Here is a 1,143,345-nt window from a genome sequence, read left to right on the forward strand (position 1 = left end):
TTCACCTTACAGTGGCTCAGCGAGGCCAAGAGCCTGCCTGAGGCCAGTGCTGTCAGCAGTGGGGTCAGCAGTGGCGCCGTGCAGATTTGAGTCTCGTGTGCCCAATGCCTGAGCCCGTCCTCCACCATTGCCTCTTTCCTCTGCCCTCCCGGGGTGGGGGTGGGGTTGCTCATCCTGGCGCAGAAGTGACCCTTTCGAGGTGAAGGTGGAGGCTTTTTTGTTTTGTGTAAACTTTTTTTTTATCACAGGCACATGTTACTTTTGTACTTAAGGGGAAAACATTTTTTTAAAATCTGTATTTCTGAAATGATCAGCAAATATCTTAGCTTAAGTGCCTTACATGTGGGGCTCAATAAAGACCCACTGAGTCTGGATACCACAGGCCTCCTGCCCGTGGGCACCCTTCCCGGGCACCCTTCCCAGGCACCACCGTCCTCAGACCCAGCCTAGACCCTCTCTAGAACTACTGGTTCTCTAGAAAAGGAGACTGAAGCTTGGGGAGGTTGAGAACCTTGGCCAACGTCCTACAGCCACTAAGTTGTGGCCAGGAGAGCCAGGACCCAAATCCAGGGTCCCACTTCCATTGAGTGCCCCTGAGTCCCCGAAATCCAAAGGCCAAACATCTTGCATGGCTGTGCTTTCCTTCATCAACACTCATGAGCCCCAGCTGCTCTGCCAGGCACTGGGGAGGCAGCAGGAGGGACACAGGCAGCAGCCCCTGCACTTCCAAGGGGCTACCCTAACTCTGTGTGCAAAGGAGCTTCAGCAGCAGCCACGTGGTGGGGACCCAGGAAACCAGGGCTACCGCCAGCCCCACCCCTTGACGGCATCCACCAGACGCTACTGCTGAGGGACCCGACACAGCCACCAGCAACGTCCTCTTTAAGAACAGTGTCTGCTCGGTACCTAGGCAGGTAAGCCAAGTTGGGGCAGGGGGGTCAGCCAGTTTGGGGGTCACTGGGTGAGGAATCAGGTAGGAGCCAAGGCTGGGGGGATACCAAAGCGATACCTTCCAAAGGGCAGCCCGTGAGAGGTTGTGAGGGGTTCCATTATTTGTAGGTTTGGGAAACAAGACACTGAGGCTCTGGCAGGCAAGTGCCTCCTCACCTTAGACACCCAACAAAGCAGGGGTGCCATGGGTACTTCCAACCCTGGCCTGAATTCAGGTCACTCTGCCACCCCAGCAAGGCTTGGGAGATGCTCTCCTGTCTTGCTCTCCAGGCCTCTGGAGCATCTGCCGCATGTCCCCAGTGCTGTGGCCCCAAGTGCAGTCCCCCCCATCTGTCCAGAGTATGGCCAGCAAAACCAGTGTCTGCCTGTGGGCAGAGAGCAGCCCTGTGGGCTGAAATTGGGCAGTGGAAGGAGCAGGTGAGCATCTGGGGGGACAGGCTTGAGAACTGGGCCAGCAGCGTGGCCAGGAGCCGACTTTTCCCCTCAGCGTTCACAGCTGTGACCACAGCTGTTTTCAGTGGAGGTATCTATGCATTACTTGGCAGTTTCACTCTGGGTTTCTGTCCACATCGTCTCATAAAGCAGGTGGGAGGGCGCTGTTTTTATCCCTATTGAGCAAATGGGGAAAGAGAGACTCAGAGAAGGCAAGTGACTTGCCCCAAATCACACAGCCAGGCCCAGTCATCTGGCTTCTGACATCCTGCTGTACAGTGAGTGGCCCAAGAAAGTGTGCTCTTTCTGGCCTTCACGCTGTGGCTTGGCAGGAGCTGTCACCCTGGCGCTCACCACCACCACAGCGGCCACGTCCACCACTGGGGACCTGCCGCAGGTGAGGCCCCGTGCTGAGCGCCCCACATTCGTTACAAGGTAAATCCTCTCAGTGACTTCCAAAGGGAAATGTTTTTGTCCCCACTTTATAGGGGATGGAAAGGAGGCCCCAGAAAGGGAAGAAACTCACCTGAGGCCACACGGCTAGAGCCAGCACTGCAGCCCGAGTCCTCTTTCTCTTTTTTAAAAATTGAGATACAGTTCATATACCATAGCATTTACCATTTTTTTAAGTATGAAAGAAGCAATTTTATTCAATGAACTCATTTATTGGGCATGTTAAATTAGGCAAGGGAAAATATATGCACTGCATAAGAAGAATCACATTCTCATACTGTGTGAACACCCAGCTGTGGTCAAAAGCAGTGAACGTGGAGTGGATCCCAGGACTGAGTACAAAAGACACCCTGAGCGGAAAAACTTCAGGTTTCTAACTTCGCTGAATCCAATACTAAACGTGCCTCCTTTTATTCCTCAGCTTCTACCAAGTCTTTTTCATTCTCTAAGAACCACAGAAGATTGGTATATGTACCTCCCAACCTGTGCTGGCAATCTGGGGTCAGCAGCTCTGAGGATGGAGTAACTGTTGGGGGTCTGGTCATAGGGCTTCCCAGGACCTGGCAGAGACAGGATGTGAGCTGGGCCTTGCAGAGGGGGCTGAGAGTCTGGTGGGTTCCTGGGGGCAGAGGCTGGCTATGAGCCTGCCAGTATAGGATGCCTCTGCAGCCCCAGGGGCAGCCCCACTTGGCTGGGGAGCTGGGCAGGCAGCTTTCTGAGTGCCTGGCTGGCCTGATGTGCAGCTGTGGTGACCTGACTTCCCTAGGGGATGACCTGAACCTGTCATAAAATCAGAGTCCTCCACCTAAGCCAGGCGGCATCTCACATCCAGCTTCTGCAGGGGTTTACCCAGAGGGTGGAGGGCCAGGGCTGTAGGATCAAATGAACTGTGGTTCAACCCCAACCACAGATAATGATGCATTTAGTCTGGAACAATGATTGATGTCCACAGTGTCCCCCCAGATGCTCACCTGCTCCTTCCACTGCCCAGGTATTGGGCATTACCTCCTTTGGTCCTCGCGGCAGCCCTGTGGAGTGGACCTCAGAGGAGACAGAGGCACAGAGAGGGCTGTGACTTGCTCAGGGTCACACAGATAGAAACGGCAGAACCTGGGTCCAAGCCCAGGGCCATGCAATTCTGGGCCAGGCTCTTCCTGGCCGTGCTGTCTCCCAGCTCTGCTCCTTTCCAGCTGTGTGAGACTCTATGTCCTCACCTAGGAAATAAGGATTGTTGTGCAGATTAAGGGACACAGTTCAATTAAATGATTTTTTTTAATTTGGGGAGGTAATTAGGTTTATTTACTTATTTATTTTTTAATGGCGGTACTGGGGATTGAACCCAGGACCTCATGCATGCTAAGCATGTGCTCTACCAGAGCTGTGCCCTCCTCCAGTTAACCGATCTTTGTGTAGAGTCTGGCACTTGATGAATTCTTGGCCAATGGTGCCGCCGTCATCATTGCCACCACTGTCACTATCATCACTGGTAAGCTGGAAGCCACCTGAATGGTCATCCAGTCCACCCCCTTATTGTACAGATGTGGAAACCGAAGACTGACCAGGGGGTTGGTGGGTCACATGATTAGTAAGCAGCGAAGGAATAACAGAAATCCTCACACCACCCCCAGCCTGCCCCCCTGCATAATGAGCCTCCGGCCTTCCCAGCAAGAACACGCTGGGATTCACAAGCACAAGCCCCAGCAGACAGACTGAAACCCAGGTCAGTTCTGACTGCTGCCCACCCTGATAGTGGGTGTGGGGGTTTTGGAGAAGCCACGGGTCTTCCTCATAGACCTGAACATACACACTCAGGAGCTGGAAGTCGAAGCCGAAAGCCCAGCTCTAGGGAAGGTGGGCAGTAGCAGGCCTGCGCCTGCCTCTCACAGACAAAGCGAGCCAGCTAATCTGCCTCTAAGGGTGTGAGCTACAAAAAGTACTATTGAGTGCTTCTACCCTCCAAATCTTGTGCGAGAACCTCTCCAGTGGCCCGCCCAGGGCAGGGAACTCTGGGACATGCTGTCCAGCCTAGCCAGACTGCCACATCACAGATCCATCGTGGCCTCCAAGGCATCCATCACAATCCTTCTAGATCCTTCTAGACGTTGATATGTATTTGTTGGATCTCTCATGTCCTCTCTAACTCCCAGTCTCTACCAGGAAAAAGAGCCTGGACTTTGGAGGCCCACAGACCTGGGCTCAAACTCTCAACCCGCCATGTACCAAATAAGCCCAAGCCTCAGTCTCTCCATCTGTGACACAGGAATAATGATGGTACACAGCCTGCAGAGGTCATAACACACACAGGATGCTGGGTTCAGGTAACCTAGTTAATATTAACCTGAAGGAAGCACAATGAACACATTTAACCTGTGGTTAATAAAATGGTGATCCCAGGGTAATTTGGAGAAACCATTGATTCCAGTGCTGGGGCAGAGAAAATACAAGATGGGCCTGGAAACTGCTTTTTTTTTTTTTAACAGAAGAAATGTTTAACCTTACCAAAATGAATAACATTACATTTAGAACAGTTTTTCTTTCAAATGGTGGCTAGGTACCTGAAGGGTTTGCCAGGGAAAGGTGGTAACTCTAATCTCAAAGCTCAGTTTGTGGCCAATGGGGACGAGACACCATTTCAGATCTTTTAATCCATTGAATTAATTGTATTTCACTTTATTGGAGCACTGCATCGTCCATGAACAAGGACTCCTTTTATAACCCTATTTTTAAAAATTGAAATGTAGTTGATGTACAGTTTTATATGTTATAGGTGTACAATATAGTGATTCACAATTTTTAAGTTATACTCCATTTATAATTATTATAAAATATTGGCTATATTCCTTGTGTTATACAATATATTCTTGTAGCTTATTTTATACATAATTGTACCTCTTAATCTCCTACCCTTATCTTGCCCATGTCCCCATGGGTAACCACTAGTTTGTCCTCTATATCTGTGGGTCTGCTTCTTTTTTGTTATATTTAGTAGTTTGCTGTATTTTTTAGATTCTACATATAAGTGATATTATACAGTATTTGTCTTTCTTCTGTCTGACTTATTTCACTAAGCATAATTCTCTCCAGGTCCATCTATGTTGTTACAGTGGGCAAAATTTCATTCTTTTTTATGGCTGAGTAGTATTTCATTGTGTGTATATGTATATATACACACACACACATACCACATCTTTATCCATTCATCTGTTGAAGAAGAGCCTGGAAATTTCTTGAGGTACCAGAAAGTAAGGAAGTGCTGGGGAGAAAATATGATCAGGGCTGTTAACAGGAGCCAACCTGAAGGAATTCCCAAGGGCCAAAGCTGGAATAAAATGATCCACAAAATAAATAACGAGAGAACTGGATTATAACTCAGAATGAAATGTTCATGAGTTCCTAGGGAAAATAGGTAATTGAGTTTAATCAAATAAGTAATTGAATATAGATAGAAATAAATGATTGAATAAATAAATTAATGGTGAAGCAAGGGCAGCTCTCCCTACCACAACATTCCAATTAATAAATGTAGAAATGGGGAGTTGGGGGTGGGGATAGCTCGGTGGTAGAGCATGTGCTTAGCATGCATGAGATCCTGGGTTCAATCCCTAGTACCTCCATTAACAAACAAAGAAAGATTAAAAAATAAATTTAAAAAAATGTAGAAGACAGGAGGGAAATATAAAATCCTTAGGCAAACACCATAGTAATAATTGTTGCATGCAGGAACCACTGAGGGATGCTAGCTGGTGGACAAAAGTGTGATACGAAATAGGATTTTGCATAGTCTCACAGTATTTCCCCACAAGGTATTTATTAATTACAAAGAGAAAATAGTAACTTTACAGTGGAGAAACATGACAGACAGAACCTCAACCAGGTGACCCAGGTGGCCATCACCAGTAATAAGACATATGGAAATCACGTACCGTATAGCTCTGACAGAACGTACCAAGAAGCGCACATCACTTCTGTGGTTATTGCCAAACGTACATAACGCTTACTGTTGATAAATCAAGGGAAAGACTGAGAAACTGTCACAGATCAGAGGAGTAGAACACAGAAAAGACATTAGTGGGGAAACTGGTGAGATTTGAACCAAGTCTATAGTTTCATTATAGCATCACGTGAACAGTTTTGATTTCTGGTTTTGCTCCTGGTACTCCAGTTAGGTGAAATGTTAACATGAGAGGAAGCCAGGTGAAGGATAAGTGGGAACTCTCTCATTTTTGTAACTTCTGTGTAAGTCCAGAAGCACTTCAAAATGAAAAGTTTAAAATAACCTTACAGGTTCAAAAGGCAGTTAAGGAAGTTCCGTGGAAAAATCTCCTTCCCTCCCGTGTCCCTCAGCTACTCAGGTCCCTTCCCCACAGGAATCATTGTTACCAGTTTCTTAATGTTTCTTTCCAGAATAATCTACGTGTCCGCAGCACCTAAACTAGGTTGTATCTGTGTTGTTTTATTTGTTTGTCTTCTTGGCTTCTGACACCCACATTCTTCAAGTGCCTGGTGAACCTTGGCTGCTTCCTCAGTCTTAAGTGAGGCACTGAGCACGGGGTTACAGCTCTGTCCTGAGCGGGCTTGTCCACTGTGGTCGCCACTGTCTGCGATCCTGTTTCCGTGCTGGTTTTGCTGTAATACCTCCATTCCACTAGGGGGCGCTCTGTGGTCCAGGACGCTCTGTTTTACTCTTCTGAGAGTAAATCTCAGTCTTCTGCTGGGTGAGGGGCACGTAAGTCTGACAGAGTTGGAGGAAAATCTAGGGGTGTCTAACGATTCTGTGGACTTTGGGTCAATCCTCCAAATTTTAGTTCATTCTTCATTCCCACTTCCAGAAGTTTCTGGTGCCACCAGTTCCTGAATCTTCAGGGTTCTGTTGTATAAGCTGGATTGCTTCTTGGCTTCCCTCCTTGTGGCTTAGGATTCAGCTAAGTCAGTAACCTTTTAGCCACTTGCTTCCTGCTTCTAGTGTAGTCAGCATTGTCTCCTCTCTTATTCTCATGGTTCCTGTAGATTTACACTTTTGGAGAAAAAAAAATCCCCTTAACCACAATGAGATACCCATTAGGATGGCTATTATTTTAAAAAGTAAAACAAAACAAAACAAAACAGAAAACAAGTGTTGGTAAGGATGTGGAGAAATTAGAACCCTTGTATGTTGCTGGTGGAAATGGAAAATGGTGCAGCTGCTGTGGAAAACAGGACAGTGGTTCCTCAAAAACTTAAACATAGAATTACCATAGCATTTAGCAGTTCCACATCTAGGTGTATACCCTAAAGGATTGAAAGCAGGGACTTGAGCACATATTTGTACACCAAGATATTTCTACAGCATTATCACAATAGCCAAAAAGTGGACACAACCCAAATGTCCATCAATGGATGCCTGGATAAATAAAATATGGTCTCTCCATATAATGGAATGTTATTCAATTTCATTCCTAAAAAGGGATGAAATTCAGAGACATGCCACAACATGGATGAACCTTGAGGACGTGACGCTAAGTGAATGAAGCCAGACACAAAGGACAAATACTGTATGATTCCACCTATATGAGGTACCTTGAATAGTCAAGTCCATAGAGACAGAGATAGAATCATGGTTGTGAGGGCTTGAGGGAAGGGTAAGTGGGGAGCTTAGCACTAAATGGATTTAGAGTGTCAGTTTGGGAAGATGAAAAAGTTCTGGAGATGGATGGTGGTAATGGTGTTATGGAAACGACAGGCCAGCCAAGAAACAAGCACCACTTGGAGGGTTGGAGTACTCAGATTTATTATGCCGGCGGACTCAGAGGGGCTTCTGCTCTGAAGCTCTGAGCACCTCCATATTGTGTGCATGAGGTTTTTATAGGGTTAATTACAAGCTTGGGGTATACGGGCAATAGGCATGGAACAGCTTTAGCAGCATCATTACCACAAAAGCAGAGGCAGGGAGGCAGCAAACTGACATCCCAAGGCCAGATTCGTCTCTCTGAAAATCCAGCTGGCTAGCAAAAAAAAAAACAACAAAAAACAAAAACGCAGGGAATCAGCAAACCAACACTTATTAACTTAGATTTACGAGTTAGCCTGGCAGAACTCAGATCAGTAATCCGACACTTGTTAAACTTAGATTTACAAGTTAGGCCCAGCCCGGCTTTTCCTTCACAATGGTTGCACAAAAATGTGAGTATACTTAATCCCACTGAAATGTATACTTAAAATCGTTTAAATGACAAATTTTATATTATATATATTTTATCTAAATTTTAAAATTCCCTTGCTTTCGTTTTGGTGGGATTTCAGAAGGAAGCAGAGTTACAGGCCCGTGTTAAACCCACTACCTGACCCCGAAGTCTCAGAAGTTAATTAAAAGAGAGGGTTTTACCTTATGCTGTACACCAGAAATTGACACATTGTAACTGATTTTACTTCAATTAAAATAATTTTTTTAAAGAAAGGGTTTTATTTGCCAGGTGTAGGAGTGGTTCTCTGGTTTTATTATTAATTTTGAGTTTTGTAGATTGTGATCAAAACATGATGTATGAACTCCAGTTCTGTATTGGAGTTTATATTTTCTCTGTGCCCTAATCTATGGCCTTTCATAATCATAATCTCTATGCTTGCTTAGTGCCTATTAGGTGTTGCTCTCAGAACATTACCTACAAGATTACTGTAATTTTCTTGACATCTGTATAAAGTAGGGTATTAGTCCCATTTTCCAGATGGGGAAGCTGAGGCTCAGAGAAGCTAAGTTATGTGCTTACTGGCATAGCCAAGAAGTGGCTGAACTGAACTAATATTAATGCCAATAACAGCTACCGTTGAAGGAGGGTTTATAGGTTGCCAGGCACCAGATGCAAGTCCTACAATTTAATCTCTGAAACAACTTTGCATGGAGGCCCAATCAGCCCCATTTCCAAATTGGAAAGTGAGGTCCACCTGGGGATTTGAACCCAGGTGTGGCTCAGAGCCTGGGCCTTTTGGGTGGCACCAGCGGAGGGTGGTTCAGCCCTCCCAGAAGCAGGAGGGCAGGGCCCTTCGAGAAGCAGCCTGGGGAAGCGGTGGATCAGGGAGGGGTGAGCAGAATTTTGCTTCTGGAAGCCCAGGGATGGTGTCATGAGAATATTTGCAGTAGGGAGAGGGTTGAGGAGGGGTCCCAGGCCCCTCTTCCCTGGGGGCTGTGGGAGTCCCGGCCCAGGCGGGAAGGGTACCAAGCAGCCCACTCTCAGCAGGGCAGGCACTGGCTCATCAGTGTGGCTGTGGACAGTCACCTCCCGCTTCCTTCCAGACAGGATCTGTTGTAACTTATAGAAACGTGTATGATAAAAACAACAAAAGCAGCAAGCACACAGAAATTGAAGTAGAGGAATAGTAATCACATAGGAAGAAGAATCTAGAAAGAAGATCAGGACCTAGAAAGGCGCGATGTGGGGCGGCCTGTACAGTGACATTGGAAGGGAAGGGTGGCTGTTAATGGCACCGGTGCGCCCTCTTGTGGGCATGGATGGAAAGACTATTTAAATTTGTTCAATTGGTGTATTTTTATTCTGCGGCAGCGTGGAGGGAGGGTGGGTAGGGCTCCGAGAGTCAGTGTGTCAGAGGAAGGGACTTGCTGAGGATTACACAGCACCAGCAGCAGGTCCTGATGATTTCTTGACACCTCAAAAACTTCCAACTATCCTCTGACTGGATGAAACCTCATAGGTAGATTAAGGGTTGGGGCGAGGGGTGGGGGCCCAGGGGTGCTCAGCCCTGGCCTGGAGTCTTGTGAAGCTGGGAAAGTTCCTCAGCCTCTCAGGGCCTCAGTGTGCACATCTGTAAAGTGGAGGTTATCGAAGCACCCACCTCTTGAGAATGGCAAGGGTTAAATAAAGTGATGAAGGTCAAGCATATTGAAAGGTACTTAGCCCATGATGGGTTCAGAGGGAGGAGAAATTGAGGCCCAAAAAGGCGGACAGTCCTGTCCATCATCAGCCAGCTCAGTAGGGCAGGGTAGAAAATGAATGTCAAGGTGGGGTAGGTATAAGATAGTTCAGTGGTACTGTGCCTGCCAAGCATGTGCAAGGTCCTGGGTTCAATCCCCAGTACCTCCACTAATTACCTCCACAAAAATAAAATTTCAAAAAATAATAAAAACTTCAAAAAATGTTTGATTAAAAAACAGAATAAAAGGAAATGAATAGGGCTTGGAGAAGTGTTTAAAAGCTTCCTCCTCCAAGCAGGAGGGGATATTATTGATAGTAACAGCATATTTGTTGGGAGAAGTTGGTTCTCTCCAGGTTGCCTTGGCCATCACTGGCTCTGCTCCACCCATCCTAGAGCAAGGACCAGGGTGGGCCACGTGTTCTAGCCACAGCTGTCAGCGTTTACTGGTGATTGCAGCCAGTTCTCTTTGGTGCTGGGGTGGAGAGGGAAGCCCCTAAGAGGCCCCTTTTCCCTACTTCTGTCTCCCCCCTCTGCAAGCTGGGCCTCCTCTTATTAGCCAGGCTGAGCTGTGGCAGAGAAGGCCCAGGCCCACAGGGAAGTCGGGGAGAAATCGGCTCCGCCCCCTGGCCTAAGTTTTCTCATCTTTACTTGGGAACAGTCATAGAATCGAGTGGCTGGGAGAATTTAGTGGGTGAATACGTGAAAGAGCCTCACAAAGGGACTGGTTCACGGTAACTATTCGTAGCAGGAACATCATCCTTCACAGCTCAGGCTGTCACCCCTTCCAGGAAGCCAACCCTGAGTGGTGTTTGTCTCTCTCCCACATTCAACAGTAGCCCAAGGAGGGGTTAGGCCACCTTTCGCTCACTATTGTATCCCCGATACACCTGGCTTAGTGACAAATATATTTTAGGTGAACAAGTGGGGCTTATGAGAGCATGGATCCTGGGACTCTGGGACCAATTTCTCAGCTCTGCCACTAACACGCTGTGTGGCTTAAGCTCTTGGAGTTGCAACAATCCCCCTCCCCGAAAAAGTGGGGCTGATGTGGGAATGAAGTGAGACCCTCTGCACACCGCCTGGCCCACCACAGGTGCTCCGTAAACATTACTTGTCTTACTCTGGACTCCCATAGCCCCCATCACAGCACCAATCCACCAATCACACGGATGTCTGCCCCTCTGTCACCCTCCCCAGACAAACTGTAGGGCCAGCAAGAGCAGGGCCTTTGCCTCAGCCATGTGACTGTCCAACACCCAGCCCAGGAAATGTTCAGAGCAAGGGCTTGGGAAGCGCTTTCTGAAGGACCCAGATGCCTGGCTCCCTTGCCTTCCTGCCTCTGTACTATTGTCCCTGGATCACCTTTTCCTTCTGTCTCAGCCTATGCAACTGTGTTCTTATTGGACAAAGCCTGGCACAATTGTCACCTTCCCCCAGATGTCCTTCGTGAGCAAACTGACGCTGTGACTGTGTCTCCTTGGAAATCTTCAAGCCCCGACTGCTTCTGCCAATAATTTGTCACTTTGACGTAAGCTGTCCAGCTTGCTTGGTTTGTTTTGTTGGACAGTTCTTCTCTTTCCATGTCATATTCCTGATGGAATTTTGTTTTCCAATGAGGCTGATGGCATTTGCCAACATTTATCATTAGCGAAAGGTGTTTCCTCCAGGCAGCTGTGCATAGCACGTGGAACATGGCACATCCATATAAAATTCTACTTGTTTCCTGTCTACTTCGGAAAAGGATTTAAAAATGGAATAAGGTCTGTAAATTTAGTTAATGGTATTGTACCAATGCCAGTGTCCTGTTTTTTTTTTAATGGAAGTGGTGTTGATTTACAATTTTGTGTTAGTTTCAGTTGTACAACAAAGTGATTCAGTTATATATATTCTTTTTCAGATTCCTTTCCCTTATAAGTTATTACAAGATATTGAATATAGTTCCCTGTGCTATACAGTAGGTACTGTAGGTCCTTGTTGTTTATCTATTTTATCTGTAGTAGTGTGTATCTGTTAATCCCAAACTCCTAATTTATCCCTCCCTCCTCTCAATTTCTTGGTATATATATAATATATATATATTAATATATATATATATATAATATATATATAAGATTAACCAGGGAGTCAAGAGACCTGGCTCTTTTTTTGTATTTACTTTTTTTTTTTTTTTTTTTGCTTATTTACAAAGCAGACTCAGACATAGAAAACAAACTTATGGTTACCAAAGGGGAAGGGGGAGGGATAAATTAGGAGTTTGGGATTAGTAGATACAAATTACTATATATAAAATAGATAAACAACAAGATCCTGCTGTATAGCACAGGGAACTATATTCAAGGTCTTGTAATAAACTAATGGAAAAGAATACGAAAAAGAAAAATAAAAAATAATACTAAAAGATTGGTGACAACCTAAGTGTACAACTGTAGGGGGTTGTTTAGAGAACAGTGATGCCATCCATACAGTAGAATTCTGTGCAGTTATTGGCAAGCACCAAATAGAAATGTATTTATTGTTTCGGAAAAGTTTTTACCAATATCTTGGTGAGTTAAAAATATCGAATGATATGTCGCGTCTGTAAGGATAAAAACCAAAATGTTAAAAATGATTATCTCAGGGCGGTGGGATTGCAGATGATCTTTAATCTTCTTTGCTTACTAGTATATTTCCATTTTTCTACAATGCAAATATTATTTGCCCCATAAACATTTTTAAAGAGTGCGATAAATTATTATTTTAAAGAGGATGTTTAGAAATTATCTCAAAGGAGGAGAAAGTTAATAGTACCAGAGTTGGGAGTAAGAGGGCTAGAGCCGCTGAGGTCCTGGCCGACCCAGTGAAAAGGGAAATGGACATTATGAAGTTCTCCTGGAGGGTCTGAGGTTTTCCCCTACAACGCGGAATTCCCCAAAGGGCTGCACTGAAGGGCAGTAACAGCTAGACTAGACTTAAAGCTCTAGTTTAACTCTTCCATTCATAAGGTAACAACTGCCCCTCTCAGAGCCTCAGTTTTCCCGTCTGTAACACAGAAGGGAGATGGACCTCAAAGCCTCTACGACCTTTTCCATCTCCATTACGTTAATGACTTAACAGCCGGCTAGTTTTCCCAAGCCTTGTACGGGAGGCGGTGGCGGAGCAGCGCCGCGTCGGGGGAGGGGTTAATTCCGACTGACCCCGCCCCTCCTGGCCCCGCCCCGCGGGCCCCACCCCCCGCCCTGGTGGCACCCTTGACCCCGCCCCCAGGCCGTGCGTCCACCGGAAGTGCCCGCGCGCGGGCAGCTCACTTCCGCCCGGCAGGTGACAGCCGCGGGGCTCCGAGCGGCCAGCGGCACGGACGCACCGGGAGAGCAGTAGGACAAGGCCGCGGACATTTTTACTGCCGAGCCGAGCCACGCCGTGGCGCCGGGAGCCGTTCAGACCTGCGGGTGAGGAAGTGGGGAGCCTGGCGAGGCTGGAAAAGAAGTGGGGCTGGGGGTCGAGGGTCTGAGGTGAGCGGTTTCTAGGGTCAGAGGTCACGGAGAGGACGGGGCGCTAGAGCGGCTAGAGTGGCTTCCCAGGCCCGGGCGAGGCAGAAGGGCTGTGGGTTCATTCATTCGCGCCCCCTTGGCCGCCGGCCTGCACCCTAGGCGTCCCAGGTCCTCAGCCCCTCCCTGGACGCCCTCCAGGAGAGACTCCTGGACTTAGGCCCCGGGGAGCCTACTCCTGGCCAGACAGGAAACTTCTCTTCGGGTCTTGGTTCCCCCTGCACACTCACCCCCATGACCATCCTCATCGTTGAGGGCCTTATCTCTTTGCCAAGGTTCGAAAAGGGAAAAAAAGAAAAATTAAGAAACAACCCGGTGCCGCCTACTCTGGGGTAGGATTGGGCTTGGTCTGTCCGTTGGCGCCTCACGAATAAGTTAACCGAGGACACCTGTAATCATGCCAAAAATACTGATAAAAATGTTAGCTACTGGTTATTGAGCTACTGCTGTCTTCCAGGCACTGTGCTAAGCACTTATAATGCCGATTTTTAAACTTCCCAGTAACCCTTGTAAGATACCTGCTGTTGTCACCCCCACTTTATGCATGAGGAAACCGAGGCACAGAGAGGTTAAATCACACCTGTAAGGTCAATAAGGTAGTTTTGGCAAGCGCCAGGGGTTCCTACCCAGTCTCTCAGGGACCTGTAAAGTGCAGAGACAAAAGAGACTGGAGTAAAGATGTAGCCTTATTGCTTCTCGTCTCATCCTCATAAGAAGTATTTGACTCACTTTCTTTAGGGATGAAACAGTCCTGCAGGCTGTTGCTCTGAGTGATTACCTCCCAGGGCAAGTCAGGAAGTTTTCCTGATTGTTGGGAACTGTGAGACATAAAACAGGCTATCCACAAAGCTAATGTAAGAATATCAAGAACCTCTCTTGAGAGTGGTTGAACTGCATTCTTTTTGGAGTAAAGAGAGGAACCACATGACTCCTACGGGATCTTTTGGCTCTAGGTTCTTAAAGAACATTCTCAGGGGAAGGGTCTGTGTCTCTCTGAGAAAAGTGTGGGTCCTATTGCATCTAGGCTGGGGAGCACACATCTTGCCTAGGAAATGGTGCAGTAGATTGATGGCCGGAGGTTTAGGCTCTGTGAGTCTGAACCTTATTTCTTTGCAGACATTGACTTGCTCCAGTTCTGCCTCAGTTTCCCGGAGAGCAGCACAGACCTGCTGACTTCTGCCCACTCCTGGGTGTTAATGAAGACTTAATGAGCCTGTAAGATTTTCCATGTGCTTCTGAAGAAAGCTGTGATATAAATATTACTGTAGTACCCGTTTTTAATCTCTATGATCTGTTCTCCTAGTTGCACTGAATTCATGGAAACTTAATATTGTCACCTTATCCCCATCCTTCCATGGGAGGATTTAAGATGAGGTGACTTGTCACAGATGGTGGGAACATGAGCAGAGCTCAGAGCAGCTGGCTCCCTGTCCCACGTTGAGCCCACTGGGCTCCTTCGACCTCTTAGAGCAGCTTCACTAGTTTTCACAGAATCAGATCCCTCCGAGGTTGTCTAGAGAGTATCTGTTGAATGTGGTTTGAGAAGAGGCTTCACCTGAGTGGCTTGAAGAGCTCAGCGGGTGTTAAAAAAAAGCACTGCTTGGCTCCCTGTCAGTCAGCCCTGGGTTCCAGTCCCAGCTCAGCAGCTTTGTGTGGTGTGACCTGGATGATGTGCTTAGGCTGAGCCTTCTCTACCTCAGCTCTAAAATGGTACTGACCACCACTTTCCCCTCCCCCTGCCGAGCGCTGCTGCATTCGGGGATTGGACAGGGACATTTGTGCAGAGCCCACTACTGTGGTGATGGGTGCCTTGACCCCAGGCAGTTGATGCCCACTGGGGGCCTGTGTCTGAGGAAGGCTGTTAGGAAGGCTTTTACCCCCTGGTTTTGGGGGTGTTACTTTCATGTGCAAACAGAGACCTTTATGTACACAGAACTTCTCCCATCCTTGTTTCACTTCCTAAAAGCGTTTCAGAACAAGTTCAGTCCATTGGTCCTGCAGGCTTGGGGCTTGAACTTTCATGTTTTTCTTGTCATCCTCTGAAACTGCATTCTTGACTGCTGACTTCCCGAAAACCCTCATGTCTGGCACCAAAGCTGATGTGCTGACAGTGAGCCAACCTGGCTTGGGTGTGAGTTCTGCTCTTTGGTGTATTTCCAGAAGCTGAAGGGCCCTCTGTTTCTTGTAGGTATTTCTTTTTCTGAACAGGTCTTTTTGCCTAAGATAGGTCACTGACAAATTGTCACAGGCCAGAAAGGGTTTTTGTGTTCTTTTTCTCTTCACACAGAGAGGAACAAATAAGCCCAGAGAGAAAATACTGTTGAGCAGGAGGGGCATCCTTTACAGCAATTCTGCTTGACTATCCATCAGCAGATCCTCATTGCTTTCAGGCTAAAACTCACATTGCTTATCATGGCCTTCAAGGCCTTTCGAGCTCCGACCCCTGCCACGTTCTCCTGCCTCATCTTTCCCACTCTCTTCCAAGCTCTGGGTGAACTCACCTGCTTTGTCACTTCTGCAAGCCCCAACTGTTTACCTCTGTGTAAACGCCACTGAACACATTTCCTGTCACACCCCCTTCTTTGCTAGGCCGCTACTTGGTGCTTCCTATCTGACCATCTCCCGCACCTTGCTGGCCTGAACTGGAAGTCCTGGGGCATTGATCACAGCAGGTTGTCATTGACTGTTTACTTGGCTGTCTTATAAGTAAACAGCTCTTAATCCTTGGAGAGGACTTAAATGTCTGTGTCTCCAGCACCTAGTGAAATATCTGGCACATAGTAGGTGCTCAGTAAATGTTCAGTGAATAAGTGAATGAATATCGCATTGAATTGTTAGGATTCCTTGACTCCTGAGGAATTCGAAGCACTTTCCAGATGATCTGTCCATCCTCATGTCACCCAAGAGGGGTAGGGAGAAATCTGACCGATGGTGGGATTAACTACTCTCCAACTACTCATGCTCCCAGCCAGCCAGCCGCCAGAGAGCTTCTGGCCTCCAGAGACCTGGGGGTTGGGGAGCACCAGGGAGGTGCCGATGCTAACAGCTCTCCCTGTGTAGTAGTGACAGTGGCTAACTTGGTGGGCTGGGCGCTGCAGAAGGCTTTGTATGTATTCACTTCTTTTAGCCTCACAAACCCCTCAGGTATGTGATGCTGTAATTCTCATTTTACAGTTGTGGTATGGTTGTGCCGGTTCGGTTGTGTAGACCCCTTGAGAGCCCAGGCACATCCCTGCCGTGGCCACCTTTCCTTTCCCAAGCCCTTGTTTTTGAATTCTCTCCTGTTATTTAATGGAGCTGAGGAGGAGTTTGGCCATGGTTCTAGACCCCCAAGCCTCATGCTTTTGGGATCTTTAGCCTTGGGCTTGACCTCTGACTTCCATTAAGAGGATCTCCCTGAAGTTGGGCGGCCCCTTCTAGTTAAGGTTACAGTGTGGCTGGCTGACTGCAGAATGCCCAGAGTTCATCCTCAGCGAGAGTGCCTTAGTCACTGATGCACTCTCTCCTCTGTGGGCTTGAGCCGCAGGATGGTAGGTTTGGAAGTCATGTCTCAAAAACTTTAAAACCAACCCTTCAGTGTTGATTTTCAGTGTTCATTACAGCTGGACTCTGTAGAGGACTAGACTTGGTTGGCACATAATTCTTATCACTCTCTAATTGCTTTTAGGATCCTGAGCATACTGACAGTGGAATGACAAAATTTTGTTTTAGCTGGCTGTTGAGTCTGTTTCTGTGGTCTTCGTTCTCTGATCTCTAAGGGCTGGGTGGCTGGATGTTGAGATGCTGAGGACAGAGCCTTCATATGTCCAGCCTTGGTTCATTCATTCAGTATTTACTGAGCCCTGCTGTGTGCCTGGCACTGGGCTAAATGTGATGACAGGTAAACAAGCCTGACAGTTTCTGCCTTTGGGTCTCTTACCACATTCTAGCAGGGGAGAGAGACAAAGAAGAAATAGAAAACAAATGTAATAATTAGAAAACCAGATAAATTATGAGGGAAATGGAGCATAGCAGCTAGCACCTGTTAAAATGTAAGCCAGATCTCAGGACTCTTGCTTTGAAATGCTCCAGTGCTCCCAGCTCATTCAGAGTAAAAGCCAGAGTCCTTACCTTGACCTGTAAGGCCCCCCTTCATTCTCCTCTGACCATTCAACCCACAGCCCCCCCTCATAGCTCACTTTGTTCAAGCCGCATCGCCTCCCTGCTGTTCCTCAGACAGGCCAGGTACACTCCCACCTTTGCACTATTTTTTACGCCTGGAAGGCTCTTCTCCAGGCAGTGTCACCTGCCACCTTCTCAAGGAGGCCTTTTGTGGTTAAATTTCAACTTCCCACCCGCCTTCCCCCATGCTCCCTATCCTCCTTTCCTGCTTTTTTTTCTCCATAGCTGTTATCACTATCTGAGACACTATATATTTAATTTACTTATCTTGCCTATAGTCCCCTTCTGCCATTAGGACGTAAGCTCTAAGAAGGGAAGGGTTTTTATCTGTTTCATTCAGTGCTGCATCTCCAGCATGTAGACCTGTTTATGGCTGAGTGTAAGTGTATGAACAGGAATACTGGGCTGTGAGGACAGAAAAATACCTACCTAGTGTGTGCAGGGATGATGTCTTTGCAGTGATGCCATCTAAGCTGAGATATAAAGGATAAGTTGGAGCAGCCACTCTAGAAGCCGGAGAGGTAATCCAGGCAGAAGGATCAGCAAGTGTGAAGGTAGTGGAGGGCTTGGCAGTTAGAGGAACACAGAAGGCCTGTGGGCCTGGAGGCTTATAGGTGGAGGGGGTGCCTAGCTGAGCTCAGATAGTAGCGTGTGTCAGAGGCCCCCCTCCGCACGCCTTCCCCAGCATTGTACCCGCCACCTCCTGCAGCTCTGGTCACTCTGAGCTGATGCCCAGAGTAGGGGATGGTGATCTGGCCTCAGTGAGGGAAGCGCCTGAACATTTCTTCCATCGGAGATGGTGCCACCTGATCTTCTACCCTTTGCCCTTTCTTCTCTCTCTTATCATTTATTTACTTACCTTCTATTTATTGGCTGTGAAATGGGCTAGGGTGTTCGGCATTCTCAATTTCAGTTTTGTCAAAATAGCTTGACAGCCAGAACAGATGCAGCTCTGACCCTGGCAAACCCTTGAAATGAACATTGGGAAGCTGTTCTCTAGCTGAGGTTGGTTTACAAAACATGAAATTTCCCTTTGAGGAGAGTTGAGCACTAGTCCTGCAAGTATTTTTTGAGCAGGTCCTACTTGCCTGGCTTACATTTTAACAGGTGGTAGCTGCTATACTCCATTTCCCTCACGATGTTTCTGGTTTTCTAATTATTACATTTGTTTTCTATGTCTTCCTTGTCTGTCTCCCCTCCTAGAATGGGAGAGGATGGTGGCCTGGGGCTAAGTGGTTGTGATGGAGCTGGTGGGAAGCACCTTCATGGATTCAAAGTTAATTGTGAAGGTAGACCCAACAGGAGTTGCTGATGGATTAGATATGGGAGGTGAGAGAAAGTGTGCTGTCAGGAGTAACTGAGGTTTTGGAGGCCTGAGAACCTGTTAAAGATGGTAATGGCAGTAACTAAGGTCATGAAGGCTGAAGAATGAGCCAGTTGGGGGCTAGGAGGAAGCAGGTGGTAGTTTTTTTATCATGTTAAGTTTGAGCTGCCATATAGATGTTCAAGTGGAGATGTCAGGCAGTTTAAATATATGAGCTGGGAGTTCAGGGGAGAGGTTGGGCCTGGGGATATAAAGTTGTGAGTTGTAACACATGGATGGTGCTTAAAGCCATGACACTGGAGGAGGCAAGATAACACAGCTGGAGAAGGGAAGAGGGTCTCTGGAAAGGGGCAGAGAAACCAGGCCTGAGCCCTGGGGCACTCTAAGTGTTGGAGGAGTGGAGGGGGAACAGAGGAACTAGACAAGGGGGTAGGAGGGAAAGCAGAGAGCATGGCATCCTGGAATCCAAGGGAGAGAGTGTTTCAAGGAGAAGGAAGTGATCAGTAGTGTCAGATGCTTGTCGGCATGAGACTTGTCATTTGATACGATCGCTGCATCTTCTGCCGGCAGGGTCCGACTCACCCTGGCATCCAGCACTGACTTTGAATCTCATCCTTCCCTGCCTAACCTCCCCGGCTCCTTTCCCTGCCAGGATCTTGTCTTCAGCCAGGCAGGGGTCTATCAGACTCCTAAACATGTGTTGTGAGCTTGTTTTGGCCTTGGATACGTCACTCCTCTCAGCATCTCTAACTCCTCATTTTTAAATAGGTTTCTCGAGAATTAAATGATACAGGGGCTATAAATTACTTAGCACAGAGCCTCTGCCCCAGTGAGTGTTTGTGCTGCTTTAGTTATTCTCATTCGCTCCCTGTTTTGCAGGCATCTTGGGGGTCTTCTCCATGTTACCCTCACCCCTCCCTTTTCAACTCTGACACATCTTTTCATGTCCAGACAAGCCCCTTTTAATCCAGGAAGGCTTCCTTTGATGCCCCACCCATCTAAACCCTCCTCCTCTGAGCTTTGGGGCAGATATCTGGAGGGCGTGATTACTCTGCTGTTCACCTGAAGTCCTTCACCTGGCCTCAGGATCTGTGAAAGCCAGCAGGCACTGACTGTTCTTTGTCTACGCTGTGTGTGCTCCTGTGTGGGGCACAGTCCCATGCTTGGGGCTGACAGTGCTCCACACTGTTACCCATGCTATATATACAAGTGACTCTAAAACTGGACAGATTTTCAGAGTGTTCCCACTGTGTAGGCCGGAAAACCGAGGTCTCGAGGAGCCTCGTTCTGTAGTCTTGGGCGTCTTTCTCATCTTCATTAATTTAAGGATTGTTCAGAAGAAGGCCCTATTATTGTTTTCTTTTTTTAAGGAACTTTTTCTTTTTCTTGGCAGCAGATCTTTCCACGCATTACTGCTCATAGATTAGTTGAGAACTGGCACTTGATGCTAGAATTCAGTCCTGGAGACTCGATGCTGATAGAGGAACATTTGCACGTGCCATTTGCCTGCCTTTAGTTCCTTTTCATTTTGAGACTTTAATTGCTAGTGGGTCTCAGAAGACTGACTTCGACTAATCAGTTTTTACTCACATCCCAGGAGGCCCGTACCTCGGTGAGCTCATCCAGACAGGCTTTCACTAGGCCCATTACCAAACTTGACATTCCTGCTGTCCAGACTGGCTCTAAAATAACCTGTAATTCAGCCTTCGAGGGACTCGGCAGGGATGTGTGGCAACATACTTCGCATACTGTTTAGCCTGGAGTGTGTGCTTCTGCCAGGGCTTCACCAGAAAGGAGCTGCCTTGCCGGACACAGTGGGACGTGTGTGACCTCATTACGGGGCAAGGGTAGAGAGTGTCAGCACTCCCATTTTCTAGCTGTGTGACTCCAGACAAATGGCTTGACCTCTCTGGGCTTCAATTTGCTCATTTGTAAACATGATATTATCATTACCTTCTTCACAGATTACTGTGAGGGTTAATTTTAAAACTCTTTTTGTAATTTCTGGCCCATAATGCACATCCATTTGTCGTTAACCACAGCCACTGCCACTTCTGTTTCAAATATTGTGCCAAACCCAAATAAGAACGCAGCTTATTTTCTCATAGTAATTGAACTAACTTGAAGGAGCCTGTCTGAGTTTGGTGACCACATTGTCTCAGAGAGGAAGTCTGAAATCTGGTTTCTCTACTACTGACTCACCTTGTAATCTTCGAGGTGGCCTTACCTGTTTCCCTGTCTGTACGTGAACTTTATTACTTACGTGTGAGGAACTTTTCCCTTTTAAAAGGAGACTGTCAGGTCAGGAGCAGTGAGTAAAATTACTAGGTGGTGAATAAAATCATCGTTTCTATTAAACATTGTCCATATTAAATGGGGTCAGGGATGCAGTCCAGAGCATGGCAAAGAGTAGGGGGATATTTATGAAATGAATCAACCTTGGCCCTTGAGACAGAACTGAAGACAGAAAAACACGTGAGCTGGTTACAGTTTGGCTTTTGTGTTCCAAGTGAAGAAGAAACCATGCCACTACCCTTCCCCTTTTATTCACTCTTCCTAGCTTAGTCCTTACTGTCCTTTGGCTAACCCTTGCCTTGGAGGTTTCTAAAATCTATTCATCAGGCAAGGGTTTAACAGTGACAATTTCAGCACTGAAGTTGGAAGACTTTTAAAGATCAGTTTTCCCCGCCCAGATATCCTTGAATTCAGAGATGTCTTGGCAACTGAATCAGACCTTGTCAAATGTTTCTTTCCCCCTTTCCTTTCCTAAGCTTCTCCTCTGGCTGGTCTCACTGCACCAGGGACTGTCTCCCTGCTTGATTCACTGGGTGCCGACGGTGTGCAGGGCGCTGTGCTAGGGGTGCCCACTCCACGGTCTTGTCCGATTGCACAGAATGGGCTGCTCTGCATGAATCACTGCCCTGAGACTAGGAGAGCCCTCCCCCTGGCCATTGGCTGGCCATTTGGGGAATTGCTTGGCTTGTTACTGTTTTCCCTCCTACGGAAGACCTAATAAGGTTTACTGGCTCTGGCTGCATTCTGAATTTGTTTTCCTTTTTGTCCCCTTGGAAACGTCTTCTGTTCTGCTCTGTGAATGATCATGCTCCATTTCCTCTTGTTTGATACCCAGGTGGAACACTCATTGGCGAGGAGGTGGTTTCTCATCTAGCAGGGAATCATAGATGCTGAGATGTGGGAGGGATGTTGTCATTTGATAGACTGGTTTTCAAACTTTGTTCCATGGAACTATGGGTTGTCTGAAGGGCCCTTGGTGAGGAGGGGAGAACTGGGCATAGGGGAATGAGTCAGGGTCTGCGTCCCAATCTGTACTTCAACCAGAGCAGTTCCACTTATATTTTAAACTAAAAGTGGGGAGGGTGGTGGCTTGAAAAGCCATTGAATTCTCTTGTTTGACAATTGGAGAAAATACGGCCCAGAGATGGGGGGGATTTTCCCAGGGTCACACAGCTGTTGGTAGCAAAGCCGGATTTCCTGGCAGCCATCTTGGCATTAGATTGGCCTTGCCATGTTTGTTGAAAGTTAACCGGAGAGCCTTATGTTCTCAGTTTGCCCAGTCGTTGCTGTCTGGCAGTCATCAAGGAGTCCTATTGTTTTGATCTGTTACGGGCCCTTGGTTTTCTAGCTTCTCTGGGAACCTGTCTTTTCATTTGGCCAGTGGACATTTGGTGAACTCTTAGAATGCGCCAGGCATTGTGCCAGTCACTGGGTTGACAGCGTTAAACAGGACAGATCCGTCACCCTTGGAATTATTTTGTGCCCCCTTAAGTCAGTCCTTCCCACCTAGGAGCATCCACTGATCTGACTTCTGCCACCATTGGTTAATTTTGCCTCTTCTTATTCTGGAATTTCGTATTTACCATGTTGATGTTTACATTTCTTAGTGTCTTTTCATTCTCATGTTGTCCCCTGTCAGTGGTGAATTCCCCATTTCTTAAAGAGAAAGTTGAATTGTAGAGATGAAGTAAACTAATCTTAGCTCAGTACTTTTTAATTATTATTAGCAATCTTGAGACCTTAGAGAAAAGTTAACATATATTCAATATTTTCTTATTTCTTATAGATTTAAATTCATCTTTTAAGCTTAAAACATGAAAGGGTATTTTAAATCTCCTGTTCATAAAATTACATTTAGATTTGTGAGGATTGAAAATTTTGAAGTGTAGAGAACTGTGTTTTTCTTAAACCTAACTCTAACTCCAGTGGCTTAAATCCAAAGTCTTTAGCTGGGAAATTTTTTATGGGTTTTTTCCCTTTCTTTTTTTTTCCTAGGACCTCATTTTTCCACTCTTAAATTAAATTACAGCTTTGTCCCTGGCCAGTATATTAGCAATTCTCACCAAAGACTTCTTTTTAATTCTAGAAAACATAAGTGAAAACTACTCTGTTTCAGGTTTTATTACTCAGTTCCTTTTCTTTAAGTCTAGCGGCAGGGGAAACAGCCTTGTCAATAGGATTTAAAACCAAAAAAAAGTGAGATTAATAGGAACTGGCCCTGGGATTGTGGCATCAAAGCCATCTTCCGAGGATGGGTGTGGGGAGGGGGAGCTTGAGGTGGGGACAGTAGTAGTGGCTCCTCAAAGACAAACCGGTCCTTCCAGTTGTGGCCCTCCTTGAGTTTGGGCTGTGCCATCCCCTGGAGGCATTCCTTGGCCTGTAAATGCTGAAATTGAGGAATATCCCAGCCCAGGATGCCGTCTCCTTAGCAAAAGTGACTCATCACACTTAGCAGAGCAGCTTCTGAAACAAAAATTCCCTCCAATTATTGCTTTTTTAAATGCGCCCCGCCACTTCCAAAGATGGAATCCAAACCCTAAGCTTTTTCTTTCCTAAATTGGCTGCTTGCTTTCAGTTGTGGCTCATGTACATGATCAGGGTCTTGGCCCCTGTGGCCTCCATTAGCGGGGTTGCAATGCATGGTGACAGCTGAGGTGGGCCAGGGAAATCACCAGTCTTTCCTGTGTCATCTACAAGTCTGAGCTCAAAGTCTGCCTGAACCGTAGGGTTTTTTCCATTCCTGCAGAGAGAACGAAAAATCTCTTGTGCGCTGACATCCAAGAGGCAGCTGCGGTGTCAGGACACAAGGAGCTAGCCCCCTCAGTAGGTCCGCGGGCGCAGGTGATCTCTCACGGGGAGGTGAGGTTTTTTTAATTGGTGCTCTGGGGTGGCTTTGCAAAGCGTTTTCACTTCTCCCCATGTCCCCTTCCTCCTCTACTTTAATTTCCTGTGTATGAAACAGCTTCAGAGGGAAACAATTTCTGCATCACCAGTCCCATTGGGCCCTCTGCAGAGGGATATGCGAAATAGATACTGCGGAGGAAAGAGGCCGCCAGCCTCAGCCGGCACACAGGGTGGCAGTTTAAGTTTGTGAGTAGTTCTTAGCACCTGTGTAAGGAAGAGTGTCATCAAAAGCTTCGGCTGTAGGGACATCAGCCTCTGTGGTGGCTTCACTAGCTGACTCTGCAGCTCTGTTGCTTTTTTTAATTCTTCAAAGAGAAGCTTTCCCACCTTTTCCTCTACCTGGGTGGTTGCATCCAACACAGACCTGTCAGGTTGTGTCCTGGAAATTCAGGGCCCTGGGATGGGGTGGTGTGCCTGCGGATAAGGAGAAAGCACATGTCAGCGTCCTCTTCCAGAGAAGGAAGAATTTCTGGGCTGCACCGAAGTTAGACATCTAAGGTAGTTTTGCTTTGTTCATTTTGATTTCCTTGTAGATTTAACAGTGAAGGGGTTTGTACATTACTTTCTGTGATTCTTTTGACCTGTGATTTTTAGCTCCTCTTGCCTTCATTGATCCCTCTTCTTTGACTGAACTTAACCTTGGGAAGCAGGGTACTCTACTATGGGTACCTCTGCGATTATGCTCTCAGGACTGACTTCTGAAGCCATACCGCCCTTTGTTGTGTGACATGCCATTATCTTCTTTACCTGCTCATTCTCACAGCTCCAGAAAGAACTTCTAAGTTGGTGAGGTTTCTCTGAGAAAATTGCTTTCTGTGTGCTCAAAAGGAAATTTAAAAAAAAAGTTTGATGGGGGAGGTAATTAGGTTTATTTATTATTATTGTTGTTGTTGCTGCTGCTGTTGTTGTTATGATTATTATTATTATTAATGGAGGCATTGGGGAAAGAACCCAGGACCTCATGCATCCACTCTACCACTGAGCTATACCCTACCCCCTACAAAAGGAAATTATTTTTAATGTACGTAAACTCCTATAGGAAACAAATGCTTAAATTGTTACCTAACAAAGCTGTCAGAGAGCAGGCTGAAGCTCCCTGGGATTTTCAGCGGCTACATTTTATTTCTTTCAACAAATACTGACTGGACACTGGCCATGTGCGGAGGACGGATGCAGCCGTGGACCAGGCCGACGTGGGTCCTCCATTTGTGGATCGGTCTACAGCCCTGACTCCTGCTGCCGGGACCGGCAGTTGGAGCCCCTGCTGCAGCACTGGCTTCTTCGGACGCAGCAGTCCCTTCTGTTCGTCCCTGCAGCTCCCTTAGAAAAGCGCTGTCATCCTTTTTCAACCTGGCAAAGCAAAAGGAATGTGGAATTGTGTCTTCTTCTTTATACTTTTGTCAGCGAAGCCTTTATTCCTTTATCCTAAGAGGATCCACAAAGGCTTTAAGGCAGCCCTGAGACAGTATGCATTGGTCTCCCGCTGATGACTGGCAACAAAATCTATGGGCGTGTCCGTTGGGGAACAGCCCTAATGCCATCCTGTCTTAAATACAAGCTTAACCGGAAAAATACAGTTGGGCTGGAGGGGAGCTATGTTGGCTTTGTTTCCAGAGACATTTGAAATGATCCTCGACTCCTCACATCTGTCCTACCAGTAACCTTTGTCTCACCCCCATGTAGTGATGAATTGAAAGAAGATGTTAATAGTTTACATGCTTGAGTCTCTTCCATAGAGGCAACAGAGGGACAAAGTGAGTTTTCTCCATTCAAATGTTTGTAGTGTGGGTTGTGTGGTTTTCTGGACCAATTGAAACCTCAGGTAGGACTGGAAGGTTGCACTTGAGAGTCTCATGGGTTTTTGGACTGAGTCCTTAGTCCACTTGTCAGGGTTCTGTCCTTCCTCTCAGATGGGGGAAGCAGAATTCCCTCATCAGTAAAGCACAGGTGCTGAGCTCAGATGGACCTGAAATGGTCTCTCAGTCCAGCCACTTACAGGCTATGTGACCTTGGGCAAGTTACCTAACATCTCTGGACCTCGGTTTCCTTATCTATAAAATTGGTAAGATTAAATGAGATAATGTGTAAAGCCCCTGGCTTTACTAGGGGTTCAGTACATTGTAGCTTCTTAATCCATGTTAGAACAGCTCCAGAAGCCTCTGCCAGGCACCCAGCGTACTTGGCTCCTGTGTAGTAGCTTTTTATCTCTCATCTGTTGGCTAGGAACTATTGAGATTACACGGTAAATGGTCAGCAAATTGTTGAATGAATGAGGGGGCCTTCGTACCTTCTTTGCCCTGTTGCCTTAGACAAGCAGTTTACACTGTGAGTTTTACACTAGAAGTCCTGAAAGGTACTTTGAGAAAACTGGCCAGTTAGATTTGGGGAGTGCTGCAGGGTCTGCAGTGTGCAGATTCTAGCCCTCTCTAGAGATGAGTGATGCCTGTCACTGCTAGAGAAGCTTAGAAAAGTTGGGGAGAGAAGAAATCTCCCTAGCTTTTTAAACTCAGCGTTTTCCAAGCTCCTTTGACTGTGTAGGCAATGATAGTACCTCTGTTATCTCCGTGAGGCTGTGATGAGGCTTTAATGAGTTAACGTGTGCAAAGCACTTAGTGCTGGGCAGAGTGAGCACCACAAAGGGGCTGCTGTAACCATGGTTGAGTGCTTCTTTTTTTGTTTTTCTTTTGCCATCATTTTGTAGTAACTTTATTTATTTATGGTTTGTTTGTTTGTTTGTTTGTTTATTTAAATTGAAGTATAGTTAGCTACAACGTGTCAATTTCTGGTGTACAGCATAATGGCTCAGTGCTTTTTAATCTGTGGACTCTCCCAAAGTATTGAGCCATTCCCTTATTGATGGGCATTTAAGTTATTTCCAGTGGTGCATTGTTGTGGACAGTACTGTAGATATAAAACCCTTATATCCTGTGCAGGTATTTCTGTGGGAGAGATTCCTAGAAATAAAATTGCTGGATCAGAGAATATGTACATTCAAAAATTTAAAAGATCCTTTGGAATTACCCTCCAAAATCCCATCAGCCATTAAATTGTAGTTCATTTCTCCAGTAAAGAGAAGAGAAGCTGTCTCCGCTCACCAGGTGTGCGCTGGAGCCCTCTCTCCTCTACTGAAGTGAAGAGGAACGGAACGCAAGGGCGAGTCACCGTCTCTTTTGTCTTGCAGAGTCTGGCCACAGATAAGGGACCAAGATGACGGACTCAAAATATTTCACCACGACCAAGAAAGGTACTGTTTGTTTCATTGTGGGGTCTTATCCTCCTCTTTCCCTGCTGGCCCTTCTGCTTGCTCCCTGATGGAGTGGGGAGTTGAGGGGTGGGTGGAGCCTGGAAGCCAGTGATAGGAATCACCCAGAGCATTTTTAACCTTGTGGATGCAGAAAATTGAACTGCTGATGGAGTAAGAAATTGACCACTTCTTCTAGAACTTCAGAAGGGAGGAATGTTAGTTCAAGTATAGAAAAAAAGCTCTCTTTTGTTCTCCATGGCTTTAAATTGTTAAAAATGATGGTCTCCCCTCGCCAGGAAAGAAAGTACACATTCTGTCAGCAGTCCCACAATGGTATCTGTGTGTGTCCAGTCCTTGTCCTTGGGCACATGTTTTACTTAGTTGAAGTCAGAGTGTATATCCTGTTTTTCATTTGACATTATCTTTAATGTTTCCCCCCAGTTCTGAAGACTCAATCTGTTGAGTTGCACTATTGAAATTTGCTAAGCTAGTCATGTATTGTTGGGTATTGTGATTTTTTCCTGCTTTTCGGAAATGGTGTTATAGAGGCTGACAAGTGTGGAAGCATCTTTCTGACTGGCCCTTCCTTCCTCCCTGTCTTCCTTCCTCCCTCCTTCCCTCCAAGTGAGATTGACACACGCCTACTGACCAGATGAGGAGAGTGTGTTACTGAATCAGCTGAACCAGAACCTGCAGTCCCCTCATCAGGCATTTCATTTATCAGTCCAGCCAGTTTTTCAGAGTATCCTCCATGTGCAGTAGAGGAGACAAACGGAGTCTCTGAGCTGGCTTTGCTTGCTGTTGAGCAGAGAAGACAGTTTATTAAGTAGTAATCACTCTAACGGGCAGTGGGTGCTATGATAAGGGAGGGGTCCATGGGAGGCCTGGGTGGAGCTGGCCTGATAAAGATGGGGAGGGGAGGGGAGGGAAAGGGAGGGGACCGCGTCCTCGGCCCCTGGTCCTCCAGACGAAAGCCGTTGGGCACAAATTACTAAAGAATGTGATCGAAGGAAGGTTGGAGAGAGGTGAATTTAGCACTGAGTGTATTTGGGTGTCAGTAGTGGGGGTTTTGTGCGTTTTCTGAGGAAGATGTCTAGAGAAATGTCTGGGACCAAATCTGACATCAGTGGTTTTAGGCAAGGAAAAGTCAGGCAGATTTTAATCAAGGGTCGAAATGGGTGAGGCTGGGGGCAGGCAGGGAGGCCAGAACCACAGCTCACATGAGAGATGATGGTACCTGAGCTAGGGAGGAAGGTGGGGGGTGTTGGGGATAGAATTGGATGCTTCATATGTGACTGAGGAGATAGGCTTGGTGACTGATTCTATTTGGGGCCCATTACAGGAATGATATTTCAGAATCAGGTTCACCCCAGCCTTCTTGGGGCCAAGGTGACTCAGGCTTAGATCCATCAGTTGACTGCCAGTTGTCCTGAATCTGGCTAAAGACCTCAAGCAAGGCAGGGGCAGCCTGGCAACAGGGCCCAGGGTCAGTCATGTGGTCTATTGGATCCCATAGCAGGGACACAAGCCCCCTCAATCTCTTGGAAGAGAAGGACATGTGTTCCTTCAGCTCTGCAGAGCCATAGATTTGAACTGCAAGGTCTGCAGATTCCTCCTGGCTCTGTTGAGCAATATCCTCAGTGTGGCCGGGCTGTGCTGCCATGATTGTTCTTAATTAACCTGTTTACTGTCTCTCATCTTAAGTTCTTTGCTGAACATCATGTTGTTCAGTCAAAAAACAATAAAAACAAAAAACGACCTGTTTTCTTTTTCTCACTGCAAATCCATCTAGAACTTCGTCTAGCACTGCCCCCACATGGTAGTTACTGTTTCACCCTCACCCCAGCTAACTTGAGGGGAAAGCCTGGGTCTTTCCTACAAAAGAAGAATCCAAGCCAGAGGGTCATGTGGCAAATTAATAATAATAGCAGCCACCTCTAACACAGGCCACTGAGCACCAGGCACCGTGCTGAGCATTTTGCGTTTGTTACATGAGAAAATTCAGTGCCCCAGCCAAGGTAGCATCCAGATGAGGAAATAGGTTCAGAGAAGCAGAGTGAATGTCAGTCAGATCAGCCAGAGCACGTGGGCTTTGGAGCTCGTGGACCTGGTGTTGAATCTTGGCTTACCTGCTTGGAGCTGTGTCCCTAGACAAGTTCCCAAACCTTGTAGCCTCCATTTGCTCATCTGCAAAATGGGCGGAAGTGTAGAGTTGTTGTGAGGATGAAATAAGAAAAGGCGTGGGAAGAAGTCAGTGAGGCACTGGCTTAGAGAAAGGCTCAGGAAAGGCTAGCTGTGGCTGTTTTGAAGGTGGGAGGCCTGTCTGACTCCAGTCTGCCCTCTTTGCCTGTTATTGGGCTTATCAGGGTTCTGACTACCTCTCCCTGGCTGGGCCCTGAACAGCTCCACTTCCTCATTTACTTTTTCCAGATCATCAAGTTCTTAAGAACAGTTCAGTAAGTGCTAGAGCCCTCATGACACAGCTGAATTCCCATTTTCAGAGCTGAGCAACCACTTGTAGCTCAGGAAGTGAAACCCTGAGTGAGCTCTTTTAACTGGAGGGTCTAGGAAAACAGGAAGAGCCTATGTATGGGAATTGAGCAAATCCTGCCCTTTCCCCTCAAACCTTAAGTCCCCAGGTTCCATCCCATGCTGCCTTGAGGGCCTTGGGTGAGGGTGGCCAAGGAGAACTTTGCTTCCCTCTGTATGTTTTAGCCGTCCTGCTGAGCAGGAACTGTCTGCATGTTTTTTGTTTCCCTCAGAACCTTGTAGCTTCCACGGTTCCTCTCCCCTCAATCCAGAGTGACCTCCAAGCTTCCATCCTGATAATTCCTCCCCTAACAGTTGTTCCCCTCTGCTGCCTGTCCCCCCAAGGCGAGGGCCCTAAAGATGCCCTCAGCAGGCAGCACGGAATGTCTTCCCTGCCTCCCTCCCATTCTTTTGAAAGTTAGGGACTGAGACTCGCCCCCTGGCAGGGCAGAGGTGCATCACTCATGCTGCCTCCCTTTTTAGGGGAGATCTTCGAGCTGAAGGCAGAGCTGAACAGTGACAAGAAGGAGAAGAAGAAGGAGGCGGTGAAGAAAGTGATCGCATCAATGACCGTGGGCAAGGACGTCAGGTGTGCAGGAGGCTGGGTGGCAGCTGGAAGCGGCTTTATAGCTTGGGTCCAGGTCAGATCTCTCCTTTAAGGTATCCCTAGGGACCCATGTCTCCCCTCGTACGGCTCCCTTCACAAACCTGCCTTCTAAACGGAAGGTTTTGTTTGCAGAATAGTCACGCGCTCAGATGCTGAAGGGGTCAGGCAGTAATGGAGCAAGTGAAGTGGACTGGGTCAAAAAGGCAACAGGCAGTGAAGGAGATGCAGCATGAATGGATTAGAAACTGCGGAGGGTGCTGCCCACAGGGGAGAATGACCCAGTGGTGCCAGGCCTTTTGGTTTTTAAAAAGAACAGGGAATCTGGATTTTTTTCATTTTAATCCTCCCTGTTTTAGATTGTCAGATGATACTAAACAAACACTGTGCAGGTAAAACACACCTCCAGGCTGGGCATGTTGAATTTGTCATCAAATTCAATGCAGCCTCTGGTTTGCATCTGTTGCAGAGCGGATCACGTGCTGAATTGTGGCCACTGGTTTTTGCTCATGCATCTCCCCAGCCTGGAATATCCCTTCCCCTTTTCCACGTGCCCGGTTGCCTCCCTCATCACTCCAGCCCACTGCCCTGAACACGCAGCATTTACACTTATTCTAAATGGTCCTCTTATGTGTACTTACACTCACCTGCCCACCACACTGTCAAGTCCCCAAGGGCAGGGCTGGATTTTGTAACAACTTAACACTCGCGCAGTGTTTGAGAGTTGGCAGAACGCTTTTAGCTATGTTTTCCTGGCAGTTCCTTATCATTCCCATACTGTACGTAAGGATGTTTTTCCTGCCAAAGAAACCAGAAATGAAGACTGCCCAGTGGTCACATGATTCTTGGCAGAACCCGGACTCTACTCAGCCCTTCTGAAACCCAGACCCAGGGTGCTTCTTCACGTGCCCTCTCGTCTGTGCCCAGTCATGTGCCTTGTAGGCCTGGGTGCTGATGTGGGGCCGCTCCCCTTCCGGGTCCCTTGGCAGGACTCCACCGCTCCAGACCTCTCCATGGACTGCCATAACCCATTGTCATGCTCAGCAAGGGACATTCTGACAGCACCACAGGAGAAACAGTTCTGCAGAGAAACGTGCTGAGAACAGAGCGGCAATTGAGAGGGAAGGTGATAATTCCAGAGACGGAAATTTGATCACTAACCATATATCACATCTCGAGGGGCCTGTGACTCTGGGACTGTGGGGTACCATGTTGGTTCTACCCAGGATAACAGCTGTCCTGAGCACAGGCTTTGGACTCAGACGTGGCACTTAGGCAGGTTATTTGATGTTTGTGATCCTCAGCATTGTCTTCTGTGAATGGAGGATAATCCCCTGGCTTTTCAGGGCTGTTAAATGAGAACAAGTATGTAAAGCTCTTAGCGCCAAGCCTTGCGTATAGCAGGTGCTCTGTACATGCTGGGCTGCTTCTCAGCGGACACCTTGTACTGAAAGCAGCACAGCCCCTCCCTGCTTCCCGACAACCCTCTGGAACCAGCACCCCAATATAAGTGGCCAGGTCAAGTATCAGAGAAGGAAAAACAATCGTTTTCATTTATGTAGCACCTCCTAGACGTCAAGGGCTGGATGCCTGAAGTATGTTGTCTCTTTTAATTGCCACAGGGCCCTGTGAGATGGGGCTTTGTTACGTCTTCCCTGCAAATGAGGAAACTGGAACTCTAGGGATAAAGGAGTTTTCCCAATTTCATACAGCCCGCAGGAGGCAGAGCTGGCTTTGAGCCAGCTCTGATGGGCTCTAGAGCTCATGTTTGAACCCTGTGAAAAAAACAGAGGACTCTTCTGGCTGTTACAATCACCCTTTGGAATTCCATTTCTACCAGTAGATGTTCATGGTCACAGAGCTGTCGCCCTGCCTTTTACTAGGAGGTCCTGTAACCTTTCTCCTTCCCTCTTGCCCTCTCCCCACCTCCTAGTCCTCCTCTTTTCTTTGGCCTTCCCCACACTGACGCACTTTGACCTTCCAGTGCCCTCTTTCCTGACGTGGTGAACTGTATGCAGACAGACAACCTGGAGCTGAAGAAACTGGTGTACCTGTACCTGATGAACTACGCCAAGAGTCAACCTGACATGGCCATCATGGCCGTCAACACCTTTGTGAAGGTGAGTAGGACCTTGGTGGGAGGAGGGGTGTGGGTGCCCACTGCTCCATCTCCCCTTGGTCCCCCGGGGTGGGGCACTGCGGCCCTGAGTAGAAACACAGAGGCTCCTTTCCAGGTCCTCTGACTCCCAGCTTGGGGGCCTCTTCCTCCAGCAGAGGGCTCCCACTCTTTCCAGAAAATCAGATGCTATAGACTCTGCTAACTCATTCCATGTGAGGTCGCCCCAGGCCTGTTGATCCCCTGTGCCCTGGGGTGAGCCATTGCTCTGCGTCCTTGGCCAGTGCAGGATGCAGCTGGCGTCTGAGAGCTTCTGCGTTTCCCTTCTAGACTAAGCTCCTTTTTGCATTTTCTTTCCTCCAGATTGAGGAGAGGCAGGGACTTGCATTGACAGCTCTGTGCACCTTTAGAACCTTAGCTCCCCAAGCCCCATTAATGCTCAGACATGAGGGTTCTATGGTCCAGTGGAGAGACTGAGGAGTGTGGTGCTGGGTGGAGTGGCTTGAATCGTGGCTCTGCTGTGACTAGGTGAGCTCCTGACCTTCCTGAGAGCCTCAGCTCCCTCACCTGTAAATGGGAATGGTGCTGTGTGTCTACTGTGAGGATCAGAGGGAACAGGGCAAAGCCCCAGCGCAGTGTCTGGCATATGTGGCACTTAGTTGTGGTGCTGTTGGCCATTGTTGGTGGGAGATCCCACAGCGGCTGTCTGATGTTGCTCAGCCCGCCCCCGCCCTGGCCAATGGCTGGTTCCCCTCAGGACTGCGAGGACCCCAACCCCCTGATCCGGGCCCTGGCTGTGCGGACCATGGGCTGCATCCGCGTTGACAAGATCACGGAGTACCTGTGCGAGCCACTCCGGAAGTGCCTGAAGGACGAGGACCCATATGTGCGCAAGACGGCGGCCGTGTGCGTGGCCAAGCTCCATGACATCAACGCCCAGCTGGTGGAGGACCAGGGCTTCCTAGACACCCTTAAAGACCTCATCTCTGACTCTAACCCCATGGTAAGCCGCTGCCACCCACCATGCCACCTCCACCACCTCCAGGGTTGCTTGGGAAGACCTTGGCTTGACCCTCACCAGGCAGCCCGAGTTCCTGGAAGTCAGAGCCCTGCTGGGCAGCTAACTGTTCTTGTGGGTGCAGTGGTTTGACGCCATCTTTGGTGTGAGTTGGACCTGGATTCCCTCCTCTGCGTAGCCCTCTCTAATGGGCTTTGTGACCCTGGGCAAGGTGCCTAGCCTTCCAGAGCCTTCTTTTCTTCATCAGTAAAATGGAACTAATTCTACACGGCTGCCAGGAATGCTGTGAGGTTTAAGTGGTGAAGATAATGTGCCTGGCACAGTCCGTGTGCACCCAAGACTAGTGCCCTCCTTCCCCTTCCTGTCACTGTCGTTGTCACCATCCTCTCCTCGAGACCATCAGTGAGTTCTGAATGTGAAGTGCTTCACCCTTCCCCCACTTCTTTGCAGGTTGTGGAGGGTCATGCCTGAAGTAGTGTAGCCTGGAGGACAGCACCAGGATGCGCTGGGAGGGGAACTGGTCTCCTCAGGGCTGTTGATGGCAGCAGTTTGGAGGGCAGTTCAGTAGGGCCGTGCTTAAAATGAAGTGTTCAACCACCCAGCCATCCCTTTCTGTGTCCTGCTGAAACACTGATCACATGGGGCTGCCAAGTGACCGGTATAGGGATGGCCATTGGTGCACTGCTTGGTTAGGGGAAGGTTGAAAACCATGCAGAACACATATAAATACAGCTTCTCTGGTGGAAGTGGGTTGCAGGCCCAGTTTCACCTGGCTATCCCTGTGTGCTCCAGCCCCTGTCTGTCCCCAGCAGCCCCAAGGGGCTCTGCAGAAATCTTCTAGCTCTGAGAAGCACAGCTGTCAACCCCCAAAGTGAGCTGCTGTAGCAGGTGGAGCAGGACTGTGTGTTAGGTAGCAGGGAGTGCTTTCTGTTGCCAGGAACTCGGAGCTAGATCTTTCTGGTTTTGTGTTTTTCTTTAATGGTGGGTGCACTTTAGTTTCAGCTTATACAGGAGTCAGTAGAGTGAGTGCTGGAGTGGGTCTCTGCTCCAGACGCTGCCCATCTGGTCACATTCCTGTCAGGATATTTGAGCTCAGGCTGGCCAGCATCATTAGCCCCACTGCCACCCTGGCCTGTGAGCAGTGCCCCAGCCTCTGCCCTCTCAACCAGGTGGTGGCAAATGCAGTGGCTGCCCTCTCAGAGATCGCTGAGTCTCACCCCAGCAGCAACCTGCTCGACCTGAACCCACAGTCCATTAACAAGCTGCTGACAGCCCTGAACGAGTGCACTGAGTGGGGCCAGATCTTCATCCTGGACTGCCTGGCCAACTACACGCCCAAGGATGACCGCGAGGCCCAGAGGTGAGAGGCTGCCTCTGGCTTGGCCCTTGGGGTTGAGGGGGAAGGCAGGGAGCTGGGCCCTAGGCCCCTAGTGGGCTGCTTTCCAGGGCCTTGCCTCACAGGCCATCCTCAGACAGAGCCAGGCTGACAGTGGTGTTCCTTTGGGCAGTCAGCTCCCTGCTTGCCGAGGGCACAGAACAGAAGCCAGGGCCTGACCTGGGAGCTGACAGAGACCTCGGTCACCTCGGGCTGAGTAAGGAGGCGGACAGCGTCAGAGCCACCATTGGCTGAATTCTCATTGGGTCCCTGGGGCTCTGTTGGGTGCTTCCTATGCATCAGATAATCTTTAAAGCAACTCTGTGAAGGCAGCCCCATCATCCCCACTTTACAGATAAGGAAACTCAGGGAGGTGGAGGAAATCACATAGGCTACCCAGCTGGGTCTCTTCTGACTCTTGATCCTAACCAACATGCTATCCTGCCCCTTTTGAATGCCCTTGCAGCAGGAGAAGGAGGGAGTTGGCGTTTATCCAGTATTTACTGATGGCCAGGCACCTTGCTCAGTACGGTACTTGTGTTGTCTCATTTAAGCCCCCAGCAACCCTGTAAAGTTGGCTTAATCATCTCCATTTTTTAGATGAGGAAACTGAGGCCCAGAGTGGTTTTTAACCTGTTTGGGGTCAGTTAGCAGGAAACAGAACCAGGATCCAGATCTTCCTCCTGCAGAAGACATGCTATCTTCATAACTAAAAACAGTGTTTCCCCTTGTCTGTCTCTCCTATTTGCCCCCCTTGGAATGGACCACAGCATCTGTGAGCGGGTCACCCCCAGGCTCTCCCACGCCAACTCTGCTGTGGTGCTGTCCGCTGTGAAGGTGCTGATGAAGTTCATGGAGATGTTGTCCAAGGACCTGGACTACTATGGCACGCTACTAAAGAAGCTTGCCCCACCCCTGGTCACGCTGCTGTCGGCTGAGCCTGAGCTGCAGTACGTGGCCCTGCGAAACATCAACCTCATCGTGCAGAAAAGGTACGGGGACTGCCACATACGGGCGGTGTGCACCCGGGGGGGTCTCCTGCCAGGAACAGGGGCTCTGAAGGGAAGCCAGCCTGTCACCATGCAGGACATCTCCACAGTTTAACCCACGGTTTGTTCGCCATGGGCATCTTCGTCCTGCAGGGGACATTTGGCAATATCTAGAGACATTTTTGGTTGTCACTGTGGGGGATGCTACTGGCATCTAGTGAGTGAAAGGCAGGGATGCTGCTCAGCGTCCTACAAAGCACAGGACAGTTCTGCCCCCACAGAACCATCCATCCCCAAATGTCAGTAGTGCTGAGGCTGAGAAACCTTGACTTAGCCTTACCAGGTAGCAGGCTGGGTAAAGGCTAGCATGGTGCTTCTTAACCACAGACAGTGGGTGGCTCCACAGTCCACAGAGCCCTCCTGAAATGGGCTATAAGACTCTGTGTGTTTTTCCTGGGAAAAGAGTTTGTAGCTCAAGTCAAATTCCCTGAGGCTGGAGGACTCCAAGGTGAGGCCCAATGGACTTTACATCAGCCTTGGGGCCATTCAGAATGCTGTGCAGCCTGTTTCTGTCCACCTGTAGGGAATGACCCCAGCAGAACCCCACTGCTCCTAAGGGAAGGGCCTAATACCCAGCATGGATGGGGCTAAAAAGTAAGGGTGCAGAGCAGAAGAGATTCTCAGGAACGATCCCGTGAGGGGCCCGGCAGCTCCCTGGAGTGGGGCCAGCCTCCAGCCTCTTTGGTCAGATGGCTCACTCAGTGACTGACTCACCAGCTGACCCAGGGCCCCTCACAGACGTTCTCTCTTGGAAGATGGCGCCTGCTCCCTGTCCCTGTAACATCAGCCTGGTTCTTGGCACACGCGTCAGGGCCCAGAAACATCAGTGGAATTGGGACATTTGTGAAGGTTCGGGTGTACATTTGGAAAAGCTTTCCGAGTGCCTAGGCGAAGGGATGAGACCAGGGATCCCAGCTGCAGCGTGGGGTTAGTAAGGTGCAGTGGCCTGTGGGTCTGCCCAGCAGGAAGGGCTCCCTGTGCCGTATTCAGCATGGCAAACCTCCTGAGACGTTGTGCGTGTTGCTGAGGCGCCACCAGGCCCAGGCCCAACATGTGCTTGGGCAGCTGTGATGAGTCCTGATTGCAGAAACCACGTCCTCCTGCTTCCCCGCTCAGGATCCTGCTCCGCACCGGGCACAACAGAGGCTCCTGGCTGGGCCGGGACCTCCCAGCAGCTTGCTCAGCAGCGCTGGGTACCACCCTGGGCGGAGTCCCTCCTTTCTCTCTGCAGCATCTTCTCCCCTTCGCCATCTGTCCTCATTCTTCTTGTTCCTCCTTTCTGTCCTGGAATGGGCATGGGAGTAGGAGTCAGGTGGGGACAGTAACTCTCATCTTGCTTCCGCCCACCCTCGTTAGCAGTAGATGTGTGACCGAGCGCCAGCCCCTCCCCGCTCAGGTTCCTCAGCTATGGAAAATGAGGTGGGTAGTGCCTGGAGCAGCAGTGGCGCTGAGACAGCTCCTGCCTGGCAAGTGCCTTCTCTGAGGTAGGCATGGATGGTGCTAGATGCCTCCTGTCCACCTCTCACAGCGGCCCTGTTGTGTAGGTGTCTGTTGGGGTTCCCAGGACCCCCACGTTCAAAGATTCACTGGAAGGACTCACGGGAGTCGGCACATCATTCTCACAGCCGTGATTTATTGACCTAGTGGGGTTGCCTAGCTGGGTCATGAGGGAGACAGATAGGTGGAGTCTGGAGGAATCCTCGTGTGGGCTTCCTTGTGTTCCCTCCCTCCCCTGGTGGGGCACACAGAGCACACCCCTCCCCAGCAACAAAATGCAGCAACATGTGCATAGTGTTTCTGCCCAGAGATGCCTGTTCGAGATTTAGCACCCTGGGTTTTTACTGGGGGCAAGTCATATAAGCACCCTCTGCCTGGCACCCACCAAAATCCCAGGCTCCTGGAAGGAAAGAGGTGTGCAGCATAAATCATGTTGTGTATACAAATGGTCAAGGCATGGATAACCACCTTTGTCATTTAGGGAATGGTGAGAGAGCTCCTGGAAGCTGAATGTCCAGACACCAGGCCTTTCTAAGACCAGAGATCCCAGGCCTGCAGTGGTTATGCTTCCGAAACAGAACACTTCCCATTTCGCGAGTGAGGAACAGGCCTGGGGTCACAAGCTAGGACTGAAACTGAGACCTGATCCCCAAGCCCGTCACCTGGTGCCTGCAGCCTCTTGAACATGAACTGTCTGTTGCTCATGTTTCCTCTTCCCTTCCTGGGATGTGGTTGGACACGCAGGGGCCAGTCAGAACCTTGGTCAGCAGGTCCTCTGCCCAGGAGCGTGTGGCCGTAGGGGTGCCCACCTTCACAGGTGTCAGGCTCCACGTCAGACCGCAGAAATGTGCCAGCGGACATGGAAGGGGTTTTCTCACAGGGTTTATGACTTGCTCTTTGCTCTTCGGGCACTCGTGCCCCACTACCAGGCCTGAGATCCTGAAGCACGAGATGAAGGTGTTCTTTGTGAAGTACAACGACCCCATCTATGTGAAGCTGGAGAAGCTGGACATCATGATCCGCCTGGCCTCCCAGGCCAACATCGCCCAGGTCGGCAGGGGGTGGTGGCCAGGGGCCCAGCACTTAGCAAACAATAACTGATGTTTCTGTGATTAAGGAGTTTGTTCTCTGTTGTTACTGTCATCCACCCATCGAAAAGTGGTGGTGAGGTGGATGTGTTAGCTAGATCAGCCGAAAACAAGGGCTGTCTAGCCTGGCCAACTAGTCCTTCCTGCTTTCTTCTGGGGCCACCTGTCAGCTGTCTCCCTCCCTTAGGACGTCCACCTCGAACAAGAGGCAAAACCCCATCCTTCTAGGAGTCTGTGCATACCCACAGCCCAGGGGTGTTCAGGAGGTTGCCCAGCGAGATCCTCCTAGCTCCATCTTCTTTGGGCTACAGGTGCTGGCGGAGCTGAAAGAGTACGCAACAGAGGTGGATGTGGACTTTGTACGGAAAGCTGTGCGAGCCATTGGCCGTTGCGCCATCAAGGTGGAGGTGAGGCTCTGTTCTTGGCCTGGGGGGAGAAAGAAGGGAAAGGAAGCTGAAACTTGGAAACCAGTCTGATTCAAGCAGAATCTGCCAGCTGCTTGTGGTCCAGGAAGGCCTGAGGATCACCACTGGAGCCCCTAAGACACCCACGGTGCAGATTTGGTTGGGCGCCTTCTCATCTGTAATCTCCCTTAGGCCTTTGAGTTGCTGCAGATGATGGGTTCTCCTGCAGCATTAGCTACAGCAGTGGGGCAGCTTCAAGCTGGCGGTGGCCCTGGTAGACTTAGCTTTCACTTCTTGGAGCTTTGGGGCAGGGGCTTTGCGTTTTGGCAAATATGATTCAGCTGTCCAGATGCCCTTGTCTCCAAATTTCTGGGGGTCATTCAGACCCCTGTGTCCTGACATTTCAGCCCTCCCATCCTCTGCCTGTGGAGATGTTCCTTGACCACTGATCTGACGTTCCTTAAATGGGTCCACGGCAGGGTAGGGGATCTGGGATGGCTGGTCACTTCAGCCCAGCCCCTGAGATGTCTTCCCGTGATGGCAGTCTGAGAAATCTCTCCCACAGAGCATTAGTGCAGCATGTTGGAGTGACGGGGTATGGGGAGGGCTAGTCAAGCAGAGACTTCCTAAGTGTTTTTGTCACAGGAGCCCATTTTGTGGAGCGAGTAGCTGTGAGGTGGGGCAGGCTGGAGCATTGTCCCACTGCCCTCAGGTCTTGGCCTGAAAGAGCTCCAAAGATGCTCCTGCTCTCAGAAGCTCTGCTGGCCTTCTGCTCAGTCTAATTCTATCTCCCTGTGCTCCTGCCATCCCAAGACCATCATTTTATACTCATTCTCCCACCTGTTAGTGTTCCCCTGTTTTCCTGCTATTGAAAAGGCAGGTGGACAAGGTGTGACTGAGCCCATGTTGGGCAGAGATTCTGTTAGAAATGGGTGCAAGGCTCTGCCCACATGCTCCTCTTCCCACACAGCAATCTGCCGAGCGCTGCGTGAGCACACTGCTCGATCTCATCCAGACCAAGGTCAACTATGTGGTCCAGGAAGCCATCGTGGTCATCAAGGACATCTTCCGCAAGTACCCCAACAAGTACGTGGCCGCCCTGCCCGTCAGGGTGATGTGGCTACTGGGGATGGGGATGGCAGACGGGAAAGCAAGGAGCCTCTCCCCTGTTTCTTACTGCTCCGCCCCAAATAGTATTCTCAACGGAAACCCTTTGGTTTTTCTTACTTCTCCTGAGTTGCCACTGCTCTGCTCCCAGAGCCAAATAAGTACTAAAATGTAACAGGTAGAACTCAGATCCTCTCGAGGTCTTGTGGGGCAGCGCCTGTCTGTCCCAGCCCCTCCTGGACCTCCCTGGTTGCCTAGGCTCCCTCAGTGCTCACACGCCAGCTGTGCCCGGTCTCCAGGTACGAGAGCGTGATCGCCACACTGTGTGAGAACCTGGACTCCCTGGACGAGCCCGAGGCCCGGGCTGCCATGATCTGGATTGTGGGCGAGTACGCCGAGAGGATAGATAATGCGGACGAGCTGCTGGAGAGCTTCCTCGAGGGCTTCCATGACGAGAGCACCCAGGTGAGCTGTCGAGCAGGCCGGCTCGGGGTCGTGACCGGCAGCTCGGGCTCGCTGCTGTCCATCCTGCCCTGAAACCCTCCCCTCAGCCAGCCGACCTTAGGGCCCTGCCCTCCTGAGACTGCACTGACAGTGTGGACAGACAGGTAAGTGATGTACAGGTGACAGGTGTAGCCCCCTTTCCTCCCACGCTACAGGACCTAAGGGAACACGTGAGGACAGTCTGTGATGGTGTACACTGAAGGCAGGCAAGTCTTTGGTTCGTTTTAATTTTGTGTTTACCTTTGGATGGGTAATACATTGAATTGGCTCAAAATTGAAAAGATACAAAAGGACATGTCGAAAATTCGAAAATTTTGTTTTCCTACCACTTTCCTGGTTATGAGTTCTCCCGCCAGAGAACACCAGTGTTATTTACTGGTTTCTAGGGGATACCTGCAGAGATAGTTTAGCAACGCACCAGCCTGGTCCTCCACATAGACATAAATGGTCAGTTTTCATCATTTATGGTACTTACGTTCTATGAAGTCACCACAAATGCTGACTTGGTAAGTACTAAACCAGCGCTCTCAGCAGAAATAGAGTTGGGTTCCTACAAGCCCCTGGTCACAGCATTTTTGTTAGCTGGTCAATATATAACCTTGTTTTGTGTGTGTCTCTGTTCAGGGACATTGTGTTCGATATATACCATTGAGTCACTAGCATTGAACTCACGGCCACAGCACTGTAACTCATGCCCGAACATAACTTATCTAATGTGTGTTTTCTCCAAAAGGCACATCACAGCCTTCTCACGCTTAGGAACACTAGCCAGCTCTTCGGCACTACACTCCCAGTGGGTAGTTAGGTGCCCAGCCCTCCTACGCTTTTAAGCGGCACTGCTGTGAATAACGTGCATGAAGCACACCCGCAGGTTCAGCTGGAGGGCAGTCTAAGGAGGAGGAGCAGCAGGAGAGGGCCTGCACGCTGGAGGTCGGGTGGCTGCAAGCAGATTTCAGGGATTACTCTAGTTTACACTCCTTTCTCAGAGGTGGGATAGCGCTCTCCTCACCTCCTTCCCAGCCAAGTGCATCCTCAAACTTTATTTTTGCCAATCAGATCAATAGCAGGCGGGACCTCAGGATAGTTTTGTTTACATTTTTGTTTCAAGTGGGGTTGAGCATCTTTTCATTTGCATCCCTCTTCCCGTGAACTGTCTGCTTGTGCATGGGGGCCTTTAAAATGTCTGTGAGCACAGACTTCTTAGCTGCCCAGCTGGAGCAGTGGAACCCAGGGGATCAGAGCCTGGACTCTGAATCAGGGACCTTAGAGTCCAGACCCTGCTTCTGCCCCTTGGCTCGGTGACTCTATGCTAACCCTTTGCCTCTCTGAGCCTTGGATTCCTCATTTACAAAATGAGGATCATAAGACTTTCCCTCATCTTGTGCTCTGAAAGTTAAGTGGGATGCTTTGTGTAATGTCCCCAGCACATGCACAGCCCATAATAAGCACTCATTAATGGTGGTGTTGGTCAGAATTGGTTTAAAAGCATACTTGCCCAGGCAGAAAAGGGGACTGACACGTTACTGTAGCTAAGTCCAAGGAGTGCACTCTCTCCTGCACCCCTGGGTGAAAGGTGCTTGGATGGTGGCAGCCTCCCTTGGGTGGCATCTCCCTTGGTCAGGCTCCAACCAGTGGGGCCTATGAAGGGTCATTGTTGCAGGCTGTGTTCTTACCGCTTAGTGGGCCCTGTAACTGCTTTCGCCTCCGAAGTTCCAGCAGCAGTCCAGGCCTGTTCGCATTACCCTGAGCCAGTCACTGTGACTTTGGGATGGCCAGGTCTGTCAGATGCATATCCGGTCTCCGTGGATTGAGGGGCATAGAGAGGGATGAAGGAAAGCCAGCATTTTTGTTACCAGAAGATTCACTGGATGCTGGGTGGGCAAAAACAACAGGTGTCCATCACAAAATAGGAGTAGTAATTCCCACCGATTCCCACTGCCACCTGCCAAGTCCAGCTGCCAGGCTCCCCCAGGGCCGCCTCCACTTCCACCCACCAGCCTCCCTCCCTTGTCTCTGAGAAGCAAAGCCCCACCTGGGCTGGTTTTGCTCCTGCAATCAAGTCCTGTCGGGTTGGCTGCAGAGGATGCCCTCTGGGGGCATTTCTAGCCGTGGCTCCTCCCCTGCTCTGGGTCCTGGAGCGTTAAACCCACTAGGCCCATTTCCTTGTTTCTCACACAGGGTTCTAGCAAAGCTTATTGGATGATGTATGTAAACTGCCCGCTCCAGTGCTTAGCAGTTGGGTGGTGATGTTTTAATTAGGTGGCCTGCTTCCTTTGCCTCTTGGGTTCACAGCAGAGTTCAGAGCTTTTGTAAGATAATAAATTGGAGAACTTATTTTAGGTTGTCTGTTTGAGCCCGGTCGTCCTCTCCAGCCATGGGGCAGGGAGCACTGTCTGGCCTGTCTGGAGGGCAGGGGCGGCGGCATCTTTGCAGGGGGGTGCCCTGAACTGGCTCTGGGGTGAGAGAGCCGGGGAGGGAGCTGAGCGCGGCCTGTTCCCAGGCAGCACAGTGGCTTCCTGGGGTTGGGGAAAACCTGGTAGAGAGTCCCCGAGTGGTGGTTGTGGTGACATTGATGATGACAGCTGCTGTGCCCTGGGCAGGGGACATGATAGGTTCTTCACTGACTTCTCCCGTCAACGTGTGAGGTGCTACACCCATTTTATAGATGAGGAAACAGACTCAGGAGTTATATAACATGTCCGGAGTCACCAGCGGGGAAGCGGTAGATCAGAGTTCAGATGCGGCGTGAGCTAACTCTGGCTCCAAGTAAGGTGCCATGAGTTGCCATCTTCTCAGCTCACAAGAACCCCCCAAGGTAGGCCCTGCAGCTCCCTCACTGACTGTGGGTAAATGGCTTTTCCTCGGCCACCCTGTCAGGTCTGGAAGCCAGTCCCTGAGCCACCTCCTGCCTTGGAAACAGCCAGCCTGCTCCTCTGCCATTGGCCTGGGTGTCACCAATCGCAGGGACTCTGGATGCTCAGTCCCCTCAGTCCTGCCTCCCTCTGTCGGCCCACCCCATGTTATCAGGGCAGTTAAGCCATTTGTTTTGTAAGTGCCCTCCTGCTGGACAGGCCCAGGAGTTGCCATCAGCCCCATTTCCACCCTGCCCAGGCCTGTCCCTGGCACAGTCCAGGCTCAGGAGCCTCAGGCTGTCCTCCTGTCCCAGGGCTGACAAAAATGAGACGAGGCTAAGGAAGGGCTATGTACAGAGAATTGTTCTTTCAGAGGAATTTTCCCAGTCAGCAAGTTTTTCTCAAGTGCCTGTTCTGCACAAGGCACTGGAATGAACAGTAACCAGGGATGCAGCAGTGACAGGCACAGTCCCTGTCTCTCCATGGGACAGTCCAGTGGCTGGAAAGCATTTCCAGTACCGTGGGGTGGCGCCAATGAGGGGGTGCAGCAGGCTGCAGAAGTGGGGCGGGGGGCAACAGGAGGGACATACAGGTGACAGCACAGTTCCTCAGTCACCAGCTGGTGGGCGGGCCCTGCTGACCCGTCCACTGGGCTCCCTGGCACTCTCTCCACTTGCTGACCAAGGGTCTTTTATAAGTGTATCAGGCACACCACACTTGTTGCCTTTGTAAGCTGTGAGCTCCTGAAGGCACTATGGGTCCCAGAGCTGTGGCAGATTCTTGGGACCCTGGGGCTGGGCAGCAGCCCCCAGCCTGCCTAGGGTTGCCAGATAGTACCAAGGCCAGCTTCCTGAGTGGTGACGCCAAGGTCCAGGCTACTCAACACAACCAACACCCCTGCTGGCCTTGGCCTGTTTGCCTGGCCAACCCCAAGCCCAGAAAAGTAATTTTCTGCCCTTGAACACCCTTTTCCCTTTTTGAGGTCCTCATTTGGTTTCCTACTGACCCCACGGGAAACTCACACTCCTTCTTCCCCATCTCCTCTCTGTCTTCCCGCAGGTCCAGCTGCAGCTGCTAACAGCCATTGTGAAACTATTTCTGAAGAAACCAACAGAGACCCAGGAGCTGGTGCAGCAGGTCCTCAGCTTGGCCACTCAGGTGGGTGCACAGCCTCCCCCCTGTGCCCAGCGCAGCCCCTGCTCCACGGAGGCAGCTTTGGTCCAAGGAGCCAGACCTGGCTGATCCTGCCCCTAAAACTGGCACCACTGGGGTTTGTCCCCAGAGCAACCCCAGATCCCTGCTCAGGAAGCTCAGTCACAAACAAATCAAGGCGGAGCAGGGGCAGGTGGTGACACTGAGCCAGACCATAAACGAGGGAGGAGAGAGAAGTGGGTGAGAAGCAGGGAAGGCAGACAGTGGAGAGGGTAGGACATGGAGACAGGTGGGCTGGCCTGCTCGCAGCCGGGCTGGAGTGGAAACTGGCTGGGCTGTGTCTGTTCAAGCAGCTTAGGGACAGGCTCCCAGGAGTGCTCAGGTTGCTGTCATCAGAGGCCCTGTGATCCTGCCAGTGTCATGGGACTACAGGAAGGGCGCTCCGCTTCCTTTCACCCGCTTGTCCTGAGTTTCATGGTCTTCTCGTCACCTCCCAGGACTCAGATAACCCGGACCTGCGGGACCGCGGCTACATCTACTGGCGCCTGCTCTCCACGGACCCTGTGGCTGCCAAGGAGGTGGTGCTGGCCGAGAAGCCACTCATCTCTGAGGAGACGGACCTCATCGAGCCCACGCTGCTGGACGAGCTCATCTGCTACATCGGCACGCTGGCCTCTGTCTACCACAAGCCGCCCAGCGCCTTCGTGGAGGGAGGCCGGGGCGTTGTGCACAAGAGCCTGCCACCCCGCACCGCCTCGTGAGTGCAGCGGGCTGGGCGCTGGACAGAGCCTCCCCTGTGCCTCCGTTCAAGAGCATGGGCACTCAGGCCTCACGTGATGTCCCTGTGAGGCCCAACTCTGAGAAACGTTACAATTCTAGCGACCTTTCAGTGACTGCTTACTACACACCAGATGTTGACTAGGGGACAGCAGCTCTGAGAGATGTCCCCACTTAACAGACGGGGACAACAGGCATGGAGAGCACCGGTGTCCGGTGCAGCAGAGCTGGGCTCAGGCCCCATTCTGTCTGATTCTAGAGCCCTGTTCTTCACGTCTTCCTCCTGCCACTCTGGGGGTCATTGGCCTGGTTGTCCAGGCCTCCAGGGACCAGCATCTAGCCTTCTCTTTAGAGTGGGCTGAGTGCTGGGAATACAGACGGCTCTCCCTTCACTCAGCCCTTGAAGCTGGCTCTCGGAGAGCCGAAAAGATGAATCAGGCGGGGAAGTAGGGAGGAAGGGGGACACAGACTTCTGGGACAGTGAGGAGACCAGGTGCCTGTCCTGGGGGTGGATCCTGGAGACTGGGAACTCTGGCCTCCCTGGGACAGCATGACCCCCTACCCTGCTGAACCTCTCCCCCGTGTCCTGGCAGGAGTGAGAGCACAGAGAGCCCTGAGACGGCCCCTGCTGGAGCGCCCCCTGGTGAGCAGCTGGATGTCATCCCCACCCAGGGTGACCTGCTGGGCGACCTCCTCAACCTAGACCTCGGCCCGCCAGTGAGTGGCCCACCCCTGGCCACCTCCTCGGTCCAGATGGGAGCTGTGGACCTTCTTGGCGGTGGCCTAGACAGCCTGGTACGTCCCGGGGCCCCCTCTGGGTGAGGTTGATAATGGTCTTCAGAGGAGCAAGTGATCATTGAACACCCTCTCTGCCAGACGCCAACCATGGGTTTCAGGTACATTTGCCTTCGATGTGGTCATTAGCTCTCTACACATAGGTGAGACGCTGCAGCTTATAGGGGTCATGTCCTTCCCTTTAAGAGCACACAGCTGCTAAATGGCAGACACAGGATTTAGCCCCTTGCCTGGCTGCTGAAGTGCAAGAGACCTGGGACAGGGTAGGGCCTGTCCTACCCTCTTCCCCCAAGTCCAGCCCCACAGGCACCTTGGCCCTGTAAGGCTGGAAGAGCCATACCTGTGTCCACTCGCCCCGCACCCTGCAGTGGTGGGAGGCAGCAGCCCAGCAGGTCTGAGGGGCTCATGAGAGATCAGAGCCAGTCTCTCCTCCCCTGTGAAGAGGGTGGTAAGACTGGCCTGGGTGTTGCCCTGGGACTTCTTCGGGCAGCCAGTAGAGCCAGGTGGAGGGGGCAGCAGGTCCCTTGTCACTTGGCCATGCCTGGCTCAGGTCCCCAAGGCTGCAGCACAGAAAAGGGTAGGAAGGGCTTTGACACAGGACAGAGATGGTTGAGTGAGGCCCGGGGGTAGAGTCCTACACAGAGACAGACGGTCTGGGCCCCCCTGGCCCCGCACAGCCTTGCTCCAGGCCCCTTTTGGGTGGAGCAGCAGTGACTAATCTTTTCCCTCTTTCCCTCTCTTATCTCTCTGTGTCTTCTTTCTTGACTTTTCTCTCTGCATGTGGCTGCCTGTTCTCTTCACCCTGCCTGCTTCTGCTTGGAGATGGGGGATGAGCCTGAAGGGGTACGGTTCAACCCTTGTGTCACCAAGCCTTCGGCCCTGCTCCTAATCCCCCACCCAGCATCCCAAGGGTCGGGTTATGTCAACGCAGTCCCTCCCTGCTAGCCCTGGCCTCTGTCCAGTGTCCTGGAAGCCTCTGCTTTGACTGCCTGGCGTCCAGCTGCCACCGGGCCCCCATATCCATTAATTCCTCACCCTGTCCTCACTACCCTATGACAAAGTTGCCTTGTCATCCTGAGGCTTGCCGGCCCTCTCAGTCCCCATACCCCGTCTCTGACATCCTGGAGGGCATGCTCCAGTCTGCTGAGCACAACCCCTCCAAGCAGTGTCTCAGGTACCCCTTTTATCTGTGGGCTGAATGTTAGTTTGTGGGTGTCGCCAGCCCTTTCCCAGAGGTCACCCCAAAGGCTCGAGGCCTGCAGGGCACAGGAGGGCTCAGTCTCTCCTCTCCACCCACCCCACTCTGTCTTGTTTCTGCGACTTAGAGTTGATATGAATGCAGCCCTGTGGTACCCCCTTCTGCCCTACCCATTTTCTAGAGGGCCAGGTGGCCATACTCATCCCAGGCCCCTAATGTCCCTGCCTTTGCTGTCTGCCTCTGATGCTTTCCCCTTCCTTTCCAGATCGGGGCCCCCAACTTCGTGGCACCCCCAGCAGCAACAGTACCAGCCAACTTAGGAGCACCCATGGGCAGTGGCCTGAGTGACCTCTTTGACTTGACCAGTGGTGTGGGCACCTTGTCAGGATCGTATGTGGCTCCCAAAGCAGTAAGTACTATGCTCCTCTCGTGGCAGGAGCAGAGAGAAGTTAGAGGCTGACATGTGGGCTCCTTAAGTGGCCCACCCTGGGGAATCGGCTCAGGCCGGCGGGGACGGGCTCCTGGAGCAGCTGTTGGCCAGTGCGATGCCGAGGGCGGCACAGGCTGTGGGAGCCCAGGGAAGGAGTGCTGAGTCAGGAGTGGCGGCCTGAGGAAGGCTTCCCAGAGGGGCTGTCACTGAAGCTCAGGCCTGCTGATGAAGTCAAAATTAGTGAGGCAGAAATGGGGAGAGGGCTCCAGGCCTGGGTTGAGAGACAGCCTGCACCTTCCAGAAAACTGGTGGAAGTCTCAGCTAGTTGGGTCAGTGGTTCTCGGTGCTGTCTGACCCAATGCCCCTTATTGATAATAAGCATTTTATAACACCCTCTCCTTTCCTATTAAATAAGATGTGTGGACTATGTATCCTACCTACACATAGAATTTCAAAAATGATAAGATGCTGTCACTGTGTAAAGGAGACATAAAAGAAAGAGACTAGAATTACGTATTTCAGTGCTGTGAAGGCTTGGGCCCGCCCACCCCAGAAGACCTGATGACGTTGTCGGGTGTGGGCAGAAGTGCAGAGTCACTTTGATGCCACAGCTACAGGGAGCGTTTGTGGCTCGGGTGTCAGGAGTGGTGTGGCCAGAGGTGCCATTAGTTTCTGAAATGGTGACTGACTCCCAGTAAAGTTCCAAACAAAACAAAGAACAGGCTTTGCTTGATTTTCACTATCTTTAGTTTCCTGGAAATTTCAGGGCATGTTGAAACCATGCAGAAAATACTCAAGGGCTACAGGACAGTGGCTCATTGTGAAGACTGTTGTCCCCAAGACAGCATGTCCAGCATCCCTGACCCTGGCTGGCTAAATGCAGTGCCTTCCCCACACTGGGCTGCGTGAAGATGCCCCGCATTGCCCATTGGGCCACCCAGGGCAGCACCCCTTCTCCCCTAACGAGGGCTGATGGCAGCCCGGAGAAGGAAGGAAGGAAGGAAGGAAGGGACTTTTAGGGATGGAGATAAGAGGCTGGACTGGAGGTAGGAAGGGCAGGATGTAGGGCTGGTGGGGAGGGGCGTCTGGTTTGAGCAGTGGGCAAGGGGAGTGCTGTTCGCTGGGTGGGGCGTGGCAAAGGAAGGGAGGCTAAGTCCAGGGTGTGAGAGCACGCAGGCCTGGCACAAAAGATAGCACAGCGTAGGCTGTGTCCTCAGCATCGAGCAAGCTGCGTGATCCCCTCGCAAACCCTCAGGTCAGACCCCACATCTGCCGCTTCGTTCCCGACCAGAGTGAGCCTCTCTCTCTTCTGTGGTCCCCTCCCCAGAGCAGGACACAGCAGGGCTTCAGGAGCACAGTGACATCTCCCTCATGACTAGGGAGCTGTGAGCCAGCACCTGCCCTGGCCTAGCCTCCCCGGGTGTGCCTGCTACCCCTGCAGTGGTGGTAGCCCAAGCCCCCAGGCAGGCCTCCTGGCAGGATCTGGGCCTGAGGAGCACCCAGCAGATGGCGAGTCTAGTGCTTGCAGCCACACACTTCTGTGCCGGGGACTGCAAGGGCCAGGCACAGCCACCTTCCCACCAAGTTCTCCCAGCAGCTTATGGTGCTGTTGCAGTTAAGAAAACTGAGTGCTTTTGCCTAAGGTCACGTGGCTGGTAAGTGACAGAGTCTGGAACTGAATGTAGGACTGTGGCACCAAAGCCTCTGCCCCTGACCCTTACGTGATCACCTCTCAAAGTGTTTGAGAACCTCCATGAGCCTGCCTTAATGTCGTGGGTTGTCAGAATCAGCTGGCCCTCTGCTTGTGTGTTCATTTTAACAGGTATATCCCTGCTTTGTCTTAGTGGAGGGCCAGATGAGTGTACTGACTGGAAGAGGTGAGGGGATCGCCAGGTTAGGAGTAATCAGGGCAGGCTGCCTGGAGGAGGAGTCCTTACAACATGGACAGGACTGTCTCCCGCTACTGTAGTTACAGGAGGGTTCTGGGATGTGGGTGTGTCCAGAAGCAGTAGTTATGTGGGCCACATTTTCCTCATGGTGCAGTGACTACCTCTAATCATTTGTTGCAAGTGTATTCCCCACCCACCTGTCATTCTCCATCCCCCTGGTGGAGGTTGGATGAGGCTCTCTGTATAAGAACTTGGAGTTCCTCAAGCATCTGGGCCAGCGGGTGCTGACAGTTCTAGACTCCATAAACCTACAATGACTGAGAGAGTCAAGGTCCCGACCTTCAGCAGTCATGATGGTCACAGTGCCAGAAAGAGCCAGTTCTGCAAGAACCTGGGAAAGGAAGCCTGGTGGAGGGGCAGGAAGCAGGGACGTCACCATGGGAGCCTGAGTGCTGTCTGTGTGCCAAGTCACAGCTCAGAACTAAGGCCATGAGATTCTGCCCTCACAGATTTGTCTGGGGGAAGCCAAGGATGATCAGGGTTACCAAGTGTGATGGGGCGAGGGTGGGGAAGTCCTTTCCCAGCAGAGGGAACAGTGTATGAGAGGGGGCCAGAGGAGCTGGTTCACACTGAGCCTGGGGAGGGCAGGGCACCAGGCCAGGAGGCCATGGGCAGTGGAAGCCTTGCAGGATTGGGGGTGGGCGAGTTAAAGGCACCATGATCAGATTTGCGTTTTAAAAGATGGCTTTCACTACTGTGGAAATTTGGGGCAGAAGAATTGGGCAGCTGCATGGGTAGCTGCCTTCTCACCTGGAGAACTCTGATGGTGGCGCCTGTGGAGAGGGGAGAGCGGAGGATTTGGTGGCAGATGGGAGGAGGTGGCGTTGACAGGACCAGGGCTATGTGATTGTGGTGTGGGGGTCCAGGTGGGCTGAGGACTGGTGCCCAGATGCTCTGGTTCCTGACGTGGGCAACTTGAGAGACAGTGGCACATTCACCGACAGGGGGCACCCTGGTGAAGCCGTTGGGGGCCTGAGCATTTTGACCAGAGAGGGCCTGCAAACCGTCCAGGTGAGAATGACAGCCTGAGAGGCATTTCGCATCCACAGGATGATGCCCCGTGGGTGTCTCTCATGGGCAGGGCTCTAACACATGCTGTTCGCTCAGCAAACATTCCTGAATACCAGCCCCTGAATACCAGTCCCACACCAAGCTCCGAGCAGGGATCCAAGGACAGAAAAGCAGAGCCCTTCCCTCAAAGAGCTGTCTGGGCACAGAGGAGACCGTGTATCTGCCAAAACGTCATTGAGGTGGGAGCCCAGGGAAGGAGCCTGGGGACGGGCTTCCCAGAGGAGGTGGCTCTTGAGCTGAGACTCAAATGACAAGGGCAGCAAAGCACACAGCAGAAGGCCTGCCAGGTGAGGGGTCCCCTTAGGTACTGTCCTCGGCCAGACCAGTTTGTGCAGTTAAAAGGCCAGCCCTGCCTTCTGCGAGGAAGGACAGGCTGTGGCAGCCAGGGAGGCCTCAGGCTCTGGCTGAGGCCCAGGGTGCCGTTGGGCTCTCGACTCTCCTTGGCTCGTCAGGAGGCTGGCAGGGGCCCGCTTGTCTCATCGCCTCCCTCCGCCCTACTTCTGAGTGTTCCTTTTTTGACCTCCGGAGACTCAGGTCAGCCCTCGGGCATGCCAAGCGCCTCCCTACCCAGCGCTGCTCCAGCCACACGGGGGTGGGGGCCCTGGGCGGGCCATGCAGAGTCCTCCCTCCCATCCCAGGAGTCACACAGTCATTCCCTAATGGTAAAGGCAGATGTGGTCGACCTGAGAGGCCCTTTTAGGTGGAAGAAGGGGGCAGGGGAGGGACTCTCAGATGGGCTGTCGAGTTTTGGGACATGGTGAACACCACCCCTTCCCCATTGTCTTCTCTGCAGGTCTGGCTCCCGGCTATGAAGGCCAAAGGGTTGGAGATCTCGGGCACCTTCACTCGCCAGGTGGGCTCCATCTCCATGGACCTACAGCTGACCAACAAAGCCTTGCAGGTCATGACCGACTTCGCCATCCAGTTCAACCGCAATAGGTGAGCTCCCCGAGGCTGCCTGTCTGGAGCCCATGCCGGTGAGAGCAGGCAGGGGCTGAGGGCTGCCGGGGCCCAGTGCCTCTTTTCTCATGAAGAAGAATGTTCCTCACAACCACATCTCAGGTCAAAATTCTCTAAAGCAGTGATACCCTCCACACCCCTATGACCTCTTTATGTGGACAACAGAGTACCTTTATTTTTGCCTTCCCCCAGTGCCCAGAGGGGTATTTTACTGACAAAATCCCCAGCTCCAGCTTAGGAATCTACCTTTTGTAAGCACCCCACATACCAGGAGCTCAGAGCCTCCTCTGAAGGCCTGAGTGGCTTGCATCAGCTCCGAGAAGGCTGATGTGGAGCAGGCCTGCCTGCCAGCCTCCCCTACATGACAGGATTAAACCGTCAGGCAGGGCCCCTGGGAGTGGTGGCTGCTCCAGGCTCCCAGTGTCGTGGGGAAGGTCTCCTGCTTGGCACCCAGGGTCTTCGTGGACCAGGCCAGCTAGGTCAGGGCTCTGGGGAACCCAAGCAGCCTCTCCTGATGATCCTTCTTCCTGAGCGGCTCTAGTGATGAGCAAACTGAGCCTCTAAGAAGTTGACTGAAGGGGCTGCTTCCTCAGGGAGAGCCTGTGGGCTAGTGGTTCCCGACCCTCTGTCAGACCGAGGAGGGTGGTGGCAGCTCTGCTACTTACCCTCAGGTGACCCTAGAGGCCACAAAACACTCCAGGCTCCAAGGGGTGGTCCTGATTATCGCTCATAACAAACTTACTGTGTGTTGAAAACTGTCTGGGTACCAGGCCCTGTGCTGAGACCTTGACAACCCAGTGAGGTCGATGCCATTACCTCCATTTTAGTAGGTGATGACACCTGGGCTCAGAGAGGGCAAATGCCTTGCCCAAGGTCACACAGTGGGCAGTGGTAGAGCTCCCAGGAAAGCCTGGGGCACTGGGCCACCATGATGGCCTGGGGTTCCCCCACCCCCACAGCAGGTCATCTCCTGCTGTGTCCCAGGCAGGCCTGATCGCTGTCATGGGCATAGCACAGGCTGGGATCAGGCAGCTCAAGTGCTGAATCTCAGCGGTGCCACTTACCCTGTAGGGTCTGGGCATAGGCCTGCCCCTCCCTGAGTCTCCGTGTCCTGGATGGTGGGAGATTGTATACCTCCTGCTGTTTTTATGATGACAGGAACTATTCTAATATCAAATGCCCAGCCTGGGCCCAGTGAACACTCAGTTCATGGTCTCAGTCAATACTATGGAGACTTAACCTTCCCAGAGCCTGTGGCTGGGGTGTTTCTCACCCACACCCTCTTGGGCAGTTTCCTGATGTGTCCACCTGCTGCTTTACCGAGAAGTAGGGCTTCCTGAATCTCTCTGTGGTCATCTTATGATCTGCTCTGGCCTAGTCAGTAAAACCAGCATCTCGCTTGGGACAGGTCGGATCCCTCCTGGGAGGTGGGGGTTTGCTCCCGAGTCTTGAGTGGTCACAGAGCTTTCAAGTTAGAAGAAGCTTATAGGCCCCTGGTATTACGTGGAGCTCCTTGAGGGCAGGTCAGGGCTGGGCCGCACTTACCTGAGCCACCCAGAGGACACAGAGGAGCAGAGATGGGCTTTAGGCCTGCAGCCAGCCCAGGGCTGACTTTCTGTCCATGTGGCCGCTGAGGGTGGAGGGAGGGTTAGGAGCTTGTCCTCCTGGCCTGGGTCAAGGCCTAGGATGAGGCCAGCTTACTGGAGAGGCTTGCTGCCAGCTGCTGCCCAGGCTCCAGAGCCCACCTGTCCTGTGTCAGCATCTGCTCCCCCACCGTCCCCACGGGGGCTTCTCTCTCCCCAGCTTTGGCCTGGCCCCCGCCGCCCCCCTCCAGGTCCATGCACCGCTCAGCCCCAACCAGACTGTGGAGATCTCCCTGCCTCTCAACACGGTGGGCTCGGTCATGAAGATGGAGCCTCTGAACAACCTGCAGGTGTGTTCCGGGCAAGACCAAGCACCACAGTCCTTAACTGGTCTGCCCTGAGGAGGAGCCTCAGGGAGCAGTCTGGGGCCTGGCTGGGCTGGGCTGGGCTGGGCTGTGGAGTCGCACTCTTGGACACAGACCTGGCAGGGGAGGCCAGGTTACGGGGTGGAGGGTCGTGGCTACCAGGGAAGCTGCGTGAGGGAACTGGCTCCCGTGGGCTCACAGGGGACAGGTGCTTCCTGGGGCCTCACACATGGTGCTGAGCATCAGGGGCTAACTGGGGACCCCCTTATTCCTAGGTGGCCGTAAAGAACAACATTGACGTCTTCTACTTCAGCACCTTGTACCCGCTGCACATCCTCTTTGTGGAGGACGGGAAGATGGGTGAGTCATGAGGGCGCCCTTGGGGTCTGTAGAATGGATGGATTGGCTTTGCCCCATGATGGAGTCCATAATCACTGGCTCCCCTGCAGAGCCTGGAGTGAGGGTCATACCCTCACCGGGGCCCCCGGGGTCTTGTCTGGCCAGCTCTGCCCACCGGTGACCATGCCATGTGGGAGCTATCTCATCCTGGGTTCTGCTCTGCCCCTCAGCCTTGCCTGCAGCCTCTAGACAGTCATCTCACAGGCCCCTCCGAGGCAGGGAACCCAGGCCATGCCTCACACCTGATGCCCATCCTCTATGCCCCGGCTGGAACCCTTGAGAAGACACCCAACGCCCAGAGGGCTCACTCCTGCCCACATCATCTCTGTCCCCACAGAAGCCCTGTAAAGCAGACTGACTCATGAGCAGGCTGCCTGGGGCCAGAGCAGGAGGAGGGTGGATGTGGGTCGTGGTGGGGAGAGATCTAAGGCCCAGAGGTGGGAAGCTGGGGTCTTTTGGGAACAGCACTGCTGGCCACCCTCCCAGGGCTCAGGCTTTGCTCAGGGAAGCGGGAGGGACCATGGCAGAGCTAGTTCTGTCCTCAGCTGCAAGGTGACACCGCCCCCGACCCACTTCTGCTGAGGGTTACCGAGCCGGGCCACAGGTTTATCGCGGTCACACCTTTACCCCCTCCAGACCGGCAGATGTTCCTGGCCACGTGGAAGGACATTCCCAACGAGAATGAAGCCCAGTTCCAGATCAGAGACTGCCCCTTGAATGCCGGTAGGGCTCCCGAGCCTGCCCCTAGTCCACTCTGCCCCTCACCTGTACCCCAGGCCTCTCTCATCACTGACTGGGGGGCCTTCTGACCCTCAGAGGCTGTGAGCAGCAGGCTGCAGAGCAGCAACATCTTCACAGTTGCCAAGAGGAACGTGGAGGGCCAGGACATGCTCTACCAGTCCCTCAAGCTGACTAACGGCATCTGGGTGCTGGCAGAGCTGCGCGTCCAGCCCGGCAACCCCAGCTTCACGGTGAGGCCCCCACTCCTGCCTGCCCACCCTGGGGCCTCTGCCTTCCTGTCCTGGGCAGCCTCTCCTGCCCCCTCCTTCCCAGGCCAGGGGTCAGCTCTGAGGGGAACACTCTAGCCCAGTTGGACTGGGGTCCTTTTGAGCCTAGTATGAATGCACACCAGAAATCTGATCTTAGAAAGCTTCCAGCACAATCCCATGAAGTTACCCAGATAAGATACCAAATTGGATCTCAGAACAGTGAGTTGGACTAGAAGATTATGTAAAATTGGGCTCTGTGGGGTGGCACAGTCGACCAGAGGCCTGCCTGACTGGGAAGTGGCCCTGCTGGGCCCCCGCGCCTGCCACTCCTCCCTGCCTGAGAGCCCTCCCCGGAGGACGTGGGTTCTGAGCAGCTTGTCTGACCCTGGTCAGGACATGGATTCTGCAGAGCATGAGCTTGTCCCTAAGGCCGTGCTGCTCTCCCAGGCCCAGAGAGCCCAGGCTTTGCTTCAGCCTGCACCCGAGCCAAGTCTTGGGCAGGCATGAGCCTCCGGACGCTGCTCCCCGGCCACGCTGGCGGCCAGGGTGCATGGGCCCCACGGTTGGGTGGGGCTGTGGCAGAGGCTCCAGTGGTGGTAATTTCCGTCTCCCTGTGTTTGGTCGCTGCATGTCCACCTTCCCTGCTGGTGCCCATGGTGCAGGACTTGGAGGTTAGCGGACTGCTTTTCTCTTCCTCTTCCCCTCCACCCTCCCTGGCCACACCTCGCACACCTGTCTCCTGGCCTGGCTCTCCTGGCCTCACCTCCCCCTGCTGCTCCCCAGAGTTGGGCAGACACGCACGCAGGCTGCAGGCCAGAGGACAGGCTGCCCCTGCCGACCCCCTTGGTGGCCCCAGTTGAGGTAGCTGGTGCCCGACTTCCCACACACAGTGCACAGAGGCCTCCAGAGACCAAGGGCCCTGGCTTCCGGAGTGCCACGTGCCCTTCCCCCTTCTTGATCGCATCCCTTCTGCCAAAATTGCAGTGATTTTGGCGCTTGTCTCTCCTGCCTGTGCTCTCTGGGCTCTTACTGCAGTTAGAGATGAGCCAAGTCTGATGTGCCTGCTTCCAGTGCAGGAAATCAGAAAGAACCCCTGGCGCCCACACTGTCCCACCCCCAGGCCCCCGTACCTCCTCAGGGACCTCGCCCTCCCTGGGCCGTGGGGGCCCAGCAGCCTACAGGGTGGGGCTGGCACTGCCTGCAGCCTCCACTTGTGATTCACGCTGCCCGCTGGGTGCCGTGACGGCTGGCGGGACAGCGGGTGTGTGGGCTGCGGGTATTTTTGGTCGGCGCCGGGCTGGCTGAGATGGCCGCCCCCTCTCCTTTACCGCACATCTGCCCTAGCCCCGCGTGGCTGCCACCAGGCCACATGTGCGCACCACACTCTCCCATCTGGTTTCCGCCTTGTCTTCCCTCCCCCAGTGTTCAGCCCCGGGGAGGAGCCCCGGGAATGAGCGCTCCCTGTCCCCCCACCCACTCTCCCTGCAGCTGTCTCTGAAGTGTCGAGCACCAGAGGTGTCACAGCACGTGTACCAGGCCTACGAGACCATCCTCAAGAACTGAGGTCCCGTCCAGCATCCGCCCCCGCCTTCTGCCAGCCTTGTCCGGGAGCCCCCTGGGAGGTGGCAGCACCTCCTTCTCCCAAGAGGGGCGGGGCAAGGCCCCTGGTCCTGACTTCAGGGCCCACCTGGGTCCTCGGGGTGGGGCAGCAGCCCTCCTAGAGTGAAACCTCAGTGTCCTCCTGTGCTCGGGACTCTCCTCTTTCCATTGCTGCTGACGTTGGGGGTCAGGTGAGGAGGGGACCAAAGTAGCCAGAGCCAGAGCTGCAGCAGGAGCTGGACGGGGAGACCCAGGTTCTTCTCTTGCTTTTGCCAGTGCCTGAGGATGAGCGTGCAGCCTGGGAATGCCCCCCACAGCCTCTGTTGGGTTGGTGTTGTAGGCCCCCCCCACCCCTCTTGTGGGATGGGCCCTGGCAGGCTGTTGTGGTGTGCATGGAGGGTCCCCTTGGTCCTGGGAGAGCTGCTCTGACAGGTCTGGGGCTCCCGGGGCCTGCACCCCCACCCTCCCGAGCGCCTGACCTGCACGAGGAAGACCAGGCAGAAGCTCCCAGGGCTCTGCGCGGGCTCCGGCTCCCCTGGCAGTTTCGCGCACACCCGCTCCCCATCTCGCCTGTGAGGACGGTCACTGCCTTGGATACATTCCTCCGTGTCCCCTGGGTTCCCAGAGCAGAGACAGGCCTGAGGGAGGAGCACGTGGGCAAGGGGCTGCTTCCTGTCTGGGGTTTCTCCTTAGCGTCTGCTACCCACCTCTGGGCCTCCCAAGTTGCAGTTGTGTCTGACGGAGCATTAGGTTTTCCTGTTATTGCTGTTTAATAATAAAGAAAGATTCTGCTTTTGGCAATCACGGACACTTTTTTCCCCCTCCACCAAATGTCAGGATTAAAAACTGCCTCCAAGTGGTTGAGGATGGTTTTCTTGAGCCCTGCAGGAATGATGTCTGATATATATAAATAGAGCTATATATTGTATGTTTACTCTTATTTTCAAAAAGAGAAAGTGAATAAAATGATGACATCAAGCGTGTCCCTGGCCAGTGTGTCAGGTCCTGAGGCTCTTCTGGGCAGGATCCCAGGTCCCCTGGGGTCCAGGGTCAAGGACTTGAACTGTGTCAGCCCCGCCCCGAGCACTGTTGACTTTCTGTCTCCTATCCTTGGAAAACTGACTGCCTAGGCCTGCTGGTCTCCCAACGCCTCTCCCACCCTTGGCCTTAGCTCCACCCGAGCCGATACCTTGCCTTTCTGATGTTGGGAGGGCAGATTTGGAGAACTCTGGGAGCAGCGGGGAGGGGCTCCGCTGGGGCAGCTGTGGGACGGGGAGTAGCAGGCAGGCCCAGCACCAGGCTCGTCTGGGTGGGCTGTGCCCCAACCTGCGTCTGTGGCTGCCAAGTGCGGGGACTAAGCTGGCGCCCACCCCCAGCCACCACCGAGGATACCTCATGTGGCCACTGGCCTGGTTCCCTGGGGAGCAGGCAGACCTTGGGCATGGCTCCGTTGGCAGAGCTGCCCACGAGTTCTCAGTGCCTCGTGGTTGGTGGGCCCTCAACCCTTACCCCATCGCTGCCGCACCAGACATACTGCCGCCTTCCCAGCTGCCAGGGCTGGAAGACAGGCATCAGCAGGGACACCTGGCCCTCCTGTCACCTCTGGTGTATCACCATACTGCCCCGAACCCCAGAGTCTAGAACCAACCAAGGCCCTTGACTGCACAACCCCTGAAAGTCCCCGGCTCAGAAGGCCCCATACACAGCTGGAGTGTCTCCAGCTGTGGATTCACCCTGGCCTGCCCTGTCGCCTGCCACCCCTGGCCTGCTGGGGCCCAGCTCCCACCCAACCTTGTGAACACACCACCAGAGCCACCCCGCTGCATGTCAGTTCAGCCCTCCAGGAATCTCACGGAACTTGCTATCCCTACTCTGCCACTGCCGAGGGCCAGAGTTGAAGAGTAGGACAGCTGTCCCAGGGGCGTGATGACAGTGACCTGAGGCCCAGGACCAAATCCCCAGGATGACAAAGAGGTGCTGATGAGAAAGGCTGGCCTAGTCGGACAGAGGCCCTTGGTCTATCATGGGACACCCTAGGTTCGTTGTCCTTGGGCCTCAGGTAGTTGTGGAAGGGACCCTATCATGATTCCGCCCCCCCACACACACACACACACAGCGCCCACACGAGGAGACCCAGCAGCGCCTTCACGCACTGAGGGAGCAGCTGAGGGCAAGTGCCGTCTCACTCCCAAGAACCCCAGCCTGGGCCTGACCTTGTCACTGCGTCAGGAAAACAAGCCCCAGGCGCTGCCCCTGGGGCCCCAGCCTTTAGGATAAGTGCCCCAGGGGACATCCAGTCTGTGCCCTTCAGCTTCCCTGTTCCTCCCTCCCCCTAGTTACCCTCCTCATGTGCCTGCCCTGTCTCACGTGCCCTCCCTGGTCCTCACAGTGCTCAGGCCTCCCAGTCTCAGCGCCCAATGCCTCTCTGGGCCTTGGCATCTTGCAGAAGATCCTCCAGGGTCCTGAGTCTTCCCAGCCAGTTGGGGAGTTCAACAACAGCAACCAGTTCCTGGGGGGGATCCCCCAAACACGGGCCTGTCAGGTTCCCTGTGTGCCCAACACGTGCCAAGGCCTGTGGTGTGACCTCACTGTACGTTTTTTTATCTTCAAGTAGTGGTTTGCTTTGTTTGGGGGTTTTGTGGGTTTTGGGGGGGGTTGACAGGGGATGGAGGTAATTAGGTTTATTTATTTTTAGAAGAGGTACTGGGGATTGAACCCAGGACCTTGTGCGTGCTAAACATGCGCTCTACCACTTGAACTACACCATCCCCCTCCTTGTTTGTTTTTTTTTTTAAATGGAGAGAGTGATTCTGGACCATGGTAAGATCAGTCACACAAAGGTTAAAAGCTCCCCCTTCCACACTTCCCCAGTTCTTAGCTTTCCTCCCTAGAGGCAAAGTTCTCTGCTACATTTTGGCTTTCTTCCAAAAATAATTCTGTGTACGTCTAGAGCAAATCCAGGGAGGTATTTACTAAATAAATAGCAGCACACCCTAGATGTTACCAGCACTTTGCTTTCCCTATCAGTAGAGTAGACCCACCTCGGGATCTCTTGTGCAGAAGGGCAGGTGTCTGCAGGTGGACTTTCCAGCCGTTTCCATCTTCTGTGAGTCCAAGCAAAGGTGCAGTGAATACCTTCCTACAGACATCCTTGCTCGTAGACACACATGAAACTGTAGGATTTAGCCCTGGAATTGCTGGACCAGAGGGTAGAAGCATTTTACATTTCAAAATTTTGTTCTTGTATTGAAAAGGTAATGCATTCACATGGTTCAAAATCCAAAAGGCAAAAAGAGATAGAAGTGAAATAATCCTATCTCTCATTCCTCTCCCTAAAGGAACCAGTGTTACCTTCCAAAGAAACTCAACAATGTCTAATATGATCTTTTCCCTTTTTATATACAAAGGGTGGCATGGACCACACCCCGATTGGCACTGTACTTATATCTTGGAGACTCTTCCATGATTAATCCATTATCAAGAGCGTCCTCGTGCCTTTTTGTAACAGCTGTATGGTTTTCCGTCAAGTGGAGGCACCATTATGAACGCGTCCTTGCCGTGATGTCCAGAGTTGTGTCGGTGGTGGTGTTAGTACAAGTGATACTGCGGAGAACGTTCATTTTCATATGTCGATAAATTTCTCAGATGGAAATGGCTGGGTCGAAGGTAGGTGTGTTCCTCACTTGATAGCTACTGCTAAAAATTCTCTAGTTTACACCCCCAGCGGCCAGGAATGAAACGCCTGCTCCCCCGCACCCTCACACACTCAGCATGTTGATACGTGTTTAAGTGACAGGCAAAAAACAGTATCTGACTGTGTTTTAAACACACCTCCGTTCGCATGTTACCGAGCCATTTGTCTGTCCTCTGGGAGCTGTCTCCATGGTTTCTGCCATCTTGCGACATGGCTGTTGGTCCTTGGCTTTCTGGTTGGTCATTATTTCTCCCGTTTTGTTACTGTTTTCACTTTTCCATGCTGAAACTGTGTTGTATAATTCTTTTTTCTCTTCTTTTCATCTCTTCTTTCTTTCCAGTACTTGGCTCGTCTTAGCTGTTGCATTTGGAGCCTGTTCCACGTGGGCTTTATGTTAGGGATGAGGTAGGGATCCAACTTCCTCTCTTCCCAGATGGTTGGTTACCTCGTTGTCTCCAGACCATTTACTGAATAATTTATCTTTTCCCTACAGATCTGAAGTGTCATTGGTATCATATACTCAGTTTCCATACACAAATGAGTGCTTTTCTGGACTCTGTTCTGAACCAGAGAATTTGTGTATTCATTGGCCCCTGTGTTTTTTTTAAAGCATTGTACCTTTGTATTTTCTTAATTTATAGTGCCCTCTTTCACCCTTTGTGTCCCATTTGAACTTTAGAACTAAATTTTTAAGTGATGGTGTTATTTTTATTTGGATCAAATCAAATGTTTATATTAACTGACAGAGAATTGACATCCTCATGGGGATGTCAGTGATAATATTAATCTTTATACCCGAATATAGGAGTATATGTCTTTCCATTGCTTTCTTTTTACATCTATATATTTTAAATTTTCTTCATTTACAAGTGCTTGCATGAACATTTATTCTTACATAGATTTTTGAGTATTTTCTATTTCTTGGTTCCTTTTATAAGTGGGATCTTTTCCATTCTCTTCTATATATATGTTTATGTAAATATATATTTGCCAATATATAACACACAAGTATAGGAATAACATATATTTACAATACAAAATAAATAACGTAAATTATATAACATATAACTTGTAAACTAAACGCCAGACTTTATGCAGATTTGACTCGTTTTCCCACTCATGTCCTCGTTCTGTTCCCAGATCCCACGTTCCATGTGCTCGTCATATCTCTTGAGTCCCCTCGGGTCTGTGACAGTTTCTCAGCTTTTCTTTATCCTTAACAATTCTGAGGAGGGCTGGTCAGGTATTCTGTGGACTGTCCCTCAGTTTGGGTTTGTCTGATGTTTCTTATGGTGAGACTGGGGTTACAGTGTTTTAGGAAGGAGACCACAAAGGTGTCGGGGGACACGCTATCAACATGACTTATCACAGTCACATTAGCCTGGATCACTCGGCCAAGGTCCTGTTTCCAGCTTCCTCTGCCGTGAAGGGACTTCCTCCCTTTCCTCTACTCCATTTTTTGGAAGCAAGTCACCAAGTGCAGCCGACATCCATGGAAGAGTATGGAGGCAGGGAGCGGCTACATAAAATATTGGGAATTCTTCTGCAAGGAAAATTTGTTTCTTCTGCATTTATTTATTAATTCAATCATTTGTATCAGCTTGGACTCATGGATATTTATTTTATAATTTGGGTTTTGGGGGAGGGTCATAGCTCAGTGGTACAGTGCATGTTTAGCATGCACAAGGGCCTAGGTTCAATGCCAGTACCTCCACTAAAAAAAAAAAAGACAATATAATTTGGGTTTAATCCAAAAGTGCATTAATTATTTTGTTGCTTAAATTGCTCAAGCTGTGGTGATTGGGACCTCTTTCAAGTTGGCTGTGTCCCTTTGACGTGGTTTCATCCTTTGGTTTCTTTTGAGATTTCCTTACTTTCCAATATCATGAGCTGCTGCAGGCTGACCTGTGTCTGTCCTGCTCCAGGCCTCACATCAGCCATTTCTCCAGGGAGCCTGGTTGCTTTTTCAGTATCAGAAACCAAGATCTGGGTGCCAGGCATGCTAGTTGCTCGTGAGGTGACACTTCCAGTCCCCCTCAGTAAACAGAACCAGGAAATGGCTACATCCTGTGTGTGCATGTACACCTCCCTGATATTTTGTAAACTAGCGGCTATTTGCATATAAAATGAAATTATTTTATGTGTGTAAATTTAGTCCCCAGCCTTACTGAATTGTCTCGTTTTCCCCTTTGTATCATCTCATGTCATCCTGCAACTGTGAAGTCAAGACCATTATTACTCTGTTTAGAGAAGGAAACAGGTTCAGAGAGTTTAAGTAACTTGTACAGATGACACACCTCTGGGGAGGAGGTTTCAAACGCAAGAGGTCTCACTCCCCAGGCCTGGAAGCTCCGCCCTGCACTGCCTCCTTGTGTCCCAATGGCTGGAAGATCCCGCCGCCTTCAGGGGGCGGACTGGCTACAATCAATGGGCGGCATTCCTATGGCCACCAAGGACCCACCGTGCGTGAGACATCTGAGTGGTAAGGGTTTTCCCCATTCAGGGCTCAGGGGGTGAGTTAAGCTGGGACAAGGGGTTAACAGGCAGGACAGACCACGATGAATGGTCGATGGACTGACCCAAATAACTGGGTCTGAGGAGTCCAGAGCAAGTACCCCTGGGAGCTGGACACAGTCCGCAGTGCTCAACCCCGGGGAAGGGCTGGAATCAGGCAGGATGGGGAGGAGTTGTGGGGACAAAGGTCAGGTGGCAGGTGGACACCAAGCTGGCGTCGGGAGACTGTGGGCAATGAACCGGGGGACACAGTTCCCCTCCCAGCCCTGTCCCTGCCCAGGCCCTCAGAGCTGCCTCCCAGCCACCCACTGTCTGTGGTGCAGTCCTCCAGGGCTCAGCACTTCAGGGCTCAGCTGAAGCGTGTCATCAGGCCCTTCCCAATCACCGCCTCAGCCAGGCTGTGCCTCCCCTGGGTCCCCTCAGCGCCCCAGGCCTGAACCAGCCCTGTGCTACCGTTTCCATCTGTCTGCACCTGGCTGAATGTCTGTCTCCCTCACAAGACATGGAGGGCAGACCATATGCCAAGGGCCAGGTCCCATGTGCTGAAGAAGCAGATGCCTGGATGCCTGGTGGGTGCTCCCTGGAGCACTGGATGGGAGGGGCATGGGAGCAGTGGTGGCACAGATGGCAGCCCACTGCCTCTCGTTGGGGAAGAGGGTGGGGGCCGATAAGAGAAACTTCCAAATTCACATCCCAGGCTGACAGGCAGCCCAAATTCCCTGGTTTGCTAGTCTTCGGGAAGCCTGGCACCAGACTGCCCACTCCTGTCACAGCTCAGCTCAGCCCAGCCCCCACGTAACTGGGGCTTCCTCAAAGTCCCTCCACACAGGACCTCCTCCTGAAGCTCTTTGGGCTCCTGGGCCCTGATGAAGTTGGGCTTCTCACAAAGTCAAGCTCAGTGGCCTAAGGTCCTGGGCTCTGGTCCCCATGCTGCCATTTTCCTGCTGGATCATTTTGGGCAAATCATTGTGTCTGTCTGAGCCTCACTGAGCATGCAGCCATGATCAGGGCTTGGCATGTCACGGGTCCTTGATAAACTGGAATGACCTCTGGTGCCGCTGATGGGAGAGCTTCCTCAGGAATGTGTCACCCCTGTGGAGTCTGCTTTGTGGCAGCGTTCGGACATACCCTGTCCAGAGTGTCCTCCATCATCCCAAGTCCACGCACTGGGGCCTGGAGGTGCCTCACACACAGCCCTGTTTGTGGTTCCCAAGGAAGCCCTGCCCAAGAAAGAGGGTGCTCTGTCTGAAAGTGAAATGAGGAAGGTTTCCAGAGAAAGGACCAGGGGATGCCCAGAGTTGGCTCCCACGTGTGACAGGGGCAAGAAGAGAGGGTGCTCCAGGCAGGGGTGGGCCCCACCTACAGCCCTAAGGAAGACCATCCTGATGTCAGCCCCACACCCTGCTCAGTGCCAACAGGGAAGGGGGGACCTAGTTTATTTACTCCCTGACTTATTCCTCAAAGAAATTGAGGCAGCTCACAAAACCAAGAAGCCTGAAAAGTTAAAAAGTCAGAGGGGAAACTGGGTGAAGGGAAAAATCACAGCAGGAAAGGAAGATAAAGCCAAGGGTCCCCACTCCCTGGGCCTGAAGACCTGGAACATCTGCCAGATGTAGCCACAACTCTTGACTCTGAACTCCCTGGTGGTTGAGGAGAAGAGTGAAAACAGACCGAGGTCCCTGATCCAGTGTGCTCTGGGGAAATGCACTCTGGTTGCCATCACCTGCTCCCTGGAGGATGCGCCCCCTTCCCTACTTCAGAATTTTGCTCCTTCTCCCTCCTCCACTTACCCCAGCCTGGGGTGGGCATGTTGTCTGTGCTCATAAAATTCCAGGATCCCATGTATTCTAAAACATTCTCTATTAAGGCAGGGATTTTTTCTTTCTTTTTAAAATCCATCTCAGCATACTGGCAAGCAGTAAGATTGGGGATGTTTGTTGAAGAGACAGAGAAGTGAAATCCTTGGTCAGCGCAGAAACAGATGTCTGTGCATTTCGTCCAGTACCTGGGCATCTGGTGAGAGATGTGGGCACACCCCACAGTGGGTAGGCAAGCAGAGGCAGAGGATGAGGCTGGTAAAGCCAGACTTCCTAAGCCCCGATGGGGAAGGAGCTTCCCTCCAGCTCCAGGGAACAGGGATCTGGGCTCCGGCAATCTAGCGTGCAGGCTGCAGGGTTTGAGGGAAGCTACAGGTGGACCCTCAGGCAGAAAACTTGGCCTTAGCAGTGCTGAAGGTGGTGTTGACCAATTTCTGATCTTTCAGCCTTGTTGGGGCAGGGATTTGGGGCTGAGCTGCTGTGACAGGGTACATCTTGGGTTCAGCAGTCTATCACAGCCCCCCTCCATGACGCCATTTGACACATTACTTAGTGCTGGCCATTTACCCCTGTGGGCAGGACGGAGGTGGAAGAACTCCTCAGAGGAGACCACAAGGCTGCGTGTCAGGGGCCACCTGCTGCCCCTCAACCTTGCAGAGTCCCCTGTCCCGCCTCAGTTTTCTCCTGCCTCAGAGACACCAGGTTGAAGCTGTCGATGTAAGGATCATGTAGGTAATAACTTAGTAAAGGGCCTGGCACGTAGTAGGGTCTCAAGAAACGGTGTCTGCCTTTGATGGATGCGGAGTGGAGTCAGTGCAGTGCGGGCAACTCGCCCAAGGTCACACAGCTGGGCTGAATCCGACCGGCGCGGGCTGACTCCAGCGGACCGGGTTTGTGAGGAGCCAGCTTGCGGGAGCGGTTTTGGAGGAGCGGACGGGGGCGTGGGTGGGAAGGGACTTCTATTTTGGAGCGGGTGACAGGAGCACAGAATGTGAAGGGGGCTGGGTCCCTTCCTGGGATCCCTACACCCCAGTCACCTTCCCGCGACCCTTCCCGGGAGGGGCGTCCCGGCCGGGTAGCGGGGAGGTGGGAGGGGCGGGCGGGCAGGCGGTTACCTCATCGCCGCCTCCAGGACTCTCCGCTCGCTCCTCGCTCGCTCTCGCGGCCGACTGGGGCGGCGACTCCGGGCGCCGGAGAGAGAGAAGGACGGAGGGACGGAGACGCCGAGAGGCAGCGTCGGCCCCCGCGCCCCGCTCTGCCGCCGGACCCGCGCTGCGAGGAGGTCCGACCTCGGTGCCCGGCGCTGCCGGCGGCGCCTCCAGTCGCGGCGTTACGGGGCGGAGGCCGTGTTTGAACGCAGCGCGCTGGGTTTGCTCTCTCCCGAGCTTGGCACCCGCCGGAGCTGCTCGTGCGTCTGCCGTCGGCCTGCTCGGCTGTCTGTCTGCCCGCCCACCGCCAGATCGGTCCTCCGTCCTGGCCTCTCGGGGCCCCAGGTGCTGCGAGGGGCGATGAAGAGCGCGGCGGGGCCGTGGAGCACGGGGCAGGGCGCGCGGGGCGCGCGGAGCGCGCGGGGCGGCGCCGGCCCATGAGGCTTCCCAGCACGGGGCGCAGCAGCGCGCGCGGGCCATGGGGGGCAGCCTGCGGGTGGCCGTGCTGGGCGCCCCCGGCGTGGGCAAGACAGCCATCATCCGCCAGTTCCTTTTCGGTGACTACCCCGAGCGCCACCGTCCCACGGACGGGCCGCGCCTCTACCGGCCCGCGGTGCTGCTCGACGGCGCTGTCTACGACCTGAGTATCCGCGACGGCGATGGTGCTGGCCCCGGTCAGAGCCCCGGGGGTCTAGAGGTAGCAGCTCGAGGGGCGGGCAGGGGCGTGTGACAGCATTTGGGTGCGGATGCTCGGCACACACGTGCGTGTCCGTGTGGACGGTCCCAGGGTGCCCGACTGTGCTCATGGATTGAAGGATGAATGTCTGTCCTGGTATTTGTATGTCTCACCCCTTCTGCCCGCCTGAAGTTGCCTTAAACCAGGCCCAAGACCCGGCGATTTTGCAAGTGGCTTTTTTTTTTCTTCTTCTTAAATGCCTCTCTATTTGCCTGCCTCCGCTGGTGGGTGAGGATGAGTGCCTGGGGGAGCATGGCCTTGCCTCCCTGAGCAGTAGTGGGAGAGGTTGAAGCCAGGCACAGGAGTGTACTTTCTAGGCAGGGGGTCATTCTCTGCTCTTTCATTCCTGTGACCTGCGGCAAAGGCTCGTCTAGTAATTTGTGCAAAGTCCAGGACAGACTTTGAATACTTGGAGCCAATGTCTTTGAGAAGTGAAGAGGAAAGAGCAGGCAGGATTAAGAAGGGCTTCCTAGAGGGGGTGGTATTTGGGATAAACCTGGAAGGATGATTGAAGTTTTGATTAAGCAGCACAAACATTCCAGGTAGGAAGGCCTAACCATGTACAGCTGCCGCCAGTCAGTGGTCTCTGTGGGCTCGGGGAACACGGGCTCAAGGCTTTGTAATTAGGCTTAGAGGCAGTAGTTACCAGTGAAGGCTTCTGGGAAGGGGTGGGGCCTGACCCGAGTTGAGCTGTGGGAAACTGAAGGAGAAGGAAGATGCTAGGGGTGAGGGGAGAGGAGACTCAGAGTGAAGGAGGGCTGGTGGCTGACCTGCTTCAGGCACGGTTTGGAAATTTATACCCCGGCGGCCATGAGGATAGTAGGGCCCAGAGAACTTGGGGGAGAGGAGGCACAGACAAGGATGAGGACAGCCAAGGCCTGAGCATGAACTGTGGATTTAGCGTCAAAGGCCCTGCAGAAGGTCTGGGTGTCGGATAGTGGGAAGGGGGCTTAGGGAAACTCCCGCCTTCCGCCCCCAGGAGTGGCCAGACCCTAAGGATTGGAACTTGCAGGACACGGACGCCTTTGTGCTAGTCTATGACATCTGCAGCCCGGACAGCTTTGACTACGTGAAGACGCTGCGGCAGCGCATCGCGGAGACCAGGTGCGGGGCGGTCGGAGCTGCGTATGGGGAGGGGAGCAGTGTTTGCTGGTCTGGTTGGGCCTTTGCCGGAGGCGAGTGGGTGGGTTCTTCCGCCATCCTGGGCCTGGTGTCAGGCCCTCCGAGCCAGACTTCTGTCCGTGGGAGGTCTCCAGTCTCGTGCGGTCTTTGGGCCAAGCGGGTATAGTGTTTACTGGGGGTCTCTGGCCGCGGGAGGGGATGCTCCTGAGTGTATATACCCACGGACAGAGGTCTGCTCCGGCCATGGCACAGCGACCCTGATTTCCATCTGGCTCGCAGGCCGGCAGGCGCACCCGAGGCGCCCATCCTTGTGGTGGGCAACAAGCGGGATCGGCAGCGGCTGCGCTTCGGCCCTCGGCGCACACTGGCCGCCCTGGTGCGCAGGGGCTGGCGCTGCGGCTACCTCGAGTGCTCCGCCAAGTACAATTGGCACGTGCTGCGTCTCTTCCGCGAGCTGCTGCGCTGCGCTCTGGTGCGCGCACGCCCTGCGCACCCGGCTCTGCGCCTGCAGGGGGCGCTGCATCCGGCGCGCTGCAGCCTCATGTGACCGAATTGGACGCTGCCGCCAATTGCGGGGGGGCCTCCATTTGACTGGAACAACCGGGGACCCGGATTGGATGAGATTGCCCAACTTCTGTCGGGATTGGACAGGACAGACTCTCCTCCCTGATTGGCTGAGGAACGCTCCCACCCAGTCACCTGGGCGACAGACCTCTTTCTGAATTTCATTGGACACAGCCAGGCCCCAAGCCCCATTGGACAAGATTAGTCCTTCCTGGGGTTTCATTGGGTCATGATCCGATTGGATGGAGGGGCTTGGCTATGAACGTGATTGGAAAGTCGCAGACTGCTCTTGGAGTTTCACTGGACGAACTGTTAAGTCACACCTCTCAGGAGGTAATAAAAGGGTAAACAATTCAAGTGCACCGGGCATTTCTGGGGTGGGCAGGATAATCTTAAGCTTAGAGGTCAGAGCTGCTAGACACTGGCCCCTGACAGTTAACTCCAGAATCCCAACATGTAATCAGGGTCCCCAAATGGGTGTGATGGCCTAATGGCTGAGTCCCCAAGAAGCAGACACAAGTAGCTGGAACAAAACTTTACTGTCAGTCTCTGCAGGGCCACAGGACCTCAGGAGAGGTCCTCATTGGGCTGGCCCAGCCTCTTCTAAGGCAGTCAATAATATTAGTAATTAAATAGCAATGCTCATCCCCCAACCGGAATGTACAACAGGTCCCATTGTGCCATGTGGTCCCAAGGGGTCTGGTCCCATGAGGTCTGGTCCCCAAGAGGCAGGGGAGGGGGCTCCCTGATGCAGAGGGGTTAAGGCCACAAAGGAAAAGGAGAAGGAATGGAGGACTGGGGTCAGCTGGGCTGGTACATCACATCCAGGAATCTGGCTCCACCCTTGGGTTGACTGAGTGCAGGGCATGCCAGGACCCAGGCTCCGTGGGTCCAGATGGGCGGCGGGGGCCCCTGGGTGTGGGGATGCGTGAGGGTTTTCTGTCAGGCTGTGTGTCCATCCGGCCTCGTGCCCAGGTCCTTGGGGCCTCTGGGCCGGCCAGGGGGCCCCCAGGTGCATCTGGTGGGCCCCCTGCACCAGGGCAGGGGCTGCCTTCATCGGAGGAACTGGACAGGGCTGGGCCTCGGGGCCCGGGCAGCCCGTTGGCCATCCTGCCAGAGTCCCCAGGTTGGCCACACTTGCTACCCAGGACGCTGAGGGATGAAGAGGAGGAGCTGGAGGAACAGTAGGCTGAGTCAGGAGCTTGAGGGTCTGGGGCCCGAACCGGGTCAGCGGCTGGTCCAGAGGGGGTCCCGCCAGCAGCAGCCTCAAGGGCTCGGGCATTGGCCAGGAACTCCTCTTCCAGGCGCCGGAAGAGTTGCTGCTCCTGCTTTGGGTCAAGCTGCAAGGGGGTGCGGAAGACACTGGCCGGGGTGGTGCTCAACTCTGGACTGGGGCTGAGGGCCCGGGGAGGCCTGAGTGCTGCAGGGCTGTGGGCACGGGGAGTCTGGGGGCTGCTCCGGCCCGAGCCCCCACTGCCCCTGCCCCGTGGCACCCACGAGTGCTGCCCATCTCGGTCCCGACGCACCAGCAGCACAGCCTGCTCCTCGCGGCTCTGGCTCCGGGCCCGCCGGGCAGGGTTGGAGGCCAACAGCTGGCCTCCCCTGCCTCCTGGGGCCCCACGCGGCCGCCCCCGATCCAGCCGGTCTCGGGATTGGCTGCGTGGGGCAGGGGGCCGTCTCATCGAGGCCGGGGTGCCTGTGGTCACCCGCCGGCTGGGCCGCTCCCGCCGGGGGCCAGTGCCTGAGTCTTCACTGCGGGGGCCGAGGTGGCCACCACTCTGGGCTGATGAGGCAGAGGAATCGCTGTCCCCGGAGTAGCGGCGGGAGCGGGGATTGGGGGGCAGCTGGTCCCGGGTCCTGGGCAGGGGAACAAGAGAGAGATGGAGAAATGCAGAGGCAACTGGCGCGCAGAAAGGGCAGGGAAAGGGACGAGCCTCCGAGTGTTTGGGGGGCAGGGGAGACACCTGCGGTGCTGGTGGTGTATGTGAGTGCCGGAGCCAAGGGCTTCCGTCCGTCCTGGGGACTTCCAGGGAGAAGTGAGAGACTCTGCCACAGCTTCCGGCAGCCAGGACCACCCACCACCCCGAGCAGCGGAAGAAGCAAGGCCCTAAGCTTCTTCTCCCCAGGCCTCTGGTTTCCTGGGCAGGCCAGAGGGAAGCAGGGTTGGACTGGCCGCCACCCAGCCCCCAGGGCCCGCCCAGCTGTGTTGTTCGTTTGGTTGCGTTGCCCTGGAGACGGGAAGCCAGGCCCACCCCCACCCACGGGAACTTTTCCCAGGGTGTGAGTCATTGGAGCCCAGTCATCCTGGCCCTGGTGGGCAACCCCCGGTCCCCTCACCCCCGAGTCCTTCTGCCTCTTACCTGAGTGGGGTCTCGAGCCCCTCCTTTGAGCTGCGTAAGCTAATAGGTGTCACCTCGGGGCGGGAGCCCCGGCGCTCAGCCCCTGGGGCTGGGCTACCAGCTCGGGGACTGGGGGTAGGTGACACCCGCTGCGGGGAGAAGGTGCCAGCCCTCAGCTGGGGCGGGCGGTGGACTGCAGGGACAGAGGACAGGCAACGTGTGAGGGCTGGAGCCACAGAGGTGCCCGCCCTCCCACCTGCCCCCACAGTGGGCACTGACCGGTGGAGGAGCAGCGGCAGGGGTCATGCTTGTCCAGGTAGTGCTCCAGGGTGTCCCAGCCACCGCCCACGCGAACCATCACATGGCTCCTAAGCACCTGTGGGAGCCCAGCGTGGGCAGGTCACGGCCTGACCCCCACCTCCCGGGCTGCCACCTGTTCAGGTAGCCCCTCACTCACCCGCACAAAGATGAGCAGGCTGGAATCTCCCACACGGTACTTCCCCTCTGAGACTTTGATCATGGGAAACTGGTCTGGGCAGGTGCAGCAGCCCAAGATCTCCCTCACCTGAGGCCAGAGAGGAGAGGCTGGTGGTCAGGGGTCAAGTCCATCCTGGGGCCTGATGTCAGCAACTCCAGGGACAGGAGGAGGTTAAGTCCTTCTGGGAAACGGGGGCATGGACTGTGTTGCCCCAGACTTGAGTGCAGCCTCTGCACTTGGCCTTTCACCAGCTCTCCTTCCCCATTGGCTACCAGGGGTCAGAGAGCTAGCCAGGATAAGACAGAGGGGCTGTGGTCAGGCCAGGGACCCCAACAAGGCACATCCTTGAAGTCCCTGAGCCCATCCTCACTCCCCCTTCACCCACTTCAGAGACATGAATGTTGAGGCCCACAAGAAGGCCAGGTTCAGGGAGGAGGCAGGTGACAGGCCACGAACGCAGGGAACCCCCACCACAAGACGGGAGTGCCATAGACTCATGGGGCACACGTACACACCGACATGCATACCAGGCCCCTCACCCGGCAAGCACACGTCTGCCCACATGCTCCCCACCCCGGGAGCTGCCAGGAAGGCTATGTGGGCGGCCCTGCCCGCCTCCTCGCCCACAGCGGAGCCGCCTGAGAAAATGAGCAGGTGGAGCCTCGGATGACCCTGGCCCAGGATGAGGTGGGGTGGCAGCCTCTACCCACAGCCATCCGGCTACCCACCTCCAGGACATACACAGCGTGTCCTAACCTCCTGATAAGAAGGAAACTCTTGGCCCAGCTGTGGGGGTGTCAGGGACACCCAGGTCCCAGGAAGAGGAGGAGGGAGCTGAAGGCATGGTCTGGCACCTCCTATGCTCAGAGTAGAACTAATCCTGCAGCTCCTAATAGGACTTCCACTCCCAGTAGCAGAAGCCAGGCTGGGCTTGGCTTCCCAGATAAGTGATGTGCAGCAGGGCCATGGGGAGTGGGAGCCCCTGGGAGCCTCCCTCAGCACTCAATCAGTGCCTACTGTGTGCCAGGTGCCTTACCCAGGACCAAACCACATGGGCACCCATTCAACCTCAAGCTCAGTGATGTAGATGCAACTGTCTAGCAGCTGAGTGCAGGGAGGGCATACAGGAGGGGCTCAAATCATGCAGCCCCCTGGATGAAGGTGCACCCAGCACTTATCTGGTGCATAGTTAGCACATGAAGGAAGCAGGAGATCATGCAGTGGAGCTGAGTTTTCTACCAGGCAGGGCCTCACCCAGCATCTCTCCCTCTCTGGGCCTGCTCATCTCCTTGGGGCCAGGTATATACACTTGGTGCTTAACACATGCACCCTTCCCATGGGGCAAGCTGTCCTGCAGATGCGCGGGTGGGCCCTGGGAGGTTGTGGGCACCAGCTCTGTGGTTTGGCCCCAAGCACACAATGCTGGGTACTCAAGCCTAAGCGGGGCCGCTGGGCACCTGCCCTGAATCCGGGGACTCACCAACTCGTCGAGGTTGCGCAGGTCGCTGGGTGTCATGCGGGGCCCCCGTGCAGGAGCCCCAGGGGTGGCAGAGGTCTCGGCGGTGTCCTCCCCAGCAGTGGGGGTGTTAGGGACCGGGGGTGCGGCGCGGAGCTCCTGCTCAATCTCCTGTTCGAACTGCACGAGCCGAGGGGCCAGCAGGCCGAGGCGGGCTCCACGCCGCGCCACCTCCAGCAGACACAGCACCACGCTTTTCTCATTCTTTCGTAGCACTAGGTCCTCAGTCTCAAACATGAGCACTTCGGGCACACCCAGCTCTGCTCGGCACCAGCCGATGAAGGTGGCCACGTTGTCTCGGGCCATGAAGGAGCCAGGCACCACACTGTGTGCCTGGAAGGCCACCCCGCGGGCCGGGCGGGCAGCGGCCATTGTGCGGGCGGCCTCGGTGACAGCGTTGGCATGCTGGCACAGGGTGGTGCCTGTGGCCAGCCCCGTCAGGAAGCCATCGCCACCATTGGGCAGACCCAGGCCGTACAAGGCGTTGAGCCACTCGGCCAGGTCCTCCTTCATGGCCTCCACGTAGGCCTCACTCGAGCGGAATGGCCGCACACTCTTGGCCGCCGAGCCCGCAATGCCCACCACTGGGTCCGCCATGCCCGGGCCAGCCGAGTCACTGTGGGCAGGGATACTGGTCAGGATTGTTGTGATGACCGAGCAAGCGCTCAGTACAGACTAAGCCGCAGAACACCCCAACCCATCAGTCATTTCAGACCAAATGCCTGGGTTTGAGCCCTGGCTATGATACACTTCTCGCCTCAGTTTTCCTGTCTGTGAAGTGGGTACAACAACATTACGTTTCTCATAGGAACTAATGGATAATTTTTATAAATGATTTAGTGTCCTCAAGTGTTTGCTGTTTGGTTCTTCTGTGTGGGGCGGGGGTGTGGGGGCGGACTGGGGGACTTGGCTGAGTCCTCCGGCCAGGGCAGAGAGGCACCCATCCTTACTGCCGTGAGTGACAGATGAAGAGCTGAGCCCTAGACAGATGAAGCCCACAGCCCTGGACTCACAGTAGGAACCCTGGTTGCGACCTAAGAGGGATTAGTTCCACTGCTCAGGGCTAGTGGATCCCACTTCCTCCGGAAAGAGCCTAGGTCCACCCTCAGCCCCCTTTCTCTAAGGACTGTGTCATTATAACAACGACATAACGGCAGCAATAGTAAAGTAATCACAATGACTATAGTCAGCGTTGAGTGCGCAGTGATATTATTGCCGTTTCACAGATGAGGAAACTGAGGCGCAGAGCTTGCTCAAGGTCGCAGAGGAGTGGGTAGCGGAGCCCAGGCGGGCCGGCACCTCATTGCTGATCCGGAGCGTTATTTGGCGGCCGGTTTCGCCCGGGCCAGGCCCCGCCTCCTCCGAGGAGCCTCCCTGGCGCCCCAGGCTGGTGAGTGTGGGCCGGAACTCAGAACAGCCTTTGCCAGCCTTGTGCCCTCTGGGCTTCAGCCCAGAGAGGGTGCGGGGCTGCCCAAGGTCACACAGCCCTGGGAACAGAGGCCGTGGCTGCCGCCACCAGGTCCCCATGAGTGTGCGGTGGGTAGGGGGTGTTGGGGGTCCCCGCGCTCACCTGGCTCATCCCGCGGCCTCGGGGAGCATCGCCCCGGCCGGGCCGGAGCCAGGCCGGGCTGCCTCAGGGAGGCGCCTTCCGAGTCACAGCCGATCCGGTCCCACCACCGCGTCCTCCGCGCCCGCCGTCTCCGCCCCGCCTCCCTGGAATTCGGATCCGGCCCGGAGGGGTAGGCGGGGCTGAGCGCTCTTAAAGGGGCCACGCTGTTCCCGGGCTGGCCGGGCGGGTTGGGGAGGGACTGGAGTCTCCTGATTAGGGGCGGGACTGACTCAGCCCAGCCCTGGGCGGAGGCGGGACCAGAGTCCCCAGGCGACCCTACCGGCCCAGACATCCCATCTCCACCCAGGCTAGTTCCCTGGGTCCCTTCCACCGTCCTTGGTCTCCTGGGAAGCAGTTTGGGTGTTTTTAGTTATACCCCTTCCCCAGATAATGGACTCCCTGGGTGAGCCCTGCGGCCTGTTTCCAAGACAACTCAGGAAGCGATAGGGGCAGGGGCTGCAAAGTCACCTCCGGTGGAGTAGACCTCCTTAGGTCAGATAAATGAGGCGGGCTTCCTACCCCCAGGGCTGCCCTTGGGAGGGGAAGATGGCTCTGTTACCCCCACTCAGCGACTGGCTCCTCATCGAATGCGCTTTGTTAACCCTGACCTTAGGGGAACCTGTTTCTTAGATGAGGACACTGAGGCTCAGAAGGGTAGGTGGGTAGCTAAGGCCCATGAGTCTGTCACAGCCCCAGCTGTGGCAGGGAAGGGCCAGTCCTGGACCACCTCTGGCTGTCCAGGTTGGGCACAGAATAAAGGCAGAGGAGGATGGGCGGCAGCCTGGCTCTGGAGGGTTAAGAAGAGCTTGTTTCTTTTTAAACCGCAGAGGAGGGATCTGGCCCTGGCTGGGACCAGCAGGGAAATCCTGCCCCCAGCTGAGGCTGGGCGGGGACGCCAGGCCTGGCTGGGTAGCGGCCTTGCTGGCCAGGCGGGCAGGGCTGCTTGAGGGGAAGCACCACCACCAAAGGTCAATGCTAAGAACTTTAATAAAGCCCCTACTGTGTGTCAGCCCTGCTATGCGCCCTTGACCTGAAGAAACCAATGGGTCACCTCTATGAGGGACACTTCTTATGCCCAAACTTGGGCTCAGTCAGGAGAGTAGCTGGTGGAGCCGAGATTTAAACAATTACCCTCATTCGAGGATCAGGGGCATTTGTTGAGGACCTACTGTGTGCCTGACCTCCTGGTGCCAGGCTGTTTATGTACATTGTCTGGACTAAGTCCTCATGACCTTTCAAAAGATGGGCTCTCTCTCTGATACCCAGCTGGTGCAGATCCCACTCTACCTTTCCTCCAGCCCCTCCCCCCGTGCAGAGCGAGGAAGGCCAGCAACTAAAAGTAGTAATAGTTGCGGAATAGTAAGAAACTTAATTCTCAAAATAATCCTATGAGATAGGATTTTTTTGTGTGTTCTTTTACAATTTAGGGAAACTGAGGCCCAGAGAGGGCAAGGGATGTGCGTGGTTAGCAGCTGTGTGGAAATCTCTTACTCATGTCTACCTAGACACAGGAGAGGTCAGGCTGAACCTAAGCCCCGCTGTTGGTCATTGGTTGAGACAGTTAAGCTCTCTAAGCCTCAGCTGGACCATCTGCAAAATGGGACAACAGTGGTAGTTTCATTATAGAATTGTGAAAATGTTACTACTTAGCCCAGTGCAGCTGGGGCTGTGTCCACTACTCCTCTGAGGAGGGGGTGATGGGGTGTGTGTGTGTGTGGGGGGGGGATACTTTTTCCTCTCCACCTCCATCACAGAGGCCCACTGCACACCAGATATGTCAACATTCTGATTCTAGGACATGTGGCAGGTGTGGTGCCCACCAGTGTGGCCAGACCCACAGCCCAGGCCATGGAGGGCCTTGGTTTCAACCCCCTCTGTCGTATGGGGACCTCTCCTCTTCCTTGCAGGACCAAGGGCAGCACAGACACTACTAGAGGGATGAGAGTTTTGGGCTATGGTTGTCCTGAGCCCAGACCCCAGAGGGCCACCTCTGAGTCCAGAAGGCTGTGGCTCCTCCGCAGGCTTGGGCTGGCCCTTGGACAGTGAGTGCATGGTTGGGTTTTGGGCCCCTGCTGCTGGGTGCTGGGGAGCAGCAGCCTACTGGCCTTGGTTGCAGCCGGAGCTTGGATGATTCAAGCAAAGCTCTCACTGGCAGGCCCGAGCCCTGGCACCAGGCAGCTCAGTCCTGGCTGGGTCCACCTGATGCTCTCCAGGCTAGACTGACCTGTGAGCACAGCCCAGGATGAGTGAGTCACCCGCAGGGGACTTCAGGCTGCTCCATCCAGATGTGTGTCCAACCATGGCGACTGCTTCTGCCCTGGCTGTGGGATGAGTGACCCCAAGCTTCCCTGAGCTGTCTCCTGTGTCCTCCATGAGGGAGAAGCAAGACCAGAAAGCCCAGGAAGGCCTGCTTTCCAACCAGCCATCACTCTTTGTCTCCCTGCTTGCCCTGCACCTGGCAACTCTGTCAGGAGGGGGCAGGATGGGGAAGCTTTAGTCAGTGGTTGGCCCCTGGTGGGCCTGGTGTCTGGCCTTGTCATTGCACTGTCCTTGGGCCACAATCCTTTCTGTGGAGCAGGTGAGCCAGTCCCTGCGGGCCTTTGTCCGCACGTGGGGCAGAGATCAGTCTCCCACTGACCACTTGACCTTTGCCTGGGCCTGCGGGGTGTGGCCCTGGGGGACCATGAGTGTGAATGACCAGGAACACTTGAGGGGTTGGAGCGCAGTGTGGAACCGGATTCCCAGCACTCCCACCCCTCCCTGGGCTTCTTTGAGACAGGGCTTGGAACCCGTGCTACCTGGGGGCATCTGAGGTGAGTCCAGACATTTTTTGGCTGAGGAACTGGTCTGCCTGATATCAACACCTCCACCCTAGGCCCGGGCACCTGGGACCTAAACCCTTCTCTAGGCAGGGACGCGAGGCCGCTCTTGGGCGGCCTCAAGCTCCAGGCAGATGGGCAGTGCCTGTCGCACGTGGTGGTTGTCCCTGCAGCAGGTCCAGTGAGGGCTGCTTGTAGTTCCCTTGCAGTGGCTGCAGGCTGGGGAGGTAGCTGATCGGTACCCAATGCTGCTAGGTCCCCCAGCCCTTAGGCAACAAGATACTCTTGTGGAGGGGCAAGTAGGGGAGCGTCTCGTCTCAGGGGGCTGCCTTCAGCTCTCGCCCTGTCCTCCCACGATGGCAAGACCTGCCTTCTCACCTGAGCAACAGGGGCATATGCTCCACCTACAGGGGTGGTTAGGAATTGGATGTGTTGAGGCAGTGCTTGGCTAGACACAGGGGCCCAGGGATGTTTTGGTTATTGACGTTTTTGGTTATGTTTAGGCCTCAGGGCTGTGAACTCTGGCTCTGACGCCTGCCAAGGCTTGAGGTGGGGGCGTCCTTGGCCCCATGGCAGGACTGCAGGGAGGAGAGCAGAGCAGGGCAGCTCAGGTCACAGGGGCCTGAGGGAGGCCTGCTCTCATGGGGACTCATGGGTCTTGGTCAGTGTGGTGGAAGCCCCTGGAGGGTGTCAAGAATGGCAGGGACTTAAGGTGTCAAAAATTCAGTCTCTGGGGTGGAAGGGCTAGAGGGGCCTAGGGAACCAGGAAGCCCAGCCAGTGTGGAGGTGGGTGGCGTGGTGTCTCTTAGGCTGTGCTGTATTTTGTAGTGCATGATGGTTTAGGTTGGGGTCTGAGAGAACAGGAGTCAAGGACTCCAAGGTTCTGGACAAGGGGACAAGCACTTCATTTGCTGAGATGGGGTGGAGGAAGGGGTAGGGCAGGATCCAGCCCAGCTTTAGGCCCATTGGACCCCCAGGAGGAGCTGGCACCTGGGAGGAGGGTGTGATGTCAGCAGCATGATTGGCGGGAGGTCAGCCAGGCAGTGAGGGGGTCAGAGGAGCCCCAACACCAGCCTGGGGCCCCCCTTCATTTAGAGGTCAGGAAGAGGAGGGCAGCAGAGGCCAGAGAGCTGAGAAGGAACCACCACTGATGTGGTACGCGGAGGTCGTTACTGTTGCAGTAGAGGCAAAAGCCTGATTAGAAACGGGCTCTAGAAAGGGAGAGGAGGTGGACACAGAGGAACCTCTTTAAAGTTTCAAAATTCAGTGAACAGCCTAACTCCATAACATCAAGGAAGCACCAATAACCTGAGTAGGAAGAAAATTGTAAAAACAGCCCCCTGTCTTTAGCTGTCAGTCACTGAGGCAGGCCTGCCTTGTTCTGCAGTGTGTCGGGAAGGGCACTCACAGAGGGCCTTCGGAGGGCTCCCAACCCGAGACCCCAGCACAGCGCTCCCAACGGCGGATCACAGAGGCCTGGGCTACAACGTCCCCATGTTCTGAGACACGGCTAGGGGCGAACCCCCTTTCCGTGCCGGCGGCAGCACCACGTCTAGCACTGCGCTGTCAGGTCCTGACGGCCCCGATTCCCCGCACACTCCCCACCACAGCGCCTGAGCCAGCAGCAACCTGGGTGGAGGGGGAGGCTCCGAGGAGACGAGCAGCGGCTGCGGAACAGAGGCTGAGAAGGATGACTGTTTATAAACATTCGGAATTTTATTTAAAAAAAAAAAAAAATCACAACCATGAACATTGTTACAGTTAGAGGCCCTCTTGGTTCTCCACAATGATACTGAGCATGCTCACAAGGGGTTCCCATTGTTTAGTCTTAAACAACCATCTTTAAAAGAAGGAAAAAAAAAACTCAGCACACTACCATTTAACTTGTTTTAATATTTCTTCACAAATGGTGAAAAATACTAAAGTACAGACAAGGAATAATCATAATGTTGTGGCCAACATTATAAATATGGAATTATAAATTTAAAACATTTCTGGTTTAAAAAATAAATCTGGTATCAATGCAGCTCTGTGGGGTCTGCGTCTAGTAGGGCCGGTCTCTGCGCTCCTGGCGGTGCTCGCCTCTGCAGGGCAGAAAGGAGAAGGGGTAAGGCGTTAACCTGGGGAGAGGGAAGGAAGCCCTCTGGCAGCCCCGAGCCCAGCCTCCTGCCTCCTCTTCCCAGAGCTGGTCAGACCCGCTCACAGATAGGAAGGGGCCACATCCCACCTCCACAGCTGGTTTTCACCACCACGTACTTATCCATTTTTCCAGGTCCTCCACGCCCGCCTCTTCTTCCTCCCATTTGTTCCATCAAAGGTCCAGGGGGTCCCCCAGGGCCACCTCGTCTTCCTCCACCGAAGCCACCGCGGTCCATGCCCCGGCCACCACGGAAGCCACCTCTGTCTCCACCACGGCCACCTCTGAACATTCCACCAGGACCACCACGGTCCATGAGGCCACCTCTTCCTCCCCGCATGCCACCAGGCCCACCTCTGCCACGGTCACCACCTAAGGTAAGGGGAAGAACAGGAGAGGACAATCAGCGCCAATATAAAATGGGTGATGCAGAGGCCCCCCCAGGATCTGTGTCTTCTCTCAGAGCAGAAACAGGTCCCTGGCTCACCCCAGCACCTGGGTCACAATTTAGAACTGATGATGGAACTACAGTTGGCTCTCAAACAACACAGGTTTGAATGCGAGTCCACTTAAACTTTGATATTTTCTCACTAAATAGGAACTACAGCACTACACAATTGGCGGATACAGAGGGGAGGGCTGACTATTCTGACTGCACAGAGAGAGTCAGCACCCCAACCCCCATGTCAAACAGTGTGACTTAAAAAGACCGAGTCAGGGGTGCCCTTGCTAAAACTACCAACCTGGTTCTTGGCCACGGGCACCTGCAGTTCACTTACTAAGCCCACCAAGTTAACGGAAGAGGCTTAATACCAAGAAGAGAAGGGTACCTACCCGGAGGTGGGAAAGGTGGTGGAAGGAAGCCTTCAGGCTTTGGGGCCTTACACTGGTTGCACTCTGTTCTCCAGGCGAAGTTCTGGTTTCCACACCCCCTGCAGAGTTACATCACAACAAAAATCACTTACTGAACTAAGAAAGTTGAATAAGCACAAGCACCACCTGAGCAGACAGCCTGCACACCACCACCAGCACCACCACCACCACCACCAGCGGCACCTGGGTCAAACACCACTAAGGGGCTCTGTCCACAGAAGGTGGCTTCCAAGCCACAGCCTCTGGCAGCAACACACCACAGGACCAGCATTCATTCTAGTAAAATGTCTGGACCACCATGTACGTGTGGACCTGTGACCTCCTGAAGGCTCTGAAGCAGCTGGGGAAGGTCTGATTAGGCCACCTGCTCCGCAACAGAGCAATCATTATGCTCCTCCAGACAAAAAGAATCCAGCAGGCCTCTCCAGGGAGGGAACGGGCTGAGACGCAGGCGCCTTCACTAGTAGGCTATCGATCTGCCAGAAGTACATACGGATTGGGGCACTGCCAGTCTCCAGCTCGGTGCTGGACGTTTCCTCCTCCAGATGGGTTCCCTCGAGAACCACGGGGCCCTCTTGGTGGGAAGCCTCCTCTGTCTCCTCCACGGCCTCCCATGCGACCCATGGGTCCCCCAGGACCTCCTGGGCCCCCTGGACCTGAAATAAGAGGACAAATCACCTCTTTACAGCACCAGATGTGCTACAAGATATATGAATCAAAGGGACTCAGAAGAGATCACAGCCGTTGCTGCCCCATCACTGGGCCCGTTACTCCCCCAGGCCCAAGGGCTCTGTCCTTAACTGCAGTCAGCTCCACGACTTTATCATATAGACCGAGTGATCAAAGCAGAATGAATAAACAGCAGGCCCTGGGCTGACCCCCAGGCAGCATGGTTCCCGCCTCCCTGACCCCTCCTCTTGTTCTCTTCCTTTCACTCCCAACTTTGTCGTCAGCACTGATAGTCTACTACTGACTCTACACACCTTTTCAGTATTTCTAACAGGTTTGCCTTCACTAGAAACAGAAATCGACTTTCTCAAAGGTAAGTGTACTAAAAGACCTCTTAAAGCAACAGAGCAGCCCAGAGAAAGTGTCCGGTTATTACCTCCCCGGAGCGGCGGTGGCGGCATCCCTCTGCCCTCGCGGGGTGGCATTCCACCTCGCATGCTGTTCATTGGAGGCTTCTTACGAGCAAGAGAAACTTTAAGTTTGCTCCCTTGAAAATCTTTCCCTGGAACAAGGTAACAGAACATTAATTACTCTCGACCTCCAATTCCTAGCCCCCTTGAGGGATCAGGCAGTAGACAATTCCTTTTTCACCAAGCCCGCCCAGTTATCAGGCCCAATCGTTCCCACTGCATCAGTGTGCTCGCCCATGATCTTCCCTTGGATTCTTACTGGCAAGGCCAGGAAAGCCTTTCATTAAAAGAAACAAACAAAAACAAAAACAACAACAACAAAAAAACAAACCAGGGTGAGAAGCAGGGACAGCAGAGCACAAGGTGGCCAACAGGGGAGGGAGAGCCAGAACCCGACAGTTTCAAGTTGGTTTTGTGTGAAGTGAAATTCCAAGATCAATGTCAATATAAATGCATATAAATTGCACTTACATGCACGTAGATACGTGTAAATGTATATGGCTCAGATAGCTGTGGGGTTTTTGCACTTTCTGGTATCGTTGCTTAGGAAAGCACTAACAACTTTAGCAAGGTGGATCTGAACAACCATGACTGAAAATAAGGGATCTCTTAATCTAGGGTTAGCAAAGAGGTCCTAATATGGCTGAGGGGAGCCAGGTGAGCAGCTTCCCAACAGGCATCCAGAGCAGACACAGGGTCTCCTTGCTCCTACGACTCGTTCCTCCTCCCTGCCATGCCCTATGGCCACACGGGGAGAACTATCTGTCCCTGGTCCCTAGAACCACTTCAGAGGACGACATTCTAAAAGCCAAAATTAATACATTAGAGCAAGATCCTTTCTTTACTTACAAGTTGTCACATGCAACACTTGCCACCAGACCCGCCCCCCCGTGTGCCCCAGGGGAGGCAGAGTTGAGAAGGCCAGGAGTGCGCCCTTGTCGACCCAGCGTCCCTACCATCAAACCACTCCACGGCAGCCTTGGCGGTGGGAGGGTCTTCATAGGACACCGTAGCATCACCTTTGGGCTTTCCTGTTTCCTTGTCCAAGTAGATGTGGATCATGGGTTGTCCGGTCCTCTTGTTCATCTAGGCGTAAAATAACGGAGTTAAGCTGTGACCAGAATATACTAGTTTTCAGGAAAAAATCCAAGTGGAATTCAGCGAAGTCCTTGATACTGTCAAAAGCAGCAATTTTCCAGACACACAGAAGAATGTTAATTTATCTGAGTAGTGGAATTATGGGTGACTTATTTCCTAAACTGCTACGACAAATACGCACTTAGATGACTTTTTCCTCTTAAGATGTGTTTTATCATAAAGACCCAAACAGGCCCAAAGTCCCCAACTGTTGTGAACAGTACAGGTCCCATTCCTTCCCCAGCTATCTTTTCCTGTCCTTACACCTGTCCCAACACCCCGTGTGACACACTAACAGGCACCCAGTGAGCAGCCACCTCTCAGGACGCAGACAGGCTTTGATGTCATCACATTAGACATGTCTCACATAAAGTAAAAACTACCCTTAAACCATTAAGTACAACATACAGAATGTAGTGTGCTAGAAGGATTCTCGATTATCTCAAGTTCAGTACAGCCAGTATTTCCTCCAGAGATAGAACGGATGACTAGTTTTTCAGCTCAACACCAGATACAAGTGCCTTGAATTCAGTAGCCACACTGCACAAGAATATGACTTCATGCGTTTTTTTGCATTAAATGTGCATATGATCAAAGTCTAATCTATACACATGTTTATATATCTAGTGATACTTAACAGTATCTATTCATAGGGCTAAAAAAAGGTAACAGTTATTTATATACACAGGCCCATGCTAACACCTTGTTTTCATAAAGGATACATAAACTGAAAGGAAATGTGGCAAAACAGTGATGTGGATGATAGGATGTGTATTTTTTAATCTTTCATTTTACCAAATTTTGATAGTAAACATTACTTTAACTAGGAAAAAATCCCACATACTGAATAAATAACATAATATAAATCACAAGTAGAGAGAAAAATGTCCTTATATGATTTAAGATTTACCAAAATCAACTATTTCTATATACTGGATCAGAAAATGCTATTCAAAACAGACCACTAACTGAAAAATAAATCTAAAAATAAAACTAATAAAGATCTGCAGAACTTTTAAGGAGATGGTCTTTACCAAAGATCTAATAAATGGAGAAATATGATGTTAATGGTGGGGGAGGGAAGACTACTCAGTATTATACAGATGTCAATTTCTTATAGATTCAGTAAACATCCATTTGGGTTTTTTTTTTTTAAGGAACTTCATAAACTGGTTCTAAAACATATATATAGAAGAGCAAGGAGTAAACAGTAAAACATTCCTGAATAAAAAGAATAAAACAGAAGATTCTGCCTTACTAGGTATCACGATTTAGCATAGACTAATTGGCAGTGCTATTAGCACAGGATCACACAAATAAACAAAGGTATACCAGACAGCCAAGAAATAGATCCAGGTATGGGTAGCACTTTCTATGTGATAGCATCACATACCACTGGAGAAAAGGTGGATCTTTTAAAAGATGTTGCCAGACTAAAATGGTCTCGCAAATAGATAAAAATAAAGAAAATAAAGACACAAACTAGTAAAGAAATGACTGATGAGTTCAACTACATTAAAATTAAGAACTCCTATTATTCAAAAGAAAATGAATAAAAAAGCCTCAAACTGGGAGACTTGCATTTGCAACAACAAGGATCAGCATTCAGACAGTACAGAGAATTACAGCTTAAATCAACAAATGACAAACCTCCCAACGAAAAGTGAGTACAAGACACAAACAGGCATTTCAAAGACAGCATGCCATTAGACTATCATTATTAACAAGCAGGGAAAAGCAAATTAAAACACACTTCCACATTCTTCTACCAGACTTGTGAAAGTTTAAAAAAAAAAAAAATCAGGGGATGCCCAGTAGGGTGAGGCTGTGGTGGAAGTACTGTCCGAGTGCTGGCAGGACCAGCTGTTCTGCAAGGATAAAAGCGTACACACCTTAAGAATGAGCAGTTCTACACCTGGGTACAATCAGGTCTCATTATTCATGGATTCAGTCATCTGCAAATTTGCCTAATGGTCAAAATTTACTTCTAACTCCAAAATTCAGCACTTGTGGCACTTTTGGTGGTTATCTGCGGACATGCACAGAGCATGAAAAACTGAAATTGCCTGACGCACATGTTCCCAGCTGAGGAGGAACAAGGTGATGCTCTCCCCTTTCATTCTAGCTCTCTCCAGAAATGACCAGAGGATGAGAGTGGGGGGACGGGGCAGTGTTCTTGACAGGTCCTGGCTCTGGGACTAGTTGGATGAATCTGAATACCAACTTAGGCAAGTCACACTTCTGACCCTTATGTTGTCTTTGTAAGATAAAGTGAACAGGATCTGTCAGGATGAGCTGTTTCTACAGTTGATGATTATGGTCTACGTGAGACGTATGTCTGTGCACATACTTCCCCTAGGAGCAGTGGTTCAGCAGTCACTAATTCAGTGTTTGCAGTGACTTTACAGAACTTAACTGCCAAGACAAACAAGAATCAACCGTACACACACTAGAGAAGCTAGTGCACCAGGGACATGTACAAGAATGTTCACTAGAGCGTGGCTTCTATATTTAAAAGCTAGAAACAGTCCAACTGTCTACTGAGAAAATGTATGAGTAACTTGTGATATACTTCTAAATGAAACACAGGATGCCCAAACTTCTTCCTCCTTAATAGTTAACTATCACTGAACACACACAACAATATTCCTTTTTACTGTATGCTCCCCACTATACATAAACTCCAAGGATCTGTTTGTTCCCAGTGTAATTCCAGAATAGTGTTGCCTTACAGTATTTAATAAATGTTCTCCAAAATTATGTAAAACAAAGTATTACTGAGGGTACAGCTATAAAGTGAAGAAAGGGAATGATAAAATTCAAGATGGGAGTGGGGAGAAAGGATAAAACTAGGAAGGGGAGAAATATACCACATACTTCAAAGGTACTCATCAAGTTGTACCTCCTATGCTGGGATACAGATACACAAGTGTTCATTATTTTAAAAACTATGTTATGTTCTACATTTCACAAAAAAGTAGTATTCATGTAAGTGTTCTTACAAATTAACTGATAATTATAAAAATGACCCCGAGTTATCAAGTATGCTTAAACCATATCTAGCATTTCTTTTCCTATTAAAAAATGGCTTTTGGGGGGGCATGTATTTTAATAAGCAAACCATATATGGACAGTCTAGGAGGAAAAGTCAAGCAACTTCAGAAACTCTCAAGTCTCTTTAAAATGCTCTGTGGCTGGAAGATCTGCCAGATGACATAGTTATGCTTTTACTTACCTTCACAACTCCACACTGCTTAAAGAAGTCTGCCAAGTCATCTAGAGTTACATTGTCATTTAATCCTTGCACATAAATTGCACTGTTGTCACAGTCTTCATCTGGATCTACAGGTGGGCCTTTCAGAGAAGAGTACACAGAAGGAGTTACTGCCATGTACCTATGGGGGCTTATTAACCAACTGGTCACTGCTGCCCACTGGTATTCACCACAAAGCTAAGAGAACTACCAACCACACTAAAAACAATGCCATGGAACTTTTGGTTTACTTTGTTTTTGTTTAAGATTATTATGAGTAGTCACTCATGATAAAGCAAGCCCCAGACTGCCCTTGACAGCAAAAATATCACATCAATCTACCACGCTGCTGAACTCCAATATGCACTTACTTCTGTGCTATTTGTTTATAAAGCACAATATAAAATTCAGGAATTCAAAATTACCTAAATCAAGATCTGGTCCTTCGTCCATGGGTCCTGCCAACCAGGAAAAGATCATATAAAATATTATTAGTGCACGTCTTGCAAGCTACAAACCTTACAAACACACATAACTATCTACTACACCACCATTTGATGGGGCTTCTTAAATTCAAAATGACTCGCACTGCTAAAATGGAGCAGTGCCCCTTTAACATTTGTGAAAGATTTGCTAGGGTTTGCTTTTTCTTTGCTGGTTTGCTTTTAAACCATTAACCAAATAAACACTCTCAATGCTTATGTGCCAAATTAGTGTTAAATTTAAGTCAACTTTTTTCCTCCAAATAAACCAAATTTAAAAACGTATTCTCCCCCATATTACAAAAGCAGTTGCTCAATACTTCAAGTTACCCTTTGTTTTGTAACCATAGGTTAACCTTATTACCCCTAAGACAATGCCGGCAGTACCCATTAGTCTCTTTTGTATAGATCATTTTTAAACCGCTTATGAAACTAATAAAAAATCATAGTTTTCTAAAAACTGACTGTATTTTTTTTTAAACACTATCCATGGTAATACTCAAAAACTTACCACCAGGCTTATTGAAGCCACCTCGCTCTCCAGCGCTGCTGGGGGGATAAACGAAGAAATGAAGGCCTTTCCCTTTAAAAGCCAGTACCGCTCTGAGCCTTGGGGGGGCTCGTGGGGAAGAAGGGCACTGGCTAAACACATCTCCAAACAATGCATCTCTCTCATCTTGTCACTATGCCTTTCTTCAGGGCAGCTTGCTCAAATTTCCTTTATATACAACCTTTCTTGTCTGATTGTACACACCAGTGTGGTTGTTTCCTTTCATTTCAGGGGCTGGTATTAATAGTGCAATACTTGGCAAACTGGGGAAAAAATACATCCTAAACACCCGCCCCATCAGCTAAAACACAGGGAGAGTTGGTATGGAGGAACAGCAAGCTGGGGCAACTGCTGTGATGAACCTTTCATGTTCATAAAGGTGCACCCTCAACCTCTCCCATGGGAGAGCTAAGTGAGGCCCTGGGCTTCCTAACAAGTAACAGTATAATAAAGGAGACACCACAGTAAAGGCCTACAGCACACACCAGAGGACGCATCCAGCCGATCTTCAGCATAAAGCCATACATTTCAGGGCACTAATGAGTTTAACAATCGCTGTGAAAGGAGAATTTACAACAAATACCAAGGCTCCACGGACTGGGGGTGCAACTTTATAGACGTTATAAGTTGAGAACAATGAGGTGGCAGTATAAAATCACTGTCTTACGTATTTTAATGGGGGGAGAAATAGCAATTGGGACTTTTTGGGTTTTTTCCTTTAAAATCAAGTAAAGGCAGCTCCTCAGTGGGAGGCCTTGAGCTTTTTCTAACCAGTATTGCACCTTTAATACCTGAATATACAATTTCAAGCTGTTGCATGCAGCTTTGTTTCCTTTTTAAAAGTACACACCATAAAATGTTCTCTCTCTTTAAACACAAAAGTTTACACTTTAATGTTACACAATTCTAGAGTATTATTATACCTCCTCTGGTTCATTACCAAACAACAAGTATGCAGTTACCAAAGTTACAGAAGGATTCCATTTATACAATGAATACATTTTGTTAAAAATATTCTATGTATATTTTTCCTCTCCATATGGACACCGTGTCTAGTCCCACTTTTCATTATGCTGCCGGCTGAGTACTGAGTACGGGTACTTTTTAAGTATTGAAGTGTATACAAGGCTCTCACTTTGTAACCTGTAGCATATAAATGCGACAAAGCATGTTAAAAAGTTTCCACGTTTAACAGCCAATGAAAATATCAAAATACTGAGGCAATGAAAAAGGGCATGTTAACAACATTGAGTGCCTTACCTGCAGAAGACACTGAAAACCATCACCACACCACAATAAAAAAGAGGGGAGAGGGGAAGGCCCTTGTCCTGTCCCCAAAGGATCCAACCGACTGCTTCACAGTCTGTTGAAAAACCTATGGGGAAAGCCATGATTTTTTCCTATGGCTTCAGGAGAAACTTCTCATCCAGAAAGAGGGTACCCCTCTGCTAGCAAAGACTAGCAAAATTAGTAGAATTATTATTTCTGGAGAATTAAAATAAATAAACTTGAAATTGGTTTTGCAATAGAAAAATACTAAGAATTCTAGGTGATTGGAGACGTGATGATAGTAATTTCAAGTGTCTACATCTATTTAAAACACCCACAAAGTGAAACCTTTATAATGGAATGACATTCTCCAAATCAGAAGATTAATTTTACTTTATACCAAATTATTCATAAATTTTTACATATTGTAAAATAACTTTCTTCCAATAAAGATTTCACCGAAGACTTTTTAAGTTATGCAGAATATGAAAAATAGTACTTTAAACCAGTATTCAATAGTAAACAGATTTGCTAATATAAAAATTAAAGATCAACTTTTTAATTTAATTTTGAAGTACATTTCTAAAAAAAAAGAAATTCTATTCAGTTTTCCCTTGAACCAACAGTGGCACCAAGTCCAATTTATATTTGTATTAACATTCTGCATAACTTTACTAGATTATACAGGGACAGAACACACACAGAACTGAGCCTCCTGGATTATGTTAACCAATATTATACCTCACCTTCATCAAAGTATAGCCACTGGGGAGGGAAGAGGGTGGGAGAAGGGAGGGGAAGGGCAGGCACAGGTAGCAGGGTTTTGTTACTGATCTAAACACAGTTTTCTAAACCAGATTGTGCCATTAATCAAAATGGTCAAACCGATTTAGACTTCTCAAAATCTCCAATGGGGAGAGGGATCCTATAATTATATACATAACTGTGTAAAAAGCTATTGGATTTTTCTGTGTACCAGGTGCACTCAGGTCATAGTTAAAGGGTTATGGGACCAAGATCTTCATCATTATGTTCAACAGTTTCAAGTACAAACAGAAGTTGGGGACAAACATTGTGGAAAACAGCTGCATTCCTTTTCTGCAGTATATATACCAGGTATTTCAAGACAACCATTCAGAGGCAATTAGTTAAAAACCTAGGTTGTTAGAAGGGTTGTGTGTGTTCCATCCCAACTCTATTACCCACAGAGGCTTCTGACCTCTGGAAACCATGAAGGGAACTGAAAGCTCTAGTTTCAAAACCATTCTTTGTTCTCCCCAACCCAACCAAGTAGATTGGCAGGGAAAAAACCAAACTGCCACTACATATATATATATATATATATATGCCACCCAGATGACATTTCCATGTTTTGGAAGATGGCTTGGGCTCATCAGATTATCCATGGAAATGCAGAAATAAATTTCTTATATCTTTCAGTCCCTTCTTTCCATTGAAAATCCTATGGATGAAACAAAATTAGATAAAAGGAGAAAAGGTTTGCTCTTACCCCATTCCACCGCGTCCTCCTCCCCGCCCACCTCTGCTCATGCCTCCACGATCAAATCCCCCTCTTCCCCTGCCCCGGTTATCAGGGCCACTCATGCTCCGGTTCTCTCCTGGTCCGGAAAATCCTCCAGACTCCTGCCCATAAACACCCATGCTACTGGGGTGGTCCTGTCGGAATGAACCTGAGGAAAGAGTCACATCTGTAAGCCATGGATCAGCATTTACACCACTGCCTGTTGTACTTCCTCCTGGAATCACAGAACTCTCAACTGCAAGGCACTAATCAAGGCACCATCTTCTTTACACCTGATTAAGCACCCCTAATCAGTAGGCTGTTTAAAGTTCAACAAGAAGCTGTTGGTTCATCAAGGCCGAAGTAACCTCATATAGTTAGAATAAACCACTCCCAAACAAAAAAAGGGACTCTGGCCAACAATTTACAGGGTTCTGTATCCTAAGATGTCTCCAAAAGCTGCTTCTTTAAACCACACTCAAGAAATAAAAAGAGCTGAGGTTTCTTGGGTGTTGCTAAGAGGTGGTCTCCATCAAGTAGCACTATTCGTCTCACTGTCGTAACGAGACATACCAATGGTTGGAATTTAATTAAAAGACAACAACAATTGAGGGAGGGATTATATTGTGAAGTCAGCTTTGAGTTTTTGGTTACTTCTCCACGTAAGTAAAACTAAATATTCTGTGAGGTTTTCTTTTTGGTTTTTTTTGGCTTTATGAATGTAAACAAAAACCAAAAAAAAAAACCCAACCAAAAAAAAAGAAAACCCCCAAAACCCACAGCATTTACATGACTATCAAAATTGCAGTATTCTTCAGTAACTACTTGCTCTCTCTCTCTGACTTGGGGTGGGCAGGCCGCAAGGAATGCTGGCTTCACCTACTGCACGTGACCTCCCCAAAGAGAGCAGGGCTGGCACTCTAAAACATTTCTCTGGTTAGTTACAAACTCTTTTCTTGTAAGGCATACTAATAACTAAGTTGGAGAAAAGCCAGGATATTATACCCTCAGATGCATCCTGGACTTCAAAAGTATACAACGGTAAAGAGCATTTCCCCATTTCAAAAACTCCAAACATCATCATTCTTATTTAGTTTTCTCTCTTAGCAACTCACTCTGCTGCCCGTAGCTGCTGCTCTGTTGGCTATATTGACTTGGTGCCTGGCTGTAGGATCCAGTCTGGGGGGGGTAACTAGTGGGCGGCTGCTGCCCATAGCTGCTTTGTTGACCATAGCTACTCTGCTGTCCATAGCTGCTCGGCTGCCCATAGGTGTTCTGCTGGGAGTAACTGCTCTGATCATAACTAGTCGGCTGTGTAGAGGAATAGCTGAAAGAAAAAAAAAAGAGCTCATTAGGAAGGAGTGGCTTACTTCTTCAAGTCCTCTAATATGAGACGTTCATAGTATGTGACATAGAAACCCTTCAAAATGTAATTACTTTCTACCTATCAACGTATCATTGAATGTAAAATTAAGCAAATATCTTTGTTTTGAGAATAAAGCTCTGAATGAGAGGGAAGGGATATTTTAAGGTTGCCTTCAATAATTCCCTTGAGTGATGACCATTTTTCTGGAAATACAAGGCCACTCAGCATGTGTCTGTGTGATCATTTGCCTCTTAAGGATAAAAGTCTAGGTTTCAAATTTCTTTGGTATACACATAGTTTCAAACTTTCAGACATGGCTCATCAGCCATTAAATCTGAGCATTAATAGAGAAAAGACAGACAAGGAAAGTCAGAATCAAGGTACTGTATGAAAGATTTGTATTAGATTGATACTCATCTTTACATGTCATCTACACAGCAGGGAAACTAACCAAAGGTACATTCTTATACAGATATAAAGCTTCAAAGAACTGGTACTAAACTCTGGATAAACCATGATAATGAAAAACAAAAAGACAACACAGTTTACAATTTTAAGTACAATTAAACTAAGCCTCTATCACTACCTCCTTCACCAGAGCTGTAAGGATCCAAAAGCCTCTCTCCATACCAAGGGTACCTATTCAACTCGCCAGGTTAGTGCTCTCAGCGTAGCAGTGTGGGCGGGCCCAGTGGGAGGGCTGTTCAAGCCCTGCCGCTGCTGCTCCAAGGTGAAGAGACACTTACCCAGCCAGATGGATTTGCTCCTAAACCTGCTCATGTCTGCTGCACTTTAATGTATAAACCAATGAAATGAGTACAAAAGGGAACTGCTAATTCTACCAAAACTAAGCAAACACTTTAGGACACAATTCAGAAAATTCATTTGAAAACTTGCATCAAATTAAATGTGATACAACTTGCAGTCCTTCTTCTACTTACTGGACAGCTGCTGGTGTGGTTAACAGAAGACAAAACGCAGAACAAGGAAACACTTAGTCAAAAGGACAGAAAGGCCTGAGCCTAACCATTAAGAGACTGGTGCATGAATGGACCTCTAAATTAAGCTGAATATAAAGTGATTAAGGTGAAGTTTCTTTCTTTCTCTTTTTAAACAATACCCTGCACTTTACCATCTCAACTGCATTGAAGGAGGTGGCTTCTATGGTTCTGTTTACCTGCTTTCATGCACTTCTGTTTCTCACATGAATAAACTGAAAGAACAAAGTTAAAAGAAAGAACCTAGAGTGGTAAAAATGTTTTTGTATTTAGAGAGAAGAGTTTCTGGCTGTCAGGCAATGCTACTGGAACCTAGGACTGAGGTTTTAATGTACAGTATGTGGTCAGACTTATCACTGGAAGAGTCAGATAACATTATCTCACCTGAGGAAGCAGAAGCAAGCTGGTCAACAGCCTGAAAAAAAAATCTGTTTTGTTATTCTATTAGCTCACTGGAGGCCCTGAGCAGGAGAGTGAGGAGACTGACCTGGTAGGAGGATAGGATGGCGGTGCACTGACTGGCTGCATGGGGTAGCTCCCAGGCACCTGGGGGTAGCTGTAGTTACTCTGTCCATATCCCAGGCTGGGCTGGTTGTAACCCCCTGTGCTAGATTGAGGTTGATTAGTCTCAGCGGGTTTGTTACCATCCTGCGGTCTAAAAGGAGAAATAAAAAAGTGAGACTTCTTTCTTCTCAACCACAAAACTCTTGGGTAAGAACTCTACAATCTAAGAGCAATAGGCAATGTTAGGATTGAGTTTGGACAGAAATGCAATTGTAAAGTGAACTACATCAAACCAAGTGTTGGTCTGTCTGCTGGAAGAGAACACTAAAGACAGGGGAGAATCAATCACATTCACAGAAGAGACTGACACGTTCCATTCATTCCATATCAACAGCTATAAAAGGCAGTTACAGTATTTTGTGCTGCCAATTTAAGAGACCTGAGAGGAGAGGTGGTTTGTGTGGGAAGAAAATGCTTTTTCTCAAAAAAGACTTAAAGACAAATAAGAAACTTTAATAATGCAAATTTTAGATTAGAGTAACATTTACAAAAGTCCATGGCATTTTTAAGTTTGGACAAGCTGTGGGTTTACGTTTGTCATCTATTAAGAACAGACCTGAAAAAAATTTCCTAGCACAAACTGCCACAAATTAATCATGTCCCGAAGTCTCCATATGGAAACACCAGAGTAGGGCAGGGGCACACATGGGGACGGGGAGACAAACACACATGAACTGGGAAATATACTTGCTAAGTGACAAAAACCAATCTTAATCCCAAGGGAAAAAAACAAAGAGTTTTCTACTACCCCTCAGCCCTAACAGTTTATAACAGCGTTGTAAAAAGTGAGCTTGAGCTATTTCAAGCCAAGCCCAAGAATCAGCAGGCAGACCAGAGAGGAAGTGGAAGTACTGGTTTCTCTGAGAGCTGAAATGGGTCACAAGCCCCCTCTTTCCAGTGGAAAACGGAGTAGCTGTCACTGATCACGAGATAAACTGCTGTTATAAAGTGTTAAGAATTGAAAAATTAAGAAAAAGAACCAAAAAGGATGATTTATTCAATTCAAAGACAAGTAAATACATAACCCCCACCCCTGTGGCTTGGATATACTGTTGCAATAGGACTTCAAACATTTGAGAACACTCTAGGTCAACTGAAATGGGGCCCTACAGGAATCAGTTTAACACTAACCACTGCACAGGCTGTCTAGAAGATGTAAACTATCAAGTAGCTCTGATTACTCACTGTGCATTTTAGAAGTAATCTCAGTGTTTGCCAGAGCTAATTTCTTACCTCTACAGCAGACAAAAAGTCTAGGTTACAAGTTGATCTCTTGTTTAGTCCCTAAAAAGTCTTCTTTCAAACAGATTTCAATGTTCCTTCAAGACTGTATGCAGAAGCCACCTAAGTGCATTGCCTAAAGCAAAGACCTGAAATCTTCTGTTAAGTAGTAATTAATACTGTTTACCTGCTAATCAGTCATGGAGCATGAACTTAGTTTGCCCAAATATTCACCCCATAGCAGGGCCCCCAGTTAAGAATTTATACTTGCCTGTGGTATCAGATTACCAAGCCAATACATAATACAGAGATAATCATGTCAACTCCTTAAGCTGAGACACCAATGTTTGACTTCCGGATATGGATATATCCCTTCCTGACAACTGGATCGTGCAACTATTTCTTGAAAACACGTGATGCTATGCACCCCCCACCCCCAACTGTGAACTACAGTGCTCTTCCCAGAGAAAGCTATTACCCATTTACAGGGTCAATAAAACCAAGGGAAAAGCATCACAGTACAATTATAACAGTTGTGAGGAAACCACTCAATTTTCTTCCAGCTTTAGCAAAGTAAATACAATAGCCTCCTCTTACCGAAGAAAAGGCCACTCTTCTGAAACAAGACAACCCGCTCAGTGACATTCCTCATTTTGGCCCCTGGATGGCACCATTTCTCTACTAAATGAAGAAGGATGTGTGGTGTGACTGTTAAGGACGGAAGAACAGTTGAGACCTAAGTATGTGAGTAAGCATTAAAAAAGAACCAAGTCACGAGTTCTCTAAGTGTACAGGGTTGCTCTCTTTCCTGAAAGCCTGACGCTGCTGCACCTCAGCGTGAGGAGCAAGTGACGGGGGCCTTACCTTGCAGGCGCGGTGGCTGCTGGCTGCTGCCCATAGGCTGGGTAAGCAGGCTGAGTGCCATACGCAGACTGAGCTGCATAGGAGGCCTGGGTGGTAGTGACCGTAGCAGTGGTGGTATCATAAGCACCAGTGCCGTACCCCTGGACAGGCTGACTGTACGCCTGCGGGGCAGTTGGAGTAGAATAACCTAGAACAAAGGAGAGCTACGTCAGATTTCTGGCTCCTCAGAGATCTGCCTACACGCTCATTGGCAGAACAATTTGTAAACCATGTACTTTCAACCATCATGATACTTTACCCCTTTAAATATCTCCCCTTCAGTAAAAGTAGCAACAAACCAATATTTAAAAGCCTAAATTCTCTGAAAATACTTAGTTGTCAGCAAAGCACTGTCTTTCTCTCTCTTTTTAATTGAAGTACAGTCAGTTACAATACGTTAATTTCTGGTGTACAGCATGTTTCAGTCATACATATACACACATATATAGACTTTCATATTCTTTTTCATTACAGGTTACTATAAGATACTGAATATAGTTCCCTATAAAGCACTGTCTCTTTTGCTCTAAACCACACCTAACAGGAGGAAAGAGAGTAGGCCACAGAAAAGTGCTGGTATAGAAAAAAGGGCTCCCTTTGCTTCCCTTGAAAGCATTCAATAGGAGACAAGTCTGCTTCTGCTAATTCTATATTGGTTTTGCTAACAGGCCTTCTTAAGTTTTTCAACTAAGTACTTAAGTACCCCAAAACTTCCCCAGCAGGAATCAAATGTCCCAGAATGGGAGATAAAAGGCAGATGACACAGCATCTTAAAATAGCTATAAAATAAAGATCCAGCTACCAGTTTTAGCATTAAAACCTATCATATGGAATTACTTGCTTTCAGCCCCAAGCACCATGGGCAGTTTATGTTTAAGGAAACTGGAACTTGAAGAAAATATGTATTTAATTTTCAGTTAGAGGTATTAACTGATTAAACACTCTAAGAACTGCTAATTTAGTTTCGGGTAACAAACAACTAAGAAAATGCTTCTTACCAGCACTAAGATTTGAAATGGCACAAAAAGATATTATATATACAAATTATATCTGCTTATGTATACATGACCAAGGTTATCCTATTTAACTTTTTTGATAAATAATATTTTAAGTTAAACTTAACACTCCCAAAATAAACCTTGAAAAGTTAAATGTTTTTCACATAATAAAACAATCTGAGATTCTGGGCTAGTCATCAAATTACCCACCCCCATTTCTCTTATTTACCTACCACAAGCTAATGGGTCTTTTCCCTGCTCAACAATAAAGGTGAATCCTGTAGTCCCCTTGCTATTTCTCTAACCAAGTGTTATAGATCTGCCCTCACAGTGTGCAGAAACCAAGCTAGGTTTCCTCTCTAGTTCCTGCCTCTGCCAAATCAGATGAAGTTCCCTTTCATCCGGAACTTGGGCTTGGAGTCCCAACTCCCTCAAACCTGCAGCTCCTAACTTGAGTCCCTTTGCTGTAAGAGGTGTTACAATCTTTCCTGATGTTTGGCTTTCCTCCCTCCTAGGCAATGAGCACAAGTAAGCCATGCAATAAAAAATTATGTCTAGTTGTCAGCATTTATGTCCATCAAAGGAAAATCCAAATCATACTGAAGTAAAAAACTTTCAGTACTTAAAATATTTATCTTGAATGACGATTGCTTATTTTAGTTAAGATTTAGGGTCTTAGTCTTAAACTTCAGTTAGAATAATGTGTCTTTACTGTACACATGTTACTAACCAAAAACAAGTATCAACTTCCCTGTGTACAATCTTTAAGTGTCACCTTTTGTAGCAGAGTATAATACTTTCTTCTCCATCCCAAATATTGTAGGGAGATTCTGAAATTAATTATATACAAAGACAGTAATCTCTTTCTCAAATCTGCTGGGTTGAAATGTATGTGAAAGCGTATTTCACAAAATGGGGAGCCAAAACAAGGGAAATTTCTTGAGCTGGCATGCTGTTCATGTGAACTGTAAATTTAATTTAAAAGTTTGCAGAATCCTAATGTCAACCATATAAAGCACACATTTATTTAAATTTAACTGGAATCTATTTCCACCTACCCTTTTACTCCTACACAGATTTTTCCCCCTACGTGACAGGCCATCTATAAGATTTACAACAATTAAAAACCAACAAGAAACTGGTAAGGGCAATAATGCATGTCATAAAACTATCCAGTAACAGATCCTTATAATGCTAAAGATTACACTAACAGACACTAGGTTAATCAATAATCTTTTAATTAATCTGTAGTACCCGCACAAACAGCCAAGCAAAATGATTTAACAACAGTAAAAGAGACCAAAAGCAGAAATATAACACATCTATTATGCGTTGACTACTTTAAGGAAAAATGAGTAAGAAATATCACACCAACCAAAATTTTTGTTCAACTTGAACAGTAAAAACTAAAGTTTATGATTCGTATTTCAACTAATGAGTTGAGATTTCTATAGCCCCCTTCTCATGATCCTTAATTTAAAAACATTCTAGAAAAGAGTCTTTTTCATATATTTCTTCTAATAATTACCCAATGACTTTTATGTATCAATGCAATGTGAGGTAAGGAAAAAAGTACTAAGTGTACTTGAACCTACTTACTACTGTTAGGGTCCTGAACTTGGTTTGGTTCAGCCTTAGTTAGCTCACCAGGTTTAATTTTAGTTCCTAGACTCCAAAAGTATATGGGAGAATTAGGGGAGGTATAAAAGGTCTTCCATAACTATAAAGTCTACACTAACATTCCTTATGAAGTGCAATCGCTTGTTCATCAGGGGTACTGGTTTCTGTACTAGAATGTCCTACACTTTTCATGCCCAGTCATGATGGGACTTTTTCAGCCGATGACAATGTGAACACACAGCTCTATAGAACCTAGGAGTGTTTCCGATAAATGACTTTATCATGTTCCCATAAAATGACCCAAAGACTCCAAAGGCTAGATCAAAGCGGTATTATTTTCAGACTCTGTTTTTAAAATGGGTTAAGGTGGTCAAAAAGATTCAAAACTTCCCGTTATGAATCAGTCATGGGGACGTAACATGCAGTATGGTGACTATAGTTAACAATACTGTACTGTGTATCTGAAAATTGCAGAGAGTAGCTCTTAAAAGTTTTCATCAAAAGGATGTGTGGTGATTCATGTTAACTAGACTTATTGTGGTGATCATTTCACAATATACACAAATACTGAATCATTACGTTATACACCTGAAACTAATGTTACATGTCAATTATATCTCATTAAAAATGCAATAGCTTAAATATGTAAAGTTCATCTCACAATTTCAAAACTCTGCACTAAAAATATAAACTGCATTCAGTTCCAGCTTTTCCTATAGTTGCCAACTAACATCCACAGAAAGTGTAAACATTTTGCATCCTATTTAACAATATGCATTAACTAGATTAGGAAGTACCTCCCATCAAATCCAAGACATTGTCATGCAGTGAGACAAACTACAGAAGGATTTCTCCCTACTAATGACTCTGATAAGACTATATATAACTTGGGGACTGAAGGTAGTTTGAAAAATAAGTTTTTACATTTTTAAGATTTTTGTATTAAATATTCTTATAATAATGATAGGAATGGGTGGTGGGGAGAATGTAGGGATCCTGAAATGTTACACAGCACTACACATAAAAAAGTTATTGTAAAATTTTCACACTCCACTCTCAACCCCAGTATTAGGATATAATTTATTCCAATTCTTAGAATTTTTTTTTTAGCTCCCTGGAATGGTGTTATATATATTTAAGACACATTATGGATTAAAATAATTAACACTTACACAGAAAATAAAATGTGTCTGGACTGGAAACCAACCAACAGACAAACATAATACATGCAGGGTGGAAATCTGTTCCTCTAAGTAAATCTAATCATGCAATCTACCCCTTAGGGAGTAGAAGGAAATCAGCTGGGGAGTAGTCATCTGAAATACCTTTGGGAAGGTGAACAGCTATTATTAAGGCTTGACACAAAATAATGTAAAATAAAACAAAGTAAAACCTTTCCCAAAATCACATAAAGAAAAAGGACATGGATCTGCAAATGGCACCTGAAGCAGCTTTCCATTAGCGCCTTGTGTGTGATGTTAGAAAGTCTGAGGGTTAAACAAATGGAAACACCTAAGGGTTAACATTACAGGGTTAGACAAGATGGAAAGCATTTCCCATGCAAGAATGAGCAGGATAGTCAAACCTGTACTGGTCCCTTCTACTGTGGAAAGCACAAAACAAAAAGTAGAGGGCACACTATCAGATGAAGCAAACAGATGTGAAAATCAGTTTGATTTTTAAGCAGCTCAGTTTAAGAAGGCTCATTCTTACCCAGTATTAGCATTAGTACAATCTTTTACATATTCTCCACTTTGTCCTGAGATTATTCAATACACTGTATAAAACAATTAAAAGGAAAAGTTCTTTTTCCCCTTGGAGTTTTTATCCCACCCACATTCTATTAAAAGATCCTTCAAGGAGACTATAAGGAAAAGGAAAAAAGCAAAACAAAAAAATCAAGCTCCTCCTAAGAACAAAGGATTCCCAGATGCCAAGGTACTGACCAGAATAAATACGCAAGAGCACAGTAACAAGCTTCTTAGCAAACATCCCAGGTAATGTGACCCAATAGTCTCTCCAGTCTTACCAGTAGGAGGCTGTCCATAAGAAGTTGCATAGGCGGACTGCCCATAGGTCGCAGTGGTCTGAGCCTGGGTATAGCTAACATCAGTGGGCTGTCCATAGGTTCCATAACTTTGCTGCCCATATGCCTGCTCAAAAAAAAAAGGATTCAAGAACTTCACATATGAACCATGTATTTTAGCAATAAAATGGACTGACTTACTTCTAAGTTCCTAAATTGGAAAACCGAAGTCAAAAATATGTTTTCTAACAAAAAGATTAAAAAACCCCAGGTGATTACAGTATCATGAATGCTTGTTTCCCCTTAACTAATCCACTCATTTTCAAAAACTACAAAAAAGTTCCTGAAATAACTAGGCAAATCTCAGTTTAATGATACAGGAGATAGAAGATGCCCTCAGATGATAAGCAATGACAGGTGTATAATTGCCAGCACTTAAAGTGTAGCACAGTTTTAGCAAATGGGAACAAATGCTAGGAAGATTAAATGAACAAAGAGAAAGAAAATGAAAACAGGGCTAAAATCTGTCAGACAATTCCGAAAGCTGGACTTTCAGATAAGACTAGGATTTAAAAACTATCACACCACTTCAAAGAAAATGAACAAGAACAGCGCATGTCTCCTTAAGGTTAGCACATCAAAAATACTATCTTCTGAATGTGGACATCAGTAATATGTCAAATTGGCAAGGAATAAGCTGTTCTTCCAGATGTTAGCAAGATTAGATTCTAGATCTGAATGACCAATTATGTAAGATCCGCCAGGTATCACATTCTGCCTGGCCCAGAATGTTTCCATGGCAGAGCTATCAGTCTCCATTTTATGCCATAAGTCATTTCAGAATTTGAGGTGATCCTGAGAACACTAGGTGGCTAATTTCTAGTATCTGTTGGCCTAGGCTTTAAAACACAGACTCATGTACTAGAAAGAGCTCAGAAGCCCTCTAGTCAGGCAGCCGTAAGAGGTGACCTATCACTTACTGTGCAACCACTGGCAAATGTAGTATCCATATACTGCAATTTTTTCACCTGCAAAATGTCACAGTATCACCTTCCTCTGCAGAACTGCTGTATGATTAAGTTAAATAAATTTAAACATAATAAAATAGGTAGAAGGAACAAGCATGGAGCAAGGCACCTAACTCGAGAAACAATACTAGAAAGGAGAGCTAGTAACTCCCAGTTTGAGGACAGTTTCATTTACAATGACATCCCCTTTCAAAGTTTAAATGCCTGTGCATTTTATGATTACAAGCACATTATACTTTCTTATTACATAGTTTTTGAAAAAGATTTGTGCTAGCTACTGTTTTAATGGCTGACAAAAATATTTTACTTGGGGATGCAGCCACATGTAATTGTCCTAAAGATTACCTGGGTGGTCTGTGCATATCCTTGAGTGGGCTGGGCGGTGTAAGCACTGTAGCTGTAAGAGAAATTAAATGCAGAAACTGAATAGAGAACATCCAGATTCCATTACTAAATCCTCTACAACTAGACAAAACTCTGTACTCTAAAAAAACAACCAATCATATCCAAAGTACTGTTGTAAAAGTCTGACTTACCCCTGCTGGGCTGCAGCCTGGCTGTAGGTACTATAATCTAGAGAAAACAAGGAGAGAAGAAAATAGGGTGAAGCCAGCATTTACAAGGAAAAAGGAAAAAGGAGGGGAGGAATTCAGGTGGCAGGAAGATGAATATTTTTAACCTGTATTGAGAGGATCTACAGGACAACACAGGTCCAACCAACTGAGTACCTCTTATCTCTCAACACCAAACCAAAAAATAAGTCTAGGCTAGTTAACCTCAGAAAATTTGAATATACTGCCAGCTAATGATGTCAAGGTCAGCTGATTTGGCAAAGATACTTTGCATGTTCCCATAACCACAAACCCCCCTTAACCACAGGCTGTCACTTCAAATACATGATCAACATCCTAAGACTAACATAACAAGGTAAACCCAAGAAGATCTGAAGTTTTATCTTCACATAAAAAGAAGGCATGTAGGTGGGGAGGGTATAGCTCAAGTGGTAGAGTGCATGCTTAGCATGCACCAGGTCCTAGGTTCAATCCCCAACACCTCTTATAAAAATAAATAAATAAACCTAATTACCTCCCCCTGCACCCCCCTCCAAAAGGGCATGTAACAATATTACAATGTTGAACATGAGAATGGTTACATTAGTAGCTACATCTCCTCAAAAACTTTTTTTTTTAAATCACTCCCTCACTTGAACAAGTTAGACCAACCATAACTTCCTCAGGACTGTGAAATACATGGCAGAAAATAAGAGGGCAGTCATCTCAATCCAGTGCCCCAGAGGGTTTGCTGACTGTATCAGGGCTACATGTGTAGAATAACTAAAAAAACTAAACGCATTATGAGTCCCAGCAAAGAAGAGTTCAGGCAGAATCATGCTAACTGGCAGAGGTGAAAGCATTTAATCTTTTGGGGAATAATCTGGTTTTAGATAGCATCTTTTAAAAACTCAAGTGACTCCAACTAAAAAATAACCCCCCCACAATTTTTCTTCCCCATCTCCCCTCTTTCTGAATAAACCATTCTAAAATTTTCCTTTTCGTATGACATTTACATGCACAGAAAGGGACTTAAAACCCCCCTCTAGTCTACGGAGGTGTCTACAAGAAGTGGAACTACTAATTAACATATATATATTTTAAAGAAGTCAAAGTAATTATTTTTTAAAAACCCTGCCTAATTCTTTGCTCTCCACAAGAATTACACATATTATTCTATGTTAGAAGACAATACTGCCATTAAGGCCGACCAGGTCTTTCCAATCACAAAGCAGTCTCTCATCTGCAAGAACATCTGACAGCTCTTCACGGAGGGGTTTCAATCCCTACTCTATCCAAAGTCTGCCTCACAGGTCACCTGGCCTAGCCGGAGGGCATTTTGCTGAACCCATCACTTTAAGTTGGCTTTCACCTCTCCACACTTCACTAGACCACTTTCCTTCCTCTGTATACCCTTAACTCAGAACCCTGAATCACCAATATTATCAAATCAACTGCCAAAGGTTATCCATAATGAACAAATTGATTTGTTCAACATAATCTTAGCCCTCTATGTGACACATAAAAAGTAAATGCAAATCACTTCTTCTCTGTGGTAGTCACAAAATAAACACACCAGTGAAGTATCAAAAATCAAGTATTTCAACCTACATTCTGCTGAGGTCTCTGTGAGAAATGATTCCAAATCGCTGACATGTTAAGTTCAATGTTTGCAAGAGGATGTTGCTTTTTCACACAAGTGCAGTTATGTAAAATGTAAAATTGGCAAAGATGATACGGAACAATGATCTCAGATCAGTGGGAAACCAGCTGATTTAGCCCCACACTGGTGGGCTAAAGGAGGTAGCAAAAGAGTTTCATGAGAACTTATACTATCTATCTACAGCATACAAATATTACATGGCTTCAAAAATCTACAGCTATACATTGGTCAGATTACTTAGTAGTTACGCTGTTCTTTAATTTCTAAACGTGCAGCTGAAGACTACCCTAAAAAAACAGGTCAGGTTGAGGAGAGAGGGGGCTGTGATCTAGGGGGGCCTCCAGAGTGTTCACAATGTTCTATTTCTTGGTCTGACCAGTGGTTACTTGGGAGTCTATTGTAATTTTTTGTTCAAGTGGCCAGAAACTTTAAGTACTTTTCTACATATGCTATACATGAGGAAGAAAGACATCTAGCATTACCCAAGGTGGTGGCTTTTTAAAAGATACTTTAGGGCAGTCACAGTCCCAACTGTAGAGATTTAGAGCTCCAGACTACATCATGAGTTACAGTCACTATGGGACAACTTTGTGGGAGCCAAAATGCTTTCCTGTAAGGTCAGAATCTAAGGGCTCAAAAAGCTCTTAAAAGGTCTAGCCTAACTCCTTCATTCTGAATGAAAGGAAACCAAAGTCCAGGTAAGTTACATGACTCCCCAAAGGTCCCCTAGCCAGGGCTAACTACTGTGTGCCTGCATAAACCACAACTGTAATTCTAATATAGTATGTAGGTGGTTACCAGTGAACAGTCTGAGCAAAACAGATTAAAAAATTGGACTGTCCAGCCATACACAAATATGAACACGTATTTACTCCCCAAACTTTAACAGGGAAGGGAGAAAAGCACTCCCGCCTTACAGAATTCAAACATGGCAGGGAAGAGGAAGGTGGAAAAGGAAGGTGGAAAGAGCTCTAAGGAAACCACTTCCCACCAAGACACAGTCTTGGATCGTGGTACTCTTCTAGGGGAACCCTTTCCCTAGCACTAATAGCCAGTATCTACCTGCCTGCTTACTGACCACACAGTTGGGGAGAGTTCTTAAACTGTCCTTCTGCTGGATTCTGGACCCGTTTCAAATGAAAACTCTGAAGGACCCAGAGCTTTCCCCGTCTTCCCTCTGGTCTTCTCCAACTGCCTCTAATGCCTGTAGTCCGGCTGCCTAAGAATACCCCCAGAAGCAAAAATGCCCCACCCTACCAATAACCGCAGGTTAGTGCAGGAACAGGCTGCAAACCGCAGGTCGTGTTTAGGCTACACTCTTAAAACACTCCGAGCAGCAAGGACCACCCCACACATCATATTCGAGCTCCCACACCCGGCTTTCTTTCAAAGTCCAGGACGCGGCTCCTTCCCCTCTCTTCTACCAGTCCACGAAATAAACAAGCCTCTCGGCTTAACCTAGGCGAATGAATAAACGTGCGAGACGATTACTTAAGCAAATTCATACGCCGACTGGGGCCTTTTGTTTCTCCTAAGTCAAAGAGGCCAAACATTTCTTTCGGTGGGGATTTCTGGCCTCACAATGCGGGATGGCCTTATTATACAACAGATCTCCCTCGGCGTTTACTGAAAAATGGCCCTGGGAAGCCACTTAATTGCTTTTTGGGTAAGGAAGGACAATTAATAATGGTAAAAATGAAGCCAGAAGAGTCAGCCGATTGGGTGGCTGTAAATGGGATGAGGGGGGCACTCCGTCGAAAGCCCAATCGGGCAGAAGTTCGGCTTGGAGCTGGAACCCGCCGAGGGGGTAACTCGGCGACCGGTCGCCCCAACCGACCCGGCATTAAGGATGACAGGGCTCCCGCTCATAGGTCGGCGCCCCTCGGCTCACAAATCCGAAAAGCCTTTTTTGTTTATTTGCTTTTACCCCCAGGCTTGGGCTGCCTCCTTAGAAATGGGAGTTTAGGTGGGGAGAGTCACAGGGGCACTGGGCCTGCGGTTTTTAGAGCCGCCGCCGGCACCCCCTGCGCCGGTTTCGGGGTGCGGGGCTCGAGGCCTGGCCGAGCCCTCCCCCCACCCCCACGCGAGGCCCCTGAGGCCGCAGGCCCCGCCCACGTGGCGGGCGGCCCAGAGAGCTCGGGGCCGGACGGCCAACACACAATGGAGGCCAAGGCAGACCCCGCGCGCCCCTGCCGCCTCGAGCCCCCCGCGCGCTGGGGGCGCCGGAAGGTTCCAGAACCGGCCTGCCCGGTGGGGGGAGGGGAGTGGAAGGGAACGCCGGCCGTCGAGCTCCTCGGGCCGCGGCGGGTACCTCACACCTTTCTCGGCAAGTCCACTCAGCCGTCCCAGCCACCCACAAAGACGAGCAGCCCCCGACTTGGGAGTCTTGGCCGTCGCCGGCGCGACCGCAGTTCCACCACACTCACCCGTGGACGCCATTTTCTCTCCTTCCTTCTCGTTCTCTCAACGTCCGTCTCCCTCTCGCTTTCCCTCTAGGCGCCGCACTGCGCAGGCGCGAAATCCGCAACCTCGGGCGCTACCATCGGGCCAGGCTACAGGGGTGGGAGAAGGAGGGATGAATCACAGGTTTCTCGTCCTTCCCGCCCTCAAGTCTAGTCCTAGTCCTCTCTAAAGAGCACCGGATGTGACGCGGAGCCAAAGTAGCACCGCAGGGGCGGGAGCGGCCGGTGAGCGGATCTCGGTATCAAGTCGGCGTGATTCTCCAGTCGACGCTAGGTTTTTCGGAATGGTTACGCCCGCTAGCTGTAGGGACCGTCTCTGAAGAGTCTGCCTCGGAGGGAAACGGAGGCCGGCGGGAGGGCTGGGGGAAGGGACCCGGGCCTAGAACAACTGCTGACTAATCGGCGGGCGGCGAAGGAGGGGGTGGCGCGCCGACCAGTTGGCCGGGGTCACGCGCCCGAGTGCGAGCAGAATGGGCTCGGGGTGCTCGGGCCCCGGCGGGAAGCTAGAGTAGCGACTCCCAGCCGGGGCCCCCACCCGGCCTTCTAGGGGCTGAGGGCGCGCTCCGCAGTGAGTACCCCAGACACGTGGCCCGGGCCGGCAGGGGAGGGGGCCGAGGCCGGTGGGCTGGATGGGAGGCCCCGAACGTAGCGCCCGGTCCGAGAGTCCCGCAGTAACGGTCGAGGTTGAGAAGGCCCTTTAATCACCCCTCAATGCAACATCCTTATTTTTACAGATGGGGAAACTAAGGCCCAAGGAATTTGGGTACTTTTCCTAAAGTCACAAAGCTGAGTCCCACCCACACGCTGGCATCCCCACTGTCTCCATCACCCAGAAGAATCTTTCCCGGCCTTGTTTTTCCATTCTGTCCTCCCTGCTTCCTGATGAGGTAGGCAAAGCCTGATAGTGCACAGTCCCATTTTATAGATGAAGAAACTGAGGCCTGGAGCATTCAAATTCCGGTTCTGTTTGTCCATGGGCATGTCCTTCACTCTTGCTAAAGTACACAGGGGGGATAGTTGTGAGGATGCAGGAGGCGGCTTGCAGTTGGTGCCTTGGCTCCCTGGAGGGCTGGCACCTGCCTGACTTCTTGGACTCAACCAAGTCTCCCTAGGCAGATGCCCAGAACCAGCGAAGGGCAAGGCTCACCCAGATCCTTCAGCGGGACCTGAAACCAAGCTAGTGTCTTTCAGTGAACACATATAAAGCACTAGCTATGTGCTAGGAGCGCTCTGGGGAACTTGGCCATGAGTAAGAGGAGAACCTCTCCTCCCGCCAGTTGAGACCATATGCCTAGAGAAAAGCAGGCCAAGCGGTGCTCATTAGATAAAGTAAGATCCATGATGCGGGCGGCCAGAGGAGGGGAAGGGGACATTTGAGCTGAGCTTCAAAGGGTGAATAGGAGTTTGTTATTAAAGAGAAGAAGGGAAGGATATTGCAGGCAGGAGTTTTCTATATTTTTCCTGCAGGAAACTGGCGGTTGGGTTTTCATACCAAGGCTGCCCTTGATAAGGGAGCAGATGAGGCAGACTTCTTGTCTCTGGGATTTTGCTTCCTGCTCTATGAAATCAGTTCAGTGGGAGTCCTGAGACAGGGTGGAGTACAGGAGGGAGGGGATTCCAGCAGGGCCTGGAGGACAGGTTGAATGTGAGGAGAACAGAGGAAAGAAAGCCTTTCCTTATGGGCAAGGAATTGGCACGTTTGAGAGCCAGAGCTTGAACCAGCTAGGCTGGAGCGGCTCCTTCCCTGTTGAGGCCTCCCCTTGTTTGGGACAGCTGGGACAGCTGCATTTTATCCAGCAGGAGCTGTGGGCTGGCCTGAGTCCATTCCTTTTTCTTATCCTATGAAGAATGGATTTTCTTAATCCCTAGTTTACAGATGAGGAACAAGAGGCTCCAAACTTGCCCGGGTATACCTGGCAGGAGGAAGCAGATACTAGAACCTTTCTGTGAGAAGGTGGGCCAGAGGGGCTGTGTTCAGGGCTCCAAGTCTCAGTCCAGTGTCACTGTGTGCGCTGAGGGCGTGGACTCCTGCTGCCCCTCCTCCAGCCCTTCTGCTCCACCCCCTCCCTAATCTGCCTGCCCTTTGGCTGGCCTCACCCCCTCGGTCAAGGGCAGCTGAGGCCGCCTGGAGCTCCAAGTCTGGGCTCAGTGGAGTGGAGGACAGAAGGTGGCTGGTCTGCAGCTGGAGGTAAGAGGGAGGCATAGGAAACCTGGAGATGGCCCTAAATTTGCCCTGGTGGGCTGCACCCCTCTTTTTGGGACTCCAGGGCCCTAGTTCAGCTTTCTATTCCCGGTGCTTCCCACTCCAGGCTCTTTTTCAGGGACCCTCAGGGCTCAGGGACTTTTGGCCTGGCCCCTTCCCATCCTCACACATAGGCAGTGGATAGTAAGATGGCTAAGCCCATGGTTAGGCTCTGAGCTCCTCTATGGCCAAATTGCTGGACCAGCCTCTCCAGCCTCCGTTTCTACTTCTGTAAAATGGCACTGTTGGGTAGCTGAAAGGAAGTCTGATAAAAGCTGCAATAATAACTTTTGTTACTGTTTTCCTTTACCCCTAGCACACAGCCCCAAGACCACTTTTGACCACCTTCAGCCAAGCTATGCATGCCAGAGGCCCCCCTGGCCTGCTGTTCCCTGTGCTGCCTCTTGCTTCCTCCGTCCTGATGCTGCTAATGAGCAGCCTGTGGCTGCTGGGGGCTGGCCCCAGCCTTGTCCTGGCCCCAGATCTGCTGCTGGACCCTTGGCAGGGTGAGGGCCGGCTACATGGGCCTTGGAGGAGGCAGGAGACTTGGCTCCTGGGGTGGGGAGGCTGGCTGAGTGGGGGGCCCTGGCAGACGGTGATTACCCACCTGGCACACCTGAGACAGCCTTGGGGGTTAGGGCCACCAACCTGGCACATAAGCCCCTTCCTTCTCTCCCCCAGTGCACCGGCTGCTGACACACGTGCTGGGCCACACGGCCTTACCTGGCCTGCTCCTGAGCCTGCTGCTCCTGCCCACACTGGGCTGGCGGCAAGAGTGCCACCTGGGCACACTGAGATTCCTGCACGCCTCCACCCTTCTTGCCGTGGCCTCTGGTTTGATGGCTGTGCTGCTGGCAGGCCTCGGGGTGTCCAGTGCAGCCGGTGGCTGCGGATACATGCCTGTCCACCTGGCTATGCTGGCAGGGCAGGGTTACCACCCTAGACAGCCCCGGAGGGCACTGCCACCTTGGCTTCTGCCATGGCTGCTGCTCGCCCTGACACCACTGCTCAGCCCTGAGCCACCCTTCCTGCAGCTCTTCTGTGGCCTCCTTGCTGGCCTGGCCTGTATCCTTTGCCTGGGCCCAGGGCTTGTGTGGACGCGTGGTTCTGTGGCTGGGCCCTTAGGGCACCTGGGAAGGAGTTGGCACGAGGCGGGTCAGGCCCCACGTGCAGGAAACTCACACACTCGTTCCAGGAGCACCTCCCAGTCCTCCTCTGGCCTGGCTCTGGGCTGGGAAGTGGGGGCTGTGGCCACGTAGAGGTGCCAATTACAATTTAAAAGGGAGCCTAGAAGCTGAGGGGCCCAAGGAGGCACCTCATCTGGATGTCCCTAGTGGAGGTGGCATCTATACCAAGACTGTGCAAGATGAGAGGTTCAGGTGAAGAGAAGTGGGAGATGAGCATTGGGGCTCTGCAGACTGTGCAGAGGGTGGGAAGGCCCAGCTGACCACGAGCCTGGGGCTCTCTGGGCACCAAAGGTGGGGGACGACCTGTGGCTGGTGGTGCAGGTGTGTTAAACACAGGCTTTTGCTCCAAAGGTGCTTAATGCCTGTCGGGGGAGACAGTGCAGTTGGAGGGAATGGTGGGCACAGGCTGACCCCCGCTCCTTGTTAAGTGCTAGGGACACCTGGCTGAATCCTGGAGGGGGCATGTTGCCCTGCCTGAGGGCAGTTGGGGTGTGTCACTGGGCCCAAGGGTGGGCCTGGAGCCGCAGACCTGAGCGGGCACCCAGGGCTCAGGGGACAGCAGGCAGGGGGATGGCTGAATTGGGATGAAACAGGTTTTGGGGTGAGGCCCATCAGGCTCTACCTCCTGCTGGCTGGGGAGCAAGTCCCTTTTCCTCTTTGAGCCTCCACTGCTGACAAGGGTGATGACACTTCCTGGCAGGGCCATGGTGAGGAGACGCATGGGGATGCCTGTCACACACTTGGCACAGGGCCTGGCACGCAGTGTGGGCTCACTCCTGGCTGGATGTGGTTTTCCTTGACCGGCCGCCCTGCCCTGGGCAGACAGATGCAGCCGGGGCCTTCTGGTGGCTGGAGCTCTCCGAGCGGCGGCTGCGGGCGCTGCAGGAGGGTGTCCTGTGCAGGGCCCTGGCAAGGTGCTGGCCACTCCAGCTCCTTCCCACCCCAGGCGGCCTGGGTGAGCTGCCTGTCACCCATCCTGCCGGAGTAAGGTGAGGGTGATGCTGAGGACACTGGCCCTGGTGGTAGAAGCCATGCTGGTGGCTGGCAGTCAGGCCTTCTCCTTCTGCCTCTCCAGGCTTCCCACCTCTGGACCTCCTTGCATGGCCTCCCCTAGCCTCTGGTCCCGCCGTGAAGGCTCAGCCCTGGTCCTACCAGGCCTGGGGCCTGTGCAGCCACTCTGGGAGGGCTCCTCAGAGGTGGGACTGGCCCGATCTGGGCCCAGCTTCCCCGCAGGGACCCCGCTGTGGGCAGCCCTGGACGAGCATATGCTGCAGGAGGGGATCCAGGCCTCGCTCCTCGAGGGGCCAGCCCAGGGTCCTGAGAGCCCGCTCTGGCTGCCCAAGTCCTCCGTCTCCTCTCTGCGGTAAGGCGGGGTGAGTAGGGGTGGGGTCCCCTGGTGTGGAGGCTAGGGGCAGCCCTGACACTCCCCCGCCCCTCCATTCCCCAGGCTGCAGCAGCTGGAGCGCATGGGCTTCCCCACGGAGCAGGCAGTGGTGGCACTGGCAGCCACAGGCCGTGTGGAGGGTGCTGTGTCACTGCTGGTCAGCGGGGAGGTGGGCACTGAGGCACTGGTGACTCAGGGGAGGGGTGGGCCGGCTCACCCTGAGGGCCCTGGGCCCCCCTAGCACAGGCAGGCCCTCAGGTGAGAAGAGGCCTGGCCTGTGGGCGGGAAGTCTGTTGAGAGTCACAGTGAGATTCAGGAGCGGCCCCTCTGCACCCTACCCTGGTCCTGTTTGGAATAAAAACCAGTTCACCTTTCAACCTGGACCTCCTTGGGCGCAGCAGTTGTGTCTGAGTCTTCTGTGTTGGCATCGGGGGATGAATGGGTGAGTGAATGAGCAGTGAAAGAGCAGTTGATTGCGGAGAGCAGCTCCCTGATGTCCAGAGATGCAGTGTTACTTACTGTGCAGCCTCCTCTTCTGGGAAGCTACGTCCTCCATCTCAGGGCCTTGTTGGGCTGGACCCTTGGCCAAAGAGCATTCTTCATTGCTGTGTCCCAGCTAATCTTGACCCATCCCCAGGTCTTGGCTTACACAGAGACCTTCCTCCAGGAAGCCTTCCCTGATTCTCCAGGAATAGCATCTCTTCACTGCCCACAGCCCCTGGTGCCAGTTCAGTTGGTCTCCTCAGGCCTGGCCCAGGGCTGGCTCTGAGGCTCGAGGCGGCGCACTGCTGGGCCCCTTGGGCAGGAAGCAATGTAGGGGAAAGGATTCCTCAGCTTTTAAGAAGTAGCCTCTCTCTCATGGCCCTTCTCAGTCCTTGTCCCCTCCTAGGGAGGGGAGGTGCAGCAGAGCCCAGAGGACAGAGGGTGGGGCCTGGGTGTGAGGTGCTGATGGGCTTGGGGGAGGGGGAGGGCAGAGGGCTGGACTTTGAGGAGTGGTGCAGGGAGCTGCAGGTCCTGGAACAGACTCATTTCACAGGTGAGGAAACAGGCTTGGGGGTGGCGGCGGTGGGAGGGTGGCACCCCAGGGTCTGGTAGCTCCTTGCTCTCCTGGCCTCTCTGACACTGTAGCCATGACTGGACCCCTGGGGGCTGCTCACCGACCCTCACTCCCCAGCTGGCCCATAGGAGTACCGGCCTCAAAGCCCTGTTCTGCAGGTGGGTAGCGAAGGCCACTGAGAAGAGGGGAGAGGCTCCTGGCCCTGCCTGGCTGCCCCTGTCTAAGCACACAGAGACCAGGCTGGGGGTGGGGAATCGGGCTGGGGGCCTTTATTGGCTGATATACATCTACCTCCTGGTGTCTGTCACAAGCATTTGTGGGAGCAGGTGGCCCTCCCCTTTCCATGCACCCACTACCCGGCCATGGGAGGGACTGAGGGTTCAGGGGTCAAAACTGAGACTAGGAGGTCTCAGTCAGATCAGGTAGCTTGACCTCAGAGAAAACAGCACCGGAAAACAAAGGGAGGAGAGGTACAGGCTCGCCCCCAGGCCTGGCTGGGGAGGAGGGGTGGCGACACTGCGCCCCATCACCCCTGCCTGTGCCTGAGGGAGTTCCGACTCCCTCAGCTGCTTGGGGCCTGGAAGGCGGGGCAGTAGATGAGACAGGAGCTGCCGACTGCCACGCCCTCCCCGCAGGCCGGCCCCGCCCCTTCACAGAGGGAAATGGGCCCAGGGCCCTGAGCCTTGCCTCCCTCTCAGGCCCCAGTCCCTGCTCAGCCCCATGGGAGGCAGATGTGCACGGGGTGCCAGAACCAAGACCTGCCTACCCCAAAGGCCTAGGTGGCAGAAGGGACCCTGAGGATATTAATAAATATGGACGTACGGACCCTGGAGGCAGCTGGCCACATCCAGGCTGGGCAGGGAAGCCTGGTCCGGCCATACCGGAGGGGCCGCCACCACCCTCAGTCTCTCTCATTTCGGCTCCTGGGGGCCACGATCCGGTAGTTGGCTGCGTATCCTCCCCTCTTGCCCCGCAGGAGGCTGGGGGTGCCTGTGCCGGCAGGGCCTGCCCCTGACCCCTCTGGTTCTGCCGGAGGGAAGGAGAGAGGCCGGGTTAGTGAGATTTGTGTGCAGGGCCCGCCTCCCCTTGGCTCACGGTGGGTGGAGGGTGGGCTCTCTGCCCTGGCTTCTGGGAGGCAGAGCTGTGGGAAAGACGGGGGTCTTCACAGCTGGTTTGTGCCCCTCCTCCCAGGAGTTATTAGCCCTTAACCCAGCTAGCACACTCAGGGCCTCTGATTTTCTCTGTCAAGTGGGGATGAGCAAATCCACCATATTTCTGAAATGCTGAGTACATGTGAACGTTCCATGAAAAGTATGGCTCTTTTTCTCGTTAACACATTTTGTGGTGGACATGTGCCCTGAATCATCCTCATTTCACAGCTGGGTAAACTAAGGTCAGGCATCAGACCCTTCCTCTCTCCTCGGGTTAGGCTGCCTGTAGTGGGGAAGGGTTTAGGAAGGTCAGGCTCTACCACTGACCTGTGTGGCTTTGGACCTCTGTCAGGGCCTCAGGTTCTCATCTCTAAAACCAGGGGGATGATTCCAAATACACTGAGGCCCTGGCCAGCTCCAATAATTACTGAAGTCAATTCCAACTTGGCTATGGTGAGATATGACCTAACCTGCAAATAAGCTGGCCTCCAAGAGTGAAACTGAATAATTGGCATTCTTCCCATCTAGAAAACTACTCAGCCTTCAAAACCCAGAGCAGGGCCTACCTTCTCCAGGAAGCCTTCTGTGACTTTTACCTCAGTCTCTCAAAGTTATATGAGGTGTTAGGTCAGGAGGATGGACTTTTTCCAAGGGAGAGGCCCAGGATGGAAGACTTGGCTGAGCCTCCAAAACCCTGTTCACAGGAAGGACACTTGGACTCTGGGAGCACCAGCTTCCCACTGAAGGCACTGCCAGGGCAGGGAGCTATACCCTTGTAACCTGTCTTGTGCCCTGACCCTGTGCACTGTAGCTTCCCATGTACTTCTGGGCTGAGATTTGAGGCCCCTGGGGCAGACAGGTATCTGCGGTCACAGTCAAGGAACATATCATGCCCTAAACCAGGGAGCACAGGAGGAGGGCAGCACAGAGCTCAGGTTCCACATCATCCAGGGCCAAGTCCTGGCCCCACCATGTCCCACTTAAGTGGCCTTGGGCAAATCCCAGAATCCTTGGGCCTCACTTGCAACATGGGGATGACACTCCTGTTGTCACACCCTCACAAAGTGTTTAAAATGACCAGGAGTGGAGAGTGGTTTCCACAGTAAATCCTGGATCACTACGGTCACTTGATTGGTGTGCTTTCAACCCGGTCTACTGCAGGTCTGGTCACTGTGAGTGGGTCATGAGATGGTGTTCTGACAGGATCAGATATAGGCCCTTGGTCTCCCCTGCCTGGGCCCCACTCAGTGCTGAGCAGAGCAGAGGGGTCAGTGAACCCTTGCTGATGGAGCCCAAAGAGCCAGCACTTTAGAGGACAGACCTAGGGCAGACCCCCGACCTCACCATCACTATCCCTGTGTCCCTGGGGGAGTCACACTAGCCCTCCGAACCTGTTTCTTCATCTGTGAAGTGCACATGGTATCACCCACCTAGAAAGCTTGTTGCAATGACTGGAGACAGTTGATGTAAATCCCCCAGCCCACGTGGGCTGGGTGTATGACAGCTGATAACTATTATCATTATTGACTAGAATCTAAACATGAGCCCCATCTGGGTCTTCCCTTAGCACCTGTTGTGTATGATGGGCCAATGAGGGAGGTCCCACCACCTCTGCTCCTCTCCTCCCACACAGCCCCTTCTAGGCCCACAACCCATACTGGCTCGCGGGGCCGCTCTTTCAGGCTCATGGCCACACTGAGCCTGAGCCTTCCCAGGAGCCTGGTACTTCCTCCCCAGGCTGCCGGAGACAGAGCTGGCTGAAGGCGGGTGGGATACAGATCCAAGGCCACATCCTCCTGAGAAGGGAGGTGGGGGACACCTGAAAAGGAGCTGAGAGCCTGGGATTTGGTCCCTGGTCCCTCTTCTGTGAGAGGGAAGGAGGTATGGGAGATGGTGACACTTTCAGAAGTTAGGGAAGCCACGTGGCCTGGGGAGAGGAGTTTTGGAAGCAAGACCCCACACACCTTCCAGCCTCCAGGCCTTTGCCCACATGGGGCTCTAAGGGCTGCCTTTCCCACCTCCTCCTGGCACACTCGTAGGGATCATTCATAACTTAACACGGGCTCCATCTTCCAGGAAGGCTTCTCTGCTCACACACCCTTTGGCGCTCCTGTACCCCATGGCCCTCATCTCTAGAGGTGTTGGGGATCCCCCACTCAATGGGCAGCTCCCCCAGGCAGGGACTCTGAGATCTGCCTCAGCACCTGCCCAGACCTGGCATGCTGTAGGTACACCCTACAGTTCTGCTGAATGAATGAGGCTTGGCTCTAACCTTGGTTCTCCTTCCTGCTTAGGGCCTCAGTTTCCCCATCTATAAAACAGACGCGAGGTTGGGCATGATGTCTGAAGCCAATGTGCACTGATGTGCTAGGACTGGGCTGTGAGATGGGGCAGCTGGAAGTGGGAGAAGGGCAGCTGTTGGGGTCTCTTCGTGGGTAGCTGAGGAATGGGGCTCAGCCCCGAGGGCCGCCAATCCCTGGTTCTCTCCAGGGCCAGCCACAGGCTCCAGTTTAATGCAGAGACCTCCTGAGCCCCACTGTGACAGCCAGGTAGTGTCTAACCTTCTGTGCGTCCCCAACCTACCTTTGAAGACCTCAAACAGGGCCCTGCCAGATCTTCTAGCCTGTTCTCACCCCTCGGCAACCTCACGGAACAATCCCTCTAGGTTCTCTCTGGCCTCTTGGCTTTTGTCCATGCTGTTCCTCTGCCTGTTCACTGTCCCTGGTCCTTGCATTTCAGGTCTCCTCTTAGACACTTCCCCCTCCAGGAAGCCCTCCCTAGATGCCCTCTGCCATCTCCCCATCTATGTTAGGAGCACTTCTGTGCTTTCGTGGCTGCCTGTGATATTCCTCACCATAGGTTTAACAGCCAGTTCCAGGGCTCCCTTGCCAGCACCCTAAGCTCCACGAGACCAGGACTGTTATCTGTTGGAGCCTGTGCTCATTCACTCAAGAACTAGTTACTGGAGCCTTCTCTGTTGCCAGGCACTGTCTGCAGGCTGGATGGAAGGGCTAAGAGCAAGGGTCTGCTAGCATGGGTCCAGCATTGGAAGGTGCCTTCTGTGTCCCCCAGGCCCTTCCTGGAAGGGGCTGCCCCTGCCTGCCCGCCCTGCCGTTACCTGGCCAGATGATGGCTTCCAGCAGGGTGACCCGTCTGGCCAGGAGCTCCAGCTGAGCCTGCTGCTGCAGGAAGCTCTGTAAGCTAGGAGCCTGATGGGAGATCGAGAAGAGCAGACGGTGCGAGTCCGGCCTCCGGGGTCTGGGCCGGGGAGCCAAGGGCGGGGGCAGGGCTCCTAGGCAGGAGCCTGGGCAAATCTCTGTTGAGACCCTGGTCTCTCCTTCTAAGTGGGGATGGGACTGGCCTGGCTCCTCAAGTGACCAGATGGGTGATGAACTGGTAGGTGAATGCCTGGGGAAGGGTCTCAGCCCACTAAAGGGGAACACTGGGGCCAGGAGAGCCTGCTCAGTGAGAGCCTCTGGGGTCGGAACTGATGGGTGGTACATTCCCCAGAGTCTCCTGGGGCCCGAGCCTGGCTCTGTCACCCACAGCCCCCTGCACTTCTGGAGTCTAGCCCCATGTCCTGTTGTCCTGTGGATGTGCACACTGGCTCTGTTCCCCATGATTTCTCTACAGCCAAAGCCTCACTGGAGTCTTGGGTCCATTACCCATAATTCTCCGCTGGGCCTGGGCTCTGACTTTATTACCCACAATCCCCTGCACTGCTGCAGTCTGGCTGTTACCCATAGTCCCCTGCTGCTCTAGAGTTTGGCTCCATTGCCCATAATTCCTTTCAGACTCAGAATCTGTCACCACTGGTTCCGCTGCAGGCCTGGAAACCACATTACGCACAATGCCCAGAGGCCCGGGTCTGACCGTAGGGGTAGGGGCCCGGGTTGCTAGGGCCTCCGTTCACCTGTGGACGAGGGACCAGTCAGTCATTGAGGGAGGGGTGGTCTTGGCCTCTCAGGCCCCCACCTGCCTGGGGCAGGTCCATTCTCCAGCCTCTTGACTGGGGAAGGCTGGCAGGCGGGGGCTGGGCTGTCTGTCCGTCTGTCTGTCTCTACTCACCGTAGAGCCCAATCATTGTTTCCAAGATTAAAACCCTTTCAGCTAAAATCTTCAAAGCCTCGCGTAGTTGGTGCAACCCCTCCCCCTGTGGAGGAAAGAGACAGATGCAGCCGTGAAGGGGGCAGGGGAGGGGCCCTGCAAAGCTTCTTGGTGGCCCATGCCCCGCCCTGGACATGCACCTGCAGCCCCGCACCAACTGCCGCAGCCCAGGGCCCACGGACAGCAGGGACAAGGCCAGGGGAGGATGGGAGGGGGATAAGGCAGGCGGAAGCAGCCCCCGGTAAGATCCCACCCAGCTGGCTGCTCTCTCCCCATAACTCTGCAAATCCTGCTGCACTGGGGGCAAAGGAGGCCAGTCTGCAGGGCAGCGCCGCCTTCCCCTGCCCCAGAACCTGCCCTGACCCCTCCCCCAGCTCTGTTGCCTGAAACCAGTTGTTCTCACATCATCTGCATGATCCTTGCCACATCCCTGGGCCACTTATACTTTTGTTTACCTAATATTCTTTAAATTGACCCAATTTTGCCTTATATATACGTTTGTCTCATCCTAATTAATTCCATCAATGGGATCAGGCTATTTACCAACATCCTTCCCATTCACTTCAAAACGAACATACGAGTAAAATTACAAAATGTTTGAGGGCTTCTCTGTTGGGAAGCTATGCTTTAAATGCTGGCAAAGCTGAAGTTCAGGCCCAGGTGCCCCCTCCACAGCCTCTGGGCTCACACCTCCCTGAGCTGTGACTACTCCAGGTCCCTACACTGCTCCTCCTTGTGCCCTGGCCTCAGCCCCGCCCTCTCTTCTCAGCTGAGTCTCCAGCATCCACACCCAGCAATGCGGCAGTAGCCCACAGGCCACCACCCCCTGGCCTCCCTGCTCTGGGAGTCTCCTTTCTCAAGTGGTGCCAGCTGCTGCCTAGGGCTCTGGCCAGGGACCACAGCTGGCCCTCACCTTCACTCCCTCCCAATCTGTCCTTTCCTTCCCCAGCACCCAGTCCATGGTCTTGCCAAAACTCCACAGCCCCTCACTCCTTCCTCTTCCCTAGTCCAGACTGAAGCTATTCCAGAGCGTAGAGCTCTTAATTCCGACAGAGCACCAGGGTGGCAAGTAAACTATTCCAGCCCTGACAGATCTGGGCGTCTCTCTCACAGTCCTTTACTTAGTACAGGTTAAATGAAGGGATGCTGTATAATATACATCTTGGTACAATCACTACCTTCAAGGTTGCTGTTCCCACAAAAACATCAAACAACCCAGTGTGTTCTAAGTGAGCCCACTGAGGCCATGCTGGGACTGTCCGTTATGATCCAGGTGTTCTGTCCACGTCACGTGGATGGGGCTACCCTCAGGCCACCAACTGGCCATCGAGCCTGGGGGGTCACAGGGTCACCAAGGGCTGCACCCTAAAGTAATCTCTCTTTAAGCATTACCTCCATCTAAAAATGGATGGGCTCCACAAATTACATTAAGCCACTGCTGGCATGGACAGTGGGACAAGCTGACATCACGAGCCTCCTGAGCAGATGCAGTCAGAGGGCACCACATCTCCCACCAGTGCGCTGGCCAAGGGTATTGAACCTGCATCTCATCACCAGGGAACAATCAGACAAATCTAGACAGTGGGATAGTCACAAAAAGACAAAGACAAGAAAAAGAAGAAAAAGGCAGGGGGCCTGTTCTAGATTGAAAGAGACTAGACAGAAATTTGTGGCAACCAAAGGCAATACATGAATCTTGATTTTTTTTTGAAAACCAGCTACAAAACACATTTTGGGGACAACTGGTAAAATGGATACATAAGCTGTATATTAAGAGGCGTCACTTCAATGAATTAATGTCAGCTTGCTGAGGTTGTGACAGTGGTATTGTGGTTCTTTGGGAGAAGGCCCATATTCTTTCAAGACACACTGACGTGTTATTGGAGATGTGGATGAGGTTTGCAAATTACTTTCAAGTGGATTAGAAAAAGGGCTGTAAATATATACAGTTAGAGCAAATGTGGCAAAGTACTAATAATTGATCAGTCTAGAAGAAGGGGACAGCTTTTCTGCTTGAAATTTTTTAAAATAAAAATCTAGGGGAAAAATTTTAAAAAATTCTGGTGAGTGGCCTGCTGTTTGCACTGGTGACACCCCAGTCCCCTCCCAGCATGGCCTGAGTGTCCAGGGCCTGCTGGACACCCCACTTGGCTGTCACACAGACGTTTCCCATTTTCCATGGACAAAACTCAGCAGGCTGCATCTCCTGGCTCTTTTACTATGGTAAACATCTCCCTTAACTTCTCGCTCCCCCTCACAGCCAGGCTAGCACCCAAGTGTTTCTTAGCTTCACTGACATCTGTCCATCCTCACTGTCCCCCCTCCCGGTTCCAGCCCCCAGAGTCTCTTGCAGGATGACCGTGACAGCCTCCAGCCTAGTCTCTCTTTCGGCTACCACATTGCTCCCTTCTCCCATCCGTTCTCCACACGGCAATCAGAGGGATCTTTTGCAAACAAAAATGTGATCACTTCATTCCTCTACTTATAAATATTTCAATGACTCCCCACTGTCCATAAAACAAAGTTCAAATTCCTCAATATGGCCTCTTATGTGCTAAAAGCCCCTTTGACCTCTGTATCACCCCTTGCCTGACACACTCTGCCACGGCAAGTATTTGCAGCTCTTCAATCACAACCAGGCTCACTCGTGCCCCAGGACCCTTGCATGTGATGTTCCCACTCCTCTGCCTGCATACCCTTTGTCTGGTTAGTGCACCTTTCAGGCTTTAGCCTGGGTCTCCTCATCCAGGAAGATGCTAAATCCTCCCACATCACAGCTGAGCTCCCCCTGTCCTGTCACTGCTGGTACTGGTCTGTTTTCCCCCCACCCCACTGTGACCATCCTGAGAGTGGGGACTATGTCCAAAATACATCTATGTCCACAGTGCCTAGCCTGGGGCCTGGCACCTATCAAGGAGGTGCTTGGGGAAAGTTAGCTGGCTCCTCCAGTCCTGGGACCTGCAAAGCCTGGGCTTCAGCTCCAGTTCTGCAATAAGTCGCTTTACGGAGTTGGGCCTCAGTTTTTCCTAAGTAAGGGGTAGAAGCTTTGGTGTAGATGGGCCAGCTCAGCCCTGTCACTCCGAGGCAGTGCCTGCAGTGCATCCTCATAACCACTGGGTGTCACTGCTGAGTCACAGCCAGATCAATAGCTCCAAAAGCTTCACTTAGTGGGGGTTGGTAGGTGGATTTGTGTATAGGAGCCGTCAGGGCCCTTACCCACATGAACCTCATCCCCACCTGCCCCCAACAGAGCTGGTCCCCCAGCCCCCAAAGCCTCATGCAGCCCCCAGGCCAGCGGGTCCCATCCCAGGCGGGCAGCAAGCAGGGGCAGGAGAATGGGTGAGGGGGAGGCAGGTGGATGCGCAGGGGCCCTGCTACCTCTTGGGGGGCCCCCTCCCACAGGTGGTCCTGAGTTTGAGGCCTGTTCTGGGAGAGTTCAGGCATCTGTTCTGCATGGGGTCCCAGATGGAGCTGCTCAGCCTAATTCAGCCTTCATCTCACCTCTCCCACCTCCCCTGGGCTGGGTGAAAAATGTTTCCAAACCAAGGGTCTCTGGCAGAGGCCAGTGAAGGGGCCTGGGGGAGGCAGAGGGCTGGCTGACCCCCACTCCTGTTCATGCCCGCCCGTGCTGGCAGGATGCTTAAGAGGCTCTGGAGCGCGTAGTGGGTGGAGGGGGGTGAGGGAGCGGGGTGGCTGCGAGGGGCTGGAAGAGGCTTGCCAGAGAGGTAGCAGGGCCCCAGAAGTCATGGAGAGACATGGGGGAGGGCTCATGCAGGGTGGGGGGCTCCCACGGCTGAATCCGTCACTGACCCCACAGTCAGGAGCAGAGAGGGAGGGCAGGGCAGGCGCTGGGTGCTTCCCATGTCTTCATTAACTAGTGCCTGCCAGGAAGCAGGGCAGCCCAGCCAGACTGCACCGGGGAGAGGGGTGGGGGGACGGGGAGGCACAAACCAGCCTCCAAAAGAACGTCCCAGTTGTCTCTCCCGTCTGCCACCATCCCAGCCATTTTCCAGATGTCTCCTGTGTCAGCAGTGGTTTCCAGGTCCCTGCCTTGTGGGGCTTTTGGTCCTCCCCCATGTGTCTCCTGGATGGGGAGATTTCTAGGCCCTGAAATTCATTCAGTACAACTCTCTCATGATTGTGAAGGTTTCTAGGTTCCCTTTCCCACTTACTCCATTGTATGTGAGTTTCTAGGCCTCCCTTCCCATTCTTCCTGGGCTGCTTTTGTGTACAGTGGTTTCTAGATCCCCTCGTCTTCATTTTCCATGGTTCTGCCATGCGTACGACAGCTTCTAGGCCGATCCTCCCACTTCTAATGTCTTTCCTATGCGTGTGATGGTGTCTAGGACCTCATGTTAATTGTAGGTCCTCTGAGTATAGTGCATCCAGGTCTTCTGACCCCATGTACCACATACAATGTGTACATGGTGGTTTCTAGGCCTCCCTTCCTATGATTCATGGGTTTCCTATGTGTCTGGTGGTGTCTAGTTCCCCTGTCCCTTTTACCAAAGAGCTCCTGTGTACCTCAGCATTTCTGCCCCTCCCTTCCTGTGCTCCACGGCTTTCCTAAGGCCTCCTGTCCCATCCTTCTCTGTGGATATTGTTTTCATGTTTCCCCTTCTTCTGCAGACAGGGGAGCAGCAGCCAAAGCCCTCGCTGGGAGGGGGCTCTGGAGGCAGGGGATGCAGTCTGGACTGGGTCAGCCCGAACTGCCCAGGAGGAACAGGCAGGGTCACCCTGGCCCGGAAAGGCCACAGAGGGAAGGCAGAGGCAGGGATAAAGACAGAGACAGAGTGGAGCGTCTGCTGATAAAGGCGGCGCTGCCCACTGGGGACAGACGGACGGATGGGACAGGGGAAGGGGGCTGGGGCTGAGACCTGTCAAGGCTCCTCCCTGGGAGACCAGGTGGCAAAGGGGATTTGGATGGGGTGCCCCCACCCCAAAATAATCTCCTGAGTGCCCAGGGCAGGATGAGGTAGCGGGAGGTCAGTGCTGGGCGAGAGCTTACCCAGTGGCTCTTGTCACCAGGGTCTCCTTTGGGGCCAGGTTCCCCCTGCAGGAGGGAGAGAGAGGACGCAAAGTGAGAGACTGGGGGGTGGGCGGGGACATGGCGGGGGTGGGGTGGGAGGGACAGAGGCCGGGGAGGGAGGCTTAATGAGGCTGAGACAGAGAAGAGAGTGGCTGTTTGGACTAACATGAGATAAAAGCGCAAAAAACAACTGCCAGATGGCAATGGAAAGTGATAAAGAGCAGCCAGAAACGGAAGAATACCTGACCTTTGAAAGAAGGGAACCGCACTGGGTAACGTCCATGTATTTACGGCTCTTCCTCTAGGGGCTCACCCCAGCCCCCTCCGCCTGGCACACAGCTCAAGTGGAAAGCTTTAGTCTCATTGGCCCGAGGAGTCAGAGGTTGGGGTTGATACGGCCAGAGGAGGAGGAAACTGAGAGGAAATACTGGCAAGCAGGGAGCCACCGTAGGGGAGCAAACTCTATAAATACTCTTCTCTAATCCTTGGCTGGTCGGTGAAAAGTCACAAAGTGAGTCTGAGCAACACCCTAAAGCAAAAATCAACACTTTCCAGAGGAAGATTTCCCCCTACTAAGTCATCTAAAATTGTCCAGTATGCAACACAAAATTATTAGACACGTGAAGAAGCAGAAAAACGTGACCTATACTCAAGAGGAAAACCAGTCAGTAGAAACAGATCCATAGCCAACCCAGATGCTGGAATTAGCAGACACAGAGCTTAAAGTATCAATGATGAATGTTAAATTTTATGTTAAAGAATCTAGTGGAATTGATATAATGTGTGATGAGATGGGGAATTTCAGGAGGGATGTAAACATGGTAAAAAACAAACAAAAAAAGAACCAAATAGAAATCCTGGAAATGAAAATGATAACACTTGAAATAAAAAATTCATGGGGAGGGTAGAGCGCCTACTTAGCATTCAGGAGGTCCTGGGTTCAATCCCCAGCACCTCCGTTAGGGAAAAAAAAGGAAAAGAAAAAATTCATCAGTTGGGATTAACTGAAGATGGGCCATTAACAGAAGAAAGAATCAAGTAACTTGATGACAGGTGAATGCAATAATTCTAACTGAAGCACAGAGAGAAGATTTTTGGGGGGATGGGCAGGTAATTAGGTTTATTTATTTACTTATTTTAATGGAGGTACTGGGGATTGAAGCCGGGACCTCCTCGTGCATGCTAAGCACACACTCTACCACAGAGCTATACCCTCCCCCCAAAAAAGATTTTTTGAAAAAAAAACAATACAGCCTCAATGACTCACGGGAACCTCAATTAAGTGTAACTGGAGTCCCAGAAGGAGAGAAGAGAGCACAAGGAACAGAAAAAAAAAACACTTGAAGATATATCAACCAGCTTTCTTCCAAATGTGATTGAAAAATAAAGCAAAACAGATTTCTGGTTTGGCGTATAAAGAGCTCAGAAGTCGCCATTCTGTCCTAACAAGTAAGAAGCCAAACAAACTGAAAAATCAACAACTCTTCTTTGAGGAACCAAAGCCGTGAGGTCACAGAGCAAACCACTGCCCCCAAAACTGTAGAGACAGACAGGCGGGTCACAACCGACTGGACCGGAAACCTCCCTGGGACCCACTGCCCGACAGTGAAACCTAAATGTAATGACGAAATGCTGGAGGCTCAGTGTGCACCACACTGAGAGTTAAAACCTCCAGGGGGACCCAGTCTTTGCAGGGGACTCACACTTTTGTGAGTTTTACCTCCAGGGGCTCGATCTGGTCCCACTACGAACGTTGGAGAAAAGTCCCCAACTGCTTTGGTCAGAGGGAGAGGGGAGAGGAGAGAAGGAAGATGGGAGAGGGGAGAGGACCCACCCTGAAGTACCCCAGAGCATTCTGTTCTTCCTAACAAGGCCGGCCCGCAGGAGAAACTATTTCACCAGAGCCTAACCTGCTGGCGTCTTATTGGTGCCTAATTGAGGTGGGGGTAGGGACACACCCAACTTTAGCCAATTTTAGCCTTTGAGGGGAGGGAACTATCCCAACTCCAGCCCCCTCTGGCCACCTTGTCCCACTTAAGGGATAAAAACCAAAACAAAACTGGGAAGCACTGGGGGAGTTCACAGTCCAGGGGCACAGGCCCACCGGAGCCCTGAGACCTAATCATACGACAATACATCACTGCCTCCCCCACCCCAACCCCTCACCACTATGTCACTAAAGGCCTGCTTGACTGCAGTTTCCTTCACTCAGTACATCATGGCTACCTTTCAGCAAAAAATTACAAGGCATATTACAAGGAAAAAACACAGTTATAAGAGGCCGAATATCAGAACCAGAGTCAGATAGGCCACAAATGTTGGAATTCTCAGACCAAGAATTTAAAATAAAAAACAACCACAATTAATATGCTAAGGACTTTCACGGAGAAAACAGACAACATTTAAGAGCAGATGGCTCATATAAGCAGAGAGATGGAAATCCTAAGTATCAAAGAGAAATGCTGGGATTCAGTTGAAGGTCCTCTTCACAAGGTCAGTTAACTCAGGGCAATTAGATTCTTCCCAGGCCTCTTAAGAAATTCTCTAACCCAGAGGGTGAGTACAGCTCAGTGGTACGCTGCATGCCTAGCATGCACGGGGTCCTGGGTTCGATCCCCAGTGCCTCCATTAAGAGAGAAAGAAATACTCTAACCCTAGCAAAGGCCCTTCTTGCTGGTATCAGAGGTGTGGTCTGTAAACACAAATCCAGCAGAATTTCAGCCATTTATCTCCCAGATCACCCCCTCCCTGAAGTTCAACCTAGAACAGGAAAAAATCATGAAAACTCTACCTAAGGTCACAAATTCTTCAGTTTCCTGGCCAAGATTTCATGTTCCCTCTAAGGTACATTTCAAGGGGTAAGAGACAGGGGAGGAGCACCTGGGGGCTTCAAAGGTACTAATAAGGTTCTATTTCTTGGGGGGTAGGTGGGTGTAGCTCAAGTGGTAGAGCACATGCCTAGCATGCACAAAGCCCTGGGTTCAATCCCCAACATCGTCTCTAAAAGTAAATAAATAAACCCAATTCCCCATCCCCCAAAAAGAGCAAAAAAAAAAAAAAAAAGATTCTATTTCTATTTCTTAGCTTGTTTACTGGACACATGGGTGTAAGATTTAATATTATTAGAGTTTTCACTTTAAAATATTTTGCATATATATTTAAAAGGAAAAGAAATACAAGAGATAAAAAGTGTGTTAACAGAATGAAGAATGCCTTTGAAGGACTTATTAGGAGACCAGACATGGCTGAGGAAAGAATCTCTGAGCTTGAGAATATGATGATAGAAACTTCTAGAACTGAAAAGCAAAGTGAAAAAAAGACTGAAAAAAGCAGAACAGACACATTAGGTACAAGGGAAGAACAATAAGTATGACAGCCAGTCTCTCATGAGAAACTGTAACTGTCTACGTGAGCCAGAGACCCCGGAACAACATCTTGAAAGTAACAAAGAAGGAGAAAACTGCCAACCTATCATTTTATATCCAGTGAAAACATCTTCCAAAGATGAAGGTTAAACCCAGCTTTAGATAAACAAAAGCAGTGAGGATCTGTTGCCAGCAGACTCGTGCTACAAGAAAGGCTAAAGGATGTTCTTTAGGCTGAAGAGGGATGATACTATATGGAAATCTGGACCTAAGGAAGGTATAGAGTATCAGAAATGATAACTGCATCATTCGAGGTAAAAGACTATTTTTCTTTGTTGTTTTTTTAAAATACTTCTTTAAAAGTCACCTGGCTGTTTAAAGCAATAACAAGGTGCTGAGGGTTTATAACAAATGCAGAAGTAAAATATAAGACAGCAGTAGCACAAGGACAGAAGGGGATGAACTACAGAGTTGTGACAATCTTACTTATACAATAATAATAATTCAAGCAAATAATAATTCAAGTAAATGATGCTAAGCCAAGGATGTGTGTTGTTACCCTTAGAGCAACCATGGAAAAACTAACAGAAAGAGGTGTAGCTAAAAGGTCGTTGTGGAGAGAACACAGAATTGTCAACAATTCTCAATCCAAAAGAAGGCAGGAAAAGAAGAAGAAAAAAAGAAATAGAGGAGAGATTGGGGTAAATAGAACAGAAATAGCAAGATGGCTGACTTACAGGGAACCATATCAGTAACGATACATACCATTAAATGTAAATGAACTCAACTGTTGTTTTTTTTTTAAGTAAGATTCAAGCATGTGTCTTTTTTTTTTTTTTTTTTTTGACAAGAGGCACTTTAAATGGAAAGACTTGTGGGGGAGGGTATAGCTCAGTGGCAGAGCGCATGCTTAGCACACACAAGGTCCTGGGTTCAATCCCCAGTACCACCTCTAAAAATAAATAATAAACCTAATTACCTCCCCCACCCCAGAAAAAGGAAAAACCGACGACTCAAAAGCAAAAGGACTGAAAAAGATACGCCATGCAAAACAAAGTGTAAGAAAGCTGGTGTGGCTATTTATTTATTTATTTATTTATTTTAATGGAGGTACCGAGGATTGAACCCAGGACCTCATGCATTCTAAGCATGTGCTCTACCACTGAGCTATAACCCTCCCCACAGCCACAGGTGTGGCTGTTTTAATATTAAACAAAGTAGAATTCAAGACAAAAATTATTTTCAGAGGGAAAGCTATCCACCTCACAAAGATAAAAGGACCAAGAAGACATTACAATCTTGAATATGTATGCACCTAATAACAGAGTTTGAAAGTACATGAAGCAAAAACTGACCAAACTAAAGGGAGAAATAGCCAATCTACAATCTTAGCTGGAGCGATGGAGAGGGAAATAAGAGTCAGAGAGATGCAGACAGAGGTAATGACAGAGAAAGAGAAACAGGTACAGAGACACAGAGTAGGAGTGAAGGAGACGGAGAGGCCTGATTCTAAGAGGCTGATGGGACCCTGAGACAGGGGGCAAGAAAGGAGATGGGCCAGATAGGACCTGGACCAGGACAGGGAAGGTCAGGGGCTCTGGCCACAGGGGATGGAGCCAGAGCAGGGGTCTGGGCCTGTGGGATCCAGGCTGGGCAACATCACTTACCCGCTGCCCCATGGAGCCTTGAGGGCCGGGCTCCCCACGCAGTCCCTGTACAGGAGAGGAGAGGAATGGAGTCAGCTGTCAGAGGGTCTGACCCAGGGCCCCCAGGAGCCCCCAGAATCCCCCACCCAGAGCCACCTCAATACTCACTCTCTCGCCCTTCTCTCCTGGGTGGCCAGAGATTCCTTTGGGTCCAGAGGGGCCTGGAGGTCCCTGAGCAACAAGACAGGACCTCAGCCTTGCGCTGGGGCCAGGTAGAGTGGGCAGGGACTCAGGGGACAGGGAGGTATGGGAGGGAGCCCCAGCTTGGCTTGGACCCCTGGGTCCTTCACCACACACCCAATGCCCAGCACACAGTGGGGAAGCTGCCACGTGCTGGCCCCAGCACAACAGCAAGAATCTCCACCTTTCTTGGCCTTAGGTGATAACAATACTTGCTTCTTGTTACATGGATTGAATAAGAAGATTTATGAAAAGTAGTCTGTATATTAAGTGCTCCATAAATGCTTGAATGAATGAATGAAAGGATGGATGAATGGATGATGGATAGATGGGTGGGTGGGTAACCATGTGAATAGATTGGTGGGTTGGGTGGGTGGGTAGATGGATGGACAGATGGATGGAGTACTTGGAGACATACTCACCATGTGTCCAGGACTCCCAGGGATGCCCATGGGACCAGGAGGTCCAGGAGGACCTGGAATAAGACAGGATGTCCTCAGGATCAAAACAGTACAATGCCAGAAAGTCCACCACCAGCTCCCTCCTGCCGGCCAGCCCCGGTCTCTCTGCCATCCCTCAGCCCTGCCCCGCACCCTAGACCTGGACTCAACTTACCCATGGGCCCTGGGGGGCCAGCCGGTCCCTGGGGCCAGTGGCTGCTGGTCTCAGTGAAGGTGTTGGACAGGAATGGTTCCCCTGGGGGAGGAAAGGTGATGGCTGAGCAGGGCTGGGCTGGCCAGGAGGAGGGGGCAGTCAGTTTTAACCTGCCACTCCTGCCCTGTGGGACAGCCTGCAGCGTGGCTGGGGCCACCAGACACCTGCTCCAAGGTGGATGGAAGGGGAGTGGGGGGACTGTCGGCCATGCTGGACCAGGAGGCAGGGAGGCCTGGGTTCTAACTCTGCCAGAATCTAGCTGGTGACATTGAGCAGAACTCTCCCTTGCTGAGCCTGTCACATGTCTAAATGGGGACAATAATTAAAGCTACCATTTTATGGCACCTACTTTGTGCCAAGCTGCTGTGCATGGTGTCACAGAGCCCTGGGAGGCCAGCACGGTCGCTGTCCCCATCGTACAGATGGGGAAGCTGAGGCTCCGAGTGGGAGGATGAATGGGAGGATGAATGAATGGTGCCCTGGCCATGCACCAAAGATGTGTTGCAGATGCGGTTGAACCTGGCACTCAAAGCCCTGACCCCTGGCAGCAGGCATGTAGGTCAGGCTTCGGAGAAGGTGAAGGATGCCCTCAGGGCCCAGCTGGGTGAAGGGGCTGGGCCTCTCTAAGCACAAGGACAAGGCTGTGGCCTTCGGCATTCAGGGCTCCCGTCCCGTGGCCAGGCCTAGAGCTTCCTGGTGCTCTGAGGGCTGCACCCTGGACAGCTCCAAGGCTTGGTGGGAGGGCTGGATGCTGGTGGTTCCCAGCACAAGCTCTTGAGGCGGCATGGATTTGAAGCCGGCCCCCCCCCCCCCCCCCGTGTCCTGACTGTGTGACGTCCCCTCTCTGGGCCTTGGTTTTCCTCATCAGGGAGCGCCCATCAGAGGATTAGATGACATGCAGCCCAAGGGCAAGCCTGGTATACAGGAGGTGTCTGGTAGACAGTCATGCCAGCCCCACTCCACCACCACCTCAACCTGCTGTGACCCCGAGGGACTCACCATGCTGGGAGATCCGGGCATAGGGTGGTCCAACAGGGGCTGGGGGGCCAGGAGGCCCTGGAGGCCCCGGGGGGCCTGGAGGTCCCCTCTCTCCAGGGGCGCCCACAGCTCCAGCCTGGCCAGGGCTCCCTGGGGGGCCCTGCAGACCTGCAATGAAACCAGGGGGTCTGGTGGGTGTGCAGAAGGCACAGTGGCCCAGGGAGGCTGCAAGGAGAGGGGGACCAGGTGGCCTAGGGCAGCAGGCACATGAGGGCTCCAGAGGCCACAGGCCAGGGCAGGTCCTGGCTCTGACTTCCTGGCCATCTATGCGGGGGATGAACACAGCCCTCTCCTGGGGCTCCAGGACAGTGGACATTTGGTATACGGTAAGTGCTTAGCAGATGTTGATTTCCAGAATATTCTCCTCTCTCCCTTCCAGGCTTTTGCATGAGTTGCGTCCTCTATCAGCCCTCCCTTTGCGCTGCCTGGCGTGTGCCTGAGGCCTCATCTAAGATGTCACTCCCCCTGGAAGCCCCCCCACCCCCCCAGGGAGGCTGGGTCTGGGCTTCCTTCCCTGGGACTCCCATACTGGCAACACCCCCATAAGAACCCTGGTCACATGGGGTGGACGCTGTTTCTCCTCTGCCTAGGCCCAGCCTCCCTAGCCTCCCCAGTCTGTGAGCCGCAGGAGGTCAGGGTCTGGTCTGACCCAGCCCCTGGGGATAGGTGCCCAGGGAGGACAGGCCGGGGGATGCAAAAGAGAGTCTGGGGAGCCCAGGCAGGAGAGGGGGCCCTTGGAGGGCTGGTAAGCTGAGAGACAAGGGAGCAGAAGGGGCCCAGGCTACGGCTGACTGTGGCAGGGTCGGGGAAGGAAGGCCCCAGTCTGGGTCACCTGTGGGGGCGGCCAGGGGAGCTGGAGGGGGCAGGGCTTTGGGCACTCACCTGGTGGGCCTCTCATACCCATCGGGCCCCGGCTGCCAGGGTCTCCCTTCGGGCCAGTGGGCCCAGGAAGCCCCCGGGCACCAGCTCGATCTGGGGGAGAAGGTTCATCAGGTCCGCAGCCCCGGCCTTGCTCCTGCCCACCCCGGGCCCGCCCTCAGCCAGCACCTACCATCTCCAGGGAGCAGCGGGGCCCTCGCGTTTTCTCTGGCTCCCGGGAGCCCTGGGGTGGGGAAGGCAGTGTCACCAGCGTTCCTGCCCCCAGTTCCACCAGGACTCCAGTGCTCAGGAGACAACCCCTTAGGCCCACAAGGGGTCAAGCTGGGAGTCAGCAGCAGGGAGGGGGCTGGAACCTCACTCCCCGAACTCATTCCCCTGTGGGACTGTGTTCCACACTGGCCCACTCACCTCGGAAGCCTCCATCCCCAGGGCTGCCCTGGGCAGCTGGGGAGCCCCAGAGCGGGGCGGGGTCCTCGGGGGCAGCTGGGGTTGGGGGCACTGCCCGCTCGGTGGCAGTCAGCACCGCCACCTGTGGAGGAAGAGGACGATAGGGATGGGGTGGGTACCAGGGTCTCACCAGGGACAGGCCAGGGGAGGGGCCCCCACTTGAGGGGCAGGAGGCCCACGTAGCCAGCAGAACCCAGCCTGGAGTGGAGACCCAGGCTCACAGGGGCCCAGAACTTCCTCCGAAGTGACTGTGGTTTTCAAACTGCACAATTCATCACATTCGTTGTAGGAAAGTCATCACCACCATCATGGCCACCCACGTTGAGTTCTGTGACTGTCCTCATGTTTGCTGGGCCATGTGGTTTTTTCCTATGCTTACCTGGCATGTGAACAAGTATATTTATATGCATTTATATGCATAAGTAATATGAAACTTCTCTTGATCTGTTAAAGCACCACAGGCTGGAAGAATTTTTTACATTTGAAGGGAAATTTGAGAGGGTCTGACATGAAACAGAGGCCCCGAGGTGTGGATAAAACCACTTTGGACCCAGTGTGGGGGAGAGGAGGGTGGTGGCCCCTGAGCAGCTGACTGAGGATTATGAATGCCCGCTGACCGGGGTGGGGAACCGTGGGGGTCCAGGGAGAAGTTGAAACTCTCGGGAAGACCCAGAACTGAGAACCACCCCCTAGATCTGAGACTGAGTTGCCCCTCATGCCAACTGCCCCTGGGAGGGAGCTTGGGGAGTGGGGTGGGGTGTTCCCGGGGTGCTCATACCTTATAATGGGGCTTCTAGCACATGTTGCTTACAAGTTTGGTTCTTCCAACTAATAGATACCTCAGGGACATCTTTTCACGTTAGAAAACGGAGGTGTTGCTAATAGCTGTCTAGTATTCCAGGGTGCCACACTCCCTCATTATGCAAACACCCCTTCCGTTGTTTGGTTTTCAAATTTCCCTCTTAATAGTTAACACTTTAGTAAACACCTTCACATCTAATCTCCTTAAGATAAATTCCCAGAGGAGGGAATGATAGAGAAATGGATCTGCAGACGAAGTATAAATGCCTCTATGTGTTTAGAAAATCTGGAAGAAAAGATGCTTAAATGTTGATAATCGCTCTCTCTCAGGGCACAGGTGATTGACTGCTGTCAGTGATTTTCTGGCAGGTTTTTCATGGTTCTGAGTTTTTCGTGTTTCTAAACATAGAATGTCTTGCATTTGAATTGTTAAGAACTTTTCATCTGGAAATAATTTGAGAAGTACAATAGATGACAGGGAAGATGGCATTTTGGGGAGGACAGGGCACGGAGGGGACCCAGCCATGCGTCTCTGGTTGGGATGGGGATGGGGCGCCTGGAGGAAGAGCAGGCCAGGCTGTCTGGCTGTGAGCAGGCTTCCCTGGAGGGGAGGCTGAAAAAGCGAGATAGGAACCAACGGGAGGGAGGTGCCTCCTGGCAGGAACGCCGCTCACCCACCTTGGCCTCCAGCACCTTTAGCCGCTCCGTCAGCTCCGACACTTTGCTGCAGTTGAGACAACCTATGGGGAGGGAGGAGGCTGGGCCGGGGCTCCTGGGTTCCGCTTGGAGCCCCTCAGCCCCTGGGCGCAGGATGGAGGGAGAGGACAGATACCTGATGACCCAACCCATAAGACAGCCCATCGCAGGGAAGAGGCTACAGAGCCACAGCCTGTCTAGGGTGGGCCATGTCCTGCAGGGGTCTTTGGCTATGGTGCGCAGAGAGGACTGTTTCTCCCAGACCAGGACCAGGGATGGGATCAACTCCTGGCAGCCTCCTCATCCCAGGGACCCCTTTTCCAGAAGCCAGGGTGGGAAAGCCTGTTGCTTCCCACCTGGGCAGGGCTGGCCTCGGCTTGCTGGCTTTGGGGACCGCACATCACAGTCCAGACTGGGGTGGCCTAGGTGCCACCCTCTGACCCTCCTCCAGAACCACCATCCAGCTCTCCTGGCCTCCTCAGCGATACCCCTAAGTTATTTGTAAGAATGCCAGGCACCAGCCAGGCCCTCCACAAGCTCATCTCTCTGGTTCCTACCACGACCCTGCATGTTAGGATCAGTGTCACCCCCATTCACACCTGGGGATGCTGAGCTCACAGCGAGGGTGGAATGATAGGCACAAAGCCAGGGGTCAAGTCCCAGCACTGCCCCTTCCTGGATGTGGGGCCTTGGGAAGGGCACGTCCCCTCTCAGACCCTCAGCTTCCCCCTCTTTAAAGTGGGGACAATGATGCCTTCCTGGGGTGGGGGTACGCTGTGAGGTTTAGACACATTGACAATAGAAAGCTCCATCAGTGTCTGAAAGATTCTGGGGGTCCTGTGTCTCGGGGTGCCTGGGCCCAGGTCGGACTCCCCTTGAGGGCCCTTCCTCTTCCTCCCCCTCAAAGTTTTCTTTCCAGCCTGGTGTGGACCAGGGCAGGGTGCTGTCCCTGACCCTCCACTGCTGGGCCCAGATGGCTTTTAGGACGGTCACCACCAGCCCTTCCAGGTCTCCCCTAGTCCAGAGGGACCCCAATCAGCTGCGCCAGGACCCACCTGAGAAGGCTGTGGGCCGAAGTGCCATCCGCCGCATGGCACTGCCCGGCCACCCGGGCTCCACGAAGCCAGAGGAGCCTGAAACTGAGGGACAGTGAGGATAAGCACCCTGCTGGCTGTGACGCTTCATTTTGTCCACCCCCACTCTCCCACCGGCCACTGTAGCTGCAGCAGGGATCCCTATTCCCCTTAGTGCAGAGGGAGACAGAGGCCCAGAGAGGTGGGGCAGTTTACCTGGGTCACACAGCATGAGCTGGGCTGAGCTGGAACATGGCTGTCAACCTGATGGGCCTGGGAGAGGGGCTGGCAGTGGGTGGGGGCTTCCCAAGCAACCCTAGCCAGCTGCGTGGGTTAAGAGCTTAGAGAGAGGAGATGCAAGGTTGGGACCCCACCCCGCCACTTGCTGACCCATGTGACTTGCCTTCTCTGAACATCTCTACAAGGGGTCAGAAGGCCTCTATGCCTCCATTTGGCATGACGCCTAAGGACGGCGATATGTGCAAAGGGCCCACTGTGCACACGCAGGGCCTGACACGCAGTAGGCACTCAGTACCGCAGCCACGTCCACCCTCTCTCTGGTCCACTTGGGTAAGAAGACACCGAAGTGGATCCAGCCCTGGTTTTAAATGAAAACCAGAGGGAGGCTGGCTGCCTGGGAGGGCACGGGGGTGGGGGGCCATTCCCAGAGCCCACCCCTGCCACCACCCCTGTGAGGAGAAGGCCGCCCTGGCTGGTCAGGCTTTGGAAGCCTGGCTTTCTCCACAGCTGGAGGCTTGGGCTAGCCAAGCCAGGGGTGGGGGGCGCAGCTGGAGAGGCTCTGAAGCCAGCAGTGACAATTGCCCCCCCTCTGCACCCCCCCCAGGCCTGCCTTTTAAGGCCACGAAGTGTCGCCTGGGGGGAGACAAGGCCCAAATAAGGCATGGGCCTGGCAGCTCAGAGCCAGCCTGTGGCTTAGTGCAGGGAGAGAGAGGCGCCGGGAACTCAAACCAGACGGGTCCCTCTGGCCAGCCCCCAGAGGGGAGGCTGCCAGGCCCTCTCGGGGTCCCACCACGGGTCCTTCGTTCAGGCTGGGCCCGCAGCCCCAGCACCCCCTCCCTAGGGGCCTGCGACCTGCCCCCTCGCAGGGAGTAAATCTCAGCTGGGACGGAGGCAGTGGGTTGGCAGCCCAGGACAGGGGGGGGGGACGGTGTGTGTTGGGAGTGCTATGCCACCGGGAGCCATGCCTGGTGCCAGTGCTCCTCGGGGCCCAGCCCGATCCCACAAGGTGGATAATAATAATAGTAGCAGCCAATGCTTGTTTAGCGCTTGCTCTGGGCCCAGTCCATCCTGAGCACGTCTCATACACAGCCTTAACTCACAAAGCTCCATGAGTGAGTGCTAGTGTCACCTCCGCTTTACAGATCAGGAAACTGAGGCACTGACCAGTTCGGTATCACCACTCCTGTGTCCCTCATGATCAAGTAAGTGGATGAGTGAATATAAATATTTCCCTTCAGGGAAACAAGGCAGTGAAGTGACTAGGAGCCCAGGTGATGAAGGCTGGAGCCTGGATTGGAACCCAGGAGTTCCGGCCCAGCCTCCTTTCTCCTGGGCCGCCTGGCACCCGGAGTCAGTCCCTAAGTCCCACTGGGCAGGGACAGGGTGGCCCGGCGCCCGTCAGGAATGCTGGCTCCTGAGAAGCCCGGCCCCATCCTCTCTGCTCCCAAGTGAAGATGTAAAAGGCCATTTGGTGGCTCTTTTCAGGAAGCTGACCAAACGAAGCAAGCGGCTGTCCCTCCAGCCCCGTGGAAGTTGGGGTTTTCTCTGAGATGAAGTTTGGCGGAGCATCCGCCCTGCCCGCCCCGCTGTCCTTTTTCCACGGCACTCTGCACCCCCGACATGCATGTGCTGTGCCAGCTCCCCAGTCTGGTCTTCCGCCCCCCTGGCTGGAACAGGAGCCCCACCAGGCAGGGACCTCGGCCATATTTCCCTCGACTGGGAAAAGTGCCCGGCGCGCAGTAGGGCCTCAGAGGCCTCAATAAACCTTTTGTTGATGAATGCATGAATCATTGGCAGAAAATGAATTTAAAACAAGCAAACAAAATTAAAGGCAAAATAATGTGGACAGCAGACACAACGGTTGAAAATGAGTATAAGTGTTCTAACGTCACAATGGGGTGTCCCTGAGTTATTAATTTGTGAACTTGTGGTTGGAAATTCTTTTTCAACCCATTTGCTTTGGGACATTTCGCTGGGAACCAGAGAGAACTAGAAAAACTAATGAAAACATGGCCTGACCAGCAGTGCAAAGAAATTGCGAGTTCAAATTTTATAAACAAGAAAAAAAAGTTTAAAGAAATAACAAAAACTGTCAAAAAGACCACAGAAAAGCTGAATCCTGGATTCAGGATTCACAAAAATCCCCAAACTCCCCCAAATTCTGATAAACAGATAGAAATACTTTAGGGGCTGAACCTAAATGGTCCAATACCGCACAAAATTCCAGTAGGGGAAAAGCCTAGGGCTGGGGGAGGTCTCCTAAGGGACAAAAATGTCACAGCCCTCCCAGCGGTGTTGAGTCGGGGCCCCTGGAGCAGGACCCAGTGGCTGAGAGCCCCCTTCACCCTGGCCTGGTAGTCCTCCCTCTAGGGTCCCTCCCCACCCTCAACCTTGCCCTCCAAGGAGCTCCCAGTTAGTCCTAGGACCACAAACCCCGGCTCCATTCTGGGACCCTGTGGGCCACTTCCCACCACCTGGGAAGTCCTGGCCATCCCCTCCCACACACACACACGCTGCCCCCCACTCCCAACCCCACAGTTGCTGCTCCCATGTCACCTCCTCCAGGAAGCCTTCCCAGACAGACCAGGGAACCCGCCAAAGACCACCCCCCACCAAAGCTCTCATCACTCCAACTTGACCTCCACAAAGCCATCTGCAGTCTCTAGCCCTGTGCCCCTATAAGCATCCGTCCTTCCCTCTGCCCAGTGTCTCATGCCCCTTCTCAAAGGATCCTCATGAGAACACTGAGGCCCAGAGATGAGAGGCTGGTGGTCCACACAGCAGGAGCAGGGTGGGGGATGGGAGGGCAGGGCACGGGATTCAAATCTCATCCTCAGCTGGGAACGGGGTGTGAGAAGTTGGGGGGTTTCCCCGGGCTCCATTTCTGACTTCCTCTCCAAGGGGCTTGCTCCTTCATGACCCTTGCCCGAGGTCTGCTGGATCCACTGACCACAGGCCACATGGGCACAGCCTCCCCTGACCCAGCCTAGCTCCCTTCCTGGGAATTTACTTTGCAAATGTAAATATTTGCTGCTGTTGGCCTGAGCCAGGGGTCAGGGCTGGGGCTGGGGCTGGGGCTGGGCTGGGCTGGGAGCTCCACAAACCCTCCAGCAGCCCTCTGGGAAGCCCCAGGCTGTGTCTGTCCTGGTCCTCCTTGGGGTAAAATGAAGTTCCCACTCGTTTCCCGTGCACCCACCTAACGCCAGACCCGTGCCAGGAATCAGAGAGATGGAAGTAGTGAGGGAAGGGTGGGGGCCCCTGGAGCCACGCGGGAGCTCAGGAAGGTCGCAGGCAGAGAGGACAGCCACTGCCCAGGCTGAGGGCTGGAAGAGAAGGACAGTGTGACCAGGGCTAAAATGGAATGAGGGCAGGGCTGGGGCACATAGCTGGGGAGCGGGGAGGGTGGAGAGGGGAGCCCCCCTGGCTGGGGGTGGAGGATGCACTGGCAGGGGTTGGAGGTGGGGGCCACCGAGCCTTCCAGCAGGGTGGCAGATATGGCAGATTTGTGCAGTGTTAAACCTGTGGGATTCTGAATCTGTACAGGAAGGCACCGCACCTGGCATCTGGTTAGAGCACCAAAGATGCTGCAGGAAGGGCCAGCCCTGGACAGCGGAGAGGCAGAGGCAAGGACAAATCACGTGCCCAGCATGGAGGAGGCGGCTGCTCTCCTCCCTCTCATCATTATGACCGCAGAAGGGTCTGAGGGAGGGGTATGCTGCAGACCTCGGGTCCAAGCACTTGAGAGAATCCTGCCCACAATGCTTACTTGCTGTGTGACCTTGTGTGAGACCCATACCCTCTCTGAGCCTCACTTTCATTATCTGGACAATGGGGCTAATGGGTGAGAGATCAGTCTGCAGGGAGCTCCCAAAACAGGGTGACATGGTGGCCACTACAGTCCTGCCCTTAGAAGAGCCCAACAGCCCAGGCCACTGAGTGGGTCAGGACAGCCCACATGACGCATTTTGGCCTTGGCCTTTCCTCGCCTGTTGTTTCTGGTAGGAGTGGACAGCCAGGTGACAGCCTCAGCCAGTCACCCTCTCTGCCATCCAGCCCCACGTCCCAAGGCCTGGAGGCACTGACAGATGGACTCAGGCTGGTCCCAGTCCTAGCTCTCACGTGCTGAGTCGCCCCAGGCCAGCCCCCTCGCCTCTCTGAGCCTCGTTTCTCCACCTGTAAAAAGAGGCCCATTCTAGCCCCTTCCTCATGGTTGTCATGAACATCAGAGCCCATCCTCACTCATCATCGCAGAATCAACATTCCCATTATGCAGATGGAAAACTGGCCTCATGAACATCAAATCTAGAGACTAGAGGCCTGTTTGCTGAGCAGCTGACTGAGAAGTGGGGTCTCAGAGTTGGGAAGCAGGGCAGAATACCCAGCACAGGGGGCTGAAGGGGAGAGGAAGACATTTATTAAGTAGCAACGGTGGAGGTGAGTCTCTGGTCCAGATAGAGACGGGGTTCAGAGTGGTGAAGGGCTTGCCCCAGGTCACACAGCAGAGCACAGCTGATCCAAGGCTGGACTGTGGAATGACGGACGTTCCCTTTCCCTCTTTGGCTCACTTGGGGCCCTGTTGCCCCTGGTGACGCAGCTCTTTGGCCCCAGGTCATGTCACAGCACTGGACAGACCAAGAGGGCAGTCACCAGCAAGGGAAACAGTTGGGGAAGCCAAGCCTGGAGCTGGCTGTTGTAGGAAGGGCAAGGCCAGGCGTGGGTCAGCAGTGTCCTCATGCTTCCCTGCCTGCCCATTCCTAGGGGATGGGTTTTCTAGAGTGGTTTTCCAGAATATCCAGGCCTGGGCATCCCTTTACTCAACTCCGACCTGCAGCTGGGGAAGAGGCCCTTCTCGTCCCACTGGGTATCATGTGCTGTCCACCTTGGCTGCCACGCCACCTGCAGGGTCTTTTCTGCTTCATTTCATTCCTGCAATGTCCCTGGGAGGGAGATGATATGATCCTGCCCATTTCACAGTGCAGGAGAGCCCCAGGCTGTTGCAAGAGCACAAGGTTGCATGGTGACCCTTAGAGAACTCGCCCCTCCCTCCGAGTGGGCACGAGACTGGCGCCGCCTGAACTGCAGCCTCCCCAGCCCCCAGCCCCCAGCCCAATGCCCTTGCACGACTTGCACATGGCACGGGGAGAGTCCCCCGCCCAAGGCCACACAGCTGGTGTGCAGCACAGCTGGCCTGGCCCACAAAGCCCTCAAGACCCTGCAGAGGGAGACGTCGGGGCTGGCCTGTCCCCAGTCCTCGTCTTGCACCCTCACCTCACCATCAGCAGAGCCCTGGCCTTTAGCTTGGCTCCTGGACAAACGGCCTCCAGCTGCTGGACTCAAGGGCACCTGCGCTGCCCCCACCTGTCCTCTCACCGCACCTGCACTGATGGCCCCACCGGCGAAGGTCTGCCCTTGGGAGGGGAGCCAGGGGCAGAGTGGCCTATGTCTAGGCAGGCCCTGCTCTGTACCAGGGGGGTGAAGACCCGCCCCCTCCTCACCACCAGCCCCTCCTGGCTGGCTCCCCTCCTGCCCCAAGGGCCCTCTGCCTTCCCCTCTGTTTCCCAGCCTCCCATACCCACCTTGGTGGCTGCCTCTCTGTATGGGACCCCCGCTGGGCATCAGACAGCTCTCCTCTGTCTCTAGTCCCTCACAACATGGAAACTGCTAGGCCCCCACCCCGCCCCACTCTGTAGGTCTGTCTGCCCCCTACCCCATCTGACTCTGGGCATGCGACTTCACCTCTCTGGGCCTCTGCCACCCCATCTGTGAACTGGGGCTGTAGTAGGGTCCTGGGGGGTGAAGCATGTAATCTCTCAAGAAGCGCCCATGAATGGTTCTGGCAGCACCTGCTGTCTCAATTTGTAAGCCGTTTTACCCGTTCATGTTCCTGGAATCAGAATGTACCTTTCAACCAACGTTCACATTCACGTGCTGCCTGGGGACCTGAATGCCTCTTTCCATTGAGGGGCCCACAGGCCTGGTTCTCAGGCTGGCTGTGGCCAGTCCATCCTCTTTATGGCCATTCTTGGGAGCACAGTCCTTGTTGCCCCAAATCTTCCGCTCACGGGGTTCAGCCCGACAATGAGGGTGGATGCAGCCTGGACTGCTCAGCAGAGGCAGCTGCCCAGGAGCCAATGGGAGGAGACGGCTCTCTGGGTAACTGTGTGGCCAGGCTCCGGGAGGTGCCGGCTGCCTCCTCTGTGCCCCTGCTGGGTGCTCGGCCCCAGAGCATCCGAGCTGCACACAGAAACTCTGCCTGGGACACACTCCACACACAGGGCGCCCAGCAGAGTCCTCCCATCCCTGAGGGCCTGGGGGAAGCCAGGCAGACCTGGGATCTAATCCTGCCACTTATCCCAAGCCTCAGTTTCTCACCTGCAGGATGGGCGTAACCCTCCCCTTGCTGACCTACTGCCCCGACAAGTGGTGCTTTGCTTCCCTGCACTGTTACCACCTCCCATGGAAACGTCCACATCGGCTTTCCTCAAATTTGGAGGAAAGGCTTGGGATGTGCGACTTAAGATGTAAACGACACAACATGTACAGAACCTCCTCCAGGGGTTCTGACAATCTCCCACAAGGCAGGCGGTCGACACCCGTGGGACAGCAGACACCCATGGAGGCCGGGCTGCATCTCGCTGGTAGCTCTGTGCAGTTGGCCTGGCACGCGTGGCACTGTGTCCCACAGCACTGATTGGCTGTGAAGAGGCACCTGGCTCGCACCACAGGGCAATCCTACCTTCCTCGCAGCTTGCCCCCGAGTACCCGGGGCAGCACCTCCACTCGCGAGCCGTCACCGTCTTGTACATCACCTTGTATGTGGGTCTCACCACGGTCCTGTAGCTGAAAGAGTGCCCAGGCGGCCTGGCTCGGACAGGGCCTTCCACCATCTCTCCCACTGTCCATGAGGACAAGCCCAGAGCCTTCAGGGTCCTCTGCCACCTCTAGCCCCCTTTGGAGCCTCTTTCCACCTGCATTCTGGGGTTCAGCCCTCCCATCCTCTCCCCAGTCCTCAGCCGAGGGGATCTAGAGACCAAATGGACAGGAAGCCCTTATGAGCTGTCCCCAGCAGGTAAATGCTCACTAAGTAAAGGCGTGTGGGTGAATGGTGGAATCTCTCCTCCAGGAAGCCCTCCAGGGTGGCCCAAGCGCACAAGGGGAGGTGCTGAGAATGGCCAATGGGCAATGGTTCCTCTGTCTACCCATTCTTGGGGTCTCAGGCTTCTCCTGCACTCCCAATGCCACCCCAGCACCAACCCTGGGACTAGGCTGTGCCCCCACCAGGAACGCCAGCAGCTCCTTCTCCACATTGTCTCACTTACCTGTTCCCAGGGCAGCTCATAGGCCAGGGACAATTCTGCAGCACTCGCTGAAGGTAGGTGCCATTCTGCACATGGCAGGAGACGGTGCGGGTCACCACGTATGAGCACCAGTTCCTGAAACAGACCCACAGAGAAGACGCTCAGGTGCCACACACAGCCCCGTGTTCTCTTCAGGAGCCCCACATCTCCAGGCAGAGACTGCTGAGCTCTCAGAGTCCCCTGGGCCCTCATGGGAGTCCCTGTGCTGCCATGGCTGAGCAGTGATTTCAGTGGGGGCGGCTGTGCTGGGGGGTCTTGGGGAATGAGCGGCAGAGGCAGATGGAAGCACAGCATATTCACTGGGGCTCTTCCTCTGCAACATCTCTCCAGCCCTCACCTGCCCAGGCCACCACTGCCCCGGCCTCCCACCTAGACAATGGTAGTGGCCCCTCCACCTTGCCCCTCAGTCTCCCCCAGATGGAGGGTCAGAACAATGGAAACCTGGCCGTGTCCCTTGCCTATCCCCACCCTCAGCCCTCCATGTCTCCTGTGCCCACACCTGTCAGGGATCCCTCACCTCCAGGTCTTCGCTCGTGCAGGGCCTGCTGACTGAGGCACCCTTCCCCCACCTCCCCAGGTGGCACCTCCTCCCTTCAAAGTCCTGCTGTGCTGTCACCTCTCCCTCTGTCCTCTCCCACTTCCACCCCCATCTGAGCAGAACTGATGGTTCCCTGCCCCCGGATCCGCAGTGCTCTGTATACCTGACATGCTGAATTGAGCTGGTGATTCACATCTACCCCCTCCCTCCCCATGGCATGTAAGAGAGACGCCCTGTCTCACTTATCTTCAGGTCCCTCTGTGTGACAGGATGCACAATCAACATTCCAAGTGTGGAGGACTGACTTCTCCAAATGCCAACTAATAATCATTGTGCACTGCACATATTGAGCACCTACTGCATGCCAAAAGTATTTACATCACCTTCCCACATTAGTGAGCCAGGAAAGCACACCCTACCCCATCCCCATTTAACAGAGGGGTAAACTGAGGCTCAGGGAGGGAAGACAACTTTTCATGTCACAGAGCTGGTGCATGGTGGACTGGATTTTAACCCAGGAATGTAGGGGCTCAGCCCAGCCCCCGACTCCATGCCAGAGGCCTCAGCTCCTGTCTCCTCCCCACCTCCTGAGCCACGGTCTGTGGCTCTGTGAAGGCCCCAGCCTGGGAACCTGCTGACCCCAGGCTCCAGGCCACAAAGGAAAGTCTGGTGGGGTGGGGGCTCAAGCTGAGAAGGGTCACCTGAAACGGCCTCTCCTTTCCCAGCCCTGGCAAAACACGCAGGCCCGTGACCCCGTGCAGGGCTGAGGGCCGGTGAGCACCTGGAATGTCCCAGCCATCATGGGGGTGCCCGCCACCACCTAAACCCAGCTCCCCAGCTGCTGCTCCGCCCCCACCCTGGCCCACCTGAAGGAGAGTCCTTGGAGGGGACCAGTCGACACACTCGCTATGCGGCTCTGGGGAAGTCCCTGTACTATTCTGTGTCATACTGTGCCTGCTTGGGAGACATGGAGCTAGGGGCTGGCTAGCAGACTTTCTTTTTTTTCTGGCTAGCAGACATTTTAGACACTCAGGCCAGGTGGGGTTCAAGGTCAGCCCCTCATGCCCTCCACGTGGGGGGTAGGGCACCAATAACTATGCCCCTCCCTCACTGGCCTTGAAGATGCAGCCCCGCTATCCCCAGGATACGTCCATACGTATCCTGGCCTGGCCCCACCGCCCTCCCCACTGTCCGTCCACTTTCCAGGGGCTCTGCTGGCCTGGAGTCCACAGCCCATCGCCCTGTAAGTGCTGATGCTCTGTCTGCACACTTGTGTGGCTGCTTTTCCACCCTCCTGCCCTCCCTCCTGTGTGCGTGTTTTCCCATCTCAGATCTTCGCATTCGAGATTTCTTCTGCCTGGAAAGCCCTCCCCCTGCCCAGCGAACTCCTATTCATCCCTTGGGTCTCAGTCCTGAGGTCCCGGGCACAGTTGGGCAACTGCAGGGGCCCTCCTCAGCCACTCACAGCAGCCCTGAGCTTTTTCCTCTCCAGAAGGTGCTGGGAGAGGGCACTGGCAGGGACTAAGCCAGTACGGGGCTCAGCCTGAGGGCACGAGGTTTGCTGAGTGACTGAATGACTGACAACAAACAGTGGCCCTGGGCAGAGGAGCCAGGACCCAGGTTCCCAGAGATGGGCGCAGTCCTTCCTGCTGCCCTTGGGAGCTTCTTTTCGGGGGTGTGGTTGGTGATAAGCCGCCAGAGAATCCTGGTGAGGCTGGGTTAGCTCCCGTGGGATGGGGCAATGGCAAGGGCTGGGAGGAGGAGGCAGGTCTCTGCTGGGCCTGCCACTTCTGCCCACTCAGCACCTCCTGGGCCCCCAGAGGCAGCCCACTGGGAGGAGAGAGAACAGGCCAGACCAGCTCGGCCTGGCATCGGCCACCCTCACTAGGGCCCCCCACCTGCCCTCCACCCCCTGCCACGAGGGGCCCAGGGGACTTTGTCTCCACGAGGCTCAGGGCTGTGATCCGGAACAGTGATAGGGGCTAATTGCAGGAGGCAGCCAAGCGGGCTGGGGTCCAAGGGCCGTTATGAAAAGCAGAGGAAAGAAAGAAGACATACAGGATGGGGGCGGCTGAACAGAGCCAGAACCTCACACCTGGAGGTGAAGCTCCAGTCCTGGTCTGCTGCTTCGTAACTTGGTGACCTTCGACACGGCCCTGACCCTCTCTGGGCCTCACTTTGTCCATCTGCAAATGGGAACAAGAGAACCCTTGCCAGCAGGGGAGGTTTCACTCAAAGCCCGGAGCACAGCGCTGATGGCTATTGGTAATTCTTGTTCCTGGACCGTGAACGGGCCCTACACCAAGCAGCTGTGGTCCAGGTGCTTCCCTGAGGGGCACCAGCACCGCACCTTCCGCACAAGGCCCTCCCCTTGACTTCGGGATAGGAACTGTCAGGCTCTGCATTTTACAGAGGAGAAAACTGAGGCTCTGAGAGAAGTCACCTGCCCAGGTCACCCCCATGGGTTTAGTGTTGGTTTTTGAGCTCCCAGGAGAGGAACTGCTGTGGAAGAAAATTCTCCACTCTCCTTGAATCTTGGATTTGCCTGAAGGAAGCCAGGACTGCAGGGGGAAAAGGCCTGGGCCAGGACACCAGGGGATGGCTTCAAATCTAGAGCCACAGCACTGAGATGCTGAGTTGGGTCATTAAAGGAACCGGGCCTGATTCAGGCTTGAAGGGACCTCAGAGGGGCAGGAAGCAGCCCCACCAGGGACCAGGGGGCAGATGGGGCAGAGACAAGCCAAGGCAGCTCTGCACAGCTCCCGGGCACCCTGGTTCCGGGGGTCTAAAAGTCTTACCACATTCTTGGGCCTGGGGGCGGCCCTTTGGATGCCTTCCTGGGCCTCCCCCTCCCCAGGCACAAAGCCTCTTTTCTGCCTCTGGTCCCTCGGCTGCCAAGGGGCGCCTGGGGCGCCGGGCTGGGGGTGGAGGGAGGGCTGACGGGGCGCGACATCCCCATGCTGTCTACAGTGATGCTGGGATGGGGCCACAAGGGGAGTTCCTGGCAGCCAAGAACCACAGATTCCTCTGGCTAGGGGTCCCTTCCCCCACCGAATGTTAGTGATAGCAGGAACCACTGTCCTTCACATGGGGGGCTGTCCTCAGAGCAGACCCATAAGCAAGGGATGAGGGGGAGGAAAGAGGGGCACAGTGAGGAAACTGGGAGGGGAACTGAGACCCAGGGCAGTGAAGTGACCGGCCAGGCTCACACACTGCGTGGGTGACAGAGTCAGGAATAAAACCCTGCTCTAACTGAGGCCACAGCCGCCTAATCCCTAACCATGACCTGCAAACCTTTCCCAGCACCCTAAGCTGACCACTGCTCTCCCTCCTCCAGGAGAGCCACTGGGGTGACAAGAACACTGTCTCTGGAAACTGCCTGCTTTGGATTGAGGTACCACCTCTCCTCTCTGGGCCTCAGTCTTATCTGTAAAATAGGAGCAACAGCATTGCCTACAGGGCTTTCATGATGCTCAGGCCACTGTGAGCCTTGTATGAATAGATGGGGTGACAGTCACCATCCTGCTCCCACACCGGAAGCCCTAGGGGGCAAGGAAGCCAGGCTGGGAGGCCCTGCTGTGAACTGGCTGAAGGGTAGCCCAGGCCTTAAGCCCTCTCAACCATCCTGAGTTTGACACTGGGAATTCTGAGTTCAGAGTCTTGGTCATTACAGCATCTAGGACCCTGGGAGTTCACAAACATGCCCTGGGCAGGTCACATGCCCTCTCTAAGCCTCAGCTTCCTCCTCTCTGAAATGAGGACCATAAAAATGTGTGCCTCCCATGGCAGTCGGGAAAACCCCAGAAGTGATGGATACAGGTAAAATGTCAGCCCAGGTCAGGTATGGTCGGCCCGCATGGTGGTGGCTGTGACATCTGCCATCAGTCAGTCCCTGTCTCAGGCAACTGCTCCTCTGGCCTCTGACGCCTTGGCCACCTCTGCCCTCCAGCCTTGCCCATGTCACCTGCTCTTGCAAGCCCAGCAGGGGCATGCTGGCCCCTGACCACTGGGAAAGGGGAATTTCTGAAAGGAATTAAAGAATTGAAGCCGTAGGGGGTGGGGGCCGGGCAGGCCTTTGAATGGGATGAAAAGGCCTGGAGAGGCCTGGCTACTCTGTATTGTCTGCTTTAGACAACAGCGGCTGGCCTTTGAGAGGGGACCCCAGCAGGGGCAGGGGCAGGGGCTACATCCAGGACCGGGCAGGTTCAAATCGTGTCATCAAGGCCAGAAAGATACAGATTCGAATCCCAGCTCTATGGCCAATGAGCCTAGAAGAGTATGTTAATTCTCTAGGGCCTCAATTTGCTCATCTGGTAAATGGGGACAATGACACTACCTGTTACTTCAGGGTAAAAATTACCTTGAAGGATTAATGATGACATTGCATGTAAAGGGCCCCCCTCACTAGTACTGGAGGACACCCCAGAAGCACCAGGAGAATGTTCCCTGCTCCTGGAAGAGTGGCAGGAAGACAGAGCACTTCCTCCCATCTCAGTCCAAAATGCCAGGTCCCTGGGGGCCCACACTGACCCCGGGTCTGTGAAACTCCACCCCAGTCTTTCTCCTTCAAGGGAAATAAATTGCCAGGGTACTAAAAAAAGCCAGGAGCAGCGTAAAGTGGGGAGGGTCCCCAAAGTGTCAGTTAGAGGGGGTCCTGGGCTTGTCCTATGTGCAGGGAGGGAGCTCTTGGGCGAGGGCCGGGGAAGTTCTGGAGGTATCCTGCCTCGTGCCCCTTCCCCCTGCCCCGGGGCTCCAGAGTTAAAGTGCTGGTGGGTGGAGAAGGCTGTCTCCCGATATGCTAAGTAGGGACCCCGGGGACCCCCACCCCGTGCACTACATTGCCGGGAGCTTCTGCCAGACACCGGGGAGGCCCGGGGTCCCTGCCCCCACCCGGGCTGGCAGTGACGTGGGGAAGCGGGTCCCTTTCCCAATCTCGGGGTTGCACGGAGGTTGCGGGGGAGGGTGCCTGGAGTCCCGATCCCCAACCCCGGGTTGGTAGGGGACAGAGGTGGTGTGGGGGGCAGCCCTTACCTGCGTGCAGAGAACGGGGCTCCCCCGACGCTCCACGCGGCGCTGCCTCCGGGGAGCAGGAGCCCGAAGCAGAGCAGCGCCCAGGCCCGCGGGCCGCCCATGCTGCGCCCGGCGCCCTCCGCTCGCGGCCCCTCGCCGTCGCCCCCAGCCTGGCGTGCCCGCCCGCCGGCCCTCGCCGCCCGCCGGCCCTCGCCGCCCCGGACGCGCGGATCCCGGTTCCCAGCGAAGCGGCGGGAGGGCGGGCGGGAGGCGGGCGCGGGGCGGGGGCGTGCGTTCCCGGCCTCGCCCGGCCCCTCCGCGCGGCCCCCCGCCCCCTGCGCCACCGCTGCCAACCCGGAAGGAGCCCCGGGGGGGCGAGCAGGCGCCCCCTCCAGGAAGCCCGCCAGGTGCCCACCTGCGCCTGGAGCCGTGCGTCGCGTGGCCCTTTTCGGGGCGGGGTGCCAGTTCTGAGGTGACTTCCCACGTGTTGCAAACTAGGGAATGGAGGCCGGGCCACGGTCTCAGATGCAGCCGGAACCCAAACCTGCCAATCCTGGGCTAATGATGCGGGGCCCTCATCTCCTCCAGACATGTTTGAGGGATCCTGTTCCCGAGGCAAGAAGGCTTCGTCCATCTGTGCAACAAAGGCTTCCTGAGCAGTGAGCGCCACTGGGTGCAGGGCACCCCACCTCCGCTTCACGTCCTCTCTGGAGTTAATCTTCAAACCACCCTGGGTGAGGTGGGCGCAATCATCCTTATTTTACAGAGAAGAAAACTGAGGCCCCGGTCCCTCTGGAAGAAGACCTGGGCTGACCCCATAAAGTCAGTGTCCACTCTTACCACCATTTTACAGATAGAGAAACTGAGGCAGAAAGGAGCCGTCATCTGCCTAAAGCATTCCATCAGTGGTGGAAGAGCTAGGATTTGAGTCCAGATCTCCTGACTTTAGGGGTGGAGAGTGTGTGTCAGCTCTTAGGCACAATTAGGGAAGAGAGCAGACAACAGTTGGTCTGGGCCTGGGGTTCCCTGTCTCCGACAAGGAAAGGATTGGCTTAGAATGCAGTTACTGTATCTGGGGTGCATGAATGAGTTTCTGGGGAGAGGGCTGTGAATCCCTCTGGTGTTTGTGTGTGTGATGCATGTGTGTGCATGTGTGTGACGTATGTGTCTGTGATAGGAGTGTGTGCCTATGGGGAGGGACCACAGCCCTCATCAGAGGGGACTCAGAACCTTCCAAAACTCCAGGAGTCTCTGACCCAACTTCTGCTGGGACTGATGTGCAGCAGGCGGTCCTGGGCTGGTGAAGCTATGACCAGTTTTGTGGTGCACCAGGGGCCTGTTGCATGGGATCCTGCCATGGCTTGTCCGATCCAGGACCTCTGCTAGAAACACTCGAGCAAGAAGAGCAAGCTGGCCCCTACCCCTGATTCCTGGGACTGCCTCTCCTAAATTCACCAGGGCTGGGCAGCGCCAGGCCCTGGGCTGGGTCAGATGGGGGAGGGTGTGCCGGTGGAGAGAGCTGACCTCTGTCCCCTGAGGGGGAAGGCAGTGAGAGCTGGGTTCAAACCCTGCCTCTGCCCCCTCTGCCGGCGTGAGCTTGGGCAGTTTCTGAGCCTCAGTTTCTATTTGTAAGGAGGATAGTTACACGTTCATTACGGGGTGTGGGCAGGAGTCAGATATCATAGCAACACCCTGGCACCCACTGTCCCCTGCTTCACGTGGCTCCCCAAGGGCTCCCCACATTCTCCAATGACAACATCATGGTGCCAACTTTGCCCCCTTGGGGAGCTGCCTCCCTCTCTTCCATTGTGATTTTTGGGCACCTACAATGTGTCATCTGTCCGACCCCCCCAAAAAAAAATACAGCTTTGTGCCTCTCTGATTAGCTCTCGTTCTTGACACACCTAGATCAGTGACTTATTCTCCTAGATGACTTGTCACTCTCACGGGGCCTGGTCAGGCGGCCTGGATCAAAACCCAACACCCCAAAGGGCACTTTGAAGGGCACACAGCTCTTTAGGAAGGGGACGTTCTAGGCAGTTCCTTCTGTCTTGGGGGGTGCCTGGGAAGGCTGTCGATGTGTCTGAGATCCCCAAAAGCTGTCACAGAACGAAGAAGCACCGCCAGGTCTGCTTGCAACGTGTCCGAACTGCACCTGCGTACAGCTTCCTTTATCACCAAACATGTGAGAGCTCTGGCTACTGGGGAATTTCTCCAGCAATGGACTGTTCCAGGAAAAGCTGTTATCAACATTTTGACCTTGAAGGGGGTCCTGTCCTTGCTGAGGCTGGGATCCTGGTGGTTACCACGCAGGCGCGGCGCCCCATTAGCCTAGGTGTCAATTCCAGGGCAACCACTAAGCGCTGTGTGGTCTGGGAGACTCTCTGAGTCTCATTTCCTTGCCTGAAAAAGCAAGGCAGTTTTAAGACATGGAAGCAACCTAAGTGTCCATTCACAAATGACTGGATAAAGAAGATGTGCTATATATATACAATAGGATACTACTCAGCCAAAAAAAAGAGTGAAATAATGCCATTTGCAGCAACATGGATGGGCCTAGAGATTATCATACTAAGTGAAGTAAATCAGACAGAGAAAGACAAATATTGTATCACTTACATGGGGAATCTAAAAGAATGATACAAATGAACTTATTTACAAAACAGAAACAGACTCAAAGACATAGAAAACAAACTTGGTTACCAAAGGGGAAGGTGGGGAGGGATAAATTAGGAGTTTGGGTTTAACAGATACACTACTTCATATAAAATAGATAAACAATAGGGACCTACTATATAACACAGGGAACTATATTCTATCTTGTAACAACCTATAATAGAAAAGAATCTGAAACTGTATATGTATAACTGAATCAGTCTGCTGTATACCAGAAACTACACAACATTGTAAATCAACTATACTTCAATTAAGAGAACAAAACAAAAAACAACCAAGCAAAAAACCCCAGGCAGTTTTGAAGCTTTGGGTCTCTGTGTGGTGGTCCAGGGGCACGGTGTGAAGCCCCCTTTCAAGGGCACGCTTTCCTGGTGGATGTCAGCCTGTTTTCTGGTCCTCTTTCCTCCCGGAGCAGGAAGGGCAGGAAACGCCGTGGGGACCTGGGTTTGGTCATTTGAGGTTTCAGTGTTTGCTGAGATGGGGAGGAGAGAGGCCTCCTGGCTCGAGGTCCCTGTGGGAGGGGCCTCCTCCCTGGGGGCCGATCTTCCCCGCTGCCAAAACCAGACCACAACCGCCAGTAAGGACAGCCGCTTCCGGTCAGAGTGCTGACCGTGTGCCAGGCACTGTGCTAAGCATTTGGCTTGCATTGTCGCCTGCCCTCTTCTCCCTGACTCCAGGGGTGGCTCCGCATTAACCTCAGGTGCGGCCCGCCCAGGCCCACAGCTGGTGAGTGATGGGTCCTGGCCCTCACGCTCCCCACCAGGCCACACTGCCACCGTCTCGTCCAGCCCTGCAGGGGGGCTTCTTTGGACAAAAGGAGAACTTGGCTCAGATTTAGACTCCCTCTGGGAGCTGATGAGGTGAGAGAGAACACATGTACACACACACACGTGTGGGCCACACAGGGACACGGACTCAGACACAGATACACCTCCTGCCCAGAAGCAGGCCGTGGGGTCCGGGAAATACAGCCATTCTGGTGTGGATTCACTGACATGTCCAGCCGGCCTAGTCCAAACAGGAAATGCTATTATCATAGCAAACAAACCTGGGTTGTAGCCTCCCTTCCCAGTGAACTCCCGCAGGGGCCTGTTCCAAGGGCCTCTTTCGGTCCCCTGTGTCCCACACCCCTGGGCTGGGGGTGCCATAATACCAGCCCTGTTCACACACCAGCTCGTGGGACCCCAAGCACCCCACCTGATCTGCACCCACATTGTGCCCATTCTGTGGGTGAGGGAGCAGCCCTAGAGGGCTGGGGTACCAGAGCCCGTGGCGGCAGCCCCCAGGGGCCCAGGCAGCGCCCACGGCCTTCGAAGCCTCTGCCCAAAGGGCAGGGCCAGAGAGGAGAGCCGGTGACCCGCGCTTCCAGGTTAGGGAACAATGCCCGCTTTCAGTGCCTTTGATCTGGAGGCCTGGCCCTACAGCCCCTCTGCCCCAGAGCAGGGGGCACCCTGCTGGGCCGGGCGGGGTGCTGGGGGACCCGGAGAGCCTGCAGCTGCCCTGCTAAGTTATTTATGCTCCATGGAGCTGCCCTTCTCACCCAGCCCATTCCTTCCTCGTGGAGCTCGGATGGGGCTGGAAGGGAGGGATAGGAGGAAGGAAGTTGTCAGAAAATCATAAATTCAGGCTCCGAAAGGGCCTTCCTGCCCTTCTCAGGAATCCTCAGGGGAGAGGCGGGCACCTTTGGGGTTGGGGGGGGGGACGTCGGAGTGGCAGGGCGGGCACAGGCAAGCTCGGCAGGACAGGGAGTGTTTGGAGTTAGGAGACCTGCATGTCTGCGTGATCTAGAGCAAGCCCCTTCTCTCCCAGCCTCAGGGCCCCCATGTGGAAACCAGGCAGTGGGCTAGGGTGGGGATACAGACCTGGGGACTCTCCTGTGACTGTGCCTTGTTGACTGTGAAGAAATGGGCGAATGAGAGGGCTGCTCCTTAGCGACATTTGTCCCACTTCCTTTCCTCCAGTTCCTTCCCTGGCAAACCCCCTCCTTTCTGCTCCCCACCTCTGCCCCACTTCACTTCTTGCTCTGCTACTCTTTGTATATCTCTCCTCTGGCAAAGATGAATTAATGAGCTCTCCTTAGGCAGCATCCACCTAGCTGAGGGGATAGAGGGAGGAGCTGTTGAGTCATTCATACTAGAGGATTAATGACTGATATGTTTAATGTTAAATGTTTGGGGGGCAGTTCATAGGGTTTCTTCCTCATTTAAATCCTAAATCACTAGTAGTGGAACTTCTAGGCTGGTAAGGGGGATGCTTGATGACCAAGGAAGGGTCTAGGAGTGTGGTCTGCCAAGTGAGAGGACCTGTGTGGGAAGGTGTCCATCTCCTGGCCACAGTGAGGTGACATCCACCCCTCTGCTGGACGGATCTGGAGTGGTGACCAACAGTCCATGCAGGCTAGATGGATCTGGCAGGCAACAGGAGCCACTCAGAGCTGCCCACCTGCCCTTCCAGTCCCAGGTGTCAGCTGGACCCGGAGCACGCAGGCCCATCCCTCCTGACACTCCCAGGATGGATGGTTTCCACCCCAGAGGAAGTGATTCTGAGGAGGAAGAGGAGAACGGGAGATGGAGAGAGAGACAGAGAGGTAGAAAGAAATACTCCGAAAGAGAGCCAGCAAGCCAGAGATGGAAGGGGACAAGTGAGCTGGGCAGATGTAGAGAGAGGCAGATGGAAAGACAGAGAGACAGGACAAGACATAGACAGACAGACAGACAGATACAGAGAGAAGAGCACTTGGGGAAGAGGACTCCGGGTTGCTGGTCTCAGCTCCTGCGGGAACTGGGCAGAGGGGGCAGGACCAGGGTGTCAGCCCGACACCACCCCCAGGACCCGTCCAGCCTCTGCACCCACAGGCTCTGCCTCCCTCAGACTTGCACCCCTACACCCCAAGGGTGGGGAGAAGGTCCTTCCTCCATCTGCTGCCCATGCCTGGCACTGGCTGACCAGTGGGCACTGGGCTGCCTGCCGCTGGTATAAATCATGTGTGGGCAGACCCATTAGGCAGATGGAGCTTCTGGGGCCCAGAACAACTGGATTTTTAGCCCATGACTTGGCCCAGGGAGTCCTAAGTGAATGGACAGCATACGGGGGATTTGGACTTCAGGCTCTCCATTCCCCAGGCTCCTGTCCAGCCCTGGATCTTCTCCATCTGCTCTGTCCCTTCCAGCCCCCTCATCCACCACGGGATGTGGCCTTGGTCCTCGGTGCCCTCTTACCTCCTCTCTGACCCTTCCATCCTTCAGGATCTTCCCAGAGGCAAAGGGAAGCATTTCCCTGTGAGGGAAACCTTCAGCCCCACTACTGCCCTCGGGCTGAGAACTGAATGTGGCCCAGCCCGCTCTTCCTCCCTCTGCCCCAGACCCTGAGCCACCAAGCGAGTCTGCATTCTCCCAGCCAACCCTGTGCTCCCCAGCTGGCCGCAGGGCTTTCCCATCCCGTCCCGTCTGCCCACCAACCCCCACTCCCCTTCTGTCTCAGCTCAGACATCACCCCTTCCAAGACCGGGTCCCGTGTGCACTGGGCTTCCCCGTTCACAGCCTTCTATGCGGGAGCCATCTATTGACTGACTCTGCTGGCCCAGGGAACAGGTTCTTTTTAGAACCTGTGCTGATTTTAGTTGTACTCTGCCTGCAATTAGGAAGCTCCGCCACTAGGTGGCGTCTTTTGCTTGCACCTACACAGAAATGAGGTGGGGTTTTTTGTTTGGTTTGGTGTTTTTTGTTTTTTGTTTTTTTGGACCTCTCTGATCCTCTCCTAGAAGTTACATTTTGAAAAGACAGGGATACAAGAGACAGTCTTTAGATTGGTGAAAGAGTGCTGTGATCAAGTAGTAATATCTGCCTGGGTGAAGGAGTGGACAGTAGCAGGCGCTGTACCAGGCGTCCAGCCACCTCTAGCCTGTGCTTCTGAGAAGACAGGTATATGTTTCCACTTAATGATACTTTTTTGAATAAGTAGGACTCTTTAAGACACTTGAGCATAAATATTAGAATTACTAAGCACTGTTTAAGAAGGGATCCTTATAAGAATTATTCTTGTAATAAAGAACATATTTACAGCAACATGGATGGACCTGGAGATTGTCATTCTAAGTGAAGCCAGAAAGAAAGACACAAATGAACTTATTTACAAAACAGAAACAGACTCACAGACACAGAAAACTAGAAGACAAATTTATGGTTACCAGGGGGGAAAAGGGGTGAGAAGGGTTAGATTGGGAGTCCAAGGTTTACTGATACGAACTACTATATATAAAATAGATAAACAACAAGTTTCTTCTGTGCAGCACAGGGAACTATACTCAATATCTTGTAGTAACCTATAATGAAAAAGGATATGAAAACGAGTATATGTATGTGTCTGTATGACTGAAACATTACGCTGTCCACCAGAAATTGACACAACGTTGTAAACTGACTATACTTCAAAAAAAAAACATATAATTTGAGAATGGATTTGCAGCAAGATATTTAAGAAAGCAAACATGAAGCTTCAGCCTTTCTTACTGGTCATGAGTGGTCAAGAATTTCCATTCCCCGTCCCCCAATCGTTTTGAAGAGAGAAACCGCTAGTGCTTTTTCTTACCTGCTTTTTCCTGTGTGCTCACAGGCCACTCTCGTTCTTGGACTTGAGATGTCCAGAGCTTCCCTTAGGTCTGCGGCTGTCTGCTCGCTCAGCCTCTGTCTCAGTGAGCCCGTTCTTGGAAGAAACTCTAAAGGAACAAGAAAGGCCTTCTTGGCTGCACTCTTCTTAAGAATTGCTGGGTTTTATAAAATCATTCTTCTTCATCACTAATCCCTCAAAACCTTCTTAGAATCTTTTTAGTGGTAAAACATTATAATAATATAATGTCATTACTTTTTTTAAAAGAAGAAAAGAAATCACTTGTAATCCATCCACCTTGATACAGTGATTCCCCAGGTTTTTGTTTGGGGTTTGGAGCTCTCTTCTTTTTAGTGCTTTTATTTTTTTCTTTTTTGCCAAAGAAAGAGAAGTCCCAGCCCCCTTGAAAATCTTTCCCCCACCTCCAGATAGCCGAAAATCCTTCTTTCTTAGCTGTTAGCTGTTTGTCCTTTGAAGTTAAAGCTGGTTTCATTTCTAATCTGAGCTGAGTGGTTTTCTATTGACAGTCACACGAGGGGTCAAGAGGAAGCTGGACACAGGCTGTCTTCCGCAAGGGTCAGGCGTTGTCACAGGTTCCACGTACACGGCCACCCGTTCCCCATCATGTAAATAAGTAAGAGCTAAGGGATGTTTGCAGGGCTGGACACCAGATATCTTTGTTTATGGGGACTGTGGGTGCGTCTGTATATTCTTGCTTCTAATCTGTCACTCTTTGGTGATCTCTAAATGTTTCATGTTTGTAATTTAAAATATAAATTATTTTAAATTAAAAAAAAAACCACATTCACCACTCCTAGGTATTGACCCAAGAAAGATGAAAATGTATATCCACACAAAAACTTGCACACAAATGTTCACAGCATCACTATTCATAACAGCCAAAAAGTTGAAACAACCCAAATGTCCATCAGCTGATAGTTGGATAAACAGTGGTCTAGGCACATCATGGAATATATTCAGGCAATAAAAAAGGAAGGCAGTACTGACCCAGGCTACAATGTGGATGAATCTCAAAGACATTACACTAAGTGAAAGGAGTCTGACACAAAAGGCCACATATTGTATTAGTCCATTGATATGAAGTGTTCAGAACAGGGGAATCTATAGAGACAGAGAGCAGATTAGTGGTTGCCTTAGGCTGGGGAAGGGGTGCAGTTGGAGGGAAATGGGCTATGCCTGCCAATACACATAGGAATTCTTATTGGGACAATAAAAATGTTTTAAAGTTGACTGTTGTGGTGGTTACACAACTCTGAATATACTAAAAACTATTGACTTATGCAGGTGAATTGTACAGTAGGTAAATCATATGTCAATAAAGCTGTTATATACAAAAGGTACACATACATTCACACAGAACTTACGGTTTTAAAGGTGAGGAAAAAAGTGTTTCCCTAGACTCTGAGGAAGGAAGATGGGCAGGCGTGGGAGGAAGGGTCCAGCCACGTCTGACCTCCATGTCCTCCCAGACACACTGTGGGACACCAGCTGTGCCCTCAGTGGCTGGGGGCTGTTCCGCTGCGAGCAGGATGGATGTGTGATGTGGGCCCTGCTCTGGCCCAGCTCTCAGCCCAGAGAGCAAAGACAGGTGAACCACATTATAACTTCCTGGGATAAAACATGACAGTGACAGGCTGTGGGAACTTGGGCCCCTGACTCAGCTGTCAAGGGAGGTGGAGGGGCACCTAAACTGAGAAGAGGCAGGTGAGAAAAAGTCATCCAGGTGAAGCCCAGGGAAGTGTCCCGGGGAGAGGGAGCAGCGGTAACAGCCTGGGGGAGGCCCGAAGGCAACAGTGCGCTCGGACCCTGCAGGAACCAAGGGCAGGTCGGTGTGGTGGGAACACGGTCGACGAGGAGGCAGGAGACCCCACGCCTAAGAAAGCAGCTGGGCAAGGGAGCCTGTGAGACCTTAAGCCTGGCCTCTTGCTTTCGAAAGATCCCTCTGGCTGCAGGCGCTGGAGGAGCTTGGATGATGGTGGCTGGGAGTATGAGGAGGGGCTGAATGGTGGCCCCTAAACATCTGTCCATGTCCTGGAGCCTGTGACTCCGTCCTCATCTGGAGAAAGTCTTTGTGGATGTAATTAAGGATCTTGAGATGAGATTATCCTAGATTACTGGGGGCCGGTGGGTGGAGGCAGATCCGATGACAAACATCCCTGTAAAGGTTACCCTGAGGGAAGACAGAGCAGAGATCGGAGAGGGACGCAGCCACAGGGCAAGGAATACCCAGAGCCACCAGAGGCTGCAAGATGCAAGGAAGAATCCCCTTCTAGAGCCTTCACAGAGAGCCCTGCTGACATGCTGACTTCGGACTTCCAGCCTCCAGAGGTACGAGAGAATAAACTTCTGTCGTTTTAAGCCACCGAGTTTGTGGTGGTTTGTTAGGGCAGCCCTGGGACTGTAATACAGGAGGTCATGCGGGGATGGAGAGAAGTCACCGGATTCTGGAGACTTTTAGGAGGTAGAAGGAACCTCCCACACACACCTCCTCCCCTGCCTGAATCCCCAGCCACTGCCTTTTCCTCCAGCTGCAAAGATCTGAGCCTCATCCCTTCCACTGAGAGCATGTCACCCACCTGTAAAATGGGATGGTAACAGCTGCCCGACCGCTAAGGAGCAGGGAACGTGTCTGCCTGGTGCCTGGAACACAGCGAGCATTCAGTACCTGCGACGATGGTTACAAATCCACAAAACTTTAGGGAGTATGTGAAATACCATTTCACTTGGCAAACGTCCCCGCCCCTCAGAACCTTCCCCACTGGCCTCCAGGGAGGCTGGGAGGAGTAAGAGCATCGTGGAACAGAGATGCGGATTGAAGAGCATCCCCTGAAAAGATGCTGAAGTCCTAACCCCTTGGAATGTGATGTTACTTAGAAACAGGCTTTGCAGATGATCAAGTGAGGGTGAGGCCATTCGGGTGGGCCCTAACGCAACATGACTGTGCCTTATAAAAGGGAAGCTCGGACACAGAGACAGACAGAGGGAAGATGACTGGAAGACACAGGGACGCTATCTACAAGCCAAGGGGCACCTAGACCACCAGGAGGCCGGAGAGAGCAATGGAACAGATTCTCCCTCCCAGCCCCCGAAGGCACCTGCTGTCACCTCAGCTTCAGACTCCAGGCCTCCTGCGTGCTGAGGCAGTAAATATCTATTGTTTAAGTGACAAGTTTGCGGTATTTTGTTACTGCAGCCCCAGGGCACTGATACACATGGGAATAAGATGTGTCTCAGTGTCTGGGGAAACTGGGCACCCCAGGGCTCACGGGGATCCCTGGGGCTGGTGCCAACAACTCCCCCAGTCACTGCCCAGGCCTGTGGCCAGGCTCTGTCCCCCACCGCCCCAGCAGGAGGGCACCAGGCGCTTCCAGGGCAGGATTCTGGGATGCATTTGGAAACCCTGGCAGAAGGGTTTCAAATTTGGCCCCATCCTGGTCAGCGGGGGACCTACCATCTGGATCCTGTTTGCTGTCCCCTGGCGGGGGAATCTGAGCAGGGTTGTGGGAAGTGGTCAGGGAGGGGGTGGCTCCCTCTGTGGCTGGGGCCCTGGGTCAGACCCTGGGCCTGCACTTACTTGCAGGGAGACCTTGAGCTGCTCACGTCACCTCCCTCATCCTAATTTTCTTACCTATTAAATGAGGACAGCAGCACAAGTTACCTCTGAATGTTGCTGCCAGGATTCAGTGGGAGAATGGGAACAGCAGGATGCCTGGTGAAGGAAATTTTTAAATATTTTTTTACTTAAAAAAAAAAACCTGTGATAAAATATACATACTATAAATCTACCATTTTAACCATTTTTAAGTGTCCAGTTCAGTGGCATTAAGTGCATTCACATTGCTGTGCAACCAGCACCACCACCCATCTTCAGAATCCTTTTCATCTTGCAAAACTGAAACCCTGTCCCTGTTAAACACTGACTCCCCATTCCTCCTCCCCTCCAGCCCTTGGCAACCACCATGCTGCTTTCCAGCTCTGTGAATTTGGCTACTCTAGGAGCCGGTATAAATGAAATCATATAGTGTTTGTCTTTTGTGACTGGCTAAGTGCACTCAGCATAATGTCCTCAAGACTCATCCACGGTGCAGCCTGTGTCAGAATTTCCTTTAAGTTTTGTTTTTCACAAGAAGAGTATTGTCAGCAGCTTCGCACTGGGGAGAGCGCCCAGCCACTTGGGGGGAGGCGCTGAGCAGCCCCCTGCTTCCGTGGCAAAGGTACAGGTGGCCACCGGGGGCCTGGAGGAAGGAAGCCCTGGGACTGTGTCTGCTCTTGGGGCCACCTGCCTCCGACTTCTCTTTTGGGGAGCTCAAAGGGGGCATTTTCTTAGGTGGGGCTGGAGCTCCTGACTCCTTCCATTTTGAGTTTCTAAAGTTTCTAGAAGGAGACCCCAGGGTTCCAAAGACCTGCACTGGCCTGGGGAAGGCTGGTTCCAGGCCTGCCCGGGCCTAGGGTGGGGTGAGGAAATGGCTATGTGCAGACATGCTGTGTATATGAACCCGTGTGAATGAAAAAGACGTGGCTAAAATGCTGGGGGACCCCAGGCTAATTCATGGTGGCTCAGCTAGCATCAGATCCTAGAAATCTCCCCTCAAGGGCTGCATCTGAGTTCAGTTCCCACCGTTAAGTGAAGCCAGGCTGGACTCTGCCTGAGAGAACCCCGAGGTTCCCAGACGCAGGATAGAGCCCCCGGCTTCTGGGTCGCTCTCAGCCTCACACATGGCTGGGTTTCCATGGCTCTGGCCTCCCGGCTCCCCAGGGCCTAGGGGAGCCTTGCTCCCAGCACATAAGTGGCCCTGGGCACCACTCCGAGACGGAATGGTTCTTGGGAGGATGGTGGACTCAGAAGGCCTTGGGGTCATCCTTCTGCACAGTGATCTTCACCATCCAGGGAGAAGGGAGTCCAGTGAAAGGTGGGACCAAGCATAGGCCCTGGAGGTCAGACAGACGTGGGCCACCCAGGGACCTGAGCGGGGCACCTCCCCTCCCGTCTGCAGCCACAGTCTCCTCACCTGTAAACTGGAGATAACAACTGTGACCAGGCAGGGCGGGCGAGGATTCGGTGGGCGATGTACGGCATCCAGCCTGTGTCTGGGGCGTTAGGAGAAACCTGCTGGCTACCGCCAGGGTGGGGAGGGCGGCTGCCTGGGCTGAGCGTGTATCAGGACGCCCCCTGGGATGCTTTTCTTGAGATGTGTCAGCTCACTTTCTAGCCACTGGCCTCTTCTAGAAGTTGCACACGGATAAAAGGTCCTAGTTAATGAGGATTCTAGTTAAAGTTTTAAAATTCACAGCAAGCCCACTCCGCATAATAATGTATTAGAAACACAACAATCCTTTAATCTAGAAGGAATTAATTGCTGGGCCCAGAAATTCAGGGCACGCTGACAGAGTCCTTAATTTCTTGAGCTGATGGTTTCAAAAAGCGGCTGATTTTAGACTGGCTTCTCTCTACGCGTCAGTAAGACTCCCACAGCTCTGACAAAGGGCGAGATTGTCTTGATGTCTTACTCAGTAAGAATCATGCATGTGGGGTCTGAATTAATGTCAGCTCTGAATTTTTCCTGCTAGGTGGAACGTGGTGGACTTAAACCCCCAGGAGGCTCAATGCCAGCTCTGTGGCCCAAGCATACCCAGCCCTGCACAGGGAATGGCCTCACTCATCCCCCACACGTTTGCTGGGTGCCCGCTGGGAGCCTAAGCTCAGGTTGGGTGCTGGATACACAGGAGCAGACACCACCAGCCTCGGGGACAGATCTTAGATAAGCCCACAGTCAGACCATCGTAATTGCACATCCTGATAAGGAAACAAGGTGGAGGGTATATGAAAAGGAACAGCAGGGACAAAATTTCATGGCAGGGCTGGGAGGCGGGGTGACTGCAGGTCACAGAAACTATGTAAGCTGAAAGCGGGAGGATGAGGGCAGTTAACTGGTGAAGAGTGCAGACTGGTGTCACTGGGCCAGGAAACACCCTGTGCAAAGGCCCTGAGGTAGGAATGTACAGTCATCAGGAGTCAGGAGCCATTCTCCAGGAGACTCCAGTGATGGAGGCACACGGGGCAAGAGAAGAAAAACCATCATCGTCATAAGAGTCAGACAGAGCAGAAGCATCATAAATGCTTCGTCCAGGCTCAGGAGCTTGGGTGCTGTGCTATGTGCCAGGCGAACCTGAGCTCCATGTAGGCCCCCACAAGAACCATCGTGGGTGCAAATTGGGAGGCAGGAGACAGTTAAGGGCACAGACGCTGGGTCAGATATCCTGGATTTGCCTCTTGACTCCCCTCTTAAGACAGAAGAGAAAGCCTCCAACCCTCAGCACACCAACCGCTTTCTTTGAAAATTTGTATTATATTATGCCATACAGCAGATGACATTAGTTATTTTAAATCGTTTTAATGCAGTGTAATTGACTACAACAAACTGTACACACTTAGAGTGTGCAATTTGGTCAGATTTGACACCTGGAAAACCATCTCCGCAATCAAGACAATGAGCCTGTCCACCCCTGCCCCCAAGAGTTACCCTGTGCCCTTCATAATCCCATATTTTCTTTCAATCTGTGACTTGTCTTTGTAGTCTCTTAACATTGTCTTTCAGATGTTCTTAATTTTGGTGAAGTTCAGCTTATTGATATTTGATTTGGATTGTGATTTGTATCATGTCTGAAAAGGTCTTTGCCTAACCCAAAGTTGCAAAGATTTTCTTTCCCTATGTTTTTTTCTAGAAGTTTTATAGTTTTAGGCTTTACATCTAGGTTTATGATCTATTTTTGGAAACATTTTTTGTTGTTGTTAATGGTTTGTGATCTATTTTTTGAGCTAATTTTTGTACATAGTACAAGGCGTGGATGAAGATTCTTTTCTTTTTTTTCTTTAAATTGCACATGGAAAAAGCTGGCCAGCCACCAGGACTCCACTGCTGGAGTGGCCCTCAGATTTGTGCAAAGTGAGCCACGGAAGGCGGACCAGGTCCCCCGACAAGGAGGACATCCAGCCATTGTACTCCGCTTCCTGGGATGGGCTCTGGGAAAGGGGCGTGTCCTTGGACAAGCTCTGGGCAGCTGTGGGATGGGTGCCTTGGACCTGAAGCGGGATCAGGGCAGTCCCCCTCAGAGCATCCGCCACAAGGTTCAAGTTTGTGGACAAGTATGCTACCTCTTAGACCTGTTTCCCTCCTCCTCCTCCTGGCTTTCAGATCCCATCCTTCTGGAAGCAGCCACAGCGGCTCTGGCTCTGCAGGAAGAGGAAATGGAGATATTGCTTGTGTTTGAGACATTTCCTTATAAGCCTCTGATAAAAGAAATTCTCACATGCTGAGGTATGGGGAAGTCATTCTGAGTTATACATGAATTAACTTGAGTTTTACGCTAACTACAACAGCCCTTTTGTGGCCTCTTAAGCATACATTGTACATCTGCTTTAATATTAAAGAAAAGGGCACATGGACCAGAAGTAAAGATAGGCTGTGTTAAAAATAAAGATTAAATGCCTCCCTTCCCGGGACGCCAATGCTGGTCCTCCTTCGATGGTAAGACTCCCTCTGCCAGTGCCAAGGTCATACTGACTCACGGGTACGTGCTGATCTGTTTTGTTTTTTTTTTTTGAAACCTTGAAGGAATGTATCCCTGACTTGTTTGATGTTCTTTGTTTTGACAAGATATCAGACTGCGCTGAAAACCGTGTTTCTCTGGAAGCAGTTCCTCAGAGTCATCTGAGGCTGTCTTCCTGGCTATCATCCCCATTTTGGCTAAAACTCTTTTCTATTCCTACCACAGATTGTTTATTGGTTATTTTCATCAACACAGCCATCTCCAGCCCCGAGGCTTCCAGGGAAACCCCGAGTCATGGGGCTGCGGAGAGAGGGGGCAGTTCAGCCGACCTCTCCAAGCCCGGAGCACTGGCTGCAGGAGCCAGCTGGAGGCGCACCTCGAAGGCCATTTGTCCTCCTACAACAGTGACAGCAAACTGGAGCTTGCATACGCCAGGCACTGGCTAATGCGCCTCAGAAGCCTCAGCCTGGGATCCTCACAACCCAGACGGATAGGTGTTAAGATGCCTGCCGTACGGAGGGGGACGCTGACTGCCACGGGTCTGGTGCTTGGCAGGACCTGCCTTCATAGTTGGTTTGTTTTTAACTCCCAGCAGCTCCCAGGACCAGCGAGATGAACAGAGATGGGCTTTGACAATCTTTGCCAGCATCTGGCTAGAAGATAGAAGAACTAGAAGGAAGCTATTTTAATTCCAACAGGCACGAAGGTTTGGGTCTAATGGTTAATTTTGTTTGTTCGTGTTGTGATTGGCTATGAGGAGGGGAGGGGGCAGTGCCACCTTGTCATCGGCAGCCTCTGCAGGTCTCAGCTGGCTGTGTCCAACACCACTGTCCTGAACTTCTCTGCAACCCCCACCCCATTGTCACCTTGGTTCTCTCCCTGGCCCAGCTCCCACAAGGGCCCAGTTACCCTCAGCAACTTCCAGGGCCCCCAGCAAGGGGACAACCAGCTTCTCTGAGTGGCCTCTGTCAGCAGTACCCCACACCCTGGATGCAAGGTCATCACGCAGATACCTCTGGACATAGGGCTGACTACATAATCTGTGGGGCCCAATGCAAGATGAAAACATGGGGTTCTATCTTTGAAAATTACTAAGAATTTCAAGATCATGACAGCAGAGCCAAGCATGGGACCCTTCTGAACGTGGGGCCCTGTGTCACTACAGAGGTAGCCCCCATATGAAGTGGGACCTGCTGGCTGCCACGAGTCCCTGCTGCTGAGAACTCCCCAGTACCCCGTGTTTGCTTTTCCCTTCTGTTCTTTATTTTCATTCTGTCTCCCCCCTTTGCATCCTCTTTTCTGGAGAGCCAGCCAGGACTCTTGGCTGGTGTGGCCTCCTCTTGACATCTTCAGGGCTATTGGGTTTCCCTTAACATTCATGTGGAAGATTCTGCCTCTTGCTCTGGCACCATCTTGTCCCTCTCCTGCTGAGGCTGGACTGATGTCAGGGACTTGAGCCACATGGGGTTTGGTTGCAAATCTGTGCCCTCTCTCCCTCCGACTTTTTCACTGGTGTTTCTCACACTGGGCCAGCCCTTTTCTCCAGCATCACTCTCTGTTGCTTCTCCGATGTGCTGAATGACACCCACACTGGACTTCCCTCAGATCTTCGAGGCATTTCAGGCCCTGAAGACTATGAGACTATGAGATTTTGAATAGCTGTGGCAGAACCAATGCTGTGGATTCACGGATTTCTTTTCCCACACTTTCTCACCCACAAAAGGACTACATTTCCCAGAGGCCCTTGCATCCAGCTAAGCCCACGTGACCTGTTACAGCCAATGGGATGTGGGAGAAAGGGAAGTGCAGGGGAGGAGTACACTCCTGGGTCCTGCCCCTAAAATCTCCTGGGGACCCTCTGCTCACACTCACTCCCCACTCTGCCTATTTATGACACTAAGGGTGCCTTGAATCCACAAGATGCTGGAGCTAAAGATGGAAGCACTGCACGGCTGACTGCAGAAAGGAAGAAACACCCTTAGAAACTGCCCACCCTGACTGAGGGCCAGGGAACATGCCAAAAGATCTGCTTTCTTCCCATTTTTCCAGTCCAGTGCTTGCCACCAGCTTCAATTTTTTTCAGGAAGTTCCATGCAGCCATGGCAACGGCACTGATGGTGGAGGCAAAGTCATAGCTGTGACTTGGGTATGAATTCTGCCTTCTGGGCCTCAGTTTCCCCATTGGAAAGAGGGAGGAGGCAGATCCTCTGATAACCACCAGCCTCTCATAATGGGCTTCTAGACCTGGGGGATGACAGCTGCCCCTCTCACTTCCTCTGGATACCCCCAAGGGGCAAACTGACCTGCGCACTCAGCTCCCCTGGGTAGCTCCTGTGACTTCGGCATTGCTTCTGGAAGTCTGAAGGGTGTAAACTGTCATTTGTATGAGTGAACACTGACAGACAGGGATGGCCGGGTGTGACTTTGAAGTTGCAAAGCCCTGGGTTTCAGTCCCAGCTCTGCCACCACTCGCCAGCTCGATGACCTCGAGCAAGGGCTGTGTTCTGTCTGAAGAAGAGAATCTACCCAGCCAGGATTAAATGAGACTTTAAAAGAAAAAAGCAGACTTTATTTCTCTGAGACTCAATTTCCGCATCTGTGAAGTGTGACTATAACCTACCCTACAGGGTGGTTGGAGGGATTAAATGAAATCATATGCAGAGTGTCGAGTTTAGCAGGGAGCCTGGTCCTTGGGCATTTAATAAATGTCCACCACTGATGTGACTAAGTACCTGCGCTTCAGCAAATAGCCCTGTGGTGGGTGTGCCTTGCTCCTCCTGGCTCCGTGTACATACCCATCCCTGGAGTCTCGCGCCGAGTGGCCTGAATGCTGGAGCTGCTCACAACCCTTCACCTGGAGTGGGGGCTGCGGTGTCGGGGGCTTTCTCGGGGTGAGCCCCTGGTGCCTAATTCAGAGTTTTAAAGATGTAACCGGTGTGCTTTACAGAGAGCAGTCCAAGGCCTCAAAAACCCATCGAAAGCATAGTCACAGCAGAAGCCCACATCAGCCACCCCCCTCAACCTGCTGCAGACTCGCTGGCCGAAGATCAGACACCCTGATTGCTAAGGGTTAATTACAAACTTGGCGCCCATCTGCTTGGGAGAACTTGCAAAAGTCTTTCTTTTTTCTCTTTCCAAAGGCATAAACATTTGTACTGCAACTAGCCCGGGGGGGCCTGGAGATGTTTATTTTGTAGTTAACAAAGAGAAGGACCTTTTGGCTTGTGGGCCCAGTGTTCTGCTGGCCCCAGGGAGAAGCCTTTGAGAGGCCCTCCTGCACCAGCAGGTGCCTCTTGGGGTGGCTCAGGGTAGGGTAGGGCAGGCCAGCAGCTTGGACTGGGCCCTGGGGCCCCAGGTGACTTCTGCCAGCAGGGGAAGTGCTGCTTCTCAGGGCTTAGTCTGTCCTGGAAACACATCCTCCAGCATTTGGACTCTTTAACAGAAGAAAGAAGTGCTTTCTTCTGAGTGGTGGGCCAGCGAGAGACAAATGTTGCTCTTTGTTTTTTACACTTTCCAATTTTTTATGATAATCTAATGAGCTTTTTTCCCCCTGCAACATTGCACATTTAATTTAAGAATATAAAAGATTTGTGGGGGAGGGTATAGCTCAAGTGGTAGAGCACATGCTTAGCATACACCAGGTCCTAGGTTCAATCCCCAGTGCCTCCTAGGAAAGTAAATAAATAAATAGACGTAATTACCTCCCCATCCCCCTGCCAAAAAAAAAAAAAAAGAATATAAAACATTCAAGTTACATGTAAGTACATCAAATAAAATATGTTGAATGGTGACGTAAAATTTCATAGCATACAGGTAGGATAATTTATCTGCTCACTCCTCTGCTGATGGAATTCCTTTTATAAGCAGAAAAAAATGATGCTCTTAAATAAAGATCTTCCCGTTGTTGGGTCCCATGGACGCGGAGCACGTGCCTTCTGTACAGTTTGAGAGCTTCTAGGTGTCACGGTGTGAGTGCAAGTCCTTGGTTAGCGACCAGGTTCAGGGCCCGGAGCTTTGCTGGAGACGGCGCTCGGGGCCGACGTTCTGCCGCAGCTCTCAGATCTTACCACTGGGCGGCGCTGGTGAGCAAGGCTGAGCTGGGGCAGTTCCGACAGGGACAGCGAGGGCGCAGGAGGCAGGTCCCGCTGAGCTGAGGGCAAGCTGGGCCTGGGGGCTTAGCCTGCCTGTTTGCCCACTTGGGGCCAGGAGGGAAACAGAAGGACATCGAAATTCTATATTTATTCCTGACCTGATGCAACAGTTAAAGAAATCCACTGCAAGCAGGAGGCAAGCAGAGAAGGGTATTTCCATTCAATAGATAATGTCTTTGAGAAGGTAACGGTCAGCAGGTATTTTTATAAAACAGGGCCACGTATGGAATGTACTGGGGAAATTAGCTACTTAAAGGAACCGAGTCAGTAATTATTTTCTGAGAGAACTGACCTTACTTCATGTATTGTGTGCTTAGAGTTTGATAAACAGGGTTTCAATCCCAGAAGCAGGGCACATCTGAGGTCCCTGTGCTCTTGGTGGTCCCATGAGGTCTGGGTGCAGGACCATGTGACTTGACTTCCATTTGCAGAGTCGGGACTAGGGCCCAGGCCTTTGACATGTAGACCCCCTCTGGACCGCTGTGGCTAGAGTGTCACTGCCCTTTGTTTACTGATGAAAACAATTAAAATGCCAGGGACAGAGCTAAACACTTTACCATTATTATATTATTTAATCTTCACAATAACCCTTCGAGAAGCTACTGTTACACCTATCTTACAGATGAGTAAACGGAGGTTAGGAAGGTAAAGCAACTTGCCTGAGGTCTATGAACTCGTGATGGCTGAGCCCACGATGAACCCGGTCCCCACAAGTCCAGAGCTCATAGTCCTAATGCTCCTTTGATGAGGAATCAGGCTTCCTCTGTGAAGCCGGGTCGCCTGGCCAAGGTTATGTACGCAGGTGTGACAGCGAGCCCGCCTCCTCCTCCCACCCCTCGCGCTGCTGCCTGCCTCAGCCCCAGCTTCCAGCCCCTGCCGCCCCAAACGAGACACAGGTGCCACCTGGGCGTCAGCGGGGGAGGCGTGGAGTCGGAGACAGTTGAACAGATTCTTTGCTAAGACCCTTTGCTAAGAGATATGATGGTAAATCTCACCCAAGCAAGGCTGCATGTGAAGGGGCCACCCTGCCCGCCTCACCGAACTGAGAAGGCCAGTTTCTAGGAGACTGGGGCTCCCTGCATGGGAAAGGGAAGTGGTTTCAGCTGAACATTTGGCTGGGAGCCTGGCTCGTGGTTCCAACTCATGGGTATTAGCAGAGGAGAACGAGGCATTGCTGAGGGTGGCAAATTGGTTATAATGAAGAGAACCTGGGAGACGCGAAACAATGTGAGGGCCACCAGCTGGCCTGGATCTGGGGCCTCTGTCTCTGGAGGACGGGCTCAGGAAAGCAGCCGCCCTCCCCTGCAGTGCAGCCATTCAAGCTAAGAGCCTCTCACCCATCTGCCCTCCCTCCCGCTCCCAGGGGCAGAGAGCTGCCATGTGCTCTGGGACCCCTTTTCTGCCCACCAGCACCTTTTCCTTCCTTTTCTCCACCATTTAAACTCACCGGGCTTGTCTCTTAGGTGAGCAAACAGGCTTGGAGGTGGGTTCATGTCCCAGTTCCTGTGCTATGCTTCTTGAAGGAGTTATTTAACCTCTCTGAGCCTCGGTGTCCTCATCTGACAAATGGGGATAATAACCAGGCCTAATCCATCCAGCTGTTGTGAGCATTAAGTAGGATACAGGAAGAGTGGTTGACAAGGTGCAGGGGTTGGCCTGGGGGCTTGCCACCTGTTTCTGTACAGCCTGTGAGATAAGAATGGTTTTTGCATTGTTTTAATTATTAGGGGAAAAATCAAAAGGATATTGAGTGACATGTGAAAGTTATATAAAATCCACATTCCAGTGTCCACCAATTAATTTTTTTATTGGAACACAACCTGCCATTTGTTTATATATTGTCTGTGGCTGTTTATGTGCGGGCCTCTGTGCCCACGTCCTGCTGCCCATCCCCATGCTTCAGAGTCACGGCACAGATAGAGGACTTGCAGTGGTGGGGTCCCTGGAGGCCCCTGTGGCTGTGCCCCCAACCAGTGCAGGCAGAGTTGAGAGGTTGTGACAGATCAGAGACTGTATGGCCCACAAAGGGGCCCCTACTATTTAGTCCTTTGCAGGAAAAGTTTGCTAACTCTTGGCATAAGTAGCTGACACTGGATCAGTGATCAGTAAAATGCATCCATGGTTATTATTATTATTACTCTTTGGTCTAGTTTTAACTTCCAGGTACCATTGCTTAATGGAGAGATTCTGAACCTGAAGTCCATGGAAGGGTTTCAGGGTGTGGGAGGGGGTCTGAATCTCCAGAATTTCCATCTAGTTTTTTGTAGGCGAGGCCTTTTGGGGAAGAGCTTGATAACATTCATCTGATTCTCAAAGGGGTCTGTGTTCTCAAATAGGTAAAGGAATGTAGGTTTGATCCCTTCTTCGCCCCAAGCAAATTGATCTGTACTCTCCCTGGGCTGTCTGGAGGCAACATCGATGATATTTGGGGGCCTTGGGGCCTCCCTCAGAGCCCACCCCCTGCCAGGTGGGAGGGGCCTGCAGAGCAACAGGAACCAGGACCCCTGGCTTTGGAGCCAGCAGACGCGGGCTGAAGCCTGGCCTTGCCCTCCACTGGCTGGGCTGCCTCTCTGGGCCTCCGGCCCCGGCCGGGTTATCCCGCGGGTGTCTGGAGGGCTGAGCAGGGTCCGGGACACACGGGAACTGCAGGAATGGTAGCTGCTAGTATTCTCATCATCATCTTGCACATTCAAAAGCTCTTTGCGCTTATCACCTGGGGCCCATAAAAAGCTGCCCCGTATTTGGCTAAGAATGAAGTTTGAGTTCCCATCGGTTGTTCTTGATCCGATTTTATCTTTGGTACGAGCAACCAAGGCGAGTTCATCAGACATCTTCTCATGATCGATATGCAAACAGTAGGCCCACAATTAAGTTTTTAGAAGTTCAGTGGCTTCATTTGAACAGAGACAATGGTACACGTTCCTGAGAGCGAAATAAGTGAGATCTGAAGCCTCTCTGTCGCAAGAGCCTTGGCTGTTTCGAGTCTTTCCGTTTTTACACTCAAGCAGTTACTCTGGACCTCGAGCTTGGATCTACCTTCCCTCTAAATGCTTCTCCATGGAGCCCAGTTTCCCAGCCCAGTCATCCACAGCTGGCAGGTTCATTCCAGAGCCCAGTGACCACCACCGAGAGGGCCGAGGGTGTCCCTGCCACCGGGCTGTCCTGGAGACAGGCCTCCCGGACACTGGCTGGTTCACAGCCAGCACAGCCGGGTGCTGCCGCCTCCAGTTGCTGGGCGTGGCCCCATTCAACAGGGGCCTGGTGGCTCCAGACAACAGCTGGAGACCAGAAAGGAAGACTTCCAGCTACAAGCAAATGTTGCTGCTTCTTGAAGTTGAAATATTCTATCCCCAAAGTGTCCCTTTCAGCCAAGCAAAAACAAGCCCCCATGGGGACCCGACCCCACCACAGAGGAACAAAAGCTTCCCAGTTCTCTGAGTCCCAGAGACTGTCTGCCGTTTCAAGCACGCACAGCCCAGTGGGGAGAGGCGATGACCACGTGACTTCCAAGCTTGGAGACAAGGTCACCCTTGTCTAGCCCTTGTCTCGGCAGGAGGAAGAGCCCTGATTCCCTGACAGGGTGAGGGCGGTGCTGCCCTGCTGCTGGCTCCCAGGGGGCGGGTCCCGCAGGCTCCCCATCTCTCAGGATCGGGAAAACAAGGAGGGGAGGTCAACGTTAGCGGTCCCCAAAGTCCACTCACATGGATTTGGGAGGCTCTTCCCAGCCCTGCTCTAGGAAGCACAGTTGCTCATTCTGGCTGTATTTATTTTTCTGTTGCAGGCGGATCTGTGTCTAAGAAGTTCCCCAGCGAGGCTGCCCCATTTGTTTTCCGCCAGCCATTAAAAATATTTTCCTTCAGGGAAGGGAAGAGCTTCTGGGAAAGAGAGAAGGCAAGCTCAGAGAAGATAAACACCCATGTGAAGCTGGCCTTTAAGGTGCCACTATATTGCAAAGGATTCAGCAGGTTAGGGCTGGCCGCCCGGACGAAGGCCAAGGTCAGGAAGGGCGAGGGCAGCAGGAGACGGAGGCGCACAACTCTACGTAAGCAGTGTGCCTTCCGGAGAGGCATCTGGAATGACTGCTCTGCCACACAGCTTCTTCCCCGCCCCTCTCCGACCTTCAGAGTTTAGTAACAAATGCACTGTGGACAGTGAAGGGAGCAGCCACCGGAGCCTTAGTTTCAGAAGCGAAGGTAACCACCAACCAGACTTCTCAGACAAGTTACAAGGGTTGTCACACTTCAGTGAGCGTCAGCATCTCTCAGAAGCTTCGCTGGGATTCCGGCAGGTCTGGGGTGGGGCCCAGGAACCCGCATGCAGAAAGAGCACACCAGGGATTCCGAGGCAAGTGGCCCAGGCACCTCTCTGAGAGACACGTCTGTGTCTAAGGCGGAGGTCATGTGTCCCCTTTTCTTCCCGCCCGGACCAGGCAGGTTAGAAGCTTGCCTTCTGGGGCTGCCCCCTCTCCTGCCCAGGGTCCCCCTCATCTGCCTGTGTCCTGAGACAGTATCCTCAGCTGCCTCCTGGATGGCCCCACACACACCCTGGGATGTCATCCGTGCCTGTTTCCATGGGCCGTGGTCCCCAGGCCTGACCCCGGGGCTCAGGCTGCCTGTCCTGGGCCCACTGGCAGCGCTGCCTCAATTCCTGCCGGGACCTCCCTGGATGCTCCAGCCCAAACAGAACTTAGCACGTTTCCTCTCACACCCGGCACCCGTTACGTCCTTTATGGCAAGAATGGCCCCTCTCTCCCCAGCACCAGGTCAGAACACTTGGCATCACCCTAGACACTTGTTCTTAACCCCCCAGCGCTACTGCAGAATAACAAGGAGCACCTTCCAGCTACTGAAGACATACCACAGCTAATGACTCAGCACGACTCCATGAGGGAAGTATGGTATTGTCCCCCCCCTGACAGATGAGAACAGGCACACGGGGTAGGGGGACTACTTGCCTAAGGTCATGTGGCATGTGGTAGGGGTGGGGTGTGAGCACGGCCCCGGCCTGAGGAAGTGGCCAGCTGTCTCTCTCTCAGTCCCTTCCCTCCCTCCGCAGCACTGATCTGGGGGCTGGGCAGGCCCTCAGCATCTCCCTCTGCCCCGCAGGTCGACGAGCCTCCTGAATGGCCTCCTCGCCCTCGGTCTTACCGGACTCTGATCTGTTTTCCTGAATGCAAGTGGGAAATCGTTCTACACTGGGAATCTGACTCTGCTCCCCACCGGAACCCTTCAAAGGCTCCCCATTTCACACCCCCGGCCTCACAGGGCGTGAACAGTGGGAGCTGAATCCCGCAGGCTGAATGGGGGCCAGGCTCTCAGTTACTGCCCCTCGCTCCTGTCTGAGCCTCAGCTTCCTCATCCGAAAACAGGGACGAGAGCCCAGCTGGAGGGGCTGCTGGGGCGCACAGCACCGCAGGGGAGAGGGCCGGGCGCAGGGTGGGCTGCTACCTGTATATCATATATCGTTAAAAAGGAAGAGGTGGGGAGGGAAAGGGAAAGGAGGAGCTGGCTGCTCTGCGAGGCAGGGGGGCCACACGGGGCAATAATTACACAGCACTTAAGCCTTCACGACCTGCTGAGCCAAAGGGACCGCTGCATTTTACAGGAGGGGAGGCCGGACTGACCGACTGACTCGCGGTCACTTCAGACCTCAGCTTTCTGAGCTCAAAGCCCCGTGTCCTTCCCACAGCCTGCCCTGTCTCCGCCGAGTGTCGTGTTGGTTGGGAATCCAAGTCTTCAGATCTTATCGGCCGGAGAGCAGCTGTGGGTCGGAGGTGTGCGGAGCTGAGGGATCTGGAGACCCTGCCAGGAAGGACTGAGCGGGCGTTTGCACAGAGATAGGAGGAGCATGTGGTCTCCAGCCTGAGACACCTTCCTGGGCCCGGAGCTCCGGGAGCCTCCCATAAACACGACAACCCAGGGCCCAGCGCTGTTTCTACAACAATGAGAATATTTATTTTCTCCAGGCAGTAAAAATAACATTTTTCTCTCTTTTGTAAAAGTTAAGTACCATTACATTCCATTTTCTTAAATAACAAAATCCTAAAAATATATATTAAATTGTATACAGTGCATCACACTTCATCTTATATTTTAAAATACATGATGTTTCTATTTTATTCTCAAAGTTGCATATTAAGAGCATATTTACAGATAAAGCCTTGTCATCCAAAGTCAGGATCCCTGCGGGAAGGGGAGCCTGGATGTGGGCAGGTCTTGAGGCTGGGTGGACCCCACGGGGCGGCCCCCGACCCCTCACCCCATTGTGTGCTCCTGAAGACACGTCCTTTCTGAAGCAGTGATTTACCTCGGACTTTCTCCCACATCCCCCTGCTGCCTCATTGTGACAAGACAGGAACCTGTGAGGTGGGCCCCCCTGGGGTCCCTGTGGGCAGAGAGTGAGGCCCCGTCTCCCCCAAGCCACCAGCCTGAGGGGAGGCAGCTGCGGCTGGAAGGTCTGAAAAACACCCCACGCCAGGCAGCTAAGCTGAGAGGCCTGGCCAGGAGGTAGAACAGTGCGGAAGGTAAACAAAGACACGGAGGAGACAATCAGAGGGGCAGACATTCCCAAGGGGATAGCAGAGCAGACGTCAAACAACAAGGAGGAGACGGGAACCCAAGAGGGTCGCAGTTGACTGGGCTTCGGAGTGGGAGCTGGTCCGGCCCTGCAGACGAGGGGACCGGGTCTCGGAGGCCGATCGCCTTTAAGTGCTCTGGAAGATTAAGCGCCCAGGGCGCACGGGGCTTGGTGACGGGCTGTGTGCCCCGCTGGTGTCAGGATGACCTGGCCGGACACTGAGCAGGTCAGGCCGACTCCCGCCTTGGGCTGACAATGGGACGTGCAGGCGGGGCCGTGCCCAGGCACGCCCCACGGGTTTGGCCTAAGGGCCAGGGCAGCTGTGCTTGCTAGTGGTTTGATCTTTGCGGGTTTCCAAACAATTGGAAGCTTGAGCCAGAACCCACACTTCAGAAGTTACAGCAACCTGGTTGCCGCGCTCACACCCAGAGAGGGACCTCGACCCTGTTCTGACATGGGGGGCTGGGGGTGGGGTGCTGGGGGTTCATTCCTCCTCCTTCTCAGGGAAGAACACGGGCACCATGTGCCTCACAGAGAGGCCAGGAGACCCAGGTCCCGGCTGGCGGGGGCGGCAGCACACACAAGGATGAGGAGGGCACACAGCCTCCTCCATGCTCTGTCACCTCAGGGCTGGGGCTCTGGGCAGGATGCTTTCAGAGCCCCATCCATTATGGTCCCCGAAGCCCCTACCCTCCTTCTTTCCTAAGCTTCTGTGTGATCTGTAACATGCTTTTCTCAGGGTCACCCTTTCCAGTCACCTCCAGCCCCCACTTCATCTCCTCCTTCGAAGCTTCAGTGAACACCTCCCCTCTTCTGGGACAATTTACATCTCTGTGTTTACTTAGCCACAGGGGGCCTGGGGGAGGCGGCTGACAGGTTCCAGCCAAGGCCACAGCTGGATTGTGTTTGTGGAGGTCAACCTGGGACAATTTATGGCGTCTCCCCAACGCTGTCCTGAGGCCGGTGTAGGTGTCCCGGGGCTGTTCCCGGGACAGTAAGTGGATCCAGGGGCACTGGGCTGTGCCAGGGCTGGCAGGAAGGAGCGCCCTGGGGTCACAGCACTTCCGGGACCTCCAAAAAAGGGCTGCTCCAGCTGCTCAGACGGCACACAGTGACCCTTCACTGTGACCCAAGTGTGAGGAGGGCAGGGTGGGCAGGTGAGCCGAGGGGACGCACCAGAGGCCAGTGGTCAGAGTAAGCCCAACTGCCTCTCGGTCAGGCGAGCCCCTCCCGGGTGGAATCCCACATTCCCTTTGTGCTGCACAAGGACCTATTCCCAGCACGGGGCCCTTTGTGACCACACGCACCTGACACTTGTGTTTGAGAGGAGATTCCATACAGGCCGGGAATAACTTAGAGGGGAGACGGCACATGGCAGTATATTCCAGGGGTCCCTGGATGCAGCAGGCCTGTCTCCAGACCTGAGGCCAGTGGACAGCTGCCCCAGGGTAACGCCCTCTCCAGATCAAAGCATGAGGACAGCCTTGCAGCTCGGTGCCCGTGGCCTCAGCCGGTGCTGGGGCAGCGCCCCCGCCCTCCTGTGGACACACTGCGTTTCCCCCCGAATGCCCCCTGCCTGCCAGCTCCCAGCATCTCTCCTGGTTGGCCCTGTCTTTCTGGGGGCCAGGCGCAGACGGGTTGCTGGCGGAACCCTAGGGAAGGCCGCATTTGGAAACTCGGGGAGGCAGGCAGGCAGGCAAAGTGCCCCAAAGAGGGAATCGGGGAGGCAGGAGGCCAAGCAAGTCCCAAGGCCCAGTGCCTGTGGGAGAGCCACGCTCCAGCAGAGCCCAGGCCTGGCCTTCGGAGGCACAGGTGCTGTTCCCAGCTGCTGTAGACAAAGCTGGCTTTTGACGGCGGGCCATCTAAACAGGAGGTGGCACCGACTCACATAGCCCACGGCCGCCACAGCTGCAGCTCTCAATCTTAGGAGGCCTTTCCTCAGAGGGTCTCCAGTTCCCAAACCCACCCTCCCCCTTGCACGCCACTCTGTGGGTTCCCCTCCCCATCTGGGGGGCAGGGTGGTGTGGGACCAGGAACAAGAGCCCTCTCCTTCCTGGCCGAGCCATTCCAAACCCTGTCCCCATAGGAAGGGGCACAGAGGCCCCAGAGACCACAAGCTGGGGAGTATCTTTCATCCTTTTTAAAAATGAGGGACACTAAGGGAGGGACTGCTGGCACCCGCCTCACATGATGCTGCCTGGATGCTAAACCACAATGTTTATACTCCCTGTTCTGAACCGAGAGTCACCTTAGAGCCATGGGGACAGGGCCTGGCTCAGGCTCTGCAGGACCACGAGATGCTCAGGGGAAAGGCCAGGCAAACCCATTCCCATGGGGAGTTAGGCAGCACCCAGAACGCTTTCAGCAGAGTCTGCTGTGTGAACAAGTGAATGAGTGTTCTCTATGACCACTCCTCAAACTTGCTTTGCTGGTCAACAAGCTGTGGGAAGAAGCTACAGAAAGAAGCCTGTGTGGAAAGTGTCAGGTTCGATGTGAGTGGGGGTTGTCAGATCCACTTTCCAGGCCCCCTAAGGTTGCAGGAGGCCCATCCTCGCCCAGAGCCCAGAGAGCAAACCTGAGTCAGCACAGAGCATGGGCCTCCATCATGCTTTGGGGTTCTAACGCCCAGAAGTACAGGACCAAGCCAACCCTCGGGAGAGCCTCAGACATCTCTCCACCTGGCCCTATTCCAAACAATAAAGATCAGGAGAAAGTGATCTGTGTGTGGACAAAACAGAGAAGAAGCATCACCTACCCACTCCCTGACAGTCAGCTGGAACGTACCTGAGCCCAAAGCTGGACACGCCACCTCTGTCATCCCAGCCCCACTATCCCAACACCCCCACCCAGTCCCAGATCAGAGAGAGAGGCAGGAGGGGGGGACCACGGGGCCTTGAGTCTCTCCTAAGTGCAGCTGATGAAGCAGGATGAAGCCAGGCTACGCCTGCCTGGCCACAGGGAGCTCCTGCCTGGTCCATAGACGCTGCCCCTGAAGAAGCTGCGGGAGAGTCGATCAGCGGAAACCACGGGACAGGTGGTCTCCAGGGGCCTCGGACTCAGAGGGGTCTGGTGTCCTGGGCACGGAGTGGGGATCTTCTAGTCACTCACAAGAGGATTACGGTCATCTTGTTGACTCTGACCCTTAAGCTTCTTCTTAAAGATGGAGATTGACGTAGAAGGCTTATAAAAAATGCTCCAGATCTCCCCCGATGCTCCCGGTTGAGGACAATCCCGAAGGCCCCCTGTGGCAGGAACGCGATGGGACCTATCAAACAAAAGCAACTGACTTTTTCAAGCAGAAGAGAACAAAGCGTCCAACACCTCCTACCATCTCACAAGATACCTCCACCTGTAAAATGGGACACTTGGTGAGGCGAGGCCTCAGGAAACCCAACAGCTGCCTTTAGAGACCCGAAGGGCCGCCGTGTGGACAACACATGTCCTGGGGGATGGCAGCATGGTGGGGCAGAACTGGGCTGGCAGGATCATTTAGACCTGGAAAGGGCTGGCTGTGAGATTGTGAGTTTTCAAAATTCTTCTTTCTTTTTAAGTAGAAGAATTCTTTTCAAATGACACCGACCTGGAAGCCCACCTAGCTAAACAGGGTAAAAGTAAAACTGCTCTGCATGAAGCGGGTCCTGCCTTTCCACCAACACCCGCCTTGCCCCCGAGCCAGCCTCTGGGAGCTTGCAGAGGAGCTCGGTGTGGGTGTTGGATGGAGTCAGACAAGCGGTCTGGAGCCTCAGCATGAGGTGAGCTGTGGGGCCCTACAGCGAGCATCCTGCTCTCCCTGCCGTGGGGGACATGCAGACAGGACCGCGCCCAAGAGGCTTCCCCAGAATGCGTGCACTGCGACTCAAAAAAAAAAAAAAAAAAAAAGCAGCTCAGTAAACAGTAATGACGTTCTTTCCATGAAAACTGTAAAGTGCAGTGTGGAGAGGCCTATGGGTGGTGCCCAAGTGGCCAAGGGCAGCCTTCGGAGGGCAACGGAGGAGCCGGCATTCAATGTACAAAAAAAGCCTGCAGCCAAGAGCCAGGGAGAAGGTCAGGGAACAGGCAGCTTTTATGGGACACTGGTGCTCAGGAAGGCCGTAGAATGGGGAGAGCCTGTGTGTCAATTCTATCTCAATAAAACTAGGGGAGAACAGGAGACAGCCCGGGCTGGGAACCTGCTCTGGAAAGACAGAGCAGGGGCCTAGGGAAAGTGAGAACTCCCCTCTGTAAGTACACAAACGTGTGCAGCATGAGCAATCACCCGTTTCCTGGAAGGCAGAGCTGTTAACCTGAACAGTGGCAGTAAGGGAGGTAAATGTTTTTTTTCCAAATTGGTCAAAATCGAAGGATGAAGCTTTTATAAGCTTCTTAAACAATTGTTTTAAAATAATTTATAAGCAATAGTTAATGTTAGAATTCTCTCCCTGACTGTCTCAGTTTCTAGAAGGCATCAGGGAAAACATGCCTGGTGTTGTCTGAGAAATCTTTGTTCTTGTGTTTGTTCTTGTGTTCTTTAAGGGGCCAGCACAAGCCAAAAAAATGGAAATTGTTCCTTTTTTATGCCCAGACTGTTTCAATCCTCCTTGAAATCGTATCCTTTGGACACAGGAACAAACACAATCCCTCAAACCTTAGTGAGATTTGTTCAGTTGTACATTTCACTCTGCAGAGAGCAAGGAATGTCTCCTGCCTTCTGTCGCCCAGGACCGAGGGCTCTGGAATCATGCGCTGACATTACAGTTGTGCTCAGACAAATGAAGCGTAGGGGGAGAGGAGCTCCGAGCCGTCCCTCCTGGAGGCGGGCGGCTCTCGTACTCACTTGAACGTGATGTGCAGAAGTATCTTTGCTATAATGGCTGTGACCGTGAGGACGAGGAGTGTTGCCAGGCCATACACCGTCCATCCTGCAGGTGCAAAAGAGGGGGCTGATCAGACTCCGTGAGCTCACTTTCCAGAAGGAGGTGTGTGTGAACCCCGAGTGAACCCTGGCAGCACAGAGGCAGGCCTGGCTGAGGAGCTCCCTGCAGGTGGCGACAGCCACGGAACGCAGCTGCGAGCCGGGCTGGCGCGGGGCCCCAGGCCTTCTGAGCACCTCGCCTTGCTCTAGAGCTTCTCTTGGAGGGAGGCAGGCAGTGTGGCCCAAAGCGCACGTGACTTGGAGTTGAAAGGGGATGGTGTACACTCTGCCTCTACCCCTGGAACCACTGTGCAGCCATGGATGAGTTACATGAACTCTTCCAGTCTCAGTTTCCTCATCTGAGGAACGGGCGGTGTGACCTGTGAAATCCTACCAGATACATAAACCACAGGGTACACAGGGAGGGGCTCTCCTCCCTGACCTTCTACTGGGAGTCCTGCAGGGGAAAGCCGCTAGTCTGGGTAACACTAACACTCTGCAGCTCTACCAGCTCACAAAGACTCCAAATTTCTTGGCAGAAAAGAGAGAGTGAAAGTTCATACCCCACCAAGTCAGCCAGCTCGAATGGCCAGACCACCACCCACTCTGCCCCTCCTGCAGGACCTTCCCTCACGGCGCCTGTCGCGCTCTGACTTTTTATTTTGCTGCTTGTCTTCCTCCTCCCACTTGTAAGCCATAGGAGGGCAGGGATCTTGTTTGGTTCACTGGGTAGTCCAGTGCCTACAACAGAGCCCGGCACCATTAAAGCACTTACATGTCTTCCGAGTGACTGAGTCAACAGAGCTGTGGCGACTGCCAACGCATTTAGGGAGCTACAGCTCGGGGCTGCAGAAAACCCTGCATTAGCTGTCAATCACCGTGTACTAAAGGCACCCGCGCTGGATCTTGGAGGTGAGCGCTTTTCCCTAAGGACTAAGGAATCAGCTGAAGAGAAAATGTCTCTCTGAGGCCAGAACAAACAATCTCAGAGCCAGGACCCCTAACCTGCCTCAGAAAGAGAAACACCCAAGAGCACTCTGTTTCTGTCACTGCCAAGGGCACCGCCTCCAAGCACTGTGGCTTCCCCCCTTTGATGGTGTCTGGGATCTGCTACCTGGGACGGTCTGGGGGGGGTGGCTGGGGCTGGTGGTGATGACGTAGAGGACTTTGGAGGACCGGGCAGCACTGACACTGAGGTTGGCCTGCTCCGTGATCACCTCGGCCAGCGTCTCGTTGGCAGGGGGCCTCTCCTCTGGCAGTTCTTCCTTGACGGCTGGAAGGTCAAAAGGAATTAACTGGGGGAGAGCCACGGAGACGACAGAGAGGAGGAGGCACTGGGCGTGAGGAGGAGGCAGTTTTCTCTGATTCAATTTTGGGCTCAGTTCCCTCCAGTGGCTCCGCTGCCCCAAAGCAGAACCTGCCAGGCTCTGGCTCTGAAGGAGCCACTTGACTGGTCTCTACAGGGACACCCGAACACACTTCACGGTTTTCCTTCCCTCGTGCCTGGGCAGCCACGGTCCCTCTGCCTGGAGGGCCCTCTTTCTTCCCATCTACCCACCCCAATCCTGCCTAGTCCTCAAGCCTCTCCCACCTGCGGGGAGGCCGCCTCCCTCTGGCTTCCTGTAGCTACACACTGACTGAGCTCTTCTCGAGGCCCCCGACACCCAGGACAAGACCAGGTCTTGGATGCCTGCTGTGTTCTCATGTGCTGGTAAAGAGGTGTGCCCAGCACTCATGTGTTCACGTTAGAGGGACAGGGGAAGCTCCACCTTAGGAGGGTCTGAGGAAAGATGGAAAACCAGTCTTTCAGGACTGGCTGGGACGTTCAGAGGCAGGAGGATGGACCAACAATGACTTCTTTGGAGACTTCTGATTCTACCAATCTCAGCTCTTTCTTTTCATTATTCTTTTAACCCTCATGTGAAAACTGTCATGAGAACTACGAAAGTAGTAAAATTGACAGGTTTCACCTCTTTTCTGTATTATGAAATGTACACAAGTTATAAAACGGGAGTTGAGAAGATCTGCAAATCTGGTCTGAGGCTCCTGACTCACACAGTCGTCCTGGCAAGAACCAGCCCAGATCTGCAGGTCACAATGGGGTATGCGGGGAGCCCTGGGAGGCCAGAAGCCTTACCTTGGTATAAGACAGCGAATCCCTGGGCCTGATTGATGCGATCAGAGAAGAAATACAAGATGACAAAATCCAGAGAGACGTTAAAGGACAGGGGTGGGCGGTTCCTTCCGCTGAAACGGACCAGGACGTTGTGGGTGTAGCCGTCCAGCAGCTCCACCATGTCTGCGGAATCCCTGATGTCAAATAAGGTGAAGTTGAAGTGGATGTGGGAGGCTCCCGGGACCCGGATGGTCCAGTAGCAGACCCTCCCTGTGGCGTAGGTGTCGGGAAAGTCAGGGGAGTAGACCACGGAAGTCATGGCCGAGTAATTCCCACCACAGGCGCCGACCAGAGCTGCAGGAGACAAAAGGACACCAGCCCTCAGCCTGGGGCCCGGCCACAGGGCTCACTTTTCAGCCTGTCACAAACAAAACTTCCTAACTGATGTGATTCAGTTTGGGATATTGTTTTTTGTCCGTAAAACCAGACTGTCTTATGTTTCAGGATCGAATCACAGAATGAATCACTGAAACCCTGAACAAATGACTGGAGGCTTCTTTTTTTTTTTTTTTTTTCACCCAGGAGACCTTCAAGTCAGGGCACAGCACAGCAGTGCAGCCCAGGTTGGGGCTGGGCTGGAGTCAGAGAGTCTGGGCTCGGGACCCGCTGGGCCACGTGATCCCAGGGGCCACACCTCACATCAGGCCTCTCGCTTCTTTTGGTTTTGAGGGCGGAGAGACCACCACCTGCTCCCGTGTCACGAGTGTGTGAGGACAGATGAGATAAAGCACCTGAAAACAGGGGGCCTCTCTGCAGCAGGGCACTCCAGGAAGTAAGGTGGTTAAAAGCCAAGGGTGTCTCCCTGGTACCTTGGAGGTGTCAGTCTCACACAAGGGGCCACACTTGGTTTTCAGGTGGGAAACTGTGGCACAAGGACTGACTTCCTGCACAGGGGAGACGCATGAGATCTTGCTGGCTCTGCGCCCCCACACTGGAGGTCTCTGGTCCCCAGTTTCTGCTGGCAGGTTCTGGGAAGGGGATACTACCACTGCACTGCATCTTATGTGCTCACATGTAAACAAGATCTTGGAAATCAAAGTCCCTGGGAGGGAGCGTAGGGCTAGGATTTGAAAAATAGACTCGGGGGGAGTTCCACCTCCCTTTAGGATATAGAAGCTGCTTCCACCCCAACAATGACAGAAGTCTCAGAACTTTGCTTCAACCCATCAGAAACCTGAGCTCTCCCGACAAGCAAGGGAATTTAATTCTAGAAAGTAAGAAGCCCCTCGGAGGAGAGTCAGGCCACACAGTGTTTCATCTTTGACGGAGCAAAGGAGGAAGAGGCGGCCACCATGAAATCAAGTAAGAAGAAAGCAGCTAAAATTTTAGCAAATTTCTAAAGGCTGAATGTGGGCTAGCTTCTCAGTCTAGGTTAGCCTGGGGCCCAGACACAAGGGGAGTCTGCACTCACTTGCGGGCCATTCTGTGCAGGCCTCCACCCAGTGCCCATAAGGAGGAATGGGGGTGAGCGGGAGACCCAGGGGCCCCCACTGGGGGAACCAGTGAGCAAGTGGTGATGAGTAGGAGTAAAGTAGAAGAAATAACCGAGGAGATAATGGCCAAGAAAACTCCGAAGTTGATGAGAGGTAACTGAAGAAACTCAGCAATCTCTAAGCAAATAAATTAAAAAACAAAAATAAAAAAGCAAACAAAAAATACACCTAGACACATCATAATCAAATCCTGAAAACCAAAACCAGAGAAAGTCCTGAAAGGAGGCAGAAGGAGGGAAAAGGCTACAAGCAAATATAGAGCAGGCATCTCCAGAAACCATGAAAGCCACAAGACAAAGGAGCAACGTTTTTGAAGTACTGAAAGGAAAAAAAACCTGTCAGCATAGAATTCAATATCTAGCAAAATTATTCTTCAAAAATGAAGGTGAAATATGGCTTTCTCAAACCAAAGCTGAGAGAAGCCATTAACAGCAGACCTGCATTAGAGAAAATGCTAAAGGAACTTCTTTAGGCCAAAAGAATATGATACAGATCGCAAGTAAGAACATGAAAAGGCGTTCAACATCCTTAGAAATTACGGAAATGCAAATTAAAACCATGAGTTACCACTACACACCTGACAGAATGGCTAACATTAAAAAACAGACAATACTAAAATTCAGGTGACGATGCGGTGCAACTCAAAGTCTCACGTATTGTCAGTCAGAATGCAAAACGTGACGGCCACGTCGGAAACCAGCTGGCAGGGTCTCATAAATGCCAAGTACGCACCTAGAAATGCTGGAACCCCCAAGTGCTTACCCAGGAGAAATGAAAACACACATTCACTCACACAAACACCTGCTCGTGCGTGTCTCTAGCAGCCGCACTGCATCTTCGTCATGGACAGTCTGACGTCTATCGGTTGGTAAATGATGAACGAGTTGTGATGCAGCCGTACAAAGGCGTGCTTCTTAGCAACAAAAAGAAACTACTGAGGGGGGAAGGTATAGCTCAAGTGGTAGAGTGCATGCCTAGCACACGTAAGGTCCTGGGGATAGAACCCAGGACCTCCTCTAAAAATAAATAAATAAACCTAATTACCTTCCCCTCTTAAAAAAAAAAAAAGGAACTACTGAAACAACTGAAGTGAATCTCAAAAGCATTATTTTAAGTGCGAGAAGCCAAGACGCAAATTTTTAAGTATTGTATGATTCCATTTATGTGACATTGTTCAGAAGGCAAAACTATACAGATAGAATCCGGGACCAGTGGTTGCTGAGGGCTGGGGGGTGTTGACACAAAAGGGCACAAAAGAATTTTTTGAGGTGATGAAAATATCCTATATCTTGACTGTGTATATATTTGCCAAATCTTATTGACCTGTGTAACTAAAAGGGTGACTTTTACTGTATGTAAATTATACCTCAATGAACATAAATTAAAAAAAAAAAAGATTTCCAGGTTCTAACCCTGACTTTACCACATACTATGAATTTGAGCAAGATACTTAACTTCTATATACTTCAGTTTCCTCATCTATAAAATGAAATTAAGAATGGTTTCTCACTTATGGGGTAATAAGAATTAAAATGATTTGATATTTGTAAAGTGTCTAGTATAAGATCTGGCACACAGTACAACCTCAATTAAGTTTTAGCTACTATAATTATTTGAAAACAATAAAGTATGCAGGTTAAACTGATACTTTGTTCTTTTTGTTTTTAATTTTTTTAATTGAAGTATAGTTGATTTACACTGTTGTATAATTTCTGGTGTACTGCAAAGGGATTCAGTTATACATATATGTTGTTTTTCATATTCTTTTCCATTATAGTTTATTACAAGACATTGACTATAGTTTCCTGTGCTCTACAGTAGGACTTTGTTGTTTATCTTTTTTATATATAGTAGTTTGTATCTGCTAATCCCAAACTCCTCATTTATCCCTCACCCACCACTGCCTTTCCCCTTTGGTAACCGTAAGTTCGTTTTCTGTCTATGAGTCTTAAACCGATATTTCAGCAGCAAAGGCAGACCTTAAACTGAGAACTTTCGACTCCCGGATGTGCGCTGCCATGCTGGCAGCACATCCAAGTCAGCAATTTTGAGAAGAAACACATGACATCTATGACAGGTTATTAAAGTTCAGAGATAATTCAGGAAATAAACTTATAATTAAGATCATAAGGGAATCTGAAATTTAGAAACAGGTTCAAGATCTTATTTTTTCAAGGGGACATTGGCCTGACACACACAAGCTACGCCTTTCAGCCAATGTATGCCGTTAAAGTATAACTGGAAGCATTGTTTTCCCTCAGTGGTATGTGAAATAAAGTTGTCATCACGCCCAAAAGAAAACCTGTGTCTGTCGAGCAGTTGCTTCTCATTCTTGCCCTCCCCTTCGCAACCATTAATCCGTTTTCTGTCTGTATGGATTTGCCTATTCTGGACATTCCTTACAAATGGAATCATGAACTACATGGCCCAGTGTGTCTGGTTTCTTTCGCTGAGCATAATGTTTTCAAGGTTCCCCATGTTGTGGCAGGTGTCAGTACTTCATTCTCATGGGGGCTAAACAATACTCCCTTGTGTGGACGTACCACGTTCTGTTTATTCATCAGCTGATGGACATTTGTGTTGTTGCCACTTCTGGGCTATTATGAATAATGCTCCTACGAACACTCGTGTACAGGTTTTTGTGGAAACATGTTTTCAACTCTCTCGGACATACACCTAGGAGGGGAATTGCTGGGCCATAAGGTAATTTTGTTTCACATCTGACGAACTGCCAGACTGTTCCAAAGGAGCTGCACCAGTTAACGCTTACACCAGCAATGTGTGAGGGTTCTAATTTCTCCGTAGTCTCACCAACACTTATTTCCCATTAAAAAAAAAAATTAACACCATATTCTGTTTAAAGTCGAACAATGGAGGTGAACCCACACACACTGCTTTTGTTTATTTGCCAACTATTCTCCTTTAAACATCAACTAAGGTTCAGACTTTAACAGAGGTGCTAAAACTGAGCATAACAGGAATGCATAGGAAGCCACTGGTCCTATATGGTCTCCAACAGTCACACAACTAAAAAGACCAACAGGGGTTCTGCTTGCCAGTCCTTCCCTGTCCTCCCCACAAACACACACGCTGTAGACAGCGTCTAAGCTACAACCTGCAAAAGCATGTTATAAACTCGGGTTGGGTTTCACAGTTGCCGATCGTTGTGGCTGAACTGTGTCCTCCGAGGTCTATTCCAGTTTGGATGCCTGCTCTCTCTGACTCTGACCTTCCTGGAAACAGGGTCTTTACAGCCGTTATCAAGTTAAATAGACTGGGGTAGGTCTAATCCAATGACTAGTGTCCTTATAAGGAGATACAGAGTGATGCAGAGGCCCAGACACAGAGGCAAGCCAGCCCCATGAAGGAGGCAGCGATTGGAGTCAAGGAGTGCCAAGGACGGCCAGGAATGACCAGAAAGTAGGAAGAGGCAAAGGAAGATTCTTCCCTGGAGCCTTCGGAGGGAGCATGGCCCTGATGACATCGTGACTTTTGGACTTCTGGCCTCTCAAAGCAGGAGGGAATAAATTTTGGCTGTTTATTAAGCCACCCAGTTGGTGATAATTTGTTATGGCAGCCCCAGGACACCACATGACAGTTTTGCCTAAAACTGAGCCACTCTGCCTGGTGGCAATGTTAAGAAAAGACCCACGCAAGCCTAGTGACCAACAAAGATGCTGTAAACTCTATTGCAAACTGCAGTCATCTCAAGCCTTTCCTTTTGTCTGCTTCATTTGTGACTGTCCTTTCTACCACCTTAAAATCTGGCGTTTCACCAGCACTACAACTCTCACAAAGGCTCACTACCACTGAGTAGATTGGGTAGATTATGAGGGACTGGGTGGCCCAGCGGCCAGAGAGGTCAAGGCCCCAGACCATACCCTGCTCAGACTCTCTGCCCCTAGCCACTGGCTCACCAGGGTGGTGAGTCAGGGAGGAGGTGGGGCAGGGCGCACTCAGTACCAGGACTGGAAAGACAGCTCAAAGCTTAGGCTCGCTTCTCCGCTGTATCACAGTGACATAAATCTCAAATGCCTAAGAAAACACTAAAAGGGTTGGTAAGTTACACTGAAACGAGAGGATCTTAGAGCTCACGCTGAGCAATTACATCAGCGTCCCCATTACGCTGGAAGGGCTGCCTTTTCTAGGTGGTCTAAGCACCTCACAATAGGCCACGTCTCTGCAAAGCACATGGCGCGCCGTCATTAATGACTTGTTAAAGGTCTGTCCTCCCTTCTAGAGTCTTCTTGTTCAGTGCTGTATCCCCAGGGTTGGGTCAGTCAGCAGGTGCTTACTAAGTACTACCAAGTGACCAGAAGGGAGGGAGGTGGGCGGGCTTGTCCCTCGGCCCACGGACCCCTGTGCCTGGGACAGTGCCGGGCACACGGCACACTCACTGTCAAAGAGGATGATCCTGCCGTCGCCGCCACAGGGCTGGGTGTGGTCCCCGAAGCAGACGCTGTTGCACTCCGTACTGGCCGCCTCACCGTACTTCCAGTAATCTGGATTGTTTCCACAGAAGCAGGCGTAGCCCGACTCCATCCCGGCAAACTGCCATAACAGAGAAGCGGCGCTAGGTGAGCGGCGGTCAGGGGTGTCGTGGGGCCTGAAGGAACCTGGCAGGGTCGGGCCCCCAGCAAGCAACCAGCTGGTCTTCCCAGCCCATGGTCCCCAGGACCTCTGCCTCGTCCCACCCACTCACCATGCTGCATCACAGGCTGACCAGTAACTCCGCTCCGCCACGGTGCTCCCTCTTCAGTGAGCACCCCTTATTAATGTTCCCATTTCTACCACATTTAAGTAAGTGGTGGTGGGGAATCCATTAACTTGAAACACTGATAACAACAACATTGTATTGAATGTTTACTACATGCCAAGTGGTAAGTGCTTCATAGTCAGTCCTCAGAGCAAACTTATTGAAGCCCCCATTTAAAATTCTTATATTGCCGGACAGTAAAACTATTTATATGGTGTTCAGTCTTGTGAATGCTAACCCACGTATAGAGTTGAACCACCACCACTACAGTCAGGATACCGAACAGGCGCGCCCCCCCAGCAACCTTTCTTGTGCTATTGCTGTAAACCTCCCCCTCCTAGAGCCCCTGGCAACCACTAATTAATAGTTTTATGTCAGGAGTGTCATATGCTATAGACTGCATGTCTGTGCCATCCCCTCTAATTCATATGTTGAAAGCTAATTCTCAATGTGATGGTACTTGGAGGTGGGACCTTTGGGAAGTGGCTGGGTCATGAGGGCAAGCCCTCATGAACACGATTAGTGCCTTTATAAAAGAGACCCCAAACCTCCCCGGTCCCTTCGGCCACGAGGACACAGCAAGGAGACGGCCGTGTAGGAGCTAGGAGTCGAGCCACCACCAGACACCAAATCTGCCAATGCCTTAACCTTGGGCTTCTCGGCCTCCAGAACAATGAGAGATGATGAACTTTCACCCACTGCGGCGAAAACTTCTATTCCCCATCTGTGAGGATGTGGAGTATTTTCATTCCTTGATATCTGTTCTCTGCATCAGTTATTACTATGATGGTTGCCAAATGCTGAACTTTCTAATTCCATCATTTCTTCTACATTTATTAGTTGGTTTTCTCCTGTAAGGAAATGCTTTTCTTCTCCTCATTTATTTATTCACTAATTTATTTATATCAGCATGGATTTAAGGACTCTTATTTTATTCAGTGGAGTACAATTATTACTATTACTATTTGTTTTGAAGCTCAAATGTTAGATTTGGCCAGCGGGCGCCCCTTCAAGCTGGTTCCTGTGCCTTTTTGACGAGCCCCTCGCATTGCTGACTTTCCTGTACAAGATGTTTCGGGGTCATGTGCTTTCTCAAAATTCAGCAATTTTCTCCAAGGAGCCCTAGTTCTTTTTAATGGAGAACAGTATTTAGAAGCCAAGATACGAGTGCTAAGTGTGCCTTTTACTGTGTCACTGTTCCAGGCCCTCTCAGTGGACAGAGCTAAGAAATACATAAGTATAAATACACAAACACACACACACGCTTTCATACTTACAATTTTTTCTAGATCTATCTCTCTATATAGTGAAAATCATGCATTAGACTAATAACTTCAATCCCTGTCCCACACTACAGGATCCATCCGTCTTCCTGGCCCCCTCCTCCTACAGTGAGAAACCCGGCTCCCATTAGCCTCAATATGTTTACTTACATACTCAGTCTTTTGTGAGCAACCAGCCACCTGATCACGTTGGGCCAACTGCCTTGCTCAGCCACCTGCCTCACACAGGCCCTGAACCCCACGGGCTTTTCTCCCTGCTGGGGCCTGATTAATGGCCTTTTGACTGAATTATTAAAGAAGGAAGGAAGGGACTTTTCTTTTCTTTCTTTCTTTTTTTTGATATGACAAACAATAGCATTATATTGTGGCCAACACATGAGTTTCAGATAGAAGAATGGAAAGGAAGGAAAGAAAATGTTTTGGACTGGTGTCCAGACTGGGGCCCCTTCGTGTATCACAGAAGGGATCACTACTTTGGCTTATTCCCAGGTCCCCTCTGGGGCCAGAGATGTCTCTGCTCATAACATACAGGGGTTTAAGGAAACATCGGACTCTGTTGGAGGCCAAAATGGGATGCAGATATTAGGGGCTTTCCTCCCCTTTTCTCTCAGTCTTTGGACAAGAGTGCTGCCTCACCCCCTGAATTCCCCTGTTCCTCTAACGTCTCCTTGGCAGAAAAGCAGAGTCACATGGCCTCACAGGGTTTTGTTTTTTGTTTTTTGTTTTTTTAATTTATACATTTTTAAGAGGCATCTCAGCAGAAAGCATTTACACCTTTATCCTTTCCCGTAAACATGTGGCCACAGAACCGTCACCTTGAACTTCTGACTCCGACAAAAGCTGATGCAGGTTTGTATAGTAAGTTTGTTAGACGTTTTACTGGCGCCAGTTAGAGGAGGTGGGTTGCCATGATCCTTGTAGCAGCCGAGGTTTCCAGGCACTGGAGAAATAAAGAAAAAGAAAAGAGTTTTACAACATCTGGCTGTGAAACACCAAGGAGACGCGTGTTGTGCCAGGTACTCTCATCTCAGCCAATATTTCCACTCCTAAGGTGTAAATCACTAACAAGCCAGAAGCTTTAAAAATGGAAGCCTCAGTGTCCTCTGCGAACTGCTACGTTTCTGCTTTATGTTGACGAGTATGTGAGGCCCATATAACTAACCCTAAGAAATTTTTTACCTGTTCAATACTGATAGGATTTAATATTGAAGAGAACTAGGAGTAACTTCCTAAAAAGAGAGAGGCTACAATATGTAAATTATGTTCCAGAGTCCCTGGAGGGCACAAAAAGCCCTTGGAAGCTTTTTGCCTTATGCTTCCCCTTGTCCCTTAAAAAGCCCCACAAGTTGGCTTCTTTGGGTCCTTTGGTGAATATATTAGCTTCCTATTGCTGCTGGAATAAATTACCACAAATCTAGCGGCTTAAAATAGCGTAAATTTATTGCCTTATAGGTCAGGAGTTCAGAAGTACTACATGGGTGATATGGGGCTAAAATCAAGGTGTCAGCAGAACTGTGTTCCCTCTGCAGGCTCAGAGGGACAGTCAATCCCTCGCCTTTTCATCTCCTCACAGCCGTCCCTGTTCCTTGGCTGGTGGCTGCCCCATTCCAGCCTCAGCTTCCATCACCATGTTGCCTTCTCTGACTCTGCTGCACCTGCTTCCCCGTGTGATTGCACTAGCCCACCTGAGTAACTCAGGATAATCTCCCCATCTCAAAATTCTCAAAATTCTTAACTTAATCACATAGGCCATGTAAAGTAACATATTTTAAGATTCCGGGGATTACAACATAGATATTTTAGGGAAGGGGGATTATTCAGTTTACCACAGTGACAACATCAGAGTTTCACAACCACACAATCAGATGGTCTGGTCTAGTAGAGAAAGCTGTCACTGAGAATAAATGTACCAACTGTGGTAGAGAGCTTTCAAAGCCAGCGCTCAGTGACCCCCACCCCCTAGTGTCCATGCCCTTGTGTGATCCCCTCTGCTTGAGTGTGGGTTGGACTAGTGACTTGCTTTTGTCCAACAGAATGTGGCAAAGTTGACGGGATGTCACTTTTGTGATTAGGTTACAAGAGACTGACGTCTGTCTTGTTAGTAGACTCTATTGCCTTCTCGGCTTATATACTTTGATGAAGTAAGGTATCATGTCAGAGAGGTCATGTGGCAAGGAACTGAGAATGGCCTTCAGCCAACAGCCAGCAAGAAGCCAAGACTTTCAGTGTCTGCAAGAACTGAATCTCATCACCAGCCACGTACGCCTGAAGTAGCTCCTTCCCCAGAGGAACGTTCAGATGAGACCCCGGCCCTGGCAGGCACCCTGACTGCAGCCTCGTGAGAGACCTTGAAGTAGAGGACCCAGTTAAACCATGTCCAGATTTCCAGACACTAAGTTCTAGGGTAATCTGTCACACAGCAATAGAAAATTAACACACCTTAAATAATATATATGAAATACATACTTACTGAATGAATGAATAAATGAATGAATGAATGTATTGTAGGCCGTGGACAAATCAACCTCTCTGCCCCTTAGTTTTCCATCTGTGTTATTAATTTATGAATCACTCCACCGTCAGATGAAATCCTTTCCCTACATTCTGTTTGGTTTCTCACAGTGGATATAACTGAAGGTATAATAAGACACGAATGAGGCCTGGTCCTCGCACTTCTAGGTCAGTCAAGAGTTACACATTATCCAGCTTCAAAGTGAGACATACAGACTCTTAGAAAGCACTTTTCCTTTATGTTTCAGACTGGAAAACAGCATGGTCCAGTTTAGCAAGCTTCATATCCGTATTAGTTTATTTGGTATATAAAAATTATGCATGTGTATGTATATATGTATACACACACACACACAAATTTTTAAATTTCTTCCATCATCTACATCTAACCAGCTCATTTTAAATTGGCAGGAAGCTAACCCGAAACCACCCTTCCCCCTCTAAGCCAAGTGGTCACCCTTCTCCCTTGCGTCACACATGGTTCAAATACAACAAATGTGGCTCACCACACAAATGTTAAAATGCATCTTTCGGAAACAAACCAAATCTCTATAGTAGCAAATGTAAACAGAAAAGCTCTAGGCAGTAGGAGCTCAGTGTTCAGCGGGGGCCTGGCTTGGGAATGGCTGGGTTTTAGAGTTTAAACAAATGCAGCGAGTTAAAGCATCTCCCGTCGGGGGCATACCATATAAGCTGAGTTGTTAAAGGGGCCTTATGTATGGAGCCATGTGTTTAATGGTTTTTAATAAGAGCTACTTGATCATGATCACCTTGGTCATTTACATTGATTTCTATCCCATTTATTCCATTATGCTCACAAGTAAGCATGTTATTATGTATTCGTTTATAGACAGCCCAAGGCACATAATCATAAATGTTAAGATTAGACACAAACAAGGCCGTGGTTTGCACTGATGCAGCTGGAACCTATAAGCTTTATTCACAACAATTCGGTGAGCAAATCCAGGCAGCTCATGTTCCACTGGGGCAGTGAGGTCCCAAAACACACCAGGAGGTAGATCACTGGCAATCAGACCACACTGTGTTGCTGCTCCATCCACCTGAACGTCAGTGGCCTTAGGTATTATCCTTGCCACCCAAGTTAACCACCTACCAGACACTCAATTTTACCTCCTAAAATACTGCAGACACCTGTCCACGTCTTTCTACCCACGTTGCCATCTCCCCGGTCTAGGCCACGGCCCCCAACCCCCTGGACCAGTCCTATTCCATCATCCTGTTTCTAGGGTCACCCTACTCTAACCCCAGTCAGTACACTGCAACCAGAATAATCTTTATGGTGCATTCCAGGCAGAAGGAAGGCCAAGGGCAAAGGCCTAAGGCAAGAATGACCTTGGCCTTTGCAGGAACACAAAGAAGTGAGTATAACTAGTGACAGAGAGAGGGAAACACGGCAGGAGCTGGAGAGCTATGTGGCAGCCCTGCCTAAAACCCTCAAAGCTCCCGGGTGCCCTTTGGGATGAAGTCCAAACTCTCTCCCATGGTACACAAGGCCCCGCCTGATCAGTGCTGCTACCCTCCCCTCTCCGTCAGCATGAGCCTTCTCTCTGTCCCTCAGCCCACATTCTATATGAAAGTGAAAATAAATCATAGCGTATTTGCAGGTTTCCCACCTGCACATTGCTCTCTGGCCTCTGGACTTTTGTGCAAGCTATTCCTTCTGCTTAGAATACTCTTCCTGCTTAAGACTGCAGCCTGAGCATCATTGCCCTTGGGAAGCCCCATGGGCTTCCATCATCCTCCCATTCCACAGAAAAGAGGACATGCCCCTGCTGTGCAGCCCTACAGCAGTCTACACTAAGCTCGATTCCAAACCCCTGTTTATGTGTCTCTCCCCAATTCACCATGAACAACTTAAGGGGAGGACTGTATCTTCTGCACACTGTTGTATTCCCAGGGTCTGGCATGGTCCTAGCAGGTGCTCTAAAACTGTGTGCTGAGTGAACAAAGATGGCCCATGTAGCCCGCTGCAACTGTGGAGTGAGCGGTCCAGGTACCTCTTAGGCAGCAGTGAATGAAGAGAGCAGAGCAGAAGCGAAAGGCAGAGCTGATCGGCATCATGACGTCCACTCAGAGCCAGTAACCACTGGTCCTGACTCCTCACTGCCCTCTTTGGCTACCTAGAAACACCATTCCAGATAACCAAGTTCTCCATAAAGGTTAACTTTAAAACTGAAAATTTTATCTTCATCATTTTGGATGAAACTTTTCTAAAATGCAATAGCTACTCAAAAAAATATTGGTTTCACCTATGTACTTTGTTTTTCTTGGTGGTTTGAGGTCCTCAAATGCACGTCACAGAATGGCCCCAGCCTGGGTGTGCTCCTCTGTGTCCTTGTGTCTGACTTTAATAATCTGTCTCTTCGGTTACTTACTGCTGGGGCGGCTGAACACTCAGAACATTAGAACTGGAAGCATCTACTTCTTGCTACTCTCAGTGCCTGTGGTCAGTGCTTAACCTCTTCTTAATTTGCTGCTTCTTAGGCTTAGAACAAAATCGCTGAACTCTGGCCCCTCCACCACGGCCTTTCTAAGCTCAGCTTCATCCACAGCGGAATGAGGAACAATAAGAGCCTCAAAGGGTTCTTGTGAGAAATAAAACTAGACAATGTAAATAAAGTAAACACCGCAAGGCCTGGCAATATCTTGTGCTGAGTAAACAGTGCTTATTCTCATTATATATAATAAGGCTTTCATCATGTACCATGCAAGCAAGAATAACCTGCTTGGTTAACAGAAAAGTAAAACAGCACTGAGTGAAAAGACAAAAATCAAAGGCAGCCACCTTGGAAAACCGGGCTCGATTCCAGATATTAAAATACGAATCTCTTACATCTGGCTAGACACAGTGCCCTTCCAGGCGAGCATCTCACAGGAACCTCACAGCCCTTTCAGGAAGGCGGGCAGGTGATGTTCTTCTGAGACGACAGAGAAGAAACCACAGTTCAGCACAGTTAAGGTCCTTGAGCAGGAGAGAACACGAGGTGGAAGTGGAGAGCAGAGGTAAGCTCTAGTGTTGCAGAACCTCACTCCACGGTTTTTTTTCTTAGTGTCCCTGGCCCCCCCTTTCCTTATAGGGCCAGTCTGGGAGCTAAATGAAAATGACTTCCTGAGATTAAAGACTGAATTTGCAAACGCGTTAGTCCCTCAGTGCTCTGTGCACCACAAGGCCGATCTCTGAGGGCTGTCACTGCCCTCTGACTTGCACTGGAAAGTGTGGCTCGAAGTCTCGCCGAAGAAGACACGTCATTGTAGTCTTCAAAAGCATTACTGGTCAACTGAGTGGATTTCCAGACTGTGTCCCACCCCCAGCTCTTCCCAGAAGCAGGGAGGAAAAGTCAACTTGAAAAGGGATATTTGTTCTCAAATTCCTTTTTACTTTCAAGACCACTTTAAAGTCCTGTGGCTTGGTCATGCATTTTTCCGCTTACCAAAGAGGCTTCATCACTTTCAATTTTTAAAAAATCATCTTAAAATACAAGTGGACCCCTTGTTTATCACAGTAGATGCTGTAACACTCATGACAGTTAGTTACCAACATTCTCTTCAGATGTTCAGAGTCCCTAACAGAGATAAAAGTTTCAGAGGAGGCTGAGGGAAGATGATTCTTCACTAGGATTAATCCGGGAACTACTGTTCTTTTACCACCACGAGGAACTGTTGGGAAGCAACCTGGAAGGCTTCCTAAACAACCATTAAGTTTGGGTATAACCGTGGCCTCACTGTGAAGGTGCTACACATCCCGCCATGGGGGCCTCTACAGCCAACAGCCCTTTTCTCAGAACCACCTTCTCCCATGGCACCTTCTCAGAGGATCTGCTCCCACAACTGCTGCTGGTGGGGAACAGGCCAAAGAACCCCACCCTCTGGTCTCCCACTGGGGCCACCAGGATCTCTCTCCTAGGATTCCAGTTAGTGAATTGCAGACATTGGATTTGTAGGGTTCTCTCAAATAGGGATTAAGGCAACCTGCCATGTTCGGGCCACATGAGTTGATGAATGAGTTGCTTCTGCTGGTCCAGCAAGAGGAAGAAGACTGGACGCCATGCCGAGAGAAGGGCAGAGATGGGAGACCATGTGGCTCCAGAGAAAGATGGCAAGAGTGGGTACTTTTTTGTCCCAGGTTCTTGGGACATAGGGATTGGGTTCTATGATATACTCCCAATGTCCTTCCAACAAATCTCTTTTGCTCAGGTTAGTTTGAGTGAGTTCTACTCCTGGCAATCAAACAATTCCTGACAAAGACAGAAAGCATGCCCATTACGGTAAAAGCTCCATTTGAATATAAATCTTCAGATGGTAATTTGCATAAGAAGTCCTGACTGGTTAGTGTGTTTTCTATTCCAGTGCTCTGACCAAATCTGAGATATCTGTTTAGGAAAACAGAAGCAAAGCTCTTGTCTTGTGTTTTAGAAAACTCTTCTCCGGCTCTGCAGAACTCCTTTTACTTTTTCTTGTAAATAAAATCTGATTCTGCAGATATGATACAGCGACTCTACTTATTTTAAATGTCATCTAACCTTGTGTGGCACAGACCATCTTCTGCCTTAGGGGCTCCACACTGGTGCCTGAATCCTCCCTTCCACGGGAACAAGGACTAAGCACACATGAGATGATACTGCTGGTGTCCTGTTGGAGGACCAGTCATTTCAAATACTCCCTTCAGAGCATCAATGGCTTAAGTGTGGATTGTCCCACACTCTCAGCCGATGGCCCTGAGCACACTGTACCTGGGCCTGTCCACCTACAACTTCCGTTCCAAATCTGAGAGCTGCCATCTTAGTCCAAGTCCTTTCATAACATGGCCCCACCCAACCGCTATAACTGTATTTCTAAACATCAACTCTCATTTTCAGTCACTCTGATTCTCGTGCCTCTGACTCACATATCGACTCACCCAAATAAATACGCATAGCCTTTTCTTTCCCTAAGAAATTTTAGGGGAAGGTAATAAGAGTTCCTGGGGATCCTGACCTCTGTGTGGCCTTGATGTGTCACAGAGGTAGTCTTCTTCCTGTGGGAGTTCCTTCCCTGAAACTTAATTTCCGGCGATATGATGTGGTAGAGACAGTCTCCAAAAGAGGCTCTAGCCATTTCTCTCCTCCTCATACGTGAGTGACTCCCCATTTTAAAACTTGGAATCAATTTCCTCTCCTCTTGAATCTGGGCAACCTTGTGACTCGCTTTTACCAGTAATAGAAAGTGGTGGACGTCCGCGTTTACTCCTTAAGAGGACTGGCAGCTTCTGCCTCCTCTCTCCTGGAACCCAGCCACCACACCAGCGGTCTAAACATGTGCTGGAGAGACAGGTCGCCCAGGTAGAGGTCTGAGGCCGTCTTGGACGTCCTCGCCCCAGCAGAGCCCCCATGTGGATGCAGCCACCTGACTGAGCCCCAACAAGAGGAGGAGGAGCCCCGACAAGAGGAGGAGGAGCACTGCCGAGCTGAAACTCAGCCAACCCACAGAATCAGGAGAAATTACAAGCTGTTGTTTTAAGCCACCAGGGTTTTGGGTGGCTTGTTATGCACTATCAGACAACTGAAACACCTTACTCCACAACGGGTCAGTCTGAGTTCGAGAGGAATGATGCAGCTGTGCCTCTGGGAAGAAGAACTCAGTTTGTTGACTTGAACTTTTTTTTCAGGGACACCACAAATATCCCAGGCAAAGAACCACAGAGTCATCCTTCACTCTTCCTGCTGTTTCACCCCTTACATATTCCACTTGTCATCAACTTCTGCCTTCCCCCTACGTGCATCTTGGATTTAACCCTTCCTGCATCATCCCACTGCTGCCGCCACCACCTTATCCCCTGCACTTAGAAATCGACACCCGTCCTCTCCTCCCCAAATTTCCTTCCTCCCCACCATCCTGTAAGTGGACACTGAGCTCATTTTCCTAAATGAGGGCTTCCAGCGTGTCAGTCCTCATCTCAGCACTGGCTTTCAAGGTTCTAAACTGGCTCCCCTCCGTCCACGCCTCTCCTCGGGTGGCATGGTTTCCACTGCGATGCACAGCAACCCCGAGTCCTCCTTCCAAGTCTCCGTCAGGCTGTTCCCTGACCTGCTGTGCCCTGTCCAGCCCCATTGGCCTTTCTCTATGAGGCCTCCAACTTCCCAAGCCTCACTGAGCCCTCTCATCTTCAAAAACTCACAGCATTCTACCTCATAATTCAACTTGATTTATATAACTGGTGGGCTGGTCTCCAATTTTCTCCTGTGTTTACAGCAAGTACAGATTTTCAGTAAAATCATCCTTATTGATCTGAACGATTTTCCCTTTTTAAGTTACTGGTGTGCTTTAGAACATTTTGGAATTGCAGTATACATAGCTGTCACTGAGGAAAATGTCCACATGGTTCAGAAAGTCTATTTTTTAAATGAAAAATTAAATAATATCCACTGCCAAAAACAAAGAGTAATTGAGTATACTCCAGATTTGGAACCATAAATCTGTACTGTCAGAACAAATGCAGGGCCTCCTGTGTTCCCTGAGTGCAAGTGCCACATCGGAGCCCAGGGGGACAGCTTCCCAGCAGCTGAGGCACGCTCCGGAGCCCCTGGAGGCAATCAGATAGAGAAGGAATGGACAGAAATAAAATGCAGGTTTAGGAATTAGCTGACAGGAACATGCCAGTGGTGATCTATTCCTTGGGGAAAGCACAGGCCCCCACAATCCCTGCCAGTCCTTTCATGCCTACAACTTGCTAGGTCCTGGACTTAGAGTCATGCATATTTTACTCATTTAATCTTCAAAATAACCCTGGAAGGCACAGATGAGGAAACCAAGGCTCAAGGGAGAGTCATTTTGCCATGAGCTATAAAGTGAGTAACGATTCCAGCCTAAGCCGGTGTGACTCTGGAGTCTACATTCTTTCCACTAAATTGTGTTGTCTCTCTTGTTGGAAGAGCTATGACAATCGCATCAGCAGGAATATTTGGTGAGCACCTGTCACGGCCTCCGCCGTGTTAAATGTTGTGGAAGGGTGTTAAAATATACGGCTGGAGTCGGGGAAGCACCCATAAATTCCATCAGCACCCTTCCGTAAATAAACGCACATACAGTCCAAGTAAAATGAGGGTGCCTGCGAAGCAAACACAGCTTTCAGAGAAATCCTGGAGCTCCCTTCTACCCAAAGTCTCCCCGTCACAGAGATTCCACAGCTACCCCTGCACGCTATCTGAACAGCTTAGTCCAGCTGGGAAAACAAAACTGCTCACATAACCCAAGAATAAACAATAAAAACAAGATTCTGACTGTGCTAATTTGGGCAGTCTGAAAGAGTTCAATTAGACAAAAATGTTAAGTAATTACAGTGGAAAGAGAGAAAAGGTAAAAAAAAAAGTCTGTATAATTTATATTTTTAACGTTCACTTCAATATTGCTTTGGCTATCAGCTAAAGTCTGAGGTTTCATTTCGGCTGTAAAGTATTAATGACGTGCAGAGATGTGTCTTTTTCAAGGTGAAGTTCAGCCCAGGCAATGGAAACGTGGTGCTGGGAGAGAGCTTGGGGCCTGGACAAGGTCGCTGATGCAGGGCTTCACGCAAAGGGTCCAACTCTGGGGACCCCCTTCCCAGCTGAGAACAGCTGGGCCGGGAACACCCGCGGAGACAGGCCCAGCATTCTGCACAGCGGCTCTGCCTCTGCCTCTGCCGTGCAACAGACGCTTCCTGGATGCCATCACAGCCTGCTTACTCCGGGGACTTGGGAGTTCCCAAACTCAAAGAGGGAGAGAAAATGACCTAGAGCCAACAGCTTGAACTGCAGACCCTCTGTCGCCACTGAGTTAATCCTTTGGTTTCCACAATGTGAAAAAGGCAATCCCAATAATTCAGCATACTATCAGAATTTCAGACTCTAATTCCCAAACAACCCACAAAGAAAAATTCTCAAGAATGACCTCAACAGTAGCCTGGATCCATCCCAAGGCCCCCCGTTTTTAAGGAAATAAAGGGAATGAGGCTGTTCTCAAGTACTGGACGGAAAGGGCTCTGGTCTTGCCATTAGGAGTCCTAGATTCAAATCCTAACGGCTCAGAGGCTCAGAAGGTAATCCTCATCAAACCCTTAACTACTCCAGCTTCACTTTCCCATCAGCCCCAGGTGGGCAGGAGGGAGGGCACGTACCACCTGTTTCACAGGCCTGTTAGAAGGTTAAACAAAAAAAAAAGGAAATATAAGTGCTTTCTACATGCTAAGTACTCAGTAATAACTGAAATAAAAGCTAAAACATAAAAAAAAAATCAGGGTTGACATTAAAGTGCAGAAAGTGCTGACAGGAATAAAACATTTTCTGTAACTGAGAGACTGCCGTGACCACCCCCTGACAAAGTGCCCTTGGCTTTTTACTCAAACTCTGAACTTAGCTTTAAAAATTCTTATCAGGGATCACAACTGGAAGCTTTCAAATCCTGTTTTTTGGGGGTTGCATTTCTGTAAGGAACAACAAATCTGTTTTTAACAAAGTCAGGGTGTCATTCAATTAAAAGGAACCTGAGCCAGGGAGGTCACTGGCTGGAGGTCCCGTAGGGCAGGGTTGCCAGAGCTGGTTCCTCTTAGGGCTAGTCTGCGAGGATGATACAGTCGCTGGAGACCATCTCACGGATTAGGAGGAAGAAACCTCATTCCATTCTGTAACACAGGGAGAGGCTTAAGACATGGTGGAGAAATGCTTCTTTCAGACACCCCACACCCACCTCAGCCTCATCACCAGCTCCCAGGCCAAGTTCTGTACCCCAAACACAAGACTGCCATTATCTGGCCCCATCTGATTCTTCTTGGACCTCACCTCCTGCCCTTCCTTCTTAAATCTGATGTCTCAGCAACACTGAATTTGCTTGGGAATTTGTGTGTGTGTGTGTGTGTGTGTGTGCGTGAGCGCATGCGCGTGCACACGTGCAAACTCTCCCCTCTGCCCCCAGTGTCCTCCCTACTCTGCCCCAACCCTGACCTCTAGAACCTGGCTATATAAAGTGTGGTCCTGAAGCTCTAGCATCCCAGGGGCCTGTTGGAAATGCAGTCTCAGGTCTGTCCCAGAACTACTGAATCAAAACATGCATTTTATTTATTTATTTACAATTTTTTAAAAATTTTTATTTATTTTAACTGGGGGGTGGGGTTAGGTTTACTTATTTATTTATTTTTAGAGGCGATACTGGGGACTGAACCAAGACCTCGTGTACGCTAAGCATGGGCTCTACCACTAGAGCTATACCCTCCCCCTCAAAATCTGCATTTTAATAAGATCCCTGGTGATGGTATGCACCTTAAACTTGGAGAAGACCCACACTAAGGCCCTACTTCTTCCAGAAGCTCTCTGACAAAACAGCAGCCCTGCCTCCCACCATGCCCAGGCAGACACCCCTCTTCAGGGCTCCCAACCCCTGCTCATCTCACTTACTGCAGAGCATCTTGCATAAGCTTATCTGTTCACGTGTCTGTCTTCAGTCCTACCCTCGGGGCGCGCCCTTCCCACAGGCTGCAGACGGCACCACCCTTGTATCCCCCACTTGGTACAAGGTCTGGCATGTGGTTAGAGCTTAAATAATGTCATGTGTTGCAGCTAATAACTTCTAAAGTCCCTGTGATTTTAAATGTTAATAACTAATTTTAAATAACTGACTTTAACTTTAATAACTAATAGTTTTAATGACTTTAAATAACCATAGTTTTAATAAGTTTAACAACTAACGTTAATAACTAACTCAAATACCTGCGAGCTATGTTTAAAGGTACTGCAATTTAGGTTAGTCATGTTACACACTTGAATCTAGACACTTTGAATGTTGTACTTATGCCTTCACTTCTTAATTTTTAAAAACTTATAACTTTTTAAAAATATTATGAAAATTATTTTTTATAATTGAAGCTTTCAAACATACACAAAAGTAGGAGAGAATAGGAGCCCCTCACCTGTTATCAACAAATATTCCCTTTTTTTAAACCATTCTCACTCCATTTATTTCCCTCACCCCCCACCCACTCACTCTTTGGAAAGCTAGATCATTTTAAAACAAATCCCAAAGATGGTATAATTTCCACCACAAATACTTCAATATGTATCTAATTTAAAAGGACTTTATATATATGTAAAACTACCATGCCATTACTGCACCTAATAAAGTTAACAGTGATTCCTTAACATAATCGAATGCTCAGTCTGCATTCAAATTTCCCTATTTCAAAGGTGAATTTTTATAGTCAGGTTTGTAGAAATCAGGTGAATGTTTATTAGCAAGCCAAAAATAGCTCTCAGAGCTGAGAAGATAAGTTTCTCATGCATGTAGCCTCAGGCCCGAATCAGCTAGCTATGTGAAGAAAATTAAATTTGCCTTTAAATGCCATTTGCAGGTTCTGCTCCCCGCCCTCAAATAGATAATTTACTTTCAAAAACTGTACAAAACTTTATAAAGAACCTATACGTAAAAGAGAGAAAAGCAAAAGCCATGCTGAGGTCCACAAGAAAGCCATGAAGGAAACAGGAATTGCAGGGTGAGGATGACTATTTAACAAGAGACAGATGTGCAAAGCGCGGACATTAGGCAGAATGACCTCCCCCTCAGCAGCCAGACCAGCAGGACTTAGAGATTTAGAAGGTGGGATATAGAGAGATGGTACACTCGATGATGTTGAAATTTCCTTTTAAAACTGCATTTCTTCCGTCTGCAGTAACAATGGATTTTCTGAGAAACACGGGCAGAAGCAGTTTGAAGAGCAAATCCAATTACCTCGGAGCTGTTCTCCTTTTAACAGTAAGTTCTGATCCATGCTCCACAGGTCAAGAGCACAGTCAGATTCCTCTTTGCCCCCTTTTGGGCCAGACTTCGCCTCTGCCTCCTGCTCATTTTAGCTGTCGATGTCACGCACCGAGGGGCAGGGCTTCCGGCCTCCACACAATGGCCCCCCATTCAGCCACCCTCTGCTCCGTCCCTGAACACTCATCGCCCCGGGCTCCTGCTGGGTTTGTTATATTCAGATATGAACTTTCCAGGAATCTGATCGTGTCACAGGCCTTTTCCTGTATGACAAGTTCAATGCTAATCATGAATAGCGGGCTTCACACAGAGAGATAGTATTATTCATGAAAATTATGTCTCCACATCCAGAAATAGGGCAAAACTGCCTAAAATAGGCAGGCCTACATCTCTGTTGAGTCAACCAGGCAATCACTAAGGCCTCTTGCTGCAAACAGCACACACAGGAGGTTTTCTCAACGATGTTAATCAGACACGTTAGAAGTGTGATATTCTTCCAGACTCAAGGTCTCAGGCCTGGCTTGGTGGGCAGCCCTGGTGCCCACGGGGTGAACAGAACCAAAGCCAGACACTGCCCCCACCGCCCACATCCCCAAACCAGGGACTCCCCAGTTCTCAGCCCCAACTTCTGCCTGTCTCCCCACCTGACTGACTTCAAGGCTGGCTTTAGAAGATTTGAGAGGGTCACCAAAGCACCTTAAGAAAAAGAAATGTATTTAACCTTTCTTTTTTGAAATAGTGAGGAACATCTGACAAATATCACAAATTAGAGGAGAACTAGATGGTTGATACTGTTTTGCTATAATCCTCTTCTGGAACACAGCCTCAGTGACCACATGAGTCTGCTCCTGTTGGCCCAAATTATATTTTATAAATGCAAGTTGAGGATTATCTTTCCAAACAGAATAGCCCAGATTGAAACGCCCTCTTCGCCATTCCTGAGAGAATGACAGGCTGGTGCTAAAAGACTATCTTTGTGTAGAACAAATGGACCGAGGAAAATCTGCTTTCCTCTCCCCCTGCCCCTTTCCTCTTTACATAACTGGAGCCAAATGAGATGTTTTTCATTTTAAAACTTCTGATTAAGCAGACTGGGCAAATGCTCACGCTTCTGGTCTTTACTGTTTTCTCAGTTTGGGGGCTGAATCAAGGCACGCTGGGTTGGAAGGACAGGGAAGCGAGGGCCTGACTGCCAGGCAGTGGTGACGTGTGGAAGTTTGGTTCAGGGAAGACGAGCACTGGTTCAGGGGGTGGCCTGTCCCTTTGAGGCATCAGAACTGAGACCACTGTCGTGGGCATGAGTGAGAGGGTCCCAGGTCCCACGTGAACCCCTGTACCCTCTTTGTACGCAGCCTCCTGACCTGAGGAGTGAGAGAGCTAGCCAGGTTTAAATAAAGAAAAAAAAAAAAAAACAGGTGGAATTGTTATGAACAAGCTGTCCTTTTCTTCAGCTTTGGAAACCGAGAAACCTTGTTCCTTTGGCATATTTAACAGGATATTTTAAACATCATGTTAGTGAACTCCTTCCAGTATCTCGTTTGGTTTTGGTTTCTTTGCTTTAAATCTTCCCCCAGTATTTTCCACCTGTTTGGAAGTATCTTCTTAAGATTCCCTGCCACATCACATATTCCCTGAGGGTCGGGGTATCTTTCTGCCTTTGCAGCTTGCATATGAGAAACAATTAATACAGAAATGAATGAATGAACCAGTTAGAAAACAAGTCTTGAGCTAAAAGGCTGGAGAAACTGGGTTTTCTGGTAGTAGAGAGTGACAAGTTTTGTGAGTTATCATAAAACAACAATAGAACATCTTTATGCCAACGTGAGGAGAGGGATTATCACATTGGCTTTGGAGGGGACCTAATTAGACATTTACTGAATGCCATTTTTCGGGGGACACAGCACGTCAAATCTGAACAATAAGCAGTGTCATAACTTAGTTTTACTGTCTATAAAGGGCTCTTCATTCATTCTAAAAAGTTAATTCTCAGAAGTGCAAGGTCCTTTTTTTTTTTTTTCTGGACTGCTCCTGGGCTGTTGTCATCTCTAGCCCTGAAAGAATCAGCATGAGGAAATTAAGTAGCAGCAGAAAATCTGGTTGGGTTTATCCATCAAGGGACTGGGGTCCTCTGGGAACCAAGCAGTTTCTGAAAAGCCTCAACAAGAGAAATGAAAAGCCTCAGCCCAGGTGGCTTCTCCTTCCATCTGCTCCAGGAAATCCACCTGCCTGAACTACCTGCCCTCTGGCGACCGCCTTCCACTCCGCACTCTTAGCGCCCAGGGTGCTGAAACCTCCGGACGGTGCGTCAGAGGCTTACTCTGGCAAGCGGGAATCTCACAGTATTTCCAGTAGACACCGTCCTCGTGCTCCGCCACGTAGCACCAGGGGCTCACATCTCCGTCTGGGTTTCTGTGGAGGGAAAAGGACACACCCCATAACATTCCCATTGTTTTAAGTCACTGCTTTTCTGCTTTAACAAAAAAAGGAAAACAAAAACCACTTCAGCTTCTGTGTTATTTCTAATAATTCGTAGGTATCTCAATGCCACCTCTTACGAAGAAGAAAACAATGGCGATACCACGAGAGCAAAGTGTCTGACAGACACTTCAGAGGTGGGGGGCAGGGAGTGAGCAAAGGTGAGGGATGTTTACACAAACTCACAAGAGTGTAACCAGGACAACTGAGCACTGAACTCATGGTGCCAAACAGCACCGGCACCCGTGACTCCACGGCTGGGGGAGAGCAGGCGCTCTGGCGACTGCGGATAAAGATGTGAACGGAGCAGGAGCAAATGGTCATGAGGGTCAAAGACCCTGAAAATACACAAACTCCCTTTCCTCAGCAATTTCTCCTTCAGCACTATATTCCAAGGAAATCTTTACATACGAAGAGGTTCACCACAGCATCTTTATAGTGTGAAAAAGTTAGAAATAACAATTAAGGATTGGTTAAATAAACACGTTATGTCCATATAAGGATATGCTCGGCAGCTAGTAAAAATGTGATGTGGAGACACGTTTATTAATATGGAGAGATAGTCACGATGTCTTGTTAGGTTTTTTTTTAAAGGCAGCCCCAAAACATGACGGATGACACAATCTCATTTCTGAAAAGGTGTATTTAGGGAAGGATACACACTAAACCCTTTAAAGTATTTATTGCTGGATGATGGGGCTATTGGTAATTTTAATTTTTTTTCTTTTCTTTTCTGATTCTCTTTATTTTTTTATTTCATCTACAAATGAACACTGATTGTGTAGTTTTGAAACCATAAAATAAAATTTACATCATCTAGACTCCGCTGACATGCTTTCACCAGGATCAGGCTGGTCAACCCACGCTGGATAGAAATGGGTCCTATTCTTACCTCAAAATGCTAACTTCTCAGAGAATTCGGAAGAAAACAATGCCAATGAGTTTCCGCCAGAACATACAGTCTTGTAAATCCTGGTACCAGCCTCTGACATGGCAATAATAATTGTAAAAGGCTCATTTCACATTTCTAAATGAGTGGCTTGGAATAAATGCCTTTAAGGTCTTTTCAACTCAGAGACGCCATGACAAAAATGGGCAGAGCTGCTGAAACAGACCAAAAAACGGCAGGGGTTACAGGACACACAGGAAAGCCTCGCCTCTCGTCACTGCTTCCCGAGCTCCCTTTATTTTGAGTCAGGACACTGGAAACCTGACACTCCGGTTAGGCCGGAAATGGGCATAAAGACCCTACAGCGGAGCTTGGGAGCAACCCCTATCAGGCCTGGGAGGGAGCAGCCTATTGTGTAGCTCAGAAGATAAGCTACCGTGAAGCACAAAGGGTCCTTTTATTTTTTGTACCCAAAGGCAGGTGCCAGCGCCAACTCTGCTCGTCCCAGTCTCTCTGTCTCCCCGGCCTCAAGCCCAGGGAAGTGCGTTCCCATCACTCGCTGTCTCGCAGACATCTAGACTGGGACGGGCCTGGAAACATCGCACAAGACAAACATGGTGTCGGATGTCAGCTGAGAAATCAAAGTAGGAGAACTTGTACAAAGCCCTTCTTTAAACAGTATTTCACTGTCATTTTCCCTGCTCTATTCAGTGTTTGGCTTTGATGTAGTATTTGGTAAAGGCCTTAGAAAACAACTGTTTATTATCAATGTCAAAACCATTTGGAAAAAGCATCGGAATAGCTTATAAAGAACAAGCGAATTCACTTTTGACTCTGCTGCAGTGCTAAGACAAAAGGCCCAGACTCTCTGATGTGGTAATGATCGACGATTTCAGTATCCCTTTTTTTGAAGGATAAACTGGTAGTTCAGGTCTGGTACATTCCATCAAATCAAAGGAGAGGGCTGCAGCCGGCCAAGGCTCAGGAGGAAGGCAGTCCTCCCTGGCTCTCAAAGTTTTCTTAATGGATATTTACTGCTGCATTTCTGGGGGCCTTAAGGGTAAAAGTGAGTGCTACTCTACAAGGGAAGATTTTTTCTTCATATAAATTAAACATCATTGGAAATTTAAAATTTACTTCAAAGTCAGACTTAAAAACAGAAGCACTGCTGAAAATACTTGCTTGATAGAAGGCGACAGAATAACAGAATAAACCAACAGCCTAATACCAAGAAACACTTTAGAACAAGAAGTAACTATGTAAAAACAAAAAACAAGCGCTGGTTACTCTTCCTAAATACTCTTCTTACCCCAACTCAACTATTCCTATGAATAGGAAAACTAGGGGAAGGAAATAGACCAGAAGTGGAGTGGGGTTAATTTTTTCAACTATGCAAGAAAAAAATTAACAAACATTGGGGGGAGGGTATAGCTCAAGTGGTAGAGCACATGCTTAGCATGCACGAGGTCCTGGGTTCAATCCCCAGGACCTCTAAAATCCTCTAAAAATAAATAAATGAATAAACCTAATTACCAACCCCCTTAAAAAAAAAAAGAAAAAAAAAACAATAATAATTAACAAACATGTGTAACGTTGAAAATAAAATGTAAAAGAATTATTTAACAAGCACGTGTAATTTTAACAATAAAATACAAAAGACAGCAAAATGTGAAGTGGCATGTATACAAATGGCTACCTCTGGGAAGTGGGGCTTGTTGGAGAGGATTTAGGAGGAAAGAGTAAACTGGGGACTTTATTTGAACAATTTACATGTCCACAGTGTTTTAGAATTTTGGGGAGAAAATTTTCCAATACTTTTATAACAAACAAATAATAAAAGGTAACACATAAAACATAACAATCAAATAACAAACTGAAAAACAACACAATAGCAACTATGGGGGAATGGCCAGCTGGTACGAATCAGAACCAAGGGGAATAAAAGAGCGGAGGGCACAGGGATAAAGACAACATGGACTGCAGGCCTCCAGACTTCAAGATAACCACAAGGGTCCTGGAGTGTTAGCCAAGGCACGGAGGGAGGGCAATATGTATACACTGAGGCCCATGCCATGCAGGTATAAATGTGTTGGCTCAGCTGGGTCAACAGTGCCATGGTTGAGATTCCGACACTCTGGTAGAAGTGTAACTCAAAGAGCAGCTCAGCCATTGTGTCCCCCGTTCCAGTGGCTCCAGAGGCTGCCTCCACACCTGTCCTAATAATAATTAAATCCAACACATTGCTGAACCATGAGTCACATTACCAGGATCCTGGCTGTAAACAGCCAAAACGCAGCTATAATCAAGGTGCTCTGGTCCCTAACGACCAGCGATGATTAACTCGTTCTGGATCACTGACAACTTTGAGAATCTGATCAAAGCCATGAATCATCTCCCCAGAAAATCACAAGCACACACTGGAAGCCTCAGGGATCGCAGCCCCTGCGAGAGTCAGACAGGAGGTGAAAGTGCAGAGAAACACCTTAGTCGCTGAAAGGAAGGGAACAGCACAAGTCTAATGGCTACGATCGCTCCCAGAGCAAGATGATCCCAGGCTGGCAGGACAGAAGCAGAGGAAGGCTTGGGCCCCAGGTGGTGATCTGCTTGTCCACGACATTCATAGCAGCTTAAGAGGCTCTGCTGTCTGGCCAACTAAGAAAAAGTCTCCCAAAGAGACACGTAAGTGACCAGACAGAAAAGCAGAGCTCTGAAAACCAGTATCAAAGTGACCCAAGTTGAAAAGAGTGGTACTGTGTGTGTGTGTGTGTGTGTGTGTGTGTGTGTGTGTGTACAGTTTTGGGAGAAAGACGTTTAAAATAGTAACAAGAAAGGCCTTCTGGGTTGGGCAAAAGAAGACAAAGCTTCCCCTAGTTGTGAGCAAGGCTGGAAGAAGTTGGAAGAGGGAACCAGAGATCTGTTGTTTTTTTAAGTTCCGTGGAGCCCCATCTTACCTGCAGTAGTTATGCTCGCCCAGGCCCCCCTCCCCGTTGGGGTATTTCAGAGTGTTGTATGGGTGCTGGAAAGTCTCGTTCCAGAACAGACATGGCTTTCCGCCTTGCAGTGCCGTCCAGTTCTGCGTTCCCCTGTAATCCGCACCATTGGCTGTGAAACACTCTAGGAGAAAGAAAGACAGAGCAAACTAATTTTCTGGCAACGTCTACAGCCTCCTCCCTCTCTGCTTCATGTTTTATTTGTTTTGCTTGGACCAAGCTAGAAATGGATAGTGTCCTGCTAGACCCTGGACACAGTGAATTTAATATCACTAGGGCTGAGTGAACCAGAAACGAGGTACCCTCCGAATGCTAGGCTCATCCTGGCACTTGCTTGCCTGCAAACACTAGAACAGTTTCGCCTCAAGTATACAGATCCCAGCTAAGATATAAACAGGGAGCTGAAATGTACTGAAGCCCATGAAGTGAACCAGGAAAACCCCAAATCTGGGAACAGTTGGTAACAGCCATCCATGAGGAACTCTGGGTGCTCGGAGGGGGTCACTGCTCTTGCCAGCATCTCTGTGCGGTAACTAGAACCAGGGCACGGGCTGTAACCGAGCTCTCCCCTACAGTCTGAAAGGCTACACAGACACTTGGATTTAATAAGACCATCGGATACAGCAATGCTTTGGAATCCCAATCACACAAGTCTGGGAATGACTCACATTCCCTGGTAATGAAGAACAGTCCTCCCCAAGCTGTTTGAGATAGAGGTGCCACAAAGCAGTCAACAGGAGGGAGCAGGGGCTGAGCTGGCATCTTCTCTTGCTTCTTTTTTGAAATTCCTTCCCACAGGGCACATTCAACGTGGTCTCGGGTCCATTTCATAAAATGACAAAATCCTTGCAGGTGCAACAATGTGTGTCTAGAATCTGCCTCTCGGACTTTCGGGGGATGGGAACTGAGGCTGCCAGGACTTCCCCACACATATTGCACGCATTAAATTCACAGAGGTTCATGAGAAAGGCACGGTACAAAAAGCAATTTTTAAAAATTAGCTTAGTTGGAACTGACAGATAGAAGCACTTCAAACACTTCTTTAAGATGTATCACTAGGAACCTGACAATCTGGGGGAGTTACACTGACATTCTCAGCTTTGTTTCTTTCCTTCCCCTGGCATGTGCTGACCTATAACTTCCAGTGTGAAGGACTCTCAGTGCTGTCTCTTGCTGCAGTCCGTGTGCCTCCCCCATCCTAAGCATGTGCACAACACAGCACATTTATATTCTGGAAGATACTTCTTTCAATATTTAAAATTTGTCCACAGACCATCTCTCTTCCTGCACCCCGTTTCTCCCACTCTCTAGGCCCTGTGTTTTGTCTAGAATAGCATGGTTTTAGGGGCAGCCCCAGTAACCTGGAATCCCCGGCTGCACAGGACACCCCGGTAATTTATTGTGTTTGGTGTGACATTCATTGTTATGTTACGATCAGTACAACTCATCATGTCCCAAGTCGACCAAGCCCTCCACCAAGAGTCTGCACAAATAAAAAAGCTCAAACGTAATTAAAGGAGGCAACTCAGTATAGCATAAAATACACTGAACTAGGAGGCTAAACCCCAGCTTCTCGTCTTGGACCTGCTGCTGACCAGCTATGTGACCCTGGACGAATCACCACCATCTGCATCACCACTAATGCTTCCATAGTGCATTAGTGTTGAGCTCTGTTCTAAGTGCTTTACAAATATCAACTCACCGCCAACCCAGTGTGGAGGTCCCTTAATACTCCCCATTTTACTGATGAGATGACTGGGGCACTCAATCACACCCTATACTGCCTCCGACAGAACCCCCTTGGCATCATCCTTGCTTTCCCACACTCTTCCTCACCCCCTTGCTGCTTATCAGGAAGTCCAGTTGACTTTCTTAAGATATGTTCCCTGAAAGCGCCCTCTGCTCTCCACCTTGGGTGCCGCCATGGTAGTCCCATTCACCATCGGAGGACAATACAGTCTTGTTCAGGTCTCATAGCTTCCACTTTTGTGCTCCTGCAACCCACCCTGCACATCGGGCTCCAAGTTCCCAGGAAAACGTGAGCACTGGCGAGAAAACCCAGAGCCTTCATCCTTGTCTGCAAAGCCCCCATGATGTGGCCAAGGCCCTCCCTCCACCGCACCTGAGCTCTTCCCCTAGTCACTTGCTGTGCTCCAGCCACACTGTTCTGCTTTTAATTCTGTAAACACACCATGCTATTTCCTGCCTGAGCTCTTCCCCTAATACCTCCCATCACAGACTCAACAGTACCTCCTCCAAAAACCCTTCCCCACCACCCATCTCCACTCCTCTTTTTATGCCCTTCATTTGTTTGCTTCATAGCACTTATTACCATTAGGAATACATACAATCTGCTAGAGAGAGAGAGAAAAAGGAGGACGGACCGTGCGTGAGTGTGTATGCGCGCGCACGCACGTGTGTGCCACACCAGAGCCCCACCCAACCCCAGGGTTAGCCTGGGACCTGGCAACCTCTATTTCTAAGTAAGTTGCCCAGGTGATGATTCTGGGAACATCAAGTCAGTCTTTGCCAATTGCTCGAATTTTCATTGCTATGTGTTAATACATCCTTTTCTCCAATCAAAAGTGGTTGAAGAGTGGCTTGGGGGTGAGAAGTGCAGGCCAACCAATGGAAAGCCTTAGCTACAGACAGGAACCTGCAGGGCGGTGTGGTCAATGTTCCCAGAGGCTCAGATGACTTGGTTTGTAACACGACATAATGTGGCAGCCATCCTCGCAAGTGCCAGTCCTCATGAATGGGATGAGGTGGCATCTGAGAGAGGGAATGTTCTGGAAAGAGCAGGCTTGTTTGTTTTAGTCTGTTTCTCCCAGACCCAGTCTTGTTCTCAGCTAGACTAGGGAAACTGAGTCAGTGCACCAGATTTTACAACTTTTTTTTTTTAAATAGACTTGCCCATGTCAATTGAGGGGAAAAGCAAGAAAAACAAACCTGAGAGTTCTGGATTGAAGTCACATGTGCATCTTGATTTCATCAGAATATGGGGGTGTATACTAGGTAATGAGGACCCCTGCCTCCCCTGTTTCCCACTGCTATGAAACTGATATACGCTCTGGCTAAGTAAGGAGGGGCTTAGACCAATAAAAAAATAAACTATTACACAGCTGGCTGCATATGTATATATTCAGTGAAAGAGAATGAGCAAAGGTGACAGACCGAATGTCTAGGATATTATTAATTAATTCATTCAACAAATATTTATTCAATCCTTACTATGTGTCCAGCACTGTCCACAGCACTGGGACTGCAGCGGTGAACACTCTGCATTCACAGAGCTCACATGCTAACAGGGGATTCACGCTTATAATAAACCAATCAAAATTAACATTAGACAGCGAGAAGTGCTACCAGGGAAAACGGCGTAAGGGGAAGGAGATCGAATGGCGGGGGTCCTCTTGTGAGGAGGTGGGGCAGGAAAGGCCCGGAGGGGAGGAGACATCTGCGCAGAGATGTGGAGGAAGGGAGACACAAACGTAAATGACATGGGAAGAGAGCTGGGGCAGAGGGCACTGCTGACGCACACCCTGCCAGCAGCGCTGTGCTGGGGGGCTTGGGGAACTGGCAACTCCTCTGATGTGACTGGAGTGGGGTGAGTACGCAGGGCCGGGGTGGGTGGTGGGTAGGAAATGAAGAGGAGGTGGAGGTAGGCCTGCCCAGGTTGTGTAAGGTCCTGAGGGTCTTGTACACTAGATTGTGGCTTTTCTTCTAAGTGTGAGAAGAAGCCATTGGAGGTCTTTGAGCAGCGAGAGGACGTGATCTGACTTATATTTTGGTAGAACTGTAGCTGCTGGATGGAGGAGAGCTGTAGAGAGACAGCCAAGAATTCAGCAGGGAGACCAGATAGGTGACCACTGCAGAAGGATGAGCTAGAAAGGAGGACGGCCTGGGCCAGGCTGGTAGCTGAAGGGTAGGGAGAAGCAGCAGGATTCTGGATACATTTTGAAGGTAGAATCAAAAGCATTTGCTGGGGGTCTGAATCCAGGGTCCGAGAGAAAGAGAGTCAGTATGACACCGAGGAGGTGGGCCTGAGCAGCTGGGTGAGCAGTGATGCCATTTACTACCATGCGGAGGACCCGAGGGGGACAGAGTGTCTTGGGATGGAATGAAGGGTTTGGTTTGGGACAGGAAAATTGGGTGGAGATACAGAGTAAGCAGATGGCTACGTGAGCCTGGAGTTGAGGAAAGCAGCCAAAGCGAGATGGAGAAGTGTGGGGGCAACGGCACTTGTGTGCAGAGAGAACAGGGTTACTGCGCGTGGAGAGAGACGACATCCGGGGCTCAGCCCTGGGGCCCTGCCACATTTCAGGCTTGGGAAGACGAGGGCCCAGCGGTGATGACTGGGAAAGTGCGGCCTGGGAGGTGGCAGAAGAATTAAGAAAGTGTGTGGGTCTCGGAAGTAAAGGGAGAAGGTGTTTGGAGAAGGAAGGAATGATGAATTGTGAGAAGTGCTGCTTTATCTCCTCCCTGTCTCCTCTAGCTGGAACCCATGCCATTCATCTGTTGGACCCTACCTCGCCATCAGAAAATTCCAAATCTTTCGTCTTGGAAATTGAATAAAAACAGCCCTTAAGGTAAGACACAAGCCTGACAAAAATTCAGCAAATACAGCAGAAAAATTCCTTAATAAAAATTTCCAAGGCTGGCATCAAAGCACTCAGGATTAATTCTAGCTTTCTAAGCTAGAGAGTCCTTATCTTTTTCTCCATCACCAAAATCCTCCCAAGTATGGTGTATGGTATGTATTGTTAAAAGTTGGAGATGCTAATTTCTTTGAAATTCTCTTGAGATAAGTGGAATCACATTAGGGTATACAAATCCTCAGGTGAGACTCTTTTAGCAAATGGTTTTGTGCAGACCAGCCGTTTTCTGTAGGACCTGCTATTGCATGAAGGCCTGGAGGTCATCCCTGTGCTAGTAAGATCTGAGGGCAAAGACTGGCTGGGTTAAAGCTCACTACCCGCCGTCGCTAAGAACAGCAAGCTGGAGTTTTCGCTCTACACCTATTATTGTTCATTATGCTTGGAATTTAAGACAGGTTGGTATAAAGAAAAGACTGACTTGATGGCACATATATCCTAAACTTTGATATGTACCCCTCAAATCCCATAGGCTCTTGCATATTCACATGCTGTATGTAAAATTGTTTACATTTCAATTAATTTAAAGGCATGACCTATAGAGCTGGAAACATTCCCAGTTACACTTTCCACGTAATTGCCAATGTCAGTCTACCTAGTGATTTAATGGGCAAAAGTTTAGCAGTTTATGAATTGCACCCACTGGTATGGAGCGGTGCAGCCTGGACCTCGTAAAGGGACGGTGGTTATAGAGCAGTGAAAGAGGCATGGACCTGCACTGACGTGGCTGCCTGACAGCAGCAGGTAGCATGACCTCTGCGTCGGGGCGGGAGGAGCACTCCCCGCCCTGCTCTGGCTCTGACTTGGCCACTCTGTGCTGCCTTTGTGCACATAACATCCTTTTCACAACTCAAGTTTCTTTATCTCTGACATGAGGGGGGTTGGCTAGATCAGGAGTCCTAATCATTTAGATATACACAGATTCTCTTGGAGAATCAGTTGAAAGATAGGGACCCCAGTCAACACACACATACACCCACAAACACACAGAGAAATTTATAGCACTGAGGTCTAAGGGTTATAAAATAGTTTAAATCAAATACTTTTCTCAGTACTGTTTAGCAGGGAAAAAATCTAGCAACAGTGCGGTACAGCATGTGTGGTGCACATGTTAGGGGCTGGAGTCAGACCACAGCTTTGGGGCTTACAGGCCATAGGCACTCAGTAAACCTCTCTGAGCCTCAGTTTCTTCACTGGTAAAATGAGGGATTTGATCATCAACACTCAGGGCAAGTGGAAGAATTGGAGGATCTGCAAGTAAAATGCCTAGCACCCAGAAGGCACCCAATAAATTATTATGTAACTGTAAAGTCTGAAAAATAATCAAACTTTACTATAAATTTGGAAGTATTATAACTATCAAGATCCTGTAGTCTATTCTGGTCCATAACAGCACTTAGCTATAAAAGGCAATAGAACATGAGCAGATGGGCACATGATCCTACCACAACTCTGCTGTCAGTTATCAAGCTGCCATCAGGATAGGAAAAAATATATATAGTTTGAACCCTATGTTGAATCCCAGCATTCAGTGAATAACAGGTAAGGAAAAAAAGGTATAATGGAGCAAATATATTTTTCTTAATCAAAATTTCAACTGTGAAGGTGATGAAACACATCTTTGTTTATAGATGATACTGAAATCACATATTCAATATTTGTACTTATTATAAGTGAGAAAAATGCTAAGAGTCCCAGGCAATTTAACTCTGACAGGTTACACATGCACTGCATTTTTAAAGTTCATGCTTAAAACTGTAACCAGGTATTCTTTTAAAATAATTAAAACTTGACATATATGAGATATGTCTTTTAGATCTTCCTTTCCATTCATGGAAACAGTATCCTTAAAAACAGCAACAGAAGAAAAAGCCAGACCTCTCAAAGTTATTGTAACCAAAGAATTCATACTTTTGGAAGGGGACCTGAGGTCTCCTATTTGAATCTCCAGTTTTTTCATCTTATTAACAGATAAAATAATTAATTAAAAGACTAGTCCAAGAAAAACTGAACCTATAGTAAGCAATGGACTAGAGGTTTAAATTCAGAAGACCCATGAAAACACTTCAGAGAGGGGTTCTTGTTATTCATTATATAAAACTTTGAGAAGGCAGAGCTGATCCAGAGTGCAGTGCAGCTTGGGTACCACTCTTACCATCTGGCTCTCACCTTGAATATGCTCCCCCTCTGCCCAGGCCGGACCCTTGGGAAAGCATGCTGGGGCTATCCCTGTGAAGCACATGTGTTTTTTTTGCCAGGAAGAGTCACTATGAACATATATGCAGTGGTGCTTGAGGAATTTATGTTTATCATCTAGGGTATTATAAACAATAATAATCATCGAATTGAAGTCCAAGAGATAGTTTTTAAGAAAAAATAATGACCATTAGCCTGTCAACATCCAGCTCTACAACAAACACAGAGAGATTAGGCCAAGCCTCAGCTGCAGCGTGGACTCACTCGCTCGGAAGTCACCAGCTCAGCAGAACTCTAAGGAAAGTGCTTCATTAATCGACCATGCACTTTGCTGCCAGTCCTGACAGAACACGTCCTGTCACAGTGTGGTGATGGTACTTGTCTCAGCACAACATTTGAATATGAATGGATGTACTTTAGATATTTATTTATAAGCATCCTCTTCAATCTTGAAATAAGATTTCACACTAGAAGGAATTTTCACATAAGGAAATGGGAAGCATGAGAGGTTTTGAAGCTCAAAGTCCAGGGCTCTGATGGATAGTAACGCAGTGCATTGTAAGTCAGCTCTGAAGCAAAACACAAAACAAAAGATGGAGAACTATTTGAAGGCTCAGGGTCTAGAAGAGATAGCACTATACTCCTGTGGAAACCAGGGGCTCTAAAACAGGTCCCACGGTGAGTGCCTGCTGCCACCGCTCCTGTGAGACCTGACGGCCTTGAACTGTAAATGTTCAAGAAGCACTTGGCCCTGCTTCCACTAGCCCATGAGTTTCCTGAGTGTCTCACTTGTCTTTGTATTCTCAGCCACTACAGACCACACAGAACGTGCCTGGCAAATGTTTGTCGAATGAGGGAAACAGGTGTGTGGGGAGCTAAGGGCGGAAAATACCCATGACAGACCTAATCAGAGCGCCCTGGTTTCCTCACCAACTTGTGCCTCTAGGCTAGCAATCATGCCCTACCTAGCAATGACCTAAGACAAGTTCCAGAAAAGTTTATGTAAGTCAAGTATTTGAAAATCAAATACTTGCTATATAAACCAGAGGAACACTATTTAAAGGAAATTGATGGTAAAGCTATTTGTAATAGGGAATAAGCAACCCCCTTTGTAATGAATACACGTGTTTATAGCCTGAGTTGGCGTTCAGCAGGCAACCCCTGGCTCAGTCTACCCTTGTCTCACCATCACTTGAGCAACACTATTTCACCCTGTCTGAAGCTCTCGATCAGACTAAAAGGAGATAAAATAAACTGAAATAATCCAGCTTCTGGACAAGTTTCACCAATATTGCCTATGCTCTATTTTTAATTTCAGATGGCAAGAAAGTTCCCCAATAATGGAGTTCTGGAGGGCAGCCAACACTTCATGGAAGCCAGGCTCTGGGCTCTTCAGCTTCCCTTGGCCAACATGGAATGGGCAAATAACACAACAGTTCTTGAGTGGGGAGCTGACTGCCAGGTAGACAGCACATCTCCAGGGCACATCTTTAAAGCAAAACTTGAGGCAACCAAGTTGTAGTCTTCTATGAATTGGCACAGGGACGAGTCCTAGTCGGAGATGCTGGGCATACAGTAAGCATTTGATAAGTGTTTGTTAGTTGCTCCAAGATAAAAATATGACTCAAGGGACAAGTTTCAGAAGTTCTGGCCACAGGGACAGTTTGAGGCAGAAGGCAAGACTCAGTGTAGCGCTAACTTCTAAACAAGAACACACACTGCTGTCATCTCTGGTCACCCAGAACAGTAAGGGCAGATGGTGGCCAACAGATTGATTTGTTATTCAAAGGTTTAAAGTTTCATAGATCCAGAGTCTGATTGCCAAATGAAAGTACAAGATGCCCAGTTAAATCTGAAATTTAGACAAGCAACAAATGATTTTTTAAAGATAAATATTGCATGAGACTAATATGAAAAAAATTATTGTTTATCTGAAATTCAAATGTAATTGAATGTCCTGAATTTAATCTAGCAATCTTACTTTAGAGGGAGCAGAAACATACTGTGACCCACAGATCTCCTTACTCAGTTTGATTTCTGAAACACTATTCACAGAAACGCTAAAGGAGTTTAGATGTGGATAATGAAGATTCCACTTTCCTAAGTGTGAAAAAAAGGTGTCGATCAGAGCTGCGTACTCCTAGGCCACAGTGAAGGGCAGGACATGAGAACAATATAATCAGGACAGGGTTTCTCAATCTCAGCAGTACTGACGATTTGGGTTGGATAGTTCTGTGAAGGGCTGTCCTGTGCATTCCAGGATGTTTAGCAGCAACCCCGGCCCCTACCTGCTAGATGCCGGTAGCACACCCCTCCCCACCCTAAGCAGTGACAAGCAAAAATGTATCTAGATATTGCCAAATGTCCCCCAGGGGCAAAAAATCTCCTCCAGTTGAAACCACTGAATTAGAAGGAATGGTCAAATAAACAGAAACTGTCATATCCATTAACCAGTGGTCACATAACAAAAGATTCTTCTCAAGGGAGAAATTTGCAGCTCGCCCAGGCCATCAAGCCCACAACAAGGATGAGAGGACTGGTCATTTCAGCTAAGACAATCAGAAACCTTTTGTCTGCCAGAAGCACCGGAGAAGAATCTTTGGTGAGCCACGCCAGCGAAGCTCTGCATGGCACTGCACACATCACAGCAAGCAGGGCGTCGCACCCGGCCTTTGAAGACGTTCCTTTTAAGTGAACCTCCCTTCCAACTAAACTTTTTCCAAATCTCTTCCTGCCATTTGGAAGTTGAGTGATTCTCAGCTGAAAAAGCCTGTATATACGAGGTGCAGATGGCAGCAGTTACGGCCCTCACCAGATGCTGCAGTCTCTAATTTGATTGAAAGGATATAATTAGACAACAGAAACACTTTAATGAAAGAGCAAAACATGGAGGGAGGGAAGGATTGAAGGCCCTTAACTGATGCCAAAACACCCACCAGTAATAGAGGCTTTGAGTCTGGGGAAAAGGAAGGGGAAAGCCCCTTAAAAGGACAGTCCCCATCCTGTTTATTCCCCCATAGACGTAGAAATAGGGATTTTATTATTGTAGATTTCCACTGTATTTTATGTGGGAACAATCTGATTAAAACCAGAAGAAGTCTTCGGAAGAACATCAAAGAAAAACAAATATGGCTTCTGTGGTCATTATTAAAAATATTTTTTACCAGTCCAATAATTTTCTTTGAAGATGAATTTTTATAGATTGAACAGCAGCAAGTAATTTACATACTGGGAGGACAAACCCTACTGTTCTAGAAGAGAACTACTTGGCTGCCATGTTTTCCTCCGACTTCAGGACACCAAGGAACATGGAAACCCATCTAACATATCTGTTTGGAAGACATAAAGAAACCATGCATAGTTAGTCCTATGTGCCAATGCTGCAACCGTTCTGAATCATCTTTAAAAGATGCCGTCTTTATTATTTCCTAGCATTTAAACTTTGAGTGTCAGTATACTGCTCTGGTTCTAACCAAGAACCTAACTAAGCTGAAAGAAATCCAGCCCTCAAAGTCTGAAGTTGCTAATGTGGTGTGACACTGGGGTTTGGAAGCCTCCTCAGCCCACTAGAAGCAGGGCCTCGCCCTCGTGGTAAACTGAACAATAAAAGTTTAATGCTTTGGCTACTTGCCAGGGATTAAACCAGTGGCAAGAGAAACTAGAAGCCGGGCCCAGCAGAGGAGCAGCCCCTAGAGGGTACTATTGTAACTGGGAGGGAGAGAGGAAACCTTGTGTGTGCAATGAACTAAAATCTTTTTTCTGTAGAGTACTTCCTAGCCCCCAACTATGTTCCTCTTCAAACTGGTGCAAGTCCAGGCTAGGGAGGTGTTTACCTAGAAAGAGGATTAAAAGGCGGGTGGGGGAAGATTTCCCTAGACGGGGAGAAGACAAGTTTCTGAACAGTGGCTGTTTTTGAGGAGTATGGCCACCCTGTGACATTTTTACAACAGCCTCTTTCCTTTCCCTGTTCCATTCGAATCCAGGATAATGTCTCAGAGGTGAGGTCTGGGGAAGAAGCACTGCCACCTTGAGAGGAAGACAATGAAGACAACAGAGAGAGGGCAAAAAACAGGGTGACCTCGGGCTCCTCTCCTAGACTGAGACTTCCAGGTTCCAGCTGGATTCTCAAGGTCAAACTGAGTATGGAAGGATCTCAGTCGCCCTTCTCAACCTTTCAGGGGCTGCGCCGCCAGCCAGCCAGAAACTAACCTGCCAGGTGACATTAGGGGCTTGAGGAGACCTCACCTCAAAACCTGCACAGGTAGTTCTCTGAGGGACACACTCACTTCCTCCTCCGTTGTCTTTATTCAGGAGGCGGAAATTCAGGCACAAGCTGCAGACCCAAACTTCCGGCCTCTCTCAAGTGTTTTGCATTAACTGTTCCACAGCACAAACACAATCCACTTGGTATGTTTGAATGTTTCATTTGTTTTTCCAAAAATGCTTTAATTAAAACAAAATAATCACCCATGCTAAGCATATTGTTGTTTTTTAAAGGCCATTTTAAAAATGACAACAGAACCATGGAAATAAAATTCAACTGTTTAGGGAAGATAGAAATTTGTTTTCTTCTCCCAGCCTGCTGTGGGGGTTTTCTTTTGTGTGTGTGTGTGTGTGTGTGTGTTTTTAACGTCTCAGGGCTGGTGCCACCTGCTGCCTGGGCTTTCCTCTGAGAAACAAATCTCTCAACAGTTTGATCCAAGCAACATCTGCATAGCTGAAAAAACCACGGACTGGTTCTGAGGCAGGCACTACTTTCCTTATGTAGTGCACACTGAACTGTACTGAATTTCTTTTTAAAGTGTTTTTTCAAGTCTTATTAAAGATCCAATTTTATGTGCATGAACTGCCCCCCATATGTATCTTTTTAAAAATTTGTGGTAAAATACACATAACATTTACCATTTTACCATTTCTCCCATATGTCTCTTAAAGTTAGTTAATAGTAAAAGGTAAAAGGTTCATTCATTCACCAAAATCAAGCCTCCCTGTCACCCTTCCAGACCAGTGAAGAAATCAATACATATGGACTTAGAGCAGGACTTGGGCAAGCCCAGCCTGTGGGCCGACTCTGGCCCACTGCCCGTTTTGTACGGCCCATGAGCTAAAAATGTTTTTTAAACTGTTAAATGACTAAAGATAACTAAAAGAACAATATTTTGTGACACATTAAAAATTACAGGAAATTCAAATATCAGTCAGTGTCCATGTAAGTTTTATTGGAAACCAGCCACACCCTTTCATTTACATTTTGTCTAGGGCTGTTTCTGCCTTAGAAAGTCAGAGTTGAGTAATTGCAACATACAGTACATGGCCCACAAGGCCCAAATTTATTGTCTAGCCCTTTACAAAAAATGTTTGTTAACACCTGACCTACAGCCTCAGATGGCATTACAGACTCAAAAATTCTAAACTAAAGATGGTATAGTGCCCATCACCAAAACCCCCTAATCTGTATATGGTGAAGCCTTTTAAAGCAAAATATTTTACCTTCATTATTTATCCCTGTTGGCCAAATATGCTAACTCATAAGTGAGTGTATCAATAATATCTATATTCAGTGCACCAACTTGCTGTTTAATAGCTTTGAGATTTAAATGTCTCTTTGCCGTATCTCGAACACTTAAATAGCTTTGTCTAGTGGCTAAAACAAATTTTCACAAAAAAAGATCAGAGTTCTTTGATACCAGGTCAGTTTTGACCATTTTGTTTTTCGTAAAAGTCTCAAAGCACAAAAGCAACCGGTATGCACTTTGGTTGCCTCCACTCCTCTCAGCCCTTGTGCTGTACACAGGGAACTCTGTTAACATTAAGGAAGCCCCAGAGAGGGACAGGGCTCTGTACAATATGAAGCTTTCACTGTTAACTGAACTCACTGGTTTTATGACAAGATAAACCGGCCAGTAGGACAAATTCTAGATAAGAAGTCGGAGAATAAGCAACAACTACAAAAGGCCGTTCACAGCGAACATAACCCGAGTTGAAAAGCTCTGTTAATGCACATCTGATAGCCGCTAAAAGCAGTGAAACACCCAAGCAGGTATTTGCCTTAGGCGGAAAACTCGGAGCTGAAGTCCACCCAGCCTTCTCTGCTCTTCCTACCTCTCGGCTGTCCCCTGCAGGTCAGTAAATTCCAGACGGGAATCCGCTTCGGAAAGCCCATTAGCCCCCGTGGCCCTGGCTGCCCTCGTTCTTGAAAAGGGAGTCTAAATTCCACCACTAACCTCCACCTACCTTCTTATCAGTTATGAAGGAAGGGAGAGAATCTCAAAGAATGAAGAGAAGGGAGATCATCTGGGGTTGGCTACACACTGTAATTAGAAGTAGCATTGATGGGGAATGAGCTAACTGTTTTTATAAAGCCAGCATTCAAAAAATGCAAACCACCAGTAATTTAAATATTACAAAATTGTGCAGAATATAAGTATTGAAATAATTTTTTCCATCCACAAAATTTTAGAGAAAATTACAGTATCAAAAAATATGAAATGGCAAGTTTGGCATCTCCTCAGAGGAAAACGTGTTTTTTATTGGAAAGGATTTTTAAAAACTAGTGGGCAGGCTCTAGACAGGATATGATCCTGAAGACCATGTGGCATCTCCTTAAAACTGCTTCTGGAACTAAATAGGAAAAAAATCACAAAGGCAGTGATGTACCAGGATGGTAGGGAAAAAAGCTGGTGAGGCTCATTGAATTGGGAACTTGGGCCACTTACCATAAATCATTTCACAATGGTTATTTATTTGTCTCTACCCCCGGACTCCCGAATAAAAGCACACCAAGGTTTGCAGTTCAACCTACTTAAGAACTGACCCTTCCTAGCAAAGCAAAGGTGTCTGAGGAGGGGACACCACCTTCTAACAAGCATAAGCACAGAGCTGGCCCACTTCACACTTTTCAGAGCTATTACTCTGCCCTTTCCAGGAGAGGAACCAGTTTATTTCCACCCATACCTCTCTCTCGCTGTAGAGGACATTAAATCCTGACCACACAGATGGCAAAGTGGAGCTAAGGGGTTACTAGGTTACAGTTATGTTGACATATCCTGGCTCTAAGAAAGTTCCTCCTTCATTCCTCACATACGGGAAACATTAGAAGTGATCAAACTTTTGCAGAAGTTTCTGCAGAAGTCCCACAGAAGGCTGCTGATCACTCAAAAACCACTTCTTGACCGTAAGGTTTACAACACCTGGAGACACCCCTTCTGCTGATCTAAAGCCAAGCTTTGCCTTTAATAAAAATTAATCAGAATGGAAGCTCACAGCATTCCCAGGGCAAATGAGGTGTCCAGCACTTGGTAAACTGTGAAGCTCTATAAAAAGTATTATTAAAATGTTTAGTGACTGTCTTCCCTGTGTAGGTGTGTTACCTGCAGTATATCACTTAACTGTCATAACACCCTGCTAGGTCACTATCATCATCCCTCCTTTACAGATGAGGAAACTGAGGCTCAGAGCTGAAGGCACAGCCCAAAGTCACACAGTAAGTCCCAACACTAAATCCTATCTTTATCACTAATCCAAACTGGTAAGTAAACAAAACAACTCTTGAGATTTCTTTCTACAGCAAAATCCTGTCTTTCCAACGTCACAGTTTACGACTTTGGGTTAGGAACCCAGAGGCCAGTTTCCTTACTAGGGCAAACCTGTAACGCACTCTTCCCGTCCCTTCCACTAATGCCCAATTCTGAACACCTGTGGGACCTGCAGAGAAATGTAACTGGGCCAGACAATGCCCTCTTCCTTGCTTTTCAACTTAGGGAGTTTCGCTGCAAGGAAGGGTGTGCGGGGAAGCTAAGCAAAACCCCAGCTTCCATTCCAGTCTAGGGCCCCACCTCGGGAAGACCTGGCCTTGACCTCGGCCTAGGGGGCGGGTGACCCTGCTCAAAGTGTGTAGCTACCCGGGAAACCGGGCTCTGCACTGCACTCTCAGGATAAGCACCCCAAGCTCTGTAGGGGAGAAGTCTCCCATCACCCTGTCTTTCTTCCTCTCTCCACGCTGGACCGGCACCCGAGTCATGGGGAAGTTCAAAGCGGCCCTGGGCGGAGGGAGGGGACTTTCGGGCTGGGAAGAGCGGGTCGTCTCGGGACCCGGACCTGCCTCTTGCAGGGCAGGCAGGTCAACCTGACTACTCACGAGGCAGAAATTACAGTGTGAGGCGAGCGGGTGCAGCCGGGACCCCAGCAGACGGGCGCCAGCTCTCGTCGCCTCCGCACCCGCTCCAGAGCCTCTGGCGCGGGGGTCCACGGGCGCGGGTGGGAGAGGGCACTGGGGGCGCGGGGGCGTCCTTGTGGGGCTTGCGGGGGGGCCGGGCCCAGAGTGTCGCTGAGGGGTTTGGGGAGGGGGTAGCGTCTAGGGCCGAGGTGGGGGGCGACCCAGCCCGAGGTGCGTCGCTGGGAGACTTAGGGACGAAGTCTCAGGAGGTGCTTGGGCAGAGCGGGCGTCCCCGCCCGAGGGCGTCGCTGAGGGACTCGAGCTGGGGGTGCCGGGTCCTGAGACAAGAGGAGACGTCCCCGCCCCAGGGCGTCACTGAGAAGCCGGGCGAAAGGGTCTCTGAGGTACGGAGGCAGAGAGGGCGCCGGCCTGGGGGCGTCGCCGAGGGGCCTGCGGGAGTCCCGGGCCCTGAGGTGGGGACCGCCCCCGCCCGAGGGGCGTCGCTGCGGGGCTGGAGAAGAAGTCCCAGAAAGTAGAGGCGAGGGGGTTGGGCGCCCCGCGCGGGCTCCGCGCACCGCGGGCGCTGGGGGTCCCTCACTCACCGGGTCCGGGGCCGAGGCCGGGGCTGGGCGCGGGCCGGGCCGCCAGCGTGAGCGCGGCGGCGGAGAGCAGAGCGAGGCGGGCGGCGGGCGGCGCCATGGGCGGTCAGTGCGGGGCCCCGGGGCGCGGCCCGGGGGAGAGGGGGCAGCGCAGGGAGCTGGGGGCGGCCATGGGAGCGGGACGCTGGGCTCGAGCGTGGCCCCGCCCCGGCTGCCCGGCCGCCCCGCCCCGGCCCGCCTTCCCCAGCGCCGCCACCGCCCCGGCCGCCTGGGGCCCGCCCGGCTCCGCCGTGAGGCCCGAGGGGAGGAGCCGACTGCGCTCGCCCGCTCCGCCCACGCCTGCCACTCACGCGCCAGTCCCCGCCCACACCCCTTCACCTGGGCCCGCCCACCCACGGAGGGCATCCCGGGTACGTTCAAGGGGCGGGACCAGCAGGTGAGGGGTGGGGTCTAGAGCCCCGCCTCCGAGTCCAAGAGTAGGTTTGGCCCGGTTGGACCGGGCCGGGCGCCCAGTGACCCCTGCTCCACCCTCACTCGGGTCGTGACCCACACCGCGGGCTCATCCGCAACCGTAATAATCATAACAGCAGTTTGCAAACCGCTTTTCGCAGCTTGGCTCATCGTCGTGATTTATGTAAGGGTGCTCTGCAGTCAGCCTATCCGGGTTCATATCCTCCTTGATCACCTGCAAGATTTTAGGCAGATTTAAAGGAAAAAGTAGCTCTCTTCAATTTCCCTGTCTGTTTAATGCGGGCGTTGATAGCAATTACTCCCAAAGCAGTTGTACTAAACGAGACAGTGTGTAAACTTACGCACACACAGATTGGGATATGTTAAGTTCCTTTCACCACCCCAGTTCTTGCAGCCACGAGGGAGGCAGCATACTGAGGCCTGGTTCCGAATCCTACCGCACATTCTTTGTCAACTGGGGCATGTTTTCTGCTTTGTCAGAGCCTGTCATCTGCAAAATAAGAATAATAAAAGGCCTTCACAAGATTAGATAAGATGGAAGCGAGTAAAGCGCCCGACACTGAGAAATTCCAGAAGTGGATGGTCAATGATGCTTTCTTAGAGACTGCGATCCCTGGGCTGGCAGTGCGCGTGCCTCGCTTAAACCCTCGGCCCCCGCTTGGCCGGGGCTTTGCCCATCACTCACCCACAAGGTCTTCCCCGCCCACCCTCGGGGTCTGCCGTGGGCCTCTCTCCTCCCCCGCATTCCTCCAGGCAGAGACTATCCTTCGGCTCCCGCCTAAAGCGCTGCGGTGACGCCCCGCTGGGCATGTCCGGGCGGCTCGGCCGGCGCTTTTAAGTCCCTGGTCCCAGACGTGCAAGTGCGGGCCTGCGCCCGGCGCGGCGGCAACAGCTTCTGCCCTCCTATGCCGACTCGCCGCGCCCTGAACGGGGCTGGGCTGTCCCCGCCCCACGGGCTCCCAGGCCCGCCTTAGGTCCACCAGTCCCTGCGCCCCCTAGCCACCCAGGAGCCGTCCCCTCGCCCAATCTCAAGTCCCCCCACCCCATGCCCCCGCATCCCCCCACCCCAGCTGCTCCCGGAGATGGGCCCCAAAGGCGCAGCTACCTCCCACGAGGCTTCCCAGCGCAGTCCCTCTCCACCCACACGACCCAGCACCGCGGCAAGAATAATCTTGTTCAGTCATTGTTTTCACTGTGTCATTCTCGAACTCAAGAATCCTCTGGGCTCCTTATTGAAGCAGGGGGACACCCCCCCACACTAGGTCCCCGGGGACACACCCTCCACATCCCACCTGGTGTCTTGCTTACCCTCTCTCTTCAGCACCATTTTGGGCCCTTCCCCACTTCCAAAAGCACCTCCTCCAACAGAACCTGGGAATTCTTTACCTCTTAACTTGCACCCTCATGGGCAGGGGCACCTTGAAGAAGAATCAGATGTGAAGATGCAAGTAAAACCATCAGCACAAAGCAAGCGCTCAGTTAAGATTCCTCCATTTAACAAATATTCAGTGAGGAGCCTGCCAAGAGCACCAGCAGAAGAACTCCCACTCTAACGGAGGGGAGAGTCCAGTCAACCAACCTCAAAGTCATGTGAATTTCAGAGAGCAAAAAGTACTACAAAGACAAGGAAATGATGTTGACAGAGAACTGGACTGTTTCAGATAGCACTCTGGGGAGAGGTTTTAGCAAAGCAGGACACAGCTCTCTACAGTTTGCAAAGGCTCTTTCACATCTCATCCTCATTTCAGAGGAGGGACTAAGAAGGGGCAGATAGGGGTTTGACATCAGGTTTATTTGGCCAAATCTGGTGACTTATGCCTAATGGTAGTAGCTTCCACCTGCCTTAATGCCCAGCTGGGTGGGTACGAGCCCCCTTTATTCTGCTCTCTTGGCCTCTGTAACCCGAATGGGTTACAGTGAGAAATGAAAATGTGGGGTCCCTTGTTCAAAATTATTAATAATTTCAAGATGATGACAACAGGGCATTAAACCAAGTCGGGGGCCCTTCTAAGCTTGGGGGCCTAAGTCTCTAACTACACAGGATGCACACCCTTGAAAGCTGGTGTGTACAATAGAACTCAGAACTAGTGTGCAAGCCCCTGCTCCTGCTGGCTGTCCCCAGGCCTCCCTCCTCTTTTCCAGCGCAAAGCCCAGCACAGGTGATGGAAACAGCACACAGAGGCTAAAAATACAGCCGAGCAGGTCTAGGTCAGGGCATGTAGTGGCTCAAGGTCTTTGCTCAGTTATGTGGCCCTGGGCCCTGGCAAGGAGCAGCCTGGGCTATTCATTTCAGTGCTTCACATGCCCCTGTCATTGAGCAGCTTTATTTCATGGAAAGAGTGAGGGCATTGACTATAGCCCCTGAGGCCTCCAGGAAGATGTTGGTGTCTGTCTGTCTGCCTGCTCTCGCTCTGCAGTCAGGTCCTTAAGGGCAGCAGGATGTGCCAAGCAGCTGGGAGATCTCAGCTGGTGGAGTCTGGGTGATTCTGGTATCTTTGACCATTGCCTTTTTTTTAAATGGAGCTACTGGGGATTAAACCCAGGACCTCGTGTATGCTATGCATGCATTCTACCACTGAGCTATACCCTTCCCCTGATCCTGGTGTCTTTGAAACTCCAGTTGGGATGAATTCTGCTCAAAGGGCAGTTGTGTTGTGGAGAGAGCCCTGGATGAGGAGTCTGCAACCTTTTATTGAGGATTTTACTAAACTCTGAGCAGGGTGCAGTGTTTGCCATCACATCTCATGTCTGATGGTAGCCCTCGGAGGGAGGCACCGTTACCACCCACCTCATCCAGAGAGGTTAAACGGCTGGCCCAAGGTGGCGGAGCTGGGTTGGAATCCAGTCAGTGGGACTCCAGGACTCTACTCCTAATTACTGTGGTGAATCGCCTTCTGGGGTTCTAGCAACAAGCGCTTACTGACTGGTCCAAGGCGAGGCAAGAGAGGCATTTGCCTCAGGCACAAGACTCAAGGGGGCCACCCAAATTCAGAAATCAAGAGAAATATATATTTAATCCATTTTAAAATATATTATATTTAATGGAGAGTGTTTTAATGCAATATCTTTTGAAAATCTAAATTCATGATGAACAGAATATCGAAGTTTTAAAAAAAAAGATCTAGATGCTTGGTTTTCCTTTAGCCTCGGGCTTGACTCGGCACAGTTCTGCTACTGCTCCTGTCTCCCAGGTTTCTGGGTCAGGCAACTGGTGATGGAAGAATCAAGGGGAGTAGCGCTTTGCCTGTTCTGAGAGGGGTTGGTGGGGGACACAACAGGCTAGAGGTGTCTGTGTGCATCCAGGTGGCCATGTCAGAGACCGCAGAGCCAGGTGGACCAGGGCAGCAGGAGGGGCAAGGCACTGTTATTTCACATACTTGGCCCAGATAGGTGTGTATCCGGCACATGTGGTCTAAATCACTGGTCCTCTAACTTTGCATCATGGTTCAGGAATCTTTTCAAATTTTCTCATCCAAAGTTTTTCTCTTCTTTCTGAAAACTTCTACATCATGAACCTCAGATATGTTCCCATATGGGTGTGGAAGTTTACTCGCTTGGGTGTGAAAATAAAAACATCTTCTTAGGAAATTAAAAACAATTAAATTCCACTAGAATTTGGGGGTGGGGCATGAAGGAGGAAGGGGAGGATTCATTAGAATTGGCTCAATTTCCTCTTTATTAACTGAGCATCCAGAAAGAGAATAGGAGCTCAGGGAAATTAAAGAGAAGAAAGGTGGTAGTAAAGGAAAAGGAGAAAGAAGAAAGATTACAAGGGCTAAGAATACAGTGAGGAGAGCCTGGATCAGTATTAGAGAAGGGCCGATGTGTTTCCAAATAGAAGCAGTGGTTTAGATACGTCAGGGAGAACGGCTACAAACGATGGGTGGGAAATAAAGGTTATTTAGACAGATCTCAGCAAAATAAAAAAGGTTCATTGAAGAATCAAACTGAGGAACAGGCTTTTCTGCAACACAGAAGCCCTACGGCCTCAACCCTAAGTTCTCCAAATCAAGTGTTGGCACCAACAATGGAAATTCCTGCCATGGCTTCAGGACCCTGGACCAGATAGAGTCTTTCCATCCTGACTTTATAATTCTCAGCAACCTTCAATGGAACAACCTCTGTTAAAGACTAGTTACTTTCCTTAGTGTGTCCTCAGGTACCTACTTCCGCTTCCATCTAACAAAGCATGGGATATTCGGGACAACTGCTGCAACCAGGAGGAAATGTAGGTTCTGCAGATACATCATGTCCTCAAGGTGGACGAATCTGATAAATGTTTAGCGAAAATGGAACATGGGAAGAGAAATGTCAGATATCCAAGTCAGGTCAGAATCGTTCCCAGATTCAAGAGGCTCATTGCTTTCAACAAGGATTGACTGTATAGCACAGGGAACTATATTCAATATCTTGTAAGGTCCTATCATGGAAAAGAATCTGAAAAGTTATGTATGTATAACTGACTCACTTTGCTGCACACCTGAAGTTAACACAGTATTGTAAATCAACTATACTTCAATTAAAAAAAAAAAAAAGACTCTCATTGCTTGACCAGATGGACACATATGAAGGACCTGGGATGAAGTTCATATCAAAGGTTGGGTTATGTCACTCACATGAACAACAGGAATTCCAGAAAGGGTCAGGTGAACAAATGGGCCACAATATTAATAGCAGTAATAAGAAGTTTGTTTCTTGAGCACTAACTCTGTGCCAGGAGCCACACCAAATGCTTCCCATGCATTGTCCCATTTCCTCCTCACAGTGATTCTTGGGTAGGGACTACTATTATCCCCATTTCACAGATGAGGAAAGTAATGTCCAGAGATGTGAATTCACTTGCTCATTGAGAGATGGATCTGGGATGTCAGCTCGGGCAGACCAACTCCTGAGTCCAGAGAAAGTCTCATGACAAGGACAGGACTAGTTGTGGTCTGTGTCCACATGTGGTATGTGGCTGGGGCAACTAGACGTGAGGCAAGGCGCCACAATGAGGGCTCTGAGTGGATGAGGGCAGGGTGGTACAGACCATGGTTGGGTTGAGTCCAGCCTTTGGCAGGTTCCTAGCTTTGGGACCTGGGGCCACAGTCCTGAAGTGCCTCAGTTTCTTTGTCTTTAAAGCAGGGATGGCAACAGTCCCAAACTCATAAGACTGTTGGTGGCATTTCACGTGATGGTGTTTGTAAAGTGTCTAGAACCATGTTTGGATTTCAGTAAGCATTCAATAAATACGGATTTTACTGGAAAAGGAGAAATAGCACAGGCCAAATTACCCTGAGTTAGTTTTAAGGGATGTGAGGGTTACCTACTGGGCCACCGTCAATTGGAGGGAGTGATGTGGAAGGGAGAGAAGGTGGAATTTGATGGAATTGGAAGACTGTGCATCAGCTGCCATCATGAGAACAGCTCTGTGCTAGAAGGAGGGTCTGAGAGCTCCTCAGAGCCTGAGCAGTGCCACTTGGTCATTGAGTAGAAGGCCTGGAAAGCAAATCCATTTGAGTGTCTGGAAAAAGGTGGTGCAGGAAAGCCAACCTCAAGATGCGGAAGGATAGAAGGGAAACAGACGAGCAGCTCCTAGCCCACCTTTCTTGCCCAAAATCTCCCTTCTGTCTCTGTAGCCCAAGAGCCTGGTGGTACTTCTTTGGGATTCACCAGTTTGGGAAGGATGCTTGGCTGCCCAGTCTCCAGACACTTGCAAACCCTTCCCAAAGACAAACCCTTTCCAGCACCCTGCTGTAAAACTGACCCACCTCTTGGGAGGTGAGGCCAGGCCTTGCTGCTGAATGGGTCCCATTGTCCTCCCAAGCGTCTGTGGGTCCAGATGCCGTGGGCCTGGAGGTGGTTCCACCACAGCCTGCGGTGCGGTCTGCTTGCAGACTTTGATTCAGTCCAGGGACCAAAAAAAATCAAACAGGCAACACATGTGATTCCAGGAACTCCTGCCAGACTCCTACTCTGTTTTTCCATCATTTCGCTCCCCGCCCCCTGGGGAAGGAGCCTCCTTTGGCATCCTACACATGAAAAATCAAAACCACCAACAGGACAAGCACCTGATAAGGAGCTAGGCATTGCCCAAGTGTTCCCAGGAAGAGGCGTCTTTGTTCTGGTTTCAAGCCCTTGACACCGCTAACAGCTCTAATTACTGCATTTGCCATGGGATGTAAAATAAAACCGCATTCCAGAAACCATGTAGTCTCTCGGGGAGAGACACTGCAGGAACGTGTTCTTTCATTTCTGGTCCCTAACTTTGGCAGCTATTCTGAGAACTTAACAGTACCTTCTTTATGTTCACGGAGAAGGGCGCTTTCGCACATGTAAGGGTGCATCTCGCTACCTGTATCCACAAATCTGGTCTGCATATTTGACTCTGCTGCGTGCAAAGCATGCTTCTTAAGAATGTCAGGACCTTCAAAATTCACCCAAGCCATTTTGGAGGAAATGAGGACTTTAGAATTTCCTGAGGCTGGAAGCACAAGAAAATAGAATTTCTTCCAACATAATTTAACTATAAAAATCTGATGATGTAACACCTACCCACACCCACATCACAAACCAAAGTGACATCACAAATACTAGAGATAATGGTTCAAAACTGCCTGCATGTGAGCCAAAGTCTAAACAAACAGCAATTTGCCCATACATGACTGAGGCAGAAAAAGACAGGTGATAGAAATACTAAAACAAAACAAAATTTAAAAAGACAATAAACAAAAGAGAAAAAAAGGGAAAAGAAAATACATATTTCTTCCCCCTACTAAGCTAGCTAAAATAAAATTTAAGGCAACTGAAATATGGTAAGGTGATTTCATTTTTTTATAGATGACATTTCTTAGAAAGCTAGGTCTCTTTTAAGTGTGTGATTCTGATCTAGCCAAATTATTCTCTTGTTCTTGGCTGGTCATGGGAAATGGAGACCAGCAACATTTACATTGTGTTTTTGCCTTTAGAGACCCTAGAGTGTATTTCCTTGCTTAGCAGCTTTTCTTGGCTCATGGCAGTCTGGTGAGAAAGTGATCTGGGGGCTTGGCAGGATTTTTACCTTTTGTCATTCCTGGGTTGAGGAATTGCAACAGAGACGAGGAGGGGCTACAGCTCCTATAGGAATCTTGACTGAGCCTGTCTCCCATTCCTTTTCTTAGCTTTCCAGGAGAAAGAAATTGTCTTTAATTCCTTATATATGCTCCCTGACCCTCCCTCTGCTTCCAGCCCGAGCAAGCTATGTTCTTTGAGAGCCTGAATACCACTGTGACCTTGTGAAGTTACCACTGCTTCTTTCTTCCTTGGTACAAAAGGCCTTGATGAACAAGATGTGTAGGAAGATTTCTAAGAGCTGGGTGGAAGGAATGACCTATAAAAAGATGTTAATACTTTTCCTCCAATGTAGACCTTCTAGTCTCTGCTTGAGAATTGGTCTTTTTAAATTCCTTTTTGTTCCCATATAATTCTAGCATCCAATCCATGTGAGACGAGATCCCAGCATCCCCACCTATGGACTCCGGCCGTCTATCTTGCTGAACACGAGGCTTCAGGACTGCTATGTGGACTCGCCAGCCCTCACCAACATCTGGACAACTAGAACATCTGCAAAGCAGAACACTGCTGCCCCTGCACTGGGTACCACCTCTTCTTGGGAAGTTGTAAAGAATCCATTAGTTGCCAGCTCATTCTCCCTGGTTAAACTGGTGCTCAGGCGACAACTGAAGGAGGAATGCTGCCCAATACCACGCAAGTTTGGAGACGCAAAACCCTCGAAGAGATTAAAGCCCAAGGATAGTTCAGTAATGAAAGCCGCCCAGCGGGGCAGGATAATAGAGTCCATCAGTTCCAAGAGCAAGCGGACAATGGGGCAGGGGATGGGCTCACCGAGGTGCAGGAGGCCTGCAGGAGGCGTTAACAAGGTAAGATGATGGCTGGTGGTGGAGAAAATGTGATGGGGTGGGGAGAGGGACAGGCAAGCTAGAGACACTTAATGCTTACGAGATTCAGAAGAGAAGGACGTCCTAAAGGGTGAGGATGGGGGTGGGCGGCTAGAGCGGAGACAGTTCCTGTTTATACTCTGCCTAGTTTGGAAAGGAGGCAAGTGGCTTTCATAAGCAGAGACAAAAGGAACTCAACGTGAAGGGAAAGTAAGAATGGGAGAGGTTCCGGCAGACACGCTTGAACCCCAGATCTGGCTACAGACTTCCACGTGGAGAACTTGGCATCCAAAGGCCTGATCTGAGTCTACTCCATCACTCCATGGGGCCAGCAGAGCTCAGAGTGCACCCTGGAGCTAGGCGGTCAGGGTTCAGATCCCAACTCTGACTGTAATTGGGGACAACCGTGGACTTAGTCTCTTTCTACCTTGCTGTCTGTTTATAAAATGGGGAGTAGCCCTTCCCTCCTCGGGTTTCCCCGAGGATGAAATGAGTGTATACACACAAAGGGCTTTAGAACAGAGCCTGGCACAGAGTAAATGCTTTGAGTCCTGCATGGCCCTCTGTGGGTGACAGCTGTGGTTCACCTTCTAGCTACGTGGCCTTGGGCAAACCCACTCCAATTCCCTTGCCTTTAAAGTTGTCTCCTGCTGACCTTACTGGGTTCCGGAGAAAGGCTCTCAGCAGTATCTACCCCTGGAGGAATTCAGTAAACTAGAACACGCTACGCAAATGTTGGTTGTGGCTGTAACCAAGACTCTGGGACACAAATCCCAGATAATTATTCTGAGCTCCCTTCTCAAGTTTTAGCTTTGACTTCTCTGCTTTCTTCCTGGCTAGAGTAAAGAAAGTTCAAAGGAGAAAAAAGGAACCGTCTGCCAAGATCTTGAGAGCAGATATGCTGAACATGTGGCTGCCACCCAGGCGCTACCCCGGGACATTGGGACTGTGTCCTGGAAGGGCCGAGCCTTGCTTCCTGAAACCAGGAAGAGACAGCAGCTGTCGGAGGACATGTTAACCATCCATGGCCTCCCCACAGAGGGTTACCGGGCTCTGTATCACGCGGTGGTGGAGCCGATGCTGTGGAACCCCTCCGGGACCCCCAAGAGGTACAGCCTGGAGCTGGGCAAGGCCATCAAACAAAAGCTCTGGGAGGCTCTGTGCAGCCAGGCTGCCACCCCCGAAGGGGTTCAGAAGGACTCGCTGCTGGGCAGGAAGCAGCTGGTCCACGAGGAACCAGTGCCCAAGAAATGGCCCAAGTTAAAGAGCTAGAAATAGGGACAGGAGCTCATGGGATTAGGCTGTTCCCTGCTAGATGTCTGAGAAATAAATACCGCTTTGCACATTCCACATAATCTCAGAGTGCTTTACAAATTAGTGACTACCCTCCCCAGGAAAACAAGACAAATGGGTTCAAGATTCATTTCAGACTGAGGGCCCCTCCCCACTTTCATGGTTAGGTCGTTTCCAGGGCTGGATGCTTAAGCTTTTTCCCTACAAACCCCTCTTCCTAAAGAGGGGCTCGAGGGCCTCAGTCTTCCAGATGAAGTCGATGGTTTATATCCAGCCTTTGGTCCCTATTTTTAAAAAGCAGACTGCTGGGCTCGACTACCATTTCCTTTATAGGGCTGAGCAGAGAAACCACCACCACCACAGGGACATCATCTCAAACGCGCTCTCAGATGCCAGCCCGTGACACCACCTGAATCCCTGGTAACCTGAACTCTGCATTAACGAGAGGAAATCACACACACGCTCCCATGAGCAAGACCCTCTCCTTCGTAGACCTTTACCAGATAGAGCGATGACAACATGTAACACGTACTTGATAGAATTGTATTTTTTTTACAGTCATTTGTACAATTTGTTACAAAACCATAGAAGACTACAACTTGTTTTAAATCATTTTTGGTCGGCAAATATGTAAAATCTGTGTGCAATTATCATGTATTTACAGGGCCTCATGTTAGTCATTTTCAATGATTATTCCAACAATGTCACACTCTCAACATAAGACATGGCTTAAGATAAATATATTAGTAAATAAATATTCTGAGAACATATTTCCATAAATGAAATGTGCTGCTATACATATACAGAATATACATAAGTTGTTTTCTAGCCTTTAAAACATTTTTTAAATGGTAATGTTGGAGAAGGAGCCCTTAGACCATTTTATTACAAAATCTTTACAGCAAAGTTTTTACAAAATATCTTTTAAGTGCTATGGGAGAAACTTTAAAAAAACATTTAAAAATAGTGCCTTATTAGAGACCCACACAATAGAGTTTATATAAAGAATAGAAAAGGCAGTTCTGTTTAAAAGATAATACTCTTGATTAGTAATTATTTTTTAGACCTCATTTTAAAAGCATTAGTCCTGCAGGAACTTGGTGTATGAACTAGCAGCACATCAGGGAGGTGTGAGCAGTGGGACAGCAGATGGAGCTTTCTAAAATGGCGGGGTTCAGAGGAGAGGTCGAAAGACAGAGAGTTAAGGCCAGCAGACTGGGGCTGTGTCTACTACAAAGAACTCCCAAACCCCCACTGTTAACAGGTTCTGGCACTCTGCAATTTACCTGGCTGTCCTACACGCAAGGCGGGGCCACAGGACCACGCCCAACAGTCACATTCCGGTGAGAGGTGGGGTGTCGGGATGGGGGGGTGGCTCTCAATGGCAAATGTGATGTTCCCACTTCCTACGCAGCTGAGAGGCCACTGATAAAAGGTACTTGTCATCACGATTGGAATCTTAAGACTTCAAAGAAGACATTTCTTTTGACTTGAATGGTGAGGCAATAAATAATGTACTTGGTTGCCCAATTCTGGTGACCTCCCTGTCTGGTGAGCCAACACACATTTCAGACAATGGCTGAGATTTACAGTTTAAAAATGTCATTTTTCTGTTTCTACCACCCTGTAAACTATAAAAATTAAGTGTGTTTCTTTTGCCGTCTCTAGTTATTGCTCTTTCAGATGAAAATGGGATACGTTTATTTGAATAAGCCTTGTTGAAGCCACATTCTCTCCTCACCTATTTCTTGCTTAAGGCTGTCGAGGAGTGGTTTTCCAGCCAGGGCTAAAGAAAGCCACTTTGGGGGTATGGTTTCAGACAAGGAAGATACTATGCCCTTAAAGGCATTCAAAACAAGAACGAAAACAAAACCCACAAACAAACAAACAAAATCTCAATAACGAGAACTGCTTTTGCTGGACATGTTAGACGCCATACCCAAACCCTTCCCTAAAACCATCACATGCAAGCTGTTGTCCTTGGCAGCTGCGCCTCCTGGCCCCAGAAATCAAGGCGGCCCAGATCACATGTCACGGGTTCAGGCGCTTCTCACACCCTCGTCAACAGGTGTGCTGGGCATAGGCGGGGAGGGAGGAAGTGGGTATCCCCCAAGGGACCGCACCTCGGAGGCTGAAGGACAAATCTCACCATGGTGAGCTCCTAAACAGCAAATAGCTCATTTGACGCTGTAATTTCTTCCCCTGTCAAATCCTGGCTGGAAGTAAGTGAATTTCCTCAACACAGGCTGAGGTTTTTAAGGGGAAAAAAAGGGATTCTGATAAAGTAAGATTCTCATTCAAAACGTTCTGGTGTGAAACCTGGGCTGACCTCCCCTGAGCCTTACTGGAGAGGTGCCATCACAGTCACCCGGCCACCCTGGTATGGCCTCCACTTCCCCACCCACAGGGGGCCAGGTCTCAAGGGCGCTAGTCAGCAAATGAGCATTTCCGATGACAACCAATACCTGCTGAATACATGAATAAACACAAGTGACCAGAAGAGTTAGCAAACACAAGGGCTAACATGATTAGTTTCTTTTGAAAAAAACTTTAAGAACAAGAAATACATTGGACATAAAGAATGACAATCCCTGATCTGAAATAGATTCTCCCTTTTAAAATGGAAACATCTTTTAAAAAATGGTTTGGGTTTTTAAACTCTCCCTCCCTCTTAAAAAAACAACAAAAACAACAAAAGTCTGGAACATACAAAAACCTACCCTTTGGGTCTAAACTGATAGTCTCTTTCTCTCTGTCTCATGGAGAATCGATACATAATAGTGCATTAGGTAGAAAGGCTAGTAGACTTCTGCATGCGAGATGAGCAACTTCAGCCATGAGGCAGAGGGCTAAACAACCCTGAAGCGGTGCTTCTGTAGGGAAATGTGAAGGGATAGATCGGAGCTCAGACCCGGTAGGGTCCTGGCCACGTGCTCCCAGGAAAGCAGCCGGAGCAGCGGAGGGGTGTGGCTGCGGACAGAGATGCATGCGCACAGGCCCGCTCCAGGGCAACCGCACCCCGGGGCGCCCCCCTCCCCCACGCATCGTTCCCCGAGCTCCCACGACCCCAAGGCGGCAAAACTACATACATTCCTCCCGGGTGTTTGTCCCCACACACCCCGTGGAACCATCTCTGCAGCCAGTGGCAGGAAGCCCAAGATAGGACTGTGAACTCCGTCCTTTTACTTAGATGAGGACCTGAGGGGACACACCGAGAACACTGGGCAGAATCGTCTCTGTCACCCCGGGGGCTTACGTAGCAATGGCTTGTCCCAGCTCCCCAGTGCTGCAGACCTATTCCTGGATATTTCCATCAGCTGCCTAGAGGTTTGGGCTGGAGAGGCATGGCTTCTGAGAAGACCTGAAATTTCGTACGGTGGGATTTGCCATGAGAAAGAAAGAGGCAGCATTGCATTGTTCCTCAGAGTTTGTACCCATATCAACTAGCTTTACTTCAAGTTTCTGGTTCATTTTCTAAGGCAGGTGTAGCCCTGAGCTTTTCAAAGGCCTGAGCTCCCTCCAGGGAGACAACAGTATCTACACATGATGTGGTTCAATTAATGCAGCAGTGATTTTTTTTTTCAGCAAAAGTTGGCGGTTAGGGTTCTTTAAAATATATATTTAAATAACTTTGTACATTTACATATAATATCTTAAAAAACAAAGCAGAGAACTCAATCCCACACACCTTGGAACCCCAAGCACACACACTTTACAAAACAGAAGAATAACATGTTATCGAGGGTCCTAGTTATCAAAAGAGGCAGAAGACTCAGAGAATTTTGTCTGTTGGTTTGTTAATGGGTGGGGCTGCCACAGGTGGCTCACATTTTGGGTTGAGAAGGAGGGCTCTTTTTATTACCACTTTTGTGTTTGTCAAAGCTAAAAAAATCTTTTTCTTTTTTTTTTTTTCTGTAGGAAGTCAGAGTTTGGAGTCTCCGTACAGTTCCCATTTCCACATAAGAGTTCCTTCCTTGCTCAGGCTCCAGGGCCGCCACTGTCTGCTGGGCGAGAGCTCTGTCCTAGGAAAGAGAGCACAACCGTCAGGGCGGGGCTGGTGGGCGCCGCCTGCAGGGACCAGGCAGGGGACTTGGGGGCCCATCCCACCTGTGGCAGGCTCTCAGGAAGGGACAGCTCACAATACTGGACAAACCATGTAGATGGGAAGGGCTGAAGCAGCCCCCTTTCTGAGGGCCGGCCTTAACAGGCCCAGCGGAGCCTTCCGGAAGCCCTTAGGCAGCGTGGAAACACAATGTACAAAAGATGTGTGTGGGGGCTGCTGCAGGCACTGGGAAGAGCAGGGAGCAGGCCCCCATCACCGTGCTCTCCGACCTCAGAACAGAGAGGCCTGGAGGCTGGGATGAGCCTGGCACTGGAGGCACAGGCAGCTGAGGTAGTGAACGAGGATGCGAGGGAAGCAGGAGGTGGTCGAGGGGTCGGCAGGACCTGGTTAGAGGGAACTGGGTGAGGGGTCTATGTTTCTACAATTCCAAATGTGATGGCAAGTCAGTGAAGGGTTTTCTTGTGTAAAGACCTAGACTTGTATTTTAAAACAGACGACCCTGGCACCCATGTGGAACAGAAGGCAACAGGAGACCAGTCAGGCTACTGCCTTCACTGCGGACTGCAGGTGGGGAGGCGGGGTAGACCGACGTGGGGCACACTTTGTCAGGGGAACTTGTCCCAGTGCCACTTAAAGGTGCTGGGCTGCACACTATTACTGAGACAAAATGTTTAGAAATTTCATAGCAATTTGATGATGTCTGCTGAATCTAATAACAAAAAACTTGGACTTGGATTTTGCATATCTTTTGCTAAGTTTCATTTTTCTGGGGATTCAGTTTTCTGGATGAGGGGAAAACCAGCACATGTGGTTCTCAAAGACAGGTTGGGAAGCCTGGGACCCTGGAGCACGAGGAGCAGGGCAGGGTTGGGGCTGGTGCCTGGGTTTTAGGCCTGAGCATCTGGGTGGGGAGCCCTGGAGGAGACGGTGCAGAGGGAGGACTTCAAGACACGGCTGTGGCAGGATCAGTGGGATGCTTCTGTCGCATGTGGGGGACAGATCATGGAAGCAGAGGCCCAGCAGAAGGGCTGGGTTGGGGAAGAACACTTGGAAACCATCAGATACAGATGGCGTTTAAAGCCAAGGACACAAAGAAAGTCACTTAGAAAGTGAAGTAAAGAGAAGACCCAGACTCTGGCCTACTGTCACCTCCCGCTCTCACCTGTAGCCTCAGTGGCTGTGGCGTTGGACTCCTGAGTGTCCTGGGAGGCCCTGGGGGGGCTGGCCCTGGAGGGCCCCACCTCCTCCGGAGGGCAGCCAGGGGGCAGTGGTGCCCTGGCCGGGCAGCACAGAACCTGCTCTTCTTCCTGGGCTGCTCCCAGGCCCCTGCGGGGCCATGGGGCATCGGGGCCTGGCAGCATCCCACCCCAGGGGCCGAGGCCACGAGTCCCTTGGCGGTTGGAGAGCAAGCCCAAGTCGTAGTCCACATCCTCTGGAATGATGGGGATGCGCTGGCTCAGGTCCCGGGCCCCAGGGTGGCAGCTGGGCGGGGGCTCCTGGGTGAGCATGTACTGCACGCGCACTGAGCAGTCCTCCGGGTAGCAGCCGCCGCCCCCGCCGCCGTGGGCCACCTGCTTCTCTTCATAGAAGCAGCAGGGCAGCCCCTCGTATTTCACCCCATCTGTCCTGGGCAAATGGTCTGGGTGAAGGCCGTACGGACCCTGGGAGCTCCCCGGCTGTGGCTCCCCACCCGGGGGGCCCAGGAACAAGGTGCTGCCCCCCACCGCTCCCACGCTGGGCTCCAGGGCAGAGGGCTGGGGCTCACAGCAGTAGGCACATGATGGCCCCTCCCGGGTCCCCTTCCAGGTCCTCCTGAGGTCTGGGGCGGCCCCAGGGGAGGCCTCGAGCCCCACTTCTGAGGTAGAGCCATTGGGCCCGCGGTGCTCCAGGGAGGAGCTGCTGCTGCAGTTCATCTCCAGGCTGCAGGTGGACAGCTGGTCCCCTGACGGAGAGGCAGGGCCGGGCCAGGGCTCTCCGTGCGCCGCACCCTGACTGTGGGCTGCCGGGAGCTCCTCGGGGGGCGGGGAGCCCTCCAGGCGCAGGACCGGCCCCCGACCTGAGCCCCCCACATCGCTGGTGCGACAGGGGCTCCGGCTGCGGTAGATGAAGGGGTCGTAGTCGCTGCTGAGGGAGCTGCGGAAGGTGGAGCAGCTCCCGTACACGCCCTGGTTGCTGACCTCTGTGCAGTCCACCACCGAGTCGCTGGATGAGCAGTGGCACTGGCCAGAGCTGCTGCTGCTGCTGCTGCTGTCACTGCCTGGGCAGTCGGCCAGGTAGCCGCTGCACACCGAGCGATGGCCGTGGTAGCAGCTGAAGCTGGACGCGCTGCCGCTCTCCAGGTGGGCAGGCGGCGCCACGTGGACCACGGTGGGGAAGAGCAGGCCGCCGCCGCCAGCGCTCGGGGGAAAGGCCCGGGCCGGGCCCCTGGGAGCCAGGCCGGCTGGGGCCTGGCCCTCCTGCTCGGGGTAGCTGAGGCCCTGGAAGTAGTAGTGCTGGTACATGGTCTCATACTGGGAGAAGCAAGCTGCCTTGGAGAAGCTGCGGCCGCTGAACTTGGGCCGGCGGAAGGGATGGGCGGGGGAGTAGGGTCGGTGCTCCAGGCCGCAGCGGTGCGGGGCCAGCGCGGGGTCCAGGTGGAGGGGCGGGTAGCCGCGGATGTAGGCGGGGGTCTGGGGCGAATAGAGGCTCTGCTCCCCGTGCCGGTCCACGGTCAGCAGTGTGACGGGGTTCCCGTGGGAGTCCATGCTCGTCCTGGTGGGGTAGGCCGGGATGGCGCTGGTCCTGTGCACGCGGCCGGGGTAGTGCACCGGCAAGATGACCCTCTGCTGCCGGCTGCGTGCCAGGTTGCTCGTCTCCACGCACACGGCGCTCGGGTTTCCCTTTTGCTCTGGGGAGAGGCAAGCGGGGGGAGACAAGAGTCAGCCGGTGGAGCACACTGGGGCCAAGGGCACAGCCTGAGGCAACAGATGGCGAGGTGCCCAGTCTCACGGCCCTGGCCCATTCTAAGCCGTCAACAAGCCCGGCCACGCCGGCAGAGGCTGACCTGCTTCTCCACTTGAAGGGGGGAGTCACTCCTGTAAGGGTCCATCTCCCACCCCTCAGCTGCTCTGCACAACAAAGGCATGAGAGAGCAACAGGGAGACCGAGAGGAAAGAGGCGTTCCCTCCTGGCCAAACAGCCACCCGGAGAGCACCCTGCATCCTGGCCTCTCATTCACCACCCCAGGTACTGGGCACAGCCAGCACCATCACTGTCATTCCCGCTGAACAGACTGCAGGCCCAAGGCCTGGAGAGGCCGAGTGCCTTGCCCAAGGTCGGGAGGCCAGCTCGTGTCAAAGTCAAAGTGAACTTGGGGTGCTTGCCCATGCCAGAGTCTCCGAAGGGTTTGGAGCCTGTACATCTCCAAGCCTAGGCGGCAATGCTGCAGTGTTTGGCCCACTCACCACCCGCAGCACAGGCCAGGCTCTTGCTCAGTACTCGGTAAAGACAGTGGCTCTCCAGCAACAACCAAGGCTGGCAGGAATTACCTATGATGTTGTGTCGGCAGTGGGGGCAGGTGTGGTGCTGCAGTAGCCAGGGGTCCACGCACTTCCTGTGAAAGCGGTGAGCACAGGGGATGACCCGCAGCTCCTGGGAAGGGAGAGAGGGCACACGGCTTGAGGAATGGCACAGGCGGAGGGCGGTTCTGCCTTCAGCTCCGCATGTGTTTCTTCCTGCGCAGCCCGACTGGGACCAGGGAGCGCAGCCCGACTGGGACCAGGGAGCCCAGCCCGCCGTGGCACTGCTCAGGGGGTCCCCCTCCCGCCTCCCATCTCTAGCTACAAGTGGCTCGGCACCCTTGAGTCAGGGCCCAGCACAGGTTCTAGGGAGAAAGAAATGGCCCACCAGCCAGCTCCAGCCATGGTGCTGGGTGCTGAGGGAGGAAGCAGTCCCCTCTCTGCCGCTGGAGGAGGGCATGCATGGGACCAGAGCCATGTGCTGGTCCAGACAGTCAGCCTGGAGGCGTGGAGAGACGGCTAGGTACCCCCCAGACCTGCTGCATCTCTGGGACGGTGAGCACCTCTGGATATCCAAAACGGCATGGGTACAAAGGAAGAAGCCTGGGCCCCATGATTGACAGGTGGGGCAGCAAAGGGGCCAAGTTCTCCTGTCCTCTCCTTCACTGGACCCTCGACACTTACCTGGGGACAGACGGTTTATAACAAGGCACCACACATGGAGAGGAGGGATGGGGTTCTGAGGCAGAACCACCTCTAAAGTTCCAGAGCATCCTCCAAACTTGCTAATTTTACTTTGTTTTTCCAGTCTCTGACCAGCTCAGCAGAGTAATATTTAAACTAATCCCTAAGGCTATGCCTGACCGTGGTAAGAGTTCTAGCCGGGTTTTCTCATGTAACCTTTACGGTCACCTGGCTGCAGGTCAGTCTTGGGCCCATGTCGCAAGCATAGGCATGGAGAGCAGAGTCACTTGCCCAAGATCACAAAGCTAGAACCCTGCTGGGCCAAGAGGAGAACTCAGGCGGTGTGCAGAGAGAGACCGTGAGAGACTATTACGCTGAAGGTGTCTGCAGAATCTCTTTTTTCATCTAACAGTCTACACAGCGGTGGGACACTTTCATCAAAAGGACATCAAATGCCTGCAACTAATTCTGCAGCGGTTTGCTCCCCACTCCTTAAAATGTGTGCACGTGCAGCCTCCATCCATCCAGAAAGAGATGAAGTCAACGTGGCAAAATGTTAACAATGGTGATTCGAGGTGAGGCATGCTGCTTCACTGCGTGATTCTTGCAACTTTTCTGAAAGTTTGGAATTTTCAGAAAAAAGCTAGAAGGAAAAAGGGGACATCACATCCCTTGTCTCTCTGTAAGTAAAAATGTAAACGTTCCACACAGCTTTGGAGGAGAGGTCTATATCGAGTCAAGTCCCAGAGATTTCAGAAGAGCAGTTCTAAAATTAAGCCAACACATGTGAATGTTCTTAAAACCAGACGTTTTCTGGCCCATGACATATTTCTGATCAATTTCCAAAATCACCAACATTCAGCTGGGTCCTCTGGAGAGAGTGTCCATGTGTGGGGCCACCCCTTCCAGGGGAAACAGCAGTTAGAAGGTCTCTGGACACCCCCTTGAGACCGAGGCATCTCAGCCCTTCTCCCGCAAAGCTGTGGGAAAAGAGCCCTGCCCTTCCAGGTCCTGTGCGCCTCTGCCGGCCTGTCCACCTGGTCCCCACCAGGCGGGGGGCTGCCTCTGCCATTACCTCTCCATCGATGTACTTCTCCAGGCAGATGGCGCAGTCGGATGTGGAGCTGCTGCTGAGCGTATCCAGGGCCCCGCAGCTCCCCTCCCGGCGCCCCTTGCTCTTGGAGTTGAACTTCCTGGTTTCCATCTTCTCCAGGGCCTGTACAGCCAGTCTGTTCATGGAATTCTGTGTGGCAGAATGTCGTCCAAGTTAGGGTCTGGGACGTACTAACAGTGGTGGTCACCCCTAGGGTCGCGGTACTGATGTATCGGGACAGGCAAATGCTAGTCTCTATCAGGCCAAGACAGGTTTCTGAGGAATCACTAAAAATTCAGACCACCACAGCACAAGGTCACAGGTTTTCTAGACTCATGAGTGTCCGCGACATCCATCCGGGCCTTTTCCCAAGCAGCAGCACCAGCAGAGGTCTATTTGCATTGTTTGGCCAACTCTGCTCTGTGCTAAGAGTTCCTCTGTTCACTGAGGGATGTTCCAAGGGCAAATGAGGCAGTGCTCAGGGGTGCTCAACACCTGGCACATTGCCATGTGCTTGACAAGCACCAGCTGCTGCTCTGCCAGGGATGGCCACCCAGCCCTCAAGACCCCGCGCCAAGGCCCGCCGCCTCTCATCAGGACCTCACCCTGCTATACGTCTGAGAGTCTAGATCCCTGCTTATGTCCCCCAGCTGCCCTCAGCCCCCAGTCCTTCCTTCCCACCAGCACCCCACATGCTGCCTGGGGCACTGGAGCTGCCACTCTGTTTACTGAGCATCTCCTGGAGAGACTGGGAGCTGTGAGTTCGATTTGGATGCAGCAGGTCTAGGGCAGGGCCTGGGATTCTGTGTTTCTACCGAGCTCCTAGGTGATGTGGATGCTCCTGGTCCCCAGACCCTATTTGAGGAGTAAGGGATTAGGGCTCCTCGTTAACATTCCACCATTTCCTTGGAAAAATCCCGGGCTGGAAACAGCCCCAGTGCTCAGCCTTTGCAGGACTGGCCCTTTTGGGACAGAGACGACATGGTGCTATAAGCTTTACACTGGGTTTTCTCTATCTTTGTTGCTTCCAGGCCACTGGGAACGGGCTGCAGGGCTCTGGACCCCACCCTGGTTTGCACCCGAGGCGGGGCAGGTGGGAGTGCCGTTCACCGGCTGCTCTGAGCCTTTACCTGACTGCGTCGCTGTTTCAGCTTGATTTTGACGAGGAGGATGAGGCAGACCAAGGAGACCACGACGAAGAAAGCCAGGAAGATCCCCATGTCAAAGTACTCAGTGGGTTGCTGGAACAGAGCACAGACAGAGTGAATCACAGCTCTTCAGCCTGGCGATCGGCACAGGGCTGGGATAAGGATGAGGCCCCCGGGCTGCACCCTCTTCAGTTGCAGGAAACCCCTGGGGCCCTGTTAACATGTGCACAATGTGCCATGTAGGCCCAGGGAGAACCCGCAGTGTGGCCCGGGGAGGCCTGCAGTGGTCTTAGGCAGGCCTCCTAAAAGCCGGGAGAGCTCTGTTCACAGAGCCGAGCTCCCCATGGAAGAGTGCAAAGCTTGCTGTCACCAGTAGGAGAGGCCCTTCCAAATGAACTACAAATATCACATTTATGGGACAAAGGAGTGAGTGTCATGTTTTGAGGGAACAGTGATTACTGACCATATAATTAATGGTTTACAACAGCTCAGAACATTGCATGCTGCTTCCACTACAATGAGTCACGTTGACCAAAGTGCTCTTTTTTCCTTTAAAAAGCAGCCAGCAAGTCAGCTCTTCTGGAAACTCCCTGAAGTTTTAGTTCTTACCTTTTCCTCACGGCGCACTGCCCTCCTAAAACCTCAAGGTCACCTCATCTAAGACATGCGTTTAGCCAACAGGAGTGGAGTTTTGCTAACTGAATGCTGTGGGTATCCGGGTATTTTGTGTGTGCAGAATCATCTTATCTGTGAATATTCCAATATTTGTGAGGAGGAAATGAACCACAGATGGGGCTCTGTCCCAGGTTCCCAGAATCTTCGGCCTGAGTTTGGGCAGAAGATGCCAGCAGGGTCGCCTTAACACACTTAAGAGAAGCCGGAAAAATAAGGCTATTCATTAACCACCTGGAAATCGTGGACTACAAGCCCAGTTGGAAGCTTACTTTTCCAGAATCAGATATAAGTTGGGGGGTGTCGATACCACAATGGCCCTACAGGGGGAAGGAAGGGCAGGCCTTTTTCTCTAGTCCAGGTTGGATGGAAGGAGGGAGACATAGCAAGCTGGGTCTTCCTTCCCTGCAACCCTCCTCACTTAGCCTTTCGGAGGACAGAAGAGAAAAAAGGATGAGAGGTCACCACCAAGAAGGAACGCCTGGCAGAAGAGACATCTGGTCACAAATCATCGTCCTCTGCAAGGACTTTTCAAGTCTCCTCTAAAGGAAGCGGGTGAAATTTTTCCCTGGCCCCCAGCCTGATCTCCCCCTGCAGGGCTGTGGGGCGTGCCGGCACTTCATACAAAAAGGAGGCACGAGCAAAAGGCCAAACGCCGGTAGGGACAGAGGCCCGGGCGGCCAGGCGGAGGCTCACTCGAGGAGGGCGGTGCTGGATCCTCGCTCGGGCCACCTTCTGCTTGTTGACGATGTTCATCAGCTTGACGGCGTCTGCACCCTTCACGTACACCACCGGCCTCTTGAGTGGGTCCTCCGAGCCCTGGTTCAGCTAAGGAAGACGAGAAGGCCTGATGAGAAGAAGTGATTACTTTACAGGGCAGGAGAGGGTGAGAAAGGGTGAGAAAGGCTGGCAAAGAGGAATAGTAAAGACCCTTTGGAAAACCCTCAGACTCTTCCAGCATCACAGCCTCAGACCTCCTGGAAGGACGAGGCTGAGGAGGATGCTTGTTTGAGGATGGGCTGGGACCCCACAAGGGGCTCTGACAATGCTTCCCAATCCCCAACTTCCTGGCTCTGAACTCTTGCCTTGGAGCATGACGTGCAAACACGATAACTAACGAGGGCAGGCAAGTGCAAAGGCCCCGAGGTGGGGTGACGTGACAGTGAGACGCCAAGCTAAGAAAAGGAAGTGCTTCTCTCGGGGACAATGTGGCGCCGGCCCAGCCCGAGGCATTTACCTGGTCTATAGCTTCTGGGTTTTCAGATACGTCGAAAATGACAGCAGTAGCTCCGCGCTGCACTGCTCGCTTGGCCTGGCAGGGTGAAAGAGAGCAGGTTGGCACTCTGGTTCTCTTACCTTTCTGAAGGTGGCCTTGGGAATTGGACCTGTATTCGAATGCAGAATCTGACAGTCACCAACTTAGGTGACTGGGCAAGTGATGGACTTTCTGAACCTCAATTTGCCCATCTGTTAAAAAGGGTGGGGGTGGGGGAAGGGAGCAATAGCACCTCCCTTGTACAGCTATCCTGAGAGGCAGATGAATTAGAAATGCTGAAAATAACCAAATTACCTCCCCCACAAAAAAGCAAAAACAAACAAACAAACAAACAAAAAGTAAGTGGTGACAAATAAATAACTAGGTAATCAACTAACTGTTGTCACTATCCACCCTAAACATGAAAAACAAACTACAAATCAACCACCTGTCCCAGTCAGTATGAAGGTGTTGGTTTCAGTGTTTCCTTCTATTGAAGGTGGGGCCAATGGCAACAAAAGCAAACGCCTTTGGTCCTTCTCTCGTGGTCCTGCTTATTCCCGCACCATCCAGTACCCCAGCAGGAAAAGCACACTGTATATTTCCCAAGGGGTCTCAAAGCGGTCAGTTTTAATAACCAACATAAGCTGGGGACCTTTGGAGATGCTGTCGAAGGGAAAAGCTACGAGAAATAATTGTAAATGAGGATTTAGAGCAGTTGGCTGCCAAACCTGGCTGCACATCAAAAACCACTTGGGAAGTTTGTAAAGCAGATTTCCTGGCTCAAACCACAGAGACTGATTCAACAGGGCTGGAGGAAGGCCCAGGAAACTGAGTTCTGAACATTTTCTGAGGGATTCTGATGACTTGACCCCTTGGGGAACTACTGATCAGAGATGAGGTTAGAATGTTTTAGGAACAAATGAGAAGTGGAGGGATTCTTTTCTGGAGGCAAGGCTTCCTCTCCACTCCAGTGAACCTTCAAATTTCATGTCTGGCTAAGTGGACAACAGGGGAGAAGCTGCGGACGGACAGACATAAGACACAGTCCTTGCTTTTAGGAACCTGAATCTTGTCAGGGAATCAAGACACCTTGAACGTGGGGGGAAAACCAAAACCAAAAACAAACCTCCTATAAGATGGGCAAATGATGGCTAGTACTTAGAGGTCAAGAAAGTCTCTGTGGGCCAGAGTGCTTGAGAATCAAATTTGAATTCCTTCCATAGGAAGGAATCACTTTACAGGGACGCAACAAAGGAAAGCAGCCCTGAGCTTTAGACCAGAAATCAATGGCGGCATCAGCCCACCAGAGGGCAGTCTCATCCCACAGCTTTTCCAAGACAACTCCCTGTCCCTTGTACTAGACAAAATACGCAGGACAATGAATCCCTAGGGATACAGCAAATCCCTCTGCAACTTAACAAGCTCAGGCACCCTGAGTGCTGTGCTGCAGAAGCTGTCCTTGTCCTGCTGGGGGCTCTTTTCTCGTCGGACTGAGATTCAAGGTAGTACATCCCCTCTGCTGCTCGACCACTCCACCCCATTTTGTCACCAGCACACTGCGTCGGAGGAACTCCTGGGAGCTATTCCTGGTTGACAAGCTGCCTATGGTGGGCAAGTCATGGAGTCTCTTTCAACCCTAGCCTCATTTTCTCTGCATGGGTCATGATGGCTGGGGTCCCTTCTAGTTCCCAGTCTCGGCCACTCAAGGAAGCAAGGGACTGTCCAGAGTGGTGCGGAAAGAGCTACAGTGACTGTCACCTGCCTCCAACCAGAGAGGACATGATGGCACAGTGAGAAAGTCTGAGGCCAGGGGGTGTCATTTTTCACCATAAAGCTCTTTAGAGGCATAGACTCCTCTGCCCGAGGCCAACACCTCGCGGGCCCCGGAGTTAACAGTGAGTGGATGCTATGTCTTCTGCTCAGGTGACAAATCTCAGCCTTCTTCACAAAGTCAGGGACGTGGAAGGGCCCTGAAGAACAGCATCAACAACGAGGTAACAAACAGGACCTCTCATTCCTTTATTTGGCTTTCATCCCACACTCAGCACCTCAAACAGCACCTGAGGGGAACGTGCCTTCAGCTCCAACTCCATCGGGAGGGCCCAGCTCCTCCTGCTTTGATGTCGGCGCACCTGCAGAGTCTGCCCACCTGGGGCAGCTCATGCAGTCAGGCCCCCTGCTCCACAAGGACGTGGGAGGCTCAGGGACTTGGAGCTGAGACACGACCCATGTGGGACAGGCACGTTTTAAAAGACATTTTAAACAAAATCTAGGATGGCTGACCAGTTTCCTGGTTTCTACAGTGAAAGGAACAGGTCAAGAATAAGGTGCTTACATCCTATTTAGAGTTCGACTTTAGACACCACCAGGTTAAGGCGCGGGACCCAAAGTACCAATATTTTGTTTGAGAAAATGATCATTCTCACAGCTGACTTACCTTAAAAATCACGTTTAATGTAATGAGCTGCTATTACAGTCAGGCTATGATTCCTGCATATCAGGAATGGACGGGAGGAGAGTCCACCCAGGATCACAGTGGGAACTTGCCTGTCAGGAGCAGGCTCGGGATTTAAAACGGGCCATGAATAATCCATGTTTAGAAAGGGACACGCTGATTACATTATTTCCAGAAAAAACCCAGATGACTACCTGGTCACACGTTCCCCCCTTGCCCCACATTTTCAGTTTAAAATCTGATGAGGCATACTCCTTGAATGAGTCTTCACCTCATCCAGCCTGGGCCAGAGCATTATTTCAAAACCCTGTCTTTAGAAAGCCACACACCTAATGTCCAAAATTCTCAAAATAAGGCTGTTTCCAAGAAGGGCAGGAGAGGTGTGGCCTGGTGGCTGTGGCTAGATGAAGGTCATGGCCAGAGGGGCAGTTACCCTCGAACTGCACACAGACTGGGGTGGGAAGGAGGGAAGAAGACAGGGGTGTCTGGGCAAGGCCCCAGAAGCCGCCAAAGGCCTAGCCTCGCTGACCTTGCAGGCCTTCCTGTCGCCGCACCTCACACAGGTATTTCCCATCCTTCTGTCAGGCCAGGGCGGGTCGGCACGAGCCCGCAGGTTGACCACAGCCCCACAGCAGAATGTGGACTAAAAGGCTGTCATGGTCCTTTATTTACCTCTCTGGGGCTGCAGGACCCGAGGCTAGACACGTCCACAGCCACTGGCACAAGAACAAAGGCATGAACACCTGCACACTTACGCTGTGCAAAGCACAACGTTCTAAGCCCTAGGAGACAGGGTCGTCTGTGGTTGGCACTTACTGCGATGCAAGACTCCTATGGTTTATTTTATATGAAAGCGAGCCTGCCTGGGACTGTACTGCTGGGTTACTGCTCTCTGAACGTGGACGTGGTTGTTGTTCCCCAAGGAAGTGCTTCTCCCAGTGTGTTTGAGTCTCGAATTTCCAGATGCGGGGGGGGGGACATTCTGATGAGAATAGTCCCATTACCACCTTGTGGGTGAGAGAACTTAAAGCCTAGAGTCTGCTTGGGTTTTAATTAAATTCAGGAATTCCAACCAGTAATGGAGTGACACTCTCCCCAGTGTGTGCAGCAATGCTGAGGGTCCCGCCTGGAACCTCCTCTCCAGAGCCCCTGAGAACAGGCTCCACACCACCCTCCACGTTGTTTATCTGTTTCTTTGTCAAGCACTCGATGTGGTGTCCCCAGTGCCTAATCTTTACTGTAGCAAAAGCTTGAATGGAATACACCCTTAATCAGAAATAACCCAAAAGATGACCAAAAAATCTCCTTTGTCCCAAACGCCCGACCAGAGGAAAACCAAGGAAGCTGGACTGTTAGCGCTGATGTGAAGGCTTGTGTCTTCAACCTCTTACAGGAAGTTCTGACATATGGGGACTTCAAGCAGACTTTTTTTTTTTCTTTGTGCCTCTATTGAATGTAATTTCGCATTCCGTTTTTTGGACTTATCATAAGCTTTCAACACGTTGTTTAAAATTTTTTGTTAATGTGTTTAAGGCTACAGTCTATCCCTTCATATACTCTACTCACTCATATCTTTTTGATATTTGGGTTATTCCAGTCTTTTTATTCTTATAATTAATGCCACGTTGAATGAATCTTGGCTTACGTGTCCCATTTTTTTTTTTAGCATGGAGGCCCAGGGCCAAAGAACATGAAGATTATTAAGAACCTTAATACAATCCACATAGGATTTTAATGCTCCCCATTACAAACCCACTCAACTCTTAATTTATCTGCAGTAATGGTAAGGCAGGATGACACAGACAATAAAAGAAAAAACTGTCAACAGATTTAACTTCTGGATAAAGTGGCCCGTTGGTAAGCCAGCTGGGAGGAGGCTGGCGGTCTGAGCGTAACCCTCTGTGTGGTACTGCGCCTGCGTGAAGATCTCCAGTGTGAACCACAGTGAGTCGATCATACCTAGCATACTGATTCTTTGAGGTCAAGTTCATGTGCAAAGCCTCCTATAAGACTGGTAAGTGCTTCTCTTTAGCCAAAAGCAGCTCTTATATCTGTAAAGATTTCTCCTCTGCTGCTTAACACTTTCTATGATGCATTTCCCCCTCAAGTGTGACCACCTTTAGTGGTTTTTGCTATTAATAAAAGTAATATGTGCTTGATGTGAAAATTCTAAAATAATTCAGAAATTGAAAGCAAAAAATAACCTATTACTTCTCTCTAGCCCAGCTTTATAACACAATAGTGTGGTTTATATCCTTCCATTTTTTAACGCATATATTAGCAGGAGTAAAATGCACATGTATATATACACTCACATATCAAAATATACTTAAAAATGAATTGGATGTATACATTGTTCTCTGCTGCTTCCCCTCTTAACCCAACAATATTATATGCAGTGATGCAGAAAAATATTCAATCTTCTTATCAGCAACATACATTCTTCCACTGTATGGCTGTTTAAGAGCTGAAGATGGTTCCTCTGACAGGCATTTAGAGGGTTTCTTCATTTTCCCTATTATAAACAGTGCCGTATTTATATTCCTGTATTCATGTTCTGGCGGCATCTATCCTTAAAATGAATCACTACAAGTGGTCCTGCTGAGTCAAACTGACATCTTACATGTAAATGCCTTGCCTGGGTGCTCGGCTAACCTGGCCCGGGGTCTAAGGGGGCCAGGAGGTACGTCCTACTGACCGGCCCCTTTGCCCCATAGAGCTTAATAGAGCAGACTGCCCCAGGCACAGCCCACACTCAACAAATTAACATAGCAGGTGGCAACAGAGTTTAAGTCTATTTGTAGCGCCATTTATTACTTTATTTGTTCCGCCATTTATTACTTTATTTGTTCAACAGCAGTAATTAGCCAGTTACTGCGTGTGCTAGGCCTGGAGATGCACGCGGTGAGCAGAGCGACGGGTCAGGGTGCTGGCCCTCTGCGCAGCTGAAAGGAAATCTGTGTGTGACTTACAGTCGGCCCTCTGTATACTCGGTCTCCAAGGTGCCTCCGAATCCACAGATTCAACCAACTGAGAAGTGTAGTACTACAGTATTAACCATTGAAAAAAATCTGCATGTAAGTGGGCCCTCACAGCCCAAACCTGTGTTGTTCAAAGGTCAACTGTATACAGTTCAATCTGACAACTACTTTAGAGGTCCAGCTGTGTGCCAGGCACCCCAAGAAAGACACAAGGCAGAGCCTTCCCGAAGTATCTGTCTCCACACACTTGCTGCTGTCCTGGCAAGAGCTCTGGCTTATTAGCAAGGATCAGGGTGAGGGTGCAGAGGTCGCCTTCTTTCTTTCCCGAGAGTGTTCCCTTGCAGCAGTATGACCCAAGGTGGCAGAAACCGTGATTCTGGAGAATCCGAAAGCCAGATAGTTTCCAGAGTTGGCATCAGCATTCTGCTTCAGCTTGGGTCCCCAAGCTCCTCCCTGGGGCGTGGAGCTCCCGGTCCTCGACACCTGTAGGTCATTTCTTGCTCAGGCTGACAGAGAGGTACATGGGCCTACCCCCATCCAATCCTCACCTTCCTACGACCTGGGCTCCCTCCTGAGGGAGGTGCCCCACCAGCATCCTCCAGGGGCCAAGTTAAACCACAACCTTTTGCCCTCATCCCTACACTCAACTGCTTACCAAGTTTTGCCAATTCCACCTTCCAAATTCATCCACTGTTTTTCTATCCCCACTGCCGCCACCCTGCACAGGACACCGGACTTCCCATGTGAGTCACAACAACACTCTCCCTTGAGGGTTCCCCAGTCCATCTCACCTGCCCCTCTCCCTCCACATCGTGTGTCTCCGCGCAGCATAAGAGGAAGTTTTCTAAATCACAGACCGGACCTGGCCCACTCTCCCCCAGCGACTCTGTGTTGCTCTTAGGATAAGATGTGACCTCCCGGCTGCTTATCACACACTCAGCACTCCAACCTCAGAGCCCCACCAGGCTGAGCCTCTGATCAGTTCCGGGAGCCCCTCCGGAGGATACACGCTCCCTCCCGCACACAGCTGGCCTTCACCTCCTCTAACTCTCATGGGCTTAGGTGTTATTCCCTCATCGAGGACACTGCCTGTGGCCTGACTCTGTGTTCTGTTGCAGCTCTCGTGACATCACACTGTAATTGTTTACTTCAAGTGCCTCCCTCACTAGAGGGCAGCCGAGGCCTCAGACTTCTTTCCTGCTGAATTCCCAGAATCCAGCAAAGAGCCTGGCGCAGGGTAAATGGCCAAGAAATGTTTGATTAACCAAAAAAAAGGATCAGCTTTTGCCCTCAGGGTTAGCATCAAACACCCTGGGCCCAGCTACTCCAAGCATGGGCTGTAGCTCACTCCAGGCCACCTGATAGCCTGTTTCCCCTGACTCTTGAACTGAGGAAGGTCCATTTCCTATCAGATCTTCTTGGTACTCAAGATTCTCTGCATTACAGACATTTTCGGGATTTGGTTTCTTATTAACCGCATACACGTCTTCTGCTGCAGTGCCTGCTGGTGGGCCTTTTATTGCTGGTTGGTTCTAGTGCAAGAATTACTCCCTCTGGGCAACCTCAGCCCCAGACACTGACAGTGGCCCTGCCTTGCTGTGGATCTTTCTCGGGCCCCAGGCCTCTTGTGGGGACACCTCTGATGTCAAAGTGCTCAGAAAACCAGCCAGTGCACTCGCAGAGTTTGTCCCTCCTACTCTCAGGAGGAATGCAAGTCTCTCTGAGAACTCTCAGCAAAGGGAAGCTGACCGAATGACCGCCTCTGGGCACATCCACAGGGACAGACGGCAGATGAGGCTTTTTACAGTTTCCTCCTGTTATCATTTAGGGGAACTTGGCTTTTCTTCAGCTTACAAGACTGATGGGAAAAGACGGCCTGCCCTCCCCACCTGGGGTGAGGATTCCAAACTCAATGGAGGCCTCAGGTGGAGCAACTGGAGACCAAAAGCACAGGCTTAGAGGTCTCCCCCTAAGGCCTGAACTCCAGCAACCTCACTGCCTGGAATGCGGGCACCTGCAACAGCCCTGCTTAAGCGGCCACGGCTGCGGGGTCTGCTACTGTTGGGGAGGGGCAAGGGCCCATTACCGCGATGGAGACCAACCAGCCAGACCCAGGGGCACCAGCCTCATGCCCACCAGTCTCTCGGTGGTTCTACTCCAGTGCAAACAGTCAGAGCTCACTGGCTCCATTCATGCCCCTCCCTCTGGAGGCCAATAAGTGAATCTCAAGTCCCCCCTCCTCACTTTTTCCTCCCCCCAACCCGCCGTGTTCTTCACTTAGCAGTGACCACCCAGGCACCGGCTCTCGAGCACTCAGCTGCTGTTCCTTGAAGCATGAGTCACTGCGCAACAGGGGTGACTCTTGCCAGGCAAGGGGGCTTACAAGGCCCATCTCACCAAGCGCCCTGTTTTCCTACAGAAACCTTTCATTCCATAGGAAATGAGGTCACACAGCAGAGCACATGGGTAACCGGTGAGAAAATCCTGGTGCCAAGAAGGGGGCAGGCGTCAGAAGAAGTGGCCAGGGCAAGGACCCTAACTTGCACAAACCACCAGGGCTGTCACCTGTGCTCTGGGGGAATTTGTAGGGGAGGGGGAGGAAGTAAGGGGGGCATGTGGCTTAAAAAGCAGCCTGGTTTCTTTCACAGTATATACAACAAATAGGATTTTAACGAACCAAGCCAAACTTGTAGGGCATTTGGCTACTTTACTGTCACGCCTTGGGGCCCCTAATCCTCTGCCTATGAAGATCGCCACACAAAACGCAGTGCGGGAGGGGAAGGGGGTGCGGGCGGGCTCACTTTCCGGGGGCGGGAGGAGGCGGTGGGCGGCGAGGGTGGGTGGCGCCGCCCTGCCCGCTCCGCCCGGCTCCCCGCTCCGGGGCTTGCCTGCAGCCCGGCCTGACCTTCCAGGTTTCCCTGGCGGGAGATCAAAGCGCCGAAGCCACAAACACCGCTCAGAGCTCCGAGGCCCCGCGGCCTCCCCCCGGGTCCCTCCCTCTCGGCTTCCCCACCCCCCCCCGTCCCCCCCCTCACCCGGTGGGGCCGGCCTTTGGGGGCGGGTTCCCATCCGGCCTCCTCTGACCCTCTGCCGGCCCGCCGCGCCCCTCCCCACCGGGAGAAGGTATTTCTCGCCATAATTAAAGTCATTAAGCCTCCAAAGGCTCCTGTCGGCTGCTGGTTCTGAGCTCCGGAACGAAGATGATGCATTTTAAGTCCTGGTTAAGATTATGCTGATCTATTTGGGAGACATGTAGCAGCGAGAATCCAGCGGTTAAGTTAGTGGTTAAGGCTGCCTAAGTTTAAATAGTGTTATTTATTCTCAAAATATGTAGCAGCCCCACTTAATTTCTCCTAATTAAAGGAACCGGCAGAAGAGGCTGGAGGCCGGGCCGTGTCGCGGCGCCATTGCTCAGGCTGGTGCCCTTCACAATCAGAAAATACTGGGTCTCAAACGGAAATGCGTTTCCCTAGATCTTAATCTTAAACACAGACATTTAGGCCAGTTCCAAGAAACACAATGATCCTCTTTGTTTTCACACCTGACAAGGAGCACCCAAACCCAGGAAGCTGTCCACACCCTCAGCTCCATTGCCACTGCTGGGCGAAGGAGCGTTATGGGAAAACGTCTGCAGTTGCCTTGTTTCGTGAGATGTCTCTGCCTGCAAGAGAAATTTCTGGAAGAACTCGTTAGCTGCTATCTCGGGTTGAATTTCCAGAAGTCCCACTTCAGGCCAAATCTTATAAAGTCAGTGGCTAGAAACTTCAAAAGGGACCACCCCCTTCTCTCCATAGGGCAGCTGACACTTGTTTAATATAAACAAGTGTTAATTAGGTGGCGGAATCAGGCTTCACAAGGAACAACAGTGCCTGCAAAGTCTGAAGACCCTACAGCCTCCTTTCCACCAGGAGAGGTGAGGACAGGTCCCGGGCTGAGGGCTGAGCTCCCCACTGCTGCAGCCAGCAAGCTAGGTGGATCTGGCTCTCAGTCTGGGCCCACTGAGGAGGCAACTGGGGAGATTTTTAAAATATGTATGCCTGGGCCCTGTCCGTAGAGATGCCTGTTTCCTCCATGTGAATTGGAGCCCTGACAGCCATATTTTTCTCAAAGTTTCCCAGTTAGTTTTAAAATTCAGCAGGGCTGAGAACCACTAAGCCACTCGAAGCCTCTGGGAGGCCTGTCGAATGCACATTCCGGGGCCTCTCTCAGTTCAGCTGGATTCGTGCAGGCCCAGAAACTACCTAACCAGCACCCCAGGCAGAACTTCTGATGAGGCAAAGGAACATGTTAGAGAATTCTTGAATCAGGTGGTAAACTGATTGGAAAAAAACCCCCAAAATAGGATTATCTGATTATATGATTTTCTTATTTTTAATTAAGGGGAAGGGAATCTGGATGAAAGACTTTTTGCAGGCCCGAAGCAGACTTGCTCCTAACATTTGTGGGGCTTGGGACAAGAGCTAACAAAGCATTAAATAAAATACATATCATCCTCTATCTTGATATGAATACCTTCATAAAGACCTGAAAGGTCAGGTTCCAAATGAGATTTCTCTAACTCCTTGGAGGTCCTTGTCAGAATGTGTCAGTGTGGAGAAAGCTGACCCCTGGCCTATCCTGCATTTCGAGGAGCACTTGTACACATGTGAGTGGACACTTCAGCATTGAGGCCAAGGTTTGTCTACCCTCCTTGGGAAAAGGGGGTGTGCCACCAGGGCAGTCTGCCCCCAGGAGGAGGGTTCTGGAAGAAAGGTCTGCAAGGTCCTGGAAGCCAGCACGGCGTCATCTTGGGGGAATCTGGGGATCCCAGAAATGATTTAGAATGGGGCTTCCTCTTGGACTCCTCACTGGATGGCCAGAAGATTTAGAAGCAGAGCCTTAAAGCAGGGCCTCCCTTGCCTGGTCTTGGGATATTACTACCCCAAAGCATCAGACTCCAAGAGGGAGAAGTCAGGAAGTACCTGTTACGTACTGGGCAAGGCAGTGAGTGCTGTCAGACAGCCCTGAATCTGCACAGCAAGTCTGCAGGCCAGGCAGTGCTGGTTTGCAGCATACAGCGGGAAGCACAGAGGTGACAGCACACAGCCACGAAGTGGTCGCGAGCTGACATCAGCCTCTCTCCATAATCCCAGGCTACAGAAATACGCATGTTATCCTACGGGTTTCCAAAAATCAAGAACGATGGTGTGTGCACATGCAGAAACATGAATGCTGAAACTCAAGTAGTCCATTAATAGCTTATGTAAGTATTGTGTTTCCCAATCCCACAAGGAAATTCCAGATACCTCTTATCCTAACCCATTTGGCCTCCCTCCATCTTTAAAACTCCCTTTACAAATGTCATGCAGCTCATACAGTCAACATAAGGAGGGGTGGCAGGGTGGAAAGTTCTACTTTTGTACAAGATTAGCTGCTTTGAAAGCTCATGTCTGTTCCGTCAGAGGCTGTTCCATTCAGGGGGGTTACATCCGTTGGTATTTAGCCAATGCAAGTTCATAAACAGTGCCACTTTCAACCCGTATACTTCTTAAGGATCTACCTAGGTTGTTTCAGAGTGGCCTATTATATTGATTCCTGTATCTGCGGCTTGTTTTAGTAGAACTGAGTAATAATAGTTTCCTTATCTCTTAACTTCACACCCAAATCATCAGCAACAGAACCAAATCTCTCCTCTCCCTTCCCCGCCCACCTCCTCAGAGTAGAGATGCCAGGTCCCCCTCAGCCCTGCTGTTCTTATCCAGGTGCAGCTGGATGACACCCCCAACCATTGTGGCCTCAAGGGAGAACACGGCCTGAAGGTGACCTGTGAATGGGTGGGACCACCCAGGTTCTTTTTAGCAGCGCCACAGGGGAAGGGCAGGGGGAGGAGTCGTCACCTCACTCTGCTTGGGCAGAAATCCGGGCTCACCTTACCAGCTCTGACTGTGGCAGACATGACGACCTTTCCCTGCTGCTGTTTGTCCACCTGTACAGTGGGGATAGCACTAATAGGACACGTTCTCCATCAGTTGTCGGGAGGCGGGACGAGAAGATGCCTGGCACACAGATGCACTCAGACAGCATCTCCATCCCGACACAGCACGCGAACTATGCGTGTCTCCTCAGGGCACCTGGCCCTTCCCGTGACTGTCTGCGCAGCAGTCCTCTCCTCTCTCTAGGAAAGGGAGCTGAGGCACCCTGTCGGGACCCTCCTGCCTGTCCAGTTTCCACACAGAGCAGCAGGTGCTCAGCACTCATGGTGACTCGACCTTTGGAAGGGGTCTGGAAATTGACATGACTGTGCTGCACACCACATACACATAGGAACCTCACAGTTTAGGGCAAGGAGTGACACCGTGGCACAGAACTGGCAGAAGGTGGCCAGTGCCTGTCAGCCCAGTTGCCCATCGGAATGTCCTGGGAGCTTTTTAAACATACAGGGGCAGACCCCTCCCCGGAGACGAAGGGGCACTAGGCTGGAGGTGGACCTGACCTCTGTAGGTGTGAAAGCTCCCTGGGTTGATTCTCGGGCAGAGCCAAGATAGGGAACCCCAAGACCAAGACTCCAAGGAGGTCAAAGGAGAGAGGGTGGTTGGAGTGTGCTTCTGAACCCCAACTCACCCATCCCTTGTTCCTCCCCTCCCAGAGTTGCCAGATTCCTTTCTCAGTTATAATATTTGGTTTCTAGAAACCCACATAGGCTATTCTAACTCAGACTTAAGGAAAGCTCTCAGAAAAATGCGCTTCAAGGCAGTAAACAATTGAGCTTCTTATGATGTCTGGCTGTGGGAATGATACCCTCCAGAGAAGCCTGGGGCCCTCACCATCAAAGGTCTGGGTGTAGGGGGCAGCGACTATCCCAGGCATCCACCAGCCCCTAGCAGGCAGGGTACCTGGAATCTAGCAGGAGCAAACGCTGAGGGGCACAAATGCTAGGGGAGGGGCCGTGGGCACAAAAGCAACTCTCCATCCCATACAGAGCAAGCTTTCAGGGTTCATGGCAGAGGGCCTTCTGGCTCCCTGGGTCCAGGGGCCTCTACCCATTGGCAGGACAGAGCAACAGAATGCAAGTTCCAGAAGCGTCTTCTGCGATAAAAGGATGATAAAAATTCAGAAAGATGAGAATCTCAGGTAAGCCATTTTCAAATTTAAGTCCCATTTTTCTTCACAAAACACATGTTTTCTTGAATGAAGCCTTCAAATACACTCTGAGCTGAGGTAACCAAGTCACAGAGCTTGGAGGCCAACTGTCCAATAATACTCACTTCTCTGCAGTAAGTCATGACAGCTTTTGCCACTAGGAGCAATTCTAGGGATGGGGGCTATGGGTGCGGAGAGGGGAGACTGGCTGCAGCGGCTGAGATCATGGGTTAGGCTATAAAACATAATATGAGTTCAACCCAGAAAGGCCATATTTTAGTGTCTAATTCAAAGAACAAGCCTTATAATCCCATTTCTAGAGGCCAACAAGCTGAAGGCCATGTTGAAAGTACACTCTTGTTTTTCCCAAATGTGTTCCAGTCCTGGCGCTCAATAAATAGTCATCACAGCGGTGGTGATGATGGAAGGGGAAGGAGAAATGCTGAACAGGCACCAAGCTGGCCTTCCTTAGGCCGAGAACAGACTCGAGCTGGAGGAAAAGGATGCTCTTGGGCATCCCTGCCTGGCGCCGGGATTGCAGCAATGGTGCCTCCTACTCCTGGGTTCACAGTCCCATCGCACCCCACTGCTGGACTGTAGAGCCTGCCATCTCCTGACTTAGAGAAATGGAGCTGGACCCACAATGGAAACAGACGGGTCAAGAGCCCAAGTGTGTGGGACCACCCCAAGGGATGATCCAAACAGGTCTGGAACAGATGAGCTTGGATGGGGGTGACGTGTGCTCCAGGCTGGTGTGGTCACAAAGGTCTTCATGGAGTCCAAGCTGCCCTGAATGCATAGGAAGGGAAGGCTAGCTGGGAGCTGGACAATGGCTGAGACCGCAGACCCTGCAAATGCATCAAGTCCCACAAGGGGAGAGGCGATGCTGGGTGGCCTGGGAATTATGCGTTACAGTCCGCTCCCAAGGCCATCAGATAAACACTGACTACTGCTGACTGACTCTCCTCTCTCTTGGTAGCAGCCAGCATGCCCACAGGTTAGTTTCTGGAACATAGCTTCCAGGCAGCCCCTATGGTTTACTGGCATTTTTGGACCACTAACTGAAACTTTATTTTCTCTGGAAGGGATTCCCTGACCCCTACACAAGTGCTTCCAGGCAAATGTGTAATCATAAGTGACTATTTTCCCCAGCAGTTATTAACGTAACACTTCTTTCTTGAACACCTACCATGAAGGTACAATCATACGCTGAACAGACCCAGTCCTAAAAGATTTAGTGCCTCTTAGTTTGGAGCTCCAGGAGTCATATCAGGCACCCTGCATGCACAGCAAAAAATACTCCTGGAATGAAGGAAAAGAGCGGGGGGCGGGGGGTGGGTTGGCCATGTACAGAGTCCATGTGTCTCCACTTTCACCAGCCCTCAGCCCATCATCCCTGCATGGCACACCTCCACGGCGTGGGCTACCGCCTTGGAACCCTCGCTCAGCAAATATTAAAACACCTCTTCAGTATGAACACTTATACCCAAAAACAAATACATGGGCAATTATTGCTTCAAGAGGGCAGATTAATGTTAAAGCACAGCTTGATGGCCTGTAACAGTGCCGAAAATTGACAAAGCCCGTTAATGACTTTGAAAGTCAGTCTAATGAAAGAGAATGTGAACCACAGAAAAGTGGAGCTGGGCTGGATCACTTCCTTTGGTCAATAATAGGTCGATGACTGTGTCATTAAGAAAAGGACTTCATGCAAAGGAACAGCTTAATCCCAGGAAAAGGAAAGAGTAAAAAGGTTACATTAAGGGAATCAGGGATAATCTCTATCAATTACCCGGAGCCTTTCCTGTTGGGGAAGTCTCAAAAGAAGAACAGGAAAAGAGCTGGGTCATGATCCAGGTGCTTACGCTTTGTTTTATGATCCCGGTGTCTGGCAGTCGGGTTTGTGGGTAAGTGGAGAGAGCTGGAGCTACAAATGCAATGGAACCCCCCTAACAAGCAGAAAATTGGAGAATGTGCCAATGTGGGTTCAAGAGGTACCCAACTCTCAGGCCGGCACGGGGGACTGGCTGGCATCATTTTGATGCTAAACAAGTCAAACTGTGTACCCTCCAGGTGGCTGGACATTTGGAAGGACTAGTGAGCCAAATCCAGAAGAGAGACGGCGCCTGCTCCCCCTGGTCCCGGGAGCCAACGTGGCCCAGCTGAAGAGTCACTGGAGGGACAAAGGGGGCCTCTTAGGCAACAGCGACCTCGACTATGGTCCATCTGGATTGATTAAGTGCCTCTCAGTCCTGGAATGGGATTAAAGAGCACCTAGTCCCACGTCCTAGATTTGCAAAGGATGCAGTGACTTCCCGAGGTCAGAGCACGCTGGCAGCCAGGGAGGGCGTTCAACTCAGAGCCGACTGCATCCTGTCAGCCCTGCCCCCACTTCTCGATAGTCCATTACGTTTTGTCATGTCCAAATTTTTCTTTCTGGAGAAAATCAAAACTTAGGGGACTACAATGTTAGTTTTCCAAAAATAACTGAAAGATATATTTAACCAGCACCTATTAGTAAGAACATAAGTATTTTGTGTATTATTTTAAGCAATTGTTTACTAGAACATTCCTATACCAAGAGATCTGAAATCCAGTATTTGAGGAAAGTGTTTTTTAAACACTGATTTGTGAAAAGAAGGTTGACCATAATGACTGTGCCAGCAGACAGGTGTATGTTAGCCTTAGAAAGGAGAAGAGGGTTGAAAAGAAGTTTGAATTAAAATAAGTTCAAATGTATCAATTGAGTCCACTATAAAAAAAATCCTAAAGTGAGTACTTCTGAAATAATACACAAGCCCCCCAGTTCCCTTCCCGCCATATATTGAGTTTGCTTCTACCGGGATTAAGGTATTTGCATAACTCAAACTTACAGAGAGCTGACTGAAAAGCCAGAGCTTTTCAGAGCACCCAGTCCCTGATAGTCTGCTGGTCACACCATCACAGACAGAGCTCCGATCTCACAGCCGCATGAAGACATGCTACAGATACTGTGACGGCCAGGGACCAACCAAGACTGAGAAGGACTGGGTTCCCCAAGCCCCACAGCCCTGCTTCAGGTTTAGCCCCGAGAGAAAGTGCGCCCAGGATCAGGGTCTGACAGTCGAGAGGAGGTGAGGTTGGGGGGTCATGTTAACAGCTAACAGATGAAGTTACAGATTAACTCGTCACTGGCATTAGTTGGTTAATGTACAATTTTGTAGGTAATTTCAATAGTCTTGGGCCAAGTTCAGAGTGAAAAAAGCAGTGTTCCCTTTTCTCATATAAAACTTAAAAAGGAAGAAAAAGGAAAAGTTGGTGATATAATCAACATGGATGAATCTCAAAGTAATTATGCTGAGTGAAAGAAGCCAGATTAAAGAGTACCTATTGTATGATTTCATTCATATAAAATTCTATAAAATAAACTAACCTCTAGAGGAGAAAGCAGATAACAGTTGTCTGGGGACTGGCAAGGGACAGAGAGAGAAGGGGGAGAGAAGGGCTTCAAAAGGGTACGAGGGAGCTTTCTGGAGTGATGTGTTTGTGTTTGTGTGTGTGTGTGTGTAGGTCAAAACTTATCAAACTACTCTCCAAACATGTGCTGTTTATTATATGTCTATTATACTTCAATAAAAAACTAAAAAATTAGGGGTGGGGGGGAGAATCCACAAATATTTTTCTCCCATTCTTGCTCTGATTGCTTAAAAGCAAAATTTGTATGACAGAAATAACTTTTATCATGTGAATGCTGTTAAGTTTAGTTAATATAGGAAAAATCTAAAGCTGGTTTAAAAAATTATCCAGACTGTGCAAGATAATACCTCCTTCTGGTATCTAAAACTCTCAGTATTCTAAAACAGATCCACTCTCCATGCACCTGGATGAGTGGGAAAGCCAGGCCAGCAGTATGGAGCCTGTGGGAAGCAGGCGGATTCCTGGGTCAGTGCGCACGAGAGAATGTGACATCAGCAAAAGGGTGATCAGGACCAAAACAGAGCGGGGGTGGGATGTGTGCGTGTCTCTGTGCACTTGCTCCTCTGCCCACAGTCCAGGAGTCCAGTGGCCTGAGGGAGTTTTAAAAGTTCCTGCTTCTATTACTTACTAAATAGATGCCTGAGGGCACGTCACTTCCCTCTGATCCTCAGGTTGTTCATCTGTAGAAGTGGCCCAGTGAGAGGACTCTGTAAGGTTTTTCAGGGGACCGAACAGTTCATAGGTGGAAAGTGCTTGGTGTAGATTGGCCACACTGACAGCACCAATTAATGATAGCTATGATGTAGTCTTAAAGGAGTCATGGCATTAAGAGGGGTTGACTGCTGCAAATCAGCCAATGATGCTTTGAGACAAGGAACTCAGGTTCGAGTTTTGAACTGGGCATATCACTGTCTTTAGCAATGGCTTTCGTTTGCTGTCATGAATACAAATAGCCTTGCTTCTCCCTGCACCACCTTTAGCTTTCATGTGGAGCAGAAATGAAACAATATCCTCCACAGTTAGATAAGTCTTTGAAATTACAATTGCTCCACTGTGATTGTCAATCCTTCCTGGCTCAATTGAAAGTTACACGGCTGACCCAGAGAATGAGATTGCTCCTCTTGCCAGGTGTTACAAGAAATTCACACCTGTCACGGTAGATGGATGAAAAATGGCCACGATACATCTGGCTCCTCCCATCAACAGGCAGATTTTATTTCTATGGCCCTCAGACTTGAGCTTGGTCTTGTTACTTGCTTCAGTCAATGGTTTATTAGCAAATATGATGCATGCAGAAGCTTGATAGGTGCCTGTGCATTGGGCCTGCCCTCTTTGCCGCTGGGAACCTGAGACTATCATGTGAAGAAGCCGGGGCTAGCCTCCTGGAGGATGTCAAGAGGGTAACACTGTTCTAAGTGAGGCCCCAAAGAACCACCAGCAGACCACAGGGATCAGCCAAGCTGGTGCAGACCAAAACTACTCAGCTGACCCACAGAATCATGAACAAGTGAAAACAACTGCTGTTTCAGGATCATTTGTTACACAGCAAAAACTAATGGATACACCTGTGTGAACTGACTGCACGACAAGGTGGTGCTACCTCCCCTGCGTTGTCCTCTGCGCTGGTCCACAACCCTGTCAACGCTGCTTTGTGCTCATGAGCCTGTCTCTCTTCTCTCTCATACGTTCAAGTTCCCTTTGATGACTCTTATGTGGTCCCATTCATTGCTTGCCTGCCTCTGGAAATTTCCAGCACCAATCTCCTGTTTACATACCTCTCTTGTCAACTACCCCCCAATCTCTTTTACTGGCTTTCCCCTTTCCTCATCCCTTATTCCAAGTTTTCCTTAAAATTCTGTGCTGGCCCCTCTCCTCTTCCTGGTCTCTAATTTCTTCCCAGACAAGCTCGTTCAGACTCTTGGTTTGAATACACACTCCCACCTAATGACTTCCCAACCTGCAGCCCCCACCCCTTTCTTGACTTCCAGGGCTCCTATTCAACACAGCCAAAATCAGCCACCAGGTTTCTCTCAAACCCACGTTACTTGACTCAGATTCATGGAACCACTGTTGTGTAAATCCAGAAACTCTCTCCCACTGTCTGCCCCCAAGGACTGTGTGCTCCTCCATATCGTCACCCCAATGCTGAAAAAATTAAGACACACAAACACCTTTTTGCTTAGGCTATTCCTTTTACTTTAATGGCTCTCCTGGAACCTTCTCTTACCTCTCAAAGCCCTTCTTGTGTTCAAGGACCCACTTAAAAGCCTTTTTTCTCTGTAAAGCCTTGACCAGTATTTCCAGAACCATCTCTTTACCACTTAGCCTCCACATGAGCCCCTCTTATGAACCATCAATTACACCCACCCTGACTGATGGAATGCAAGCCTCCTGTTTTCATGTCACACGGGCCCAGTGTGGTCATATGTCCTGTCCCCAGCATGCCCAAGACAGCCCTAATTTCCCCCGTCTTCCCTCCATAATGAATCATGGCAGCATCCCTTTCTGTTCTCAAAAGGGTCCTGGCTTGGATGACAGATGATACAGTCACCCTGCCCTGGTCTTACAGTGCCTGACACAAGTCAGAGGCATAAAAGAAGTCGGCGATTCCAACCCATTTGGGATCCCTCTTCATACTTATTGTTTGACTGCCAGAAAATGTTGGTCTGTGTTCACTAAACCTTCCACAGACAACCTTGATGATATTTCCCCAGCAACTTAAAATCACACAAGAAGAGGGATCACAAACTCAACAGCCCACGGGGTCAGGTGTAAGGCTGACGGCAGTGGATGTGCTGCTGTGGTGAGGAAAGCCACCAAGTAGGAGGGGATCATGGCTGACTGGAGGGTGCACGTTTGTCTTGGGGGGGGAAGCAGCTTCCACACTGCATGGGCTACATTGATTAGTAGGAATGGGCCACCAGCACTGTCAGACCTTGTAATTTTTCAAGAGAAGGTAGAAATGTGGATTTTTACATTAAAATCTTCCCATTGAAGTGCTGACACCTAATTTATATTTGTGCGGGCACACTCTGAGTGGCCATCTTTGGCCTTCAGCAAACCCACAGATTTCTCCCTGGAAAACATCCCACTTTAGGAATGGAAATAAGCAAGTAGGCTCCAGAGCCAGGTTGAGCCTGTCCCTGCCACTCACCAGCTCTGCCCCAAAGACCATCTGTGGGGCAAAGCATGCTGTCTCCATTTACCTAGAATGTAGGGACCAGACCACTTTGCTTTCTAGCCAAGTGTGACGTTTCTTTCCCATTTCCAGTCTCTCAAATGAGAGCGTGTTGCACAGGTGGCCCTGGTGCACCCCGGGGCACACTCCTGAGGATGCTGTGTGGAGCCTCACGTGGGAGGGCAGTCCCTCCAGCTGTCACCCTGCTCTGAGACACAACGGCTGCCCCCTCTGCTCACAGCTCACCCCAGCATGAGCCAGCTCTCCCTCAGCCGGGCAAGTTCTTTGAATCAGAATATGAAAAGTCTTATTTGAAACCCCTTGGTTAATCAGTAATCACCCTTAAATACGAAGAGGTCACTAACATATTGAGGAACAAATGCACTTCTGTTTCCATTGCCTCTAACAGGTAATTTGCAAAAATCCCTAAATTCAGGCTCTATCTCAAGTCTCATTAAATTAACCCTTGAATTTAAGTCCCTTAAACTAACCTCCACTGAAAAGTGGAAGGTCGGCCTCACTCAGGCTTTTCCTTACTATAATCATTCAGTGTTAGCAACACTTTACTGAGTAGAACAAACAAAGGAAGTGGGTTCTAGTACATCCTTTCATTTGCTAGAGCTCCCACCCCTTGCCCTGGCAAAGCCTTGTTTTCCCATTCACTTTTCTCTAAAGAGAAAGTTCTCAAACTCATTACAACCTGTCTCCACACTTTCATCTTCCTTAGGTGGTCAGACACCACGTCACCCTCCCGAATGCACCCATCCTGGGCTGAGAGGACGCTCACTTGGTTTGGATTTTCATGTGCACACGAGGTCAATGCACTGGATAGCTTTGGGTGAACTGTGACCACGACCTTGCTGGGACTGGGGACATCATCTAGTGATGAGCAGCTGACCTCTTGCAACATCATTTAATTCAGAGAAGATTCAACCCTCATCTGCCAAGTCAGTTTTCATTTTATTCAGTTCGGGGTTGTGTTTCCCACCACCCCCTCCTTTCCTTTCTTCCCTCCTTAAAGCCACTGGGAGAGGGAAAGAAGTCTGGAAGGAAGGACATTAACCCAAAGCAATACAACAAAACCCCATTTTGATTAAACTTTGGATTTCTTAGGCCACAGCTAAGCATAAAAAAAAAAAAGACCCACAGGGTAAGTTTTAGGCAATTACTAGAATAAAAATTCTGTGGATAGCACATCCTTTTACATCACACAGATTATATAACTTTTAGAGGGTTTAAAGGCAGTTGTCACAAAATAGTCAAGTAGATAATATTTAACAAGACATCTAAAATAAGCTGTTAACTTTCTGCAAGGCCTGAGAGTTTTATGACTTGGCAGAGAGGACTTATATGGTAACCAAGTGCATATGATGGTTAGAAAATGACAAATGACAAGAATCACAGGGATCAAGAGCACACAGCTCACGCGGCAGGGGTGCTGAAGAGCAAGTGATGGAGTGGGGAGGGGAGCAGAGGTAGGTGAGCTGGGATGTGCCGACGGCTGTGGGACCTTGACTCTGAGCTCTCAGCTCAGGGCAGTGGATGCGGAGAGACACCCCCACACCTTCCCATTCCTGTTTACTGGTCTCATGATGCACATCACTCAGCCTGGGGTGTGTGTGTGTTGCTGATCACCTCTGCACCCCTTCTACTGCCTGTGAGCCCCATGTGGGCAGGGGACTTGTCTATCTGGGTCACCACTGTGCCAGCAGTGTTTAGCAGAAGACCTGGGATGCAGGAGCTACTGAATGAACATCTGGGTGAAATCCAAAGATGCAGCTGGTTCTTCTACATGGAACTACAAGAGGGAGCCTTGTAGAGTCAAGCTCATTGCATCCTTTCTCCACAGCTGGGAACCTGGGGCATCTTTGCTTCTGGTCAGATGAGGGGGTTGCAGCAGAACGATCTGCAAGCCCTTGCCCCCACCCTGGCTTCTGTGCAGCACCACTGCTGAACTGCCCTTGGCTTAGTGATCTCACAGGCATGAGAAATCACATCACCCAAGCCTGCCTGACAGCTACCAGGGGAACCTGCTGAGGGCATGTGGGGCATTAACAAGTGACTTCAGATGACTGAGTGACATCAAAGATGCCACTACTATTAACTGCCTTTTTTTTTTAAATAAAAAAGGCAATTAAAAAAGGAGGGGGGATGGAAAGCAAGAAAAACAACAGTGGTAATTAGAGTGACATTTCTCAGCTCTTCCTGGGAGCAAGATTTTGGCTGGGATCCTCAGTGCTGTCTCAGACTCGGACATCTGTACGGCAATGCGGAAATAACCGGGTCAAGAGGAAAAATACAGCGGACAGATACTTAGGGAACAATATTAAGACTCTTGAGAATTTTGCAGTTTTTCCCCCCTCCCTCAGCATGGAGATATTTTCACATTATTAACAATGCTGGGCTGTTCTGGGAAAGACCACCACCGACAGACTGTGCTGCCTGTGGCAGCTCGTGTTAGCGGACGGTGCCCACTCCCCAGAGGCCCACCCCCCAGAGGCCCACCCCGCCAGCTCCTGACGTCATGGAGCATCGTTGCTGTAAATCTGGCGCTGGTCGACTCTCCCTGTCATCATGCTTAGTGCCTTTATGAATCTGTGATAGAAGTCAGTTCTTGACATCCGAGTCCCTTTCCAAGCCCACTGTCATTGCAAGTTTAGCAGGCAGTGATTTAAGCTGTTCGTTAGGTACAAGCTGACATGCAAACGATCACATCCCCCGCCTTCCAGTCTGACGCAGCTTTGGATGAGCTGTGAGTGTGTAACTTGGCAAAGATGTCCTGTAACAACATGGGGAAAGGTGCTACCACATTCTGTCATTCACATCCCCACGAGGGACAGAAGAGATTGTGGGCAGGATGGTTAAGGTTTTATTGGTCTTATCTTTTTAAAAGGATCAATGTGGCATCTGAAAACTTAGTGGTCTTTTTCTTTCTGGATCTGCTTGTTTCCCAGTGACTTGAAGCAGTTTCTAGCAGCCCCACTGAAAGTTAAACCTGGCATGAGGAGTTGGAGCGGGGACAGTTGCTAGCACTGGAGGGACACTCCTCATCGTCATCATTTTGCCAGGCGGCGAACAGCAAGTCGCAGCAGCCCAACCACAAGCACAGAGCTGAAAGCGAAACATCCTGGGATTCCCTGAAAGCTAACTTTAGCCAGTCTGAGCAAGCGAAGGACTTCTGGGAAATACATGCAGCGGACACATCCGTCTGGCACGTGGCGACCAGGAACGGCTGGCAGCGCGGGGCGCCTCCCTGCAGGGGTGTGGACCGTGGGTCAGGAATCTGTCGGTCTGTCCCATGACACATGCAGAAGTGGAAAGAACTGCCATCTGTAGGTCCAGCTTCTAATTCAAAGGACAGAACCAATGTGAAAAGCGGAGCTGAGGGGGCCTAGAGAGAGCATGTCCGGCGTTAACCTGGGGCCTGGACAGAGCCACATGCGGCCCAGAGACTCGGTGTACTCATCTTAAAGCAGGGTATCAACCAGCTCACAGAGCTTTGAACATGAGACTCTATCCGGACAGAGCCCAGCCCAGGGCCCAGCATGGAACAGCAGTTCAGGAGAAGCATCTTTCCTGTACTGGACTCTAAAGTGTGTAATTTCCCCTTACAGACTTTTTAAGTCATTCAGACCCAAGCATCCTGTACTAGGCAGTGAACTTAAAGACAAAATAAGTTACCAGCCCTCGAAAGTGTATCAAATACTCAGGCACACAAAGCTCTCCCGCGCCCTACCCACCATCTACTGACGTGAAGGATGACGGACGCCTCGAAGAACAACTGGGAAAAGGCACGTGGCTCGTGATCATTCAATTGTCCAGAATTGTCTAAAATGGGTTCTCTACTTTACCAACAGCTTGAGCCCAGAGAACACTGATCGTTTGCCTTTCTAGGACCAAAGAGACAGAAAAATGAGTGATATTCTGTCATTGACCCCGAGGGTACCTGGGTGAGTCAACGAGGTACCCATGGCCAAACAAAACTGGTGTGTATGGGTTCTCTATGTGTGTGATACTGCTGGATGTTTGTGAACTGAGAGGTGGTCAGTTTGAAAAGGAGCACGGCCCCTCTGCTTCACTGCTGAGATCAAACAGCAAAGACTCATATGGAAGGCTGAAGGCATGAGGGTCCCGCCACCGGTTTCCAATTTGACCTTGGTCTTGGCGCCTCAGAGCTGCAGTCCTCCCTTACTGCTTTGCATTTTGTTCACGCTCTGTTCTCCTTTGGGACTTAAGAAACTTCACTTGCAGTCTAAGCATGGATTTGAGCTGCTCATGGGGCGGAGGTGGGAAGCCTGAGATCCAACTTGGCCAACAACTCCAAACGACTGGCCGATCCAGGTGACCCAGCTCCCGGCCCAGACTGAGCTCTTTGTTTTGGGTTAGGCTAGTGGCAGGGTCCCCCGGCTGTGGTGGGCCCACATTGTCAGCTTGTTGCTTCTTTCCCAAAAGAGGATCTTGTTACAAAGAGGAGCTGGAAATTTCTTTGCACACAAGCAGAGACATGGCGGCCCTGCAAAGGCCCCAGGGTAAGGATTAAAGAAAAACAAAATAGAAACCCTTCCATCTCTAATTAGGGTCTTCATTTGCCAAAGTGCCATTCCCCAGCAGGAGAATTTACATTCAGGCCGTTGCTTGGAGTTACTTGGAAAACGTCTCGCAGCAGGTTGGTTCCTCGGTTCAGGCTCCTTTGAGCCAACAGTTTCTGGTTACTTGGAGGAGAGCTGCCTGCATATTGTTTTAACTGGCCTGGCTTCTGCAGCCAGCTTAGCTGTGGGAACAATCTCTCATTCAGAATCCAAAGATAAAAGCACAGTTTGGTTGAAAAATCTCTCTCTCTCTTTTTTTAAACTTGGGAATTATAGGTTTGGAACTAGCATTATTTCTCTCATGCACAAGAGTGTTTTTCCCCCTCTGCCTTGGTTCTCTGCCAGCAAAGGCTGCATCCTGGAGTCTGGCCAGCCGCCGGCCCCCACTTCCTCGCCATTCACACCATGGGGCTGGTGGCAGCTGGCCATGGAGGCGGACAGGAGGTCCCCATTTGCAAGAGGTTGACCACAGAATAGTGTAGCCAGCTTGCTGGACCCCTGCGGCCAGCCTAGGAACAGCCCAGGAATCCTTCTGTGCAGTTCCTTATCAATCTTCGTATCCACAACAGCACATCTTCCAACAAATCAAGTTCCCAAGAGCGTGGCCTGGGAGGAAAAAATTCTCTTCCTTTCTGGAATTCTCAGAATAATGGTAAATTCTCAACCAAGACTGAATAGTAAGATATGCTGTATAACTTTCTATTTGTAAATGTTAGCTGAAGATAAATGAAGGAGCAGGTGCAAAAAAGGGAGAAGAGACACCAAAAGTATGGGTCATGAGAGAAAAAAAATAGGGAATCTGGATTTCAACTCAATTAAATAATGGGCAAAGGCCCTGAATAGTCCTTCTCCAAAGCAGATACACAATTAGTCAATAAGCACGTGAAACGATGCTCAACATCACTATTCATTAGGAAAATGCAAATCAAAATCACAGCGAAAAACCACCCCAAATTCCTTAAGATGCCTATTATATAAAACAAAATAGAAAGAAAGAAGTGTTGATAGGATTCCCACTGCTGGTGGGAATCCAAAATGGCGCAACTGTTGTAGAAAATGGTATGGTGAGTCCTCAAGGAATTAAGCGTAGAATTACCATATGATCCAGCAACTCCATATCTGGGTAGATACGCAAAAGAAATGAAAGTAGGGTCTTGAAGAGACATCTGTGTATCTGTGTTCATAGTAACATTATTCACAAAAGCCAAAAGATGGAAACAACCCAAATGTCCACCGAGGACATTTGCCTGGCATGACAAACATGGTGTATGAACAATGAGATATTATTCAACCATAAAAAGGAAGGAGATTCTGACACACACTACAACACAGATGAACCCTGAAGACATTATGCTAAGTAAAGAGCATATAAAAGGACAAATGTTATATGATTCCACTTACATGAGGTACCTGCAGTAGTCAGATTCACAGACACAAAAGTAGAATGGTGGCTGCAAGGGGCTGGAGAGAGGGATGAACAGGGAGTTAGTGTCTGATGGGTGTGGTTTCAGCTGGAGAAAATGAAAAAGTTCTGAAGATGGATAGTGGTGATGGTTGCACAAAATGTGAATACACTTAACGCCACAGAACCGTACACTTGAAAATGCTTAAAATGTTAACTCTATGTTATACACATACATATATAGAACCATAATTTAGAGAGAGAGGGGGAGAGAGAGGATTGAGGGTAAAAAGAATTAGCGCCACGGGCAAGAGAAATTAGAGCCCTGTTTGTGTTTTATGTTGGCTGGGCAGTTGTACCAAGCACCACTTCAGTTCAGTCATGTAAAAATTCTCTCGGATTTTGCATTTTAGGGCCTCTGATACATTAAGTTTTTTTCTCTGTCTTCTACTTAAATTGCCAGAGAACAGCAATTTATAGAAATATCACCGAAATGTCCAAAGTGGGGATCTATTTCTAGGCCTGAGCACATCTTGGTTCCCTCTGCTGGGAACGCACTCCCCGCCCCTCCACCACATGCTCCTCTTTTGCACACCACTTGGAACACTCCCTGGAAAGGCCTTCCCTACCAAGGAGATCTTCTGTCTACAAAACCATGAGGCCCAGTCAAGTTGCTTTTCCTGACCCTGCCCCGGGACACACCATGGGTTATTTCTACTCCTGCTGACCCCACTTCTGGAATTTCCTCCTGCCTCCCTTTCTTACCCCAAACCCACACATTCTTGAAAGTTCAGTTTCATCTATTCTGTGAAGCCTTCCCTTGCTAACACACTACTGGTCCAGAGAGACTCTCAGGAAAAAGCGACGTAAAAGCAAAGACCTGAAGGAGTCCATCCTGATTCTCTCCCCACGATGGCCTCGCAGTGCCTAGAAGGCTGCTGGAGCACTGTGGACACCCCAAAGCTGCCTGCTGAACAGCGAGGGACCAGGGCAACTGGGGCAAAGAACAGCTATAGTTCTGAGACATCAGGTAGATTTAACACCCTGGACACATCCACACTTGAAATGACAAACCCTCACCCAATAACTGAATAAACCTTGGTAACAAGGAAGATCAATTGGCCCCCTAGATTATCATAGACACAGAACTTGGACAAACAACAGAACTGAACTGGAGAATCAACTTTGTGTGGTGGGAGACATCCAACTCTCCTAATCCTTCTGTTAATGCTGCCGACTAGGATAGTTGTTGGCGTAACTGATGAAAAACCAGTAACTTTTTTCTGGAGAACCACTAAATGCAAGTCAAGAGCCATCACCAATGCACCCTCCACCTGCCATCCCACTCCCGTCCCATTCAGTTCTGTCTGGAGAACACGCAGAAGGAGAACGGTGCTCATTCGTTCAGCCTTGAAGAGCTCCATCCATGTTAGAGTGGGGAGAAAGGAAAGCCATAAACCCCAAAAGGTTCAAGTGAATCAAGAACTCTAACCTCTCTTTCCTAGTTTCTTCAAGACATGTGCCTAACATCTTAAAAAGCCACAGTAAATCAATCAAACCACCATTAATTCCTGCATGCGAGGTAGACAAAGAATCTTGAGAAGGTTGGCTTGGCCCCTGGAATAAAGGAAGGTGTCACCTCCAGGAGAGCACATGCAGGTGATTGGCAATCCCCGGACGCAGGGCCACGGGCTGGCGCTCTGAAACGTGGCCGTGGTGCCCCGGCCAGACTCTGAATAGTTCAAGGTCTCCAGCTCTTACTAGTAAGAACACAACTTGGAGCACGTACTCTGCCTACCAAACAGAACACGGTGACGATGACATTTCTGAACACAGAGAACTTGTGCCACCCTCCCCTGCCCGTCCTCATCATCTGAGCATACGCACGAGAGCGGTCCAATTTCAGACAGTGTTGTAAAAAGGAAGGAAATAGAGTTTTTATAGAAGGGGCACACGAGCAAAAGCCAAAGGGGAGGTATGATCAAAATATTACAGATGGTAAAGACTGGTAGCAAACTAACAGCTGGAGAAACATCCAATTTCTCACAGATGCTCTGGTTCAGTAAATCCATGGCAGAAAGTAACATCTTGGGCTCCAGGCCAAGGGGTGCAGGCTTGACATCTGAAAGGTGAGCTCTCAGAGGACATTCATCTTTTAATTCTGGCATCGCCATGCAGCGGCCCTCCCAGGTCATTAACCACTGAGTTGGCCTCTCCAGTCAATGCGAGAGGCCTCACTCCTCTGTACTACTCAACAGGCAAGCAGAGACAAACCTGGGGGTGGAGGGGTGGGGGACTGCTCAGGCATCCGTGGTCCTGGAGGAGTGAGCAGGTACCACCTGCACCAACCTGCCTCTGGGGACAGGAAGCCAGTGCCACCTGCCTTGATTTCATTCACTGTTGACCCCAAAGACATGGGTCTAGCTGAGAAGGTCCCACACGCCCTCCCAGTCCCATGACCTTTCTCAGTCCAAGTCCTTTCTTCCTTCCCTCTCCTACCCTAAAGGAGGCCGCCTCTCTTCCTATTTTAAGGGGCTTAGGCTTTGTTCTTTTCTTCTGTTTCTGAAAGGATCCCTAACTCTCACCAACCTACGATCTCTACATCCATCCAAATCCACCAGGGCACATGGGATGGGTGTGCCCACATGCTGGCCTGCCCGGGGCACATCCATGCACTCTGCTGGGGGTGCTTCTGTGAGGTGGCACAGCCTCATTCGACAGACACAAGGTTTGCCTCCTGGCAAACGAGGGTCAGAGGCCTGGCTCAGAGGAGCCACGCATTGTGTGGCCGCCTGGGGCAGGCAGGCAGTGCGAGCGCTGGGAGGGGAAAGGTTCCCTTTGAAGCACATGGCGCTGAGAGCTTCCCAGTGACCATGGAAACAGGCGCAGTGGGTTCCCAGCCTGAGAACCAGGGAGAGCAGCCGTGATTCACACACAAAACACACACACGGGGTCTGAAAAGCAGAAGCGGGAGGGGCCAGGCGAGGGGCCGGCAGCCGGGGCTGACAGGAACTGAGCGGCTCCCCCGGTAGGAAAATCCGGCCAATGAAGCCCAGCAGGTTCACGGGGCTTCCTTTTCATTCCCGAGGCTTTCTTCTCGCTCCCAGCACTGCCCCTCGGGTCCTATTCAGCACCTCATCAGATCAGTAGAGCCGGGCCTTTGGCTGGCCTGCGGGCGGCAGGGCCTGGAACCAGGAGGGAGGTGATCAAAGGAGCCGCGGGTGCGGCCGCCACCCGCCCGCCCGCCCTCCCTCCGTGGATGAGGCCCTGCCAAGGTGATCCAGTGGGAGTCATTGAGGGAGGGCAAGGAAGAGAGGCAGCTTTTATGTCTGCCGTTCTGTTAGAAGAGACACAAAGCACAGCTCGAACAGAGGAGACAGGCCACTAGCAGGTCACAGTGACCTCCTGGGAATGTCTCTGCTCTCAAATCAGGCGACGCAGAGGCCACCTGGACTGGCATGCTTGGGGTACACCTGGATGCCTGGATCCTAGCCCTCCTGAGACATGCTGTTTCCAGGTCCTCCTTCACAGCTGTCCGCCTTCCGAGATAGATGGAGTTACACTGAAAAAGTTATCTGAGATGCCGTGCCCGGTCTCTTCAGGGTACCAATTTAAAGGAAAAAAAGTTATCTGGGATCTTTTCAGCAAGGAAGAGGAAGTGATGTGGTTAGAATCTGTTAAGGAGGAAAGCTCTCGCCCTACTGATAAGTATCTTTCCTCTCCAGTCAGACTGAATCAAAGTCCATCAGTGCCCTACCGGGCACAGGGCCAGGGCCAGGGCCAGGGCCAGTGAGAGGAGCGAGCCCACCTCTCAGCCCGGCCTCCCTGCCACCACCAAGCGGGGCAGGCTCTAGCCCTGACCAGCATCTCCTGAGGAAGGCGGTGTTTGGACAGGCCTGTAACTGGAGAAGCCCATTAGGTGCGCTCTCCCTTTCTTACCTTTGTTGGGCTGCCAAAATATTTACCTGACTTCTTAACTCTAAATCTCTGAAACACACCTGCATTGCCTAAAACAGGCAATTTTCTTATTTTCTCTCATTCATAGAAGAGAGCCAACCTAAGCAAAGATGACAATAGCACAGAGGGATCGAGAGGGCGGGGGTCTGGTAAGAGATGAGCTTTATATAACACAGTCTTCTTACCATGACACAGTACTTAAGAGATGGGTGTACACTGCGCTTTCCTGCTTTTGGGGGAGCGGGGGTCAGTCTGAAGGGCAGTGTGGACAGTTGAAAGCAATTACACAGGTAATCCTTTTGCAAAACAAACTGATTCTATTTTGACCTTAAGGGATGAGTTCATTTCCATGTCAAGCGAACATTCTGTGTGGTAGCCAACTATCCATCCATCCAGCCATCTACCTACCTACCCACCCATCTACCTCCCTACCTGCCTACCTACCCACCTACCTACCTATCTGCCTACCTACCCACCTATCTACCTGCCTACCAACCTACCTACCTACAAACCTACCTATGGATCAATCTAAACACAATCATGATACAGAAGCCAACTGCACTGTAATATCAGCAGAGGGACTGAAGACTACTGAACAGGAAAAATGGGGTGCTTAAACAACACACAGTATTTGTAGGCTGTTAGATTAATTTCAGATGCTATAAGTGATCTAGAAATAACTGCAAACTTTTTTTTTTCCTTTTCTCAGTGCTTCTGGCGTCATGAAAAGGAACTTGGGAGAAGAGTCTCAGTCCAGCAAGCGTGAAGCCACTGCACCACTGTCTCCTCCTGCCACGTGCGCCTGTCTGCTGGGCTCCTGTTTCTGCCAGGAGCTTTCTAAAGCACACACTTGCCAAGGCCGAGTGGCCTGAAGTCAGGCCTTCCAGACGGGCTGTGGTTTCTGGCTAGAACTCAACGGAAGGTCCCTGCACTGCCTGTTGGTGCTGTTCTTAGGAGCACAGCATCCTCAGCCTCGCAGACACCCACACCCCCTTCCGAGAACAAGGGCATGGCCATCAGTTAGGGGAATGATTTTCGGTCTGGAGCTCATCGGCAAACCTGTGAGAGAAAAATGATTTCGGAAACATTTCAAGATCTTGAATATTCTAAAATGGGGTCTTTGAGCTATTATCTTTACAAAGGCACTAAAAGCAGAGCGGAGGTGGGAGCCTCGCTGACAGCTGTCACTCGCCTACGTCCTTTCTGCAGTGTTTCAAAATCGGCACCTTTATTTTGATAGACTGTCTTGTCTTCCCTACTGAGGCCTGACAGACTACAAACTTAAGCCCAAAAGAAATCGGGTATCTGAGGCTGGTCAGTAGGGGCATCCGCAATCATGGGCATTTGCTGGGATTCTAGGAAGTGGCAGGCCAATCTCTTCTAGAACCGTCATTAGCTAAAAAAAGGAGAAGGCTGGGCAGTAGCTCTGCTGTCTTTCTGTATTTTTAACCCAGCTGTTCAGCTACTGAGCTGGAACTGAAGGCGTCCTGACACGGGCACGCCTCGCCTCTGCCTTCCTTCTGCCACAGGACGGTGGACACTGCTGTGGCTCAGTCGTGCCAGGTGAAACCGGGGGATCTGGAAGGCAGCTGAAGACAAAGACTAGCGATGAAGAGAGACCAGTGCTCCCTGGGCCGCTGGTAGCTTTACGCTTCTGGAGGGAAAAGAGAATAAATTCTTTATTACAAATCCCACGAGGACTTTAAACATGTGACTGTGTAAAGTACCACGGCAAGGACTTCCAGTGGGCCTCAAGTGAGAGGATGAGCTTTCCAGTGGTTTCTTAGATGTGACACCAAGACACAAAAGATCAATTGGACTTTGCCAAAATTTAAAACTTTCGTGCTGCAAAGGACACCATCAAGGAAAGTGAAAGAGAGTTACTCATTCTGAGCACTCCAATGTGTATGCATGTTGCACTTGTAAAAAAACTTTTTTTTCTCTAAAAAAAGAGGGAAAGACAAACCCACAGACTAGGAGAAAACATTCACAAATCATATAACTGATAAGGGACATGCATCGAGAATATATGAAGAACTCTTATAATTAAATAATAAAAAGATTAATTACCAATTTAAAAATAGGCAAAGGATCTGAATAGATATTTCTCCGAAGAAGATATACAAGCTTTCAATAAGTACATGAAAAGATGCTCAACATCATTAGCCACCAGGGAAATGCAAATCAAAACCACAATGAGGTACCACTTCATATCCACCAGGTCAGCTGCAACCAAAAAGACAGAGAGTAGCAAGTGTTGGCTGGGATGTGGAGAAAGCAAACACCACTGGCGGTGATGGAGAATGTGTGGCCACGATGGAAAACAGGCTGGTAGTTCTTCAACAGGTTAAACAGAGAGTTGCCGTATGACCCAGCAATTCCACTCTTGGTTATTTACCCAAGAGAAGTGAAAACCTATACCTACACAGACTCTTGTACACCAATGTTCACAGTAGCATTATTCTTAGTAACCAAAGAGTGGAAACAATCTAAACACCCACCAACGAATAGATAAACAAGCAATGAACAGACAATGAAATATTATTTGGCAATAAAAAGAAATGATGCACTGATGCTTGCTGCAACATGGATGGACCCTGAAAACATCATGCTAAGCAAGGAGAAACAGATACAAAGGACCACGCACTGTGTGATTCCACTGATGTGGGATGTCCAGAAAGGAAGGGCGATGGCAGCTCAATGGCAAACGGTTTCGTTTTGGGTTAATGAAAATGTTCAGACATCTGATAAGGGACTGTTATCCATAACATATAAAGAATGTGAAAATACTAACATGGATCGTGGGTGATGGTTGCACAATTCTATGAATGTACTAAAATCCACTGTACACTTAAAACAAAAAAAGCATCTTCATGTGGGAACAAACTGATCTGTCACTTCTGTTCTATTTCTATGTCGAGTCCAATCATCTGGAAACATATTTCCATCACAGAACTGGGTAGAAAAGTTCTGGAGGTAAAACCATCTTGGGGCACCTGAAGTTGAAATAGGCTGGAGAGTTGGTTTTAACCAAAGTATACATTTCCTAATAAAAACTATGTGTGCATGCTGGAATGTAGGGAGACATGAATGTAGCAATTAGGACAATGAACACAGGTTCTGAAAAGTGACTCCCTGTGCTGACGGAGCTGGGGCAGGGCTCTGCCATTCCTACTGAGCGGGAGCGGAGGAGGATTAAGAGGATTCCCTGCTTTGTTGATTTTGACGAATTAATTCTTTTAAATGTGTTCACAAGCACATTTCACTTAACTCTGGAAATATGTTTTAAAACCACAGAAATTAAAACAGTGTGGCACTGCCCTCCAAAGGGCTATAGAATTTGGCAGTAGGTAACACAGGATATGATCCTACTATAGAAGTCAGTAGAACAGAATATATTATTTTTTTTAAAGGAGGAAGGTACAAACCATGAAGGAAATGACAACTCTGGAAAGACTCTACTTAGCCACTCCCTGATATGACACATCAAACTAAATTTTGAGTGATTTAAAGATGTAATAAGTGAAAAGAAAACCAGCGATTACAGAAAAAGCAGAACAGGCAAAAATGATCCCAAGCTTGCAAGAGAGGGAAGAAAATAAGTTTAAAGGCAACAGAAGAAATCAGGAAGAAGTGATGACTGTGTAAAAACTGTAAACTTCTGCATGCCAAGAAAGCTTAAAAAAAAGTAAATAAAAAGGCCAGTTTAAAAATATTCCACATGACAAGGAATTAATACACTGCTATAAAAACTCTACATTAAGATCCATCCATAAACGAGCAAGGGATTAGAATAGACAATTCACAAGAGAGGAAATTTAATTAGTAGCTGGAAAAATGCTTGGTGCTTAATACTTGCTCATAAAGAAATGCCAACGAAAACAATGAAGTACTATTTTTACCTTTCAAATTAGTAAAGAAACATAGTAATGGCAGTAGTCAATGTCAGCATTGTTTTTGTGAAAAATGGTTCATTCTTACTTCACTAGTGGCAAGGAAAACTGAGGGAACTTTCCTGAAAAGCAATTTGTAACTGTTCACATCAAGTCATTAAAAAATGTTCATATCCTTTGATCTATAACCTCCTCCTGGAATATTACGTTAAAGGAATAATTCAAAGAGAAAAAAAAAAGGTCAAAAGCCCATCCCACATAAAGAAAAGTTTCAGTTTGGTTTCTGTAAGGATTAAAAATAAAATAGAAGTAATCTAATTATTGAACCCTGGGGGAAAGGTCAACTAAATCATGGGATGTTCTACTCTCATGTTATGCAGCCAATAAAATGATTGGTTATAAAAATAACAGCAAACTGGTAAAATGACTAGCATATGTTATGAAGTTTGAAAAGGCAGGACAGATGTTTATATCTTCATAATAATTACATTAAAAAATCAGACTCAGGTTCCCTGAAAGACTGGAAGGGAATAAACCAAAATAGACAGGACTTAGGTTAAAGGAGTAAAATTAAACTTTTTTCTATTGTATCTTCAAATTCTTCATAATTAATTGTTTCATATAACAAATACTTAACGAATGTGCACTATATGCACTAGGCACTGTTCTTGACACAGAGAATATGAGAATGGTATAAAATTATTATATTGCTTAGACACTTAAAAAAAAAAAAGAGGCAAGGGGACCCAAGAATTTGTTAGTAACAAAAATAGTAAAATAAGTTAATGCTATAAATTTGGAGTATACTTTTAAAATTAGGAGTTATAAAAAATGTTAAGATTCTACCAATTGAAACTCTAAAAAAGAAAAAACACTAAGAAAATAACTCATTTTAAAAAACAATCTATTACGTTTACAAACAGATGAAAAAGCAAGCTTTCGAAGCTAAACGCTTTAAAATTTGATTTCTAGAAATTGAGCCAAGATAACAAACGTTCTTTGCATTTTCCACATTCTTTTCTCTGAGGTTTGTTTAAGAGGTGATGCATTTGCGAAAATCTACCAGCAATAGGCTAATGTGTGAGAGTGAAGCCCCAGTGCCTTGATATAGCCCAAGAAATAGCCCAAGTCCTTCAGGCTGACTAGAATTTCATTTTATCCAGCAGCGCTTAGAACCACTGGAACGTGTTGATACTCATTATTTTCATAACTTGCAAAAAATGATGCAGAATTTAAAGTATTTCAGTATCCCAAAGGAATTGTTCAGACTGCCTCAAACTGAAAACAACACAAAAAGCATTAGTCAGAACACAGCCCGATGTCTGATTTGAAAAATAAGATCACCAAAGCAGAATGCTACCTTTTATGAAAGGAAATACGGTGCTTTCTGGAGGGGGAACAAACACAAAAGACAAAACGACAAAAAGAAATTGCTTTTGTCTGCAGCCTGAGAGGGTCTTGTGACCAAGGTTAGCAGACAAGATCTGGCCCACGTCCCCCATTCCTCCTGCTGTGCGCCCAGGGGGGACTCTCCACCCAGGCCCTGCCCACCCTCTGCCAGGTGCCGTGCAGGAGCTCCAGAATGTGGTACTCAAACCCTGTGCGCAGGTTCTCTGGGTGGATCATAAACCAGTCACGTGCAGTCACTCTCAAGACAGCCCACAAATCTGAAATGCCCCTGGACATGGCTAGAAGCGCACTTGAGTGACAACCCACTGCTCTTATTTGGGGTAAGTCAAGTACACGGCCGGGGGTGTGCAAGGCCCCCTCTCTGAGAACAGAGAGCGGATGGCGACTTTGGGGCTTATCTCCAGGTCTGACAGATTCGGGTCACCTGACTTGGGACTGGCACTATACATGTTATCATGACTTAATCTGTGGGGTTCTAACCTCGTTTGTAGTTCGAAATGGCCTCTCACAAGCAGATAAGGTCATTAGCTATTTCTGATGGGCTTTTCTGCTGGCCCGTCACACCATCCCTAGTTTCCTAGGACAGCCTCATTTGTGGCCCCTGTTCTACTGAGAACCTGGTTCAGTCGGAGGGGACAATGGTCAGAAGGAGTTTTGCAAGCCAGGCTTCCCCCAGCCTGGGGAGGTGGCCGGCAGCCTGTGCTCCTTGGGTGGGCAGAAACATTATTTGTTCTTTTCACTCACTCTATCTTCAAAACTCCCTTAAGCCTTTCAGAGGAGTTCAAATAATGGTTTCAGTTAGCCTTTTATAGCTGAAAATGTCTGGGATCTAGTTAAAAAAAAAAAAAAAGAAAGTCTTGTGCTTAATATAGCCTTTTAACCAAGAGGTTCCTGGAAGATTTAGGCGTAGAAGAAAAGCATCAAATTAAAAGTTTGTGACTTTCAAATCAGGCACATGACCTTAGAAGAAAAGTGGTATTCCCTGAGCTTTTCCTTTTTCCATTCATATCATGCCAATCTTTTCCTCCTGATCTGATTTCTTTTACTAAGTTCCTTTCTTGCTTTCCTTTTTAACCAAATATGGGAGGTATTTACCCAAGTGCTCCTTAAAATAAACCTGAAGAGCCTTCCAAACTTCCTCTCCAAGAAACCCACCTCACCTTAGAAAAAGGGCTTCCATTCGTCTGGTAGGAGTGTGTTTAGAGAGGGGAGGAAATTGTTATTTGTTGAGTATTCACACATTCCAAGAACTTGACACATTTTTTTTTAATCTTCACAACGCTCTTTACAGAGGGGGACACAGAGAAATGAAGAAAAAAGAGGTTAACTGGCCCCAAGTGAGGAGTGCAGAGAGAGTGGGGGCCCAGACCCTGAGGCCGCACGGTACAGGCTCAGAGGATCACTGTCCTCCCCGCACCCTCACAGGGAAACACGAACGTGCGCCAACACCCATCCCACAATTGAATAGAATGTACCACGTGCCACGAGGCACCATGAACCTGCCTTTATATGGGGCCCAGCAGGGCAGAGAAGTGGATGAAGAAGGAAGAAGTGGAATTTAAGGTCTTAGGGAGAGCAAATGTGTCACAAGAAGACAAGGCTTCCCAATGGCGACACTCTGGACTTTTGGGGCCAGATCTTTCTGTGTTGTAGGGGGGCCTGGATGGTGAACAGCATCCCTGGCCCCCACCCACTTGATGCCAGAAGCAGCCCCATCCCACTCTCCCCTGGATATTTCTGTCTGAAAACCAAAATGTCTCCAGATATTGCCCCATGTCCCCTGGGGCAGTGTGCACACTCATGCACAAACATAACACCGCCAGTGGAGAACCACTGCGGTGGGAGGCCTCAGTAACCTGCCCGGGCAAGGTGTGACCCGAGTAGATGTCCAGGCACAGGGCGCTCCCAGAGACACCACGGCAGGGAGCTGTGCACAGTCACAGTGCCCCGTGCTCAGGTATGTGGCAAATATCACACTCACTTCCCTGTTTGGAAGAGGCCACTGCCCGTGACGACCCTGCCCCAGTCGGTGCCTCCTCCCCTTGCAAGTCAGACCCCAAGACGCCAGTCCCACCATCGCTCTGAAGACGGGGCGCCAGGCTGGCTCGGCCTAAGGACCTGGGCGCCCAGGGACTGTGACCAGACCCCAAGTGAGAAGGACACGCTTCTGCCCCTCCACCCTGCCGCTTGTGACAACTCTGCAGCTTCCCAGCTTCCCACAACTTCTGGCCTCAACTCAATGCCCGTCCAGTTAGGCCCTGCTCTAGAAGATCAAGGCTGAGCATTATACCCCAAAGCAAGCCTCAAAGATATTAAGATCTTTTTCACCTAAGTTCTCCAAATTCATTATCTGGCTATTTGTTATTAAATGTGGAAAACAGCCACCCACTGGTTTCATGCAAATTATGGACACTTCAGAACCAGCCCTCTTTTGGCTCTACTGATGTGGGAAAGGATCATTTCACACCACCTCCTCCTGCATTTTCTATGTTGTTCCTTATTTCAGCTCATCTCTACCTTTCTAACAACTGGGGTCTCCCTTAGCCAAGCTCTGTGAGATGCTCTCATGGGGGGGACGCAAGGCCAGGTCAGTGCACTCAGATTTCAGGCCCCCTTTTATGTTCTCAAAAATTAAGAATCCCAAGGGCCCCCTGTTTCTATGGGTTATATCCATTGATGTTACCGTATTAGGAATAAAAACGGAGAAATCTTTAAAATACAGAATACACAAGCACCTTGTTCCATTAGCTGTCAGAGCAATGAAGTTGCTGCATAAAATGAGGCCCCTGGAAAACCCCACCGTACACTCATGAGAGAAAGAGAGCAGTGATTTCAGTGTTATCATAGAAACAGCTCGGATCTCATGGGTCACCCTGGGAAGGATGGTGACGACCCCTAAGGGTCCCCCGACAGACCACATTTTAAGAACCGCTGTGTTAGGATTAACATTTGCACCATGATTTGGTAGCTCTGACTTTTAACGGAGATGATGCCCAGAAGAGAAAACCCCAGTTCAAAGAGATTTGGCCAAAAGCAGTTCATCATCATGGGGTGATGGTCCTGTCTGGATTATTCCCAGGTCTTTTTTTTTCTTTTAAGCTCGAACTCTTGCCTTCTCACTATCATGTATCAGGTTCTGGTTAATATTTGGTGAAGAAATTCAAGTGTCTTTGGATTACAATGTGTCATTTTTCTGTTTTCCACTATGTCACGAAAGAGGATACAAATAAAAGTCTGTTCCTCCTTTACCCAAATTCTCCACTTTTGGAGTTGTTCTTTGACAGACGAGTAAGCCATTTTCTGGGTGGCCTGATGTGTGAAAGAGGACGCAGCCTCTGTCCTCACTGCTCCTGGACCGTCTGCAGCATGTCTTCTGGGTCGAAGGATTCGCTTCCACCAGGACTCAGAGGAGGCAGGCTTCATTCACGAAGGGACGACAGGCCATCACTTCAGTAACAAACTGCTTACTTTGAAAAATACCTACTGCCATCAAACTTCACATATTGTGAAATGGCTTGAGGAATGCCATTTTTTTTCTTTACTGTGGTAAAATATATGCAACATAAAATTTACCATTTTAGTCATTTTCAAGTCTATGGCTCGGTGGCATTAAGTACATTCACACTATTGTACAAGCATCTCCACCGCCTGCTTCCAGAACTTTTCCACCTCCTGACTCTCTGTCCCCATTAAACACGAAGTCCTCACTGTCTCCTCCCTGCAGCCCTGGCAACCACCGCTCTACTTTCTGTCTCTAAGGATTTGACTACTTAAGTAACAGCACTCTGAGTGCTGAAAGAAACTGAAGAATACCACGGGAGGGAGGGAAAGAGGAATAGAGGGTGGACACCACAAGGGCTGCTTCATTGTTTCCAGCTGCGCGTGAACGACACTGACACACACTAGCTCCTTGAGGTGCTGTTCCCACCCACGGAGGTGGAAATGGGCAGAGAGGTTAAAAGATTGGAATTGGGATTTAAATTCAGTTTAGTGTGATGACTACACCCAAGTCTTAACCATCACATGCTCCTTCTCCTCCCAACCATCCTGAAAAAGGATGAAATTCCCCTGATTCTGTTTTTCGCCTTGCAGTCACTTTGATAACTAAGGTCTTTATTTGTTCTCTTCCAAGAAGTCACCAAGAAACTGAGAGGGCTGGACGTGGGTCTGCGGAGTGAACGCAAGTGTTTAATTCTCCACCGACCCCCATCCCTGGTTTCCTGCTGCACATCAAAAGAGCTGCGATGACAGACCAGCTCTCCTGCCTCACAGCAGAGCACTTTCCACCTGCCATGCTCGTGTCCACGCTGCTGCCAAGACACGTGAAGACAGAAGACGGCAGATGCAGAGCCTGGGGAAATCTGAGGGCACACACGAGGTGTCCTCAGCAGTGTCACTGGTTCTAGCCTCACCAAAGTGTTTAAAAGCCTTGATGTCAGGGCCCTTCAGTTCTCGGAAACACCCACCAGCCAGGACTCACCTGGTCCTCCCCTCTCCGCCAGTCCAGATCCCAACGCCAATGGCCACCTCCCGTGGTACTTGTCTCTCCGTCAGAAACCCCTAGGGGCTCCCAGACCGCACAGGGGTGAAAATGAAACTCCCTCATCTGAAAGCCTCTTCCATCCCCAGCAACTTCCAATGCTCCCCGAAGAACTTGCTCCCTCTCTTTCTGTTCTGTTCCTGGAGTCACCCCAGACTCACCCTGTCCCACAGCCTCTCTCTGTAAAACCCGCCTGACCCCTCAGCCTTGTGGACTTGCTCCTCCTCACCGTCTGTGCCAGGGGCTGGTCCTCAGGTCAGGGCAAGAGGAACTGACTCTCCCTTGTATGATGAGACCAGAAGTCCGCCCAACTGGCTCCTCCCTGCGTGGCTCAGGATAAACTGCGGACATCACCCAGCAGCTTGTGGTCACACAGGTGAGTTGGTGACTGAGGGGGCTGCCTAGGGATGGTGGCTCGGCACTGCCCTCCAGCAGCTTCCTTCTGGAAAGCACATCTTCTACCCACTCCCCCGACAAGGCTGGGCTGGGAGCTCAGCCCCAGATCACAGCTGACCTGACTTAAGGTCCTGATCCAAGCCAGGCCAATAAATCCCTTTTCTGGAATCATTTCAACTTGAAACCAGGAGTATCAGGCCAAAGGATATTGGGGTGCTGTCTCCCACCGAGGTGAAGATGGGGGGATAAAGCAGATGCACAGAAGACTGGGGGGGTCAGCTGTTCCTGAGGAGCACAGCACCCCCACCACGGGCCACCTGACATCAGAGCAGATCCCCTTTCAGCTCAATGCGGCTCATGCTGGGTTTCCAAGTGGCACCAACAGTCCTAACCTAGCCAGTGACTGCGGACAAGTATCTGATTTTTATCAGAGAAACTGGCAAAGACAAAGGGAGGCAGGAGGAAGAAACCAGCACCGCTGAGGCAGCAGAACAGCCCTGGTCTCGGATCTCTGCTCGGCTACCTGGGAGCCGTCTGGTCTCAGGTGACCAGAGAACAGCTCTGGGACTCAAGTTCCTTGTCGCAAAGTGGGAACCTGGCCCCGATCTCAGAGCGCGCCTGACCACGAAAGGAGACGCTGCACAGAAAGCTCTCGGCGCCGGGAGAGCACCCACCATGTGAGGGTGGCTTCTATACCCTGGTCCTGTGTCCACAGCCAGGCTCTGCGCCGAGTGTACCCACAGGACGCCCGCAGCGACGACAGAGGGAAACAGGCCCCAGGGACCCAAGTGACCCTCCGAGGTCCTCAGCCGAAGCTGAGTCTCTTTGACCTAAATCCCCCGCCTTTCCTGTCTTTTTATTAATTAACTGCCTCATGTCATCCCCCTAAGGACTGGCAAGAGCCAAGCTCATGCCTGTTGACTGCCCTGTCCTTCCAGACCCTCCCTCGGGCTCCGCTCCAGTGTCGGGGGTTTATTCTGCCTTCATGTTTGGAATCTGGGCTGCATGGGCTCTGTTAGCAGCTCCAGCACATTTGTGTGTTCCTCTATGAGTCGGGAGGGTTGCAGCAACCAAAGCTATCAAAGTCGACCTTCAAAATTCTTAACAATTACATAATACACTTAAATAATAAACACGGTTTGAACTGAAGGGTTAAAATGCCTGGGGCATAAACACAGACTCCTGCACTCCGGGGCTGGTTTGAGACCCTTACTTTTAATAGTAAGCTGCTAGAAGTGTTGATTTTATTCTATCTTAATTTCCTAGGATGTAAACTAGCACAGATAACACAGTCTGTCTTTCAAGGTTGCAACTAGAAATCTCTGAAAACTATAATACCTGGGGAAGATTTTTTGAGTTTTGCTTTTTTTTTTTCTTTTTTAAATGGAGGCACTGGGGATTGAACCCAAGACCTTGTGCATGCTAAGCATATGCTGTACCACTGAGCTGTACCCTCCCCGACCCCGATTTTCAATATGATACAGAAGTTCAAAATCTTCTTTTGAAAAATCAAGTATCATTTGATAGAACAAGGAGCCCAGAACAGCTTCTTCACATGAAATGACAAAGAAAAGCCCAGAAAGCTGAAGAGACCAGGCGCCCTGGCCTGCTGCGTGCCCGAGGGGCGCTCACCCCACCCAACTCTGCCTCCCCAGCTGATGCTACGGTCTGCCCTGCCTCCTATAGAATCAAAAGGATTATTCGGAGGGGACCATAAATCATTTTTCTCTCATGAGTTTATAGTGTTCCTTTTTGAGGAGTTCAAAAGCACTCAGTAATAAACCAAGGTGATGAGTTTATGTCTTTGCTTTTACAATGAAACTTTATTTGAACTCCTAGAGAGGTATTTACATTTTTTTTTTTTAATTTAGGACATTCCTCTGCTATTTCAATGTTTCGCCTGGTGGCATTTTCTATGGGTGGGTGGGTGATGAGGGAATGTTAAGAGGGAGGGGAGGTGGGTTCTGTGTCTGGTCCCCCCACCCCACCCCCGTGCTCTCCCAAACTCCTGACAATGCCCTCCCTTCTATGGTTTCGACAAGCCTCAACATCTCTGCGGAGGAGGAGTCCCTGCCCGGCCCCCACGTGAACTTGGCTGTAGTTTCTTCCTTTCGTGCCCCTCTCCACTGCCCACCTCCTTCCTGCCCTCGCCACTAGGAGCAAAGAAATGCTAGAAAACCACGCTGTCTGTCTGCAGGAGGGCGGGCCACCCACCACCGTCACTTGGCTTTTCTTAACCTAGCCTCTTGCCATGCACTTGGGGCTCAGGAAAGAAGAAAACACAGTTAGCAAAGTCAATAAAATTGAAGCTAGAAACAACCACACTTAAAGAGATGAGCGAGCAGAAGAGAGAGGGAGGGAGAAAGAGAAAGGAAGGAAAGAGAGAGGCCTGACTCCCGGCACCTCCTGTACCAACCCAGGTTTCCAGCAAATGCAAAAAACTGTCTTGCTCTGTCTGGTCTGAGCTTTTTTGCTAATGATTTTATTCAAGTGTGAAGCCAAATTTCAGTAACTAACCATGTGTAAACACTGTCTGGCCACCACACAGCCTCTCCAAACAGAAATATGGAGGAGGGGGCGGTTGCCTCAAGCAGGTAGAACCACACGCTTAGCCTCTGAGCCCTGCATTCAATAAATATTTGGTGAATGAACAAACCCATGAAGTCCTTAATGATTCAATATATGTCCAGGGTTGTTACTCCCCCTGGCTTCACGGGCCAGCAGGCCAAACCATACAAAACTCTTCAAGTCAAACCACAGCAGGTTGTCCCAGATGGAGGAGGAACAACGGGGTTCTCTGAGTGACTTCAACACCGCTCAGCCACGAGAGGACAACGGGGTGTCCCTGGTGGCCCTGCTCCAACCCATTTACAGACGTGACAGATGCACAGGTGGAGACCCACTGGATTGGGACAAAGCAAATTAAGCCAAGCTGCTGAGCTCTACATAAGAGCAGCTTAAGCAGGGGAGAAGCTTTCCTATTAGGAGCACACCGCCTACAAGGAAAGCACTGTTCCTCGCCTTTGGATGTGGCTGGCCTCTCTCCTAGGAAAACACTAAAATGTTCTCAAGGGGGTTGCTGCTCTCCTAGCATCATTAAACAGCTCCGGCCAACTATTTAAACAAGGAAGTATGGGGCCTGGGCCGCCTAAGACACGTTGATTCGACATTGTGAACAGTACACCAAACAGGTAATAGTTCCTGTGGGGTTTTTTCCCCCTTCTTCTATAAAGGGCAGGAAAACTTGACAGGTACTGAGAAGCTACTCAGAAGATGAGAGGGATGTGAACATCACAGCTTAGATCCACGATGGTCTCCTGGGTCAAAAGTCTGTCCGCAGACACCAGCTGGGACATCTTCAAGTGTGGGAAAGGCCCCCTCTCAAGTACCTTGCATCAGAACCACCTCTTCTCTGGCCTGAATCTCCTCTAGAGGTCAAAGCTCTGACTGGTTTCCCCCGAGCTGTCGCCCCAGGATACCTGGAACAGCACCTTCTCAGAATATAAGAAATATCTAAGCAGTAACACCGCCCTTAGGATATACCAGCTTTCCTCCAACCAAAGTTGTAATAGCTTTTGCCAAACCTTTCCCTTTAACAAAATGATCCAGTTCAAAACACATGGTTTACCTGTCATATTTTAAGATCATTGACAGATGGTTTTCTGAAATAAATGTATTTCTATCTTTTATCTTACTCTGCAGTCAGAGATAATGCTGACCCTCTTGGCTAAAAAAGTTTTTTTAGTACTTCTGAATGAATAACAACAGCCAATGGGGGCAAACATTTCTGGAGCGCTTTCTCTGTTAGACATTTGTATCTCATCTCACCTCCTAACCACCCTATGAGGTAAGTTCTAATACAGGACCATAATTGCTATCTGCCATTCTGAAACCAAAAAAGCTCCACAACCCCAAAGGTTTTCCATAACTTACTTGGCAGCAAAGCATAATGGGCCTGAAGTCAACTGGAGGCACAGCTGCCCTGAACTAACGCAGGGCTATCTGGGTGTTAGTTGTCCCACTTAGTGTGAACATCCACTTAGTTTGCTATAGAGACATGAGTGTGTTTGGTTACTGAGCATGACCCCGTATCTCCAGGGGGTTCCTTAGCACAAAATATGTGCATCATAGTATCTTTCTAAACCCTCCAAATCTCAGCATTCTGGAATATCTGGCCCCGAGGGTATCACACAAGGTACTGTGAATCTCTGTTATCTGCCCAGTTCACAGATAAGAAGCTGACACTCCTTGAGGGGAGGTGACTTGCCCAAGGCCACACAGTGGACAAGAGCCCAGTCTGAAGTTGGCAGAGTCCGAGCTTCTGGACATCATGGTTGGCTGCTACGAGATCTGTCTCCATCCTTAACCCACTCGGCTTCAGCTGGGAAAGAGTGCTGTGCCAGCAGGGCCCTTCTCCACAAGCAGCCACATGAGGAATCAGGAGATGAAGGAGGGCGTGTTGAACACCAATCAGAAGGGGAGCCGCGTGGGGGCCGTGCTTACCTTGCCCAGGACAGTGAGGCATGGTTTCGGGTCCAGTTCTGGCTGTTCCAGCTTCACCACACCCACCCAGCCGTATTCGTACAAGTCCTCTTCGTCATTGTTGTTACACAGGCCCAGCGGGTGCATCTAGGAAATGAACGGGAGAAGCCTTCAGTGCACAGACTGCAGCTCTGCCTGCCCCCCACTGTGCATATCGTGTCTGCCTCCACAGTCCAAAGTAACCCCAAGACTTACAATCCTGTGGGGGGGCTGTGCTTTTCAACCCAGGGGGAGTCCTATTTCAGCACAGTGAGCTGAGGACTGGGGAGAACACAACAGAGCTTTAACAGACAGACCTCACTACTCTGTGAGCAGTGGTCACCCAAGGTGGCTGCCCGATTGGATGTAGGGAAAGAGAAACAGCCTGACTCCCACGTAAACGCCAACCTGAACGGCCCTGAAACCGCCTAACATTCAGTAGCAATTACAGATGAGCCGAGTTACATTAGCATCTAGGACTCTTTGGCTCCCAGACCTTAACAACACATCCACCTCAGCTTCTGCAAGAGGAGCTGGAAACATACGCAGGGATTTATGGAGAGGCCACTAGAAATACAGCAGAATCACCAGGGTAAGTAGCAGGCTGTTTAAAGGCTACCCTGGTTCCTGGGAAACATGAGATGCTTTGAGGTTTCTTTCAAAATCTGCAAAGCACAGAATCCAAGATGGGAAGAGGAACACCATCACATTCTGACAGTGAAAGTGCAGTCAGCAGAAGCCTGAACACAAAACAACACTCAGTCAGTTCTGAGTCGTATCAGGCCCTGGAATCCCTAAAAACAATCTGAGAAGAAGTCCTCGTGGATAAATATAACTTACCGAGACGTTAAGGAGTCTAGCCCAGTAATCTCTTTAAATAATTGGGAGAACTATGTCTTTCGGGATACAAGAGACTTAAGAAGCCACTGTGTTAGTCAGAACAATGGCCCGTAAGACTTCTATGTCCTAATCCCCAGAACCTGTGCACACGTTGCCTTACAAGGCACAAGAGACTGCAGATGTGATTAAGCTCAAGGTGGGGAGGTGATCCTGGGCTACCTGGGTGAGCTCAGTGTAATCACAAGGGTCCTTATAAGGAAAAAGGGAATCATGGAAACAGAGGAGATGTGACCAGGGAAGCAGTCTTGGAGTGATGTGCTTTGGAGATGGAGGTGGGAGCCACGAGCCAAGGAATGCAGGCAGCTGGCCTCCAGAAGCTGGAACAGACAAGGAAAAGGATTCTCTCTAGAGCCTCCACGGAGAAAGTAGCCCTGCTGACCCATTTTTGACTTCTGACTCCTAGAACAATAAGAGAGTAAGTTTGTGTCGCTTTAAACAACTAAATTTGTAGTAACTTGTTATAGCAGCAAACAGGAAACTAATACACCCTCCTTATCCCCCACCCATTTTGCAGATGAGAACACAAGTGCAAGATAAACAGCTTTTCCTCTTGGAAAACACAACACAACCAGCAAGCAGCTGCACCCAGAGGTGGCCTGGCCCTTGAATTCACAGTCCAGTACCCTCCAACCCCACTTCCTTAACTTTATTATCCTTCCTCTGAGAGCAGGTCATCTGACTGGGGAGAAAAGACCGAGTGATAAAAATCTTTGTTAAAAAAAGGTTGCTTGCCAGCTCTGAACTGTGTGGTGCTGGAGTGTAACAGGAGTTTGGTGCAGGCAGTAAGAGCTGCAGGAACGTCTGGGGAGCCTGTGCAACTGCTGAGCCGTGAGCTAAGCTTTGAAGGAAGAGTTCCACTGGTCAGGAGCACGGAGGGAGGAAGGGCCAAGGGCTGGATGGGGGAGAGACCAGCCCAATCAGAACGGATCAGCCCACACCAAGAAGGAAAGAGATGGGCTTGAAAACCAGAGAGGTGTGTGGACCCCAAGACAACACCACTGGGCCTGCAGAAGAGCGGCACACAGAAAACTGCTATTTGAGGCTGATGGGTTACACCTTGTGGCAGTGGTGTGCCTGGACTGGAGAGGAGGGCTGCTTGGAGGAGGGAAGGGTACAGCCCAGAGAGGAGAAAGTCTCGGCGATTCCACGGACAACGAGGAAAGGGGCTGTGCAGGCCGGAGCTCAAGGGGCGGCTGGCAGCTGTCTTTGCAGCTGGTGAGGAATAACCCACCCCCGGCTTCCAGGCCAGGAGATAGAACCCTGGCTGATTTGAGTTTTGAGTCCTCAGCTTTGCCCAGAGGACCTGGGAGGTTCTGTGGGGCTGCGGACAGTACAGCCTTCCCTCCAGCTGCCCCTGAAGAACTAACTGAGCTCATTCTAGGGTGTTCGATGGTTGTTCAAAGATGAGCAGCTTGAATGCAGACCTCCAACTGGATGGAGGATGGGCAAGGGTGACAAACCAACTGTGCCAACAGCCAGTCGCTTCTGACCCTCCAGGAAACGGCTCCCTACTGGGCTCAAGTCAGCTTCCTGAAATCCCAGGGTCAAGTCCTGTTAATGCAACCCCACTAATGACCCTTTTCTATGTATTCCACAGTATTCCGAACCTGGCCACGTTGACTCAGAGGTTGCCAGAGGGAAAGGTGCTTTGTGTTACTCACACATGCGTGGGGTTTGGCCAGTGATGAGGAACTGTGTTCAGGGAAACAGAGGTGGCATGCAAGTCGAGGACTCTGTACCTGTATTAAAACTCTACTGAAGAAAGAAGCCAGACATAAAGGCCATGTACTGTGTAATTCCAATGATATGAAATATCCAGAACATGCAAATCCATAGACACAGAAAGCAGCAGATTAGTGGCTGCTGGGCTGGGGAGGGGGGCGGGGGAATGACCACCTAATGGGTACAGCATTTCCTTTTGGGGTGATGAAAGTGTCCTGGCATCAAACGATAGGAATGGACGCATATAACTCTGTGTAGGTACTAAATGCCTCTGAACTGCACACTTTAAAATGCCTTAAATGGTCAATTCTTATCAGTTTTACCACAATATAAGTTTTTTTTTTTTTTAAGTCCCAAGAGTTTGCTCAGAAATGAGTGTTCTCAGCGAACGTGGGGATCCCCAGAGTAGGATGACATGGTTCCCACCCTTCCATAGCCTATAAGCCCTTCAAGATTGTGTCCTGCAGAATACCAGCCCTGCAAGGTAGAAACCACGTTGCGGTACCAGCAAGTAATGCTGAGAAACAGTGCGTAGTTAGTCAGAGTCTACGTTTGGAAACTGAAGCTCTGCAGGGGCTTAAGGGTTAAAAAACTTAAAAGCATTTTAACCTTTGCTAAAATCAGCATTTCCTTCCCTTTGATGATAAGCCCAACTGTGTTTAACATGATCACGCTGTTTCACGGGACACCCTGAGAACTCAGATGGTAGGGAGGACGCCCAGCCACGCAGGAGAGGAGAAACGAATCCAAAGTAGACCTGGGCCGGGTCTCCCTCCGCCCTCTTCCAAGACGTCCCTCTCAGATCAGCCACTCTCAATGGGGTGAGTGCTGGCAGCTCAAAGTGTCAGCCCTGTCAAGGGTGTTGACTTCTGAACAGGGATCAAAGACTTAAAAAACCTAAAGGAATTTTTTCCAAAGCCCCGGCGGGTGTAATCAGTTGTCAGGGGTGGTTTATTTTCCCTCAGAGGGTGAAGGGGCCACCAAAATCACACCTCAGAGGATCGAAAACCAGCCTCATGATCCCAGCCATCTTCTTCCTCCTCTTCCAAGTTCCTTATTATAATTTAGATCCCCAGAGGCCCCAACTACTGGGCCTGTGAATTCAATCTCAGCTACGTCTCAGGTACAACTGGACTCTCTGACCCATCTGCCAGACGTTGTATGACTCAGGTCTCTTTCAGTTAGGCCCTGATGACAGTATCAGCTTCCGGAAATGCATGCCACCCTAGGCCTCCAAACTTTTACACCTCAGGGTTCTCTTTTCCCAAGGGCTCCAAGCTATGAGCTCAGCAGAAGATTTTATAGGGAAGCACAAATAGCTGTCTAACATGAAATTATTCACTCATGAACTGACTTGTGTCAAAGGATGGAATATTCTAGGCAAAGGCATAAAACGCAAACGAATGTGCCAAGTCTGGAGAGAGTGAAGGAGAGGGCTTTCTCATTAACCGAGCATCATCTATACTACCAAGTCTATATAGTTTATCTTGTATAATGCTTATAGCAACCTCTTGCTAACTGTGGGAACATCAGATAATGCAGTGACTAGACCATGTAAATAACCTGCAAACTAGAGCCGCAGATCAGCAAATGATGCAGGACATAACAGAGTCGGTGAAAGTCGTGTTAGCCAACAACAGGATGTCACTCGGGAGCCACTGGCAAGCAATCGAGTGAAGGATTAGGGAAGAAGAAATCCACGTGGGAGCTGCCGGACAGAACGGTCAAAGGATTAGGACAGAATTTGGGAAAACAGAGGGTTCTCTAATATTTTTGGAAAAATGACTTGGCGACCTCGCCATTGAAGTCACGTCCATACTCTCTCATCCAGTTTTGCCGAAAACATCCCAATACTGCCCACGTGGGATTCACTCTTTGTTTTCAGACTAGTACAAAGCTGCAATTATAATTCAACTTGTTAAATTCAAATACAAACTTGTTTTCAGTTTCATTTTTTAAGATAAAGCCCCAATCAAATCTTTCTACTATTTACTCAGAAATAGCAGCCCCTAACTTAAAAAGACCCCAAGGTGTTTTTGTGGGTCACAATCATCTATGGAGAATGAGGACCTCCAACAGATGAAATGCATATACTCTGAAGGTTCAGCGAGACAGTGCTTCCACACTACTGCTCCAGACAGCTGTCACATAAAAACCAGGCTCGTCCATTCGTACATGTGGACACCAGCCAGTGACATACAGGCAGTGATTACACATAAGACCTGTGTGTGCACAATTATCCTTAGAAGACTTCAAAGAATGAAGTTGAAGAATGTTAACACTGAATTTAATGTGGCACATAAGCATATAAAAATTATAGGCATTTCTGAGTTTACTTTCTTAAAATGTTTGGGTGTGTGGGATTTGCCTGATCAGATGCTTGAAATTTAAAAAGTTTTTGCCTTTTTATTTTTAACAATGGTAAAAATGGCTGAATTGGGGGTAGGGGGAGGAAGAATTGGATGAAGGTGGTCAAAAGGTGCAAACTTCCAGATATAAGATAAATAAGTACTAGAGATGTAACTGACAACATGATAAATATAATGAACTCTGTTGTATATCATATCTGAAAGTCATTAAGAGAGTAAATCCTATGAGTTCTCATCACAAGGAAAAAATTTGTTTCTCTCCTTAGTGTTGTATTTGTATGAGGTGATGGATGTTCAGTAAAGTTACATGGTAATCGTTTCATGATGCATGTAAGTCAGACCATGACGCTCCACTCTTCAAACTTGTATAGTGCTGTACGTCCAGCCAAACTGAAAAGTGGGGGGAAAAAGGCTAAATTGTGTGTAGTAATTCAGAGTTGTTGGAAAGAACTGCGAATGAAAACATAAGAAAAAATCAAATAGACTCAGAAGCCTAGAAGGAAACTTGACAAAAACTCACTGCACAGAGACCACTGAAGCAGGGGAAGGACACCCTGAAATGAGAACAAAAGCCAAAGTTCTGGGGCAGATCCACAGAAGAGCAGCATCAACAGTGAACAAGCTACGAGTGAAGTGGGAGGTTATAGCAGAAAACATGCCCTGTGTTATAACTTTGGTCTCACACTCTCAGAAGAACTCTGGGACCTCAACATCCTTGCTTAAGTCAATTGAGGGCACATTTCCAGTGAGTCTTCTATCCAGAGGTCTGACATTAAGGGGCTGCACCCCTTGCTCTCCTGATTTTGTTCCAAGGGGTGTTTTGGGGATGGGAAGAATGAGAGCTTTGGAATCATGTAAACTTGTGTTGAAACCTGCCTCTTATGAGGCACATCTCCTCAGGCACAGGACTTGATTTCTATAAACCTCTATGTTCTCATCTGTCGAATGGGAATGACAGCACCTGCTTCAACAGGGTGCTGTCATGATTAAATGAGATAAAATATATAATCATAGCAGCACAGGAGATGCTCAAGCAGTGGGAAAGCCCTTTCCTTCTTCACGTTCCCAAGTCACCAAGCATGTCCCAGGACTTTACCAGCAATCTCACCATTTACTGGCAGAGGCACAGGAGCAAAGGCTGTTCCTTCCCAGTTGCTGCAGCTGGGCTCGCGGGGCAGCTAGGACTCTCCACATGCAGAGAACGCAACGCCCTTCACTCAGGCAGGCCTGGGACAGTGCTTTACAAGGTGGTGGAGGTGGAAGAGGCATAGAGGACCCCTCCTCCCCAAAAGCCTCCAGTTTTCCTGCCCCTGTCTGACCTCAGAAGCTGCTGTCAGCTCCAGCAAAACAGGAATAACCAAAGAAGAGGCAGGCATGGGATCCAGGGCCCAGGGATCCCAATGGAGAAGAAAAGTCAAGGGAAATGCCGGGATGACAGCTATGTGACCAACCTGCTGGGACCAGCCCAGCTGGGACCAGAAGGACAAAGGTGGCAGGGGAGCCTCAAATAAGCAAACAAACAAAAACCTGAGTCATCCTCCGGTGGGTCTGACAGACCTGAGAAGGATGTTATAGTTCTGAACAGGAGAATGACATGCGATAATCACAGAGTAAACTAAAGTGATGGGGCAGGGGGACAATGATCAACTCCAGAAAAAAAAGCAAAACGTCACACCAGAACTGTAAACCAGAATCAGGGTACAGCGCGCACAGCCTGGCTGGGAGCAGCAACAGTCACAATAATGTAAATCCTGATCTCAACAATAACTGTGATGTAACTGTACTGGGAAAATGCAGAGATGGGAAATGTGTGGTGGGGGGGAGGGGAGGGGAGGCGGAGCAGAGGAAGAGATGGGGAGGGTAAGAGAACAACCTCTCCATCTTCCAGAGCAGGAAGTCAAAAATTGTTTAAATGGACTAAAAATATGAAGCTGTATAGACATGTCATTGAGACGTTATTGACAGAAATTTAGAAATATTTCCAGAGGTGATCAGTTAAAGAAACCGTTAAATAACTGAAAATAGGTGCATCTGAGAACAGCAATCAGGGATAGCAAAGGGTGCAGCAGACACATGCTCTTTTTATTAAAAGCTATGAAGGACTCTTTGCCTTTTATAAACATATATATGCTTCTTTTTTTTTTTTCCATTTTTAAAACTGAAGTATAGTCAGTTCACAATGTGTCAATTTCTGGGGTTCAGTATAATGTTTCAGTCAGACATAGGCATGCATATATTTCTTTTCATATTCTTTTTCATTATAGGTTTTTCTTCCTTTTTTTTCTGTATACTTTATTTTGATGAAAAACTTTGTAGGCACTGCTAGACAGAAGTCCCTACCTTCAGATGTTCCAGCAGATTCTATGGGCCCTGCAGGGAAGGATTCCATCAAGCCAAAGAGAGACCCCACAGGCAACTTGCACAGGACCAAGGACACCTGGGGGGAAGACTGTCTGGGAGCCACCCAGGACTTGAGGTAGGGATGGCTGGGACACGGCACAGGGATGACTCAGGGAAACATGGTGCAGAAAGAACCAGCAGCCTTCACCACCCCTACAACCCAAAATAACTTCCAGGTGGCACTGGAGTGGGATGTGGATCTGGGTGCTCAGAGATGGCAGACACAACCACCAGGGTAGTTGTTCTAAGAAGCCCCAATTTTCTCCCAGACACAGGCGGATCCTAGAAGCTCCAGAAGGAGCACTGAACGTCTTACTTGTATTTCTGACTGAGGAGCTGCTAGGGCAACATGGCCAACAACAAGCAATGCAGATTCCTGACCATCATCCATGCCATGTAGCCAACATCTGGTTTTATGCTGAAATATGAAGATGGACCTTCTTCAGATTTCCCAGAGCCCGATGAGATTGGCTATCATGGTTTCCCTGTTGTTCCTGGACAAAGACTCTACAGGAACTTCAAAGCCAAAAGACTATGTCAGACAAGGTTAAATATCTGGAGAAACAGAACTATGCTCCCTTGAGTACAAGGGACATCAGCCAAGCTTTGAAACCAAGACCAGCTCTTTAAGAAGCTTTCAGTACAAAATCCTTGAGATATATCGGTGCGCTTTCCACATGTCTGAAAGGGCAAAACTGAAACCCGGGCTGGTGGTGCTCTTATCCAAGGTTACAATATCTCTACACTCTGCTGAAAGTTTAAAATAACTTCAAAAGGGCCGCCGGCTTCTAAGTGGGTTACTGTTACACAGGAGCCAAACACTGTACTAATAAGAGGAGAGACATTTCAGTCTGTAATATTATCTCATCAAAAAAATCCTGGGGATTTAAAAGGGAAACTTCCTTCCTTTTGTCCTTTTGCCGCTATCGACTGGGGTAGGGTGTCAATGCCGTACAGAGTTTCACGTGAAACAACAGTCCTGGACCTTTTCTTAAAAGGTGTGGTGGCCAGAATCAAGACTCATAATTTATGTGAAAGAATGGAAAAGGCCAACTTCACCCATTTTTCTCTTGAATCATAAGGATTATTTTTCCCTTCTATGTACAAAGAAACAGACAATTCCTCTGCTCTTTGAATAGACAGCCTGAACCTTTTTCTGGATCTAGAATCCAGAGGTACCTGAATACAGCATCCCCCCCACTGCTGTCATAGCAATGGGGGCAGAAAGTACCCCAGACACAGAAAAGGAGCTGGCTGTTGCTGCCGTTTGCTGGAAACTTCCAAATGGGAACTGCGTGTGGATTAAACCGGCATTTCTCTGCTGAGGGCTCTGGTGTTTTGAACAATAAGCTCAAGCCTTCTGCAGTAGGTGCCCCCTTTTTAAAGAAAATCCAAGAATGGCCTCTCTCCTATTTGGCTCCTCTGAACCGAAAAGAACAACTGAGAAGCTGCCTGTCAGAACCTGGGTAAAGCAGCAAGGACTTCAAATCCACCTTCTCACTGGAGCATCTCCCACGCCCTGGAACTTCATTTTGTCAGATAATTATGCTGAAACTTAGATACGGCCCTGAGTATATCTCATGTCCGACTTCACAAACCTCCACTTAGAACTTCCATTTCCAACTTCAAGTAGGTAAGGAGATGTTTCATAAGTTAAATCTTGTATATAAAAAAGTATCCAATAGCCTATAGAAAACCATTTGAACATGTAAGCCAAATTTAATTCCACATCTATTCTTAAAGTGACTCAAAGTGACAAAGAGCTACCAGATGACAAGATTGATCTCTACATAGAAATTCGCTGGCATGGCTTTAGTTCAAATTACAAGGCAACACAATAAAGGACATTTGACTGTTCTCACCGTAAAAAGGTAAGGATTACGTGCTTACACAAAGAGGTATTAGATCGAGAAGTTTGTTGCAGGGGAAAAGGTAAAGTGGGATTCTCCTTCTTCCAGATTTAAAAAGAACACTGCAAAACAGCAAAATCAACAAAACTACACGATGCCAGTCTGAAACTAGAAAAATAAAACAAGTGGAAAGGAAATTCCAAAAGTACATTTAGATTTTTATAAGATCTCAATATGATGCAAACCAGGGCAACGTAAGGACGTAGAAAGGGCTCATTTAATAAATTCTGTTGGGACAGGAGGACAGCAATGCAGAGACAAGCTCAGCCTGGCCATCTGTGTGTAACTCTGAGAACTGACGAGGCGACACGAGTTAAGGGCAATCAACAAGCTAGACCTCGACAGAGGAGGCAGAACGGACCATGTGTTTGTAAAACTTCTCCATGTCATCAGTAACAGAGAGGGATGAAATGACAGAGTTATGAAATATACATAGTTTATTGCAAGAAAACAGGAAAACCATCAGCCTTGTTGATGGGTTACTGCATAGCAGAATCACCAAAGTAAATCAATGCTACGCCCCAAGAGGGAGGCCTGCTGGGTGCACGTGAACCCACCTGGCTGGCTGCGCTGCAAACTGGCTCAGTTTACGGGGAACTGGGCTAGCAAATGCAACAGACTCCAGACCCTATGACCTTCTTTCCCTCATAATTCCATTTTTAGAACAGATCCTGAGGAAGTAATCTAAAACAGAGAAGTAACTTCACATGATAAAATCTTCAAGCAGTCCTCCTCCAAACAATGAAAACGTAGAAAGAAAGTCTCCCCCAAAGACTATGTAATCAAACAAAACAATGTGCAGCATTTACAGATTATGTAATCGTAAGAAGATACCAATGAAGATAACAAGGTATAAAAAATACTGCATATGAAATTTTAAGAAAACTATATGTACAAAACAATACCTATTTTAAAACACCATCTGCAGATGGGCGAAAACTGAAAGCAAACGAAGAATTTCTTAAGGTGATGGGTTAGAGAAAGAGGAGGGCTGGAGACTTCTCCTTTGGATTCCAGTATTCATTCAAACCAGCATTCGCTAAGCACTGACCCTGTGCTGGAACACTGGGCAAGAAAAGGTAATTAAGACCTACTGTTGTTTGATCAGCAATTTGAAGGAAAAAATCTAAACACAGGCACATTGGCTGACACAACAGGTGATGGAAATGTGAAGTTCACCAGGGCTATTCCCTATAGATCAGCTCTGTGTACCACACAGGTTAAAAGTAACAAGTGTCAGGATGAGGTGGTAACATGCGTCCTCAAACAGATGTGCTCCTTCCCCACAGCTACACGCCACCAACGGGCTGGTCCAGGCAAGGCACTGTGCGCACGCACCGGCCGCCCGCAAGGGCTCCGCGAGGAAGATACAAGAGGAATCTATGGTAAACACTCTTCTCACCGAGGATGATGGCAGTTTAGCTCCAGTCATCCTAACATGTCGAGCTTGCTCCAGAGGACTACCTGACTACAGAGATACTTTATGAAGTTACAACACAGTTTTGTTTGCTTCCTTTGACACATTCAAAACAGATGGACGAAAACACTCAAAACAAAATAATAAAGCTAAAAATCCTTTCACCATTTACTGGAAGATACACCCCACCCCCCTGCCCGCACCCAGCAGCAGTACAATAAAGGGCAAGGCAGGGCTCTTTATAAAATAAAGACAATGACTCCTGAGATCTGAGGACTTTCTCACAAGGAACCTAGGGAATGCAATAAGCCCAGTTTGCTGTCATCTTGAGTAGTATTCTGGATGCAAAGGCAGGCCTTTGCGGGGCAGGTTCATTACCTCCCCATCAGGATTCCAAATTCATTTTTACTCAGAACATCTCCGTAATTGGAAACACGTAGAAAGGAAAATGAGAGGAATAATTCAACGTTTGCCAAGCAGCCAACCTGAGCAGGGGATTCTCAGCACGGCGTCGAGAGCATGCACTTTAGTGTTCTGCCAGCAGGCAGAGCCTGTCCTTCCACACTGACACTGCCGTGGAAATGGGCTGGGGCCTCGCTCTGTGGGACATGGGCTTTGAGGCACTGGCCAGGGTGGATCTTACCTCCTGTGCGGCCCTGGAAGGGCCACACCACCTCAGACCTGAAGGGCAGTGCTGACACTGCCCACTGGGCATGCCTTCCTGAGGACGAGATATGGGGTCAGCCCATTTGCCTGGCAAGTGGAAAGTGGGGCAACAGACATGACACCAAAATAGAAGGAAAAACAGATCATCTGAACTTCCAACAAAATGTAAAACTTGTGTGCTGCAAAGGACACCACCAAGAACATAAAAAGACAAACCATGGAATGGAAGAAAATATGTGTGAATCATGTATTTGATAAAGGACTACAGAAAAACCCTTACAACTCAATAATAAGACTAATTATCCAATTTAAAAATGGGCAGGGGATCTAAATAGGTATTTCTTCAAAAAAGATATGCAAATGCAAGTAAGCACATGAGAGCTGCTCAACATCACAGGAAATGCAAATCAAAACCACAATGAGATACCACTTCACACCCTCCAGGATGGCTGTAATCGGAAAGAGAAAATAACAAGTGTTGCCTGTGATGTGGAAAAATGAGAACCTTCATACACTGCTGTGGGAACATAGAATGGGGCAGCTGCCTTTGAAATTAGTAAGGTAGTTTTGCAAACAATGAAACATAGTTACCATCTGACTCAGTAATTCCACTCTGAGCTATATACCAGAGAGATAAGAAAACATACCTCCACACAAAAAACATGTACCTGAACGTTTAAAGTAACATTATTCATAACAGCCAAAAAGGTGGAAATAACCCAAATGTCCACCAACGGGTATGAATGGGTAAACAAAGTGCGGTATACTCATACAGTGGAATATTATTTGGTCACGAAAAAGGAACAATGTACACACTACAATATGGATGAACACTGAAAATATTAACCTGAGTGAAAGAAGCCAGCCACAAAAGCCTACATCTTATATTTCTCTATTCACATGCCAAGTCCAGGACAGGGAACTCTATGAGACAGGTGCATAAGGTTAGAGGGCATAAGCAATGAGAAAGGACAGAGAGGTAGAAGCTAAAAGGTACAAGATTCCCTTTTTGATAGGATTTGAATGTTCTAAAATTGATTGTAGTGATGGTGTACAACTCTGTGAACACACTAAAAACCACTGAAACATTCACTTTACATAGGTGAATTGTACAATACGTGAATTGTATCTCAACAAAGCTGTTATCGAAGAGTTATGTAAATAAAGGGCAAGTTAAAAAAGAAAAAAAAAATAGCAGGGCAAGACTATCATCAGTGGTGTGGCGTGGTGAAAAGAATGCAGCCTGAGGTTCAGTTTCCTGGGGCATAAAACAGGGATGGCACAAGCCAGTGCACTTAATGAATTAGGATTCCATGGCTGGGGTGCGGAGGGTATATTACGGTGCGGTGCCTAAGAGGGAGAGGGCAAGGGCTCCAGCAGGGCGGGACCCTCATTAAGAAACAGGAGGAGCAGTGAGAGCCAAGAGGGCGGAAACAGAACTACCCCTGTTCACATGTTCCCAAGCAATCAAGCAAGAAACCCATCATGAGGATGCATGAAAGCAGGATGCCAGTGATAAATCCAGGGTGGGAGCAAGACCCCCGAGGGGAAGACAGCCCCCCACCCACAACCCGTTCCTCGAGGACTCACTAGCTCCACCCACAAGCCACAGGTTCACCCCCATCCCACCCCTGCTTCTCTGTAATTGCCCTGGTGAGTTTCCAAACCAGAGCGCTTCAGGAAGGGACACCTGATGAAAAGCTCCTGATTAAACTAGTCCCGTGTAGTCTGTTAATGGCAGGGGCGGGGGGGACAGGGAGGAGAGGAAACCACAGCGTTAAAAGCAATAAAGTATATGCTGGGCTTTGCCACCCTGGACGACCTCGGGCAAGTCGCGCATAGGGGCCCCCTTCTCTCTGATCCTGGGAGCAAGGGGAATGCCTGCCACCTGCCTACCCCCTGGGGGTTGGGGGAGGATTAATGAGATGATGTCTGAGCTGTGCTTCGGGCTCCCTGGAGACAGTCGCTACATATCAGGCATTATTAGCACAAGCTGGGACAGTTTCTTGCCCATTCCTCACCTCATTACACCACTGATGCTTTATTATCTGCTATAAAAGTTCTTGCTCAAAGAGTGGGCCAGGGAGGTCATAACCCAGGCTGCGTCTGCCTGGCCAATGCTGTGAAAGCCACTCCCTAAACCCACGCTCGGCAGCCACAGGACACCTTGAAAGTTCAGCACAGTGCCTAGTATTTGATACCGGAGATGGATGATTAAAAAGGCCCTTTGGTTTTTAACGGAGACCCTTCGCTTTTGTGTTACCACCCCCACATCCCACCATTCTAGGGCCCTAGAGGAGTGACAGCCAGGCTGGGGAGGGGAACGTGGGACAGCTCCTGGAGTCTCCAACTACTCTGTTCCTAGGTGTCAGATTGATGGACTGGTTTTTGCAGTGTTTAATTTCACGGCTACCAACCAGGTAGACTCTTAGTTTACATACAAGAACCCATATTTATGGTGTTTCTAAGTGAGGTCTAGGACTGTTGTGTGAGTGCATAAAAGACACAAACACTATACGCAGTGTGGGTCTGTCTTCAAAGGTCTTTATCCAGTTTGATGAACCTGACATTTATTTCTAGAAAGCTCACTAGCCTTGGTCTGTAGCAGGAGAGAAGTCAGAAAAGGCGACCCAGGTGCTTCAGTTCAAAGAATGAGAGACGGTGGGCCTGTGGGCCACAGCAGAGAGGGAATGGCTTGTACACGCCACCCCTGCACGCTCCCACAGGGCCACGCAGGAAAGGCGTGACCACCTGTGGTCCTCCACGAACAGGGGAGGACTTGCGGGGGGACCATGAGGTGCGCTCAAGGCCATCTCCCACGTACACGCCAACTCCCATGGGAGGCAGTCCTGAGCCAGCTCCTCATCACCGCCCCTTGGAAGAGGTGCAGCCGGTGAAAGCGTGTAGCCGACTGCATGGAGGTTTCCCACAACCCACACTGCGGGCATCCAGCCCGCCTGTTTCGGTGTCATACTTTCCTGGTTTGTGGGACAAAGACCGCGGGAAGCTGGCAACTTTGTCTACTCTTCCTTTTGCTGTCTGTGTCAGTGATAAATTGTCTGAATCTAAAAGTGACTCCTTTACTAGCTAAGTCAGTCAAGCCTTGGCCTCGGCCTTACCTTGTCCTGTGTGCTTAGCAAGAGGGTGCACCCAACTCTCACTTTTACTGCACCTCTGAGGTCAAGAGGACGAGGCTGCTTCCCAGGGCCTGCAGGTGGGATCTGGGGCAACGAGCAGAGAATCGATGGCTCCTGGGTCGGCTTCCGAGCACAGACGGAATTCCTTCCATCTCACCGTCTTAACTTTGTCACCCACACTGAGGGAGACTGATACTGACATGACAAGGTTGTTGTGAAGACTGGCGCTCGTGTACATTAAACTTCCAGAGCACTGGTGACAGTAACAGCCGCTAACACTTACTGTGTGCTTGCTGTGTTGTGGGCACTGGTTTTCTAGTTTTATAGGTGTTAACTCATTTGATACCAACAACCTTAAGGTAGGCATTCTTAGTATTCTCATTTTATAGAAGAGGTACCCAAAACAGAGAGGTTCAGCGATTTGCTCAAGGTCACACCACAGTAAGTGGCAGAGCTGGGATTTAAACCCAGGCAGCCGTTATCACCCTGCCACAGCAGACATCAAATACATTCCCCTTACTTTCTTGTTGCTGAAAAGAAAGTAACATGTTTTGTCCAATCCAGGTGCTAAGAACTGTTCTTGTCCTGCTGTCTTCTTAGTTATTTGATTGACCCTGAGTTTAAACAAATAAACCATGAGAAAAAGAGAAGGGTTGGCAGGGATGCAGATTACAAGGGATTCTAGGAATCATGAGTATTCATTCTGGGGGGGCAGGGGTCGGGGGGCACTGGGCACCAGAGCAGGACCCCTAAGCCCAGAACAGGTCTTGTGACGACAGATCGGCTCCCCGAGCACACAGTGACACTGGTAAATTTCAGCCGTGCACCTCCAGGTGACGGTGGCCAGTGAGTGGGCTGCCAGCTGTGTCTGTCTCTTCCCGCCGCCCTAGACTTCACCCTGAGCAGTAATTGTCTTGGGTGTTTTTAGCCTCCTTCCATAGCTGGAGCAGCCCAGCCCAGAGCCTGGTTTTAAGCAGTGAATCTGGCTCTAGTCCCCTCCCCACATGGGCTACTTTTAGTTCCCGCTGCCCCACTGCCTACTTCCAGACTCACAGCATAGCAGGACTATGGCTTCAGCATCAATCTTTGCTTTGTATTTGTTTGTTTTTCATAGATATGTTTGTCTTGTTTTTGAGCATAAGCACATCTTTAATTTTCTTTTTATATTTGGTGTTTGGAACTAGGGGGTAAAAGGAAGTGATCCAAAATTAAACTATACAATGAGCAGAAGGTGATATTTTAAAAGAGACTTAAAGGAGGTAAGGGAGAGAGTCATGCCTGGAGGACAAAAATTCTCCCAGAGGGCACAACAGCAAGTGCAAAAACCTCGAGGCAGGTCTGGAATGTGTGAAGAACAGCATGGAAGCGAGTGTGGCTGGAACGGAGTGAGCTGGGGGTGGGGGGCAGGAGGCAGGAGAGAAGGTGACAGCAGGCCAAACCATGAAGGACTTTATAAGCCCTCATAAGTCAGGGGGAAATTCTGAGCAGAGTAGCAACAGGGTCAGACTTCAGTGTTAACAGGATTGCCCTGGCTGCTCCATTTGAGACAGACAGGCTGGGGGACAGAGGCAGGAAGTGGGAGGGAAGATGAAGGGAGTCCTGGTTAGGAGGCTCCTGCAAGAAACCAGAGGATAAACGAGGATGGGGTAGGACAGGGAGGTGGTGGAAAGTGTTTGGACTCTGAATATAATTTGAAGGTAGAGTCACCAGAAATTGCTGACGGATTGGCTGTGTGTGGGGCAGAAAGACAGGGGTTAAGAATGACTCCAAGGATAGAGGTGCTATTACCTGAGATGAGGAAGAATGACGGAATAGGTTTGTTTTGGAAGGAGTTCAGTTTTAAACACGAAAATGAAAACTGGGCCTTGTCTTACTACAAAGATGCAAAAATTACTGTAAGACTCAAAAGAAGACTGAAGACTATTATCCAGAATATATAAAGAATTCTTTAAACACAATTGTAGAAACACAAACAACCCAAATAAAAATGGGTAAAGGATTTGAATCAAGACTTCACAAAGAAGAGACAGGGGTGGCAAATGAACGCACGGACGGATGCTCAGCATCGTCATCAGAGAAACGCAGAATAAGCCCAACAAGATACTGCTACCCGCCCACAGGAGCGGTTGAAATTAAAAGACTGATAGTATGAAGGGCTGGGGAGGATGTGGAGCAACGGGAATGCTCAGCGCTTCTGGGAATCCCCAAGTAGCACGGTCAACTTGGGCAAAAGCAAGACACACACCTACCAGGCGACCCAGCCATTCTACACAAGAGAAATGCAAACATTTGTCCACACGAATCTTGTGCTCAAATATTCACAGCAGCTTTGTTTATGACAGCCAAACAGTGGAAACAACCCAATGTCCATCAACAAGTAAATGAATTTTAAACAATGGAATACTACCCAGCCATAAAAAACAACACAACACTGACGCATGCTACAACATGGATGAACCTCAGAATCAGCACGCTGAGTCCATTAATCCATGCTTCCTCCCCTCCTCCAAAAAAGGGTATATAATGCATGTTTCCGTTGATATGGAATTCTAGAAAATGGAAGCTTATCTCTAGTGACAGAAAGCAGACCAGTGATTGTCTGGGGCTGGGGCAGAGGAAGGGATGGACTGCCTTGGGACAAGAAACCTTCAGGGGTGATGAAAATGTTCCCAATCTTGGTTGTGGTGTTGGTTTCACAGATGGATACATCTATCAAAACTCCTGACACTGTATCTCTAAATGGGTAGTTTACTGAATGTAGATACTTCAATTAAATTTTTTAAAAGGAAATTGCTGAATTCAGGGCAAAAACAAAGACAACATTCTAAAAAAGAGAGTCAACCACTCTATCATGGAGCTTGCCAACCCAACCAAAAGTCACAAACATCCCAGTGCTAACACTCAGTTATATAAATGGGTTTTCATCATAAATGCACGATGACCTGGGGGAGAAAAAAAGAGGACTTTCCTGATTCAGGTCTAGCTCAGAACTGGGCCATGAAAACTACTACGAGACAATGTCTTTTCTGAACAGCTGATATGGATTTGGTTCTTCTCCATGTTTTGTGAAGCCTACTTTTGGTAAAATAAAGACTAAAACCTAGAGCAGAGCCCTTGGGATGTCTTACCACTGAGGCAGAGGCAGTGTGGGTGCTGAGGTGCACAAGCGCCTTCTTCCCCTCGCTCCTCCAAAAGGATGCTCGTGGCATAAGCCACTGTGCATAAGCCTTGATGCACCTGAACTAAGAGTGGTCCCTTACCTGGAACTCTGCCTTCTGCTTTTCTTGCAAACCCAAAGAATGTACAAACCAAATCCCAGCCAGAGACCAGCAGCCACAACAAAGGACATTCTTAAGGGTGGAGGCAGTGACAGGGCAGCTTGCTCCTTTGTGCAGGAGCTTTTCTGGCTGCAGCTGTTCCTGCCCACCACGCCCCCCACCCCCCAACACAGGCACGCATCTTCACACTTACGCACTGATCCATCCACACACAACCGTGTAAATATGCCCCACCAAAGGCACACGTAGCATGCCACGTACAAATATGGAACAAATGAGAATACAGTTGTCCCTTGGTATCCCCGGGTTCAGGGACCCCCGTGGATACCCAAATCAGAAGGCGCTCAAGTCCCTTTTATGAAATGATGCAGTGTTTGTGTATAACCTACACATATCCTCCTGTATACTTTAAATCACCTCTAGATTACTTATAGATACTCAACACAATGTAAACAGTTGCAAATACAGTGTCAATGCTATGCAAAGAGTTGCCCACATGAGACAGATTCAAGTTTTGCTTTTGGGAACATTCTGGAATTTTTTTTCCCAACCAAATAATTTTCAAGTCTGTGGTTGCTTGAATCCTTGGATGTGGATCTTGTGGTTACACAGAGCCGACTGACGCTGGTTCTAGATTCCATCATGGCGTGCTGCCCAACCATAGAAGCACTTGTTAGAGAGTCAGTACAACAAAGTCAAGAGGTCGTCCCTCTCTGTAAAAAACAAGTGACTGCTTGTGTCTCTCAGGGAGCTGAACCAGAGACTGTCAGAGCATGGCCTGAGATGGGTCTGTATCACAGACAACTTCACCACTCCCCTCAGTACTCCAAGCCTTCCCTGGAAGGTCAGAGGTTATGGAAGTCACTCAGCTGAGACTGCAGCTTCAGACCCATCTGCGTAACTGATGGTGATAGTCCGTTTCCGCACAGACGATGCAGGAGCCATGAGCCACATGTGGCTATTGAAACTGGGGAACTGGATTTTGAGTTTCACTTAACTTCAATTAATTCAAATTTAAGGAGCCACATCTGGCTAGTAGTGACTGCTATGTTAACTTTAGACTCTAAAATCTAAAAGTTCCCTACAATCTTAAGAAAGAAAGAAAAAAAAAAGGAACAAACATATTCTTACCCTGTCCTCAAGTTATCTTAAAAGTATCAAATTAAAGTCAGGACTGGCTCAAATCTATAAGATAAACGTGTTTGATGTGACAGGTTACAAGGGAAATATTGTTTTAAAAAGATTTTGTTTTGGAAGCACCATGCAGTGCAGAACAAAACAAAACACCAAAGGAGACCAGCAGTGAAGGTGTCCTGGGGTCAAGACCAGTGAGCAGGCAGGTGACACAGGGAATTCGAGATCTCAAGGGACAGAAACTCAGGTTGCCCGTGACCTCACTGTGAAATCTTGGGCAAATGACTTCCCCTCTAGATCTCAATTTCTCAACAGTACCTAGGATTTCACCACCTGCCGCATTTAACTCAGAGTTGTTAGATGCCGTCATAAATTCACCAAAGTCACTTGAAGGTCCTTATGCCCCACTCTGTGGCTCTGCCCATTCTTCACGGTCCAGCCCCAGCCCCACTGCCTCTGAGCCATCTTTCTAGACCCCTTCTGCTCAGTATTACTGTTCCCACCTCTGAACGCCTACCCTCTTTTGATGTTTCTATGCATGTGTATTCTCTCCCTGTGGAGAGGGGAGTGGTTGTCAATTACTGGCTCTGGATCAAATGGCAAACTCTGATGTTATAGAAAAATAAACAGCAACACCATAAGGTGAAGGGAGTCAATGGGCTAGAGTGAGTGACAGGGAAAAAGCCAAGGATGGCGTCAGTCTTCTACACTTAGGATGACTGGCAACAGCTGCAGAAGAGCCAGTAGCTGGGATGCCCTAACCATGGAATTGCAGGGACCCTCCAAGAGGGGGCTGGGGGCGCAGGGGCCTGGCAGGCAATGGGCTCTGCTATGGCCTGGACGCTTGTGTCCCCGCAGAATTCCTGTGTTGAAATCCTAACCCCCAAAGGTGACGGTATTAGTAGGTGGGATCCTGGGAGGGGCATAAGTCATGAGAGGGGACCCCTCCCCACGTAGGGGATGAGTGCTCCCTAGCTTCCTCTGCCACATGAAGTCTTCAAGACGGAAGAGGGCCCTCACCCCACCACGCTGGCACCCTGATCTCAGATCTTCAGCCTCCAGAACTGTGAGAGAGAGAATTTCTGTGGTTTATAAGCCACCCAGTCTGTGGTATTTTGTTAAAACAGCCCAAAGACCTTAAACTCTGAACAACAATGTCAGCTCCACGCCCACAACTCAGAACACCCTGATTTCTGAAGGGAGCAGCGAGGTGGGCGCCCAGAGGCTGCTGCAACTCCTGACAAAGTTACCAAAATATGTCTTTTTAAAATATAGTCCCTAGCCATAGGGTCCAAAATCCACAGAACTCAAGGGCCCTGAATTCAGATGGCAACGCCAACCCCAACCCTTCCACTAGATCAAACTCCCAAATCTGTGCCCGAGCTCCTTAGTTAACAGTGGCTCCCGGGCCTCAGGCACTATGAACTAGGAGCCCCAGGGCACCGTTAGAAAGGCACAGTCCAGCGGGACGGTGGCACAGTGAACAGTGACCAGGCACAGGAGAACCTTCTGGGCTGACGGTCATGTTGTTCTTCATCTTGACAGAAAAGGTAAAGGCTGAGCCACATAAGGGGCCGCATTTGTCAAAACCCACAGGACGGGATACTTAAGATCTGTACATTTCATTCCAGGTAAATTTCAAACTCAAAGAAAAAAAATGAACCAACAAAAAAATGCCCAGTCCAGCCACACACACAACTCCAATCAGAATCTCTGGAGCTAGGACACAGACTGAGGGATTTTAACATGATTCTGATGAAGGGGAACCTCTGAGAACACTCTGAAAATTACCTGCCTTGGCCAAAGAAAACAGGTCAAGTGCAGACACGGAAGATAACTCGAATTAGGCTTCCCACTTTCTATCTGAAACTGACTACATGACAGAAATCATAACTCAATGCTCCCAAGGAGTGGTGGGAAGATCCATATGAGATGGCCACGATTTGCCATTTTTTAATTTACAAAAATGGCACTTGCCAATGGTTCTACTATTATTATGGTAATAAGATTCTATTACTTCTAGATATGAGCATGCACCTTGATGAATGGACATCTTCTTATCCACAGAAGAGCATAACATTATTTACAAGAGGTCCACTCAGGCCAGAGGATTATCTCCACCTCTGAAGGCACTGCTCTCCTAGGAGAGGGAGGGGCAGCAGCAGGGGTGCAGAGTCAGAGGAGAAAGCGCTCCTCAGCTAAGGGGTCATTTCCCACATGGGAGCTGCTGGGCCAGAGGCTCGCGTAAGCTGAGCCTCCGCTCCCTCCAAAAAGACCAGCGTGTATTTTCTTGTTTCTGAGGTCTAGTTTTTCAACAGAACTGGAATTCTCACCATTGTGGTTGTAAGACAAACCTGAGAAGCAACTCAGCTTCCCCTGGGAAGGATGGAAGGTTGAGTACAGAAAGGTAGCTTTCATGAGCACTTGTGGCGGGCGAGAAATTCCGGACCAGAAAGGGCACCCTCCAGGGCTTCGCCTTCCCACGAGACTGCGTTCCTCTCCGGTGAGGAAGCTGGTACTCACTTTGCCAAGCTCCCAGGGTACCATTTAGTTCTTGCTATAAGATGAGAGGACAAAATGTACCAGATGCAAGTCATTCCATTTTGAACACAGTAACTTGTTTACCTCGAGCTAAGAGAGAAGCCAAACTGGGAAACAGGCCAAATGAAGGAAACTGGATGAGTCGGTACCCAAGGAGGGCAGGAGAACCAAACGCGGCCGCAGGCTCCTGGAGTCCTCTGGGTCCCCAAGGGCCACTCTTACATCCTCGCCTCCTGTGAGCAGCACCCACTCCAGGGTACACAGTCTTTACAACTCTTAATGCAGGTCCTACCTGCTTCTTCGCTGTAAGAGTTGCAGGACAGAGATCACTGCTCCATGTGAAGAGGAGCCTGGGCTCAGGAGGTTGCACATCCAGAGAAACCTGGAGTCAGCTGGACCCACGTTCAAACCAGCCCCTCTAACCCCCTCCCCCGACTAGACCCCTGAGTCACTGGTCATACACCTTTCCCAGGAAAGGAAAAATAAATGACTTTTTAATTATTCTCTGGATTTAAGGGAGACAGAAGTAAAATTAACTTTTATCCGTCTCCAAATCTATCCATTGCTGATTTCTTGCCTGCCTAGTGGGCACGCAAATAGCTGTGACAGATCAACTGGTTACTACGTTTCAGCAAAGACAAAACTTATTCCAATGACTTATAACCTCAGCTCTTGTTAATCGGACAGAAGAGTCATTTGCTTCTCAAAGCATTCTTCCTCCCACCCACAAAGTTCTCCACACTCCCCCAACTGAGCACAACAAACATTTGTTCTCACCTCTAAACATGGTACAAACTCAGGGGAGGCAGTCTTGCTAGATGCACTGCAGTGGACAAGGTCGCAGAAAGAGTGAGAATTACGAGCCAATCAGAAAGCAATCTGTAAGTTTATAAGCTCCTTCAATAAATTTACTGAGCACCCTCTGGGAGTCATGCACCGTAAAGGTGCTGTGAGTGACACAGTGAAATCGGACCGAGGATCCCTCCTGGCATGGCTGCGGACGATAACCCTCAGCTCGGGATTCTGTGACTGTGAGTATCATCTTGTAGCCACGCCACCAAAGCAGAACCTCAGAACTGCAAAGCCCCTCGACAAAGATGGAATTGGAAAGCACTGTCCTGCTCCAAACCATAAAGCTGTAAAAACCAAACACTGTCATAAACTAAAGACACTCCACATTAATCTACACTACCATTCTCTTCCAAATACAGCCTCGAACAAAAAGCCCTGAATTCTGCACAATGTGCATATTACCCCTAATTCAAATCTTAACAGTCACGATGTGCTGGGAGGGGACGTGCCAGTTGGGACTCCTGGTGCCCCTTGACCCAACTTGGCTGCTAAGACCCTTAGTGCTAAAAATATTTTGGGGTGAAAAGCAGTCATGGCTGTTAGGCCCTATTTTCCCTCCAGAACTGACCCAACTTGATTCCAAAGCCCTCTAGGACCATTAATCCCCCAGACCCGAAGTGATGGAGACCCCCCTCTACAGGACGCCTGCAATGCCTGGAGGTCTAAGAAGCATGAACACCTCGCTCAGTTCTCAGCTCTGTCACAGGTGAGTTAAAGCAGGAATGCGTAAAGCCCTCCACACGCATCTCACGTACCGCTCTGGGCAATTAAGTAATTTTTTGCTCAGCTCAAGGTTCAATGAGCTAGCAGGGAAACTCTCTGTCAGAGCAGGTGACTTCAAAGGACTGAAAGATACCCTTGCTTTACAGATACACCTCTCTTCCTGGAGGAGAAAAGGCAAAACTAGCTTACCCAAATTCTCCAATGCTACACTCTTGGTCACACAGAAAACACCAGCCCCAGAAAAGGGAAGGAAAGAAAGTCAGGAGGTCCCTTTGTCTCTAGGATACATGAGATTTTATCCAATGTAAGAAGCTGCTGCTAAAAAAAAAAAAAAAAAAAAAAAAAAATTAAGAAAACAGAAATCAAAGGCTGCTCAGAAAATCTAACTATGTCATCAGACACTTTCATCTAACAGGAAAGATTTACAGGTGTTAGCGGGAACTATCCATCACCTTATCTGTACTACATACTTGTCCAGTCCCTTCTACTTCAGGGCAGGCCTCACACATCACTTTACAAGCCCACTTCCGTTCCAGAAAGCAGCCTGCAAAGAACACACTCCCTACTTGAAGGCATAACTTGCCAAGCCAGACGTCGCTGTCGCTAACCATTGCTGTGGTACTTGATCTGCTCTAACAATGGACAGGGCCACCTCCCACCAGCCAGGTGGGCCGACCAGCTCCTCCGTCCCAGGGGCACAGTGAACCCTTTCTCCCCCATCCTGCCCAGCCTATGGGACCTCTGAGGGCCGTCAGTGTGGCAAGTGGAAGGATGGCTTATTGTATGGTTTCTAAGCCATGTTTGGTACTGGAAGTCCTTTCTGTCAACCAACCCTTGAGGAAATCCACAGAGGATTCTAGGTAGCACATAGGTGGACTTTTTAAAAACAATATACGTATATTTATTTACCATGAATTAGAAAAGATAACTAGCATAAATTCTTGGTAAAATTTCCTTTAAAGAATACTATATTTCAACAAAGTTGAGACACCATCAACCAAACACCTTTGAATAGCAAAGAAAAAATTAAGCTAGGACATGCCACCGATTTTAAGACATTCCAATGTCAGAGATGATAAGCTACCAAAAAAGCAAAGCATCTAAGAATCAACAAAATAAGTTATTTCAGCTTTTGGAATTACAGTCACTTTAAAGAAAAAATATTAAATAAATGGCTGAACAAGAGGCACACAGGCATGGCAGGAACTGTGCAGGTGTTACAAGAATGACTGAATTACACAGCAGCACGCAGAGCGAGCTGTGTGCCAGGCCCTTTCCTCGGTGCTTTATGTAACTGAGCATGTTTCATCTTTAAATGACCCATCGACATGGGACCACGTCGTGCCCATTTTCAGAGAAGGAAAGTACAGTGCGACAGGGGTGGATGCCCTGCCCAATGTCACACACGTCACACACACGGATGCCCAGGTGAGGAGCCCAGCCCCCTGCTCCTCTTAGGCTTCCCCAGAGAGCTCCAGGAGGGACCATGCGGAATCACCAACATTCAACTGTTTCTGACTTACAGAATTGGCAAGTTCAAAGGATTCCACCCAATAGATGCACGAGCCATTTGTTAAACGTCTGATTAACCACTGACACATGACTGACTGGAGTGAATTCCTTTCAAGACACAGTGGAACCTCGGTCATAGGTGGCACGTCCCTAACCTCAATCCAAAACCCTGAAATTCTGAAATATTCTAGACTGTTTACCTACAGCCCCCTTTATCTTCCTCACTCAGATTCCAGTCTCCAGAATCAGTCAAAGGAGAGAAAGAAATACTTGTAGGAGAAAGGTATGAAAAGGAGAAATATAACTATTTTCTCTTCCTAAACTTCAGGGCTGGCCCCCAGGCAATTTCAAAGCAACCTTAAAAGACAACTAATAATTCTCCAGGTTGATCTTTCACAGGCTATGGCCTCGCCCCTGTCAAGCTGTGGCTAAAGCTAGTGGCTGGAGGGCAAAAGCCCTAACCTAGAGTTAGCCAAATACTTCTTGAGATGAATGATTCAGTCTAAGGACACAGAATATCAGGGGTTATGCCTCAGGATCTGTTTCTAAAAATAATCAGGTAATAAATGAGGCAAAAAGTAGGGGCCTCCAGCCACCATGCCTTTCCCGCCAGCACCTGCATGCAGGGCTGCACGTGGTCCAGCTCCAGCCAGCACCCTTCACGCCCCAGCCTCACCTACTCTGAGATGAATGGGGCCCCTGGAGTTGTGCAACACGGGGGCCCTTCCTGCACGTATGGAGAGAAGGAGCTCAGGTTTCTAATAACTCTGGGCAAATGCCCAGAGAAGATCTGAAGTAAAGCAGAAACCTGATACACAAAACTGTGATCATCACGGAGGAAGGCAAGGAAAAACCTGGATCTTATTTTAGGAAAATACTTTATTCTGACATTTAAATCAAAATAACTAAGAGTCAAGGACTTCAAGCGGGTCAGTACTCCTCTGGTTCTAAGAGCGGCAGCCCCTGACATGGGAACCTCTTTCTATTTCTTTGTAACTTGCAGAGCTCATTTTCATTACTAATATACCTCCATTAACTCCTAATTCCAAAGAAGTTTTAAATACACACATTCTCAAACACGTTCTTTTTTTTTTAATCGTCAAAGCTCAGCACCAGAAAAAATTAACTCAAGCCAGAGAAGATTATCTTCACAAACATTATGTTCTTAATAGAAGTAGACTGCTCTTTCCCCCTTAAGCAAAATAGAACATTATGCAGTGTCTTTTGTACTCAGCTTTCAAAATGTGAATGGGAACACTTTTCCAAAGTCACGAATATACAAAAGGACCAAACAAAATTGCAAAAAAACATGGAAATGAAAAACTTCTCTCTGCTGAAAGGAACTGTTCTTTGTTGATAAAGGGAGGTTCAAACATATTTTAAATATTTTTAAACAAAGGCCTAGCTGATGTCCCTTAATCCATCCATCCAGCTCAGCTTTCTGCGCGGGCAGCTGCCGCAGCGGAGGGCCCATCCAGAAGGGAGGGCCAGAGGCATTTCCTCAGCGTCCCACATTCCTGGGGGACACGGGACTTAGCGAAGTTAACAGCAATTTTCAGCCTCCAATGCAAGCACAACAACATCTTCATAAAAGTTTTACAAGGACATCCTGGCAAGAACTGAACAACCACGAACAGCAGTGTTTCGGGGCCCCAAGCTTTCCAGCAGCTCGCTTTTCTTGGCCACCTCTCCTCGCTGTGTGGTGCAAACGGGCGGTCAGCGGGGAACCCGCAGGAGGGTCCCATGGAAAAAGCACTTGGGGAAAATAAAGCCAAATAATACCCATCCTGGCTCAACACGCCTTGCTCCACAGGACCTGGGAGCAAGCGGAGGCCAGTGAGATGTCAACATCTCATCAACACAGGGGACAGCATGGAAGCAGACGCACGGAGCTGCCTGCCACCAGGTCCAGTGCCATCTCTCTCCATCCCTCTAGAAGACGCCACCCTCAGCCTTGTTCTCCTCAGTAGTGAGGACACTAAGGGAGCGCTGCTGAGCAGGACCCTCACACAGGGGCAGCATGGGCCACTCTGGGAGACCATCCATGGTGCTACCTGTGGAACAAAAGTCCAAGGTGAATAACAGAACCATGGGCCCGAGAGAGAGTGGTCAGCCTTGAAGTCAGTATTGGCGTCTCACAGTCCAGGAGGTGAGAAGTCAGAGGTCAGGGTGTCCGACGGAGAGTCTGTCCCAGGCCTCCCTTAGCTGCTGGGGGGCGGCTGGCCGTCTCTGGCGTTCCTTGGTTTGTAGAATCATCACCCCATCGCTGCTGGGTTTGTAGAATCATCATCCCATCTTCATGTGTCTGGGTCCCAACTTTCCCGTCCTATAAGGACACCAGTCATATTTGATCAGGACCCACTGTAATGAGCTCACCTTAACTTTTAAGCAGTCTGTGAAGACTCCATCTCCAAATAAGGTCACATTCAGAGGGACTAGGGGTTAAAACTTCAACATAGGAATGGAGGGTGGGGTGGGGAAGGATGTTATTCAATTCCCCAGAAGAAGGCCCTTGGAGACCCACTGGTCGCTGAGAAAGAAAGGGCTCTGTAAGAAATTAGCATTTCCATGCTTTAGCATCTCTTTCACAATAAGTAACTACAGAAGCCAAAAGTCTGTATCACAATGTAGGAATAAGTTAAATGAATAATTTTTTTAAGTGGGTGGAAAGATGTGGGAGGGAAACACAGGCAAGGTGCCATCACAGGGGGAAACAGGAAAAATGAGATGTAAAATGATACATTCATAGACTGTTCTGGCAGAGGCCTGCTGCCAGTAGCTATACGGTAGATTCTCAGGGTTTGGCAAGATATAAAAGAGGACAGGACCCAAAACACATTAATGGCCTAGCTATGGCTTCAGATTGAGTCATAATTGGCTGGGAAATGGGGCTCACCTTACAATTCCGTGAACTGCTAAGTTTGAGTCCCATGCCATTCAGTGAGGATTTACATGGCGGGATGGGGACACTGCCAGCCAGTGGCCTGGTCTTGAGCTAGAGACCTATCTAGGGTTTTCAGAGTAAGGAGTTGTCCTGAGACACACACACATAAAGGAAGGCCCAAAGGGCCATAGCCTTCTCAAACTCAAAACACGAAATATGGAAACATCACATTTGGCAAAGGTGGGTGATGACTAGGGTCCTTTTCTTGGATGAAAAAAAAATAGGAAAGCATTTTATTTTCAAAGAAGCCTCAGTGATGATGGCTCTGTGATTCTGAATGCTGAAGACTGGGAAGAATGAACCAACTACAAGATGCAGACTACACACACACACAAACACACACACACACACACATAGTCACTATCACCCTGCAAGTGTGTGCCAACATTCTCAGATACCAGAGGGGCAAGTTACTTCAAAACAATTTCATCCCAATTTCCATTAAATGCCATCTAGCCCATTGGTTCTCAAAGTCCAGTCTGCAAGTTCCTGGCCAGGGGAAGGGGTGGGGAGTAGGGAGTTGAGGGGTGGGTAAGGGTCCTTAAACCTTTTCAGAGAATCTGTAAGGGCAAAACTATTTTTGTAATAATACTAAGACAACAACTGCCTTCTACATTGTGTTGACATTTGCGCTGATGGTGCAAATGCAACAGTGGGGAAAATATGCTGTGTGAATCAAGGCCGTGGCACCAGACTGCACCCTGATTACTGTGTACTCACAATGAGAAAAGGAGTTTCCTTGAGAATGTTGATGAAGCAATACTGATGAAGAACATCGATGAAGTAATAACAACTATTTTTATTTTATGATTTTTTATTTTATTAGCTCTTGACGTCTGAGTACATGCTTTTTAATATTCTGGGTGACAAAGTGGGAAGTACACACAGTGGACTTCTGCTGCACACCAATGCGCCTTGGGTTTCAGCACTCGTGGGATTCGGAGTTGCAAGCTGAACTAGCCACTTTTTTATGGGACACCATTTCTGCTTAAAAGAACAACTTACAAAGTCTGGCGGCACAGATGACTGCAAGGCAGACCTTTTCTCACAAACGGATTAAGTGAGCTTGCCACCTCAAGGAAAACACCTGACAACATGTGTTGCCAATGATAAAATTTGAGCTTCCAAGCAAAATTAGGACTTTGCAGACTTTGTATCTACCACCATGAGCTTGACAGAATCGCAACACTACTTAAAGACTTTGCTATTGGGAAGGATGAGAATATTAGCAAACCTGATTTTTAATACTGTAAAATGAAACGTGTCAGCATCTGAAAGAGATGCACGACTCAGTATTTTCTAAATGTCCAACGCGTGGTAACACAAAACCAGTCATTCCTAACAGACCCGTTCCACAAGCGAGCAAGACCAACGGATTTCAACGTGGAAGAGTATGAGGAGTTCATCAATATGGTTTCAAAGGTTCCACGTTACAATGAACCTTCAGGAAGCCACCTCTTGCTGAGTTTTGATGCAGTATCAAAGAACATCCACAATTATCTTAAGAAGCTAATAAAATGCTCCTCCCTTTTTCAACTATGTTATCTGTGTAAGGCCAGATTTTCTTCCTATACTTCACTCAAAGCACACTGAAACAGACTGGGTGCAGAAGTACAAGTGAGAATCCAACTATCTTCTATTAAACCAGACATTATAGAGATTTACAGAAATACTAGAGCAAGACCACTCTTTTCACTATATTTTCCAAAATATAATACTATTTCATAAAAAATGTTAGTTCTGTTAACAGGAATTAACTTTGCTATTATTTTAAAATGTATTTTTAAATTAAGTATTTTTAAAGTTTCTGTTTTAATTTCTCATCTGGTAAATATTGGTAGATACAACCTACATTAAAAAAAAAACTCTTTATGTAGTCCTTAATACTTTTTGAGCATTAAGGACTCTAACAATAGTAAAAAGAATTACTCAATTTAAGTGGGCAAAGGATCTGAGTAGCCATTTTTCCAAAGATATACTAATGACCAATAAGAACTGGAAAGATACTTAATATCATCAGCCTCAGGGAAATGGAATCAGAACACGAAGTATTACTTCACACGTACTAGGATGACTATAATCAAAAAGACAGAAATCAAGAGTGTTGATGAGGACACTGAGAAATTGGAACCCATACACTGCTGGTAAGAATGTGAAATGGTGCAACCACTTTGGAAAACAGGGTGGCAGTCCCTCAGAACATGAACCATATAGTTACCACATGACCTAGCAATTCCACTCATAGGTTTACACTCAAGGGAAACGAAAACATGTCCACACAAAGACTCGTATGTGAATGTTCGCAGCAGCATTGTTTATAGTAACCAAAGAGCGGAAACAACCCAAATAATCATCAACTGATGAATGGATAAATAAAATGTGGTGTCCATACAATGTAACGTTACAGTAATAGATGGTTAATAACAGGATGCCAGCTAAAAGAAAATTCCATCTAGACACCTGTGGATTCCCACATGTGCCTATTTAAAGGAGTCAAAATAGAATAGAGTGTTAAAAAACTAAACCCTCTAGAGAGCCAACTCTAACTTCACTAGTCCCTCCCACAAGATGAGCCCAGTAGAAGCTAATTTGACCCTTATTCCAGCAATCTAGACTTGACTCTCAGTGCCTTCCCAAAAAATGACTGCTGTATTTATCTTCCCCCGAGTTTCCTGAGTAACTGGTGACAGTGAGGGATGAAGGAACATAAGGCTTGCCAGCCCATAATTTCATAGCTACTCATCCCTCTAACTCAACCAACCTCACAGTCAAGTTCACCTGAATGGAGAGCACAGAACTTCTGACCTTCAGCAGCCATCATCTGCTACTGCCAAACACAAATGAAACCCACCCTCCAGTCCCCCAAACCCTCTTCCACCACTCGGATGGCCCTAGATAACCTGCTCATAGAACCATCACCTGCTAACACTTGCCATTCTTCCCAATTCAGACACATTTCCAAATAAAGGCTGGGTCCATAACCCAAGGCTGGGTGGGTGATTTCAACCACCAACAAACAGAAGGGCTCCCAAAGCTCACTGCCATTCATCTGCCTTTAGCAAGCAGACAGTCCACCTGGACTCTGCCAGAAAGAACAAATCCAAACACCAATGCCCATAAACTAGTAAGTCACTTTGAAGTCTGGCATCATTGTGTGATTACAAAAGATGATATATTATTTTACTGAATTCCTGCTAAGGGATAGAACTTCCTTGTGGATAAAACCACAACTTCTTAAAGCCACAGAGCTATTTCTCGCACACAAAGAATGGTGGCATTAATTAAAAAAACAAACAAACAAACCCACCAGCACATACTAATGACAAAAAAGCAAAGAACAGATGCATTATCTTGGTTCACCTGTTTAAAAAATACTTGGCTTTAAATGAAAATATTCTCAATGTACTTTTGGGGGGGGGACAGGGAATCAATTCTTAAAATGTCTCAGCTTATAAAAGTAATATCTGATTACTGAAAAATGTGGAATATGAAGAAAATTAACATACCCCCAAATCTCATTATCAGAGAAAAAAGCCGGAAGGAAGAATTTCATTACAGTCTTTTTTCTATGCATGCCACGCAACTTTTCTCATTTTTTAACTAAACAATATTAGGATCATACGATATATTGTATTCTATTCTGCTTTCTTTCACTTATAAGCATTTTCCCTTGACATTAAATACTCTCAAACAATTTCGATGTCTGCATAGAACTCTACCGTATGAACAAAGGTGCTGTCACTTAGCCAGCCCTTGACTGTTAGATATTCTCATTGTTGGTAACTTTTATCATAAATAATGTATTAGAGGACATCCTCACAAAATGTATCTGATTTTTTTTTTGGATTAAATTCCTAGAAGAAAAACTGTTGAGTCAAGGAGTATGAATTTTTTTAAGGCTCTTGATACATATGTACTGCTACAAAAAACGCTCCTAGCAGCAGTGCATAAAAATGTCCATTTTCTTGTACATTTTTATTAAAATGGGTGCTAATACTATTTTAGCCTTTGCCACTTGGATTAAAAAAAAAAGGTTACTTTTTGTTTTAATCCAGGATTCCTTTGGAACCCCTGCTGCTCCACAGTGTTCCCATTCTGTCCTTGTCCCCACCTCATCCCAGGCAAGTCCCCTGAACAGAAATCCATGCACATCAGGGGCTATCCAAGTGAGACAGGGGACACAGATCAGGGGATTCTGCTGCTTTAATGAAAGAGAAAACTTGATGCTTTGGGGGAAAACAGGGGTGTTTAAATGTGTGAAGATTTAGGTAATTTGGCAATTCCCAGAGCTCAGATTACATCAGGAAGCAAATTTAGTGCCAACACACAAACACTTGGTATGTAGGGGGGCTGGGTGGAGGAGAGGGGGCCAAATGGTGCCCTCCTGCTCCTGTGAGTGCTGATCACATTTAAAAAAAAAAAAAGTAAATCAAATAGCTTCAATAAGGAAATCACTGCAGCATCTATTTCCAACTTATCTCACAACCAGGGCAATCCTACACACTTAAAACTGTGTTGGAGTCAGCACAAATATCCCTTCCACACTCCACTGCCCCCCACCCCAAACTTATATTCTGGAGAGAAAGCACAGGCCGAAGGGACGCTGAGAACCCTAAAAGAAATGTGCTAACAGCAGGCCCCTACCCCCAGCCTGGTAAATCTCTCATCTATAATCCAACACAAGAGACAACAGGCAAACAGCAAGAGGTCATCTTCAAAGGGCCGGTTGCCACGGGAAGCAAGTGTAGAGGCAGCAAGCATGTCCCCATCAAAGTCCGGCAGCTGCAGAAGAGCCACAAAGGTACAGCTCCCTCACAGCCAGCACAAGGGGGGGAGGGGGCACAGGAGGAGGAGATGGAGGAGGATGGGGAGAGAAAAACATCAGACCGGCAGCAGCTGCCCAGTGGAACATAAAACCTGGCAGTTTTGTGTTGTTCAGCAAGGGGGAAAGTAGGAGAAGAAATACAGAAAACAGCCTTTCCTGAACTTGCCTTTTTAAGCCCCAGTCAAAGCTTTCAGTGTTCCTGCACGTCAGCCAGGTAAAACCATGGCCATTAGTGACAAAATGGCAAGCACCGGTTGTAAGCACCATCTCAGGACAAACGTGATTATCTCCCGGTAGGAAAATCTCTAAATCCTTGGTCCAAAATGCCCCCTTCCCAACCAGCCACAAAGAAGAGTGGACCTACCACTTGTCCACAGAATCTACACAGGGGAGTCTGAGGGCAGGAGCTGCCCTCCCCCTTCCAGGTAAAAGGCACACAAGTCAACAGGCTTCACAGCCCCTAAGTAAACCCCTCAAACAGCCCCTTCACATCTGAGCTCTCCGACCCCACGTGTAGCGCTGGCACCCAGCAATCACACGGGACTGGGGAAGAGACAGCTAGAGAATCGAGTCCCTCACTCTGAACGAAGAGAGACCCTGGGATACCACCCCCCCAACTCATGTAGAAGCCACGTCTCCCAACTCCCGGGAGATGGGCAGCAGACAACCAGAAAGGTCTAGGGACAAGGAGAGGGGCTAAAAGCCGGGTCTTTGTTCCTCACTTCATTTCCAATTGCCACTCAATGGCTTGATGTGTTGTAGGAAAGTTCTGAAAGAAAGTGCTTCCAACAACAGTCTGTCTGTTGGGTTTAGCGGGTTTTCACGAAGTCAGGCAGGTGCCAGGCAGGTGGACACATCTGTACGTCCTTGCCCCGCTCTCCGCATCTGGACTACATGGCTCTGCTGAGAAAGTGCTCAGACCCTCAAAGAAGGTATCAAAATGATTTCCTGAAACAGGTGACAGGTTTGCGGGGCTAGAAGTACACACACCAAGGGTGCAGGACTGAGACTGCATCACAGAACCACATCCCACATGAGAGGGCAAAGCTGAAACAGCATGGGTGATTACTTCCAGGGAAAACACTCAGAAGTCAGAGACTTACGTTATCTGCTGTTATCAACAACTCTGTCTTCACCACATTCTGCAGATATAAAATATGCTGTGTTATAAACAAAAATCAAACAGATTTTAAGTGGCTCTTTCAATGGGCCAAGACTTTAATCTGTATTTGTCCTCGGCCAAGTGGAAAAGAGTAAACACGAAATTTAAAAAAATAAAAAAATTTTTTAAAACTCTGAATTCAGATCCACTCCAAACACCTTTTACTACCACCCAGCTAGTAACAAGAGAGGACTCCTAACCGGCAGGCGAGGGCCTCGGAACTTTCCCCCTTGGCCGCCAGCGCTGCCACCTCAAGCTCATCCCTTCGACAGTGGTAGGATTTCTAAGAACCCTACTTCTCCTCTAGGCTTTTTTTTTTTTTTTTTTTTTTTTTAGCATAAGGAAAAGAGAGAAGTGTGAGGAGAGATGTAGGCACTTATTTACATGAAGAAAGACTTCCTGAGACCCTTCTACTCTGTGACTAAACATGTTAGAGAACTGAAGACAGAAAAAGAAGAGAAAGAAAAAGGGAATTCATGAGGGTGATTCAAGTGCCTGAAAAGGAACAATTGGCCATAAAATGAACAACCTCAGTTAAAGACATCTCTGTAATGCTGGGTCATTTTCATAAATTTTTTTGGCTGAAACCATTTGAAGCTTCTGGCTGCAATGGAAAATTATAAAGGAGAGTAAATCCCTGATGGCTGGTCTCCCTGACGATTCACAACGGGAAATTAAGTTTAAGAGACCCAACCCAACCCAACCCCCTACTCAAAGAATCAGGCTTGCTCCTGCCCTCTCAGCCTTCCCAAGGCCCAGAGGAAGACCTCCATGGCCCCCGGTCAGGCACCCACAGCCTCTGAAGGGGAGGCCTAGAGCCTCTGAAAGGCCAGATTAACTCTGAATGGGAGAAGAACCTGTGATTAAGTTTTCTGAATAGTTGGCTCTCTTAGGGGAGCAAACTCCAAAAAAAATGCAGAAACCTTGTGTGGCTCAGTTACTACCCATCAGAATGGGAACCCTGCCCTCTGAACCCAGGAGGATGGATTTTCACACACGCAGGTCAAGCCCACTTTCCAACCAATGTGTGGGAGCTCAGCTGATTTTCCAGGGAAAGGAGGAAAAAATAACACTGCCTTAATTCTTCTCAAGATTACTATTTAGACAGTTCAGGTTGACATGGAATATGTTTTAACCACCAGTCCCCCAGGACAAACTTAGAAACTTCTCCAAGCCATTACACAGCAAAGAAGCTAGTCTTTCCTTCAACTGACTTAGTCTCACCTTCAACCAAAACTTCTTTACAATATTATTCCAGCTTTACTGGTCCAGAATTTTTGCCAGAAGATTCTCTACCCTGAGCATAAGCAGGAAAGGAAAAGGGCAAATGGCATTTTATCTAACCTGTGGCAGCCTGGTCAGAGTTGTCCTGGCTACTCAAGACACGGGCCTGCTGAGGTTTTGTTCTGCTTTTCTAAGGGGGTGGTGGGAATATCAACATAAATCTTTCGTCCCAGTGAAAGAGGATTAAGTTAATTCATAACACAGACTACTCATATATCAAGATAGAATTCATTAAAATTCTTCTTGAACAAAATGTTCAGTGACCCTTCCATGTTAAAGACTCAAGTTTGGGTGTAAAAGGCTACCGTCAGAAAAACCCAGGGGGTTAGGATGGTGGGAGAGATGAAAAAACTCTTCCAAGACCACCACGTCTCAGCTTGACCTGCCTTGGCATGTAGAGTGGGCACCCTTGTATAGCACCTGGTCCTACGACTGATACTCAGGGTTTCCACTACACTGCAGGGGATGTAAGAATGAAAGGCATGGATTCTGTCCTTAAAGAGACTGCAGTTACACAGAGGAGAGAAGGCAGGAACAGGAGAAAACGCACATGAGAGTGAGGGGTAGGTGCCAAGATGGAGACCCGCTAAGAGAACGCAAAAATGGGGGCACAAGAGGTCCTGGGGGGGTGCTTCAGAATTTGATTTTGAGAGAGAAAAGACTGTGCGATTTGGTTCCTTCCGTATTTCTGTCTGGAACTTTCTGAGGGTTTTTAAATGCATGTTTCCACTAAGCAACTGATACAGCAGAGATTATACATGTATACTTATTAAGCCCAATGAATATATAAAATGATATATTTATGTATTTATTAAGCATAGCAACAGCTAGCTCTTAATATGTATTTGTTTAATCTTACAACCCCCATAAGAAGTATTTTTTTAAGATACCCATAACAAAAACTCAGAGAGGTTAAGCACCTTACCTAGGGTCACTCAGCTAAAACATAAGACTCACGATTTGAACTCAGGTCTGATTGCTAAGTCTGATGCTATACTTCCCCCTGCAGTGCAACAGTTCCAGGCACACATCCCCTCCTCCAGGGGATTTTTTTAAGGCATCAAAACCCCACCAGTAACTTAAAACCTCTGGTGCAATACTTCTCATATAACTGTTTGTTTGTATGCATGTCTTCCCAACTAGACTGAGTTCCTTAAGGACATCCTTCACCTTCATGTTCCACCACTGGGTGTGGCCCACAGGAAAGCTGAACAAGCCATGTTCACACTAAGCTGAGTGGCTCACAGCACCCCAAACACCAGAGAGCCTGCTTCAGCCAGAAAGCTGTCAAAGGGTTTCGCTCGCTTAACCTCCCTGACCCTCGGTTTCCTCATCTGTTAATAAGGATAATCATGATACCTGTTTCATAAGGTTGTTTTGATAACCGTGTTAGATAATGTATGCTAAATGCTTGGCAGTGCCCGGAACATGCTAAGTACTCCACAGGGGCAGGCAAATAATGTCTAACCTCCAATGCAAGATAAGAGGGAGGTGTGCCAGACCTCACCTTTCATCTACCAGATTTAAAATCTGGAAACTGATAAGATATTATTAAATTTTAAAAGGGTACCAAACAATGTGTGCTATCCATCAAAACACAATGGGACATACCTAGATATTTTGATGTAGAAAAACTTTCAAGACATATTTAAACCAAAAAAGCATGTCCCAAAATAAAGAGTATGTGTGTGATTATGTGGGTATACAAGTGCATAGAAAAACGATCTGAATTGCATAGGTAATGGAATGGGAGGAGTAAAGAGGTCTTTTACTTCTGTTACTATGCAGTTCTGATATATGAGTCTTACTATGAAAAAACATTAAAAGTAGTATTTTCATTAAAAGCAAAAATAGTGTGGAGTTTAGTTAACAGTAATGCACCAGTGTTGTCTCCTTAGCTGTGACAAATGTACCACAATAGTGTAAGACAGTAGCAAACAGTGGTTCAGTGTGGTATGACTGAAGATGGTGCTCATTTCCTGGTACCTTCTAGAAGGTCACTGGTTCTCAAGGGGGGGCTGCCAGATCAGCAGCAGAATCCAGAAACTTGTTAGAAATGCAAACTCTTGGGCGCGACCTCAGAACGACTGCACGGGGTGCTCTAGAGGTGGGGCCAGAGGACACTGATGCCCACAGAAGGCTGAGGACACTGTTCCAGATCATGGAAACTGGTTTTGTAACAAGTGTCACTTTTGCAGTCAAAACAATAGAACAATGAAACTTGAAAAGGGGGTCAGTGTGTTGACAGATGAATAGCATTTTAAGGCCAGACACACGCCCTAACACAGCACGTGCACCAGGAGGCAAGCACAGGCCAGTCTGCACTCAAACTGCCCCGCTCGGTCCCATCCCTGTCTCCCTGCCACCCCAAGCCAGCTTCCGTGGGAGCTTCTGGGGTCCCTATGGAGACAAATCTCCAACAGGTCTGGCACAGGTGTGGGGGTTCTTTTTCTGAAAAAAATGTTTATTGTAAGAGAGAAGTTTGTTGGCAACAGCTCATCATCTTCAAATTTATAGCCTCCAGTCTCAACTGTATATTAATAGCACCAGCCAGTGCATGGCAACTAACAGTTTGAGAGAAAGAGACTCCTCTTCATGACTTAAAAATAAAAAAATCCTAAACCAGTATGTAAGTATGCAGTAGCAGCTCAGAGGAACAAGGTGCTAGAGCAGAAGCCCTGCTTTTGGAGCGGCCCCTCCCATCCTCCTTCGAGCCTGCTCTACGTTGCAGGAGTGTTTATAATCCCCAGCTGCTCCCCCACTCCAGGGACATCCGTAGACTCCCTGGAAAGTGCATGACTTCCACCTTGTGCAGGAGGCCTTGAAGTTCATATTTAAGCTCCACTTTCAGAGGCACTCAAGGGGCTGCTTTTGTCTGCTGGCTAAGCTCAATGAAAGCCATGGTCAAGGAAAGCACAGAAACCCAACCTTTAAAAGTTACTTAAAAAATTACAACCTCTAGGGCCAAGGGAAGGGGGAGGGGGAGGAGGGCAAGACTAAGCCCCTTGGAAGTGAGCCACACTGGACCAAGCAGCCACTCAGGGTCCTTCACATGTGCCTGGGCGCTGAGCCGGCTAGCACTCCCAGGGCCCTGGGAACCCAAGAGAGATGCTGAGGCACTGGGACCTGCTGCTGATGGGCTCCTGGGCCCAAAGACAGCAGGTCACCAAGGTGGGAGCCTGCACAGGTGTGGCTGAGGGCAGGCATGACAGCCACAAAACCCAGGCTGCACAGGTGGAGACGGGAGATCGACCAAGCTAGAGAGACCACTGGGACCCACGTCTGCATCGTGGCCGAGTCAGGTCGGGACTTTCAGCCCGAGGGTAAGGAAAAAGAAACCCAAGTGCAGACAGGAGACTGTTCACCGCGATCAGGGACCTGTGGCTGAAAGACCGTCACGTGAGTCTAGGGGCAGCAGAGCAGCACATGAGCAGAGACCAGCAATACAGGAGCCAGTGCCTAGGAGAGGCTGGCTCGGTGCAGAAGAGACCTATGCTGAAGAACCGAGGGTCCAGTGTCCTAAATCACCTCTACTGTGCCATCTGTCTGCACCCCTCACGCCCCCACACAAGCAGAGCCCCGGAAACTTGGGGCTAAGTGCACGGTGGTGAGGGCAAAAGTATAAGCAGTTAAAACAAAAAGATCATCTCCCCCCCACACCAATCCCCCTGTCCTGAGGCCCCCTGGGTTCATGAGAGGGTTAGAAACTGAGGCGGGGGCCTCTGTGGAGACCCTAAAGAAAACCTTTGCTGCCAGTGGAAGGGACCCTATATCCAATTTAGGAAAATGGACTCCCTCATAAACCACAGTGATGGAATTGCAGAAAACCATTGTCTGCAGCCACCAGAGGCTGGAATCCAACAAATCTTGGAATCGGGAGGAGGTGGCGGGCTGACCTGGGGCAGCCGGCCACCTGTGTGACAGAGATGTCGCATGGGCACCTTACCCACACCAAGGCTCCACAGTGGACAGGCCACCCTCCGAGGTACAAAGACGCAGCCCTGCCTGTGCTCAAGGAGTGGGGCCTGACAAGTGCACTTCAAGTGAAGAATCCAGAATGAAGACCGATGAACTGAGGGCAGCCAAAACCCAAGCCATGGACGAGCAACGCCAAGGTCAGGGCAGAGAGACTGGAAGCCTGAAAACAACGGGGCTTCGTCACCTGCAGCACCAGGTGGGCTGCCTCTGCAGGGCTGGCACAGGGACAGGGACTGTGTGCTCATATCTGAGGTTGAAGGAACTGAGATATTCAGAAATTCCATTCTAGAAGAAACCTATTAGAACACCACCAGAAGAATCTAGAATCCTGACAGCCATTTCCAGGAAGAGGGGCAATGCCTGAGGCAGACAAAAGTGAAATGAAAGCCAGGGGCTTAAGATAAGGTCCCCGCCCCCACAAATGCATAGGTGTGTGGCCTGTTTCCCCTCAACCTGACTTGCAGGCCTCAGGGAGGCCTGGTTAGGTGCCTGATTCCATGCACTGTCCAGAGAAGCTACATGCAGAGAAGCCCAGGGTCAGCAAGTCTGGGAGCAGGGGGTGCAGATAAATGCAGAAAAGGAAAGCCAGGCCCCCAGCTGGTGACAGTCATATCTACAGGAGGAAGAGCATGGTGGGTTTCTCCTTTTTCAATCTAAACATTTTTTCACTGATTTGACTTTAATGTGTATGTCTTCTTGAACTGCAGGAGTTATGCCTTAAAACAATTTTTTAAAACAAAATTTAAGGCCAAAAATACAGGAGCACCCAGCAATGGCGATCAATGAATGGGCCTTTGATGCCGAGTCTCAATGCACCTCATCAGCTCTTTTTCCAGAGGGTATTTGAGAGTAAATAAGAGGCAGAGAGAAATGGCCACTCCAAAGCACTCTATATAGAAACAGGCTAAAATTTTATGGGGCCCTCTCGGCTGAGAAGCTATTAGACGCCACAGCTCCAAAGCAGCGAGGTGGCAAAGAAAGCACTCCAGAGGAGCTATTCAGGGGCCTCCAAGACCTTCCCATTTGTAAGTCTGAAAGTACTTTTGTTCTTCTTCGGGTTTAAGTTTCTGGGTCACCCAGCCTTTTGTTAATAAGCAAATGAACACATCTGCAGTAGAGCAGTACCCCCTTCACAGGTTCCCCCCAAATATGAGTGGCCTCAGAGCACGAATACCACAGCAGGGCCCTCACCACCACTCTGCCTCCACGAAGCAGTTTCCATAAGTATCCCTAATAGGAAAAGGAGGTACCACTCATCTTTATACAATAAAACAATTACTACAGGCCTCTCCCCCGATTCAGGTAACTCTGTGTGTGTGTGTGTGTGTGTGTGTGTGTGTGTGTGTGTTAGAGGGGGCAGGGGTGTTGACAGGAGGTTACAAAATGGCTTAAGAAGGCAAACTCTATGTACCCACAAAGCCAGCGTTTCTCTAGACATAATCAAGAATCTCCCTTTGTTGAGGCCTAATGTCTATTCTCATCCTGTTCTAGCATCTCCTTGGAGGAAAAACAAAGCTCGACTGCCAGAGAATGTTCTGAGTAATTGTTGATAACAGACAACAGCAGAGGAAGCCCTCTGGTTAATGTTTAAACATGGCAGGGGTAACATTAACTCCTTAATGATTCTGATGCCCACCACAAGACTTGAACGTGTGCTTGACAGACCCATGGCTCATCAGGAACACTGACTGCTTCATTCAAGTTCAGGAATGTTCTTTAAAAAAAAAAAAACAACACTTACAACTCCTTTTAATTACCGTACTGCTCAGACACAAACCGATTCATTTTTGAACAACTATCATGTACAGTCCCCCAGGAGATTCCAATAATTTCTAGAGACATTAAGGAGAAGAAAGGGAAGATCATGGTAGAATCAGGGTATAATTGAGAAGAATGCATTTGTTTGTGAGTTTAGATGATATTTTAAAAACCACAAGCTATTAAAATACAGCTTTGCCCCGAGAAGAAAGTCTATATTCTAAAATGTCCGATAACGTACTTTGGAAGAGTTAGCCATTATTACAGGTGGAACACACATACCCACAACACTTCATTCTAATAAATCTTGGCGAACTTTGTTTCCATATAATTAGGAGCTTTGCTTTCTTTCTCTAAGGCAGAGGGAGGGAGAGGAAGGGGGCACACGACGAGGGGAGAGAGGGAAGAGTCTACCGGAGAGAGGACGCATCCTGAAGCCGCACTGCTGGTAAAGAGAAGGCAGCAGAGCCCGAGGAGCGGGCAGATGACGGGCAACATTCCCCCAGGAGGGCTCAAAGGGAGCCAATCTCAGCCAGTGACACCCAAAACAAGGACTAAAGCAAAGATGGATCAGCCCTGCCCAGGCTTCAGGGTTCTAGCTGCAAAAGCCACATATCTGCTCAGTCTTGCCTCTGCTGGGCAGAGCAGCCTGGTGACAGATCACGGGGACAACTGAACAGTGACTCCACGCTGCTGTGTGGCTGCTCCGCTCTCACTGCCTGAGACCCTGCACATGCCAGGAGGGGCGGGCCATCTACCAAACAGACATTCTGCACTCACTCCAAAGGTAGCGGGAACCAGGAAAAGCCAGGGCTCCTCCACTCATGCGGATCACTGACCAAAGATCAAAGAGGCAAGCCGTTACATTCTTACCCAACAAGGTTAAGTTGCTTTTTTTTTTTAATTCGAATCTTAAAGGAGAGACTTTTGAGATGCAGGCCTTATTTTAACAGGGGAGGAAACCAAGCCCGGGAGAGGGTCAGGCCTCTCCCAGCTAAGATAAGCATCAGCTCTTCCACCTCCCACTGCCCCAGGCAGACCTGCCCAGTCCTAGGCTCTCCTCCTGCATTTCAAATAGGCTGTTAGTGATGGTCCTCTCCATTCTGAGCAGGGTAGGTCATCACCTGAGGCTCAGCTCCAGGTCCCACACACCACAGCTGTTCCCTTCCTCATTTCCAAGTTGGCCCCATGTTTGGCCAATGACCTGCATTTGTCCCCGAGTTTGGTTCTCCCAAGATCTCCACAGTGATGTGTCCCCATCACGCCTTCTCTGACCATGGGAACCTCACCTGTATTTTGCCATTTGACCAAAGCTTAGCTGTTTCTCAGTCACACATTCTCTACGTGTCCAACCCCGAGGAACTGGACAGGAAGGGTCCCTCTGATTCCAGAATGACTATAGTGGGATGCAGGTTCCCCAGTACAATGTTAGATCTGTGTCTTCTCCACTGCAGTATTCCTAGTGCCTAACACAGTGCCCGACCTGGGCGGATGGGGTCCCTAACCAAACAGCAGCCTTGGTGACTGTTTCGCCTTTTGTCAATTCCCACGTCAAAAGACTAACGTCAGCTTAAGGGTAGAATCTGTGCTGTACTAACAGCAATTTGCATTCATAATTCCAGGGTTTCCCTATGCTAACTGCTACACAATTTCAGTCTTCAAGCTACAAACATACTCACTGGGCAGAGTCTAGCTTCCCTTGGTGGGAGGAGGAGGAAGGTTACAAAGAGCAACCTGACAGGCTCAGTTTCTCTAATTCAGGATCCTCAGCAGCCAGAGTTCCTTCAAGGTCTGACCCTGAGGGCGGGATTTATCTAACCATTCAATAGCACAAGACTGCCTGACAGCTCCCATGTTGGTCAACCAGATGAGGAAAGAGTGAAAGTGGTACCCTGGCAAAAATAGAAGTCCTTACTGTCCAGGAGACCCTAAAATGTGGCACAGAAACAATGACTTCTTTTCCTCCAGGTGGTGCAGTCTTCACAAGTCACTCCGCTTTGCCTACATGTCAAAGCGTGGGTGACGAGGACCCCTGGCCACCTCCTACACTCCAGCCGAGCCCCGTCCTCCCACCGCCTGCCCCCTCACCTCTGCTTGCGCTCTGGGCTTATCACTGAGGAGCCAGTAATCTCCCTTCAAGCAAGAACTACAACAAAGCCCCAGCCATACCACGGAGATCTTCCATCACCATGGTAGGAGCCCAGAGATACATCCTCAGGAATGGGTATAAGAATGCACTGAGCCTGGCCCAAAGTGCTCAGTGTGAGGGTTCAAGTGCTCTGTGGTCAAAGAGCAAGAAACAGCCAACACATCCTCAGAAGAGCAAATCCATTCCTAGCTTAGCAAGAGCTGACTCACTAAGAACATAACAGGGGCCTGGAGCACGTTTACAAAGGCATGTCCTGTGTGTCCGTTAGGTGACCTGCATGGAATCTGCAGGATGACCTGCTTGGCAATTAAGACAAGCACTACCAACACTCTGTCTTGACAGATGAGCAACCAGAAGCTTGGGGCCTCTAAGGCAGATCTTGCCCCCAGATCTTCCAACTCCAAAGGAGGCGCACACTTAGAAAAGGCACCACCTTCCTCTGGAGCCTCTCCACATACTTCAGAATAGAGTAGGGGCTATTAACAGACCTGCCCAATAAACCACCAGCGTTCCTGCTCCCACTGCAGATGTCCAGCCAGGAAACCACCTACAGGACCACCGCACACTGCTGCTCCCCTCAGCAAAGCTATACGTATTTGTAAATCTGTTTATGCTAACTCTATGTAAGTTTATAACTAAATTAAATCTCATATGATGCAAAAAAACTGAGTTTTATCCTAGGAAGACTAAGTCAAATAATTTGGAAAGAAAGACTAAATGAAGGCAAATAACTTTCAAAATGGCTGAGAACTGAGTGCAACTTTTGAAGACTAGACAAAAAAGGAGCAAATTTCTAGAAGGCTCCTCATAGGTTTGCAAGTATTTGTTGTAAGTTTTCTCTTCACTTAGAAAAAAGACCCCAAGACTGTGAATTCTAAGTGCTAGATCAAGAGTAAGGCTAAAATAAGACTCTAAGGAGTACAAATCAGTGGTTCCCCTGACATAAGCAGGGTCCTGAATGTCTGCTCACAGGCTTTAATTAATATATAATTTTAAATGCTTTAAATCATTCCCTGCTTCAACTGAACTGACATTTTTCAATCAGCCAACCATCCACAGGTCCCAACAGTGTCAGATAACAAGGTCCCCGAGAAAGTGTGAAAATCGCAAAAGTGTGAAAATCACACACTCCATTATCATCTGCCAACTAATTTCACTCCCTTGGCCAGTGAGTGACATCTAGAAATATCTGGGCTCTCAGATGGGGATACAGCTTAAAATAATTTAATGCTCACTGTAACAGGAAATGTCCTTCCACAGAAAGTCATCAGTGGCTTAATCAACCTTAACTCAATGATTAACCGTAAAGAGTTTCTAGAACAGTGGTTCTTAACTCAGGGCAGTTTTGTCCCCCCACATATCTGAAGACATTTCTAGATGTTGTAACTGAGAGGGAAGCTTATTTCTGGCATGTAGTGGGGGGCAGCGGCCTGGGATGCTGCCCCACATCCCCTGATGCACAGGACAGCTGCCCCCCCCCACAAAGCCACCCAGTCCCAAAGGCCAGTAGTGCCAAGGTGGAGGAGCCACCTTGGAAAAAGGGGTCCCAAGACCTACAGATGCTGTTACATCATTTAAAAAAAAAAAAAAAAAAAAAAAAAGCCAGCTCTGATCAAGCCAAAGGAAGAGCTGATTTCTTCTTTCTTTATTCAAACATTACTCAAAGGCCATCGGTTTCCTGGTATTCTTAATAAAACTCCCAACCTTTCAACAAGATTTTTCAAAGATCACAATTTTTGGTTATGTGATAAAACAGCACAAGAGTTTTGGTCAGTTTTCCTTTTTTTTCTTTTACATTCCATGATACCTCCAATTATCTTACAGATGGCTATAAAAATGAACTGGAAATTTTGTCCAGAGCTTCATTTTTAAAGAATTTAAGAAGATGGAAAAGTGAAATTGGTTTGATTTATTGTGACAGGGGGACTGTGGGAGAAGCTTTTCCTTTTATGGTGCTTTCCCATTAGCATTATAATTACAGTATCTGTACAATATAATCACTTAAAGGTTGAATAGATACTGGATTTTTATAAAGCCAGCTATTTTAGACATTTCTGAGATAACTGAGATAAATTTAAATATATCAAGTTCATAGGTTTGATGATGGATAATACAGTGGTTAGGAGCATGTCCTTAATCTCAGCAGACACATGTTGGCGTATTGAAGGATAGAGTGTCATGGTCCTAGTGACTTTTAGCCAAAACAAAACAAAACAAAAATACACACACACACGGAATATGTGTTAAAGCACAAACTGAGCAGTTGTTAACATTTTGCCACACTCTGAACCACTTTTTCAAGTCTTCTATGTGCTTAAAAACTTCAAAATAAAAGAGTTGGGCAAAAATTAAACACAGACCAAGACAGGGGGTTAGGGAGACACCTATCAACTCACAAGTGTTGCTGGTCATGGATCAAGACCAAACCAGAAAAGGTCTCCAAACAGAATCAAACCAGTGATGGTGGTCTTAGCTTCGTTATTAAAAGGCTGTATAGCTGCCTTCTACCATTACAGGAGGAAGAAAAAAAAGTACAACACTGGAGTAAAAGGCATCCCCAGCAGATTCACTACACAACCCACGTCATGGACCTCTTGGCACTCTGGAGGCCACGGAGACCACCGCAAAGTCAAGTTATTCTTCTGAACACACACAAACACACACACACACAAGCTCCTAAAACTAAAACCTCCCTGAGCCCAACCCTTAAGCAAGGAAGCGACAGGCTGGAACCAAAATATGCCGGCCATGTGCAAAAGGAAGCGCTTACCCACTCTGTGCAGAGAAAGAATCCGCTAAGCTTGTAGGCCCGGTCCATTTCCTGCTCACAACAATGAAAGAAAGTGCTTCTCCTCCAGAGGACTACACATCCCCATATGCACATCAGGTTGTTCTGGAGGAGACACAAAGCAGAGCAAAGCAAAGAAAAAGGAGAGGCCGTGGGAAGTCAGTTTAGATGCAACAAAGTTGTGGTTCATCTACACTGTGCAAAAACTTTTACATATACGTTTTTACATATAAGTCAAAATGTTTTAGGCTTCCAGCATCCTTTGAGCTGATTTACAAGTGAGAACTAAAGCCCTTCTATTGAAAGGGTCACACAATAAGCTGACTTGGCCATTTCCAATGAGAGTTCCCTCCAAAGCATGTGTTCATACTGACATTCCAAGAAATACAACTTGTTTTTACTTATGTTAAAAAAAAAATACAACACTGTTCAAACTAGAAATCTTTTTTTTGAGTAAAGGTCGATTTATTTAGAGAGATACATACTGTATGGAGTGTAGGCTGTTTCAAAAGGCAAGAGAAAGGCCATGAGGTGTGGGGGCTGGGTGCTCAGTTTAAAGTAAAAGTAGGTACACACTCCACAGACAGAGTGTGGGCCATCTCCAAAGAGGAGGGAGTGAGAGAGGCCCCAACTAGAGATCTTTAAAACCAGTTTGTTTAAAATCTGACAGAAGTTTCCCCCAGCTGGCTAACTGTACACTCTACAGTAGCCCCCTTGTACAAAATGTACAGTCTCTGATCCCTCCAGCCACCAGGCCAGAGCACCAGAAGGCAAAGGGAGGGGCAAGACCGAGGAAGAATACTGGGCTCCCCTCTGGGATACTTGAGGGGCCAAGTCATTCAAACACAACAGGCCTCCAAAGCAGACTCCGTGTCCCAGCTGGTCCTCTAGCAACTGCAACCTTCTGGGTTCTCCCTTGAGTTGTCTGAATAAAGAAGCAAGATCCCTAGTGCTGATCCAACTTAAGAGAGAGACAGATATCTGGATCTAAAAGTGATAAAAACAGAATAAAAAGGGAACCTCAAAAAAATCTGTCACAACGATTAAAACATCTGAACACCTACCAGATATAAGGATGTGGTTTCAAATATTAAAGACACATCACATGAACAGATGGACAGATATGTGATACACCAAGTACAGTAAAATGTTAATGGGAGAATATCGATGGTGGGTATATGGGTATTCACTATAAAATTCTTTTACTTTTCCTTTATGTCTGAAAATTTTCATGATAAAATATTAAGGGGGTGCACTTTTGAAGAAGGTGGGGAAAATCTGATTTGTAGTTAAGAGAAGAATAAAATCTCCCAGTTTTCCCCTCAAGGAGCTTACAAACAATTTGATACGCATGGACAAAAGCATCTCTGGGGCCAGAAGAGAAAAGATAGTCCAGAAAGACAGCAGGATTTTAGCTTGAGTTACAAGCAAGAACCCAAGAGAAATCAATTTGGAGAGAGAAGAGAAATCTGGTCTTACATAGGCTGGTTTGGTTGGGATGCCTGTAAGATGCCGAGGTGGATGGTAGCCACCATGACAGACTGGCAAATGCCTCAGACCCCACTGATCCCAACCTCTGATGTGGGAAAGATCTTGGGAAGGAGCTCAACACCCAGCAAGCTGGCTCAGTTTGGAGGACAGCTTTATCTGTGCAGCTATTTGTCTGGAGGTTTACTAAGCAAGACACTGGAGTATAGCTATGATTTTACTCGTGGAGGTGTGTACGGCACAAGGTTTCACCAACATATGCACTGAACAAACTGCCAAAGGCAGAGACACCATCTTAAGCTGCAAACATCCAGATCTGCCACCTGTCTGTCATTTTTATAAAAACCTGAAGAATATTCAGACTAGGAGTGGTGGAGACCCTGGCATTTCTCCATATTGTTGGGGACTGCCCCTCCCCACCACAAAACCCTGCTCACCAGCCTCTGCCCACTGCGGAAGGGACAAATGAGCAGGAATGACCAGAGGAAGCCCACAGACCCCGTGCCTACTTCTGGTCTGTCTCCCACCTGGCTCACCAGGTGGTTCCTAAAGTCGGACTCATTCGCCAGAGGACGCTGCTTTCAAGACCTCAGGAGCTTCGTCACTTGGGAACAAACCCGACCACCCTAAGGGATAAAACTCAGCTGCTCTTAGCAGAAACAGTTTGTCTTTTACGGAAAAAATCTGCAAGTCCATCTAAGAAAAGTCCTGCCACTCGTGGCATCCTTGCCCCAGCGCGGACCGCCAGCCCGGAGCGGAACCCTCCAGATGCCGCGTGCCCTCCGCGACACACGCTTCACCTCTCTAAACAAACAAGGGGCGTATTTGTTTAAATTTTAAAAAAAGAAAGAAAGAAAAAGAACCTGTCTCACTGGCTACGATTACATCAGCAGAGCGCTCTCATTCTTTGCATCAATCCGGCTGCTCCGGCCGCTTTGAAGCGCCGAGCGCGCGGCACCCTTTGATCTCGCGGTTCCAGCCCCGGGCGAAGCCGAGCCGACACCAGCGCGGCGCCCACGCGGGGATCCACCGTCCACCACCCGGCAGCCCAGCCAGCGCCTACTCGGTCCCCATGGCTCTCCCGCCCAATCCGGACCCAACCCCCGGACTAGGCTGCCAACGCCGACCCCCAAGTGCACCGTCGATGGCTTTCGGAGGGGGGGGGGCTGGCCCTTGGGGGGGACACCTTTAACTTAGCGTTAGCCTCTTGCAGAAATAGCACTGGGATTATGGGTTTTTTTAAAAAACTATCTTTTATAGGTATTTACAGAGTAAAAAATATTTACAGATTAAAAAATGATATGGCTAGTTTTGCTTCAAAAGACCATGAGGGGTGGGGGGGGGGGTACAGATGAAGCAAGAGGGGAAAGAAGTTGACAAATTTTAAAGCAGGTGAGGGTGACTGGTGGTGGAAGGACACTGTGTATAAGACACCTACGTCTCCCTGTGAATACATGTAACATTTTTATAAGAACTTGAAAAAGAAACTAACCTTAACTCTTTGCTATTTTTAAAAGTTATTCCTCAGACTTAATTTAGGAAAGAAAAAAACAGTTTGACACTGGATGGGGTGAGGATGGATCACATCAGACTTTCTGACTGTGCCCCGGGGGCAGTTGCTGGAGACCACAGGGCCTGTTTCCCCAGGGGATCCCTACAGGGAAAGGGGCGTCAAGTGTCACCCACAATGGGCTCTGCACTGGGTGAAGGATCTCAGGCCTCGTTAACAGAAAGATGACTATTACAGAATCCATCCCTCCCGAAAAACACCCATAAACACAGCAGAACCAGGAGGAAATACCAAACCCACCCTCAAATCCATTACTTACAGAAATCAGATTAGAAATGGCCCTTGGAGTAAGCACTCAGGTTGCTTCATTTGGATGACTCTGTCCCTCAAAGGCCTACAGGTGCCTGCCCAGTCACAGGCCTCCTGACGCCACCGTGTGGGGCCACCATCAGGCATGGCATGTCTCTGGGCTGCCTCACAAGGCAATTTTGCTCCCTGCTGGCCTTGTGGCCTTAGGTAAGTCGCCTAACCTCTCCCAGCCTGTCTGCACATTTTGTAAAAGGAGAGCTATTAATGATGACCCTGTGGTGTCACCACCTCTCTGCTACATACTTAACTGTGGAGTAAGAAATGGGGAAAAATGCCAAGAAGGAAAAGGTATATGGAGATGCAAATGTGATTCTACCCACAGCTGCAGCTGAACAAGCCACACACAGATCGGGCACAAAAGAGTTAACTCGGAAACAGACATGGCCCAGTACTGTTAGGTGTGTTCAAGGCCAGAATTTCATACACACTGGCCAAAAGGCAGAGGAAAGGACTGGCAGCTGGCAGAGGAGGGAAAATAAATCCCTCCCGTACAGGTGGATCCACCTTTGGGAGGTCAAACCACAAATTCCAGGGAAGACCACCAACCTCTCTGAGTCGAGAGCACAGCCACAAACACAAACTCTGGTGGGTCATGGAAATAAAATACAGTATCATAATAGCTAAAAAGATTCAGGGTACTTTTAAAAAAAGAACACAACTGTAACAGTGTGAGAAGAGAGCCGAGAAATGAGTTCCGGGGAGAAGTTATAAGAACACCGAAATAAAAGCCTAAAAATAAAAGGGCAGCTATCTGAGGAGCAAAATATCAAGAACAGATTAAAATAAGATGTATTTGTTAGCTTTCATCTTGAGGGGTCCAGGTCCAAAATCCCTACTGTGACTGATTCCCAGTAAAATCACACTTTAAAAAAAAATGTACACAACCCCCTGATTCATGCAAGAACGCCTGATTTAAAAGCACATTGATTCTGGCACAGCAAGATCTCAGGATCTCTCTGGCATAAAAATCTCTGTTAATCATTTTATTTTATTTTGGAAACTCATTTATCAAGTCTTTCGTTCCCATTAACAGTAAAATCAGATTACAGTCCCAGATCCACACAGCATCCAACCTAGGCCTGATGGAGTGCTGGTGTGGTACAAGGCAGTTCAGAAGGCCTGCCTCTGACCTCAGTAGGCTCACAGTCCAGTGAAGAGACAGACACACCCACAAGCCAAACAACAAAAAATAACATATTATGAAGTGTCAAATGAGTGGTCAGATCAGCTTGTTTCAAGTTCAGAGGCAGCAGAGATGACTGGGTGCTACAATGATCCAGGAGAGCTTCCTGGAGGTGGCAGCCTTCAAAGATGGGCAGAATGTGAGCAAAGACGTAAATAAAAGCCAAAGCCTGTATGGAGGAGCCAAGTGGTTCTAGAGTAGGGTAGCACATTGCAAAGACAGATAGGGACCAAAATGCCAAGGGCTTTAGAATATTAGTGTAAGACAGAGTTTAGACTCCATCCTATAAAGTAAAAAAGGCAGGTGACATCTGGCAGCCAAGTAGCAGAACTGAAGAGTGGATGTGGCGCCCTAACTGAAACAGACCACTGCAAAGTGGGGGGCTTCCTACTGCAAGAGAAATGACTATCCCTCAATGAACCAGAGCAAACCATGTGCTCAGGCTACCAGTGTGGGTTTTTTTGGGTGTGTGGGTGTGTGTGTCCATGTGTTTTAAACAAAGGGGTGAAGATCAAAAGAAACTGTTTGCAAATGAGCGCCCTCCTACTCCTCTGACTTGTCACTTCCATTCCTTTCATCCAGCCTCCTGTTTGAAAGCCAGGTGAAAAAGAAAAGCATGTGGCCAGTGGACTGCTGGCCTGGCCCTGGGTCTGGCCCCAAGTGTGATTGGTGGCAAATCACTGGAGATTTCCCAGCTCCCCTCCCTCCCCGCCTCCCCTTAACCGAGGAAGGTCAAGGATGGGATCCCAAGTTCCTTGAAGTAAGTGCCAAGTCTGGATCTAGACTGGGGAAAGACCAAAAGCCCATAGCTGTGACTCCCAGAGATACAGACCACCCATCCATCCCCAACACCAGGAACTTCTACTGCAGGAAAGTCACGATTACAGAGCCCTGCAACCACCTTCCCTCCTTTCCAGTGAGAGAGAAAACAGCATTTATGTGACAGAGACGAAATAGAGAATTAGAAATTAGAAAAGCTCCTTTTCAGAAACCACAAAGGAAAAAAGCATTTGTGTTTATTCAACTATAACTGATCAACAAGAATCAACAGATGAACATAATGGTCAGAAGGAACAGAATTCAATGTTCTGCTTCTTTCCCTGAAAACAGTTTCTGACCAGGTTGGGGGCACTGAATTAAATTTCATCCTTCAGCACTTACTGTAACTTAGAGCTATGGACAGTAGAGGGTCTAAAATCAGCTTGACTGGGTCTGTATTTCCACTGTGCTTTCAGTAGGTAGTAAAACCTTGGGTTAAGTCATTCACCTCTTTAGGCCTCAGTTGCCTCATCTATAAAATGGGGACAAGAGCACTCACTAGCACAGGGCAGTTATGAAGAATAAATGAGATCATTCATGTCGGGCGCTTAACGTAATGCCTGGCACAAGTCAGCAATAAATGTTAGCCTTGTGACTGTTTAAATCTGTGACCCTCACTCTGTGTCTGAGAGGTAGAAAGTAGTGTAATAAGAAGTAAGAAATCCATGTGATAAGGGCATCTCCCAGGGAAGAAAGGATTGCAAACCCCAGTTCAGAAAGAACTTGTGTGGCCCCATCTGTGGGGAGAAACAGGTTGGCATTCTTCTCGAGAATATAACAGCTGCCTCTCCTCCCATCTCGCCCCAACCCCTCCTCGGCTGCAAATACTCAAGGATTAAGAAGACATTCAAGCTTTGTTCCATCTCATTTCTGCTCTGGCATTCTTCTCTTTGGCCCCTTTTCCCTGACTGCCATTTCTGCTCAACAGCAGGCCCAGCACCCGAGAAGTATCTTGCACTTTCTCAAGGTGCCCCCAAACCCTTGATTTCTCCTGATTTTTACAACATCCCAGCGGCAGGAGCTGCCAGCCTCACTTTACCGACAGGGAAGCCAAGGCTCAGAGGAGTCAGAGCATCGTGCTGGGTCTCACCAAGTCAGTCCCAAGTGTCAAAACCCAGAACTGCCGACTCTGTACCACCCCCCAACCCCTGAGGTGGGGTCAGTGGCAGCCTTCCTACCCCAGCAGGGGGCCAGAAGCAGGGCTCCCACTTTAGGACCAAGTGGAAACACTCCGACTTCTTCCCACCAACCCCAGGACACCACCCCAGCTGGAGCAGCCCCAGGGAGCTGTGTGGTCAAAGGGACTCCTGCCCACGCCAGGAGCTGCATTCTAACCATCTCTCTTGTGGAGAAATACTCTTTTCGCAGAGACTTAAAACACAAACACACAGAGACACACAGAAAGCCAGCTGCGACCTGGCTGCAAGCTGTGAAATATGTGAGGAGACCCAACCAGCCGGGTGGGTGACAAGGCTGGGGGCTCAGTCGCTCTGCTAACCCCCTGGAAGAGAAGTGCTTTCGAGCCCCACTCCAGGCTTTATTCTCCACCAGGTTTTACCCTTCACCGCTTCTCCCAACACTTCAAAGGAAGTATTTTTGTACAGCCCAGGGAGGAGTGTAAACTGGCCAGCTGCTTCCAAAGCAGAGCTGTTAACCCTGAGAGGGCCGCAGCCTCCCGGCTCGTGGGGAGTGCAGCCCAGGGCCCCGCACTCCCCCAGGCCTGCCCTCTCGGCCCACACAAGGGCAGGCTCTCCAACCACCACAGAAAGGCAGGGCCTCAGTTCCTCTGAGCACGCAAACAGCTAGTTATAAATACCCTCCCGGCTGGAGGTTCAAAGGCTCCAGCAGTTAGCACTTCAGTGGAAACTCCAGCTAACAGAACAGGCCTCTTTCTCTCGCAGTCCCTCCCTGAGCCACGCAAGGAGCTGAAGGGCTCGAAAGCCAGCACAACAAAACCTGCCCCCCGAAGTCCAACTCCTTCAGGCACGGAGGCCGGGGAGAGCTCACCCTCAGCAGCATTCTAGCAACCGAGCTCTTTTGGAACATTCTGGATAGTACTCTGAGGGGAGGCGGGGAGGCCCGTTCCCCTGTACTTTGAAGGACAAGCCAGGAACTCCTTCCAAAGGGGCAGGTGAGGGAAGATTAGAACCCGAGACCCTATCAGGGCTTCTTGAGAGCTTTTACATTCTCTTCAAATTCCTCACCCTCCAGAGGGTGTACATACTGCACCCAGACTTCGAGTCAGAGTCTTCAGTTCCCTTGTTGAAACTGGAGTGATCCTTCCAGGTGAGATCAAATGGGCAGTGCACTCTTCTGTTCACCAGTGATTTAACTTGACAAACTCCTGCACAGCCCACCGAAAACACAGCCACCTGGGGCGGGAAGTTAGATCAGCATGGCCTTCTCTCAGGAGTCCACGTACCTTGGCATCTTTTTTTTTTTTTTTTCAATCCCCAACCACACTATCTCAAAAGACAGGGGCTCTACTAGAAACCCTGCAGCATCCCGTCAGGTCTTCACCCAGTGAGACCCTGGAAGCACTCAGGTGGGGCTCAGCTCCTGCCACCTGGCTGCGAAATTGTGGGCAATCGTGGAGTGGCAGGCAGGTGGGTGTTTGCCCTGTCCCACTGGCAAGAGCATCCTATAATTTACTGACACTGAAAAGTATGCTATAAATAGTTGGTGTTTTTTAATGTTGTCGAGCCTCCAGAATAGAGGGGGCCTAGCAGCTGTGTGGGGCCAGAGCTCTGGGCCTCTCAGTGCTACAATTTGGAAATCCTGGGTGGTGTAGTCAAAGCATCTTCAAAGAAAGGAACTCCAAGAGTGTCACACTCCATCTGAAGAGACTACAGTGGAAGGAGGAAGTCTGCCAGAACTACCAATTGGGATTTACAAACCACAATTTAGCAGAAGTCAATGGCGTTCAGGGTCTCTTTGTGGAAAGATCCGCAATTCAACAGCAAAAGCGGGAACGGCCAGAATAACCCCAAACCCCTCGCTGCCATTTCTGCCACCTTTGGACCTCTGAGATACAACAGGCCATTCCTGATTAAATAAGCACAAGATGATTCAGAGGACTCATTTAGTCATTCAACAAACTTTTTTGAAAAACTCCACTCTGCTAAGTGCTGAAAATACAAAGAAAAAAACAGATAAGCCTTCAACAATTTCTGGTGGAAGAGATGTGGGTAACAAGAAGTAAAACAACGTCCAAAAGTGAAGAGGATACCTTATAATTTTAAATCTAATTACACTAGAACTTGGCATAAGAGTATGTACCTAAAAGGAGTTATAGTCAAGTAACTGAGTTACTTCTAGGCTCCCCAGACAGCAATTATACTTCAAAAGAATAAACACATCTCCACATTTATTTGTTCTTTTGAAATAACTATCCCCACTGACTTTCCCAAAACTGAAGTATGAAGAGGGACAAGAGTGGTGAATAAACTCAGTCAGCACTGCTCTCATGAGGGGGTGTGTGTGTGTGTGAAAGGTTAGACCTACTCAGGCTAAATTAAAGATGAATATATTAAAGATGCTACTGAAACTTAGGTTTATTTTTAGTCTTTAAAATTTTTCAAAACATTTGCTGGAGCAGATACTATAATGAAATCAATTGAGAACACAGCAAACAGTCCAGGGCACTTGACTTGGTCTCTCTTTAACTGAAGCAAGTGGAGAAGACTCCAAGATGGTCAAGGACCTCAAAACCATCTCACATGAAGAATAATGAAGAAACCGGGATGCTCAGTAAGGAGAAAAAAACTACTGGTTTTCTAGGCAGTGGTGGGTTGGGGTGGCAGGGTAACCGCCTTCAAAGATCTGAATGGACATCAAGTCTTAGTGACTCTGTTATGGGTTGAACCGTGTCTCCCAAAAACCTCTATATTGAAGTCCAACCCCAGGACCTCAGAGTGTGACCATCTGGAGATAGCATCTTTAAGAAGTGATTAAATTAAAGATGAGCTCCAATCCAATATGCCTGCTCTCATTGTAAGAAGAGGAAGTCTGGACACAGACAGCCACAGAGGGGAGACCAAGTGAAGACACATGAAGAAGACAGATGGTCATCTACAAGCCAGAGAGGCCTCGGAAGACATCAACTCTGCTGTCACCTTGATCTTGGACTTGCAGCCTCCAGAACTGCGAGAAAATTAACTTCTGCTGCTTTAGCCACCTGGTCTGTGGTACTTTGCTCTAGCAGCCCTAGGACACATTCTAGAAGGCAGAACCAGAACCAAGGCACAGAAGTCTGGTTTAGTGTAAGAAAGAACTTTCTGATAACCAGCACCCTGCAAAATAAGGATGCTTCCTTAAGGGGGGGGGGGTGTTGGTGGGGGGAGGGGGAGGAGAGGCTGAGCCCCACCCTCAGTGCAACAGCAGAGCCTGGGGCCTCATCAAAAGCTACTGAGGCAAAGGGCTGGATGCCCCAGGCTAGGGAGAGCTTAGCCACTGACAATATCCATCAGGTAGGTCAGCCCCAATTTAAAAAAAAAAAAAGCCCTAAGTCAATACTCTATGAAATGTGACACATAGTTGGAGAATTTAAACTCCTCATCTGGAGTCTCCTCTCAGCATCAGCCCTGCACATGTCACATTCTTCCTACAGACAACTAGAGCCAGAGAGCATATTTAATCTTTGTGTGCGTGAACCTAGGGTGGACAAACCTGAAAAATGCACGTCCATTCATCTCAGCCCAGTGCCTCGGCGGTGGGCCCCTCAAACCAGGCAGCCCAAGTCACAGCCTAAATATCAGAGTTGGGGAGGGCGCCATCCCCAAACCCAGGATCTTAACCCAGCAGATCAGCCAGAGAGAGCTCTCCTTCCAGAGGCTTAACACGCACTGCATCCAACTCTAACACACCAACCCTGGGGGAGTCTAGGAGATAGTTACACATGAGCACATGTTAAATGCTGGGCCAAGTCTAACAAGAAGTCACCTAGGACTTCCCTGCTCTGTTGCATCTTCCCACAGCTCTCTGAATTGCCATTCCTTCCCACCCCGACAAAGGCCCACAGGACAGGCTGTTTGGAGCTGGTGCTGGCTCACTTTCTTACCGTTTCATACCCGCTTGGAAGGTATTTGTTTAACGATTTCATGAATCTTCCCATCCTAGTCGAAATTAAATTCTTCAAAGAGAGGCACTGCTTCTTGGTTCTTTTATACTCTGACCCCTACTCCATTACCCAAGTACAGAGAAGACCACAAACTCGCTAAGCTGAAATGGGAGAAATGGTTCCCTCACAGCTGAAAGGCATTTGGACCGCTCTCAGATGACTATATCCCAGGGCCCTGTGGGAAGTTGTAAATCATCGCAGTCTTGGCCTTCCATGCTCACAATCCAACGGGGCACCAACTGGACCAGAGCAGCCCCTAAACCAACCTAACGCCAGCTAGCTGGAGTGGAATTTCCCCAGCACCTTGGGGCCTTTGAGAAAAAGGAGTTCTGGGATCAAGTACATTTGTGAGATGCCAGCTGAAATAGAGTTCATTTAAATTCCTTTTCAGCAAGATTTCTCAGAGCCAGTAATCACTACTGTACAGTCTCAATCTCCAAGAGGATGATGATAAGCAGCATTCTCAAAGTTAGTTCACCACTGAACCCTTTCCAGAGCATTCTGTAGAACTGGTATTCTTCAGAATATGCCTGGAGAAAAGCTCATTTTAAGGCATAATCCAGAGAAATCTGCACTTGGCTTTAGAAAATGTACCTCTGTTTCAACATAGGTGTGACTGAGGCCCTAAAAATTCACAACATTCCCAAACCAAAATAAATTAAGCCAGCTGGTAAAGACCCAAATGAACAAGAGCTGGGAAACTGTCCCTGAGCCTGGATGGTCTTTGTCCACAACAGCACATCTTCCTGGGGCAATGACAAAGGCAAGGCAGCTTCAGTCTCCTCCCCTGGAGTGTTTGCTCTGCACCTGACATCTTTCCTAAGAACACAGAAGCCACAAATGAGTGCTTTGGTTGGGAAGAGGGTTCCTTGATCCCTAGATGTAATCCAGCATAGCTAAGAGACAAGGATCAATCTTAAAAAAAAAAGTTACTTAAGAAGAAAGGAATAAAGGTCACAAAAAGCTGAAACTATGAGAAGCAGGGGAAGATGAAAACAGAAAATTAAACATTCTAGAGAAAATTCTGCCTGGATGGCCCACTTCATTCTGCACCTCTTGCCCTAAATTACGAAACTGACACATGCTTTGGTCCTGGCTAGAGCAAGCAACGTTTCTGGAACAACTTCACCTTGGTTACATATTTTTACTTTAAACATTCCAAAGTTGCTAAAGGCCTCCCAGGAGCATCTGCTCCTGTTTCTCAGGAGGGAGTTAGTTCCTGTGGAAAGTGTTTGTTTAGTTTGATTACAACTTTGAAGAAGGGTAGGAATTCTGGCCCAGAAGAATTTAATGGCCAGGCCCTTCTCTTACATAATTTGTAAACAAACAGAGTTTATCCTAGTGTGGCTCATTTGGCTCAGTGGCTGGATTTAGAAAAATATATTCCCCATTCATTTGGGAGAAACCACAGTAAGGCCTGTCAATAACCAGAAAAATGTCCAAGCCAGCCGGTCGCTCTATTGCCTAATCCGAACAGACCTCAAGAACTTCCCTTCTGAAACCCAGGCCTGTCAACAGATGAAGCCCCAGCTGAAGCGTTATGGACAGAACTTGAAAGGCAGCTGATGACTTGGTCCCCAGAAGTTTCTATGCCCTCATGGTATATTTAAAAACCCTCCAATAAAAAGGCCACAACAGCAAATTTCCCTAACGTGTCAGGAATAGTTGAGAGTACGGGTGGAGAGCAATTTGTTACTAATAACAGTTAAAGGCCAAAGTTGGCATGTACTTTATTTATCTTTAATAAAGCAAATTCAAGGTTTTCACTCGAACGTCACTTACTCCCTTACTCCCTTACATTCCAGGCTGAAGTCGGGAGAGCACAGCCCCCAAGCCTCCAGGCTAGTGTGATTCCAAACTGTGCTGCTGGGGAACATGGGCCGGGGAGGTCGTGTTATCAACAATCAGCCATGCACGTGGACCTCACCTACTGCGTGGGGCTGTGGGACCCACTAGTCTCCACAAAAAAACTCAAACACCTTCCCTGGGACTCAAAGTCCATCCTGCCTATCCTCTCTGAAGTTCATTTCCCTCCCTGGTTCTCCAGGTGATCATCTTTCTGTTCCTGCCCCACCCCCAGGCACACAGATCTAACCCCCCAGGAATCTCACCCACCCCCCTCACCCAGTCTACAGATGTGGGGGCTGAGGCTCAGGGAGGCTGGCTCCCCTAAGGTCTCACTTAAGTGACAGACTAGGGCGCAGACCCGGCATCCTGTCTCCTCGCCATGCCTCATTCTGCCATAAGCACAGCCTCTTGGTCTCCTCGTTACCTCCACAAGCTAGGAAAAGCCCCACTGGATGCCAGCCCAGCCTGGGTCTCAGCAAAGAATGTCTCCCACCCACCCAAGGGCCAGCCCTCTCTAAGAACCCAGCTGGAGGCTGGCCCCCGGGAGCTTCCCAGCAATTCTAGGCACTCTCCCTCAGCCCTAGGCATGTGGTACTCAACCCAGCTGTGTCACCATCTAAGGGACACAATGTCTTTCTCAATGGCCCATAAGCACCCCACCCCCACCCCCAGAGACACTCAGAAAGAGGCCAGCAGTGATTCTGTGAACACTATCCAGAAAGTGTCAAGTCCACATTCATCAAATTGCTCCAGGAAAGAGAGCACTAAGCATGGCCAGACACATCTTTAAACGTTCAAGGCCTGCTGCAAGACCTCATCACAGAACAAAGTGGTCCACGATGAAGAGATGGGGACTGCTCAGATCCACAGAGAAGACAGCACCAAGTTACTTCACCTTTTTCCTTACTAACCTTTGAGATCCAGAATCTGAGTAGCTGAGGCTCCCAGGCACACACCAGATTTCCCCCACTTCATTGCGTAAATGAGGAAAGCACATGGGCCAGAAGAAGGCCCTTTCTTCTTTTCACTGAACTACATTTCCAGGAGCATAAGCATACAGGCCTGATTTGCATAATCATCCTATACTAGCTAGAGCAAATTTTGGTTTATTTCCTGAGAAAATCAGTATGGTGAAAACCCTCCTGGTCTAGAGGTAGAACCCATAGCAGGGCAGGGAACAAGCCCAGCAGGAAGCCCCGGGGCCCATCTACGACATCCGCTCCTAACTGCTGCACATTCCCAAAGGGCATGCTTTCACAAAGACTCAAGACCAGGAAGGGCTTCCGAGATTTGGAAAGTGGTTTAAAATCAAAACGTCTGTTCTGCAGACAACTGTGCCTAAAAAGCCCAACATTCAGCCTGGCCTGGGAGCGCGCGGTCTCTCCTGCACACACGACCTTCATCTTTGCTCCCCACCCGGACAGCTCTCATCACCAATTAAAAAAACCCACACTGCAAGCACAGGTCCTATCACTGTATCATCAATGCAGGCTTTCCCTTCCTTAAGCAAAAATAAACTGTGTCCGACTGACCTTGCAATCAGTAATCTGGCTAAGCCGGTGGGGGCGGGGGGGGGGGGCAGACACATCCTGTATGACATGGGGCAAGTCAGTGGTCCATAAGCACAGTTAGAAAATGCAAACATTGCCACATTCAGGCCCCCAGAGGTACTAATTCAACCCTCTGGGACTTCTTTCTGTCCAAATTTTGCTAGTGACACCCACTTCCCCCCTCCGAAACAGTCTTGCACACTGCCCAGCACTACTTCAAGATATGCTCCCAGATGCTACTGCCTTCTCATCCACAGCATGGCTGGAGAGCACCGGGGACCAAGGGCAGACGGATGTCACCAAGATGCCCACATTGAGGGTTGTTGGGGGTTCTCTGGAAAGAAATCAGGGCTTCCCTCAATTCTCACTGACTTTATGGAGCTGACCTGCAGCAAAGTGCATGCTGCCTTTTCTCTCTCATTCACCTTTCCTCCAAAGCCTCCTTCCTCCTTTCTATCAGTTGTTGATTCAGCTGAATATAAGCTACTTTAACTTGAAGTTAAGCATGGGTACCAATGCTCAATAAAATGACCCACCTTGGTGGTATCTTCAGAGTCAAATAAAAAAATTAACATTATTTCAAAAACTGGCCCAAAAGTAGTTAGAGGATCACCTTAGCTTCTAACCAACAGCGTATTTCGAAAATACCCACCTGTCTCTGAAAGCTGGCTACCTCAGAAAGAAAGGGACAGAAATGACCTTAAATCTATTTTAGAGAAAGGCTTATTTCAGTTCTTAAAGAATACAGAAGAAAATAGAAACCGCCTTTCACCTGTATCTTTTGTTCAACTGTATTTTTTAATATGTTATCAATCAATTCAACAAGTGACAGTTATGGAGCACGCACACTGGGGGTAGTTAAAAAGTTCTACTGCACAACTGCTTGCAGACTATTGCTTGCAAAGGAGTAGGGACGTGACCTGCTTCCAGACAGCCAACGACAGAGACGGTGAAACTCAGCAGAGAAAAAAGCTATGGTGCTGGTAACCAAAGCTGAATATGGCGCTGGGCTGGAAACCAAATCAAAGCAAAATCTTATCAACAAATCCCCACGGAACCAGACCATGAGCAAGACACGGACACCATCTGGGCACTGGGGGGAACAAACGCATCACCACCTGCTCCCTCAGCGAGTTGCCTGCACATTCTCAAGGACAGTACAGTTCTCGTGTCCCAGAAAATTAGGGGAAAATTAGATAAGGTTAAAATAATAGTTGAAGGATAACATGAAGCCACATGAGATAAACTGTCAAATGCCCGGTTGGCACCTTGGGGATTTCATGCAAAAATGACTTCAGGAAATCCTTCTCCAGGTGGCAATTAACATTTTAACTCAAATTCCCCCAAGGGAATGGGAAATTTCAGGAGGGGGAGGGGAGTAACCGGCATGACTCAAAGGCTCTGCAGAGCATAGGGCAGGCACCTGATACACATCTGCTGAGTGAAAGAATATGGAAACTCAAGCCAGGGGCTCTGTCTTGGGCCCCTGCTAAGCATGAGCACATCTCTCTGCTGTAGCTACCAAGTTTACCTGGATTACCCGACTAATATCTGTCTTTCCTGTAGGACCGTGAACTCCTTGAGAGTGATGACTCTACAGCAGCAACAGCCACCAGGGGTGACATGTACTAAGCACTTGCTGTACACATTACATGTATTATCTCATTCAGTCCTCACGATCCTTTGGAGGTACAAGCTATATTGTCCCATGTTAGAGATGAGGAAAAAGAGGTTCAGGGAGGTGGGGTGACCTGGCCAAGGTGACAGAGCTGGCAGTAGCAGAGCTGGGATGCAAACACTGAGCCGTCTGACCCCAGGGCCGTGCTCTTCACCACTGTGCCCCTCACATGGCAAGAGCCTGGTCAGCTCTGGACTCTCAGAATGCAACTCTCAGAATACAGTAGATGTCAGCTGTAAAAGGGTTTTAGCTGTAAGAGGTTAGTGGACCTCCATCGTGTTTACCTGCCTCAAACTGCCTTATGGTGAGGCTGTAAACACAGTCCTGTGCTCCAGTCTCTGCACCTTGGTGTCCTCATCTAAAAACACAGGAACGGAACCTCTTATGGCTCAGAATCGTCCTGAGGATCTAGTGGGACCAACAGGGTAAAGCCCCAAGGATAGTGTCCAACACGGTATTCATTCATTCAAATATTTTACCAACTATCTATGTGAACTTCAGCCCCAAAAGCCTTCCCTGTGGTAGGAGGCAGAGCCAACAATGACGGAGGCAGCCATGAATGGTTCCTGGTCCAGGTAAGTGACAGCAGCTGAGGGTTAATAACTTGGATTGTTTCACAAGCAGAATGTTTGCCCAGAGTCCAGGCTGGAGAAACCACTGCCCTGTGTTCTGCCATTTGATTTGATTGGTACAAAGTTTCCTTTTCCTTTTCCTTAATGGTTTAACAAATCTACATCACAGCTGTTTTTCCCATTCCCGAGACTGAAGTCTATGATTCTCTCTTACTTGAGGCCAGGAAATCCAGCAAAGCCAAATGGAGCAGGCCTGCAAAGATCAGGACAGAGTTCTGTCCATCTGTATTTCCTGCCCCAACTACGACAGCATCTGCCAAGTTACCTCATAAATCATAACTCGCTGAAGCCAGTCAAGATACTCAGGCAGAGCAGGACAGTGCAGCCTGGTCACTCATAAGGAGACACCTCCACACACATTGCCCAGGTCTCCACGCTGATCTGAAAGCTTTCAGGTTAGCCAGAGAGCAGATTCCTGAGCCAAATTGGAAAAAAAAAAAAAAAAAAAAAAAAAAAAAACCCTCAGCCTCTAGAAAGTCAAGGGACCAAGAGAAGTGCCTTAAGCCATCGGAGGCAGGCAGGATGATGCAGAGAGGTGGTCTTTACCAAAAAAGCAAAAAGGAAGGGTCAATCTTGTGTGTGTGAATGCAGCCAAAGAGCCTTCACCAAAGCTGCAAAGGAAACAAAAATAAACTAACAGGATAAAAGGAAGGCGGTTGCATGAGGAAGAACTTTTGCTCCAGTTAAAAAAGAGAGAGAGAGAGAGAAGAAAAGAAAAGAAAAAGAAAGCACACACTGAAATGATCTAAAGCTGCCTATAAATATTTGGGAACATCAAAGGCGGTCCTGTTAAATTAAAAATGCTGTCACACAGATAGGAACTAGCCTCTAGCACTGCCAGCTTCAACATGTGAGCCTGTGATCTGAGGAGTGAGGGCTCAGCTCCTCGAGAAATCTGATTCACTGAAGAAAAAAGTGAACAAGCAGTTGAGTTTTAATAAGGGCATTAAATACCTTAGGAATGAGCTAATTAGAGTTTAACTCTTTCAAGATTGTCCGAGCTCTTAAGAATGCTGTAAAGTGAGCTCCCTCCAGAATCTAGTTAAATCGGTCTCGAAACCTGCAGTGTAAAAGAAAAGTATTAAAATAGCACCTTAGGACTTCAAAGTGGGTAAATCCCACCAGGTCCCCTCAGAGGCCGAGCGGAGAGAAGGGAGGAGGCGAGCCCAGAATCGTTTTCCGAGGTAAGGTTAGGCTGCCTGCTTATTTAGAAGCACTTTTTTCCCTAGTTTGGACTGGATAAGAACAAGATCACTTCCTGACACCAGATCCGTTCCCCCACCCTGTGAGTGGGCCCTTTACCTAAGACACCAGGTGGGAAGCCCTTCATCTCCTGATCTGGCTCGTTCACTCTCGGGCCTCGGGGGAAATGATGGCTGAGCCTCCCCAGACACACTGGAGGTCACCCCAGTTTTCCTACACACATTCTCCATCAGAATCTTAAGGAATCCAGGAAGAGCCCCTAGTTAGGGAAGTTCTATCAGGATGGCAGCTCCTCTCTCAGGAGCAGGATTTTTTTGGCCTTGAAGCAGAAAGAGGCGGTTCCCTCTTGGTGGGGAGAAAGCACACCTGCAGAGAACGAGAAGGGGCATCTTCCCATCACCCCATCCCAGGAACGTGCAAGAAGGGGTAGACTGAGACGGAAACTACCTTCTCCATTCAAGGAGAGGAATGCACTGCCCGGTCTTGGCAGAGGGGTTGGGGGGAGTTATCAAAAAAAAAAAAAAAAATCCCACAATGCACTCCTACCATTCCCATTTTTAGAAAAAGTCAACGTGTCTAACTTGGGGGTTTAAGATTAATAAAGTATTTGCTTTGGCACCATCACACACTGGATCAAATCGAGTGCAGAAGTCACTTGTGCTTGCCATGGGTCCCACATAATGAGGCCCCCCGAGTACAGCCTGAGCATATCACCACATTCCACGTGCCGAGGCCGGATCCTGAGAAGCCATCCGGCGCCCGCTTCCCTTCAAAGCATTGTTGACGGCCCCGATGCCGGCCCAGTGGCATTGGGAACAACAGGCAGACTGGCCAAGGATCCCAGGATCCCAGGTTCCCAGGCTCCCGGGCTCCCGGGCTCCCGTACGCTGTATGTACAGTTCACACGCGCGTCTTTGTGTGTGTTCACGGTCCCAAGCGACGGAGCTGGAGGCATGGACAGGGACCCAGCTGTGGAGGGTAGGGGTGAGACAATGAACTGCAGCAAAGCACCCCTCCCAGGACACAGAGGTGAGACAAGTGGGGTCCGTAAGGGGCGGACACCTGAGCCTCTCGCAAGGGCACACAAGGGCCCTCCTAGGAGCCCCACCCACCCTCACTCCCACCCCTGGGGAGAAAGGACACAGGTGCCAGTGGTCAGGCACTGAGCGTGGAGACAGTGATCCCTACAATAAGACCTCTTCTCTTCCCGATGAGCCGCACTTTGAACGCTCTCACTTTGATAAACTACTCCTTTAGAATAACAATGTTCAACCATTTGAGAACTACAACAGAAACGTTAATGTATATGAGGAACATTATGAAACTATGCACATTATTTTCTTCATCAACATCCTTATCAACACGAAACACAAAGTGCCTGTTGTCAGTAACTCATCTCCATTTTACAGATGAAGAAACTGAGACCCAGAGAGGCAAAGTCACCTTTCCACAGCAGGTAACTGGCAGAGTCGGAGTCCAGACTTGGCACTCAGTTGCCTCTCCCATCAGCAAAAGAAATCCAGAATCACTCTGTTCTGTAAAACTTCCAACATGCTTTCAAGAACCTAACGAATCTTGGGTGTCTGCACAGCAAAGGTGAAGACTACTGCTTGTAATAGCCATGTCAATGTTCACATGTTAACACAGAAGTGTCCTCCCAACTCCTCTCAAATACAAGTGGCTCTAAGGTGTAACACAGAATTAAAGAGAATTTATACTCAAATCAGGTTATAGTCTGAAAGTTAATTTGTAAGTTGCTCATCAGGTAGACACCTGTATCTTCTCCCATGAAATGGTGGTGCCATTTCTGCTCCACAAAAGGCCTGTCCATTTCATTATAATGTACCCAAGGCCAGAGGGCCCCACTCCGGTCAGCAAAGCAAAAAAACAGACAAAGCAGATGTCCAGAATCCACCATACTAAACTCCTTACTCGCCTTGGTATCTTGTTTCTTGACTTTACACTCAATTCTGGCAAACATTGTTCCCTGTTTTCCAGGACTGAACTACAGAAGTCAGAAGCAGTAAATCAGAATTGCTGAGAGAGAAGCACTAGAGAGGCGGTAACAGCTTTGAGACAGGTGCCACACCAGCAAAGGAAGACGGCCCCGTGCACGCACAACTCCAGGAGGCGCCGCTCACTTCTGGAGTCATCCTAGATCCACAGTATGGCCCATATGTGGCAAAGAGAAGTCAGGTGTTTTGAGGAAGGGACATCTTTCCCTAATTCACAAAGGGATCCTTTGTGTTGGAGTGGCAAAATGTCAAAAGATAAAGACATCAGCCCTGCCCTGGAGACAGAGCCAATCTACTGGAGAGTCACAGAGGGATCGCCAAGTCAGCAAGCAATGATAAAACTTGTGGTCAGCATCCCCTTCTGAAATACTAAGTTTCCATTCAAAAGGGTGGAAGGTTTGCTTCTTTGCGTGATGAGCCTGAGGGCAGGCCCTCCCCTACACAGGAAAGCTCCAGCTGCACAAGCCCTGCTTCCAGCGGCTCAGGGCTCTGCTTGTGAAGGGGTGCTGGACAGAGGATGCTGCCCAAGCGCCCCATCCCACTCGGCCATTCAGGACTCCTATCTACTCGGCCTGATTAATTCCCTTCTGGACATTTCACTGCACAACACCAAGCACCACAGAATTTATTACGTGGACACCACTTGCAAAGGGGCAAACAGCATGCCAGTGTTGGACACAACACTCCTCTTCCTGTCCCAGCTCTGAATGCCAAACCTTGAGAGTTGCTTGGCATCCTAAGAGCCCACTTACGGGTGGTAGCACCTGTGACCACGGTCTTTGATGAACATAAAAGACTAGGGAGAGGAGAGGACAGGCCTTGAGATGGGGAGCAGAAAGGAATGAACATAAGGAGCAGGGGAGGGGGAGCCCCCATCCAATCTGCCTCTGGTCCTTTTCCCTCCCCTCCCCGAGTCAGCCATCACTAGATCACAGAGTTACTAGAGGGCAAGGGATGTGGACGGGAGGTGAGAGGGAGGGGGTCTGTAAATATTAAGAGACAGAAGATTCCCTATTTAACCTGCAGCAAGGAGGGAAGACACTCATATATGAACTTCGACAGGTTTGCAAGAGGACAATTAAAACAGCCTTGCATAAGCAAATTAAGAAAATTAATTATTAAGAAAATTAATTAATCTTATCTGAGCATGTGGTCAGTTTTCTACATCTTCCCTGTAGGGGCACATATGGGGAATAATTTCAAACTTAGAATATTCAAAACTACTCTACCCCCATCCCACTGCTGTTTTAGGCCTCCCCCTTCCAAAAACAAGGTTGGCATGGCAACCAGAGGACCAGTCACCGTGGTCCCTAACCACATCCGCCAGGGCTTGGCATGCTGAGACGTGTGCCAGCTCTGTTGTCTGTAGGGCACTCCTGGCCACAGCACACAGCAAGCTATAATCAAGTCAGAAACCACCGCATTCGTATAGAACTCGGCTCAACATAAATATTCATTAAATGTGAAAACCTATGGTGATGCAATGTTGAGACTGCAAATTTAAACACAAGAGTCAGGAAATGCAAAAATTACCACTGCCACTGGACCCTGAATCACCCGTACGGCACATTTAATGCCACAAGCAAGTTTATATGTGTCAAAGAGATTTAAACCTAGTAACACCAAAATTTCAAAACTACACATTAGCTGTTCATTTAATTCCCTGGGTGAGGGTGACATTTAATGACGGGCACCAGAACATTTCTGGAGTGGACCTGCCATGAAAAGGCATGACAACCCCGTAGGACAAGTGAAATATAACACATCATGGATAGATTCTGGAGTATTTCTGAAGGTCCCAGTACCCACATAATAGCCACCATTCCACAAAAACAGCAACAATAACCCCCCAAAATACCAACATGCCAACCTGTGTGTAATGAAGCAATAATGTAATCATTTCCCAATACTTATGGTAGGCCCCTTAAAAAGTAGAAAATCGCATGTTTATTAAATTGAAATCTAAATATCTTCCACACGTAGTCTGCTGGACTCTTTAGAATACTATTGTAATCCTTCAGAACTGCTTCCCACACCTCAAGGCCCCACCAGAACTTCCAAGGCAGGAGGGAGGGGGATTGAGTAAACAATATGGTACAAAGGTAGGTCAGGATGAGTCACTCTGGAGTTACATATAACTTTTACTATTCCCTAAAATACCGGTTTTCTATGTGACAAAATATTGTTCATATTTAAATAAAACATACTCCCTAAAAGTCTACAGTCAGGCCGAGATGTTCCCTTCTCCAGCATGCTTTGAACAACACACCCAGACAGCCACACTCCAGTCTGGGAGGACTTAGATCGTGCTACCTCCTTGCCCCACATCCTTTTTCCAGACTTGGAGAACAGAGGCAAGGTGAAATTATTTTGAGATGCTGGTCCATCCCAACTATTTGGAATCACCCTAGGACACACCCATGTCTTGTGAATTGTTTCTACAATCACAGAAAGCTCTCCCTCAAAAAGCCAAGTCTCTTTCTGGCCGCACTAACATCCCCATCACTACTATCCTATCCCAAAGTATCATGACCTAGGAGAAGAATTTCAATTCAGTACATATTTAAGTGTTTTATTGCAAGGCACCTGGGGGATGAGTTAAGACACCAGCCCTCTCTGCTGGGAGCTGTGATCTTGTGGGGGAAAGAAAACATAAATAAAAGAATGCCTACAATCAGGTACTGGAGACCAGCAGAGAAGTGAAAAATGGAGTGCTTTGGTGGAAGGGAACGGTAGATGGCAGAACTGGAACATGCATGATGGGAAGGACAGGAAGTGTGACGGCAGGTGTGGTTCCTAGGAGAGAGGAAAGGAAGAGGACGGGGCAAAGATGGCGGGCGGGAACGCCGAGGTATAGAAATGTATCCCCGCAGAAGGGCAGTCGGGAATGAAGGGCACAGAGCGGGGAAAGCCCGGGACCCAGCCAGGAAATAAGGGCAGGAACCCAGGCCCCAGGCCTGCGTCCCAGGTCGCCTCTATACTCAGCTCACGAGTAAGCCAGGGGATGGCAAGGAAAGATTCTGATCAAGGGAAATTAAAGATCAGAGGTTACTTTAGAAAGATGAATCTGGTGGCGGGGGGGACGACTGATGGGAGGAAAGACCGTGAGGCAGGGAGATGCTTGGGCAGCGTCGTCGGGCGTGAAGAGGTAAGGTCAGCCAGGAAAGAGCAAGTCCATCATTTCCTCTGACTTGGCCACAAGCTACTTTGATTTAAATTTTGAAAGGACTCTGCAAGTCACGCTTGCAACATTCTTTACATGCCATTAGCCGCCTGCTTACCACCTACTCCAAGACGGAGGCACTTTCTGAAAAGATGCCAAGTCTCCGGGTACCCAGTGATGGTTCCAAAACTCGCACAAAGGTGCTGAATGCACAATGTCAAATGCATTTAAGTAAAAGTGTACAATTAGATACAGAGGAAAGCACTCTACGTCGAGTGTGGGACAAGCCTTGGCACCCAGGGCACCCTGAAGAGCAGGCGGCCTTCTGGGCAGAATCAGGGAAGGCGCTCCTAGCTGGGAGGGGGAAACACGGTAGCACAGGTGAAAGTGCACAGGGTCCCTAAAGCACAGGCACGTGGAACATGCGCTGGACCTCAACCACCAAAGTGGGATGCCATTCCAGAAAAACCAGTACCTGGGCACCCCAAGACCCGAGCTCTACGCCAGCTCCTCTCGGGGACCAAAGGCCCAAGCACCTGGCCCACAGCGCCCTCACTGGAAGAGGGGAGCACCCTCCAAGTGCAACAGGGACTTTCCAGTCAAAAGAAACCAGGGAGCAAAAAGAGAGAAGGGACAAAGACCTGAATGAAGGCACAGGCCAAACGGCTGTGGGACTTCAGCCTTCAGGAAGTCCAAGAGAAAACAGAAACACCTACATCAACGTGAAAAAAGCATTCTGGTCAGGCCAGGGCAGGGTGACCTTCCCCAGTGGCAGACCTTGAGGCTCACGGGGTCCAGTGAAGTGTCATAAAGCCACCAGGGCCATCTGACACACAGACAGCTGAGAAGGGAGAGAATGGAGACTCACCAAGCACAACTTAAAAGCTTTCGGCTCCAGAACTTCCAGCAATAGACAGGACGGCACGTGCCAGTGCCCACAGTCACCACACAGGTAACCGCAGGACTGTCACCGCAAGCACGAAGCAGCCATCAGGCAGAAGAAACTTGTAAACTGGGGCCTGGGTCCCAGCTCAAGAGGGCAGCTGCTGTCCCACGGTGGGGCAGACAGGCTGTTGCCACCTGGGAATGTGGACCCAGCGTTGTCAGACCTTCTCATTTTTTAAGAAGAGCCAAAGCTCCAGATTTTTATGTAAAATTTCTAGATTTTTAACAGGGATCAAACAGAACAGCAGGCAGCTGTTTTCAGCCCGTGGGCCTGACTGTTTAGATGCACCCTGGTAGTCTGGTGCTTGGCAGTAATGCCTCTCTGCCAACCACACTGGATGAGAGGACGGACTCGTTCAGCCTTCGGCACGTGGCCTGCTCATGAGCAGAGGGGCTGCTCCATGGGAAAGAGACAGGGCAGAAAACACGGACCGCAGCAGCACCCTCCTGGGCCACAATCTGCTGCCACGGCTGTGCCCACAGCACAGTGGTCCCTCCTGGATGGGCTCTTCCAGGCCTCCAGGCACGGCTATGTGCCTGGACAGCCACTGCGTCCCCACCCAGAACACAAGGGCGGCCTGCTGCTCCTGAACTGGGCGCGGGTACACCTAGAGGGAGGTGCCCGCTACCAGGCCCGGCTCCTTCCCTTCAATGCAGACGTTAGTCATAACCCGGATCCTCATGGCAGAGGAAAAGAGCCAGGATTTTACCATTTACTAAACCATAGGAATAGGTAGCCTTTCACTGTTATGAAGTTGTTTTTTGCTTTGTTTTGTTTTTTTAAAGAAACAGATACCACCCATTGTGAGCAGGGGTGTGTGGAAACACACATGCCAACCTGGTGGGGGAGTCCGCGGAGCAAACTCACACTACGCATCAAGAGTGTATACACCTCTTGACCCCATGGTCCCAATTCTAGAACTCGATTCCGTGAAAATAATCAAGAGATAGAGACAAGATATTCCTCACAGTGTCACTTATAATAATGAAAAACAAGACATTAAAAATCTCACAGAGTATTTATTAGGAACAGGAAAATACTCAAGGTGCATGAAGGATTATAAACACTAGGTAATGTTTTTTCCAATTTTCTTAAAAATCCCTCTAAGCTCATAGGAAAAACGAAAGGAAAACTGTACCAAAACACAAAAGGTTAACAGAGGTTTTGCATAGGCAGCAGGATTGATTTTCTTTTTCACCCTTTTCTGTATTTTCCAAGTATTCTACAATAAACATGTATTATTTTTATAATTAAAAAATAAGTTACAGATGATTTTTTTTAAAGGAAGACTTTGGCCCTGACAAGAGGAATGTAAAATGAATCTATTCTAACATTTTTGCCCATATGCTACCAAAATACACCCAGGTCCTCAAGCAAGTGGGTCAGTGAGCTTTTCTCCAAATGACCCAAGTTCAATCCCAGCTCTGTGGCCTTGAGACGCTTACTTACACTCTCAGCCTCAGTTTACTACGTACAGCTAGTTCAACTGCCCAAATTCATATGGGAGAAATCACAGAAATGACATCCACAAATCAGAGACTGTACTGTGGGCGCATAAAAAATACGTTTCCTGTCTAGAGTGTCTCCATGGTAGGAACTCAATAAATGTCTGATATAAGTTAGTGCACTCAGTGCAAGTAGAAAATCAAGTTTTAATTAAATTCTTACAGCACTGAATGGTTCCCTGTATACACACCTAAATCAAGCACCACTCCCACTCTCTTATTTTAAAAAAATGCAGTAAGTTCTGCACCAGGAGACCAGAAGTCCCCCATTCCAACATCCATTTCCCCATGAAACTTCTAGATTCATCAAAGTTTGTTTTCAACAAATCAACTCTACACCTTGAGTTTAAACATCCATATCACACTGGCTGCTGGGGAGAGAAGGGGGTTAATATCAAGTCTTACAACACATCTCAAGGGTAATAAAAATAAAACGCTCTCCCTTGAACCACAATAGGCCAGCTGACCTCATTCTCTTCACACTACCATGAGTCAACAGAGCCGCTAAAAGTCAGATTTTAAAACATCTCATTCAAGCTGCAAATGGAACAAAGAACCTCTACTCTTTACTCCCTCCCCATCCTGTTTGACAGGTATAAAGGCACGTCTCTACAAAGGGGTTATCAGCTTTAACTTCAAAGGTAAGTAAAAAATGAGTCGGAAAAGACCAGAAGGTGCAAATCCACATACTGTGTCATTATATACATGTTTCTTCAGAACAAGTTGCCCAGGTCTAAACGTAGCACCTGGGCCAGGTGTTCCCTCAGTGCCCCACAGATGTGTCCCCCAACAGTTTGGCACGCTGTCTGCCCCCTGCACTCAGCTGCCTGTGGGCAGGGCCAGCATCTCACTGGCCCCTGCTCCTGCTGCCTTGCTTCACGCAGGGTCTGGGGGACAGAATGCATGCCTGTCAGCTGTACGATGCAGACCCATGGGTAGGTTTAACAGCCAGGAGGATGAAATGAGCAGTGGGAACCCACAGCTTTAGGTTTTCACCGTCTTATAAATCAAGTAGGGGACATGCAGACTGTGTAAAGTGAGAAAGGTGAGAAACAGGGGACAAGACCTTTTTGGAGAAAGCCATGCAGGCTCTGAAATGGCCCTAAAAAGTCGGCCACAGGAAGGACGTGTGTCTTGCACCAGAAATCCCTTTAAATGCCAGAGCACCGTGGCCATTCCAATTTTCCCAACAGCCAGGAAAACAACGGAAGTGCCATCAAGCAACAGTTGTGTACTTCACGTCACTGGTCCCTCTTCCCAGCCTTGGCAGGTTGGCTCTTCATGGAAAAAACAAGGTAGAATGAGACTCTGTGATTGAAAAAAGAAGAAAGAGAGGAAAAGAGAAGGAAGGAAAGAAGGAAACAAACCTCTAAGGGTAGCGGGTTTTCTCAGCTGAAATTATAGACTCATTTCTTGGTCCATCAGTCTGGGTTTATACCCGACTCTAAATTCCACCATTAGTTCCCATAATCTCATCCCAAGCAGCAGAAAGTGCCAAGTAAAGCAGCCTTGTAAAAACAGAAATGCCTTAGAATCACACAGACCTGGGTTTGAATCTGAGCCCTGCTATCGACCTCTCAGTGACTTCGACAAGTGACTTTACCTCTGCGAGCTTAGCTTCCTCATCTGAAAACCTGGGGCATCCTATCTGCTTCGCCCGTTAAATGTAAGCACAGCATTGTGCCCAGGGCCTGGCACACAAGAAGCTTGTGATCATTACCACCTATTTTTAAAAGCTCTGACAGAGGAAGAAGGAGCAACTTAAAATCTAAATTAAAGGAGAAAAGCAACCACTTAAACCCAGTGTACAATTTAAGGAGGCCTGGCTTTCCTCAATTGTACACCTGATCATAAGGCATGCTTCTGCACTGACTCTCCCTGCTATACTTGGTGGGGACATAAAGGCACAAGCCTGGGGGTCAGAAGACCCAAAAAGTCTTCCAGGGTCATCGCTACCTTGCCATATGGCCATAGGCAAGGTGCTTCACTTCTCTGGACCTCAGTCTCCTTATCTAACACATTAGAGGGCTGGATCTGGTTCTTTGAATTATCAAGATGGACGGAAATGTCATTTTTGTCTTGAACTGCAAACCCACATTCTCCAGACTTGGGAAACAGCAGCAAGAAGCAGAGTTTTCACATGACATATATGCAGGTTAATGATAAGGCTGAATACCAAACCTTTATTGTTTTCCCCAGGGACACTAGGGCTTAGCCGTGAACTATTCTTCCTGTGACTGTCCATCCACAACAGCTGTCCACATTAGGGCTTTCTCAATATTCAGTGGTTTATCATGAAAAGAATGTCTTTAGATCTCTGTAATGCCAGGGAGCCTACCCCGGAACACGCACACACATAGGTCACTTTCATACAACCTGGTATTTTAATACCAGTGGGTCTACCGGAACCAGAGAGAGGCCTATTCTTTCCATCTAATCAAGCAAGCTTCTGGAAATAACCAAAAAGAAAAGCTAATCTCAGAATGTATCAGCCAAGCCAAATGAAGTTGTTCTCATCAATTAATCCAAGCCTATTAAGACCCACAGCCTGCCTGGTGTCCACTGTAAATCCATCATTCATTCACTAAATAGCCAGTGTCTGATAAGGAACAGGCACTGGGGACCCAGGGGCGGATCCAGAGATGAACAAAAACAAACAGCCCTGTGCCCAGGTCCGCAAGGGAAGATGTGAGGAGTTGCTTTTAAGGCATTTCAACATCAACAGACACTCTGCCTCATTTTCCAGTGGATACTGAAAAGGTCCACGCCCACACTCCACTCCACACCCTGCATTCAGAGCATCACCATCTAAACGCAGAAAATTCTTTTTTTTTTAATTGAAGTATAACTGACCTACAACATTGTTAGTCCCAGGTGCATGACATAGTGAATTGATATTAAATGCAGAAAGTTCTTGGAGTGACTAGTTTCTCACTGCTCCCAAGGATGAGGCACGTAACTAATACCAGACAGACACACAAGACAGAAGTTACTTCATTACAGACAGTGGATGCCTTTAGGATCAAGGGCTCAGATCTGTGGGGAAACCCAGTTGGGAAAGATTATCATTTATCCATGGACCCATGTCAGTCTCTGTAAGGGGCTGTGAACTCCAGAAGGCTAGAGCAATACAGTATCCGGGACAGAACAAGGCTTTGGTTAAAAAAAAAAAAATTCTATCAATGAGCATGCTTAGTGGAGACACACAAACCTGGAGACTTCTCTACAATTCTTGCCAGCCTGAGCCCCACATCACTCCACTTGAATTGTTAGTAATGGACTATCTGATGACAGGTGCTAGACTAGTGCTTCTCTTTTTCCTCTTGGGGAAGAAGGGCATCGCAGAACCCACCAAGAGGCAAAACTACGTTATCTTCTCAAGAAAATAACAGTGTGCATACACAAGGTTGTGTGTACAATTTCAAGTGTCCACAGACTGTCTCTGAAAGTCTGTGACCCTCAGGTTAAGAATCTCTAGGCTAGACTGTTAAAAATTAGACTTGAATTGTTATCAAGACCCAACTAGCCAAGTTCGATTGATTAGGCAATAACAGGAACAAAGGGGCCAGACAGACCTGGCTTTCAACCCAGGTTTGATCATTTGCTAGCTGTGTGAGGTTGGAGAGGTCAAAAACGCCTTTTTTCCGCCTCAGTTTCCTCATCTGTAAAATGGGTGGCAACAGTTGTTGATTCCATGTTAAAGACTGGATAAGCAAACACATGGTATGCTTGGCACAGTGCCCCATACAAAATAAATGCTCCTAAGTGGAAACCATCACCAGCCTGTTTCTGGTCTCCACATTCACCTCCCACGACCATCTAATCTCCATTCAGAACTGTATTAGTAACACCCATGGGATCTCAGGGAACAAGAGAGAAAGTAAGAACCCCCGAGAATTCATGCGGACACAAAACACAGCCCTAATGTTTTTCACCAAATCAAATGCTTGGTTTTAACCCACGGAGGCCCTTCTGACAAGACAGTCAGCAATCTCTTTCTGGGTAAATCCAGGTCAGCTGTCAGCGCACAATTGTTCTATTAGGCCAAGTCAATTTTTAGAGGCAGGCCTGTTAAGTTAACTTAAAATGGAGATGAAAAGAAAGTGTTTGATCAAATGTTGAACTGCAGAAACACACTGACAGGGAAACAAGGCGGAGGAATTAGTTTCCTAAAATTATTCTCTGTGATACCCTTAGTTAACACTGGCTATTTAAGGACCTCACTCAGCCTTTCTAAACCACCACCCAGCTCTCTTCCCATCCCTCACTGCTAATGGCACTGGCTCAGTTTCTGAATATTCTCTACAAGCTCTGCCTTCAAGACCATTCAACACTTAACCCAGGGTCCAGAAAGGCCAATTTTAAAGTTACACAAAACCTAACATTCAGATTCCTTCTACAAATGAATTTCTCAAGCGTTTCTAAATATTTGACTTCAAGAGAAAAAAAAGGCATTTCTACTTTAAAACAATCTTTCACCTCTAGCTATGCAAATTTTCTTTGTTTGCTTAAACAGTCCATACCACTAGCCAGTGTTTAATTGGCCCTTTATTTAACATCACTAACCATGTGAGTTGAACAGCCAAGTCTGAAAGCTTCAGATAAAGATCTCATTAATAGCAACAAATTGGTTCAAAGATGAAATATATATCAATATGTCTAAGAACTCTTTAAAGTTCCACATTTCAGAACTACAGAAGAGTAATTCCTCCAGCATTCACACTGTGTGCCTGACACAAGCAAATGGGCTCTAATGCTGCATGAATAAATAAGATAACAAAAGTAATTAATAGCATTTCATATTCATACATTGTTTCCACAACTTTCACAGATGAAGATTTAAAAAAGAAAAACACCTCTTTTCTTTTAGTGCACACTGGTGACCTTGGGAAAGTTATTTAAGCCTAAAATGCACATAGAATCAAGACTCCTGGTGACTAACCTCAGGTTTGAACTACTATCTCTCTCCCTCTCTCTCTCTCTCTCTCTCACACACACACACACACACACACATACACACACTCACACACACTCTCTCTCCCTCTCTCTCTCTCCTTAATCAGGCCTTTCCTTACCCTAACCCATGCAGATGAATGAACAGGTATTCTCATTAGAAGTATCTGAGCAAACCAGACAATGATAAGGTATCCATTGTATAAACGTATACATACACACACTTTCACTGCATACAGTAGGGAGAGAAGAAAAAAAATCAGTAATACAAACCAATTTCCTATCTTAGAATTCTTAATGGAGAGAGTCTCCCAAACAGGTTCTTTTCTCCCCTAAAGCATGAACAACAGTGCTACGGAATCCTACGGGAAATAACAAAAGCAATGCTACCATGCTACTATTTCAGTTTAGATAAAGGAAAATGAACTCTGCTATGAAGACATAAAATATTAAATAGCAAGCTATGCAGAGTTTTTTTTCAAGATAGTAAATAAAAGGAGGCTGAAAAGTTCAACAAGGGCACTAAGAAAACACGATTAATCTGAAACTGAACACCACTTTGTTTCTTCTACATTCTCATTTCTCACGCAAAATGTTACATTCCCTCGCAGCGATCCTAAAACACCAGCTTTCCTTACAAAAAGCTCTCTGGGGCTGACAGGGGCCACACCAGTTCCTTCACTCAGGCAGCATTAGAAGAACTAATCAAAGCATGCCAGCCTCTGTCCACACACAGCCCTTAAAGCCACGCTGAGCTCCACCTATGCACACAGAGAGGTTCAGCAAGTAGGCCCCACAATAAAGTTATTAAAGATATAGAGTGAGAACCTCAAGAAATGACTATTCAGACAGCTCAGATAAACTCAACAGCATTACTGCAGTTATAAGGGAATTAAGGACACCTATTAGTGATTGCTTAACAGGTAAACTTATTAAATACCATTTAAGTCATTTTTTTCTTTACTTAGTAATTGTTGACTTTGCGGGGGGGTTAGGCTAATGGACTACAAAGGAGTTAGATAAGCACTTCAAAAAGTTTCAAAAGAGAATAGATTCATTCTGCCAAATTCACACATTATCTCTCCACTCACAAGGATAAAATAGTTACAAATGGTGTGTTTAAACTGCTAATTTTGTATTAAATGGCGAACCCAAGATTATCTCCAAAGCATAGCACTACTTATAATGGATAGCTCACCAGACAAACTACCAGGGAGAAAGAGCACAAGTTAAAACACTGCAGATAAAAATCGCAAACTTCAAAAGTCTCCTTCAGAAAGTGAAGTGCCACATTAAAACATCTTTTCTCTTAGAAGGCTGTAAATCAAACATTTTCTAAAGGCATCAGGGCACAGTGAAAGCCTCAAAGAGGAAGAAGGAGTCACAAGGAGTAAGCTTTAAGATTCAAACTATGCTTAAAGGTTGCAACTGAAATGTGTAGTAATCTTCAGCAGACCATGGTCTCTAAAGCTTGTAAAGACCATAATTATAACAGCAGCAAAGAAAAAAGTCCAAAAGCCTTTAACCTATGTGAACTCAAATAAGAAGTGTTTTCCCTTCTATTTATCCTGCAGAAGTTTAAGACGAGGATGTAAGGACACACCTCTAAGGACCATAGGGTCCCTGTCCTATGCAGGGCTTCGAGCCTGCACCAAGGGAAGTGAAAGGAGAGGCCGCTTGCAGTTATTCCATTCTGTCTCCTTCTCTTCATTCATAACTCATCCAAGAATAAAGCGCGTAAGTCCCAAAGCGTACAGCCCTGCAGCCATCTCTTCACTCCCAGAAGGTTCAAAGACAAGCCAACCGTTTCAAATTGTCCCCATCCCAGGCGTGCATATTAACCGCAGTTAAGTGTGCTGGCTGTCTACTAACAAGTTGATAAAATCACCGCCAAGGAAACAGGAAGGCATCTACTCAGTTCACCATCTACAGAATACAGAGGCTTGGGCTCAGAGTCCCTCCTCCAAAGAGTGGGGACAGCTTAAATCTCTCCCTAACTAACTTCCTTAAGAACGCACACCTCTTTCATTTGGAGCAAGGTGGAGGCTCTGTCAACGAGCGACCCTGTCTCCCAATTTCCAGGCCCTCTGCAGAAGTCCTTGGCTGAGGAGCGGGCAGGCAGCCTCCCTCCCACCCTCTGTAATCTGAGGCACGCAGCGAGGGCTGCCTGCTTCGGCGACTCCAGGGCACCCGCGATCCCCACTCCTCGGCCAGCTCCCGCTGCTCTCCTGCCTGATGCTACTTGTCCAGAGCCCTGCAGGAGTGTCAGCGCTCAGGTGAGGCTGGCGGCAGGTTCCACCGGAGAAGCTGATGCTGTGCAGCCCCTCACACAAGCTTGGCTACTCCCAAAAGGAACATGCATGGGTGGGAAGTACAGCCTACAACCTGAAACATGCCGCCCCATCCTTCATCACATATCTTTCCAAAGTTGGCAATCAACAGGTAGTTCCCGGGACTCCCACCTGAGGCAAACCGAATGCCCAAAAGGCCCAAGGGGGCCGCCCCAACGTGGGTGCCCGGACCCGGGGTCCTTTCCCATTCCCCGGACTCACAGGAGGCCGAGCCCCCACGTGCGCTCGCCCCCCACTGCAGCGCCCCGGAGGCCACGTCCCGCCCGCCCGCCCGCCAGCCAGGGAGGGATGCCGCCGGCCTCCTCGCCGCGCCTCCCGCCCCCACGCCCGCCCGCCAGCCCGCGGCGGGGTCGGCGGGCGCAGCCCCCGGAGCCATCTTGTGGCGGCGGCGGCACGGGGCCCGGGCGGCGGGCAGCTACCTGCACAATCTCGCCCTCCGCGCTGAGCGTGGCCCCGGCCCGCGAGAAGCGGCCCGTGAGGCCGGTGGTGTAGGTGGTGTAGTCGCCGCTCGGGCTCGATTCGAACAGCACCACCTCCACGAACGCCGTCTCCTTGGCCCGCGCAGCGCCGGGCCCCGCGGCCGCCAGCAACAGCCCGAGCAGCAGCGGCAGCGGCGGCGGCGGCGGCAGACGGCGGCCGCGGGGGCCTTGGGGGCGGCGGCGGAGGCGGCGGCGGCCCGGGGCCCCTGGGCGCCCGCCCGAGCGCGGCCTCATGGTCCTGCGGCGGGAGGGCGCGGAGGGCGGGCGCGGCCGGGCATAGTCGCGGGCCGGCTGAGGACCGAGCGCGGGCGGACGCCTCACAGCCCCATCGCGACGGCGGCGGCGGCGGCTGCTTTGTGGGTCGCAGGCTCGGCTCGGCTCCCCCGGCCGTCGCGCCGCGGCCCTTTCATCTGCTCCACGTGAGGGGTTATCCCCGCCCCGGCAACGTCGTGACCCGCTCTCCCCTCCCTCCCCACGCTCGACCGCCGCGGCCGCCGGGGGGAGCGGGTAGGCGGGACGGGCGCGCCTGCGGCGGGGGCGGGGCCAGGGCCGGCTGGCAGGACACGCCCCCGTGTTCGCTCCGCCCCTCGCCGGCCGCCTGCGCCCCACCCCCTTGATGTCGCCCCGCCCACCTCCTGCTGTCTTGCTCCGCCCCCTCATCCTCGCTCCGCCCCCGCGCTGTAGCTCCACCCCTTCGGCCGCGCTCCGCCTTCGGCGGCAGACATTTCTCCTGGCGGTTGCTGGAGTTCGGCGCGAAAGGAGACCACATCCTACACCAGGGTGATGTGCGTCCCCTCTGGAGGCCCCACTCCTCGTGGTCCCGTGCAGGAGTTAGATTCTTGTCCTTCCCGGCTACCCCGGCCCAATGCCACAGTTCCCTGGAGCGGAGCCACCGCAACTGGCCTTCCACTCCCACCCCCACCTTCAGGATCAAACGGGAAGGGCTCCGGCGGTCTGGGGCGGTTTGCAGCTCGGCCATGCCGGGGCGTGTCCGGTTCTTGCACTGGTGTCGCTTAGACAGTTACTCTCGACTGTGTGTAAGGGGTGGGTGGGGCGCGGCGGGTGAAAAGCCATTAAGCCATTTGGACTTTGATGGAGATAATCTTTCCGCAGCCCCAGAGGCTGTAACTGAAACACCCCCCTCGAGAGAAGTTGTGAAACTTTGATTCTCGCCGTGTGCAGAAGTCCTGAGGATTCCAACACCATCACCCTTTAGGCGCAGAGGATAGCTGCCAAATTAACGTACCTAAGATACGTGCTCCAGGACCCAAGGGTTCCCAGTCACCCGGAAGATAAAACTTTGAATTCCCTGCTACTCTTTGGAACATGCCCTTTCCTTATCTATTCCTCTCAGAATCGAACCTTCAAAATCCAGATTCAATTCACACTTCCTTCGTGGAGTCTTCCTTCTTTGACCAGAACAGCTTTGTTCAGATACTGGCAAATATTTGGTTAGGAAGATCTGCTTCTACTTGCTACCCCACCCACAACATTTAAAAAAAAAGAAAAGAAAAGAAAAGAAAACTCATTGAGAATTGTCTTGGGTAAACAACTTACCAAGGTTATATTTTAAAGTATAATAAATATTTTCCAAATATGGAATAGAAAATACAATTGAAAGAAAAACCCCACAGGTCTGTGTTGCTGCATTTGGACCACCCAGAGCTTCTGCTCGGAAGGAAGACACCTGGAAAAGCAGGGCTTGGAGTATGGCAGCTTCGTAGTTTCTCCAGAACCAAGCCTAACCAGTACTGACTGGACTGAGCAACAGCAGTCCTGACAGTGTTCTCCCATTGTCAGTCTCCTATGGCACAGTCCAGTCCTTAAGGGGAAGGTCATCACTGTAGTCCATGCATGACACTCTGCAATATTTAAAACTCAAGGTCACCATCAACTGATGAATGGATAAACAAATGTGGTGTATCCATACAATGGCACATTATTCTTCAACGAATGCAGTACTGATGCTTGCTACAACAGGGATGAACCTTGAACACATGCAACGTGAAAGAAGCTGGCTGCAAAGGACCACATTGAACATGATTCCATTTATATGAAATGTCCAGAACAGGCCAATCGACAGAGACAGAAAGTAGGTTAGTGGTTGCCAGGCACTAGGGGGATGCAGGAATGGGTAGTGACTACTAAAGGGTTTCTTTGGCGGGTGATGAACATGTTCTGGAATTAGATAATGGTGATGGTCGCACAGCTCTGTAAATACACTAAAAATTACTAAATGGTACACTTTAAAAGGGTGAGTTTAATGGTGTATGCATTATAGCTCAATATAGTTGTTAAGCAAATGCAAAGCCATCAGTGATTTTTTTATGCACACACACACATAACACACAGGATACTGGGGTGAGGATATGCTGTGTTCTTTGAAGTCTTAGTTCAAATCTCGCACCCTCAACAAGGTCTAGCCAGGCTACTGTATTTAAAATAGCAGTGTGCCCCCGTCCCCCACTCCCAACCTCCTTTGGCCTGCCCACCCCCCTCCCCACCATTCTGTAGCGTTCATCACCTTCTAACATACTAGATGATTTGCTTATTCACTCTCCTCCACACCCCATAAACACACATGCCAGAGAACAAACTCTGTAATGGCAAGGATCTTGTCTTATTCAGTGGCTTAGGCTGAGGCTGCCTGGTATTGCCTCAATAAATATTTGTTGCATGAATTAATGACTAAATGAATGAGTGATAAGCTCACTGTTGTGTATCCCTCTCATTTTGCAGACATTTGGGGCAGCTTGTTAACAGCTGTTTAGGAGTACTGGGCTTCGTGGGAACAAAATAACTTCTGAACGTGGAGAAGAGTAGTAGTCCTTCCCTCAGGGACTGTGGTGAAAAAAAGAAACCAGTTTAGATTTTTTTAAAAATCTGCTTCAAGAAAGGTATGGATAGTAAGACACAGGCCAGCAACACAAAGGTAACATGATTCATCTCTTAGCAGTATAAAGCTCTTTAGAATTGGAGGTACTTTCTGAGTAATGAAATTTCACCAAAATCTGATGGGCAGTAAGGCAAGATAGAAAGTAACTTCAAATAAGATGTAAGGCATGTTGGCCAGGAGCAAGGGCTAAATCAGGGAGCGGGATCAAGTGATAGGAGGGAAGCGAAGTAAGGCACTTTCACAATCCTTCAAGGCACATCCCTAATAGATCATCCTGAGTGTAACTGATCTTGTTTTTTTTCTACTTACCAGAGAGAACTCAGATGAAAATAATGGCGAACAAGTGCGTCAGCATCAGTTAAACCCGCCAGACCTAGAGCAAATCTCACTGACTTAGGCCAGAAGCCACACCAATCTTCGGGAAATTTTCTGCCATCAAAGTTCTATTTATATGACCACATAGTGAACTTCGGGGATTTCAGATCCATAAAACATATGCTTAGGTACCTAAAGAGACCGTCTCTCTGGTAAATAAAAACAGACATGGATATTCACTGCAGTATTGTTTTTAATAATAAAAACAAACCTAAATGCCTATCAATAGGGGATTAGTTAAATACATTATTTTATGATACACCTATTTACTGTATAATGGAACACATATTAAATAGTCATTAAAAAGAATGAAGAAGCACTCTATGAACTTATATAAAACGATCTCCAATGTATACTGCTAAGTGGAAAAGATGTGCATATAATTTTCTACAATGGAGGGGGGACGGTGAGGAGGCAACAGAATGTGAAGGCTTGCAAACATTAACTATGTGTGGAAGGAGATATAAGAAATGAATAAATAGTTGCCTCCAGAGTGGCATCTGGGTGACTGGGAGGTGGGAAAAGGAGGGAGACGTACTCTTCCCTGTATACACTTTGTACATGTTGAATTTGTTCCATGCACGTATATTACCTATTCAAAGTTAATAAAATAAAGCGACCAACCGGCTAAATCAACAGATGATGACATTTATTTTCTACATGCAAACATATGCATTCAATAAACTTTATTGAACACCTACCACATGCCACTGGAATATGAAAAGGGATTGGCCTGCAGGCATGGAAGATGTTAGCACTGGGGGAATCTATGAAATGGGGAATCTATGAAATGGGGACAGGGGACCTCTCTGTACTATTCTTGCAACTTCCAGTTATTTACAAATTAAATTTTTAAAAAATGGATTAGCCAGTCCCCATGTGCAAGCAGTTTCCTTCCTTTTCCTTCTTTCCTTTCTTCTCTCCTTCCATCCTTCTGCAAACATTTATTACTACATGGAACAGTTAGCAAAGTCATAAAAGATTATAATAAAGTCCACTTTACTTTACAGTCATTTTTTAAGAGTTTGAATCTCAAATTGTGTCTTTAAAGTGATTCAAATTTAAAACATGGTATCATTCTTCCACAGTATTTATATCTATTTCTGGAAACTTTAATTTATTGTATTTAAAGATCATACAATTCTCTTGAAAGGTACAATAGATGTTACACAGACAAGTAGCGGCAGTTCTTAAAAACTCTTAGAAGTGTGTCTTCTGCCTTTGAAGTATACCATCAATCTATGTCTACTTTGAGCCTTGAGGCGGAAGGCCAATCTGGGCCCGATTCATCAGTGGTTTAAACCCTGCTTCAACCTGTCCCTGATTTGCAGTGGCCACCCAACCAGGAGTCACAAACTCAAACAGTGCTCCAGGGGCCAGGCAGGGAATGTGAGTGAGGTGGGCCAGGTGTAAGCAAAAACAACCAGCAAGTGAGAGGGTAAGTGGTGGAGGGGCCTCGGGCGGGAACACCCTTGGGAGTGGTGGCCTGGGAACATGTGGCCAGTCCAGAGGGCCACTCCCAAGCACCACTGCTCTGGGGAATGTGGGCCCAGGGTGCACAGATCTTCTGAGTTGTTCAAAAGAAGCAAAAATCCAAATATATTTGTGGTGTCTCCTAGTTTTAAAATGTTTGCAATAGATTTATATTTATATTGCTGTATGGGGCCAAATAAATACACAGACAGGTCCAAAAATAAATATGTTTTTGGCCTAAAAGCCACAGAAGAGAAGGCTGACAAAGTAGAATCTGATTGGACCAGGTCATTAAATGTCACATCTAGGCTGTCAAGGCAGAGGAAGAAGAAGAGATTCCAACATCTGAGAAGTATAAATGCTGCACTATATAAAAGAGATAGTTGTATGTGTGGGCTGAACCTTTGCCCACAAGAGGAAGCTATCCTCAGGATGCAATATCTGCTTGAGGTGGAAATGTAATCACATGTGTACTTGACCACAAAAGGCTGATAGTAGATGAGGAGGTCTTTAGTGCTTTGAAAGACAGACAAGTCAGGTTGCTTTTACAGTGATTACACCTCTGTTTGAAGATAAAAGAGGAGTGAGTGAAAACACTAGAAGAAAATAAAGGCCAATTACTTGCTTTTGTCCAACTGCATAAGACAAGGTGGCTTAGCACAGAGGTGAGCTAATAGGAGAGAAGAGAGGGTTTAGGTGAAAATGTGGAAATGCACACTCCATTCACATGGGATGGAAAGCCCCATGAGCTTGCAGGGAGGTGATAATGAACAGGAATTGTTTACTCAGCATCCCTTCCTGTGGGTAACAACCCCTTCCTGGCCCATGCCATCTCTCTGGGGCTGTCAATCATCAGGGCTTGGCTCCCCAACTTAGGTGGGCATGTGACCTACAATGGCCAATCAGAGTACTCTACTCCTCTAGCTACAGTGATTGGTTCAGAGGTAAGCATGTGACCAAACAGGGCCAATTAGAGTCTTTCCTGAAATTTGATCTTTTGGAAACTGAGGGAGAGAAGGTCTGCCTTCTCCTGTGGGATCTCAACCCTAAGGATTATGTAAATTTAAGGTATTTGTGGCTCTTTTCCCCAACCACATAGAAAAGGTTGCTACTGTAGGAGAAGAAAGAGAAGCAGATACAAGCTGAGATGAGACAGCCCAGAAGAGGAAAGGTACTGGCTGCATCCTTTGAGCAACTGGTACCACCCCTATGATAAAAGACTCAAGCAAATACAACAGGAAAAAAGAAGCTGACTAGTTCAATAACAGCTGCAGCAGCAGTAGGAAGTAAACACACCCACATCCCTCACCCCCTCCTACAAAACTAAAGAAACTCTGAGACTTGAGGTAGATCAAGAAACCCAAATTTTGCTAAAAGCAATGGAGTCAAACATAGTTTTGTCTTGAGATTGCTAGTATCTATCACCCCCCCCCCAAATTTTTGCAAATCAAGAAAAATGAAAAAGAATTCCAAAGCAAAAGATCTAAAGTAAAGGAATATTCAGTATATTAATCGAGTGGATGAATGAATGAACAAGTGAGGACATACTCAGACAAGAGTTCCTTATCATTTCAATTTGAGAACACTTAGAGGAAATAACTCACCATATAGAAAACAACAAAATTGCAGTCTCCAAAATGTGACATGGAAGTCAGAGAGGCCTCCCATTTTACTGTTGAAAGACACCTTAGAGATCATATAATTGTTGTTTGTTTGACAGATGAGAAAACCAAGACCTAGAACCCACAACAAGCTAATAGATGAATACAAGTTGTACAGTATAGCTTTCCCCAGCCTCCTACATCTTCTCATATATACAAGTGCTGTCTGGCAACAATTGAACACAGGGCACAGATGTGATGTGGAGGAGAGCTATCCCACACGTTTGCTTTATTTGTTAGTGTGTCTAGGGTACTGGCAGCAGCAGCACCTTCTCCCACCCTGCTCACCTGGAGCCTTGAGGCTGTTGGAAGCCACAGCTCTCAGATCCCAAGGAGCTGACAGTCCCTTCCCAAGAACTGCTATGCAAGTGACCTTACTTTTTACCTCTCATATTTTTTTTCTAGCTCTGGGCATCTTCCCTGTTTTCATCTAAGATAGAAGGAAGAAGAGACAAATCAAGAAACAGGAATCTGAAATGAAACAATAATGAGAAAGAGGTTTAAAAGATGCCCAAGAATTGTCGATGCAGAGTGGGAACTGGGGCAACCCCTTTGAGAGACAATCTAGCAAAATCTATCAGAATTTAAAACTTACTTGCCCTTTGGCTCAAACAAGCCCACTGGTGTAAACTTATTCTACAGGTTCTCTTAGACTTGCCTGTAAAGATTTATTTACAGGGATATTCATTGTAGCCAAAGAGTAGAAATCACCTGTACTCATCAATAGAGGATGAGTTACAGACAAATGATAGGACAGCCAAGACTTGCTTCAGAATAATGCATAGCAGGAGGGAGTGGTGATGGGGGTAGAGATGAAACAAGATTGGCCAGATGGTGATAATTATTGACGCAGAGTGTTGGATACATGGAACTCCATTTTGTCGTTCTCTCTTTTGTATAAGTTTGAAGTTTTCCCTGATAACATTTTTGAACATTTAAATTATGACATGCCCTGTTAATAGAATATTCTGTAACACTTGAAAATGATATAAGATGTGCTATATGTGCTGATACAGCAAAAATTCCAAGACACAGTGTTACATACAAAACACAGATTATATTACAGCTTTTATACTATTTTCACAATTTATTTTTCTCTTTGGACCTCAGGAATATAGAATTAGATTAGCCTTGGCACACACATTACTGGCCCAAATATGGCCTGCCTTTATGGACGTTAACTAGTTTTAATAACATACTACCACCCATAATCCACTGGATTTCATTTTGGATGAAATGAAAAGTAGGACCTTGAAAATAACCTATAGGCTATTGTATAATGTGACATGAAATATGTTAAGCGAAGCACCATTCACAGGAGCAAAAACGTGGAACTAGCCCAAATGTCCATCAACGTAAGAATGAAATGAATAAACTTTGATATATCCATGCAACGAAATATTACACCAGTCAAATCAAGTAAATTAAATGACTTACAACAATATGGATGAACACTAGCAATATAATATTAAGTGAAAAAAAAAAGATCCCCAAAGATTATATTCAATGTTATATTATTTTATAAAGTTAAAAGCAACTAATACAAAAAAATAGCATTATATGTAGACATAAAGTATATAAAAAGAAAGCAAGGGATTCAAGATGAATAACTCAAGTGGGGGAAGGCAGGGTACGAGATGGAGGAATCTTGTGGTTAGATATCCATTTTTTTGTAAAACAAACATATTTATACTTCTTGGAATGTACAGAAGAAACTGTTACTCGGAATTGTTCGAATAAAGGGAAAAAATTGTAAGTCTGGGATGGGAGAGAGACTAAACGTATTGAATTCCTTCTCTTATGATAACAGAAATCCAACTCAAACTGCCTTAAGAAAAAAAAAAAGGAATTTAATGATTTGCATAACCGCGATGTCCAGATGTAATTTGGTTTCAGACACAGCTGGGTCCAGGGGCTCAAAGGATATTATCAGGCACCTTCTCTCTCCAGCTCTCAGCTTCTCTTTCCTCTACGACGTCATTTTTCTCGGTTTCCACACTGTGGCCCCTCTCTTCCAGGCTCACATCATCCACATTGCCAACACTCCCAGGGAAGGCAGGGCTTCTTTATTCTCTCCTCCATTCCAGGACACAGGTTGACTCTCATTGGCCAGAGCTGGTTTATGTAAATTTCACTAAACCAATCACAATGGCCAGGGGGATGGACTATGCTAATTGACTAGGCTTGGTTCAGGGTGCTCTTCTCTGGAGCTGGAGACCACGTGGACTATTTGGCTGATGCCTGGAGTGGGAATGGATTCTGGGCAGGCATAATCCACAAAAGCGAAAATAGGTGCCATACTCACCTCCTCCTTCCCTTGCTCCCTACGCCTGTGTGGACAGGTGTTCCTCCCCCTGTACTCTTGGCACCTTAAGTGGATCCCTTTTAAAGTTTCCATCATGTTTCACAAGGTCCGTCCATTTGTGTCTGTTTCCTTCTACTAGACCATTTAATTCCTTGAGGACAATGACTACGCTTTTCACGTAGATAGTAATCCCTGCCATAATGCTTTACGTGCAGATGGCACATGATAAATATTTGCTTGAATGAATGGCTCTTCAGTCTATACCAAATAAAGTCCTGACATTCAAACTATCTTTTCCTGCCTCTTCTGCACCTTCCACAGCCTATAGGTCAGCAACCACCTCTAAGCCTTCATCCTGCTATTCCCTTGGCCTGATTGCCCTCCCTCCACACAAAAGGATTCACAATGAAGGCATCTGGAAAGGTTGGCCAAGCAGTTTTCTCATCAGAAGAGCTTGTAGTTGACATTTCTGTAATAGAAACCTTTTGACTAGTCTGCTCCACTTCTCATCTCCACTTTTCTTAAAACTAATACATACTCACTTGAGACTGTATTTGAACAAAAGGACCCTTCCTTGCAATAGTTGGTTCCCTGGCTGAAGAAGTTAGGTCCAGGCAGTAGTGAGTTGATGGGTAGTGCTGGAGCCGGGAGGGTGAGGGAGGCTGCTTGCCACCAGGTAAGATGATAACAGCAACTCCTGTTTGCTAAGCATTTATTGTGCGCCAAGCTTTGTGCCGAGGTCTTTGCACGTGTTATCGCCTTTGATAACATCCATAGGGACCATAACATCCGTGTTTTATCGGTGGGGAAGTAGCTTGCCTGAGGTCACAGAGGTAGTAAATGGTGAGGACAGGACTAGACCCAGTTCTGATGCCATCACCCTTGTTCTTAACCCCATATTAAAGAGAAGAATAATATTAATGTTCAGTTAGAAGTAGAGTTGAGAGACTGTGTAATCCCAGAAAAAGAGAAAGACAGGGACGGTGGCTGCCTGGCTTTCTGATGGCTTTGCTGGTCCTGGCCCCTATCTTAAGTGGCCCAACTATGATTACTGTCCTTAGGATTCTAAACACACCATGAACCTTAATTCATTCCTCTTTTTGCTAAAGCCAGTTGCATTTGTTTTCCCCACCACTGACAAGCTGTGTAGCCAGGCCGGCCAAGTTCTCTCCCTCTCTGTGCTTGGGTTTCCTGGTCTGTGAAATGTGGGCAATCCTCACCCAACCTCAGAGGGTCGGCGTGAGGATTAGATGAGATCATGGACGGGTAGCGGGGGGAAGGTGACTGGCATGTGTACGCCCATGATGGCTGTGAGCTCTGGTTCTCCCAGCTCTGAGCTGAGGGCAGGTTCTGACCATTTTCATGCATCTGTCCACACAGCACCTGCACCTTAACTCACTTGTAAAGAAGTTGCTTGCACCCCGCTGTGGGAACCTTGTGTGACAGTCTCTCCTGATAAGCAGGACTTCTCAACGTCCCTGCAGCTCTCATGTCCTCCTACTGGAGACAGGCTGACACTCTTGTTTGTTTCTTCATTGAGTTAATGATTCACCTCCAGTGTTTAATTTTGTTGAAACAGACATGACCCTGTTGGTGCCCAAGGCTCTGTCTCCACCAAAGTGGCCCAGGGATCAAAGAAGCTCAAAGACACAGGGAGCCTCCCACTGCCCCGTCCTGGAGTTGTCCTTTAGCCTGCTGGCATCAACCTCTGCACCGCTGCCCCTTGATCTTACCTGTCCTGCTTTAAGCCACACTCTGGTTAGCCCTTAGCCTCTCTCTGAGATTCGTCTGCCTCTCTCTTGTCTACTGCAGCAGCTGAATGTCCACTCCCTCACCACCCGGTGCTGCTGGCCTCCGTGGTACCTCTCGTGCCTCTCTCCTCTGTGGATGAGGTTTCTCAGGGTGTCTGGAGTAGATTCATTCACTTCTTTGGGGACACTGGGAGCCAAGGGTCCTTCCATGGTGGCCCTGCCGCTTACGCCCTCCCTATGGTGGCTGTCCCCTTTCCTAGATGTGGGGCATTGGACGTGCCTCCTGGCTGGGTGTTTGGACTGGCTGCATCTAGCCTTCCAGTCTGGGCTCCCTGTCCATCAGCTTCTCTGGCTCCCCACTCCAGCCCCTAACCTGTATGAGTCTTCTGGGGCCACCAGAACAAATTCCCAAAACTTAGGGACATACAACAACAGAAATACAGTCTCTCAGAGTTCTGGAGGCCAAAAGTCTGGAAATCAAGGTATCAACAGGACCCTGCTCCCTCCAAAGACTCTAGGGAAGGCGTCTTCCTTGACTCCCCCAGCTCCCATTGGCTGCCAGAGTTTCTTGGCTTGTGGCTGCTTCACTCCAACTCTGCCTTCATCTTCACATAGCCTTCTGCTTTCTGTGTGTCTTTTCATCTTCTGTCTCTTATGAAGACACTTGCCATTGGATTTGGAGACCACCAGTTAATCCAGGATGATCTTATCTTGAGGTCTTTAACTTAGTTACATTTGCAAAGACCCTTTTTCCAAATAAGATCATGGTCACAGATTCTGGGTGGATATATCTTTTTTTGTGTGTGTGGTGGTGGAGGCACCATTCAACCCACTATAACTACTATTAACTGAGACCAGAAGAATATGGATGTGCCAGGTAGTAAGAATAAAACCAGTGAAACCCCAAGGTAATACAGAGCCTGGTGCATGTGGCTGGAGCACAGAATGTGAGAGGTGAGAGGGGAACTTTGGGGGGAGTTCGTGCAAGACCTAGCAGACTGAAGCAAGGAAACTGGGGCCTCTCCTCATGGCAGGGAGAGCCACGGAAGGGTTTTAAGTAGGGGAATAACATTAGCTAATTGTCATTGATTATTGAACATCTGGTAAACAGACAACTGGTTATCCAAATAGGAAAAAGAGAGGAGGGGATCCCTGCATCACAACATATGCAAAAATCAACTCCAAGAAGATTAAACTGCTCGACTTGAAAAGCGAAACTTCAAAAGGTGAATATTCTTTTGACTTTGGAGTAGGAAAAGAAATCTTAAACAAGTCACTACCATAAGGGAAAAGAGAGACAAATGAAATGTTAGTTAAATCTTCTGTTCAACAAAAGACACCATTGAAAAGGGAAAACATGAACCACAGATGGGAAAATTTTTGCAACATGTAATCAACAAAAGATCAGTATCAGTAAGACATGAAGAGCACCTATGAACAAATAGGATAAAGATAAGCATCCAATAGAAAAGTGGGCACAACATAACCAGGCAAGCCACAGAACAGTTAATGTGAACAGCCAATAAATATGTGAAGAAACTCACCAGTAAACAAAGGGCACATTAAAACCACAAGATCCATTTCATGGCCATCAGATTGGCAAAAGTTAAAAAGCCTGACAATACTAAGTGTTGGTAAGGATATGGAACCATAGGAACTCACACTGCTGGGAGTGTGTATGTTGGCACAGTAAGTCTGGAGAGTAAGTTCACAGTATCCGGTAAAGCTAAAGATGTGTATCCTCAACTACCTCTCTATCACATTCCTACACGCATATGTCTGCAAAAAATCTTGCTCATGCACACAGGGAGGTGGGTCAGAATGTTCAGAGAACATTGTTTGTAGTAGCAAAAAATTGAAGAAAATGACCACTAACAGGAGAATGGACAGATGTGGTTCATTCACCATGAAATAGCACATAGCAGGGGACGTGAGTGAACTAAGCTACATGCATCAACTTGGTTGATTCATAAATGCTAAATAAGCAGGTGAAGACACACTGCAGCATTTCATTTACATAAGTTGTACAAACATGCAAAACAACACTACTATTTTGTAGGGCATCCATATTGATGTCATAAAGTTATAAAGAGATATATGGAAATAACAGACATCAGGCTTAAGATAGGGTTCACGTCGGGGAGAAGTGAATGGGAAGGGTGCAGAGGGGATCCTGCAGTTTGGGGGATGTTTTATTTCCTAAGCCACACGGTAGAAACATGGGTGTTTACTGTATCATCCTTTATAGATTTTGGTGTGACAAATATTACATACTTTAAAAAGAGATGATACCAAAGAAGATAGATAAATGGCCAAAAAGTATATAAAATAATTCTCAATTTCATTAGTCATCAGGCTGAATGCAAATCAAACCACACTTAGATACCACTTCACAGCCACTAGGATGGCCATGATTAAAGAAACAAAACCAAAACCAGAAAATAACAAGTGTTGACAAGGATACAGAGAAACTGAAACACTCTGCATTGCTGGTGGGAATATACAATGGTGCAGCTGCTGTGGAAGACAGTTTGGCAGCTCCTCAAATAGTTAAACATACAATCACTATGTAATCCAGCAATGCCACTTCTAGGTGTATACTCAAAAGAATTGAAAGCAGGGATTTGAATACCAACATTCATAGCAGCATTATTTACCATAACCAAAAGGTGGAAACTAACTAAATATGTTCAATAGATGAATGGCTAAACAAAATGTGGTGAATACATACAATGGAATATTATTCAGCCTTAAAAAGGAATGCAACTCTGATACATGCTACAACGTGGATGAACTTGAAAACATCATGCTAAGTGAAATAAGCCAGACACAAAAGGACAAATATTAGGTTATTCCACTTGGATAAAGTATCTAGAACAGGCAAATTCACAAAGACAGAAAGTAGAATACTGGTTACCAGGGAGTGGAGGAATTATTGTTTAATGGGAACAGAGTTTTTGTTTGGAATGGTGAGAAATATCTGGAAATGGATAGTGATAATAGTTGTACAACACTGTGAATATACATAATGCCACTGAATTGAACCCTTGAAAATGGTTAAGATGGTAAATTTTATATTATATATGTTTTATCACAATAAAAATTCACCAATAAAAGGTAAAAGGATGGAAAAATATATACCAAATAAATTCTGATAAAAAGAAAACTATAGTGACTATTTTTTAAAAAAAATACACTATAGCAAAGTGACACATGGTTGAATCTAAGCTAGTTATCACCAATGCTTGCTTAATAAATATTTTATTTTTAAAAATTAACTCTTTAAAGTTTCTGGGTTGGGGCATGCACATTATTTAGTGAACTTTTTATCAAACGTTAACCCACTTGCAGAGAAGTGCAAAACTCTTAAGTGTGCACCTTGAAGAATTTTTACAAAATTATCACATCTATGTAACCAGCTACTAGATAAAGAAACAGAACATCATCCTGCCCCACCCGGAAGCCCTCTCAATACTTGCTTTCCCCCAAGAGCGACCAGTATCCTGACTTTAATCATCACAAATGAGTTTTGCCTGTTTTTGAACTTAACATAAATGGAAATTTATGGCGTATAGTCTTTTGAGTTGGCACTTTTAATTCAACATGACATTTATGAGATTCCTCCTATTGCAGTAAGTACTTCTAGGTCCTTCATTCTCACTGCTGAATAGAATCCCATAGTGCAAATACACCCCAGTTTATTTACCCATTCTATTGTTGATGGGGCTTTGGGGTAGTTTTCAGTGTTTGCTGCTGTGACAAAGAATTCTGCTGTGAACATTCCAGTCCATGCCTTTGGTGCACATATGTACACATTTCTGTTGAGTGAACACACAGGAGTGGAACTACTGGGTCACAAAATGTGTGTATATTGCTAGGGGGAGGGTGTAGCTCAGTGGCAGAGTGCATGGTTGGCATGCACGAGGTCCTGGGTTCCATCCCCAGCACCTCCATTAAAAAATAAATAAATAACATAAATAAACCTAATTACCTCCCCCAACCAACCAACCAACAAACAAAAACTTAGATCTACAGTCATCAAGTCAGTGTGATACTGTTGAAAGAATAGACAAATTGATCAATGAACACTATTGAGAGCCCAGAAGTAGACTCACACAAAAATAGTCAACTGGTCTTCGACAGATGAGCAAAGGCAATACAATAGAGAAAAAAAGGGCAAGATTCGCGGGCCATCCAGCCCCGTTCCCTTTGATGGAAGTCTGAGTCTCCAGCCAGCCCGGTAGAAGGCTTGGGTTTGTGGGCTTAAGGTTTCAGAAGCGGTAGGGTAACCAAAGCAGAAAGCTATCATCTTTCTGCATCAACCCCTACAGCTAACAGCAAAAACTGTAATCGCAGAACGCCTTCCAATGTTCTGATTGCCCCCTAGTGCTAAAAACAAGAACAGCACACTGCGGGAGGTGTAACACTTTCCAGCTGCAAAGAATTGACCTTAGAGATCTTAATTCAATCAAAACCCTTCATTTCTAGTTCTAATAAGGACACTAATCCTATCAGATTAGAGAGGAAGTTGAAGAAGGCAAGGTCCACAGTGGGAAAGGGAATCATCAGGACCTACAGCAACTTAATGGTGAAGCCCAGACTAGAACCAAGTCCCTAACTTGGACTCCTGTATTCAGGACACTTAGCACAGAGTGCTAATCTAAGAAATCTTAAAAGAAGTAATGACCCAATATAGTATATGCTATAAGACACAGAAAAATTCATGTAAACAATTTTCTTCTTTTAGAATGCAAATTATTTGAAGGCAGAAACGTTGGGTGATGTACCCTGAGGATTGAGAAAGGGTAATGACAATGATAATGGTCTTGCTATCTATCGAGCTATGTGTCAGACACTGAAATTAGCAGCACTAGGCTGTTGTGACCACTATCCCATCTTCCTTCTTTCATTCATTCAACAAACACTCATGCCTGTACCAGGCATGGTTACTGGTTCTGGCTATACCAAAGTGACACAAATGGAGTCCTTACCCTCAGGGAGACTAGCTTCTAATTGGGAAAGATGGGTAGTAAACAGATCAATAACTAAACACATGGTATGCTAGTGTTAAGGACTGAATGTTTGTGTCCCACACCCAACCCACCCTCAACCCACCCCCAAATCCATACATTGAAGTCCTGAGCCCCAATGTGACTTTCTTTGGAGAGAGGGCCTATAAGGAAGTAATTAAGATTAAATGAGGGCATAAGGATGGGGCCCTGAAACAACAGGATTAGTGTCCTTTTAAGACAAGACCCCAGAGAGCATACACAAAGGGGTCATGTGCGCACACAGTGGGGAGGCAGCCACATGCAAGCCAAGAAGAGGGATCTCTCCAGAAACCCTTGATCTTGAACTTCTCCAGAACCATGAAAAATAAATACCTGTTTTGGCCACCCAGTCTATGGTATTGTGTTATGGCAGCCCAAGCTGACTAAGACAGTTAAGTAGTCATAATTACTCTGAAGAAAGATAAGGCAGGGCCAGGGTATCAGGACAGTGGGAGGTAATACACTACTTCCACTGAAGTGGTGAGAAGTCTTTCCGATAAGCTGCCAATGTACGTTGATCACACTCATGGAACATCCACCCAGATAAAGGCATGAAACATTTCTGATATACTCCCTCGTGGCCCCCACAAGTCAGTACCCACCTAAGGGTAACCATTATTCTGATTCCTATCAGCATGGATTAATTTTGTCTGTTTCTAAACTTCATAATAGTAGAATCTTATGTTGATGGACATGTGGGTTGTTTCCAGTTTGAGGCCATTATGAATAAAGCTGCAGAGAACATTCTTGAACACATTCTTTGGTAGATATATCATTCACTTCCGTTGGGTATGTGCCCAGGAGTGGAACTGCCGGGTCATGGAGTATACACAGGTTTAGGTTTAGTAACTATCGGCAAATATTTTTTCAAAGTGGTATCAACATATGTTCCCACCAACAGAATGAGAAGATTCCAATTGTTGCTCACCAACACTTGGTATGTTGGGCTTTTTCATTTTAGCCATTCTGATGAGTATAATGTGCCATCTCTGTATGGTTGTAATTTATATTTCTCTCATGAAAATGTTGAGCAACTTGGTCATTTTGATATTCTTTTCTGTGAAATATTTGTGCAAGTCTTTTGCCCAGTTTAAAAATTGGGTTGTTTACCAATTTTGGGGGGGGGAATGTGCAAATCATATATAAAAGTTTAGTATCCGGAAGATATAAAGAACTCCGACAACTCAACAACAAAAAGACAAAAACCCCATTTAAAAGTGGGCAAAGGAATTGAATAGACATTTCTTCAAAGGAGAAATCCAAACGGCCAACAAGCAAGTGAAAAGATGTTTAACACCATTAGTCAACAGGGAAATGCGAATCAAAACCACAATGAGGTATCATTTCACACCCAATAGGATAGCCATTAAAACAACAAAAAAAGAAAGTAATAAATATTGGCAAGAGGGCAGAGAATTTGGAACCCTCACACATTGCTGGTGGGGATGTATCATGGCGTAGCTCCTGGGAAAACAGGTTGGCAGTTCCTCAATAAGTTGTATGACCCAGCAATTCAACTCTTAGCTATAGCCCCAAGGAACTGAAAACATATGTCCACAGTTGTACAAAAACGTGTACGCAAATGTTTATAGCAACTCTATTCAATAGTCAGAATGTGGAAACAACCCAAATGTCCATCAACTGATGAAGGATAAACAAAATGTAGTGTAACCATACAATGGAATATTATTCAGCCAAAAAAGGAATAAAGCACAACATGAATGAGCCTTGAAAAAATTATGCCAAGTAAAAGCCAGACCCCAAAGGGCACATATTACACAATTCCACTTATACACAGTAGCCAGAAAAGGCAAATCCATAGAGACAGAAAGATTAGTGGTTACCAGAGGATGAGAGGGATGGATTGGGGGTGACTGTTTAGTGGGTACAGAGTTTCTGTTTGGGGTGATGAAAAAGTTCTGGAATTAGAATTGCACAACTTTGTGGATATAGTTAATGACACTGAACTGCACACTTTAAAATTTACAATGGCAAATTTTATGGTATGTGTATTTTACCCCACACACAAAAAAGTGGATTGACTGTCATTTCTTACTCATTTGTAAGAGTTCTTTATATATTATGGATATGAATCTTCTGCAATATACATTTATGATAAATATCTTCCTCCTCTCTGTGTCTTACCTTTTCATTCTCTTAGTGTTGTCTTTTGATGAATGGAAGTTCTTAATTTTGACGAAATCCAGTTCATCATTCTTTTATAGTTAGTGTTTTTGTGTTTTGTTTAAGAAACCTTTGCCTATCCCAAGATCATGAAATATTCGTCTATATTTTTTCTAGTTGCTTGATTTGTTTCAAGTTGAAATTTATGATCTGTCATTAATTAACTGTGGTACATGGAAGGAAGTATAAGTTAAGGTTCATTTTCTTTCATACAGAAATTAAATTCATCCAGATCATTTATTGAAAAGACCATCCTTTCCCCACTGCACTGCAGTGTCACCGTCGTTCTAAATCTGGTGACCATTTATGTGAGGGTTTGTTTCTGGACCTCATGTTCCATCTGTTGGTCTGGACACCCACCTGGCACCAGTATCACATTGTCTAACTGGTTGTAGCTTTTCAGAAAGTCTCAATATCAGGTAGTGTAGGTCTGCTAGCTTTGTTCTCCTTCAATATTATCTTGGTTATTCTAGGTCTTTTGCATTTTCATATAAATTTTAGAATCAATTTACCAATCTACACACACACACACACACACACACAAACACACAACACACAAACACACACACACCTGCTGGGATTTTCACTGGGATTGTATTGAAGCTATAGATCAATTTGGGGGGAACTGACAGTGTCAAGAGGCCATCCCCAATCTTTCTTTCCCAGAAGCAGAAGGTCCTTCTCCATCAGGCTCCGATGCCTCCTCTCAGTCCCCTCACTTTCCTATCATCTGTAAGGCTCCACTAATGCTACTTTCTCCTAGAAGTATTTGTTTTCTCCTCTGAACTCTCACATTTTTCTACTGTACCTCAACATAGTTCTGCTGTTGTATAAAGTCCTTTGGTTACCTGGTTATCTGTGAGCTTCTAGAGAACAGGGAACAGTGTCTGATTCGTTTGAGAGTGGGTGGGGAAAGCAGTATCATGGAGTGGGAAAGACTGGCACATTCTAAGAGAACTTCTGTGATGACAGAAATGGACTGTCTCTGCCCCGTCCAATCCTATACCAGTAGCCACGTGTGGCTGGTGGCCACTGTATTGGACAGCTTGGAAATAGACTGAGGAGAAGGCAGTTGGCCCCCAGCTCTACTACCCAATAATATGTCACCCAGCCTTGTCCTCTCTACTCCCTGCAGGTGTTCCAAATCCACAGTCTCCTCCCCACCCCACTGCCAATCCTGCCTGCATCACAGCCAAAATCTTCCCCAGATCGTTCTCCTCCTGAGGCCAAACTGATTTTTTGGACTAAAAATCTGATCCTGTCCCTTCTTTACTGAGAATACTTCAGCGCCAACCCCCTACTAGTAAGAGCTGCTCCTTAAACCAAGAACTAGTAATGTGTTCTTGGGGCTCCTTGAGTTGTCTATGATAATTTCTTTTAAAATCTCAAATCCACAGAAAGGTGGAAAGGACAGTCTATCTTGCTTTCATTTAGAATTTGCAAGTTATTAACCCTCTGCCCTATCTTTCTGTTTCGCTTCTGCTGAACTATTTGAAAGTAAGCTGCAGATGTGAGAACAGTTTACTGCTGAACACTTCAAAATCCATCTCCTAAGAATAAGTATATTTTCTTACATAACCACAATATCATTAAATTTATGATCATTTTAGTGTTCTGTCTTAATACTAAAAATAACATGAATGTATTCTGGAACATCCAGATGACCTCTATATATACAGTATTGCCACTCAAATTCAGTGCCTGTGTTAGACTGGATAGGCTAGATTATGCTGCAGTAACAGACAGCCCCCAAACCTTGTTGTCCTGTAGCAAAGTTTATTATTATCTTATGCTACATCTCCATTGCATGTTGGCTGGTATTTTGCTCCACACTATCTTCCTCCAAATGCCAGCATAATACCAACATAGCCCCATTCTGAATATTGCTGGCTGTCATGACACAGGGGAACAGAGCTCTGAAAGGTCTCACACCAGCGATGAAGTGTTCTGATCCGGTTCACCACTCACTGGCCGATAGGTGGCCAGAAGCAAGAGAAGCAGAAATTTAGTAAACAGAGTTCACGAGCGCTGCCACACCCAAGTTTTTGTGTTTGATCATCGTGGAGATGAGACAGCACTGCTTAAATTGTCATGGGCTAATAAGAAAAGGACAGAGTTGGACTCAATGCTTAAAACTTATGTTTGCATTGGTGGGGAGGGGGAGGGTATAGCTCAGTGGTAGAGCATGGGCTTAGCACGCATGAGGTCCTGGGTTCAATCCCCAGTACCTCCATTAAAAATAAATCAAAAAATTTTAAATTTATGTTTGCATCAAGTGAAGGCTAGTGATGTCCACAGCAGGGTGTACAATGGAAGATTTCAGAGACCCCTGCACTTCCTTCCTCTCATCCTCCTAGCACTCCTGCTATCACTAATACAAGCTCTGTTCTAAGCATCTTACACAAATTATTTCATTTCATCCTCCCTAGGAGCTAGGTGTCATCACCACACCATTTCACTCCTGAGAAAATGATGGCTCAGAGAAGTGAAGTCATTTGTTCAAGACACATAGCTAGTAAGTGGTAGAACCCAGGGTCGGCCTCAGGCAGTCTGACTCCAGAGCTCACACGACAAAGACCAGGTGATGCAGAAACTCGTAGGAGAGAGAAGTCGTAGGAAAACAGCATTAGCCTGACCTGCTGTCGTATAAGCAGGTCACACTCGGCGGACCAGGCCATTGCAGTCAGCATCATCTCCCTGTTTTGAGTGGTCATATAGATTCAGCAAAACAGCATCATCTGTCACATTAAATTGTTGACAACTGTAATGTTTACTTGCGAATTTGGTTTTATAGTTCTGTAAGGAGTTTATACTTAGTGTTACATTTCTACATTATAATAAAAGCACTTTCAGTGAATACTATGGCCGGGAGAGGGTCAGGAAGAAGTTTTTTCCTTTAAAAACAAAAAGTCCATTTATACATTATCCAGGTTTAAGGAGCAAAAGCCTCTGGGGTAAAGCCCAAATTCCTAAGCAAGACTTCAAAGGCCCTTTGTGATCTGGTCCCTGCACACATCTCCAGCCTCACCACCCACAGCCCCTTTTCTCCAGTCCTCTGAACTACCTGTAGCTTCCCAGCTTAACATATCTTGCTCTCTTAGGCCTAGTATAAACTAGGAATTGGTTTGGCTCCATATAATAGAAAGCCCAGCTCATAGTGGCTTAACCAAATAGAAGCCTTAGTCTCATGTAACAAGAAGTCCAGCTGTAACTGGACAGCTCAGTTCTCGTATTGTGGCTCCTCAATCCCAGCAGAGACCCCTACTCCATCCATCATTCTTCACTCTCAGAGTGTGGCTGTCAGCCTCGGGCTCATACCCTCATGGTCACAAGATAGCTGCTCTATCTCTAACATCTTCTCTGCATTCCAGTTTTTGGCTACCAGGTAGAATGATGGCTTCAGAGAAGAATCAAGTTCAGTTGTAGGAAAATGAGAAAAGTTCTTTTTTTCTTAACCCACCTAGATCTGTGGCTTGTGAAAACTGTACCCACACATGGCTATAAATGCAAAGAAGACTGGGGAGGAGGCTGCGGGTGTGACAGAGTGGATTTTCACCTTCCCATTTTTAGTTCTCAAATAGTTTATAATCAAAATAAATGTGTGTATTTCTTGGGTGCTGAAAAATTATTTAGAAACAGGAAAGCCACCAAGTATCCACTGATGGATGAATGAATAAACAACATGTGGTATAGCCACACAGTGGAACATTACTTGGCCTTAAAAAAGAAGGAAATTCTGTCATATGCTACAATGTGGATGAAACTTGAGGACACTATGCTAAGTGAAATTAGCCAGTCACAAAAAACAAATACGCTATGACTCCACTTACATGAACCACATCCTGGACAATGCCTGTTTCTACTGCAAAAAGTCTCCAAAATACAGATGTGTCAGTTACATTTTCCAAGAAGCAGATGGCAAGATGGGATTAGACGTGCAAGAGATTTATGGGAGAAACATCTGTGGGCAATAAAGGGGAAAGGACCAGAGAAGGGAAGGAAAGCCTTTAGATCCTGCTGCTGGTCTCACACCTGGGAAAGGGAAGGAGTGGACAGAAGGTTGGGTGCGAGTCTCAGATGGCCGTGCAGTTCTAGTAAAGTTTCAGCCAGGCCAACGGGGAGTCCTTGAACCAAAATTGCCTGTTTTCGGTGTCCCGTGTCTCCTAGGAATGAGCCTGCACCAGTCGCCCCTCTTGCTCTGTCATTGGCTGGGAGCGTGAACGCAGGCTGGACCCAGAGGGCAGTGCGTAGGCTCCCAATTAATGATGCTTCCCTGCAGCAGAGGAGCTGAGCGGGGCATCCTCGTGATGGCCATACGATATACTAGATTTTTGGATAAAAGGACGTCTCAAAACCCTCCCCTCTATGATATCCACAGAACCAAGCCTGAAGTTCCAACTCGTGTCCTGAAAGTCCTGCATGCCTCTCCCCTCCACACATCGCCCCATGTGGAGGAGGGAGTAACAATTACTGAGGGTCACGTATGCGCTGGGGCTGTTTTGTTTTTACCCCATTTAGTCGTCAAAGCAACTCTGAGAAGTATTATTGCCTCACTTGCAGTAGAGTGGCCGAGTCTAGCTGCTTAGGGGTGAGGGGCAAGCTGGCACCTGGGGTTTGGGGCTTCTGGGGTGGGAGAGGGTTCTTCCAAGACTTACAGAGCAGGGAGGGAACTCCATAAACACAGAAGTGGGTTCCATATGCTGGGCAGGAGAAAAAGGAAAGAAAGAGAAATGCCCCCTCTACCAACCCTGATCTGGACCCTCGCCCAGGCAGTGCTGCAGCTCTCTCCTTGGTGCCCCCAGTAGACCCCGTCCGGCCCCTTCTGGTAGTGCTGATCATATCCATGGCAATTGCTTAGATTACCTTCCCTTGTTTTAACTCTTCAGTTACATCCACAGGTTTCTTGTCATCTTTCTTTCTTGTGGGCACTGGGGATTCAGTGTTGAAGGAGATGGGCACCCATCTCCTGGGGTCCAAGGCTCTCTGTACCAATGCTCTGGTTGGCCAATCAGAACACCCATCCCCAAGTCCATTGGTTTAGCATGGCTTATGCGAGCCCAGCAGGGCTATTCAAAGTCTTCCCTGAACTTCCATATAAGGAAATTGGGAAACAGAAGCTCTAAGATCATAAGCTGTCAGGACAATGTAAACTGGAGCTGTTTGCTGTTTTCCCAGACCATGTGCAAAAAGCTATATGAATAGGCAAGAATGAGGTTGACACACAAAGGGAAGTAAATAAAGATGGAGTGAGGGGAGATCGTGAGGTCTTGGATCTATCCATCCTTTGAGGCCCTGGATCCAACTGTGCCTGAAGTCCATTTCTAGACTTTTTAGTTAATATGAATCTAACTTTTTTAAAGCTAGTTTATGTAGGGTTCTGTCACTTGTTAACAAAATCACTGTGACAGATGCAATGAGCCTTTCATCTTGAGTTTTATTTAGCCCAGAGTAAGGGATTGATGAATATTTGTTAGGTGAATAGAGGATGTGGGTGGATGTGGAGTCGAGCCAATTTTCTTCTTCCATCTTACTTTTCAACTTTTGAAATCTAGCAATTGAAATTCTCTGTGAGTAATTCCTAAATTCACTTCCTTTTTTTTTTTTTCACATTTTAATTTTATTTTTCTAGTGATGGGAATGGCAATTTACCTCCAGAGTCTTGCTCCTAAAAATCCATAAGTCTGGTCTAATCATCAGAAAAGTAACCCTGCCCAAGACTCCTCAGAACTGTCAAAGTCATCAAAAACAATGAAAATCTGAGAAACTGTCACAGCCAAGAAGAGCCTATGGAGACAAGATCACTGAAGGTAATGTGGTGTCCCAGATGGAATCCTGGAGCAGATGGACAACAGGTAAAAACTAAGGAAATCTGAAATAAGCAGGGACTTTGGTTAACAATAATGTATTGCTGTTGGTTCAGTCATTGTAACAAACACTCCACATTGACAGAAGACAGTAATAAGGGAGAAAACGGGGTGTGGGGTGTGTGGGAACCCTCTGTACTACTTTATGCAATTTTTCTTGGTATATCTAAAAGTGTTTTAAAACATTAAGCTTATTTTAAAAATACATATATCATGATGAGAGCTAGCAACAAACGTACATACAGTGCTGTGAACTTGTCACTGTAGTCACTGGCCTTAAGACCTTGTCTTCTTTTCTTGAAGGCCAGGACATTTAGAAAGGGCATCTAGGAGAGCAGAGAGCTGGGGCTGACTGCTCAGGTGCTCCAAGAGCAGTTCAAAGGCACAGAACCACCCCAGAGAAATGCAGGCTAAAGAGAACTTGACCACTTCCTTTTACTGTAACTGAGAATTTCAGTTCAGTTTTTAAACATCTACACTCTGCGGCAGCACAGGTCCGCCCTGCTGCATCGAAATCTCCAGTAGGTTTGGTTGGGCAGCGAGAAAGAAAATGCAGAGGTGATCAGGGACTGGGGCATTTTGAACCGTGTAAGGAATTTTGAACGTACAGACATTAGGCTCACATCACAGTGGCTTAAAGGAGGTCCCTGTCCCGGAATGAAAAGGGACAAACAATCCCCCTAGGGCCCTAGACCCCTCCGATGGTGAACATTCTTCCTCCCACTAGAAAACCTGAGCCCACTGGATTTCGGATGCATCTCTGAGGACTAAGGACCCACATCCAGGGCTGGGGGTACCTTCGTCTCTCCTTCACCCAGCTCTTTGGCAGCTGCTCCAGGTCATCTGCCTCTCCAGTCCTTGAACCTGGCCCAAGCTCTGGGGCTCTGGCCAAACTCATAGTCTCCCCAGTTATAGGAGGTCACAGACTATAGATGAGGAAATGGTTTGAAGGGTGAGACACCTCTCCAGGCAGAAGCCCTGTGAGCATGAGGCACATAGTAAGTCAGAACCATGGCACGTTTCCCTTTACCAGGCGATTTGTCACCCAGATGCTTCTAATTTGGATACAGTCAAATTTAACAATCTTTTCCTTAATAGTTTGCACTTTTCGCATCTTTTTAAAGAGCTCCTTCTCCACTCTGATGTTCTGAATATATTTAAGTTTTCTTCTAAAATTGTAAGGTTTCATGTTTCACATTTAGAGCTTTGATGCATCTGAAATTCATTTATGGTCTGGTGGGACATAGGGAGCCAATTCTGGGTTTTTTTCCACCCAAAAAATCTGTCAGCCCGACACCATCCCTTTCCCGCCGACCTGCTGGTCTGGTGTCTGGGCTGAGTCAAAGTGGGCCAGTTTGGAGACTCAGGGAGGCCTGTCAGAGCCGCCACCCTCCTGAGCACTGAACTTGCAGCCAGCACTTTAGAAGCTGCCTTGATGAGGGAAGATGCCTTTTATGGTTTTTAGAAAAGTTGCAATTTAAAACTGTAGAAACTAGCAGCAGAGAGTGAAGAGGAGTACAAGATCATAGTTACAAATTCAGGCTTTAGCGTCAGAAAGACTGAGCATCAGACCCTGCTTCCCCTCTCAGACATGTTTCCTCCCTTCCCGGGGACCCCCTGCTCCAACCCCAACATCACCCCAGCTCTTCCCTGGCTGTCTAACCCCATGCCCCCTCCCCAGTCACAGATGGCTCAGGTGGGCCCTGGACAAAGGGAGCCCATCTTAGAGGCTCAGGTTGGGTGTCCTAGAAGCAGAGACTGGGGCAGGCAGGGATTCTGGTGCAAGTGACTGACTGAGGGATGACCCTGGGGAGGAAGCTGTAAGGGAGCAAGGGAAGCAGAACAGAGCTGGGGAGGAAGCCAAGCAAGTGCGTGCTTTCAGGAGAGGTCTAACCGCAGCCTGAGCCCACAGGGAGCTCGTGGATATTTATTACACTGCAGACTTTGTCCCGCCTTGAGGCCAGGGAGCTGGGCTTTATACTCCACCCTGTTAGTCAGTCATTGGCCACAGGCCACCCCGGCTGTGTGTGTAACCTCCCAGGCATCTCCTGGCAGGGCAGCTCCCATTAGCTAAGAGAATCCTTCAGAGAAGGATGGAGCCTTTCACCAGCCAACACCCAGAGCAGCTGGGAAGGGGCGCACCAGCCTATAAAGAGGACGTGGGCAGGGCACCCACAGCATCCACCCCGGAGACAAGCTCTCCCTACGCGCTGCCATTCAGTGTGAATTGGGAAGAATAGTCTGAACAGAGAGTGAGGACGTAATGATGAGAAAGGATTTGTCAAAAATATGTACTTGGATAGATCTTCACAAAGCTCATCTGAGAATGAGCTGTTTTACTATTTGATACTTGTTATGTTACGCTGGTTTAATTAAATTGTCCTTTGGCTTCTATTTTTTTCTGATGACACAATAAATCTAGGTTCATGGTAAATTATTAAGATGTTAAAGTAATTCACATCTTAGCAAGTAATGTCATACAACCTCTCCCCACAACCTCATCTGCTAGAATCACAGCTAAGATTTGAAAGTATATTATCTCAGCTATTACCCATAGGAATCCTCATTTTAAAAGGTTTAGAAAGCAGAGATCTCATTCTATCTGACCCACTGAAAATCTTTAGCAAATACTTAATGGTAATGTTGAAAGCTCTCTGTGAGATGAAGAACGAGACCAAGATACCCACTCTCATCATAAATATTTACTGTGGTCCTACAGACCCTGGGCCATTCGAGAAGCAGTAATTAAGGCATACGGTATAAATAGAAAAAAGTAAAACTGCCATTATTCAACAGTCATATGACTGTGCATATAGAAAGCCCAAGTGAATCTAATCATAAACTGTAAGAATAAAGGAGTTAGCAAGTTTGCTACAGAGTTGACATGAAAGATACACTTCTACACACAAGCAACAGTTATAAAATGAAATATAAAAAAGCACCACATATAATGGCATCAAAAATTAAGATATCTAGAAATCAATATTAAAAAGTTGTGCATTATCTATCTCTTTACCCAAAACAAAAACAACAAACAGAACAATCAACAACTATAAAACATTATTAAGAAGTGAAGGATTTCTGAGACAATGCTCAGGCTTCCCATAGTAAGCCTTTTATTTGAGCTCATTTGGGTCTGTCCCCTCCCTGAACTATGCTGTCTTGCTACAAGCACTGAACAAACCCATGGGAAAAGTTTACTTGTCAGCAACAGCGGCAAATACACGACATGCACACTTTCCTTTGTCTTCAGAACAATCCTGTCCACGGTTATCTCCATAGTGCAAGAGGAAACGAAGGGTCAGAGAGTTCAGGAAACTTGCCCAAAGTCACCCAGACAGCAGACTCTCACCCAGGCCTGCCTGACTCAGGAGATAGTGCTCAGAATCACCATTTGATGGCTGGAAACCCACTCAATCTTCAGATTTATACTGAGGCCACAACTTTAAGTCCAAGGTTGTAGGAACACTTATAAAATGAATTTCAAAAATTCCACCAAATGACCCAGGTTGATTCTCATGCCAGAAACCCCGGGTGGGAATTCATCAGAGCTGTGAACTGTGGAATAAAAGTTGTCACCCGTGCCTGCAGTGAGGACAAATGGCCACTAGATGGCCGTGCAGCCCTTTGCGGTGTCCCCGCCCTCTACCTTGGCTTTTTTCTTCTGGTGGCCAAATCCCAGAAGAGCAGAGAAATGAGAAAAATAAGCACAATGTGGGCATTTTCAAAAAGTTTCATGTACTAAATTTAAAAGACCGTCCTATATTCTGAGATCATGTCCTTCTTACTTTGGGGGATGGTTATAGATGGTTGTTCCTTGTCAAATATTCTTCGTTGGCGAAACTGACTTATCACAGGATACCCTTTTTAAAGAAAATCTTACTGAACTGTGAATTCTGCATCTGGGATCGGTAAAGTATTAGCTTCCCCCGAAAAACGAATCCAAGTCAAAAATCTTAATGTGGTTTAAAGATTCCCAGCCCTCCAAGCAGCTTGAAATAAACAAACTACAGTAACTGAGAGAGTTAAATATAGTCATGAACACCAGTATTTAGAAACTTTTTTTTTCTTGATAGTGAAATGAAAAGATGTTGATAAAAGAATCAGAAAGTCAAGTTCAGAGTCAGCAGGAATTTCCCAAGGGAGATACTGACTTCAATTGTTAAAAGATGGGGAAGCTGGTTCTAGAGAAAGTAAAGCAAGAAGGATTTTAGGGCATTGGAGGTCAAGGCGCGATTGAGAGGTTGAGGAGAAAGCTCAGACCTGCCCAGGACTGGGGATGCTCTGAAACGGAAGGGAAGGGACTGGGGAAGAGGAATCTTAGATAAGCACGGTCTTTTGTTTTGCCCTTAAAGATGGTGTGTGGCCAAAAGGCATCCGAGCCCCAGGGATGGCTAGAAGACCATCCAGCTATGGACACAGCCATTGTTTTGCTTGTTTTGTTTTTTTTCTTAAGAGCTGTTAAAATCTGGGACCCTCACTTAGCGTGGCCCTGCTTCCAGACGTCTTTATTGTCTTCTGCTGCCCACGCAGTCAGCACACCAGCTGTCTGCTGCTCTTTCTTGGTGTGGCTTGAAATTCTCCTTCCATGTTTCTCTGGCTAATAATTTCCTTAGGCCCATTCTGTGCCAGTCACGGTTCTAATTGCTGTACACTGAATCTTCACAATGTGAATAATCTCCCCCAGGTTACCAGTGGGGAGTCTGAGACTCCAGAAGAGATGTGGTGATTCTCTCAAGGTGACTCTGCCTCTTGATCATGCAGGTGGAGCCTGGATTCTTCCAGGCCAGGCCTTCAGGAGCTGGGCTGGGCGTGGTTGGTCTGCGGCTATGCACTGTACTGAGGAATTGGCGTCTGAGCCCTGGGTGGGGAGAACCAGGGAAAGTCCCAAAGTGTCAAGTTTAGGAGAGCAGGTGTTGAGCAAGAGTCAGACAGGAAGCCAAGATGGACATCTGAGAGCAAGCCAGCTGGGCCAGCGAGTCTGGGAAGCAGGGCTGAGAAGATTCCCACAGGCCCAGGGATGGAAGGGTGAGAGCATTCTGGGGGGCACCACTGCACGGTACCTGGAATCCACAACCTCAAGTGGCGAAGGGCAGCAAGAGAAGAATCCAGTCCCAGGAGTAAGACGCAGTTGGGAAGGTGGAGGAGAATGTCCCAGCTTGGGACAATTCACCTCCAATTCTCCCATTTCTCCCCTTCCTTCTCCGTCTAGGTGCTCCAAGCTGTAAAATTAACCCGTTTTCCTGAATAGGAAATAGGCATGCAAAAGGGTTCAATAGGCATGCAGTTGGGTCATTCTGATTCTAGGTGTCTCTTTTTTAACTATATTTTATTTTAAGCAACATGTACCTATCTCTTGTTTTCATTTCTCTTGGGTATATATACACCTAGGAGTGGAATTGCTGGGTCATAAGGTAATTCTGTTTCACATTTTGAGGAACTGGCAGATTTTCCAAAGCAGCTGCAAAGTTTTACATTCCTATCAGCAGGGTATGAGAACTGATTCCAATTTCCCCACATTCTCATCAACACTTGTTATTTTAGCCACCCTCACTGGTGTGAAGTGATATCTCATTGTGCTTTTGATTTGCCTTTCCTTAAATGACTAGTGATATTGAGCATCTTTTCACATGCTTTTTGGCCATTTGTATATCTTCTTTGGAGAAATGTCTAGTCAGATCCTTTATCCATTTTTAATTGGGTTATTTGTCCTTTTAAGATTGAATGGTAATATTTTATAGATTCCAAATACAAGACCCTTAGCAGATACAGGATTGGCAAAAATTTTCTCCCATTCTATAGGATGGCAAGATGTATATATATATTTTTCGAGTCCTTGAATGTTTGAAGAAATTCTTTATTCCATCCTGACACTTGATTAGTGGGTTTGACTGGGTTGAGAAATCAAAGTTGAAAATAATTTTTCCTCAAAACTTGAAGACATTGCCCATGACTTCAAGACTGGAATGTTGCTGTGGAGAAATGCTCTCCATTATGATTTCCCATCTACTGTACATGATTGTTCTTCTTTCTAGAAATGTAGTGTTCTCTCTTATCCATGGTGTCCCAAATGTAAGAATGCCTTCACCGGGCTCTTTTCAGTCTCTGTGCTGGGTAGTCAGAAAACCCTTTTTGAGATAGAGATTCATGGCCTCTACTTTGGGGAACTTGTTTTGTATTATTTCTTCAGTTATTTCCTCACTTCCATTTTCTCAGTTCTTTCTTCCTGGAACTTCTGGGAGTTGGATATTGGACCTCCTGGATTGAGCCTCCAATTTCCCTACATTTTTCCTCTCCTATTGTCCAACTCTCTGTCTTTTGGTTCCACTTCCTGGCCCATTTCTTTGTTTCTATCTTCCAAACTTCCTGGGGTTTTTTTGTTTGTTTGTTTGTTTGTTTGTTTGTTTTTTTAGCTATCATACTTCTTCATACAAGAGCTCTTTTTAAAATTGTGTTCCTCTTTAAAATTCAAGTATAGTTGATTTAAAATGTTGTGTTAGTTTCAAGTGTACAGTAAATTGATTCAGTTGTACATATGTACATATATATGTGTGTGTGTATATATATATATATATATACACACATATATCTATTCTTTTTCAGATCCTTTATCATTATAGGTTATCACAAGATACTGAATATATTTCCCTGTGCTACAGAGTTGGACTTTGTTGTTTATCTATTTTCTATATAGTAGTGTGAAAATTTTGTCCCCTTTTCATAGCATCCTGTTCTGGTGTTATGGATGCAATATTTTCTCTACATCAACTCTGGGTTTGGGGATGTTTTTTATTGTTATTGTTGCCTTGTTTTCTTGTATCCCCTGCACTTCTTCTGTTTTCTCGGGTCCCTTTTTTGTTGCTGTTGTGTTTTACTCTCAGTCTTTGATACTGAAGAATTTCTTCAGATGTCTAGGGATACTTGGCCATCCTTTGATTTGAGTTTGAAGTTGAGAATGGGGGAACCAGAAACCTGATTCGCTGTTCTGGATTTGTGGGAGGGGCTTGTTAACCATTTTTTTTTTCCTGATAACATGATCAAGGGAAAACCCGTCTTTTTCATTTGATGGCTCCCAAAATGACAGGGCATGTGGGTCATTTATCTGGGACAATTCATTGTTTCTGGAGAAGACCCTCTGAGCTCCTGTTTTGGGATAAACTGGGAGGAAGAGAGAGAAAGAGACCTGGAGGTCTAACCATTTCTTAGGCAGACTTTCAATTAATCCTTTTGTTCTTAGTTTTCCATCTTATCTCCACCCCCTGCCATGTTGGGGCTCCCTAAATCTAAGGTCTCTGTAGCTCAATTTTTCCAGACTCTAAATTTAGCTCCACAGGTAAGGTTTTCAGGGAATGAATCTGTTTACTTTCACCAGATGCATCATTTCATTTTATCCCTTAATAATGACAAGCCTTTCTATAATGCCTCAAACATAGGGTTGCCAGATTTAGCAAATAAACATACAGGATAACCAGTGAAGTTTGAATTTCAGATTAAAAGTACAATGTTTGGGACAAGCTTTGTACTAGTCAGCTTGGGCTGCCATAAGAAAATACCATAGATGGGGTGGTTTAAACAACAAAAATTACTTTCTTATAGTTCTGGAAGCTAGGAGTCCAAGATCAAGATTCTGGCTAATTTGGTTTCTAGTGAGAGTTCTCCTCCTGGCTTGCAGACAGTAGCCATCTCACTGTGTCTTTATAGGATGGGGAGAGAAAAGGAGGGAGCTTTCAGTTTTGTTTTGTTTTGGTTTTAGTTTAAATTTTGTTGGTGGGGAGGTAATTAGGTTTATTTATTTAATTTATTTTTTTAATGGAGGTACTGGGAATTGAACCCTGGACCAATGAGCTATACACTCCCCAAGGGGGAGCTTTCTGGTGTCTCTTCTTATAAGGACACTAATCCTATTGGATCAGGGCCCCACCCATTTGACCTAATTTAACCTTCATTATTTCTTCCAAATACAAGTTAGGACTTCAACATGGGAATTTGGGGGATGAGAAGTGAACACAAATATTTGGTGCATAACAATCATATACTAAAAATTATTTGTTGTTGATTTGAAATTCAAATGTCACTAGATGTCCTACATTTTACCTGACCTGTTCACCCAACCATGCTTTCTGATGCTCTTCCCGGTGCTGGGCTCTGGACTCATTTGGCTCGGTCCTCACAAGAGCACTGACAGAAAGGGCCGTTATCATTCCTGCTTTTACCCCAGGAGGAAGTCATGCCTCGAGAGGTTAAGCAACTCACCCAAAGTCACACAACGACCAAGTGGCTGAGGCAGATAGATGAGGCAAGAGTCAAACTGCTGAGGCAGAAGCAAACCCAGAGTATCTGACTGCAAAGCAAGGCTGGTGATGGCTTTATCAAAGCCCCTCTCCAGAGAGAGTTAAACCCAGGCTTGGGACTGGGCTCTGTTAGCTCAAAGTGCATGAAGTTCTCGGAAATGAAACTATGTGGGTACAAAAGCCACATGCCCACAGCTAGCAATAATGCAACCTCCTGCTCGCCAAAAACTGTATTCAAACAAACGAACAGTGAAGTACCGGAAACAGTTCATCAGGGCAACACCTTTAAACATGGATGAATTAAATAAATAAGCAACAAGTTCCTACCATGACACAGGGATCTACATTCAATATCTTGTAATAGCCTATAATGAAAAAGAATATGAGACGGAATATATATACGTACAACTAAATCACTATGCTCTATGCCAGAAAATAACACAACATTGTAAACCGACTACACTTCAGTTAAAAAAAAAAAAGGATGAATTGACTCCAGGGAAACATGTCAAATCAAATATTGCTGTGGCCTTGGCCTTGGCCTTTTTTCTAGGATAGTCACCTTTCCTTTTTTTTTTTAATTTTTGAAAATTTTTAATTTTGAAAATGAGGTGTAATTATCATCAATACAATGTACAGATCTTAATGTACAATTTGATATTTTTGGACAGTTGTATATGCTCTGTTAACAATTGCCCCAAACAAGATGCAGACAATTTCCATCACCCCAGAACGTTCCCTTGTGCCTCTTCCAGTCATGCCCTCCCACTGCCCCCACCCCAGCACTGTCACCCCGGTTCTGATGTCTATCATCACAGGTGAGCCTGTTCCCAAACTTCAGATAAATTGATTCATACAGATTATACTCTTTTGTATCTGGCTTCTTAACATTTTGTTTTCTTTCTGATTGAGGTCAAATTCACATAAAACTAATCATTTTAAAGTGTGCGATTCAGTGGCATTTAGGACATTCACAATAGTGTGAAAACACCACCTCTGTCTAGTTCTAAAACACTTTCTTAACCATCCCCCCAAAAAAGAGACCCTGTCCCCAATCAGCGCTCACTCTCAGTTCTTTCCCGCCCCAGCACCTGGCAACCACTAATTTGTTCTCTGTCTCACCTTTCCTTTTTATGATTCATTAATCTTCAACTGTCTAGTACAATCCCACAAGTAGAGAGGGATTATTAAAAAGGGCTCCAAGGAAGGGCAGGCAGAAGGACAGAAGTAACACAAGGTAAAGTAAGATTCAGCCAAATGATCAAGCCAGGAAAAAAAAGGACAGCCTTCCAAGCCACACCAAGAGCAGAAGGCTCCCACTTTAACCAGTCTTGAAGGCTGCTCTGGTGCTATCTGGGTGAGTGGTGTTTATTTTCTTATCAACAAAGCACAATTCAGTGGCAAAGTTGAAAGAGAAAAAGCCCCACAGCTGGCTCTCGGTACAAAAGGCATTGACATAAAGACCAAAGTAAATGTTAGCATCCTGGAAACAGCAGCAGGTGTTGTAAATATAAGAATAACAGCCGGTGGGGAGAACTGTGACCACCTGCTGTAATGTCTACTCAGATTCGATCTGAAATGGCCAACATCGTGACGATTCCTGAATTCTAGGTGCGTCCTATCATTGGTGGTAAAAGTGGAATTAGAAAATCACCACATTTGAGATTTGGAAGAGAACTAGAGAGAAGGGAAACAAAATACATGACCTCCCATGGGACTGCACAAGGTGGTTTCTATACATTATCCCATTTCATCCTTACAATTACCTTAAAAGATATCATGATGCTAACTTCACAGATGAGGAAACTGACGGTCACAGAGGCACCCTACTGTCTTCCAGAACACCGAGTTCAAGCCCCCACCGTGCGAGGTAGTTGGCGAGCACGACATAGCAGCTATCTTTGCTCCTTAGGGGAGAAAGAGGCCATTTATAGGGGGAACGGACACCAGGTTGACTCCTCAGTCACTAATGAAGCCCTGTGATGAAGAGGACTGGGTTCACATAAGTGAAGCAGGGACTGGTCGAGAAGAGGATCTACAGAGAGCCAGAGAACTGCAGTCTGGAGTGGCCTGACCATACACCAGCTCTGTTAGCTGAAGGCACAACGTACTGATCCTAGAAGCAAAAGGACCATTGTGTCTAGGGATAGAAAATTTCCAAAGCTAGTGTTAAAAAAAAAAAAAGAAAGTTAAAAGGAAAAACAGCCTCCTGGGCAGGTTGTAGGCAAATAAGCCTTTATGGGTTACACTAGGTCAACCCATGTCTCAGGAATCTCAGGGGACGGTCATGAAGCAGCAGTGGGAGGCAGGCGGGCCTGGCACTGGAGCACCACGGATTAGCCAGTGGGTCCCAGCCAAGTCGTCTTTTCCTTTCTGTGCCTCAGATAAGCAACTGATTAGGGATGGGCTGAGTGCCCGCCAAGCGCTCTGCCAAAAAGGACAAATTCAGTCAATAATAATTAAGTGGCTCAGGGGTACACAGGTGCACAAGATCTGGCCCCTGCTTCTTTCTCTGATAGGGTGACCAACCATCCTGGTTTGCTGGGACTCTTCTGATCGAAGCCCTGAAAGTCCTGCATCCCGGGAAATGCCTCCATCCCTTAGCCACCCATGTGCGGTCTTGATGGCCAGAGGAAACCACCACATGCATGGTAATGACAGCACTATGGGGACCATGTGATGCCGTGTAGAATACAGAGACCCTGGCAGACACAGACAGCGACGTGGTGCCAACCTCACCAGAGCCTGCAGTACAGGAGAAACCAACGACACTGATCTTTCCTTATCTAAACACGGGATACTCTGTTCATCATGGATTTTTTTTTTTGCAGTAATTTATATTTTTTAAAAAAATATTGCATCAAAATATTATTTGATTCCTGAACTTGGGGGCACTGTCTTGAATTTTGCACCAAGGCAAGTGCCCCTTTTGCTTCAACCGAGTCCTAATCTCACAGGGCTAGTCACGATGCCTCCAGTATAGCCTTTGAGACCTGGGACAAACCATGTGTTTTCTCCGTCTGAACAGCTTCATCCCCAGGTAGAGGAGGGTGGACTACACAGGCCCTCCAGGTCCAAGATCTGTGGTTTCATGACTAGATGTGGGGAAACTGAGGTGAATGAGCCTTGGGGCAGTCGGGAAAAGAAAGAGAAGTTGCATATGTGCTTGCCCACTCCCAGAGAAGCAGAGCCAGTAGGTGGTAGGAGTTACATGCATGTAAATATATTGGCTTATAAAACTGTGGGGCTGGCAAGTTTGAAGTTTGCAGGGCAGACTGGCACGCGGGAAACTCTGGGCAGGAGCTAATTCTGCCCAAGGAGGAGTTTCTTCTTCAGAGAAACTTCAGTTTTGCTCTTTAAGGCCTGTCCCTGATTGGCTGAGGCCCACTCAGAGGACCTCCTTCACTTAGAGTTACCTGATTGCAGATGTTAACCACGTCTACAAAATACCTTCACAGCAACACCTAATTGGAGTTTAATAGACTAACAGGGTGTTCTGGCTTAGCCAAGTTGACTTATAAAACTAACCATCCTAAGAGGAGAAAATTGTTCAGAGAAGTTATGTACATTGTCCAAGATTATCTAGCTGACCAGTGTCAAAGTCGGGACTGAAAATGTGCTATACGTGACCACAAAGTCCACTTTCTCCTGGGGTCTTGCTGTGTCTGGCCTCCGGAGAAGTTTTTGAAGCAGCAGAGCAGATTCCTTATCTTCTCTGTGACGCAGTTAGTTCTGCATCGTGGCTGTTTGTGTGCGTCCCTCCCGGACTGTGGGTTCTTTGAGAAAAGGTCAGTGTGTAAATATCTTTGTATCATCCACAGAATTAGTAAAGAGCCCTGCATGTGCCAAGCATTGAGTGTTATCTGCAGAATTAGGGGATCACTCATAATTCCCAGCATGTGTTTCCTAGGTACCAGCAGGGAACTAAGCTTTAGTTCTAGGAGCTTAACTCTAACTTTTTTTTTAAAGTTTGCTAGCTTTTGCTTGAATTGAATCTCAACTTCACCACCACCACCAACAAAAAGCCAAAAGAAAGGGGCTCTTGTGGCCATGATGAAATATTCTAAAATTCTATGGTGCGTTCTGACTGATTTCTTGATAACCCTGTGAGATGGGTCCTACTATTATTCTTGGATGAATGATAGGAAAACAGGCTCTGAAAAGTTAAGGACTTGTCTAGGGTCGCAGAGCTTGTAAGTGGTGAAGCTCACACCTGAACCCAGACAGCTGGTTTCTACCCTCTGCAGGCCTACCTACTGCCACACAGCCTGAGGTAAACTAATCCCAGCCAGATTCATACATCATCAAGCTGATTTCCTCTGCTTCCAGACAGGAACAGAGAAGTATAGTGTTAGTAATGGCGGCACCAGGACCAGCGCTCAGGGCTCCCGGCTCCCAGCCCACAGGCAGCTTCTCCTGTTTGTCTCTCCAAGTGAGGCCTCGCCAGCCAGGACCTTGTATGCCCTACCGGGACCTCCAGGTGCTGTTTACTCAGTGAGGTGTGGGCTCTGCCTCGCTCCCAGTCTGCTGTTTGCACAGTGAACTGACCCAGTCTATACCTCCAACCCAGGAAAGAAACAGAGACTGAAAGGAACATTCTTGTGCTGGTTTCAGACAACTTGACTTTTCAGTTTCTAGCTAAAGAAATGCAAATCACAGAAGGCGGGGGTTGTCTCTGAAGCATCTTGTCCTGAAAGCAGGGTCCTTTCCATGCTATGCAACCTCCAGGAAACCGGACAACTTCTGAGGTCATGGGGATCTAGGTTGGAATCCCAACTCCATCACTGAGTAGTTACATGACCTCAGGTTTAACCTCTCAGAGCTTCTTCTTCCTCCTCTGAGAAATGGAGCCACTTCCTACTCTGCAGAAATCAGAGGGAGTGGAGGCAGGTGCCTTCCACAGAGCCTGGCTCACATCATGTACTCATCAGCCAATGTCCCTAATGATGACTTACTTCACACATCCTCATGCCGGTTCCTTTGAAAATAAAAAGAGCTTTAAGAGACAGGAGGACACAAACAAGGCTTACTGTTCTTTGTTACTCTGATTTTCTATTACCTGGCTTCTTCCTGGAAAGGGGTTCTAAGAACTTTTAGAACTAGCAAGTAAAAAAACCAGGGAGATTTTAATCAGTAAAACAGCTGGGCAGATTCCGTCCTTCTTACGAAGGCCGCTGCCTGCAGCTCGAAGCAAATCCACTCCATCAGTAACTTTACCTACCTGATCGATTTCCAACAAGCGGTTCCTGTTTTTGAACCAGGATATGCAAACAAGAGCACTTACTGGAAGGGAGGTTTCGTCAGCTGCCCACTCTCCCAGGAGAGCAGGTGGGACCAGTCAAGCCAGTGGCCAAGGCCAGAAGGCAAGCTGAACATTTCAGGGTCTACAGGGCCTCTTCCTTTTGAGTTTTTAATTTCAGCAGGATACACAAAAGAAATGCCAAGGAGGAAGCAGGTTGATTTATGGTTGCCGTGCCAAGTAGGTTGCAGAGAAAAAACAAGATGAAATGGAAAAGGTCAGCTGTGTCATTGTGCAAAGTGAGGAGGCGGGAGAGCTGCAGGGAGGGCCACGGCCTAAGACCTCGGAACCCCAGGTTCCCATCCCGGTTCCGGTTCCTGACCCCAAGAGATAACCTCTCCCTGGGGCTCCAAGGACAACACCGCCTGAGCCCAGACACCCAGAAATTCCTTCCAGCTCCTTTAGGGAGAGAGTAAGAAATGGCGGAGGGAGTGACTGTGCAGAATTTAAAGCCAAACAAGGAAAGGGTGGGGAGGACAGGAGGGAAATTCTCTGTCTCTCTCAAGCACTCTTGCCTCCATTTTTAAAGAAAAGTTGTTGTAGAAAGGAAGGAAGGAAGAAAGAAAGAAAGACAACATTGTAAAATGACTGTAACTCAATAAAAAATGTTTAAAAAAGAAAGAAAGAAAGAAAAGTTGTTGGTTAAAACAACAATAGCAAAGAAGTCTTGAGGGGGGCTAAGAATGAGGTAGGAAGGGGACAAGGGATGTCCCGGAAGAGTTGAAATAAGCATACAGAGATCCAGAAGGATCCTCTTATCCACTTAGTCTCAGGAATAGCAGCAGGTGTTAAAGGCTGAATATATATGTTGTGTTAGTTTCAGGTCTTTTCTTAGCAACCAGATGAACTATTACTGCTTTCTTGAGATTCTAGCTCAGGGGCCAGGTGGCATCTAGTTCTCTAGCAGGGAGAAGGGGCAGGGGACAAAGTAAAGCTAAATCGTAATTTATCCCTCCTCTTTAAAATCAACTATACTTCAATTTAAAAAAAACTATAAAGCTAAATCCTGTGCAAACTCCTATGCATCCTTCAAGGCCCTCACAAACATTGCCTCCTTTATGAAGCCTGCTTTCTTGAGATTCTAGCTCAGGGATGCTCCTGTCCCTGGACAGGTTGGGGTCTGTGTCTGGGTCAGTGGGCACTCTGGTCACCTGCTCCGAGGAGGCCATTTGTGGGCGGAGGGGGGAGGGCTCACACAGGGAGCTGTCTCTACTGCAGTCATCCTCCTTCAGGTACCAAGGCAAAGCCTCTCAAGTGAAGTGAAGAGGCTCATGCCCAGATGGACTGCCTTTGCTCTGGGATCTGGAATTAAAGGCAACAAGCTCCTTGCTGTGTTCCAGGCGCTTGCTCTGTGAGGTTGCTTTCATGCACATTCCTACCTTTTCTAGTAAAAACAAATGACAACAAAGAAAAAGAAAGCTCCTGAAAGAGGTTCATGGTTTATTCCAGCTCACCCAGCAGAGCCAAGCACTAAGCCCTATGGTCCTGCTCAAGTTCAGGGGTCGGTCCTCCACCTCTCAGCTCCCCACAAGGCTGTGGATCAGGCAGGCACGGACCATGACAAGAGCTTTTGGAAACACATTGTGGATCCCAAGGACTGTAATCAACTATAATTCTGGAGCTCTCAGTTGGAAAATACAACCCATTTTCAAATGGAAAATGATTGTGTTTAGTATGAAACAACAGGGTCCCTTTATGAAAGTGGAGAACCCAACCTCTTCTTTCCCAGATCCTGCAGCCTTGCTCACCTGCTCTGTGCAGTGCAGCTCCCACAAGCCACCCACCCCCAGGTATGGCGGAATCCAAGCCCTGCCCCCAAATCTCACCGTAGGTCACGGGTCTGTAAATGTTTGCAGCCCTCTGCTGGGAATGTTGTCTTAGGTCACACTGACAGAGTCGGTCATTGGCAGCTGGTGGCCAGGAATGGCCCACCCAGGGGTCAAGTGGGCATTTTGTTCTCTGGCTGGGAGAGGGAGCAACTGGGGAAAACTCACCTAGTGTGCATCACTACGACATACCTGCTGCTTCACAGACCCCATCCCTGCTTGTGACCAGTGATCAGATTTTATACTTGGACATATTTTAAAGACTTGGACCCTCCATTGTTCTGCTTAGCATTCTGGGACCCGTCGAACTTCTTAGCTACCAAATATCAGAAGATGGAAGAAAGAGTGAGATGAATGGGAAACCAGGAGGCACGTGGGAATGGCACTTGGTGTTGAGGATCGACTGTCCTCGGTAACAATGTACATCACATGCCTTGTGTGCTTTCTCTGTGTCACAAATGGTGTTTAACACATTATCTTGTTCAACCCTGATTCTCATTTTACTGACAGGGAAATTGAGGGTCAGAGAGGGTAAGTAACCTGTCCAAGGTAACCTAACTAGTGTGTTGGAGCTGAAAACCAGCCTGAAGTCCATCCATCTATGTCACAAGCCCAGGCCCCTCGTCCCCCGGTTGTGAGGACCATTCTTACAGGGTCTGGAAATGGAAGATAGATGGTCTCTGTTCCAATCTTCTCGGAAGCAATCCTAATTCTATTCCCTCTTCACTCTCAAAGCTTTTCTCTTCTCATATCTCCTTTATCCACCAAACCAGAGTTTGGTCTTTATTTTATCTAGCTGGCTCATGGAACCACATAAATCCTGGCTGTTTTCATGGAAAAAAAAAAAAAAGATTGTGAGAGAAGAGAATAGAAAATGTTCAGCTTGCTGTCTTTCCCCATGGGAATATCAGATGCACAAAGTCAGCTATAAATAGATTTTCTTTTTTTTAATGTTGCGAGTCCCTGGGCCATTCTGTGGAAATCCAGTCTTTTACGAGTCAGGTCTTGAAAAAAACTCACAGCATCACCCAAAGGCAAGGGCCACCTCACCAAAGGGAGAGGGATCCAGTTGCTGTTATTTTGGAGTCAGCGCCTCGGGTGTGTATGTGTCTGGGAAGGTTGAACTTGAGTAAATCCAGTTCTTCAAGTAAGTATCATTTACTGAACTTAGTCATGAAACACTCTGCAAAAACAGATGTACCAAACGGAAGCTAAGTCATCAAAACCAAGGCAAGATCCTGGAACAGAAAACAGACATTAAGGGGGAAACTGTTGAAATCCAAATAAAGTCTAGAGTCTAGTTAACAGCACTGTGTCAGTGTTGGTTTCTGAGTTTCGACAAATGTACTAATGGCAGTGTCAGAGGATGACATTGGGGGAAACTGGAACCAGGATGTGGGGTGCCGGCATATGGAATTCTCTTTACCAGCTTTGCAACTTTTCTGTCAATGTAAAATTAAGCCCCCCAAAATGTTTATTAAACATTTTCAAAACCAGTGAATTGATATTTATTCTCCTAGGACTAATGAAGGGGGCCTGCAGGGCTGAAACTTGTTTCAAGTAAGATAAAACTTGCTTTTGTAGCTGCCTTTGAACCTTGGTGTCAGTCAAGTTCTCGATAATGGAGAGTTTGTGCTTTCTTTAAAGAGACAAAACCAAATGTTGAGCCATTTACTGCTCTGGGTCAATGCCATGTGAAAAAGAAAGTCATGCAATATCCTTTCACTTTTCAAACGAACCTTCTCCTTTTGTTGCTGTGCGCTTTTAAGCTCTGTTTAATTTACTGAGCACAGAGCTGCAGCATTTTGCAGAAGTCAACGGAGTACTGAATTTCTTAGAACCCTAACACACACAAAGGAGCTTCAGGGAGTGTTGCAACTCTTCTCCAGGAAGGGTTGGGCAGCCGCAGGACTGAAGGAGACATCCGCCAATGCAACCAGGAGGGTTTCCTGCCCATACCTTTGGCGTCTAAACATTACTCAAACAGTTCACAGACGTCCGCCTCTAAACACATGGTCATGAAATTAAAAGCACTGGAATCACTCGTCCTAGCAAACCAAAGAACTTCATCCATTTCTTGGGGTGGGTAATGAATCTCTGTGCATCCAGTGGGTTTCTTAGTTGTGACAAATGTACCATGATTGTGTAAGAGGACAACATTAGGGGAAACTGGAACTGGGAGACGGGTGTACATAGCACCTTCTGCAAGATTAAGGTGCAACTTTGTGTCCATAAAGGAAGCGAAAATATTATATACAGACCTTTGTTCTTCACTCATATCATTTAGGAGTTTTTCACTTCTCCTTGTGAGAATGTAAAAAGTTGTCTTAAATTTTTGCTTTCCTTTTCCATTTTAACTGGTGTTTGGGGAGCTCCATGTGCTCAGGAGCCCCCCCCCCCCTTTTTTTTAATACAGTGAAAATTTTTATATTTAGAATTAGCCAGCTAGATTCAGTTTAGATGATCCCAATTTTGTTGGCAACATCCAAAGCACCACAGCCAGGAGCCAGCCATATATGCCTTCTCCTCTCCATCAGGCCTGATCGGGGTGTTGAGCTGAGCCAGAACAATGAGCAACGTGGAGCTTTCTTGATAGAATCTGTCCCTTGACTATAGCATGGGAGCCTATAAAATATGACACCGAGCAAAGGCCTTAAACAGTGAGTCTTTAACAGTGAGGGTCAGAATTGTGGCACCACAGAGCCAGGACTCCTGAATTCTACTCCCATCCATTCTTCTCCTGGACCTTTTTCCTTTTCTTTTCCTCTCTCTTTCTCTCTCTCTCTTTCTCTCTTCTTCCTTTCTTTCTCTCTCTGAGCTTTTCCTTCCCCTGCCTTCAAGGAGCTTCCAGTCTAATACAGAGCTCCAGGCAGATGAACTTGTACTGCCAAGGGTCACAGGTATTTTGCTGGAAGACTGTGCAGGTGCACAGGAGGGGGATATTTGACAAGAATTTAGAGCAATGGTTCTCAGCTGGGGGAGATCTTGGCTCCCAGGGGACATTTGGCAATTTTGGTTGTCATAGCTGGGGGGGGGGGGTGCTACTGGCAACCAATAGTAGAGACCTGGGATGCTATCAAAATCCTACAATGCACAAGACAGCCCCCCACAACAAAGAACAGTCCAGCCCCAAATGTCAATAATGCTGAGGTTGAGAAACTATGGTTTAAACAGAGAGATGAGCAGGGGTTTGCCGGGCAAACTCAGGGGAAAAGGACATTCCAAGAAAATGATAAGACTCGTGTATGGGACAGACAGATAAGCTGGAAAAGTAACCTGTAGCCTTAAACTGATTATTTTGGTCCTGTGAATCTCAATTTTTCCGGCCACAAAATAGAGATGCTATAAGGCTAAATGACTCATCTCTTTTCCTGGTATCAGAAGAAAGTCCCACTGATAAAAATTATGTCCCTGGGACCCACTTATTTCCAGTTGCCATACTTAAGCACACTTGATCCTTAGCAGTGCTAGTAGCCTATTCATGAGAAAACCAGTAACAGTATTTGGAAAATCTAACTTAGAGCAGTGTGGTAGGAAAGTGCCTGTAAAAGTGAGGATTGTGTTGTATGCATGTGTGTTATAAAAACCCAGTCACTATGATATTCCTATTTCTCATGTAATGTGGGACCTGGAAGTGGGCAGTCCAGAGCTAGGTCAGGGCTAGATGGCCACTCCAGGATGCCACCAGTAACCCAGACTCCTTCTCTCTTTCCCCTCTGACATCCTTAGCATGCAGCTTCCTTCCTCATACTTGCAAAATGGCTGCTGAACCTTCTCAATATTTCAAACTTTCATCAGCAATCCAGGCAAGAAGGAGCATTGCCTGGGAGAAAGGGGCAACAGGCAAAAGGTGAAAGGTATCCCAGAGGAGTCTTCATTTAACAAACTTCCCTGGAATCCTCTCTGCCTAGAACTTCCACTCATACAGCTGAACTTCATTCCACAGCTGTTCATAGCTTTGAGGGAGTCTGGAAGCTGAGTGTTTTCAGCTAGGTACCCTGAACAAAAAAAAAAACCTTTTTTTAATAAGGAAGAAAAGTAGAATAGATGCTGTGCGGGTAACTAGAAATACTGGCTTAGTGTCTTAAAACGAGCACATTCCAGGCTTTAGTAATGAGTCCAAGATAAACCAAACTTATGTTGAATTCCACTTTCAAGAAAATGGTATTATGCAGCAATCTTTCAGAGTAATTTAAAAGATGTTCTGTCTGTTAAAGCATATTGCAGAGAAACAGTTTAATAATCATTAAAAAAATATGGATTGCATGTCTGATAGGTACTCAGCACTATACTAAACACAAAGAAGTACAACACATATTTTTATTTCTAATGAGCTTGTTGAAATCTGGTCAGAAAAACATGTAACAAAGTAAACAAGTGAGAAGTTGAGTAACAATGAAAGAGTTAAATAACAATCAGCAACAGCAGTATAAGAAAGCCACGTGCTGCTGGTGGGAATGTCAAACAATAAAGCCACTTTGGAAAACGGTTTCTAAAAATGTTAAACATACACTGACCTCGTGATCCTGTAGTTTCGCTACTAGGTATTTACCCAAGAGAAGTGAAAATATAAACATTTCTTGCACACAAAGATATGTACACAAATGCTCGCAGCAGCTTTATTCACAAAAGTCAAAACTTGGAAACAATTCTGTTTCCAAACCCTAAAACACAATGGTCGATCTTACCCTGCAAGAGTCAAATAGAATCAAGTGTTGTGGCTGTTTCTCTTTTGCAAAAAGCACATGTTCTTGGTGGAGAGGAGAGTTCTTTATAAGCTCAGGCTTGTGAACTGTGCTAGTCACATCTTTGTTGTCTGCTCCGTCGGAGGATTCTAAGAGGTATATTCTCCCATTTTGATTGTGCATCTGTCATTTTCACTGTTTATTTCAGTTTTGGTTTTATACATTTCAAAATTATGCTACTGTGTTTATAAAATGTCTGACTCATAACTTGTGCCTTTAATCAACAGGAGAGGCACTTCTTTGTGCTTTTTTAATGCTTTTGAATTAAATTCTACTTTGTCTGAATTCACATGCTTGCTTTCTGTAAACATTTGCCTGGGAAGCCATTTTCCATTCTATGCTGTTTTGGTTTATGTGTATCTCCGATAAACAGCATATAGCTGGAGTTTGGATTTTTCACTTAAACCAGAGCCTCCTTTTATGAAGGGAATATAATCCATTCATATTTATTTTTGATTATATATTTGGACTTATTCCTACCATGTTATTTCATGTTTTCTATTTACCTTGTTTCTCCTTTAATATTTTTTGAATTTTGTTATTTTTACTTTCCATATTTCTTGTGTTGTCCTCTTTTCTTATATTTTTTGGAACAATTATTGCTCTTTCTCCCTCTCACTGGATTACCCTCACTCTTGTCTTCTCTGTCTCTCTCCTAATGGTTCAGTTCTATTCTTCTGCTACAGTGGTCTCAAAACTTTTTTTGTTCTTATGGTCCCTAAATAACTTAGTAAAACTAGATACTGCCACATATTTTAAATTTGACATCTAAAAGTTCTCATGATAAGCTTAAATAGTTGTAAAGGATGTCATTTCGAATGCAACTGGGAGTATTGACATTTTAAATGAAAACTTTTATATCACTTTTTTATCTGTCATCAATGGAATTGAAATATCCCAGTTATCTGCTGTCCATCAGCACACATTTTAAAATATGAGTCAAGGATTTGACCAAGAATAGCTGGCTGGGGTTGGGGGTTGACACATTCTAAGGCCAACGATTCAACCAGCCATTGTTAATAGATTAATTACATACATTTGTACACATGAGAATTTTAATGGGCACCTGTCTTCTTATTGTCAGAGAATAGAGTTAAAATCATGAGAAGAGGGAAGGCTAGAATAAACTCTTTGGTGTTGAACTGGAATTGGAGTTATTGGTGTATACTCATGAGTTTTTAATATATATAGGTAGATTGATATAAAAATAGTTGTAAACATACAAACATCTATTTCTGTTTCTTTCTATATATGTGGGTATATATACACATATACATAAATATATTTCCCAGTTCTATCCACTGAGACAACCTAAAAGCAATGATACCCCAGTAGCTATGAGCACACCCAGATATTTGTCACTATCATCCTCTATGAAAAAGAGCCAGAGCTTCTTGGAGAAATGGTCCATTCGAGGCCTGGACTTGGGAAAGAATAGATGAGTCTGGAATATCTTGTTATACCAGAAAATTAAGTGGTCAAAGAATGGTTGTGACATGGCAGAAAGGACACATGTGAGGAAGAGGCTCTCATACATGCTACAACACGGAAAACCTGAAAGACATTATATTAAGTAAAATAAATCAGGTGCAGAGGGACAAGTGCTGCATGATTCCGCTTACATGAGGTAACTAGAATAGGTAAATTCACAGAGACAGAAAGTGGAACAGAGGTACTAGAGGCTGGGAAGATGCGGGAAGGGAGAATTATTGTTTAATGGGTACAGAGTTTCTGTTTGGGATGATTAAAAAGTTCTGGAGATGGATGGTGGTGATGGTTGTACAACAATGTGACAATACACAATGCCACTGAATTGTATGCCTAAAAATGATTAGTGGTAAATTTTATGTTATGTACATGTTATCACAATTTTCAAAGGAGGGGACTCCCATTGGTCAAGTCTGAGACAGTTTGTGAGAATCAAAATAAATAATGTATTAATAGATTTTTTTTAACCTACTCAGTAAAACAGGACTCTGTGAGTTGATACTGATATGAAAAAATAAATTTAAAAAAGGAAAAGTTCTACCTCACAGGAGAATTCCAAGGAATAAATGGAGAAGGAATGATAGAATTAGGAAATCACTATGGTAATAATTAAGGGAAGAATCATCAATGGATCCTGGGTATACAGCAAAGTGACTCAGTTTATAGTTTGCAACTCTTTTCCATTATAGGTTATTACAATATATGGAATATAGTTCCCTGTGCTATACAGTAAATCCTTTTTGTCTATTTTAATTATTATATTGGGGGGGAGGTAATTTATTTTATATATTTATTTTTGAACCCAGGACCTCATACATGCTAAGCATGCACTCTACCACTTGAGCTACACCCTCCTTCTTTGTCTATTTATTTTATATACAGATATACTATCTGTTAACAGATACTATCTGTTAATCCTATACTCCTAATTTATCACTCCCCCGCTTTCCCTTTTGGTAACTGTAAGTTTTTTTTGTCTGTGAGTCTATTTCTATTTTGTAAATAAATTCATTTGTATTATTTTTTAGATTCCACATATAAGTGACAGCATGTAATATTTGTCTTTCTCTTTCTGACTTTCTTCACTTAGTATGATAATCTCTAGGTCCATCCATGTTGCTGCAAATAACATTATTCCATACTTTTTTATGGCTGAGTAGTATCCCATTGTGTATATATACCCCATCTTCTTTATCCATTCATATGTTGATGGACAGTTAGGTTGCTTCAATGTCTTGGCTATTTTAAATAGTGCTGCTATGAACACTGGGGTGCATGTATCTTTTCAAATTAGACTTTTCACCTTTTCCAGATATATGTCCAGGAGGGGGATTGCTGGATCATACGGTAACTCTATTTTTAGTTTTTTAAGGAACCTTTGTACTGTTTTCCATAGTGGCTGCACCAATTTACATTCCCACCAACAGTGTAAGAGGGTTCCCTTAACGGACATTATTGGAAGAATCAAGAGAAATCTGAATGGAGTTTGGCGATTAGTGATACTGGATCAATACAAATGATAATTTCCTGATTTTGATGGTTCCATTATGAGGAGACTATGCCTTGGTTTTAGGAAATACAGGAAGTATTTAGGAGTAATGAGGCATCATATCTGCAACTTCCTCATAAATTGTTCAGAAAAAATTATGAATATATATATATAAGATACACATACATAGAGAGAGACTGACAAGGCAAACCCAGTAAAAAGTTAATTGGGGAGTCTGAGTAAAAAGTCTGAGTGAAGAGTATGTTGGAACTTTTTGTACTATTCTTGCATCTCTTCTGAAATTTGAAATTATATCAAAATCAAAAGTTAAAAAAAATTAACAATCTCTTTATTAAGTACCAGAAAACTCGGATGTGAGGGCAGTCTGGCTGCGACATCTGTCACCCCATTGATCACCAGGGTTGATTTGGCTGATCTGGCTGGCTAGGCGGGTGTCCCCTTCCTCCCTCACCGCTCCATGTGCGTTCCTCCTGAAGCTGGGCGCTCGGTGGAAGAGGACGACCAACCCCGAAAAAGGAGGACCGTTCTGCTCAGTCAAAGGTATATGACTAGCTGCGCTCCCCTGCTAGAACCTCCAAACAAGCTCTCAAGAACCAGAAAACTTACCTAATTTTTCTTTCTCTTTTAAGTTATATTTCTATTCTACTTTCCTCACAGACTTTTATCTCAATGTACTATAGTTGTATGCTTAAAACTAATAGTCTATGTTGCATAAAAAAATATATTTTAGTATTTAAAAACTTTCTTCAAACCATAAAAAATCATTCTACATGGAGCTATCATAGCAGTTAAAATCAGTTCAAATTTTATAAAGCTTATCAAAACAATATATATATTCCAAATTTTGATAATTACTGAACAGAGACAGTAAAATATTGGAAATGTATCACTGCATCATGTATCAGTGGATTAATAGCACTTATTGCTAGAGCAAGCATTAATTCCCCCAAACATTGTTCATATAACTAGATAACTAAATGGATGGAGAAGGAAGGCATTTTGTTACAATGATGTCTTTCAACTCTTTGAACATCTTTCGAGTTAGAAGCCAAGTCACACTGTGATCTATCATTAACAATTATTGTACTGAAATCCCAGCTGACAGCTCAATTTTGCCTTCCATCAATTTTATTGAAAACAAAGAATTAGAACCAATGCAGTCAGAAGGGGGAGGGTTTAGCTCGAGTGTCAGAGTGCATGCTTAGCATTCACAAGGTCATCCTGGGTTCAATCCCCAGTATCTCCTCTAAAAATAAACAAGTAAACCTAATTACCTCCACCCAAAACAAAACACGAGCAGAAAAGAACCAATGGAGTTGGAAAGGGATTTGATACTCAATGACAAAGGTTATTCCCTTTTTTAGCCTCATCACCAGAAGTTAGACTGGTTCATTTGTTCAGAACCCCAGAGGTTCTTTTTCTACCTCAGGAGAGTGCACCTTGGGAAATGAGTGACAAGCTCTAGAATGACTGTGAATAAGAGAAAAGGTGGCTTCTCCCTCCCGCCCCCGCCTTTTTCAATTGGAGGTACTGGGAATTGAACCAAGTACCTCACGCAAGCTCGGCATGCTCTCTACCAACCGAGCTTACCCCCACCTAAGAGAGGTGGGATAAAGAATCCGTAGGTACCTGTGGTCAGTGGCTACCATATTAAGAGCAGTTCTTGAATTTCACACTTAGTTCAGATTGCTACTGGGTTTGGTGTAGTTTTTTTACACTGACATTTATTTAGACTTAATGTTCAACTTTTTCTCATCACTTTTCTTTGCAATTCACAAAGACTGAGAGCTTTGTGTTTTACATATTTTATAGCTCTTATCACAAGTGCCTAGGAACTGTTTTAAAATATTAATGGCATCTGAAGCAAGAATTATCAGAGAAATCATGCAGAGAGGATATAAAACTGTTCAAAGGTTTGGACTTGCATGTTCAAGACTACATGGACAGCAAGCTGCATTGGGTCAAATTACTGTTTTTTATGATTTTTAACATGTTTATGGAAAAAATAAAAGCCTCAAAAACAAAGCTGGGGGAGTCCATTTCAACATTCCACTTCTACAGCATTAACCAAGACTAAAATGCAATCCACTGGCCTTTTCTCTTCAAGTCCAGCCTCTTATGCCTTCTCCATATGGTTACTCATTCACACTGTGCTGGACTAATATAGAGACCTCGTGCATTTTCTTTTTACATCTGAATGATTAAAATTTCTTTTAGTTTCACTGAGATTTCTTACACAGTGTCAGGCATCCTTTTGGCATTCGCAAATATTAACTCAATAAATAAAATTACTTGACTCTTTTCAGAACCTCTTACAGCTTTCCAAGGTCCTTTAATGTAAATGTGTAAATCTCAACCAGAAGGCATTCGAAAGATTTTTCCAGAAAGGTCCCAGGGCCAGGACTGAGTCTCCTGCCCCTGCAGGCACCTTAGGATCCAGCTAGCTCAAGGCTGAGGGTTTAAAATGAGGCAGTCTTCTTTGTCCTGGAGTCTCTGGTCAGCCCTCACCTCTTTTCCAGTCCACAGAAGGAAGCAGCCTGGGCCAGCTCAGTTTAAATAAACAGTCACTGATTCCACTCTGCCAATTTGGAGGAAGAAGACTAGGAGACTCAGAGCCCAGCCCAGGGAATGACAGAAACTGTGCCCCTACAAAGGGCCTGTGTATCAGGAGACCGAATTAACTTCTTTCCTTCTTCCCCCACCAAAATATAATTGAAGCACTGACCTGACTTCATAACACCAAAGAATTGCCTGGAACCCGTCTATCTTTACACTTCTTGCGTATCTTCCAATCACCAGCTACGAGACTTACTGACCATTGCAGACCCAGAACCTAGAACAGTGGAAGGAGTAACTACATGTTAAAGAAAGTATTGCTTTGTAATTCTACGGAACTCAACAGTTTGTAATTTGCTTCAAAAAAGTGAAAAACGCCTGGGTAGGGTGTTTTCTCGGGTTTCTCAATTTTAATATTCCAGTGTCTAAACTGTTCCCGAGCTACTGTTCAGGGGCCCCTCTTTCACAACCATTCGCCGCAACAGGTGGGCAGAAGCCCTGAATCTACTCCCGTGAAATTTTCTTTTCTTCTCATTAAAAATAAAAAAGTAAAAATAAAGTACACTCAGAGCAGAAAGCTTAGAAATGCAAAGAAAAATAAAATTACATGTATCTCTGCCACTCGGGGAGAACACCTATGATTTATTAAGTCTTCACTAGGAGTTAAACCTAGTTTTAAATGCGCGATCTCATTCCCTACAGACTTCTGTCCCGGAATGTCTTTGCAGGCTTTTTTCTAACCTAAGGCCGCAGTCTCCAGTTCCTGCTCTGCTCTGGGCCTGTCCGGCGGAGGTAAAACTCCGTCAGTCTCAGTAAAAATTCCTCAGACAGGACCTCTCTCAGTCTGGAATTAAACTCTTGTCATTCCAGGTGAAAATGCGTCAGGCTTGAGGGGGGAAATCCATTTACTGAGGAAACTCCGTCTGACTCTGCCTCCAACGAGCCCATGACTCCGGCCCCCTCAGCAGCCCAGAGACCGGAGACGTCTGCCCGTCGCCCGCGCGAAAAATGCCCAGACGCCCCCTGCCTGGGCGGGCGACCGCCACGCTGGACGCCTTGGCCCCGCCCCCTGGGTCCTCCGAGCCAATGGGCGCCGTGATGGGCTTGCGTCACTCGGCGCTGGCCAATCGCGGAGGGCCACGATCGTAGAAAGGCTGGGCGCGGCGGGGCTGGCCAGCTGGGCGGCGGCGGCGCGTACTCGCGTAGACACGGTCTGGTCATGGTGGTGGTGGCAGCCGCTCAGAGCCCGGCCGCCGGGGCCCCCAAAGTACTGCTTCTGTCCGGCAAGCCTGCCGCCGCCGCCGGAGCCCCGGCCGGCCGGGCTCTGCCAATCATGGTCCCGGGCCAGCGAGGGGCCAGCCCGGAGGCGGCGAGCGGGGGGCCGCCCCAGACGCGTAAGCGACAGCGCCTCACGCACCTGAGCCCCGAGGAGAAGGCGCTGCGGAGGTGGGCGAGGGTCGGGGGCCTGGGACCAGATCCGAAGGCGGGACAGGGGCCTGGGGCCGGGTGCTGACCGCCCGCAACGTCGGGCGCCCCTGGCCTGGCTGGTCTGGTGCCATCGTGGCGCGGGGCGGGGCGGAGCAGGAAGTCTGGACTGACCGATCCACCGCGCTGGGTGGAGTCCAGGGCTGCTCAGGCCTTTTAAAAATGTCCTTCTTTTCTGTTTCATTAAGAGATGACCAAAGCTGGTTATGCAGGCACCTGGGTTCCAGGTTCCTCCAGCTCTGTGACCACAAACCCGTGGTTCAGCTTCTCTGAACTTGGGCTGTAATATGGAGTCGATTGGTTTACCTACTTTTTTTGGTGGCGCACGGAGCAGAAATGACAGCTGTCGAAGGGGCTGTGAGCACTGTAAGGCTTACTAGTTAATAGTCTGAGTCCTTAAAATATCTACTTCAAGAGGTCGTTGGGGAGATTGAGAAATGCCTAGTACTTAGTCCTCTGTAAATATTAGTTCTTTAATGATGAATGTGCTTTTTGTGATTTTTAAGTGCCTCCTCCAGCAGACACGGGCCTAGGCTCTCAGCACCAGGGCGAAAGTCCCATCAGCCTCTCCCTCATTTAAATTGGGTTTGGGGAGGGAGGGTTCATATCATAGCGCGATTACAGCCTTCACTAGATTTAGTTAGTCCAGGTTGGCTCCTGTTCAAGGAAATTGAATTCAGGAAACAACGGGGGAGTAGAAAGGCGGAAAGGAAATACCTAATGATGCAAGATGACTAATATTTGTGTCCAGCCTCCGTGCTGTGGCCCGAATGAGACTGAGGTGGATGACGCAATAGGGAGAGAATAAAGGAGGTCTTCAAGCTGGATCCACAGAAGGCTGATTTTGTTTTGTTTCGTTTTATCGGGAGGAGGAGCCTAAAGTGTATTTTACCATGTCTACCTTATACTGTAAACTAAAATGAAAGCACCATCTGGCCAAGTTTTCAAATAAGGATATATAAATAAGGCTTGAGATGACTCAGTGTGAGATGTCTCTTTCTGTTCTCAGGAAACTGAAAAATAGAGTGGCAGCTCAGACTGCTAGAGACCGAAAGAAAGCTCGAATGAGTGAACTGGAACAGCAAGTGGTCGATTTGGAAGAAGAGGTAAAGATACTTGAGGCCGAAGTCTTATCTTTCATCCATTGTATGTCTTTCCTTGGTGAATGGCCTTTTGTTTGCTGCCCATCCCCAGTTTGATCCCCTTTAGAATACAGTTGGACATATACTTAAAAGTTTAACTAAGGGAGAGGGTATAGCTCAGTGGTGGAGTTCCTGCCTAGCATATATAAGGTCCTAGGTTCAATCCCCTGTACCTCAGTATTTATTTAAATCCCCAGTATTTATTTAAATAAATAGGTAAATAGATAAATAATTAAACCTAATTCCCCCCACCACCACCAAAATATAAATTAAAAAAAAAGTTAAACGAAGTTAGGATAGATAAGTAATTGGTTAAGTGGTAAAGCTGGATGAGAGCAGAAGTGATTGACCAACCCTCTGGCGTTTGATGCTAGATCTGTCTCAGAGCTGATGAGTTACAATAATACAACAGTGTTTTATCAGTTAGTACTAAGAAATTAGTAAAAGCAGATAGGAAATTATTGCTTAAACTTGAGACCTTTCCTGGCTTGGCCAGAAGTCCACTAATGGTTCCCTTCCCCTTCTAGAACCTAAACTTAAATTGTTGCCAGTTAACACATCTTGAATACATAAGGATTATTTGTATTGGTTTTTGGGTTTTTTAACATATTGATTGTATAGTCCACCACTACCACTTTTATTATTACCTGCCAGTTCAAGATAGGGTTTTTTTAGACATATCTAAATTAAAATCACAAGCCACTCTTTGCTGAGGGCTGTATTAGTAGTTGCGGGCATTGTGTTATATGTGACCCCATGAGATGGCACTTCTTAAATAGCTTATTTTTCATAATTAAGATCTTGCTTTCTAATACCTACTGTGAACAACTGCATAAGCATAGTTTCCCAAAAGATCCAGGAGAAGGAAGGGAAATCTATTGTAGTGAAACTTTGTCAGGTGGATTAAGTGAAAGAATTAGAAGCTTTAATAGCCTTTTCTGAATTTTCTCCCAGAACCAAAAACTTTTGCTAGAAAATCAGCTTTTACGAGAGAAAACTCATGGCCTCGTAGTTGAGAACCAGGAGTTAAGACAGCGCTTGGGGATGGATGCCCTAGTGACTGAAGAGGAGGCAGAAACCAAGGTAAGTCATGTCCTTTATTTGTTGCCTTATGTGAGAAGTGGTTTTAAGTGACATGACATGACCTCTTTCTTTAATGATACTCATTTTTCAAGAGTATAGTGAATAGTACTAAGTCCTAATAATTAAGTTTCACGACTCTCTCAGGGCAAGTACTAATAAGTGCTAGTAGCCAACAAGATTTATCTACCATGCCAGCATTAAGGAGAGCCAGAACAAGAGAGCCAGTCAGATCTGACTTTGAATGCTACTAAAATTATAGTAGTTCTTTGATGAATGAATAGAGAAAGGATTTGTTGTGATAATGACACCTTTCTGATAGAAGGGTTTTAATCTATGAATCATGGCAAATTCAGTGATAACACTTAAGTGGTCTGAGATTGACAGTAGGACAGTTCTAACTGTGAAGGTGATGTTCAGAACAAACTTTTAAAAAATCACTATCTAAAAAGATTCTGGGCTTAAGTTTACTATAGAATTTTATTACTAGGAACATTATTTTTATCAAGAATATGATTAAGGTATTATTTATTAGTCATGCCTGAATCTTTGGGGAAGAAAAATGTTTTGTTGTACAGAAAATTGCAATGAAAAATTAGTCTTACCTCCCTTTTCTCATCTGTTCTTGAGGAGGGCTCAAGAAGATGGAAAGAACAAAGGTAAGGGAAAGATTTCAGCTCTAAAGAATAGTTTTCTATGTTTCTTAAAAGTTGAGAATCAGCTGCCTGGCAAGCATTTCCTCAGGGACTCTAGGCTTGTTTGAGCTGTCTATTCACGCTGGTCTTTCCTCCCAGGGGAATGGAGCGGGGCCGGTGGCCGGGTCTGCTGAGTCCGCAGCACTCAGACTACGTGCACCTCTGCAGCAGGTGCAGGCCCAGTTGTCACCCCTCCAGAACATCTCCCCATGGATTCTGACGGTGTTGACTCTTCAGACTCTGAGGTAGGGCTTATTCAGATTTACTAAAGAGCTGTATAACTACTTAATTCCATCTGTTTGATGCCTCACATCCCTAAGCAGACAGATGAGGGTAGCAAAGCTAGTTTTGGTTGAATTAAAGGTGAACATTGATTACCTTCCTATTTCCAGGTGGCTTAGGACATAAAGTATAGATAAATGGGCCTGGTGAGTCCTGGAGGTTATGTAGCATAATGATTAATTTACATCATGGAACTTATTACCAAGTTAGATTCTCAGGTGCATTGTAATAGTTGAATTCCATTTAATTTTGTCTTTTTCAGTCTGATATCCTGTTGGGCATTCTGTTCAACTTGGACCCAGTCATGTTCTTCAGATGTCCTTCCCCAGAGTCTGCCAGCCTGGAGCAGCTCCCAGAAGTCTACCCAGAAGAACCCAGTTCCTTACCAGCCTCCCCTCATCCATCACTGGGGACGTCATCAGCCAAGCTGGAAGCCATTAATGAACTGATACGTTTTGACCACGTATATACAAAGCCTCAAGTCTTAGAGATACCCTCTGAGGCAGAGAGCCAAGCTAATGTGGTAGTGAAAATTGAGGAAGCACCTTTCAGCCCCTCAGAGAAAGATCACCCTGAATTCACTGTCTCAGTGAAGGAAGAACTTGTAGAAGATGACTTCATTCCAGAGCTGGGTATCTCAGATCTGCTTTCAACCAGCCACTGCCTGAAGCCATCTTCCTGCCTACTGGATGCTTATAGTGACTGTAGCTATGAGGGCTCCCCTTCTCCCTTAAGTGACATGTCCTCTCTGCTTGGTGTAGACCATTCTTGGGAGGACACTTTCGCCAGTGAACTCTTTCCCCAGCTGATTAGTGTCTAAGGAATGATCCAATACTGTTGCCCTTTTCCTTGACTATTACACTGCCTGGAGGATAGCAGAGAAGCCTGTGCCTCATTCAAAAAGCCAAAGTAGAGGGTGTACAGTCCTAGAGAATTCCTCTGAAATGTTTGTTCAAACCTCATAGGTCACCCCAATGTCTTTTGACATTCAGTGGTTCAGGGTACGTAGATATTTTACTGTAATCCAGAATTACAGCTTCTTAGGTTGTACCTTTGTCTTAAGGGCAGTGGTTTGCCCTAAAATACTTACATAAGAGTCACTGGACAAGTGTCTAAGATGTGGAATTAATGAACATTTCTTTAACATTCAATATATCTCTTCCCCCTTCTTGGTTTCCCAGGCTTGCCTCCAATTTTAGGTCCTTTAGTTTGCTTCTGCAAGCAAAGAAAACACCTACCTGTGGGGGCTCCTTTTCCCTCATGTACAGTTCAAGTAAAGATCAAGAATCTTTTGTAGAATTACGGAAATTTACTATGTAAATGCTTGTTGGAATCTTCCCCTGCTAGTGTAACTTTTGGAAGGTGCTTTCTCCATTTATTTAAAACTACCTGTGCAATTAAAAAGTACAATGCAATGTCTTTGTTCTTTGATTCCCTCTTGAACTTTAAGTCTTAATGTGTTCTCGCTAGGTGTATTACTGTTTGCCATGGTAGTGAGCATGCCACTTTTTAAAGTGACTGAAAGCTTCCATCCCACCCGCCACCCCCCTTAATTACTGCCTGCTTGAAGTCCTGGCTGTTGTAAATAATACACCCTGAGCAGTACTATATTCCTGAGAGTTTTCTTCAGCCAAACTGATCAATATTACAGCTAGTAAATGGCAGAGCTGTATCTTATGTTATAGGACATGCCATTAAGTATCAATATTCTCTTACTGTTACTACAGAAATTAAGAACATTTTCTAAACTCAGAACTCCCTGGGTTCAACTCTGCTACCAGTTAGCTGGGTAACCATTGACATAATATCACATTTCTTCATCTGTAAAGGGGCATAATAGGCTCTCCAAAGGTTGCTAGAGGATTCAAAGAGATGATGCATTATAAGCACTTAGCATATGAAAGTTTTTGAATGCATCACCCCAAGCACTCAAAAGGCAACCAGTTACCTCCTAATCCACTTTGGGTTTTAATTTTTCACAGAATTATTTTTTAAAATTGATGCATAGTTGATTTACACTGTTGTGTTAGCTTCTGGTGTATAGCAAAGTGATTCACAGGTGTATATATACACATTTTTTCCTATCCTTTTCCATTATGGTTTATTATAGGATACTGAATATAGTTCCCTGTGCTATACAATAGGACCTAATTTACTTCATATGTAGTATAAATATGTATATTTGTATCTGCTAATCCCAAACTCCTAATTTATCCCTCCCTCACCACCCCCTTTTCACTTTGGTAACCGTGTTGTTTGTTTTTCTATGAGTGTTTCTCATACAGAATTATATACACTCTAGAACGTGTTTCACAAAATAATGAACCTGTAAGAAAACATCCTAGAGACAATACTACCCCCAAACTACAGACTTGGTAACCTCATCATCCATGGTGCATCTTTTCCTTGGGAATCCACTTACAAGCTAATAAAGGAATTCTCTAATTTATAGAAATTATTTTACCCATGCCAGCATTCTATGCCAGGAGGTCAGAGTGAATGAGAAGAAGACCAAAATGAGATGGAATTCAAAGAATCCCCAGTGGCAAGGCAAAGCAGGCTGTGGTTTCGGCCAAGTACAAGGTAATGCCTTTGGTGTGATTGGTGTTGTCTCCACAGGTACACTTGTAAGGCAAGACAGGCTAAGGTCCCTGGTGGCTGAAGCCAGAGTCCAGTGTAGTGCTTGGCAATGCAAACTCACTTAAGCCGAGTTTCATTTACGTAAGGACAACCACACAGATTTAAGGACAGCCTCCAGTTGTTCCCATGATTAAAAACGTGATCCCTGATTATCTAGAACTGAAAACCTGTGTAGTTTACTAGTTTTCATTTCCTGCACAGATGGGTGAAAATTACTAAGTACTGTGCTCAGATTTTAGAAAACACCTGATGTTCAAGGATATCTTCATATTGAAACACTAAATTAAATGGTTAAAAATAAAAATCAAGATCTTTCCCTGCAAAACCAAAGCAAGATTTCAATTAAGTGCAGAGGGTTGTCCATAACTGAGCTTAAAAGAAATCAGGTGACAGACACCTGCACACCATTTCCCTCGACCTTGTAACGCCAGTGTGTGCTTCCCTGTGTTTCTACTAGGAATGCAAGTGCAGCCAAGTAGGGACAGACTGTAGGCAGGAGGTAATACTGCCTACCCCAGAACATTTTATGGCATTATTTAAATTCTAATCCAAGATTTAAATCTTTACCCTATGAGTTCTAAAATTTATAAAGGGACAGGAAGACTGGTTTGTTTACTTGCTAACCAGTTGCTAAAACACAACATCCTCATCCAGCTGGAGCTACAGTCTAACATTGTATTCTAACTGCATGCAACTCATCTCTAAGATGCCACTGGTAGAGTATTTGGGCCAGCTGATACATACAAATCTACATTCCCTCAAGGAGTTTACAATTACATTGCCTGAACCATATTTTATTGTAATTATTTCAATAAAATTAAACATTTTAGGTATTGCTGTAAAAAGCCCATAAAACCACTGGTCAAGTAGGAAGAACACTGGACTTGATGAATTGGATTAGTATACTAAACTGTCACTACCTATTCAGACTTAGTTTCAAAATCTGTAAAAATAAATCAGGTAACATTTAGCCATCATTTCCAAATTTTGGTGAAAAACAAAATATTCTGAGTTTTCTGTAACTGCAACTCAAACTGCTTGCCCACAAATCAGGGATCCACATTTATCAAATAATTGTTGTAAATATGCAGGCAATACTGCCACCCAGTGACCTGTCAATTACTAAGAAAGGAATGACCATGTATGTAATTGAACAGCAAGGGTTTTCCTACTCTAATATTTAAAGATCCTAAATCTGTAAAAACAACAGAACTGCGAACTCTGTATACCATTTCCAACTCCTTTTCTGAACATTTTTGAAGACTCAGTCACCAATGCCACCCCCGAACATTTTTGAAGACTCAGTCACCAATGCCACCCCCTCTAAATGCTAGTAATCAATCAACACTGCCAATCAATGTTGCTGACTGCTAACAGCAGTCAGTTGCTAAGTAGCATAGAAAGCATTCTATAGGTTTTAAAATGGCCAAAACATGGTCTGCCTATTTTGGAAATAGCTAATTCACTTATAACCTTTAACCCAACATAATCATCTCTTCAGAACAAATTTAAGTCCCTCAATGATAATAAGTGCTGCTTCTGTACGACTTAGAAAAAAAAAACAAAAAGAAAAAAAATACGATTTAGAAGCAAAGTGACAGCTGATTTCATTTACTGAAGTGCAGGAATACAATTATCTCAAAAAGTCCAAAACACTTAAGAAGTTTTATTGAAAACAATAAAATACAGAGACACCAGATTCTCATTTTAAAGTAAAACTGACAGCATCTTCCAAACTTTCCTAGTACTGCACCATTCTTATTACTACTAAAAAACAAAAAAACTAAGTTCCAGATCCAAAATAATTAAAAGGTTCAACCTGTTGGTAAACATTCTTTTCATGGTTCTAGCTTCCACCCTTTTTTTAAAATTTTAATTTGCACCTTTTCAAGAATGAGTAGCAATTTTTACTTAATATTTTTGAGAGCTGAACTTTTTTCAAATTAAAAAAACAAACAAACAAAAAAAAACACCACCACACACCCTACTCAAACTCAGAGAAAATATACATTTGTTCATTAAAGCTCACCTGCTTTAGGTAATTTTTTCTCTTCACACATTAGCATAGTAAGCCAATGTTTGATCCATGCTGCAAAAGCTATACAAAATGAAAAGACCTGTTAATTCCCTAGGAAAACCTTAAGGCAAAAGCAAAAGCCTTACACTGCAAAAGAAAAACAAAGCATGGGGACTGTGGAGATGGCTCAGATGAACAAGCACCACAAGGATGAAGAAGACAATTTCTATACAAAAGTAAGCAAGATAAAGTTTAAAAAGGAGCACTGAACACTCATTTTTCCTGCAGAAATAATGATCACATCAGATAGTATGACTCCTGAAACAAGTTGTTTGGATTTTCACTAACGGAATCTTAGCTCTCACCTCTATCTACCAGTGGTAGCAGAGCCTCATTTCCAAGCTCTTCTTTCCTCCTGTTCACTCTGCAGACCTTGATCCGAGGCCTGCCCAACAATCCCCACAGAAGACAGTGTGTTTGGGTACTTCTTTTGAAAGCTGTCACTTCCCCTTAACCTGAACACTGGGACTAACTCCAAATTATTCACTTCATGTTTTCGAGTTGTACCAGAACAAACTTTTTAGCATGGAGATTTCTTTAAGGCTACAAACTTTTCAAGTTGGTCCCATTAAACAATGACCTAAAGGCAGGAGTTTTTTGAATGGCATGAATCAAACACTTGCACATTTCAACAGAATACAGTTTACATTCATCTCTAAATCTGAGATTAAGAAAACTATTAGCTGGTTTCCAACTGGTTTCAATACTGGTTTGAAGTTTGAATAATTTTACTGTGTAGACATTAAATATTGTTTAAATATTAAACATTAAATCTTTTCCTGACTATCCAGACAGAAATAGAGAAAATAGAAACAACAGACAGGAGAAGAAACAGTCCAATTAATAGACTTGTGACTTCTATGCCATCTGTAACAAGGCGAGGGATCTCGGCATGGGTTTCAAAATTGCCTGGGAGCTGCCTCCTAAAAAGTCACCTCTAATTGGCATAAACCATTTTCTCTACACAAGATATCTTATTCTACAAAGACAAAAGAAACCCAGAAAACAAAACAAGAACTGGGGTGGTCTCCTGTTGTGTGATGAAAAGGGCCAGTATTATACTCATTTAATAAGTTATAGTGGATATTCTGCGGCACTAAAGGAACTGTCATTTTACTTTGTACTACTGGGTCCTTGCCACGCAGAAGAGCTCTTCCTGAGAAATAAAAAACTTCACTCCTGGTTACCCCCAGAGGACACCCTGAGCCTGGGTTAAGGTCCTCAAGATGAAGATTTCCTGTCAGCAGGAAGCTGTTCTCTACTAACTTTTAGGTTTACTACACAACAGTTGAAGCACCAGGCAAAATGGCCGTTTCAATTAATCTCAATGTCACTTCCCCATATGTTCTCAGTTAATTATTCACTGTTTTCTAAATCAACATTAAAAAACTCAATGTGCTTATATAGGCACAACCTTTTTTAACTACAGAAGTTACATGCTGGGCTTAATTGATACAGCCACTTCCTCAGAACTACCTAAGAAATGCTTCTCCCAGAGCCAATTTGCACATAGTTACCTCACAATCTTTTAAACTGTATCATTCAGTCAATTAAGCTGTAAACATTGCTGAATAGCTGGGCTCATCCATTATGCAAGGGAACCACAGTGCAACAGTAGCACTAGGCAAAAAAGCCTCAAAGGAAAAATCTTTTCTTTGTATTTTCACTGCATTTTCAGAGGCAGAGGTGAGCCACAATGCTACTGGCTATTCAATCAATACAACTACACTGAATTGGCAACAAACACACAAGTTTCAGAGCCTCTGTCAAATTTCCTAGCAATAGGCTTAAGCTACTGCCGTCTACCTCCTTCCCCCTAGTCATACAGTCACCGCTGTAAACAGAGCTCACATCTACAGATGAAGCCGTGATTCAACTGTCAGGGCACACTTGTAGTAGAAGCATCCTTCTGTCCTCATGCATCTTTTTCAACTCAAGTGTCTGAATATTCTCCAAGTGTATGAATGGCTTAGATGTGACAGATGATTAAGTCACGCTTACACACACAGCTTCTACACCTGACTTTGCAGGATGTAATCTCACATTCCTTTACGAAACTCCCTAGCAAACTGCTTTTCCCTTGAGACAAGTTTCCTTAGAAAAAATTTGAATTCAAAAAATGGCTACCCAAAATGAGAGTCCCACCCCAAATCACAGGTGGAGATATTACACCCGTTTCAAAACTTTCAAGTCCCTAAACTATACAAGCAGGCTCATGACTGGACACATGAGCCTTCTAAAATTTGACAACTTTAGTGTAGAAACTGGTTTCTAGAGTTCCATCTCTTCTTCTGTGCAAGTAGCTGTCTCCAAACTATTGTAAACAGGCAACCCTGTTTGCCGAGGTTCCAAGAACAGTTCAGTTCTTTGAGGGAAGGCAGTGCCAGCAGCTGCATGCTTAGTTTGGCTCTCTCCTGTGTAGTTCTTAGCATTAGATGACGGCTTTGGCTTATCAGAAAGGAGTTCAGGGAGAGGTTTCCAGAGCACAAGCTCCATGGAAGGACGGCTCCTAAGATGTAAAATACAGATTTTTGTCAATAATTTTATAACATGAAAATAAAAGATATACATTGAAAAACTGCTACCTAATAAAGAATTGATGGCATCAAAATAGGAGATTAATCCAAAATGATCTTTAGAAAGGCTACTCAATACATAAAACTTTATAGAGTTCTGCATTTTTTTTTTAAATTTTGGGGAGAGGTAATTGGGTTTATTTTTTCTATTTAATGGAGGTACCAGAGATTGAACCCTGGACCTTGTGCATGCTAATAAGCACCTACCACTGAGCTATACCCTCCCACTCTGCATGCATTTTTAACCAAATCAACTGGTTATACTGATGCTGTGATTAGAATATAAACATTCCACATGAAAAACAAAGGCCTTTGATTTAACTTATTATAATTTTTTCTTAAATTGTGGTTAATATTAGCAGATGTGGACTACTATCCTGTACTAAACTATTATAAATGACAATGAAACACTGACCAAACACACTAAAAATATCTCAGTATGCCTTTTGCTTAGTATAGCTATAGTTATAGAGCTTCTTGAGTTAAGCCACTGTTTGTACCTAACCCCTCAGCCCTCCTTATCTAGTGATGGTTTTATTTTGCTTTACTTGCCCTAGGACCCAAGGGCAAGTAAAGCAAAATAAAATTCAAACAATGAAGAACACCCTTCAAAGGCTAGCTTCTGGAAAACTACCAAGAGCAGAAAGTGCTACGTTTTAGGCTGGAGGGCAATGTGACCTGCTTACTCTTGGCTAAACTATTTACCCACCCTCAGGGCTGGGTAGTTAATTATAAGCTCAAGCTAGGAGACTAATGCAAAACCCTTGTGAGCTCACATCCAGCAGCAGCTGAACCCATTGTGTCTAAATGCAATAATACCTCATCTACCTGGCACCAGTGGGACTGGAATCCTAAGAGAATTTTTCAGGTATCTGACACTTACCCTCACTGAGTACCAAGTCTACCTGAAGTCTTTTCCGGGCAACACCTAAATGGCACTTTATAACTTGCCTACTACAGCTGACTCTCCATCTATGCGGGTTCTGATCTGGACCATTTTATAAAAGGGACTTGAATATTGGTGGATTTTAGTATCTATAGGACGTCCTGGAACCAATCAACCATGGATACTGACAACTGTATTTTTACAGAGCAGGTAATGACCACTTGAGATTACCTAAACTCAAGGACTACTGAGAATTACATGGCTCTCATTAGTTCTTATGTTAATGGGCCCAAGGCTGCTTTGCTTTTTAGGTTCTTATGTTTGCTTTCCAGTTTCCTCTCTTGTCCTCACACTGTACTGTCACTATTATGAGTTTGTTCTGCTCTCACTTGTGTCTCTGTGTTTCTACTTTGATGACTGAGGAAATGAGATAACAGATGAGCTCATCTAACTGGGTCTAAAGGGCAAAATGGCTCTTAGAGCTAAAGGGCTGAGGGGCTACCCACTGAGACAAGAATACGAGCTTTGGATTGGGACCTTTGTGATAACACTTCTGACTGCTGGGAGACTTCGTTTGTTTCCTAGGTCTCAATGGTGGTCCCAGATAACCAGAGAGCCAGGTAAACAGGAAGTCTTGAAATGTGGTTCCTACATCCTACCACAGGAATCTAAGAGAATGGGTTCTCTTGTCAATCCTCCCATTCCCAAATAAGACTATTAGTGCATTTCAGGAACTCAAAACAACCCAGTGGTAAGTAGGCAAGGCAGCCACTCCTGCATATTCCCAACTCCTTGCACAGCATTTTGCTCAAAGGCAATCACCTAAGGAAAGGTCTGTTTCCAACCTGGGCTAAAAACACAACCTGCTGTGCTTACACCTGGAGGATGGTGAGAACAGGATGGGCAGTGCCTAGAGACACTGGGTTTTCCCTCCAACATCCTAACTGAATAGAAACCAGAAGGCAAAACTTACATGGACTCAATCATTTTCTTTGTAAAGACTTCATCAAATTCCCTCTTCAAACCTGTTTTCATGGTATCAGAAAGGACAAGGCTGGGGAGATGGTTAACATTTCTGTCAGCTTCAACTTCTTCATCTTCGTCAATTATTCTAAATACAGGCAGAAGCAGAGAAAGAAAAATTAGTTAGGCTATTATGTATTCTATTAATTGCACAAAATTAAAAAAAAAGAGCAACAGGTGCTACAGCAAAAGATCAAGTAAAATATGAGACTATACTTGAGTGAAAGTAGATACAAAAGAGCTGTTCAACATCGCACTTAAAGTTTTACATTAGATGCAATCAAATTTGAAGAATGTGTCCCCGAAAACTCTTATAAACCAAAAATTAGTATTCAGAGACAGTAAGTGAAAATATTTAGCCCAGTTTTATGAGAAGAGCGCTTTTAACATTTAAGGTATATACTTTGAGCTTCTTGATTTTTATAGTCTGATAGACTGAGAATCAAGGACTCACCAAATGATGAATCAGACTAAATTTAGAAGAGTAGAGCTACACACACACACGTGCTATATATATGTATGTGCTGTCCATTTACCTGTCCTCAATTTCCTGAAGCCTCCTTCGGGCAACTTCACACTGTGGTTCTCCTGTTGTCTGATCCATCTCTTCACAAATAACATCTAACATGCCAGGTGCAGAAAGGCCACTAGTGCATGGATTTACTCCATGACCCTCTATATCCTGATGTGCACAAAGAATCCAGTCATTAGGACCAGCACAGAGCCCTGCTTCAGTTAGCCTTTTCTTTCTTACTGGACAACTGAAAAAAAAAAAAAAAAATCAATGAAAATCCTGACTAATATAAATGAAATGTGTATCACCTCTCTCTCTAATCAAATTCTTCTATGAAAAAACTCTGACTTTTGACAGTGTGTGATTACAAGATGGAAAATCACACGCTTTCTTTTCTGTCATTCTCAGAGCCTCCCTGAGATGTTTCCCTTGCTGTATTTGTCAAATTAGGTTGCACTTACAAGATTTTGTCTTTTTCTGATTAGAAGTGTTCAGTGTGGGAACTTAATGCCATTCCCACCTATCTGGCTCTGGAGAGGTCAAATGGGAAGTAAAGAAACCAAAAATTACAAAGCAGCAATTCAGTGCCAGCCATATTTTTCAGATTGCTGTTGCTCCACCACACTAGTCATACAGGTAACCTATATCCCCTTAGGGGAAAAATATACATATGCCTCATGGGGGGGGGGTGTAGCATGTACTACAGGTGTAGATGATATTGCTAATTTCTTGATTCTCTCAAAAATGTCATTTGCTCCGAGTCCCTGACTAAAAATGGGGCACACTTTTCTCCCACATTGCAACATAAAGTATTTTCACTTCCTAGAAACGGTTGTATTTCATTGAGTTCATCAAATCCAATTTATTTGTTTTGCAGATGTGGAAACTAGGACCTAGAAAACTAAAATGTCCCCTCCAGAGTGTAATGTAAGGTGAGCTGTATTCTGGGCACCAGACTCCAGAGGTAGATCCTGAATCCTACATCTCTATGCCTTTTTCACTAAAACTGCCTGACTTGCTATGGAAGTTCAACTGTTCAAGCTCTTACCATGAACTAGTATTTGCACTACATGCCCAGTGTTTAGCTGAAAGCTGTCCTTAAGCAAGTTAAACAAATAACCTGATGGAGCAGCCCTGTTTCATTTAAGCATTTAGACCAAAAGTACTTTATTGCCTGAGCATCAGCAAGTGCAATCTCAAGACCAGAACACAAACTGCACCAAAAAATTCACTGATGGCTACCACAGCTTCTGATTCAAAAGAAGAGTCAAAGGAAGCAGAATGTATTTTACAAGGAGAAATTTCAATTTCATGTTAAGACTATGAAAAGCAACATTAAAGTCTCTGGCAATATAAAATCTGACAAGTAATGATACTGTCTTGAACCTAAAGTTTTTACTAGAATCAACTGTTAAATAGTATGTCTAGTTTATAATTAATTTCAATTCATAAGAAAGTATTAAAAACGTCTATCCATACATCAAATATTTCTGTAGTATTTGGCTAGTTTTAAAGTATGTTATGTTTTGGAAAGCAGAAGAAAAAGTTATACACATAAGAGATCTAAGAAAAAGCAGAGTAAATCTAGAAGGAACAGGTAATTTCCCAGCACATCTAACAACTCAACTGAGTATCAGAGCTGGGTTCTGATCTCTGACATTCAACATAATTTGAGCTAAATTATTTCATGCCTCTAGGTTGTATGCAAATAATTAGAGATTAATGATGATTAAGTCCCAAAGAAAATGTAATATAAAGGACTTTAAAGTTCTGATAAGAGCTATGAAAGTGGCAGATGGGCAGCACACTTCTGGGCATTCAGCATCCAACTGCCCAGTCCCTTATCATCCCTGGGCCTTAATCTCCCCATCTATAAATTAAAGGCAGTTAACTTTTAAAGCCAATTGTTTTTACACGCCAAACTTTTTATTTATGACATTGGAATCCTTTATTCAATAATCTCTTATAGGGGACCCCAAAAGATAAAAGTATCCACAGCAATCCCAAGGCAATAAAGAACTGGTCCAGTGGTTTTTTTATACTAAGGCAACTTTCAAACCTACTGTCTCATTAGTCTATATATCTGCCAGGTGAGAAAATTCAAAGCTTCTGCTGACAAAACAAAACATACATAAAGTTGAAAGACAAACAACAAATTTGAGGAAAACACAATCCATATAATAAACTGATTTAATAAAATTCCTCATAGATTAACAAGAAAAAGACCAAGCCAATAAAAAATTTGCAGAAACATGGATGATTCACAGAAAATGAAACACAAATGGCTTAAAAGATTTTCAACATTGCCTACAATTTACAAAATACAAATTAAAACAGTGATCTAAATTCTTTAATTATAAAATCCCTACACTCATTAACATACAAACTTATACTTCAATGAATTACAAAACAAAAATCCATGAAAATAATATTCAAGATATAGACTGCTGGCAGGATCCCAGAATGGTACTCTCATCTCCTCTTCCCTATAGGTAAAGTCTTTTAAGGTAACCACTCCATTAAAAAAAAAATTATCACATGTAGACATGCAACCTTAAACGGTTTTTAGTTTTGCCTGGTTTTGAATCTTTTATTTGGGGCATTATACTATATACATACACATTCTTGTGATGTATCTTTTGCTCACACTATGCTTATGACACATCTATGTTGATAGGTGTGGTTCTTTTTTTTTTTTTTTTTCTTTTTCTCCCTTAACACAGCTCAGCAAAGTTTATCCATTTTACTGTTGAGGGACATTCCAGTTTTGAACTGTAACGAAACAAGGATGCTATGAACTTTCTTGTACCTGTCTTCTGATGAGCGCAGGTACATACACAAGAGAACTGTTGGGCAAATGGGTATGTGTGCCTTCAACTCATGATTTAATGCAAAACTGTTTCCTAAAATACTGCAGCAATTTACATTCTCATTCATAATGTTTGACCCCCGTGCTACACAACTGCTCCAATAGCTGGTGGTAGAGTAGTATGTCACTGTGCCTTTAATACATGCACCTTTCTTTAAAGATTGAAGCGGTTAAACATCTTTACACTTGGTTGGTCATTTGGATATCCTCTTTGGGGAAGTCTTTTACTCATTTTTTAACTAGACTGTCTGTCTATGAGATCCAATTTTTTATCTCAGTTAAGTGCTGCTCAAAAAGTTTGAAAATACAGTTCTAGTGAGAAGATGGAGAAACAGGCATTCCCACCACTAAAAGGAGATAAATTGGCAACAACTCTTGTTCAAAATTCAAAATGCACACACTTTAAGATCCAGCAGTTCCCCATCCAGGAATCCATTTACCTACTTGCAAATAAATTCAAGGAACTTAAGAGTAACATGAAAAGATCGATATGTTGCAGTGTGAACAGTACCTTACAAATGTAGTATATATAATTTGTATATACAATTATATACAGTTGTATATACAATTATATACAGATGTATATACAATTATAAACTTGTAAATTTTCACATTATCTTCTTTAGGGGAAACAGGAAACAGTTAACAAAGGTAACCTCTGCGGAGAACTGGGAGCAAGGAGTGTTAAGACTTGTTCAACAGACTTCTGTGAATTCTTTTACTTTGTGCATGTAATAATATTCACATGGCTCAAAATTCAAACATTACAATCCATTTTGAGTAAAACTTTTCTCTCTGACCTGCCCAGCTCCCTTCTCTAAAAGGCAACCCATGTTATCAGTTCCTTGGGCCTCCTTTCAGAGACACCTAACGTTTCACCTTTTCACTTAAAACAAGTAATTACGGATATAAAATAGATTAAATAAGTGACTATTAAGCGAATAAATGAAACCTGAAACTTACTCATCATCCTCCTCCTCTCGCTTGTGTTTCTTTCTACAGTGAACTGAAACACTGTTGAAACAAATTAAAAAGTCAGTCAGTTGAGAAATTGAGTTTGTGCGTTCAGTATCTACTTTCTCTGGCTCTGATAATCTTGCGCACCCCACCCCTACCAGCTGCCCTCTTCCTTGCCGAGTGGGATGGATACACGGTTCCTAGGGTCAGTCAGGTAAATGCTGGATGACTCAACTAGAGGTTGAAATCTAAACTCATTTGGTCAAGACCGTAGACGATAAATTTGGGGGGGACCAGAGCAGGGAAAACGCATTCGGGGCGGGCACCGTGCTAAGCACTTAGTATTATGATCTCACTAGGAGCACCCATTTCTGTCTCAAGTTGCGGACGAGGAAACTCGGTGTCGAAAGGCGCTAAAAGTTACCAGCGGCAGCGGTCGCGCCGCGGTGTGGAGGGGAGCGAAGCGGCCCCGCGCCGAGAGCAGATCTAGACTTCGGTCGGCCAGGGTTCCCATCCCCGCGCGACCTGGGTGAGCTCCGGGCGGTTTCCTCCCTTGCCGGGCGCAGGCGGGCCGAGGTCTGAACCGGACTCCCGCGCGGTGCGACCTCGGGCGACTGAGGTAACCGCCTGTGGGGCTCAGTCTCCTCATCTGCAGCCTGGGGCTGAGAAGCCCCCGCAGAGGGTCACGGGGAGAGTTAACGAGCCCGCGCCCACCCACCCACCCGCCCGGCCGGCCGGCCGGCCGGCCAGCCAGCCGCCGGGCTCCTCACCGTCCGCGCGCCGCGCTCCCGCCGGGGCTGCTCGGGGCGGCGCGGGGTCCCGACCGCGGGGCCAGCTCGGCGCCGTCCGCCCCCGGCGGGAAGGCCCGGCCGGGGAAGGCCGCCGGCGGCTGCAGGAAGTCCGAGCCGCCGCTCAGGGGAAGACCGCTGAAGGGCCGGCCGAGCGCCGCCATGGCCGGAGAGACGAGGAGGCTGCGCCCGCGTCCCCGGCCGCCCGCTTCGCCAGGCCCGGCAGCTGCAGCCACAGCGACTGCCGAGAGGCGCCCGCCTCTGAGCCCGCTTCCGACCCCACGTCACGCCTTCTAGAACCCTCCACCCCGGGCCGCCCCAGGGCACGCCGGGATTTGTTGTGTGTGGAGGCCTGCTGCCGCGAGGGATGCCGGGAGTTGCAGTTTTTGCAGACTAAGTAAGATGGCCGCTTCAGCGTCGTCTCCAGATCTCGAGGCTGGCCCTGGCCGACTTAAATTTAGGCGTCGGTTCGAATCCTCACTCTGCAAGTTATGTAACTTCTGTACCTCAGTTTTCTCAGGAGTAAAACCCGAAAATAGTAGTACCTGTGTTCATAAGGTTGATGGGAGAAGTAAATGAATGAAAATATCCAGAGCCCTTAGAACACTGCTTGGCACCTAGTACACATTAAAAATCGGCCGCTTATTCCTCCTATGTTTGAACCTAAATGAAGTTGGTGATGCCTTAGAGGGGACAGCGTGGAGGATCAGGGCAAACCTCTTGTGAGAAACACTGGCAAGCCTTCCAGCCTCTGGGGCATCCACAGGCAAAGGCTGGCCAGAGGGGCTAGCACAGTTGGTCATTCCAACCACCGATCATGTCCACCCATCTCAGGAAAGGGCACCATCACCTAGTATGAATGGCTAATGCCAAAATCAATGCCCTTCAGCCAATGACCGTCAGGAACGCACTTACGATAGAACAAAGATGGGTTTATCAGCTTACTGCAGTGAGGGAGTGTCTCAGTGAGAGGGTGTTAGAAAAGGTTTCCTACAGGATTTGGGTGTATCCATAGGCGATTTGGGGTAAGGTTCAATAAAGCAGGGCTTTGCTCTGGAGTTAATGCCGTCAGGAAGCAGGGATAATTCTGTGGGTATCTTAGTCAATCTCTTCTAGAAGGTGGATGGAAGGAAGGAAGGAGGGAGGGGAGGCTAAGCCTGTAATTGGAAGAGCCGGGATGGGAGATGTTTGGTCATTTTTAAGGCTTGGACAATGTTTACATTTTTTTTTCTTTTATGTGTTTGTCTAGTTGTTCCAGCACCACTTAATAAAAAGACTGTCCTTTCTCCACTGCATTGCCTTCCTAACATTTTACAAAACAGTTGTCCAAATATGTGTAGTTCTATTTTTGGACTCTATTCTGTTCTCTGATCTATATGTCTATTTATGCTAATATCACACTGTTCTGATTATTGTAGCTTCATAATAATTCTTGAAATCAGATAGTGTTAGCCTGTTCACTTTATTATTTTTCAAATCTTTTTTGATAATTTTGGGTCCTTTATATTTCCATATGAATTTTTGTTCTTATTTATTTATTAATTTATTTATGAGGGTAGGTAATTAGGTTTATTTACTTATTTATTTTAGTGGAAGTACTGGGAATTGAACCCGGGACCTCCTGCGTGCTAGGCATGCTCTCTGCCACTGAGCTCTACCCTCCTTCCACAATGTTTACATTTTTGTCTGTGTTCAGACATGATTACAAAGTGGCCTTGTTTTTATCTTGATCCATCAAGGTCACACCTCAGTCCTTGTTTAATGTTGATATTATGTGAAATTGTTTAATAGGAAACGACAGGGTCCACCTAATAATACCAGGTCAGTTTCAGCTGTCAGAAGATGCTTTTCTCTTTCTGACCAAAAACCTAAGCATCATTTTTTTGTGGGTTTTTTAAACTGAAGTATAGCTGATTTATAATGTGTTAATTTCTGGTGTACAGTATAGTGATTTATTTATATATATTCCTTTTTATGTATGTATATATATATATATATACATATATATATGTATATATATATATATATTCCTTTTCATATTCTTTTTCATTATAGGCCATTACAGAGTATTGAATATAGTTCCTTGTGCTATTGTTTATCTATTTTATACATAGTAGTTAGTATCTACAAATTCTGAACTCTCAATTTACCCCTTCCCACCCCGAGACACTGAATCTACTGGTGCCTTGATCTCAGATTTCCCAGCATCCACAACTGTGAGCATAACTTTCTGTTGTTTATACACCACCCAGTCTATGATATTTGTTATACCAGCCGAATAGACTAAGACATGAGGTTAAAAACAAGAGGCCAAAAGAAGCAGACAAGACCAGGAGCAAGCATTTATTGAGCACTTACTATGTACTAGGCATGGTTCTGAGTTGCACCACTTCGTGTCAGCTCCACCTCAGCTCTGTACAACAGTGTTAATATTACCACTTTGCAGAATAAGAAGCTAAGATTCAGAGAGGTGAAGGACCAAGCTCAAGGTCTCACAGTTAGTAATGATGGTTCTGGAAAGATTTGACTGATTTCAAAGACAGGAATATCATCACTGCTTTCCACAAGCAAATAGAAACTTTTTTTCCTGCTGAGTACCCCCAAAATACATTTTCAAGGAAAGATCCCAGTATTAGTCAGGATTCTCCAGAGAAACAGAATGAACAGGATACACAGAGAAATATATAAAAGGAGATGGGAATCACTTGCTTATGGAAGCCTGGAAGTCCCACAATCTGCTGTCTGCAGCTAAAGAACCAGAAAGCCAATGATGTAATTCAGCCAGAATCTGAAGACCTGTGAGTCAGGTGGTCTGATGGTGTAAGTCCTGAGTCAGAAAGCTTGAGAACTAGGAGCACTGATGTCCAAGGGCAGAAGGTAGATGTCTCAGCTCCAGCAGAAAAAAAAAAAAAGCCAATCTGCCCTTCCTTCTTTTCATTCTATTAGAGCCCTCAGTGGATTGGGTGATGCCCGTTCACATCGGAGAGCCATCTGCATTACTCAGTTCCCCAGTTCAAATTCTAATCTCTTCCAGAAACGTCTTCAGAGGCACACCAAGAAATAATGTTTTACCAGCTATCCGGGTATCCCTTAGCCTAGTCAAGCTGCCACATAAAATTAAACATCACAGTCCCTAAGGAATTAATGCTCCTGCTTTAAAAGGGACAACCACCATGCTTGTCAAGGTTGGAAAGAAAGCTATACCTTCAGGTGTTGCCAATGACATTGCAAATAAGTGAGCCCCTTCTCAAAAGTAGCATTTGTTCTCAGATCATCAAAGTTTTGGTGTATTATGGCTACAGCTATGGAAAAAAACACGTGTGCATATGATGATAAAAAGGGACGTAATAGGTAAATAGGAAATACTGAGGGTTAGGGTTAGGAAAAAAAAACCAAAACCTACAACTGATAGCACACTAAATTGTGGAAAGCTGAATGTTTGCCCTGAAGATTGAAAATAAGACAAAGATGTCTAGTCTCACCATTTCTATTCAACATTGTACTGGAGGGTCTAGCCAGAGCAATTAGACATCCAGATTGAAAAGGAAGAAGTAAAATCAGATAGCATGATTTTAACTATAGGAAGGTTCAAGAAGTCTACTATAAAACTATTGGAACTAATACTGTGTTCAGCAAGGTTGTAGTTTACAGCTTAATATTTTAAAAATAGTAAAATATTTAAATTAAAAAATTAAAAAACCAATTGTCTTTCTATACACTAGCAATAAATAATCTGAAAATGACATTAAGAAAGTAATTCCGTTTACAATAGCATCAGAAAGAATAAAATACTTAGGAATAACTCTAATAAAACAAGCACATGACTTATACTGAAATTACAAAACACAGGTGAAAGAAATGAATGATGATGTAAATAAATGAAAAGATTGCCCATTCTCATGAAGCAGAAGACTTAATATTGTTGTTTTAATATTGAATACTCCCCACATTGAACCAAAGATTCAATGCAATCATTACGAAAATTCTGACTTTTTGGGGGGCAGATATTGACAAACTGATTATAAAGTTCATACAGAAATGCAAGTGTTGTATAGTAGAGAATTTGACTGGCCTTTGTCTAAATCCTTGGAATTTCTGGAGTAATAGATGTGTCTTTGTTGTTCTTGATCTCCTTGGATCACTCCTGAGTTTATGCTAATGAATGAGGTGACACCAGGTGAGGGCATTTATTGAGTTCTGTGAATCATTCTAGTGAATTTTTGAGAAGGGTGATAGGACCTGCCTGGATTTGTAGCTAATCTGTTATACTTATAGATGGCCTGGGGACCCCACTTGAGGCTGTCATCTAAAATTAGGGCAACCTTGTTGGACCTAATCCTGTGTCCTTAAACTTGTGGAATCTGATCCTAACTATCAGTGGTTAGTGTCAGAATTATACTGCAGTATTACATTGACATCAGAATAGCAAGGGACCCAGAAAGCCAAACAATCTTAAAAAAGAAGAATCATGTTTGTGAACTCAGCCTCTTTCCTGTGATGAGGAAGACACACAGAGTTCCTAATTGCTGTCCCTGCTCACACCCAAAGTCTGAACATTTAGATAAGGACTTGAGTTTAGGATGTCCACTGTTCAGTTCCCACTTTGCTTTTCACCTTTTAAAGTGACCACTTAAGAGTTAAGCCTATAAATATGTTAGTGACCTCTGCCCCAGTTACCTTCTAAGTAATAGATGCCTGCTACCCTACTTTCTATCTCCTGCTCACCCCTGACCTGGGACAGAGGACTGCCCCTCCCCTAGTTCGTTGTAAACCACAACCCCTTTCTGGGATCTATAAGTAAAAAAATTCTTGTGACTTTACTTCCTTTGTGTGGGTATACTGAAACTGTGTCTTCAATCAAATTGACCCTGTGGGTTTCATTTCCCCAAAGTGGGAGCTCAGATGCTGAGGGAACTAAACAGGGACCCTTGCGGATGGCTTGTGCCCTCTTATTCAGCAGGTCATAATCTGCATATTCTTGATTCAATACACTGGCTCTGGCTTCTCAACACACTTTCCAACTTCAAAACAGTATAGTAATGACATAAGGTTAGACATATAGATCTGAGACAGGAGGGAAGGGGGCAGGGCACAGCCATTCAAGGAAGGAAAGCAATTGACACCAAAATGGTGGAAGATTCAACTCCCAGTTGGCCTTGAGGATTAAGATGGCGGGAGGTTTGACTTAAAGTAGACCTTGAGCTTTATTATATGCTCATTGTAACATATTAGTGTGATAAATAACATGCCCACAGGCGCCATGACAGTCCCAAGGCTAAGGGCAAAAGGCCAAAGAGTGGGCAGTGGCCCAATTCCTGGGAATCCCAGCCCCTTCCCCAGGGTAGTTGGAATGGTTCCACCTGTAGGCATGTGAAGCTACTGAGCCCATAAAAACTGGCAACACCACACCTGGCTGCCCTTTTTTGCTCCCTCCTCTTCGGAGATTGCTTGCACTCTGTCTATGGAGTGTGTACCTACTTTTACTTTAACCTGAGCACCCAAATCCCACACCTCTTTCCTTGCCTTTCCCTTGCCTTTTGAAACAGCCTACACTCTATGCAGTATGTATCTCTCTAAAGAAATCTACCTTTATTCAACTGTGGCTTGCTCTTGAATTCTTTCCTGTGTGAAGCCAAGGGCCCACAAGTTGGCAGGGCTTGTTCCAGAAGCTCAACCGAGACCTGGGACATGGGCCTCCTCATGCCCTACATCTGTTTTTCCTGCATCAGATCTATAGAACAGAATTCAGGATTCAAAAATAATATATCCTCACATTTATGATCAATTGATTTTCAACAAAGGTGCCAAGACAATTCAATGAGGGGGAAATAGACTTTTCTTTTCTTTTTTTAATTGAAGTACAGTCAGTTACAAAGTGTCAGTTTCTGGTGTACAATGCAATGTCCCAGTCATGCATATACATACATATATAGGCTTTTCAACTAATGATATTGGGACAATTGGCTAGCCACTTGCAAAAGAATGAGGTTGGACCTCTTCTTTACACCATATACAAAAATTAACTCAAAATGGATTATTTACCTAAATGTAGGAGCTAAAAATATAAAACTTGTAGATGAAAACATTTAGAAGTAAATATTTGTGACCTTGGGTTAGGTAATGGTTTCTTAGACATGACACCAAAAGGATAAGTAATAAACAGAAGACTGATAAGTTGGGCTTCATCAGAATTAAATAATTATGTGGTTCAAAGGATATCATCCATAAAGTGAAAAGACAACTCATAAAACAGGAGAAAATATTTGCAAATCACATGTCCATTAAAGGACTTGTATCCAGAATATGCAAAAAAAAATTCTTACAACTCAACAATAAAAAGACAACCCAGTTTTTAAATGGGCAAAGGTGGGGTGGGGTGTATAGCTCAGTGCTAGAGTGCCTGCTTAGCACGCCTAAGGTCCTGGGTTCAATCCCCAGTACCTCCATTAAAAAATAAATAAACCTAATTACCTCCTCCCAGATAGAAAAAAAAAAAAGAATATAAATGGGCAAAGGGTGTGAAAAGACACTTCTTCCAAAAAGACTTACAAATGCCTAGAAAGTACATGAAAATATGTTCAACATCAATAGTCAGAAATGCAAATCAAAATGACAATGAGATGCCACTTTATACCTATTAGGATGGATAAAATTTAAAAGACAATGAGAAGTTTTTGTAAGAGTGTGGGGAAATTAGACTCTTCATACTCTGCTGGTAAGATGTAAGTGTTACATCCACTTTGGGAAACAGTTTGGCAGTTCCTCAACAGATTAAGCATAGAGTTACCGTATGACCCAGAAGTTCCATTCCTAGGCATATACTCAAGAAAAATGAAAATATATGTCCACACGAAAATGTGTACATTTATCCTAAGTGAAAGAAGCTAGTCACTAAATGGCAAGGTCCTACTGTACAGCAATGGGAACTATACTCAGTATTTTGTAATACCCTGTAATGGAAAAGAATATATATATATATATATACACGTAACTGAATCACTTTGCTGTACACCAGAAACTAACACAACATTGTAAATCAACTATACTTCAATTGAAAATATATATATATATATACATGTGTGTGTGTGTGTGTGTATATATATATATATAAAATTTGTAATGTAACTTCTTCTCCCTTCCTTAGTCCACTGGGTAAACTCTGATTTTTTACCTTTGCTGTCCTCACATCAGCTCCTCCGCAAAGTCTATCCTGCCTCTCCCCTTTCCTCAACAGATCAGGGCTTCACCTTTACAACCTCATTTATCCTTAATTACTTCCCTAGAGGTACCGCCTCCAAATACAGCCACACCGGGGGTTAGGGCTTCAGTATAAGACTTTTGGGGGGGGGCACATTCAGTCCATAACCTCAGGCCTGTCTGACAGCAGAGCAGACAGTCATAAATTAGTCAACACCACTGGTTTGTTCTGATACCATATTAGGAGCGATGTGGGGTTGGGAGGTGGGTGCTTAATTTCCTTTACTTGGTCAGAAACTAATCCAAATAGGGCTGGGAACCTTTCAGAGGTCTAGAAGCCTCCCTCCCATAGGGCTTTGTCAAGGAACACTTGAAAGTGTTCCTGGATTTAGAAGTCCAGCTAAACTTGGAGTTTATACTAAAGGGGAAAGAATTTGGAAGAAAAGGGGAAAAAAAGAAGTAATCCCACTGACTCGGATGCCATGTCTCAGAAACAAAGTCTTTATAAATTTATTCCCCAAATCAGACATGCTTGGCTGTGGTCTTTCCAGGTGATGGTAACAGGTAAAGGAAAGTTTCTTTGAAGTTCCTTCAAAGACATTGAACCAAATTCATCTATTTGATTTCTTTTTGTGGTCCGATTGTTTTGGTGTTGATCATTGTTCTGAAGGACAGAAGATTGTCTTACAGGAGTATTTCAAACACTCCTTTCATTTCCTCTGCCTTTGCAGAAGCACCCAATCTAATCAGGACATTCGCTTGCTTTGTAATTATTTAAAGGATTCCCTGTGTGTGTTCAGACAAATAACTCATTTTCCTTGTAAATGGTGAGGGGGTTGGAGATTGTACTGATATTCCCAAGGACTATGGAGCCCGACAGCTGCCGCGGAGTATTTGCCTTCAGAAGATCCATTAATCCTAAAATGTTAACTAACCGAGTATAACTGGATCAGGATTCACAAGATATAAATTCTCAGGCAATGATGGGGGAAGATGCAAAGGAGCTGCAGTTTGAAGCCCTAGGAGTAGTATTTAAACCTTGGTTCAGAACCCTGAATTTTTTAAATTATAAACAAGAAATTCTCTCCAAGAGTTTGAATGTTGTTTCTCGGAATGTTTTAATCAGAATGTTCTATTTTAATCTTCCTTGATCCGGAGACTTAAAAAAAATTTTTTTTCTTCTGGAAATGAATCAAGAACTTAAACTGAGTTTCTAAAGATCCAAAAGCGGAAGGGAAACTGCTTCGGGTGACCGACCGGAGAGCATCAAATGTCCAGGAAGAAATGAAAAGTGCTCCACTCCACCAAGATGGAGCTGAAAATATGATTAAGGTTTAATACCAGACTAATTCTTGATAATATTATCTATATTTTATGTAGATAAAATGTATTTATTTTATGTATTTAAGTGTAGGCCAAAGAGACCCTTAGGCAGCTTTGCATGGTTCCCAAAGAGAATGCCCTGAAGGTCACACCAAAAAGGGGACTGACGGTCATGCCACCAGAAGGAAGATGTGGTTCTAGAGCAGAGGGTGGCAAACCCATGTCAAATCCAGCCCACCACCTGTTTAGTAAACAACGCGCTGAATGGCAGAGTTGTGCAGCTGCAACAGAGGCCATACAAGCCTGCAGAGTCTGAAATATTTACTGTCTGGCCCTTTGCAGAAAAAGTTTGCCAACGCCCTCCCCTCCAGGGCCTCAAGTTGGCCTCATTCCCACCTCCTTATCCATGGGCCTAGATGGGGCACAGGGTGTATCAAATATCCCATGGAGAACTGACCACTCAAACTCTGGCTGGGCTGTGCTTCCACTGACATGACAGGCTTTGCTGTCACTAATGCTTGAGCTGCAGGTTTAATCAAGATGATAAAAGCGGTTGAAGCCCATTTAGTTTCAATGAGCAGAGGCTGGAAAAGAAATATATAAGAACTTTATTTTTGTTTGACTGAAACATTATGCTGTACACCAGGAACTGATGTGACACTGTAGACTGACCACATGTCAACAAAAAACAGAATGAAAAGAGAAAAAAAAAACTTTATTTTTAAAACTTTGAGATTAGCAACCATTAGAGGGGAATCTTCTTTAACTTAATCTTTTCTTCAACGTTTGAAAAGTATCTCATCTTTGTTAAAAGTTCCTTGGCTTTTTCAAAATCATCTGAAATAAAGAAAGACATTAATGTGAGGCTTTGTTTCCAGCAAGAATAAAGTCACTCTATTAACCTAGGCAGCTGGTTCAAAGCTGAGACCTGGGCTCTGGAGGGCTGACCAATTACGCAGTAAATCTGAGAGAGAGGGAAAGAGAGAGAGAGAGAGAGAGAACACGTGGATTGTTCATGGGACAAAGGAATTAACCAAAAGGTAGCAAAAGCATGCCTGTTCACGGGATTCAGACTTTAAATGAGAAGCTGGTTCTCTTCAGGACAGTCCCCAATAAATGGGCTGTGTTTTAAGAGTTTTCCTCTATCATATGTGGTGGTCTAGCCCTGATGAGGCGGAAGCACTGGGCGCTTCCTCTGTGGCAGGTACTGAGGTACAGAGCTGCTCTCCGGAGGCTCATGGTTTCTGGGAAAGATGCCCTTAGACCACCGGTTCTTGACGGGATGATTTTTTTGCCTACAGGGATGTTTGGCAATGTCTGGGGACATTTTGGGTTGTCACACTGGGGAGGTGGCAATGACATCTAGTGGGCAGAGGCCAGAGGTGCTGCTAAACAGCCCCCCATGACAAAGAACTATCCGGCTCAAAATGTTGGTAGTGCCAAGGTTGAGGAACCCTGACTTGGAGCTATGCAAAATGAAATAATAAACCACCACATTTATATATGGTTGAAACTACAAGAAAGGTAAGAGAATGATTAACAAAAAATTCAATTGCAAAGGGCCTACCAGGGGCTTGGAAGGCAGTTGTCATGTTCTATTTCTTTATTTTAATTGATTGATTTTTTTTTGTATTTAAAAATTTTCTTTTAATTATGATAAAACACTTGACATGAAATTTACCATTGTAACCAGTTTTAAGTGTAGAGCTCAGTGGCACTAAGTGCATTCACAAAACTGAATCTCTACCTATGAAACAGTAACTTACTATTTCCACCTCTGTTCAGTCCCTGACAACCACCATTCAACTTTCTATCTCTAAGAGTTTGGCTGCTCTAGGGACCTCATGTGAGTGGAATCATACAGTATTTATTTCTTTGTGACTTATTTATTTCACTTAGCATAATATCTTCAAGGTTCATGCATGTTGTAGCAGGCATCAGAAGTTCCTTCCTTTTTAAAGGCTGAATAATATTCCACTATATGTATGTACCACATCTTGTTTATCCATTCATCGGCTGATAGACAGGTTGCTTCCATCTGTTTGCTATTATGAAAAATTCTGTGGATATTGGTGGTGACAAAAATTTTCTCCTTGCCCAAACTCTAGCCAGGCTCCTCTGAGCCGCCTTCTTGACTAGCCCTCAACTTTTGGCCTAGAAAGACCTGAACAGACACTAACATAGTTTCTTACAGCTCAAAGGCCGCATCCCTCCGATGACCCCAGCCTCACTTTAAAATGCCTGCCTGAGAAAACAGGGCTGCCAGAAGAATTTATCATTCATTACAACTCACACCTGAATGTGGGGTCCCTGTCTCCCACAGTCTGCGGGAGGGGAGGAACCTAACCCCGAGAAGTGACAGTTAGCAAACCCAGATGGTTTCACAGGCCCAACTCCTGCTTCCTGCTTTTTTGTAATTTCTCATGTCCTTGACTCTGCTGAGCCCATGTGTCCCCCTCCTTACTCCCTCATTCTCCCTTTAAAATGGCAGTTTGCACATCGAAGCTGAGTTCAGTTCATGCTGGGCTATTTCCCTATTGCAATAGTTATTGCTGATTTGAACCTGTCCTTAGCACTTTGAATGATGTCTGGCTTTGCTTATCTTGGATAGTTACCCGGTGCTGTGACTGCGATTGGAAACACCATTAGAGACGTGAGGATTGGACCTTTTGGTGTGCAGAGACTTTGGCCTCTTCTCCAGTCGACCTGCTTGTTTGGGTATCTAGGGTGAGTGAGTCTGACTCCGGATCCAGTTCTCCAGACACAACTCCGCTGAAGCACAGTGAAGACAGATTTGGATTCTTACGATTTTGAGCATCTTCTCTGAAGGGTAAGGTCCCAGGCTTCTTTTGAAAGGAAGAAACTCCGTGGGCTGGGATTCTTCCTGGCTCCCAAGCTGGACATTTTCTTTTTCCTGGATCCTCGTGAGGCCTCTTTGTTCTATCCGACCCTGGTCTTCCCATGGGAACTTGTTGGTCCACTGAAACTCCCTGCTTTTGTTTTTTGTTTATTTTTATTTTTTATTGAAGTATAGTTGATTTACAATGTGTTAATTTCTGGTGTACAGCAAAGTCATTCAGTTATACATACATATATGTGTGTATATATATATATATCCTTTTTCATATTCTTTTCCATTACAAGTTATTACAAGATACTGAATATAGTGGTATTGAATACAGTTCCCTGTGCTATACAGTAGGACCTTGCTGTTTATCTATTTTATAATATAATTGTTAGTACCTGCTGATCCCAAACTCCTAATTTATCCCTCTCCTCTACTTTCCCTTTGGTAACCATAAGTTTGTGAAACCCCCCTTTTTGAACTCCTGCTGACTGCGTATCACTATGGTGCTCTGTCAGCTTCTTTTCTTGGTCCTGTGATTTTATGGGCAGACCTTGTTTCATTGTGCTTCACAGATACTGCGTGTGTTACAAATGCAAGGTCTGTGGCAACCCTGTGTCGAGCTGGTCTATCTGTGACATTTTTCTGATAGCATTTGCTAACTTCATGTCTTTGTGTCACATTTTGGTAATTCTTCCAATATTTCAAACCTTTTCATTATCATTGTGCTTGTGAAGGTGATCTGTGATCAGTCATTTTTGATGTTGCTATTGCAAAAGGATTACAACTCCCTGAAGGCTCGGATGATGGTTAGCATTTTTCAGCAATAAAGTATTTTTTAATTAATTGGTTTTATTAGATATAACGCTATTGTACACTTAACAGACTACAGTAAAATGTAAACATAACTGTGCATGAAAACCAAAAAATTTGTGTGACTTGCTTTACTGCAGTATCCACTTTATTGTGGTGGTCTGGAATCAAACTTGTAACATCTCCAAGATCATCCTGTACTTAGGAAAATTTGGAACTTCTCTGGCTTCTTCAGGTAACTTAAGATTCCCCACACTGGGTCATGTAAGATCCCTCCACTCCTCCTTCTTTCTCTTCCCACCTTCCATCTTCCCTTCAGTTCCTTTGCATACTATGCCAGGCCCCACTTCAAGCCCCTACCTCCTCAGCCCCTCTGTCTGCCCTACCAGGCCTTTCCCTTCCCACTCCTGCCCCTCAGCTCCCTACAGGCACTGGAACTTTGGGCCCCCTGTCCCCACCAGGAGCTCGCAAGGGACTCAGATACCTCCAAAAGCAACTATCTGAAGCTGAAAAGGAAAAAAAGAAAAGCCAATTGGAAAGACATTTAGTCCACAGTCTCCATTCGATTAATATATCAGGGCAAAAAAACAAAATAAAACCCAAACTTCCCAAAATCCCTAAGTGTCTTCTGCACAACTAGTGGTAGAATGCTTTAGTCCTCACATTGAGGAAACAACCTTTAAAACTTGCTCCATCTGTCAGAAACACAACTTGGATAAATATATGATATACAGCAAAAATGTGAACTCTCATTTAGAGAATTGAATATCCTTTTATTTTTTAAAAACTTTTTTTTCTCTTTTTTTGGGGGGGTAATTAAGTTCATTTATTTATTTATTTTAATGGGGGTACTGGGGATTGAACCCAGGACCTCATGCATGCCCTGAGCTATACCCTCCCCCTTAAATTTCCTTTTAAATTTCCCAATTTTATTGAGACATAATTGATATAACATTGTTAGTTTTAGTTGTATAACATGATGGTTTGATATATGGACTTATTGCAAAATGATTACTACAATAAGTTTAATTAACATCCATCACCTCATATGAAGTGAGTTTTACATTATTATATTTATGCCTGACTTATGGTTAAAATTTTTAAATGAAAACTGCAAGATCTCTATTTGCATCTATTTATAATACATACATAAACTTATATTTCCCTACCTTTGGATGGTATTACCAAATTAATTTATAAAATCCCTTAAAGGAGTTGTATCCTAATTTGCTTAGAGAAAAATAAATGCTTTTATTAAATTAAATCTTCCTAAAACTTCCAGAAATATTGGAACCAACTCAAATGTTTTTCTACTTCAATCTGGGTAAATCTTTGGTAAATAAGACTAGTTCGATGTTCTTGGTTTAATAAGATGGGTATGTCTTCAGAGTTGTTAACTTTAAATACAATGCAAGCATATCGTTTTATTCTACTTGCGCTTACTAGTCAAATAAGCTAATATTTACTAGATGTTTAAGATAGTAAAAAGAATACATTTGATATTACTCAGATTAAGTCATTCTGATGAACTTTATTTCAACAATAATTGTGTCTTATATATTGTTTAAAAATCATTTCCAAGATCTTTTTTGGCTAATCCTAAATTAAGTAATAGTCATTAAATATCTAAATTCTAAATAAGATAAAACATTCAGTATTAAGCATAAATTTATATACTTTTGGCTTCTTATTTTTATATGGTACAGAGAGGCCAAAGATATTTGGGTCTCTTGCTGAACACGTTTGTCTTGCCATGTAAAAATACTGTATTATAAAAGGCATATGCCTCTAGAGATTATGAAGTGGTATATTCATAAAATGTGTTCATCTGCTACAGAATACTGGTATCTGATAGACAGCTCACAATTTCTACTTCCTAGTTTTTGCTGTAAAATAAAGGTTATTAATGGTTATAATTTATAATTGATACATGAAAATAAAACTACCAGAAACAGTAACAGTGAAGAAAAACAACATTGTACACAAACTATGGGAGAAAAGTAGGATTTTTTTTTTGGATAAAAAGTACGTAAGGAATGTAAATGTGTTTTTGTTAAGATTAAGAAGGAGAGTAATTTTGTCCTGAAGGAGAATGTGAAAGAGGGAAAGAATAAGACAAAACCTGAATGGATGCAGAATGCTGTAGAGGGTTTGTGGAAAAAGAATTTTATGTTGTGAGGTCAAGGCTGGCTAAGATTAAGAGGATTTATATATAAGGTGCTTTTTTATTTTTTAAATGAACTTTAATATCAATAGTGTACTGATACAAAACCAGAGTTTGGTTCTCTCTCTGTTAAAATGACAGTTTCTTGGATTATTGGTCTGCTGTTAATAAAAAGTTGTAAAAGGTTTTTCTTTACCTTTTGCCTAGGAAACTCATATTCTGTGTCTTATCAAAATAATTTCCTGTGCTTCTTGTTGTCTTTATCATGTCCTCAATTATGGAAGAGAACCGAGTCTTCTCACTGTTAAAAGAGCTAAGGTTTTTGGGTTTTTTTCCATGTTACCTCATATTTGCCTTTGAAATCTTTTATTATCACTTTGGTTATACAGATAACTAATTATTGTTCCACAGTGACCTATGATCCTATTTAATTAAATATTCAAACCTTTTAACATTTTTGACAACTTCCTCAGATCACATTCTAAATAAGGTCTTCTTGACCTTGAACTGACTTTGAAGTTTCTGAGAGGGCCCCTGGAAAACCTCAAAGGATCTGTTCTCTTGCCTTGTAAAAAGAGATCTTAAACTAAGTGGGTTTTTGTGATGTAGTAAATTACAATGGAAGCACTGTCAAAGAAAAGATAGTTAACTTTCCCTAGCTTATTTTTACATGGGTAAAATGTTATTATTTCAGAAATTGTATAAAGTTCTTAAAATTTGTTAATGCCTTCACTATCCATGATACATTGTGGTAAGATGTTATCAGCCCAGTTATTATTTTTGAATGTTATATGTCACAGAAACAACCAGATTTCCTTTTCAATTGTGCTATTTTTATAATGACATCTCATCAGATCTTTAACTATGGCCATTTTAAGTTTTTTGCTATCCACAGATGGTTGCCATCTTATTCTGGTGCTTTCCTAAAAGCCCTTGCAACCAGCTGTAGGCCACAGTATGTGTGTTCAACAAAATGGTACCATGCCAGTTGCTCTGGGGAACAGGCTTCTGATGGCATTGGTTAAATAACCGAGATCAGGCCAGTGGACCAAGTGAGGATTTCTGAGACACTAATACAAAAGCCCATGGGTTTATAAAACTGTTAACCCAAGATCAAGCAGAACAAAACTAATTACATAGGATTGAGTAAACTGACAAAGGTTGATGGTAACTTTTTACAAATATTTTTTGTTCGAAATATTTCTGGCTCTTAAATGTTCTATTTTCCGGATGTAAGGAAACCCCCTTCTCTTTTCCCTCAAGCTATCTATGACTCATTAACAATCTAAAAGTGACATACTTTTGTAAACAAGATTAAAACATTTATGTTTTTCTCCCTGCCTGATCCCTCAAAAAATTGAAAACTATTATTGAGTATTCTTATTTTCAGGGCAATATAGTCATTTGTGTAGGTTCAGTAAGAACCTGTCCACTTTGTAATAGGACATACTTAAAAATAAGGCTTTGACGGGAATGTCGTATTTGAAAATGATGTAGAAAGTCATCAATTTTAAGGATTTAAGGTTGTGTTGACAGACAATGCTTTCAAAGCCCTGTTGCAAAAATTGGTCTGTTCTCTGATTTACAAGGTTCCCAGCTTTACAGGTGAGTAAGGTCACTTCCTGGCAGGCCCAGGAATCTTACGATATTTTGGGGACTTGGAGAGGAATTCACCTGAATCTATGGGTACTGTAGGTGAAGAAGTCTGATGGAGAATTCTTGGCTTGACTTTCCAGCACTGAAAGGCTTTTAAGGTCTGATCTGAGATTACTTATACAGGCATACTCAGAGATATTGTGGGTTGGGTTCCAGACCACTGCAGTAAAGCGAATATTGAAATAAAGAGAGTCTCATGAATTTTTTGGTTTCCCAGTGCATATAAAAGAGATGTTAACACTATACTGTAGTCTATTAAGTGCACAATAGCATTACGTCTAAAAAAACAATGTACATGCCTTAATTTAAAAATATTTTATTGCAAAAAAAATGCTAACCATCAGCTGACAACACAGGATTGCCACAAAACTTCAACGTGTAAAACAACGCAGTATTTGCAAAGTGCAATCGAACTAGTGATGCCTGTAAAAAGTTCCATTAAGAAAGCTTAAAAAGGCCTTTATGGTTGATCACCATTCTTGCTACACTTAAGTAAATAATCAGGCCAAATTTAATGAAACTAAAATTATTTTGGAAACAGGAACAATCTTACTTTATCTTTGGTTGAAAGGGGGTGGTGTTGACTATGGAGAGAAATTTTATGTTCCAGTGGAAAAGTATAACACAGCCTTGTGGATTATCAGAGTCCACTTCTCTTCACTGTCTTTGTGGTTTTATTATCTACCTGTAAACTGAACTGGATCCCGCCAATCTTACACATTTTGTCAGTTCTTGCCGAATCCTCAGTTCTAGTTTCCTTCAATATCATGCTAGTTTTCCAAACTGATGTTTCCAATTTCCCTCCCTCCTGACCTGGTGTCGCCAAGACTAGAACCTGGCTGCCCAGATGCTTGCTGGGACTCAGGCTGTCTCATAGCTCCTTTCCTCCAGGATCTGGAAAAGGCCTGCAGGCGGAAGCTGGATAACTTGATAGAAACTTCAGAGAACTCGTCACCACAACAAATCACAGGTGGGTAACCTTTGTGCTTGGAGTTGCTGGCACAAAGGGCGCTCAGAAAGCCCACTACAACACCCTCTTCTGTGCTGTGCTCTGGGAGAAATAACCATGACTGCGATGCTGATGTCTCTGCCATCGCCACATTCGGACTGCCACCCAGGAAGTGCATCAGACTGCCCCTGCTCTCCTCATGCCACCACTTAAAGATGCTTAAGAGTCCAGTGTCTTCTCCAGTGGTTGCCCTCTAGACTCGGAGACTGGGCTTATAGTCTGTTTCAACCATTAATCCTTGGTTTTCTTTTTGTTTCCATAGAGATGCTACTCATTAAATGTGTGACTGCTCACGTCATCCAGCAAATATCCTCTACTACCAGGTCTCAACGGCTGGCTCAGCTAGTCCTTCATAAACAAAAGACAATAGAGTGAGAAACGGGCTTCTGTTGTTCTGTCTCTTTCTGGCTGTTTGTTCCAGTCGACACCTGAAGATAGGGCCCCTGTCTCCTAGGCTCTGTGGGAGGGTGGGGGCCTAACTTCCATAAGTGCCAATTAGCAAACACAGATGAATTTCACAGGACCAACTCTGCTTCTGGCTTTTAAAAAAATTTTCACTTCCTTGACTGTACTGAGCCCCCACGTGCCTCCATCCCTACTCCCTCTTTCTCTGTTTAAAATGCCCAGTTACTTCTGTACAAATTGAAACCGAGTTCAGTTCACGCTGGACTCTTCTCCCTACTGCAATAGTTATTACTGATTCAAATCTGTCCTTACCAATGCTGACTAGTATCTGGCTTTGTTTATCTTTGACAGTGCATCTCTCTGAGCTCCTGCTATCAGTTCTTCAGGGGTACACCCAGAAGTGGAATTGCTGGATTGTACAGTAGTTCTATTTATAATTTTTTGAGGAAATGCCATACTGTTTTCCATAGTGGGTGCTCTGTTTTACATTCCCACCCATAGTGCACAAGGCTTCCAACTTCTCCACATCCATGCCAACATTTCTTATTTTCTGTTTTTGTTTTTTTTTAAATTCTTATAGCACCCATCTTAATAGGCGTGAGGTCGTATTTCACTGTGGTTTTGATTTTCATTTCCCTAATGATTAGTGATGTTGAGCATCTTTTTTCTCTTTCTTTAAGATGGGTGGGAGGGATATGGATATTTGTTCTGCTATTATTCCTTTTTTTTTAACCACTTTGATCAGAACTTTATTCAAACTTAGCTGTCTAAATGTTATTATTCTTTCAGTCATATATGTGTATTATTTGTTAAGAAATTAATATTTTGTAATTAAAAAATAAAAGTCTACAAAGATCTAACAGGAACTGGGGGTGGTCTCCGGTGGAACACAATCTGACCATCTTAGACAGTAGATTGGGGACATGGATTTCAGGCGGATTGTTGGGCTAGGTTCCTGTCTTTCCTGCTAGATTTATATTCCTTCTCATCTTTTTAGGGACCACCTCCCCACCCCCACCTTCTACCTGCTTCTCAGAATAGACTCCCATAGTCCCTGCAAAGTAGGCAGCACGCTTTGTAAGCGCATCTCCTCAGCCCTCACTGATAGGGCTGGAGTGGACATCTGACTCAAGCTGGGGCAATCAAATTCCCTATTCAAGGGATCTAGATTGGGTCTAGGAGACTCCGGACAGCTGGTAAAAGGTCTTGTTCTTATAAAGCAGTAGACCAAGAAGGACTAAGGAGTCAGCTAGGGGTGGGGCCATTTTGGAGCACTGTACACTAACAAGGAAGTAGCTGGAACCGGTGTACAGAGGGGAGAGAAGTATGGAGGGAACTGCCAGGGGCACTAAGTATTTAACCACAGTTTCAGTTCCAGACTGCTATCTGGTTCCCAGGTCCTGTTCTAGAAAAGCTCTTATCACACTATACCGTACTCAGCTTAGGGACTTTGCTCTTGGAGTTTCCTTATAATAACCTCTTTTATCTGGGCTAATATGAGTTGCTCTCTCCTCCCTGCAATCAAAGGATCCCTAAGTTAAGAGCTTTTATTCTCTTATTTAAGGGGTGGCACAAGTCAGGGATGGAGAAAAGGCTGTTCTTGCTTAAAAATAGCTAGAAACAGATCTAGCCTCTTGAATCTGAGAGCCAGGAGCAGTGGAGACAAGGATGCACACCCCATATTTGCAGTTTGGGCACAGTTCGGTCATGGGCTTCTCCTCCTGGGTTTTACAGAAGAGTGCTGACTGCATAGTCTTGCCTGTGTTGGCTTCAGCCTATATCCCTCACCTTATCTTCCCCTACTTGGCAAAGGGGGATGGGAGCACTCTCTCTTATATAATTCTCAATGGGCATATCTCTGGTTTTGGCAGACAGCTTGTTTCTTTAGCAAGACTATGAATCCTTAAAGGCAGAAATGTTGACTCCTCTCTGTTTTACAGCTCACCATGTACCTGCCATTGGATGAGTGTATAATAGCTACTTATTGAATGGATGGCTCTACTTCAGTGCTTACAATTTCTTTCCATATTTAAGAAAGTCAAGAAATGAAGAAAATACCTCCTTCAAAAGCTCTGCTCACACTGTCAGTCAATTCTTTCTGTTTAGCTGAAAAAGAAAACCATTATCTTAATTTTCCTATTTAAATAGACTTCTACTATGAAGACAACCCTCTGTCATCTTGCTGTGAACACAATGCAACAGGGAGCCTGGATTCAAGGGAAGGCTTCTTACCCTGTCTCTACACGTTCCATGATGGCAGCTCCTGATAAGTGCAGCTCAGGCTGACCTTGGTTACACTGTTTTTCTACCCAAGAAAGGGTATCACTAAAAAATCATTTAAAAAAAAAGAAAGAAAGAAAGAAAGAAAAGGACAAGGAAATGCTTTGTTTTTTCTTTCTTTCTTTTTTTTTTTGTTTTTGTTTTTTTGGGGATGGGGGAGGTAATTAGGTTTACTTATTCACTTATTTTTTTAATGGAGGTATTGGGGATTGAACTCAGGACCTTGTACATGCTAAGCACACACTCTATCACTGAGCTATACCCTCCCCACCCCAGAAATGCTTTGATTATCTCCACCAAGCAGTCCGAGTCTTCCAGATTTCAGCCTAACAAGCTGGGCTTGCCTATCAGCAGGGCACTATAGCATTTCAGGCAACCACTGGTGAATTACATAGCCTCTCAGGAAACTGAAATATTTAGATCACATTGTACCTTAAGAGAGAAGGTGCCAGATGAAGTAAAGGGGCAGCCAACTCATATTTTTATTGTTTCCTCATTAGGAAATGAGAAATTTTATGGTAAGTGTATTTTCCAGATGTAAACAGTATCAATCATTTATACGGTACCCACTTTCAATGCACTTTCAGATACATTACATCCGCACAGTCGGCACTGACAGGTATTGGGAGAATGTTACCATGGTCACATGGTTGGTGAGTGCAGGGACTAGGAACAGGCCCCAAGTCACCTGACTCCTAGTCTAGTACTTCTCAGGTAGCAATGTGGTGTCAACAAAAGCACACTGGACTAGGGGTCTGGTCTCTGCCAATCTGCCCCACATTTTGGACTTGCTAGCTCCCACAATCACATGATCCATTCCTTAAAATAAATCCACCCGCACACACATGGTATTGATTCTGTTTCTCTGGGAAACTCTGATACACTATGGAATAAAGTAGAAAGTAAAGCAATATGAAATCATAAGACCAGGGTTTTAATGTTTGCTCTGCTGTATCTGTTGTGTGACCTTGGGCACTTCCATGAACTTCTGAGGCCAATTTTTCTTGTCAAAGATAATAATATTACCCAAATGATGTCATGGGTGGGAAGGAACACTGCAGTCTGCAAAATACTATCACATTCTTGGTTTAAGTCGGCCTTCCTGAGAGGGATTTTGCAAGTCTAACCTCTAGACAAAACTGGTTTCAGTTTAATCAGAAAAAACGAACAAACAAACAAAAACCTTCCCTGAATCATTATGAAGGCCAATATGTACACTTTCTATTCATTTTTCACTTAACCTGTACTCGTACTCAAAATAGCAATAAAATGCATTTGGTGGTGTTTTATCTTTTACCTCTGACAATAGATTCAATCTCTTTCATGGCAGTTTCACTTTGAGCTTCTGCAAGTTTTTCATTGATTTCCATTATTTCCATGAGAAATTGACTGTCCATTTCATAATCTGTCCCTTCGGGAATCTCTACTCCACGGAGCTTTAGCTATTGGAGCATGAACAGGGAAAATAAGTTTAATTCAAGAAACTATGGCCGGAGTCATAAATCCTACTCACTGTAAATCCCCACTCACTCTTCAGAAAAGAATACTACTCATAGGGAAAGCCTGAACTGTCCCAGTAATGAAAGTGTGAGGGTAGGGTGCTGGAAAGTTGGACTGAGACAGGAGTAATGGGATGGGATTACTCTCTGCTACCTGGAACTAGGTATCCCCAGGGGAGTCATTCTTCCACTTGAGAGGTTGAACTAGATATCTGAAAAGATTCTATTAAATTCTAAGGTGCTCACTTCACCCCCAGTGAAAAGCAAAACATAACAAAAATTACTCTTCCCTAAAAGTCAGCACCATCCAATCCTTGAAATTTATAGAAAATGGAAAAAAAAAAAGCAATTGGACAAGTAAGATTTATAGAGACACCCAGAGAAAATTATACTCATATAGTATCTTTGAGGTTAATTATCGTTGGGTCCCCAGACTGGCTAAGGTCTCAAGCACTCTTCTGTTGAATATAGGGGAGCAGATGTCTCACTGAGCAATGGTACCATACAGTCATGCATAGAAGGGTAGGAAAATCACCTTACAAGGTATAGTCCCCTGCTCAGGGGGGCCAGAAGGGTCTTATAGGCATCATTCACCAGGGTTGAATGCTTCTCTGAGAAGTCCTTTTCAGTCTGTTAGTGGAGATGAAGATAGTCATATTACCATCCAAATCAGCCACCTTACTGTCTCACAAACTGTTTCATGAAATATTGATGGGCAGGCACCTAAGGAAGTGGTCAAAGTAGAACTGGTATGGGATAAACTGTTTTCATTTTCTGATGACGGGTTCTAATTCTGCTGGGAAGTCAAGTAAAAGCTCTGAGTGCAGGACAGATCCAGGACAGGCTGGCTGGGGACTGATGGCCCAAGGGTGAAGCTGGTGGTCAGCTCTGTCACATGACCACAAGGCCACCGCCACCCACCCAATGTGCACAAGTGTTTGGGTATGATTAGGGGTGGCCAATAGGTTACCTGAGACTTCTGGCTGAAGAAATCTGGGTGGACAAGACGCTGCAGTTGCTGGTACCTATGCTGGAGCTTCGCAGTGTCAACTCTGAACGAGCGGTTGCTGGAAAGAAATTGGGAAATGAAATTCATGCATCAGTGGAGTTTTCATGAGGGATGACACAATAAACATGTAGACAGAGCTATTTCAAAAAGTAGTAGGCACTGCAAGGGAAAACCGAATAGGATCAGAGAGTGGTAGATGTGGTGGACAGAGATGACCTCTGAGCTGAGACCTGCATGATGATAAGGAGTAACTGAAGATCAGATCAAAGAGTCATTCAGGCACAAGGAACATGTAAAGGCCCTGAAGTGGGAACAAGATTGACATGCTTCAATAACTTAAAGGGTAGTGTTACCACAGTTCATCCTAAGTGCTCAGTGACTGGTGGGGCATGATCCCAGACTCAAGGGGAAGGGGCATTCTAGAATCCCACCCTATTTTTCTAAGGCCCAGATTCCTTCATCTCTGTCTCCCATTTTACTTTAATCCAATCCCTTTCGCTTTCTATTCCCAGAGCCTGCCTTGTTTCATTAGTTCCACCTAAACTTCACCACCTCCCCAAGCTCTTCAACTTCGGAGGTAAACAGGAAAAACTCTGATTTCTCAGACTTTCTCCTTCCATTCTCACCTTTCCCTTAGACTCTGCCCACAGTGTTGAGATTTTTCCGTGCTTTTATTCCCTTAGTTTGGATAACACCTCAGTACTACTTTCTTAAAAGTCTCAACCCAACTTTAAACATTCTGACTCTTTCCTCAAGTCTCCGTCCTCCAATGCCGGGCAAGTACCGTTCCCTGAGACCCCATCCCTCAACTTCGCCTTCTCTCAGGTCTCAAGTCTCCCTCCATTGTAGCCTCCAAACCTCAGTTTCCCCTAAGTACACTCTCCGTCCCTCCAGTACTCTCTAGGGTAATCCCGGCTCCCTCGGCTCCCAGGCCAGTCAGCAGCAATAGTCTGGTCGGCTACTCTCTCTCTCTGCCCTACAGGTGACCAAAGGGAGGCAGGCCCTACTCCAGTCTCTGTCCCTCAAGGCGTCGTCATCGCTCAGGCCCGCCCCTCAGGGTCCTTTCTCTCTGGACACATCCCACCCACCATTCTCCCAGGCCCTGTTCTCTAGGGCTCCGCCCACCTAAAGTAACTGGTCCCGCCTTCTCCTCAAGCCGGACAGGCCCTCCCTTCTCGCACGCCCAGGCGCGTTTCCGAAACCGCCTCCCGTACCAGTCCATGAGGCTGAAGTAGTCTTGAGTGGGGTCAGGTGGTTGCAGCGCGCGGCACTGAGGGCAGAAGAACCGGTCCCCCCGCAAGGGGCCCTCTAGGCCGCCGCAGTTCCAGCACCGGAGGGAGTTGCTTCCTGCCAGCGAGGCAGCATTGCAGTTTAGCGGTCTCCTCCGGAGGACCCCTGTGGGCCACAACCCCGACACCCTCAGCAAGGTCCCGGTCCTTCGGCCCCACATCTGGCCGGCGGCCTGCCTCCCCGTGGCCACCTCAGAAAGTGGCCGACTAGCCTAGTGCTGCTGATTGGCCGGAAAGCCGAGGGGGCGGGATTACCCAGGGGAAACCTGGATCCTGAGTTCCGCTTTACATTTTAAACTACAACTCCCGGAAAGCATTGAGGCCATGTGGAGGGCCACATCCGCTGTTTCTCATTGGTCCTATGGAGGCAGAGGGGTGTTGTGATTGGCTGAGGGTGGAGTTTGTATCTGCGCGTTTAGCGCCACTCCGCTGGCTGCGGCTGCTTTGGGTGTGCGGTTCTAGGTGGGCTCACGCGGTGAGTCATAGTGGGGAACTTCTCGTGGGCGTTTGGGGGTTCGAACCCTGCCCTCAGGGTCTTATTGCGAGCTGAATTTCCTGAGCTTCCGCTTTGTCCTGTGTTTGAGCTTGGGAAGGGGGGAGAGGAATGTGTGGGCGACTCTTCCTTTTTAGATAGACTTCGAGGTGAAGTTCACTTCCCTTGTTACTTACAAGCTGAAACTGGCCCAGCCGTATGGGATGAGAGATAACAAAGTTGTGCTCTTGAAAATCAGAGCGAAGTTGCTTTGTAAAGAGTTTTATAAGTGTTAGTAATTATTTCCACACTTAGGTTCAATCTGGAAAATACCTATTGGGAACCCATTCTTAGCCTCTAGGCGCTGCAGGAACTGGAAACACAGACTAGTGTAGGAGGATGCCTGTGAGTGACCGTAAGGAAGTGTGGGGATAGGGTGGCGAGAAGAGGGTGGGAGGACACCATTCTTCCTTGGGACTCAGTTTCTCTGAAAAAAAAATGTGTTGCGGTTGTGAAAGCCTTTTCCGGCTTTCAGATACTTTGGGCCTGGAACTCCCAATTATCAAGCATTACTGGGGTGTGGAGAGTAGCGTTGATGCCTCATGTAATTCTCAGATCTTTCTCCTTTTTGGGGGGTTTAGGGAGGTTGTGATCTACCTAAAGATCGTGCAAAGAGTTGACTTATATATCTTTTTTTAAAAAATTCATTTTTCATTTTTTGTTGTTCTTTGTTTTGGGGGAGGTAATTAGGTATATTTACTTATTTTGATGGAGGTAATGGGGATTGAACTCAGACCTCGTGCATGCTAGGTACAACTCTACCACTCAGCTCTACCCTCCCCCTCGACTAAAACATCTGACTCAACTTCAGACCTGTTTACTTCTAACCTGTCCAATATACTTTTTCCTCGTGGCGGAGGCCAACGGGGTCCTGGCCTGGTGGACCCTTATTTATCATGAACCATGATGGCGGCTGTCTCTTGATGCACTGTCTTTTGCCAGTTTTCAGGGCAGAGAAGTCTTGCTCCAAAAGCTGCAGGAGGACACAGCGTGGCTGAGGTGGTAGAGCAGCAGGTCCTGCTCTGGCAGCACCTCCCTGGTGTGCTTTAAGGAAAACGCATCAGGACCTTTACATCTGGAAAGCTGTGTAAATGCAATAATCAGTGTAAGTCGTGTTTACTGTATTCTCCTTGAAGGATAGCCTGAGTGGGAATCTGAGGAGAATGCACCTTTATTTATTTATTTTTTAAAACTCAGATTAAGGATTTAAAGTTAGGGATTGAAAATTTGACTTTACTGTAGGTTCTGTTGTCAGAGTTGAACTGTCCATCAAATTCTAAAGCAAGGGTGAGAACCTCTGTTATGGTCTTCTGTGTCTTTAAGAATTGTTTCTTCAGGCTTCTGTTGGGCTGGGAGGCCTTTTAGGATGCTGAAAAGACCAACCCCATTGTTAATTAGCATCACAAAGCGCTAGGTGGAGTGGTTTAGAGCAGGTTTTGTGTTTTGCCTTATTAAGTGGCCTGGCTCTTAGTTTTGGAGTCAAGGAATCTAGAATGAACCACAGGACTTGGCTCCTCCAGGAGCTTGCTAGAGGGAGAAGGGGCATCAGTGACATTTTATGTAAGTAACCACCCTGGGGTGGTGCAGCGAATTTCTGTAGAGCTTTGCCCATTGTCTACCCCAAGCCACCTGACCCTTCCCCTTCTTTCCTTTCCAAAAATATATATGAAGTTTAGTAAATATAGTGTTGATTGTATTAATGAATACATTACTAATTTAAAACTTTCCATTTTTCATTTAAAACATTAGATGAATGTAAGCTGTTATGAGTCTCTCCTCCTCCTCAATTCAGTTTCATTGCTTTTTACTTATTTACAGTCTTCAAATAAATTTTTTTGTTTCTTTCCACTGTGGTTTGTGGCTGTCAGGCAGAAAACTTCGGGTGAAAATTATCTGATGAAAAGCTCAGTCCAGCAGAATTATAGTTAGTATGTCTAGACTTAGAGTTTTAATTTTTGCAGAGCATGATTGCCCTGGATGGATATATACATATATATATATTTTGGCTAAGGTAATATGTCCATCCTTCATTCTTGACCTTTAGTCTTGTTCCTTGAAACTCACCTTATTGTTGGACACTTATCTTTGAGGTCGTGATGTCTCGGGAGACAGATGTGGAGTGTCAGCAGTCCCATGGCAGTGCCTCCCCGCAGTCCCATGCCAGCGGTACCTGCTCTCAGTCCCAAGGCAGCTTCTCGCAGTCCCATGGTCCCTCCTCACAGACACACGGCTCCTCTTCACAGTCTCAGGGCATGTCCAGCTCCTCCACCAGCACAGTGCCCACGTCCAGCCAGTCTTCTCACTCCAGCTCGGGCACGCTCAGCTCCTTAGACACAGTGTCCACTCAGGAACTGTGTTCTATTCCCGAGGACCAAGAACCTGAGGAGCCTGTCCCTGCTCCCTGGGCTCGATTATGGGCCCTTCAGGATGGATTCTCTAATCTTGGTAAGACCCTTTGTTACACTGTAATATTTTGTTTAGAAAAACACTTATAGAAAGTTGTTGCAACAGGTAGCTCAAGACAATCCTGAAATGATCCTGGAGTTTGAAAGTGATGAAAGATGAAACCAAGGAAGCAGTAGTGCTTTGGGTAGTGCTCTGGCTCTTCCTTGCTGTGGATCCTTTTCTTTTTTTCTAATTGAAGTATAGTTAGTTTACAATGTTATGTCAATTTCTGGTGTCAGCGTAATAGTTCAGTCATACATATGCATACATATATTCATTTTCATGTTCTTTTTCATTATAGGTTACTATAAGATATTGAATATAGTTTCCTGTGCTGTACACATTTATTCTTTCAACAGATACTAACTGAGCATTTGCAGTGTGTTGTCCATATGAAGAGAGTTGTGGACCTGTTCCCTAGAAAAATGCTAATTCATGCAATCATGCAATCTTGAAAACATCTGTCATCTATTCACAGAAACTTCACCACTTAACCTCTGCTGTGCTGCAGCAGCTTCGGAACATCAGTGTTTCAGTGTCAGAATGGAGAAGGCTATTTGTTGACTCCCTGTTACTTGTTTTTATCTCAAAATAGCCAACCTCGCAGTTTAAATATATCCATTCCCTCTGACACCTGGTTGCAACAGTAAGGCTTTCGCTATCTGTGTGTTTTAAGTAGCATTTTCCCTCCCTGTCAGATTAAAATGACCTCTCCATTTAAAAGAAAAATTGAACTTGACGTTAAAGTATAGAAAATAATAATATAAAGAAATGAATGACTAATGTGCCATTTTGTGCCTTGTCACTCACCCTTCCCTTTTATGTCATGTCCAACTTTGATGACTTGAAAAAATAGTAAAAACTGGAGGAAAAATGTAGCAACATCCATATGTACAACTTTAAATCTAGAAGTAAACATTTGAAGCTATTTCTTACTCATTTAAGCCATATTTTAAAGATAGGCTTAGGGTTTATGTATGGGGAGTGGGACACAAATGGTGAGTTAGGGTGAAGTGGATGTATCACCTTTAAAAGTAAAATTACATGTATAAGGAGCTTGATAGGGTGACCAGCATAAAGTAGTTGCTCAACAAAAAGGAGCTATTTTATTGTTATTATGTGTCATGATTCACAACAAGTTTTCTTCTAATTATTTTACAGTTTTAGTTCTTATACTGACCCATTTTAAGTTGATTTTTGCATGTGGTATGAAATTTTGTCCAAATTCATCCTTTGGTGTGTGAATGTCCAGTTGTCCAACCACTATTTCTTGAGGAAACTATTCTTACTCCCTTGAATGGTCTTAGCACCCTTGTAAAAGATTATTTGACCATAAATGTGAGGGTTTAATTCTGGACTTTCAATTCAATTCTATTGATCTATGTGTTTATCCTTGGTCCAGTACCATAAAATCTCGATTACTGTAGCTTTGTAGTAAGTTTTGAAATCCAGAGAATGAGTCTTGATTTGTTCTTCTTTTTCAAGATTGTTCTGACTATTATGTTTCTTTAGATTTCCATATGTATTTTAGGATAAGTTTGTCACTTCCTTGGATTTTGATAGAAATTACACATTAAATCTATAGATCAATTTGGGTAACATTGCTATCTTAACTATGTTAAGTCTTTGACTCTGTGAACATGGGATATCTTTCATATTTAGATCTTTAATTTCTTTCAATGATGTTTTGTAGTTTTCAGTGTACAACTCTTACACTTTAAAAAATTCATTCCTAAGTATTTTTTAAATGTTTACTTTTCATTGTGGTAGAAAACATATATATATAACAAAATTTTGTCATTTTAGCCATTAAGTGTACAGTTCAGGGCATTAAGTACATTCACAATGTTGTGCAACCATCACCGTTATCTATTTCCAAAATGTTTTCCTCTGGTAAATTTTTTTTCCCCACCTCAGCTTTATTGAGATATAACTGACATATATAATATTGTGTAAATTTAAGGTATACAATATGTTGATTTGATACACTTACATGTTGCAGAATGATTACTAATATAGCCTTAGATCACATCACATAATTACCATTTCCTTTCCGGAAATTTATGCTCTTAGCAAAGATTATTTGACCATAAATGTGAGGGTTTAATTCTGGACTTTCATTTCTGTTCCATTGATCTGTGTGTCTGTCTCTATGCCAGTACCACAAAATCTTGCTTACTGTAGCTTTGTAGTAAGTTTTGAAATCTTGAGTATATAATACAGTGTTATTAGCTATAATCACCAGACCTCCAGAACTTACTCATCTTGTAGCTGGAACTTTGTACCCTTGGACTGACCTCTCCCCTTTCCCCTGCTTCCCAGCCCCTGGCAACAACCACTTTACTCCGTTTCTATGAGTTCTGCTTTTTCAGATTCCACATACAAGTGAGATCACACATGATTTGCCCTTTTTCTGTCTGGCTTATTCACTTAGCATAATTCCCTCAAGGTTCATCTGTGTTGTTGCAAATGGCAGGATTTCCTTTTTCTCATGGCTGAATAATACTCCATTGTATATATACTAATCTTGCTTGACTTACGATGGAGTTGCATTCCAATAAGCCCATGGTAAGTTGAAAAAGCACTTAATACACTTAATACAGCATAGCTTATAAGCCTTACTACCTTAAATATGCTCAGAACACTTAACGTTAGCCTACAGTTTGGCAAAATCATCTAATACAAAGCCTAGTTTATAATAAAGTGTTGAATGTTTCATGTAATTTATTGAATACCACACAGAGAGTGCAACACAGAATGTTTGTATGGGTTCGGAATGGTTGTTAGTGTTCTGGTTGTTCACCCTTGTGATTGCGTGGCTGGCTGGGAGCTGTGTCTTGCTGCCACAGCCCAGCATCATGAGAGAGTACTGGACTGCATCTCACTTGCCCGGGAGAAGATAAAAATTCAAAATTTGCAGTATGGTTTCTACTGAATAAATACAGGTTTTGTGCCACCTTAAAATCGGAAAATTATAGGTGGAATCACTGCGTCTTTATGCCACATCTTCTTTATCCATTCATCCATTGATGGACACTTGGGTTGTTTCCACATCTTAGCTATTGTGCCTTAATGAACATGGGAGTGCAGATACCTCTTTGAGGTCCTGTTTTCATTTCCCTTGGACATATACTCAGAGGTGGGATTGCTGGATCACATGGCAGTTCTATTTTTAACTTCCTGAGGAGCCTCCATGCTGTCTTCCATAGTGGCTGCAACAAACATTCTCACAAACAGTGCACAAAGGTGGTTCCCTTTTCTCTACATCCTTCCCAACATTTATAATCCCTTGTCTTTTTGATGATAACCATTATAACAGGTGTGAGGTGATGTCTTACGGTGGTTTTGATTTGCATTTCCCTGATAATTAGTGATGTTGAACACCTTTTCAAGTAGCTGTTGGCTGTTTGTACATCTTGGAAAAATGTCTCTTCAGTTCCTCTGACCATTATAATTGGATTGTTTGTTTTTCTGCTACTGAATTGTATGGGTTCTCTGCATATTTTGGATATCAATCACTTACCAGATATATGATTTGCAAATATTTTCTCCCAATCTGTAGATTGTCTTTTCATTTTGTTTGCTGTTTCTTTTGCTGTGCAGAAGCTTTTTAGTTTGATTTGGTCCTTATTATGAATTTTTGCTTTTGTTGCTTGTACTTTTGGTGTCATATCCAAAAAATTGTTACCAAGACCAATGTCAAAAAACTTTTTCCTTGTTTTCTTTTAGTTTTTTGGTTTCACTTCTGTTTAAGTCTTTAATCTATTTCATGTTAATTTTTGTGAGTGATATAAAATAGGGGTCCAGTTTCATTCTTCTGCATGTGGTTATTCAGTTTTACTAACACTATTAAAGAGATTTACCCTTTACCCATTGAGTTCTTCTGGTAATTTCTAACCAGACACCAATTTCTCTGTGTCTTTGAGTTTACTTGTTTTAGATATTTCATGTAAATGGAATCATAATATATGTCCTTTTGTGTCTGGCTTCTTTCCCTTAGCATATTTTCAAAGTTCATTCATGTTGTGTTATGTATCAGAACTTTATTTTTTTAATGACTGAATAATATTCCGTTGTATATATATACCACATTTTGTTTATCTATTCTTCTGTTGATGGACATTTTGCTATTTCTACCTTTTGGCTATTTTGATTAATGCTGTGATGAATATTTGTGATAAGCATCTATTTGGGTCCCTGTTTTCAATTTTTTTTTGGTTATTTACCTAGGAGTGCAATTGCTGGATAATATGTTTAACTTTTTAAGGAGCCACCAAATTTTTTCACAGCAGCTGCACTATTCTATATTCCCACTAGCAGTGTACGGAGGTTCTAATTTCTCTGCATTTCACCACCACTTATTATCTGTCTTTTAATTTTAGTCCTCATAGTAGATGTGAAGTGGTTTCTGCATTGTGGGTTTTTTTTTCTTCTGTAAGAGAAAACCAGGAGGTTTTCATTGTGGTTTTGGTTCACATTTCCCTGATGGCTAGTGATGTTAAACATCCTTTCATGTGCTTATTGGCCATTTTTATATCTTTGAAGAAATGTCTATTCAGATCCTTTGCACGCTTTTAAATTGGATTGTTTGTCTTGTTGAGTTGTAAGGGTTCTTTATATATGGTGGATATAAATCCCTTATTAGATACATGTTTTACAAATAGTTTCTCTTATTCTTTGAGGCTATTTTTTTTTCACTTTCTTGGCAGTGTTCTTTGATGCACACAAATTTTTAATTTGATTATACTATATTTTTCTTTCATTTCTTGTGCTTTGGTTTCATATCTAAAAAGCATTGCTTAACTCAAGGTTACAAATCTTTATCACTACTTTTTCTTCTTAAAGTCTTATAGTTTTAGTTCCTACAATTAGTCTTTGATTCTGTTTTAGTTGCTTTTTGTATATGGTGTGAAGTAAACTTCAGCTAGATTATTTTACACGTAGATATCCACTTGTCCTAGCACCATTTGTTGGAAAGATTATTTTTTCCCCAATGAATTGTGTTGGCACCTTGTTGAAAATCAGTTGACTGTAAATGTGATTTATTTATGGTTTCTTAATTCTTCTCCATTGATCTGTATGTCTAACCTTTCGCTAGTACCACACTGTCTTGATTATGGTAGCTTTGTAGTACATTTGGAAATTGCATAATGTTAAGTAAGCCCTCTAACTTTGTACTTCATTTTGAAGAATGCTTTTTTGCTATTTTTTTTTTCCTTTCTATTCTGGGTCCTTGGCTTTCCATAGGAATTTTAATTTGAACTTGTTAATTTCTGCAAAGAAGGCAGGTGGGATTTTGATACAAACTGTATATAGTTTGGGAGTTTTGTCATCTTAACAACATTAATCAATGAACATTTACATAGGCCTTTTAAATTTTTTTCAGCAATGTTTTGTAGTTTCTAGAGTATAAGATTTGTACATCTGTTAAACTTATTATCAAGTATGTTATTCTTTTTATGCTATTGTAAATTGAATTATTTTCTTAATTTCATTTTAGGTTTGTCTATTGTTTATATATAGAAATATAAGTGGTTTTTGAATATTGATCTTGTATCCTGTAATGTTGCTGAACTTGTTTATTAGGTCTAATCATTTTTAGTGGATTCCATAGGATTTTCTACATACAAGATTGTGTCACCTGTGAATAGAATTAGGTAGATTTGCTTCTTCCTTTCCGATATGATGCCTTTCCCTTTCCCTCCCGCCCTCCCTTCCTTTAATTGCCCTGACTTGAACCTCTGCTACAATGAGTAGAAGTGATAAGAGCAGACATCCTTGTCTTATGTGATGTTCCTCTCCCCTACCCCACTGACACCATCTCACCTGTGTCCATTCTTCATTACTAGGAGGAGGGGCCCATCCTTCCTGGGGTTCATACCCCAGTTGCCGCACTGAGAGCTTTTGGTCCCCTTCCCTCCTGCCTTGCGTTCCCTGCCCTCCTCCACACGTCTTCCTGAAGAGGGCTCTTCTAATGAGCCAGGGTCAGAGCAGGCCCTTCCACCCTTCCGTGGGCAGCCTCCTCTTCTACTTTCTGTCTATCATCCCTGGGCTGTTGGTGTCCTGATGAACTCTCCATGCCTTTCCTGGGGCAAGTGCCCCAGAAGCTCCAGGTTTCTAGTAGAAATACCATGGTTCATTTATTCCTCCCCCTGTTAATACATGCTTAGGTTGTTTCCAGTTTTCACTCCGGCAAGCAAAAGCTGTGGTGAATGTCCTTTTTGCCTCCTTGGTCAGTTGAGCAAATGTCTCTCTAAGGTAGACATTGCTGGGCCATAGAGTTGGCATGGCTTTATCTTGTAATGGATACTGCTATATTGCCTTCCAAAAGGGCTGTTCAGTCTATTCTTCCTGTCTTGCCTCCTCCATGAAGCCCCCTTGATAGCCCCAGGCAGAGTTGCCAAGGCTTTTAATCAGTGCTTCCCCTCCTGAGAGCCTGCCTACCTGCTGTATTGTTGTTGCTTCCATGTTCATTTCCCCACCAGACTGCAAACTCTAAGTGATTCACTTAAGTTTTTGAAGAAGTTATATTTGCATTAGGTGCAAAATTCAAAGGAGGTGCAAAGCCTTCATCCAATTTCTGTCCTTCCCCCAAATACTTCCTGGTATTGCTGATTTCTCATGTAGCTTTCCGAAAGTATAGAAGCAACTAAATATCTGTATGTCCTTTTTTTCTCTTTAATGTTTATACTAATCGTAATTCACAACACACTGGTTGTAACTTGTTTTTTATACTTAACAATGTATCTTAGATATCCTATCAGAATATAAAAATCCTCATTCCTTTTTATAGATATATAAATTTATTGAACTTGCCCCTTACTAATGGACATTAAAGTTGTTGACAGTCTTTTGCTTTGTGAATAACCTTGGACACATGTTCTTATGTCCTTCCAGAATGCATATGATTATACCGTAGGATAAATTCCTAGAAGTGGTGTGTGCTTACGTAATTTAAAGAAATTGTGAAATTCTGATAGTTGACACATGGAATCTTAATGTATTTATGGATTCTAAAATTTCTTGTATTGAGGTAGCTTGGCCATTTTCATATGTTTGAGCTGTTTGTATTTCTGTCTCTTATAAATTGTCTCTTTTTATCCTTTACCCATTTTCTACTGGATTATTTGTCTTTTCCTTATTGCTTTGTAGGAACTTTACAGATGCTAGGGAAATTAGTCCTTTGTGGTGTGAGTTGCTGATGTTTGCCCTGGTCTGTCCTTCCATGAACATTTTGCTTGTCTACCACATGCATTGTCCTAGGTGCTGGAACTGGTCTCTTAAAGGAGAGACTCAAGGCTGCCCTCCTGGAGTTTGTTCTAACGGGAATGCCAGGTGGCAATATACAGATAATAAAGATAATTTTCAGTTATGGTCCATACAAAGGCCATGGTGATTATAGTGAGCGGGTGGTGAATTGGGAGTCTGCTTTATATAGAAAGTGGAAGATGCTAATTTGCAGACACAAAAGGCAAGATGGCCATTCAAATAGTTGGGAATGAAGAGTTCTAAGGCCACAGGGGAGGTTGAGCCCTGCACATTTGGGGCAGTGAAAGGAGGTCGGTGGAACTGGGTGTGATGATCAAGGGAAGGGGAACAAGGTGAATCTGGGAGGGAAGCAGGGGCTGGATCCTGAGCATCTAGCCTGCTATGTGGAGTGTAGATTTTATACTAAGTGTGATGCAAAGCCTCAGGAGAGTAATAAGTAGGAAGTTATTATTATACCGTAAGTATTTTTTTCCAAATCGTTAAAAATCGTTTGAGAACTTTAACAACTGCTTATCATTTCATAGCTTTGTCTAAACCATAATTTATTTAGCTCTTTGGCATAATTTTTTTTCTCTACTCCCAGTTTTAATCTTATAAAATTGTGATAGACACATCTATAATCTTGATTGCCTTCTTAAGCCACTTTCCTACAAGTAGATTTTATGAGCAATTTTTAAGGGTGTTTGATTCAATGTCCCTCCGGTGTGTGCTTTTGTGTTACAGAGTGTGTTAATGACAACTACTGGTTTGGGAGGGATAGAAACTGTGAATACTGCTTTGATGAGCCCCTGCTGAAAAGAACCGATAAATACCGGACTTACAGCAAGAAACACTTTCGGATCTTCAGAGTAGGTGACAACTGGCTGTACGTTTGGGAAATCTGGTAATCTGGATATCACTCTTAGATCCGCACTAAAATGTCCCACTGTTAAAACTTTGAAATAAAATGTTCTCTATTTTAGGAAATGGGTCCTAAAAATTCTTTCATCGCATACATAGAAGATCACAGTGGAAATGGAACCTTTGTAAATAGAGAGCTTGTAGGGAAAGGAAGACGCCTTCCTCTGAGTAACAATTCTGAAATTGCACTTTCAGTGTGGAGTAATAAAGGTAATATTATTGTCTTCTGGTTACTGGATTTTTTCTCCCCTCCCGTATAAAAGGAAAAATGATGTTGTGTCCATTGCAGAATATGGTTTAAGTAAATAAAGTAAGTCGCTTAGCATTCAGGATTCATCTCAGTCCTAGTTGCATTTTTAAATTATGAAAAGTTCTATTAAGACAGATTTTCTAAGGTTGAATGGATTTATTTAGTTTTATTTAAAGCCATAGGCTGTCAATTGAATTATTGTCTGAGTTATTTATACTGTTTTACCCCATCAGTCTTAGATATCTGTGAGTTATCATTTTAGGCCATTAGTTCATTTGCCTCCCCTCTTCTTCCCTCCCTTCCTCATTCTTCCCTTTCTTCAATCCTTTTTTTTTTTTTTTTTTTTAAGGGTTTTTTTTTGGCAGGGGGAAGGGGAGGTAAAGGTAATTCGGTTATTTATTTATTTTGATGGAGGTACTGGGGATAGACCCCATGACCTTGTGCATGCTAAGCACGTGCTCTACCACTGAGCTATACCCTCCCCTCTTTGTTCCTTTCAGTCATTAATTTCTGCATATATTTATTGAGCTATTACATATAGCCCAGCATTAGGCTGTGGATTTTTCTGTAATTTCAGTTTAGACTTTCACCTTTTTAAATAAGACATAATGATCCCCTGCAAGTGGAGATGTTTATCATCATCATCAGATAGTGTTTTATAAGCATCCATTCCTAAAACGTTGTGAATGTCACACCTAAAAGGAACAATTGTCTTTCAGTGTGAATACAAACAAACAAACAAACTACAGAGTTCAACAAAGCTCTTGGTGATTTTCAAACCTTGGGCAAGAGAAATACTCTTGTTTCTTTAATTAAAAAACAAAATAAAACAAAACCCACAGAACTTCCCAAAACTATCTCAGAGTTGATTGACTCGGAATGGTACGTATTTGTGTGGGTAACATCTTAAAACTATAGATCCTCATAGACACTGTCCCACAGATCCTGATCCAGTAGTTCCAGGGATTTAAAAAATCCTGCTCAGGTGATGCTCATGTAGCCTGTCCCTGGCATCTCGGAAGTGCGACTATTCTGGGCATCCTGAAGTGCATTTTATGATTGACTTAGTTTTCCCTGTTTTCTGACTATTTTATTTCCTGTCTGATAATTATAGTCAGGGCAGCTGCATAGGCTTTTACTGTTTGAGAGCACCTGGCCAGCACCTGGGTACTGAAATTTGGCCTGTCCTCTACCTGACAAGCAGTGTGCCATCTTTTTCTAACTGGTCTATCCAAGTGGCACCTTTTCTAATTTGAGCCAAAGTGTTATGTGGATTGGATTGAATCTGGCCATGATTGAAGCAGGTCCAGCTGGTACTCTGCAGACTGCATTCAGCCTATGACATTTTATTAGGCCTTTGCCGATGTTTGTGCTTTAACGTGAAAACCCAGATTTCTTTGAAAAGTTGGAATATCTGGCCACACTGAGCCTATAACCTCGTAAGTCGAGGATTTGCAGGTGCTGAGTATAGGCTGCCTTCTTAAGATGGGCGATGTGTTTCTCGTTCGAGTCCCTACTGTTTAACGTCTTCCTCTCCCCCCAGCCTTACCTGTGTGTGTGTGACCTTCCTGGCTTGTGGAGGTACCTGAGTTGGCAGACCGTGAAGTAGACATTGGCATTTGGGAAAGTACATCTCCATAGCCCCTCAAATTCTCAGATTCTCGGGTGCCACTGGAACATCCAGGTTCATAAATATCCACAAGGAAAGAGGAATGGTTGTATCCTAGGTGGCCAGCAGGTCTCATTTAGACCATTGTCTGCCTCACGTGGACCAGCCTGGATTGAAGCGTGCTGAGGTGGTAAAGATTTGTGCCAGAGACTGGATCTCTATCTAGGTTACTTCAGGGAGGTCAAGACCCGTCACCTGAACTCTGAGAAACTCAAGGGTCTTAACAGATTTTACTCTTTCAAGAATATTATAGGCAGTTGCAAATTTACCACTGATGACTTTGTAAAATTGGAATGTTTGATAACTGATTGGCCCAATGGGTAGTTATATTATGAAATGAGTAGGTTTTTTGTTTTTGTTTTTTTTTTTTGGTTTTCTTCTGAGATACAGGCTGACCAGTGAAGAAATAAAGTGCTTTTTTTGGGGAAAAGATTATTTATTTAATTTTACAAGTAAGTTCAAGATGGTCTGCACTATAAAACACCAGATATGTAAAGGTAGAAATGGCTGAGAGAAGATAATACTGGTATGGTGACCTGTGGCCTGATTTTTATTAGGATATATACTTGCCTAGAACGTATTTTCTAGATTCTAACTAATTGCATTTTGTTTCTGGATCTGTGCTAATCTTCATGGATATTTTATATTAGTGCGATTGGTCACTATTCTGAGGCCAAGCAATAAGAATAGCAGTGATGTATGAGGTTCCTGCATTATGGGGAGAACAATGCTGCTCTCACTCTCATTCCTTTTATTTTATTTTATTTATTTTTTATTAACGTATAGTCAGTTTACAATGTCGTGATCATTCATTTCAGAATGATACCTATCTACCATCATTTTCCAAGGGTTTCACAATATGGGTTAGCCTAGTTAAGTGATTTCTTTAGGGTGAGTTGTTAAATGGAATTAAAAACAATTGTCTTGTATTTTATATGCTTACTAATTTTTGGCACCATTTATCTTCTCTTTATCAGATGAATTAATGAGACCTATTTCTGCCATTTTTCCCCCCTAGTTTTTGTATTTTTTGATCTGACTGTAGATGATCAGTCAGTTTACCCTAAGGAATTAAGAGATGAATACATCATGTCAAAAACTCTTGGAAGGTAATTCTTTTTTTCTTATGGAAATTGCACTTAATTTCTTTCTAAACATTTGTCATTGATTAGTTTTTTGTTCTGGTTTTGTAGCATTCATTATGTTTTCATAGCATTTATAGGGTACCTATTTGTGATCGGTATATTACTGATTTATTTGAAAATGATCAATTGATACGAATAGTTTTTCCTTGTAAATTTTATCAGTGACAACTTTTTAAAAGCAGTTTTATTAAGATATAATTTAAGTACCACACATTCACCCCTTTGAAAGTGTAGTTTAGGGGTTTTTAATATATTCACAGAGCTGTGAAACCTTTACCACAATCAATTTTAGAGTATTTTCATTACCTTCCATAAAGAAACATTTATTCCATTTCTGCCCTTTTCAGAATTGTGACATCTTGGGAAGTGAGATGAAGCTGACTGTTGAATAGGGCAAAGTTCTCAAAAATTTTTGGTCTCAGGCCATCTTACACTCTTAAAAATTACTGAAGACCCCAAAGAGCTTTTGTTTATGTGATTTAAGTCTACTGATATTTACTGTACTAGAAATTAAAATGGAGACGTGATAATAATATTTATTAATTCATTAAAAGGTAAAGTCACTTATGCTAAGATGAGTAACATTTTTTAATGAAAAATAATTAGTTTACAAAAGATTGGTGAGAAGAGAGGGATTATTTCACATTTTTGCAAATGTCTTTGATACCTGGCTTGCTAGAAGAAGACCTGAGCCTGATACTTGCTTTTTCATTTGGTCTTTTGTGATACCACATGTCATGGGAAGACTCTGAAACCTCATGAGAGAAGGAGAAAGAAAAGAGCAGATAAAGGGAGTGTGTAGCTCAGTGGTAGAGCACGTGCTTAGCATGCATGAGATCCTGAGTTCAGTCCCCAGTACCTCCCCTGAATAAATAAATAAGGCTAATTACCCCCTAAAATAAATAAAATTGTTAAAAAAAGAAGAAGAAGAAGAAGAAAAGGACAAATAATGTCTTAGTATTATTTGCAAACTAGTATTGACTTTGTGAACACCTTGAAAGTCTTGGGATCCTTCAGGGGTTGCCTGATCATACTTTGAGAACCACTTCCTTTGGGAAGGTATTCAGGTTACCTTTACCCTGGTACACAGTGTCCTTCAGCCTCCCATCCCTCCCCCACCCCCAACAGCCCTTCTATTTATTGATATTTTTGGAAACACGGAAGTAGAAAATAAGAGAAGGTAATAATCACCCATATTCCTGCCATATAGAATCAGGCGCAGTATATGCTTGTGCCCACCTGTGGGAGATATTTTAGTTTACGGACATTAAATTCAGTCACTCGTGTTTCCATATCTACATTGGCTGCTTGGAAGCTCATAGCCAAATTTGTGCCCACCCTTAAGAAATGTATGGGACTCTTTTTTTTTTTAAGGGAGGATTCAATACAAATCCTTTACTTATAGCAAGGATCAGAAACGTACTTGAATGAGCCAGGTAACAAAAGACATTTACTGGCTCTTGTAACTGGGAAACACAGGGGTACAGCTGACTTCTGGCATGGCTGGACCAGGAGGCTGTTAGGGCTTTATTTCACTCTCTGAATTCTGATTATCTATTTGGCTTTATCTGCAGCTGGATCTAAGGGCTCCCACAGTGTTGGCAGGGCTTTTGCTCCATCCCTTAATTCAGCTACTCTTTGCTGCCCTCCCATAGGATTGCTTTTTTTGTGTGGCAGGAAAAATGGCTTCCAGGAGCCCCGTCTTCTCATTTTCTTTTTTCTAGAAACCACAGCATAGAGAACCATTTCACTCCCAACATCAGCATTTAATTTCGAAGACAACCCTGATTGGCTCAATCTTGTTTACATGTCCATGCCATGGTCCTAGGAATGGATGTTTACTATTCAGATACTCCGCCAGACTCAGGGAAGATTTCTGAGGTGACTAATTAGCAGAGGAGGAACTGGAAAAGTGTTTTGAGCAGTTTTTAAAAAATTATAGTTACATGAAATTTTATCTAATACCGTATACAAAAATTTAACTTAAGATTAAACAAAAAAACCCCCTAAATGTAAGAGGTAAAACAATGCAACTGTAAGAAGAAAACATAGACAACCCTTCATGATCTTGGAGTTGGCAATAGTTTCTTAAATATGTCACCAAAAGCATAAGCAACAACAACAACAACAAAAAAAAAAAAAAGGAAAAGAAAAATTAGACTTCATCAAATTTAAAAACTTTTGTACATTAAAAGACTATCTAAAAAAAGCATGTTTAATTAGAAAGTCAAGCTAATCATATGCAGATGGAGGTAAAATTGTGGAAAAAAATTTTTTTAAATTAAACTTATATACAATGTGCTTTTAATAACTTAATTTTAGGTAATGAATTAAATGCAATTAAAATACCCCATACAGTAGTAATACTAATGGGATAGCTTAAAAAAATAAAATGAATGTATCTCTTAAAAAAAAAAGGCTCTCTGAAAAACAAAACAAAACAAAACAAAAACGACTATCTAGAGAGTGAAACAAAACCCATAAAATATTTGCAAATGATAAAATCTGGTAAGGGAGTAGTATCTAAAATAGATAAAGAACTCTTAAAACTCAATAACAAAAAGATAACCCAATTTAAAAATGGGCAAAGGATTTAAACAGACATTTCTCCAAAGAAGATAAATGACCAACAACCACAGGAGAAGATGCTCACCATCTTAGTCATTAGGAAAGCACATATCAAAGCACAATGAGATACCACTTCACACTGACAAGGAGGGCCGTAATAAAGAAACAGAAAATGACAAGTGATTGTGAGGATGCAGAGAAAATGGACCTCTTATACACTGCTGATGGGAATGTAAAATGGTGCAGCCACTGTGGGAAATAGTTTGACGTTTTCTGAAAAAGTTAAACAGAGAATTACCGTATGACCCAGCAATTCCCCTTGTAGGTGTATACCCTCCAAATTGAAAACAGATGTTCAGCAAAAACTTGTGCATGAACGTTCATTGCAGCTCTATTCACTAGTAGTGCAAAAGTGGAAACATCCTGTGTCCATCAACAAATGAATGGATAGACAAAATGTGATATATCCATAAAATAGGCTGTTTAGCTATAAAAAGGAATGAAATACTGATACATGCTACAACATGGATGAACCTTCAAAATGTGCTAAGTGAAAGACGTCAAGACACAAAAGGCTACATATTGTATGATTCCACTAATGGGAGATATTCAGAACAGGCCAGTCTCCAGAGACAGTAAGCACATTAGAGGTTTCCCAGGGCTGGGGGCACGATAAAATGGAGAGTGAATACTTAATGGCTATGGGGTTTCCATTTAGGCTGATGGAAAACTGGAACTTGATAGAGGTGATGATTGCACAATATTGTGGATGTCCTCAATGCCACTGAATTGTACACTTTATTTTATTTTTGGGGGGGAAATAATTAGGTTTATTTATTTTTTAGAGGAGGTACTGGGGATTGAATCCAGGACCTCGTGCATGCTAAGCATGTGCTCTACCACTTTGAGCTATACCCTCCCCCGTGAATTGTACACTTTAAAATGACTACAATGGCAAATTTTAAGTTACGTGTATACATAGTATATAATAAACAAAGATATCTTGGCAACTGCCTCGCTTCACCCCAAAATCCATAATGGTTATAAAAGTCTGTTTCAGGCAGGTAATGAGTGATTGATGTTCATATAGCCTTACCTTAAGCTGACCCTAGCTTTGGAGAGTGGAGTACGTAGGATTAACTTTAACTATGTGCTGGGTAGCATTCTGGGTAGCAATCCTCCGTTAGAGCATCCAAATTAATTGCAAATCTTCAAGAACTTGCTGCAAACAGGTTGATGGTGCACTTTCGGTTTTTTTAGGTACTGTGCTTTTTATTTACGGTGTAATTCATGGCATCAATTGCTTAGGTACTTCCACTGAAGATAGAGAATAAGAAAGGAAGAGAAATGTATCCATGAAAGTAACTCATTTGCAGACGCTGTTTACTGTTACTTGTTTCAGGCACTCATTTTTTAAAACTAGGGCTTGGTTGTGCTTGATGTTTCTCTGACCTCTCGGATAAGTCATTTCTCTCTTATTTGTTCTTAGTGTCTCTCTGAGAATCTCAGTCTGGAGTGACAGTAAGACTTAACTCTATCACTCAGTTCAAATTAAGTCTGTATCACTCAGCTCGAAGAGGGGAATTTAGAGCTGACTCAGCTTATGCCCTTGATGTTTTACCCTGGTGAGGTTTCTGAAAACAGTGGAAGGATGGAATATTGGACTGTCTTTAACTTGTAATAGTTGAGGCGTAGTGGGTCTCAGGATTAAAAAACATTCTAACAGCCAGTCCCTTTCTGTGTTTTTCCCTGTAGTGGTGCCTGTGGTGAGGTGAAGCTAGCTTTCGAGAGGAAGACATGTAAGAAAGTAGCCATAAAGATCATCAGCAAAAGGAAATTTGCTATCAGCTCTGAGAGAGAGGCTGTAAGTAACTGTGTTTGTGGCTGCTTGGCTGTTCTTCACACGTTTTAAAAAAAATTTAAAAATGTATTAATTTTGGGGTTTTTTTAGTGGGGGGCAGAGGTAATTAGGTTTTTAATTTATATTTTTAAATGGAGGTACTGGAGATTGAACCCAGGACCTTGTGCCTGCTAAGCATACACTCTACCACTGAGCTATACCCTCCCCCAACTTCACACTTCTTAACTTCCCCAGGTAATTTTAGAGTGGTGATTTTCAATGTCAGAAATTTATATTGAAGAACATTGAAAATTTCTAAGTATATACAGCTCTTATCACTTACAGATAATTTGGTTCCCAGAATATTTGGTTGTGTGTAATAACACACATAGCAAGAACTTTTTTTTTTTTCCCCTTCCAAGTTGTTACAAGAGTATTTTTACAATAAGTGAAAGGAAATTAGGGGGGGAAAAATCCAGCCATATCCCTGCCACTGTAACCCCACAGCTGTTTTCAGTTTTCCCTTTCCTTCTAGTCTTTGTTCATATGAATTCATGTTTCTAGATGGTTGAGATCGTATTGTGTATGCAGTTTTGCATTCTGCTTTTCCACGTAAGCATTAATGCATAAAGTTTTCCCTAATAGATCCTTCTTGATGATTGAGTCTCTGTTTCACCAACTTGATCATAATTTTTTTAGCCATTGTTTGATCATTTAGATAATTTAGGTCATTTAGAAAATGTCTGATTCTTTGCTCTTCCTGTTAATGTGGCAATGCATACTTTAGTGTTTATAGATATTTAAAAAATCTTAATTAAATTATTTTAACAGTCCCTTTATATAGTAGCCATTCATTTTATTACATTTTCTGTGGTATACACTTACTGCATTGGTGAAATGGCCAAATGTATTGGTCTTTCAACACATGAATGAACAAAGTAATGTAAAATGTGGCCTGTAATCATGTTTTCCTCTGTGGCCAGCTGTTTCTGGCTATTATACTTTAACATTCTTTAAAGATCAATTTTTTTTTTTCTCCCTAGACAATGCCATTCTCACGTAGCAAGAGGAATTTCCTTTCTGTGTTCACTTTGTTATAGATCTTTCCCCTGTGATTCTGGGTTTGTTTCCCATTTTAGGGGGAAGAAAATAACCTACCAGATTCTTAATGACTTGGAGCACACTTCTCCTTCTTAATTTCATCTTTCAAATCCTGTTGGAGTCTTTAGACTTCTCTGTTGTCAGAGCACACCCTGACTTGGTAATGAGTTTAACGGCTTACAGGAAGAGGCAGGCTTTTAAAATTAAACATCTGGGTTTCTTAGCCGAAGTCCATTTTACATAAATATGTAATTCTATATCCTCTTTGCTTGTGGAGGGTGTAGCCCATGAGGTTGAGTAACTCGAGTCATCCTTCTGGAATTGGAATGGAGAGCAACTTCACTGCCCTGAAGCTTCCTCTCGTTAGAGTCTCAGTAAATATTTCAGCTTGCACTTGAAATTGGAACCCATGTCTGCTCTATTATTAGAAATCTGACTTGACACTTACTTTAAACACTTTAATTGAATATCTTTTTGTCATGGTTTTTGTTTGTTGTATCATTTTTATGAATGCAAACAATTCCATAGCTGATGAGACAAGTAGAGCTTACCAGGTAAGTGTGAGAACAGTGGAAACATGCTTGTTTCTGGCTGTGGGAACTGAAACAAATGGCTTCTGCTCTCTGAGCCTCAGCTGCTCCACCTGTAAAATGGGAACAATTATAGAACCCAGTTCATCTGGGGATTATGAGGCTTACATGAGGTGACCCTTTTAAATAAAGAGCTTGGCAGAGAGCCTGGTCACTTATGGAATGCTTACTCTTTGCCAAGCATGTTGTGATTTTAAGTGATTTATGGAATTCTTCCACCTCTACGCCTTGATTTCGCTGTATGAATAGTGCTGATTTTGGAACTCGGGCAGCCTTTACTCAACTAAGTTGAACTGTAACTATTTTCTAAATATTGGCTATTATTATTATTAATAAACTAATGTTATTTATTAAAGGATCCAGCACTCAATGTTGAAACAGAAATAGAAATTTTGAAGAAACTAAATCATGTAAGTATTGCTGTAAAAAATGACTTATACTTAAATTTACTTATCTCAAAATATGGGAGCAATGCAAAGCACTTTGATGTAATAAATCTCGTATTAATCTGGGTTCCCTAATTGTATGTGTGTATGTGTGTGTGTACCTGTGTGTATGTGTGTGTATGCACGAATGCATGTGTTTAGCTGTCATTTAGCTGGGAAGAGCTTTACCCTGAAATTTTGAGAGGATAATACTGTATAAAATTTTCTGATTAAATAATTATGTGGTATTTCCACTGAATTAGTTCTGGACCAAAAGACATAGTAAATCTAAATATTATATCTTATAGGGACCTGATCAATTGATTATGTTTGGGGAGGTAGTGCTAATTTGGTAAATTTGATTTAATTATGCCTGATTTTTTAACACCTCTAAATACCTCTTGCTGATGCTAATTTCCAGTCATTTCAATTCGAGTATATCAAATAAATACATGGGTATCCAAGAAGTATGACAGCATCCAGGTAGATTAAGTGGTGTCTGTGGCCTCACTGAGTATAAATAGTTCCTGTCTTTTTGGTGCAGTGATGACCTTGTCTCAGTTGAAAGTCTCTAAAGATGTGAGAAGAGAAAGAGTAGTGGGACTGGTCTCATCTTCCTTTTTATTGTTCTTTCTGTTTCTCTGTTAATTCATGGGTCACCATGAAGTCATGAGCTACGTAGGACTGGAGTTCAACTTAAAATAAGACCTCTGGTCTGCTCTGCCAAGGATGATCTGCTTTGGTTCTTAACTTCCAAATGACAAAAGGTTTCTTCTCCCTTCTCCCACCTGCCGAGGTCCCCCTAAGAACAAAATCACATGGACGCAATAATTCAGTAGTCTCCTTTAGCTTTCCAGGTGGCTCTGAAAACCCACAAGAATCCCAGAGATCGACCTTCCTGCTTTGTTTTCTTCTAATTCCCTTGCAACTTCTCTCTCTTCCCTGAATGTGCCTCCTTTCCCCAACAGATATGGAATCTCTTGTTAAAGATAGGGGCCCTCTTATTTCCTGAGGTGGGGTTACTTCTTACACCCCCGCCTAAGATAAACACTAAGAATCCTCAGAGGATTTTCTCTGATGTCAGAAGATCCCCAAACATAACATGTATACAAATCGAATATGAAAGGAATTTTAAAAAGATCCTTGGAAGTATTTGTTGGCAATTTACAAGGGGACTTGGAAGGCCTTGGGAATTCCATATGAGCTCGTGAGTGCATTTTGATATTTGGGGACAATGAATAGCACCTAGTAAAGTCAGTTAGACCTCGGCCTTTGGAATCGGGCATTGGTTCAGTCAAGTGGGGGATATTCATTGTGCCAGCCTGTTTCCTAGGCCTGGGACAGGGAGCACAAATGGACGTGGCCATCCTTCCTCCTGTGTGACTTTAGTGACAGACAAACCTGGGTTCCCATCCCACTCTATCACCCCTTGGCTCTGAGCAGGTCATTTCACTTTTCAGAGCCTCTGTTCCCTCATCTGTATGATGGAGACAATAGGATACTTACCAGAGGTCCGTGGGAGCTTTGGAAGAGATGTGCTCCGAAAGCTCTCAGCACAGGGAACACACTCGGAATGGCGGTGATCGGTAATTCCCTCCCCTTTTCCCTGTAGATCTGAAGTGGAGGTTTCTGGTTTGGTGACGTCTTATTTCTGGGAGACACTTTCAGCTGTGACAGCTCCAGCCTATATGGCCTTGGAGATAGTGGGGACTGGAGACAGATGTGTTGGCTCCAACTAGTGGATCCTCTTTGTGCTGTCAGCTCCCAGCCCTACCCGTTTTTGGACGGGCACTGGCACTGCCTGATGAAACCAAGTGGACCAAGCAGTTTCCATTTCTTCTTCTAATCTCCTGTTCCTATTCCATGTATCTGTCTTTTCTTCTTCTCCTTTTTTTTTTTTTTAAATTTTTTTAAAATTGAAGTACAGTTACAGTGTGTCAATTTCTGGTGTACAGCACAATGTCCCAGTCATGCATATACATACATATATATTCGTTTTCATATTCTTTTCCTTTTATTTTGTCAAGATATCGCATGTATACATCCAGAGTTGGAGAGTGCTAAATGGTTTTTAAATAGCAGCTCTACCTCCTTCCTTCCTAATCTCTCTCTTTGCAAACATTTAAAAACTCTTTTAGCTTTCTTTAAAAGAATTTACCTCCATATTTCTACATAATATACATAAACTGCAGTCTCTTGGTTTATTCATAATATCTTGCTGCCTTCCTGTGATATTATATGAGAATTTTAGCTCTTCTTTCTTTCCCATTCCTCTTAATATAATACTGCAATTCATACTCAGTGTTTTCATTATTGTGAAATGAAAATGGTTATGCAGAGCCAAGTATAGTATGATCATAGGTAAGGAGAGGTGGAAATGGTTTGCCCTTAGTCTGACCCCCTTGGCTGTATATACTATGACCAAAATGCGGCTGGTGCAGAGCCTACCCTCAGTGGGTGGTGTGTGTGTTATTGATGTTGATGGTATGAATCTGGGCAGCATACGAGTGTCTCCTGTGTGCCAGCTACTATGCTGAGTGTTGGTCCTAGAAAGATAAGTAAGACTTGACTCAGCCCATGCAGTACCTGGTGAAAGGAGATCATGGTGGGTGTCAGTTTCCTTTCTCTACCCGACCTGGGTTGTGGGGCAGCACAGATTAGAACCGCTGCAGGAAGTGTGGACCTAAATTCCAAGGGGGACATTTGAGCTGAGGCTTGATATCTGAGGCCAAGTATGCCCAGAAGACTGGATCACCAGGCCTGGGGTGGGTAGTGTGAGCAAAGATGTGACACTGGGAGAGTCTGGGGCAGGCGAGGAGTTTTGCAGTCTGGAGAGGAAGATGTATGGGACCAGCAGCAGGAGATGAGGCTGGGTTGGTGGGTTGGGGCAGGAAGAGTCTAGGTCTCGAAGGGCTTGCTAATCCTTCCTGAGAAGTTGGGTTTTAGTCTCTAGGCAGCAAGGAGCTAAAGGATTTCTTTGTTCTTGCCGTCCTTCTTTCCCTCCTCAATTGCTCTCCTCCCTTCCTTCCTTTAAATAACTTACAATTATATAAATTTGACACATGTAAAGTAATACATGTAGATTACAAGGCACACCAATACAATTAACACCTTTGAATTTGCCATCATTTTAAGAATGAAAACTTGATCGTACAATTGAATCTGCTTCATATTCTTTGAAGTCTTTTAAGCCTTGCCTTTTCCACTGGGCATTATGTTTCTGAGATCCGCTGTGCTGGGGGATACAGTGGGGCATTCATTCACTGTTGTCTAATAGCTCATCAGGGGAAGGTACCATGTGGAGGATTTTAATCAGGATGATGAAAATTGATGAAATCTGCTTTGTAGGAAGATCACTCTGGCAAGTTTTGCTATTCTTTTTCATCTGAAATCTAAAAATTTTGTATCTCTCTTCCCTTTAATTCTGACATAACCATATCCTTTTCTCTTCTGGGTGGGTATAGTCCCACCACATCTCACCACATCTTTTGTGTACCCAGACCACTAGCTTTACTGCCTGTTGTTGGTACTATAAAAACAACAGGTGTGTTTTCCAAGTATAAAATCATACTATTAAATATGTTTGGAACTGTACAATGCTGTTCTCCCTTTCTTCAGCAAATGCACCCAGCATTGATCACACACTACCAGCCACAGGTGTGTGTGTCTGCCACAGATGGGCTTATGAAACTGGAATTTCCCTCTTCCCTGGAAAAATGGAGGCTCTTTTTTCAAAATCATGGGGTCCCCATTCCTCTGTGGTGCCAGTTGCCTGGAGCTGAATAGCCCTGCTGTCTGGCAGCATCGCTGGGCTCCCCACCTGGCCCACTTCCTTTCCTCCTGCCACTTGTCAGGCTCCCCAGGTTCCTTAGGTAACCTTGAGTACCTGTGCCCTGGGGCAGCAAGGAGGAAGGCTGGGAAGAGACTGGCCTTCCTTCCTTGGTGCCAGCCTTGTATGCAAAACATAAACCGCTCCCTTGCCAGCCTGGTGGGGTGGAGAGTTTCTTGTATGTTCTCATTAAGGAACCAGCTGAGTTGTGTTCTGTCTCCTCCCCTGCATGAACTTCAGGGTGTCCTGAGACAGGGGTCGAAATGCTTGGTCCTGGCTGCCCTGACCCTCTGGGTAGTTGTCCCGAGTTCTGCTTTTGTGGTTTTCCTCTTGGGGAGCGTCTCACTACTTTTCCTCTTTTTTCCCCCTTTTCAGCCTTGTATCATCAAGATTAAAGACTTTTTTGATGCTGAAGATTATTACATTGTTTTGGAATTGTAAGTAGTAAACGGTTTGTTGATGTGTTCCCATTTAAATGCTTATAAGCCACCAAAGAATCTCGTGCTGGCTTGCGTTTCTCATCCTGGGGACCCTCAACTCATGTATGTGGTGGGGGCCCACAAAGTGTGTGTGGAGGGTTCATATCAATTCTAAAATCCCCCAGCGTTTCCAAAGGCAGGTGATTCAGAGGTTCCAGGTCCTGGATCTGAGGCCTTGGGTTTGACTCCTACTCTGCTGGTGACTGACTGCCCATGGATTAGTTCAGTTCACCTCTCTGAGCCTCATATTTCTAGTATTAAATAGGGGAGATAATAATACCCCCATGCACAGAGTGATAAGGATTTTATGCTGTGAGGGGTGTAAAGCCCCCAGCAAAGCTCCTGGCAAACTAGGTGCTCAACCCCAGGTGCCTCTCATTACTCTGAAATAATCGGTCTGGGTAACCCTTGCTGCTCAGAATCACAGTACACATGCATGGTGACACCGGAGTATCTTTCGGGTGCTGGTTTACTTGCGGGTTTATTGGGTGTGTTTAAAAGAATTTCCTGTCTCATCCCTGAAAGAGGCCTGTCTTCTTGTCTGTTCCTGCATAAAGATGCAGTGTTTCTGGGAATGGCTGTCATGGAAGAGAGGCAAGGCTTTGGTCCTGAGGGGCAAACAGTAGGTATACTGGTGGACCATTAAGATTGTAAACAGCAGCCCCAGTCGTAGCACTAGGGGAGCCTCAACGATCCTTGTAGTGCTTAACAGAATATCTGTTGCTATTAAATAGGAGATTTGGATCTAGTTAAAACAGTTATCTGATTGGATCTAGTTAAAACAGTTAAATAATAGTAGGAATAATAATAATACTACAATATTATTATATCTGATTGGATCTAGTTAAAAGTTTAATAATAATACAATAACAGTAACTGATACCAATTAAGCACTTAATATGAGCCAAGTACTATTCAAAGTGCTTTACATGGATTGACTCATTTAACGTTCATAACAGTCATCCTGGGTACTTGCAAGTTACTGGTGAGTTACTGTTTTTAGCTCCACTTGACAGAAATGGGAACTGAATTGCAGAGGGATTGAATAATCTTGCCAAGCCCCTCCGCTGTGCCAGGTACTTTACCTACATCAATTATATCTTAAGTTTTACAACAGACATCAAGGTAGGTGGGATTTTATCCCCATTTTTTTGAAGAAGTAGAAACAAGCTCAGGGAGGTTGCATAGCTTGTCCAAAGTCCCACAGCTGGGAGCTGGTGGAGCTGGGGTTTAGACCCTGGTTATTGGAGTGTAGACTTCTGCTTTCTCCTCTCCATCAGTCTCAGAACCAGTGGGGTGCACAATAAAAATGCAGACTCCTGGGCCCAGCCTCCGATCTACTGAGTCAGATATTTAAAAGCTCCTGAAGTGTCTCCAGTGCCCACCCCACTCTCCCTCCCTGGTTACTGGCAGGGATGTCTTATTGTGGACAGGCTTATTACCTCATTGCCTTTACAAATGAGAGTCAAGAGTGAATAAACACTTTGCTTGTCTTAATGAGTTTGTTTTGTTTGTGTTACTATCTTCCATCCAAGTGAGTTTCCCTCCAGGAATGAACCCCCTGCTTTGGCTTTGTGTTTCAGGATGGAAGGAGGAGAGCTGTTTGACAGGGTGGTGGGAAATAAACGCCTGAAAGAAGCTACGTGCAAACTCTATTTTTACCAGATGCTCCTGGCTGTCCAGGTAAGAGATGCCCTCGGTTCTTTGGACAACCTACTTTCTTTCAGGTGAATTATTCTCCCAAGTCAAACAGAAAACCAGGGACCAGGGATAAAAACCCCAGAGAGCAGAGTCTGTGTATGGGTTGTTCTGTTTTTGGCAAAAACATCCCACCTCTTTGACTCAGATGAGAAAGCTCTTGCTGTGAAACTTAGGAGAGTTAAAAAAAAAAATTGGAAGTTAAAGAAATAAACACACATGGTCCACATGGCCTCTCTTTAGCTTGGAGGTATTTCTGGAGGGGCATTGATTTCTACTTCTACCTGATCCTTGCAGAAATCCACCTTATCTCTCAGGGCGGGAGCGGGGCAGGTATGAGGGTAAGATTGGCAGGTTCCCCGGGGCCCAGTGTTTAGTGTTTCCTTCACCTGCACCATCCTGTTAATTGCATGTGTGCTGCCTTCTCTTCAATATTTGGGGTAAGTGTCATCTGCTTAGGAGAACATCACCCTTTCTCAACCCATCTTTGGCTGTGGTGATTCCCTGCCCAGGTTTCTTCCCTTGAAAACCTACTCTGTGCAAGAAATGCAGTGATTGGGAACAGCTCTTGCAGGGAGTGAGGATTGAGGAAGATTTTCCTGGGGCTGTTCTACTGGTGCCCACCCTGGGGGCTTCACCAGGTTCCTTTCCTAGAGGAAGTGTTTTGGAGGGTTTTTGCTTTAGGCCAGAGGGACATCCAGGGAAAGCTGAAGCCCATAAACACCTAAAGAGGACTTTACTCTCTTAATGGTTTATTCCTGCTTGTATTACACCAAGAATATTAACATGAGTTGAGTGCAGATCAGTGGAGTGGCAAATTTTTTTTCCTAGAGAAATATGACTTACTATACAGAAATGAACACATAAACATCAATGTTCTATTTTAGCTGTTGAGTTTTCAAAGACTAATCTGTGCATCAAGGATTATGTTAACTCCAGGTGTTCAAATAGATAAGTTACATATATGTACTTTACGGAGTCCTTTTAAAAAGTATTCTCAGGATTAAATAACCAAATATACTACTTTGGTGGAAGTTTTATAGGTTGCTTTAATATGGTCTCAAAATATTTTACATCTGCCACTTACATTTTTTGTTATTAAAATTTATACCTTTTATTTCTGTGAATGTAAAGGGATATTTATTATCTTGAAGAGTGACATTAATTGTCATAAATTGCTTTTTTCACTTTTCTACTTTTCAAAGATTTTCTTGAAAACAAATTTATAAATACTAATCCATTTACCCAGTAGTTTCCTCTGATTTGGGAAATAGGGTTGTGAGTCATACGGCTGATACTTTCATCTGGCTGTGAGATGTGTGTATGTCTCCACTCACATACCTACTCCATAAATCTAAGGGCCGCGCCTCCATTTCTATGTAGTACCTTCACGAAAATGGCATTATTCATCGGGACCTAAAGCCAGAGAATGTTCTACTCTCGTCTCAGAAAGAGGACTGTCTTATAAAGGTAAGAAATATACATTCTGTATCTGGCCACTCTAGTAGATTTCTGTTCAGAAACTTTTAAAATTCACCAGGTAAAAAGTGAGAGCATAGAAAGGTAGAGAATTTGACCTTTCCACTCTTACCAGTTCTTTAACAATCTGGTGGTATTGCTCCAAACCAGATACTAATGAGCATTTATTGAGCTCCACTGAGTACAATCCACTTTGCTCTTCAGAAGCAGGAAGGAGAGGTCTACATGGGAGAAACTTCTCAGTCTTCCTCTAAGACAGTACTTTCCAAGCCTGGTTTCATTTTAGGATCCACTGTTGATTTTAAAAAAGCAAAAACAAAACCAAATGACACCAAGGCTACACCTCAGAGTCTCTGAAGGTGGCACCCAGGTGTGAGTGTTTTTTCAGGTATTCCAGTGTGACTCAAAGAAATTGGGATCTAAGAAGAACCAGGAATAACTAATTGGAATTCTAAAGTGTCTGATAAGGGTTATAAGCCTTTTGTAAGGTTACAGAGAACACATGTAAGTTGGGAGAAAACCTGGACCTTGAAGTTCCTTGGCTCAGGAATTTTCATTTAAAAATTAAATAACTTGCAGAGTTTAGAATTTCTTTACAAAAACATGAATTTGTAGATTCCAGATTGACAGGAGCTTGTGAACCATAGGTTAGGAACTGTTTCAACCTGCATGTCTTTTGGGACTGGTACACTATGTTACTCTTTATGACATCATTAAAAATGATTTCCTTTTGTTCTTAATTTTAGATTACTGATTTTGGGCAGTCTAAGATTTTGGGGGAGACCTCTCTCATGAGAACCTTATGTGGTACCCCCACCTACCTGGCCCCTGAGGTTCTTAATTCCTTTGGGACTGCTGGATATAACCGTGCTGTGGACTGCTGGAGTTTAGGAGTTATTCTTTTCATTTGGTAAGAAAAAGTTTTCATTGTTTCAGATTCTGGTTGCAAGTAATTAGGTGAAATCAGAAACATGTCCAGGTGGAGAGTTTGTGTTTAATTTAGGTCACTTTTTTGACCATTGATTTAAAGCAACAGCTAATTTTTCATTATGCTGAAAAATAAATCTGTATATCCGAACATCACTGAGAATTCCACTTAATTTCTTTTCCTTTCTTTGTCTACCAACATTAAGCCTTAGTGGGTATCCACCTTTCTCTGAACATAAGACTCAAGTGTCACTGAAGGATCAGATCACCAGTGGAAAATACAACTTCATTCCTGAAGTCTGGGCGGAGGTTTCAGAGAAGGGTATGGATACAAAAGGGTTAAGAATTTGTGGTTTGCTAAACTGTGTGTGTGCCATGGTGGGAGTTTCTTTTCAAATCTCTGATATTTTCTCCTGCCAATTCTGTTCTTATTTTCTGTTGTTAGTTTGCACCATTTGAGAGGCAAAGGAAGTTATTAGGAATGTGGGCTGATGGGCTGATGTACGTAGGCTTTTGTCCTGGGTCTCCTCCTTATAGTTCTGTGGCTTTAGGCAAGTTACTTAACCTCTCTGGGTCTCCATTTCCTTTATTTGTAAAAGAGGGTACAATAAACCCCTACCTTGAGGGCTTTTTGTGAGGGTTAAGTGTAACATACTCCTTGTATCTATATAAGTGTGCAAATAAGGACACCTTTTTAGTTACAAGGTCTCCTTGGGATAAATAAGCATCATCAGAGCTAAATGTAGTTACTTTGTGTTTTAGAATTAAAGAGGGTACCTTTGTAATCCTGAAAAGAAAAAGTAGAAAACTGAAACTAAATGTCAAACAGTGTAACATAGGTGATTGTGTTAAGTGTCAGAGTGTCTAAGAAATAATATTGTTGCAATATACAAGCCAGCCTCCACTTGTTGCTTTGTTTTTGCCAAGCCTGCAATTCCAAGGAGCCTCTCCCTGGCTGAGGAACTCTCACTATCACTCCGCAGGGCTGGGAGAGAGTTGGCCGAACATCCTGAGTGTTTTAGAACTAGGGGGAAGTTCAACTTTAATTAGTTTGAACTGTAGTCCAGCAACAAGAGCAGGAACAGAGAGCTAAGAGATTGTGATGCCCGAGCAAGGAGTGATGGGGAGCCTGGCGGCCACTCCTGGTGTTCTAGAGCACTTGGACAAATGAAGAGAGTGGTAGGGGGTGGGATTGGGGGGCCCTGCCTGTTGTGCCTGCTGCTTCACAATGACCTCAGCCTCTCCTCTTTCTGGATGTTGGCTTGTGGTTCTGGCACACTTTAATTTCGTTGATTTTAATGTCTTCATCCTTCTCACGGTGATTTGCCAAATTATCTCACTGCTTTAGCTCTAGACCTCGTCAAGAAGTTGTTGGTTGTGGATCCGAAGGTGCGTTTCACGACAGAAGAAGCTTTAAGACACCCGTGGCTTCAGGTGTGTGTGGGGCAGTGCCTGCCAGCCTAAGGTACCTCGGCGGCCCTGAGCTGTGCCTGAGAGATGGGGAAGAGGATGGAAACATAACATTTGCTTTGTAGGGTCTGTTTAATTAAATTAAAGATTGAGCTTTGGGTGTGTGTGTGTGGGTGTGAGTGTGGGTGTGTGTTTGTGTGCAACCTTTACAACCTGACTTAACATTCTTGGATGGACAAGCTCATTTTATGGCCTGTCTTGGTTCCACTTGGCTTTCTTGAGTCTGCAGTTCAGCCGTGTTCCTTTGAGACCTTGTTCTACCTCCAGACGTCCACCACCAGCTGTGTCCTTCTTGTCCCTCAAACTCCTACCCCAGACAGGCAGGATGGGCTGTGTTCCAGATATCTTCAACCTCAGATCAGGGAAGTGGGGGTAGAGGAGGAGAGCACCCCAAGTGATGGGGCATAAGGAGTCCTAATTCTTGTTCACTGTGAGTAACCTGCGCCTTTCAAGTCTGCATTGCTTCTGTGTCTCTGCTGGGGGCTGTGGCTGCCATTAGATTATGCGCTGACCTCATTCAAGCTGCCAGAGTTGGAAGTCCTTTGTGGCTTTGCTGGGCTAGTCTTCGGTTTTAGATTCACTGCAGCCTTGGGCAGGTTTTCTGATGGATGCCAGGTCTTCTATTAAGTGAGGTTCCTTTCAGCACAACATAATTCCCCTTTCCATTAACTTTGATTTTGTCTCTGTTTCCTGTGGGGATGGTGGACTTAACCAGGTATCTTGAGTTGGAGGCCCAAATGCTCTGGGAATTTCTAGTCCAGGAACAACTTGGGCCATCCAGTCTCAGCACTGTGCTTCTGGGACTCTGGGAAGACTGTCATTCTTTCTCTGTTCCAACCCTCCACACCTCACAGTTCTGCTCAGGTCAGCTCAGGTTGAGAACAATAAATCCTTAAAAGAAAAAAAAAAGGGTAGATATATGTGTTTGGGATGTTGCCCTGGAAACAGCAATCTCCCCAGAAAAGATCTGTCAGGTGATTTAGCACTTAATAGACCACACAGATTTGAAACTGCAGGACCCCGGAGAAAAGGAATTTGGAAACAAAGGGTGCCTTTGCATGTGGGGACTTAATTTTGATGAAAAAGAAAAACATGCCTCTTGGCTCTTTTCATGAGCCTTAATAGGCAAACTCTTGGGGGCCAGATATGGAGGTAGAGGAGCTGTGTTAGTCTTGAGAAAAACAGAGCTTGCTAGTTAGGGCCTGGGAATGGGATTTACATCTGCCCGAAATGTACAAACAAGCATAGCCTATTTTTCTTGTACTTTTTGTCTCAAAACTATTGTTAACAACCAAGGAAAAGGTGACTTTTAACCCTGCCATGGGGTCTCACCTGAGTACTCCTCTGCCCACATCTTATTTTTGCAGCAAAAGGTAGAGTGAACATTCAGTGAGGACAGGGATGCAGATGCCCACAGAAGTCATTGGCTAGTGGTAGTTTACATTTTATTTTGGGAAAATTCAGTGCTTTTGAAGAGACCAAATGGTTTTGTGAGCCTAGCACTGGACTGAGTATTTGGAATGTGAGTTCTGATCTCTGTTTTGTCACTGACAGCATCCGATCTGGGGAGCAAACTTTATATCCATCTTTGGCCTCTTGTTCATTTCCTGAAATAGAGGATTCCTTCTGGCTTAACTTGGAGGTATATTACAGCGTAATACTTTTTAATAGATTGTAGACATCTCCAAGGAAGAGTATTTACAGATACACATTCTACCTGTGGTATGTAATGAGCTCTTTTTTTCATATTATTGCTTATTGATGACTTTAAAAAATCATTATTATTATTTTTTAATGGAGGTACTGGCGATTGAACCCAGGACCTCTTGCATGCTAAGCATGCACTCTACCCCTGCGCCACCCCCGCCACCCTACTGATGACTTGTGGTCATGACTGTTTGGCTGCATGGTTTCCTTTCTTCATGAGTTCATTCATTCTTTCAGAGGACAGTGAAGGAGCTCATGTGTCAAGCACTGTTAGGCACTGTGGATACATAGTCGGGGTGGAGGGGCCAACCCTGACAACAGAGCAGTGGGATACCTGAAGTAATAGGGGCAGGTGCAGAGTATGGGGGATCCCCGGGATGAGATGGAGCCACTTCCTTGGGGGGGGGGGTGCCCAAAGGTTCACATGGTGTGAAGAGCATCCAAAGGCTGAGTGGCTTGGGGCCGACATGGCTGTATCACTTTGCTAAGGCTGCTATAACAGTTTATCACAGACTGGGTGGCTCAAACAACAGAAATTTATTTTCTCGCAGTTCTAGGGGCTGGAAGTCCAGTTTCAAGGTGCAGGCATGTTTGGTTTCCCCAGAGGTCTCTTTCCTTGCGTTGCTGGTGGCTGCCTTCTTTCTGGGTCCTCACTTGGTTTTTTCTCTGTATGCTCACATCCCTGGTGTCTTTTTCTCTTTTTATGAGGACACTGGCCATAATGGATTAGGCCCTATCCTAACAACCTCATTTTAACTTAATTACCTCTTTAAAAAGGCCCTGTCTCCAAATACTGGGGTTTGGGCTGCAACATACAAATGCGGGCGGGGGGAGGTCCACAATTCAGACATAACTCACGCAGTTCAGTCATAACAACCCCAATTCAGTTGCCATAACAACGGGGATAGCATTTTCAACATTGATGGAGACCCTTTGGTATGGAGGCCCCTGTTCTTATTACAATGCCTGGCATCTAAGGGTCTTCACGAAATATTTGATCACTAAATGAATGACGAAGGTGGGTGAGGTGGTTGGGCAGGAAGGCCTGGAGGGCATTCCTTGGGGAGGCTGTGAGCCAGTGGCATTGCCTGAGGAGTGAGATCCGAGGGGAGAAAGTGGAGTGGAATCCAGATGAACTTGGCGCTTCCATAATGAGTAGTGGGGAGCAACACTGAGTGATGCAGTAAATGGAATGAGGGAAGCAGGTGTTTCTAGCTACTAGATCTAGAACAGGTGAATTAATCCTTGAGCACTGTAATTTTTCTACATCTATGAAATTGCTGAATGTTGAAGGCCTTCACTCCTATGTCCTTTCACCCCATCCTCCGTGGGGTACTTGGCATAACTGGAGGAGTGGAGTGGGGGTTGGGTGGGAAAGTGCAAGGGGATTTGCTCTGGGTCTGTATTCTGCACATGCTACTTGGGAGTGGGTGTGCTGGCCGCAAAGCCCACAACTCTCATCATGGATGTTTCACCTTAATGAAGGTGGGAGAGGTTCACCAGATCACCTCTCGAGGCTCCCAGATGCAGAACTTTGAGCCCAGCAGAAGTGAACAGCCATGGAGGTGGGAGTTATCCTCATACACATCTGGACAGGAATTCTCTGTGTATCCTTCTCCCAACCCCCATTACCACCTCCCGCCCAAGAATCACCTGTAATGCTATGGCCTGTTCACTTGTCTTTTTTTTTTTTTTTTTTTTCCCCTTAATGGAGGCACTGGGGATTGAACCTAGGACCTCATGCATGCTGAGCATGCACTCTACCACTGAGCTATAACCCTACCCCTACCCCCCTTTTCTTACCTTTCTCATTAGCTCTGAGATATTGTGGTCCTTCTGGCAACTTGCACAGTGCTTGCTGGGTGAAATTTCCTAGGGTGCAGGGTTGCTTTGTTAGAGTGGCCCTAGTAGCTGGCCTCACTGTTGGCAGGGGAAGGGGAGACACCTGGAAAGGTCTGGGGGGCAGCATGGAGTCAGCCCCAGCCTCTGGCCCCCCTGATTGCCATCTCTTAGGATCTGGGTGGGATGCTGGTTCTGAAAGTCTTTGACTGCTAAGGTCTGTGGTTCTGTCTAACCCACTGAGAGCTGTTAGGCATATGGGTTTGGTTCAGCCATTGGTGACTGAGCGCGGACTGCTGATTAGACTGTTCTGGAAAGGTGGAGATTGGAAACACGTGGTCTTCGCCCTTCTGGAGCTTCAGTGAGGGCAGCTTATGTGTGGACAGACTGGACGTTTTAGCCCACTTCCCTGTTTCTGGGGGCATCCTGTCCCTGCTTTTCAGGAGCTTTCTTTCCCTCAGACACAGCCTACTTACATTTTTCATTTCTTCACAGGATGAGGACATGAAGAGAAAATTTAAGAATTTGCTTTTTGAAGAAGATAAGTCAACAGCTCTGCCCCAGGTCCCAGCCCAGGTATCCTGCATGATGGTCATTAACCGTAGGCTAAGTTTAAAGAGCCAATGAGTGGAGGATGAGTTTGAATAATCTCTTTAGCAGCAATTGCTTAACAATTTTTGTAAGAAATAACCTAATAGATACTTTGTTTCACCTTGATCTGCTCCAGTACCTTTAGAAGATTCACTAATGAAAGAGCACAGCTAGGGTTTGTCATTCAAGAAGTCTCCTGCAAGGCAAAGATTAGAAGACTGAATTAGGGGCACAGATTTAAATTTGTTGAAAAATTTTACATTTGGGGGAGTGGTAGCTAATTTATTGCTTATAAATTTATCCCTCTAAAGTTCTTTGTGTCAGTTAATATCTGTTCATTCCTATCCTGCCTTCTTTTAGTAACACGCCTCTTCCTACTGCTCCCTTGAAATTTTATAAGTGGGAAAACAAAGACATGAAAAAGATTGTCTTCCCACAAAAGAGCAAGACTTGAGTGAAAGGTATTGTGGTCCCTTTAAATTTCATAATTTAGGAGAAGACAACCAAGAGAAAGCTGGTTATGCTGCTGGCTTTCAGTATACATCACTGAGTGGTCGGAAGCCACAACGGAGAGAAATGTCAGTTCAATCAGTGTGTCTGAGTCTGGAGGGGTGAGGTAGTGATTCAGATTCAATGAGGACAACCAGTAGTTTTCAGTCCTCGAAGTTTCCCATGAAATGCTTCAAATTTCCTGGAAGCACATTGGGAAACTTTGACCATTGGAAAGAAGCCAAAGGTTTTCTTTGAACACTTCTCCCTTTTCTTTTACTTCTAGTCATCCACAAGTCGAAAGCGGCTCCACGAAGGGGAAGCAGGAGACGCCGACACCACAAAGCGCCTGGCTGTGTGTGCGGCTGTCTCGTGAACACCGGTTGGCCACGAAAGAAATGTGCCTTCTTGAACCGTGCTGTCATTTTGTTTAAATCTGTTGTATATATTTTGTATTTTCATGATGGGAACAATTGCTTTTCCACAATCATTGATACAGAATTCAAAACCTAATGGAACCTGGGCTTCGTGCTTCTGCCTGTAGGTCAGCCCTTACATACCTTCAGTGTGTATGTCTTTGAAGTTGTTATATGCCTTTTGTCTGGTGCTCCACCTTGGCTGTAACCAGGCAGCTTGGTGAGCTGTGTACAGATTCTAAAGGCCACTCAGAAAGTTGCAGGGAAAAGGGCACAGTGAGTCGCAGTGGGGTTTGTAGAGACTGGCTGCCTCCCTCCTCACTAGATGGTAGGTACCTTGGTGCATATACCACGGGCCAGCTTTAGAGTCACATTCTCACCCTCATAGTCCCTGAAACCAAAGGGCCAGATGAGGTGCAAAATTTTAAAACTTCTTGATTTTAGCAAGAGGACCAGGCACATTGACTATGTTATACATAATACCCACTTGAGCCAAACGCTTCAATATTTCTGCAACAAATATCCACAGGAAGAGGACAAGGAAAACTGTAAGTAACCTCTTGTCCCCTCAGGTCAGTCTTTTCTGTCACATGAGTCATAGAGGACTCTACAGTTTCAGAGCTGTTCAGATTTTGGAAATGCAGATAAGGCATGTGAACATGTCATGTTGACCCAATGATGACTGAAGAGGCCCTGTGTAAAGCCCTTTCCTAGGTTGGTCTTGTCTAGTCCTCAGTGATTCTACATGCAAGGTCCTCTGATCACCCTCAGGTTATAGGTGAGGAGCCCAGGCTGAAGGAGTAAAATGACTTATCCACTGTCACCCAGCTAAGAAGTGGCAGAGCTGGGACCCAAACCAGGGCTTTCTGACTCAAATTCATGTTCCTTATCTCCTTAGTCCCATATTCAGTCAGACTCATGGATGTTGACTCACATTGACAAAATTCACGTGAGACTGATGTCTAAATCTTGAGTGCCAGTTTGTTCAATCAGGGTAAGTGGGTACAACCCCATGTGGAAGTTGGGAATAAAGGAACAAAGGCACATTCAAATTACTTCATGGAAAAGGGGATTTGTTTCAACATTACAGATGGCTGAGGATGGGAGCCATCAGGAGTCTAGGCAGATCCAATAGCTGTCTCGTCTTTTTCTGACCCACTGATTTTGCTTCTCTTGTAACTTTGGCTGGTTGATGTGAAGCCACATTGTAGCTTGCTGACCATGCCATGAGTTGAGTGCTTTGGTTCAGATGCCACTAGTGAGCAGCCAGGGTAGGGTGGGGGCACATAGCTGATGCCCCAGGCACTGAGGGTGGTGGTTGGCAATTTCCATTAGAAGGGTGTGCAAGCGAGCATTCTGAGGCTTGGCTGGTCTGCTGAGGGCTAGATGGGGAGTTAGGTGGTTTGCATACTTAAAGGAATGAGGCTGAGATTGCCAAGTTAAATGGGTTTTAGCTCATTTGAATATTTAATGTGAAGGCTGTGGTTTCTTAGGGCATTTTTCCCTCTTGGGGCAGAGTCAGCCAGCCCTTCTCTGTTTCCCAAGTACTTCGTATCAGCTCCCTCTGATTATACCTACTGTGGTAGGGTGAATAATGGTCTCCAAACATGTTCCCAGCTTTATTCCCAGAATTTATGAATATGTTCCTTTACATGGCAAAAGGGACTTTGCAGGTGTAATTAAGTGAAGAATCATGAGATAGGAAGATTATCCCATTTTATCTAGGTGGCCCAATGTCATCACAGTGTTTCTTTTAAGAGGCACAGGAAGAGTCAGAGTCAGAAGAGATGGAGTGGTTTTCTTTGAAAACAGTGGAAGGGGCCACAAGCCAAGGAATACAGGCAGCCACTGGAAGCTGACAAAAAGCAAGGCCCCTCAGAGCCTTCTACAGGAACCAGTCCTTTACGTTACACCTTGACTTTAGCCAAATGAAACTAATCTGACTTCTGACCTGCAGAACTGTAAGAGAATAAATATGTGATGTTTTAAGCCACCCAATTTGTGGTAATTTGTTTCAGCAGCCATAGGAAACCAATATACTCACCAATGGTAGGTGGTCATCAGCTGCCGATTTAGGGCCACCCAGCATCCCTTCCTCTTCCTAATCTCACAGTCCAATTTCCTTTTGGGGGAATTCTTTCCCTATCACATGAAGTCATAGGGGGAGGGGGAGATGATAAATCTCAGTGTCTGCCTGCCCCCCACTATAGAAGCTGGAGGGGTTCCCTAGTCTCCTTCCTTGGTAGAGCTCTTTCCCCTGACTACCCAGCTGCAGTTGGGCAGAGGACTTTTATTAAACATGAGCAAATGATGCTAGGATGGCAGTGTTAGTGGTAGACACAATATTGTGCTAATCTGGGCTCTCTGTACTTCCTGACTTTGGCTTTGGACAAATTACTTCAAATTGCTAAGCTTTTATTTCCTTATCTGTTAAATGGGCACAATAAGAGTACTGAATTAATATGGTGTTTATAAGAATTCAAGAGTGGAAATTTCATTTAAAGTGCCTGGTAAGGAAGGGATCCATCAATGTTGGCTTCCATCATTAAAGGTGGGAGGGTCACATAAGTATCCAGAGGGAGCCATAGAAAGTTCTTTAGCAGGGAAGTAACATCATCTGTTCAGCTTTTTGGGGGCATATAAGATGGGTGGTTAATTGAGATGCCTTTGATAAAACAGATTTGGGGGATGCCAGGCCTGGGTGGGTGGTGGGAGCAGAGGCAGAGGGGCATTACACAGTGACTGAATTAATTGCCATTCCCTTTGGAAGAATGGATGTGTTGCTCTATAGTGGACCTGCTGTGCCTAGATGTTGGTGTAGTGGACAGCTCTTATCTGTATCAATCCTGAACCTGATGCCTCTTGTGGTAATTATAGCCCTATTTTTCTGGGAGAGGCATCCCTTCTTTCACTTGCCCTTACCCCACATCCTTCTGGTGGGGGCTGACCCTGTTCTCTTACTAGAAGGACTCCTTATAGCCAGATCTGGCCAATCTTGTAATTGGCTCAGGCAGATGAATGTGACCCAAATGGGTGCAATGAAAGTCAACTTGAGATTGGCTGGAATTACTGGGATTCAGCTCCTGCTTTTCTAGTCAGATATGACCTAGGAGATGCCCAAGACACTTTGTGGAGAGAAATGCATGAATGAAGGCATCACAGAGGGAAGCAGAGCTGAGAGACTGTATAAAGACTGAGGTTATTTGGAGCACTTGGATCCTGCTATGCCTGAAGTGAGATACTGCCCCTGGACTTTATTCCCTTTATTGTTTTACTCCAGGTGTTTCCCGCCTTCTCCCCTTCTCCAATCACTTGTTTCTGGAAAAGGCCAGACTAATAAATTCAAACATTTACAAACTCCGAGAGACTCTTGCACACTTTTTTTTTTAAGCAGGGAAAACATTCTCTACTGTTGTTTTTGTGCCAAGTTTTGGGTTTTTAGAGAGGTTTGGGGCAGAGAATGGAAAGCAAAGATGTGGGAAGTAACAATCCCTCCAGCCCCAAGGTTGAGTGAACCCCCTCCCAGCTAATTATGCCACAGGATTTGGGAGCAGAGCCCCCGTCATTAAACTTTTTAAGAGTCTTGGAAGGATAGGGCTGGAATTATACCAGTGAAGCTTGGAGAGCTTGGTGTGTACTAGGCATTGTGCTCAGAGACATGTGCCTCATCTCCTGAAAGCTCACCTCAACCCTGTGAGGTATTACTGCCAATCCCCCCATGTAGATTTAGAAATCAAGGCTGGCTCTGTCCTGTTAAAGGTTTCCCAGTGTCCAAGAGGTGGAGGGAGACTTGAACCGAAATGTACCTTTTCAAGAGCCCTTGGTTTTTAACGATAAAACAAAATTACCTAAGAGGTCTTATCACCTGATTACCACTTTGTAAGTACAAGGAGCAGGAGTTGACACTTCATCTGGATTATTTCGCGTCTTCCCAACATGGCTTGTTGGTCGAACCTTCCTAAGAAGGAACAGGCTCCTGGAGACCTGACATTAATCAGGCAAATGTTGGCGGACGTGTGGGACTCGAACTCAGTTTCCCCACTGAGTCTGGCTTTCCCAGGGACGTGTACATTCACCGTGCCACTTAGGCTCGTGCACGTGCTTGCACACCTCCGCGACTAGGATCTCATCCCCTCAGAGGCGTCTTTCCCCCCGCACTTCTTAGGGGTAACTCCGTCCTGGCCCAGACTATCGCCCCAAGCCCAAGTAGGTAAAGCAAGAAAGGCAGCGCCGGGTACGGGCCGCGGGGCCTGGTCGGGCGTCGTCCGTAGTGCGGCAGGAGGCAGCGACCAGCCCAGAACGGCGAGCGCTCGAGCCGGGCCGGACGGGTGCGGAGGGGGTGGGCGCGACGCTGGGAACAGCGGCGGGCTCTGGAGGGCGCGAGGCGGGGCGCGCGGGGAGGGGTCGGCGCGTGCGCGCTTGCGCGGTCGGAGGGACCCGCGGAGGCGCGCAGGGAGCGTGCGCGGCGCGTGCGCGGCGGGGGGGTGGTGTGGGTTGCCGCGGCGGCGCGCAGCACGGCGGGAACATGGCGCGCGGGGCCGGCGCGCGCGCCTAGCTGGCGGGACCGTTAGCTCGAGGCAGACGCAGCCCGGGCCCCGCGGGGATGGAGCAGTCACCGCCGCCGGCGCCCGAGCCCACCCCAGGGCCGACCCCGTCACGGAGCCGCAGGCGGCGTGAGTCTGAGTCGCCGCCGGCGCCGGCGCCGGTGAGTGCGTGAGGGGCGCGGGCCGGGAGACTTTCTTTGTGAAACTCCGTCGGTGCGAGCCGGGCCGGGCCGGGCCTCGGCGTCTGACGAGCACCCTGAGGCGAACCCGTCCCGCTGTCCGCGTTCGAGCCGTGCCTCGCGCCGCTCGGCGGCGGGACCCAGTCTGCCGCCTGCCCTCCTCAGTTTCCGCGGGAGTGTGTGCGCGCGTGACTGGGGCGTGGGGGGGTATACAGTCGGCGCCTAATGTGCGCGGTGCCTCCTCTTCGCCTCAGCCCACGGGAGAGGTAGACGGCTGCCACTGGGCGACAGGTGTCGGCCCAGCCCCCGGAGGCTCAGGTGCAGACAGCCCCAGGTAGAAAGAATCTGAGGAGTGAGCTGTCCGTCCTCGGAAGGAAGCAAATCTGTGGATGTCTCAGCACAGTGATTCTGGAATGCTTTACACCCACCTCAAATTCGTGGTGTGTTAGGGGTGTCTGTCAGTCAGGGTGAAGGATGCTGAGCGAACTGGACTTTGGAGGTGTGGCTCCCGCTGGATGAAATGGGTTGTTCCTGAGCACTGGACTCCCCCAAACAGCCAGGGTGTAGAAATAATCTGGAGCGCTTGGGGAAAATACAGGCGTCACAACTCACCCTGGGCCCACGGACTCGGACTCTCCGAGGTAGAGGAGCAGATTTTGACTTTTTAACAAGCTCATCATTTGTTATGATCAGGCCAATTTGACAAACACTGTTTTAGCATAAGCTTCCTGCGAGCAGGAACCTGGTCTGCTTGTAGCTCACCGTGGCATCTTGGTACCAGGTGCAGTGCTTGGCACGTGGTAGATGGTCAGTAAATATTTATAGGAAGGCCAAATAACCTAGGGAGTTTCCAAAATAGGAGTTCTGCAGGTATTTTCAGGAGCTTTTTGATATTAATATCTGTCAGATTTACTGTACAGTGTGATTTTTCTCAGGTCCCAACTTAATTGTTGTGACTTTATAAATGCCATGTTTTCAGTATGTTGTAGGCAAAAGCAGGCTATACATAGATTAGTATAAACCATCAACTATGTATATCCTGGCTAGGTTAAAATTAATTCTAAAACAAAATTCTGAATTTAAAAAAATGCATGTTTCTTTCTCTTCGTCATTTGGGAACACAAGGTTTATAGAATTTTATTCCTTTGAGGCAGGTAAATATTTACATTTTCATCAAAGCAAATCTGAATTACTGTTTACTCAGAAAAGTTGGCAATTTGCTTAAACCTCTGAGTATTTGTAATCTTTATGTGATATTTTGAAACTGAAATTTATGTTTAGTTCAGAGTCGGTGCTAATGTAGAATTGTTTGAAAGTTATTTATTTCAGGGACACTTTTTTTCATGTTTTAAAAATTTCAATAGTTGAATTAGTTTCAGTAGTTTTTGTTGTTCATGGACAAAATATGAATGTATAAGGAGATAAGATTTTGGAAGTTGAGATTGCATCTAAAGAAAAATGGAAAAATTAGATGCTCTTTTTTCTTTTGTTCCTTCTTGTTTTATTCTTGTAGTTTATAGGATGCCTTTTAAAAAATTCCTTCTTTCAGTTGAGCTTCAATTGACAGATAATGTATTAGTTTCAGGTGTGCAACATAATGATTTGATATATTGCAAAACAATCATAGAGTAAGTCTAGTTAACATCCATCTCCATACGTAGTTACAATTTTTTTTAAAGATCTCTAGCAACTGTCAAATACACAATGCAGTTTTATTAACTATAGTCACCATGACTTTTTCTACTACATATCTTTGGGAAAAAAACAGCTTTGTTGAGATATAATTGATCTTACAAAATATAGCCTTTGTCACTGGCTTCTTTGACTTAACACAGTGTTTTTTAGGTTCATCCATGTTGTACATGTTATCAGTGCTTTATTCCTTTTTATGGCCAAGTAATATTTAATTGAACAGATATACCACATTTTATCTTTTAATGCATTGATAGTTATGGATTTCCCCCCACCCCCCAACTTTTTGGTTATAATGAACAGTCCTACTATGAACATTTGTGTACAAGTTTTAGTGTGGACATTATGTTTTTATTTCTCCTAGGCATATCCCAATTTCTGGGTTATATGGTAACTCTATTTTATCCTTTTGAGGAGTTGAAAAAACTGTTTCCTAAAGCACCACATTATTCTGCATTCCCACCAGCAGTTTATGAGAGTTTTACAATCATGCCAGTACTTGTCTGTCTTTTTAACTTTAGCCATCTAAGTAGGTGTTAAATGGTATCTTATTGCAATTTTGTTTTACATTTCCTTCTTGACTAATGAAACTGGGCATTTTTTTTTTTTTGTCCCTGTTGACCATTTCTGTATCTTTGGAGAAATATCTATTTAAAGGCTTTGTCCATTTTGGGGGTCCAAGTTTTAATTGGTTATTTGTCTTACTGAATTGTAGGAGTTCTTTAAATATTCTGGATACTAAGTCAGATATATGATTTGCAAATATTTTCTCCCATTCTGTAGACTGTCTTTTCACTTTTTTGATAGTGTCCTTTGTTGCAAAAAAAGTTTTAATTGTGATGAAGTCCAATTATCTATTTTTCTTTTGCTCATGCTCTTGGTGTCATATCTCAGAATCCATCGCCAAATCCAAGGTTGTAAAGGTTTACCCCTATGTTTTCTTCTGAGAGTTCTATGTTTTTAATCTTTATATTTAGGTTGTTAATCCATTTTGAGGTAATTTTTGTGTATTGTGTAAGGCAGTGGTCCAAATTTATTCTTTTGCATATGGTGATCCAGTTGTCCCAGCACTATATATTGAAAAGACTGTTCTTATCCCATAGAATGTTCTTTGCACCCTTATTGAAAATCAACTGACTATATGTTAGTTTTAATTTCTGGACTCTCAGTTTTATTCTACTGTCTATCCTTATGCCAGTACTATACTATTTGGTTACAGTAGCTTTGTAATAGATTTTGAAATTAAGTGTAAGTCCTATAACTTTATTCTTCTTTTTCAAGACTGTTTTGACTTTTCTGGGTCCCTTACATATGGATTTTAGGATCAGTTTATTAATTTCTGCCAAGGAGTAGCTGGAATTTTTATAAGGATTGTGTTTAATATGTCCTTTCAGTGATGTTTTGTAGTTTCCAGGTTCAAGTCTTACCTTTCTTCCAAAAATTTATTCCTGAGTATTCATTTATTTGATTTGGTGCTATTGTACATGAAACTGTTTTTAATGTTTTGTTTTACATCGTTGTTGTTCATCACTAGTTCATTCTAGTGCATAGGAGAAATACAGTTGAGTTTTGGATATATCTTTTAATCACTATTTAGTGGTAGTCTGTTCAGTTTTCAATTTCAAATCTTTCCCTGCAAATAGTGAGGAAGAATGGTCTTTGAAAGCTCAAGTGTGGATGCAGATCTAGATTCATATCTCTAAGTTTTTGTTCTGCTACTTACTAATTGTATGAGTTTTTGCCAACTTTTAACTGCTATACATCTCCGTATTCTCAAAAGTATAATGGGGTAGCAGTATCTTTCTCAAAGTATTGTTAAATAAACCAGAATGTGGAGGAGGGGGAGGGTTTAGCTCAGGGGTAGAGTGTGTGCTTAGCATGCGTGAGGTACTGGGTTCAATCCCCAGGACCTCCATCAAAATAAAGAAATAATTAAATAAACTTAATCACTCCACCCCCCAAAAAAGAGAATTTAGGTAGGTGTTCAGAACAATGCCTTGGTAGGGATTTGCTACTTGTTGTTTATCTTCTTTTCAATAATTAATTCTATGTAAAAGCATGCCAAAAAGCAAACAAAACTACTAAACCAGAAAACCAAAACAAAATTAAAAACCCTTTCCCCCAAAACCCCAACCCTTCCCAAATAAATAAACGTAAAATGACAGGGAAAAAGCAAACAAACAAGCACAAAAACCCACAAAGGGAAAACCGCAAACAAAACCCTCAAACCTCTTCCTGTCCTCATCACTTTTCTGTGACCCAGAAAATCCCTGTGAGTGCTTGAGGAACAGTGAAAGGCAAAAGTTTCTCACATCACACAGTTGTATTATAAAAGCCTGCTAAATCTAGGCTGCTGTAGATGATATTTGACAATGTATTTGTAAGTATTACTAAAAATAATAAAAGTGTAACTGAAAGCTGTTTGCTTTTACCCCATAGTTTTTATTAATGTGCTATTATTTTAGTACTTATTTCTCCTAAAAGCAGAAGCAACATTTTTTCATTAAATTTGATGGTTACAGTTATCACTTCTTTTGATTGATTGCTATTTTTAAAAAAAACTCTTAGAGACGAAGTGTGATGTTTGAACTGAAATTTAATAGTACTTTTATTTTGATGTCTCTTCAGTTGCTGGAATATATTGTTATTTTGTCCGGGAAGAAACCAGAGACAATATAAACCAAATATGACGCTTGGAACATATGTTCATTGAATGTTACTCTGAATCAAAGAAAATAATTATTTACACTGTAAATATTATTTTAACAATAAAAACTTACCTTCAAAAATCACAGTTATAATTAAATTTATAATCCACAAGTCCAGATTGATAGCTCATAGACATTTCTATGAGAATATTTTAAATCAAAGTTGGTGTTTGTTTTTTTAAAATGCTTTTATTATTACAAAAGCTGCATGTGTCCATTGTACAAAATTATAATATACAAGATAAGCAAAAATACCCCCATAGCATTACAAATACAGTGATTACTACTATTAATATCTTAATATATATCTTCTTGGAACTTTTTCTGTGCATCTTTCTGTATTATAGTATTTGCACACATACACACAAGTGTTTGTAGGTGTTTTAACTAAAATAAGAGAACACTGCACAAAATGTCTTTAATTTTTATTATATTTTATTATATTTAAAATCAGCTTTATTTAGGTATAATTCATGTAAAATAAAATTTATCAACTTTAAATGTATAGCTTTGAGTTCTGACAAATATATATAGTTATATAATCACCATCACAGTAAAAGTAATAGAAGACTGACTGTTCCTTTTTATTACTGAGTACTACTCCAATGTATGTGTCCTACAACTTGCTAACCATTCACCAGTTGATGAACATTTGGGTTGTTTCCAGTTTTTAGTGATTGTGAATAGAGTGGCTATGAACATTCACATCTAAGTCTTTGTGTTTTCATAATACAGACATCCATACACATATGTATGTGTGTGTGTATACATATGTGTTTTTTCTTTTCTGGTAAATATTTATGAGTGGGGTTGCTGGAATGTATGGTGAACATATATACGTTGTGAAGCTTTTTTCAGTCAGTGATTTCCATCCCCCCGCCTTTTCATTTAAGTAAATTTTCCTCTTATTAAATTCTCAGACAGTATCTAGTATTATTCTTACATATTCCAAATGTTCTTTAAAGCTGTTATGTCAAAGTCAGTATCTAATCCAGGACCAGGACTTAATTAATATTCTTATGTCTCTTAATCTAGCATGACCCCTTTTTTCATGACACAGAATCATTGAAGAAACCTAACCAGTTGTTCTGCAGTTGTCCTCTGGATTTGTCTGGTGGTTTCCATGTGGTGTCATTTATCTTGTTCCTTTATTTCCTGTAAACTACAGGCTGTACAGAAAGATTTGATGGATCCAAGTTAAATATTTTTGGCTAGAATTACATAATCGGTAATGTCTACTTAATGTTGCAATATAAGGCTCATTTTATCATTAGTATTTTCTTGCTGTTGAGAAATGGAAAACAGTGATAATATCCTTCTATTCTTTAACTAGAGGTTAGCGACTAGTCCCTCTTACTAGAGATCAAAAGTAGTGTTGGGAGATTGAAAAGGCAGTAACTGTAACTAGAGAGTAGAACAGAGAAAGGGGGGAAGCAGATGTCATAGTATGGCTCTAATTACTCTCACAGTGACCACTACCAAAAACCCCTTTTCATCTCATGGCTACATTACCTCTAGGAGAGGAAATTTCAGTCTGAAGAACATGCATTATTTAATAATTAATAGTGCAAAGTTAACTTGAAGCAATCTGAAATGTGAATGGTTGAGATTCTAGCTGACAAATGATGATTTATAATGAGGATGTAGTACTATTTTGTGGATAAAGAACAGGATTGCTAACAAATAGCTGGTGGTCTAAGTAACACAGCTAACCTGACTCTGTGTTGTGGTTTTGCAAGATTTAAAAAAGTTTAGCTGGAACTGTTAAATATGGAAAGTTATTGTATGTGATTTCCCTTTTCATGATTACATATTTGGTATTTCCATGCTATCACTGGCTAAGCTTGCCATAGTGGACTTTCAGAAATTTCCATACTAGTGTTTCAAATTACTGTGGACTTAGTTCAGAAAATAATAGGTAAGGTTTTTTTTTTTTTTTAATTACTATTCTTTGCACTTGCAGAATTGCATTAAGAATATCACTTTGATGAAGATGAAACTTACTAAGATTATTATTTTCTTCTGTCAGTCATCATAAAAGGAAAATCAAATTAACCTTAATATTTAGCTTTTGCCAAAAAATGCATATAGAAATACATTGGTGCTCATTTTTAGATTATAGACACAAGAAAAAATAGTTTTTGAAGGTGAGGAGGAGAAAGTCATGATAGAATAGGTTAAAAGACAAAGACATACTGGGAAAGAATCAATCAAATAAATAGAAAGTAGAAGCAAGTGGAGATGGGAGAAGGAAAGAGGGTAATTATTAGATATAAAAAACAAACATTCTAGAAATTATTATTGGGATCTCTGTGTGACTATTCTTTTGTGATTGAATTCTGCAGCATCAAGTAAAGCTGAAATGGATTCAGTTCTTTGGGGCTGAAGGTATTTTTCTTGGTTGTTTTATTTTAGCAGTTGGACTGGCCAGTTTAAGGAATGTAGTTTTAAAATAAAAATAAGTCTAATCTTGATATCCTATGTTCATGGTCCAAAAGACTTAACAGTGTTAATATGACAGTACTCCCCCAAATGATGTGCAGGTTAAGCACAGTTCCTATCAAAATCCCATCTGCCTTTTTTTTTGCAGAAATCGACAAGAATTTCCATATGGAAATGCAGAGTACCCAGAATAGCTAAGGCAATCTTGAAAAAGAACAAACTTAGAGGACTCAGAATTCCCAATTTCAAAATCTACTGTAAAGTGACAGTAATCAAGACAGTGAGGTACTAGCATAATAATAATAAAGTAGACCAGTGGAATTGAGAATCCAGAAATAAACCCTCACACTTATTGTCATTTGATTCTCAACAATGATGTGAAGACCATTCAATGGGGGAAAGAATAGTCTTTTCAATGAATGTTGCTGGACAATGGACAACTGGATACCAACGTGCAAAAGGATGAATTTCGACCCTTACCTCATACTATAAACAGGAATCAACTCAAAGTGAATTGAAAAACTTAAATGTAAGAGCAAAAACAGTAAAACTCTTATCAAAAAGCACAGGCCCAAACTTTGTAACCTTGGGTTAAGCAATGATTTCTTAAATATAATACCAAAAACACAGGTAAGAAAGGAAAAAGTAGATAAACTGGACTTTATAAAAATGAAAAATGTTTATGTGTTAAAAGACAGCTGCCAGAAAGTGAAAAGAAATCTCACATAATGGAAGAAAATATTTGCAAATCATATATCTGATAAGGGACTTGTGTTGGTAATATATAAAGAACTCTTATAACTTAATGATAAAAAGACAAAATGTAATTAAGAAATGGACAAAGTATTTGAACAGAAATTTCTCAAGAATGCATACAAATGGCTAACAAGCATATGAAAAAATATGCAAAATCATTAGTCATCAGGGAAATGCAAATCAAACCACAATGAAATACCACTTCATGCCTAGTAGGATGGCTAAAGTGAAAAAGACAATAACAAGCATTGACAAGGATATCAAGAAACTGGAGCTCTTGTATACTGCTAGGAAGAATGTAAAGTGGTGCAACCATTTTTTTATTGAGTTATAGTCATTTTACAATGTTGTGTCAAATTCCAGTGTAGAGCACAATTTTTCAGTTATACATGGGTGCAACCATTTTTGAAGACTATTTGGTGACTCTTCAGAATGCTAAACATAGAGCTGCCATGTGGCATAGTGATTCTACTCCTAGGCATATACCCGAGAGAAATAAAAGTATTTGTCCACACAAAAACTTGTACATGAATGTTCATAGCAGCATTATTCATAATAGGAAAAAAGTGGAAACAATCCATAAGTGCATCAACTAAGTGTTAAGTGGATAAACAAAGTGGTATATTCATACAAAGGAATATTATTCAGCCATAAAAAGAACTAATATATGATACAATATAAATGAACCTTGAAACCATTGTTCTGATTAAAAGAAACTACTCATGAAAGATCACATATTGTATGATTCCATTTATGTGAAGTATTCAGCATAGGCAAATCCATGGAGACAAAAAATGGATTATTTGCTAGGTACTTGGGGTAGGAGTGGGAAGGTGCTCCTAATTGGTATGGAGTTTCTTTTTGGGGTGATGGGAATATTAAAATTGTGGTAATGGCTTTCAAACTGAATAAATCAAAAACTGTGGAACTGTATCCTTTAAATGGATGAATTATATGGTATGTGAAATATATCTCATTGGAGGTGTTAAAAAAAAAGGTTAACTAGGAAAAAAAAAAAGAATGTACAATCTTTTAAAACGCCATTAAAGATACTCTCTTTAAACCTTCATTTGCCCTACTCCCATTTTTGTTTTCACTAGTACATGTTAAAGTGAGCAGGCTTATACTGGTCGTCAAAGGTGGTCCTGTCATCTGAGGCTGTCCTGCCGAATGACAAGCTAAATCCAGAGGTTAAAATAGTTAAAATAGAGTATATATATAAAAATAATTTTGAGTATATGGAGAAGTATAGATTGAATCCAAATAAACCCATATATTCTCTCATTACTTTGATTTCATAATCATCAACATTTTCCCAATAATTGCATTTTGAGAAATAGTTAAGACTTGTAGTATCTGTCTTTACATTTTCTAACATTAAGAAAATATTCACTAAGCATTTATATAGAGAACACCTGAAATTAAGATGAATGAGAAAGTCTCTGTGAATTAAAAAAGTTATGTAAACATGTTAAAATGTCTGAACTTTCTTTGAAATAATCAGGTGTTTTAAGTGACAACATTTTTAGTGCAGGCATGTTAACCTTCATGTGCTTGTGAGATTATTGTGCCAAATTGTGGAGCAGAGGAAACTGTCAACTCCATAAGACTTACCCTGTGACCTTCCTCTACTAAGAGCTTGGTTTCCTGAAACTTTGTTTGTACAATTTGATATTGAAGTGTATATATTTAATAAGGTCAAGCACTTCGGTTGGGATAGGACCTTTTATTTTGGAATTAACTGGTCATTCTCATTCCGCTCTCAAGAATCTGCCTGCTACTAATAAGATTTTGGAATTCGGGCATCTTTATTGGACATTTGTCCTGTGTATACTTTCTTGTCCTTGGGAAAAGTATTTTGCAGCAGATTGCACAATTTCCTGAGAGGATACAAAAACACTGCCACAGTTGCTTTTGCTCTATACATAATATTTTTGTGTAGAGTGCTGTCTTGGATCCTTATGGTTTTAGCTTATGTAGAAAGAGGATTTTTGAAAGTTGCTCCACTGTCAGATAATGCTCTTGTTAAGTTAATTGATTCCTACTCTCCACAAAGATTTATGAAAACCATTTATAAAAATTGTTCACAAATTGGCAATACATTCCAAGTATATTTCATAAATTAAATTTTCATTTGGTATATTTAGAAGAATCATGTAAATTATAGAGTCCTTGTGTGTAGGTAGTGTTCCTTTCATAAGTATAGAATCTGTTGGTTTCAGATTATTACCACTAACATATTGTGCTTACTATGTGTTAGGCACTATTCTATGTCCTTTAAATAAATTAACTCATTTAATCCTCACAACTACCTTATGAGGTAGTTACTGTTGTTATCCCTGTTTTACACATGAGAAAACTTAGGTACAGAGGAGTTATTAAGTAGTAACTTGTTGAAGATCCACAGCTAGGAAGCTGAGTTGCTCTAGATTCTAATTTAGTAGCCTGTCTCTGGTGTCTCCGTTCTTAACCATTATGCTTAGACTATCTTTGATTTGAATGATCATTAAGCAAATAGTGATCAGTTATAACTATCTTCTGCTACTCAATGTTAGAATTATTGCAGAACAGCAATATAGGATTTCCCTTAGATATTTTGTTAAAACCTAGTTTTTATTGTGGGTTATGTTGGCACAGTATTCCAGAATTTGAATCTCTATGATGAAGATAGAGCAAAGGAATGAGTACTTGATACTAAGTTTATTCTTGCATTTTATTATCTAGTAACTTTTTTGTTGGTCAAAAGGTAAAATTAGCTATAATGTAAGCAGTTTATTTTCTTAAGTATTTAAATTTATAAAACTGTTACTAGACTAATACTTATGCAGTACCTGACATAAATATTTCTTAAATGAATGATGGGAATTAAGCCATAGAATGAAGAAAACTTAAGCAGAATGAGTCTATATGAAAATGATAGTTTTTAAGATAGTAAAGGAATGATTCTAATTTCATATGCATCTCTGAAATAAAGGGAATTATAAAATATTTGTTAACTGGAAACAAAGTGTAATTAGTACTGTAAGTTGTTTGTTGATTCAGAATTTTAGTCCAAGGCCAGGTTTGTGAAATAAATGTACAATTATAGTTTTCAGAAAGAAATTTTGTTGTTAAAAAATGGATTTCAGAAATTTATTCATTTGTGTGTTTCTCATTTGAATTTCCTGTGGGGCTAAAATGTAGGTATTTACTTAATAAATATTAATTTTTGAACTTACTCCTTATTCTTGAAGGAAAGAATTGAAATAGTTGAATGGAGATATTTTTACACTGCTATGTTTTAAGATACGTCTTTTTGTGAACTCAAGTATTTAGAGAAGGAAAGATTTAAAATTTATATCCTTTGTGAGATGGGTTGTAAACAATTTAGCAGGTATAGAGAAATATGATTATTCTACTTTAGAGTACATATTCTAGTTGAAGTTGGAAGAATTAAAATTAATTCATGTATTTACTAGTTAAAAAAAAATTTCAAATGTGGTTGGTTTCCCACCATTGTCATGTCATTTGATTGATTTTACAGAGGGAGTTGTGAAAGTGAATTTGTATCAATTTAGCTGAAATATTTAAAACTTTTTGTTTCTCCTTGTGTATTTCATCACTTTTTGTGCATAATGACTTTAGATGCAGCAGTATTTTAACATTGGCTTTTGAAAATCTTGAATCCTTAATCGTGACACTAAAATCACATATCATTATGTTTAACAATACCACAGAAAGTAAAAAATACATTTATTAAATTTCCACTTACACAAAGTTTATATGTAAGACTTTTATTATTTACTATTAAAGATCATAAACTCTTTTAAAACCTATATTCTCAGCCCAAGATATTTTTAAGCTTCAGTAAATAGAAACAATGATTTATAAAATAAATTGGTGTATCTACCAGAATTACCTTACTTCCAGTTTCTGAATGGGACAGTAGTGAAGGTAGTAGTTTCATTTTGCAGTGTGGAAGATTATTTCATTGCCTTATTTTCTACTTATTTTATCCTGTGTGTGTTGTCAGGTCGGATGTTATCAACAGAGTCTTGAAAAATTACTCCATGTGTGAGGAAATTATTTCCCGTTTGGCTGAAAATTCAGATATGAACTTTAAAAAGTATGTAAGCAAGTTGTGTTTAAGTGTTGCCCTTCAAAGGCTGCCTTAAATTTTAAGAGTCATGTCTCATGGCATTGTAGCATATGTAATGGTCAAAAGCATGAGATCTGCACCTTATTGTCCCATCTATAAAGTGAGAATACTACCATTGTCTGCTTCACAGGGTTGTTGTCAGGATTAAATGAATTAATACATATGTACTATTTAAAACAGTTCTGAGCTTGTAGTGAGTGCTAAATAAATGCTAGATGTGGTTTTTATTGTTATTATTTGCTACTTTTGACTTAAATTGACTGCCAAATATTTTTCCAGCAAGGATGGGTTTATTTGGGATCAGCAGAGAGTTGCAGTTTGGGGTCTGCAACCATGGTGAGCATGCATGGAAAGGGAAGGAGAACAGTTTTAAAGAGAGGAAAAGGAAATTGGGAGGGCCGTAGTAAATGAAGAGTCCATGGCTTTTCATTGGCTGAGTCCTTGCCAGGAAAGAAGAGGAGTCTTTCTTCTTCCTGTTGGGCTCTGCTGTCGTTGCAGGGCATGGGAGCTATCCTTTCTTTCTTGTCTCCCAACTGTATTTAACTGAGGTTTCTGTTTATCTATTTGTTTTTTTACATTTCTCCTTTTTGATCAAGATCTTTCTCTGAAAGCATCACTTATCATGAGTCAGGTTTTCTAATTTGAGTGGATTTTGTCCTTTAGTGCCAGGAAGGACATTTCCTGGGTGTAGTAGCTCATGTTGGAGGGAAAGTGCACAGATTGGAAACTTAATGAGGTCATATTTGAGTAACAAGGAGGGTGGGAGGGAGAACTCTCAGGCACTTTTTATCTAAAGTCCATGTGTTATTAGGATCATAGACACTGGAGATCATCTGAAGCACTATGTCATCATCAGCAGTTTGGCGACAAACTTCCAATGGTCCTGGTCCAGGTATTCTTGGGAAAGCTGTCTCATCAGATGTTCTCTGCTTCAATTTCAGGAAATCTTTACTGTCAGGTCATCAGAGGATGTGTAGGTCCAGTCAAGGTTTGGTGCTGTCTTTAGATGTGTCATGTGAATCCAGGAGTCTGTTCCTTGGAGTTTAGTTGTAAAAGGGTTGGTTAGCAGTACCTGATAAGGGCCTTTCCATGAGGTTGGAGAGTGCTCTTCTGGAGGTGTCTTTTCCAGTAAGCAAAATCTCCAGATTTCAAGATGTGATGCATAGGTTTTCGTCTCCTCAGAGTGCACTATGAAAAGATTGCTCTATCAAAGCATGGTTATTTTTAACAGAAACAATTAAACTTTTGCAGTATTGGAGTATCTCTCTTTTTATCAGTTGTGGGTCAAAAGAAGCAGTAGCCAAGTGCATTAGGCAACCTGTGACTATCTCAAAAGCTGAGCATTTATGAATTCCAAAAGGGGTGGATTTAAGATTTAGAAGGACCAATGGCAATGCTTTTGGCAAGGTATTTGGAAAGCCTCTACAAATTTTTCCAGTTGAGTCTTTTTTTCCCCCTAAGGACACAAGAAATTTTGTTTATTTATTACGAGGAGGATTGTTATATCATTTTTTAATTGAAGTATAGCTGATTTACACTATTGTGTTAGTTTCAGGTGTACAGCAAAGTGATTCAGTTATACATACTCACATATACATATATGTATTCTTTTTCGGTCTCTTCCATTATAGGTTATTACAAGATATTGAATATAGTTCCCTGTGTTATACAGTAGATCCTTGTTGTTCATCTATTTTATATATAGTAGAGTGTATATGTTAATCCCAAATGCCTCATTTATCCTCCCCACCCCATTGAGTCTTAATGTTGTTAGTGCATTTGACTAAACCAGAGGATTGAAGGTAGTAAGCACAGTGAAAGTATAGTAAAATCAGCCAAACTGCACAGACTTGTCAAAGTACCTGGCCACTAAAATGAGTTCCTCGATCACTGTGACATTAAGTTTGAGAGGAGCTCCCCAGGTAAGGATAATTTTTTCCAAAGTGTCTTTTTAACCATAGAGGAGGCAGTAGCCTGTCTGAAAGGGTAGGCTTCAGTCCAGTGTGAAAACAAACAGGCCATGACTAGAACATATTTATATTCATGAGACAGAGGAATTTATAAGAAATCCATTTGCCAGACCTTGAATGGTCCATTAGGTAGTTTAAAATATCCAGAAGCAGTACAAACAGGCTTCCCTGGGTTGTACTTCAGACAAATGGGGCAAGTGAGGTAGATACTTTTTGTGGCCTTGTTAATGTTTCCTCACCAGTATTGACTTATGAAGGCTATCATTTTGTCAGAAGACCAGTGGTTTATTGCACATACAGTGGTGAGGACTGGTAATTTTAGTTAGAGTCTCTGGTAAGACTAGGTTGTTATTTGGTTCAAACCAGAGCTTTCTCTATCAAGTCAACAGTTGTTGAATTTCCATTTGTTTTTCTCTTGCTGAGGCCAGTTGTTTGGCTTCTCTAGCTAGTTATTCAAAGTTATCATTTGGGAATATATCCCTTTTGACCATGACAGAGGTTTGGCTGTTGTTGGCTTCTTTAAAGGCAGCATTCCTTGCAGAAATGTCAGTAAGGTGATTTCCCTTAGCTTCCAGAGAGTCAACTTTAGAATGCCCTGAAATCTTAATAGCTAAAATGGCAGGTAAAAGTATTGCATCCAATGATTCCTGAACCTAGGGGCCATTTTAAATTTTATTTCTGTTAGGACTAAGAAAGCCACATTGCTCCCACAACATTCCAAAATCATGAGCCACCTAAAGCATATCTACTATTGACATAACTATTGGCAGTTTTGTCATTGGTTAAAGTACAGGCGTACCTCATTTTACTGTGCTTCACTTTGTTGCACTTTGCAGATACTGCATTTTTTTTTACAAATTGAAGTTTTGTGGCAATTCTGTGCCGAGCAAGTCTATCAGCAGTGTTTTTCCAACAGCATTTGCTCATTTCGTATCTGTGTCACATTTTGGTAATTCTCACAATATTTCAATTTTTTTCATTATTGTATTTGTTATGGTGATCTGTGATCAGTGATCTTTGGTGTTACTATTGTGATTATTTTGGGGTACCACGAATTGCACCCATGTAAGATGGCAAACTTAATTGTTAAATGTTGTGTGTGTTCTGACTTCTCCACTGATTGGCTGTTCCTCTGTCTCTTGCCTTCTCCTTGATCCTTTCTATTCCTGAGACACATCAGTATTGAAATTAGGCCAGAGAATAACCCTGCATTTGCCTCTAAGTGGTCAAGTGAAAGGAAGAGTCGCAAATCTTTCACTTTAAATAAAAAAACTAGAAATGATTAAGCTTAGTTAAGAAGGCATGTCAGATAGAGAAGGACTAGGGAAAGTATATCCCTTTTTAAAAACTATACACAAAAATTGCTTTTTCTTAGCCTCCTAAGGACCACATTGTAACCAGCTGAGTAGACACAGGCATATTTTGACAAATTTGGTGCTTCTTTCAACACTTACTAGAGTCTATTTTTCTCTTAAATTTGTGGGCACTTGGCGGTGATGATGGTGTTGGAGTTCTCTTCTAGTGTCTGTAATCTTTCTGCACTAGCACTAGCTTTTCCATGGTGTTTTACTTTGCTCTTGAAGACCTTATTTAATAGTTCACATCAGTGTTTCAAGTAATTTCTGGTCCAGGTAGGTACTACACCAAAAAGGTCCTTTGATCTCATAATGTATGATATTTCCCCTACCAGATTCACAGTGTGCAAAATAAAAGTTAGAGATCTTCCACTAAAGAAGCAGCTTATTTAACTTTGTCCCAGTCTCCTGAGGACCTAGGGGTTCCTTGTTTTGGGAAATGTTACTTTACATTATTGTATACGGAGGTAATAGAATGCAAACTCTTTCTTTTCTTAATTTGATTCTTATCTATGTTGGCATTGAACCAAAATTATTACCCTTCCCAGGGAATGCTGTATAATATATCATGTCTTTATTACTTTTAGACTACCTATGAGCCTAACCATTTTACTTTTAAAGGCTGTTATTGCTTTTTTTATGTTGTACGCCTGAATCTTCCTTTTTCTTTTGTCACCCCTATAGGCCTCCCTGCAGGTAGTTAGCTGCCCCCTTGAATTTTCAAATGTAGGATTTGTTTCTATAACTTACGGCCTAACCCTAACCCTTAGGTAGAGTTATGATGACTGTATTTCTCAAAATGAAATTAGTCTTATACATTGTTAATGTCTTACATATTAGTTTGATTATGTGGAAACAATAATGAAAATCAAGGCTGTTCAGAACAGGAAAATCCTGGTTGTTCGGTAAATGTTACATAGTCCATTCACTTTCATGCAATATGTTTCATGATCATGAAAGAAAGAAAGAAAGAAAGGAAAGAAAGGAAAGAAAGGAAAGAAAGGAAGGAAGGAAGGAAGGAAGGAAGGAAGGAAGGAAGGAAGGAAGGAAGGAAGTAAACCCCCAAAACCTAACCAGAATATATAATTGGCCACTTCCAGTATGAGGAAGTTAAGGGATATAACTTGGGCACTGATGTTTGAAACTTCTACGACGTTTTAATATTTCAAATTGCCCTGGAAATGTAGGATGTGATATCTCTATAAGTAGAGGAAAAATTGTAGTTGCCTGTGTGGAAAATTAGCTCTGCCTTCTTCCTTCTCACTTTGGAATCTGTTCTTTTTAATGTAAGTACCTCTGTAAGGAATCTGTTATTTTTGTACATGTTGGTGTGTTACATATCAGATCCATTCTCTTTTGAATGGAGAGACTGGACTTAGTCTTAAATGAAGACCTGGGGAAGGAAATTACACTTTTTGTTTTAATTTCACTTAGGGCAAGCCTGCTTAGCATTGCAAACTGTCTCTCTTGATAGTGCTGTCTTAAGTGTCTATCCTCGGGACTCCAATGCAAGTTATAATTTTCCTGTTTTAAAAATGAATAACATTTGACTCATTCACTCCCTTTTGTTTTAAGGTCACTACTCTAAAGTCATAGAAAACTTAGTGATTTGGAAAAATAAATGTCAAAAACCGTTCTTAAATTGCCAAGATACAATTTACAGCAGATTTTTTTCTTTTTGGTGATCTCCAAAAACTGGTGTTTGTCTTTGAAATTCCATGGTAGTGGCCAAATTATAGTTACAAAATTTGCCAGTCTAGAAAGATTCTTTGATACATGAAAGTTTATTTTTTTAATTTAAAACTTACATGTGCTTATTGCGTAGCATTTGGGTAAAAGAGAATTTTAAGAAGACAGCTCATAATCTTATATTCAAAGAAAACCTAACAGGGTTAATATTTTGATCTTGTTCCTTTGATTAATTTCTTAAGTGCAACCATCTTAACCTAGTTAAGATCATATTGTCTACATAGGTTTGTATTTTCATTTTTTTCTTAGTAAACTTTAAATTACCAAAGAAAAGCCTGAGTGCCTTTGTTTGCATTCATTCTTTCATTCATTCATTCTCTCAATCAAAAAATATGTACATATATAAATATGTATGTTTACAATAATATGTATATAATATGAACACACACATACATATATACATATTTATTTAAGGTACTATGTTGGCTGCTTCTTGGAGAGTTTATTGTCTTTCAGGGCACAAAAGTTAACTATAGTATAAAGCAGACCATGACGAATGTCCATGGACGCTTGACGTTCAGGCAAAGAACCCCTCTGGATTATCTGAACTTTGTCTCACGAAGTTTCTTTGTTTGTAGATTCCTCTCTTTGGTGCTAAGACTATTGGCCAGAGAAGTCCTGATGGACCAGTGCTGAGCAAAGCTGAATTTGTTGAGAAAGTTCGTCAGAGTAATCAGGCCTGTCATGATGGAGATTTCCACACAGCTATTGTTCTATACAATGAAGCTCTGGCTGTTGACCCTCAGAACTGCATCTTATATAGCAACAGATCTGCAGCCTACATGAAAATCCAGCAGTATGACAAGGCACTGGACGATGCAATCAAAGCTCGACTTCTCAATCCCAAATGGCCAAAGGTAGAAATTCTGTTTACTTTTATAGAATCTTTTGTTCTTATTTCTTCTTTTAATGCAGCATTTTATTGACTCAGTGCAGTTATTAATGTTTTAATAGTTTACTTTAGCAAGATGTGGAATGGCTTCAATGAACTGGTACACTAATGAATGGCTTCCTATTTTATGCTTTGGCAGTAGGCTTTCCATTTCTAATTCTTTTCTTGCATGTTGAGATTGGAATTTTTTTTTCACTCAGCTTCTTGATTGGATGCTTTCTAGTTATTTATATAGGTTTTGGATTTCTTTTTTGCACAGATGTTTTAGATGGGGTATGATGATCATGCTTCTGTCCTTCAGTTTAAAATATTACCTGTCAATGATTGCTTTTTTTCAGAATGATATTTAATCAGAAAATTTTTTTTCTTATAAATCATTATAACTATCTATATTCCCTTGAATGGTTTAAGGCTTGAGTTGTTATCTTTGTTTTATATATACTTTATCTTCAGTGTACCTATTCACTGCCTAACCCCCAATTTATTTTAGAAATGATTTCTTAAGCTGTGACTGAAGTGTTTGAGAACTTTTTAATTGACCCACAAAACCATTTGATCCTATTCTTGGCTTTCTGTTGGGTTAACAAAAGTTAGTGGATATTTCCTAAAAGTTTCAAAAACACTGTTGCTGTTATTAACATGTGATAGTCATATTTCTACTTTAATTCTGGTAGATATTTTTGGAGTCATACAGTGGAATTTCTAGTATTGCTGCTGTCTTATGAGTTGTTTAGTATTCTGTAATTCCCTAAAGGATTTATTTTTATAACTATAATAATTGTAAAAAAAAACAAAATCGATTTTAAAATATTGTTATATAACACATTTGGGAGTTAGAATGCTGTTTTCAAAGGATGAACTGGGTTCAAATTTCTTCTCTTTTAATGACAGTATGGTTTTGGGTAAATCTCATAATCTTTCTGTGTTAGGATAAATGGGATGATAATACCTATCTTGTAAGGTTATTTAAGAGTTAGAGATTATTTGTTACTTGTACATACTAGGTATTTGGTGTATAACAGCCATGATTGTGACATTTTTATTAAGTGTTCAAATTAGTAACTTATTCTAGCAAGGCTTGGCTTGTGTCATCTTCTCTTTTTCTTTCTTCCTTTTTTTTTTTTTAAAGCTTAGGATTGATGCAATGAGCCTGATAAATTTGGAGAGCTTAAATCTCCATTCTTTCCTTATTCAGATCCATTTATCTTGTGTCCTTCTTATACTTGTGAATACCTTTAAGTTTTGATCTTTTTCCTTTTTCTGTCATTTCCACTTTCTTTTGTCAACTTCTTGTGATTTTTAACACAGAAAATGGCTGAAAATGTGTACTTTTAGGATTATAGATGAGAGAAATTACCCTAAAAAGTTAATTTTTCAAGTTTTAGTCTGATTTTTTCCTTTATAAGAGAAGTTATTATATATTAATATTTGCATTAATATGAGCTCCATGTTTGGCTGAAGCGACCTAATTTAGGAGAATCTAGAATTATATAAAATATAAGTTAGGGTTTATTATTGAAATCATGAAAGGATCTTCCTATATAATATCATTCATAATAAAGTTAATTTAAAAAAAGGTTTCCACTACTGCATAAAAAGTTTCATTTTATAAAAACTTGCTTTTATACTTATTTTGGGGGGAATATATTCATTATATAAAAGAAGGTTCACTTATACTGTCTTGTGATAAAGATATATCTGGTGAAATTTTATCAACTCCTTTTTCTTAATTTTAATCTTTTTAACTGGCTTTTTCATTCTTCTTTGACTTTCTAAAATCCTTCTCTGAAGTCTCACTGTTTGATGTGGGAAAACATACCTTCCAATTTCTCTCTCTCTGTAAATGTTAATATTTTATGTAAAGACCCAAGGGCTACAGAGATTGGATGGAAAGTCTATTCATGTTTATTTTGTCTGAATGAAAGTATGATTTTGGTGTGATATGGGCTACAAAATACATATGAACAAAACCAGTATGAGACCCCTCTCCCCTCCAAAAATAAGCCAAATCCCATTATGATACCTTATCTCTAACTGCTTCTTAGCTGTTGTCTGTGTTCATTCTTTCTGTATCCTGTTTAAGAAATATTTGTGTTATTCTAGGTTATAAAGTTTTTCCTATCTTTTCTTCTAGAATTTTTATAGTTTTTCCCTTTACATCTGTGATTCATTTTGAGTTGATTTTGAGGTATGGTGTGAGGTAAGGATAAAGATTTATTTATGTGTTTTCCATATAGATAACCATGTTCCAGCAACATTTGTTGAAAAGACTATGCCTTCCCTATTAAATCTTTGGCATCTTTGTCACAAACCAATTATCCATAAACACATGGGGGTTTTAGTGCACCTTCTGTTTTGTTCCATTGATCTATCTATCCTTATAGATAACCTAACCATACCGTTATATATGCATATATATATAATTGAATTATAGTCAGTTTATAATGTTGTGTCAATTATGCATATATTTTCAATTTCTCTAGGTCTATGCATTTATAATACTTCTCTTTTGGACAGCATATAATTATGTCTTGCTTTTTAGATCAGTTTTGGCACTCTTGTCTTTTAATTGGAATCTTTGTCCATTAACATTTAATGTAATTATCAGTGCTGTTGATTTTGCCATTACCATTTTATTTGTCTTCTCTATTTTTGTTCCTCTGTTACTCACTTCCTGACTTTTACTGGTTTATTTGAATATCTTTGAGTTGATTTTTTTTTCTCTTGAAACTTTTTCTTTGTTTTTAGTTGTTGTTTGGCAGGTAATTATCTTGGTTAGAACAGAACTGCATACTTTCTTTTTTTTTTTTTTTTAACATTTTTTATTGATTTATAATCATTTTACAATGTGTCAAATTTCAGTGTAGAGCACAATTTTTCAGTTATACATGAACATATATATAATTCATTGTCACATTTTTTTCTCTGTGAGCTACCATAAGATCTTGTATAAATTTCCCTGTGCTATACAGTATAATCTTTTTTTATCTATTCTACATTTTGATTTCACAATGCATACTTTATTTCTTGAATTGAAGCTCTAGCTTCAGTAGAGATCTTTTGTCTTTAGTTGAACTGGTTTGAATTTGTTTCATACATGGTAGCTCAAGGGCTGTCCAAAGATGTTGGTATACAGAAATTGAGTATCCTTTTTCTGGTTTTCTTCCTTTTGGGAATCCCTTCCTCCTTGGCCAAAGGCTATGGTTTCCTGTGCTTGAGCATTCTGATTCCCCAGGCCAGAAAGACAGCATTCCTGTTACCCTGTGCACCACTATGGTTGCACATTATGTCTGCACTTTAAAAATGGGAACTCACGTCACAGTTTTCTTCAGAATCTTCCTTCTTCTCTTTGCTCTCTAGTTCTTTCAGGTAGCTGCTTTTTGTGTTATGTCTAGATTTTATAGTTTTTTTTTTGTGTGTTAGTGGCTCTGCTAGAATCTTGCTCAGTCATTACTGGAAACAGAAGTGACATCTTTTCAGTGATCTAAAGTTCCTCATGGTCAGATCCTCCCTACAAGCTCATCTTACTTCTTTGGACCAAGTGGCTTTCTTGATGTTTTGAATTCTCCAGTGGGGTTATTGCTCCCAGTTACCTGGTTATACATTTAGGTTATTGATCTCTTTCCTTTTTCCTTTTCTTCTATCAAATTGGTTAATAACCTCTTTGCATTTTTTCTTAAATATATTCCATGTATATCTGTGTAATTTCTTTACATAGCCAGTATTACAATCCAGGTTCTTATAGTTTCTTTCTTATTTTGTTGTAGTAACCTTTTATTATAATAAGTTTCTCACTGGAAACTTTGTTGTTCCATGTTGCCAGTTGGCCTGATATTTAAGACTCTGCATAAGTGGTCACATTTCCTCCTTTATTTCTTGATACTTGGCTGACAGACCTGCTCTTGTTGGTCCAGTCTTCCTTTTTCTTCTTTCTTCTTGTTTATGCCAAGCTCTGTGCCCGGAGTTTTCTTCCCTGCTCCCATTATTATTGGGCTACATAAGCTAGGTCCAGTTCAACTCTTACTTTTTCCTGGAGGCTACACTGAGCTTCTGTGAATATAACATTCATTGTCTATTGGTAATTTCATTTAATTAATTATTTATATTGTTATATAAACATGCCACTTGAAGGTATCTGAGTCTTGGATTAGCTTGAAAATTCCTTGTAAGTTTGTTACTTATTTTATAACCCCAAAATTGATGAGCATTTTTTTTAAACCCCAATGTCTAAATCAATGAGAAAATTAGGAGGCATAATTGTGCATTTTCTTCTTGAGGACTTCTAAGGATGCGGATGTCACAGACCATAAAATTATCACCTTGATGTTTGTAAGTTCTTGTTTATCATTAGCTGAAGTCCTCAATAATTTAGTCTACTTTTTAATCAGTTCTGGAAGGAATCTAACGTTTCTTTCAAATCTCCCACATTAAAACCTTTTGTATGTTTAGTGAGATAGCATAGTATAATGCAAATAGCATATGCAGGCGGTCCTTGCTTTGCATTGTAGCACAGTGCCATAGAAATGACTGTGCAAGCTGAAAAAAATCTTGCAGTGTGACCATTGCAGCAGTTTTACTGCTCTGTGACCTTTAAAATTTTTGTCAAAATATTGAAAACTCTCTTATTATAGATTATAAAGATATAAGGAATGGAATAATATTAAAACTAATATTTATTTAGTACTGTGATTTAAAATGAAACATTGAAAAATTTTTTCTGTAAAAATCTTATCCAGAGTTATTTGAACAGTGCTTGCTGCCTTCTCATCATGTAGTTTACAATACATAGTGAGCATCTTTTCTATGCCTTTGCAAACTGTCCTACTCCTTTCTGATCTGGATCAGCTTCTAACATTTTAACATGTGTGCTTTCAGTTTTGTGAAATATCTCTGAGAATTCCTATAATTCTAATAATTTTAGCAGCATTACTTTCTCTGGAACATTTTCAGCCTTTTTGTCACAATTGCTTTATGTTCATAAGTTCATCTTCACTAAGTTCTTCTTGCAGTCTCTTGAACGGTGGATGTGTCAACATTCCCATGATCAGCTATTTCTTCTGTATCTCCTTTTATATTTGTTTGAATTTTACTTTCAGTGTTGTCACTTTTTATTTCTTTGCTGCACTCGTCTTCAGTCAGTTCTTTCAAAAATCCATTTTTATGAAATGTCTACATGAGTTTATCACTGGGAGATAAGGAGGCAACACAGCTACCTCTTTGCTGTTTGCATATGAGCTGAATAACAGATGTGCAGTGACCAATCACTGACAGACTTTGAAACAAGTGATGTGGTCACTAATCATGATGCACATCTCTCAATTACATAGCGATTATGACTGGAGAGCTAGCAGTGCAGTTTGTGCTTTATGCATTTACTTACAGTTAATATACCATGGTAACTGAAATTTGAACTGTGTTATTAGGGAACTGGTGTTATTTAACTATGGTAACTGAAATTCATCTATATTGAAACATGTGAAGTAAGGACTGCTGGTGGTTAGATCATCTAAGGGAGTTTCACTCACATTTCTTACAGCTGGTATGCTGTTGGCCAGGGGAACACCAGCAACTGGTCTGTGTTTCTCTTATCATCCATCAGATTTTTCCTGGACTGCTTCACATGGCAGTTGTAGGGTTCCAAGTACTGCAAGAGTGGAAGAACCAGTGCGCAAGGATTTTTTGAGTCTGTTTGCATCACATTTGCTGTTTTCCCATAGGACAGAACAAGTCACATGGCCACACCCAGAACCACTGTAGAAGGGGATTACCCAAGGGCATATATAGAGAGGGAAGCATTTGTTCTATCTTTCTAATTTACTTCAGTATTCTTTATCATATCATATGTACGGTTTGGTACATGTTCATGTACCCTCGTTCCTAGGACATATCATATCCCTTTTTAGTTGTATATGTTTTAGTTTGATTTCTTCCCCTTTATCTTTTTGTTTTGAAATAAATTTCTTTCTTTTTCTTTGAAGAAATTTTCTTTGACACATCTTTTCAGACAAGTCAGTTTTGAAGTAGTTACCATCATTTTAGTGTGAATTATAAGTTACAGAAATAGTTATATTCTTCAAGGCTACCATAGGAAGAGAAACCCTAAGGAATTAGTTTTCATATGGTGTAACACTATGTAAAAAAAGTTCACAGTGGGACTTACCCATTAATTTTAAAGTGCACCGTAAATACCTCTTCTTTCTGTAAAGCTCTTCCTGTATTCTATTCACTGATTGTACCTGATGACAGAATCCTATCATCAGGTAAAATACTTGATGAAAGAGTATTATACCTTATTTGTCAGGTATTATACCTGATGACAGAGTTATATGTAATAAAAAATGTTACAAAAATATTGTGGTCTCATGCTTCCTTTTGGTTTACCTAAATTATAATAGTAACAAAATATAATAGCTCTTATCGAGTGCTTATTTTCCAAAGGGTTGTCTGAATCCTTTTATTTGTGATATCAATTTTATAATCACAGTAATCCTATGAGGTAGCTATTAGTATCCCAGCTTTGCAAAAGTGACTGTTTATACTCAGTGACAGATTTAATAACTTGTCCAGGACATCCAGCTAGTAACTGGAAGAATTAGACTTTAAACCCAGGACTGTCTGATTCTAAAGAATTTTTCATTAATTGGCATACTATACTACTTCTCTGGAGAAAGGAGTTCATTAATTAAGGAATCTTAAGAGTTCAGAATTATCTTTCAAGTTTTAACACTGGTATGTCCATATGATGTTGAGCAGACTATTCACTTTCAGTTTCCTATAGTATAAACCAGTGTCTGAGATTGTAGTTTATTTGCCTTTTACTTGTCATTACAAGTAAACAAAGTGTGTTAAATGCTTTGGGGCTTAATAACAGAAATATACAAAATATTGTTTTTATCTCCATTTTTATAGATAATCTGACTAGTGTGCCCTCATTACACACTTTCTGGGTATATATATATAAATATATATATTTAACTTCAGTTCATTTCCTCAACAAGAAATTTGTTTCTTCAGCATTTCCATATACTAGGTACTGTTCTAAACCTTAATGATTCAGCCAAGAATAGGCTGTTAAAACTAACATTCTAAAAAAAAAAAATTCTAAAAAACAAAAACTAACATTCTAGTCAGGAGAAACAGAAAATAAAGTAATAAATACATATGAAAATGTTTGAAAGTGATAAATGCTCTGAAGACAATTTAAAACAGATTAAAGAGAAAGAGTAGTGAGAAAAGAGAATGATAGAGTTATGGGATAGTTTATGGGAGGAAATGAGATTTAGATGAGAACTGAAAGAACTAAATGTGACAATCTGGACAGTCATTCTAGACAGAGTAAACAATCAGTCTGAACTTGGCTAGTTGAAGAAAATACCACGGAGGTCAGTGGAGCACAATGAGTGAGTGAGTGAAGAGGAGATGGTAGGAGATGAGGTTGTTGAAGTGTCCAGGAGCCAGGGTATGTACTGCCTTGGCCTTTTAAGCCATTGTAGGGTGGCAATATTTTATTCAAAGACTGATGGGATGTCGCTGAAAGAGTTTAACTAGGGGGATAACATATTTAATTTATTATGATCAGTCTAGTTAAAGGTTATGAGTATATTTAGTTTTTGCATATTTTTTACTTTCCCAATTTCCTTCTGCTATTATGGCTTAATATATCTCTCCTCAAGAATATTTCATCTGCACTTGAGAAAAATATGTATTAAGCTGTTGTTGGGTGAGATGTTCTATAGATGTCCATTAGTTCTAGTTAGTGTTGTTCAAGTTTTCTATTTCCTTGCTGATACGGAAGTGGAATATTGAAGTTCCCAACTATTACTGTTGAATTTTCTGTTTCTCCCTTCAATTCTGTCAGCTTTTGCTTCATGTATTTTGGGTGCTCTGTTGTTTGATGCTTACATTTAATGTAACTGCTAAGGCAGGATTCACACCTGCCTTTATGTTATATTTTCTATATGACTTTGTGCATGTCCTTGTTATTTGCTTTCTATATGTCTTTTTCTGTTCTCTTCCTGCATTACTTCCTTTTTTATGTTAAATATTTTCTAGTGTACCATTTAAATTACCCCCCCTCCTTTTTTTAAAAACTATTTTTTAGTTGTTTTCTTGGTGATTGCCCAAGGGATGCTATTTAACATTTTAATTTAAAACAATATAGTTTGAATTTATATCAATTTAATTTCAATAGTATACAAAAACTTTGCTATGATATACCCCATTCCTTTCTCTTTCCTTTGTGCTTTATATACAAATTACATCTTTATACATTACAAGCCCTTCAGTGTGGTCTTATAATTATTGCTTTATGCCATTGTCTTTTATATCATACAATTTCTGTCTCTTTATTGATATTCTCTACTTGGTGAGACATTGTGCTCAGGCTTTCCTTAATTCTTTAGACATCACTTTCTTTAGTACTTTGAACATGTTTATAATAGCTAATTTAACATCTTTGTCTCCTAAGTCCAACATATGGGGTTCCTCAGGGACAGTTTCTATTGCTTGCTTTTTTTGCAGTGTATGGGTCTTACTTACCCCTTTCTTTGTGTATCTCATCATTTTCTTGTTGAAAAGTGGACATTTTAAGTAATACATTGTGGCAACTTTGAAAATCAGATTCCTTTCCTCTCCCTCTACCCTCCCCGGTTTTACTGCTGTTTGTTGTTGCCTTTGTGAGTTAGTGACTTACCTGGACCAATTTTTTTTAAGTCTGTATTCTTTGTCATGTGCAGCCATTGAAGTTGCTGCTTGGTTAGCTTAGTGGTCACCTATTGATTGGACAGAGATTCCTTAAATGCCTGAACCAGTAAGTCTCCTACCCTTTGTTGAAGAGTTCTCTGTGAGTGTTGGGGCATACCTTCAACATTCTGGCAGTTTGCAACTCTATCTTAGCCTTTCACTTCCTGCTTGTATAAAACCTCAAGCTCAGTCAGAGGTGAGAAATTAGGACATTCTTGGGTCTTTCTTCGGCATGCACAGAGAGCCCTGTACATTCCTAGATTCCCAAGAGTATTTTGGGGTCTTTCAGAGTCTCCTATGAACATCAAATTCTCCAGATGTTTCTTCTAAGTTTTTTTTCTTTAGCCTCTTGTTTAGCCAACTGGCATTGCTGCTTCAGGTGGCTGCGATGGTAAGCAACTGCTACTGATTTTGTTTGACATGTGCTCTGAGGGGAGGGTTGTTTGCACTGAGCCATCTCTGAGTCAGATCAAATAAAGTCCTATGACTGGGTCTTTCTTAGGAAGCTGCCAAACAGGTCAGATAGTGGTAATTTTCTGTGGATAGAGTGTTGTGGAAAGCTCCAAACCATATGACCCCTGCACTCTCCTAAGATGGGTTCCACAAGTATTGTGCTTGAGAGGCTACAGATTTTCACACCTACCACGAAGTTTGGGGAAGGGGATAAAAATAGTATAAGGTTAAACCCCACAAATTTACTGTTGAGATTCAGATGTTTCTCTTGCAGAAACACTTCTTAGGTTGCTGCAAGTCATTGGTTAATTTACAGAATTCTGAGAAAGTTGGTTTCGAAAAGTTTTGCTAATATTCTCATTGTTTTATGGAGGAACAGAATTTTGGAGGTCCTTACTTGGCCATTTTGGAATTGTTTCTCCCTAATTTTCTTTATGGAAAAATAGTAAAAAAAAAAAAAAAAAAACAACAAAAAAACTGAAGCAGAAGCAGGCAGCCCAATGATGATGCTAACTTAGACTAGAGTAGTGGTGGCCAAAAGAAATGGAAGGATTTGGAATATGCTCTGTAAAAATTCACTGAACATTGTTAAGTTCTCACTGATTCTCATAACAATCATCTGTTACAGGTGGTACTGCCTCTATTCTATAGGGAAGGGGAGGCTCAGGGAGTCAGAGAGTAAGAAAAATCAGAATTAGAAAATCTGACTCCAGTTTTCTTTTTCTTTTCTTTTCTTTTTTCTTTTTTTTTGGTGGGGGGAGGTAATCAGGTTTACTTATTTATTTTTAGAAGAGGTACTAGGGATTGAACCTGGGACCTTGTGCATGCTAAGCATGCACTCTACCACTTGAGCTATACCCTCCCACCCAATTTTCTTAACATCTGTACATTCTGCCTAATGACATTAAAATCAAAGTTATGAGTCAAATATTAAATTCACAATAAATATTTATAATAAAGTTGACTATCTTCCATAATTCTGTTGCACAATTTTATTCTTGTTTTTAAGGAGATAATTTAGTTATTAAGAAGTTTTTTGTGGACAGTTGGAATGATAATCAGGAAAGGGGATTTTTCATAGGCAAGAATGTGACATTTCCCTTAAATTTCAGTGAACTCTGCATTTTACTGTAAGTGAAATCCATCACAGCCAGCTGTTTCTTCTTTTAATGTTATTGATTTAATTACCAATACAAATATTATTACCAATTTATCTGGGAATAAATGGTTTCTTATTAATATAGGCTGTTATTTCATATGTCTTTTTTAATATTACATTTTATTTTATTTTACTTTTTTTTACTGAGTTATAGTCATTTTACAATGTGTCAAACATATGTCTTAAACATAGGATTCTATGACATGCTTATTTGTATGCACTTGAAGCTATGTTTCAGGTGTTTGGGTTAACCTATAAATTGTACATGCACACACACATAATTTTTTAATTTCAAAAGTAACTCAAAATTACTTCTGGAAAAATTTCAAACAATAAAAATTATATTTCTCACATCACCTGATCACCCCATTCCTCATCCCCTATTTCTATCCTAGAGTTAACTGTTTTTATTCAGTTTAAATATTTTTGAGATCTTTTGCAATGTATGTACAACTCTACACACACATACACATGTGCTCACACGCATATACCTACATACTTTTTAAGTGTTAGATTTATAGTGTGTTTACTTTTCTCTCTTAATTTGTATACCTAATTATTTTTAGCAGCTATATAATATTCCATACTATGAATATGCCAATTTAATATTTTTGACTTAAGATAAAAATCTATAATAATAGATAAAGTGAAAGTGGATGAAAGGTTTCTATATTTTCTTGGGCGCATGTAAGAAAGCACAAAGTAGTCTTTGTTTCTTTGTTATACCAGAGAAGACTACAAAGATCACAAAGCAAAAGTATATTTTCTAGTTGCCACCATTTGATTGGTAGCTTTTTCTATTTGTCGTTGAAGTGAGTCTTAAGCTTGCTTGTCATTGTTTACTTATTTATACATTTAGTTTTTATTTTACTGTTGCTGATTTGAGATGAGAATCACGGTTTTTCACGGAGAGGAATTTTTCTCATAAATGTGAGCCTGAGGTAATGCAGAGTCCACAGCATCTCCTTGGAGACCAGGCTTTTGTGGGATAGAACCAACTACTTTAAGATGGGTGCTTTGTCCTTAGGAAATGATTCAGGAAGTCTGGCAAAAGGGAAGTCTTGCTGTAAAAGAAATTCAGGAAATAGGAGCTCAATTATTTAAAGTCTCAGGTTTGTTTGTCATAATTCATTTCAAGAATGTTCTAATGACCAGGCTATAAACATATGATAAGTAACAAGTTTTACTTCCAGCTCCCAGATGGCACATATTTATCGCTAAGGAATGTGAATGCATTGTTTCAAATGAAGTGAAAGTTTTGTTGCCATTTATACTTGACAGTTGATTAAACAGTAGATATATACTTTGTGGGTGATATTATTCAAAATTTATTAGGACGCCCAGCTTCTAAAGGTTTCTGTTTGTCTTTTGGATTATGCTTCTGCACATAGGCTCTGTAATCTTAGTCTGGTTGCCTCACATACAGAAACTTCTCAGGTGGTAGTTTATTATTTTGTGAAGGAGTGAACTAATGAAATCATAATCTATTATTGGGATCGGTTAAATGGCAACCTGGAATAGAATGTTATAGACAGAATGTTCACTACTCAAGAATTAAGTAGCTGATACTAGTAGGATATAGATTTGCATCAATTTAAAAAAGTTGTAGGTCTATTTCCGGTAACTATGTTTATTATGATTCAAATCACTCAGTGGAGAAGCTTTAAGTTATTTGAAAATAAGCATTTTAACAGTTGAATAGCTTTTTTAGGTTTATAGTAGATTTTCCAAGGAGAAGTTGGATTAAAAAGTGGCATAAACTTCTGATTAAGAGTCATAATTTTTCTTAATGACAAAATATTAAATACAAGTTTAAAGTCAATTTGGATAAGGAATTTGTGTTATCAAGAGAAGCAGTGATTTGATTTCTGGAAAGTATATTAAGAAAGGGAAATACTTTTAGTGCAATTGACCTCTAGTATGTGCATACAGAATCCTTTGTAAATCCATGTGATAATGCTTTAGGAGCTGTAGATTGTTGAGCAAAATGTGACTTGCCTTTGGTTTTATGAATTTCCCAGACTTGGGTGCCCCCTTGTGTTTATTTATAGTTAAGACTATTCTGGCTTTCAGTAGTTTATGGGTTGGGTTGGTATATGTGCATTTTTGAAGGGATTAAAAATTTTAAGTATAATAATAAATATTCGATGCATATTACCCAATTGTTATTATAAGAGGAAAGAATGTTAAGTATTTTCCTGGTTCTTTTCCCTACATTTATTCTCATATACTCAATCAAATTTTATTATATTTAATTAGTGCATATATTAAGGTGTATGTTTCTGAACAAATTATTTTTTAAAAGGCTAAGAAGGTTTGATTATACCATTTTTATATGAAGGTTCTCTGGCTGTTGTAAGCTATATTGTGTGATCACGATAGTAAGTGCTTGGCACATTGCAGACATTTAATAAATATTTGTTGAAAGGAAGAATGAAAGTACCATAACCAATGATACTTTTCTTATTGACTGGAAGAATTGAAATTAGTTGGATAATTGTCACCTTGCTATATTCTGAAGGACAGTTTGTTACTCTGGTTCCAAATACACTTGGAGAACAGGTGCCTTTTTGATCTTTGGGTCAGTATTTAATTTAGTTTTATACCACATGGTACTTATAACCATGTTAAAATCTCAATCTATAGCCTTTTTCTAATTGACATGGAACTAGGGCCCCCCTTATCTGGACCTTTCATGAACTGAATTACTTTGGTTGATTTTGTGGATCCCATTAGAATCAGATCAACTTTGGTGCAGGTTTATGAGCCATTGTGCCAAACTGATTTTAGAGGCTTAGCAAATAAAAAAAGCATTCCTTTCAAAATGGGGAGGAGTTTAAAAGATAATTATAAAAGAGTTCACTATCAAAGGTTCAGAATTTGAGAATGCTTTGCCTGCCTACTAGATAATAATAAAGCTCTTGTACATTTGGTTTGTACAGGCATTTATAGGCTAACTCATACAATTTGGAGATAGAAATAAGGAACTTTATGTGGACTTTCTTGATTATATTCTCAAATTCTTTTAAAGAATGAGATACAGCATTCTTTATGTAAACCCCACATGGTTCTGTAACTCAACCATGTCATAGAGAAGTAATTTTGTTCTTAATTTTGGTGTTAATTTGTCCTGTACAGAATCTTGCCTCTGCTTGTGTCCTTGTAATCTTCATTGAACAGGCATTTCAGTGATAGTTTTGCAATCTATCAAATCACCAATTCAAAAACAAATTATTTTTGGAAACAGTTACTTACATATAATATGTTTTTCTAAAGATCCACTGCTCTGTGTCATAAACAACCAAACTCATAATTCTGCCTCTTTTCTTCTTGTCACATGCAGTCTGTAGATTTACATTTTGATCCTTCTTTAATTTTGACCTCACTGTTAGCATATTTAAGACTTTATTTTCTGTGCACTAAATGGACAGAGAAAATTTGCTATCTCTTTATATTCAGGATACTCTATAAATTATTTGACACATATTTAGTGAACAGTAAGCATGCATGGCACCATGTTGACTGTTCCTTGGTTACAAGTAATACATTTAAAAAAATTTATCTTTAGACAATTTTTATATATATATGTGGAAGTGTTTACAACTTTCAAATTGTGTTTACATTTATTATTTCATTTTTTCCCCCTGTTTCAACCTTATGAGGTCTGAATAGTAGGCATTTTTATCTTCTACAGATGAAGAAAACAGATCTGGAGGGATTGTGACTTAACTAAATGAATTGGTATATGTGGAAGTTCCTGGTCAAATATAAAAATAAAAGAGAATATTATTATTATCTGTTAGGCTGTTCTCAAAGTTAAGTCTTTTTAAGCTCCATATTCATTCTTCCTATGCACTATGTATTTTTCCACATAAATTGATCATGTCATATTGGCTTGTTGGCAAATAGTAGCCAGTAACCTTGCTTCTCTGTAATAATCTGTTAGCATTAATGGTAGATTGGACATAGTGTACTGTGTATTACAGTATAACTCTCCATTAATTCTTCATACTTATTGGAAACAATTCTTAGCCTCTTCTATTATCCATATTTTGGTTGAGGAAGCAGATATGAAACTGAATTTAAACAAAAACAGACCAACTAAAAACCAACTCAAAAGCTTGTATACATGGTTTCTTTTGTAGGGGCTTGGGTACGTTACAATGTCATATTAGTAGAAAAACAAGGAGTGATATAGAAACACAAGGTGTAATGATGATTGCCAGGGACTAGAAGGATGGGGAATAGGCAGTGGATATAGAAATTCATTTCTGCAAGATGAAAAAGTTCTGGAAGTCCATTGCACAGTGATGTGAATAGACTTAACAGTACTGAACTGTACACTTAAAAATAGCTAAGATGGTAATTTTATGTAATGTGTTTTTTAACTATAAAGAACACATTAAAAAGGTAGAAAATAACACAAAATTTAATATATCAAATGTCCAGAAACCTGCTACTTACTAGAATGAGCAAATGATAATATTTTCTCTGCAGTGACTATTTGTGAGATTAAATTTAACTGGATCTTGGTGGTGTAGCTTGGAATTAGCCTCGAGGTTTCTGTGGCATGTATTTCATCTCAGGTGAAATACAAACCTGCCTTTAATTTTTAGGCTCTTGCTGTATTTTGTTCAGTTAATCTCGTGAGAAGTGTTCCTGCTTCTAAATGAATGTTACTTTTTTCATTCTGGTTTCTCTGGTAAGAGGAGGAGATTTATCATGTTTAATGACACTTCCATACTTACACCCAGAAACCTCCTCTCCAGATGTCTGTCTGGCACTCATCATGAGATATTTGGAGATATCTTAGGCTTTGCAAAATTAATAACTGATTAGCATAAAAGCCTAGTATAGTCATCTATAATGTACAGTGGTTTATGCAGGAGCTCTTCAATTTCTTCCAATAATGACTGTCAAAATCTCATTATTCTAACTTCTATTAAAACGTTAGTAGACACTGCTGTTTTATCCTTTAGTCTGAAGATTTAATTATAAAATAATTTTTCACTAAAAAGTAATTTATTAAAACAAGAGATTCCCTAACCAATAGCATAGTATTTTCCCTTTCTCAGTATTAATTTTCCTTTAGTGTTACCTACTATGCAAGTACAGCAATTCAAATCAGCAAATACATATTATGGAGCGTTAAAGAATTTTCTGTCTCACTCAGAATAAAATTCTTATCATGGCCCAAGAAAGCCCTGATCTGGTCTCTGCCCACTTCTGTGATTTCATATTTTATCACTCACTCATTGGCCAGCTGCTCTATCCATAGTCTTTTTTTTTTTTCTCCTGTTTCTTGAGTATTTGCATTTCTTGCCCACTTTGTCATTTGCCACTTGGAATTGTTTTTTCCTCATACAGGTATGGCTGGTTCTTTTTTACATTCAGATACCAGCTTGAATATCACTGCCTAATCTAATGTAACTACATAGCCATCTGTAGTCACGTTGCCCTGTTTCTATTTTCTCTATAGTTCTTATTACCTCGTAGTGTTTTGGTTTTGGTCATCTGCCTTTGCCTCCTAGAATATATGCTCCATAAGAGTAGGGAGCTTGGTTTTCTTTTTTCCACTGTATCCTCTATGTCCAGAATAGCACCTGACTTGTAGCAAATGCTTAATACTTGGAAAATGACTGAATGATTTATTGCTGTGTCCTGCTATGTGTAAGATGGACACTGTGCAAAGTCCAGTGGCAGTACAGAGTGTAGTTACAGAGACTGCCAACTCAGTGCCTACAATACAGAAGTGTTAAGTCTTATCCTAGAGGAATCTGTAAAATGTTATGGGGCCACAGATAAAAGAGTAACTAATTTCTCCTAGCGGTCGGTCATGGGGTATTAGAGATGAATTAATGTATTACTGTTATTTATATTTCACATTAAATCATTCTGTGCACTTTGCTGATTAGAGTACTGACTAGTTCTTCAATTTCTAGTAGTTGACTTAACCTTGTTGTTTACTTTTCTGTAAAAAGATGGTGGTAATACTGACCTCAAGGATGTTGTAAAGATTAATCATTTAATGTTGGCTAAGTGCTTTGAAAATGCAAAATGCTGTATAAGCCCTGATGTTCTTAATCATATTAACAACCACTTTCTGTAATTAAATTTTATTATGTACCTTGTTCTCAATTATTCAGACAGAAATAAATATGACAGTTAAAAAAAGAGATTATCTAGGAAAGGCCAACTTATTGTTTGGCATGGACCTTTGCATTGTGTTTTTAGTAGAGAATAATATTGGTGTTTTCTATTTTTGCCAGTGTTTTCTCCGAAGAGTAGTAATGTTCTACAACCCCCAGGAGGCAGTAGTATACCAAGAAGGTTGTGTGCTTAGGCAAGCTAAATAGCCGAGCAAGCCTGTTAGTGATTAGTGACTTGATTTAACATGCAGAGGCTTCCCTTTTTATTGATCAGATAGTGAAGGTTGCAACAGATATTTTAATTTTCATTTTCCCATAGTATTGTATTTATCTTGTGTTTTAAGAGTTTTTCCTTCCTAAAGAGAGGATCCTATTTTACTATTTAAAATGTAGTGCTACCTAAGGATTATTATACACACAGGGACACCTTACTTTATACTATATTATACTATCTTATGCTCTATTATAGATTTTCTCTAGAAGAAATCTACCCTAAAGTACTAAGGGATAGGATATATTTAAAACCCTGGCTTGCTGCTCCAGTGATTCTCAACTTATGGCAATTTTTTTTCCAGATCTTAGAGGGCTTCATGTTTCATTATATAACTAAAGAGTCCTCCTTCAGAGAATTAGGGTTATTCATTTTCACAAAATTAGAGTTAGTGGCCATCAAAAAGAATATTATTTTTAATATTTTACCTCTGTATCCCAGTTATCCGTAAGAGTTTTTTTATATTAAACACCAGCAACAGTGTTTTCTAAAGTGTGGAAATGTAAAAGATTTCTAGCAGTAAAGCAATTGGGCATTTATAGGTTCTTCTCTGGGTCCCGTCTCTGTGTTCCCATAATACTCCATCCTTATCCCTACCCTAAGCACTGACTGATCACAGTGTATTATAACTGACTGTTAGCCTTCTCTGTATCCCTAAACTGTGAGCTTATTAAGGGTGGGGACTTTGTCTTTTTCACTTATGTGCTCCAGGTCCAGTTTGATGCCTGGTACATAATAGGTGCTCAAGAAATATTGTAAATTAATGCTGGATTTGTGTAAACTTGAGATATTTTAAATAAAGATACTTAGGGCCAAAACAGAAAGATGGTATTTACAAAAGGTCTTCTGCTGTAGAGGGTGTCTGGGAGTTGTTTAAAAATGTTTACAATGCATTGTATCAGTGAAATTTTAGTAAATCTTACTGGGAATACTGATTTCAGAGCTTCCTGAAAGCACCAGTGGACTTAAAACTGGTGTTACTCCTCTGTGACAAATATATGGATGCTGAAAGTTTAGATAATATTTTCTGGAGGTGGTTTTGGCATATTGTTTCATTGATTGGGAATTACGGAGTTGATGAAAACTAGCATTTTAACTAATTTCAAAATATGTGTGACACTTGATTTTAATATTTAGTACTAAATATTACTTTTTTTAAAACCACTTCTGTATAAAGGCATTGTACCCTCCATGGAGGTGTGAAGTAGGTATAAAACCCCTACTCTTCCTCCCGTGGTGCTCTACCCTTGTGCCTACACACGTATTTTCCTGATACTGGTTCTAGAGTTAGCACATCAATAGTTTAGGCCATGCTGTCAAGCCAAGTAGCTTAAATAGATTAGTGACAAAAGGTACTGTTCTTTTGTTTAATTCTAGAGATAGAGTCTTTGGCTGAAGCTTGATTGTCTGAAGTTTCACCTGCCTATAGTTATGATAATTATACTCTCTTTACTATCGTCTGTACTAAAAACTGCACAGCTTTATGTTACTTAGGTTGTTTTTTTGTTCTTTTTGTTTCTGTCACCCAGAATGTGAGGAAGTACTTTTAAAAATACTTGAAGCTCTAAAATAAGTCTTCTCACTACAACGATTGATTTACTTCTTTGGGGGCTCATTGACAGATAAGTGCAAGGAATATTTTTCCTCCATTGTGATTTACAAGAATTGAGAAAGAATAAAAAAAAAAAAACCTATTCTCTTTAAAAAGCCATATAAAAACTGTGAATTCTTTGGGAGAGAAATACTGCCAGTTGATAATGGCTTTGGTATTGGAAGTTAGGGAAAATATTCTAATGCTTCATTTACTAGGTTCCTCAGAATGTATATTTTAGGTTATAAGGTCTAATAGACTGTAGTAGTTTATGTAATTCCTGATTAAAATCCTCAATTCATTGCAATTCCCAAACTATACTTCTGACTAGTCTCCTGCTTTCAGAGAATAAATGTTCGAATTATCAGTCTCATAATAAGGTGAAAAAAAAAAACTAATTCTCTGGGGTGAGAGAGAAAATTAGCTTATTAGCAATTACACAATAATGTTGGAGACTAAACTTTAAAACTCATTTGTCTTTAAAGTTTTTGGTACAGCATAGACGTCTCTCATCACAACTTCCAGCACTTCATCTGTACCTTAATTATAGCACTGGGAACTTTTTATTTTTGTCTTTCTATCTTTCACAAGTGGTTGTTAAATATACCAGTGAACAAAGTAGAAAATTTCTTCTTCCAAACTCGAGGCTTTCACCGATAGCTCTATAGCTGATCTTTCTCCTATGAGTACAAAACCTCACTCCTAAGAAGTCATTCTTTCCCTCCCTACTCCACTACTCCTTACAGCTCAGAGCTTTGAAGAGTAAACCTAGTAAATGACCATAGACAGAAAAAACCCTCTGGGTCCATGGGGCCTTTAGGGGCATAAAACAATAATTACGTGGGTATGTCACTTTTTAAATAATTACTTCATTTTTGAATAGGTGATACCTGCTTATACAATGATATTCAAGAAGTTACAAAAGCATATACAGTAAAAAATAAGTTTTCCTTTCATTCCTGTCCGCTAGGCATCCAGTTTCCCTCTCCAAAGGCAACTGCTGTTATTAGGTTGTTTTGTATACTTCCCACAGTGTTTGATGGATGTATAAATCTGTCCTTTTTCTATATGTATATAAAGACAACAAAAAGTAAATTTTATATATCCATATCTGCCTATCTACATATAGATAGATATATATCTATATGTAATATGTCTATATATCTATAATATATATACATATTTTATATATTTAAAAGATGTATTATACCTATATATCTAGACATATAAAATAGACCTATATATCTATAAATCTATATGTATAGATATAGATATAGTAATATATATTTTTATGTTAACCATAAAGATAAAGATTACCAATATATAGATACATTACATATAGATACATATTTTTATATATAAAAATGTGTTGTATCTATGTTATGTGTTAACAGTTTGGGATTGATAAGGCAAATAAAGGCGTTTATTTTAGGAGTAAGGGTTTTAATCTAGGAATTAGGGCTTACATGAACACTAGAAGAGCTGGAGGAGTGAATGTCAAGGAAGTTACTTTGGAAACTCAGGAAAGTTTCTGTGGGAAGGTCAGGGAAGCAGACACTGAAGGTCTCCAGGGTTCTCAAAAGCTGACTGGGAAACTTTTATCATCAAGCATCTTTGAGAACACTTCTGTCATATGTCTTGGGCTGTATCAATAAGGCAGGTGATTCTTAAGTACATGCCCCAAAGCTACTGTGAATCTAACATCTGCCTCCAGCCACCTTCAAAGAGTAATGTAATGACTTCTACTCTTTCCAGATCTCACATGCATTCCTTTCGCTGACACAATCTAACCTGGATCGATACAGCGATCGATCGATTTTCTGGGAAGTACAGAGAAACCTTAGTAGAAGAGTGGCTGGTTGTGCTAAGTTGCCCAGACAATGGCCAATGAGATTTTTGACCTCGGAAAACTGCTATGTCCCAAGTGGGACTGTGATTCTTTCTTGTATTCTGTGAAAGGGGTCTGAGGTTTTTGATAAAACGTAATACGTTATAGACCGCAAAAAAGGAGACAACAAAAAGAGTCAAGGGAGTGCAATGCCCTGAGAGCCAATGAAGGAAGAAGTTTCCACAAGAATTAAGCAGTTAATTGTAAACAATACTGTCATGAAGATAAAAGGGAGGAGAAAAAAAAATCTACTAGGTTTAAAATTGAAAGACGGTCTTTAGATTCAAGAGTTTTTGTGGTCAGAGAAGAGATGTCTTAATAATTGGTCAATAGTATCATAATAACCTTTCCTCATTTATGTGATTGGTTATCAAATCAACTTTGCCCTATTTTACCTTTTAATTATACCTTCAAATCCCTTTTTGCTATATTATTTATTATTAAGTATAAATGCCTAAAGTGAAATGTAATATTCCTGTAATTGTTAGAGCAAAATAGTGTATACCTAGAAATTATGTCTTAGCTTATTTATATAAACTATCTTCACTTGTTAAAAAAAAAATCTTTGAGTCATATCGTTTGTGGCTCATTGTCATTCTCAAGCAATAATAAAAAGTACATTCATGGATTTGATACAGTATCTTATATAACATGTAAGCATTGGAGGGAAACTGGTGAAGGGCACATAAATCATCTGTACTATTTTTTGCAACTTCCTATGAATCAATAATTATTTCAAAATTTTAAAAAACATACATGGACCTAGAATTGAATCTACTTACTAGGTAAGTCACCTTGGGAAATTTATCTAAGTTCTGTAGTTACCCTGTCAGTGAAATGGGTTTGATGATAATACATCTCTCACAGGATTGATACAAGGATCAAATAAGAGGTTTTCTGAAAACAGATGATAGACAGCAAAACTGTATATGAATCTTATTTAAAATTGTATTTTTTTTATAATTAAGAATACTTTCACATATTAAGAATCAACTGTTTTTTTTTTTTTTACAGAATTCTAGTTTCCACAGTTATTCTTCTAAACTTGATTTTACCTGCAGACAATTAGTTTGCTCTCAAGACCAGTGGGTTAAGGTCTCTTGGATTAAATTCACGTTTTTATTGTCTTAGGAACAATGAAGCTGTGATTTGCAAGGATGTCATTAGTTGCAGGGCCAGTAGGCTTATAATCTGTTAGGTTAGAGTGAACAAAAAAAAGCATAACGTCTAGTGGCTCTTAGTGGTTGCGCTCCATTATCATTCATTAGTCACTAACAGGCCACTGGCTTATGAGTTTTGGTTCTTTCAGTCAACACATGTTAATTGGGTTTTGTTACATGTTGGATAATGTTGCAGGCACTTGGGATAAATCTGGAACCAAAAGAAAAAGTTGCCATCAACTGAGATGGAGACTTCTAATGGGACAGGAGAGAAATAAACAATAACAAAAAGAAATATGTGGTACATTAGAAAGTTATAAGTGCTGTGGGGAAAAAAAAAAGCAAAGTAAAGGTAGAGCTGGTGGGAGGGGTGAGAGTGAGGGTAGGTTTTATACAATAGATAATATTTGACAAATATTAAACAAAGAGTTTAAGGAAGTTAACCATGAGGATATCAGGAGAAAGAACCCTGTAAGCACTGGGAACATCTAAAGAAAAGGCCCTTGGGCAGGAGGGTACCTGATGCATCTGAAGAAGGAATTTCTCATGGTTGGAGAGGAATTAGCAGGGCAGAGAGTAATAGGACATTAAGGGGACAAGATCATGTAAGTCACCATAAGCCACTGTAGGAACTCTGACTGTCATTCAGAAAATGTGAGCAGAGATGTAATAATCTAACTTACCTCTTAAGAGGATTACTCTGGCTTCTGTGTTGAGACTGGACTGTGAGAGGGTAAGAGTAAGAATAGAGTCCTGTTAGGAGGCCATTGCAGTAATGTGTGCATGAGAAGATGCTAGAAATGTGGAGGTATTGAGGAGTAGTCAGATTCTGGATATATTTCACAATAGTGCCAACTATAATTCCTGAGAGTTTGGAGGAAGTCAAGGATTATTCCAAGGCGTTTTGCCTGAGTAACTGGAAGGATAAATTTGCCATCAACTGAGATGCAGAAAGCTGTGGTTGGAGTTGGATCGGGAAGAAGATCAGGAGTTCAGTTTTGGACATGTTGAGTCTGAGAAGACATTCACGTGAATTGTTGAGTAAGCAGTTAAATGTATGTCTGGAGTTTTAGAGACAGGTATGAGCTGGAAATATAAATTTCTATTTAAAACCATGATACTGGATGGAATTACTGAGGGGAGGTAGATAGAAAAGAGAAGATGTCTAAGGACTGAGTCTGGAGGTGCTCTACCATTCAGAGGTCAGGGAGGAGACAAACAACAAGCAAAGGAGATTGAGGAGGAGTGATGAGCAATGCAGAAATAAGAAAGAGTGGCATCTTGGAAACTTCGTATAACTCATCATTGGGTCAGTTATCATTGGGCATGAGCATGAGCAAGATACTGAAAATACATATAATATCAAAAGGTGCTTCACAAATATCATTCTTGGCAGTAGTGGGTTTAGTTTAAGTGGGTGTAGAAGTTGCTGAGGGCATTCTCTAAATGTCCTTTAACTGAACAATAAAAAAAAATCACAATTTCTGTAATTGCTTTGCAAAGGTTCATCAGTCCTGCCCTTTCATTGCATACGCAGGTATTTTGCATCATTGCTGGAGATTTTGGGAGTTCTTGCAGACTTGTTCTCAAATTTTCATGGAGAAGATTAGTGAGACTCCCCCTATAAGACTGAGAAATTAGAAGATGCCCATGAAATCAAATAAGAATTTATAGGAATCTTCGTAAGTTCTTTGTTATTTTTATAATTCAAATAACAGTAATTGTGGAAAGTTACCAGAAACCCCATGGATGCCATAAAACTGGATTTACATACAACAGTCCATTTCAGGCAAAGTGTCACTAAGAATGTGCAGCAAGATTATTTAGATAAACTAGAGGTTGGAAGATAGGGGACTGGTAGTTTTATCTTTTAGGACACAGGAGTGCTTGAGGTAAGAATTGGAGGTACTCATTTCAGAATATCTCAGTGCTACTTTATTGTCCTGAAGTGGTAAAAGAGAAATGAGAGCCAAGAAGGCTTGAGTATAGTATATACGTAAGTTAAGGATGATGCTCAGTGAAAGATGCATAGCTTTTTTCCTCTAGGATCTGAAAACGTGAGATAGGTCTTGTGTCTCATAAATTATTTTTGAGACATTACTTAAAAAAATCACTTAGAGATTCTACTCTTTGGAGGAGAATAATCAAAAGGCAGTTTTAAAATAAGAATGGACAGGTTTTCAAGAGCCCCAGAAGCAGCATTCAGACCCTGGGTGTAGGCATCCTCAGCCAATTTGTAAAGTTAGGAGTAAAGTTGCAAAAGTCCATCCAAAATGGAAGCTTTTTCTATGGCCCTGGGATAGAATGGAGTTTGGCTTAGTACCTGTCTGCTAATGGTGGTTGAAGGTCTTCAAGTTTAAGAAGGTATTTCATTTTTTGTACTACTGTGCTGATGTCAGATCTGCTGGTATTTGTGCAGGTGTTAGGGAAACAAAGTGAAATGAACTTGGATCCTTTCTTGAAGGAACTAAGAATCAAGTTGGGAGATAGACATAAGCTATGCCTTTTCCATTTCAACTACTGTCATTTTAAAAAAGGCCCTTTCTACTAGTCTTTGCCATGTTAATCACGGTGATTTTAAATTCCCTATTTGTTAGTTTTAATATCTGGGTGGATTCTGTTGATGGCATTGTCTCTTGAGAATGTGTTTTCTTTTTTGTGTGTCTTGTATGTTTTGGTTGAAAGCAAACATCTTGCATAGAACAGCAGACACTGAAGTCAGTAGCATTTATGTCTGGAAATGGTTATGCCTCTTCTTTTGCTCGACCTTTGTAGCAGGAGTTGTCTGGTTAGTCAGAAGCTCATCTGAGTTTGGGTTTTTTTTTGGTTGCTGTTATCCTCGGTCCACCACAGGCTTCAAATTCATCTAATATAACTTTGTGTTCAGCATGAGTGCTGGAATACCAGACTTGTTATTAAAGTCTGATCCACCTTCAGCTTACCTTTGTACCTGCACATCAGAGAGGGTCCTTTCCACATTCTTGCCTCTCCCCCAGCAGTAGACATCATGTTGTTACTCAGTGCCTCCTAACTTGGTATTGGGAGCCTGGGAGGGGGTGTTTTCTGCTGTCTTTGTTAGGCAGTTACTGTGTTGGGGCCTTCTTGATGTTCCTCACCCAGGTCCACTTGTTTTGCCTAACTCTGCATGTTTATTTCTGTGTATGAGGTGTATCAACTACATCTCCCAACCCTACATCCTTATCTCTCTAATGACTTCTACCACACTTCTGCCTCCCTGGCAGACACCCTATGTTAGTCAGTGAATCTCCTTCTCATATGACCCAGGCACTTTACAAGCTGTTCCCTCTATGCTGGAACTGAGAGCAAGTGGATTATGTGCAAACCCTTCAAGAATAAAGTCTTGGTTTCCCACAGCCCTTCAGTTCTCCTGGACACAAGCTCCACTGGTTTTTAAACCCAGACATTATGGGGCCTTTTTTTTCCAGTTCAGGTCCCCAGGCTGGCAGAGGTGGGGCAATAAAAATGCAGTGCTTTTAGAATGCACTCAAACTTAAGAGACTATCAACTTAAAATAGACTGGTATAACATAGGTTGTTACATATGAACCTCATGGTAACCACAAGCCAAAAACCTGTAACAGATAACAAAAGTAAAGAGAAAGGAATACATGCATAACACTAAAGAAAGTCATCAAATCACAAATGAAGAGGAAAGAAACAGAATAACTACAAAAACAACCATAAAACAATTTTTAAAATGGCAATAAGTACCTACCTATCAATAATTGCTTTAAATGTAAGTGGACTAAATGCTCCAATTAAAGTTTAACCAAACAGGTGAGAGACCTGTAGTCAAACTATGACATTGATGAAAGAAATTGAAGATGACATGAATAAATTAAAAGATATACTGTGCTTGTTAGAATTAATATTGTTAATGTACATACTACTCAAAGCATTCTACAGATTCAGTGCAATACCTATCAAAATACCAATAGCATTTTTCATACAACTAGAATAATTTTAAATTTTGTATAGAACCATAGGATATCCTGAATAGCCAAAGCAATCTGAAGAAAGAAGGACAAGGCTGGAAGTCTCATGCTCCCTGAATTCAAACTATACTACAAAACTCTATTAAACAAAATGTATGGCACTAGCCCAAAACAGATACATATATCAATGGAACGAAATAAACCCATGCTTATGTGGTCAATTAATCTGTGACAAAGGAACCAAGAATGTACAGTGTGGAAAAGACAATCTCTTCAATAAATGGTGTTAGGAAAACCAGATAGCTGCATTGAAAAGAATGAAACTGGACCACATTCTTACATCATACACAAAAATCAACTCAAAGTGGATTAAAGACTTAAATGTAAGACCTGAAACCATAAAACTCCTGGAAGAAAACATACGCAGTACACTTTTAGATATCAGTTTTAGCTTTTTTTTTTTTTTTTTTTTTTTTTTTTTTTTTTGCTTTTTTTTTTTGTCTCTGTCTCCTCAAGCAAGGGTAACAAAAGCAAAAATGGGACTATATGAAATTAATGGGACTACATCAAACTAAAAAGCTTTTTCACAGCAAAGGAAACCTTCAACAAAATGAAAAGGCAGCCTGCTGAATGGAAGATACATTTGACCCTCTAACAGTGCAGGGGTTAAGGGCACTGACCCCGCCCCACACAGTCAAAAAATCCATGTGTAACTTTATAGTCAGGCTCTCTATGCTCAGTTCCACATTTGCAGATTCACCCAACCATGGACTGTGTAGTACTGTGGTATGAACTGAAAACCACCTGTGTGTAAGTGGACCTGTGCAGTTAAAACTTGTGTTGTTTGAGGGTCAACTGTATTCACAAATCATATCTGATAAGAGGTTAATATCCAAAAAACATAAAGAACTCACACAACTCAATATCAAAAAGTTAATACCTGATTAAGAAATGAGCAGAGGACCTGAATAGACATTTTTCCAAAGAAGACACACAGATGGTCAATAGACACATGAAAAGATGCTCAACATCACTTATCACCAGGAAATGCAAATCAAAACCACACCTCACACCTATCAGAATGGTTATCATCAAAAAAAACAAAAACAAAAACAAAAACAAATAGCAAGTGTTGGTGAGGATGTAAAGGAAAGAAAAGCCTCTTGCACTGTTGGTAGGAAAGTGAGTTGGTGAAGCCACTGTGGAAAACAGTATGGAGTTTCCTTGAAAAATTAAAAATAGGGCTTCCCATGATCCATCAATTCCACTTCTGGGTATTTATCTAAAGGAAATGAAAATACTAATTTGAAAGGGTATATGCACCCATATGTTGATTGTAGCATTATTTACAATAGCCAAGATATGGAAGCAACCGAAGTACCCACTGATAGATGAATGCATAAAGAAGATGTGATATGTATATGCAATGGAATATTACTCAGTCAAAAATAATGAAACCTTGACATGTGGGACAACATGGATGAACTTTGAGGGTATTATGCTAAGTGAAAAAAAATCAGAGAAAGACAAATACCATATAATTTCACTTATATGTGGAATCTAAAAAACTAAACAAATGAACAAAGAAAACTAAATGGGGACAGATTCATAGATACAAACTGGTGGTCGCCAGTAGGGAAGGGCGCTGGGGTTGGGCAAAATAGTGAAGAGGATCAAGAGGTACAAACTTCCAGTTATAAAATAAATGTTATGGGAATGTAATATATAACATAGGGAATATAATCAGTAATATTGCAGTAAATTGTGTGGTGATAGATGGTTACTAGACTTATTGTAGTGATCAATTTGTAACATATCAAAGCACTATGTTGTATACCTGAAACTAATATATGTCAGCTATACTTTAATAAAAAAAGACAAAATTTGAGTTAATTACAATTAGATAAAATACAACAGTCAATTCCTCTATCACACTGGCTACATTTCAAATGTTTTATAGCCACATGTGACTAACAGTTAACATATTATTAGCTCAGATATATTCTCATTATCATGTAAAGTTCTGTTGGACAGTGCTGATCTAGATTCAAGACATTTTAAAAACAGGAGACAGATTAGCATTATAGCAGACCTAGCTGGGCTGAGCAAAGGAAGCAGAGGTCATGATGCTCTAGAGCTCATGTTGTAACCTGCAGAGGTAAGGCTCCTGGGGAGAAGCTGGAGCTGCCTTGAAATCAGGAAGACTTTGGAAGATCAGCAGGAGCTACTTCTGTCACTATGTTGGACTATGGATGAGGAGTAAAAGGAGATCTCAACTGACTAAATGAGAGAAGAAAATGGAAGGTTTAACCTTTTGGTAAATGATACATCAGACCTGATATTAACCTATCTGCTTTTTTGACTTAAAGGAATTTTTCAAGCATAAATGCCTTTACTGAGTCAAAAGAGACATTTTTGTCCTTATGTTCTGTAAATAGTTATCTACAGTCTTTAGATTTATTTTCTGTTCAGTTTATATTCAAGAATGTTGTGATTGTTTTACTCCCATCTGAATAAGTTATTAATGCTGTGATTTTTGTAAGCTTCTGGATATTAATGTTTTAAGTTCCTGAACTTCCGAAAAACAGGGTCTGTACTGAAGGAGGCAGCTGTAAAATCCAGATCCTGACAAGCAGAAAAACAAAGAGATTCTCACAAGGAATTGTGGGTATTTAATGTAACTCTTTAGTTCACAGTTCAATAAAACCATGTTGTTTCCATAGAATTACGTCCTGCATTAACCTTCTGCTGAATTACATACACAGTTACTTTTAAGGAAGAAAGATGTGTTACGCTTGTTATCTGCTTTCTAGCCAGCATTTTAACTTTCAGTCCTCAGAAGGCAGGAATTCTGTTGTACCAGCACAGTTTAATCTATTTAAAGTAGTTTTGTACACATTTGTAACTTTTACTTAATTATGGATGAGTAAACTTCTGTTTGCATTTTATTATGCTTGTGAAAATGAAAGTGAATCACAAATTGTAAGTGAAACTCACTTTTTATTTATATTTGCCCTATTTTCTCACTATGTCCTTTTAATAATGATTTTGTAAAATGAGAATACTGAAATGCTGTAGAGGAAGAAAGGGAGAAGAGATGTTTGTATTTCAAGGGTGGATGAAGGGGCAGTCACTGAGATCACTAGGCAACAGTCTGTGAGAAATGTAGCATTTCTCAATTGTGTTGTCATGTAACTATGGAAGAACAACCTAGAGCCTAACCTGGTATTTCTTTTTTAATCAAGTCCAGCTGTTGGTCATATGAACACACTCTTTCCTCTGAGTATTAAGGGTGTGTTTTCTCCTTTCCTATGGTATCTTAAATGGCTACTTACTTGTCATCTGGAATGTACTCATGTGTTCTAGGAGCCCCTGGTACACTGGTCATTTTCCTTTATGAAGCAGAAGTAGAATGCTCACCCCTAGTTGCATGAAACTTTTACAACAAAGAATGTGACTTGACCACATAAGTGTGTGTGTGTGTGTGTTTTTTTTAATATATTTTATGAATAGAGTTCTTGTTTTTAATTTGATGAGCAGGGAACTTTCCAACTCTAACCCTCTCTTTACAGTCTGTCTTTAATTTGTGAAAAAGATGCATTCCAATTTTTCAGATGTAAAAGTGTTTAATGGAGTTTTTTTGATTTTCTAGTTCTCTAGTTGTAATGGGTTATCCTGAAATTCATCATATACCATTTCATGGGTTTCAGTCTCCTTTTCTCATTTGCACATTTACATTTACTACTTTGATATTAAAAGGTAATTAGATAGTGTCTGACCTTAGTCCTCCTTAAATAATACACAGTTGCAGCTGTTAGACTATTTTTATAGTGTTGTTACCAACCTGGTCTTCCATGAAAGAAGTATGAAAGTGTTTTCAACATTTTAGATTGTTTAGTTCATTTTACTTATCCTTGTGAGGCATAATCTATGTGTATTTTTAAGGTTGTTCTGAGTTTGAGCATGGAACTTTTTAAAAAAATTCTTTATCTTCTTGGTGGCATTAAGAAACAATTATTTTTTCCCTCTGTTTTCTGTAATCTTCTCCCCATTGCCCCTTAATTTTGTAGCATGTTTTTAAGACACTTTTTAAGTCCTAACACTGGACAGAGCTTGGTCAGGTAATCATCCTGATATATTCAGATAAGATAAATCTAAAAACCTGTATAGTAATCATCTATTCTTAGGTGAGAAAATTAGGTAGTTATTATAGGTATGAATATTTGCTTTATAGACCACAAAATGGTCTATATCAGGTACCTGATATGTTTTAGGTCTTATATCAGGTTCTTGAGATGCCACATACACAAGTGTGTTGTTTATGATGCACAATCTACTAATAAGATTATGCCAACTAATGTAGATGTATAGGAAAATAATCATGTGACAAAAGGAAGACATGTTCTTGCAGTCATATCTGTAGGTGAAAATCATTGAATTCTGTTTGTTAGTGGTCTCTTCCTCTTACCTGTTGAAATTTTAAATTATACATGTACATTTGGTAAGTATTCATGATTATTAGTTTCCTTAAATACTTTGAATAGTTATTTAAAATTTTCTCCACCAAATCATAATATGTTATATATTTATTTCTTGGAATTGCCTGATGTTACTTAATTCACTACTCTATTCTTATTTTGTGACATTCTGCAGTATATTAGTTATCTCAAGGGATGATATAAAATTATTAACATAAAATTACTTTTATTTTATATAAATATGTTTGTCTTAATTATTTTTGAGGAAGAATGCTATTGCAAAGTCAAACAATGATAGAATGAGAAGATTTATTTAAATAAATGCTAATTTTCACTTAGTCTAAGAGGATATGGTTTGAAGCCCCTGGGACTTTAGCCTCCTAAGACAGTCTTTGCAATGCTTTTAGAATGAGAGATATAACTGAAACCTGAAGACCCCAAATGTCATATTTTATAAATCACCGTAGGAGTTAATAGCAGATTTGTCGAAGAAAAGCAATTAGTGTCAGGTGAAAATAATTACAATTCTGTGTTCAGTAAGAACAATTTTTTAGTTCTAGATCTCTTATACAGTGTTCAGTACATTACCGGTATTTGGTAAATATTTTTATCATGTCTCTAGTAAATACTTAATTAAACATAGCTATGTTTGAAATTTGTATAAAAATGACATTATTTCTGAGCAGACAGATATATTCATGGGACGTCTGAAAAAATAATTGCATACAGCATGACGAGGTAGAGAGGTAAAGAGGTACTGCAAGCTGACACAGTACCTTAAACAGAGGACAGATTGGTGGTGACCAGAGGTGGGGGCTTGGAGGTGGGGAAGTGAGTGAAGGTGGTCAGAAAGTACAAACTTCCAGTTATAAGTAAGTTCTGTGAATTTAATGAACAGCATGGTGACTGTTGTTAACAATGCTGTATTTTATATTTGAAAGTTGCTAAGAGAGTAGATCTTCAAAGTTCTCATCACAAGAAAGAAAAATTGTGCTGTGTGAGGTGATGGATGTTAACTAAACATTGTGGTAATCATTTTGCAATATATACACATATAAGATCATTATGTTATATACCTTAAACTTATACGATGTTATATGTCAATTATATCTCAATAAAACTGGGGAAAAAAGTGAAAACATTCACTAAGGAAAAATCAAAAGATAGCTTGGTAACTTAAGATTTGGAGAACAATCATATTAAAGGTAACAACACTATAACAAGAAAAATACCAAGATGCAGATATCCTTCCAGCTTATATAATTATCTATTATTTGGTAGAGAAGGAATAATATGTCAAAAACTATCTCCAGGTTGGACAGTGTGCCCTTTCTCTGTGTTTCTTTATTACTCTGTATGTATTCTTATTGCTGTCTTTATCCCAATTATATTAATTAATCATTTCATTATATAACAGGAGAAACTTTGCCATCTCATTTTAAAATGATTTCAGCACTTCTGAATTTTTTCCATCTCTGATAGTAAATATATTTTCCAACTCTGAATCAGTCATTCTCAGTCATGATTTGTGAGATGTAATCTGAAAACAAAAGTTGAAATTAGGAAGCAGTTAATAAAGAGCTATGTTAATATTCTTATGGCATTTCCAGAAGTTGGCTGGGATGTGCAGATTCCATTATAGCTGCTTTTCATTTGGGAACTCTTGGATCAGATCCAGTTCTTTGAAAGATGGATTATGTGAATATAGAAGTGTATTTTAAAAGTGTATCAAACTATATAATCAAGGAATCCCTTTTGATAGTGTTCAGACACTTTAGGACTTACTACTCCAAGCACCCTGTCTTATTAATTCTTTAATATTCCTGTCAGGGATCAGAAAGTGTCCTCTTTGGTACATTTTGAAGCAATTTGATTTTGTATGGAAACTTTGGTAGATTAAAATTGTTCTTAATTTCCTTTTTCTGGAGATAGAGAATAGCCATGTATTACCCGGGTATATTGTTTATCTTGTCTTCTCAGCTGAAGTGAGTAGTAGTTGTGGATTATTGAGTTGTCAGCCTAGAGTATTGTAATATATATATGGATGAACCTCGCTGAATATAGCAGGATCTTCACCTTTGATGGGGGTGGGGTGTCATGTTCTTCTTTGAGAGTCTGATGGAGGCTATTGATCATTTCCCTCCCTGTACCTTTGCCCCAAAATAGTAAATAACAGATTTTTTTCTGCTTTAGCTTTTTGCATTGGAATTTTTAATGTTTAATTGGATTTTTTTTTTTTTTTTTTTTTGCTGTCGAGTTGTGTGAGTTCTTTATATATTTTGGATACTACCTCCTTATCAGATAAATATTTTCTCCCATTTGATAGGTTGCCTTTTCATTTTGTTGATGGTTTCCTTTGTTGTATAGAGCTTTTTAGTGTGATGTTAGTGTGATGTAGTCTCCCCTGTTTATTTTTGCTTTTGTTGCCTTTGTGGTGTTAAATCCAAAAACTCACCAAGACTAATGTCAAGGAGCTTACTGCCTATGTTTTTTCTCTAGGAGTTTTATGGTTTCAGGTCTTACATTCAAGCTTTTAATCCATTTTGAGGTGATTTTTTGTGTTTGATGTAATATAGTCGTCCAGTTTCATTCTTTGGCATGTGGTTGTCCAGTTTTCCCAGCACCATTTATTGTCCTTTCCCTGTTGTATATTCTTGACTCCCTTGTCATAAGTTAGTTCACCATATATGTGTGAGTTTATTTCTGACTCTATTCTGTTCCATTGATCTATCTGTCTGTTTTTATGCCAGTATCTACTGTTTTGATGACTATAACTTTGTAGTATACTTTGAAATCAGGAAGTGAGATGCCTCCAGCTTTGTTCTTCCATAAGATTGCTCTGGCTATTTGAAGTCTTTTGTGGTTCAATACAACTTTTAAGATTGTTCTGTTTCTGTTCTATTCTGGAAAATGCCATTGGAATTTGATAGGGATTGTATTGAATCTGTAAAATACTTTGGGTAGTATGTACATTTTAATACAATACAATATTAGTTCTTCCACTCTATGAGCATGGAATATCTTTCCATTTATTTGTGTCTTCATTTTTATTTTTTCATTTTCTTAATGGTCTTCTGGAGAGAAACATATATTAAATTTATGTTTAATGTTTTTTGGATATTGTAAATGATATTGTTTAAATTTTTAAAAAATCTCATTTTTGCTATTATAAAAAGTTACTAATATAAGAAATACAGTTGATTTTTGTCTATTGACTTTCTATCTTGTGACTTTTTTAGATTCACTTATTTTTTTTAATTGAGTTATGGTCAATTTACAATGTGTCAATTTCTGGTGTACAGCACAATTCTTTAGTCATACATGAGTATACATATATTAATTTTCATTTTCTTTTTCACCATGAGCTACTGCAAGATATTGAATATATTTCCCTGTGCTATACAGTATAAACTTTTTTGTTTTGCAGGGGGGAAGGTAATTAGGTTTATTTATTTGTTTATTTTTAGAGAAGGTACCAAGGATTGAACCTGGGACCTCGTGCATGCTAAGCATGTGCTCTACCACTTGAGCTATACCCTACCCCTCAGTGTAAACTTGTTTATCTATTTTATATATACCTGTCAGTATCTGCAAATCTCGAACTCCCAGTTTATCCCTTCCCACCCCTCCTCCCCTCTGGTAACCACAAGTCTGTATTCTATGTCTGTGAGTCTGTTTCTGTTTTATATGTAAGTTCATTTATCTTTTCTTTCTTTCTTTCTTTCTTTCTTTCTTTCTTTCTTTCTTTCTTTCTTTCTTTCTTCTTCTTTTCTTTCTTTCTTTCTTTCTTTCTTTCTTTCTTTCTTTCTTTCTTCTTTCTTTCTTCCTTCCTTCCTTCCTTCCTTCCTTCCTTCCTTCCTTCCTTCCTTTCTTTCCTTTCTTTCTTTCTTTCTTTCTCTCTTTCTTTCTCTCTTTCTTTCTTTCTTTCTTTCTTTTCTTTCTTTCTTTCTTTCTTTCTTTCCTTCCTTCCTTCCTTCCTTCCTTCCTTCCTTCCTTCCTTCCTTCCTTCTTTTTTGGTTCCACACATGAGTGATATCATATGGTATTTTTCTTTCTCTTTCTGGCTTACTTCACTTAGAATGACATTCGCCAGGGACATCCATGTTGCTGCAAATGGCATTATTTTATCATTTTTTATGGCTGAGTATTATTCTATTGTATAAATATACCACAATTTCTTTATCCAGTCATCTGTCAATGGACATTTAGGTTGTTTCCTTGTCTTGGCTATTGTAAATAGTGCTGCTATAAACATTGGGGTGCAGGTGTCTTTTTGAATTAAGATTCCTTCTGGATATATGCCCACGAGTGGGATTGCTGGGTCATATGGAAAATCTGTTTTTAGTCTTTTAAAGAATCTCTACACTGTCTTCCACAATGTCTGCACCAAGCAACATTCCCACCAATAGTGTAGGAGGGTTCCCTTTTCTCCACATCCTCTCCAGCATTTATCATTTGTGGACTTTTGAATGATGGCAGTTCTGACTGGTGTGAGATGATACCTCACTGTAGTTTTGATTTGCATTTCTCTGATAGTTATGATATTGAGCATTTTTTCATGTGTCTATTGGTCATTTGTATGTCTTCATTGGAGAATTACTTGTTTAGGTCTTCTGCCCATTTTTGGATTGGGTCGTTTGTTTTTTTCTTATTAAGTCATATGAGCTGTTTATATACTCTGGAAATCAAGCCCTTGTCAGTTTCATCTTTTGCAAATATTTTCTCCCATTCCGTAGGATGTTGTTTGGTTTGCTTATGGTTTCCTTTGCTGTGTGAAAGCTTGTAGGTTTAATTAGGTCCCATTTGTTTATTTTCCTTTTATTTCTGTTCCTTTGGTAAATTGCCCTAGGAGAACTTTGCTGAGATATATGTGAGATAATGTTTTGCCTAGGTTTTCTTCTAGGAGATTTATTGTGTCTTGTCTTATGTTTAAGTCTTTAATCCATTTTGAGTTTATTTTTGTGTATGGTGTGAGGGAGTATTCTAACTTAGATTCACTTATTGCTTCTACTAGATTTTTGTTTGTAGATTCCTTAGGCTTTTTCTTGTTTTATTTCACTGGCCAGAACCTCCAGTACATTGTTAAAGAGAAGTGGTGATAATAAATATCCTCACCTTAGGAAGAAAGCCATAATCTTTCACCTTTAAGTATGGTGTTAGCTGTAGTTTTTTTTTTTTTTTTTTTTTTAACAGAAGCTCTGTATCATGTTGAGAAAGTTCCCTTCTAGTCCTAGTTTGATGAGAGTTTTTTTAAAAAAATCATGAATGGATATTGAATGTTATCAAGTGCTTTTTTACATCTATTCAATTGATTACATTTTTTTGTTTTTATCTGATGTAGTAGATTATATTGTTTCATTTTTAAATGTTAAATCAATCATATGGGATATATTCCAGGAAGGCAAGATTTGTTTAACATTTGAAAATCGATTCCACCTGGTCATGATTTCTAGATTTTTTTAGATATTATTGGATTTGATTTGCTAAAATTTTATTCAGAATTCTTTCATCTTTGTTCATGAGAGATATTGGTTTGTATTTTTCTTGTAATATCTTTGCTTCCGGTTATCAGTGTAGTGTTGGTGTTATTAAAGGAGTTTGAAAGTGTTTTCTCCTATTCTGAAACTATTTGTATAGAATTGATATTTCTTCTTTAAATATTTGATAGAATTAACCAGTGAAGCTGTCTAGGCCTGCAGCTTTCTTCTTGGGAAGGGTTTTAGATTCAACAAATTCAATTGTTTTAGTATATGTAGGGCTCCTCAGTTCTTCTGTTTCTTCTTGAATCAGTTTTAGTAATCATGTCTCAAGGAATTTATCCATTTCCTTTAAGATGCTCAGTTTATTTGCATAAAATTTTTCATAGTATTTCCTTATTATCCTTTTAATGTCTGTAAGACCTGTAGTAATATCCCCTTTGCCATTCCTGATATTGGTAATTTGTGCCTTCTCTCTTTTTATCTTAATGAATCTAGCTAGCATTTTATAATTCTTACTGATTTTTCCCAAAAAACAACTTTTGGTTTGACTTTCTTTATATTTTTTGTTTTTAAAAATTTTATTGATATTTATTCTTATTTTTATTATTTCTCCCTTCTACTTACTTTGAGTTTCTTTGCTCTTATTCTCCTATCATTGACTTTGGACTTATTTACTATAAGCATTTGAAGAAATACATGTCCCTCCATGCACTGCTTTAGCTGTGTTCTACAAATTTTGATATATTGTTTTCATTTTCAACCAGTTCAAAAGTGTTTTCTGTTGTCTCTTGTGTTTGTCCCTTGACCCATGGATAGTGCTTTAATTCAAATATTTCAGAATTTCTGTGATAGCTTTTGTTTCTGATGTCTAATTTAACATTTTAATAAATTTATTTTTAATTGTAAAATATAGATAACATAAAATTTATCACTTTAACCATTTTTAAGTTCAGTGGTGTTAAGAATATTTGCATTATTATGGAACCATCGCCACCATTTATCTTCAGAACTTTTTTCATCTTGTAAAACTGAACTCTATTAAACAATTAACTCCTTATTTTGGAATGTGTATTCTGGTGTTAAAAATAAATATTTTTAAAACACTTGAACATAGTCATAAATAGCTATTTAAATTTCCTTATCTGCAATTTCATCATCTCTGTCATTTTGGGGCATGTTTATTGAATAATTTTTTTCTGGTTATGTTTCACACTCTCCTGATTTTTTCACATTTCTGGCATTTTTTGGATTGGATTCTAGACATTATTAATGTTTTCCCATTGTGTATTTGGATTTTGTTGTCTTCCTTTAAAAAATGTTTATCTTTGTTTTAGCAGGCAGTTATTTATAGATCTATGTAGCTCCCACCTCTTTGGGAGTCTGCTTCGCCACCTTTAACTGCCTCAGTTTTCTTGAATTCTGAACTCTGACTCTCCTACTCAGAAGACCTCTGTGCTTTGTTTCAGATTTGCCTCTGTGGCCTAGAGTAAGAGGCAGAAAATTCTGAAAGGCAGAAAGCGGGGCAATCCTAGGGCTCACCTCATTTGTTTCCCTTCTGGGAGGCATAACAGTTTTGTGCTGCCTATTTGGTCAGTGTGTAAAAACAGTTGTTTCCTATGTCTTGTTCAATTTTCTAGCTGTTCTGGCAGAGCATAAATGTGGTCTCTGCTACTCTATCTTGACCAGAAGTGGAAGTCACCAGTGCTTTCAGTGTATTTTGTAACACTTTTGAGGTTGTGGTAAATAACATGTAAGTCTATCAAAGATTCTTTCTGAGTAAAAATTTGTGAAGATAGTCTGATCTTTTCTTGTTGCCTTTTAACTAGTCTCCCCTTGTTTTATGGTAATAGTAATGGAGGTGGAATGATTTAGTCTAAAATACAGAATGAAAACTAGATCTGGAGAGATTGAATCTCATTTTGCCACTGACTTGTTGTATGTGTCTTTAGACATATTCAAAGTATTCAAACATCCATTTCTCCCACTGTAAAATGAAAGAAGCATATTGAACTGACCTAAGATCTGAAGTCTTGTTCATCTACAAAATTCTGTGACTCTATTATGTCTATAAACGTCACTGCAGGTTGAATTCGAAGTTCTGAAACCAGTTAAACATTATTTAAAAGTGAAAAATCTGGGTTCTGGCTCTAGCAGTTTGTTCCTTATTTGCTCTAGTTAAATAATAAATCAAGGATGAGAACAATATTAGAGTATTGGATTATATAGTACAAAGGGCATTTATTCATAAATATTGCACATCCTAACAAGTGTTTTATGCAAATAGATGGTGAAGTGCTATTATGATATCTTGGGTTTGCATATGATCTCATTTAGAAACAACTTCCTGCAGGGAGAGGCACAACTGAATATATGGATATTAAATTCTTAATCTCTATTAAAATTCCTACCCAAGTCCTTTAAAATATTAACTATTGTGATTATATTATTAATAATGTTATATTATATTATATGCATATCATTCCAAATATGGAAGGTACTTACAGGAATTTATAGAAATACAAATGTTATCTACTTATCACCCCACCCCAACCTTCAGCAATCTAGTTTCCCTCTCCAGGACTGCTTCTCACAAGGAACACTCATTATCAGTTTCTTCTTTGTACTGCCACAGGTGTTCTCTTTAAAGTGGTCCATTTGAAAAATGAAACTCAAAAATCAAAGCATAAAGGGTATTACAGAAATTGGAAGGCAGATGAAATTTGTTTCCATTGGAAACAGACTGATAGATTTGCAAAATCACTAGTATACTGTGAATCAAAATATTTCTACATCATGTTAATATTACAGAATTAACTTATACAAACTTTATTTCAATTCCTAGGTTGACTTTTTTTAGCAAATTAGTTTGCAATTTTTAATATGCCACTCTAGGGTTTATGGTATGCATTCTTGAGATCTGCTGGTACCAATTCATGTAAAAGGTAAGAACCTCACAACAGTGTAGTTTTGTTTATCACTTCCCTATCCTTTGTGATATTGTCATATATGTTGCACCATACACTATGAACCCCATAATATAGTGTTTTAATTTTTGCTGTTAACAGTCATGTGTTGATTGGAGGAGGCTTAAGGACGCATTATAATTACATGCAAAGTGTGATGCTAGATTGTATTGTGGAACAGAATATGGTCTATAATTTAGTTAATGGTATTGCACCAGTGTTAATTTCCTGATTTTGATAATTGCACTATTGTTACATAAAATGTTTAGTGGGTTTTAGATAAAGGGTATACAGGAAATCTCAGTACTAGTTTTGCAACATTTCTGTAAGTCTAAAATAATTTCAAAATATAAAGATTAAAAAAAAACTATTGTAATCAGCCATGTGTCCTTTAAGAAATTGAGAAGAGTTTTTTTTTGTATTAACTCACAAGTATATCATTTCTTGTGCCCTTCCTTCTTTCCCAGAGATCTCAGTTTTCATCTTGTATCAATTCCCTTCAGTTTAAAAAACCTCCTTTAGAATTTTCATAGGGAAGGATTGTTGATGATAAATTCTCTCAGTTTTTGTTTTTCTGAAAGTAGCTTTATTTTACCTTATTTTTTGAAGAAGTTTTTTGCTGGATATAGAATTCTAGATGGATAGTTTTTTCCCCCCAACACTTAAAGATATTCCATTGTCTTCTGGCCTCATTATTTCTTGTATACAATCTTCCCTATTTCAAGTTTCAGTATCCCATTCTTTCTCAATCAGTGTCCTAAATTTCAGATGAGAAACTTGGTGAGACTGAATTCAACTGTTATTGTAATTCAGCAACCCATACGATTAAATTCTGTTTTTGATTTTTAGGAAGATTTTTTTCTGTATCTGTAAGAAATAAAAGATTATTTTAGGATTGTCATGGAAGCTGTATGAATCTCAGGCCACATCTTGGGCTGAGAGGCAACAGACTTGAGTTTGTCAGTTTTCTCCTTGTTAGTATGGAAGTGCAGTCAAAATTTATTCCACCCCTCTCCCCTTCTCCCTTGGTAACCATAGGTTTGTTTTCTGTGTTTGGGAATCTGTTTCTGTTTTGTAAATAAGTTCATTTCTATCATTTTTTTTTTTAGATTCCACAAATAAATGATATCATATGGTATTTTTCTTTCTCTTTCTGTCTTACTTTACTTAGTAATCTCCAGTTCCATCCACGTTGATGTAAATGGCAATATTTCATTCTTTTTTACACAGTGTAGTGTTCCATTGTATATATATACCACAACTTCTCTATCCAGTCATCTGGCAATGCACATTTGGGTTGCTTCCATGTCTTGGCTATTGTAAATAGTGCTGCTATGAACACTGGGGCGCATGTATCTTTTCGAATTAGAGTTAACTCCAGATACATGCCCAGGAGCAGGATTCTGGATTATATGGTAAATCTATTTTTAGTTTTTTAAGAAATCTCCATACTATTTTCCATAGTGGCTGCACCAAACTACATTTCCACCAATAGTGTAGGAGGGTTCCCTTTTCTCCACACCCTCTCCAGCATTTATCATTTGTGGACTTTTTAATGATGGCCATTCTGACTGGTGTGAGGTGATACCTCATTGTAGTTTTGGATAATCAGACTATTTAATCAAAATGATTTATGAAAGAAAAATGCATTCTATTGTCTAAGTTTAAATTTTTTTTCTATTTCCCCATAGTGATCCTAATTTTAATCATTCATTTAAAAAAGATGTGAATGTGTTTCTGCCTGAAAGATTTGTACTAGAGAATAATACAAACAAAACTTCGGATTAAAAGATTTTTTAAAATACAGCACATTTTAGTTGTAGATCATTTTAAAGATGCTTTAAGTATAAAGAAAAATTATAAATAATTTAACCCCGAGCAATAAATCTGATAAACATTTTTCCCATCTGATACATCCTAAGCACTTTTTCATGGCTATAGACATTTTAAAAAAATATGATTTAGAATAATTAAATACTATTTCATTATGTGCAGATATTATAATTTTATTATGACTTATTTATTAAATATTTTTCTATTTGGGAACATGAAGATTGCTTCCAGTTCTTCCACATTAAAATAATACTTACATGAATCTTTGCCTATGATTATTCCTTAGTATATATTCCCAGAATTAGAATTATATGGTTTAAGAGTGTTACGATTTTTGTGGACAAAAAAATGCAATTCCAAATTGTCCTTCAGAATGGTTATATTAATTTATATTTTCATAAGCAGCATATGAGAGTGCTTATTTCATCATGCCTTTGCCGATGCTGAAGGTTATAATTAAAAAAAAAACAACACTATATTTTTGTGAGGTAAAGAATGGTTTTTCAATTTGCATTTCTTTGATATCTAGTGAGGGTAGCATTTAACATATTTACTGGCTACTGTTAATATTTTGTGGATAAATTACTTATGTTTGTTCATCACCCTTTGAAATGACTAAAATTTCAAAGAGATTCTATTAAAATAGTTTTAAATAAGGGTGAATTTTGATAAAACTGTGAATTATTCAGAATTTGCTTTTTCATACTCTTCCTCCTCCAGGTTTTCCTACTAAGTACTATTTTTCCTTCATGTAGATTTTAAGAAGGCAGCAGAAAAGTGGGGAAAAAGAGGAAGAGGAGGGAAAATATGAAGCCCTTGGAACTTTGCATTTAGTAAGCACTTTGCAAAAATTGTTAGTATTACCACTGCTATTATTGTTATTACCATAAAAACATACTTGTTTTCTGTTGGATTTCTTTAGATCTCTACTTTTTAAAATTTTAGCTATTTGGGTCATGAAGTCAAACAGATCTGGCTTTTTAGTTCATTGTTTTACTATTTATAGATGTACCTTTGCACAAATTACCTCATCTCTCTGAGCTTCAGTTTTTACCTCTCTAAAATGGAAATAACATTTATCTCATAGGTTTTTTTCTGAGGGTTACATGTGAAAATGAATGTAATGTTTAGCTCGGTGTTAGCATATAGCAAGGGATCACTGTTTATATTTGAAAAGTTGATCTTTACAAGATAATCTTTTCAGAGCTCACCACTTACATGTTTTCTTACTAAAATGGTCTTTCTGAAAATCATGCTTTCATGATTAGTGAAAGGGTAGGGGGTTTCAGTGTGGCAGGTGATGGAAAGATTTTTGAGTAAAGGAGCACACTTTGGTGGTGAGGAGGAAGACTAAGGGAAGTAATTTTATTTTTGAAAAGGAAGAAGAGAATTCACTAATACGGAGAAAAATTTTGTATGAAAGTTCAGTTATTCTTAAACTTGAAGCTCTCACCTTCATAGCTCCCACTGTTGTGGTGCATTTTGAATGCTGCAAACATATGCTAAACAATGACTGCAAGGATAGGAGAGGACAAAAAAAAAAAAACTATCAAATGATGTGTCATGTAAAATTTGTATTTTACTGTATAACATATTGGCATTTGTTTTAGTAACAGATGATTCAGGTTACTTTATAGTGAGCAAAACTGATACTGCAGGAGGATACACCGTGTTTTTTTCTATGGTTTGGGTTTCTTCTCCATCACTGCCTCTTTGCTAAGAAGTTTCAGTATCAGTTTGGAAAGTACTACTGCCTTTCATTTCAGAGTTTGTTTCTGCCTTTTGGATAAAACTTAAATTAGATGGATGGCCTTCTGAAAGGTTACAGAGAATACATTGCAAAGGCTTCATCCAGGATTTGCCTTGGATCATATTCAGGCTGGTTGTCCTTTTTCTGGCTTCCTTTAAGTTTTCTGGAAAGAATATGGTTATTTTAATAATAGGCTTGGCATTGAACCATGGCTCTACTATTTTCTTTGCTAGCTGTGTGACCATGAATATATTCCCTAATCTTTCTGAGGGTCTGTGTCCTTGTTTATAAAATGGGTGTAATGATACAGCTGACTGATTGTGCTATTTCAAGGCTAAATGAGACAACATATGTAGTGCTGAGCATGTAAAGGCTCTCAGATACTGACTTTCCTTTTTCACCCTCACCTCCTCTCACTTCCTTTGAGAACCCGAGAGAGCAGAACTAGAGCAAGTTTTGCCTCATCGAGGTGTCTGAAGAGTGGATTCGTGTGGCTGCCCAGGCTGAGTATTGCTGATCTCATTACTATCTGAAAGTGTCCTCAGGGGTCAGGCCAGCCCTATCCCAGTGATGATGGTAGCTGATTCAGGCTGTGCAGTTTTTCTTTTTAAATTGGCTCACACCCTTTTTACTGGAAAATTCCTGTTGGTAACAGTAAACACCCAGATAACCTGGCTTTTAATAGCATGGAGTTGAATGGGAGCAAACACACTAAGATTCAACTCTGAAGTATCTTGGCAGCAGAGTGGAAGGCCCCAGTGTTTCTGATTTTGGATATTAGAGCTGCCTAGCCTCATTGTGTTATGGTGAGAAAAGATCTGTATAAATTGATCATGAGGTTAAGCTGAATTATTTATTTTAAAATTGATATCCTAAACACCTGAGAACAGGGATATTTGAGCCCCTTTTAATGGCACTTACCAGCTTCACATTGTACCTGCTTTGTTTCTGATATTCTTTTAGACACTAGTGATACAACAGTGAAAAAACAGACTTAGAATGTGATTACAGACTTTTCATATTTATATACTAGTTGAAAAGACAGATAATAAATTGAATTATGATAAATGCTAAGAGGTAAGTACATGGATTATTAGAGAACAACAGGAGAGACCTAATTTTGATAGGACAGTTAGGGAAGACATTTCTGAGAAGATGACTTTTAACATGAGACCTGGAAGGTAAGAATCATCTGCCTTCTATCTTTGTGAAGAACCTGGAGCACAAATGATTTGAGGTAAGAAAAATTCTGTTTGTTCTCTGCATTGACAAGGAGGCTCCAGGTTGTAATGTAGTACTTGAGGGACAAAGTGGTAGGAGATGAAATTGGGCATGTAGGCAGGGGCCAGACCATACAGAAGCTTTATTTTAAGAAGGCAGTAGGAAGTCATTTAACGGGTTTAATTAGAGAAGTGTCATGACCTGATTTGCATTTTTGAAAGGTCATTCTGGAAGCTGGGAGGAGAATAGATTATAAAGGGGGTCAGAACTGGAAATGTGAAGATAAAAGGCTACTTTGGTGTCTAAGTGAGATGTGGTGACAGCTTGGACTTTGGTAGTAGTGTTGAAGGTGAAAAGAAGTGGAGGTATAGGATATGAATTTTGGAGATGGCATTGACAAGCATTGCTAATGAAATGTCACATAAGGAGAAGAAAACAAAGATGACTGAGGTTTCTGTCCTTAGTAACTATTGGGGAGGAACAGACTATGGAAGGAAAGGGATGAAATCAAGGGTTCTGCTTCAGACATGTGAAGTTCGAGAGCCCTCTAGTAGACTCAAGGGGAGATATCACATAGGCAGTTGGATATTTGAGTCTGGAGCTCAGAGAAGAAGTCAGGGCTGGAGATAGAAATTAGGAATTATCATATAAATTGTATTTAATGCCAAAGGATAGGATAAGATCATTATATATTATGTGTAGTTTAAGTAAGGGAAGAGGGCTTGGTACTGAACTCTGTGTAACTCCTGCATTTAGAGATTGAGCTGAAGAGCCAGCAAAGGGGACTGGGAGGAAGCTGCCAGTGCAATAGGAGCAAAATCAGGAGAGCATAGTGTCATCAAGATGAGAAAGACTATCTTTTTGATAAAGGGTGACAGTCAAATGTGTCAAAGGCAAGTTGCGAGGTTGAATAAGATGATTTCAGAGAAGTGACCATTGCGTTTGGTAATATAGAGGTATTGTTGGCTTTGGTAAGTGGTTTCAGTGGAATGGTGCTACCAGATACTGTATTCACAAGAGAGGAAGAGAGGAGGAACAAGGGTTTGAGAAAGTTGGGGGGTTATACATATTGGGGTACAGTATTATGGGAGAAGCATAGCTTTGAAGCAGAGGGATGAAATGATATTTAGTATTTTACATACCTAACATTGTACATGACTTTATCCCAAACCTGTGAAAGAGGCACTGAAGGTCACATTTTTTTAAAGCTTAAATTCAGGCCAAAAGTCAACTATACATACGACTTGAACTTCAATTTTAGCCTTGTTTATCAGAACATGACAGACAGTACCTTCTGCTGCAATCTTTTCTGTTCAAACGATTTCAGTTTTATCATTAACTAAGGAGGTATGATACCAATTTGTTGTAATAAAACTAGCTGAATATTCAATTCCTCCTTGTTCTTGTAAATTTTTGTCTGCTTGCTCTGTCAGCCATTAAAAGAAGTATATAAAGTTTTCTGCAATAATTGTGGACTTGTTTACTTTTCCCCTTTTTGTCAATTTTTTGCATTATATATTTTGATATATTATTGAGTTGTATTAGGTGACTTTTGTGGCATAACAAACCTCAGAAATCTCTATGGCGTATAATAATAAATATCTATTTTTTGCTCATGAATCTGGGGTTGACTGGATAGTTTTGCTTCAGGCTGCAGGTTGAGTTTAGTTCTACTACATGTGTTGTTGTTTTGCAGCCCCTGCTGATGGGTTAAGACTATCTGCAGCATTTTCTTATAGTGGATCAATGAGACAAAACTCAATCCAAACTGTGCAGACACATTTAAGGCCTCTGCGCATGTCATGCTCACTGACAGTCCATTGGCTGATGCCAGTAACCTGGCCAAGCCTAACATTAAAGAGAGTTGGGAGAATACCTTTGGTGAGCTGTGGAGGGAAATTTATACTTGCTGAATAATAACCCAATTTATCATACGGGTATATATAGATTTAGAATTTTCCCTACCCTCTACAACCGCCCAGCCTCTGGCAAACACTAATCTACTTTCTATCTCTGTAGTTTTGCTTATTCTGAACATTTCATATAAATAGAATCATATAATATCTGGTCTATTGTGCCTAGCTTTGTTCACTTTGTATTTTAGACTCTTCTATATCATAGCATGTATTAGTATTTCATTCTTTTTTTAGTAATTTTTTCTTGCTCTGTTTCAATTTATTTTCTACTGGCTGGCTTTCTAGTTCATCAGTAATCTGCTGTTAAACTCATCTATTGAATCGTAATTTCAGTAGTTGTTTTTCAGCTCTAGTGTTTCAATGTTATGTTTTTAATATTTTAATTCTCTGCTGAAATTCTCAGTCTTTTTCTCAATATTTTCCATCTGTTACTTCATTTTCTTAAACATATTAATTACGGTACTTTAAAAGGTCTTATTTGCTAACTCTCCTTTCTAAATTGCCTGTGATTGTCTTTGTTTTTTCTCTTGATTGTCCGCCTTGTCTTTCTTGGCATACCTGGTAAATTTGTATAGAAATGTGGGCATTATGTATAAAAATTGGTGAGTCTTCAGAGAATGTTTTCTTTTGGAGAGGTTCTTTCTTTATTAGGCATATAGAGTGGGGCTGATCACTTTAATGAGACAGTGAGTTGAGGCGAGCTTTCTAGTGAGAGCGCCGTATGTTCACCAGGGCTTCTTGCCCCATGGGTTCTGAGCTCTAATTCTTGTCTCCTCAGCATTCTGAGGCTGCTGAAAACTTTCTCCTGCTTTTTGAAGGTTTTCTGCTTAGCCTCATGTCCTGCACTATTTGGCAGATGTCTCAAGGAGAAAACTGGCTTTGTGTCAGGCTTAGTTCTCTACCTCTCTCTTCTCTCTAGGATCTTGGTCCCTCAAGTTTCTAATTTTGTTTTACTAGCCTCAGGAGACAAGCAAAAGCTCTGCTGGTTTCTCTGTTATCCAGAAGCAGCCTTCCCTCTGGAGAGGAAAGCCTGGGTGGATTCGCAGCTTCTTGACCTTTGCCCAGAATTAGCAATGCCCCCTGGGAAAGAGGGGCAGCTGAATATCTGCTCACCTCTCAGTTCCTTTCTCTTCTCTGGACTCTTGGTTGCTGGAATCCTAGTTGCTTTATTAGCTCTCTCTGATACCTTTAAACAGCTAGTTTAAAGATAGATATTATTTAGACATTGTGGAATATTTTTGATAGGAGAGTTGGTCTGCCACAAACTACTTCATCATACCTGAAATCAATAGTTTGACCTAACTGGATGATCTCACTGCTTTTGTTTATGAGTGAGTCAAGTAGTTGGTCAGAGAACCACACTAACTTTCGTAGTTTATTCATGTGCAGTTCATTTCTAGTTATTCTCTGTAAGAAGGTGAAGGTTTTTTTTTTTTGTCTAGTTTTGTTTGTTTTTGTTTTAACCTTTTTTTTATTGACTTATAATCATTTTACAATGTTGTGTCAAATTCCAGTGTAGAGCACAATTCCTCAACTATACATGAACATACATATATCCATCGTCACATTCCTTTCTCTGTGAGCTACCACAAGATCCTGTATACTTTTCCCTGTGCTACACAGCATAATCTTGTTTAAGAAGGTAAAGTTTTTATATGAATTACTCCAAACTTTGAAGATGGAGATTTATAAGATATGTATATGAGACACTAGTTTGTCAAAGGTTTTATGTAATTGCAAAACACTTTCAAAGATTTCAGCTCATTTGGTCCTTTCAACTTTATGAGGATAAGCATTATTATCTTCTTCAATTTTCTAACTAAGAGTTGAGCTTGAAAAGACTATGACTTGTCCTCTGTGTTTCATGTGTTGCTTTTGAATAGAATGAAATCTCAAATCCATATCATAGAACGGCAAATCAGGTATTTTTCCCCACACGCGTCCATTTGGAATTCTAGAAACTGGTTCCAGTGTAAATCAATTTGTCTTACTGCCTAATACAATACTATTAAACTGTAAAGTACCTTTAACTATAGAGTAGTGTATAATTTATAGATATACTCAAAGGATACATTTTCTCTTTTTCTCTCTCTTTAATTTGTTCTAAGTAGAACATAAGTTCACAAATAGTTTGTGTTTTGCTTTAGCTGTTAACGCTTGAAAGTGACAAATTTTATTTCTATCTTGTCTGTTTTTCTACTAGTTTTTCAACTAGTTCAGTAAAATGACCAAAGCAAAATTGAAATGCTGAAATAGAAATAAGACCCTTGAATAAACTGTAGATAGAAGAGGTGTTTTCCTCTATTCCTGACAGACTCAGATTATTGTGGGGTTCCTGGGTCTAATTGTTAAAATATTTTAGGCACCTCCTTTGTCAGTTGCCACTTATGCCATTATCAGTGGTTTACTTCTTGTTATACTGCTCTCTTCTCTCTCTAATTGACAATTTTTGATCTGCTATTGCTCAGAAAGCTAGATAACCCAGGGTGTTAATATTGTCTTTAAAATAAGAATACCATTTTAGGACTTAAGAGGGTAGCTGGAGTAGCTTTTCTCTCTTATACATAATGAAATTGAGGTCCAGAGAAGTCAAGTGCTTTGCCAGTTAACACAGGGCAACAAAAACTAAGTCTTCTTTCCTGTGGTCTATAGTATGGTCTTCAGTTGTTTCACCATTTTTATTTTTTAGGGCCTGAATGAGGGTCTGGAAGACTAATGAATAAGGCACATCGTTCTTGAATATTTAGAGACCTTTTTACTTCCTTCCTTACTGATAGATGATTTCTGCCAGACATGCTATTCAACATAAGTTTGATGTGTTTGTGTTATACTTACTTAATCTTGTATACTAATTCTCAAAAACTTAAATTTGTCACCTGTGGTCGTAAAACAGGTATCTGTTAACATAAATAAACCAGTTAATATCTCAGTTTATTGAACCCCATGGAGCTGAAACCCTATAGCAGTCTTCATTTTCATGAGTCTGAAATTTCCATGCTGAAGCCAGAAAAAGCCACTGATAGGGAAAAGTGGGGCTTTAATAATAAATAAAATAGAGCAAGTCTTAGCAAACATTAAAAAAAAAGCTAATTGGAAGAAACTCTTTAGCCACTTATTTACACTAGACTGTTTTAATATTGAAGATCCATCAATTTTTCCCTTTGGGAAGGCAGTTTTATATCCTGGTTTTAGAGGGCTGTTTTCCTCAAACACTGGATGACAAATGGAATGACAGAATTTTAGATATGGAATATATCAGGGAGTCTGGGAAATACTGGAGGTCGAGGAGTAGTTTGCTTAGTAATTTAAATTACATGTATTTTAACTAAGTAGTTAGTGTGTATTTTTGATGTTAGTTAACAAACTTATCTTTATTTTTGGCTATCAAAGAATGCTGGAAGATTTCTTCTTTTATCCTGTTTACTTTCATATTATGGAAACTATAGCTTTAGTCCCAGTCTTCTCTGCTAACTAGTACTTAGAGAATTGAGCTTTATACATTTATAGTTAATCTCTTTAAATTTGGTCAGGTTCATATAGAGGAAAACTGGAAGGCTTTTAGAGTCAGTAACCCCAAGTTTGAAAACCTAGCTCTGCCATTTATTAACTCTGCAACCCTGGGCAAGATAGTGTCTCTGAGCCCAGGTTCTTCAACTATTAAATAGGTTGTAGTGAGTATTATCTGCTTGCTACAGAGTAGTGAGTTGTAGTGAGTATTATTGATAACATATAAAAACTATTTTATTATCCTGGAGCATGGCATGTATTTTACAATTTAATCGTTGATTTTTCAGAACCTTTTTATGTCTTACATTTCTAAATAGATTTTGGTTTTGAAATACAAAAGAAGCATCATAATATCTTGTAAACATGCTCATGCCTCAGAAAATTTATAGCATTGCCATGTTAGTTTACTATTTATATTAAAGTATGGTTAGTAAAGTCATCTCTTTTGCAAATCACCTGAATTCATTGAAACTTTCTTATAAATGGAAATATGTTACTATCCATCTTTATAAAAATATGTGACAGCTTTATTATATAATAACATGACTTATTTTGTAATTTATGAAATTTCAGACCCCATGAATGGTGGCTAGCCTGTATCTCAGCCTCAAGTGAGAAAGGCTAGCTAAATGAAGAGATGCTGAGGCCTTTCAAAAAAGAGTGCTCAGCTCTATTTCATTGTTTAAAGATTAGGTTTCTTAAGATTTGCCTTAAAACCCTGAATAGTTTGTGCTAAGAGCTTTGCTTATCTGCTAAACTGCCTCAGTAACCAGCATGCTGTGAAGCAAGACCCCATTTGAAATCTTGCAGCAGTATCTTTTTACTTTAGTTTTTCTGTACTTAAATGTGTAGTTGTACGTCGTAGACCAATGGAAAAAATTTTATGTGAGTAATGTTTCTTCCTCCAGCTTTTTCACTGGTTTGAAAAGTAATTAAGAAAGGCCTTTAATACCTCTTTGAAAATTATTATCAAGGTTTTTAACTATCTTAAAAGATCATACAATCCATTATATAATCCTTTTAACATCTTTTAAGTGGGATGTTTAAATTAGAGAAATCAGAATATTATTGGAAGCTTTTCTTTGATAGCAAAGCTGCTTTGATTTTTATTTCATAATCATTAATTAAAATATCAGTTACACAAATTATGATTTAAAACCCATGTAGTAATTTTCATCTATCTTCATAATAAGAATTCATTCTGTAATCTCTTGCATAAAAAGACAGTAAACAGCACCTGCCAGAGCACTGTAGTAGTAAGAGCCATCAAGTGTGTATTCACTTGACTTTGCAAAACAACATTGAAAGAGTTAATAAAAGCTGAATATATTACAAGATTACAAAGGTTTTTATTTATTAGGGGATAGGGAAGGTATGGAATATATGGGATGAAACATTAATAACCTCTCCATTCTGCAGGACCGACCTGTTGCTTTGGAACTACTCTCTTGGTCCCACAGGGACTGTGAAACTGTGTTTTGGTGGTCTATAGGAGAGGTTCGACTTGGCAAATGTAGTGGTGAATGATGTCATTGAATGCATACCATATGTACTGAGAGTCAGTGAATGCTATTCTCACTGCCGTGCACAGGCATATGTAAGTGTTGGAATGGAAAAATCATTTTTATGAAAATACAGAGAAGTAAAACAAGAATGTTCTGTCCTGAGCCTGATCAAATCACCAGTAGCTGCCAAGTACGAATACTCCTTGTAAGGTTTTTTCTTCTTCATTCTCCAGCTTCCGGCCTTTTGTTGGCTCTAAGAGTAGTCCATTCGGAAGGCCTTATTCAGCATGTTCTTTCTGTTGATATGATATGAACACCAAATGAAAGTTCCATTTTCTCCATTAAGTAAAGCTGGGAGAGTATTTTAGTGTGCGTGGTTTGCAGCAGATGGAAATGATTAATTGATTTAGCTAACTTGCCAAATTGTTCTCTTTTTCCCAGTAGAAAAGGATTATCTGAGAGATTCATACTGCTAATCATTGTTCCACTTATTAATATATCAGAAAGGATATAATTGTTGTGTATTAATTATTCTCATTACTGTTATTTAAGGCATACTCTAATGATACAGTAATGGATATGTCGAATAAATAAAGCAATTGATTCCTACTAGGAATTTACGACCTATAAGATAGAGTAGAAGAATACATGGAGATATAAAAAAATGTGATGTGCTCGGTTATTTTATTGATAAAATTTTGCTTTAAGTTACAGTGTCCTTAGTAAAAGTCCAGTGTCACTTTTCTTAAGCTTGAATATATGCCATCTTTAAATCTTAAACTGTGTTGTATTATATACAAAGACCACGTCATATAATAAACATTATGATTTTACAATTATACAAAAATAAAAGAAAAGCAAGAACTGATATCTTCCTGACTTTGCAACAGAAATTCAAAGTGACGGCTAGTTAATAACCACTATTTATTGTGTTGTCCTGAATATGAGTATTGAAGAAAAATTTTCAGGTGAAAATATTCTAAAAAGCACAGTATGCAAATTCATATGGAAAATTACTTTTTTCAGTTAAAAAGTTTTATAATGGAAAATTTCAAATATATATGAGAGTATAGTATAATGAACCCATATTAAAAATTCATAAATTATCAGCTCATAGACAATTTTATTCACCTTTATATCACCCTTCTCCCCTCACTGGATTTTCTTGACAAAAATAACAGACATTGTATCAGGAAAGTATTCTTTATTAAGGGCATGTCTTCCTTCAGAGCTGGAAATGGACAGCCCCAGAGGTTGACTATTACAAAGTGTGAGTCAGGTGTCAGAAAAATATTATGATGGAGAGAAACTATAAAATCCATTTAGCAAATATCCACTGAGTGTTACTACATTGAAATACTGCCCTAGGTGCTGAGGATAATGCAGAGTTAAAAGACATTGACTGCCTTCAAAGAGCTCACTTTCTAGGAGAAGATACGGACAAGTACTACATAATTATAATACAGTAGAGCAAAGGTTGAGCTTATATATATATACACACACATATACACATACATGTCTATCTATTGTGCTTTATAATATGTATGTGTATATGTGAGATGAATATTTATACATACACACATGTACACATACGTACACACAATCATGTAGGATACTATAGGAACACCTAGGAGAAGTATGTAACTCAAGGTGTAAAATTACATATGATTAGTAATTGCCCTTTGTGTGTCTAGCTTTTAGTTGTTTACATACAATTTTTTAAGTCTTCTCATGAAGACAGTTATCAGAAAGAGATAACTGAAAGAGGTGAGTGGGAATTGTTACTCAAATGAGAGGGAAAATAGTTTCTTTCCTTTACCATATTCATAATCAGATCACTGTAGAACACAGGAAAAGAAATGTATGTTGTTTTATTGCCAGGTTTATATTAAAGATCAAAGTCTGTAAATGTAGCAAATATAACAAATTATTGATTGACATGAGTGTATTGATTCGAGCATAGTTGGGAGTGAATTGGAGAAGCTCATCTTTCCACTATTGATCCACATTTTAACTGGTGTATTTGTTTGTGAGGCTGACTCCATAGGAAATGCGTCTTTCTGAAGCATGAATTACAGTGGGCCTGCCAGGCTTTCATGTGAGATGGACAATTATTATAAAGCTGGCAATCGTTAGATCAGTGCTTGGATGTCACAGGCTGACTGGAACTAATGACCACTTATTAATTTTTGTCAGATAGTTCCATTATTTATTAGCATCTTGATAGTCTATAAGATTTTTCGAAGACTTTAGATAATATTATTAAGATATAGCTAAAGACAACATTAGCTATGGTATAATGTGTAATATTCTTGCTGAGAATAGTAATTAACATTTTTATACAGCATTTTAAAATTTAGAGTTCACCATAAATCCAAACAACTCAGTAAGGTAGCCTTTTCATTATCATCATTTCATAGATATGAAAACTGAAGTTTAATAGTCTTAAGTGATCCTTTCAAAATTACATAGCAATTTGTACAGCTAGGGTTCAAACTCATTTATTTATTGACAGGTACTCATTTTGAGTCTGCTTGTCAGAGGCACTGGGGATAAAGTTGTGAAAACTCATGGCACTTACATCTCCAGGGAGAACCAGATATTAAACCAATCAATCACAGAATAATTATTTAATTATAATTATGATTAATGGTGTGAAGGAGTACAATGCGAAATGAGAGCAAACAACAGGAAGACCTGCCCTAGTCTGGAATTCCTTGGAGACATATTTCATCTGAATTCTGAAGCAAGTGGAGGAGGTGGGTTGAGAAAGAATGTTGTTAGGTTTAGGAACTGAAATTAGGTGTGTTTGGAGCACAGAGAATGAGTGAAAAACATGTCTGGTGAGGTTAGGATCCAAATCTCATGCTTTTCATCAGAAAAATTCAACAAACTGTTTAGTGCCTACCACCACCCATGAGACAATATGTGACACAGTGTGAAAGAGTATAAACATCCAATCTAAATTAGAAAATGTAAAAATAAAAGTGCTGCCAAAAGCCAGTCATGGGCTTTTATGGGTACTGTGGTATTTATTACATGATCAATTTTTATTAGCAAAATATATAACCCAAGCTAGGATATGCTTGCTTTTATCCTTGGTTTGAAGGATCAATCCCTTTCCTTTGACTTTTGTTAAAAAAAAAAAAAAAAAAAAGGAACTCTGCATTAGCCAGGATTTCTGCATCAACAGCCTAGTCAGAATCTTGTGTAAAGCCCTTTAGAAGGACTTTTGGGTGTTGCTTTTACATTTCCTTTATGCTTTCTTCAGAAAGGAGTTTGCACAATTCCCAATGTGTTGCCAGTCAGTAGGTGATATGTAGTGATATCGAAATCAGTAGATGAACGTTTTCCAAGCTGCAGTTCTTTCAGATGCAGGGATATCGCGGGACTTAGACTATATTAGAGAGATATTGATGCTTCAGTGTAGAAACAGCAATTATCTCTTAACTGAATGTTACCAGATGGATTTTCAAGTCTTAGTTACAGACCATCACCAAAAATAGTAATGCCATTCTGGTCCATTTGGGAAATATGTATGAGAATACTGTATTAACTATGTAAGCCTTAAAAGATTTGGTGAAAAAACATAATGCTTTTATAGATACTAGAGAAGTTTTTAGTACCAATCAGCTCTTCAACTTAAAGCATTAAAACACACTGTAAAATCCAAAACTTAATGACAGTTAAAAAATTCATTGCATCAAAGGAGAATATATATAAAAATGTGAATAAGTTAAGTGATGATTTAAAAAGAGTGTATTTTCCAACATTACACTGATTATGTAAAAAAGCAAAAAGAGTAGCATAACAAAAAGACTCCTGGGTCATCTGTTTGCATTTATCATGAAAATATGAAGTTTTGAAATTTTTTGGGAAAGAACTCAGTAAGATTCTAATTCATTTTTTAAAAAATCTTAATGAACAAATAGGATTTCTTCAAACTTATGTAAAAGTTGTTCTTAGAGGAGATCTTGTTAAGAAGTAGAATAGGAATAAATACGTATTTCAAACTGACTTTATCAGGCATTCTGAGATTTAAAACGTGAAATTTTTTCCTACATTGAGTGTGCAATATAAGCGATATGTTTTGAAGTAATACCTTGCTCTTATATTTATATTGTATCCCTTACTACATCAGATATAGCATCTGCAATAAAAAAATTCCATCTTTTCCTCTCCATTCCTGCTGTCACTGCCCTTTTTCTGACCCACGTTAACTTAAAAAAAAACTCCATTTTGTTTATAATATACACACAGAGAAGTGCAAAATCATGAGTATGAATCAAGAGTGAATGTACTCATATAACCACCACTCAGATTGAAGAAATGGAATATTACCAACATCTTAGAAGCACATCCTTTTGTCCCCTCCAAATCATCCCCCCTTCATTCTTCTCTAAAGGTGAACACAGTCCTAATATCTAATATAGATTTTGACCTTTCCTTAAACGGAATCCAACAACGTGTATTCTTTTGCAGCTTTCTGTGTGTTTGGGCTCCTTGACCTTCATAGTGTGTTTGTGAGATTGACTTGTGTTATGTGTAACAGTTTGTTCACTTTAATTGCTGTATATACAATTTACTTTTACATTCTATTGTCGGTTATTTGGATTGTTTCTAGGTTTTAGTTGTTATGAATAATAGTGCTGTGATCATTCCTGGGTATGTCTTTGAATGTACACATGTATACATTTCTGTTGGGTATGTACCTGGAAATGTGATTACCTCACCAGGTAAGGTATAATTATCTGGGGCATAGGGTTAAGTGTGTGTTCAACTTCTTGGGTAATCCCAAGCGGTGTGTACCAATTTGAGCTCCCACCAGCAGTTTATGAGACTTCCATTTTTCCACATCTTTGTTGATGGTTGATATTTTCAGTCTATTTAATTTTAGCCATTCTGGTGATTATATAATGACATCTCATTATGGCTTTAATTTATGTTTCCTTCATGATTAATGAAGTTGAGTACCTTTTGTTTACTGTCCATTTGGATATCCTAATTTGTGAAGTGCTTATTGAAGTCTTTTGCTGATTTTTTGTTTGTTTGTTTTTGTCTTTCTCTTACTGATTTGTAGAAAAACTCTTTATATAATTTGGATACAAATTCTTGGTCAAGATATACATTGCATGTATTTTCTTCCACTCTGTGGTTTGCCTTTGCATTCCTCTAATGGTGTCTTTTGATAAACAGAAGTTCTTAACTTTAATGTAGTCCAGTGTACTATTCTTTTCTCTTATGGTAGCACTTTTGTTTCTTGCATAAGAAATCTTTACCACTTCAAGGTCATGAACATATTCTATTATATTCTTAAAGCTTTATTATTTTACCTTTTACATTTAGATTTACAATTTAAATTGATTTTTGTGTGAAAGAGGTAGGTGTAAAGTTTTATTTTTTTCCCAGTGTGGCTATTAATTGACCCAACATTATTTATTGAAAAGTCTGTCTTTTCTCCACTGTTCTACAGTAATTCCATTGTCATAAATCTAATATCCATGTATGTTGGTCTGTTTCTGGATTCTGTATATAGTTTTATTGGTGTTTTGTTTTGTTTTGTTTTGTTTTGTTTGTTCTATTGGTCTTTTTGTCTGTGCTTGCTTTAAAACTACACTGTCTTGATTACTCTTGGTTTGTATTATGTTTTGCTATCCAGCAGAATGAGTGCTTGTACGTTCCTCTGCTTCTTCAGAGTTATCTTAGTTATTCTTTGCATTTCAGTATACATTTTGAAATCAGCTTGTCATTACTACATATGTGGGATTTGGGGTTGGGATTGCACTGTATCTATAGTAGATCAGTTTAGGGAGAATGATCATTTTTACAATAATGAAGGACCTGTAGTGATTGCCTCCCTTTTTATTCATAGTGTTAATTATATGAGCCTTCTTTCTGTATGCTTTTGATCAGTCTTTTGAGTTTATAAATTAGTCTTTTTAAAGAATCAACTTTTTCTTTTGTTGATCCTCTCTATTGAATTTTCTGTAGTATTAAGTTGTTTTTAATCTTTATTATTTCTTTCCTTCTACTTTCCTTGAGCTTAATTTGCTCTGTGTGTGTGTGTGTGTTTAGTTCTTGAGGAGGATGCTTAGATTATTCATTTTTCAGTCTTTTTATTTTCATGTATATGCATTTAAGGCTATATATTTTCCTATAAGCCCACAAGTTTTAATATGTAGTACTTTAATTATCATGTATTTAAAAATATTTTCTACCATTTTTTGTAATTTTTTCTTTTATCCATTTTTTAGGAGTTTATTGTTTAATTTTCAAACATATTCTGATTATCTTTTTGTTGTTGATTTCTAGCTTAATCACATCATTGTCAGAGAAATACTTTATATGGCTAAAGTCATTTGCAATTTATTGAGATTTGCTTTTTTGACCTAGCCTGTAGTCCAATTTTTTAAAAAATCAACTCTGTTGTGTAATTTACATACAATAAAATATACCTATTTTAAGCATAAGTTTAATGAGTTTTGACAAATGCATATACCCATTAAACTACCACCTTCTCAGTAAAGGTAAAACATTTCTGTCATCCAAAAAATTTTCTTATACTCCTTTGCAGCCATCCCCATTGGTACTGCCCCTGGCCCCAGGCAACCACTGATCTGCTGTCACCATGGATTAGTTTTAACTGTTCTTGAATTTCATTTAAAAGGAATCATACAGAATGCATGTATTCTTTATATTCATCTACTTTTACTCAGTATAATATTTTTGAGGTTAATATGTGTTGTACATAGCAATAATTTATTCTTTTTTATTACTGAGTAGTGTTCCATTTTATGAATCTATCACAGTGAGTTTATCCATTTACTTGCTGAGGATATTTGAACTGTGTCTAATTTTCAGATATTATGAATGAAAGTGCTATGAACATTAGTCTTCATGTAAATGTATGCTTTCATTTCTTTTGGGTAAATACCTATCACACAACAGCTCTCCATTTCCCCTCCCCCAACCCTGGCAACCACTTTTCCACTTTCTGTTTACATAGTTTTGACTACTTTAAATATCTCTTTTAAATAGAGTCATTATAGGGGAAGGTATAGCTCAGGGGTAGAGTGTGTGCTGAGCATGTACAAGGTCCTAGGTTCAGTCCCCAGTGCCTCCATTAAAAATAAATAAATAACCTGATTACCCCCCCACACACAAAATAATAAATAAATAAATAAAATCAGGGTAAATGGGATCATTATAGTATTTGGCCTTTTGTGTCTGGCTTATTTCACTCAGCACGGTATCGTCAAAGGTTTATCCATGTTGTAGCATGTGCCAGAATGTCCTTTTTAAAAACTGAATGGGGGGAGGGTATAGCTCAGTGGTAGAGTGCATGCTTAGTTAGCATGCACGAGGTCATGGGCTCAATCCCCAGTACCTCCATTAAAAAATAAAGAAATAAACTGAATTCCCCCCCCCAAAAAAAACCCACTAAAAACCAAAAAGTAAAAAAAAAAAAAAAAAAAAAAGGAAAAAAGAAAGCCAAATAATATTCCATTGTGTGTGTATATATGTATATATTTATAAGTGTATATATATGTGTGTATGTGTGTATACGTCTGAATTTTCTCACTTAGAGTAATGTTCTTAAGGTCCATCCATGTTTTTGCAAATGGTAGAATTTCCTTCTTTTTTATGGTAGAATAATATTCCATTGTGTATATGTGTGTATATATATATATATATATATATATATATATATATATATATATATATATCCCATATTTTCTTGTCCATTCATTTGTTGATAGATGCTTGTGCTGCTTTCATCTTTTGTCTATTGTGAATAATGCTGCAATGAACATGGTTGTGTAAATACCCCTTCAAGATCCTGCTTTCAATTCCTTTGGATATATACCCAGAAATAGGATTGCTGGATTACATGGTAATTCTATTTTTACTTTATTGAGTCATCTCTATGTTGTTTTCCATAGTAATACCATTTTGTTTTCCCACTAGTAGTGCACAAAGATTCCAGTTTCCCTACATCCTCACCAAGACTTACTATTTGCTTGCTTGCTTGCTCGCTCACTCTCACTCTCTTTCTCTCTCTCTTTCTTTCTGATAGTAGCCATCCTGGTAGGTATGAGGTTAGGGTTAGGGTTTGTTTTGATTTACATTTCCTTGATGATTAGTGATGTTGAACATCTTTTCATATACTTTTTGGCCGTTTGTATATTTTCTTGGGAGAAATTTCTACTCGGATTCTTTGCCCATTTTAAAAATCAGGTTACTGAGTCTTTTTTGTTGTTACTGAGTTGTAAGAGTTCTTTATATGTTGTGAACAGGAACTCCTTATCAGATATATTATTTTCACTTATTTTCTCCAAGTCTGTAGTGTGACGTTTTTCTTTGTTGATTGTTTCCTTCGGTGTGCAGAAGTTTTTAAGTTTGATATAGTCCCATTTGTCTGTTGTTGTTTTTATTGCCTGTGCTTTTGATGCCATATCCAAGAAATCACTGCCAAATCTAATGTCCTGGAGTTTTCTTCTTGAACTTTTATAATTCTAGGCCTTACGTTTAGATCTTTAATCCACTTTGAGTTATTTTTGTATGTGGTGTAAGCAAGCGTCCAGCTTCATTCTTTTGGATGTGGATGTCCAGTTTTCCAGCACCATTTGTTGAAGATTGTTTTTTGCCCATTTTGGATTTTGACACCATTGCCAAAGATCATTTGGTTATATTTGTGAAGTTTTATTCCTGGGCTGTCTGCTCTGTTTCATTTGATTATATGTTTGTTTTTATGTTTTACCTCACTGTTTTGATTACTGTAACTTTGTAATATGTTTTGAAATCAGGACATATGGGGTCTCCTTTGTTCTTAGAGTCTTCTTTCCAGGTTCTGGGAAAAAAAAACTAGCCAGCATTTTGATTATATTACATTATATTACATGAACTACAGATAAATTTGGTGAGGACTGACATCTTAACATTACTGGCTTTTAGTCCACAAACATGGTATGTACTACATTTATTTAGGTCTTCCTTCATTTTCCATCAGGGTGGCATTCCAGAGTCTCCATGATCTGACCTCTGCTGAAACTTTCAGCCCTAATTCTTGCTACTTCTTACCTCTAACTGCTTTTTTCATGTACACTGAACTATTCACAGTTCCCTTCAAACATCATGTCATTTTATGCTTTGAGATGCATATGATTTCCTTACCTGGAGCATCTTACAAAATACATCTTTGTATGATTAATAACAGGGCCCAGCACCAGACAGCCTGGGTTTGAATCTATGTAAATCTCCTAAATATAGTGCCTATCTCATGGTAGTTGCTCAGTAGATGTTAGCTTTTATGATACTTACATGTCTTATGTCCACTAGATTGTGAACTCTAAGAATAATGACCATTTTTGTCCTTTTTTTTTTTTTTTGGTACATCTAATGCCTAATACAATGCTTGGCATGTAGTATGTGCTCTACAAATGTTTATTTTATGAGTTTTGCAAAAGTTCTAGAGATAGAATGAAGAATATTTTCCAAAATATTCAAATTTCATGCTAGTAAGACATATTCCTCTGGCTTATGAAATTTCATCAAATAAGATACCATTTTTCACATTTGCAAGCAAATTAAAGGCAAGTATAATAGAGTAGTTGATGTGGTTTTTTTCATTCCAACCACGAAGTGCAGTGCCTCAAGTAATCTGTTCTAGTTTCTCTTCTTCTTGTCTTATTTCGTGAAATTGTTAACTAAATCTTAAATTGATTCTTTGTACAGCTTTATGAACTCATGCTATCAGGAATAATACAGAAGATTGTTACTGCTAACAAATAGAAATTGTTACTGCTAATGAAAATTATGGGATTATTGTGATAAGTAAGGAATTGTCTGTTATAAATGTAGAGGTTTCTGCATATTGTACACTTTAATGCAATTAGCTATGTCCTAGCAAGATTTTATATTATTCAAAAGATAAAACTAATCTGAATATTAAGCATAAATTGAACCTACATTAGACTACTTCTGCTGTTACCATTTGGTAATCATTTTCTCTTTGTAATGATAGATCCTTCTATGAGACAAATACTTTTGAAAGATATCTGACATATTTCTGATTTCTTCCTACTTCATGAGCAAGCTTGATAAAGCCATATGGACATAATGATTAAAATAAATGATCTTAAACATAGTGACAGTGAAATTCTAATAGCAGAGTGTGTGAATGGTTGATACCAGATAAATGCTGCTGCTGTCAGGCAGCTCATGGTAGTCTTCTAGGTTAAGGTGGTGATGGCTCCTTGCTGGAGACTTCTTTCACTTTCCAGACTCTCCAAAGGGTTTATACATTAGTGCATCAACTGAACAAATAGTTATTCAGTACATACTGTTTGAATTGTTGGAAGAGTGTTAAAATTAAGGTGTATTATTGTTTTTCAGCTTTATTGAGATATAATTGTAAGAGATATAAGTTGTAAGATATTTAAAGTGTACATCATGGTGATTTGATATATGTATACATTGTGAAAGGATTCCCCTAACCTAGTTAATTAACATATCCATCTCCTCACATACTTATTTATTTTTGGGTGAGAACACCTAAGTTCTACTTTCTTAGCAAATTTTAATTATATACTACAGTGTGACTGATTATAGTCTGTGTTTTACATTACATCCTCAGACCTTATTCATTGTATAGCTGAAAGTTTATACCCTTTTACCAACCTCTCCCTATTTCCACCAGCCCCTGGCAACCACTTTTTTACTGTTTTTGTTTTTTGTTTTTTTTTTAGTCTGAGTTGTTCCACCCCTGCCTCACCATCAATTCTAAATATATGTGATATCAAGCAGTATTTGTCTTTTTCTGCCTGGCTTGTTTCACTTAACATAATGCCCTCACATTATCTAGCTGTTTTGTGAAAAATGAAACATGGGAAGAAAAATATTAAAACCTTGCATGCATTGCTGAAAATGTCTTTATTTTACTCCCCCAGGAGATAAACAGTTTGACTGGTTATAGTATTCTAGGTTGGGAATTATTTTCCCCTCTGAATTGTGAAGAAGTCAGCTCAGCCATTGGTCGTCTTCTCTTTTTGATGTTGAGAATCCTGATGCAATTTAAAATCTTGATCCTTTATATGGAAATTTTCTTAGCTCTGGAAGCTTATAGAATCTTCAGTGTTGTCTAGGGAGGATTTGCTTTCATCAACTGTGCAGGACACTTGATGGATAACTCCCAATGTAAAAACCCATGTACTTTAATTCTGGGACATTTTCTTGAATGATTTTGTTAATGATTTCATTTTTATGGTTTTCTCTGTTCTTTTTCTCGTGAACTACTTTTATTTGGTTATCCAGTCTCATTAGCTGATCTTCTAATAATTTTCTTTCTCATTTTCCATCTCTCTTATTCCTTAATGTGTTTTCTGCAGTATTCCTTCAATTTTATCATCCAACTCTTCTGTTTATTTTTTCATTTATTATTTTTTACAAGACCTTTGTTCTCTGATTAGCCTCTTTTTTTAACATCCCATTCTTGTTTCATAAATGCAATTTTTTCTCATTTCTCAAATGGTAGTTTTGAAATTTTCTTCTTCAATCTGTTTTCTCCAAGTTTCCCCTTCCCTCCATACTCTCTGTATTTGAAGATTCCGTCTTTCATTTTTAGGTACTTCTTTTCAAATATCAGATGACCTTTGAACTTAGTCTAATTTTAGGAGTGGGGTACATGCTGGTACTTGTTTTCTGGGGTCATCACCACAGGGTTAGTGGCTAGGCTGTTCGCCTGGGAGGAACTCCTGATGTCAGTCACTTTAAGTCTCTTCTCTTGGGCTTGTGAGATTCTGTAGTGAAGACTATTTCAGTTTCTGGCCTGAGGGGTATTTTTCTGACTGCCAATGCTTTTGAAGTCAAATAGGAGAAGGAGGTTAGAGAAGAATCTCAACATTCCTCAAGTAAACTTTCAAGTAATTCTCATTTCATGCAATATCCTACACATAACTGTTTCTGGTGTCCCTTACATCAGAGACCCAGTGTTTGTACCTCTGCAGAGGATAAATCTGTGCCATCTTCTGTTGGGATACGGGGAACAGTTATTACATAGTTTTAAAATAGATATCTGGGTGGGGGGTGTTTAACTGCTTTTTAAAGTTTTCATTACGAAAATTTCAAGCATGTATGAGAAGAGGAAGAACTGCTCCCATGTGCAGTTACTAACTCATGACCAACCTTTTTTTAAAAATCTGTTATTTTGAAGCAGTTCTGGACACCATTATTTCATTCATAAATATTTCAATATGTATCTCTAAAGGAAAAAGACATTTTTTTTAAAAACAAGGAACATAACTGCAACAACATCATCACACCTAAATGTAAAAAACAGTGATTTCTCTTCACAAATAGGTTCATCAGTGTTCAGTTTTACCTCATTATTTCAGTAATGGTTCCTATTTCCACCCCATAGCATATTTGTTTGACTCATGATCTACATTAAGATCTACATAATGTTTGCTGTGTCTAGTCTCTGAATCTCTGTGTCTCACTCTGTCTTTTTCTCTTGTGTGTGCCCTTGCTCTCAGTCACTCTCTGCCTCTCTTGCTTTCTTGTTTTTTCTTTCTCCTTGCAGATTACTTGAAGAAACAGAGTCAATTGTTTTATAGTGTTTTATAATTTTTCAGTCTGGACTTGGCTGATTGTATCCTTGTGGTGTCTTTAACATTTTATGGTGTCTCTTCTGTTTCCTAAAAACTGACTCTTGGATTTAGATGCTTTGTCAGGCACACTGTTGCCATCTTTTTGGGTGGGTGAGGGAGGAGGAAGACTTGCCTCAGAACCATTGTTGCACTTCATGAGGCACTAATGCCTTGTTCCCCCTTTTTGTGTTGCTAGCAGCCACTGATGATCATTGCCTAGGTCCTTAAATTAATTCGGGGTTGCTAAATGAAGGTACTCTAAGTAATTTCATTCTATCTGCATTTATTAGCTAGAGACTCTAAAGCAGTCTTCTCCTTAACAGCTATTTGGTTACCTATGATGTGGTTCCTATAGGAAGGCAGAGTGAATATTTCTTTCCCTTATTTTCCTGTTTTCACAGTAATGAATTGTTTCCTTCACATCCTCCAAAGGAGACCAGTGAATTTTTTTCTTTTCCTTTTTAAAGTATCATCATGAATCCTTGGACTCAAATGGACTTGATGTGCCATTATTACCATTGTCAATGACCAATCTCTGGGCCTTGAAGCCTCTTCAGGTTGGCTTCTGAATCATTTTGACATGACTCCAATTATCTTTGAAAGCTGTCTTACTTTTTGGAGTAACAAGATGTTTTGGGCACATTTTGTACATTTTCTGCCTGTGACCTAGAATCAGCCATTTCATTAGGGAATTCTATTCCTTTCTGTGGACATGATATTTAGGGACCACACTCTATATTCTAGGTGCTTCTTAAACAGATTTTTGACCAATCTTCCTATTTTTAGACCAATCTCCACATCTCTTTTTAGAAATGCTTGGTGCTGTTTCTTCCCAAGCCTTTGGGAGACTCATCACCATAAACTGATTATTCCTTAGCTTTCTGTACCATTGGTTTAACTTTCTTGGATCTGCCTAGTCTCTTAAAACTAGTTCATCGACTTTACAGCTTCCAAACTTTTGTTGCTCTTTTTTTCCTTCTGTTGTTGGTTGTTTTTTTTCCTTGTGGATTTATGACTTTAACTAAATTCTCCCATTTTAGTTTTAGAGACTTTTTTTTTTTTTTGTGCTAACTGCTTATGTTTAATCTGTTACCTTTAACTAGAAGCCACCCATTAACTTTGCATAAGCAACAATTTGGCTACCTTGACTTTGCCCTCTTCAGAGTATCTATCTATTAGGCTATTTTCCTAAACCAAGATGGTGCTGTCCTTAAGAGAAACTCTTAAAATTATCTTTTATCACTTACCTTCAATAAGGAGAGGAAGAGAGGGAAATAGATGAGAAGGAGAAAACCAAGGTGGCAGGGAGAAATGACAAGGCTGAGGATTTCATAGATCATTCCTAAGTTTAGAAGCTTGACAGTTTTATTGCCCATGTCTTTAAAAAAAAGTTCTTGACTAAAAACAGCTTAAACTACTATGTGATTGACTCAAGTTTTAGATAAGAGCCATTGCTAGTGATATCTGCGGAATTTAAGTGCAATTAATAATAGTGATTTTTTTTGTTATTCCATCTAGCAGTAGCTTGTTTATTTTCATTGCTGTATATAAAATTGTACGTTATACAAAGTATATTGTAATTTATATATCCATTCTACAGTTGAAATCTTTATTTCAGTGTTTGATATTTAAATAATACTGCTATAAATATTCCTGTTATTTGTATATTTTATGCATATATGATGCATTTCGTGAAGTGGAATTGCTGGGTCCAAATAGGTTTGCTTATATTTTGCGAATATTGCCCAAGTGTTTTCCAAAATGGCTGCACAACTTCTCACTCCTACCAGTAGAGTATGAGAGTCCAGGTGCTCCACAGCCTTTGAGATAAGTGGTATTGGCAGTCTTTTAAATTTTAGACTTTGTTTTTGTGTGTGGTGCTTCCTTAATGATGTTTTTAAATTTTTTATCCCAGATGACTGTTGAGGTTGAGAACCTATTCAAATATTTACTGGCTATTTGCATGTCTTCTCTCTTGACATGGCTATTAAATTTTCAGTTCTTTTCTTATTTTTCTATGGGATTAATTATCTTATTCTTAGTGATAGATCAGAATTTTTACATGTTCTCAGTAAGTCTTATTTTCCATTAAATGTATTACAGTTATCTTCTGCCACTCTTGATTTGATTTGTTTCTCTCTTTATGGAGTATTTGGTTGAATAGAAGTTCTTAATTTTAATGTAGTTCAGTTTATCATCTATTTCTACTAAGTTCAGTGCTATTTTGTCTTCATTAAAATTGTTTAACTACCTCAAATTCATGAAGAAATTTTTTTCTATCATCTTGAAGGTTCCTTGTTTTACATTTCTATGTTACTTCATACTGTAAACAAAAATCAGTTCCATATGGATTGTCACTCTACATAGTGATTTTTGTTGGACTTCTGTCTGTTGTGGTGTGTCAACCATTTTCTTCTCTGATTAGAGAAACATTAGGTTGGAGGGTAAATTAAGTGGGAGAGTAGATCCCTGGATAACTGCTCCATTTACTCATTGGTAAGGGGCCTAGTAGCTGAAGCTGTTGTCCAACCCACCCTTCACTGAGACTATCTTGTGGTTCTCCATTACAACCTAGCAGGGGAATTAATACATAAACTTTCAACTGCATTCAGTTCAGTGTTTCTTTGTTTACACCAGCGTAGGTACTATTGGAAGAGTTGAAATGATTGTGCGTGGTGTCCCTTAGGGCTATTCATCAGTATTTCTGGTTCTTCTCATTCTGGGCATGTGGTAGGCTTATACTTCCTTACCCGCCTGAACTTGGTCATGGTCGTATGACTTGCTCAGACCAAGTGAATGTCAAGGAATCAGGTCACAATTTGCCATTTGCTGTGTCCTCTTCTACCTTGTGACCTGCCTTGTTTCATACGAGAGAAGCTCTTGCAGCTCACATTCCTGTGTGAGGGCTGTTAAAGAGCAGAGCAGTGGACATGCAGTGTAGGTGAGAAAAAAAAACCTTGTTGCTTTAAGACCCCGTGATTTGGGGGTTGTGTTGCTGTGGTGTAACTTAGTCTTTACTAACGTTACAGTGTAATGCAGACTTAGTTACTCAGAAAGATGTGCTACTGTTTCCCTTGATTCCTGCTTAGGGAGTTAAGAACAAAAACATAGATGTGAATGATTAAAAAAAATTATGGCTATTTAAAAAATTAAGCTTCAATTTATGAAGGATGAAATTTGAAGGTGCTTTTCCAGGGTGAGATTTGGGAGGAATATGTTCTTCACATCCTTGATAGTTATGGTTGTATCTTACGGCACAGAAACAAAACTTTCGAATTCTGACCTTGTGAGAAGGTAAATAATTTAATGTAGTGATAAAATATAGCTTTCTTTTAGGAAAAGCAATACATTTGGAAGTTTAAACCCATCATATTTTTACTCTCAATTATGGTGGCTTATTTCCTTCAGTGGTTTAGTGATTTTTTTTTTTTTAATTCTTAGTACATATTTGAGCTTAATCTGTGAGAGTCCTAAGGGTTTAAATTGGGGACTGTTTATTTTAGGGAGAATTTGCATTTACTTCTGTCCAAAGCCAACAGTTCTATAGACCTGGGACCACTTTAGCACCATTCAAGAGTCTGGTTTAGTTTTGAGGTGGGAGATTCTCATTCCGTTCATCTAGGTTTAGTTCTTTCATGTCCCCTATTCTATTTCAGCTCCCTGTTCCTTTCTCCCCCTTAGAGCTTTCTCTTACTTACTTGCTTGCAAGCCCAGAAATACATTAAAATATATATTTTTATAACATGTCTTGATCTAGTTGTAGAATAGAAGAAGAGTCTTATTTTGTTTGCTGTGGAGTGAAAAAATCATAGAAAAGTCATTCCTAAGAATACTGAGAGACATCATATATGCTTTCAATGTCCATAGAAACACGCTATGTTCCATTGATAATAATGACATGTTACATTCATATAACCAATGCTTTTCACATCTCATCGAGTTTAGTCTCCACAGCAACAAAGTATAAAAACCTTAAAAATAAAGGTTGGGATGTTTGTAATTAAAACTAGTCATTGCCAAGAATGAGGAATTGGCTTTATAAGTCATAATCCGGAAGTGTATTTTAATATTAGTTCTTATAACAAAGTGTCTGTGTTGTATTTTACTTAAGTATTTTCATGCAGCAACATGGAACATGCTTACAATGGATAAAGAAAGAATATAAAATTGTATCTTTTATGATTATAATTGTGTCAATTACATGTTCATATGGGCATGCATTAGAAATGGATGTGGCAAAAATAAAGCCATAAGTTAAGGTGTTGGGACTATGGAAGTTTTATTTCATTCTAGTATTATTATTATGATTTTATACAGTTAACAGAAGACATTCAAAATGTACTCAAAGGATATTATTCTCTCAGTTTTTATTAAAACCTATGTATACATTTATACAGAGAAAGAAATCTAAGATGGGTGTGTATTTATGTGTGTGTGTGTTTACATGTCAAAATCTTAACCATATTGGGTAGGATTTCAAGTGATTTCAAAAATTTATTCTTTATAATATTTTGGTAATATCCAGTTTTTAAAAATAAGGATAATTTGTTAATTTTAAATTATAAAAATGATAAATCTATTTTTCATCTTGGGAAAAATGCCCCCATATTCTATTAAAAAGTAAGCTTTTATTTAAAACTTTATCTTTTTGTGAGACTGAGGAAAAAAAGCTTATGTCTAAAGGAAAAAGAGTATGAGAGGTACATAAATCTTCCCATAAGTCTTACCTCTGTATGAAAGTACTTAAAAATTAAAGACTAAATTTCTCAACTAAATGTTGAGTGAGTCATTGGCTTCAGACAATCACACAGTATACTCAAAATTTTGATCATTTAGCAGTATATCTCAGTGTTTAAATAAATGTTTGCCTGACTTGTATATTTTACTAGAAGAATTAACATTTACTAAGGAAAGAGCCAGGTACTTTATATATATGATATTTAAAGTCACAATCATCTTTAATCTCACAACAATCCTGTGGTGCTAGTGTATCCTTCATTTTGTATATTTGTGAAAATTGATAGTTGAGAGATTCAATAAATGATGCAAAGACTTTTTTTTACATTTTTTTATTGAGTAATAATCATTTTACAATGTTGTGTCAAATTCTAGTGTAGAGCACAATTTTTCAGTTATACCATGAATGTACATATATTCATTGTCAGATTTTTTTTCCACTGTGAGCTACCACAAGATCTTGTATATATTTCTCTGTGCTATACAGTATAATCTTGTTTATCTATTCTGCATTTTAAAATCCCAGTCTGTCCCTTCCCACCCCATGCCTCCTTGGCAACCACTAGTTTGTATTCTATGTCTATGAGTCTGTTTCTGTTTTGTATGTATGTATGTATATGTATTTAGATTCCACATGTGAGTGATCTCATATGGTATTTTTCTTTCTCTTTCTGGCTTACTTCACTTAGAGTGACATTTTCCAGAAACATCCATGTTGCTGCAAATGGCATTATGTTGCCGGTTTCTGTGGCTGAATAGTATTCCATTGTACAAATATACCACCTCTTCTTTATCCAGTCATCTGTTGATGGACATTTAGGCTGTTTCCATGTCTTGGCTATTGTAAATAGTGTTGCTATGAACATTGGGGTGCAGGTGTCATTTTGAAGTAGGGTTCCTTCTGGATATATGCCCAGGAGTGGGATTCCTGGGTCACATGGTAAATTTATTCCTAGTCTTTTGAGGAATCTCCATACTGTTTTCCACAATGGCTTTCCTTGCTTCCCTCTCCCACTCTTAATGATTTAGATGTCTTCTTTTGCAATTTTGTGTTTACTCTTTTTGTAATTCATGGCAGTTATCACCTTTCCAGTTATGAGTTTCTCATTTTTGTAGCATCCTGTTTCTTTTCTATTTAGAGTAGACCTATCAGTATTTCTTTTAGCATGGGTTTAGTGTTGCTAAACTCTTTTAGTTTTTGCTTGTCTGTGAAGTTCTTTATGTCTCCTATTCTAAATAATAGCCTTGCTGGATAGAGTATCCTAGGCTGCATCTTGTTTTCATTCAGGACTTTGAATATATCTTGCCACTCCCTTCTGGACTGTAGTGTTTGTGTACAGAAATCAGCTGAGAGCCTTATGGGGGTTCCCTTGTAACTCACTCTTTGTTTTTCTCTTGCTGCCTTTAGGATCATTTCTTTATCCTTGACTCTGGCCATCTTGATTATGATATGTCTTGGTGTGGGTCTGTTTGGGTTCTTCCTGTTTGGGACCCTCTGAGCCTCCTGTACTTGGATATCTGATTCCTTCTTTAGGTTTGGGAAGTTTTCAGTCATGATTTCTTCCAATGCCTTTTCAATCCCCTTTATTCTTTCTTCCCCTTCTGGAACCCCTATTATGCGTAGATTGGCACACTTTATATTACCCCATAGGTCCCTTGTTTTCATTGTTTGTTATTTGTTTTTCTCTCAGCTGTTCTGATTGGGTGCTTTCTGTTGTCCTGTCTTGTGGGTCACTTACTCGTTCCTCTGCATTATCTAGCCTGCTTTGTACAGCCTTTAGGTCAGCTCTCATCTCAGCAAATGAGTTTACTAATTCTACTTGGTTCTTCTTTATAGCTTCTATTTCATTTTTGACATATTTTGTATCTCTAAACACTATTTCTTTTAGTTCCTTCAGTACTTTGATCACTCTTTCTTTGAAATCTTGATCTGATAGGCCATCAATGTCTATTTCCTTGATCATGCTTTCAGGGGAGTTCTCTTGATCTTTTAATTGGGAGTGATTCCTCTGCTTCTTCATATTGCTCATATCTCTCTGGCGCTGTGGCTTAAGGAGTATCAGTTATCTAGTTCTCCTGGAGACAGTGTGCTCTTAATGATTTTATTGAGAGGTCTTTGTGTCTTCGCCGTGTTTCGTGAACTCAGCTTGCTATTTCCAGAGGCCCTCTGTTGGTGCCCTCTTCTGTGCTGCTCCCAGTGGCTGTCGGCTAGCAGATCGTGCCCCCTCCCAACACTGCAGGTGCTGAGCTCTTATCCAGTGGGCGGGCAGGTCACTCCCCCTTCCAATGCTGCAGTCAGATGCTGTGCTCAGGGGAGGCAGGTGGGCGGATTGCGCCCCCTACAGCACCATGGTCAGGTGCTGCTTTCCTGCCAGGAAGGTGGGTGGCCGCCCGCCCTCTCCTGGCGCCAGTCACTCTGCTGCTCTGTGCAGCTGCCCTCTGTGCCTTGGGTCGGTGCTCTGTAGGCGGGCTCGGGGAAGACCATGGAACAGCCCTGCCCCTGCTCTGTGCCAAATCTCAGCTCCTTGTTTATCTTGGCGGCGTGAGTTCTCTGAGGTGCCAGGGCGGAAAGATCGTATCTGCCTCAGGCTGTAAACAAGTCTCAGTCTTGACTAGGAGGTTGTGGAGCTCCCGGGTGCGGGTTCAGGTCTCGGCCCCATCCCTGCCTGGGCGCTTGGCACAGGAGGATATGGCGGCTGTGGCTGCGCCCCAACTTTCTTCTCACGAGAAGTGCCAGTAATGGTGCCGCAGGTCTGAGGAGACAAAGGCTATGGTGCCCTTCCCCCTAGGGCACACCAGCTGTGTTGCTTTGCTTTTTTCGCAATTTATGGGGAACCGAGGCTGTTCTGCTCTGTATCGCCTCCCAGCCACGGTGTGCATCACCCTACAGTCCCCTGGGGCTGCCTCAGTGCAGCACTCCAGTCCTCCGCTTGGCTCGGGCAGCCTTTCCCGGCCCCAGCTGCTGGCTCGCGTCTTGGGCTGGGTGTCACGGGGACCCTTTGTGCCCGTTTAACTTAGTTCTGTCAGTTAAGGGGTGCTCGGGGCAGATCTGAGCCTTGGAGGCTCCCCCTCCGTCCCACAGGCCTCTCCGTTGGAGAGGGGAGACCCAGCAAATGAGTGCTAGTCCTCCTTTGCCACTCCCTCCCCGCAGGATCAGTCCCACACTGTTTTGCTTTTTCTTCTTTCTTTTTTCCTTTTCTCCTACCAGATTTTTGGGGTCTTTGTCTTTTGAAGAGGGCGATGTTCTGTCGGAGTTCGGCAGGTGCTCTGATTGGCTGAGTAGGTCTGTAGATGTGAGTTTTGGTGTATTTGTGGGAGAGGGTGAGCTACAAGCATCCTTCTACTCTGCCATCTTGCTTAAGTCTGGTGCAAAGACATTTAATTAGGAAATGAAAGAGTTAGAATTTAAACCCAGTTTTGAAGGATTTGAAAGGCTTTGCTCTGTCCAGCATGGCCTCCCATGAAGAGTAGACTCTTCTTGCTGTTTATCTTATTTGGTTTTGCTGCGTTTCTATACCATTTCTATTGGCACTTGGTTATTTCAGCAAAGGAAGCTATTGAAAAATATACATAAAAAGTTGATTAGTTGTAATTCTTGTAAGATTTGAGAGATCCCCCTCCCTTCCCCAGCAGTCTGCAAGTGGTTAAACTTGATCATATACTAATGAAGAATTACAAAGTTATTTGTTTGACTTTGCCACTTGGGACACTTCGCAAATGAGACAATTCATCTCAGTGTGCAGCTAGTCTCATTTCTTAAAGAAAATTAATTAATGCAGTTTGTCTTCCTCCCATATCTCTGATTATGGTCCTTTTATTATACCTTCACTTTCCTGCTTTACTTTTCTTCCCTGGAAATATCAGTTTTTCCAAGGCATCTTTATTTCTTTCAAACTAAGTAAAAGCAATTTTCCTCAGTATGAATGTGTATTTGTAATTTTAGTACACTTTAGGCAAGACAAAGACATTTGTGCAATATCCCATAGGAAAATTCCATAGTAAAGAATTTCAAAAGCATCAACCTCTCTTTTAAAGTGATTTAATCAATTTTCTTGTATACTTGTCTTTAATATTCTTTGTCTTTTTCTTTTTGGCAGAGGTGGGTTAGTATTATGTGTATCTTACTCCAGTTGTCTTCCAGTACAACAGCTCATTACTTAAATGTATTAACAACATAATTTTGATTTTAATACCTTTACATTTTAAAAATAACAATACCTTTGATTTTAGAACCATATTTTAGTGGTTTTTGAAGCACAAGGACTTGTTTTCTATAATTTTAACAGTTACAATAAAAAATGTAATTTCTTTGCAGGAAATGGCTTGGAGTAGTTTGTTACTCAGTCTCTTTGAATATATTTTTTTCTCTATTTTCACCGTGTGGACTTCTCATTTTAAAGGTAGAATGATGACATGCTCATTTTGTTTCTCTTTTGATATTCATCTGAAAAAGTCAGATTTCAGAAAATCTGGCTTTTAAATCACTTTTAACATTTTTTACACCCCACAGACCCAGCAAGGAATCAGTTTGGAAAAAAAAAAGATTGTTATCACTCATCTCCCATATCAATGTTGTATAATTTTTTTTTTTTTTAATCATGCTGGTCAGAACGTGGAGAATTGGCATGAATGTATTTAAAGCCGACCAAATTAGAAAAGATATGGGAAAGAAATTGTGCAAGTGAAGTTAATTAAGAATTAAGCAAATGCCTCATATTAAAGATAGCAGTTTGTAGTTTTATATTAAAATTAAGTAAAGGCAATATAGAAGTCACTGTTATAGATTATTCTGGTTTTCAGATTATTTTATGATATATATAGTATATTGACTTCCATTTAACTGAAAATGAAATGTAGTGAAATGGCTTGATTCAGTCATGATATGATATCAGTTTAACAGTGGATACCAGTTTAACAATTTTATTTTTCCTAAGATTTGGTAGTCTTTTCTAATTTTCTCATCAAATGAGGTTTTAGGATTATTGGATCATTTCATTCACTTACCTTTTTAAAAATGTTGATTCTATGTAGATTACAGAAATACTGTTCCATTATTTGCTCCTGTGATAGCTGATATCTGGCAGTTGAAGGAATGGTAACCTTTAAAATGAAATAACCTTGTCATAATATTGTGGCAGAAAACTGACAGGATAGTAAAAATATACTGGACTTGGAGGAGCATTCTACGGGGAGCAGTTTACAGATATTTTTATTAGGGAGATTTACAGATGTTATGCTATTCTGTGTACTTAGTGTCAAGCTGAGGAGACAGATCAGACACATAAATCATGTTTGAGGATTCTAAGATAACCCAGAAGATCTTCAGATTTCTGAGAACAGCTGTAGGGTTTGTCTGCTATTCTTTTCTCTTTACCTTTTACTTACTTATTCCTCTTACTATATACTTTCGTTGAATTATTTCATTGCAAATCTATATAATTTTGCCATTTCAGGTTCTTTCTGGGTTGGAGTATGGAGGGTTTTCCTTTCTGGCCTCAGTCTATCATGAGGTTAAATCCATGGAAAGGATCTTCGGTAGAGGGAACAGACTAATTGTAGAATTAGACCTAGGGCATGAGTATAGGGAACAGTTTTGAGGTTGTTTACCCTCTAGACTTCCAGGGAGGGATCAGAGGAACTCCAAGTATTAAAAATGACAAACCATGGGGTTTACCTGTTCCTACGAATAAATTTGATGTTCTGAAGTGCTAGAATCATAAAGCTTTTCATAAAACTTTGGGGGTGATGGGTAATGACTGTAGCAGAGTTTTTGAAGAGCAAAGACAAATAGATATCACTTATCAGTCTTTACAAAGTTGAGTTATATATTATGAACAAAATATAACCTCATATTAACTTTCCACCAGTCCTGTTGTGAAGTAGTATATGTCATGTTACTTTTTGTATGTTAATTAAACATTTCAGATTTTTTTATACTTCTTCAGTACTCTGTTGAATTTCATATTGGATCATATACTTAATAGTAAGCTGTAAACCCAGTTTCTCCCTCCAGTGATTATTAATTAATTTTATGTTGTACAGTTTTTTCATTGCTCAAAGATCCTTCTGGCATTGCTCTGATCTCATAGCAGAGAAAACTATTCTGGAAGGTTACCCTGTTGTAATATCAAGTAATAATTATGTCGCCACTATGACCTAAATAAACTTTTGGCTTGCTTAAGTTTAGAAAAACCTCAACTTCTCTGAAAAGTCATGAATTCAAACAGATATAATGGCAAGCTTTTTCTTACAATCTTCAGTTAGCTGTTGCCAACATTTGTCTTGAGGAGGCATGTCTAGGTTCAGATTTCAGCTCTGCTATTTACTTAGTAGTTGTGTTACTACATTGGGCAAGTTACTTAAGATCTTTTTTTTAGCTCTGATATCTGTAAAATGTGGATAATGATATTTCTTATCTCACAGAGTTGTTAAGCATATCAAATCAGATAAGACATAAAGCATTTAGAACAGGGCCTGGTACATACTAAATGCTCAATAAATGTCAATATAGGCATACATAATGAAGCATAAGTGTATAATTAAGTATATTTTAAACACTTTAGAACAAAGTTTCCTTCATTAATTTTAATCTTTTTTTTTTTTTTTTTTTTTTTGCACACCTACAATATTACAAGGCGCTGTAGAAGTTTTCTGGTGATGGGCTGATGAATTAGATTGAGTTCACCTTCAGGTTGTTAGGGGTTGTATTGTAATAATTTTGACTTGTAAAAAAAAACCCTATGTCTGTGGATTCATTTATTCATTTACTCATTTATTTAATAAATATTTATCATGTGTCTGCTATATAATAGGGATTTTTTTTTTTGGAGGTACTTGGCATACAATAATAAACAAAACAAACCAGATTTCTGGTCTCAAAGAACTTGTCTTTTTGTGGGAGGAAACTGGTAATAAATATACTAGAAAAGTCATTCTAGATAGTGATAGTGCTCCAAAGAAAATAAATTATTTGATGAGATAGTGATTTGATCTCACTGTGGAGGTAACCTTTAAACTTGGACCTGAATGACAAGATGGAATTAGCTACATAAAGATTTGGGGACAAAATTTCCTGAGAGAGAAAACCACAAATACCTGAGACAGAAATGAACTTGGGGTACTTGAGGTATAGAGAGACCAGTGTGTGGGAGCACAGAGAGAAGGAAATGGTGTCAGGGAGTTTGGTGGAGACCGGGTCATGAGACTTTGTCACAGCGTATGGAAAGATGTTTGAATCTTACTGAAGTGCAGTGAAAAGCCACTAAAGAGTTTTAAGCCTGGAAATGCCATCATCTGAGCAGTGATTTGAAAAGATACCCATTGCTGCTGTGTGGATTGTAAGGGGTCAGAAAGGAAGAGCAGTTAGAAGATGAGTCCTGTTTCATAGTTTGAGTAAGTGATGATGATGACTGAAATTAGGGAAGTAGCAGTAGAGAAGAAGAGACAAGATTCTAAATGTATTTTGGTTACAGAGCTGATAGGGCTAGGTGATAGGATGGATACGGGGAGGAGGGAAAGTTAAGAATCAAACGAATAGATGTATGTATTTGCAAGACTGGGACATTGTGCTGTATACCAGAAATTGATACATTGTAACTGACTGTACTTCAATTTAAAAAATAAAGAATCAAGGATGGATCCTAAGTTTTAGCCTTGAGTGATCAGTTGGATAAGAGGTGCTATTTATTGTAATAGGAAGACTGGAAGAGGAACCAATATGGCAAGGAAAATATAAAATTTGTCTTGTCCTTGTTAAAGTTGAGGTGCTCTGAAACATCTAACTGGAAAGATTTTGAAGGCAATTGGGTATAAGAGTCTGCACCTCACTGGAGAGGTTAACGCTCAAAATACAATTTGGGAGTCGTAAGCATGTAGATGATAGGACTGACTGAAATCACCTGGGGAGAGAGTGTAGGTGGAAAATATGTTAAGACCTAGTATATTTCTACAATGGAGAATTTTGTTCTAAAAGATATGTTGTCTGTGAAAAAAAGAAAAGTCAGTTAAATAGTTGATAAGGTAGTTTTGATTTTAGAATGAAGAAATAGGGGCAACTTTTAGATGAAGAAACTTAAGAAAGTTGATTTGATTTTAGCTGGGATTTTGGGTTTTGTTTACATCCTGGGTTTATTTATATAAAAAAAATATAAAGAACTTACGTGCAGAATAGTATCTTCAGTTATATTGTTAAGGTCTTTCACTATGTAGTGGATTTTGAGTCATTCAGTCCTTTCTGGGTTAGAATTCCACTTTCACTATGTATATCCGTGTAATCTTAAACACTTACTTGATCTTAGTCTTAGTTTCTCGTGTGTAAAATGGGAGTAAGGGTGTTTATCCATGTTAGATGTGTATGATATGTATTATATATATTTTGCCTAACTATACCAAGCATGTACTAGGCATTCAAAAGATAGTTTTATGATATTCTGTGCTGACCTTTCAATTCTTTCCATATATTACTACCCTTTGACATATGTTGATCTTAGAATTCCTTACCGATTTGGATGGTGATCCTTGGTTTAGGTTGTAAACTTCCAATTTCTCAATTCATCTGTTTAAACTGAGGCTATACTCTAAAGTAGGATATGGATAGCCACTTTTTCACTCAACTAAATTGACTTAAAGGCAGCCAAAGCACAGCTGTGTTTGGGTTCCTTTAGCTGCCTTTTAGAGGCTTCCAGATGTACTATTCAAAAAGCATCTCTTAAACTTCAGACTAGAAGGGACCTTAGGTATTATCTCTCCTTTGCCCTCCCTGCCTCACTTTCTGAAAATTGAGATGCAGAAAAGGTAACTGACTTAGCCAAGGTAGTAGAACAGTAAGTAGAACTGGGGTTTCTAATCCTTAGCCAAGTGTTACTGCCACACATGTGGGATTTAATACTTTATCTGAGATATTCATAATTTGCTAGTTACATTCTTTTGGGAAATTGATGGTTTGTGAGTACTACAGAGTCCTGACATTCCTCAACATTTTATTTGATGATCACCTCTAACTGTGATCATATCAGAAATATAGGTTTGTTGCCACAGCGCAGACTGGTGATGAACAAGATTCACTAGCTGGATTTTATTTTGTGTTGTACAAAATAAATAGCAAGAATCTTTATTTAAAGTTATTAGTCTGAATTAACATTCAGAAAAAAATCACAAAGGGAACATTATTCAAGCCAGAAAGATGAAAGTACTTTGGAAAAATGTAAGAAATAATGTTTCATAAAAAATAAACAATGTTTCACTGGCTATTAAAGTGGTCTAAAAATACTTAATGATCTCATTTAATGTTGTTTACATACCAGAGAGGCTTTTCCTGACCACTCTATATAAAATAGTGCCCTCCCACAACTCTCTGGCCTCTACTCTGCTTATTTTTTTCATATCACTTACCACCATCTGACATGACACTTATATATATATACACTTACATATATAATAAAATTGGTGATCAATTTATTTATATATATTTTCTCACTAGAATGTAAACTTTATGAGGGCAGGGACTTTATCTAGTACATGGTTGGTGCTCAGAAATGCTTGCTTGGCTGTGGAAAACAGTTTGGCATTTTCTCAAAAAGTTAAACATAGGATTACTGTATGATCCTGCAATTTCATTCCGAGGTATATATGCAAAATAATTTAAAACAAGCACTCAAGTAAAGGTACACAAATTCATAGCAGCTCTAGTCACAATAACCAGTAGGTGGAAATGTCCATCAGTGAATGAATGGATAAACAAATTGTGGTATATACATGCAACAAAATATTATTCAACCATAAAAAGAAATGAATATCTGATATATTCAACAACATGGATGAACCTTAAAAGCATGTGCTAAGTGAAAAAAGCTAGACACAGTAAGTCACATAATGCATTAGTCTCCTTATGTGAAATGTCCAGAATAGATAAATCCATAGAGACAGAATACAGATTGATGGTTTCCAGGGGCTGAAGGAGAAGGGGGAATGGGGAAAAACTGCTTAATGGGTATGGAGTTTTTCTTTGGAGTTACAGAGATGTTTTGGAGTGATGGGAGTGTTTTGGAGCAATGGTGGTTGCACAACATTGTGAATGTACAAAATGTCACTGAATTAGTTCACTTTAAATGGTTAATTTTATGTTAAGTGACTTTCACCCCAATAAATTATTTTTAAGTATTCATGCTTGCTTGCTGAACAGTGAAAGTTGTCAGTTTGTTTTGAGTACCTGCTCTGTAGGTTATTGTGCACAAGACTGCCAATTACTAGCTCTGGGATCTGAGCAAAATGGGAGAGTAGGAACAAGCAATGATTAGATTAAAAATCTGCAGAACTGTTTGATTCATATGGGAGAAGGAGAATCCTTGATTGACATGGAGCACACCTAGAAATAGTTCCTAAAACCTGACGTAATATGAGGGACAGAGCCGACTAAGATTGCTGGTGCATGTAGACTCTCTGTGAGTGTGACGTTCACTTGTCAAATTCAGAAATGCTAATTCTTTGGCTCTTTCCTTCCCATGAGACTGACTGCCTATGTGACAGAGCTCATTTTACTTCCTCTCCCTTACTTTACCCCTATTGTGGATCCTATATTACAGCTGAAATCTTTCCAGTTTGGAGATGCAGTGAAAGCATTGCAGCCCCAAACCCCCTTTAATTGGCTAAAAGTATCATGTTGAGTGACATGATCTTTCTTTCTTGGGGAATGAAGGAGAACAGTACCAAGAAATTAATCCAAATTCTGTCTTAACGTTTGAATTCAGTCTTTTCACCCCAGCAGCTAGAAAATCTTGCCCTATTTCAAAATAGAACAAATTTTCTTTTCCCATCTTTTCACTTAATTTTATTCTGTAGCTTTTTTGGGCTCCACAATGATTGTTTGTCACATGCAGACTTTCTGCATTTTGCTAATCAGAATCTAGATAAATTTGTAATTATTGGAAATTACAACCAAGTATTCAGACTTGGTGTTTTTCTTACTAAAGTATAGCCTTTTATGTATGTTCTATAGTCACGAAGCACTATTTTCCCCCTAATTTACCCATGTTCCCTTCTTTCTATTCCCCTGTGTTTAATTGTTAGCAATGGCTTCTCAATTATAGGCATCTCTCAAAATGGGGGAATATCTAAGCAGTAAGCCCAGGGTTATTCTTAAGTGTAGATTGTAACTGCTTTTCTATGGAAATTAATAATGAACAACCAAAATTTCTGTGGTATGTCACCTGTCATATAAGTGACAGAAGTTAAAAAGAAACATTTTATTCTTGTAAAAGTACCTGTCTTGAAATAGCCAGTTTTTTATGTTGAGTAAATTTTATAGATATAATGCAATATATAACAAAGAATAGAATAGGAGTAGCATAGTGGTTAAGGGTATAGGATTTTGGAATCAGACCTAAACATGCAACCCTTCTCTGCTACTTGCTATCTGTCTGACCTTGGAGAAACCATTTAACCATAATAATCCTCAGTTTATCCATTTGTAGAATGAGAATGGTCAACCTATCTCTCTGGTGTGTACAGCCCTTTTGAAAAATAGGATCTGACATGTAGTCAGAGTGATTATTCTCTTAATGGTTTTGAAAATGCAGTAAGTAAATTTGCAAAGTAATTTCTCTTTTTGCAGCTGTGAACATTTGACTGTATTTTCTTGTTCTTGGTTTTCTTTCTTTGCTGTTGTCTCATTTGATAGGAAACGGTCTTAAAAGCATAAAAAAGCATATGCAAATTTATGAATGAAATGCCCTTTTCTCCTCTAGAACCTCAGCATTTGACTTGGTTCTTATGTATATATGCAAATGAAATACTGAAGAACTGTAGACAGGACCTAAATAAAACATTGGTTTACCAGTCATTGTTAGTACGCTAGAGAAACGTGCCAGACTGCTTTTGACAGAACCAGAATGAAAGACTTTTTAAACAACGTGCCAAATACTAATTAATTTTCTGAACATATCAAGATTCCTACTGAGTGTATATTCCTAAGTCTTTCCGTAGAGTCTGTGACCTGATATTATTGCCAGAAAGTTGATGGTGAGGTCATCAAGATTGTTGGCATTAATCCTTAAGATCTATGTATAGCTTAGTTACAAGAGAAACAAGTATCTGAAAAACAAGAGAAAGAAAATTGTTGGATATCTTTGCAAAAATTTTCCCAACTCATTAAACAAATGCTCTTAGCATGAATGCTTGTAGCAGCACTCTTGTTTCTCATATGCAGCCTTTGTGAGATTGCTGTGGTAATCATTGTGACTGACAGTTCACATCTGGAGACTTGTAAAATCTGCATATTGATAACCCCCATTTGGCCTTGCCTCATCTTCTGTAATGTAAGCTTGCTGCTTGCCTTTTTCTCTCCCTCAGGAAGGAGATACTCAGTCTGATAGGTAAAAATGGTATCTTTTTCTAGTTTTATTTTTCATTTCTTATATTTTTAAATAAATATTTAAAAAATGTGAATAAGTTCATTTTAATGGAGGCTTGGAGGGTAAGGGAAGAAAGAAGGGTAAGACAAGGGATTGAAATGGGTATGGAGGAAAAGGAGAAAGGAAATGGAAGAGAAATTGAGAATGGATGGCAGAATGGCAAAGATGAAGAGACTGGGGTGTTGGATGTAGGGGTGGGGGAAATGGGGAGAGAGGACAAAGATGGTTATTTTGAGATTAGTGTCAGTGAGAGTTTACACTTTTCATTTTAAGCTTTGGGGTTTTGATTATCATCTGTTTCCTACTGTCCTTTGGAAGTGTTTATTAAGTAATTATGGTTCATCAGCTCTAATACTTAAGTCATTAGAGGTTTTATTCTAAATGGGGAAATCAGAGCAGCCTATTAGAATGGAAATTCTCTTAGGTGCAACAGCAGTGACTAGTGTAAAATCACATGAAGGTCAGATTTGTCATCATCTTGTGGTTAGACATGTCTTTATGGTCCCAAAGAAAAGAAACATGTATTACCATTTGTATGAGAATTTACTGTGAGGATACATGTGCATAGCACTGAGTCACCCTAATGGGGATGTACTCACCCCTGATGCCAGCAGTGGAAATGTGGTGGTGGTTATGGAGAAAGCAGCCTGCTGATAGTTAACAACCTAAGCCAACTGGCTCTCCTCATTCCATCTACTGTTTATGTATTTTCAAGACAGACATTTGATTGGGTCAGCTTACCCCTCTGCATTGAGTACCTCTTTTGGTTGTAGTTCTGTGAGGACACCCAAGAGAGGTGTTTCCTTTCTCTTGTACTTAGCCGGTATACATAACCCTGACTTAGGCATTTGAAACTCAGTTCAGTCAGCTGTGGTTTGATTTCTTTCTTTATTCTTTGAGTGCCTACAGTGAGCTACTTGTGTGCTAGATGCTGGGAAATCAGAAGTGAGCAAGATAGGCCTTCCCATCCCATCCCACTCTCATATTATTTTGACATCATATTATTTTCTAGACATCACATTTTATCTAGGAATATTCCACCGTGTGTCTAAAAGACAAGGACTCTTTTAAACAATGTAACCAAAATATTAAATCATAACTAGAAAAAAATTAGCAGAAGTTTCTTAATATCATCAAATATCTAGTCAGTATTTACCTTCCAGTTGTCTCAAAATGTTTTGTCGGTTTTGTTTTGTCACAGTTATTCAGTATAACAAACAACCACCAAAGCTCAGAGGTTCACAGGAGCAAATGTAGGGTCTGTGGATCAGCTGGGCTTGGAGGGACTCACTCATGTGTCTGTGGTCAGCTGTTGGTGGGCTAGGTGATTTTGTTGATTTTACTTGGGCTTTTTCATGTATTTAGGGCCTCGACTAGGCCAACTTGTTTCTGCTCCACATATTTTTTCCTCCAGGAGGCAATCTTGGGCATGTTTTCATAGTGAAAGCAGAGAAGCAAGAACAAAGTCCAGTTGTGCAAGAGAGCAGGTGAGAATGAGTGAGTGCTTTTCAAGCTTCTGCTTGCCTTACTTTTGTTAATATCCTGTTGGTCAAAATAAGTAAGAGTGGGAGGGAATGACAAAGATGCTGGACAAAGTGGAGTGAATTCAGGAAAGCCATTCATTGACTTTATTGGTGCAATCAGTCTAACACAAATACTGTAAATGATTTTCTCTTGCATTTTGTTTGAATCAGAATTCCAATAAAGGCCACACATTATGACTAGCTGCTGTTTCTAGATTCTTCCCCCTTCACCTTTTTTACCTTGTATTTTATTTTTTAAAGGAGATTTGGGTATTTCTAATAAATATTGACAGCCTCAATGTGACTGGAATGTAGTAATGAGGGATAGAATGATAGGCAATGTTTGGAGAGTATCAGCTAATTCATTCAGTGCCTGTGCATCATGGGATGGACTTTGGGTTTTATTCTAGGAGTGATTGTGCAGCCATATTGGGTTAGGAGCAGGAGAATGACAAAAATCTGACTTTTGTTTTGTTTTTGGTTAAGTTCAGGGTACATTTGCATGTAGTAAAATACACAGATGAGTTTTGACAAATGTGTATATTCATGTATATAACCACTACCTGATTCAAGATATCAGATATTTCCATTACTCCAGAAAGTGCCCTCTTGCCCCTTTTGAGTCAATCTTTTTTCCATTCTAGCAACCACTGATCTATTTCCATCATCATAGATTGGTTGTACCTGTTCCAGAACTTCATATCAACAGAATCATGCTAATATATTCTTTTGTATTTGTCTCCTTTCACTCAGCATGATGTCTGTACTGTCAGTTCATCTGTGTTGTTTCAAGCCTTAGCATTTCATTTATTTTTATTGCTATGTAATATGTGATGGTTTGACTATACCACAACTTATTTATTCACCTGTTGATGGACATTTGGGTTATTTCCAGCTTTTTGACTATTATGAATAAAGTTGCTATGAACATTTGTATACAAGTATGTCTTTTTGTAAGCATGTTCTCATTTTTCTTGAGCACATAATTTAAAAGTGGAATTGCTAAATTACATGGTTTAGTGTTTCAGTTTTATAAGAAACTATTAAACTGCTCTTCAGCCTTGTACCAACTCATTACAATCAGGGATATGGAAATTAATACCACAGTGAGATACTATGTTCACCTTCTAGATTTAACAGAAGTACCATTTAACAGAGTTTTGCAGAGGATGATTATCACTAGAAACTTATACCTTGCTAGTGGGAATGGTAACTGGTATAGCTGATTTTGAAAATAGTTTGGCAATATTTTGAAAGTTGAACTTTATACTGTACAACCCTGCAATTTCACTCCTAGGTAGAGAGGCTCCTGTACAAGCACACTAAAAACTATGAATTAGAATTTTGAGAGTAACGCTGTTTACTATAGCAAAACCCCTGCAAACTACCCAAGTGTCCATTGATGAGATAAAGGATAAATTGTGCCTATTTGCATATTACAGTATTATACATTAGGGAAGATGAGTGAACAACAATTATATGCATCATTGATAAAGTTTATGAACAAGCAAAACTAAATAATATTTTGTTCAGGCGTAATGTGATAAAGCTATGTTCAAAAAAGGCAATGAGATGATAAATACAACAGTAAGAGTATTTCCTCAGGCAGGAGACAGGTGGATGGGGTGGCGGAGGTAGATGCAAATTATTGGCAATGTTCTGGTCTTGGATTGCTTTGTAACTTAAATACAATCTTTGATATATCTCTTGGTATATCAAATATTGAAATGATTATACAAATTAAACAAGTACTCTGGCTTTTGTGTAGAAGAATTGATTGTAATGAGGCAAAAGAGGAACTGACTTCATTCAAAGCGGAATTTGTTACAACTATTGAAGGAAAAAATTAGTTCATGCCTTTTACTTGGAAGGGGACACAGTATTTGACAGGAGTGGACAGGCTTGGCAATCCATTCTGTACTGTGTGTTTCTTGGGTTAGTGATTCCCTATTCATACTTCAGTGTGTATGTCCAGATTTACATTAAATGGGCATTTAGAAACTTGGAAACAATTTAAAGAATTAATTTATAGCATTAATTCTTAATTTATTAACTCAGTGTCTGACTGGCATCTCCTTAATTACAGCATTTATGTTATCACTTGGAATATAAATAAGAATAAACCTTTATTGATGGGTTGATTAACTAAGCCTGATTCTTCACATGTGTAAGAGCCAGCCCCCTCAAAGTAGTATTTTACTATGCAGTTTAAGCCCCCTCCCCACTCCCTTTCTTGTCTTATCTCTGCTCTGTAGAGAGATTTGTTGTGAAAGGATTTCCCTTTATCATCATTTGGAGAATCTGTTTCTTACCTTTTTGGATCTTCTTTCCCCTGGATCCCACATCTTCATCTTTTTTGGTTTATTCTCTCATTTTGGTAGAGCATGCTCTTCAGTACCTTCCTAAGAAAGGGAGCACAAAAGATATATTTTACTCTCACAATTAATTTAATTCTAGTTTAGAAATTATTTTCCCTCAGAATTCTTAAGGAATTGATTCTTTGCTGTCTAGTTTTCATTGTTGCAACTAAGAAGTCCAGTACTGTTCTGATTCCAGACTCTTTGTATGAAAACTGTTTTCTTCTTTCTCCTCTCTCTTTAGAAGCTTTTAAGATCTTTTCTTTATCCCTAGCATTCTGCAGTTTCACAAGAAAATGTCTTAATATGGATCTGTTTTGTTTCTCTGTGTTCAGGTAAATTTTTACAGAACTTGCGGACATATAGTTTGACAGTTTACCTCTTTCTGCTTTTTTCTATTTTCTCTTTGTAGAATTTCTGTTACTAGGATTTTGAACCTCATGGACCTGTCGTTTAATTTTTTTCTTATTAATATTTTTAATGTTTATCATGTGTTAAAATGTTATTTTGGATATACTGGATTTAATAAAATATATTATTTCACATGTTTCTTTTTTTACTTACAAAAGTTGACTACAAGAAAACTGAAAATTATATATGTGGTCCATATTTGTGGCTTGTATTATATTTCTGTCAGACAGCATTGTTCGAGAGAATGCCTTAGGCAGTTTTCTGTCCTTGATCAATCTTCAAGGTCTAGGTTGCACTCAGATTAAAAACCAAAGTAAAACATTAATTTTTAGGTAATGAAGTAATTCTTTTGATTTTTGTAAAGAAGCATGGAAGTGTTTCCCCCCATTTAGAAGATTTCTCTTACTGACTTTCCACCTAATACCCCTCTCCAAAAGAAATTAAGTTCTTTGACCTGTTCTTGAAGTTTGCTGAAAATTCAGGTAGTGGTGATTTTATACATTAACCAAAAAGAGGTTACAAAAAAGACTAGCATCCTAGACTGTCAAGGCTAGAGTAGTGAAAAATCTTCCATTTTTTTCTCCTGATTATGTTACTTTTTCATTTTGCTTTACTTTCTGGGACATTTCCTCTGCCTTATCTTTCAAATCTTATTTTGAATATTTCATTTCTTGTATCCTATTTTTAATTGTATAAATCATGTACCACAAAACCTACCATTTAAAAAAATGTGTAATGCAGTGATTCTTAGGTTGCTTTCTAATTACAGAACATTTCCATCATTCCAAAAGAAACCTCTACCCATTAGTCATTCTCTGTTACCCTTACTCCCCAGCCCCTGGCAACCACTAATCTACTTTCTGCCTCTATGAATTTGCCTATTCTGTGCATTTCATGTAAGTGGAATCATACAATATATAGCTTTTAATTTCTGGTATCTTTCACTTAGCATAATGTTTTCAGAGCCAATTCATGTTGTTGTATGTATGTCCTTTTTTTTCCTGAATGTTCTTTTTTAGTACACCCTGTTCTTGTTTCGTTCAAGCAATATTTTCTTTTATCATCTTTGAGGGTATTAATGGTAACTTTTTGAAATTTTTAGCTATATACATATTCTTTATTTTCTCCAAGTTACTTTTTTCTGTTTGTTTTGGCATCTTCTTTTCATATGAGATGTTTTTCTCAAAAATGTCTGTCATCCTTATTTTTCTGCTTAGGTTTAAGAGTGAGGTACAATAAAACTTAATGGAAGCTCTCTAAGCAAGGGTGAGATTGATTGACTGTACTTTTTCATCACATGGTGGTCTGGCTGAACTATATAATTCCTTTGGGTCTTTTTTTCCCTTCTAGGGTATAGTTAGATTTTCTAGCACCAACTCTTCCATTTTTCTGTCTGAGGATTTATGTTTGGCTGCCTGTCTGTGTTCTGAGAGCCAAACATATAAGCCTATGATTCAGCTACATATTTTCAGTATGGAGGCCTCCAACCATGCCTGATATCTCCCAGTTCAGAGATCTCTGTTTTCCTTTATCCGGCTTCTGCCAGAAGAAGGAGGAGCAGTCATCTGGGAATGTAACTGCTTTTAAAACAGACTTTCAACCTGTCCTCCTCTTTCTAGCCTGTCTCATCTCAGCTTCCAGACGTACATGGTGCTGCCACTTCCTGAGCCTGATAGGGATTCTGCAATAGAAATTGGGTTGCTTCCAGCTTCTCTCAGTGGCTTAAGTTTTGGTTCTGCTAAGTCAGTTACCACTTGTCCATCTGCTTTCTAGCTTTTAAAACTTTGCTGTTTTTGCCTCTTCTGATTTTTTTTTTCTATTGTAAGTTTATGCCATTTATAAAATCCTTTTAATGTTATTTTAGTGGAATTTTGGAAGAGAGGAGGCCTAAATGCTTGTGTTTAATCCACCATGTTTAACTAGTATTAATTATTTTAACAGAGTATTAAGAATATTAGCTTTCTAGGGCTACCATAACAAAGTACCACAGACTGGCTGGCTTAAATAGCAGAAATTGATTTTCTCAGTATTCAAGAGTGTAGAAGTCCGAGACCAAAATGTCAGTAGGATTGATTCCTTCTGAAATATCTCTCCTTGGCTTGTAGATAGTTGTCTTCTATCTCCACATGGACTGTGTGGTATGTGGTGGGTGTATGGTGCCTGTGTCCTAATCTCTTTTTACAAAAACACTAGTCATATTGGATTAAGGCCCACCCATATAACCTCATTTTACCTTAATCATCTCTTTAAAGATGCTGTCTCCAAATACAGTCACATTCTGAGGTACTTGGAGTTAGGATTTCAATATATGAACTCAGTTCATAATAACAATATTTTTGACATTTATTAAGTGAATTGATTTTATTATTTTCATCCTGTGTACCTTTTCACTTTTATTTCATTATGATGTAAAGAAATCTTTCATGTTTGTACGAATGATTATGGGTCACTTTCTCTTTTTATTTTTTGAGTTATACTTTCCTCAAGCACCATGAGATTAGTAATGTTTTAGTTAGGGCTCTTTTACCTTTTTTTTTTTTTTTTGCAAGGAGTAGAAACTTAGCCAAACTAGCTTAAATAGAGTATTTTTGTTGAGAAGTCTAAAACCATTCTGGTTCCAAATCCTTTCTTCATGTCTCTTTAATATCTTCCTTTCTCTAGAAGCTTATAAGATTTTCAGTGTTCTGAAATTCCCGGTGTGATGCATTGATGTGAGTGTATTTTCATCCACGGCATTGCATATTTGTTGGGATTTTTCAATCTGGAAATTCAAATCCTTTAGAATTTTCTTGAATTATTTCTTTAATGATTTCCTTTCCCAGTTTTCTTTTTCCTCCTTTGCTGGAATGTTTGTTATGCAGATATTGACCCTCCTGGGCTGATAATTTTTTCCCTTATGTTTTCTCTCTTACTTTCAAATTCTTTTCCTTTTGGAGAGATGTCCTTAGGTTTTATCATACTACTACCCTCTTAGTCCTTAATTTTTATTGTATATTTAATTTCAAAGAATTCTTACTGCATCCATGAGGTTTTTGTTTTTTTTTAAGTAACATGTTCTTATTTCATAGTTGCGGTTTCTCTTTTTATATATTTGGGGATACACATACACACATATACTTCTTAAAACATTATCTACAAACACAAAGTATACAAAACAAGGTATATGATTTACCACTAAGCAAACATCGGTGAAACAACCAGGAAAGACAAGTAATAGAATGCAGTTTTTCTATCCTCTCCTTGTTACCTCCCATCCCCAATAAGAATTAGTGTAAATTAATAAAGGAATGATAGATATAAATAGATGCTCTTTTGTGTTTCTTAGTTGATTAGAGTATGGTATTATATTTGTGGCTTTAAATAGCTTATATGGGAAATGTTGAATCTTTGAAGAAAAGTTTTTGATATTAGCTTGTGTCATTGATTTATCAGCCAACCATACATCATCTATTAAGCACTGAAGATTTGAAGATGCATTAAGCACAGTCACTGCCCTCCTGAGGCTTCAAGATGCTCTCTGACTTCAAATGGACCTTTCTTTAAAAGGTAGATCCTAATAAAGGGTAGAAAACGAAGCATTAAGTTTTTATCCGAGCAAAAGAGATGTATCTGAGACTGGCCTGGCAAGAGATTGGAATATTATGTTAATGTTCCCAGTGTTCTTTCTCATCTTACACAGAAATCACACTTCACTGATTCCAAGGTTCATTGGATTAGAGGAAAATCTTAAACCCAGGAAGATTAATTCAAATCCTGTATTAACCTATTTGATCATTTCACTGTATTACTAGATAATTTGTAATTAGTGACAAGCATTTAGAGTTCACGCATAATCCTGTTTGGGTGATTGCTCCCCTGTTCTGACCTTCTATGTTCCCTGTTATTTCCAAGAGATAAATGAGCACTTTAGTTATCTCTTGTTGAGGAATTCTGCTTTTTCTTCACCAAATGATACAATATCTTCCCAATTTATTTTAAGTATGCAACATCTCCTCCAGGTCTTTTCTTTTGTCAGATAGAGTCCTTTCTAAGTAAGTATATCTTTATTTCCCACGATTTTGGCTGTAGCATTTCAACCTGGATTATGTTTCAGTTATGTTAGGATTTTATTTTTCTGCATCACTAATCAAACAGTTTCTAATGACATCTTGTCTTTTCATATGAATAGAAGATTGACTACTAGGAATTTCAGCACTACAATGACCTATCTCATAGAGGTACTACAAGGAAAGATAACACTATTTGGAAAAAAAATTGATCATGCATACCATTAAAAATGCAAATAAAAGACTGATAGGCTAATAATTACTCACAAAGGCACAACTTTCCAAGCTTTGAAAGATAGAAGGACTGTTTTTCATTGTTGTGAAGGGAAACGTACTTCTCTCTTTCTACTGAAATTTAGTGATTCATTTTGGGAGAGTATAATTTCTGTACTGAGCTTTTAAAATACATTTGATTTTGAAGCACATTTTGGTTTCTCTGTTGATCTTCTGTTTAGCCTTAGGCTGAAATGTGAGGAAAATCTGCTCAGATCATCTCCATGTTTTCCATCTAACCTTCTCTGAGTACCCAGTCCTCTTATACTGTTCTCTACCTGCTAAAACCTTTTCCTTTTTCATCGCTAGTGTGTGAGCTTTTCCCACACCAACAACCAGTTTTCTGATTATCCAGACACCAGCTGGCGGTCCAACAATTCATTTCTGAACTAACTACCTGGAATTCATGCAGACCCCACAAGTTAAGGGCTCAGTTTCACAAGACCGCCCTACTTCAGGCATCAATTCCAAGTCTTGGTTTACCACCTTTACTTCTGACCAACTGACTGTTGAAGCTATTGAATATAGTTCCCTGTGCTATACAGTAGGACCTTGTGTTTATCTATTTTATGTATAGTAGTTAGTATCTATGAATTCCAAACTCCTAATTTATCTCTCCCTATTCAGCTTCTTCTTGGAGAGGATTGCATCTGTTTCTCCTAAATTATGTTCATGTTCTTTGAGGATGTCTTCCTTTTGGACACATTGTCATATTTTCATAGCATTCTTACTTTGTACCTTATTTCTGTAAAATAAACAGGGCTTTTCTGAGCTCTTTCAGATTTCTTTCATTTTAGGGTATAATAAAAATTCTAAGCTTATGAATGCTTGAGGAGCATTTTTATTTTATATCTGCTTGTGATGTGTAATTCCTAATACGACAATTCCACACTGAAGACTAGTTGAGGATCTATTAATTGACGGCACTTGAGATAGAAGAAAATGACCATATTCAACAGTATATTGTTAGTCTGGAAACAAATTGCTACCACAGCTGCCTTACTGAATAGGCTCACATGATGTGTCTGATTGGAGCTAGATGCCAACAGATCAATAAGTATAGAGTTATTATAATAATTCAAAACCAGTATTAAAATTTAACAAATAAAAGCTTCGGTTTTGTAATTTTTATTGAATTTTCAAGAATATCAGTTATTAGTGTGGATTATTCTTTGAAAGAGTAGTTTTTATACTAGTAGAATATATAATTCACATTTTTGGTAGGGGGTGTTAATTTTTCACCAATAGAATAAAATGTCCAGTTTCCAAATTGTCATCCTAACGTGTTTTAAGTTAAAGTAATAGTTGCCTCTTCATGTCCTCTCTAATATATTACTTAGCAAGGTTATAGCAGATTTTGGCATAAGTGTATTGGATGTCAGAATGCTGATTATGGGAAGTGGGGAAAAAAAGAATAAGGGGTTTATGCTAGGAAACTAATGAAGGGTAAGGGGTAGGTACTGCCAAAGCCTCGGTACCCATAAAATACAGAAGATGTGGGTGCTGACCCACGAGTATATGCAGAGTGCAAGTCTCTAAAACCATCTGGCTTAATGCATTTATATGAGCAAATTAGAGATGTAAATGTGGCCATGCAGGATTAATCACACACTGCTGCTCTTTGCTAGTCTTAGTGCCAAATAACATTTCACATTCTTGGTACTCTGTATGATTTCTTTAGATTTATTACTTTTGTTTGGTATACTATCTTTTATAAAGCATTGATGCTTTACAGTGGAACTTTTTGTTGTCTGTACCTGCAACACAGAGGAAAGATCTCAGAGGGAGAGAAGAAACAGAGAGCATCAAATCAGTATTGTTTTATTTCCTTTAATTGCTCCAATGCTACCTAAAATCCTTAGGAAATTTACTGCTCCCTCTAAGTTAAGACTCTCTTGGTATTCTCGATATAACCCTATATTTTCTGGCATTTTTCTTTCCTTTTTTTCCACCAGCTTTATTGAGGTATAATTGTCATGTAACATTGTGTAAACACTTACATACTGCAAATGATTACTGTCATGGTAACAGCAAACATCTCTGTCATGTCACATGATGACCTTTTTTTTTTTTTCCCTTATGGTGAGAACGTTTAAGATTTCCTCTCTTAGCAATCTGCAATTATGTAATAGAGCATTATTGACTATAATCACCATGATGTACATTAGATCTTGGAACTTATTCATATTATGACTGGAAGTTTGTACTCTTTACGTTTTTCTGGTTGATATTCTTCAAGCCAAGAGCTGGGAGACTTTTTGATTGAGAAGATTGAGAAAATGTAAATTGACTTACCTGAGGTCACAACTTGAGTCCTAGTGCTCAGAAACAACAAAATGTGATCATCACTGAGGCAGAAATTGCTAGCTCTTCCCCAGTATTCACTTCCCTTTTTCCCATAGCATAAACTCTGCAGTTATTAACTGGACTTTTGGCCACCCGGAATAAAGACTACCCAACCTCACAGCTAGGATGTATTCATGAAACTAAATTCTGGCCAGTGGAATATAATCAGAAGTGTCTCATATAATTTCTAGGACATCTTTATAGGGAAAGATATGCTTTTCTTCCTGTCTCTTTCCTTCCTGCCAGCTGGAATGTGGATATGATGGCTGGTGCTTAAGTAGCTGTTTGGACGTAGTTGAAAACTATGGGTTAAAGATGAGGGAAGGCAAGATAGGGGCTGGATCCTTGTTGATAGTGGAGATAATGTATCAACTTGAACTTCTGATCTCTGGACTTCGTTTATATAGGAGAAAATTAAACTTCTCTCTTAGATAAGCCACTATTATTTTGAATTATCCAGTACCTGCAGCTAAATCTAACCTTGGCTAATATAATCATGCCAAGATAAGATTTATTTTGTACCTGTGATAAACTTGGGTTAACTGACCATTTCTAGAATTTAGGTATATGTTTTTAAAATTAAAATTTAGCTTCTGATTTTCTTTTCATTACTTATATCTAACCTATAGTATTCCTGCAATTTTCCTACATGTGGAGCTCATCCTGTTAATTGTATCTCAGTTAGACAGCTGAAGAAAAATTTTTCTCCTAAATGAAGGAAACCAGAGTTTGTAAACCTAAACCAGTAACCAGAAATGTAAATCTATAATGTTTTATAGTTCTGCTGATTATATATGATCATTGGACACAGAGGTGCAGAACAGCAGTAAGAAATTGAAGTTTTAGGGAGTCTATAAAATGGGAAGCATCTGGTGTGAAGTCTATAAAAGACTACAATATCAGGTCATTTCAGGTTATTTTAAAATTTGGCTTAATATAAATGGCTTGCAAGTGGTATTGCTTCCTTCTGTTCTGGAAGAGAATATTAAAGCAGTGAAGAATGCTGTAGTTTAGTTAGGGGGATGTAAAAATCCTGGGAGGGTCAGTACCGGATAAGTATCATATCTTCTAGTATTGAAAATGAAGTGATAACAGGGAAACTTAGAGATGGTAGAAAAAGTAGAGATAAAGTACAAGTCCTGATACTGAGAGAGAAAGAGGATATTTCATTTTAAATTCTGTTCTAAGGAAGATACACGCCTGAGGATTTTTTCCCTTTTGAAGTGAGCAAATGAAGACCAATCTTATCACACTCTAATTTAGTCTTTTTCATAGATAGGAGAAATCCTTCCTTAAGAAAATTGAAAAGTAAACATCATCAAGAGATTATAAAAGATATGCACGTAATCAGGAAAACGAAGGTGCTGATACGGTAAATTAGCAGCTGGCTTCCTTAACCATCTTATGAGGGTATAAACATGACATGGCTTTATTTTCCTATAAATCGTTGCCTTCAGCCACAATCTGTCAAATCCCTCTTTCTGGGCAGATTCCTGGTTCCATAACTTTCTGTGTACTTTTGGGTATTACAAAAAAAACTTACTTCGGTCCAATTCAACGTTCTTCCCTTCCTCTTTCTCTAGAGTCAGTGACCCAGGCTTCATCATAAAAAAATTTTTTTTTCTCCATCTCTTCTATGTCTCTAGCTCTTACAATGTATTAAAAGGAAGGAGATGGAAAGAATTAAATATCTCTCCTTTTACTGGTGCAGTTGTAGCTCACTCACTGTTGTTTGTTGCAGTTTCTCTGGTCACCATTGGCAGGTGTCCAAATGCTAGTTCTCTTATGGAAGCATGTGTGTAAATATTTTGAAGGATCCTCTAGGAACTTCCCCATTGCAGTTTTTTAATATGAGAGACTAATTTCCAGTTCTTTATCTTCCAGTCTCTCAGGGTCCACATCTTGTGGTACAATCTTAAGCCTCCTGCACCTGGAATCCCCTTGCCTCCAGGCAGTCCTCTTGGGTGAGATACCCAGGCCACCTTCTATGATATCTAAATTTTGGAAATTCTTTTATCTTTGCCATTCCAAATGATCGGAGTTAAGCTACTCCACTGATGCCCCCTTTCTGCTAGTTCTTTAAAATTATCAGGGCAGATCAACTATTCATTGCCTAACCCAGTAGTTCTTAAAGTTTCTACTGCCTGGAAATTTGGTAGACATGTAAATTCTGGGGCCTAGTCACCATTGATCTGTGATCTAACACGCCCAAACAGCTAGTCTGATTATCCGAATGGGGAATGAGAGCCAGTCTTCTGTTACCATAGGTACTCTCAATGACTAATTTTCTTGGAAGCTCCCAGCCCCACTTTGACTAGGGGTAGGGAAAGCTATAGGACTCCCCAAGTAACTTCTTGGAATTTCTAGTGTGGTAGTTGTGGTTACTGTTAATGTGTAGACTGGAAAGTTAGGGATGGAGAAGGCAGCAGCAGGGGGAGGAATGTTATTTAGTATTATACTGGGGTAACAATCACCAGACCTCAGTGGCTTACAAGTACAAAAGTTTAGTTCTCACTCACATTGCTTATTCACTTTGGTTGCAGGTCAACTGCAGGCCTGCTCTACAACTTTTCCTTCCAGGACCCAGACGGGATTCAGCCCCATATCTTAGACATACCAGTCTCATCACAGAGTAAAAAGAGGCATGATGGAATAGTGTGATATCTCTTAAAATTCTGTTAAGATGTGGCATATGCCACTTCTATTCACATTCTTTTGGCCAAGCCTGACATCAGTGGAGCAGGAAGTATACTCTTCTCAAAGGGAGGGATTTTTTTTTTAGGTGGACCAGGTAGAGTAGAGCTGTGAGTATTTTGAACAGATAATTCAATTTATCACAGTTGCTCAGTAAACTGTAGCTATTACATTATTGTTAAAATACTGTTCCTACCTTCAAAGGTAGTAGGAGAGTAAATACTAACAAATATGCAACAATCAGAGAACAACTAATACCAAACTATATACACGAAGTATAATTATAACATGGGTTTAGAGAAGAGAAGCTGTTGAGACAAGTTTTGTGGTGAATGATGGCTGTAATTGGGGTGACAAGACATGAGAAGGGAAGGATATATATTTGTTGGTATTTAACCTTTTTTCTCAATGAACGTGTTCCTTCACCTCCCCATTCTTCCTCCACAGGATAAGTAACATTTCCTAAAAGGGCAGCCTTGAAACTGATAGTTACAGCCAAGCCTGGGGTATATGAGAACAGTGGATGGTCTAGAATAGGAGATGCATACCAGGGATCGGAGCCAGATAGTACAGGTCAGGTATCAAGTTGTTTTTGAGGGCAAGAACCAGGCTTTGGTTCAGATTTCTGGGTAGTCAGAAACCAGGAATAAAAAACTTGGATAAAGAGTGGGCACCAAGGAGTCAGGACTCAGTTTAGGTGATTGAGGACAAACACAGGATAACTGCATTGTTAAGAGGGAGCAACAGCAATAACAAGAAAGAAAAGAGACTGCTAATGTATACGTTCTGCAAAAAGCAGAAACTGGTCTTGGAGTATGGGTGGACCTGACCCGGAAGAGGGAGCAGGTGGTGCTTCGAGAGAAAGGTTGGAGGGCAAGGCAGTTTCTATCAGGTTCTGTTCACCCTCTTTAGGCTTTTGATTAGAAAAAAGATTAGGATCTTTGGAGTAAGAATATAAAAACTCCCAAACCAAACCACATACCACTCCCATCCCCTTAGTCAACACACACACACACACACACACACACCCACCCACCCACCCACCCACCCTGCCTACAGCTAGGAGATATTTGGACTTTGGATGTTGTGTTCAATAATCTTTTACTGGGATACATGATACATTAATGATCTGATAAAGCAAGACTACATTGTTGCTATCCTTGTAAATATTTCAATACTACCTTTCAGAAACTGACTTTTTTTAAAAAAAGATTAAGCCTCTTGTTTAGGAACATACCTTTTGATGTTTCTGTCTTTACCAAATCCTGGTTTGTATTAGAACTTCTATTTCTGGGAAGATTATTGAGAAAGTTATTGAAAAACAGGCTTAGACACATCTGGAATTTTTCAAATTGTCTCACCCATTTTAGAGTGGCTTTTTTAGATAGAATTTGAATGAAGTCCGTAATACCTTCAAGTTAAAATCTACTTAAGTTTTGTATTTCTATTTGGATAAATTTGTTTCATTCATTCATTTATTTGTGTATTTCTGGAAATCCTCACACCCAGCTTCTTTATCCATTTAAATGCATTTTACTATTATTTCGAATTGTACTCTAAGCTTTTAGAGGTAAAACTTTTAAACAGATTTTTATATAAAATTAAGGCAAAAATATTTATAGGAAACATATTTTATACCTAGAAAGTCCATGTAAGTTTACTAAGATACAGAAAAAAGAGAGTTCAATAAAATAAGTAGTATTCCACTTAGTAGATATGAAAATTGTGACTATTACTTGTCATAAGAGCTGTCTATGCTTCAGGAAGCAGAGGTTTTTGTTCTTTTGTTTTTGGGGTTTTTTTTTTTAGATTTCTTTTTAAGTTGGAACTGATTCTGACACATAGAATAGTCACTGTGTTTTAGGATTGGAATTTAAAAATTTTATCTTTGAAGTGGTGCTGAAGGTGGTACTGCTGAAGTTGGTGAGGATTATAAGAAACAACCTTTCCACCTCCTTTTCATGGGCAATTGAGAAACATTTGTGCACAGGTTTTTATTTTTTGCTTTTTTTAAAGAGTTTATAGTCATAGGTGCGCTATGTTAGGCTAGCATATGTTGTTATAAAGATAAAGATTATTTTCATCTTTTTTTGGCCTTATTAGCTTTGTTTGGTTTCATTGGCTCTAACATGTCTAAACATGACACCGTTTAGAGCTATGGGGTTCTTAGTAGAATGTTATATAGCTTTCTTTCAAATGCACTATAGACAGTGATGATTACAGAAAATGGTTTTGTGGTGCATACTTATAATAAATTAATATTATCAACACATGTCCATGAATAAAATAACCCATTCAACTAAGAATGTTGATCTGTTTTTTTCAACTTTTCATACTGACATTAGTTTGCTAATTTTTAATTTTTGTTGTCTGGTGGTAGAAGATGAGTAATAGCTCATGCTAAAGAGTTTAAAAATTTATGAGAGGAAAAGTTTTAAATAGAATTATATATTAACTTAATTCTTCTGTGAACTGGGGAAAGCTGACCACCTTTTTTTTTTTTTTTAAAGTAACAGCTTTATTGTGATATTTTTCACATAACCATAAAATTCACCCTTTTAAAGTGTACAATTTGGTGGTTTTCCATTTAGTCACAAAATTGTGCAACCACTATGTAATTCCAGGTGATTTTCACCTCTCCCAAAAGAAACCCTGTACCCATTAGCGGCCACTCTTCATTTCCCCTGCTCCCTTGAACTTGGCAACCACTCACTAATCTACTTTTGTCTCTATGGATTTGCCTAGATATTTCACATAAATGGAATCATTCAATATGTGGTCAATTTCTTTTTTAGCAGTAGAACATCTGAACCCAAGTCTAGAAATACCAGCATTCTTACCAAAGCAAATTTGAACGAAAGTTCAGTATTATTGCTAGACCGGATTCCACATCCCAGAAAGTGGGATGATACATGAGAGTGTAGGTTTGATGATGGATTCATCATCCAACGAAGGGAACATTTCAAGATGTTCTTTTATTTAGAATTATTAGTGTTGCAAGAGGGAGGAATACCCAGCAGAAATGTGAACATGAAAACCCTTGAAGATACTAAATGAAAAAGGAAAATAATTTAAAATAGTATTTGTACATTTTGGTTACATCTTTAACTCTATTTGTAGTTACTTGCTATTCAATTTTTGCTGTTTACAGTATATAATTTTTGCCATTAACAGTATATAGCTAACCCCAGCTGGTAACATGGAATGTCATCTTTTGCACTGTGTCCTATATATAGGAGACTGCCAATAATTGTGTTAAGTGGTATAATTGATAAGAGTTTTTCTGTGGGGACTGGATCTTCTGAATTACCTTCCAGGCAAGTTAGTTATTATCTTATATGTTCATTCATAAAAAACAGAAAATTCTTTACGATCTTAAATGCTGTCGCTTAATTTGGTAATCAGAGTTTCCACTGTCTGATCCATTCATATACTCTTGAAATAGGAAGAAAAAGCCCTCATGTTTTTATATGGATGGCCAGATAGACAGCACTTTAAAAAATTAGCATATGAATGTTTTGACTATGTCACTTAAGACAGCCTGTCAGTTTGGCAGCTCTGAGCCTGTTACTTCTGTGTCTTCTCTTTTCTCATTTTCGTGTTTTGACAAATGAGATTGTACTTTTGACAAGTGATTTGTACTTTATCTAAGGTTTTCAAAGTGTTTTTAATTTATTTATTAAACTATGTAGAGATCATTTTATCTACCCATTTTGGGGTAATGTAAGATCCTCCCCTAATACAAGTGAAAATAGAAAGTGATAATAGTGGAGTTCTTGCAATAAAAAAACCACTATTGGACCATAATTATTTTTCAGAATAATTATTGCTAATTTTTCAGAAGCTTATATTTCTTTCAATTAAGTATCTTTGGATTTAGGCGAGTGGGTAGCACTGACTTAAGGGGAATAGCCCTTTCTGGTGTTACTTGGAAGAGTGCATCTTTCAAAAGTGAAGATATTTACAAGTGTCCTTTGATAAATGAACAAAAGCCATCCTGGAAATTTTATCACAAAAGGAAATTCTATGTATTCAATCTTATATAACTGATTAAATAACATTAAATTCACTCATTCATTGAACAGGTATTTAATGAGTACCTAATGTGTGCTGGGAACTGTTCTAAGTACTGGATTATAGTGGTGAACAATATAGATACCACTCCATAGATCTTACAATCTGTTGGATGACATAGTGATCAAATGAGTAAATAATGCAATTTCAAATGTAATACTTGGTTTGAAGAAAACAAAGCAAAGTAAGAGAATATGTGGTGAATTTGGGGAGGGGATTTGATTTTGTTCAGGAGGACTTTCTGAGGACTTGCTATTTAAAAAGAGACTTGAATATTGAGAAAGAATACCAATTCTGGAGGAAGAGAATTCCAGGCAGACATAACTGCAACCACTTAGGTCATGAAGGAAGCATAAGAAGGCCGGTCTGGCCACATCACAGTTAATGAGAGATGAGGGTAAAAGGCGAGGCTAGATGATGTGGGGCCTTGTAGGACATGGTAAAGTCTTTGTATTTTATTCTTTGTGCAAAGGGAAGCCTGAAGTGGGTTTCAGACATGAATGATCTGATTCACAGTATCAAAAGATCATTCTAGCTACACAGAGAGCTAGATCACAGGAAGGAAAGTGGAAGCTATTGTAATAGTCCAGTTGATATTAATGCCAACTGTGGCTAAGGAAGAAGGGGTATAGGTGATGCCAAGTGGCAGAACATGAGTTAGAATTTGTAGATAGAGAGCTGAGTACTTACTAATGAATTCGATGTTGAGGGTGAGGAAAGGAGCAGAATCCAAGGTAACTGTTAAGTTTTTGGTCTGAGCTGCTGGGTGAATGGCGATGCCATTAACTGAGATAAAGTAAGATTGAAGAAGGACCAGATTTTTGCAGGGAAATTAAGAGTATGGTTTTGGCTATGTAAGTCTGAGATGTCTGTTAGCCATTTTAGTGAAGATGTTGAGTAGGCAGTTATCTATACAAGTCTGGAGCTCAATAGAGAGGCAGGAATTTGAGGTATAAATATGGGAGTCATCAATTAAGAGATGGCATTTAGAGGCTTGAGACTAGGTGAGATCTCAGAGAGTACTTCTAGGCAGAAAAGAGGGCAGAAGACTGTGCCTTGGAGCTCTCCATCATACATACATGTTTGTTCATGCAAGACAATCTTGTAGCCTAATATAACCAAATCAAACGTCTCTGTGTGAGTCAGCTGTGGTTCTTAGTTGCAAGTAACAGAAAACAACTTGCTTTAATCAAAAGGTACTTGGATTTCTGCAGAATAGTGCCACAGTAACTGTTGTATCCTGGCTGCCAGAGCTGGAACCACTGCTGCTGGAGCTGTATGTTGTATATCATTATGAGCCCTTTGGCTCTGATAACCGGGTGTTGCCATTGCTACTGCCAGAGTAAATTCTCTCTGTCACCATTCCTTGTGTCACTTGCTTCACATTCAGACTTCTGGCAAAGAACGGAACCTAGGTGTTATGTCTTCATCCTGGCTATCAGGTGGTAGGGGAAGTAATTATCTGACCTTTTTGGTTTCTGTCATGAGAAACCTAGATTTCACCAAGATTCAGATAATGGAGAATTTTCCTAAAGCAGAGGATGGGAGTTCAGGTACCAGGGAGTTCAACAACCACCATAAACAAGTGTCCATTTTGTGAATAATCCATTTGGTTGCTTACAAATTCATTACAGAGTTAAGCAGCAAATCATTAGAATGCCTTCAAATGGACCTCAAGAATAATGTTTTATCTCTACTGACTTTCTTTTCTCATAGCCTGTTTCCTGCCCTGGGGTTGAAAAGAAGTTATCTTCCCCATGTTTCTTTTAACCATAGCCAGAGAAATAAAGCCTCATTTGGTTAAAAACACAACTAAATAAGCCCCAGTTCAAGCATCTTTCTTAAGTAAAACTTGACATATTAAAACACACACACACACGCACGCACGCACGCACTACCCCTGCACGTTCAGGCTCCCTTTAGGAAGGTTAATAAATCCAAAGCTGCATATTCTGTCCCAAATATTTGACTACTGAGTTTACGTCCAATAAATTCTATAAGTTTTAACTGAAGATGACATATGCTGAAAATTCTCCCCAACTGATAAATTATATAGCAGCAAAATTACACATGCTTTATGGCTATGGCTACCTGGTAGAGAGAAGTAATCAGATTGTAGCCCAGAATTTATATGAGAAATTTGCATCACAGTCATAGAAAGATAAGATAGAAGAATAATTGCTTACCAAAGAGATAAGAAAGCATTTCCAGGTTAGCACCCATGTCCTCTAATAAGCATCATTGGGAAATGATTGAATGCTAGACTTTTTCTTTGAGTGCTAGATTTTGTTGTTTTCCTCCAAAGAGTGTTGAACTTTGTTCTGACAGATAGTTACTTGTAGATTAAAGTTGCTTTTTTCAAGGTTTGTTTTTAAGCTTTATTAGGGTGAGTTTTCAGTATACTTTACTCCAGGCTAGTTTACCTCTTCTGTTAAGACATGACTTTTCTGAGGTCTCTACTGAATATCCCAGGTATTCCTTCCACTCTGGCTGTTGGAACTTGAAAGACTGGCAGCCCTAGAGAACTCTGACAATTGTTGAGCTTACAGCTTTCCTTTGCCTAGCCTCTTGGAGTTTCACCCTACATTGGACAACTTAGTACTTGGCCAAGACTCAACAAGATCTGTGTGTTGATTTCTGGAGCACCTTGTGTATGTAGCACCCTCAGAGTTCATCTTCTCCATTTCTCTACCCTGAATGTTCTTGCTACTTTGGCTTCCTCATACTCTGATCTCTGTCTCCTTCTCATTGTGCTCTGCTTGGGACCCTCTTCATGCTTTGTGATCCAGAAGGCGCCTCTGGGCAAAAATCCAGGGTGATCATAGGGGTTACCTCATTTGTTTTGCTTCTCTCAAGGTTCGTAGTACTGTGTGCATACTGTTGCCTGCAACAGTATGAAAACAGTATTTTTCCTGTATTTTATCCAGTTTTCTAGTTGTGTCAGATGAGTAAGCTTGGTCCCAGTTGCTATGTCATGAACAGAAGCATAAGTCCCATTAGAAAAATGGTTTGACCACTGAAATACGAGGGTTAGCTCTGGCAGTTTGTAGTCCTTAATATATAATCACTACAAAATCCCTGGTTTGACAAAGAAAGAGAAAAAAAATGTAGGTTTAGCTTAGTAAAACAACAACAATGATAATACTAAACACATAGTATTATTTACAGAGTATATTATGTATGTGTATAATTACAGATATAGTTTAATCTTCCAACAGCCATATTTAGGTAGTTGCTGTTATTATCTCCATTTTACAGAGTTAGAAACTGAGGTACAGAAAAATGAAGTAACCCAAGGTCACATAGCTAACATATGATGGATCTAAGGTTTGAACCAGGCAGTATTTGCCAAATAAAAATTGCTGCCTCAGCAAACTAGGTAGGTCTCCCACCCATTCCACTGGCCATTGAGTTATGTTGTATTTAGAAATATAGATTCGCTCAGACTTGGTTCTGTTTTCTCTTTCTCTCTATTTTTATCTTCTTGCTCCAAACTCCATCCTTGGGACAGTCTTTTTTTTTTTTTTCCACCACCAAAAGCTTTGTGCATATCATCATTATGTGACTGACCTACACATCTCTTCATAGCTGTAGGTACAGATATATATCCTCAACTCTAGACCATACCTCCACCTGCCTACTGCATGTCCCTGGTGTATCTTTTACCACTCCCTCAGACTCTATAAGTTTCAAACTGAATTCAGTATCTACCTGTTTTTTTCTGTGATCCTTACCTTAGTGGGGTATCTCTTTCTCTAAAAGATGTTGAAAAATTTCTGGATCATCTTTAAAGTCTTCCCTCTCTGTCTCTTTCATGTAACAGGCCCTTAGGACCTTTTACTTGTAAACTTTCTCTCGAGAAGGTCCTTTTTCTGTTTCTACTGCCCTAATTCAAGGCCTCTTCATCCCTTATTGCCCTATTCTGACAGAAAATTATTTGACGTCCCTGTCTTGATTGTTCTCCTATTCTTTCCACCCTTCACAGGACTTCCAGAGTTAGCATAAAACTCAAATAGATTTTGCCAATACCTTGATTAAAATCCTGGGCTGCTCATCACTGTGTTCTAAGTCAGGAGTTAAGAACAAGGTCTTGGAGTCTGACTGACTTGTATTTCCTTTCAACCACTTTCTAGCCGTGATTATTTGGGAATTTACTCAACTCTTTATCTTTAATTTCCTTGTCTGTAAAATGGGCATGATAATAGTTCCTCCTTGTAAAGGTGTTAGGATGAATCAGTGAATAAAAGAACTATATAAAAGAATTTAATGCTTGGTACATACTCAGTAAATGAGATTTATTATTATTAGTTTTAAGGTAATAGCATTCACAGCCCTCTACCTTTTAATTCCACTTCACCTTGCCTTGTGTTAAATGTCTCAGATCTATTAGATGACATGCTAATAATATGGCCCATGTTCATACCTTCATGTTTTGGCTCATGCTCTATTCTTTCAATCTGGAACACTCCTCCTTAAAACTTGTCTCTCCTTGTTGAAGGGATACTGTACCACCTGTCCTGTAAAATCTTCCTTAGTTACCACAGTCAGAATTAATTACTCTTTGAGGCTCCCATAGTCTTAGTGAGATACTATGCCATTAATTATTCCATTCTTCTGGTACTTAGCTTGGGCTAAGAGCATGGGCTTTTAAGAGTCAAATGAATGGCAAGATCAGTAAGGGTTAGCTGCTCGTGTTGTTATTTTTATTGGTTGTGTACCTGTCTTCTCCTTCAGCCTCCACCAGACTGCTCTGTCCTCAAAGACAAAAGCCCTCTGATTTATTTTTATCTCCCCTCACAGTACCTAGTACAGCCCCTTGTATATAAAGAGCACTCAGTCAATTTGTGTTGACTTTAAAGGATTGGGCTTCAGCCTCTCTGACATTGCCTGATGTAGTGGAAGGAAGTGATGTGGGTAAGGTTAGAGGTGATTCTCTCTGGATGTTGTGGAGCAGTTTCCCTCCCAAGGAATGAGCACATGGTCCTGCATCAGCTTGGCTGTGTGGCAGAATTTGTACTGTGACAGGTTATTTTAGTTTTCTTTTTTTTTTTTTTTTTATCAAAGCAAGGCCCTTAATATTCTGAAAGCACGCAATTGTGTGAAATATTACTAACAAGGTCAAATTTTTTGGTCTCAGATACACTTCTGCCTTTGTCCCTTTGCTTTCCTAACATCTCTTTAGACACTTGAAAATAATTTAGAGGTCTTTAGGAAAATTAATATATTTTCCAAGTACTGTTTAACATCGAGTTTAATATTTTACTTCCAAAGCACAACAAATGTAAATAAGTATGAGACTAGCTTTTCCAGGCATTTACCCTGTGATCAATGTCAGACGTATCACTCTTTAGGAAATCTTGAAGAAATTCACAACAGAGGAAAAAGTATATTTTCTCCATTCATTTCCTCTTTTTTGCTTTTGTTCCGATTTGAATAGACACGTAGTTATTGAGGAAAATACCACTTTAATAGACTGTTTTATAGTATCTGCTTTTAAGGAAGTGATTTGCAAAGTGCTGTGTTAAAAAATAGAGTTGTAAAAATGCCTTTTAGTGACTGCAGATCTAAGAAATTATGTTCTTACCATTTGACTTTAGATCTTTGAAACAATAAGGTAAGTTACAATATTTTGAACTGTGTTAGCTTCGTAGTTCTATATAAGAAATTCCTAATGGACAAAGTACATTGGTATAATGGTAATTCTATAAATATTTCAGGTATAATTACTGAGTCTCTTTGGATTAAGCAAAATAAAGAAGTAAAGACACAAAGGAAAAATAATATGATTTAAGATAGTATTCATAATTAAAGGCTTCTAGGTAATGGTCCTCTTTTGAGTGGTACCTATTAAATGAAAGCTGAAACACTCAGGAGTGTTCTTCCCCTGTTGAGGGGAAGAAATGCCATACAAATAAGTGACCCAAAGGAAATATACCTAAAAAATTAAAAAACAGTTATTTAAAACCTTTTTATCACTTTGAAGTTTTAGATTGTCTTTCTATCAAAATATAAATATGTTTTCTCTCTTTCCTTTCATGGTACAGTCCACTTTTCTGACTCCTTCTCTTCCAATTTAAGTAACTTTGTCCTTTATTAATCCAATAACATCTGAGCATGGGAGAGTGCTCTTCAGTCACAGACCACGTGTGGTATGCATATGGATTCACAGATGCCTGCAGAAAACCACTCCATAGATTGGGAACCATGTAGGTCTCTTAATTTACATATGGGAAAGTGAAGCTTTGAGTGGTTTAAGTCAGCAGTCACAAATTATGACTTGCAGATGGAATTTGGACCTACAGGCATGTTTTGTTTGGCCTGTTAGGATGCTTTAAAAGTTTTGAGCAAACAGTTAAAAATCAGGAAATGTTTAGCTTCTCGTGAAAATTTAGACGCTCTGGCACCATTAGACTGATATTCCTGTGTGACATCAATTGATTAGCGTTATGTAGCAACTACCTCTTTTACATGATTTATCTATCTACAGATTTATAATCTTTAGAATTTTTTTATCTTATACCTGATTCTTTCATTTATTCATGTCACCTGCCTTACCCTTCTAACAATTTTTGTTATATAGCAAGTCAGAGGCAGAGTGAAAAATAGAAACTTTTATCTTGACCCCTAAGCAATTTTTGGTTCCGGCCCCCATCGCTCAGGCATTGGTTTATAAGCCCTGGTACTAGTCCTTCCATTGCCACTGACTTGCCATGTGGTATTGAACAAGTAACTTAATTCCTCTAAATTTATTTTGCTATCTGTCAAATGGTCATTATAAGCATTTTAATTATGCATGTAGTTAAAAAAATCTAAAGGCTCATAAACAAAACAGCCTCATAAAATCATAGTTAATATTTTGTTTTATTTGATTGCTTAAAAATGCTGTTTTAACTATGCCCCCTGACTACTGTTAGTACCTTTAATGCCCTGCATTCTACAGCAGGATAAAGTCCAAATTTCTTTGCCTCACAGTGTTCCCTACTGTTTAGTTTCAACATACCTTGCCAAACTATTTTTTACTTCATATGGAACGGAATGGAATTTCACCCATTCATCATGCAATCTCCACCCTCCACCTCCTGCCCCCCCACCCCCATTTATTCTTTTGTCCCATGAATATTAAACACATCCGCTGTGCCAAGCACTGTGCTGGGCACTGGGGATTACAAAGCTGAACAAGACAAAGTTTCTACCTCTAACATTCTCATACTTAAGCCATATCTCTTAGGCAGGTCAATGTATTTTATACCTTGAATACATCTTACATGGGCTTGCCTCCTTGGCTCACATTATTCTCCTTTTTCTCTTTCTTTCATTGCTTTATTCAACAAATATTTATTGATTGCTTACTGTGTCCAGCATCGTTCTCTGGGTGTTGATATTACAGCAAAGTCCCTGTTCCCTTGGAATTTATATTCCTGTGGGATAAATAAGATATTAATTAAATAAAATATATGTCATAAGGGCTATGAAGTAAATGTGGCAGGGTGAGGAAGATAGAAGGTAACAGTGTGTGGGTCATGGTGCTATTACTTTAGAAGGGATGATGACAGACAGCCTTTCTAATATGATATTTGAGCTGAAGGAACTAAGGGAGGGATCCAAGAGGGTTTCTGGAAGAAAAGTGATTCAGGCAGAGGGTGCAAGACGTATATGCTTGACATGTTCAAGGGACAGTGAGGTGGCCAGTATAGCAGGGGCTAAGTAAGGCAGTGGGAGGTGGGTAAGAGATGAGTTCTGAGAGGTAGAATGGGTCCAGATCCTGACAGGCATTACTGGCCATGGTAAGCACTGTGGCTTTTGGCTCTAGAAACAATGAGTTATATCTCTTCTGAATGTCTACTTCACATTCCTTCGTGACACCTTCCTTGGCTTGCCCTGTATACAATGATTTTTCCTTCTAACTCCTGGAACGCTATTGACCACGTAACTCATTTGTTTAACTGTCCAAGGCAGTGTCTTGCAATGTCTTACAGGTCTTCAGTTCTGTGCTTACTTCTTTGTAACTTCTTCTAGCATAGGGACTTAGTTTTATACCTTTCTGTCCTACATGATGCTTTGAACCTAGTTGGGACTTAATATATATCTGTTTTGTGAGGTTCTGACCACAGATGTCAGCAGTAGGAATCTGAAAGCAATGTCTAAGAAAGAAGTGAAAAGAGTTGGTGATAGATTAGGCATGAGGAATGATATTAATTAAGGTTTTGGTTTGTGATCCTGGAAGAATAACAGTGCTATGGACAGATATGAGAAAGTTGGGAAGAGAAACTGATTTGGGGGTAGATTGATCAATTTGGTTTGGAATGTATTGAACTTTTCATGTTAGTAGGATATCCAGGTTAAGCTGTGCAGAATGATTTGGATATGTCAGAACATATATAGAGTATTGGTATTATGGTGACTGCTGCCTGTAATATGTAATTTCAAGAGCAAGGATAGCCTCTTATTCATATTTCTAGTGCCTGGAACAGGGGTTGGCAAATTATAGGTGATTAAGTCATAAGCACTTAATAGTTTTATTGGGAAGAGAGGTAAGGTTGGTGTGATGTATGATGCATGTAGTGGAAAGGGCATAGGCTCTGGAGTCAGGTCACCATGGTTCTGAATTCCAGCCCCGCCACCTTCTATGTGTTGTGGTCTTAGTTAAGCAAGTGACCCCTCTGAATCTCAGTGTCCTCATCTAAAAAATTGAACAATAAGACTTTGCTTCTATGAGATAATGAATGTAGGCATAGGTCCTGGCACAGAGCAGTGGCTCAAGAACTAGTATGTATTCTTTCAGCTACAATTGTTAATATTACTATGTTTTAAAAGATAATGATTTCATAATTAAATTTCAGACTCTTGTGGTTAGAAAAAAACCTCAAAAGTAATTTGTTTTAGTTAACTGTTTTGGGTATTTCAATGATAGATATTTATATCTGATATAGTTAGTGTCCAATCTGCATATCATCACCCACATCAGCCAGTCTCACCAATGCATTATAGAAGTCAGAGCTGTAAGTTAAACATCGGAACATTGGACTGATAGTACATCAGTTACTGTTATTATGTACATCAGGTAGTATTCTAGTAGCGTACACTGCTCATTACTTCCCAGCTATCAGAGTAGCCTCCTGGGGGTGGGGGTGGGGGTGGGCGGGGCAAGAATTGATAGACATGTTGGATGACAAGTAATAGAATTCACAGTATTTTGTGTTTTGGATATGTGTCTCCTTAAATAGGGTGGAATCATTTTACATAAACTGAATGAAACTCAATCTCTATAGCAATAAATAAAATTAAATTAAATAAATAAAATAAAATAAAATTAATGCTAGATTTAGAGAAGCAGAGTGTATTCTTGATTGAAATTTTTATCTTGTCAGATAACTTAAATCTTTTTCCTTCAAATCACACTTTTAGATTTTATAGCCTTTTGGTCTAAGAAACCTCCTCTATTCCTTTTTTCTCTTGGTATAATGCACAAATCTACATCTTTTGAAATTGCTTCCTGATTCTATAGGTCTCTTTGACTGATTCCTTGGGAGCTATTGGATGGCTCTGAAACTGTATGCATTACTTTTTGCTTTGGAACAGATGTCGTGGCACTAAGACCCAGAAACCGTTTGCTCTGTGTGGCTGGAGCTGGGCAGGCTGCGCTCGCACTGAAGGGAAGGAAGTCATTAGTGCAGACTGAGCTGTGGAGTTGGGTTCTTGCAGGATTTCCTTCCAGCCTTTTCCCACTAAGGTTCTTGGGAATTAAAAAAAAAAATCTAAACACACAAACCAAGTTTTCCTATTTACAGTGTTCAGGGAAGGTAGGCATTTTGGGAAGGGCTGATCCTTTCCCCAGGTTATCCAAGAAGGAAGAGAAAACAGCGTAAAGAAGCTCTGATTACAGATCTTTGGAATTTTCTTTGCTAAATTTTACAAACGAGAAATACACCCAGAATTTTGGGAATTGCTCCAGGCTGCGCGTGAGGGTTTGATCGCTTGTCTAATCTTTATCTGAGAAGAGGAGAATTCGCCAAAAAGGGTTTGGATGGCAGGAGCCCGGCTGGGTTTCTGCAGCAGCCCGTGTTCTCCGTCTCTTCTCTGAGGGAGGGTCTCTGCCGCCGGCTTGGAGACCCCCTGCCGCAGGCTCCTTTTGCAGGCACTGGCCCGGGGGGGAAAATGCTCCGCCCTGGCAGGAGTACGCCGGTTGCTGCTGGGACTTCCTAGCCCGCTGGGAAGTGTTTTCGTGGTTTGGGGATACTTTCCATTGAACTGAAGGCGAAAAGACTGGACTCTGCAGGGCTTTCCCCTTTGCAGTGAATATGGGAAAGAATTAGGGGGTGGGAGGGAGGCAGCATGACTTGCAGTCGCCGCTGCCCTGCATCTGCCCCCAGCCCCCAGCCCGCATCTTGATGTTCCACGTATCGGCTGTACAAATATGATGAAATGGCAGCCCCGGAAGAAGGTAAGTGTCCCCTCGTGGGGACGGGGCCCTGATGCTCGACCCAGGGAGTGGTGACAGGGGGCGGTTGCCCTCGGGTCCCTCCAACCCTTCCGTAGTTTGCTGGGCGGGCAGGTCCAAGCAGCTCTGTCTCTTTAGGGACTTAGGCCAGTCCCTTAAGAATGAGTTGCCAAGTCTGGTCTGCGTCCGCTGCCCCTTAAGTTTTTCCTTCTTGGTATGCTCGTACTGGGGTTGGGTGGGTGGGTGGGGGTGACAGCTTAGAAACATCCCTTTGCTTTAGAAGCCCTCTGGAGCGACCAACACGATTAGCTTTGCAGGAGCCAGTCAAGAGCTGCCAGGGTCTAAGGACTCGGTGGTGCCTCGTCTCCAGGGGGCCGTTTGGGGTTGTACCCCCGACACATTCCAGTGTCCCCGCAGGTGGGTGTTGTAGCACCTACTTCCCCAAGGGGTTAATAGGCTCTGGGCCTCTGGCAGCCGCTTCCCCAGGGCCCCGCTGGGGGGCGAGCATCCCCAGCACAATCGCCCCACAGTTGATTCCTAGGCAGCCGGGCCGCGCGGGGCCTCCTGCCGGAGAGCCTGGGGCCCGGCGGGGCCGAGCCTTCCGCCCGCGGGGCTCCCAGGCGGCCGCGTGGGCCCGCTCGAGTGCACACGCCGGCCATTGTCACGGGTGTGTGTCTGTGCGTGTCAGCGTGCACGGGCATGTGTGCATCGATCGTGGGGAAGAGGGGGAGGGGGCACTTTGCTTTTTGCGAGATTATTTCCTAATATGGCTCCTTTGTTGAGAACTCAAGAAAAAAAAAATCCAGCGGTTCTATCAAAATAAATTGCTATTGGTTCTAGAAATAACGTTTCTAAATGTGGGACTGGTCGCTACCCCAGGACGTTCAGGGAGAAAGACAGCTTTCTTCAAGTTGTTGGCGGCTGTAGCTTTGGCTAGGGGTCCCTTTTGCTAACTTGTCTGACTAGTGCTGTTGGGTGAACCCAGTGGTTCACTGCATAGCAGGACTTTTGCCTCTCCTCCTCCTTCAAATACCTCATTTGGCCGTGGTTTTTATTGACATTCTTCTGACGGAAAACATAGCGAACTGAATGTACTGTGCCCCTCCCCAACGGTGACCTGCCTCTGTTAGCAGCTGCCTGGTGTTTTACTTGAACTAGCTAAACTGACTCTTTCTTTGTGGCGTGATGTGTGTGATACCATGTTTTACATCAGAGCTGAAATAGAAATCATGTGTGAAATGCACGAGAAGATATTGTGCATTTGTTTTATTGCTGGAAAATCTAACAAACCCTGCTTCAGCACAGCCTGGTGAATTGAAAGGTTTTCTTTGATATCTAATTTGCTATCTGAAATGAAGTCATTTCTACCTCATTCTGAAGTCAAAATCTCTCAGATATTAGTTCTCATCATAGAGCTTCTTTCAGTGAGATTGGTTTCACTTATTTTAGTTAAGAGATGGGTGTTATCTCCCCCTACCACCCATAAAAATCAGTTAGGCTGAGGAAAACCCATAGAAGAAACCATATAATTAAGCAATTTAAGCAGATACTGTGTATTCCTAAAGACCTCCCCCCAGTTTCTTCTGTATTTGTAAACTGCATATTTATGAGTACTTTTAAGATGTGTGCAAACTATGCATTCATAAATGTCTGTTTTTTCTATTTTACCCAGTATGCAGTAACTCATGTGGTTATGTCTGTGGAAACCCCTCTGGGTACTGGTATTGCTTGAACCACGGAAGTATTATTCTTGGCAGTCAGGTGGATTTCTGGACTCTGGAAGATTCTGTTTCAAGTGTTAGGATTCACTCTGCTGTATTTACTCACTCTGTGATGCTTAAATTGCTATACCAGAAGGTTGTATTTATTCGCTGTATTCATAATCCCAAATCATCATGTTATAAATATCCAGATATAATTCTGCAGAGTTCATAGAAGATTAAAAAATAAGCTGAGCCATCAAATACTGTATGATTATTTGGTGGTGGCTTGAGAACAATTCTTGCTTCTTCTACACTGGAAATGGAAGCTTCCTTGGAAGAATAATTCAACTCTGGTAGAGCACCAATAAGTCTTTGCAAATATTAGGTTTATTATTATTTTTTACTCCTGCAAGTATAGTCCTATGATCAGATCATTGCTGTGGTTTCTGGCAGGGTCTGCTTATACATTTGTAGTGGTACAGTCATATGCCATGTGTTTTGCCAAACTATTTCATAAAAACCATTTACACTACAGATGAAAAGTGATACTGCACTGATGTGATTTTAACAAAGCTAGGAAGATCATCCATAGACTGCTGCCCCAAGCAGCGTTCGCTATAACTGGGCTTCATGACTAGGATTGTTGGTAACTTGCTATCATGGTGCCCTGTCAGCCACTACAGTGCTTGCTTTTGTAAACTCTGGGCTCACTGTAAGAGAATGACCATAGGTTCTAGGTTTCTTTGTTTCTAATTTAGCGTGCAGCTAGGGTACATGATTGAAGGGGAGCTCATTACTCTTCTTTTCCCTGCTTGTTTGCTGGGTTTAACTAAATACGAAAATTCAAGATGTGGGCTCTGGAGTATTCAGTTAGGGTCTGCTACCTTTTCACAAAGAAACCACCAGAAGATGATTAATCATGTTCCACCCTCAGGACCAGTGAGGAGCTTAGTTAGTCATAACTTTCCTTTCTTACTTCTGGGTATTACCCTCAAGATGCTCTTCTCTCCCCTTCTTGAGGAAATGCAGTGATTTTATCTACCTCTGAATTCCTGGAGCTTTTAGAATCTATGCCCTTTTATGCTGATTGTCTTTTACTGATAGTAACCATTTTTTATCTTAGCCTCTCAATTACACTTCATGTTCCTTGAGTTCAGGAACCATATTTCACGTCTCTTGATTGATACCAAGGATGATATAGTTGTTCAATAAAAATTTATTTGATGTAAAAGTAAATAAGAACTATTTCCTTGTAAAACTTGTATTTCTAGGGTGGTATAAACTTCAAAATATTTCAGTTGAGTCATAGATATTAGACTATAGTGGATTATTAAAGAAAAGTAGAATATTTTGGCACTCCTTTAAAAATTAAAAAAAAATTTAATTCAATTTTTAAAGGTTACTTTCCATTTACAGGTATTACAGAGTATTGACTGTATTCCCTGTGTTGCACAGTGTATTCTTGGGCCGATCTTACACCCAGTAGTTTGTTCCTTTCATTATCCAACCCCTATACTGCCCCTACCTCCACCCTCCTCCACTGGTAACCACTAGTTTGTTCTCCATATCTGCGAATCTGCTTCTTTTTTGTTACATTCACTAATTTGTGTTATTTTTAAGATTCCGTATGTAAATGATATCACACAATATTTGTCTTTCTCTGACTTATTTTTATCACTTCTAATCTTTTATAGACAATGTCAGGGAGGGGGCAGCTATATTTTCCAGACAGTCCCCATGGCAGTCCTTGTTAAGATGCACTACCAAGCTCTATCGACCAGGCTTCTGATCCGCTACCATGATCCTTTTATTAACATAACCTTACTGGCCTGGCAAAATATACTTTCCCCTGCTTTCACATTAAGAGGCTATCATGCAGCACATTATTTTTATCTTGTATTTGTAGATATGATAGTAATTAAAATGCTCATCTCACAGGAACATGTTTGTTTACAATTCTGAAGTGATTTTTGCTCTTTAAAATCCAAGGATTAGTATCAGATAACACTGTGTAAATAAGACTGCAGTCAAAACCTTCAGGAAAGCTGCTTCTGATTGGATTTTTTCATTGCTTATCTAATGTTACTTTACTGTTCACACATAATAAAAGATCATTAATAGGAATATGTCACATAAGCTACATTAATTATGTCATCTGAGAATCATATGATGTATTTATCTTGTTATACTTGTTACATTAATATAATGTGAGTTTGGCTTCTTAAATGACTTCTCTGTTAGAGCTTTATTTAAAAAGCTTATTTGTAGACAGAGAATACAGACTTGTGGTTGCCCGGGGGGGCGGAGGGTGGGAAGGGATAGACTGGGATTTCAAAATTGTAGAATAGGTAAACAAGATTATACTGTATAGCACAGGGAAATATACACAAAATGTTATGGTAGCTCATAGAGAAAAAAATGTGACAATGAGTGTGTATATGTCCATGTATGACTGAAAAATTGTGCTGAACACTGGAATTTGACACAACATTGTAAAATGATTATAAATCAATAAAAAATGTTAAAAAAATAAAATTAAATTAAAAAAATAAAAAGCTTATTTGGAAGCTCACTCGTAAGGATTGCATCCTGTAAATTTGTGTCTTGGAGTAGTTTATTAGTTTTACGAAAGAGTATATTCCAAGTCCCTGCACTTTTTGTATGATAAAGCATTTTGTTTCTGGATTAAAAAGCTAAGTCTCAAAATTTAATATAGCTATACTAAATTACTTAGTTACCTGCTTGAGTACAGTGCTAATTGATATTATTATATTATTCATTGTGGACCACAGTTGGTTTATAATATAAAATAAGGCTTAAAAATGAGCATTGTGGACAAGAGTAGTTTTAACGAGAAGCCTTAGAAATTTCATGATAGAGGGCTTTCTGCAAATGTATTCTACAACCATTCCCAGAGCAGTGCAACCTAGAGACCCAGGTTTTGGATCTGGCAGTTCTCATGACTTGTGTCCTTGGGCATGTCATTTAATCTTTCACATCTGGCTCCCCACTGCTGTAGTTTAGCCCCCTCAAGTTATCACTTGCTTTATCTGTATCTTATGGCATCCTAATGATTTTTTCTTTTTCTTGTCTCTTTTTTCCTCTAGTTTTCCCCTCTTATTTCTTCTGGAGTAATTGTTTTAAAAAATACATGTACTATTCACCTTCTTATAACCCTGCCATGTTTTTTCATTATCTAGTAGAGGTCTCCAAAGTGGTGTGAGCATGCCTTGGGCTAGGGACTGTTTGCAAGAAAATAACTGGGTTATGGGGAGACATGAGAACTTCTGTTTTTTTATTTTAAAAGAATAAGAAATAAATTAAACTTTACTCTTTCAGTATGGCTTGCCACTTGTGCCCTCATTTGTTCAGAGACCACAAGTGGTTCTTAGTGGTGCCTGCTTATTGTTCATGCCAGTCATTTGTTCTCCTTCAGTGTGCTGTGGTGTACTGTAATTTCCATCATAAAAGATCTTTCCTTAAGTGATTAATTTTATTAGAAAGAAGAAAAAGGAGAATGTAGTGCAGGTTATATAGCCTAGGGATGAAGAGGATGGGCTCTGAAGCTAGACTGCCTGGGTTTGAATTCCAGCACAGCCTCTTAGTAGCTGCATAGCTAAGTTACTTAACTTCTCTCTACTTCAGATGTCTCATGGATTTAATGTGAATGGCCATCTAGCTCTTAGTGTGACTTTGAAGATATAATGTAAAATGCTTATACGGAGTGTCTGGCACATAAAATGTACTTATTATACCCTTTCTGTTAATATGATTGTACCTTACAATCAAACTGGACACGGCTCACCAGGCTTCTGTGCATTTGTATGTATTTCTTCCTTTGCCTAGAATGCCTTCTTATACTCTTCCTAATTCGAGTTTTTTTTTTTTTTTTTTTGTCACTGGACATACCTTAAGAACTAACTCAACCTTCTCCTCCTCGTTGAATCCTTCTATGTAATTGCTGGGCATAGTTGGCCACATCCTCCTTTGACCATACTTGTTTGAGCCACAGTAGCGCTGTGCTGTGACTGTATGTCTCTCTCTGTCAGTGTGAGGTTTTGAGGGCATAGGCACAGAGTCGGAACTGAACAAGTGAATGTTTGAAAAACCATAATGCATTTATGAAATATGATGGTCAGTGATCTTCAGCCAGTTCGCAAGATTCTCTGACTTGCCAGTTATTGGAAATGCTCGACGTGCAAGTTTATCTCTATTTCTCACCCTTTCAGAACACCATACTGGCTATGAATGAAGGTGATTCATTAAAGGAATAATCTTAACTACACACCTATTAAAAATAAAGTCACAGTTATGAGGTGATGGCTCTACAAAATTGCGTATATGCTAAATGCAACTGAATTGTGCATTTTAAAATGGTTAATTATGTTAAATGAACTTTACTTCAATTGAAAAAAGGAGGGAAAAGTTATTTGTGATATAGCTTACAACTGATCACAAAATATTGGTGCATCAATACTTTAATATAGTAAATCTTAATTCCCTTCAACCATAAATATTTTTGGTCTTATAAGATTGGTAGGGAATGGTCGTCTATAGAAAACTACTTCCAGGAACATTTGAGAATCTGGGAATAGTTGATAGACTTGATAAGAAGTGAAGGAAGTCAGTGAGGAGGAAATCTGATTTGGCACCTTACTGTTGAGGAGCTAGCCGGTAAACATCGCCAGTGTGAGAGGCTACAGAGTTTAATTGGCTCAACTTCAAGAAAAGGCGCCAGCAGCCACCTTCACTTTGCTAGTCAGTCACAGTGATGACATGCTGTGGAAAACACAGCGGAATAAAGAGAAAACCTGAAATTGCGCTGGCCCTGTCAGCTTTAGCTTCCACAGTGAATTCATTATGTCGTTAATAACAATGTATATCTCAGCTTTAAAACTTTGCTTTTATTAATATGCTAAAACCATGTAGTTTTATTGAAAGCTGTAAAAATTATATCATTTAACTGACATTTTATGATATAGATGAAGCTTTTGTCCTGAATTTTTTTGCTAATCCCCGCTTTTAGATTTTTGTAGCTGGGAGGAATATTCTCATATGATTGAGTCCTTTAACTGTATTCCTTTTTCAGCACACTTTGTTATTTATTCTGTTAGACTGTTCTGTCTTTGTTATTTTGATTTTTCTCTTCTTTTTCTTCATTTTTTTGGGGGTGGTTGAGGTAATCAGATTTATTTATTTGTTTATTCCTTAGTGGAGGTACTGGGGATTGAACCCAGGACCTTGTGCCTGCTAAGCAGCCACTCTACCACTGAGCTATACCCTCCCCCCAAGTATTCTATTCTTTTAGCATATTAGGAAAAACATAAAATTGTATCCTTTGGCTCACACCTTCTATTTGATAAACTTAGCATTTCTAAAAAGTACCTGAAATAAACTCAATATCAATTGTCAAAGCTGCACGTAAGCTTTTTGCTGGTAGATGTCTCTCAGTTCGGACTATTAAAGGACTGAAATTTCTATAGCTTAATTCTGGTTATGTAAGCCAATGTGCATTCATGAATGCATCCATATTTCCAGCATTATTTACTTTGTGGGAGGTAATATTTTGGATTTACATCATGTTGGGAGACTGGGGCTTGTGGAAACACAGATTCTGAGGCAGTTCTGACTTAGAGACTAGTTGCTATTTGGAATAGGGTCAAAGTGGAGTTGGGAGCCAGGGGTCATTGTGGGAATTCATTATGTTTGGCTATATATTCTCCTAAACACACAGCACATGTAGACTTGAACCTAGAAAGGTAATAGTAGGAGTAGGGAAGGAAGAAATCTACAAGGAAATTATATATCCTATATTGGTCATAACAACATTTATTAGATTAGAAATAGGTTTATTTTAATTTTATTTTTTTAGAAATAGTGTTTTTTAAAATGATGAATGAGTCATTTAGATTTGTTCGATGTAGGTGTTCCTTGTTTTAAGGAAAATCAAAATACAGTATTTGAATCTGAAAACAGACTGAATGCCAACTTGTTTTACATAACTAAAAACTTTAATGTCCATTATGTTTATCTGGTTCATTACATCATTGCTCTGACAATTGTTAAGCATATTTTACATTTTAAGTATTTATAAATGAACATAACAGGAATGCATACACTCATTTTCGGGATTATGTCAAGCTGTGGTTGTCTGTGAAAAGCTAAAATGCTTACGCCCAGATCTATCAGGTATTTTTGGAGCTGTGTTTGTGGAGTGGAGATTCTTAGATGTTAATAAATAGATTGTTACTATGTTTTTGAGGAGTAGAAAGAAAATGTCATAGTGAGTGATGATGGACCCATGATCATCTTGGTAGAGTTTGGGTCTTTATTACTTAATAATTAGTTTTTTCCAACAGAGGGTGGGCTGGAGAAACAAACGATAAGATGTAAACCACTTTATTGTTAATAATTTTGGTAAATATATTAAGTTGAAGCATGTGAAATTATTGATTTTTACCATCTTTTACCTCCAAAAATAGAAATGTACTTCAATTCGATTGATATTTGAGGGGTTGGGAATGGTGGTGATAAATATTGAAATGAAGGCTAAAATGTGCTTGAGGGATTAATTATGAATTTTAATATTCCATAGTCACCATGGTTCCCTGGAAAATCACTACACTAATATTTATCTGTGGTGTTCTTATGAATTTCCTGTTAACTCAAACTTAATTCATTAAACTACTTGTTTAAATTTCAACCACTTTTTTAATGTGAATTTTTCTAAAATATATCATGCATTTTCTGTCTTCTTAAACAGAAGATACTAAGTGTGATTTAAGCTTGCCTGATTACTCAGCATTAATATCACAAACATTAATTATTTCACTTAGGTATAATGTGTCATACTATAGGAGCTTTTAAAGAATGTAGAATTATTTGTTTCCATACTGAATGACCCCAAATGGTTTTTTTGTTTGTTTGTTTCATTTAAAATACTTTTATGGCATCTTTGTACAGTTTTTACTTTTCTTTCCATGGTGCCCAAAGTAATGCTGCTGTTATGTGCTGACCTCTTGCAGTTCTGTGTATTTGTTTCCTGTCTGTGGTGGGTAAGAAACACAGCTAAGTGAGCCTTAACTTGTGACTGAGATGAAAGTAAGTAGACTCTGAATAAGGGCCTCATGAGTATATGAACTGTGACTTTCTGTTTTGACTATTTTGAGGTCCTATCCCAATACTTACTTTCTGGTTTTTAGGCTGGGTTTTAGATAGTTGAGGTGGTTAATAAGTGGTCTTTTGTTAAATGAGGTATTAATTATGCTGTTGATTGCTGAGAGTTAGATGTATTTGAGGATGCATGGTCATGGAGACTGAAAACATTTTGAATGATTTGATAAATACCACTCTGTTTTTTTCCTTCTCTGATTTTGCTTTGCTGTACCTCGCTTGGCATTTTTTCCAAAAACTTGTTCAAATAAATACCCATAATAAACTGTGGTAGAGGAAACTAGTTATAGTAGTTTATGTGAAGGGTAGATTTGCATATCTTAGGGAGCTTATGTGATTGCCTGTGAGAAGAAATGACCAAGGAATGTGGGGTTTATTTAAATATTAGTTATATATTAATTAAATAAAACATTTTATTTTTAATTATATAAATATTACTGATTTTAAATAATCCTTTTTGTTTTAGCCTGGGCTTTTGCTAGACAGCATTTATGATACTAAGACTAAAACATTTTTAGAAAGGAACCTTAAGGAGCATTTAATTTTACAGATTAGCAAGTGGAGTACCAGTAGGGTAAACTGGCTCTCTCAGAATCAGGTGGCTCTTCAGAGACTGGCCCTAGACCTGGGTACTCTAAAGAGAGGTTCGTATGCACTGGGCTGTACTGCTTCTACTTCTTCTCTAGGAATTCAGAATCTAGAGTTGGGCTTACTTTGTTTAAAAAAAAAAAAAAGACATTTATATAGATGACATATTTTGAAGACACAAGAAATCTATTTGCTTTCAGACACCTTTTCTGTGACTTATTTTTCTAAAATTTTTTTTTTGTGCAAATGCTTTAAAAATCCATAGTAAAATGCAAATACGATGGTAGCATTTGTTTGCTGTTTGTTAGCTTTGCTGGTCTATCACCCAGCAAGACATTCAGAAATAGGGTTCTTATAACCTTTTGATATAGCTGGTAGGGAGGGATTTATGAAATATCAGGACCATGATCACTGAGAGGCCTTGTTATCGATGGAGAATGGGGGTCACTTTGATGAGGACCCTGAATAGACAAGAAGTAGCCCTAAGGGTCTGTGTTTTTAGGGGATAGGAGAAAAAGATAGAATGGAAATAGAGAGAGGATATTGACCACAAACTCCATGTACTTCATAATTTTAAGGTAAGACCAGCTCTAGGTGAGAGTAGGTGATGCAAAAGTACCAAGAGTAAGGGAAGAAAAGTTAATGATTACTATCAATAAAGACAGAATAACTTATCTGAAAAGTAAACAGTTTATGTAGGTTTACACAAATATGAAATAGACCTCATTGATAATAAATCATGTCACAATGTACTTGCCACTGTTCTAATTATTTCTGATGATAGCTATGGTTCTCAGGAAATTTCAAAGAACCACATAAATGCTATCCCATTTATAGTGGTCATGAAACAATTTAGAAGAATTGGGCTATTATGGAACGCATGTTTCCAGTAAATAACTGTAAATTATCTGTAAATTGAACAGAATTCTCTGACTTAATTTTTAAAAGTGAATCCATAGTATATCTTTGCACTCCATCATTCTGTGTTAAGAATGTATGAGAAAGTAAAATCTCTAAAGCTAATTTTTAAATTATTATAAATCTATAGAATATACTGCTGATGTTTAGAAGTTGATTAAAAGAGGATAAAAATGGAGAAAGTGAGTAGATTTATTTATTGTTTTGTTTAAAATTTAAACATAATAATTCTAACTTTAAGAGATACCAGCTAAAGAAAGGATCTTAAATTATAGGTTATTGACTATGTGTAATTACATATGCAAGTATAATTAACATTTATACTGATCAAATAAACTGGGGAAGATTAATAGGTACAGAAGTTATAATCTTACCATGGATGAGTTTTAAACACTAATATAAAAATGGGTTAAATAGAAACAGATATTTGTTAAGAGTTTTTAAAATATATAATTTCTTAGTGGATTCTATAGGCATTTTAGAGGCTGTTTCAATAATAATATTAAAAATCAAATTTCTTTTAAATGATCAAATGATTAAACATTTACCAAAGCTGCTGGAGATGCAGATATGCAGAAAATACATTTTCTCTAGAGCGGAAGATAAGACAATTGCATAAATACCTGAAATGTGAAGTGGCATATGTTAAGTATCACTAGAGAGAGTGAATAAAAGGAGAGGTCACAGCTGAGTTGGTGGAAGAAGGTGAAGGGTTTGGAGTTCAGGATAGAAATTAGCAGACCAAGAGGGTTTTCCTGGTGAAGTGGCGTTTCAACTAGCCTTGATGGGCCTACCAGCCAGATGAGGAGGCCATTCCAGGCAGCGAGACTAATGGAGGGAAAGGTAAGGTCTGAGCATGTTTTCACAGTATGGTAGGGAATCTCAGTTTGGCTGGAGAAGAAACTTCAAATGCCAGCTGAAATCCAGACAGCAATTGGCCCCAAAGATGGTGAAATTAGGTTCTCACATGCTTATTCTCCTCCTAATGCTTGGTGAAGAACTGGATTTTCTCACGCTTTCTTATTAGAGGGAAGTGAAAAACTGAGTAGGAAGCAAATGATGGGATTTTATTTGGCTCTACAAGGATTTTTATAAATACTACAGCAGCTGTTTACATGTTTTTCATGATTGCCCTATCCATATCAGAATGATTCTCATTGTTTTGTGCGTAAGTCCACATTTGACTCAAGTTTATCTTTGAGTGTTTGCCATTCTCATTTTGGTTGTATTCCTTTGGGTAGTATTAGCTACCTGATGATAAGAATGTCATAAATTTGGAATTCAAGCCCTTCCAACTTCAGAATGTCATCTCTTTACTACACACATTGTGTAGCACTGTTAAATAATCAGTTTGAGGTCTGTAGCACAATTCACAAAGCAACAATCTCTCCTGTATTTCCAAATAAAGTATTTGAATGGAATGATATTTGCAGAATGTGCTATAGTGGTAAATTTAGAGAGTACAAGATAATTACTTGTAATTATGGCAATTTCTGTAAGGGAAATCATCTTAATTTGTTCCTACCAGGAAATAGAATTGCTCTACTCATAGCATTTGAATCCTTTTAGGAGATTAATGCTATGTGCCTTCATTACTTTGAATGGACATTACAGCTTTTCACTACATCTGAAATTACCCCTATAATTCATGCTTCTGTTTGAATTTCTGTTAAATGCAGTCTTCACTTTAAAAAAATCATATTCCATAACCCTTGTTGGAGACACCGTATATGTCCATCCTAAGCAAATTGTGAAAGAATAGTACACCTCTACTAGGAGAATAAACTTCCAAAGAAGTCATTGTCTGGATGGTAAAAAGAGTCTTTAACTCATACTTGCAGTGTTTTCCTGTCATGCTATTCCCTGAAGATATTAAAATTTAGGTGGCTTTTAGGCTGATGGATAATTGCTGTGGCTTAAAAGGAATGCTGTTTCTCTGGGCATTTTTATGAAAACAGAATTCTGACTACTTTTTTATTTTTAAGTATTTAATTATACCATCTGGGAAAGGTAACTTGTATGTAGTTAAGACAGGGAGAAAATTGGAGTGGGAAGAATGGGTTTACACTAGAGTGTAATTAATTGGAAAGAATATTGAAAAAGAAATGATGGACATATGTCTACATAGGTGACAAAGTTGCTAAGTATGGAAAGTTAACTCATTGTTAGGCTATGATCGTCTATCAAAATAAGTGATTTCAGTCTTCAGAGCTGCTGGGATGGCTTGAAAAATTCTGAGTTTTTCAATTAGCACCTGCTTCTTCACATTATATAGGAATTAATTTTGGCTGCAGTGAGTTGAGAATGGTGCCTTCCTGCAATATTCAGCAGCCATCAGAAGCCATGCTTGAGTATAGCAGCTTTTTAAAAAAATTTTTAAATTGAAATGTAGTTGATTTACAATGTTAGTTTCAGGAGTATAGCAAAGTGATTTGGTTATACATACACATACATATATGTATTTTCTTTTCAGATTCTTTTCCATTATATATTATTATAAGAAATTGAATATAGTTCTCAGTGCTATACAGAAGGTCCTTGTTGTTTATCTATTTTATATATAGTAATGTTTGTCTGTTAATCTCTGACCCCTATTTTATCCCTCCCTGCCCTTTCCCCTTTGGTAACCATAGTTTGTTTTCTATGTCTGTGAGTCTGTTTTTGGTTTGTAAATAGAATTTGTATCTTTTTTTCAAGATTCCACATATAAATGATACCATGTGATATTTATCTTTGTCTGACTTTCTTTGCTCAATATGATAATCTTTAGGTCCATCCATGTTACTGCAAATGGCACGATTTCATTCTTTTTTATGGCTGAGTAATATTCCATCACACACCCACACACCCACACACCCACACACCCACACACACACACACACACACACACCCTGCCACATCCTTTTTATTCAGTCATCTGTTGATGGACATATAGATTGTTTTCATGTCTGGCTATTGTAAATAGTGCTTCTATGAACATTGGGGTACACTGTCTTTTTTGAATTATAGTTTTCTCCAGATATATGCCCAGGAGTGGGATTGCTGGATCATATGTTAAGTCTATTTTTAGTTTTTTAGGAACTTCCATACTGTCCTTCATAGTGGCTGCACCAACAGTGTAGGAGGGTTCCTTTTTCTCCACATCCTCTCTAGCATTTATTATTTGTAGACTTTTTAATGATGGCCGTTCTGACTGGTATGGGGTGATACCTCACTGTAGTTTTGATTTGCATTTCTCTAATAATTAGTGATACTGAGCGTCTTTCATGTGCCTGTTGGCCATCTGGATGTCTTCTTTGGAGAAATGTCTGTTTAGATCTTCTGCCTGTTCTTTTTTTTTTTTTTTTCTTTGACATTCATTGAGTATAGCAGCTTTTAGGTAGGATCAGGTAGGGCTAGTTCTGAGACACAAAACACACAAGTGACTTGAGCTATTTTATTTTTTTGAAGGGGGAGGTAATTAGGTTTATTTATTTACTTATTTAATTTTTTTTTTTAAATGGATGTGCTGGGAATTGAACCCAGGCATGCTAAGCATGTGCTCTACCACTGAGCCCTACCCTACCCCCTCAAGAGTTGTTTTTTGATTTCAAAGTATCCTGTCCCCTCTACTAAGGCCTAAACTTGTAGTCAAACTTGGGTTAATTGATTGAATTAATTATTTCACTATGCATTTACTGAGGGCCTATTATGTACCAGAAGCTGGCTATTTATATAATGAGGAGGAAAAATGGGTAATCCTTAATGGTGACTCCATTAATTGAAACTTTCAGATACTCAGTTTACCCTTATGAATGTTTGCTGAGTAAGTTAGTAATTACTTAATTTGAGAGAACCAATTAATTTATTAACTATAAGCACTCTAATAATTTATGAAATGTTGGATTCAAATATAATATGATCTACATTCTCAAGGAACTTAGTCTAGACAGGAAGTCAGATGAGAAAATAAATTATTGCAATACAATATGATAACATACAGGGTGCTATGGGAACACTGAAAAGCAGGAGAAAGGAGGAGGAGGAGGTGATATGAGCTAAGCATTGAACTATGTGTGGAAGTTGTCTAGGTTAATAACCACCATGTATCTTCTATAATATAGCCTTTCTCACACTTATCCTTTCATTTTTATTACAGTGATTTAAAAAATAACTAAAGTAAACTAATTTTGAAAGTGTTCACTATTCGAATTCATTTATTATTTCCGTGTTGTCATATTGTTGTTCATAGCTTGATTTCTTGTTAAATAATTTTGGAAGATTGATGTATTTCCTACATGTTCATTTCTAATCAGATTACTTTTCACAGTTGGATTCTTCATAAATGAGTGCTACCTCTAGCCTTTTTTTTTTTTTTTTTGCCTTATGGCATAATGTTCTCCCCCCCAATACTTTAATATACACACCTTGACTGTATTATACCCATATTAAATTTTTTCCTTAATTTTTTTAAATTGAGGAAAACAGTTCCTAAAGTACATTCCACTGGATTCTGTGAGGAGGAAAAAGTTCTATGGTTAAATAAATTTTGAAGAAGTGTATGCTCTATCTCCTTTGGCATATTGTGAGGATTCTGAGAAGTCCTGTAATTAAAAAAGAAAGAATGGAAGGGAGAACAGAGACTTCTTTACCTTTATTCAAATATGACCTCTTTTTAAAAAAAAAATATGAAAATATGTGTGTTTTGGGAACTGCTTTCTTTATATATCTTTGTTTTTGGATTAGATACAAGAATTTCATATACATAGTCAATATGGAAATAATCTTTTCCTTTTATGGCTGAGATTAATTGGAAGGAAATAGAAGAAAGAAAGCAAGAGAAGGAAATAAAGTGAGAGGACTACAGGAATAGAGAGATGTGAAAGAAAAATACTGATAGCCGCAGAATGGTAAAAAGAAAACTTATCTTGTAAAAGTTAGAAAATGTTATTAAAATGTGATGTAGTAAAATCCACTTGTCAGATTCCTGGATTTAACTTTTCCCCGGAGATATGAAAATATTGTAAGTGCCCAACTATTTTTCTCACATTTAATTTTTTCAAGTGCTTATAACATTTCTCTACTGTTTTTCCTGAAAAATATTATGAGGATTTCACTTTATTATTAAAGGACTAAAATTTTTAGCAATATAAACTTAGATAAGAGGGCATGGTTCCCTTGGTGAATTTCATAATTGGGAAACATTGTCCCTTCCTGACTTTTTAAGAGCTGGTAAGTTTGAGGTGATAGAAAAGAATCTCTAAGTGTGATGCTACCTGTGATGGTGTGAATTGTAGTAGACTGTCCCTGTCTTTAAGTCTCAGATGGAGGTATGAATTATTCTATTGTTGGGTTACTTTTTTGGATGGATTGCTATTATTCTTTTGGAGCTCTAATGGGATAAAATGCCACTTCTGAACTTGATTAAGGGGAGATCAGGGAGAGTCACTGAGTCTGTTCACTTCAGTCTTGCCAAGTAGCTTCAATAAGAACAGGCATCTAGTGGGAGGCGCATGCCCTAAGTCTTGTCAAAATACTCCAGTTAGCTTCTACATGGGGCCTCACCAACTGGTTCTTTTACTTCAAAGCAGCCTTAGGAAGTAGGAAGTAGAAAGTAAGAAACTTGGGAAATTGTAGAGCCCCTTTGGTGTTAGAATGTAGCTATTTTAGAAATTAGAATGACCTGATACAAGTCCTGGGGTAAACCAACTAACTACATGAAGGTAGATTCTGAAAGCTGACTGTGTGAGTCAGGCTTTATATTTAATCAAATTAGTTAAATAATCAATTAATGAAATCATATGCTTAGTTTTTTTTAACCTTGGAATTTTAAGTCTCTTTGAAAATGTCATCAGCTATAACTGAAGAGAACCAAAAGAAGATTTTGTTACTGTTTTCCTCTACTTTTGCTAGGTTGGGTTTTTCACTGAACAGATATTTACCAAGAGCCTTTTGAGATCTGATGAGAGAAGCAACACATCTCTTGGTGCCAGTGAGGTGGTGATGGCCACAATCAAAGTGAGCAGATCCCAGGGGAAAGTGAGTCTGAGGAGATAGCGCTGGGCTCTGTTGTTTTAGTGAGGAAGAGTTTCCCTAACTCTGTCTCCAGAGTCCCCCATCCTGTCTCAACTTGCCCAAATTGAACTCATTCTTCAAGGCCTTAGTCAAGCCTTCCCCTTTGTGAAGGTCTCTGAGACCCACCAAGTTGAAATTAATCCCTTCTTTTGCTGTACCGTTTTACCCTTATTAGAGCAATTATTACAATTTGATCAGTTGATCAATGAATTGATTGATTAGTTCCTTTGTTCAACATGTGTACATTGCACACAATATATCAGCCCTACAGCATTTCGGTGAAGGGGCTATCTTCAGTGAGCTAATTGTTTATTGCTTATTGGTTGTTTATATTGGTTTCTCCCACTAGAACTTAAACTTCTAAAGAGCAGTGATGGCTCTTATTCATCCTTTCCCGTGTGCCCAGCATAGTGCCTGGCTGTACAAGGCATTTAGCAAGTGCCTTTGGATATACTGAATTTGTTTTTGTATCTGACACACAGAACTGAAGATTCATGAGTATTGCTCCATTATTCTTGAAATTTATATAATAAACTTATATTGGAGGAAACCAGAGATCCGATAGCTTATATTAAATGACATATCCAGCTGTATTTTGTTAAGTCAGTAACAAATGAATTCATATTCTGATACTTTTAATGTTAGTTTGTAAGCCATTGAGCTATTGTGCCTTACTTTAGCTTATTTTAAATAAAACAAATAACTGAAGAGCTATGTTTTAGAAATATAATTTGTAGTAGAAACAAAGGGTTGAATCTTTGTTTATATGCACAATGATTTAGTAAGCAATAGAGTCAGATGTCAGAAGGCTTTTAGGTCACTGGTTGAGTAGCATTGTGGTTTATTATTTACCTTTTGCCTACCACAAATGTTCTTCTAATCCAAGAACCCAGAGTAAATGTTTGCTGAGAGTCTCTGCAATGCCTAAACAATGAAAAATTCACATGCTTTAGTGGTAGCAAAACTGAACGGCATACAGCTGCCAGCAGCCATTTCTTACTGATGTAATCCAGGAGGGTTGTGAAAGGGGAACACATGAATAGGGGCTAACTGGAAATTAGCAGAGACCTAAATGTTTGACTAAATGTGGTTACAGTTTGGTATGGTAAAGCCCAGAGGTGAGAAATTGCCTCACATCAAAGCCAAGTGGTAAAGTGGTCCCTTTACTGGAAACAGCTAAGACGCAAAATGCAGAATTATGTATGAGATACTTTTACTTTGGGACTATATTCAAAGGAAGTTGTTATCAGACTTATACTATGGCCTGGGAAAAGAGATAATACTTCAAAACAACCTAAAAAAGACATGATCCTTGCCAGGTTACAGTTGGGACGTATATGTTTATATTCAGATATAATACAGCGTTCTAAGTATTCTAATGGAAGTATGTACTACAGATCATGGGAAGACTGAGAAAAGAATGTGAGGGAAATAGAGAAAGTTTCCTATACTTGAGGGAGAAATAGAGGGTTTTGTTTCAGACAGGCCATCACCATAGACAAAGGCAGGAAGATGTGGACTAGTAAGACTCAATTGTTTATGTACTTATTTTTTTGTTTATTGTGGGAATGTAAAGTATGAGGTTAAAGTAATTACTCAGAGCCTAATTTCCTTGTGAAAGGACAACCTTTTATTGCATCTTTTTATGTGCAGCTATTTCATTAGGTATCTTTCGAAGTTATTTCATAAGGATGATTTTACCTAAGTTAAGTATGCCAAAGAACCTGGCATTTCCAGGTGTAACATTCAAGATTTAAATTGTTCTAGTGATCCCAAAGAGTGATACAGAAATTTGAGATCTTGATAAGAACGTAGTGGCCCATGTGCCACCTGTCAAGTTGCTTAGCTTATGAGAGAGCATAGCTGACAACGCAGCAACCTTGTATTCAACCACCTTATAAATATACCCACTTTTGGGTTACTGCTAGTGTAATCTGACTCTCCCTGCTATGCAGTGTCTACCACCATCCTTCTCTTTGTCATGATGGCCTATGTGCTATATAGTGGCTGTCATCAGCTTTTGGAAGCATTACTCTGATTTTTGCACAGACAGGTAAGGTTAATGCAGCTACTGTAATGATGTTACTTAATGGGCTTTAGAATTTATTTGCATGGCAGGATTTATTTTAATGGCATTATAAATTACTTTAGTCCATTATTTATAGATCCATCAAGGGTCTGAAAAGTGTTACCTAAAAATTTCAGTGAATTTTGTGGGGGAAACTATATGCTGTAGTATCTTTTGCAAATTTCAGGAGTTAGAATAATCCAGAGATCTTTAGGACTGTCAGGGATCTATATCAGTTTTTAAGTTCTTAACTATTAATCTGGAATCTTTTTCTTATCAGGTACATGGTTTGTGGTATCTGTAGTTTTTCATTAAAAATACTGAACTATGTTCTCACTATTTTGAGTGAAGTAGTAAGTGACTGGAAAAAAGTGGCAGTTTGTACTATACATTATAGCAACTGTAGTAATGTTAATAATACATTTCAGATAATACATAATTGATTTTTAAAATAAAAATTAGACTTTTAGTGTTTATGAAATAAGAGCTTTCTCTTTCTCTCTGAGTTTTAAAATGCTTTTAAGCTTCTTATTGAGGCATGAATAAAATTTAACTTATTTAATGTTATTGAATGGCAAAAGGTGCAGACTACATAGAATTGAGATGTATGTGAGGTTTTAAATCACAAGTGAAAAGATGTGAGGATCAGTGTTGTGGTATCAAGTTATGTGATTCCAGAAAAGGCTTTTGACCATTAATCTCTGAAACTCACCCATACATTTGCCTATTTATATATAGAACCCCTTACCGCTTATCAAAGTTGTTTAGTGGGGACAACATTCAAGTATAAAGTGAGAGGAAGACAGCTTTCTTTTGCTGTTTTGAGCTTTGCATTATTACTAATATTGTGTTGAGTATAACATTTTGTGCTTTCCTGACTTAACAGAGATACTTACATTTATTTATTCCCTTCTTTCCTCTTAAAAATAGTCATCGGAATTTTTAAAGAGAAATACAACTGAAGACCATAACATCCCCATCAAATCTTTTTAAAGCTTATACTAGGCTACATTTCTTGGTCTTTTCCCCCTTGGCTAGTTATTTATTTTAAGTTTTCTTGATTTAAAATAGCAACTATAGCCATTTTGATAAATGCCTTAAATTATATAACTTCATCATTTCTTGTATAAGTGTTATTTCTTCTTTAAGTAGATAATCAGCCATAAATTGATAATTATTGCTAATATATATATATATGGAAAAATCACTTCATCCTTGTATCAGAGAAATATGATACAGTTTTTTTGCTCCTATTTCTTTTGATATTATGCTTATTTATAATTTTCTTCAAAACGTCAGTAAATTACCATGTAAAGTGGAATCAAAGCAATTCTTTTTAAAGGTCTCACTTTACTACTTGTATTTGCCTAGATTGAGACAAATCAGTTTTATAGGGTTGAAGTTTTGTTTAATTTTGAAAGACAAAGTATGTTAAGCATGCTTTTGGATGTGTTCATTTAAGGATGGAGCAGCATAGGATACGTTAGCGGATATAAGACCAAAGGAAGGAAGAAAGTAAAAAGAAATACTTGAAAATATATGGGAGCACAATTTGAGGTCAGATAGCATCTTTATAGATTGCTTTGTCAGGTAAACCAGAAATGTTGTGGCTCTTTCCTAAGTGTTTGGTTGTTGGTCAGTAATAGCACTAGCTTCTGCAAGTCACACGCATCTCGAAAGCAGAGTAAGGTCTCTCTGTGTTTATACTATTTTAATGGTAAAGAACTTTTTATTAGGTCAGTCATAAATATGATACATAGTTTTTGCATAATATGTAGCATTGTAGATTTGAATATATATCAATTAATAAAATAATATAAAATATAGTTAGAAAAAAAAGAGGGAAGACATCTACTTTCTTTTCCAGGTGTGTCTCAGCTAAAATTGTTTTTAAAATGTTGGGTTTCTTGGTTTTGTGACTATAAAAACAGAATTAAAATTGCTTTCCTTCAAGTTCTTAGGGAGAAGAAAAGAGGTCAGAGTTAAGGCATGTGTGCCCTCTTTCTCTCAATCTCTCTATTTTTAGGTGTAATTTTGAGAATTAATGCAGCTGCAGAGAAGAGAAGCTACCAGGAATGTACTTAACTGTCACCCAGTGTTTGTATTTAATAACTTCTAATTGGTATCAGAGCTAGAAAAAGAAAACTAATTTTTTTTAAAGAGATACACTTGAACTTTTGTATTATACTCTTGCTTTTTTTTTTTTTTTAACTGCAACCCTACTTAATTGGTTAAAAGTGAATTAAAAATAGGTATTTTATATGGAGGGAGAGAAACAGGCATGTTTATTACTTAAGATGAGCAGTCATCTGGCCAAAAGCTTTCATCTGTCTTCTTTTATAATTAAAACAAAATCTATTAGTCCTGTCAATCAGCAGTCATCTGGGGTGATGACAAGAGCTGTACAAATACCAGCAGCAGCTGCCAAAGAATCAAAGATAATAACTTTTTAGAATCAAACTTGCCTACTATGAAATAAATCATCCTTTCATGATAAGATTTGTAACTCAATTACTTATAAATCTTTAAATTTATATCCTGTAATAGGGATTTTGGGACATTTTCCTTTTACTTAAAATCATCTGTAGCTCTTTTTCTTGAAAATGCACTGAGTTTTAGTCTCATTTTAGAGCTGCAATTGGGAAAATAGGATTTTAAGCTGTCTGGATAATTCTAATACTTGGAAGAAGTGAAACCAAGAGAAACTTATACCATCTTACATTTAGAGTATGACTCAGATTTTATTTAAAGTGAAATAAACAATTTCTTTGTCATGATCAGTTTGCTTATAATTGAGTGCTCTGGTTTAACCAGAATGCTGACATACCATGCCTAGAAGGTGGTGGTTTTCCTACTTAGATTGTTGATTGGCTGTTTTAACATCTTGTCTTTAGCAAGAATCCTAAATCTGCAGTATTTCTTAATAATGCCCTTAGATAGAAAAGACTAAAAGTTCCCCTCTAGCTTATAAGTTTAGGTCAATTAAACAAATCTGTATGGAACATCTACATTGAGCAAGGAATTAGATGCTGGATTCAATAGGTGAGGTTCCATCTATTAAAGAGATTAACCTATTGTTAGGGTGACCAATGCAAAGAACCTATCGTAATATAGACAGATATAAGAAACAAAAGTGCTGTGAAACACAGGGGAGGAAACAGTTATTGCTGAGGGATCAATGAAGGCTTATTGGAAGAATTAGCATTTTAATTTGTACTGAAAAATGGGTAGAATTTCAACAAGTAAATATGGGGGAGTGTGAAACTATTTTAAAATGATGATATCCCCCCCCTTCTTTTTTTTACCCCCAAGTAATGAGTTTGAAAGAGGGAAAGGTTGATACAGTGAGAAATTATGGCTTCAAATAGTTATATGGAGTTCTTGGTTATGATTCCATGTTTAAGAGGGGTTATTTAGCTTTTCAGTTCTTAAGAGAGACAAAGTATTCAATGGTGATTCCTAAACCTGGGTGGTCATTATAGTTATCCAGGCCCAGTAGTCTTAAAAAAGCAATGTGTTTCTGGACTCTGCTCCTAGAGAGCTTGTCTCAGTGACTGTTGAGTGAGGTTCAAGATTCTGATTTCAAGTTCTCTGTGATTCTACCCAGTCAGATTTGGAGGATAACCTTCCTCATGAGCTTTCATTGCTCACTGAATGTACAACCTTCCTCCTCTCATTCCTGTGATCCCAATCAAAACAAAACACATGGACATGTTTCAGTCTGTGCTCAGTAATATGATCCTTGAAATTTCAAAGTTCAAGTGGGATTGGAGTTTATCGTTAGCTGTAGGCACGTAGGTGCTCAATAAATATTTGTTGAACAGATAAAAATGTATAAAGTCTTGTTGGAGAGTATGCACAGTAAATTCAAAAGACTCATTCCTCCCCCTGCCCCCACTTTTTTTTTTTTTTTTTCCAGTCTGTCCTCTCTGTGTTTAACCATAGTATATCATGCTGTTAGATTTTTGGGAAAGCCCTACAAGTTCCTTGTGGTCCATGCTTTGAGCATCGCTGATAGCTGCATTCGTATAACGTGAAGGGCAGGTAGATGGTGAGTCACATAGAATTTCTATAATTTTAAGTCTCTTTTGTAGGCAGCATTTTTGCTTCTTCACTAACCAAAAATCTGCTTTCTAGAGATTCTTTTTTTTTTTTAACATTTTTTATTGATTTATAATCATTTTACAATGTTGTGTCAAATTCCAGTGTGAAGCACAATTTTTCAGTTATACATGAACATATATATATTCATTGTCACATTTTTTTCTCTGTGAGTTTCTAGAGATTCTTAAAAGGGAATGTATGCTGATGAGTATTTTGAAGTTCTAAGCAGTTCAACTGCTGTCATTGAGGGTTGAACTGTGCAGTATATTTGATTTGTTATAGCTTCTTTATTCTACTCGCTCAGCATTTTCCTGGCAGTTAATTACATAGTGGCTTTAGGGTACGTTCCATAAGATGCTGAAGACACAGCTTTGCTGAAGTCTGACACACTTTCCTCCTTGGTTACATAGCTAATGGCCACTCTGGGATAATTAGTGAGAAGAAACTCCAATGGCCCAATTACTGTCTTCTCAAGGTTTTTCCTTTTTAATTCTCCTTTGCTCAAATCTTGAGAGATTGCCTCCATTGTAGATTATGCTTGTGTGCTGTTGAAAACTGGGTTTTCTTAGTTACAGTCAGACAAAAAGTAAAGGATCAGTGTTTTAGTGTGTTGAGAGTACTGTAAGAAGTTGATTGGATTTTAGAGAAACCATGGAGTAAGTAGTACCATTCAGAGCAAGAGATAGCTAGTATTTTCAAAGCTACAATAATTTCTGAGATAAGACTCTTAACAACCGTCCACATCTGTGTAGTAAGAGGGCTTGAGGTTTTAGGCTCAGAGCTTCTAGGGTTTCCGTAGCTCTGCCTGATATGTAGATCAGTAATCAAATGTGCCATTTTTCTGTCAGGAAGCTTGACTTGGGGTATTGCAACTTACTAATGTAATGAAAATGCATGTGCATATGCCTTGGTAATAAAAGTATGTGAACATGTCTACCACAGTGTTTGGTTGTAGATAGAATCAAAATGTTGTAAATTCCTGAGTCACCTAAGTCAGCCATATGTCATCTGCCTTTTTAGAATTTCTCTCTGACATAGAACGCAGTGATTTCTTTTTTTTTCTAAGGTCCGTGTCAACATAAGGTGGTTCTCATTGGAATTGTGCAAGCAAATGTCTATATTTGAATTTTTTCCAAACGGGGGCAAAAAATGACTATGTTAAAAGAAATTCCTTTGAAAAATTGCTCTTTGGAAAGTTATTAACATTATGCCTAGGCTGTGGATGTGCCATTTTCTATGAATGTGTTCTTTAGAGAGAAGGTGCTCAGTGAGTATTTGTTGATCAAATGAATGTAGTGAAGTTTCATCATAGAAGTTCTAAATTTTTTCTTTCATTGCAGTCTTCCTGTTTGGTTCAGATGTTCCCAGCTCTCTTTGCAGACTGTGTCACTGTCTCTTTTGTTTCGGTGTTGTGCGCTGTGCTTTCCCAAATGGCTTGTGAGCATTGGTAGGGGTAACTTAAAACCCAGGAGTGATGAAACTGAGCCAGACCGTTCTGGAGCTCACCCTAACTTGTCATGGTTTATTGAAGCAGTAAGACTGATGGACATAAGAAAGGAATTTGCTAGGGGTATAACAACAGCAAGTTCCGTTTTAGAGCCTGGCAAATCTTCCTCTGGTTTCTCTCCAACAAAGTAAAAGTTCTTTAGGCGTGCAGGTTGAGGGGAATTGTATTTAGTGTGTAATGACCACATGATATTCAAATAATTTCCATCACTTCAGCTTGACATGGAGGGGCAGCGCCTGCTGAGACTGTTCAGAATTCTCTAGGAAATTGTGACTGTGTGATATATTCCTTTAGTGTTTTTTCCTCTGGTGTCCTCTCAATTAATAAATATTTTTGCTAAGAGGAAATCTTGCAAAGGGCCGTGGAAAAACAACTAATCAATCCATAGAATATTGTGATCTAGGACGCTGAAATTAATGGAACAAGAGATGGAGAATAAGACTATAGAATGTATCCTTTATAACTGTTGAGATTGGCCTCTCCAATGTGTTTTTTCAAGTTCTGTATATTTGCATAAAGAAAAAAAATCAGATAATTTTTATAGAGTCTTCTTTCAGAGATAGGAAGGTATGTAGGAAAGTTCAAATTTTAATCTCAAAATGTTGGGACTTCTTTAACATTCTTAAACTTTTTACTGAACGTTGCAAAATGTAGGGAATAGATGCATTTGGTGTTTAATATGTTTTAAAAATTATTTTGGCCCTTTTAATAAGTTGCATCATTATTTGGATTTTGCCCAGTTTAGAGGCTAAAGTGCCTGTAAAGCACTGATGGAAGATTTACATCTGTAGTAGCATAAGCTTTTTTTCCAGATATGATCCCTTTCCTTTCATTGGAATAGAAGTCAGCAAATTGAGGTTTGCTGGCATTTCTTCTGTGTCCTACATGTATGATCAGGGCACATTATATACCCATTCAGAGCCTCAGGCTTCTTATCTGTAAAATTGGATAAGGAACCTTGCCTGTCTCAGAGGGCTATTATGAGGCTCTCAAGGGATAATACATGTGAAAGCATTTGGGAAACTGTGAAGCAATACATTATTATTATTTTTGTGAAAGGGAGTTTCAAATATATATATTTACTTTTTGGTTGCTGTGGTCTATTATAAGCAAATCTATATTTAAACTTCTTTTTATTTCCAAATATGATTTCACCATAGTTCTAGAGTCACATTGAACATATGTTTCAATTCTGATTCAGTAAAATGATAGCTTTTTCTCTTAAATCTGTACCATATATTATTTTTTCTAATAAAAATTATAATTGCTTATCTACATGCCTTCAAAGTATCATCTCCACTTTTCTATAATTGTTTCTTCGTTTAAAATTTCTCTTATTTACCTCAAGGAAATTTCATTTATGTGATATTGTTTTTCTTTTGTCATTTAAAGAATGTGTTAATTAAACTCAGACCCAATACCAGCCCTGGCACATGCAGCAGACCTTCCTCCATTTGGCATATTTTCCTTTATCATTTTCCTGTGTGATCTCAGAGCCACTTTTCAATCCATCTGGCAGTGCTAATAGTAGGCCAGTTTTAATTAAGCTTGTGAATTAGACTCTGAGACCCTGTTTTACTAGAATATAGTTTTAGATCATTGATTTTGCCATAATTCAACAAATTATGCAGTTAAAATATCAAAAGTAAATTAAAGACTTGATCAAAGTCTGCACAATCTGACTACATGTTTTTTAGAAGTTGTAAATATTGTACTGGTTATTGCTTATTACTCCATTTACTTCAAAGGAAGATACTTCTTGAAATTTCTATACAAAATCTGAAATTGAACTATACAGATTGTGAATTTATTGGACAATGAGCAGAATTTTGCTCCACTTTTGCTGCTTAGATCATTGCATATTCACTTTTCCTCCTCAGGGGCTGGCTTATATCTCTGACCTGCCTGTCCTTCTCCCCTCAATTCTTTCCCCTCTCTACCCACTAATATAAATATTTGGACAGACAACCTTGGCTTTTGAGATACTTGTTCCTGTTCTGTCTTGATTGTCTACGTTGCCCTTGCATCTCTGAAGCACATGCCTTTGGGTGGTTTGTCTTCAGTGAGAATGCTTTTCTCACCATGGCTAACTCTGCTGCAGTTTTCATCTCAGAACTGACTTCTCAATCCTGAGATATCTAGTCTGACGAGAACCAGCTCCTTAGAACGTAGTACGTTGGGCTCTTCTCACACTCTCCATCACCTTACATGATTTTAAAGAGTTGGATTTAGCATCCCAGATGTTTCAAATATTCCTTCCTGCAGGCTCTCCCCAGTTGCAGGCTGATCAACTTCAGATTTACTGTTGCTCTCTAGAGAGCTGTGCTGCATCTGTGCAGGGTGTTTGTTTCTGAAAGGTCATTTCCTGGTGTGAATTCCAACCACAGGAGATCAAGCCAGAGTACAGCCTTTTTTCTCTTGTGTACTCATTTTCTGTGGAAGAGAAATTAAGTTTCCATTTAGATGTGCTGCACATAAAAGTGTACAAAAATCAAATGATGATGTGACATATTAATGACTGACAGACAGAAATAGGTGAAAATAAGAATACTTAAGCTCATCTAAGCTTTATATGTGTCTTGGTTTCATAGTGAATTAAGTAGAGAATTGTTTCTGAGTTTGAATTAGTCAGTAGTTTATCTTTCTCCTCATTGTTTGTCATATCCCCTTCAAAGCTTAAAGATAACAGCTTTCCACCTCTCTGTTGGTTTTTGTGTCATTTGGCTGTCATTGTCCTTTGCTTTTGAACAACCCAAAGCAAATAGTCCTCCTTAATTTACTCTGCTGTCAGTATATCATAAGTGATAACGGTCCAGTTCATGGGAATGGTGGGGAGAAGTGGCCCAGTTGTTTGTTTGTTTTTTTTTTTTTTTGAACCCTCAGTCTTAGTTAAAAATTTCTGAAAACATAGATTTGTTTCTTTAGGATCCTAAATAATTTTGACAAGGTATTTTGAAGTATAAAGCATTCCTCCTGCATTATACATTTAAAATAAGTTTTCCTATAACAAAATTGATTATCTTTTAACCCCTGTGGCTGCCTTCCAGGCTGCTTCTGGTATCAGTATAAGTACCAGAGTTCACTATAGCATTTATGCTTTTATCTCTAAGTATTTCATGAAAATAAAATCCAATTCACATTGGATAAATACATCAAATGCCTAGAAATAGTCTGACCTTAAAGGAGTCATTATGCATGTTGGTGGTTGGTGCCCTAATTCTTCATAGAAGCCCATGTGAATGTGCTCCCAGTCATTAGATCTAAATAATGCAGCAAGTGAGATGATAAAAAGCTGACAACTAAGTGTTTAGATAAAACATTTTAAATGGAGAAAGTTTGCCTACAACTGTTTTGCATTTCTGTCTGCTTGCAGCCTACCTGGCCCATTCCCTGCCCATTCCCTACCCATTCTGTCACCAAGCATCCCCATTCCTAAATACAGAGATGGCATTATAGAATAACACAGTATGTGCTGAAACAGAAATAAACAGAAGAGTGGTATAGTAAGAACTTTAACTCTGAGAGCAGAGCTGGCACTAAGAAAGCAGTAAAATTTTGTCAGGTGGAGGAAGGCTGGGGGAAGAGTATTCTGGCACAGATCTGTGAAAACACTTGGCATACATGGTAGGTAGAGAAGATCACTGTGGCAGGATCTTAATGAGTTCGGTGGAAAGCTGTAAGGAGGCAGGGCAGGAAAGAGAGAGTGGGTCATGCTGTGAAGACTTTGTATGCCAAGATAAGGAGTTTTGGGTTTGTTTAGGAGCCAGTCAACCTCCAAGGAATGTTTTCCAGACTTAACAGAGATGATCATCTTTTCTCTCTCTGTCTCCTTCTGGCTTCATGGTAGAAGGTGAACTGGAAAGAAGTAGCTGTGGAGAAGGGGGCAGCAGGAAGACCTGCTACTACCTGAGGCACTTGGCAGTAGTTCTGATCAAGGGGTAACGAAGCTGAACTGAGATGTTGATCCTGACCGCCTGGCACAGCCTTCATTCATCTTCTGTGTGACAGATCTTCAGATGTCTGAAAGACAGATCTTGTGTCCTTTATCAAGGCGTGCATTTGGAGAACTTATGAAGTCCTGGGTTCCCTCTCTCACTGGAACTAGGTTCCAGAGTCAGCGACTTGTCAGCTTGCCTGGAGAACTCGGCCTTACGAATCTCTTCTTATCACTTTGTGTGACTGCACTATTCTTATTACTTTGAAATTACAATGCTTTAAAATATTTGATTATTTTGAAATAACATTGATGTGGGGCCTTTATTTTAGGAAACTCCAGCAGGGCCTACAACTTTTGGAGAGTGGGATTCTGGAGACTTGTGTGTTATGATTCACTTTGCCAGATCTCAGACTGGCAACTTTGGTTTTAGTTGTTTCCCATAACTATTACAAGGAAAACTTAAATGATTCAGATGTTACATTTGTTTCTGCTTGTATTCTGGTACCTGGTTGTAGTATTTGTGGTTCCTATAGTGGTTAGAACTATTCTTTTTTAAGGCACTACTTTCACTGCTTTTGGAACTGAGATTAGTAGTGAAGACCATTAAACTAACATAACTGTCCCTGTGAAAGTAGGACTTTCTTGCAGGCATCATTTAATCCTGTGCCTTTTTGGAAAGGTTGAAATTCTCATTTAGTTGTGCAGGTACATGGTGCTATCTTATAAGCACTGGTTCCTGACGAACTTTTGATCTGGAATTTTGCTGAATCTGTTTAAAAAAATAATGCGTTATGAACAGATTTTCATTAGAATATTAAAAAAAATTTACCTGTAGACAAGAGAATTTAGTCCTTTACTTTTTCAAAAGAAACTTGAAAATAAAGGAATTGAGTAAAAATGAAGCCTTATCCATAGCATACCCAAGTTACTGTTTTAGAAACAGTTGTTTGGATTGTCTTTATGTTTTATTTTAATTCCATACACGGTGAGGAGAATTATTGGTGAAAAAGTTGTCTACTGAAGTTTATATCATTAAAGATGAAATTATTTTCTTTTGAAAAGATTGAAAAAGAAAGAATTCTACCCTATGTATTCACTTTGATAGTTCACTAAATTACCATTTTTGTCCATTTTTAGGCATTTTATCTTTTAATCCTCACAAATGTATCCTAAACTGTTCATTTAAACACATTCTTGATTGTATCTCACTAAATACCAGTTCTGTTATCCTCGTTCTGCTTTAGCCTCTTGTGGGCTCCTCCCAACCTAGTAGGCTACTCTCTTTTTCTTCGATGAGCTCTTTCTTTCTGAGTCCCAGACATCATCTCTTATTTACTAAAATCTGTGTCTAGAGATCACAATTTCCTCTTCTCTCTCACAGTAATACATCAATCTATGTTCCTTCTCACCATGAAATGTTTTCTAGAGTTCCATAATTTATTTTTATTCATTATTTAGCATGTTTCTGATAAAGCCTATGTAACTTAAAATGAAGATAAACTGGAGTATGCTCAGGATAGCCACCACAACCAAGACAATGGATGACAGCGGTGGCTTTTAAACTATTTCAAATGAGGAATGATGGAAGGAAATGGATCTCTTTAATAGTAGGAATGGGCATGTAATGTTGTCCTTAAGTATTTGAAGGATTATCATGTGAAAGAGGAATTAACTATGTTCCACCTTGCTTAAAAGGTATGCAGGGGGTAAGTTTTATGTCTTAAAAAATAGTGGAAGGAGCAGTTGGTGGAAATGACAGGGACATGTTTTGACTTATTTGTTTAATAAAAAGGAGAACTTTCAAATAGAATGGCCTCAAGATGTGATGCTTTCCCTCTGGAAGGAGTGAGTTTTCTTTTAATGAAGGTGTTCAGCTATGTACGATAGGACTTAGGCATCAGGTTTGAAATAGATGACCTCTACCCCAGATTTCTTTGATTCTGAAAGATGCACTCTTCTCAGCTCTTTAATAATATAGGAGTCAGTAAATAATAGGCATGATAAGGAGACTGACCTCTTTTTTAGTTTTAAGTTTAGAACCATATCATTTAACAATTGTTATTTTTCTTCCCATGATTATCACCAATTTTTCACAGCAGGAGAAGGGTGGAGTGAAACTCCCACATCTTGAAGGCGGATATTGTATAACATTGCAAGGAGGACCAGGAAGCAAGGATAAGAGTCATAAATTGCAGCTGGAAGCTTGGAACTGATTCCTTTACTCTGCGGTAGCTCAGAAAGGATTCAGCTCCAAGTTTAATGAACAATGAAACATGATCTGAAGAAACTCTGTGCAAGAAATACTCTGTTGCCTGGTTCTTAAATGACTTGTAGTAACTGTACCTTCTGCTCTACATGAGTAGCAGTTCTCTTTGTTCACCTTCTTTTTCAAGAGTTTGAGGTGATAGTTCAGGATTCGCTTGAAAAGCTAGTTTTAATTGCAGGTTAATTTCCAGCACATGTTGGTGGCCTGTAGTCATTGCAGAGCAGATGTAGAAAAGTACTGGCTTTAAAACTGAGCTTTTAAAATAAAAGTTGGGACTTTTTCCTCAGAGTCTTTGCTGATTGTGTGTGTTATGAAATGAAACATTACTTTGAGAATCGTGGAATCTTCTCAGTGGAAGGGACCTTAGAAGACACCTGATCTTATCTCCTTGTTCTTCCTGAGGAACTAAAACAATTAATTGGGAAACAGAACTGGAAAGTCGTATGTTTGCCATGTACGATGGTGATATTTTAGAACTTCCATTATTTATTATTATTTTCTTCAATCCTTTGCAACTTTTAGGAAGTCTGCTTCCTAGCATCTTATTAATTAAGTCTACTCTGTAAAAATGCGATTACAAAACAGGAAAAACAAAAACTATAGCTGAGTTTACAGTAATCCTTCCGTAATGTAACCAAGTTATAAGAGAGATGATTAAAATATAAGTGCAACTACTAAGAATTGACAAACACCGTTTCTGGAATACTATTATTGAACAGAATCAGCTGTACTTCTACTTGTCATTTTAAGAGTTGACACCCTGTGGCCTTAACTTCTCTATCCAGCTCACGTCCCTTAGAGAAGATGCTGACTCAGTGGCATTCAACTTGTTTCCTTGGGTTGTGTACTTCGCATTATGCCAGATCTAACAGAGTGGCCTTTTGGTCATTAAGCACCAATAGAAGTAATTGGTTATGTAAGAGCTAGAAAAATAGAGGAGATAAGACATTTGTCACAAGGGTGAGTCAGTCCTTGTATTCATTATATGTGCAAGTCAAAGTGCATATTATACCACAAAAATACCTAGACAAAAAATGTTATTGTGCCTGGTAATGATTGTAAGTATTTTCTTTCTGGTAAAGTAAGACTAGAGCTCTCAAAAAATTTAATCAGTGAAGCAGTTAAATGGATTACTAAGCCACACCTACCTTGACCCTCAGCCTTGTAGTCAAAAGACATTCTGTCTTGTCCAAACACCAAAACCTCATGTAAAACACTGTGTGCACGTGCGTGTGTGTGTGTGTGTGTACATATATAACAATTCTTTTCGTGTTCTTAAACCTTGGAGCCCAGGGAGCCTTGGCATGCTCAGCAGGCATGCCAAGGAAGAACCTTTTTCATCACAGCCTTGAAGAAATACCAGGTAGAGACTACCATAAACCTTGGAAATAAGCATTGTTATGCTTGTGTTTGTTTTTCTCCCTCCTACTGTCTCCAGATGTATCTTTGTCCCAGGTCTAGGAAAGATTAGATGGGCTGGAAGAGAATTCTGTTGCTTTTCTTCCCAATTAGGCCAGAAAATAAGTTACAGTAAATGAATTTATTCTAGTATGCCATTTTGTTTGATGTATTTGCTTTCAGTAGGCAGATAGAGACTCACCTATGAAGTTCCAATATGGATAGTACTTATCTAGCTGCTGAAATATAAAATATGTTCCTTTTTAGTTGTTGCTTTTTAACAGATTTCAATCTTGCTTCAGGCAGGCCACATACATACCTCTTTAACACAGAATTTCTAGAGCATGTACCTCCTCAGAGGGCCCTGTGAATATTTCTGTAAATTTGTTAACAACCTTCTCAAAGGTTTAAAGCATTTCCTTGAGTTAATGATAAACTGACAACAACCTCATTGCCAACAGGATGTGAAGCACAGAATATAGCTCCATTGTGAGTCATGTTTCTTGTCTGAGGGGAGGGCCTAGTGGAGGCAGAGCGCACACTCCCCAGGTTAACCAGAAGCCTGGGGTTAGCACCTGGGACTCCCGATGTTCTTATTAGGTGTTCTGAGACTTTGAAATTTAGAGACTTGTTTCTGAGATGAAACATTTCTCCATTGTTAGACGTTTGCTAGTGCCAGTTGTGAACTTTTAAAGTGGCAAATGATACCAAAGTTTCTGATTGTCTTTCTGGGTGTCTCCAGGATTGTATTGCTGAATCCCAGTGGAAACTGCATTTCTTAGGCCCACAAGGCTGTTCCTCTGCTACGCAGCAGGGACAGGCTCTTCCCCATCTGTCTCAATCATAGATTTCCCCCTGAAATTCAGGAAAACGTTTGCCATGTTAAGTCATTAACAACTGTTTCAAAACAGTCTGATTTCTAACAGTTGGTGCATGTGGAGATACCTAATTAAAATAATTCCAGTCTTGTTAATAAGATAAGTGTGTTTTCTAGTTGCTATGGGATTATTGCTATCAAATACAAAGGGCATGAGGTTTAGCTGAGTGAAGTATGCCGTCCCTTTACTAATTTCATTGTAATTTAAGAGTTTAAATCATTTTTTCTTATTTTCATTCCAGTGAATGGAAAAGGTAACTTGGAGAAATGTTACGGAAAAGAGTACTAACAACAGATGTATTAACTGTAAATTCCACAGGAGATTTGGCTACCTAGCGAAGTTCATAGAAATTGAAATGCTAATACATGGTGAAATAGCCTCTTGTCTGAACTGTCCACCTACCGCCATCTTTTCCATGAGTCCTTCAGTGGAAATTGATCTCTTCTTTCTCTGAACTCCCAGAGTGCTTTATCTTTATCTTTCTTTTGGTACTTTCCACTTTCTGCTATTCATATACACACGTTTTATAAGTGCTTCTTAAAGGCAGGCTGCGTGACCAATCACTGTCTTATCTCCTATGGAGCCTAGCACAGTGGCTTGCACACTGTGGTTTACTCAGTAACATTTGTTGCGTAAATGATCAGTAGAAAGAAATAACATTTTACCATTGACTTTATTTTATATAATTGCTTGAGAAGGGACTTAGAACCTGTTCTTAGGTGCATAAGGATGTTTTTATTTTTAAATCTCAAAAACACTAAATCATAATCATTATGCAACTTCTATATGCTGAATTTTATATGAGAAGAAACTGACATATGATCCTCTGAGCAGAATCAACAAAATCTTGCAGACTGAATACCAAGTATACAAGTGCTCTTCAAGAAAACCCTGTACGAAAACAGAATTCTTCATTAATTTTACAGAGTTCAGAGCTATCAGTAAAGTCTCCTGTCTTGACAAGACACACTATTAAATGGTAAACTAATGGGCAGGCAGAATAAAACTTGCCATGCATTTGAGGAGGTATTAGAAAACAAAATATCTCATCAAGCCCTGCCACCATCAGTCACTGGTCATTCCCAGCCCTGTATGACTCTGAAAACAAATTCTACCACTGCTCCCTGATACTTTTCTGACCCTTGGTGGTGATCATTATCATCTCGCTTCCCCAAACCCCATTTTCCTTAAAGCTCTGCTCTCCTGCATAATTCTCATAAAATGAACATTAGGATTTTGGCAACTAATGATAATGCCATTGTTCACGTTCCTAGTAAGAAGTCATATAGGGATACCTGAGACGATAGAAAGAAAATCAGGGGTGGGTGGGAGGGAGGTGATAGAAAGAATGACTGGAGAGAGGGAGGAAACTGGAGGTTGGGTGCTGGGATGCAGGCTGTGAGTGAGAAGCAGCACAGGAGAGCACGGGGTGGGCTGACAGGCAGGCCTGTGCCTTGGAGAGGATAACAAGTGTGTGTAGAACTGGTCCACATCTGCCAGCATCATTCCTCTTTGTGTATATGTCTTTAAAACAATGCATATATTCTAGTTTTTTTCCATCTTACTAATATTCAGGATGTCTTTTTGTTAGTGATTGCATGTCTTTCTTCTGGAGCCTGATATTCAGAAGCAAAGGGATCAAAAGCCAAGCCACAATCACGTGAAGATGGAAGCTTATTACTTCAGGTTTTTGGGCAGATGTTTCTTTACTTAAAAATTATGTCTGTCTTCCCTATTGCCTTTCCAGCTCTGGCTGACCTCCTTAGACCTGTGGTGTGAATGGCCGCAGAGATTGTTTTCATGACAAAATGAAACCCATCACTGCTTTGAACCACACAAAGCTGCTTACCTCTGATGGCAAGAAGCCAAGTAAAATCTGTCTAAGGCTCTCCTGTACTCCCACACCCTTATTATATGTGAAGCAGAAGAAACAGAGCATTTGTGAAATAGGATGCTGTTTAGAATCAAGAGACGGCTTTGATTTGCTGCCGGGTATGTTGGGAGTCAAAGAGATTCTGATGTAACGCTTCTTCTGAAGCACTTGGGCAAGGTGGCTGGAGGAAGGGTAAAATGGGCCTTCATGGAGACATATCACTCACGGTGGTATCTGTACAGAGGGCCTAAAACAGGAACAAGTGTTAACCACGCTTTGACTTTAGAACCCCAAATCCTGTTTTACAATGAAGAGCACAGAGCGGTTGTTTGCTTGGTGAGCTGAATGGGCAGTTCTCTTCCGTGTCCCATTGTAGACTGTAGTATCGCTTATATTACAGGGAGGTAACAGCTTTGTTCGTAACCTGACAGTCTGTGGCTAAGACAAAATGTTTGGAGCCTGGTTTTTTTCCCCACGTGTCAGCCTTGTAGCAGTCATGTGGGGGAGCTAGCACTGGTAATGATAAATGACTGGCTGGTAGCAAAGAGCAATGATCATATTCTGTGTTACATCTGGTAAGTTTGGCAAGAGCCTGTTGATAAATTTTGTGTATGCCTCTTGGTTTTTTCTAATGAACAGATTGATGTACAATTAAAAGATACAAAAGCACAATATCTGTTACCTTTGAGATCGACTACCTCCGTAGGTTAAATTACCTTCTGGAGACTGGGAGATTGTATACAAGTTGTGCAGACCTGTTACTAGTCTGTGATCACAGAATAATCAGTCTTATAATAAAAAGAACATCTGAAAATCTTGGTTATAAGAGCATGATTGGAGATAAAACTTCTGAAATTCTTTTCGAGTTTCACAGATGAAGCTAAAACAGACACACAAATTGGAGAAAAATTGTCAATGCTAGTGACAATGATAGCTACCACTTACTGAGCACTTCTGGCGAGCTAGGCACTGTGCTGACATCATTACCTACTTCCCATCCTAATCATATTGTCAGAGGGTTTTAGAATGACTGTTTTACAGAGGAGGATACTAAGGCTGGGTCAGTAACTTGCTGACGACCATGAAATTAGTAAATAGTGACCTGGGATTTGAACCTGGATCTGTCTGGCCCAGGTGTGCTGCACAGTTTCTGTAGTTGTGTGCTTTAGGATGGAAAACGATTACAGACAGGCCTACAAAGAAGTAATGCCAAAACTTCTAAGGCATTGGAGCCTAGAAAGCAGCCCTTTCAACACATTATCAAAGATCACAAACCAACAACATGTGATGATCAGATTGAATTACAGAATGAGTTACTTAGCTAACACCCTGGGGTAATTTCAGGTAACAGAAAGTATTAATAGTTTTTATTTTTGCATATGCCACCACAGGATTTTTAATGAACTGATTTTCTGTGCTTTAAAAATGACAGTGTTTTGTAAACCCTGTGTCTCCTGTCACTGCATTAGGCATTATTCATTGCAGACACTGGGAACTTGTTTTTCTCCTTCATCCGTCTGTTGCTGCTACTGGAAACAGATGTTCCCATAAGCCTACCATCCCGGTGCTTCCTCTGACAAGCCTGTATAAAGTGGGGGTATTGTGCTTGCTCTTCCTACTCGGCCATTTCAAGGGTCAAACCGAAGACTTCAGTCTCCAGTGCATCAGCATTTATATATAGACGTACTCTCTGGGAGCTCCTATATAAGTGTAATTAGCACTGAAATCAGACTTTAAATTTGTTCTAAGGGTGGAGGAACTTGACCAGTAAGCAGATGGGTAGGAGATCCTGGCTTTTATCTAAGAAAAGGGGCAATTAAAAAATCTTGTGTCTGAAACATAGCAGCTATGAATTAAATGCACAGATCTTCTCCAACAAGTTGATATTTAGGTTTGACGTCATGGATCACTAAATTAGTTGATTATGTCTGTTCTGTGATGAGTCTAATGGTTTAATTTGATAATGGATGACTTTGATCTTTATTAGGAAACTTTAGCCCATTGAGAATATTAATCTGAGCTGGGTAAAGTGATGAGCTGTAGTTGGTGGTGGTTCTTCATCCTCTTCTTCCTGTTCTTCCTCTTCTCTTCTTCCTCTCCCTCTCCCCTCTTCTCCCCCTCCCCCGTTCCTTTCCTTGTTCCTCTTCCTCTTAGGGACATTTTATGATTTAAAAATCTTATTGATAGGCAAATAAAGAGACAATATTAACTTGACAATAATTATCCTGACACTGGGGATGTGTGATGTGTGCCTGTTTACTGCTCATCATAGTACTTCCACGCTGGGGGCTTCAACAAATACTTGGGAATGAATGAAGGGGTACAAATATATTTCTGAATCTGACTTCTCTGAATTTCTTTTAAGCACATTTAAAAGCTTTGGTTTTTATTTTTATTTTGACCATATGACTTGAATAATCACTGAGTGGACAGTAACCCTGTTGCTGCTAATCTGAGGAGGTGCCTTTAATGGAAGGGCCAGTTCAGCCATTATGTATTTACTTCCCTCTTATTGGTTCCCTGACTGGCTATAATGTGGCTTTGAATTTTCCCATTGTTTCTCCTTTTATCTGGCCCTCTACCAACCTTTCTTTCTGCTTCTGTAGCACATCTTGTGTTATCTTTCTTATCATCCCTCCCTGATCCCCCTTGTTCTACTTTTACTACTTCTATCTTCTTTCTCAACTCACATATAAATATGAATTAAAGAAGCTGAAACATTAATTTAAAATAAGAATAAAACTTATGCTATTTCATTGTTTGATAAATATGTATTTGTATTTTTTTAATGTTTCAGAGTCTTAAAAGTTGAAGAAATTAAATTAGATCTTGTTGGATTTCTTATATACACACACTTGTTTAGAATATAGAAGGCTGAAAGAGTAATCCTAGAAATATATTAATAAGTGGCCCAAGGAGTTGGCACTACTGCTCTTACCATCTGGATTATCCTATGTATTTTAGCCAGTATTTATATTTAGATCTTCTCGATCAGTCTGGAGAATATGGCCTCTAATTTAAAGGTTCTATTTTTTCCAGCTTTAGGATGAATTGCTTACTAATTCAAAGACTTTGCTTTGCATTAAGCTTTTTATGTGTATGATAAGGAAATGTTTCAAGTGCAAGGTGGTGGTGCTGTTGCTACTGCTGCTGCTGCTACTATTACTACCATATACAACTCTATGTACAGTGGGGCTTAGAGGAGGAGCACTTTTCGAGCTATTGAACAGAAGGACTTGAGCTATGCAGATTTGCAAAGGGAAGAAAGTAGGTTATATTGGGCTTGGAAGAGGCAGCTTAAAGTAAAAAAATTTGTTGATGATAATTCTAGATTTGATACTAATTTAGACAAACGAGCTGGGATCATCTGGGACATCTCAGTTTGGTCTGGGTATCAGATAAGATGAAAACTTAGTGAAATGGAAAGATAAAACCTTTAAAAATCAGATTGCAGAAGAACGTGTAGAATATAATGTTATCATGGTGAAAATATGTGCATGAATATGTGCATATGGGGCAAAGGGAAAGACCCAACAGGGTATATACATCAAGATGTTAACACTGTTCATCTCTGGATGATGGGAATGTGAAGTGTTTATTTAGAAATTTTTTGCTCATCTGTATTTTCTAATTTTCTACAGTGCACATGCTTCTACTATTATAAGAGAAAGTTGTCTTGAGAAGTGGTTGTTGAAGGGGAATATCTTGTGGAGTCTCCTTTTGGTGTAGGATGAGGATGACTGTGGCAGTGGGGCCAGGTGAGGCAGGACAAGAGACTGAGTGCCCTGAAGGCTTAAATACAGTGACTCTGATAATACAAAACATAAAGAATAAAAAACTTCTTATCTTTTGACTGAGTATTTATGGTAAATTTATCAACTTATGTGATTATGAGCAATTTACCTTCCTAATTATGTTTTAGAGTGATAATAGAATTAATTTCTATTCTCAGATTATACGCAGATTGTAGTGGAAAGAACTCAGAAATGAGCTGGGTGGCTGGAGAAGCCAGCTTGGGATTTAAATTTTACAGAGATAATGCAGAGTTCATGGTATTAAGAGTTTGGCAAAAATCCCCAGGAGTTAAGAAATTTCAAACAAAGGCTGACAGGAGACAGTTGGCTGGGAAATGAAAAAGTCTGGTAAAGTTGAAGTGCATTATATATTAGGATCATCAGCAATGCAATGAATTTTCCTTGCCAAATCACTAAAGTAAGAAATAATAAAAACTGTTTTGGTTTATTTTTTCCTATTTAAGCTTCAAAGAATCACATTATATTTGAACTAGCTATGGTAGTCCTATTTTTTTAGATTGAAGTAGAAAAAAGGGTGTAGAAATCATAAACTGTAAATTAGAAGAAGGCTAGAGATACTCAGGTGGTAGGGAAGTCATGTTCGCCCTGAGAAAAATATTATGAAGCTGCACCTTACTTGGGCAGTAGGTTCCAAAGTCAGTACTTAAAGTGAAAAATAGAATAACCAAAATAACCTTGAAAAATCTTTTTAAAAATTCCATGTTACAGATTAGTAATTTAATATAGCATATTTTTCCTCCAATGTTAGAACAAGCAACATTTCTTTGGTTGAGACTGATAGTTGGCTTCTATTTATGGGTCATGATATTTAGGGAAAAGTAATGCTTTACACACTAGAACCATCCTCAGCATGGCCATGTGTTTACACCATGAGAGGCTCATAGAAACTGAGGTTAACTGAGTGGAGCACATTAATAACTTCCATCTTATTTCTACCCACCTTTATATTTCTTGTTCCTACATTTTCTTGCCTCCTTCCCCCTATATTTTCTTTTTCCCTGCCCCCTCTTGCCATCTCTTCTGAGCACTCACGTGGGGCCACTGTAACCACTGGGCTCCACAGTTCTCAGGGTGACCACTGAAGATACTTACCAGATCCTCTTTAGTTTTGAATGGGTTGGGGCCAGTGTTCTAGCCTGACAAGGTTTGCTCTGCACCTGGCAATACCCGTGTTTCTGGAGCCATTTAGTCTTGGGGCTGCTGGTGTAATCTTGAAGACTGGGTCTAAACTGGGCTCTCAAGGCATCCAGTCTGGTCTGGGTGCCTTTAAGATGTTCAGACTTGGTTCACAAATTCTGAGGATGTGTGGGATTCTAGGGATTAATTTTGAGACTACCAAGACTTGGGATGTATGCAGGAATTCTGGACTGAAAACCCTCTGGATTATTAAAGGAGTCTTTTTCCAAAGTGAAGTTCATGTGACCTTGTACTTCCTTTGTGTGATCTGAGAGGCTATATTTTTATAGCAGAAAGAGCACTGAATGAGAGATCAAAAACTTGGTTCTGTGTCACTGCTTATTCCCTCTGTGTTCTTTAGTCAGTGTTTCTCAGCTTTTTATATTTGTGGCACATTTTAAAATAGAGTTTTGGTGACATAATTGAAGGGAATAAAATCTCAAAACAGCACTAAACAAATCAGTAGCATTTCAGTAGAGTTAGAATTAGAGTTATCACACGGTCTTGGCGCCTGTAAAAGCATCCTTTGTTGGTATACAGCTTCTTACATCGTCTCTCTTGCAACGCTGTTTTGCTCTTGGAGCTGTTCACTGCCAGACTGTGCTCTCATATAATTACGGTTCAACAGTATTTGTGGTTTCATTAAATATACTCTTTCTTTGGCACTAGCTTCGTAGTGTGTTATTCCTCTTGCCTTTTATTCATGGCAATTCTGTACTCTGAATTTGTGCTTTCATCTGTTAAGAGGGGAAGGTTCTTCCTTAACCCAGAACTGTCTTACCTACCTCAGGACTGTTGTGAGGATCAGTGAGCTATAAAGGATGCGAAAGTTTTATAAAACTTTGATAAAGATATGAAGGGTTATAGAACTGTAAGGGATTTTTGTTAGATTTTTGTTCACTTTCCTCTGCCTGACTAGACAGTAAGATTGTTGCGACCAGGGGCTGGAGGTTTTTCCTTTACTTTGTTCTCAGCATGTATCTCAATGTTTGGCATATAAAAGATAGTCAATAAATATTTATTAAGTTAAAATTTAAAATTATTTTATTCTTAATATTGAATTGGTTTGCCACGTGGCCAACATCCTTTGTACAAAGCAGTATCAATAATGCAGCGACCCAGCTGTGTACTGGTGCATCTCATCCTGTTTACAGAGGAACAAAGTGAGTGTCTTTGGCGCTTCTGCTGGGTGTGGATGGGGAGCAGGGACAAAAAGGCAATGAGATTTAGGTGCTCGCTTTTGAGAAGCATTCTTGCTAAACGTAGTCAGCAGTATGATCGCCTGGCTGCTTGCTGTGTGCAAGTAGAGTGCAGCATTTTGTTTAGTCTGGTTTGAGATGTCCTGAGTGGTTTTTATTATTATAGTGTGTCTATTGGAGGCTCTTCCACAGCCTTATAGATTTCATTTTCTTTAATTGGGATGGGGAGGGAGAGAGAGAACAGCATTTACTTGGCATTCTTGCCTTTTAAAGCTGTGGGTTATTGATTCAGGGGCCTAGAATAGTAATGCTTGGAAGTAAAGGTTCCCTTGGGAGCACCGATGTTAAAGGGCAAAGGGAAAATGATTAGAATTTAAATCTCCAGACTCCACTGAATTTGTGGCTTCATTAAAAAAAGGGGGGGGGGTAGGAAATGATCTAGGCGGCTGCTGTAGGCTTTGTTTAACACTTGCATCCACAAACTGATAACTCAGAATTACAGCCCTACAAGTTGAGCTACTTGGCCAAGTGTGAACAGCCGAAAAGCGGACTGCTTTTACTGTCAGGCCTCAGTTTGGGCCATGTTCAGTTACGGCCAATCGATACTAGCAAAATATCTCTCATTTTCTAAGGGAGACGGTAACCTTTGGCCTTCTAGTGAAATCTCTTCTGCCTATTTGTGGAACATGTTATCACTAAATTACACACATACTTTGTTCTTTGATGTGTCACTCTTTCTCCAAAGTCAAGTTTTCCTTTTAAACTATTTTTTTGATACCTAGTGTTGCTACTTTAAATAGTACATTCTCTAGCTTGTCTGCTAGCAGAGGGGAGCAATGAAGAACAATGGGAAGAACATTAGACTGTAGTGACAGGTTCTACCACCAAACAGCTGTGTGACCTTGGACAAATCACATAACCTTCCTGAGTATCAGTTTCTTTGTGTTTAAAGTGAAAGATTTGGATTAGTGACTTCTGAGTTTCTTTGAGATTGGAAATTTTATCATTCTATAAAATAGTGTAGTCTAGTTAATCTTTCAACTTTCAGCCAATCAAAAAAAATTCTGTTTTCTTTTGGAATGTATGATTTCCTTTCAGAGAGACCCTGTAGTACAGTGGTTAAGAACATGGGCTCTGGAGCTAGAACATCTGGAATGGAATCCTTGCTCTGTAGTTTACTAGTTGATAGTAAGTCCTGGCTAGCCAATCTTGTGCTTCAATTTCTTCATCTATAAAATGATGATAAAATAATGCCCATCTCCTAGTGTTGGGAAGGGTTAAGTTAGGTAATAAATGTAAAGCACTTATTATAGTGTCTGGTACTTAAGTGCTAAGTGTTACCATTAATTTGTTTCCCGATGAATTTGCCTCACTAATGATTCTACTTCAATAAATATTTAATGTAACATATTTTTTCTGAGCACATCCCAATAGATGAAAAGGCTGCCAACATTGTTTAGAGTTGCAGGGGAATGTCATCTTGGTGTTACAAATATGGAACAATTTATAAGAGGAAAATAGAGCGTTAGTTAAGTACAGTTGCTAAATTAATATATAATTCAGAAGCCTGCAAAAGGTTTCTATCAATGATATTTTACCAGTGCTTCAATTTATTTCAAAATCTGTTTTAAAATCATTTTTTTGAGCTGTGAGAAGAGGCATTTTTAACATTATTTTATTGAGTAATAGTCATTTTACAATATTGTGTCAAATTCTAGTGTAGAGCACAATTTTTCAGTTATACATGAACATATATATATTCATTGTCACATTTTTTTTCACTATGAGCTACCACAAGATCTTGTTTATATTTCCCTGTGCTATACAGTATAATCTTGTTTATCTATTCTGCATTTTAAAATCCCCAGTCTGTCCCAACTCACCCCCCGCCCCCTTGGCAACCACAAGTTTGTATTCTATGTCTATGAGTCTGTTTCTGTTTTGTATTTATGTTTTGTTTTGTTTTGTTTTTAGATTCCTCGTATGAGCGATCTCATATGGTATTTTTCTTTCTCTTTCTGGCTTACTTCACGTAGAATGACATTTTCCAGGAACATCCATGTTGCTGCAAATGGCGTTATGTTGTCGGTTTTTATGGCTGAATAGTATTCCATTGTATAAATACACTACATCTGTTTTATTCAGTCATCTGTTGATGGACATTTAAGCTATTTGCATGTCTTGGCTATTGTAAATAGTGCTGCTATGAACATTGGGGTGCAGGTGTCATTTTGAAGTAGGGTTCCTTCTGGATTTATTCCCAGGAGTGGGATTGCTGGGTCACATGGTAAGTTTATTCCTAGTCTTTTGAGGAATCTCCATACTGTTTTCCACAATGGCTTTCCTTGCTTCCCTCTCCCACTTTTAATGATTTAGATGTCTTCTTTTACAATTTTGTGTTTACTCTTTTTGTAATTCATGGCAGTTATCACCTTTCCAGTTATGAGTTTCTCATTTTTGTAGCATCCTGCTTCTTTTCTATTTAGAGTAGACCTGTCAGTAATTCTTTTAGCATGGGTTTAGTGTTGCTAAACTCTTTTAGTTTTTGCTTGTCTGTGAAGTTCTTTGTCTCTCCTTCTATTCTAAAGGATAGCCTTACTGGATAGAGTATCCTAGGCTGCATCTGTTTTTCATTCAGGACTTTGAATATATCTTGTCACTCCCTTCTGGTCTGTAGTGTTTGTGTAGAGAAGTTAGCTGAGAGCCTTATGGGGGCTCCCTTGTAACTCACTCTTTGTTTTTCTCTTGCTGCCTTTAGGATCATTTCTTTATCCTTGACTCTGGCCATCTTGATTATGATATGTCTTGGTGTGGGTCTGTTTGGGTTCTTCCTGTTTGGGACCCTCTGAGCCCCCTGTACATGGATATCTGATTCCTTTAGGTTTGGGAAGTTTTCAGTCATGATTTCTTCCGATATCTTTTCAATCCCCTTTGTTCTTTCTTCCCCTTCTGGAACCCCTACTATACGTAGATTGGCACGCTTTATATTACCCCATAGGTCCCTTATATTGTTTTCATTGTTTGTTATTTGTTTTTCTCTCAGCTGTTCTGATTGGGTGCTTTCTGTTGTCCTGTCTTGTGGGTCACTTATTCGTTCCTCTGCATTATCTAGCCTGCTTTGTACAGCCTTTAGGTCAGCTCTCATCTCAGCAAATGAGTTTACTAATTCTACTTGGTTCTTTATAGCTTCTATTTCATTCTTGACATATTTTATATCTCTAAACACTATTTCTTTTAGTTCCTTCAGTACTTTGATCACTACTTTTTTGAAATCTTGATCTAGTAGGCCATCAATGTCTGTTTCCTTGATCGTGCTTTCAGGTGATTTCTCTTGATCTTTTAATTGGGAGTGGTTCCTCTGCTTCTTCATATTGCTCAGATCTCTCTGGCACTGTGGCTTAAGGCTTAAGGCTTAAGGAGTATCAGTTATCTAGTTCTCCTGGAGACAGTGTGCTCTTAATGATTTTATCGAGAGCTCTTTGTGTCTTTGCCGTGTTTTGTGAACTCAGCTTGCTGTTTCCAGAGGCCCTCTGTTGGTGCCCTGTTCTGTTCTGCTCCCAGTGGCTGTCAGCTAGCAGATCGTGCCCCCTCCCAACACTGGGTCAGATGCTGAGCTCTTACCCAGTGGGTGGGCGGGTCACTCCCCCTCCCGATGCCGCAGTCAGATGCTGTGCTCGGGGGAGGCAGGTTGGCAGATTGCGCCTCCACCCAGCCCCATGGTCAGGTGCTGCATTCCTGCCAGGAAGGCGGGTGGCCACCTGCCCTCTCCTGGCGCTGGTCACTCTGCTGCTCTTTGCAGCTGCCTGCTCCACCATGGGTCGGTGTTAACAAGGTGGGTTTGGGGAAGACCACGGAATGGCCCCACCTCTGCTCCGTGCCAAATTTCAGATCCTTGTTTGTCCTGGCAGCGCGAGTTCTCTGAGGTGCCAGGGCAGAAAGATCGTATCTGCCTCAGGCTGTAAACAAGTCTCAGTCCTGCCTAGGAGGTTGCGGATCCCCCTGGGTGTGGATTCAGGTCTAGGCCCCACCCCTGCCCCAGGCGCTGCACACAGGAGAATATGGCGGCTGTGGCAGAGCCCCTCTGAAGAGGCATTACTATAGTCAAGAATCAGCAGATCTGGGATTCTAGCATTGTGACTTTAGACCAGTCACTTCCTCCCTATGAGATTTAATTTTCTCATGTGAAAAGGAGGTGGTTGGAATATCTGATCTTAAAAATACCTTCAAGTTGATATTTTAGAATTCTGGGATTTAGGGCCTAAGCGCATAATTTGAACGTAGTTTATTTGTCTGTACTAGCCATAGTGGTGAATATTTTTCAAATTCTAAGAAATAGGAAATTTATCAGTGCCTTTCCTGATTTTGCCTGCTTTGACAAAAGATAGGCCACTGTTCATCTCCAAATGGAGATTAGGCCTCGGTTGTGTGGTGTTTTGAAATGTTGCTTTTGTTTGAATATATTTTGAATTGCAAGTAATTTGGTTGAGCAGCATATGTCAAGGATGAAATAGCCTTACAAGGACATGAGCCTTGTTTACACAAGGTTTATATAAATACACAATAACAATGAACATTGGGAGTGTTGCTGTTTTATACAGGAAAATGTTTCTGGCACCACACCCACCTCCCTCAAGAGGAAAAGAGTGAGGAAGGAAGGAAGATTGATTTGCTTGCTCTCTGTCTCTTTTTAAAATCACATATGGCAGATATTTGTGTGTGTTAAAAACAAATCATGTTGCTGTATCCATGAAGATATGCACATATATGTGCACCTTTCTAAACTGAGTCAGAGGGGCATTGTCAGGTCTGACTGGGGATATAGTACAATGTACTTCTAATCTCCAAGTGTTTTAATTGAAACTCAAATCCCTGCCTAGGGACCTAAAATTAAAGCTGAAAGTGTGGAGGCTTTCACTTAAAATGATATATTGGTTATTCATCTTGTTGACAATAAGTAGATAATTTAAGCTGATTCAGTAAGAGTCATCTTTACTGTTATATCTCCAATGTGTTTCTGACTATTCTGAGAAGAGAGACAAAATACCAAGCAATTGGGGACCATATAATATCCTGAAGGCTGCACTATTGAAATACTATGTGTTCTACATGCTATTGGTTTCGTGAAAACAAAGCAAGAGACCACCCTCATTATGGAGACTGGGCAGTAGCCCAAGCAGCTGTGAAAGTGAATAGAAAACTGAGTCTGTTTGTCTCGGCTTTTCCATTCATTGTGTCCAGAAGTTTAGCATCACCAAGCAGAGAGGTCACTTTACTTATTAGGGTTTGAGAGTCATACTGATATTGTTGCAGGTTAGATCTTTTTATAACAGTAAGTTGAATTTTATATTAGCAGAAGTGGTTTATTTAAGTAGTGGTTTTGATGTGATGAATTGCCAGACACCTTAGCAGAAAAGGACTCCTTATGTAGGCATCAGGGGTTTAAGGAATCCTAGAATTGGATTTTAGATTTAAGGTCATGGGAACAGTGACAAAATAAAATATTTTTACTAGTTGTTTTTAGAATTAAGTGCAGTAATCTTTAAGTGTTTTATTCACAGCAATGTGCTAATGATTTTGGATAATCAGATATTTTACTACAACATGATATATATGTATATATGTGTGTGTATATATTTATATTCTATGAAATTGTACACCAAAAATAATAGGAATTATGAGGAAAAAAATAAGGCTAGATGTAGATTACTCAAAATTTATGCAACTTTGAACCATGGAACCAAAAAAACAATAGCTTAGACAGCTCAGGCAGGCAGCTCAGCATGGGTGGGAGTTGCCATAGATTTAAAAAATGCACTAAAAAGGAGTTTAAAAATGCTGACTTGCAGAAATGTATGATAACGCATTTGAAAATAGAGCCCTGAGCCAGTGGGGTGGCCATTAAAGTGGGCACAGAAGGAAGTAAGACTTGCCCTGAGATGAGAACCAGAAATTACACCTCTCTTAGCCTGTATACAGGCATTCACTTTTTATTTTCCTTAAATAGAGCAGAGGGCCTTGTCTTTGTAGTAGCCTAGCTGAAGCCATTTTACTTTTCCTTCTGAAAGATATAATTCTGTTCTACTATTCCAGTTCTTCTTGCCTAAGAAAAAATCACATATGAGCCAATATGACTTCCACATTCTATTGACATGAGCCAAGTGGTGTTGTGGAAACATGTTGTAGCAAAACAGACTGCAAAGTGTAAGATATGAGCTCTACCTGCATGGAATTGATCCTCTAGTTGAGAATGTGAGAAATAAAGTTAAATGATGAAAGGTTTAAAAGTGTCTCAAGGAAATACTGAAAAAAATAACAAAATGGAGGATATGACTATCAAATGATTAATGTAAATGTAATTGCTCTAGGAACTTAGAGATGGGGAAAGAGCTCTTCAGAAATGGATGGCCAGGGGCAGTTAAAGACAAGGTAGATCATTGATTTTTAGTTTGTTATTCTAACTCTCTAACTTTCCGGGTGAAGCTAAATAAAATCATTTAACTGAATGCTTCTGAGGAGTTACACAATTCTTAAGATTCTGTAGCTATTAGATACTTAGTTTTCTCTTTACCTCATTCTCCCTCCCTTCCTCCTTTTTGCTCCAAGACATTTTTTTTAAAGCTCTCAAAGTAGAATACTTCATGGAGTCATAGTTTAGAAAGAATACTTATATTTGACTAAGTCCTCATTCAGAGATAAATATTCTAGGGGTGGATCTTTAGTTTTCTCTTCTAATGTTGAGTATCTTGTGATTGTATAGTCAATATGTTCAATTCAACTCAACAGTTTATCTGAATGCCAGATATTACACAGTACTATAGTAATTGCTGAGTAAGATGGGCTCTCTACTTATCAGGAGAAAGTAGGAAAAGAGGTGTAAACAAAGTAACATAAAAGCATAAGAGAAAGAGAAGTAAATGCCAGCTGGCAAAACTGGATGTCTTCTTGTAAAAAATGGGACTTGAGCTGGGCTTAGAAGGATTGTAAGATTTTGGCAGACATGCTGGAAGAGAAAAGTATTTTTGGCAGAAGAGGAGCAAAGAATAGACATAGGAAAATGCTGAATGTGATCAGAAATAGTGAGTAGAGTTGTGGGTGGAGTAAAGTTTGCATGGGGGCTAGTGGATGAGGACATTTAGTAAAAGATAAAGTTGGAAAACTTGGTTGGAGCCAAATTGTGGAAGTCTTTGGATACCAGACTGAAGAATTTGATTTATCTGTGTATAGTGGTAAGCCAGTTAAGGTTGTGAGCCAGGGAATACAAGATCAGAGTTTGGAAAGGGAGAAAACCCTTATAATAGAGTGCCTGCTATGTACAGTGCTACCTACATTATATGCTTTATGTTCTTATTTACTCCTATAATAATCTGGAAAACTAGATATTTTGTATGTGGAGGGAGTATGTGGGAGCAGTATATACCTTCTGCTCAATCTTGCTGTGAGCCTAACACTGTTTTGAAAAATAAAAATTAAAAGAAAATCTGTAAAAAAAAAAAGTCTTAAAAGTAAGTTTTAATATCTCCATTTACAAATGAGCAAACTGAAACCCTGAAAATTTCAAATGATTTATTCAAGGTCACACAGCTGATAATTGAGTGTTCAAGGAAAGTCTATACCTGGTCTAATTTTTAAAGCCCATCATCTTTCCACTTAAGAAGTGCATTAGACAAGAGATTGTGCCAAAAGAGTAATGGTAAGCCTGTTGCAGAAGATGTATGATGAGAGGTAATGGAGATGGAGAGGTGTAAAGAAGTATAATGGACATGGGTTTGAAAGAACTTAGAGACGAATGGAATGAGGATAGTAAGGGAGAGAAAGTACTGAGGATACCCATTTAACTGGGAGGATATCTTCATTTGGTCACCAAGTATTTAATGTAGGTCTACCAAATACCTGATACTGATTTAGGCAGCGGAGATTCAGTGCTGAACAAAACAAAATCCCTGCTTTCATGCAGTTTATATTCCAGTATGGAAGGGAGAAACAATACATAAATACATTGGGGTGGGATGCAATTTTATCTTGGGTAGAAGAGAAAGTTATTTCTTAAGAAGTGATGTATAAGTAAAGACCTGGAGGAAAGTCAAGGAAAAAGTCACATCGTTTCTGGGGAAAAAGAAAAACAAGTGTAGTCAGAGTAGTCCAAGCAGAGGGTGAAGAGCCACAGTAGGAAATGTGCTTGCTGTACTCAGAATAGGAAGGAGAACAATTTGGCTGGAGGGAACAAGTGGTGGGAAGGAATGGCATAATGGCAGAAGATGAGGTCAAAGACATTGTTGGGAAGAGGGCAGATCATGTAAGGTTTGAAGGCCATGGTAGAGAGTTTGGATTTTACTGTAATCAGAGGACATCAGAGGGCTTTGAGCAAAGTAGTGACATGTTCTGACTAATGCTCAAAATGATCACCATAGCTGCTGTGTGGAGAAGGGCCAGACCTATGAGACCAACTGGGGAGCCCTTGTTGTAACATAGGCAAGAGAAAAATGAAGGCTTGGACCAAGGTGGTAGTGACAGAATGGTAAGAATTGGTTGGGTTCTGGATCTGTTTTGAAAATAGGAGTAACTGGGTTTGCTGGAAAGAAAGAATGGAGCCAGGTTATTTGGCCTGAGCCATTTATTGAGAAAGGAGAAGAAGGATAGATAAAGGAGGTTTTGAGGAAAGGGAGGTTGGAATTAAGAGTTCAGTTTTTGATGCCTATTAGACATCTAGTGTGGAATTCAATGCAGTTATAAACTTGAAAGTTGTAGGTTATAACTATAGTAAGTTACCCTGAAATCACAAACTGTAAATAGAGATAGGTAAGGGGATGTGGACAATTTAGGATGAACACATCTCTACTATAGGCAAAGGGAAGTGTCTCAAACTCAACAATGTCATTTTTATCAAAGAAAGCACACAATTAAAGCAATAGACATAATAAAGAGGAAGTCAAAACCAAGTATATACTGGGAACTAGAATATATAGAAAAGAAGATCGTCAGAAACCAGGAAATGGCCAGTGAATGAATGATTACGACTGCTCCTTCTGCATCCAATCTCTTGTCTAATGCACTTCCTAACTGAAAAGATGACATACTTTAGAAGGATGGAGGGAGAATGGAGCCCTTTAGTCCAAAAGAGAAAAATGTTTCAAGGGTGAGGAAGTGGTAGGTCAAGTAAGATGAGATTGAGAATTGATCAGTGGGTTTGACAACATGGAGGTCACTGGTGATCTTCCTTAGAGAAGTTTTGGTGGAGAGAGTTCAAGAAAATGTGAGATGAGATAGTGACAGAAAGTCTAGATAGCTTCCTTTGATTTGAAGTTCTGTTACTAGGTATATATACATTTATGATGATAATGTCTTTCTGATTAATTTGCCCTTTTGCAACTATGAAATGTCTTCTTTATCTCTTTGTTTTCAAGTCTACTTTTCTGATATGAATATTGCCATTTGCTATATAGCCACTTAGATATCTGTTTGGCCCAGTTGAGCTCTTATATTCATTTGATACTTAGGATTTTAAGTTGACCCTTAAGTGATAAGGGTTTGGTCATGCATTCTAGCTCTCCTGTTCATTTGCTCATTTACTTTTGTTGGATAGCTGATGAACCTAGGAACAGTTATCAAAGGTCAGGTCCACAGATAATCCTGTTGAATCAAATCTACTCTGCTACCTATACTTTGAAGACAGCACAAGGTGAATTTGATATTTGCTGTGCCTCATTTATGTCAAAAACAGCTTTGTGGTTCAGGGAATACTCAGCTGATGATAGAGAAAATGGCTCAGAGCTCTTGCCAAGTCTAAGAGAGAGTAATAAAATGCCTTGGTGTAGTTGTCATAATTGCTACTATGATACTGTAGGTAAGTGTAATTCATATTTGTATCTTGAGGGAAACTGCAGAGAATTTACTTTAATCTGACATTTGGTTGATTTGGATGATGGTTTGCTTTATTCCTTTTGATAGCTTGGATCATACCAGCAGTCACGTTGCTTCATGACTACTGTGCCCATCCCTTAATAAGGCTCATGTTGCTAGTTACAATAGAATAATTAAGTTCTTCTTTTGGGTCTGGGCTGCTTCCACAATGCTTACCTTTCAGCTATAAATCTGAATGTCATGCTGACTTTCTACTGGTGTTCATTTTATTCTTTAGCCAAAGAATGAATAGACGCTTTCTTTTTCAGTGCCTTCTGCCGGTGCACATCAAATATGTCTTAGAGTAGCAAGGAAATCGAAGGGATACTTAATTTTTAATCTAATCTATTGAGGTATCAGAGAAATATGTGTTTTGAAATATAAATAGAATACAATTTTTAAAGAAAAGAATAGTCTTTAAATCTTGAAGTTTTCTTTGGCAGAACAAGATTATTAACATCTGGTTACCAAACTGTGGTACCCTTAAGAGGATTGGAGGTGGTCCAATTTCTAATAAAATATTGCATTAAGTGACTTCACTTGAGTTTTTATTATTTTTAAGTACATTTTTAAACCTCTGTTCTCCCTGTAATTTGCAGTTTGCATTTACTTGCAAGCAGTGATTTTAGTTTACATGATGAATCACTCTCTATACCAACATTTGCAGGATACCACAAAAAAATATCGTCAGAGTGAAAATTCCAGATTACTAAAACGCAGCAGACAGGAAGGCACCATCTACTAATAAGGCAGCTCCATCCTTGCATCCTTGTGTTGGAAGGGAGGGAACTGATATCATTGGGCACTGATCTTGCACCAGGAGCTTTACATATTTTGTCTCTTTTAGGTTTGCTATAAGCCTTTAAAGTAGGCTCATTCATTTCTCATGATAATCTGCTGAATCAAAAAGGTGAGATATTATAATTTTTATTGCACTGGTTTGGAATCTCAGATGGGGAGAGGTTTGTGAGATGCCTAAGACCACATAGCCAATCAGTGGTAGAGTTGGGACCAGATCCCAAATTCCTCATCCCTGGTCTATTCCTTCTTTTGGGTTTCCTGATACTTTTTCTTTGAAAAATGTGATGACAGAGCTATAGGAAACTCGAGTGGTTCATTTTTCTAGTTTGTTCAGCCTTTTCGCCTAACATTCTGTCTTTCAAAAACTGCAAACCTTATGCATGTATATGCCTAATACCAAGGTGAATAGTGTCTCACCTTGTAGGAGTTCAGAATAGGAAGGGTAAGGCAGGCATGAAACAAATGCTAGCAGGGACATTTAACAGGTGTTGATCTCTGGGGGCCCAGAGAAGTTGTGATTCAAGAACACTTTCCTGATGACATAGTGGAAAAGCCAGGGCTGGAGCACTCATCTGTAAAAATGCGGATAACAGTATATTCTTAGACTTGTTGTGAGGATTTAATGGATTATCAGATAATCTGTATGTAAAGTATTTAAAACAGTACCTGGCACAGAGTAGCTGATCAATAAATGCTAGTTTCAGTGTCATGCTTTTGCTACTCTGGAAAACTGCCTCTGACTGAAGTGGGTCAGAAGGTTAAGAAATAAGCATGTGGACCTCATGGACAGGAACAGGAGAGGAGAAACATGCTTTTTCTTATGGAAATTTAACCAACAGATTATTATTTTTTAGCAGAAGAGATTGATTATAAGTGATTAGATTCCATACAGCATACAGAACTACACAAACCAGTCTTGTTAGGCATGTTTCTTTTTCTTGGCTCTTCCTGGATTTCTTATGTAGCTGGATCCTCACATTTGTTGGGTTAGTTTTGGAATTTATTTTACTGTCACAACTTTGGTAAGGAGGCTTTTTTTATTGTTATATATAGACCACAGTTTTTTATATTGTTCCAGCAGTGTTTGATGATCTCATTCTCCTGTATACTCCTGTTTAAAATAAACAGACAAAACGAAATTGTTTCTCCCTCCTCTAAGTTGTATTTAAAATGTGCTAACTTTGGCCTTTATTCACCAATAATAACAGTGGTAATTTGTCTTGTTGGAAGTGGTATGCTAACTATGCTTTTCTTCTTTTTTTTAAACTTTTTATTTTGAAATAATTTTAGAGTTACAGAAAAATTGCAAAAATAAAACAAGAATTCTTATATATCCTTCACATAGCTTTAATGTTAACATTTTGAATAAGCATAATATAATTATCAAAACTAATACATTAATACAGGTACAATGCTATTAACTAAACTACAGCCCATGCAAATTTCACCATTTTTTTCCCCTAAAGCCCTTGTTCTGCCCTTAGATACAATTCAGGATCCCACATTGGACTTAACTGTCATTATCTCCTTAAGTTACCTCATATATGTGACTTGTCTTCCTTATTTTTATCAGCCTTTCCTTCAGCATTTTTTTGTAGTAGAGGTCAGCTGCTGATAAATTATTTCACCTTAAAAAATCTTTTTGTCTTATTTTTTATTGTGGTGAAATACACATAACATAAAATTTACCATCTTTACCATTTTTAAGTGTACATTTCTGTAGTGTTAAGTGCATTCACATTGTCATGCAGCCATTCCCAGTGCTTTCTTCATCTTGAAAAACTCCATAGCCATTAAACAATGTCTTCGTTCCTGCCTCTCCCTATTCCCTGCCAACCACCGATTCTACTTTCTGTCTCTATAAATTTGACTACTCTAGGTACCTCATATAAGTAGAAGCATACTGTATTTATCTTTTTGTGACAGGTTTATTTCACTTAGCAGAATGTCCTCAAAGTTCATCTTTTCTCGTAGCATGAACCTGTGTATCTGTGTTTCAGAGTTTCCTTTCTTTTTAAGGCAAACAATATTCCATTGTTTGTATATACCACATTTTGTTTATCCACTCATCTGTCAATAGAAACTTGAGTTGCTTCCACCTTTTGGCTATTATGAATAATGCTGCTATGAACATTGATGTACAAATATCTGCTTGAGTCCCTGCTTTCAGTTCTTTTGGGTATACACCCAAATGTGGAATTGCTGGATGCTATGGTGATTCTGTTTTAATTTTTTGAGGAACGACCATACTATTTTCCATATTGGCTTTTATATATCTGAAAATATTTATTTTTTGCTATGCTATTTGAAAGATATTTTTCACTAAGTCTAGAGTTTTCCTTCATAGATTTGACGATGGTGCTTCACTTGTCTCTCTTGTACTATTTCTAGTGAGAAGTCTGCTGTCGTTCTTAGCTTTGTTCCTGTGTAAAATCTTTATTTTCTTGGCTGCTTTTAAGATTTTTTTCTTTATTAGTATGTTTAAGAAAATAGATCGTGATGTGCCTTGTAGTTTTTATTAAATAGTTTTTATTTTTAAAATAATAGTTTTTATTAAATCTGGAGATTTTTCAATTCTTATTTTCTCAAATAAGGAAGTTTTTCCTGCCATCTCTCTCTTCTCCTTTGGAGACTCCCAGTACACATACATTAGACTGCTTGAGATTGTATACAGCTCACTCATGTCCTGCTGCAATTGGTACATCTTCAAATTTACTAGTCTTGTCTTTAGTTTCTTATTTGCTGTTAGTTGCATTCTCAGCATTTTTTGTTTGACACATTATGGTTTTATCGCTAGACCTCTGATACGTGTCTTTTAAAAAATATCTTCCATGTCTCCTTAACATGATCATTTTTTTCTTTATTTTCTTGAATAGCATTATAATAGCTCTTTTAATTTCCTTGTCTTCTCTGTGTTATTTCTGGTTTGGTTTCTATTGAATTATTCTGCTCACTATAGATTGTATTTTCCTGCTTACTTGCTTGCCTGATAATTTTTAATTGGATATGAAACCTGGTGCATTTTGCTTTGTTGAATGCTGGGTATTCTTGTAGTTACAAAATATTTTTTCACTTTGTTGTGGTGCTTTGTTGCTTTTAATTGTTTGGAAATAGTTTGACCTTTTTGAAGCTTGTTTTTTACATTTTACATTTCAGGTGGGACCAGAGCAACATTTTAGTCTAGGCTACTTTTGCCCCACTGTTGAGGCAAAACCCTTTAAAATACTTCATGTCCTATGTATTGTGAAGCCTTTTCACTCTGGCTGCTAAGAAGACTATTCCTGGCTCTGTGTGAGTTCTGGAGAGTGTTCCACCTGCTCCTTTCTTGTGGTTCTTTCCCCAGCCTTGGATGTTTTCCTCACATGGATGCACTGCCTACTTCTCAGATGAAGGCTTGGGGTAGAGAGACCCTCTGAAGATTTCTGCAGTTTTCTCTCAGGGCAGCTGTCTCCTCTCCAGTATTCTGCCCTGTGAATTCTACCCATCACAGCCTCTTTGAGCTCTCCACGCTGTCTTCTCAACGAAGGGAGATTTGGGGGCTTTTCTTGGGTTTCCCTTCCCAGAGCTGCAGCTTGAAATTCTCTATGCAGTGAGCTTGAGCACTCATAGGGTTTACCTCTTTTTTGGTCCTCTCTCAGGGATCATGGTCCTTTGCTACTTTTTGTCCAGTGTCTGAAAAATGTTATTTCTTGTATCTTTAACCCAGTTTTTCAGTTGTTTAAATAATTAGGTAAATAAGTCTTGTCCCTGTTACTCCATCTTGCCTGGAGGCAGAATTTGAGCCAAGTTACTTAATCTCCTTAGTTCCAGTTTACTCATCTATAAAATGAAGATAGTATTTATGGATTTGTGAGGATTGAATAAGATAATACACATAAAGCTCTTAGTACAGTTCCTGGCACATACTAAGCGCTTAGTAGATGTTAGTTGTTATTATTATTGGCACCAAAAAAGGGAGAGAATGGCTTACACCAGTCTGGGAAACTAAGATCATGAACCAGTCCTTGTCTTTCTGACTCACTTTCTCTAACTTAAAGTCAGAGTATTAAAAAGCAAGAGCTATTAGTAAAAAGTCTTTCTCTGTTCTTTCCCTCCCCTCCCTCCATGTTCCCTCCCCTATTTATTTATTTCTTTTTACCAGACCTAAAACATCATTCTCAATACTCTAATCACTATAGAAGGTAGCAACTTTCTCTGAAACCATTTTTTTTTCCCCGAAGTCAGAATAGTATAGTGATTCGGTGTAGTCTGTAGAACCAGGTTTGGATTGAGATTCTTCCTTTTTTTACTAATCTGCAGCAAAGTTATTCTGCCTGCCTAATCCTCAGTTGCTTCATTTGTAAAATGGGGCAGTACTGCATATTTCATATCGTTGTTGGGAAAATTAAGTAAGTTAATGCATATCAAAGCCCTTTAGCACAGTGCCTGGCACATAGTTAGGACTTAATGGTGATTATTACTTTACCAGTAGTAAAGTTCACACCAGAGATCTAAAACTGAAATAACCGTACCTAAATCCAACTTTCTAGGCCATGGTTTCCTTTTAGTGGTCTTTTCTTTTTAGTAGATGACTCAATAATATTTGTATATTACTTTATAGTGAATAGAATGTATTCACATACGTTATCTTATTTGATGATTGAATCTTTGTCTCTATTTTCCAAGGAAGAACCTGAGACTCAGAGAAGATAAGCAATAAACTTAAGGCCAAACGTCTAGTAAATGACAGAACCACAACTAGATCAGTGATTGGAGAACTGTTTAAGAGTTCTTTGCACTGTTCATGTTGCTTCCTAGCAAAACATTTTACTTGTATCTAGATTTACATACTGTGTCATCTACAATGGATTTTATATTCTTTCAGGGCAAGGATCATGAGGAGTCTTATTCTTTTTATTTTGCTTAATGACTAGCATTCAATATATAGATACTATTTTTGTGATGTCTATGAAAAGAAAAACAATTTTTCTTTGACCATTCCCTTCTCAAAATGAGAGTGACTATTGAGTAATTAATACATATTTGTGTAGGACACTGTTAAATGGTAATTCTTTCTTTGAAATGTAGATTTGTAACCATACTCTTGAAAGATTTTAATTTTGAAAGTATGTATCTTCTATGCATTTTCTTTTCAGGATAAAGCTTTTTTAGAGTCACATAAAATGGAGCTGCTATTTGCCAGTTTCTTGGAAGTTATAGTAATTCCTTTAGTAGATTCCATTTATAGATCAAATGTCTATGACTAAATATAATTACTTACAGCTAAATCTGATCAAAGCAATAAGCTCAAAATAACCTACATGGAATTTAAAGCAAAGAAAGGCAGGATGTTTCAAATGATGGACGGTTCCAATTGTTTCTTTTGAAAAATAGTCCTTATTTTGAAAAATGTCTGTGTTCTTCGATGTTTGCTTTCAGAAACAAAACAAAACAAAATGCACCTTTAATTTTTATTTCTTGCTTTTGGCTTATACAGTAGTAGTCTTACAGGGAGAGAAATTTCTTTGGGGCAGTTAATGATATGTTAATTATAAAGGCCTATTCATGAAACTTATTTTTTCCCCCTTTACTTCTTTAGTATGAGAATAATTGTATTTTTTGAAAGAACCTACTTTGACCAATTTTTGTTCTTTTGCCTATACTGCTTATAGATTTAGGCAGAGGATTGCTGTCATTTTCAGAAGCTAGTTTTGGTTGAATCATTCAGTAAACTTAGTATTGTTATTTGGTAGTAGTTTTATTTATTTCCTTAGCTACTGGTTACAGTCTTTAAAATTACCTGTGAAACAAGCTTTAAAAAACTTTTTTTAAAATAACAGGTACGTTACTGTAGATGATAAGTCTGTATTCAGGGGTCCTTGTCTAGTGAGTGCAGATGGTAAACCCTGGTCTTTTTGAAGATGTGATCAGACTCTATGGACTTTAATGTACTTTATCTTTTCTTCTCCAATAGAAGAATCCTGTCAATTGCCCTGTAGTGCCCTAGGATGCTAAGTGTTCCTGTGTAAGTAAAGCAGCAGCTTGAGCATTTGGAATCCTCTTGATTTGCTCATCTTTTTTTTTTTGATAAACACTTGTTATTTGCATAAATGAAAGGATCAGTAAATAATGTGAAATTACTTCTAAAGGATAAAGTTGTCTTTGGGGGTGAGCTCAGCAATTCCAGTGTCCTCATATTCTCTCTCTCACTGGTTCTCTGTGTTCATCTGCCCTACTCTTGTGGTGTCTTTCACTGCTTGGCCCTTTGCTATATGTTAGAAGAAAAGAGGGTCAGCTAAATGCAGGCTGCAGCCAGAAACAGAGACTGTTTTGGAAGGATCTTAGCTAACCCACATTTACTGATCGAGACATTCCTAGGTTTGGAAATGGCTTGTACAAGGTTATTTGGTCAATCAGTGTGTGGTCTATAGGCCTGTTTTCCTGACCAGTTTTTGCTCCCCTATAGCACAAATACTGCTGCTTTCCAACCACTTTAGATGTTCGCTAGCTAGGACATGTGGGTGGGATGAGTGGTCACTAAGACTTATTGAGAGGCAGGAGGGAAAAGGAAGCAGGAAAAGCTGACCATCAGCGTCCGAGAGTTCCCATCCTGGCCCTTCTGTTAGGAACAGTTACTGTTTCTACTCAGTGCATAGAACAAAGAGCATAATCTTTCTAACACTTACTTTCTTCCCTTTTTAAAAATGATAAGTAGGACAAACCATGAACAACAGGGAGGTGAGGAGGGAGAGAAAGTGGCACTTGGCAGAGGGTTCAGGGAATATGGCTGGGACCGTAGGGAGAGAAAAACATTGCCATGTGGGTGAGTGAAATGCTGAAGTTTCAAAGCGGCAGTAATTTTACACTGAAAATCCTGTAATTATATGCTTGGCTGTTTAATAAAAACATTCTGTAGTGAAATTACTATATATTTACTCTGTATCTGAAATGCAGAATATCTTAAATATATGTGTCATCATGGGATGGGTGCTATATCTTAAACTCTTTTAAAAAGGAAATTAGATGTTTTTAGTAGTGGATGCTCAGAAATTTTCCAACTTTGATCACTTCAGAGGTATCTGATTAAATCTAGTATTTGTCAGTCTTGAGGGTTTCCTGTTTTCAGAACTCTTGAAAGAAAGTTTATATGGAAACAAATGGTTGTACTATTAACTTCTTAGATGTGAACCTACTGTGGGGAAAAAACAACAGCAACAGCAACAACAACAACCACCACCACCTGGTAGTAGTGGGGTTAGGCTGAATCTGCTTGTCTACATGCAGGCTACCTGGCCTGAGACTGATGTTTATCCTAGGTTTCTAAGTGATGGAACCTTGTGACTTTTCACATAGGATCAACCATTTCACTGCTTTAATGACAGTTAAAATGACCTTGGGCAAATAGAGTTAACTGTAGTAGCAATTGAATTACTTGGGGATAGTCTTAAAATAAAGATTCTGATTCTGTGAATCTGAGACAAGACCTCAGTTTCTGCCTTCTAACCAGTTCTCCGGTGGTGCTAACGCTTCTGAGCCAAGGACAGCATTGAATAACAAGGGCTTATAGTTTTGCTTCACTGTCTTCCTCTCTTCCTTCTCTGTGTAGTTCTGTCTTTCTTGATCCATGTGTCTCTCCATCTCTCTCTCTCTGCTTCTGTTTCTCCCTGTTTCTGTCTTACCTTCTTTGTGTATCCCTGCCTTTCTGCCTCTTTCTCTGCTTCTCTCTGTTTTCTCCTCTGCTTTCCCCTTTTCTGTCTCCTCTCTCTGACAGTCTCCCTCTCTGCTTATCTCCTCTTTTAGTCTGTCCCTCTCTGTCCTTCTCTCTCTCTCTCATGTGCACCCCCCCACACAGAGTTACAATATAGGGCGCAGAGATTCTCAGTGAAGAATGATGACCAGTATTTAATGATATTGATGATGTATTTCCCATTTTGTGTCTAAGCCAAAGCCTTTTCTCCCTGTTCTCAGAGTTAAAAAGCAATACCAAGGGTGCCAGGGGTGTCTGAATTATTTATCATTGAGTCTGGACTCTAAGACATCCTTCTAGAGGTGATTGTGGTTCCCTTAAAAGTATTAGAAAAGCGTATAAATTCCCTAGGCTGGCTTTATAATTATAAAAACCTACAATGATAATTCAGAATCCAGCGATCTAAGCTGATAAATTAAATTTCTCCCCGAATGTAATCACTCCCCTTCAAGAAGTCATACTTCTTACAGCCATACATCCACTTGCCCCCAGAATTTAGCCCTGATAGGGTTCAGACAGCTAGCTAGTAATTTTGAACTAATTACTTAAACCTTGGGCATTAAGTATCTCATCTGTAAAATGAGAGAGTTTAACTGACAGTTCCAAGTCTCCTCGTAGCTATGACATTCTGTGATTTTTAAAATCATTAGGTAAAGAACATTTCGAATATCAGCTGTTAGTTTGTTTAAATTCTCAGTTGGATCACTTCCCTGTCATAATATAGATTTCTTTTTCTGTAGAATGGGGCTAGACTTGATATGTTCTGGGTTTAATTTGAAGATTAATTGATATATTGCGTTCATCTCTCAATTATCTCTACTAATGTAGGTAAAGGGTAATATAAGCAAAAAATCATTTTTATTAATTTTAGAACATGTTATCTAATTACAATTCAATTTTCTTTTCGGCCGGTTTGCTTGAGCTGACATACTGGACATAGTTTGTACTTCGGAGGTACCTGGAGTATCACTGTCTAGACAGGATATTTAACACTAGATAATCTGAAGCCAAAAAAGCCCAGCTGAATGCCTTTTACTTTTTAGTGCTCTGGATACTCTGTACTTATTGTCACTGGACAGAAGTAGAATTAATGACTGTTTTAGAAGATATTATGGATCTTGGAAACATCCATTGTATATCCTTTTGGTTTTGGTGGAGGAGAAGTGAGGATGTAAGGCAGGATGAGCAGGGCTCAGAAAGGCTGAGTTCCTTATGTATCGGAGTCTTTTCTTCTGTAAGTGGGCCCTATATACTTATTAGATGAATACTCATATACTGGTAGTATTTTGAATGTTCCTTGGAATCAGCATCTCAAAGTGTCACATTATATGTTTTCTATCAAATTATTTAATTACCAAGAAACTGTAGATGATGATTTATCTTCTGAGATAAGACATTTCATTTTTTTCCAGGAAACCTTTGGATAAATATGAATTGTAAATGTAGTGATAATGCAAATTGGTATGTGCAGTCACTGGTATCACAATGAAGGTCCAGATAGATGGGAAATAGGAGATGGGACAAGATGTAGCCTATTTTATCCCACAAAATAGGAATATCTAGCTTTAAAGACATACAGTATGTAGAAAGTCAGGGTTTAACTGAAGAAACTTAATGAGGACACTGTTTACAGAGGTTTGGGCAAGGGTTAAGGAAACTGTAAAAGGATTGTGAGATACCTGAGGTTAGCATCCCTAGAAAACTGTCACCACCTCCCCTAGTCCAGAAGGAGAAAAGGTGGGCACAGAGTTACTCCAGCCTCATGAGAGCTGCTGTTGTTGACGACTTATGAGACAGAAGCTGTAACTACAGAGGAAAGAAGCCACTGAAACAATTGCAGTGAGGCAGAGGGAGCGAGCTGAGGGGTCTTGGGAGAGGGATCAGGAGTAAATAGTCCATTACTTCCCTTCTCTTGCCAGTGCCTCCCACTGACTGAACTCAACCTGAAGCCAGCGGAGTCACGGACTCATAGTTTTCCATGGGGGCTGGCCTCCTGGTGCACAGAGGGAGCCGACAAGGGTGGGTATGAATAAGTTGGGGAGGGAGTAGCAAACAGAATAATCAGCACAGAAGGGATACATTTTGATTTACAAACAGAATTCAGCCTTAGTGTAAAATGAAGCACGTCTATAATTTCATCTCATGCTTGTTATGCATGCATTCCTGTTAACCTTAGGTATGTATATGTATATATATTTAGCATCTATCCTTTAAAGTTTTTACAAATAATTTTCATAATGCCTTGGAAATACTTTAAGAAAAGGGAATTCTTTATAAATCCTAAAAGCCAAACTCAGCTTGTTCTGTAGATTTTGTTTGCATCTATAAATCTTTATAACACTTATAAAAAGGATATGTTCTAGTTGGTCATATTGTCAGTTTTTTTTAAAGCTAATGAAAAGAACTTTAAGTGTGAATCTTTGAAGAGCCTGTGTGTGCATGGACTATATGAAGAAAGGATTCTTTCTATTTGAGTGTCCAATCTTTTACTAATCTAATTATAGTACTTGCTACAGCTGATCACACGGTGGGTAACCTTTTTCAGATATTTCTGTGGTTGATTTACCTTCATAATATAACTTGGATCTCCCTGTCGCCTACTATCTTTCTAGAGGTTTATAAGCCAAGTTTTATTTGTAACCCATCAGAATCACATACAGTTCTGTGAGACCCTATGCCTTCAGTTTTGTGTTAAAAATGAACAAAAAACAAACAAACAAACAAAAACTCCAACAACTTTTTAGTACATTTACAAACAACTAAGTGCTTCAGTTGGCTGCCCTTATATGTAGCCCTTTTGTGTCTGAGATAGGAGACTTCTCTAGCCTGGCTAGTCTCCCTTGCACTGTCTACTTAGAGAGAGCTACCTCTGATAACTAATACCCCTCGCCCTGATAATGGGGCCAGATATCTTGCCAGTCACCTTAGTTCATTTCTAGCCCTGATCATCACACTCTTTAGAGTATAATACTACTCTAGTATTAGCTTTTCAAATATAAACTTTTAAGAAAAAAGCTGGATTTTTTGTTTGTTTTTGCTTTTGCTACCCCCCCCCCCCCCCCCAAAAAAAACTGGTTTAGGACAGACAAAAAGCAGTGGATACACTAAGTAATGACTCCTTGAAAAGCCAGACATCCTTTTAAGTCCTTCATTCAGATCTAAAGTACGTTGGCCTATCACTGTAGTTTAAGAAAGTAACTTCAAGTGTGTGTAACCTACCCAGGATATGACCTCATTCTAGACTGTCGAATCTCTTTCCCTTCTAGAATTGTTTAATAGTTATCTATTTTAGAACTTTTTTTTCAGGGCACATAGGTGAGAAAGCCAAAGTATTTGGCTTTGAAGGGTATTTATTTTGTTGGTATATTTTTATAAACTCTTGAAATGGGTGTTGTTAAAAATGTTTAAGTCTTCACACTCTTTTAAATGTTTTTATACAGTCTTTCAGCACCACCCACCATTCTGTCTATCAGTTTAAACACTCATCTTACTAGACAGAGCATTTACATGTTGTAGTGTACACATTCAAATGTGATTTCACAGTAATATGTGATTTCACAGTAATATTGTAGCATCCTGTTACCATGACAGGTTGGAAACATTATTTGTAGTTTTTCATCATTATAGTCAAAAAAATTAAAAAAATAAGACTACTGTGTATCACTAGTCTTTTGCAGTCATGGGAAAAATAAGGAATCAAATAAATTGGATAGTTTACAGGAAAACAAAACAAGGAAAAGCAGTTACTTTATACATATCAGATTTCTTCTGGAGGTACCTGAAAACCTTGGTCTCTCCCAGTTGGTATGTTCCATTCCTGTTTACTTTGTTCACTTTATTGTATGTAACTTTGTCACAAATAAGGAAAACTACCTAAAAACGCAGACATCAGATAGTACTTTTGTTGTGCTGTGAGAGTGAGAGCAGGATAGAAATGAAATGATTGTTAATAAGGTTCTTCAGTGCTTTTTTAAAAAATAGCTTTACTAAGATATAATTGACATACTATAAATTACACCTATTTAAAATGTACAATTTGATAAATTTTGATATACATGTATATACATGTGTATACATGTGTATACAAACATGAAACCATCATCTCAATCCAGAGAATGAACATACCCACCACCCATAAAAGTTTCCTTGTGTGTGCCCTTTGTGGTTCCTCCCAGCAGTACCTTCCCCAGCAACATCCAGTATCCTTTCTGTAAACTACTTTGCATTTTCTCAATTTTTATATAAATGGAATCATATAGTATGTACTCTTTTGTGTCTGGCTTCTACCACCTGGCATATTAAGCATAATTATTTTGAGTTTTATCCATGTTCTTACATACATCAATAGTTCATTGCTTTTTATTGTGGAGTGGCTTTCCTTTGTATTGATATACCACAATATATTTATTTATTCACATGTTAAAGTGAACTTGAATTGTTTCAGTTTTTGGCTGTTATACATAAGACTGCTATAAGAGTTTATGTATAAATCTTTGATGGATATATATTTTTTATTTCCTTTGGGTAAGTAGGAGTGGAGTGCCTAAATCATATGGTGGGTGTATTTAACTTTTTAAGAAACTGATCAACTGTTTTCAAAAATGGTTGTATCATTTTACAGTCCCACTGTTAGGTGATGAGAATTCTAGTTTCTCCATATCCTTGCCAACACTTGGCATGTATGGTCAGTCTTTTTTATTTAGTCATTTTAATAGCTGTATAGTGGTATTTCATTATGGTTTTAATTTGAATTCCTCTAATGACTAATGATATTGAACATCTTTGTTTTGTTTGTTTTTGTTTTGTTTTATGATGGGGAGGTAATTAGGTTGATTCATTGATTTATGTTTGGAGGAGGTATTGGGGATTGAACCCAAGACCTTGTGTGTGCTAACCAAACACTCTACCACTTGAGCTACACCCTCCCACCTTGAACATCTTTTCATGTGCTTATTTACCATTCATGTATTTTCTTTGCTCAGGTGTCTAAATCTTTTGCCATTTTTTCCCCATGGAGTTGTTTGTTTTCTCATTGATGAATTTTGAGGGCTCTTCTTAACCTGAACATAAATCCTTTTTCACATATATGCTTTGCAAAGTTTTTCTCAGTTTCTGGGTTATCTTTTTATTCTCCTAATTGTCTTTTGGGGATCAGAGGTTTTTAATTTTGGTGAAGTGCTTTTTATAATTTTATTTTATAGATTGTACTTTTGGTGTCACATGTAAGAAATTTTTGCTTACTCCAAAGTCATAAAGATTTATCCTGTGCTTTCTTCTAGATGTTTTTTAGTTTTAGGTCTTATATTTCAATCTATGGTTGATTTTTCAGTTGATTGTTGTGTATGGTATGAACTGTGGATCTACATTTATTTTTTTTTGCATATGGATATTCAGTTGTTCTAGCACCCTTTGTTGAAAGGCCATCCTTTCTCCACTGCATTGCCTTTGTCTAAAACCAATGGATTTTTCTTATTGTGCCTTTTTGTTTTTCTGTTGTGTTGTTCAACACTGTGAAAACAAAATGATAAAGACCAAATTCTCTGGAAAATAAACAAGACTTTTAATACAAATTTTGCCTCAGTTTAACTCTACTTGTTCATCTCCTGCCATCACTGGTCTCTTCCCATCTCCCCATTTTACTATGTGAAATTGCTCTTTCTTCCCTGATTGTGTCATTGGCTTTCATGTCTCTGTGCTTTTCCACAAGCTCTTCCCTCTGCCTGAGTTATTCTTTCCCCAGTGAAGAATCAACTCCTTTGTTAAGTATGTCCAAGTGCCACCTCTGAGAAACCACTCATCGCCTGTTAACTGCTCCCTTCTTCGCCTCACCAAAGCAATGTAGACAGACCTCTACTGAGTACTTACCACTTTCTGTTATGATAATATGCTTGCATATCTGTCTTTCCTAAAACTATGGGCTCATAAGAAGACAGGGACAGGGATCATGACTAATTTATCTTTGTATCCCAGTGGGTAGAGCTCACTAAGTAAGAAAATGTTAAAATGGGTGATTGAGAGAAAAGAGAGGAAATTAGGAGTGATAATTTTAAGAGAAAAACTCATTGAGAAGAAAACACATTGTGTTTAGATTTGGTTTGTTTCGTGGGCAGGATGTCAGATGGGCTATAGGAAATCTTAGATTGAACTGCATATTTTTCCATGCATTTATTTATTAACTGGACAGGCTTCTTGGTTGAAATTTGGTATTATTTCTTTACACAATTAAATGCAGTTAGTCAGTAAATGACAGAAGAAAATAACAGAAGATTGTAATCAGGAAAGGTATGAGAATGGTATTTTTAACGTACATGTAAAAAGAAGAAGAAGAAGTTGTGGAACCAATAGCTACTTGAATTGCGGCAAATGCCTTTCCTTTTTGGTTCAGTTTTATATAATATTTAGCACTTAACCATGTGCAAATCCGTGTTTAATAAATATATGAGTGATATGGGCCATGTTTTATATTATTGCTTTAAAGTTGCTTGTGAATGACATTCAATACTACTGCCTTTTTACATGCAGTTTTTAAAAATTCTTAATCCTGATGAAAGGGATTTAATTAGAAATGTCCATGGGATCTGATTTTGGTACTAATTTTACATTGTATTACTCAGTAATGTTTGGCAGGATTTCTAATGACTAATAAATTCAAGTTAAAGGGAAAAGTGACTATAAGTAATACACAAATATGCATGTGTACACATCAATATCAACACATAGATTTCATTTTTTTCGTGTTAATGAGAATGGACTTCACCAAAGAGAATAAGATTTGTTTTCTTCTAGCATTTGCAGAAATAGCCTCAAACAGAGGCCCTGAGCCCATTAACACTAATGAAAAGAGTCCTGCAAGGGAATAAGATGGCTGCCTCATGTTTGCATGTGGTGATCTCATGTATGTTCTGCTATAGGTTCCCAAAGCTTGCTTCTGTCTTTTCAGGTTCATGTGCCTTTTTCCTGGTAGCTTTTATGAATGACACTTATGTTTCATTGCTATCAATTGTCTCATGACCTTCCTAATTTTGAATAGCACCTAAATAAATCTGTCACATCAGAGTTGTTTGTATGTGCTGATGGTGTTGAAAGAAAATGAATTGTTTCTGAGTTTCAGATTCAATATTGATGTCTTAGTGGGAAGAATATCTTTGTATCCAGCTTTGATAGTGTTAAACTTTGTTGTAAAACAAACAAAAAATGGGTGTAGCTCAGAGGATTTTTAGGGCAGTGAAACTACTCTGTATGATGTTATACTGGTGGGTACATGTCATTATACATTTGGCCAAACCTGTAGAATGTATAACACCAACAGTAAACTCTGATGTAAACTATGGACTTTGAGTGATAATGATGTGTTAATGTAGGTTCATCAGTTGCAATAAATGTACGACTCTGGTGGGGGATGTTAATAGTGGGGGAAACAATGTGTGTGTGTGTGGGGGGGGTATATGGGAAATCTCTGTACCTTCCTCTCAATATTGCTGTGAACCTAAAACTACACTTACAGAGAAAGACAAATGTATGATACCACTTATATGTGGAATCTAAAAAAATGATGCAAATGAACTCATTTACAAAACAGAAAGAGGCTCACAGGCATAGGAAACAAACTTATGGTTACCAAAGGGATTAGCAGATACAAACTACTATATGTAAAATAGACAAACAACATGTATATAGCACAGGGACTACATTCAATATCCTGTAATAACCTATAACAAAAAAGAATATGAAAGAGTATGTAAATATATTCACTATGCTGTATGCCAGAAACTAACACAACATTATAAAGCAATTATACTTCAATGAAAAAAAATTTTAAATGAAACTGCTCTAAAACAAGGTCTTTAAAAGAAAAAAAAAAACCAAACACAAGAAAATAATATTTTTAACTGCCATCTCAATGTGTATTTTACCAGTGTTTCAGAAATACTGTCTTAATTAGTATTTGAAACTAGCTTTATTGCAAGTTACTAAGGAAGAATTTTGCATGATCTCAGGTACATTGTTCACAGAGTTCTGTCCAGGATCCCAGAGGAGGCTGCAGGGTCAGTTAATAAGCAAGTAGGATCCTCACAGGTACACTGTTTCCCTTCTCTGCATCTAAGCAGGCCATTTTTATATATTAGACTTCTGGTTAAGATTTTGTTTGAAGATATTGGCTTCTTCAAGTTTTTGATGATGATGTTGGTGATGGTGATATGGAGAGGAGTGGGGAAGAGGGGAAGAGAGAGGGAGAAAGAGGAGGGAGGGAGGGAGGGATGGAAAAAGAGAAGTAAAATTTTGGATTAGGCATCAGATGTTTTAGAATCAGATGTTACTCTGTTATCCATGTCATCTTGGACAAATAACTTCTGGGCTTTAATTTTCACTTCTGTAAATGGTGGGTGGGGGGTTGGGGGAGAGGGTTTAAAGTAGATGACCTCAGGGTAATACTTTCTGTACAGTGTCCTGTGTATTGCTCGGAATAGGGGCAGCCTGAGCACACGCAGATCAGATCAGAGTTCTTTGCCCTGACCTTCCCAGTCTCATACCCCTGGGCTAAATGGTCTTATAAAGAGACATTGAAGCCTGACATTGATGAGAGGCCACTCTAGTGTCTCAGAATTTCCCTGTTCTGAATGGCACCCGGTATGCTTGCCTATCATGATCCATAAGCACAGCCTCTCTGTTACCAATGTGCATCTGTTTGGCAGCTGGCAGGTGGCAGGTGGGCCTAGCAGGAGGCAAGTTCTGTTTTCTGGGATCTGCCCATACCTGCTACTTGATGGTCAGATGGATGCCACTGAATCCAGAAAGAATTTCCCTCCCAAAAGTCTCAGGCATTAAGAAAAATGGTAGCGTATGCAGAAGCACTTCTTCTCTAACTCCAGTAACGTGTGTCTCATATGAGGAAGAATGGATTATTGGATTCTGGCTGGGGAGCTCTTTTCCTTGACCCAATCACTAAACCAAATATACCTGATCAATTCAAAATCTGATTTGAGAGGTTATTAGACAAAGGTTGTTTAAATGGGCGAGATACATGACTATAGTCAGTCAGGATATATGTGTTATCGTGATGTAACACTTAAGATAGCCACTAGGGGTAATGGAAGGGAGTTTGACACTTTTCTTTCCTTACTATTTAATTTTAGTCATTCAATCCATATTCTAGAATTCAGTCCATAGGCTCAAACCTATTAGTAGTTAAAATTATGCTGAAGTGTTTTTACCCTTGCTGTGGGGAGTTCTTATTAATGAAATAGTTTGATTATTAGTTATCACCATTATTCTCTTTGGAATTGATTTTGCTTTATGGTTCAGTAATTTTCTAAAAGGTTAGCGGAACCAAGGTAATTCTCAGGTAAGATCATGTCCCATTTTACTTAGAGAGCTGAAGACAGGAGATGTGAAAGGCCACATAGGAAAGAGGACAGCAGAATAGTAAAAAGGAGGGAGTTGAGAATAAGAACCCATTGGGAACTGAAGAGAAGCCACAGGTAAGGAGGGTCAGGAACCACAGTGGTCCTTACTCACTGCCTGCAGCTCCTGCATTACAGGCCAGTGGAACCTGCGAACCTCAGGCTGGAGGCAATTACTTCAAAATAATAAATTCCTTGGCGTGAAATGTTTCATCTACTGAGTAGGAGAATGAGTTTTGTGATATATGAGGATATTATTGGCTTAGGACAAGGCTTTCTTTCCTAATTGGAGGTGCTTTGTGGCTCACTATTAGCATACCAGCTGATCCCTCTTGTGTTGCACTGCAAATTGCTGATTAACTGCTTTTATGTATGCAGAGCTGACAAGTCGCCTCATTTAGAAACAAACAGTAGTGCTCCAAGGAACTAGTCAGAAGTTCAAACTGACATTTGGAAATTGTAAACCCCAGACTTCATGACAAGTAATGCTGTCAGTTTAAATTATAGCTTTTCTACCTAGAGATAGGATAAAAAGAGCTAGTAATACAGCCTGTGACCAGTGTATTAGAGAGAGATTCTGCTCTAGTGAGCTGAGAGATTGTGCTATTTGGATCTAACATTCAGTTGCACTTTTTTTCCCTTGGGTATTTTCTGGGTGATCAGCCAGTGTGAAGGGTCGACACTGCGAATGGTTGTAACAAGTGCTTATTAGTTCAACCCCCCCAAAATGCTCTCTTTTTGCTTTCAGGGGAGACTTTTGAGTAACTGAATTAGGAAACGAATGACGTGAGAGTTCAAGTCTCAAAATAAAGCACTTTATGTTAACATGAGGAAGTTCAGCAACACTTTCACTATCTGGAAATACTGAATTATATAAAATACATGGAATGTGGGTAAGGAAGAGTCAGGTTGAAGAAAATAGGTCCCTCCTCGATTTTGCAGCCTCCTAGCTAAGCACTTCCCCATCATCCCTGTTGCTACTATTTGTCTGGCATTTTGATGAACTTTCTCCCAACTAAATCAAGGAATCGGCTCTTCTGTAGTGAAAGTATGTTGTATCTCGGATAGCATGGTCTCAAGGTGCATATTGGATGGGGTACTCTGGAAAAAAAAACCCTGACTTTACACCTGTTACTTCCCTCTCTCTCTCTTTTTAGACTACTGTTTCTATAAAGCCATCCAATTCTAGAATGTGAAAAATCAATTAAAAAAAATCTGACTGGAATTGACAGAAGTTTGATAGAAACACTTTCCACCTAATAACTAAACCAGCAGCTCAAGTACAGAATGGCCACTCCTCTAGTCCCCTCCTATCTGCCCTTTGCCTAGGAAACACATTACACTGGAAAGAATCCTGGACTTGGAGTCGGGAGGCATGAGCTTAACACCTGCTTCTCCATGCCCTGGGCAATGTAGTTCACCTTTCTGAGTCATTTTTTTAATCCATAAAATGAGGATACCTATTTATCTCTATTTATAGGTTTTTCGTGGGACTAAAATGAAATTGAAACTATTTGTGGACTGTGATGTTTCATGCAGATGTAGGTGGGATTTTTAGGATTATTATGTGGTATAGCCAGGACCAGGGTCTGCAGTTAGTGTAGTTACATAAGATCTCATGCTCAGAAGGGGATCCTGTGCTTAGAATTTAATGCTGCGTGCTCATCATCTTGAAATTCTGAACAATTATATCTTTGATTTGTATTTTGTGAGTGAAGTCAGGTGGGACAATGGAGTGTGTGCTGGGAGCAGGAGCTTCCATGATCTAGCCTTTTTCTACTTCTTAATCACTTCCCTGGAATGAATTCTCCACTGCCCACTCCCCGACCCCTGCCCAGAGGCTGCTGCCACTCTCCACCCTTCATAGGGCCTTGGGTATGGGCATAGGAGGAGTGGGATTTGGTGTGTATCCTACATAACAAGTTGTGGGTGGTGCCTGGCTGCCTGTGAGAATCTGCATTGTCCTACAAACATCCTCATGCCCTAGTGCAATATTAAGTAGCCCAATATTAAGTAGCAAATAAAAAAAAAACATTATGACCCCCATATAGAAAGACCACAGGGAGATAAAAAAGGAAGAAGCTCTTTTTTCTGCTTTTAAACAAGCAGCCCCACATTTTCATTTTGTTCTGGCCTCCACAAATTATGGCTGCCCCACAAAATATGTAACTAGGCCCAAGTACAGTAATTTTCAAACTCTTGACTTTCAGAGCCTTTAGGGATTTCTCTGGGCCCCTTCAAGTCCCCCATGGTATAGGTAAGAGTGATTATGGCAAGAGCAGTTTGGTAGAGCGGAATAGGGAGTAGTCAGGTGTGGCGTGTGGAGAAGTGAGTCAAAGGTAAGGGTGTTGATAGCAATTGAAACAGAAACAAACTTACTCAAAACACTGGCCTTGAAGGGTAGGGAAGAGAGTGGCAGCTGAAGTAGGATGTAAAATAGAGGGAAGAGTTGTTTCTTTGTTTTTATGAGAGAACTGAGAATATTGAAATGTTAATAAGATGAAGTCAGTAGAGAGGGAAAAGTTAAATACCATTTCTAAAATATTTACTAAAAATTTACCATATAGTTTTTGCTGTACATTTTTAAACTGATGTTCAAAAGTTTTCATTTTCCAAAGCAACAGAAGGCGCCTTAAGCTTCTGTTCGTTATACCCAAATAGGGGAGGGCAGTGTGAGTCCCCTTAATGTGGCTCAGGGCCATCCATACTTGGCTGTCTTTTCAGCTGTCGGGCTGGTGCTGGAGCAGAAGGCCACACAATCCGTTCTTGACTCAATAGTACAGCAGGGTGATCTTCTGCCCTGGCACACTGTGTTTGGGTGTGAGATCTGTTGGGCTTTCAAATACTCAGTCATGCAGCCTGCTAGGGGCAGCTGTCATATTGGCTCCTTCAGGTATCTGGGACAGCTTTTGGCAGTGACCACTATTCTTTGACTCCCTAGGAAACTGGAATTAATTGGCTCTTACTTGAATAGAATATTTATCAGAATTTGAAAGTAGTGAATAGGAGTATTTTGGATTACTATATGTCTGTTTCTTTATCTGTAAAATGGGAATAGTAATCCCTACCTCACAAATTATTGAGAGGATTAAATGGGATAAGATATGTAAAATGCTTAATACAGGGTCTGGTACATGATTTGATGCTTGACAAATATTAGTTTCCTTCTTCATTTCTCTCTCTTAAAAAAAATACGTGTTGTGTGGCTGTGCCTTTCTTGATGCAGTAGAGATGGTTGGATAAATTATGTGCAAAATCAGTTAAGAATTTCTAATTTTGTTGGGATGAAATTTCCATTAAAAGAAAGCTTTCAGTGATAATTTCTTTTCCAAAGAAGGTGAAACACTTTTGTAAAGAAAACAACTCTGGTTTATTTTTTAAAATATTTTTCTGTATAATGTCAAGTAGATTTTAACCTCCGTGGATCTCCCTTTTCTTACTTGTAAAATCAGGATAATAATATACAGTGTGCTATTGTATGATATGTTGTGATGAAGTTTATGTAAGAGTGGTGGCTAGCAGCACATTCATTGTAAGTGCTCAATAAATATGAGCAGTAATGATTATTTTCTTCAACTGTGTATTATTTTGAGATTCTGTAAGCATCCTGTATTTTTAAATACTTATACCCATATTTGTGATAGTAAAGTAGTATTTATTCTTTATTCTTAAAGATGTTTACAATATTTTAGTACATATCAATAACATTAGGAAGAAGCATACTGAGTCACATGCCATTTATGTTTATTTGTTGTGGTAAAATATACATATCATAGGATTTATCATTCTAACCATTTTTAAGTGCATGATTCAGTGGCGTTGAGTACATTCACAATTATGCAAGTATCACCACTTTTCAGGTCCAGAACTTTTTCATCACCCAAACAGAAACTTAGTACCCATTATATACTAACTCCCCATTCCTCCTAGGTTACTCCCAGCCCCTGGTAACCTTTGTTCTACTTTCTGTCTATAGCTTTGCCTATTCCAGGTATATCATATAAGTGAAGTCATAAAATGTATATCCTTTTATATCTGGCTTATTTCATTCAGCATAATGTTTTCATGGTTTAGCTGTGATGTAACACGTATCAGAATTTTGTTCCTCTGTATGATTAAATAATTTCTATTGTATGTATATGCCACATTTTGTTTGTCCACTCATCTGTTGATGAACACTTGGTTATTTCTACCTGTTGGATATTATGAATAATGCTGCTATGAATATTGACATACAAGTATCTGTTAGAGTCCCTGCTTTCTATTTTTGGGGGGTATATACCTAGCAGTGGAATTGCTTGATCATATGGTATATCTATGTTTAACTTTTTGAAGAACTGCCAAACTGTTTTCCACAGTGGTGTACCATTTTCTATTCCCACCTGCAGGGTACCAGAGTTCTAATTTCTCTACATCTTTGCCAATACCTATTTTTTGTTTTTGCCATTTTTTGGATAATAGCCATCCTAGTTGATGTGAAGTGGTTTCTCACAGAGGTTTTGATTTTCCTAATATTTAATGACATTGAACATCTTCTCTTGTGCTTGTTAGTAATTTGTGTATCTTCTTTGGAGAAATGTCTTTTCAAGTCCTTGGCCCATTTTTACATTTTTTTGTTGTTGACTTATAGGAATTCTTTATATGTTTTGGATATTAATCCCTTATCAGATATATGATTTGCAAATATCTTCTCCCATTTCTTTGGATTGTCTTTTCACTCTGTTGATAGTGTCCTTTGTTATGTAAAATTGTTTAGTTTTGATGAAGTCCAGTTTGTCTATTTGTTTCTTCTGTTGCTTGTGCTTGTAGTGTCATATCCAAGAAAGCATTGCCAGATCCATTGTCATGAAGTTCTTCCCTTATGTTTTCTTTGAAGATTTTTATACTTTTAGCTCTTACCTTTAGGTCTTTTATCCATTTTGAGTTAATACCTTTACATAGTATAAAGTAAGAGTCCAGCTTCATTCTTTTGAATGTAGATATCCAGTTTTCCCAGCACAGTTTGTTAAAAGACCTCTCTTTCTTTATTAGATGGTCTTGGCACTGTTGTTGAAAATCAATTGACCATGGATATGAAGGTTTATTTCTGGTCTTGATTCTATTCCATTGGTCTATGTCTGTCTTTATGCCAATATGACACTGTTTTAGATACTGTAGCTTTGTAGTTAAGTTTTGAAGTCAGGAAGTATGAGTCTCACAATTTAGTTCTTTTTCAAAGTTGTTTTGGTTATTCAAGGTTCCTTGAGATTCGATATGCATTTTAGGTTAGGTTTTTTTTGTTCTATCTGCTATTAGTATCTTTGTTAATTTAATGAACAGCTACATGTAAAAGAATGCAATTAGAACAGTCTCTAATACCATATACAAAAATAAACTCAAGATGGATTAGAGTTAAAAAACAAAATGAATTAAAGTAAAATGTAAGACTAAATACTATAAAACTCCTAGAGGAAAACATAGGCAGAACATTACTCTTTGATGTATATTGCAGCAATATTTTTTTGGATCCGTCTCCTAAGGCAAAGGAAATAAAAGCAAAAATAAACAAATGGGACCTAATTAAACTTAGAAGCTTTTGCACAGCAAAGAAAACTATCGACAAAATGAAAAGACAGCCTACTGAATGGAAGAAGATATTTGCAAATAATATGACCAATAAGGGGTAAATATCCAACATATATAAACAGCTCATACTACTCAACATCAAAAAACAAAGAATCTGATTAAAAAATGGGCATAATAACTGAATAGATATTTTTCCAAAGAGGAAATGCAGATGGCCGACAGACATATGAAAAGATGCTCAACATTGCTAATTATCAGGGAAGTGCAAATCAAAACCACACTGAGATATCTGACTTCATACTGGTTTGGATAGCTATCATCAAAGAGAACATAAGTAACAATAGTAGGCCAGTATGTGGAGAAGAGGGAACCCTCGTACACTGTGGGTGGGAATGTAAATTGGTGCAGCTACTGTGGAAAACAATATGGAGGTTTCTCAAAAAATGAAAAACAGTACTACCATATGACCCAGCAATTTCACTCCTGGGTATATATTTGAAAAAAATACTAATTCAAAAAGATATATACACCCCAATGTTCATAGCAGCATTATTTACAATTGCCAATGTATGGAAGCAGCCTAAGAGTCCATCAACAGATGAATGGCTAAAGAAGATGTGGTATGGATACAATGGAATACTACTCAGCCAAAAAAAGAATGAAATTTTGCCATTTGCAGCAACATGGATGGACTTGGAGGGCATCATGCTAAGTGAAATAAGCCAGACAGAGGAAGACAAATACTGTATGATATCATTTATATGTGGAATCTAAAAAATAAAACTAATGAATAAAACAAAAAAGAAGCAGACTCACAGATATAGAGAACAAACTAGTGGTTGCCAGTGGGGAAAGGGAAGAGGGGAGGGACAATATAGAGGCAGAGGGAAAAAAAGGATTATTATGGAATTATGTGAAATCATGTGTGTGAAACTTTTGAAAATTGTAAAACACTGTAGGATTTAAAGAATCTTTAATTCATTTAAAAAAAAAAAAAGATTGGAAAAATTTGTGAGTACTCCAAAAAATAAAGTCCTTAAAAGGCTTCCTATTGTGGCCAATATACAAGGCAATACAAAATACATTAAATTGATTCATAATACAGTCATCCAATGGCGTCTTTCGGGAGTTGGTTCCAGGACCCCCTGCGTATACCAAAATCTGAGGATGCTCAAGTCCCTTATATAAAATGGCCTAGTATTTACATACAGCCTATGCACATCCTCTCATATACTATAAGTCATCTCTAGATTACTTACAATACTAAGCATAATGGAAATACTTTGTAAGTAGATGCCAGTGCATGACAAATTTGAATTTTGCTTTTTGGAACTTTCTGAAATTAAAAAAAAATATTTTTCATCTGTGGTTGGTTGAATCTGCAGGTGCAGAACCTGTGGAAATAGAGGGCCAGCTGTACTTTGTAAAGATCATACTCCAAGTATGATGAGTGAGGCTGTGATGTAATTAAATTGATCTTTGAGTGTAACTTTTAGGGATGCCGTATTATTTTAAAGTGATATTGTAGAGGCATTGTTATATAGTGACTAAGAGTATGCCTTTTAGAGTCAGACACGCCTTTGCTTGAATCCTGTCTCTGCCCTCACCACTTGTGTGACTTTGGACAAATTAGTTCTCTCTGAGCCTCAGTTTTCTTATCTGTAAAATGAAAATAATAATAGAGTTGCTTTGAAAATCAAATGTGGTAACATACAAGGATTTTAGCACTGTGTCAGATACACTTAAATACTCAAATAGTAAAATAACTAAAAGAAATTTCAGGCTAATTTTTTTTAATGGGGTTTTCCTTTCGGATAGATGTTTGATAGTGGAAGAGTGGACAGCTGATGATCTATGTTTTGCCAGCTTGCCTCTCACAAGCTGTATGACTGAAGACAATTCTGGCCTGGGATTTTCTCATTTTTAAAATAAAGTCTATTCTAGATTATTGTAATTCTTCAATTATGTTTTTCTCTCATTTTTCTCTTGGTTCTCTTCTGGAACCCTTGTTACATGTATTTTGAACTATCTTATTCTATACGCCTTGTCTCAACTTCTTTTTCCTATATTTATCTCCTTGTCTGTCTGCATTTTGGGTAATTTACTTGGGTCAGTATTCGTATTCTCTAGTTGCCAGCTGTGTATTGTTCAGACCACCTGTTGAGGTCCTATCCCCACAGATAAGGTCCCCCATCTTTTATTTCTAGAGTTTCTATTTGATTCTTTTTCATATTTGCCTGGTCATTTTCCATACTGTCCTTTTTTTTTTTTTTTTTTTAAAAACCTTCTTTCTCTTCCTGTCTTTATCTCCTGAAATATTTTAAACATAGTTGTTTTAAAGTTTCTTATAGTCTCGAATTTTGCCCAACTCTTGTGCAAATTCTCCCATCTATATCACCATTCTGGGTGGTAGGTAGAGTTTTTCTAGTCCCTGTTTCATGCACAGACCTTGGCAGTTCTTAATTTTGTTCAGATGGTTCATGTCCACCAAGCAGTGTGCATGAAGCTTGAAGCCTGGGCACCTCTCACTGAGGTCACATTGGGGCGCCCTTCCCCTGGCTGAAGACAGTGACTAACTCCACTGCTTTTCCTGGGAGCTTTATTGGCTTCACCTCCGGCTGATCATTCTGTCTTTATTTCTTCTTTGTTTCTAGCACTTGAAGGATTTCTCTTCCTTGGATATGAGCTCTGACATGTAGCCTAAAATTGTTTTCATATATTCTATCCATTCTGTGTTTTCATATTGAGAGCTGTCTCTTTCCACAGCCTAATACACCACTTTCTCCATATCAACCAGAAGCCTCTGCAGATATCTAGACATTTATATGTATATTCCCTTATTTAATAAGTGTTTAGAATATTTGATTAAACTTGTCTTTTTCAGCCCTGGGAGAATACTTTGTGTGGAGTTGGTACTCAGTAACTAGCTGTTGGATGAGTGAATGAATGAATGAGATCTAAGGCATTGGTTTTCAGTTTTGACATTTAATAGACCATTGATGAAACTTTAAACTTTATTGTTGCTTAATTTTTCGATTTTCTTCTGCCTTATTCTCTTTTTAAATGAAGTGCATAATCTATTTTAATTTAAGTGAACTGAATTAGAGGTGGGCCATAGAGGGGAGAATACCCAGAAATAAAACACAGTGGAGAGTTCAAAATTGCATCAGGAATTAGTGATCCAAAGAGGGAGGTAAATATCAATAAGTCACTAAAAGATACTCTTAGACAGGATTGGTGAAAAGTCCCCAGGGACCCTTCTGAAAGGAGAGAGCAGTCTTATCAGCTCCCCCTGTATCAACCATTTGTGTTTTTTTCATGAAATTCACCTCCTTATCTTTATAAACAGACTTTGATAAACATAGCCGACTAAGTAGTATGTTTTTCTTGACTTCCAAAGCCGCTTTAATTTTCTCATAAATACCAAGATAATCTCCCTTAAACTAAGTGCCTCTTTCCATCTCAGACAGAGCCTATTTTCCTGCTTTTCAGCTTGGGGAGGGTTAATAGTGGCTCTGAATGAACATCTGCTGGCCCCATATTGACACAGGAATAAATTATTCAGCATGTAGTATTTGGGAATTTAAAAGCTCCGTGATGAATTCTACAAAACTATATTATGTCTCTGACATTCTAGGGTTTCATTATTTTGTCTTCAATTATTCACAAAGGCTTTTCACCTCTCAAAGCATATATGGAATTCTTCAGATCAAGTGAGCCCAAGGCTGAAACCATGGAAGACTATATTAAGACATGATGTTCTCCTTTCTGTTTTGGTAGTATTTTTCTTTTTAAGTGGACTAAACAATCCTTTCTCTACACATATAAAATGGAGATCTGTTTGTTATGAGAGTGAACTCTTTTGTTTGTAGAACATAGGTTGTTAGGAGACATTTTCTATGTGCAGTGCTGCCAGTCCTTTCCTGACAGCTCTGAAGAAATGTTTCTTGAGGATTTAAAGGGTAATTCTCAACCTTCATTTACTATAAAAAATTATCTGTTTCCTATATGTGCATAGAGTGGCACATTAAGATCTAAAGGTGAACAAGGGGCCCTGCCTGTAAAGACTTCTTGAATCATTTTCTGTTTCTCCACTATCCATGCACAAACTCTAGCCCTCTTTGTTTCTGATTACATTGTTGTGATGTCTTCCCACTAACTCAGGGATTCGTGCGTGTGTGCGTGTGTGTGATGGATCCCTTTAATAGTCTGGTGAAGCCTATGATACAAAAAAGAATGATTAAAGAAATATAGTTCCATCCATGGAGTTCTGTGTAGCTCAAAGTGTGAAATAACTTCTAGTTTAACCTAATCCAGACCTCAAAAAATTATTCCATCTAAACGAAAACTTTCCATTCTTGTGATTAACCCCAGAGCAAATTTTTGGAGAGTTTGAGCAAATCACATTAAGCCATGGAAAAAAACCAACTTTTTTTTTTTTTGATGAACAGATAACTAAAAACTACTAGTACTTTAAAAAAGACTAGAAACTGAAATAAAGATCCAGATTTTCTTAACAACATTAATCATACACACAATGCATTTGAGTCCTAAAATTACTAGTAAATCTGCTAGATGTACAAAACGTGTAATAGGAAAATGAGTTGATATTAGCTATGAGAAAATTGTACTATATCTGAAAAGCAGTTAATATTTAAACTTACTACTTCAGTACTGCGCTTACAGTCTTCTTTAGTTGCTATTTTATATCCAATGTGTGTAGGAAGGGACAAAGAAAGGTGAGAGATAATGAAATGGGTCTGTTTCTCTCCAGTGCTTATGTTGCTCTCTGCTGAGTTAGCCATGAAAAGAAGTATATTTCTTTACTCTTTCAACCTGCTAGGTACATACTAGATAGATATGCTGGTTTGGTAAATGAAGACTATTGTCTCATCTTCATTGTAACATAATATTGAGTTAATTTTTTAGAAGTGTTGGGCACTCTGGGGGATTAACAGTAACACACTGCTATCGTCATTCATCCACTTTTTTTTTTTTTAACCAACCGGTTGCTGGAAAGTTAATTCAGATCTTTTCTGGGCTACAGTAAGCAATGATTTATTTTCATATTTTGCCCCCAGTACATAATGTCATAAATTATAACAATTGCTTACATTTGTATCTAACTGTTTACAGAACATTTTTACTTATTTGATCTTATTTTACTTTCACAGTAACTTGTGACACAGATATGTCGAGGATTATTTTTCTCTATTTCACAGACAAAGAGACTGAGGCCCCAGAGAGGTTGTGACTTGCCTAAGGTCAGAGTAAGTAAATGGTAGGGCTGAGACTGGAATTCAGGCCTCTTGGCTCCTTTTCAGTGCTCTTTTCTGTAACTCCAGTCAGAAAGGGTTTGCTTTCTGCTTTCCTTTTGTGCTCCTCCGGCAGATGGGTGGGCGTTTGTTCAGTCTTGGTAATGGACATGGACTGTGTCCCCATCTGCTTAGTACACAGTCAGTAACCATACTGCACAGTGTCCATTTAAAATATTAAATTGCATCAAAACTTATGACATTTAAAGTGCACTTACAGTTTAGTTAAGATAACAATTTCATCTGTTTCTATGTAATTACAGAGGTTTTCAGTCACTTTAATTTAGCAGACTGGAAAAATATGACCTTTGGCTATGTAGCCTTTTCATTTTGTGCATGCATGTGCACAAGTGTGTGTGTGTGTGTGTGTGTGTGTGTGTGTGTAACTGATGAACTTGAGGAGGTTTCATTACTTTTCTGCCCTGCTTTTCCAAGGTCTCTAATTGTCTCTTCTGCAACCCCCAAGCTTCCTCCATCTGTCTTCTGACAGCAGTCAGGATTTCCACATGACATAGAGCAGCAGATTATTGATTTTGTTTTTTGTGTCAGGGCACACTGTGTGTGTCACTTGAGGTGATCTTGTGGGCATTTAGTTCATCAGTGATTATGCACAGCCTCCACTTTAGCTTGAGCTAGGAAGGAAATGTCAAACAGGAAAGGACTGGGATGATTCTTTAAAGTGTGAACATCAGGGAATTTATACTAGAGAGAAACACTGAGCTGTCACTTCTCCTTCAGCGTTTCACTTTGATTTCCAGTTGGCATGTTTAAAGAGCCTGACATTTCGTTTCTCTGTGTTCACTTGAGCAGGGAGTATGGGATCAGAAGCCATCGATTGGTTAGCAGTAGCCTATAACTCTTAAGTAGCATTCAATCATGAATGAAAGCTCCACATGTTTGCAAGTCGGCTCCCAAACAATTGGGTTCATCTATGACCTGTGGAGGTCTGTCTGTTCCAATTTCAATATAGGGAAGTCAGTATAGTTCCACCAGGCTTCAGGGAAGCTTCACTTCCTCTTCGGTGAGACCTAATTCCAAGGGTTTTAGGAAATCTGCGTGCTCTATCTTGGGCTCACATAACCTCTGGAGACCTGCTAGGCTAGGCCTATACCTAGTACCCTCTGCGAGCCCTAGCGAATCCTGAATATCATCTCTTTCCCTTGACCTCTCAGCTACCCTCCACCTTTCAAGGATGAGAGGACTTGAGGGCCACTGTACATGTGGGCAAAAGCTGGAGTTCCATCTACTGCTTTCGTGTTTCTTTTGGACAACCTGTGACCACATCTGAGTTCTACAGATGTTCCTAGTATTTAAGAGAGTAAAGGTTGTTTTCTTCTATAGATTTTACCTGAGGGTGAATCCTCTATCACAGCCCTCAAGCACTAGGACTGTCTGAAACAAAGATACAGATCCCAGACTGACTTGGAATAGTGGAGACTCATTGCCTGGCTCTTGCCTGCTTGCTTCGTAGTCCAGTGGCAAAGCCTGCTTTCTGTTTTGATTGATTGATACCAGTCTGACAGTTCTGAAGGGAGATATCAAAACCCCATTGCTATAAGCCTCTCTCTCAAAATGTGTGAGATTGCGTAAATCCACCCCTCCTGGCTTTCAGAAGTTTCCAATGATCATAAAACAGACCCAGTGTTTCAAATAAGAGCTGTTGGTCAGCACATGTCTTCCTCCCCAGCTATTCAAGTTGCTGTCCCTGATCCAGTCTGACACATTAGAATGAAAGCAACACACAACAATTTTGACAAGGTTGGTAATATCTGGCATAAAGAATGATGAACTGTAAACTGACAGGTGGATAGTTAGTTAGACAGACCTGAGTTAATGTCCCAAATCTGCCACCTGTTACCTCCAGCCTTGGACAATTTATTTACCCTTCTGAACTTTAATTTCTTTTTAGTAAAATGGGCTAATATTACCTATTTTACAGATGGTTGCAGAGATTAAGTGATATCGTATATGAAAAGCCTGCAGGGTAGTGCCTGACCTTTAATGTTTGTTTTCCTTTCTTTCACACAAATCACTCCTGTCCCCAGCTCCTACCCTGAAGATTTAATAAGAACTTACAAGTTTATAGGACAGTATGAGTGATTCAGGTTAGTTATAGCAGATAATATCTTTCCTGTGAATACTGACCTTTTTCTGAGAGAAGATTTTAACATTGAACGAATTCCCAATTATTTTAAATGCTTTAATACATTTTGTTTGAAGTGAAGATGGTGGTCTGTGTAACTGTTTAAGATCCCTTCAAGCCCTGTAGTTTTAAAATGATTATTTTTGAAAAACCAATATAATATGCCTTTCTGGGTTCTAAGTTCTAATTTCCATGCAGTTCAAAGTCTTTGAAAAAAAAAAAAGAGTGAGCTTCATAAGAAAATTTTCTTGTTTATGTAACCAGAGCATTAATGCTTTTGTGATGATGTTTTCTCTTAAAAATAAAAACTACTAAAAATGAGTTTCTTTGCCAAACTCTCAAAGTTACTTTGCCCTGGGCTCTGTGAGCAAACTCAGGCAGATCCAGAAACGGTCCTTGCAGACACCTTGGCTGATTCAGTGACCTTAGCTGTCTAAGAAGAGTGAGGCTGAGGGAAGTGGGAGGCCAGGAGGGCTGGGAAGGGAGATGGTTCAGGACCTGGGGACTCAATGGCCCCATGCACTGTGTAAGGATCTTTAGGGGCTGATGATTAGCACTTTGGCAGCAGTTATTTTTTTTCCTTCCTGTGAGTTTTTATTTCTGGGGTCTAGCTTTGGAAGTTCTGTTAACCAGCACTTTATTGGCTGTAATATGACATATTCCTTTGTGGTGCCAAATATTTGTGGCTGTTGTGGGTTTTCTTTTTTTTTTTTTTTTTTAATTTCAGTTCCTGTCATATTAAGACCAGCTGGTTAAAGTTATTTATCTTGATACAGAAAGGTATTATGACTCAACTGTGCTGAGTAAAACTTGAGCCATGGAAGTGGCATATACTTCGATGGAAGGAGCAGGGGCCTTGAAGTTAGATCTGAGTTTGAATCCCAACTCTGCTGCTTACGGAATATGTGTGACATGGGACAAGCTGCTTAGCCACTCAGAGGCTCCTCTCCCTCACTGGAGAAAATGAATTAGTAATTCTTATGTTTTCGGGTGGCTGAGCGTTGATTTGTGTCAGGTATCCTGTATGTGAAGGTAGACCCATGTTCGTACCCGGCTTTCTTCTCCTCCTTCCACTCTTTATTCATGAAAGAATTCAACCTCTGGTTTCACGTGGAAGCTGGAGCCTTACCAGCTCCTTTGGAGGTGAAAGGAGAGAAAAAAATCCTTCCTTCCCCTCCTAACTAAGGTCAGGGAGACTCATTTTCTCACCCCTTTGGGAAAATTCCCTGCCCTAATGGTGGGCTATCTTATTTCATGCAGATTACAGAATTAGGATGATTGTAAAATAACTTTGAGAATGGAACATAAATGGAGTGCCTGTGTGGTTGCTAATTGTAATACTTACCATCGCTAATAATGCCAATTAGAAGAATGGATTTTTTTCCCTTTTTTAAAAAATTGAGTTATAATCAGTTTACAATGTTGTGTCAATTTCCAGTGTAGAGCACAATTTTTCAGTTATACATGAACATAAATATATTCATTGTAGCATTCTTTTTCGCTGTGAGCTACCACCAGATCTTGTATATATTTCCCTGTGCTATACAGTATAATCTTGTTTATCTATTCTACATACTCCTGTCAGTATGTACAAATTTTGAACTAGAATGGATTTATTATTTTCAATTATATTTTCTTTAAACATTCCGGATCTTTCAGCATGTTAGAGTCAGTCCTATAGTTTCTTAACACTTTCAGATTCTTGGGTTTGGCAGGTGGTATCATGGTTTAATACTAACAACAAGGTATTTGTCATGTGTTAAGCATATTTCAAAAAGACCTTAATATTGATTTGTTGAATCAGGAAGGAAACCTGAAGAAGTTTTGAGTTGAGATTATTTTAAAGGAAGCATGGTCAAATTTGCTGTTGTTTTCTTGGTAATGTTGCTTCACGTAGTGTATGTCTCATTTTCTCTGGTCAGTGGCTCTTCTTCAAGACACAGCTTGAAGGCACTTGTATTGAATATAGTCTAATTTCTGAGTTGTGTTGCAAGACGGCACACTAGATTTCTGGACCAGTGATCACAGGATTGGTATATGTGTGGTTAGCATACTTTTTCGTAGGCATAGAGCAGACACCAAATGACTGGTAGAATGTGACTAAGGGTGGGTATGTTCTTTTATGAACAACAACATATTCTTAATGCTGATATAATCCTTCTCTTTGTCCTTTCTGTATGCTCTCAAGGAAATTAAAAATACCAGAACACTGGGTTAATCCAAGTTTATACTGTTCATGTAATTTTTAAAATAGGTAGAAGCTAGTTTTATATCAGCATTTGAAAGCTATAGGGCAGTTGTACTGGTGTGCAGAATTTATAACTCAGTGAAAATGTTGCTGCAAATAGACGAGCTCCAATAGATGTTTATAGATTTTTGCACTTGTTCCAAATTAAATTATATTCATCTCCAGTGCCACATTCTACATATCTCACAAAAAGGACTTACCTGTGCTCCATAAAAATAATCGTTTAGAATTCTTGAATTAGACTGAGGACAATGTTAATCCTTTGTATCAGAAACTTTTAAAGACATGTGATTTTCTTATCCAGGATTTTCTGTCTAATCTCTCTTCTATTTTATTTTACTCTATATTTAGACAACTTCATTGATTATACATTTTGGAGATCATTCTGTGCATTTTGGAGATAGTTCTTACTATGAAGTACATCTGTAGATTTTGTATGCATCATTCACAAAGTGTTGAACCTTTTCATCATGTTTCACATGTATGTATGTTCCCTTCTGCCGCCAATTAGAAGTTGTCATAGTGAAAATATTTCTTTTTGCTTAACTTTTTTTTTTCTTCTGTGAGAATAGCCTGGTTCTCTAGTAGCAGAGGCTGATGTGAATTAAAAGGTGTTTGGAATTTCCTCTCATGGGTCTAATAAAAATTTTAGTCTAGGTCTGAGTATGTGTATTTTAATTTCTCACATTTATTTGAAAAATACTTCATACTTTAAGCTATTCTAGTTTCTCTTATCTGGTTATTCTCCATTGTTTAGTTATAATACGACCAACAATTTGCTCTACAAATTAGACATGCTGCATAGATACATTTATTTGATAGAATTATGGTTTGACTTCAGCTCTGATATGTAAATTTGACTGGATCTGATTGAAAGAATTGTTTTCAACACATGATTTTACATATATATGTGTATGTAATTTTACACAAACAGTGTGTGTATCATACATTTATAAAATCATAAACATCTTATAAATTAACTTCATCTTGCTCTGTCTACTTTATCTATGAAGATTATATAACCAAATCAGTATATTAAGCCAATTTAAACCAAAATAAAAAGTTAAAGAAATTCCAAATTTTGCAAAGTAATGTATTTTTGAATAAAAAAATATTGGTAATATACAAGCTAAAATGAAAGTGAATTCTGGATAATTGAATTAAAGTATGAGTTTAATTATTGTTGTGCTTTTATATTTTTCCTGAATTTTCTAGAATGAAAATATATTCTTTAATATGTATCTTTAAAATAACATAAATGTAGTTTAAATCTCTTTGAAAGAAACATTTTAAATTTATTTGTTCTACCTTAGTTGAAAAATGTTTTTTATACTACTAATAAGATAAGTATATTAGCATAAAGAATTTGAGTTTAAGTTATGAAATTAACTGTAAAATAAGTTTTTAGTAATGTCACCTTTTTATTTCAACATCACATTAACATGTTAATTGTGCTCTGAGAACATACATAGACCATATGTAGCAATTAGGAAATTTAACACACAAAAAAAATTGTAGTTTTTATAAACCAAAGATAGGTAACTTTTTATTACGGCGTTTTAAAGTAAGTCCAGAGTATAAATACATACCAAAATCTCTAATGCTAAAATATGTTTATGATATAATCTGAGCTAGTTTAAAATTGCAAAAACTCATAAGGATAGAAACAGGAAGTCTGACAAATTCCAAAACAAACATGAAATTTACCCATGTTGTTATGACTTTGCAATTAATTGAGCAGCTTTTTTTCTTCGTCTGTTTTTTTGATGTATTGGTCTCTAAATGCCCATATTTCTTATTTGCATTTATCTTCAATTCACCTTAATTAGCTGGTTGAACAAAGGCCGTACTCTTGTGCCTCTAGAGATAGATGCTTCTTGGGATCCTCTGGACATTAGTCATCATTAGGATTGTTTTAGCCTTGTTAAAGATGCTACAGGTTGTACTCCTTTGGAGACTTTAAAATATTTTCCCTTCCTACTCATCTAGTTTAATTCAGTATTTCAGTGTATGTGTAACGCTGAAAAAAGGCATCTAAACAATAAAAAATGTGATATTTTCAGAGCATTTGTTAAACCTATAAAATGTTATTTTCTCTACTCTGGTCATTTTATAGAGGACTTTGATTATAGATCCTGTTTATTAGAGATCCTTGAATTCATAAATCAATTTTGACATTTTCTTTGGTCGAATGATAATGTGACGTATTAATAATTACTCTAGTAACTTCCAATTAATGACAATTGTGACTTTATATTAGATTCCTTCTAGTTAGTACTTTGTCATTTTACATCATCAGAAAATGGAGTTTGCTGGTCTGGAATTAAGGAAGGAGTTCCATTTGGCAATAGGTGGTTCATTAACACATGGAAAGAAATAGTCTCACTTACACCCTTCTTGCCAATTGCAAGTGTTTTTGTCAAAAGGGAAGGCTTGCCCTGCTATGGGGGAGGGATGGTTGTGGCAGATATCTAATCCAAGACTCTTATGTTAGGTTTGCTTTTTAGGAAAAAAAAAATTTGAAAAAGAAGACAGTGAAATGAAACCAACAATAGCAGTTAGCCACTCTATAAATAATTAAAGAAGATCACATTTCATAGAGTAGGATTTTAGAATGTTACACAATTCTGAAGAACCTCCAGAAATCATTTAACCCAAACTCTTACTTTAGGAATAGTGGAATTGAGGCCAGGAGAGGGAAAGTAATTGAAATTCACATAAATGGTCAGTAACAAGGCTAGTAGCAGCCCAAGGCTTCTTTACTACCTGTCTGGAATTCTAGTTCAGTGTGCCATATTTTATTACTGTTTTAATTGCTGTGCCATCAGGAAGATTAGTCTAAATGTTTTGCATGAAATGTGATTATGATTGAACTAGAGGCTAGAAAATATAGTGCTTTGTTTTCTCTAGGTTTGTCAAAAGTTTGGTATAAAATTAGGCCAGAGAGCTTTAACTTCTTTCACCATAATTAACAAAGTAAGTGATACATAAGTATAAGGATGTTTAAATTTGACATGTAAATACTTTTTAAATTAAATGTCATTAGGAATAAGAAGCCTAAATGTGTAATTTAAGAGGTTTTCCTATAAGTAGGTATGGCTGCTATGGAAGTGTGGATAGGGACCCAAAATGATCAGGTCAGAACTGAATGCTGGTAGAGAAATGAACACAACCTTGCTCATTTTCATATGGAAGCCTCCCCCTAGTATAGGACGAAGGGACATTCTTACCTTATGGCTTGAAATGCTTTATTTCCTGTTGCGATGCAAGACAAACAGCTGAAAGGATCAGGTTTTGAGTGGTTACTGATGTCTCCAAACCATTTTATTTCAAGTATACTGATATCTGTGTACTAAGTTATATCTGTTTATGTTGAAATCTAGAAGCCTTCACTCTCAGGGGAGGATGAGTGAGACAGCAGGAAGAGATCAACTTTCTAAGCCTCTCTTCTTGTTTTTATTCCAAGGTGTTTGTACAGTTGTTACTTTTGTACAGTTTTAAAAAAAATTATTTAGATTGTTTCAAATAAGCAAAAGAAAATTTGAATGATTTTCAAATAGACTAAATTGACCTCTTGTAATTTAAAATCGTTTTATTTTTGTTTGCATTGGCTCTACTTATTGCACTTAAATATTTCTTCTGGAAGGACCTCTTCTGATCTGTGGTCTTACTGGCAAATGAAATCAGTGTAAGCACTTGAATTTCAAATGCATGTTTTTTACATTTAAATTGCTGTTCTCTGCTGTAGGAAGAGCTTATGAAAACCGTCTATAGTTCATAAGGCTGGCCTCTTGCAGTGAAATTAGAGGCCATTAGAACTATTGGTCTTATTTCCAACTGAATTAGTTAACTGCCTGTTAAGGTTCAGAGCTTATTGACCAATAGACATTTATTACTCTGGCCATAATGACACAATGATTTCCATTAAATTCCAGAGTTTATGGAAATAAAAAAGAGATCTTGCAAAGAAAGTGGTTAGTGGCAACATTTAATTATTAGGATTAATTAGGCATTTAAATGTGGATATAAAGCATGTTTTAAAAACAAGTATTTCTGTTTCATTCCTCTGAGCCAATTGTGCTGAAGGAAATGAAGATTTTGTTGTTCTTTCTTGAAAGTACTTTCTGGTTCTTTTGTTTCACAAAGTGTATACACTTGCTGAGCCATGTCTTCAGAGAGAACTTATCAATAGTATAAGATATTTGATAGTTTAACATTTGCCATGAATAATATCCAGGATAATTTTGAAAATAATCAACATGGTTGGTGTAGGATATTAAATGTACTCATCTGGGAGCTTAAGAAAATGATTCGTCTTTTCTTCAAGGACTTTTAATGTGAGAAATTCAGAGCCTGTATTACTATCACTTCTATGTTTTTAAAATTACAGTCACAATTTTGTAATTAATAATGGTTCTTTATATAATCTGTGAATTAAATTAGGGACTTTGTGCATTGTTTTTGAACTTGTAGTGGTTAAAAATGTATTTTAGGAGCTAGTTAAAAGAACTTATTGAAAAATTAATGTATCCTGAAAGAAGGTGCAGGGAATGACAGATTATGAAGTGGAACCTAGTTTTTAAGCTTTTGGGATTCTATCTATTACATTAAAAATTGATGTGGGATCTGAATATTCATCTCTAAGACCATATGAAATGATAAGCTGCAGAGTCAAGCTGCTTCTCCGTAGACGACTCATTTGCAAGTGTCAGCCAGCATTCCTTTCAAACAACTTGAAGCGGGTTTCTTAATTTGCTTAAGAAGTGTAGTTTCAGAAACTTGATGCAACCAAGTTCATTTGCATTTCCTCTGGACAAGATAAATCCACTTCATTGATACGAGTTTGGATGATGTCTCCCCAGGGGGCACTGCATCTTTTTCAAACTCAAAGATCCAAGAGCATTGTGGGTAAAGATTCCTAGGTTAAATTCCCTGTCTAGGGAGCATGCTGAGCCCATAAAAGATGTAAATATGGATTTAGTCTTCTGGATTTCAGTGTCTAAGGAAAGGAAGGAGGAGAGAACGGAGATTTTGAAAGACGTTAGGCTCAATGAATTTGGAAGCAGTCAGGATTGCAAACTTAGGAAAAGCAGAATGAGAGATGTGCTAGCAGGATGGAATTCTTTACTAATAAATATTTACTGATGGGTAGATTATGTGTCTATGGTAGGCTGTATGTATGTATGTGTATACACACACATGAATAAAAATGACCCCTGCCTTTGAAGAACTCATTTTCTGTTAATTTGTTATTTGTTTTTTTGTTCACTTGTTCATTCATTCAGTAATCATTGGGGACCTACTCTGTGTCAACATCACACTACCACACTGGAGATACAAAGATGAAAAGTCATTGTTTCTGCAATTCAGGAGCTTTTTAGGTTGTGAATATATTTTTGTATTTCTGACATTCCCATTTGGACTATGGAAAAAATGTTCCTTTATAAATGCTGTTTTAAAGGGAAGCTGCATGTTACAGGAATGGAGTCCTGGCTTCAGAACCAGACAGTCCTGGGTTTGAATCTGTTCTGTCATTACCTTGAGCTAGTTACTTAACCTTTATCAGCCTCAGGTTCGTATCTTTAAAGAAAGACATAATAATCTACCTTGCAGGATTAAGACTAAATAACATTACTTGCATGAAAAGTGCTTGCCGCATACTAACAAATACCAGTTCCATTTCTTCTCCTTTCTGTATTACTGCTAGTCCTGTAATCCAGTGGCATTTTGTATGGAGTAGGTCATTGTGTACTGGTTATATAATGTAGCTGCCTTTTACAGCATAATTTTTTTTAATGGAAAAATGCTTAAAACATTCTGAACAACTGGCTTGAAAATGAACTTTTAAAAAACAACTTCTTTGTAAGTTGGGGGAAGGTCCATATTCAATTTTTATGTGCGCTTGTTCATATGTTGCTTAGGAACAATTTTGAAATTGTTTAATGTGCAGCTTTTATATATCTCTCCAAGTTGATTATATGCTTTCTGAAAGCTGAGATGAGTTATCTCTTCTTATATACCTCTGTAGCACTAAACACATTTATACATAGTAGATAGAGAACATATTCTTAATGAAAGGTGAGAGTTACAGAAAAATGCTAAAGATGATTTTAATTTAAAATATGAAATCACTTTGATTTTGCAGTTTAAAACTTGTCAACAAATAATACTAGAAAGTAATGTTTCAATTTAGAAGTATTTTTAGAAAAAGAGCTTAAATAATAGAGGGAACAATGGTAGCAATTTGTGATCTTTGGAAGAGGCGTGGAATCACATGCACCATTGCTGCACCAAAGGTGCCTGTCAGATAGCACACCGGAAGTATTTGCCAGAGACTAAGTCAAAGGAGAACACTGATCTGAAACTGTTTAGCCAGTCAAGGGACCAGTTGTGTGTGTGTTATTCTTTATGCACGATTACCAAGACCTACGTTTATTAATTGAATTATGCAGTTGTATTTGGTGGTTGTGCTTGTTTTCAAATGATTTTATAAAATGAAATTCCAGTGAATAGGTAATTTTTTAAGCACATTGATATCATACCTCAGTAAAATTTCTGAATGTTTCTCAATCAAAATAATGTATTACATTTCTAGTTATGTGGGAATTTCTATTCTGTTCTAGTGGCTATTTTGAAAGAGAATTCATTTGCCCCATTTCTGCTGTTTCTTTTTTGGAATTGCTGCCATAATTTCATAGGACTGCATCACCAGTAGGACTATTACACTGATGAATGAAAGCTTCCTGTGCTAGTTGGCAGGCACTAAGTAGGCTCTAAGCAAACTGAAATTCATTGAATCTTAGCAGGACTATTAAGAAAGTAAGTGCAAATTGTCAGGAGAAGAGAGACTTGTTCCTTAACATCATCACTTGACTCTTGGGTAGGAAATGTTAGACAAGAAAGAGACTGTTTCAATTTGTCATCCTCCTGAGACCTCAAGATGTTATCTGCAGTGCTGAAATAAACCATTCCTTTCTATAAGCAGAGAAAATGAGAAAATGGTTTATGCCCAGATTGGTCCATTTAGTTAGGAGGACAGTCACATAAATAACTACCTAGGAAAACAAAAACAAAGAAAGAAAATGGGAAACCTAAATCCCTGGTATAGATCCTTTCAGAATTAAAATATCTGTAAATACTGTGTGCAAAACAGAACTGCCTGTTTAGGATAATTGTAATGTGCTAAGGGGAAGACACTGTGAACTTTAACCTCTCTCTACCTTAGTTTTCCCATCTATAAAAATAAAAGCCATTTTCTTCTCATGTTTCATAGGGGAAAGGTACATTAACTCATGATTGAGAGAAAGGCCTGGCATCAAGGGGTTACAGAGATGTAATGAGGATAATAATGTAATTACTGAACGTGTCAGCCGTAGCATGTGACTATTTAGAGGTGCATAAGGTCCCAGGATGTACACAGACAGAGAAACAGCATATATCAACTGCACTTGTTGACATCAAGTCCTATTTATTACATTTCTGTGATTTAGTTATTTTTCTTTAAGATATATAAACATATCTACCTTGGTAAGACAGGAGAATCTTTGGGAGTGAGTCATAGGACAGCAGGAAGAAAGTGGGAGGCAGCATGATGTAAGTGAAGGAGCGTGGATTTTGGCATCAATCCATCCTGCTTGAAGTTTTGCCCACTAGCTGTGAACTAGTGTCTTTACTTCTCTAAACTCTTGAAATTCCTCATTTAAAAAACAGAGATGACAATGCCTGCTTTCCAAAGTCGTTATGGGAACTAAAGGACTTTTCTCAGGCATTCCTTCCCACTGCAGTGGCCTTCTTTGAATTCCATGAGCATACCGCACTCTTTCTAGTCTCAGGCCTTTGCACCGCTGGCTGCAGTGCTCTTTCTTTAGCAGGCTTCTTAACATCCTTAACTCTAAGCTTAAATGGTACCTTTTCTGGGCATGTTTTTAAATAAGGTATTTCTCCCCCACCAGTTATTCTTTCTTACTATACATGTTTTGTTTCTTTATTGTACGTTCACAATTTTTAACTGTGTATTTGTTTACTCCTGCAGTAGATATGAGTTTAGAAGGGTATGGACAGTGTCTGTCTTCTCTCCCTTGAGTTTCATTAGCACAGTGCTTAGCACAGAGCTAATCATGCAAATATTTGTTTAAAGCATGAGTGAATGTAGCGTGTTGTTAAGTTAGGAAGTACTTAATGAAGAATAACTATTACGGGTATTGTTAGTAATTGTACCTCTACTTATAGATGTAGGTATCCATTCTTTCTCTGTTTCCTGTCTTGGAGCTCCAGGAGAGGGTAATGAACAGAGAACTTGCACATTTGCCACTTCACTGGGTGTTATAGCCAAGGGTAAAATGGTTTCCTTTTCCTCTGATCAAAATGTGACAGTCAGTTCTAGTTATTCACGATGGTTATGTTCTATAACGTTGAGCTGAACCATTGCTCCTAGGGGAAATACAGGGTTAGGTTCCTGCAAGTCTCTGGTCACAACATTTTGTCAGCTGATCCACACACATCCGTGTTTTATATGTACTTCTGTTTAAATATACCTGAGTTAATATCTATATTATTGACTTATTAACATTGGACTCATGGCCAACAGCACTATAGATCATTCCTGAACAAAGCTTAATCTAACACATGCATTTTTTTCTGTAAGGAACATAATAGACTTGTACTTAGAAACACTCCAGCTCTACACTTGGGAGCTACTGAAATCAGCGAACTCACTAATGAAAAGGATACTTTTTACTTAGGAGAGCTGAAATAAGACAAAGTATCAGCTTGTTTTACCTCATCAGGGAACATATGGTTGAGTGACTCAGATTTTCCGTGTTCTGCACATGTCCTTGCATGACATGAAAGCTTCTTGAGTATTGATTGTAGGGTTACAAATAAATTTTAGTCAGTAGTTGAATTCACAATTATAGATTCTGTGAATAATGACATCAGCTGTAATACTGCTGTCCATTTTTTGTATTCTCATAACTTCATATTTTTGGCTTTCCTTTAAATTACATTTATAGACATAAAATATTCATATAAATAAATCTTTACTTCCCCAGTAGTTTTGTTGTTTGTTTTCATACAAAGAACATTTCATTTTTATGTATCCTTTTTGTTTCATAGTAAGGTTTGCAGTGCTTGTTGTCTGTGTGTGTCTGTGTGTGTTTGTGCATGCTTGTCATTGAGATACCCAAAGCAACATTTTACTTTTAAAAATACCTTTAACATTTTGAAATCATTCACAGGGCTCACAACCCTTAATTGATCTTAATAGATTTAATCCCTTGACTTTGTTTGGATTGTACTTTGACCCTGTTTGGAGTAGTTAACTGGCAAATGGGCTAAATGCTACCAATGGAAACTAGACTTGAAAAATAAAAGAGTTATCTATTCACTCACTGAAGGACATTTGTATTGTTCCCTTTTGGGGGAAATTATGGATAGAGCTATGGTGAATATTCTTGTACAGGTTTATGTAAACATACGTTATTTCTCTGGGATAAATACCTAGAAGTTGGATTGATGGATCATATAGTAAATCTGTATTTCACTTTATAAGCAACTGAAAAACTATTTTCTAGAAATTTGCATTCCACCAGCAGTGTTTGAGAGTTCTAGTTGCTCTGCGTCTTCATCAGCACTTGATATTGGCATTGCTTTTTGTTTGTTTGCTTTAAAATAGGTGAATAGTGGTTTACTTTGCATTTCCTTGACTAATGTTGGCTAATGGCTAATAATGTTGAACATCTTTTTTTTTGTGCTTACTTGTTCAAATCTGCCCATTTCTTACTGGGTTCTTTATATTTTAACTCTTAAGTTTTCATAGTTCTTTATATTTCAGCATAATTCCTGAAGGATATTTTCCTGAAGGATTATAGAATTCCAGGTGTACAGTTCTTTTCTAACAGCCCTTTAAAAGTCTGTCCACTGCTTTCTGGCCTCCATGGTTTGTGATGAGAAATCTGCAGTAATGTGAAATGTTATTTACCTGCAGGCAATGTGGCATTTTTCTCTGGCTGCTTTCAAGATGTTTTTATTTGTTTTCAGTTTTCAGTAGTTTGATTATGATGCTTCTAGACATGGATTTCTTTGGTTAATACTGTTTGGGATTTGCTGATCTTGAATCTGTAGGTTTATGTCTTTCACAAAATGTGGGAAATTTTTAGTCATTTGTTCAAGTTTTTTCCCTGCTCCATACCCCTTATTGTCTCCTACTGGGATGACAATGACATGAACATTAGAGCTTTTGTCATTGCCCAGCATATCACTAAGGCTCTGAACATTTTTGTTTTTTAATTATTTTTCTCTGTTGTTCAGATGGGTAATTTCTTTTGTTCTGTCTTTAAATTCACTGATTCTTTTCTTTGTCATCTATGTTCTGCTATTGAGCCCATGTCTAAATATTTCACTTTACTTATTTTTATGCTTAAAAATTTTTATTTGGTTTTTCTTTATATCTTTTATTTCTTTGCTAGGAGTGTGTATGTTTCCATTTTTCACAAGACTATTTGCCCTTACTTTTTGCAGCATGGATATAATAGCTACTTTTAAATAGTTGTCTGATAATTTTAACTTTTGTGTCATTTCAGAGTTGGCATCTGTTGATTGCCTTATTTCCTTGTGAGTAGAGTTTTTTTTTTTTTTTTTTTTTTTGCGTTCTTCATCAGCCAAGTAATTTTGTTTATATCCTGAATGTTTTGGAATTAACTTCATTGCATCTTGTTCATACTTTAAGAAGGATGTAGTTTGTTTTAGTATACAGTTTACCTGGTTAGGTTTAGGCTATAAGTCTCAACCCATATTTTGTGGACTTTGGTTCCAAAGTCAGTTAAGTTTTCACAGTTTTTGTAGCTTTACTGGGACCTTTCTTTTGTATGCACTACCCACTGGTCAGTTTGAGAACTAGGTGGTAGTCTGTTCTCCAGTTTAGTTCTCAAAACCTTGGTATGCTATTTAGGGTCAGATCCATATACTTCTTTATGGAATCTCTTATAAGCTTCCTCCTATATCTGATTTCCCCAACACTTTCCAGCTCTCTGCCTACCCTCCTCCTTACCCATGCTCTAGCCAAAACTAGGGCTTCAGTTTCCCTGCTCTGGCATGCAAGTCCTGTAATTATGTCTTTATGAGGCATCAAGTAGTGAGAGGGCAGAGAGAGAGAGGAAAGCATTGGGACTCATCCTGAACCCCTGGGACCACAGCTCCTGTGATTAGGGTCTTCTTCCTCAGAATTTTATATGCCTGCCCAGCAACCACTGCTATTGCTGTCCCTTCCACTGTCAGTTTCCCTGGGATGTGGCCTGGGAAAGAATGGAAAAGTGATTTTTTAAATGGGATTTTCTCCACTCTTTCTGATCCTTAGGAGTTCTCTGTCTTGCATCTCTGACCAGAAGAAGAGGTCTTTTCTTGCAGTGCATTCTGTTTTTACCAATGAGTACTTCCTCATTTTGAGTTGCCTTTGAATCCAAAATAGGTGATACCAGATGGGAAGGATAAACAAAACAAAACAGGAAATCCATTGCTGATTTGGCACTACTTTGAAGTCTATTCTCCTTCCTCAATTCATCTGCTCCCATTTACTTACATTTCAGAGTCCTCAGAGAGCTATTCCATGAAGTCTTTCCAGGATGTGGTTGTATTCAGTGGGAAAGATTGGATGCTTACTCAATCTTGCCTAGGAATGGAACCCCTTCTCTTTTGAAAAGATATAAATTATATTGTTATGTTTTTGTGCTGGTTAAGCATTGAGACATTTTCCTTTGTCTTGTTTTTCACTTTGATATGTGGAACCTTAACACATATGTGCCAATAAAGAAAGATTACCTAACATAGGAATGGGAAAGAAGTAGACTGTGAAGTTTATTGTTTAGAAAAACATGTGTGAAATATTTGTGTAAGTGTTTTTTTTTGGCATATTTTCTTGCCTTTCAGCCCTGTTCTTTCCACTTACTCATGTCACCATGTTCATTTCCCTTTCCCTGATACATCCTCTTTTCTGGAGACTCTTTCTGTGAGCTAGCAGTTGACAAAGGTAGAAGCTCTCAGTGGTGTAGGCAGCACTTCTCAGACTTTGCTTTCCCAATTACCTAAAGAATCAGAAGAGGGATTATTCCAAGGACTGGGGCTATAGGTAGAGTGGAGATGGGTGTTTGTTTATGTTTTTTATTAATTGTGTAGACCCTTTTTTTCTTCCATAATTTTCATGTAAAAATAATTTTCCATTAATTGTAAAGAAGTATCATTGTGGTGTAGAAAGTCGTGCATGTGTCAGAACACTGGTTACATGGGAATTCTCTACTTTTCACTCACTTTTGCTGTGAATCTAGAACTCCTCTAAAAATAAAGTTTATTAATTAAAAAAATTCCCTCCCAGAAACTTCAAATAAATTTGAAATTTAGGAAATATGTTATGTTATTGTATGGCTTTGACCTTCTCCACAGTATAATGGTTTGGACTCCCATCTGAATTATAATTTGATGAGAAAAGCAAGAGTTATCAACTGTCAGCTATCAGATCAGAAAGATCAGGGAGTGAGCCACTAATGGTGGAATTTCATCTGCTCAAGAAAGCCTTAGGTAGATCTCCTGTATCCCAGTAATGAGCACTGATGGCAATAATTTGAGAGAGACTGCTTTCTGGAGAGAGTGGATTTCTGTTAATCTGACATGCTTTAGGTACAGCTACATTATGGTAGGTGAGATACCAAGTGTTTTTAATGGTAGTAGACAGTAATACGTATCATTCACTCATGTTCACATGCCTCACTTTTAGAGGAACATGCATCAGCGTTCAAGTTACCAGGATCCTTTAATGAAGGTCAAAACCAGGAAGAGAGGACAGACTTTGGATTCAGGTACTGAGGACCCCCCCCCCCCCAGGTAAAAGCCAAACCAGTTCCAAAAGGCTCATTTTGATACAACAGCAGAGGCATTAGGGGCCATTTTTCTTGAGATCTCAAGGAGTACCGAGGTTAAACAGTGTTACAAAGAAATACCATTTTCTTTCATTTATGGAAGCAAAACTGAAGATCTCCCAGTTTTACAAAATACACCCTAGGGGGACTACAAGATAGAGCAGCGCCCTGATTACCCATACTTAATTATTCATGGCCGGTGTTGTCAAATATCATGCACATAAACCAGTGCAATGCAAAATGTTCGCTCACGGTTGCAGTTTCCTAGCTCCAGAAAGGGAGATTCCCAACCAATGCCCCATCCATCAGCCAGAGGTGAAGGCAAATGAACAAGCGTGAGTCTGAAGGGGAGAACCCAACTAATGCTCTGTCAGAAACAGAGCCAAAGGACCAAGCCAAGTCCAAAAGGGAAAATTCCAACTAATGCTCAGCCATTGGCGAAGTCAGCCTAGTAGGGAATGATACCCTGGTGTCATCACATGTGAACTCCCATGACTTACATAGATGTCTCAACCAGCCAATGCCAGTGCCATATTTCCTCTACTATAAAAATTGAAAGCGCCGTGGGCCAGTGATGCCTGGTTGGCAGCAAGCGCTTGGGGCTGTCCCTGAGGCAAAGGTGCTCAGGCAGCTACTGGACAGGATCCAGGAGCTGCCACTAGCCAGGGGCCGATGTGTCACTGCTGAGACACCCACTTGGGACTGCGGTCCCATCTATGGTGCCAAAATTGTTACCTCATCATCAACCAGAGAATTGTACATGAACTGATCACATAGTCTGTGGCTCCCCTCCCTCACCTGGCCTATAAAAATGCCTCCTTGAAACCTGCTGGGGAGTTTGGGCTTTTTGAGCATTCGCTGCCCCAGACCCCTTGTCTGGTGCCTTGCAGTAAACGCTGCACTTTCCTTTACCAAAAACTAGGGTCAGTAGATTGGCTTTGCTGTGCTTGGGTGAGTGGACCCAAGTTTGGTTCGGTAAAATTTTTTTCAGTAGTTAGTGAATCTTTTAATTCCCACATTGTTGGCTTCAGTGTCTCTCCTAATTCTCTCTGCTCACCATTTTTTTTTTTTTCCATTTTGCTTCTGGTTTTACCACTTTCCCCAGGACCATTCTGCGTGTGCAAGGGCACACATCCTGTGTTCTGTGGTAGGGGGGAGGATTGTTAGGGCAGGGGAACAAACCTCATGCTGAAGCCAGATGATTTCTTGGAGAATGTTCAGGAAATTCCCTGGTTTTCTTCCTGGCATGACTTTATGTTCCGCCTATGCCACACCCACAGAGCAAAGGCACAAGAGATGGGCAGTTCAGAACCATTACTCGAGAGGACTTCAAACTTCTTTCACTGTTTATTTTTAAAGCTTAGAAGAGAAACTCCAGATGATGGTACACACATTTTATAATCTGACATAAACTTTAACACTGGGAATTCCTCCAGTGCTAGAAAACAATACCTACTTAGTTATTTAACTCCTGGTTGTCATTTCATCTTTCACTGCTTATCAAATTTCTAGTTTCTTTTCAACATGATTTTCCCATAAACTTGTTACTTTAACACTTTTGATATAATTAGTTTAAAAATAATCTTGGGAAAAGAAATAGCTGATGGGACATGAAATAATTATGATTAAGAGAAGATTTCTTCTAGAAGTTGATACTGAATGTACCAAAAGCCATGGAGAGAAAAACAATTCACAGCTGCAGATTTGGTTAGAACATTTTGTTTAGGCCATTTGGGCCTCTGACTATGAGTTGCAAACTAAATAATGGTGTTTTCTAAAATAGCCTCCAATCTCTTGCATGTGCTTTCAGCATATAATAAGACAGACTGGTAACAAATGGAAGTGTAGTTTTCTGGAGAGATAGGAATGATTACTCCCAGCTGAGCAGGTAAAACACATTGCTACATGAAGAATGTGTTCTTTGCTGATTCTCAAGGTTTTATTTATTTTTATTTTTAATATAAAGTGTCAGCAAATAGAAGCAAAAGAAATTCCACTTGAAAATATCAGAAAATAAAAGAAGCATAGCAAATTTTATTGCAGGTAAAAATCCATTTTAGCCAGCAAACAAACAAGCATTGGCTGAGAAGCTTGCTGATGGCTCCTTTTGTTTCCCTTTGATTTAAAGCCTCATTCCTATAATCTAATTAACATCGAACTGAGTTGCAAGTACAGTGGCCTGTTTGGTTCAATAATAATACATTTATATGAAAGGTTAATGAAATGAATTTTCCCTCCATCCAATTCATTAAAAATTGTTCTGCAATCAACGGTTGCTAATGGAATAAAGATTAAATATTCATGTTCATAAATTTTCTGTGTCATTTCTGATTTTCCTTCATTTCTGACTCCCTAGGTTGAATTTTGCAAGTATAAGAATTCCCAAACAAAAAGCTTGATTTCGAGGGCAATTGCATACTATTTGTTCTTTTATCAAAGAGGTAGTGTAATAGTGTGAAGAGTTTTTGGCAGCAGGTTGGTCTCACTTTATAGCTGCATGATTTGGGGCAAGTTTCATAACCACTTCTTTTGTGCAGTAGTTGTCATAGGAACTCTTGGAGACTATTGTGAGCATTAATGATAAACTATGGAAAACAACTAGTGCGGTATTTGGCACAGGGTAGCGGTTCAACAAATGATAGATAGCGTCACAGGTTTCAGAGGATACCTACATATATGCACTGAAACTTAACGACAGTTTATAGTGGCAGGACTGATATGGTTTAAAACCGAACTCTTGTTAATTCTAAAATAGGTGTCAGGCTTGGGCCCCACAACATCTTGTGGTAGTTCTAATTAGTGTATCAGGATGATGTCTCTGAGATGGGGGACTTTTTCATGTTTCTACAGATAGATTTTCGGTCATCTATTTTCTGCCACCTTTATCTTCTTTTTCCACCTAGGCCAAAGGAGTTTATTTAAGGAGCATAGATATTTCTCCCATACAATGAATTTACTGGATGTTTGAAGCCTACTCAATCAAATGCCAAAAATGTAAATATTTTAAATAGCAATTTTGATTTAAAAATTTCCCTAAACATATTACCTACTTTACAAGCTTTTTAAATGGAAGATGCCAAACATAAATCAAGTATTTCCTCAATGACTCAAGGTGATCATTATGATCATTAATTTTTGTTTTGTCCCTAATTTTTGTCACCCATTTTATCAGAGGTGATTTCTGTTCTTGAAGCTGGTACAGCAGATGAACCACTTGGTTAAATAGCAAATGCCAAATTGAGTGTAACACTGTTGGTGAGAAATTCACTTCTTCTCAACTTGTTAAAAAAGTACCCACTCTTTGTTTCAAATTTCATATGTGCTTTAATTAGCAATCATTGTTGCAAACCTTTGAGGTCATGATTATCATCTTCTCTGTAAGTGGAAATGGAACACAAAGTTGGGTGAAGTTAAGTGCCTTGGCTAAAGGCACACAGCTAAAAAGCAACTGAGGTAGGATTCTAATGTCAGCCTTATGAGTCCTTTCTATTCTACTGCAGCTGCCCTGGGAGTAAGTCACACAGCTTCAGTTCAGAGTTTTTGTAGTAGTTATTTTACTTACTTAGTATATGCCCTTTCACTTTGTGTTTGGAGACTTGTTGTTAGAGGAAGACCAAATTCTAGAACTGCTCTGTCTAATACAGTAGCTTCCAGCCCCTTGTGACTATTTAAATTTAATGTAATTGAAATGAAATGAAATTTAAAATTTAGTTTCTTAGTTACAGTAGTCACATTTTAGGTGCTGTCAGCAGTCAGTCAGTGTTGTCCTCCCTTCTCACATCTGCTACATAACCAGCGACCAGAATGTGCGTATATGCATGAGGGGTGCTGAGGCAGGAGGATATATTATCTGAGGTTGGCTGAACACCAAGTGTTCAATACTTTTTCATGGGCCCCACCTTCCCTTGGCAAGCCACACATATACACTGCTTCTGTTCAACCCTAACTGGCCAAATTTTGCCCTTTTCCCAGATGAAGCTGCTTCATCTGGGAAAGTTAGAGAAAAATTAGGTCACATCAATTTTCTTGAAGTTACAGCAAACAGCTGTGAAACTTAGTGCTTCTTGAACTTTGTTCTGGAAGAGGCTGGCAGAGGATCTTGTGGGTACCTGCTGCATCTCCCAAGACCTGTTCAGACTAATTTCTTTTAGTCAAGTGGTTCCGATTTTTATCTGGGAGCCTTACAGCAGTGAGTTTCCCATTGCCAACAGGAGCAAGGGGAGGAGTGAATGAAGCATAGACAGGAATTGAACAATATTATATTGAATAATGAAATATTTGAAATACTTACCGGACTCCCCTTATATTCTGTTAGTCTGCAATTATGTGTTCTTGTTATGATTGTTTTCTCATTAACTAACAATCAAAACAGCTAACTTTATTAAGTACTCACTCTATGTCAGGCACTGTGCTGAAATCTTTGTAGTCTATCGCAGTAACTCATAATCTTGGTTTTATCATCATCAACTTGAACTCCGTAGTGGTGTATCTCTCACAGAAATGTAGATAACTAACTTTTATTCAACAACAATTTGTACATGCAATTAATATCGCATAGGAATAAACTGGGAGAGCCCTACTCTATGGCTTAGGTACAGGGGTTTGTCAGAGCCTGACTCATTATGCTACCTCAACAGCGAAACATTTCTAAGCTTTTAATTGAGAAAATCTTACAAAATTGGGTTAGGGACTCTGGAAGGACAGGAGGAGGGTCAAGGGAGAACTTTGAGCCTTCTTCTTATATCTGTTCTCAAAATCTGAAAAAAAAGAAGTCAAGACTGTGGGCAGCATGGTCCAGTCATACCTTTTCTCGGATCCAATTTCTGAGTGTCTTAAGAAAACAAAACGTGCACACTCTTCTTGAACTGCTGTGTGAATCTGACACTACCACTGGCCTTTAACACTTGACTTTGCCTACTTACTAAGGAGTAGATACATCGTACTTCTCAGTGATTTCATTTGGCAGACAGGAAAGTCAGTTGTTTTCTCAATGAAGTAATGAATGGTAAAGTTTTGCTTTAAATATGCAAGAAATTATCAAAATTCATTGAGTCTAACTTACATTTTTGTGTTTTTCCCCCTCTGTTTTATTGAGATATAATTAACTTACAGCACTGTATTAGTTTAAGGTATACAATATAATGATTTGACTTACATATATTGTGAGATGATTACCACAGTAGATTTGTGTGTTTCTTAAAATATATGCCTGAAATCATTAACTACAGATATATTTTGTCTCTCTCCATAAATAATAAATATAGTTTACAGATATTTGGCATATATAAATATATATGTATATATATATAAATTGTTTTAGTTTAGCTTTAACATAGCATTTCTAGAATTATGAAAACTGTAGTTATTTTTAGTTGGAATGTGGTACATATTGCCTCTTGGATTATAGGAATCACCTAAAATGTGAAATGAAAAGGGCAGTGAAAAATGTGTATAAACACATTAAAGATTAAAAAGTGGCTGAGTCTAGTGAAAGGAAGTGATCTTATGAATTAGTAATGAAAGTGCATTTACAGGTTATTGTCTTACTGGAGTCTGAGTTTTAACAGCTGCTAGTAGTTTAAACTAATAGAAGCCTGAATAGCCCATAATAATTTGAGTATTCTGTTTATGGATTATTTCTTAATAGAAACACTGAATAGTATTGCCTCACTGAAATTACCTCAAGGTGTAATTATAAAAATGAAATAAGTAACTGTATTTTGTAAACATGAAAGGTGCTTCTTCTCACTGTGCGTGTGTGTGTGTGTGTAATATAAATTATAAAAATTATGTTTATTAACTAGTAGTTTTAGAAGTTATTTGAAACTTCATTTAGATCCATGAATACAATTGTTACAGTTTCAAAGTATATTGGACTGAAAAAGTTATATTTGTGTAACAAACATATAGAATTATAAGAGTATTAAGTTAAATTGGAGGCCACGTATTTTAGAAGCAGAGGTTGCCATATAACAGTGAATGCATTAATAATATGCCATTTTTATGTGTTATTTGATCAGGTACCAGATTCTTCACTGATTTATACATGAGTAACACTGATCATTTACTCATTTTTACTTTGTGTGCTTGAAAAGAAACTACATATTCTTAAGATCATTCTAAAGTTTAAATGTTTTATTAATTTTCTAGCCCTTTCTGCAGCTTGCTGGAAGGAGGGATGTTTTCTTATATTCACAGCTGATAATACTAGTTTTTAAACTAAAGCAGTTAAAAAAACACAAAGGGCAATAATCTTATTCTAAGCAAAGCAAACATTTTAGATAATAGCTTTTAAATATTATGTCTGAGACACCACATTAAATGTAGTCATGTTATGTTCCTCATTATTACAATTATCTTAACAATAATCACATATTATTTTTTTCCCCTTTAATAAGAAGAGAAAATATAAAGTAAGTGGAATTTGAGTATCTCAGATTTGTCTTGCACTGTATCAGGTACTTTGGTGAGATGTAAAGAAATCTCCAAACCTCTATTCCTGAAGAGTTTATGCTATTAAAGTTCAGATAAAAGATTTTTTTAAAAATCATAAAAAACAGTAAAAGTATTATGTGGATAAATGCCAAAGGATGTGATAAAAATTAATGTGTTCTAGAAGTGAAAAGAATGAAAGTTTTAAATATAATTTGCTTGAAAGAAGTATGCTTACATTTTATGATGTTGGAGGAAATCAGATTTAATTACAAACTCTTTGCTATGTTTTTGAACCAAGACCACCTCAATCTTAGTTCTACTGACCTGCTGTTCTGATGAAGAATCCTCAGCAGCCTGTTGGAGCATGGTGTGTCAGTAAAACATGCACTATCTTTTCTTTATTTCCAGGCATACTTCCGACAGGGTGTTGCCCTCCAGTACCTTGGACGTCATGCCGATGCCCTGGCAGCGTTTGCATCTGGGCTGGCTCAGGATCCCAAGAGTCTCCAGCTTCTGGTGGGGATGGTAGAAGCTGCCATGAAATCTCCCATGAGAGGTAAATATGATAAAAGTATTTGGTCTGACACTAATTTAAAGTAGAACATTTCTAGCCTTTGAAGACTTTAGACTCAGGCATTGAGAATAGATAGGTTATCAAATTAGCTAAGACTGAGTATTTTAGACAAAACATGACCAAGAATCACTGTCAGTAGCTGATATTAATGAGGCAGAATAGGATGGTGGTAAGGCCACTGGCCTGGAAGTTTGTGGACCTCAGTTATATTTTTGAATTTTTCATGAACTAACTATATTACTGGGTAAATGAATCAACTTTTCTCTGGATTTCAAGGTTACCTGAAGAATTCTTATTTTTTTGTAGTTAAGATTTTGTATCTGTAAACCATAACACTTCTAGTAGTAAATTGATCTGTGGGACCAATATGCCATCTAGAAATAATCAAATAATAGAAGACATTAGACATTCTAATATTTCATAAGAGGAAATATGGATCTAACTGTAGGATGTGTCTAACATTTTCCAGAAAAGCATTCAAAGATTATGTTGAATTAAAAGGAAAGAGACAGAAACAGATACATGATTTTCTCCTGTTACTATTATTTTATACCAGTCAGTCTAGTGGGAAAACACTAGATTGACAGTAGTACTGTGGAGGTCGAAGGTGTTCTAAAGTGCAAACCAGACTGGCTTCCCTTTGAGGAACATTGATTTTTGAGGAATGAGTTCTTGGGAAAATTGGACTGAATGTGTACACCAGTTGTCTTCTTTGCAGAGTGATGGAGACACTAAGGCATATTGATGGCAAACAGTAGACAGCTAACGATGTTCCATAATAATTAGTTTATGTCAAGAAAAACTCTGTTTTTGTCTCTGAAGTGGTACATTTCTTAATGAACCTAAGAATTTTGATGGTAGTATCATTAGACATTATATCTAATTTTGAAAATGTTTGCAGCATTAGATAATTTTAATATACTGGATAGTATGGTACTTGGCTCAAAATATGTGCTAAGTAAAATTTTGATGAACTAAATGGTACTCATATGGTCTCTGAGTAATTCATAGCTATAAAAACATACTTTCCTGAAAGTCAAAGATTTCATGTTTTAGAAAAAAGTGGTAAGGAAACCTCTCTTCTTGCGATTTTATAACCCCATACAAAGCTGAGTTTTTGCTGCAGGAACCTAATGGCTTCTCCCACTGGGGGACCTGCTGTTAATAAACTCTGACTCAGAGCAGATGCACTTTGGAGCTCCAGGGCTTGGTGGGGGTGGGGGAAATGGACAACAACAACAACAAAATCAATCTGTCTCTCCTTTCCATTTTTCTAGTATTTTCTCATTCTCTCCCTATACCCCTCTGCAAGGAATTTACATGGAATGTTTTTTATTTAGTTCATGAAGATGTCCCTTCTTTATTCTGAGGTGTTTCTGCTGCTGCCGCCTTAGAATATTGGAGTGAATATGTTGAGATCAGCAGAATCATACTTACCATTTTGCCTTTGAAGCAGTTTGTTTAGATAAATATAAGCAATCTTTTCTGCACTGCAAGAAATAGCTCAGTTCTGCTGTCACCCTTAGGGTTTTCTGTGCCATGTTCTTTCCCATCTTACACTGAGGGACCTAAGGGTGACCCTGGAGAAAACTGCATCTTACAGGTGCCTGGAGCACTTCAGTATTTTCTTCTCTTTTCTTAAATCAATTTAACTTATTTATTTTTGGCATTGCCTTTACCACTGTATCTATTCCAGGGGAGCTTTTCTTATCAACATCTTATGGAAAGACTTGCTTTGCAGAATGTTGTTCTCTGTATCATCTCACATCTCAGTGACCTCTCTTTTTGTCATATGGTTGTAATTCACAAAATCTGTCATCATTTGCTGCCCAGTTTTTTACCCACTGTTTATTTTAGTCTCCTGCAGTGTTCTCAGTTTCTGCCATTGTTGTGTAGGTGTGCAGTCTGGGTCACTGCTATATAGAGGTCTCGTCTGTTGTGTCAATTGTTCTTGTTTTGTAATTCTTAAATGCCGCAGAGGAAGTCCCTGGTCCAGGCACTTCTGTAAGCAAACAAAGCTCCCATGGTGTAGTGTTCCTGGGGTTTGGCCTTTTTGGGAAGTTTCAAGATTTTTTTTTAAGGTAGGACTAATCTGTATTAATAAACCCTTATCCCCAAATAAATATATTTATCCACACTGAAACTTACTTGATTTTTTTTTTCATATTGTTGTTACCTATATTGCTAACTGAATTAAGTCTTTATTTTTGTGGTTTCATTCATGCTTACCAGTGAGATATCAATTAATCTACTTCTCCTGTGGATATATTTGCATCACTATATGTAGTGTATTTTCCTTAAATCATTTATAAAGGTATACAAATAAGTATTAATATAAATGAGACTTTTTCATGACTTTTCAAATTATCCTTTTACTGTTTATCCATTTCTCCTTTTTAATAGTCTTTTAGCAGTTTCAGTTCATTGTGTCTTATAAATGTTTATGCAAATTTGGATTGTGTAGCATAGTACTACTGCCAACCACAGATTTAATAATATCATTACAACGTGAGATTGATTTTACCTTTATTTGTTCCTCTGAAGATGCCAGGGCTGTTTCTTGCTAAGGGTTCTCTTGTGTATATTTTCTCTCCTCTTGTTAATTCGGTAATCTAAAGACTATTACGCTTATGGGCTATCACCTGTCGTGGTGTTTCTACCAGCTTTAGACGACCTAGGAAGCAGATTTTATGGAAAACTGGTGGAAAATGGTTGTTGAATGTTTAAACGTTTCTCTCAGGGTCACGCTGGGGCTCACCTCTTATTTATCTGATTGTCCACCCTTGGTAACTCTTTTCTGATTCTCTTTTAGGTGGCCGTCACTTTTCACAGATGGCCTGTTTCTGCATTGTTATGTTAAAAAAAATAGACTTTCCCCCCAAATGATTGGAATCTAATTCCAACCCTGTCATTGCTATTCCATTGACTGAGCAAGGTGGCTTCCTTTCTCTAGACCTCAGCCCTTATCTGTTAAAAAAAAAAAAAAAAAGGGATATGATAATATCTACCTCCTGATGTTGTTTTGAGAATCAAGCATTGGCCCCTTAGGACGCCTTCCCCCTGCGGTATGATGCCCTTCCCCTCACTCTGGAGATGGGCAGCAGCCGTGGTGAGCTTGCTCCTGCACCTATGATGTGGGTGTGGAACCAACACAGCACAGGACACATGGTCCGCTTGATCAGCACTCTGTGCCTGGAAAAACTGTGTTTCTCCTGAGCATCAATGTATTTTTATCTAAAAGGTCTAGAAAGTTTTTAAATGATTGTTTATTCTTTTGCTTTGTCCTCTATGAAGCGTTAGAGGTCAGTGTCCCGGCCACTGTTAAGAAGTGTGCCAGGGCTTACAGGTCTCTGTGGTGAGTTTTCCTTACTTTCCACTCACTCCGACCTCTCTGTTTTCCACCTTATTTCTATAGAAGGCCTTCAAATCCTTTTGGAAAGAAGTAGAATATAAATAAACACCCAAACGAACCCAGAAAAATGTGAAGTGATTCAGACAAAGAGCTAAACCTTGTCTGTTTTTCTTTTCTTTTCTGTTTTTTTTTGTTTTGTTTTGTTCTGTTTTTTTGAGGAGAATTAAGTTTTTCTTTTAGGGTGAACCAAAAGGTTTTTTTTAAAAAATAGTGGTAAAATGTACATAACATAAAATTAACCATTTTTAGTTATACAGTTCAGTGGTATTAAGTATGTTTACAATGCTGTGTAACTATCAGCACCAGCTTTCTCCAGGACTTTTTCATCTTCCCAAATTGACACTTTGTACTCATTAAACAGTAATTCCTCATTCCCCTCAACCCTGCTCCTGGCAACCACCAAGGTACCTCCTGTAAGTGGAATCATGCAATATTTGTCCTTTTGTGACAAGCCCAGTGGTTTTCACTTTTGTTTCCTATCTAAGGAATTAGCCTAGGAAAAGGTAAAAATTAAAATGAAGAAAATATTATGAACTTTACCTGTAAATTTTGTTTTGGGGAAGTACTTTACCCTCGTAATACTTGGCTTACTTTCTCCTTTTGTCAGTAGTTGCTGTTCCCTCTTTGGATCCCTGTTTTGGAGATTTTATTCCAGGATTGTTTCAGTCTTGTGGATTTGCAATTCAGTATTACATTGTATCCAAGAATAATTGGTAGTGGTATCAAGAAGTTTTTAGGAAAGTTGAAGCCTTTTTAGTCATGTATGCCAGTGAAATGTTGTGAGGATAACCTGGAAGGCCCCAGAATGTCTTCAGAGTGCCTGAGACAGATTGAAGTCTGTAAAAATTTTAGTTACCTTGGCCAGCGGAGCATCATTCCTTTGGAGTAAGATGCCGTGCTTGTTAAATGCATTTATTCCTAAAATACTGTATATTTTAAAATATGTCTAAAGTTTATCCCTTGCTCTCCATCTGTTTTGTCATTGCAAATATAGGACTTTTCCTCTAACTGATTTTCCTGGGTTTTATCTCTTTCAAACCAGTCTATGCTTTGCTTTCCTTCTAGAATGAACTTTCTAAAATATAAATGTAATCTGTCATTCTCTTATTCATAATTCTGCATTTTCCCTCCTTGCCTACAGGACAGAGGCCAACCTCCTTAGTATAAAAGATCTTACCCCTCTTTCATTCTCATCACCAAGGCACTCTCAGCTAAAACTACCCGCAGTTCTTGGAAAACACTGTTTTCCGTATCTTCAGTTTCTATTCAGATATCATTACCTCCAGAAACCATTCCCAGACCTACCTGAGTAGGTTAGCCACTTTAGCACCTTTCTCCTCTGGGCTCCCATAGCGCATCCTACCAGTGCTAAGGTGTCTGGATTGAAAGTTGTATCATTATATTACAAATTACTAAGAAAAAAGAAAATGCTAATGGTGAAATGATAACATAGTTCTTTCTTGTCACTTTTTATTTTATATAAACTGAAAGAGCTCTTTTAGCCCCAGTTGGACATAGAAATAACCAATCACTGTGAGGCACCATTGAGTTCAAGGTATTAAACATCAAATTCAGAGATGTTAATATGTAAATAAATGTGCATCTCAGAACTGATGAAATATAATGTATCTTTTAGCTGAGTGTGATGATGTGTTTATTATTAGCCTCTACTACATTCCTACAAGCTCTTCAAGTGTCAGGAACTACAACTTTGTTTATCTTAAATTCTTAAAACCTTTACGTTTTGAAAGCATGTAACTGGTGTTCAGTGATGGTTGCAAAGGGCCTTTACATTCTTATGAAGTTGTTTTGACATTGGGTATTTTATATATTATGTATAGTTTCTAGAAAGAAAAACATCTTAACAGCTACAGGCTGCCAAAACCCTGTTCCACCTAGCCTGAGAAAATCACAAAGTTATTCCTTTTGCCAGCAGCCTAAGTTTTTTCTAGAATAGGAATTAGAGTCGTAGAATGGTATAGTTGGAAGGATTCTCAGAGATCACTTAGTCCGGCCTATACATTGTTTTATACATTAAAAAAACTTACCCTACCACTTATATTTATTAAATGAATATATAGCTGCTAACCAGATCTTCTGATTAGTGAGTGTGAACCAGTTAGACATAATTACAGCCCAAAGCAGAGAAGTTTGACATTAAAGCATTTTTAAAATTTACGTAAGGGGAAATTGACTTTTTTGTGTGGTATATATATGTATCTTTACACATGCATAGATGCACACATAGATATTTTTACATGTATATACACATATTGTATTTAATATTGACATATGCATATTTATAACATGTATGGGTTTATGTAAACTATACCACAGTCATAACTGATGCATATAATAAAGGGAGAAAATAAGGTTATGTGGCTTTGAAATTCAGGTTTCTTTATCCTAAGCTCAGTATTTTCTCCATTATCCCATATCAGCTTCCTTCCTTATAAATATTCTCTGGTTCTTTAAGCTGGCCTGACCATCATTCCATGCAGCTATCCTGGTGCCTTTGTTTAGGACAAACCTTCTGCCTAAAATACCTTCTACCAGCAGAAAAAAAGCAAAGATTTGTCTAAGTCCTACCCTTTCCTCAAGAAATCAAGTTATGCTTTTATGAAGCTTTTTGATTACCCTTGATGGTCACTCCCTTTTCCAAACTCATGTAACATATACTGTATATGAGCTTGCATTATAATTTGTCTTTTAAAATATTTATAGTCTCTTTCCTATATACTGCAAATGGAAGTTTGACCTTTTGCCTCTTGTTTTTATTTAGTAAAAACTTGTACAAGTGAAGATTTCTTTTTCTCTTGGGCATCTTCCAGGGATTTCCCTTGGCCTTCTACTTGTGCAGTGTTCTCTCTTCTTTCTACTTCTGTCTATGTTTAAAGCTCCATTGGATGGCTCTCTTTTTGAACTTAGCCATGGTTACTGTGGTTTAAAAAAATCACTAGCTGAAACGTAGACTCTTTGCTGGCCATCAGTCATTTTGAACTGTCAGTGTCTGAACATCTTCTTCTCTTCTGGGAGTTTCCTTCTTATACTTCTACCTCCTGCTCTCCACTATAAAAATGAAGACATGAGATCCTAATTTTCCCCTTTTTCTTTATAATTGGAAGTCCACCTTTGAATTAGGAGCTAAAGGCTCAAAGAAGAAGGGATACACAGAATTTGTCCTGGTGGTGGCGGGTGGCAATAGTGATATGCATTTTCCAAGGGTGGCATTTGGTAGTGGTGGAGGAAGCATTGCAAATTTTGGTGTCCTGTGTTTAGTTGCCACAGTTATGTTACCTTTAGCAGGTAGCTTTTATGGCATGATTTTGACTGTGGGTCAGGAGCTCTGGTTTTCCACCCTTCCCTGTAGCCACTCAGTGCATTTCTTTTCTACTTAAACCAACCAGAATTTCTTTCTTGTGTGAACAACTAAGAATTTTGTCTAGTCTCAGAGAGCCTGGACTTAGAGCCCTGCAATGGGTTCTTGTCTTGGCTCTGTCCCAAGCTGTCTGACCTTGCATGAATCTCTTAAATACTCAGATTCTTCGTTTCTTAAGTAAGAGTGCTTTCAAGGTCTTTTCAGCCCTAAAATGCTATCATTTTTTGCTTCTGCTAATTGGTCAGTGGGATGCTAATGTGATCATCACTGGCTGCCAAATCCTTCAGCAGTTACCACCAAAATTCTGCTCATAGCTGTTTTAATATGGCTTTGTTCTTTTCCTGTTCTAGGAATTCTGGGTTCTCGTGCCTGTATTTAACCCTATTGGTTAGCTAGTGTTTACTGGTACTGTGCACTGCTTGCATCTTGACAGGTGTAAAAATGTTCTTTGTTCTCTGTTTAGTGATCTGATTGAAGGGAAAAAATGCTTTAGGCACTAGTAGGTTTTGAGGTTTCCGTGGTAATGTTGATTCAGAGGAGAGCTTCTTAGTGGATAGTTGATTTAAATTCATAAATTGTGAAAATTACATTTTAATGCAGTGCTATTGGCTGAGAGATTCACAATTTAAAGAGACCAACCTTTCATAGTTTTTTTTTAATATATGCACAGTGGAACACGTAATATGAAATAGTTTTTCAAAAAAGCTAACAACAAATGTGTTATAAGTGCTACCTCATTGTAGGGTTAGTCATTAGCTCTGCAGTTGTCTTAAAAAAAAAAAAAAGACGAGGGAGAAGGAGCTTAGAGGTCCTTTACTTTCAAAAATAGCTTCAAATGTAAAAAAATCTCCTTGTGGCTTCCTGACCCCTAATCTGTGTTCTTTCCAAACACCACATGAAAATAAAATGAGATCAACATTAATTTTGTGTTTCATCCTACCTTAGTGAACACAGATGATTTCTTCATGCTTTCATTTGTCACCACAGCAAAAATTGATAATACTTTTTTATGTGGTCATACTGGTCTCAGAAGCAGCAGTGGGCTCTTGGATGCCAGTGAGGATGGTGGTTATTTTATTGGGAGAGCTTCTTTTATTGTATCTTCGGGGAAAAAGGTGGAATTTATTAATCAGTCATTCAGATTCAGGTTTAACAAACATTCATGGAAGCCAGGTGTGTGAGGGACTTTCACCCATGTGGAAATGGCAGGTTTTAAAATTTAGTGCCAACATTGTGCCAGTTGCTATGGAGTTGTAATAAAGTATTAAACAGTCCTAGAGTGGGCTTCAGAGTTAGCTGGGAAGCTAAAAATTAACACACATCGAACAACTTTGAAATGGTTAAGGGCCAAACTGCAATACTAACTATAAAAATGCAGTAGAAGTTTAGATACAAAGATCAGCGTGGGCTGGAGGGCCCAGGGAGTGTGCAGGCAGACCTCATTTTACTGTGTTTCGTTTTATTGTGCTTCACAGATACTGTGTGTGTTTGTTTTGATTTTTGTTTTCTTTACAAATGGAAGGTTTGTGGCAACCTGTGTCAAGTGAGACTATCGGCGCCACTTTTCCAACAGCATTTGCTCACTTGGTGTCTCTGTGTCACATTTTGGTAATTCTCGCAGTATTTCACACTTTTTCATTATTATTGTATCTGTTCTGGTGACCTGTGATCAGTGATTTTTGATGTTGCTATTGCAAAGAATAATGACTCGCTGAAGGCTCAGATGTTGGTTAGTATTTTTTAGCAATCAAATACTTTTTAATTAATTGGTTTTTTTTAAGATACCATATAATAGACTATAGTATAAACATAACTTTGATTTGCACAGAAACCAAAACTTTTATGTGATTTTCTTTATTGTGATGTTCACTTTATCGCAGTGGTCTGGAACCAGACCCACAGCATCTCCGAGGTGTGCCTGTATACAGTAGAGGCGGGACACGGGTGAGAAGCCTGAAATATTTTGAGAGGGCAGAACCATTCAGGGAAAGGGGTGGGTCCTGATCAAAGAAGGACCATGGCGAGGATGTGTGGCATACGTGTGAGAGGGTGAGGGAGGGAGATTACTGGACTGAGGCTGGTGTTACGGAGTAAGATGGATACGTGGATAGTGAGGGTGGTGCTAGATTAAAAGGTTGAGTTTGTACTTGAAACAGGCCATAAAAAGGTATGATAAACATTTGTTTCTAGAACGTATTAGAAAAGATTGTTTTGTATACCATCGTACATTCTCTTATTTTCTTTTTTCTTCAGACTCCCTCGAGCCCACTTATCAGCAGCTTCAGAAAATGAAACTGGACAAGAGTCCCTTTGTGGTCGTGTCTGTGGTTGGGCAGGAACTTCTGACAGCTGGCCATCATGGGGCCTCTGTGGTTGTCTTAGAAGCCGCTCTGAAGATTGGCACCTGCAGCCTCAAACTGAGAGGTTCCGTTTTCTCTGCCCTGAGCAGTGCTTACTGGTCTCTTGGAAACACAGAGAAGAGCACTGGATACATGCAGCAGGACTTGGATGTAGCCAAGACCTTAGGTAGAGTGATGCTTCTCTCCTCAATGTCAGCAAGAAAGGAAGTAATGCTGGTTAACCTGACATGAATGGGAATAACATGTGCAAGTGAAAAGTGGTTGTATCTCTAGAACATTCTCTGTTTTAGAATACTCGGGTCTTTAGGGATTTTTACTTAACGAGGTACCGAGGCTTCCAAATGACCAAGAGATATGGATTAACATATTCATTGCCTCCTCAGAGATGTGGGCTCACAGATTTAATACCCCAAATGATAGTATTTGTGGGTGAATCTTTTACCTTAATTTTAATTTTGCCTACATTAGAATGAACCATCATTTTGTTGGAGGAGACAGTATAGTGCAGTGGTTAATGATGTGGACTGTGGAGCCAGATTGCTGAATTTAGAATCCTGGCTCTGCCATTTACTAGCTGTGTGACCTTTGGCAAGTTACCTCACTCCTCTGTGCTGTGGTGGTTTATGAAAATCATTGCAGTGATTATTCAAGGACTGGCAGGATTGCAGTAAGAGAAGGGATGTGGTGAGTCTGTTGTCAGCATACCAGTAAAGAAGCAATATGTTATGGTAGGTTTGAAGTCAAGAGACCAAACCAACAAGCTGGTGGTTGTTCAGAACCAAAGCAATGAGGCGACTCAAACAGCAGCTGGTTTGCGTCAAGCTGGTTTGTTAACCTCTCATTTCCGGGACGCTCTAGGACCATAACTCCCCACATAGAGTCTTGTAGAAGAAGAAAATATTTTTCTAAAAGAAGGCAAGTGAAATCTTAGCTAGTAGATCTATGGCTTTTAAATTAAGATGACCATTATATATTACAAATAATGCTGTAACTTAGAGAAATTTTATTTATTTATTTTAAACCCAATTCAGGTGACCAGACTGGAGAATGCCGAGCTCACGGAAATCTGGGCTCTGCATTCTTCTCCAAAGGAAATTACCGGGAGGCTCTCACTAACCACAGGCATCAGTTGGTGCTTGCCATGAAACTCAAGGATCGAGAGGTAGGAATTTTATCTGCAGACAAAAAGCAGTTTCTTGAAATATATTTTCAATTTTTTTTTGGCTGTTCAAATGTTTTAGGTAACTTAAAACATTACTTTCAGAAGTTGATAATCATTGCTTTTACTTTCATCAACAATCAGATGTTGGATATCTGCCACGTACAGTCCTTAGAGACAAAGAGATAAGACATGGTGCCTGACCTCAGGCTCTGACAACTTGGTCAGATGCATTGTTCTTATTCTCTTCAAAGGTGCTGTGGAGTAGACGTATGTAAAATTAGCAAAGAGCTATGTCATCATGATATATTTATTAAATTAAAGTAGCGTACATTATGCTTTATCCGAGATGGAGTATTACTACTGTGAATCCTTTACGTTGTTTCTTTGGTGGATTTTTAACTCAGGTGGTAGAAGCTTATTAAGGTGAGAGGCCTGAATTGTAATGATAAAGAAATATCATTCTAATCTTTTCTAGATAAATGAAATGTAATATTCCCTGAAACTTGATATCCAGTAGGTGCAACATGATGGTGCCTACACAGTGACAAGAGGGTGGGTTTCTCATGAAATAGATCCAGATTTGAATCCTTGCTCAAGTTCTTCGTGGCTCTGGGATCTTGGGAAAATTATTACTTTAAACTTCTCTTTGCTTGTGATTTCTTATTCAGAAAATGATGATTCTATTTATTCTATACACAGTTGTGATAAGACTATAAATAATACATGTAAAGTACCTAGCTTGGTACCTGAAATTCCATAATGAAATTCCATAAATGGTAGTAATAATATAATATTATAAATAAGAAGGAGAAGGTTAATAACAGAGGCAACAATAAATTTATCTGTGTGTTGGGAAATATGTTTAGTTATATTTACATCTTAGAATTTCACTATAGGACATTATGGAGTTTAATTATGTTGTTCAAATGACCCGGCATCTTCCTGTCTCTAGAACATAGTCAAGTACTAGAAAGGAATTGGGAAAGAAAAAAGCCTTTACTCCAAGGCATGCTGGAATTTCCCCTTGGGAAGGCTGGACTTCTACAGAGTCTCTCTCATCCATGGGTGTCGAAAAAAGCCTTTGAAAGCTACCAAAACAGACCATTCACAGGCCGTGGACTTCTGACAGTTTTATTCCCAAGAAAGTTGCCTCAACCCTTTTGTCTTTGTGTCTTGACTCTTAGTTTACAAAGAATTCTTATAAGCCAGATGATCTGATTTCTTAATCTTAAGAGGATGAAAAGAGGGATCCAATTTCTAGAGGCAGATATACTGATGGCATGGAGCAGTGAGAGCCAATTTTAAGAACTAAAACAGCATAACTATCTAGATAGGGCCACTTAGTGAACGAACAGATAGCTATATATATGTCCAGAGCTGGATTTGTATTTTGTTTTCCTAATCTTTGAGATGTATATGTTGGCCCAATTACTAGATAGGGCAGAATTTTAATTAGGGAAATAGGGTTGTGATGTTAAAAAGGAGAAGAGAATTTTTTCTGCCTTCCCCTTTCTTAATAGTGTAACTTTCTACAGCCTGTGTTACCTAGATTTCATAAATCTTTGCTGTACAATGGATTATTAAGAAATCATTGAATTATAAGGATGGAAGGGGCCTTGAAAGAATACTGGTACCAGTTCCCTCCCCAGAACTTTCCCATCTTAGAGTTGCCACCGCACAGACTCTCTCTTTGCCTTCCTCTGGCCTCTGCAGTCCACAAGCCTGCCTGCTGAGAAATTTTCCTCGTGTACAATCCTCTCTCAGGGTGAGAGACCCTGAGACTGATTTTTAAACCTATTTCCCTTTTCCCCTCTAATGATAGAGAAGGCCCAGCTACTGTAGTTAAGGGTCTGTGGACTCTCCTTTACTATTTAAAATTCCATTCATCTTCTCCTCAAAGTTTCTGATTATCAAAACCTTAGTAATTTCCACAGCCTTCTCTGGTGGTTCCCCCTTCCCTCTAGCCCACTGTGTTGTCAGTTAGCTGTAGCTTGACCACAGGAGAAGCCCTGTTCTGGGATGTTCTGCTGTCTAGCCCATGCTTCTGCTCTGTGTTGCTGAAACATACTTACCTGATTTCTAGACTGATCTATAGAATTTCTCTTTTCTTTCACTGTGTCTCTTCTGTTGTGTTTGCCTAGGCAATTGTAGGGTACTATTAATTTTCTTGAGAATTTTAATGTTATTTTCTTACCATTTCTCTTAATTTTTAAGGTTATATTGGAGTGCTGCTTCTTACCCGCCTGCAATTAACTGAAATCTTTATTTCTACATCCCTGAAACTAACCATCAGTTGTTAAGATTGGTGTTAATATTGGTTCAGAACTTAAAGGAATATACAATATGTCTAACAGGAGCTATTGCAATAATATGTATTTTATTTAGATTCAGAGTTTTAGTTGGCCAGTCTTGTGGGATTTAATGCAGTTAAGTCTGACGTCTGCTCACGAAGCACCTGACGTGTATGTGGCTCTGTGCTGAGGGCTCAGGGTCTAGGCACTGGGTGTGTGGTCACCCCCCTGTCCCCACCGCCAAGAGGCTTGTGTTCCCTTTGAACATAAATATTAAAACACTGCTTGAGCAATAAATGATGCTCTCTTAATCGCTGCCAAAATTCTGGAATTCCAGAGGAGAGACCGACCAGTACAGACTTGAGGAAACTTCATGGAACAGGTAGAACTCAAGTTGGCTTGAGTGAGATGTAGAAATTGGCATATGGGGTTCAAAACCTGGCTAGCATATTAGTCATGTTTTGCTGAGTGATGAGATAGTTGATTCCTTTAGCAAAGAACAGATACTTTCTGCCATCCTGTTATATATATTATGTATATATAGTCTATTATGGTTTTGTTTTTCATAAGTAGGAGTATGATATTGTTTCCCAAATGTTTTTTCACTTAATAGTCTTGAACCCCTTTTCATGTTAGCACATACAGATCAACCACGTTCTTTTGAACTTCTGTGTATTTATATATATTATGGATAAACCATTCATCTGTGATGGAATGTTCAGGGAGGATTTTTCCTTTTACAAACATGGTTGCGGTGAAAAAGACCTTTTACAAGTCTCTCTGTAGATGTTTAGGAGGAGAGTATTATGGAGCAAGGGGGATCTCTGGGTCAACAAGTATTATACGTATTTTAAATTAAAAGATTTTCTTAATTTGCTCACCACAAAGGCTCTGTAAACTCATAAGCACTTCATATTATCTTTAGATTTTTTCAAATTGATTGGCAGACTAAAGCCCTTAATGATAACTCAGTTACAGTGCTTACTGATTATCTGTAATGGTGGTCCTCTCCCCATTTTAACTGGCAGCTTCTGGAAGGAAAGAAGAATAGCTTATTTATATTGACTATCTCATTCATTTGTTCATTCAACACATGTTTACTTGGTGACTTGGTACTTAACTGCGTGCCAGGTGATAAATGCCCTTCGGTCTAAAGATAAATATACCATTGTTTCTTGCCCTCAAGGTGCTCAAATCTTCTGTCAGACCTACTGTAGTGTTCCAGTTCAGTGCTGATAAATACTTAGCGCCTGGAGGAAAAATGTTGAGGGTATACAGTAGGTAACGGGTGCTTTCCTCTCCTTGGTTCTTATGAATAGTAGTCTGTGTTTTACTCAGATCTGGAGAGGAAACCTCCTGAAGCCCAATAGTAAATGCCAACTAAATTTACTCATTTTTTTCTTCAATTGCTTTGCTGTCAGTAATAACTAAAATTTAAAATTCACATTTAATAAGGCTACTTTTTATATTCTCGTAATGCCTCCAACATGAAAATTTTTTAAAATGAAATTTCATTTTAAAGGCAAATCGTAATCGTTATCAATTTGTAACACCTGTGGGTTCACAGGAACAGTTACTGTCCCCCCAAAAAGACTACTTGACTTTGTGAGAAAATCAAGCCTTTTGGATTTCCTTCAGGATGTGGCTACAGGAAATTAATTAGATGTTTTTTAATGACATCATCCTGACCACAGCACTTTCTCCGAAAACAATGCTGTTTTTCTTGGAGCTTTCTGCAGACATTTTCTACACCATGTATGTTAGTATATTAGTAATGCTGGTGTGAAATCCACACAAAGGTTTATGGGATGCGTGTGTGTGTGAGAGACAGAGAGCAAGAATGTAGTGAGGTAACCACTTAACTTCCAGTAGTACAAGAGAGTGGGTTAAAAGGTAAAAAACATTCCATTTTAGTTGAGAGTCATATCCTCACAGGGAGTATTAAGTTCAGGAGCGGATGCTTGGCAACCTTTACAGGGGTGTGTATCTTACAGTCTTTTGAGAAACAAACAAGATTGTTAAGTAGTAACTCTTCAAATCACTGAAGACTGTAGGACTTGGAAAGGAGACACTTGGTGGAGAGTGGAGGTTAGACATCAGTTTCTTGATTGTGCTCTTTGTATTTTGTGTAAAACGGCTGAGTTAGACCATCAGGGCTTACAATGAGTTAGAAAAAGCTCTTTTTCTCCAACTGATGAAATAATTATTACCTCAAAGGAAATAGCACACCCAGTGAATATGTGTTTATGTATGTGTACTAAATGATATGTTTGCAAATCATTCTGCCCTCAACTGTTCCATTTTTTTCCAACTATACTTTTTTAGGTTCTAATTTATCACACTTACCTATTACATCTTTGTTACGATTACATTGTCCTCTCCTAGCCATAGCATTTTGCATTCTCTTCCTCTACAGGGTAGAAGGAGCTTCAGACTAGCAACTGGGAGAGATAAATTTGAATCCTGGTGTTGCCACTGGTGGTCATATTTCATGGGCAGATCCCTGCTGGAAACTCTCTTAGTTACTGGCTCACGGTCTGTAAACAGAAAGGCCATATCAGATGATCTCTAGAGTCATTTTGCCTGATGAAGTGACCATTGGCTACATGTGGTTATTTTAAATTAATCAGAATTAAATAAAGTAAAAAAAATCATTCCTCCAATCACAGTAACCACATTTTAAGTGCCTAGTAGCCTGTGTGCCTAGTGGCTATCATATTGGACAACCAATATTGGATAATAGAAAAAACCCTATTATCTCAGAAAGTTCTATTGAATAGTGTTATTACAGTCTCTTGTGGCTCTAATGTTTAATCAGAAGACCGAAAGTACATCAGTGTGAATCACAGAACACCTTCTTTTTTCCATAGTACCTGCTAATTATAGGAGAATCATCTGTATTCTCTGTAGATACACAGGAAAAGAAGGAAAGTTCAGTTTTTAATAATGGCAACGTAGCTTATATCAGCCCAGCCACACATAGAAATTATAAACACTAAGCAAAGTATAAAATAAAAAAAAATAAAAAAAAAAAACTATGTGAAGGTGCTAGAGAGTGACCAAAAGCAGGCAGAAATTGGAGGAGAATTAACATTTGGAAGAAGGGAATAACACTAGATGAATTTCCTTGTAATCCTTTTTTTGCTAGAGTGCCAGCACCAGCCTCACAGTGCTACTAAAACTTCTGTAGGAACCTACAGTTTTATTGGTGTGAATACAGAGGACAGAGTTTGGGCTTACAACAGCAACCAGGAAGTGAGGAGGAAACCCCAAAAAGGAGAGAGCTACATAAGAGGACCTCAAAATCTGTGTATAAAATCTTCCCATATCGGGGTAATCCCTGAAGTAAGCATGTGGGGGCAGATTCCAAACAACTCGGCTAAGGCTGAGAGAAACTGAACAGAGATTTCAGTTGTTGCTCACTTCAGAAAATCTTGAAAGTAACCAGGATAAAAGTGATGTGTTAGAAAGAGGGAGCAACAATACAAATGATGGCTGATTTCTTATAAGAAATAAAGGAGTAGGGAAGACAGTGGAACAAGATTTTCAGAATGTTGAAAGAAATAAACTCCCAAGCCCAAAACACTGTCAACTTGGAATTCCATACCCAGCAAAAATAATTTTTGAGAATGAAAGCAAAATCAAGACATTTTCAGATAAGTGAAAACCAAGAAAATTATCAACAGACTTGAACTATAAGAAATGCTAAGGGAAGGTTTTCAGGCTGTTGGAAAATGATATCAAATGGAAACTCAGATCTTTAAGAAGGAAGAATAGCTCCAGAAGTAATACATATGTTGGTAAATATAAAGGACTACTTTTACCTTTTTTCCTCATACAGTCAGCCCTCCTTATCTGAGTGGGTTCTGCATCAGCAGATCCAACCAACCTGGATTGATTCACATTTTATATAAAGGACTTGAGCTTTGCAGATGTGGGTATCCACAGGGGTCCTGCAACCAATCCCCTGCAGATACTGAGGATGATTGTATTTCTTTACAATGTGTATGTCTGTTTAAAGCAAAATTATAACATTAAATTGTAGGATGCACAGCATACTTGCATATATGTTTGATTCTCATATGTTGCTGTTGGAAATGTGAAACAGTATGAGCACTTTATTATTATTATTTATTATTATTTTTTTTTTTTTACAGTATGAGCACTTTAGAAAAAGGTCCTTGCAGTTTCTTTAAAATGGAAACATACACTGGCCCTGTGGTCGAGCAAATCTACTCCTAGGTATTTACCACAGAGAGTTGAAAACATAAGTCCACGAAATGACTTATTCAAGAATGTTTATATCATTTTAATTCATAATAGAAAAATCTGAGAATAGCCCAGGTGTCCTTCAGTGGAAGAATAGATATATAAAGTGCCATTTAGTTGTAAAATACATGCAACAAAACAAATCAATGGTTGCCTTTGGGAGCAGAAGTGAGGGCAGGGACTGACTGGAAAGGGCTACAAATGGACTTCCCAGGATGATGGGAATGTTTTATCTCTTAATATACATTTGGGTTACCTGGATGTATTCATTTGTCAAAACTCATCAAATGATAACATTTAAAATGCTTTTCACTGTGTATAAGTTTTTCATAAAAAAGTAAATACTGAGCTCCAGTTAGTGATATATATGCTGAAGTATTTGAGGAAAAGTATACTAATATCTGAAACTCACTTCAAATTGTTTAAAAAAAAACTGATGAAAAGATGTATAGATATGTGATAAACCACATTTAACAGTAGCACATTTAATAAAAGATGTTAGTAATTGAAGACTCTTAATGAGGATATATTACTATTTATTGTGTAATTCTTTCAAGTTTTCTTTATCTTTGTAACTTTTCACCATGAAATGTTGGAAAAACAAAGAAGAGGATTTAGTGGTGAAAGAGGGATGAGCGGTAATTCTAGTGATCAGACCTCTTGGTTGGCGCGGACCTATATGGAGTAAATTTCACTGGATGCCCCTGTCTCTGCCCCTCCCCCCCCCCCGCCCCCATGCCAAGAAAACAAAATCACACCACAGCTCCCTTTTCCTTCCTGGCTGTATATACACAGCATATCCTGGAATACCATCCCAGCAAAATACTCACATATAGGTGAAACCAGTTTCAACTAAATGTTAGAAACCGATGAATTGCACAGTGGCCTCCTAGGGAGGTTTGGATGGTGTGAGCAGAAACAGGGAATGACAGTCTCTTCAACTCTGCTTTAGTGAAGGTGGGAGTGCTCGCCTTGATTGCATGGCCAGTGGCCTTTTCTTATAGCATTGACTGTGGGGAGCCATGTCTTCTTTGCAAAAAGGTGATAGGATGGGGCAGGAAATACTACTTCATGCAATTTAATAAAAATCACCAGAGCTAACCCTCTCTTTTTATCTTAAGAAATAGGGAGCCTATAGAAATGAAGTGATGTCCCCCAAGATCAACAGTGACTTGCTTAAATTTGTTGTATTCAAGAATAGTGGGCTTTTTTTTGTCAAGATGTGGCACTTCCAAAGATCCTGAATTTGTTCAATATTTTCTCTATGATACAATTTGTAGAAAGTTAAGAGTCCAAGTCATTTAAAATAATGATTATCAGTGATAATTATTATATGTATATACTCAGTGTTTACCATTTATAAATAATTTCTCATTTTCTTTTGCATTATTTCATGTTATTGCTGCAAAAACCCAGAGCTTGTATTTGGATTTCAGGAATGGATTTTTGTATAGTTTGATATAGTTCAGTAATTTCCCAGAGAAATGGGCTCCCTGAGCTACACCAGAAGTCTTCTGCTTGATAATGATGTGCTACCCATATTAGGGACTGTGCACTGAACCAAGAGCTGCAATGTGAGCATAAAGGGTCAAAATTAAGAGACTCAGAAACAGACAGAACTCGACATACTGGAGACTGCAGTAGCATCTGAGTGCTCTTGTTCCTGAAGGTACTGATGACAGTTTGTAATGCTATGATGCTGTCGTTCCCGTGTGGTGGGTGGCAAGCTCTCTTGACAAACAGCTGCTAGATTAACTTGCACTTCTTTGATTTTTAACTTTGCATTTATTTATTTTGGGGACCATGGAAACTTGGAGAAACTGAAGCAGATTAGTGGTATTATTCCTGTTTTATAGATAAGAATACTAAGGCTTGAAGAGGATGGGTGATTTTTCTTTAGGCCACACAGCTAATGAATGTTAGAATTATGGTTTTAGAAAATGATATAAAATACTGGTTTTTGAAAACAATATAAAATATGTTCTGCTAGCTGCTTGGAATAGAATTTTTGGTACAAATCATTAATCCTTGCTGAAATGAAATTTATCCTGTGTGTCCAGTTTTTAAAAAGATAATTTCCAAAACAAAAACAGTAACAAAAAGCATAATTTCCTACAGTCCATTTTAATTTTGTAAGGACATCACTGAGATTTGTTTAATTCTATGTCATTGTGGGGTAGAACAATTAAAATCTGATGAGAATAAATTGTAAGAACAGTGCCCTTCCTGTCCACTGCTACAGATGATCCAAATTAGGAATCTTATTTTCAATTTTAGTTCACTATTGGGAGGAGAAAGTTGGTTTTCAAAGCAGTAATCAGAATCTTTTATTCTCCCTGAGTAAAAGCACTTTCCTCTAATTACCATAAAACATGTATAAATCTCAAAGTTCTCCTTTACTACAGAGAAATCACATCCCAAAGAAATCACCATTAAATTGCTTATTTCTTTTATTCCTTAATCCACATTCTTTTGCAGACTCGCTAGCCAGGTATCTGCTGGTTTCTGGAGGTATGTTAGAACATATCTGAGTCTTTCTGGAAGATAGAGGTTGAGAATGCTAAGAATCTAATTTATTTATTTTTACCATTTCAGTCTCTGATATCACTTTAATAATTAATCAGTTAACTAAACTGATTCTATTTAGAATTGGTGGTAATTGGTTAAGTCTAAATTTTTACTTTTTAACTATCTTTTAGGAGGTTTCACTAGGCAAGCCAAGAGGCTAAAATGATTACAGGATGAATAAATACTGAAGACAACAAGCATTCCCAAATTCTCTAGAAATATGAGAATTAACTATGCCTATCAAAATTTATAAACAGAATGTGATTAAGATCAAATAGACTTTGGTTGAGTCCTCACCCTGACACTTACCTGGTTATGTGACCTGGAGTAAGTTACTTAAATTTCTTTAAGCCCCAGTTTCCTAATCCATAATATAGGGATAAAATGCAATAAAAGGGTTAGCACAGAGCATTTGGTCAGCTGGTAAGCCGCAGGAGCCACTGCCACCATCCTCATCATCTTCATCCTCCTGCTCTAGCCAGGAAGCTGTCAGAAGTCCTAGTTACTAAGTACACTTGACAGTATCATAGTTCTACCTATTTATCTGATCAGATCTTACTGCTAATTCAGATTCAGCTCTCTCCTGAATCCATATTCAGTGAGGTACTTATTTTTCCTTTGATATTTTATTAACTTGATCCCAGGGGCTTAGGCTAACCAAGATTTGAGTGTTGATACATTTGAAGTATCCCTGTGATAAAAGCAGTGGTGGCAATCCCTGTTTTGTTGATCTCTTAGCCATTTTTAATACCGTCCTCTAAAGCCTGTCCCTTTCTGTGTATCAACTTCTGTGCTTATTGTAATCTAATGCTGCTTCATCCCAGGGATCAGAGCCATTTGGCCAGCCTTTCCAAACCAAATCTACCAGCTCCCACCTTGTACCCTATCTACTGATGGGATATTTTCGCCACCTCAGTATCATAAGAGAGTGGAGTGGTAGAAAGACAGCATAGTTTGAAAAAAAATTTTTGTAAGATTCCTTTTCTCTTACAATAGGTTAAATAGTAGTAGGTTAAAAACCTATTACTTTTCTCTACCGCAGGATACCCTTACTGTCCCCCCTCCCCCCCAAAAAAGCAGCTGGAGTGCCTTCTTACCTAAAGGAGAGGAAGAATGGGGCATTTTCATGTAAGAGCAATTATAAGGTCAAGTATGAGTATTTCTGTTAGTGACTTTTTCCCAACGTTCAGCAGAGTCTTATAAGAGTTTTCTTTATTAAATTACTGGAATGGAAAACTATTCAATACCTGTAAAGCCTGTACTGGGTTTCTGGTTCCTAACATTGTTCAGTTATAAAGCCACTTTTACTGCATGAGATCCTGTAAGAAAATGATTAGGAAAAAACCTGCCAAACCAGTGAGATTGCTTTATTAACAGATGTATCACAAACCATGCAGTCCCAACTTTAAGCCTGAGGTACTTACCAGGCCCCAGCTGTTGTGGGCTCTGAACTTCAGTTTTCATCTTACTAATACCACGGGAATGCCATCAACACGGTTTATTGAAATTAGTTTTTACTTTTCTTCTCTTCCTCTAGGTGTGTGGTTATAAAAGAGTGACTATCTTGAGGGTAAAGATGGCTCAGACTCTTGGGCTCACTCTTCTGTAGTACTGGCCATGTCCCCACTTCCCTGGTAGTCCTGAACTTCAGGTTTCCTCTTCCTAGTCCCATGTGATTGCTGAAAGCTCTGCTAAGTTTCTGTGCTTCACAGTGGCCACTTTATGTTTTGAGCTCTCAACCATTTCCCCATGACTCTTTTGAATTGGAAATTTTCTCCAGAGAATGTCAGGCACACCTCAATGAGTTTCCCTTTGTCCAGTATCTTGGTCTCAAATCTTGGGTGCCTTGATACCACTTCAGTCCTTTAAATGGAGTTTTTAATCCATTTTTTTCATTTTTTATAGTTATTCTTGGCGAAGGAATTCTTATTCTACAAACTAGTCTGTCATAGCTGGAAGTCATTTATTATGTGCTTTTTACTAATGAATATTTTGATTCCTGATGTTTATTTATTTAGAATCACAACTTTTGGGTCAGGCAAGGATCTTAGAGAGCACCTTGTCCTCATTTTATAGCTGAGACAGCAAAGACCCTGAGACAGAGAGGCCTGCCCAAGGACATACAGTTGTTCTCATATCAGGGACTCTCAACTTGTAGTCCATCGGGTTTCACACTGCATCACTGGTAAAGCAGTATTTGTGTCTTCTAGTAACTTACTGAGGTCATAAACCATGTCTAACCGAGATTATATAAAACGAACCCAACTTTGACCTGGTTGAGTGATGATACTGCTCTGATGGGTCATATTATGAAAAAAGAGCTTACATTTTGAAGTTGTGGTAATATTGTCAAATTGCAGACACATTCCTGAAGCTCTATCTGTACTATTAACACCCACATTTAAAAGTCTAAAGTTCTTTTTTTCCCCCTTTTGTTAAGCTCTACATGTGAAACAAATTTTTTTTCAATCTAGAGTGGATAATTCAGAAAGAACATTACCAGATTATGCCCGTTTGTCATGCTATAGAGGCGTAGTTATTAACTACAATAGCTCAATGCAGAGGTTATGCCAGAGAAGAATAAGGTATATATGACTGTGGAATCCCATACTGTCAAAGGGGGCTAAACCAAAGAATATTGTTTTGGGTTTTTGCAGTTTACTTTCAGAATGTTCAAATAATCTTAACCTTATTTCTTTTATCAGTCAAGTTGATAGCTCCTCTTACAAAGGATAAACTTATTTGTAAATTTGGAGGATACACTGTAGAATGAATGGAGCTGACTTTGGCTAAAGAGTTTGATCTGGTTTATGGATCCCACATAGGAGCCACTGGCAGGGCTCTGTGGTGGCACAGCCTGATTACCTGCTTCCTCATGCTCTGCAGGGGTGTATAAAGTGGCATATCTATTTGCCTTTTGGTTTTTATGTTAGGAAAAGTGAAACACAGGTAATGAAAATAGGTAAATAGAAAAGGACATTAATGGGGAATAAGCTTTGCTTAGTGTTTGACCTCTGTACTGTATAAAAACTACTTTAAATTGTTTTGTTCTGTTTTTAATGACAGAATGTAATCTGTGCTTGGTGATAGTCTGGAAAAGAGTTCTAGTGTTGCTTTGGGCTTTCAGCTTCTCCACACAGAGTACATTTGTTAGGCAATGTCTGATCCAGGGATTATTACTGTTTAATAGTATTGCGAGAGCCGTGCTTTTATGTGCTATGACTTTCTCATCTCTCTCTATTTTGTTTCGGAATGAATGTAGTGCTGAAGAGCAGCATTTCCAATATTCGTTCTTTTTTTAAATGCAGTTTCAGCATTCAGATGCTTCCCCAACATGTCTTTTTATGTTTTGCCTTTTTTTTTTTTTTGGTAAGAATTAAAGGAATAATAAATAAAGATAGTTAAGGTAAGCAACAGGAAATAAATCAGACCCGTAATAATTCTAGAAACATGGAATTTTAGAGGTGGAAGGACTTTGGGAGATCATCTGTAGCACTCTTCTCATTTTGTAGATGAAGAAACCAAGGTGTGTGGGTTGTCTGTGGAGCTGATTAGAAGTGGATTTGGAACTAATCTGCAGGCCCTCCGACTCTCAACTCAATGTTCTTATCATCGATTGGGCTTACTCTTCCACATGTGTTTTCTTCCAACTTAAAGTCAGGGTGCTTTGGTATTTATCACTGAGCAGCTTGGGTTCTGTCTTGGCCTTTTCTCCCCTTTTCTGATTACAGAGATTGATTGTGATGGTGCTGGTTGGGCCCAGGGCATTGAATTGTCACTTTCCTATGTGAGAGCTCTGCTTATCTCAGTTATTAAAAGTAAGTTTCTAAGAAAAGTACATGGTTCTCCCCCCATTGCTTCATAAATGTCTTTTTCCCAATAAACTATCTTTGAAAACCACTCTACTACTTCAAACTTTTTTTTCTAATTTGCATAAATTCAGAGCCAGTCTTTCTGAAAGCTGTCATCCCAAAGTTACATGTAGAATGACATGATGTAAATTTGGCATTTTTTTCATGCAAGGTCTTGTTCACATCATGGGTTATTTTATTGTGTTACAGAAATTACTATTGGTATATTATGCAAGATGTCAAAAACTCATCCCCCAAGACAATGTTGTTAAATGTAGCTAAATAGGTCTGGCTAGAACGGGCGATGTACAAAAATAACTTTAAAGAATAAAACCGGGAAGAGTGTTGAGAGACCACAAGGACTTGAAAGCAGAAATTAAAAGGAAAATCCAGAGAGCAAAGCAATATGTTTCTCATTGGGCAGAGTTCCCCTGAGAGACCCTGTATTAAAATACTCTTTGACATTGCATTTGAATCCTTAGCTTCCAAAGGCCACTGATACCACAGAGGCCCAACCGTGTGTAATGGTTCCTTCATCTCCTGGGCCTCTAGACGCCTCCTATTACAGCCCCACATTTAAAAATAGCAGGGAAATGAGGGAAAATCATAAACTAGCTATAATAAAATTAGTGCTTGCGTGAAAGACTATTGCCAGAGAACAGCTTTTAGAAGGCCCGGTGCTGCCAGAAGGCCGCTGGGTGTTGGCAGTATTCAGGCATTCACTGGCCAGCACGTTGAGACCTGAACTAGGCGTTTTATTAAAGATAGAGTGTCTTTTCTTCATGGTCATGAGTGTAAAAAGGTTTTTTTTTTTTAAGTAATAGAAAATGGATCAGAAAAAATAGATTGTCATAATAAGTGTTACTTTCTCGCCAAGATAGAGAAGTAGAAATTACATAACTTTGAAGAAGAAATACTACTGCTTTTCTCAAGAAGACTAAGTGAAGGGTATCTAAGAGCTAACATCTAAGAAACTGTATGTCTAGATAAGGAACACTACCACCACTAAGAAAAAACTAATTCTCCATTAATTTGTAAAGGGGAAAATGTAATCTGTGCAGGGGAATCAGACATGAAAGTATGGTGAGGACTGTTGCATTTCCTGTTAAATGCGTACTTGTAGAAGATCTGGAATTCTCATTACAACATGGAAGGAAAACTTATTCTCTCTTAGAATCAGGTATTTTCAAACTAGTATGTCACAGGGCCTGCTCTGGTTCAGTGGTTCTTGCTACTAAATATGCAATACCGTGGCAATTGGCTTTCGTTCCCACATTTATCATTAACATTGATGAGTCTTGAAGTCAGTCTGCCTTCAAGGATGCATTTCAGTGACCTGGATGAAAAGATTTTTACCTAAGCTCATGAATCAGTGCTGTAAAAGGACTTGAGCTGGCATAAGCCGCAGCCGTCTCTGCTGTCGCACTTTAGTTCTTTCCTGTGCCCACCGTGGGCAGCAGTCTGGATCATGTGTTTCTGTGATATTTGTATTTCTGGCAGCCTTGGAAAGAATGAGCTGGAGGTTTTCAGTACTAATACTGTCACAGAGGCCATTTGAGTGAGAACCTTGGTTAAATCTAAAAAGTTGGTTCTGCATCAAAAGCTTCCATTTTAAGCAAAGTCTCCACTAGGGCTCCGGGGACCAGACCGTTAATATGGTTCATATTCTCCACTTGCTTTTAATCTCTTGAGTGTACAGCCTGTGCATCTCTCCACTCTGAGTGAGCAGAAAAGAACCTGTGAGCCTGTTCTTGATGGCACACTCAACTTCGACATGCCCTTTAGGTTTAAATAAGATAAAATATCCAATATTAAACTTTGAAAATGTCAGTAAAAGGATTTTTACTGCAGCTGACCAGCTCTAGTCTCAAAGGACTTGATCTCTGGCCTGTTCTGTTACTTAGATATGTGGGATATAAATCATGTTAGAGAGATTGCAAACACAATTACTGAAATCTTGAGCAAACACATTTGAATTTAGAAACACTCTAATTGATGTTATTCGCTTTACTATATCTAGAGAATGCCCACTTCTCATTAATACTGCAGGTTTACTGTATTCCTGGGTGATGACTGAACAATAGGATTAGTAGAACTAGGTTTGATCTATATGATGAGCTTCCTCTGAAGAACTTAAAAGTATTTTATGTGTCTTAGCACATTTGGTATCATGACTCTCAGACATTCATGTTTTCTTCTTCTTCTACTTTCTCTTGGTACAGAAAGAATTGGATATCAGTGAAGGATCACAAGAAAGCAATGACTTGGGTCCTCCTCTCATCAAATTTTAGAAACGCTGTTTTGGCTTGCCTTATTCCTGTTTGTTAAATGTAATTTGCCTGGGCACCTAGCTGTTTTAGTGTCCTCAGTGGTTATTAAATAGAATGGATTTCCTAGCTTATAAAGTTTCTTCTAGATTGATATGCCAAGATTAGACTCTCAAATACTGGAGAAGCCTTTTCAGGAAGTAGGAATAGAAATCCAGCTGTTTTTTTCTTCTCACTAGAAACTAGTGTTTTTGTAGAGTTAGGCAACTGGCTTCTATCAAGATACAGAATGAGAAATCACAGAAATTGGAAATAGGAAATACACTGTATGCACTTAGCCCAGGGGGGTAGTGCAGTACTGTGCTATTCCCCTATGTGCACCTAGGAAGTCGACTATTGTACAAGATAATTTTCTGAAATGGATGTAATCTTAGCAACTCAGTATCCTTGATGCCTTCTGATTTTGAGTTTAAAAGTAGCATAATAGGAAAGGTCTCATGTTTGATGCAACTCTACTAAAATATAACTGTTTACAAGCACCTGAAGAACAGTGATTTCCCAAACCCTTGTTTAAACACACACAACTCATGTCATAGTTGAGATGCTGTCATGTAGTCATTCTGATGGAGTCTGAGCTTTTATACGGTTTGCAAGTAAACAATTTTCACATGCTTAATAATCATATATATCAGTTTTCTGTTGCTACAGTAATGCCTTATGACAAAGCAACCACAAAACTTCAGTGGTTTAAAACAATACACGTTTATTTTTGCTTACATAGCTCTGATCAGAGCTGGGCTCAGTGGGGCTTGCTTACGTGTCTGACTTAGCTGGTCAGCTGGGTGCTGGCTTGGCAGCTTCCTTGATCTTGCCTAGCCTCTCTCTCATATCTGAGATGTCCCCTGGGACAACGTGTAGAGTTCTCCAGTGGGTCACCCTGGGCATGCTCTTATGATGAAGGCAGAGGGGCAAGTGCTTGTCAAGGTTCTGCTTGTATCACAGTTGCACATTTTATTGGTCCAAGCAAGTGAACTTGACTGAGCCCTGAGTCATTACCACATCCTCAGTGGGAGGAGTAAAGAATTGGGGCTTTCAATGCTATTACTCTACCACAGTGTGGTAGCTTGGTTATCTGAAAATGACATACCCAGGTTACAAATATTTTAATATGGTTTTCAGTATGATTCCTATTAACTTATTGTCTGTCTTGAGAAGGAAGACCAGGACAAAGGTAAATAAAATCAATTTATCTCTGTAACTTGGCTCCCATCCTGCACCTCATATGCTCACTCGTCACATTGCACCTCTCATGGTCTCATGAGGGGCTGACTTCTGGTAGTCAGTCTCAGGTCTGATGAACTACCCTTCCCTGTGAGGAAAGCCTTGGTTCTTCATTGCCAGTTGGGATTTGCAAGATAATATACTTGTCATCTTTACCTGCCCTTAGGACAGAAAAGTCAGACCCCTGAGGCTAATATTTGGCCAATCCCTGCCTTAGGGCTTAATGGAGTTATTTGTATGTAATACATGACTCCTTAGGATCCTTGGCAAATAGCAGCCTTATGCCTAGGTCTGTCAGTGTAGGTCTCTCATTAAGGCTGGTTTTATTTTATATATGTATGTATGTATTTATATGTGTGATTTTTTAATTTAAGAAGGAAATCTCGTAGTTAATTGTATCAAAGATGAAGCTATAGAAATAGACTGTTTATATTGTTTTGGTAACTAAGTGATATTGTGGATATATCAGACTTATTTGAGATACTTTGATGTGAATAAGAGAAGATCAGAGAAACAAATTGGATAATGAATATATTGCTTTGAAAAATGTAACTTTAATTTAGCCTTGCTGCAGTGTAGAAAACTCTATTTTTCTAGTTTAGTGGCTCAGAAGTATTGTTTGCATAAAGTCTAATTTACAAAGTCGGTAGCTGAGATAAATATTTGTGTCAGATACAAATGGCTGCAGGGTTGTGTTAGTTTTAATAGTTCAAGCTGTAAAACTACTCTTACATGACAAACAAGAGACACCAAGGGGTCTCTGCTTGAACTGATGACTTTTACTTTGGATTTTGCCTAGTATCACAGTATGCTGAAGGAGATTTTAGCCTTGATTTTGCTTCTAAGTATTCGTGATTCCATCTTCTTTGTTGTCATTTCAGGGTAGCAAGAGAGAGAAAAGGAATAGACGTCTAAAGCCTGAAGTTGTTTCAGTCTGTTTTTCATAACAAATTTTGTTGTCCCTGCTTAGTTAGGCGACTTCTGTTAAAATGTTTCTGATTATAGAGTCTTAGAATATTAGATCTCAAAGGACCTTACAGATCATCCAGTCCAGTGTTTCCTGGACTAGGTTCTGAACTGTATTCCGTAAGTTGTTTGAAGTTGTTTCAAAAATAAAAGGGTTCTAATGGGCATAGTAGGTGTGTGGCATCATGGTTAAAAAGTAAGCTTAGTAGAAGTCTTTCTACAGGAGCCCTCAGAGCTTTAAATGTGTTAACGTACTTTGTCAGTTATAAGGGGATTAGGTAGAAAGGTTAATTAAGTAGGGAGGGTGACTCAAATTTACTTGAATTTTTAAAATATGGAACACCTATTAACATCTATCAGAAAGATCCAGTTAAAATAGTAAGTTAGGGTATATGACGCTCAAAGCTATTGAAACAGGTTCCTATCTCACATAGAACAAAAGCCAGGATTCCTACAGAGGCCCCAAGAACCTTCAAGGCCTGATCTCCTGTTTCTGTCTAACTTCCTCTCTTGGTTCTCTCTGCCCTGCCCCAGGCGCCCTGAACCTTCTCATGGAGGCCTGCTCGCATCACCCTGTTGCCGATACAAGTATCCCCACCCCCGGCCTGCACTATCTTTCTCCACAGCGCATGATGTCTTCTATGTACCAACTATGTTGTTTCCTTATTTAATTTTTATTGTCTGTTTCTTGCTGCTAGAATACTTGTACATGATAACAGACTGTTTTGTGTATTTTGTTCTCTATTGTATCCCCAGCATCTAAAATACTGCTTCACACATAGTAGATACTCAATAATTATCGTGTGATTGAGCTAACTGTCCTTGGGAGAAATCAAGAGTCTAGATTAGGGTGGTATTCCTGAGGCTAGGAAGAAAGGTACAGACTTCTACCACCTCCATCTCAAGTAGGCCAGGCAAGGGTGCAGAGGCAGAAGCAGAGCAGAAGGATCCCCTCTGTGAAGTCCATGTGTGAGGAAAGACAAGTCATATTTGAGTCATACTATGACCTTACAGTGAATGTGGTGACAGTTTCCTTCTCAGGACCAAGGATAAGAGGGGGAGTACGAGGAGACAGGATGCTTCTGAAATATGAGTAGGTGATAGTGCTCATGTTACTGTGCTGAGCTCTCCTGTAATTACAACCAGTGTCACAGGAAAGGACAAGGGCAGCCCTCCAGGACTGAGGGTTGACAGTGAGCCCTGAGTCTAGAGCTGAATTGGTCCTGAGTCCAGGCGACACTGGCCTGTCATTCTTTAAACACATGTTTTACAGGGTGCCAAATCATGCCAAACAAGTTATACAAGGAAAACACTCGTTTTGGGGATACTGGTTTTCCAAGGACAGAGTTTGTTGTTGCTTTGTTTTCGCAGAGTTCGTTCATTTGATTTCTGGATTTTGATAATTTCACCTTTTATTTCCCAAATTCATCATGTTACAGATGAGTTGCTTTTTTGTTTTTCAAAAAATAATAGAAGGCTAGGTTGGAGATTTAGGACTGTAATAATTTTACTTATTGCCCCAAAGAAATAGAGATTTTGTTTTTAGCTATTGGGATTCCTTTCTGCTATAAAATATTTATCAAAAAGATATAAAAGAAAAACTTTAAACCCCATTCTTTTCTAGATGGGTAAAATACACCACTTAAATTCCATTAGCTGGAAAGGAATGGATGCAATAGTCTCCTGGAGAGTTAGTCCAAAATTTGTTCCCTTTAATGCAAAATGTTATGTAGTACAAAATCACAGCTACTAGTTTTCCATTTCTTTCACCCTTGCTTCATAAAAAAAGAATTGTTTAGAGATATGTTTATATCCCATGAGATTATACTTTAGGACATGTAATAGCCCTAAACAAAGCACAAGCTCTGCTAATTCCTAATAAATTATTACGTCTTCCACATCTGTTTTTGTCTTTTCTCTGAAGCACTCATCCAAGAGAACACAGTATTAACTGAAAATACCAGAATTGTGGAAAACATTTTTCTAATAAGTGCATTGACAGTTGATTTGTTGTGATTAGAGGAAAACCTCAGGAGTAGAGGGTTTGGGGCTGAAAACTGACTTTCTGCCTCTGCTGCCAGCCGGTGTCTCCTTCTGCCCTTTCCCCTCTCCTTGTGATTTCCTCTGAGAGAAAGCATGTGACCCTGTCACCACAGTTTTTGATGCCAAATATCTAAGTGTCTTTAAAATGCAGCAGAACACTTTTAAAGGCAAATAGTGCAGTAGTTTCAGCTGACATTTCCATTATAGCTGCTCTTAGTGAGTTCTACACATCATGCATAAAGGTGGCGAGATGATGATTCTTTTTAAAAAAATCATGATGCAAACCCATTGAGCTGTCTTTTCATATTTCATGCTCCATCCATTGAACGTGCCACACATTTTTTTCTTAGAAATGCAATTTGATCTGAAGATATCTACAATAGTCTGGACTAGATTTTTCTAGCATTTGTCTTGTATTTTAGAGATACAGCCATTTCTCATAGTTTTGTGACATACCTAAGTATTTCTGAGCTAACATCAGTTACATTGTTATCGCTAGTATTCTGAGTCCAAACTGGAAAAAAAAAAAGGTTGAATTGCCACCGCTACTGCAGTTACTGTCAAATTGTTGTTTTGTGTAGAAGCAAAAATTGTATTCTCAGACATTGTGTACAGTGTTCATTTTTGCATCTTAAAAGTTTTATTAAATCCATTTTTATCCATTCTTTAAATATTTAATGAACACCTATTATGGTCTGGGAACTATGTATGATGACTTCAATACAAAGATGAACAAGATTCAGTCCCTGCCTTTGAAGAGCTCATAATCCCAAAGAAAAAGGCAGATAGGTAAACAGGAAAATTACAATTACAGCAATAATAAATTGCTTCTACAGAGCTATTGCATGTCTGTGGTATGTGCACATTTACCACACTTTACCAGTTGAGCTCTCCAAAAATGGACGACCAGAATCCCTTCACTTCCCTTCACTACAGCAGTGCTCCAGAGATCATCTTTGGATTTGTTCTCCTCTAGACACGTATGAGAATTTCTTTGGAATATGCACTCAGAGGTGGAAATGTGAGGTCATAGGACATACATATACTAGATTTAACCCGAAACTGCCAGATTCTTCCCTGCAGTTGATACATCAGTCTCTGTCTCCACAGATGTATTCCTCTGTCCTACGTCCCCATCAGCACGTGGCGTTCTTCAACATTCTAATTGTTGTTGGTCTAAGAAGTGTAACATGCTTCCTAATTGTTTTAATTTGCATTTCTTTCACTGAAATGCAATTGAACCAGTAAATTTGAGCATCTGCTTCCCTTCTTTTTAGCCTTTGAGTTCTCTCTTCTATAAATTGTTTGATGTTGTTGTTGGGGTTGCTGTCTTATTAACCTGCAGGCATTTTTCATATACTCCAGAGTTCAGGTCACTTGCCAGTTTTAGATGCTGCAAATGCCTTCTCCTATTGCCATCTTTGTTGTGAGTGAGCTTGTGTAATTAGTTGTATATTTTATTGTGTATTGCCCTTATTTTATAAAAATGAGTGGGGAATTTAAATATAAAAGTGCTAATATTAGCAAAACAATATGTAGATCTCATAAACTAATACAGTTGAGATAAAAATGGAAAATTATTAGCCCTGCCCAAAATACTACATCTTTATCCTCAACTTGACTGTTTCTCTGACTTCTCCTGGTAAATGAAGGAAAAGATTAAGGCTAAGGAACATATATAAAATGCTGGAAATATATCTTTGAAGATCTTGTCTAATAGTTTGGATGTAATTGTAGAACCAGAGCTTCCCTTATAACATGAAATTCCATTGTTTGACCTGTGCACAGTCAGGCTTTGTTCACATTTTCAGGAACAAATTATGCACCAAAAGTTGGGCACAGTTCTGTCTGAGAGACTGATTACAAGGGCATTGCTAAGTAACATTCACCACTGTAGGGCACCAACTAATTCTAACTATACTAGGTTTATAAAATTGTATTTGATTTCTGCTAAGGAAGGTAGAAAATAGGAGAACTAAAAAAGAGTATAGAAGGGCAATTATTCTGTGAAGGAATATTTTGGGGGCCTCTTCTTCAATGGTTTTTAATTAGTGTAAAGAAAGGAAGTAGGATTTCTATGAAGACAGTAGTGGTAAAAAAATCAATTAAGACTTCCTATAAGGTTTGCTTAAAGAGCTTGGGTAAGGTGAACAAACGATGTATAGTTCCTCCTTTCTGACTCTAACCCTTATGTTAACCTTTTTCTCTTCCCAGTAGCATTATGAATATCTTCAGGTCTCTCCTGTTTAGAAAGAAAAAAAAAAATCCCTTGACTTTGTGTCCCTTTTTAGCTGCTATGCTATTTCTTTACCACCAAGTTGAGCCAGCCACATTTCTCAAAAACATAATCTACACTTAGTACTGACACTTCCTGACTTTCTAGTCACCCTTTGTTCTTTCCAAAATCTCTTTGATCATTTAAAAATATTTATTTTATTAGCATTTCTAAGTTATTCTCATATCAGATAATACAGGTTTGATTATCCTACAATAACTACCAACCAAGAAATCTCAGTGGTTTAGAACAACTAAGGCATGTATTTTGTTTATGCGGTGTGTTCTTTGCAGGTCATTAGAGAGTCCCTACTCATTGTTGTCACTCAGAGACCCAAACCCGGAGATCAGCCACTGTCTCGAGCATTACCGGCTGTCATATCAGAGCAAAAAGAGTCTCACCCTGGAACTGATGCATGGTGCTCTCTTACAGGTTGGCCAAGAGCTGCAGTCGTATATGACCTGAAGACAAAGAGCTGGAAATATTTGGTGTTAGCACTAATGACAACCAGTTATGTCACTTTTCAGGGTTGCTAATTCTCAGTTTATTGTGTCTTGTGACTCCTTCTTAGTAAGTGGCTTTCTTGTGTGATCTACACTTTTCTCAGATTGCAAGATCATCTTTATTGGGAGTGTTTGTGGAAGGCTTCCTATAGATTGGGTGGCTTTGATTTGCTTCTGCTGAGGAAGCTCATGGATTTCCCTGGTCAAGGACTTATTCTTAATGTTGATTTCTTGGTTTGAGATTCCATACTATTTGTGAGATTTAAATTCAGACTCCACAGCTGATTAAATTCAAATTCCACAGGTCTGGGGTTTTAGTTTGTTGGTGGATACGGGCTTCTGTATAGAAGACAAATGACAAGTTGCCCGTGTCTTCCAAGGATAGTTTTTCTAGTCCCCTTTTCGTCAAGGGGAGAAGGCCTTTTTAGAGTCCTTGCTTTGTACAAGATTATTAGTTCTGGTTCTCTGCCTTCTGTGAACCTAAGACCAGGTTTCCTCTTCCACATTCAAATATTATTCCTTATCAGATGGCCCCTGGGCCACCACTGTATTTGCTCCCATAGTTGGTATTTTGATTTTGAGTTCCCTCTGTTTCTAGCACTGGTGGAACTTTAACATGTTGTTGTATCCCACATTTCTATGTGTTTTAACGGAAGGACGTCCACATCTAGGCTTTAGTCACTCTTCATCCATTGTAGTATAGCTTTTCTTTCCATTTTTATATGCAACCTTCTTTTTTTTTTTTTTATGGTTCCCAATTGACTTCCATTTTTTCAAATCTCAGGATACTTTTCCACCTTTTGTCTTTCCAGACTTTTTCTGCATCAGTATTCCCGAGTAAGCACTCTTTTTGAAATGTTCTTCTTCCTTGGCTTTTCTCTTCTGATTTTTTTTAGTACTTGTTAGTATTTCTTCATTTTCATCCTGGGCTTTCCCATAATATATCCACTTACCAAATGTTGATGTTCTTCAATTTTATTTTTCACTGTGTTCTTCTGTATTCTCTCTTCATATGAGTCCATATATTTTCATGATTATAACTGTTACCAAACTATACTTCCAGCCTTATCCTTTCCTTTCCTCATATATTCAGTGGGCTTGCTGGCCATATGCATTTAGGTGCCCCAGGCTAAGCTTATTTAAACCTGGACTTGTTACTTTTGCCTCAAAACTCGTTTCTCTCTATGAATTCCTCATATCACTTAATGGCATAACCTTTTTCCTGGTCATTCAAATAGTAAACCGGGTCTTTTATCCTCTCCTTCAATCCCTTGTCTACTAAGACACCGGGAGTTTCTCTTCTAGCTCTTAGATATTTAAAAAATCACTACTTCAGCCGTGCTAATGAAGATGAACCTGGTAGTCTGAAATGAGAGAAAAAAATCCCAGCATCCAGCTTCCTGCAAATGAATAGCTTCTCTCTGGTTTCAGCCTTTTCACTTAGACAAATGCTTCTAGCAATATGAGACAACACCATTTGCATTTATGGGGTCTAATCATGACAGTTATAGCTTAATTATCTGGCTTCTGTTTTGTAGAAATAGAGACCATCATCTGCCTCTTCCCCTCCTTGATCTTGCAGCCATTCTCAGCTCAGTAAGTTTCAATAGTTGAGCTACAGAAAAGCAGGTGTGGCAGGTTAAAAACGATGATTGGAGACTTCATCATCTTATTTCTCATGGTAATATACTGGGGCTCTGTTTTTGTTAGGGAGCTGTAGCTGATGTTAGCCGATGACTGTCACTGCTGCTGGATAATGGGACAGGAGTTGTTGAAAATCTGTTGGAATTGCCCTGTCAAATGAGTTAGAGCAAAAGATAGAAATGAAATTACTCCATATTGGCCCAGGGCTGTTCTGAAAAGAGAGTTGTAGCATGTTACCATGTAGCCCTCTCTCTCATGTGCACAAATTATGATACTGAATCATTTTGTGGCTGTTTCTGAATTGTGTCTCCACTGCATATAATGCACTTTAATTTAAAAAAAAAAATTAGTAACTGAATGGAGAACAGCTAGCTGACGTGGCTAATAACCAGTTGTCTTGGGGATCTAGGATAAATGCTTATAGTCCTGTGTGTTCTACTTTTAATCACATGGAACATGGAATACTGAGGGAAAGCGAGAGAGAAATTGAGGTTGATTGATTCAGATTCAGTATGTTTTTAATGGATGGTGGAATGGAATTGCCCTATCTCATAGCCCTTTTAATGTTTCAAAGTTTGCATTTTCTCATGTTTTCTTATCATTGGTTAGGATAAAGATTACAGTTCCAGACATTAGGCTGTGATATATGGCTCAAAACAGGTTAAATAAATTGGTTAAGATTGCTCAATTAATTACTACTCCTATGCCACCGTATTTTTATGAATCACATTTTATTAGTAGTTCTTAAATGTTGTATTTTTGTTTCCCCTAACAATGTCAGAGCCAGGGATGGAGTTCAGCTCTCTCATTTCCAGTTTTGTGGCCATTCCTCTAAACCTGGTGTTGGCAAACTTTTTTGGTAAAGGGCCAAATGATAAATACTTTAGGGTTTTTTGGCCAGACCATTACAATTATGCAACTCTGCTATTGTGGCATGAAAACAGCCATAGATAGTAAATGAATGTGAAGGGCGATATGGCTGTGTTCCGATAAAACTTTATTTACAAAATACGTGGTGAGTGGAATTTTGCCAACCTTTTTTTCTAAACCAGTAGCTTCTAAACTTCTCCTTACTAAAGGGTCTTTTTTATTTTCCATCTATAACTCCTTCTAGATGTCCATGTTTTAAAAGTTGGACTTTCAAACAAACTTAATATTGAATAATAATGAGTTCACTCTTTCATTTTTAAATTAATGCCAATCAAAACCTGTTGTGGCCATATTTCTTAAAAGCTGTGACCATTGATTCAGATATTGCCTGTGACACTCAGAGTCCATTTTCCTGTCAAGGGCACAGCCACCTAGATGTGACTTGAAAATTAGATAATGATATAATTCAAGTCCTGAGCTCCAGGGTAGTTGACTGCCTCCTTCGTTAGCTTCTGTAGTCTGTTTTGTGCCAAGCACAGGAAGGGGCCACCTTGCCATCAGGTTATGAAAGAGTAATTCCCTGATATCTGTGTCTGTAGACGTGCATCCTAGCCAGTCTCTCAGTTGTTCTGCAGCCTTACCCAGCTAACTTAACCCCCAAACTGCTTTCAAAGATAACCCTCACTGTTTGCTGTAGCATAATCACTTCCTTAGGGGGTAAGCAACTTTTCAGAATTAGGTATTGAAATATAGAAGTGATTCAAACCCAAGTATTAATATTTTTGTGTTAAGCAATATGTACTTTTATAGTTTAAGAGAATTTGGCCTATTAGATCAATGGGTCAACCTTGTGTTCTTAATATATTTAATTGAGTAATTGATTAGACTTATGATTTTGAATTAGTACTCTAAGTTTGTAAACAACATTGGAATATTTTAGAGGGCCCAGGAATTACCATATTTATAAGAACTACCTACACTCTTTGAAAGGGCTTGTTTGTCAGTCATGTAGCTAGATAACCTAAAAAGAGAACTGAATATATTAAATTTATAAATTAGTTCAATGCATTAAATGAGTTTAAGTTAACATTATAATAGTCTCTCTTTAAAAGTGATGATATTTTAAAAAAGTGATAATATAGAGAGAATAATAAGAAAACTGAACTTGACATCTTAAGAGTGAAGTAGGGTTTTGAATTTTGAAATATAACAGATAAAGAAATCCAAGAATGCCTGGTGCATCTTTCTATTTGTGTCTTCTAGGACATTAAAAGGTAAAACCTCACACTGAAATGATCCGTGTGAGTAGTATTGTGACTGCACTATGCTGATGGAATTCCAGGCACAGCAGAGAATATTTTAGATTGCAGTGCAGTTTCCTAGAGGCTTTTGAAATATTGAAAATGGTTTATAAACCTGCATGACTGTCTTCCAGGACCTTGAGTTGCCAGTTACTTACATTAGACACCTCTCTTAAGTTAGTTGAGTGTTAATTGAAATGTTATATTTAAGTGGCTGAGAGTCCTCACTTTAATCACAGCAAGAGAAGTGAAACCTCAGAGATGCTGCTCAGAGGCACAGTGAACTGGTCTCAATATGAAACAGCAAGTGAGTGGCTGGTCTTCAGGCCTGACCTCTGAGGTAATGTCTCAGAACTGAGTTTTCAATAAAATAGATAAAGAATTTTTATTAAGTTTCCTGAGCTGGAAACACATCCATCCTCTCATTTTGCTGGACAATGTGTTTACCATTAAGGGCCTGCCCGCCTCAGTGAGAGCTCCAGGCGGCTGTGGAGGGCACGCAGTCCTGCCCCAGGGGACGTGAAGCTTGGCTGAGTCCCAGTTGCATTATAGGTCCTGGTGGAGGTGCTGCCCTTTTGCCCTTGTCCCTGGGGATTCATCAGTTCCTAGAGCTACTAGAGACTGCAAGACATTATCTCATTCAGCCCTCTGACTCCAAGTAGGAATTCACTTAAATTATCTCTGGCAGAGGGAGATGTCTTCATGTACTACTTATATTATTCAAAATTAATTTTAAAGCTGTATTTTTTTTTTAAATTACCTGTGGGAGATTTTGTTCTACCTGCTCCTAAGATCTGCAGGGATGGTGAGTCGCTGCGCTGGCCTATGAGAGGTAACGGTGATAATCAGACCTAACATGTATCAAGCATTTCTGTGTGCCAGATACTGAGTCAAAACGTTCTGTACACTCACTTATTTTAATCCTCTCAGCTCCCCAGTGGGGCAGATACTGTTCTTGTCCTCATTTTACAAATGAGGACACTCAGGGTTAGAGCTCCCAAGTGACAGGGTTGGGATTTGAAACCTGGGTTTGTCTCATTTCAGAACCTCTGCTCTCCACCTCCATGTTACTCTTGCTTCCCCAGTTGTGGTACTCAGTTTCTCTTCTTATTGTGTTCTGATTCTGGGAATAATGATTAGGCTATATAAATAATTATATAATGCAGTGCAAATTGAAGAATTTAGGGGGTTAAGAAATTGATGTTATTTCCATGAGTCCTACCTATTATTCATTAACAAATGCAGTATTCATGGTTGGAAGGACATATTTATTCACACAGTAAAGCTGGTATAAAAGGAAACCATTTTGTAGTTCAGCGTTTTTCTCCCTTTGCTAAATACCTCTTAATACTTTAAGTTTTGGTTTGTCTTACTATATGGAAGAGTATAGAAGCTAGACTAGTGAATTATCAGGCCCTCGTGGAAGCAGTTAGGAACAAACCTGCAAGAAAACTATGATTTGAAGTAAGAGTGTGGACCTTTATTCTTGGCCCCCAGATGAGAAGCACCTATATGTTTATAAAGCCCTTCGGATAGGATCACCTCTCCCCAGGTAAACATCAGTGAAGAGCAAACTCTACTGTGGCTTCGGTGAGTGTGTATTATGAAGGACAGAGCTGCAACCAGAAAAGTGGGATCGTATTCCAAGTCTTTCCTCCTTTTCACTAACTATTGAACTGAAAAGAAACAAATAAAAGCTCTATCTGGGTAGTACGTGTAGTAGGGTATATATTGGTTATCTTCACAGTATTTTGACGGTTGGCAGTGTTGAGAATTGAGTTCTGTTTTAAAGTCTAATGTTCTTAGTTAAAGAAGACCTCTGGAATTAACTCTCATTTTTCCATGGCAAATAAGAGCCTGAGAAAGTAGCAGAGATTAAAGTAAATTCAACCCCCAGCCTGGCCCCTGGTTTCCAGGCTGGCTGCGGTGAGAACTGTCAGGGAGATAGATGGGGGCTCTAAGGGTTCCTGGAGTTTTCAGCCATGTGTGGGCACCACATGTGGTGTGTTCAGTGAATACAAATACAAGAACACATGCTGTTTCCATTAGGGACACTTCAGACCCCTCTCTGTCCCCAGCCTGACTGCAGAGTTGAATGGGTCATTTATCATAGGCCACTTACTGATACTGACTGGCGCTCAGGCTCTGCTACAAGTAAGCAGCGAACAGTGTGACTTAGTTCTTTCAGAATGTTCATCGTACAGGAATGTTGTTTCTTAACAACCCACAAATTCATTTGTAAAGAAGAAGCATTTTACTAGCTGCTTCGAGAGGGGAAGGTATTTAGAATGCAAATCTGAGCATGTGTCCACCTTGCTTAAATCTTCAAGGACTCATGATAGTCAAAATCATTCAAGACTGGGGTCTGCCTTCTCTGCAGCCTCATCAGATTCCTTCTAGAAGGCTGAACTGCTGTTAGCTCTCCACATATATCAAACAATTTTTGGCCTTCCCTTGACCTCTGCTGCTTTGTTCCTTTTGTTGACAAGTCCTTTCTCTGCCTTTCTTCTTTGTCAAGGTAAAGAATTCTCATTTTAGAAGACTGAGATTAGATATCACCTCCCCCAGCAAGCCTTCCTTATCTCTCTTCCCCCAGTCTGGGCTTGGCACCCCACTCTGTGTGCTCAGAGATGGTGAGATGCCATCTGTCATAGGTGGGTCTTTTCTCATTGTATTGAAGTCATGTTTCTGTCTCTGTCTCTTGGTGTGAGCAGCCTGAAGGCCAGCTGGTGCTTGCTCCCTCAGCCACCCCCAGGTGCCAGCCCGGTCCTCGAGCAGTGCAGAGGCAACCACCAGTGATTCTTGAACTGAGCTGAACTGCCTTGTAAGCAGCTCTTAGCTCCACTCAGGCACAGTCACATATGATTCTCATTATACTCCCTATCCCAGTGCCTTACACACCCACACGATGAGAAAGTTCACATTGAAGAACTGGGCAGCAGTGTGACTCCCTCAATTTTCCATGATTGAGGAGCCCAGGTACACGAACTGTACAATCAGTTTTCCTTCGTGAGTGTTGTCACTGGAGACACTGTTTATTGAGTGTTGTCTCTGGAGGTCCCAGCAGGCACCTAACAGCCACATCACCTTGTTTGCACTCAGGAAAAAAGTAGTATCTTAGAAAGAGTGCCTGGTATCCTGATGCTCTTAATCATCTCCCTGTTTTATTTGGCATCTCTTCTCGGGTTTGGGCAGAACTTGTCCTCAGCCGGGGCTCTAGTTGAGTTTCTCGCTGCTGCTTAGTGTGTGCTTGCCTGCTGTTTGCGTTCCAGAAATGCATCTTCTTCCTAGCCAGGTGCTGGCATGTATGCACAATGGTTTAAAAAGTGTTTTTGTTAAAGGAGAATGCACCTCCATCTTTTATTCTGTCTTATATTTTTGCTAGGTTGCTCCACTTTGATCTTCTTTCTTCTTGTCATTTCTTCAGGAGGCCACATAGCACAACGGGAATGACAGGAGCTTTGAAGCCCAAGATCTGCAGTGAAAGCAGAGCTCCAACACTTACTAGGTGGTAATGGGCTTACAGCTTCACTTCGAGCCTTAGTTTTCTCATTTGAAAATGGGGATAGTTCCTCTGTTGTTAGGTTAGTGTAAGGACTCAGTGAGATATGTAGGCATCTGAAAGTGCCAAGTACTGGTCACTGTGGTCATTACCACATGCAACTGTACTGGGTTCTATGTGGGATACTAAATACGGACACATGAAACAAGTAAGTGGCAATGCAATGTATTACATATGAAGAGCGGCAAGATTAGCTCCTCGAAGAATCGCAGGATGTTAAAGACTGGAAAAGAGCCTTGGAGACTATCTGGTCTAATCCCACCTAGAAACCAGAGTTTAAGTTTTGACTTTTTTTTTACATTTATTAATTGTGTCACCTCAGACTCAGCTTCCTTATCTACAAAGCAGGGCAAATCATTAATTGTACCCCTTTACTCTGTGGAAATGGCCTAAGGATGGCATTATTACTGTGTGCTAGCACAAGGTCATGCTGGTATTATGGTTAATAATAGGAGCTTTATAATCTTAGTACTGCATTTTGGTCTTTTGTTAAATAACAACTGTGAGTCTATGATTTTTTTCCCCCATCATGAAGCATGGAAAACTGTTAAAATAGTTATTCAGTTCTCATGCATCTGTTAAAGAAAATTTCTGCTTTTAAACGTTATCAAAACCCCAAAGGGAAGCTACTGTTCCCTGCCATTTGTGAATGTAAGCATGACTTCTGAAAAACAACTTTTCACAGTATAAAAATGCAGGTCTGGCTGGCTTTCTCTCTCTGCGGTCTGTTGTAGCGAGCTCTAAGGACATCTGAATGATAACTGCTTTCTCTCTTAATACGTAATGTCTCCACTTGAACTTATCTTGCTCGCAGGCATGACACAGGCAGCATCAGGCTGGGCACTCTCAGTGGACCTCCTCCTAGGTGTACGTGGATGGCCAGCTAGATCACTCTCACTTCACTGAGCTGTGAAATTGACACCAAATTGTGCCATTAGCTTGTTTCCGAAGGGTATGTTGTGCTGGATGTTCTCTTCTTGCTTGCACGGTACATGAAAAAAGATGGCGAGATAAAATGTCCCATAAATGAACATGAGCGAGTAAATTTAGATGTAATTTGTCGTGAATTAAAAACATTGAATAATGTATCAAGAGCCCCTGGAAGTAGAGGTGCTGAGAATTCAGAGCATGTATTTAGTACTTGGAGAAAAGAAAATGTAGAGCTTTAGGTTTCTCTTTTGAAGTTTTTTTTTTTTTTCAGATTTTCATTTGCCATCTTTATACCCTGCTAGTAAGAGGACACTCTTGCAATCAGTTAAGTCATTCAGTAGCACTTATCTGTTCACTGATTCAGGTGTAGTAGTGTGTTTACATGAGTGTTTTTCCTTTCCGTAGCTAAATCATTCTTTGCGTACCTTTGATTAGAAGATCGAGATAAGCTATTTCTCAGTAAAATCTTTCCCCTGTAATTGAAAGGAGGCGATGGGTAACTGTATATGTGGTGGTTGGAAGAGATTTCTTGGAGTGCAACCACATGGTCCTTGTGAAAGGACTCTGTGTGGGAAAGCATGGCTAGGCTCTGCCTTCCCTTCGCCCTTCTCCCAGATATCCACTTAGCTCACTCTTTCTCCTCCTTCAGGCTTTTACTCAGACCTACCCCTTTCCTACTTATGCACCTTCCCTGCTTTATTTTCCCCTCAGAACTTACCACTCTCTAACTTATTGGCATGTTTATTGCTTCTTGGCATATATATATATACACACACATATATTTCACATTTTAACATCTGTTAAATTAAGATACAATTGTCCTTTTCTCACCTCTAGAGTATAGAGGGCAAAGATTCCTGTTTATGTTTTATATTCTGTGTCTCCAGCACCTCTAGTGGTGCCTGTCAAGTAATAGGTGCTCAGTAAATATTTGTTGACTGAATTGATGAACTATCTGGGTCCAAGGGATTTGAGGGGAAGCTGTTCTATATTTACTCCTCTATCCTTGTCTCACCACCTATCTCCCTACCCCTGTCACCTTGTCTTTTCTTGCTTGTCTTTTCTGTACCTGAGGACAGTCTCATTTTATCTGGCCCCCAGCCCACTCCACATCACTTGTGAGGTCACTAAAGCAGTGAGCTGGGTATATGGTGGATATCAATTCCCCATTCTCTCTAACTCAAGCCTAAAACTCTAAGAATTACCCTGTTGGCGCAGGTCTTTCTCTGTCTACCTCTGTAGTCGGTAGCGGTAGGAGCAAAATGATACCAGAGAGAAACTTGGATCCACACAAAGGAAAGAAGAGAGCTTAACATACTAATATGTGGATAAATAGAAATCAATTTTCCCCCATTTTTTCATTTACTTAAAAGATAATTGACTGTATAAAGAAGAAATAATAGCAATGTATTGTGGGGCTTATAACATGTTAAGGTAAAATGTAAAATAATAATAGGTCAAAGGACAAGAGGGAGAAATGAAAGTATACTGTTGTAATATTATTCAAAAGTAGACTGTGACAAGTTAAAGATGTATACTGTAAACCCTCACAGCCTTTCTCAACTGGAGTTCCTCATCTCAACTATAGAACACAGAAAATTATTTGAGTGGCTATTGTCTCAATTCTCCTAAGGATGGAATGTAATTAGTACCATTTTAGGATTCATAGAAGAAGAGTTAAATCATTACATACAGTTGATGCCTTAGGGCATCTGGGCCTAAGTTTGCCATAGAATCCCAACTGAAGAGGGCTTGGAGAGCAGCCAGCGAGAGAGAGAGAGAGCGAGAGAGAGAGAGAGATTGAGAAAGACTAATAAGCCAATAGAAGAGATAGAATGAAATTCTAAAAACTGCTCACTTGATCAGAGGAAGGCAGGATAAAAAGGGAAAAAAGGAACAAATGAGAGATGGAAGTTCCAGGTTTTAGTCAACCATCCAAACTGTTAGACCCATTCTGAGTTGCTTGAGATCAGTAAACTTCCATGAATACATTTGTCCTATGTTACATTCCTTTCACTTTAACACCATTAAGATCAATTCTTACATATAGTCCTCAGTTTTCTATTGATATGAACTGTAAAACCTTGCAATTCTACTGCTGTTTGCTAACATTTTATATGTCATACTTTTGTACCCGACCTCCTGAAGCTGCCATGACTTGAGTCTAGTTATTAGCCTAGAAGAGTTATTCATAACTGGAGGCAATTCTGCCCTCAAGGGGACATTTGGCCATGTCTGGAGACATTTTGGTTGTCCCAGCTGGGGGTAGGGTGCTAATGGAATCTAGTGGATAGAAGCCAGGTGTGCTGCTGAGCATCCTACATCCCCAGTGTGCTTAGACATTCCTGCACCACAATGTCAGTAGAACCATGATTGAGAAACCCTAGTCTACAAGCAGTGAGAAGTGCTGGAGGTCGGGTCAGGTCTCAAGATTAGTATCTTCTTCAAGGCAATTGCTTCAGGAGATGCTATTCATTATAGGCTATCAGGTGAGGGACCTGATAACACTTGGAATTTGAGGTCTTCAGTTTCATCAGAATATGCCCATATGTCTTCATCCTTTTTTTCAGGTCCCATTCCTTCTCAGTCTATGTCCTAATTAGTTTTCAGAACTTTTAAACCTGGCTTTAGAAAATAAGGACTTTTTTCAGGACAGTCTTAGAAGCTTTCTGATTCCTTACTCTAACCTTGGGCTGGAAATTTAAAGTGCTAAGCTCATAATTTTCTTTCTTCAAGTTCTCTACCATCCTTAGAAGCAACCAAGCCTACAGTCTTTACACTGTTTCCACTAATATAGACCATGGCAGCAGCTCCTTGGTCACCAAAGCCTTGCCCTTTTTTGGCCCTTGATTTCAGGTGACTGCAGGTAGTACTTGTATCATCCATTTTGCCTCTATATACCATGCACTCAGTATCCCATTCAACACTGGCAAAAAGGTCACTAATGCCTTTGAGTACAGTCAGATCACAGACCCAATTCTAGAGTTCCTTTCATTCTGTTACCTTGGAATTCCACTTCCAAGACTCATAGTTACATCAGTCATGCAAGGAAAGCCACAATGAGTGTTACGGGGTAAGGGATTTAATGAAGGAATTAGAACTACACAAATGGGGGAGTAGCTAAGGAAATGAAGGTCAAGAAAGGGGTTTGGAGGATCAGTGGAAAAGTCACTACTCTGTCCTCCTGAAGCACTGTCATAGGTGGGCAAGTTGGATCTTGCAGAGGAATCTAATAAGCAGAGCGTGCCCAGCTGCTGAAGTCAGATTGTGATGGGAGAGTTCATGGAGGGATCTGTGGGGAAGCTGTTGCCTCTCACTACTGCCAGGCCTCCGAGGATGGACCAGGGACTGTTGCTGGTCAGAAAGAGCAGCAGTTGGGGAGAAAACCTGGATATGCAGCAGCAGAGGAAGACGAAGCTGGAACATACCAGACACCTCTCTGTCTGTTCACCATCATACTAGGCCATGAAGACTCGGGGAGCAGTAGCCGCTGCTTCAGTTCCACCTCCCAAATTTCTCTCAAGTTCCTTTTTTGACCTACTCTAACCTGAAACCACATAAGGTACAGGAATTTAGGAAATGTAGTTCCAACCTTAACCAAGGTAACAATAGAATGATCTTATGGTTACAGTTTTTACATTTTTATCTATGATCTGTTTTGAGTTTATTCTTACCTGTGGTCTGAGGTATGCATCTCATTTTATCATTTTCCAAAGGCTATTCAGTTTTCTCCATCAACATTTATTGACAAGTCCATCTTTACCTGTGTCTTGAGATGCTGCCATGCTCATACTGTTTCCTTATGTACTTGCATTTATTCTGAACTTTGTATTCTGTTTCAGTGTTCATTTTTTTCTATTCAGGTGGCGATACAACATTGTTTTATCTTAGAGACTTTTAGTGTGTTTTCATATCTGATAGGCTAGTTTTCCTGTATACGTTTGAAAGCCCATATTTAAACACCAGTCTTATCTCACTTCAGTTAGAATCGCACTTAGATCAGTGTTTGGCCTTGAATATTAGGAATTGTTAATGGAAAGGAGAAATTTGCGATTTAGAGTCCAATTAACTTTGCCACTGATTACAGTGGAGTTTCAGCTGGGGTGAAGCTTCTTTCCTATTCAGAGCTGAGTGAAGACCAGACATCAAATGCTAGGACAGATGTTACTTCCTTCCCTAACCTCTTGGTCCTGTCTATTTTATTTATTTTTAAATTGAAGTATAGTTGATTTACAATATTGTGTTAATTTCTGGTGTACAGCATAGTGATTCAGTTATGCATATATATATATTTTCCTTTTCATATTCTTTTCTATTGTAGTATAGTCAGTTTACAATGTTGTGTCAATTTCTGGTGTCCAGCATAATGTTTCAGTCATACATATACATATGTATATTCATTTTCATATTCTTTTTCAATATAGGCTGTTACAAGATATTGAATGTAGTTCCCTGTGCTATACAGTAGGACCTTGTTTTTTGTTTGTTTGCTTTGTTTTGTTTGACAGTTTTTATTGAGTAATAGTCATTTTACAATGTTGTGTCAAATTCTACTGTAGAGCACAATTCTTCTGTTATACATGAACATACATATATTCATTGTTACACTTTTCCTTTCACTATGAGCTACCACAAGATCTTGTTTATATTTCCCTGTGCTATACAGTATAATCTTGTTTATCTATTCTGCATTTTAAAATCCCAGTCTGTCCCTTCCCACCCCCCACCTCCTTGGCAACCACAAGTTTGTATTCAATGTCTATGAGTCTGTTTCTGTTTTGTATTTATTTATTTATTTATTTATTTTGGATTCCACATATGAGTGATCTCATATGGTATTTTTCTTTCTCTTTCTGGCTTACTTCACTTAGAGTGACATTTTCCAGAAACATCCATGTAGCTGCAAATGGCATTATCTTGTTGGGTTTTGTGGCTGAATAGTATCCCATCGTATAAATATACCACATCTTCTTTATTGAGTCATCTTTCGATGGACATTTAGGCTGTTTCCATGTCTTGACTATTGTAAATAGTTCTGCTATGAACATTGGGGTGCAGGTGTCATCCTGAAGTAGAGTTCCTTCTGGATATATGCCCAGGAGCGGGATTCCTGGGTCACATGGTAAGTGTATTCCTAGTGTTTTGAGGAATCTCCATACTGTTTTCCACAATGGCTTTCCTTGCTTCCCTCTCCCACTCTTAATGATTTAGATGTCTTCTTTTACAATTTTGTGTTTACTCTTTTTGTAATTCATGGCAGTTATCACCTTTCCAGTTATGAGTTTCTCATTTTTGTAGCATCCTGCTTCTTTTCTATTTAGAGTAGACCTGTCAATATTTCTTTTAGCATGGGTTTGGTGTTGCTAAACTCTTTTAGTTTTTGCTTGTCTGTGAAGTTCTTTATCTCTCCTTCTATTCTAAAGGATAGCCTTGCTGGATAGAGTATCCTAGGCTGCATCTGTTTTTCATTCAGGACTTTGAATATATCTTGCCACTCCCTTCTGGACTGTAGTGTTTGTGTACAGAAATCAGCTGAGAGCCTTATGGGGGTTCCCTTGTAACTCACTCTTTGTTTTTCTCTTGCTGCCTTTAGGATCATTTCTTTATCCTTGACTCTGGCCATCTTGATTATGATATGTCTTGGTGTGGGTCTGTTTGGGTTCTTCCTGTTTGGGACCCTCTAAGCCTCCTGTACTTGGATATCTGATTCCTTCTTTAGGTTTGGGAAGTTTTCAGTCATGATTTCTTCCAATGCCTTTTCAATCCCCTTTATTCTTTCTTCCCCTTCTGGAACCCCTATTATGGGTAGATTGGCACACTTCATATTATCCCATAGGCTCCTTATGTTGTTTTCATTGTTTGTTATTTGTTTTTCTCTCAGCTGTTCTGATTGGGTGCTTTCTGTTGTCCTGTCTTGTGGGTCACTTACTCGTTCCTCTGCATTATCTAGCCTGCTTTGTACAGCCTTTAGGTCAGCTCTCATCTCAGCAAATGAGTTTACTAATTCTACTTGGTTCTTTATAGCTTCTATTTCATTCTTGACATATTTTATATCTCTAAACACTATTTCTTTTAGTTCCTTCAGTACTTTGATCACTCCTTTTTTGAAATCTTGATCTAGTAGGCCATCAATGTCTGTTTCCTTGATCGTGCTTTCAGGGGATTTCTCTTGATCTGTTAATTGGGAGTGATTCCTCTGCTTCTTCATATTGCTCATATCTCTCTGGCACTGTGGCTTAAGGAGTATCAGTTATCTAGTTCTCCTGGAGATGGTGAGCTCTTAATGGTTTTATCAAGAGGCCTTTGTGTCTTCGCCCTGTTTTGCGAACTCAGCTTGCTGTTTCCAGAGGCCCTCTGTTGGTGCCCTGTTCTGTTCTGCTCCCAGTGGCTGTGCGCTAGCAGATCGCGCCCACTCCCAACACTGCAGGTGCTGAGCTCTTACCCAGTGGGTGGGCAGGTCACTCCCCCTCCCGATGCCGCAGTCAGATGCTGTGCTCAGGGGAGGCAGGTGGGCAGATCGCGCCCCCTCCCAGCACCGTGGTCAGGTGCTATGTTCCTGCCAGGAAGGTGGGTGCCTGCCCACCCTCTCCCGGCACCTGTCGCTCCGCTGCTCTGTGCAGCTGCCCACTCCGCCTCGTGTCAGCACTTCGAAGGCGGGCTTGGGGAAGACTGCAGAATGGCCCCGCCCCTGCTCCTTGCCAAACCTCAGCTCCTTGTTTGTCTTGGCGGCGCGAGTTCTCTGAGATGCCAGGGTAGAAAGATCCTATCTGCCTCCAGCTGTAAACAAGTCTCAGTCCTGCCTAGGAGGTTGTGGAGCCCCCGGATGTGGATTCAGGTCTTGCCCCACCCCCGCCTGGGCGCTTGGCACAGGAGGATATGGCGGCTGTCGCTGCACCCCGCCTCTCTTCTTCCGAGAAGCGCCAGTAATGGCGGCGCAGGTCTGAAGAGACAAAGGCTACAGCGCCCCTCCTCCAACAGCACACCAGCCGTGTTGCTTTGCTTTTTCACAATTTATGGGGCACTGAGGTTGTTCTGCCCTGTATCCCCTTCCAGCCATGGTGTGCAGCCCCCTGCAGTCCCCCGGGCTGCCTCAGTGCAGCAGCCCCAGTCCTCTGCCCAGCTCAGGCAGCCTGTCCTGGCCCCAGCTGCTGGCTCGCGTCTTGGGCTGGGTGTCACGGGGACCCTGTGCCCGTTTAACTCAGTTACATTGGTCAAGGGGTTCTTGGGGCAGATCTGAGCCTCGGAGGCTCCCCTTCTGTCCCGCTGGCCTCTCCGTTGGAGAGGGGAGACTCCTTTGCTGCCCCCTCCCCTCAGGACCGATCCCTCACTGTTTTGTTTTTTGTTCTTTATTTTTTCCTTTTCCCCTACCAGATTTTTGGGGTCTTTGTCTTTGGAAGAGGGCGATGTTCTGTCAGAGTTCGGCAAGGTGCTCTGGTTGGCTGAGTAGGTCTGTAGATGTGAGTTTTGGTGTATTTGTGGGAGAGGGTGAGCAACAATCGTCCTTCCCCTCCACCATCTTCCTTCTCTCCGGTCTCAGGACCTTGTTGTTTATCTATTTTATATATAGTAGTTAGTATCTGCAAATCCCAAACTCTCAATTTATCCCTTCCTAACCACTTCCCCCTCTGGTAACCGTAAGTTTGTTTTCTATGACTGTGAGTCTGTGTCTGTTTTGTAAATAAGTTCATTTGTGTCCTTTCTTTAGATTCCACATATAAGTGATATATGGTATTTTTCTTTCTCTTTCTGGCTTGCTTCACTTAGACTGACGATCTCCATGTCCATCCATGTTGCTGCAAATGGCATTAGTTTATTCTTTTTTATGGTTGAGTAGTATTTCATTGTGTGTATGTGTGTGTGTGTGTGTATGCATGCATAGAACACAACTTCTTTATCCAGACATCTGTCGATGGACACTTAGTTTGCTTTCTTGGCTGTTGTAAATAGTGCTGCTATGAATAGGGGTGCATGTGTCTTTTTGAATTAGTTTCCTCTGGGTATATGCCCAGGAGTGGGATTGTTTGATCATGTGGTAACTCTTATTTTTAGTTTTTTAAGGAACCTCCATACTGTTTTCCCTAATTGCTGTACCAAACTCGTGTCTATTTTAGAACAGGGGAAAAAGCCCCAAACAACAACAACAACAAAACCCAAAACCAATAAAGGTATTATGAGAATAACTGGAGGAGCAGTGAAGTCTGTATGAAGAGAAAGTAATATGGGGACTGGCAGTGACTTTGACTCTTGGAACGTTGTTTCATTTCTTTGGGCTTTGATTTCCCAATTGCCATATGAGTGAGCTAGTTTAATTCTTCTAATCCATGAGCATGGGATATCTTTCCATTTCTTTGAGTCATCTTAATTTCATTATGAATGTTTTATAGTTCTCAACGTGTAAGTCTTTCACCTCCTTGGTCAGCTTTAGTCTTTCACCTCCTTGGTCAGGTTTATTCCTAAGTGTTTTATTTTTTTCTGATGTGGTTTTAAAAAGGACTTTTTTTTTTTTTTTACTTTCCTTTTCTGATATTTCATTGTTAATGTAATTAAATGTAATAGTTTTTGTATGTTAATGTAACCTGTTACCTTGCTGAATTTATCAACTCTAGTAGTTTTTGTGTGGAGTCTTTAGGGTTTTTTATATATAGTATCATGTTATCTGCATATAGTGACAGTTTTACCTCTTCCCTTTTCTTGTCTGATTGCTGTGGCCAGGACTTCCAATGCTATGTTGAATAGAAGTGGTGAGAGCAGGCATCCTTGTCTTGCTCCAGATTTTGGTGAGAAGGCTTTCAACTTTTCACCATTGAGTATTAAGCTGGCTGTGAGTTTGTTATGTTGAAATATGTTCCTTCTATACCCATTTTGATTAGAGTTTTTATCATGAATGGGTGTTGGATTTTATCAAATGCTTTTTCTGCATCTATTGAGATGATCACGTGGTTTTTGTCCTTTGCTTCATTAATGGGGTGTATCACCTTGATTTGCATATGTTGAACCATCCTTGTGACGTTAGGATGAGTCTGACTTGATCGTAGTGTATGATCTTATTTTTGTGTTGTTAGACTTGGTTTGCTACTATTTTGTTGAGAATTTTTACATCTATAGAGTGGGCTAGATTAAACACTTCAAATAGTTTTTCCTTTTCTAATATTGTATGACTAAACATCATAATATTGTGTATCAAAAAAGCCTCGGAGGAGCAGCACTTGTAATACGTATTAGCCCCTTCCTTAGAGATAATATAAAAGATCACAACTCAAGTTGGAGATAATCATTGGCTGATTGTCTATCAGTGAGTATATTTTAAGAGATTATTACATGTAAGTTCACAACCCCACTGGAACAATTTTACATTGTAGTTCTAATTTAGAAGTAAATTATGTGTTTTTGGTCTTTTCTTAGCATTTTTCTTAGAGTTCAAGAATTTTATTCACTTCTTTGTTTCATTATGTATGGATAAACACTTCAAAGGATCTCAGCCTCTCTCTAATTCTGTATAGACTTCAAGTTAGAAGAAAGGCTATCATAATAGAAAATGGAGTTTGGGATCCCATTGAATTCCCCTTTCCCTAACAATTTTAGCATATTCTTCCATTGTCATTTAGCCAGTGATGTGTTAGGTTGTAGAATGCACATAAGTCATGGCTCCTTGTTTTATTGTAGCAAATACCACATGGCTTTGAGTGGTGTGTTGTATTGCTGGTGAATTTTTTTTTTTACATTTTTTATTGATTTATAATCATTTTACAATGTGTCAAATTCCAGTGTTCAGCACAATTTTTCAGTCATTCATGGACATATACACACTCATTGTCACATTTTTTTCTCTGTGAGTTATCATAACATTTTGTGTATATTTCCCTGTGCTATACAGTATAATCTTGTTTATCTATTCTACAATTTTGAAATCCCAGTCTATCCCTTCCCACCCTCCACCCACCTGGCAACCACAAGTCTGTATTCTCTGTCTATGAGTCTATTTCTGTCCTGTATTTACGCTTTGTTTTTGTTTGTTTGTTTGTTTTTGTTTTTGTTTTTGTTTTTTAGATTCCACATATGAACGATCTCATATGGTATTTTTTTTTTCTCTTTCTGGTTTACTTCACTTAGAATGACATTCTCCAGGAGCATCCATGTTGCTGCAAATGGCATTATGTTGTCGGTTTTTATGGCTGAGTAGTATTCCATTGTATAAATATACCACATCTTCTTTATCCAGTCACCTGTTGATGGACATTTAGGCTGTTTCCATGTCTTGGCTATTGTAAATAGTGCTGCTATGAACATTGGGGTGCAGGTGTCATCCTGAAGTAGATTTCCTTCTGGATACAAGCCCAGGAGTGGGATTCCTGGGTCATATGGTAAGTCTATTCCTAGTCTTTTGAGGAATCTCCACACTGTTTTCCATAGTGGCTGCACCAAACTGCATTCCCACCAGCAGTGTAGGAGGGTTCCCCTTTCTCCACAGCCTCTCCAGCATTTGTCATTTGTGGATTTTTGAATGACGGCCATTCTGACTGGTGTGAGGTGATACCTCATTGTAGTTTTGATTTGCATTTCTCTGATAATTAGTGATATTGAGCATTTTTTCATGTGCCTTTTGATCATTTGTATGTCTTCCTTGGAAATTGCTTGTTTAGGTCTTCTGCCCATTTTTGGATTGGGTTGTTTATTTTTTTCTTATTGAGTCGTATGAGCTGCTTATATATTCTGGAGATCAAGCCTTTGTCGGTTTCATTTGCAAAAATTTTCTCCCATTCCGTAGGTTGTCTTCTTGTTTTACTTCTGGTTTCCTTTGCTGTGCAGAAGCTTGTAAGTTTCGTTAGGTCCCATTTCTTTATTCTTGCTTTTATTTCTTCTAGGAGAAAATTTTTTAAATGTATGTCAGATAATGTTTTGCCTATGTTTTCCTCTAGGAGGTTTATTGTATCTTGTTTTATGTTTAAGTCTTTGATCCATTTTGAGTTGATTTTTGTATATGGTGTAAGGGGGTGTTCTAGCTTCATTGTTTTAATGCTGCTGTCCAGTTTTCCCAACACCATTTGCTGAAGAGACTGTCTGTATTCCATTGTATATTCTTGCCTCCTTTGTCGAAGATTAGTTGACCAAAAGTTTGTGGGTTCATTTCTGGGCTCTCTATTCTGTTCCATTGGTCTATATGTCTGTTTTTGTACCAATACCATGCTGTCTTGATGACTGTAGCTCTGTAGTATTGTCTGAAGTCTGGGAGAGTTATTTCTCCAGCCTCTTTCTTTCTCTTCAGTAATGCTTTGGCAATTCTAGGTCTTTGATGGTTCCATATAAATTTTATTATGTATTTTCTAGTTCTGTGAAATATGCCCTGGGTAATTGGATAGGGATTGCATTAAATCTGTAGATTGCCTTGGGCAGTGTGACCATTTTAACAATATTGATTCTTCCAATCCAAGAGCATGGAATATCTTTCCATTTTTTAAAGCCTTCTTTAATTTCCTTCATCAGTGGTTTATAGTTTTCTGTGTATAATTCTTTCACCTCCTTGGTTAGATTTATTCCCAGATATTTTATTACTTTGGGTGCTATTTTAAAGGGGATTGTTTCTTTACTTTCTTTTTCTGTTTGTTCATCGTTAGTGTAAAGAAATGCAACTGATTTTTGAACGTTAGTCTTGTAACCTGCTATCTTGCTGAATTCTTAAATCAGCTCTAGTAGTTTTTGTGTGGGCCTTTTAGGGTTTTCTATATATAGTAACATGTCGTCGGCATATAGTGACACTTCTACCTCTTCTTTTCCAATTTGGATCCCTTTTATTTCTTTCTCTTGCCTGACTGCTGTGGCTAGGACTTCCAGGACTATGTTGAATAGGAGTGGTGATAGTGGGCATCCTTGTCTTGTCCCAGATTTTAGTGGGAAGCTTTTGAGTTTTTCACCGTTGAGTACTATGCTGGCTGTAGGTTTGTCATATATAGCTTTTATTATGTTGAGATATGTTCCCTCTATACCCACTTTGGCGAGAGTTTTTATCATAAATGGGTGTTGAATTTTATCAAATGCTTTTTCTGCATCGATTGAGATGATCATGTGGTTTTTGTCCTTTCTCTTGTTGATGTGATGTATTACACTGATTGATTTGTGTATGTTGAACCAGCCTTGTGTCCCTGGGATGAACCCCACTTGGTCATGATGTATAATCTTTTTTATGTGTTGTTGGATTCTATTTGCTAAAATTTTGGTGAGGATTTTGGCGTCTATGTTCATCAGTGATATTGGCCTATAATTCTCTTTTTTTGTAGTGTCTTTGCCTGGTTTTGGTATCAGGGTGATGGTGGCTTCATAGAATGAGTTTGGGAGTATTCCCTCCTTTTCAATCGTCTGGAAGAGTTTGAGAAGGACTGGTATGAGTTCTTCTTTGTATGTTTGGTAGAATTCCCTGGTGAAGCCGTCCGGTCCTGGACTTTTATTTGTAGGGAGGTTTTTAATTGTTACTATCAGTTTAATAAAAACAGTTATAGTAATGGGCTAATAGATTTATGAAAAAGGGTAACCACAAGCCAAAAACTTACAAGGGAGTCACAAAAATTAAATAAAATCCATGATAATACAAAGGAAAATTACCAAACCACAAAAGGAAGAAGAAAGGAACAAAGAGGATATACCAATTCAACTGCAAAGATAAGTTCAATAATGGCAATAAACACATATCTATCATTAATTACTGTAAATGTTAATGGACTAAATGCTTCAGTTGAAAGACATAGAGTGGCAGACTGGATAATAAAGCAAGAACCTTCAATATGCTGCATACAAGAGACCCACTTTAGGGAGAAGGACACATATAGATTGAGAGTGAAAGGATGGAAAAGGATATTCCATGCAAATGGAAAAGCCAAAACAGCAGGTGTTGCAGTACTGATTTCAGACAAAATAGACTTTAAAACAAAGGCCATAAAGAAAGATAAAGAAGGACATTTTATAATGATTAAAGGAGTGATACAAGATGAGGATATTACACTCGTTAATATATATGCACCCAATATAGGAGCACCCAATATAGGAACACGTAAGTACATAGAAGATTACTAACAGAGATAAAGGGGGATATTGATGGGAATACAGTCATAGTTGGAGATTTTAACACTGCATTAACATCACTAGACAGATCTTCCAGACAGAAAATAAACAAGGCAACAGAGAAATTAAATAATACAATAGAAAAACTAGATTTGGTGGATATTTTCAGAGCATTACACCCCCCCAAAATAGGATATACATTCTTTTCAAGTGCACATGGAACATTTTCCAGGATGGATCATGTACTTGGGCACAAAAGAAACCTCAACAATTTTAAGAAGATAGAAATTATCTCAAGCATCTTTACTGACCACAATGCCATGAAACTGGAAATCGACAACACAGAAACAAAGGAGAGAAAAAGGAAAGCATGGAGATTAAACAATATGTTATTGAAAAACAATGGGTCAATGAGGAAATCAAAGCTGAAATTAAAAAATACCTTGAGACAAATGACAGTGAAAGCACAACCACTCAAAACCTATGGGACACAGCAAAGGTAGTGCTAAGAGGGAAGTTTATAGCGATACAGGCCTTCCTCAAAAAAGAAGAACAATCTCAAATAAACAATTTAACCCACCACCTGAATGAATTAGAAAAAGAAGAACAAAAAGCCCCCAAAAGCAGCAGAAGGAAGGAAATAATAAAGATCAGAGAGGAAATAAATACAATAGAGATTAACAAGACCATAGAAAAAATCAACCAAACCAAAAGCTGGTTTTTGAAAAAGTAAATAAAATCAACAAACCTCTGGGCAAACTCACAAAGAAGAAAAAAGAGAGAGCACAAATTAGCAAAATAAGAAAGGAAAATGGAGAAATTACAACAAATAAAATAGAAATACAGAATATCATACAAGAATATTATTGCTGGTGAATTTTTAATGTCTAAACAGTACTTGGAATACATAGTTCAAGTAGTGAATCAACCCCTGGGTTGTTTTTATTATCATTTTATTTTTCACTATTTTACTAGTTTTGTAATGGACAAATATTCATATGTTAGGTAATGTGGCAATATTTTAGAAGAGTATATATATAAATAGTGCATTAATAAAATGTGTGCATTTTGTGAGGCATGGAGAAATCTTATAATGAAGGAAAATTAAATTAATTGAAATATGAGTATAATTATGTGATGTATACATTAGTAATTTGAAAGTGGTAAAGTATGAGAAAAATTATTCAAAATTCAAATATAAATTGATGGGGAGCCCTTTTGATATTCTTTTTCCAACGTACTTGATTTTTTCTGAAATTATCACTGAAAAAAATCCAAAATTTTAATGCTCAAAAAAGATTGCATTATAATAAATATAAAATGATAAAGGAAATACATATTCAAAATTAAAACATAATTAACAACAAAACTACATAAACAATGAAATGTCATCAAAGGAATACTAAATAAAATAAAAAAGTCATAAACTTATAAGAGACATTAGTCAAATTATTTTATCTGTTCATACTACTTTTCTGTCTTGAGACACATACAGGAATCAGTCCTAGCTCTACCACTCAACCAATTGTTTAATCGCATTAAGCCTCAGTTTCTTCATTTATAAAATGAAGATTGTACTTGGGGTCTTTTGGTTTCAAGAAACAGAAATTTGTGAAAAGCACATTAAGTGAAAGGGGAATTTATTGTAAGGATACACAAACCAGCTTTCTCTGTGTGATGGGTCAGTTAATGTCTCTCTCTCTCTCTCTCTCTCTCTCTCTCTCTCTCTCTCTCTCTCTCTCTCTCTCTGTCTTCACTGCTCTCTGAGAGTCTGTCATCATTTGGCCCTGCCATGAGCACCTATGTCTCCAAGGCTGCCTTAGGAGGCCTCTCTTTTTATTAATTCCTTCAGTTTTAGTTTCACTTTTAACTGCCTAGTTCTTTTAATATTTGTTAGTTGAATTTCCTGAAAGTGGGTTAATTTGATTGGTTGGCACTCTTTTTTTCATTCCAGACCACAGAACAGGTCATTGGTCATCCAACTGATTGGCTGTTTTCCAATCAGATGCCCACATCTGATTCAATCAGCTATGATTGGGTGGTTGAAATACTGGTACTCAACGTGGCCAGCTGTCGCTCTCAGCAGGGCCTGGGATAAAGAAGCAGTTCCCCTTAAAAAGGACTTATGGACTGGCATCCCTGTCTCATATAAGAAAACCAATACCTGACTTACATGGTTATAGGTTAATACTTTAAAAAATTACCTATGGCTCCAAATTCTCTGTTGGATTCTTTCTCAGACATTATGAACTACTGTGGCTCCTATGTGCATAAGTCCAGAATAAATATTTAAGCCTTGTATTCAGTCAGAAAGAAAACTTCCCTTAAGTTTTCAAAGCATTAACTGATACTTTAAATTTCATATAAATAAAATATTTTCCATTGTTTCTTTGTTGTTATCAAAGCTGGAACTAATGTATGGTTAGAAGGGTAAATGACCTGATGGTTGACTTCTTTGATTCCTTGGAACAACAAATATCTTCCTCCAGACATTTATTGTCATGGACTTCACTAACAGCCAGACCTGGTCCGTTAGGGCTGAGTTCCTGATGGCTCTTGCACAGCCTCTCCTCATCAGCCATGTGTAAACTGCTAACATTCCACGACTCCCTATAGGACTTGTAAACCAAGGAGAACCTAGAGCTGTTCCCAGCTGTGGTCTGCAGACACCAGCTCCTCTTGTATTGGGTTTATCTTGTGATGCGAGGGGGACTTAGAAGAGTTAGATACAAGCTGTTTATTTTGACCTCTGCAGGGATTTGGAATAAAAATTTAAAAATAGGGCTCTAGGCTCATTCTCCCATCTCATGTTCAAAATCCAGACTCATATATTATGATCTTCTCTTTGAGTTTCCTTAGCTCCTGTATTAAAGGACTTGTCATATTGTATGGACATTTGTTTTAATTTTTTTCTTTTTCTTTTTTTTCAAATCCTCAATGGCTTTTAATTTTATTTATTATTATTATTTTATTTATTATTATTTTTAATGGAAGTACCGGGGAATGAACCCAGGACCTCGTGCATTCTAAGCATGCACTCTACCACTGAGTGATACCCTACCCCTGGCTATTTGATTTACACATCTATCTCTTCCTATAGAATGTTGGCTCCCCAAGTGCAGAGACCATGTTTCATTCATGTGCTCATTCTCCTCCCCATCCCTCCCCCTCTTGCCTCTGTCTCTAGTACAGTACCATTTGTGCTACGTTCTGTAGTCAGCTTTTGTGGCATGAACAGGTTGTTGAAAGAAAAGCTAGAGATACTAGCTTTAGAACATACCTAAATAAATGCAAACAAAAGTATCACCAGTGTTATATACTATTATTTATTATAACTCACACCCATAAAATGCTGGATACGTATTTCACCAGTACAGGCTTGCCATATAGGCATACACGTCTCTCTTACTGAAACATTTTTGCCTAAAACTCACACAAAGAACTGAGTAATGCGGTTAGACTTCCCATGAGGTCACTCCTCTTGGCTGAGGAGGAGCAGAATCCTGGGATTGGAATGAATGAGAGCTCAATAGTTTATAATTATGGGAAGCTTTTCCTGCCCATAAAGAAACATTTTTGGTTCAACTCACACTTGACTTAACGTTCAGACCTTTCCCAGCTGGCACACTATAGGGTATATACTTCCAAGGGAAAATATCCCATTTTTGCTGAACCCCTCCTAGCCTCTCTCTGTATCCCCAAACATTAGTGTAATACAGGAAAAGCCCCTGGATGAATCTGTCATGGCAGGTGAAGGAAATGCTGTGGAGGAATCTCCTTTGAAGAATCTCCTGTGGTGTCTAGCTATCATTTGAGAATAAGAGGGGGTTCTTTTCTGAGCAATGGAAAGACAAAGAACTTCCCCCGGGTGTGAAGGTGCAGTCTTATGTTGCAGTCACCTGTGAATGGATTGTAATAAGTCTTGTCTGGATCTCTTGAGTTGGATTTAATAACCTGCTGAACGCTCCAGCAGGATCAATAAGCCTTTTACAGCCAGCAGAGCTCTGTGTACTGCTGCCCATCCATGAGAAATTTTGTCTCAGCTTAGCTGGAAGGGGTCTTTCCATGGCTACGGATATTTGCTTTCACTCTTTGACTCGTGTACATCATACTGCCACTTGGGCTGAGGTGACTGTTGCAAGTAGAAAAAGAGCCTGCATTTTTCTTTGTCAGGTTCTTGTACCTTTCACAGTAGAAGTGATGCCAGTCAGAATCTGCTGTTGCAGGCTACTGTCACAATGGCTTTTTCCATTCTTTCCTTTCCAGCTGGCGTCTTGTCAGCTGGTGACCAGGCTGGAAAGCAGGTTTCCACTATTTGAATATTCCGTCTGGAGCCCAGACACATTGTATGTGTGCATCCTTTTTATTACCACATCATGAGGCAGTCATTAGGAACAGAATTTTTTTCCTTCTTTAGATTTTTTTGTTTAATTTAAGCATCATAAAATATTTTAGAACTTAATTTTCAAAATCCTCTCACTGAGAAGAGAAAACACTGTCCTTTATATTTGGTAGAAGAGGACATTTTTGAGAAGTTATGCTGTGTCCACCCAGAGAACTCAGAATGAGACTTCAGAGTTCTTGCTATTCAACCTGGATGATCAATCTTAACTCCTGATTCACGTGGTTGTCGAACTGAAGGAATTGGTGGGGAATAAGCTTTTATGACTAGCAGCCCTTGGGAACCTGCTAACTTCCTCCGCCCCTACTAACCTATAACATTGTTTTGGAGACTGCTTGACTTTAATTATACAATCACAAATGGTTAGGAGAAGAGGAAAATAGTGAAATTAATTGAATCTGGAGTATCAAATAAGGTAGTTGGTTCCATTTTTTAATGTGCCTACATTAGAATAGGGCTACCAGGTTGAATTTAATAGTTTTAGAGTTGGCCTTTGCTAGGAACAGTTGATAGTAGTTCATTATGATAGCGGTTAAAAGTTAATTATCTTCTTGATCCACTTGGTCCCTCCCTGATTTTAGCTAGCTTAACTTAATTTTGTTTGTTTTGTAGAGGGCTTATTTGTTCTTTGTGTGATTTTTAAAGGCAGTAGATAGTCTATTCAAGAGATACAAGATTAGCTATCTTTTCCTTTGAAACTAACCTTATTATCTGAATGGGAGGTTGTTTTTATTTTAAACCACCTTGAAAATATTTATATTCCATTTATTGGTTTAAATAAAATTTAAAAATTGGTTCCTACCAGTAGAGGGGATCTTCACTGAGGAGTGTCTCTCCTCAGATCTGGGGTATACTCTGAGCATGTGTACTTTTAAAATTTTGTTTTTTATTGTGGTAAAACATACCAAAATTGACCAATTTTATCATTTTTAAGTGTACAGTTCAGTGGCATTAAGTTCATTCATGTTGTTGAGAAACCATCACCCCCGTCTATCTCCAGAACTTTTCCGTTTTCTGAACGTAAACTCTGTACTCTAAACACTAGCTCCGCATTCACTTCCCCACCATGCCTCTGGCCCCTTGTGACCTCTATTACACTTTCTTTCTCTATGAATTTGACTACTCTAGATATCTCTTATAAGGGAATCATATAATATTTGTCCTTTTGGGTCTGGCTTATTTCACATAGCATACTGTCTTCAAGATTCATCCATGTAGTAGCATGTGTTAGAATTTCTGTCCTTTTAAAGTCTGAATAATTTTTCATCGTATGCATGTATCACATTTTGTTTATCCATTCATCTTTGATGAACACTTGGATTGCTTCTGCCTTTTGGCTATTAATGCTGCTATGAACATACCTATACAACTGTCTGTTAAGTCCCTGCTTTCACTTCTTTTGGATATGTACCTAGAAGTAGAATTGCTGGATCATACAGTAATTTTGTGTTTAATTTTTGAGGAACTGCCCAGACTGGTTTCCACAGCTACTGCACTATTTGCATTCCCACCAGCAGTATACAAAAGTTCTAATTTCTTCACATCTTCACCAACACTACTTCTTTCATTCCTTACATGTAACAGCATTCTAATGAGGGTGAAGTGGTATCTCATCATGATTTTGATTTGCACTTCCTTAATGACTAGTGATGTTGGACATCTTTTCATGTGCTTTTTAGCCATTTGTCTATTTTCTTTGGAGAAATGTCTGGTCAAATCCTTGGGTATTTTTAAATCGGGTTGTTTGGTTTTTGTTGTTGAGTTGTAGGAGATTTTTATATATTCTAGTATCAATCCCTTATCAGGTATATGATTTGCAAATATTTTCTCCCATGCTGTACATTGTCTTTTCACTCTCTTATTAGTGTTCTTTGCACAAAAGTTTTTAATTTTGATGAACTTCAGTTTTTTTTTCTTTTATTGCTTGTGCTTTTGGTGTTATATTGAAGAAACTGCTGCCAAATCAAAGGTCATGAAGATTTTCCTCTATGTTTTCTTCTAAGAATTTAATAGTTTTAGTTTTTATAGTTTAGGTCTTTGATCCACTTTGAGTGAATTTTTATATTTGGTGTAATGTAAAGGTCCAAATCATTCTTTTGCATGTAGACATCCAGTTTCCCAGCACTATTTGTTGAAAAGACTGTCATTTCCCCCACTGAATGGTTTTGGCACTTTGATGGGAAATCAATTGACCATATATGTGAGGATTTATTTTTGGGCTCTCTGTTCTATTCCACTGGTCTATGTATCTGTCTTTTTGCTGTTACCATAATATTTTGATTATCATATCTTTCTAGTCAGTTTTGAAATTAGGAGCTGTGCATCCTCCAACTTTGTTTTTCTTTTTCAAGATTATTTTGGCTATTTAGGGCCCCTTGAGATTCCATATGAATTCTAGGATGGATTTTTTTCTTTCTGGATAAAGTGCCATTGAGGTTTTGATTGAAATTGGATCCAATCTGCAGATCATTTTGAGTAGTATTGTCATCTTAACAATATTATGTCTTCCAATCCACGAACATGGGATGTCTTTCCATTTGTTTATGTCTTCTTTAACTTCTTTCAGCAACATTTTTTTAGCTTTCAATGTATATGTCTTTTATCCGTTGGTTAAATTAATTTTTTCTATTTATATTTACCATTTTAAAAGTTATTTTTATTCTTTTTGATGCTATTATAAATGGAATTGTTTTCTTGATTTCCCTTTGGGATTACTCATTTATTAATATGTAGAAATGCTACTAGTTTGAGCATGTATATTTTTGAAAAGCTTTGTAGGGAGTTCTGATGCACGTCTTTGGTTAGGCACTCTGCCCCTAGGCCGTCTTAAATAAACGTATCTGGAGCTAGAAAATGTTTTAAATCTCACCTTTGCCACTTACCCATTTATGACCTTGGACATTTCCTCAGTGTTAAGATTGGATTTATACTATTGATCATACAGAGTTGTTATAAAGATTAAAGGTGCATGTTACCTTGAATTAGTAACCCCTCAACAAATATTAGCTGTTTATTTACTTATTTTTAAAATTTTTATTTCACTGTTATTCCTAAATAGGTAATGCTTGAAGTGAGTTTGAAAACCAAGTAAAAGTTGGGTAAAGGAGAAGTATTCTGTCAGAAGTAGCCCATATATGACAATACAGAGGTATAAAAAAGTTTGCCATATTGGGTGACTACATAGTGATTAAGAACATGGGCTTTGGAATTAAGTAGATTTGTGTTCAAATTCCAGTTCCTTTCCTTTTCTACTCTGTGTCCCTGGGTTAGTCATTTAGCCTTTCTGACACATGAGTCAAAAAAAAAAAAATTTAAATGGAAATTACTAAGTATTTTGAACTGAATGAAAATACAGCATATCAAAGTTTGTAGGATGCTGCTACAGCAGCACTTTTATGGGGGACTTTCACAGCATTAGTGGCTGTATTATTAAGAGGAGAAGTGTCTCAAATCAGTAACTTCAGCTTTCATCTTAAGAAACTAGAAAAAGAAGAGCAAATTAAACTGAAAGTAAGCAGAAGAAAGGAAATAATAAAGATCAGAAATCAATGAAATAGGAAAAAAAATACAGAAAATTGATAAACCTCAAATCTGGTACTTTGAGAAAATCAAGAAAATTGATACTCTAGCCAGACATATTAGGGAAAAAAAGACACAAATTACCAATATCAGGATGAAAGAGTAGATATCACTACAGATATTAAAGAGAGGTATTAAGGGAATATTATGATTTATGCCAGTTTGTCCCAATAACTCTGATGACTTAGATGGAGTGGACAAATTTCTTGAAAGAAAAAAACTACCAAAACTCACTTAAGAATAAACATTAAATTACCTGGATATCCCTGTATTTACTAAAGAAATAGAATTGATAAATTAAACTTCATTAAAATAAAAACTTTTGTTCTTTGAAAGACACTTTTGAGGAAATGAAAAGAAGCAAACAGCACAATTTAAAAATTGGCAAGAGTTGAACTTGATCGAGTGGTAATGAATAAGAAAAACAACATAAAAAGATGTTCAACATCAATAATTTTTAGAGAAATGCACATTTAAACCCTACATACCTATTAGAATGACTAAAATTAAAAAGATTGACTATGCCAAGTCTTGTTGAGAATGTGGAAGAACTGGAACTCATAAACGTTGCTGCTGAGAATTTAAAATTCTACCATCACTTTCGAAAACAGTGTGGCAATTTCCTAAAAAGTTAAACGCATACCTACCATACGACCCAACAATTTAACTGAGGTATTTCCTCTAGAGAAAAGAAAGCATATGTTCACACAAAGACTTGTGCATGAATGTTCATAGCAACTTTATCTGTAATAGCCAAAAAACTGGAAACAACCCAAATGTCCATTAACAGCTGAATGGATAAACAAATTGTGCTTATATCCAAACAACAGAATGCTTCTCACTAATACGAAGGAACAGACTATTGATACATGCAACAACATGGATGAATCTCAAAATAATTATCTTGAATGAGAGAACCCCCTCCACCCCAAAAAAGTACATACTATATAGTTCCACTTATATAAAGCTCTAGAAAATACAAACTAATCTTTAGGCACAAAAAGTAAATCAGTAGTTATCTGGGGGTGGGCGGAAGTGGGGAGGGGCAAGGGGTAGAGATTACACAGAGGCAGGAAGAAACTTTTGGGGGTGGTGGGATATGTTCACTGTATTGCTGGTTTCAGCAATGGTTTCACAGGTGTTGATGTCAGAGCTTATCAAGTTCTGCTTGTAATATATGCTGTTTTATGTCAGTTACCTCAGTAAATAAATTGCATGCTGTTTTCAATTATCTGTGCAATCTGACCCTTCTTCAGATCATTGTTTTGTTTTCCCTTCATATTCGTGTTACTGTCCATCCATAACAGAAAAGTTCATCTCAATTTGAGGAGTTTATTGGAGACATTTCCCCAGGTGGAAATTGGAATGAGTAACTTGGGACCATAGAATGAAAATTTGAGTCACTCTTGTTTTTCTGTGAGATGTGGTATAGTTTTCCATTTCATTATGGAATCATTAACAGGCAGACTGTGTAGTGTAAGGAGCTTGGGGTTTGGAGGCAAAGAATTTGTACTTTGCCATTTACTGATTCTTACTAACATCGGGTGGGTTTGTTAACCTCTGAGCCATAAACTACAGGGTTGAGGACAATCACTGACTGCATTTTATTCAGGAATCAATTGTTTTAAGTGAAGAAACCTCTTTAAATTTGTTTAAGCAAAAAAGAAAAGAAAAGGAATATAATTGCAGAATATAAAGGTATCTGATGAATTCTGGGGTGGGGAGTTCAGCTGGAGCCTCAGGAGGGCCTGGAACCAAGGTAAGGTCACTTTCTCACATTTGCTTCTCATCAATCATTCCCTCCCCACCCCTTCCTCCCTTTTTCTTCCTCTCCTTCTCTCCCTCCCTAGTTCAAGACTTTCTGGTTCTCCCTGCACACTGACCAGACACACAGCCATCCTAAAACTTAGTTCTGCCTCAGTGTCTAGTTCCCATAATTGATTGCCTAGTTTCAGCAGAAACTCTCTAGAGTTCCCTAGGCCTGATAACAAACTGAGGTTGTCTGACTGGCTCAACTGGGTCCTGGGGTCTATTGAGGTAGAAGAGCTGCAGCTGAAAGGGTGAAGTCACGTGGCCCACTCACTATGGGCTTTGAGAACAGATTCTTGAGAAGGGCTGCGTGAGACAGGCACACGGAATATTACATGTGCTGTGGAACTGTGAGACTCCATGGACCCGCAGTGTCAGTATCATCTGAGAGCAGTAAGAAATGCAGAATCTCAGGCTCTGCCCTGGACACTGCATTTTGAAATGACCTCAGGTGATGCACATGCACTTTAAAGCTTCCGGAAGCACTACCTAGAGCAGGACTTCTCCATCCCTGCATCAACACGTGGGGCTGGATCATTCTTTGTGGTGGGGGGCTTTCCTGTGTCTTGTAGGATGTTCAACAGTGATAGTGACCTCTGCCTGTCCCTGCTTCAGTTGTGACAACCAAACATGTTTCTAGACATTGCCAGATGTGCCCTGGGGAAACAGTGCCCTGGCTGAGCACCATTGCTCAAAGGATTAAAAGAAATAACATGTGAAGTGTTTTATAAACATTAATATCTGTATAAACATGAGTCAGTCTGGTGGGTTTTGCCCTCCAAAAGCCAAAGGCCATGTAAAAGAGTAGATTAAATATCAAGATTTTGGTGAATTTTTATTTCTTCATAATGTTAAATTTTGTAACATTTTTGTACCTTTTACTGTGTTATTTAGAAAACCATTTCTTTTCATTTTCTATTTTTCTGACATACTGGTAGAATGTTTATTCACATAAATATCATGTACATATTAAATCTTGAACCAAGCCACTTGTTTAGTTGTATTTGTTTTCTATAAAATACCTCCTGTCATTTTACAGTGAGACCTTTTCAAAGAAATCTCTTTGGGAAGTTCAAGCTCTAATCATTCAGGAAGTTCCACTGCTGTGGCCAACTGTGGAGATGTAAAAACAGATCAAATCCAGTTCACATAATTAAGTTCTAATGCACAGATGTTTGAAGCTCATGGAAATGGACTGTAAAAGCCAGAATCATTTTAATAGCTTTCCTTAAACTTTTAACAATGAATAGTGGAAGTAAACATTTTCTCAATTTCAATTTCTTTTTTTGGAGAAGTAAGCCAAGTATGCTTTCCAAAGGGACTTTGTTGGCATCACCTAATGTGGTTTAAAACTTCCTCTTTTACATCTTTAATTTCTTACTTATGCTACTATATAAATTCTATTCTTTGAGAAGAAGTCTGTTGTAGTAATAGCACTGAGTAAGCTCTCAATGAATATTTGTGGAATGGAAAAATGAAAGGACTGAAGAGCAAGCAGACAGGCCTTGATGGTCCATGGGTGCTGGCTCTGGCTGACTCTCTCCCCAGAACGCACCTGCTGTGTTCAGGGCTGTGCTGAGAGCATCTTGACAGAAGGGCCGTCTAGTTCCTGGACACGTTCCCTCCACAAGGCCTACTCTAAGGACATATTAAGTAAATTAGTTCTTTTTTGTCAGCATATCTAATGCTTGTCCCTCATTATGAATGGAGTTCTTCCATTGTCATAGGACAGGGGGCCATTTTAAAACACGAGTCTATGCATAATTTAAAATAAAATGGTAAGATGTGTGCATAATTTGTTCCCATTTCCAGGGTTTAATGCCTGTATTAAGAGGCCTGAAAGGGAGTGTGCAGATTAGCTGAGGCCTTGTTCCTAGCCACTCCCTGATGGGGTCATCTTCAGCATGAATTAACAGATTTGAAGGATTTATTTCAATTTACAGTCTTTCACCATAGAAAAAAAATTGGCTGATACTGTTGTGCTTGTCTAAGAATAATGAGTAATCCTTTTCTCTGTTACCCTAGAATGTAGACAGCTTCTAAACATTATTTAGCACTGAACTCAGTAGCCGACCTTAGAAATAGTCATTGCTGTGTCTGTGTCTGTGATCCAGCTCTGTGCTCGTACGTGAGGTTTAGTCATTAAAGTCTCACATGCAAAGGCAGAAGGAAGCCATTCTCACATGCAGAATGAATTTTGAAGAGGAAATACTTTTACTGTCGCTTCGGACACTAAAGATACCAAGTTCCAAAGCTTATGTTCTTCTTGTCAGCAGAGGGAGAGGGACTTAGACTCACCTTCAGGTCATGTGGATTTTCTGGGTTACCCACAGTGGCAGCCATGAACTACACTTGGGATTTACTCTCTTTTGAAAGCATGTGGGTGTTGTGTTCTGCTTTACCTCTCACATCTGGTGATCAGAGCTCAGGGTCAACAAGGGAAATGTCTGACTGTGCATGCAGATTTGCAGTTTGTCCATAAAAGATTTAGTGCTGTTTTTTCAGCCCTCTATGTCAGGCTTCAACTGCATTAATGCTCATTAAGGAGCAGCAGTTATGTGAACCCAGACATACACACAGAGCTCTCATCAATATTGACAGAAGTGGGTGTGTAGCAAGGGGGTGAGGGATGTCAGTGAGGGTGGGGAACAAAATTAGGCTCCTAAGGCAAGATCAATAAAGCTTGATTTAATTGCTTCCTAGATTTGTTGTTTCAATAATTTTTATTGAGTAACCATGAGAGCCCAGCCACTATTCCAGGTGCAAAGGATACAAAGTTAAATGGTTAGATAAAGCCTTTTCTTTCTCATAACCATAGCCTTGTAGAGTAAAGATGCAGGATGAAGAATCAGTCTTAAGTGCTGCAAGAGTGACCTGGACAGTGGGCACATTTCACGGGGAAAGTAACATTTGAAATAGGTCCTGAGAGGTAAGTAGGAATTCTCCAGATGGAAATGGAGGGATAGGGCACTCCAGGCAGAGTAAACAGGGTGAAACTCAGAGGTATGCAAGTTCATGCCATGTTCACAGCATGACAGGCCGTTCCAGTAGTTTCAATCTAAGGAGCTTCAACATGGGGGGAGACAAGACTAGGTGGGCAGACTGAGGCTGAGTTATGGTGGCATGTATACAATACTGTGGATTCAGACACCACCCAGTGTCCTAAGCGATGGGAAACTATCAAAGCCAGTTCCTGTCTTCTGTTACTTAACTCCAACTTCACCAACACCTGCAACTTCAGCCTCCCCTAGTCAGTCTCTAGGTCAGTCTCTGAAGCTAAGGTAGCTTTGGGTTATTAGCCAGTGGGATCTAGAATTAGTCTTGCTGCCCTAAACTGTGGTGTGCCCCAACGCTCCCAAGCTCTCTGAGCTCTGTAACTGGACCCTCACTGTAGTCTTGCTCACCTGGTCTTTTGTGACGGGGCTTTTTCTTGGTTTCTTACTTTCCAGTTCCCAGAGCTAGAGCTTGCCTCATGCTTCTGCCTCCTTGACTAGAGCCCAGACACTGAGTCTGTCTTATTAGTCTTCGTCCTTGAGCCTAGACTCTTCTTCCTGTATTCCAGCTGCTCGCTGGGATTCTGCTCCAACTGACTTTCCCAGAGCCACACCATTGTCCCCTGCTTACTGGGAGTGCCTGTTACTCTTACAGTGTATCCAGCTCACCTGCTCAGACCTCCTTACGTGTTAGTATCATCTCAGTTCTTGGCTGGATTTGTTGCATTTCTATGGATATAAATTTTTATTGGTAATAGGCCTGTGCCCCAGCTTTTTTGTAACTGTTAAACTCATCAAAGTTGTTAGTTCTTCTCACCTTAATCTTGGCTCTTCCCAACTTCTTCCGACTCCCAGTAGCCACATTGCATGCTCCAACATGTCTGCGGTAAACACACTCCTAAGATGCTTCCCATGATCCCTATTGTCCCTGCTTCCTGATGTTCATGTGCTTGAATGATCCCCTCCCTTTGAGTGTTGGCGGGACTTGTGACTTGCTTCTAAACAATAGAATATGGCAAAAGTGACAGCATATACATGGTCATGTGTACATGGTTATGCTATACACGATTGTAGCACTTATCTTGCTGGAGTCGCTTCCTTGCTGGTTATGTGGAAGCAAATAGCCATGTTGGGGAACTCCATGTAGCAAAGAACTGCAGGTGGCCTTGAAAAGCTGAGGGCAGTCTCCACCCCCTACAACCACAAGGAACTAATGCTTCCAACAACCACATTGGTTAGGGGGGAAGCAGACTCTTTGCTACCTGAGCCTCCAAATGAGAACCCAGGCCTGGTTGACACCCTGATTGCAGCCTTGCAGAAGACTCAGCTAAGCAGTACCTGAGACTCTTGACTCAGAGGACTGTGAAATAATAAGCGTGTGTTACTTTTAGGCTACTAAGTCTGTGGTAATTTTGTTATGCAGCAGTGGATAACTAATACAATGTCTCAGTGGAGCAAAACAAGATACAGCAATTAGAATATCTGTTCTAGTTAAATACTTGACATCTGGTAATTAGATGTGTAATTGTGCTTTATTAAACATTTTTTTCTCTCTCCTACTAACATTCCTAAGGAAACAGGGAATTTTTATTTTCTACAAGGAAATGGTTCATCACCTTAATTGTCTCATTCCTGAAACAGGTGGCCTAGATAAAGGACACCAGATGGGATCCAGCAGCTGGAGTAGGAAAACTCTAAAATCATAGAGATTATATTGAGTGCAACCTTGTGTGTAGCAGAGAACAAATTAAAAAATGACTTGAAGATTTTCTTGAGAGCATTTGGGAAGGTATCAGTAGTGTCTGAAGTGTAGTAATAAGTGGTTCACGGTGAGTATCATTGCTTTTGAAATTGAGGCAGTTCACAAGTTTATGAACAGAAAAGATAGACATTTGTCCAGAGCATTTAAAACTCTCAGTTTCTTAACAGTGTCAGATTGATCTGTTATTTATGCATCATTCTCATAGTGATTTTTCCATTTATTTTAGTTCTTCTGATCTTCAATCACTTAATCTGTCTCAGCTTTTGCATATGTGCAGAAATAGGATAATTTCCATTTCATGTCGGGGAAAGAGAGTTAAAAAGAATATTGTGTAAATACCTACTGAGTACTTTGCTACTTGTTTCACATCTCATGTGATCTTCACAGCAGGTCTATGAAATGAGGTGTTTTTCCCTTAATCTTCATTTTGTTAAGTGAGCAAATTAAGGCCAGGTAAGTAATGTGCCCTAGAACACACAGCTAATAAGTCTCAGAAACAGAACTTAAATCCTAATTTCTTCAAAACTGTCTTTCCTATACACCAGCAGTTTTCAAAATGTGGTCCATGTACCTCTGGGGGTCCTTTCAGGGACTTCAGAAGGTCAAAATTATTTTCATATTAGTACTAAGATATTATCTGTGGAGTATTTTTTTTTTAAACCATGTTGATGGTTTTTGCATCAATGGTACAAAAGCTATGGTGGGAAAAACTGCTGGCACCTTAGTGTGAGTCTGGGCAGTAGCACCAAACTGCAAGAAGTTGTTATATTCTTCACTGCCCGTAAACTTGAAATTGAAGGGGGAGTGGGAAACCAGTTTCACTTAAGAATGTCCTCAGTAAAGCAATGAAAATATTAGTTTTATTGAATCTCAACCCTTGAATGTGTGTCTTTTTAAGAAGTATGACCAAATAGGTGGTGTGTTTAAATCCCATTTGCTGCGTCCCAACCAAAGTACTGTGGTTGTCTCAAAGAAAAGCCACTTGTTTGAGTTGTGAGCTGAGAGGCTGTTTTTTTCATGAAACACATTTTTATTTTCCTTGAAAGAATGACAAAAAAAGAAAACCTGGTTATTCAGACTTAAATATTTGGAGAGATTTCATCAAAAATGAATGAGTAGGGAAAAAACTGATTGAGCCTATTGCTTCAGGGAAAACAGTATTTGTTGCCAATTCAAGGTTTCAAGGAAAAATTAGAATTTTGGAAAAATTGTATTCACCAGTGTAACTGGTGAATTTGACAACTTCCCAATACCTAAAGATTTTTCTGATCTGAAATTGGTGGTGAGTTTTTGATATTACATACTGAAATGCATTGACATTTGGAATATCTGTAGACTAAGTGAACAATATTTCCAAATAACTAGTGTATAATGGTACACAGTCATGAGTATTTAAAAGATCCATTCAAAGTGCAAGATAGACCATTGTAGTTTTATATAGTAGTACAAAAAGTTTGTTGATGTAGTGTCAGACTCCACATTGTAGCTAACTTAAAAAATATCGCTTGTTGAGTTTTGGTATAGTATTAAAGAATAGTATCTGCAGTTGTCTCTTTTCCATTACATATCTGTATAAGGCTGGGCTTTATTAATATATTTCAATCCAAACAACATATTGCAATAGATTGAATACAAAAACAGTTACGAAAATCCAGCTGCCTTCTATTAAGCACACATTTTTAAAGGTATAAAGTGATGCCACTCTTCATTATTTTGTACTTTTAGAGGATCTAGTTAGTTTTTATAAAAATGTGTTATTTGTATTACCCTATATTGAGTTCATTATTTTAAATGATTAATAAATATTTAAGGTTTCATAATTTTAATTTCATAATTTTAGTAATTATTGAAAATGTAAAATCCACATAAACAAAAGCTCTTTAGTGTTGTGTTTGTTAATAATATAAAGGGGTCCTTAGACCAAAAAGTGTTTTTGAACTGATGCTTTATACTATGTTGTTTCTTGTACCTACGTGTCTGTTCTGAAACTAAAGTGAAGTGTTACAAGCAGGCTAACTGGATAAGGCACTTTAAAAATGCACAGTACTGTCACTAGTTATGATGAGTCTGCCTCACCTTTGTTCAAACTATCAGCCTTAATTTTGCTGTTGAGAAAAAAAAATCTCCTGATAATGTTTGGAGATTATATACAATTTCCACTTTACTCCATCACCACAATTCCTTTTTATTGGATGGAATCCATAAATTACACATGACTTGGCTGAATTGACATAAATAGGTATGTGGTGAAACTCGTTTTATATTCATGTCTGAATTTATTGTTAGGTCATTTGTAGATTTTTCTGGCAAGTTACACTCAGTTTTAATGGTGCAAAACTGTAGACTGTTTTACTGACCAGTTTATGTAGGTTGTAATCAAACTCGCCATTGAAATGATTCCTTAGCCTTGCAGTCTGGAAGCAATATAAATTGGGGTTGTTAATTACTCCCCTTCCATCTTTCCTGTGTCGTAGAGTGATTCTTGGGACCACAGCTTTAGGATGATATATATCTTGGGTAGTCGTTAACACTCAGCTGTTAGGAGCAATGAGTTCTCCGACCTGGACCATTTAATGACACCTAATGAATATGCTAGAACTGACTGTGGCAAATCTCTTGCCTATATCTGAAGGTATTGAATCTTTTCTCCAAACTTGAGTTAAAATGTTTTCATCACATGAACTTTATTCTTGAAAATAAGATTTACTGTCATTAACATCTTAGTAGACCTCAGGGTCAGTAACAAGTGTGGTGTGGCTGGACTTTTGCGTGGCTGCCAATACCCTTTCTTCTTCAGTGACTACCTCTTGCTTTATTGTTTGTTTGTTTTTAACTTTTCCTCATATGTAATTGAGGCCATGTAAGGCATATAAATTCAGCACAGTAGCAAAAGGCATAGCAAGGACGACGTGAACACAGTCTGCTCCTTACTGTATTGCACTTTACAGCACATCGCTTGTATTTCACTGCAAACTTGGTGGCTTAAAGGAGGGTTAGACTCATTAATGAGTTTCTGCACCGAAGGCTCCGTCCAAGGTCACCTCCTCTCCTAGGGTTTTTCTGACTTTCTCTCTACCCCACCCCCAACTCCCTGAACCGATCCAAGTTGAACAGATCACTCCCTCCTTCATGCCTGGACTATATGCACTTCTTTCAAGTCAGCTGTGATAATTACTGTGTGTGTTACTTGCCAGGCCTCCATACTGCATTCTGAACTCTTTAGGGACTGGGACCGGGTCTCACTCATTTATTCTGCACAGGTTGAGTGCCCGTCTCCATCTCGGTTGCTGTGTCGGGTGCTGAGGATGCACTGGTGACCCCAAAGTGCCTGTCCCCGTAGGACTTGGGCATGCGATTCTTAGCCCTAGGGGGTCTGCTAAACAGTAAGGACTTAACAAAAAGTGTCTGTTGAATAGTGTGATGCTTTTCATTCACAGTCGTTTCTGGTATTTAAGTTTGTACCAGTTAAAACTTAGTGAGCCTAGACTCTGTGCAAGTCTGGCTTTTTTCTCTAGGATTCAAGGTACCCTTTGTACATAAGAGTAAGAAAAGTTAATAAAAACATGCCTCATGTTTGTACTATGCCTAATGATTAACAAATCTTTTACTATACTTCTTCTTTCACTTGATTCTTACAGTATCCGTGAGACAAGTAGAGAAGACGGTTTTATTTTCATCTTGCCCATGGTCACTAGGGTCTAGTCTTCTGTTCCAACTCCAACATACCTATGCTCACAAACATGCCCTCACACACAGGTGTGCATGCTTTAAAATCACTTTAGAGATTTGTCAACTTGAGATGACCTTGTTTTTATTTCCTTAGAGATAAATTCCATAGTGAGGTCACTATTGTAGGAAAGAAAATTAATCACCAAATAAGGAAACAAAGAACGAAGAGGGCAGGGGAGGCTTTATTTTTCTCAGTAAACCCAGCTAGTGTGATCCATCATTGGAACCTCTCCCTTCCTTTTGTAGTGTGTGAAATGGTAACAGTCATGGATGAGCAAGGTACCATATTTCAGTGTTAGAAGACACCTACGTAGACCGTCTGATCCAGTCTCCTTTTTATAGCTAAGGGGACTGAAGTACAGAGAAATGCAATGACTCACATCAAGTCTCTCAGTTTAGTGGTAGCCATTCTTTAGATCACTTGGTGTGAAAATATGAAACTATGAGAGCAGTGGTCTCTTGGTATATGCTAAGTATGTTTAACAAGGCTGTGGGTCTCAGAAACCTTTTAATTCAACTGACCTGTTTTGAGTCAGTGGCTACAAAGCTCATAATTTTCCTTGGCAGGTCCCAGAGGATTCTAATGAGCAACTGCTCTCCTGAGTGACTGGAGATTGACCCTTGAGTGTGGAGAGGATAAGCATCTTCAGTCTCAGTCTGAGCACACAGCTTTCTGACAGCCCTTTCCTCAGGCTGAAATTGGTTTCAGGTCTATCAAGTCTTAGAGTCAGTTCTGGGTGTTGACTATAGCCTTTTTTGCATCTTTCAATGTGTGTGTGTGTGTGTGTGTATACACACACACACACACACACACACACACATTTGGTTAGAAGTTAAAATATCATATTTTAGAAGACCACAGACTGTTATCACTTGATTTCATAGGATATTAGTTTGTGTAGAAAAAGACAAGTTACTGTTGTGTAAGAGGGTAGTATATCTATGTCTGGTAAACTAGGGGGAGGTCATGGAGGTCATATGTGGGTATGTAGCCATTTTTATTCCTAGATTTCCACAATCTTTGAGCTTCATTGTTTTCTGGCTGTGGCACAAAAGCATTAGAAACTGTTCAGATTCAGTGAGAACTGAGACTTGAACCTACTTGTTCTGGGTCCTCTTGTGTGGTGCTCCTTTCACCAGCCCACCCTGGAGGTGTGTGGGAATTCCAGCAGTCTCTGACATTTCTTTGTTTTAGTCATATATTATGTGAATGAAGAGTCAAATATAGCACAGTGTTTTGTGACCAGGGCTGATGAAGGAAGATACTGAGAACCACAATAAAGCACAATAGGCTTGACTAATGCTAAGTTATTTGTCTTTAGTTACTAAGATATCAGGATTTGTGCAGTGAAAAAGAATATGACAATGAATGTGTGTGTGTTCATGTATCACTGAAAAACTGTGCTTTACACTGGAAATGGACACAACATTGTAAACTGACTATAACTCAATAAAAAAATGTTAAAAAAAATAAAATAAAAAATTTAAAAAAAAAGAAATCAGGATTTGTGGATATCAGTGGGTGCTTCTCCGAAAGTCCATATGTCCTTCAGTTATTTAGCAGATACTTAAGCACCTTGCAGTATTTTAGGCAGGTTACAGAATGGAGAGAAGAGACCACACATACACAAACCAGACGCCTACTGCAAATTCTAGGTTTATTGTGTCATGTACGTATTACTCGGAGAAGCAAGTGGCTATGCAGAGTGGTCTCAGGTATAGCATCGTGTTCTGGTTGCCTACAGGGCGCATAGCTTCCCAGACAATCCCCATGCAAGTTCTGCCAGGTTAAGCACCTCCTACTCTACAACTTTTTTTTTTTTTAACTGTCTTATTTTATGTATCTACCTGTTTCTTTTAAACTACTTTATTGAGATATGATTGACATACACAAAGCTATTACATATTTAATGTATATGGCTTGATGAGTACCATCTTTTTATTTTCAGGGTTACGTCAGTGTTCCAAAAGAGCTTACACTTACAGTATATGTGCTTTATTTAAGTACATATTTACAAACATAGCACTCTCCTGCACCCACTGCCAGACTTGGTCTGAGCAAGGCCAACTCATTCTTGATGGAGAGAAAATAAAAAACATTCTTCTGTGTCTCTGAACCATGTCTCTGCCTTCAGCTTTCCAGTGTCTCTGAAGCCCACCCTTTGATGTTGATATTGATGGTTCTAATGCTGGGTTTAGAAAAATCTTTTTCTTCTTGACACCTACTCTGTGTTCTAGGTGCTCTGCTGGGGGTTTATATAATTAAGAATCTACAAGGGCAGGTATTATTGGCCTCGTTTTATACCGTGAATAAACTGAGGCCCAGAGGGATAAATTACTTACTGGAGGTCATACATACTAAGTAGTGGAGCCAAGGTTCATTCTCATATCTTTCTTATTCCAGAGGTGGCCTCTTGCCCTTTTCAGTACACCATGCAGCCAAGGATTGTGTTTCAGGGTCAATGTTTTCTGAGTTCTTGTTCTGTTCCTCTAGTGAAATGCTGCAGTGATCATAGTGATCATACTGTGTCACAGTAGTGAAGAACTTTTTATTGAAGGCCTATTTTTTGTGTCTCCTTTATAGCTACTCGGCCCCCATGAAATCAAGTGGCATCCTCTTCAAAGGGCTTAGTAGCTTGTTATTTATACTTAGAATTTTCCCCTTAAGGGTACTACATTCAACTTGTAGATAACTTCAGTAATAGATAATCCCAACCAGAACAATCGAAATATCATTTACATTTGGAGGATTTTCCCATATTTACCCTCTTAGTAACATTTTGTGTTAATCCAGTATTAGAATGAATTAGTCCTTTTCTTTGTCCTTCAAGTTTTATTGCCTTTGTTCCTACCCCCTTTCTGCCCAGAGAACAGATTTTTCCCCATTATCTGTAACAACATGAGTCAGTTGCACTTAAGTTACTTTTGAGTGGCTATTTCTTGCAGTAGTGCTGAGTAAAGTACTAATGAAGATGGCAACCAGAGTATAGTGTGGCTCCCAGGGTAGGAATTTGTCAGTTTTCTTTTTCTGGCTTCCCCATAGCCAAAATTCAGTGACTTTTCAAACCCCTGGTGAGAGGACCCATCTCTTTTTTTATGAAGACCTAGTGCTGTTTAAGGCAAAATGCAGCTCTCAGGTCTTAAATGATTTAACAGAGAAAATACTAATCAGAGCTCATCTACTGCAAGGGACATATTAACCAGATTTGTGCTTCAGCAGAGTGGGCTACATTTTCCTTTATGGCCTAACATCTGAGCAGTGTGATAGACTAGGTTCTCTTGCACTAGCTCTGGACACTAACTGCTGCTTAGGCTAGCACAAATACTGTAATTAGCATGTAATGCTTTTACAGTTGAAAGATGATCAGAAAGTGGCACATTTGCTTACTTCTCCAAAGAATTAAACAACGAAGGACCTAGAGGCACTGTATGACCGTAACTTGAGTCAGAGTCCACAGTGAACAAAAATTTTATACAGTGACATATGAAGAGGCTAGAGCATTTACTAACCATAGTCTTCTGAGGTTTCCCCCATCTTTCACAAATGCATGTATTTATATCACTTACCAGTTTGTGATCATGGGCTTTTGTATTTTAATTAGCGATGACTGCAGAATAGCTCACAGCTGACCCAAAACATAATTAGAATAATCGTGGGAGTAGATTTTGTAATTTGGCTTTCAAGGGACTTAGGTGGAATTTTAAAGTCATGTTTTGCTTCAGATCCTAGGACTCCAGCCTCTTCCTTTCCCAGTTTCTAGTATTGTTCCCCTCTTTTTTTGACATCCCATGGCCATCTAGAGGTTTGTGCAGTCTGTGGTCATCCTCCTCTGCTTATCAGGTATTTAACCCTTAGCATCAATCAGTTGGCGGGGGGATCAATGTTATTTAATGAAAATCAATGTGCTACTTCTTCCAAGGGGTTATTTCCATTTAAGCCTGATCTCTAATGGTGAAATAAATGATTCTGTGGCTTGTTAAAGGAAGAGCTTATCTGGGCTCCTTCCCTGATCTAAGAAATCACACCTTAATTTCAGAGTTGGCCCTGCTCTCTGATGTTTGATTTGTATGTATTTATCCCATCAAATGTTTAATTCTGTTGTTCATTTAACATCTTCATCTTTGAAAATTCTCTTTGAATTCATACCAGTCAAATAGGTGAATCATTTACCTGTCTGGTATTTTCCTATGTTAATCTCAATTCCCTCAGTCCTTTGGAAACCACTAGGTGGAAGTGTCATTTTATTAAAATTTAATGTCAACGTGACCCTGGAGTGTGGGGCAGCTGGGTAGAATTATCATCAGGTGTAAATTCTAGTCTGGGCTTCAAGGTGTACACGATCTTTTTCAGTCTCGTCACATATATTAATTACTGTGCTGTACCACCTTGAACAGAGGTCTGAGAAAACGGAGTCTTTGAAATTCGAGGATATTTATAAGGAAAAAAAATCCAGATAGACTATGGAGAAATAAATGAAGTAGAATAGAGTCATTTGTGTGTGGTGATTCTAGCATTAAAATAAAAGAGCATCTTTTCATTTTAACTGTATTCTCTAAAAGGTTTAAGCCCTTTTTATTCCATGTTTCAGTCAAGAAGGATCAAAATAACATGAAAACACTGGTAATAATTCACAAGGACCCTTATGATGGAGATAAGGCTGATAGTGAGTTGGTGGTATGCTCTCCACTGAGATCATGTTTTACCTGGAACGCATATTAGTTTTTGCCATTTGGTCTGAAATACAAGAGAATAAATAATAGAAGGGTAGGGGAAATGCAGGCAATAAAGAAAGTAGTGTTTACTGCTACCAGGAGTCCTCATCATTTAGACAATTTTCTTTGAATAAGAGTGAAGATACATAGCTGTATTTTTCTAGTGCTCCCTGTAGTGTCTAGTATTTATAAGTGTTTAATAAATTTTTATCATAATTAATATCCCAAATGTACTGAGATTTTCTCTGGGGGATGGAGGACCAGAGGTTTAGGGATCCTGGGAAAGATTAAGTGTGTTTTTTATGAGTTACTGTTTGTGTCTGAGGGCATCCCGACTGACTTATTCATTGTGTTCCTTGCCTCAAGCTCAGTTCTGTGTGGCAGGGTAGCTGTTTGGCAGAGCCATGAGAGTCAGGCTAGTGTTTATTGTGTTGGACACATGAAGGGAGAAGAACATGGGCTTCAAAGTTAGACCTGGATTACAATTGTAGTTCTACTGCAGTCTGGGTGATGGGGACAATTCCACTTCTCTTGCAGGGTTAATGTGAAAATAGAACTGATGCATATAAAGGACCAGGCATGGCAGAGGCTCTTGATTTTAGCTATTACTAATAGCCTTTAGACGGAGATATTGACATGGACATGGGGATAAGCAGGTTGGCCTACACTTGGTGGTGGTTATGGTTTGCACATTGGCCGGTGTCCTTCACAGTGCACCAAGTCCTAATGGACGTTGAGTTCAATTCAGTACACTCTTAATGAACACTTCCGATTCCTATAAGAGAAGTAAGTATGATGTCTTTCCCTGGAGAAGCTTGCAGTTTCATCAGGGCTGGGTAGAGCTAACTACGTGCAGAGCTCTGTGCAACAGGCCCAGACTCTGGCATTCAGGAGAGAGAAATAGCGTGAGTACCCTTTTGGGGGAGGGGAAGTCAGGAAGAATTTTGTGAAAGAGTTGGTAGTTGAGAGGAATCATGAAGAATGGGTGAAGTTTTGACCAGCAGAGGTAGATGGAAGAAATGGGACTGAGGTATTAAAAATAAAGCAATGAATAAATGTGTTTTTCTTGCTTTCTTTTTTTTAATGGAGAAATAACATAAGCAGAAGGGCTTTTGAAGGCTCAGTATCAATCTCTTTGTGACAGGCGAGGCAGAGATGGCATAAACAGCAGTGCTTCTGCTGGTGTTAGTCCCAAGCCCAGATTTAGCATCTTTATTTAAAACAGAGATGGATGCTCATTAAATTTATGGAGAACAAAGAATTGGAATGGAATGGGTTAGTCCATGGGGGAGGTGGGCAGGAGAAGGGACTGGGGCTGGGAGCCAGGATTAGGCTTTAAAAGACTTCTGCAAGTTACACTCCTGATCACAGTCATATAGAATGGCATTTGGTAGAGATCAAAGAATTAGCAGTTTAATTCAGCCATTAAAATAAACAAGCCAAGCCCAGCTGGATAGGGGAATACATAAAAATTCACGGAGTCTTGACCTGGAAATTATCACACCTCCTGTTCTCTGAGCACAATCAGACACTGGGGACCTTGGGGCTGTTCTAAGACTTAGAATTCTTGAACAAATGTAAAGAACTTTTACAGGTTATGGTAAAAATAGCTCCCATTTATTGAGTATATACTATTTTATTGTAGCAAATAATAGTTAACATTTATTGAGTATTTGGTTGGTGCCAGGCCCCAAAATAGGTATTATCTTATACCTCCCAATAGCCTTGCAAGGTAGCTCTTTATCTCCATTTTATAAATCAAGAAGCTGGAGCTCTGGAAGGTTTTTGCCTGAGGGCCAAAGTGAAAAAGCCACAGATCCTACGTGGCTCTCCCGAAGTCCATGCTTGCCTCACTTTGCCATCTTGTCTTCTACCAAGAAATACAAATAATGCCAATACGTGAAGATAATCAAATCTGTGGAATAATGTGTACACTATGTTACTATTTCTATAAAATTTGAAAACATACAAAAACATTAGCAATTATTATGAATTCATAATATCTGGTAATCATATCAAATATGGATGGGAGTGGTGAACATCAGGATCAGGATAATGGTTACCCTGGAAATGGAAGAAGATAGTAAACTGCATCTGTAATATTAATTTTCCATAAAAAAGAAAAGAAAAAATCTGAGGCAAGTATGAGAGAACGTTAAGATTTGTTAAAATTGGGTCATGGGTATTCGTTATATTACTTTTCTCTGTTTGAAAATTTCAGAAAGCTAAAAACAAACAAAAAACAGCCCTAAATTATGACCCAGAAAGCTTTTGCAGTGGAAAGAGGGATGAGCTGGATGATGCAGCACCTTGGGAGCCCTCTTAGGATGGCTACGAAACTGTGGGCCTCCGAGGACCAAAGTCCCGGCTAGTTTGGCATCTTTATAGCTTCATAAATCTCAGGTACAGAATGATGATGCAAAGAAAATTCTTCCACCTGTCCTTGTTGCTCTTGTTTTAAAACTGTTGAATAAGAGCAGGACTTTGAAGTTTCTGAATCTATTCAGGTGCAGTATTTTGAAAAGAGCCAGGGCTCTGTGAAGTCAGACTGACTAAGGTCTGAAACCCAGCCCTGCCACTTGACAGCCGTGAGACTGAGGACAAGTTATGAAACCCTCCAAGTCTCTGCCTCTTCTGTGAAAGGAGAAAAACACGACCTCATCGGATTCTCGTGGGCTAGAGATGACATGTGTGGAGTTGAGCACATAATAGGTACTCAGAGTAGGTTATTTCATTTGTCCTCTGAAGCGCTATAAAAATACTAACTCCATTCAGTTCTACGTCCTAAGTATTTCTCTTATCCTCTCACTTCTCTCTACTCCCAGAGCCTTCACCTCTGTTCTGGCTGCATTTCTCTCTCACCTGCACCTGATAAGCAGCCACTTAACTGATAATTCTGTGTTTGCACTGGCCCCCCTCCAAGTGTTTTGCTTCCTTACAGTCAGATCTTTCAGAAACCCATGTGGAACTACACGCCTGCCTTGCTTATTTCAGCCTGTTGGGTGCCCCAGGCTGTCCCTGCCATCTTCTTTCTTCTTCTTCCTCCCTGTTCTTGGTCACATTTCATGACTCACCCATACAGAGTTTTTTTCCGGTAACTTTAAGTTTCATACTCTCTCTTCCCTCTTGCTTCTTGTCCTCCCTCTGCACCTTGCCCCACCTCACCTAATTCCCACATACCCTTTAGGCTTTTTCCCTCCCCCTTTTAAAAACTGATGTATAATTGACATACAACAATTATATTAGTTTCAGGTGTACAGCACAATGAGTTGATATTTGTGTGTGTTGCAAAATGGTCATCACAATGTATAGCTGACATCTGTCGCCACACATAGTTATAAACATTTTTTATTGTGGTGAGAACATTTAAGATCTACTCTCTCAGCAACTTTTAAATATGCAATAGAGTATTATTAACTAAAGTCACCATTCCATACATTATGTTCTATGACTTACTCATTTTATAACTGGAAGTCTGTACCTTTTGACCCGTCTTTACCATTTTTGCCCCCATCCCCATCCCTGCTTCTGGCAACTGCCAGTCTGTTCTCTGTATCTGTGAGCTTGGTTTTGTTCTGTTTTGTTTTACATTCTACATGTATGTGAGATCATACAATATTTGCCTTTCTCTGACTTATTTCACTTAGCATAATTTCCCTTAAGGTCCATCCATGTTCTAAATGGCAAGGTTTAATTCTTGTTCATGGCTGAATATAAATACATACACATCACATCTTCTTTATCCATTCACCCACTGATGGACACTTAAGTTGCTTCCATGTCCTGGCTGTGTGCTGCAGTGAACAGGGGGGTGCATGTCTTTTTGAATTAGTGTTTTCATTTTCTTCAGATAAATACCCAGAAGTAGAATTGCTGGATTGTATGATAGTTCGAATTTTAATTTTTTGAGAATTCATCACGCTGTTTTCCACAGTGGCTGCACCAACTTACATTCCCACCAACAGTGCACCAGAGTTCCCTTCTCACCCTAACACTTGATATTTCTTGTCATTTTGATAATAGCCATTTTAGCAGGTGTGAGGGGATATCTCATTGTGGTTTTGAATTGCGTGCCCCAGGTTAGAGATGTCAAGCACCTTTACACGTACCCCTTGGCCCAGACTTCATTTTAATTCCAGTTTCTCTGGGAGGCCTCTGCTGATCCATACCCGAGGTTAAGTCTTGCTGCCCCACCTCATGCCCTGCACTTGCCCAGTCTTCCTCAAACACTGTGTTGTAATTTCTTGTTTGAGTCTGTTCTACACTAGCTGTGCGCTCTTCGTGAAAGCAGAGTTTATCATGGTCATTGTTATCTCCCCAGCCTAGCTGGCAGATAATAGGCACTCAAAATTACTGCTTTGGTTGTTTAAAGAAATTGATTTTGAGATGGATCAAGTACTGCTCCTATACTTTACTCACTGTGTGCTCTTGGTTAAATTACCTGACTGACCCTCAGTTTTCTGACCTTTAAATGGAGATAACTCCATCTAACTCTAGTGTGTTTTGAGTTGCAAGTAAGCCAGTGTACATAAACTGCCTGGCACATAGTGGATGCTGAATAAATACTATTTTCTTTTCATAAATGGTAAGTCAGAAGACAGGTTTTTCCAAGAAATGTAATTGTGCTTTTTAAAAATAAAAACAACAAAAAATTATTTGTATGGTAATATAATATGACTTTCTACTTGTAAATCAGGTAGAACAGGTCTCTGAGAACCTATTATCAGCTGCTTATGTCAGCAGTTTGTAATCTTTCTCCTACCAGTGGTGGCCCTAGGTGGTTTACAGCCTTCTAGCTAGTCACTCTGTGTTGCTCCTTAGTTGCTAGTTGGAGATGGAGTGTTCAAGACTGCCTTATACCTGCTTGTTTGTTCCCCATTCTGGGCCCTAACTGCCCTCCTTTGATTCTTAAGTTCTCAGAGGAGCTGTCTTCTTGGCCTTGTGACTCTAAACCCAGTTCTAACCAGTTCTAAACAATTCTTTCCCAGTCCTGGTGTCTGATCTTGGAGGCTGGGATTTTGAGCTGCATTGTAAAGAGGAGCCAAATATCAACATTGTCTCTGACCCCATTTGGTCCTAATTTATTTTTTTGGTACTGTTCTTTTTAATTCAAAGTGAATAACACTAGGATTTTTAAAAAGCAGAACTGTTTTGAATTGTAAATTAGTGCATGCTGCTGTAGAAAATTTAGAAAGCAGTGATCAAAAAGGCAAACAAAAATAGCATGTCATCTAATTTCCCATCTGACAGCCCTATTAACATTTTATATTTTTTCAGTCTTTATTCTTTTCTTCAAAAATAAAGTTCATTTTATTTAAAAAATTTTCAAATCCATATTTATAGGTAAGTTACACAGAAACACAAATGTCATCCAGTTTTATGACTCAAAGATAATTACTGCTAGTATTTTTGTATATGTTATTTCTTAAAATTTTAAAAATAAAAAGTGTATAAAATATACATGGATAGATTCTCACGGTAAATTTTTAAAACATTACAGGTAAAATGATTATACCTTTTGTTCCTCACCCATTCCTTCCCCTTATCCTTGTAAAGTAACACTTTTGTCCACTTAATGTGTATCTTTCCAAAAGGGTGGAGTAGGAGAGAGTAGTTATTGGCATCTAGTAGGTAGAGGTCCCAGATGCTGCTAAACATCCTGCAAGGCACCGGACAGCCCCCTAAAGCAGAGAGTTATCCAACACAAAATATCAGTAATGCTGCAGTTGAAAATTCCTGGTCTTGAGTCTAGAAGGAAAATTATTGTGTCAAAAGGCACCTTTAGGACTTTTGATTTGTTCTGTCAGGTTGCTTTTCAGAAACGCTTCACTGGTTTATGTTCCTACCAACAGTGCTCTAGAGTACTTTCCTTATTTCGTATTATTTTTTTCCCAATATGGTGAGTTTTAAAAAAACTACATTTTTACACTTTGCTTTTTAAAAGTTGGAAGTTTAATCTTTTCTTTTGTGTTCCCTTAATTACTAATGAGAATGAGTTTTTCCATGGGTTTTTTTCTTTTTAACATTCTGTTGGTAAATTGTATGTTCTTTCATCCCTTATTTGTGACAGATATTTTTTTCAGGTTTTTTTTTTGCCATTTAATTTTCTTTATGATGTTTTTGACATAAATAAATTTAAATTTTTATACAGTCCTATATGTTGATTTTATCCCTTGGAGTGTGTCTGTTGGTTTTAGGCTTAGAAAGTCCTTCCTATTCAGAAATTAAGTAATCACCGATATCTTCTTCTAGTTGTTTGTTTATTTTTTATGTTTAACCTTTTTTAATCTATTTGATATTTATTTTGAAGAACTATATATTTTTAACCAATTGTTCCATCTCCATTTACTTGATAATCCTTTATTTCTTCATTGATCTTATAAGCAGAATTTTTAAAGAAGCCTTTGGCATAATTTGAAAAAATAAACTTGCATTTAAATGTTTCTTATGATTAAAAATTTAACACAAATATGAACCATGGCCTGGCAGCAGGAAATGAAGTGGATGTTTGGAGAACAACAAATATGCCGGGAGGTCTGGGTTGTAAGGAGGGAGATAATAGTGAAAAGACAGTTGGAATCATATTGTCAAAATCATTACTTGCCAAGCCTAGGGCTTGGATTAGTATGCATTGGGAAGTCATCAAAGGTTTTTAAGCAAAGGGATGGCATAATCAGAGCTATGCTTTAGGAAATTAATAGAGTAGTATGTGGAGGGGTTGGCTGGATGACCTGTTAAGAGGCTGTTAAAGCAAAGCAGGTGAGAGATAAAGAGACCAGAGTGGGAAAGGTCTAAAGAACAGCAGCCTCAAAAGGCAGATGCCTAAAGGAGCCGGGCAGTACTGCAGATGAGCAGAATGTGCTTGCGTGTGGGGAGTGGGGGGTGGTCTGTGAGGAACTTGAAAATACACACGTGCTATCTGATGCGAATAGCCACCGTTCAGTTGGGGAGTTTTTCCTGTGTGAAGGAGGATATGGGTTTGTGTTGTCAATTCTGGGTTTTTTTGTTCTTAGGGAGGCTGAGAACCTGAATTTTTTATTTGAGTTTCCCTAATTAAAACAAAAACAAAAAACCCTTTGTGAACCAAATAAAACATGTTTGCTGGCCACCATACACATTAGACATACCTCAGTAGGATTTGCCCATCATTGGATCTAGGGAAAGAAGAAGGTTTAGAGGAATCAAAGCAACTTCAGAGAAGGTTCCATGCACGATACATGAGGCAGCACCATATAGTGCAGCTCATTCTCAAGCTGGACCGACTGGGCTTGCATCCTAGCCCTGAGATTCACTACTTGGATGGCCTTGGGCAAGTCAGTTTATCTCTCACCTGTGAAATGGGGATAACAATATCTATCTCATAGGCTTGTGTTGAAGACTAAATGTGTTAACACATGTAAAATGTTTAGCCCAGTGCCTGACACTCAGATAGGAGGTGATAATTATTATTTTAAGTAGTTACTGGAATGAACCCTGCAGTTAACGGAATAGGTTGTGGGCACAGCTGTCTTGGGTGTGAATCTCTTGACACTTCTTAGCTGTATGACCACGGGTACATTACCTGACCTCTCTATACCTCATCAGGAATGGGGAATAACCATACTCCTAATTCCATTGCTTATAAAGGGCCTGGCACAACGGTTTAGTAGTGCCTAGATTTGTTGAATCCTCTTGAAACGACTTAGGCATCTTAATGAGAAAAGCAAAGCTTAGTGCTCCACCCAGTTAATTAACTGATTATTGAAGACTCTCCCCTCTTTTTTCCCTTTTAAAATTCTCTTTTTACCGTAGCTCTTCATCAGCAAGACTCGGGGGCTGAGGTTACAGCTGAGCTTGTGTCAGAAGTTACCCTCCCAGCTCTCCACTCCCTTAAGTTGGCCTCACTTTGATCCTTACTGCTGTGGCTCTGGTTCCGGCCCTGGTAACTTCTTCCAGACTTTGTCATGCAACTCCTAACCTACCTCTCTTGCCTCCAGTCCTGCCCCTGCCACGGTCCATTCTTTGCTCTGCCCCAGTGATCTCTCTGTACTGCTACACCAGAATGAATTAGTACTTTAGTTTTTGTTGTTGCTGTGATTTTGCTTGCTTTTCTATGTGCCACTCACTAACGTAAGACTTTGTCACTGAACTAGAAAACTCCTTCCTAGAGGACCAAATGTATCAAATAATCTATTTTTAATCTATATATATTTTTTTTCTGGAGAACTCCTTGCAGGCCTTGGAGTCCTGCTCCAAACTTAACTAGCTGTTCTGTAGGCCCCTGAGCTGCTGCCCTCCTCTGTGATTCTGAGAATCCTCTTTGCCTCTGTCTTGTAGTCTCTGTTTCTTTGATTGCATCTTGGTTTATACCCATATGTTGCTGGAGCATACCCTCATTACTTCCCTGAGAAAAGATGCTTGACAGGGAAAGTTTCTGAGACTTTGAATGTCTCAAAATTCTTTACTTCTGCCCTCAACCTTGACTGGTAATTGGACTAGGAATAGAATTCTAGGTTGGAATGCCGTTCTCCCAGAATTTTGATAGTATTTGACCCATGGTCTTTTAGCTTTCAATGGCTGTTGAGAAGCCAGATGATACTCTGATTGCTAATTATTTGTTTATTAGCATATTTTTTCTCTCTCTGGAATATTTTGGGGTCTTTTCTTTATCCCTGTTCATAGTGGACCTCCCCTTCCCCTTCTTTTTTATTGTCTAAATCTCATGTGTAAAATTTCTGGGAAATTTTCTTTCAAAAATTTTTTGGACAGTTTATTCCTGTCCTTTTTCTTTGTTCTGTACAGCCAGAGCTTCATTAGTCAGATGTTAGGCTTCTCAGGTTGATCCTTTAATTATATTGTCTGTCCTTCTCCCTCTTTTCTGTTTCTTTGTTATTTTTTCAAATCCTACTTCCTGTGATATAATTCTTTTCCAATTTGTTCTACTTCATATGCTATTTTCTGCTGTCATTTAAAATTTTGAAGGCTTCTCTCTGAATGTTCCTTTGTGTGCATGGCTGCAGTATGTTTTATGTCCCTGAAAACTATATTTTTTTGAAAGTTTTTTTTTCCCCCTTTCATTGTATCTCTTCTCTCTTAAGTTCTTTTTCTTTTGTTTGTTTGTTCATGTTGGTCGCTGTCTTTTATGTCAGAGACTTCCTCAAGAGTCTTGTTTTCTTTGGCCGACTGCTTGTATTAGGAGTGAGGCACTGAGAACTGATTAGAACCTCTTGTATGGTTGGGTGGGTCTTAGGCACAGAGAGGTTGCGGTGCAGGTTGAAAAGACAGAGTTTGTTTTGTTTTGTTTTGTTTTGTTTTTTAATTTGGGGAATCCCCTCATGTTAGTATGTGCAATCTTTTCTTTGGGCCAATTTTCCCAGAAACTTCCAGATTGCTGCTGCTGGAAGATATACTTGTAACTGCCAGCTTAGTAGAAACTGAGAAGAGCAAAGGGGCCTGTAATGTGGAGAGGGGTGCCCAGGGAGGAGACTCTCTCTATTTAGAATGCAGATTTTTACTGACCTCCCTGTTTTTATTGTAGCATTTCACTTCTGTCTTCGTCTCTAAACATCTGCAGAAAGTAGGCTTCCATCGTTTGCCAGATTGGAGGAGCAGATCTAGGCTCTAATTGCTTCTTGTATAAGTTTATATTCCAACCTCTTTCTCAGTTCTGCATCCTTCCCTTGAACTTCAGAAGCCTCAGTGCCTCAATTCCTGCTTCTTCCCAGCATTCTGCAGCTGGACTTGGCGCCCCTCCTTGCAGGGAGTTCAGTTTCCGTTTTCTCTGTCCTACTAAATCAGTTACCATTCATCCATCTGCTTTCCATCTTCCAGAATTTGGTGGATATCTCTCATCTGCTGGCATCTTTCTCAATCTTTCTGTTTTTATGGGCTTACAGCTTAAAAAAGAAAATTTCTTTCACTGTTGTTTTACTGGGATTTCTGACAGAAGCTGAGAGAAACTTGGGGGTTTCCATTTGTCCAAGTCACTTATAGGTCTATCATACCCACTTTTTTTCCCAGTCTGTCTCCTAGGATGTGAGTGACTCTGAGCAGATGCCTTGTCTTACGTGTATCTTTATTTTCCCAGGACCTAGGACATAGTAGCCCCTGAAATGTTTGTTGAATGAATGAGTGAATAAATAAATTTTAAGTATTCTTTGTTAGTTTTGCAAAACGTTCATTTTCTTGATGTTTCTGCAAGTAAAGTGCCTACATAGCCATTCTAGATTCTGCCATTGTGGTGAGGCCAGTCCCCTTTGAAAGCAGCTGGTGTTCACAGCATGCTCGAGTTACTTAGAATTCCCAGTGGGCATTGTTATGCAGAGGATTTTATTAAGTATCCAATGATGAATAAGTCTCCCAGACTCTTATTACCAGCCCTGTGAAGCACATCCTTGATGCCCCAGCTGACTTAATCACCACATTGCTCTCAAGTACCCAACACATGCTTAACGCACTACTCTGGTCTTGCCTCTGATGGCACCCATGAGAAGGGTGAAGACCACTATTTGTCTTGTTAGAGAGAAGATGTTGGAAGAAGCATCCCAGGGGGAAATGTAACTCACTTGGGCACATTTGGATGCTGCTGTAAAAGACTGGCACATCCCTGACTGGAGCCTAAAGTGAGGTTGTGGAGAGCGGCCTCTGCCTTTTATCACTGGTTCAGCAACTTTAATTTTGTTACAGTAAAAATTAGGTTGAAAAGAAAAAAATCGAGGTTCCGTCTTTTTTGACAACTCATTGAATGCAAATCAAGGATTTATGTTTCTTTTAAATTAAATTCAAGTTGTCACACTTTCACATTTATGAAAAGCTATTTCTAGTAGATTAATGTTTTAGTACTGGTATTTTTTCACTTCTTTCCATTCTTTATTTTGCATCCCTTCTGTACATAAGAGGTTAGTTTTAACCCTTCCTCTCACTTAATGACTCCCTCTATTCAGCATTTCTGCCTAGTATTCTTAGATTCCAGGCACATAAGTAAGCACGAGTGAAGTCACTACTGGGAGAGTAATCTTAGAACTTGGGAAGCAAAACTATTTATCCTCCTGTTTTCTCCTTCATTTCCTCCCTCTTTCCTCTTCTTCTGGACTATAAGATTAGGTAAAAATAAGCTTTAGGTGTCATCAGATATGATACACGTGCTTTAATATGGGGGAAATGTGCTGCTACTTTCTTGGGCAGAAGCCAGAGCAGGAAGAGACTGTTTTCCACCCCTGTCTGGAAGGGGGCTTCAGCAGAAGTGTCATCACTCACCACTTCATCTTCTCCTTCCCACTGGTTTTTCTCTTTAACAGTGACCGAGTCATCACCTCCCCTTTCATAGTTTACTTCAAGCAAGGTAAACCAATCCATTCCTAATCCTAGATTTTTTCAGAAGGAGGCTTCTGAGGTTTCCATAAAATGACAGGACTTACAGCAGTCTCTATTTATGGTAATAATACTTTGTATGGAACCTTCTGGAAATAGACCCTGCCATTCTAAAGTTGGGCTAATTCTTTCTTCCTGTTGATCTCCCAGCACACATTCATTACTAAGTCACATTTAAATGGTCCTGCCTGAATGTGTAGCCCAATACCGCTGTTGAAAACTACCTCTGTCCCTAAATGAAATAAACATAAACCTGAATCACAATCCATTTTTTGAATGTCTGTAATTACAGGCACTTGGGAGCAGCTCTCTGGGATTTTTTTAGGCATGCCAGGCACATTAACCTATCCTAGACTTGGCACATTTCTAAACTTTTCACTTCATATCTTGGCATTTATATATAATCATGAGGATAGTATTAATCAAATAAAATGCATCTATTTTTAGACTCAAAGGTAAGTTGGCAAATTTGAAGACATCCAAAGATAGCTTTTATATCTAGAGGGTAGGAAGTAAAGCATTATAAGATGCTCAAAAAACCAACAGTGTAGGAGAATTATTACAGGTTTCTTCTTCCTTGGTCCTGATAAAATTCTGAGTCTGCATCCAGTTTGTGATACAGTTTGACAATTGCCATTTTTATTGAATATTACAAATTAGAAACTGCTGCCTGCTAAGCTATTCTAAGCACCTAATTGTGAACAGCAGTAATGACTAGTCCCTTTCAGAGCGAGCGTGCTTGCCTTTTCCCTTATTTTTTGTCTGGGATTTCTGGAGGAAGCAGTTCCGTATGATGTAATTTTCAGGTTTGCAGTCCGGTAGGCCTGGGTTTAAATCCTAGCCTTGTCATTTACTAATTATTTTGACTTTGGACCAGTTGCTTAATGTTGTCTGTTTCCTCTATACTTCTGCAAAATAAAGGGAAAACTTCCTGCCTCTGAGAGATCTGGTGGGGATTTGGAATAATGTAAATAAAGCACATGATATATCATAATTTATTGACATGAAAATGCACAGTTTTCCTCATTTTAGTATCTCTGAAATCAGGATGATCTTTCAATCAATAAGAAAGCATACTATCATTGTTTAATTATAACATTTTGGTCACTTTATTTGTGGTACGTATTGTAAAGTGCTTCTTAAATTGATGGCAACTTTGACTGAAATATGGTATACCTGGCTCCAAGTGAATAGTAGTCATACTTTATTATGCTGATACTTTTTCTCCCTAAGAAACATTGTAATGGTTCTCAGAAAGAATCTAAATTTTACCAAATTCCCTAGACTCAAATTGGGGGTACTACCACTGTAATTATTCCTAGGAAAAATAGTATTATAACAAAAATAATAGTGGCTCCTGTTTAATCATTTCATGTCTCACGTGAACAATGCAAAGCTAAAAGGGAGACGATTTCATAAGACTTAGCAAGAGTGTGACCGATTAGATGAGGAGCAGCAGGTAGAAGGAGGACAGACATGTGACTGTGGACCCCATATTCTGCAGCAGTAGGAAGGTTTTAGTGCATCAGGATTTTGCTTAAACAGATCTAGAGGGAAAGAGGTATTGGTACCGCACATTCATTCTTGCCTTCTTACCTTGGAGGACAGAGTTTTCTTCTTTTATACCCTTGTGCAGACTAAAAGTCCCATGACTGTCAGATTGGTTTGTTCTTCAGGTGGTTGCTGAGTACCTCCTAGTGCCAGGCGTTCTGCTAGACTGAAGTTTCAGATGTGAACAAGACAACTCTTAGCTTCTAGAAGGCCCAGGCTGGCCTGTCTCATGCTATGTTCTTCTTGCCTTCACCCATGTCTGTGTCTTTTCTTACTACTTTAAATAGAAAATATATGAATCATCTCTTTTTGCTTTAGAACATACTTCCTTTGAAACTTTAGTACATTTTGTAATACTCACTTTTATCCAAAACAAGCATGCCACTGGAAAACAAACTTAATAACTGACAGGATGAAGGGTTTGATCACAGTTGTAATTAGAAATTTTATCTATCAGTGTAACATATTTAATGTCAGTTTGGATATTTTTATAAGCTAATATTTTAAAAAGTAATTTAGGATCTTAATTTAAAAAGTAGTTTTTCTTCAGTGAATGTATGGTGTTCCTTTTTTAGATATTGGTGTAATGTCTTCTTTCTTCAGGGATTCCCAAAAAGGAATGTTTACGTGCTTGCATACCTAAATAAATTATATGCCAAAGGAACAGTGACAAATGCCACACAAGGGAAATGACATTTTCAGGTTTTTTAATTAATATAATGAGAGAGAGGAAGGAAGGCACTAGTTTAGTACATTTAAATTTTAAATAAATGTACAAAACAGACTAAATGAATATAAATATATGACTTTAAAATTACTTAATTTACTCAATTTTATTGATATTTAGCATCTATAATAACAGCTAGGAGTAATTGAATACTTGTTATGTATGCCAGGCACAATTCTAAGCTCTTTAAATGTACGCTTATAGCAGTCCCACGCGATAGATACCATTACTCCCACTTTATAGATAAGGAGACAAGGACAGAGAATCAGTAACTTCCTTAAGGCAATATGACCATCAGAGACAAGATTTACACCTAGACGGTTCTATCGCTGAGTTGCTAAGTCCATTGTTATTCAGGAGATAGAATCAGTAGCTGTTAGAAAAGATACTAAATTTGATTACACTTGTTAAAGTTTGCCATTGAATTTGTCCACTAACTAGCTGGCTTGGATTTTAAAGACAAAAGCAATATGTATTTAAAATATATTACATTGAGAAGTTATATTGGTAAGTGGTTTTCAAACCTGCAGGGTGCCAGAGATTCTCTTAAGAGTGCTGGGGAGAAAAGCGCACCCTAGTCTAAGTAATCTAAACAACGACACTTTTAATTATGTAAATCACATGTATTTGTAATTTGGCTTAAACAAAGTTTGAAAACCGATGGAGTAGGTGATCTTTATAAGGCCTCTTCCAGCTCTAAAATCCTCTTTTCACTTGTTCTGAAATCTAAGTTTGGGATCTTCTGACAAGGATAGAAGTTGAATTTACCAGAATGAGTGGAAGTCCAGAGAGCTGAGACTGTGGGCCATTTATTCCTGAGCAGTTAGAAGCCATGAATTTCAGAAGATCTCAGCCTTAGGACCTGTTCTTTATAGTGGGAAGGCCGTAATGGTATTCCTTCATGGATGGTAGCAGAAGCTCTCAGTTGTTTCTTAATTTCCTAACATCTTTCCAGGATCCTTAAGGATTCCTTTCCATCCAGTCTAAAGATACCTTGTTTAAATTGTTACCTGCTTGTCCTTGCAAATAAGCTGTCCTTTTCTTGGGCATTCTTCCTACCATGAAATGTTTCCTCTGCCTTTTGTGTGCGTGCTTGCACACATATGTGTTTTCCATCTTTCTTCCTCTCCACATTTCTCCATTATATGCTGCTCAGCCAAAGCCAGGTTTTATGATTCAGTGTAAATACTGTCTTCAAAGAGTGATTGACTACATTCCAGCTCCCTACAGGACAATGTTTTATAGTCCACTAAAATCCAGGTTGGCTGGCAAGTGTGGAATGGAATAGTTTTGATTGGACTAAAGCAGCATTATAGTAGAATGTGTCTCCTAACCCAGGTCAAATTATTGCATGAGAAATGTGAGTGAATTATGTCATAAAAAACTCATTTGAGACTAGGTCATCTGCCTGTCACTCCTCCCAAATAAAACTGAAGATATAGGTGAAACTGAGAGTGGAAAATAAGTTTCGAAAAATAATCTTGATTATTTCAAGTGAGTGAGGGAATTTACTCCCAATCAAATTCAGCTCCCTAACAGGACTACCAAGAGTTGTAGGAGTTTTACTTGGTCATCATCTTGTGGTCAAAGAGCTGTGTAAAATGGAATTCTTTGTAAAAATCTTTCTAGATGAATAGCATGTGGCTGCCATGTAAGGTGTTAAGACGTAAAGGAGGGAGAATTCTTAAGTAACCTGGAAGAGCTGTTAGGGAGCAGCATTTCTTTCCTCAGACGTTCAGCACCCACCTCATCACTTGTAGTCCTTCACGAGGAAGTAGCACTCTCTCTTGCATTGGCTGCAACTTGGCAGTTACAGCACATAGCACAGATGCCTGTTGTATTGCATCAAGTTTACATGGAGCATCAGGTTTTTAAAAAAATGAATTCATTATAAATTCTGGCAGTTTTTATGGTATAATTAAAATGTCTAACAGGATACCTCTGGGAAACTAAATGCAGTTTTACTATTTATAGAGCCAGCAGAGGTAGTGTTTCTTGCCAACTTTCATATCTTATGACCTATAAATTGCTCTTAATAGCTAATCTGTCATTCCAGCTCCTCATACAAGAAAGCTTGTTTCCTTATTAATCTGTTAATTTGCATCTGCAAAGGACATTTACAAATTCTTGGTTTGAAAACATTGCTGTATTAATGCTGAGCATTATAAATAATTTATCACCTGTGATAGCAACTCTTAGGCTTAGGTAATAGATCTTTCTGACATTGTATTATTCTTCCAACCCTAATATAATTTTGATAAAAATAATTATTGTGAAAGTTCCTCTGGCCCCATAGTATTACAAAAGGCTGACAGATTACTATGGAAAAGCTATAACTATCACTAACTGCTGTCTAAGCTCATAGTAATAGATTCAAACCAACTATTCCAACTATGGTATATAAATATTGTAGAAAGAATTCAGATATACACAGATCACTCTCTTACCTTTTTAGTAACAACTGCAAAACATTCCTCCAACTCTAGGTTTAGGAATTGAGGCAAGCTGGTTAAACTGATTATCATAAACATGACACTAGTTATTAGGCATGTGCAGCATGAAATAATTTAAGACTACTAAAGATCATATAATTAAAAATTTCCCTGTTTATGTGGTATTTAAGTCTCTTCTTCAGGTGGTGACTGTGAGTTCACAAATCTTAGACATCCCATTTCAGGAAGCTTTCTCTCTACCAAGAGCCTTAATATTCAACTTTTTTATCTGTGTTTTGCTGATTTGTTTTTTCTCTATTTTAATCCAAGAAGGATTTGTGGGACCAAGAAATAAAACATTAAAGGGATGAAATCAGAGTAATGAGAGGATTAGGGTCATATCATAGGTTGACGCCACGGCAGAGTTTGTACAAATTATGGGATTCTTGCTGGCTGTTAAAAGGAGGCTCTGTAGTAAACCATAAGATTCCTGGTGACTCAAACAAAAAGGTAAATTCGACTACGTATAAGACACATGTTTTTCTTAGGATAAAACCATAACAGCTACTTGGTAAAAGCATTGAAATCTGATAGAAATGTTTCCGTTGGTCCTTATTAAGGTAACATCAGGTGATATCATGGGCAATGTCCTCAACAATATAGATTATACATTTCTTTGATTATTTTTACCCAGTTGGTCTTGTGTGACAATTGAGTAAGCAACTCTAGACATTCATGACTACCATTTAACTTTTTATACAGGATTAACTTATCAGTTCAGTTGTTGATTCGGGGTAGATTTTCAGGCTGGAGTACACTCATTAAGTAGGGAGTGTATGTCATTTAAGACTGTACAAGTGTATAGACCCCACAGAGCATGATTCAGTCTTCTGTTTCTACAGGTTTATATTTGGGTGAATGTTGATTCTCTCTTAATAGACCTGCAATTCAGGTAAATTAGTACCAGGTAGACCCTTATGTCTGGGTTAATACAGGTTTTGAAGGATTAGCTGTTTCTGTTTTTAGTACCTAATTCTCCTTAAATTCTATAAAAATGCCTAAAATTTCATCATCCAGAAACCCACGGTAATTGGTAAATGCCTAAAATTTAATCATCTTAGAAACATAGTAATTCAAATAATTCAAATAACCACTGGGTAATATTAACTATAACTGTGGTGCCTGGGGCATGAAAATTATTAATTTATGCTCAGTATTGTTTTGGTCAGGCTAGGCCAGGTTATGCTGCAGTAATAATAAATTCCCAAATCTTAGTGGCTTAAAACAACAAAAGTTTATTTCTTACTCCCGCTGTATATTCATTACAGGTCAACCAGGGCTCTGTTCCACATTGCCATGTTTCTCACTTGAAGTTGAATTCTGATGGAGCAGTGTGGAGTAAAAAGAGAAAATGTGGTGAAGTATGCACTGGTTCTTAAAGCTTTACACGGATGTGATCACATTTATTGGCCAGAGAAGACCATGTAGCCACTCACACCTGACTTCATGCAGGCAGGGATGTGCAGCTTTACTGCTTGGGAGCAGAGATGCCAGCATATTTGTGAATAGCCCTAAAGCCTACCTTGAATATCACTAGTGCTTAAAATGTATCTTATTGTATTCTAATTAGCCGTTATTTTAGTTAAGCATTTTGTTGTTACTGCTGATCTCCCTTCTTTTTGTCTACTTCATGGAAATACACAAAAGTACGATTTTGATTATGTCCGTGTCAGTTCCCTGCTTACCTGTGACTGTTATTTCTCCCTGGGTGGATGGTTAATTCTTCAATAGAGGCTAAACTTTGTGTTGTCAAATGAGCATGAGAGCTGGAGTCTGATGTCTGTGGATCTGAACCCCAGTTTTGCCATGAGTTGTGTACTTTTAGGCATATCATTTTGTCTCTTTTAGTCTGGCGTTACAGATGGATACATGGAAAATGCTTTAGATTTTACAAATTGATGGACAGAATTCCATCCAAACCTACCTTTCTAGATGCCACCATCCCCACTCCCACGTCTAACTGGCTTCTTGGTCTCTAATCATTACACACTCTGTCATACTTCACCCCTTTGCTCATGCTGTTTTCATTTCCTAGAGTTACCTACTCCCCCAACAGAGAAATCTCCAATTTCTTACTAGTTTTTGAACAATAGACTTTATTTTCTTAGAGCTGTTTTAGATTTACAGGAAATTGAGCAGATATTACAGAGTTCCCGCATACCCTCTCTCTTCCCTACTCCGTTTCCCCTATTAATAACATCTTGTATTAGTGTAATACATTTGTTACAATTGACAAACTAATATTGATATATTATTATTAACTAAAGTTTATAGTTTACACCAGAGACTACTGTATATTCTTTGGTGAAGTGTCTGTTGAGTTCTTTTGCCCATTTTTAAATCAGGTTGGTTGCTTTCTTGTTGAGTCTTAGATTTTTTTTGTGTGTATTTTGGATACAAGTCCTTTGTTAGACATGTGTTTTGCAAATATTTTCTCCCAGACTGTAGCTTGTCTTCTCATTCTCTTAATGGTATCTTTTGCAGAGTGCAGGTTTAATTTTAATGAAGTCCAGCTTATCAGTTTTTTCCTTTCATGGGTCATGCCTTTGGTGTTATATCTAAAAACTTACTGCCTAGGCCCAGGTCCCCTAGAATTTCTCTTATCTTCTAGGAGTTTTATAGTTTTGCATTTTACATTTATGTTTATGATCCATTTCAAGTCAACTGGTATGAAAGGTGTAAAATCTGTGTCTAGATTCACTTTCTTTGCATGTGGATGTTCAGTTCTTCCAGCACCAATTGTTAAAAAAGACTATCCTTTCTCCATTGAATTATCTTTTTCTGATTGAGTGTTGTCTTGGTTAGAGAAGGAAGAGAAATGAAAATCTAAAAATTTTGAGCATCTTCTGTGTGCAAGTACTGACCACAGGTTCTTTACAAGTTCTGTCTTATTTATTACTCATCAAAGCGCTGTGATGTATTAATAGTCCCATTTACAGATGAGGAGACTGAGGTTCAGAGATGTTACATAACTTGCACAGCATCACAGTTTGTCATTTGAACTCAGGTATGCCTTGATTCCCAAGTCTGCTCTTCTTCTATTTCCCTTTGCCTCTTGGGTTGCAAGTGGTTAACCAAGTTTGTGGGCACTGAACTGGCAGGGGATACAAGGTACATGTGAATTTGGACAGTAAGGAAGAAAAACTGTTTCTGATACTAGTTGCAGGTGCACTTCCCCTTTTCTTAAAACTACCTGCTGTTACTCAATAAGCAATATATTGAATATTCTATGTATGTACATTTAATCATCCCACAAAATATAACCTTTATGAAAATTATGTACAGTAAGGGGGAAAACATGCTAGATGTGAAACAAAACATGTTTAAGTCTTCAAAATAATGTTTAATGGTAGTGTCATCAATGTGGTTATATTTTGGGTAGTTTAAATTTTCTCTGTTTTGTGTCTCAAACTAGAAGTCCTTAAAGGTGGTTTGAAAAATATGAGCAAATTTCCTTCTCAACCTCCATGTCCCATGAAACTGACTTGTCAGGTGCAGTTCTTCTGCAAATATTCGGGTCACAGAGCAAGGGGTAATGACTCCTGTGTGCTAAGTCTGCAGCTGGAAATCATGCTTTGGCAAAAATAAGAGTAATTTATGTCTTATAAAAAGAAAAGTATTGTCTTATTCCAACCAGATAGTTTGTTAGCACAACTGTTTGTGTGCATTTTGGTATTCAAATACAGATGTTCCAAAATGTTTCCACTGTGGGAAGCAGCTGCTGCTATTCTAGCACAAAAATCTCAGAGATTAATACACAAAGGCAGCATGAACCTTAGTGGCGAATGCAGCATCTGCTTGAGGTGGGGCCTGTGATTCCCCATAGATAATGGGTCTTCAGATTCTCGGTAACAGCCTGAAACCATGTTTCAGCTCTAAGCTCGTTCTACAGGAACAGGAACAAAGACAAGTGATTAATTTGTAATTCATCTAGCTGATAAATATCATCACATGTTATTTGCCCAAAGGCTGTAAAACATTGGACTTTATTTCCTGGGGCAACTGATAGGAATATAGATATTTGGTCATAATGACTGATGTTTTCAGTTGCTGCTAGTAGCTTCTGCTTGGCCCAGCTAGCTTGTAGACATAAAATATCCATCCACACCTTAGTGATGCATTCACAGAGAACTTTACAGTTTACTCAGGACGCTCACATGCACTGCCTCATCTGACCCCATCCTTGCCCGGGTATGCACACTATCATTAAGAACAATTTACATGTAAAGAAAATAGAGGTGAAGAAAGGAAATGACTTATCAGGGTTACACAGACTGGGCCTCTGACTCGAAATCCTATTCCATTTAGCTACATCAAGCTACCTTTTTAATTTCAGAGGCTGTGATGTGTGCTTCATAAACTATATCGTCCTTTCTAGAGATGCTGGTTTCCAGGACACGTGTCATGCAGACCCCAGCCTGGCAGCACTGCCTGGCAACTGGAAGGTGCCAGGGAAGAGATGATGCAGTAGTCTCCCTCTTTCCCTCACACCCCAGAGGAAGATGCCCAAATTCCTTATATTCAGGAGCGCTTCAGCAAGTGAGCTCCTTTGTCTCCTGGCATTTATAGAAATGAAGAACCAGAAGCAGAAGATCCTGGGGCTGTCATTCGGAGTTGCCATAAACCAGAAGTTTCTAAGAACAGTGATGCCCAGGGTGCTGTGCCTGCCCCAGGTCTTATAAATCAATTCCCTGCAGTGTTTAAGGGCTCATTGCCTCCAACCAGATCTACTATTTGGAATTATCGAGTAAATTATTTATGGTTTACTCATTTGACAGAGGCTTGTGGCTGACTTTGAAAACACTCAGTTCCTGGCTTACTGCTGAGCCTAGAAATGTCTGCCTGAAAAACCAAGGCTTTTAAGGAGTTAAGTTTCTAAAGGTCCCAGAGCTGGTATACGGCAGTACAGTTTTGAACCAAGTGCGTCTGAATCTAAGTTACACTGGCTCCACAGTGAAAGAGCCATGTGTTTTACTTTGAGGACAGCAAAGATGTGCAGGTGGGAGAGTTTGTGGACTGTGTCCTGGTCCCTCACCCGCATTGGGCACAGAAGAACCCCAGAGAGTGAGGAGGGGAGGGCCAGTTACAGGCAGAGAGGAGAGACCCAGTCCCTAGGCATGCAGCAAAGAGAAAAGGAGCATGTTGGGCTCAGGGACGGCAGCTGAGCAGAAGAAAGGCCCACTTACAACGTGCTGATGTGAAGTCTTAACCTCTGGTCCCGAAGAGTTTCCCGAAGTAGGAACCGAAGGCCAGTACACTCCACGGGGCATGCTCTTAGGTAACATCATTGCTGCTTCTGCCAGAGTCAGGTTGCTACAGGATCGTGATTTTCGTGGAACTGTATCTGCTCTCTAGCACTGAGAAAAAATTTTAAAAAGTACATTTCTAAGTATTTCCCCTCTTATTTTCCTAAATCTTTTTGTTGGAACATCTGTGAAATGATAAAAGCAACTTAAAACTATGTGGAACCCTTTGCAAATACACAATTTGTAAGCATCATAAAGATGGTCAGTGTCTCAGTTATTTTGATCAAGAACTGATACTTCACAAAGAAATAAGGTAGCAAATCACTGACAACTATGAAATATTAATAAAGGTGTTCTGAAGTGCACAGACATAGCTTATAAGGAAATACCCTTACTCTGGGTGGTACAGCCTTCCCTTGTTAGTCCCTAGCCTGGAGGCCCTCGTGAAGATCACCTGCCTACTTGTGACAGAGTGTTCCTTTGTTCTGCCAGGATCACGTGTTCGTGTTAGGAAGAGGGAGCATCACGAAGAAAGGGGGCTGCATGGCTCTAGCTGTAGGCACAGTGTGAAGGAAGGAAGGAAGGGGAGGGTAGCAAGTTGTAGAGTGAAAAGAAGGGCAGAAAAAGCCCAGTGTAAATTCCCTTTTATGCCTCTGCAAAGGAGTTAGAAACTAAAGATGAGAATCTAAGACTGTTTGCACTTGGTAAGATTCTAGAACCTGTGTGATTTCTCCTTTGTTATTTTTGTGGCCTCTGGTTCACTATACCAGTACGGAGTCATTTTCATTAAAACCTTTAAGACAAGAAGGGCTCATGTTCTTTTCTTTAGACAAGAAACGTAAGTGGCAAGCAATGTGGGGGGATGAGGAAGATAGCATCTTTCTGCAGAGAGGCTGGGGTCAGAGGAGCCTCTAGGCAGGAAAAACAAAGCTGGGAGAGCAGTGTGAGGCCCCATGGGGACCACCCCATTCAGAGGGTTAAGTGTGTTATTTTCCTCTGGGGCTTATCCAATCGAAGCCCTCGACGACAGCCAGCACTGATGATGTCACACTGAGGGAACAAAGCTAAGAGAACAGGACCCTCCAGTGGGTCCTGGGTCACAAAATTGTCAATCATCATTCTAAACATCTCCCTTATCATTAATGTATCCACTGGCTTTGGAAGAAGACAACATGTGAGAAATGTCCAGGACTGCAAAGAGCCAAGCATGGATTCCTCCTGTGAATGTCCTGTGCTATATTATGTGTAATCATTCATTTTGGTTTCTTCAACATTTTCTCATACTACAGAGGTTAATAGCTATTAACAGAGATATAACATCATAATATTAGAAATGTCAATTCTTTAAACTAAGATGAAGGTTATATGGAATACATCCTGTTTCTATGAGATTCAGTATTGAAACCTACTGATTAAATCGCCATTGCCTTATATGAGGAACTTGCTGTTTGGATGTGCTGTTTTTCAGTTCTGCACAGGTCTGTGGACCACTGATAGAAACACCATTAGAAATTGGATTTGATGGTTACAGGCAAACTCTCTAACATTTTATCTGCTGAAACAAACCAAAGCCATTTTCTGATGTGTGTTCATTTCTATTTCTCTGCCTTATCCGTTCTCTCCAGGCGGCTTCATCAGCCCTGAGCAGTCTGGGCCATGTGTACACAGCCATTGGGGACTACCCCAATGCACTGGCCAGTCACAAACAGTGTGTCCTTCTTGCCAAGCAATCCAAAGATGAGCTTTCTGAAGCCCGAGAACTCGGAAACATGGGAGCTGTTTATATTGCCATGGGTGACTTTGAGAATGCTGTGCAGTGCCACGAGCAGCATCTGAAGATAGCCAAGGACCTGGGGAACAAACGAGAAGAGGCACGGGCCTATAGCAACCTGGGCAGTGCCTATCACTACAGGAGGAACTTTGACAAGGCCATGTCTTACCACAACTACGTGCTGGAGCTGGCGCAGGAATTGATGGAGAAAGCCATTGAGATGCGGGCGTATGCTGGCCTGGGCCATGCTGCCAGGTGCATGCAGGATTTGGAGAGGGCTAAACAGTACCACGAGCAGCAGCTGGGCATTGCTGAGGACCTCAAGGACCGGGCTGCAGAGGGACGAGCATCCTCCAATCTGGGTAAGGACAGGATCGCTTGCAAGTTCCAGGGTCAGTGCCATGGAGATAGCTAGAGTAACACATTGTCTTTTACAGGAATCTGTGTGTGTTTACATTCAAAAAAACCTCCTCATTGTGTGTGTTGTATGTTTTCTTCAGATAGGTTTCCTTGAAGTCTGCCTGCTCTAAATCACAGGATCCTTTCTGTCATCACAGTGTTCTGAGGATTAGTACTCTGAAATACTGGGAAAACAAAACACCCTAACCTTTTAATCTGCCTAGAGAGAGGAGTGACCAGATTTATCTAATTAGAAGGGGAATGAAATGAGGATATAAAGCTATGTTTGGTTTAAATGAAAGAGAAGCTGCTAGGAAGTCATCAGTGGAAGGGAATTTGAGAGGTTTTTGTTTAGAGGGATTTCTTTACTTGGTGACTTCAACCCCACAGGAAAGGTATTTTTTCCTCTCAATGCATGTATAGTCACAAGTGATATTGATAGTTTTAGTATAAATGTAAAATGATTTTTTGAAAGATTTAAATAAGATAGATTTGCAGTCTATGTTTTGATAATACTTGGTTACAGTTAAGACATTTATAAATTTGGGGGAATTTATATGTAATGGAAAGAGACAGTAAGTACTTGTGTCTGGCTACTGTTTAGAAGCAATTGTTATCTTGTCTCTGTACCAAAACAGATGTAGGTACATAATGAATGAGAGGAACAGATGTGTTCAGAAGTATAAGCTGAACTCATCCTTGTGCTGGGAGCCCATGGTTTACTCTGTGTCCACAGGGACTCAGGGTGGGGAGAGGACAAGGAGAAGGTGACCTTGTTGGCATTAGTGTATGCTTATCGGACACTAGTGGCAGTGGAGTGTAAAACTCAGTCCACTTTTCTTATGTGACCTACAAGACCCTATTTCTATGTATATAGCTTTAGCATTAGTCCTCCCTCCTCTCTACCTCTGCTTATTGTTAACCATATGTTTTATGAATATAGTTGTTAGAAAAAGTCTGGCACATCCCTGGATATGACTCTGAAGATGGTATTGAGATCAGAATGAGAATCTAGAGAGTCTGATAAGAACCACAGAAATAAGTTCTTGGTATTATATATACATTCAACAAATTTTAAGTATTTATTAAATCATGACTATGTGCTGAATCCTGGAATAAATGCCTTAAGTGATAGAGACCTTTAAAAAAAATCGTTGCCCTCAAAAAGCTTGTAATTTAGCCGGGAAAATAAGACTAATACATAGGACAACAGTGGCCTCCCTACAAAACAGTGTTGATGATGTTGTGTAGCCATGAAATTCCTCAAGAGGAGACCCTGAGGGCTGGGACTAGTCTGGAAAGCTTCTTGCAGGAGATTAGACCCAGGTGAAACTTAAAAGAATAAATGAGATTTGGCCAGGAATGGGATGGCACTGATGGCAAGGGGTATGTGAAGGAAGGAATTTGAGCAATAGGTCGACATATCTGAGGAATGATTGGCCTTCAGGAATGTGCTAGAAGGTTGTAGAAGATTAGTATGAAAACTAGGCTAAGGATTTACAAGCACACGGGAACTCCTGAAGGTTTTGAAATATAGGAGTGAGAAGATTGGCTCGATATTTAAGGAAGGCAAGTCAAGCAGTGGCACATAGGATAGGCTGACGGGCTCGGAACCTGGAGTGTAGAAGGCTGTGCGTATTGGACTATTCATATTTTCTCTGTTGTCATGTGTCAGTTTTGATAAGTTGTATTTTCCAAGGACTCTGTTCATTTCATTTAAACTGTTGAATTTATTGACATGAAGATATTTATAACATTTCCTTATTTCCCTTTTAACGCTTGTAGGATATATAGCGGTCTGCCCTCGTTTATTTCTGTTATCGGTAGTTTGTTTTTTGCACCTGTACAAACTGTCCCACCCCCACCCCCAATTCTGGATCATTCTAGCTAGAGATTTTTCAATTTTCTTGATCTTTTTAAGGAACCAACTTTTGCTTCTGTTGATTTTTTTCTATTGTTTGTCTATTTTCTATTTCATTTTTCTGGTCTCATTTTTATCATTTTCTTTGGATCTTCTTTCTAGCTTCTCAAGGTTGAAACTTAGCTCACTGATTTTAGACCTTATTTCCAACACAAGCATTAAAACTTATAAAATTTCTTCTAAACACTGCTTTAACTGTATCTTATAATTTTTGATGTACTATGTTTTTACCTTCAATATATTTTGTAAATTTGTGATTTCCCTTTAGCCCTTCTGTTGTTTAGAAGTTCTGTTTAATTTAAAACATTTGAGATTTTCCTATACACTTTATTGTTATCTAATTCTAGCTTAATTTCATTGTGGTCAGAGAACATATTTTGTAGGATACCTTCTTATGCTTATTGTTTGTGTGTTTCATTTTTTCTGCCTTTACTCTCTATTTCTCCATGTCTTTAGTTTGTTGACTGCAGATAACATCTACTTAGCACTTGCTTCTTTATTGATTTTCACAATTATGGCCTTTTGATTAGAGAACTTCATCATTTAACATTTAATGTAATTATTGGTATCGTTGGGTTTAGGACTGTCATTTTACTGTTGGTTTTCTGTTTATCCCATTTTTATTTTGGTCTCAGTTTTTCCTTTCCTGCCTTCTACTGGTTAATATAATCATATATTTTATTTTAATTTGTCTATTTGCTTTTTAGCTCTTCATCTTTGCATTATTTTTTTTAACATTTTTTATTGATTTATAATCATTTTACAATGCTGTGTCAAATTCCAGTGTTCAGCACAATTTTTCAGTTATTCATGGACATATACCCACTCATTGTCACATTTTTTTCTCTGTGAGTTATCATAACCTTTTGTGTATATTTCCCTGTGCTATACAGTGTAGTCTATTCTACAATTTTGAAATCCCAGTCTATCCCTTCCCACCCTCCACCCACCTGGTAACCACAAGTCTGTATTCTCTGTCTGTGAGTATTTCTGTCCTTTATTTACGCTTTGTTTTTGTTTTTGTTTTTTAGATTCCACATATGAGCGATCTCATATGGTATTTTTCTTTCTCTTTCTGGCTTACTTCACTTAGAATGACATTCTCCAAGAGCATCCATGTTGCTGCAAATGGCATTATGTTGTCGGTTTTTATGGCTGAGTAGTATTCCATTGTATAAATATACCACATCTTCTTTATCCAGTCACCTGTTGATGGACATTTAGGCTGTTTCCATGTCTTGGCTATTGTAAATAGTGCTGCTATGAACATTGGGGTGCAGGTGTCATCCTGAAGTAGATTTCCTTCTGGATACAAGCCCAGGAGTGGGATTCCTGGGTCATATGGTAAGTCTATTCCTAGTCTTTTGAGGAATCTCCACACTGTTTTCCATAGTGGCTGCACCAAACTGCATTCCCACCAGCAGTGTAGGAGGGTTCCCCTTTCTGCACAGCCTCTCCAGCATTTGTCATTTGTGGATTTTTGAATGACGGCCATTCTGACTGGTGTGAGGTGATACCTCATTGTAGTTTTTTGATTTGCATTTCTCTGATAATTAGTGATATTGAGCATTTTTTCATGTGCTTTTTGATCATTTGTATGTCTTCCTTGGAGAATTGCTTGTTTAGGTCTTCTGCCCATTTTTGGATTGGGTTGTTTATTTTTTTCTTATTGAGTCGTATGAGCTGCTTATATATTCTGGAGATCAAGCCTTTGTCGGTTTCACTTGCAAAAATTTTCTCCCATTCCGTAGGTTTTCTTCTTGTTTTATTTCTGGTTTCCTTTGCTGTGCAGAAGCTTGTAAGTTTCATTAGGTCCCAATTCTTTATTCTTGCTTTTATTTCTTCTAGGAGAAAATTTTTTAAATGTATGTCAGATAATGTTTTGCCTATGTTTTCCTCTAGGAGGTTTATTGTATCTTGTCTTATGTTTAAGTCTTTAATCCATTTTGAGTTGATTTTTGTATATGGTGTAAGGGAGTGTTCTAGCTTCATTGTTTTACATGCTGCTGTCCAGTTTTCCCAACACCATTTGCTGAAGAGACTGTCTTTATTCCAATGTATATTCTTGCCTCCTTTGTCGAAGATTAGTTGACTAAAAGTTTGTGGGTTCATTTCTGGGCTCTCTATTCTGTTCCATTGGTCTATATGTCTGTTTTGATACCAATACCATGCTGTCTTGATGACTGTAGCTCTATAGTATTGTCTGAAGTCTGGGAGAGTTATTTCTCCAGCCTCTTTCTTTCTCTTCAGTAATGCTTTGGCAATTCTAGGTCTTTGATGGTTCCATATAAATTTTATTATGATTTTTTCTAGTTCTGTGAAATATGCCCTGGGTAATTGGATAGGGATTGCATTAAATCTGTAGATTGCCTTGGGCAGTGTGACCATTTTAACAATATTGATTCTTCCAATCCAAGAGCATGGAATATCTTTCCATTTTTTAAAGCCTTCTTTAATTTCCTTCATCAATGGTTTATAGTTTTCTGTGTATAATTCTTTCACCTCCTTGGTTAGATTTATTCCCAGATATTTTATTACTTTGGGTGCTATTTTAAAGGGGATTGTTTCTTTACTTTCTTCTTCTGTTGATTTATCGTTAGTGTAAAGAAATGCAACTGATTTTTGAACGTTAGTCTTGTAACCTGCTATCTTGCTGAATTCTTAAATCAGCTCTAGTAGCTTTTGTGTGGACCGTTTAGGGTTTTCTATATATAGTAACATGTCATCAGCATATAATGACACTTTTACCTCTTCTTTTCCAATTTGGATCCCTTTTATTTCTTTCTCTTGCCTGACTGCTGTGGCTAGGACTTCCAGGACTATGTTGAATAGGAGTGGTGATAGTGGGCATCCTTGTCTTGTCCCAGATTTTAGTGGGAAGCTTTTGAGTTTTTCACCGTTGAGTACTATGCTGGCTGTAGGTTTGTCATATATAGCTTTTATTATGTTGAGATATGTTCCCTCTATACCCACTTTGGCGAGAGTTTTTATCATAAATGGGTGTTGAATTTTATCAAATGCTTTTTCTGCATCGATTGAGATGATCATGCGGTTTTTGTCCTTTCTCTTGTTGATGTGATGTATTACACTGATTGATTTGTGTATGTTGAACCAGCCTTGTGTCCATGGGATGAACCCCACTTGGTCATGATGTATAATCTTTTTTATGTGTTGTTGGATTCTATTTGCTAAAATTTTGGTGAGGATTTTGGCGTCTATGTTCATCAGTGATATTGGCCTATAATTCTCTTTTTTTGTAGTGTCTTTGCCTGGTTTTGGTATCAGGGTGATGGTGGCTTCATAGAATGAGTTTGGGAGTATTCCCTCCTTTTCAATCGTCTGGAAGAGTTTGAGAAGGACTGGTATGAGTTCTTCTTTGTATGTTTGGTAGAATTCCCTGGTGAAGCCGTCTGGTCCTGGACTTTATTTGTAGGGAGGTTTTTAATTGCTATTTCTATTTCCTTTCTAGTGATCGGATTGTTCAAGTGTTCAGATTCTTCTTGATTCAGTTTTGGTGGACAGTATGTTTCCAGAAACTTGTCCATCTCCTCTAGGTTATCCAGTTTGGTTCCATATAGTTTTTCATAATATTCTCGTATGATATTCTGTATTTCTATTTTGTTTGTTGTAATTTCTCCATTTTCCTTTCTTATTTTGCTAATTTGTTCTCTCTCTTTTTTCTTCTTTGTGAGTTTGGCCAGAGGTTTGTTGATTTTATTTACTTTTTCAAAAAACCAGCTTTTGGTTTGGTTGATTTTTTCTATGGTCTTGTTAATCTCTATTGTATTTAATTCCCCTCTGGTCTTTATTATTTCCTTCCTTCTGCTGCTTTTTGTGGCTTTTTGTTCTTCTTTTTCTAATTCATTCAGGTGGTGGGTTAAATTGTTTATTTGAGATTGTTCTTCTTTTTTGAGGAAGGCCTGTATCGCTATAAACTTCCCTCTTAGCACTGCCTTTGCTGTGTCCCATAGGTTTTGAGTGGTTGTGCTTTCATTATCATTTGTCTCAAGGTATTTTTTAATTTCAGCTTTGATTTCCTCATTGATCCATTGTTTTTCAATAACATATTGTTTAATCTCCATGCTTTCCTTTTTCTCTCCTTTGTTTCTGTGTTGTCGATTTCCAGTTTCATGGCATTGTGGTCAGTAAAGATGCTTGAGATAATTTCTATCTTCTTAAAATTGTTGAGGTTTCTTTTGTGCCCAAGTACATGATCCATCCTGGAAAATGTTCCATGTGCACTTGAAAAGAATGTATATCCTATTTTTGGGGGGTGTAATGCTCTGAAAATATCCACCAAATCTAGTTTTTCTATTGTAGTATTTAATTTCTCTGTTGCCTTGTTTGTTTTCTGTCTGGAAGATCTGTCTAGTGATGTTAATGCAGTGTTAAAATCTCCAACTATGATTGTATTCCCATCAATATCCCCCTTTATCTCTGTTAGTAATTCTTGTATGTACTTAGGTGCTCCTATATTGGGTGCATATATATTAACGAGTGTAATATCCTCATCTTGTATCACTCCTTTAATCATTATAAAATGTCCTTCTTTATCTTTCTTTATGGCCTTTGTTTTAAAGTCTATTTTGTCTGAAATCAGTACTGCAACACCTGCTGTTTTGGCTTTTCCATTTGCATGGAATATCCTTTTCCATCCTTTCACTCTCAATCTATATGTGTCCTTCTCCCTAAAGTGGGTCTCTTGTATGCAGCATATTGAAGGTTCTTGCTTTATTATCCAGTCTGCCACTCTATGTCTTTCAACTGAAGCATTTAGTCCATTAACATTTACAGTAATTAATGATAGATATGTGTTTATTGCCATTATTGAACTTATCTTTGCAGTTGAATTGGTATATCCTCTTTGTTCCTTTCTTCTTCCTTTTGTGGTTTGGTAATTTTCCTTTGTATTATCATGGATTTTATTTAATTTTTGTGACTCCTTTGTAAATTTTTGGCTTGTGGTTACCCTTTTTTGTAAATCTATCAACCCATTACTATAACTGTTTTTATTAAACTGATAGTAACATGATCTCAAACCCATCCTACTGTTAAAAAAATTTAAAAAAGAAAGAAAGAAATATTCTATATTTCCCTGCCTCCCTCTCCCACTCTCAGTGATTTGTATGTCTTCTTTTATAATTTCATGTTTACTTTATTTGTAATTCATGAGTTATCACCTTTCCAGTTGTGTGTTTCTCATTTCTGTAGCATTCTGCTGCTTTTCTATTTAGAATAGCCCTTTCAATATTTCTTTTAGCATGGGTTTAGTGTTGCTAAACTCCTGCAGCTTTTTTTTTGTCTGTGAAACTCTTTATTTCTCCTTCTATCCTCAAGGATAGCCTTGCTGGATAAAGGATCCTAGGCTGCATCTTTTTTTCATTCAGGGCTTTGAATATATCTTGCCACTCCCTTCTGGCCTGTAGTGTTTGTGTAGAGAAATCAGCTGAGAGCCTTATGGGGGTTCCCTTGTAACTTACTCTTTGCTTTTCTCTTGCTGCCTTTAGAATCATTTCTTTATCCTTGACCCTGGCCATCTTGATTATGATACGTCTTGGTGTGGGTCTATTTGGGTTCTTCCTGTTTCGGACCCTCTGAGCTTCCTGTACTTGGATATCTGATTCCTTCTTTAAGTTCGGGAAGTTTTCAGTCATGATTTCTTCAAAAACCTTTTCAATCCCCTTTGATCTTTCTTCTCCTTCTGGGACCCCTATTAATGCGAAGATTGGGATGCTTTATATTATTCCATAGGTCCCTTATGCTATTTTCATTATTTTTTATTTGCTTCTCTTGTAGTTCTTCTGAATGGGTGCTTTCTATTGCCCAGTCTTCTAGATCACTAATTCGTTCCTCTGCATTATCTAGTCGGCTTTGCACAGCTATTAGATCATTCCTTATCTCTGTCAATGAGTTTACCCATTCTACTTGGCTCTTCTTTATAGCTTCAATTTCATTTTTGACATATTTTATATCTCTAAACACTATCTCTTTTAATTCCTTCAGCAATTCGATCACTCCTTTTTTGAAATCTTGATCTAGTAGGCTATCGATGTCTATTTCGTTGATCTTTCTTTCAGGGGATTTCTCTTGTTCTTTTAATTGGGAAAGGTTTTTCTGCTTCTTCATCTTGCTCATACCTCTTTGGCACTGTGGTTTATGGAGTATCAGTTGTTTATTTTGGTCCTTAAGGATTTTATCTATCTGATGCCTCTTTAGGAATAGAACTTAGGAAAAAAAGAGAAAAAAAATAAGAGAGAGAGAGAAAGAATTTTAAAAGAAGGGAGAAAGAGGGTTTGAAAACAGTGTATAATGAATAATAGAAGAGTGAGTTGAAGCAGAGTATTAATCGGGTTGAGACGTCCTTTTGAAACCTTTACAAAAAAAGGGGGGGGGAGATGAATAGATGTATTTGAAACCTGTGTCTAATCAATAGCAGGACATCAAAACCCAAGAGAAATAGAAATGAATTAAGAAGTAAAGATTAAGAGAGTAATAGAAAATAGAACAGGTAAAAACAGATTTTAAAAAAAAAGGGGTGGGGGTTGTTGGTGTTCTCCTGGAGTCTGTGTGCTTTTAATGTGAAGTCTTTCTGTCTTCGTCCTGTTTTGGAAGCTCAGCTTGCTGTTTTCAGAGGCCCTCCGTTGGCGCCCTCTTCTGTGCTGCTCCTAGCACCTGTTGGCAAGCAGATTGCGCCTCCTCCTAACACTGGGTCAGGTGCAGCTCTCTGCTGTGGGCGGGCGGGTCGCTGCCCCTCCGGATGCCGCAGTCAGATGTTGCAGACTGGTCGGGTAGGAGGGTGGGTAGTGCCCCCTCCCAGCACCACGGTCAGGGGCTGTGTTCCTGCCTGAAAGGCGGGGGCCCGCTCTCGCTCTACCTGCGCCGCTGCCGGTAGCTCCGCTGCTCTGTGCGGCTGCGCGCTCCGCCCCCGTGGGCGCTCCGCCCCGGTCGGCGCTCCGCGGGTGGGCTCGGGGAAGACCAAGGGACAGCCCTGTCCCTGCTCCCAGCCAAAACCCAGCTCCTTGTTCGTCCCCGTGGAGCAAGTTCCCCGAGGGACCAGGATGGAAGGATCCCATCTGTCCCGGGCTGCAGGCCAGTCTCAGTCCGGCCTCCGAGGCTGACAAGCCCTTCGGTGCGGATGCAGGTCTCGCCCGCGCCCCCGCCTGAGTGCCCAGCGCGGAGGACATGGCGGCTGTACCTGAGCCCCGCCTCTCCTCCCCCGAAAACTCTCCGTGGGTTTTCAGAGATGGGGGTGTGCACCCTTCCCCCGAGAGCACATCAACCTTGCTGTTTTATGGAGGGCCCAGGTTGTTCTGCCCTGTGCACCCACAGCCACGGCGCGCAGCCCCTTGCGTTCCCCCGGGGCTGCCTCCGTGCAGCCACTTCCGTCCTCCGCCCGGCTTGTGCAGCCTGGCCCTGCCTGCGGCTGCCGGCCCACGTCTCAGGCTGGGTGTTGGGGGGACGCTCTGTGCCCGTTTAACTTAGTTCTGTTAGTCAAGGGCTGCTCTGTACAGATCCGAGCCTCGGAGGCTCCCCCTCCATCCTGCTGGCCTCTCAGTTGGAGAGGGGAGACCCAGCGAGCGAGCGCCAGTCCTCCTTTGCCGCTCCCTCCCCGCGGGACCCGTCCCACGCTGCTTTGCCTTTTGTTCTTTCTTTTTTCCTTTTCTCCTACCAGATTTTTGGCGTCTTTATCTTTTGAAGAGGGCGATGTTCTGTCGGAGTTCCACAGGTGCTCTTGTTGGCTGAGTGGGTCTGTAGATGTGGGTCTTGGTGTGTTTGTGGGAGAGGGTGACCTGCGAGCGTCCTTCTACTCCGCCATCTTCTCCGTCTCTCTTTGCATTATTTTTTAATGGTTGCTTGAAGGATGATAATATATATCCTTAACTTTTCATGGTTTACTTTGAGCTAATATTGTACCACTTCCTGTAAAATATAAGGACCTTATGACTTTGTGTGTCCATTTACTCCCTGCTCCCTGTACTTTGTCCTGTAGTTGTCACATTTATAACTACACCTATGTTCTTTTTAAACTCCACAATGCAGTGTTCTTTCTTTTGTTTTATACAGTCATTTTAAAGAATTAAGAGGAAAATTATGTTTTCTATTTATCTACTTATTTATCATTTCTGGTACTTACATTCACTTTTAAAGATCTGAGTTTCCATCTGGTATCGTTTACCTTCAGCCTAAAGAACTTCATGTAGCATTTCTTGTAATGCAGGTGTGCTAATGATGAATTCTCTTCATTTTGTTTACTTTAAAACATGTTTATTTCACCTTCATTCTTGAAGGATATTTTTGCTAGAAACAGAATTCTATGTTGATAGGGTTTTTTTTCTTTCAGCCATTTAAAGTAGTCTTTCCAGTGTTTTTTTGGCTCCCATTATTTCTAATAAGAAGTCAGTGGAATTGATAATCTTTCTGACATGTGCTAATTTTTCCTTGACAGTTTTTAAGATTCCTTCTAACTTTGGTTTATAGCAGTTTATGATATGTCTAAATGTGGCATTCTTTGTATTTTTTCCTTCCTGTGGTACTTTGAGCAGCAGGTATACATCTTTCCTCAAATTTAGGGAATTTTTGCATATTATTTAAAAGTTATTTCCCTTTGTTCACTCAATCTCTCCTCTATTTATGAGACTGCATTATTTTTGGCTTTTTGATACTGTCCTATGTATTACTGAGGGAGGCTCCGTTCATGTTTTAATCTTTTTATCTCTATATTCTTCAGAATTGAAAATTTCTGTTAATTTTTCTTCAAGTTCACTAACTCACTCTTCTGTTAGTTCCAAACTTCTGTTAAACCCACCAGTGATGCAGCATTTGGTATTCCCCAAGACTACTCTCACTTCTGACATTGACTATAACCAGGGATCACCAAGACCACCCTCAGGTCCAGAATTCACTGAAAGCTGTTATTCTCATAGTTATGGTTTATTACAGTGAAAGGATACAGATTAAAATTAGCCAAGTTAAAAAAAAAATTAGCCAGGGAAGAAGCACATGGGCTAGAGTACAGGAGAGTTCTAAGCATGAAGCTTCCATTTGTCTTCTCCCAGTGCAGTCATGATCAGTGCTAACTCCTCTAAGCAACAATATGTGACAAGGAGACTCCTTTGAGATTTCTTGTTTTTATTGGACCCTGGTCACATAGATTGACCACTTGCGTGGGTGACTTTGCTTTCCAGCCTCTCTGGAGTTTGAGCTGAAAGCCCTTACTGTAAATCACATTGTTAGCATTGACTATCTGGCATGGCCAACATTCTCAGGTAAACAAAGACTCTTAGGCAGGACTCCCAGAGCTGACGGCAAAGGCTGGACCTCTTTTTGGACAAGCTTAATTCTTTACTGTGTAAGTAAATTTTAAAATTCAGATATATATTGTATTTTTTAGCTCTACACTTTCTTGGTTCTTTTAATTAACATTTCAGCTTTTCTGCTAAGATTTGTGTGTTTATTCATTTCATGTATATTTTCCTTCACATAGTTGGCCCTAGTTATTACAAAAGCTTTTAAAACTTTGTTTGCAAAGTCCATGTGGGTTATTTCAGAGTTAGACTATTGACTGCCTGTTGTTGATGTAGATGTTGTTGTTTTTAACAGCTTGACCGAGATATAATTCACATACCTAGTTTATCCATTTAAGGTATAGAATTCAGTGGTTTATAGTATAGTCACAGAATTGTGCATCGATTGCCTTTTGTTTTGAGTGTTACATTTTAATGTATTCTTTGATATGGGATTACATTCACCATTGTCAGTGATACTTTATAGAGGTTCTGGATTCTGATATATTTCTCTTAATAGCACTGATGTTTGTTGTTTTGCTGGTTAACTTGACTTCATTCAAGCTCCAAGTTCAGCCCTCCTTGTGGTGGGTGGAAACTGAAGTCTTTGTTCTGGTCTTTCAGCTTTAACTGAGCTGCTTATATTTGGTCTTGCACATGAGTATTTCAGGAGTTAGAGAATTCTGTAGAATTTGTACTCAGAATTCAAGGGTCCCCACTGTAGCGCTCTCTGGGATTTTTCCTTTGGTTCCTCAAACCAGAAAGACTGTGTGTTTCTACCTAGGTCACATCACCTGGCACTAATTGGGGCTTGGCCCCTGCCCCCCTCCCAAAATGCCCTCTGGCATTTCAAAAATGGAAAACTTACCCTATGCCAAAGCCAATGCCATTCCCTTCTTCAAAGAGTGAACTCTATCCTCCCTATAGTTGTTCACTGCTTTTGGCTGCACTCCAGTGTTTTTAGGTAGATTCCTTCATCTGCCTCCTTCTTGCTGGTCCCCCTGCTCCTGCCCCCTGCCAAACTTTATAGTTGTTGTCTATAGGAAATTGGTCTGAAAGGAGCTATTCCTCCATTACTGAAAGTGGAACTTCATCTATTCATTTTTAACCCATTGCAATTTATTTATTTTTTATTTATATATATTTTTGGGGAGCTAATTAGGTTCATTTTTTTATATACTTATTTATATAATGGAGGTACTGGGGGTTGAATCTAGTACCTCATGAATGCTAAGCACACGCTATACCACTGAGCTATACCCTCATCCCTAACCCATTGCAATTTGATTGGAGTTTTTTTGTCCCCCAAAAAAGATCAACAGTGATTTCCTCAAGGTTTAATTGAGAGATCTGTTGACATTTCTAAATTTCCCCAATCAGTATGCAACTTTTGGCATGCTCCACTAACTTTTCCTTGAAATTCTTTTTTTGCCTAGTCTGTGTGAAGCACCACTATCCTGAGTTTCTTCTTGGCTGCTCATTCTATACTAATTTTCATTGGCTTTTCTTGTCCCTCTTTTTAAAAAAAATGAACATTTTAAAGAAGTTACAGAAGTGGTACTTTTGTTAAAAAATTCATAACAGTACAAAAGTGTATAAAGTAGAAAAAGGAAGTTCACCCCCTTACATAGCCTCTGTCCTACTTCTCAAAGTTAACTACTGCTAACAATTTGGTTAGACTCTTTCCGGACCTTTTTACTCTGCACATAAACACATGGCAGTATAATCATATATGTAAATATACACATGTGTGTACAGACTGTTCCTTTTTAAAAAACTTGGATCATAATATACATCTACTTTTCTGCCACCTGCTTGTTCTATTCTGCCTTCCCTCTTTAGACTTCCCTCTGTGTCATTATCAGGTATCCTACAGTATTTTTAATGGCTCTTTTCCATTGTATTGTCATTTGTTAAATGTGGGAGTTCTTGTGTTTTGTTCCTTGATTCTTTCCCATTCTTTCTTTGCGTATCTCTCTGCATTACTTTCACTACCATACCTTCAACTACTGCTTCAGCATACATTGTTTCTAACTCGATATTTACCAGCTCTGACCTCCTGCCTGAGCATCACTTTGACATTTTCAGCTGCCTCATGGATACTTTATCTGATATTCCTGCTTACCTGTCCAAGTTTGTAAGTCTAAATGTAAAAATCTTTTTCCTAAAAACTGCTTCTCCTAGCTTTCCTAACTTTGGTGATGACAGCCCTATTCTTCTAATCATCTATATTAATTTCTATTGGGGCTGTAACAAATTGCCACAAATGTAGGGGCTTCAAGCAACACAGATTTATTCTCTTACAGTTTTGAAGATCAGGAGTCTGGAGATCAGTTTCACCAGGCTGAACTCAATGTCCACAAGCCTGGTTTCTTCTAGGCTCTAGGGGAGGATCACCTTCTTGTGGCTGCCTGTTTTCCTTGGCTTGTGGCCTCTTCCTCCATCTTCAGAGCACAGCACCCCAGTCTCTATGTCTGAGTCATCACATTGCCTTCTCTGCTGCCCCAGCTCCTCTTGTATCCCTCTTACAAGGACTGCTGTGATCACATCAGACCCTCCCGAGCAATCCGAAAATAGTCTCAAGATCCGTAACTTAATCATACCTCCAAAGTCCCTTTTGCCGTGTAAACTAACATTCAAGGGTTCTGGGGATTAGGATGCAGACATATGGGGGGGGGTGGTGGAGGACATCATTCAGCCTATTCTGTCATCCTTACTTAGAAATCTAGTCATCATTATTTCCTACCCCACCTCCTTTTCTTCAGTTCACACTCAGTCTAACAGCTGTCAACGAAATAGCCTCCTAAAGGTCCTCTTCTTCCTTTGCTCCTTCCTAGTTCCCCAGTCTGTTGCAATAACCAGCTAGTTTGGTTTTCCTCACTACCGTTTCCTCCCTGCCATGCAGGTGACCATTTAGTTTTCCACTCGGCCCCTGGAACACGTACAAAGACAAACACATTTCAGGAGCCTCTTCCCATGTATAACAGTGTAAGAGCTGGTTCAAATGTGAGAGCTGGAAAGTGTTTCCCACCAGGGTGTAGGGTGAAATATCTAGTAATCTATCTATGGAAAGCAATTAAAAATTTAAAAATAGCTGTACATTTTTAGTCAAAAAGACATTTTATATCTAGAAAGTAGTTTATTTGGGAAAGAAAAGGAAATAGAACCAGTGTTTATTAATTCATTTGTTCACTTCATTCTTTTGCTCAACAAATATTTAACAGTTATGTGATGGGCACTATGCTATCTGTTATGAATAAAACCGACATTGGTTCTGTCCTCATGGAACATAGGATTTTTCATTGAACAAGCGTATTTTGAGACCTGCTCTGTGTCATGTGTTTATATTCGTTTTCATATTTAATCCTTTCCATAAACCAATGAGGTCAAGTGTATTAATTAATTTTCTATGTGAGAAAATCACAGTCCAGGTACGTGAGAAAATCACAGTCCAGGTACGTTAGAAAAAACCTTGATCCATTTAGTTTCAAGAGACCTGTAGCATAAAAGACTTTTATTAAGATCTCATAAAATGATGCTTGGCCTCTTTTTTTCCCATGTTTTCAAAATGAACCTGGGAGTCATGTGTTGAAGTCTAAGTTTGGTATCAGTTCTGGTGGGCATACATCATTTCTCTTATTTATAATGCAGCAAAATGATAGTCACCAGAAATGGTAACTCTCAGCTCTTCTAATTCTACAATTTAAGAAATATCACCTAAGTAACTTTTATAAAAATTATATTTAAAAATTCAGTTCTGGCAATCTGAATCAGAAAATTCTGAATTCCCAAGGAAAAGTGGAACAGCATTATATGTTATCTACGTGACACACACACCTTGTACCTTAGTTATAATTATTCCTGATTAGATTTTATGAATTAAATAATTACTCTGAACACATGTAAAGCACAGTAGCCAAAAAAAATCTTGTAATAAATTTCTTTTGTAAGAGAAAAAAAAATTTATAATATGGCAATCCTTCTCCTTTATCTGTTGTTCACATTTCAGTTTTTATATGTTGGGTTTTCTTTAGGTGGAGAGAAATCTAGCTTTATAGGTAAAATGTTAGTAATAATTGTAGGTAGTAATTAATTTACACTAATTGGGTGTTTTTCTTTAAAAATCCACAGTATGTTTTATGGGATAACCACTCAAGATGTCAGAGGGTCTGTGAGACCTCACATAGAAGTTTCTGATGTAGAAATGTAGTAGTTTCATTATATTTGTGTTTTACAGTTCTTGTTTGCCTTTCTAATAGCTCTGTGAGGTAAACTACTGTTATTCCTTTTCATTGTTGAGGATCCAGAGATTAATCAATGTCTGTAACTCACCCAAAATTGTAAAATAAGAGACAGGGTTGAGGCTAGACTTCAGGTCTCTGATTCCATGTCCACAGATCCTTCGATGAGGGAATGTTCCCACTAGAATGGTGGATTTCAGTGGGGGCCAATCCACCAATGCTAGGATTACTCGGCCTAGGGCTCCAAGCCAAAGATGCTTCTTCTGCAATCCCCCCACAACCCTCCATATGCAGGAAGATGAAAAAGAAGAAATACCACTAGAAGGGCTTTGGCCACCTTGAAGCAGTGGTGCCTGCTCATGCCCAGGTACAAGGCAGCAAATGTAGGTACCATCAGGGTGGAACAGCCCTTTCGTCTCTTTTTATGGAGAATCTATTTTCTGTTGATTACTTGCACTGAGCTAGATACTTTGCATCCATTGTGTCATTTCATCCTCACTACAAAGCTGTGTGGTCGGCATAGAAGTAAAGATACTGGCCCAGGTTCGTACAGTTTATAAGCAGCAGAGGCAAGATCCAAACCCTGGTTTGTGTGTGCTCTTCTCCTGTAGCCTACAGGCCCTGCTCTGAACCCTACACATTTATTGAACCATTAGTTCTCCTGTTTGAGAAGCGCAGACGAGACTATACAAATTGTCAAAGTCTAATAATGTCCATGATATAGGAAGCCAAATCACACACCTCTGTTTTTCATTCAAAGCAGTTCCTGTTAGGGTCATGAAAAGGGGGGGGGGGGCGGGTAGGGAATGTGTCCTAGAGCCTGGAACAGATTTTTCTAGACATCTAAAAGAAAATAACAAGAATGTGCTTTTCCTGTTTGAAAGGTGAAATGAAAAATGGAGAGCATCAACCAAAGCAGGAGATTTTTCTGATCAAGCACCAGAGGACTTGCAGAAAATGATTCAGACCCTCATTAAGGTTGTGACATGCACATCCTGTGCTGGTCCCCACACCCATCAGTGCCTAATAAATATTAATAATATTTATTCTCTCCTATAGGTCAAGATTTGTCACCCCACTTGTCTAGACATTGCTATTTAAAAGGAGCTGTGATTTGCTTACAGATAGAGCGCGTCTGTAAACATGTGAGCAGCGGCAGACGGGGCTGTAAATCTTGGTCAGAGCTGCACTTTGGATGTTTGCAGGAGAGGCTGCAAAACTGTTGTTGGAATAATGAAGTGGATGCTTGCTGCCAGGTCTCAGAGTTCTATCTCCAGCAGGCAGAGTCTAGCAGTAAATTAGCTTATGTTTCAGCTTGGCAGTTGGCACTTGGTTCATTTGTAGATGCTAATTGTAATCTGATGTTATCAGCAGCAGGTAATTGAAATGGGCTTGATGAATTACTTAATTTCTTTTAATAGCTGAGTCTTCAAGAACTGAATAAAGAAGATAAGGTGATCAGGAGGAAAATACAACAGCTCTATCTTTCTAATTAGTGCTTGGAGGTTTTTTCTTCTTTACACAAATGATTATGAACATGTGAGGCTGAATAGGTTTATGAGTCAAAAGCCCCCATGGGGGCATTTCCCATTAGGCAGCCCCGGTCCTGAGCATTGATAACACTTCTGTTAGGACTTCAGAAGGGAACACTTGAGTGATCACTTTGGAGAACATTGATTTCTGAACACAATTCCATTTTCCCAGACCTAGGTGGGCACTACCTCCTGGGGGTATTGGCACTGTCTTCTGTGCGCAGTGCTGCCCAGCACCATGCAGTGAGCGGGGGAACCTATCAATGGTGTTAGGCGTTGGCTCCTGCCACCCACACCTGGCACTGGCGCCTCCCACACCTGCCTGTCCCTAAGTCTTTCCATCTGTAGCAGCTCCTGTGTAGCCGTTTGCTTTGCCAGCAATGGTGGGTGCAGATGTGACCCTGGGTCCTGCCATCTGTGCTGGACACTGTGTACTGGACCTATGCCATGTGACTGTGATGAGCTTTGGGGTCTTTCTTCTGGAATCATTTGGCTCTGCTTTTAGTCTCATGTTCATTCCTTAAGGAATCCATCTGTTTTGGGATGACTTTGGAGGAATTTACTTTTGACTGATTTTTTTGGGGGGAGGGAGGATCAAAATAACAGAGGGAAAAATAGAGCATTAGAACCATCAGGTCTTTTAGATAGACATTCAGATCACCTCTGTGGTTCTTCTTCATGGTGAGTTCTGTTTAAAGCCAGCGTATTGTTACAGGTGAAGACTCCAGGTCTTTAAGCCACCAGCGTGATTGTGGTGGCAAGTGCACTGCAGGGGTCCTGGTAATGTTCTACTTCTGGATCTGGGTGACAGTTACATGACTGTGCTCACTATTCAAAATATGTTGAATTGTTTGCTTAAAATTTTATACCTTCTGACTAAATATTACGCTTTAATTAAAGGTTTACTTTTAAAAACACACTGGACTTTGGGGATGGGGTGGAATTGGCGTGATGGGCCTTTTTTGATCTATCCATGTCCGTGACTTCCAGCACCATACACCAACTCCCCAAACCCAGACCTCACTCCCAGCTGAGGCGTCTGTCCACTCCTGCTTCCTGGACAGCTCCATCTGCCCCACAGAGGCCTCTCTCTAAGTCTTTGATTTTGTATTGTGTATTCCCTAGTTCTGAGAATGGCAACACAGTCTCAGTGCCCAACCAGGACATCTCAGAGTCAGCCTGCCTCCTTCTCTAGTAGCCCAGATCTAGTTGATCAAAAGTCCTAAGAATCCTACCTCTCCAAACAAGCTCTGCTATATCTGCTGGGCTGTGTTTTCAGCCTCCCATCAACTCTTCCCTGGGGCTTACTCTCCCAGCTTCTGCTTCAGTTCATTTTCCACATTGCTTCCAAGGTAACCCTCTCAAAACCTCAACTGCTCAATTTTATCTATACTCCCATCAGTTCTATACCTGAAACCCTGCAGTGATTCCCCATTACCTTCAGGATGAAGTCCAAAATCCTTGGCCTGGTATGAGACAATAGGAGGGAAAAATATAAATATAAATATAAATATAAATATAAATATAAATATAATATAAATGTGTGTGTGTGTGTGTGTATGTATGTATCTGCCCCAGTTCCTGGTACAGAGCTCCTAAAACCTTTGTAAATTTCTAAGTGATAAGAGCCCTAAGGGCATATTTTGTAATGAGGTGCCTCTGGGTGGGCTCCTGGATGGGAGCTGATCACCAGAAAGACCAAGCCATGATTTGAAGCTTGGAATTTTCAGCCCCACCCTCCCCATCTTCCAGAGATGGACATGGATAGGATCAAAAACCCCACACACGTTTGGTGGCGAGGAGTGTCAGAACTGAAGTGTTCTGTGTGAGTAGTCAAGGAGACTCACAGGAGAGAAACACAGCAGGGGAGAACTGGGTTTTTTCCTACTTAGGAAAGAAAAAACAGGTTTTCCATTTTAAACTAGCATATATTTTTTTCAGCAACTCTGAACATTCAAAAAAGTATTTATTGAGCACCTACTATGTGCCAGAAACTATGCCAATGGCAGTGTGAGAGACAAAACAGACATCTTAAGTGCTTAAAGGAAAAGTACTAAGAAAGTATTACATGGTGTGTAATTTTAATTGAGGTGGTGGTGTCAGAAAACTCTTCTGTAAGGAACTGCCCCAATTTATCTTACTAATGCCATTTTCTGCCACTCCCACCTCTCACTCTCACTGTTCTCCAAGCCTCTGAGCTCTTTCCCTCCTCATGGGTTTCCTCATGCCATTTCTTCTGCCCTGAGTAACCTCCTGCTGTTAAGCCTGTGAAGTCTTACTTATTCCTTCATACTTTAACCAAATGTCACATCACTCTTAAGCCTCTCAGGCTTTTCCAGGAAATTTAGTTCATCTGTGTCCCCGTAGCACTTTGTAATAGACTTGTTAAGTATTATACTTATTTACCAGCTAGATCATAAGTGCCAAGGGTAGGCAGGATATGTATCTTAGCTTTTGTGTGGCCTTATCACCTAGTGGCAAATAAGCAGCCCCGTCATGTATGTGTCTTGAGTAGACGGAGGATGACTAGGGTCAAGCATAGAAAATGCCAGAAACTAACAACTGGAGTCTGAAGTTCAAGTGATTATATACCTCTTTCATACCTACTGTGTTCATCCATTTATGCCTTACTCTTTAAGTCAAGGTGTAATTCCCACTGCTTCTGATCCACTTCTGCTACTAGCCCAGGTAGACTAATTTTGGGACCAATGGTAGTTTGTGTACATTTTATATTGGACTCTAAAGCTCTCTACTACCCTAAAAAGCTGCAATTCAGTGATTTTTTTTTTTTTTTTTTTTTGCGTGAAAGGACAATGTGTATGGAAGCTGAAACTTGATTCCTATAGGCTTTTAAATGAACAGAAATATAATCAGCTTGAGAAACAGTTAAACCAGCAGGTAGTGATTAGGTTTTATGATACCATTTTAATTTTACTCCTTAGAGTTAGTAAGAAAACTGAATTGAGCAGATATTTCTCTTCCTTTTACATAGTCCTTTGCCCTATAACTAAATGAGACAGTCTGATTAGCAAGCAGGTATTAGTAATAATATACTAAATAGTATATTAACCTTTTTGGATCTTTAGCCAAGAAATTTATGAAGTATGGCTAAAATGAGGTCTTTCGTGCAGATTTGAAGAACACTAGTATTTATTACATTTGGACAAGAAAATCACTAAGATATCACAGTGTCTTTTAAGTGCATAAACTTAACAGTTTATTCTGCTCTGCATTTATCATCTAGTCTTAGGAAACTGATGCTAGTTTCACTTCTTAGATATTCAAATAACAGGTTCCATAGAGAATATATGAAAGATCTTTGTGATCTCTCCAACACACCTTTGAAGTGGCATAAAAGTCATGATAATAATGAAGGTCATGACACTTATGGAATGCCTCCAGGATGCTAACACTTTACTTGGTGTAGCTTCCACTGCAGTGTTTCATTGTTTCATTTGAAAATTCAGCAAGATAGGGCTTATTATTCCTGTTTAGAAAGAAAAAGCCTACAAAATAGAGAGGTTAACTTGTCAGAGGTCCCATAGCAAGTGTGTGGGTTAAGCCCAGAGCTGTCTGAATCTGAAGTCAGTGCTCTTAGACAACATTATGTTGCCTCTCTAAAGCAAATGGCTACAATTATTCAGGAAAGGGCTGAAGCTCTAGCATTTTTAAATGGCTAGGACAATTTGACATTGTAACAGGAAAAAAACTGGAAATTGAGCATTTTTTACCCACAGCTTCTTTTCATTCTCATTCATCCGCACTTCCTGCTGGTAGCACAGAGACATACCTACAGAATGAATTCAGGGCAGAATCCTGGCTGCTCACAAACCACAACCTGAACGCAGCCCCCTTTTCCAGCGTGAAATCCACAAGAGGCTCTAGTGTTAAAGACTCTCTTCAGCATAATTAGTAATTTCATGGTGCCTTCAAAAAGTAGCTTTCATCGAGAACCATTTTCAGTATGTTGTTCCAGAAATTCTTCTTAAGGCTCTCTCTGACACAGCAGGAAATGCATTTGTTGGATTGGATTAAAGCCCAAATGTGACTTTTAGTTGGTATTGCTGACTCAGCCTGTCCCCACTTGACTTTCAAACGGTTTTGTTAGCTCCTGAATACAGACTCTCAGTTTTCAGCAGATTTCAAAACCTGGTCCTTTCTGCCCTCCTTTTAAGAGTTAAGTTACTCTGGGAAGTGAACACGCTCATATTCTAGTAGAAATTGCATTGGTGCCATTTAAAATGTTTCCAATAGCAATTAAAAGTGAAGTAAATGCTTTATTGTTGTGTGTCCAATGTGGTTGTAAGGCAAGCTCTCATCAGAACAGCCTGAGTGGCAAACAAAAATAACAGATTTGTGTTCTTGATCCAAAATGTCAGAGTTGGCCACTTATCTGAAACAACAGCAATTCTGTAATTGAGTTTCCTGGTTCAGATGGAAGATCCCATCAAATCCCTTATCTAATACCAAATAAGGCAAAGACAGCTTACAGCATGGCCCAGCTGTTGGAGGGCTCTGGAGGGATACATAATATGCTCTGGGACTCAGTAAGCAGAAGGTAATGGGCTAAAAGTTATCAAGCCCTTCACAACAAGGAGATCTGGAGTTTAACCAGAAATTTCAGACTGTCAACCTTAACAAAACAGATGGTGTTCTCCAGTTCACAGCACCATCCGGCGAGCTGGCATGTCTGCCTTGACAACTCCTGGTACTTCTTACATGCCTGATGGAGAGAGACATTCTCTTTGTCATCAGTGAGGAACTCATGTATTTTGTGTGTGACAGAGAGTATGAAGCACCTATGCACCAAATCTTTCAGTGAACGCTTTTATGATCTTTCTTCCCTGTTCACCTTCAGTGGCGTTCTGCATAAGACCCTGTTGGACTGTTCTGTTTCCTTCTCCTGATACCATAGAAACAAGATCATATACTGGTTTCTCTCTACTTTGATCACTAGAACCCCCCTCACAAATGGCTCCCCTTCATTGCCAATGTTACTGGATTTGAAGTGTTGTATAGCTGGGGTGACTCTAATTTCTCACTAGAAGGGTTACAGGATATAGAGTCACCTTATATCTAGCATACTTATAAAGAACCTGACTGCTGTAGTCAGCTGGCCTGGGCTTGGATCCCAGCTTTGCCACTTACTGGCTTTGTGGCCTTGGACAAGGTGTTTAGTTGCACACTGCCTCAGTTTCTTCATCTGTATAATGGGCATAAGTATAGCACCAATCTCACAAGATGGCTGTAAGGTTGAGTGAGTTAATCTGTGTAAAGCCCTTAGAACAATGCCTGACCCATAATAGGCACTCAGAATTTTTTAAATCTTTATTATCATCATAGTTTTATATCATGTGTCGGGGGAAGCTAAAAGAAAGGCTAGAAATACATAGCATTTCTTACCTTCAGAATATTCTGATCTATTGAAAGCTGAAGGTGGTTATCAGAGGCCAGTAGTACAAGTTGTTATGTGATCTCTTCATTTCTTTTTTTCTCCAGCTTTGAGATATAACTGATATTTAACACTGTGTAAGTTTAAGGTGTACATTGTGACTATTTGATACACATAGATATTGCAAAATGCTTTACTAAACATAATAAATGTGTGTTGACACATCCTCCACCTCACGTAATTGCCATTTTGTTGTTGTTATAGTGAGATCATTAAAGCCCTACTCTCATAGCAAGTTTCAAGATACAGTACAGTATTGTTAACTTTAGTCACCATGCTGTACGTTAGATCCCCTGAACTTACTCATCTTATAACTTAAAGTTTGTACCCTTTGACCAGCATCTCCCCATTGCCCCCACTCTTCAGCCACTGGCAACCATCTTATACTCTGTTTCTGTAAGTCTGATGTTTTTAGATCACACACGTAAGTGAGATTATATAGTATTTGTCTTTTTTTGTATGGCATTTCACTTAGCGTAATGTCCTCAAGGTCCCTCCATGTTGTCACAATGGCAGGATTTCCTTCTTTCTTTATGGCTGAATAACATTCCCCTATATATAGGTAAAGCACATTTTAAAAATCCATTCATCCATCGATGGACACTTACATTGTTTCCATGTCTTGACTGTTGTGAATAATGCTGCAATGAATATGAGAGCAGATATCTCTTTGAGATAGTGATTTCATCTTCAGATAAATACCATAGGTGAGATTACTGGATCATATGTAGTTCTACTTTTAATTTTTTGAGGAACCTCTATGCTGTTTTCCATTGTGGCTGCACCAATTTGCGTTCCCACCGATAGTGCACCAGGGTTCCCTTTTCTCCTCATCCTCACCAACACTTGTTATCTCTTGTTTTTTGAATGCTAGCTATTCTAAGATGTGAGGTGATATCTAATTATGGTTTTGACTTGCACTTACCTGATGATTAGTGATGCTGAGGACCTTTTCATGTACTTGTTGGCCACTTGTATGTCATCTTTGGGAAAATGTCTGTTCAATTCCCCTGCTTATTTTTTAATCAGATTGTTTCTTTGCTATTGAGTTATATGAAATCATCAAATATTTTGGGTATTAACCTCTTGTCAGATATATAGTTTGCTGATATTTTCTGATTTCTTAGGTTGCCTTTTCATTTTTTTGATTGTTTCTTTTGCCGTGTATGAACTTTTTAGGTTGATATTGTATCATTGTTTGTTGGATTTTGCTTTTTTGTTTGTTTATGCTTTTGGTGTCATATCCAAAAAATTATTGCCAAGACTTATGTCAAGGAGTTTTTTCCTCTACGTATTCTTCTAGGAGTTTTATGGTTTCACATCTTATGCTTAAATCCTTAATGTATTTCTACTTAATTTTTTGAGTAGTGTAAGATAGTGGTCCAATTTCATTCTTTTGCATGCAGAGAAGTTTTCCCAGCACCATTTATTGAGAGACTGTTCTTTCCCCATTGAGTATTCTTGGCTTCCTTGGTAAATATCAATTGACCATATATATGTGGGATTTTTTGGGGTGCTCTTGATTTTGTTCCGTTGGTCTGTGTGTCTGTTTTTATGTCAGTACCATACTGTTTTGATTATTATAGCTTTGTAATAGAGTTTGAAATCAGAAAGTGTGTTGCCTCCAGCTTTGTTCTTTCACAAAAATTTATTTGACTATTCAGTTTTTTGTGTGTGATTCTATATGAATTTAGGATTGTTTTTCTGTTTCTGTGAAAAATGCCATTCAAATCTTGATAAGAATTACATTGACTATAAATGGCTTTGAGTCGTATGGACATATTAGCAATATTAATTCTTCCAGTCCATGAGCATGTTATATTTTTCCATTTACTTGTGTTTTCTTTGGTTTATTTCATCAGTGCCTCACAGTTTTCAGTGTATAGATTCTAAATATTTGATTGTTTTTGATGCCGTTGTAAATGAGATTGCTTTATTTCTCTTTCAGGTAGTTCATTGCTAATGTGTAGAAATGTAACTAATTTTTTATGTTGATGTTGATCCTGAAACTTTATTAAATTTGTTTATTAGGTCTAACAATTTTTTGGTGCCACGTTTAGGCTTTTCCGTATACAAGGGCATGTCATCAGCAGACACAGTTTTACTTCTTCCTTTCCAATTTGGATTACTTTTCTTTTTCTTGCCTAATTGGTTTGGCTAGGACTATGTTGAATAGGAGTGGTAAGAGTGGGTATCCTTGTCTTTTTCTTGAACTCGGAGGTAAAGCAAAACCTTTTTTTTTTTTTTTTTTAATTTTTTGGGGAATGACTGGGTAATTAGGTTTATTTATTGATTTTTGGAGGCGGTACTGGGGATTGAACCCAGGTATGCTAAACATGCACTCTACCACTTGAGCTACAGCCTCCCCCCAAGCAAAACCTTTCACCATTAAGTATGATGTTAATTGTGGGCTTATCATATATGACCTTTATTATGTTAGGGTATATTCCTTCCTTACCAAATTTGTTGGGAGTTTTTATCATGAAAGGATGTTGAATTTTGTCAAATGCTGTTTCTCTACCTACTGAGATGATCATATGATAATTTTCTTTCACTCTATTAATATGATGTATCACATTTGATTTGCACATGTTGAGCCATTCTTTCATCCCAGAGAGACATCCCGATTGCTCATGGTTTATAACCCCTTTAATGTGCTCTTGGGTTCTGTTTGCTGGTATTTTGTTGAGAATTTTTGTGTCTATGTTAATCAGGGACATTGGCCTGTAGTTTTCTTTGCTTGTTGTATCCTCATCTGGCTTTAGTATCAGGTTAATACTGACCTCATAAAATGAGTTAGGCAGTATTCCCTCCTCTTTAATTTTTGGGAAGAATTTGAGAAGAATTGGTGTTAATTCTTCTTTGAATCTTTGGTAGAATTCACCCATGAAGCCATCTGGTTCTGGGCTTTTTTTTGATGGGGGGGGGGTTGATTGCTGATTTAATCTCCCAACTTATTATTGGTGTGTTCAGATTTTTTTTTCTTCATGATGCTGTCTTGGTAGGTTGTATGGTTCTAGGAATTTATATTTCTAAATTGTCCAATTTGTTGGCATGTAATTGTTCATAGTAGCCTATTATAATCCTTTGTAGTTCTGTCATATCAGTTATAATGTCTCCTTTTCTTATTTATCTGGGTCTTTTTTTTTTGTGATAAATGTAGTTTGTCAGTTGTCTTTTTTTTTAAATTAAAGTATAGTTGATTTACAATGTTGTGTTATTTTCTGGTGTACAGCATAGTGATTCAGTTACAGACACACACACACACGTATATATTCCTTTCATTATAGGTTACTACAAGCTATTGAATATGTTTCCCTGTGCTATACAGTAGGGCCTTGTTGTTTATCTATTTTGTGTGTAGTAGTTTGTACATGCTAATCACAAACTCCTAATTTATCCCTATCCACCCCTTTCCCTTTTAGTAACCATAAGTTTGTTTTCTATGCCTGTGATCTGTTTTTTGTAGACAAGTTCATTTGTGTCATTTTTTTAGATTTCACATATAAGTGACATCATATGATATTTGTCTTTCTCTGATTTACTTCAATTAGTATGATGATCTCTAGGTCCCTCCATGTTGCTACAAATAGCATTATTTCATTCTTTTATATGGCTGAGTAAGATTCCACTGTATATATATATATATATATACCACAACTTCTTTATCCAGTCATCTGTCGATGGACATCTAGGTTGATTCCATGTCTTGTCTATGGTAAATAGTGCTGCTATGAACATTGAGGTGCATGTATCTTTTCAAATCAGTTTTTCTGAATATATGCCAAGGAGTGGGATTGTGGATCACATGGTAAGTCTATTTTTAGTTTTTAAAGGAATCTCCATACTGTTTTCCATAGTGGCTACACCAAACTACATTCCCACCAGCAGTGTAGGAGGGTTCCCTTTTCTTCACACCTTCTCCAGCATTTATTGTTTGTGAACTTGTTAATGATGGCAATTCTGACTGGTATGAGGTGATAGCTCATGGTAGTTTTGATATGCATTTTTCTGATAATTAGCAATATTGAGCATCTTTAATATGTGCCTATTGGCCATCTGTATGTCTTCCTTAGAGAAATATTTTTTTAGGTCTTCTGCCCATTTTTTGATTGGATTTTTTTTTTTTTCTGTTGTTACTGAGTTCTATGAGCTGTTTGTATAGTCTGGAAGTTAAGCCCTTGTCATTTGTATCATTTGCAAATATTTTCTTCCATTCCATAGGTTGTCTTTTCATTTTGTTAATGGTTTCCTTTGCTGTGCAAAAGCTTGTGAGTTTAATTAGGTCCCATTTGTTTATTTTTGCTTTTGTCTGTATTGCCTTGGTAGACTGCCCTAGGAGAACATTTTTACGATTTATGTCAGAGAATGTTTTGCCTATGTCTCTTCTAGAATATATATGGTGTCCTGTCTTTTACTTAAGTCTTTAAGCCATTATGAGTTTATTTTTGTGTGTGGTGTGAGGGAGTGTTCTAAATTCATTGATTTACATGTGGCTGTCCAGCTTTCCCAACACCACTTGGCAAAGAGACTGTCTTTTCTCCAGCAAGCGAAATATATTCTTGCCTCCTTTGTTGAAGATTAATTGACCATAGGTATGTGGGTTTATTTCTGGGCTTTCTGTTTTATTCCATTGATCCATAGGTCTCTTTTTGTGCCAATACCATGCTGTTTTAATGACTGTAGCTTTGTAGTATTGTCTGAAGTCTGGGTGGGCTATGCCTCCAGCTTTGCTCTTTTTCTTCAGTATTGCTTTGGCAATTCTGGGTCTTTTGTGATGCCATATAAATTTTAGGATTATTTGTTCTATTTCTGAAAAATCTCCTGAGTAATCTGATAGGGATTGCATTAAATCTGTTGATTGCTTTGGGTAGTATGGCTATTTTAACAATATTAATTTTTCCAATCCAAGAACGTGGGGTATCTTTCAATTTCTTTAAATTATCTTTAATTTCCTTTATCAGTGTTTTATAGTTCTCTGTATGTTAAGTCTCACTTCCTTGGTCAGGTATATTCCTAAGTATTTTATTTTTTGATGTGATTTTAAAAGGGACTTTTTTTTTTTTTTTTTTTTTTTTTTTGCTTTCCTGTTTTGATATTTCACTGTTACTATAAAGAAATGCAACAGATCTGTATGTTAATCTTGTAACCTGCTACCTTGTGGAATTCGTTTATCAGCTGTAGTAGTTTTTGCTTGGAATCTTTAGGGTTTTCTATATAGTATCATGTCATCTGCATATAGTAATAATTTTACCTCTTCCCTTCCAGTTTGAATCCCTTTTACTTCTTTTTCTTGTTTGATTGCTATGGCCAGGACTCCCAATATTATACTATGTTGAATAAAAGTGGTCAGAGTGGGCATTCTTGTCTTATTCCAGATTTTAATGAAAAGGCTTTCAACTTTTCACTATTGAGTATCATGTTGGCTGTGGGTTTATCATAAATAGCTTTTATTATGTTGAGATATGTTCCTTCTATACCCACTTTAGTAAGAGTTTTATCATAAATGGATGTTGAATATTATCAAGTGCTTTTTCTGCATCTATTGAGATGATCATGTGGTTTTTGTCCTTCCTTTTGTTGATGTGGTATATCGCATTGATTGATGTTGAACTATTCTTGTGACCCTAGTATGAATCTGACTTGATCATAGTGTGTGATCTTTTTTTAGGTGTTGTTGAATTTGGTTTGTTGATATTTTGTTGAGAATTTTTGCCTCTATATTCATCAAAGACATTGGCCTGTAATTTTCTTTTTTGGTAGTGTCTTTGTCTGGTTTTGGTATCAGGGTGATGGTGGCTTCACAGAATGAGTTTGGGAGTGTTCCCTTCTCTTCAGTCTTTCGGAGAGTTTGAAAAGGATTGGTATAGTTTCTTCTTTGTATGTTTGGTGGAATTCCCTAGTTGAAGCCATCCTGTCCTGGACTTTTGTTTGCAGGGAGGTTTTTGGGTTTTTTTGTTGTTGTTGTTTTTTCCTTTAATTACAGATTCTATTTCACATCTAGTAATTGGTCTGTTCAAATTACCTATTTCTTCTAATTCGGTTTTGGTGGGCTGTATGTTTCTAGAAACTTTTTCTTCTAGGTTGTCCAGTTTGTTGGCTTATAATTGTTCATAGTAGTCTCTTATGGTTTTTTGTATTTCTGTGGTATCAATTGTAGTTTCTCTTCTTTCATTTCTTATTTTGTTTATTGTGTCCCCTCTTTTCTCTTGGTTAGCCTAACCAGAGGTTTGTCAATTTTGTTTACTCTTTCAAAAAATCAGCTCTTGGTTTCATTGATTTTTTTTATTGTTTTTTAAATCTCTACTTCCTTTATTTCCTTCCTGATCTTTATTATTATTTCTTCCCTTCTGCTGACTTTAGGTTTTGTTTGTTGTTCTTTTTCTAATTCTTTTAGGTGATAGGTTAGGTTCAGTTTTCCTTATCTTCTCAGAAAACCAACTCTTAGCTTCACTGATATTTTCTGTTATTTTTCTAGTCTCTATTTTATTTATTTCTAATCTGACCTTTACTGTCTCCTTCCCTCTTCACTTTGGACTTATTTTTTTCTTTTTCTAGTTCCTTGAAGTGTAAAGTTAGGTTGTTTATTTGAGATCTTTCTTTTTTCTTAATGTAGGTGCTTATCAGTGTAAAGTTTCCTCTTAGAACTCCTTTTGCAGTGTTCCATAGGTTTTGGTGTGTTGTGTTTGCATATTCATTTGCTTCAAGAAATTTAAAATTTTTCTCTTTTAATTTCTTCTTTGACCAATTATTTGGTCAGGAGTATGTTGTTTAATTTCTATATATTGTGAATTTCCCAGTTTTCCACTTGTTATTGATTTCTAGTTTCATACCATTGTGGTCAGAAAGGTACTTGGTGTAATTTTAGTCTCTTAAAAATTACTGAGACTTGTTTTGTGACCTAACATATGATCTATCCTGGAGAATGTTCCATGTGTGCTTGAGAAGAAAGTATTTTCTGCTGCTGTAGGGTAGAATGTTCTGTATATATCTGTAAGTTCATTTGGTCTAAAGTGTTAAATTTAAGTCCAGTATTGCCTTACTGATTTCTAGTCTAGATGACCTCTCCATTTGTTGACAGTGGGGTATTGAAGCCCATTACTTTTATTGTATTTTTTTTCTATTACTCCCTTCAGATCTGTTAGTATTGGCTTAATATATTTAGATGCTCCTGTGTTGGGTGCATATGTTTACAATTTTCATATCCTCCTGATGAATTGACCCCTTTATCATTATATGATCTTCTTTGTCTCTTGTTACAGTTTTTTATTTTGTCTATTTTGTCTAATATACGCTACCACTGCTCTCTTTTGGTTTCCATTTGCATGGGATATCTTTTTCCATTCCTTCACTTTGGGCCTATATATGTCCTTAAAGCTGAAGTGAGTCTCTTGTAGGAGCGTAGAGTTGGTCTTGTTTTTATCCATTCAACCAATCTGTGCCTTTTGATTGGAAACTTTAATCCATTTACAATTTGGCATGTTCTCCCATGGGTGTACAGTCTCCCTCTGGTTGTGTGCACAGCAGTAGAGGTTAGTGATGAGGATTGGGATGGGGGTGTGCAGGTGGGTGGCTGGAGGGGCTAGCCCTGAGCATGTGAACAGTGGTAGGCTTCAGCAGCAGGGGTCTAGGTTGGCTTCTTGGACTTACAAGAAGTACTTCCTGTGCAGTTCTCAGGCTCTGGTGAAGAAGTAGGGAGGCCCTCAGGTGACTGGCATCAGCAAACATGAATACCTGTGGAATGAAAGCCAGTGAAATCTGCAGGTGGTCCTTCACAGCTGCACCGGCCATCGGTCTTCAGTGGTAAAAGCACTGGGGTTGTCTAAAGAGCAGGTCACTAGGAACCACGGGTGTTCCTCTGCATGGCAGATACTGGTAGCCCCTGCTTTTCTTCCTTGTTTCTAGTATTCTCTGTACAGCTCAGCTTTGCTGGTCTCTGGGTGGGGTGAAATGGAAGTGGATCCTTCATGTAGTGCCATCCACCAAAAGGCTGGGGAAGCTAGTTGCTCACTCCACTCTTCCTTTCTAACAAAAGGAACTCTTTCTAGTTGGAGAGTTCCTCTTGTTACTGAGCATTGCTGGTATGTTGGAATGGGGATGTGGCAGGCAAATTTAAGCTGTCCTTCCTTCCCTTTATGTGTGATTATTCTCAAGTTTTTTGTTCCATTGTGCTGCTAAAATTTCTGAAGTGGTTTCCAGAGCTCTCCCAGAGCCGTTTTTTTTGTTTGTTTTTGTTTTTGTTTTTGTTTTTTTTCTTTTTCACGAATAGCTGTCTATTGATCTTTGTTAGGAACAGAGGCTAGAGTCTCCTACTCTGCCATCTTGGTGATATCATTCCTACTTCTGATTTCTTTATCTCTTGCTGACAAACTGTCTGGTATCCCTGGCTGGCATTTTTCTGTCAAGAAATACTTCAACTGAAATTTTGAGGCCCATAAAAAAACATTCAAACCAAAACATTGACTTAGGGGGAACTGACTCCAGATTATAACTCTGCCACCTCTGGTCACTGCTCTTTAGAGTAAAGCAGTCTGTTTTGGACACCAAGAAAGGGAAAACTCAAGAGAGTATGACAGGCTGATGTTCTGTAGCTCAGAGACTGACTGGACTGAGAGGACGACATTGGAGGGCCCCAAACCGAGCTCGGAACCTTCTCTTTTGTGAATTGTTTTCCCTTCCTGAGTTAATGTTCTGACATTCAAAAAAGCAGCATATAATGTGTTTGTTCTTTACAAGATGGTTATTAGTCTCAAAATGAGAATGAGAATGTGAAAACGCTCTGATGACTGTTAAGTACTAAGTAAGAGGCCCGTCAGTATGACTCAACTGAGAACCTAGAAGTTAGTGTGGGTTTTTTTGTTTAGTATTTACCCTGTAAGATAAAGGTAATAATTCTGTGGCAGAAGCTTTAAGGAGGATATTTTCCTATGAGGCCACAGTAAGTGATAAGCAGAGTGTGACCCTGAAGTGAGGTAAACCTGAGCTCAGCCCATTTCAGAGCTGTGCCCCTTTGTGTCACTTAAACTGTCTGACCCTCAGGTTCCATCCTGAGGTGTTGTGAGGAGACGCTGCCTCAAAGGAGGATTCTCAGATCCACACGTGCCCTCCCGCTCTGTCACAGAGCTCTGCCTGATAGGCAGGGAGTGTACTGCTCTGTGTGGCTGATTCCTGCAAGCTGCAAGCCCCTGGAGAGGCTGCAGGCTCCCCATTGGATGCATTTGTATTCCGAGGGCTTACTGCTCCGCTTGTTAATCTTTGATGCAGTGTGAATTGATGAGTAGTGCTTAGCACATAGCAAGCACTCAGTAAGTGGTACTGCTGTTTCTATACTCCGAAGAGATTTGTCTCTTTAAAAATCAGCTTACAGATGTCTCCACTCATCTCAATTAGCTGGATGTTAAAATGCAGACTTGGGTAAGGAATGACCATAGCACAGCAATTTTTGGCTTTCTAGAAGATTTTTACCGAAGAAAGACAACAACTTCCAGTTGTTTTGCAATGGTAAACCCAGATTTTTGAAACTCTGACTGGCAATCTCAGATCCTAGTCTCGAAAGAATTCGAAGGTATACCTGGTAGATTTCCAAACCATGTGTTAGGCCTGGTAAAGCCATGGCTTTCTGGGGTTCTCGGGGTGAGGGGAGGGAGACTGCGGCAGCCAAGAGACAGAAAAACCTGAGTCTTGGTGTCAGAACTGGGTTTGAATCATAGCTCTGCCACTTATGAACTGTGTGGCCATGGGAAAGTTATATAAACTCTTCAGACTTCCATTTCTTCATCTGTAAAATGGAGTTAAGAGTAGAATTTCCAGGGGAGGGGTCGGGGTACAGCTCTTATGAGGATTAAATGAGACAAAGTATGTGAAGCTCTTTGCATGGTGCCTGGCACAGGGTGCAGCTCAGGAAATGGTGGCTGGTGCTGCAAGGAGACCTGCCCCACCTCAGGGCACTGCTGGCACCATGAGGCTATTTTCCTTCTTTCTTCCGTACTCCTTTTCCCTTCCCCTCTGAGTGATGTCAAGGCTCTGGGGAAATTTAAAGTAGTTCTTCTTTGTAGAAAATTTGATGGTTCCTGATCTAGACAGATGATTGGAGCTAGTTCCTGTTGCGCTGTGGGATTTGCTAGAAGAGGAGTTTCCTCCTATGCTGGTGAAAAACTAACTTTCTTCCTTTATATGGTTTTAGCTTGTCCTGAGCCCCTTTTTTCATGTTTTAACATTTTAGACCTTCTGTGTGATCTTGAGAAGCATTTTGTTTTCTTCTAAATATGTTTGTAATAATTGCAGAAGCAGTGATGTGCTCATGAAGTCCATGCCTGACTCTTAGTCCGTCTCTGTGCTGGGACCTTTCACCCTTCACCTTCCCTTTTCCTCCTCATTTACGGTGCACCTTGAAGAAGGGCATCCTACTAAATCTTGCCAGATAATAGCAGTCCTGCTTAAGAAACATGTTTACCTATGTTTGTCCTTCACACTTACTATTCTTTTGGGGGTATCTGCGTGCGCACACGCACACACACACGTATGCCAGTGCTCTTTAGTTACACTTGAAAAGAAAGAATTCTTAGCCTCAAATTGGGAATGGTTGCTAAGCATGATCCTACCAGCTTTTCAATTTTTAGTTTTACTTCCAAAGTATTTCAATGGTATGTTCTCTTTGACCTTTTCTGATTATGAGCGTTGACCTGCAGAGGATGGTTTTATTATTTCACTCATTTGTCCATTTACCCATCTATCCACCCATTCTTTCATCCATCTGTCCATGAAATAATTTTTGAACACATACCATGCTTGAGGCATCATTCTGCAAGATGAAAATTCAGTGAGTTGGGAGGCAAGAGATGAATTTTTGTTCTGGCTCTGCCACTAACTCAGTTTCCGCAGAGAGGAGAAATGACGTGGTGATGCAGAGCTCTTTGCCTCTGACATTTTATAATATGTCTTAAAATGCGACCCTCTGCCTGGGTGCTGTGATTGAAGGACATTTCACACCTCTTGAGAGTCATGAAAAATGTGCAGATGGCTCTGTTGTACATTTAGGCACTTTAATTTATGTCAATATTCAAGATTTCTTCACAAAGCTCACTTTATTCTGGGGAAGCTCATGGTGGTAGTGGTGTTTATGAATGACAGTATGCCCATCATGTCATTTTGGGCTTGTCTGATGGTTTCCGGAATACTATATTTTCATTTTGTGAAACCGTTAACAGTGGTGGACAAGGAATGTCAGAAAAGTCCAACCCTGATTTTTCTTTTTCGCCTTTCTTTTGTTCTGTTTTTATGGCTCCAGTAACAGGAATTTTATTACAGCAGTTTGTGTCCTCAGCTCTTTTGCTGAGGCTCTGCATAATTTATGATCTAGATTCCAAAATGTTAGTGAATTGCTCCACCAGAAATAATGGAATGTGACAGCAATGGATTCCACATTCTTGGCCCAAATATTTGTGTCTGTGGTTTACAAGTCATTTCAGAGCACGATTGCTGCATTGCTCAAGCTGTTACTGAGAATGAATTCTGACAAAAGAGGAGAATTTGGGTAATTATAAAAACATAAAATGGATCTGTGCAGCAGTATTCTGTTTGTGCGTGTCAGAAAGAAGAGCATATCTACTCTCCCTCATCATCCCCTCCGACAGACCTGGTTCATGCCTTGATTCTGGGCCCCATCACTGAATATGAGATATGTGATTTAGATCTCAAGGTATATCTGGGTTCTGTGAAAGGTAGGTGTGATTGGTGAGTCCACATTTGTTGGAAACTTATCCTGCCTGAGTAAAGCAGGTATGTGCCCTAATGATGTACTCTTGGAGGCATCACTTCCTTTTTAAAGTTTTACCTTCCCAAGAGCTTCATAATCTGCTTAATTCCTTTTTGTTAAAATGCACTTGTATTAGGTATATCTCCTAACTATTTCAGAAAGATCTGGATATAGAGCCTACTATTTTAAATGCAAAGTTATTTGAATGACTGAAAATTGCAGTTACTTTAGAAGTACTACAGAGACTCTTCTGGTAATAAATGAATCCCTTGCTCTTTGTTGATGTGGCTTTTGTTGGTGAGTCAGAATAAGTTTAGTGGTTGTGGAATTAACTGTATGAAGGATCTGGGAGGTTTGTTTGATATTAAATTGTCCTTCATATGACAAAAATAAGGTAAAAATCGTCTTACCAAATTTGGGACTCTTCATGAAAAGAGTTCTGTGTATTCATTCTAGTAACAAAGGACAAAATGTAGTGAGGACAAGAGCATATGAGGGTGGCCTCCAGTTTTTAGGACACAGCTGCTCTTTTCTCTTGGTAAAAAGATTGATGAGTTGTCTCCACAACCTCCTTTCTTCTATGACCATACCACCAGATCATGGACAGAGTTATGAAGTAGAATGTATGTGTATGTGTGTACACATCTGCTTTCTTACTGTACCCTCCAGTGATATGTGATGAAAAACACATGCACTTAGGACATTATATTCATTTGTTTATTTAATATTTAGTGAGTACCATGTCTTGGGCACTGTTCTAGGCACTGGAGTTAAAGCAGTGAATACAGCAAAAAATAAAAAAATAAAAATAAAGTTGGAGAAGGGGCTCGAAAGGGACAGCGAGTGGATGGAGAGGAAGAGGAGGGAGTTAGAGTACCAGCTGCGATACTTTAGGTGGTGAGGTCAGAGGTGGCCTCTGAGAGCAGGTAGTAACGTGTGAGCCGTTACCAGACTGAACTTCAGAGTGAGTCAAGCTCACTCGCCGCTGGACCTCTCTGAATCAGTTTCATCTTCTGCTAAGAAACCTTGCTTGCCTGAATGTATTTGGTGTTTATTGACATTCTTTATCCTCATCCTCCTTCTCCTCTTCTTCTTTTGCATTTAAAAATTAAATACTGCTTTATATTGTCTGACCATCCTGGTTAACCCAGAGTTTACAATATCTACAGTAATCATATTTTCCAAGTAAAATTTCAACACCCAAGAATCTGATCTGAAAAATATTTATTTCTGACTTATGAACTTATTTATATGAATAAATGTCCAAAGGAGTTAGAAAAATTAATTATACTTAGCTATACATTTAATTAATCTTTGCCTTTATTTAGAAGAAGATGATTAAATGAAATTGGCCATTTCTGGAAAGTCCAGGCCCATGGATACTTTAATTACATTAAATACCCTCAGTCCCACAAAATTATTTGGGGGGAGTCCAGAAGTCAGTTTTAAGAGGATAGATATCTTAACTTCTTGGAACTCTACATGGGACAGTGGGTGGCATGAATGTTGACCTAAGTGGAAAGTGACAGAAAAGTTCTGCAGTTAGACTTTCTAATGTGGTATGTTCCAGAGACTGAGGTCTGAGTGGGATTGATGTGGACAGCATTACTGTCAGCTCACAGTAACATCAAAAGCTTCTTTAGAGAAAGAATCCACTGGGACCTTATTAGTTCTAGAGCCACTAGCTGCTCTGGGGAGAGATTCAGAGGCACATCAGCCTCAAGGCTGTGTCTGTTTTACATCAGGTTTCCTCTCAGGGAGCAATAAAGCACACAGCTTTGTCCTGGCAAGACTTCCGCCTGAAGGGGCCCCTGAATTTGGAGCATTCAGTCGTCATGGTCAACAGTGTACTCTGTATTTGTACAGTGCTTTATGAATCACTTCGTTTTGTCCCCATTAACAAACCTGCATAGAGTCAATACAGACCCTCTTGCCCTGGTGGGTGGGAAACTCACTTGTCCAAGATCAGTCAAGAAGCCAGGACTACACCTGGATGCAAGCTTACGAGAAAGTTTCCTCTGGGCCACCATGCTGGGAAGGACCACCCTCAGCACAGAGCTGCTGACCTGTGGCAGATCCTCCTACTGAAGTCATCCAGAGGTTACAGTTAGTGCTGTGATCCTGGTCATTTGTAGGGGGTCAGCCGGGAGAGGAGAGAAAGGAGGTTCGGCTCAAGGCCTGAAGCCAAAGAGGATCACACAGGGGAGATGGCAGCTAAGAGGAAGGAGACTTTCCTCGAACGCTAGGATCGCAAAGTTTGGAGCTAGAGAAAGACCATAATGATTATAAAATCCAGTCCCCTTAATGTTTAGAAAAACAAAACAAAGCAAAACAGAACCACAACTCAGAGAAGTTGAGGGATTTAAATCACAGAGCTGGTTTGTGGCCAAGCAGTGTGAGAGCCTGGTGTTCCTACTGCCTGGGCAAACAGGTTTCTGTAGAATTTTCCTTCCTCATATCAAACTTACTCTCCTTAATCTGCCTCCTGCAACAGAGAGCCCTTTCATTTTCAACAGTTACATATTTTTAACGTGTTCATCTAGTGCTCATGGTTTTAGGCAGTCCTGATAAAAGTGTCTTTAATCGAAATAAGAGCAGTTACTAAGGCCATCCTGTCCTTGTTACTGTGGATTTATTCTCCTTACTGTTGCCTCCTTGATTTGTGACTGCACCACAGAAACGAGCTGGCTGGGGACTGGAGGCAGTTGCTCGTTTCATATAACCATGTTTTATTTTCTGGTGTTTCCTGTATCATAGGGTAGTGTTCTTGTTTCTTTCCGTGTCTCTCCTTCCGTCTAGGCTGTGAGCTCCTTGAAGTCCTGGCACCAGGCCTTTTGAGTCTGTGGGCTGTGTATGTATGACCACAAGAAAACATTCATTAAATGTGTTAGTTTTGGTAGCAAGTTAACTCTGCATCTCCTTCAGTCTCCTCAACTCCACCCCATCCCTTTTCACACCCCACCCCACCCCCAATTCAGTGTGAAAGCAGTTACTCTATAATCCTAATAGTTAACTGACAGGGAAACTTGGAGCCTCATGATTCATGCTCATGTTTGTCTTTTTAAGTGTCTATTTTGAGAACTAGTAGTCAATGTTACTCTTTGTTCTTTGGAACTATCCTCTATTTTTGTTCATATTTTTGAGCTCAGTTCAATAATACTGATTTTCTTTTAATGGAACAGAAGCCACCTCAGATCTTTACTGCATATTGAGTTCTGTTTTGGTGTTTAGGAGAGACCTCACCGCCTAGTAATGGAGAGTTCCGGCTGTGGAGTCAGAGGGGCACAGGATCTCTCATCCCTGCTTGAGAGGTTATCTCTGGGCAAGTCATTAGGCCTGATAAGCCTCAGGATTTCTCCAGACTGTTAAAGCCAAAGTCACATTGACCAAATCAGTGTTATTACAGTTCTAAACAGCAGATGCTCCTGAATCGTTTTCTCCTTTGGTCATCCATGCGAGGACAGAGGGGCTTCTGCCAGAGTTGGCATCTTGCGACTGACACTGGGTAGGAGGAAAGATACAGAATCTCATACTTTCAACTCTCGTTTTATTAGTTATTAAAGCTTCCCTTGTGCAAATACTTGTAAACATTTGCTCAGTGTTTTTAAAATTTGTGGCAGAAAGAGATTTATTGGAGCATTTGAGGAGTTTGGATCTCATTTCCCGAGAGTCTGGCAGTGCATCCCTTTACTCCTTATTAAGCATTTATAAAGGCAAAGAGTTCTAACAGCTTTTGACAATATCTTGAGATTATAATGATTTCTCTGTCAGACATTTGTTTGATTCAGAACCTGGCTTGTTGATACTAGAGTTCATTCTGCAGACTGAATTAGAAAGTGTTTAAGGAAAGTGGTGGTTTTAATTATGTCTACAAATTCATTGACACTTCTGCTTCAAAAAGTAGAGCCTAATTTTCCTAACCTTGAATGTGGGAAAGACTTAATAACTCCCTTCTAAATAATAGAGTGCAACAGGAGTGATGCTGTGTGACTTCAGAGGCAAAGTCATAAAAAGAATAAAACTTCTGCTTGGCTCTCTCCCTCTTGGATCACTCACTCTGGGGGACGTCAGCCGCTGTGTTCTGAGGATGCTCAAACTTAACCTTCCGGTGGACAGAACTAGGTGTTCACCCTCCAGACCAGGAGGGACCCTTCAGGAGAACCACTCATAGTGTTTGAGGTACCTGCAGGAATGGGGTCACATTCTTCAGACATGTGTCTGACTACTTAGTGAACTTGCTGGTCTGCTCTCTGTACCTTCCTGAAAGGAAGAGGAGAAAAATGGAACTGGGCTAGTAGTGGAGAACTGACCCTCCTCAAGCACACACGAATTTCCCATGGACCAAGGAGTATAGAGGTTGGCTTGAGACAGCTCTCCAGAACCCCTCCCAAGAGGGCTACCTCTGCATGAGCAAACCCTAGCAGCACAAGGCTCTGGAGTATAACTCTATGGATAGGATCTAAAAGAGGATTCCCACATCAGGGAATTGTGCAATGGCTAGACCTCCCCCCAGGAGCTCCAGGGAACATGTACAAGACCCCTACAAGTGAGGCCAGCATTTGGATGCCTCTGTACAGGCAGCATCAGTAGCCAGTCTTGGGCAAAAAGCCATCAATAGCCAAGAGAATACCAGTTAAGTAAGAGTCTCCTATCCCTTTCCAAGCCTCCTGGCTTAATACATCAAAGGAGTTAGGGAAAGAAAGAAGTAGTTCTCTGCTAGCTGCTTTCCATTGGAACTTCAACAGATCTTCCTCTGTGTTGCTTATGCTTAAGGTGGTGTGCTGAAGTTTCCCAGCTTCCTTGGCATGGAGGTGTCACTACTTCTAGCCAATAACATGTGAGGCCATGGGAAGTGCACTTGCAGTTCTTCAGTGTCTGTTTTTCTGCTTCAGGCACTAAGATGGCGGGTGTGCAGAGCAGAGCCTCCTGCTGACTCAGCTTGGACATGCAGAGTGAGCAAGAAGCAGACATGTGGTAAACCTCTGAGACCAGAGTGTTCTTTGTGACAGCACAGCCTAGCCTACCCTGATTAATACAAGCAGGGGCACGGAAATGGAATGCCCCCGTGTTAGACATTCCCCTGGACATCTGGAGCTCAGTTGGGATGTCAGGCTTTGGATTGGAGGTCTGCACAGCTTGAGTCCAGCTTTAGAGAGCAGTGCTGCTGTGCACACGGGCCAGTGCCCACGGACTCTCTGTTCCCTGTACACAAGCAGATAAGGAGAGAAAGCAAGAGTAAGCGTTTTGAAACCTTTATAGCAATTGGACATTGCTATGATATTTTATTGCATTTTATAATAGTATTAGTTTTTAATAGATTGTAAAAAGCAAAAAATCTCCAAACTGTCCCTTCACCAAGGTAGTTTTAGAAGCACTACTTCATAGTATATTCAGATCAATCTAAGGTAATCAACTTTGGAATTATTTGTTCTTTGCATTTATTCCACATATGCATTCTGTTTTAAGGCTTTTCATCTTTCTTTGGAAATGACTAATATAGTAATAATTACAGTAGTAATACCGTGATATAAATGCCCGTATTTCTTCCCCTTCACTTTGGAACTTGGCTTCATCTCTTCATTCCTTTTCCTCTGAGGTTCTCCTTAGCTCCTGTTCACTTCTCGACCACCCTAAATCTGGCTTCTTCCTCCATCACTCTTCAATTTCAGCTTTTGGTAAAGTCTCAGTGATCTTCTAAATGTTAGATCTGTCGGCCTCACCTTATACTTACTTCATTTACTTGAATTCCCCTCCCTGATGGCCATTCCTGACACCCTTCCTGGGACTCCTACTTCATTTGGCTGCCAGGGCCCCTCTTAGCCCTGGGGTTTTACTTCACAGCAACTCTATTTAGCAAAAACTAGATGTAAATCATTAGGAGCATAAACAGTTTTGAAATTTTGTTCATTACTGGATTTAATAAACCACTGTGCTTATTTTGTAAGGAATCCTTTTATAATGTGAATAAGCATTTTCTTAGTTCTACATGGGAAGTTTTTAAAAATTATGGTTTTGTTGTTGTTGTTGTTGTTGTTGTTGTTGTTTGGAAATCAAACACACAGAGAGAGTAACATGACCTGATTCACTCTTAATTTCTCTTTATCCCAAAGCATGAATGAAACTATGCCTTCATTTTAAGACATTTCAATTTTATTTGATTTACTTCAGTTATCATTTACTGAGTGCTTTCGGTTGGTTAAGCCCTGGGCGCATTAATTCCTTATTAGAGAGGTGAAATGACTTCTCAAAGTTGCATGACCAACTTCTGCTTCTGGGGGAATGGAATAGACATACTTGCTCCCTGTATGTGCCACTGAAAACTCTAAACATTATATAAAAAAAAAAAAATAAGACTCAGAAAAGTGGAGAGAAGAAGGCAGATGAGCTAGGGAACCTCAAGACCCAAGAAACAACATAATGGCAAGTTCTCTGTGTTTTCTTTTTACTTCATATGTCCCAGGCTGGGCATTGGAGAAGCCAGCAACTTGGAGATGCCATGAGTACAGACAAAAAAAAAAAAAAAAAAAAAAACCAGTCCCACAGTCCCAAGAAAAGCTTACTGTAGCCAAAGGATAAGTTTACCAATACAGAAAACTTCTAGATGATGTGCTTTACTCCAGCTAAACACCACAGAAAGAATTGAGGACCCACCCCCACTAGCAGAGACTGACAGGAGAGCCTAAACTTTCCCCCTTGCCAGGCTGTAACAAGGCATCCCAACCCACCTGCTGGGGTAGTGCCAGGGAAGGGCAAGTGAGGAGTCAGAACTTTCATCCCTGCCAGCTAAAGCTGTTATCTCCTCTGTCCCCCAGCTCTGCAACAGTGGAAACCATGTGGGGAGCCTAGACCTCCACCTGGCACTCCTCCCTCTCATTCTTGAGGTGGGGTCAGAGGAGACATAGTGGAGAGTCAAGACTCACATCACCAATCAGTGGACTGGGACATATAAAGCAAAAAGAAGACACAGAGAACTCGCCATTATATTGTTTCTTGGGTCTCGAGTTTCCCTAGCTCATCTGCCTTCTTCTAAAAAGACCAGGTTTCAGTTGAAACTTACTCATCATATCAAGAACCAGGAAGATCTCAAACTTAGTGAGAAAAGACAATTAATAGACACTAACATCATGATGGCACAGATATTGGAATTATCTGACAAAGATTTTAAAGCAAATATTACAAAAAATGCTTTAATGAGTAATTATGAACATTCTTGAAACAAATGGAAGAAATGAAAAGCCTCAGGAAAGAAATAGAAGGTATAAAGAGGAATCAAGTGGAAATTTGGAACTGAAGTATACAATAACTGAAATAAAAATCTCAACAGATGGGCTCAACAGCAGAATGGAGAGGACAAAGGAAAGAATCAATGAACTTGAAGATAGAACAATAGAAATTACCCATTCTGAACAACAGAGAGAAAACAGACTGGAAAAAAAATGAATAGAGCCTTGGGGACATGTGGAAATATAACAAAAGATCCAACGTTTGTGTCATTTGAGTCCCAGGAAGAGGAGAAAGGGACTAAAAATGAATATGAAGAAATAATGGCTGAAGATTTCTCAAAACCGACTAGAAATATAAACCTACAGATTGTTCAAGCCAACTTCATATGACAAACCCAAGAAATCTATACCAAGACACACTCCAGAAAACCAAAGACAAAAAATATCTTAAAACAACCAGAGAGAAGCAATGCATTACTTATAGGGGAGAAACAATTTGAATTATGGTAGAATTGTCATCAGAAGCCATGAAGGCCAGAGGAAGTTGCACAATATTTTTCAAATCCTGAAAGAAAAATTATTTCAACCCAGAATTCTATAACTGGTGAAAATGGAAATTAATACATTCTAGCTGAAGGAAAACTATAATTTGTCAACAGCAGACCTACAGTTAAAAAAAAAATGGCTAAAGGAAGTACTCTTAACAGAAAGGAAATGCTAAAAGAATTTTTTAACATCAGGAAGGATGAACATGGGAAGAACAAAAATACAAGTAAATGCCATGGACTGTCTGATTGGCAACAATATATGGAAGGACTCAACAATATCATCAGCTAACAGGATCTGGTTGACATTTACAGAACACTCCAACCAACAAGGCAATATGCACATTCTTTTCAAGTGCCTGCAGAACATATATCAAGGTAGACCATATCCTGGGCCATAAAACAAACCTTAGCAAATGTAAAACAACTGATATCACAGTATGTTCTCTGACTGTTATGGAATCAAACTAGAAATCAATAACAGAAAGATAGGTAGAAAAATCTCCAAACACTTGGAAACTAAAAACACTTAAATGGTAAACAAGTTAAAGAGAAAGTCTTAAAGATAATGAAAAACACATTAAACTGAATGAAAATGAAAATACAATGTATCAGAATTTATTGGAATCAACTAAAGTAGCACTCAAAGGGAAATTTATAGCACTAAATTGTTACGTTAGACAAGAGGAAAAATCTCAAATCAATAATCTAAGCTCCCCCTGAACAAACTGGAAAAAGAAAATCAAAATAAACCTAAAGGTAAGAGCAGAAATCAATGAAATTGAAAACAGAAAAAAAAAAAATAGGGAAAATCAATAAAACTAAGAGCTGGTCTAGTGAATAGATCAATAAAATTGGAAAACCTGTAGCAATACTGACAAAATAAAGAGAAGACACAGATTATTATTGGGAATAATAAAGGAATATCATTATAGACCCTGCAAATTATCAAAAGTATAAAGAAATACGATGAACAACTCTACACCCATAATTTGACAACTTACATAAAATGGACTAATTCCTTGAAAAGTACAAACTACCACAACTTACCCAATGTGTACTAGATAATTTGAATGGTCCTATAACTACAAAGGAAATTAAATTCTTCATTAAAAACCTTTCCCCAGAGAAATCTCCAAGCCTAGATGGTTTCACTGGAGAACTCTGGCAAATATTTAAAGAAGAATTAACATGAATTCTGCAGTCTCTTCTGGAAAATGGAAGAGGAGGGAACACTTCCTAACTCATTCTGTAAAGCCAGAATTATCCTGATACCAAAACCAGCAGAGACATTTAAAAAAAATGATACACAAACACATATATATATGAACACGTGTATGTAATGAATACAGATGCAAAATTCTTAAACAAAATACCAGCCATTAGAAATTAGCAGCATATAAAAAGAATTATTCATTATGACCAGAGAAGTTTACACCTCTGGCTCAATATTTCAATGCAAGACTGGCAAGAATGCAAGATTGGCTCAATATTTGAAAATCAGTCAATGTGAGCCATCATATTAACAAGCTCAAGAAGAAAAATCATGTGATCATATCAATCAATGCAGAATGGAAAAGAGTAAAAAGATATTTCTAAGAAAAGATCACGGAGTCAGATGAGGTCAGAGCCAGGATTGAGTACAAGGTCTTTTTCTCTTACCAAAGCTTGGTTACCATTCCGAACCCTCAAGAAATTTAACTGATTTTTTTTCTCGCAATTTAAAAATGCCAAGTCCGGATGCTGAAACTAGTGAACTCCTTTAGTTCTTCAGCCTGCTTGACTTCCAGAAGCAGTTGGAGCCATTTTCAAGAGCCACCAGTATATTCTATAGTTTACTGCATTTGTCTTTGCTGAAGAGTTGGAGGCTTCCTCTGCCCTTGGCGCACTTGGCTTGTGACCTGAATAAAGCTGTCAGTGGGGCGCTTCCAAACATTGTCAGAGTCATGTTAGAAAATCAGAATATTGGTGTATCCTACCATTAAAAGGATCTTAGAACCATGGGATGTTAAGATTGGAAAGGCTTAAAAAATTTTTTTTTCAGTCTAACTCCTTCACCTTAAAAGAAAGTGAATATTTTTCACTGATAAGAAAACTTATGTTTGGGAAGATTTACTTACTAACCTGAAGAAAAGAGAGCCAAGAGAAAAACACATTTCTCCAGGCTGTTAGTATGTTTCTGAGCTATAATGAGGGTCTTCTTGAATCGCCAGGCTGAGGGTTGTGCTTGTGAAGTATACTGAGACCACTGGATGAGTGGTTACAAATACCTTTCACCATTCAGTATTTCTATCTCAAAAGGATTGCCTTATTAAAAGGTGTAATTTTCCGGCACAACAAATCCGATAGTGCGTGGTGGTTTCTCCCACGCCACCCTCGTGGATCTGCATCTGTGGCGTTAAATGTGAGACTCCAGGAGCCAAACTTCTGCAGTCGATTTTTTCATATCTTCTCGTTCCCTTCTTTTCTGTTTTTTATTGCATATAGCTGAACATTTTTCTTTTTCCCTAGAGTGTTACCCTTGGAGACTGTGGTAACTACAATGTCACAACACTAATGGTTTGCCTCTAGCTAGTACTTGGCATAATGGCCACAAAGTTCTGAAATCAAAATTTCTGAATCTTTTGAGTAATGATTGGTATCTTCCCCCTGTGCTGTTTTATGGATTAGTTCAGGGACAGAAGAAAATAATCCGAAAAAGCAATTGAATATTTAGTGCTATATAATAAAAATTACAATAGCTACCATTTACTGAGGATTGATCCTATACCATGCACTGTGCGAAGCCCTTAATGTGCGTCTCACTTAATCCTTAGAACAGCCTTTTGTAGGAGGTGTTATCACCATCTTATGGATGAAGAAATTGAGGCTTGGAGAGGATAAGCAGCTTACTCAAGGTCACAGAATTAGTACATGGTAGAAATATATATATATATATATACATTTATATATATATATATATAGATATATATATATCATAAAATTGATCAAGGAAAGGAACTGATCTTCAGCCAACAATATTTACCTCAGAAATACTTGGGGTTTTTTTTTAGCTTAGAAACAGAACCAAGCCCATCACCATAATACTTAATTATTTGATAAATCTTTCAAATAAAAAAGGCCTTATTGGATTTTTCACTTAAGAGTCCTTGCCCTAACACCTCCCACACCGAGCACTGAGTTACATGCTTACACTGCAAGAATCACCAACATGTGTTGTTGGTATCCTGACTATTGCTGTTGTTATCCCAAAGCACCCAACTGCCTGCTCCTTTCTGGCCACAGACAATGTTGTGTGTCCCAGGAAGGCAAAAAAATCCCCCTAAAACCAGAATCCATAGGTCTGGAGGAACCGCTGTAGAGGTGATCAGTGACTGAGGTGATTTAATCCACTCATGCAGAAAAACGGAAATTCAGATTTTCCAAAAGACAAAGTAGACTTTCCAAGATGGTTTTTCAGAATTATCTTTCATAGAAACCTTAAATAGCCAGCTATTTTTCTGCATCTAAAATATGGTTTGATTCACCCAGAAGTTTCTCATGCCTGGTTTTTTGAGGGCATATTTATATGTAAAGCTGGATACATATGTATAAAATTAATATTCTATTGTCATTCAGATAGAGCGCACAAGATTATTAGGCTCAGTTGAAACTACTGACGCTGAGAAAAAACCATCATCATTAGCAAGATAAGACTGGAGCAGTTTCTGAAACATCAAAGAGGCAGTTTATTGTCACTTCCCTAGAGTGGTGGAGGAAGGCCAAAGCATCCTGGAGGTTGTAATGGATCTTCTGATTTTCCTCAGAAACTAACAAGGAGAGAAATAGCTTAATTCTTGAGGGAAAGGAGGGTAAGTGCGTTCTTCACACTCTGGAGATTCGGATGTGTGTTCATTAAGTTCAATCAGATGGTGACTAATAGGAAAAAGGAAAAGAACTACAAGGTGAAAAACAATGAGCTTAAACTTTCAGGTTTTTCATACAAGATCTCAAATTATGCTGGTTCCTTTACAGATGTTAAACTTGCTATAAAGTCTGTCAAAATAAAAACATTTATAGATTCAGGAGAGTAAGTGATATGATGATACTTACCAAAAGTAAATTAAGGAAACACTAGTAGTCATTTTCTTCAGTAAAGAGCTTTACCATTTACAGTCCAGGTACTTAGTGTGGCCCATGGGTCCATAACATCTCATCTCCTGGGAGCTTATTAAAAATGCAGACTCTCCGCCCCACCCCACCTCAGATCTAGGAAATAAGCTTCCGTATGTTAACAGGATCCCCAGTGATTCTTATGCACATTAAGGTTTGAGAAGTCTCGGTCTGCAAAGGACTTTTATGTGCATCGTCTTCCCTGCCAGGGCAGCACGAATGCAGAAGTGATATTGACCTTACCACACTCAGGAATCAGTTCCCTGCAGTGAGGGAAATAATGGTAATGATGACAACTGGGGTTCCTTACGTCCCTGCTGCACACCAGTCACTCTGCCCAGGTGAGCACAGCCATTTCATCCTCATCACACCCCATGAGGGAGGTATTAGTAGCTCCATTTGACAGATGAGGAAAATGGAACTCAAGAGAGTAACTCGCCCAAGATCACACAGCCAGGAAGTGCTAGAGCCTGGATAGTACCCTGATCTCAGAGCCCCTGTTCAAGAACATGCTGGAATGAGAAAGGGGTTATTACAGTGGACCTCAGCCTTGGCTGCATTTTAGAATTGCCTGGGGAGCATAACAAAACACTGATGCCCACTGTCTTAGTGTACTCAGGCTGCTATAACAAAATACCACAGACTGCGTGGCTTGTAGACAGCAGAAATTTATTGCTCACAGTTCTGGAAGCTGGAAGTCTGAGATGAAGGTACCAGCATGGTAGGTGAGGTTGGGTGACCCTCTTCTAGATCGTGGCAGAAGCTGCTAGAGATCTCTCTGACGCGCCTTTTAAAACAGCACTAACCTTATTCATGAGTGTTCCACTTGCATGACCCAGTCCCCTCCCAAAGGCCCCACCTCTGATGGGGTTAGGATTTCCACATAGAAAATTTGTGGGAATAGAAACATTCAGACCATAGCACTCACCTCAACCCCCTGCTTAGAGATTCTGATTTAATTGGTCTGGGGTCCAGGCTTGGCACTGGAATTTTTAAAAGCTCCCCCTAAGATTTTAATGTGTACCCCAAAGTTGACACTGTTTGGCACTGTTGACAGAACCTGTCTTGGGGATAGTTTACCTGCCTCGGTTCACTTGTTGACAGGTAGACTTTGAGACAGCTGGCACTGAGAATGCCAGAGTAGTGGTGTAAATACCCAGAGCATTTAATGCATTGTTACATGCAATAACCTCATTGTATTCAGGAAGAGAGAAATTGATTACAGCCATCTAGATCTGCCTAACTCTCTAAAGGCAGATTAGGCATCTTTTGCAATCTTTATGATGATTGCAAAGTTCTTTTATTCACTCCTTACACAGCCTGGCTGTCATCTCCAAGCACCACTTAAAATCCTGTGTTTAGATCTGCACGTGGGTCTCAGTATTAGCCACCGAAGTGTTGAAAATAGATACCAAACTCCAAATCGTGCTCTATCGTTTGGCAACAGGAGTTTGCTATTTCTTTATGTAAATATTTCATTTAATCCTTACCTTACCGTATTTCTCAGGTGAGCAAACTGAGGTTCAGAGAAAATAAGCAATTTGGTGGAGCTACACTTTGAGTTAGGTCAAAAAAAACTTTGGAGGATCTGATGTGAACCAAACACTGAGCGGAATCTCAGGGCTCTAGAAATGAAGAATGTAAGGTCATTTGCTTCATGGAGCTCACAGTCTTGAAGGGTAGATGAATGGGCTAGGGCAGCACTGTCCACTAGAAAGATAATGCAAGCTACAAACATAGTTTAATTTTTCCTAGTGGCCACATTTTAAAAGGTTAAAAAAAGTAAAAATAAATTTAACCATATATTTTGCTTGACTCAATACATAAAAGACTATCATTTCAGCATGTAATCAGTATGAAAATTAATGACATTCTTTTTGAAATGCCATTTGAAATCCTGGGTGTATTTAATATTATAGCACATCTCAATTTGGACTAGCCATGTTTCAAAAGCTCAGTAGTCACATGTGGCCACTAGCCACCGTACTAGGCAGTGCATGTCTAGAGACATTGAGGAAAGCCTGTCTTTGTTGTTGTTGGAGGAGCAGGGGTCAGGGGAAGTTGGTTGTTTATTGCTACCATTTTCTACTCTAAATGGTACCTAAAAGCCCCCAGCTTGGGCTAAGTGCAGTGCTATATTCCTTAGGCTGTATCTCTGCACACAGTGAAATAATGCAGCATGCTTCTTAGACCTTTAGCTGTAAATGCTCTCATATATCAATTTTAGCAAAACACTGATTTCAACCTTTGACAGTGTTTCCCAGGCTAGCCTAGAGAAAAGTTACCTGTCTCCCCCAGGCCTCATGACCCACTGGTTCCTCCTGTTGGTTTTTAAGAATCAATCTAAACAATAATTGTTTCACTTTATTAGAATATTTTAAAAATTGGCAAGATCACAAACTGTGTTCTATAGAACTCCTCTTCCAGGAGATGTAGATAAGGCTTTCTGTAATTAAATAATTTGAGATAGTAGATCCCCCTCCAGGAACTTCATCCTGCATGTTAGCATGTGAAAGGCTCTGAGAAGTCCTGTATTAGCTTTGATTGACCCATTGTTTCACACTCACTTCACCACGAAAGACACATGTGTCTCAAGACATCTGTTAGCATCTCATGGGACACAGCTACTCCCAAAGCAAGGTTCAGAAAACACAAAATTACTTTTGATTACTTTTGTTACTTTGCTCTGACCTGTCTTTCCCACTAGCAGGGTAAGGCATAGAACTTTCCTTTTTCAATCCAAATTTACAATCTAATTTAATCTAATTTATAGTGCAAACTAGTGAGTGACTCTTCAGGCCAACAGACCTTGAGAACTGCCTTTATTTCTGTGGAAATACTGTCTTTCCACCTACTTAGTCTGAAATCATTCTGTGTTTAAGTGAACCATTGTAGAGAGCAGACTTGAAGAGGAATGTAGAACAGGGACTAACTTCAAATACCATGAGAGACTGAAACTGCTGCCCAAAACTGGGTTAGAAAACACTGGGAGCCCATAGTTCTCCATGGTCAAGCCCAACTATGGTTACATTTGTGATTTTGATCAATCGGAATATGTCCAAGGTCCAGCCCAATAATTAAAGTTTCATGATTAGATTATTTCATTATATTAAGGAAAGACCATTCCTTCTTTTGAGGAACCCTTCACTGGCAACCCAGGCACCATGTCGGTTAGGAGGTGTTATCAAGGGTGGGATGTTCATTACTTCAGAAACTGCAGGACTCTGGTCAGTGGAGAAACTGCTCAGTGCCGCACTAAACCGTTCCACACCTGCTTGGACAGAGAGCCAAACTCATTCTCTTTCTCCACGCCTCTTGAATTTTTTCTAGGACTAAAGTATTCTCTCTTATTTCATGTGTTGTTTTTGCCTCAGGGGTACAGTGTCTTTCAGTAATAGAGTTTCCTCGGTTCCTCTAAGGATTATAGATGGCTATGTGCAATCTCTAAGCCCCCAGTGTGGCTTTTTTCACCTAATTTATGCAGATGCCTCATAAGAGAAAACTTACTCTTTTGTCTCTTACCCAGTTTTTTTGTAATGAGCTGTGCAGGATTTTTGTAATTTAATGGATGGGTATGTTTAAAGCATTTGTGAATTACTTATGAATATTTTTATGCTGAATACATTTCATTAATGATTTTTTAAAAAAATCACTGTTAAGCCAATTAACCCTGTCTTATTAATGATTGGTGATAATCCTTTTTTTCAGCAGACCTTTATGAACTATTGCAGATGAGCACATCATAAAAAGAAATACGAATCCTTTTGCTGAAAAGCCTACACGTATCGATCTGTACTATTTTCTGTTACTGAAGTTTATGGTGTAAAAGCACTCTTTATTCTCTTTTTCCCCACAAGAAGAGCCTTTGGAGGGCCAGTGGTCATTATAGTGAGCACCTAGTGGCTCTGGGGCTTCGTGTATTGTTTGCATTGCCTCCGTTCCTCCACCTTTTGTCCCGCGAGCTCGTGCCTCCCCCGCCACGTCTTGAGCAGCAACCTGTGTTCATCACCTCTTGTCCCCGATGCGCACTACAGTACTGCAGTAAATGTTTGCTGAAAGAATGATAAAGACATTTTAGCAAATTATGTCCAAGTCAACAGAGATTAATAAATCAACTTATTTTCACTCTGGAGGGCTCACAGGACCTGATCCTAAGGAGATGAGATAGGAAACAGGTACACACTAACAGTAACCAGCTGTCAGACTTTGGGTAGGTTGCTCCCCTTCTTTGTACTTCAATTTCTCCATCTGGAAAATGAATGATTAATAACTTTGCATCCCCCCGAGTAATACTATAAAGATAAAGGGAAGAGAGATATGAGAGCAGGGTGAGCCCTTTGGAGGCGAGATCTGTGTAACACTCAGTCGCTGTAATTGCCACTGTTACTATTCCTCCAGGGTGTGCAGTGAATTCACTTTACTCCTTTGAAGAACACAGAGGAGAGCTAGCAGGGTGGAGGGTTCATACTGGTGAGACATGGAAGATGAGGTTGGTTAAGCAGTTTAGAATCCATCTTTTCAGTATTGGGAAAACTGTGGGACTTTGTCTCAAAGAATTACTTCCCCCTACTTCCATCCTAAGTTGATGACGTACATGAAGGCTCAGGAGAGTGATATAGAAATGATTTCTAAGTCACTGGACATGATAGTGCCTCCTCAAATTCCACCTCCTCTCCCTGTATCTTGCTCACAGAAACCTTGGTTTATTGCCCAGTTGCCATTAAATGCTGTCAAATATACTGGTGAAGAACTTGAACTCTAGGATTAGATTGCCTGAGTTCAAATTCCAGCTTGCTACTTTCTCGTTGCATGACTTTGGGCAAGTTCCTTAACCTCTCAGTGACTCATCTGGAACATGAGGATAATTATAGTACTCAACTCATATGCTCCTGTGAGAATTACCTCAACATATGAAATGTCTGAAACAGTGCCTGGCACATAGTAAGTCCTCAGGAACTTTAGCTATTAATATTAAAATGGATATTATTAATGCTGGGAATTGAACTAGGCATTATATACGTGATATTCTGTCATCTAACAATAGGTCTAAGACCGAGATTTGGCCAAAGCTGAATCCCACTGGAGCACAAACTCTGTACTTGATTTATGAGTAAATATTAGATATAGCTCCTTTATTTGAAGGTTAAACAGGGATAAAAAGAGAGATAAGTGAAAAATTGCTACAAAATAAGGGAGAGGCAACACTGATTCTCAGAAGGTAAGGACACATTTAAATACTGTTTACTGCAGGAACTAAGAGAGAGGTTTACATGAGTTTGGTGTCCTAGGAGGTGCAAAAAGCTTTTCTCTATTTCATGTTTTCTACATTGAATATAATAACAGTATTATCTAAGAAACAGGAAATCTGATTTACAATAGCTTAAACAAATAGGGGCTTATTTTTCTCACAAAATAGTAAGTGTGAGACACCTGACATTGGTTCAGAGATTAAGGGATAACAGGGCCTATTACTCTGCAGTTCCCTTGGCCTTTCTTTCATGCTAATCTCATATGCCTCATGGTGATATGGTAGCTGCTGAAGCTCTAGGCATCATGACTTGCTCAAATCAGGAGAAGCAGGGGACACTGAGCCAGCTGCTTCTGTATGCTTTTATCAGAAAAGTAAAAGCAAAAGCTTTCTCTAAAATGCCCACAGACTTCTGCTTTTGTCTACTGAGCATGGTAGTGTCACTTGACCAATCCTGACTGCAAAGGAGGCTGCGAAAGTGAACAGTTGGCTTTCTAGCTCCATAGCCAGAGGCAGCAAGGGAGAAGAAGTTGAAAATGAGTGTTGGGTGAGCCAAACTTTGCTGTCTGCTAGAAGTGATTTTTAATGTGTATTATTTTTATAATTAAAAACATTTTTTTGAGATTATTGTGTTCAATTTTGAGCTATTATAGAATCTCAGAAATGTGAAAATACGCATACCAGAAGGACAAAAAGAAAGCCACAGAAGCATTAAAGTTGTCTGCTCAGCGGGTCTTGACATCAGTAGTATTCTACATTAGCATTCCTGTCTGTGACCAGAGCGGGAGAGAGTGGGTCATTCCTTTACATGTATATGGAAGAAGTGGTTGGCCGAGACAGGAGTGTAGATGGGCAGGACTGGTCTGGCAGGATAGACAGACAGGGACCCACCCCTTCCTGATGCAGCCTGTAGTATGTCAGGACAACGAATGTTTGGGAAGCCCAAGTGACGGTGATTTCTACAGGTTTCTCTGATCCTCTGAGTCCACAACTTGAATGAAGGAGGTACTAAAGAAGGTAATGGAGATTCAGATGTAAAGCGGTGCACAAGAGGAAGACACATTTAAATATTCTGTGATGTGCATGGGTGAGCCAGCGTCAGGAGCCTCTAATTTCCTCAGTAAATTAAGCAGAAAGGGAAGAAAAACTGAAAATACTAAATGGATTCATAATTTCAATCCCATTTTGCTCTTTTCCATGTTTTTGAAATTGCCCTAACCAGAAGCCCATGTACTAATAGAAAAATGAGCAGAATATATGAATCACTTGTTTTGATAGCATTATGCTTAATCTAGCTAGAACACTTCACACAATCATAGAGTTTGAGTTTTCCATCCAGTATGAATTTTTAAAATGAAGCTTTTCAGACCCAATTGCTTTGGGAAGGCAGATTTCATAATTTGCTCTCCAGCCCTCCTGGAAAATCCATCTGTCTTCTCAATTGAATTTGCAAAGTGAAATCATTTTGAAGAGCTGTTCTTTTGGCCAGCTCTTCTGCTTCTCCTCCCTTTCCCTGTTTGTTTCCAGGGCTCCCTGTTGGTCTGGGCAGACCATGCCATGCTCTCATCCTCTCTGGGCCGATGGAATGATGCGGCCTTGGGAAATGGGCTTTGTCCTCACCGCAGATTGTACAGCTGAAATTCTGCATCAGTTGCTGCTTCAGACTCTGAGAGGGGCAGAGTAGTCCAGGGGAGAAGCGCTAGGCTGGAAGGTGGTGGGCCTGAGCTCAGGTCCTCACTGGATAACTTAGTGACCACATGGCCTTTGTGAGTGTCTTCAAAAGCAGGCCCAGCCTCCCTGCCCATGTCCTGGAGTCAGATAACAGAGGCCCGAGGACTTGAAAACTGACAAGTGTCGTGAAATGTTGGATTTAATTCTGCTCAATAATTCAATGAACAGTTTTGGAAACACTGAGTTTCAGGTTTTCTGAAGTGTATCCAGTAGGCAGTTAGATTTATGAGACTAACGTTTAGGAGAGAACTCTGAGCTGGAATTGCATACTTGGGAGTCATATAATTGGTTCTTGGTGTTGTGGTACTGAATGAGACCACAAAGGGGAATTTTGCATATTACTCTCATTATTACTGCTACTACTATTTTTATTATTTAGGGAAGGTTTCCCCTCTTCTTTTTTTTTTTTTTAACATTTTTTATTGATTTATAATCATTTTACAATGTTGTGTCAAATTCCAGTGTTCAGCACAATTCCCTCTTCTTAATTATCATAATGAAATTGAGAGGAAGCCCCTATATGGTGTCTTTTAATTTATCTTCTCAATGAATTATATTTCACAGGTAAGAAATTGGTGAAGGGGATCAGTCAGCATGCCAGATTTTTAAAATTAGGATTTCCAGTTTTGTAGTCTTTTGATTAAATTATTGGATACCAGCCAAAAGACTTCCCAATTAATTCGTTTCGATGATTTATTTTAACAACTTCAACTGTATGGCAGTATAGAAGTGAAGTTGTTTTTTTCAGGTTATTAATTAGTGCCAGGGTATAAAATCACCTCAGCATCCAGTGTTTCTCAGCATGGTCCCTTGGCATCAAGGATGCAATGGCTTTTTATTGTGCAGGACTCACTCACATGGGGCAGACTTTCTGGTACCCTTGGTCCCATCCACAGCCTTCCAGTGTGGGCCCCCAGATATTTTGACAACCAGAATTGCCCGTTTGTATTTCCAAATGCCCTTGTGGGGCCTCTTCTCCCACATGCACACACTGAGACCCTTCAGGAAATGGGCTCCATTTCTCACATCACATGCAGAGCTTGGCTATAATGTTCTGAGAGCCCTAAATTTTGCATTCACCTAAGATGAGGTGATCTGGTATCAAGTTCCCTTCGGTGTACTCAACTTTGGAAATATGATGACATCTAAGACTTAAAGTGAATTACACTCTATAGTAAAATAATGTCAGAAGGAATGGCATATTTTGATTTTGTTTTTGGTAATATCAGGCACTACTGAAGCTGTTTGGAATAATATCAATACCCTAGAAAATGGAGTGTCACACCTTGGGTTTCATGATTTTATTTGATCTTCCTAACAGCTGCCTGAAATAGATGAAAACTTGAGGCCAGGAGAAGTTGTGACGGTCCTCAGAGCACGAAACAGTAAAGTGGTAGAACCAGGAACAGGGAACTTCTAACTCTGGTCGCACTGCCTTTCCACCATAGAGTACTGCAGTATTTCCAAGTAACTGGCACTTTTGGGTTATTAAAGCTGGTAGAACAGGGCCAATGAAACAAGTTATAGCAAAGCCCAGGAGTGACAGGCTAAGGGCATCGGCCAATTACCCAGGCAAAGTCAGCTGAGCATGCAAGAGATGTAAAGGGGGTTTTTGATTGCTTGCTTGTTTTTAACTTGTTTCATTCCATAAGGGATTCTACTTGCTTTATAATATTAAATGATGATCCACTAGAAATAGGAAATCAAGATCAGGGAAATACAAATAAAAGTAGGAAACCAGAATTAGGGAAAAGAGCCTAAACATGCAGCCCATAAAGTGAAACATCATTGTTAAACAGAGTTTCATATTTGGGTCAGAGCTTCCCAGTGGCCAAAACAAAAAGGAAGACACGTAATTCTCATTACCCAAAAGATAGAATTCCTTAGGGGGAGGAAAACTAAATTCTAAAAGAAATTTCTCTGAAAAGGTTTCATACAAGGTATTTTGGTAACAAAATTTATAGTATCAATCAAATTGTAACAGCAAAGATTATAGTAGATTACAGTGTGCTTTTCCTAATACCAAACTCAAATCAAAAGCAAATCAACCAACCTTAGGGCATTAAGATTAAACCTCAATTCACTGAAGCCTGTTCTGTGTGGGTCTGAGGTAAGTTGGTTCAAGTTTATGGATTTTAGTGGTCTCACTTGATCCAGGGCTAGAATGAAAACATCCAGAGGGGTAGATGACCCCACAATCCCTCGTGAAATGTCTATTAATACATATCTCCCTTCTCACACTGAGTTTTAGGATAGTTTGAAATTGTAGGTAATGATAAGGGCTTGGGGTATTGATATTGGATGGCTCATCCCTCAGGGTGTGCGAGGCTCTGTGCAGTAACAACAGCCCACAGATCTTAGTGGCCCAAAAGAAGAGAATATTCTGTTCATACACAGCCGACCACAGGTCTGTGTAACCCTCAGGGCGTCTCTGTAATCCCTGCCTTCCGTGGCTCTCTCTTCCTATAGCAGCTCCTCCTGGAGCGTGTAGCCTCCACAGCTAGTGAGGCAAAGGAAGAGAGCGTGGAATATTGTATCCAGCTCTTCAGTTCTTCTGTCTGGAAGTAACACATCACTTCTGTTCACATTTCATTGGGCAAAGCAAGTCACCTCGCCATGCCTAACTTCTAATGAGTAGAGAAATAGATACCTGGACGTAGAGGAGAACCAGAAAATAGGGAACATTAACAAAGTCTATCACAGAGTGGGGAGAAAGGCAGGCCAAGCCAAGTGAAGGGCTGCGTGGGATAAGAACGTCAGGCAAGGCAGGGTAGGAGTGCGCGGTAGGGTGGGTGGACGGCTCCGTGGCTGGCACAGCGTGGGTGCCCAGGCAACAGTGGCTGGGCTGGACCTGCATCCGGAAAGCTCGGAAATGCCATTTTAACTGGCCTATGCTTTACACTGCTGGCCAGAGGGACCCTCAGGAGGTGCTCTGGGCAGGGGGTACTGGTCCAGTTTCTAGAGGCTCAGCTCAAGGAGGGAGCAGAAGCAGCTATCTCTGCATTTCAGTGATTCTACCCCAGGCCTTGAAACAAAAGAAACGTTTGTTTCGTATTGAAACTAACTCCCTGTAACATTCTCTGCATTGTTAACTTATGAGGGTGCCTCCCACCTCTTATTGTGATCCAGAATGAAAACCAGGCACGCTTTGCCTTTTCCAAACAGTGACTAATGGCCAGGCTTGGCCAGGCAGGCTCAGCCTATTTTTCACTCTGCTCTGGGCTCCCCACCAAGTTCTCTCACAGTGGCCGGGCGGCCGTTAGGGATGCCTGTGCCTAGCACTTCCTACCTCGTCATCCATCTCCAGAGTGCCCCTCTGCAGCCACCTCCTTTTTAATAGGTTTAATTATTACTTCCCTTACTTCATGGCACAATTAATCTTCCCCATGGCCTCAGGATTTACAGCTGAACAGGCCCAGGGAATTTCTGAGCTGTTCACCTGCAGTCTCAGTTTTTAAGTATCCGAAGGAAGTAGAAGTGGGGCCAGGTACGAAGCAATGAAATATTTGTGAGCTCCAGTGGGCTCCGGCTGGCTTCTTGTCACCATCATGAAGCCCAGGCCTTTGGGACAGTTGGCACAGAGGCAGGAGGGGCTGCAGAGGAACTACCTCTGTCTCTGTTCAGCCTAAGGGAAGCCTTGAGGGCCAGGGATTGAGCAATTAGGGCCTCTCTGCTTCTCTTTTGGCTGCATTTTATCTCCTCCAAGTTTAGTTATAAGAAAAGTCAGTTCTGGGGATCTAATGCACAGCCTGGTGACTATAGCTAATAATACTGAATTGTACACCTGCTAAAAGAGTACATCTTAGGCATTCTCACCACATAAAGGTGATGGGTGTGTTAATTAACTTGATTGTGATAATCATTTCACAATGCATGTGTATATCCAGTCATCACATTGTACACTTTAAATATATGTAATTTTATTTGTCAATTAAACCTCAGTAAAGCTGGGGGATGGTGTGTAAGACAGACAGTTTCGAGCGAAGTGTGTTTGTGGGAGGGAGAGGTAGCATATGCGAGGATTTCCTGGGCTTTATTACAGCAGGCTCCTCAGAACTGAAACAGAGGGGAAGAGCCACTGGGATCTGGAACGGAAGTGCCACTGTACTCTCAATGTCACTGAAGACATCCTAAATTGCTGTTGAAGCAAAAGAAGATAATAGGCTCTTAACTTCACTTATCCTTTGGAGGAATAGGAAGAGTCTGGTGGGCTTGGTAGAAAAAGCAGACAGATGTAATTAAGATAAATGATGGCAGAAGAGACACGTGATGGCCTAAGAGCTCTTCAGGGGTGATGCCCACTCAGATGATCGCATCTGCCGCCGCCTCCTACATTCCCGAGTCTCCTAGGATTTTCTCGTCTCTAATGTCTACTTCTCTGCTCTAGAAACAAATTTAGCCCGACCACCAGTCCGTTTTTACACTGCTGCCACAAGGTTGGTTTGCCACAACAGTATACTAACGTTAAAAAAGAAGATATAGGTACAGAATCATGACCACCTTTCACTAGAAGTCATTCCAGATTCATTCCAGAAGGGGAGCAGGTGAATAGCATGGACTCCCGAGTCAAAAGAGCCTGGATTCCGACGTCAGCCCTGCCGCTTAGAGCTGTCTGGGCCTGAGTAAGTTCTTGAGCTTTCTGGGTCTCTGAGACCACAATAATGACCTTGCAGGATTGTTTTGGGGTGTGAATGAGATCGTCAGGTGGAGAGCCAGGCACAGGTTCTCAGGAAAAGCTGACCTACCAGGAAAATGCTTGTAGCTGAAATTGTGTGATGAGTAATTTTGGAATGCTCTGCCATTTAAAAATATCCATACCTTTGCTGTCTTCCATCAGCAAAAATAATGGATTTGTCTCTGGGGACAAAACTAGTCACCTGAAAATGAGTTAAGACATCTAGTTGGTTGCATGGATAACACAGATCACTGTGATTTCTTGCCTTTGATCACAGCCATTTGTTTCCTAACCAGGTCTGTCCCTTCTTCCCCACCCAACGCTTTGAGATATTTTAAGTACGATGTAGAGAACTCTACATGGAAACTTGAAATGGAGAGGATCCAGGGAACCTGAAGATGTGAAGTGTTGGAATAATGGGCCCCCTGGAGAAGCTGGGGACACTCTTCCTGGGAAGGAGGAGGCCTGGGAGAGCAGCTGAGAGGATGCAGTGCTGTGGAATACCCTGTGCAGCAGGTTTTCTCAGCTGCTTTTCCCACCGTCTCCCACTCTGCCTCTTTAATATAGACAAAGTCTCACCCTCTCCTGTAAGATCATTTGAAATTAAAGACAAAACTGAATATCACGTGGTTAAACAAATCAGGGCAATGGGACAAAGCGCTGTGTTGTTCCGTCTACACGTATTTTCCTCCTGGCCTGGAAGACATGAAAGGAGGCTGGTGTGGCTGTAGAGGCAGGTGACCAGTTGATTTTTTTTTCTACTGAGGTCATAAAGACAAAAATGAACTTACACATCCACATCAGGACTTAGCCATGAGGAAGTTTCCTGATTCAGTAGGAGCTACAGACCTTTCTGCATGTCTTGATTATTTGATTTAACTTTATATCATGGGAATATTCAAATGCCCACATTCACAGAGAATAGTATAATGACCCCCCACACACTCAAACCCAGTTATCAACATTTTGCTAATATTATTTCATCTGTTTTTTTAAACACACACATATACTTATGTTTCCTCTCTCATTGAGTATTTTTAAAGCAAATAGTGGATACCATGTTGCTTCATCTCTAAGTAAATCCATATGTATTTCTAACAATGAGAAGTTTTTAAAGTACAGCTGCTGTCCCATGTCACACCTAGTGAGACTAAACATAGTTCCTGTATGTGTCCTGCTTGTCCTGAAAGCAGATGGGCTGGCACAGGTGACACTGTGTGGGTTAAGAGTCCCCTCCTCAGCTCTGTTGTCAGTTCACTTTCTCTCACTGGACCTGGGTCACGTCACTGGGCCTGGGTCACATCATTTATAAGGTGAGTCTGTGGAGAGGAGAGGGCTCTTCCAGTTCCCAAATCTTGATATTTCCTCTGGGAATCGCTGGTGATCTGGCGAGGATGTAGCAGAATTCAACCTGTTTGAATGCAGCAGGAAAGAATGGATGAGCTCTTAAAGCCCCGCTTGGATCGTGCACTGTTAACAATCAGAACAATAGTATTCTCAGTAAACGAGAGGAGTGCATGTTGTTTGTGGAAGTATACTAAGACCCTGTTTGCAGAGAATTCACTAGAGAAAAGGCTGCCAAAATTCACTGCTGAAATGCTACTGTTCTAATTTCAGCAGAATTTTTCTGCTAGGCTTGTCCTGTTCACACCTCCCTTGGTCTTTGCTGGAAATGGTGAGTAATAGAGCCAGCCTGTAGGGAGCACTTGCTGTGGCCCAGGCACTTATGCTGGCTTCTCTGAATAAGCGTGACTCTGTGGGTATTACTGTTCCCGGGGCCGTGACCGTTCCTCAAACATAGCTGGAGGCTTACTGCAGGGATGTATAGATCCATACCCGCGAGTCCTTTGTCCACACACCCTGTGAGAAGTAGGTTTTGTGAGGCTCTTCTGCCCCACTAATCTTCATTTAATTCCCCTCCCTGCAGCACGTTGTCACCCAGCACGCCCCTGCTGACAAGCCCTCTGTAAGTCTTCATCTGAGTGGCAGCCCTGGAAAATCAAGCTGTGGCCTCGAAAGGGAAGGAGGATCTGCAGATTATCTCCTCAGCATGTGCAGTCACTCTGCTGGCAGCTCTCAGGGCCGCTTTTATGTTCCCTCAACAAAGAAGGGCTGCCAAGAAGAGTGCAGTGTTTGGTTCAGAGTTCTCCAGGCTGGCGGCGGCTGGGGCAGTGGAGGCGCAGGCAGAAGGAGAAATCCCCATCTCAGCCGGCCCCTCTCCTCGTACCCCTGCCTGTGCCCAGAAGTCCTTGTTTGAGAATCTTCCTATGATTCTTTATAGATCCTTGGAAGTGTCCGCCAAGGAGGAAGGGGGGCGGGAGTGCGCAGGCAAGCTGGCTGGAGGTCAGATCATTTTGCCATAAGCAGCAGGCAGTTTCTTTCACAAATCATGGAACCCTGGGAGCCATTATCATCCCAACTGCTCCCTATTAACTAGCCAGACTCTTAAGGCCATGAGAGTAAGAGAAATAGAATTTCTTTTCCTTTGAACTCTCACTCTGAATACTGCTCGTACCATGTTTAGATAGCATGTATAGTTAACAAAGCATATTGATATGCGCTATTGTTTCTCATACCATTCCTTTGAGATGATTATAAGCTGACATTATTAATAAGAAAGCAAAAAACACCAAAAAGCTTTCAATTAAAAAACAAACAAACAAACAAACAAATACTCTGAGACAGAAAGAGACTATCTCAGAGATAACTCAGCTGAATGAGGTGGGAGCCAGGCTTGTAAAACAGGACTTAAAGTTCTATGCCTTTTCCACCATAGTGTGCCTTCCAGATACTCAGCCAGCTCCTCATAGGATGGGGTGCTAGCCAGGAGACCTGTGTGGTAGGTGGCATACAGAAAACCCAAGCTTCCTTAGTTGCCTTCTCTGAAGGTCCCACACCGCTTGCTTCCTCTTAACATCATCTTAGCAACCAATTAGTGATCATATTGGCTTAAAAATCATTGCAGTGAAATCCAAAAGCTATGGAAAAAAATCAGTGCAAAGGCATCACTGCGGGAGAAAGTGCTCGGAGAGCTATGTAGGTACTACTGTCCCTCCCCAGTTCTGGCTCTGTGCACTTATGGCTGGGCAGATATTTTGACCCTTATTTTAGAAGTGCAGAAGCTGAGACAAGAGGGAATAAATGATTCATTTCTCTAAGGGTACCTGGAAATTTGAAACCTACAAGTTTTCTCTTTAGATAAAGCAGTTTAGGGAAACAAGCCACATTCAGATCTTTAGAACTGAAATGTTTCTGTCACTAATAAGTTTCACTGAAAGGGTTCCGGGTGATGCTAAGGTAGTGCCTTTTGGGCAGCTTAGAGTTTCCAACCTTAAGACAGGTTCTGAAAAATTGATCCTTCCTGCTAGGTGCTGATGGTATCTCCAGCCCAGGAGAATGACCAGATCCAATCTTTGGGAATATTTCTCTTATTGGATCAGAGTTTCAAAAGTACTTTGAGTAGTTTTTAAAGCAAGGGTTATGCATTCATCATGGAAAACCATTTAAAATACAGATAAGCAAAATTTCACCACCCAAAGATTACTACTGTTAACATTAAAAAAAATACATCGGCTATATGTATAACTGTAAACATATGTGCACATACATACATCCTATTAATGCCTTTATTAAATGTACTGTTTTGTGAGCATATAGTCCCTTAATATATTGTAATTTTCCCTGTGTCAGTAAATAAACACCCTCACCATTTTTAATGGTACCATGTTATTCTGTCATACATATTAGCATGATTTACTTAGTCATTTTAAATTATGAAGTATTTTACTCATACAAGAAAATCCACAGAAGAATTACCATAGTTTATTTAATCTCTGCCACCTTGAGAATTCCCCTTCCAGGAAGCATATAATAATTTCAGTAACTAATATCTGAATTTCACTTTACAGTATACAATACACTTGCACACACATTATTTCATTTGCTCTTCACTACTATCCTCTAAGGTTGGGATCAAGATGATTGTTTTCCTCATTTTACAGATGAATTTTAAAAAGCTCAGAGAGGATAAGTGGTTTATTCAGTACCCTAAATCCAGCAATGTCATAGAGATGGCTGGACCCAGAGGTAGGCACGATTCCTATGGCAGGACAGACCTGTGGGGGCGAGGGAGTCAGAACCAGGAGAGTGGCCCTGGCATCCCCCTCTGTCCCCCACTCATTCAGCTTTTGTTATGTGTACTGGCATTATTTGTTTGATGTTTCATGTGTGCTTTCTGACCCCGTGTGCTTTCTGAGAGCAGATGCGTGTCTTCATTTCTCTCTGTACTACTGCTGCCCACCGCAAGGCTTAGTACACAATAAATACTTGGTTAGTAGTTGGTTCAGTGTGTAAGTGAATGAATGAAAGAGAGCTGGCATAGAGATAAGCAATGGTAGAGGCTGGATTTTGACAGCTTTCTTTCTTAATGCCTCTATTTTTAGTTCAGGCATTTTAGTGAGAACTCATCTTAGTGTTTTTGAGTTTTGTACTTCTGCAGGTTTTGGTCACCAGTGCAAAGTCCAACACTGATGTATGGAAAAGCGTGTTCAAAACCAGGGGCAAAGAGAAACCTGTTTACATACCAGATCCCTCTGCCTTTTCTGTGCCTCCTACCCTAGCCCCAACTGGGATGAACCAGGCTCTCCTTAAAGATGCCTCCCAAGTTACTTTTATGACTGCCCTCATTTGGAACTATTTGATATTTATGATGTTTATGATATATCTCATTTTGAACTGCTTGTAAAAACAACAGCTTAGTTTAGCAGCTCTAGCATCATTTATAAGGGTTGTTTGAAGTGCAGTTATTGTTGACTGTAAAAGCTGTAGAGCAGAATTACAAGAATTTTGGAATAGAAATCATTCAAATTCCATCACTTGTAACAAGGCAACTGTTTTTATTTTTGTGTAGCCCCTCAAGGTCTTGTCCATGTGCACACATTCATTTTCCTATCATTGTTACAGGGAGCATGCATTCTTGTTTTCTGCTTTTTCCAGTAAACATTATTGCAGAAATCCTTTTCCCCGTTTTTTCTGCATAAACTTCATAATTATCTTTTTAATGACTGCATATTCCCCTATTGAGCTGGTATACCAAAATGTGCTTATATAATCCCCCAGTGTTTGCCATTGAAGGTGTTTCTGATTTTCCACTAATCTATGGTGCTGCAGTGAAGATTGTTATGCATGTAGCTTTTGCATTTGTCAAATGATTCCCTTAGAAGATATTCCCCTGAGCAGGACTGCAGGGTCTGAGCAGTGCATGTGTGCGGCTCTTGGTGTTTATGTCCAGCAGGTGATGTGTTTACAGCTTCAGGGCAACCTCCTCAGTAAAGGGCCTTGTTTAAATTTTTGGTTTGCTAATTTAGTAGAAGTAAAATGGTACTTCAGGGTTGCTTTATTTTGCATTTCTTTGATTATTAAAAGAAATTAACATTTTTCCCCTGTGGTTATTTTTGTATTTCCTTGGATGTGAGTTGTCTGCTCATACTTACTGTTCCTTGTCTGGTTTAGTAAATTAGGCTCTTGATTTTTTTTTTTTAAATCAAACTGAGTCAAATCTTTACACACAATAGCTACTAAAGTTTTTCATATATGTTTCATGTATTTTCCAGTATTGTGTTTGCCTTTTAATTTTAAATATTTATTTGTAGTGCAAAACTTCTTATTTTTGTAACCAAATCTGTCAGGGTTTTTTTTTTTTTTTTTTTTTTTTTTTTTAGCTGCTTTGAAGCTTGGAAAGATGTCCCCCTCTGGAGAGCTGATAAATATTTAATTCAAACTTCTGTTATTTTAAATTCTTTAATTCATCTGGACTGTATTTGAGTAAAAATTGAGTTGCAAATTAAATTTTTTCCCCAAATTGCTAATCAGTCATTCCAGCCTTTTTCTGTTCTTTCATTCTCTTTCTCAGGAATCATACACCAGATGAAAGGTGATTATGATACTGCACTGAAACTCCACAAGACCCACTTGTGCATCGCACAGGAGCTGAGTGATTATGCTGCCCAGGGCCGTGCCTATGGGAACATGGGCAATGCTTACAATGCTCTGGGCATGTACGACCAGGCGGTCAAGTACCACCGGCAGGAGCTGCAGATCTCCATGGAAGTGAATGACCGTGCCTCGCAGGCATCCACACACGGGAACCTTGCCGTGGCCTACCAGGCCCTAGGTGCCCATGACCGGGCACTGCAGCACTATCAGAACCACCTGAATATCGCCCGGGAGCTGCGTGACATCCAGAGTGAGGCCCGGGCCCTCAGCAATCTGGGTAATTTCCACTGCTCTCGAGGGGAGTATGTCCAGGCTGCCCCCTATTATGAACAGTACCTTCGGCTTGCTCCCGACCTGCAAGACATGGAAGGAGAAGGGAAGGTCTGCCACAATCTCGGCTATGCCCATTACTGCCTTGGAAATTACCAGGAGGCCGTGAAGTACTATGAGCAGGATCTGGCACTGGCCAAAGACCTGCATGACAAACTGAGCCAAGCAAAAGCTTACTGCAACTTGGGCTTAGCATTCAAGGCTCTGCTGAATTTCAGCAAAGCTGAAGAGTGTCAGAAGTACCTACTATCCCTAGCCCAGTCCCTGAATAATTCCCAGGCTAAATTTCGAGCCCTAGGGAACCTGGGCGATATATTCATCTGTAAAAAAGATATAAATGGTGCAATAAAATTCTATGAGCAGCAGCTGGGCTTAGCTCACCATGTAAAGGACAGGAGACTGGAGGCCAGTGCATATGCAGCCCTGGGCACTGCATACCGAATGATCCAGAAATACGACAAGGCCTTGGGGTATCACACGCAGGAACTGGAGGTGTATCAGGAGCTGAGCGACCTGTCAGGAGAGTGCAGAGCTCATGGGCACCTGGCGGCTGTCTACATGGCCCTTGGGAAATACACAATGGCATTCAAGTGTTATGAAGAGCAGCTGGATCTAGGGCAGAAGCTGAAGGATCCAAGCCTAGAAGCGCAGGTCTATGGCAACATGGGCATCACGAAGATGAACATGAATGTAATGGAAGAAGCCATTGGCTACTTTGAGCAGCAGTTGGCCATGCTGCAGCAGCTGAGTGGAAACGAGTCTGTGCTGGACCGGGGCCGGGCCTATGGCAACCTGGGGGATTGCTACGAGGCCCTGGGTGACTATGAGGAAGCTATCAAGTATTATGAACAGTATTTATCTGTGGCCCAGAGTCTGAATCGCATGCAAGACCAAGCCAAGGCTTATCGGGGCCTAGGAAGCGGACACAGGTAAAAATGACAGAGGAGAGAAGTGTCTGATAAACCTGCACAAAGAGCAGTTGTGATGGTAACGGTCACTTAACATCTGCCGGGCAGTTTGTTAACTACAAAGCACTTTCATACCACCTCATTTGGTTCCTCCAAGGATCCTGTGAATTTAGCAGGGGCTTTTATTACCCTTATGTTATGGAGGAAGAAACTAAGGTCCAGAGACTATGCCCAAGATTACACAGCCTAAAAGGGAGTTAAACCAAGGGCTTGAGAGTTAAACCAAGGGCTCTCTGACTCCAGATGTAATGCCTTTTCCACTCCATCATAATGGGTATAAAAGAGATAATAGGAATGGGAAAGATGAGTGAATCAATCTAACTTATCTTTTCTCAATGCCTTTCACATTCTATGTAAGTGTTTATTAATATAACATCTGTACCCACCAATTACTTGGACCCCATTTCATTGCTTTGAGGGAAACCACCAGATAATAGTGGGAGTGAATAAACGCATACTGTCATCACACTAGTCACCTTGCATAGATACCCTACTTGATATTTGTAGCAATCCTGCACTACTCTACATTTATTAGCATCTGCCATGGGATGTGGGATTTACTGGCGCCCAGAAACTGAAGCTCAGGGAAAGGAGTTCACGTGCCCCATACAACTGGTTTGGTCTGCCGCCAGATCCCTGCTCTTCCCACTCTTTTCATGTCATCTCTCAGCAGCACAAAAAGACACACTGTTGGTCAAGGTGATGTTTTCCTTCTGAATGCACGGAACCCAAGAAGGTGTCTGTGTCTGCAGGATATATGGCCTCTCCAGAAGGCAGGGGATTAGGGCTCCTGGAGTAGAGCAAGGGCAAGGGTCAGACTAAATCATCGCCCACAGAAGGCTCTGAGAAGCTCAGGGTGAAAGATTTATCGCCATTGTAAAGTGATTTCAAAAACATAGTCTAAGCGGTAGTGGAAATGAGGAGGCCTGAAGAAGCAAACAGTTCACTTGCTATCATTGTGCCTATTAATATATTTTATGTTTCCTCTGGGGTGTATATCCCATTGAATCTCAAGCTCTTGGGAAGGTCACTAAGGGATGACTTTTGAATTGCTTTCCAGATTATGAAATTCCCCTGCATCTCACTCTAAGGGCACATGATAGATTTTAGCTAGAAGAGGAGTTAAGAGCTTCTATAGTAAGTGACAGTGACAAATGCTTTTCATTTTCTCAGGGGCTTTAGCATGTCTGCACCTGCACAAAATAATATCATTGCTTTTCTGTCTATATCCCCACAGGGCAATGGGGAGCTTGCAGCAAGCCCTTGTGTGCTTTGAAAAGAGGCTCGTGGTTGCCCATGAGCTTGGGGAGGCCTTTAATAAAGCCCAGGCCTATGGAGAGCTGGGAAGTCTGCACAGCCAATTAGGGAATTACGAACAAGCCATTTCCTGCCTTGAACGCCAGCTGAACATTGCTAGAGAGATGAAAGACCGAGCTCTGGAAAGTGACGCAGCCTGTGGCCTGGGGGGTGTGTACCAGCAGATGGGGGAGTATGATACAGCCCTGCAGTACCACCAGCTCGATCTGCAGATAGCAGAGGAAACCAACAACCCCACATGCCAAGGCCGAGCCTATGGGAACCTGGGCCTGACCTACGAGTCCCTGGGCACCTTCGAGAGGGCTGTGGTCTATCAAGAACAGCACTTGAGTATTGCTGCACAGATGAATGACTTGGTGGCCAAGACGGTGTCTTACAGTAGCCTCGGGAGGACCCATCATGCTTTGCAGAACTATTCCCAGGCAGTCATGTACTTGCAGGAAGGTAAGTGAAAAGGTCCATCGTGGTCTCTTGGTCTACTCCGAGACCGAGTTCACAGTCTACTTGGAAGGATGTGCGCACAGTTGGAGTGGCCACCTCTGCTCTAAGTGAGGATCTCAAAGGCCACATCATCAGTTCAACTCCAAAACCATGGTGTCCCCTACTGAGTGTTCCTTAATAGTACGAAGGCTTTCCACTGTGCATAATGCATTGCCAGATGTCTTACTCTGCTAGCCAGCTGCCCAAGAAGTGAGCTCCTTGCTTTTCAGAGACTTCTGTGGAGTGAGCTTCAGTCTCCACGAGATGAATCAAGGTAGATCTAATGGTGTAAAATTTAAGGGCCTGAATCAGAGGAAAATGCCCATATGTTCCAAGCCCTGTTGTCCCTCTAGAAAATATCTAATCTGTATCAAAGTTATATAGAAGTCCATTCTGATGTGGCCATGGAGATCTAATCCAGAAATTTCCATCTGAGGGCCACTCAGCAGTCAGTCAGCTTCCCAGTGCTTGTTACTCACAGGCTTGGGCTGGTGCCACAGCAGAATTGTTTCAGGCAGGTCCAGAAAGTCACTGCTCCCCCCCGCCATCCCCTCCTGCACCCTGCCCCACCGACTCCCCATCAGGTTGCATGCAGTTACCTGAGCACAGTCAGTCCTTGGACACTTCCTTCCTCATGAAGCAGGAGTCCCACAGTGATGAGTTTACCCGCCACCTCTTTGGAATCCTACTCTGGAAAGCACTTCCTCTCACATGGGCACATTGCATCCTATTATCCTGAGAGGGAAAAACAGAAGATATGTTTTTGGCTCACTAGTAAAAGGAAATGGTTGCTGATTTCAAGCAAAAATTCTCAATTTTTAGTTTCCAAAAGTTGTTGGCATATATAATTTATTGAACTGGATTTAATTCTCTTAATAATCTTGAGAGATGTATCTTTTTATTCCCATTTGCAGCTAAGTGACCTGAGGCTCAGAGTACAGTGGCTTGATCCTGACCATGCGGTCAGTCAGTGGTGGTGGTAGGAGGCTCAGCCCTGGTTTCCTGACCCCAGGAACCACACCAGACCCTGCATGCAGACCCCAGGAAGAGAGGGTTGGGGCAGTCTTGTCCCCTGTTACTCCTGAGCCTCAGCTGGAAGCTGGGCAAGAGGGAGCAGCACAAAGTGGAGAACGGGCCAGGGGCCAAGGTCGCTGTCCTTTGCACAGACCAGGGGTTGCTCTGGCTGCAGGCTGAGAGGTTACTGAGAGGCTGGAAGCCACTTCCCAGACCTTCTTTGGCTCCCACTCAATGGGAGCTCTGCCTCAAAGCGTTAAATGTGAGCGTTGGCTTTTGGTTTCCTGAAACTTGACTGTGATAAAATTCTAACAGACTTGGGTGATTTTCAGTTGAATATGTGAAAACTATTAAATTCAGACCCAGCATATGACAACCTTTCAGCTGTATTCTTTTGTTCTTCTTGAAACATTATTTCCATGAAGCAGCTGCTTTGACTGAGATATTGTAAGAGAATTCTGTATTTATGGAAAACTTTCCATTTATTTTTATTGTTTCTCATAATTTTAAGTCTTAAAAGAGATCTAAATTCTCATTGTGGCATCTCCACAGTATCTTTTTCATGGGTGTGCTCCCCCAAAGAGCCTGGTGTGCCTTGTGGGCCCAACCAGATGCCTCTTCTTGTGGGCTGTTACAGGTGCACCTGGAAGGCCCTTTCTGAGGGCTCTCAGTTTGGTCTGTAGCTCTCTTGCAATGAGGGAATAGTTCAGTTGGAAACCACTTAAGTTCTCCCTCCCTCTCTCCCTCCCTCTCCCCCTCTCCCTCTCTCCCTCTCTCCTTCTCTCTCTCCCTCTCTCTCTCTCTCTCTCTCTCTCTCTCTCTCTCTCTCTCTCTCTCTCTCTCTCTCTCTCAGCTTTCCTCAGGGGCTGTGGAAACCACCTGAGGAAACCCCGCCCATGTGCAATAGAATCTCACAGGTGGGGCCTGGTCTGACTCTGTTGAACAAGCCCTCCAGGTGATTTGTATAGTTACCCCTGATTAAAACTGCTGGTCTCACCCAGCTTTTTCTCTTTGCAAATGAAGAAAGGGAGCCTGGAGCAATTTAGTGACTTACCTGGAGTTATGCAACTATTTCCTGGCAGGTTAGGCTCTAGGAGAGCTGGATGGGTGGGTCAGATTCCTAAGAGGGCAGGTGGAAACTGGGGTAGGACAGATACCATGTCTGTCCAGTGGGCTTTCAGCTCTTCATTGTTGAACTTCTGACTTTGGGCCAGAGAGTGTCCTATGTGCTGGGGATTCAGCAGGGAGCAAAGTCAAGTCCCTGCTGCACAGAACATATCTTCTGAGGGGCTTCCTCAATGAATTTCACTTCCAACTCATAGACCCAGACCTAGCAGGAATAGCTATATTGAAGAGTAAATATGGTTAGCTTGTTGAAGGTCAAGACAACTGGTATCCTCCTGGTTTTCATCCAGGAGCCATTTCTTTTATTTGTGTTCCTACTCTATGAGGTATTTTAAAATGTGAATAATTTGCAAGTACATATTGTTTTTGTTACCCGTGTGACATCTTTTAAACTTAAAATGCTGTTTCTAAGTTTGCTGAGTTACGTGCATTTTGAGGTGCATAATATTATATGAGCTTGCACACGTGTATCACTTTTATTAGCTTCTCAGCTGACTCTGTTCTTTTCCAAAAGTCTGAAATTGTGTGGGCACAGCATGCTCAGAGGCAGGCTCCCATTCATCCCGAATTAGATTAGAAGAGGAAGTCCTTCCTCTGTGAGTGTAGTGTAGTGTGGGAGCTTTCATGCTGTCTCTGCACAAGCTAACTCCTGTGTACAGAGAGCAGGATAATGAGGGCAAAGTGATGCTGAGAACTGCTTAGTGGCCAACACAATAAATGGTTGCCCTCAGCTTTGGCTCCCACACAGCCCTGGAGGTTGCTGGTGTCCTGAAATCCAGAAGCGTGCTGTGGGTAAGTGACCCAAGCTGCAGGTGCCTCTCTGAAGGCCATTAGAATGAGGACAGTCTCATTTAAAGCTTTTGAGTCATAATAGCACTTGTTCTGCAACCCTGCTGAGACACATCAAAGTCTCAGCCTTGAAGGAAAAGCAGATTGGACGTGAAATGCGTCAGTGTTGTCAGTAGCAGAAGGCAGGGTCAGGCAGTGAGAGCATTCTGCTTCCAGGAGGACATAAGATGTGTCTCCCATCAACACTGATTGGATGCTGTGCATGTGAGATAGGAAAAATTATTAGCTTGGCTTCTGTACTTGACACTGGAACTGTCAGGAAACGCTTTTGCCAGCCAAAGAATTGGGTTAGATAAATGTATAGGCCAGGAGTTTTCATTTGCAAAGCTAGGGATTTCACAGCTGGGAGGGCAGCCAGTTAGGTTCCATTTGTTTCAGTGTTTCTGCCTGCCCTGCAGACCTGTCTCCTGCTGCTAGCCATCGCCTGAGCTCTTGCTGGGGCATCTTGCGGTGCCCTGGGAAGGCCGCTACCAACACAGGATTTGAAAAGAATGCTTACTCTGCCATGACTGATTCTTGTATCCTGCATTTATCTAGCTGTGTTGCTAACATTCTTTATATACACCTGAGGCAGAACTACCCTCCAGAACTCCTTGGCAGGGTGGAATCATGTTTTCTGTATGTCCTTCAAATTTCTCTCTCTGATTTCAGGCTTAAGGCTAGCAGAGCAACTGGGCCGAAGAGAAGATGAAGCCAAAATTCGCCACGGTCTTGGCCTCTCCCTTTGGGCTAGTGGGAACCTGGAGGAGGCCCAACACCAGGTGAGCAGGAGAACCGCTGTCCCAAGTGGGTTTTGTTTCTAGAAGCATGGAGACCTCGGGATTGCTATCCTGTATAGCGATGACAGTTGCCAGAAAGTGTTGACCTCTGCTCTTGGGTTGACACAAGGTTTCCAGCCTGTATCAGCCCAGAGGTGCTGAACCATAGTAAAGACTCCTGCTCACTTGTGTGATAGATTCCTCAATAATTTCTTTGGAGTTCTTGTACTATGTGCTGCTGTTCCTCAGTAAACCTTAATATGAAATTATACACTATGACAGAAGTAAGTAATCCAAGAATTTGTAATTATTGGATTTAATGCCTTTGTAAGTTTCTAGTTATATGAATAGATATTTCTCTCCTCTCTCCCTCTCCCTCCCTTTCTCTGTCTACCTCTCTTTTTCTCTCATACACACACACACACACACACACACACGCACAGTTCATGTTTCTGTACATACACAAATAGTTGAAGAGAAGCCAGCTGTCACACTGGCTCTGGAAATTAGAAAGGTCCCTGGAGTTGTGGGTTCCTCTGTCAGGTTGGAGGCATCATCTAAAATCACACGCTCAACAGGTTAGGCCGGGTGAGATGCTGACTGTGGAGGGCGTTGTGCTCGGCAAGGGGGCTGAGGATAAGTGAGTCAAGGCTCCCATCAGAGATGCTCGGGAACTGAGGACAGGATGTGTCCGAATTCGTGCCACAGCATCCTGGAATGTTCGGATGTTCCACTGTATTTTTTAAAACTATTAAAGGCAGTTTAAAGAATTCTAATTTTCTGGTTTCAAAAATTAAAATTTGTATTGATATAGTGATTTATAATTTTCAAAGTACTGTCACTGACTGAATTTATTCACTAAATAACCCTGTGAGGTAGGGTGATCACCATCTCCTTTATAGAGAAGAAACTGAGGCTCCGAATCTTGCCAAAAGTCACACAGCAAATTAGTGGCGGGATTGAGAATACATTTCTCTCTCCTACTCTAAGTCTCTTAGTCTTAGAATTCTGTTTTTTAAGTTTGCCTGAACTTAAAATTTGATGGTCCAGCATATAAATATCAGAGACAAGTCTTGTGGTCCCACTGACAGAAAAGCCTAGCGTCTCCTTAGGAGCATCACTTGGCCGGTCCCGTGGGTGTCCATGTGAGTGGACGTGGTTCCAGTAGAGTTTGGCCAGCAGAGACCTGACCCTGGAGCTGCTGTGGAGAGCAAGCTCTGATTCAGCTGAGCCACCAGTGGAAAGCTCCCTTCTCCCAAGAGCGGGGCTGCTGTCACCTGTTCCCCAGCCTGGTGCACCTCCAGCCTGCCTCCAGTACACCTGCTCTCATTCCAGCCCTCCCGCTCGGGGGGGGCGTTGGGGTGATGAATTACAGTTGCTAGATGACAAGAGGAGAGGCTTTTTATTTGTTTTCATCAAAGTCAGTACTTGGCTGCGTTAATAGTTGATTTTTTCCCACAACTTTAAGACTGTGAGTCTGTAACCCCTGGCTTCTAGATCCCCTTATCCATCAAAAGTTGATCACATAAATGGTAATTTACTAAGTATGATCAAATTGATGCCTTTGCAGGTCCACAAGGACCTACGTGGAAATAAAGATTCATCCTTTCTAAACCTTTTAAAACAATTTTTAGGTGGTTACCAAGGTGTGAACAAAAATTGTCTCTAGTCAGTGAACAGCTAGACTGGGGTTTCTGGAAAGTGGGTAATGTTCTTTTTCCCTACTCACAGCTCTACAGGGCATCAGCCTTGTTTGAAACGATCCGACACGAAGCACAGCTGAGCACGGACTACAGACTCTCCCTCTTTGACCTGCAGACGTCCTCCTACCAGGCCCTGCAGCGAGTGCTCGTCAGCCTCGGTGAGAGCGGCAGGGCCCACTCAGAGCGCGTGCCCCATCTGTCTGCGTTGTTTAGTGACTGCTGCGATGAGACAGGACCTGCTGTTAAGCCACAACCACAGTCCAGCCACTGAACATTCGTTCATTTATCCAACAGATACTTGTATGTGCCCAGTGCCAGTCAAGCAGGCTTGCTTCCTGACTTCTGGAAGCTCATAGCTTGTCAGGAACAGAAGCCAGGGGTCCAGTATGGTGTGGTTGGAGCTAGGGTAGAAGAAACTCAGGTGCTGTGGAATCAAAGTGGCTCGGCAGGCAAACCCAAGAGGTGGAGAAAGTGTCCTGTAGACAGGGATGCTTGAAGCAGGTGACCCCTGCCAGGTTCCCTCCTATTAGTTCCTGGGGGCAGGTACCTGAGAAGACACCCAGCCTCTTCCCTATTTAACTTGTCATACAACGTTTAATGTTGCTGTATAGTAAATATTTGTACTGTCTGCCCTCTAGGCTGTGGCTTAGGCAGTGATAACTCTCTCAGGCCTGTGTGCTGCATTGTACGGGGGCAGCATCCACCTTCCCTTACCTGGGCCTTACCTGTTGCAGGCATGCTATTCCAGCTCCCTGTCCTCTGCCTCTCCCCAGGCCTGTCCGTCTCTGCAGGCCATTTTCCAACCCAGAACTTGGGCTAAGGAGGTGTTCATAGGAGCTAACAATGTCTTTGAAGTTGGATATTGAGGTCTTGTCAATTACCTGTCCTTTGCTTTATGTGAATGAATACTCAAACTTCCCCTTGAAAAAAATGTATTTGTTAAACATGCTCATTACCTAGGAGTACAGTTTATGATCTATTATACTCACAGTGTTAAGTCTGTCTAGCACTTTGGGGCCAATTTTCCAGTGTGTGCAGAAATTGTCCCTGCTGTTCCAGTTAATAACTTCATAGAGTAAAAGAAGACATTTGCATACACATACATAAATCCCCGCTTTCTTGTGATACTCAAATTGCAGGAAGCAGGGCATCCTTGGAGTGCTGTCGGAGCTGCGGCATCTGGTCTCCTGCCTCTGCCCACTCTCTCTTTGGACCTTAGTTTTAGCAACTCTTCCATTTTTATATTTATAATGCAGGCAGATTCTCTGCATTGTGTTCCTTCAGCACTTGTAACAGTCTTCACTTGAAAGGATGTTGCTTTATCTTTTTTGTACTCATATTTGTGCATTAGCTTTTAAACTAGATTACAGACTAGTTTCTTAGATGAAGTGGGATTAGAGGTTGGATCAAGAGACTGAGGAAAAGCTTGAAAGAGAGAAACAATTTCAAAGAACTAGAGACCTCGGAGGTTTAAATGCTTTGCCCTTGGGAACTAGAAGAGAGGGGAAGGGAGTGTGTGGGAGCCCAGAATGGAATAAGGTATCAGCTGTAGCAATTATATTATCACTTGTTATATGTACGGTCGGTGTTTTGAATAATGCCTACCAGGCATCTCCACAAATAGAGCCTTGTTTCATCTTTACAGTAGCCCTTGAGATAGGCAGGACAATTAGCAGGATCCCTCCTTTTGAATGGATGGGGGAAGGGCACACCTAGCAGATGGGCCAGATGTGTAAAGGCACAGAGGTACAATTTGGGGGAAATGTGGAAGTGGGGCTGGACAGTGATGCAGAGAGGGGCTGCATCAAGGAGAACATGAACGCTGGTCAGGAGCCGTGAACTAGGGGACTCCTCTGCCAGCACTGAGTCAGAATGGAGCGGAGCAGGGAAGGGAGAGGGTGACCAGAGTACAAAGCTATCAGGCCCAAATTGCCAAGTAAGTAGGGTCAGGAGCCAGGAGGCCTAGGGAACTCAGACACAGAGGGAGAGCAGGCAGGGCTGAGGACAGATGCTCTGAACAGAGTCAGCTCTCCTGTGGTGTGGCTGCCAGACCAGGGAAGCCTGGCAGCTTAGGATGGTGTGGAACTGGAAGCATGGGTTTGATAAGGGTGGTCACTGTGCCCATCAGCCGAGGCAGGGGTTGAATTTGAAACAGTGGGACTGAGAGTCTGCCACACACTGAAGTGCAGAGGCAGTGGGGTTTCCGCCCGGGGTCTCTGTCCCTGACGGCCCCTCCCTGAGAAAGCACGCTCCCCGCAGACTCCTGAGTCTGTCCCTTTGTCTCCTAGGCCATCATGATGAAGCCCTGGCTGTGGCAGAAAGAGGACGGACAAGGGCATTTGCCGATCTTCTGGTAGAGCGACAGACAGGACAGCAGGACTCTGACCCCTACTCCCCGGTCACCGTCGATCAGATCTTAGAGATGGTGAATGGCCAGAGGGGACTAGTGCTTTACTATTCCCTGGCTGCGGGCTACCTATACAGCTGGCTGCTTGCTCCTGGGGCAGGTAAGATCTCTCTCTGTGGGAACAGGTTAATTAAGACACTAGACTGTGAAAATCTAATGAACAGAGGTGGAAGAGGTGCATTCCCATAGATCAGACAAGGCGCTAATGTCTGCTTTCAGCAAAAACCTCAGCCTCAGTGGATACTCCACGGCGGGGCATTCGATTAATAAGACAGCGCAGCTTTCTCATTCCCCCAAGAAATCACTGCTCTTTGCTGGCGAATGTGGAAGCATTTATCGAGGAAGACTAAGAGCAGGAGGATTAATTTCACCAGCAGCCCTATTTTTAGGCAGCTGTTGTTCATTAGCTAATAAAGGGATAACTGTAAGTCCTAACGAGTTCTTTCTAGATATGATTTAATAATTGTGACCCTTTGTCATGGTACAGTTAAAGGGACTAAAATGATAATGGCAGCTCTATCACCGTATACAAATGAAGTCTTAAATGCTTGAAATTTCTGAGTGTAGCAGAACCCATTTTTAACCAGTTCATTTGTAGATCTGTTTCAGAAGTAAAATCCCCTTTGATTAAATCAGGATTAAATGTTCAGGCTGTAACAGTTTCACTAAATACAGAACCACTAATTAGCTGTTAGGGCCATATTTTTTGCATAATAAAATGCTGATGGCTTTACCATGTTGGAGACACACCAGATCCAATTAGAGTTTATTGACTGGGGAAGTGGGTCTTATAATTGGGAATCTTGAAGAACGGGTCGCTTGAATATCTGTAAACCAGTTTCAAAAAGCTCAACTGCCAAGGAAAATTGACAAGATTTTCTTGATTATGTTCTGTCCCTTTGGTTAAAAAAAATTGATGACTAGATGACAGCTCTCAGATGCTTCTTGTGTTCTGATGACATTCAGAGAATGCCTATACATTCTTCGCTTCAGCATCGTTTTTTATAACTTCCCCCTCAACTCTGTGTTTTTATGGGCTTTCCATACAGAACGTTCTTACCTCTGACCTTTTTATGCTAAAGGTTTTAAGTTGTGATGTTCCTGGTGACTGGGTGAGTGTCAGCCACAGTGGAATGAATCCCTGTGTATCCCAGCCCCCAGGGGGGCACTAACACCCAGGAGGACACGGTTGTGTCTCTGATGACAGAGGTATCAAACGCTTTATCTCTGTGGTTGTTATGTTTTGGGGACATGATTTGACAGGTGGTATGCCCAAATCCCTGTAATAATGAGCCATGTATAATGAGGCTCCTATTGTTTCTCTTTCGGTTCCTCTTTGCTCTTAATGAGACTCTGAAGCTTTCACTGGGGCTCTAATCCAATCAGAGAGGACCAGCATTTTCTAGGGCTGACACACCTCATTACCATTTGAGAATATGTCCTATGTTTATTGCCAGGAAACCACTGCGGATTGCCTCAGTTTTATACAGCCATCATTTTTTGCTCCTTTAATCTATTAACGACCATTGACCAGTTGGTCTTATTTAAAAATGGTTTAAAATGTTCTTATCTGGCCGTTACGCTACATATTTATTTTGATTTGCTTTTGTGAAGTGAAAAGTCTCTGAGTAACACAGTTTCCATCTGGCCAGTTACATTTTTTGTTCAGAATTTCAGTTTCTGGAGAGAATACACCTTGGCATGCTCTTGTACTATTCCTGAAAGGAAGCTTTCCCTGGTTGGTGCTCCTAAGAAGCATCTGTTTTGAAATATGTGAACTAATGTGAACTACAAGCTTCTGAATGTATTGTCAAAAACAAAAGCCCCATCTTGAATTCTCTGTTTTCGAGCACCAAAGCTGAAGGTGAAAGCTGTGAAAAGGGTACTGACCAAACTCCTAAAAACCCTCTTGAGACTTTGGACTTGAGGATTTCTTCCCATGGTTTGGAGGACACCATGCTTGTCAAAGAGGTCACAGACCATCGATGCTGCTGTCCCCTGCCCTCCACCTTTCCCTCCCCCAGCCCCAATCATGTATAATGTTGGCTGCGTCTGTCTTGTTCCAGGAATTCTGAAGTTTCACGAACACTACCTGGGAGATAACACAGTGGAAAACTCCAGCGACTTCCAGGCTGGCAGCGGTGCAGCCCTTCCAACAGCCACCAGCTCGGCCCTGGAGCAGCACATCGCCAGCGTGCGGGAGGCCCTGGGCGTGGAGTCTTACTGCTCGAGGCAAGTGCTGCTGTGTTCCCTGTCCCATCTTCATATACAAACTCAGGCTCTGCTCTTTTCTTTTCTTTCTTTTATAAACCTCCTGTTTGAGCTAATGGAAGACATTTTCTGAAATGCATACTTTTATGCTTAGTCTGTTCACAGTTGCTGCAGCAGAAACAAATACGTATCTCTGGAGGGCAAACGCCTTGGTCAGGTCATCTTTACTCTTTTCGGTAATTTCCTTCCAGGCAGGGAAGGGCCTCATCAGAGATGCCCATTTTCTGAAATGGGTTTGTAGAACATTTAAACATGAACATGACTTTGAATTTAATGTATCAGCTAATTAAAATTCAGATGTTTTTTGGTTATAAACAAATTCGTAATGAGCTTATTTGTGCTCTAGCTGAGCACCTGTTTGAGAATTTAGCACCAGTGACAGGACCTGTGCACAGACCTGTGCATTTCGAGGGCTGAGAGGAAAGAATTTGAACTCTGGACATCAAGGGTAGGGAAGAAAGGCGCTTTTTGCAAAGATTATGAAAGTTATATGCTTGTGGAAATGTTTTATCACAGCTGGCTATTTTATATATGGAAAATAATTTCCACAAGCACCTGCTTCTGGAAAAATGGAAGAAGAGGGTCCCCTAGAGCCAGATCAGAGCCAGATTTCCCAGGGGTCTCAGTCCCCATCCTGTGATTAACAAGTGCCGAGAAGATCTGTGTCGGAGAATATGCTATGTTAGCTGGTATCAGGTCCCAAGGACATCTGCTTTTCTCTTGAATGATTTCATTTGTAATCATGAAAATCCTAAGATAGCACTGTGATTTCTTTAGAGATGCTTAACTCAGACTTTCAAGTGTGTGGTAGTCATTGCCAGCAGCTGGATTGATCTTGGGGTTGTTTATGAAGTCAGAAATGAGTTCTTAGATGAAAAAGAATCATTGAATAATGTAGTGTCAAGGCTGGAAGGGGCTGTGGTGGTCATTGAGGCCAGCTCCTTACTCAGCAGAAGCCAGCGTGGAGTAGGACTTGCTGACAGCCAAGTCAGTGTCAGAGTGAGGATCAGAACAATCTCAGTCTCACCCAGACTCCCGGGCCAGTGCTTGTTCTGCTTTTAATTATCAAAATTAATATCATATTTTGAGACAATAGATGAAGCATGTAAGAATGTCATCTCTAGCTTCTGTTTGTATGAAGTTTGAACAGGCATCAGCCACATGGACACACTGTTGTCCTATTTCTCTCATGACTGCTTGTGCATCCTGGAGCATCCTGTCCTTATCAGTGAGTGGTGATTATAGGGGTTTCACAGAGTGAGAGCCCCAAGACTTGAAAGGAAGGCTACTCCCTGAGATTTAATTATAAATGACCATGAAATAGATTGAGGCCAGGAGTATGCAGAGCTGCTTCAGCAGACAGAAAGGCACTTGGGTTAAACCATACCTGACCACAAGTATTGCATATCCAAAGCAAGTGGTAGAGGGGAGTGGTTGGCCAGCACTGAAAACACAAAATGGGGAGAATAAGCAGGGCGGACTCTTGCAGGACCCAGTTCTGACACTGTGCAGAGGGAGAGGGACTTGCTCCCATTGCAGGCTCTTCCCGTGGCAGACTCACAGCCATTATGCTCTTGTCCTTCCTGCCTTCCCTTCCATCCATGAAGGCTCGAGTGCCGACTGTGTGCTGTGTACACTACAGATTGGGACTTTAGTGGTGAATGGGGCAGGTATAGCTCCTGCTCTCAGGGAACTGAAAGAAAGTAAACAACAGGGCATATACAATCTGTTAGTTAAAGTCGTGATTTAAGTGCTTAAATGAAAATGCAGGGTGTAATGAGAATGTATGCAGGGGTATGGAAACCTATGCCTGGAGCTGGGGGCTTTCTTGAGGAGGGGATGTTGATGCTGAGCCCAGAAAGATGACAGGAAATAAACCAGAGGCGGGCCGCCCCGGGCAGGATGTGTAGGCCCTTCAGTAACCCTTGGTGGGGAGACCTCTCAGCTGGTCCCCCTGCCTTCCCTTGTTCAGTCCTTGCTTCTTGTCAGACTTTCTGAATATCATTTGGCTTCTCATGACATCTGCTTGCAGATAGAAAATGTACATAATAAACTGGCGTCCTGGTTTGTACAGCTCTGCGACCTTGGTTAATGAAAGTGAGCTCCCAAGAGGCAAAGCCTCTCTGAACACATTAACAACATCAGATTTTTCAAGCTTGTGAGGCCACAGTCAGTCCAGAGCTTGAACTGAGATGAGATCATGAAGGGACCGAGTGTGCAAAACCTGCTGTCTGAAACCTCTGCATGTGTGGAGGAGCTCTCCGTGTGCGTATCCGTTCCTGCGACCCGATGGCCACACCCTGGTCATCTCGGTTCAAACAAGCTGTTGATAGGACTTGGCGTGGGTGAAAACGCAGATTTCTCTTGATCCCAGTTCTCATGTATCTAGGTTAAAATTCATCCTAAGAAGGAAGGGGGTTTACCCTTTGACTCTTCCCAGCACCCCTCCCATTGGACACCATGGTTTTAACTCCAAACTCTTGTGCCTAAGCAGTTCTTTTGTCTGATACTGGAGGTTGACTAAGTCCGCTTCCAGGTACCTTTTGAATTAAAAAAAAAAATGACTTTGGAGTTATAGTTCAGCTCTTCATCAGTGGCAGGGAGAGAGGAAGCATGGTAACTGGCTTCCCCACTTCACTCTTTTCCCCTCTGCCCAATACAGGAAGCTGACAAGTTAGGGCGAGGCCTCAGGGGTCTCTAGGGTGTTGGTGGCTTGCATCAGTTTGGGGGAACACCCTCCGGGCTTCTATCCCCAGTTTGAACTGCCAGAAATGAGGTCTTTCCTGTTGCTTTGGACTAGTCTTATTAGAAATTTGCTAATATTCTGTGAGCTTAAACTCAGGTTCTTGGTTATGATATTTAAATTGAATACTTCAGTGTCACGGTTTGAATTTACTAAAATGGAGTTTTTGTGAGACATTGGTTTCTGCCTCACAGTTTCATGAAAACATTTCAATAACAGATAAATTATTTTTATCTATAAAATTAATAAATATTTTTAAAGCATGGATGTAGTGAACAGTCTCATACCCTAGGGATATAAATTGGTTTAGCCTTTCTAAAAATAATACACCAATTTTAAGAAATATCTTAAAACCCTTTGATCCTAAAATTCTCATTTTAGAAATGGAGTAAAGATGTATACATAGGAATATTTATAACAGTTCTAAATATTATAGAAAAATAAAAAACAAGCTAACTATCTATAATAATTGAATGTCAGATTATTTTATATCCAATATAATATTATGTTGCAATTAGAATTATATTTACAGAGAATTTTTATTTTTTGAAGGGGGTAGATAATTATGTTCATTTAATTATTTTTAATGGAGGTCCTGGGGATTGAACCCAGGACCTTGTGCATGTTAAGCACGCACTCTACCACTGAGCTATACCCTCCCTCCAACAGAGAATTTTTAATCACATAGTCAGATGTTTGTTTCAAAATATTAAGTGAAAAAGTAGGATTAGAATTATTGTATATAGTATAATTTACTATATTTAAAACTTTGTAATACATACAAAATACTGATGAAAAGTAAGAAAAAAAATTTCTTGGAAGAAAATAGGCCATAGTGTTAGTGGTAGTTATAGGTGGATGATGGAATTACAGATGCTTAGTATTTTATTCTTTATGCTTTTCCTTATTTTCAGTTTTTTTTTTATAATGAACATGTATTATTTTTAAAACCAGAAATAAATAGCCATGAATAAACACTCTGTAATTCAAAGGGAGAGGAAAAAGACCTTTCTGTAATTTAAATTTACAGAGAATAAAATCCAAGTTTTGGAGCCTGGCACCATGATCTAGCTCTAGGAAGGTGGTAGACATAAATCTGCTGGTCCTAGTGGTGGGGTGAGGCATGGCTCAGGGTAGAGTGCATGCTTAGCAGGCATGAGGTCCTGGGTTCAGTCCCCAGTACCTCCATTGAAAAAGTAAATAAATAAATAAACCTAATTACCTCCCCCCTGCAAAATAAAAAAGTTAAAAAAGATCTGGTCTTTAGACTCCAGCTCTCATTCCTCATCCTGGCCCATGAGTCCTCACGACCTGGCCTCTGTCTGCGCCCTGGGTGGCACCTCTCGTCCTTCTTCAGCATGGCGTCTCCCTGTAGCTGCCCCAGCCTCCTTTCACTGCCTGGGGTTTACCACCACCTTCCCCACCTTCAAGTTTGCACACGCCCTTCCTTCTCTCTGTAAAGTTCTGCCTGCTACTCTTGGAATGGCTGTTTCCTTCTCATTCTTCAAGTTCTTGCTTAAATGGTAATGCCTCAGAAAAGCCTTTCAGAAGCTTTGTCAGGTTCATTTACCACTTCATACCCAGGCCCTCAGGCAGTCCTGCAACATAGTAGATGTTTATTAAATGTGTGAGTGAACAACCAGCTGATTCTCTGAATGAAAGAAGTCCTTTTCCGGTCTCCCAGACTGTCCTTCTGCTTTTCCTGTGATAGTCTACTCACCCCGAAGAGCCCTGTTCAAATCTCACATTGTTCCCATCAGGACCACTCCATCCCTGTAAGTCCAAATCAGGTTTTTGCTCCTCTCTGTGGTCCCTTATAATAGCACTATTTCATTCTTCCTTGTTCGTAACCACCTGGTTTGTGTGTCTTCCCAAGCAGATGGTGATGCCACAGAGACCAGGTGCGGTGAGTGTCCTTCCTTCTGATTCTCACTGTCTCACACAGTGCCTGACCCATAGTGAGACGTCAGTAAAGTTGAAACCTAGTCACCAGAAGATGTGCTGTGAGCAGATTCTCTGTTCATGCCGGGCTGGCTTACTGATTCTCTTTTTCTAGTGGATGTAAAATGCACTGTGTGCCCCTAGAAATTGAGTCTCTGTGCCTTGGGGAACACCTTCATTCAATTACCCACAGCCTGGCCATGATATCCTTGTTATTCCGCAGACCATTTTTGCTCTCCTTAATGGCATCTTGCTGCTGAAAGGAAGTACAATGCTACAAAGGAGTTTCGCTGAAAATGGATTTTTAAATAAAAAGAACTGCTTTTATTAAGTGTTGAATAAGAACTTCCAGTCCCTTCCTCCCAGATCAAAAGAGGCATAGATTGAAACCACTGTATAGAACATGAACTCCCATCAGGGAGATGTTATGAATTTCAAAACACATCTTCAGTTTTGAATTCTGATATTTAGCCAGAGTCTTGCTGCTTCCTGGGCACCTGGGACAGTGCAGTGGCACTTTGGGAATGCTTAGCTAACTGGTTAGAAAACTAGCAGGGCTGTGCTCAATAGTAGGTCAGATCTGAAAGGTGTGCTTCTGCAGGGGTTTCAAATAGTTTGCAATTGTAGACTGCCCTTGTAATAGGGTAACTATTCCTTCATTGTAAATGAGTATTAAACCTCGATAAACTACAGCTGTTATTTTTTTTTCTTTTGGTGCTTTTCTATATTTCTAAATTTTCTACAGTGAAAGTTACTTTTATAGTCAAATGTATTTTCTTATTTCAAAGCACGCAAGAGGAGGACCATCTGTCCTTTGCTACAAGAATTGTAGTCTCTACAGCACAGTCTCTCCGCTCTGCCTCCTGAGGCTTACCTCTTTCTGGCGGGATCTGAAGCAGGGCCCCCTTTCTGGCGGGGTGGGTTTACCTGGCTGAATCTCCTATGTCCTGTCTTCCTGTGATGTGGCTCGTTTCCAAAAGGCAGGCCTTGTCTCTGAGGTGATTTGCTCAGGCTCAGCTCTACCTGTTTGAGGGGATTAAAAAAAAAAAAAAAAGATGCTGCCAGGTGAGGGATTAGAGCACTTGAAGAGACGCAGCTGCAGAAATGAGTGGAACACACTGTGGACCCTGGTGCCCCTGATTCCTGAATCTGGATTCCTTCCAAAAGTCTGAGTACAAAGTGAGAACAGAGGCTCTGGTAAGCTTCTTAATGTAAGTCAGCAGCTTAGCAAGAAGGATAAGTGTAGTTGGTCTTTTTGTATGACCTCCGAAATAACCTAAATTGAATCCCCTTTTGTATTTCTTGTGTACTTTTTAAAAGCAGAATTCTTGAAATCGCTAGATACGAGTTTTCCCATTATACATGGAGGGGGCATAATCTGGTGAAGGGTAGAATCAGCCTCAGACAAAAAGCAGTCACTAGTGATACTGGGAAAACTGTCATGTGCCTGTCATTCAGCAAGTTGGGGGGCCCCCGGGCCCGGGGCTGACACCCCGGCACCTGGGCCGCAGGGCAGGGGCCGTGTTGGTGGACATCATGAAGACCTGGCAGGGGCTCTATTGGACACCGGGCGTTTTTCTTTCACCTCCTGTCACAGATCCTCTGCTCATGGTCCCAAAGCTTGGAATGGCATTTCTGTTAGAGCAAGGGCTGGAGGAGAAGGGGCAGGATGAGTCCATTGACCAGTCTAGTCAGTGCTACCCTCTCAGTTCCACATCAGCCATTGGCTGGCTGTTGCCATAACCAATTTTGTAAAAATTCTTTGAACTAATCAAATCTCAATATGTCTGACTTTGTATATCCTGCCCTTTGCCCCCGTGAAATTCCCTGGCTTTTTATTTCTGATTGATTCTGTGCAGCTTTATCTAACAATCAATATTTAAGACATTTAATATATAGATCTTGACTTATCTTGCTTTGGGAAAATAACTCCAGTAGAGCCACCAGGATCCTCACTGAACTTGGCTAACATAAGTATTGTTTTCATCCCATTTGTACTTTTATGATTTGAGCACAGTGGTAAGGAGGCCCTGTAGGGGTACCATCCTTGCCTGCCCCGCCGCACCCGCACAGAGAGATGGGTTAGGTAGGGATGATCATTGCTCGGGCTTCATGGCCTGTTCCCTTCAGCGTCTGATGGTGGACCATTTCCTGCTTATATCTCTCCCCGCTTAACGCAGCACACACCAGGTGTGGGTGGGGCTCCAGTTTCGCTCATGGCTTCTCATCTTCCTCTTGCTCCCAAACCATGGGCATTACCCCTGCTCACACTTGATTATTAGACTTTCCCTTGGAAATGGAATCTTCCTCATGGGTGCGGGTCTACAGGCCTGGCCCAGTGTCTCACTTGATTTCTAGGCTTGACCTTCCCCCTCTATACGAGTGGCCCCCCTGGAAATCACCTCAAACTCAGCACATCCAAAGTCATACCTCTTCTCAGGGAGTACCCCAATCTGGTTCTCCATTATTTCCACTTTTCCTGTTTATTTGAGTCTCCGTCTTTTCCCCCAAGTTCCTTAATTTTGAGGCCTTTAAATCACTTGTCCTTAAATTTCTCTCTCCTTTATTGATCTTTATTTAATCAGTCACTAAACTCTGTTAAAAATCTTACCCATTTGCTTCTTGAATCATCCTTTCTTGTCTCCTGCTTTGGACCAGGCTCTTATAAGGACATGTCCACGTGACCAAGCTGGCCTCCCTGCCTCCTGCCTCCTTCTCCTTCAGTACTTCTGGCCCTCTGCTGTCTGAGGAGTTTTCTAAAAGCTCCACTGTCGCCTGACTGCCCTGACGCACATCAGCCAGAGCCCACAGAGAACAGTGGTGGTCGAGGAGTACCTGAGATGAGCTGGTCACCAGGCCCCGGCCTTCCACACGGCTTGTTCCACTCGAGCTCCCAGAGGCCACCCCATTCCAGGCGGGGCCAGGTTCTTCCCCTGAGTGTGCATCTGCTTTCTTCTTCTGCCAGTGTGGGACCCCTGGAGTTCTGTCCCCCGGGGCAGTGCTTTTCCTGGAAGTCTTACGCACACATTGAAGGCAGGATTTGCTTACACAGGTGGGTAGAAGCCAAAGAGGACGGAAGGTGTCAAGGAGACTTGTCAAAGTAGAGAATACCTGCTGGGAGCTGACCCACTCATGCTTTTCCCTTTTTTCTACCTCCAACCAGGATTTAGAAAAGTCTGAGCACACAGTATATAGAACTCTGACGTATACTTGTTGGTTAACTAGAAGTAAGTAGAACAAATTGGCTCAGTCCCAGCGATGATGTTCCCGAATGCCAGAGTGAGGGCTGGAGAGTGATCATGTCTTATCTCTACATGACCAGCTCTTAACAGTGTCTGGTACCCGAGACCCTCAATGAATGTTCATAGGGTGAATGGATGAGTAAAGGAAGAAAGAGTGAACTGCTGGGGGCGGGAGGACCCCTTCTCCAAGTACTGTCAGTATGACATCATTCGTGTCAGGTCGGTGTGGCGTCACCAGTGTAGTGAAGCATGATGCAGTGATAACTTGTTTCAGTTACTTCTCATGTCCTTCTAGCTTTTTCCTTCCCACTTCCACCCTCCTCAACACTCAAAGAGGTGGACTTATCCAGATCAGATAATTAATGCAGACCTTGAACTAACATCCACATTACAAAACCTGACCCCTAGGCTGGCACATGAATCTCTTCTGAGCCTCAATAACACATTAAACTCGTTAAGCCTTCAAAAGTAATGAGATGTTCTTTCCTGGCTTTTGATAGACTTATGCTAATGCAGTGAGGAGTCACTGCTAATAAGCAGGGAGAGGCAGAGTTGATTTAAGGATCTGTCACTTCCAAAAACATACTGTCTGATGAGGACAAAGTTATCATTGTGAACTTGTCTTTTTCTTTATTCCTGTGCATGCTGCTCATCTCCCTGCTAATTAGAGACCACAGGAAGTAACACTTCATTTTCTAGTGGCCCTCATAAAAGCTTCCTGCTTTCAGGAGGGACTGAGTGCCTTCCCGTCTCCGGAGTCAGCCCGTGGCTGCCCTGCGCTCATTCCCCTGCCAGGACCTCCCGCAGGCCTGCTGCTGCCATGGCTTCAGTTCCTTTTCTGCGCCCTCACCTCCAGTCTCACAGGTGGAGCAAGCAACAGTGGACACGTCCACCTGAAGCTAGAAGGTGGATTCACGCATCCTATCCATGAAGGGATAAACCACGGGATAGCTTTCAGATCTCACGCTAGGTTAATACATACATTTACTAATTTAGGCTGATGAGGGTGCAACTATGTAGGTCACGTTTGGTTATCATCGTGAGGTCAGAGACGGCCTTTCTCAAGATTAAATAGACTGAGTGACACACAGCATTGATTTCCTTTCCTTCAGCTACCCCCTCCAGACTTTCTTTTGGACTTGCTTCTCTGTGATGTTTTGGGTGACGCATCCCTGTGGAGAACTAAGAAATCACTTAGTGGTTGTTTCCAAGGTGCTTTTTGCTAGGTCTGGGTAGTTTTGCTGTCCTGGGCTTCCCCTGTTTCCTTCTGTCTCGGCATTTGTGTGCTTCACTCTTGGCTGCCCCAATCACAGTAGTGTTCAGTAGTGTTTACCGTGTGGAGTTCATTTGGTAATGTCTCTCTCCCACTGGACTGGAGGTCCACTGAGGGCAGAGGCTGGGCCTGTCTGAATTCCTGTCAGTACAGTACCTGGAACGTGGTTGGCTCTCAGGAAGTAGTCATTGAATAATTAAATGAAATGGGTCTACCTTTTTTCAATATAAACACTGTTAATTCTTAGTTATGTTAATGCTGAAGCTAGGAAGGCTTCTGATCAATGCTAGAATTTGTCTGGCTATGAACAAGAAAAAAAAATTTCCAAAGAAGGACATGAAGTGGACTAATATCAGAGTGAAAAGAGAGGGAAAAAGGAGGGTGGGGTGGGGAGTGTGTGTGTGTGTGTGTGTGTGTGCGTGCTCGCACGTGCGCAAACATTATTTCAATCAAGCATTAGCTAATGCTTTATTGTTATTCTCTTCCTGTCGGCTCCTCCTAATTTAGTTCAATGTTGATTTTTAAGCCCTAGAGAGAAAAACTCACCAGGGTTTATGGTGAGTAAGGACTTTCAATTATGGTGTTTTTGAATGTTGGAAATGGCTAAGTCTAGAAGGATAGAGAATTATAGTTGGAGGAAAGTTACAAGGAGGAAAAAAGCTATTTGTCTAACTTATCTTTGAAAATGCGTCAAATAGGCAAGAGAATCTAGATTCTGTGAAATGTGAGGCCCATGGCAGGTAGGGCTTTTCAGTTTATGGACACAGCTTTGATTTCATCTTACATCACTAAGTAATATTGTAAAACCAAGATGCATAAGGTGCCTTGCTGAGTGCTGTGTTATGCCAAGTTAATGCTCATGTTTTAACTCTGACTCCCTGTTAGAATCTCTCAGCTTGCTTCTTTTTGGACAAAGAAGAGAGAAATGGCCTCCTTTGGCCACTGGCCATGTGTCGGACACAGGGGAACATACTGACTGGCTGTCTGCTGCATCCTCTGAGGCAGTGACTGTGGTACCCATTTTACATAGCAGAAAGCCTAACGAAACTCAGAGCCCATTAGTGAATGAACGGTGGAGGGGTCACAGCTAGTTAAATGGTGGAGATGGAATTCAAATGTGGGCTTTAGAAAGGGGTTCTCAAAAACAGAGTGCCGTGCCTCCCGGGGCTCTAGAATTGCGGTTTCAAATGATTTTGTTTGAGGATGAGAAAAAGACAGACAGAAAATGACTCATTCACTGCCTTTCCAGACTTTTGCTGTCCCTTTGGAGATTTCTGTAGACTTTTCTCCACCCCTTCTGGAAACTACCATTGAGTCTCCAAGTACTGAGTCTTCTCTAGTCTCGTTGGTCCCAGAAGTAAAATGGAGGAAAGAGAAATGTAGAAAAATATACAAGATGAAAAGTAGAGAAATGTTCTGTCACAGTGCAATCTAACACATCATTTAAACAATCTTACTATGGTGAATTTGAGAGCGAGGAAAATGGTTTCTCATTGACAAATAAAAGTTCTTTGGCTTGAAGAATATTTTCAAAAAATAAATCCTTCATTACCCTAGGTATTTCTTGAAATGAAAACAGTTCATATCAAGCCATATCATGAAAGAAATAATTCAGCAGTCCTTGAGAATTTACCTAGTTTCCATTTAAACATTAAAGTGATCATTTAATCTTACATATAATTCCCTGAACTCTCTCTAGATAATTGCTTTGGTGATTTTAGCTCAACCTTGAAACAGACTTGGATCTGTTGTATATTTGACTTCATTTGAAAGAAAGAAACAGTTATAAAGAAGTAGAGACTTCAGAGGTTTAAACCCTTTGTCCACAAGGACCAGAGGAGAAGTAAGTGTGTGCAAGCCCAGAATGGAATGAGGTATCAGCTCTAACAATAATACCGCCCGTTCTATTGGTAGGACTTTATATAACGTCTACGAGGCATCTTCACATATAAGCTTCAGTTAATCTCTACAGTGGCCCTGGGGGATGGGCAGGACGAATATTGGGGTCCCTCTTTCTGAGACAAGGAAATTGAGCCTCAAAAACTGACTCCTCCAAGGTCACACAGCTAAAGGATAAAGTCAGAACCTGAACCCAGACCTCCAGGCTCCAAACTATTGCTGTTTCTACCAAGCCATTTGTCTCTCAAGAGCCAAGTATTTGCTGTGGATAAGCTCTTGTTAGATTTGCCAAGGCTCATGCAGAGTCTCCGATAGTAATAGAACTTTTCCTATGTTTGAGACATTTGGACATTGCCTGGGGTTTGTAACAGTATTTATAAAAATGGAATTTGAGCTGTAATAATGAAGTTCTAAATTATTTTCTGTGTAACAATCAGCTTTCAGATGAGCTAAGTTTAAGTCAATAGTATGTGAATAAACTGATCTACTTAATAACTTCTACATAGCTTGGGCATGTGAGTTCCAGGATAAATCAGAAGCAGCTTAAATCAAAATGGGATAAGAAACAGGCAGCAGAGGAGAAATAAATAAGATGTCACTTAGTGTGATGCAACTCTGGTTAAAAGAACAGCTGTGAAGGGTTTGCAATTAATATTGTGTGGACAATTTTAGAAGCAATTTCCCCAGTAACTTAGCCTTGTATCCAGACAGAGTTTGAATTTTTTTATCCATTTATTCATTCAGCAGCTATTTGCTGAGCATCCCCATAATTCCAGTCACTCTGCTGGGCCCCAGGATTTCAGAGAAAAGACACGTTTCCTGTCCTTGGGCATTCACAGACCAGTGAATTTGTGGGTGTTGTGAACAGAGACTCTCAGAGGGACAGATGAAAGTTCACGAAGGTCTAGCATTCATCTTATGGACACCAGATTTTCAAATCTTTTATTTTCTTGAAGTTGGAATTTTTAGTATTTCATATTACAAGAGATAATGCAATCACTTTGATTTGTGAGAAACTCAATTATTGAGACATTCATTCAGTAGATGTTTATTAAAGGCATACCATGTGCCTGGTCATCTGCTGGGTATTAGAGTTGCAGAGATGAAACCAATAGATTTCCTGTGGTAAGGAGATCTCAGCCTCAAAGGAGAGAAATGACAAATACGCCCTGTTCAAACTGCTGCTTACAGCTGCATGACCTCTGGCAAGCAGTTTAATCTCATGGAGTTTTGTAACAGTAAAATGATAATGCCTGAAAGCAGTAGGAGGGAACTGGGCCCATAAGAAGCCTTCAGGTACTTGCCAGTGTCAGCTGTCATGAGAGAAGTGGGAGAGGCACACAGAGGTCCCAGGAGCCACTCATGCCTCCAGGAGGGCTTAGTTGGGAGAGGCTTCCTTGAGGAGGTGCTGCTTGAGCTGCACTGGAGATAGAATGAGTTTTTGGCAGACCAGCAAGGCAGTGTGTACCCTGGTGGGTGTGCAGCACAAGCTGAGGCATGGGATGCAGGGAAGACAGCGCTGTTGGAACGTCAAGTACAGGGAGAACTGTGACCCAAACACCCCGAGAAGCGGGCTGGAGAGGTATGATGGGGCCAGATGCTGTGTGGCCATGGAGGGTGGTGGCATGTCGCCCCACAGCCAGGGGCAGGAGGTCTGGAGCTGAGAAAGACACATGGCCCAGACAATCCAGCGAGAACTCAAGATCATTTTGCCCTTTCTCTCTGAGGCTGTTGGGTTAAATATTCTACGTGGTCTATTATTTTAGGGAAAAAGAGAACCATATAAAAAACCCACTAGCCAGTTAAGTCTACCTTCAAGCAAGAAATATTGTGCATACAAGGGGGAAGTCTCACTTTCTAGTTCTAGAGAAAACCAGGAAATTAATATTCTGATTTGGTCCAGTGAATGCTGTAAGAGTAAGTCAAGTATAAAATATGTACATTTCCTAGTAATGTCTTTGGTTGTGTTGGCAGAAAATTACCCATCCAGGATAAATGTTCCGAGAGACAAGCAGGGTGTTAGCTGTGCATAGTTCAAACCGAAATCCCTTCTCTTTTAACCCAGACCCGGGGCCTGACTCTGTGACAGCCTACCATATGACATGGTGTCAAACACTCTTCTTACCCCATCCTCTGTTAGGATTAAAATTGAACACTTTTGTCATGGTGTCAGTAAAAATAAACCAAAAAGAAAACAGTCAGATGAACTGGTCTCCGTTTTCTGAAGGGCAGATGAAGCTGTTGTCACACACCATGGTGGCAGAGCTGTCATAGGAGCTCACCGGCCCTTGGTTTAACCACAGGAAACATGTTTTCTTAAATTATTTTGGCCATATACGGTATTTTCTTAAATGAAAAATGCTCACAGTTAGCATGCCTGACCCTGGTTGGCCTGATCATTTCATGAAGAATAATAATGTTATTATGGCAGAACCGTCTGGAAAGAATGTCGGCTCGCCTTGCTCAGATTCTCAGTGACCTCGCGCGGACACTCAGAGAGGGAGGGCTGAGTGTGCAGCCTGTGAGCTGTGGTGGAGGAACCAGTACTTTGTTCGGCATCCACGGGTTTTCACTTCCTTCTTTGGAAGAATCTCATCTTGGTGGGAAGTATAATTACCCCTGCATATGCCACTCGGGCAAGAGAACGTGTGTCCATAATCACTGAAAGGAAATACCCTGGTGTGGGAAGGGGCCGTCCCGGCGGCCTGGCGAGGGTTAGCAGCTGCCGCCAAGACGCCGCGCAAGGGGGTGGCCTGGCTGGAATACCAGAGGCACCGCTGGGTTCTGGATGTGCTAGGGAAAGCCACACTCCTGTGTGCGATGAAGCGCAGTGAGGCACTGGTAGCTCCCTTAAATGCATCGCCTGTTCAGTCACAATTTATGTTTTTATTTTAGTTTTTGAATAAGCAGTGCTTGTACTCAGTACAAAATCCAAGGGTTCAAAAGAGAAAATGGTGGACAGTTTCCCTCTTATCTTTTTCTCACAACCTAATTCTCCTTCTTGCTGCTGCCAGTGTCACCCTTTCCTGGGTGCCCATCCAAAGAAAATCTCACCCATTTACTCTTGGTACGTCTGTCTCTGCTTCCTGAGGCCAGTGACAGGGCCTGGCAGTAGGTGTGGCAGAGCCGCTTTGTAACCTGCGTTCTGAATGTAGAGCCGACATCAAAAACACGAGGTGATGTGGGGGAGGGGTACAATTAGGCCTGTGTGACAACAAAATAGCAATGTTACATGATGTTCTGTAGTAGTTGAATATTTGTTTTGCATGTCTCATTTTACCCTTATTACAATCTAGGAAACAGGCAACAGCAGGTATTATTATGCCCACTTTACAGATCACAAAACTGAGGTGAAGAGAAAGTGCCTTTCGGTATGTCTTATAGCTGCTCGGGGGCAGAATTAGATTAGAGATGTTCTACCCATTCCCCTTGTGTTCTGTCCAGTGTCGCAAGCCTGATTTTAGGGGCATTGATTCTCTGTTACTATATATTTTGAGTTGTAAATAGAATCTTTTCTGATTTTAGAAATACCTTTGTCTCTTGCTTTCAATAAAATACTGGAACAAGCAATATTGTGAAGGGTTATTAAAGACCTGTACTAAGAAAAATTATATCATTATAACTAATCTCTGAGCCCTTCTCTGTTCCAGGCACTGTGCTAGGTGCTTATGCATGCCATTTAATGCCATACATTAATGCCTGGTATTAACCCATTTTTCAGTTGAGGAAACTGAGACATGGAGAGATAAAGTAACCTGCCAGTGGGTCTACAACTTGAAAGTGGTAGAACTGGAATTCAAATCCAGATCTGTGCCTATTTCTGCCAAGAAGTGCTGCCTCCCCAGGTTGGGCAACCAGAGCAGAAATGATTATTATCTCCATAATATAGATATTTTATTTATTTAAAGATGTAGCAAATACATATGGGTCGTGATTATTAGCAATTATTAAAAGGTGATAAAAATTCAGTGTCAAGCTCTATTAAAATATCATAGAACATTAAAGAAGTAAAAGCTTGCTTCCTGCTTTCAGGATGTTACCATCAGGTTGCATAGAAGTAACACAAATAAGCTTCAGAGCATAACATGATCATGAAACCATGCTCGGAAATATGGAATCAGAGAGGTTTGAAGTTAGAGAGGCCCGGGAGGTTATTTAGAGACTCCTTCCAAGCCTGAAGTCATCCTTTTCCCTCTGATTTGTGTGTCAGTGATACCACCAGCCTCCCGAGACATCAAACCCACAGACATGGAGTTCTAGTACATTCCTTCCACTCCTTCATCTCCAGTCTTCTGAGGAGCAGCCTTGCAAGCTAAATTTAAAGTGACCATCACTGCTGCACCCTCCCTCCTCCACAGGAAGACCTATGAGCCCACGTCTGTTCTTCCACATCCCTTTCCAGCCCTGCCAACCATGCTTCTCCTGGTTCACATCCTGTCAAATCTGGGCTGAGGAAAGGATACTAAACCAGATTCCTGGACCCCAGTCTCTGTGCAGTCCAGGCAGCAGACTCTGCAGGCACAAGGTCCCTCCCGAACCGTGGCTGTCCTGCTGCTCCCCTGACGAAGGCGGCAGTGACACTTCTGTGCAGGTCCCCACGTCCACTCTCACTCAGCCTCCCCACAGCAGTGCCTGTCTTTTCTCCACCTCCCCACTTACCAGGCTCACGGGCTTACCTCTTCTACTGCTTGGGGTGGTATCTTCATCGAGATGCCTTCCTGCCACAGAGACGTGTGGCAGAAAGGGCGCTGGTCTGTGTTGTTTGTGTTGGTGGGGAGTTGGAGCCACACTGAGTACCCATCACTGGAGGAGGGGATGGGTGAAGTGTGGGGGTGATGCAGTGGTGGGGGTGACAGTTGTGGTGGTTCCACTGCCAGTGTGGTGAAATAAGCTTCTCCCACAAATAACAGCTAAAAGCTTGGGGAAGAGAAATACCAACTACCTGAAGGTACTGAAGAGTGAACAGAAGCAAACGAGTCTGGAGAGGAGCCATAACATGGCAGAAAGGGATGGCTTTTAGCCTAAGGTCAGACCACAGTCAGCAGCCACATTTGGCATTTAGAACTCCAATAAAACACAAAACCCTGTCTGGTCTGAAGAACCAGATGACAGTGTTCAGGGTGATCACAGCCTGTGTATAAACTCTGCCCACATCTCTGGCTGACCCCTGAACTGCAAATACACGGGACAGAGTCTAGCTAAAGATTTGAATTATCACTCAAGAAACAGAATTTTTCATTTGAATCCAATCAAGTGAATAGCCTACTTTAAAAAAAACAAAATCAACCCTCTTTAGCAGAACATAACAGAATTCACAACACAACTTTCACAACATCCTGGATATATTGAAAAATTATTTGACTTATAAAGAACCAAGGAAATATGACTTAATTTTAAGAGAAAAGACAGTCAACAGATATCAAACCTGAGAAGACTCACATATTGGAATTAGCAGATGAAAATTTCAAAGCATTTATAATGATGTCCGAATCAACACATTACACAGACGGGAACAGTGATTCAAGTGATGTGGATTTCTCATCAGAAAGGATGGAGGGCAGAAGACATCGGAATGACATCTTGAAATGCTGAAAGAAGAAACCGTTGATCCAGAATGTTAGAAACAGCAGAAGAATCTTTCAAGAATGAGGGCAAAATAAATGTGTTTTCAAATTTAAAAAATACTTGAGTGTTGATAATCAGAGGACCTATATGATAAAAAGTCCTAAAAGAAGCTCTTCTGGTTGAAAGGATAATGCTGGGGAGAAGCTTGGACCTTGAGGAAGAAAAGCGAGCATCAGAAATGGAAAATCATTGGGTGAAAACAAGAATAATTTTCCCTTATCTTTTTAAAGTATATAAGACTATGTAAAACAAACCAAAAAAAAAATCAAATTATTCTATGGTATTTATACTGAATATAGCTGCTATGCATGTCACAATTACACAATAAAAGTTGGAGATGGTGCTAAGTGGACCAACTGGTTGCAAGGTTTTTACTTTTTTACTTGAAATGATACTTTGAAAAGTTAAGGATATATGTTCTGATCCCCAAAACAATCACTGTACACAATAGAATGGTGTATAGCTAAAAAGCCAATATAAATTAAAATGAAATTCTAGAAAACATTCAGATAATCCAAAAGGAGGTAGGAATAGAGGAAGAGGGGTGGAAAACCTCACAGATAAAAAGATTAATGGACCCGGAACACATCAAAATCATAAATGTAATCATAGTCATAATGACAGCATTTCAAATGACATGAACCAAAATTTAATAGAATTAAAGGGAGAAATAGACATTTCTGCAATTGTATTTGGCAATTTTAACACTAGTCTGTATTGATAGAACAGTTTTAATTTGATAAAACAATTAGAAAAAAACACCCCCCCAAAACAGATGAAAAAACACCAACCGCTTGACTTAATTACATTTGTAGAACACTACATCCCCAAACTGAAGAGCACAGGCAGACCTCATTTGATTGCATTTTGCTTTCTTGCACTTCACAGATACTGTATTTTTTTTACAAATTGAAGGTTTGTGGCAACCCGGCATCAAGTCTATTGGCGCCATTTTTCCAACAGCATTTGCTCACTTTGTGTCTCTGTGTCACATTTTGGTAATTCCTACAATCTCACAAACTTTTTCATTATTATATTTGTTGTGGTAATCTGTGATCACTGATCTTTGATGTTACTGTTGTAATTGGTTTGGAGCATTGTCTGTCTTATTTTTTAAAAATCGCCACAGCCATCCCTACCCTCAGCAGCCACCACCCTGATCCGTCAGCCAGCGACGAGGCAGGACCCTCCACCACCAAAAAGATTTCCACTCACTGAAAGCTCAGATGCTGGTTAGCATTTTTTTTTAACATTAAAGTATTTTTAAATTAAGGTAGGTACATTGTTTAGACACAATGCTATTATTGTGTGCTTAATAGACTGCAGTATAGTGTAAACATAACTTCTTTGTGCACTGGGAAGCCAGAAAATTCATGTGACTCACTTTATTAAGAGATTGGCTTTATTGCGGTGGTCTGGAACTGAGCCTGTAACATCTCCAAGTCATGCCTGCACATATTTTTTCCAAGTGCCCATGGCACATTCAACACTATAGACCATAAAACAAATCTCAGTAAATTAAAAATAATTGAAATACTATGTAGAGTATGTGTTCTGACCTGAGATATTTGGAAATTAAACACACTTCTAAATAATCTGTAGATAAATGAAGAAAACAAAAAGGAAATTTAAAGACATTTCTAATAAATGATGAAGAAAATAAATATCAAAATTTGCAATGTGTAGCTAAACATACACAGAGGGAAATTTATAGCTTTAAATGTTTATATTAGAAAAAGAGAAAGACGTGAAATCAGTGACCTGAGTTCACACCTAACGAAGCTAGAGAAGGAAGAGCACAGCAAAAAGAAGGGAGTGACAAGCAGAATCGATGAAAGAGAAAATATTAAAAATGATATAGGAAAATTCACAAAATAAAACTTGCCTCTTTGAAAAGAGCAAACAATGGATAAACCTCCGGTGAGACTGGCTAAGAAGAGCTAGACCGTGGATTGTGAATGTAAGAGCAGAAGGAAGTGTTATCGCTGCAGGTCTTAGGCACATTAAAGGGGTAAGAGGATATTAGGAACAACTTCATACCAATTCATTCAGCAACTAAGATGAAATGGGAGAATGCCTTGAAAAATGCATTTTAGCAAAACCAACACTGGATGAAACAATATAAATAGCCCTGTATCTAGGAGAGCAATTTAATTCCATAAAAAACCTTTAACGACGACAACAAATTCTCTTAAAGCCTGGGTGGTTTCACTGATAAATTCTATTAAATACTTAAGAAAAAAGCCCACAACTTTACACATAAAAAGTTATGTGACAATATGCACATCAGGAAAATAAAAAAACGAGCATCTTTAGTCATCAAGGAAATGTGGTTTAAATCACAAGAAGATGCCGCTACATAAAAGTTAAAAGACTGACGAAACAAATGCTGGTGAAAATGTCGAGCAACAGGAATGCTCCTGTGTGACTGGGGTGACTGTAACTATACAGTCACTCTGGAAAAGTTCTAACAGTTTGTACGAAACTAAACATATACCTACCCCACGGGCCAGCAGTTTCACTCCTTGTTATCTACTCAAGAGAAATGAAAATATCCGTTCACAAAAAGAATTCCACGTGAATGTTATTAGCAGCTTTATTCATAATATCCCCAAATAGAAACAGTGTAGGTGTCTATCAGCAGGAGAGAGTTTAAACAAACAAATCACAGGACGAATGGTACTCGGCAGGGAGTAACAAACTACAAGCACAAGTAACAGCGCGGAAGAATCTCAGAAGTGCTTTGCTGAATGACAGGAGCCTTCTACAGAAGAGTACACGCTGTAGGATTCCATTTATATGAAGCTCTAGAACAGGCTTACTTAATCCATGGTAGAAAAAAATCAGAACCGCAGCTGCCTCTGGAGTGGTGAGGGCAAAGATGGCCTAGGGAGAGTCGCGAAGGAACTTTCTAGGGTGGAAGTAACGTTCTCTATCTTGATAGGGTTTCTGAACACAAGTGCATGCCTTGGTCAGAACTCATTGACTGCATATGAAGATTTGTGCAGTTCATCTTATTTTTATTTTTTTTACTGTCTATAAATTTCACATTAAAAATTGTGAAACAAATAATTGTACTGTAGCTCATAATACACCTTCTGAAGTATTGAGAGGAACTTTAATTGAAGTCTGAAAATTTATTTGGAATTGCATCCAGAATACAAAATGAATTGACAAATGGAAAGAGGGAAAAATAGTTGAATAGATATGCGATAGAGCAGTTTTAGTAAAATGTTAATGATAGAATCTAGGCAATAAGTGTTCGGGTATTCACCATAAAATTCTTTCAGCTTTTCTGTATGTTTCATTCTTTCATGATGAAGTTTTGGGAAAACATAGATGTGCAGCATGGGCATAGGGATCTTAAAATAGAGCAGAAAAATGAGAAAGAGGATGAAGTGTGTAATACAATGTCGTTAACATGATTAAAACACCTATATCTAGATTTAGGGAAAGAAATTCAGGCAAAATGATACACTATACACATTAGAACAGTTGCCATTGGGAGAGGGAATGTAAGTGGGGTCCAGGGATGTGCGGATACGTGACAGATGGGAGATGGGGTGGGCGCATGGGTGGATGGAAAGCAGTAAACTCAGCCTTATCTCGGCCTAACCAGCTACTATGCCATTTTACACAAGTTGTTTAACATTCTTTAGACTCACTTTTCACATCTATAAAATGGGGATAATGCTCTCCACCTCGCAGAGTTGTTTTGAGCCTAAGATTAGATAATGTTCAGGAAGTTGTAGCACAGCTCCTGATCTGTGGTAGACACACAGCAATGGTCTGTCATTCTTTCGTTTTCTTTCCACTTGTGTAAATCCTCAGTGTCCTTTAAGGGGCTTTCCTTCTTTAACTCTACCATACCGTGCCTTGTTTTCCAAAGACCGTGAGCACTTGCAGACCATTCCTTTCTATCCCATGTCGTCTACACGTGTAGAGTTGCCCTGTGCGTATCCATCTTGTCTCCTCACTGACCGTCCCATGGCTTCTTAAGGACTCACAGTGAAGCTTTGAGTGTCCCTCTGCTCGGCTGTCACCCAGCATTGTTATGGTGTAGTCACTGTGTGTCTCTCTCTGGACCAGAAGGGCAGGGGCAGCATCTGTATTGCTCCCTATTTGGTCTCCACATGGAAGGAGCTCAGCAAATGTTGGTTGAATGAATGAAAGAATGGACATGACCTTTTCCTCACTGCTCTTTTCACTCAGTGCTGTCTGGTAAGCATGTTGATTTTGCATTGCTTTTACCCATTGTCAGACTTGCTGAACTTGTCCCTGCACACTGATGCAGTGGTACGAGCCCAGCCCAGGTCTGCTGTAGGGTATCGCTCCAGACACACACCGCACTCAAAGACGAGGACCTTCTCTTTGCTGTGGTAGAGGAGCACAAGGGGTGTTTTTTCAGCTATTCTGTTAAACTCTGGGTAACACGTTACAGCTGAAAGTGGTCTTAGATTTTATGTAATCAAGCCCTTGAACACAAAAGTTAGATGAAAGGATCTGGTTATTCAAAGCCAGTTGGGATTAGTCAGAGAGAGAGCCAGGAAGGAGAGTGGACGAGTTGGAAGCCACTACCCTCTCTGCTCTGTCTTCTGCAACAGCCTCATCTCATCCTTGATGTGGTCCGGACCTCCTCCTCCTCTTATTTGGGCCAAAGACAAACTCAAAGCCTGATTTTAAAATAAAATCCAAACGACTATTTGGAACCCTATATTTCAGCCGGAAGTGTTGGTTTTGCATTGTGTTTGGGGCAGATGGAAGCCAGCTGAAATGGCCCCAAAGCCAGGAGGGGCCTTTGGCACAGCCTCAGCCTGATATTTCTTTGTCTTCAAGTCAGTCCAAGCTACTCATTAGGAGGCCTCATTTCAGCAAGTGGTCTGCTGCCTGCGGGGCCATCCTGGGATCACCACAGCCTTCCCTTTAGCCCATCTTGTCATTCCTTCTCCACCTTCGCCACATTTCTGGATCCTGGAAGACAGCTGAGGAAACTAGCCTCCTTACTTTCTCTCTGGGAGGGCCAGATACTGAGCATATGTGCCCCTTATTCTCGTAAAGGGGTCCCTGTGCTGTTTTCCTGAGATCATCCCCTTTAATTGGGTGAATGTACAGGGATTTGTTTAAGCCTTCCTTTGGCAAGCAAGCATCAGGATGCATTTACTTTTAAAAGAATTGTTTAATGTATTCTAAAAACCTTAAAAACAAAGATGTCCACCAACTGGCATTGTTTTTTGCCCCACAGGGTGCCAATGAGCGCTTTCTTCAGGTAAAAACCCTCTCTAGAAGAGCCTGCCTCTTTCTTTCCTAGAAAATTTTGGCCCATCCTTACTTTTCTTTTCTCTAATCACTAAAAAATAAAAAAAGAAATGTAGCCGCCACAGGAACTTCTTTCCTGGATTCCAAGGCCTGTGGAGTACGTGCAGCTGAGGGCTGGTGACCTGGGAAACACTTCCAGGTGAAGCAGGAGAGACCGTAGTTCAGGATCTTAGGGATTCCATTTAATGGGCTACAGCATTTCTCCATTTAACATTGCTTCATAATTTGTGCTGTAAAAATAGCTCTGGAGAAATCTAAGCCATTATTACTGCTGGTCTTTAAATCTGGATGTTCCAGTATTCCATCCTGTGTTTCAATGACAGATCTCGCTGTGGTTTGTCACTTCTCACGACACACGCAGTAAATCCTGGATGCAGAGGTAGCGGTTCCCAACCCTATCCTACCTTGAATAGACACAACTTTTCTCTTTTGGTCTCTCAGCAGCCACTATTGAGCTATGCTTCTTCAAGTTTTAAAAAATGAAAAACAGACCACCAGCAGAATGATTTGGATCTGTGTAGATTTTGTGCGGATGCCCAGTGGGAAAAGATAGGCCACCCTGATCCAGAGGGACAGCAGATTAAGCCTCTGCCTCCCGCAGCTCACCGGGGCCTGGTTCGCCCGCCTGCGGCGACAGAAGCCATTTCAGTCTTCGCGTTTCTTTGTGACCAACATGCCTACACAGCCACCGAGCTGTGCATTCTCTCTAGCACCAGCAGCTTTTATTCCTGCTCCCACCCTGCTGTAAACCTAGAAACAAATATTTAGCTGGCTGTGGAGTGCCATCTAGATGAGCGCTCTCCCTCCTGGGGGTCTGCTGCGCACACAGCGCGCCTGCCTGGTCCTTTCACGTTGCACAGGACACATAATATATTTACGTCTCGCGTAACCATAGAAACCTGTTGTGTCGGAGAAGACTTTATGATTTTGCTGCTCTCCAGAAAGAGATGAATAAAGCCACAGGGCAACCTGCCACCTCTTGTTTAGTTACTTTGTAATCGTTTAGCAATTAAGACTGCAGAACGTATTTACTATAATTTTCACATTTGCAGACATTTTATAGAGTATTGAATATACATAAGGAAATAAAAACACTTGAGACATTATTTTAGAAGACAACTCAGGTTCTTTTGGTATTACTTACATAATTTGTACTTTATTAATTATTCTTAAAAATGGCTGGTCTTTTTTTTTTTTTTTTTTTTTTCGTTCTGTGATAGAGTTTCTTTTAGGTAATCCCTAGCATGAGGAATGCATACATTTTGTTATGCTGGCTATACAGGAGGACTGTAGAAAGAACACCAGTTTGGGAGTTGGGAAGAGTTGGAGGTGATGCCCAGTTTGAATCTGGGCTCTTCTCCTTACTGGTGGGGCTTCCTGGGGCAAGTGACAGAGTCACACGACTTTTAACAAAAACCTATGAAATGGGCATAATGATAGTATCTACTTTGATGGGTCATTGTGACCAAAGCAATAACATAGGGGAAATACCTGGATATGATAAAGGGTCACTATTGGCACTATTATCATTTCTCTTATTCTTAACTTTTATATATATATATATTTTTTTTGTTGGGGGGAGGTAGGTAATTTGGTTTATTTATTTATTTATTTTAATGTAGGTACTGGGGATTGAACCCAGGACCTCATGCATGCTGGGCACGCACTCTACCACTGAGCTATACCTTCCCCCTTTAATTTTCATGTCTTTTATCCAATATGGAATGTACCACAAGTCCATTCTGATGCCTGCAAAAGCATGTTTTGTTTAGCATATATATGGTACTTCATGCTCATCAAAGCTTTACAAATATTTATTAATTATAAAACCCCCAAGAGAGCTGAGGAATACAAATTTCATCTCATTTCCAATTAATTCTGCACCTTTCCACTTGGTAAATACATGTATTTCAGGGCTTTTAATAGAGCAAGGAACCCCCTTGGCTCTTTTGTCTATGCCTTGGATTGTTTAAAGGAATTATCCACGATGTTGTTTTGTGGAAGCTCGAGTTAGCTGCTAGATGGCTTGGGCGACCCCTGCTGGCTGGCTGCAAAATCAGGGGTGCCCAGCCAGCTGAAAGCTGCGCCCTCACCCCCAGCCCTTTATGAATTAGCTGTGGACTGTGCAGACTGTGGGTGGTAGGGTATAATCATGGCTGCGAAGGCATGGAGTTTACTCTTATTGTTATTATTTTCTTTATTATTGTTATTTAAATGGGGGTATTAGAATGCAGGGGACGTTTCCCACTAGCTAATAACCATTTAAGTTGCATTTGGGGGCTTTCACGACTTGACAACAGCTTTTCAAAATCTCGAGCTGTTAGACCCCCTACTGGGTTAATGTGGCAGAAAAAGACAAGAACGACACCAGCCAGCAGCTTTTTGTACCGTGCGGTGTCGCAAGCATCTGGAATACAGGAGGGCACGGATCCTTGTAGAAAATCCAATTAGAGAGAGGAGGAAATACGCTTTGCTGAGAGAGGGAGAGAGAGAACAGGTTCTTCCCTAGAGGTAAAATACTTCAATATTAACAAAGCAAAATCCTCTATCACTTTGACTTGTTTCAGAAAACCAGTGTTTCTGGATATCTCCTCAGGAAACCAACACTGCAAGTGAGCAGGGGACTGTTTCTATCCAAAGTTCAATTTAAACAGTAACAAACATGACTATGACTATTCAGAGATGGTCACAGAGATTGGGGAAATCAGAGACTTTTCACAATTCCTTTTAGAAGCACTGAGACACCTTCCCCCTCAACTCATTTCTCGGTTTAAATGAAACTGTCTTAAAAAAGGATCTAGGGAATGGGGAGTGGTTTTAGAAGTCACCCCTCCCCTGCTTTTAGGGACTATGCCCCACACAAAAACTAACTCCCCTCCCACGGCCTTTGCCCAGTGTTTAGTCAGGCCTCGGCCTTCTCTGTCCACTGCTCCCTTATCCAGACTTGTTTGGTAGCTCTTGGTGACATTATTTGTATAGAAATTTCAAGTGCGTGCAATTTACCTAGATTTAGAGGAATATAAATAAAACTCCCACGTAGCTCCTCCAGCTTTTCCTCATTAAGGGGACCACGTTGTGCTGGAAAATGCATTTTCATTATGACGCATCAGGGCTGGCTGCATTTGTAACAGCTCTGAGTGAGGGCGTTCTCAGTGTCGCCTGCAGGTCTGGCTGCAGGACTCCCGTTACAAGCAGACACAGTAGGAGCTTTGCTATAATATTCTCATCTCTTTTCCATTTGTTAAAGGGGTCCTTTGGCTTTTTAATATAATTTGTATTGGTGCCATCGTAAGAAACAGACGTCTTTAAGGACCGACTAGAGCAGGTGTCTCTTCACAACTGGTGGAAGGTGTGCCCACTCCGCGCTCTCTGTCATGCTGTCCGTCCCTCCGTGTGTAAGTGCTCCTGGGTGATGTGTCACGTGTTCATCGTGTGTGCATGTGCTCCTGCCACAGACCTTCTTGGCTCTTAGTGGACAAGGGAAATGGACCTCATGGCGATCTCTGAAAACCATTTTCAGTTATAATAGCCTGTGTTATCCACAAGACATAGGATCCAATGAAATTAAAAACCATGCATAGCAAATGCAAGCTGCCGCTGCTGAGAGGCTTAGTTAAGGGAACCACCTCTGTGAACTTCGGGTTCCTCAGCCCCTGATCGCCCCCTCAGGGGACGTCTCCCTGGAACCAGCAACTTCTGAGCCCTTAGCACATGTAACGGTGGTGTGGGAAGGCACAGGCCTGAACTCAAGGCCGCCTGGTACTGGGCCCAGTTCTGCTGCTTATTGCCCAGGGGCCTTGGGCAAGTACCTGCACCCTTCCGAGTCTCCCTCAAAGCATCTTCAACAAAGACAGGGCGCTCCACCTCCCGGCTGGGCCACGAGGGTTAATGCAAGAGGCCTTCGGCTCTTACTGACGTGCCCTGGCTCTGTTGCCCTTTGGGTTGAGAATTGGGTGCCTACAGATGGGAATGGGTTCCTTATTTCAGATGCCCAGGGAAGGGCCCAGAGCTCCTCGCCCAAGAGAATGCGTTGTCTGCACACACCCTCGCTCATCTCATACGACACACCCGCCACACACACAGCTGTCACGGGACATGATGACTCACACAGTGACATGCTCATCAGGTAGATCCTAAGTCCACTGAATTCCTCTTGCCACTAACCTGAGCGTGGTCATCTACAGTAGCTGGGGTGTGTTCCGCTATGGCCAAGGGAAGGACATACCACTCGCCTGGGCTGCTTTGTGCAGGAATCCTGCTGAGCGTGGGGGCAGGCCTGCCTTGCCTGCTGCTCACTCACTGCTATTGCAAGGGGTGGAGGGAGGGTAGGTGAGGAAACAGGACTGTTCAGGCTTGGCCAGGCGGCCTTGGAACTTTGGGTCTGACATGTGGTTAAAGTGGAATCTTGCTCTTTATGGGCCCTTTGTAGGCTCTTTGGAGGTGCCCTGCAGCTTGCTGGACCTGCACAGATGACCTGTAGTCCTCCGTCTTTCTTCTGCGGGCTCCCTTCAGACACCCTCTCAGGCCTCGGATTGGTGGTGCACCCCTTCTGGCCTCTCCAGGTGGCCTTGTTGGACAGAAGCTGAGATGAGTTACGCTCACACTGTGGACATGGTCACAGGAAGCGCTCTTGCATTTCTGACCCTGGCAAACTAGCAGTGCAGGCTGGTCCCTCCCAAGACAAGCAGGGACAGGGTGGGACAGTGAGACCCCTGCCAGCAGGGCATAGGCTCCAGTTCCTCCAGCCTCTCTCCCAACTTCAGGTGTGCATTTCCACGCTCTCTGAGTGGTTCCCACGAAAACCTTCAGCAGGCCTGAGTAGGAGGGGTGCCCTCACTCCCTAACCAAATGGGCACGATGGGGACTCACTGTGTTTCCACTCCTCTCTCCAAAGACTCTTCTCACCAGACTCCTCTCTGGGCCCTCTTGACCCTGATCTGGCTGGGGACCCAAGAGTCCTGGGACAGGTTCGCAGAATCATTTCCTGTGTGCAGCTGCACGTGGGCAGCTGAGGCCAAGCGCCCGCCCCTTAGTGGCTGCTGCTCGCTGTCCTGACCCCTCAGGTAAAGAGGTCTCATTCTGACACTGTGTCACACACACACACACACACACACACACACACACACACAAGTCAGCTACAGGCTTCTCTATCTGCATGACGGGAGCAGTGTTCACTTGGTACGGGGACAGAGGGGCTTTTTCGTCCTCATTTGTTAGCTTTTTAACCAATTTAAATATTTACTACAAGTGTATTTTACTTCTAAAATTAAAAGAAAGTTAAGATTGCCACCATACTATTTTTTTTTCTAGCTTTTGGCATTTTCGCCATGGAAAGCACACATTGCTGCTAAATATTGGTATGGCTAACAGTTTCATTAAGTGTAATAACACAGTGATTACTTTATACAGCCTGACTTTTCACCTAGTGCTCTTGTTTGGTGCTCAGAGCAATTCTGCATAGTTGGGGTGACATACTTTCCTGGACGTACTGGGCTTGTGACTGTGTGTGTCTGCTTCTCATGCATCAAACACACACACACACACACACACGTATTCACAGAATTGGAAGGAGAGAAGATTCCACTGCCTGCCAGGTTCCACTGGTGCTGTACTCCCATTGTTTCATCAGCCTGTCATTATCCCCCCTTTATCCACGAAGAAGAGAGGGTGGCTCGCCCTGGCGACAGGTAGCGACCAGGAGGGTGGGAGTCAAACCTGGGTCCCCCGGCTGTGGGGCTTTGGCTCTTTACAGTACAATACGGAGGCTGAATGGGGCTTTATCAATGTGATGAAGCCAAATCGATGGTAGAGAGGTTTCCAGAGCCACATCGTCAGGGGAGCACTCGCCGGCACTTTCTCATCAAAGATTTCAAAAATGAGAGACCAAGTAATGGGGCCTTCGAATCGATGACAGCCTTTCCATCCTCGTGCACACAGGCTATTGAGCTGGTGGAAGTGAAACCTTCTCATTTGTTTGATCACTGTGTTTACTGAAGGAAGAAAACCTAGGGAAAAAAGCTGCCAGTTCCTCCTCTTAAGTACAGACTAGGTAATTCCAGGCCATGAGATAAGCGGTATTCACAAAGTGCTTCTGAATTAAAACTGCACAACTGTTCTGGATCCTAAAGGCTGGAGGCTTTTTTGTTTTTAATTCAAATGATCATCTTAAGAAGGCATTTCAGAAGAGGACTTTTAATATCAGTTTAAGAACTGCAGCGCACATTAGAACTTATTGATCATATGTGTGTGAAGGTGTGTGTGTGTATAGATTCCTGGCAGGTAAATATAATCATTTGTCTTCAGACCAACAGAAGGTTTGTTCTGTAAATAATAGCTGTTAGGAAATAGCGTGGATTACAATCTTGAGATGATACAGAGAACAGCAATTTCTAGAGTGGTATACAGGAACAGGGAGTTAAGTCTAGTTTCATCCGAATATAAGCATTTCCAGAGACATAAGTGGATGACAGTGACTTTGACCTTTGGATAAGCAGCAGCAGCTCCCCTGGGCAGCGCTGACAGTGCGTGCTGCAGGGGCCACACCGACGCTGTGGATTTGGCCCCAGAGTCTGTGCTTGCTGTGCGTCCCCTCTGCTGTGAAGTCTGGATGTGAGATGTGGACTCCTTGGGGAGGGTTTTCTGAGAATTGCTGTCATGTTGTTCCGTCCCCTGGGTGATTCTAGCACGTCTCTCTCTGGTGTGCAGCTTGCACTCTCCCTACCCTCTGACCTCTTGCTGGCCTAGTCTTCTGTGCGCCCCATGATTTGGAACGATGCCAGAGCCACTTGGGTGGCTGGGTCACCGGCTCTCTGCGGTGAGGCCACTCAGGTCTCCAAGGATACCTCTCAACCCCGCTCTTCCTCTCCCCCCACAGCAATCCTCTCAAAAGTTTGCTTAAACCAAAAAGGGGGGTTTACAATAAGGCTGGGGGGGGGGGACGAGGAGTCCCTTGAAATCCAAGGCAAGCTCAGAGCGGGAGAGGAAAGCTGAGGGGAGCCGTGGGCTACACAGGGCAGTCTGGTTCCCCTCACTGCTCAGCCACTTCCTGGTTGGGTCAGCTTGAGCATCCAAATGCTCCTGGCTTCTAGTCCCCAAGTGGGAGAAGGGACACACTGAACAGCTCCTTTGCCCACAGGAAGTCACTCTCAGCTTTCCCTGAATTCCAGTGCACGGATTCTAGGGAGAGGAATCTGGCCCACTTAGGGCAGTTGTCCACCTGGTCCAGGTAGCAGTGGGAGTCATCAGGTATAAACTTGGCACTAGGAACTCGGCCCTGTGGACCAGGGACGCAATTTCTAGAATTAGAATTGTTACAACCGGGGGAGATGCCCCAAAGCTGTCTACTACACCACCACCTTCTTTCATCCTGAAGTTACAGCCTGTTTTCCTGCTTGAAAGCCTCACATCAGCACCTCTGCTTCTTGGTTCTTCTCCAGTATAAGACAATCATGAGCTAAGCGCATCTTCTCCAGCAGCTCCTTCCCTTGCTGTCCCTGAAAGTAAGTCACAGGCTCTTCATCTTAAAGTTTTACTTATAATCACTATGAAAAAACAGACAGGGACTAGCAAGTAATTCACATGGGAAAATTTCAAAGGTCTCAGAAATGTTGAGTTCCCAAAGTCTCACGTCTTTAGTTTCTGAGACTCTTGCTAAGTGGCTTCTGGGATAAATGGGTTTTTTCGGCTGTTGACTGACTGGTTAATAATGCCCATGGTCCCTGTCCCCTGTGCGTCTTTTCATGTGTTCAAGACATTCTCTGCCACCTGGCTCTGGACTCCTGTAACACAGGAGCTAGCATAGCCAGACCTGGTCTCCTTATCAGGAAGCCCAAATGATTATAGGCAGTGGCTGCGAATGAACTAACTCTTACCTCCTTAAGGTTTTTTAACTGTAAAAAGGTCTTTGCTTTGAAAGAAGGGGCACTTCTTGCCCTTGATCTGATTCCATCAGGCGTGGGACTAGCGGGAGAGGAGCTGCATCACTTACCTGCACACCGGAAACTGAAGGTGGGGTTTGTCACCCATGGTTTCTAGCTTCAGGTTTGCAAGTGGTTGGTCTTTGGCAAGTAACTGGTTATCAGTGCAAAGGAAGCCTAGGGAAGGGGGTGGGGGACGATGGAATGAGTTAAAAAAAGGGATGTTGAGACATAAATTAAAGTGTGCTTGCGTAGAGCTTCAGTCACAACTGTCAGAGGGTTGACAGAGAGCGTGTACTTGGAGCGATCAGGAGGCCGTGCTTGCAAATGAAAATCCTCTCTGGAGCCTCTTGCCAAGCCCTGTCCCCGAGAACAGGATAGCTCTGGCACAGCTCTGTGGCGCTTGATTCATGGGCCATTTCCGTCTCGGGGGAAAGCTGCCTGTGAATAGCATTTTGGAGCCTGCCCCTGTGACGGCGTGATTTATATTCCCCAGAGCAGGGGGGAGCTGGGCTTCTCACAGGGTCCCAGGAGCAGATGCTAGCTGGGCGACGGGTGCCTCAGAGAAGCCGCTGCCCCTGCAGGACTCCGGCTCCCCTCCCAGCCCCTCACCAGGACCCTGCACCTAGACCAGCTGTGCTGACTTTAACCTCTGCCCTCACTGTTCTCCATGACTGACATCATCCAAACCGCAGCCTTTTACCCAACCCCACGCAGGGGATATATGCCCAGAAGTGGGATTGCTGCATCATATAGTAAGTCTATTTTTAGTTTTTTAAGGAACCTCCCAATTTACATTCCAGACAACAGTGTAGGAGGGTTCCCTTTTCTCCACACCCTCTCCAGCATTTATTATTTGTAGACTTTTTAATGATAGCCATTCTGACTGATATGGGGTGATATCTCATTGTAGTTTTGATTTGCATTTCTCTGATGATTAGCAATATTGAACATCTTTTCATATGCCTGTTGGCCATCTGGATGTCTTCTTTGGAGAAATGTCTATTTAGGTCTTCTGCCCATTTTTTTGATTGAGTTTTTTTTTTTTTTGATATTAAGCTGTATGAGCTATTTGTATATTTTGGAAATTAGTCCCTTGTCAGTGGCATTTTCTACAAAGACAGTCATGTCTTTTCTTCCTCACACAGGATGGTCTGTGGCCTGGAATGTGAGAACAGAGATGAGAGAGTAGGAAAAATGGGGGATTTTCTCTATTCTCTCTGAGCCAGGAATAGAGGACTCCTCCTGGAGCCCTGTTCACATCGTGCCTACCTCTGCATCTGGGGATTGCAGAGAGCCCTGTCTGACAGATTCCAGGGGGACAAAAATGTACAGCTCACTACTGATTTGGCGGCACTTTGAATTCTGGTCTTCTTCGCCATCTGCCTGGGTACTGTGTACTCTTCCCATCCCTCACATAGCTGCTCCGTGCAGTCCCTCCAGCGTCTGTAGCTGTGTGCAGTGGGAGGGATGGGGGCGTGTGCTTACTCCATTCTCACCTGGAACCAGAGCCTGGTGTAGCAGGACATGTATAACAAATAGTTAATAACACTTGTTGAGTGAATAGATGAATGCGACATCGAACAGTTGGTCCCAGCCTCTCTCCTCAGCACCAGACTTGGATTTCTCATAGTCTCCAGCCCTTCTGGAAGGAAGAACATCTAAATAATTGAATCAGTGTCTGCATACCGACTACACGTCCTGTCTGCATGTTCAGCATGTCCAAACCAAACCCAATCCTCTTCCACTTAAGACCAGCTTCTATTTGTAGTTTCTCTGTTTGCCACCGGTGGCCCATCTGCCGTAAATTAACTGCTACTTGTCTTTCACCCTCTCCCTTCAATGAGTTTCAGGCAAATAAATTCTCTGTTTGGTAATATTTCTCCTGTTAGTTCTCACTTTTTCACTTTTAGCCTTGCACCCTAGTTCGCACGTCTAGGCGAATAGGATAGCTGCCCAAGCACAGGACAAGCCAGAGCCACTGTTGGTGACAGTAGCAAGCAAAAACTGAGGAGGAACCAGGAAGGTGTGGTACAGCCAGGTTGGTCTGTAAGGAGATGGGGGCTGGGAGCCAGCGGCAGAGGAGGGAGCCAGTCTCCCGATCTCGGAGCCCACAGGCTTGCGGAGAGCTTGTCTCACCTGGCGTGTTGAGCCCCAGGCACGTTAACACAACAGTAACTCCCAAGAATGGGGCTTCTAGGTGTGAGGAGCCACTCAGTCCCCATCGCCTTGACCCTGGGCCTTTCGGGATGCTCTGAGCAGGCGCTGGTAACAGCCACCTGACTTTCTCCCCCTCCCTGTGAAATCTGCATTCTCCACCCTGTGCCAGTTGACTGTCTCAGACAGCAGCCCCGAGCCCACCACCCCCTGTGCAGAGAGGTCTGGAGTGACGGCTCTCAACTGCCTTCCGCATTCCAGTCTCCACCACTCACTCCTCCTTCCCTCCTCCTCTCATGCTTTGCTCCAGCTCCACTGGGCTGGGCCCCAGAGAGCCCCACCCTGTCTCACCTCCACGCCTTTGCTTATATTGGTCCATCTCCCCACTTCCGCTCGACCCCAGTCTCTACTTGTCGAAGTTGTATCCTTCCAAATGCCTCTCAGATGCAGCTAATTCCAGGAAGGCCTTTATACCCTCCTGATCTTGGTTATAGGCTGATGCCCTGTTTGCCCCCTTCTTAATCCACCTTGGCCAGTAGTCACTACTGGTCTGTGTGTTCCTTGAAGGCAGGTGTAATGTGACTCCCTTCTGTTCAGCCTCCGTGGTTCTTGCACACAGGTCCCACTCAGTGATCGTTGCTGAATCAAAGTGAACAGAATCAGACCCAATGATGCGCCATCTCTAGCAAATCTCTCAGAGAGACGAGGGGTTGTGACTGTGCTGTGACAACCACTGATGGCCAGGCCCTCCTGGGATCCCTGCTGTAGAGATGAGGCTTGTCTTGTAAGTGGGAGAGTCCCTTATCTGTGACATCGCCTGTTTGTTTCCCCTCAGTGTTAATACTGCGAAGGGTCAGGAAGTAGGAAACAACCCCGTCAAGCATGAGATTCTGGGGCTCAGTCGCAGCTGCCAGCAGTGGAGCCACTAGGTAATGGAGGCCAATACCGGTTCCAGCCAATTCTTCTCCCGTTTGCAAAGCGCCAAGTGACAAGCAGATTTCTCAGCTCCAAGCGGGCCGTCATTTTCAGATGATAAATGTGTCCCTGGACAGAAGAGCTTGCTGAGTGATATTTACCAGGGTCTCTGTGAAGGGCCCTCAGCTCCCAAGGGAGCATTTCAAGCCTTCAGCTGCTTGCCTGGTCAACTGGCGCCCGCAGGGCAGTGAGAGGTTGAGCCTTCATTCCTGCTCTCCAGCAGGGTGGGAGCCCTGGTGATTTGTTTAGGTGCTCGGAAGTTTCCTGGTTTCTCTGGCTTCCTGTCCTCATCCCCTCCCTCCCCTAGTCAAACTCCAGCAAAGACAGACTTGGAAAGTGTGAGACACTTAGAACCTTAGATGGGGGGACGGGGAGTCAGTGCCACACCCGAACTGGGAGCAGTCCGGGCTCTGCCACCTAGTGCTCCCTGGCCAAGTTCCTCAGTCTCTCTGCACCTCAGTCTCCTCGGAAACAAGATGGAGATGAGAACTGACTCACTGGGTGGTAGTACAGATAAATTAAGTCTGTGTAAAAATACTTTGCATGGTATAGAATGCCCTCCTGCATAGGCCATTCATTCAGCGTGCTGGGCGCTGTGCTGGGTTTGAAGGGCCGTGTCCAGACTGTGTGGGCTGAGAAGGAAAGCAGGTGAATAGCCTTTACCAGCCAACAGTGTGGTTCAGGGACGAAGGTGAGTAGCTGGCTCAGAAATCATACCTCTTTGCTGTCCCTGAAGCTGTTCCCCTCTCGTCACTGCTCTGGGGCCCCCAGGATCCTCTCCCAGTGACGGACGGGCATCCGTGTGACCTTGTGCAGAGACCATGGCCATGTCAGGACTCTGATGCCTGCTGCCAGGTGTGTTAGTCTGGGTTCTCCAGAGAAGCAGAAACACACACATACGGAAATTTATTACAAGAAATTGGCTCAAACGGTTACGGAGACTGAGAAGGTCCAAGATCCGTAGTCAGTGAGCTGCAACCAGGAGGGCAGGTTGTGGAAGTGCCCAGCTGAGTACACATGTGGAGGCAGCTGGGCCAGGAGGGAACCCTCTCTTACCCGCCTTCTGTGCTGATCAGGCCCCCCGGAGTGCACAGGTCCATGGCGCGTGAGAGGGGAGGGCAGTTTGCTCTCCTCAGTCTGCAGATTCAAATGTTAATCTCACCCAGAAACGCCCTGACAGCCACACCCAGAATAATCTCTGATCAAGTCCAGGCAGCCCAGGCCCAGTCAAGTTGACTCATAAAATTGACCATCTCACCAGGTTTGCATGGAGCCTTCGGGTGACCAGGCACCTTCACACACTGTGTCTCACTCGGCTCTGTGATGACCCAGTGAGGGGGTTATTCCCCTTCTCTGTTGTGTGATCCTGATGTCACAGGCTCACTGGCCTGGCCCTTTGAAGCAGGTTATGCTCACCTTAAACCCAAATCTCAATGCACGGTTCCCTCTGGGCGGCAGCAGATCCCACTTCTCCAGCACATGAGAGGCTTGCGTGACTGGTCTGTGAGTCTGTCCTCTGCCTCCAGTGCCCTGGCGCTCTCTGCTCTTCCACACTCATCCTTAGTCAGCAGGAGACTTTAAACAAAGTTGCTGTGTGGCCTGAGAGTCATCTGTGGGCTAGACGTCACTCAGCATTCCCACAAAGTCTGGATGGAATCAGGATGCCGGAGGAAGGTGGGGCCCACATACAGATCTGCCCTCGCTGAGCCTCCGGCCCCGGTGGATTGTGGAACGAGGTGAGGGCTGTGGGGAGGACATCCCCCTGGGACCCGTTTTGCTCCTGTTGTGTCCTCCTTGGCTTTGGTCCGCTAGGGCCACAGGGCACGGCTTTTACTTTTAATACCTTCTTTGTTATTTTAATCATACTGGTGAATCAAGGCACTCCTGGGTATTTCTATTTATTTTAAATCCATTGTGAAATGTTCTTTTACAGTCTGTCATAGGGGAAATATGAATTTATTAATTTAAAAATTATCCTCATGCTGAGCTGGAAATGGGCTCCAATCAGCAATGTTCTCAAGCCTACATTTCACATGCTCCCCCTCTGCCTCGTGTTGCAGCACCCTGTGCCTGTCTGTCTCCTCGTCTGGAAAACGCCTTTGGGGGCTGCATGTCCCGCCTAGCATGGTACCTGGCACATGGGAGGGGCTTAGTTACTGTTTCTGAGCTGGAATGGATGGGAGCTTCTGCCGCAGGGCACACTCACCTGAGCTCTGTGTGGGGAGGAATCCCCAGCCAGCCCGCCGCAGACACAGCAGACGGTGCCGTTCCTTCAGCAAACGCTACTCAGCACTGAGTCCGTGTTGGGACTTGCTGGGCACAGGGGGTGCAGCACAGGTGCCGGCAGGGGGCTCACAGTCAGGGGGCGGGGGGTGATGAGTGCATCTGAGCAGCACTGGACAGGAGCCGGAGGAGGGCCCGGGACGGAGGGTATGTGGGAGGTGCCGCGTGCCGGGTGTGTTGGGTGGTGGAAGCACACAGAGCCTCGGAGCAGACCCCCGCCACTCAGCGCTTCTTTTCTCTGCAACGTCCCCACAGGGCCTGTGCCAGCAGCGAGACCGAGAGTGAAGCTGGAGACATCATGGACCAGCAGTTTGAGGAGGTGAACAACAGGCTCAACTCGGTCACCGACCCCACTGGCTTTCTCCGGATGGTTCGCCGCAATAACCTCTTTAACAGGTGCGTGTGGCCTGTGCCCGGGCCCAGGGCCGGTGGGGTGCCCCAGTGCAGGCAGTGTGCTCCCTGCGGATGCTTCTTCCAGTGGCTGGACTTCCGGCTGGGGCTTGCATTTGCAGAAGTGAGCGTGGGGCTCCCACGGCCCCACACTCCTCTGGGTCAGGTGAGAAAGCGGTGACAGGCTTGGGGTGACCTTCTGAGTTTGGCTGGGATGGGAGGCTAAGGCGACAGTCAGCCGCTTCTTTCTGTTGCCTCAGAGCTGACTTCCCAAACACCAGGCAGAAGCCAGATGGAGTAGCTGCATATGCTGCTTTCCAGCTTTTGCTGGTGACTCAGGGGCCAGGCACCTGTGTTGAACTTCCTGGCTGGAGGCTGCGGGCGGCCAGGGAGAGTGGGCAGCAGCATTGCAGGAGGGAGAGCCCATCCAGGCCCTGTCTCCCTGTTACTTGACCAGATAGGCCTCAGCCGCTTTGAGATGAGCGGAGGTTGGAATTGCCAACCAGCACAGCCGGCATCTTTTCACCAGGGCTGACAGCCGAGCTGCGTCCAGATAAACGGGCAGGCGGTTGGGGTTGAGGGGCACCTGTCCTGCTGTCATTTGGTTTCCTGGCAACATCCTAGGAGTCACATTTGGACAGAACTTTCCAGAAGGACATCCCAGACTCTCTCAGGTCCCTGCCTTTAAAGGGGAGCAGCTTGAGCCTGGCACACAGGAGGGAGGTGGCTGCACTCGGCGTGGAGGGGCCCCGCCGGCCACCCTATGCAGGGGGCATTGTCTGTTCCTGTCCCGGCCCTGGTTTCCTCTCATTATTGTGCTGTCAGGCTGACAAACGTGTGTTTACTTTCCCAGGGGTGAGTTGATGGGGCAGGAGCCAAGGGCTGGGGCTGTAGGAACTGGCAGCTCGGTTAAAAGGAGGCCAGTAATTCAAGCTGGTTCACCCCCAGTTTCTTCCTCATCCCTGTCCCCTTCGCAGGTGTCCCTCAGGGCTTTTAGTTTCGGGTGGGGCCAGGCCAGGCATGAGGAGGCACGGGGTTGGGCCTGGCTCCCCTCTGTTGCTGCTGCTCCTCACCTGTGAGGCGGGTGGTTCCCGACTCTGCCGGGTGCCGTGGTCTGTGGTTGTGAACTAGGGCGCGGAGAGCTTAGGGTCAGGTCTGGCCTTGCCGTGTGCCCGCTGGGGGACCCTGGGAGGCACGTTCTCCACTGGCAGCCTCTGTCTCATCGCTGAAATGGGGACCCTACTTTGCAGGGCTCCTCTAACATGGGAATTGAAGGAGCTCACGTGTAAGGAACATGTGACAGGCTTCCTGCTGCACAGGAGGCCCCGTCCACGTGGTGACTTTCTGCTGTTTTGAGTGAGGTGGGGAGGACAGTGCTAAACTTGGATTCTTATGATAACGTGGTGGATAAGCTACAGAAGGGATAGAGTCTGTGTGCACCTGTGCAGCAGATGCTGACCACCTGGGGTTGTGGCCTCACCTGCCATTTTTCTTCCTATCCCACCTCATGTCCTTTGCGTGTGAAAGAAAGTGCCAAAGGCAGGCTCCTGGGCACTGCTGGGTGTCCTGGGACCCTGGCTCACTGTCCCTGGGCGGGAGGCCATGTGAACTTTGGCTCACAGAGTTGCTCATTTTGGGAAAATGGCTGTTGTCCTCCCGAGCAGCTCTGAAATAGGTCCAATGAGCACAATCCTGTGGGTTTGTTCATCAGTTAATTTAAACAATGCAGGGTGGCTCTGGGACAATGCAGGGTGCAGTGGGCCCCCACTCCACTGTCAAGGCCTGACTCTGGTGTTGAGGGGGCAGAGGGGCAGGGGCAGGGAGGGTAGGCCCTGCCATCGCCCTCCGCATGTCTCCCCATTTACCCCAAACAGGGCCTCCGGCTGTGGCTCCCCACCCCTCTGGTCCTGCCCTGGCTGCACACTCTTTGCTTTTGCCTCTGAGGTCCTCTGCCAGTGGGCCATCTCCTTGGTATGGAACCAGCAAATAGCTGAGCCCATGTTACCCACCCATTGTCCCCTCAACACTGAAGAGTCAGGCCTTGACGGGGGGAGGGGGGTGCTCCCAGAGCCACCTGCCCTCCAGATCCATGAGCACAAGCTGCCCTCCGTGGAGGTGGGAGGGTGCGTGCTGCAGCGGGACTGAGGACCACTTCTGCCCAGGGCTCTTACCTGGGGAAGAGCAGTGAGTGGAGGGGAAGGCCGCTGGCCCAGCAGGGTCAGCCTGGTCGGCGTGCTGGAAGGGGTGCAAACCTGTGTCCCCCACGTTGTTTTGTACACGAGTCCCTACGGGGTCTGGTTCTTCACAAAGATCCACGTCACGCCTGCCTCCAGGCTGCCCTGATGTGGCTGCAGCAGTGCCCGCAAGTCCATCGTGGGCTGGGGGCTGATGCAGGTCTGTCCATCCCCCTGTTCCTAGGTCTGGTGGTGGCACATCTCTGTGGCAAGGCACAGAGGGGAGGGGAGAAACCCTGGGCTTAGAGGGCAGACAGACCTTGATTTGAAACCTGGCTCCACCTTTTATTACTGGCTGACCTTAAGCTTTTTATTTTTTTCATCTGGAAAATGGGGGTCATGACGCCCCCTGAACTGTGGTGGGGGTGCAGTAATGTGATGATGGAGAGATAACCCTGCTGTGTAGTAACTAGTTTCTTTCTCTCCCCACCTTGGGTCTGAGGTTTCTATGTTACCAAAGACCCTTGTTGGATATGAATCGCCACTTTTTGACTCAAATCTCCACCCTAAAACCTGGTTGGATAGCTCGATGCTTCTTCCCCTTACAAACTCTCTCTGGCTACCAGAAACTAGTGAGATGGGAATAAATGCGGGATGATGGAGTCCTTACGGCCAGTCCTGACTGTGAGTCCTGGGTTCCATACCTGTCTCCTGGCTGCTGTCCTGCCAGCCCTGTCCTCTGCCCTAAGCTGGGGGCCCCGCGGCCCCAGGCCAGGGCTCTGCCTGCTCTCCTGCTGACCCACCAGAGGGCTGAGTGTTCTCTCCAGCTCTGGCCCTGGCCAGCGGTTCTGGGCAGGGGCCTTCCCTCCCAACAGCAGCTGCAGCAGTGGGTCTTCCTCAGAACTCCCTGCCTGTCCCCATGCACTGCCCTGAGGGCCCCAGCAGTCACCAGACCCCCACGTGCCCTCCCACAGCCAGTGCTTCTCTCCAGGCAGCACAAACCCAAACGAGCTGAGCTGTGACGTTAAGGACTGTCAGCAGTCACTTGAAAATCAGGGCCATCGCATAGAGTAGTGACAAGTTTGTTCAAATGCAAAAAGGATCCCCCTCTACGTATCAAGCTTGCCATATATTTTAAGGCAACTTTCATTTATAAATAATGTTTTCTTTACCACTTATCTGTTCACATTATTGTTCTAGAACTTATTTAAAACAGTGCCAAAACGTACTAATGCCCCAGATCATTCAGAGAATAAATAAAGGGATGAGAAAATCAAGGTAGGGGGAAAACAGAGGTAGAAGAGAGGGAGTGCGTACAGACCCAGTGCACGTGGAGCGCTGCTGGGCGCGGGTGCAGGTTGGACCCCTCGCACCCAAGCAGAGGCCGTCTGTCCTGTTGACTCACAATCCGTGTTGTAACAAAGTCCCCAGGGGCCTCATATGAAGGTAAAGTTGGAGAAGTGCTGTTCCCCTTGGCCTGAAACTCCCCCCACCCCAGTGCAACTTCTAATGGGCCCTGACCGCAAGCCCCCCTGCCTCCCCCTGGCTCCCACTCTCCTCCTGATCTCACGCCCCCAGGACCCGCCAGGTTGGCCCTGTGACATTTTTGGCCCCCAGGCTGTCTGTTCCCATTGCCGAGACCATTCCTTGAGACTCACTCTCCCCCTGAAATCGCCATTTGTCAGCTGGGCAGGCCACCACACACAAGGTCACCTTCTCTCCATCCCTGAGCACGTGATGAGCCCATCCCCCCCTTGACTGCCCAGCTCATCCCTGAATGAGGCCCTGAGCGGGGTCCACAGGCAAAGCCTAGGCAAGGCTAGCCTGAGCATCGGGTTTTTCTAAGGGACCATCCCCCAGGCTTGGCCATGGAGCCTTTGTGCACGTTGCGGCAAAGAGCAGATGGCCGCAGCAGAGTGCCCTGGGCGGGCAGAGGCCGTGGCTCCTGCCGGAGCGCAGACCCAGGCCCCTTGGTGAAGGTGTGTGTCACGGCCTTTGACCAACATTCCCAGGAGAGCCCAAGAGCAAGAGGAGAGAAGCCACGTGCAGCCCAGTCTCATCCCTGGGCTGGAGAGGAGCCAGTGTCACTGGAAGAGCTGGGGTCTCTGCCTGAGCCCACCCAGCCTTGTGGCTCTTCTCCTGAGGAGGGAACCAGACCCCGTGAGCCAGGCACTTGGTAATTAAGGAGGTGAGCAGGCAGAAAGTGCCGACAGCTTGTTGAATAAGTACTTGAAATGCAGTGTTTGACAGCCTTTGTCTCCCAGAGGAGACCAGCCTTCGTGGGAGGATGTTCACTGAATGGTATCAGAGTCCTTTTTTTAAATTGAATTGAGGCATCTCTGGCTGCTTGTTTATAATGGATTTGCCAATTAATCTTTCCATTGGTGCCTTAAAACCCAGGTACTTGTTCAAATCTCAGGCCAGCTTTTGGCCCCTAAGAGGATGCAGTTGAGAGCTCAGAGCTCCAGGGGGATTTTGGAGCATCCTGGTCTGGGCTGAGGGGAGGGAGGCAGGAACTGAGTGGTTTCACGGGTGGCAGATGCAGGAGCTTTTCCCGGCTCCTTGGCTTTGAGGAGGAAGTCTCCACCAAGAGGGGTGGGGGCTCTCCAGGTTCACAAGGAGCAGAGGCAGGACCCCCCTCTCCCCGACCAGGCCTAGGACCCTGCAGCTTGAGTGCAGACAGGAAGTCTCCAAAACTGGCCTCTGGAAAGTGATCACTGTGTGACAGAGACATGGGGGACGGTGGGGGCTGTGTGCCTAGGCAAAGGTGGCCGCACCTGGAGGCCCAGCACTGCCAGGAGGCAGCCTCCGCCTCCTCCCTCTCTTGCACACCCTGACCTGGGCACAGTCCCGCTCACAGATAGCCCAGAAACTGGTGCTTAGTGCATTGTCTACTGTTCCGGGGGACAGGGGTGCTCCAGACAGGGGTTCAGGGCCTGAGGCTAGGCCTCAGGCTCCCCACAGAACAGAGGCCCCTAGGCTGCAGTCTTCCTGTTGCCTGACTGCATTGCAGAGTGGGCCTGCTCCAGACTTGGCCTTGGGCAGGACGCTGAACCTAGATTCTCCTCTGTGGCAGTGGAGGGGCTGGGGGTGCCAGGTGAGCCCTGCCTGGTGGTGAGGGTTCCAGTGATGGACACATGTCAGCGCCATCTGTCCCACCCCGGAAGAGGCCCCATATCCCAGGCTTCCCTTCTTTCCCCTCCCCTCGGTAACCCTGAAGATGTCAGGGCCAGATGTGTCCCGGGGTGGGTGTTCCTGGCTCAGCTCGGTTCCCGGCAGCCCTGTGTCTGGACAATCAGATGGGAAGGACCCGCGTGCCTACTGGGGAACTGAGAGCAGAGGGAAGGACTTGGGAAAGGTGGGAGAAGGGAAGACCCTCCACTGCGGCCTCAGCTCTCCGGCTGGCGTGCGAGATTCAAGAGCAGGCCGCACGCACAGGGCTCTCAAGCCCTGTTGGTCCTGAGATTGCGAGCTTTAGGAGGGCAGAGACCGAATTTCCATAGTCACTAATGTTACCCTGTGGTCCCCCTCCTCAGAAGCACGTAGGGCGGGAAGGAAGCCTGCGTGGCGTCCTTCCTCTGTTCAGAGCCATGGGGAGCAAAGCTGGTTCCTCCCTAAGTCAGATCCTCCCTTCAAGCTTTCAAGAGATACGTATTTCCTAGCTGCTCCCCTGTGCTGTGCTTGGGTCTCCTGCCCCATCCCCAGACCAGAGAGTCCTGTTCTTGGTCTGCCAGAGTCTGCCCAACACAGGGATGCCCACCCCCAGCTGGAAGTGCACGTGGAGGGTTCCTCCCTCTGCTCCCTGGAGATAGGCAGGACGTGGTCTTAGGGCCAGGTTGGCTCCCCCCATCCCTGGGGTCTTCAGACCAGGCTGGGTCGCTCTTTGGTCTCCCCTGAGCGGGGTTGATCTTGTGTTCCCCCATCTCTGCTGCTTCTCTAGCTCTCCATCTTTGACCCCCTGACCTGGAAAGCCTGAGAAACCAGGGTGCATGTTGGGGTGGGGCACCCACCATGCTGTGCTCCCTGCACATGACCCAGCTCCCCTCCCTAATGGAGCCCTGACAGGAAGCTAGCTTGGCGCCCAGAGTGCAGCGGTTTGGACTGAGACTTACAAGCACGCATCGCGCAGGTGCTCCACCATCTCCCTGACAGGCGGCAGGCATGTGCCTGCCCAGACTCAGCCACAGTGTGAGGCTGCGTCAGTGTGTGCGAGCCCGAGCATCCAGGTCTGCTGCAGGCCCAGCCCAGTCATAAATCCCCTGCCTGGGGAATAGATCTCTTCATCCCTGACGGGAGATTCATGAGCAGCAGGGCTGCCCAGGCCGCCTGGTGTCTGTCATTCCAGAGACATAAACCACACCCGACGCTTCTGCCCTCCTGGGCAGCGCTTCACATGTCACCCCAGAGCTCCACATCCTTGTCCTGTTCCTGTGGAGACCAGGCAGCTCCCCCTTGCCTGCCAGCAGGCCTCCCCTCTCCCTGGATAGGTGCTGCCCCCCCCTTTCCCATTACCACACAGATAGCTGTGCAGCAGAGAAAACGAAAATTTCTCCAGAAGTAGATTATTAAACATTATCTGAAGAATGAGCTGATAAAGACCACTGTGTGGTGTGAGGAAATCCTCTGCTGCGAGCTGGGCTGTCTGTCAATTACTGGGTCAGTCTCCCTGGCAATAAATGGATGCCTGGAGGAAAGAGAGCCAGCGCCACCTGCTGGAGACACGTGGTAGTGCATCAGTGAGTCCCAGGAGCCCGGCCCCTCCTCCTGCTCCCACAAAGCCCAGGAGAGGCTGCCTGCTGTCAGCTCCAACTTTGTGGGTCCAGCAGCGGGGATGGCAGGGGTCAGAGGTGAAATCAGGTTGCTAGGTGTATCTTGAAGGCTGGGAGGATGCAATAAAAACCCCTCCCCTGCCAGGTGGGTGGCCTCCTGCAAGTAACTCTTGGCCTCTCTTGACCTTGGTTCCTCATCTGTAAAGGAGGGCCCTGAGAGGGTGATGTTGACCTGGCAGGTGCCTGCGTGGGGAGCATTTCCACCCTGTCAAAGCACCGTTCTCTAGTCTTAGAGTCCAGATTGCTGAAGCAGAGAGAAGTCAGCCAGGCTGAAAGGCCCCCACAAACCAAAGCAGTGCAATCACCCACCCCTCTGAGGCCCCACCGCACCCCAAGGCCGTTCTTCCACAGTACGACCCACTAGTCTGTGGTGACAGTACCAGGAAGGAGGCAGATGTGCCTGTGAGGACAGCAGGGAGGGAGCCGACATCCCGCACACCCGCTCACACTGTCAGCCACTTCTGGCCAGGGGCTCAGAGCCCAGAGGCCGCTGCCATTTGGCTGTGACTCTGAATCCTGACCACGGGGGCAGCATCCGCAGAGCAGACTCTCCGGACAGGTTATGGTGCTTGAGAGCAGCAGTCACCCTGGCGCTGTCAGGTGCAAGCACACTGGGGGGGCTTTGGGGACTGTAGCCATGTCCCATAAGTCAGTAGAGGGGTTAAAAGAGCCACCACAGTTTTGACGGCTTCCTAGGTTGAGTAGATTTTTAATTTTTTAGAACTAGAAGAGAGCTACAAAGAATTTAGTCCAACCCTTTCATTTCATAAGCAAGAAAAAGAGGGGAGTAGACAAGTGACATGCTTTATCGGAGTCACACAGCCAGGGAGCAGTCAGACGGGCCAGCGTGGGCTTCTGATCGTTTGGAGTAAGTGCTTCGGTCAGCTGCCTTCCTGCGCAGCTTGATCACGCTGGTCTCCTTGTGCCTGGGGCGCTTGGGGTGCCCGGGGATGTGGAACTGCGTCTCTCTCTCTCCTGTAGTTCAGAGCCTTGGGGTTTGTGGGGCGCCCCATCGGTCACCTTTGGGACCTGTGGCCACAGCATTGTCTGGGGACGTGGTCCTCCCCTCGGATGTCTGTGGCCCAGTTAACAGACTGACGCATCTCAGGTGGGGTGACCAGCCACAGTCCAGGTGGACATGTGCTAGGGAGTGACATGAGGGAGTGCTGGGAGACAGAGCTGCCCTGGCCATGGTCCTGTCTGCCGAGCATGTGAGGGCCCACGGGCCGTGTGTGGGAGCACACGCTGCGTGTCACACTGCACGTCTCCTCTGGAGCGCGATCTGTGCTCTCTCCTTCAGGGGAGCAGTGCTCTTTGCGGTGTAGTCTAGGGAATTAAGTGAGCCTCTGAGTGTCACTCCGGGGTTAGCTGTGCTTCACTGGCTTTGATGGCAAAGACACGCCACAGCCCCGTCGCTTGTAATTATGTGTTTCCTGAGTGAGCGAGCTGGTGGAGAGGGCTCCCCGGCCCCGGGTCCTCTGCTCTTTCTTTTCTTGCGGGAGTGGATGGGGGCTGCGGTCCTCACAGCCTCGCTCGGCAAGACCCTGGAATGTAGGTCAAGTGGGACGTGGCTGAGAACACCAGGGGAGGTCAGGGAGGGCCAGGGACAGAAGCCCACCTCAGACCCATGGGAACCTTTCAGACCCATTCTTAGCTGGTCATGGGTCCCGGCCTAGCCCAGGCGGGAAAGCCACGTACTGTCTTCTCAGGTGACAGCCAAGGAGCTGCCACTACCAGCAGCCCGGAGGCCTTCCTCAGCAGTGTGTCTGCTGTAAGACCTGGTCTCTGCCTTAAGGTCCCTGAGTACCAAGCAGAGATTCCAAAACTGCACAGTGTCTAAATCAAGGTTGGGAGACCACTGACTGACCGGCAGTCATGCAGAGGGTGTCGCCAGAGGCTGTGCTGGGCCACACCGGCCAGGCCGAGGGGCTGGTTCAGGGAGACTCGTGGGGCAGCTGGTCCTGGTATTGGAAGTGGGGTTGTTTCCCACCTGCCATCTCCTCTGCTCCCTGGTGCAGTTCGTCCTCTGTTGGTCCCCAGAGCCTGCGTCAGTGCCTGTCAGGTTGCCAGCACCTGGGAAACATTTTCTCAATAAATCAATGAATGAACGACTCAATGAATGTTCTCATCCTGTGTTGGGAGTGTGAAACGTGGGGTCCTTGGGGTTGAACATACCACCCGTACTAATAAAATTTTGCCTGGAAGCACTGGAACGTACATTAAAAAGTAAAACAAGACCCTCGGCCGCGCCTGAGCCAACCAGTATGCCGGTACCACAGCTGGGCGGCTGTCCGGTCCGTCCCGGCGGGGCTCACGTGCACCAGGGCAACCTGAGGATCCTCGCCCCGCAGACCCACTGGCCTTGGGGTGCTGTCCTCCCCCCAGCTCGGCCGCTGTCACCGATTCTCATGGCCCTCACGTTTGCCTGCCCACAGCTGCTCCACACAGGATGTAATTAAATGCTTTAAAGAGCACTTCGGGACATTTGATTATGCAGAAAAACTCCGCAGAAATGTGAGCTGTTGTGTGCAGCTGGTTTCCCCGCGGTCTCTGTCAGTGCTCACTGCTCTGTGAAAAGTCCTAGCGCGGGAGGAGGCTGCCAGCCCCTTGCAGGAGCTGGAGCCCCGGGCTGAGCAGACGCCTGGCTCACCCGCCCTTCTCTCCCCAGGAGCTGCCAGAGCATGACCAGCCTGCTGGGCCCTGCTGCCTCGCCCGGCAAGGACGGCACCTCCTCTCTGCCCAGAAGGCAGGGCTCGCTGGCCCGGCCACCGCTCCGTGCTCTGTACGACCTGCTGGTGGCGCCCATGGAGGGGGTAAGTGCCGCTCACCGCGCCTGAACAGCCGGCCCGGGATGGCCGAGCTTTTCCAGAATGGGTCTTCCCCATTCAGCGTCTGGCAGCTGAGTGGATGCGTGTTCTTGGGTGACTGCAGGTTAGTGGATGGGGCCCTGGGTTCAAGCCCTAGCCCTGCTCCTGACTCCCAGTAAATTGGGCCTTGGGACCTCAGGTGCAGTGGGAATGCTGCGTGTCCCCTCAGTGGCTGGATGTGGCCAGTAGGAGATGGTCTCACAGGTGGGGAGCAGCCTGCCAGGACTCTTTCTTCTGCTTGAGCCAAGGTGAAGTGCATCCTCAGGAAACCACACTGTGACTTGCAAGGATGTGTGTCAGCTTGACGAACATTTCTCAGGAGGCCGTACTGCCTGCTGGTGCCCTCTAGGCTCCCCTTGCTTGGGGACACCCAGGTGGAGCAAAGCACAGAGCCTTTAGGAGCTGGCAGGTGGGACTTGGGTGTGGCAATGCCTTTTCCTGGCTAGGTGACCTTGGCCAAGCTGCTGCTCCTCCCTGAGTACCCGTGTCCTCATTAGAAAATGAGGCCAGTGTGCCTAGAAGAGCCATCTCTGTGTCCCCAGCAGCTGGCCCAGGGCCTGGTACATGTCAGCGCTCAGTCAAGTCTATGGAATGGTACACAGTCCAAAGCTGCATTTGATTTTTGGGTCTAGTGTGGATACAAAGCAGAAGACCCAAGGCAGAAAACACTAATGAATTTTCTGTGGCCACTCTTGTGTGGCACCTGGGACTTTGCAGCAGGTTATGGAGCAGAAGGAAGGGGCTGGGCCTGCCCGGGAGCACTTTGCATCTGTGAGCCACCCCCACCCCCTCCGCCGTCGACCAGGTGCCGGTTTCCTGCTTATTCTGGGCAGGACCACAAGTCCAGCGACAGGCCTGCAGGGGACACACCTGACAGTTGTTTGTCTTGCTGGGGGGACCTGGGGAGGTGGGACTGGGAAGGGCTCTTCCCTTGTATGGAAGGCAGGACTCCTGTGGGTGGGGAGCGGTCCCTCCCTCCCCCAGAGTTTCCACCTGGAGGGAAGCTGCTACAGCTGTGAGTCTATAAAGTCTGCACTGTCTTTTTAAGACAGTTTTTCTCCCTGAGGACTTTCCCCTGTGACTTAAAGAATGAAAATATACCAATGAGGTTGGTGGCTGCTCGTGTCTGGGCAGCCGTGCTCCTCCAGGGGTGCTGGCAGGGGAAGATTTATGGACTTGAGCCTCAGATGAGTTAGAACAGTGATAAGTGGTGCCTTTACACGGTTAACTAAGGAGGGGAGAGCCTGGCCCCCAATGTGTGTGTGGGTCCTGAAGCTGTGGGGGTGCCTCTGTGTTCAGGGCTCTGGGTATGAACAGATGGGACGGGGCCCTGCTCTTGAAGTGAGGCATTTAGCCAGAAAGCAGACCCTTCGTTCCTAATATTTAAGTGTTCTCATTTGTGACTGAGGAGTCTGACCACAGTGAAGAAGTTAGGCTGCCTGAAATAAGATGTGGAGAAAAACCTTTCAAAGGCTATTAAATGATCAGGGCAGGAGCTCTTGCCTGGCTACCTAATGTGACCCACTGCATTTCAGTAAAAACACCTCAGTCTAGCCAGGAGTTCCTTCCATCTCAGTTTCATCCATTCACTCAAGTGTTTATTGACGTATGCTGAGCACAGCCGGGCACACTCCATCCTGGATACAGAGGAGATGGCCGAGAGAGGGTGGTGGCCCAGGTCTGATGCTCCCAGACTCAGATGAGGGAGGGGAGGAGGTCCAGTCGCTTCCCCTCAGCTGGGCTGCCAGGTCTTCCGGCCGCTTCTCGTCTTGCTCCGAAGACCACTAGAGGGAGACACAGCACCACCCACCCCTCGCCGCTGTCAGCTGCCGGAGCCAGGCCCTTCTCCACATTTTCAATGAAAATACAAATCAAAACCAAAAGTCCAAGATTATGAATCACTGACACTTCAAGACTAAAACGATTAGCCTCTTCACGTGAGGCTTATAATTATTTGAACAACTGCCTTTGTTTCGCCGCAGTCCTGTTGCTAAGGGACTAGGTCAGACGGTATGAAAAGTGGAACAGAATTATGTTTCACTGCAGGCTTGCAGCAGCCCTTGATTTAATTTCGCTTAGGGGAAACAGTGGTGTGGCTCTTTCCTGGAACCACGCTGTCCTTTGCTGTCAGGATGGGGTGAGCATGTCCAGTGGTCTTTGAGGAGGGCCCAGTTACATACGCACACGAGCCATCATCAGACATAAAGTCAAATCCTGTCTCAGACCCAAAGGAGAAAATGTTACTAGAGAAAAGTTGGATGTGTTTGGTGTCAAAGGGACAGGGACCCAGTTTGTATCGTGGCAGTCATTTGTAATCACAGTAGAGTGAAGGGTAGTTCCTCTTGCCCGAGCCTGGACTTCCTTGCTTGAGGTGAAGGGATGGATATTGGACCAGTCCGGACCTCAAAGCAGGCACACACAGAACCACATGCCAACAGCTGTGTTCCAGGGGCCGCATCAGCTGTGCCGAGGCCCTGCGGGACTGCTCCGAGAAGCTGCTCGTTCCCTCAGGTCCGTTTGCAGGTGGGGCTTCATCCAAGGCCAGAAGCTGCTTTCATCAAGGACCCAGATTTGGAGTAGGAAATTCCCTAGGATTTGGTCAAATCTTTTTTTTTTTTTTTATTGAAGTATAGTTGATGTACAGCATGACATGTTACAGGGGTACAGCATGGTGAGTCAATTTCTGAACGTTGTGCTCTATCGAACCCCTCTTTAAACATCCAGGTTTGGGGACTTTCAGGATCGTTGGGGTTTGGGCTTGTTCTAGTTTTGGTCTTGGTCACCCTTATCATCATTTCCATTTGTTTAAACTCCCAGTTTCCTACATTTACAGTCTTAAAAACCAAGATGGTAGGACAGGAATGAAGAGTGAATGACTTTGATCAGAAAGAAGAGTCCTCCTCATCCACCTCTGCTCTGACTAATGAATCTTCAGGGTTAAGCAGAGTCGCCTGTTTCAGGATCCCAGAAGCTGACTTAAAACTTGCTGTTCATGTCGGTTGGGTTGGTAAACTGATTCCTGAACACCAGAGCTTTGCCCAGGACGGCTCATCTGAGAACCCGAGGCAGGGACCTGGCCTGGCCAGGAGGGGAGCTTGGCGTTAGCTGGGTCAGGACCGTAATTACTGTGCTGGGGAAAGGGGACTCTTGCAAAATCAAACAACGTGATGAACTAGTTAACCCTGGACCAGGTGCCTGGGGGTGAGACTGACGGGTCAGGTGCCTGGTTTGTAAATAGACTGGAGGCTCTGGAGACAGTCCGGGAATGTTTATCCACAGAACAGTCGGACCTTGACTGCAGAGTGGCGTGGAGGACAAGGCCCATGAGTTGGGCACCGCCAGGCTTTCTAATTGATTTCTGATTGAGACATCTGTAGTAATATTCAGATGAGGACAAACATCACCCAAGGACAGTGAGCGTTTCCACGACTGATTAGGAGAAGGAAAAATGGAGGCAATTACTCTCAAGCTGCCTGTAGCACTGAACACACTGGCGCAAGCACGCAGGCCGGCCAGCCAGTGCCTGCGAGGCAAGTGGTGTGCTGCCCGGGGTCGGTGTTGACCGGGGTCAGTGCCGTGTGGGCCGATCCGAGCTGACGTTCAGCAGTGCCTCTCAGCCTGACCCCAGCAGCTTCTGGGGAGCCGAGGTGCGCCTGCCACTGAGGGTGTGAAGCTCCTTTGCCCCATGTCAGCCACAGTGAGGCCGCTGCGGCTAAACAGAGCCCTGGGCTGCGTTGGCTGAGGCCGCACCCTGGGTGTCCGGCAGGCCTCTCTGGCTCTAGTTGGCACTGGTCACGCGTCTCAGCAGTCAGATTCTTCACCCTCCCCGGCTCAGACTCTCCAGGCACACCAGTGGTTTGTTGTTTGTTTGGTCACAGAACATGGCTGAGTGGGTTGAATTTTGGCTTTTGCATTTCTGGTTGGAATACAGTGTCTACAATCTGCGTAGCTTTTAGTCGTGGTTTTGGAGTTATTTCTAACAGGTATGATATTTACTGAGACTGATGCATCCATCTGTGGCACCAAGACTTCTCAGAAGCATCAAAGAAAAGGTTTCTCTACCTTAAAAAGTTCTGTTTGATCAATTCACTCAATCAAAAACATAAATCAGGGGAAAAAATCTTAAACCCTGTACACAGTTCTGGGATATCCAGATACCCAGTGGTTCTTTGCTTCTGGAATCTTTGTTGTAGATAGTAAAGTCCGCGTCATCCCAAATCTAACCTGCCAGCAAGTTCATGGACCCAGTTTTATTTCCCTCCCTCACGGTGATCAGGAATGTTCATTCTCTGGCCCATGGTGCTGTGGAGCTCTGGGGGCCTCCTGCGTCCTCCGTGCAAATGGAGCTCCCTACACTGCAGTGGGGGCTGCAGGCTGATATTCTGAGCCCCAGCCCTGTGCACAGAGCACGGACTTCTAAGCTGAGGTCAGGACACATGCACCATCACAATATTGGTGCCTTTTGAACAGTGCCAGGACCCCCCACTCACCATGAGTATATATAGGAGATGACCATTGACCAAAATGGTGATCAAGTCAGAACTTACCAGCCAGGCAAACACTCAGGATCTGTTGGGGGCTGCCTAGAGGAACCACAGACTCAGAAGTTGGACTTCAGGGTCACTGCTTGGTGGTGGAGTTCTCAGGTTCAGGAGTCGTGGACACTCAGTGAACAGCTGACGATGGCGAGGGAGACGTGAAGATGAGGACATCTCTTCATCCCTGGGCTCAGTTTGGAGCTGGATGCTCTGCAGAGGCTATGTGTGGGTTTTAGCCACATGATTGTTCACAAACAGGAGGGAGAGGGGATGGGTTGTGCTAGAAGAATGACTGAGGCCCAGCAGAAAGATAGTGTGAATAATAGGAGGCCCAGCAATGCCCGGCGACCCTGGATCAGCGGACAGGTCTGGTCACACACCTGGCAGGTGGCCTGAGCCCCCACACTGCCCACATGCTGGGCAGCAGGAGACCGGGCAGCGAGCAGGTGTCACTGTCACAGCTGCTGACCCATCCCCAAGGTCGGGGCACCATCAGCCCAGCTGCTCTGGCTCCACTTCCAGGTGCACTTGGCCCCCGGCAGCAGCAGGGGTGCTCCAGAGTCCCTCCACCTGCCAGGCCAGGCAGTGGCCTCGGTGTGGCCCACTGTGGGGACATGGGCCCAGGGGGTCAACAGCTGGAGTGGAGCAGGGCTGTGGGCACCCAGCCTTTCCTAGCTCCCTGTGCCACCCCAGAAACCCATCACTGGCAACGCTGGGGTCACTGTGCATGCCCCGCTTCTCCCTTCCTGGGTTGTACAGTGATGCTGTTACCTCTCCTTGGGAAATTGCTCTTAAATCAAACAAGCAAATTGGTCTAATAATTTTTATTTATGCTTTCTTTAGATGTGTCTAGAATTTAAAAAAATAAAAAGCCACAGGGGGTTTGTACAGACGGAATGTCCCGCCAGGCACATGTCACTTTGGGTTAGCCAAGTGCCTCCTGCGCCCTCAGCCAAGCGCTCACAAGCAGCGCGGCTGTGGTTCAGGTGTGCACACTCACTCCCCAGAGCACGGCGGCTGGGGTGGCAGATGGGCGAGGGGGGCCTGGCTGTGACCCTGCCCCGAGGTCCCTGTGGGCCTGCATGCTCCCCATCCCCGCAGGCTCAGGGCGGAGACCCCTTCATCTCTTCATTTACACTCAGCCCATCTTGTCCAGTTTTCCCAATCGCTGTCCACTTGTTTTATCAAGATTCCCATGGCCTTCGTCTCTGCTTCTGTGGAGAGTGAAGGGTGTCTGTCTGCTGTGGGTCTGTGGCACCCCGCCCTCAGGTCCTCACCTGGGCCTTTCAGGGGTGATGGGTGACCCATCAGTGTCAGATTCCTGCCAGCCCCGGGGGAGCAAGTGGGTCAATACCTGCAGATTCTGGGGCCAAGGGCTGTCCTCTGTTCAGGGGAGAGGCACAGAGGCCTGGAGGTGACGCGGGGTCTAGGAATCCAGACCTTTCTTCACGGGAGGTCATCCTAGCTCCCAAAGCTTCAGTCCACACTGTGGTTCTCTAGCCTCTTGTCCATCAAAATGGACAGCACATCCCACTCTGGTTGAGTTCTCACCATCTGTATGAGTGGGTTCATTCCTATACTGCTCTGAGGGTCCCGGTGCCAACACAGCATCCCCTGGCTTGGTTCTTGGTATGCTCCATGACTCACAGAGAGCTTTCTGGGATGGCTGCCCTTTGCATTAACCCCTGGCCCCCTATGGAAACATCTGGATGACCAGGGCAGGTCCTGTCTCCGTGGGAGTCCTCTGCCACGATGGGTGACCCCAGGCTCCCTCCTTGCCCTGCTCCTCTGGCCTCCTCCTCCAGGTCCTCGGGGACTGAGACAGGCAGTGCTCCCGCAGGCCACGCCCCTGCCCGTCACCCACACTCCCCGTGGACCCTCTGGGGAGCCTGCCCTGGGCCCGTCTCTGCCCTGACACACATGTCCACTGCTCACTTGCCCTGCAGGGCCTGATGCACTCCAGCGGGCCCGTCGGCCGGCACCGGCAGCTGGTCCTGGTTCTGGAAGGGGAGCTCTACCTCATCCCTTTCGCCCTCCTGAAGGGAAGCTCCTCCAACGAGTACCTCTACGAGCGCTTCGCCCTCATCGCCGTCCCCTCCATCCGCTCCCTCGGCCCGCAGTCCAAGGTGAGTGGGGTGCCCGGGGCGCAGTGCCCTGGCCAGGCTGGGCCCCCTGCAGGAGAGGATGTGGACTCTGCAAAGTGTGGGCTTTATAGTCTGTCGCAGGTGGGCCGACTTTGGAGTAGATCTGTCTGAAGGTGGGGGCAGCCCTCCGGACCCTGACAATTCGCTGCTACCCCCGGGAGCCACACTGTGTGTCATGTCCCTCTACATTTCTTTGCTGTGACATCAGGGTTGGGAGCTACTCACAGCACTAAGTCAGGCTTGAGGCCAGGCCAAGCATCTGAGGAAGCTGGTTACCCCATCCCTCATGAGCCCCATGAGGCTGTGCTCGCCCCCTCCAGGCTGACCGTGGACTGAGCCGAGGGGCTGCAGGCAGGGAGGGCCGACAGATAAGATTAGTGTCAAGTGGAAGAGAATCCCACAGGCTGACAAAGATCCGAGAGCAAGTGGGGCTTTCAGGAGACAGGAGGGGACTTGGGTCTGGTTCAGCGGAAGTCAGAATGGGCATGTCTGTGGAACTCAAGAGAGTGACACTGGGCCATCTGCAGGGCAGGGCTTGCCCACAGCCGTTGCCGGCCCTGCCCACCTGACTAGGGAGCCTTCTGAGCTGACCCGAACCCTCTTCCCTTTTCTAAACTTGTCCAGAGACCCTGAAACCCTGGCTTCCTTCTACCCGCCCCCCTGCCACCTCCTGCAGCATCCTCGCTGCCCCAGTGCGGGGCTGTCTCCCCTCCGGGGGCCTGAACTGCTCCATCCTTGAGGTGACGATGCCCTCAAGCTGCCCGCTGCTCTTAGCGCCCTCAGACCCCAGCAGGGCTCGGTCACAGGCCCTTTCACAGAGTGAGGGCGTGTCAGCTGGTTTAAGGACCTCAGACCCCCGGCCCGGGGTGCTGGTGGCCCCCAAGGGACCTGCCTCAACCTCCGCTGACCTTGGTCATTGGCTGGGTTGCAGTTGGGTCAGCGTCTGCTCACGGGTTTTGGAGCTCTGCGTTAGGGCTGCTTTAGTTACCAAATCATATTCCTCATGGGAAAGAATCAGTTCAAAGTGAAAGAAATGATTTTCTCCAAGTTTTTCTTGTGTCCATGGTTGACTGAGCCCCAGATGTGAGCATGCTGTGTGCGGGCCCACACGGAGGACCGCCAGGAGCGCCCCGGGAAGTGGCGGGAGCGGCCTGTGGATGCGACAGCAAGCCGCCGTCTGCTCACGTAACCAGGGCTGGAGGGTGCCGTCTCCTGACTCGCACCCAATAGGCTTCTCTTCTGCAGAGTTTAAGGCATCACCAGGTGGAGACACCAAAAAGTTATTTTGCGATAATTTGATACTTGCTGTTTCTCAAAAAGCATCAAAAAGCACTGGGGAAAATCAGAACTTTGTTGGGTTTCTTTATGCTGACTTCACATCAGTGCTGCTGTTCCTCTGCGGCAGGTGGAGTGGGAAGGAACGCCTGCCTTTTCAGCCTGTAGTGCCTCTAAGGACTGGATTTGGCCCTGCTCCCCTGAGCGTGATGTGCTTTTTGCACTTTAAACAGTCACCCCTCAAAGCTCCTGACACATCAGGAGTGGGTTCCCTCTCATTTAGGGGCTCACAGGGGGTCTGTGGGAGAAGGATGTGGGGCAGGCGACACAGCCCCTCCCTCCCACAGGCCGTCCTGTCGATGCTCCTCCCCCGGCCCGCCCGGGCCTGATGAGCAGGAAGGGTTCTTCCTGCCACCTAGTCCTGATTATTTTCAAGAGCTTGTCACAGCAGCTGTGATTCTCAGTAAGACGTGCACCTGTGTCAGAAAGGTGTGAAAAGCAGAGTGAACGAGGTTTGGGGAGAACAGGCAGAGCCACGCTGGACCCGGGGCTGCAGAGAGCTGGCCGTCCCCACGCTCGGCTGCTGGGCAGCCTGGCTGCTGACTGATGGCTGGTCTGCTGTCTCCCCTCCCCTCCCAGTCTCACCTGAGGAAGAACCCGCCCACGTTCTCCAGCTCCACATCCATGGCGGCCGTGGTGGGCAATCCCAAGCTCCCGTCAGCAGTGATGGACAGGTGGCTGTGGGGCCCGATGCCCTCGGCTGAGGAGGAAGCCTACATGGTGGCAGAGCTGCTGGGCTGCCAGCCCCTGGTGGGCAGTGTGGCCACCAAAGAGCGGGTCATGAGTGCCCTGACCCAGGCTGAGTGCGTCCACTTCGCCACTCACATCTCTTGGAAACTGTCGGCCTTGGTCCTCACACCCAGTGTGGACGGCAATCCCGCCGGCAGCAAGAGCTCCTTCGGCCACCCCTACACGATCCCCGAGTCCCTGCGGGTGCAGGACGACGCCAGCGACGGGGAGAGCCTCTCGGACTGCCCACCGCTGCAGGAGCTGCTGCTCACGGCCGCTGACGTCCTGGACCTGCGGCTGCCCGTGAAGCTGGTGGTCCTCGGCTCATCCCAGGAGTCCAACAGCAAAGTCACAGCCGACGGGGTCATCGCACTGACACGGGCCTTCCTGGCGGCTGGCACACAGTGTGTCCTCGTGTCTCTGTGGCCTGTGCCTGTGGCCGCTTCCAAGATGTTCCTGCATGCCCTGTACTCGTCCCTGCTGAATGGCCTGAAGGCCAGTGCGGCCCTGGGCGAGGCCATGAAGGTGGTGCAGAGCAGCAAGGCCTTCTCGCACCCCTCCAACTGGGCAGGTAGGAGCTCGGGCCATAGGTCGAGCGCCTGGGGGGCGGTCCTCACAGCCCCGGGTTGGGGTAGGGAGGGTGGGGCCGGCCCTGGCGAGGGCAGTGTGGAGATTAAGGGAGAGCACCTTGCTGGCTGGGACTCTTGCCTGCTGCCAGGTCAGTCTCGTGTTACACAAATATTAAAGTAGTCTTTCAACAGCGAGCAGCAGAACGGTTTGCGTGTGTCAGGCTCCCCTGATGTGTGTGCTGGGAGGCCCCTCAGGTGAAATCCCAAACCATAGGAGGGAGAGGTCAGTGCGGTAGAAAGACCCTGGATTCGGTCATTGGAGGACTCGAGTAAGATCGGGATCCATGTCAGGCTGTGTGGCCCGAGACAGGTTACTTACCCTCTCTGTGTCCTCGGTGCTAACAAGGGGATGGTGGTGGCTCCTTGTATGAGGAGCGGGCTGGACGTCTTGTGCTGTGTGAGGAGGGCTGGCAGCTCAGGGCAGCGTAAGGGGCTGGGAGTGAAGGGGGCATGGTCCCCTGCCACTGCCGGGAGATGCAGAAATCAGTTGGGGTTCCCATGATCATTTTCAGCAAATGTCTGTTTCGTATCCATTCATGGCAGTCAGCAGGGGCTGAGCTGCATGTGGTACCACAGAACGTTATGCAGGGTCTGGGGGGGACCCAGCCCAAGTGCTTGGCCATTTAGTCCTGTCAGGACTGCCTCCCCATCTTCCTGATGTGTTCATGGACGTGGTATTTCTGTCATTGTTTAGTTTCGGTGACAATACAAAAGCCATCTGTTCTGGGGAAAGTGATGTTTAATGATGCTGCCTTGTTACCCTTAAAACAGCCTTGCCTCATTCATTCTTAGAAAACCCTTTCCCTCCATTACTTGGGGGCAGGTTGGTCCTAAAGTTGCTCGGTGGAGACTGTACCACCGTGCCTCCCCCCGGGCCTGCTGATGGAGTGGGTGCTGGGAAAGGAAGCCGGGGGGCAGGAGGGAGGGGTGGGACCCAGGCAGATGGATGTGTGGCTCCTTCCCAGCCCCGACTCTGTTGGCTCAGGTGCTGCCTCCTGTCCCCTCGTCTGATGGCCCCAAGGAGTCAAGCACACCTGCCCCTCCATCCCTGGGCTCGTTCTAGACACAGATGAATTTAGGAAAAACAAGGGAGGTCATTTCCCAGGATGCTGGCCAAGCCAGGGAAGGGCCCCGGAGGCCACACAGCCTGTTCCTGCCCTCACTCACTGCGCCGCAGGAAAGCAGAGGCATTTTCCTGAGCCACTGTCACAGTGAAACAGCACCATCCACTTACTGAGCAATTAAACAGTATCAACTCTTAAAAGGGAGGGGACAGATGGGTACCAAACTGCTCCCAGTGAGTGAGATGCCCCAGTCTAGCCTGTGGAGCAGCTGTGCTGGGCGGGCCCCTCTTCCTGCAACAAATGAGCTAGAGAGGCCAGGCCAGGACTGGGCGAGGGTGGCTCTGAGGTGCCGTCCATGCTCCCCACAGGGTTCCTGCTCATCGGGAGCGACGTGAAGCTCAACAGCCCCTCCTCGCTCATCGGCCAGGCCCTCACAGAGATCCTCCAGCACCCGGAGCGAGCGCGGGACGCCCTGCGAGTGCTGCTGCACCTGGTAAGGGGCCCCCGGAGACACCAGGGGGGCAGGGTGAGGCTGGAGGGTTTCCACAGCACCAGGGGCATGAGCAGGTGGAGGGAAACTGTCCCCTGGGGCTGTGGGCACAGCCAGTCATTATGTGTGATGGGGACGTGTGTGCTGTCACACTGACGGCTGTGGCCATCCTTGCCAGACCTGGGGGGGGGGGCAGCCGAGGAGGACCTGGAGCAGGGCCTCGCCACAGCCACCTCCGGCCACATGGCTTTGGGCAAGTCAGCTTGGCTCTCTGAGCCTCAACTTCTGGTGTGGAAGCGGGGATGAGACGTTCCCTTTTCAAGGTTATCGTGAGAATTAGAGAAAAGGCGAGAATAGGGTCCTGGTAGCTGAGAGCTGGTATTCTATGATCAGATGACACCAGGCTTACCCTAAACTCAGTTGGAAGAAGAGTCCAAGCCTGACCCTCCCCTTGGCGGAGCTGCGACGGGAGTATAATCAGAGCCCCCACGCCTCTGTCTGCAGGATGTAGGGCTACAAGTCAAGCTGGTTCCAACCTTCCACCTTGATAACCTGAAGGCAGTTTCGAACGATTTAGAACTCTTGGCCTCCTTGGAGTTCTGTGCCAGGAAGACCAGCTCAGTCCCAGCCCAGGCCTGGGCAGCAAGGGTGGACAGCCCATGCCACCTAAGCTCTTTCCAAACCTAAGGCAAAGAGCCGCCTGTGGCCACCTCACAGCACAGAGAGGCACTGGGCTCTGCCGGCTTCCAGGTGGGCCTGTCCCCTTGGCCAGGCGAATGCTGCCCACGGGCCTGGGGTGGCAGCTCTCAGAGAGCTCCTGAGAGATCAGTCACAGACATTTCTTAAGCTCAGGTCTGCCTTGAGATTTTCTTAGCCTGAAGGAAATCAGTGTGTGAACAAGGAGAATGCTGGAGCCTGGAACCTCTGACAGCCCCAGGCCAGACGTGAGGACGCCCAGCCACCTGCTGCGGGGTAGACGTGCTCACGTGCTTTGAGAATTTGGGGAGACTTTCTCAACTGATTTTAACCTGTGCCTGGAGATGGCTCAGAGCCTTTAAGTTATTCAGCAGTAGGACACTTCTCAGGTCCCTGTCACCCCCAGAAGTGCCCTCATTCCTTGATGCAGCCCCCAGACCACTTTTCCTGGATGACTGAGTGGCCCTCTCCACGTTTGCTTTCTCCTCCCAGGCCAGGCTGTGGAGCGAGAGCCATGCCTCTCCGCTCCCATTTGGCCAGGGTTTTCTCTTCTTTCTTGGCTTCACCTTCTAGGGTGAGTACAGGGGCCATGGGTCAAGTTCACCAGTCCTCACTTCCTTCTGACTACCCAGTGGACAGTGTCCCCAGGGGCTGTCCAACTGTCTGTCCTGCCCGGGAAGGCTTTTTTCTCCTACCTGTGATGTCAGCCCCCAGCAACCCAGGGTTTTACAGCAAGAAAAGTCCCAGGTGACATCTTGGACAGCTCTCCTTCCCCTCTAGTTACAGCACATGTGCCCCAAGGCAGGTGAGAACTCAGGATGGACTGAGGTTTCCCTTGGAGAGAAAAACAGCCAGGGGAAGGCCTGCAGCTCCAGCAGGTGCTGTGGGTGCTCCTGGGGGGGGGGGGGGGGAGTCAGGTGGCAGTTTCCTGGATGAACGCAGCCCACACGTGCCAGGCCCCGGGTGGGCCTGGGAAAGGTCACTGGATGGGCAGGGGTGTCCCAGGCTGCAGGAAGAAGGGAGTCAGACACACAGGGGACGAGGCCCTGTGGTGGGCACTGCTTGGGGTGTATGTGATGTGTGTGGGGCGGTGAGAGGGGGTATGTCCTAGTGATGGGGAGTGGTCAGTGCAGGGTTTGGGGCAGGCCCCGGGCCAGAGGCTGGTTTTCAGACAAATTGCTTCAGAGTCTGTGGAGGAGAGCTCGGAGCCCAGAGCTGGGTTAAGGGTCTTCTGAGTCACCCAACCCCTCCCTCTGCACACCGCTGCAGTGTCGTGGTCCTCAGGCCTGGGCGCCTAGTGGCAGCAGTCAGCCCTGCACGCTTCATGCAATGGCTTGGTGTTTCCCCAAAGCCACCTGGAGAGAAACCAGGGCTGAAACTGCCCCGAGTAGAGCAGCACCTCACACCCTCTCCCTTCCAGGTGGAGAAGTCCCTGCAGCGCATTCAGAACGGGCAGCGCAATGCCATGTACACGTCCCAGCAGAGTGTGGAGAACAAGGTGGGCGGCATCCCCGGCTGGCAGGCCCTCCTCACCGCCGTGGGCTTCCGGCTGGACCCCCCAGCCAGTGGCCTGCCGGCAGCCGTCTTCTTCCCAACCTCCGACCCCGGTGACCGGCTCCAGCAGTGCAGCAGCACCATCCAGTCCCTGCTGGGTAAGCCTCGGGCAGGGCTGGGACGGAGGGACTGGCTGACAGCACAAGCAGGGTGGTGGTCGGCTGTGGTCCTGCCGGCTCTCATACGTGGGAGTGAGGGGGGCAGGGGAGACACCAGGGAGGCCCAGACACAGACTCCCCGACTTGGGGAGGAGTGTGCTTGTCCTGCCTCACTCTCCCGTCTGTAACGGGAACACACCCTCTGCCCCAGCTCTGCCTCCTGGGGTGCTGAGAGGTCATGCCGGGCAAGCCAGCTATTACTGTTCCACCAGCAGCTTCAGATCTGATGGAGCCGTGCAGCTGACCCCAGGGTGAAGCAGGTGCAGGTGCTCAGGGTTGCCTTTTGTGCTTCACTCAGAAGGGGTGATGCTGCCTGAGCAGCTGAGGCCGGGTCCTGCAGTGTGACCACGCACCTGGAGGACAGCACAGGGCTGGGACTGGCCTCTGCCTCCACCTGCCTTTCTCGGAGACCCTCCACTCTTCCCGAGTCAGACACGAACACACGTCTGAAAATGCCAGTGCTGAGCACTTGGGGCTCTTTTCCTGGGAAGGCACAGGACTGTGGGTGCTGAGGCGCCCTAGATAAAGCTTGCCTTCTCCTCTTGCATTAGGTCTGCCCAACCCTGCCCTCCAAGCCCTCTGCAAGCTCATCACTGCCTCGGAGACAGGCGAGCAGCTCATCAGCCGGGTGAGTCAGGCCAGGCGAGCTGCGGCCAGGCCTGGGGGCTGCGCCGAGGTGGGAAGACAGAGTGATTTGGCCCCAAGTAGGAACCTGCACGTGATGCGTCTCATTGCTTTTTTTCAGCCTTAGTGATTAGAAGGAAAAGGCAAGGGCTGGGAGAACGGTCCTCCCCGCAGCTGCAGGCCTGGAAGAGCAAGTTCTCGCACTGTCCCCTCTGGGCGCTGAGTCCCAAGAGTACTAGGGCCCTCAGAGGATGCTTGTGGGACCCCGGTCACCTGGGCCCTCAGGGCATGTCCTGAACTCTCCATCCAGGGCCCCCCACCCTGCATCAGGCTGCACAGCCCCAGCCGCCGTCTCTTCTGCTGGCTGACAAGTGCCACGGTGTAGGGCCAGCCCATCTGGACGGCTACGGGTGTTCCAATACTTACTCTCAGGTCAGAGTATGATCCCTGCTTGAAACAAAACAGCCACTGAGGCACAGCAGTGAGCACAAAGTCAATTCTCATGAAAGATACTGCTTGGCCGGTATTTTAAAATGTACTTTCTTTTAAGAAAATGTAGAGCTAATTCAGAGAATTGGAGGACTCTAACTCATAGTATCATGTAGGCCCTTCCAACCTGGCCTCACACCTTCAGTTCCTACTGGCCAGCGAGGGCCTGGAACAAGCCCCAGGGTGAAGGCCACGCATCAGAGACCTGGCTACAGCGGCAACACCTGAAGCACAGAGTAGTTTTCTCTGGTCATCTTGGAGTGTGATAACTTGAAAAATAGATTATTCGATATTTATTGGCAAATTTCCTTTTAAGCAGAACTATTTCTATGTGGAAATAAAGCTGCTCCATCTAGGATTGACCTCTTAAAATCAGAGTGGTGCCTGGAGCCACCCCCACCTGCGGTGGTTTCCGGCCTGCTTTTGGAACATAGCTCACTGACTCGGCCCCTCCACTGAGTGTCTCACTTTGTAATGAGTGTTACATGTGCTTGTTGAATAGAAGCAGGAAGACACTTAAACATCCTGAACCCAGGAGGGCTAGAAGCCTGTGCTTTACAAAAAGAAAAAACTAAAATTGCATTTGCAGGGCAAAGCTGAGAGTCCAGAAAGCCAGTCGCTTTAATTCCTTGCTTGTAGTGGCGACACAGGGACTTTGGCAGGGAAGCGTCCTGGCCGCCCCTGGTGGCTGGTGGGCATTTCCGAGTCACTCTGGAACCAGAGACTTTGCTTTCCAGAGTGGCCTGTACGCCTGCTGTGCCCCTTCCCCTCTCCCAGCCGCCCCTGAGCCCGAGTCCCCCCACCCCCACCCCGAGAGCGTCTGGCCTGGGTGTGGCTGTCCGTTTTCCTGTGTGTCCTGCTGACTCTCGCTCCTCTCCCCCCGGGTCAGAGCCGTGGGCCTGGTGTGGCGCCTCCTACAGCAGTGATCAGCTTGTGCTGCATAACAACCTGTGCTTGAGTCTAAACTCTCTTCTTTCTCTCTCTTTTTCTTTCTTTTTCTTAAAATCTGCTGGCCGAAGGCTGTTAAAAATATGGTTGGAATGGTGAGTACCACTTTGAGTAGCACTGTCGTCAGGTGAGCCCCTGCACCCGCCCACCCCGAGGTCCCCCGGCACTGCGGTCTCACAGGCACGCAGGCCGGGGGCCATGCCGCTGGCTCAGGCGGTCTGCCCCCTCCTCTGCTCTGCTCCCTTTCCTGCTCCACCCTTCTTGTGTTCTTGGTTTGAGCTTTCAAGTTCCCTCAGAACAGCAGGGAAGAAGTGACTTTAAGTGAGCAACACACTGAACCCACACAAGGCCCTGGTGGAGTTCCCACACTCGGCAGGTTATGTGTCTTCTTCCTTGAGTGCTGAGGCTCCGGGATGTAGTGTGGGAGTCCCCTCACCATCTACCTCGAGCTCATAAAGAGGGAGGCGACGGTGCTATACCCCACCCCTCTCCTCGTCCCCGAGCCCCTCCTGCGCTCAGAGCCCTGTGGCCAGTGATCGAGGGAAGAGGCGGGAGGCAGAAACCCTGACTGTGAGCCGCCGACAGAGGACAACAGGACAGCAGGCATAAAGGCACTGTGAAAAGAATTTCAGATGCTGCCCCCATGTAAGGTCGTTAGAAATGACAAGAACAGGTGACACAGGAAAAACTTAGGGACAAATCGTGGGGGGCCGGACGCAGCGGGCGCTGACGCTCTCCCCACTCAGCTCCACCAGGTGCTGGTCCAGCTGCAGGCCAGTGAGAAGGAGCAGGACTTCACATCGGCCCCCATTCAGGTCTCCATCAGCGTCCAGCTGTGGCGGCTCCCGGGATGTCATGAGTTCCTAGCGGCTCTAGGTAGGACAGAGCGTCCTTCACTTAATTGGCTTCTTCTGTTCCATTTTTTTAAAGTGCTCTTTTCTCCTAGTTTCTGTTGAGTGAAGTTGGTAAGCTCTTAGGGGTCTTAGTGTTTATTACTTACAAATCGTTTATGCAAAGACTCTATTGTTAGCAGTTTCCAAAATGTCCTTCCAGCTGCCCCATCTCTCCTACATTATGGTTTGTCTCCCACCTGCAGGCATCACTGAGATGAATCTGCTAGATTCCAATATTGTTGGGAGTCATGCCATGAAGTCATAAAACAATGATTTAACATTGGTCTCTATCCCTGGCTCCTGGAACTTGGCAGAAAAAAATACAATTGAAACCACCTTTGACTTGACTGTAGGGACCTAGAAGTGCACATTCCAGGATCCTTGTTCAGTGCGGGACACTCGCTTCTCAACACTGTAACACAGCTGAAGCAGCTCCTGACACAATAGCTACTTTTTTTCTTTTCTTTTTTACCACAAGTACATTTGTTGATAAAACTGCCTCAAGAGGTTTTAAGCGGCTCCTCCTGCCTCACTTAAGTGCCTGTGTGACTTGCTGAGGAGCTATTCACTCTACAAGCCTTTTTTGGAACACCTGTTATGTGCCGGGCAATGTTCCAGGCACTGGGGATGCAGCAGTGAATGAAGGACAAAAGGTCCTACCCTCAGAGTTTTCATTCTAGTGAGGAAGACAGACAGACACAGAAAGGACCTAATCGAAGGGGGGCACCCCAGAAGGTGAGGAAGCAGCGTCAAGGACAAAGACATCAGGGTCACAGTGATTGGCTGGAGGGGTCAGGGCAGGGAGCCAGGCGGGCCCTGAACGCCTGTGGATGGTTTTCAGGATGAAAGAGCCAGGCAGAGGGAAGAGCCATCGAAGAGCATGAGGCCTGTGCAGGCGTGCGGATGGGCTGTCTGACGCCCCTGGGCCGGGGTGTCACTGGTGCTCTCTGGTGTTAGGATCACGGGCGATTTTCACGGACGCTCTTCTCTGTCCTTTCCGAATCCCAGTGATAGTCGAGGGGCAAGGCGGGGTGAACATACTTAGACTGTGGAGGAGACGCACCCCCTTCCAGCCTTCAGCCGTCATAACCCATCACGGAGCTGCTGGTTATTTAGAGAACTCAGTTCTATTGGAGCAGCCCATTCAAACAGGTTTCATAAAGTAAACATTTCTAACTAAAATATTACATTTATATTATTTGTTATTTGTTTTCTAAAAGCTGAGTTCTCTGAGACCTTCCTGTTGTTTTCAGGCACCATTTTTGAGTTCACAGGGGAAAATGTCCCACAGCAATGAGAATGCTGAGCGGCCTCTCTAGTGAACCTAATTCCCAAAGGAATGGTGGTGTCAGACCAACATCAGAATTATATGAATAAAAAAGACAGAGTTCTCCTTTGATGACTACACCCCGTCATGCACTGAGTATCATAGGTCCCTGTCATTGGAACACTGAGGTCAGAGGAGGGAAAGGGCCTGGGATCACAGTAGCCTTCCTGGGCCTCTGACCGCCCCCCACCCCAGCTGTCAGCACTGAGTGTCTGTACTGTTTCAAGCCGAGCTCCGTGATCCAGGGAGACCCTACCTTCTTGCTTGGTGATCCTGTCTGTGGCCACAGCGTCTGTGTTGGGCGTCTTCCTCCTGCACCCCTCCCAGGAGACGTGCCGGGTGCCTCTGTGATGGCTCCTGATTAGTCCAAGTGCTGTGGCAACAGCTCGTTAGGCACCTCCTGCCCTTTGCTGTGCGGGCGCCATGACTCACCAAAACCACTGTCAGACTCAGGAGCAGCCCCCTGGGCCCTGGCAGAGCAAAGTGCCGTCCCTGCAGAGTGGTTCAGCCAAGAAAGCAGGTGCTGCCGTGCTAGACACAGCTCATGACAGAGCCCTTGGTGGCAAACACTGACCACACGTGGAGACACTGTCCTTGCCCCTGAGCAGCTTCCACCTTCCCTGCACCAGCTTTAAATACTGGACCCAGTGTTTGTCCCGGACAGTCTTCTTTAAGTGGACTGTTCTGCAAAAGAATGGAGACAAGTGTTAATGAGCCTAATTCCCACCCTCATCTCCAGAGAATGCAGTTCAGGGCGAGAGAGCAGCCAGCGCTCAAGGGACAGAGGGGAGCCAGGCTGGGTGGCCTGCACAAGGAACAAGTGTGAAGGGCTAGGGGCGCGGCCCTGATGTCCGCGGGAGTACGTGCAGGCGGGCGGCCCCAGGTGGGGTTTGCTGAGGGGTCTGCAGGGGAGCCCATGGGACTGTATGGCGGCGCTCACCCTTTTCAGATATGGGATCTTCCCTAAGGAAGCAGCTATTCACATTCTTTGTTTCTCCAGGTTTTGATCTCTGTGAAGTTGGTCAGGAGGAAGTAATTCTGAAAACCGGGAAACAGGCCAACCGACGAACCATGCACTTTGCGCTGCAGGCCCTGCTCGCGCTCTTTGGTAAACACTCTGCACGGCGCCGCCCCCGGGGCCACGGGCACAGACCTGACTATGGTTTGGGAAGGGGAAGAATTAAGTGAACAAACATTTTGTGTGTGTTAGGGATTGTCCAAGTAAGCAGAAACTCCCTGCTCTCACGGAATTTTCGATGAACATACGTGTAGTACTAGATGAGGTGCTGCCAAGTGCTCAGAAGATGTGCAGATTAAGGGACCAGGAGATGAGGGTGGTGGGCAGATCCTGGCCTGCGAGGAGGCAATTTTCAGGACCCTGGGGGCAAGCCTGCCTGCCTACCTGCCTGCCTGCCCTTCTCAAAGGGCCGAGTGAGACTACATGCTGGCTCGGCTGGTGGCCAAGGTTTAAGGCAGCCAGCAGGGTCTGCTGATGAATGGTCTGCATCCGACCAGAGAGGGTCAAAGATGATTTCTGGAGCAGCTCCCAGAACGGGACTGCCTTTGCTGAGACCCTGAAAATGGCAGGGTAACAGGTTTGAGTTCCATCTTGGACATGTTCAGTTTTGAAATATCTGCTGGGCACCTTCACAGGCAGCTGATTCACCACGGAGTGATAAATGTGCATACGGGTCGGAGGGGAAGAGGACCTCTTCCTGTGGGCACTCCAAGGGTCAAAGGCTACAGAGATGAGGTGGGGCCTAGGAAGGATCAGTCTGTGAGGGCCGGGTGTGATGGACTGTGCAGACTGAGCAGGGAACTGGATTTGGTGCTGGCCACTGGTGACCTTCACAGGAACTGGGAAGGAAAGCCTGCCTGGAGCCGGTGGAGAGCAGGTGGGCGGGGAGGCCGTGTGGAGAGGCATGTGAGTGACTCCTGAGGAGGTTGCCAGAATGGGGAGCAATGGGGCTATAGCTGGGAGGAGTGGCAGATGTGGGTTTAGGACAGGGGACATCACAGGAGGCCGACATGGGGTCTGGTGAAACGGGTGCCCCTGGGGTGTTTTTGTCCCCTATGTAAGATTTACTTTTTCCAACAAGATTGTTTTTCAAGATTTTTAGATGAATTCAAGTTGTGTATAAGCAGCACTTGCATAATTCTCTGCGAGCTTCTATGCATTTAAGGATGCATGTGAAAGAAAAAATCAAAACCATATATTAATTCTAGCTGCCCTCTGGGCATTTATGTTTTGTCTCAGATTCCACTGAGCTGCCCAAGCGCCTCAGCCTTGACAGCTCATCCTCCCTGGAGTCTCTGGCCTCAGCCCAGTCTGTCTCCAACGCCCTGCCCTTGGGCTACCAGCACCCTCCTTTCTCTCCCACTGGGGCAGAGAGCACAGCCTCTGATGCCATCTCCGTGTACAGCCTGAGCTCCATCGCCTCCTCCATGAGCTTTGTCTCCAAGCCCGAGGGCGGGTCAGAAGGCGGGGGTCCGCGAGGACGGCAGGACTGTAAGACTGCTTACCCCCAGCGATCCACCCTGCCTCGGAGCCAGCTATCCCCCCAGACCCACCCTGCAGGCAGCAAAGACGAAGAAGAATATGAAGGGTTTTCCATCATCAGCACTGAGCCTTTGGCAGCCTACCAAGAAAACAGAAAGGCCCGCTTCTCACCAGATCCCAAACAGTCCCGAGGGGGTACTGCTGGAGGTGTGAGAGTTTCGGTCAGCTCCAAGGGGAGCATAAGCACTCCAAATTCTCCAGTTAAGATGACCCTGATTCCCAGCCCAAACTCACCCTTCCAAAAGGTTGGAAAACTAGCAAGTTCAGATACGGGAGAATCAGATCAGTCTAGCACAGAAACCGACAGTACCGTGAAGTCCCAAGAAGAAAGCAACGCAAAGCTTGATCCACAAGAGCTGGCCCAGAAGATTCTAGAGGAGACACAAAGTCATCTCATTGCAGTGGAGCGTCTTCAGAGGGGCGGCAGTCAAGGCAAGGGTACTAATCCTGAAGATGGCATTTCCATGCCCAATAGTGCAGCCGTCTTCCGAGCGTCAGAAACAAGTGCGTTTAGCCGGCCTGCCCTCTCCCACCAGAAGAGCCAGCCATCGCCGGTGACTGTCAAACCAAAGCCCCCAGCCAGAAGCTCATCCCTACCCAAGGTGAGTTCAGGATACAGCAGCCCCACCACCTCGGAGGTGTCCATCAAAGACAGCCCGAGCCAGCAGAGCGGCCGGCCATCGCCTGGCTCTGACTCCCAGACCTCCCTGACCGACCAGCCTCTCTTTAAGCTGAAGTACCCCAGCTCTCCTTACAGCGCTCACATCTCCAAATCACCAAGGAACATGTCCCCAAGCTCAGGCCACCAGTCTCCTGCTGGTAGTGCACCATCCCCAGCTCTCTCCTATTCCTCAGCTGGTTCTGCTCGCTCGAGTCCGGCTGACGCTCCCGACATAGACAAACTGAAAATGGCAGCCATTGACGAGAAAGTGCAGGCTGTCCACAACCTGAAGATGTTCTGGCAGAGCACACCCCAGCATTCCACGGGACCAATGAAAATATTCAGGGGGACCCCTGGAACGATGACTTCCAAAAGAGATGTCCTCAGTCTATTAAATTTGTCACCTCGGCACAACAAGAAGGAGGAAGGAGTAGACAAGCTGGAACTTAAGGAGCTGTCTTTGCAGCAACATGGAGAAACGCCACAAAAAGCCCCTCCCAACGGACACTGGCACACGGAGACCACCACGCTGAGCACGCTGCCACTGCCTGCCGGCCCTCCTGCCCCAGCTCCCACACGCCCTTTGAGACTTCCTTCTGGAAATGGCTACAAGTTTCTGTCCCCAGGAAGATTTTTTCCTTCCTCCAAATGCTAAAGCATCTTTTATACCCACTGATACTGACTCAGAGTGCAGCGCCTGCCGCCGGATCTTAGCGCTCACTTGGCCTGCTCCTTGTCTGACAGCGGTCACCCCACCGAGGGTGTGCTCTCTGGGCGTGGTGCACCACCATACCCAGATGCCACCACACACACACCAGTGGCTCCTCTGGGACTCTAGGCCAGATTCACCAAAAGCCAGGACTTCTGTGGGGTTGGTACAGGAGGCTCATGGAATTTTCTACACACCTCACCAAATGTTTACCTTTGAACTCCCTGCTTCTCCTCTTTGATGTGATTCTTCAACAGGATTTTTGTACAAAAGTGGTCATGGTTCAGGGGTTGGGAGAGGAAAGGGAACACATATTTTGCTAAGAGGTATATATGCAGTACCTTTTATACACAGAAATACAAATAGAGCTTTTTTAAGGCTTTCAGGTGCTGGTTGGGGATGGGATATATAAAATCTAAGTTGAATTCTACACGAAAGTGTTATTATAGTAGCCAAAAACAGGATACTGGGTTTAAAAATGCCAATGATTTGTACTTAAATTGTAGCAATTTTGGTCTCACAACATTGTAACATCACAGTAACAATGCAATAACTCACTTGGAAATAGAGCTTCCACCTCGAACTCTGCTCCATCAGCTCTACAAACGTCCCTGGGGCCACACTGTCAACCAAACTTGAATTTTTAAAGAAAATTCATGTAACTCTTATCCAGGCATTTTAGAACTATGCAATTGTGATTTAAAATGCAACTTTGTGCTTTTAAAACATTACTGACCTTTTTTGTACATGGATAAACAACTCGGTTTTATTATCAATAGTACTTTGCATTTATAGCTATTATTTTTAAAAGCTCAAACCGTTTTTTAAAATGTCGAATTTTGAATAGTCATCAATAAGCAATTATCAAGTTTGGGGAGGTTGAAATTATTAACAAACAACAACAACAAAAACCCCACAAACCTACAACTAACTAGATTTAACCAGAATCTAGCTTCCAGCTCCTATTTCCCTTTATTACAGCTTCATTTTATTCTCTTTCCCCAACTCCAGGCCTCTGAAACCCCTTCTATCTAAGTCGGTTGCCAGGTTCACACAATCTCAGCACCTATGAGCTGCGTTTGGACCTTCATCTTAGCCGCGACTGGTGGCCCTTGCTCCTGTGGCCCTTTCATGTCCACAGCCTCAGAAACGGGGCCTTCTGCTGAGATACACATCTGAATTATTGCTGAACAGGGAAATAGATATTCCTAAAAGTGCTGTCTTAGGGGAAAAGTGGGAGGACTTTCCCTACAGCTCACTGAAATTACTGCCAGCTGGGATGAGACAAAAGAATAGTCTAGGTAGGAAGAACAATTAACTTATTTTAATAAAGAAAATGAAATACTGAAAATCATGTTTAGTTGGAGAATTCACATAAGCCTTTTTTAGGTAATTCTGAAATTAAAATCCTACCATCCTCACTGTGAGGGTACATCACACAGAGGTGGTCAGCCACTGGGCCTGGGACCAGCAACACAGGGAGCGGACATGAGGGCCTGGCAGGTGGGACACTAACATCAAGACCCCCAGGTGGTTTTTTAGCCTTGGGTAGGATCTCACTTTATGCACAGACACTGACTATTTGCCCTGGTCCTCACTGTACTCTGAAAGGAGGAAAAGATGATATTTATTCAATCTGTGTTACTCTCCTGAGCTACGTCATAGTTTTTTTGTGCTTAACCCAACAGCCATGTTGACAAAAGCAAAGAGTAAGGATGTCACATTCTAACCCTGATCCCAACACTGGAAGAGAAATACTTTATAAAGAAGCAAGCAACTATGAGTTTGTCTTTATGTCTTTTATACATGGTAATAAAAGTACCAGTATAGCGAACAAAAGCCACGTTTATAGCACTGTGCATTTAGCTAGCAAAATCAGGTCCTCAATAACAAGAAATAAACCTCAAAGTAAATTTTTGAATCCATATATAGAGAGTTAGGCCGTTCCTTTCTCAGCAACTCTCAGCCTCTTTCCCAAGTGCCAGGGAGCCCTGGAGGAAAGGCCTGGGGACTGTGCTCTGTCTGTGAGGACGAGGGCGCAGCCCTGTCTGCCCAGCTCTGGGCTCACACCCTCCACCACCCAGACCGCTTCCCATGGCTGCTGAGCCAGCTAGGAGGACTCGTGGACCCTAACCTGGTTTCAGTTCTTACGTACATTTGTTGTTGTAGGTTTCATGTTGAAAAGCCAAATGGAAGATGTGATTTTTTTTTTTTGGTCCTAGATATAAGCTTCAATGAAGGAAAGCAAGGATGATGAAGTAACAGGACCAATCTAAAAATCACTGTGGAGTTGCCCCTACATGTTTACTGTCAGTCTTGGTGTTTTCTATGTAAGTGAAATTGATGTAAAATCAAAGTGAATTTTTCAGGCTACCCTGAAAAAAGTATGCACTTAAAAGTTATGCTGAGATTGTATAATTCACAGATTTCTTTGTACAGATCAGGGGTTGGCAAACGATGACCCATACGCTAAATTTGGTCAGAGGCCTGGTTTTTCACAACCATGAGTGAGGAATGGATTGTACATTTTTACATATTTATATAAGTACCTACATAATATTCTTGATTTTACCTCTTGGTCCACAAAACCTAGAATATCTCTGGCCTTTTAAGAAAAAGTTTGCTGACTCCAGACGTAGATGACAGAAAACACAGTTAGAATAATGTTTTGTTTCTACAATCTAGGGAAAGTGAGTGTCAGGCTGTGGATAGAACTGTCAGGCATGTGTGGGACCTGAGCCATGAGATGGACCCCAATGACTCCTGCACAGTCCTTGGCTCTCGGCCCCACGTGGAAGTAGTCGATGGGTGGGGGTGAAATTTACAAAAATATTTTTCCTCACTGTATGCAGACAGCATTGGATCTATTTCTTTTACAGCTCAGGAACCTGGAACGCCCTGCCCCTACTCTCCTCTATCAGATGCAAATATACTGAATACAAGCAATAAAATCTCCCTCTCCTAGAAGCCTTGGTATGACCACAAAGCAAGGCAGTAGACTCTTGTCTTAATTCTCACCAGCAAACCACTCAACTACTTCAATGATTTTAACTAAGTCAGTAGGCCAAGGTAAAATTAGCTACTAAAGCTTAGATTTTGATGCATATTGGTATGTAGTAAATGAAAAAGTCCTCACCTCCATCTGTTTGAAAAAATTCCTGGTCCACACTGCTGCTTGCTGGGTCTCAGCAGGAGGTGTCCTGCACACACCAGCCCCATCATGCTCTGGTCTGTCCTGGTGCATCTCAGTAGGCGGTCACTGCAGCAGATCCCCAGTACAGTGCCTGTCCTGCCGTTCCACCCCCAACAAGGGAACTTCGTTAGTTTCAGTTCAGGCTGGAAAAAATACCACACGATAATTTGGTTTGTTTTTAGTGAGTTAAGAGAATGTGAAAACTGTATAATTTTCATCATGTATTTCTTCATTTTACCTAAAATAATTGTACATGTGGTTTGTGAACTGGGCCCTTGTTTGTGCCAGATCCTTCAAAGATGGTCCATGTAAGGACACACATGGTCCCTGCCTCAGATGCCTCCCCTACTCGGCACTCATCCCCCTTGTATGCAGTGTTAGCCATCTTTGGCCTATGTGGACTTTTTTTTGTAAATTACACTTTCCAGATGGCATTAAACTTTTTATATTATGAAATTTACCATGTAAAAAGAACTTCATATTTTTATTGAGATTGCTAAGGCACTTGGCCTTCCTTTGTGATTTCAGTGTCTATTAAAGCATGAGCTCCCTTGGTTTTAAGTGCTGTATCTGAGTCAGTTTCTATGCACGTCCCACACTGCCTAGGTTTCTTTGCAGTACACAAAGCGGTCACGTGTCATTAATGAGCACGTGCTCCTGTCTGGAGTTTAGTCCTTAAAATACACTGTAGCCTCACCTTTGCCAGGAGTAGATCCACGGAAAGCACACAGCAGAGGTGCCCCGCACACAGGCTTCTCCAGCCCTGAGCACAGGCACCTGTCAGTGGTGGTGATTTGGGGAGCTAAATGCTTCTGATCTTCTGTGTTGAAGGACAGAAATTCTACAATGTATAAGTGTGTAGACAAACAACATAGGTTTGAACCACGCAGGTCCGCATGCACACAGCTGTTTCCAGTAGTAAATCCTACAGTGCTACACAATCCACGGTGGGCTGAAACTGCAGATGTAGAACCACAGATATGGAGGAACTGTGAGGAATTGTGTATATGGAGGGCAGATAGTAAGTTATATGCAGGTTCAATTGTGCAAAGTTTCGGCACCCTAACCCCCACCTTGTTCAAGGGTCAACTATACTTCAGAAAGGAAAGCAGTCCTACATATGAAAGTCTGAGATGCATGAAGAAATAATGAAGAAATAAAGAACTAGGTAAATGTGAAAAAAAAACCAAATACTGATTGTATAAAAAGAGTAATGTCTCACTTGGGTAGCAAGAAAAATTAAAATATTGGACAATAATATGTAAAATAAAAGTTAAAGTGTTACTTGTTTTTGGGAAGAGAGAGTAGACTTTTAGAGTAAGTTAAATATGCATAATCACAGACACACAAAATTGGAAGAGGATTATACCAAACTAGTTAATGGAAGAGAAATAAATTTTTAAAAACTTACTTGATCTAAAACAGAAAAAGGAGGGAACAACAAAAAACAATTTAAAAGGAGAACAAAAATAAGATGAAATAAAATAATCAGTAATCATTATAAATGTAAGTGAACTAAACTTAATTGAAAAGGAGACTGACAGACGATAGCAACATGCCACATGCTCTTTAAAAACTATATGCTGTTTGGAAAGAAAAAACTCAACTGCAAAAGCGTAAGGGCCCCGAATGACTGACAGTAAAAGGATTATCAAAATAGACAGTAAAAGGCACTAATAAAAGCAAAGAAGATCCATTTTCTAATGTTAAAAAACTCAGCAGAAAGGCAAAATTCTAAGTGTGTATGCAGCTAACAATATAGTTTCAAAATTCATAAATAACTGGTAGAACTGCAAATTTGGAGAACTACACTGTCATCACTGGAGGTTTTATCCTTTACCCTCAATAACTGATAGATGAAGCAGACAGAAATCTAGAAAGCATGTGGTAGGTTAAAACAATTCAGCCAACAGGCTTGTGAAATGCAAAGAAGCGGGTCTTTGAGAGTGAATCTGTCTTTACAAGCACACACAGAATATTTTATGAAAACAGACCACGTACAGGCCACGTGGCAAGTCTAGCAAATACTGAGGAATCAATATCATTGCCACCAACCTAATGAGAACACGGTGCATTTCAGTTAGGTACCAACAAGAAGACAATACTGGAAAAGCTGCCAATAACTTAGATATTTTAAAATGCACTAAACAGCATATGAACCATGGAGGAACTCGTAATGGACGTGAAAAAATATTATGTATCTAAACTGATAGATAACTTCGGTGCCACCTTGGGAGTTTCTGGGATTTACTTTTATTAATGCCACAGGTGTTTCTTATTTGTTCTATTAAAGACCAGAAGTCTGTACAATAGACTACAGTCTCATTTTTAGCCAGTAAAATATATACTTATTTTTATTTCTGCTTATATGTTACTTCAGGAAATACATAAATTATAATAGCTTAAGAATAAAATTAATTTTAAAATCCATAAAAATCAGCGGGGTGTAGCTAATGTGGCATATTAAAGAAAAAATTATAGCCCTAAATGTTTATATTCAAGGTTAATTCCAAATATGTAACTGTATAAGCTATAAGAAATGAGGTAGGATGCTGCCCTGAACTAGTGGTAGTGGCGTGTTAGGAAAGAATGACACCACTGAGCTAGATGACTCGATCCAAAAAGTTAGCAAAAGAATAACAAATGCAGAGAGAAAAGGAAGGGAGTGAGAACAGTCAGAAATTAACAAAAATAGACAACACAGCAGATCAAGAAGGGTAAAGCTGGCCAAAAAGACAAAACACACTAATTAATGGGAAGGCTAATTGTGTGTGTGTGTGAGTGACAGAGAGAGAGACAGAAAAACAGAAAAGGAAGGAAAAGTGGGTACAGCTAAAGATGCAGCAAAAATTAATAAGAAAATACTATGAACACTTTTAGGCTGATATATGTGAAAATGCAAAATAACAACTAATATGTTTTCAGCATACATACGTAGTTGAGGTATCTGGAAATGCAGGGGATGTGGACCTCTGATGCAGGACAGTGGTGCCACCGCTGGGGAAGGAAGCAATGGAATTAGAATCAGGAGCGGTAAGCAAGTGACTTCAACTGCAGAGCACTACAGCATACAGCTACACACATGAACTATCTCACATGGAATTTAAGAAAAGAGTGAAAAGTGTTATTAGCAAACTATATGACAGGAATTTAGATTATATAAACTTTTAGGAAAAAATATTAAAAGTTTTGGTGCAAGAAGGAAAAGAAAACTTAAAGAAACCAGAGCCCATAAAATTAAAACAGTAATCATAACTCATTCCCCTTTATCCAGCTCTCCAAAAAATACAGGCCCAGATGGTTTTACGTATATTTCACCAAACTTTCAGGGACCAGTGAGATACTCTATATTTTCAAATTGTTTCAGAAAATGTAAAAATTAAAAAAGATGCTAAAAATCATCCTGTGATGGTATTCTTAATTCTAAGATCAATAGACAGTATAAGGATAAGCCCATTTCATTTATGAATCTAGACGTAAAAACCCTAAATAAAACATTTGCCCATTAAACGCCTGTGTTTTAAGACTCGGAAAACAGAGGCTGGAAGTAGACCTATGTGTTAGTCACCGGAGCTTAATTCTTTGCTGATGAACACGCACATAGTATTTATTCCTAAGGGCCAGAGCTCTGGCCCTAAGTGGCGTCTCTAAAGACATTCACTTTGGAAAATCAGTAAGTATTAAACTACGGAGGACGTTACCTCCCGGAGAACTGGAGTGCTGAAGTCTACGGTTTATGGTGTAATTAGACAACAAGTAAGTCTATTACACTCCTGTTATAAGAACAATGAAATATGTATATCAGTATAAGGGAAATTCCAAGCAGTTCTACCATTTCTTAAGAAACAATTTAAGAACTATACCCTGCTATTACTGTTAAAGTAGAAATTGACTTCAGTACAATAACCTACAGGGTAGATCTAAGGACGCAAGGTTAGCACAATGCTGTGCGAGGACTGACGAGCACAACCGTGTGGGCCCTATCACCTTAGGAAATAAAATTCGTGCTCTCTTCTAATGCTCAAGGATCTGCATCTCCAACTGTGGAATATGTGCTTTGTTAGGTGCTTCCCTGGAAGGAGAGACTGGCCTTAATGGATGTGTTGGGGACCTTGACTGATAGCTGATACACAAGAGACGGTACCACCAGGACTGCTCTAAGCTCCTCTGGTGCTTTATTTATAGTACTTTGTTTTGCTGTTTTTAACCTCAGGAGTTCTGGACAGGGACCGCAGCTTGGTACCCTTCTCAATTTAAAAGACTTTTTTCAACTTCCCCAATGAGTATGCATGCTTACAGCCTCTAATAATACTAAATAGTGGCAAACAGCAGGGAACTGACAGACTAATGCTTCATCCACTCCAGCAAATGAGGCCCAAACATCTGGATCCAAATACAATAAAGGACATGTTGGCATTAAGGAAACATTTTGCCTCCCAAATGAATTCGCATTCCATCTCAAGATATTTATTAAATTTGTAGCAACTGTGCATTTGGGCTTCAGGGGATGATAATGTTCTTAAATATATAAATATTCTCTACATATTTTATTAAATTAAAAGTTCTAAAATTCTAAAATAATTTTAACTCTCAGTGGCAGAACTCAAAGTCTGCCCTTTTAGTTAATTGGGACAGTAGATGAGCTTGAATACTGATCTGCCTGGCAGCATTTTGCCAAGTCTGACTTTTTTTTCCATATACAGAGCTTTTTGAAGTGTAGCCATTTTCTTTTTGAACCAAAAATGCAAATGCAAAATAAAACTGGTATGTAATCAGGAAAAAAGAGGCAGTTATTATCATTTCAAAAGTCATTCATTCTACAAATATCTGCTGAGGGTTTGTTGTGATAAATAGAATGTAGCCAATAAAAAATAAACAAGCAGAAAGTTAAAATAGATGTTTTAAAAGTCCATTAAATAAAGTTTGTGTTTTAATTAGATGCCGTTCTCTCCTGTATTACAAACAATCCAAACAGCCTGATGAATGAAAATGCCCATCACTCTGCCTCCCCACACACTGTCCCTGCTGAGAACTGCCTCAGCTCAGCTTGAGGGATGAATCGGCTCGAGGCAGAGGTGCTCTATGGGGAAGGACTCAACTCTCCCGGCTGCAGCTGACACAGCGCCACCAATCCTGTGGGAGGTCAGAGCCTTAGGAAAAGCCCCTACAATCAGATTCTTTCTCATGAATTCAATCCAGGTCTAGATCACATCTCTGCAGCTGACGCCAAAGCCAAAAGGTAATGATGTAAACTGAGGTCAGTGGGGCCAGCATGGCCACGTTGCAGAGTTGAGATGTGTGAAAACTGAGTGAGCAGAGGAAGCCAGCAGTGGAGAAAGGAGAAAAGAACAAATGCAGAGGTACCTTGAGAGAGAAAGTCCCTGAAGTAGCCAAGTTCCAGGCTACTCTCAATATTCAGTTACTTCCCACTTGGGTTAATTTAAATGGGACTTTTTCCCCCTTTCGATTTAATGGCCTTGATTGTGGATGTTTGAACATACAGTATGTAAAAGCAAGTCAGAAGTGGAGCAGGAAGAAAGGCCGTGGGGCCAGGCAAACTAAAGACAGAAATGGCAGCAAAGGAATGAGACAGTGGAATGGAGAACACAGTGAGGGGCCTCTATGACCCTGGACACTTGGATGTAAATAAATACTAGAACCAATCAGAAGAGAGGCTCATGTCCCTTCTAGTGGCTTATGTTCAGCCTACCCTCCAGGCACTGCAGGGGAGCAGCCTGGGCCCCTCCCCACAGCCCACATCTCCACTTCCCAGACCCCTGAAGGACAGCATGCCCATAATTTCCCCCCCTCTCTCCTGCACTGTCAGATTCTTCCTCTCTGCTGATGAATCATTCCCATCCACACAGTCAGGTGCCGTGATGGCTCCCACGTAGCCCCATGTCCCCATTCCGTGGATATGCCATTTCTCTGCTCCTCTTTCCAGAACAAAACGACAGCTCTGTACTCAGTGTCACCACATCCACTCTCCCTCTTCTCTCCTGAACCACTCCCTCAAATCGGATTGTGCCCCCAACACAAAATCCAGAGCTACATCCAGCTTGTGAAACCTGGTGGTCAATTCTTAGTTCTCTGTAATGCAGGGCTAAGGACACAGCATCACTTTTGAGGTGGTCTTGAAATAAAAGTATAATCTGCACTTAATTAATAAGCTTTCAAATATATAACTTTCAATTTACTGTAAATACAGAGATTATTAGAATGAGTTACACAGCACCAGGAGAAAGCAATGAGGTAAATCCAGAAGGCAGTCCCCCCCCATCCCTCCACACAGTGCTTTTCGAACAGCTTTCTACAGGGACGGTCTATGCTGTCCAGTACAGCAGCCACTAGGCACATGTGGCCACTGGGCAGCCAAAATACGGTTAGTGTGACTGAGGATACGAAATTTTATTCTAATTTATTTGTATGTATAGTAGACTGGTCTGTTCTCTTAAGCCAATATTATAAGGAAAAATAGAGGCCAGACACTCTTCAAGAATAAAGAATTTTAAGTAAATGACATCACAACCAAATGTAAATACAACTGCATTTCTATATACTAGAAAAAACACTGGAAAACAGAATTAAGACCAATTCTGTTTACCACTACACCAATAAACATAAAATAATTGATTAAAACTGATTTCTACAGTTAAAATGGGTACAGTTCATAATATGTAGATTATACTTCAATTAAGTTAATGAAAAAATCCTCAGGGATAAATTTAACAAAAGGCAAGTAAGATCTCTACATTGAAAATGACAAAATACTGAGAAAAATTAAAGAAGACATAAATTGAGAGAGACACTATGTTCATGGATAGAACACTCAGTATTGTTAAGATGTTAATTCTCCTCAAACTTATCTATAGAGTCAACACAACTGTAATGAAAAAGTCTTAGCAGACTTTTTATTAGAAACTGACAAGTTAATTTTAAAATTTATCTGGAAATGCAAAGAATCTAGAAGAGTCAAAATAAATTTGAAAAATGAAGTTGCCTTCAAAATTTACTTTAAAGCTACAGTAAATAAGACTATGTGGTTTTGGCATATAAACATGCAGACTGGTGGGCAGAGCAGAGTCCAGAAATACATGCAGAGAAAAGAGCCCAGACATATATGGTCAACCAATTTTCAATAAAGGGTACCAAAAAAATTCAACAGGGGAAAGGACGGTTTTCTCACTATGTCGTTCTAACGCAACCACGTATCATTTAGAAAAATAAAACCTCAATGATTACCTCAAATCATACTACAAAATTCAAGATGGATCATAAACCCAGACATAAAAGCTAAAATTAGAAAGCTTCATTCATAAGAAAACATCTCTTTGACCCTAAGTCAGGCAAAGATTTCTTAAGACACAAAAAGCACTAACCATAAAAGAAAAAGTTATTGATCAAAATTAAAACCTTCTGCTCTTTAAAAGATATCACAGCCTAGGAGAAATTATTCATGATATTTTTTCATAAATTTACCTGACAGAAGTGAATTTATGTTTCTGGAATGAATATCTGTATCTATATTACCTGCAACTCAACAATAAAATAAAGGCGAAAGACTGAACAGAAATTTCACAATGGAAGATATAGAAATGATCAATAAGCACAAGAAAATGTGCTCAGAATCATTAGTCACCTGGGAATGCAAATGAAAATCACAATGAAAAAACACTTCCCACCTTTAGAATGACTAAATTAGAGGCTGGCCGCACCAAGTGTTGATGAGTATACAGAACCACTAGGACTCTCACACCTTGTTGGGAGGAGTGTGAAATGATACAACCACCTTGGAAAACTGGCAGTTTCTCCGAAAACTTAATACACATCCACCCAATCCTATGTCTAAGTATTTGCCCATGAGAAACAAAAACAAATGCCCATAAAGAGACTCATACAAGAAAGTCCCAGTTGTTTTATTCATAGAAGCCCCCAAATGGGAAAAACTCAAATGGCTATCAGTAGGTGGATGGATAAAGGAATTACGGTACAGTCATACAATGGAATACCACACTACAATACAAAGTAGTAAAGGAGGCAGGCAGTATAGAAACACTCTGAGCAAAAGAAGTCAAACACAGGGGGAGGGTTTAGCTCAAGTGGTAGAGCACATGCTTAGCACACACAAGGTCCTGGGTTCAATTCCCAGCACCTCCTCTAAAAATAAGTAAATAAATAAACCTAACTACCTCCCCCCTCCAAAAAAATAAATAAAATAAATTTAATTAAAAAAGAAGAAGTCAAACATAAAAAAGTTCATACTTCATGATCCCCTTTATGTAAAATCCTAGAATAGTCTTGGTCAAGAGCGGTTGCCTCTGGGAGGAAAAGGGGATTAACCAGAAGGGACATGAGGGAACCTAACTAGGGTGATGGAACCGGTTCTGTATCTTGACTGCAGTGTTGATTACATGAATAAATGCATTTGTCAAAACTTATCAAATGGCACTCTTAAAGTTTATACATTTTATTGTGTGTAAATTTTATACAAAGCCTCAGAAGTTTTTTTTGGGGGGTGGGTAGAAATTAACAAGTTGATTCTAAATTTTATCCGGAAACGCAAAGGGACCAAAAATATCCAAGGCAGTCTAGAAAAAGAACAAAGCTTGAGAAGTTTCATTGCCGGAAATTAAGCTCAGTTATAAAGCTATAATAATTAAGATAGAGGTGGGACTGGTGCACGGATAGACAAACAGATGAACGAAACACAAGAGAAAGTCTAGAAACAGACCTACACACTTGATTTATGACAAAGATGACACTGTAGTGCAGTGGAGAGAGAAGAGACTTTTCAATAAATGGAGCTGGTTCTGTTGGATATAATATTTTTCAAAAATGATCTTGACCTCTACATACCATGCACAAAAATCAAGTTTTGGGAGATTGTATGTAAAAGGCAGGAAATCTAGGGAAAATATTTAGAAGAAAACACAAGAGATTATCTCAACGACCTTAAGGTAGGCAAATGTTTCTTAAACAAGATATAAAAAGTAGTAACTGTTAAAAAGCAGTTTGATAAATTGGACTATCAACTACAGAATGAATAAATTAATGGTGGTGTATCAGACAACTGAATACTCCATGGCAACCACATGTAACAACATGAATATTTCAAATAGAATGCTGAGCTAAGGAAGCCAGACAGTATACCATACGTTTCCACTTACATAAAGTTCAATAACTAGCAAAACAATTTTATGGTGTTAAGAGTTCAGATACTGTTCACTCTGTGGTGGAAGACTGGTACTGGCTTACCTGGATAGTTTCATTTGGTAAAAATACTTCACATTGTACAATTACGACTTGTGTACTTTTCTGTGTGTCATACATCAATATGGATAAAGTTAAAAAAAAAATCATCAACCTAATTTTTCTCCCGTCTTCTTCCTTCTCACATCTTCTACGTCTCTGAAAATGACAACTACATCCAGTTGTTCAGGACAAAACCAGTGCAGCCACACTCAGCCTCCTCCTCTCTCTCATGTGCTACACAGTCCAGTGCAAACCTGTTGGCTCTCTCGTCTCTGTCGCCTGCTGACTGGCTCCCACCCCTCTTCCCTTCAGCCTGCTCTCCCTATGGCAGCCACAGCAACCGTTTTAAAACATACATCAGCTCACCTTATGTTTGCTCCTAAGCCTTCAAATTGGAATTATGTGCCATTTTATAATAAAGGTGCTCAATGGATGCTTTGAGAGGATCACAGCACTACTTCTGTGATATTCCTGCCAAAGATGCATAAACTGAATCTAATCAGGATGAAACATCAGACAAATTCAAACTGAAAGATTTTCCACAACATGACTGGCTTGTGAACTGTATAAACTTTTGGAAAGTAATTTGTTATCTATGAAAGATATTTATACTCTATGACTTAGCAATTTAACTCTGAAATACATATTCTAGAGAAACTCATACATGTGTCCAAGAAGAGACCTACTGGAATGTTCATCACTTATTATTACAGCAAAATGTTAAAATCAACTTAAATACTCAGTAAGAAGAGAATTTATGAAATGTACTGCAATGAAAAAGAATGAACTAGAGCTATACAAACATGGAAAAATCTCATCAACATAGTGAATAAAAATAATCTATTACAGACATGCATGGGAATCATAACAACAAATTTACAGGGCAGGTATGGAGGAGACAATATACTCTGGGAGGAACATATCAGCAGTTTCAATTGTATTTATAATGTTTTATTTCCTAGGATAGATGGTAGATACATGGGTTTTCACTGTTAATCTATTTGCCTTTAAGTGTGAAACTTTTATATCAAAAAAGTTGCCAATCTAAGTTGAAAATTTTTCATCCAAAGTGGTTAAAATAAAAACATTGCCGAAATAGTTTTATTTTAGCTCACCACTGGTTTTCTGAAAAATGTACTCATAAGGAAGTTCTGTGCAGGTAATAGCAAATGACAATTTCCAAACTTTTAGCCAATTCTGACAGTGTAGCAAGGCCATCAACTTCACATGGAATGTGACCTAGCTGATAATTAGTCTAGATCTGAGTAACTGATAAAGCTCTAATACATTCTGAAAGGCTGGGTGGGATGGCTTTTATCAACCAGCACTGACTTGTAATAATTATACAGGCTATCTGCCACATCGCTGTAGACAGCTATACATAGCCATCAACAAAAATTAGCTTACCAACAAGAACTATACTTTTGATCAGGAGTCACACACACACGCTGGCTGAGTGTACAGGATGAGACAACAGAGCACTATGGAGTTTAAAGTTTTCTCTCAGAGGTTACAGGGTAGAGTTGTTTCTTTCCTAACCTTTGGGCAAAAACAACTGCTTGAGAAGTGAAAAATTCCTTTAGGCTGACTGTGTAGGCTAAAGAATGGTTACTTTGATATTATCTTTTTAAAAAAAATCAGTAAAAGTGGTTATGTGTACAGGGTTCTAAAGATGCCAAAGACGTCACAGCTAATGGAGTAGATGCCAGATTGCTTTCTGAGATCATCCCAATTCCCAGCCCACTTCCCCCTATTCCCACCCAGATCCTGACAAATACAGAACTGCATATATATGACTTTTCAAACTTTTAGAATTCACAGAAGAATTCTTAGATTTCTACAGAAGGAAATGTTTTTGATACATCTTTCTCACCACAAAAAAACATCTGGCATTTAGCAGATTCTTTTTGAAGAATAAGTTGCAAACAATGCCTTTTTTCTTTGAAAATCTGTAATCACAGAATACTTTTGAAAGAAAACCCACATGTAATGAGATTTGCATAGTGCTTTCCATAAATCATGAAAAACCTGTTTTTCTATGTATGTCAACTTGGATATTCTTGTTACAATATGCATTGAGAAATGCATATATATATATTTTTCAACTTCCAAAATGATTTTGAGAAGCTCTAAATAAAAACATAGAATAAAATCCATAAAAACAAAAATAAGAGTCAAGTAATGAGGAGGGCAGAGGAGGAAAAGTAAGTGAATTACATACACTAGAGGGTTTTACTGTGGTTTGTGATCACTCACACAGTGTCCTCCCCAGGGCTCCTCTAAGTAGGGATGGTATGGAACAGCAAGCACAGCACAGCACTCTTTGAGTCTACACTAGCGACAAGTGGCATCCAATCTCTGTGCTCAGAGACCTGGCCTGTGGCCCACACCCTGCTCCTTCTTGGGACTTCCACCAGCTGCCCAGGCATCAGGGCATGATCAGGGGCCCCCTCCACACAAAGGCTAGAGCTGTTAATGTTGCTGTTACCTGTTATCATCAGGATCTTTTTTTTAATGACTAAGAAGGCTTTGAGATGACTTCCAGAAGCTATATCTGGGAAGTCCCTGAATCCTTGAGACCACAGACTGGTTACTAAACCACTGAGAGGGAGTCTCACCATGGCCAAAGCCTGCTGGTCCCAGCAGGGCACTAAGCACTGGACATCTGTCATGAGCTCGAGGATCAAAAGGTTACTGAACATTTCCTACTTATTACTTTCTGGATTTTCTGTTCTGGCTTTTCCCTCTCTCCCTTGCTGTGCTCTAAACTCCAGGCAGAGGATTTTATGTTTATTGTCGAATGAACTGATAAAGGGAAATGGTGGAACTGAGAGGGCTTTCTGTTACCATGACTCATAAACTTTAATGGTTTATTTCCCTAAAGACATCCAATTACCACAGCTCCAAAATCTTGCTAATCATGTACTAAAAAGTTGTTTTAAAGGGCAAAATGCCAGTGAATAGTATCTTCACCTCTCATTTTCTGAAAATTAACCTTTAAATAATATCGTGAAAGTAAACATTTTAATTCATCAGGATTAGAATATGGTTAATAGATAAACATTTCCCAACTTTTAATTTTCCAAATAAGCAAGCTTAGAATTCCCCTCTCAGAGCACTACCATCATAGAATAATTTGCCAATAGAAACATTCAGCATGACTTAAGGAAATATCCAGGATATTCTAAATTTCTTAACTTGAGAAACTACTAATCAATTCACTGGCCCAGCCTCCACAGCTCATATGAAGTATCAAATTGGCTGCACCATTTTACATTCCAACCAAGTATACGAGGTTTCCATTTCTCCACGTCTTCACCACCACTTGCTATTACCTGTCATTTTGAGTACAGCCAACCTAGTGGGTATGAAGTGGCTTCATGGTTTTGATTTGCATTTCCCTGATGGCTGATGATACGGAACATCTTTCCACATGCTTATTGGCATTAGTATATCCCTTGGAGAAATGTTTGAGATCCTCTGCCCACTTTTCATTTGGGTTGTCTTTTTATTACTGAGCTGTGGGAATATTGTATATATTCTAGATAGAAACCTGTTTTCAATTATGATTTACAAATATAAGCACACCTTGGAGATACTGCAGGTTCAGTTCCAGACCCTCAAAGTAAAGCAAACATTGCAAGAGTCATGCTAATTTTTGCTTCCCTAGCACATAAAAAGTTATGTTTACAGTATATTGTAGTCTACTAAGTGTGCAATAGCATTATTTCTTAAAAAAAAAAGCTCATACCTTAATTTAAAATACTTAATTGCTAAAAAATGTAACCATATAAGCTTTCAGAGAATCGTTATCTTTTTGCAACAGTAACATCAAAGATCACTGATCACAGATCACCATAACAAATATAATGTGGGAAAAGTTTTTGAAATATTGCAAGAATTATCAAAATGTGACATAGAGACACAATGTGAGTAAATGCTGTTGGAAAAAAGGTGCTAAGAGACTTGATGCAGGGTTGTCACAATCTTCAGTTAAAAAAAAAATTTATTGAATGTTATTTTGAGTATTTTAATCCTTCAAATGTAAAGCCCAAAATTCTAGTATTCAAAGTGTATGGTATGCTATGTTTTGCTTAGGAAGAAAATCCAAGTTTTCTTGATGTCAATTTATACAACTAAGACAGTTTTAATATAAAGAAAATAAGCTTCTAGCTAGTACTGAGTTTTGTTTTAGAGGGTTTTGTTGTTGTTCAACTAGATAGGATGACTTTAAAGTTCATTTGGAAATACAAAAGGCAGAAAAACTCTGAGAGGAAAAAATACATGTATATATATTTAAAATCAAACAAATAACAGGACAAGTCACACAAAATAGTAAAAGCCTCAATAAGAGTGGTTCTAACATGTAACAGGCAGACCAATGAAACAAAACTGAAAGAATAGAAATAGACTTAATATTTGAAAAGTTAACATGTGGTAAAGGTGGTCTCTCAAATCACTAGGAGGAAAACAAACTAGTCAATAAATTGTGAGGACAACTCACTATTTAAAAAAATAAGAACACTATACACCAGGATATATTCTTATGAATCAAGGAGTCAAATGTCAAAAATGAAAAATGACACTAGAAGGAAATACAGCAAATTTCTTTAGTAACTTTAGTCTGGGAAAGGCCTTTTTAACTGAACTTGAAATCCACAAACTGACCAAAAAAAAAAAAAAAAAAAACAAAACCAAAAGGAGAGAGATCCTGTGTTCATGGACTGGAAGAATTAATATTATTAAATGTCCATACTACCTAAAGCCATCTATAGATTCAATTCAATCCCATCAAGATCTCAATGGCATTTTTTTAAGTAGAAAAAAAAAATCCTAAAATTTATATGGAACCTCCGAAAGACCCCAAATAGTCAAAGCAACCCTGAAAAAGAAGAACAAAGCAGGAGGCATCACACTTCTTGACTTCAAGCTATATTATAAAGCTATAATAACCAAAACAGTACAGTACTGGCATAAAAATAGATACACAGGCCAATGGGACAGAATCAAGAGTCCAGAAAGAAACCCATATGTATACAGCCAAATATTTGACATGGGAGCCAATAATACTCAGGAGAAAAGACAGTCCCTTCACTAAATGGAGCTGGGAAAATTGGATACTGACACATAAAAAAGAATGAAACTAGACCCCTATCTTATACCACTCCTAAAAATTAATTCAAAATGGATGTAAAACCTGGAACCATAAAACTCTTAGAAGAAAACATAGGGGAAAAGCTCCCTGACATGGGTCTTGGCATAACTTTTTAGATATGACACCTAAAGCACAAGGAACAAAATTCCAAAAATATACAAGTGGGACTAAGAAGCTTCTGCAAGGCAAAAGAAATGATCAACAAGGTGAAAAGGCAACCTATTTGTAAACCACACATCTGACAAGGGATTAATATCCAAAATATATATAGAACTTACACAACTCAATAGCAGAAAAACAAATTCCAAAAATGGGCAAAGGACCTAAAAAGTATTTTTCCAAAGAAGATATTCAAATGGCCAACAGGTACGTGAAAACGTGCTCAACATTGCTAATCATGGGGAAACACGAGTCAAAACCACAATGAGATATTACCTCACAGCTGTTAGAATGATTACCATCAAAAAGGTAAGAGATAATAAATCCTAGTGAGAATGTAGGAAAAAAAGAACCCTTGTGCACTGTTGGTTGGGAATGTAAATTGGAGCAGCTACTAAGGAAAACAGTACAGCGGGTCCTCAAAAAATTAATACTAGAATTACCATGTGACCCAGCAGTTTCACTTCCACTTCTGGATGTATAACTCAAGGAAATGAAATCACTATGTTGAAGAGATATCTGCATCCCTATTTACAACAGCCAAGACATGGAAACAAGCTAAGTGTCCATCTACAGATGAATGGATAAAGAAAATGTGGCACAGATATACACAAGGGAATACTATTTAGCCATAAAAAACAAGGAAATCCAGCCATTTACAACAACTAGGATGGACCTCAAGAGCATTAAGCTAAGTGAAATAAGTCAGACAGAGAAAGACAAATATTGTATGATCTCACTTACATATGGAATCTAAAAAACCAAACCAAAACAAAAACCCCAAACAAAAAGGCAAACTCATAGAAAAAGAGATCAGATTTGTGGTTACCAGAGGTGAAGGGTAGTGGGTAGGAGTACTGGATGAAGATGGATGAAGGAAAAGGTTCAAACTTGGTAAGATAAATAAGTACGGGGGATGTAATGTACAACACGATGATATAATTAACATTGCTGTCTGGTATATTTGAAAGTTGCTAAAAGAATAGATCCTAAACTTTTTATCACAAGGAAGAAAAAACATTTTTTCTTTCTTTTTTTTGGGGGGGGGTATCTATATATCATGATGGATGTTAACTAAACTTACTGTGGTCGTCATTTTGTAATATGTGTAAGTCATTAGGCTGTACACCTTAAACTTACACAGTGTTATATGTCGATTATAACTCAATAAAACTAAAAGAAAAAAATAAAACAAAGTGAACTAGAAATAAGTTAATCATCCTATTTCCTCTCAAAAAAAGAGAGCATGTGGTCTCATTAAAAAAAAAATCCACAAACTATGAGAGGAATTTAACATCATAAAAATAAAAAACTTCTATATCGGGGGGAAAAAAAATCTACCAAAAGCAAAGTACAACTGACAAAGTGGGGAAAATACTTGTAACTCATATCACAAAGGATTTAAATCTTTCTAATATGTAAGACCAGCAACTTAATAGAAAACCAACCAAAGGATAAAACTAAAATAAGATCATTTTGATAAAAATCTCAAAGCTTGGTAACAAATTTTGTTGGCAAGGCTGAGAGGAAATAACATTCTCATACATCAGTGGTAAGAGTATAAATTGGCACAATCCCTACTGATGGCAATTTGTTAATACTCTTCAAAAATAAACATATTCCTTTCATTTTACCAAGCAATTCTCATTCTTAGAACTTATCCTACAAATATATTGCACATATATGAAATGGTTTTGCCTTGCAGCATTGTTCTTAACAGTGAAAGACAGGTTAAAAAAAATAACTTAATGTCCACCAGAAGGAGAGTAGTTACACAATAAATTATGTACCCAATGGGATATATTCTGAACATGTTAATAAAAAAAACTTTTTAAAAACAAAACCCCCCAAACCCCATAAAGAGGCTGCCCTTTTTGTACTAATATGTAAAGCTCTCTGAGCTACCTTATGCGAAGCAAATAAAGTATGGAACAGTGTAAATGAAGCATAAATCTGTATGAAAGGAGGAAAATTAAATTCTATTTGCATGTATACGCATTAAACAAAAGCTCCATGGCATGCACAAGCAACTAGCAACAGCAGTATCTTATCTTGTGTGATGAGACGGGACCAAAATGTAGACTCCTGGAAACGGAACCACTGGGTCAATGGATAAATGCATGTATGCATGTGTTAGGTATTACCAAATTCCCCCTCATAAAGGCTGTACCATTCTGCACTACACCCAGTTTGGCACGAGAGTGCCTGTTTCTCCTCAGCATCTCCAATAGTAAAATTTTTAGATTTTTTTTGCTAAGCTGGTAAGAAATGATAACATAGTATGGTCTTTGATTGTTTTTAAATTCAGGTTTGTTGTGGTTTAATTTACATGAAATAACTTTCACTTTTTTGGGGGTTACAGTCATAAACGTATATTCATGTAACACCACCACAATCAAGTGAAGACTAAGAATTCCAATGGAAAAAATTGTAACATGTGAAACTATAAAAACATGTCATACTAGTCCACTGTTCATACACACAGCAGCAACAATTTTATTATGTACCCATTTTGAAAAGATAGAACATGTTTCCATTGGCTATGATTGTAGTATTATCAACAGTAAAAGATAATATAGGGTTTTTTTTTTCCTTTCTTTTCTTTTCCCCCATCCTGTTTTGCCTTTAATTTTATAGATGTGCCATCAAGGTACTCTGATATTTCAGTACAGGCTCAATGATTACTTAATGATTGCTTCTTTAACCACTTTAATTTAATGACAAATCTTTTAAAATTTGACAGTGTTTTAAAATAGTATATATTCTGGAATTTCTCCCCGGCCATTGCTTAGCCTTATGAGAAGTGAATAAAGAAAAATCAGAGAAACAGAAAACTTTATTATTAATGGTAAATAAAGGAGAACCCAAAAGTCACTGTACTACTTGGGTTTAACATATATTCCCTCTAGCATCATGCCTTCTTCTAATAGATAATATGTGAGAAGACTCTACACAAGTGAAAACAGAAAATGCAATTACATTTTATTGCAAGAAATTTGGAAAACGTATTTTTAACAAAGTTAGCTATCCAAAAGTGTTACCTTAGGCTGTCTCTTAATAGCTCCTTTTCACAAGTGTGAAATTTAATGAAGGCAACAGCATTTACAAGCAAGACCAGAATGGTATCTTAATTACTAGCTGCATTTTCTTAGGCAACAAGAGATTAAATGGAAAGAGAAATTAGTTTTACAAACGGCATCATACATCTTTATGTTACATCCCTCTCCATCAAGTCACAGATGGTTATGTGTCTTGAACTTCCTCATATCATAGCAATTTTCTTTTCCTTGGGCACACCCTAATCCATCGCTCCTCTAAATCATATATTATTTTTGAGTCATTTACAAGGACTGAAGCTGTTTATCAGAGTGATTTAACATTCACTGGCCACATGAAATGGGCTTTTCCCTTATTGGTCTCTACAAGAACATGAAATTTAGAACTTTTTGAAACTACTCGCCCTAAAAGTTTGCAGTGTACTCATTACAGACGTTTTGGAGTAATACTTTGACCTGAACTGATAAACTCATCTAATTAACTCTAATAAAGGGTTCCTGGTTCTGTTACCACTGTCAAATCTAACAACCAAACCCTGGGGTAAAGCTATGGCTAATGTTACTTTTGCTTGTCATATAATTCATGTCTAAAAATAGGGACTCACAAGGGCTCATATGGGACTGCTCTCTTCAGATGAGAGTCTATAAAACTCATGCATTAAAAAAACCCAGACATTTTGCTTTGAATCATGGCCGAGTAACTACTATTGGAATAACAACTCCATGCAGAACAACTATAAATTTTGGATTAAACAAAACAAAACAAAAACAAAATAAAAACTCCCTATAAGCACTAGAGTTTGAACCATGTGGATCCACTCATAAGCAGATTTTTTCCAACAGCAAATACTACATTACTCCACGATCCCCTGGTTGACTGAGTCTGTGGAAGCAGAACTATAAATACAGAGGAACTGCACAGTCAGAGGAACTGCACAGTCAAAGGAACCATGTGGTTGAAGGGCTAACTATGAGTTACACATGGATTTTCAACTGTGCAGAGTTCTGGTGCCCCTAACGCCTGTATTGTTCAAGGATCAACTGTACTGTTAAGACATCACTTCTCCCCAGATTGATTAATTAATCCAATCCCACTCACTCAGCAGGCTTGTTTTCACTAGAAACTGGTAAGCTCTTCGCAAATTTTATATAGAAATTGATGGCCAAAATAATTTTGGAAAAAAACAAAGATGGAAGGTTGATTTCAAGACTTACTATAAAATTGTAATAATCAAAGCTGTTATTTAATAAATATATAGAGGAGACAGAAACAACTGAATATGCAACTATAAAAAAAAAAAAAGAATGTCAACCCTTACCTCACATCACAGACAAAATTTACCTGAAAGGGATGGAAGACCTACAGAAAACAGCTAAAATTAAAAACTTCAAAGAAGAAAAAGTAAGAGACAAATCTTTGCAACTTTGGGGTAGGAAAAGGTTTCTTGGGACTCTAAAAGCATGAATTAGTACAAAAACAGACATATGGATCATTAGAATAGAACAAGAGAGCCCAGAAATAAACCCACAATCTTTTGGTCAATTAATCTTTGACAAAGGAGGCAAGAACATACAATAGAATAGAGAGAGTCTCTACAGCAAATGGTGTTGGGATAACTGGACAGCTGCATGTAAATCAATGAAGTTACAATAATCCCTCACACCATACACAAAAATAAACTCAAAATGGCTTAGAGACTTAAACTCTTAGAAGAAAACATAGTCAAAACATCATCTGACATAAATCTTAGCAATGTTCTCCTAGGGCAGTCTACCCAGACAATAGAAATAAAAGCAAAAATAAACAAATGGGGCCAAATTAAACTTACAAGCTTTTGCAAAGAAAACCATAAACAAAACAAAAAGACAACCTATGGAATGGGAGAAAATATTTGCAAAAGATGAGACTGACAAGGGCTTAATTTCCAGGATATATAAACAGCTCACTACAACTTAATAATAAACAAACAACCCAATCTAAAAATGGGAAGATCTAAACAAGCAATTCTCCAATGAAGACATACAAATGGCCAATACAAACATGAAAAAATGCTCAACATCACTAATTATCAGAGAAATGCAAATCAAAACTACAATGAGGTTACCACCTCATACCAGTAAGAATGGCGATCATTCAAAAGTCCACTAACGATAAATGCTGGAGAAGGTGTGGAGAAAAGGGAACCCTCCTACACTGCTGGTGGGAATGTAGTTTGGTGCAGCCGTTATGAAAAATAGCACGGATATTTCTCAAAAAAACTAAAAATAGACTTACCATATGATCCAGCAATCCCACTCCTGGGCATGTATTCAGAGGGAAACGTAATTCAAAAAGATACGTGCACCCCAATGTCCACAGCAGCACTATTTACAATAGCCAAGACACGGAAACAACCTAAAAGTCCATCAACAGACAACTGAATAGAGAAGATGTGGCACATATACACAATACACTGGAGTATTACTCAGCCATAAAAAAGAATGAAATAATGCCATTTACAACAACATGGATGGACCTAGAGATTATCATATTAAGTGAAGTAAATCAGACAGAAAAAAACAAATTTGTATCACTTATACGTGGAATCTAAAAAATATTAAAAAAAATACAAATTCTATTTACAAGCCAAAAACAGACTCACAGACATAGAAAACAAACCATAGCTACTAAAGGGGAAAGGTCAAAGAGGGATAAATTAGGAGCTGGAAATTAGCAGACACATACTACTCGACATAAAATCAACAAAGACCTACTGTAAAGCACAGGGAACTATATTCAATTTTTGTAATAACATATAATGAAAAAGAATCTGAAAAGAAAAAATATACATGTATATATATGTATAATTCAGTCACTTCACTAGACACCTGAAACTAACATTGTAAATCAAGTATACTTCAATAAATAATTTTTTAAAAATCACATAGAAAATAGAATGGTGGCTGCCAGGCGCCGCAGAGTTTGGGAATGGAGAGTTATTAATGAGTACAGAGTTTAACAAGATGAAAAGAGCCTATGGAGATCGATGTGCAACATTACGAAATTAAAAATTAAAAATGTTTAAGATGATAAACTACATGTATTTTACCACAATAAAAAAATTGAGGAAAAAATTCCTTTGAAATCGATCACAGACCTAGATGTAAAAGGTAAAATTTTAAAACTTCTAGAAGAAAACATTATAAAATAAGATCTTTGTGACTTTGGGGTTGGCAAAGATTTCTTAGGAGGACACCAAAAGCATAAATCATAAAAGAAAAAATAACTTAGACTTACTCAGAATTTAAAATTTCTGCTCTTTTAAATATATACTATCAAGAAAATGAAAAGGCAAGCTACTGAGAGAAACTACTCACAAGTGTATCTGAGAAAGGACTTACATCTAGAATATATAGAGAACAGTTATGACTCAATATTAAAAAGAACCAAATTTAAAATGAGCAAAAGATTTAAACAGAAACTTCACAAAAGATGTACAATGACCAAGAAGCACATGAAACAGTGCTCATCACCATCAGTCTTCAGGGGAATGCAAGTTAAACGACAATGAGATTCTACAACATATCCACCAGAATGGCTGAAGTGTGTTGACGCGGATGTGGCCTAACTGGACTATCATATATTGCTGGTGAGAATATAAAATGGCGCAACCACTTTGCAAATCTATTCGACAGCTTCTTGGAGAGTTAAATATGTACCTCCCTTATAATTCAAGAGAAATTTTCCCAAAAGAAGTGAAAACATATCAACAGAAAGACTTCTGCACAAATAGTCAAAGTAGGTTTATTTATAATGACCAAACACTAGGAAGAACCCCAAAGTCCATCACTAAGTAAATGGATAAACAAAATCTGATATATCCACACAAAGGAATATCACTCAGCAATGAAAAGGACTAAACTACACACAACAACATTAATGAATCTCAAAAGCATGCTGAGTGCAAGAAGCTAGAAACAAAAATGGTCATAACATAGTCATCCCTCAGTATCTAGGAAATAAGTTTCAGGAGTGGCTGCAAAATACCAAAATCCTAGGATGCTCAAGTCCCACAGTCAGCCTTCCATATCTGAAGTTCCATATCTGTGCGTTCAACCAACCAAGGATTGTGCAGTACTGCACTATTGAAAGAAATCTATGTTTAAATACAGATCAAACTTGTGTTGTTCAAGGGTCAATTGTGTATCACTCAATGATATGAAACTCTAGAAAAGGCAAGTCTAACTTACAGTCACAGAAAGTTCTGTGCATGCCTGGGGTTGGGAATGGAGAAACTGACTGGAAAGGGGCACAAGGAAACCTTTTAGAGCGATAGAAATGTCATATATCTTGTTTGTGGTAAGGATTACGAGAAGTGTATGTATCTGACAAAACATCTCAAACTATACAATCAAAATAGGTGCATTTTAAAAAGGACACACTATATAGAACAGGGAACTATATACAGTGTCTTGTAATAACCTATAATGGAAAAGAAACTGAAAAAAAAATTGTGTAACTGAATCACTTCGCTGTACACCTGAAACTAACACAACCTTGTAAATCAACTATACTTCAATTAAAAAAAAAGAAAAAAATGGGTGCATTTTACTGTATGTCAACTATAGCTCAGTGAAGTTGATTAACATCTTCTCCACATTAGAAGACATAAGCAAGATTTCTCCTTTATAAAATGGGGATCATAACAGTACCTACTTTATATGCACTGTGATGAGTAAATGGGCTGGGGTTACCATTAGGTCATGTGAAACACTTAGGGCCTGATGTATAATAAAAACTCAGTGGCATAAAATTTTCTTTAAGATAAATATCTTAGCACAAGACTCACTATAAACCACTGGTTCTCAAACCAGGGGCAATTCTGCCCCCCAGGGGACAAAGGGCAATGTCTGTAGACATTTTGGATTGTCATGATTGGAGGGGTGCTATAGGCATCTAATGGATAGAGGTCAGGGATGTGGCTGAACATTCTGCAATGCATGGAACAGTCTCCACAACAAAGAATTATCTGACTCAAAATGTCAATACTGCAGAGGCTGAGCAACCCTGCTGTAAACAAAGTGACACAACAATCCACATATAGAAAGGAAATATGTAAAGTGCACATAATCAACACGGAATTTGAAGTCCAAAATATATATATCTTCTACAAGTCAAAAAGAAAAGTCAAAACCAATAGGAAAATGAGCAAAGAATAAGAACATGACCAGTAAACATGAAAAGATCCTTACCCTGCAGAAAAAATGCAAAGTGAGTATGTGAGATAGCATTTTAAAACCAATAAAGTGGCAAAAATAAAAAATTCTGACAATATCAAATGTCAGTGACAAAACAGAATAGAAATCTATACCATACACTGCAGGTGAAAGGGTAAATAATAGCCATATATCAATACATATATGAATGTACATACATATATATGCATTCCTATTCATGCATTATGATGAATAGTGATTAATGATAGTAGTTACTCCGGGGGATGAAGGGAAAGGGGAGGAATTTAATTATATTACCTTAATTTAAATTACTGTTCTGTTCTCTGAAAGCTGTGTTTTAAAATGATTCCCATTCACTGATCACCTAATATATATCAGATACTCTGTAAGATATACTTCATACCTTTAATTCTGCACAACAAATCTATGTTGTAGCTATCGTAGCTCCTGAGATTGAACAATTTACTCAAGGTACATAGCTAGCTAGTGGCAGAGACAGAATTCAGGCCAAGGGCTTTCTACTGCAAGGCCAGTCCTCTCTCTCCCACAGCAGTAAAATATTATGACCTATGCCCTAGTATTTGACAATATCAAAGTATTCTTGTAAATATTTCTGGCTTTTTATAGAAATATCTCAATCAAGATAATTCTGGAATCGAGAGAAGATAAAGAAAATAGGATGGCAAAAGCAGAGTAAGCAAGGCAAACAGAAGCTATAGAAGCCTTCCCTAAAAAATGTACATAGACATGAAATTAAATATGTAATTTCAATGGTTCACAAATTCCCTGGGAGCACTCACCAAAAGGTATTTGGATTCCAGGTTAAAAATGTCTTTTAAGAAGAAGAAAAAAAAAAGAGCAGCCACATTCAATTATTTGAATTTAATTCTTCAAATGTTTGAAGGACCATTCAAATTTCTTTGACCAGAGTTGTACTTCATCAACTACTGCATAAGTGTTCCAAACACTGTTCATGTTCAGAAACTTTTTGGTTTGCCTCAGTAAAATCTACCATCATTCTTACTATAAAGAGCTCTTTGTTCCAGAACTGTATACAAGAGAAGTAATGAGACTGGTAGTTACGTGAAGCTTGTAGAATTGGTTAAACTCAATCGGACATTTTGTATGTAAAGGTTACCTTTGTTGAAGGAGGAAAGTTAGAACGAGGAACAGGCTTAAAAAAGAGGTTGGATCTTTTCTACATCCAGAATCAATTACTAATAAGTTATATCCCATTACATGTCCATATGTGCAAAAACACACAAGATTCAACATCTTTAGCTTTAAAACAAGAAAATGCCACTATCCATTATCTTATTGGGGGGGGGGTAACCATTAGCTTATTTTTTTCACATGTAATAGTCTTTTTCTTCAAATGTCCTTTCTCATTTTGGGGTGAGTTCATGTCTTTCCTACTCTAGTCTTCATTCCCTCATTTGAGAATGAGAATATTCCCTTATTCTGCCATTTTTATCCCTTAAGCAGATGTAGTATACAAGTATTTAATTTAGTTATGCAGATTTCATGTTCTATCAACCTAGCTAATTCTGAATTACTATATTTTCTTTCCTTCAATAAATGCACCTAAACTGATTACTTTCTTAACCTTTCTTAAACCATATCCCTGTGGTTTTCATGTTTTACTATGAATCTTTAGATGGGAGACAATGTCCATACTGTATAACTGGTTCAGAGTTACACTCCACCCAGTACACTGTCTCCTCATGTATTTTACAAACTTATGTTACTATGAGCAGCAACTGTGCTATGCAGAGAATGGAATTAGTGAACACTTGTGGGAAGACTTCAAAAGTTACCAGAAATGCTCTGCAACATCCTCATTTTTCTTAATGATTAATAAGCCTTGTCAACCACAAATTGATCCGTTTTTAAAGCTATTTATATTTTCAGCATGTATAACACCAGGGGAGAGACTAAAACTTAAGATGGCTAATTCCAGGCTTGGCAGTTAATACTACATCCTTGGACTTTAACATCTCCTAACTCTAATATACAGGGGTATAGTATTCAAATCTGTAGACTGTCTATTCCTATCTTTAAGTATAATCTAGATTTTTGACCATAACCTCCTTCTACCCATAACTGAGACAAACTTTTTGTCCTAAAGATTGTCTATATGCCTCAAGTTTTAATTTATTTTTACCTAGAAAAAGTGCACTGGAAAGACTAGATTTTGAAGTTTTTAAAACCTGGATTTGAAACCTTGTTGTTTCACAAGCTAGCTGAGTGACTTTTGCACAAGTAACTTAACTTGGCTCTCTGAACATTCTTTTCCTTTCTTAAGCACGCTAAAATACCTATCTCTTAAGGTTGTCTTAAGGGTGAAATGAGACAAAACATCTCCATTACCTAACACAGTACTTGGCATGTAACCGATGCCCAATCAATAGGAGCTATTTCCAGTTTCTCAGCTCCCTGAAAGTTAAGAGCATGTGTTTCCTTGAAACCTCGCCATCACGGTAACTAGCAGAGTGCTTCACACATTACAGAAACTTAGTGAATCCCAGGAACTGCTTTAGGAAGTCTCTAGCTTTTAGGTAAATATTTCACTACTATTATTTATTATTTTTTTGAAGCAGTCCTAACTCCACTAGGTGTATTCCATATAGATTTATATGTGTTTTAATATTTTTATTCTTTTCACAACCTTTCAACAGCTTTCTATGGTTCTCAGGATATAATTCAAGCTCTTTACTAGGGCCTAGTGATCTATTTAGTCCCAGCTTGTTTTTCCTCTTCACTTAAGAGGTACTAGCCACACTTGCCCTCTACCTGCTCCTCAACCACCACTCTGAGCCTATTTCAGCCCCGCGGTCTATTTCCCTCTAAGAGGAATGCCTCGCCCACTTCCACAGGTGGGGCTATTTAAAGCTTGAGGCTCAAACGTGGCCTCCCGACAGCCCTGCCCTTGATTACCCTGCCTCTCCCACTACCATGCTATTTTATTCATGGAACATCACTTAACCACTCTGCCCAATTCTCCCTCATTTGTTTCCGAGTGAGGACAGGGACTGTGTCTATTTTGCTTTTAGGTGTGTCCCCTATGCTAAAACTGTCTGGTAGAGAGGAAGCGAGTGACCTCGGGCGACAACGCCTCCACAGGTCCAACTTCTGGCCTCTGGGCTGGAGCCTGGGCCGTCGGGGGAGCCTCCCCTGGGACGCGCCACCCTAAGGGCAGACACCCCCTCTCCCACCGGGGCTCGTCGGGAGTGTCGGCCGCCCCTCGCGTCGGGTACGGACCCTGGGGGGACTGGGCTCTCAGGCAGGGGAGGGTGTGGACATTGAGAACTCGTGTGGCCACGGCGGCTCGGGGCTTCGGCCTGGGCTTCTGGAACGTGCGCGCGAGCCGCCAAGCCCACCGACACCTCCGGCCTCGGCCGCCTGGACCCGTCTCAAGTCTTTAATATGGACTTCGGCAGTGAGGTGTCCGTCAGCAAGGCGGGCCCCCTCTCAAAAGCAGCGGGAGGAAGTCTAGTTCTAGTCACCAGAAAACGACTTCCAGGGAACCGACTGGAAAACTCACCACAGAGCGCAGGCTGCTCAGACGCCGCGAGACAACTTGACTGGAGGGAGGAGCCCGCGCAGGGCACGGGCGAGCGCGCGCCGATCTCGCGCAGCCGCAGTGGCAGCCTCGCGCGTCCTGGGTGGGGCGCGCAACTGGGGGGGAGCCAGCCTCTCTCGCGCGCTGACGCGACAGGCAGCGGCGGAAGGGTGTGGACGCGCAGGCGCCGCGGGGGCTCCGGAGGCAGGGAGGCGGGGCCGCGCAAGCGCCGTGAGAGGCGGTAGCGGCGGCGGCGGCGGCGGCGGCGGCGGCAGCGGTGTCGGCGGCAGCTGTGAAGGAGTTCCGGGAAGATGGTGCTGATTAAAGAATTGTAAGTGGGATCAGTGGGCGTGAGCGAGATTACAGGACGGCCGTGGTTGGAGATTCATTGAGAAGTGGCGGAATATTCCTAAGAAGCAGCGAGCCTCCGGCCGGCCGCTCCCTACGCGCGCCCCCTCCCCGCGGCCCGCGCCCCCGGCCCGCGTCGCTGGCCGACTCCGAGCCCCGCCGCCGCGCTACCCCAGAGCCCACCCCCCCGGCGTTGCTGTGGTAACACTGCTGCCTTCTCCCCCCGGGCGAAGGCGGCGGAGTCCCGGCCGGAGCGCGTGGCTCCGGTAGGCGCGGCCGGGAGTTTCCGCTGGGACCCGCCTTCCCCCAACCCCCCACCCCAGTCTGAGTCTGGGCCCACCCCCAGGCTCGCGGGTGGGACCCGGCTGGAGCACGGGGCTGGGGATACGCGGTGGGTAGGCGATTTGTCTTCCGGGGTGGAGCCTACCCGTAACCCGTGGGAGGTGGGCTTGCCAGGTAAAAGCATCCTTGGTGTCGGGATTCGGTGTGGGACATAGGCGCCGTGAAGTTCCTGCGGGAGCCGGGAGTACGGAAAACCTGTGCTGCTTAGAGCCTCTCAGTTGACTGAAGTGGAGAGCTCTCTCTCTCTTCTCCGAGTCTCAGTTGCCACATCTTGAAGATAGGGTGACCCTCTGGGCTCCATGTGCTTCCCGGGGTTTAGGTGAGGCGTTAACATGGTTGGTCGAATAGAAGGGTTTCCAGGTGCATCAGACCGGCTCCGTGGTTTTGTTGAAGGCTTACGGCATTTCCTACCAGCACGGACTGTGAATATCACAGGAAATCTGGTTGGCAGTGAATGTTCGGCTGTCACAGCTGGTTCGTGTTGTCAGCATCCGTCGGGCAACTAGGGATTTCGAGTGTGGCCCGTTCTTGGGTTTTTCAAGTGCTCTTTTCATTTTAAACTCTTTAAAAAATTACGGCTTGATTTAACTAACTCCAGACAGCTTATTTTTAGTGTTAGTTCTCAAACTCTTTTTTTAAAGTCACTCCTGCCGCTTCTCTGCTTAAAGCTGTCCAGACTCCTTATCTTATTGAGTAAAAGCCAACGCCTGGGAGTTCTTAACACTGTTTTGTGCTATGATTTCAGTTACAGCTCCTTCCTTGCCCATTCCAAGCTCACAGGTTTCCTTGCTGTTCCCCCACTGTTCCAAGGGAAAAAGCTCAGTTCAAGGCCCTTCTGCTTGCCATCCCCTCTGCGTGAAGTACCCTTCCCTTATCTCACTAATTCACCTCCCTCTCTCAGGTCTTTGCTTAAATATCATCTTCTTAGGGAATCCCTCTCTGAAGATCTAATTGCAACCCCCACCATTTGGTGTTTGCCTTTTCTGCTTTGTTGTTCTCCATAGCAATATATCACCATCTAACGTGCAGTACAATTATTAATTTTTTTCTATTTTACTACCTGTATTCTCTCACTGCATACCAACTCCATGAATCTGTCTATTTTGCAGCCTCTCATATCCGCAGCTCTTAAAATAGTCTCTGGCACAAAATAAGTGTTCAGTAAGTATTAAAAAGTAAAATAAATAAATGAAAAATTATAACTTTAGTCCATGACAAGGATCCTGAGAAAAGACATTTTCAGTTAAAGTTATTTATAGTATTGAACTTTGGATTTGTAAAATTTTTCTTCCAATGTATCGTGCAAATATTATCTCATTTATTACTCTATGACAGCTTTATAATGTAGGTAGGTGGCAGATAATAAAACTTAGGAGGAAAAAAGACAGAAGGAGGGGATAGGTATAGCTCAGTGGTAGAGTGCATGCTTAGGATGCACAGTCCTGGGTTCAATCCCCAGTACCTGTATTTCAAAAAAAAAATTTTTTTTAATTAAAAGAGAGAAAGAAGAAATAAAAAAAGAAAAGGAAATTTACTTGGCACAAGTCACATAGCAAGTGAGTTGCAGAACTGATTTTAGATCATAGATGTAGTCATTTTTCTTTCATTAGTTGTTTCCTCCCCCCTAAAATGGGAATTAAGTGTTTAGTAGATCCCTTTGACAGTTATGCAAGTAGTATCAGGCTAATTCATGTAGAGTAATTCTCATTGGGAATATGCACACTATGCTTTTTTGTGAACCGTTAGTTTCATTAAAAAAACTTTAATGTACTGAGGTAACAAATGCAGAAATGTGGCCAAGGTGTAATGTGTTTTTCTGAAGGAATTATAAATTAACGTTTCTTGATATTCACCCCTCATGTATGTCTCCCTTAGATTTTTTTTCCTGCTATACTTTGGGGGGAGCGAATTAGGTTTGTTTATTTATTTTTAGAGGAGGTACTGGGGATTGAACTCAGAACCTCGAGCATGCTAAGTATGCACTCTACCACTTGAGCTATACCCTCCCCACTCCTGCTATACTTTTTGAGGACAGAAGCTGTTTCTTATTTTAAACATTCCTAGTGTCCAGCACAGCATCTAGTCTAGCACACTGTAAGTGCTCAGTGTTTAATGAAAAAAAAAAAAAGATTCTTCTTACTTAAAATCAACTTTCTAAAATTGTTTTTCGTCACGAGCAATGAATAGGTCATTCCTATGTGAAGATGTTGGTAAACTGTAAAATGTTTTCGTAAATGTTTGTTGTCTTTAAAAAAATGCCATCTATTTTTGACCTGAATTAAAAAGTTAGAAATGACTTTTTTAGGTTAGGGAGATCCCTTCAAGTTGTTTCTTAAGCAATAGATGAAATTGCCATTATTGTCAAGTCCTGGTTTTAAAGAACTGGTTGGTAGTTCTATTTGGAAGATTATTTTCATGAGGGTTTTCAGGGAAGTTTGAAAATTTTCAAATTGCTCTAAAAGTTGAGTACTGCTTTTAGAAAAAAATACAAAATCAAAGCCTATTTGTTTCTTTGTTCTTACTTTTCCTTAAGCAAATCTTGAAGAAGTTACTCGATATATCATTCATTCAGAATGTCTTAATCAGTCACTTTCATTTTGTGAACTAAATTTCCCTGAAAGTGTATAAAAATAGGGATCTTCCTGCAAGTGAGTAGTTGTTAAAATTACTCAGCAGTGATTCTTTGGTTTTGTGAAACTTCAGGGAAGTCTTTACCGGTCTCCTCTCTGTCGCTTCCTTCCATTTCCTCTACAGCTCATCATCTGGTTCCAGGCCTTGGCGAATCCTTGCCCTGCCTCCCAAAAATGGCTTTTCCCCACCCTTCTGCTTCTCATTGTTTATAACCATCTATAGATGACATCTTCAGGTTGGCAGTAGTTATGTCACTTACTTTTTGGAACAACCTTCTGGAATTCTTTGTTGTCTAATACATTAAATAAGACTTCTTACTGTTGTCTTCCAGGCCCTGAAAATATGCTCCCAACCTATGTCTTTGTCCATATCTTCCAAAGTACACTCCCATCCTGGGTCTTAGTCTTCTCAAACCACTGCTCTCCCAGTTTATTTTCTGTTACTGGGACAGTGAGCAAGTTAGTGTGTACCCTGAGCAGACGGCTAAAATGATTAGGTATGGAAGGATTTTGTGGAACAGGTTTATTCTTGATGAGAATGGAAGTTAGTGACCATTGTGACTTGGGGATTGTTCACTGTCTTTAGATGACCATTATCAGAAAGTCTAGAGTGATGAGTGACCCCTCAGAAGTTAGGGAAGAGGGAATAACAGGAGACATGTTACATATGTGGTAGAGATTAAGGTGATGTGAGCATTCAAGCCTCAATGTTTGAGGGGAATAGGAGAGGAATTGATGGAAAGTGCAACTGAAAAGGAATTGGAATGAGGAAGACTATTGGGAATTTTCTATAAAGTGAAAATTGAGGTGAATCCCTGATATTTTTCCCCCCTCCTTGTAGTAGAAAGAGTTAAAATAGGATTTTAGATGACACTGCTGTGGTAGCTTGATGGTTAGGTGGGAAAAGTCTGAGAATGACCAGGCCAAAAAAATAAGTTGCTGTCTTGGACACGACCTATTACCATGAGACAACTAATATTTAAGAATAGCCTTGGCTTTCAGAGTTTATTGTGGAAGTAAGTGTGAAGGTACTTCCCTAAAAAAGTCTGGAGATAAAATACAATATCCTGATATAAAATACTTCATCATAGTATTCTTTTTCAGAATTCATTTCAGGAGCATTATGCCTTTGTACTGGTCCTTTTGTGTGTACAGTAACCAGCTCTCTTGGACAAGATCAAACACAGCAACCTTACATTGAAGCTACCCTAGAAGGGGTTATATTTATAAGGTTCAAAGTATTTTCCATGGTAACGTTTTTTCTTATTAGATCTAAAGGACCTTTTACATGTTTTTCTCCATAAAAGTGAGGAATAATTAATTGGGTAGTGGGGAACAGTTTTTGGAGGAATTCATTCATGACATTCAAAACATGTATTCTGGAAAAGTGTCATAAAAACAAAATGCATAGTATATAGATGGAGGATGAAACCATACTAAAAATTTCATGAGGGCAACCTGACCAGACAGTCTGCAAATAATACTTCCTGTACTCTGCAATTTTCAGTGATGAGTTGTCTCTTGTTCCTCTACTCCCCGTAAGACTCTCTACAACTATTTTTTTGAGGTCCTGGAATAATGAGGACACTCAGTGCAAGTGATCATTGAGAGTCAAGTGTGGTGGTTTTATTTCCCCAGCTTAAAAACTCATTTACAACTGTAGTCATTGCGAAGACCGTTTTCCATAAATGGCATCTTGTATTATGCTATCATTGGGTTTAAAGCAAAAGCTCTTTTAAGCGTGGAAATCTGTGTTTTAAAGCACCTATTTCACGTGTAACATATTTTTTATCCCTTTGTCTTTTTAGCCGAGTGGTTTTGCCATGTTCTGTTCAGGAGGTAAGTCTTGCTTGCTTCTGTATTTTATTGATATAGTTTATTTTGATATGCTAACCTGAAGTCATATTTTCATTGTATTCATTTTACCTTTACTTTGCAGTTTATGTGACAAAATGAAGTATGATGTGTTACAGATAATTAATTGTAAATAAGTTTTGTTACACTGCCTTGTTTGGGAAAGGTCTAAGAATGTAGTTTAACCTCCTGTCCAGTACAGGAATTCTGTCTTATATCCCAGGGGAAGGAGATTCTAGCCTCAACTTAGGCACGTTAAGGTTAGGTCACTTGCTGCTTAGAGAAGCAGCCTACTTTACTGTTGGATATTTTAAAACATTTGTCTTTACTTGAAACCAAAATCTGCTTTCCTGTAAAGTTTGCATGTTGTTTACAGTTCCTTCCACTTGAACATAGGGAAGTAAACCTGTTCTGTCTTGCATATGATAACCCTTCAGGTTTTCTTTTGGCAGTTCTCTCTCTTCCCCCTAGCCCTTTTGTTCCATCTTCTCTCTATATGAGGTCACAAGGTTTAACATTCCCAGCACATTCATTTGTCCCGATATAACATGACCTCTAGACTCCCTTACCAGCTGTCTCACTACTGCATGTGTTGAAGTTGTTGCTCTCAGTTGAAAACAGTATTCCAGTCACGGTCCCACCAGCGTGGAACCATGAGGGATCAGTCTCCCCTGATGTGCACGTGGTACAGAAACATCACCTATTCAGAACTTGCATGTCCTACAGTTGTAGCTATCTGTCATAACCAAGAATGAGAATAAAAGCAGAGAAGGGTTCTGAAAAATCAAGATATGTGTAGCAAAAACCCATAAAGCCCTTTGAGTCCCTCTAACTTGTGCACAGTTTGCACTTGCTCGGTTATCTGGTTTTTCTAGGGCTGACACTAGATTAGAAGCAGTGAATTGGAAGTGGGACAAAACAAACTGATAACCTAAGATGTGACAGCTGACAGAAGGCAGACAGAAAAAAAATAATAAAATGCAGGAACTAAAAATGAGTAGCTGTCTGGCGCTGTTTAATGTAGACTTGAACACAGCTGTATATACATCAGTAGCATGAGGTTTCTGTGTTGGAGCGTATTAAAACACTCCAGACAAGCCAAGCACCCCTATTTTTCACTTGTACAATTGACTGTTTGAACTTGAATGTAGAAATTGACATTTGTTTTGGTTAAATTTTTTCTTTTCATTTTGGCTGGTTGGATCAACGTGTTGAAATCTTTCTGAGTCTTGGTATTGTCACCCAAAATAATCTTAGCTTTTTATTATATTCAGACTAAATAAACATGCCTCCTGCCTTTATTTAAGTTATTCTTAAAAATGAGAAAGAAAGCCTAGTAGCATGCCACAAAATATCAGTCCATTAATAACATTTTTTTGGATACTGTGTTTAGTTGTTTCTGTGTAAATTTTTGTTACTCTGTTCCTGACCAAGATCAAATTTAACCCTCTTACTTAGAGACATTTTAATCCTACTATATAAAATCTGAGACACTATTTTGAAGGACTTAGGAGTATTGTAGCATTACTGGACTAACCCTGTGTTGTATCATGAAAACCAAAAGAAGAACTGTAGCCCTCTCAGGAGTCTAAAATCTCAACAAAAACTTATTTTTCATGCATTTAAGAAATGTATTTGATACCAGCTTCCTAAACCCTTCCAAACTGAATATGTGTATGTGTAAATTAACCTGCATGATAACATCATCTTCCTGTGGGCTTTTTAGATATGAGTATTTACTGAGCTTACAACGACCCCTATTATTTATTCCTCAAAAACAATGTTAGTTTCGAATGATGAGTTTTTAGAGGTGGCTTTTCTTTGAAAATATGCTTAGAAAAGAAGAAAGCATTTCTTCAGGCTCTCTTCATTGGGAGGAAGAAATTTAGCCAGGTTTGAAGAGATTGGAGATAATGCCATGACTGAGTCACTAGAACGAGTTAGAGCACAAGAACTTGGTTTTTCATCCTTCGCTGGAACTGTTAGAAACTCCAGACTGAAGTAGAACAGGGCTTCCTGCTCACAGGTGCTGGTGCAGGCCACTGGGAATTCTCGTTCCCTTAAAATGAAATAGAAACCACTGTCAGCAATTTCTTGCCTTTTATGGTAATACTTGGGGTATTTACGAATAGTTTAAAAACAGTTTCTGTTTACTGGAGAACTTCACAATTAACAGTTCTGACCCCGGATACCCCAGTACTGTTTCTGTTTAGGTGGACAAGGGCCAAATTGGGCGTGTCATATACATACGTCATGGAAAAGAAGACCCCAGAGGTCTGCTAAAATTTGGACTATAATGGTTCTTTGTATTTGCAGGCTTTTATTATTACAGTTTATATCCCTTCTCCTCATTACTGAGAACTGTATTCTGATTGCTCAGCTTTCTTATAAGGAACAATTACATTCCTGCCATATCTTCTTTAGAATTTTGTGAAATTAAATGAAGTATAGTAGATGTGAAAATGCTTTGGAAAACATAAATGTATATTTATTATTCAAAAAACTGAACCAAATGTCAAGGTGTTGTCTTGATAAATGGATAGTATATATTATTTGTAAGTAATAGCTTTCTTAAGTAATGAAAATCTTGTAAAATATTATAGTTTTTTGAACTGTATAATCATATGGTGTTTGTCTCTCTAAACATATTTATTTCTAATTTGAGTCATGTTTTCATATAGAGCATATGTACCAAATGGTCTGGGTATACTTTTCTATATCTGTAGTAAGATTTTAGCATAGGAGGTTTCTGCAGTTGCTACTGACTTCCTGAAATTCTGTGCTCTTTAATATTTCAGTATCAGGTTGGGCAGCTTTATTCTGTTGCAGAAGCTAGTAAAAATGAGACTGGTGGTGGAGAAGGAATTGAAGTCTTAAAGAATGAACCTTATGAGAAGGATGGAGAAAAGGGACAGTATACACACAAAATCTATCACCTAAAGAGGTAAGCAGGATGTTCACATTTGATGCTTAATCGTTACAGTAAATAATCATGCTTTAACTATCCGGCCTACTTATTAAGCACGTAACTACCTAACTCACTAGTGTTGAGAAGGTACTTTTTAAAACTTTAATGTGACCCCCTCCAAATTTTTCAGCGTGATGATATGTTGTATTTTAATTTTTTGAGAGCCTTCCCCACTTTACTAGTGTTTTTAAATTATAATCTATCTGCTTATTAAAAAATTCAAACAGAAGATTATAAATTAAGAACAGTCCCCACCTCTTGTCATCACATATCCATAGCCCTAGAGAGAAACTAGAAACAGTTTAGCATTTATCCTTCCAGATCATGTTCTATACATACTCAAGTAAGTTTTTTGAAAACATAGAAATGAATAATTTGTATCATTTGTCTTCACAACAGATAAGGTCATACCATACATACGGTTCTGCACTTTGTTTTAATTTTCATGCAGTGATGTATCACAAACATTCTTTTGTGTTATTAATTAATGCCCTTTCCATTCTTTTTAAAGCTGAGTAAAATTTCTTAGTGTGGACATAAGCATAGTTTATGTAACCATTCTCTAAGTGATAAGGTTGATTTCAGGGTTTTCAGTATTTTCCTTTTTGTCTGTTACAGATACTTTTTCTATGAACATGGCTGTAGATAAGCCTTTATGCTTAAGTTACTATTTCTCCCGGAGGAATCTATTATAGGAGGATTGCTGAACGGCCACACTTATTTAAAATTCTGATATTATTGCCACATTTCCCTCCAAGAGTTTGAGAGTATTCATTTTCCCATATTTTTCTCTTTTTAATTTTTGCCAATTTTATGCACAGAAAATAGCCTCTTGTTTAAATTTGTATTTATTAGTGAAGTTGAATGTCTTCATAATAATTGACCATTTGAATTTCTTGTGTGACTTGACTGTTCAAATCATTTGTTCATTGTTTTAACCTCTTTGGTTTGTAGAAATTCCTTTGCACATTTTCCTAAGTTTGACAGTCTCATCTCTGCCTTTGGCATAAATATTTTAAAATAGAAAACGCACACCAATATTTATCTAAGGGCAAAAGATCAGTGATGGTTTTTAAGAGTCTATTTTATTTAAAAAGTCTGTTTTGTCAGTAGCATCCCTGGTTTTGTAAAGGTGGGAGGGAATCTGCCCTGCACTTGGCTTTTTTTCTCTTCACATCATGTAATCAAATAACACTGGTGTTTTGCAGAGCTTTTTCAAGTGGTAGGTAAGCTGTGATGATCACTATTTTTCATATTTTCTCGGTTTAAGGCTACTGCTTGGTTTATAGTGACACATGAGTATAAGGTAGGGCATCACTTTACAGAACCTTACATTTAGTGCTGTTTTCTCATGGAACACAGCGTTTCTTTGTCTCTGATGCAGGTTGAATGAAGGCAATGGCTTTGATTAATCAATTACATTGAGGACTGTTATTCATTGTTTTTATTAATTTGCTGGCACCCTAAGTATATCTAAAAATGTGCCATTTGAGAGAAAACTTTGGCATTTTAGATGGTATAATCTATATAATATATTGCTGCATTTACTTACGTATACTCAGCTTTATTTTTCTAGCATTTTACAGTTACTCATTAATTGCATATTACCAATACATAAAACTCGCTTTATTATAAACATTGAACTCTCTGGGGGTTCTAAAATAAACCAAAAAGTTTGATATATAAAATTTTCTGCTGATCTGTGACGTCTATATGTGAATAAGTAGATTCAAAATACCCTTCATTTGAAAACTAAGCGATGGAATACTGGAGAAATGTTTGCTATATTATTGCATGGAAAAGACCAGTTGCTAGACTTGTACATAAATAATATGCTGTATATAATTTTAAAAATTAGAAAAGCACTTGGGAAAAGATTCATTAAAATGTTGAGAATGTTTTTTCCTTGGTAGTGGAATCATGGGTGATTTAAGTATTTTTTACTCTTTTGTATTTTTGTTTAATGAGAAAAAAAGAATGATAAATATTTTTTTTGAAACATTTGATTTCACTCCAGCCATAAATAAGGGATCTTTTAAGTTCAAGAGGGCTGTATAAATATGGTTAGTGCAAGAGAGATTATTGTTCTGGAGAGCTTACTGGGATGAGGTTCAGAATTCCTTTCAGACTTTTTAGTGGATTAAATAAAGGAAAGCCTTGGCTCTGGAGCCCAGCCTCCCAGCACACTCCAGCTTTTGGAACTGCTTCTTCATTCCTGGAAGGAGTGAAATCATTCCACAGTACCCTTTGATTTCACCCTTACGTGCACTCATTTCTTCCTCATTGCAGTCCTGAGAAATAGACGGTATGCACATGGTACATAAGAGGACACAAAGTTTCATATTTACTCAAAGTCATGAAGCTAGTAAGTGGCAGAATGGTGACTGAGCCTGGATTCTCTGATTTCTGATCCCAGGCTCTTTTGGTCACAAATAGAGTCCCAAGGGCCTGCACTGATGAGCACACGTGTCCCATAAGAAGGGAGAGTCGGGGTCTGTTCAGATGATGAGGGCTATTTGGTGCTCACAGGAGGCTGACCTTGTCGCACAGGATGGCAGTTGTGGGCGGAAGCGTGGAGCGGCACGACACAGGAGAGGGGAAAGGAGGTGGCAATAGTGGACCTCAGGCAGTGTGGCAGATAGTGGCTACTCTGACCGTAATGAAAAACAACCAAAAACCTGTCCATTAATAAAGACAAAACAGGGACCAACTGTCTCTGTGGTCCTGGGGTAGAGGAGCCTGTCATGGGGCAAAGGCAGTCAGATGTCCACACTCAGAGTCATCACTGTCACAGTGAAGGCACAACAGCCACAGGAGGACTATATTATGGGAGGGCAAGAGTCATTTAGCAGCAGGTGCCGAGGCCTTCACTGTCCCATAGGAAAGACTGCGGTCATGGCCCAGGCTGGCAGTTCAGCCCCATCAGACCTCAGCGTCCAGCAGGGGCATCAGTTCAGCAGGCTGAGGACATACCTGCAGGTCCTAGGGTTCTAGAGCTCTCCCAGAGGGAGTTACATTTGTGTCCAGTTAATATATGATCCCTGTCCAACGTTTATTCTGTTGGGGAACCTATAGTGCCGTGTGCACTGGTAAGATACACGCACTTAATCACAGCCAGAAGATTGAGAAACAATCTTGACCAGGTATTAAAACATTCAAAATTTAGTGATCATCACAAGGGACGTTTCAAATGTCTGGTTTCTTTGAATCTCAGATAGTAGTCTTACAGGATAATGAGGTTCTTTCCATTTCCTTTGATAACTTACAGTGAGTTGTCACCTGCTATAATTTTAAGCAGAGGACCTAGTACTTACTGTGTGTTGTCACTACAGGTGCTGTGGATGGGAGCTTATTCCTTTCCCACAGCAACCTTTTCTAGGGAGGAAACTAGGACCCAGTAATTAAGGTTTCAGCAGCGGGCCCATGTGTCATGGGCCCATGTGTCACTGCCGTTTGGTGGCAGAGTTAGGCCGTGAACCCTGGCAGGTGTTGTGACTCGGAAGCTACCCTCTTTATCACTTTGCTTTACTGCTGAGCCCTGTGGGAGGGTTCAAATACTTTCCATTTCCTAAACTGAACTCCAGAAGAATTTACAGAACATTCTTCCAAGACCAGGGATTCCACCACATCCCATTTCCTCATGAGTCTCAAGTCTTTTTCCAAAATAAAGTTGAACTTAACAAGCTACTTATCCACGATTACCCATGTATCTCCAGTTGTTATAATTCTGTCCAGAGTGAAAACCATTGGCCCTGAGCAAGCCTGGCTCTTCATTGTCCTCTACAAGTGACCTGTTCAGCGTCTTGAGCACTTTCTTCTGATGTTGGGTTGCTCGTAACCTGCTGGGGTTCTTGAGCACAGCTCAGATCTGTCCTATGCAGAGCCATTCCTTGATGGCTTTCATTCATATTCATCCTTATTCCCTAAACACCATCACTTTGTATCTTCTCAGCTTCACACCTAATCATGTATTTCTATATGCATACATATTTGTCTTGTGTACCCCATTTACCACAAAAGTGTGAGTACATTTCCGTAAGTTGGTTAATATACACTTAAGAGTGGATGGTGGGGAAGGAGGACAGAGTTCATTGGGCAAAGAGTTTTGAAGCAGGGCAAGGAAATGTGTTGCAGCTTTTGAGATGGTATTTCAGAGAAAAACTTAAGAGTTCTCCCGAGACCTCATAGAAACACACTGACCAGTACTTTTGGTCTCTTCCTTCTTGGGGAAAATCAGCTTTACTGTTTTTTGTTCCTCATAAGCATTATACCCTAGCCAACTTCAGTCAGTCCTGGATGATGGAGAATTCATAAAGCTTTGCCAACTCCAGAATGGCTTTGTTCCCCAAAGGTTGAAACAGAAGTTTTATTGAAAATCATTGTTTAAAAATTTCATGTGGTTTGAGTTAAGAGCTCATTTTTGTAAGCAAAAAGAGTCATTTGCCAAGAACTTATGTTCGTGTTTAAAAATGAGGAAGTTTAAATCATCTGAGAATGTAGAGATTGACGATGTATGTTGCTTCACAGAGACGAGCATCGCTAAGTCTAAGAAATTAGTAGATATCAGCTGAATAGAGTAATCCGTTCTTTACTCGAGAATTAGCCATAGCGACTAATTTTTTCTTTGTGTATGGTTCCTAGTCTTAAGTTTTGCACAGTTCAAAGTTTTCTAAATCAGGAGTTACCGTATTTCAGAAGAATGTCAGACATTTTCTGAAATACATTGTTTTTTCATGCTGCATTTTATTTCTCATTCCTGTTCTCCTTTTGTTATGTGAAAAATACTTCTTTCTCTCTCTCTCTCTTTTTTTTTTTTTTGAATAATTCTCTTGAATTTTAGAGTCTTGTTACACGTTCTGGAAGCTACTCAGTTTGTGTCTGGTTATTTTATTTCTTTCCTACAAATGAGAGGATTGTAAGTCATTTTGTAATTTTTGTTCCCCTTATATTTCTTCCTTCTTTCTTCCACCTGTATCACTGCTCCATTAATGCAAATTCTGTTCTCTCTTAAACTTCCAGTTGCCTCTAGACTGACGTCTTGCCGTTCATTCTTTTTAAATAATGCTACCGTGAACATTTCTGTACAAGTTTCTCTGTGGACATGTTTTCTTTTCTCTTGGGTATATATATACACACGTACACATACCTACAATCGGAATTGCTGGGCCATATGGTAACTCCTCACTTTTTAAAGAACTGCCAGACTGTTTTCCAAAGTGACTGCACCATTGTACCTTCCCACCTGGAGTGTACGAAGGCTCCAATTTCTCCACATCGCTGCCAACACTTGTTACTTTCAGGTGTTTTTTCATTTGTTTTTTCAGAGGAAGGGCAGGTGAGGGGATAGCAGCCTCATAATGAGTGTGAGGTGGTGTCTCACTGTGGTTTTGATTTGCATTTCCCTGCTGACTAATAGTGTTGAGCATCTTTTCATGTGTGTATCTGTCATTTGTAGATTTTTGGAGATTCTGTTCAAATCTTTTACCCATGTTTTAATTGGGTTGACTTTTTGCTGTAAGGGTTCTTTGTAAATCCTGGGTGCTGGTCTCCTGTCAGATATATGATTTATAATTTTCCTCCCACTTGTGAGTTGTCTTTTCATTTTTTTTTGTATCCTTTGAAGCTTGAAAATCTTACAGTTTTGAAGTTCAGCTTACCTGTTTTTTTCTTTTGCTGTTTATGCTTTTTGTGTTACACATATCTAAGAAACCATTGCCCAGTCTATGGTCACAAAGATTTACATCTACCTTTTTTCCTAAAAACTTTGTAGTTTTAGCTCTTTCATTGAGATCTGTAATCCATTTTTAGTCAACGTTTGCTGCCATCCGTTCTTGCCCACTCTGTAATTTTATGCACAAAACCAGAGTGGTCTTATAGCTGAAACCAGGTTATGTCATTTCCACCCCCTCCCGCACCATCCTCATCCTGTGTCCCTCCGTCCTCGGGTCACTACAGTTTGCTTTGCTCAGGCCTCCGAGTGGCCCACGCAGGCCACATCTTCTGCTATCTTAGGACCTCTGGTCACACCATTCCCTCCATCTGCTGTGTCATTTGCTGTCTCTTTGTGTAGCTGGGCCTCTGCACCCTCAGATCCCCCCTGTGGTGTCACTTCCTTGGGGAGGCCTTTCTGAGCCCGTTGCCCCAGGTGCTCACTTGCCCTTTGCCCTGTTCCTTAACCTCACAGCACTCCAGGAAAGGGAATTCTCTTTGCCTTTTGTTGTTTGCTGATCTGTTTTCTGCTGCTATCCCTGGAAGGTGAGCTCTGGGTGGGAATTGTCCCTGATTGCACACCATTATTTCCATGGCCCCTGGCACAATGGAAGTCAGTAATACTTGAGTGGTTGAATGAATGAGGTCCCCGAAGTATTTAAGGTGTATTTCAGTTGGCTATAAAATGAAAGTTTACTTCCTTTATTTATGGCAAATTAATGTGGTTTTTAAATTCTTCCCTGTGTTTTTCTACATTTTGATATTTATCCACTGTAGGATGGAGAAGGATGGCAAAATGGAACTTTGAACAGTTTTGTTCATTTTGTCGACAAGAAGATGTAAACATTTCATTGGGAAAAGTGCAGTTTGAAATGATTTGCCAAGGTATTATTTATCTCAGGAGCAGGATTGAGAAAAAAAAAAAAGACTGTTCCTACATCAGGAGAAGTTCAGGGTACGGTGTGGTCATTTATTATGTGTCTTTTCAACCTTATAAGCCCTTTATTTCCCTCTACCACAATGACAGTTGTCTCACTGCAGATAAGTTCACAACCATTGGTATACTGAGGTTAGCTCTTAATACTTTCTCCTCGCAATGCAATTAATAGAACACTTCAGTTGAATTTTACCCTAAAGTTAAATATTCTTACTGTACATTCAGAGATGGCTTTGGGGAAGAGTTGTGTATTGGCAAAGAACCTTTGTGCTTTTGGACCTTATGCTATGACTAACTTTTAAGCAGCTGAAATCTACCTTGAGGTTAACGCTGTCATGAGTGTTGGTTTATCATGAAAGGGCAACATTTGGTGAATATTTTGGGAGTATAAGAGGAAGAATATCCTTTTTAATTTGTTTGTTTTTGAAGGTCTAACTCCATTTTGTTAATTCAGTTAATATTTGTCCCTTTTCCAAGACTCTCTAAGCTTCCAAAACAGAATTTCCTGCTTGTTACTAAAGTGACTTCCTAAGTGATACTGAGGTGAGAACAATGTATGTGCTTTCAGTTGTGCACAAATGGCATACTTGAACTGCCTTGTTAGGAATATATTTAAGTTGCCATCAATGAAAATTCCTCTCCTTTAAAGTAGAATTGAAATTCAATTTCCATTTATACATTTTACCTAAGTTTAATCTGTTACTTAAATTCATTGAGGAGAGATGTGTTTGTTAATGTCCTTGTGTTAAACATAAAAAGCCAGTAAATTTGAAACACAGCTTGCTCAAAGGTTTGGTCATTCTTCACTAAGTCAAAACATAAAATGAACTGTTGGAATCACATGGTAGAAAAGACACCATGGGAGTAACAGGCATCTGGAAGCAAGATGAAGAAGTCCAAGAGCCTTCTTATGGCTCTGGCTCTTGCTGGCCTTCAGTGACTGCCCATTTTCTTCTGTTTGTGTTAGCAAGTTTTAGAACTTTTGGTGAATATTAAAGTTTTTAAAATGTTGGGCTCTATAGGAATACATGGGATAGTTAAAATATGTTTCTGAGCTGATGCACAGCTGTTTTTCTCCTGCTTTTTCTAAGTTGACCAAATGAACCATTGATAATCTGTCATACTTTCAGATGGACAGGTAATCTTGTAGCTTGTGTTTAAAAAAATTACCCACATGCAGTACATTATACCCCGATGAGACCCTCTCCCACATTTAAAGGGATTTTGGTTTCAGTTCTTCAGCAATGGAAAAAATAATTCGGACTTTTAGATATTCTTTGGCCTTTGATGTTATTTTCATTTATCATGGCTTCATTTTTCTGAAGTTATACCCTTTTGCATGAATTTCCCAAGATTTCAGAAGAATTAAGTGCTCGAAGAATTAGCCCTCCTTCATTATTATCTTTCAAGGCTGTAAAGGCACAGGTGTGTGCCCCCAGAATCTTGCTCCTACTGCCATATGTGACAGCAGTGCTTCACCTTCTTTTCCAGTGATCTAATTTGCCACAGTAGTGGAAGCTCCATCTGTGTACCCATTCTTGTGTGCTGGGGAGACAGGGGCAGGGCCGGCCACGCTGCTTTTCTGTGGCTGCACAGCTCTCTGGCCAGTGTGGGGTTCGTTACATCTACCTTGCTTAATTAGGCTCCAAAATTCAACGTAGGAATGTCTCTGGTCAACTGCTCAATCTTCCTGTGGGGCTAGGAGTCCTCTGTGGGTCTCACGTGTCTTTAGTTTGTTCTTTCTCTTAGTTTAGGAAATTAAGTTGTGCTTGAAAGTTCTCAGCACCTCTGCAATGGGAAAAAATACATAGGGCTTCTAGTTGGAGGATATCACTTTGACATACAGTTACATAGAAACTTAAATGCTGGTTACGAGAAATGAATTAATGCTTAACTCTCAGTGTTATTGGGGGATTAAAGTGAAGAAAGGCATGTCAAAGTACTCAGCTGCACGTCAGCTTATGTTGAAAAAGCAGTGACTGCCATTTATTGAGCTCACGTTGTACCGCACAGTGTGCTGAACACCTCACAGACGCTGTCGTTGAGTCCTCTCAGTGACCCTGCAGAGTAGGTAAGGTGAGCTCCACTCGTCACATGAGGAAGTTCAGAGGGCCAAGCACTATGCCCAGGGCCACGCAGCTTCTCAGTGGTGATGCTGGGGTTTGAATCCAATCTGTGAAAAGCCTGTGCAGGTGAAGCTGCTTTCTTCACTGCAGGCTCCTCTCAGCAAATGGTCATTTCATTTGCCCTTTTTTGAAGACTGATAAGACTGATTTTCCAGTTGTTTGATAACTGGTTGTGTTTTCTGTTTGTGGTGTGTCCGTGGATGTCCTCTGCCTGTTTATCTGTTGGGATCTTTTCTGATTATTTGTACAAGCTCATCATGTATTAATTATGTATTTAACCCTCTCCTCCCACCATACTTGAGGCAGCAGTTGATAATTCGTTTTCCAAGTCTACAGAATTTTATACCTGGATATGTTTTAAGATCTTATTTTCTACATGGTTCCTTCACATTATCATTTTTCTTTAGGTTTAATCTGTAAAATGTGTTGAGACTTTTATTCAGAGTCATTATCTTATTCTAGGGATCTTTATTGTGTTCAGGTACAGCGTAGTGTGGTCTTTTTTGAACTACAGGAGAGAACTTCTGTGCTGTATTATGCACAGGTTGAACAGCTTCGGTTAACCCTTAGATTTCATATTAGGGGAGTAGGTCAGAAGCCCATGAGAAAGAATTGCTTCTGTTTAGAAAAACAGTCTTCTCTATGGTTAAACATATTCTTAATCACTTTTGTTATTTTTACTTTTATACTTGAGTACTCTTTGAAGCAGTCTTATAAAAAGCCAACAGAGATGATGGTGCTGTTGAAAATATATCCAGTATTTCTCTCCTCACAGCAAAGTTCCTGCATTCGTGAGGATGATTGCTCCTGAGGGCTCCTTGGTCTTTCACGAGAAAGCCTGGAACGCGTACCCCTACTGTAGAACAAGTAAGTCTGGTTCCCAGAAGCTGCTTCCCCCGTTGACCCTGCTGCTGTCCGGGAGAGGGACTCTAGTGCCCACGCCTTAGAGAAGGGTGGCACCAAGCAAGGCCTTCTGTGGGTCCTCAGGTCATCACTGCACGAGCGATGGCCAAGGAGAGGCTGCATCAGGTCCCTCCCCCAGGCCTTTGTCAGGGGCACAGGTTCATGCCCAGATGACAGCTACCTTGAGGTCCTCATTGACCAAGCAGACTCCACGGGAGAGCAAATAAAAGGAAAACAAACCTTAAAGAAAGGTCATCCTTACTCAGAAGTGTCATTTGATGTAGCTTCGACAGTATTTTACTTACATGGCCACATAGTAGAGGAGCAATATGACAGACAGACATCTGACACAGTTTTCTGTTTGTTAAAATTAGCTTTTTAAATGATGTTTTGCTTTTGTGACATTATTCCTTTTACTGTTGTTTTAAAATTAGATTATTGACTCTATAGTCTATTCTGTAGTGTCACTTGTGTAAAATCTGTGTTTTGTAGATATAAACCAAATGTTCTGTGTTGGCAGGTAGTTTAATCTTTGTGACATTATTAATATTGTGGCAGACTGTTTTGGCTCCGATTAACATTCTGAAATTTTTCCCCTTTTGTTGCCTACCTGTTCGTTATGCCTCAGTTGTAACGGTGAGTAAAACTATTTTAATGTCACATACTCTTCGTCTTTAAAATTTGCCTCACGTAGTAATTATTTCCAACTGTTTCTTGCTTTTTTATTAAAACTGCCCACCACTGCATGGCTCCCTGTCCCTGCTCCTTGCACCAGCTCACACTCCTCCACGTGCTCCACTGTTTTAATGGGCTTTTTCCCTCCGTGGCTCAGCATCTCCCTATTGACTTTACTTCGCTTCTGCTACTTCCTTTGAATGCCAAATAACGCTCACCAGACCTCACAGCTTCTGTAATATTAGCCCTGCACGCTGCATAACAAGCAGGGTTGTTTTAAATTATTTAAAAGCATGCAGCAATTGGTTTGCCTGACAAGTCTGTAAAAATAGGTGGCTAATGATTCTTTGTCACTTGAGGATCAGTCTTACGGAGTCAGAGCATGGATGCCTGTGCTGGGGAAAGCTCCTGCAGACATGAACCCCACAGAACCGGTGAAAGATCACTGTCATTTTGCTGTTGTGTTTTCCGCAGAATGAATATATGAAAGATGATTTCTTCATTAAAATTGAAACATGGCACAAACCAGACTTGGGAACATTAGAAAATGTAAGTTTTGACTCTGGGCTTTCAGCGTAGAAGCCCTTGGAAGTGGGAATACTGTAGTCCATTTTGTCATCACCAAAGTGATGCCACCTGAGGTTCGATTAGCACCTGGCCACACTGGGCTGTGTGGCAGATTGCAGTGAGGTGAGCATGCAGTCAGAGACCAATGGGCCTCCCCTGTCAGTCCTCTTGCTTTGGTGTGTGAGTGGATTTGGGTGAGGTCGTTGTTTTTATCAGCAACTCTCTATCTGGGACAGGGAGAGCCTGGATAAACAAAATTCACAGATAATCCTTGAGCTAATTTTAGCCATTAATTAAAAACTTTTTTCGTCTTTTCATCTCTGTATTTGCCAGAGCTGCTCTACACAGCAAAACTGATTGCTTTAATTTTCACATCCGTTCCACTTTGCTGGGATATGGGATCTGATTTCAGAGAAATAGCCAAAAGGCAGGAGGGAGAATGTGCTTTGAATAATTTACAAAAATGTTGACAGGCTCCTGACTTTTACAAATTGGTGCGTATTTATCCCTAAAGTAAATTTCAAAAAAAAATCAGTTAAGACTCAGTGTAGCCATTAACTTTTGGTGAGGTTTGGCAGGGACCTTGGGAGGGCATCTGATACAGGGCGCTGCCCTGGCCCGGTGGTGTGGTCCCTGGAGCAGCAGCATCTGGGAACGTGTTAGAAATGCACATGCTCAGGCCCCACCTCATACCTGCTGAATCAGAATCTTCAGGGGTGGGACCCAGCAGTCTGTTTTCTGGTGCACACTCCAGTTTGAGAACTACTCTTCCAACCATATAGGCAGTCACAGGAAAGTAAGTTTATGGTAATTGTGGTAGATTCTGTTCTTCCTCTGCTTTTATGTTATTGGTGCCAGTCAATAGGAACTTTTTTTTTCCAACATTTTTTTATCGAGTTATAGTCATTTTACAATGTTGTGTGAACTTTTGAATTATAATTTGTAATATTTGGCTTCAGTTTTTCTTCAAGATAATCATTTGACTTTCCATGTTTTTTCATCGTAGCTCTAAAATTTAGGGTCTAAATGAGGTGGTTTGGTATGCTTTAGTCTGTATGATTTAATTTACTGGTTTCAGCTTTCAGATGGGCATATCTGTGGCCAGTTTTAAACAATTCTTTGTGGGTTCATAGACGTAGTTTCAGAAATAAATGATGGAACAACATGAAACAACGTGAAGTATCCAGGAGTTGATATATTGAAACTGAATAGCTTTAGGATAATCAAATTCAGGAGACATTGTAGACCATACAGGGCAGCTTCTTGAAATCTAATTATAATGTCACCTGCTATTTGTCTAGGACTTAGAGGTCACAAGGACTTTGGTCATATATCATTTGGGTTAAACATAGGTCAGGCACATTTTTTGATAAACCATTTCTATGGGCTACCAGAAAATAATGGTGACAGATTTCTGATACTTTGGCAGCATCATCTCTGCTCTCTCCCTCTCTGCCCACCTCCCACCCTCACTTAATATTTGAGGTTACAGGGGCAAAAGATTTCTAGATCCCTCCAGCTTACAAACAGCTAATTTAATGAAATACCAATTTGGATTTTTTTATTCCTCATAATGTGCTCTGAGAGACTTGAGATGAAGATTATATATGTAAGTGTAGTGGTTTGCCTAACAGGAGTTTACAGTTTGCTTTGTTTCTTTTCTCTGTCACTTACAGGTACACGGTTTAGATCCAAACATGTGGAAAACTGTTGAAATTGTCCACATAGATATTGCAGATCGAAGTCAAGTTGAACCAGCGGTAAGTACTATGTACAACTGATAATATTTTAACCTGTTGCCTCTTATATCTAAAAATTATTATTATTTTTTTTCTTGTATGGCCTACCTTTCTACATTGAGATAGGCCTGGAGCCTTCGGTTTGTCTAGATGCAGCAAAAGAGATCAGAGTAGGAGAGAAGGTGATCTGTTGTTTGTGCAGATTTCACCTTTGCACAAATGATTCATTTGAGAAATTCCAGTATACCTGGATGCATAGGGGTTTGTTTTCATTGGGGGAACGAATCTAAAATTATTTTATACAAGAATTCTCCCTTGAGCTTCTTTGAATAATGAGTCCCTTCTACATTTAAAGTGTAATTAAGAAAGCAAAAACTTACTACATACAAATTTTCAGTAATTCGGAGCTAAAGTTGTCATTTGTGGAACACAGTTGATGGTAGAATATCTCAGTTAAACAGTGTATAGCTTTCTTTTTTGAGTCTTACTAGATGTAAATATTTGTACACCAGGCTTTTGACCTAATTAAAAAAATGTTTCCCCAAAAGTAAGGACCTTTATTCCTCACTGTGTCTGCTCCCTGCCAATTAAGACCCTTGTTATTACTTTACCTCAGTTTGTAAATATTAACTCAGTCCTTGTAGTATGTGGGGCACAGTTGTGGACGTTTTATACATGTTAAAACAACCAGGGACCCTCTTACTGCGAGTCTTGAGAACTAAAGCTTTGGAGTCAGAGTGGCACCCTGGTTTTGTTGTGGAAAAGCAGGACATGCTCACTTAGTATCCATTCCCATTTCATTTTTGGTGCTCATCCCTTGAACTTAAGCAGTGTTGTAAGCTGAACAGAAGTAACCCAAATAGTAAATGTCTGGTTTTGCTGTGGAAATTGAAAGGTAAGCTTTCTAAAACAGAAGTCCCCAACCACTAGCAGAATTGCAGGTGCTCATGCCCTCTGACCCAGGAGAAGTCCACTTCCAGGAATCGGTCCTACTCAGTGTGAAATGCCAGATGCATAAACGTAAGATTTTTATAAGGAAAGTCTGAAGTCTTAAATGTTTCTCCATTGATGCGGAACTGATAGAAAATATTGTGGTTCACCCTTTATGATGGAGTTTAGTGCAGTCATCAGAAGGGAGTGAGCTCTGTACAGATAGGGACTCCTTCCCAAGATAATGTGGAGGGAAGAATATAAATAACATGTATAATATAGTTCCATCTGTACTGCTGTAGAAAGGAGAAAAATGTAACTATATGCATGCATTTTCTTATGTATAGACAGTGAAGCGTGTGTAAGACGGTGGTGACAGTGATTCCTTGGCACATGGGGAAAGCTGGTGGCTGGGAGGCTGGGAAGAAGAGTTGAGTTCTGGCAGAGACTGCACAGTGGACTGCAGGGACATCCTCTCCTCACTAAGTGTGTTGGTTTTCCGTTGCTGGATGACAGATCGGAAATGTAGTGGCTGTGTAATGTGTCCTAATCAAAGGAATGACAGCCCATCACCATTGCCATAGTCCTTTGGTTGGAAGCAAGTCACAGGTTCCACCTGTTACACGAGATTGTGACTCATAGGGGTGGGGGTGCTCATCTTAGGATACATCTGCTGTACCACTGGCCAATTTTAGTACCTAAAACTTGCTCTTTGAGGATTAAAGTGACTCTAGAATTGGGAGCTTGGTAACTGGGAAATGGACCAATGAGGTCGCTTTCAGCAGGGAGACCTGAAGGTGTGATGGTCTCTAAGTTCAGTCTGGCATCTTAACTCTTGGAGGTTTTAGTCTTATCTCACTTAATTCATTGGTTTTCATTTTATTTTTAATGAACTCTTTTTTTTTTTTTTTTGAATGAGCTGATTTTTCTTAAAATGTCTTTCCTGGTTGAATTTATGTTCTGCATATTACTTACTTTGAAAGAAATAAAAACAGTTGATTAGTAATTTTGAGAGGATTAAGTAGCCAAGTCTCCCAAATGAGGGCAGATGTGAAATGGTTGGAGTTAAGAAACCAAGAAGTTGGAGGTGGAGCTTGAATCTTTGAACTCCACCTGGTGGGGGGTTTCTGTCACTGCAGATGAATTTAATAGAAACACAGCCTGAACATTTTAGTTCAGAGTAACTGTTGACTCTTTTGAGTGTTTTACTCTCTCTGCTGGTTGCTGGTGTCAGACAGCTTGTATGCCGCTCTCGCTGTGGGCTTGCTGGGTTTTGGTCATACTTATGAACTGTACTTCAACGTGATTAGACCCACAGTGTAACTGAGTACTTTAGTGGATGCTTTGACATATTTACATAATTGAAGGGTGACATTGTCAAAATAACTCTAGGAACAGGGAGTTGTAAGAATCTGTCAGTGTGACTCAGGGTCACAGAGTAATGTGCTGTAGAAATCATACATACATTTACTTGTTGCTTGGTTTTTTCATTGGTGACTTATGAGAAGTCTGAGTAGGACTATTAGCCTCTATAATTTTCTAGAAGCTTCATCACTGCCTCATGAAACAAGCTGAGCAGTCTGGGATTTCTGCATAAATGGTCTCATCCAGTTTCTTTTGGCTACATGCAAAACAGATTTCCTGTTTCAGTGGAAGGAGGCATTGGAGTGAAGCACTAAGACATTATATCCTTTGGGAAGGAAGGCTTCTTCTGCTGGGCATTCTAGCAGGGACTGAGCAGAGCACCCTGTGTTCCTGCAGAACGTAGCCCTGCCTCCACATCTCCTCCCTCCTCTTGGCCTCCTCCCCCTACCCCATTGCAAATATAACCCAAGTACTGCTCCTGAAAAGCCTTCCTCAGTCAAATTGGGTGTCCCTTGGGGGCCCAGATTGTACTGTATGTATATCATCTCTCTGTTTCTAGGACTCAGCAAGATGCTCAATGTCTGACATTCAGTGCACTTTTCAGTAAAGTTTGGTGGGTCAAAAAGAATTTGCAGATTTGTTTCCTCTGTGGTGTTAAAAAGGGGGGGGGGCAGTGGAGGGGGTGGAGGAAATTAAGTTTTTGTTATTTCAATATTAAATGAACAAATGCTACTTTAGTTCTTCCTTTACTAATCTTAGATCATAAAGTATATGTGATGTGTCTTCAGTTCTAAAAGCTGTCATTTCTAAATGAGCAGGATGCCTCTGTCAGAGTAAAAAGTGTTTTAGATCAGATTGTAAGGATGAATCAAGGTATCCAGCGTAAAACGTCAGAATATAAGTTTTAAAGTATTTTTAGTTTCTAAAGTTGTCCCTGATACACAACCGCAGTAAAAAGTGGAGACTTCTTTAAACGTCCTGATGAAATGCACATGCAAATCTTCAACTCATTTCCAGAATATACACAAATGAGTCAGTTGACATCTGCTTCTGCTTTTTTTTAAGGTATAAATTTGAATCTGGCCCCTTTTAATCATCTCCAGCACTTTGTCTAAGTAGCTTTCCAGGATTTGTATACAAAAGTCACTTCCCAGGAGAGGAAGACTCTTTAAAGTGTAAGCCGAAGTGTACACATGATTAACATCAGAGAGACCTTCGTTTTTGGAAGTAATTTGAAAGAAAATGAGCATGGTTTAAAAAGAGAGAGAGGAAGAAATTGGAACCACATTTTTAGATATTTATGTTTAACCAGAGAGGATTGTACCAGCCTTCCTCTGTAGTATATGCTGCTTCTTAGCATATGCCGTAGGGCTTTATTTTTATAATTTCCAGTTTTTTATAGAAATAATGTTCAATTCATATTTTTGAGGCTCACAGTTCTAAAAATGGTATATAGCCTAACATCTGTTTTTTAGAAGTCAGTAATAAGCAAATATTAATGGTGTAAAAGTATTCATTTCTTTGGGAAATATAGTTTAAAAATACAGATCTATTCCAAATTACAATGCAGCAAGTTTAAAGAGAGAATGAATTTTTTCCCCCTCATTTTTCACCATGTTGGAGTGTATTAATTAGACGTAAAAGATGTTTCCCAGATGAGGCATTTCTAAATCAAGAGTTGCCCAGTTTTGTAACCTTACTGGGGTTTCACTGGTGTTTCAGTAAAAGGAAGAGACACAAGCTAGAAACTCACATGCCATATTGCTTCTGGGTCACAGATAGGATGTGCAGGGTATGCTCAGAATGATAAGGTCCTTCATTGCCCTTTTGTCGTGGACAACTCAGTAAGCTCGTGCTCCTGAGCCCAAGCGCAGATTTCATTCATCTCTCTTCCTTTTGTCCTTTTTAAACCCCCCTCTGCCCCAGTTGTTACTCCCATGCCCTCATCTTTACCTGCCCATGAGTATAGTTGCCATAATTGCTTTGTCATATTTGCTCCAAGTCCTTTTTTCTGGTGCCTCTCTGCATTTGCAAATCCCTGCCACCCCAGAAGTGGTGGAGAGGGAGTGTCTCACACTGTGGGCTCAGACCTGTGCCCTGCAGCCCTGACGCCTGCCCCAGTAGCCAAACCTTCTCAGGGCTTTGGTCCTCAGGTTGGACTCTGGACAGCTCTGTGCCACTGGTTTCCAACAGAATACTTCTGAGCAGCTTTTTCAGCAGGAGCTCCTGGAGCAAAGTGTGGCTCCAATCACTTGTCACACTTCTTTCCTTGATACCCCAAGGGACATAGGTGCTCCCAGGTGAGAGGCTGGGGCTGCTGATAAAGTTCACTCTCCCTTGTGGTGCCTAGAATCACCTCTGCTCCACCCCAGCCCGCTGAGGCAGCCCCTCACCCCCACCCCTTGTTTGGGCTCCTTTGTAGAACACGCCCACCATGGCCATGAGGCTGTTCTGAACATGTGTGGATCTCAGTTGTGGCTGGTTCTGCCCACTGGTCTAGTTCTCTGAACGTTTTTTGGAGGAAACGAGCTGCTTTTAGGGCTGCTGAGGCCCTCTGGGGAGCATTGTGGCTAACTCCTAAGCTTGCCTCTCAGAACCTTAGCTAGGTCTGAACCTTAGCTAAGGATTCGGGCCCAAACCCTTTTCATTCAAGCAAGGTTTGCCTCTGGGCAGCTTGTTAGAAATGCATATTCTTGGCCCCCTCCCAGGTCAGAACCTTGGGGGCTCTGGTCTCAGTCCAGCTCTCCAGGTGGTCCCTGCTTACTCTTGGGAAGTGCTCTCCTGTACTCTCCGTGGTAAAGACTGTAGAGGGGGGCACTCTTCTAGGATTTTGGAAGCAGAAGGAATCTCAGTTGAAGGCCATGGTCCAAAACATTCACAGCAATTGTTATTTATACTATTAAGGAGTTTGAGCTCAGGAAAGAGCTGTAACTCTCCACAAGCCATATAACCAGTGGAAGGGGAGCCAGGACTCAAAAGCAGGGCTGCTGACTTAGTTTTGCCTTTCTAGAACATCTCACGATGTTTCTTCCTTTGCGTTATGTTGCTTAAAAGCATTCTTAATTTGTTTAAAGTAAACAAGCAGCTGCCCGCTCTCCCGTCCATCTCCCTTAGCCCTCAGTGACCAGCAGTTCATCGGTGGCCTTGGTTACCTCCTCCCGTAACTGCACACCTTCCGCATATTTGGAAATTTGCATACGTGAAATAGAATAAAAGGATTGGAGATCCTAAGATGTCTTTTGGTGTGATTACTTAGAGCACACCGCTCACATATTTTTTTAATGTTCATTTAGCAAACATTTATTGGAACTTGCTGTTTGCACTATTGGAGTGGTAAATATTTTTCCAGATAAAATAATAATTGTATCTGTCTGCAGAGAGTGCAAGATTCTTAAACAGTGAACTTGTTTGAGTGTTTCTAAGTGGCTCGGAGTTAGTTTGTCCCAGTTGCTGCTGTGTGTCTCCTGGTGTTGAGTATCCCTTCACCAAACAGCTTTTTTTCTTGCAACTGTCAGAGAGGAGTGCTGGGCTCCAGGGTGTCGGCAATGTCCGGGTTCCAAGGCTAACTGGAGATGGGAGACTGGAGTTTAGTGCTTTATTGCGAATCCGAAGACATAATGGGACTGTTGGGCTCGCCCATGGTAATCTTTTCCAGTATGGTAATGTCCAGGAATATGAATTGGTTTTTAAAGTTTGTACTTTTTGCTTCTTCTTTCTAGCATTGACCATTTGATCTTCAGTTATGGTCCATTTCTTTGGTGAATATTTTGGTAGGCAGAACAATGTCCCATTTTAGTTGCGAGCAGAAATATGCTAAGCTGTACCTGATTTTCTGAAATCTTGGTTGCCTTTGGAAATGAACATATAAGGCTTGCCTTCCTCTGTCTGCCTTTCCAGGTGGAGGCCTTTGCCTTTCAAATCCTAGCTCAGGGCTGAAGGTGTATCTCAGACACAGACTTGCATTAACTCAATTCACACAAGCCAGAGTACAAACCGGATGCCAGTTCGTTCTTCTGTAGCAGGGACTGTCCCTTCTTCAGACCTAAAATGCACCCTCCACTCCAGGGCATCATTTCCCAGGGTTGGGAACAGAATAGCAGAATATTAAGTACATGGGGTCAGGAGCCAGGCTGCCTGGATTCAAGTCCCAGCCGTGCATTTTAATGTAAGCTCTCTTGAGTTTCAGTTTTCCTCATTAACAAATTTGGGATAATAACATTGTGGTGAAGGTAATGATTTAATACACTTAAAGAACTTAGAACAGTACCTGGAATAAATTAAGCACCTAATGAATGTTAGTAATAACAACTCTTTAAAAAAAAAAAAAAGACTTGCCTTTCAGTGCATTTAGGTATTTTCACTTTGAACGCCATTTCATTATTTGAGTGTCGAACAGTGTGGCACTTTATCATTGTTTTAAACCACCAATGTGTATCTTAAAGTTACTGCTCTTTTGAAAGATACTTTTTGCTAAATGTCAGCCTTGGAACACTGATGAGACTTGGTTTAATTTATTTAGGCATGTACATTTTGGTCACACTTTTAAGCAGTGCTTGTTTCTTGTGCTCTAGGAAGGATTCGGGCATATCTTTTCTTTTGATCAGACATTCTGTGAGACTGTGTCCAGATGTTATACATTTGAGTAGATAGCTTTGGCAGCATGTGCTTTATTGCACTGCCTTTAAAAAAAAAACTTCATAATTTTAAAGAAATGTAAGAATCATAAAATACGCTTTCTAAATAATCTTTATAAGATTAATTTTTTTCTCTTTAAAATTAGGAACATGGTGAAATCTGACTGGAAAAATTTAAATATTAGATCAGGCTTTATGAAATTGTTAATGTTTGTTAGCTTTTGAGCTACAGAGATGACTTTGGGGTCATCCTAACAGATCTTTGAAATTAAGCTCTGTCTCTGATAACCCTAAGTGGTCAGCACTGACTCCGCTCCTGGTCCTTCCCTCACAGCTTTCAAAAACTCCTGCATCTTAGATGTTACTTTTGTTCCAACTGTTGCCTCTTCCTAAGAAGGGCTTTCTGCTTCCCAGGGCTGTGGCTACCCGGTTCTTTAGCCCTGAAAAGAGCTTTTGTTTATTAGAAGTCTGTGGCTGAGATCCAGCAAGTGGGAGGAGAGCCTGTGGCTGCCAGAGGCTTCTTCGGTTCCCTTTGGCAGGGGCAGACCCTCGGTCTACGAGAGCACCTCTTCCTTCTGCCATTAGAATGAACCTAGACATTCATTTCTATCTTAAAAGGGTGTAATTTATCCCTGGTGTTTGTGCAAGAGCTCCAAAAGCTCTTTATTAAATAAAGCTCCTAACTTGTAGTAGTAGCCTCCTTGAACTCAAACCAAAGCAACTCAAGTACAGGTTTTGAGGTAGCAGTGGTCTGATTTTGCTAAAGAAACTTCCACTTGCCGAAGACTTGTCTCATCTCACTTCGCTGTGCTGTGATGCAAACCACTGTAAGATCCTTTTTGTAGTAAGTTACAGAGGTCTTTTCCCCCCATTCTCAAGGAAGATATAAATAAATGTAAGTGTGGTTCTTACTAAAAAGAAATGTGAAAGTGTTCCCCACTTTATTCTGCTGCCTTACATGGTCAAGTGCTTTCAGAACACTTAGAAGACTTGCATCCAGTGATGGATTTAGAGAATGTCCTGCATATTTGAAGGCATAGCTGGATGGCAGTGCCCTCTTGTGGGAAAAAGACACATTGCTAAGATTTAAGCAAGCATGAAATAAGCAAGGATTTTTAAAATTTCTCTGAAAAATCTGCATGTATGAGCTTACGTTACACAAAATACTTTTTCCTCTAGAACCCATTATTACTATTTATTTCTAACCTCTTCCACGTTTTCAAAGTAAAAAAAGTATAGTGAGGGTGGTGGTGAAGGTGGCCGGGTGTAAAGAGTTCTTGCTCCAGTTCCTGGGTGGGGGAAACACTGGTTAAGGGTTTGAAATTTTTTTTTTGAGCAGCTGATGGCAGATATTTTTAAAGAAATCAGTATAAACAATTCCAAATCAAGTTTTTAAAGTGAATTCCTTATAAAAGCTCATTCTGTCAGTGTAATCTTTCTTAAAGAATATTCTTTAGGCTGAGAGGAGCAGAGGTCCTTTCAGGTACTTGAGTCTTATCTAGTGATAAAGTATAAATCACATCACATTTTTGCAGTAATGTACCATGGTGCCTGGGGGTCCACAGAGCAGCATCTGCTGAGTCCCGGCTCTTCTGCTCAGCCCTGGTGGACTTGGGTGAGAGATTTCACTTCCTCACCCCCAGTGGCTATGGTCATACCTTTGTTCCAAGATTGTAAGGGTTAACTGGGGAATGTGTGTACCTGGCACATAAGTAAGTTTTCCAAAAATAGTAGCAAGAATGATGCTGCTGATCAGATTTTGCTCTTGCTATAAAAAAATTAATTTTTTTTCCTGTAATTATTTCCTATTTAGTTTTGTTAAATTAGTGCTAATGGGTTAAATGGGGTCCTGGGACTTAGGGACAGCTGTGCCTGAAGGCGAAATCTTGAACCAGCATGGACATCTTACTGGAGAGGGCTCACTCTGAATTTTCAAAAGGACATTTCCCCCTGGATTTTAGTTTAAAGAATTTGATGTAGTATGTTCTGTGATCTACTGACATTATGTTAAAACTTTCCTAAGCATTTTATTTTAGGCATATGTGATTCAATTTTAAAGTATACAATGTTTAACAATCATATTTAACAAAACTGACTTGTTAGTATTTTGAAACGTGTTTCATTGATGGTCAGAGTTTAAAATAGCTTCATTTTTAAATGCTATAATATATAAACATAACAATAAATATAATGTACCAGTAACAAATATGTTGTATATTTGTGCATGAAACACTGGCTCACCCAAACCAGTAGCCCACCCATCCCTGAGGGGAGGTCTTGGGAGTGCCCACAGCCCTGTGCTATCCAGGAACACCCTTTCTGGAGCCCAGCCATTTGGTTTCCCTGCTGGGTCTGTCGTGTCAGGCTTTTGGTTGTAACTTTTTCTCATAGCTGAAACTCTGATTGTTTTTTTTCCCCTCTATTAATTTGCAACCTTCCAAAGGCTTTGGGGGTCTGCCTCCGTAAACATGACAGTGTTGGCAGTCTCTGGCTGTGATTTGGATGAGATGAGAAGGGATGGAAGAGGCGATTAGCCTGGCTGTGCTCTAGCCCAGCAGTGCTCTGGGCTGTGGCCACCTTTCAGCACAGATCTCTGTTGACAGCCTCTGCCCTCCTTCCCTGTCCGCCCTGCTCGCCCTCCCCAGCTCTCTGTGCTGGGTCTCTGTGAGATTAAAAAGATTACAAGAAAGTGTTCTGTTTGGGTGTGTAGGTTTGACTGCATTTCTCAGTTCTCAGTGCAGTTGTTTAAAAATTCAGCTTTTAGGATTCATTGGTGGAAAGCCAGTAAGGATTAATGAGAGGGCTGAATTAGAGAATATTTTTTAATGCAGTTTTGTTCCTCTGAGGTACATTCAGTAACAGAAACTAGGCCAACAAGTTATTGACAATTAGTGGTCCTTTGGGAGTCTGCTTTAATGAATAGATAAGAATGATTTGTAATTAGCATAATAATTATATGCAAATGCATGCTTCTGAATTGCTCTAAAACACTTCTGAACTGTCTAAACGGCCCTCCTGAGATCTTGTTACTCTATTAATTTGTGTAGCAAATCTTTTTTTCATAGATCATGCAAAGATAAACTTCAGTCCAGCCCCTGTCCAAATTATTATGAATTCCAAGGTGGTAGGACCTGAATTAATGAGATTTACTTATACTATATTAATGGTACTCTGTGGGAACCTGAAAGGGTGAGGAGTCACTGGGGAGATGTAATTAAAAATAGAAAAGAAAGCTGCTTATTTGAAAATAACTGTTGAAATGAGTTTCTTAAACAAGTTAGTAAATGTTATTTCTCTTTACATCTCTGTTACTTGCTATTGCAAAATTTAATGCAAACTTTTTTTTTTAAATGGGCTTTCCCTTTGGAGTCTGGCTTGAGATTTTCAGCTCAGTTAGTTATGCACGAGGGTCAGCGGTGATAGGATCTAGGAACTCCTTTTTTCCAAGTGCCACAGGACTGAAAAATTCAGGACAGTGCTAATAAACGGTGTTTGTTATTTATCTTCATATTTAATTCAGCCTTTTCCCCCAGCCTCATCTTCACTTTTAGGATGTGATTGGAGGAAATGAACTTCGTTAAGTTGAGTGGTAGTACCTCTGCACCTTAAACTTAGTGATTACCTTTGAGCTGTTTGAATAGATACCTAATTAATCATCTTACACCAAAGGAAAGCATTTTACAGCAGGCTACAGGATCCTAATGTCTCCGTCCGGTTTTCCTGTTTACCATGTAGAATTGTTTCTCTTTCCCGCGGTGGGGGGTTGGGGGTGACCTGGTGGGTGCTGTTTTATAAGCAGGTGTTGAGGAGTTGCTAACACATGTGGGTTGGGTGCTCTTTTCCTTGGTTTACCTGAGCCTCACCTGTGGTAACCCAGGGACAGTTCTTTAAGCAGTTTCTGGTGTTGGAGCTTATCCTGATTTTTCCACAAGCTGTCAAGAAACACCAACCATCCTGCCCCCGCCGCCTACTCACTTCCCCATTCATAATCATGAGTTCAGTATGGGCTCAAGGACGTTTGGGTTGGCTCAGCACAGATTTCTGTACTTGCATTTTGGGGGACAGCCACTATGCTAAAAGATTCATAAAACTATTATTCTTTGTCTCCAAAATGAATCTTGTTTCTGTTGAGAGTTTCTATTGAGAGCTGTAGTGAGTAACAGATGTACACCCAAGAGGTAGCACAACTTTTGTATTCCAGTGACAGAAAACAGTTATTTATAAGAATTTAATGAATGTATTCTGTGGCTCCAGCATGGAGACTCAGTAATCCATTTATTTACCGTAGTATATTTTATTTGTTCTCCAAGAGTGTCTTGACTTTCACTTGCCTCCTTTTTTACTTAAATAAGAGTTTTCAATTAAATAGAGTTGTATTAACACTAATTCGAATCTACCTTGTGCTGCTACCATTGCTTTTTTTTTTTTCTGTTGTTCAGGCACTAGCATTGGTGGAGTGAGCGGTGTCTGGGGACATTACACCTAACTTGATAATGATGGTTTTACTAAGCCTTATCCTGGCCAGGCCTCTGGGCATTATACAGATAATTAAAATTTGATCATAAAAAAATTTTTAAACACAATGCACCTTAGCAATAAGATTTTTCTACTTCCAAACATGATTTTTAAAACTCATTTTAAAAATACATTTCCTTGGCTTAGTGAATTTGCTTTCTTTTTTTTTTCCCAAGGATTACAGAAAGTGCATAGCAAATTCAGCCTTCAGAATACCCAGGAGCTGAAGACTCAAGTAGGCTACAGCTGTCTTCACCCACAGTATTCTAAAAGAACTAATGAGATGAGAAGTCTGCAGCTGGTGGCAAGCACAATAAACCATGAGCCAAGGGCTTCTCTTCATCAGAGCCTCCCCTTTCCCCATGGGATCCCAAAGGAGACAGAATACTAACAAAGCCAGCAGGCTGTCTCATTCCACACTATTGCTCATTTGCAGCTATAATTGGTAGCTGAGGTTGCATTCTGTATGCTGAAACCGTCATACATGAAGGAATATATTTGTTCATTGTGATACGGATATAAATCGGCCAGTTTTCAAATACAGAAAGACCAAACTAGATACCCAGCAATAAAACTGCAGCAGAGACACTATTCAAAAAATTAAATGTTTGTTACATTGAAGTACAAAACAGGTTGTTAAAAAAATCACACCTGCTTCTGCTTTTTAATATCTTGCTACTTAATTCAACTGATTAAACATTTACGTATTCAAACTATCATTAAAAAGCACAAAAATTCCTAGGTTTTGACAAGATGCATTATCCTCATCTGTCAAGGTTAAGGTGCTATTGTTAATAATTGAGTCTTGTTACATTCCCAGTGTATCTTTAGTGTTTTGTATTCAAGAGAAAAAAGCAGAGGGAAGACCTGGCTTTGGAGATGTATGTATATGTATGTATGTGTGATATTTTATATGCACACACTCAAACCTAATAGGAAAATCCACTTTGGTCTCTCTGGTGGTGCTGCTGCTGCTTGGCATTTTTGAAACGTGTTTTGCGTATCTGGCATTTGTGGGCACCCCTCCTCCATCTCTGTACTAGAAGGAGCCCTGGTCAGAGAGTGAGGAGACTTGTGTTCAAGTCCAAGCGTAGGGGAGCCACACCACCTCCTTGTCAGACTGTGGTGTCCTTATCTGTGAGGTAAAGCGGCTTGTGTGGTCTTCAGGGTGCAGTTCACATCTATAGTTTTGTGACTCCATAGTTTAGAAAAGTTATCCAGTGAACAGTTAGCACTAATAATGAAGGTTTGGAAATAAACTTTCTGGAATAGTGTATTAGGTCCAGAGTGGAGAACTTTTGAAGTGTTATTCCATGATCTTCATTCAGTTAATTAACCTATGTCAAATAGGTATTGAAAATCCCTGACGTTGTCACCCTGGTATGGAGGTGGGTGGGGTTAGGAAGGAGAAAGGAGTGTTGTGCGAAAGTCCTTCTAACCCATCCGCTCACATTTTCACGTTCACTGGTGCCATAATCCGTTATGCTTAGGTCCATCTTCTAGGGCGAGTCACCCCTTTAATTCACCTCTACGTGAAAATAATTAATGCTGACTGTAATTTAGACCAAGCTTGGTTTTCTGAAATTCATAGCAATTTTCATTCTTAAAAATTTAATTAAGTTAAATTTTCCTAAACTCAGTACCTTGGTTTGTGTACTACCCTTTTGTATACTGCCAGCCTTACTGATACTTGTGCACATTTTGCTCTGTGGCTTTTGTTTTTTCGGTCAGCACATTTAGAATCCACAGAGATAGTCCTGCAGTCTCTATTTTGTCGGTTCTAAGATCCCCTCCTCCCTATATTTCCCCTCATATTTTAATAAATTCAGAGTCAGGATTTTGTCTTCCAGTTGTGGCATGTTTTATTGGCTTAGTGTTTTCCTTTTTAATGGTACATAAAATAATGGAGCATTCTGTAACTGGCAGCCTCTTAAATTCAGGAAATGTGGTGTTTACTATTCAGCTTATGCCAGGCTCAATATCTAAGATTTTGTGAAAAACAAAGATAAAAACTTGAGCATCATGCCCCCACAGTAAGGTCACACCCCAGTGAGTAAAAAAGAAAAAAGAAGTCTTTTTCCCTCAAATGGGATGAGCTGTTACATGAACTGGCCAGGCCTCTGGGCATTATACAGATAATTAAAATTTGATCATAAAAATTTTTAGCACAATGCACTTTACCAATAAGAGTTTTCTACTTTTAAACATGATGCTACAATTCATTTTAAAAATACATTTCCTTGGCTGGTGTCAGCTGGTTTCAGTTCTGACCGTAACCCTTCTCTCCACTCTCTGTTGGCAGTTAATGTGTACTCCCTGGGGTTTCCGCTACCTTTTCTTTGCTTTCGCTCTTTTCTTTCCTCCCAGCTAGACTGTAACTTTCTGGAAGCTAAAGCCAGGTGTTGACTTTCCTCATGTCCTTAGACCCCTTGGACTATGTCTTAGCATCCTGCGCACTGCATGGCTCACGTGTAGTGCACCTTCTGCCTGATGGATGTTGAATAAATAGAGCTTGAGTTGAGGAAGATGATGTCAAAAGTGATTATTTGATATACTGTTGAATATTCTCAGTTTGGGAGAACAGTGAGCTTGTCTCTGGGTTTCCAAGCCTCTGACCTAGAAGAAAATGTGTTCCAGAGTGAGTTGGCCACATACGTTGGCAGGGCAGCCGATTTCTCACTGTGAATCCAGGTCCTGAGACCACCTGTGCAGTTGATCCTTTTCTCAGTCTGCAGTGAGGCTGTTAATTTTTAGGGTGCAGTTCTAAAGTGGAATTTAAGAATCACGTTAGCTGGCAGTAATTGAACTTCCTGCTGATGTGCCGAGACACACCAACAACCGGAGTTGTCCGACTCCTTGCCGTCGGCTCATCGCAGTTTGTTGTTGCTGGCTAAAGCCGACTGACCCAGTGCCTGTGGCTGCACTGTGTTGCATATTTTAAAGCTGTAAGACCCAGGGTGGCCAGCGAGGCTTGCCCGTATAATAATTTTAGCCCTTTGTGGGGCTTTTGTAGCTGCTTAGAAAGACAACATTTAGACAGGCTTCAGGTTTAGGGGTCACATATTTTCCCAATTGTTTTTAACGTTTTGTTGTCTACCTGAACCTCACATATTTCCTTCCTCACATAATTTATTTAAAACTTTCTCTTTAGGAATTACTAACATGTCATATGCATTTACTGAGGACTGTTGAGTCTTGATTGGCTGCTTCTCGGCATGTTTTCTTTGGTTTGTGAAAGTTTGTATTGAACACGCCTTTGGAGCGTGTTCCCTGCTTGCACTGCCCTTATCGCTAAAGCAGTGATTTTTCAAATTTGACTTGTCTGGGCATTTTTCTCAAAGTATGTGGTCCCTCCACAAATGCTGTGAAGGACCCCTGGTTTAGAAATTCTGCTTGGGAAGGAAGGGGCTCTCCCTTTGTAGTGTTTTCGCTGACCTCTGTTCTCTGTTACTACTACAGCTCATTTCTTTTTTTAAATCTGAATGTTAGCTCTTCAAAAGTAACTTGTTACTTCTTTCTGTAGATCGTGTGTATGTACGTGTGTTACTGACCAAAGAACTTTGTAAAGCAGATAGAATTAAAAGGATTTACTCCTTTCATGTTTTCTGTGCTATCAGGAAGAGGATATTAAGGGAAACAGGCTTTACACACACAAGAACCTTTCATAAAACCAGAGTTGGGGCTCTTCCCTCTGGCATAATGTAACTGAGGCAGTCCCATTGTGGAGTCATAAGCCTCTCCCCCGCCTCAGTTGGCTGTGCAGGGGCTGACAGAAGTGTGGTCCCTAAGGTCCGTGCCCCCCATTGACATGTCAGAGAGTCCGTGGTTCTGATCTGTTCCCAGTCACAGTAGTCTGGTGTCATGATCGCTGGGTATTGTCCGCGCTGGGATGGATCTGCTTTATTTCTTGAATGTAATTATAATATATATCAAAATGCTGAAGCTGCTGAAAATTGTTGGAAGATTTGTTCTTGGAGATAACTATCCAGCAACTAGTCATGGTGGACTGCTAGTCAAGACTTTATTATTTTTTATTATGTAGTTGTTTTGCCTCAAGGCACAACTTTAAAGCAAAGAGAACCAAACTGAGAACTTCATGTCGTGTAGAAGCATTTTCCTGCGTTTATGCAAAAGCACAGTAAGCCCAGTCGGGTTCTGTCATGTGTCTTAGTAGCTGCAAAGGGCTATTCTGGCAAGGTGAAAGAATTTTCTCTGGTTTTCTTCTCTGCCTCTGACTTTGTTTTGCTTTTGCAGGACTACAAAGCTGATGAAGACCCAGCATTATTCCAGTCAGTCAAGACCAAGAGAGGCCCTTTGGGACCCAACTGGAAGGTACTGGATGCTGACCTTTTTGACAGGCAGAGTCTTGGCAGCAGAACACTTGACAGGTCCTGAGTCTGGAAGAGCTGGTGACGTTTAAGTGAAAAATAGAAATGGCAAAAAATAGTTTTATTTGTGATAAGGACTCACAGCCAGTTGCAGTTGGCCAGCAAGGCTGTGCTGCATTAACAAACAGAGCCAGACTGTCACTCTCAGCATACTGCTGTTCTGATAACTCTTAAAAGAGACAAGCGATTTAGTCTTTGGGGATTGTAATGCTCTCTTTTGAGACTTGAAGCAGTATAAAAATCCATGTTAAATGAAGGTTGACAGTTTAAATTTAGTCTTAGTAAAAACTGAGCAAGTTCCCCTTCCCCGAGCTCATGTTCCTGGCCTTTTAATAGTTGTATTTTGGAAAGCAGGGTACCAGAGAACAATTTTGATGGCAAGTAGTTGTTTTCTAATCAAGAGCACATCCGTACTTTATTCATGGCAGTAAGAAAAGCAATGTTAAGGTGATAATTTAAATTGCTATAGAAATATAATGGATTTTAAAGACATCCACTAAACTAAATGACAAACCCTTAGAGAAGGCTTAATGTGTTGATGGCAAGTTATTACAGTTAATTTGACAGAAGAAGAGGAGCATAAAAACCTAAACATGCCCAGAGCAGATTTTCCACCAACAGGATTTTACTTGGTAACCAGTCTGTTTATGCTGAAGACAGTCACAGGTCATTGGTAAATGACGTCTAGGTGCTAGTTGCTGCCTGCAGACAGGGGATTACTGTAACAGCCCCACAGTAACCCCGTGAGTGGTTCTCCATGGGTGTTGGACTGTTTTGGACTGTCTTGCACATCAATTAAAATGAAGAATGAGTCTGACTTCTATACGAAATGATTCATAATTATCTTATTTCACATTTGTTCTCCGGGTAGAGTTTGGTTCAAGATTCTCCCGGTTTTAATGGCCATGACTGGAGACTTCTAATACCCAGAAAGTGATAGATGCCGCCTACAAATTAAGGAACAAGTTCAGTATGCATGTTCTAAATTTACTCTGATGGATTAAAAAAAATTTCCCCACCCTTTTCCAGATTTTTAACTGTGAACTGTAGAACTCACCCTGAGTCAGAGGAGAAGCCTTCCTCTGAGATTTAACACTGGCCTTAAAGGAGAGTCATGCTAGAGCGGGCGAGTGGCTGCTTCTAAGGTTGCTGTATCTTCTAAAAGGCCGTCTGGCCCCGATAAGTACCAACCTTTAGCTGATGATATTTTCAGGGAATAGAGGGGCTTGACGTTGAGACTCGGAGGTGGATTAAATATTGAATTTTCTTGAAATTGTCGATTTTTCGAGTTATAAACTTGGAAAGGCAAAGTTCCATTATGTGGTGGGCTATTATGTTTGGGTGCAAATCTTTCCTGAAGGAACTCTCAACAGGCAGCAAAAGTAGTTTGATACTGTGACTTTTACCTGATCTCCAGCCTTTAGGAACTTGTAATATGATTTTTATTCCTTTTTTTATTTATGATTTTTACCTTTTTAAACTAATATTGCTTTGTCTTTTATTGTCGGTTAATGGTTATTTAAAAGTCTAGAATAGGTTTAGTTTTTAGAAATAATACGAATTTTACATTTTTCCAGGTTTCAATAAAGCAGTTTTTTACCCAATTTTGTACAGGGGAAGGGGGCCGATAAACGGTAGCTTGAATGCTGGCTGGTAGTGACGCCTTTCTCCCCACTTGCCTGTTGGTTGTTAACTTGAGCCAAATGATGGTAGATGCCGCTGCTCCTAGGTTGGGTTACTGTTGAACTGAATTTCGGTAAGTTACCATGACCTCAGAAATAACTAGGGTAACCAAGAATAACTAATTAGACCATCACTTACTGCTGTGATAGAAAACGGAGAGTAAGCCAACGGCTAGCTGACGATGCGGCATACAGAAAAACAGGAGGCTGTGGACTGACTTGATCTTAGCAGCATCTCCTGCAGCTGCTCAGGCCCCGATTGTCAGTACCTGTACCCGCCACGGCACCAAAGAGCCCTGGGGAGGGAAGATGGTTGGAGATTTCTATACTTCTGAAATATGAGAGTAAGGAAGAAATACATGGTAACTAAGGCAAAAAGGAAGAAGGAATCCTGTTCTGGACCCACGATTGCAAGACTGCTCCAGTATAAGTGTTGCCTGGTAGTCCCACGCTGCTCCAAAGGCCCTCCGTGTCCCTCAGCAGAAACTCACCTCCCCAGCACAGGTTCCAGAGTGTTTTCACAGCTAAGGGCACAGCCTGTGGTCTTTTTGAAACTTTCCCTAACTTATCCCACAGTGATATTTTCCTTCTCAATTACTGCGGTATTTACTGCTTGTCTGCTCCAGACTGGATGAGGGAAAAGAAACTTTTCCTTGGTGCCAGTCACTATACAAGGTCGTATTTAATCTTCACAACCTTCCTGTGGGGTAAGTACAACTGCTTCATTTTATAGATGAGAAACATGGCCAGAGAAACATGGATAATAATTACAGGAGAAACAGGCGGATGCCTGCCATTTCTGTAAGCCCCTGGTTCAGCGCTAGTCACAGAGGTGTGTAAGGCATGGAGATGTAGCCAACTCTGGCTCTTGATCCAGAGATCCCAGATCACCAGTCTGCACCTTTATGCCCTGTTGCACCATGGCAGTTGTGCAGCTCTCTGTATTCATGGTATTTGCCAGAATTTGATACTTCCTGTTAATACCAGCCATACATTTCCAGTGGCTAGAGGAAAGTGTCACTAAGGGAGACCCATTAAAAATCCATCATGAATCTATCACAGGTTGTGACTTAAATCAGTTAACCCTAACTCGGAGCCTCGCTTTCCATGTCTTTAAAATGGGAATATTAGTAACTGCCCCAGAAGGTGGTTGTGAGGACTAAATGAAGTAGTGAACATTACATTCCCAGCACAGTAGAGGTGCACAATAAATGGTAGCTTTTATCATTGCTCTCATGCTTTTGTCTTTGAAACTAAAAAGCCTTTATCATCTCTGGGGTTCATGAGATCGATAAACATGCTACCCTGTTTATGACACATTTACTCCTCTTCTCTGTCTGGTATCCAGCGGTTCCCCTGCTTCTAGTGTCTGGGGATTGTCGAACGCGTCCTGGCTCACCTGGCCTCACCCCTCATGACTTGGGTCAGCTGTAAAGCAGAAGCCACACAGTTCAGAGAGCTTTTGCCAGCAGGGGATCATGGGGTTGCCAGGGAATTGATTTTCATATTTTCTGTATTTGTTAAGAATACAGACTCTTTTTAGTTATGATATGATAATGTACCTTTTATTTCTTAAAACTACAAACCCAGAGATGCAGGCCTTAGTTGTATATGTATTTATTTTCCCTCTAAAAAAAGGATTTTAAAAACCTGAGATCATGAAACATATATGTATTTTTATGAATTATATTTTTAAATGTAGGGTTCAGCATGTGATTAAGTGACTGTGCATAGTAATAGGAGAGTGAGTTATGTGATAAAGATTTTTGCTTCAAGGCAAAATTGTGCCTTTCTCGTGGGTGTAAATGTCTTGCTTCTATGTATCACCACACGTGCATGTATGTGTGTCCATGTGTCCATGTTTTGGTTGGTTTTGTGTTCTGGGGGTTGTGATGTTGGCATGACTACCAGTACTGGTGGTTTATCAGTATACATGTGGATTCCTGTGGCTTTTCCAGTTTGCCTCCTCTGATGGTGTGAGTTGTCATTTCAACCAGTTGAAACGCCACCTTTGAAAATTCTGGTGTCATTTTTATCCTATGGCAGGGTCTCATTTTTTTCTTTATTTGATCCGGACACCTCATGAAGACTTAAGTTTCTGTGTCTACATATATGTGATAGTTAATAATTAGGCCCGTAAAGATCTTTGCAAGAGGCTTTGCCAAAACATCCGGCCCTTACAGTGCTTGGCGTGTCCTGGAAGATAAGATTCCGTAGAGTCTGAACGTTGGGGTGTTAGGGAATCAGGTCAGATAAAGAAGTTGACCCCGAAATTGTGGTGGCTTTCATGTTACCTTTTTGTACATCTTCATATAAATACACTCTTTCTAATCAGCTTGTGCTGTTTGTCTTCAGTGTCAGTTAACTCCAGTCTAAGCGGAAGCTCCAGCAGTTGGAGTTTGGCCTCTCAGAAGAGTTTGTCAAATCAGTTACCTCCTTGGCCGTGCTTAGACTCACTTCAGACTCAGCGGAGAGGCCATTCTGGGTCCTCCAGGCCGGTGAGCAGCAGTCGTGTCGGGATCACAGGGAGGCCAGTGTCTTCCACCATGCTGTCACCATGCTTCTTTCTCTTTTCCCGTCACACCTGTGAAGAGGTGGCAGCTTTGGTTGTTGGTAGCCTAAAGTGAAGATATCACAAGGTTCTTCTCACCGGGGATGGGAAGCATGGAAGTAGGAGATGAGGGAGAATTTGAAACCCCACTGTGGAAATCTCTGTGAGGCAGAGACTGGCAGGAGAGCAGCCCGGAGAGTCCTCAGGAGGCTAACGAGCACTGCCGTTTACTGAGAGCCGCCCCGGAGGAAGGCCGAGGACGCGCCCGTGTGTCTTCATCTGGACCTGGCTCCGAGTCCTGGGAAGGATGTGAAGGCATTTTTAAATAGGCTCCCTCCCTGTAATCTCACATTTGAAGCCCCATAGTGAGTGGCATAAAGAGGCTTGATAATTAGTTTCTGGTTAGACCACACTGTGGATTGTGTATACTAAAGCAGACCTTAAAACAGGGCTCTTTTTTTTTTTTTAGTAAGTACTTGGTTTAGCAACTAGATCTTTAATTCAGTGTTAAAAATAGGGATTTTACACTTAGTATATATTAATTAGGCAAGTCCTAAGAGGATACCAGAAAGGCTGTTCTGTGTCTTCAGGAAACTAAGTGCCCCAAGAGTGGTGCATGGTTAGTCCTAGCCTCGTCTTGGGCACCGAATGCCTCTGTTCCGAGGCAGAGCCGAAGGGCTCAGACACAGATGGATGGAGTGTCTTTACTCAGGTTCAAGAAGTGACTTGACAGGATGGGCCTCTTGCAGAGTGTCTTACTGTGACACTGTCACGGACAAAGCTTTTCTCATGAATTTCACTTGAAGGGTGAGCTTGTGATTTCACTTGTGCTTGGTGTCACTCCTGGAGTAATTGGACATGAGCATGAAGCTCATGTCAAAGTTGAGATTAGTAAAATGGGTGTGAGCTACAAAAAAAAAGTTCGGAGACATGGAAAATGTGGCTGATCATCCCCTCACAGGCAGCAAGCTGCCCCATCTATTTCTGTGAAATTAGTTTAACCTACGATTAATCTTTTGAACCTTATCCCACATTTGCTTCTTCCATTTAACAGTTAGCATTTGCCCAGCCAGATTGGAGTCTCCCCCCTCTGAATGCTGCTCAGGTCCTTTGTTGATGACCTGCTTGTGGCACTGGGCATGTCTTGTGTCAGGTGGCGGTTCCCATGTTCACACTCGTTTCCTTCCGCTGCCTCCTTCGTCCCCTGTTACTCACTGAACTGTCAGCCATAGGCTCTGTGTCCGGCTCCCGTTGGTGTGCAGTGCATATAGTAGGTACTTAGTAAGCATTCCCTGAATTCAAGTTAACTGTCTTAAACCAAATAAAAATCAGTCAGTGTTGGACTAGGCATGTACTTTCAGGGAATCTAATGTCCAAAATAGGTCTGTCCAAATGGTTACCAAAATCTGAACCAAACCGAGGGAATGGCTGTGAATTGTGGAATCAGCTTTTGCCTGAAATTTCAGTGCACATACTTCACATGCATTCTGTAATCTTGTGTTGATGTTTACTGATGGAGGCACTGGCAGCAGCCCCAGCAGTGCATTTATTTTTAACTTTCTTAGTGAACTCTGGATTGGAAACTTACATTATGAAATCAGCAGCTGAAATTGAGCATTCAGATTGCCTAAAACTGAAACATTTAAATGTAAAGAGAGCATGAGCCTTACAGAAACTGCTGTGTCCTCGCAGACTATTCAGTCTAGTTAAATGTAGCTTACACCCATTCCATCTTTATCCCAACACGTTTTAAGTAGGAAAAAGTGTATATGGACTTGACATGTAGCATGAGACTGTGAGAGGACTACATTTTTAGAAAATGAGTTTCCAGAGTGCCTTTGGGTTGTTGTTTTTGTTTTTTTTTTCCTCTGTTACATTTGTATCTATTTGTTTGTCACAGCTACAAGAAACTAGTTCTGGTGGAAAGCACGGGCTGATTGCTTGCCGTTCCGGTTAAACACGCCGTATTTTGTTTAGTTACGTTGTGTGGCTTCAGTGTACATTACTCTCCCTTAGGCTTTGTCCGCATACCTCAGAGTAACCTAATATGTGTCTTTAAATTAAAAACATGATTTGAGTTTAAGGGTTTCATTTTTAGTTAGAAATGTGAAATGTAAGGAATTCAGTGAATACACAAACTATTTAAATACAGCTTTGGAAACATTTCACAACTAGCTAGAGTTACAGATAAAATTTAAATCATGTGGAGATGAGTGATAATTTGGGGTTCTGTTAGCCCATGACTTTATTTTTTTTTATAGAACTTCTGATTGTTACTCTCTTTTGATAACCAACCATTTTTACCGCTTTTAAATTTTCATGCTATAATCTGCATAAAACTTGTGTTTTCATTAGCAAAATAATTTTATTTACTCCTAGATTAGGAAGGAGTTAATCCTCACCTGCTTTAGGTCAGGAAATGTTAGGTTTGGGCTGGATTGGAATTATGTGTGAATGATCTGAATTCAGATTTTGGCTTTATTTACTTTGGATTTATTTTTCCAACTGATGAAAGAATCAGAAAACATTTGTATTCTTTAAGGCGAAAGAGGAAACTTTGCTCTGTGCGAGCAGTGAGCCTCCTGAGGGCTGGGCAGACAGTGCTGAAACTCCTTCCGGGTTCTTTGGATTCTAGAACATTGCTCTGAATGTGGGTTCGCAAAGATTTGTTCCCATTGAGATTTTTCACATTTTTTAATGGTTATACATTTTTTCACAAGAATATTTCTGATAACTCTGAAGAGTTGATCGTGTTTTGCTCCACATATATACTTCATTTTTGCTTTAGAAGTTTAAGATTAGGAAAAATTAAATATGGACTGGACTAAAGTTACAAATTAAAGATCTTAATTGAGCTTTTAGCTTGATTTTGTTTAGCTTTGATTTACGAAACATCACAAAGAAAAGAGGCAGGAAAACGTTTAGATTGTTTATAGTCAAAGATGAATGACGATTTAAAATAGTACCCAGATAATTCAGGGCAAAGTAAATCTTTATCCTGAAATACTAAGCTGAGGGCAAAACCATTTTTAGAGTCTCTGTTTTAAGCATATTAGTTTTTTTCTAATTTATAAAGTGATTCGTATTTATTAAGTTTTGAAAATAAAGAATCGTACACAGAATAAAAAACAAGTCAGTTGCAGTTTCACCGTTTAATTACTACCATTTGTTATATTTCCTGATTCATGTAGTTAATTTTGTTACAAATGTTTATATCATACATAGATACCTATTTATATTCATATTATGCTTTTTTTCCCACATTCTTTGAAAAGATGGTTTTTGATGGCTTATATGCATAGTAGCCCATTGCTTTGGAAGGCCTGTGAGGTCTATCTCAGTGAGTGTTGAGTGTAGTTAAGTCCCAAGTTTTTGCTGTTATAAATAAATCTACAGTGTTGTTACTGTCTCTCCTGATGAACTGAGATGCATTTCTGAAGGTGGTACTGTCAGGTTACAGGGTATATGGTATATATAGAGTATGAACAGCTTTAAGCCTTTTGAATTATATAGTGTCATTTTCCACCCTAGAAAGATTATGCCAAAGGGATTCTTTTAGCTTTTACTTAACGCATGTAGGCAAGTTCACTATTTTGTTTCATCTTTAAGTATGGAGATTCTTTAAGCCGTTTTCTTAATTTAGTCACTAGTTTAAAGACTATAGCTCAGGTTAAGAAGTGAATGGCATAAGTCATTTTTAGAATTGGGTAAGACCTTACGTATCACATACATGTTAGTAAACGCAGCAGGCTGTTTGTTCACTTGTTTGTTTTTTAATCAGTTTACATATTCTTCCCTGAACTTTTTTTTTTAAATAATTGTATTGTGTAGAAAACAAGAAGCAGATTAAGACTGAATATACTTTTTAGATCCGGGGAAGATAGAGAACTATTTTTTGTCCCAACACTTACAGTTTTTAAAACTGAATTCTATAGACCAGTGTTACTTTATAAATTTGCAGTAGTACTTTAATTGGTTTGAGCAGCCTGCCAGAGTCACTAGAAAGAATGAGAAACAAACCCGGGTAATTGTTGAAGTATGTGTGCTCTGTTCCTGGAGCCCCACTTTGGTGTAAGCATGTGTGTATTAAATTTAGTTTACTCTTTAATTAGAACCATGCTTCTTCTGCTGTTTTTAAAAAAATGATGGGAGAATTCTGAAGAATCGGTGTTCTAGACACACCCAGGTTTTTATTTAGTTTGAGCACAAGGTGCTCGATGATTTGGAGTTTCAGAATGAAGCTCTCAGTAGCCCATAACTAACAGGACCTTGGAATGTTCCATCTGGAAGGTATCTTAGGGGTAATCAGTGGTGCATTAGAGGTTCTCAGCCAGAGGAAATTTTAGCCCAAGTGGGTGGGCAGGGGAGAGATTGTTTGTTAAGCCCAGGTGTATTATAGAATAAAATGCAAAATTATAGGAAGTTTTAAGACAAGCCATTGGATGTCAGGGACAAGTGCTTACCACCTGTAGCCCTGGGCCAGCCCTTAAGTTCACTCACCCCTGCTTTTAGTAGCACATCTGTGGAGTAGGAAAAGCTCTGATAGAGCCCATCCTTTTCTTTTGCTGACAGAGAAGTAAGGCCCAGGGAGGTAAACGATCCTGCCCACCTTGCATAGGAAGCTACTTTGCATAATGGGAACTGTGACCAAGTCCCCTTACTCCTGGTTGAGCGCTGCCACTTGGCAGATGTATCTCATTTTGAGAGCCATATTCTGTGTTTCATATGAGAGTTTTCAGTGACACTCACTGGGTTAGAGCACACCTCAGCACTGGCTCACTGCTATTGAAAAAGTGGTATGTGAAAGACCAGCCTTGTCATCGTTTCAAAAGGCGGGGCACTCAGAAGCTCACTGGGTCCTGTGGAAGGCTGTTGACCACTCTCACACACCAGAGCCCAGCTTAAGTGCTGGGTCTGCAGGTCAGGAACGGGAGAGAGAGTTGCAGATATGTGATTATAGCCCAGGCTGCACGTCGGTAACAGAAGTGGTGTCTCTTCTGGTAGGGACTGTTGGCACCAAGGGGTAGTGTTTTTATCATTATTTATATACTTAATTACTCCCCTCTACCAGCCACGTGTGTCCTCTGACAACACCTAGCACAGACAGGGATGTAAATGGCGCCCACTCAGTACTTGCTGAATTAAACTTGTTCATAAAGTATGGGGGCGCGTGTGCGCACACACACACATCCATGCTGAACTGTCACATTGATACTCTGTGATGGGAGGGAAGTCGTGGAAAAACAGAGCTAAGCTAGCCAAGTTCTTCTGTTGACATAGAACTCACCTACTAAAGGACAGTTTGCTGTACGTAATGTTTTATTTAAATGCTTCTGGTGTTGCTTCATTGATTTAACCCATGTACCAGGTCATTATTCAGAAGATGAAATGTTATTACAGAAGAGATTTTCTGAGAAAAGCTGATCAATCATGCAGTACTCTACAGAACTTAGAGTCCTATTAATAATAAGAAAATAGAATTTTTTCTTACTTGGTATCATAGAATTCACTTGAAACTGGGACATTATGGAGAGTTTGGGGAAGGAATGTGGTCTGGTTGCTACAGTTGCATAACAAGAATAATCTTGAGGTTTTACAATAAGGCCTAGAAACTCATCATTTTTTATATTTACGTGTGATACTTGCTTACACACGACGAACTTACTGAAAGTGGGGTGTGTGCATGAGTTGAAGCTGACGAGAAGTGACGGTGGTACACAGTGTGACTGACGCCCGCATTGTAATGTCTTGAGCGCTGTGTGACGCTGACAACAATGGTGAAGAAGGGAAGAGCCCTTGTAAAAGGCTGCTTTATCTTTTCACTCATCATTTAGTTTTTACAAAAAGGGGTCCACATAACTTTCTACTCTTTTGAGAAATGTTATTTAAAAATTGTTTTGCAAATTTAAGGTGATAGGTACAACTCTATGAAAGAAGAGGGGAGGAAGAGGGAATTAATGTATATTAAGCTCTGAGCCCCACCAGCTAAGCATGGAGCATTCTCTGCCTTATTTAGTCCTTACAGCAGTCCTGAGGCATAGCTTTCATCTTGGAAATACACCAGAACTGGGGCTGAGAGTTTACAGAATGGCCCTTGCTCTCGACCACACCTGCAGTCCGCCTCTGCCGCCTGTGATTCTTTGAGACGTACCTGCCTTCCATGCTAGACTGGGGGCTCTGGAGGCTGGTCCACGTTGGCCTCTGCTCACTGCTAGGGGCCCCTCCCAGGCTGTCTCCTCCTCCGCCAGCTCAGGAGTGCGTTGGTCTCCTGCACACACCACCTTGGAAGAACCAGTAATGCCAGTGGGTCCATAGTGAAGACGCTGACGTAGGCCGTGAGCTCCTGATTTGACCCTGCCCCCTCACCCCCTCCCCAGATAAACATACTGGTATACTGTGCTTGCTCGGACGGAAGCCTGCACTGCCTCACAGAAATCATGAGTACTATAGGTTGCAACCTCACCCCCTGCCCCACCCAGTTTTCATTATGAAAAATTTCAGAAGCAGCCAGAAAATCCTGAAAGAGTAGAGCAGTGAACACGTCCACCTAGATTCGACAGTTGTCAGCACTTTGCTGTATTTGCTTTTTTCCTTCCTCTTTTCCCTTATCTGCCTCCCCTCCTTCTCTACCCATATACTTATTTTACATATATATATATATATATTTTATATATATATATTTTATATATATTTATATATATATATATATATATGTATATAGTTTTGGCTGAAACTAAAAATTCGGGGTGAATTTTTATACGTGGGACTTAGGGTGACATAATCTGAGGACCCAAATTCTAATTGCTTTTTTATGCTTCCTTATGAAAGTAAATTGCAAACATTATATTTTGTCTTTTCAGTCCAGATAGTCCCCTACCCATCTCCCTTGCTCTTTTTTTTTTCTTTTTTTTTTTTCTTTTTTAATATTTCCCCTCTTGTACCATAACTCTTCATTTGATTCCCTGGCTACATTTAAACTATGAGGAGTAATCATTTGTGGAAATTGAAGTCTGGATGTGTGGGGTTTACCCTCGAATACTTGATAATTTTAGATTATCTTGCTGCTGCCTCCCTTTCACATCCCCCCTCAGTTGAGAACACCTCCGTTAATAACCAGGGCCACTCCGCTTGCCAGTGCCTGGAACATGCAGAAGACGACTAAGCCTCCTCATGGTTTCTTAATTGGGCCCCACCACGTCCACAGTGGGAATGCGGTAATGGCATTAGGAGAACCCTCACATATTAAAGGCTCACTATTGATATGATGTGAATAGAATTTGGTATTTAATGTGAAATCTGAATAGTGTAATTTGAGGCAGAGCACTGCGCCTATTAAACTGTGGAGCCAGGAAGTAACTCGGTCTGTGGAAGGAGGGTTTGCAGCAGGGGAATACGGCTGCTTTTGCTAAAATGATTTCGATGTTCCAAATACCTGAATTAAACACATATGAGATTGTAATTTTTCTTCATGTATGTCTGTGATGTCGTTACACAACAGTCAGTTTTAATCAAAACATAAATATTTAAGTCACGATTTCTCATTTTCAATTTTCCCCATCTAGAAGGAGCTGGCAAACAACCCTGACTGTCCTCAGATGTGTGCCTATAAGCTGGTGACCATCAAATTCAAGTGGTGGGGATTGCAAAGCAAAGTAGAAAACTTCATTCAGAAGGTAAAATCTGTTCAAAATGCAGGGCCTTAAATTTAGGTTAAGATTTGAGGTAGCTATTAATGGAATATTTTTTCCTGTCACTTTTTTCTTCTCATTTTAGAAGGTGAAATTACCGTCCCAGTATAATTCCTCTCTGCCCTTTTTTTTCCTCCAACAAACAGCAAAGACAGATGCCAGCAGAGGTTTTAAGGGGTTTTCTTTGGGGAAGAGCATAGCAGTTTTTTGTACACAGTGCTTTCCTGGTGGTTTGCTCAGCTCTTCTGTAGAGAGCCCTTTTCAGATGCAGCGTGTCCCCAAGGGGACCTGAGGTCCCAGCTTTGGCTGGAAGGAGAGGCCAGGCCTTGACTGTTGAGGGCTCCTCTGTCCCAGCTCGGCTGGAGACCCCCTCACCCCCTCCACTCTGGTCTCTCCTGGCACACACATTGTGTATTTTGTACTTTCTGGTGGGATGTCTTCTTTAGAGGTCCTCACTGAGAACAGTTTCCTAGGGTGACATAATCTGAGGATCCAGATTCTAATTACCTTTTTATGTCTTTATTCAAGTGAGAGTAACACGAGCATTTTGATTTAGAAAGAAGGAGAGAATTGTGGTCTCACAGATACACATCCGTGGTTGTAAACAAGTGGGGAGTGTGGAAAGTGTCCTGGTTATTTAACTTTCCTCTAGGGCGAATATTCACTCCATTATCCTTATAAAGGACCCCCTGTTGATATATCTCTGAACCTCCCACAACTAGTTGTATCTGAGTTTCACTTTAACTTTTCTACTTTTAAACTGTAACTGCTCTTTTTTTTTTAAAGGATCTTAAAGTGCTGGAAACGTTCATTACTCTTGGGCCTGCTTGCAGTTGGCCACAGTAGGCACTCTGTAAATATTGGCTTCCTTTCTTCCTCTTGGATCACAATAATAGATTAACAATCCAGTTCTGATAAATAGAAGTCATACATGTAATTGATGAAGTCCCTTATGTTCGTGGAAAAAAATTTTTAAGTTGAAGACTGTCCAAAAAGTAAAGTACTCACTGTCCGTTGGACTTCTCTGTCTTCTTGGGAAAGTGCCGTAAAACTTAAATAACCCAGCAGCTAAAGCCACTAATTAAATACATGGCTGTGTGTTTGTGTGTGTGTGTGTGTGTGATGTATACACACACACACATAAATACGCGCCTAGTAAACATTAGAGCATAAAAATGAATGGAGAGTATGTAATAATCCTTAATTTAGTAAAACATCTTATTCCAAAGAACCCAGGACTCTTCTTTCAGTACATGTTGTATTCTACCTCACGATATTTCTTTGACTGGCAGAGAAGTTAAGGGTGGCAGTGTGTGGTTTTATAGCAGAAGAAATCGGGGTGACCTTTGGTCACTGACACTTAGAGAAAGGTGAAAGTCTGTCAGGTCCAGCAGCAGCTCATGCTGGATCAGAACATGGCCATCACGGTGTTTTCAGTTTCTGATAAATCATGCTGCCTTTGTGAGGAAGGAGGATTGTTTCACATTTCACAGGGAGATTTTTCTTTTATTTTAGAAAACGTTAATAGGATGGAATTAAGATTTTCACTAATTGTAATAGTGGTGTTTTCAAAACAAGTCTATGTAGATTTCATGGGTGAATATAAGGTTAATATGCCATTAATGTTAGAGTTTTGCCATCTTATACTACTTTTCTTCTTTGTTTTAAAAGCAAGAAAAAAGGATATTTACAAACTTTCATCGCCAACTTTTTTGTTGGATTGACAAGTGGATTGATCTGACGATGGAAGACATTAGGAGAATGGAAGATGAAACTCAGAAAGAACTAGAAACAGTAAGACTTCCCGTTCTGTGGAAATTCTCTAATTTCCCCCTTTCTAAAACTGAATATGTGCTTAATAAGTATAGACTTACGATGGGGAGGAGTGTTACTGAAAGCCTTTTCTTCATCTCTGTATCCTCCTCAAAACCCAGTTTCTTAGGCACTAACATCCTTTTATTCCGACTTCTCTTCTGTTGAGCATCTTTCCTGAAAGTAGACTAGAGCTTTCTTCATCTTGAATTTGTCACCTGTAAAATGTCCAGTGGTTTTGTATTCTTTTCCATGCGTTAGTTCTCTGTGGTGGTACCTGGTTCACGGTCATTTTGGGCATTGACTTCATCAGGCCAAGTTGCCTTTCTCATTCTGTTACATTAATGTTAGTGCAGTAAGTCCTAGTTGCCTCTCCTGTAGACAAGATGAAGCTAGTGATATTGTCACTGATTCCAGAAATTCCTCCTCCCCTCCAATAGCTAGCAGTGACTCCGTATTTCTTCACAAGCTTTAGGCAGAAATTCAAGTGATCCCTGGATTGGAGGCCTGCATGCCGTTTCTCAGTTAAGCCCACCCCCCTCCACTGGTGAGCTAGCCCTGCCACTTGCAAGCGCCCCCTTTCTCCCAGGGTGGGTTCTTCCCCAACCTCCTCTTGCATGTGTCTGGTTTTGCTTTTGCTCTGGGCTCCACTTCTTTTCAATTGAAAGTAAGGCCCCACGGGGGAAATGAACCCATGGAATGTCCAGGACAGGCTCGTGGTTTCCATGCAGTCATCCAGAGTCCTGCCAGCAGTCCCAGTTCGGGAAGCCCCACAGGTGGGTGTGTTTGACGAACGCCTGTGCATGAGGCGGGAGCTCCATTTAATCACAGGAGAATGGCAGCAAATCAGGTTCTTTGGCACAGAAGGAAATCTATTTGTCTGGCAGATGGCATTGTAAAGAATCTGCGTTTAAAATTGCTTACTTTTGGTGATTACAACAGATCTGTTTCTAATTAGCTTTATACAAACCTTCTGAGAAGACCAGGACATATTTTCTTTATAAGGCAATAAAATGTTTTAACTTTATCTTATACATAAAGTAAACTTTAGGCATCCTCCAACTTACGAATGGATTTTGTTCCAAGAGTTTTTAAGTTCATTTTTTGAAATTTGGAACATCTTTTCCCATAGTGACAACATTATAAATTGGAGTTTGGTTTGCAGGCCAGCCAGTGGAAGCCTCTCTGACCTCAATTGCTCATCCTAGTAGCACGGCTCTGATTTCTGCATCTTGGGAGTGGGTGATAGAATGGCAAGCACCGGAGACCCTCCTTTACACCCTCACTTTCAGGCTGGCCCCAGGCAAAATACTTAAGCAGGCAAGAGTAAGACATGGGCACTTCTTCCCCGTGCCTCTTTCCCACTTTTGTCTTCCCTTTCTCAAGAGTCCGATGCCCTTCTCCAGGAAGCACCCTCACCACCGCCCGATTTAGCTCCTTTCCTGCGTGGCCTCGTTCTGCTCTGTCCAGATGCTCCAGGCTGCAGAGACAGCTGCCAGCTCTGCCTCCAGCCCCTCCGAGCAGCCAGTGTCAGCTGAACATTAAAAAGGAAGCAGCAGATCACACACTCACGCTAAGTTTATGGTATGGCCTTGGCATCTCCTAAAAGGATTTGCCAACACCAGGATAAAACAGAGAATGCGCTTACCTTGTATTGGTTTGAACTCTCAGGAGGGAGGCTTTCTCTTTGTTTTGATTTCTACGCTGAAGGACCATCCATAGCATGAGGGAGAGTGGTCACAGTTGACAGATGATGAGTGCAGCCCTCCCTGGTTTGGGCTCTAACCCTACCTGTCTCTGGACCCTTGGACAGAACGTGTCTGAGGCCTCCTCTTCCCCCAGGGGAGTGCTTGCTTCCCTCACAAGTTCTCAGTCTCAAAGCACCTGAACACTGTCAGCAGGAGAGCCTTGATGAGGAGATGGTGACTCTGGCTCCCACCTAGGGTAGTGGGCCTGCAGGCTTAGCTGCTTCTCCCTGCAAGTCTGTTACTTGTGAGTTGGGAACTGCACTTGAAAAGAAGGTGTAAGATAGACAAGTAATTGCACAGAAGCCCAGCTTATTAGAAAGCGTAACTATTGTACCCTCATGGTTTAAACTGATGAATTCCCTCATGAAGTTAGCAGAAATCTGTCATGGTTCAGGGTTGGGAGCACATGGCGTTTCTTTGTTAAATATTTCAAAAATACTTTGGGACAAATTTTAGGGCTAAGTTACTTTGCTCTAGGTCATTGGGGAATACTTTGTTCCACATCACGTTGCTGCTGCTCTGAGTCCAAACAGTCGGTTTGTGAGCATCTTCAGAATCCGGGCAGCATGGTGCCTGCAGGCCAGAATGCCTCCCCAGAAAGCACCTGCCTCCTGAAGAGGCTTAACATTCCGAAGTCCTCTTCACCACGGAGAGATTTCCCTTTTTTTCTGGAGGTCCTGTTTTCCTGACACCTGATGATAGAATTTGATGCACTGTAATTCTCTTTTTAATTTGCACATATTTTAAGAATTGAATCTCTTTCAAATGGGTTTTGGCCCTGGAGAGGACAGCATCTCATCTCAAGGGGTTAGGCACGAGAGGAATGCCTGTAATCCTGCAGAGAAGTACCTGGGGTTAGGCCCCGCCACTGAAGGGATACTCAGGGCAAACACTATGCCTGTCTTTTCTCAACTGGCACTCCTGTGGGGGGTAGGGAAGAAGGGTTGAGCTTCAGAAACGTGTTTACCGCATTTGTTCCTTTTCTGTCCATTCTTTTCTTGGTTTTCTCATGGAGTTTTCTTAGTTATCTATAGGCTGTTATGAGTGCCTGTCCTGGTGCATCCTGTGTCCACGCACTGCCCCTGCGCTCGCTTGTTCTTCCTTTTGTCCTCCCCCTTTTTAACAAACTTCCCATAAAGAAGTCCTCTGAGGGGCGCTGGTCTCTGAAACCACCGGGGTGGCCACACCTTAAGGCTTCCTGTCTGGTTCAGGGACTACGAAAAGAGAACCGGACCCCTGGGGCATTTCGCACATCGTGGTGAGCAGTTCACTTTCCCTTGGCTGTCCTCGATAATTTCACTCACCAGTCTGCAGGCTTTTGTTTCCTAGATTCAAGAATAGATACACTTTTGTGTGTGTGTGTGTATGTGTACTGTGTAAGAAAAGCCTTTCGCAAGATTTTCTTGAGATCAGGATAACCAGAAAGGCCTCAGACCTTCATTTCTGATGTGGATATGGTTGTAAACAGGCAGCGGTCACTTCACAATCTCTTCTGGATCTTTTTTCTCCCCTTGCTTACTAACCCAATTTAGAGTCTGTGATTTCAGCAGCTCATGATTTTATTTTACGTTTAGATGCGTAAGAAGGGTTCCGTCCGAGGCACGTCGGCTGCTGATGTCTAGATGAGTCCCCTGTAGGGTCAGAGACAATATCAAACTGTGTAAGTGAAGACCTGGGTAAAAAGAATGTTTAAAAACCAATACCTTTTTGGTAATGGGTAGTTAACTTGCTGAGTGGAGGCTAAGTGTTAAATGTGGCTTAATTTTTAGAATTTAAGAGATGTATGTTTCAGACGTTGACTGTGAGCAAACACTTGAGTTATTATTCTGTAAGAATTTTATCCATGGAACAGGTTGAATTTAGGAATTCCCAAGTTAGTTCTTAGTGTTATGGGTTGGGAGCCAGCTGCCAAGTGTACTTAACTCATCAGGCAGCTCTGTCCTGGAAACCAGCTGATTTTTCATCAATAGCCAGTTAATTGACCTATTATCTCAGTGGCCCATTTGTGGTTAGTAAGGAAATATGTAAAAGCATTTTAAATCAAAGATCCATCATTCCATGCCGTAAGGGCCAATCTCAGTTCATTTTAGTTTAATTTTTTCCCTGAACACCAGAAAGTCTTCCTTCACGTTGACTCTTCAGTTATCTTTAATATGTGTGAATACACTTTGGTTTTCATTTACAATGTAAAACATTTCTATGGTCTGTTACCTTCACACAAATTTTTATGCCCAAATAAAAGGTTTTCCTAGAGGGGGAAAAAGAAGGCTCAGAATCTACCCCACATTTTGAAACCAGGATGAGTAAACAGAAATCCGCAGTACGCTGTCATCATTTGTTAATACTGAACTACGATACTTACTGAGGAAAATGACAAGACAGAGCACGCTTCTCACCCCACTCTGGTTCTTTGCTGCCCCCTTACATGTGCTACTTGCTCTTTAATTATGGAACAAGGGAGGAAAGAAATTTCAGAGTTGGAGAGAAGTAGTACCAAGTAAGAATGAATGAACTCTGCCAGGACTCCTCCAAAGCCCCCTTTTTAAAATTCAGTGTTCATTTAAAAATTTTTAAAAAATTTGTAACTACTTTTGTTAAGTTCTTATAAGTTTCTGGGATCTTTTTCCACTTCTAAGTTATTTTCCCTCTGACAGAATAAAGTATTATGCCCTAAGTAAGACCAAAATCTTCAAGAGATAAAATGTTAAAAATGCAGTAGTTGGGGTGCATTGTCTGCCAGAAGTTTTGCTGCATTGAGGATTTTTTTTTTCTGGAGAATGTTTGCGACAAGCTGCGATCTCACACTTTCTGTGTCTCTCTGTGTTTTAACATATTGCCCTGTCTCTCACTTTTCTTACAGTTACGTAATCAAGGTCAAGTGAGGGGAACAAGTGCAGCCAGTGATGAGTGAAGAAGAATCTGACCATGTCTCGCAGTGTGGACATTTCCCACACGTGTGCCTGTGGTTATGTGCTCACAGGCACGGGTCCCCACGTGTGTATATATGTCTGTGTGTGTGTGTCTGTGGCTGTATATAAAACGCATGTAGAGCTGCAGATCGCAGGACACACACTTGTGTATATATGTACATACAGACATACTGAAGGGATTAGTACAATTTCTCCAAAGTACTGTACCTATCTTCAGCAAGAATGCAAAAGAAAATATTTTCAATATATATACCTGGAACAGATTTTAATAATTATCAGAGTAATACCATTAATGGATGAATTGACTGCAATGTAATACTAGCTGGTATGTTTCATCAATGGCAAGTTGTGGACCAAGATATATATAGCCTTTTATTACTTTTTTGTTCTTTTAAATTAGTCTCTTAAAAATTTTAATTTTAGTCTCATAATCCACCAAACTCCCACAGAAAAATTTATTAAAAATCTTTTGGTATTCCAAGAAATCTGGATTGTAACTCTGAATGTATTTATAATCATTTATTTCTGGATTTTCATTATCATATAGCCAAATTGGACAATGTCTATTAGTAAGGAGAAGAGTTACAGGCCAGTTTTTACTTGTTTGCCCCGAGGAAAAAATGCTTTTAAAAAAAAATTCCGTTTTTTATTGGATTTTTGTATTTTAAATTTCAAGTATTTTTCTACATCAAACCTGGCAAAAAATGGAAATGATGGTCTGTGATTTATAACAAACACTGTACAATTTTCAGGCTTCTGTTAGGCAAACAAAGAAATTGATGAAGAAATTAATAGCATGGTAGGCTGTTTAGAAAAATTGAAAGTACAGCATTCCCATGGAGTCTTGTTTCTGAAATGACTGTTTTCTGAAACTACAGCTTGGAAACTATGCAAATGATCTCTATTCCTCTACAGCTAACACAGCAGAATATAGACAGTGATGACGTTTTGTTCTTTTCATGTTGAAATGTACTTTAAGGGGGAGACGCTGCCTTTGAGATAGAAGCCTTTCAGAGGCTGCACAGGGCTCGTCTGCACACGGTTAGGAGGCCCTGCCAGGGGCCAGCACACCTCCACCCGGAGGAGTGTGCTTTCAAGTGGGACGTCATTGGAACACATCTTGAATAAGCGTCGTGAAAATGCTGGTTAGATGCCGCTGCCTCATTTCTTTCTTTAACTTTTTTTTTTTTTAAAGAAAGGAACAATAGCTAGGTAAGATTTTTATCAGCTTTCTCTGTCCAAATCCAGTTTTTCTCCTGTCAGTCCTGGAAGCTTGAATAGAATGACATTGTTGAAGCCTTCAGGTCACAAACTGTCTCCTTTCACCTCCCGCCCCTCCTACAGCACGCCAGCCCCTGTGGTCACATCACATTAGTAATCTGATTTGCTGACAGTCCTGCCCTCCCTGCCCCTTGTTTGCCCACGTGTCCTGTGTCCCCCTGAAGCGATGGCGGTGACTTAGACAAAGCTGTTGAGGATCACCGCCGCACTGCCATCCCGTTTCTTCCGCTGCAGACCCCGCATTGCTCACATACGTCCTCCAGTTGCTCAGGATCAAGGCTGATGTTTACTCTCGGGACACTGTTGTAAGATAGGTGTGGTGAAAGCACGGTCACTGTCTGCAAAGTAGTCGACGTGAGGAAGATTATTGCTAATTTTGTGACATAAAGAGTCTGGCCCTCTCCGCTTAATGGACCTAACTCGCTGGCGTCTGTAGCATCGTTGGGAGCCTGTGCACACATGGAATTGAGAGCCTGGCGCATGCGTTTTAATGTTTTTCTAACAACTGTGGAGATTTGAGGGAATGTGTGGTGAATGTAAAATATCTAGTTTACTTGGCAGTCTCTTGTGTAAATTACAGTAAAACAAAGTAAATGAAATTTAAACAAAAAATAAATTTGATCACAAAATGCCACTTGTGTGCTTAAGTGGTTGTTTCCCTGATGCCACGTCTGGTTCAGAACAGCGGCCCACTTCTCTGCTGTTTTTTCGGGAATTCTCTAATTTGCAGCACTACCACTTTGGGGAAAATTTTTTTAATGTTTTTTTATTTGTGATTGCAGGCTCCTGTGCTTGAGGTGTTCCTGTGCCACATTAAGTCGTTACATTTGATTTCTTAAGTAATTTTGTCTTTAAAATAAGCTGAGCAGTAAAGAAGGATTGTATATTCGTCCCAGAGGATTTTTAAAAATTATTTTTAAAGGGGAAAAATACGGAAAACCTATAGTATTTTTAAAAGCACTCAGTAAAGGATTTTGCCATTAGATTCTGATGATTTCAAGATTGTGGCTTTTTGGTTTGGGGCCATGTTTTACCTCTCTCCTTTTAGGAATTTGTCACTTCCAGTCTTCTGGTTTTGGGCGTGTAACTATTTTCTCGTGCTGCCAACTTAAATTCTAGAGTGGCTCAACCTTCAGAGAGGTTGCCAACTCTCTGAATAGGTTTAATATAATGTTTTACTTCCGGGGTCTTCTTTATTTTCTGAAGTGATTTTCTTAGTGTTCTATTTATTCAGAGGTAATGTTTGTGCTCACGTGGGCAGTCTGTCACTCATGCGTCCAGCAGTGTGGGCACTTAGATGCCCAGCAACCTGGTCTCCTGGAGGTGCCAAAGGAGTGCAGAGTCCAGTGTGGGAGATAGACGTGTGAACAGACTGACTACAGTTCAGTCTGATAGGCAGTCATTTAACAGTAGAGAGAGATCTTAGACGTCACCCACATCATACAGGTGAGAAAGCAGAAGTCCAGGCCAAAGGCAGCTGGGCCAGGCAGCAAGGGCCCTCCGAGCCCAGGGTGCCAGAAACACTGCGGCCTGGTCAGATGCACCCCTCTAAGCCCCTCAAGACAGTTGTTTTGTCCATCTCCTCTCAGCAGCCAAGTTGACAAGGAGTTAGCATAGAATTCCCTTTCTTGACCATTTGGAAGGAGAGCCACTGAATGTTAGGAGGCAGAGTTCAGCAGGTCCAAAATCGGTTTTTCAGGTTCCTGCACTGTCAGTTTCAGAGTTTGGGACTTCACGTGATTGGAGGGAGGTAGGGAAGGTGCTAGGGGGCAGGTTAAAAATAGTCCCATTGAGCCTGGAGCATCTACAGGGTGTGCTTGCTAGGAACCCAGCCAACGTCACTTGGGGTTATATTTTGACTTGGAAATATTAAGCAACAATGGTCCCTTCAAAACCAGGTTCAATTTGGGAAAGAAAATTTTGAGTGTTCTGTTATGCTGGAGCTACTGGTTCGGGAAAAAAAGAAATCACATGTAAACCAGAGGTTCTCAACCTTGGCTGCACCTTAGAATCACAGGGGAAGCCTTTAAAAATATTGATTGCCCACCCGGTTGCTCTTCTATGCTTGGGTTCAGTGTGTCATTTTCAAAGGACAGGGAAAGAGCTTAGAGAATTACCACTGTCTTCTGGAAGATGATTGAGATGACTGCCCTCTCTCCGAGTAATCAGACTCCTACCTGTTCTTCAGAGCCCCGTGCCACTCTCCATGTAGGCATCCTTACCCTAGAGTGACCTGTAGCAGTCCATACCCCACTTGGCTCTCAAAGACTCCGCCACCTTGGTTAATGTATGTTGCCAACTGTTACACTTCTGTTTGTTTTTCATCCCAAGTTAGCTCAGAAACACCTCATGGGCAGGAGCCACGCGGTCGTACCCAGAGTCACCTCCCCCGGTGGAAACTTTGACTCTGAAACTGATCCTTTTACCCACAACAGATTCCTGCCTATACTGTGCAAGATCCCCTTTGAGTCCTGGGGTTAGAGGGGAAGGGAGTTCGACCAAAAATCAGTAAGATCGAGTTTCTGCCCTTAGAGAATTAAACCCTGACAAGCAGCTGCAACAGGAGGTAGTAATTCTGAAGCTCACGGTAAAAAGTACGTCGAGAGGACAGACGAGGGAGCTCCAGGTCCGCGTTTCCTCCTCGCCTCCCAGACGTTAAACTGGAGCTTTGGTATCCTCCAAACTGAAGAAGCCAAACTCTGAGTCTTTCCTCCTTCCCATCAGTTAACTGCATCACTGGCTGTGCTCCCGAATGAAGGTCGCTGAGTCTTAAAAGTGCCCCCCAAATGTTAGTGGAATCCTGCCCCTCTTGAATGTCCTGGCCCGTTCGGTGCCCTGGTGAGCCGTCCTCTCATCTAGGGCAGGGGTCTGCTAACCCAGTAAGTATTTTAGGCTTTATAGGCCACATGGTCTCTCACAGCTATTAAACTCTGCCCTTGCAATGCAAAAACGGCCATAGACAAAATGTAAAAAAAAAAAAAAAAAAAAAAAGCCTGTTTCGATAAAACTTTATTTACACCCAGATTTGGCTGGTGAGGCCATAGTTTGCCAAGCCCTAGTCTAGGATGTGGATAACTTTGATCAGGCTCTGTCAGAGGTACTTTCTAGAACACCGCTGATGGTGCTGCACCCCTCCTTAAGCACCTGCATGGCTCCCTGAGGCCCAAAGACCAGTGCAGCCAAGGCCAGTGACCAGGCAGAGAAGAGCCTGATTCTCCCGCTTGGAGCCAGTGACGCTCGTCCACCTCATGGCTGTTGGAGGGTCAGGCACTGGTGAAACGGCCTGAGCTGATCTCTCTGCTGCCCAGCATGGATGTTGTCCACGGAAAGGCTCTAAGAATAGAAGACGGTCACTGTTTGCCATCTGATTTCCAACCAATACCGATGGATGGGAAGTTGAAGGGTGGAGCTGTGACGTGTTAACAAGAGCTGTTGTCGCACGGAATACAATGAAGATCATGCTAGTTAGCTAAACTCAGCTTGACTGGCGTCTTTTCGCCGTATGTCTGTTGTCCAGAAAATACCATCTATGGCTGTTAAACGAAAATGCTATTCTCATGGAAAAGCTCGGAGGTGCCCTATACATTTCCCACGGTTGAAATCTGGCTCCCTAGATACCACTGCTAACATGTCAGCCCAAGCTTGGCTCTGTGACCAGGCACAGAAAGGCCAGGACGTTGCCTAGAAAAGCAGCCTGGAGTTTCCCTGAGTCAGTGACACTCAGCCCTGGGTCGAATCTGTTTACTCCTTGGATTTCTGAGAAGCAGTAAAGCACCGTGACGTGCCTCCGCCTCATGGATCCCTTATGTATTCTGACACCACCTGCTAATCAGTCGATAGCAGAATTACCTTGCGCTGCAGACTGAGGGAGCTTCATGAAGTGGAACGGAGGAGTGGCTTACAGTGTTTATTAATGTATGTGCTAAACAAAAGCCTCGCCTCTGGGCATCCTGCTGCACGCTGCCTCCCTGCAGCCTGGAATACTGATGGCGTGTCCTCCCAGAGCCGCCTCCACAGCCCCATGGCCCAGGAAGCCCCAGAACAGCTCAGCCGGCCAAGAAGTGCTGTGAGTGCTTCCCATCCACGGCGTTCTGTAGCCCTCACTCCAAAAATGTCGTTCCCAGAGAGGCATTGTTTAGCGTGAGACTTCTCCCAAGTAAGGCTGGAGGGAGGATCAGGCACAGAGCAGCCGTTCTTTCAGATCGGGGTGGGGTGCAAACTTTGTCTAAAAAGGGCCAGATAGTATACGTATTTTTGGGCTTTGTGGGCCATACAGTTTCTGTTGCTACTGAACTCTGCCTTTGTAGTGTGAAAGCAGCCTCAGACATTATGTAAATGAATGGGTGTGGTTGTGTTCCATTAACACTTTATTTACACAAACTGGTGGTGGGCTGGATTTGGCCCAAGGGCCCTAGTTTGCCATTCCCTTCCTTAGATTCTTCGCCAGCAAAACAGCCATCACTTAATAGTTTGTGTCAGGCATTGTTCTAAGCACAACAGATACAGGGTCTTTAATCTTCACAATCACGCTACGATGCAGGTGCTATCATCACCCCCTTTTACAGATGAGGAAACTGAGGCCCAGAGAAGTGTAACTTTGCTGGGTATTATTACAGAAAGTGGTGAAGCCAGGGTTATAATCCAGGGGCCACTTGGAAGTCGCTCGTAACCACTGCCCATCATCCCCGTCTCCCTGTGCAAAGTTCCACGCTTGCCACATTTACTAAGGGTCGACATAACGAGTGGTCATAATGATAAAAATTCTGCTGAGGACACTCCGTGTTCTTAAACACCACTTAGGAGCAAAATTCCATGACTGATTCTTCCTAGAGCTCAGAGCCAAGAAAACATTTCTTCCTAAACAGTGATGAAATTCCCCCTCTATCTCTGTCAGGAAACTCCCACGTTGCATTTTATGTCCAACTGAGGCAAGCTCTTTAGGCAGCCATCCTGGCATCCGCCCCCACCCGCCCAGTCCCTCGTCTCATCCCTCATACTCGAAGTCTGTGACGGTGCTATGAAATTTGAGGGTTTGCGGTTCTCCTGTGTCCATGCCTCCTGCATAAGTCCCCTCAAACTCCTTGGAGGGGGAAGGTTTAGTGGTGATTCTGAAATGTACATAGGAAGACGTCTGTTCCGTCGAGGTGAGAAATCAGAAGACCTGCAGTCAGTCTTCAGCGGCCTGAGCATCTGGAGGGGAGCCCCCGGGGCTGCTCTGTTAGCGTGGCTGGCATGTGGGTAGTTTTCTCCCCCTAGAACTGCCCCCGTTGTTTCACTTTACAAGGGAATCTTTTTTGAAACTATTTTTGTAACGCAGGGGACCTTGGGAACACCTCCCTGTGTGCAAATGCCCAGCCGTGCCTTCTACACTGGGGATGAGAATTTTCAGTTCGGCATCTGGTGGCCCATGAGCTCACTCCTCTTCCTAGGCGTGGGCCAGAAAGCCGTCGGGGGAGGCGGGTGTTTCAGGATTCCTCCCAGCCCCTTCCAACCCTACAGGCTCAGATTTTCCACTTGTGCGATTGAGGTCAGCGCCTGCATTCCGGCTGGCAAGCTCCCCACACAGGCGAGCGCCAGGCCTCAAGCAGGGGCTTCTCCCACTTGCTCTGGAATTCACCACCCCCCTTGTCCGTCCTCTCCATCCTGCCCGCCACTCAGGATCCTGGGATGGGAAGGCTTCATCGGAGACTGGGGACAGCCTGGTCCAGCCCTGGCTCAGGGCCACCAGGCTGAAATGCAGCCCCTACGTTTGCTCAGGCCTGAGAGTGAGTACAGAAGCGTCGTCTGGTGAGGCGAGGAACAGTGGGATCACTGTTGCTTGCGAAGAGCTCCACTCCCTTCCTCGTCAGCCCACCAGAGAATGTGGAGGTCGGCAACCATGACCACTGTCACCGGGTTTACTAATGGTCACTGCCGCTGTCTCTCCTGGAGAGGCTGCACATGGGGGCTTTGGCATCCGCCACCTGCATTCCAACCTGCCATGTCCACTTACTGAGCAACCGGCCATCAAGTCTCAGCCCCTCTGAGCCTCGCCATCCTGCCAGTGAAGGTTGGGGTAATAATAACAACACGGAATGTGGCCACGAGACAAGAAATGTATAAGTAATGCGTGAAATCTCCCCAGCAGTGGATTTGCCCTTGGGTTGGTCTACCCATCAGCTTGAGTGACCAGCCATCCTGGTTCGCCCAGGATGGAGGGGTTTCCTGGGAGGCAGAACGTTGGGTACTGAAACCAAGACAGTCCTGGACAAACAAGAACAGTTGGTCCCCTTATTTTTAGCCCCAAATGTCAACATTCTTGAAGCCAGCAGCCTTCATTTAAAAACAAATGCCAAAGCTGAACCCAACATTGTATAGGAAGCAGGTGGCCTTTTCTGTAGCCTGATGTGCTGCCCCTGCCAACCACCTCTCCCCCCTCCCAGGCTTAGCAGGGCACAGAAGTTTTCGGGGAGGTGGAGGAAAGGTTGTGTGAAAGCTGGTCTAGGAGTGCCGACCGGGAGGGCCTGGCAGTGCTTTCCTCAGGCAGGACGACTCATCAAGGAGGAAGCAAACTCCTTCTCCACCCAAACCTCCTCTGCTCTAGCTCACAGTTCCACCCGGACACCATCCTGGGGAACAGGAAGTTCTCACACTCCCCAAAGTCCAGAAGCTCCCCTCAGCTGAAAAGAGGCAGCACTTCCTGCAGCCAAGACCTGTCTCCCAGAGAAGGTGGGTCAGGTCATTCCATCTTTGCTTCCAGGACAGAGACCAACCTCCTGTGTGTTGGCCCCCCTCCTTCTCCATCCTCTCTCACCTCTAGGCTCCAGGTTCTCTGAGACCAAAGCCCTTGGTGCCCTCTAGGCCTGGAGCCCCCTTCCCTCCCCTGTTCTTCCTTCTACCTCAGCCCAGGGGCCGCATCCTTCAAGACTGCCTCCCCTGACCTCCCAACGAGGCCAGCATCCCTCCTGGATGTTGTCATCTCAGCCAGGGTTGGAGCTCCATAAAGGCAGGTACCAGGGCACGCGCCGCTGCAGGCTCGGGGCCTGTGCACTGTCTGCCACGGAGTCATCTGTTCTGTCTGCCCGCAGATCTGTTTTGAACAAATGAAGCCGAGAAGCCCCAGACTAACCCCTCTCCTCCCGCTCCTTTCCTAACAAACAGCAGGTCGTCTCTTGACCTCTACCTGTTAACCATTCCCCTGACCCTGCCTGCAGCCCAGCCAAGGCCACATCCCAGGAAGAGTCACCCCACCTCGATCACCTCCCATCCTTCGCAAGGAAATATTTCTGCTTTATGCCTAACCCTGCTCCTCATTTCTCTCGCGTTATCTTAATGAATTAACTGGGTGCCCATCGTTCCCCCGGCCCCCCGCAGTTTATGAGCTGTACAGCGATATCTGTGCTCTTAGTCAACCCACACAGTTGTTGTGCTGGTTCCTATTACAGTAATTGGCATAAACTTTATTCTTTTGCAGAGAGATTTTTTGGCCCGCTGAGACCGCATAACCATCTGCCATAAATTGAGACTAGTACGGCTTATTTTGGTGAATGCAAAATTGGATCCCATTCTTTACTCTGTGGCTTGATTCAACTTCCAGATGGTTAATCCACATGAAGTAATAGGAATGCACCACAGCTCTGCTTAGCTGAAGATGGAGACGTAATATTTATTTGCTGATGTGGAGGCCTTCGAACGCTGCCCTGTTGGGATGTCAGTATATAACACAGCAGCACAAAAATGTCAGCTTGTCCACGGGAGAGACAGCGTTCCTCCAAGTTGCCACAGGGGACCGCTGATGTCACTTTTTTTTTTTTTTTTTTTTTGGTCTGCCCTTGACCTAATCTCAAGAGGTTTTGTTCTCTCCTGGGCTGTTTCTTATCAGCTATGTCTGCCCATGTAGCCGGCTTCGCATCTGCTTTGACTTTAGTGCCTATGACATTTTCATTAATACATCTTCAAGGTTGAGCCCTGATTCCAAATATCCTGCAGCTCATGGAAGCCGTAGCTCAGCTGTGCCCAGCTGGGGGCTGCCGGGAAATCTGGCCCGGTGGTATGGACAAGCTCGGACATCTCCACCCATTTGGGTTTTGGGTTAATAATACATTTTCACTTTTACTTTTCCCCACACCAGCCTGCCACACCGGGGGATGCTCTGAAAGAGATCTAGGTCAGCAGATTCAGGGGCTTAAACCTCAATGGTGTTTCCACTCCCATGAGTCTTATCTGCCTGATCTACCAGGATTACCCATCCCCCACCAGCCAACCTGGCCCTTGAAAACTTGCCCTGGACTCCACAGCCTGGCCATGTTTCCCCATGTACCCTGGGGAAGACTGGGACTCAAGGCCTCCTCTCTGTGCCCAGAATCCTAAGAACTACCTACATTTGCATCAGCCAAGGATCTTGTTAAAAATGCAGACACCTGGACCAAGGCGGGGACCAGCTGTCCCAGTTTGCTCAGGACTGTCCTGGTTTTAGCACTGAAACTCCTGTGTCCTGGAGAACCACTCAGATCTGAGCAAATGGAGACGGTTGGTCACCCTCCTTGGGTCCTACCCCAGAACCCAGAGTAAGAGTCTCGGAGGGCTCAGGCCTGGGGATCTAGTTTTGATGAGTTCCCATGGGTGATTCTGAGAAGCACTGGAACTTGGGAACTGTAAGTCCCCTCAGGACTCGAGTTCTCTCAGTTTTCATGAATGTAGCACATGATACTCTCATCACTTTCTTAGGTAGAGTGTTTGCTTCCCGCACTGTGAGATCCTCACGGAAGGGCTCAGCCCAGTCCACTTTTGCTTTCTCAGTTCCCAGCTCTATGTCTGGCCTAGAGTCGACACTCAGAACAGGCTGACTGAAGAAATAATTGGATACAAGCAAATATCCTTGGTAGAGAAAGTGACCCAGACCTGTTTCCCATGTACTTTTCCAAAGTTCTGGGGTGGACCTGATTAGAAATTAGATCAAGGAAATTCTAGTAGGGCAGGAATTGGATCAGGGATTTTTTTTTTTAAGGGAGTGAAAACCCTGAACGTTCCAAGATGGAACAAATAAGGAATTAGATCTAAGAAAATCTAAAATGGAATGGACTGGAACCATGAACTAGTTCTAAGACAGGATTGCTTTCTTCTTTAACCATCACGGGAGCTTCAGCAGGCAGCAAAGAACAAGAGGCCAGATGCCTTGTACCTGATTATCGAAGCCCAGCATCCCTTAGTGCTTTTGAATGTTCGGAGTCCGCAGCTCCTCAAATAATCACAGCTGTGCCTGAAGACGGCCTCAAGTGTGAGGCCTCCAGGCTGGGTGGTGGGGGACCAGGGAGCCCAGAAAACAGGCCAAGCCGAGGCAAAGGAGTGGGAGCTGGTGTCTGGCCCTGGCAGGATCCCAGCACCACGATCCTTCACCCCTCAACCTGGGCAGGCCTCAGCCAGGTGCTGGCCATCTCCCAGTCACCTGAGTGGAAACCCCAGCTTTAGTGAGCTGTCCTGTTGCCTCGGGCAGCAGATCTTGCCACCTCCTAATTTAGTTTCCTTGTCCATTCAATAAAGATGGGAAGACCCTCCCCTTCTCTGGTTATGGCTTTGAAATGGGGGCAACCATAAAGGATTATCTGTATGGGTTTTCTGTCTGTGAAAACACTGAGTCTGACCCAGGGTCCCGGTCCCACACTCTTCGTGATAATCCCGTTGGCAAGAGGAAGCCCACATACATGAAGGGTAGAGTCTGCAATGGCAAAAAGGAGCCCAGAGTCACCTTAACAAGAATCAGACCAACTAGCTCGAACCCACTGGATTCAGTGGCAGTCAGCATGCTTGTCCAAGTGGATAAAGCAAAGCCCAGTGACAGGCTGCAGTGGAGGGAGCCTGCGGCACAGCTGAGCGGGAGACGTGGCTCCACCCATTCCCCTTTGCTCCTTGACTGGGTCAAGTGCGCCTCTCACACCCCACATCTCACGCCCATGTCAGTTCCTCCTCCTTCAACATATGTCTGCACATCCAGAATCTGACCCTTCTCACCGTGCCCACCAGAATGACCCTAACACAGCCTGGCCACCATCTTCTCTCCCTGGATTGTTGCTTAAGATCTTTCTCCTCCACAGAGAAGCCAGGGTGGATAAGTGATCCGCTAGACCCGTCTGTCCCCAACCCCTCCCGGTCCTCCTGCCCCTAACTTCACTCCAGCCACACCAGCCTCTTGCTGGCAGCTTCTCCAACACCCCAGGCAAGTCACCTCAGGGCCTTTGCACTGGCCATTCCCACTGCCTGGAACACTTCCACCAGAGCCCCTCCCAGGTCCCTCCCCTGCCTCACTCATATGCTCAAAGGTCCCCCCTCCAGGAGGGGGGCCATCTCGGACCACCTTATACAAAACCAGCCCTCCCTGCATCTGTCATAGCTCTTTATCTTCACAGCACTTATCACTACCTGCACTGTGTGTGTTTGTGTATGCATGTGTGTGTGTACTGCTTGTCTCTTCCCACTGGATCAGAAGTTCCATGAGAGCCAATTTCATGCTGTCCTCAGTGCCTAGAACCGGCATGGTCCATACTAGGTGCTCGGTAAGCATTTGCAAATGAGTCACTCCGGCGTTTCTCCCGTGTTAGAAGAGGCTGGTGACTCTCAGTGAGTGAACCACATGGTAGTTGCAAAGATCACAATATAACCAAACAGGGCTGTCCAAATGTAATGATGGCCATTAGCGTCTCTCCACCCCAGAGCGGCGATTCTGGAGCACTCTGTGTAATTGGAGCACAATTAAGCATATGGCAGTGTTTCCACCAGGCTGTAGATCTGATTCGGAGCTTCCCCGACGTGGGCTCTGGTTTCTTTCTTTTCCCCTGTAACAACAAACCTAGATGCACCATCGGGCGGGCCCTGTGGTCCGGATCACAGGGGAATACTGAGGAGTGAGATTCATGCTAACAGGATTTAATCCTGAGACGCTTGGGCTATATATCCACTGGCGATTTCCTGGATTTTGGAGCCAACATAAATAATAGTGAGAGGATTCCCGCTGCGTGACGTGAGGTGCGTCCTGCTGGCCTGGGGCAGGAAGCTGCCCAGCCCGGGCTGCTGTTGACAGACGAGACAGGGCCCCCCAGTGGAACCGGCGGAGCTGCACCCCACTCTCTCCTCCACCCCCACCCCCTGTGCCAGACCACTCACTGTCCTCTCTCGGGAAGTGCCAGGCACTCTGCAAAGCATCCTCAGGGTGAGAAGGGCCGACAACAGAGATGAAAATTAAGACACATATTTGGCACCCATTTCAGCTGTGTAGTGAAATTCCTCATCTGTATGTACAAATCATGACTTTTCCAACTGGACTGTGAACTTCCTGGGGGTGAGGTCTGCATTTTAGGCAGCCAGCTTGTGAAAACTTGGAAAGTCATCTGTGGCACCTCATTTTCATAAAAGGAAATGGAGGTGTCTGGTAGGGTAAGGTTAGAAATAACTTACACTGTTGGAGGATGGACAGATAAAATAAGGGCTGTTCAAGAAATGGAGTATTATACAGTAGCTAAAAGGGGTGAGCTATCTCCACACTTATTAGAAAGAATGAACCTTGAACATACATATTGACAGAGAAAAATAAATTGCAGAGGATAGTATCACTTATGTTTATTTAAAAACCACCTCCCCAAGGCAGTGTCCACCAAGGGGTGGCAGGCGTCCTGGAAGGCTGAAATTACCTTAAACACTTAATGGCCCACATGTATGGCAGCAGGGAGGGGAACACACTGGGGGAGGGGAGGGTGTGTCCAGACTGACTGATGAGACTGAGCCGCTCACAGATGAGTGTCCTTGAGGGAATCAGTTCATGCCTGGACACTTGCCAATCCAAAATAAGTCAGTCAGGGTCCCAGCATGTCCCAGCCCGTGGTGGCCCAGGAGCTGCAGTCTGCCTTCTCAGTGGGTCTTCAATAAATATCCTTTCAACTCATGGGACTTCTACATTAATAAAACCAATGTGCTAGGAGCACTTTCTCAGCCAACAAAAGATCCTTTACTGAATCCTGATTGTGAAAATCCACTCCTTAGTGCATTCTCCCCTCTCCCTGTGAGATTCTATTAATTTCTTGGCTTGTGTGGAGCACTGGCATGTCTGCTTGTTCTTGCTGTTGTATCTGTTTCGTGGTTCCGTCCGCCTGTTCTCACTACAGGAATCTGATTCAGCTGTAGCAGCCCCTTACTTGGAGGCCTCCTTTTCTCTACCTTGACCAAAGTTCTTCTTTGGTTCTTTTTTCCCCCCACTTTTTCGTCTATTTTATTGAACCCACTTGTCTTGAAGAGCTTCTCTGTGTCTTGAGTTCTGCTGGGTGGGATTCAGATGTCAAAGCAAGATAGTTCCTCTCCTCGCAGGACTTTTAATTCAATACCATCCCCACCTTCCCCAGGCAGGTCAACAAGCACAGGGCAAGGCCAGGGGTGGAGAAACAGCGGTGCCCAAAGAAAGAGGTTCTCTGCTCCAAGCAGGAACTTCCATAAAGGCCACTGACAACTGGGCGTGTGTGCAGAGGAGGGTGGGCAGAAAGAAGAGGGAAGTAGAAACTGGGTTTATGAGAATTGGTGGAACAACTTGGAAGTCCACATTCCATTTCAGAGAGAAGGGTTCTTTCCACCTGTCTGCTGTCCTCCAGGATCCAGTAATGCGGGTTTAGGGGAAAGAGGGCCTCAGCTGGGAGTCCACACATGTTGAGACAATTAGGGGGATAATTTGGGCTGAGTCATCTTGGCAGAGGCCAGGAGGAAGGGTGTTGGGTGGGTGGGGTCCCCATCAGTATAATTGCTCCCGACTTCTGCTTTTCTTTGACGTGGCAGTAAAGTAAGTTAATCCACTGCTCAAAAAAGGCTGAGTCTCCTCTTGCAACATGGCATTAACAGCAAAATCTGCCTGAACCTGACACCAGAATGACCCGGTGAGGACCCTGTCCCAGGGCAGGAAGCCGGGAACACAGAGGGGAAAACAGGCAAATTACATGCCTGCCCCAAGCCTCAGTGCAATCTGGAAAACAGGAAAAATGCTGTATTCCATCAATTCTAAAAAGTCCCTTTCTTCTCTCTCGCATTTTAATATCGCTAAAATTGGGATGCAGCGTCTTAGATTTGGTGACAAGAAGAGAAAAACACAAGAATCACTACCCTTTACGGAGTGCTTACTCTATGCCAAGCACCTTTTCTAAGAACGTTGGAGTTTAATCCTCCTAAAAACTCTCTGAAATGGATATGGATTTCACGCCCATTTTGTAGATGGAAAGACCCAGGTTTCAAGGGTGATTCACACACCCTAGGTTCCACAGCCAGTGATCAGAGGATCCAAAATGTGGTGATATGGTGTTTGGAAGGTCTCTGTATTTAAGTTTTCAGCTGACACACAGTAGGATCTTGATTTCTCTACCTCTTGGATCACCTGCCAAAATGCTTGCCTCCAAATCTTTGCGTTTGGGCCTGCTTTGAGGGGAACCTGGTTGAGTGAGCCGAGATGCCTGCCCAGGTAGGAGTGTCAAAGGAATCAAGTGATGATATGAGACCCACAAGGAGGAAGAGGTGGGCAGGCCCTGAGATACTGACAGCAAGATGGCACTGGCTGCCCAGAGAGCACCTACTTCTGCAGCTGGAGGTTGCTCAGCACATGGGTCTGCAGAAGCTGGAGATAGAGCCACAGAGGAAAGAAACGAAGACCCAAACACAAATCCCTCACCCACTTCTGTGCATGAGGTGGGGCTGGCTTCAGACAACAGATGTTTAGAAGTTGGTGCAACTCATAGTGTGGAAATCGCCCCGGACTTGGAGCCAAGCCCACCTGATTCAGATCACAGCTCCGCAGCTTCTGAGCTCTCTGACCTTGGACGGGTCACGTGCCCAATTTGAGCCTCATTTTTGTCATCTGCACAACGGGGGCATAAAAGTCCTTGTATCACAGATTACATAGAGGACTCTCTGAAATAACGTGTGTAAAGGGCTTCACATAGAGCCAGGCATGGAATAACACCCCTTCAGTCAAATGCCAGTTTTGGGAAAATACCTTCACCATGGAAGCATTGTAAGGATTCAGAGATTTTGTACAAGCAGCCAGTCAGTGTGCTTTGCACACATGGCAAACGTTAGCTAGAACCGGTGGTGTCAGGAGTTAGTCAAAATCTATTTTATTCCCTGGATATCATTTGTGCTCCTGTTACACTGACCCTTATGGGTCCCACCACAGAGCCTTTGCACATGCTATTTCTGTTGCCTGGAATAATGTTCCCCCCTTTCTTTGCTTTGTTACTTACCCCCGCCTTCAGCTCTTAGCTCATGGGATACTTCCTCAGGGAAGCCCTCCATGAACCCCACATTCTCATGGCATCGTGTACTCCTCCTTACCGCTGCCCGACTGTATAGCTTCCTGCACTACTGAACGTTGCCTCTCTCTGATCTGTAAGCCCTGTAAGGGCAGGGGCCTTTTCTGTTCATGACACCTTCCCTTCCTTCAGGCATAGATTCTGGCATACAGTCAACACTCGATAAATGTTTGTTGAATGAATGTCTGAAGAGAGGGCTTTTGTCTAAAGAAAACTCCTGAAGGAGTGACTCAGAAGCAAAGAATCGGGGGCTGGGGTAGGGGAGGGAAGACAGTTGTGTTTTCGTGCCCAGGGCTGGAGGAAAGGGGTATGTTCAGGGCCAGACAAGCTGCCTTCATAGCTCAGCTCCAGCTCTTACAAGTTTGGTGATGCTGCCCACAAACTGAGCCTCATGTTCCTCACCCGTGAAATAGGGAGAAAGGCATGTACCTTGATGAGTTCTTAGAAGACTAAATAAGGTAATATGAACACCTGGCCTAGCACAGCCGGCTCTGTCTGCAGACGCAAGTTACTCCTCCACTTGCCTTAGAAGAAGGGGCTCTTGACCCAGCATGTGATGCTCTAGAATTCTCTGCGGAGCCGGGAGCCTGGGGATGTGCCATGGTTATGAGGCCGTCACCGAGCATGAAGTCGTAATTGTTGGGTCAGATTTAATTGCTCTCTAAAGAGCAGATGGCCACGCCAGGCGGCTCTGACACATCACTGTTTGCCTGCTTGGCAATGCTGCCCTGGTGGGTACAGGGGCCTTTATTCTGAGACCCACAAAAGACGGGCTGTGGCCGTGTGGATATTTTTCAGGCAATTCTTAGCTGTCGTGGAGGTTTCTCCAGTCACAGCTCCCTCTTGGTCTGCAATGGGGGACTCGAGACCAAGTCTTAGTGGGAACAGCCAGGGCACGGGAATGCTCGGGGTGGAGGAGAAAAGACCCTCAGAAGCAAGAGTTTTGTCTTCAGCTCAGGTGGGGGGTGGTGCTGTGGAAGTTGCAGGCCCAGGTGGGGACAGCAGACAGGATCACACAGGGGCTCAAGGTACCGGCTCAGGGTCAGCGTCCTGGTTCATCCCAGCAGCAACCACATGCAAATGGCTTCCTCCATGAGCCTCAGTTTCCTCATCTCTAAAATGGGAATAACAATACATATAGGATGAGGAGGATACAACCAGAAAGAAACTTTAAAAACAACCGGAGATGCTGCCATTCTGACCCCACAGCCAGTTCCTTCCTTGCACGTTCCCACCTGTCCTGTCTGCGCACGCTTGGCTTATGTGGCTGCAGGCATAGCATGCTTTGCCTAGCCTCTGTTAGATCACAGTTCCCCACGCTTCTACATGCTTCTCAGTTCACATTTTTAATGGTTGCTAAACTGTCCGTTATAGTCGTGTCTCAGGAGTAACTAAAGCACACGCACTCACATATACCCGTATCCACATACACCCACACACACGTACACACACAATTGCTCACACATGCACAATCTTTGCCACCTGTGAGGTGTACAGACTCCCCCTAGGTCTCCACCATGTAGATAACACCAGAATGAACATCTTCACATGGGTAATTAGTATTTTCCACTTTTGAATTCTGTCTTGAGGATGAATTCATAACTGGGAGATCCCTGGTAATGGTAAGTCTGCCACTTTGCAGGGGTGTTTAGGATGGCATTTTTAGCAGAGCTTTCCAACAAAGGGACAGACTACCTCGGTGGCAGCGAGCCTCGGGTACCTGGAGGTGTGCAAGACGACTGGGTCAGCTGTTCATTAATCTGACAACTGTTTGTCGGGCCTCACGCTGTGCCAGGCCCATAGTAGGCACTGTGGACACAAGTGACATGGCCCCCACCTTCCTGGAGCTCGCAGCCCAGAGAAGTAAAGGACGGTGACCTTGCAGTGCATGCTGTGCTGTGCTGTGCTGTGCAGGGGATGCTCAGGGCAATCTGCTCCCCTGCTCACACTGTGAAGACCCCGCTCCAGGCAGCCAAAGCTCAGCATGTCAGAATGCGTCGTGCCCGGCAACAACTTACTGTGGTGTCACGTGCTTCACAGACTCCAGCTCCACGACCTACAGCCTTGTCTTATGCCTCACACATGGAGTGATCTGTCCTGGGGGCTTCCAGGCCCCATTCAATCCTGACTCTAGACCAGAGGTTTCTTGAGGCTTCCCCCCTTTTAATATACGCCCATAGAATGATTGGATATTGAGATGGCTCATTCATTACAGAAGCTTCTAGAGTCACTTCCTAGATTTTTGAGTCCACGGGCGGCATCTCTGGGCTGTTTCCAAGGAGTGTGCACAACTCCCACCCTGCAGGGGCCACACTGTAAACTGCTGGTCTTAGAGGTTGTCTGAGTGAAGTCTACAGACCTGACTGCCCTTGGGTTGCTGTGTGACCTTCCGCCAGTCACTTCCCCTCTCTGTTTCCACTTCAGGCAAAGGGGGATGGTAATCCACTGGGTCCCAGCCCAAGGCTGGGTTACTTCTTTCCCTCCCCTTCATGGTCCATTCTCAGTTCTCAACACCAGATCAGGCAAGCTAGGTCACAAGAGTTGCAAATTATGAAGATCTCAGGGAAGGCCCAAGAACAGGCCATCATAGGGCCATTAGAATGCAAATTGGACAAGCACACTCCCACTCACTCCTTCCTATACATCCTCAAATGCCCTATGCCCCTGCTAGGAAGGGACAGCTTACATAAATCAGAAGCTACTGTCCACCAATGGAGAGACAAACTGGAGGCTGGCATCCCCTAGGCAGAGGGCACAAGATGAAAATGTTTATGAGCGAGGATAAACCTCCCCAGAGCAAATCCCGAGGTCTGGGCCCAGGGCCAGGTGGGACGAGCTGCAGGAGCCAGTCCCGTGATAGTCCATCTAAAACCTGGACATACGTGGCCAACAGAAAACAGTTCCCTCTCTGTCTGGAGGCCTCGCTGGGCACTGCCCCTGTGATACAGGCCTAACTGACCAGGGCCTTATTAGACTGTGCCAGTCAGCTGTAATACCCTCGTTCTCCCTGTAGAGAAACCCGGTGGGGAATACCGGATGGTACAGGACCTCAGGGCAGTCGATGAAGCCACCGAGGACATACAACCAGTGGTCCCTGATCCCTGCACCCTGCTGGCTGCTCTACCGTCCACCAGGACCCAAGATTCTGTAACAGATTCAAGAGACGCTTTCTTCTGTATTCCATTAGCCCCAGGGTCACAAAAAATTTTTTGCTTTTGAGTGGCAGGACTCAAACTCACAACAAAGACAATGATACTACTGGACAGTCCTACCCCAAGAGTTCAAAAATTCCCCCACCATCTTTGGGGAAACTTTAGCTAAAGACCTACAAGATCTACATCTGGAGAAGGGAACCCCCCTCCTCCTCCAGTCTGTAGATGACCTTCTGATGGCCGGCCCTACTGAACCACCTAAGCAGTAACGGATACAAGGTGTCCTAGAAAGAGGCTCAATGTCACAAACTAGGGTGACCTCCCTAGGCGACATTCTAACAGACAGTCAGAGAAGCCTGTCCCAGGAAAGGAAAGAAGCCATTTGCAGCCCCCCTCCCTCTGCTCCTAAAACTAGAAGACGGCTTAGGGGTTTCCTGGGGACGGTGGGGTTTTGCTGCATCTAATAACTAGGCCTCTAAGTGAAACGTTGAAAGAAAAGGAAGGTGATCCTTCTGGATGGAATTCAGAATGCAAAGGGGCCTTTCAAGAATTGACAAAGCAATGACTTTAGGCCCCCGCCCTCACCTCCCCCCACCAGATTTAGCTAAACCCTTGACCTTTACATTCATAAAAGGAGGGGAATCTCCCTTGGGATATTCACTCAGAAACTGGGACCCCTTACTCAGGCGGTTGCTTATTTCTCTAAACAATTGGATCAAACTGCCAAAGGTTGGCCTCCTTGCCTCCAGGCAGTGGCAGCTGCTACAACCCTGCTGAAGGAGGCTGAAAAGTTAATACGTGGTCAGCCCACCACTATCCGGACTCCACACCAGGCTCAGGATTTAGTAAGTTCTAAGGGAACAGAACGGCCATCCCCCGGAAGGTCGATTCCAGTTCAGGTTATACTTTTAGACAGCCCCGTGGTTGCCATAAAGGCCTGTTACACGCTAAATCCTGCCACCCTGCTACCCACAGAAATGGGACCCTTGAAGTCTGATTGTATAGAAGCCATAGACACAATCCATCCCAGTCTCCCGGACCTAGGAAGTAAGCTCAGTTTTATGCAAGGAAAAGGCAGGCGGGATACACAGTGACCTCCCAGACCCAACTCATAGAGGCACGGAGCCTACCCCCAGGGACGTGTGCCCCAGAGGCCGAGCTGACAGCCTTCCCCTGAGCCTTAGAGCTCAGGACAGGAAAGATCTTAAATGTTCACACAGACTCCTGGGACATGTATACCATCCCACATGCACAGGGGGCAATTTGGAAAGAAAGAGGTATGCATGCTGCAGAGAATAAACAGGTGAAACATGGTTTAAACATACTGAGACTTCTAGAAGCAGTGCAGCTTTTGAAGAAGGCGGCAGTGATTCACTGTAGGGGTCACCAAAAGCGGTGGGGGGGGGGGGTGCAGAGATAATGAAGGGAAATTACCAAGTGGACGCCTTTGTTGAAAGGACTGCCCTGGAAACAGTAACTTGGCAATTGCCCCTCATACCTGAGTCCAGAGTCATCCAGTGATTCCCCAATCTACACAATCAGGAAGAATCAGACAAAGCCGGAAAATGGGGCGGCTTCAACAGAGATCTAGTTAATGAACACGGGCAATACTTCTTTCTCCAAATGCAGCTTGTCAAGGCATCAGGGAGGCTCACCAAGGAACTCACTATTGCAGGGAAGCCCTATACAGCTGGTTGGTTGAGGTCATGGTAACTCCTGGCAGAGAGAAGTGTAATCAGTCAGGGCGTTGAGACATGCTCCACCGGCACAATGAACAACCCCAACACCAGACACCCAGAGGCCCCCAGGTAAGGCCAGTTGAGACCAGAGGGGCAGATGGTGGGGAAGACTGTCGGACTGATTTCACTGACAACTTCAGGCATCTCTTGGTGCTAGTGGACACGTTCTCAGGGTGGGTAGAAACATCTCCCACTAGAACTGAAATGGTAGCCCACATGGCCAAGGCATTACTAAAAGATAGGATTCCCCAGGTTTGGGCTCCCAGGATCCCTACAAAGTGAGAAGGGCCCAGCAGCTGAGTCTCAAGTGACAAAAGGGACAACAAGATAAAATGGACCTTGCACTCAGCCTGGGGAGCCCAATTGTTAGGGGAAGTGGAGAGATCTACTCAGCCACGCTATGATGCCGGGAGACTTGAGAAAACTGGATTAAGTTACTCCCAGCTGCCCTGTTCTGCCTGTGGTTAGCCCCAAGAGGTGAATTAAAGTTAAGTGTGGTTGAACTCACGTAGGACCCATTCCCCAAGCCCGGAATGGGCTTCCGTAGCCTTCCTGAATTGGAACAACTCAAGCCTGTCCTCCAGGTGGGAGAAACCACAAAAGCTCTCATGGAATATGGTGACCAGGTGCTGCCCGCACCCACCGGCCTGGCCAGGAGACTGGGTGCACCAAACACCTGGAAAACCGGCACCCACAAGACCAGCTCTCTCCTAAATGAACGGACCCCACTTGGGGATCCCAACCACCCATCTGCCCTGAAGTCGCAGGGGTCACTCTGTGAGGGTGCCGCACTCGAGGGAAAACGCACGGGAGACCCAACCTCTGCAGAGACAACCTGGGGGAACAGACCCCTGCGTGCTCGCAAGAACCTCTCTCCGACCTGAAGCTGCTTCTCTGAAAAACAAGTGTGACCAGGGATATGCAACCCCGGCAGTGAGTCTCGGCACCAGGGCCAAAGACTGAGAGACCTGCATTTTTAGGAAAAGTCTGACATAAAACCATGATGCTCTTGCTCATATTTTAGCCATGCACCCTAAACTGTCTCCGAGAGGTCAGACAAATGGGGGTCGGTCAGGGGACGAACAGCTAGGGCCGAGGCCTGGTGACCATCAAACAGACCTAAAGGCGGCTGGGAGAAGGTCTGCTCCTCCACCCCGGGTGACAGCGACGCCCACACTCAGCAGGAAGCAGTCCCAGAAGACAGACCCGCGCCCCTCAAGGATGAGGAGCCGGACAAAAGGCAGAGGACGGGTTTGTCACCAGCGGAGCCCCCGAACAATTCCTGGGAAATAAAAATAGAACCTGGATAATCAAATAAAGTCCAACCTGTTTTTCCTTCCTGCTTAGTCTAGTGTCACATGCTCCTAGGGGGCCGCATGCAGAGGCCTCGCACCCGGCCCTTCAGACCAAAGTTGCCGGTGAGAAACGGCGGAGCGGGCAACTCAGCTCGGCAGGCGGGCCGGCCGTGTTCTGAGACGCCGCGCAGGACGCCCCAGTCCAAGATGGCGGCGGCGGGCCGTGCGCAGAAGGCCCCCCCACCCCCCGAGATCTCGGCTGTGCCCGCCTCGCAAAATTCCCATGAAGCAGCGCGCCCGTCCTCCTGTTGGGGAGAGCGTGGACTGCAGGGCACGAGTTCGCACCTCTCCATTCTTTGATCGAAGAATAAAACTTCCCTTTGCTTCTGAACTGAACTCAGATTCCTCGTTCTTGTTCATTTTTTTTTAACCATTATAATTTATAGAACATTCTGTATCGGTCTCATTCTGTTGGCTTGAATGACACGGGGCAGAAGGACTCTTGTTGGGGACTGACTCAGGAGCGTGGGTTATAGAAGTACAAACTTGACCTCCTCATTACTATTTTAAACCCTCCCACGGGCTGGCTCCCCAGTGCCCTCAGGATAAATTCAAAATTCCTCCGCCTGGCATTCAAGCCCTCCAGACCTGGCTCTGTCAACAGCAGCCTCCTCTCCTGTTCTGTCCTTCCCAGGGATTATATTGAGCTCCACACCCACCAGTCTCCACAACTTTGTGTCCTTCCTCATGCTATTCCCTCAGCTCAAATGCCTGTCCCCACTGAACTTGCCTTTCCAAGCTCAGTTCCAAGGCCATGCCCAGCGGAGCTTGGTTGAGTTCTGCACGTTGACATTACTTGCTCATAGAATCACTGGGAGTGTGTGTTATAAACGCAGGTCCCCAGCTACTGAGTTCGATTCTCTGGGGATCTTTGATTTCAACAAAAGCCCCTGAGGATTTCATTTTCCCCTGCTGTTTCACATCCTGCTCTGAGTCTCAGTTGCCTGGTCTGCAAAGTGGGCGTAATCTACCTGAAAATGTAGCTGGGGGAAGGAAGTGTGACAGTATTTACATAAAGCCCTAGCATGGCAAGGGTCGCTTAGCAGATACTCTGTAACGGTTATGATGGTCATCATTATTCCCCTCTTTCGTAGGATAAGCAGCTGCCCCCATCTGCCCTGGCCTGAGGGTAGATTCCTTGAATGTGAGGCTTTTGGTTCTAAAATTGGGAAGGTTTCAGGCGAATCAGGACGATTTGGGTGCCCTACATCTCTTGCTTTCTTCTCCCTAGATCAAAGATCTTGCTTGCCTGACTTGACCCCACTGGCCGGTAGGAATTACTAAATCTGGGGCCCCAGTTGAAGGGCTGGAAACTCAGTGAACAAAAAGCACATTTTTTGAAAATATTAAGAATTGGTGTTTTACTTCCAGGAGTGATGTGGTCTGCATGTTGCCCTTTATCCGCCTAAAGGGGTCCTATTGTGACCTCCCCCACCCCACCCCACACTCCCTTGGCCTCTCAGCCTTACTTGCATGCATGATGCGGCTACGAAAGCCACAATAGCCAAACTCTGGCTTGAGTTTTCTGAGTTCTTGATGCTCCAAACTATACATCTAAATATTCTCTCCACTAGCGTCTTGGGGATTTTCTTCTTTCTACATTGATTTCCTGGACTTATTTTGAGCCAAACATCTCCTCACCCAAACTCCTCTGCCTCCTTTTAAAACCCAAGGCCACGTCCAACCTTGCAGTCCCAAACCGCGCTTACATAACCCCCAGTGACAGTAAGTGTTTGTGAGGCCAGCAGAGCAGGGCCGGGGCCGCCCGCTCTGGAGCACAGGGGACATTTTGTCCTGCAAAATGATGCTGTGTGGGGTGTGTGTGTGCACGTGTGTGTGTTTTTCCCCTCTGAAATTCAAAAACAGCTCCTTTTGCTCAAGCTGTCAAAAGGAGGAGAAGAAGAAGAAGGGGTAGAAAAAAGACTGCAATAATTTCAGTGTTGGGCTCAGATCAAGAATTGCAAACGCTAAGAGAATATTTTCCAAAGTTAGGAGTCGTGTAGGAGTCTCCAAGTTGCAGGAAATCAGAACCTGACCTTGTGTGATTTCCAGGGGCCTTGTCTCCTGGCTGGTTCCTCAGTGGTGATGGGTTTTTTCTCTGATCATTATACTCAAAATGATCTGGTCCTTACTGTGTGCCTGGTACCGTTGTTCCTTCTCTTATTTCTTCCTCACAAACGGGTCCTCTTTTTTATTCCCATCTTGCTTAGGAGAAAAATCAAGTTCAGAGATGTTGAAGGAACTTGTCCAAGGTCAGTATATTGATTACTGGGGAGCAGTGATTTGAATCTGGTGCTACCTAACTCTGAAGTCCAGACTTTCACGACCACCTGATCTTGGATGTAAGCACCTACTGTGTGCAAACAGATGCGTTCCCATCTTTCATGTGGCTTTCTTGCTGAATGTCCAGCCAAGACAGCTTTCAGGCTTCTAACCAGTCCTCGCAAGGTGGCCTGTGGTGTTTCCTCAGGGAGCATTATGTTCAGGAGGGTGGTACCTGTGGTCACCCTGTGCTGTTCGGACACTTGGGCCTGTGACAAATGCTCCTAAAACCTACTTCTTTGATGGAGAAATCTGAGGCCTGGAACCAATGCCAAAGGGTTGCTTAACTCGGAATCTGCCTCCATGAAACAGGTCAAAGAAAGAAAGGAACTGCCGTTGGGTTGAACACCTACTGGGCGCATTATGGACTTTGTCTGGTTTAATTCTTGCAAGAACCTTTGAAGCCAGGTGCTGCTGTATAAACACACTATAGAGCAGTGACTTTGGGCTCAGAGAATAAAAGGGATTGCCCAAGTTCACATAGCCAGCAAGCAGTGGAGGTGGGATGGAACCCAAGTTCACCCATTCAACTGACACGTCCTGAATGTTCACTCTGTGCCAGGTGGGGGCCCTGGTGATAGGGAGGTGAATGAGACACACTCCCTGTCCTTAAAGAATCTAGTTGAGGTGATGGGCCAGCGACTTTCCAAGACGACAGTACTAAGATGGAGGTGGCACAGGGGGCCAGGAGAGCCCAAAGGAGAAGTCAGGACAATCAGGGAAGGCTTCTTGGAGGTGGTGACTGCACTGAGACTGTCTGCACTGAGACTGGCCATGAATCTCAGAGATTCATGATGGCAGAGACTATATTTGGCCTTGTCACTGCTGTGTCTCCAGCAGGGTGCCTGGGACATTGTAGGAACCCAAAATTTATGCATTGAATCACTGAATAAGTAGGAGTTAAGGTAAAAGGAAGTGGTTGTGGCAGACGGAGTAACAGCCTCCTAAGATGTCCACATCCTAATCTGTAAAACCTATGACTATGTTTCCTTGCTTGGCAAAAGGGTCTCTGCAGATGTGATTGAGATTTGGGATCTCTAGATGGGAGGATGATCCTGGATTATCTGGGTTGAGGGCAATGCAATCACATGAGCCCTTCGGAGCAGAGAACCTTTCCTGACTCTGTCCAGAGGGAGATGAGACTACGGAAGAACGCTCAGAGAGATGTGATGCAGCTGTTTTTGAAGATGGAAGAAGGCCCCAAGACAAGGAATTCAGCAGCCTCTAGAAGCTCAAAGAGGCAGGAAAACAGAATCTCTCCTAGAGTTTCCAGAAAGAAACACCTTAATTTTAGCCCAGGGAGCCCCTAACCTCTAGAACTGGAAAGACTTCTAACCTCCAAAACTGTGAAATAATAAATTTGTATTGGTTTAAGCCATTAAGTTTGCAGTGATTTGTTACATCAGCAATAGAAAACTAATACTGAGGAATAGAGTTCCAGGCAGAGGGAATAGCATATGCAAAGGCCTGAGGTGGGGCTGGGGGTGGTGGCTGGAAAAACATGCAAAGCCAGCAGGGGGCCCTGAGGCTGGGGTCCCTGCTGCTACTCCTTGCCCTTACTTACCAGGACAGATTGCCAGTGAGATATGCGGGCACTTACCCTCACAGGCAGGCATCTGACCAAGCTCCCCTTGGTCTGCTGTGTGTATACCCATGGGGTGCACTCTGAAAAGCCAGCCAGGGTAGATGCATTGGCAAGTTGTGCTTGGCGAATGCCCCTTACCCTTGGTGTGCATTCTTTGCAGGGATTTTGTGAGAACAGTGTGAAGTAGGGCCCTTTGGAAAAAGGAGGGAAACTTGACCAATGTTGGAGTGGAGCCCAAGGGTTCTATTTCTGTTTGCTTTCATTGTCATAATATGATTTCTTTAAACAACATGGTCTGCTGCATGAGCTTACCCCGAGCCCTGGGAGGTCTGCAGGGCCAAAGGCAATAGACATGATGCATAGAGGAGAACAAAGGTGCTCAGAGAGGTACACTAACCTGCCCAAGGGCGCCCAGCAGGCTGGGCAGAGCTCATCTGGGATTTATGTCTTCTGATGCTCTTTTTCTGTCCCTCTTGTCACCTCTTGCCTGAAAGGAGCGACATACAGTTGTGTGTATGTGCGTGTGTGTGTGTGTGCAGTAAAATACACATAACATAAAACGATCATTTTAACCATTTTAAAGTGAATGATTCATCGGCATTAAGTACATTTACAAAGATGTTGTGCAACCATCACCTCTAACAAGTTCCAGAACGTTTTCACATCAAAAGGAAATCCTATACCCACTAGCAGTCACTCCCTATTCCCCCAACTCCCAGCTCCTGACAACCACTCATCTACTTTCTGTTTCTATAGATTTACCTGTTCTGGACACTTCGTATAAATGGAATTATACAATATGTGGTCTTTTGTGACTGCCTTTCTTCACTTAGCATAATGATTTCAAGCTTCATCCACATTGTAGCCTGCGTTAGTACATCACTCTTTTTAAGGGCTGAATAATATTCCATTGGATAGAAAGACCACATTTTGCCTATTGATGGACATTGGGTTGTTTCCACTTTTTGGCTTTTGTGAATAATGCTGCTACAAACATTATGTACAAATTTTTATTGGAACACCTGTTTACAATTGTTTTGGGTGTGTTCCTAGGGGTGGAATTGCTGGGTCAATGGGTGACTCTATGTTAAACTTATCGAGAAAGCTCCAGGTTTAAGTTGCTCCCACACAGGATCTAGTGCACCACTGACTGTCAATAAATGTTTGCAGATGTCTATTATTAATTCCAGGCTGCCAGGCACTGTGGTTGGGGCTGGGGCTGCAGCAGCTACCTAGGCAGGCGTGCCCTTCACCCTCATGGACCATCTGGGAAGCACGTGAATATGACATGTCCCCTGAGGAAGCCCTGAGATATGTAACATTGGGGCCAACTAGGAGATGACATTCAGGTGAACTGTGACAGGTGAGGGAGAGCCACCAGCTGGGGGAGAGGGATGGCAGGAGAATTCTAGGCAGAGGGGACAGTGTGGCAATGACATGTAAGCTGGAGAGAACTTTTCTGTTTTTTTTTGCAAGAGGCAAAATGGGTTTACTTTACTGGGAGTGACAGGTGTCACCCATGCCCAGCAACACAGCTGTGAATGTGATTTCTTTTTTTTAATTTTAATTTTTAATTGAAGTATAGTCGGTTTACAATGTTCTATTAATTTCTGATGTACAGCATAGTGATTTAGTTGTACACATGTATATTCCATTCCATATTCTTTTTCTTTATAGGCTATTACAAGGTATTGAATATAGTTCCCTGCGCTATACAGTAGGACCTTGCTGTTTCTCTGTTTTATATATAGTAGTTAGTATCTGCAAATCCCGAACTCCCAATTTATCCCCCCACCACCCCTTTTTCCTACTTGGTAACCATAAGTTTGCTTTCTATGTCTGTAAATCTATTTCTGTTTAATGTAAACAAGTTCATTTGTCTCATTTTTTAAGATTTCACATATGAGTGATATCATATGGTATTTTTCTTTCTCTTTCTGGCTTACTTCACTTAGTATGACAATCTCTAGGTCCATCCATGTTGCTGCAAATGACATTATTTCATTCTTTTTTATGGCTGAGTAGTATTCCATTGTGTATATATCACATCTTCTTTATCCCATTATCTGTTGATGGACATTTAGGTTGCTTCCATGTTTTGGCTACTGTGAGTGGTGCTGCTATGAGAGCTTTCAATGTCATCCAAATTCACCCCCTTTTATAAAAAGGGAGAGACTGAGGCCCTGAGAATGGAAGGGACTGGTCCAAAGCTTATCATGGCTAAAATCTAAATTATGACAGTGTCCACACCAGCTGGTAGCCTGAGGGAGAGGATCCTGGCCAGTTTTAAGAGAACAGGAGAGGCCTCAATGTGTTGTCCCCTGAGTGCTTCTGGCAAGCGTGTGTGTGTGCAGGTATGTGCACACGTGTTTGTGCATGTGCATGCATGTGTGAAGTGCTAGGTGCACACACCTCCCCTGTAGGCCTCTCCCCTGACTCTTGATACCTGCGAATGGCCTTCTATTAAATGCCCAACACTTCTCCCCACTCTCAGCTCCTGCTGGGCCCCAACTTACAGGCACAGAGTAAGTTCTCAATATGTTGATGTGGAGGGTCCTTGTGAAAAATTTAGGTAGAGCTGGTGTTTCTGATCCAAGTCCAAGCTCTTTACCCCCGTGATCTCCTGACACTGAAGGGTATGGAAACCTCTGGATGCTTTAGGCCACCACACCACACAATCCTGAAGAACTGTCATTGCCATTTATTAAAAACTCAAGTGTAGGCATGGTCTGGAACCAGTGGAGTTGCTTCGGAGGAGGTGAGGCCAGTTGGCAGGAGAGGTTTGGGAGTGGTGCCCCCGTGTGAACTCAGGGATGGTCCATGTCTGCGACTGTCAGCAGCAGGAAGAGAGAACACAGGAAGCAGTTTAGAAGATCCAGCAGACCCACTTCAAGCCTGACTCTCACTTAGGCCAAGGCTTCCCTAACCCTCAGTTTTCCCATCCATAGAATGGTCCTATCACTCTCAGTAGTGCTGAGGATTGGAAGTGGTGTGCACGGGCGGGCTAGCACCTGCCCAGGGCTCCATCAGTCACAGCTGGCGTTGTCGTTATGATGGCTGTTAGGTTTATTTCACTGTTGAGACTTTCCAGCCCAGGTCCCAGGGCCAAGTCTGCCCTGAGCTAATCTTGTTTCTGATAAGAAAGCACAGGGCAGATTCCATTTAAACAACCACCCCCAAATTTGAAACATGTTCCTTAAACAATTTCTGAACCGTTTTGCAGCGTGAGCTCCCCTGCACTGCTAATATCTTCAGGGATTTAAAAAATATATTTGCAACAAAGAGGCCTTTGTCTGCTGGGCTGGGCAGCCTGGCGGGGATCTTACTCGAAACCTGATCAGCAGACGCTGGCCACAAACCTACTGCATTGCGCCCCAGGCCGCCACAGCAGTGATGGCGGCTGGATTAAATTGGGCCTTTTGTCAGGGCAACAAGGGCAACCAGCCATGTGACACAACGGGCCTTAACCCTGCAGGGGCTGACAACCCCCTTCCCCAGTGCCTCCCAGCCTTGGAGATCCATCAGCAGCCTGGGGAAGGGCCATTGGCTTCATCTCTGCTTTCCAGATGAGGGGCAGGTGATGGACTTGGCCAGGGTCACCCAACATTTGAATGGCACAGCTGGAATTTGAATTTGGTTCTGAACACAAAGCCCTGTGCTCCTCTGTGGGACCAGGCATTTGGGTTTCAGGTCCAATCATGTAGCAATTGTATGTTGAGTACCTACTACATGTAGCCCCCGTTCTAGGCACTGAGGATCCAGTACTGAATAAGACTAAGACATTGGTTCATTCATTCATTCATTCATTCATTCAACTAATATTTATTGAGCTCCTACTATGTGCCAGGGGCTGGAGAACCAAAAGAGAAACTGTCCAGCAGGTAGTCCACTTTAGAGTTCACACACCTTATCCCATGCTGCATTGCAAAGAGCTTAAAGGAGTAGACGTGTTTCTAGCTTATTCCCTATTGCTTTTCCAGAGCCTAGCACCATGCCTGGCACATAGTAGGCTGCTTGAAAAAGAAGCAATTTTATGGACATGTGTGCTCGCAGCAGCACCTTTCACAATAACCAAAAAGTAGAAATAACTCAAGTCCATCAAGGGAGGAATGGATATACAAAAGAGATCTGTCTATGCACTGGAATATTATTCAACAATGAAAAGGAATGGAGTACTGACCCAGGCTACAATGTGGATGGACCTCGGAAACATTTATAAGGGAAAAGAAGCCTGGCACAAAAGTCGTATGTTGAATTATTCCATCTATAAGAAATGTCCAGAATAGGCAAATTCAGAGAGACAGAATGCAGATTGGTGGTGGCCAGAGGCTGGGGGGAGAAGGAATATGGAGTATTTTGGGTACAGGATTTCCTTTTGAGGTGATGGAAACATTTGGAACCAGATGGGAGGAGTGGTTGCACAACATTGTGAATCTACTCATTGCTCCTGAATTGTTTTCTTTAAAATGGTTAATTTCATGTTATGGGAATTTCACCTCCATTAAAAACAAAAAAAGTGACTCTCATAGTGACCCTGGAAGGAGGGGATTTCGATAGCTCCATCTTACCGATGAGGAAGCAGAGGCTCCCAGAGGATGCTGGGCTTGCTGAGGGTCCAGGGGCTGACCTGTGGTTTTGTGGCCTCCCAGGCCTGTCTTCCACAGGCCCCCAGCCATGGAAGAGGGGTTTGCCTTGTGCTCCCCACCCCAGGGCTCGTGTCAAGCCCTCTACATGGTTCCCACAGTGGTCCAAGTTCAGAATGAGTGTGGGGCTCTGTCGGGAGCTTGTCTTAGCAATAAGGACCCCAGAGAGGTCTGGGGGGAGCCTGTCAAACCAAGTTGAAGGGTCTGTTGTGACCAAAATGGATTTCCACGAGGCAGGGTGAACCTTGCTCATCAGCCGCCCTCACGCATGCCTCACACTGCCAGGAGACACCCAAACGTCAGTGCCTGGGGAATTCACGCTTGTCTGGACGTCCGAGGTGCAGTGGAGACACCGAGGTGCAGCTGGGAGATGATGTGCGGGAGAGCTCAGCCCCTTCTCACTGTCCAACCCCCAGCTTCTCCACGGGAGTGCCCTGGTGGCCTCCGGGTCAAAATTTGATTCCGTAGGACTTCAAGTACTTCTTGGGTTGGTTGTCTTTGGTTGGAGGAATTGTGCTGACATTTCTCCTTCTGGGGGTTGTGGGAAGGGGCTTCTGATGTTCTAAAGAGCCTCAGAACCAGGGGTGAGGCGATCTCGTTCCAGCCCAGGTGGGGCGTGGTTTCCGAGTTGCTGGTGATCCCTGAAAGTCCTCCGACTCTAAACTGCATCTTCCTCACTGTGACACGTCTTGGCCGGAGCAGGAGAAGGATCCAGAAAGATGAGTGGGGTCTCAGCCGGTTCTTTCAGCCCATGCCATGTGCTGTAGACTTATTATTGTCATCGCCCAAACCCAGGCCCTGTCTTAGCCAGGTCAAACTAATGCACACAGATTTTTTAAAAGTTTTAATATTTGTCTCACTTTCTTTGACGATAAATCTCTAAGAGTTAGAGTATTTTTCTTTCTGTCTTGAGTTATCATTGTAGTCATTTTAGTAATTGTTGGCATATAATTGATCACAGTAACAGAAATGGAGTATACATATTGTAGTAAACATTAAAGACATTTCCCATAACAGTGTAAGATTGTAAGTATAAAATAAGTCTTTTATGAAATAATTATTAACTATATATTTTGGAAAATGTATCCTGCAATGAGGTGACTAACAATCAAACTTTCTTCTACTCTGAGTGAAAGATAAATGTGTAGACTGTATAACCCTAACCAGTCTGCAGTTTAAAAAAAAATTGTTAATTGGGGGTAGAATCTATTAAACGTTGTATGAGATGAAACGCAGATTGACTATAACTGGAATGAAATTCTTTGTGATATTACTTGACAAAAGATGTTTTAACACCTAATTGAATAACACATGCTGAATCTGGACAAAATTGCATGAAATTTTTATCCGTGCATTTTATTCCGTGTATCTTGGGGAAAAAGGCTGGTGTCACTGGAAAACATTCTAGTTGATTTCAAAGAACCAGAGTGTGCTGATTTGAAGAGTGTACCCCCCAAATTCATGTCCACCTGGAGCCTGTGAATGTGACCTTATTTGGAAATAGGGTCTTTGCCGAGATCATTGAGCTAAAATGCAGTCACACTGGGTTAGGCTGGGCCCTACAGCCAATATGACTGGTGTCCTTATAAGGAGAGGGAAATTTGAATATAGAGACACACAAGGAGAACGCCACATGAAGATGGAGGCAGAAGTTGAAGTGATGTGTCTACAAGCCCAGGAAGCCAAGGATTGCTGGGAGCCACCAGAAACTGGAAGAGGCCAGGATTCTCCCCTAGAGCCTCTGGAAAGAGCATGGCCCTGCCAAGACCTTGGTGTTGGACTTCTGTCCTCCAGGACTGTGAGAGAGTAACTTCCTGTTGTTGGAAGCCCATGGTACTCTGTTTGACGGCCTCAGGACACTAACACGTGGGGTCACTACCCATCTTGTTTCAACTGCTTCACCATGATTTTTCTCCAACTGGTGACATGGCATAAGGAAGAACCTTGAGATTGGTGGGAAAGAATGGCTTAAGTTAAGAAGAAGGAAGGAAGGAATGAAGGGAAAGAATGGTTTCTGTGATAGCACAAATCTGACCCCTAGACAGTTAGCTCTGTGAAAGCTGGGGCCTTGTCAATTTTATTCAGTTTTGGATCTCCAGAGTCCAGAACTAAGCTGTGCAAAGAGAGGCCCACAATAGATGCTAAATGCATATGGATTTGTTGAATGAATGAATGATTGAATATCGCTGCCCCTTAATCTTCAAAGGCTGCCTTTGGTCAACAAGCCCTGCAGGCCTGGACCCTGTCATTGTCTCTGGTCCCTCTGGTAGTGCTCATTTCTTGAACTTTGCGTGTTGCTTCCTGCCGCAGGACCTTTGCACGTGCCATTTCCTCTGCCCAGAGCACTGTTTCCCTTTCTCTCTGTCTCTTTCTGTCCCTCTGACCTGGTTAACTCCTATTTGTTCACTCTGTGCCCAGGTTTAGTCAGAGTCTTTTGTTGTGGATTCTTATGGTCTTCTTCCCCTCCAGAGCCTTCAAGGCCCTGCTCTCTCTGTAATCCTATGTTGTTCCTCTCATTGTTACATTAATGCCTGTCTCCCTCTGGACCGTGGGCCCCTTGGATACTGGGATTACGTTTGTTTTAACTCTTCATAATCCTTGTGCCCAGCACATAATAGGTGTTCAATTAAAGTCTGTTGAATGAACTGTCTTTTGCAGGAGTCCTAACCTTGTCCCCTCCCAACTCTTGGCTTTGGTTTCTCCAACTGCACGGGTTTACTAGAACCCAGTCTGCATGGTGTCTGGCTCAGGGGTGGTCTCAATGTGTAGTCAGGACTGTGTCTGACCCTCTCAAGGGAAAGAAGTCATGGGCATGGAGAGAATCTTTCCTGCTCTCTCATTCAGCCAGTGGGTGTCCTGAATGCCGATTCTGGGTGCCTGTGGCCAGGTGGGGCTTGTGCCTTTCTGCCTCCCCTCCAGCAATCCTGAATTCCCTCCACTCCTCCATGCTGCCTCCATCCCTCCCCCCGCCTCTCCTCTGCCCCTTCCTGCCTCCTGGCAGCTGACACCTCTAGGACACACAAATGCAAACTAGACTAAGGACCAGCTTTCCCATCCAGCGCCCCAAACAGAAAACAGGGAGCTATCTAGGGCGCCTCTCTGTTGGCCTTCTGTTCCATTGCCTGCAGTGCCCTTCCCTGCTTCTCCTGCAGCACTCTGCTTGGGTGTCCCCTCCTCCAGGGGGCCTGCCCAGACCCCTTTTCCCCTCCTGGGTCTCCTCTATGCTCCTGTAGGCCCAGAGCTTCCCTCATACAGGCATTCAGTGATCATTCCTGTGTTCATCTCCCTGGCCAGAGCAGCACTGGTCTGGCACACAGTAGGGCTCATAAAGCCTTGGTGGGATGAGGAAGAACTTGACTCAAGTCCTGGGGTGGTAATCACATGACCACCGTGGGGTGATGGAAGGCAGCTCAGAGTCAGACAAAACTTCCTGACCTCAGTCTTGTTATCTGTACAATGGGTGCTGGGAAGATTTGCTGAGATGAAGATCCAAGACCTGTTTGTCCTACTTACCTTTTAATCTCCAGGGCTGCACATAGTAGGTGTTCAAACATGTGTTGAATGAAGGAGTCAACATTTATAAATCACTTAGCCTGGCATGTAGTAAGTGTTCAATACATTATAGTAGTTACTGTTCCTATTATTATTAATGGGAAATGGAGGCCCAGAGAGGTGACGTGACTCACCTGAGCTCAAACAGCATGTCAATGGCAGAGATAGGACAAGAAATCAGGGTGAATCCGAAGCTGGGATTGCTCGTATGACCTACACCTTGATCAATTCTAAATAATGCTAAGTACCTACTATGTGTCAGTTCCTGAACTTGACGTCTCAAGGGCACAGAGAGGAGTGAGATATGGCCCTTGGCCCTGATGAGCGTGTGGTCCAGTTCTGGTGATCAATAGATGCACAAGGCGAAGCTTGCAGAGCGCTGAGAGCTGGCACAAAGGGGCCTGGGAACCAAAGGAGGAGGATGTTACTCTGCCTGAGGTCAGGGCAGGCTTATGGGGACCCGTGACCCCTGAGTGCAGTTTTTTCCCAAATCAGTTGACCTTGACCCAACATTGGAAATATATTTTACACAAATACACTAACACACACAAGGTTTCGCCAGGTAATTCTTACTTGTACACTTACTTGGATAGCTTAAGGGATTTTTTTTTTGTGGTAAAATACATATAACATAAAATTTACTATTTTAACTATCTTTAACTGTCCAGTTCAGTGGCATGAAGTCCATTCACAGTGTTGTACAACTATCACCACTGTCCATCTCCAGAACCTTGCCATCATCCCAAACAGAAACTCGATACCCATTCTACAAAAACTCCCCACTGTCCCCTCCCCCACCCCCCAGTAACCCCTGCTCTACATTCTGTCCATGAGTTCGCCTATTCTAATTACCTCATGGAAGTGGAATCACACAATATTTGTCCTTTTGTGTCTGGCTTATTTCACTTAGCATAACGTTTTCAAGGTCTAGCCATGTTATAGCATGTACCAGAATTTCATTTCTTTTTATGGCTAATATTGCATTGCTTGTATATACCCCAGTCCCCGAATGATTTTTAACCTATTGATTGGTCACAGTTTGAAAAGCTACTAAGTGGGGCCTTGCAGGGTGAATAGGAGTTTATTGGGCCCAGAAGGGCAAGTAACAGACCAGAGAAAAAGCCAGGGAGGGGATGGGAGTACACAGGGAAAACTGGATGGCAAGGGCCCTTGTTGGTCAGCAAAACTGTTAGGTTAGATCTAATAAGTCTTAGAACTGCTGCTCTGAACCCCCAACCTTGCCACTTTCTCTGGCTGGCCCAATAAATTCATTCATTCATTCATTCATTCATTCATTCAGCATGTCTGTTGAGCATCTATCTGGTACCAGCAAACAGCAGGGACCCAGAAACAAGCAGAGCCCCTGCCCACCTAGCACTCGCTCTCCAGTGGGATGGACAGAAATTCATCAAAGGATCCCAAGAGGTGTCACGCTACCCAGCCCTGGGCTAGGAGAACATCCCGAAACTGGCTGATCTGGTAGGAGTGGCTGGGGAAGGCTTCTCTAAGGATGCGGTTTCTGAGCTGCGGGATGGCTGTGCCTTCTTACTTGGGCAAAGGGGGCGCAGCAGGAAGGAGCCCTCCAGGTGTGGGTGCAGCACCTGAAAAGTCCTGTGATGGGAGGAAGCAAGAAGGAGAGAGTAAGGGCCAGTGTGGCTCCACTGGGGAGTCTGGTGTGGGCATAGCTGTCTGCAGGGCTGGGCACAGAGGGCCTTGCGGAATGTGGTGAGGAATTTGATCTTTATTCCCAAATGCTGGGATCCACTGACATATTTTAAGGATGTAGATGATAGTGGGTTGGGGCAGGTGGAGGGATGTGTGTGACTTGATTTGATCAGATTTAGATCCTGGCTGTTGTCTGGAGGGGAGGGTAATGACCAGGATCAGGGACGGGATGAAGCCGGGAGAGATTTCAACAGAACTTGGGGAGGGACAGGATTAGTGTGCCCGTGCATGTACATGTGAGTGTGTGCACACATGTGTGCACCCCTGGTAAGCATCTGAGTTGGGCAAGCACCTCCAGGCCTCTGTCCCGCCGCCTGAGATTCCTCTGAAGGAGGGGAAGCTGTGACACCGAGGGCAAGAGGAGGTCCAGCGCCTGGTGGCGGTCCCTCTCTCACAGCCCTGGCTTTGGAGCATCACTGGGTCCCAACACCTCCCGCTCTGTCCTCTCCCGACTCCATGTGATTTAAGAGGCATTTTCCTTTTGGGTGATATAGATTCCAAAACGCCACATCCATCTCCTCTGCCCGGTGAAGCCAGCCTGTCTGAGTTATAGCAGATTGCTTTCTGCGTGTGCGAGGGGGGTGGAGGGCAGCGCTTCGCTCTTCTGCTCGCTGGGCCTGGAACATTTGAGCAAACATTCCTGGCTGCTTTGGAAGTTACCAAACCCAGATGAGCTCATCTGAGCCAGAGGTGGGGGCAGCTGGCGCCTGGAGCCTGCCCCGAGCTCACCAGGTGGCCTGGTGGCAAATGTCAGAGGCTGCTTGGCCTCAGCCGGGGAGGCGGCTCGGCCTCAGCCGGGGAGGCGGCAGCAGGGGAGGGCGGGCCTCGCACAGCTGGGGCCCGGCCTAGAGAACCCGGGTGGGGTGGCCTGAGCGCCGCCTCTCCTCAGAGCTGGCAGCGTGTTGGCATCTTGAGGTCTCTGGATGGGAGCAGGGAGCCGGGGGACCGCACAGCCAGGGTCTGAGAGGGAGCAAACGCATGACACCAGCACCTCATCAATCTTCCTTGGGGCCACCCTGTGGCAGTCGGGCACGCCCGCAGGGGCCTCACTCTGTGTAGTAGCCTGGCTGTTTATTGAGTGTTAACTATGTGCTAAGTGCTCTGTGCGGTTCCCCCGCCACCAACCCTAGGAACTATCATTCTCCCCATTTGACAGATGGGGAAACTGAGGCTCTGAGTGGGAAAGCCACTATGAGAAGCTGAGCTTGAGGCTGACCTCGTTCGTCGCTAGGCCATACTGGCCGCCCCATTACACGCAAAACAATGTTCCCGGGAAGATCTGTTCGTAAGATCTGTTCATACTGTCACGGGCCAAACGGTGATAATTTGTGAATTTTTCCAAGGAACTGACTCAAATAAGCACATTACTTATTCTCTCTTGGCTCTATTTCTCCATCAGAGTGGGAAAGGCATTCAAGGCCAGGCCCACTTCACAGCCTGAGTGGTGGGGGTCGGGTCTGGAGACATGGGTTGTCTGGGCCTCCTCTGGGCAGTTCTGCTTAATTCCTGCCAAGGCTCTTCGGGCAACAGGTGCAGGATCTTTCTTCAGAGGAACTCTCCCTGTGCTCCCTCCCGAAGTGATGTGCCTTCCTCTACATTCCCTTCTATAAAATGGGCACACGAATATAACTGTTACAGGGTTGCGGTGAGAATTAGACACAACCTATGGTGAGGACTCAGCACGGAGCCCAGACACGGCGCACACTCAAGGCTGGAGACCACTTCCTTCCTCTTGTGAGTTGCCTGGGGGCTGGGGTGTGTTTCCTACATGGGGACCCACACTTCCAGGAACCTTATGGAGGACACTCCATTTCCTCACAATCTCCTTCACTTACCTCCTAGGGGAAATGCTAGGCTGTGACACTGAATCTAGCCTCACAAGTGCTTTTATTAAAAATTTTTAAAAGTTAAAAAAACTTTTTAAATATATTTTTATTGAAGTATATAATGAGCTTACAATGTTGTGTCAATGTCTGGTGTACAGCACAACACTTCAGTCATATAGGAACATACATATGTTCATTTTCATATTCTTTTTCACCATAAGTTACTATGAGATGTTGAATATATTTCCCTGTGCTATACAGTATAAACTTGTTTTTTATCTATTTTATATATATTAGTTAGTATATGCAGATCTCGAACTCCCAATTTATCCCTTCCCACCCCTTTCCCCCTCTGGTCACAAGTGATTTTTGACATAGATACTAGGGGCAACTGCTTTTCCAGATGAGGAAACTGAGGCACAGAAAGGGGAATAACCTCTTCAAGGTCACAGATCTCAGATCCACGTGGCTCTATGAGATACGCCAGCTAGCAGCTTTGTGGTGGAAAGCAAAGAGAGATGAGACAGCACTGAGCAAACAGCGATCCACCTGGCAACCCTCATTGCTGCAACTGCTGCTGAGACAGAGTGGCTTCCCACGGGGTTCCCTCCTGGGGGACAAGTCCCTGGCCTCCAGTGCTGTGGGACCAAGTCTGGGTGACCTTCCCCTTGCCTTGGGGTGACTCTCCCAGACTCCTTCCCAGCCCCATGGAGACACCAGGGTGCAGCAGCCTTCCCCAGCAGGGGAGGTGTGGGGATGGGGGAGCTACAGAGACGTGACTTGAAAAACTTTGGCTAATGACTGGCTGGTCCAAAGTTTTCCCATCATGTATGCTTGTTTGGTTCCGTTTATGAAGCTGGTTTGCAGCTAGATTCTTGGTGGTAATGAGCCTGCACTGCTGATTGCTGTAGGGAGAGAAAACGAAGAGGTGGGGAGGGCGTGGGGGACCATGCTAAATAGGTTTGTTGAATAATATGAACCCTCCCGAACTTTCCCATTTTCTGACTAATTGTATGATGAGTGAACACTTTATGTATGATGCCTGTTTTTTTGCTGAATGGGAACTTTTTCAAGGGGAGGCTGGACCGGGACCTAGAGTGGCTGGGGCCTCAGTTTCAGCTCGTGGGGCTGGTTTGAGTTATTTTGGGACTGGGGCCTGGGTTTAGTGCACTCCGCTTAGAGAATGGAAAATAGAAGCCCATAGCTGGATGCTGTCTGGGGAGGAGAAATTCTCAAAGATGGAGAGGTCCGCTGACTAGCCTCAGGATGCTGCGGACCGCGGTTTGAGACCAGGCCCTGCCGTATACAAGCCTTGTGGCTTCTAGCAAGTAACCAAGGGTAACAGAGGCACCGTCCTACTGGGAGTGTTTTCAGAATTAAATGAGGTCTAGGAGAGCATCTGTGCTCAGAAAAGGGGCAGCTTTTAGCCAGGTTGCTCCTCACAGTTGCAGGGAGGCAGTGGTCCTGTTTCTAATACCCCAGGTCACTGCTAAGCACATTGCCCTGCAGTTTTGATGTCTGCGGAGGCTCTTCGCTAGATTCTTGTAAAGGGAGTGCTCCTGGAGGAAGCTTGGGTTGTCAAGGAGAGTGCGATGCTGGGAGCAGGTTACAGAACCTTGGCCCCTGGGTGTCTGGGGCCCTGGGAGCTGAAATGCCTTATGGCAGCCCGAGCTCTTTCCCTGCCTGGACAAGTGAACTGGGAATAGCCACTTCTTGTCCAGCAATTGTTCAAGGGGAAGGTCAGTGGCTTCCTCATGTTGAAACTCTGTGTCAGGCTGTGGAGGCCTCTGGGAAGCCGGGAGGTGCAGGAAGGAGCAAAGGAGGAGACCCACCCCCACACAACCCCAGGCTGGGAGTCTCTAAGGGCAGAGGAGGGGCAGTGTCTCAGGTGTTGTCCATGACCCTCCCCCACCCCAACTCTGGGACCCAGACCCCAGGTCCAAGCTGCATAGATTTTAAACTGTTATGTGGGCCGATGGTAGGGTCAAGCCAGACTGCCTCTCACTTGCTGTGTGACCAAGGGCAAACCCCTTCACCTCTCTGTGCCTCAGTTTCCTCCTTTGTAAAATGAGAAAAATAACAAAACCTACCTTATAGGGTAGCTATATAATATAATAATACAATAATACAATATATGATTATATAATAGGATAATAACACATATTATATATAATAAATATTCTATAGTGTGAGCTGGATGCTTTCCTACACTTGTAGCCTCCCCGACACCCTTGGAGACAGGTATTATTATAGGTCCAGAAGTTGGTCATGAGATCAGGGTGTGGCAGAACTGGATTTTGAGTCTAGTAGGTCTAGCTCTCTTATAAATGCCCCTGGGCCTCCCCCAGCTGATGGGCAGGTGGGAAGTCCTGCTCAGCAAGAAGCAGCATCTATGGTCCCTGAGGCAGGAGGGGACCTTTGTTTGTGCAAAAAGCCCCAGGGTGCCACTAGGCATTGCTCTGTGCTGTCTGCTTGGGGACAAACTCAGGGCTTTCCCTTTCCCAGGCCTTCTTCCCAAGGAAACCACAGAAGATGGCTTCTGGGGCCACCTTGAAAAGTAAAGAAAGGAGAAATCTTGAGGTCTCCAATTTCCTTTTAAACTCACCTCTGACTATATCACTTGGCTTTGCTTAAAATCCTTTCATGGCAGGTTCCACAGAACAATGTCCAAACTTTCCCACCTACCTTTGTGGTCCCCCAATCTTGGGTCCTGCTGACCTCTTGAGCTTCAGACCCTGCCCCGCCCTCACCTTACTCTAAACGAAATGCTGCCTGAAACTTCCTACACCCCTCCTAATCTAATTCTTCTGCCTGGGAAATCTTTTGACTCTGATCTGATTGGTAAACTCCTATGCTACCTTCAAAACCCACCTCTGGGAACCCTTCTCTATTATCCCTCCCTCCTAGCAGAGTTGTGTATTGTAGTCCTTCTTGCATAGAATACTAGATTTCTTTTGATATGGCTTCAGGGCTGGGACTGGGATCTTCCACTTTTTCCTGAGTTCCCAGGCTGAACCCTTGTCACAGAGTAGGTATTCAATATGTATTTATTCAATGGAGGAGAGACACCCCAAAACATACCCGGCATCGTGCACAGAGAGAGGGAGAGGCGATGCTGTTGCTTAGCAACCAGTAACCTGTGGCTACATGAGTATCTCATTCCTTCCAACCTCCAGCCAGTTACTATACATTTATCCTGGTCACAGCTAGACCTTCCTGGAGGCTTTAGCCCTAGATACTCCCTGGTCAGACGCTGGGCCTGCACCCGTTGGGTGGGGTGAGAGAGGTTGGTGTGACCACCTAGGAGAGTCATCCTTTTTCTCAGAGGCTGGCTGGTGAGGCAAGGTTGATTTGTCAAATAAATCCAGCTTCTCTAGCATCATTGTTCTGATTTCCACCTCCCTGGATCCAAACACAGAAGAAATAATAATGATACTAATGGTAATAAGAGAGCCTACCATCTAATGAATGCCTACCATCTGCCACGCTTCGTGCTACTTTTAAATACTGTCTCCAATCCTTAAGCTCCATATGCACTGGCTATGATTCCCTTTCCCCACAGGGGAAACTGAGGCTCAGGGGAAGAAAATCTTTTGTTCAAGGTCACACAGATCAGAAGTAGCGAGGACAAGATTTGAATCTGGGTATTCAAGACCAAAGCACACAATCCTTCCACCACTGACTTCCGAGAGTCGGTCTGTGGACCCTCAACCCCAGGCGTCGGGAGAAGTAGGTTCCTCTCCAGGCTTCCTGGGGGACTCTGTCTGCAAGAGAGACTAGGTGTGCAGTGATTCCTGTGAGCATCCAAGATCTAAAGGGCACGGGGGTGAGTGGGGAGAAGGCTGAGAATATTAGTGTTTCTGTGTGTCTGTGCTAATTTCTCATGTTGGTGGGGTAGAGAGACACACAGAGAATAGTACCAATCATAAGCACAGTAATATTAACACTGACCGCAATGGCAGGAGTGATAAAGGTAGCTAACTTTTCTTGGCACATACCATGTTCCCTGCACTGTGCTAAGTGCTGTATCTGAACTATTACATTCAGGTAGAGCAGGTGGTGGTGAAAAGCCGGGCCTCAGTGTCAGGCAGATGGGTTTGGAATCCTAGCTCTGCCACTCTTTGACTTTAGGAAAGCCACTTAACCAGGCTGAGGCTCCATGTCCTCATCTGTAAAATGGATTCAGAGTCCCAAACTCGAGGGGTTTGCTGCAAGGATGAAATGGGACCCTGGATCTGAAGCACATGGCCCAGAGGGAGCCTTCAATAGCCGGCAGCCAGTGTGCAGATCTGTAGACTGTGGAGGTGTGTGTGTGAGTGTGTGTGCCTGTGCTGGTGTTGGGGGCCTGATGCGCAAGGGTGAAGGCTGTGTGTCTACTGGGGAAAGGGGGTTGAATGAGGGGTTGCTTTTCAGTTTTTGCAGAGTTGGGGAGGCTCACTAGTTGGGGGTCCCCTTTTGGACTGGAGCTCCTGGGCTGGTTCAGGTACACCAGGCTCTCAGTCTCAGAGGGGAGGGTTCCTGGAAGCTAACTAGGGTATATTCCAGGCAGCTCCCCAGTTGTCACCAGCTGGGAGCATCCTTCTTCAGCTCCAGGGCCACAATCCTGCTGTGTCTCCTTCTTCCCTCGCCCAGGAGGCCCCCTCTGACTGGTGCCAGCACACTCGGCAGCCCTCTAGGGAAAGGCTGAGGAAGGGGAAGAGGAGGGAAGGTGCCCGGGCTTGCACCCTGCGGCTCCTGCCGCTGCTGGGTCTGCATCGGCCGGCAGGCGGGGACTTTGAATTCGTCTGAGCGCTAGGGGGCAATGTGTCTGTTCCAAAGAAGCTTCAGGCCCTTGCAAGGCAGAGTGAACACTCAGGCACATGCAGGAGCACCCACACCGTGGAGGCGCACACGCTGGTGTGTCCACGGGCACAGATGGGCACAGGCTCTCACACTCGCATAGAAAACAGATGCACGTGAGCAGAGACGCAGGCAAATGAGGTGTGAGGCAGCAGCACACACAAAGGCACAAACACAGAGACGTACACAGAGAGAACAGGGCTGGGGGACAGACGGCACACCTTCTCCAGGGACGCTCACGGGGGCACCCAGACACAGGAATGCAGGCACACACAGGCGTGCACACAAATACACGAAGATGCCCTGCCGCCTCGCCACGGGCAAGGACACAAATGCAGGCACAGGCCACACACCCACACAACATTCTTAGTGTTAAGGAAAGGTGACCCAGACACACATCCTGAACAGAAACACAGCCGGGCCCAAACACACCCTCCTTTCAGACACTCACACACCTTGTAGACTTAACTTTTGGAAACAGCCCCAGAAAAACACTCCCACCCCTCCACCCTCCGGAGCGCACAGAATTATTCCACAGGAAACCTGCCCAGGTGTTCAGGGGACCCCCACCCAACCCCATGTGAAGTCATGCCTCAGCCTAGAGCACACCCCAACAGGGGTTGCCCCAGACTAGAAGTCTGTGGGCCAGTCTTCCCACCACCCTGGCCCACCCAGGGCTCCAGGCAGGCCCCCAACTTTCCCTATTCTCTCCAGACACACAGACACAGGTGCCTTCTGATGCACCCAGAGCCCACTGCTCTGGACCAGGTTTGTGACAAGGTGTCATGGATTTTACATAGGTCTTTGCCCACACAGGGCTGCATTCCGGCCCAGGAGGCTCTGCGTCTCCCCTGGTTGGGCCTGGGGCCCCGGGATGGGGGTGAGAGGGTCACTGGAAGCCCACCCAGGCCCTGTATTTCTTTGTGCCGAAATCAGCCAAGCCTCAGTCTTTTCTCTGGCTCTCACTTCCCTGTCACTTTGCTAAGTAATAATTTCCATGTCCAATTCCATTTCTTTTCTAGTTCTGAAACCTCTAAGCTATCAGCAAGAGGATAGTTCACATGAAAACTAATTACACAAAATCAATATTTAATCACAGACCAACAACCTGATCCTGCAGAAAAATCCTTTTAAAACTCCACCGCCCTGTACAAATACTTCTTCCTGGATGCTTATTTATGGACCCCATTTTTGGCAGGGGTAATTTTCATTTTTAATTTCAAAAAGGAAAAAAATATCTGTAGACACCCTCACCAGGGATTTCCTACGAAGGGCCTTAGATCTGAGCTTGCTTCTGCTGTCTGAGTTTTTAAATTGCAGGTTTTTATTTGTATTCTTATGGGGGGGTGTTATTTTCTTCAGGAGCCCCCAAAGACTCTGCTTCCTGCTTCTTCTAGCCCTAAATTGAGCCCATTTTCCTGGCATTTTGGGTTCTGGAACACCCAGCGTCTGCCTTCCCAGCAGCAACTCCAGGGAGCAATGAATCTGCGCGGACTACGTGGTAACTTTTTAACTCCCTGCCCGCGACGGTGGAGTGCTTAATCTGAGGTTTTTAAATAAAAAGGGCTCAAGGGTTGGTTTTATTATAACGTTTATTTCATTTCAGATTTCATGCGCAATTTAGCAAACTCTAGACAGACTTGGGCGATAAACACTTTCTTTTGTGGGGGGAAACGGCATTTTTATACACCATGCTTAATTTTATTTAGATTTAATAGCGATATCAGGGGCACTTCAAAGAAAGTTCCTTTTTTCTCCCCTTCTCCTAAGAATGCTGGTCTGCTAGCAAAATCGCCTCGTGCTATTTTATGGCAAGGAAAATTAAAGGACTTCTCCCCCTTCCTCCCCTCCAAACGCTCTAGGGAGGAAAATACACGCACCAGGCACACAGAATAAACACTTCCTCTACCCTCCGTCACCTCTAACTCTCAACTTCTAATTGCAAGATAGATTGCAGCCTCAGTGGGGATCAGGAAGATCTAAACATTTTAACTAAGATTATTGGGATAAATATTTCATAAAGAGCAGGGCAGATATTAAATTACTCCTATTGATTTTAGTATCACAACCCAATTCCGTTTCTTGGCCTCTTCACTTTAATTGATCTCTTAAGGAGGCCAACCTCGAGCCCGAAGAGGGCCTGGGCCTTGAACGGGGATGCCTGGACTAGGGTGTCCCCGCCGGCCAGTGCGGCTTTCTGAGCGCTGGTCTTCTCTGGGGGCTCCTAGTTGCCTCGCTGCTCTGACGCTGGGCTCATCCGATATACCCCCCATAAAGTGACCGAAGGGTTATGGTTCCTCCCGGCCGAAGCCGGCCACTGAGAACCAGGAACCCTAGACAGTGGGAACAGGGAACAATTGTGCGTGCCCTAGTGAAGGAAGAGTGAACAAGCGCCCGGGTCTCTCGAGGAGAACCCTAACTTCAGGGTTCCCCGTGTGCTTTCACCTCCAGGAAAATCCCAGGGCCGGCTAACTTGGGCGCCACAAGTAAGCAGACAGCGGTGGAGAGCAGAGGGTTCGCTCCAGGACTGAAGCGCAGTCGACACTTAGCGACTTTCCGAGAGCTTTGCCTGGCGACCCCATTGTCTGAGCGCCCCGCACCGCTTACCGCCCACCTCCCCGCCCCCTGCCCACCCCGCAGGTCTCGCTTCAGTTGGGGGTGGGGAGTTGGGAACTGCGATGAGTGGGAAGAGGGGTGAACAAAGCCAAGCTCCCGCCATTCTCCGCCTGCGCCCTCTCCCGATGTGCCGGGAGGCTAGGGTACGCCCGCAGCGCACTGGCTCCGGACCCCGAGGCTAACCGGTGCAAGGGACCCCCGAGCTGGCGAAGTGCGGGTTCGTAGCGGGGGCCTCAGCAGTCAGCACCCAGGACCACCTTAAGAGCGAGCCCCGCCCCGGGCCCGGAGCTCGGGCTGCGCTGATTGGTGCAAATGTAATGGCTGAAATTGATTGCTGAAATGCAAAACTTGTTGCTGCTTCTCCGGGCTCAGGGCGAGAGGCAGATACAGAGAGGGGAGCCGAGACCCTCGGAACGCCCCACGCAGAGCCCCCCCCCCCGCCAGCCAGGAGAGGGGTGCGCGGACCCCCCAGAGCTGCCTCCGCCCCCTCCCATTACGGGCTCCGAGAGCTCAGCCTGAACGCCTTAGCCTGCTCACCCAGCGTGGCCCCCCAACCCGCGTACACCCCCCTCCCCGGGTCCGAGGGCGACTTGCGAAGCACCTCGGCGCGGAGGCAGGGAACCCGAGCCTTGGATCGACCCAACCCCTCGTCTCGCTGCCCACCCGCGCCTGGAACGGGGCGCGGAGATCCCTGCGAAGTCAAAGACCGAACAGCGGAGAAAAGAAGCGGCAGGCGGCGGACGTGGCCACGAAGCGGCGCGCCGGGGTGCAGCGCACCCGCCGCGGAACAGTGGAGCCGCGCCTTCCCCCAACCCTCGCGTCAACCCCGGGCGCCCGCCGCCTCCTCAGCCCTGCTGAGCTCTCGGCTAGGGGGCCGGCACCGGTGATGCCGAGCGGAGCCTCCAGTCGTCCGACTCACTGAAGAAGCAGTAGCCGCTTGCTCAGGGCCGACGGAGACTGCGAGCGGATCGTGCTTGGCTGTGGCTCGGGCTGCGGAGCGCGGGGACTCCGGGGGGAGGGGGGAGGGACCGATCTGTCCGTGCCCCGGCGCCAGCCACGGCTTTGAAGGGTCTCCCAACCCGGCCCCTTAGCAGCTCCGCCACTGACTCCGGGAGGCTTCGGGCAGCGTCCAGGGGCTCCCCACCCGACCCGATCGGACTTAAGAAGGTGATCGCTCTCCTCTCCCTCCCTCCTTCCCGCTTCCTTCCCCCCACATAACTTTTTGTCTTCACTTGTCCTCAGCTCCATCCCTGCCCGCAAACCCACCCGCGGCTTTGCCAACCACCCGGAGCATGGGCCCCCCAACACGAATCTTGGAGGCCCCGCGGCGCCGCAAGATATGAGAGGCTCGTGTCGGGCAGAGCGAGAGCTTCGGGAGAGGAGCTGATAGCCCCTAGCCTTCACAAGCCAGGCGAGGTGGCGTTGCGCGCTGCGCTCCCGCGGTGCTGAACCTCCCGGAGCGCCCAACCCAAGGCCGGAACGAGTAGCTGGCCGGAGGCGCGCCGCGGAGAGCAGGCTGTCATGCCCTATTGATCCCCCCGCCCCCCGCCAAGTATGTTTGGGCTGGACCAATTCGAGCCCCAGATCAACAGCAGGAACGCTGGCCAGGGCGAGAGGAACTTTAACGAGGCCGGACTAAGCATGAACGCCCACTTTAAGGCCCCGGCTTTCCACGCGGGGGGACCCCCTGGCCCCGTGGACCCTGCCATGAGCGGGCTGGGCGAACCCCCGATCTTGGGCGTGAACATGGAGCCTTACGGCTTTCACGCGCGCGGCCACTCGGAGTTGCACGCGGGGGGGCTGCAGGCGCAGCCGGTGCATGGATTCTTTGGAGGCCAACAGCCTCACCACGGCCACCCGGGAGGTCACCACCCCCACCAGCATCACCCCCACTTCGGGGGCAACTTTGGCGGGCCGGATCCTGGGGCCTCGTGCCTGCATGGAGGTCGTCTGCTCGGCTACGGCGGATCGGCCAGCGGCCTGGGCAGCCAGCCGCCCTTCGCCGAGGGTTATGATCACATGGCGGAGAGCCAGGGGCCGGAGAGCTTCGGCCCGCAGCGACCTGGGAACCTCCCGGACTTCCACAGTTCGAGCGCCTCCGGCCACGCCGTGCCTGCCCCATGCTTGCCGCTGGACCAGAGCCCTAACCGAGCCGCCTCCTTCCATGGCCTGCCTGCCTCCGGCGGGTCTGATTCCCACAGTCTGGAGCCCCGGAGGGTGGCGAACCAAGGAGCCGTCGACTCGCTGGAATACAATTACCCGGCCGAGGCGCCCTCGGGACATTTCGACATGTTTTCCCCCTCCGATTCCGAGGGGCAGCTGCCTCATTATGCAGCGGGTCGTCAAGTTCCCGGGGGCACTTTCCCGGGTGCCTCGGCCATGCCCAGAGCTGCTGGCATGGTGGGCTTATCCAAAATGCACGCCCAGCAGCAGCAGCAGCAGCAGCAGCAACAGCAACAGCAGCAGCAGCAGCAGCAGCAGCAGCAGCAGCAGCAGCAGCAGCAGCAGCAGCAGCAGCAGCAGCACAGCGTGTTCTTCGAGAGGTTCGGAGGGACCCGCAAGATGCCAGTGGGTCTGGAGCCTGGAGTAGGTTCCAGGCACCCGTTAATGCAGCCTCCCCAGCAGGCCCCGCCGCCCCCTCAGCAGCAGCCCCCGCAGCAGCCACAGCAGCCGCCGCCGCCGCCGCCGCCGCCGCCGCCTGGGCTTCTGGTCCGACAAAATTCGTGCCCGCCTGCGCTCCCGCGGCCCCAGCAGGGCGAGGCGGGCACGCCCAGCGGCGGCCTGCAGGACGGGGGCCCCATGCTGCCAAGTCAACACGCGCAGTTCGAGTACCCTATCCACCGGCTGGAGAACCGGAGCATGCACCCTTATTCCGAGCCTGTATTCAACATGCAGCACCCTCCACCGCAGCAGGCGCCCAACCAGCGGCTGCAGCATTTCGACGCACCCCCCTACATGAATGTGGCCAAGAGGCCGCGCTTTGACTTCCCGGGCAGCGCGGGAGTGGACCGCTGCGCTTCGTGGAACGGCAGCATGCACAACGGCTCTCTGGACAACCACCTTTCGCCCTCCGCCTACTCGGGCCTACCCGGCGAGTTCACGCCACCTGTGCCCGACAGCTTCCCCTCGGGGCCACCCTTGCAGCATCCGGCCCCGGACCACCAGTCCCTGCAGCAGCAGCAGCAACAGCAACAGCAGCAACGCCAAAATGCTGCCCTCATGATCAAGCAGATGGCGTCGCGGAATCAGCAGCAGCGGCTGCGCCAGCCCAACCTGGCCCAGATAGGCCACACCGGAGACGTGGGCCAGGGCGGCCTGGTACACAGCGGCCCAGTGGGTGGCTTGGCCCAGCCGAACTTTGAGCGCGAAAGCGGCGGCGCGGGCGCCGGGCGCCTGGGCACGTTCGAGCAGCAGGCTCCGCACTTGACGCAGGAGAGTGCGTGGTTCCCAGGTCCGCACCCACCGCCGGGTGACCTGCTGCCCCGCAGGATGGGAGGCTCAGGCCTGCCCGCTGACTGCGGCCCGCACGACCCCGGACTGGCGCCGCCCCCTCCGCCTGGTGGCTCGGGGGTGCTGTTCCGGGGCTCTCTGCAGGAGCCGCTAAGGATGCCCGGAGAGGGCCATGTGCCTGCGCTGCCCTCCCCTGGCCTGCAGTTCGGGGGCAGCCTGGCCAGCCTGGGCCAACTGCAGTCGCCCGGGGCTGGGGTGGGGCTGCCCAGCGCACCCTCCGAGCGCCGGCCCCCGCCGCCTGATTTCACAGCGCCCGCACTCGGAGGCCAGCCTGGCTTCCCGTTCGGCGCAGCGAACCGGCAGGCCACGCCGCACAGCGGCCCAGGCGTGAACTCGCCCCCGAGCACGGGCGGGGGCGGCGGCAGCACAGGCGGCGGCGGCGGCAGCGGGGGCGCATACCCGCCGCAGCCTGATTTTCAGCCTAGCCAGCGCACCTCGGCCAGTAAGCTGGGCGCACTCTCACTGGGCTCCTTCAACAAGCCTAGCTCCAAGGACAACCTGTTCGGCCAGAGTTGCCTGGCTGCACTTTCCACCGCCTGCCAGAACATGATCGCCAGCCTCGGGGCTCCCAACCTCAACGTGACCTTCAACAAGAAGAACCCGCCCGAGGGCAAGAGGAAACTGAGCCAGAACGAGAACGACGGTGCGGCGGTGGCCAGCAACCCAGGATCGGATTACTTCCCGGGAGGGACTGCTCCTGGGGCCCCAGGGCCCGGAGGCCCGTCGGGGACCAGTAGCAGCGGTTCCAAACCCTCCGGGCCGCCTAATCCGCCCGCCCAGGGGGACGGCACCAGCCTCTCCCCCAACTACACCCTGGAATCAACGTCGGGGAACGATGGCAAGCCGGTCCCCGGGGGAGGCGGCCGGGGCCGGGGTCGCAGAAAAAGGGACAGTGGTCACGTGAGCCCCGGGACCTTCTTCGACAAGTACACGGCGGCGCCGGACAGCGGGGGCGCGCCTGGGGTGAGCCCAGGGCAACAGCAGGCTCCAGGAGCAGCCGTCGTCGGGGGAAGCTCCACGGGCGAGGCACGCGGGGCGCCTACGCCTCACGAGAAAGCGCTCACCTCGCCGTCGTGGGGGAAGGGGGCCGAGTTGCTCCTGGGGGACCAGCCGGACCTTATGGGGTCCCTGGACGGTGGGGCCAAGTCGGACGGTAGTTCCCCGCACGTGGGCGAATTCGCCTCGGACGAGGTGAGCACCAGCTACGCCAACGAGGACGAGGTGTCATCCAGCTCCGATAATCCCCCAGCCCTGGCCAAAGCGAGTAGGAGCCCCCTGGTGACAGGCTCGCCCAAACTCCCTCCCCGTGGGGTGGGCGCGGGGGAACATGGACCGAAGGCACCCCCACCCCCGCTTGGCCTGGGCATCTTGTCTACCTCTACCTCGACCCCTGACAGCTACGGCGGCGGGGGCACACCGGGCCTGGAGCAGGTCCGGACCCCGACGAGCAGCAGCGGTGCACCGCCACCCGACGAGATCCACCCACTGGAGATTCTCCAGGCACAGATCCAGCTGCAGAGGCAGCAGTTCAGCATCTCTGAGGACCAGCCCCTAGGGCTCAAGGGTGGCAAGAAGGGTGAGTGTGCCGTCGGGGCCTCCGGCGGCGTGCAGAATGGCGACAGTGAGCTGGGCAGCTGCTGCTCCGAGGCGGTCAAGAGCGCCATGAGCACCATCGATCTGGACTCGCTGATGGCAGAGCACAGCGCCACCTGGTACATGCCGGCTGACAAGGCTTTGGTGGACGGCCCAGAGGACGACAAGACGCTGGCGCCCTGGGAGAAGGCCAAACCCCAGAACCCCAACAGCAAAGAAGGTATATGCGCTCCTTCCGTGTTCCCTTCTCACCTGGTGGATCCCCGCCCCACCCCTATTGCAGGCCTTAGCTGTTGCTTTGGAGGTGCTATGAAAGGGGAGTCCCTTGGGTTCAGGAGGGCATGGGGCCTTCTTAATGCCCAGCTCAGAGCTGGGTACCCTTCCTTTGCTTACACCAAGGGCTCTGTGGGCGGACCCCTTCCCACCCCCCTTGATGCTGCAGGGTGGATTCTAGCTCCACAGGGTGGTTAACAATTTAGATGGTAGCCCTTTGGGGATTACCTTAGAGCCCCAACCACCACCTCAAGTTTTAGCTGAGTTGCTGGGTACCCAGAGGACTAGGCCCCTTCCCTTTCACACTGAGACCCCTTCTCATCCTCAACATTCAGGCTGATTCTACTTTTTAGGAAGTTTTGAGCCCCCCTTTCTGGCAGGACACCTGGGAAGTTGTGTTGATGCCTCCCTACCTTGTCCTAGTCAGCCAACCTGCGGCTTGAGTTCCCTTCGGTTTGCCAGCATCTTTGGGAAAAAAAGTTACCAGCTCTGGTGTCGGCAGCATCATTCAGAGACAACGCCTAATTTGACATTTATTCCTAATGAATAGCTGTTTTGTCTCTTCGTAACTATTAGAGTTTCACTGAAAAACTGGAGACCTGTCGGGGTTGTAGGAGGCAGGCAGCCTTTTCAAAGTGCACCTCCTTGACATTTGGTGAGGGGGCCAGGGCTGGGGTGGGGTCTACTTGGCAGAGACCAGACCAATCAGCCAGGGCATCATTTGTGTACGGGAATATGGATATATATTCTTAAGACACAAAGGACCCGCGTTTGTCAATATCTCGCCTGGCTTTGGTGACAGATGTCCGGTCCCAGCTCTCCTTTGCATTCTAAGCACTCCCTCACCACCAGGCCTGGAGGCCTTTAAGGTGGGTGGGGTAGGGGTTAGTAAATAGACCGCCATTGCTGTTAAAGTAATAATAGTTTCTTTAACCTAAAGATGACCGGGCTGCTGTAAATAATCCATTTTATTTTTCAAGGGGGACTTTTTAGGTAACATCTTTTTCCATTCCTACCTTTTTCTTTTAAGCTCTTATTGAACCCCCTTGGTTTCACCAGGGCTGAATATTAACCATGTCTCTAAAAAAATATATCCTCTGATCCTTGCCTTCTCTTAGGGTTCTATTCTTCTGCCTTCGTTTTCCTAGTCAACATCCAACATCCTGCCATCTCTTGACCCTGGGTTTAAGGTGAGGGTAGGTTTTAGGAGTGGGTGGTGGCAGGAGGAGGAGGGAGGGGGAGGGGAAGTGTGGCAGGAGTTGGATGGCTCAGAACTCGGGGCTTTCACCGCCTGTCCGGGGTAGCTTTCCCGCTTGGGTTTTCTAATTCATGAATGCGGCCTCGCTGTTTTTCTTTGTTCGCCTACTGCCCAGCCCGGGACGCCACTGTCTCATTTGAAGCTGGGTGTTTAGCATGCACAGCAGACTGTGGCCAGCATCAGCATTCTCCAGGCTTCTCCCAGGCAAGGCCATAAATTGGTTAGTTTGGGACCCTCCACAGCTTCTCCCTCTTTCCCCTCCCTCTTTTTTAAAATGGAGTTGGACCCGGCATCCTGCTTGCTTGGCCCCTCTTCTCTTTTATTTTCTTGTACACAACATCTCCGTCCTGCCGATCGATAGCTGGTTAGCACAAATCCCAGCCCCTGTCACTTTTACCTGGAGGGGCCTGGCTGCCCGTCCCCCTCCCCTCCTCGTGGCACCCCCCTCCCCCAGTAATTAAGACCATATTGGTCAAAATGGGGTGAGAAAAGTTAAAAAGAAAAAACCTGATTTAGAAAATTAGTAAAGAAAAACCAGTAGCACTTTACCTGCAAGTCTTTTGAAGGGCCTTAGGTGTAGAGACATTGGGTGGTTTTAGTGAGTTTTTTTTTAAGGTGTTACACTGCTTCCTTCCCAGTTCAACTAGTCTTCCTTTACAGAACAAAACAAAACAAAAAAACAAAACAAAATGCAGGCTGCAAATGAAGAAATGCCATTAAAGAAATGTTTTGTTTTGTTTGTTTCACTATTACAGTTAGATGAAGGAAAATATTTTTTTTGGAAACAGATGCTAGTCACTTTAGGGCTGATGTCCCCTGTACGTTTGCTAAATACGCAGCTCTCCCCTGCACGCAGGAGACAGGGATTTCCTTCAGGGACCAGCTGCCTTAGGAGTGTCGGCAGGGACACCCACTTGACCTCCTTTGTTTTCCACTCTGTGATGTGGGAAGGACAGTTTCCTAGATAAAGCCCTGAACTGAGGTCACTCACAGCTTCTGCAGCCTTGGGGCTGCTAGTGAAGGCTTTATAAGGTATCTGCATCTGATTCCTGCTCCCTTACTGGTAGTAAATAAGGATGATTAAACTTTTCATTATGATAACACCCTGCAGTTCCATCTGCACATGTTGTATAAATAGGTACACAGAGCCTTTTAAGGGCCCCCGAATCCCCTGGCTGGAAATCAGAGTGAAGTGTACCACTTCGAAGTAGAGTTGAGAAAAAAAGAATTTAAAGGAAAACATCCTGCTTTCCCTTAAACACATGCCCGTGTAGTCCCATCAGCCGTGAAGCAGCTCTGAACACACCTTTTCTAGGTTCCAGCCCCAGCAAGTACTTTCTTTCACCGCCTGCCCCCCTCCTCCTGCCTTTTCAGGCAAAGCCCATTTTTGTAATGATATTTTATTTTGTCACGCCGTAAAACACGCCAGTACTAATGTGATTAAATATTAACACCGTTTCTGAAATTCTTCACTCCGATGACAAAATACTAGTCGGTCTTTAACAAAATGATGGTTCTCCGATTGGAGAGAACGAATAAGTCTTCGGAACTGTACAAGCCGTGTAGCTACTGGGACGTGCCCAGATTGTCTTATGGGGTTTAGATGTCCTTTGGAGGGGAGGGAACTCGACTGGCAAGTTACACTTCTCACAAAGTCCAGGCCAGAATCACACGTGATGATTTTTTTTTTTAACCAGGGAAGTGAGCCTCTCCAAATTAAGCTTCCCCTGACTTTTTAATCAACCCACCAAACAACTTTTATACCATGAAACTCTACGTCTCATCATGAGATTCTGTTTGCACAAAGTTGAGGTGGGGGAAGGGTGAGATTGTACAAAGGGGGGGGGGGGAACGAAAAACCAGCCTGAATTTGGGCCTATTCAGACATCTGTTAAATCAGTGAGTATTACATGAATTTGAAATCAGTTTGCAAAATTATCCACCTATCTTTGTAATAGGTGTGTGGCTATGGAGGAATTTCAAAACAGAGAGAGAAGGAGAAATAGTGATAGATTGTAGATAAAAGATATTAAGCCTTAAAAAGTATGCCCCCGTCCACCCCTTGCAATTTTCAAAACTTGAAACTGTATTCCATAATAAGTTTATCTCTGCCGGACTTCCATTCTGTTGGTTGTCCTTGGTCTTGAAATTTGGAGCTGTCTCGAAACTCTCTTTCACACACGTTGAAATTGGAGAGGTTCTCTGTATATGCTCTGCATGCAATCCTGCCCTTTTTGGAAGTATGATATTTTTACAGTGATGCGGGAGAAATTTTTGGAATTTCATGCTTCTCTCAGTGTTCCAGTCAGAACACAGTCAGCAGTGCTAAGAAATACTGGACAGGCAGGATTTGAACATTGAATTTCCTTAGACGTAGGGCAGGCTTTGGGGAGGAGGAGGGGCTCCTAGTGCAGTTTTCCCCCCGACTCCCGACACCGTGGAGAGACTTCTTAAGGCTCACTCAGACTTGTTTTGGGGAAGACAAGGAGCCTTGCACTCCAGCTTCCCCAAGAAATCACCCAGCATGCCTTCTTGTGACTTTTGCAGCCTCCGGAAGATGTAACCCAAAACTTCGCAGGTGTTAATCAGGGGTAATGTAAACAGATAGGAGCCCCCTTTGTGCAGCTGACATTCCCGGCCTGCCTGCTCCCTGGCTGGTCCAGGACATACTACTACTGTTCTTTGGTGCTTGTTTAATATTTCATGGTTGTAATAAACCTGTCTTCCTTGCCCGCCTCCCGACATAAAACCCCAACACATCTGCAATTATACATTTCTACTAAATATTAATAAAGGACATGGATGTTTTAAGGGGCTGAAGCTTATCGGTGTTGAACTTGCCATGGTTTCTGCCACTGGATTTTTCTGGCTGTTTTGATTTTTAAATAGTGTCTGTCTTCACATATGTAGTATATTCTTACATGTTCATATATATATACATATATATATATATATATATATATATACACACACACACACACACATACACACACATACAATATTTGTAGATTGAAGTGCTTTCCTCAGGGTAGCTTCCTTTAACATAAATTCATTTAGATTTCTTGTGAGGCCCTTTCAGACCGGAAGTAAGAGACTGTTGAAAAGTACTTCTGTTTTATTGAGATTTCTAGGAAAGGAGTGAGGGTTGGTTAATCTAATTTCTCTTTCTAGCAATGAAATTCTATGATTCCTGATATGATTTTGTTTGCCTGACAGAGGTATTTAAATTTCCACCAAGAATCTTAATAGGTCCTGAAAATACGGCTGCCCTCGCCAAGAAGTTACTTGATACTCTCTGCTGATATAAAATATACATCTTTAATAAACAGTCCGGGAGGACCAGGTGAAATTAGAGGAGGGAAAGGCTTCCCACTCTTGAGGGGCAAACTTGAGTGTTTCCTTGGGACTTCGCAGGATCTCACTCAATGCTGGAAGATTTAGCAAAATCACCTTTCTCTCCACTTCAGTGACAATAACCCCCGGTTGTGTTCTTTGCCCATGGAGAGGTCTGCTTTGCCGAAAGCATTTAGGAGATAAATACTCCTAGTGAGGAATACTGTATTTACCTCGGTTTGGTTAATTTTAGAGATTAAAAGGCTATAGCTTTATGCAATAGGATCAAATGTCTGGGGAGTGTGTGAGGGCAGGCAGGCCTCCCATGCACATTGCAACAGAAAAACACCAAGCCCTCTCATGTGGGAGGGGACCTGAGTCTATGGGGGAGGGTCTCCTGAAGCCACTGGGTGTGCACCTTATATCCTTCCCGCATTGCCCTTTGCTTGTTCCACCCAAGTCTTCAGTCTGGAGGGGCTGGAATAACCCAGCTTCATCGTTTTGACTCAAGTCAAGATTTTGACTTGCCCTGCAATGTGTTTGTTTTAGGACGATGTCTATTTTTAGGCCCCCCTTGGGTGGACAGATTCGGGTGTAGGTTTTGATGGCTAGTGGCGGAGATGTTGGTACGGACACAAATATGCAATGGAGAAGAGAGATGTTTGGGGGAAAATTTTCAAGTTTCCTGGCCTTCTGGTACACCTTGGAGCTCAGTGAAGTGGCCTGGAGGCCGGCTGGAAGAGTGTGGCTGAGGCGAGGGTGTCTAGGCCGGGTCTGTCTGCAACCCACGGGAGGAGAGCAGGGCCCAGGCAGTTCAGTGTGGGAAGGAGCCCCCATCCTCCTCCCCCGACCCCAGCACAGGCACATATACATATGCATGGCCAGTGTATTTCCATCAAATCATCCAGCTACTCCTTTAGTTTACCCTTAATCTGCTTTCTGAAAGCGAGTTGGGGGTGGGGGGGGGTGGGCAGCAGGGAGAAACTAAACCTTCAGTCTCTTTGGCCTTAGCTGACAGGTTCTGATTCTGTAAAGGACTGAATGAGCGCAAGTCCTAAAAATAGAGGAGGATTTTGAAGATCCTAATTACGAAATCTCGGTCTCCCGGGCCTCCTGGGCCGTGGGTGACTTTGATCTGGAGTATTCCGGGAGCAGACGCACGTCACCCCTTGCTGGGTTTTGCGCGTGGAGGTGTCTCTCTGGCTGAGTTCAGCCACCACCACTCTCCGGCCAGGAGAGGAATCTTTGAATCTACGCCCACCCCTACTCCCCCACACCCCCTCCCAGTTGTGGGAAGCGGACGCTGCTTCTCATTTATGGAAATTCCTCTCCTTTATTGTAATCTTTTGGTACCAACGACTTGGCGGAGACGATGCTGGGCTTTCGAATTAGTCACAGCTTTGCCTTCAGGGACCCTCTGTGTCCTGATGCACAGCAGCTCGACCGACAGTCTCCCCATCTCAGTGTCTCTGGGGCCCCGAGAAGCTGTGAACGAGACGGGAAGGAAGAGATGGTTCTGGGACCCGGGCGGCACATCACATTTTGCTGGATGGGTTGCCCAGCGTGGAGGTGGCCCTGATCATTTTCTGACATCGTCCAATGGCAGGACAACACACGTCCACATGCAGCCTCACGGGGCCATCGGCTACTTTAGGGTGTGGCTTAGAAGATACCCCTGGGTGTGCACTTCAGGGGCCCAGACCTCTTTCAACTTATGCTGTGACCGGGATGGAAAAGCACAGTTAAGTTTAATAGACTTAAGCGAGGAGGGATGTTTGAGAGCCATCACTCTCACCGGGTGTCATTATTATAGGATGCCGAGGCCTGCTTTGTTTGCTGGCTTGCATTTTAATCAGCAGCCTCTGAGGTTTGGGAAGCAAGTGGAGGGTCTGCTCCCAACTCAGTGTTTGCCCAGAAAGGACATGGGGTGGGGGGTAGCGGGGAAACTGCCACAGGTTTTCTTGCTTCGTGGAATCTAGGGGGCTCTTTCTGGGTCCTGATAGCTTCAAGTTTTGGCCCCACAAGGCCACATCAGACTGGCATCCCTGGTACCTACTACTTGGGGTCTGTCATAGCCCACCATCCCAAATTCTCATTCTCTTTCTTGGCTGAGAAAGCTGGTAGGTTTTCATCATCTCTGCTTCCTTGCAAAGCGGGATCAGAGGGAGAACTTTATAGCAGTTGCATGTGGATCCTTTCACGATTTATACATCATTGTAAGGACCCAAATGCCCTTTAAACATAAAGGCAATTGAATTTAACAGTTTGGAATTCTTAGCGCATTCACGGTAACAAATTGGCTCTCTGAATGTCCCAGAAGGAACATCTTACGTGGAATAGACTTGTCCCCAAAGTAGGGGAACCTCCAATAAACATCCCAACACAAACTCTCATGGTAGAGGAAAGAGGAAAGCAGGTTTTTATGTTCTGATGGTTAAAACTCAGGGGTCCGCGAGCTCAGCTCGTCCCACTTTTCCTAGAGCTGGTAGGATGGACTGTGTGACCCAAAGGCTCTGTATTCGTCCCCACCTTTGACCTCTCTGTGAAGATCTTGGACTCTTCTTCATGGAACAATTGGCCCTGGGCTTCTGATTCTGAGGGGTGATCTCTGGTTTTCTAGGTTGCAGTTTGACTTCCCTGTGGTAGTGTTTGGTGTAGGTGGATCAAGTGTGTTGGAAAATGGTTTAGGAAAACAGAGAGACCCTTCTGGGAAGGCATCCTTGGGGCCCACTGACGCTCATGGTCTTTGGAAAGTTGGAGGGAACCAGCTTTTGTCTTTACCCTGCATGTCTCAAAAACCCTCTCCATGGTGACTCAGATATAGATGGCTATTGTCCTATCCTTGGAGGAAATGTGGACTAAATTGGGTGGTGAGACCCTTTCCTGCCCCCCGAGCCCTACTCCATCTTCCAGCAGCCTGTTTTGTGAGGACCAAGAGGCCCAGAGATGTGATCTGAAGATTTAAAATGAGTTTTCCCTTCTCATTGTTGATCATAGTTGAAAGACTGTTTGGGTACAAAGGTTTCATTTGAGCTCGGGTCAACACTTTCACTGGTGCTGTGGGGCCAGGCGGGGGCTCAGGCCTTTCTGACACAGCTGGCTTTGCGTGGTGTGACTGGGAAAACTCGTCTGCCCCGAAGTTGAGGGCCCCAGCATTCCTGGTTGTACTAGGGAGCTCCCGGAATGAGAGGAGACAATTAATGAGCGAACCCTTCCTCACGCACTCTTGTACACACACACACGTGCACACAACACACACACAGATATACACACACCCTGCCCCCTGTTCATCCAGTCATCCAGGGCAGGGCGAGATGTCAAAAAGATATGACCCTTTAAAGTTACCGTGAAGCAGTGTTTTCAGACGCCCTTGGATCTTGGAACACAAGCATTGTCGAGTGATTGGCAACGACTACCAGGAATAAAATACTTCTGAGGGACCATCTTATGATCAGAGAGGGGCCGGGGGAGTCCACAGAATACATAGACTGCTTTGAAATCTCCGAAGCTCAGCCTCCCAGAGAAAGTGAGGCTTGGTTAAGAATTCGCTGGGAAGTAAGAGGGTTCTACCCGGTCCGCGTGGACTGTTGGAAAAGTCCTTGAAATTGGAGGACCTGAGTCCTGATGCAGGTACTCTGTTCTGCTTTCCCGTGAGCTGGAAAGCAGAGAGAGAAACACCCCCAGTTAGGAAGACTGGATGGAGACTGGAGTGCAGTTTATTTTTTCGGAGGTGGTGGCGGAGCGATGGATGAAAAGGGGGGTGTGTGTGTGTCCATGTGAGTAGAAATGCTGTTTACCGACACGGGGTTCAGGAGTGGAAAATAATTTATGAACGTGGAAGTCATTTGTAATAACACCTCCAGGGCGAAGCTGGGGGTGAGGGAATTGCCTAGGGGCTGGTGCCGGCCATCCTAAAGGATGGAAAGTTCTTGGCGGAGCTCTCATTGCTGGGCCTGGGGCTTCCACGTGACCGCAGAGGTATGGGGGAAATAGATGTGGAGGACCAGCCTGGGGCTGATGACCGTATTGTGGGTCTGTTAGCAATCAGAGCCCCTTTCGGTGTAGCTAGTGGCTGAGCCAGACACGCGGGGCAGCGGGGGAGGAAGCCCCAGATGGGCCCTGGGTGGGTTGAGCCCTCGTAACGTGCCTGTGGCCAACTTCTCCTGCAGAGGAGCCGGCCCTACAAGGCCTGCTGCAGAAGCATCGAGTTTCACAGATGCACCCAGATCTTTCCATAAAAGAGGGATGATGGGGATGGGAAAAAGGAGTGACTTTCACCCTGGTGACCCTGTAAAGTGACCACCGAGGCATCCCTCTCAGCTCTGAGCCTCTTCAGGGAACATCTTGCCTGTCACTTGACCATACAGGCAAGTCCCACTGCAGTGCCCACCCCCCCACAATGTATATATATATTTTTTCTGAATGGTAGGCAGAAAGGGAATGAAAGTAAGTGACAAATTCAGCAAGAGGACGATTTCCCCGACTCGAGATAAGCCAAGTGTGGAAAGGAGCTAGAAAAATTAGACTTTCGTCTTTCTTCCCCTTCTAGGGACCCACGGTCCAGCCATCAGCAGCCCTGAATGCTTCTATAGCGAAGGCTTAATTGGCTCAAAACAAATTGACTGTTTTCATCCCCTGCGATGTAACTTTTGGTGGTTGTTTAGTATTTGAGGGAAGGGAGGCTGTGGACCAAAATCTGGCTTTTTTAAACGGGAGCAATTTCACGATCCTTATGCCGTGACTATTTCTAAATTGTCTGGGCATAAAGCTCTGGATGCTTTCTGCCGGTTTCTGCTTGTTGTGCACGTACGTGTGCATGCGTGCGCGCACACACACACACACACACACACAGAGGCCTGAGAAATCTTAATAAGAAATGAAAAAATAAAATTTTTCCCACCAAGAAGCAGTGCATACCAAGTTTTGGCCCTGTTCAGTTTTAAGTAGAAGCTTATTGATCTCCATGTGGTCAATTTTTGCCGAATTTGTAATCCTGTTAGGCCTCCGGGAGAGGCATGATTAATTTACTTGTACATTTCACTATTTTGGGTCAGTTTAGTTAATAAGCATTTATTTTGTGCTCAGTGCGTGTGAAGCATTTTGCCAGGATTAGAAGTGTGTGTGTGTGTATATGTGTGTGTGTGTGTGCGCGCGCGCGTGCGTGCTCGTGCGCGCACACTAATGGGCCTGCTCGCCTGTCACGGGATAAAGGCTCCCAGTCGCATTTCCCACCACCTCTCCAGGATGTTAAGGGAGGGCAAGTGGCCCCTTCAACCATCACTTGTCTGGGAGGAGGGAGAAAAAGCTCAACCCAGCAAACCTAGCCTCCCAGAGCCTTGGAGATGGCCAGAGAACATCGGCTTCCTTCTGGTGCCTTGGTCCCTGGAAAGTTTTTGAGTATTAATTCTTAATGGACTGGGAGCTGAGTGCAGTCATGGAGAAGGGTTAGGAATCTTAGACCTCTCTGGGGCACCTTCCATGCAGCTCCTTGACAAATGGTGGTGCTGGTTTGTGAGAGTGCGTGTGTAACTTCTAGAGAAACACATGGCTTGACTTCCAAAGAAGGAAGAAAAAGTATGCGTAAGTCTCAAAAGCTGGGAAAAAGAAACAGCCCACAGCTTTGGCCTTTCGGAACACTGTCTCAGAAGGGGAACATGTGTCATTCTTGATGGTGCGGGCTCTTCAGCCGGGCATCTCTGGGTACCCCCCTTTCTCCCAGGGCTCCCCACAGCCTCCCTGTCTCTCTGCTTCTAGATGATGGGTTAAAATTCCACTTTGATTATTTTTTAAAAGACAGATTTTGGCCATAACAATTGCAGAGCAAATGGTTTCCTGAGCCGCCCCCGTCCACCCCTCCAGTTGCTTAATTCCCTGCACATCAGTTCCCACCAAGTCCTTGTCTTTACAGAGCGAGGCCCGGACCCGAGTATTTTCGGCACTGCGCCAGCCTGCAATGAACTTAAGGCGCTGAGGAAACAGGCATTTGGAGAGATGAGGATACAATTTCTTTTTTTATGTGGGCCCGTTAAAGTCTAATGGACATCGGTGTCTGGCCTTAAATTTGGAGAGGGGCTTTATCTAACCCTTAAAACCAGAGTCGTTTCCGGTAATTACGACACCCCTGGCTAGACCACTAAATCTTCCGGCAACTTGTCTGGAAGGCGGTGGCGGGGGTGGGAGGGACAGAGGGGCACACCTGTTACCTGTATCAGCTATAATTATGACATTTCGGGGCTCCTAGTTTCAAAGAGAGAATTTATGGGCCCCGCTTTGCCGGAAGAGCGTGGCCCGAAGTGTTCTGGCTCCTGGCAGTGAAATCATGGGGGCCCCACGCTTGGTGCCCATCACAGCCCTTGTATTTCCTTAATGAATTAATTTAGCTCCCCGACATTTGGTATTCAGTAAGTAGTTATTTTGGGAATCCAGGAGAGAAAGAGCTGGAAGACTTTTATTTTTTAAACTTTCTGGGGAAAAGAAAAAGTACCGCATTTTGAAGTTAGAGATGACTGGACAGCTCGGCGTGCGTCCCTGTGGGGGAGGACGCTTTGGTGGGACGTGGTGGGACGTGGCGGGATGTGGCAAAGTGGCCTGGCCCCATCCCCGCCTGGGTTTTTGCTTCTCTCTGGAGGGGATTTTTTTTTTTTTCCCTCCGTTGTTAAGACCCGCAGAGGCCACAACACCCAAACTCCATGCAGTTTGTTTGCAAGTATTGTTTAGATTATTCTCACTTTTCAAATTGACAGAAACTTAGTTTAATGGGAAAATAACAGTATTGCTATCCTGGTGTGTTTGCTTTAGCGTTTAAAAATAGTTTGTTTTCATATCCTGAATTTCATCCTTTCCTTGTTTGCTTGTTTGATGGAAACTCAGGAGTGTGTGTGTGTCGGGGCGGGGGCGTGTGGGGATAGCGGGCACACACATCTATACACATGTAGGCAGTCAAATGGTTGCAATCATGCAACCAAAAGTCGGTTGCAATTTTAAAACTGGCTAAAGGGACCCAGAGCACTTGCTTTTAACTTAAACCATCTTGTGCCTTCCTCCCCCACCAACACACCACTCCCAACTGCTCCAGCAATATTTATTTCTTCCTTAAAAAAGGAATGCCGGGCCTGTTTGCTGAGGTCCCTGTTGGAATAGATTTTCAGGGGTTATGTATTAAATGTGTCTGAGGGCGATTTCAGCCCTCAGCCTGGTCGTCCCAGTACTAATGGTAGCAGGGCCTATTACAGAGAGGCAAAGAATATTGTAAATGGCTTATGCAGAAAAACCATTTAGATAAAAATGCAATTTTCCCTTCTGCATAGAGTGCTAAGAATTAATAGCACATTCTTTCTTAAATGGGTATTTTTATATTATATTTTCCTCCTAATGAAATTCTTTTCCCAAACAGGAGCATGTTTCACTTTAAACTTTAGAGTAAAATGGATCTGTTTTTAAGCCTGCAAAAACGGACATCCCTGTTTTTAGCAGACCCCTTCCCTCCCTACTCTGCACCCAAGATTTCTGAAGTTAGATCCTGCAGAGGGTGAAGCGGTGGTTCTGTCACTTCCCTGTCCACGTGAAGGCCAAGAACAGGGAGAGGGCCCGGGTTGGCTCAAATTTTGTTTTTTTTCCTTCCTTCTTCCTGGGGTGGGTTTAGGGGTATTCAGTGGGTTTTACAAATAGAGAAATTGGTCTTGAAATTCGAACTGTTTGTGCTTGGTGCCTCTCACCCCCTCACCTTCCCTGGGTAGGAGGCTCACTTCTCTTGTCCTGGGGAATTTCCCATCATCCTCTTGGTGCGTCCCTTTCTCCCTGGATTTTTCATGGCTTCGGAGGAGCCCTAGGTGCCCACTGCCTGCTCCCCATTATGTGACAGCTGTGAAAGAGGATGCTTTTAGCCCTGGAGCACCCACTGAGGGGGCGGTTCTGTGGGCCAGCTCTCTGCCAGGGCCTCTGTGGCCATTTTGGGCTGGAGGAGTGGAAATTCAGGACTTCTTAGAAGGCCTACTTTGTGCATTCCAGCAGAACTTTGTGGCAGCATCATTGTGGAAAGTCTTTGAGAGCTTATTTTGCTGGCTGCCATGGGCCACTGTCTGCTGACCCAGTTTTTCCTGCCAGGGTGTGTGCATGTGGAGGTATTGGGTAGACTTGCGTTGGCAACTTAGATGTCCAGACGTGAAGCCGCAGTGTTGCCATAGATGGATGTCCTGGAACACATGCTTGTCATTTTCACTATTGAGATAGCATGAAGGTGAAAGTTCAGGTAAAACTTTAGAATGGGGAAAAACTCCTCTTACTTTTGTGCCCTTCTCCACAACATTTTCCAGCGGAGAGGTCCAAGGCCCAGAGAGGGCAAGCAACCTGGCCAAGGTCACACAGCACAGCTGCAGAACAAGAATTGGACACTAGCTAAACCTCAGCCTTGACCTTGCCTTCCTACCTCTTGACCCCTCCCCAGGGAGCCTGCGCAGTCGGGTCCAGGTCTTCTTAAACCAGAGGTTTCCAAACCTTTTTGCAGGAAGCACTGTGACACATATTCCTGATGGGAGCAGCACTGTTCGCCTTCCTCCTTCAGATGTATAGGAGGCATAGGCTGTAGAGGAGACAATTCTTGGGGAATTAGCAGTAGCACCGGATCCTGTCGGACGAGTGGTCCAGATTTTAGGCCTGGCTCTTTGACTCTTCTGAGCTATGTGACTGTAGCCACTTCAGTGCTCCCAGCTTGGTTTCCTCATAAAATTGGAAAAAGGGAAAAATAAATAGTGCATGTCTCATAAAAATATTATAAAGACTAACTAGGATAATTTTTGCTAAATAGGACTAAATAGGATGATTATAACGATGCGGTAATGAGCACAGGCTCTGGGGCCAGACTACTTGGGTTCAAACCCCAGCAACTCCACCTCCTAGCTGTGTGACCTTGGGGAGGCTACTTAACCTCTCTGGGCCTCCATTTCCTCACCAGGGAAAGAGGGTAATAGTTCATACGTCATGGGGCAGGGAGGGTGCAGTGAGCTAATGTCTACATGAGTAGATGCTCAGAGGGCTGCCCCATGCTGAGGAAGCGCTGTGCCAGCAGCAGCTTTTACTGACACCCTACTGTATGCCCAGTGTTCCACTGGAAGTGTCATATGACTCTTCAAAGTGCAAGATGGTGTTGCTGCTATTGTTTGCCTTAGGAGTGAGGAAGTGAATTGCAGAGAGGCTGTGTGACTTGTCCTCCTCTGTGCAGTCATGCCTGCTGGAAGGGAGCCATGCCAGGCTGTACGGCAGGCACTTAGCACGGGGCCTGGCACCAGGGACGTGCTCTGTAAACAGTACAAGTCCTAGGGCAGGGCTGGGCTGGATCCCGCTGCTCCTGCAGCCGCCATCTCAGGCCTGACTGTCAGACCCTCCCCCCGGTGGGGAGCAGTCAGACCGCATGCAGGCGTCGGTCGGCTGGCCCCGGCCTGGTGAGGTCTGCCAGTGGTCAGGCACGGGTCGCTGGCCGTGGGGTGGCAACGCCACAGTATTTTTCTTTCACCTGACAGCTCTCCTGGGCTCCGCACGGACAGTTTTCTGATCCGCGTGAGTGATGGTCAACCTTCTTATGGAAGGAATCTGCGAGTTGAGCCAGTCCCTGGCCCCTGAGCACTTTGCCAGGAGCCTGTGCCAGCCATAAACAGTCTGGGAGCTGCAAGAGAGAAGCTCGACTCCTGTGTCTGGCACCTCAGGTGGGGCCTCAGCACCCTGGCAGACTTGGGCTGAACAGAGAGAGAGAGAGAAAGAGCCCGGGAGGGAGGGAGCCGGGTCCCTGCCCCAGGTGCCCCAGGTGCCCCAGGTGCCCCAGGGCGGGCTTAGCTAGCACACAAGCCTGGGTTCGAACCCAGCTCAGCTGCTTGTGCTCTGTGTGACTGCGGGCAGGGGAATTACAGGTCACAGGACCCGCAACACAGGTGTAACCCCTGTGCCCCTCTCGGGGGTCGCTGTGGGGCTGCTGAGCCCTGTGCCCTGGAGGCAGCAAGCGGCAGGGTAGGTTGGTGAGAGTGAGGGCTTTGGAATCAGCTGGAGGGACCCTTGGCCAAGTCACAGCACCTCTCCCAGCCTCAGTGTCCTCAGTGGCAAACTGGGGGCCGTGGTCCTTACACTGGGGTGAAGTGAGCTCCCAGGGGTCACTTGCCAGTGTCTAGAGACATTTTTGGTTGTTACCACTGCAGGGAAGGAGGGCACTACTGGCCTCTAAAGGGTAGAATCTAGGAACACTGCTGAACATCCTACAATGCACAGGGCTGTCCTCACCCCGCCTCCTCCCCGACAAAGAATTATCTAGCCCCACATGCTGAAAGCACCAAGGTTGAGAAACCCTGGACTACCATGAGGGATTGAGGTTAGGTTCAAAATAAGCCTGAAAACGTGGTAGTAAAGTCTGAATTCAAAGCATCTGGCACATTTATTCATTCAACAAACACGTATCAAGCACTTACCCTATGGCAGTGCTGGTCTAGGTGCCGAGAGGCCCTGGTGAACTGGATAGACAAAAGCTGCTGCCCTGACGCAGTTTACATCCCAGGGGAGGGGACAAACTGACAGACAAGCAACAAATGAGAAGGGTGAGCAGGGCCAGGGACAGAATCAGAAGAGGACGTGCATGAGAGTCCTAGACGGGAACACCAGGGAGGCTTCTGTGAGGTGGCGACTTTTAAGCCGAGACCTGAGTAATAAGGAGTCAGCCCCAGGTGTGCTGGTAACTGTTCAACCACCCGGAGGGCTCTGCTTTGTAGCAAGCGCCGAGTCCCCTGGTGTAAATACTCCCACCATGGCCCGTGTCAAGCTACGACGACGTAGTGTCAGCTGTCCACCGGCTTGCAGAATTCCTGAGTATTTAGCAATAGGTTCCCACACCCTGGAACCAGCCAGGTCAAGCTCTGCAGGAAGGGGGTTCCAGGCACGGGGTGAGCAAGTGCAAGGGCCCTGAGGCAGGGCTGAGCTGGCGGTTTCTGGGAATGAGGAGGGGCTGGTGTTGGGGGACAGCCTGCCCAGGCAGGAGGGGCTGCACTGAGGGCTTTCGTCACAGTCGAGTCAGCAGGATGGGTTTGATTCTAAGTGTGGGGGCCCGGGGAGGGCGCTGGGCACAGAGGCATGGGATCTGACGGGGTATAGTAGATGTGCGATGAATGGTGGTTGCATCTGAGCCCAAAAGCAGCTGAGAAAATGTCTGTTTCCCTTCTCATCCTTCCTGCCTGGGCTCTTCTGAGGAGGCAGAAACTCTCTTCCAACAGTTTGGCAGCACCCAGGCCATAGGGCAGGGCAGGGCAGGGTGCTCCCCACCCTCCCCGAGGACAGGGCTCAGTGCCGCAGGTCGGGGGCATGGGGCATGTCTGCCCTCTCCCCGACCTGGGCAGGGCAGGGCTCATGTCCCGGCCCAGGGAGCCTGTTTCCTCCTTTCCCCACGCATTGTTCTCCAGGCCTGACAGGGTTCTCCGGACAGGAAGGCACAGGTCCAGCCACACTGGGCCTCCGGGTGACCTGGGCCTGGTGTCCACCTTCTGGAAGCTTTTCTTTCGCTTTCCTCCCTGATTCTCTGAGTTGTCAAGGAATTGTAACAGGCCACAGTCACTGAGTGCCAGTCACAGCAAGCCCCATTTTACAGCTGAGAAAGCGGAGGCTCAGAGAGGCAAAGTGACCTGGCCGAGGTCACCCAGCTGGGAAGTGGGGAGCAGAGGGCAGAATCATACCTGGGCCTGTCTGACTTGGGAGCCAGTGCTCAGAACCACTAAGGATGGGCCTGGAGGGTGATTTCTCACTGACGGATGCTTGAAATAATCACTTTGCTGTACATCTGAAACTAACACAATATTGCAAATCAAGTCTTCTTCAATAAAAAATAAAATATAAACACAAACAGAGACTGGCAAAAAACAAAAACCAAAACCATCTCCCAGCCACGCCGCCTCCCAACAATTGTCATTCATGCCACTGACTGCCCAAATCTTCACCATCTGTTCCCCATGGGTGAAGGGGCAGTATTCAGAGCCCCAGGTCTGGAGGCCAGGAGGTGGCTTGGTGTGACTGGGGCGAGGCTGTGCAACCTTGCTGAGCCTCGCTATGCCTGTCTGTCCGGTGGGTCAATTCTGATATGTCCCAGGAGGCCCGTGACCGGTGAGCATCTGCCTGTATATCTGTCACCTTCTTTCTCTGTGCCCTGCACCATGCTGGAACCATAGCTGTGAACAAAACAGATGCCATGCCTGTTGGGAGAGGGAATTACCTGGCACATATATAGCAAAAAAGGACAATTACATTAATGGTCCACAGGAAATTGGCCAGTGTAAGGAGGGAGGGTCTGGGCGGGCCCTTTGGCCAGGACGGCAGGAGGCTCTGAAGCTTGAGTCGAGAATGAAGACAAAGTGGCAGTTTTCCCCAGTACATGGCACTGGCTCCACGGCCAGTAGGCGCCCGGCGATGGAATGAATGAAGGGGCTTTGTTGGCTGCAGGGGTGCATCCTTGTCTGGTCCCAGGCTGGGGGGGTCAGAGGCACCCCTGAGACCTAGAAGGGGTGATGGGAGTTTCCTCCTGAGGGCCTGGGGTGGGGCTGGTCCAGGTCCAGGATCCCAGCCCCCATCTCTGCAGGGGTGAGTAGGGAAGGGAGGGAGCCCTCCACCGCGGGATTCCTCATCACAACCCCACTCGCCCTGTTTCTCCATCTCTAACACTAGTCCTCACCAGCCCCTCACTTTTGTGGGCTGTGCTTGCCAGAGACCTGGGGCCCGGGACACAGCCCCTGTCCCACCCAAGGCTTGTTACAGACGTCAGGGCCCGCATGACCCTGGTGGGCTGTGAGAGGAGGCCGGGATTTCCTCCATTAGTCACCCGACTGCTGGCCATTGGAACTGGCTTCTGCATCGCAGACCTTGAGGAGGAGGACGGCGCAGGAAGTCAGTGCAGCAGCTGTAGCAGCCTTGCCTCCCCCAGATCAATCCCTTCACTGTCCTGGGCCTCAGTTTCCTCATCTGTTTTTTGGGGCGTTAAACAAGGTCTTGGTGAGGCTTAGGGGAGACAGTGAGAAGCACTCGGCACAGCGAGATCACTAAACCTTGATGTAAATGCAGATGCTTCCCACCCACTGGGCGAGAGGAATTGGGAACCTACCCGAGAAAAGGGTGGCCCATTGCAGATGGTGGGGGAGCGGACACCCCTTGACAGCAGCGCTCCTTCCCTACGGTCCCCGAGAAACTTGTCTGTGGAGTTTTGGAGGGTGATCTTGGGTGCCGAGGATGGTAGAGATGGTGGCCACGGCAGCTGGCCAATTCCCCAGATGGCTAGATGTTTCAGAAGGCAAGTCAGTGAGAAAACAGATCTGAGATAAAAAGCGTGCGTTTTCTGAAGCCTCTTAGAGTTTTCAATACCCTGACCCTGCATACCTGCTTCTTAGCGTCTCTGTGTAGGGTTGGGAAAATCAGTCCCTTTCTAATGTTAAGAATCTTCTCTAAAAATCACGGCAACAATGCTAATAATATGTAAGGCAGATTAATCGCATGTCTGCTCTGCGTATCGCTGGTGATACGTTCTTTGTGGGCAGTTATGAGACAAATCATGTGTATCCCTTCAGAACTGTGCCTCGCTGGTAGGAAGCCCAATAACTATTACCGCTACTGTGTCCTCGGCCTGGGTCAGTGACTCCAGACAGAAAGACGTGTCCCCTGTAGGACTTTGCTTCTTGCTTGCATTTCTCCCCAAATCCATGTGACAGTGAGCAAGTCTGTTTTCTGGAGTATTTTTTTTTTCTAGATTTTTGCTTTTGGAGAGAAATCTCTTTTGATTCTCCACCTCAAGCCTTAATTTACAGTTTAATCAAACAAAGGTGGAGTGGTGGGGAGGCTACATAGGGAGCAAAACCCTCTCTGCCCAGAGTGGGGTGCGTCCACATCTCCTTGTGTTTTAAAGGCTGGTGCAGAAACTCTCTGCACGCCTTTCCCTGGGGGTCAGGAAAACATCTCCGGCTGTGTTTCCCCAGGTGTTCGCTCCATCTCCCTCTCTGACCGCCCCCCCCCCCTTTTCCTTCTCTGCTTTTCATTCCTGGAACAATCGTCCGGGCCAGTTCCTTTGGGCTCCTCCACATTCCCTGCCAAAAACAAAAACCGTTCTTAACCCCGATGACCAGGCCTGTAGTCATTTTGTCTGGTATGTGGCGTCCGCCTGGGGTTGGGGGGGAGGTGGGCGGGATGCATGCTTCCAATTTATGCTCGGCCTGCCAGCTTCACGGGGAGCAGGGGCTGGGGCAGAAAAGGCTCCAAGGAGCGGGGAGCCCAGAACCACCAGATTTCAAGACAGAGAGCAGGACCACAGCTCAGGGTCCGAGGCCAGCCTAGGGGGCACGAGCCAGTGGATTCTGGGTCAGGCCCAGTCCCACTCCCCCCGCCACCCCTCCCTGTTCGCCACATTGTGGACTTCGGATTTTCCTCTGTATTCTATTTGGTTATTATTATTTTTTAATGAGGTCAGACTGAAAAATCCATCTGCCTGGGCCTGCCTGCCTAGGTTTGAAGGCAATTAAACTGGAGACTAACCTCTTAATTAGGGTTTCCCTGTGTAAATCTCATTTGATAAATTCCTTATCATCCTTGGCTTTAACTGCAGCGCGGCCTCGAGAGGGGATTGAGCTCCCCTCTGGGACCTCTAAGTGAATCCCCCCCAGAGAGGCTGCCCCGCTCGCTCGCTCGCTCGCTCGCAAACGGCAAACGGGGCTCTGCCAGCCAGAACCTCCCCCAGGAAGGGCTGGGAGAGAGGCCCCTTTCAGGGTTAATTAATCAGAAAATGTAGTGGTGCCCGGTGATTCCGGAGAACTTGTCTGCCACCTTTTCATTCTCCTGTTCCCCATTCTGCCTCCCTTCTAGGTCTTTCTTTTAATAAAAAATTTTGGGGTGAACTGAACTCTGTGAAAGGAAATCTGCAGCCCCCCATCCTTCCTTGCCCCTCCCCACCCCAACTTCTACCCAAACTGTTTGTCTGGGTGGATGGTTAGATTTTTTTCCTTCCCTTTTTCACATGCAAGTGCGGCTGGGAGTGGAAATGTCAGGGGTCAGGCTTCAGGCAGCAGGGAGCAGGGGGGCAGCCTCAGCTGCTGTCTTTGCCTCCAGAGAAATCAGAGCTGAACTTAACCCTTCGGAGCCCAGCCCCTGCCTGTGGTTTCTGTGCCCTGCCTCCTCCTCTTTTCAGGGAACTTTGTCACCGGGACTTCTGTTTTAGGGTTTTAGGCTGAAGACGACTCCCTGGGCGTTGCGGGGAAGGGGAACAGGGCGCGGGCTGGGGCAGTCAGAGGAGCATCCCTTAGAAGAAGGCAAGTTGGATGTGGGGTCCCAGCCACACATACTGTGTGCTGGAAACTGGACTCAAGCTGCTGCCTGTCTGGACGGGGTTGGTGGGCAGGCCTGGCCACATTCACTGCATTAGCCCTGTCAGTCTCCCAGGACATGTCCACTTCACCGTTCGGGGACTGGGGCCTAGGAGGCACGGTCATAGCTGATAACATGTAGGGGTAGGATTGAGGACCAGCTCTTCTTGTTCCAGACCCTTGATTCCTATTTACCAGAGCACCCTCCATCGCCGCCCCCACCCCCAACGGGTCCAGTAAGAGAAGAGGCCTGGCTCAAGGGTGACACTTGGACTCCTTAAACTGCTCTGCAACCATTGGAAGGGCAGGGGGCCAGTTTGAGAGCCGAGTTGTGCCAGTGCCTCCTCTGAGTCACCCACGGCACCCTCACCCCACTGTGAAGCAGCTACTTCTGTTGACCCATTTTACAGATGAGAGGAGTGAGGTGCTTGTGGATGTGGCTGGCCGGTGATGTAGCCAGATCTGTCCTCCCCTAACCCCCATCTTTCAGCCCACTGCCCCTCAGCACAGGGACACTGCCAGTCCATGGAAGCAGGAAAAACAATACGGAGATCGTGCCCTGTGATGACCTGGTCGCCATCACCTGCGGAGTTGCCCAAGGGCAATGGTGAGATGGATGGTTTGTGAAGTGGGGCACAGGAGCATGTGCCCGTGGCCTGAGTATAGCCAGGGTGACACGGGGTCTGGTGTACCAGTGTCTGAGGTCAGTGCCTGGCGGAGCTGCCCCCAGCGCATGATCATGGTGTTGATCCCTGAGCCTCGGTTTCCTCATCTGTGAAGGGAGAGTGATGGCAGTGTCCAGCTCACTGGGTTCTTTGGCCAGGGTCAGTGGCGGGGTACACACATTCATACACGTCAAGATCAGTGACTGGTACCTGATGAGCTTCAGTGCACATGAACTGTTGTTATTATTAGTATTTATCCCTAATCATGGAGAAGAAAAAATATAGGCACTGATGAAATCCGAAAGGGAAGAAGTCCACGTTACGATCAGCATCTCTGCGGAGAGCCGGGAGCCAGTGAGAGCTGGGAAGGGGGTGCTCTGGCCCAGCTCAGCTCCAGAGGTTGACCTCGGAACCCAGCTCTGTGGCTCTGGGCAAGTCACCTCACCTCTCTGTGCTCTCGTGGTGGGGAGGCAATGCCAACTTCCTCAGTGGGCAGTGGGATGAATCTGGACCTTGAGTCTTCAGGTGGAGCAGAAGAGGGTTTGGGTCCTCATATTGCCTTTAACTGGGCAGTGGTGTGTGACCCATCCTGCTGGGTGGGCCTCAGTTTCCCCATCTGGAGTGAGGAAGCAATACACCCAGACATATTTGGCAGCCTTGCAGAAAGAAGCTAAGACATCAGGGATTGTTATTAGAGTAATAGAAAGTGGGATCGTTTCTCTGCAGAGTGGAGGTTAATCTGAGCCCAGGGGAGGCAGGGTGCCTGGCAGCCTCTGGTCTGACCAGGAGTCTGTTTGCTTGGTATCTACTCCTGAGCGGGCACCGTGGGGGTGGTGAGTGATAGTTATGTAGATAAAAGGACCACGATGATGTTTGGGGGCTTGGGTTTGAATCTCGTGCCCTCTTTTGTTGTGTTGCCTTGAGTGAGTCCTGTTGCTACTCTGTGCCTCAATTTTCTCATCTATAAAATGGGCAGAGTAGAGCTCCTACTTCCTGGGATGGTTGTGAGGCCACAGTAAAGTGAGGCATTCAAGGTGCTGGCCTGGTCTCCCGCATGATGCCGTGCGCTTGGTCGCTGGTCAGTGGTCACTGTGACAATGACTCAGGCTGAGCTGAGCCTGGTAAGGTCTTTGGAGCTGCTTGCAGCAGAACTTGAATTCTCCCCTTGCCAGCCTGTGGCCTCCCTTCTTCCCTCCCTCTGAAACCAAAGCCCAGCATCTGTTTCCCCAGGAGCTGTTTAATATTCTGCTGCGGTAAAATGAACTCATTGGAGCCACCCAAAAACAGCTGAATGAACCCCCGGCGCCCGGCGGCCTTTCAGAGCGGCTCCAGACCCTCCTCGGGCCTCGGGGAGGCTGGCAACGACAGCAGCTGTGGGAGAGGGGCCCCCTTTTCTTCTTGGTGCCCCAGGGGAGCCTGTGCCCCCAAATGGGGCTCCTGGAGAGCCGCGTTGGGGACTGCAGGCTGGGGAGGGGTGGCCTGGGTTTCCCAGCCTGTTCAGAGCCTCAGCTGTACTTCTTGGCTCAGAGGTTCTGTGTGTGAGGCCTCCTTGGGGAGGCTGAGAAAGCGAGGCCTTCTTCAGATTCTTCTACCGATCCTCCCCCAACGCAGCCTCAAACTGGGGCCAGTGGAGGCAGGAGGCCCCAGCCTGCAGGCAGCACTGCTGGATGGTGACAGAGATGACAGCGCAGGCAGCATCCTCTGAGCACTTGCTGAATGCCACTTGCGTCAAGCTTGCAGTCTGCACTGTCTTATTGACTCTTCGAAACCATTGGGGCAGTTTACTGTCTTTATTCCCATTTGACAGATGAGGAAACTGAGGCCATGCTAGCTTGTTCAAGATCACACAGCTAGGAAGTGGTCAAGAATGACTTCAACCAGAGCCTGGCTGTCTCCTTGATGGCTCATAGACATCTGTCCTTGATCTTTTGAGGTCCAGTAGCTTCTTCTGTAAATGGGGGGCATGGGGGGTGTGGTCTAACATGCCCACCTACAGGGTCATCCTGAGTTAAGTGACATCATCCAAGGAGCATTTCACACAAGCAGACATACAGTTGGCACTTACTTAAGTGCTTGCCATTATCTTTACTTGATTATTTGTAATGCCTGTTGCCTGTTCAGTCCGTCTCAGCACCATCTCCTTCCTCCCCTCCCCAGGTTGCTCCTGGGTTGGGGGGCCTCAGTGTTCACCCCAACTCCCTAAGAAAGTGATGGTAACAAAGTGCTTCCAGGTAGAAGCTGAATTAATTTCATGTAATTTTCCCTGAAAAAATTAAATATTACTTACAATTAGTCTTGGGCAATTTCTGCACCGAGAGATGGTGAAGCTGGGGTGTTGACTGCTGGGTGTGAGCTGGCCCCGAAAGTCCTGTCACCAGGGCTTAAACCCACAGCGGTGACTTCTCCCCACAGTGGAGCGCACTGGGGAGGACCTGGCAGGAGGACACATGACCCTTTTCCCTTTTATACCTAAGGAGCCCCAGCAAGTAGGACTGGGCTTGGTTTTTCCAGCAGATGGCCCTACATGCGTCCTGTCCCACAACCTGTCTGGAAGAGCCCAACAGTCGACCTCCAGAAACAGGATCCAAGGTTTAGCGTTTTCTCCCCAGGGTTCAGATCCCAACAGCACTGCTTCCCAGCCTTGGGACTTGGGCTAAAACCCCTTCATTCTCCAAACCTCAGTTTTCCTCATCTGTAAAATGGGGATCATTTTGATCATTCCATGAATTAATGTCAGGGACTGTGGTATCCGTCTGCTGTGCTGGCCAGAGGGGACCTGGGGGAGAGTCTTGTAAGATGAGGCTAAGTATTGTCTCGGGTTGGAGTGAGGACTGTGGAGCTGTGCGTGCTCAGTGCTTCTGATGACAGTTACCAGTAGCAGAGAATCGCTTAGTGATTATGTGACCTTGGGTGGGTTCCCGTGTGCCTTCCCATCTCCCTTCACGCATCACCCTGAAAACGGGGATAGTGATGTGTATGTTATAGGTTGTCGTGAGAAAACCAGAAGTACCAGTGGAAGGTGGTGAAAAGTGAGGCTTGGGGTCAGTCACATAGCAGGTGACCAACAACCTGGCATCACTGTTATAATTACTAACATTACCATCATTTGTCGCTGTATTTCCTGTCCTCTTTTTTTCAAGGACTATGAACTTCGACCGTCTCGAGCTTGGATGGGGGAGAGATGTGATGACAGAACAGCAGGCAGGAGTTGTGGGTTTTAATCCTAGCCTGACCTTGACCCATCGTCTGACCTCAGCCAAGCCCTTCATTTCCCTGGGCCTCAGTTTCTTCCCCTCTCTGATTAGACTAGGTCAGACTGACAAGTCTAGTGCTCGTCTGGGTTGATTCGTTCTGGCTGCCTAGAGCATTGTGTTGAGAAAGACTCTGAGGCTGCATCTAGGTTTCATGGGAGGGTGTGCCAAGGCTGACAGGCAGTGTCTGCTGTGGGCTCAAGAGGAAATTTGTTTCAGTGTGAGTCCCAGGTGGTTGATAATCCCAGAAAAGATGACCCTTGTGGCTCCTTGCAGCCCCAGATTTACCTCAATCTATGGACCCTTCCTATTTGAAAAATGATAGGCCTTGCCTTTTGTAAGAAAATTAGCACTCAACGGCCGCCCCTGGTGCAGATTGGGAGGGAATTTGTAGATTACAGTCTGGGCCCAGCGGGGTCCAGTAGAACTCTCTGCGGTGATGGAGATGTCCTATATCTGCACTGTCCAGTGCAGTAACTGCTTGCTATAGACGGCTGTCGAACCCTTGAAATGCGGTTAGTTGTGAATGAGGAATTGATGTTTAAATTTTACTTACATTTAAAAAGTCACATGTGGCTAGGTGCTGCCATATTGGACAGCCTGCTTCTAGACACCCAGAGCCCCTGAATTTGTAAAGGCCTTCAAGATTGTCAACTTGTTACACCCCAAGCCTGCCATGAACTCTGGATGGGTCTTTGGATGAAAGCCTGTTGCTTAGCAACAGACACCTGCCCCCAGGCAGCTGGAAACCACCTCTGCAAGAGCTTTGCTCAGGTGGTGAGCTCTGCACAGGACAGTGAACGTTTTCCCTTCTACACTGCTCACCTCCCCAGGGGGCCTGGTTTTCCAGGCCTGGATCAGATGCCCCTATCAGGCCATGACATGGAGGCGGGTTTCTCCTCATCCCGTGGCTCCCCAGGAAACAGGCGGGTATTTCCAGACACAGAGTGGGTGGGTGGAGGGGGATGCCCTTTAGGAGAGTGAGAATCATTTTTTACTCTTTCCTTCCCTCTTTCTCTCTGCCTTTCCCCCTCTCCCTCTCTTTCTGGGGCAAAAGTAGAAAACCTTAGGAAACTGACTTGGCTTCATCCTTCCTTGGTCGTTCTCTGGCTGAGTGGTGTTGGGCAAGTCTCCCTACCTCTCTGAACCTCTTTCTGCATCCTTTATTTATTTACTTATTTATTTATTTAGTCGGGGAGGTTATTAGGTGTATGTATGTATTTATGTATGTGTGTATTTATTTAATGGAGGTTCTGGGGATTGAACCCCAGCAGGCAGGCATTCTACCACTGAGCTGTACCATCTCTCCTCTGCATCCTTTAAAAAGCAGTAATGTGTACACACAACCAGCCAATCAGAAATGCAAGGGCAAACACTTAAAAAAAACAAAAAGAGTAACAGTCCCACTCCGCAAAGGTTAACAAGAGGACCCAATGAAGTGATACACAAGGAACATGTAGAATGGTGTCCGGGAAGTGGTTCCTTTCCCTGGAAAAGAGGGAGAAGAGAGGTGGAGTCAGAGTGTTGGAGGGTAATTTAACTGATGCTCGTGCCTGTGTCAACTTAAAGCTCATCTCACAGGTTAGCCCAGTGGGTCTGGGCTCAGGGCCGGTAGGCAGGAAGGGTGGTGGGTGGGGGTGCTGGTTTGGGGAGGGGCTCCCTGGGTCCTCATCTTCTGGCAGGAAGAAAGCGCTGGCATTTGTCCACTGACCCCTCAGGCTTTTCTCTCCCTTAAAGGCACCTGCATCTTGCGCTTTCCTCGCATACCAGCAGGGTCTGAAGTAAATGGGGAGAATTCTAACTTCTAGACTTTGAAGGAGGTCTGTTGGCTGGGTTGGGGGTCTGCAGAGCAAGTGAATGCAGTTCCTCCATCTCTGGATAGTCTGGAGGCTGTGGCCCTTCTCAGTAAATTTTGGGGAGGGGCAGTGGGCAGACCTCCTAATGAAGTCACCTACCCCCCCATCCTTGTGCAGGAGCTGCTGTAGTCAGCACTTATTGGTTGAGAGCCTACTATGTGCCAGGTTCCAGGCACAGTGGTGAATAGGAGACATGGTTCCTGATTTCCTGGACCTCACGGTCCAGAGGCAGTAGCACAGAGCAGGACAATTATGAGAAGTCAGGGTTAGTACCCGATGCTACAGTGTGAGGGGTACTGGAGCCCACTGAAGGGCCTAGAGAGACCCACCTGAGGAAGGAGAATATGGAAGAGTGAGTCAGGTGACGGGGGAAGTGACAGCTGTGGTCCAGGAAGAGGGGAGAGCTGGCAAGAGTGGTGTTGCTACTACTTGGTGACAGCGTACTGCAGACACCACCGTGAACCCTTTGGAGTGAGGAGAGGACCGATGCTGGCAGGAAGGCCAGAAGCTTCTAATTTGGCCACCCTTCTGGCCCTGACTTAACCCTCTCTGGCCCGGGTTTCCCCAGGGTGCAGCACCAGGCAGCCCAGTCTTCCTAGGATCTAGTTCTGTTTTCCTCAGCAGACCACGGGGACAAGGGTCTGTGACCTCTGCTGTGGGAGAAGACGCACCGAGTCTTAATCCTGCTTCTCCATTACCAGAGACCTGGGCCAAATCTGGAAAATCCTTGCAAGAGGTGGGGTGTGGGTGTTGCAAAATGTGTCTGGTCCAGGGAAAATTTGACAGAAGAAGGCAAGACTGGGGTCGGCTTAGTCACTTAGCCCCCTCCCTGGGGCCTGCCTCTTCCCACACTCCCTGCCTGGAAGGAACATAGTGGCCCTCACCTTCCCTTCTGAGTCTGTACCCCACCTTCCCAGGTCAACCCCAGAGACACACTGTGGATGTGGCAGGCCCAATGGAAACACATAGGGCCGAGCCAGTCCCCTCTGCCACTCCGAGGCACAGATTAGCGAACATTTCCCAACAGTCTGTAGTGTAATTTGGGGTGGGGAACACCTACTTAGGTGGCCTCTTTAGGTTACAGAGTCACAGGCCTGGCTACTGGGACTCCTACTACTTATAGTGGGAACAGGCAGCCCAGAGAGGGCAAGTGAAGTACCTGAAGTCACACAGCCAGTTTCAGGCAGAGCTGGGCCTTGGCTTCCTGGAGTAATGGAGGAGAGCCCAGCCTAGAGGGAAAGCAAGTTGGGGTTTGTTTTTGGCAGACACACCTCTCGCCAGAAAGCCAAAGGCTGGACTAGCTGGCACCCTTGAGAGATGGGACCTGAGGGTGGGCATGCCAGGCTGGACACCCCAGGAACTTTGTTCTCAGCTGTTCAGATGGGAGTGACCAGCCAGCTTCTTCCAAATGCAGACCAGTGCTTCACCCGTCTCATTCCCCAGGCCAAGCAGATGCCACGGGTGGTTAAAAGGATATGGGGTTCGAATTCCAGCTCTCCACTTTCTAGCTGTGTGACCTTGGCTCTCTCAGGGCTGTTGATGAGATAAATGCAATCAGCCATCGAGAAGGTCCCGACCAGCCCCTGGATCACTGCTCTGTCCTCCCGAGCACTCAGGCCCCGCTTGCCTGGCCTGTCACCGACTGCTTTGTGCATCACTGTGTCCTTCCCCGAGTCCAGGCTGAGCTGTGAGGGGGTCCTCAGAGGCTGTGAGTGCTGGATGGCTGCCTGTCTCCTCCAGCCTGACGTGGTCCACTCACTTTTCTTTGGAGAGTCCACCTTTCTCCTCTTTTGTTGCATTCGTGAACGTGTTCTAGAATGATTTTTTTTAAGTCTTTTTTTTAAGTGGTGGTACTGGGGATTAAACCCAGGACCTCGTGCATGCTGAGCATGTGTGCTACCACTGAGCTATACCCACCCCCACAGAATGATTTTTTTTAAAGCAACAACCCTTCTCCCCTACAATCAACATTTTACTGTTTTACTAGTTTTTAAGTAAGGAGGCAGGAAGGTTTCCACTATAGCCAGAGAAGGAACGCCAGGGCCACAGTGAACCAGGAAGTCCATTTCAGATTCCCTGAGGGTCACTGTCAAGTCCTCACAGGTCAGGAGTGTTGTTTACACAGAAACACCTTTCTTGGGAGCATGTATTGAGCACCTACTGGGTGCCTGGCTGTTCCTTACTACTTGTGTGAACTTAGAGAAATGATATCACCTCTCTAAGCCCGGGTTCAGGGGTCGGCAAACTTCCTCTGTCAAGGACCAGATAGTGAATATTTTAGGTTTGTGGGTTTTTACAACCTCTGTCACAACTCCTCAGCTCTGTAGCATGGAAGCAGCCATGGACAAAATGTATACCTTTGAGCATGGACGTGTTCCAATAAAACTTTATTTATAAAAACAGACGGTGGGCCGGACTTACCCCCTGGGTGGTAGTGTGCTGACTCTGGAAGCTGTGAAACGCAGCTAAGAGAAGCTGCCAGGGAGGGATGGCTGGTCCAGTGGGACCAGAGTGCTCTCAGATGATTGTTTGCTTTGGGGTGGGATCCGATCCCCCCACTTCCTTAGAGTTGGGGAGCATAACGGACCTTGTCCCCAACTAGAGAGTGTGTTTCTAAGTCAAGTGTCCTATGCCAAGGACAGAATGGATGACGTGCAAACCTCATTAATTTTGCGGATTCCTGATGCCGCTGCCCTGCTCAAAAGCCTTCCTTGGCTCCCCTTTGCAGGAACAAAACCAAACTCTTTCCTGGGGTCTCCAGTCCTCCATGACTGACTCCATTTGAGCTTTGCAGCTTCCTCTTCCTCCATGTCCCCCAGGCCCTAAATCAGGGTCCCCAGGCTGGCTTCTTGTTCTTCTGAAACAGTCATAATGGGGTTCGGAGCACACCTGTGGCTTCTCTCTCTTTTTTCCTGCTTGTTTTCTTCCCCCTTGTTGTTGTTTTTAAATGGAGGTACTGGGGAATGAACCCAGGACTTTGTGCATGCTAAGCATGTGCTCTGCCACTGAGCTATACCCACCACCGCCCCACCTCACTTCTCTTGATGCAAAACTTTATGGTCACCCTTAAGGCCCCGGTACGTCCTCTCCTCTGTAGTCTTCCCGGATCCCCACCTGTCCCCTGGGTCCCACTTTGTGCTGCTCTGCCCTTACGTGTTCATTAGAACGTCTCTCCACCAGGCTGGGAGCTCTGTGAGCCTAGTGCCCACCACACAGCTGGGGGCACGTGTCCCGTGGTGATGCTTTAGCCTGTTGTCACGCTGTTATCACGCTGTTATTACCGTCTAGAGAACTCCCTCCTACAGGCTGTCCCAGGCCCACGTTTGGGGAAATGATGGTGACTGGATATTGAGCATCACCTGGGTACCAGGCATTTCATCCCGTCTCTGCAAGGCAGGGATGACCAAACTCATTTTTTCAGGTGATGAAATGGAGACTCGGGGAGTCAAAGCAGCTGATTGTGGGTCATAGAAACCGGCAGTGACAGGGTTGGCATTTGAACCTAAGCCTCTGTCTCCAAAGTGCACGGCTCTTCTGCCACCAACCCCTACGCAGAGCCCCTCCTCCAGAGGCAGGGGCACTATAGGAAGTTACCTTGGTGTGCAGGCCTCAGCTCCCTGCTGAGCTGACAGGGGAAGATCACAAATTCCCACAGACCCAGGGATGGGCGAGTTGGGCAGGTGTCCCCCCCAGAACCTCCACCCAAAACAGCAGCGCTTCAAAATTTTTTTTTAAATTCAGACTTGTCACTGAATCTGGTTTTTCTTTCAAAGGGCTGAAAGCAATGAGGTTCCAAATTCTATAGAAATACGTGTGTGTATTTGTCTTGTTTTAGAAAGATGACAGTAGAATGGCTTATTGCATGCCAGCAGAGTGCCAGGAGCTCAGCAAGATGTCAGCTCTGGTATTAGATTGCCTCTAGTGTACAGTTGAGGACACTGGGGCTCAGAGAGGAACAGTCTCCTGCCCAGAGCCACACAGTACTGGGTCCAATGTCCTGGGGGTGAATTGTGGGTGAGAAGGTGAGAGAACAGAGAGTGGGAAGGGCTATGCCAGAGACAGGGCTGCAGAGAGTCTCAAATATAATAATCATGTAGAAATACTATTTTGGGGGCATCCTTGGTGCCAGACAGTGTGCTAAGCACTTTGCTTGCATTATCACTGGATCCTCCCAATGGCCTTATGATAATAATACTGTCTCCATCCCCATTTCATGGATGAGAAAACCGAGGCTGGGAAGAGTTAACATCCCCCAAGCCGGTCCTGAAGCCCAGCGCTCTGGACTCACCGTGCAGTGCTCTCCCTGTACAGGCACCCCTGATGCACCAGCGTGGACACTGTCAAGAGGAAGGTGCAGGCTGAGGGGTGGGCTCACAGCCCCCGAGCCTGTCACATCTGGGCAGCAGGCAGGCAGGGAGTGGCCCGGGGGGCGCACAGGGCTGCATCTGTCACAGGTCACTAGTCGCGTGGCCGCAGGCGCCAGGAGAAGGAGCCCCATTAGAGGCGCTCAGGCTGGGGTGAGGAAACTGCCCCATCCACCCTATGGACTTTGGCCCTAACACACCATCCTGGTGTCTCCTCCTTTGGGGCTGGGGAAGGACCCTGGAATGCAGCCCCCCCGCCCCATCCCCCACCCCGCCCCCAGCTCTCAGTAGCCTGGTCCCGGTGATGCCCTCGCTGCTTCGCCTCAGTGGAGCCCTCAGCCAGTTCTCAATCTAAATGACAGCTGCCCTCAGCCAAGTCAACTCCAATTAATTTCCGAGGCTTCCAGGGGCCTGGCTGAGCCTCTCACCAGACTGAGCTGCCCCAGCGGCTGGAATGAGGCCCCCTCTTCACCCTTGTGGGGCCTCCTGGTTGTTGGTGGGTGCCCCTCCCCGCCCCCCAGGAGCCCCCATGCGTGCCATGTGCTGCACCCCCGTCACATGGGGCTGACGTGGGACCACTCCACGGAGAAATCGCTGACTGGGGGCCTCGGACTTTGTCCTTGGCTGCTCCATCTCCGGCGTCTTCTCATCCCATCTGTGAGCTTCGGGACCCTTTCCCCAAAAGTGAGAGTGTTGATCCAGAGAGAGGTGGGGAGAGGGAGGTGGAAGGAGAGGGAGGGAGGGGAGAACAAGAGAAAAGAGAGATTGAGCAAGAGTGCAGGGAGGTGGGGACGAGAGAGAGAGACAGGGAGATGAGGAGGGAGGGGGTGTACCTGCTACTTGGCTGGGACATTGTACTTTTTCATGTGACTTTGGCATCAGACAGGCCTGGGAGTGACCCTGGCTCTGCCACTGGCCAGTTGTGTGACCATGGGCCAGGGAGGTCCCGTCCCTTAACCTCAGTTTCCTCCCCTGTAAGACGACCTCGAGTGTCAGGCCCTCTCTCCCTGGGTGTTGGGATGGTCCAGTGAGATGGGCTGAGGCCCGGCCACATAGGGAGCCCAGGATCAGTGTATCTTAGTGTCCCTTGCTTTGGGAGGGCACCTGCCTCAGCCTCCTGCCTTCATTGAATGTAAAATCTGATTGTGCCAAAGGGATAGAAAAAATCGGGAGGGTTGTACATCCACTCACCACCATTCAGAGAGGCCCAGAGAGGCCCAGAGATGGGGAGTGAATTGCCCAAGGTCATACAGCACGCAGGTGACGAGTTGGGATGGGAATGGGAACCATTCATTAAAATATTTCACCAGTCCTTTTCAGGTGCCTGGTGTGTGCCAGGGGCCAGCAGGCCAGCAGGGAGCCCCATGGGCTGTCTGCCCCCAGGGCCTCCATCCAGGCCAGGCTCCTTGGATCTTTGCTGGGGGAATGTTATCCCTTTCTACAGATGGGGAGACTGAGGCTTAGCAAGCTGAGCTCATCTGAGGTCATGGAGCTGGTGAAGGGTAGAGCTGAGACCCAGATGGAGGAGGTAGGATTTGAACGTAGGTTTCTGAGCACCCCAAAGCTGCCGAGCATGGGGAAGGAGAGGGGTGGGGATCTGGATTTCCCACCTTCTTGCTCGGCTGGTGGCTGTGTAGATGTTTTTGTGCCGCCAGACATCTGGCTTAGATTGGCTGTTCAGGCCCCTGAGGCTGGAGTCTGTGAGTCCCCCCAGACCCTGTCTGCCTCTCTGAAGGAGGGGACATGACCCGGGGACTGAGTGTGGACAGGCTGCCAAGGTGGGGTCCTCCTGGGGGTTGTGAGGCTCTAAGGCTTCCTGTTGGGGTGTGGGGACCAATTCCACTGGGGTTGGGTCCCCCACGACCCCAGTGGTGGGTTCCTGAAGATGGGCGTTAGTGCTGCATTAAGAAGCCTCGGACTGTACTCACCCCGGGACATGACTCTCTGCTCCTGCTCTGGTTGCTGGTGGCCTTTACCTGAGCACCTGCCATGTGCCAGGCACGACAGAACCTGATGTGACTCGGCAAGGCCAGGGTGCTGACCTGATCCTATTTCGTAGAGAAAGAAGCTGAGTCTCAGGGAGGAAGAGTGACTTGCCCAAGGCCAACCTGCCGGGAAAAGTGCCAGGGACCAAGACGCGGACCCTGGTCATCTGACTCCAAGTGCCCCCATGCCATTTTCCATCTTTGGTAGCCTGTTACTGAGGGGCTGGGATCTCAGGAGCCCCTCTGCCAGGGTGAGATGTGTCAACATGTCCCTGCAGCCAGTTTGGCAGTGGCTGGCAGTATCATTACTACTGTGGTGGCCGGGGGCGGGGATGCCATCTGCAAGCTGGGGATGGGGGCACAGACCTCAGAGTAGGGGCGCTGCAGAAACGTCACCACGAGGCTGACAGCCAGGTAGATGGAAGGAGTCAGCAGAGGTGAGGAGGGGAGGGTGTTCTAGGCAGAAGGAAGATCAGGAGCAGAGGGGCAGAGGTGGGGAGGGTCAGGGCTTCGTTGAGAGACTGTACAGTGGGCTCACTGACAGATGGGGCTGAAGGCCCAAGAAGGCAGCAGACCAGGTCAGGGGAAGCTGGGGACTTTATCTTGGGGGTACTGGCGAGCCATGGAAGGCTTAAGCAGAAGAGAGGCCTGCTCTGGTTGGTGCTTCAGAGTTTCCCACCCGGCTTGCAGGGGAAAGTGAACATGTGGGCCTAAGAGGAAGCAGAGAGAAGCAAGGTGGTTGCGGCAGGCAGGAGTGGGGGCCTGGATCAGGGTGGGGGCAATGGGGCAGGAGAGAAGTGGGTGGGTTTTGGAGGCAGCCTCTTCCCTCCCTGGTGCCTGGACTCCAGGACTGGGGAAGAGTGATGCGCAGAGCCAGCCTGCGTGCATTGGCCTGGACACTCTCAGAGTTGGGGAGTCGGAGCTAGGCGTGTCTGGGGGTACATGGATACATCTTGGGGGATCTAAGGGACTCCCAGGCTGCAGGACGGAGGTGCTGAGAGGAGGTGGCTCAGCCCTGTGGCTTCCACGCTGGCCTGCCTCTGCTTCCAGGCCCAGCGGCCCAGCCCCCAGCTGAGTGGCAGCTGTCACAGACACTGGCGTCTCCCCCTACCAGGTCCAAATAAAGGAAAAACCAAAATACATTTCCCTTTGTCGGAATCCGGAATCCGGGGAGGGTGAGCCGGGGCGAGAGGCATTCGCTATTGTGTTCTGGGGCCCACACTGCTCCTTACATAAGCTTTGAGTTAAAAATACGCACGGAATTCTAATTTGCCTGCTCTGCCTGGGATCGCACCCTGGGGGCCCCCCAGCCTCGGCAGGCAGGGGGCAGGGCAGGCCCCTGACACCCAGGGAGAAACTGCCCCACGGCCCAGGGCTGGCACGCGGCAGTGCTAGCTGTGATCGGCGCCTGAGCCCTGTGCTGCTGAAGCACAGGGAAGAGCATGAGGGCTCATTGTGTGTTAAATTTTTCACCCTTGTTATCTCACTTAATCCTCCTCGAAGCCTATGAAGGAGGTTCCCATTTTACAGCCCAGGTTAACACCTGGCTTAGGCCACACCCTGGATTAGCACTCAGGGATCCCCTGATCTGGGTGCTTTTGGGAGACCACCCTCGACCCCCATAGCTCTGGCCTTCTGGGGGACAGAGAGGAGGTGGCCAGGCAGGAGTCCCCTTCCTGAGGGTTCAAGGACAGAGCAGTGGCTGTGGGTACCGCGGAGGCAGCACTTTAGCTGCTGGTGGGAGGTGGCAGCTGGCCCCCCGCTGAAGCTCCAGACACCTGAGCACGTGGCTCACCCGAACTGGAACCCCAGTCCCGGGACAGAGCAAGACGGCAATAAGGCCTGTTTTGCTGACTCTACAAAAGAAAGAAAGACAAGGAAACTCAGCCGTCTCCGTGAAGCTAGCAATGAGAGGTCCCCAGGTAAACAAACTCACATCTTTTCCCTTCTCCCTTCACCCGAGCGGTGGCCAGCCGAAGGGTCACTCAGCTGTCCCCGTTAGCACTCCAGCCAGCCGTCCGGGCCCTCTGGGTCCCTGCAGGCTGGTCGGCAACCACACAGGCCAGTCCTCCTGGCGTTGGCAGGAGTGCGCTGTGTGCTAAGCACTTTACATGGATCATTTCACTTAATCCTCGTAACTGCCTCCATGACGCCCAGTCCTATTATTTCCCCCGTTTCCTAGGACTGAGGTTCTGGGAGCCGAAGCGATGTGTATGAAAGTCCCGTGCTCCGTAAATGGTAGGCGATCATTGTCAAACCCCGAAGGAAGAGTGGAATTCGTCTGTTATTCACGCGGTCACTTTTTTGGCACCGGGCTCGAGGTTCTCTCCTTCCCTTCATGGAATTTACTGCCCCCTTTGTGGACCGAGAAGGGTGGAAGACAAAAATCCTACGCGGTCTTGTGTTGGCAGGGGGGTGAGCCGGAAGCAGCTGGTACCCGGACAGTGTGATACCGAGTCTGTGGCATTCAGGGGAGGGGTGCTAGGAAGGGGCTGGATGGATCAGCCAGGGCTTGAGCACATGGAGGAAGGGTGGGAAGAGTCTTTGAGGGGAGGAAGAGTGGGGCACCCCAGCTCCAGGCCCTGCCCTTGTGCATGGGGAGTCCGGTGGTCCAGTTCTGGCCAATGGGGGGATGACCTTAAAAAGCACCCCACTGTCCATCCTTGCTGGGCAGGCACACCGTCCCATCCCATGAACCAGAAGACCCTCATCTCAGCCCCTGTGCTGTCCACATGGGGTGAGGCTAACATCCCTGCGTCAGGGATCAATCCCCACGTGCATGATGGCCTCAGCTCTTTCTCTTATATGGTCTCCCTGAACTGCCTTGAGCCACAAGGAATCACTGTCCCCACATTACAGATGAGGAAACTGAGGCCCTGCAGATAGGGGCAAGCTGTCCAGGATGGGGCATCTGGGATTCCATCTCGGCCTGACCTGCAGGGAATCCTGGGCTATAAGGAGAGGGCTGAACCCAAAGCAGATGACCTGGCCTCAGGTGACCCCTGGGCAGCTCCCTGCCCGTTGGAGCCTCCGTCTTCCCATCCATCAAATAGGGATGAGGGTCACTTGAGTCAGCACACAGGCCCCAGCTGAGCTGAACAGGCCAAACCCGCCTCCCCACCGTGCAGCCAGTCTGATGGGGGAGGCCGACAGCCAACAGTGGGAAACATGACAACACCCGTCGTGTTCTGCAGTGTCTGCCAGTGCCGGGCGCTGAGTAACTCCAGGGTCCCCCCCAGCCCTGGGAGCAGGGCGAGGGGGCGGTTTTATCTCTGGGTCCTGGTGTGGGGGCCGGCATGCCTGCCGCCCTGAGGAGCAGGGACCGAGGGCCCAGCCCGAGCTAGGGCAGGCCCCAACTTGAGGCGGCTCCTGTGGGACTGATTTATCGGCAGCCACTCGGCAGCCCAGGGGAGCCGCATCCCTAGGGCATGTTGGTTCCCCCCAGCTGGAATGAATCCGGCGGGAGGATGAGTTTGGTCATGCTTGGGTTGTCAAGAACTGAAGAGTAATATTCTCTCCTAAAAACATTTCCCGTGGATACCAGACTCACTTGCTTGTCCCAGGCAGAGGCTGGGGAATCCTGTGCCTGTGTTCTGTGACGTCAGGCAAGCCCCTCACCCTCTCTGAGCCCCTAGAGCCCCCTCTAACGTGGGGAGAAGGGTCGCCTGGCTGCTGGGCTTGCTGGGGGTTGGAGTTAGATAATACACTGAAGTGTTCAGCTGTGTGCCTGCCACACCCTCGTTAAATCCACCCCAAGTAAGACGCACAGCTGTCTCTGGTTTTGGTGCACGGCATGAGTGTGAGTTGTCTGTAACTTGGGATTAAAGCATCTTTAGGAAATTTGGCCATTTGGAGAAGTCTGGAACCATTACTGAGTAAACCCGGCTCCATAAGAGTTCTGGTCCCCCTCTGTCCCAGCACGTAGCTCAGGACACGCCAACTTTTCTCTACCTTCCTGGTGCTTCAGCCGCAGAGCAAGGGAGCTGGGTGTCAGGAGCTCACGGCTGGGTCTTATCTTTCTTTAGCTGTGCAAACTTTGGCAAGGGGCCTCAGTTTCCCACCTATAAAATGGGCACAGGCACTGCTGTGTCACCTCCTTGAGATAATGTGTGTAAGGTGAAGTAAGGAACCCCTTTCAGAACCTCTCTATGTCTGGTAGATGCTCCCCTCTCTGCAATCTGGATCTCACAAGGCTTGGAACAAAATTCCTTTTGGGGGTTATTAGGCCTAGCGTGTCACTGGGAGCAAGGCAAGCGTGGGCTCAGGAGCAGAGGTGAGAGGGCTGTGGATCTGCATTGCTGGAACCTAGGGCCCTCTGTGGGCGAGGGGGCCCTGAATCTGCTATCTTTAGCTTCTTGGGGTCACAGCATCCCAGCTTCACCACTACTAACCAACTTTGAAACCTCAGGCTCAGAACCTCAGCTTCTTCGTACACAAAATGGGCAGATACTCCAGTTTCATGGGCAGAAACATGGCCAGCTGGCCAGTCTCGAGGAAAGGACAAGGCTTGGAGGCTTCTAGATGGCTGCAAGGACTCCCCTCCCCAACCCTGGACACTCATGACAGTCCCAACAGCCCTGTCTGGGGATCTCTCTGTATGTTAGGATGTTACAAGGCCTCGAGGGAGACAACTTTACCAGTGAATAGAACTGAGACTCAGAGAGGGAAAGTGTCCACACATTGGTGGGGCTGGGATTCAAGCCCCAGTTTGTGACTCCAGAGTGATGTGCTATGACATTGTCTCCTGGCCTCACCATCAGATGCAGGAGGAGGTGGAAAACGGTGCCTTGTTTCCTGCTGGAATCTGCAGGCTTAGCACCGTGCCTGGAACACAGGAGGGACTCAGTGAAGGCTTATTCACTGAATGAAGGAAGGAAGGAGCAAAGGAGAGAATCTTCCTCCCCAGCCCCAGCTCCTCCCAAGAATGCAGGTCCCAAAGCTGGGTGTCTCTGGGGCTCCAGGGTGGGGGCCCCCAACCTAGTTAGTCATGGCCCGGCCTCGGCCGCCTGGGCCCATCCCTCTCGGAGGATTTTCTCTGCAGGCCGTGGCTCAGCTCCCGGGGGAGGCCTCCCCCCTGATCCCAGAGGGCAGGATGGGCGGGGTAACTCCTGCCTGGCACAGGGCCTTGGCTGGGCTTGCACAGTGTGTTGAGGAGGGCGGGCCGGTCATGGAGTTCAGTATCTGGGTGTGCTCCCTCTGCCAGAGCTGGGCCCCCACCCCCAATTCCAGCTTTTCTCATGTCCACTGAGTCAGAAATTCACTGTCAGCCCATCTTCAAACCCAGCTCTTCCCCTTCCTGGCTGTGTGACCTTGGACAGGTCACCTCGCCTCTCTGAGAGTCAGGCTCTGAAAAAGGAGTAAAGAGAATAATCACCAACATACATTAGGCCTCAGAACAGAACTATTGATCACTGTTATTGGTAAATTAACAGTCCTCTGAAATGACTGCTCCATTCTTTCCCTGCCTCAGAACTCCCAATTCTTGGTCTCTTCAAATCTAATTCATACTAAGGTGTGAATGGTTGTCAAATTTCTTTCCTCTTAAGTGTGTCTGACCCAAGCATTGCCATGATCTGTGATGTTTCTGGTGCTGTGTGAGTAAAAAGAAATGTAGGGGATTTTTATTG

General features: G+C 43.9%; 15 protein-coding genes, 6 long non-coding RNA genes and 2 other non-coding genes across 54 annotated transcripts; 11 read left to right on the forward strand and 12 right to left on the reverse strand.

Moving 5' to 3' along the window:
- The first annotated feature begins 13,006 nt into the window (after positions 1-13,006).
- On the forward strand, positions 13,007-57,401 carry AP1B1 (adaptor related protein complex 1 subunit beta 1). 6 transcript variants are annotated; one of them, XM_032472228.1, is made up of 24 exons: positions 13,012-13,163; positions 14,379-14,477; positions 27,128-27,190; positions 30,203-30,308; positions 32,308-32,443; positions 33,197-33,442; positions 34,627-34,817; positions 35,603-35,824; positions 38,308-38,428; positions 38,778-38,873; positions 39,841-39,956; positions 40,277-40,442; positions 44,393-44,491; positions 44,983-45,242; positions 45,856-46,057; positions 46,880-46,900; positions 47,521-47,664; positions 51,499-51,644; positions 53,469-53,598; positions 53,889-53,973; positions 54,649-54,735; positions 54,829-54,983; positions 55,664-55,672; positions 56,490-57,401. In XM_032472228.1, the coding sequence occupies exons 3-24, from the start codon at positions 27,154-27,156 to the stop codon at positions 56,562-56,564; spliced, it is 2,850 nt and encodes a 949-aa protein (XP_032328119.1). In that variant the 5' UTR covers positions 13,012-13,163; positions 14,379-14,477; positions 27,128-27,153; the 3' UTR covers positions 56,565-57,401. The 6 variants fall into 6 exon arrangements, with proteins under 6 accessions (XP_032328118.1, XP_032328121.1, XP_032328122.1 ...); XM_032472229.1 differs by lacking the exon at positions 14,379-14,477 and adding an exon at positions 27,013-27,044 and having other exon boundaries at positions 13,014-13,163; XM_032472227.1 differs by lacking the exon at positions 14,379-14,477 and having other exon boundaries at positions 13,007-13,163.
- LOC116661047 lies at positions 52,160-52,256 on the forward strand. The gene has a single exon (XR_004316810.1). It is a non-coding gene; the product is annotated as a small nucleolar RNA SNORD125 (small nucleolar RNA).
- Positions 57,402-65,975: 8,574 nt separating the features above from the next.
- Positions 65,976-68,552, forward strand: RASL10A (RAS like family 10 member A). The gene is made up of 3 exons (XM_032471395.1): positions 65,976-66,470; positions 67,489-67,613; positions 67,911-68,552. The coding sequence occupies exons 1-3, from the start codon at positions 66,252-66,254 to the stop codon at positions 68,176-68,178; spliced, it is 612 nt and encodes a 203-aa protein (XP_032327286.1). The 5' UTR covers positions 65,976-66,251; the 3' UTR covers positions 68,179-68,552.
- A 163-nt stretch (positions 68,553-68,715) lies between these two features.
- GAS2L1 (growth arrest specific 2 like 1) lies at positions 68,716-74,252 on the reverse strand. The gene is made up of 6 exons (XM_032471394.1): positions 74,099-74,252; positions 72,493-73,144; positions 70,992-71,099; positions 70,814-70,910; positions 70,556-70,727; positions 68,716-70,052 (listed from the first exon to the last, which is right to left on the reverse strand). Exons 2-6 carry the CDS (start codon positions 73,123-73,125, stop codon positions 69,014-69,016), a joined length of 2,049 nt encoding a protein of 682 aa, XP_032327285.1. The 5' UTR covers positions 73,126-73,144; positions 74,099-74,252; the 3' UTR covers positions 68,716-69,013.
- Positions 74,253-78,647: 4,395 nt separating this feature from the next.
- EWSR1 (EWS RNA binding protein 1) lies at positions 78,648-104,804 on the reverse strand. 2 transcript variants are annotated; one of them, XM_032471958.1, is made up of 17 exons: positions 104,683-104,804; positions 100,579-100,615; positions 100,388-100,439; positions 99,018-99,141; positions 94,332-94,518; positions 92,170-92,337; positions 90,434-90,645; positions 89,307-89,487; positions 86,489-86,526; positions 85,921-85,953; positions 85,478-85,596; positions 82,062-82,191; positions 81,072-81,197; positions 80,460-80,622; positions 79,928-80,025; positions 79,213-79,465; positions 78,648-79,040 (listed from the first exon to the last, which is right to left on the reverse strand). In XM_032471958.1, exons 1-17 carry the CDS (start codon positions 104,693-104,695, stop codon positions 79,001-79,003), a joined length of 1,974 nt encoding a protein of 657 aa, XP_032327849.1. In that variant the 5' UTR covers positions 104,696-104,804; the 3' UTR covers positions 78,648-79,000. The 2 variants fall into 2 exon arrangements, with proteins under 2 accessions (XP_032327849.1, XP_032327850.1); XM_032471959.1 differs by having other exon boundaries at positions 86,489-86,523; positions 104,683-104,759.
- A 60-nt stretch (positions 104,805-104,864) lies between these two features.
- RHBDD3 (rhomboid domain containing 3) lies at positions 104,865-109,914 on the forward strand. Of its 7 annotated transcripts, none has more exons than XM_032471963.1 (7): positions 104,865-104,943; positions 105,453-105,605; positions 107,277-107,466; positions 107,642-108,025; positions 108,974-109,136; positions 109,223-109,510; positions 109,595-109,914. In XM_032471963.1, the coding sequence occupies exons 3-7, from the start codon at positions 107,319-107,321 to the stop codon at positions 109,770-109,772; spliced, it is 1,161 nt and encodes a 386-aa protein (XP_032327854.1). In that variant the 5' UTR covers positions 104,865-104,943; positions 105,453-105,605; positions 107,277-107,318; the 3' UTR covers positions 109,773-109,914. The 7 variants fall into 7 exon arrangements, with proteins under 7 accessions (XP_032327854.1, XP_032327852.1, XP_032327853.1 ...); XM_032471961.1 differs by having other exon boundaries at positions 104,917-105,021; XM_032471962.1 differs by having other exon boundaries at positions 104,943-104,992.
- A 915-nt stretch (positions 109,915-110,829) lies between these two features.
- On the reverse strand, positions 110,830-145,127 carry EMID1 (EMI domain containing 1). 4 transcript variants are annotated; one of them, XR_004316544.1, is made up of 17 exons: positions 144,882-145,127; positions 139,274-139,387; positions 138,691-138,794; positions 131,697-131,780; positions 130,624-130,685; positions 129,106-129,226; positions 128,870-128,920; positions 128,701-128,790; positions 127,780-127,926; positions 126,742-126,822; positions 126,549-126,601; positions 126,055-126,117; positions 125,908-125,952; positions 120,855-120,899; positions 115,808-115,892; positions 114,858-114,948; positions 110,830-111,614 (listed from the first exon to the last, which is right to left on the reverse strand). XR_004316544.1 is itself a non-coding variant. In XM_032471429.1 (16 exons), exons 1-16 carry the CDS (start codon positions 144,980-144,982, stop codon positions 111,490-111,492), a joined length of 1,377 nt encoding a protein of 458 aa, XP_032327320.1. In that variant the 5' UTR covers positions 144,983-145,127; the 3' UTR covers positions 110,830-111,489. The 4 variants fall into 4 exon arrangements, 3 of the variants coding, with proteins under 3 accessions (XP_032327320.1, XP_032327321.1, XP_032327319.1); XM_032471429.1 differs by lacking the exon at positions 115,808-115,892; XM_032471430.1 differs by lacking the exon at positions 114,858-114,948.
- TRNAS-AGA lies at positions 125,346-125,419 on the reverse strand. Its single transcript has one exon. It is a non-coding gene; the product is annotated as a tRNA-Ser (tRNA).
- A 622-nt stretch (positions 145,128-145,749) lies between the features above and the next one.
- LOC116660899 lies at positions 145,750-152,617 on the reverse strand. Its single transcript, XR_004316545.1, has 3 exons — positions 152,564-152,617; positions 152,124-152,250; positions 145,750-147,263 (listed from the first exon to the last, which is right to left on the reverse strand). It is a non-coding gene; the product is annotated as an uncharacterized LOC116660899 (long non-coding RNA).
- An 18,672-nt stretch (positions 152,618-171,289) lies between these two features.
- KREMEN1 (kringle containing transmembrane protein 1) lies at positions 171,290-220,620 on the reverse strand. Its single transcript, XM_032471702.1, has 9 exons — positions 220,286-220,620; positions 204,639-204,801; positions 200,641-200,732; positions 185,852-185,976; positions 183,395-183,548; positions 177,466-177,798; positions 176,443-176,601; positions 175,251-175,335; positions 171,290-173,702 (listed from the first exon to the last, which is right to left on the reverse strand). The coding sequence occupies exons 1-9, from the start codon at positions 220,380-220,382 to the stop codon at positions 173,534-173,536; spliced, it is 1,377 nt and encodes a 458-aa protein (XP_032327593.1). The 5' UTR covers positions 220,383-220,620; the 3' UTR covers positions 171,290-173,533.
- Positions 220,621-230,484: 9,864 nt separating this feature from the next.
- ZNRF3 (zinc and ring finger 3) lies at positions 230,485-365,071 on the reverse strand. Of its 2 annotated transcripts, none has more exons than XM_032471700.1 (9): positions 364,475-365,071; positions 286,257-286,382; positions 242,357-242,431; positions 241,816-241,947; positions 240,430-240,540; positions 239,282-239,449; positions 237,553-237,655; positions 235,188-236,912; positions 230,485-233,979 (listed from the first exon to the last, which is right to left on the reverse strand). In XM_032471700.1, the coding sequence occupies exons 1-9, from the start codon at positions 364,766-364,768 to the stop codon at positions 233,885-233,887; spliced, it is 2,829 nt and encodes a 942-aa protein (XP_032327591.1). In that variant the 5' UTR covers positions 364,769-365,071; the 3' UTR covers positions 230,485-233,884. The 2 variants fall into 2 exon arrangements, with proteins under 2 accessions (XP_032327591.1, XP_032327592.1); XM_032471701.1 differs by having other exon boundaries at positions 230,485-233,984; positions 364,475-365,068.
- Positions 365,072-408,216: 43,145 nt separating this feature from the next.
- On the forward strand, positions 408,217-414,932 carry LOC116660871. 2 transcript variants are annotated; one of them, XR_004316505.1, is made up of 3 exons: positions 408,217-408,351; positions 411,590-411,793; positions 414,680-414,932. It is a non-coding gene; the product is annotated as an uncharacterized LOC116660871 (long non-coding RNA). The 2 variants fall into 2 exon arrangements; XR_004316506.1 differs by lacking the exon at positions 408,217-408,351 and adding an exon at positions 411,055-411,090.
- LOC106730603 lies at positions 412,766-414,690 on the reverse strand. The gene is made up of 2 exons (XR_004316504.1): positions 414,551-414,690; positions 412,766-414,086 (listed from the first exon to the last, which is right to left on the reverse strand). It is a non-coding gene; the product is annotated as an uncharacterized LOC106730603 (long non-coding RNA).
- A 41-nt stretch (positions 414,933-414,973) lies between the features above and the next one.
- Positions 414,974-419,908, forward strand: XBP1 (X-box binding protein 1). The gene is given in 6 exon segments (XM_032471234.1): positions 414,974-415,255; positions 416,304-416,400; positions 417,391-417,519; positions 418,311-418,346; positions 418,349-418,456; positions 418,756-419,908. Coding segments are annotated over 6 exon segments (1,155 nt in total). The 5' UTR covers positions 414,974-415,028; the 3' UTR covers positions 419,314-419,908.
- A 2,820-nt stretch (positions 419,909-422,728) lies between these two features.
- CCDC117 (coiled-coil domain containing 117) lies at positions 422,729-433,120 on the reverse strand. Its single transcript, XM_032472007.1, has 5 exons — positions 432,806-433,120; positions 432,042-432,092; positions 428,232-428,456; positions 427,646-427,783; positions 422,729-425,719 (listed from the first exon to the last, which is right to left on the reverse strand). Exons 1-5 carry the CDS (start codon positions 432,985-432,987, stop codon positions 425,482-425,484), a joined length of 834 nt encoding a protein of 277 aa, XP_032327898.1. The 5' UTR covers positions 432,988-433,120; the 3' UTR covers positions 422,729-425,481.
- Positions 433,121-442,037: 8,917 nt separating this feature from the next.
- On the reverse strand, positions 442,038-456,536 carry HSCB (HscB mitochondrial iron-sulfur cluster cochaperone). 6 transcript variants are annotated; one of them, XM_006192256.3, is made up of 6 exons: positions 456,238-456,535; positions 454,985-455,081; positions 454,555-454,644; positions 453,813-453,957; positions 452,294-452,341; positions 442,038-442,180 (listed from the first exon to the last, which is right to left on the reverse strand). In XM_006192256.3, exons 1-6 carry the CDS (start codon positions 456,471-456,473, stop codon positions 442,089-442,091), a joined length of 708 nt encoding a protein of 235 aa, XP_006192318.1. In that variant the 5' UTR covers positions 456,474-456,535; the 3' UTR covers positions 442,038-442,088. The 6 variants fall into 6 exon arrangements, with proteins under 6 accessions (XP_006192318.1, XP_032327901.1, XP_032327902.1 ...); XM_032472010.1 differs by having other exon boundaries at positions 454,550-454,644; positions 456,149-456,274; XM_032472011.1 differs by lacking the exon at positions 456,238-456,535 and adding an exon at positions 455,650-455,680.
- Positions 456,537-456,672: 136 nt separating this feature from the next.
- On the forward strand, positions 456,673-493,963 carry CHEK2 (checkpoint kinase 2). 7 transcript variants are annotated; one of them, XM_006192257.3, is made up of 16 exons: positions 456,673-456,787; positions 457,794-457,949; positions 458,935-459,289; positions 467,282-467,406; positions 467,521-467,668; positions 470,396-470,486; positions 474,846-474,954; positions 476,978-477,031; positions 481,251-481,312; positions 482,938-483,037; positions 484,436-484,522; positions 485,278-485,441; positions 485,665-485,780; positions 486,807-486,892; positions 490,970-491,050; positions 491,841-493,963. In XM_006192257.3, exons 3-16 carry the CDS (start codon positions 458,941-458,943, stop codon positions 491,928-491,930), a joined length of 1,662 nt encoding a protein of 553 aa, XP_006192319.1. In that variant the 5' UTR covers positions 456,673-456,787; positions 457,794-457,949; positions 458,935-458,940; the 3' UTR covers positions 491,931-493,963. The 7 variants fall into 7 exon arrangements, with proteins under 7 accessions (XP_006192319.1, XP_032327892.1, XP_032327894.1 ...); XM_032472001.1 differs by having other exon boundaries at positions 456,712-456,787; positions 457,787-457,949; XM_032472003.1 differs by having other exon boundaries at positions 456,712-456,787; positions 457,787-457,949; positions 459,088-459,289.
- Positions 493,964-496,519: 2,556 nt separating this feature from the next.
- On the forward strand, positions 496,520-974,449 carry TTC28 (tetratricopeptide repeat domain 28). Of its 3 annotated transcripts, XM_032471879.1 has the most exons (23): positions 496,520-496,675; positions 514,082-514,360; positions 725,871-726,018; positions 735,081-735,353; positions 736,219-736,349; positions 825,998-826,505; positions 890,213-891,554; positions 892,831-893,354; positions 897,030-897,139; positions 898,868-898,997; positions 901,128-901,346; positions 903,313-903,478; positions 939,143-939,283; positions 948,949-949,093; positions 955,632-955,811; positions 957,744-958,464; positions 959,955-960,079; positions 962,193-962,424; positions 963,036-963,112; positions 964,617-964,640; positions 965,292-965,421; positions 967,766-967,873; positions 969,023-974,449. In XM_032471879.1, exons 1-23 carry the CDS (start codon positions 496,574-496,576, stop codon positions 970,639-970,641), a joined length of 7,434 nt encoding a protein of 2,477 aa, XP_032327770.1. In that variant the 5' UTR covers positions 496,520-496,573; the 3' UTR covers positions 970,642-974,449. The 3 variants fall into 3 exon arrangements, with proteins under 3 accessions (XP_032327770.1, XP_032327771.1, XP_032327772.1); XM_032471880.1 differs by lacking the exon at positions 964,617-964,640; XM_032471881.1 differs by lacking the exons at positions 496,520-496,675; positions 514,082-514,360 and adding an exon at positions 621,525-622,372.
- On the forward strand, positions 864,934-874,698 carry LOC116660976. Its single transcript, XR_004316713.1, has 4 exons — positions 864,934-864,943; positions 867,428-867,430; positions 872,756-872,760; positions 874,233-874,698. It is a non-coding gene; the product is annotated as an uncharacterized LOC116660976 (long non-coding RNA).
- LOC116660977 lies at positions 931,494-939,134 on the reverse strand. Its single transcript, XR_004316714.1, has 3 exons — positions 938,811-939,134; positions 933,544-933,649; positions 931,494-933,049 (listed from the first exon to the last, which is right to left on the reverse strand). It is a non-coding gene; the product is annotated as an uncharacterized LOC116660977 (long non-coding RNA).
- A 26,028-nt stretch (positions 974,450-1,000,477) lies between the features above and the next one.
- On the forward strand, positions 1,000,478-1,057,245 carry PITPNB (phosphatidylinositol transfer protein beta). 2 transcript variants are annotated; one of them, XM_032471883.1, is made up of 12 exons: positions 1,000,485-1,000,620; positions 1,005,418-1,005,448; positions 1,008,262-1,008,407; positions 1,017,979-1,018,070; positions 1,018,735-1,018,742; positions 1,019,256-1,019,330; positions 1,021,025-1,021,108; positions 1,036,786-1,036,863; positions 1,048,715-1,048,825; positions 1,050,512-1,050,634; positions 1,053,975-1,054,060; positions 1,055,261-1,057,245. In XM_032471883.1, exons 1-11 carry the CDS (start codon positions 1,000,601-1,000,603, stop codon positions 1,054,020-1,054,022), a joined length of 816 nt encoding a protein of 271 aa, XP_032327774.1. In that variant the 5' UTR covers positions 1,000,485-1,000,600; the 3' UTR covers positions 1,054,023-1,054,060; positions 1,055,261-1,057,245. The 2 variants fall into 2 exon arrangements, with proteins under 2 accessions (XP_032327773.1, XP_032327774.1); XM_032471882.1 differs by lacking the exon at positions 1,053,975-1,054,060 and having other exon boundaries at positions 1,000,478-1,000,620.
- LOC116660975 lies at positions 1,019,879-1,031,016 on the reverse strand. Its single transcript, XR_004316711.1, has 4 exons — positions 1,031,006-1,031,016; positions 1,028,575-1,028,582; positions 1,024,425-1,024,429; positions 1,019,879-1,019,943 (listed from the first exon to the last, which is right to left on the reverse strand). It is a non-coding gene; the product is annotated as an uncharacterized LOC116660975 (long non-coding RNA).
- Positions 1,057,246-1,100,609: 43,364 nt separating the features above from the next.
- On the forward strand, positions 1,100,610-1,106,012 carry MN1 (MN1 proto-oncogene, transcriptional regulator). Its single transcript, XM_032471409.1, has one exon. It carries the CDS (start codon positions 1,101,829-1,101,831, stop codon positions 1,105,846-1,105,848), a length of 4,020 nt encoding a protein of 1,339 aa, XP_032327300.1. The 5' UTR covers positions 1,100,610-1,101,828; the 3' UTR covers positions 1,105,849-1,106,012.
- Positions 1,106,013-1,143,345: the final 37,333 nt, after the last annotated feature.

The sequence above is a fragment of the Camelus ferus genome, chromosome 32 (assembly GCF_009834535.1).
Source record: "Camelus ferus isolate YT-003-E chromosome 32, BCGSAC_Cfer_1.0, whole genome shotgun sequence".
In the NCBI taxonomy this organism is placed as follows: Eukaryota; Metazoa; Chordata; class Mammalia; order Artiodactyla; family Camelidae; genus Camelus; species Camelus ferus.

Coding starts and splice junctions, on each gene's coding strand:
- AP1B1 (XM_032472227.1), top strand. CDS start 27,154: ATGACGGACTCAAAATATTTCACCACGACCAAGAAAG. Junction 30,309..32,307: donor ACCGTGGGCAAGGACGTCAG/GTGTGCAGGAGG, acceptor TTGACCTTCCAG/TGCCCTCTTTCCTGACGTGG. Junction 54,736..54,828: donor AGACTGCCCCTTGAATGCCG/GTAGGGCTCCCG, acceptor TCTGACCCTCAG/AGGCTGTGAGCAGCAGGCTG.
- RASL10A (XM_032471395.1), top strand. CDS start 66,252: ATGGGGGGCAGCCTGCGGGTGGCCGTGCTGGGCGCCCCCGGCGTGGGC. Junction 66,471..67,488: donor AGAGCCCCGGGGGTCTAGAG/GTAGCAGCTCGA, acceptor TTCCGCCCCCAG/GAGTGGCCAGACCCTAAGGA. Junction 67,614..67,910: donor CAGCGCATCGCGGAGACCAG/GTGCGGGGCGGT, acceptor TCTGGCTCGCAG/GCCGGCAGGCGCACCCGAGG.
- GAS2L1 (XM_032471394.1), bottom strand. CDS start 73,125: ATGGCGGACCCAGTGGTGGGCATTGCGGGCTCGGCGGCCAAGAGTGTG. Junction 70,911..70,991: donor GCCTGCTCATCTTTGTGCGG/GTGAGTGAGGGG, acceptor GGGCTCCCACAG/GTGCTTAGGAGCCATGTGAT. Junction 70,053..70,555: donor GGGCTCGAGACCCCACTCAG/GTAAGAGGCAGA, acceptor TCCCCTGCCCAG/GACCCGGGACCAGCTGCCCC.
- EWSR1 (XM_032471958.1), bottom strand. Junction 80,623..81,071: donor GCCACCGCCGCTCCGGGGAG/GTAATAACCGGA, acceptor CTCTTATTTCAG/GTCCAGGGGGCCCAGGAGGT. Junction 80,026..80,459: donor GACTGGCAGTGCCCCAATCC/GTATGTACTTCT, acceptor GTAACTCTGCAG/GGGGTGTGGAAACCAGAACT.
- RHBDD3 (XM_032471963.1), top strand. CDS start 107,319: ATGCATGCCAGAGGCCCCCCTGGCCTGCTGTTCCCTGTGCTGCCTCTT. Junction 107,467..107,641: donor GCTGCTGGACCCTTGGCAGG/GTGAGGGCCGGC, acceptor TCTCTCCCCCAG/TGCACCGGCTGCTGACACAC. Junction 109,511..109,594: donor TCCTCCGTCTCCTCTCTGCG/GTAAGGCGGGGT, acceptor TCCATTCCCCAG/GCTGCAGCAGCTGGAGCGCA.
- EMID1 (XM_032471428.1), bottom strand. CDS start 144,982: ATGGGCGGCCCGCGGGCCTGGGCGCTGCTCTGCTTCGGGCTCCTGCTC. Junction 131,781..138,690: donor GGGGGCAAGCTGCGAGGAAG/GTAGGATTGCCC, acceptor ACTGTCCCTCAG/TTTCAGGCTCCTCTGGCTTC. Junction 129,227..130,623: donor TAAAGGTGCTGGAGGCCAAG/GTGGGTGAGCGG, acceptor CTTCCTCCACAG/GTGGCGGTGCTGACTGCCAC.
- KREMEN1 (XM_032471702.1), bottom strand. CDS start 220,382: ATGGCGCCGCCCGCCGCCCGCCTCGCTCTGCTCTCCGCCGCCGCGCTC. Junction 200,733..204,638: donor GGCGAGCATAACTACTGCAG/GTAAGATGGGGC, acceptor TTCCCTCCACAG/AAACCCAGACGGAGATGTGA. Junction 173,703..175,250: donor CTTCTGCACATCACGTTCAA/GTGAGTACGAGA, acceptor TTTGTTTGATAG/GTCCCATCGCGTTCCTGCCA.
- ZNRF3 (XM_032471700.1), bottom strand. CDS start 364,768: ATGAGGCCGCGCTCGGGCGGGCGCCCAGGGGCCCCGGGCCGCCGCCGC. Junction 286,383..364,474: donor CGGAGGGCGAGATTGTGCAG/GTAGCTGCCCGC, acceptor TTCATTTCCTAG/ATGCACCCGCTGGGCCTGTG. Junction 236,913..237,552: donor CTGCCGACACAACATCATAG/GTAATTCCTGCC, acceptor GCCTCTCCCCAG/AGCAAAAGGGAAACCCGAGC.
- CCDC117 (XM_032472007.1), bottom strand. CDS start 432,987: ATGGCGGCGCTCGGCCGGCCCTTCAGCGGTCTTCCCCTGAGCGGCGGC. Junction 432,093..432,805: donor GGGAGCGCGGCGCGCGGACG/GTGAGGAGCCCG, acceptor TTGTTTCAACAG/TGTTTCAGTTCACTGTAGAA. Junction 428,457..432,041: donor CGAGAGGAGGAGGATGATGA/GTAAGTTTCAGG, acceptor TTTTTTTTTCAG/TTGTCCAGTAAGAAAGAAAA.
- HSCB (XM_006192256.3), bottom strand. CDS start 456,473: ATGTGGGGCCGAAGGACCGGGACCTTGCTGAGGGTGTCGGGGTTGTGG. Junction 454,645..454,984: donor TCTTCAGCCAGAAGTCTCAG/GTAACCTATTGG, acceptor CTCCACTAACAG/ACTGAAAAGGACTTCTCAGA. Junction 452,342..453,812: donor GATTGAATCTATTGTCAGAG/GTAAAAGATAAA, acceptor TTTCTTTTTCAG/CTAAACAGAAAGAATTGACT.
- CHEK2 (XM_006192257.3), top strand. CDS start 458,941: ATGTCTCGGGAGACAGATGTGGAGTGTCAGCAGTCCCATGGCAGTGCC. Junction 474,955..476,977: donor TCAGCTCTGAGAGAGAGGCT/GTAAGTAACTGT, acceptor TATTTATTAAAG/GATCCAGCACTCAATGTTGA. Junction 485,781..486,806: donor GGCGGAGGTTTCAGAGAAGG/GTATGGATACAA, acceptor TCACTGCTTTAG/CTCTAGACCTCGTCAAGAAG.
- TTC28 (XM_032471879.1), top strand. CDS start 496,574: ATGGAGCAGTCACCGCCGCCGGCGCCCGAGCCCACCCCAGGGCCGACC. Junction 736,350..825,997: donor TGAAACTCAAGGATCGAGAG/GTAGGAATTTTA, acceptor CGTTCTCTCCAG/GCGGCTTCATCAGCCCTGAG. Junction 955,812..957,743: donor CCCTCGGCCCGCAGTCCAAG/GTGAGTGGGGTG, acceptor CTCCCCTCCCAG/TCTCACCTGAGGAAGAACCC.
- PITPNB (XM_032471882.1), top strand. CDS start 1,000,601: ATGGTGCTGATTAAAGAATT. Junction 1,019,331..1,021,024: donor ACTTGGGAACATTAGAAAAT/GTAAGTTTTGAC, acceptor TGTCACTTACAG/GTACACGGTTTAGATCCAAA. Junction 1,048,826..1,050,511: donor TAGAAAACTTCATTCAGAAG/GTAAAATCTGTT, acceptor TTGTTTTAAAAG/CAAGAAAAAAGGATATTTAC.
- MN1 (XM_032471409.1), top strand. CDS start 1,101,829: ATGTTTGGGCTGGACCAATTCGAGCCCCAGATCAACAGCAGGAACGCT.